General features: G+C 42.3%; 5 protein-coding genes, 5 long non-coding RNA genes and 1 pseudogene across 41 annotated transcripts; 5 read left to right on the top strand and 6 right to left on the bottom strand.

The window, feature by feature from the left end:
- The first annotated feature begins 573 nt into the window (after positions 1-573).
- Positions 574-137,135, top strand: EXTL3 (exostosin like glycosyltransferase 3). Of its 7 annotated transcripts, none has more exons than XM_033229554.1 (7): positions 574-626; positions 96,090-96,181; positions 98,220-100,840; positions 113,777-113,904; positions 120,157-120,301; positions 125,842-125,970; positions 134,097-137,135. In XM_033229554.1, the coding sequence occupies exons 3-7, from the start codon at positions 98,693-98,695 to the stop codon at positions 134,304-134,306; spliced, it is 2,760 nt and encodes a 919-aa protein (XP_033085445.1). In that variant the 5' UTR covers positions 574-626; positions 96,090-96,181; positions 98,220-98,692; the 3' UTR covers positions 134,307-137,135. The 7 variants fall into 7 exon arrangements, with proteins under 7 accessions (XP_033085445.1, XP_033085435.1, XP_033085456.1 ...); XM_033229544.1 differs by lacking the exon at positions 574-626 and adding an exon at positions 59,800-59,824; XM_033229565.1 differs by lacking the exon at positions 574-626 and adding an exon at positions 82,028-82,137.
- On the bottom strand, positions 72,569-82,826 carry LOC117094287. Its single transcript, XR_004441481.1, has 3 exons — positions 82,746-82,826; positions 80,323-80,832; positions 72,569-72,916 (listed from the first exon to the last, which is right to left on the bottom strand). It is a non-coding gene; the product is annotated as an uncharacterized LOC117094287 (long non-coding RNA).
- A 19,115-nt stretch (positions 137,136-156,250) lies between the features above and the next one.
- On the bottom strand, positions 156,251-283,127 carry INTS9 (integrator complex subunit 9). Of its 2 annotated transcripts, none has more exons than XM_033229612.1 (17): positions 282,894-283,127; positions 252,691-252,818; positions 236,878-236,938; positions 233,068-233,130; positions 225,765-225,904; positions 223,393-223,479; positions 205,920-206,040; positions 205,014-205,148; positions 187,389-187,500; positions 185,016-185,196; positions 176,884-176,944; positions 169,603-169,774; positions 166,612-166,736; positions 164,502-164,669; positions 159,960-160,058; positions 158,611-158,748; positions 156,251-156,916 (listed from the first exon to the last, which is right to left on the bottom strand). In XM_033229612.1, the coding sequence occupies exons 1-17, from the start codon at positions 282,900-282,902 to the stop codon at positions 156,740-156,742; spliced, it is 1,977 nt and encodes a 658-aa protein (XP_033085503.1). In that variant the 5' UTR covers positions 282,903-283,127; the 3' UTR covers positions 156,251-156,739. The 2 variants fall into 2 exon arrangements, with proteins under 2 accessions (XP_033085503.1, XP_033085513.1); XM_033229622.1 differs by lacking the exon at positions 282,894-283,127 and adding an exon at positions 271,653-271,658 and having other exon boundaries at positions 156,255-156,916.
- LOC117094379 lies at positions 160,128-161,027 on the bottom strand. The gene is made up of 2 exons (XR_004441527.1): positions 160,503-161,027; positions 160,128-160,441 (listed from the first exon to the last, which is right to left on the bottom strand). It is a non-coding gene; the product is annotated as an uncharacterized LOC117094379 (long non-coding RNA).
- Positions 283,128-283,413: 286 nt separating the features above from the next.
- On the top strand, positions 283,414-465,950 carry HMBOX1 (homeobox containing 1). 22 transcript variants are annotated; one of them, XM_033229706.1, is made up of 11 exons: positions 283,577-283,698; positions 354,431-354,510; positions 360,634-361,110; positions 371,111-371,196; positions 407,063-407,173; positions 417,226-417,379; positions 446,103-446,185; positions 448,420-448,515; positions 450,005-450,099; positions 450,343-450,447; positions 452,082-465,950. In XM_033229706.1, exons 2-10 carry the CDS (start codon positions 354,488-354,490, stop codon positions 450,436-450,438), a joined length of 1,221 nt encoding a protein of 406 aa, XP_033085597.1. In that variant the 5' UTR covers positions 283,577-283,698; positions 354,431-354,487; the 3' UTR covers positions 450,439-450,447; positions 452,082-465,950. The 22 variants fall into 22 exon arrangements, with proteins under 22 accessions (XP_033085563.1, XP_033085597.1, XP_033085528.1 ...); XM_033229637.1 differs by having other exon boundaries at positions 450,343-450,414; XM_033229760.1 differs by lacking the exon at positions 450,343-450,447 and adding an exon at positions 451,373-451,440.
- LOC117094368 lies at positions 288,711-454,098 on the bottom strand. Of its 2 annotated transcripts, XR_004441524.1 has the most exons (5): positions 453,981-454,098; positions 372,561-372,614; positions 336,989-337,054; positions 330,123-330,221; positions 288,711-289,507 (listed from the first exon to the last, which is right to left on the bottom strand). It is a non-coding gene; the product is annotated as an uncharacterized LOC117094368 (long non-coding RNA). The 2 variants fall into 2 exon arrangements; XR_004441526.1 differs by lacking the exons at positions 288,711-289,507; positions 330,123-330,221; positions 336,989-337,054; positions 372,561-372,614 and adding an exon at positions 449,675-450,135 and having other exon boundaries at positions 453,981-454,086.
- A 2,324-nt stretch (positions 465,951-468,274) lies between the features above and the next one.
- KIF13B (kinesin family member 13B) lies at positions 468,275-672,620 on the bottom strand. 3 transcript variants are annotated; one of them, XM_033229860.1, is made up of 40 exons: positions 672,476-672,620; positions 653,920-654,013; positions 603,343-603,355; positions 598,127-598,187; positions 595,707-595,799; positions 593,491-593,671; positions 589,095-589,182; positions 587,159-587,293; positions 584,517-584,629; positions 583,126-583,237; positions 574,860-575,072; positions 573,224-573,334; positions 568,263-568,397; positions 563,235-563,365; positions 557,517-557,603; positions 555,791-555,981; positions 554,588-554,798; positions 553,604-553,766; positions 549,343-549,489; positions 547,526-547,675; positions 547,117-547,245; positions 540,846-541,016; positions 539,114-539,271; positions 536,673-536,805; positions 532,480-532,626; positions 531,848-531,877; positions 529,326-529,425; positions 528,671-528,797; positions 527,893-527,948; positions 523,340-523,464; positions 521,289-521,465; positions 517,584-517,676; positions 514,051-514,203; positions 513,567-513,644; positions 512,266-512,319; positions 501,193-501,301; positions 494,886-495,019; positions 476,578-476,640; positions 472,601-473,297; positions 468,281-471,758 (listed from the first exon to the last, which is right to left on the bottom strand). In XM_033229860.1, exons 1-40 carry the CDS (start codon positions 672,528-672,530, stop codon positions 471,496-471,498), a joined length of 5,481 nt encoding a protein of 1,826 aa, XP_033085751.1. In that variant the 5' UTR covers positions 672,531-672,620; the 3' UTR covers positions 468,281-471,495. The 3 variants fall into 3 exon arrangements, with proteins under 3 accessions (XP_033085759.1, XP_033085751.1, XP_033085767.1); XM_033229868.1 differs by lacking the exon at positions 476,578-476,640 and having other exon boundaries at positions 468,275-471,758; positions 672,476-672,562; XM_033229876.1 differs by lacking the exons at positions 468,281-471,758; positions 472,601-473,297; positions 476,578-476,640 and adding an exon at positions 476,647-476,733 and having other exon boundaries at positions 672,476-672,562.
- Positions 672,621-739,501: 66,881 nt separating this feature from the next.
- Positions 739,502-741,452, top strand: LOC117092162. The gene is made up of 2 exons (XR_004440654.1): positions 739,502-739,713; positions 741,325-741,452. It is a non-coding gene; the product is annotated as an uncharacterized LOC117092162 (long non-coding RNA).
- An 11,652-nt stretch (positions 741,453-753,104) lies between these two features.
- Positions 753,105-770,483, bottom strand: DUSP4 (dual specificity phosphatase 4). Its single transcript, XM_033229888.1, has 4 exons — positions 769,557-770,483; positions 760,022-760,167; positions 758,215-758,434; positions 753,105-757,341 (listed from the first exon to the last, which is right to left on the bottom strand). The coding sequence occupies exons 1-4, from the start codon at positions 769,987-769,989 to the stop codon at positions 756,956-756,958; spliced, it is 1,185 nt and encodes a 394-aa protein (XP_033085779.1). The 5' UTR covers positions 769,990-770,483; the 3' UTR covers positions 753,105-756,955.
- An 87,082-nt stretch (positions 770,484-857,565) lies between these two features.
- On the top strand, positions 857,566-864,429 carry LOC117092169. The gene is made up of 4 exons (XR_004440657.1): positions 857,566-857,678; positions 860,688-860,739; positions 863,175-863,285; positions 864,344-864,429. It is a non-coding gene; the product is annotated as an uncharacterized LOC117092169 (long non-coding RNA).
- Positions 864,430-1,048,476: 184,047 nt separating this feature from the next.
- LOC117092174 lies at positions 1,048,477-1,049,030 on the top strand (annotated as a pseudogene).
- Positions 1,049,031-1,153,433: the final 104,403 nt, after the last annotated feature.

The raw sequence follows: 1,153,433 nt of genomic DNA on the forward strand, positions 1-1,153,433 counted from the left end.
ATTTTCCCTAGTTTCGAAAGCTTGCCCTACCCTTAACGCTGCTTTCGCGTTTCCTTTTATCGGTAAGCGGGAGGTGGCCCCGCACTCTAAGCATCCGGCTCATTGTCATGCTTTACCGGGACCTCAGCGATTCTGCGCCCTCGGCGCTCGGTGCCCTAGTCCTCCGCGGTGTGCACCAGGGTGCGGGTGTTGTTGCAGCGGCGCCCGCCAGGAGGCAGCGCAGGCTCGGCGTTGGCTGCGGCGTCCCACAATGCACCGGGCTCTGGGGCCTGCACTACCTCTTGAACCCAGCTGCCGGGCCTCGAGAAGGCGGGCCCGCGAGCCGGCGGGGGCGGGTCCTCCGAGGAAAGGACCGGGAGCCTACGCGGAGGCGGTGGTCGGGACGTTAGGGGGCGGGGCCGGGAGCCGCCGAGGGGGGTGGTGGGCGGGGCATTCGGTCAGAGGCGGGCCTGAGAGCCGCCGGGGGGCGGTGGGTGGGACCGGGAGCCGGCAGGGCCGGGGCTGCCGAGAGCCGGGGGCGGGGCCTCAGGGGGCGGGACCGTGGAGAGGGCGGGGCCAGGCCGCTGGCCCTGTTGCCGGCCGCAGTGGCAGCCGCTGGAGACCGCGGGACCTGGCGCTGCAGCAAGGTAGGGGCTCTTCGGGATCTTCCCTTTCGGGAGTGGGAAGTCTTTACTTCGTCGTGCTAATGGGAGAAGCGGCGAGCTGCTAAAATTTAGAGACGGCTTCGCACTTCTCGCCGTAGCCCGGGCTTTGCCCGGGGGATCGATTTTAAAACTCTTTGTCTGGCCCGGTCGTCCTGCCCGCGGGCCGGACGTGGAGCGCCTGCTCTGGGTGTCTGGGGCGGGCGATTGCAAGCTCGCGGTGCATGCCTCCTGCCTCGAGTATGGACGTGAACTCTGGGATGGGCTGGGCTGGGTTTCTGCAGAGGCGGGAATGTGTGAGAGCTGGGAGAGTGTGGCTGTCAGCAGGGGTCCGTATCACACTGTGGGCGGGGGTCCCAACCCCTGCTGCCTCGGGTACGGGGTAAGAGGCATCTGCCACTCTCCCGCCTCGCGCGCTGTCAGGAGGCGTCGTCCCCGTGGGTAAGCCCGTGCCGTGGGTGCCCTCCCGTCCCTGCAGCCCCAAACATACCTACCCCAGAGGACACCACAGAATGCGGACCCCAAAGCCAGCTGTACCCGCGAGCCCCTCAGCACAGCTGAGTTTAATTTGGTATCTCACAATTGGAGCTTTTCAAAAGTTAAGTTTGGCAGATTGGAAGCCTGGGAATAGGGGGCGCTAGGAATGCTGAATTTTGTTGGTGTCTGTCCTCAGCCTGTTTCTGGGTCACCCTGCAAGGCTCCATCCGTTCAGTCTCACCCCTTGGTAAGAATGTCCTGCCCTGAAGGCTCCAGGCTGAAAGTCTGAGGTGACCCCATCTTTGCCTACTTTTCAAGGTTTGGCAAAGCACGTGTGTCTTTTGATCCTTATCCCCCATGTAGCATAATTCATGTTTTTAAAGGTATGTTTTTATTTAAAACCTTCACCCTATATTTTCATTCCCATAAATACGAATTGGTTGATTTTACTTGTTAACTCCTTTAGGGGTTTAGTAATAAAGGTTATAATTAGGAAAACTGAAAGATATTCATCAGGTAAACAAGATCCTCCTTAACAAATTTGCTGATCATAAAAGGAAGCAGATGGGAAATCAGGCAAGCTTGGTTTTAAAACATTTCTGCCTCTGAGAAGGTTGAACTATTAAAATTACATTTATTGTTCATTCCAAGTCTAAAATGCTAGCAGTGAACTCAGATTCCTTTTTTGCTAGACGTTCATACCTGTTGACTTGAGATAATAAAAAACAAGAAAATTCTCCCCATCCCCAGAACTGAAGAAAATTCTTTCAAATTGTTCTCACCTTACCTATCCCCAGGGAAAGGAGGTAAGTCTCAGAGTTGCTGGAATTCTAAATATTTCGTTAAGCAGAAATTCCTGCTGGTCCTTAACTTTGCTCTGGAATTATCAGTTCTTTTTCAAAATGTGAAATTATGAATTGCCTATTACATACAATATTCCACATCTCACATTAATATTCCTTTAAAAGCATTGTGAGGCTGGGCGTGGTGGCTCACACCTGTAATCCTAGAACATCAGGAGGCTGAGGTGGGAGGATTGCTTGAGCTCAAGAGTTCAAGACCATTCTGGGCAACATGGAGAAACCTCATGTCTACAAAAACTGAAAAAGCCAGCATGGTAGTGAGCGCCTGTGGTCCCAGCTACTTGGTAGGCTGAGGTGGGAGGATCACTTGAACCTGGAAGGCAGAGGTTGCAGTGAACCGAGACCACCCCACTGCACTCCAGCCTGGGTGACAGAGTGAGACCCTGTCTCAAAAAATAAAAATCATTGTGTATTTGTGAGTAAAAAGAAACAAATCTTTAAAAGATTAAAAACAAGAAAAAAACTAATATATGTTAATGATTACCATTTTGACTTCCCTGGAGCGACAGTAAACCCAAAAGATAAAGCCAAAATCTAATCATTAATAGTCACTGACACCATAAGAACTAGAAGGCACCATTTGAAGCTTAAAAAGAAGTTTAAAGACATCTTAAATTCAGACAATAACTTTGCACAGTGGTTTGCAAGCATCAGTAAACCCATAGCCTCAAGTGATTCCTATGGAAAGACACTGACACTCAGATCAAGAAATTTAAATATAAATTCAGGGCTTATTAAAAAAATAAGCAGATCAAGGGTCTCCAACATCAACTGTAAATACACACGTTAGGTTAATTTAAAAAATGATCCACTGTTTTTTGCAAAATTCCAATGCCCGTATGCTTCCAAAAAGGCACAACTGGCATAGTTTTTGCTTCTAAAGGAGGTAAACTTTGAAAACTGACCTGTAGTTACAGACTGGCACTTAGAGGAGTTAACATAAACAGGTGACTGACTCATCAGTTACTCATTTTTTCTGAGGATTATTTACCTACTAAGTGCAAGACTGGACTCATAGCTTTAGCTTACTCCTAGTGAAAACACTGCACATAGGATCTATTAATGGAGGCTGTGTCATCAAGACCTCAGAAGTAGGGGCCAGCATATTTCTTAGACACTGATGAAACAGAAGCATCTCTCAGAAGAACCATAAAGACATGAGTAGCTCTGTGTTAAAACACATCATTTATTTTGAAGGGAGAAAGGAACAGAGAAAGAACAACAGAGAGGAACTCAGAGCATTTCCTCTGTGGCTTCCCCCTTTGTGGTGCCAATTTTAAAAAAAAGTTCTTTATTGTCTAATGATACTGATTTTTAAATAATAGTCATGTAATGTGAAGCTATAGAAGCGGTTATTCTGAAGGAGAGAGTCACTCATACATGAACTATCCAGGGTTCCAATAGTAAAAACATCACTCTATTCCTATTCATGTATTTGTTCAATAAACACCCTAGCACAGTTCTAGGATTAGGAATATGAAGATGAATAGTTTAACACCTGACTTTAAGAGGCTGATCTAGTTGGGGAAATCAACCCAGAGATAATTATAGTATGTACATGATATGATGATAGATGTCTGCTCATAGTGCTATCGGACCTCTGAAAAAAATCAATGGCTGAAATTAGTATTAAAAGATGACTAAGTTTTAGCCAGAAGTGGGAGGAGAGTGCTCCAGGTAGAGGGGACAAACATTAAGAAAATCATGGAGGTAAAGGCCAGGCACGGTGGCTCATGCCTATAATCCCAGCACTTTGGGAGGCCAAGGTGGGAGGATTGCTTGAACCCAGGAGTTTGAGACCAGCTTGGGCAATATAGTGAGACCACATTCTCAAAAAAAAAAAAAAAAAAAAACATTAGCCAGGTGAGGTGGTGCACTCCTGTTGTCTCAGCTACTTGGGAGGCTGAGGTGTGAGGATCGCTTGAACCCACAAGGTGGAGGTTATAGTGAGCTGAGAGATTGCACAGTTGCACTACAATCTGGGCAACAGAGTGAGACCCTGTCTAAAAATAAATAAATAAATTTAAAAAAGTTTTTAAATGATGGAGATAAAGTACCAAAATATGAAGCCCAGAAAGGTACAGAATAAGACTGAAGAAAGAGGAAGGGGTCACACCATAAAAAGTCTTGTAAAGGCAGGGAGAGCCACTGGAAACTTTGGTGGGAGAATAACAGGATCAGATCTGCTTTAAGCAGCTTACTCTGAGACTTCAGTGAAGAATGGACTTAGGAGGATAGGAGGCAGGAAGAGCCGTTAAGAGGCTGCAGCAGTGATTAGGAAAGAAATGATGAGGGTGCAGCATTGGTGGAATGTGTGACCAAATGGTCATTCATTCTTAGACATTATCAGCTTTCTTAGACATGATTTCATTTGGTTTTTATAACCACCCTTTGGTTTTTGTAGGGTAGATTAGTAGGCTCATTCTATGAGTGTTTACTTAGGTGTTTTGTGTTCACTATCCCTGATTCTTACAAAAACCCTATGAATTGAGCATTATTAGCCCATTTCCCAGAAGTGTGTACTAAGGCACCAGTGAGGGCAGAGGCACAATCAGCCCCAGGTGTGGTCTTTCATACAGGGCTCATTCTGAACAGCAGGTGGGTCCTTTCCTCTGAAGACTGAGGTGGGACAACCCTTCCAGGTAAACCCACACCTCAGGCGTCAGCATGGGAGTGAGACCGCAGTGCCTGGCTTCTCAAGCAGTGCTGTTTATGCATTTAAAAGTCCCCTGGCCTAGCGTGGTGGTTCACGCTTGTAATCCCAGCACTTTGGGAGGCCGAGGCAGGCGGATCACGAGGTCAGGAGATCGAGACCATCCTGGCTAACACCGTGAAACCCTGTCTCCACTAAAAATACAAAAAATTACCTGGGCATGGTGGCGGGTGCCTGTAGTCCCAGCTACTCGGGAGGCTGAGGCAGGAGAATGGTGTGAATCCGGGAGGTGGAGCTTGCAGTGAGCCGAGAGCACTCCATTCTGGGCAACAGAGCGAGATTCCATCTCAAAAAAAAAAAAATTAAAAAAGAATAAAACAAAATTCCCCTTGAGGCTGGGCATGGTGGCTCATGACTAATCCCAGCGCTTTGGGAGGCTGAGGCAGGCAGATCACTTAAGACTGGGCAACATGGCAAAACTCATCTCTACAAAAAATACAAAAATTAGCCTGGCATGGTTGTGTGTGCATCTGTTGTCCCAGCTACTAGTTGGGGCTGAGCTGGGAGGATCTCTTGAGCTGAGGAGGTAGAGGCTACAGTGAGCTAGTATAGAAGTTCTGGAAAAGATGAAACATAGAATTATGTGATCAGCAATGCCACTTCTGGATTTAAACCCAAAAGAACTGTAAGCAGGGATTTGAATAGATGTTTGTACATCCATGTGCCTAGCAAAGTTCTTTACAATAGCCAAAAGGTGGCTGCTGCCTCAGTGTCCATGGACAGATGAATGGATAAACAAGACATGTCAATACAAACAATGGAATATTATTCAGCCTTAAAAAAGAAGTTCTGAGACATGCTACAACATGGATGAACCTTAAGGACATCATGCTAAGCGAAATAAGCCAGTCACAAAAGGACAGATACTATATGATTCTACTTGTATGAGATCCCTAAAGCAGTCAAGTTCATAGAGACAGAAAGCATGGGGGTTGCCAGAAGCTGGGGAGAGGAGGAGTGGGGAGTTAGTGTTTAATGGGTGCAAAGTTTCAGCCTGGGAAGATGAAAAAGTTCTAGAGAAGGATGATGGTGATGGTTACGCAACAATGTGAACATACTTAATGTCATAGACCATTGCACTTAAAAATGGTTAAGATAGGCTGAGCACATTGACTCAACACTTGTAATCCCAGCACTTTGGGAGGCTGAGACTGGTGGATCACCTGAGGTCAGGAGTTCAAGACTAGCCCGGCCAATGTGATGAAACCCCATCTCTACTAAAAACACAAAAATAATCTGGGTGTGGTGGCACGTTCCTCTAATCCCAGCTACGTGGGAGACTGAGGCAGGAGAATTGCTCGAACCCAGGAGGCAGAGGTTGCAGTGAGCCGAGATCGCACCACTGCACTTCAGCCTGGGCAACTGGGCGAGACTCCATCTCAAAAAATAAAAAGAAATGGTTAAGATAGCTGGGCAGGGTGGCCTCACGCCTGTAATCCCAGTGACTCAGGAGGCTGAGGCAGGAGGATCACTTGAGCCAAGGTTGAGGCTGCAGTGAGCTATCACTGCCCCACTGCTCCAGCCTGGGCAACAGAGTGAGACCTCGTCTCTTAAATAAAATTAAAAATGGTGAAAATGGCCAATTTTATGTTCAGTCTATTTTACCACACATGTAAAAAGTTCCATGGAATGTCATGTTATGATCAGATTTCCAAGGTCTAGGAGCTTGTGACAAACTTGTTTTTTGTTTGTTTTTTGAGACAGAGTCTCATTCTGTTGCCCAGACTGGAGTGTAGTGGTACAATCTCTGCTCAGTGCAACCTCTGCCTCCCAGGTTCAAGCAATTCTCCTGCCTCAGCCTCCCAAGTAGCTGGGATTACAGATGTACACCGTCATGCCTGGCTCAGTTTTGTATTTTTTCTAGAGATAGGATTTTATGGTGTTGGCCAGGCTGGTCTCCAACTCCTGACAGATTTGCGATAAGGAAGACTAGGAAATGCAATCGAGAAGATTAAAACGGGCATCTCATAGATCACAGCCCAAGGAAAGAATGCTGGCTGAATTCCTGGAGGACAAATCATAGAATGAGAAGCTGGAAGGTGGCAGAGATGGCATTTAGTTCAACTTCCTCTTTTTACAGATGAGAACAGTGAGGCCCGAGTTACCCAGTGACTGCCTAGGGTCACTGAGCAACTTCAAGCAAAGGGAGAATGTGAAGCCAAAACCTGTCCACCCTCCCCACCCCCACTCTCCCATTCCCCCTGAAAGACAACCAGTGCCTGGTACTGAGAAGGAATCTCTGGGCTGACTGACAAAGCTGTGCTCTGGCTTGCTTTTCAAGCAGAAAACAAACCGAGTTTTCCATCTCCATTAGTCTTGCTGCAGCATATTCATAGGACTACCATGGCTGAAGAGATTTGGGTGCTCAGAATTTGGTGTTTGGTTGCTGGCTGTCTAGGTATCAAGGTGGAAAAGTGGTGATGTTAGAGTGAGTTCGTTCATTCATTCATTCATTATCAAATATTTGAGGGCTGACAACGTGTCAAAGATCTTTTCCAATTTCTAGTTTTCCTATCTAGTAACAACCATCTGCCATCTTTATTCTAGATGTTCTGCCATTTGCCCTTGGACATAAACTCCTTTTATATAAGCTTTCATTGAGTCCTGGATGGGGCCACTCGGGAATAGGTAGAGTTGGAGGGTAGATGATATGAGATGAAGGTGGACGGTACCAGATGCCAAACAGAGTTTCAGTTCCATCAAGGAAGCCACCCAGAGCTACAGGATTCCAATTCAGACGTGTGTCTAGGGGCTGTAACATGCAGAAGGACTGGAATCCTGTTAGTGTAACTTGCTCCAGCAGAGATCAGGTATGGGGACTGCCTGGAGGTCTTAATGCCTGCATGGATGTTCAGAGTGATACATGCAGCAGAAAACTCAAAAGACAGACTAAAAGGAGAGATATTCAGAGATAAGCAGAGATGCAAAGAGAGAGAGAGATGTGGAAGAGAGTGCAATCTGGAAGAACCACAATTTTCCTGGGATGACATCTCAATCTTGTGGCCTCTAAGGATAAAGCCAGATTGACTCGTCACAATGATGCATAAAGGTAGATAGAGCCTCTTTTTCTTTTTTAACTGATACAGTTTCGCTATGTCCCCACCCAAATCTCATCTTGAATTGTAGCTCCTGTAATCTCCATGTGTCGTGGGAGAGACCTGATGGGAGGTAATTGATACATGGGGGCAGGTTTTTCCCGTGCTGTTGTCATGATAGTGAATAAGTCTCATGAGATCTGATGGTTTTATAAAGGGGAGTTCTCCTGCACACGCACTCTTGCTTGCCACCATGTAAGATGTGCCTTTGCTCCTCCGCCTTCTGCTGTGATTGTGAGACCTCTCCAGCCATGTGGAACTGTGAGTCCATTAAACCTTTTTTTCTTTATAAATTACCCAGTCTTGGGTATGTCTTTATTAGCAGTACTAATACATTAACTCACTATTTGTACCTGCTTGCTTCCAGGAGAGTTGAGTTGTAGACTACACGATAAAACAACTTTAAAAATGAGGCACTAAGGTGGTTTAGTAAAACAACGACCAGCTTTGAAACCACTTATCAAACTCTGGAACCTTGGAAAAATTACCTAACCTACCAGAATGTTATGTTTCCTTATCTGTAAAATGCAGATAACAACAACTTTACAGAGTGTTGGGAGAATTAGAAATCCATTAGTGTTTTCATTCAGCACTTTCACTGAGTGCTACATTAGTGGCAATACTGTGTTAGGAGCAGAGCAGGTAAGGATGGGTAAGACATGATGCCTGCCCTTGAGAGGCTTATAACTGGGGCGGAGGAAGACAGACATGTAGATAGACAAGTGGGTGAGGTGTCAAAGAACTTTGCTGGAAATGCATACAGGAAAGAAAGAAGGTATATCAGGAAATGTGTGCAGAAAGAAGGAAGGCATGTCAGGAATGGCGTCGGGCCAGGCATATAGGAGACACAGTAGATACTAGCTGTTTTAAAAATTATGAAACATAAAAGTGATCAAAGCAATGAAGCAGAAATAAATCTCATGGGACACCTGAGATGAGACGTTTTGGCAGAGAATTTGGCTTTAAGTTTCTTAGAAGCTACGACAGAAAAGGAAACAGGTTGGGTGACATCATTTTCTTATTCTAGTAAGAGAAAGTACACAGATTCAACTTTAGAGAGGACTTTTTTTTTTGGAGCTAAATCAAGGAAGGATTTATCACGTGGGCTCCCTTGAATATAATTTTGAAGCTGTGAACAGTACCATCAGTAACATTTTATGGACAGCTCTGATGGTTTTTATACCATGGCACTCCTCTTACCTTTGGTGGAAGCTCTCTGGAGTTATCACTGATGGGTAAAAGTGGTTTACTGTTAGAATCCTGGTGTGCTAGGATTCTGGGAGAGTCACTTTCAGGAAGTTACCTGGCGATGAGTCATCAGAAGAACCTGGAGAAGTGAGAGGACTGGAAAAGTTCTCAGTGTTCTGAGCTCAGTTATTTTCTCTGTGCTACAGGGCAGAGGATCCCTTGGCATGAAATAAGAGCTAAGTGGTCCAACAGGCGTTGAAGTGTTAAAACAAGAATAGAATAAGTCCTGTGCTAATCCTGACACAAGATAGCAGACTCTGGGGATGATAATGCCTGCTGTTGATGGGAAGACCAGGGATTAGCAACCAACCAGGGAATACACTTCAGATAAACTAAACAGGAGGTAGGGTGATGTCATGGAAAAGGCATGGACTTTGAAGTCAGGTTTATCAGGTTCAAATCCTAGGTCTGCTAGTTGCTAGTTTCACAAATTACTTAATTTTCTGATCCTCAATGGGATATTAAGAGTTATCTTGGGCCAGGCATGGTGGCTCACGCCTGTAATCCCAGCACTTTGGGAGGCCGAGGTGGGTGGTTTGCAAGGTCAAGAGATTGAGACCATCCTGGCCAACATGGTGAAACCCCATCTCTACTAAAAATATAAAAATTAGCTGGGTGTGGTGGTGCACGCCTGTAGTCCCAGCTTCTAGGGAGGCTGAGGCAGGAGAATCGCTTGAACCTGGGAGGCAGAGGTTGCGGTGAGCTGAGATAGAGACACTGCACTCTGGCCTGGTGACAGAGTAAGACTCTGTCCTGCCCCTGCTCCGCACCGTGCCGCACCAAAAAAAAGTTATCTTGGGCTGGGTGTGGTGGCTCACACCTGTAATCACAGCACTTTGGGAGGCCAAGGCAGGTGGATCACCTGTGGTCAGGAGTTCAAGACCAGCCTGACCAACATGGTAAAACCCCATCTCTAATAAAAATACAAAAATTAGCTGGGCACCTGTAATCCCAGATACTTGGGAGGCTGAGGCAGGAGAATCGCTTGAACCCTGGAGACAGAGGTTGCAGTGAGCCAAGCTCACGCCATTGTACTCCAGCCTGGGCAACAAGAGTGAAACTCCATTTAAAAAAAAAAAAAAAGAGTTATCTCATATTTCTAGTTGTTTTGCCAATTAAAGATAAGGTATATAAACAATAATAATAGTAATAATAATGAGTGCTAACAATGATCGAGACCTTAGTGCAGGCCCTCTGCTAAGTGCTTTAACTGTGTTATTTCATTTCTTCTTCTATTTTTTTTTGAGATGGAGTCTTGTTCTGTTGCCAAGGCTGGAGTGCAGCGGTACGATCTTGGCTCACCACAACCTCTGTTTCCTGAGTTGAAGTGATTCTCCTGCCTCAGCCTTCCAAGTAGCTGGGATTTACAGGCGTGCTACCACGCCCAGCTAATTTTTGTATTTTTTGGTAGAGACGAGGTTTCACCATGTTGGCTAGGCTGGTCTCGAACTCCTGACCTCAAGTGATCTGCCTGCCTCGGCCTCCCAAAGTGCTCTGATTACATGCATGAACCACCACACCCAGCCACATTTATTCTTAATAGCAACTCTCTATGGTACATACTACCTGGCAACTAGAGGATGCTCAGCAGATGGTATATATTGTATCGTTTGTTTCAAATTAATAAATAATAAAAATACTAAATCTGGCCCATTGTCTGTTTTTGTAGTCCATGAGCTAAGAATGGTGTGTAAATTGTTAAAAGGTTGAGGAAAAAAATTAAAATAGAGGCTGGGTATGATGGCTCACACTTGTAATCCCAGTGCTTTGAGAGGCCTAGGCAGGAGGATCACTTGAGGCCAGGATTTCAAGACAAGCTTGGGTAACATAGCAAGACCCCATCTCTACAAAAAATCAAAAAATCAGGCAGTTGTGTTAGCACACACCTGTATCCACATCTACTCAGGAGGCTGAGGCTGGAAGATCACGGGAGCCTGCGGGGTTGAGGCTGCAGTGTGCCATGACTGCACCGCTGCACTCCAGCCTGGGCAACAGAGGGAGACCCTGTCTGCAAAAAAAATAAAAATAAAAATAAAAAAATAAATCAGGCCAGGTGTGGTGGCTCACTCCTGTAATCTCACTTTGGGAGGCTGAGGTGGGCGGATCACTTGAGTCCAGGAGTTTGAGACCAGCCTGGCCTTCTCTACTAAAAATACAAAAATTAGCTGGGCGTGCTGGTGGGCGCCTATAGTCCCAGCTACTTGGCAGGCTGAAGCATGAGAATCATGTGAACCCAGGAGGCGGAGGTTGCAGTGAGTTGAGATTGCCCCACTGCAGTCCAGCCTGGGGGACAGAGTAAGACTCTCTCAAAAAACAAAATAAAACAAAAAGGAATAATTTATGACATATGAAAATGATATAAATTTAAATTTCAATGTTTATAAGGTTTCCTTAGAACACATTCATGCCCTTTTGTTTACATGCTGTCTAAAGATGTTACATGCCATCTAAAGCCATCAGCGCTGCATTCATCTTCAGTGGTTGTGACAGAGATACGGATGGCCTGCAAAGCCCTACATGTTTACTGTGTGGCCCTTGACAGAAAATGTTTGCTGATCCCTGATTTAGAACAAGACTTCCAGGGGCAGCTACAGAACAGAAACTCAGCCAACTTCTGTATAAGCAAGATCGCCCAGGGGTGACTTTTCAGACATGGAATCCGGTAGGAGCAGAAATCCCATCTGCCCCCTTGTTGAGACCCATGGACAGGGCCTGTGCTGGGCAGTCCCGGCATGCACATGGGCCGGGTTGAGGAGAGAAACAGGGCTGGGGCCAAGCCCATCTAGGGCTAGAACTTAGTGGAGCAGGCTGAGAAATCTGGGATCTCTAAGCTTTTTGTTTCTATGCTTTCGTATTTGTTTGCTTTTCCCTTTGTATTTTAGCAAAAATTCTCTTTTAAAATTCTCGTTGAAGCTAAACCAAGGAGGAGAAATGATCAATTCACATCTGGGCCAGGAGAGAGTCCAAAGTTCTTCATTGTTCTTAAGCCATGCTGTGTCTGCCTGGCCCCTGTCACTTCCTTGTCGGGACTCCCCTCCTGATCACTCCCTATACCCTGGCTCTGCTCAGGCCCTGCAGCTCGCAGCACCCAGGAACAAGTCTGCTACACCCTTCATGCTGTTTTATTCTCTGCTGGTCCCTCTGTTTCCTACCCCTCCACACCTTCCCAACCTGGCGGAATCCTCAGCCTTCAAGATTCTGCTCCTCCTCAAGTGCCACCTCCTCCTCCGGGAGGCCCTCCCTGGCTCTTTCTGCCCATCTGGGAAGAGATGACCACATCTGCTTTTTTCTTTTTTCTATTTTTTTTTTGAGATGGAGTCTCACTCTGTTGCCCAGGTTGGGGTGCAGTGGTGCAATCTCAGCTCACTGCAATCTCCACCCCCTGGGTTTAAGTGATTCTCCTGCCTCAGTCTCTGGAGTAGCTGGGATTACAGGCAGGCACTGCCACACCCAGCTAATTTGCTGTATTTTTAGTATAGACAGATTTTGCCATGTTGGCCAAGCTGGTCTTGAATTCCTGACCTCAAGTGATCTGCTCGCTTCGGCCTCCCAAAGGGCTGAGATTACAGGAATGAGCCACCGCGCCCGGCTGACATCTGCTTTTTTGCCACACTCTACCTCCTATCCTACCACCTGTCAATCTGCATGGGCGATGTCCACTGTCCATGGATTCTTTCCCATTAGGGATGATGTTATAAGCTTAGCACCGTACACGGCTCCTGGACCATGGTAACCTGGAGTGTGTGAAGGCTGAAAATGAGGATCAGAGTCCTCTGAAGGACTGGGAGGAATGAACTTTCTCACTCAAGAACTAGAAATTCCTTAATAAGAGATGATGGTGATAAATGGAAAGTCAAGCAAGGAAGGCCTAGGGTGGCAATATTCCTGCCTGGGCTTTTTTCTTTTCCTTTATGTGAAGGATATTGAATAATTCAGTAGGAAATACCCTTAACTATAAAAGACAGAAAACACTAAGCAAGGAATGGTGGCACGCACTTGTAGTCCCAGCTACTCAGGAGGCTAAGGCATGATCACCTGAGCCAAGGAGTTTGAGACCAGCCTGGGCAACATAGCAAGACTGGTCTCTTAATTATCTGGGTTCAGTGATGTGCACCTGTAGTCACAGCTCTTCAGGAGGCTAAGGTGGGAGGATCACTTGAGGCCAGGAGTTCGAGACCAGCCTGGGCAACATAGTGAGACCCCTGACTCCAAACAGACACACACAATTCAAACGATATTCATGTAATACCTTTCCAAGGACTTATAGCACAAGACTACATTGTAATTCAGAGAAGACATTTCAGGAGGGGCTGAGACAATATTGTCCAACAACTTTGTTGATGATAAAATATAAGGATAGAACTTTTTTTTTCTTTTCTTTTCGGTAGAGATGGGGTTTTGCCATGTTGGCCAGACTGGTTTTGAACTCCTGAGCTCAAGCAATCTGCCTGCCTGCCTTAGTTTCTCAAAGTGCTGGCATTATAAGCGTGAGTCACTGCCCCTGGTAGAGGATAGAATTTGAAAAACGCAAATGTTGGCCTAGCGCAGTGGCTCACACCTGTAATCCTAGCACTTTGAGAGGCTGAGGCAGGTAGATCACCTGAGGTCAGGAGTTCAAGACCACCCTGGGCAACACAGTGAAACCCCGTCTCTACTAAAATACAAAAAAATTAGCTGGGTGTGGTGTTGCACACCTGTAGTCCCAGCTACTTGGGTGGCTGAGGCAGGAGAATTGCCTGAACCCAAGGGGTGGAGGTTGCAGTGAGCCGAGATCGCACCACTGTGCTCTAGCCTGGGCGACAGAGCAAGACTCCATTTCCAAAAAAAAAAAAAAAAAAGCAAATGTCTAACTTGGCCAGGAGATAAGATCTTTCAAGTACACATGATCTCTTATCACTCTCAGCAGAATCTTGTCACAAGACAAGGAAGGATTTGGGGCTGGAAAGATCTTACCTCATAGCCTCTTGTTATCTGCTCTCTCCAAGGGCAATATCTGCCCTTAAGAGAATCGTTGTCTGTAACTTTGATCTCAGCTGGGTGATCGCTGAGCTCTCAAGACCTTTATCTTATAAGCACAGTTTGAGTTGGTTTTTTCATACTCTCACGCTAGCCTAGGAATCCTTTCGGCCACTTTGGGCCTGTTGTGAGTTCCTAGGGTGGCAGATCTCCATGAGCTTGCCCATTTACTCTGCAGAAAACTTAGTGTTATAGCAGGTTGGCGCATGGTGGCTTATGCCTGTAACCCCAGCACTTTGGGAGGCTGAGATGGGTGGATCACCTGAGGTCAGGAGTTCGAGACCAGCCTGGCCAACATGGTGAAACCCTGTCTCTACTAAAAATACAAAAATTAGCTGGGCATGGTGGTGTGTGCCTGTAACCCCTGCTTGAACCCAGAAGGCAGAGGTTGCAGTAAGCTGAGATCCCGCCACTGCACTCCAGCAACAGAGCAAGACTGTCTCAAAAAAAACAACAAAAACCATAGTGTTATGTCAGCCAACCTAAAAGTTCCTCTTTCAGGTCATTAATGAAAAATGCCCCAGTAATAACATTTCTTTATAAAAGAAACCTTTTATAAATCGGTCGTTTTATTGTAATCAAACTTTTAGATTCCATTCTTTCTCATCAGGTTCTGGTAAAAAGGGAGCAGTTTCTATGATCAATGGGACTCTCCTAGCTTAGTCTATTTTCTAGCCAGCTTTCTCTCTCTCCTATTCTCCACAGCAGATTTTCAAACACCCCCATTCCCCTTAAACCTCCCAGGTTCCCATCACTTCCAGCAAAGAGCCAGCCGGCTACTTTATGAAGATAGGAGAGACAGTCAGACAGTTTCTGCTGCCATCCAGGTGCATCTGAGCAGGATTTTCTCTCTTTCTATCTCATTCCAGCTGAAGAAGTATCACTCCTTTGATTAGGGCCAACCTTTAAATCTGTCGATTGAGTCAGCATGGTAGTGGCCTCTGTCTATAATCCCAGCTACTCAGGAGGCTGAGGTGGGAGGATCACTTGAGCCTAGGAGTTTGAGACTAGCCTGGGCAACATAGCAAGACCCCATCTCTAAAAAAAAAAAAAAAATCAATCTGTGGATTGGCCTGTGCTCTAGGCCTTCTCCCTCCTCCCTCCTTTAGGGTCTCATTGATGATCACCTCTCCTGCATCCTTCTTGGCCTTTACACCTTGTCCCATCTCATCCGTCAAAATCTGTCTTCCTTCAGCAACCCTCCCCTTCACAGCCCAGCTTCTTGGCTTAGAATTATTTCTCCCCAGGGACCTCCTTCCTCCTCGGCTCCCCAGCTGCCTTCACTCTGGCTTCTATTCCCCTGGCTGCACTGAAACCATCCTCGCAAAAGTCACAACCACTTTCCTGCTGCTAAACCCAATGTATGTGTCTTAGTCCTTATCTAACTTATCTCCCGATAGCATTTGGCTTCCCTGATGCACGTGTCTTTGAGAAATTCTCTTCTGCTGGCCCTGTCCTCTCCCACTTTCTTTCCTCCTTTTCCTCGTACTGTTTGTTCTTGGTCTCATCTTCCTGGATCCCTTCTTTCATGGCAGTTCTGCCCCGGGCCCCCTACTCTCCCTGTACCCATCTTCTTGGAAATCTTTTGGTTCTGAGTGACGGAACCCAAACTCATGGTTTTGTTGGTAGTGGTGTTTTGCTTGGTTGGTTTTAACAGCCAGCCAAAGAGATAGTTGAGTTTATGGAGTTATTTATGGTTGTACAATTAGCTCCATAAACTCAACCAACTAAAACACCACTACAAACGAAACCTATGACAAAGGAAATGCATTGTTTCATGCATCTGAAAATCCAGAGGTAGATCTGTGATATCTGGTCCAGAGACATAAAGTAAGGTCGTCATGCTCAGCCTCCCTCTGCCTGTCTCTTGGTTTGTTTTCCTCTGTTTGCTTCACTCACAGGCAGCCTCTTTCCAAGTGATGGCAAAATGCCTGCCAGCATCTCATCTCCAGGCTGAGACCCAGTCCTTTTAGCAAACAAAAGACAATCTTCTACCCAATTTCTTAAGCTGGAAGTCTAGGATTCTTTTTTGTTTTGTTTTGTTTTATTTTGTTTTTTGAGACAGAGTTTTGCTCTTATCACCCAGGCTGGAGTGCAATGGCGCAATCTCAGCTCACTGCAACCTCTGCCTCCCAGGTTCAAGCAATTCTCCTGCTTCAGCCTCCTGAGTAGCTGGGATTACAGGCATGTGCCACCGCACCTGGCTAATTTTGTATATTTAGTATAGACAGGGTCTCACTATGTTGGCCAGGTTGGTCTTGAACTCCTGACCTTAGTTGATCCGCCTACCTCAACCTCCCAAAGTACTGGGATTACAGGTGTGAGCCACTGAGCCTGGCTAGGAATAATTTTTTTTTTTTTTTTTTGAGATGGAGCCTCACTCTGTCACCCAGGCTGGAGTGCAATGGCATGATCTTGGCTTACCGCAACCTCAGCCTCTCGAGTTCGTGCACTTCTCCTGCTTCAGCCTCCCAAGTAGCTGGGATTACAGGCGCCCACCACCACACCTGGCTAATTTTTGTATTTTTAGTAGAGACAGGGTTTCACCATGTTGGCCTGGCTTGTCTCGAACTCCTGACCTTGTGATCCGCCTGCCTCAGCCTCCCAAAGTCCTGGGATTACAGGTGTGAGCCCCCACGCCTGACCAGGAATCATTTTTGACTCCTCTTTCCCAACATCGGCTTAGTCACCAAGTCCAGTCCCAGGTTCTCAATCTCTCTGCATCCCTGCTGCCAATAATCTAATTCAGGTCACTGTCCTTTGTCTCCATCCCTATCCGACCCCCCGGGGGTTTCCTGCCTCAGCTCCTGCTGCTTTGCACTCCGCTCTTCCCATCACAGCTGGGACTATCTTTTGAAAACGTTCATCTGGTCCCATCCCTTCAATATACAAAGTCCCCATTAGCAGGAAGCTGAAAGCAAAACTCCCTGTTATGTTTTTTGTAAGGTGCTGCCTGCTGCGGCTCCTGCCTGCCCCTGCCCGCCTACTTCTCTATACTTCCCCTCTTGGTCCCTGCGATTTGGCCTCTGATGCCAGATGAGCCACTCCCTCCCGGTTCTCTCTCCATCCTACTCCCTCCACCTGGACCATTCCCCTCCTGAGTCCCTCCTGACAGCTGATTTTTGGGTCATAGTTAGACATAACTTCACCGAGGACAGCCTTTCATACTGCAGTATGTATATGCTCTTCCTATTAGAGCATTCTACTTTTTCCATCTTAGTACTTATCACTCTTTCTTGTAATTGCTTGTTAAATCATCCATACCTTTGGGTTGGGCGCGGTGGCTTATGCCTGTAATCCCAGCACTTTGGGAGACCATGGTGGGCAGATCACTTGAGGCCAGGAGTTCTAGACCAGCCCAGCCAACATGGCAAAACCCTGTCTCTACTAAACATACAATTAGCCAAGTGTGGTGGTGCATGCTTGTAATCCCAGCTACTCGGGAGGCTGAAGCAGGAGAATCACTTGAACCCAGGAGACAGAGGTTGCAGTGAGTTGAGATCACACCACTGCACTCCAGCCTGAGCAACAGAGTGAGACTCTGTCTCAAAAAAAGAAAAAAAAGCCCATACCCCTCTGCAGACCCTAAGGATCATGAGGGCAGATATTTGCTTTACTTTGTGAAATATCCCCCATATTACAGAATAGAACTCAATATGTATTTGTTGACTTGTACCATAAAATGAGATGCAATTGTATTAGTGGTTTTCCAGTTCACTTCTAGATTTTAGAATTTAGATTGATTCCATAAACTGGAAAAATCTAAAAATATAATATCTACTCTTTCTCTTTATTTATATGCTTATGGTTCCCCCTTAACAAACGGTAACGTTTGAGAATTGAAAAGATCTTAGTAAAATCTAGCACTAATTCACTTCATTTGACAGCTTAGGAAGGGAAGGCTCAGAGGGTCTCTGTAACTTGCAGAAACCACAGAGCTATTTATGGTTGCATAATTAGATCCATAAACTCAAACTCGGAGCCCCCAACTTTCAGTCCAGGGCTTCACCATGGTATTAACACTTTTATTAGCATTTTAATGTATTGTTAATTTATTATTTTTTTGAGACAAGGTCTTGCTTTGTTGTCCAGGCTGGAGTACAGGGGTGCGATCATAGCTCACTGCAGCTTTGCCCTTCTGGGCTCAAGCAGTTCTCCTGCCTCAGCCTCCCGAGTAGATGGGACCACAGGCATGTGCCACTACACCCAGCTAATTTTTATATTTTTGTGGAGATGGAGGTCTCAATATGTTACCCAGGCTGATCTCAAACTCCTGGGCTCACGTGATCCTCCTGTCTCAGTCTCCCAAAGTGGTGAGATATAGGTGTGAGCCACTGTGCCTGGCTGTTACTAGCACTTTTAACAGACTAGTGTAGTATGATTTTTTTTTTGTATTAATGCAAGGGAATCTTATTGCTTTATAGCCTCACGTTTTACTTTTTAAAATGTACTTTTGGATCCTGTACATCTCAATAGATTTTCAGGAGGAAAATCACGGCCAGATCTGTAGACGCCTGGGAATCCTCTAAGGTTCTGTGCTCACGGGTTGGGTTAATACCTAACACATTGCTCACACAGAGCCAGATGTTACACACTGTGTTCAGTTCTCCTTCAGTTTCACCTCACAAGGATAGTGACTGAGTAGATGCCATCTGGATTTGATGATCTGGGGAATGCTTATGTTGTGTAAAAGAAGTAACAGGCTTTGGTTTAACTCTTTATATTAACTGTTCCCCATTGCTTCTGTGAAGTCTACAGGACTCACTGTTAACTTTACAGGGGCAATGGAACAGTCCATTACGAAATATGAGCTTGAAAAGAAAGTTGTTTCTATAAGTTAAGGTTTGGAAAAGACCAAGCAAGAGTAACAGTCGAAAAGTAATTATTTTATAATTGGGTATGGATTAAAAAACAAATATTGGGGAAAAGTATTTAGTTAATTTATTTTTTTTAAGATGGAGTCTCAGTCTTTCCTCCAGGCTGCAGTGCAGTGGTGCAATCTCAGCTCACTTCAACCTCCACCTCCTGAGCTAAAGTGATTCTCCTGCCTCAGCCTCCAGAGTAGCTGGGATTACAGGCATGTGCCACCAAGCCTAATTTTTGTATTTTTAGTAGAGATGGGGTTTCACCATGTTGGCCAGGCTGGTCTCAAACTCCTGACCTCAAGTGATCACCTCCCCACCTCCGTGGCCTCCCAAAGTGCTAGGATTACAGGTGTGAGCCATGGCACCTGGCCATAACTTTTTTTTAATTTTTAATTAAAAATTTAGGCCAGGCACAGTGGTTCATGCCTGTAAATTCTAACACTTTGGGAGGTCTAGGCGGGCAGATTGTTTGAGTCCAGGAGTTCAAAACCAGCCTGGGCAACATGGTGAAACCCCATCTCTATAAAAAAATACAAAATTAGCAGGGGCATGGGGACATGCACCTGTGGTCCCAGCCACTTGGGAAGCTGAGGCAGGAGAATCACTTGAGCCCAGGAGGTAAAGGCTACAGTGAGCCAAGATTGCACCATTATGCTCCAGCCTGGGTGACAGAAACACTGTGTCAAAAAAAAAAAAAAAAAAGGGCTAGTTGTGGTAGCTCATACCTGTAATCCCAGCACTGTGGGAGGCTGAGGTGGGAGGACTGCATGAGCCCAGGAGTTCGAGGCTGCAGTGAGCTCTGATTGTGCCACTGCACTCCAGTCTGGGAGACAGAGCAAGACCCTAGCATTACGAAAGAAATGTTTTAAGGAAACCAAAAGTAGAACCGATGGACCAATATATTATGAAACTCCAATGAATGGACCTATTCCAAAAGGAAATTTCTTGGTCACAGATTGCACATAAGTGTTCTTCAGGTGTTAATTATTTTTTACCATTAACTTTTTTTTAACGTTGAAATTTTATTTCAAAAATTGACATGCAAAAAATTGACTTTTGGGATATATAGTTATAGACTTTTTAATTTTAAATTTAGCAGGTAGAAACTACTTTTAAAATGACTTTTATATAAATATTGAGTAGATGCAAAAGAAAATGTGCAATACAGATGTAGGGTATAGAAACAATACTACGATGGGCCAGGCGTGGTGGTTCACGCCTGTAATCCCAGCACTTTGGGAGGCCGAGGTGGATGGATCACTTGAGGGCAGGAGTTTGAGACCATCCTGGCCAACATGGTGAAACCCCATCTCTACTAAAAAGACAAAAATTAGCCAGATGTGGTGGTGGGTGTCTGTAATTCCAGCTACTCAGGAGGCTGAGGCAGGAGAATTGCTTGAACCTGGGAGGTGTAGGTTGCAGTGAGCCGAGATTGAGCCACTTCACTCCAGCCTGGGTGACACAGCAAGACTCCATCTCAAAAAAAAAAGAAAAGAAATAATACCACGGTGAATCCTGTGTACTCATCAACCATTTAAGAACATGATAGCTTGTCTTAGAGGCCCCCATTGGCCCATTCTACTCCCTTTCTTCCCCCTAAGAAATAACCACTATCCTGAATTTCGAACCTATCATTCTCCTGCTTTCTTTTAGTACATGCCTTTGTATTTCTTAACAATATGGATTTTGTTTTTGTTTTATGATACGGAGTCTTGCCTTGTCACCCAAGCTGGAGTACAGTGTCACAATCATGGCTCACTGTAGGTTCAACCTCCCAGGTTTAAGTGATCCTCCCATCTGAGCCTCCCAAGTGGCTGACCACCACACCTAGCTAATTTTTAAAGTTTTGTAGAAATGAGGTCTCACTGTTGCCCAGGCTGGTCTCAAACTCCTAGGATAAAGTGATCCTCTGCCTCGGCCTCCCAAAATGCTTGGATTACAGGCATGAATCATTGTGCCCAGCCTAAACAGTATGTTTTTAAAACATATTTACAGTTTGATATTTTTTTTTTTGGTTTGACGTTTAGATGAATGAAATTATACTATTTGTATACTTATGAGCCTTTTTTTTTGCTCAATATTATGTTTTTGAGATTGATTCATTAAAGATGGGTGTGATTCATTTATTTAGAGTAGTACTCTGTTATATAAAGAGATCACAATTTACTTATCAGTTTTACTAGTGGACATTTAGGGTGTTTCAAGTTTTTCTTTTTTTTGCTAGTGAATCAGTGCTGCTGTGAACATTACTCTGGGCATATGCTTGGACATAGAATCTCTGAAGTACAATCTCAACTGTTAATTTAAAATAAAATGGCCCAGTGCAGTGGCTCACACCTGTAATCCCAGCACTTTGGGAGGCCAAGACAGGAGGATCACTAGAGTCCAGGAGTTTGAGACCAGCCTGGTTAACAGAGTGAGACCCCATCTCTACAAAAATTTTAAAAATTATCCAGGCACAGTGGCTCACACCTATAATCTCAGCACTTTGGAAGCTTGAGGTGGGAGGATTGCTTGAGCCCAGGAGTGCAAGGCTGAAGTGAGCTATGATGGACAGAGCAAGACCCTGTCTCTAAAAAATAAATTTTAAAAGTAAAAATGTTCAGTGGATCTTTTTGTTATGATTCCTTGCTTCAACTGGTTATTTTAGTTAATAGAAAACCTACTCTCTTTATGTATGTGGGCTTGTTCTATGCTTCTGAATCTTCATTTATTATAATTTTGCTTTTGAAATGAATTTTAAGTTTCTCAAAGGCTATTACTAGACCTATGGATTTCATATCTCAGATCTTACCATGGTGCCTGATGCAATGTTCTGTATACGCCTCTGGTGATGGAGTTTTATTTCCCTAGCTATTGGTCAGGCCAACTAGTCTTTCTCATTTTGGGTTAACATTATCGTATTGTTTTCATCTTTTCTCCTCCTTTCATTTCTTCTTAATTTAGGGCACATTGTTTCTTCTGAAAAGGGGAGTGAGAAAGAAAATAATAGAAGAAACTGGTCAGCCAGTCTCTACTGGGGGCCTGCACTATATTTGTCATGGTACTTGACACTAAAAAAGAAACTAACATGAAATGAAAGGCAAGTTTAAAATATATTTAAAACAGATGTTTGTGCTTTAATTTAAAAATTCCAAATGCAACCCTTTGACCCAGCAAGTCTACTTCTTGAAATCTATCTTATGGAAATAATTAAAACTCGTGCAAAAACATTTAGGTCTAACATGTTCATCTCAGCCTTGTTTATAATGGAGAAGAATTAGAAACAAATTTTCAACGATGGGGATTTAACACATAAATACAATGGAATTCCTCTGTTAAAAATTACATATATATACACACATATATAGATACAGATATTTATGATTTATTAATTGGAAAACATGAGCTATAATGTACAGTGCCATTCTATTTTTGTAAAAGACAAATGTACAACAATAACTAGGAGGATGGTCACAAAAAATATATTTGTTTTGCTTATCTGTGTTTTAAACTTTTCTACAATAAACCTTTATTTTTTATTAGAACCACTTGTAGTCTTACCATAAACTAAGGCTTTCTAAAGTTTTTTTTCCTTAAGAAATGGGGTCTTGCTATATTTCCCAGGCTGATCTCAAACTCCTGGGCCCAAGCCATCTACCCACTTTGGCCTCCTGAAGTGCTAGGATTACAAGAATGAGCCACTGCATCTGGACTTTTTTTTTTTTTTTAAGTTATTCTCTCATTGATTGATTTATTGAGACAGGGTCTTTTTCTGTCACCCAGGCTGGAGTATGGTGTTGTGATCATGGCTCACTGCAGCCTCAACTTCTCAGGCTCCAGAGATCCTCCCACCTCAGCCTCCTGAGTAGCTGGGACCACAGCTCACACTGGGCTAATTTTTGCATGTTTGGTAGAGATGGGTTTTGCCATGTTGCCCAGTCTGGTCTTGAACTCCTGGGCTCAAGTGATCTACCTGCCTTGGCTTCCCAAGGTGTTGGGATTATAGGCCTGAGCCAGTGTGCTCAGCCTAAAGTTATTCTTAAATTAAAAACTACTTCAGGCCGGGCGCGGTGGCTCAAGCCTGTAATCTCAGCACTTTGGGAGGCCGAGACGGGCGGATCACAAGGTCAGGAGATTGAGACCATCCTGGCTAACACGATGAAACCCCGTCTCTACTAAAAATACAAAAAACTAGCCGGGCGAGGTGGCGGCGCCTGTAGTCCCAGCTACTCGGGAGGCTGAGGCAGGAGAATGGCGTGAACCCGGGAGGCGGAGCTTGCAGTGAACTGAGATCTGGCCACTGCACTCCAGCCTGGGTGACAGAGCGAGACTCCATCTCAAAAAAAAAAAAAAAAACTACTTCAGCCACCAGAGCTTCTGTTAATGTAATTATTTTATATAGCTCTTTTTCCTCAGAAGTAATCAATTATAAATAAATAACTGTTAATAGTTGAGGTCTTGTGAAAAGGAACACATTTCTTTTACTTTCTTGCGTTGATAACCCTTTTCCCCCAGCTGCAGTGGGTTCTGAATCCGTAGCTATGTTAACTTAGAGCCTTGTGAGAAGAGAACAGGTGACTTGGATTTTGTTTATGGTTGACATACTAATTCTCTTTATAACCTTGGCATATTTACTTTTCTGCTTCTTGTCCAGCAACTCTCTGTGAAATGTGGAGAATGCCTTTCTCATTACTACCCTAGCAGATGTATTAAAAGTCTCCGGGGACTCCCCTCCTGGAATGAAACATGGTCCATCTTGGCCAGCCAGGGTAACCTTTCAGGTTACCTTGTAACTTCCAGTGTAACTACTATGCACATTCACTAAATTGTCAAGTTAAATCTGAGTCATTACTTATTCATTAATTCAACAGATATCTGAATATTGACAGCCTGGGTTCACATGCCGGCTTTGCTATTTAACTCTGTGAGCTTGGGGGAAGTTAGTTAATTTCTCTGGGCTGCCATTTCCTCCTTTATAAAATTAATAGTATGAATACATAATTGTTGCAAGGATTAAATGAGATACAAAATACATCATAGTAAGTTCTCAAAAAATTAGAGCTAAGTGCCAAGTACTGAGCTTTAAGTCCCATTCATTCAGTATACACTAAGTGAATCCTACTTCTAGGTAGGCCATGTTCTAGGCACTTGGTTACTTCAGTGAACAAAACAGACAAAAATCTCTGTTCTTGTGAGTCTTACAAATTCAAGCAGATGCAAACATGAAATAAACTGTATTCTAATCCACGGCTGTTGCTAATAAGCATTCCTATTAATTTAGTTCTTGTTTTTTTGAGACGGAGTTTTGCTCTTGTCCCCCAGGCTGGAGTGCAATGGCACGATCTTGGCTCGCTACAAGCTCCTCTTCCCAGGTTCAAGCCATTCTCCTCCTTCTGCCTCCCTAGTAGCTGAAATTACAGGTGCCTGCCACCACGTCCAGCGAATTTTTTGTATTTTTAGTAGAGACGGGATTTCACCATATTGGCCAGGCTAGTCTTGAACTCCTGACCTCAGGTGATCCACCCACCTCGGCCTCCCAAAGTGTTGGGATTACAGGCCCCAATTTAGTTCTTTTTATGTGACAGCCACTGTGTGGAGTGATTGCCTGCATAATCACTCATACATAATCTCATTTTCTCATTAACTCTGTGAGGCAGGGATTCCTCTTGTCATCTGACGGTATGGCAGCTGAGCATCAGAGAGATTAAGTTCAGGAGACAAGCCAGTGGAGAGGATGGTATTCAAACCCAGGCTGTCTGCCTCTAAAGCTCACGCCTGATCCCTGCACGTTGGGAGTCTCGCTTCCAGTGTCTGTGTGAGGCTGTCATTTTTGCTGATGGTTCTTTTCTGACATTCTTGCCAACACTTTTTTCTAAGCAGCAGAAGCTGTCGGGGAAAGAAATTTGAGTTTTCCTCATTTTGTATTAAAATATTTAATTATCTCTGCAGGAAATGATTGGAGAAGGCAAAAATGACAGCTCTGCTTAGAATGTTTCTTTGAATCAATCAGGAATTGCAGGTGACTCTCCTCAGTGTGTGAAAAAGAGGTCTCAATTAGAAGGAGAAGTCAGGGTGCAGCCTTGAGGGGGCACTAGATGGGTTGGGGGTAGGGGGTGGTAGGGGAGACCATCAGTGGAGGTCCTTTGATGCTGGTCATGCTACCAGGCTAAGGTGAAGAAATCCAAGAGTTGACGCCTCCTGTACACTGCACAGTGTTGTATGGATATTGGATAATGGATTGGTCCAGCACCTTTCCTGTATTTATTCTTTAATGATTATTTCTCGATTCTTTCCCTACTGGTTTCTCATGTCATTCTGATGCTGAGTTTCTATACAGGTAGGAGTTTGTTTTGGGCCCCTTTGGTTGATTGATCTGGTTATCTATTTCTGGGCTAATATTGTACAGTCTAAATACTATACTTTGTAATTTTGGGTTTCTTTCCTGGCCCTGAGTCTTTCGGAAAGGTGTGCCTCCTCAGCCCCTCCAGCTCCCCTAGCTCCCCCATATCCCTCTTCCTCTGCCAGTCTGCAGTTGCCCAACCCTCTGGAATGTTCACGTCCTCCAGAGGTAATGTTGAATAAGTCCTGCACAAATTTTAAAATTATCATTTGGAGATATTTCAAGTATTCAGAAAAGTATGAAGAATAACATCCCATAGTCACTACTTATCTTTGACACATCATAACATTCTGCCTTTTGGCTCCAGATCCTTTTTTTAAATGATATGAGAAGAAGTCATGAACACCCGCTGTGCACCACTTCCAATTTCACTATCCTCCCTCCCTCACTCCCTTCCAGAGGCCACCACTGTCCTGAGTGAGCTGTGTGTCATTACAGGGCATGCTGTCCTCCTGTTACTATATATCCATGCACAGATCATAAGGCACATACTTTTATTCTTTAAATCTATTTTTATTAGAGATAGGGTTTTGCTATGTTGCCTAGGCTGGACTCAAACTCCTGGGCTCAAGGGATCCTCCCATCTCAGCATCCTGGTAGCTGGGACTATAGGCGTGCACCCACACCCAGCTAAGATTTGTTTTGGTTTGTTTGTTGAGACAGAGTCTCACTCTGTCACCCAGGCTGGAATGCAGTGGTGCAATCTCTGCAACCTCTGCCTCTGGGTTCAAGCAATTCTCCTTCCTCAGCCTCCTGAGTAGCTGGGATTACAGATGCCCGCCACCGTGCCCAGCTAAGGTTTTTGTTTTATAGAGACAGGACGGGATCTTACTATATTGTCTAGGCTGGACTCAAGTGAGCTTGAACTCCTGGGCTCAAGTGAGCTTTCTACCTCTGCCTCCCAAGTAGCTGGGAATACACAGGCATGTGCTAATGTGCTCCGCATAAGTCATATTCATGTATCATTTCCTTGTACCTCTATGCAATTGTTCCTCTAGGATATTTATCTAGAGCTGCAATTGCTGGGGCTTAGTGAGTGCACACTGATCTGGTCAAATTTTTCTCCACAGTGCTTGTCCCAGTTGATGGTGTGTATGACAGCTTTTGCTTCTCCTCTGCCTCTACCATGCTTACTACTGTTGGCTGACTTCAATTTTTGCTAATCTGATGCCTGTGAAATCGTATCTTGTAATTGTTTGTATGTGCCTTATTACTAATGAAGTTGAGCATCTTTTCATATGTTTATTGGCCATTTGCATCTCCTCCTCGTTGAATGATCTGTTCATATTCTTTGCTTTTTTGTCCGTTGTGTTGTCATTTTTCTGATTGGTTGAAGTAGTTATTTATATATTCTGGTTACTAAACCTTTACCAGCCATGTGCCATGCAGGTATCTTCTCCAAGTCTCTTGCTTGTTTGTTTCTTTACTTTGTCTATGGTGTATTTCAGTGTGTAGATAAGTTTAATTTTAATGTAGTCAGCCATTTCACAATAATTTCTTTGTGGTTTATGCTTTCAAGTCTTATTTTAAAAATTCTTCCTGTCCTCCCAAATCATGTATACATTATCCTATGTTTTCTTTCTTAAATTCTATAAGGTTTTGATTTTTTTTACATCAAGCATATAAGCAATAAGCAGATAATCCAAAATATAGATGTTGTCGAAAGGCCAGGCATGTTGGCTCATGCCTATAATTCCAGCACTTTGGGAGGCAGAGGCAGGCAGATCACCTGAGGTCAGGATTTGAGACCAGCCTGGCCAACATGGTGAAACCCCATCTCTACTAAAACTACAAAAATTAGCTGGGCATGGTGGTGCACACCTGTAATCCCATGGTGGTGCACACCTGGAGGCTGAGGCAGGAGAATTGCTTGAACCTGGGAGGCAGAGGTTTCAGTGAGCCAAGATTGCACCACTGCATTCCAGCTGGGGTAACAGAGTGAGACTCTGTCTCAAAAAAAAAAAAAAAAAAATCCAGATGTTGTTGAAGGCCTCTCTTTACCTCTCCCCAGTTTCAGAATTTATTCTGTGATTGGTGTGAGGTAGGGGTCCATTTTTCTTTTCTTTTTAATATGGATAATTGATTGGTTCAGCACCTTTATTGTATTTATTCTTTATTATTATTATTATTTTGAGAGAGAATCTTGCTCTGTCCATGCTGGAGTGCAGTGGCGTGATGTCAGCTCACTGCAACCTCCACCTCCCAGGTTCAAGCGATTCTCCTGCCTCAGTCTCTTGAGCAGCTGGGATTACAGGCATGCGCCACCACACCTGGCTAATTTTTGTATTTTTAGTAGAGACGAGGTTTCACCATGTTGGGCCAGGCTGGTCTCAAACTGCTGACCTTGTGATCTGCTCACCTCAGCCTCCCAAAGTGCTGGGATTACAGGCATGAGCTACTGTGCCTGGCCTGTATTTACTCTTTACTGATTATTTCTCTATTCTTTCCCTACTAGTTTCTTATGTCTGTCTGATGCCAAGTTTCCATGCAGGTAGGAGTTGGTTTTGTACCCCTTTGGTTGATTGATCTAGTTATCTGCTCTGGGCTAATATTGTACAGTCTAAATACTATACCTTGTTAAAAGCCTTGATATCTCATAGGAATAACAAGGCCTACCTTCTTTTTCTTTTTTCAAATTTACTTCTTGATATTTTCAGTTCTTTGTTTCTCCATATGTATTTTTTAGAGTCAGCTTATCTAGTACAGGTTGAGTCTCCCTTATGTGAAAAGCTTGGGACCAGAAGTGTTTCAAATTTTCTTTTTCTCCTTTTCACAGGTGTTGAATGTTTCAGATTTTTGATTTTTTGGATTTTGCAATATTTGCACTGTTACTGGGTAAGCACCCCAATCCCAAACTGCAAAATCCAGAATGCTGCAATAAGCATGTCCTTTGTGTGCCATGCCGTTGCTCAAAAGTTTCGGATTTTGGATTTTCAGATTTGGGATGCTCCATCTGTACCTTTAAAAACAGATTACATAATCATGAGTACTTTCCAAGGCTTCATCTAGACCACCATGCTGCTGTTTGTACTAGACCCGATGACATTATCCTTCCTGATAAACTTTCAGAACAGTTTCTTCTGTTTTTTCCAAAGACAGGGTCTAACTTTGTCCCCCATGCTGGAGTGCAGTGGCATTATCATGGCTCACTGCAACCTCAAACTCCTAGGCTCAAGCAATCTTCCCGCCTCAGACTACAGAATAGCTAGTACTACAGGCCTGTGCCACCACACCTGGCTAGTTTTAATTTTTTTGTAGAGACATGCTCTCCCTATGTTGCCCAGGCTAGTCTCAAACACCTGGGCTCAAGTGATCCTCTTGCCTCAGCCTCCAAAGTGCTGGGATTACAGGCATGAGCTACTGTGCCTGGCCTGTATTTACTCTTTACTGATTATTTCTCTATTCTTTCCCTACTAGTTTCTTATGTCTGTCTGATGCCAAGTTTCCATGCAGGTAGGAGTTGGTTTTGTACCCCTTTGGTTGATTGATCTAGTTATCTGCTCTGGGCTAATATTGTACAGTCTAAATACTATACCTTGTTAAAAGCCTTGATATCTCATAGGAATAACAAGGCCTACCTTCTTTTTCTTTTTTCAAATTTACTTCTTGATATTTTCAGTTCTTTGTTTCTCCATATGTATTTTTTAGAGTCAGCTTATCTAGTACAGGTTGAGTCTCCCTTATGTGAAAAGCTTGGGACCAGAAGTGTTTCAAATTTTCTTTTTCTCCTTTTCACAGGTGTTGAATGTTTCAGATTTTTGATTTTTTGGATTTTGCAATATTTGCACTGTTACTGGGTAAGCACCCCAATCCCAAACTGCAAAATCCAGAATGCTGCAATAAGCATGTCCTTTGTGTGCCATGCCGTTGCTCAAAAGTTTCGGATTTTGGATTTTCAGATTTGGGATGCTCCATCTGTACCTTTAAAAACAGATTACATAATCATGAGTACTTTCCAAGGCTTCATCTAGACCACCATGCTGCTGTTTGTACTAGACCCGATGACATTATCCTTCCTGATAAACTTTCAGAACAGTTTCTTCTGTTTTTTCCAAAGACAGGGTCTAACTTTGTCCCCCATGCTGGAGTGCAGTGGCATTATCATGGCTCACTGCAACCTCAAACTCCTAGGCTCAAGCAATCTTCCCGCCTCAGACTACAGAATAGCTAGTACTACAGGCCTGTGCCACCACACCTGGCTAGTTTTTAATTTTTTTGTAGAGACATGCTCTCCCTATGTTGCCCAGGCTAGTCTCAAACACCTGGGCTCAAGTGATCCTCTTGCCTCAGCCTCCCAAAGTGCTGGGATTATAAGCATGAGCCACCATGCCTGACTGGCAACAGTCTCTAATTCTTGTATTCATAGGTCATTTTGCACATATTACTTTTTTCTTAAAAAAATGTGTTGAAATACATATAACACAAACTTTCCCATTTAAGCCATTTTTGTGTATAACTCAGGGGCATTCATTACATTCATAATCGGTGCAAGCATCCCTACTCTGACAAAACTCCCTTCCCATTAACCAAGGTTAATAACTCCCAATTCCTTTTTCCTCTCAGCTTCTGGCGACTACCATTAGACTTCTGTATCTATGAATTTGCATCTCTTCTTTTTTTTTTGTTGAGATGGAGTCTCGCTCTGTCGCCCAGGCTGGAGTGCAGTGGCCGGATCTCAGCTCACTGCAAGCTCCGCCTTCCGGGTTTACGCCATTCTCCTGCCTCAGCCTCCCAAGTAGCTGGAACCACGCACCTCGCCCGGCTAGTTTTTGTATTTTTTTTTTTTTTAGTAGAGACGGGGTTTCACTGTGTTAGCTAGGATGGTCTCGATCTCCTGACCTTGTGATCCGCCCGTCTCGGCCTCCCAAAGTGCTGGGATTACAGGCTTGAGCCACCACGCCCGGCCCTGCATCTCTTCTTATATGTGGAAGCATACAATATGGTCCTTTTGTGTCTAGCCTTTTTCATTTAGCATGTCTTCAAGGTCCATCCATATTGTAGCATGCATCAGAACTTAATTTTGATGGCCGAATAATATTCCATTGTGTGTATGTATATACTGAACCACGTTTTGTTTCTTCCCATGTTGGGCATTTCAGTTGTTCTAGCTTTTGGCTCCTGTGAATAATACCTCAATGAACATCGGTGTGCAAGTATTTGCCTGAGTCCTTTTTATTTCTTCTGGGTATTTTCGTAGGAGTGAAGTTGCTGGATCATATGGTAATTCTATGTTTAACTTCTTGAGGAACTGCCAAACTGTTTTCCACAGTGGTTGCATTGCTACATTTCCACCAGCAATGTCCAAGTGTTCCCATTTCTCCACATCCTCTTCAACACTTGCTATTTTCCTTTAAAAGAAAAAATTATAGTCAACCCGGTGTGGTGGCTCATGCCTGTAAACCCAGCATTTTGGGAGGCCAAGATGTGAGGATTGCTTGAGCCCAGGAGTTCCAGGCCAGCCTGGGCAATATAGGGAGACCCCATGGCTACAAAAAAAAAAATTATCTGACTGTGGTGGTTCTTGCATATGGACTCAGCTACTCAAGTGGCTGAGGTAGGAGGATCACTTGACCCCAGGAGGTGGAGGCTGCAGTGAGCCATGATCGTGCCACTGCACTGTAGCCCAGATGACAAAGTGAGATCCTGTCTCAAAAAAAAAAAATATATATATATATATATAGAGAGAGAGAGAGAGAGAGAGAGCGCAAGCCATCTTAGTAGGTGTGAAATGCTATCTCATTATGATTTTCATTTGCATTTCCTTAGTGATTAGCAATGTTGAGCATCTTTTCCTGTGTTTATTGGTCATTTGTGTAGCTTCTTTGGAGAAATGTCTGTTCAAGCTCTTTGTCCTCTTTTTCTCCCCATTGTATTATTTTTTAGAGTAGTTTTTAAGTTAACAGCAAAACTGAGCAGAAAGTAGAGAATTCCCATATACCTCTCACCTCCACACATGCATAAGCTGACCCACATTCAACATCCCTCATCAGAGTGGTACATCTAATATAATTGATGAACCAACTTGACACATCATTAGCATCCAGAATGTATAGTTTATATTAGAGGTCACTCTTGGTGTTGGTATGCAGGTTTTGATGACTGTATAATGACATGAATCCACATTATAGTAGCATGTAGAATAGCTTTACTGCCCTAAAAATCCTCTGTGCTCATCCTATTCATTGCTTCCTTCCTGCTAATCCCTCCCTTTGCACATTTAAAAATGGGATTGTTTTTGTGTTGTTCAGTTGTAGTAGTTTTTTACGTATTCTGGACATTAGACCCTTATTGGGCATATGATTTATACATATTTTCTCCCATTCTGTGGATTGTGTTTTCACTCTCTTGATAGTGTCCATTGATGCATACAAGGTTTTTATTTTCATGAAGTTTAGTTTATCTATATATTCTTTTGTTACCTGTGCTTTTTAAGTGTCATCCTTAAGAAACCACTGCCTAATCTAAGACCCTGCAGATTTGCCGCTATGTTTTCTTCTAAGAGTTATATATTTCTACCTCTTAAATTTAGGTTTTTGATTCACTGTTAGTTTTTATATGGTATAAGGTAAGGGTCCAACTTCATATCGCATGTGGGTATCCAGTTTTTTCAGCACCATTTGTTGAAAACACTATCTTTTTCCCATTGAGTGGCCTTGGCACTCTTGCTGAAATCAATTGACTATAGACATTTGGGTTTATTTCTGGGTTCTAAATTTTATTCCATTGGTTGATATGTCTATTTTTATGCCAGCACCACACTTAGTGCTGTTTTGATTACACTTTTTTTGATTACTGTAGCTTTGTAATAAGTTTTGAAATCAGAAAGTGTGAACCCTCCCACTTTTTTTTTCTTTTTTTTTTTTTTTTTTTGAGGCGGAGTCTCGCTCTGTCGCCCGGACTGGAGTGCAGTGGCCGGATTTCAGCTCACTGCAAGCTCCGCCTCCCGGGTTTCCGCCATTCTCCTGCCTCAGCCTCCCGAGTAGCTGGGACTACAGGCGCCCGCCACCTCGCCCGGCTAGTTTTTGTATTTTTTTTTAGTAGAGACGGGGTTTCACTGTGTTAGCCAGGATGGTCTCGATCTCCTGACCTCGTGATCCGCCCGTCTCGGCCTCCCAAAGTGCTGGGATTACAGGCTGTTTTTCTTTTTCAAGATTATTTTTGGCTATTTTGGGTCTCTTAATTCTTTTTTTTGTTGTTGTTGAGACAGAGTCTTGCTTTGTCGCCCAGGCTGGAGTGCAGTGGCGTGATCTCAGCTCACTGCAAGCTCCACCTCCCGGGTTCACGCCATTCTCTTGCCTCAGCCTCTGGAATAGCTGGGACTACAGGCGCCCGCCACCACGCCCGGCTAGTTTTTTGTATTTTTTAGTAGAGACGGGGTTTCACTGTGTTAGTTAGGATGGTCTCGATTTCCTGACCTCGTGATCCACCCGTCTCAGCCTCCCAAAGTGCTGGGATTACAGGCGTGAGCCACCACGCCTGGCCGGGTCTCTTACTTCTTTATGAATTTTAGAATGGGATTTTTCTTTTCTGCAAAAGATGCTCTTGAGATTTTGATAGGAATTGCATTGGATCTGTATAAAACTTTGCATAGTATTGTCATCCTAACAGTGTTAAGTCTTTCAGTCCATGAACATGGGATGTCTTTCAATTTATTTGGATCCTTTAAAATTTCTTTTGGCAATGTTTTATATTTTTTTCACTGATTACATTTTAAGTTAGTTGTTTACTGGTGCTCTCTAGGAAGAGAGTAGCATGTCTCTAGAATATAAGAGGGTCTTTCTGAAATGCTGAGTCTTTTTTTTTTTTTTTTTTTTTTTTTTTTTTTTTTTTGAGACGGAGTCTCGCGCTGTCACCCAGGCTGGAGTGCAGTGGCCAGATCTCAGCTCACTGCAAGCTCCACCTCCCAGGTTCACGCCATTCTCCTGCCTCAGCCTCCCGAGTAGCTGGGACTACAGGCGCCGCCACCTCGCCCGGCTAGCTTTTTGTATTTTTAGTAGAGACGGGGTTTCACCGTGTTAGCCAGAGATGGTCTCGATCTCCTGACCTCGTGATCCGCCCGTCTCGGCCTCCCAAAGTGCTGGGATTACAGGCTTGAGCCACCGCGCCCGGCCCTTGAAATGCTGAGTCTTATAAAGTTTAGTTAAAAAGGGAGAAAGCAGTATTTATTTTTAATACCAGAATTGGTTTCCCCAGTCATGATTTTTGAGAATTGTTAAACAGGTGAAAAAGAAACTTGTATGGCTTCAGATTCTTGGGAGATTTTGTGGACTTCATTATGTTTAGCAGGTCACAATGAGATGAGTTTACCCTGTGCTGTTTTTATTTTGTTTTGTTTTGTTTTTTAAAGACAGGATATTGCTTTGTTGCCCAGGCTGGAGTGCAGTAGCATCATCATAGCTCACTGCAGCCTCAACCTCTTGGGCTCCAGCAATTCTCCTACCTTGGCCACCTGAGTAGCTAGGACTATAGGCATGTGTCATCACTTTTAGCCAACTTTTTATATTTTGTAAAGATGGGGTCTATGTTGCCCAGGCTGGGGAGTCTGGCTTAAAAAAAAAAATCTTTCAGGAAGATGTTATTGTTGAATCCATGTTCAATATTGTAATATCATCTTTAATACCATCTTCTATCATTGTATCCACATTACAGTCTATATCATATAACAATATAGAACACACACTTTAGATGTTTGACTTTCTGGAGCCCCATCTTCTTTCTCATACCCCAATTTTGTTGTAATTCTGCAAACATTCAAACCTGAACATTCAAACATTCTAACCCTCTTCCAAGAATGACTCTTGACTTCTTTCTTCAGGTAATGGTACCACATCAAAACACTGCCTAACAAGGCAAACAGAGAACTATTATTTGGTCAAACCTTTTGGGCTTAGGGAAATAAAATGATAGCAGACCTTTGTTTGGGAGCCAAAGCAAGGTGAGAAGAGTAAGGCCGATGTATTTTTCTGACCCTCCTCATTTCCCTTGTGTTTGTTTATTGACTTTTGTAAGGTTAGCATGAGGCCTCTGATATTAGCAGCATATATTGAATATTGTCTCAATATTCTGAGCACTTTAAAAATCTTTCACCTGATTTAATCTTCATAATAAGTTCACAAGGCCAGGCCTGGTGGCTCACACCTGTAATCCTAGCACTTTGGGAGGCCAAGATGGGAGGATCACTTGAGTCCAGGAATTCAAGACTAGCCTAGGTGACAGAGTGAGGCCCAGTGTCTATTCAAGAAAAAGAAGAACAAATTCTGCAAGACAAATATTATTATGCCTATTTTATAAGAAAGTCAGACTCAGAGAGATTGAATACTTTGCCATGGTCATCCATAGAGTAAGTGATACAGCTATATTTAAGCCAGAACTATCTGATTCTGAAACCCATGCTCTCGTGATTTTCCTAGTCTTCTTTAACATTCTTTTTTTTTTTTTTTTTTTTTTTGAGACGGGTCTCCTGTTGCACAGGCTGGAGTGCAGTGGCATGATCATAGCTTACTGCATCTTTGACCTCCCTGTGCTTAGGCGATCCTCCCACCTCAGCCTCTGGAGTAGCTGGGACCACAGGTGTGTGCCACCACACATGGCTAGTTTTTTGTATTTTTAGTAGAGGACAGGGTTTTGCTATGTTTCCTAGGCTTGTCTTGAACTCTTGGGCTCAAACGATCCACCAGCATCGACCTCCCAAAATACTGGGATTGCAGTATGAGGTACTGCACCTGGCCTAAATAATTCACTCTTAATGGGTATTTAGCTAACAAGCCCAGGCATCACATTTCTCCATCTACTATTTACAGAATGATTCAACCTGGTCATGATAGGGGCCTGAACAAGGACAGTAGTTGAGAGAGAGGAAGGGACTAATTGGAGACCTATTATTGGCCTAGAAATAATAGAAGTTAGTTGATGATGGAGTGGGTGAGAAAGAGCAGGTGGTGTCAAGATGAGTCCAGATGCAGGATCATTGAGAACCTTCTGCCTTTTAGACAATAAATCTATTTATTTCAGGGAAGCACTTGCCATTAAAACTTATTTTCTCTGTGGCATGCTAGACGCTGGTCATTTATAATTTATAATTTATCATCTGTGAGCAATCAGAAGGTTATTCAACCATTTTTTTTTTTTTGAGACAAGGTTTCTCTCCTGTCATCCAGGCTGGGGTGCAGTGGCATGATCTTGGCTTGCTGCAGCCTCTGCCTCCTGGGAGGTTCAAGTGATTCTCCTGCCTCAGCCTCCTGAGTAGTTGGGATTACAGATGAGCCACCACACCTGGCTAATTTTTGTATTTTTAGTAGAGACAGGATTTCACCATGTTGCCCAGGCTGTTTTTAAAATCCTGACCTCAAGTGATCTGCCTGACTCAGCCTCCCAAAGTGCTGGGATTACAGGCATGAGCCACCATGCCCAATCTGTTCAACCATTTTTTGAATTATATCCTCCAATTCATTCCCCTCTGTGTCATTTGAGTTTCTATAACTTATAATCAAAAGAGTCCTGACTAATAAAGGGGGAAGTTTTTTACTACAGGGCTGTTCCCAACCTTGGGATTAGGAAAGGTTTTGGGATAAATACTTTGCACACGTCAAGGTCTGCTATATTCTTTCAAGTATTGAGGGGCTTGATTTTGCATCTAATTTTACTGACTTTATATAAAGCCTTGTGTTAAATGGTGGGAAACTTTGCTAGCTTCAAATATGCCCAAACCTCCTCAAATAGTTTAAATATTTGCTTACTCCTTTCATAACCCCTAAAGAGCTGAGAAAAAAAAATTGGTGAAGACTCAAAAATTATTTGTTGTTTCTGAGATGAATGTGACCATCATTATGGTCTTTCTTTCTTTCCTCTCTCTCTCTCTCTCTTTCCTTTTTCTCATTTATTTTGAGACAGGGTCTCACTCTGTTGCCAAGACTGGAGTGCAGTGGCATGATCTTGGCTCACTGCAGCCTCTGCCTCCGGGTTCAAGTGATTCTTCCACCTCAGCCTCCCGAGTAGCTGGAACTACAGGCACCCACCACCACCACCCCCAGCTAATTTTTTTGTATTTTTTGGTAAAGTGGGGGTTTCGCCATGTTGGCCAAGCTGCTCTTGAACTCCTGACCTCAGGTGATCCACCTGCCTTGGCCTCCCAAAGTGCTGGAATTATAGATGTGAGCCACTGTGCCCAGCCTCATTATGGACTTTAGCGAGTGTAAGGAAGACAGTGTTTTGAAGTGCTGGATAGAGAGTTCTAAACTCAGTGGGAGGAAGACTGGGGAGGAGCTATTGGCCTGGCCAGTGCACTGAGTAACGCAGTCATCACTGCATCTACTGCCCTTTCTTACCCTGGCACCTTGGACAGCTCCACTCTGCCTGGCCTGACTAACTGGGCCCCACTGACCTGCAGTCCAGTGACTTCTTCGGTGTTATGGGAACTTTTTTTTATTGTAATATTTTAATTTTAATTGTTTAGAGCTGTAACATTCTTATGCTGCCCATCTGAGCTTCCTTTTTTATCCTTCAAGTTTCTGGACTACATGGTTTGGTAACAATCATGGTTTGGTTTTTATTTTTAATGTATACATCTTTCACATTGTACACTCTATTTTTTTGCTTTGTAAGAGTCATACAAAATTGGAAAATTGGAAAAAAAATTGGAAAGCACATCAAAACATAAAGACGGGGGGGGGAACCTACCCATTATTGCACAACTTGAAGCCAGTAGCATTTGCATTTGGGCATGTTTCTCTGTGGTATCTTTGGGGAGTGTTCCAAGCTTGGCTTGGCAGCTGGCGTTGCTTCTATCCTGGGCTCTTTGACCTCCTGGGCTTCACTCCTCCCTTAATAGTGGTTTACTTAATCGACCTTCCCCTCTGCTTTCTGCCTTCCCATAGACAGAATTAAAGCCAGCTGCTTGAGGATTCTGGTAACTGGTGAGGACAGCTGATCCTGAGCCCGCTGGCAAGAGGGCAGGCTGAGAGGGTGGGCTTGGACTCTGGCTGATGCAGGGGCACCAGGCAGGAAGCTCAGCAGCTGGGCAGGGGTCTGGACACAGGGCTGCCCGCGCAGAAGCCACGTGGTCCCGCTCTCACATTTCCCTTACTGTTCAGAGCCGGCCAAAGCTGAGGGCATATGCTTGACACTGGATGGGGGATGGGGGTCCCCCAGAAACCAACTTCCTGCTCATTATGTCAGGCCTCAGCAGGGGATATTTTTTCATTATTCTCTTAATTGTTTTGAGTAGGAACACAGTCACATGGTTCATGGAGCAGAAGTCTCCCTCCTGCTCAGCCCCATCCACCCTGTTTTCACCCTCCCTAATCCACTCCAGGTAATCAGCTTTTCATTTCTGTGTGTATTCATCTAGACTTTATTTGTGACTACTAAAGCACATACAAATATATTCTATTCTTTTTTTTCCTTCCTGTAAACAAAAGGAAGTGTCTTATATACCTTTTCTGTACCTTGCTGGTTTTTTTCCTGCTTAATATATCTTGGAGACTTTAAAAATATCTGTATCTTGAAAACTTCCTCATGCACTTTTTTTTTTTTTTTTGAGCTCGCTCTGTCACCCAGGCTGGAGTGCGGTGGCACAATCTCAGCTCACTGCAACCTCTGCCTCCTGAGTTTAAGTGATTCTTCTGTCTCAGCCTCCCGAGTAGCTGGCATTACAGGTGCCTGCCACCATGCCTGGCTAATTTTTGTATTTTTTAAAAGAGATGGGGTTTTGTTGTGTTTGTCAGGCTTGTCTCGAACTCCCAACCTCAAGTGATCCACCTACATCAGCCTCCCAAAATGCTGGGATTACAGGCATAAGCCACTGCACCCAGCCCTCCTCATGCACTTTTATACCTTCAAAATATTCCATTGTATGTATGTAGCACAATGTATTTCATCAGTCTTCTATTCAAGGATATTTGCCTTCTTTCCAATCTTTTGTTATTTTGAGCAATGCTACAGTGAGTAACTTAGAGTATATGTCATTTCCTAAGTATGGCTGAAGGATAAATTCCCAGAAGTTAAATTACCGGGTCAAAGGAGATACTCATTTGTAATTCTGATCTCTGTGGCCCACTTCCCTCCATGGAGTACTGTGCCAATTTGTACTTCTACCGGGAGAGTATGCAATGCAGTCTTTGTTTCTCTTGGGGGATTATTACATACTTCTTATATGTTGCTTTGAACTGTTCTTCTTCTTTTTTTTTTTTTTCCATTTGGATGCTGTCCTCCCAGTTAGAGGGCGAGTTTATTGAGAGCAAGGGCCAAGTGTTTTATTGCTTTTGAAGTGTCTGCATTTATAAATAATATAATACTGCACCCTAGGAGCCTAAGAACTACTTCTGCCTTCAGTATCATTTGGGAGATTAAGCCAATTAAACTTGAATGACAAGAGGATTCTCACGCCTGGTTAGAGTTTAGCTGAACTGATTTCGACTTCTCTCTCCAAAGTCAAGGTATTCCACATCCTTGTTTCAGGTAGTTATGGGAGGAATCCTGAGAGGAGAGCCCTTGACCGGGACCTACAGCAGTTTTGCTTACTTCTATGTCAGCTTCTATCCTGGATCTGGGTGTCAGTTTTCCAGATGCAACCCCAGGGTCGCCCCAACATCAGCAAGTCTAATTGCTGCCGGTCCCATCGCTTACTTTCCTCAATTTGTGCCAGTGCCTGCCCCAAACTCAGCAAGAGAACAAAGAGCTGCTTTTAAGCTTTTTGTATCTGCCACATATGCAAACATGACATCACTGCAAATTTCGTTTGCCTATATCCTGGTGGTGAAAATGTCCTCAGTGTTTCTTTGTTGTCTCGGTTCTCACTGTGCTGGAGTCTCCCCAGTGTCTAATTCTGCCCGGGGGTCCAGGGGTCTTCACATTCTTTGGCTTGAATATTCCCTGAAAGACCTTTGTAAAATTGCATGCCCCCTAGCATGTTGACGATCTACATGCGACATTTTATTATATGTTTAAATAGTTGTAAGGATATATTTTACAGAATATTGTCAATATTGACACTCAACTTTATTTAAAAAATAAAGTTGGGCCGGGTACAGCAGCTCATGCCTGTAATCCCAGTGCTTTGGGAGGCCAAGGCAGGAGGATTGGTTGAGGCCAGGAGTTTGAGACCAGCCTGGGTAACATACCAAGACCTTGTCACTACAAAAAATTTTAAAAATTAGCCCAGTGTAGTGGTATGCACCTGTAGTACCAGCTACTTATAAAGCTGAAGTGGGAGGATTGCTTCAGCTAGGGAGGTTGAGGCTGCAGTGAGCTGTGATTGCACAGTTGCACTCCAGCCTGGGTGATAGAGCAGCGAGACCCTGTCTCCAAAAAAAAAAAAAAAGTTGTTAGGTAGACATGTACACGTGTATATATATGTTAAGCTCTTAAATAAACATATACACGTACTATATATACACACACACTTCCAATTATATGCGTGTGTGTACACGCACACACATATATATACACACCAAATTTTTTATTGTGTTAAAATATACGTAACACAATTTATCATCTTAATCACTTTTAAGTGTACAGTTCAGTGGTATTAAATACATTCATAATGTTGTGCAACCATCACCACTGTCCTTCTTTAGAACTCTTTTCATCTTGTAAAACTGAAACTCTGTACCCACTAAATACTAACTCTCCATTCCCCGGCAGCCCCCACTCCACTCTCTACTCTTTGGTTCTCACTATTCTGTGTGCCTCACATAGGCAAGTACAATATTACTTACTTATCACGTACTAAGGAAATAGCCCTCTATTCCAATTTTTGGCTTTTTTTTGTGATTGTTATTTTAATGGAGAACGTTTTCTCTCTTTTGTTCGTTTATATTATTTACATACAATAAAGTCTCCCAATTTGAAGTGTATAATTTGATAAATTTTCGTCATTGTAGACAATTGTATAATCTCATCACAATCAGAGCATATTCATGTTGAGGCTTTGTATATGAGCTTTATCATATATATATGTACACACATATACATACAATATATGTATTATATGATATAAAGCCTTAGCATAAATATAAATGCATATGTGTGTATGAATAGATATGTATATTATATATAATAAAAAATATCTAAATATATACCTAAATATAAAGCCTTAACATGAATATATGTATGTTGGGGTATATATAAACACACATATATGTATAGTACACATATGTATTGATATTAAGGCTGTATGTTATATAAATTATACATGTAGGCCAGGTGAGGTGGCTCATGCCTGTGATCCCAGCGCGTTGGGAGACTGAGATGGGTGGACCATTTGAGGTCAGGAATTCCAGACCAGCCTGGCCAACATGGTGAAACCCCGCCTCTACTAAAAATACAAAAAAATTAGCTGGTCGTGGTGGCAGGCACCTATACTCCCAGCTACTCAGGAGGCTGAGGCAGGAGAATTGCTTGAACCCAGGAGGTGGAGCTTGCAGTGAGCCGAGGTTGTGCCACTGCACTCCAGCCTGGGTGACAGAGTGAGACTCCATCTAAAAAAAAATTAAAATATAAATGTATTTATTACATGTTGTTTCACATATTACACAAACAATATTAAATATGTGAAAGTATAAATATATATAATACAATATAACATATAAATATACTTACATAAACTATAGAGGGTAAATGATAGGTCCTTAACATAAATATGTGTATAGATGTGTGTGTATATATGGGTGTAACATACACATGCACAGAAACCTGTTACATTATTTTTCTTTTTTTTGATGGTATACAAAGGAATCTCATAGTGTTTGACTCCTGCCATCATCCATTAAAATAATACCTGGACAAGCTCTCCTTTAAACATAAGAAATGTTATTCTTTTTTTTTTTCTAAATTTGAATTTCCCTTCCACTTCCCACACAGCTTTTTCTCATATATATTTTTATCCTTGAAAGTCTTTTGCTGGTCACCCTATCATACTGCATAAAAAGGATAGACCTAAATTGATATTTTTATTTCCTGTGACCATTGAACAAGCGTTTAATCATTTCTTCTGATGAAGTTGTCATCAGTAGTAGTAATACAAATTGGCCAAAACAACACTATATATTTCCAATGAATAAATCCTTATTAAATAGGAAGTTAATTTAAGTTAGAAATATATTCTTTAATGAGATGGTTGGCCTTTTTCTCCGATTAGTTTATATGTCTAGGTTTGGTTCCTACTCACTGCTGGAATCAATTGTGTTTCTCCATGACACTGCAGAGGAAACTTGTTTGTATAAAAAGTAGAGCCAGTCTTGGTGGTTCATGCCTGTAATCCCAGCACTTTGGGAGGCCAAGGTGGGTAGATAGAGTCTAGGGGTTTGAGACCAGCCTGGGCAACGTGGTGAAATCCTGTCTCTGTAAAAAATACAAAAATTAACCAGGCGTGGTGGCATGCGCCTGTGGTCCCAGCTACTGAGGAGACTGAGGCAGGAGGATTGCTTGAACCCAGGAGGTCCAGGCTGTAGTGAGCTGAGCTGCAATTGCGCCATTGCCCAGTTGTTTGAGGCTGCAGTGAACCATGATTGTGTCACTGCACTCTAGTCTGGAAGGCAGAGTGAGACCCTGTCTCCAAAAAATAAAAAAGTAGATAGAAATGGAAATAATTGTGTTACTGTACTGTCAGTTAATTCTTTGAGCTCATTCTGAGCAAAAAACCCTATTCTAATTTATTGTCAAAAATAATTTTTAATGCTCTATCCACATGCAATTCAATGGGATCTTCTTGGGCTTGAGGGAAAGGAAAAATGTTGGAAAGCCCCTGACTTTGCAAAAACAAATTTTACTCAGTCCTTGCGGTTATATGTTGGTTCAGCACTAATACCGGGATTGGATTTGGTGCCCGAGGAAATATGCCATAGTAAGATTAGGATGGGTAAGGGGTGTCCTCTTGTTTTATAAAGTGGAAAAGGGGCTACTGGGGAAAGTAAGACTCTGCCCTTCTCTCGCAGGCAAGGGCTCAGGCAGATCAGTTGCAGAAAAGCGGGCCTAGTGAATACCTGGAAATCAATTCCTTTAAAATTGTTGGTGCCCTCGTACTGAAGAAGAAGTGTTCTTATACCTCCATTTGAAGACCATTATTCTTTTGTTTTTATTTTGTGATGGTGTCTCACTCTGTTGCCAGGCTAGAGTACAGTGGTGTGATCTTGGCTCACTGCAACCTCCACCTCCTGGGTTCAAGCGATTCTCCTGTCTCAGCCTCCCGAGTAGCTAGAATTACAGGTGAACTCCACCACGTCCAGCTACTTTTTAAATTTTTAGCAGAGACGGGGTTTCACCATGTTGGCCAGGCTGGTCTTGAACTCCTGACCTCAAGTGATCTGCCCACCTCAGCCTCCCAAAGCGCTGGGATTACAAGTGTGAGCCACTGCACCTGGCCTGAAGACCACTATTCTTTGAAACCCCTGATCTCTTCTACTTTACAAGACAGCGTTCTCAAATCTCATCTCAGCAGGATGGTTTCAGGCAGAAGCTGGTTTCTCTCAGTTTTCCTCTCTGGGGCAGGGCTGAGGAGGCTGCCTTTGCTGGCTGCAGGCTAAAGAATTTGGCTGCTCAGTAGACAGGCATTACAAAGTGAATAGACCCTTGGGAAAAGAGGAAGAAAATAGGTGAGGAAACATTGCTGTCTCTTTATCCTTCAAAAATACACATGGGCCCTGAACAGGTGACACCTTCTTCACCAGTGACAGAATGACTATTGGTGAAGACACACTTGACAGGCAGTGGGTTAGAGAATGAGCAGAGAGAAAGACCCGGATTTGGTGGGCTGTCATGGTCTGCTTGGGCTGCCCTAACAAAATACCACAGCAGGCTGGGTGGCTTCAACATCCAGCGTTGATTTTCTCACCATTCTGGAGGCTGGAAGTCTGGGATCAGGGTGCCAGCATCCCCGTCACATTCTGGTAGGGACCCTCTCCCTGGCTTGCAGATGGCTGCCTCTCATTGTGTGCTCATGTGGCCTTCCCTTGGTGAGTGCATGGGCAGAGACAGAATCTTTCTCTCCATCTTTGTTTGTTTGAGATAGGGTCTTGCTGTTTCACCCAGGCTGGAGTGAAGTAATGTGATCATGGCTCACTAAAGCCTCAATCTCCTGGATTCAAGTGATCCTTTGGCCTCAGCCTCTCAAGGCGCAAAGCCCACAGGCATGCACCACCAAGCCCAGTTAATTTTTAAAATTTTATTAAGGAGATGAGGATCTCGCTATATTGCCTCCTTCTTCTTATAAAGCTGCCAATCACCACCAATTTTTGTTGAATTAGAACCCTACCCAATGACCTCTTCTAACCTTAATTAACTCCTAAAAGCTTTATCAATAATTAGTCACATTGGGGGTTAGGGTTTGATATGGTTTGGCTGTGTCCCCACCCAAATCTTACCCTGAATTGTAGCTCCCACAATTCCTATGTGTTGTGGGAGGGACCCAGTGGGAGGTAATTTAATCATAGGGGCGGGTCTTTCCCTTTCTGTTCTCATGAAAGTGAATAAGTCTCATGAGATCTGATGATTTTATAAAGAGGAGTTCCCCGCACAAGCTTTCTCTCTTTGCCTGCCACCATCCCTGTAAGACATGAGTTGCTCCTCCTTGCCTTCCATCATGATTGTGAGGCCTGCCCAGCCATGTGAACTGTGAGTCTATTAAACCTCTTCCCTTTATAAATTACCCTTACCTTTATAAAGTCTTAGGTATGTCTTTTTCAGCAATGTGAGAATGGACTAATACAGGGTTTCAACATACGAATTTTGGGGGACAATTCACTGATTCACCGAGAATCAGGATATGAGGCGTCTGATCCTGATTCTGCCACTAAGTGACTGTGATCCCAATGGACTGGTGGCTTGGTTGTTTTTCTGGGTTTCAAGGAAGGCATGTGTGATTATGGAGAAATGGTGACCCAGTTGTGGTTATACATACAAGATCCTGTGTTGAGAAGCAGATTGCATTCTGTTCACTGTGTTGTTTACTGTGACAAAGTTGAAGCTAACATATTCAAGTTTTGTTTTGTTTTTTTGAGACAGGGTCTTGCTCTGTCACCCAGGCTGGTGTGCAGTGGTGTGATCACAGCTTACTGCAACCTCCGCCTCCTGGTCTCAAACAATCCTCCCACCTCAGCCTGAGTGGTTGGGACTACAGGCATGTGCCACCATGCCCAGCTAATTTATGTAATTTTTTTTGTAGAGACAGGGTTTTACCCTGTTGCCCAGGCTGGTCTTGAACTCCTGGGCTCAACCCATCCATCTGCCTTGCCCTCCCAAAGTGCTGGGATTAAACATGTGAGCAACTGTGCCTGATCAAAAAATATTTTAAAAATAATAAACATTGAAAGATAGTTGGACATTAACATGAAAAGTCTAATTTAAGGCATTAGCAGGAAAAGTTCAATTTCCCAGAGACCTCCCCTGTATAAGTCAGGTTTTACAGTATCCCAGCCCCAGAAGGATGACAAAAAGGACAAAAAATATCTGTGTAGAGTTAGGTTGATTAAAGGAAAATAATAAGCCCAAAGTCTGAATTTGAGTTTGTTAACTGATCTCTCAGCCAGCACCAGGGCAGAAAGAGGGCAAATGACCCACAGAAAAATGGTGAGCATCTCATCTGTAAAATTAATCACGGTGGTTACGGGAGACCTAGGCCATCATCTTTCTGGGGTCTTTTTCTTTTCTTTTCTTTTCTTTTTTTTTTTTAACGGAGTCTCACTCTGTCGCCCAGGCTGGAGTGCAGTGGCTCAATCTCGGCTCACTGCAACCTCCACCTCCCAGATTCTCCCGAGTAGCTGGGATTACAAGCACGTGCCACCACACCCAGCTGATTTTTGTATTTTTAGTAGAGACAGGGTTTCACCATGTTGCTCCGGCTGGTCTTGAACTCTGACCTCAGGTGATCCACCCACCTCGGCCTCCCAAAGGGCTGGGATTACAGGCGTGAGCCAAAGCACCCGGCCTCTGGGGTCTTTTTTCATTTTGAGTAAGCAAACACCTAAAGTACTTTTTTCATGTGGAATGAGTGGTGGTAAATGATGTGAGTTTTGACAGGTCTGAATATATTTTTTTCTTTTTTTTTTTTTGAGGCGGAGTCTCGCTCTGTCGCCCGGACTGGAGTGCAGTGGCCGGATCTCAGCTCACTGCAAGCTCCGCCTCCCGGGTTTACGCCATTCTCCTGCCTCAGCCTCCCAAGTAGCTGGGACTACAGGCGCCCGCCACCTCGCCCAGCTAGTTTTTTTTTTTTTGTATTTTTAGTAGAGACGGGGTTTCACTGTGTTAGCCAGGATGGTCTTGATCTCCTGACCTCGTGATCCACCCGTCTCGGCCTCCCAAAGTGCTGGGATTACAGGCTTGAGCCACCGCGCCCAGCATATTTTTTTCATAATAATTCTTTAACTGTATCGGATGCTTCTTTATAGAATCCAGAGTTCAAGGTATTCCTTTCCCCAGGCATTTGAAGATAATGTTCCGTTGTCTTCCAGCAACCAGTATTGTCGATGAAATTTGATGGCAGTTTAATTCCCTTTCCTTTTTATATACATCTCCCCCACTGGAAGCTTTCAAAATTTCCTGGCGTTCTGAAATTTCATGAGAATGCCATTAGATCTTTCTTAAATTCATTCTATACAGCAGTCAGTGGCCATTGTAATCTGAAGATGAGTTCCTCTTCAGCTCAGGGTCTTTTTCTCTCATGTCTTTGGTGATTTCCTCCCCTTCCTTCTTTTTCTCCTTTGGAATTCCTATTGAAAGGAATATTGGACTACCTGACTCTATCACCCTTAATAAGCCTTTTCTCTCACATTTACCTATTTTTGTCTATTTCCTTCTTATTCTGGAAGTTTTCCTTTACTTTTTTTGTTTGTTTGTTTGTTTTTGTTTTTGAGACGGAGTCTCGCTCTGTCGCCCAGGCTGGAGTGCAGTGGCCGGATCTCAGCTCACCGCAAGCTCCGCCTCCCGGGTTCACGGCATTCTCCTGCCTCAGCCTTCCGAGTAGCTGGGACTACAGGCGCCTGCCACCTCGCCCAGCTAGTTTTTTTGTATTTTTTTAGTAGAGACGGGATTTCACCGTGTTAGCCAGGATGGTCTTGATCTCCTGACCTCGTGATCCACCCGCCTCGGCCTCCTAAAGTTTTTTTTTTTTTTTTTTTTTTTTTTGAGAGGGAGTCTCACTCTGTCACCCAGGCTGGGGTACAATGGTGCGAGGTCGGCTCACTGCAGCCTCCACCTCCTGGGTTAGAGTGAGTCTCATGCCTCAGCCTCCTGAGTAGCTGGGATTACAGGTGCCCGTCACCACCATGCCTGACTAATTTTTGTATTTTTAGTAGCGATGGGGTTTTGCCATGTTGGCCAGGCTGGTCTCAAACTCCTGACCTCAGGTGATCCGCCCACCTCGGCCTCCCTAAGTCCTGCGGTTATAGGCAGGAGCCACTGCATCTGGCCCCTTTACTTTCATATCTCAAGCTCAGTCTTCACTTGTTTACTTTTTTTTTTTTTTTTTGAGACAGGGTCTCGCTCTGTCACCCAGGCTGGAGTGTGGTCATGGCTCACTACAGCCTCAATCTCCTGGGTTGAAGCCATCCTCCCACCTCAGCCTTCCAAGTAGTTGGGACCAGAGGCACATGCCACCACACCCAGCTAATTTTTGTATTTTTTGTAGAGATGTGGTTACACCATGTTGCCCATGGCTCAAACTCCTGGGCTCAGGCAATCCTCCCATCTCAACCTGCCAAGGTGCTGGGATTACAGGCATGAGCCACTGTGCCTGGCCTACTTGTGTACATTCTAAGGAAGGCAGTCTTGCCATCTGATTTTTTTTTTTTTTTTGCCCTGTAATCATACCTTAATTACCAAGTACTCTTTTTTATTCTTTTCTGAATGGGTTTTCTATGTTTAGCTGGAGGGCAAAAGCTGAAGGTGTTTGGCCGGGTGCGGTGGCTCAAGCCTGTAATCCCAGCAGTTTGGGAGGCCGAGACGGGCGGATCACGAGGTCAGGAGATGGAGACCATCCTGGCTAACACGGTGAAACCCTGTCTCTACTAAAAAAAATACAAAAACTAGCCGGGCGAGGTGGCGGGCGCCTGTAGTCCCAGCTACTCGGGAGGCTGAGGCAGGAGAATGGCATGAACCCGGGAGGCGGAGCTTGCAGTGAGCTGAGATCCGGCCACTGCACTCCAGTCAGGGCGACAGAGCGAGACTCCACCTCAAAAAAAAAAAAAATAAAAAAAATAAAAAATAAAAAAAATAAAAAAAAGCTGAAGGTGTTTAAGACAGTGGCGGTCCCAACTCTCCCAGCTTTAATGAATTATCCTAAGGATCACCGTGGTGCACATCTGTGCCTTCTGTCTGGCGCCATCCAGTTAGAAGCTTCCATGGACTTCTTTTCAAGACCTGGCCTTCCTGGTGGCGTTTGAGTCTGTGGTTTTCTTGTCTACTTCTTTGTCAGTCTCATCCTAATGCTTTCTGCCCTCCAGGATTTTTAAAGATTTCTTGCCTGCTGATCCAGCCTTTATTTTTGCGCCTCTTATTATTTCATTCTTTTTCAAAGTATCTTTTTCATCATTTCAATGGGTCCTTGAATGGGAGATGAGAAGGATCTTAGGTACTCAGTGCATCAGTTTAAGCTCTGGAAGCTTCTTTTCTTTTTTTCTTTTCTTTTCTTTATTTTTCTTTTTGTTTTTAGACAAGGTCTCGCTCTGTCACCCAGGCTGGACTGAAGTGGCACGATCATGGCTTACTACATTTTCAAACAACTGGGCTCAAGTGATCCTCCTGCTTTAGCCCCCCGAGTAGCTGGGACCACAGGCGTGTACCACCATGCCTGGCTAATTTTTTTTTGATGGAGTCTCCCTATGTTGCCCAGGCTGGCCTCAAACTCCTGGACTCAAGGAATCCTCCCACTTTGGCCTCCCAAAGTGCTGGGATTACAGGCATGCTCACGCCCAGCCACTCTTTTCTTTTTCTTTCTTTTTTTTTTTTTTGAGGCACAGCTTCACTCAGTCACCCAGGCTGGAGTACAGTGGAGTGACCTTGGCTCACTGCAACCTCCACCTCCCGGGTTCAAGTGATTCTCATGCCTCAGCCTCCCCAGTAGCTGGGATAACAGGTGCATGCCACCACACCCAGCTAATTTTTGTATTATTAGTAGAGATGGAGTTTCCCCATGTTGGCCAGGCTGATCTCGAACTCCTGACCTCAGGTGATCTGCCTGCCTCAGCCTCCGAGAGTGCTGGGATTACAGGCGTGAGCCACCATGCCCAGCCCCAGCCACTCCTTTCTTAAAATTGTATTCCAGTCCTCTCCTTCTGCCTTCGACTCCCTGTTTTATCTCCTTACCTTGCATAAAGGTCCCCACAGCAATGCATCCTGGACAATCCTCCTGGCAGACTCGACTTGAAGGTGTGGGAGCTTCCTGTGCTGGTTGGTCTGTTGACCCAGACACCAGATCCTCTGGGGCGGCAAGGATGAAATACTTTGCTCATGCTAATGGAGCTCCCCCATTGTTTACCTGTCAGAGAAAAATTGCACTGGACAAGTTAAGTAGGCAAAGAAAACTTTTTTCAAGACTATTGCATTGGGGGTCAAGACTCAACTCTGAATGTAACAGCGGCAGCTGGGGATTTGTAGACAATGGACAGGGTGCAGGGGCCAGTGGATGGAAAAGTAATGTGAGGAACTTGGCAAAGTAACAAGGGTGGGGGATTCTTGCAGAACCAAATTCAGCAGGCCAAGGACGAGACCTGGTCAAGAAGAGCACTCAGAGAAGCCTGACTCAAGTTTGGTCAAGGACCGGGAGTCACTGTTGGCCCCTCCTTCATTCAACGTACTGGGAATATTTCTGTTCAATACTGGGCCTCCTGGCCAAGTGTCTACCCTCCTCACTGGACTTGATAGCTCAGGCCTCTGATACTTCTTTATTTTGCATGGTTCTGATTGGTGAGGTTTCCTTAAAGCTTACTCAGCTCTAATGCTTTGGCAATCAGAATCAAATTGTGTTTAAGCCCAGGCTTTGGAATCAGAAGCACTTGGGTTCAGATCTTGTCTCTGCCACTTATTAGCTGTATGACTTTGGGCAGGTCACTTAAGAATATTTTCTTCCCTTGGCTGGGTGTGGTGGCTCACACTTGTAATCCCAACACTTTGGGGAATTGAAGCAAGAGAATATCTTCAGTTTAGGAGTTCAAGACCAGCGTGGGCAAGCGTGGTGACTCACACCTGTAATCCCAGCTCTTTGGGGGATTGAGGCGGGAGAATCTCTTGAGTCCGTCCAGGAGTTCAAGACCAGCCTGGGCAAGATGGTGAGACATTGTCTTTACAAAATAAAACTGAAAAAATTAGTCGGGTATGGTGGCATGTACTTGTAGTGGCAGCTATTTGGAAGGCTGAGGAGAGAGGATTGCTCGAGCCCATGAGTTCAAGGCCGCAGTGAGATATGATTGTACCACTGCACTCCAACAACAAAGTGAGATCCTGTCTCAAAAAAAAAAAAAAAAAAAGAAAGAAAGAAAGAAAAAAAGACAAAGAATACTTTCTTTCCAGAGTTGTTAACTTTTTTTTTTTTGAGACAGGGTTTCACTCTGTCACCCAGGCTAGAGTGCAGTAGCGTGATCTCGGCTCACTGCCACCTCCGTGTCCTAGGTTCAAGAGATTCTCCTGCCTCAGCCTCACCAGTAGCTGGGATTACAGGCACCCACCATCACGCCTGGCTAATTTTTGTATTTTTAGTAGAGACGGGGGTTTCACCATGTTGGCCAGGATGGTCTCGAACTCCTGACCTCAGTTGATCTGCCCGCCTCGGCCTCCCAAAGTGCTGGGATTACAGGCGTGAGCCACCACACCCAGTCCAGAGTGGTTAACTGTTAATGTTATCATCATTGTTCACTAAATGGAAGCTATCATTAATTTTCACATTTTATTGATCCCACCTCACTCACATCATGTAGATCTCCTGAAGCCAGGGCCAGCCCCAACATACTTCCCATATCATGGCTAATGTCCAAGTTGACCTAGGCTTGGCATCTGGCAAGCATCTAATACGTACCAGTAATCAATAGCATACCCCTGTCTTCTTTGATAGGAACAGAATCTGTCTTTTTTTATTTTTTTTTGAGATGGAGTTTTACCGTGTTGCCTAGGCTGGAGTGCATTGGCATAATCTCAGCTCACGGCAACCTCCATCTCCCGGGTTCAAGCAATTCTCCTGCCTCAGCCTCCTGAGTAGCTGAGACTACAGGTGTATGCCACCACACCTAGCTAATTTTTGTATTTTTAGTAGAGGTGGGGTTTCACCATGCAGGCCAAGCTGGTCTCAAACTCTTGACCTCAAGTGATCCACCCGCCTTGGCCTCCCGAAATACTGGAATTACAGGCATAAGTCACCATGCCTGGCCTGATAGAAGCAAATCTCTGAGGCCCTGTATGGTGCCTCTCTTACTCTGAAAAGCATTCTTGGTCTTCTTCAATTTGCACTGCACCAACTATAAGGAATATGTCCTAACTTTATTCCGATAGCAGCATGTGTCAAGGCCATTGGAATACTCTTTTTTTAATGGCATAATTATTGCAGCAGTTACCTACATCAGTACTTAAAGTGGAGTGGGGTGTTAATGTTATGCAGCTTTGCTGCTCTTTCATGCCTATCAAATGCTTCTCGTCAAGTTACCATTTCCTGCATAATGCTATTACCCTATTAGATAAATTGATATGTCCTCTATAGCCTCTTTACTTTGGAAAGGATGTCTGAGAGCTTTCAGAAGTTTGAGAAGGAGTGTGTGTGTTGTGCAAACAAAGGGGGAAATGGAGGGCAGAAAGCCCTGTCATTTTTGTAGTAGCTCACATAGAAGCTTCAAGACAAAAGACAGAAATGGAATCTATCCCCATAATTCACAAATTATGGGGAATGTACATATTGTTTCCACTTTTGAAATCATCTCTAACTTCTCTGTTCTCTGATACTAAGCAAGAAAATTAACATCACCCAGAATATTATAGTGGGTGTCTCAGTGACCGTGTGTTCCCCTTCCAGCAAGCCTCAACCTTCACTTCCAGGGCTGATGGCGCAACAGGGCTGAAATCACCACTGAGTCATTGAATCTGAATCACCTGTACTGAGATGCCAAGTTACAGATGTCCTTTAAAGGGACTTTGAGGCCGGGTGCAGTGACTTATGCCTGTGATCCAAGCACTTGGGGAGGCTGATGCCGGCGGATCACCTGAGCTCAGGAGTTTGAGAGCAGCCTGAGCAACATGGCAAAACCCCGTCTCTACCAAAGATACAAAATCTAGCTGGGCGTGGTGGTGTGTGTCTGTGGTCCCAGCTACTTGGGGAGCTGAGGCCGGAGGATCGCTTGAGCCAGGGAGGTGGAGATTGCAGTGAGCTGAGATTGCACCACTGCACTCCAGCTTGGGCAGCAGAGTAAGGCTCTGTCTCAAAAAAAAAAAGAAAAAAAGAAAAAAAAAAGGGTTGGGGAGAGGGAGGACTTTGAGACAGGTTGCTAGGAATAGTGCTAATCTTTAGTGAGGTAGAAATTAAGGCAGAAAACAGTGATTTAGAAAGAATTTTTGGTCCAGTGCTGTATTAAGGGATTGCCAGAGAAACAGATCCAATAGAGTATGTGGGTGTATAAAGAAATTTATTACAGAATTGATTTGCATAATTATGAAGGCTGACAAGTCCCAGGATTTGCAGTTGGATGGCTGGAGACCCAGAAGGGCTGGTGATGTAAATTCTAATTCGAAAGCCAGCAGGCTTGAGACTCAAGAAGAGCTGACATCTCAGTTCAAGTCTGAAGGAAGAGGCAATGTCTCAGTTCAAGTCTGAAGGCAGGAAACAGCTGATGTCCCAGCTCAACAGTGAGGCAGGAGGAGTTCTCTCATACTCAGCCATTTCGCTCTAGTCAGGTCTTCAACTGTTCAGATGAGGCCCAAGCACAGCAGGCTTTACTCAGTCCCTCGAGTCCAATGTTAATGTCACCCCCAGCCACCTGAATAACATCTGACCCAATGTTTGGACACTCCCAATTAAGCTGACACATAAAATTAGCCATCACGAAGTGCCTCCTCCTCAATATCATTTTGGTATTTGAGTAGTCCCTTCAACATCTGAAACATAAAGGAAGAGAGAATAGAATGGGAGCAAATCTTTACTCCCTTTCCTGACAGCACTGTAGCTTCTGTTTTATTTTTTTTAATTTAATTAATTTATTTTTTGAGACGGAGTCTCACTCTGTCACCCAGGCTGGAGTGCAGTGGCACAATCTTGGCTCACTGCAGGCTCTGCCTCCTGGGTTGAAACGATTCTCCTGCCTCTGCCTCTTGAGTAGTTGGGATTACAGGTGTGCACTACCACGCCTATCTAATTTTTTGTATTTTATTAGAGACAGGTTTTCACCATGTTGGCCAGGCTGTTCTTGAACTCCTAACCTCAGGTGGTCTCGTCTGCCTCGGCTTCCCAAAGTGCTGGGATTACAGGCATGAGCCACAGCGCCTGGCCTAATTTTATTTTTATTGTTATTTGTTTTTGAGACTGACTTTCTCTCAGTTGTCCAGGCTGGAGTGCAGTGGCACAATCTTGGCTCACAGCAACCTCTGCCTCCTGGGTTCAAGCAATCCTTGTGCCTCAACCTGTGGAGTAGGTGGGATTACAGGCATGCACCACCATGCCTGGCTAATTTTTCTATTTTTAGTAGAGACAGGGTTTTACCATGTTGACCAGGCTGGTCTTGAACTCCTGATCTCAGGTGATCCACCCGCCTTTGCCTCCCAAAGTGCTGGGATTACAGGCATGAGCCTCCACGCCCAGCCCATAGCTACTGTTTTAAATGTACCTGTAAATGTTGGCTGCACCCTTTAATCAAACTCACCCCATGTTAACGCATTGGTCACTAAACTAGGATAAAGGTAGGAGTTACTGAAATGCTGCTTTCCACTGGCACCACTTTGTGAGGAAAAGGGAACCCCAGAAGAATAACATTGTGGGCATAATTTCTTTATTGTACAGTGAATTCAGCCTTGCTGTTATTTTTCAGAGATGAACAGAATTTAAAGTGTTAGAACTTATTTGGGAGGCTAAGGCAGGCAAAAGTGCTTGAGTCCAGGAGTTTGAGACCAGCCTGGTTAATATGGTGAGAGCCCTGTCTCTACAAACAAAACAAAACAAAATTATGTTCCTCCACTTTTCCAACATTTAGCTTTTACGTACACAGCTGATGTTTTCCTCCCTTAAGTAGCATGGAGGAGCTGGAGGTTGCTGAAGTAATTGTGATAACTGTTTGCTTTCCTTAGAATATGGTTTTCTGGCTGGGAGTGGTGGCTCACGCCTGTAATCCCAGCACTTTGGGAGGCTGAGGCAGGTGGATCACCTGAGGTCAGGAGATTGAGACCATCCTGGTTAACATGGTGAAACCCCATCTCTACTAAAAATACAAAAAATTAGCCAGGTGTGGTGGTGGGCATCTGTAGTCCCAACTACTGGGGAGGCTGAGGCAGGAGAATGGCATGAACCTGGGAGGCAGAGCTTGCAGTGAGCCGAGATGGTGCCACCGTACTCCAGCCTGGGCGACAGAGTGAGACTCTGTCTCAAAAAAAAAAAAAAAAAAAAAAAGAATATGGTTTTCTTAAGGGAGATCAGATTAGTTTATCTTGGTTGTGAAGATTGTCAGGTGTAGCAATTGTACTCTTGAATTTACTGTATTCCTTTGATCAGCATCAATATCAAAGTATATTCCTTTGATCAGCATCAATATCACCTGGGGATTTGTTAGTACTAGGAAATCTCAGGTCCCATCCAAAATCAACTAAATCAGAAACTCTAGGGTTGGACCCTAGAAATCGGCATTGTAACAAGCCACCCAGGTGACTCTGATGCATGCCCATGTTTCAGAATCACGGATTGAGTATATTTGCCCTGTAGTTGCTTGGTGGTGATGCATACATCTTGAAATTGACCTAAAACCTAGAAAGGTAACCAATATGGTTTGGCTGTGTCCCCATCCAAATCTCATCTTGAATTGTAACTTCCACAAATCTCACGTGTCATGGGAGGGACCCGGTGGGAGATAATTGAATAATGGGGGGTGGGTCTTTCCTGTGCAGTTCTTGTGATAGTGAGATCTGATGGTTTTGTAAAGGGGGGTTTCCCTGCACAAACTCTCATTTCCTCTTGCCTGCGGCCATGTAAGATGTGCCTTTAGCCTTCCATCACGATTGTGAGGCCTCCTCAGCCACGTGGAACTGTGAATCCATTAAACCTCTTTTTCTTTATAAATTACCCAGTCTTGGGTATGTCTTTATCTGCAGCGTGAAAATGGATTAATACAGTAACAAACCAGAATTCTAGAGAACTTCAAAACTACAGATGACACTCTTCCTTTCAGTAGGCATTTTCATCACTGTATGGTTGCTAAGTTTAGTCATATGCCCATGAAATGGTTAATTTTATCTGTCAGCTTGACTGGCCATGGGATACCCAAAATAAACATTATTTCTTGATGTGTCTTTGCGGGTGTTTCTGGATAAGATTGACATTGGGATTGGTGGATTCCATAAGGTAGATTGCCTTCCCCAGTGTGAGTGGGCATCATCTGATCAGTGGAGGGCCTGAAGAGAACAAAAGGCAGAGGAAGGAGGAGTTTGCCCTGTTTTGGTTTCCTGCCTGCCTGCTTGGGCTGGAACATCTCCAAACTGGGATTTACACACCATTGGTTCCCTGGTACTCAGGACTTTGGATGCAGATTTAATTATACCATGAGCTTTCCTGGGTCTCTGGCTTACAGAAAGGCCAGTCATGGGACTTACTATCCATAATTGTGTGAGTCAGTTCCTTACAATTAATCAATCTCTTTCTCTCTCTGTTTTTCATTGTGTCTTTGAGAGTGTTTGTGGATGAGACTAGCTCTCTGTATCTGTCTATATACAGAACCAGAAGGAGATATCTGGAGATATCTCCATGTCTATCTATATATAGAGATACCTCCTCCTTGTTCTGTTTCTCTGGAAAACTTTGTATAGATTTTGGCACTGAGGGTACTTCTAGAGGAACAGAATTTTAAGGATGAATTTTCTGAACTGGTTCTGGGGTTTCTAGAATTGGCTCTCTAATATGATTAAAGGCACTAATGACTCTATTTCCAGTAGTAAAAAGAGTGCTAATAGTCCATAGTGTGAGCTGTTTGTGGAGCTACACAGAATACTGTGTTGGATACTCCTAATCAACCAACTATAGAATCAATGAGCTCAGTAATGTTATATATGATACTTTTTTGTTTTTTGAGATAGAGTCTTACTCTGTCACCCCAGCTGGAGTGCAGTAGCACAATCATGGCTCACTGCAGCCTTGACTGCTTAGGCTCAAGTTATCCTCCCACCACAGCCTCCTGAGTAGCTGGGACTACAGATATGTGCCACTTTGCTCAGCACTTTTTTTTTTTTTTTTTTTAAGAGACAGGGTTTTTCTGTATGGCCCAGGCTGTTCTCAGACTCCTGGGCTCAACTCCTCCTCCCATTTTGGCCTCCCAAAATGCTGGGATTACAGGTGTGAGCCACCACGCCTGACTTATATATGACACTTTCGAACATTTTGGAAAATGAATGAATATAATGATGTTGGTTGGAACCCTAATGTCATGCTGGTGGAAGGAAAGGATGAGGTCAGGGATTCATATTCCTAGTTCGTGCACCACAAAAATGACCTAGGAGCTTCTATGTGTGCCCTGAGGGAGACCTTTATCTACTATACAGAAGGGCTGAAATTGCTGAAAATCAAATGCAGAACCTCATCCTGCAAGTGGCTGAATTACAATACAAGTTGAACTCACAGCTTTGCAGGCTGTGTGCAGTAAAAGTGAGAGCATTAATTGGGAAAGAATGGGATCTTGCAAGTTGGGATGGGGATGTTTGGAAAAACTTTGATAAAGCTGAGGACATTGAGCCCCTAAATTCTGTGAAGGAGCACTCCCACCTTTGCTTCCCAACCCCAGCAATGGCAGCTTCCCCACCCCTCAGTTGTATTGGTCTTTCCCCCTCTAAGAGGAAGAAGCCTGCATTGCCTGAGGAAATAGTAATGGCCTCCCCTGAGGCAGGTGCCGAGCAACACAACGTTGAACTCCTCGGGACCCACCCCACCACTCCTCTTTGTTAGACTTCAGTCCAGCAGCCCCTGAAGATGAGGTACACTGTGTGACTGGCCCATAAGAGGTGTGGTACACTCCACTGAACTACTTGACTTTTTAAATTTCTACAGACAGAAATTCAGGGAATGTGTATGGGAATGGATACTACGAGTGTGGGATAATGGTGGTGAGGAGAGCAAAGATCACCTGGGCAGGGGGCACCAAGCAGACCATCCAGAGGCCAAACTCCTCAACTGAGGGATTTACAAATAATGAGATTCCCTATGATCTAAAGTAGGCATCTGGTATGGGCTTCTTTCTCCAAAATTTACGCATAACTAGAATTTCTGTACATCTCCAGAATGCATGCATGCCAAAACTCATTGTGCAACCCTTGCTGACATCAAGGCACCGAAATGTCTACAAATGTAATCATTTATCATGACCTATGTGGTTAGTATAGTCCAAATTACCGTTAAGCTCCCTCTTTAAGGTTCATAAATACCCCTAAGGAAAAGTCCACTGCAGCATGCTCAGTCCTTTTTTGCAGAAGCGCTCAGCTGCACTTTTCTGTCTAATAAAACGTGGTGGCTCAAGCCTGTAATCCCAGAACTTTGGGAGGCCGAGATGGGCGGATCACGAGGTCAGGAGATCGAGACCATCCTGGCTAACATGGTGAAACACCGTCTCTACTAAAAAATACAAAAAAATAAAATAAAATAAAAATAAATAAAATTGCCCTTTTCTAACCTATACTGTTGTCAGTAGATTCTTCTTACTACGCTACTATCCACGAGCTTACCACTTTCTGATGCTGGGGCTCTGATACCTCGCCCACACGTGGAAGGAACATAAAGTTGGATGGGGCTGAATGTTTTGACATGGGCTCACCAAGCAGAGATTCTCCATTTAGTGTTGCAGCTTGGGGCGTTAGAAAGTGTTGAATCTGGCTGGGCGCGGCAGCTCATGCCTGTAATCCCTGCAGTTTGGGAGGCCAACACAGGTGGATCACTTGAGGTCAGGAGTTCGAGACCAGCCTGGCCAACATGGTGAAACCCTGTCTTTACTAAAAATACAAAAATTAGCTGGATGTGGTGGTGCATGCCTGTAATCCCAGCTACTTGGGAGGCTGAGGCTGGAGAATTGCCTGAACCTGGGAGGCGGAGGTTGTAGTGAGCCAAGATCACGCCGCTGCACTCTAGCCTGGGTGACAGAGTGAGACTTCATCTCAAAAAAAAAAAAAAAAAAAGGAGAAAAAAAGGAAAGTGTTGAATCTGATTGGTTGGTTGGCTGGCTGAAACAGACTCAAAAGTGGTCCACATGAGTGAACTGGAAACGGTGGACATGCCGTGGTTTAATGTGGAGGAAAGAATTCAAAGACTTAAGGGACTGGCAGGTTACAGTGCAATTATCATTTGAGGCCTACTCACCCACCCTGGGAGGGTCTAGAAGGCAAACGTTTCATCAGTATTGTGAGAAATAAATGTGTGGGGTGCCCTGGCATTCTTGAAGAGCTCCGTGATTGCTCTTGTCTGTGGGCCAGACCTTGTGGTGCGCATTTCAGTCAGTGAACTGGGAAGCATAAATGCAGTGGGTGTAGCTGGATCCCGGGGTGGCAGGGACCAAGGGAGTGGCAGAGCTGTCATACAACCCAGATTATTGATATTGATGCAGAGTGGGTTTAGGAGATACTAAGTTGGTTTTAGACATAGTTTAGAGAACTGTGCAACATTTTGGTAAACACGTCCAGAAAGCAACTGGACATTCTGAGGGCTCAGAGAAACAGTCCTGAGATAGAGACATAAATTTGAGAATCACTGGTATAAACCTATGTTAAAACAAACAAATAACCAAATCAACCTTTGGTGGGTGAGATCACATAGGGAAATGATAGAGTGCAATGAAGCCAAGGCCCAGGACAGAGCCCTGGGGAAGGTGCAAGCCTCAAAGGGACAGAGGAAGATCACCCAAAGTGGTGAAAGGAGACACGAAGTAGAGGCAGTACTTCTCAGACCCCAATGTGCCTAAACATCACATGGAGAGTGTGTTGAAACAGATTCTTGGACCCCACCCACAGAGATTCGGATTCAGTAGGTCTGGGTGAGCCTGAGAACTGCATTTCAAATCTGGCTCCCTTGGGATGCTGATGCTCCTGGTCCGCAGCCCATGCTTTGGGTAGCAGTGGAATAGGCTCGTCCCTTGGCTACAAAGAGAAGGGAAGAGAGTGAGCATTTGAGGGTAGCTGGAAGTTTCTGGGGATGTAAGAAACTTGTACATCTTGATAGGTCGAGGTGAAGGAGGCAGTACAGACAGGGAGAAGTTGAACATCCTGGGGAGAAAAGGGATAATTAATGAAGGAAATGTATGGAAGAGATTAGAGGAAAAAGAAGATGAAAGCACCAGAGATGTGCACGGTAAAAATATTAAAGAGCTATGGTGTCTGCTTTTAGAAAACTAAAGCCCCTTTGAGGAAGATGATTTCTTGTCACTTCCCCTCCTTTTATTATTTTTTAAAAAAATCTAACTCCTTGGAGCTGCTATTTACTTGTACCTTTCTGACTCCCCCACTGTGCCTAGGAGCCTTTGTCTCTCTGCCAAAATCCTCCCAGGGCTGTAACTTCCGGGTACAGAGACCTGAAGGGATGACTCGCTACAGATGACTGAACAGTAATGAATAGATTTTCGACAACACAAGGCATTTCAAGGATAAAGGAAAATTTCAAAAAACGCATGATCATTATTGCAAAATTGTGTTTCTACCACTTCTTGCTAGAATTGCTGTCAAGCTGTTTGACAGCTCCCCTGGGATATCACTCTGGCATTGCAATCATTGTGAAGCACAAAGACACATCTCGCTCTCCTCTGTTCACTAAAGCTGCTTCTGTATAGCCTCAGAGCCCTCTGACAAACTAGAAAAGCATCAAAAATCACTTTGTTGTGTTACAAAAAAAAAAAAAAACAACACAGCCACCCCAATAATAGCTGTGAGTAGCTATCTGCCTGTGTGCTGCACACTCTGAGTTCAAGACAACAAAATTTTTTTGAGGGCTTGTAATAGAACAAGCACCAGGAGAGATGCTGGGATCCAAAGATTAGTAAAATACTTCATCTTCCTCTCTCTTTTGAGTCCTGAGCCAAATGATACAGTCACAGGAATCAGACTGGGTTTAAAATGTCAGCTTGATTGCTACTGAAGCTGGCCTGGAGAAGGTGGCTTGGATCCAAGGCCAAAACAGTCTTCTCATTTCTTTCTCCATGAATTGAACTTGACCTTGGACATAGGCATAGTCGCTGGAAACTGCTGTATCTGCTGCTGAGTGGAGAAGAGAAGAAGGCACATGGCCTGTGGGCAGACATCTACAAAAGAGGAATTCAAAGCGAGCCTGGACAGTGAGTGTGCAGTGACCCTGCACCTAGTCTCATCGATCACACACTGAATTGTTTTCTTCTACAAGGAAGAGTAAGTAAGCAGAGTGCGCAGAGAGAAGGATGGACGCTGAGATAGTTTGGATGTCTGTCCCCTCCAAATGTCATGTTGAAATTTGATTCCCAATGTTGGAGGTGAAGCTTAATGAGAGATGCTTGGGTCATGGGGGTAGATCCTTTAGGAATAGATTAATGGTGGGAGGAGTGGGTGAGTTCTCACTCTATTAGTTTCTGAGAGAACTGGTGTTAAAAAGAGCCTGGCGGCCGGGTGCGGTGGCTCAAGCCTGTAATCCCAGCACTTTGGGAGGCCGAGACAGGTGGATCACGAGGTCAGGGGATCGAGACCATCCTGGCTAACACGGTGAAACCCCGTCTCTACTGAAAAATACAAAAAACTAGCCGGGCGAGGTGGTGGGCACCTGTATTCCCAGCTACTCCGGAGGCTGAGGCAGGAGAATGGCGTAAACCCAGGAGGCAGAGCTTGCAGTGAGCTGAGATCCGGCCACTGCACTCCAGCCTGGGTAACAGAGCAAGACTCCGTCTCAAAAAAAAAAAAGAGCCTGGCACCCCCCTCCCGTCTCTCTTTGCTTCCTTTCTTTCCATGTGACCTCTGCACACGCTGGCTCCCCTTCAACTTCCCCCATGAGTGAAAGCAGCCTGAGACCCTCACCAGATGCAGATGCAGATGCTGGTGCCATGTTTCTTGTGCAGCCTGCAAAACTGTGAGCCAAACAAACCTTTTTTTTTCTTTATAAATTAATTACCCAGCCTCAGGTCTTCCTTTATAGCAACACAAATGGACTAAGACAGATGCCATCACTTCAATACTGTGGAGAAGAGAAAGTTTCCTAGATTCTTGATCAAAGCAAGCATGGGGAGAAGGGAAGAGCATGATTTCCCCTGTATGTTCCAACTGTTTGGTGTCTTAGTCCATGGGTTTTAAAATAAAACCTCTGGCCAACCGAGGATGGGCTGCCCTCCTACACTGCGTGTAGTGGAAGTGGTAAAACAAATACCAGGGCGTGCAATCCTAGGCATCGATGGCAAATTCAGCTCGAACTTTCATGAGGCCTCTCCCTCACACCGGCTTCTTTGTGCATCTGCCTGGGACCAGGGGTGGACTTTCCAGTCTTGCCTACAGAAGGTTCTGTAAAGACACAGAACAGTACATTGAGTAGATTAATGCCAGCACTCTGCTATGCTCCAAACCAAAGGGTCATTTTCTATTCTTGTTCCCATTTTAAGAATGTCCAGTCTAGGCCAGGCATGGTGGCTCATGCCTGTTATCCCAGCACTTTGGGAGGCCGAGGCGGGCAGATCACGAGGTCAAGAGATTGAGACCATCCTGGCCAACATGGAGAAATCCTGTCTCTACTAAAAATACAACAGTTATCTGGGCGTGGTGGCATGTGCCTGTAGTCTCAGCTACTCGGGAGGCTGAGGCAGGAGAATCACTTGAACCCAGAAGACAGAGGTTGCAGTGAATTGAGATCACGCCACTGCACTCCAGCCTGGAGACAGAGCAAGACTCTCTCAAAAAAAAAAAAAATGTCCAGTCTGGTGGCTCATGCCTATAATTCCAGCATTTGAGAGGCCAAGGTGGGAAGATTCATTGAGGGCAGGCATTCAAGACCAGCCTGGGCAACATAAAACGTAGTTTTTCTACAAAAAAACTGTTTTCTACAACATAAAACATAGTTTTTCCTACAAAAAACTAAACATAGCGGGGTGTTGTGAGGCATTCATGTAGTCCCATCTATGCAGGAGGGTTGCTTGAGCCCAGGACTTGAAGGCAGCAGTGAGCAATGACCATGCCACTGCGTTCCAGCTTGAGTGACAAAGCAAGACCCTACCTCTTAAAAAAAAAAAAAAGGAATGTCCAGCCTTGTCTACTATGATCCTAAATTGTGGCATGAAAGTACTCTAATAACGCCATGCCAGGAAAAGAATACTGCCCTGAATTAGGATCGTTGTCTCACTATTCAATTCCAAAAGGCAATTTCAGTTCTTGCATCAAGAAGCTCTCAATCTAATAGAATAAGACAAATGCTTAAACCAATAATGACAACCCAATCCAGGCCTTTTATGGTAAAAACAAAAACATTTATAGCCGCTTAAACCAAGCAACATTAGTTCTTTGTTATGTTTTGAAAAGCAAGCTAGAATTTAATAGTTGTGCTTTTTTTTTTGGTGTAGGTTAACAGTACATAGACAAAATACTATTGCCTTAAAAAAGAACCTATTCCTCAGCCAGGCTCAGTGGCTCATGCCTGTAATCCCAGAACTTTGGGAGGCCAAGGTGGGCAGATCACCTGAGATCAGGAGTTCAAGAATAGCCTGGCCAACATGGCGAAACCTCATCTCTACAAAACTACAAAAATTAGCTGGGCATGATGGCAGGTGCCTGTAATCCCAGCTACTTGGAGGCTGAGGCAGGAGAATCACTTGAACCTGGGAGGTGGAGGTTGCAGTGAGCCGAGATCACACCACTGCACTGCAGCCTGGGCAACACAGTGAGACTCTGTCTCAAAAAACAGACAAACAACAACAAAAAAAGCATATCGGCCGGGTGCGGTGGCTCACGCCTGTAATCCCAGCACTTTGGGAGGCTGAGGCGGGTGGATCATGAGGTCAAGAGATCGAGACCATCCTGGCTAACACGGTGAAACCCCGTCTCTACTAAAAATACAAAAAATTAGCCGGGTGTGGTGGCGGGCGCCTGTAGTCCCAGCTACACGGGAGGCTGAGGCAGGAGAATGGTGTGAACCTGGGAGGCGGAGCTTGCAGTGAGTGGAGATCGGGCCACTGCACTCCAGCCTGGACGACAGAGCAAGACTCCATCTCAAAAAAAAAAGGCATATCCAGAGAAGAAGTATCCTCTTCCCCTGTTTCTTCTTTTCTTCCCCCCAGCTTTATTAGGGTGTAACTGATAAATAAAAATTGTGCATATTTACAGGATATGACATGATGTTTTATGTACACATTGTAAAACGATTAAATCAAATGAATTAACATATTCATCACCTCACATACTTAATTTTGTGTGTGTGTGGTGAGAACATTTAAGATCAATCTCTTAGCAATTTATAAATATACATTGTTAACTACAGTCACCATGCTGTACAGCAGATCTCCAAAACTAATTTATCCTGTCTAACTGCAACTTGGTACCCTTTGACTAACATCTCCCCATACCCCCAATCCCTGCAACCACCATTCTATTCTCTTCTTTTATGAGTTTGACCTATTTAGATTCTACATATAAGTGAGATCAATGCAGTATTTGTCTTTCTGTGCCTGGCTTATTTCACTTAGCATAATGTCTCTAGGTTCATCCTTGTTGTTACAAATGATAAGATTTCCTTCTTTTTGAAACTGAGTCTTGCTGTCACCCAGGCTGGAGTGCAGTGACATGATCTTGGCTCACTGCAACCTCCGCTTCCTGGGTTCAAGTGATTCTCCTGCCTCAGCCTCCTGAGTAGCTGGGATTACAGGTGCCCACCACCATGCCTGGCTCATTTTTGTATTTTTAGTAGAGACGAGGTTTCACCATGTTGGTCCGGCTGGTCTCAAACTCCTGACCTCCTGATCTGCCTGCTTTGGCCTCCCAAAGTGCTGGGATACAGGCATGAGCCACCACGCCTGGCCAATTTTCCTTCTTTTTTGTAAGGCTGAATAGTATTCCACATTTTAAAAATTCATGCATCCCGGCCAGACGCACTGGCTCACGCCTGTAATCCCAGCACTTTGGGAGGCTGAGGCAGGCAGATCACCTGAGGTCTGGAGTTCCAGACCAGCCTAGCCAACATTGTGAAAACCTGTCTCTACTAAAAATACCAAAAAATTAGCTGGGCACCGTGGCATGTGCCTGTAATCCCAGCTATTCACGAGGCTGAGACATGAACCCTGAAGGCAGAGGTTGCAGTGAGCTGAGATTGTGTCACTGCACTCCAGCCTGGATGACAGAGCGAGACTCTGTCTCAAAAAGTAAATAAAATTCATGCATCCCTTGATGGACACTTGGGTTGATTTCATATTTTGGCTATTGTAAATGGCGCTGCAATGAACATGAGAGTGCAGATATATCTTTAACATGCTGACTTTATTTCCTTTGGGTAAATACTACAGAAGTGTGTTTGCTGGGTCATATGGTAGTTCTATTTTTAATATTTTGAGGAGCCTCCATACTGTTTTTCCATAATGAGTGTGCCAATTTCCATTCTTATCAACAATATAGGCTGGGCATGGTGGCTCACACCTGTAATTCCAGCACTTTGGGAGGCCAAGGCAGGCAGATTACCAGAGGTCAGGAGTTCCAGACCAGTCTGACCAACATGTTTTAAATCCCATCTCTACTAAAAATACAAAATTTGCCAGGTGTGGTGGCGCATGCCTGTAGTTTCAGCTACTTGGGTGGCTGAGGCTGGAGAATTGCTTAGTCCTGGGAGGTGGAGGTTGCGGTGAGCCGAGATCGTGCCATTGCACTCCAGCCTGGGCAACGAGAGTGAAACTCTGTCTCAAAAACAACAGCAGCAGCAATATATAAGGTTTGCTTTTTTTACGCCTACACCAACATTTGTTTTCTTTTTGATAATGGCTATTCTAACAGGTGTGAGATGATACTTCATTATGGTTTTAATTTGCATTTTCCTAAAGATTAGCGAAGTTGAGCATTTTTTTTTTTTTTTTTTTTGGTATACTTGTTGGCGTATTTTTTGAGAAATGCTTGTTCAGGTCCTTTGCTCATTTTAAAATGGGGTTATTAGTTTCCTTGCTATTGAGTTGAGTTCTTACGTATTTTGGCCATTAACCCCTTATCAGATGTATGGTTTGCAAATATTTTCTCCCATTCTGTAGGTTGTCTCTTCACTGTTGATTGTTTCCTTTGCTGTGCAGCAGCTTTTTATTTTTATTTATTTATTTTTTTGAGATAGAATCTTGCTTTGTTGTCCAGGCTAGAGTGCAGTGGTGCAATCTCAGCTCACTGCAACCTCTGCCTCCCAGGGTCAGCGATTCTCCTGCCTCAGCCTCCCAAGTAGCTGAGACTACACATGCATACCACCATGGCTGGCTAATTTTTTTGTATTTTTAGTAGAGACAGGTTTTCACCATGTTGGCCAGGCTGGTCCTAAACTCCTGACCTCAAGTGATGCCCCCACCCTGGCCTCCCAAAGTGCTGGGATTACAGGCATGAGTCAGTGTACCCAGGCTGCAGCAGTTTTTCAGTTTGATGCAATCCCATTTGTCTATTTTTGCTTTGGTTGTCTGTGTTTTAGGGTCATATCCAAAAAGTCATTGCCCAAACCAGTGTCAAGAAGCTTTTCTCCTGTGTTTTCTTCTAGTAGTTTTACAATTTCAGGTTTTGTGTTTAAGTCTTTAATCTACTTTGAATTCATTTTTGTATATTGTGTGAGATAAAGGTCTAATTTCATTCTTCTGTATGTGGATCTCCAGTTTTCCCAGTGCCATTTATTGAAAAGACTGTCTTTTTCCCGTTGTATGTTCTTAGTACTTTTGTGGAAGATCAATTGACTGTAAATGTGTGGATTTATTTCTGGGTTCTCTATTCTGTTCCATTGGTCTATATGTCTGTTTTCATAGCAGTACCATGCTATTTTGATTGCTGTAGCTTTGCAGTATATTTTGAAATAAGGTCATGATGTGTTCTTTTCATTCAAGACTGTTTTGGCTATTCAGGGTCTTTTGTGTTTTCATATGGATTTTAGGATTATTTTTTCTATTTTTATGAAAAATGTCATTGGAATTTGGATAGGGATTGCATAGAATCTGTAGATTACTTGGGTAATATGAACATTTTAACAACATTAATTTTTCCATTCAGTGAATACAGCATATCTTTCCATTTATTTGTGCCTGCAATTTCTTTCATTGATTTTTTTTGGGAGGATATCTGTCACTTCAAGCATTTATCCTTTTGTGTTTCAAACAATCCAGTTATACCCTTTTAGTTATTTTAAAATGTAAATAAATTATTGCTGTCTATGGTCACCCTGTTGTGCTATCAAATACGAGATCTTATTCATTGTTTCTAACTATATTTTTGTGCTCATTAACCATCTCCCCTTCCCCCCACCACTGCCCTTCCCAGCCTCAGGTAACCATTGTTGTTCAACTCTCTATCTCCATGAATTCAGTTGTTTTAATTCTTAGCTCCCACAAATACGTGAGAACGTGAAGTTTGTCTTTTTGTGCCTGGCTAGTTTAACTTAACATAATGACCTCTGTTTCTATCCATGTTGCTGTAGGTGACAGGTCTCATTTTTATATGGCTGAATAGTCCTCCCTTAAGTATATGCACCACATTTTCCTTATCCATTTGTCTACTGATGAACACTTAGGTTGCTTCCAAATCTTGGCTATTGTGAATAGTGCATCAATAAACATGGAAGTACAGCTATCTTTTTGATATACTGATTTCCTTTCTTTTGAGTACATACCCAGCAGTGGGGTTGGTGGATCATATGGTAGTTCTATTTTTAGTTTTTTAAGGAACCTCAAAACTCTTCTTCATAGTGGTTGTACTATCTATCATCAGTGCTTTTTGGTTTTCAGAAGGCATTATTTCTATCTGAGGTGGCTCTGTAAAAATATTTTTTTATTTTCACTGAGCATGATGCATGATGGCTCACCCTTGTAATCCCAGTACTTTGGGAGGCTGAGGTGGGAAGATTACTTGAGGATAGGAGTTGGAGACCAGCTTTGGCAACACAGCAAGACCTGTTTCTATAGAAAATAAAAACTGCTGCTGGGTATCTTGGTACATGCCTGTAGTCCCAGCTACTCGGGAGGCTGGGGTGAGAGGATCACTTGAACCCAGGAATTTGAGGCTGCGGTGAGCTGTGATTTTGGCACTGCACTGCAGCCTGGGCAACAGAGTGAGACCCTGTTTCAGAAAAAATATTTTAAAAAATGTTAATTTTGAAAAAATTTCAAACTTGCAGAAATGTTGCAAAAGTGGTAAATCTTAATACAGATTTACCACTTGTTAACATTTTGCTATATATTTATTCTCTCTAGACAGACACACATACGAACACAGGCTATTTATTTATCTGAAACATTTTAAAGTTGCACATATCATGATCCTTTGACCTTAAATATTTTAGCATGAATTTTTTAAAGCACAAGGCCATTTTCTTACATAATTACAGAATAACTTTTAAATTCAAAACATTTAGCATTGTTATAATGCTATTATATAATAAAGAGTCAATTTGCAAATTTCACCACTTGTTCCAATAATAAATATATATATATATATATATATTTTTTTTTTTTTAGATGGAGTCTTGCTCTGTTCCCCAGGCTGGAGTGCAGTACCATGATCACGGCTCACTGTAACCTCTGCCTCCTGGGTTCAAGCGATTCTCCTGCCTCAGCCTCCTGAGTAGCTGGGACTATAGACACCTGCCACCACGCCCGGCTAATTTTTGTGTTTTAAGTAGAGATGGGATTTCACCATGTTGGCCAGGCTGGTCTCCAACTCCTGACATCGTGATCCACCCGCCTCAACCTCCCAAAGTGCTGGGATTACAGGCCTGAGCCACCGTGCCCAGCCCAGTAATGTATTTTATAGCAATTTTTAAAATACCAATTTAACATCCAATCCAGGATAACACATTGCATTTAGCTCTCATGTTTCTTTTGTCTTGTCTATTCTTGAACATTTCTTCAGCTTCCCATTCTTTCTTTCTGTCTCCCTTTTCCTTTCCTTTCCCCCTCCCCTTCTCCCTCTTCCTCCTTTCCTTCCTTCTGCCCTTGCTTTTTTTGATGACATTGACATTTTTAAAACATAGCCTAGTTGTTTGGCCCTGTTGTCCAGGCTGGAGTGAAGTGGCAGGATCATAACTCACTGTAATCTTGAACTCCTGGGCTCAAGTGATCCTCCTGCCTCTGCTTCCCACAGGGTTGGGATTACAGGCACAAACCACCCTGCCCGTCCTTTCTTTTTTCTTTTGAAATATTTTCAAACTTACAGAAACGTTGCCAGAATTATATAGCATTTTGCAAGTTTTTTTGTACATTTGAAATTATTTTTACTGAGATTCACCAATTTTTGATGTTTTGCCACATCCACGTTTTAGCATTTTTTCTCTCTTCCTTTGTGTGTGTGTGTATATATGTATATTATGTGTGTGTGTGTGTGTGTATATATATATTTTTTATATTTTTATTTTTTTTCTTGAGACAGAGTCTTGTCCTGTCACCCAAGCTGGAGTGCAATGGCACCATCTCGCCTCACCTACAACCTCCACCTCCCAGGTTCAAGCAGTTCTGCTGCCTCAGCCTCCCGAGTAGCTGGGATTCCAAGTGACTGCCACCATGCCCGGTTAATGTTTGTGTCTCTAGTAGAGATGGGGTTTCACGGTGTTGTTCAGGTTGGTCTCTAACTCCTGACCTCAAGTGATCCGCTCACCTTGGCCTCCCAAAGTGCTGGGATTACAGGCGTGAGCCACGGTGCTCAGCCTATGTTTGTGTATACGTAAAAAGTCGTTTTAAAAAATTGAACCAGGCCAGGTGCAGAGGCTCACACTTGTAATCCCAGCATTTTGGGAGGCTGACAGGGGGGTGGATCACTTGAGCCCAGGAGTTCAAGACCAGCCTGAGTAACATAACAATACACCCTCTCTCTCTAAAAAAAAAAAAAAAAAAAAAAAAGATAAAAAGAAAAAAATTGAACCACTTAAGAATAGGTGTCACCCTTTATGTGATAGTTTTGGAAGTGGGCCTTGAGGTTCTTGCCAATTGGACAGAACTTGGTGTGGGGAAGGGAATTAGCCAAAGGGCTCTGCATATGTGGAGATTAAGCCCGTATGTACATGAAGTAGCTGGCAAAAAGCCAATGTTTTGGAGTAAATGGGCTGGGGGAACAGGGACCAGAAAGGCAGCTGCAACTTACAACTTATGTTAAGGAATTGCAACTTCATTCCACAGGAAAAAAGAAAACGTTGAAGGTTTTAAAACCAGCAATGATAGTACCAGATTTATTTATTTTAGAAAAATTAACTCTAGGGCAATTAGGAGGAGAAAGGACAAGACAGATCAAGTAGGCAGATATTGCATTCCACTAGGTAGCGATGGAGACCCAAAGGAAGGGGATGCAGCAGAATGTTTGTTGAGCGTTTACTGTGTGCCAGCTATTTTACATATGATATCTCATTTAATTATCACAAAAAGCTGAGGTCAGAGAGGTTAAGTCACTTGACCAAAAACAGTCATTAGTAGGTTTATGGCATAGTTAATATTTGAACCCAGGCCCATGTGACCCTAAAGCCCACTCTGAAATACAGTGGGGTCATGTAGGACAAAGCAGGACGTGGGGAAGCCATGAGATTCTGAAGTGGGACTGTTCAGGCCCTGCTAGCCAGTTGGACATGGTGGGTGAGGGAGATATAAGGGTTACAACTGATGTTTCCAGCTTGGACTCCTGGCTAGACTATAACAGTGACATTCCAGTCCAAGCTGGAAACTGGAGAAAATGATTACTAGGGGCTGGGCACGGTGGCTCATGCCTGTAATCGCAGCATTTCAGGAGGCCGAGGTGGGCAGATCACTTGAGGTCAGGAGTTTGTGGCCAGCCTGGCCAAGACAGTGAAACCCCATCTCTACTACAAATACAAAAATTAGCTGGGCGTGGTGGCGCGTGCCTGTAATCCCAGATACTCGGGAGGCTGAGGCAGGAGAATTGCTTGAACCTGGGAGGCAGAGGTTGCAGTCAGCCGAGATCGCACCACCGCACTCCAGCCTGGGTAAAAGAGCGAGACTCTGTCTCAAAAAGAAAAAAAAAGAAAATGATTACTAGGGAAGGGAAGGAATTGGGAATTGGGGAAGGGAGAGAAAATAATGATTTTGTTAACAGTTTGTATAAATTGGGTTTGGACGACTGTGTTTGTGAAAACCTTAGACAATATATCCAGTGGACAGTTTGGCTCAAGAGCTCAGAAGAAAGGTCTGGCCTAAAGATAGTGATTTGGCTGGCGAAGTCTTAGAAGTGTTCACCCCCCCAAAAAAAAAAAAAAAAAAAAAGAAGTGTTCACCTAGTGATGAAAAGATGGCTAAGGATGGAGACCCAGGCACACAAGCATTTAAAGGATGGTGGAGAATTAAGACTCAGTGAAAGAAAAGAGAAGGGATGGGGAGAGGCAAAGCAAAGACTGGACCATTTCAAGAAGGTAAGTGACTAGGTCTGTTAAGTTCTAAAGAAGAGTTCCAAAGGGAAGCTTGAAAGATTAAGTGGGATAACAAATTAGGAAGTTGCTGGTTATCTTTTTTTCATTTTTTTAAAAATGTGTTTTTTTCTATAACCTCATATTAGAAGTGATCACTGGTTATCTTAATGAGAGCAGTTTCAGTAGATTGACAGTAGCCAGCACCCCCAGGGATTAAAGAGTGAATGACAGTAGAGAAGAGATGACTCTTTTATTTATGTATTTTTTTGAGACAGAGTTTTGTTCTTGTCACCCAGGCTGGAGTGCAGTGGTGCGATCTCAGCTCACTGCAACCTCTGCCTCCCAGGTTCAAGCAATTCTCCTGTCTCAGCCTCCCAAGTAGCTGAGATTACAGGTGCCTGCCACCATACCCAACTAATTTTTTTTTTTTTTTGTATTTTTAGTAGAGACAGGGGTTCACTGTGTTGGCCAGGCCGGTCTCGAACTCCTGACCTCAGGTGATCCATCCACCTCAGCCTCCCAAAGTGCTAGGTTTACAGGCGTGAGCCACCGAGCCCAGCCTGAGATGACTCAAGAATTTGGGCAAATGATGATGATGACAGCAGTTGATGTTACTGAAGGCTTACTGTATACCAGGCCCTGGACTAACAATTTACATGGATTATCGGGGATAATCCTTACAATACTCCTATGAGGTAGGTACCATTATTATCCCCATGTTCTGATGAGGAAATTGTAGTGGAGAGTGTATAGAGAGGTTATGTAATATGCCCAAGGTGTTCTACCATGAATACATAGTGGAACAAGGATTCAAATCTAAATCTTTCTGGGTTCAGTGCCCGTGTTATAAGATGATGGTAGCTTGAGCTGAGTTATTCTCTTATTTTCCCCCAGGCCTGAGACTGAGCCTGTTTATAAGCGGAATGGGGGTAAAACCCTATAGTAAGGAGGATAGTGACCATATATGTAAGCAAAGAGAATAACTGATCAAACAAGATTTAAAGGAAGGATATTAGATCACATTAAAAAATGGAGCATCTAGTTTCAGAAAGTAGTTAGGGACATCTCTTTGTCAAGGGCCGGAAGAGATGAAAGAAGAACCAGTGAATATGTACTCAGCTGTCAGTTTAAGGCAACATTGTTTTCTGAGATTTAAGTAACATTGGCTTAAGTCCCCATTCCGCATCCATTGGGAAACTCAATCCAAGATTTCTGTGAATTCCTGGAAGCTCCCCTTCTTATAGTTTCTTTGGCTTTGAGTTTCTGCTTCCACTAGATCCTTTATCTTACTTGTTACTGAACTTCTGTGGCTGTTCTCATTTCTTGGTTCTTTGCTGACCTAGTTGTGGAGCTCAGCCCCTCGTAATCTTTTTTTTCTTAATTTTCCCCCAGATCACTCACATAAGGCATTTGTGCATGTGACAGATATTACTGAAGGCTTAGGGGATTTTATATCCTCAGCAACACAAATAACTTAAAATTCCGACAATGGATATCTCTATTTTAAACACTCTCCGGCTCCCCTATCACTGGGAACTCTCTCCTGCAGATCCAGCCTCCCACACTGTTATTTGAGCCCCATCTCTTTTTATCCACCTCCATTTCCTCTCCTCCAGTCCCCATGCTTTTGGATTTTAAAAAAGATAGATCTGACTAGCTGTCTCTTTGCTTCAGAGTTTTATTCTAAGTCATCCTCTCTTCTTCCATACTTCAAATGTCATTTCAAAGTAGTTTCCTAAATAAGGCATTTTCCATCCCTAAGAAGAACTCTAGCATCTACTAAAAGAATAGTTTTTCACCTCAATACTTATAGTTTTAAAGGTGGAAGGAAGGCATTTCAAAGAGTTCACATCTGTTGTCTTCTATTTTCTTAGTGAAATATAAGACATGCTCCTCTTTTGAGGTAGGGATGAGTCTAGCAAAGATTTGGACAGCTAGGGTTAGGGATTCTGTCAATAGACATTTACCAGTTTTCTAAAATTTCATAAAATACCATATTTACATAAAGTAATTCCTTTAAGCATATAAACTTCCAGGATTGATTCCCTTGCTAGAGATGGATTATTCGGTTTAGTGAGTACCCTGGTCAACACAAGAAAAGTAGAAAAAGCAACAGAGAGAAAAAAAGTCAGAGTATGTAAACTAAAGCCAGGGTAAAGGAGATCACAGTCTTTGCTGATCCGATCTCTCTTCCAACTCAGCCATAAATACAGTTTCTACACCGCACCACATTGCATCCCTGGGGGGCTACAGGGATGTTCATTTTGCAGCTGAAATAGGATAAAAGGGTTGTATTTATTATCTGTTGGTCCCTAACAAATTATCTCAAACTTGATGGTTGAAAGTACAAATATTTATTTAATTAAAAAAATAGTCTACACATTAATTTTACTTTTTCTTTTTCTTTTCTTTTCTTTTTTGAGAGAGTTCTACTCTGCTGCCCAGGCTGGATTGCAGTGGCACAATCTTGGCTCACTGCAACCTCTGCCTCTCAGGTTCAAGTGATTCTCATGTCTCAGCCTCCCAAGTAGTTGGGATTATAAGCACATGGCACCACACCCAGCTAATTTTGAAAATACAAATATTTATTATTTCACAGTTTCTGTAGGTTAGGAATTCAGAAGTGGCTTAGCTCGGTGTTTTTTGTTGCTGCTGGTGGTGTTGTTTTTGTTTTAACTTTTAAGTTCAGAGGTACATGTGCAGCTTTGTTATAGTAAACTTGTGTCATGGGGGTTTGTTGGACAGATTATTTCATCAAGCTGGGTGGTTTTGGCGCAGGGTCTTTCGTGAGACTGCAGTCATCTGAAGGCTTGACGGGGGCTGAAGGATCTCTTCCCAGTCTTATTCATGTGGCCGTTGGCAGGAAGCGTCAGTCCCTCACCTGGGCCTCTCCATGGTGTTGTCACAACGTGGCAGTGAGTTTCTCCCAGAGTGATCTAAGAAGGAGAAAGCAACCAAGATGGAAGCTGAAATGCTTCGTGTCGCTTAATCCTGGGAGTGACATACCATCACTTTTGCTGTGTTCCATTGGCTACAAAGATGGATCCTAGTTGGGGTGTGGGTGGAGACCTCACAACAGTGTGAATACCAGGGGGCAGGGATCACTGGGGGCCTCTTCAGAGGCTGGCTGCCATGGAAGTCTCCAAAAACATTTTGTATTGGAGGGGGTGAAGTTGGGGGGAAATGTATGCCTTAATATATAAGTGTGTTGTTAGACAGGCTAGACTGGTATTATAGTTACCAGACTTTTAGATTTAATAGACCAGTAAAATAAAAAATAACTGGGTAGGGGATACCAAAATTAGTATATTTCAGTGTTTTGTTGCATGAGAAAGATACAGAAAAAGCTGCCATTGACCACCACCATGGTCATTTCATAAAAACACATCTTAACATAAAAAAGGGAGAAGGACATAATCTCAGAATAAAGTCTAATCCTTTCAATTGAATCATTCAACTTTGTTAAAAACTCACAAACTTATCTGTGCTTTTCGCATTTAACTGTGGACTGATGAAAACTTTATCCTAGCTTGGTCAACAAATTATTATTCAGGAGCTAGACCATAGGATGCTCTAGTAACTTTCAAGATGACTGTGAGGATCATGTAGAAACGTAATAGTTCATTCAAAGTAAGTGAAAAAGAAGGACTTGAAATGGTTGACACAGATAGCTCATGAGCTGGAAGGAAGCCACAGAGCTGGTAAATAATGTATCAGTTTTTATGATTTTTTTTTTTTTTGCTATGGTGTTCCTACTAATATTTAGATGTTGGCGGGTCGCAGTGGCTCACGCCTGTAATCCCAGCACTTTGGGAGGGTGAGGTGGGCAGATCACCTGAGGTTGGGAGTTGGAGACCAGCCCGACCAACAGGGAGAAACCCCGTCTCTACTAAAAATACAAAATTAGCCAGGTATGGTGGCGCATGCCTGTAATCCCAGCTACTCGGGAGGCTGAGGCAGGAGAATCGCTTGAACCTGGGAGACCAAAGTTGCAGTGAGCCGAGATAGCGACGTTGCACTGTAGCCTGGGCAACAAGAGTGAAACTCCATCTCAAAAAATTTAAAAAAAATTTAGATGTTTATTATTTAATTAATGAAATAAAGATAAATAGAGCATTATTGAAGCCTGGTTAAATGTACATAAAAGTAATACAAGGCTCGGCATGAGCTTTTAAGGAACTTTCATAGTTAATACATTTCACAGATATTCAATTTTTTTTATTATTTGCATCATTTATGTCAAGTATCCTTTTTCTAAATAATCACCTCTTCACTTTAAATTTATGCTTTTCGTAGTAACCTAGATGATGTAATTATACATGTTTCTTTTGACATGAGGGTGAAATATCTAACACTATCCATTAGAGAAGGGCTTTGGATTGTTAGTTTTTTGCCCTCCAAATTGAAGGATTTGTAGAAATATGGTCACATTTTCATTTGGTTCCACTTTTGATCTATGGCATAGTGTTTGCAAGGCTGAAGGCTTGGGTTGGGGAAGGGATCAATTATTTTGTTCTGGGATTGACTTGGACCCTACTGGAATCATGCTATCACCTTTTAGTTTGAGAATTAATTTTGAGTAATGTTTAGGAAAATAGGGGAAAACATTCTCTTCAATAAAATCTTATTGCAGATCTTCATAAATTGGTTTAAAACCTATATATTTTTCTTTTGAAAATCCCTTTGGTGGAAACTACTGTTTCTTTCCATACATAAAGTCCAAATGTTATTAACAAGTTATATATATTTAAAAGTAGCATAATTAGTTTTGGAAATTGCACTTTCAGTTTTGATTTTACAGCCAAATTGGTTGACTAAGAAGCTAATTGATGTTCTTTAAGAACCTCTATGAATTTTGCCAGTTTTCAGTTGGAACGCCTTGTTCACACAAGGCATTTTTAAATGAAAGTAGTGAGCAGTTGATTTTTTGAATCTATGAATAACTTTTTTTTGGTGTAAGGACAATTCTAGAGTCATTGAGCTGTATATAAATGTGACACTGGAACTCAGCCATCAACACTCTGCCTAATTTTACTTCTTTCCTCTGGGTATAGCTCTTACTGCACTAAGTTCTTCCAACAGTCAGACCATGTTGTGACATGTTGCGTCTAACTGAGCATATTTTTGCTACTCACCGGCATAATTTAGGGTAAATGTTAGATGCCTTTATGCTTGCCTTAGGGAACATTTGTAGGTACAACCCTAGAAAATTTTGATGGCATTTTGATACCCGCTGTTGGTGCTAGCTAATTTGAGTCTTAATTGGTCATTACAGGTTAGGTGTCTTATGCAGATAACAGATTTTTTGTTGTTGTTGAGATGGAGTCTTGCTGCGTCGCCCTGGCTGGAGTGCAATGGCATGATCTCAGCTCACCGCAACCTCCGCCTCCCGGGTTCAAGCAATTCTCCTGCCTCAGCCTCCTAAGTAGCTGGGATTACAGGCGCATGTCACCACACCAGGATAGTTTTTGTATTTTCAGTAGAGATGGGTTTTTTGCCATGTTGGCTAGTCTGGTCTCAAACTCCTGACTTCAGGTGATCCCCCCACCTCTGCCTCCCAAAAGTGCTGGGATTACAGGCATGAGCCACAGTGCCCGGCCACAGATAACAGATTTGAATCAGGCTAAGCTTTCTAATGTGAAACTTGAATGTTTATTTTTTTTTACAGCCACATAGCAAGGCAGAGAATACTATGACATGAGGTAATGAGTTAACAAATACTTTAATAATAAAATGTGTCTTATCTTGAAACTGATATTAACTCAGTGTTCTTGCCACACATTATCTGTGAGCCACCCAAATGGCCCCACCTTTGGCCAGACAAAAACCAGCCATTTTTAAAAGGTAACATCAAAGTCAGGATTTCTATAGTGAGCCATTTATCTGGGTAACGAGTGCTATCCCTGGAGCCTTAGAAGATGACCTTTTGGCTTTTTGGCACTGATAGACCAAAGAGAAGAATAACCTTGGAACCTCAATCTAGAAATTGTCATGCATTGTTCTAATTATAAGCCACAAAATTGCTTAGTCATTTATATATAGAAGAGATCTTGAATAGTAGCTGTCAGTATTTTCTTTTAAAATCAAAGCTTTACAGATAAACTAAGTTCTTATCTGACTTAACCTCACTGATAATTCCCTTTGAAGATTGCTGGAGGTCACCAATGGCTTGTTTGGGATTGATCTAGAAGGCTTGTTGAGTGGACTGTGGGGCCGGCAGCCATTAGCATGGAAAATGACTCAGGCACCTCCCTCCCTGAGACTTGAAGTAACTGTTATCACCAGTTTCTCCTTCTGTGGGACTCAAACCCTCTTCTCCTGGATATTAAACACGTGGGGAAAAATAAGCAATCAGTGGGGGCCCCCAAGAGAGCATTTGCTGAAATCTGTAAAGTAATTTCTTGGTAAGAGAACACAGACTTGTTGGGCATATTTGTCACACTGTATGCAGTTTACATTTTCCTGGCTTGTACACCTCAAATGATAATTCCGTTGTGAAAGAAATGTGCACATCAGCTTCTCTAGACAGCTGATCTTTTGTATCATCTCTATATTTGAACTCATTTAACAAATCAAATGCCTTTGTTAAATCTAATGCAGCAGACAATTCACATCACCATGGTCAGCATTTATTTTGCACCACAGTGGAGCAAAGTTGGTAAAGTTTCAGGCTCTGGAGTTAGACTGCTCGGGTCCAAAACCTGGCGCCACCACTTACTAGGTTGGCGATTTAGGCAAATTAGTTAACCTCCCTGGGCTTCATTTTTCTCATCTGTGGCAAAGGAATAATGGTGCTTATTGTTTAGGGTCATTAAAGGAGCACATGGGATGACACATGCAAAGTGCTTAAGAGTCTGGCTCTGAAATAACTACTTAGGGGCCGGGCGCGGTGGCTCACGCTTGTAATCCCAGCACTTTGGGAGGCCAAAGTGGGTGGATTGCCTGAGCTCAGGAGTTCCAGACCAGACTGGAACTCCTGGCAGAGGTTGCCAACACTGAGCTGAGATTGCGCCACTGTACTTCAGCCTGGGCGACAGAGTGAGACTCTGTCTCCAAATAAACAGACAAACAAAATAACTACTTAGTTACTCCCAGGGAAGAACATGGTAACTTTAGTCAGGGCCATGTTTGATGACCAGAGACAGAAATGTATTCATGTTAGTTTAAGTAAATGAGGATTTTTTTTTTTTTTTGAGACCGAGTTTCGCTTTTGTCACTCAGGCTGGAGTGCTGTGGTCCATCTCGGCTCACTGCAACCTCCGCCTCCTGGGTTCAAGTGATTCTCTGCCTCAGCCTCCCGAGTAGCTGGGATTACAGGCAGCAGCCACCACGCCCAGCTAATTTTTGTATTTTTAGTAGAGACGGGGTTTCACCATGTTAGCCAGGCTGGTCTTGAACTTCTGACCTCGTGATCCACCCGCCTCGGCCTCCTAAAGTGCCGAGATTATGAGGATTTTTAAAATAGTAAGGCTACATAAGCAATCATGTGGACACCCAGTGTCAGCTGGGACCTGTGGGTACCAGAGATCAATGTCAACAGCCTTTGAGGCTTCTCCTTCCATCTCTGGTGGGTTTATTTGCTTCCCTCTCTATGCTGACTCTATTTGCTTCTATTTTCTGCAGACCAGCTTTCTGGGCTTATTACTGTGCACAGGCCCAGAAATTCTTTCTCCCAAATCTGTGTACATTAATAGATCAAGCACTGTCTCTGTCACATGACTCAGTTACAGTGACCTGTTCCCACAATTCCAGGTGAGAAGTCCAGTAGGCTGGGACCAGAGGGGAGGAGGTCATGCAGTAAATATAGTGGCTCCTTCCAAAGGCTCCGGTGTCTTATGTCTCTAAGAAGGGGGCATAATGGTGGTGGTGGTGGGGAGGAGGCAGGGAGTGTGGGAATAATTGGCAACTCTACGATAAACACGGAGCTGATGTTCAAGGGAGATTAAAGGTGTCTTACTTTGAGTGCCAATTATTTAATTTTTTTAAGACATGGTCTCGCTTTGTCACTCAGGGTGGAGTGCAGTGGTGCGATCATGGCTCACTGCAGCCTTGACTTCCTGGCTCAAGCGATCCTCCCACCTTAGCCACCTAAGTGTGCCACCATGCCAGGCTTTTAAAAATTTTTTTTAGAGACAGGGTCTTCCTATGTTGCCCAGGCTGGTCAAACTCCTGGACTCAAGTGCTCCTCCCACATTGGCCTCCCAAAGTGCTGGGATTACAGGTGTGAGCCACCACACAAGCCCAATTATTTATTAAAAAAAAACCTTTTTGGCCGGGCGCGGTGGCTCAAGCCTGTAATCCCAGCACTTTGGGAGGCCGAGACGGGCGGATCACAGGTCAGGAGATCGAGACCATCCTGGCTAATACGGTGAAACCCCGTCTCTACTAAAGAATACAAAAAACTAGCCGGGCGACGAGGCGGTCGCCTGTAGTCCCAGCTACTTGGGAGGCGGAGGCAGGAGAATGGCGTAAACCCGGGAGGCGGAGCTTGCAGTGAGCTGAGATCCGGCCACCGCACTCCAGCCTGGGCGACAGAGCCAGACTCCGTCTCAAAAAAAAAAAAAAAAAAAAAAAAAAAAAAAAAACCTTTTTATTGAAGGATGACATACATATAGAAAAGAAGATGTATGGGAAGTGTAAGCTTGATGAATGTGACAAACTGAACACACCTGTGAACCCAGCACCCAGCTCAAGAAATAGCATTATCACTGCCCAGATGGTCCCTTTTGTTCCCCTTACTCAAGACTCCATAAGAGTGAATTAGTTTTGCCTGTTTTTAAGCTTTCTATCAATGGAATCATATACTGTACACATTTTTGTGTGTCTGGATGCTTTTGTTTAACATTGGGAGAGTCAGCAATATTGTGTATATTTGTAGAACATTCATTCTTATTGCTGTATTCTGTGCATGCATACACTATACATATATACTTTTTTTTTTTTTTTTTTTTTTTGAGATGGAGTCTCGCTCTTTTACCCAGGCTGGAGTGGAGTGACGCGATCTTGGCTCACTGCAACCTTGGCCTCCCAGGTTCAAGTGATTCTGTTGCCTCAGCCTCCTGAGTAGCTGGGACTAGTCACATGCCATGACACCTGGCTAATTTTTGTATTTTTTAGTAGAGACAGGGTTTTACCATGTTGATCGGGCTGGTTTCAAACTCCTGACCTCAAGTGATCTGCTGGCCTCAGCCTCCCAAAGTGCTGGGATTACAGGTGTGAGCCATTGTGTGGTGTTATATTTTATATTTTATTTATCTGGTCTACCTCTGATGGACATCTGGGTACTTTTCTGTTTTTGGGTAAATGGTGCTGCTGTGAGCTTTTGTTGATCATGTACACATTGCTGCTAAGTACTTTTACCGCCAGCGGCTTATACTAGGTATAATGAATTATCTTCCATCATGTGTAACTGAATTGATGGTCACTCATGAGTACCTATGAATACTGTTACGCTTTTTATCTGGTGACTTCTTTTTATGTGGTAACTTTTGTGGTGTGAGGGCAGGGCCATGTTTTACACATTTTGCATACATAATAGAACCTTGCATGTATTTCTATAGATGCTCAACTATTTGCTGATTGAATGAATGAACAAATGAATGGTGCGTGCCTCCCTCTTTTTTGGGAACAAGCTCTATTTACAGGTAAGGCCCCCAACTGTGATGTTTGGACCAGGATGACCTGCTGCTTGGCTAAAGCTGATTGATTAAAGGGGTGGACATGTGACCCAAGCTGGGCCAATGATGTCTCTCTTATGGGAGTTTAAAATTTGGAGCTGAAAGGAGAGTGGATGCTGCTGATGCTTGGTCCTTGTGATTGTGCTCCAGACAGAAGACCCACAGGCTCCTGCTGCTGGGTACCAAAGATTCAATGCATCCTGCTTTTCCTAATTTCTGGATGTGGATAAATATCTACACACGTCGCAGGGCTGGGTGCGGCGGCTGACGCCTGTAATCCTAGCACTTTGGGAGGCTGAGGTGGGCAGATTGCCTAAGCTAAGGAATTCAAGATCAGCCTGGGCAACATGGTGAAACCCCATCTCTACTAAAAATAAATTAGCCAGGCATGGTGGTGTGTGCTTGTATTCCCAGTGACTCAGGAGGCTGAGGCACAAGAACTGCTTGAACCCAGAAGGCAGAGATCGCCGTGAGCCGAAATCACGCCACTGCACTCCAGCCTGTGTAACAGAGCCAGACTCTGTCTCCAAAAAAAAAAAAAAAGTTCTACATACGTGACTGTTAAACAACAATGCAAAACTATTTTGGATTCAGTTTCAAAATATAAAGTAGAGATAATAAGTGCTGTAAAATGTCAAAATATGGAGAGATCAGTGAAGACTCACTTCATTGTGCATACTGTTGCCTTGGCTTCCTTCTTGAGGACAGCTGCTGTGAACGTGACCCTATTTTCCAAGCCAGGATTTCAGTGTTAAGGGATGGGCCAGTAGGGGAGTTACAGGGATTTGGGAATGAGAATGGGATGTAGGTGTGAAACTGTAGAGGATCGATGGTAGAGATCCTACAAGTAAAGGCTTTAAGTCTTAGAAACTGATTGAATGTGAAGGTAAAGAGAGAAGTAAAAAATGATGCCAGGTTTTGAGTTTCTGGGTTAGGAAAGATAAAGGTAACTATTTTAAACAAGGACATTTGAGAAGTGCAAAGTGGGAAAGGATAAAGATGAGTTCAGTTTGGGATATATTAAATTTAAGGCCCTGGTGAGATAGCCAGATGAGCTCAAGAATTAGGGAGATTTGGAGTCCCAAGTGTCCTTTGCTCCACGCTCTGTGGTGTTGGACACCTTATTTATTTAGCTTCTTGAAGTCTCAGTTCCCTATCTGGCAGCCGATACCTCCCTGTAAGGATTGAAGTGAGACAGTGAATAAAAGGGTTTAGCTTATTGCCTGGCAATTAAGTATTCATAAAGTACATATTAATAGGGTGATGACGGTCCTGGGTGGTGGCTCACACCTGTATCCTAGCACTTTGGGAGGCCAAGACAGGCTGATTGCTTAAGCTCAGGAATTTGAGACCAGCCTGGTCAACATGGGGAAACCCCGTCTCTACAAAAAAAACAAAACAAAACAAAACCTAGGCTGGGCGTGGTGGCTCATGTCTGTAATCCCAGCACTTTGGGAGGCCAAGGTGGGTGGGTCACTTGTGGTCAGGAGTTCAAGACCAACTCCGTCTCTACTAAAAATGCAAAAATTAGCTGGGCATGGTAGTGTGTGCCTGTAATCCCAGTTACTTGGGAGGCTGGGGCAGGAGAATCACTTGAACCCAGGAGGTGGAGTTTGCAGAGAGTCTAGATCACGCCACTGCACTCCAGCCTGGGCAAAAAGAGTGAGACTCCGTCTCAAAACAAAACAGAAACAAAAAACAAAAATTAGGCACAGTGGCAGGGATCTATGGTCCCAGTTACTCCAGAGGCTGAGGTGGGAGGAACATGTGAGCCCAGGGACATTGGGGCTGCAGTGAGCTGTGATTGCACTACTACACTCCAGCATGGGTGACAGAGCAAGATCCTGTATCCAAAAAATAAAATAAGGACGATGATGATGACGGGAGGGTGTCCAGAGTGCTACTGGCAGCAGGGTCCCAAGCTCTGCTGTAAAGGACCAGCTTGCAGGTGGAGATGATGCAAGGAAATTGGCTGAAATTAGCAAGAAGAGAGTGTGAGGAGGAAAAAAGAAAGTAGCCCCAGTCATATCGTTGGCAGAGAACACAAGGTAGGAGAAGGAACAGGAGACAGAGAGGGGAACAGGAGAGTGCAGGCTCACAAGATCAAAGCGGAGGAGGGCTCAGCAGCAGGTGAATATCCCTCTTCCTAAAGCTTCATAATCTTTTTTTTTTCCTTCCCTAGATGAAGACTTGCTCTGTTGCCCAGGCTGGAGTGCAATGGTGCAATGTTGGCTCACTGCAACCTCTGCCTGTCAGGTTCAAGCGATTCTCCTGCCCCAGCCTCCCAAGTAGCTGGGATTATAGGTGCGCGCCACCACGCCCAGCTAATTTTTGTATTTTTGGTAGACAGGGTTTCACCATGTTGGCCAGGCTGGTCTCGAACTCCTGACCTCGTGATACACCTGCCTGGGTCTCCCAAAATGCTGGGATTATAGGCGTGAGCCACCGCACCTGGCCAGCTTCATCATCTTTAAAAGCAAGTAAGTCCAAGTTAAGGGCAGCAATGTGTTAAGTTACTCCAACGTAAAAGAAAACAGTCCAACAGGTAGCAGGTACCTGCACGTCCTCTCTCGCTAGTGTGGAGAAGAACCAAGGCCCGATAGTTCTTCCGTTTTCTGTGGTATCTCCTCCCACACTGCCAAGCCCCTACCTGCTACGGGCGGGTACCTTTGGAGGAGAGCCAAGTAGAGGAACTGTTAAAAAAAAAATAGAATTTATGATACCCAGGCAACACTCACTCTATTTTCATTTCCTGCAATGCTTCTGATTTTTAAACTTTGCCTCCTCCTCCTCTCTTGACTTTCCTCAACCAATTGGTAACAGTAAGGGGTTGCGTATGTACACATCTGATGGCGATAAGACTTGGAAAGCGTTTGTTTTTAGTAATCAAGAAGAAAGGACAGGAAAAGTGAACAGGAGAGGGGAGAGCAAGAGAAAGAGGATAGGAAAAGGATCCGAGTAGGGACTGGTTTGGGGGTGGAGAGATGAAGAGTGTGCTCTAGAAAACAGGTTGCTATGGGTTTTTAAAGGTTTGTTTTGCAAACGTCATCCTTAGCCCAAGCTGTCCCCCGTGGGCATCAGTCTTCACCGTTTTCTCAGCCTCCTCGCTGGAGCACTGGGCCTGGGCTCCAGCAGGAAGGGCAAGTGGATAAGGTCGGCAGCTGCGAGCCTGTCTCTGGGGTGCAGTTCTTCTAAAGGCAGCCGACCACCCAAGCGCAGGGCCAGAAGCCAGCCTGGCCGGGCTCCACCCGGCTTCTCCAGGCCCTGTGTGTTTGGGGTTCCCTGGCGAGGAAACCCTGAAGTAGAAGCCCTGTGTTCTGGGTATTAAAAACATTAAAAACAAAACAAAACGTTGAGACAAATTTGATCGTAGCTCATTCTGCAGTTACAGGTTTTAAAAGCTGGTTTCTAAGTTAAGCAGGTGACCAGATAGGGTGCCTGCTCCCATCCCCATCCCGTTCCATTATCCAAGAGGTCTTGTCCTGATTTCGCCAAGTGTGGAAACACACAGTTACGTGTTCCTTGGGACTGTGGAAAATGTGCACTGTGGGGCTCACAGGGGCTGGCTCTTCAGCATTGACACGGTGTCCTGCTTTCCTGTCTTGTTTTGGTGATCATCTCACACGACTGGATTAACCTGTTGTTTTTGCAAAGCCCCAGGATTTTCCTAAGCGTCCAAGCCGTCCGGCCTTGTCTTTGTTATGAAATAGTCAAAGGGCTTCAAAACCGCAGGCCGTCGCCGCGCACGGCGCCCGGCCTTGGAGGCCTTTTCTCTGGGGATGGAGTTTTAGATTTCAGGAGTTTGTGACTTGACTTTTCCTGGGCCGGCGTTACTGCGGAAGCGGCGGTGGCTCGGGAGTCAGACCCGGTTCCCGCGCCGCCGGGAGCATCGTCCCTGCCCTCCGCGGTCGGGTCTTCTCGACGGGGCCTGGCGGCCTTTGCAGGATGCGGGTTGCGAGGCTCCGAAGGCGGCCGGCGCGGCCCCGGCACCTCCCACAATCCCCGGCGCCCGGCCTCGCGCCCCTGACCCGGGTGTCACCGTGGCGCTGCGGGAGGCCTCGGCGGTCTTCGGACGCGGTCGGGAAAGTGGAGAGCGCGTGCCCGCGTCCGCGCCCCCGCTCGCGAACGCCGGCTTCGGCCATTTCCGGCGCGGCGCCCTTCGGCAAGTTCCGCAGTCGTCTGTCGGAAATGGCTGCCGGCCGGCAGGGGGAGCGGCGGATTCGGCGCGGCCTGGAAGGCGGGCGGCCGGCAGCCCGAGCGGCTTCTGGGACGCCGACTTTCGCGCAGGCAGCGGCAGCGGCAGCGGCGGCGGCAGGTCCCTAAGCTGGAAGCCGGTAGGACTGCTAGCCGTGCGTGAGCCCGAGGAGCTGGGGCCGCGCCCGGAAGGGCTCGTGGGAGGGTGCTGGGGCTGGCCCCTAGCACTGGGGACGCGGCGGGAGGAACCTGGTCGGCGTTGCCCTGGGGAGGCTGCTGCCCGGCGGCGGGAGGCGTGCAGCCTCCGAGCGGAGTAGGCCTGCCCGACGGCTCAGGGGCCCGGGGAGAGGCCGCCAGGCCCTCGGCCGGCAGCGGGGAAGGCTAACGGGTCCCTGGGCTGGGGCACCCCCTCCCCGCCCCCACACGCCCTCTCTCGCCCCAGTTTGGGCTGCTCGGGACCCGCCTCCACCTCTTTTCTTGCACGCTCGGTTGCAGCTATTGAGCTTCCTCTGCTCCCTAAAGCCCTCCATCCTCTGGCTCGCGGCGTTTGTCCGGCTGCTGGCCCGGAGCATCTTCTGTCGGCGGAGGCGCAGCCCCGGACTACCCCCACCCCTTCCCGTGCACACCTTCCCACATCTGCCCCCTGCTTCTACACGCAGTCGCCTGCTGCCCTCCCCGCTGGCTCTTTTTGCCGGGCTCGCCTCCTTTCAGGAGCCGCTTCCTGTCCGAGGGTCCAAGTGCTGCAGGACCCTGGCTCCCAGGCCCAGCTGCCCTAGAGTCGGCCTCGCGCTGCACGGGCGGGACCGGACGGGGCTGCGCGGGGCGTGTGTGCGCGGCGGAGCTCCGAGCCCAGCGAAGGGGACAGCACCTATTCCGAGCCCCTCGAAGGCGAGGCAGGGTTGCCCGGTTGCTGATGGGTGCTGCTTTCTCTTCCCCACATTGAGCGAGAGGTTCGGCTCCTTTTATTAATAAAATCTGTGTGGCTCTCAGAAGACTTAAATTTTGTGGATTTTGCCCCTCCCCCGCCACCCGCACCACCCCACCCCCGCCCTTCCCCGCAACCTGGATTGTTTTGCTTCCCCTTTTAAAAACTCTAAAAGCTTCATCAAGTCCTCTTGGTTCGACTCCTTTGGTGGAGGAGGAAGCGCAGAACACCACCACATGTCCATTTTTTCCCCATATGTGATTTACTTAAGAGGCGTCTTTAGCATTTCTTGTCACTTTGTCCTATTCTTTGTGCAATTTAGGTAGCTTCACTTTTACTGGCCGAGCTCCCCGTGTGTTCTTTTGTTTTTAAAGGCTTTGTGTGTTGCAGCCATGCAGACTCTGCAGTGTTCTGTATTTTGTTCGGCAGCGAGTCCTGCATTCTGATACGGTGACTATCTGTGACCTGTGTGCTGGTATAGTAACAGCGGGGCACAGAGTCTGGAGCGAAGCGAAGCCTTTTCAGCGACTTGCTATTTAGCAGAGGGACTTTCAAGTATTTTGTGATGAACGAACTGTTTTCTTAAACTGTTATTTGGTGTGTTAAAAATACCTTATCCTGTGGGAATTTCCCATTCTTTTGCCTTTGGGGGGCCCGAAGAATCATAAGAACTCACGAGCATGAGAGAATCTAGCTTAACTAAATGCTTTTTGGAGGAGTCGGAATTGTGGCTCTTCTGACTTCCGGAAACGTGTTTAATATCCAGATGTGAGGGGCATACCTACCTAAAAAGTGATTGACAGGCATATGTCTGTATCCCTCCACCTCTGGCTTTTCTAGTGGGGGACAACCCTGTTAATATTTGGTGTGTAGTTGGGATCTTTCAGTGATTAGGCCTCAGTTTTGATCTTGGAGTAAAAAGATTTTAAGTGAACAGTTTGGAGAGAAGTAAGTCAGGGGCCAGGCTGAGCATGGGAAATGTATTTTTAGGAGAGAGGGCAAGTCCAGTGGGTGGTTTGAAGCCAGCAGAAGAATGTCTTAGACGAGACAGAGACCGGTTCTTTTCCGCAGGACCCTAGGCCAGCTGTGCATTGGAGGGTTATGGGTGATGAGGGGGTGCAGGAGTGATGCGGAGTCCCTGTCCCAGTTGAGACTGGTGGTCTTCTGGAGGAGGGTGGGAGGGATTTCCTATTGTAGACTCTGGTGTTAGGAGAAAAAATGAAGGTCCCACCAGACCTACTCTTGGTAAAGTTCGAGTGCCTTGGCACGTTACTGTAGAGTGAGGCAAGGAATATGAAACCAGGACCTTTCAAAACGTCTTAAAACTGCCCACTCCATTCGCTGGTTTTTAAGTTTAGCTCAGAAAACTTCTGTTAACATATTTCTGTTTTATTTTTGTTACCTCTTCATTTCGGCAACTATCATTTCGAAGACTTTCAGTGATAGGGCAGTTGACTAAGAGGGAAGAAAGGATTTTTCACTTTTAGAGGTTTCATGGAAATAGCATAGCCCAGGCAGAGAGAGTTTATGAGCTCCCGAGGGACAGAGGTGGGCTCACCTGTAAGCTTCATCGTTTCTTTTCTTGGCGGAATCAGTTGCACAGTCCTTTTAAATTTTCAATCATTCAGACCTCTTGGGTGATGTTACTAGGGAGAAGAGAAGCAGGATTTAAAAAACCTGTGATCTCGAAAATAGAGGAATGTGGAGACTCATTACTAACATACTTCCTTCTTCCACACTTAGGCCATAAAGTGCAGTGTAGGATACTACTCACACCCAGATGACCCATTAAAAGTCTAGAAGTGGAGCCATAGGAAGATGAACTGTAGAGTCTGTTGGAGAGTGAAAGCATCATATACATAATATATAAGAATGCCCACTATATGCAGCCATACAAACGGAATCCATAACGGAGTGAGCAAAGCTGTATTCCAGTGAAACTTTATCTACAAAAGCAGACAGCTGCCACTTGCGGGTGCCTGCCTTAGAGCGCCACCCCTCACACACACATGCCTTTCCTTTGGTATATTCCTTCATTTGGCTGTGTCCAGTACCTTTTGGACTGGTCAATAACATTAATGGTTAACGTCCTGAATGTTTGCTTTGTTGACTGCTTTCCCTTTCAAACCTCTTCTCCAGCTTGCTTTTAAATGTTTTTTCAGCAATTTTGATGTACTCTTTCCAGCATGGCTTCCTTTCTTTGTTTTTCTTTTCTTTTTTCTTTGAGACAGTCTTGCTTTTTTCACCCAGGCTGGAGTGCAATGGCATGATCTCAGCTGACTGGAAACTTCTGCTTCCCAGGTTCAAGTAATTATCCTGCCTCAACCTCCCGAGTAGCTGGCATTACAGGTGCGTGCCACCACACCTGGGTAATTTTGTATTTTCAGTAGAGATGGGGTTTCACCATGTTGGCCAGGCTGGTCTTGAACTTCCACCTACCTTGGCTTCCCAAAGTGCTGGGATTATAGGCGTGAGCCGCAGCATCTGGCTTCCTTTGTTTCTGAAATAGAGCTGTAAAATATAAAAAGCACAGTGGCTTCAAATGCAGAAAATAGTTGATGGGATCCCAAATTATTAATGGAGTCTGTGGAAAATTAAGAGGGGCCTTAAGGAAAGCCTTATGCTTGAAATCTTGGAGGTGAAACGAGAAGGAGGTCTTGGGAATGGCCTTGCTGCCTTGAGTAGATAGGGTGGTGAAATTTTCCCCACAGTAAAACATGTTTTTGTGCTTTCTGAGAGCAAGACAATTGTCAGTCAGTGAGGGCCTAGAGTCTAAAAGGATCTTTGAGGTCATCTGGTCTAACCCCTTAATTTATGAGTTAACAAAGGATAAGGAGCTTGTGAGTCAAGAAGGAGGAATTGGGAAGTTAGGGGACCTGATGAATCAGAAAGATGGTAATGATGATGGGATGGTAAAGCATCTCAAGCTGAATTCACCCACGAAGGGTGAAGGAGGATGCCCGAGTCATAAGTTGATTTAAAGCTGGGCACAGTGGCTCACACCTGTGATCCCAGCACTCACCTTGAGTCCAGGAGTTCAGGATCAGCTTGTGCAACATCATAGTAAGACCCCGTCTCTTAAAAAAAAAAAAAAGCCAAAAACTGATTTATGCATGGCTTAGCAAACTTGCCTCACTTTCTCTGTCTCCTTCAGGGAGGCCCAGGGCACTAATGACATCAATTGTATGCCTCCACAGCATAAAATAAAAATCATGTGTTTTGGAGAAGCGGAAAGCGTTAGAGAGATTAGTTTATACTCTAGGCACTTGTATACTAAGTTGACTGTTCTGAGAATAAGTTAGCAAAATCCATCTGAAGACCGTATTTAAAAACCTTGTTTCTACATCTCTACCCAGCCCTTATGAAAATGATGCATCTCATTTTAGGAGGGAGAGTGAGAAAGACAGGAGGAATGCAGAAATCACCTATAATTTCACAATCTAGAAGTGCCTCTGTTGGTGCTTTTGCTTCTGTTTTTCTATTCAGAAATATATACATATGCATTTTAAACTTGTTATATGGCATAATACGGCTTTGAATCTGTATTTTCCCGCTTAACATTATATTGTGAACACATCTTTTCATTTTATTTAAAACCATTGAAAAGCTTCCTAATGGTATGATAGTCATATCAGCGACAGTCACACATTGTTTAACTTTGCTCCTACTCTTGGACATTTAATTTATATATTTTATATAGATGATAAAGAATAATGAGGTGATTGCATCTTTATATACAAATCTTGCTCACCTAAAATACATTCCTAGAAAGTGAAATTGCTGAATCAGAGATAAGAAAATTTTGAAGGTTTTTTTCTTACAAATGGCTAATTACTTTTCAGTTTACCTTTTTACTGACACAAGAGTACCTGCCACATTGTGGCAACCAGCATAGTTCAGAGTTGTACTGTACTTTAATCACTTTATTTGAATGTTTTAGTATGAACATTTTGGAAGTTAAGTCTTTTTTCTCACTCATGATTCTTTAAGAATAATTTCTGGGATAGAATTACAGGGAAAGAGGACAGGCACAGTTTCAGTGTTTCTATTACTGCCAACTTGTGCTCCAGAAAGGTGTGCCAATTTGCAATCCCAGCAGCCAAGTGTGGGAATGTTTACCCTGGATCCTGCTTAGCACCAGATATAATTTTACAATTCTTTGATGATTTATTAGTGGAAAATACCACAATATCTTGTTTGAAATGTGCGTTTCTTTGATCGCTAGGAAGGTTAAATATATAAACCTGTTTATCACTTGAACCCTTTTTTGTGTAACTTCTTGTTTATATCCGTTGACCACTGTTGATTGCCTTTTTAAAATTCTGTCATATTGCGCAGGCTTCCCAGTTTTTAATCAAATTTAAGCTTTTTTTCCCTTCTGAATACATAGAATCCTTTGATTCTTATAGAGTCAAACCTGTTGAATATTTCTGGATTTTAATTTTGCTTGGATTCCTGGAAAAGTGGCTATACTTAACTTGAGATGAAATTACATGTATGTTTTCCTTTTCTTGTTACAGTTCATTTATTATAATTAACTCTTGAATGCATCTGGAACTTATTTTTGGATTTGGTTTGTCATGCAGTAATCTGACTTTTTTTTTCCAAGTAGATGTGTCACATTATTTATTGAAAAATGTAATGAGGTGTTTTTTAAAAAAGATTGCAACAAGGTAATATTTTTAATTACAAAAGTAATACATATTGATTGTAAAATGAATTTTTTTTTTTTTTTTTTTGAGGCGGAGTCTCGCTCTGTCGCCTCGACTGGAGTGCAGTGGTCAGATCTCAGCTCACTGCAAGCTCCGCCTCCCGGGTTTACGCCATTCTCCTGCCTCAGCCTCCCGAGTAGCTGGGACTACAGGCGCCCGCCACCTCGCCCGGCTAGTTTTTGTATTTTTTTAGTAGAGACGGGGTTTCACCGTGTTCGCCAGGATGGTCTCGATCTCCTGACCTCGTGATCCGCCCATCTCGGCCTCCCAAAGTGCTGGGATTACAGGCTTGAGCCACCGCGCCCGGCCTGATTGTAAAATGAATTAAGACAAAATGAATCCTCTAAGTAAACAAATGGTAGATAAGTGAGAAGCAGTATACAGGGCTGTAGGTCATACAGACCTGGATTTGTAACTTGGTTGCTGTATTGCATTGAACAAGTTTCCTAGCCTCAGTGATATGCCACTGCTTCATTGGTGAAGTGGGAATGACAGTAATCCCATGTGGCTGATTGAAATGAGATAATATGTGTGAAGTGTGTTATCTAGAGTACTGTGCCTAGCACACTGTAAATATAAATCAGTAGCAATTATGATGAAGCCCTCTTCTCCCCATCTTCCAAGGGTGTGTGGTGCATTGTAGTGCGGACTCTCTGCGTTAGCTAAGGGATGGTGCTGTTTGTCTTCCTTAGCGGTCTTCAATTACATTGATTCAGCTGCCATCAATCTGAATCTCCATTACTATCAGTTCTTCATTAGACCAATGGTTTTGGAGTTAGGGTTGTGTGCTCTGCATTAAAATCACCTGGGAACTTTGTCAAACTGCAGGGGTTTGGCCCCCACACCTAGGAATTCCGATTTAGTTAAAGGAGCTCGGGTCCCCGTTTATTATTTGAAAAAATTCTTAAGTGGTGAATCTGATTTTTACACCTAGTTAAACTGACTGGTAAGACAATACGATTTGGATTTGTGGGACATTAGCAAACTAGTGGGAAGGGAAACAGATAAGGCAATGGCATAATTTTCAAATTGAGGACTTAGCGAGTTGAGACTTCTGGGCTCAGGTTTGTTGCCAAATAGATGACTTAGGGTAATCAATAGTCTCATTTTCCTTTTTAGTATCTATATATTGAGCAGCGGAAGGAATGCGCACCACTTATTGATGAGTTGCTTTTGTATTTTGTGATTTTTCTGCTAGTGGCGTTTGTGGAACACCTCGGGATTTAGAAATCTGCTCTTAAGCCCAAAGAATAACTTGTTTTCCTTTTCTAACAGCCATAAGGGTGGCTCAAACTCCGGTTCTCTGGTTGCATCATAATCTTCACTCTTGAGTCAGTAGGTCAAGGCACAACCAGTTTTTCACACTTCATTTTGTTTTTTAATTGCTGAGGATGTTCTAGTTCCCTTTTTTCATCCAGGCTAAGTTATCCAGTAAGAAACCACTGTGGTCATTGGATTGTGAAAACATAGGGCCTTGGTCTCCTGTAACTTGGGAAGTGTCTATATGTAGTTCTTACAGTTTACTCTTTATCTACAATTAGCTTCCCTGGGAAGTGCCTTTTTTTTTTAAACAGAAGACAAATCAGTGATGGCATTGGGAAATGTGTTTTAGTGCTTATTAACATACTTCCTGACTACATGAACTAGGTACTGTCTTGCCTTGACAGGCTGTTTGTCATGCCTGTACTTAGTAAGGAAATCAGGAAATGATGTTTTTTTGGGTTGTTAGTACTTAAAAACAAAACAGTCCTCTGAAATACTGCTTTCAACGACCTCACTGAAATGGTTTCCTGTGGAGAACTCTCTTGACCTAATTGGAAGAGCTCCTGGTGATGGCAGCAATGGCATCAGCGTGCAGACAGCTCTGTAGAACCCGCACCTGGGTTGTCATGGAGTTCTGCCACTTGATGGGCCCATTTTGACCTAAATGAAAAAGAGAAAATAGTACTATAAGCACAGATATACAGGTGGGTCAAAGGCACACTGGCAAACATATTTTGCTCTAAGTCTGCTATTCTCTTTAGCAGGTAGATACTTTGAATATAGTGTTGACTTTCGGTTTTGGAGGAATATTATGTGTTTCCATTGTAATTATTATTGGTGGTTACAGTGGAGTAGCAGTGATATGAAGAATGTAAAAATACACATGATAGGCATGTGTGTGTGCCTGCTTGCATTGTTACTTGAATTAATATAGACAGTGTAACATAATTAAGGCATTAAAGGTATGAGCCTTACAGTCAGCTTGCTTTGGTTTGAATTCAAGTTTCACCACATAACAAGGGTGACTTATGGCTAATTACCCTCTGTGCTTTGGTTTCCTCATGTACAGAGCAGGAATAACAGTAAACCCACTTCACGAGATTGTTGTGGGGATTAAGTGAGTGTGTTGAGGAATATGTGGTAATAGGTTTAACCCGGCATATAGTGAGCATTCAATACCTGTTAGCTATTATCATAGTTATTTAAGATATTAGAGGCCATTGAAGGTTTCACTGGGAACATCTGGAAAGCGTCTAGCCTCTCTGTTCTCGCCCTGTTCACCCTTCATACCTTCCACGTGGAAGGCATAATAGCCAGATGGAGCAGTGACTCCATTCTTCCCTGTTGCGCCTCCTGTCTCTCCAGGTGAGTGTTTTAGTGTAGTTTAACTTTTTTTCTTTCTTTCGGAGCTGCATTGTAGTCTGATACTTTTCTGCATATAAAATTATACAGGTTTATTAAAAGACACGAAAGAAGACCTAAATAGAGACATATCCCAGATCTGCAATGGGAAGTTTCAATATCAGTGTTTTTGTTTTACAAGGAGAAAAGTCAAGTCCGTAGGATGGTTGTTATATCAACAAACTCTTGAAAGCAAGGCCGTGAGTAATGTTCCTGCTGATAATCGCAGTTTGCTATTGAGATAAGGGATGCGAGAGGAGGAGGGCCCTGGTACTTGGAGGTGGAGGGGCGAGAAGGTGAAGGGGAACACCAGCACGTGCATAGTTCTGGATTGGAACTCTGAGCCCCGACTTCTCAGCCCACTGCTCAGACTCTGGAACAGAGTGATTACATTGTAGCTTTCCAGGGCTACAGCTTGGTTCAGCCCTTCAGTGAATAGCTAGCAGATAGAGACTTCTACTTTGCATTTGTCAGCAAAAATGTCTGATAAGGGAAAAGAGTAAAAGGTAGGACGCTGGCCACAATCTGAATGATAAATCTCTGTATACAACTATTTTAATTTTTTTCCCCCTGGGAGAAGACACTGTCATGATCCCCTTCTAGTCATAGAAGATGTGCTTACTGCCACTGGACCTTTGACGTGTAGATGGCTGTGTTGCTGGCCACTGGAAAAAGGATATCAGGAGGGAGGTGAAGATGGGAAAAGTAAATTTGAGAGTCAGCCAATCGGGGGCTAACCGAAGCTCACTGGCAAGTTCTGGGAGGTGAAGGCAGAGAAGAGGTCGAGGACAAGCCTGCGGGAACAGCTACATTTGGGGAGCAGTGAAAAGGGGTCAGAGAAAGAGAACCAGGAGAGGGCATGGGCAGGAAATGTAAAATGCAGACTGACTTACTATGAGGTGCACAGCATGGGTGAGAATGCAAGACACTTTGATAGAAATGAAGGTGTAAGTGGAGAGACTTTTTAATGCTTCTGGATAGGATTAACTATATTAAAATACTTAAGACTTCCCTACTTAAATGCAATATAATGGGATTCTTTTTATATATTGCTGAATTCTGTCCCTAATATTGTGTTGTTTTTTTGTGTCTATATTCATGAGAGATTTTTTTGTAGTTTTTTTTTTTTTGAGACAGGGTCTTGCTCTGTCACCCAGGTATGATCTCACCTCCCACCTCAGCCTTTCGAGTAGCTGGGACCATGCCTGGCTAATTTAATTTTTTTTTTTTTTTTTTTTTTTTTGGTGGAGATGGTGGGGTCTCACTGTGTTGCCAGGGCTGGTCTCAGGCCATCCTCTCCCCTCAGCCTTCCGGAGTGCTGGGATTATAGATGTGAGCCGCAGTGCCTGGCTTGTGGTGTTCTTTTTTTTTTAGTACTGTCTTTGGCTTTGGTGTCAGGGCAATGCTAGGTTTGTTAAATGAACTGGGAAGTGTTCCTTCCTCTGGAAGAGACAGCGTTTAGTTTTCTTTAAATGTTTAGTAGAATTCTTCAGTGAAATCATCTGGGACTGGAGATTTCTTTTTTGGGATTTTTAAAAGTATGAAGTCAATTTACTTAGTAGTTATAAAATGAATTCAGATTATTCCCTATTGGATGAGTTGTGGTACTTTGTGTTTTCCAAGGAGTTGGTCCCTTTCACTGAAGTGTGTAGAGTTGTTTGTGGCCTGCAGTGACAGTCCCTGTTTCATTCCTGTTATTGGAAATTTGTGTCTTTTCCCTTTTTTCTTTGTCACTCTTGCAGGTTTGTCAAACCAGTGACAAACCTCTTTGTTTTCTTGCTTTTTCTCTTCTGCTTTTCTGTTTTTGATTTTGTTGATTTCTGCTCTTTAGGTTTATTTTGTTTTTTTCTGGGTTCTTGAAGGAGAAGCATAGGTGATTGACTCGAGACTTTTCTTCAATATAAGAATTCATGCATACATTTTCCTCTAAGCACTGTTTTTGCCATGTTCCCTTTTTTTTCCCCCTTCCATCTATGATATCTTACTTAATTTGTGCAGTAACTCTGGCAGTAGGCAGAGATTTTCAGCCTCACTTTACAAAGGAGGAAATGAGCTCAGGGAGATTATGTAACATTCCGAAATTCTCAAGACTGAGCTGCGTCCTGAGCCAGGTAGTCTAGCTGCATGTCCATATGGCCATCCAGCTGCCTCCTGGCTCTGAAGTTCTCTCTCTATAGTTTACAGTGTATTCAATACAATATATTATTTGTTAATGGATTCATTAACGTTATGTTGAGAGCCATGGGGAACACGTTCCGTATGAGGTAGGAGGACTGGGTCCCAGCAAAGCAGAAAGGGAGGATGAGTCAGGGAAGTAGATGGAACACTAAAAAAGCACAGCTTCACGGAAGTCCAGGGGAGAATTGAGAGTTTGTAGGATGAGGAAGTGATCAGGGATGCGATTCATTTATTTAACAAATATTTATAGAGTGTGTACAGTGTGCGGGACACTGGGCTGGGTGCTGGCCACGCAGCAGTGATCCAAGCACAAAGGGTTCCTCCCCTTGAGGATTAGGCTTTGGTGGGGAAGGGAGGGAATTAAGAAATTAAAAGATACTAGGAAGTAAATCAGTGGGTCGGTGCCAGAGAGCATCAGGGAGTAAGAAAGGCAACTTTAAATGGGAATGCCAGGAAAGTTGAGACCTGAAGGATAAGAGTCTGCCAGGTAGAAGCCTGGGGAAAAACATTTCAGACGAAACAGGTGAGAGCGAGAAGCTTGGCATAGTCGAGGAAGTAAGAGGAGGCCAGTGTGGCCGAAGCTGAGAGAGCAAGGGGAACAGTGATGGTAACTGAGATGGGTCTGGGGGGCCTGGCAGTACAGTGGGCAGCCTTGAAAATACTGAGAGGGGAGGCGTGGTCTGACTCGCATTTCAAGATGGTCCTGGTCGCTGTGTGTGGAGTGCATTGTAGGGGCAGAAATGGAGGCCAGCTGGCAAGTTAAGCATGAAATGCTGTGGCAGGTGACGGAGAATGAATTAGACATGTACATTGTATATGGAGTAAAAAATCTGAAGGTGGCTCCTTATCATTATTTCAGTGACATTTATTTCTAGAGGCTGATATATTTATTGTCATTTTCCAGAGAATGACAGAAGCGATTCTGAGGGTATTCTTTTTCTTTTGGCTTGAAATAATTTAATTAGCTGTTTAGGAAGGAATGCGAATGCTATTGGACATGGACGATGCTTTTGCCTGGCTCCAGTAGAAGAGATAGGAATTTAGTGGGGATGCATTCTTTTGAATCACTGTTGAATTATTGGTTTCTGTGAAAATGTTTGTTTCTACTCTCAGCTCTGCTTATATGTAAGTTGGTAGCACTAGAAATATTACACTAAGTATAGTCAGTCTCCAAATGACTTTTTAAAAACCCCTGTTTAGACACTGTATGTAGTATCTTTTTGAATTTTTGGTATGAAAAATTTCAAACCTAGGCAAAAGCAGAGAGCCTGATATAATAAGCCCCCATGGGTACCCATCATTCATTGTCAACAGCAGTCAGCGCACGGCTGATCTTGGGTTCATTTCTACCTGCAAACACTCCCCGCCACCCTCATCCTGTTTGTTTTGAAGCAAATTCCAATAATATTTCATCTGTAAATATCTCAGTATATACTTTCAACAAGTAAGGACTTTTCCATATTTTAGTGTTTGGTTTTATTCCACCTTAGAGCACATAAATAGGTAACGTCTGTCTGGATGGTTTGCCTGCGAGAGTCCCCTTGTATACCACTTGTCGCAGTGTGTTTATTAAAAGTCTACCTTTCCACTTCAAAGAGTCTGTTTGGACAGTAAATTATTCGGTGACCTCATATACATGAGAGACATCTTTTCATAGGGGACAGTAAATAAGTTCTTTAATAGCACTTTCAGTATTGAGTATTTTTCTAATAGCGTGTCACTGTTCTATTTTTGTTTTTGTTTTATTTTTGTTAATCAGGAGAGCAAGCCCTGGAGGTTCACTCTTTCAAGAAATCATGTGCTGAGGTGTAATGCTACACAAGTCAGGAAAGAAGGATCCTGAAACACATGGTGAGGAAGGAATGAGTCAGCTGGATTGCGGTGTTTACACCTTCTTTTCTTTTTCTTCCATTCTGTTGTTTCTTTGTTACAATTTGGTCATAAGTGCAAAGATGGTTCTTTTGAAAGCAAGAGATTTAAACATTTGAATCACAAGGATAATGTAAATTAGAGTATTTGGTCAGCTGCTAATTATCCAAGTTTAGATTATCCAAATACTTAAAACTTTTACTAATTTTATCATCAACTTTAGGTCTGATTTGTCAGGTGTTCTTTCTAATGGACGAAGTAACTCACACCATCATTTCCCTCCTCTCATTCTTTGCTGTTAGCCAATTCTAATACCCTCTTTTCTTTCTTTCTTTTTTTTTTTTTTTTAAGAGATGGAGTTTCACTCTTGTTGCCCAGGCTGGGGTGCGATTGAGCGATCTCTGCTCACTGCAACCTCCGCCTCCTGGGTTCAGGTGATTCTCCTGCCTCAGCCTCCTGAGTAGCTGGAATTACAGTTGCGTGCCACCACACACAGCTAATTTTGTATTTTTAGTAGAAATGGGGTTTCGCCATGTTGGCCAGGCTGGTCTCAAACTCCTGACTTCAGGTGATCTACCCGCCTTGGCCTCCCAAAGTGCTGGGATTACAGGCGTGAGCCACCATGCCCGGCCTAATGTCCCCTTTTTTTTTAGAAATTGTTATTGTATTTTATTGACAGATTAAAATTTAATATCAAATGTTACAATGAAATCACATGTTACTTGAAAAAATGGTAGAATGTTTTAAGAAATCTTTATTCTGAAAAATAATTAAAATTATGTTTATAAAAATGGGAAAAAGGAGAGAAGACTATTAGCACCTTTAATAGTTAAACATCTTTGACAGAGGAGAGGTAGAGGCTAGAAAAAGTGGTTGTGCCTCTGTGAATTCCTACTCATTTTATGCTACATGTACCCTTGTTTGTTTATATCTTATCTCTTAGGCTGAAGGAAGTTCCATGAGGTCAAGGATTATACATCTTAGATTCTCCCACAGTTATATTTAGCATGTCTTAGCCCTGGTAAGAGTATGGTGAATATTTTTTGGAAGAATGAAAAAAGAAACCGGGAATATTCCCTGGCATAGAATATTATGATTTGCTTCCAACTCTGTTGAGTTTGGGGGAAAGCAAGTGGCAAGCCTCTGTAGCCAGTGGCAGTGAAGCTTGGTGAGAGAGCAGGACTGGGAGTGTCGTTGAGGGACTGAGTCGCTTCAAGCATCCTCCCGTCCACTGCACTTTGTGTCACAGCATTGTGGTGCACTGCCGTCTCCATGCACCTATCTCCATTTTAGAAGACTAGGAAACCGAGGTCTGATAGCAAATCTGTCAGCAAAGAATGAGAACGAATGTCTCTCATTTCTAAGTATAGTGTTCTTTCTAAAAGAGCAAGTTACTATTTATATTTTAAGAAAGAGCACATGATGTCTGCTAATGGAAGATAAATGAGAAGCAAACTGGGAAATACATTTTGTCTCAGGATTACTGCATCTACTACTGGATACAGATCAAAAGAGTTCTCTTCAACCCTTTCAACTCTACATTGAACAAATTGAGCTTTTCAGAGCCTTTTTTTGTAAAGTATTTCCAAAGAAGACTTATAGGTTAGGAGTAAACATAAACTACCCAAGTTGGCTAGGAAGGCATTTCTCTTCATCTAAAGATGATGCCCAGGTATGGAACAGATAAGAAAATGAGACCGTGGACATCTTTGTCCTATGAATTTAGTTGGTCATTGTGTTACAGGGCTGTAATGCTGCTCTAGATCCAGTTAAATAAGAAGTGGGGAGGGGTTGTAAACTGCAGCTTTTTGGGGGCACTTATCTATTTATTACCCCAAGTAAAATACCCATACCAAACAACAAACAGCATCTCTACGTTGTCATTGTAATGTTCTTTGAGACACAACCAGTGTTCTAGCCGTTGTTCCATCTAAGATTTAAGCATTTTCTAGAAATGTGTGGTGGTGGGGGTGTTGAACATAATCTCTTCAAGACTGACATGGTTCTCTTTCTTTTGCAGGCCTGATTGTTGGCAAAGGCATTGTAAGAAGCTGGCATTTATTTCTGTTCTAACCCATTACTGTATAACTGTGAATTGACACTATGCATACTTGTTGGTCAGCAAAGCCAAGAAACAAGAGCTATGGCAGTTGAAAAAGTCTGTCTGATTCCAGGGTGTTTTTTCTGGGTTTCATCATCAGGTACTTCCTCCCTTTCGTCGCAGCAAGAATGTGGCTCCTTTTACCGTTTGATAAAGATTAAGGACATGTTCTATGGTCAACAGCGAGAACTTAAAATCTTCTGGAATAGGGTCAGAGACCATTTCAGCTGCAGCTGAGGAAAATGAAATTTCCATTTTATTTGGTGCCTTGTCCAGGGAGCACACTAACTCTTCCGGAAACGCGTCAGTGAAACAGATCGTTTCGTGGAATAGCAACCTATGGTTATGGCGAGTGACCCGACGTGATCTGGGGGGCAGGCTGCAGAGGACTCATGACAGGCTATACCATGCTGCGGAATGGGGGCGCGGGGAACGGAGGTCAGACCTGCATGCTGCGCTGGTCCAACCGCATTCGCCTCACGTGGCTCAGCTTCACGCTCTTTGTCATCCTGGTCTTCTTCCCGCTCATCGCCCACTATTACCTCACCACTCTGGATGAGGCTGATGAGGCAGGCAAGCGGATTTTTGGCCCCCGGGTGGGGAACGAGCTGTGCGAGGTGAAGCACGTGCTGGATCTGTGCCGCATCCGGGAGTCGGTGAGTGAAGAGCTCCTGCAGCTGGAGGCCAAGCGCCAAGAGCTGAACAGCGAGATCGCCAAGCTGAATCTGAAGATCGAAGCCTGTAAGAAGAGCATCGAGAATGCCAAGCAGGACCTGCTCCAGCTGAAGAATGTCATCAGCCAGACCGAGCATTCCTACAAGGAGCTCATGGCCCAGAACCAGCCCAAGCTGTCCCTGCCCATCCGACTGCTCCCAGAGAAGGATGATGCAGGCCTCCCTCCCCCGAAGGCCACTCGGGGCTGCCGGCTGCACAACTGCTTTGATTATTCTCGTTGCCCTCTCACCTCTGGCTTCCCAGTCTATGTCTATGACAGCGACCAGTTTGTCTTTGGCAGCTACCTGGATCCCTTGGTCAAGCAGGCTTTTCAGGCGACAGCACGAGCTAACGTTTATGTTACAGAAAACGCAGACATTGCCTGCCTTTACGTGATACTAGTGGGAGAGATGCAGGAGCCGGTGGTGCTGCGGCCTGCTGAGCTGGAGAAGCAGTTGCATTCCCTGCCACACTGGCGGACAGATGGACACAACCATGTCATCATCAATCTGTCGCGTAAGTCAGATACACAGAACCTCCTATATAACGTCAGTACTGGCCGTGCCATGGTGGCCCAGTCCACCTTCTACGCTGTCCAGTACAGACCTGGCTTTGACTTGGTTGTATCGCCGCTGGTCCATGCCATGTCTGAGCCCAACTTCATGGAAATCCCACCACAGGTGCCGGTGAAGCGGAAATATCTCTTCACCTTCCAGGGCGAGAAGATTGAGTCTCTGAGGTCTAGCCTTCAGGAGGCCCGCTCCTTCGAAGAGGAAATGGAGGGCGACCCTCCTGCTGACTACGATGACCGGATCATTGCCACCCTGAAGGCGGTGCAGGACAGCAAGCTGGATCAGGTCCTGGTGGAATTCACCTGCAAAAACCAGCCCAAACCCAGCCTGCCGACTGAGTGGGCACTGTGTGGGGAGCGGGAGGACCGCTTGGAATTGCTGAAGCTCTCCACCTTCGCCCTCATCATCACCCCTGGGGACCCTCGCTTGGTTATTTCCTCTGGGTGTGCAACACGGCTCTTTGAAGCCCTGGAAGTTGGTGCCGTCCCGGTGGTGCTCGGGGAGCAGGTCCAGCTTCCCTACCAGGACATGCTGCAGTGGAACGAGGCGGCCCTGGTGGTGCCCAAGCCTCGTGTTACCGAGGTTCATTTCCTGCTCAGAAGCCTCTCCGATAGTGACCTCCTGGCTATGAGGCGGCAAGGCCGCTTTCTCTGGGAGACTTACTTCTCCACTGCTGATAGTATTTTTAATACTGTGCTGGCTATGATTAGGACTCGCATCCAGATCGCAGCCGCTCCCATACGGGAAGAGGCGGCAGCTGAGATCCCCCACCGTTCAGGCAAGGCGGCTGGAACCGACCCCAACATGGCTGACAACGGGGACCTGGACCTGGGGCCAGTGGAAACGGAGCCGCCCTACGCCTCACCCAGATACCTCCGCAATTTCACTCTGACTGTCACTGACTTTTACCGCAGCTGGAACTCTGCCCCAGGGCCTTTCCATCTTTTCCCCCACACTCCCTTTGACCCTGTGTTGCCCTCAGAGGCCAAATTCTTGGGCTCAGGGACTGGCTTTCGGCCTATTGGTGGTGGAACTGGGGGTTCTGGCAAGGAGTTTCAGGCAGCGCTTGGAGGCAATGTTCCCCGAGAGCAGTTCACGGTGGTGATGTTGACTTACGAGCGGGAGGAAGTGCTTATGAACTCTTTAGAGAGGCTGAACGGCCTCCCTTACCTGAACAAGGTCGTGGTGGTGTGGAATTCTCCCAAGCTGCCATCAGAGGACCTTCTGTGGCCTGACATTGGCGTCCCCATCATGGTAATAGAAAAACGAACAGTTTCTTTTGGTGCATGAAATAGTGTTTCACTCTTAATCCCTTTTCCATCTTCCTTCACTTTAGCAATCGTGACTTCTAGTAGAGGAGAATACATGCATACTCATGAAAAACCTGTATAGATTCCTTTCTTCCTGAAGGATTTGCTTGCTGCTTTTTCAAGCCTTGGTAGTTCTATTGCTGTTACTCACTTCCTAAATCTAGGATCCCCAAAACCGAAACTGATTGTATATTCAATATACAAAACCTTGTCGGTTATCCCATAGACTTCTTCCGTGTCATAACAAGATGATGATGATAATGATAAGCTACCATTTAGGAAGCACTTAGCATCTAGGCACTATAATAAGCATTTTGTGACGTATCATTATCACTGTTTCTTCAACTTATTCATATGGGAGCTGAGGTTTAGGTTAATGAATTTGCCCAAGATCATGGTGAGTAATGGAGAAGCCGAGCTTTAGTATGTCTGATTCCAGAAGCGGCAGCTTTAGTCACCTCCCAAAGGGTTTAGGAAGGCCTGTGTCATTTTCCAGGTATTCATAGAAGTCTTTTGGAAGACTGGGGTTGGGGGTTGATATTTTGGAGTTGGAGAACCAACTCCTGTGGAACCTTCCAGGGTGTCTTGTAGGTTCTTTCTCATTCTTTACTCTGTCTTGTGGTTAGGTGCTGTATTTTACAGGAAAAATAATAGCTAAATATGTAGGACAGGGCTTTAGTTCTGAGGAGTATATCCACTTCAGAATGAAACCTGGCATTCTAGAAGAGAGATGGCAACCATCTCTCTTAAATGTGCAGCCTTAGAGCAGGTCTTAAGCAGACTGCCAACTATTTAACCTGCTGCATATATAGTTACTTTCCGGCAAAAGGTAGCAAAAGGTCTGATGGGCCACACATTGCTAGAAGTCTAGTTTTTTAAAAAGTGTATTTCATTGGGAAGCCAATTTATTTGAATTGTTTTTCTAAGCAGCAGCATGGTATAATAAGTATGAGATTTGGAGTGATACAGACCTGGGATTAAGTAGTCATTTTGTGATCTTTGATAATTAGCTTTTTTGATCTCAGCGTTAAAGAGGAATCTAAGATAAGACAACTAAGGATTCTAGAAAGGTGCTCACTTATTTGATTCCTTCTTACCCCTTAATGTTAAAGGAGATGGAAGCCAGTATGTTTGTCTTGCCTATGCTGTGGGCAGCTTTAACTGACTTCACTCATAAAGGCTTCTTGTATCCTCTCTACATCATTTCTGTTTGTGTCATAGTTGTTACTGCCTACTTTCTCCTGTGCAAAGTACCTCTTTGCTTTAAATTTTTTCTTACTGCTGCTAATCTTATTTTTTTATTTAATTGAATTTATAATCAGAAGCTATTCAAAGACTGTAGGGTTATAAATCCTTTTTATCCCAGTTTATTTTGTATATTAAGTAAAGTTTTGTAAATGGGGAGTTTTTTTAATAGACTTCTCAAAGTTCACTTTTTTTCTTTCTGTTACGACTTTGTCATTGAAATTAAAAAAGCATTTGCTCTGTGAAAGATAGATGCTCCTCAAATAGTGGAATAATAGAGAAGCTGTTGTTTTCCATTTTTCCTGAGTTTTCTTTGATTTTGATAGGGATGTAGAGAAGCTAGTACCACCCCAGTTGACTGAAATTCATCGAGAACTTACCAGAATGAATCCTTTTTAAACAACTCTAATGGGAAATAAGTTGTCCTGACTGTTGGGCAGCCCATCGCAATAATACCTAATTGGAAAATGCCAGAAACTTTATAAATAGCCCATTCTAAACAGCTTTCTCATATTAGCATTACAAGTTTTTTTTCTGATCCTTTTAAAAAAAGAGGAAGTAGCTTCAGATGGAGAATTTCACTCCATCCTGTAAATATTCTGGTTGTGCTTTGTATCTAGGAGAGGCGGGTGTTCTGGCCTGCGGTTGAAGTTGCTGACATCTTGGATGTACCTGGGTATCAGAGCTAGAAAGAGACTGGTAGCTCTCTCAGCTATAGAAAAGTGGCACTACTATGATACACCTTAGAGTGGGTTTTCCGTCTGGATGTAGATATAGCCAATTCAGTATGCTAGCTTAAACCAAGGTTCCCAGGCATCAGTGAATCTACCCAGGAACCTCCATGCCATTTCAGAAAGTGCTGGGCAATACGGGCTCCTCTTATGCTCAGGTTCCCACTAACAACAGGCATAAATGCTGGATGTTTGTGGGCTGTGAAGTCTATTGAGCCCCAGCTATTTTAAGTGGAGAAGGATTGTCTTAGAGGTCCCCCATAGGACTTACATGTTAAAATTCCTCATTCTTTTAAATAATTACTTACATAAAAAGATCTAGCTTAGAGAGAAGGTGATCTTTATTGCCACCACCCTTGAACAGTCCTGTTTCAAATGCTCTGTGTAAAGAGAACTTCAGCACGAATGGGATGGTGGCGGGGCAAGGAGACAGGACTTGCAGAGAGATGGGAGAAGTGTCACCAGTTGAAATGGGTCTCCCGTTGAATGGGGTAGGACTACCAAACAGAGGGGTGATGGTGGGTATCTGTTCTCTCCCTGGCTCTTGTATATTTTGTAAACATGTGAATCAGGTCCCTTAGCTCCTGGAGCACAACAACAAAATACCTAATGAAAGCCAACTAGAGAGTATTGTTATGCCAAAGGATTTGAAGTCTAGGCTTTTGAAAAACTCTCCACTATGTTGGGGACCACCATTTTCATGGCACCTGACAGATGTTCCACTGTTTCCAGGCCTCTGTTGTTTCTGACGATATGTCAGTGGTTTTCAGATTTTTGTTTCCTTGTATGTAAGGTGTGGTTTTCTCTGGCTACTTTTGAAATTTTTTCTTTGTATTTGGTTTTCAGCAGTTTGTGGTATGCCTCAGCATGGTTTTCTTTGATGTTTATTTTGGAAAGTGTTGATATTTTTGTTTTCGTAGGTGGTTAGTTGTATTGACTCAGACTAAAAGCCCTGTCTCGTGAATAGCCACTCGCATGTTGAGTTATTTTGTATGTAGCTGCTCTGCTTACAGCTTGCACCAAGCATGCATGGCTTAGGGGTGGGCCAGAGACAGAGCAGTTTCTACACAGAACTTGGAGCTCCCCATCTCTGGCTTTCTCCTTTCTGAATTTTTCTCCTTTCTTTCTAGGGGCTATGGTTACCTTACACATTTCCTTTACAGGCCAGAAAGACCATAGGTTTCGCGTGAGAGTTTTAGCGGTCTTTCTTGGTACCAACTCTGGCTTGCTCTCAGGGTGAAAGCAACAGTAATTCTCCCTGTACCAGTAATTCCCTCCCTCTGAATTTAAGACCCCTCCATAATTGGTTGTCTTTTGTTGACTCTCTAGTGCCTTCTGGAAATTGCTTTTTTGGGATTTTTGTGCAGAGGTTATAGTTGTCATCTGAGGGAAGACTGGGTCTGGCAGAAGCTTACTCAACTCTCTGGAGGCAGAAATGCCAAGTAATCTCTTCTTGATGGATAGTCCCATTAAAAATTTTGGTTTCAGTTACTACGTTATTCTGACCAGTTTTCACATTTTCCTTACTCTGCTTTGTACTCTGGAAAATAGTAAGTAGGGTGGCCGTTTTAGAATCTGTCCTTTTGGAGTTGTAACATGTGGGCTGTTAGGAAAGGGACATCTTTCAGTTACTAACAGTGTAGTCTAGCTCACTCAAGGCATTGCTTCTCTTCACACTGTATACTCACTGATTCCTGAGACAGTCTCTTGGCAGCCCATCCCTGAGTCTTAGCTTTTCATTCTTTTCTTCATAAAGGGTATGGCCAATTTACACAGGGTACCTTGGAAGGGCTCTCAGAAGGGATGACATTTGAGCAGAAGCCTGAATGAAGCGAGCGAGAATGCCACGTACATTCTGGAGGGATGTATGGGGAATGGCAAGCGCCAGAAGCAGTGCCCAGTGCGTCTGGGTGGCACATTTGAAGGAGGTTGGAGTAGGCGGTAGGGTCAGCAGGTGCAGGACAACGTTTATCCTCTCTGCCTTAGGATGCCCTTGGAGGGTGTTGAACAGAGGAGGCACATGATTTTTATGGAACTATGGGGAAAAGAGCAGAAGCAAAAAGACTCACAGTAGCCTAGGTGAGGAGCGGTGGTGGGGAGAACCAGTTCAGAGATCAGCATAGCACACATCCTTGCAGACTGCAAGGTCTGTGGAAGTGATGAGGTCAGAATGCACCATTTTTTTTTTTTTTCCAAATGAAAATGTTAGTGCCAGACACAGTGGCTCATGCCTGTAATCCCGGCACTTTGGGAGACTGAGGCGGGCGGATTGCTTGAGACCAGCCTGGCTGACATAGGGGACCCCATCACTACAAAAAAATAGAAAAAATTAGCCAGGCATCATGCATGCCTGTAATCCCAGGTTCTTGGGAAGCTGAGGTGGGGGGGATTGCTTGAGCATGGTAAGTCAAGGCTGCGGTGAGCTCTGATTGTGCCACTGCGCTCCATCCTGGGTGATAGAAGGAGACCCTGTCTCTTAAAAAAAAAAAAAAAAGATACAAGATTTTTCAGTGCCCTTTTCCCTCTCTCTCAGCCTTTGATATTCAAATCGAACAGGGAGAGTTCTTTGTTTGGGTAATGTAAATATCATTCCAGGGGAGTTATTTTCATGCTCTCTCCCCAGTAGCATCTGTAGTGCACTCTTGGCGTCAGGAACTTTGTGGATGGGGACTCTGCCTCTCAGGCTAAGAGGCTTGGCTTCTGGCTAGACCTCAGGCAAGAGAGTGGAGATCGTTCTCAGGGCTTACTCCTTAAAGTGTTGGTAAGCTGTATTTTTTAATCTCTGCCCTCTCTACTTTTAAAAATATCCCTTGAACGAATGAGATAATTTCCTAAAATTGTGATAGCTAGGTGAAGCCAGCAGGAAAAACCTTGTCCAGCTTCTCCAGGTCCAAGACTGTGCAAGGTCTGGTGCACATCACTAGGAGCTGGCACATCTGGGTGGTTTGTTTTTCTCTTTGATAACATTTGACTTAATAACTTGGTGGCTATAGCTGTGGCTTTCTGTTTGCGAATGGGCTGTATGGCTGCAAAGGAAAATTATATAAAACAAGGCTACCCCAAACCAAAAATGAATAGCAAGAAATGCAGAAGTTTAAAGGAATTGCCGAAAGTCATGTTGCATAATTTACTAATTGCAGCAAATTGATTCTTGAGGTAAAGTCTTCCCCTCTTAGTTTATGTATACTCTTTTTACTAATTCAAAGTAAGGAATCTGAGACTGTGAGAATTCTGTTGCTTTAGGTCACTTGACTAATTGATGCCTGTATTACTGAGGACTTTTTTTTTTTTTTTTTGAGACACAGTCTCACGCTGTTGCCTGGAGCGTAGTGGCATGATCTTGGCTCACTGCAGCCTCCGCCTCCCAGGTTTAAGTGATTCTCGTACCTCAGCCTCCCTTGTAACTGGGACTGCAGGCACACACCACCATGCTCGGCTAATTTTTGTATTTTTAGTAGAGTCAAGGTTTTGCCATGTTGGCTAGGCTGGTCTCGAACTCCCGACCTCAGGTGATCTGCCCACCTCTGCCTCCCAAAGTACTGGGATTACAGGTGTGAGCCACTGCCAGCCCCAGGTCTTAGGACTTCTGACAATAGATATGTATTTTTTTTCTTTCTTTTTTTTTTTTTTCCCGCATGCACATTTCCTGGAGAAGCACAAACTTGTTTTTTTAAATATGTATATAAAATATAGAAAATGTATAAATTAAAATACATACAGAATATAAAATATACATGTAAAGTGTATGACAATTAAAATAGGGACTCAGCTAATATCATGTTATAATAATTGTTAACAGTTTTTGGGCATTTTCTGTGTGCTAGGCACTGTGGGTGGTCTTTGTCTGCATTCTCTCATTTGTTGACCTGCTAACCTAGGTTTTTTACCTGCACTTGCACTGGGATCATTGGCAACTTTTTCTCTTATAAGTTAAAACAGACTTGTCTCATTTAAAACATGTACAATTTTGTTTGTACTGTATGACATTCATATGTAAAGTTATAAATGGAAAACCAATGCACTGTTACCTTCTTATTCTCTTTCCTTCCTGTGCATTTTCTTGCTTTCTGCCCCATCACTTGACATTTATTGAATGAATCCCTTAAATAATGTAGTCCTCGGCCAGGTGCGGTGGCTCACACCTGTAATCCCAGCACTAGATGGGTGGATCACGAAGTCAGGGGTTTGAGACCAGCCTGGCCAAGATGGTGAAAACCCTGTCTCTGCTAAAAAACAAACAAAAAACAAAAATTAGCCAGGCACAGTAGCGGACGCCTGTAATCCCAGCTACTCAGGAGGCTGAGACAGGAGAATCGTTTGAACCCGGGAGGCAGAGGTTGCAGTGAGCCGAGATCGTGCTACTGTACTCTAGCCTGGGTGATAGGGTAAGACTCCGTCTCAATAATAATAATAATAATAATAATAATAAGGCAGAGGTTGCAGTGAGCCGAGATCGTGCTACTGTACTCTAGCCTTGGTGATAGGGTAAGACTCCGTCTCAATAATAATAATAATAATAATGATGATGATGATGATGTAGTCCTCTTTCTATCATATTCTTTCTGTCACTCACCTCCCTCCCCACTCACTTCAAGCTGTGTTACCTAGGTCCTCCTGAGTTAGGTGGGCATGACTGTGTGCCTCTTCCTGGATCTCATTTTCCTGTCCTGAGTTCTCTGATGGGTTCCTCTTTTAAGTTGGAGGAAAGGGATGATGGAGAACTAAGATCAGTTGCCGTTTCCTTTCTTGCCTGTGTGATGGCTTGATGTTAAGTTTCATTCTCAGATACGGATTTGCTATAGGGATGTGTTATGCATGTATGTGTTTTGTTGGAGGATGGAGATTGTTGGGCATGGCTGGGCTGGATATAATCTTAAAGAGAAAAAGGGCATTTCAAGTGTATTTAAATGGCCAAATTTCAGAGGTGGCAGCGTTCTAGGCCACGATTGCTGTCCCTTTTCCTTTGTGATGGGAGGTCAAGGGTCCCGTGAATGATACTGTGCAGAAGAGCAAGCGAGGCACTGTCAGGGAGCCCTGTGTGTGAGACAAGCCAAGCAAAGAGTGCTCCTGGCTTGATGCAGGTGGATGGGTTTTTTGCTATAGAAAACTACACTAAATACTAAGAGGTTTCCTAATCCTCTCTAGTTATCATTCTTTAAGATTATTACAGATATTGAATGTCTACTTATAATTTTGATCTAGAAACTTCTCAAGTCTTTATTTCATATTCTGTAAATAGAATGGCAGGGCTAAATTATGTTCTATTTTCTGCTCATTCATTCATTTATAAAACATTTGTTGAACATCTGCTATATTTCCAGGCACTATGGTCTATCCATTTTGGTTAATGTCATACCAGTAATTAAAGCGATAACTTGAAAGTGAGTTTTACTGTTCACAAGTTACTAAGGTGTAATCATAAGGCATCTAATAGCAATATGCTAGAGTAACATGAATAGCCAGTATTGTGGGGTCGGGGGAAGAGTGTTGTTTTAATTGGAAACAAAACGACTTCAACAAAAATGGGAACCTTTCCTAAACATGACACAGTCCCTCTGGTTGACTGGTTTCTGTTATGTTCAATCTGTCTTTTCTCAGATTCTTAGAGGCCATGCTAATCTGTGAGTCTGCATTTAGAAATTTTTTTTTTTTTTTTTTGAGACGGAGTCTTGCGCTCTCGCCCAGGCTGGAGTGCAGTGGCACAGTCTCGGCTCAGTGCAACCTCTGCCTCCCGGGTTCAAGCAATTCTCCTGCCTCAGCCTCCCGAGTAGCTGAGATTACAGGCGCACACCACCACGCCTGGCTAGTTTTTGTATTTTTAGTAGAGAAGGGGTTTTACCATGTTGGCCAGGATGGTCTCGATCTCTTGACATTGTGTTCTGCCCGCCTCGGCCTCCCAAAGTGCTGGGATTACAGGCGTGAGCCACTGCGCCCGTCCTGCACTTAGAAATATTTGAGCCTCTCTGTTCTTCTGATTTTGGTGCCAGAATGGATAATAGTTGGTTTGCTGAGCTTTTGTTTAGCCATTAAACACTGCAGCTTTGAAGCAAAACTGTTAGAAGAAAACTTTTACTCTTCCACTCATTTAGTTTTAGTTGGTGTTTGCAAACTTTGTGAGGGCGGAAATCTTTTTGTGGTTATGGGGAAAAGGGGAATGTCTTAGGTAATAAACTATAGTTACTCTTCCAAGTGCTGTTTGGTTTATTGTCTCCTGCAGGTTGACTCTAAATCAGGGTGTTCAGCAATGGCACAGTGACATTTTGGGTCAGATAATTCTTTGTTGTGGGGGGCTATCTTGTGCACTGTAGGATCTGGTAGCATCCCTGGCTTCTGCCCACTAGATACTAGATGCAAGTAGTGCACCCTTTTCTCCAGTTGTGATAACCAAAAATCCTTTCAGACGTTGCCACTGTAGCCTGGGGCAAAATCATTCCTGGTTGAGAACCACTGCTCCGAATTCTTAAAGCTGACTTACTGACTGCAGTTACTTGTCAGCTAACCACAAGTAAACTGTAGTGCTTGGTGTTGTGTTTCTGTGAATCTTTAACAGCTTTTCTGTTCTTTTTTTTTTTCTTTTGAGACAGAGTCTCACTCTGTGGCCCAGTGTGGAGTGCAGTGGTGCGATCTTGGCTCACTGTAACCTCTACTTCCTGGATTCAAGGGATTCTCCTGCCTCAGCCTCCTGAGTAACTGGGATTATAGTTGCCCTCCACCATGCCTGGCTAGATTTTTTAAAAATTATTTTTAGTAGAGATGGGGTTTCGCCATATTGGCCAGGCTGGTCTTGAACTCCTGACCTCAGGTGATCCACCCGCCTTGGTCTCCCAAAGTGCTGGGATTTACAGGCATGAGCCACCATGCCTAGCCCTTTTATTCTGATTGCTGTTCTGATTGTTAAAATGCAGTTCGCTATACCTGAACAGCTGTTGTCATTCCAGCCCAGAGCAGTTACGCTCAGAGGGTGAGCAGAGGTGGCAGGCGCCCTGTGTTCCTGGAGTCCTTATAGTTGTTCTCTTGTTGCTTCTTGATACCTAAGTAATGGACTTTAATAAACTTACTAAAAAAACTGGTGTGAAATCTAGGCCAAAACACTTTGATGTTTGACCTCCAACTCCATGACCCCACCAAAGTCTTCTAAAGCACAAGTAGGTTCTCTTGATTCAGTTGTTTAGGTAATTTTGGATATGACCTAGATATCAAATCATTTTAGTTTTTCTTGTTTTTCATTTGCAGGTGCAGAGTTAGGTTGTTTATAGGATTGTCAACTTTGATAAGTAACTTCAGATTTTGCAAACAGCATGGTGCTATGTTGAGTTAGCAGAGAGGGTGCTTACATTCACATGTCTAGTAAGTGGAGGAGTTGGAATTTGAACCCAAGCTTTTCTGAATGGCTCCAAAGCCATGCTTTCTCCCTCTGTACCAGTGCTTCTCCCCATTTAATGTGCACAGGAATCCCCCAGGGGCATGTTAGAATGCAGATTCTGACTCTGGGCTTGGAGTGGTGCCAGCACCCCTGCAGGCCCCAGTGGTATGCTGCTGGTCTTCGCTTCACACTTGGAACACTGAAGCTCCTTGCTATATTCCTGGTTTACTAATTGTGCCGTAGATAATCCATCTGAAGGTTAACCCACAAAACTGATAATCTTCAAGCCAATATTCAAGAACTGACATTTTCAAGTGGTTTTTCTTCATTTTAAGCTGTGTGTATTCACTGCTGCAGGTGACGGCGAGCTTTGTTTGGCTGAATTGGCAGAATTCTATACTGAGTGAATGCTAGGTGTGTTAGGAAGGTAAAATGAATGATCGGGGGGAGTTTGTTGAGGGAGTTTGTGAACAGCTACTATATGCCATCATTTCCAAGGCAGGCCTTATTTTACATTTTGTCATCTCTGAAACTGAGGATGCGTCTTACAATGGATGGCCTCTTACTATCACCGAGCTTGCCATTCAAGTCCGGCCCCTTCTTGCCACCCTCCCGCCCTGTGGCAAGTGGAGCGGACAGCTGCTGAGGTGAGCACATGGCATCTCCTCTCCTTGCCGCTCTCTCGTCTGACCTAGGCCTCACTCGTCCTTCGTTTTGTCATTGCGGAGTCTGAGCTTAAGACACCCTGGGCTGTACACTTGGGGATTTTTATGCCGATCAGACATGCTGCAGGGCAAGGTGGATCTCTCAATCTGTTGCTTGGCTTGGACATCTGTTAACTGTCCTGGTGAATCTGTTACAGATCCTTCTTTGTCTTGAGTTGGGCAGGAACTCCTCTGGGGCTGAGGTGGAGTCTTAAAAAAAGCTCTGGCCGAGAGTGTTGGCTGTCACCTGTAATCCCGTCACTTTTTTTGGAAGGCTGAGGGAGGGGGAATGCTTGAGACCAGGAGTTTGAGGCCAATCTAGGCTACATAGCAAGACCGTGTCTCTACAAGTTTTTTTTTTTTTTTTTTTGAAATTACCCAAGTATGGTGGTGCATGCCTGTAGGTCCAGCTACTTGCGGGACTGAGGCAAGAGGATCAGTCACTTGAGCTAAGGAGCTCTAGGCTGCAGTGAGCTATGACAGCACCACTGCACTCCAGCCTAGGTGATAACTCAAGACTACATCTCTTAAAAAAATTTTTTTTAAAGTTCTGTAATAAAGTAAAACATGGGATCATCAATTTCACATGCCTTCTTAATTAGCAACATTGTTTTTCCTTGATAGTACACAGATTAATAATACATTTTCAGGCCAGCTGTGGTGACTCATGCTTGTAATCCCAGCACTTTGAGAGGCTGAGTAAGGCAGATGCCATGAGGTCAGGAGTTCAAGACCAGCCTAGGCAATATGGTGAAACCCTGTCTCTACAAAAATACAAAAATTATCCAGGCGTGGTGGTATCTGCTTGTAGTTGCAGCTACGTGGGAAGCTGAGGCAGGAGGATCACTGGAGCCTGGAAGATGGAAATTGTAGTGAACTGAGATTGCACCATGACACTCCAGCCTGGGCCGTAGTGTGACTCTATCTCAAAAAAAAAAAAAAACAAAAAAAAACTGGGCGTGGTGGCTCATGCCTGTAATCCCAGCACTTTGGGAGGCCGAGGCAGGCGGATCATGAGGTCAGGAGTTCAAGATCAGCCTGGCCAAGATGGTGAAACCCCATCTCTACTAAAAATATAAAAAAATAGCCGAGCATGGTGGCAGGCGTCTATAATCCCAGCTACTTGGGAGGCTGAGGCAGGAGAATCACTTGAATTCGGAGGGCGGAGGTTGCAGTGAGCCAAGATTGTGCCACTGTACTCCAGCCTGGATGACAAGAGTGAGACTCTGTCTCAAAAAAAAAAAAAAAAAAAAAAAAGTGTTTTGTATGGTGGCTTTGGTTTGAAGAAGTTTATAAAGTTAACAGAAGTTTAGCAGGAAAAGTACTGGGTTTGGAATCAGAAAGTATGAGTTAGGACCGGGTGTGGTGGCTCATGCCTGTAATCCTTGCACTGTGGGAGGCCGAGATGGGAGGATCACTTGAGCTCAGGAGTTCTAGACCAGCCTGGGCAACATAGTGATCGAGAACTTTTTTTTTTTTTTTTAAAGGTATGAATTAGAGTTTTGGCTCTTGCAACTTGCCAGTTGTATGATATCACCCTGGGCCTCAGTTTCTGCATGTATAAAGTGAGAGACACTATAGTCTCCAAAGCTCTTCTAGCTCTGAATTAATTGGATTTTAAGTGTGCTAGAATGAATTAATTGAAGTATGAGGGCTCTGCATTAAGAACACAGAATAAAGAATTCTCCTGGTAAGGAGGGTGTGGCAAGAGGCGTCTTAACTAAACCTCCAGTGGGAGGATGGAAGAGAAGGTATTTGAAGCTGAAGAGATGCTAGTAGGTCACAGAGCTCCTTGGAAACCATTCATAAAGTTAAGTCCTCAGATGCAGTTAATTCATCATGCCAGGTAGAGGTTGTCCTCAATACAAGTAAAACAGTCTGTTGGAAGTAAGGTGATTTTTCGTGGCATTCTAAAAAGATCATTCTTCACGAGATGCTCTTTGTTTTTGGGGTTTGAGAGCAAAATAATGGTTCCCCTTTGGTTGGACTAATTAGACAAAGATACTCTAAGAATAAAATGAGCCATCCAGGTACTGACTGTGGTCATGATTTATATGAGTATTAGGTGGCAAGGTGAATAACACAGCTACCCACCCACATTGTAGGTAAACTAAACTGAGATATGGTAAAATAAAAATTGTTTTATATAGTTGTACTGTTTGAAGCACCAGTTTTCGTTCTATGAAGAAAATACTGCTTTGCATATATGTAGAATCACTTAGATGTTTTTTGAATTGGGATTTGCTGAAGATGCAGAAGCTGTTGTACTGAGTACATGACACCTTGAAAAGAAAGAAAAAGTTTGTGTACGAGTAGTCAGCACTGTAGGTAGGAATTGCGAAGGTGAAGTAATTAATCTCGACCACATGGGCTGTGCTCTTTTTTTGGGTTTATATCCCAAAAAGGCATTAGAATTGGGAGTCAGAAGTGACAGACTCACGAGGTTTCTGAGTTAGGTTTTAAAATTAATGAGCAGGCTGGGAATTCCGTAGCCATTGGAATCTCAGATCTACTCTGCCACCTTGTGTTCTCTTGGGAGAGTCGTTTTTAATTTCCCTACATCGTGTTTATTGCGTGTGTAAAATAATCCTCAGCTTTTGCTTGATTGACAAGAAAATTAGCTAACGAATGAAGCTGAAAAGGTCAATCCATATACATTTGTTGAAGTTTAAGGCAGCTTTTATTCCTGAAAGGCATATGTTAGATTTTACAAGTGCAGAGATCAGTCAAAATTATTCATTAAATCCAGCCATGATCTCCTTGGACTTAAATACACATTTTGTTTGACCTTCCATAACACAGCCTTGATTTTTAATGTTTTTCCTTCCTCATCACAGGTGGTTCGTACTGAGAAGAACAGTTTGAACAACCGATTCTTACCCTGGAATGAAATTGAGACAGAGGCCATCCTGTCCATCGATGACGACGCTCACCTCCGCCATGACGAAATCATGTTTGGGTTCCGGTGAGAGACTAATTTCCAGTCAAACACTTTAGGTTGCAAGTGACAGAAAACCTGGATTAGGCAGCAAAATGAATTTCTTGGCTGATGGTAACTGAGAAACCCTTACAGGTAGTCAGGGCTGATGTAGGACGTGGCTGAATGCAGGCTTGTAGAAGGCATTGGAGGAGTCTGTTTCTCTTTATCTCTAGGCTCCGCTCTGCATTCCTACAGGCCTTCCCTCTGTGGCCAGGGAGGTGGAATTCTTTGATTGGCTAGACTGTGGTTATCTGCCTGCTCCTGGTGCTGCAGGTGTATCATCCTTAAATCCAAACCACATGGGCAGAGAGTAGAGGCAATGGGTAGGGTAGTTCTCTAAAGGAAATAGGAGGGTTTTGTTTTTAGCGGAATGGGAAGTAACTTCCAGGCAGGCAGAAGTGACATGTTGCTGTGTGTTGGAGCAATGGAACAGTGCCAGGATCCTGGACCCAAAAAGATTTGGGGGAAGGAGGGTGTCAGAAGCAATGATTTGAAAGGGAAAAGAAGGGGAGGAGGAAAAGGAGGTGGTGGTAATGATGACGACGATGATGATGCTAAACATATGTTGAACCCGTACTGTGTGCCAGGGACTAGCCTAGGACTTTTTCTGTCTTATCTCATTAATCCTTCTAAAATTTGATGACATAAATTGTAGCTGTCTCCATTTTATATAGGAGTAAATTGAGATACAAGAGAACAAAACCATGTAGAAGCTAGGAAGTGGCAGCAGAGCTCTGGGTTCAAATGCACGTTTGTCACACTCCCAACGTTCACCCAGCCTTCAACTCTCGTGCCTTCTTGAGTCTTAGGAATTGCTGAAGGATCCCACTTGAGGGTCACTGCGGGGAAGAGGATGGAGTAGATGAAGGCTACTCCAAGTGTGTCAGGGACTGGGATGTTGGCTTAGGGACAGTTGGTTACCTGTTTATGGTGAGGGAAGTACAAAAATTGAGGGCAAGCATTCAGAAACTTTTAAAGCAATTTGACATTTACTGTGAAATCCAAGTATATGATTATTTTTCTTGCAGTTCTTTTTTTTGCAACATTTCTTCAATATAATTCATACACCATAAAATTCACTCATATAAGTGTACGATTCAGTGGTTTTAGTATATTCAGAGTTGTACAAACATCACCATGGTTAATTTTAGAAATCTTCATCACCACTGAAGGAAACCCTGTACCTAGTACCTATTAATAGCCACTCCCAATTTTTCTCCAACCCCTCTCAGTCCTAGGTAGCCACTCAATCTTTGTGTCTCTATAAATCTGCCTATTCTGGACATTTTCTATAAATAGATCCGTACAACCATGCATGGCCTTTTGTGACTTTCTTCTTTCACTGAACATGATGTTTTCAGGGTTCATCCATCTTGTAGCAGGTACCAGTTCTTTTTTTTTTTTTTTTTGAAATGGAGTCTCACTTGTTGCCCAGGCTGGAGTGTAGTGGCTTGATCTCAGCTCATTGCAGCCTCTGCCTCCAAGGTTCAAGTGATTCTCTCATGTCAGCCTCCTGAGTAGCTGGGATTACAGGTATGGACCACCACACCCAGCTAATTTTATTTTTTGCATTTTAGTAGAGATGGGATTTCACCATGTTGCCCAGGCTGGTCTTGGACTCCTGAGCTCAGGCGACCCGCCTGCCTCGGCCTCCCAAAGTGCTGGGATTACAGGCTTGAGCCATGGTGCCCAGCCCAGGTACCAGTTCATCATTCATTTTCTATTGATGGCTGTTTGGGTCATTTCTGTTTCTTGGCTATTGTGAGTAATGCTGTGAACCTTCATGTGCAAGTTTTTGTATGAACATGTGATTCCTCTTGAGTGTATACCTAAGAGTAATGTGGATAGCTGCTTTAACATTTTGAGCCTGTCAGATTGTTTTTCTGGGTGGTGGCCCCATACTGCATTCTCACCAGCAGTGTATGAAGCTTCTAGTTTCTCCACATCCTCATCAACGCTTGTTATTTTCTATTTTCAAAATTTATAGCTGTCCTAGTCATTGTAAAGTGACAACTCGTGTGTGTGTGTGTGTGTATTTTATTTATTTATTTTTTTTGAGATGGGGGTCTCACTGTTACTGAGGCTGGAGTACAGTGGTGCAATCTTAGCACGTGGTAACCTTGAACTCCTGGGCTCAAGTGATCCTCCTGAGTAGCTGGGACTACAGGCTCACATCACCACACCTGGCTAATCTTTACTTTTTTTTTTTTTTTTCTGTAGAGATGGGGTCTCACTTTGTTATTCAAGCTGGTCTGAAACTCCTGGCCTTGAGCAGGCCTCCCAAGTGCTGGGATTACAGGCATGAGCCACAGTACCCAGCCATACAGTTGTGATTTGCATTTCTTTCGATGTTGAATATCTTTTCATGCGCTTATTCATCAGTTAGCCTTTGTATACCTTCTTTGGAGAAATGGCTTTTCACATTCTTTGCCCATTTTGGTTTGGATTGTCCTTTTTTTTTTTTGAGACGGAGTCTCGCTCTGTCGCCCAGGCTGGAGTGCAGTGGTGTGATCTTGGCTCACTGCAAGCTCCGCCTCCCGGGTTCATGCCATTCTCCTGCCTCAGCCTTCCAAGTGGCTGGGACTACAGGTGCCCGCCACCATGCCCAGCTAATTTTTGTATTTTTAGTAGAGACGGGGTTTCACCATGTTGACCAGGCTGGTCTCGAACTCCTGACCTCAGGTGATCCACCTGCCTCGGCCTCCCAAAGTGCTGGGATTACAGGCGTGAGCTACCGCACCAGGCCAGGGTTTTTTTTTTTTTTTTTTTTTTTTGTATTTTTTTTTTTTAGTAGAGACGGGGTTTCACCGTGTTAGCCAGGATGGTCTCGATCTCCTGACCTTGTGATCCACCCGCCTCGGCCTCCCAAAGTGCTGGGATTACAGGCTTGAGCCACCGCGCCCGGCCCGGGTTTTTTTTTTATTATCATGTTATAAGAGTTCTTTATATATTCTAGATGCAAGTCCCTTATCAGAGATCAGAGTTGCACATATTTTCTCCCATTCCATGAGTTATTTTCTTACTTACTTGACGGTCTTATTTGAAGCACAGAGTTCATGTTTTGAAATTCAATGGATCTGTTTTCTTTGGTTGCTTGTGCTTTGGGTGTCATATTTAGAAGCCAGGCAGTTCATTTTTGTTGTATTTTACCAAAGTATTAATCTATAATAATTTTGGGGAAAAATTAGTTCTTCCCCACATCATTTGAAAACCACTGGAGGCCAGGTATAGTGGCTCACGCCTGTAATCCCAGCACTTTGGGAGACCAAGGTGGGTGGATTCTCCTGAGGTCAGGAGTTCGAGACCAGCCTGGCCAACATGGCGAAACCCTGTCTTTACTGAAAATATAAAAATTAGCAGGGCGTGTTGGCACGCACCTGTAATCCCAGCTACTCAGGAGGCTGAGACAGGAGAATTACTTGAACCTGGGAGGCAGAGGTTGCAGTGAGCCAAGATCGCGCCACTTCTAGCCTGGGCAACAGAGCTTAAAAAAAAAAAAAAAAAAGTCACTGGAGTAGATTTCTTTGGAGGTCTTGTTCAAATTAAGTGTGGATCCAGAATAGAGAGTTCTTTCTCTGTGCTTCCATTCTGTTCACCGAAGGCCTAACCTGACCTACCTGGCAATGGGGTTGCCTTTGGCTTAGGCTTGTAAGAGCAGATGCTCAGATGAAAAGAGCAGTGGCTTTATTGCTCATCTGTCTTAAATCCATCTGTAAAGAATGATTTGACACATTTCTCAAAAATTAGAACATCTGTTCTTATTCTCCTCCACCCAGCCTCTCACATTTCCTTTGACCTCTTGCCTAGTGTACTATTGAAGCAAGTCTATTGATAGCTGTGATTTAAAAAAACCCTTGTAAGCCGAGGTGTGTTTTTTTTTACACGATAACAAATAGCTGACTCTCTCCATTTGTTTTTATGAAAGGAAAAAGGCCATGCAGTAGCTCCAGGCGTGATCTTTGCTGCTGCAGGTGGTAGTGGTAGGGGGTGGGCAGTAGGGAATGTGTTTGTGCTGCAGCGTGATGTGGTTTGGAGCATGCTGAAGGATTGGGGTGGTGAGCATAGTCGTGGGGTGTTAACAGGAGAACTGCCAACCCTTAGATCCAAGAATGATTTTGATAAGGAGCCCAGCTTTAAGGAGTTTGAAGCTTATTAACATAGCTGGCATTAAAATAGCTTCCAAGCCCCTGATTTAGGGACTTCTGACCTTGCCCATGCTATTTTCCAACAGATTTGCAGGTGGTGAGAGAGTAATGGGAAGCCTTTTAATGTGTCTCTTAACCGTCATTCATGTTTGAGATTTAGCCTCTGGTAATGGAGCTGGTGAATTATTGCTGTCTGTACATCCCAACCTTTTCCTACCCTGACCCTTTTCTCATGCGTTTGGGCATCCTTTGATCTAAAGCCTTTCTCTTATTAATCTCCCCAATTTGGTTATTTCACCTTAATGGGAATGAAACAGACCTAAGTTGAAAGGGTAAGTCTAAGAATGATTTCCTCTGGCAAAGATAGATCTTGACTCATGTCAACTTATGTAGCCAAGAAAGAGACAGATAGAATCAATCGTAAAGGACAGATAGAAAAGGTATACCAAGAGACTTGAGAGCATGTGTCCAAAGGAATACACGAATTACCAGAGCAGCATTATTTGTAACAGAAGTGCAAACAACACAGAGGGCTAAATACTGTGGTTCCATTATGTGAGGTCCCTAGGTAGTCATTCATAGAGACCGAGAGCAGAATAGAGGCTGCGGGAAGGTGGGAGTGGGGATGAATGTTTAATGGGGACAGAGTTTCTGTTTGGGCAGATGAAAGAGTTCTGGAGATGGATGGCAGGGATGGTTGAACAACACTGAATGTCTGTAACGCCACTGAACCATATATTTAAAAATGATTAAGATGGTACATTTTATGTTTATTTTGCCACAATTAAAAAAAAAATCACTTGTCTTAAAAAACCCACCTAGAAGGCTATTACATTGTGATAGAAATTGTGATTTCTCATCTTTTGGATTAGATTAGAGTCTTCCAGACTTATTAGGAGAGGAGCTCTTTTTGAAATAAAATCTGTGTCTTAGGAACTGAAGTTCCATGTAAGTGATGAGGGAGTTTGCAGGCCTGTTGGGTTCTGTGGAGCTTAAAACGCTTTCAGTTCTCCAATTTATCCTGTGAAACTGGGGATCAATTTTATTTGTTCTACTTTGCCTATAAATTTGGAGATGATATAAAAGTTTCTACTGAAACATTGAATTCTCCATTTATTTCTGCCATTTAATGAAACCTTTCAGTTGTATGCTTCTGTAGACCACTTCTCACGATACACGTTTTTCCCTCAGCCCTGCTCAAATTTGGAATTAGGAGTGGTGCAGTTCAGTAGTCTTCTGTGGTTAAACCAGTGGTCTCTAAACCTTTTTATTATGTTCCTTCTTCATAAAAGAAAAGTGTGCAGTATATGTAAATTACATACACGTCCTACTGAACTAATATGTCGTGCTCGTTAAAAACAAAGCCTTTCTTAGAAAACGTTGGTTCATTCATTTTTAGAGCCAGGTCTTGCTCTGTTGCTCAGGCCAAGTGCAGTGGTGCAATCACAGCTCACTGCAGCCTTGAACTCCTGGGCTCAGGCATTCCTTCCACCTCAGCCTCCCAAGTAGCTAGTAGTACAGTTGTACTCCACCATGCCCAGCTAATTAGAAACAATTTTTTTTTGTAGAGACAGGATCTTGCTATGTTGCCCAGGCAGGTCTCCAACTCCATGCTTCAAGCAGTCCTCCTGTGTTGGCCTCCCAAGTGCTGAGGTTACAGGCATGAGCCACCCTGCCCGGCCCTTTCTTGGAAATTAAATAAGCTAAAAAAAGAATTGAAATTGATATCATCTTCCTGCTTCTTAGTAGATTATTGTACATACCCCATTCTGGAGACATCCTTAGTAGATTATTGTACATACCCCATGCCTGGAGACCCCTTTCCCAAGTTATGACTTAGTCTTTCTGGAAGGGCTGGAGGATACTGACTGCTAGAGGAACAATGTGCAGGTGCTTATTAAGGAAGCTGAATATGGTACCTTATTTGCTTTTATCCTGTTTGGCTTGTTGTTGATTTTGTTTTATTTTGGAAGGATAAGAGAAGTAAAAGCCTAAGGGCCAGAGCCTGTAAGGTGGAGGCAATAACTGTGAACACTTTTGATGACCCTAGAGCTCTGTACTCAGGTCTGTGTATGCCCTTGTGTTTTTCAAGGGTGTGGAGAGAAGCTCGGGACCGCATCGTGGGCTTCCCTGGCCGTTACCACGCATGGGACATCCCCCATCAGTCCTGGCTCTACAACTCCAACTACTCATGTGAGCTGTCCATGGTGCTGACAGGTGCTGCCTTCTTTCACAAGGTAGGAAAAAGCTGGTAATAATGGCATTGACTTGGTGAGAGTTTGGCCTTTGTGTGATAGTGGAATGCTGCCCTCAGCTTAGCTCTCCTAATGCTTCTTACATGTTTCTTCTGTGCTAGAAGTCAGTTGTTTCAATTTTTAGAGACAATGATCAAGATGCTTAGAGCAACTCTAGGATAAAAAGTCAAGATGAGAGGGTTGCCTGTACAGTTGCACATAGGCCATTTGGAAACCACTTTGTCTTTCTGGGCGTTGGCTCTCCCTTTGTAAAACTGAAGGCTGTGGGCTAAAAGACACCTCAAATACCTTCCAGTTTCACCACTGCCACCCCAGATATGGCCCAGCTATCAGAAGGTGACCTGGGCACTTTTCGGACTTAGATGTACCATGCCTGTCCCAGGCCCCGTGATGAGTCTCTGTGTGGCTCTGCCAGTTCTTTGTGATACTTTAGTGCTTATTCTTTCACTGTGTCTCATAATCTGATTTTCACTGAATATCTGAAGCTTAGGAAGGACCCTGAGATCTTTCCTCCTCTACTGTTCTGTGTTCTGTTTTTTGCTCTTGGCCTGTCTTCCCTCTCAACCTCTTCCATTCTGTAAAGTGGCCCTTGACCACGTGTGGCCACAGAGCACCTGGCACATGACTGGTCAGAATGGAGACGTGCTGTTAAGTGTAAAGTGCACAACAGCTTTCGAAAACTTGTAACAAAGGGTGTCACATAGCTCAGTAATTGTTTATATTGATTGCATCTTGAAATGCAGTTAGTTTGGATTACTGGGTTAAATAAAATTATTGAATTTTACTGTCTCTTTTTACTTTTTAACGATGTGGCATCTAGAAAGTTTACAGTGCTGTATGTGGTTTGCCTTCTGTGTCCATGAGTGCTGCTCTCTACCTCCCTCCTGAGGTCTTCCCGGGCCCTGAGGAGTCCCTGTTCTAAGATTACCCCGTCATTACCCCCACTGCCCACCTCACAGAGCACCTCTTCTGTCCCGAGTCTTCTCTGAAGACAGTGCTCCCTTTAGCCTTTTTTTTTTTTTTTTTGAGACAGAGTCTCGCTCTGTGCCCCAGGCTGGAGTGCAGTGGTGCAATCTCAGCTCACTGCAAGCTCCGCCTCCCGGGTTCATGCCATTCTCCTGCCTCAGCCTCCGGTGTAGCTGGGACTACAGGCGCCCGCTACTGCGCCCGGCTAATTTTTTTGTATTTTTAGTAGAGACGGGGTTTCACGATGTTAGCCAGGATGGTCTCGATCTCCTGACCTCGTGATCTGCCCGTCTCTGCCTCCCAAAGTGCTGGGATTACAGGTGTGAGCCACTGCGCCCGGCCAGCCTTTTCCTGTAGACTTTGAGGCACTCATTTCCCCACATCTGTGCTTTGGCACAGGGCAGGCGTAGGGAACGTTTTCATTGCTTACGAATGACACTTGCTTCCCAACTGGCACATAAAGTCTCATTTGCAGCTCCTGTCGTCTGTCTTCCTGCCATCTACTAGCCTTTTCATCGTGCCCTGACAGTCACCAAAGATGGTGGCACCTGCCTCCTTCTCTTTGTCTGCATTCACAACCTCCACGGTTCTGGCGCCTTCACTGTCCTCACAGAAGACCCTCCCACCGCTTTCTCTGCATGGATGGCGAAGTGTCCCGGGGTCTAGCCTCTGTTGCTCGTCTTATTTTCCCTAGGCGTTCTCTCACACACTCAAGGTTTTGAGGCTTTTCTTAGCATCTGCAGGCTGGTGATTTCCTCTTCTGTATTCCAGCCTTGGCCTTTCTTGCTGAGGTTTGCGTTTGTGTATTTAATTGTTTTCAGCATATCTCCCATTTGCCCCTCAGACACTTCAGATAAACTTTTCCCTCACTGTCTCTCCCAGCTCCTTGAAGTCTTTTCTCCCTTACATAGCTCACATCTCAGGTGGTGACATCTTGCCAATCACCTCAAATAGAACAATACAATTCATTTTTATAGGGACTTTTTTTGTTTTTTAAGACAGGGTCTCACTGTCACCCAGGCTGGAGTGTAAGGGTGGGCTCTCGGCTCACTGCAGCCTCAACCTCTTGGGACCAGGTGACCCTCCTGCCTCTGCCTCCTGGGTAGCTGGGATGACAGACATGCATCACTACGTAGACCTGACTAATTTTTTGGGTTTTTTTTTGGTATTTTTTGTAGTAGAGACGCGGTTTTGCAATGTTGCTCAGGCTGGTCTCCAACTCGTGGGCTCAAGCGATCTGCCCGCCTTAGCCTCCCAAAGTGTTGGGATTACAGATGTGAGGCGCTGTGCCTGACCTATAGGGACATTTTGAACCAGCCTAAGCAGTCATTAAACTTCCAGCTGTTCTTTTAAAAACTTAATGTGTGAAGTTGATACACTCATCCCATTCTTGCACTTCTCCTCAGGACTTCCTTTCCTTGGGTGGGTTTTGTTTGGGGAATTGCAAGTAGGGTGAGAGGAGCAGGGTGTTAGCAGCTGGTCAGCTAAGAAGGAGCCACTGACTGATCTTAGCAGTGTCTACTCATACCTTAAGGATGTACTTTTCTTCTGAATTGCCTTCTCAGATTCAGATTGTTCTTTAAAACCACCAACGGTCAGGTACCTCTACTTTCAAGAAACCATTTACTTAATGAAATTTAGTATTTTTCCTGTGTGAAAATCTATAAAGAAGATTACAGACCAGCAGCCCCCAAGCCTCACTTGGCTTCCAGAGAGATTTTTGGGCCCTCTAGTGTTGTCCTGTACACTGACAACTTTTAAAAATCAGAAGATTTCGTAAAAGACCTGAGCTGCAATACAAATGAAGATCAGGTACTATGAGGCCCTGGCTGGGGCTTCATGGCGGCTGCTCCTGTAGTTGGGGCCCATGATGGGGTCTGTGTGCACTCACCTGCCTGTGGCTCTTCATTTTTCTTACACCCATTTCTGTTTTTATTTTTTTGAGACTGAGTCGTGTTCTGTGGCCTAGGCTGGAGTGCAGTGGCACGATCTCGGCTCCCTGCAACCTCTGCCTCCTAGGTTCAAGCAATTCTCCTGCCTCAGCCTCCCGAGTAGCTGGGACTGCAGGAGCACGCCACCACACCTGGCTAATTTTTATATATTTAGTAGAGATGGGATTTCACTATGTTGGTCAGGCTAGTCTTGAATTCCTGACATCAAGTGATCCATGCATGTGATAGATATTTTTTAAAGGTTGAAATAAAGATGAAACAAAATTTTAAAATAATGTGATCACTAAAGTCTTAAATTTTAGTGAAAGCAGTATGATTGAATATGTTTTATTATTTTTGAAAATCTTGATTGGATACTGTGTGTTACAGCAAGTCAAGTCTGTTTCTAAATTAAACTTTTTTTTTTCTTCTTTTCTTTTCATTTTGAGGTGGAGTCTTCTCACTTCTTTGCCCAGGCTGGAGTGTAGTAGTGTGATCTTGGCTCACTGCAACCTCTGCCTCCTGGGTTCAAGCAATTCTTCTGCCTCAGCCTCCCCAGTAGCTGGGATTACAGGCATGTGCCACCACACCCGGCTAATTTTTGTATTTTTAGTAGAGATGTGGTTTCACCCTGTTGGCCAAGCTGGTCTCGAACTCCTGACCTCAAGTGATCCACCGACCTTGGCCTCCCAAAGTGCTGGGATTATAGGCGTGAGCCACCGCGCCTGGCCAACATAAATCATTTTTGACAGCAGAACCACATGCTGATGGAAATAACTGAACATTTATTCTGATAATGCTTTCATCATAGTTTTAAAAAAAATTATTATTAAAAGGTAGTTCTTATTAAAATGTCACTTCTTTCAAGACATGAGTTATGTTAATATATTCTCATCAGCATACTAAGGACAGTCACTGGCCATTTAAAGGGTCAATAAATTTGAATTACCTTTTTAAAAAAATGTATTATTTTTTATTTTATTTATTCTTACTTTTTTTTTTTTGAGACGGAATCTCACTCTGTCACCTAGGCTGGATTGGAGTGGCACAATCATGGCTCAGTGCAGCCTAGAACTCCCAGGCTCAAGCGATCTTCTCACCTCAGCCTCCTGAGTAGCAGACATTACAGGCACATACCACCACATCTGGCTATTTTTTTTTATTTTTCATAGCTATGAGGTCTTCTCCCTATGTTGCCCAGGCTGGCCTTGAACTCCTGGGCTCAAGCATTTCACCCACCTTGGCCTCCCAAACAAAGTGTTGGGATTACAGGCATGAGCCACCATGCCCAGCCTGGATCACCTTTTTGTTTAAAAAAAAAAAAAAAAAAGTACAATTCATTTTTTAAGTTCACCAACTCTTAAGTACTTTGCTGTTTAAGTTAGTTTAAGTTATCTTAAACGAGCACAATTGTTCTGTGTTACAAAAAAATTTTATTATTTCACTAAATAGATTATATTGTAGGTAGTGAAATACGTTAATCAGTTTAGCTGGGCACTTCACCTGTTCATTTGTTCATTACAGCAAATTGCAACATATAGCAGTTAACATGTGCCCTGTCTTGTAGTATTTGCTGATTTCTGTGGTATGAATAAATATTCTTACCTTGGCTGATTTGAAGTTATCAACATGAGTCACTGAACATGGATTTGGGAAGAGATACACAGTTGTACACCATTACATAGTAATTTCAACATAAACAGTAGATATAGGTAACCTCAAGTTAATAGTAAAATACAAAATTAGGAAGTAATGAGTTGAAGGCATTTATTGCATGGATTTTTAATATAATTATTTAATTTGAAGTTTATGTAATTACATCTTTAATGGCTATGTTTAACAACAAGCTCACAACATTCTGAAAATGTAGCAGTCGGCATTCATGAGCAGGTGTGAGTGGCTCCAACACGCCCCTCTGTGGGCCTTGTAGGACAGTCTGAGAACTTTGCCTTTTACTCGCAGTGAGATGGGAAGTGTTGGAGGCTTTGGAGCGAAGGGGTGACATGTTCAGTTGGCTTGAGTATTAACACAGTCACCTGCTGTGCTGGGACTAGCATATAGGGAAGAATATGGCAGCAGGGAGAAGATTTAGGAGCTGATGTGGAGAATCCAGGCAAGAGATGAAGGTGGCTGGGAGCAGGGGATAGCCAGGCCGATAGCGAGTAGTGACCAGACTCAAGAATCTGTACAGGAGGCAGCAAGGGATTGTGTGTTTCATGGTTCTGTGATTTATTGAGATCTGAGAAAATAACCAGGCTTTTCCCCCTCACTTATCTTTTTTTTTTTTTTGGCCATTGTTAGAGATAAAATAGTGTTCAACTGAACCAGCATCTGACCTAGTTTGACAGATCTTTATATTGATTTCAAAATTGCTGCAGTACCAAGGAGATGATACGACATTGTTACTAAAGGGGGTGATGATGGCAATTTGAATGGGATAATTCCTCACTGCAGAAGATCCACACGACAGGATGTCTCGAATCCCTGGCCCCGGTCCTAAGTGCCAGTAATACCTCCTAGTTACTGCCACACACAAACAGCCCCTCCACCCATGCATATTTTGGCTGAAAGCCAACAACCTGTGTCTTCTAACAGAGCATGTGGTTCTTTTTCTTCCTCTGACAGTATTATGCCTACCTGTATTCTTATGTGATGCCCCAGGCCATCCGGGACATGGTGGATGAATACATCAACTGTGAGGACATCGCCATGAACTTCCTTGTCTCCCACATCACTCGGAAGCCCCCCATCAAGGTGAGGTCCCGCCGCTGGTGGGACTGTGGATGCGCGCATGGTTACTTCACTTGTTTTACAGTAGCACAGCATGTAACTGCACTGTACTTCAGAGTCCTCATTCATCGGGATGATACTACCTACCTCATCAAAGGATTGTGGGCTTAAATGAGTTGTTACAACAGGGGCCCTTCATTCCTAAGGGCAATGGATAGAAATCAGAAGGTTTGGAACTTGGCTGGGAAAGATGTTGCATCATTATTTTTATTAATCTCTTACTGGAATTTAGCATTTTCTTCAATTATGAAACAGGCTACAATTCACCATAGTATTTGTAGTAACTGATTTGTCACCAGTAGAAATCATAGATATCTTCGTATCACATTACCTTTGTTGGAATATCTGCAAAAAGTATTGTTTCTATTTGTTAGCACTTTGAATTCACGGCAGTTATTCCCTTTCCCCTAGATGTTGTTATTTAATGCATTAGGAAAAGGGCATGTGTGTCACTGTGTTTTACTGAAACTTGCTTCCTTTGTCATCCTGTGTATTGCAGTTTATATATCTAAAAACATTATTTGAGGAGTCCACAGCCTTGACCAGATTGCCAAGCCAGAGGCATAGGCGATGTCCATCAAACAAAAAACTTAAGAATTTCTGAGTTAATATATGTAAGACTCTAAGAATAGTGTTGGCACATAAGTACTATGTAAATTATTTGCTCACAACCAAAAATACCCTCAGAATTTCTAGAATTCCTCTGACAGTATTATGCCTACCTGTATTCTTATGTGATGCCCCAGGCCATCCGGGACACGGTGGATGAATACATCAGCTGTGAGGACTACTCACAACTGTGAATTCTAGAAATTCTGAGGGTATTCATCTGTTTTTTCTTGGAGTTATTAACAAATACGCTCAGTGCACGGAAAGCCTGGTTCCACCCCCTTCCTGTCATCTTTGAGGGCTCTGTCAGCAAGTTAGAGCATGCTGGTAAGGGTTAGGATAGCTCAGTCCTTACAGAAGCAGATGTTATTAGAACCAGTATTACTGTGGAGTCTGTCACTTCAAATGAATATTTGTGACTGTGCTTATGTCTGTGTTTATGTCTGTTTCATAATTGAAGAAAATGCTAAATTCCAGTAAGAGATTTGTACCTGATGTCTTTAGAAGGGTCAACAAACTAATGAGGTCATATTTTCATTATTATCAAAAAGGTGTATTACTTAATTTTATGAAATAAGTTTACCTTCATGGGTGTCATTGCCATGAGTAAATAGTTGGGTTCAGCCTGGCGCGGTGGCTCATGCCTGTAATCCCAGCACTTTTGGAGGCCTAGGCGGACGGATCACTTGAGGTCACGAGTTCATGACCAGCCTGGTCAACACGGCGAAACCCCGACTCTACTAAAAAAATATACAAATTAGGCCGGGCGCAGTGGCTCACGCCTATAATCCCAGCATTTTATGGGGCTGAGACAGGTGGATCACGAGGTCAGGAGATCGAGACCATTCTGGCTAACACGGTGAAACCCTGTTTCCACTAAAAATACCAAAAATTAGCTGGATGTGGTGGCACGCGCCTATAGTCTCAGCTACTCAGGAGGCCGAGGCAGGAGAATCACTTGAACCTGGGAGGCAGAGGTTGCAGTGAGCCGAGATGATGCCACCACACTCCAGCCTGGGTGACAGAGCGAGACTTAGTCTCAAAAAGAAAACACACACACACACACACACACACACACACACACACTACACTATACTAGCTAGGCGTGATGGCATGTGCCTGTGATCCCAGCTACTCAGAAGACTGAGGCAGGAGAATCGCTTGAACCCAGGAGGCAGAGATGGCAGTGAGCTGAGATCGTGCCACTGCACTCCAGCCTGGGTGACTAAGTGTGAGACTCCATCTCAAAAAAAAATTAATAATAATAATTGGTTCTAGACTAAGTACCCACCAGCGTATACTAATAACGATAATGAAATCATATGTTTAGAAGCCAGGTGTAGTGGCACACCCCTGGTAGTCTCAGCTACTCAGGAGGCTGAGGCAGGAGGATTGCTTGAATCCAGAAGTTCAAAGCTGAATGCTCCATGGGCGTGTCTGAACAGCCACTGCACTCCAGCCTGGGCATCTTAGTGAGAAATAAGTCGTAGCTTGAGTGCTATGCAGAGTGGCCACCAGAGGACGCTGGTTCCATGCAGCAAAGCATAACAAAGCTAGAAATGTATTTGGAGGCTAACTGTGGCTCCTGGGTAGCACGTCACTCCTGATTGTCCCTGGGTTTCTTCTGTCTGAGACTTCTGCTAAAGCCTCACAAGAGAAGAATAATTAGCAAAATAATGTATCAATTTTTTTTTTTTGAGACGGAGTCTCGCTCTGTCGCCCAGGCTGGAGTGCAGTGGCCGGATCTCGGCTCACTGCAAGCTCCGCCTCCTGGGTTCATGCCATTCTCCTGCCTCAGCCTCCCGAGTAGCTGGGACTACAGGCGCCTGCCACCTCGCCTGGCTAGTTTTTTGTATTTTTTAGTAGAGATGGAGTTTCACCATGTTAGCCAGGATGGTCTCGATCTCCTGACCTTGTGATCCGCCCATCTCGGCCTCCCAAAGTGCTGGGATTACAGGCTTGAGCCACCGCGCCCGGCCTGTATCAGTTTTTTTAACTGTGAAAAATAATAGTCACAAGTACTTATGTAAAAATAGTATGTTTTCCAGGTACAGTGGTAGGTCTCATATTAAACAGTGAAAAGACTTTGTAGACTTTGAGGTAGGGAGGCAAAGGTTTTAGAAAGCAATTAACATTGGGCGCAATTTTCTATTCCTTATATTTCCTTTCTTATGTAGCCAGGGACTGGATTTGAGTCAAGATATATGCATCAATTTATGCCTCTCTAGTAGACCAGAAGACATGGTCCATGAAAATTTAAAGTATCTGAGTGATTAGGTACCTAATAATAGCATCAGTTACCTGAGCAGGCACAGACATGGGGGATTTTTCATCTTTGTGAAGTGTATTTGTCTACTGCATTATTAGGCCAGTGTTTCACTAGCTAAGGCATCTCTTCAGTGCAGGTAGAAGTAATGTGCACATGGTGCACATGAGTCTTACCAAGTGAAAACTTCAAAACTGAGGATTCTCTCTGAATGTGCTTCATCTTTCTGGAATATATGAAGAATTCAAGATTGGGATGAGTTTTCAAATTCAAAGGCTGAAATTAAGTGTGTTTTCAAACTCTTAGTAATTCCTTCAACTTATGAATCTAGTGATTTACTTCATAATAAAGAACCAGTTTGAATTAAATATTTTATTTACCTAATTTTAATGGTATCAGGTATATGTACTATTGTATGTTCAAAAATAGTAATTTTTTTGTTGTGCTTTAAATACCTCCAGTTTTTACTGTTGAACTATTCCCTGTTGAATTAGGGAGGTCTGACTGCTTTGTATGATTGGCAGTGTTCTTTCAGTAATGTTAATATCTTAATGATAGTGACTAAAGAAATGGGGAGTTAATGTAATATTATTGCTTTGAATAATGTACTACTTTTGCAAGGAGAGCACAGAATATAAATAGGCTTCATTCAGGATAAGAGATTAAAAAATCACCCGTAAAGTTTTGAGAAAACAGATGGCTTAGGTGGTAAGGAAGCCGAAATGCAGGTGAACGTCTTGGTTCTCTGGGGTAATACAGGTTCTTGGCATCTATTGAGGATTTTCCTCATTGTTACTAAGCATAAAACGAATATTTCTCTTAGACTGAGTTACCTGGAATCTTCCATGTAAACTGTGATCCATGATATTGGTTAAATAAGTAAATGTCCAGACTTCAGTTTATATTATAGTTGTTTCATTCTTTTTAATTTTTTTGCATGTTTTATTATGCAACAGTTATATATTTACAAATATATTGGGGATGCAGTCTTAAATGTTTTTTTTGTTTTGTTTTTGTTTTGTTTTGTTTTTTTGAGATGGAGTCTCAGGTGCTAGGCTGGAGTGCAGTGGCACAATCTCGGCTCACTGCAACCTCTGTCTCCCAGGTTCAAGCGATTTTCCTGCCTCAGCCCCCTGAGTAGCTGGGACTATAGGCATGTGCCACCATGCCCAGCTAATTTTTGTATTTTTAGTAGAGACGGGGTTTCACCATGTTGGCCAGGCTGGTCTCGCTCTCTTGACCTCGTGATCCGCCCTCCTCGGCCTCCCAAAGTGCTGGGATTACAGGTGTGAGCCACCGCACCCAGCTTAAAAGTTTTTTTACTGATGGATTACATGATTAAAAACATTTGGAAACCACTGCTTCCGTGAAAACAACAGTTATAGACACTTTTTGTGTCACATGAAATAATATGCAGGTTAAAGGGCATTTCTCCTGGGGCTGGATTCTGGTGTCTGGGGTGAGGAGAAGGGTTTTTAGATCCAGTGAGAGCCCCATGGAATACTGGACATAGATGCTGTTTGAGAACGTCCTTCCCCAGATTCCTGACCCCCACATCCTGTTCCAGGGGGAACCATGGGAAGAGCAGTAACTCGGTGTTGACATGACCCCAAAGGGTTCTAAGGGAGCAGCCAGTGAGTGAGGGGGGAAGTGAGGAGACAGGTGGGACCTGGAGGGGGAGCTGTGGAGGTCGTGACTGCCCAGAGACTAGGTTCTGAGGTGAGCCACCCTTCGAGCACTGGCCTGTGTCTCCTCCCAGTTTAAAGTCTGGGACCTGGGCTTTGACGGCGAATACTGGCCGTACACAATGATTACTCTTCTGCTATTAAGTTATGGGATGTGTCTTTCAATTAAAAATTTTCCCCTTAATTTGTAATAGAAATTTAAAAATTATTTGGGAAAAGAAACATGCAGAAAGAAATCAAAAGTACTAAAACTTTTGGCTTCTTTTGGTTCTCTGGTATCCTGTCTATTGTGGGGACTTCTTTATTTATCCATACATATACACACACACACACACACACACACACGTGTGTAAAAATACATATATACATATATTTTTTTTTTTTTTGAGGTGGAGTGTCACCCAGGCTGCAGTGCAGTGGCATGATCTCAGCTCACTGCAACCTCTGCCTCCCAGGTTCAAGTGATTTTCCTGCTTTAGCCTCCATAGTAGCTGGGATTACAGGCATGTGTCACCATGCCCAGCTAATTTTTCTGTATTTTTAGTAGAAACGGGGTCTTGCCATGTTGGCCATGCTGGTCTCAAACTGAGCTCAAGTGATCCGCCCACCTTGGCCTCCCAGAGTGCTGGGATTGCAGGTGGGAACCACCACACCTGGCCTTATTTTTGTATTTTAAATTTATATACTTGATTTGCAGTCTGCTTTTTAAAAACTTGACAGTAGGCTGGGCGGTATGGCTCACACCTGTAATCCCAATATGGAGACTGAGGCGGGCAGATCATGAGGTCAGGAGATTGAGACCATCCTGGCTAACACAGTGAAACCCTGTCTCTACTAAAAATACAAAAAATTAGCCAGGCGTGGTCCCAGCTACTGGGGAGGCTGGGAGGCTGAGGCAGGAGAATGGTGTGAATCTGGGAGGCAGAGCTCGTAGTCAGCTGAGATCACCGCACTGCACTCCAGCCTGGGCTACAGAGCAAGACTCTGTTTAAAAAAAAAAAAAAAAAAACCAAAAAAACTTTACAGTAAATGTTCTCGGTTTTTGTAATATAGTGGACTAGGTAATTTGAAAACCTGATCACTATAAGTAACACACTTCTTTTTTCAGTGTATAGTTGAGCTAATAAAAAGGTAAGAGAATTGCCAGAAAGGAAGCAGACGGGAGGACTAAAACTTAGGGTGGCAAGCATGGGGGCGTCACTGAGGCCGTCATGGGGGGCTGCTCTCACCTTAGCTGTCTAGAGGCTTGGGTTTTATCACTCACATGAAGGAGTGAAGAGCCTGTTAAGGGCGGAGAATTAGAATGGAGATCCTCCTACCTGTTGCCCCGGGGAGATGACATGCACCTTGTTTATTTTAACCTGGACTCTGACGGGGCGGGGGGCGCGAAGTGTAGGTTGAGAACGTTAAATAGTCTTTTGAGGCTCCATGGGCTTAGGTACTCATTCTGTATGAAATCTCGACCCAGGGCCACATGAGGTGGCTCAAGTCTGTAATCCCAGCACGTTGAGAGGCTGAGGCAGGACGATTTTTTGAGACCGGGAGTCCAGACCAGCCTGGGCAATATAGGGAGTCCTATAAATAAAATAAAATAAAATAAAAAAAGAAAACTAGACCCAGGCATTGATACCCTTGGACTGTTTGACAGAATAAAACCAAAAATCTGTTATAAGGAGAAATTACTCTCAGCAGAGGAAGTTCCCACTTAAGAGAAAAATTTCTTCACCTCAGGCCACATAGGATATGCACAGGAAAAGCCTCATTGAAGATGAGCTTAAAATGTAAAATTATCGGTTAGCCACCAAGGAAACAGCTGATCATGAGCAAGAGCAAACACACATAATAAACAGGTTATTTTTTTTTTTTTTGAGACAAAGTCTGGCTCTGTCACCCAGGCTGGAGTGCAGTGGTGCGATCTCGGCTCACTGCAACCTCCGCCTCCTGGGTTCACACCATTCTCCTGCCTCAGTCTCCTGAGTAGCTGGGACTACAGGCGCCCGCCACCATGCCCAGCTAATTTTTTGTATTTTTAGTAGAGACGGAGATTCACTGTGTTAGCCAGGGTGGTCTCGATCTCCTGACCTTGTGATCCGCCTGCCTCGGTCTCCCAAAGTGCTGGGATTACAGGCATGAGCCACCACGCCCGTCCTAGGATTTCAAGTAAGAAAGCCATTAGGTAGACTCTAAAACAAGTAGGCTTAAAATGACTAACCTGAAAACATAAAAAAGCAACAAATCACTCCAAAAAGAACAGATTGGAAAGCCCTACATGGAACTACTGAAAATGAAAATCATAGTTATTAAAATCTCTGTGAAAATGGCAAAAAAAATCAGACTTAGGTGAAAAGAAAATTAAGGAAGTAGAAGATAGACATTTCTTCCCCATGTTTCTTTGTGTGGCGTCCTCCCCTCCCTGCTCCCCTCCACCCTCCCTTCCGTGGAGCCAGTGTTGCCAAAGCCCGCTTTGCAGGTGTCGCCTCTTCAGCCCATTGAAAACCCAAGTTCGTGGCTATCTTGCAGGATTTGCTTTTTCATTGGCTTCTGAGGATTTCGTTCATTCATTCATGCATTCATTCATTCTTCGTTGTTTATTCATGCATGCATGTATATATGTGAGTGAGTGACAGGCTCTCACTGTCCCCCAGACTGGAGTGCAGTGGTACCATCATAGCTCACTGCAGCCTCAAACTCCTGGGCTCAAGCAGCCTCCCATCTCAGCCTCCCAAGTAGCTGGGACTACACCAAATAACTGGCCTGCTGCCACACCCTGCTAATATTTTTATCTTTTGTGGAGATACGGTTTTGCTTTGTTGCCCAGGCTGGTTTTGAACTCCTGGGCTCAAGCGATCTTCCTGCCTTGGCCTCCCAAAGTGCTGGGATTAATCAACAGGTGATTTCATTTCTTATTACAGGCTCAGCCCTGTATTTAAGGAGGGTTTCTGTATTTCGTCTTGCGTGTTCAGGTGTTCTGAGGGATTTTTATGCCCTTCGGCCTGCCACATTGTAATGAAGCTGTCCCCCTCTTCATACTTTTCTGGTTAGACATTTTCTAATTAATAACAATATGACTAGACTATAGTATGGCCACTTTCCCATGGCTTTAAATATAGTTAAGCATCTTTTTTATGGACAGTATTCAATTATGATTTGACTAGCCCCTCTTTGGGTAGTCTTCAGTATTTTGATTCAAAACATTGATGAAACAAACAACTGGGTACCTAACTGTGGCTCTGCAACCAAGTGCATACTAGGAGCAGACTTACTGAGACAGCGGACACTACACACGTTAAGGCTTGTGGCATCTGAGAAGTGCAGGCCGTGTGGACAGAATACCTGACGATGTTCTGGAGACATCTGGTAGGCAGGAGGCCTGGGGCGGGGCTCTGGCTCCTGCCACACTCTGCAGGGTTGTTGCCTCTGGGGGATCAGCGTCTTCACCCTGGACATGGGGGTTGTGGGATCAGCTCAGCTGCAAGGGTTTTGTTGGTATTAGCTGGGATTCCCACTCTGTGTCTCTCTTCCATTTCCAGGTGACCTCACGGTGGACATTCCGATGCCCAGGATGCCCTCAGGCCCTGTCGCACGATGACTCCCACTTCCACGAGCGGCACAAGTGCATCAACTTCTTTGTGAAGGTGTACGGCTACATGCCCCTCCTGTACACGCAGTTCAGGGTGGACTCCGTGCTCTTCAAGACACGCCTGCCTCATGACAAGACCAAGTGCTTCAAGTTCATCTAGGGGCAGCGCAAGGTCTGGGGAATAGGATGGGCAGAGGGAGGAAGATGGCTCCCAAGGTTCCTAGGCATTGTAGGACCTTGGGGACATCTGCTGGGTGGGTGGCCCAGACCCTCTGCTGGGAGGGGCAGCATGAAGAGTGGAAGGAAACCGCTGCCTTTATCTTGAAGTCGGCCACACTGGGCCTGGAGCCCTGGGCGGAGGCCCCGGGGTTCCCCACACAGGGCACTGACTGATAGCTTACACTGAGGACCGTGGAGACTCTGCAGAGTCATTCACACCATTCATACGCCCAGGACAGCTAGTTTGTGGTTTTTAAATTCAATAACAACTATTATGATTATTTAAAAAGAGAAAGTTTCAGAATTGCCATTCAAGACTTATTTATATATGTGTGTGTATATAAATATATGCACACACACTCGCATACATATATATTTTTGGCTGGAGGAGTGTGAGTTTTGCCTCTAAGGGAGGGACCGCGCAGGCTCCTTTGTTCTGTATTCTGGCGGAGATGGGTCCTGGCCTTGTGTCACTGGCTTATACTTAAAGATCATCTCCCATCCTCCCCAGCGCCATCTGTGTACAGAAACCAGAAAGGGATGAACTTGGCCCTCTTACGGGCCTGGACGAGATAAGACCTGTGGGTCTCTTCCGTACCCTTTCTGTTGCCAGTCAGCAACCTGTAACTCACATTCTCTTCCCAGTGAATCCCTGGGAGCGCCTGACCCTGGTGGGCTGCTCAGCTTCCTGCTGCTGGGGCCAGTGATTTTTGAGGATTTATCTTTAGGCCAGGCGTGCCTCAGTCCTTATCCCTGCTCTCCCATTTCTCCCTTGTTTGAGAGAGAATGAGGAAGCAAAGAGTGAGAAAGAATAGGACCTGAAGATGCTACTCCCAGATGGCTCTGTCTTGTTCTTTTGTTGAAACATACGTGCTGTGGGCCTCAGGCTTTTCTGAAGTGCTCTCTCTTGGATTGGACAGGAAATCAGCAGGGTGCACATCTGCTGTGGTCTGAAGTGGTTTGCAGGTCAGCCTCCTCTCCCTGGTGTAGAGCAAGCCAATGTCCTTCGAGGACCCCACCCGGCTGGCCGGGAAGTTTTACAGCAAGGCGCCTGCCTTGGGATAATTCCTTGGTGAAATTCACCTTCCCCCTGCCTCTGTCTGGAGCCCCATCTTGTGTTATCTGTGGTTTTTGGACCCCTAATGTCAGCTTGGCTGTAGGACCCCCTGAGGTTTGGTATGTGCTAGAACAATGGGAGGCCGTGATTTGCTGTGTAAGCTCACATCCAGCCTTCGAATCTTAACAGGCATTCACAGCCCGAGTTACCACTTTCCACTCCCTGCTTAGGATTCTGTTCCCTGGGCCGAAACAGAAATAAGCTAATTTTTTGGGTCATAGTGGCAGTAGGGGAACCTAGGAGGGTGTGAGTGGAATTGGTCAGGGATTTAGCCCATGAATCTGTTTCTTGAACCCTACTTTCTTGAAGTGGAGTTGACTCGAAGGTTTCTAGCAACTGAACAAAAGCTCAGGTCTGTCCTGGTCATGCACATGCCTTAAGCCAGTTTCGTCTTCCCTAGACCTTGGCATCCTGTGCTTCTATTTCTCGGAATACGTTCTCCTCTGACCTGCCTGTACCACATGGGTCCTCTTCAAGTATTGTTTTGAAGCTGGGCTCTTTTGGTAGCTCCCACCCACCTGTAGGGCTAGCTCAGCTTAAGGGAACTCTCCCCATTGGCAAAGCGGACCTGGCTACTGCCAGGACTGTGTTTCCAGAGGTTCCCCCGGCAACGGCCTGTAGCTCCCCCGCTGAGGCAGCGACCTAGGAAGGGTGGTTTTGTTCCCAGCAGTCGGGGGTCGGACGCTCTGCCTCAGAACTTTCTAGTTGCGCTCTCCTTGACTCCTGACTTGTATTCCTTTTAGCAGTAGCCTTCTTCCCTCGGGGAGCCAAAGAGTGTGGTGTGTGGCGCTATATTGTGGCTGCTATTTTATCTGGTTTAGTTTAATGTGAGGAACTCATATACTGACTTTAGTGGGAGTCGGTGAGCCGGGGCCGTCTGTGTGGTGGGACCCCTTTTAGAGGGACTTGGTGAGCATAGGTCGTCTGTGTGGTGGGGTCAGGGGCCTGTCCCTTTAGTGGAGCCCGGTTGTCAGGCCTCGAATGTCACTGGTGGATCCAAGAAGGGCTGAGTGGTCTGACACCAAAACGTGCTGCAAGGAGGGCTGTGGTGCCGGCGCTTCCAGCAAGGACAGCCCTCCTTGACCCTGAAAGGAACCCTGGCTTGAAGGACTGCAGACAGGTTCGGAGGGGCACGCCCAAGTTGGTGAGAGGCAGCAAGGTGGCCGCGGTGTCACTGCTCAGGTGATTCTCACCACGGGAAAGCCACTGACCTGTGACTCATGCGAGATGGGAACGCAGCGCCACAGACCCCGGGTCTCCTTGGCTTGTCTGTGAGCCGCCCGTGGCCACCTTGTCCTGGCCCGCAGGGTGCAGGAGCGCCTCGTTCTCTGGGTGGCCGGCTTGCTGCTCCGGTTTGGGCTGTCCTACTTGAACGCCATCCCAGGGCTCCGCAGGCCGCTGTGAGCGCTGGCTCCCTGGGCAGTGCTCCTCCGTGTGGACTGTGTCTCAGGCCACGGCTCAGCAGCTGGGGTCCTGTCCAGAAGGATGGGATCTTTCTGGGAGCTGCGCCAGACCGAGTGGGGAACTCCTAAGCTTTGATATCCATGCCACGTCCATCCACCCCACCCCTTTTGGTCACGAGCACAATGGTCTTACATTGGATTTTTGTAAAAAAAAAAATAAATAAATAAATAAATGGAGACTTTAACTCAAGCAGCTTGGAGTTCTTTTGTGGTTTTCCTCGGCAGGTATGGAAGAGTAACCTGAGAGAAGGCACCTGCTTGATTGCTTGATTCCAGGTCGCCACCTGCGTACGCCAGCTGGGCCTGCTCACAGAAGAAGACAGGAGGCAGCGTGACCAGGCTCTGGTGTGGGCTGTAGACTAGAGATGGGTGAACAGACTCACATTCACGCGGGCAGCCTTGCCTGTGCCCGGTTCCAGGGCAAGTCATTTTGACTAAACAGGAACTTAGGGGCTGTTGAGGTGCTTTAAGCAGGATATGGAAGGGCATGTGGCCCATATATGCAAAGTTAATTTTTTCATGGGAATTTAAAAGTGTGTGTGTATATGGAGTGGTTGTGGGGAGCTGTGTGTGCCTGTGATCCCAGGACAGGCGAGGCCTCACTGTGAATGGCTCAGTTCGGTCCATAGGTCATGCCCCTGACCTGTAGGGCACTAAGACACCTGTACCTGCACCAAGCTTGTGCTTCCTGACTGCACAGCCCCATCCTGTTGGTGCCCACAGGCCTAGAACTTGTGCTTGGCTGTGGGATCAGAGGCTTCCTCAGGAGAGGGCACTGAGCTGTGGGCTTTGGGGAGAAGGATGGAGAAGGGAAAGGGGGTAAAGGTGAGGGCTCCTCTCCTGGGCTCTGCAGGTGGCATTTTCGGTCACACTGACAGTCCTAAGAATGGGTGAGACCTAATGGTCAGTGTCCCTCCTCAAGTGGGGTTCACGACTGATCAGGCAGGTTTGCAGCAGCTGATGAGTGAGATGTCATCTAGGGGCATTCCTCTTTGGGTCATTCCTCTTTAGGTCTGGAGTTTTGGCTGTCAAGCTCCTATTCTTCCAGCCATCCATCTCCATGTTACGATTGTCCTGGGACGGGAGAGACCTAAGAAGGTAGCATGAGGCTGTAGAATATGCGTCTTCCTATATACACAGAGATACGATGTCTGCTTTGAGTCTCTACCTGTTGAGTTGTGGCTTGGACTTACGGTCACCCAAGGTGGTGAATGTGAGCTGTTGATGGGATCGTCACTGAAGTGGAAGGCTCCACAAGGTTTACAAAAATGTGTGAAGAAGAATGTTGATGGTGGGGTGTGGTGCCTAACGTCTTAATCTCAGCATTTGGGGAGGCAGAAGTGGGAGGATCACATGAGGCCAGTTCAAGACCAGTCTGGGCAACATAGCAAGACCCCCATCTCTACAAAAAAAATTAAAAATAGAATGTTATGAAGATACCGAAAAGAAGAAAGGAGAATGTAGCAGGTCAAGGTCTGGATCCTAGAACAGACTGGGTACAGATCCTGGGCTGCCCATCACACTGGTGGAGAGCAAGTTATCTATTAATATTTTAGGCTCTAATCCCACCATACGATGGCAAAAGTTATGCCCATCTCCTAAGCATATGTTAAAAGTTAGATAACATGGCCGGGCGCGGTGGCTCAAGCCTGTAATCCCAGTACTTTGGGAGGCCGAGACGGGCGGATCACAAGGTCAGGAGATCGAGACCATCCTGGCTAACATGGTGAAACCCCGTCTCTACTAAAAAAAAAATACAAAAAACTAGCCGGGCGAGGTGGCGGGCGCCTGTAGTCCCAGCTACTCGGGAGGCTGAGGCAGGAGAATGGCGGGAACCCGGGAGGCGGAGCTTGCAGTGAGCTGAGATCCGCCACTGCACTCCAGCCTGGGCGACAGAGCGAGACTCCGTTTCAAAAAAAAAAAAAAAAAAAAAAAAAAAAAAAAGTTAGATAACATAATATATGTAGAGTCCACTGTTTAACACAATAAAAATGAACTATTACTGGAGTAAAATACTGTCCACTTATTCATGGCCCTTTCTGCCTTCCACTAGGTTTGAGCACCAGCGCCTGGCTGTGTGCCCTGCCCACCTCCTATTAGAGCCCCCATGCTCTGTTGCCTCACCATGCTGTGTGCTGGCCACTGCTCTGCCTCCCACACTGGACTGCAGCCTCTTGAGAACGCAGCACACAACAGGAGTTCCATAGTTTTCTCATGAATGAATGCTTTGACAAACTGAAGAGGGCCACTTAGAAATCACAGCTTAGGCAAACTGTTTTACCTTTCTTCATCTGTCTTCATGTTTATGAAAGAGTACAGGCTGGGCACAGTGGCTCACGCCTGTAATCCCAGCACTTGGGGAGGCCAAGGCGGGTGGATCACCTGAGGTCAGGAGTTTGAGACTAGCCTGGCCAAAATCGCGAAACCCCATCTCTACTAAAAATACAAAAATTAGCCAGGTGTGGGGGCACGTGCCTGTAGTCCCAGCTACTCAGGAGGCTGAGGCAGGAGAATTGCTTAAACCCGGGAGGTGGGGGTTGCAGTGAGCTGAGATTGCACCATTGCACTCCAGCTTGGGCAACAAGAAACTCCGTCTCATAAAAATAAAAAATAAAAAAGTAAAGTACAACTGCTGGTCTTGTTGTAGGACTGTCATGTTAGCATTTAAACTACTTAAATTCTATTGATTTAAACAATTGGTCCCACATTTCAAACATACAGCAATGTTGAAATTATTTCTAGGGTATAAATGTATATGTCTGTCATTTTACTCGACCTGCCTTGGAGCGTCCTATCTTCCCATGCCCTGTCCCTTCACCCATTCCTTCATTCATCCTTTCACGGTGCACTGGGTGCATTTCTGAGTAAACTGGTAACATTGATGCATTTCCTGCTAAATACGTGGGCATACAACTGTTAATTATAGGGCAGTATTTGTGTTTTTAATGTAAAATTTATTTTAAACTTACACACATCTTAAGTGTGTATTCTTTTGAGTTCTGACAAATGCACACGCCTGTGTAACCCAGACCCCTCTCAAGATACGGAACACTACCATCAACCCGGAAAGTCCCCTCATGCTGCTTCCTCCTAGTCAGTCCCCACATCCTCCATCCCCAGACATAGCCAATGCTGATTGGTTTTTCATTTCGGATTAATTTTCCATATTCTAGAATTTCATATAAATGGTGTCCTACAATTTCTACTGTTGTGTTTGTCTTCTACATACCCAGCATAACATTTTGGAGAGGCATCCGTCATTGCTGCATAGATGGGTGATTAGTTACTTCTCATTGCTTAGTATTCCCTTGTATGAATCGAATAAAATCTGTCCATTCTATTGTATAGGTACTGGGGCTGTTTCCAGTTTTTGGATATTACGAATAAAGTTTCTCTGAACATTCATGTGCAAATCTTTCTGTGGATTTTTATTTCTCTTGGGTAAATAGGAGTGGAACTGTTGGGTAATATGATAGATGTATACATATTTAGTTTTATAAGAAACTCCTAGACCTTTTCTCAATGCGATCATTCCATTTTGTACGAACACCAGTAATTATGAGACTCCCAGTTCCACATCCTCACCAATCTGTGGTTTTGTCATTCTTTTTAATTTTAGTCATTCTGGTGAGTAATGGTGTCTTACCGTTTCATTCTGCATTTTCCTGATGACTAATGATGTAAGTACCTTTTCATGTGTTTATGCCATTTATATATATTTCCTTTAATGAATTATCTGTACACATCTTTTGCCCATTAAGAAAAACTGGATTGTCCTTTTTTGAATTGCTTTCTTTTCTTCCTACATTTCTAATAGATTTTGAGGGGAGCAGTTTCAGATTTACAGCAAAACTGCATGGGAAGTGCAAAGAGTTTTCCTCTTCACCTCACCCCTCACTTGCCTTTTATTAACATCTGCCATTAGTGTGATAGATTTGATACAATTGATGAGCCAATGTTGACACATTATTCACTCAAGCCCATGGTTTACATTAGGCTTCATTCATTGTGTTGTATATTCTGTGGGTTTTGACAAATACGTAATGACAAATATCCACCATTATAGTGGATAGAACATACAGAACAGTCTCACTCCCCTGAAAACTGCTGTGCTCCACCTATTGGTCCCTCCCTCCCTCTCTGAATCTCTGGCAACCACTGATCTTTTTACTGTTTTCACACTATGGCCTTTTCCAGAATGTCACATAAAATCATACAGCATGTAGCCTTTTCACATTGGCTGCTTTCATGTAATATAATAGGCACTTAAGGTTCTTTTGTATCTTTTCACAGTGTGATAACCAATTTATTTTCTCACTGAATAATATTGTATGGAGGTATCGTCGTTTTTATTGCTGAGTTACAGGAATTCTTTGCCCTGGACACTAGTCCATTGTCAGATATGTTTTGTAAATTATTTTTTTAATTTGGGGCTTGCCTAATCGTTTTCTTGATGGTGTCCTCTGATTAGCAGAAGCTTTTAATTTTGAGGAGATACAAGTCTCTTGTTACTGCTTTCAGTGACCCAAGAAACCTGTGCCTACCCAACATCATGAAGGTATTTTCAGTGTTTCTCACCAAATGCTGTATGGTATTAGCTCTTACAAGTAAAGATCCATCTCAGTTTTTATGTGTGGTGTGTGACAGTGGTCAGGTTTCTGGTTCTTCCTCTATATGGGCATTGCAGCACCATTTGTTAAAAAGACTTTCCCTTCCCATTGGATTGCTTTAGGGCCTTTGTTGAAAAGGTGGTCATTATGGAAGTGGGGCTCTATTTCTGAGCAATCTTTGTTGTTACGCTGCTTGGTTCATCCTTGTGCCAGTTCCACACTGTCTTGATGAATGTAGCTTTCCAACTTCGTTCATCTCCAAGATTGCTTTCAGTATTATAGTTACTTTGTATTTCTCTGTAAAGTGTAGAATTAGCTCTATGGTATTAGCTCTTATGCTTATATAAAATCTATCTCAATATTGCCAGTCTCTTCTAAGAAACCTGGGATATCAGATACAAAAATGTAAACATAAAATGTGCCACGTTAGCCATTTTAAAGTGTACCATTTAGTTCCATTAAGTACATTCACAATGTTGTGTAACCATCACCACTAGCTAGCTTTTAAACTTTTTCATCTCAATTTCTGTACTCATTATAACAGTAACTTCCCATTCCCCCGCTACTTCCAGCCTCTAATAACCTCTATTCTGTCTCTCTGGATTCATCTATTCTGGATATTTGAATATAAATGAATCATAAAATATGTGGTCTTTTTTGTCTGGCTTTTTTCACTTAGCATGTTTTCAAGGTTTACCTGTTACAGCATGTATCAGAATCTCATTCTTTTCTGAGGGTGGATAATATTTCATTGTGTGTATATTACACATTTTGTTTATCTGTTCATCTGTTGGACACTTGGGTTGCATCCACCTTTTGGTTACTAAGGTGGGGAATAATATTGCTAAGAACATAGGTGGTCAAATATTTGAGTCCCTGTTCTCAATTCTTTTGGGTGTCTATATAGCAGTGGAGTTGCTGGACAATATGGTAATTCTGTATGGTAATTTCAATTCAATATGGTAATTTAACTTTTTGAGGAACTGCCAAACTGTCGTCCATAGCAGCTGTGTCATTTTACATTCCACTAGCAGTGTATGAAGGTTCCAGTTTCTCCACTTCTCCCAACACTTACTTTCTTTTCTTTGAGATGGAGTCTCGCTCTGTCACCAAGGCTGGAGTGCAATGGTTCAATCTCTGCTCACTGCCACCTCCACTTCCTGGGTTCAAGCATTTCTCTGCCTCAGCCTCCCAGCTAGCTGGGGTTACAGGCACCCGCCACCACGCCAGGCTAATTTTTTGTATTTTTGTTTCACCATCTTGGCCAGGCTTGTCTTGAACTCCTGACCTCGTGATCCACCTGCCTCGGCCTCCCAAAGTGCTGGGAATACAGGCGTTGAGCCACCATGCCCGGCCCAACACTTACTTTCCGATAAAAATTTTAAAAAATATTACAGCCATCCTAGTAGGTGTGAAGTACCTCGTTGTGGGTTTGATTTTCATTTCCCTAGTGACTAGTGTTGAATATCTCTTTATGTGCTTATTGGCCATCTGTGTATCTTCTTTGGAAAAATGTTTATTCAAGTCCTTTACCTACTTAAAACATTGGGTTAGGTTGTGGTGTGGCTATCTGCTGGGATGGTATTGTATCAAATCTGTAAATCAATAGGCAGAATTAAAATGTTAGTATTGAGTCTTCTAATCCATAAATATAGTATATTTTTCCGTTTATTCAAATCATTAATTTCAGCAAGGTTTTGAGACTTTTAGTGGAGAGATCTTACATATCTTTTCAAAAGTTATCTCACACTATTATGAATGAAGTTGCTGTTTCAAAAACATTTTGTTTTCTGGCCAGGTGTTGTGCCTCACAACTTTATTCCCAGCACTCTGGGAGGCCAAGGTGGGTCTCTACAAAAGTAAAAAGAAAAAATAAAAATTAGCTGGATGCGGTGGCATGTGCCTGTGGTCCCAGCTACTCGGGAAACTGAGGTGGGAGGATCACTTGAGCCTGGGAGTTTTAAGGCTGCAGTGAGCCATGACTGTGCCACTGCACTCCAGCCTGGGTGACAGAGCAAGACTCTCTCTCAAAAACATGTTAATGTATGAAATACAGTTGACTTTTGGATACTAACCTTGTATTCTGCAGTCTTGTGAGCTTCTTCCAGTAGTTTTCTAGATTTCTTAGAACTTTGTATGTAAAAGTCTCATCTAAAAACAGTTTTACTTCTTTCCTACCTTTATGCTTTATCTGTTTGTATGCCTGCCTGCCTTCTCCTCTTCATTTTTGCCTTACTGCAATGACTGGGACTCCAAGAACACTATAGAACAGTAGTATGGATCGGCACCTTGCTTTGTTCTCAATATTTGGGTAAAAGCTCTAGTATTTCACTGAGCTGTAAGTTTTTCATACATGACCTTTATCGGGTTGAGTATGTTCCCTTTTATTCCTGTCTGCTGAGTGCTGTTAGAGAACTTCATCAAATGCTTTTTTCCTGTATCTATGGAAATGATCATATGGGGTTTCTCCTCTATTCTGCTATTATAAATTAGATTGGCTTTCAAATATTTAACTATCCTTGCATTCCAGGGATAAACCCTACTTGGTCATGTCATATTATCCTATTTGTGTATTGCTGGATTCAGGTTGCTGATAATTGAAGTTTTTTTTTGTTTTTGTTTTTTTGCATTGATGTTCATGAGATATATTTACCTCTCATTTTCTTTTTTGGTAATGACTTTGTAAGGTTTTGGTATTAGAGTTAGGCTGCCCCCTTAAAAGGGATTGGAAGTATCCCCCCTTCCTCTTTTTCATAGAGGTTATACACGATTGGTGTTATTTCTTGCTTAAATGTTTGATACAGTTTCCCAGGGAAACCATATAGGCCTGGAGTTTTCCTTGTGAAAAAATACTAAATTTAATTTCTTAAGTGAATATCAAGTTCTTTTTCTTGTTGAATGAGCTTTGTCTATTTGTGTCTTCAAAGGAAATTTTCCATTTTATCGGTGGTGGTAAATTTGTTGGCATAAGTTGGTATTCTTTTTATCCCTTTAATATTTGTAGGCTCTTTATTGCCTTTCTGATTGGTTGTCGTCTTCATATCCGTAGGATCTGTAGTGATGACCACAGTGTTTTCACTGCCCATATGGGCAGTCGGTCCTGTCTTTCCTTGATCAGTCTAATGAGGTGTGTATCAGTTCTGCTGATCTTCTCAAAAATTAGCTTTTGACTTTGTTAGTTTTCTCTGTTCTGTTTTGTTCATTTGTCCTTTTATGATTCCTTTCCTCTGTGTTCTCTGGGTTTACTTGGTTCTTTTTATAGTCTTCTAAGGTAAAAATTTAGGTCAATTTTAGGCCTTTCATTTTTTCTGTAAGCATTTAAAGGTATAAAATGACTTTTAAGCACTACTTTAGCAGTATCCTATAAATTTTGAGTTTTATTTTTGTGTTCAAAATATTTTCCAATTCATTTTGTGATGTCTTCTTTGATCCATGAGCTATTTTAGAAGTGTTTAATTTCTTTCTTTCTTTTTTTTTTTTTTGAGATAGAGTCTTGCACTGTCGCCCAGGCTGGAGTACAGTGGCATGATCTCGGCTCACTGCAAGCTCTGCCTCTCAGGTTCACGCCATTCTCCTGCCTCAGCCTCCCAAGTAGCTGGGACTACAGGTGCCCGCCACCACGCCCAGCTAATTTTTTGTACTTTTAGTAGAGACGGGGTTTCACCATGTTAGCCAGGATGGTCTCAATTTCCTGACCTCGTGATCCACCCGCCTCGGCCTCCCAGAGTGCTGGGATTACAGGCATGAGCCACCGCACCCAACCAGAAGTGTTTTAATTTCGAAATATTTGTGGTTTTCCAAAATATTTTGTTGAGTTTGAATTTAATTCCATTGTGGTGAGAGAAGGTTTTGTGTATGCGTTCAGTCCTTTTAGATGTAATGAGATTTATCACCTAGCATATGGTTTTCATAGTAAACATTCTGCTGCTGTAGAGCAAGTACTCTAAAAAGTATCAATTAAGTCAATGTTTTTGACAGTTTTGTTCAGGTCATCTAAAGAATTTACTTTTTTTGTCTAGTTTTAATAATTATTACAAGGGTGATAAAATCTCTATGCTAATGGAATTGTTTTTTGTGGTAGGTTGTTCTATCTACCTGCTTACCTAACTACATACATCTGGAGTTTATAGTTTTATCTCTAGGAGGGTCAGGTCTGATGGGAGCTGTTACATCGCCATTCCATTATGTGACCATTACTTGAATAAGTACTACAGAAATGTTTCAACGCATTCAGCAGGGATTGGCATACTTTTTCTGTAAAGGGTCAGCAAATGTTTTAGGCTTTGTGGACCACATGTGATTTCTGTTGCATCTTTTTTCCAACAAGTCTGCTTGTGGGCCAGATTTGGCTTGTTGGCCATAGTTACTGACCTCTTCTCATCAGGAAGCTGCCCACTGAATCAAGTAGCTATTTTAAAGCATGGGCTAAATGATAGGGATTTTTACACTTACGTGCAGGTTCCCATGTTTAGAATATTGCAGTTAAAAAACTGACCCACCAGGAAATGTTGTTTTGGCCTGTAACTCCTAAATATTTCTGAAATTTTCTTTCCTTACCTTCTTCCCTCAAGCCTCATGCTGGGACAAGGTGGAAAAAACAGACTCTGTCCTCAGGGTGCTCATGGTCCTGGAAATGTGCTCCACTCTAGCTGTAAGTCTGGGAGAAAGGCTTATCTGTGATGGTGAGCTAAAGCCATGATAGACAGCACAACACATTGAATATGTGAGCAGGTGCCGACTAATGCCCCCGATGACTGGAAGGTGCTTACTGATGACTGGGAAAGGCTTTGTGAAATGAAAGGCCATTATTTCCAAAGTATGTGAAGCAACTGTGAATAGTTACTAGAGTAAAAACTTAATATTGGATAATTTAACAAAAAGTTAGCAAACTTAATGTGTTTGGTAACTCAGAATGAGAAGTTACTTTTTACTGGTGATTGATTTGGTAACTACATCAGGGAGACTTACACATGGGTTAGGAATGTTTATTGTAGAGAAAGGTAAAGGGTACATCCTGCTAACACAAGCACCATTACGTGGGAGCTACTCACTTTTTTTTTCAATGGCCTGCAATGCCAACATAAGAGAAGCAAGAAATATTCTACATGCCTAAGGAGATGGGCGTTTACACCCCTTTCAAAGATCTGTGGTCCTGAGACTCAGAAGTTTACGTTTAATATGTGTGTGCGTGTGTGTATATATATACACACACATATATATACACATATATACACACACATACATACACATATATATACACACGCATATATATATATAAATTTTTTTTTTTTTTTTGAGACAGAGTCATGCTGTGCCTCCCAGGCTGGAGTGCAGTGGTGTGATCTTGGCTCACTGCGACCTCCATCCCCCCGCCCCCTCCCCGGGTTTCTCTGCCTCAGCCTCCCAAGTAGCTGGGATGACAGGCGCCTGCCACCATGCCTGGCTAATTTTTGTATTTTTAGTAGGGACGGGGTTTCGCCATCTTGGCCAAGCCGGTCTTGAACTTCTGACCTTGTGATTCGCCCGCCTTGGCCTCCCAAAGTGCTGGGATTACAGGTGTAAGCTACTGCACCTGGCCATCATGTATATAACGTTTTATGATGTGATTAAAAGCCATAATGGGCTGCCAAGGAGCAGTAGAGACTCTGGTATTTGATCTTTAGAAGATGAGTTCCTGACGGAGGCTGGCTGGAGTCTTCAGTGAGACTGACCCTCGGGCTCAGCTCAGCACTGCTGGTCTCTGGGATTTACCTGTGACTTCCTCCAGGATTGTCATTGGTTATTTCCGCTCTATTTTAGGTTCAAAGAAGACTACTGTTATTGATGTGTAGTTCCACTGCAGTGCATTTGAAGGTAAGTGTTGTCTACCGTCTTACAGATGGCCTGAAGCAGTGAGGCAGCATTCACTTCTTTTGGCTTCAGGAAAAAAACTGGACTGAGGGCCAGAGGCAAGTGTCCTCCTTTCCTTCCCACTGGTTGCTTGGCTCCTGTTAATAACGTCATGATGCAGGTTGAAAGGTTTCTTCACTCTTATTTCTGTTGCTGCTTCATTACAGTTTGGAAACACCTTTATAGGACAACTGTGAGGGCCAAAAGCTTCAAGCTCTCCAGGGATTGGGAGAGATGGAGTACATGTGACTTGAAAAGCAATGGCCTAAAAGACAGATTTCCATTTCCTGGCCAGCTGCTGACTTGATACTCACCCATGGTGTTGTGGGAAGGCAGAAGCCACTCACTGGCTGTTTTGCGGAAAGTTACTTAACCTCTGTTCCCTCACCCAACACCTGACTGCAGCCGTGTGAAGAGGAGACGCTGAGCCAGGGTCGACCAGTTAAGCCACACCACACCAGATTCCTGACCACAGAAACAGTGAGACGAGAAATGTCTTTTTGTTTTGTTTTTTTGAGACAGAGTCTCGCTCTGTCGCCCAGGCTGGAGTGCAGTGGTGTGATCTTGGCTCACTGCAAGCTCCGCCTCCTGGGTTCACGCCATTCTCCTGCCTCAGCCTCCCGAGTAGCTGGGACTACAGGTGCCCACCACCACGCCTGGCTAATTTTTTTGTATTTTTAGTAGAGATGAGGTTTCACCGTGTTAGCCAGGATGGTCTCAATCTCTTGACTTCGTGATCTGCCCACCTCGGCCTCCTAAAGTGCTGGGATTACAGGCGTGAGCCATTGTGTTTGGGGTAATTTGTTGTGCAATAGATACCTAATATATCACTTTGTACTAAGACTTAAATAATATGAGGTCTCTGCACTATTGTTAAGTTTTTTTCAATTAATCACTAGGATTTCACTGGGTTTGAGTACAAACTTTTCTGGATGTCAGAGTCTTCACCAGGTTGGTGTCAATGTCAGTCAATATCAGTTAAGTGTCAGTGGGCCGCATCTCTGATACAGCCAGGCCACATCTGCCGCTCATGCCACTTCTTTTGAGTCTTCTAAGCAACCTGGCATGGTATCCAAATACCTGAACTTTAGGCAATTACTCCTAACTGCTCTTCTCATACCTGAAAAGGCCAGCTCTGGATTTTTCTCTCTTCTCTATAAAGCATGAGTCTTTGCTGCTTCCTGCCTCTGACTATTGCCACTAACTGGGTGGTGAGGACTTGATTAAAACCTCCCAAGTTTCCCCCTGCTCATTGGGCACCCACTGACTCACTTGTTCCTACTGCTTGCTTCTTTTGCAGCCCCCCTCAAGGGACCAGCACTGGGCTCTCTGATCAAGCCCTTTCACAGCAGACAGGCTTGACAGATCCCATCATTCCTAGATAGCATTGCTAGGATATTTAAATAAAACAACCATTTTTGGTTTCTCCTGAGCTCTAGCTTACACTGTTTTTGCATTTCAGATTTTTTTTTTATATGGAGTCTTGCCCTGTTGCCGAGGCTGGAGTGCAACAGCATGATCTCAGCTCACTGCAACCTCCACCTCCCGGGTTCAAGTGATTGCCCTGCCTCAGCCTCCTGAGTAGCTGGGATTACAGGTGCGTGCCACCATGCCTGGCTGATTGTTTTTGTATCTTTAGTAGAGACGGGGTTTCACCATGTTGACCAGGCTGGTCTTGAACTCCTGACCTTGTGATCCGCCCGCCTCAGCCTCCCAAATTGTTGGGACTACAGGTGTGAGCCATCGCACCTGGCCCTCAGATTTTTTTTTTTTTTATTATACTTTAAGTTCTAGGGTACATGTGCATAACGTTTATATCATGTATAACTCCCCAATGCAATCCCTCCCTCCTCCCCTCTCCCCATGATAGGCCCCAGTGTGTGATGTTCCCCTTTCTGAGTCCAAGTGATCTCATTGTTCAGTTCCCACCTATGAGTGAGAACATGCGGTGTTTGGTTTCTCTTCTTGTGATAGTTTGCTAAGAATGATGGTTTCCAGCTGCATCCATGTCCCTACAAAGGATGCAAACTCATCCTTTTTATGGCTGCATAGGATTCCATGGTGTATATGTGCCACATTTTCTTAATCCAGTCTGTCACAGATGGACATTTGGGTTGATTCCAAGTCTTTGCTATTGTGAATAGTGCCGCAATAAACATACGTGTGCATGTGTCTTTGTAGTAGAGTAATTTATAATCCTTTGGGTATATACCCAGTAGTGGGATGGCTGGGTCATATGGTACATCTAGTTCTAGATCCTTGAGGAATCGCCATACTGTTTTCCATAATGGTTGAACTAGTTTACAATCCCACCAACAGTGTAAAAGTGTTCCTATTTCTCCACATCCTCTCCAACACCTGTTGTTTCCTGACTTCTTAATGATTGCCATTCTAACTGGTGTGAGATGGTATCTCATTGTGGTTTTGATTTGCATTTCTCTGATGCCCAGTGATGATGAGCATTTTTTCATGTGTCTGTTGGCTGTATGGATGTCTTCTTTTGAGAAATGTCTGTTCATATCCTTTCCCCACTTTTTGATGGGGTTGTTTGTTTTTTTCTTGTATATTTGTTTGAGTTCTTTGTAGATTCTGGATATTAGCCCTTTGTCAGATGAGTAGGTTGCAAAAATTTTCTCCCATTCTGTAGGTTGCCTGTTCACTCTGATGGTAGTTTCTTTAGCTGTGCAAAAGCTCTTTAGTTTAATTAGATCCCATTTGTCAATTTTTGCTTTTGCTGCCGTTGCTTTTGGTGTTTTAGACATGAAGTCCTTGCCCATGCCTATGTCCTGAATGGTACTACCTAGATTTTCTTCTAGGGTTTTTATGGTATTAGGTCTAACATTTAAGTCTCTAATCCATCTTGAATTAATTTTCGTATAAGGAGTAAGGAAAGGATCCAGTTTCAGCTTTCTACTTATGACTAGCCAATTTGCCCAGCACCATTTATTAAATAGGGAATCCTTTCCCCATTTCTTGTTTCTCTCAGGTTTGTCAAAGATCAGATGGCTGTAGATGTGTGGTATTATTTCTGAGGACTCTGTTCTGTTCCATTGGTCTATATCTCTGTTTTGGTACCAGTACCATGCTGTTTTGGTTACTGTAGACTTGTAGTATAGTTTGAAGTCAGGTAGCATGATGCCTCCAGCTTTGTCCTTTTGACTTAGGATTGTCTTGGCAATGCGGGCTCTTTTTTGGTTCCATATGAACTTTAAAGCAGTTTTTTCCAATTCTGTGAAGAAAGTCATTGGTAGCTTGATGGGGATGGCATTGAATCTATAAATAACCTTGGGCAGTATGGCCATTTTCACGATATTGATTCTTCCTATCCATGAGCATGGTATGTTTTTCCATTTGTTTGTGTCCTCTTTTATTTCACTGAGCAGTGGTTTGTAGTTCTCCTTGAAGAGGTCCTTTACATCCCTTGTAAGCTGGATTCCTAGGTATTTTATTCTCTTTGAAGCAATTGTGAATGGAAGTTGATTCCTGATTTGGCTCTCTGTTTGTCTGTTACTGGTGTATAAGAATGCTTGTGATTTTTGCACATTAATTTTGTATCCTGAGACTTTGCTGAAGTTGCTTATCAGCTTAAGGAGATTTTGGGCTGAGACGATGGGGTTTTCTAAATATACAATCATGTCATCTGCAAACAGGGACAATTTGACTTCTTCTTTTCCTAACTGGATACCCTTGATTTCTTTCTCTTGCCTGATTGCCCTAGCCAGAACTTCTTCCAACACTCTGTTGAATAGGAGTGGTGAGAGAGGGCATCCCTGTCTTGTGCCAGTTTTCAAAGGGAATTTTTCCAGTTTTTGCCCATTCAGTATGATATTGGCTGTGGGTTTGTCATAAATAGCTCTTATTATTTTGAGGTACGTTCCATCAATACCGAATTTATTGAGCGTTTTTAGCATAAAGGGCTGTTGAATTTTGTCAAAAGCCTTTTCTGCATCTATTGAGATAATCATGTGGTTCTTGTCTTTGGTTCTGTTTATATGCTGGATTACGTTTATTGATTTGCGAATGTTGAACCAGCCTTGCATCCCAGGGATGAAGCCCACTTGATCATGGTGGATAAGCTTTTTGATGTGCTGCTGAATCCGGTTTGCCAGTATTTTATTGAGAATTTTTGCATCGATGTTCATCAGGGATATTGGTCTAAAATTCTCTTTTTTTGTTGTGTCTCTGCCAGGCTTTTGTATCAGGATGATGTTGGCCTCATAAAATGAGTTAGGGAGGATTCCCTCTTTTTCTATTGATTGGAATAGTTTCAGAAGGAATGGTACCAGCTCCTCCTTGTACCTCTGGTAGAATTCAGCTGTGAATCCATCTGGTCCTGGACTTTTTTTGGTGGGTAGGCTATTAATTGTTGCCTCAATTTCAGAGCCTGCTATTGGTCTATTCAGGGATTCAACTTCTTCCTGGTTTAGTCTTGGGAGAGTGTAAGTGTCCAGGAAATTATCCATTTCTTCTAGATTTTCTAGTTGATTTGCGTAGAGGCATTTATAGTATTCTCTGATGGTTGTTTGTATTTCTGTGGGGTCGGTGGTGATATCCCCTTTATCATTTTTTATTGCGTCTATTTGATTCCTCTCTCTTTTCTTCTTTATTAGTCTAGCTAGCGGTCTGTCAATTTTGTTGATCTTTTCAAAAAACCAACTCCGGATTCATTGATTTTTTGGAGGGTTTTTTGTGTCTCTATCTCCTTCAGTTCTGCTCTGATCTTAGTTATTTCTTGCCTTCTGCTAGCTTTTGAATGTGTTTGCTCTTGCCTCTCTAGTTCTTTTAATTGTGATGTTAGAGTGTCAATTTTAGATCTTTCCTGCTTTCTCTTGTGGGCATTTAGTGCTATAAATTTCCCTCTACACACTGCTTTAAATGTGTCCCAGAGATTCTGGTATGTTGTATCTTTGTTCTCATTGGTTTCAAAGAACATCTTTATTTCTGCTTTCATTTCGTTATGTACCCAGTAGTCATTCAGGAGCAGGTTGTTCAGTTTCCATGTAGTTGAGCGGTTTTGATTGAGTTTCTTAGTCCTGAGTTCTAGTTTGATTGCACTGTGGTCTGAGAGACAGTTTGTTATAATTTCTGTTCTTGTACATTTGCTGAGGAGTGCTTTACTTCCAATTATGTGGTCAATTTTGGAATAAGTGTGATGTGGTGCTGAGAAGAATGTATATTCTGTTGATTTGGGGTGGAGAGTTCTATAGATGTCTATTAGGTCCGCTTGGTGCAGAGATGAGTTCAATTCCTGGATATCCTTGTTAACTTTCTGTCTCGTTGATCTGTCTGATGTTGACAGTGGAGTGTTGAAGTCTCCCATTATTATTGTATGGGAGTCTAAGTCTCTTTGTAGGTCTCTAAGGACTTGCTTTATGAATCTGGGTGCTCCTGTATTGGGTGCATATATATTTAGGAGAGTTAGCTCTTCCTGTTGAATTGATCCCTTTACCATTATGTAATGGCCTTCTTTGTCTCTTTTGATCTTTGATGGTTTAAAGTCTGTTTTATCAGAGACTAGGATTGCAACCCCTGCTTTTTTTTGTTCTCCATTTGCTTGGTAGATCTTCCTCCATCCCTTTATTTTGAGCCCATGTATGTCTCTGCATGTGAGATGGGTCTCCTGAATACAGCAGACTGATGGGTCTTGACTCTTTATCCATTTGCCAGTCTGTGTCTTTTAATTGGAGCATTTAGTCCATTTACATTTAAGGTTAATATTGTTATGTGTGAACTTGATCCTGTCATTATGATATTAACTGGTTATTTTGCTCGTTAGTTGATGCAGTTTCTTCCTAGCCTCGATGGTCTTTACATTTTGGCATGTTTTTGCAATGGCTGGTACCAGTTGTTCCTTTCCATGTTAGGGCTTCCTTCAGGGTCTCTTGTAAGGCAGGCCTGGTGGTGACAAAATCTCTAAGCATTTGCTTATCTGTAAAGGATTTTATTTCCCCTTCACTGATGAAACTTAGTTTGGCTGGATATGAAATTCTGGGTTGAAAATTCTTTTCTTTAAGAACGTTGAATATTGGTCCCCACTCTCTTCTGGCTTGTAGAGTTTCTGCTGAGAGATCTGCTGTTAGTCTGATGGGCTTCCCTTTGTGGGTAACCCGACCTTTCTCTCTGGCTGCCCTTAAGATTTTTTCCTTCATTTCTACTTTGGTGAATCTGGCAATTATGTGTCTTGGAGTTGCTCTTCTGGAGGAGTATCTTTGTGGCGTTCTCTGTATTTCCTGAATTTGAATGTTGGCCTGCCCTACTAGGTTGGGGAAGTTCTCCTGGATGATATCCTGAAGAGTGTTTTCCAGCTTGGTTCCATTTTCCCCCTCACTTTCAGGCACCCCAATCAGACGTAGATTTGGTCTTTTTACATAATCCCATACTTCTTGCAGGCTTTGTTCATTTCTTTTTCTTCTTTTTTCTTTTGGTTTCTCTTCTCGCTTCATTTCATTCATTTGATCTTCAATCGCTGATACTCTTTCTTCCAGTTGATCGAGTCGGTTACTGAAGCTTGTGCATTTGTCACGTATTTCTCGTGTCATGGTTTTCATCTCTGTCATTTCGTTTATGATCTTCTCTGCATTAATTAGTCTAGCTGTCAATTCTTCCACTCTTTTTTCAAGATTTTTAGTTTCTTTGTGCTGGGTACGTAATTCCTCCTTTAGCTCTGAGAGGTTTGATGGACTGAAGCCTTCTTCTCTCATCTCGTCAAAGTCATTCTCTGACCAGCTTTGATCCGTTGCGATGGGCTGCGCTCCTTTGCAGGGGGAGATGCGCTCTTATTTTTTGAATTTCCAGCTTTTCTGCCCTGCTTCTTCCCCATCTTTGTGGTTTTATCTGTCTCTGGTCTTTGATGATGGTGATGTACTGATGGGGTTTTGGTATAGGTGTCCTTCCTGTTTGATAGTTTTCCGTCTGACAGTCAGAAGGACTGTCTGTTGGTCTGTTGGAGATTGCTTGAGGTCCACTCCAGACCGTGTTTGCCTGGGTATCAGCAGCAGAGGTTGCCGAAGATAGAATATTGCTGAACAGTGAGTGTACCTGTCTGATTCTTCCTTTGGAAGTTTCCTCTCAGGAGTGACTCCACCCTGTGAGGTGTGGGGTGTCAGACTGCCGCTAGTGGGGGATGTCTCCCAGCTAGGCTACTCAGGGGTCAGGGACCCACCTGAGCAGGCAGTGTGTCCGTTCTCAGATCTCAACCTCCGCGTTAGGAGATCCACGGCTCTCCCCAAAGCTGTCAGACAGAGTCGTTCGCGTCTGCACCGGCCCCCGCTGCTTCCCCTATTGGACTGCAGCTGTGCGCTGTCCGCAGAGGTAGAGTCTACAGAGACAGGCAGGCTTCCTTGAGCTGCTGTGAGCTCCACCCAGTTGGAGCTTCCCAGCGGCTTTGTTTACCTACTTAAGCCTCAGCAATGGCGGGCGCCCCTCCCCCAGCCTCGCTGCTGCCTTGCGGATCGATCGCCGCAGACTGCCGTGTTAGCAGTGAGGGAGGCTCCGTGGGCGTGGGACCCTCCCGGTCAGGTGTGGGATATATTCTCCTGGTGTGCCTGTTTCCTTAAAGCGCAGTATTGGGGTGGGAGTTACCCGATTTTCCAGGTGTTGTGTGTCTCAGTTCCCCTGGCTAGGAAAACGGATTTCCTTCCCCCTTGCCCTTCCAGGTGAGGCGATGCCTCGCCCTGCTTCAGCTCACGCTGGTCAGGCTGCAGCAGCTGACCAGCACCGATTGTCCGGCACTCCCTAGAGAGATGACCCCAGTACCTCAGTTGAAAATGCAGAAATCACCGGTCTTCTGTGTCGCTCGCGCTGGGAGTTGGAGACTGGAGCTGTTCCTATTCGGCCATCTTGCTCCGCCCTCTCAGATGTTTTTAAAATTTAATTTTGCTTGATTCTCTCAAAGGTTCTGTTGGAAGTATGCCTGCCTGGGATGCCTATTTGCAATTCTAAAAAGAAAACTAAATGTTCATAGCCATGGCACATTAATCTCTTGTAATGTCAGTCCTGCCCCATGGTTGGAAGCCTTGTTTATTCCGTAGCCTATCCCTTGACTGGAGTGGACCCAAACCTTGGAAAATAGAAACCTGCTTAAGCATTCCTGTGCCCAGGTTTGGTAAGGTCGGAGATGGCAAACTGAAGCAGTCATTCCCACCAATATGATCGTTCCAAGAGAAGTGATAATGCACCATAAAGCAGAGCAGTCAGTTCTGCAGCTGTTCATGTTATGTATTTATCGGGTCACTAAATCCCTGTGTGCTGTTTAGCAGTCAGCCGAGTTGGAGGACTGACTTCTGACTGGATTTCAATCAGTCCAAGACAGTTAAGAACAGCCTGCGCTGGGCGTACTACCTAGCATGGCCCGCCAGGGCTAAGACTTGTTCTTAAAACTCACAAAGTGTTACAGCTATCTGACCTGGCAACTGTTGGTTTTATACACTTCAAAAGCAGTCGTCTTTTGTGAGGTTACTTTTGTCTGAAAGCTTCCTGTGACGAGTGGTTCTGAGGGTATCCGTGAGTAACACTCGGTTTAACGCAGAGACTGAGGCTCTGTGGGAGAGGTGGCGCAGGTGGAGCCTGAGGCTGGGGTACCGACCTACATCACTCTCCATGCAGCCACAGCTTAAAGGTGAGCACCTTCTTACGCAATTTAAGAAACAGATCTGTGTTTTTATAAACTGCAAATCATATGATTTAACATACACATCAAAATTCAATTTGCTGTGGTGGTTTCTAAGTTCATGCTGTCTGTATATTTTCATATTTTTTCAGCTACTAAATCAATATATAGATTGTAGATTCAACAGAGGACAGCTAATTATATAAAAATAAGTTTTTATTAACAAATGTGCTCACAGTAGAAAATGCAGATAGATGGGTTCACTCTGCCGTATTTTGGGATCATCTTATTGGGTGCAGCACTGTAGGCAAGTAAACGAAACCAAAGGCTGGCTCCCCTGCCCGAGGCCTGGGACCCATGTGAGACAGCCAGCCGGTCATCTCCGCCTCCCTGGCCCCCATGAGCCTCTTGGAAAACTGCTTCTGTTCCACTTCTGCCACCCTTCAGCTCCTCGAGAGAGCCAGAGTTGAGAAGAAATTAGCCTGAAGTTGAAAGGGAACGTTTTTGCCTGAAACAGTGCTGGGAATAAGTCCAGACCATTTCCCTCAAGAGCCACCTCTTCACTCCTTAAGCCAGAGGACACCACAAAGACGTGGTAAATGGCCTCTCATGCCACTCATCAGGTGGGTTTTGAGGGCAGCCAGTGAGGGCCTGCAGGATTTCAGGGAAGTGGCTCAGATGGCCCACTCAGAACTTCTGTAAGAATTTGAGGACAAGGTCCCGCAGTCGCACTCTGAGCATCTCGTCATTGTCGCAGATGATATGGGTCGAGTCTTCTTCAATCTGGATGAGCGTCTCAGCTTCCTGGAGCAGGACGATATGGCCCTTGGCTGTGTCCTCCACCTTAATATCACTGAAGCCGTGCTGCTCCAAAAGAAAAGAAAGAGCGGGGTGGGCGGACTGCAGCTGTGAGATCTACAAACAGCACTTCACAGACTTGACCGAACTTTCTAGAAACTGATACACCTTAACATAATTCTTCAGACTAGTTATAGGGCCTTTGATAGCAACAGTTTCATATACTTGAAGAGAGACCCAAAACATGCAAAATCTCACGCAAAACAGAAGAGAATTTCCACAACCTGCCTAAGCTTTGTGAGCTCTTTGAGGGCACGTCCAAGCCCTATGTTCAGAAGTCTGGGACGCTCAGTTGCTTGCACCATGCCGTCCCCTGGTGACAAAGCTCCCTCCTAAGTTGCAGCTCTCTGAGCTTCCAGGAAAATGCCAGGTGACACCAAGATACCCGTGACTGTGGGACTTGGCAGAGCCCTCTCAAGAGTGAAGGAGAGAAGGCAGCAGAGCAAACTTTTCTCAGCTATTGCTAATGCTAAGGACAGAATTTCCTTCCAAATCAGACGTGACATGGAAAGGAGGCATGTGCCTGAAATAGACACACAGCAGGTGAAGGGCCTCGGTGTGGGGAGGGCACCTGTACTTCATGGCTGCAGGCTCCCCTAGGGACCTGGACAGGTGCTTGCTCCTCCTGCATAGAGGAGCCGAGGTGGGCGTGCCAGGGTGGAACATTGGGTCAGGACATAGGCCGGGCCAGGCAGAAGGTCCTCATCTTAAGTTTTAAAAAGTCCAGCTTGAGGCCCATCGATAGGGCCCAGGAGCCCTGCAAGGTCATGGAGGAGGGTGGAGGAGAGCTGCAACCACCCAGCCAGAGCCTTTTCCCTATGGGAAAATCAACGACAGGTGGAGAAAACCAATCCTAGGAAAGGGAAAGTCTTTAAGATTTGAAAGTCCGTAATTGTCATATTTACATTGGATAGAAAATTTGTAGAAATCTCCTTCCATGTAATTATAATTTGTTGCAGTTCTTGCAAGCAGCAGCATGAACAGTATTACCTTTAGCCAATTCCTTCTCCTTCCTATCAAGGACTCTATAATCCTAATAAAGTCATCTCTGAAGTCCTGTAACTGAAGCCAAAATTACAACCTTGAAAATTAGATATTTTTCCAGGAGGCGGAGCTTGCAGTGAGCTGAGATCCGGCCACTGCACTCCAGCCTGGGCGGCAGAGCGAGACTCCGTCTCAAAAAAAAAAAAAAGATTAGATATTTTTTTTCTTTTAATCATAGTCAAGAAATCTCATGTCTGGGAGAAGCAGCCATCAGGGCTGCTGAGACAGAGGGGAAGGGCCAGTGTCCCCTCCCTCCATGGACTCCTGCAAATCCTGACACTCAGCTGGAGCCTTGGCTCCCCTCTGACAGCAAGGAGTCATCCGTGGAAGCACAAGGCTGTGGCAGGGCCGGGTCCTCCTTTGTCCTGGCCTCCCTACCCTGCCCCACTCATCACATCTGTGTGTGGAAGCAGCTTTTTCTTCAGTCTGGAGAGGCCTTCTGGTGACCTCGTGCTGGCAGGAAGGATGGGGCACTCCTCAGTCCACTTTCTTTCTCCTGGGTCTCTCAGCAGGACCTTAGACCAAGCAGATGCCACAGGACACTGGGGACTAAATGACAAGCAGCAATATCCACTCCCTGCAGCCGGGGGGCCATAGTGAGCCAGAGAAAGGCTGCCACGTGTGGCGTTTCCACGGCGCCCGCGAAACCTGCTTACCTTCTCCAGGGTCTGCACGAACTGCTCCACGGGGATGGAACCGCTCAACAAAGGCTTCAGGACTTTGCAGTCCGGGACATCATCGCTCACCCGCTTTCTCTTCTTCCCGCTGGTGGGCTGGGCGGGCCGAGGAGGGGGCTAGAGCAGAAGGAAAGAGTGGCTTTCATGAGCTTCCTCTGAGCAGCAGGGGCCACTGCAGGCCACACTGAGAGCCTGAGACTATCCTGTCCTCACAGGCCACAGAGCCCTGGCCCGGTTTCCTCAGCTGGCACTCAGTTCAAGTTCCCTGGCTGCCGGGCGCCCCATATCCACACGCTCTAATGCTCAGCTGTCCACCCGACCAACACCTTATTCGCTAAGATCTCTGCCTTTTATCAAGATCCACTGTTAAACTTTCAGGTGGTTCACTTCAGTATCTGCTGAGTAAATTCTCCACAATACACTGTGTCATATTGCAGGTACAGTCATGACCCTGTGGCTAGGCACCCTCGCTGTGCGGTCAGACCAAAAGGGGGAAACCCCAGCTTTGCCACCATCTGGCCAGTGTTAGAGAAGCTGCCTACAAAATGATGACAGCAGCGAATTCTGAGGCTAAGTAAGACAAGGCGGGTCAAGGACCCAGCACAGGGTCTAACAGACGTTAAGTGGTAGCTAGGAGCAGATCTACATATGGCATAAAAGTGGCACAGTCCAGATCTGAAAGGAATTCTTAAGATGCAGTGCCTGCCCTGGAGCCGAAGTGCCACCCACTTGTGTGCGGGTCAGTGGCAGGGCCAGGATCTCGGGCAGCCACGGCCTCACGCAGGTGCCCTCGGGTTCCAGCCCCCAAGGGCAGGACTGCACCTGCTGCCCTGCCTTGCCTGGCAGCACTCCCCTATGCAATGTGCCTGTGGCAGCCCTTGGGATGACGTGCGGCCTCATCTCTGGACAAAGCAGCCTCTCTGAGGCACATGGCCAGGGAAATAATTCTTCAACAAGAATTCATGGGCCGGGCATGGTGGCTCATGCCTGTAATCCCAGCACTTTGGGAGGCCCAGGCAGGCGGATCACGAGGCCAGGAGATCGAGACCATCCTGACTAACACAGTGAAACCCCGTCTCTACTAAAAATACAAAAATTAGCCAGGTGTGGTGGCGGGCACCTGTAGTCCCACCTACTTGGGAGGCTGAGGCAGGAGGATGGTGTGAACCTGCGAGGCGGAGCTTGCGCCACTGCACTCCAGCCTGCGCGACAGATCAAGACTGCATCTCAAAAAAGCATATGAAGTGCCGTTTCAAATATAATCTGTTAGGTGGTCTGGTCTCTTGTTGGGGAGAGCGTCCCCTCCACTCCCACCCAGCACCCCCTACCTGAAGCAAGTGCTTGTTATCCTTGGTGTGCAGCACGGCCGAGACGGTTGCCAAGGAGATGCCAGGCTTGATCTCCATGGGCACCAGTGAATCTGCGAGCTGAAAGCAAAGGGCACAGTTCAGGCTGGGGGCCTTTCATGGTGACCCTTACTCTTCCTTTAATCTGTATTTACATCACTGCAGTCTACAAAGACAAAGTAACTTTAAACCATTTTTTTTTTTTTTTTTGAGATGGAGTCTCGCTCTGTCTCCCCGGTGACACACCAAGTGCAGCCTTTCATTTGTTCTGGCCTTTAGTTCACCCTCGTTCCCTCTCCAGGTGAGCAGTGGCAGGAAGGACAGGGACAGGAGCATGGGGGTTGAGGGAGCTCTCTGCTTCCTGAAAGTCTGACTTCTCCCGATGGTGGGAGCCACGGCTTGACCTGGGGGCGGTGTGTTTCTGACCACCTGCACCTGCTGGGCGCCCTGCCATGCGGCTTGACCTGGGGGGTGGTGTCTTTCTGACCACCTGCACCTGCTGGGCGCCCTGCCATGCGGCTTGACCTGGGGGTGGTGTGTTTCTGACCACCTGCACCTGCTGGGCACCCTGCCATGCGGCCTGACCTTATTAAGTGTTCTGTGGCTGCGTTCAGCCGCTTGGGTTTTAAGACATGTAGGCCTCGACCTAGCCAAGCCACCTTTATTTAAAAACAAAAACACGCAAGAGGGCATTATGTAAACATGAAGATCAGTAACAAACAGGCAGAGGAAGCAGCTTAGGATAGTTAAGCAGATTGGCAAATGGTACGTGAGGCCTGTTTCATGAAATAAGAAAACTGCCCATGGTGAGCGTGAAGCGGCCCTTGCGGAAGAGCAGGGTGTGCGCCAGATCCCGTTCTTCACTTCGGGCCCCCTCCTCCCTGCACAAGGCTGGGGTGGGAGCTTTGGGTTGGCGTTCTGTACTCTCCAAGAAGACTGAAGGAGTCTTTATTTTATTTTTTTTTTTTGAGATGGGGCCTCACTCTGTTGCCCAGGCTGGAGCGTGGTGGTGTGATCATAGCTCACTGCAACCTCAACCTCCTCAGCTCAAGTGATGTTCCCTCCCCAGCCTCCCCAGTAGCTGGGACTATAGGCATGAACCACCACGCTTGGCTAAATTATTTTTTTGTAGAGATGGGGGTCCTGCTGTGTTGCCCAGACTGGTCTTGAACTCCTGGCATCAACTGATCCTCCTGCCTTGGCCTCCCAAGGGCTGGGATTACAGGCCTGAGCCACGGTGCCTGGCCATAATGTCCATTTTAAAGGCAATCACTGTAGCAAGTTGGATTGAGACAGTTATCTCCATTAATGATCAAAGACATACAATTTGGCTGGGTGCGGTGGCTCACGCCTGTAATCCCAGCACTTTGGGAGGCCACAGTGGGCGGATTGGAGTTTGAGACCATCCTGGCCTATCTGGTGAAACCCATCTCTACTAAAAATACAAAAATTAGCCAGGATTGGTGGTGCGTGCCTATAAACCCAGCTACTCGGGAGGCTAGGGAGGAGAACTGCATGCACCCGGGAGGCAGAGGTTGCAGTGAGCCCAGATAGTACCACTACACTCCAGCCTGGGCAACACAGCAAGACTCTGTCTCAAAAAAAGACATACGACCAGGCACGGTGGCTCATGCCTGTAATCCCAGCACTTTGGGAGGCCGAGGTGGGCGGATCACAAGGTCAGGAGATCGAGACCATCCTGACTAACACAGTGAAACCCCGTCTCTACTAACAATACAAAAAAATTAGCCGGGCATGGTGGCAGGCGCCTGTAGTCCCAGCCACTCAGGAGGCTGAGGCAGGAGAATGGCGTGAACCTGGGAGGCGGAGCTTGCAGTGAGCCGAGATTGCGCCACTGCACTCCAGCCTGGGCAACAGAGTGAGACTCCATCTGAAAAAAAAAAAAAGACAATTTAAAATTAGATATCACTGTATACTTAAATAACTGGAAAAGACTTGAATAAAATTGGAAAAGAACTAAAAAAGGACAACATCCAATATTAGCAAGGAGGCAGAAATAAGAGCTGTCTCCAGCTCTGCTGTGGGAGTATAAACTGTTTGCACTCATTCTAGAGGACAAGCCAGCAATATATAGCCTAGAGCCACAAAGGGATGTTCATAATCTTTGACCCAGAAATTCTAATTTCAGAAAATTTTCTTGTGGAAATAGACATATATGGACAAAGATTTATGTAAAAGGATGTTCTTAAAAGTGTTATTTATAACACAGAAAAACCAGAAATGAAAATTTATGAATAAAGGAACTGTTAAATTATGACAGACCATTGTGCAACCATTAAAGCTGAAGCTTTTGAAATACCTTTTTTTTTTTTCTTGAGATGGAGTCTCGCTATGTTGCCCAGGCTGGAGTGCAGTGGCTCAATTCTGGCTCACTGCAATCTCAGCCTCCAGAGTAGTTGGGATTACAGTCACCCACCACCAAGCCTGGCTAATTTTTGTATTTTTAGTAGAGATAAGGTTTCATCATGTTGGCCAGGCTGGTCTTGAACTCCTGACCTTAAGTGATTCGCCCCTGCCTCAGCCTCCCGAACTGCTGGGGTTTACAGGCGTGACCCACCGTGCCCAGCTGAAATATATATATATTTTTGAGACAGAGTCTTGCTCTGTCATCCAGGCTGGAATGCAGTGGCATGATCTTGGCTCACAGTAATCTCTGCCTCCCGGTTCAACCAGTTATCTGCCACAGCCTCCCAAGTAGCTGGGATTACAGGTGCGTGTCCCCACACTCAGCTAATTTTTGTATTTTTAGTAGAGACGGGGTTTCACCATCTTGGCTAGGCTAGTCTTGAACTCCTGACCTCATGTTCTACCCGTCTCCCAAAGTGCTAAGATTACAGGCATGAGCCATCACACCTGGCCAAAATGTCTTTAATGATACACTCCCTGTTAGGTGAAAAAGACAGTGTATGAGGTGTGGTTCCAGTATGCACACACACAGTGAACAGACAAGGCAAATACATCAAAATCTTCACATTTATCCCTGGCATTGGGACTGATTTTTGCTTTTGTCTTTATCCCTTAGTTATGTTAACATATAAGGTTTTTATTACTCTTAAATGAATATTTTAAAAATGTCTTAGCTTTAATTTCTCATATAGCAAACATCAATAGACATAACCCACATTCACAAAACCTCTCTGGAGTTCTATTTGTAAGGATGTCTGAGACCAAAAGGTGTAAGGAATGCTGGCTTAGAGAGTTGGAATCTAAACCGAGGCCGTCAATCCCAGCCCCTGTAAAATACTAGACAAAAACAATCCAGAGACACATCTAGAGAAAATGAAAAACAAAATCATAACAAAATAATAAAAACATAGTAAACATTAAACAGCCCTGAAGATGGCACCTAGTGGTCCCTAACAGCCTCTCCAGGCTTGTGGAAATGAGTCACATTCAGGAGCCGAGACCTCCAACCCAAGGTCTGGAGGCCATTTCTGAACCTCAAACTCCAAAAGAAGTTTGGGCACACTGGTTTTAACAATAAGTTTTTGTATTTCTTTTTCCTGTCTGTTGAAAACACATTCAAGTTGCCTCAAGAGGTGAAAAGAAGCCAGAGATATCCTCTAACCGTCTTCAACGCTGTCTTTCAGGAGAGGCCGTATCCCTGTCTCTCCCTCTCAGAGGAGGGCCCAAGCACAGCATGCCACAGCTGTTCCACATGGACAGCATGCTTTCTGCTTCTTCCCTGCTAAAACTGAAGCTAAGAGTTCACAGACCCATAAAATACTTAGACTTTGATAGACCAAAACCTGCAAGTATGCTCAAGAGGATATAAATAACCAAGTTTACAATCCTTATGTTTTGGTTCCTTATGTTATCTCCCCCATCTACCTCTGAATTCAAATTGCGAACTTTGACACTCGTAACTGAGGTCCAGGAAGGAAGAGAAAAGTCACCACCCTATGGTATTTAGGGACATAGCGGGTGTCAGCATCTCCATTCCCCAGGGCTCTGGCCCATGATGTGGCCCAGGGGTCACACTGCTGAACGCTAGGTACGGACTAACAGCTGTTACTTTATTACTTGGAAAAGCAAGAAGGCCCTGAAAATCCCCCCTTCCCGGTTACTTGGTTAAGGGTCCATGTTCTTTGCTCATTCATACTTGAAGTCTCACTCTGGTGCCCAGGCTGGAGTGCAGTGGTGTGATCTTGGCTCACTGCAACCTCTACCTCCTGGTTCCAGCGATTCTCATGCTTCAGCCTCCCGAGTAGCTGGGATTACAAGTGCGTGCCACCACACCTGGCTAATTTTTTTGTATTTTTAGTAGAGATGGGGTTTCACCATGTTGGCTGGGCTGGGTTGGCCAGGCAGATCTTGGAACTCCTGACCTCAAGTGATCCACCCACCTGGGAATCCCAAAATTGCTGGGATTTCAGGGGTGAGCCACTGCGCCCAGCCTGGTTCATTCATACTTGACATAAATCCAAAAGAAGGCCACCCCTGCACGATCTTCAAGAGCCTCTGGAAAGCTCTAGTTTAACCCTAGGAAGGAGAACGGCTCACCTCTGGCATGATCTCGATCTTCTCGTACCGGCGTTTGAAGGGCAGGGCGAGGACCTCGGCCCGCCGATAGGACATGGCGGGGGGCTGGCAGTCGATCATGAGGTCCATCCTGTGGGACTGGGCTGGGGGCGGCTGGGTGTACTGCTCAGGACACACCACATGCAGGGGCTGAGGAACCAATGGGACAGGCGAGAAAGGAGGTGTGAAGTACAGTGGCCCCTGCAGAAGGCCCGTTTCTAGCCCCGATCTACTCCCCGCCATCACAGGCTCACCACTTCCAGGCCAAGGTGAACTTTCATCCTCTCAAGCCCAATGAACCGTAGAGAGGAGAGGGAACGTGAAGGCACTGGGGCAGAAGAAACGTCTCAGAAACCCCTAAGCTGCCTCAGCTTGCGTTTGTTTTCGTTTTTTTTTTCACTGTTTACGTAAGTTTCATGGTAACTTCCATGTGTCTGCTCCCAACAGTTTCTGGGCTTCCTGGGGGCACGGTCTTTCTGTAACATTCCCACATGTCTGCTTTTATAAGCTCTTGGCTAATTACCAGGAGCTGTGGGTTCCGACTTTCTGCTGGATCTGCAGGTGGACTGGTATTAGGCAGTGGACACTGCTCAGGTCATATGCTCACTGTGTACGACCAAGCAGCATACGCAGAGGTTTTTTTTTTTTTTTTTTAAACAAAATGTCCCTTATCTTGAGAAAAAAAGATTAGTAAACCAATTTTTACTTTGCACAAATATCACCCAAATGAAAAGGAATGCTGGCAGCCCACAGGGGCACTGTGTCTTCCCTGCTTCTACTTAAGAGCTCGGACCAAGCCCTGAATTTCCTGATGAATATGGCTTTCCACCAGGCTGACTGGGCTGAGCTTCCAAAAGCACCTGTTCCTTAGGGCTAATACTTTTCTCCTTCGAACTGCCCTTTGCTCCTCTTCTTGACCTGTCTCAAAGCATCTCATGCCACAGTCGCAGCCTGATGGTTCCTCCCAGGTTTTCCTCGCCTAAAGTGGAGACCAAGTGGCCTCCAGTTTCCAGGATTAGCACCTGACAGGGGGGTCAAGAGCTGGTTTAGGGACTGGGATTTGAAGTTAATGAGAAGCAACACACCCTTCCCTTCACCGCTGCTTCTAACATGTGGATGAGCACACAGTGGGGTAGCGAATCACTGCAGACAGGCCCCACGTTTGCTGTCTGCTCTCATCATGCCGAGAGAGCGCCAATATTCTTTCTTTGTTGGGCAAGCACATTAATAATCACCAGAATGCACTCTTGGGGCTTTCCGGGGGTTCTCCAGCTTTCTCTGTTTCTCGTTCTCCTGTCTTAGAGTTTTGTGACACAGCTCTCTTATCCAGAGGCCGAAGGTGCTGTGCTGGGCCCCTCGGCCCTCATCTCACTCCTGGGAACACCAGGGAGTGAAAAGGGAGAGCTCTTCCTCGCCAGTCAGCTGTCCCCCTTGCCAATTCCAGTGCCTCTCCCAACTCTCAAGAGCCAGAAACCCAACGAGCAGTGGCTGAGCCAGCACAGTGGTTCCGTGGCCCTGCCTTCCTGCTACACGCTCCCCCTGTGCTCGGATTCTCCTGGTCTACACTGTACCCCAGCTACTTCTCCCTTCTCCAGGGCAGAAAATGTCAAGTGAAACAAATGACCAAAAACTACCACAAACCCCAAACCCAGCAGCACTGTTTGTGGTACCAGCCTACAGGTGTGCCATGGCCCCAGCACATGCTTCAATTCCACTGTCTCAGCTTAGTGAGGTACCAGCCTACAGGTGTGCCATGGCCCCAGCACGTGCTTCAATTCCACTGTCTCAGCTTAGTGAATATGTTTCTAGAATGACTCTTTTTGGCAGGGGTGAGAGGATTTGCTTTTAAGCGGACACAGATGGTTTTCTTTCCCTTCCACTTCTGATTTCTTTAGAATGGAAACTGCTGTCAGGGTATAAAGACCACTCCTTTTCAGTGTGGAGGGGGCTGGCATGTGTCCCCAGCATTCTGTAGATGCGTGAGAATTGAAGACAAGAATCCAATGCAGCCTCTCTCCCTTCATCCCACACAAGCATGAGCCACACCAAAGTGACATGACTATGTGAAGGCACAAGCACTGGCCTTCATTACCTGCACTTCTTTAAGCAGCTTTGACACCTGGATGAAGTTCAGCCGGGTGTCGATGGGGCAGTAGATGCATTTCATGGCCAGCGGCTGGTAAGGAGCCAGGGCTTCCAGGTAGGAGAAGTCTGGTTCTACAGAAAGTACGAGAAAGAAATCTTACAATGCAGACTACACAGGAGCTGCTGAGCCAGGCGGCGGCTGGGGCGCTGAGGGCCCAGAGACAGCCAGGGGGTCAGGAGGGAGCCAGGAAGCACATATGGGGGACGGAGGTCAAAGGGGCCCCGTGGAAGGAGGGGCAAGCTGGGATGGACCCTGTGGGTGGGCTCCAAGCTTCATCAGAGGCAGATGAGGTAAATGAGGGAGAAATACGTATGTGGGGGAGAAAAGAAAGCTCTTCTTTACAACGAAATGCCAAGAAACAAACGAGGAAATAAAAGCCAAAGCCACCATTTGGCAACCATTACAGTTCACCACTTATTCAGATGAGAATCATCAATAAATGCTAAAAATATTAGATACCATTGTGAGGGAGAACAGGTATATACATAGTTTCAAAGAGTCCCCCACAAGGTACTGATTTAATACAATGAGAAAAACAGTGACTTCACAGTGGAGAGGACTGGCATAGACCCCGGGACCCTAGAATCAGCTCCGAGTTAACGCCCAGGTGTGAGATGCACCCAGGAGACAAGCGCACGGCCCCACCCCAGGCCCGTGAATGGTCTGTAGACTGAGACTGCAATGCTCCCCAGCAGGCCCAGCCCCTCTGACCAGGAGGAGTCCTCGCCCACTGCTCAGCTCAGCTGGTCTCCTGGGGGCTGCTGCAGCCTGCTTGGCAGGAAACATTCCCCCAACTCAAGGGAGCTACCCGCCTTGAACCAAAAGACCTCGCTTGGTCCTAACTGATGTGTGCTTTGACTCCCAGTGCAGTCTCTGCCCAGGGACGAGGGACCCTGGCCTAGGCACACCAGACACACACACACATCCCCACTGTTGTCAGGACACACTGGCACAGCTGCCAGGTACGTAAACGCCCATTCCAGTGGATCGTGCTTCTCTGAGAATACTGACTCCCTTTTCACGTATCCAGGAGTCACAAAACAATAAAAAAAAGGTGGCCCCAAACTCTCCCTGACACAACTTCTGCCCTGGAAGCTCCATAAACCAGTTTAAATGCAAACCCGTTACCCAGAGTTGTCACGGGAAATCACACAGTCCTAATTTCCTTTTAGCTGAAGAAACATTTGTACTAAAGCCAGGTTACCTACTGTGCTGTGTAGATGCTGTCACCACTGTCAAGTCAAATGTCAAGAGTCACCACGCAGCAGCAGGAGCAGGAGACACCAACCTCAGCTCCCACTACGTAGGACGTTCTCTGGACAACCTCCTGATTAATGAAATCCTGGCAGCTATGAAGTTCTGGGTGTTGTGAATCAATACCTTGTGGCCCAACTTCCTCCACCTTTAGCTGAAAGTGGGCCTGAGAAGGGGAAAGCAGTCCTGGTGACCGGGCCTCTCCTGGCACTTTCTGCCTGACCTGGTATCAGCAAGAGCCGGCCTGGCACCCACAGCAAAGCCATGTGTCCTCCTGCTGTGCGAACGCAACTTCCTGGAACACCAACACCTTGTCTGACAATGATGGATCCGACCAAAGACAAGACCCCTCTGTAATCATCCTGAACACGGAACACAGAACCATCCTGACCACAGCAGGAACAAACACCCTGCTATGCCAGCTCCATTCTTCCTGTGTTCTAGATAACAGTGAGTTAAGAAACCCATCGCAGAATGACCCTGCATCCTGATGCCACCCAATACAGGGTGACGCCTCACCTCCGTGAACACCCGTGTATCACCGAATACCAGCCTGACTCCTACAAGGTCTTTTTACCTTGCTTTTACCCATGGTGTGTGTTCCCCTTGCTGAAATGAGGCAATAAACTCAACGTGGTTTGACCACATGCATGTTCCTGGTGGCCTCTAGGTCACAAACAGGCTGGGGGAAGGGCCGAAGTGTCCCTGACCCCCATGCTTCTGGTGTAACTGGACTCCCTCCTCCAAACCCAGCCCCTAAAGTTAGGAAGGGAGGTGGTGACGATGCTTTCCCAACAGCTGCCACATGCTGGGTGCTGTGCCTGGTGCCCAGAGTGACCCACAGAGGTAGCTACTGACAGTCCCATTTACCGTGGGGACAGTCATGCTTGCTGGTGAACTGGCTGAAGTCACTGCAGGCTGGGCCAGATTTCAAATCAAGGTGTTTTGTTTTTTTTTTTAAACTTCATAGCCTGTAAGATTTCTAAAACCCAAAGCTGACTGAAGATCCTAACCCATGGGTGTCCAAGCTTTTGGCTTCTTTGGGCCACACTGGAAGAAGAACTGTCTTGTGCTACACATAAAATACACTAACACTAATGACAACTGATGAGCTAAAAAAAAAAAAAAAAGGTCTGCGCATAATTTCCATGGTATCTCCCATCACAGATAAGCAAAAAGGTCCTAGCATTCAAAGGGCTGGGTGCGCTACACTGATAAAAATGATACAGTGATTATCTACGTAAACTCTTTACTTGACCTTACCAAAGGAATTTTTTCCCCTGAGGGATTTGTCTCCAGAAGAAAATCCATAGCTAGAGTAAACTACAATCAGAAGAGAAAGATCTACATCTGTGAACAATTCCTAACAGCTAGAACAAGATCGGTTACTGAATCACTGCAGTTCTTGAAATGGCCTATGATATCCTAGCAAAAAGCACTCAGTAGGATTCTGTCTTGGAGAAATCTGAAAACAGGCATGAAGGCCTTGCTGGATGCCCAGCTGTCCAATGGCACACGCTGCTTCACTCTTTCTCTGTGATTTCTTCATTCTTTGGAACCTATAGTAGAACAATGTTCGTATTTACACCTCACTGCAAAATCCTTCCCTGGGTCTCTACCTTGTAGGTGCATTCACTCATGGCCTCAGTGGAGAGAACCGTTTTGTTAATTTTTTTCACTTACCCGTGAATATGACGGTGTTGAGACTAGATTTTCCCCAGAGCTCCATGAAGTGGACCACGTCCCCGAAGCGGAGGGAAGGATGCCCGGTGAACACCACACAGGGCTGTCTGAAGTCGTTGCTGAAGTCTCCGTGGATGCTGGGGTAGTGCTTCAGCTTATTGGTCTGAATGAGCTGGAAAATATAGAAAAAGTACACAGAGATGTGAGACTGCCCAGGCTGAAGGCGGAACCAAAGTACGGGAGGGTGAGCGGGACTGGATCTAAAATACCAACAAAGAAGATAAGCCACGGATTGGGAGAAAATATCTGCAAAAGTCACACTGAGAGAGGAATGTGACCCAAAATGTATGCACTCCGAAACCCCAGCAAAAAGAAATGAACAACCCTACTAAAATGTGGGCAAAAAAACCTGAGCAGACACCTCATCAGAGAAGACAGATGGCAAACTAGCATATGACAAAATGCTCCACACCATATGTCATTAGGAAACCGCAAATTAAAATGACGAGATACCACTACACACCTATTATAATAGAACGGCTAAAATCCAGAACACTGACAGCACCAAATGCTGACAAGGATATGGAAGAACAAGGACGGTCGTTCACTGCTGGTGGGAATGCAAAATGATACAGCCACTTTGAAAGATATTTTGAAAAATTATGTCTGCAAGAAACCTGCACATGAATGTCCTAATTGCTAACACGTGGAAACAACCAAGATGTCCCGGCCGGGCGCGGTGGCTCAAGCCTGTAATCCCAGCACTTTGGGAGGCCGAGACGGGTGGATCACGAGGTCAGGAGATCGAGACCATCCTGGCTAACACGGTGAAACCCCGTCTCTACTAAAAAATACAAAAAAACTAGCCGGGCGAGGTGGCGGGCGCCTGTAGTCCCAGCTACTCGGGAGGCTGAAGCAGGAGAATGGCGTGAACCTGGGAGGCGGAGCTTGCAGTGAGCTGAGATCTGGCCACAGCACTCCAGCCTGGGTGGCAGAGCGAGACTCCGTCTCAAAAAAAAAAAAAAAAAAGATGTCCTTCAGCAGGTGAATGATAAAACTGTGATGATGCATCCAGACAATGGAATATTATTCAGCACTAAAAAAGAAATGAGCTACCAAGCTAAGAAAAGACATGGAGGAACCTATTCGTAAGTGAAGGACGTCACTCTGAAAAGGCAAGGCCCCTATGATTCCAACTGTATGACAATCTGGAAAAGGCAAAACTATACAGATAGTAAAAGCCCAGCAGTCATCAGGGAGTCGTGGAGGTGAAATGAACAGGCCGAGCATAGAGGATTTGCGGAGTGAGGAAGCTGCTCTGTGTGATGATGTAATGGTGGATCCAGGTCACTGTTCGTTCGTCCAAAACCACACAACGCACAACGCCAAGAGGAACCCCTAATGTACACTCTGGGCTTTGGGTGATGGTGACGTGTCAATGTGGGTTCACCAGCCATAGCAAATGCACCTCTGTGGTGTGGGATGGTGCAGAGGGCAACTGCGTGTGTGGGGCAGGGGCATATGATTGCAGTGAACCTAAAACTGCTGTGAAAAGTAATATTTATTAATTTAAAAAAATACAAGTGGATCTTATTAAAATAGTTTCTACCTAGAATGTGATTTTTGGAACACATGGGCAAGTCAAGTCTTTCTGGTAATACTGAGATACTTCCTGGAAACTGATTCAGATTGTTATGGCCTGATTTAGCTGGACTCTTCCTTTATAAACTGCCTGACACTCCATGCCAGGCCTGAAGTTCTCATTATCACTTCTTGTTTGAAATACAAGTGACTTTCCCAACACTCGTTAATCACCAAGTAGTGGCGACAGTAAACACATCCGTCACACCAGAAACACTGTTTACCAGTACAGGACCTCCTCCTGTGAAGCTAGAGGTTTAAGCTACTGCAGCAACTGAATAAAGACCAAGACCAAAGACTGTATTTTCTGGGATCCTTTCTGTTGTTTGCTACTAGAGAAGCTTCTCTGAATGTGTACAGCATGTGGACGTGTGTGCACACATGCACACACACGCACACAGGCACATGCATGACAAAGATCAAACTGGCTTTTAGAAATGTGGTGTCCTCGTAACACAGACAGTTATATTAAGAAACAGGGGCCAGGCATAATGGCTTACGCCTGTAATTCTAGCACTTTGGGAGACCAAGACAAGAGGATTGCTTGAGCCCAGAAGTTTGAGACCAGGCTGGGCAACAAAGCAAGACCTTGTCTCTACAGAAAATAAAAGAAAGTTAGTTGGATACTGTGGCTAGAGCCCAGAAGTTCAAGGCTGCAGTAAGCTATGACTGCAATACTGTATCCCAGCTTGGGTGACTGAGACCCTGTCACTAAAAAAAACACAAATTTAAAAAAAAAAAAAAACAGCACTTTGGGAGGCAGATCACAAGGTCAGGAGATCAATACCATCCTGACTAACATGGTCAAACCCCGTCTCTACTAAAAATACAAAAAAATTAGCCGGGCATGGTGGTGGGCGCCTGTAGTCCCAGCCACTCAGGAGGCTGAGGCAGGAGAATGGCGTGAACCCGGGAGGCGGAGATTGCAGTGAGCCGAGATCGCGCCACTGCACTCCAGCCTGGGCGACAGAGTAAGACTCTGTCTCAAAAAAAAAAAAAAAAAAAGGTACCTCGCAGCCTCAAAGCGTTCTTTCAAGTGTATGTTTTGAACCAAGAGTCACTCCTGCAGCACAACACTTGACAATCATCTCCCAGTGCCAGGCCCATTCAAGGCAACAGCAAAGACACTTATGAGTAGATGGCATCTTGTAACGCCTCAGACACTGTGCCTGCCACCCAGGCTTCCTTGCCCCACCCCAGTATCCAGAGGGCAGACACCCAGACTTCACAGACCCTAAATATCAACCAGGCCAAAGGAAGCACTGCTCTGGGAGGCTGTTTCATGGATAAAGCAATGGCCTGTGATAGGCTCAGTCCTGTGGCCACACATGGTGCATGAGAGGGCCCTGGCCAACACCTTGAAGTGCAAATGAAGTCACCCTAAGAGTGGGGATATGGTCAGAATGGGACACACCCCAAACAGAAGCCAAACTCTCTTCACCTTGAAGACCTCATCTTTAATTAAAGAGACCTGGTTGTATTAGGAAGACATTAACACTATCCCGGAGATCTTTATCAGCTGTCGCATGCTTGGATGGAATATGAATAGTAAAGCCGGAGCAAACATCGAATTCCCACTTTCCTTCCAGGTAGTCTGCAAGTCAAACTGACATTCTTTTTATAATCTATATGGCCAAAATCATTAACTGTCTCAGTTAAATGGGTGAGCAGCTGTCAAAAGGAATCTATTGTATCCAGAGATGTCAAGATGATGAATGTGATTCTAAGAATAGCAGCAGGTCTCTGCACACTTAAGTCACTTTTAAGCATTATCTATAGTTCCTGTAGCTCTACTGATCAATGCACAGAAACTAAGATAAACTCATCATTTTTTGCCAATTGGATCTACCTTTCTAGCCAACTTACTGCATCTGACCAGCGGAAATGAAGCTGTGGGGCAGGAATTCTGGACAGTAATTTGTTACCAGTACTAAGGGCAGAACCATCCTTTCTCATGGGCAATGGTAACAATACCAAGGGTCGACTCCCTCGTGCCCTAACAATGACAGGTGCACCTGAGGAACCCTGATGGTGCGACCAGTGTACTCACATTCCAAACTCTAAATGGCACCAGGTCATCTGTGACAGGTGCGTGAGTGAGAATGTGATCACACTCCTAGGAAACAAGCTCTACAGCAAGGCTGACTGCAAAGGAAGCAAAATAGACTTTCAAGAGCAAAGTCCACCACAAGATGTTTTGCCACACTTAATTTTCTGACATTTTTATAATATTTCTAGCCTGTATTTCACTATGGCATTGACACAGCTTGTAAAAACCCTGGCTGCTGAAATACTATTTAGACTACTGCAACCAAAAACTAACTTCTTCAAAACCTTCTACTTGGCATCCTGGTTCATAAAAGATCTCTCCTTTACAGTATGAAAACAGCAATTACATTTAAAGTAATTAGCAGGACATTTGTTGAAATACGTGTTAAATAGTTAACTCTAAAACAAAACTCAAACTAAATTCCTAAACGTATCTATCTGCACTGACATGCTCTATGTAAAAACAGTCTATCTGCCTTAGTTGAGGAAGGGTTATAATTTTGACAAAGAAATGAGTGGGGAGATAATCACAGTTAACATGGATGTATTATAACAGTACACTCATCAAAAGCAGCAAATGAACACTGACACAATACTGCCCCCTCTCATCTACATGCCCCATTCAGACTTTACCAACTGTTATCAATGCTCCTAATAGCAAACAAACAAGATAACAAACAAGTTCTTCCCATTTCCAGATCCAGCCCATGGCCATGGAGTGCATGTATCTGCCACAACTCTTCATTCTCTTGGCAGTTCCTCAGTCTTCCCTTGTCCCCTAGGTCTCCGGCATTCTCGAAGGGTACAGATCAGTTATTTTGTTGAGCATCCTCAACTTGGGTCTGAATGCTCATTAGATTCAGGTGAGGCATTTTTAGCAGCAGGATCACAGAAATCATGCTGTTTTCTCAATAATTTGCATTAAGAGCCATGCAGTGTCAATTAGTCTAATTACTGGTGATGTTAACGTTGATTGCATATGTCAAGTTTGTCCAAACTCCAGTTACTATTTCTCTCTTTGTAATAAACATGAATTTTGTGGGGACACACTTTTTGGGACTATAAATCATCTAGTTCTTCATACAATTTTCACTTGTTGGTTTTAGTACCCACTGGTGTTTCTTGCAGGAATAAATTATAACTGCGGTGGCTGCCAAATGGTGATTTTCTAATTCTAAGATTCTTTCCTACATTAATTATGTGAGTTTACTGTTGGAAGAACTTTCCCTTCTTGCCTACGTACTCAGTTACCTCACTATGGATGTGGGAGTTTCTGTTATTCAATGGATTATATTCATTACTAGCATTATTTATTTTGATGTTCCAGTGATCTCAGATGTGGCTTCTGACCCATCATTCTCTGAGTGCACAGCAAGATCTTTCAGCCTCATGTTGTATTTTCCAAAGAGGCCTGGTTCCTTTTAGTGGAGAATAGTATCTAGAAACAGACATCTGGGAGCTAAATGTGTTCCTCAGTTAGTGGCATGTAACTCTCCCAGGCCCTCTCTCTGGCCAGAGTTGGAAGATACGTATGTGCACAGACACACGCATACACACACATGCACAAATGTATTTCTTTCTGTGTCTATCTACATATATTGAAAATAGGAGTTCACACCAATACCGTCAATTCTATCCAACAGCACAGGATTCATTCCGGCCTTCGCTCTTTCCTTATATCTAACTCTGTACACCTTGATGGATTTTTTACAAGGTGAGCACATGTACATCAAGAAATAAAGCATTACTAGCTCCTCAGAAATCCCTCTTTGTCCCCTTTCTGTCACTACTGTCCCCTCCCCTCCAGGATCACTACCACACTGGCATCTAATACCACAGATTAGTTTATTGTGTTTTGAACTTTTATATAATAAAATCATACCATATCTACTCTTTTATATCTGGATTTTTCACTCACATGTTTGTGAAGTTTATGTACACTGCATGTGATTGGAGCTTATTTGTTCACAGTGATGTAAGGTATTGTGTGATTATACCACAAAATCTATTCCATTGTTGATGGGCATTTGAGTAATTTCAGTACTATTACCAAATAGTTTTTTTTTTTTTTTAAGACAAGGTCTTGCTCTGTCGCCCGGACTGGTGTGCAGTAGCACGATCACAGTTCGCTGCAGCCTCAAACTCCCTCAGCTCAGGTGATCCTCCCACCCCAGCCTCTAGGGTAGCTAGAACTACAGGCATGCGCCACCACACCCAGCTAATTTTTTGTATTTTTTTGTAGAGACACGGTTTTGCCATTATGTCAAGGTTGGTCTCAAATTCCTGGCCTCCAGTGATCCTCCCACCTCAGCCTCCCAAAGTGTTGGGATTACAGCTGTGAGCCACCACACCTGACCAAATTCTAGATCTGTGTGTGTGTCTTTTGGTAACATCTCTATGCATTTCTGTTTGATGTATACTTTAGGAACAAAACTGCTGAGGCATAGAGTGCATTGTTCAGCTTTAGCAGATACTGTCAGTTTTCTTTTTTTTTTTTTTGAGACGGAGTCTCCCTCTGTCGCCCAGGCTGGAGTGCAGTGGCGCAATCTTGGCTTACTGTAGGCTCCACTTCCCAGGTTCACGCCACTCTCCTGCCTCAGCTCCCGAGTAGCTGGGACTACAGGCGTCTGCCACCACGCACGGCTAATTTTTTTGTATTTTTAGTAGAGACGGGGTTTCACCGTGTTAGCTAGGATGGTCTCAATCTCCTGACCTCGTGATCCGCCCGCCTCAGCCTCCCAAAGTGCTGGGATTACAGGCGTGAGCCACCATGCATGGCCGAAACTGTCAGTTTTCTAAGGTGGTGATACCAATTTAGACAACCTTTGAGTGAAAATATAACCAAAAAGAGGAGTAACTACTGTGTGTTAGCTTCATTGTAGTAGAGCAATAATAACATGAAACACAGAAAAATATTCATAATATACCCTTGGGTGAGAAGAACCTGACAACAAAGCTGGGTATTCAGCTATACGGAAAACACCCATTTGTTCTGTGAGGGAGGAAGAAGCCTTTATTTTTTGAACTGAAATGTTATTTTCATCATTAAAAATGTACATAAATGACTGACATAACTGGAAAGAACACTCTGCCAATACATAAACCCAATTCAAAAAGGTAGTAGTATGTATCAAAATAAAATTCCTCATGCGGTCAGTAGAACAGAAGCAGGCTATGAATTGCATGAACCATAGTACAGGCTAAGCATCCCTAATCCAAAATGTTCCAGAATCTGAACTTTTTGGGCACTAACATGATGCTCAAAGGAAATGCTCACTAGAGCTTTTTGATTTCACACTTTCAAATTTGGGATGCTCAAACAGTAAGTATATTCCCAAATCACAAGTCTGAAACAATTCTGTGGCCCCCAGCATTTCGGGGAAGGGCTGCTCCACGTGTGCAACAGAAAGTGTTAATAGAAGGAAAACAAATAAAGCTTGAGTTAAAATACTTCCCTGTGTCTGACTTGGGAGGCAAAGGGGTCTACAGGTTTACTTGGGGATCTGTTTTATCTAACGACCTGCTGTCTGCATCTGCTTCAGGTTATCCACACTGCTTCCTTTCCATGTCCCAGTGATTTTGTTTTCTTACCTCTGCATGAGGAAAAGGTGGTTCTGGAAGATACACCTTACTCTGTTTGTTGTGACAAAGCCTATTAAAGAGGAAAAACACAGCAGTATGTGAGGAAGAGCACACAGTGGCATCTGTTGCCACCTAGAGGCAGCAGTGAAAATATTAAATACTGACATTTATTTAAAAATTTCCTGCCAGCGAATTTCACCGTGAACGAAAGGCAGTGCCTACAGAGCATAGACATATCTTGCGTTTTTTTAAACTTTAGAAAATTTCTCAATACATTTTTTATTAAAATATAAACTTGTTATTTTGGAATAATTTTAGATTTAAAGAAAAGCTGCAAAGACAGTACAGAATTCCCATGTCCCCTTCACCCTATGTCCCCAGAGTTAACATCTGATATGACTGGCATAGTCGTCAACTAAGAAATTAACATCAAGATGTGACAACTAAACTCCAGACTTCATTCAGATTTCACTCGTTTTTCAATTCATGTCCCTTTTCTGTTCCAGGATCCAATCCAAGATACCACAGTGCATGCAGTTGTGATCAATTTCACAAAGAAAGCGATCTACACCTTGAGACATGGCTTCTGTTTTTGTCTATGTACTCTTTTTTTTTTTTTTTTTTTGAGACAGAGTTTTGCTCTTGTTGCCCAGCTGGAGTGCAATGGCGCAGTCTCGGCTCACTGCAACGTCTGCCTCCTGGGTTCAAGCGATTCTGCTGCCAAAGCCTCCCAGGTAGCTGGGATTACAGGTACCTGCCACCATGCTTGGTGAATTTTTGTATTTTTAGTAGAGACGGGGTTTCACCATGTTGGCCAGGCTGGTCTTGAACTGCTGATCTCAGGTGATTCACCCGCCTTGGCCTCCCAAAGTGCTGAGATTACAGGTGTGAGCCACTGTGCCTGGCCCACACACTCTTTTTAACAGCAGCATTGTTAACTCCAACAAGAGAAGAACAAAGGATCATGGGCTAGAGACACTGTGAATGTTTTTGGTAATTTACGTTTGCTTTTTCCTAGTCAGTTACGACTTTACAATACTGAGATGTCTGGATAAAGCAAATGTGGCAAAAAGTTTAGTTGATAAATCAATATATGCGAGTGTTGTGCAGGTTTGACATTTTAAAAAAATGTCCTGCTTAGAGGGGAGGAGCTCAGGACTTCAGGGCTTGGATTTTGTATTAATACATTGTATCTAATTTTTCCTACCCTTAGTTTCATTTAACTTTGGCTTAAAAAAATCACTGTATACCCTACTTGGAAGCTATAAATATGGAAGAGCAAGATGCTTTTGGAGGGTTACCTTATATATTATCTAAATAGACACTAGTTCTGTCTTTACTTCTAGCTCAGGGAGACAAACATAAGTGCTTGGTTCTAAACTTATTTTTATTGTTCCAAAGGACATTATCCTACATCCATTAAAGGCAGAGATTAGGGATACAGAAGAGATTACAATATGATTAGAGATTGTGAAGCCCACCTACATAACACTTAGGCCAGTTCTGCTAACAGATCCTTCATGCTCTGCTCTAGAATCTTCATGCAGGAACAGCAGACAGCGACCCACCCCCTTTCTAAGACAGAGGTCTTGAAGGACCTGATTAGAGTTTGCTTCTTATGGGGGTAGCTGCTGGAGTTCAAAAGGAGATCTGTGTATACCAGATTATCAGAAGAGTGAAGAATAAATGACACTTCCAGGATCATCTCTAATTGGGAATGTGACAGACCCTCCTGCTCCCTGATGGCCAGACCTCAGGTACCACACACTCTTCCACTGATTGTTCAACAAAGGATCAGAGCCAGGCGCTGTGGCTCAGGCCTGTAATCCCACCACTCTGGAAGGCCAAGGTGGGTGGATCACTTGAACCCAGGAGTTTGAGACCAGCCTGGGCAACATGATGAAATCTCATCTGTACAAAAACTAGCTGGGCATGATGGTGACAACTGTAGTCCCAGGTACTCAGGAGGCTGAGGTGGGAGGATTGCTTGAGACCAGGAGGTTGAGGCTACACTGAGCCGTAATCGTGCTATTGCACTCCAGCCTGGGTGACAGACTGAGAGCCTGTCTCAAAAACCAACCAACCAACCAACCAACACTCCAAACCCCACAAAAGATCAGAGAGGTCTTTCGAGAGCTATTCCCTCCCATCTCCATCCCTGCAAAAACAAAACCAACCCAAACAACCAAGCTCCTTAGCTTGGAGCAGGGACAGACACTGGATAGCAAGGGGCTGGGCTTCTGCAGGCATCAAAGCAGTACCATGCAGAAGCCAGAGCAGAACCCATGAGAATGGGAAACACAGAGCCAGGGAACCAGAGTAGCAGGGAGTAAGCCCAGGACAGCAGGCCGGGCCTGAGGTTGAGCACAGAGCAGCCAGGCTGTGAGGCACCCATTCAGAACACCAAAGAGGGGAGGAAGCCAAACCTCAGAACAGGCTGTGGTGGTCCTGGCGTGGGGGGCTGGGACTTGCTAAGTTAATGCAAGTCTGGAGCTAGCAGCTATCCATTTTGGTAACTGAGTTCCTTATTTAGGGAGAAAGGGTGCTTTACAGCAAGGCTGCATGAAAGAGAACAGCACAGTGAAACAGAAATACAGAGAAATCTCCCAGGCTCTAAGAATCCCCTGCCTCAGCCTTCTAAGTAGCTGGAACTACGGACATGCGCCACCATGCCCTGCTAATATTTTAATCTTTTGTGGAAATGAGGTCTTGCTATGTTGCTCAGGCTGATCTTGAATTCCTGGTCTCCAGCAATCCTCCCGCCTTGGCGTCCTAAAGTGCTGGGGTTATAGGTGTGAGCCATCCTGACTGGCCTCTTTCTATTTCTTTAACTATTTGTCTTCACACTTTTCCTAAATATTTGTTCTCTACCGAGCCCCAAAATGCAGGCATTACTTAAGTCCATCCTTTTTCCCACTGCCTGTTCTTCTAACCTGAAATCCTCTCCCCAGGCAATCCCATTCATTCTTGTGGCAATCCCAGCCACTCAACTACCTCAATGCTGAGGACACCCCAACCTGTGACTCTAGCCTGGGCTTCTCAGATCTTTGAACTGGACAAGTTTCACCTGCACATCCTCTGCCTCAGGCACCGTGAATGCCCTCAGGGACAAAATCAAACTAAGCTAACCATCCCTGCTGTATGCACCTACCCTTCCTTTATAGAATCTATTTTGTTTGGGGTCAATACGATCTACCACACTAGAAATTGCAGTGTCAATCTCGATTGCTACCATTTCTGTATCAAGTAACCAGTAAGTACTGCCCGTTGTATTTCCTAATTGCCTCTCAAATCGGTTCCTGCCTTGCTTTCCTCCAGGATGGTAGAGACTGCAGTCTTCTGTCCCGCAGCCTCTGCAAAGACTATTGTCTTATACTTCAGTTTCACCCACTCCCACCACCTCCAACAAACTTCACATAAATGCAGAAGGCTCTATATAAAATGCACATATAATCATGTTCATTTTCTGCTTAAAATCCTCCAATGAATCCCTACCATGGACAGGATCCCTCTAGCCTTGTACCCTGCCACTCCCTACCCTGAACTTCATACTGTAACAATAAAGAACTATGGATAGTTCTCTGAACGAACCAAACCATTCAAACCTCCCATCTATGTCTTGGCCTGTGTTATCCTCTTGACCCACACTATCACCCCCAGCAGCCCACCCAGCTCATCCTTAAGTAGGGTTTCTGTCTGGCTGATTCTTGGTCATTCTTCAGGAGCACCTCCTTCCAGAATGCCTTTCTTAAACCCCCAAATGGGGTCACCACCCCTTCTCTGATTTTTTTCTGTATGGTATTCTCTGAATACCATACACATATACATAGGTGTGTGCGTGGGTATGTGTGTATATATCTCCATCAGATTATTTCCAAGTGGTAAGAGGTTTACACAGCTGCCTCTTCCTTCATGGTACACATTCCTCAAGGTCAGGGACCTCTTTGTATCCTCAGTGCTTTGGCACTTAAAGGTTTATGGATTGAACTAAATAAAACTACAGATGGAAACAAGAATAATATGATCTCTGAGTTTAGGAGTCTATGGGAGGAATATCTGTAAGGCTTAAAAGACAGAGACACATCTTATGTCTTAGCATGGGAAAACTACTGCAAAGATGCTGATTTGTAATTTATAGGTTTTGTGGACTCAAAAAGATATTCTGAAAACTGGCAAAGTGATTCTATAATTCTTACACACAAATAAGTAAGCAAAAATAGCTCCAATAATTCTGACTAAGAAAAATAATGGAGAAATGTACTTTACCACTGAGTACAATTATAAGTGAGGCTGCAGTTATTAAAATATATTGGCATTATGTTGGTCAAAGAATGAATGGATCGCTCAATCAGGGTAGTCTACAAACAAAATCTAGTACATATGAAAGTCTGGCATACAACATTAATACAAGTCAGTTGAAAAAGTTAACATTATTCAGTAAATAGTACTTGGACAGGTAACTACGTGACTATTTGGGAAAAAAACAAAGTTAATGCTTCTCTTCATACTCTATACTAAAACACATTCCAGATAAAATAGTTAAGGGATGATGTAAAAAAAGAAAGTAAGAAGTTGCAATAAAACTGAAAAAAAGTATATTTAGCCATGTGACACCTATCAGGCAAGAATTTTCTAAAGATAATATCAACAGAAGAAACTGCAAAAGAGACTAAAATTATCAGTATAAAAAACTAAAAAAACTTATTGCAAAAAAACAAACAAAAAAACCAAAGGCCTAAATGCAGTGTGGGACCCTGGATTGGATCCTGAACAGAAAAAAAAAAAAAAAAAAAATTGTGGAGAAACTGGTGCAATCACAATAAAGATCAGAGTTAATAATAATGAACTAATGTTATTTAGACCAGGCACAGTGGCTCACGCCTGTAATATCAGCACTTTGGGAGGCCAAGGTAGGTGGATCACCTGGTCAGGAGTTCGAGACCAGTCTGGCCAACATGGTGAAACCCTGTCTCTACTAAAATACACAAAAATTAGCTGGGCATGGTGGTATGCACCTGTAATCTCAGCTACTTGGGAGGCTGAGGCAGGAGAATCACTTGAACCCAGGAGGCAGAGGTTGCAGTGAGCTGAAATCGTGCAATTGCACTCCCGCCTGGGCGAGAAGAGCAAGACTCCGTCTTTTTAAAAAAAAAAAAAAAAAAAAGGTACTAATGTTATTTTAAAAATTTGGACGAATGAACATGGTCACGTGAGACATCAACATTAGGGGAAACCGAGTAAGAGGTATACAGGAACCCTCTGTACGATCTATGTACTTCTCTGTAAATCTAAAATCATTCCAAAGTAGTAAGTTTATTATTTAAAAATTGGAAAAAAAAACAAAGACAAAAATGTGCCAAAATAAGAAAAAAAAGTCTACCTAAATATATCCTTAATACATATATAAGGAGTTCGAATAAATGTATGAGTGATGTACAAAACCTCTAACAAGTAAATGGGCAAGAAGAGAACAATTTACAGAAAAATCTTTCTGGAAAGCAATTTAGATTCAGATAATAAGCATTACAAACTATTTATATCCTTTGTTCCAGTAATTCTACTTTTAGTAATTTACCTAAAGCAAAAGATGTCATCATATATACAGAGAATATTAATTGAACATTCGTTACAAAAAGCAAAAAAATTGGGAAAAGCCCTTCCATCCAGTAGTAAGAAATAGTTAACTACATCATACTATATACAAACGATGTACAAGTGATGGAATAATGTAGTCATGTAAAATTTATGTTCTTAAAGATTTGATGCTTTAATATTTAATTTTTTTTTTTTCCTTTGAGACGGAGTCTCGCTCTGTCACCCAGGCTGGAGTGCAGTGGCTCGATCTCAGCTCACTGCAAGCTCCGCCTCCCGGGTTCACACCATTCTCCTGCCTCAGCCTCCCGAGTAGCTGGGACTACAGGTGCCCACCACCACAACTGGCTAATTTTTTGTAATTTTAGTAGAGATGGGGTTTGACCATGATAGCCAGGATAGTCTCAATCTCCTGACCTCGTGATCTACCCACCTCAGCTGCCCAAAGTTCTGGGATTACAGGCATGAGCCACTGTGCCTGGCCTCTAATATTTAATTTTTAAAAGCAGGATTCAAAATTAAATATTCAGTATGATACTGATATAGGAAAAAGAAATACATCAGAATGCTAAGAGTGGTGAATTATTTCTGGATAGCAGGATTATGGGGTCAGTTTTTTTTTTTTTTGAGATGAAGTCTCCCTTTGTCCCAGGCTGGAGTACAAAGGCGTGATCTCGGCTCACTGCAACTTCTGCCTCCCAGGTTCAAGTGATTCTCTTGCCTCAGCGTCCCAAGTAGCTGGGATTACAGGCACCCACCACATGCCCCGCTAATTTTTGTATTTTAGTAGAGATGGGGTTTCGTTATATTGGCCAGGCAGGTCTCAAACTCCTGACCTCAAGTGATCCACCCGCCTTGGCCTCCCAAAGTTCTGGGGTCACAGGTGTGAGCCACTGTGCCTGGCCGGGGTCAGTTTTTTTTTTTTTTACTGTCTTCTATAATTCTAATTTTTTTCTACAGTAAACACATATTACATGTATATTAGAAACTAACAAATATCTAAAAACCAGAAACACAAAAACAACCTCCTCTCATTTTTGTATTATCGACTTCTGTTGAATAAAATATTCCAACAACATAAAACATATGTGGTGGGTGAAAACTGGACTTGAAGAGTGCACACCCTGCTGGGATCCAAGCACAGAAGCCAGAAGCCTGCAGGGCTGACCCAGGGAGTTATCTTCTGCAGTATTTTTATTAAGGATCTAGAAGCAGAAATTCAGAGCACACTGATTAAATGTGCAAGTGATACTGAGGGTAGACTCCTCATTACTCAAGATGACCTTCCTCTGCTGGGAAAAATGAGACCCTGTTCACAAAGGATAAAATTCACTGGGTACCAATAAAAAGTGACAAAGGGCCGGGCGCAGTGGCTCACTCATGCCTGTAATCCCAGCACTTTGGGAGGCCAAGGCAGGCGGATCACCTGAGGTCAGGAGTTTGAGACCAGCTGACTAACATGGTGAAACCCTGTCTCTACTAACAATACAAAAATTAGCCGTGCATGGTGGCGGGTGCCTGAAATCCCAGCTACTCAGGAGGCTGAAGCAGAAGTGCTTGAACCCGGGAGGCAGAGGTTGCAGTGAGCCAAGATCGTGCCACTGTACTCCAGCCCGGGCGACAGAGCAAGACTCTGTCTTAAAACAAACAAACAGAAAAAAAACGTGACAGAGAAGAAGAATTTGTACATGGGATAGAGAAGCCTGTATGAGTCTAAACACAGGTGGGGTTTAGAAAAAAAGACCACAGAAGGGAATGAAAAAAGTACTTTAAAAAAGCAAGGGTTGGGGGCAGCATAATGGAATATGTTACGAGAAGGTGATGCACAAATTCCTTTTTAATTAGAAACTCAGTATGTGCTGTGTCTATCTGGTTACTTCATGACTAAAAGGGATTAAATGCACCCTAGACTGCCCGTGTCACAGTCCCAGAACGTTTGGGAGGCACCATTCTAAGGCACCATTGGGGATATTGTAAAAGTTATTTCCCACTTCTCTCCCTTTATTTTTGGTCAGGTGAGTTACATTCAAACATGCATCTAAATAACCCTAAAAAGGTTCACTAACTTGGTATTAAGTTTAATATTTTGCCAACTCTAGGATTTGATCAATTTTCTGATGTAATAAAATTTTGTCAAATATCATACTATCGCAACTTTAAAAAATCTAGTTTTTCTTCTCAGATTTGGTACTATACATTTTAGACAACATGAGCTTGGGCTTGAAAAATTTTTTAACTTTTAGAATGTCATTTCACCAAGTAACAGGCAGAGGGTGACATATGAGAAGTATATAAGATTTTTGTTATCAATTTTGAAAGTGCTGGGCTAAGGTAAGTCTCTGCCTTACATGCTTCCCTCTTTGACAACTATTATTCTAAACTTAGCAATGCCACAGTTTTCGCTTTTAATAATGCAATCTTATCACAGACAAGAAAAACAACAAAATGAAATTTCCACAGTAATGTGAGAAAAAACAGGATTATTTTTATTCTTACTGCTTGAATGTCCTGAATCAAATAAAATTCATAGGAAAAAACCACTGACATACCACTCAGCAAAGATCTGGGAAAACTCCAGTGAACTGTTGGCCACAGGGGAGATGAAGTAGAGGGGGACGCTGGAGAGCCCAGCTGAGTCGATGTACTGATACAGGCACTCCAGGAGGTCATAGATCACTCCAGAAGGGTAGCAGGGAACCAACACGTTTCCTCCATTCCGGACTGTCAGAGCTAGAAAAGTGGATGCCAGAGGAGAAAAAACATTGTATCAAGAGGGCAGTGTTATAAAGATAGACTGTAACTTGTAAAATAAGATTTGCACTTGTTTTCCAACTTTTGTTTTTATGATTCACTCGCTTGTCTAATAACCTGCTTCTTTTGAAGAACACATCAAAGCAGGGGATGCTACAGGCTGATACTGATTTTCTCATCACTGTCTAATCTAGGTCCCTGGGAATAGAGCATGTGATTAGGGGTTTGGGTTTTTACCAATGGCAGCTGAGCTTCAGGACAGAGCCTCCAAGCTCTTTCCTGTTTTAGATCCTGCTCAAAAATTTGCTGGATTTGTCTCTGTTCAGTCTCTGAACATGGCTGAATGACATATAAGGAAATAGGCCAAGTTTTTCTGTTTGACTAACGTTTGTCTGCAGGAGTTAGTAGTATTTTCTTTCATTAACGTTTGTCTGCAGGAAAATCCCCTATACTTTAAGTACTTAGGCTCACCTAGATGCTGTAACTTGAGTGCCGGTGGACTTGCTATTGCTAGAGTATGGTATTAGAGTAGGGTACAGTGAAGAAAATCAACATAGCTGGTCGTAGCTCAAGAGCCTGGCTCAAATCCTACCTCTGTCCCAACCCACAGGACCACGGAAAAGCCACTACAACCTTCCCTGGCATCAGTTACATGAAAAGAATGAATGAGATCAGTAATTTTCAAGCTCCAGTTTGCATGGAAAATGTCAGAGAATATGTTGAAAATGCAACTTTTCTTCTGGGTGTCTCCTTTCCCCAGAGATTCTGACTTACCAGGTCTAAGGTAGGGCCCCCAAATTTGCATTTTTAATAAGTAATCCCATTGGTCTTAAGGAATGTGGTTAGTGGACCCCACTTTGGGAGACTGAATTAGAAGGTTCCTTTCAGGCCTAAAGTTCTTCGAGTAGATGATTCTAGACTATAAACAAACATACAAACCAAGACTATTTGAGATTAGTCCAATTATTTTTCTAAGGTACAAATAAATTACCTTTGGGTTAGTATCAAAGAACAAAAACAGACTATGTTTATTAGCATGGCCAAGTGAAATTTCTAAGAACAGTGCCTTCCATGTAAATATAAGAAGATGACCACTTCTTCTTCCTAGAGCAGAAGTAATATCACTTAAAGTTGCTAGAGCTGAAAGTCTGAGCTCATTAACTTAGCTGTTATGGACTGAATATGTGTGTCCCCCACAAGATTCTTATGTTGTAGGCCTAACCCCCACTGTGATGGTACAGAGAGGCAGAGATTTTGGGACGTGATCAGGGTTAGATGAGGTCATGAGGGTGCAGGCCCCATGATGGGATTCATGCCCTTGTAAGAAGAGAAAGAGAGGCTGGGCACAGTGGTTCACACCTGTAATCCCAGAACTTTGGGAGGCCAAGACGGATGGATCATGAGGTCAGGAGTTCGAGACCAGCCTGGCCAACATAGTGAAACCCCATCCCATCTCTACTAAAAATACAAAAATTAGCCGGGCATCTGTAGTCCCAGCTACTCAGATTTAGTGACAGTTATATCTGAAGGAAAATAAATTTCTTACAGGTAGAAAATGCCCCATACCTCTCTTAATTTAGTCTTTCTCCAAAAGAAGAAAGAATAAAACCAATCAAATATTAGTGGGGAAAAAATATACCTGTTTGGCTGGGCGCCGTGGCTCACGCCTGAAATCCTAGCATTTTGGAAGGCCAATGTGGGCAGATCGCCTGAGGTCAGGAGTTCCAGACCAGCCTGGCCAACATGGTGAAACCCTGTCTCTACGAAAAATACAAAAATTAGCCAGGTGTGGTGGCACATGCCTGTAGTCCCAGCTACTCAGAAGGCTGAGGCAGAATCACTTGAACCCAGGAGACGGAGGTTGTAGTGAGCCAAGATCATGCCACTGCACTCCAGCCTGGGTGACAGTGCAAGACTCTGTCTCAAAAACAAACAAACAAATAAACATACATATATATATATATATATATCTGTTCACTGTATTGCTGTTGTGAGTTCAAAGTGTAACACTCTTTTCTGTGCTATTATTTGCAAAGATGTACTGCCTCCCTTCTTTGACAACTGCTACCCTGTAAGCACTCCTTCCCCCATTATTGTAAAATAGTATATTTATTATTATAAAATAAATGCAAGATAGAGCATCCAACGTAAGATGAGAGATGGTTGCACACCTAGGTTGCTGCAGAACTCTCCCACCATGCCATCTGGGTTTGCAGTGGGGATCTGGGTAAGCCCTGTCAGGACAAGAACATCACTGTTTTTGAGAGAAGCTTGGTCCATGGGCTGAAAAAGAACACAGAAATATGTTAGTAATTTTAAAAGGAGCATTACCTACAAAGAGTGAAAGAATAAGAGAACACAGACATTGCTCTTTCTATGTTTAACCCATCATCGAGTTCTCTTATGTTCTCTAAGGAATAGTCTGTCCTTAATCACTGGCTGCCTAAGTTGGGTGGGGACTGATGGCAGAAGGCAAGAGGAAGCTTTATGCAGGGATGAACAAGTTCTGTATCTTCACTGGGGCAGTGATTCTATCAAAATTCAGTTTTACACATTTAAGATCTTTATGTTTCACCATATATACATTTTACCTCCATTAAAACAAGGTATCTTGTATTTCTGTAATGCTTTCTTCGTTTCAAAATGCTATCTCACACGTCATCAGTGGTTCTCAAGCTTCATGTTAGTCAGAATCCCCCGGAGGGTGTACTAACACACGGATTGCTGGGTCCCTCCCAGAGTTTCAGATGCAGGTTGGGATGGGGCCTGAGAATCCGCATTTTCTTTTTTTTTTTTTTTTGAGACGGAGTCTCGCTCTGTCACCCAGGCTGGACTGCAGTGGCCGGATCTCAGCTCACTGCAAGCTCTGCTTCCCGGGTTTACGCCATTCTCCTGCCTCAGCCTCCCGAGTAGCTGGGACTACAGGCGCCCACCACCTCGCCCAGCTAGTTTTTTGTATTTTTTAGTAGAGACAGGGTTTCACCGGGTTAGCCAGGATGGTCTCGATCTCCTGACCTTGTGATCCGCCCGTCTCGGCCTCCCAAAGTGCTGGGATTACAGGCTTGAGCCACCGCGCCCGGCCGAGAATCTGCATTTTCACATGTTCCCAGGAGATGCTGCCATTGCTGGCCTGGGGGATCACACTTTGAGAAGCCTACATTACAGAATTTGATTCTTAAAATAACTCTGGGCCGGGCGCGGTGGCTCAAGCCTGTAATCCCAGCACTTTGGGAGGCCGAGACGGGCGGATCACAAGGTCAGGAGATCGAGACCATCCTGGCTAACACGGTGAAACCCCGTCTCTACTAAAAGATACAAAAAACCTAGCCGGGCGAGGTGGCGGGCGCCTGTAGTCCCAGCTACTCCGGAGGCTGAGGCAGGAGAATGGCGTAAACCCGGGAGGCGGAGCTTGCAGTGAGCTGAGATCCGGCCACTGCACTCCAGTCCGGGCGACAGAGCGAGACTCCGTCTCAAAAAAAAAAAAAAAAAAAAAAAAACAAAACTCTGAAGCACAGGAAATAGCATACACTATGGGAATATGGAATTTGGGACTCAAAGAGGTAAGGAGATTTACACTAAATCCCAGTGGCATAGAAGCCATGAAGAACCCTGGATTGGGAACTAGAAGGTCAAATCTACTCCCAATTCCATGACCAGCCTCATGACCTCAGTCATGGCTCTGAGCTGAGTTTCCTATAAAATGGGGCTATTTCTTGACCCATCTCTCTTAGATGACTTCTGTAAGTCTCATAGGTTCTTGATCTTCTTGTGAACTAGGAACTCCCAGGGCACACTACTATGTGATTCTTAGGATGCTGTGTTTTTATTTTTACTCACCACAGCTTGAATTTAATTGATTGTTTTCCAATCATTTCAAAAAAATATTACCCTTTCTAAATAAATTAGGATTAAAATAAGAAACCAAAATGAGGGCCCATGGATTAAGAAGCTGGAGAGCTCACAGGAGAGCTCATAAAGATTTCCATCTGAAATGCATCCTCTCCTCATCTCCATTGAAAATATCCAGTGGATCATCAGAAGAAAAAGGCTAGCAACACAGTTTACTAAGAAGGCTTATCCCTCTTTTTTCTGTCCCACCCAATTTCGCAATAAATAAAATTCCAAATAATAGCAAAGTCTCAACATCTGCATTGTGGTCTCCGAGTAGCTGTGCCCTGAGTATTTTCCTTTCACCTTCTATTATATATAAGCATGGATACATGAGCTTCATTATTTTTTAAATAACATAATTGTGGTCTTACGTTATAAGCAGCTTTATAACCTGAAAAACATTTCATATGAAAACAGAAAAAGGCCAGTGGTGAAGACAGCTATATGTGAATAGCTTCTATTTTCTATTTGCACAAGTATATTCACACAAGTATGTAAGAGCGTTTTCTCTGCTTGCGCAGAACTCATCTATCTGTACTTCTCCAACAAATACATATGCATCCATTGTTTCCAGAGAAGAGAGGAAGGGAAGTACAGGACAGCGATTCTTAGCAGATGTGTAAGGGGCCTCAGATGATTTCTCATGTGCGAGTATCAACTGGAAAGAAACCAGAATGGTGACAAAGGAACCAAGCATCAATGGGTAGCAGTTAGCTTAAAATGGCAACCATTTTATATGGACCTTGTTAGAATGAACCAATAATGATCCCGAGGGTTGAAGGGAGATGAGGGACTTTAGAGGATCCAGGAATCTTCTGAAATGGTATATACAGTTCTGTGTGTGCCTGTGTATACTTTTCTTTTTTCTTCTCATCTTGGCTCACTGCAGCCTCCACCTCCCGGGTTCAAGCGATCTCCTGCCTCAGCCTCCTGAGTAGCTGGGATTACAGGTGCTCACCACCAAGCCCAGGTAACTTCTGTATTTTTAGTAGGGAAAGTTTTCACCATGTTGGCCAGGCTGGTCTTGTACTCCTGACCTCAAGTGATCTTCCTGCTTTGTCATGATGCCCAGCCTCTGTGTATACTTTTTCATAAATTTAGATGGCTGGTGAAATGGGGCCATGACCCTAAAAAGATGAAGAACTACTAATCCACACTTGAGCTCAGAGATTTGAGGCTGCAGTGAGCTATGTGTGCACCACTGTGCTTTAGCCTGGCCGGCATTGCAAGACTGTCTCCCTCTCAAACAAAACAAAAGAACTACCGATCCAGATAAAAACATATAACACAGGCAGGGCTCGGTGGCTCACGCCTGTAATCCCAGCACTTTGGGAGGCCGAGGCAGGTGGATCACAAGGTCAGGCACTGGAGACAAGCCTGGCCAACATAGTGAAACCCCGTCTCTACTAAAAATACAAATAATTAACTAGGCGTGGTGGCGGGTGCCTGTAACCCCAGCTACTCGAGAGGCTGAGGCAGGAGAATTGCTTGAACCCAGGAGGTGGAGGTTGCAGTGAGCTGAGATCACACCATTGCACTCCAGCCTGGGCAACAAGAGTAAAACTCCGTCTCAAACAAAACAAAACGTGTAACACAGAGCAAACTCTGAAAACATCTCTGAACCTTGGCCATCAGCATCTTCCTTTGAATATTAAAGGACCGCCAACACAAAAACAGAGGCAGTGCTACAGCACGAATGTCGCCGAGTTGGAACCATTGTAAGGTACCTCATGATCAGGTCAGACTGGATGTTTGTAATTTTAGCCCTTAACTCAGAGACATTTCTCGTTGATTCCCAGGGCTACTGTGATGAAGCAGGCTTAAAAGGCTTTTAGTGACACTCTCCAAAGCAAGCTGACACCTCAAACATCTCCATTTCACCACCAAAGGGCAAATGTATAGATTACTGGTGTCAATGACCACTCACTGAGTGCTGCAAACGGGAACATTTTGTTCAAACACACACACAAAGAAAAAGCCGTCTTGTCCAAGTACCAACTTAAAATACCTTACAAAGTTGAAAGTCATAAACAAGTGATTCTTCTTCTTGGTCACTTTGCAAGCCAGGGACCCCTGGCCAGCGACGCCCCACTTGGGCCTCACTCAGCCACATTGGTGTGCCCCAGCTTACCTGTTACTGCTTATACCTGTGTTCAGTGGTGTCCTAGCTCTTGTACAGTGCCCAAGAAGAATGAGAATACACTGAACATTAAAGGGTGAGGAGGGTGAAGAAGAATTTTATTGAGCGATGAAACAGCTCTTAGAAGAGAGGGGATGTGGGGGGTGGTCCCCCACCCCTGCGGTTGGGTGGTTCTCTCCTATTATTGACTGAGTCTGGGGTCTTACAAGCAGAGGATGCACAGTGCATGCTGATTGGTTAGTATGTAAAAAAGGTTAAAGCAAAGACACCAATAAAAGGTGAGTATCACAGTGTAGAAAACTAAGTAGGAAAGGGTAGGTATATGTAAAATAGATGAAGGATGGGGATCAATCAGGGAAAAGCGCACCAAACAGAAAGATAAATTCTCAATCCGAGTCTGAAGATTTAACTTGTAGCTTGGCTTTCAGGCTTTAAATCGTCTTTGGCATGGAGGTGTGGTTTCAGTGGGTACCCATCCCATCTGCCCAGGCATTTGGCTGTCTCCTGTTGCTATCGCAAACCTGAGGAATAATATTTTCATAAACCCCAAGCCTAAGAGGGCTGTGGCCATGGTGTCGGGCCTCTGATGCTTCATTTAGATTGAACACTTGGCACAAGGCATGAGAAGAAGACCTGGTCCCTAGAAGCTTATAATCCAGTTGAAGAAAACATTTATGCATAATTTTAGAAAAAGGATTTTTCAAAAAGCCACAGAAAGTATAATGCAAATTTTCAGAGTTTGCACTGAGTATACAGATGCCAAGAGGAATGCAGACTAGCACGCTGCACCAGGCCAGGTGAAGTCAGTAACACATGGCTTTTGGCAGATGATGTTTTGCTCCAGTTTTCTTTTCTTCCTTGGCTAAGGAACTTAAGACTCAATTTCAACAGCCTGGGTCACTTACTGCCTTTGGAACATCTCCCGGACATCTCTCCCTTCCCCAATACCAAGTTGTCCCTTTAACATGTGCCCTGGGGCTTCTAATACTTTCTATCTCAGCACTGATCACTCCAAACTGAAAGTACTATTTACTTGTCTGTGTCCCCCACAGGACTCTGAAGCTCCGTGAAGGCAAGAACTTTGTTTCCCTGTTGCCTAGCAAAATGCCTGGCATACAGCATTTGCTAAACAAACATTTGCTGAATAGATGAATAAATAAAAAGAACATGGTCTGGTAGGAAACGTGAGAATTTCACACTGGGAAAGAGTGCAGTGGGAGTCAGGAAGGTGAGAGGAAGCATGACAACTGCAGGATGGAGAGTGTACTCTGGGCTACAGAAAGGAGTTGAGTAAAGAGAGTGCAATTGGTAAAGGGCCAAAGCGGTCAGGATCGTGCCCACTGACAGAGTGGGCAGTGAGGAGTCAACCTTCTGAAGCAGCAAATGACATTCTGGTAACAGCAATTACAGGAGATTTTGCCAAAGGAGGTGGGTGAGAGCAAACAGAGAACATTTTTAAGGCCCCTATAGCAGTCCAGACAGAGAGAAACAAATTATAATGTCATGGCAGGTGAGGAGATGGAAGCACCAGATCCACTTGACTGATCACCCTGCACCCTGGAGAAAAGTACTGCATGTACACATCTTCGCCCACTTCTGTAAATTTCACGTTTCTCCTATAGCCTAGCTTACTCTGTTCCCCAAAGTAGGAGTTTAGGAAATATCACTAACTACATGAGGTAATGAATGAACAACTAAACAAATGCACCATAAATGGTATACTTTATTTCTGAGAGAAGGAAACATTCTGCAGAGAGAAGCTGTACAGCCAGATAAGACAAATAAGATAGAAAGCATGGAAAGAAACAGGTGAAGAGCCAGTAAATTGTCCGGTCTCCCCCTCCTTGCTTTGTGGGACCAACCTCTAACCAATCCATGGACTATTAGTAGCTCAGCTTACCTGCCGCCCTAGCCCCCAAATATATTAGGTTTAATTTTCACTGTAGAGCTTCCAGATCAGGGCACAGTATTGCAGAAACAGCATAACATTTGGGGAAATTCAGGGGGAAGAAAACATTACAAAAACCAAAACAAACCTATCTAGCAACTGCCTTAGTTCTTAAAAATTTGATTTGGCTGGGCATGGTGGCTCACGCCTATAATCCCAGAACTTTGGGAGGTCAAGGCAGGTGGATCACTTGAGCCCAGGAGTTTGAAACCAGCCTGGGCAACAGGGCAAAACCCCATCTCTACAAAAAATACAAAAAAATTAGCTGGTATGGTGGTGTGCGCCTATACCTCTAGCTACTCAAGAGGCTGAGATGGGAGCATCTCTTAGGCTCAGGAGGTAGAAGTTGCAGTGAACTGAGATCATGCCCCTGCCCTCCAGCCTGAGTGACAGAGTAAGACCCTATCTCAAAAAAAAAAAACCAAAAAAAAACAAAAAACAAAACCCAAAAAACAACCTAATTCAAGAAATCGAAATTTAAGATATTTTCTTTAGATTTAAGAGAAGAAACTACATTACTGCCAGTCTTTGTTTATTTATTTCTTATTTATTTTTGAGACAGAATCTTGCTCTATTGCTCAGACTGGAGTGCAGTGGCATGACCTCAGCTCACTGCAGCCTCAACCTCCTTGGGCTCAAGTGAGACTCCCACCTCAGCTTCCCAAGTAGCTGGGACCACAGGTGCATACCACCATGGCCAGCTAAGTTTTGCATTTTTTGTAGAGATGGAGTTTTACCATGTTGCCCAGCCTGGTCTCGAACTCCTGGGCTCAAACAGTCCTCCTGCCTCGACCTTCCAAAGTGCTGGGATTACAGGCACAAGTCACCAGGCCCAACCAGTGCCAGACTCTTTAAGACCTCAAGAAAATGAGCCTCCCGGCCAGGCGCGGTGGCTCAAGCCTGTAATCCCAGCACTTTGGGAGGCCGAGATGGGCAGATCACGAGGTCAGGAGATCAAGACCATCCTGGCTAACACGGTGAAACCCCGTCTCTACTAAAAAATACAAAAAAACTAGCCGGGCGAGGTGGCGGGCGCCTGTAGTCCCAGCTACTCTGGAGGCTGAGGCAGGAGAATGGCGTGAACCCGGGAGGCGGAGCTTGCAGTGAGCTGAGATCCGGCCACTACACTCCAGCCTGGGCAACACAGCAAGACTCCGTCTCAAAAAAAAAAAAAAAAAAAGAAAACGAGCCAATAGGAGCATTCCTCTGACTTTCAAAGGGAAAAGGATCATGAAGTACAGGTGTGGGAATTGTGCCAGCTCTAGGAGACCTTCTCATAGGCCAACCACCGCCTCCCAAACCCATGGGTAAGAAGGAATCCCCACAGTGAAGAATAAAACATCATAAGCTCAGGGAATGACTGGGTGGAAAATGCCAATTCATTTTCTTTTATTTCATTTCTTAAACAAATTCTTTCCAAAATTCTAAGCCAGAGATTCTTAACCTGATAAATAACAATTGGCTTCTGAGGACTCCATAAACTCAGGGTCTCCAGAAATAAAAAGCGAAGTCTGTGTCAATGTGCATAAATGTTTTATTACTTTTTTGGAGTAGTTCTCATCAGATTATTACTATCAGGTTGGTTAATGACCCACAAAATGTTAAGAACCACTGCTTGAAGGCAGACATCCCCCTGTGGAACCCTTGCTTTCAAATCATCTCTCCTCCCCTTCTCCCTCAAAGACCCAGGAGCCTTAGAAACTAGAGAACCATGTGTCTTAGCTTCAAGGCCAAAAGTTATGTGGGAAGGAAATAGCCCACTGACTGGCTGTGCCTGGTTTTCCAAATTTATTCCAGGCCAGAGACCAAGGTGTTGGAGAGTCTTCAAGACCTTCAGGTAAGCTAAAGGGATAGCATGGGTACCTTTCCAGGTCTGTTTTGTGGTCAGAAGGATGAGAAAAGATCAAAACAATAAACAAACTAAACCTAAACACAAATGAAAACATACTGCCGAGAGTAACAACAAAATACTCTACTGTGCCCTACAATTTTCCGTACTTCAAATCTTAGCCTGGTAAGGACATCAGTGTCACATTCTATTATAGATAAGTTTCTAAAACTAACCAGACCAGGCGTGGTAGCTCATGCCTGTAATCCCACCACTTTGGGAGGCTGAGATGGGTGAATCGCTTGAGCCCAAGACCAGCCTGGGCAACATGGTAAAACTTTGTTTCTAAAAAAAAAAAAAAATCAGCCAGATGTGCTGGTGCACTGTAGTCCCAGCTACTTGGGAGGCTGAGGTGGGAGGATCATCTGAGCCTGGAGAGTTTAAGGTTGCAATGAGCCATGATCACGCCACTGCACTCCAACCTGGGCAACAGAGTGAGACTGTCTCAAAAACAAATAAATAAATTATAAAACTAAGCCCTAATGTCTAGGTATATGTAGCTTTTGCTATACTATGCTGGGGAATTTCACATCTAAAACTCAAGTCTACCCCTGAAGTCAGGCAGAGTAGCCAAGAAGCTATTGAAATAATATGACTATTACGTTGCTTTTTCAAACCAACATAATACAAAATGTAGTATGCAAATACAGGTTCAAAAGTCACAAGCAAATCCATTCATTTGATTTCCACGGTCAGAAAGGCTGCGACTTCAATTATCAAAAGTGCTTGCTAGTTATTGCCAATACATTTATGGGATCTTTCCAACAGGTGCTGCTTGTTTTGTTCTATTAGTATTATCATTTTTAAACTGTGTCCTGGGCCCTCTTTCTGGGCAGACTGTACAACTGTTTGAAATAAGTTTTTTTCAGGAAAAAAGTTTTAAACCATTTAAATGTCCAACAGTGAGAAAGAGTTAAACATTTCATGGTATATCCACATGACAGAGCACTAGACAGATATCGTATGTCATGTGGTAGAACCCATGATGACCTAAGTAAAGTTCACTACACAGTTCATCAGAAAGAGTAGAAAAGCAGGCTGCAAATAGCTCTTAATGTTAGGATTCATACAATTTTTATCTTTTCTCTGAGATTTTTGTATTTTCCAAAATTACTACAATAAATACAAATTAAAATTTTCTAATCAGAAATAGAAGAAAATAATATTATTTCAAAATAAGACGTCTACTATGACTCCTGACAAGACCACACATGGGCATGAGCTGCTGGCATGCTCCTAGAATCTATTTTTATTTTTATTTATTTATTTTGAGACAGGGTCTCACTCTGTGGCCCAGGCTGAAGCACACTTGTGTGGCCACAGCTCACCGCAGCCTCAACCTCCCTAACTCAAGTGATCCTCTCACGTCAGCATCCCCAGTAGCTGGGACCACAGGCGTGTGCCACCACGCCCAGCTTCTTTCTTGATTTTTTGTAGAGACGAGGTCCCACTATGTTGCCCAAGCTGGTCTCGAACACTCCTGAGCTCAAGCAATCCTCCCACCTTGGCCTCCCAAGGTGTTGGGATTATAGGCGTGAGTCAGTGTGCTCTGCCACACTCCCTGAATCTAAACTGAGAGGACAGAGGTGCTCAGAAGCAAAGGCAGCTGACAAATTTGAGAAACTAAATCATAAATTCCTGGGGAATAAATTCCTGGGGAAACTAGGGGTCTTGGAATGAGGACAAGAGGGCAGGCAATAGCTTCTACTGCGGGTGGAGGAGAGGCTGGGCAAAAACCCTTTGTCCTTTTTTCTTTCCTCCATATTACAGTTGGCAGATTGTGGCCGGTTCAACCCCCACTCCGTGAGGAAGGAAATGCCAGAACAGCGGGATGAAGGGTTCACGGAACACTAAGCCACTCCTTGCGTGTTCCCTCATACCACCAGGGCAAAGTGGTGACAAGTCAGGGAGACACTCAGGAGAAACAATGTCTGAAGCAGAGATATGAGAGGAGGGGCCCTGAGGGTCAAGCAAGGAGAGCTCGCAGGGAATCAAACAAGACCACCAAGGAAGGCAGCACCTACTAAATAAACATTGTGAGCTAAAATCTATCTCCACAGGGAGAATTAGTGAACCACAGTAGGAATATATGTATTAAGATGTCCCAAAAAATACACAGAGGGAGATTAAAATGAGCAAGTGTAAAGAGAAACATCCAGAAATACTGTGAACAAAAGTATGCTTGTGGAAATGAAGGGTTCAATACATAGGCTGAGGAGCAGCATGAATATGGCTGAGAATGAATTCAGGAGCTGGAAGATTTTTTTCAGGAGGCTTCATGAAGTAGACAGGAAATATACAAGAAAAAAGACATGCAATACACAAAAGTGTCAGTATCTATATACTAGAAATTCCATAAAAAGAAAAAGAAAATCAGCCAGGAGTAAGTAATTTAAAATATGACTAATAAGTCTTCTAAGTTAAAGGAAACTGGAAGATCTCACAGACACTATATTAACAGGAAAAACACACATTGAAGAGAAATCATTGCAAAACATACAAATATCAAAGTGAAAATTCTAAAAGCAGATCCCATATAATGGAACACAAATCTAAATGGCTTCAGAGTTCTTAACAACAAGTGATACAAGTGGAAAATGAAGTCGTATTTATCCTATCAAAGTTTTTTTGCCTTGATTTTTAATCCATCCAAGCTATCATTTAAATGTGAGAAAAAATTAAAGACACTCTTAATAATCAAGGCCTCCTAGGCTTACCACTTCAAGACCCTCTAGATTCCCATTCCTCAAGCATTCCTGGAAGAAGAAAAGTCAATCTAGCAGGATGTTATGAGATCCTGTATATGGAAAGTAAGGTTGAAAAACTTACAATATATCTCAATGAAGATCACTGCTGTTGCAATAAGGAATACATTCACCACCCTATGTATTCTAAATGACCCAGAACTAAAATTGTAGATGGTTTCACCATGGTCAGCATGGGGTATGGTGTGCAAAGGAAGAGAGAAAGATGGGGGAGACAAGAGGACAGTGTGGCTTTGGGAGGAAAGATATAGATACTGGTAAGTAAGATAGTCACAGAAAAAATAAACTAAGAAATACCTCAGAAGAATAAAAATAAAATGTGTATTTTCACATATACAGAAGGAAATTTACCCTTCTAAAGGAAGGCAAGAAAGGACTAGGAAAAGAATGAACTAAAAACATGAAAGAAGATGGCAAAACTACAACAGTCATTACAAGAAACATAAACAGGCTCACCAACCAAGAGACACTAGATTAAAAAAAAAAATCCCGGCCAAGCATGGTGGCTCATGCCTGTAATCCCAGCACTTTGGGAGGTCAAAGGTGAACTGATTGCTTGAGCCCAGGAGTTTGAGACGAGCCTGGGCATTATAGGAAGATCCTGTCTTTACAAAAAGTACAAAAATTAGCCAGGAACGGTGACATGTGCCTGTAGTCCCAGCTACTTTGGAGGCTGAGGCGGGAAGGACTGCTTGAATTGCAGAGGCAGAGGCTGCAGTGAGTTGAGACTGCACCACTGTACTCTAGCCTGGGCGACACAGCAAGACCTTGTCTCAAAAAAAAAAAAAAAAAAAAAAAACCAACCTGGGAAAAAGCCTCTTGGCTTTTAATGCAGTTTTTATAGAGAAAAAAAGAAAGCATCGAAGCATCCTGATAAAAAGAATAACTGATTGATAAGATATAATGATCATGAATATATGGACTCCTGAGTATACAGCTTAGAAATATCAAAAAGTAAAAATTGGTAAAACTACAGTGAGAAATAGATAATCAACAACTAACACACCCTTTTCAGAAATCAGTAGCTAAGCAAAGATATAAGACTTGAATGATGCAAAACATTCAAATACATATAGAAATATTTTACCCATCAGTGAATACACATTCTTTTCCAAGACACGTAGAGAACATTTACAAAAATAGATTGTGCTTCAAAGGAAGCCTAATCAAATTTCAGTCCATCAGGATATGCTTATTATAATGCAAAAGATTAGGCTCCTGAAACATATGCTTAAAAAAATTTCCTCTAATCCTATGTCTAATCAGACTGGATGGACTAGAAACAAACAATTATACTGTAAAATAACCTTTGGTTATTTAAATAATGAACATTATAAAGAATATTATGACATACTTAGAGATGAATGACAAAGCACTGCGTATCAAAAATGTAACAGAGTAAAATTATACTAAGATACAAACTGGTTGCTTTAAATACATTTGTGGAAAAGCAAACACTGAAACGCACTTAGTAAAAACAGAGCAAATCCGAAGTAAAGAAGGAAGGAAGGAAATAAAGGGCAGAACAAAGGATGAAAATACAACCAAAACAATTAAAAGCAAAAACTTATTTTTTGAATAAAATCAATAATACAGACAAACTTCTGGCAAGTCTGATCAAGGTGATGATGAAAATAAAATTTAGAATGAAAATAGACTTACACAAAAAGGTTAAACAAATAAAAAGGATTATAAATAGCTCTATGCCTACGATTTTGAAAACCTAGGCAAAAAGGACAAATCTCTGCCAAAATTCTGGCACAATTTTGGCCCAGAAAATGTAGTTCAATAATGGTCATCCAGATCCAGACAGTTTTATGGAACATTTGACCAAACTTTCACGAAAAGATAATCCCTATCTCATATACTTTTTTCTGACATTAGAAAAGAGGGAAAGGCTCCCAAATCACCTTATGAGATGAACATACTTTGGTTTCCGATAAACAAAGGTAGTATAAGAAAATAATGTATGGGCCCATTTTTCACCTATGACTATAGATTATAAACTTCAACAAAATACTCACCAACTCATTCCTGGAGAGTATTTTAAAAATAATAGATTGTAATCAAGCAAGATTTACCCCAGGAATACTGGATGGTTGAATGTGAGCAAAGCTAACACTGCAATTCACTACACTAATGGTCTCAAAAGGAGAGAAATCAAAGTTGATCGCACATGCTCAACAGCATTTGATAAGGTATAACACTTTTATCTGACTTTTAAAAAATCAGAAAGTTAGGGATAAAGGAGACACTCCTTAACTTGACAAATAAAAATGGTGCAGTAAGCATGATGTTTAACGAAGAAACTATAAAAGCTTTCCTTTTACAGTCTTATACAAGACAAGGATGTCCACTATCATCACTGCTGTGCAACACAGTATTATAGGGCTCAGTCACAAGATAAGAAAAATAAAAGATACAAAGGTTAGAAGAGAGGTGAGAAAACTGTTACTTCATTGCAAGATAATATCAATAGATAAATATTAGAATTAAGAGAATTCAGCATGGTTGCTAAATATCAAATCAATTAAAAAATTAATACTGAGACCTCATGCTCAGTAAAGGCTAGTTCTCTTCCTTCTCCATTTGGGAGGCTGCACTCTTTGGCCTCAATTTTCCTTTAACTCTCCAACCATTCTTACACAAGACTATTTTTCTTCCTTCCACTGTCTGTTGGTAAAAGCTCCCTATGGCTTTGTCTTTGGCCCTTGGCCCTTTATTTAGATTTTTTTTTTTTGAGAAGGAGTCTCTCACTGTTGCCCAGGCTGGAGTGCAACAGTGCGATCTCGGTTCACTGCAACCTCCACCTCCCAGATTCAAGCGATTCTCCTGCCTCAGCCTCCCGAGTAGTTGGGATTACAGGTGAACATCACCACATCGGTTAATTTTTGTATTTTTAGTAGAGATGGGGTTTCACCATGTTGGCCAGGCTGGTCTTGAACTCCTGACCTCATGATCTGCCTGCCTGCGTCTCCCAAAGTGTTGGGATTACAGGCATGAGCAATCATGCTCAGTTAGATTTTTTAAATGTGACAACCCTCCAGTTTGTCTCCAGACTTGCCCCCACATCCCAGTTCCAGCCCTATATTTCCATTTGTCTAATGTTCTCTCAAATTCACACTCATGAAACCTACTACCCTCTTCTGCAACAAATGGCCCTCTGCCAACTCTTCCTTGTTAACTGGATTAGTGGCCATTAACACCATGCTCAATGTCATGCAGACATAAGATCTCTAACTTTTATCCTTTCTTTTCTGAAGACAGTGGGCATTCAACAAATATTTCTTGGCCGGGCGCGGTGGCTCAAGCCTGTAATCCCAGCACTTTGGGAGGCCGAGACGGGCGGATCACGAGGTCAGGAGATCGAGACCATCCTGGCGAACACGGTGAAACCCCGTCTCTACTAAAAAATACAAAAAAAACTAGCCGGGCGAGGTGGCGGGCGCCTGTAGTCCCAGATACTCGGGAGGCTGAGGCAGGAGAATGGCGTAAACCCGGGAGGCGGAGCTTGCAGTGAGCTGAGATCCGGCCACTGCACTCCAGCCCAGGCGACAGAGCGAGACTCCGTCTCAAAAAAAAAAAAAAAACAAATATTTCTTGCATTAAAGACCCGCCAATGTTTTAACTCTTTTCTCCATTCTTACTGCCTTCAGGCTTAATCCAAAGCCTTATTTCCCTATGTTTATCAGAATTCTACAGCAGCCTGTGATATTCTTCCTAGTTAGTAAAGATTCTACTCAAAAAGACCAGGGGTTAGCAAAGTTTGCTGTAACATTTAAAGTAGAATTCTGCCATTATAACTTTTTTTTTTTTTTGAGACAGGGTCTTGCTCTGTTGCCCAGGCTAAAGTACAAATGGCACAAACATGGCTCACTGCAGCCTCAATCTCCCAGGCTGAAGCAACCCTCATGCCTCAGCCTACTGAGTAACTGGGACCACAGGTGCATGCCACCGCACCTGCCTTCTTTAACTTTTTGTAGACATGGCGTCTTTCCATGTTGCCCAGGCTGGTCTCGAATTCCTGGGCTCAGTCATCTTGCCTTGGCCTCCCAAAATGCTGTGATTACAGGCATGAGCCACCCTGTCCAGCCTATGGTGTATATTGAGCCATAAACATTCCATAAACAAATGGGTGTGGCTGTACTTCAACAAAATATTATATGCTAAAATAGGTGGTATGCCACATTTAGTGCCCAGGCCACAGTTTGCTAACTGTGCAATTAGACTATCAAGTTTTTCAAACCAAAACTTTTCTCATCCCTGCCAATTCAACACAGAATCCAATTACGTGGGTAAAGAAAAATCTAATTTTTTTCTTTTTTACATATAACACAGGTCGCCAGCTAGAAATTAAAATTAATTACTTAGGTATGTTGCTCATTACTTTCAAGACATTATTTTCCCTTTAAATTTATGAATCTTGTAAGAATAATTTACTGGAAATTACATCAATAGTACTGTAAAGGCTTTGAACTAAGCAGGACAAATCAGAATAGTTGGCAGCCACGTCATCTTTCTGTCTTTTATGGAAGAACACATCAAGAATGATAGAAGCTGCCAATAAAAAATTTTGATTCAATGAAGCAGATGATGGTGACATTGATGGGCTTTTGATTTCAATAACCAGGAAGGGCCCAGAATTCCGCTAGATGCAGGAAAAAATAGCAACGTCCCCTCTAGACCTTGAGATGAAACTTGGCTATAAAAGAAGGTTATACCTTCTTTTATAATAATGAATAAAGAAATAATGAATAAAGAAATAATGCAGAATGGCAGCTCAGACATCCTATTATTCCCCACTAGAGCACAGCATGGTTCTCCCCATATTAAAATGGGTCTGTTAATTATTGACTTAGCCATTCCATAATGCATGCATATATCAAGACATCATGCATACCATAAATATATACAATTTTTATTTGTAATTAAAAAATGAATAATTTCTTTACTTATGGATAGTGCTCTCACAAACATGGTGAATGTTCTTCAAACCCACTGAACTTTGTGTAAGAAGCATGGTCAGCACCAACCCCACAGAGTGACACGGTACAAGAAGGGCAAAGATGATCTGTATGCTGAGGGAAAGTGGCTTAATGGCAGGAAGGAGCGACTATGCAGGCAGACCAAGCCAATTTTCTGGAAAAAGGCTAAAACTACAAATGAGATTGTGCTAAAGCTTAAGTGTTGGGCCCAATTGCAGATCTAAGAGAATGCTGGCTACTAAGAGATATAAGCAATTTTAACTGGGAAGGGATAAAAGGAGAAAACGCCAAGCGATCCAGTTCTTAGCTTCATTTTTGGTTGTATTATGAAGACAATAAAAATTTGAGGTTATGTTAAAAAATAAATAGGCCAGGTGTGGTGGCTATAGTCCTAGCTACTTGGGAGGATTGCTTGAGCCCAAGAGTTTGAGATTACAGTGAGCTATGATTGCACCACTGTACTCCAGTCTGGGTAACAGAACAAGACCTTCTCTCTCTCTCTCTGTAAATAGATGTAGATAAATAAATGGAATATGTACTCCCACAAGTTACCTAATGTATCTATATACCCATTCAACAGCTAACTAATGTCCCCCACTCCCTATTACAAACATAGAAATAACCAATATTCAGGAAATGAACAGTAAATTATTTAGAAATACCTAAAAAGGAGTAAGTATCACATTCATAACAATGTTTATATGTGCTGGGCTTCTTGCTAAATATGACTGGAATGAGTAACTTAAAACCTTCCAATAGTTTCCCTCTCCATATTAAAATAAAACCAAAATTCTTCCTCATAGCCTACTAGCACTACATGACATGGTGTCTGCCACTCTCTTGGACCTCACTGCTGACCACCATGCTGAGACCACAATAGCTTTCTCTGCCCTTCAAATTATTCTTGCTTTAGGGGCCCTTCACTGGCCATCCCTTTATAATACAAACACTCACAGCTTCACGTGGCTAATTTTTCTGTTTTTCTTTTTTCTTTCTCTTTTTTTTTTTTTTTTTGAGATGGAGTCTCACTCTGTCACCCAGGCTGGGTGCAGCACACGATCTCGGCTCTCCCGAGTTCAAGTGGTTCTCCTGCCTCAGCTTCCCAAGTAGCTGGGATTAGAGGTGCATACCATCACACCTAATTTTTGTATTTTTAGTAGAGATGGGGTTTCACCACATTGGCCAGGTTGGTCTCAAACTTCTGACCTAAAGTGATCCACTTACCTTGGCCTCTCAAAGTGCTGGGATTTACAGGCATGAGTCACGATACTCAGCCTTTTTTTTTTTTCTCTTGAGGCAGAATCTCACTCTGTTACCCACACTGGAGTGCAGTGACGCAATCTCGGCTGACTGCAACTTCCGCTTCCCAGGCTCAAGCGATCCTTCTGCCGTAGCCTCTGGAGTAGCTGGGCCCACAGCATGTGTCACACACCCGGCTAATTTTTGTATTTTTTGTAGAGACAGGGTTTTGCCATATTGCCCAAGCTGGTCCTGAACTCCTAGGCTCAAGCAGTTATCCCATTTTGGCCTCTCGAAGTGATGGGATTACAGGTGTGAGCCACTGTGCCCAGCCAACATGGCTTACCTCTCCAGGTCTCAGTTCCAGTGAGATCTTCCCACCGGCTTTCCTGGGCACCCAATCTAAACCAGTCTCCATCACTCTGAAAATCATCCTGATTTACTGTTTTCAGTACTTGTATCACAATCGGAAATGACCATACACTTTATTTTTTTACCTACTATACACCATCCCCTCCCCAACATCATCAACTCCCCTACAATGTAAGATCCACAAGAGGGGCTTTGCCTGTTGGTCACCACTGAATCCCCAATACCCAGATGTGTGCATGACACTTGACACTTGGCCCTTGGGAAGGATTTTAAACAGCTAATATTTGCTGAGTAAATGCATAACCATCTGTGTCCCACATTAGGCTATGGTCTTTGGAAGGACTGCGGGAATTTCAGAACCCTAGTGGTGACCCTCAAGGTAGCAGGACTATTTCAGAGAAACCTGTAGGCCAAAATGTTGGGACTCAAATAGTCTACCTTGGCTAGAGAGTATCTGTAGAAAACCAAATTGGGAAGATTTAAAAATGGCTGATGGTACCCTGGACACATTCTGAATTTGAGTTAAGTAACCAAAAAGCTGAGTTGCAAGAAGAGAATTTGGAATTACCTGGGGGTGTGTGGTAAGCAAGGAGGATCCAGAGACATAAGACACTTTCTCGTAATGAGACTGGATGATCCAGTTGGAGCTCCCAAGGGCATAGCCAGAGCTCAGAGGCGTCACCTGGACCGCACCAAAAAGCTCCTAAAAGAGAACCACAGTAAGAATGTGCAAGGAGCTTACAGTGACAGTCACATGAGGTAATTCTGGAGGGAAAAACAACAGAAATATCCTCAGTTTAAAAACAAAAAATATTTTAAAATAAACCAGAGACTGGGTGCAATGGCTCACGCCTGTAATCCCAGCACTTTGGGAGGCTAAGGCCGGTGGAATGCATGAACCTAGCCTGGGCAACGTGGCAAAACTCTGTCTCTACAAAAAAGTACAAAAATTAGCTGGGCATGGTGGCACATGCCTGTAGTCCCCAAGTAGCTACTTGGGGCAGGAGGCTAGAGTAGCCTGGGTAACAAAGTGGGACCTTGTCTCAGTCAATCATTCAATAAAGTAAACTACAAAGTTTTAAGGAAAACAGAAAGATGATGGAGATCATCATGCTCCAAATATAGAAAGCAATCCTATAATCTTTACTTGTCACCTGAGAGCTCCAGCCCTCTTCCATGTCCCTAGGCACTCAAGGTTCACACATTAAAAGGGAGAGATGAAATATTACCATATAGACCAAAGATACACTTTGGCTTTCCTTTTTCATTTTCAGTTAGGTGTTAGGCCCTTGTTCCTGACTGGAACAGAAGAAAGAACAGAGGCTCTGGATCCTCAGTAACGGAAGAAAGAACAGAGGCTCTGGATCCTCAGTAACGGAATGGCTTTAAAAACGTAACTATAGGATCCTTCGAAACAGTAACAATATGAATGGAAAGCATTCATAAATGACTGAAATGTAATATGAATACTCACAATTTTCTGAGAATATCCCACCAGCTGGATTTTACTAAGGGCAGAGTTCACCTCTTGCATTGTATAGCATCTTCTCCAGGTTGACACTTCCACTGCATCCTTGAGAGGAGAAGGTAACAGCCTGCAAATGGATCACAATATCAACTACTGGGTGAACATTTCTTCATGTTCTACAGCATTCCTTTCCAAGATATTTGTCCATTTGATCTCAATGGTTTAATTTACTGGCATATAATTGTTCATAGGATTCCTTTATGATTTCTCTTTTTTTATTTTTATTTTTTTGAGACAGAGTCTCACTGTGTCACCAGGCTAAAGTGCTATGGTGTAATCTCGGCTCACTGCAACCTCTGCCTCCTGGGTTCAAGCGATTCTCTGGACTCAGCCTCCTAAGTAGGTGGGATTACAGGTGCCCACCACCATGCCCAGCTACTTTTTGTACTTTTAGTAGAGATGGGGTTTCACCATGTTGGCCATGATGATGTCGATCTCCTGACCTTGTGACAGGCCTGCCTCGGTCTCCCAAAGTGCTGGGACTACAGGTGTGAGCCACCGCGCCCAGCCATTTCTTTTCTTTTTTTAAAATAGAGACATGGTCTTTCTATGTTGCCCAATATGTGTCAACAGAAAAACGTTTTATCATTTGCTCCAAAAGAATCAGGAGGAGACCTGAAGAGTAACTTCCCTGACATTCACTGTACAATACAGGTCCAAGTACTGGGGTGAAATGAATGCATGCCATTAGCCTCTCCTCTCTCTCCTGAAACAGCACTGAACAATAGAGGAGGGCTTCACACACACACACACACACACACACACACACACACTCTCTCTCTCTCTCTCTCTCTCACACACACACCGTTAAGACAAAGAGAATGAGAGAAGAGACAATAGCAAGGCATCTTAGAAAGTAGAAAGACAAATGATAACTGACTTAGTAGGCCCAGGAAAGTTCAATGCAAATGTTTAATTTCTACTGCAGAACCCACAAAAAGTATGGCAACTGAAAACAACAGGTATATCTGGAAGTTGAATCAATCTAAAAACAAGAGGAATTGCTGAAAAAATAGATGAGATACTTAGAACCTTCCAGATCTACTCATTCCTTCCATATAGCTCAGCAGCTGTCCCTTCTCCTCTCAGGTATGCTACCAGAGGTTGTTCTCTGGAGGGAGTAAAAATAGAAATCTGGACTAGGGGAAACCATCAACTGAGGCAGCCTTCCTAAACAAACATTCATATATTTAGAGAAACAATGTTCGTCTCTTCATTTGGCTGCCAGAGCACTATGAGTAAGCTTATACCCTCCAGGGTCGGGGGCTGAAAGAATCTTCTCTGAAGAATCCAATCAGCCTCAAAGAAAAAAAATTAATGAAAAGATTCTAATACAGGGGGTTCCACAAAGAAACAGCTCAACCAGATTACTTTATGGTAAAGTCTGGAATTGAATAAGCCCTACTTATGGCACACAGACTTTCGAATTAGTTTTTTTTTTTTTTTAATTTTCCAACTCTTAAACATGAGCCAGTAAGCCAAGAACTACCATACATTTGAGAAAAGTCTCTAAAATAATAAAGGCCTCAAATGGGGCCAGAGGAGCAGGTAGGGAAATTAGAAGAAATAAATTAGGCAGGTAGACGAAAACTTTAAGAACAGCTTGTCCTTACTATCGTTAGAAAAATAAGATAGTATAGCTAAGAAATGAGAAGAGATTGCTACAAAAAAAAGATTAAGAGAATAAAAAGAGCTGTTAGAAATACAATGTCATATAGTGAAAGCATGCCAACAATACATCAGAATTTCAAAATAAGCTAAAAAGATTTAAGTTATACAAACACGAAAGAGGCACATACATGAAAAACTAGCAAAGCTTATAAATGACATGACAGAACTCAATAAAGAATTAGAAACAAAAGAAAACATCACTTTGGAAATGAAGACTAAACTACAGGTTGAGCATCCCAAATCTGAAAACCTGGACGGTGCGGTGGTTCACACCTGTAATCCCAGCACTTTGGGAGGCCGAGGTGGGCGGATTGCCTGAGCTCAGGAGTTTGAGACCAGCCTGGGCAACACTGAAACCCATCTCGACTAAAAATACAAAAATTACCTGGGTGTGGTGGCGGGCGCCTGTAGTCCCAGCTACTCAGGAGGCTGAGGCAGGAGAATCACTTGAACCTCGGAGGCAGAGCTTGCAGTGAGCCGAGAATCTCACCACTGCACTCCAGCCTGGGTGACAGAAACTCCCTCTCAGAAAAAAAAAAAAAAAATCTGAAAACCTGAAATCAGAAATGCTCTAAAATCTGCAACTTTTTGAGTGCAAACATGATGCTCAAAGGAAATGCTCACTGGATTACTTTGGATTTGGGATTTGGGATGCTCAATCAGCAATATTCCAAATTGGAAAAAATCTGAAGTCTGAAACACTTTGATCCCAAGTATTTCACATAAGGAACACTCAACCTGTAACAGAAACACAGAGTAGATTAACACAATAGATAATGACACAAGAAAAATGGGAAGAAAAAATAGCAAAAAGAAATGAAGAGATTTAAACAATTCAAAAGAAACAAATGTTGAAGACAGATAAGCAAGATGCCACATAAGGGTAATAGTAGACCCTAACAGAAAACCAAGGTAGAGAATAAAAATTAACACTCATAACATTCAATTACTAAATATTATAATTGCTAAAATAGAGACATGAAACTACACACTAAAAGAACATAGTGCACACTTGAGAATACTGACCCAGAACAATGAACGCCAGACATATTCTGGGAAAATATTTAGACTACAAGCAAACCTTTGGGATCTAGGAAAAGAGCAAGTGACTTACAAGGAAAGAAAATTAGATTTTATTAGTGGTTTTAACAGCAATGTTTAATATCAGAAAAAAATAGGAGAACATATTTAAGATACTCAAAGAAAGAAAATGCAAGCCAAGGACTATATATCTAGCAAAACTGACTTTCAAGGCCAAAGATCACAGATAAACAATTATGAACATGCAGGAACTCAGGGAATACTGTTCTTGTGATCCCATCCCAAGAAATCTACTGAAGACTGAGTTTCAGACAATCAGAATGATTAAAGAAATATCAGTATGACTGGGCCAGTAGTGAGCATTAAATATACAGTTGCTAGTAGCTGACAGACTAAATGAAGGTTAAAAGGAAGGCAGTATAGTATGTAACGAAAATATATTCTGACAACACAGATATGGTACAAGTGTAAAAAAAAAAGTGGGGGGAAATATATATGCTCTGTTCTCCAAAGAGTACTAGAAACAATGACCAATTGAGTAGCAATGAGCATTGCTAACAACCAAAATGGGATCTTAAAATTCCACTTCCCATTGGAGAAACCAGGGTTTCTTGGAGAAATGGGTAATTTAGGGCAGAGAATGTACAAGAAGAGTCTTAAACATCCTGCTATCACAGATGGCAAGGAAACAATCAAAGACTATGAGGGTCACAATAAATGACCTCGGGGACAATGAGTCTGTTTTCATGCTGCTAATAAAGACATACCTGAGACTGAGAAGAAAAGTAGGTTTAATTTGATTTACAGTTCCACATGGCTGGGGAGGCCACCATGGCAGGAGGCGAAAGATACTTCTTACATGGCGGTGGCAAGAGAAAATGAGGAAGAAGCAAAAGCAGAAGCCCCTGATAAACCCATCAGATCTTGTGAGACTTATTCACTATCATGAGAATAGTACAAGAAAAACTGGCCTGCATGATTCTATTATCTCCCCCTGGGTCCCTCCCACAACATGTGGGAATTCTGGGAGATACAATTCAAGTTGAGATTTGGGTGGGGACAGAGGCAAACCGTATCAACACCTGACAAGGCTTTCAGTGTTCAAAGATGGGACAATTTCAGCTGAAACCACCACCACCACCAGCACCACCCCCCAATGGGTTGAAATCATGCAATATTTCAGAGGGGGCTGTGATTGGACTGGAGCTTTTGAGTTGCTGAGAATGTTCTCTTCCTTGACTAGGGGGGTGGCTTTAAGAGTGGTTGCTGTATAGTAATTTATTAAGCAATATATTAGTTTTGTGTGTTTTGATATCTGTGGGGTTTTTTTTTGTTTTTTTTTTTTTTTTTGCTGCTGTCGTTTTTAGACAAGGTCTTGCTCTGTCACCCAGGCTGGAGTGCAGTGGCATAATCACAGCTCACTGCAGCCTCAACTTCCTAAGCTCAAGAGATCCTCCTGCCTCAGCTTCCAAAGTAGCTGGGACTACAGGTGTGTGCCACCATGCCTGGCTCAGTTTATTTTTTGTAGAGACGGGATTTTGCCACGTTGCCCATGCTGGACTCAAGCGATCTGCCTGCCGTGGCCTCCCAAAGTGCTGGGATTATGGGCATGACTAATATCTGTGTTTTATATTACAATAAAAAGGTTAATTTAAAAATCAGAAGAATTTATGTTAAAAAATATTACAGCAGGAATGAAACACGGATAGAAAACTTGGGAAATGAAGTTAAGGGAATTCTGCAGAAGAACAAATAAAAAGAAAAACAGATGGAAAAGAGGAGAGAAAAATATTTACATGACAGTCTAGGAAGTTCAGCATCTAATAGCAAGAGTTGCAGAAAGACAGAACACAGAAAAGGGGGGTAGAAAACTTTTTTTTTAAACCAGAATTAAAATTCTTAATTTTCTAAATTGGGAATTGGCAAACCTTTTCCATAAGTGGTTACAGGTATTTTAAGCTTTGCAGATCACATACAGTCTTTGCAGTTCACAACCATTCAGCTTAACCGCGTAACAGCATACACAATATGTAAATAAGTGTGGCTGTGTTCTGATAACGCTTTATAAAAACAGTGGTGGGCCAGATTTGGTCCAGAAACAGTGCTGGCCAACAGCTGCCACTCCTGTTCTAAATTGAAAGGGCCCATTAAGTACTCAGCACATGAATGAAACTGCTTTAGTAAGACCCATCATCATGAACTCAAGGAATAAAGATTCTAAAAGCTATCATATGGCAATCAAGAGGTACAAACTAAAGATCTAGGCCCAAAAGAGCACTGGACATTTCAACAACACTCCTGGAAGCTAGAAGAAAATATAATAATGTTTTCAACATTGTAAGAGAAAATTATATCTAATGTAGATTTCTGTCAAATAGTTTGAGGGTTATTTCTACCAAATAGTTTTAGATGTGCAGATTCAGAAAATTTACTTCCCACACATTCTTTGTCAGGGAGTTACTGGAGGATGTGGCCTGAAAAATCAAGGAGTAAACAAGAAAATGGAAGACTCAGAAAACAGAGCTTCTAACAGAAGCAAAAGAAGTCTTTGGGATAATGGTGAGGAAAATCCTCAGCTGAAAGCCATGGCATTGGGCCCAAGACAGCTGACTTCAGAGAGAGAAGGCTGGGGAGAGGACTTCTCAAGGAGATAAAAGTTGTCTGAATACCTACGGAGACTGAACATGATGGGTGGCAGGATATGCCACCCCAAAATATGCCACTTCAGCATAAAGGTTAGTTTGAGGTAAAGGCACCTGAGAAACAGCAGGTGCAGGAAGAGCTCTCCAACCTCCTCTTTTTCTTCCTGAAAGGAGATGAAATCCCCATACGGAAGATGTCCTCCCTACAGCAGGAGGAAAGTAACATTTTATCTATAGGGAAAGGGAATGGAGTTTGAGAAAAACCTGTACCAGCAAACCTTGTTAAACCCTGATCTTCCCAGTCACTTCTCCACCCAATTGACTGCTCTGGCCCAAGTCCCCTTCCCTTGTCACATTTTCCCAACGTCCTGCTCTTTGTCCAACTCAGTGTCTGCGTTCAACTCTAACTGCTCCTTTGGGTCTTCATTCTCCTGTGCGGACTCCTACATATATATAATTTAATCAAATGTGTATGCCTTTCTTCTGTTAACCTGTTTTATGTCAGTTTAATTCTTAGGCACAACTGGATACCCTAAGAGGGTAGAGGAGAAATTTGTAATCACTTACAAACATATTGAGGAGAGACAAGTAGGGGAAGAGTATAGAGACAATAGGTACATAAAATAACTACATAAATAAGAAAACAAGGTAATTAACTCAAGGGAAAACAAAAAGTTGCGCAAGATAGAAAAAATAATCCTAATAATCTTATATGGCCAGTGAATTGCATTTATACAGCCATAACAATGGAAACACTGAATTAAGATTTAACCAGAGCAGCACATAGATCAAATAGTTCCTAGGCTTTTTACCCTTGTTTCTTTAGCAACAAAGTATCAATGATCCATTGTCATTACCTTCTACATAAACAGATACATGAAGATTTTCTTATTCACTTATCTTAGGTACACATAGTGAACTGCTTTAGGTTTTGCAATATTTATTCTATACATATTTACTTAGCACTGACTGTGGTCTCAGGACGTAAGTCACATAAGGGGAATGACACGCACAATACAGGGCTTCTGTTCACACTGTGCTTAAGTCTAAGAAAAATTTAACAGAACAAGGCAACAAAAGGGATGCCAAAGGACTCGAGTCATCCTTGCCTACAGGCTGGCCTTCCCTCCCAGAAAGCCCTAAACAATATACTACAAATGCAAATCTCAAGATCACATCATCCCCCAACTTCAATGGTTCACCAATACATTGAGCATAAAATCCAAGGCTCTCAGAATGACTTCCTAAGGCCCTTCTTTATCTGGGCGCTGCTTTTGCCTATACTGTCTATACTGGGCTTTTTTAGTGCAAGGCCCTGCCTGCCTGCACCCAGCACCTATCTAAGTCCCTCTGTCTTCTACATTTTGCGTGGACAATACTTACTTGCTCTTGCTTAAAACCTAGACACATTTGTCACTTTCTCTCAGAACTTGTGACCCTAGTCCAGGCCAGGTGCACACTCACATGCTCTTCAGGAAGGCTGGCTGGCCCTGAGTCTGGTAGGAGTGCAGGGAAGTGGCACAGAAGCTCCCTTTGGACTGAGGCCACCTCAGGGTCTGCTGCTCCTGCATCTCTTACCTCCACATCCCCGTAACTCATGACTGCCTGCTTTGAGGAAGGAGATATTTCTCTCAGAGGCACTGGTAAATAAGGAAAAAAGAGAATTTACAACCAGACAAGTCTAGGTTTACATCCTGGAGTTAGCTGTTCACCTCCAAGCCTCAGTTTCCTCATCTATAAAATGGAGAGAATACTACCTTCCTTTGAGAGTTTCTCTGCAATGGGGAAATAATGTATAATATAATGCATGTGAAGTGTCTGGTGCAGAAGAGATGCTGAGTCAAAGTTTGTCTCCACTCCTGCTCCAACACAGCCCCAGGAGCATACGCATTTCTCTACAATACTGCAGTGGACTCCAACCCAGGGAGATTGACTCTGACTAGCAGCAACTATTCTGAACTTGAGAGGCCTCAAGGAAAAACTCAAGGTTCTACCCAGCTTTGACTCCTCCTTTAAGTTCTCAGGATCAGGCAGCCCTGGGGCTTGAACCCCCTGGGGCCGCCCTGCACAGAAAATGAAGACCTCTCACTTTGGGCCCGGTAGCAGCCAAAGAGTTTCTTGCCTTAAAAATGCCAGAGCTGGAAGGCTGTCATGGGAGTGGCTAGAGAGCAGGGACCGTGATGAATAATGATGAATAACACTTGCAACCCCAACCACATCTCTCCATTCAGATGAATTTCTTTCACATTGTCCCCAGCTTTGCCAGGGCCCTGCAACAGTCACCTCTCTTAAAGGCTGACTAGAAAGTCACACACAAGGCCAGAACTATACCTGCTTTCTTTCTGTGATTTTCCTTACCCATTATTTGACAACCAGTACTGCCATTACCCAGAACACCATACCACGTGGGCTTTCCTTCCTGCTAGCTCTGTCTTCTCTTGATGGCCCTTCCCAGCAGTCTCCCCTTTCCATCTAGGACAACACCCTGTGAAAATCCAGCAGACTAAGAACTGGAACAGCCTAGCTAAAAAAGAGGCTTTGGTCACTTTAATGTTTTCATTGTGTGCTGGAGATGAAACAGTCTTATATTCAGCTTATTGAGTACTAGCAGTGTTCTGACCGAACACTTAGAAGGGAAAGTAGGAAGCATGAAGATGCAAAGCATCTACAACTTTTGTCCTCAACAGCCCAGAACTTATTTCTAGAGAAATTACTGGTGTTTCAAATAGGGACACAGTTTTCTTAAGTAAAACAAAAGGCTCCTGAAGATCCAGGTATATTTCAGCCTGAATCTTTCCCATCTTTTCTTTTACAGTAAATGGCATGGAAATCACAAACTTACGTTCTACAAAAACTGAAGAAAGCATGCTTATACAGAAATTTTCACTACAAATGATTTTTGCTAATCAGATCCAGAGAAAACTGTAGTTAGAAGGAGAAGTCTTGTTAAATTCGCCTTTTGTTTTGTATTTTACTAATACTCACTGAAAAGAGTAACATGTATCTTTTTTATCCCATTGTATCATATGATTCACACAGCAATACTTTTTTCGTTTTTGTCTCCTCAGCACTGAGCACAGTGCCCAATATAAATGACACTCAAAAGAAAAAAAGTTCAGTTGCTATCCCAGGAAAGAAAAGAACCAGCAATGCAATTATCAACATGTCCCCTCTGAACTGCACCACATTTGGGTAGAGGTGAGCCCTATAACTGTGAGAGGTAGTGAAAAAAATCAGGGAGGAGCTCAGGGGTAACCCAGAAGAGGAAAGTCAAGCCATCCCCACTGCCTCTAGTTCAGTCTGACCTGCCCGGTTCAGGGTTTTGTGGCAGGCGCTTCTGCCATGGCTCCAAGTGACCCCCACCTACAGGATTCACCCCCTTGTGGAATCCTCTCCTAAGTGTGAGCTGGATCAAGTGGCTTGCTTCTAATATGACAAAGATGATGATGGGCTGTCACTTCAGTGGTTAGGTTACAGAAGACTAGGACTTCTATCTTGCTCACTCTCTTGCCTGCTTGGAATGGTCTCTTTTTTGTCATTCAAGCCCTACTCAATCTGCCCAGCCCAGCCTAAGTCTTGCCATTTAGCCTCTATTTTTTCTGCCTGACATGCTCCTTGAGTAGAGTGACTAAATCTTAAACTTTTTGGGGTATTTTTCTATAAACTTACCATAATACCAGGCATTTGGTAGTTAGCAAGTCTGAAATTCTCTGAATTTCATATTTCTGCCCACAAAGTCCTTTTGCTGACATCCTCTTTTATTCTTTCTAGATAGTTACTTTGTTGTGCTTCCTCTATCTCCTAACACATCTTGCCTAACTTAGCTTTCCCAGAAACTCTCCTTATGCTTACTTGAGGTCCCAATTACGGAGAGGCATTTATAGAGCCATTTAAAGCCATTAGAATTATTGGCTGATTTTGGATAAGAAGGATAAGGAAACCCAGAGGGAACTAGTTCTGTGTTTTTCTGGCTTTCTAATTTATCAAAGTCAAGTTCTCAGAGTCTAAATGTTTCATAAGTACTTTCTAAAGGATTTCATTGTTTTGCTTTGTTCTTACCACACTTGAGTGCCTGATGAACTTCTTTCCCAGGGCTCTGCCATGATGACAAAGCTCTGTGGCCTCTTCCTCCATCCTGCCAGCAAAAGCAGCACGCTTTTGTGTTTTTATTAAATATTAAGACTTTTAAGTCCAGAAGGACCACTTGGAAGGTGGTAAGTAAAAAACTGGCTGGGCATTAAGTGTTTGTTGAATGAATGAATGAATGAATAAATGAATGAACAAAATTAATGTAAGGAGAGAATACAAAGAAGACAGGAATCAGGAAAGTTCCCCACCTGACTCTCATCACAGCAAAGGGCTTAACATGTCCATTGGGGCTGGGGTAGACTGGGTATGTTGGCAGAATAAGGACCCATATGGAGTTTGTGGAGCCTCAAAATGAAGTATGTTTCAATATTAACCATAAACTAGGTTATAACCCTGATGTTTATTTTAGATCAAATTATTGCTTAAAAAACAGCAATTGCTTAGGCTACCAAAGCATGACAGGAACAACTCTTGAGAGCAAGTCAACGATCTTTGCTCTAATCCTATGCTCATGGAAAAATTTCCTACTCATAATTTGAGGTCTTAAGTGGACTTCCTGGCTAGCACACAGTGTCCTAGATAGAGGAGCCACTCTAGTTCTGGAGCCAGTCAGAGGTCTTACTTTAAAGTGATTAATCGGGATTTTTGTTTGTCACTCTACATCCTGGGAGTCTGGTCAGCATGAATCAGTCCCTCAGAGGCTAATCAACTCCAAGTGAAATGAAACGGTGAAGTGACTGGAATCGCAAAGCCCAATCAGCTGTGATTACTCCGTCAAAGCACTGCTGCTCTCTGAGGGCCTGCCTTAAGGAGCCTCTCTCTGGACAACTTTCAGAACTCTAACACAAGTGGACTTAGAGATAATTTAATTCTTATTTTACAGAAAAGATTGAGTCTGAGAGTCTGAGTGACAGTGACAACTAACTACAGGTAACAGTGGAATTTGAAAACAGTTTTCCTTCTGTCCACTTGACTGCCTTGCTTTCATCAGAAAGGCAGTGTCTGAAGGTAAATTAGGCTGTGGAAGACAGATGTGTTCTGGTTAACAAAAGCAGATTATGTAAGCCACTTATCTTATTAAAGGAGACAAGGACACTGGCATTTATTGAGCATCTACTGGGTGACTGGCATAATTTTAAGAACTTAGTCATATTATTCATTTAGTCCTTACAACAATCCTATTAAGTTGTTAATATCGCTCCTATTTTATGGAGGAAATAGAGCCTAGAAGAAATAAGTTGTCACAGTTACCAAGAAACAGATCTGAAATTCAAATACCAGACTATTTGACCTCCAAGCACACACTTTTATCTTCTCTTCCTATCATAGAGTTAGTTGATAAACTCCTGTACGCATACCCAAGGGGTGTCAGAGCAGAGGAACTTCAACTTGAATATGCATGGTTTTAAGTCTTTTTTGTTTTGTTTTGTTTTGTTTTGAGATGGAATTTCACTCTTGTTGCCCAGGCTGGAGTGCAAATGGCACGATCTCGGCTCACCGCAACTTCCACCTCCCGGATTTAAGCGATTCTCCTGCCTCAGCCTCCCAAGTAGCTGGGACTATAGGTGTGACTAATTTTGTATTTTTAGCAGAGATGGGGTTTCACCATGTTGGTCACGCTGGTCTTGAACTCCTGACCTCAGGTGATCCACCAGCCTTGGTCCCCCAAAGTGCTGAGATTACAGGAATGAGCCATCATGCCTGGCTGGTTTTAAGTCTTCTGTAAGGAATGAAGCCACATTTCAAGTTTCAAGTATTAAAAACTGCCATAAAAATTCAGCCAAGAATATATCAATGCTTAATTGCTTAATGCTTGCATGAGGATGATGACAATATCTTGTAATGATTTATCCTTATTGTAACTGTAGATTTCTAATCTTATAAAAAATGTTAGCTTTATACAAAAGAAGTACTAGAGGTGGGGTTACTTTCTTAAGTGGAATATCTTCCTGTATATTTTTCCATTAAAAACCTAAACTTAAGTGAGTGTGGGAAAGTCAGAGACCCAAAATTATATTGTGAGGGATTCTCCTTTTCCTTCCCTTCAAAATTCATCTCTTTTTCAAGAGTAAACTGTAATGTCAAAGTTAGGAAGAAGGATGGCTAACTTCTTTGATATAAATCTCAAGGAGCACTGTCAACTGAGGCAGGAAGTTATACAGCTGCCAAAAAGTAGGAGTAATAGTTTTTTTTTTTGGTACATGTACTAATAATAAATCAAATGTTAATTCAAACTAACTTCAAATGATTTACGAGAATTTGTCAGATTCTTTTGACTGAGTTTGAAAATTTTTAATTTACTGTTTTCTTTAGTTGATAGTTTTATTAGTAATGTAAGCTACTAAGATGTATTAATTCTAGGCACTTGACAAGATCTGCTTTGAGTCTGCCTATATATAGTATAAGTCAAAAATTGGGGGCTCAAGTCTCAAATCGAGTACCTTTCAAAGTACCTCTCAAAGAGGTACTTTGCTCAGATCATACGGGATTTTATTCTAATGTAGGAGCCAACATTTCTAAAAAGATTTTTTAAAAGTCACATTTACAACATCTAGACTTTGAGCTTCTAAGGAAGGCTTGGAAACTGTGGGCTCACATTCCCATAAGGCCACGATCTGCGGGAGTTGCGAGTCAGCTGCCCCTACAGAGGGGTGTGGTCACTGGTCCACATTTTCCACCAGCCCATCTCACTCCTGTGTGTACCTTCCTCAGCCCTGTAGGCATGTGGACCTGTGATCCCTACTTTGGAAGACCTGGACAGGCAAAGCGCAAGAATGAAGAAAATAAGAAGAAAAAAAAAAAGAATGAAAACATAAAGAGAAGATACAGCCTACATAATGGGAAAAATTCTGGTGAACTAGAGAGCAAAAAATAGCATTTGTCAATGTAGCATGCCACAGTAGTCTGGGACGCTAGATATTAACTAGCTTGTTATAGAGAGAAATCTAAAAGTGATGTAAATCCCTTAGCACAAACATTGTCCAAATGCAGCACTTTTAGAACTCTGGTCCAAGATTAAATTCTAGGTGAATATTTCAAAAGAACTCTTTCGCTTGATGCCAATTAAAGAATAAATAGCTCTTATGGCCAAGCACAGTGGCTCATGCCTATAATCTCAGCACTTTGGCAGGCTGAGGTGGGCGGATCACTTGAGTTTGAGACCAACCTGGCCAACATGGTGAAAGCCAAAAAATACAAAAATCAGCGAGCATGGAGGTGGTGCACCTTTAGTCCCAGTTACTCAGCAAATTGATGCGGGATAATCGCTTGAACCCCAGGAGGTGGAGGCTGCAGTGAGCCGACACTGCACCACTGTACTCCAGTCTGGGTGACAGAGACTCTGTCTCAAAATATTAAAAAAAAAAAATAGCTCTTCAAATTCTTCTACCACTTCTAATATTTATGCTGAGTTTTGGAGAAAAACAGAACACAGCTATGGAGTGTCTCTTTCACACCTCAGTATATTTTCCCATAATTAGACTCTTCGCTTTCTCTACCAATAACTATGGCTCATCACATGCTCTCATGCTCAAAAATCAAAACACAATCCTTGGCCAGGGTGAGAATCAAAGATGGCCTTCTCCAAAAGTGCAAGTTACTACTCTCCTTGCTCCTCTACCAAGTTAGTCTCAACAGTTTCTGATTTTTGCCTACAGTTCAACTAGCAGCTTCTTTTAAAAGGGAGATTTCCATTCTATTATAAAGATACATGCAAGTGTATGTTCATTGCAGCCCTATTCACAATAGCAAAGACATGGAATCAACCAAAATAGCCATCAACGATAGATTGGATAAAAAAAAAAAGTGGTACCTATATACCATGGAATACTATGCAGCCATAAGAAGGAATGAGATCATGTGTGTTGCAGGGACACAGATGGAGCTGAAGCCATTATCCTCAGCAAACTGAGGAACAGAAAACCAAACACTGCATGTTATCACTTTTAAGTGGGAGCTAAACAATGAGAACACATGGCCACAGGCAGGGGAACAACACACACTGGGGCCTCTCAAGGAGTGTGGAGAGGGGAGGGAGAGCATTGGGATAAACAGCTAATGCATACGGGGCTTACTACCTAGGTGATTGGTTGACAGGTGCAGCAAACCACCATGGCACATGTTTATCTCTGTAACAAACCCGCATGTCCTACACGCATATCCCAGAACTTAAAATAAAAAATTTTTTAAAAAGGGAGATTTCTTGTGCATCTTAGGAAATACCTTTCAGGCCCCTCCCTAGCCTTCTCTTCCTTTAGCCTCATCCATAGTCTCCCTAATGTAGGTGGCACTTCTTTTGTATGGCCAAATGGGAGGCAAAGAAAAAACGGCCGAGGATTTTGCCCAAGGTCACAAGAGAAAAGGTGAAGTAAGGATTTGGGGCTTCCTAAGACTTTGCCCAAGATTTGGGAGTCAGGAAATACCGTCATTTTTTTTTTTTTAGACAGAGTCCTCGCTCTGTCCCCCAGGCTGGAGTGCAGTGGGGTGATCTCAGCTTACTGCAACCTCTGCCTCGCAGGTGCAAGCAATTCTCCTGCCTCAGCCTTCTGAGTAGCTCGGACTACAGGTGTCCGCCACCATGTCTGGCTAATTTTTTTTGTATTTTTGGTAGAGACAGGGTTTTACCATAGTGGCCAGGGTGGTCTTGGAACTCCTGACCTCAAGTGATCTGCCCGCATCGGTCTCCCAAAATGCTGGGATTAAAGGCCTGAGCCACTGCACCTGGCCAAGAAATACTGACTTTTGAACACTATTTGTGGTGTGCCAAAATTATTTGCAGCAAAACACTACAAATGGTTTATATTTAAGAGGAAGAAGGGAAGTCAGAGCATGCATGTTCCATGGGAACGAAAACAAAGTCCTGAGGTTTCTGAGAGGGAGATGTAGGGAACTGGGGTCCTGTCCAGTCCAGTGGGCAAACGGGAGATGAAAAGAAGGGAGGTTATCAGAACTGAGGAAAAGAGAAAAGGGAGCTGGGAACAAGAATGCGGTACTGCACCAGGGCAGTCAGATCAAGGAGGCCATTCACATACACACCGAAGACTTATATATGCACATGTCCAGAAAATGTTTCCTAATGTGAAGCCATGCCCACACCATACATCCCCAAACAAGGAAATGGACATTCAGAAGATCCTTAAAACACAGCAGAAAATGTGCACAGATAAGCCTACTTCCTCATCCTGACACGAGAAGCGGCTCACATGCATGTGAGAAGAGGCACGTGTGTGTGCACAAGAGGTGGCCTAGCAGATGGGTTAGGAGCATGGACCTTGCAGCCAGGCTAGCTGGCTGGCTGGGTTTGAATCCAAATCCTGCCACTCACTAGCTGTGCGACCTTGGACAAGTTACTTAATCTCTCTGTGCCAGTTTTCTCTCCTGTAAAAAAGTAATAACACTGGCTGGGTGTGGTGGCTCACGTCTGTAATCCCAACACTTTGTGAGCCTGAGGTGGGCAGATCACGAGGTCACAAGTTTGAGACCAGCCTGGCCAATATGGTGAAACCCCATCTCTACTAAAAATACAAAAATTAGCCGGGTGTGGTGGCACGCACCTGTAGTCCCAACTACTCAGGAGGCTGAGGCAGAAGAATCGCTTGAACCTTGGGGGGCAGGGGTTGCAGTGAGCGGAGATTGCACCACTGCACTCCAGCCTGGGAGACAGCGAAACTCCATCTCGGGGGGAAAAAAAAGTAGTAGCACCACTACTTACCTACCTATTTATTAAAGGAATAAATAAATTAAATAACACATTTAGAAGAGTGCCTGGCACACAACAAGTGTTACATAAGTAAAATAAATAACATGTGTACAAAGAGATGCACGGAGGAGACTCATGCTCAAGCTCCGAAATAGTCACTATAGAAAAAGTATATTCCTCTAGCTACGTATTTATATTCTAATCGAAAGAAGATCTGCAAAAACTAAGACATTCTAATGTTGAAATAAGCAGATGACTACAAATCGCTGATCTAGAGGGAAAAAGAAACCAGTGCCAACTGGAAAAAAGTGGACTTGGGTAGGAGCATATGGAATATACACTGCCTAAGAAATTATAAGACTATGCCGGGTGCAGTGACTCACACCTGTAATCCCAGCACTTTGGGAGGCCGAAGTGGGTGGATTGCGAGGCCAAGAGATCAAGACCATCCCGGCCAACATGGTGAAACCCCATCTCAACTAAAATTACGAAAATTAGTTGGGCATGGTGGCATGCACGTGTAGTCCCAGCTACTTGGGAGCCTGAGGCAGGAGAATCACTTGAACCCTGGAGGCAGAGGTTGCAGTGAGCCAAGACTGCATGCACCAGTGCACTCCAGCCTGGGCGACAGAGTGAGACTCCGTCTCAAAAAAAAAAGAAAAAGAAAAAGAAAAAGAAGAAATTAAAAGACTAGTTTTTACTCCAGACTTGATGCCACCATCAGAAGGTGGGGCTGCTGCAGGGCCTGGAGGTGAAGACAGAATTGCTATGGTTAGAGAAAGCCCAGTGTGTTAACCCATAGTACCCATAGGGGTACTCTGTTGCCAATTTAAATAAGAGAGCATGGAAGTGGAATTAAGCTGCTGCTTCTACCATATTTCTCCTTACTTCATCTCTTACAGCCTAGTTCCTGGACCTAGCACTCTATGGCAACTCGCCTCTTTGGAATTGTTAAGGACTCCCCATTCCTACAGCCAAGGGCCTCATCTCCATTTTACTTGATATTCCTGCAGCATCTGAGACCAACAACAACCTGTATTTTCTGAAACTTCCTTGTCCCTTGGTTTCCACTCAGCTCTCCTCTTACCTTCTTAATTACTTACAGCCTCTTTTACAACTCTTACCAGTTCTTTTTAATTCTATCTCAGAAATTCCTTTGAAGTTAGACTTCAGCCTCGTGCTCACAGATACTGCCTTAGTTCAAGGCTTTGTCATCTCCCCTGGATTTCAGCAGTCACACTGCTAGTCCTCCCGCCTATCTCTGCATTCCCGTCCATCGTTTATGCTACTTCCAGAGTTACCTTCCCCAAAATAAATGTGGTCATCTGCCTCCTTATAAACCTTCGCTGGCCGACTTCACACTTTCAACAATATAAAACTCAAGTTTCACATATGAGAATCTTCATTCTCTTGCTCCAACTCACCCCTTTACTTGCACCTCTCACCTCTCTACTCCCCTTAATCCACACTGAACATCTCACTGTTCCCTGAATATACTATGTCCCATGACACCGTGCCTGGGCTTCTCTTCTCAACCTCTGCAACAGGGACAAGTCCATTTCTTCTTCCGAGACCCACCTTAACTGTCATCTCCTAAGGAATGTCCTTCTCAGCCTCCCTAAGCAGGGTTCTTCAGTTTCTGAGTGCCTACAGCACTGTGGGCAAACATCTTTTTTTTTTGAGATGGAGTTTCACTCTTGCTGCCCAGGCTGTAGTGCAATGGCACAATCTCGACTCCCTAAAACCTCTGCCTTCCGGGTTCAAGCAATTCTCCTGCCTCAGCCTTCCGAGTAGCTGTGATGACAGGCATGCGCTACCACCCGGCTAATATTTTTGTATTTTTCATAGAGATGGGGTTTCTCCATGTTGGTCAGGCTGGTCTCAAACTCCCAAACTCATGTGATCTGCCCATCTCGGCCTCCCAAAGTGCTGGGATTACAGGCGTGAGCCACCACGCCTAGCTGGCAAACATCTTTTCTAAGACATGCCATGCCAACTGTAACTGACTTGAGTTATCGGATTTTCCATTAAGCTTTCAGCACCTCATGGACAGAGCCAATCGTTCCTAAAAACTCCAGTACCCAGCATAGCACCTTGCACATAGTTGGCTCTCAAAAAACATTGGTTGAATCAAATGTAACCCTTTCGTGTATTCGGAAAAAGAGAATCTTTAATATAACCAAATCATTGTTTAAGCATAGGAGAAGAAATCAAATGAGATTGCTTTGCAAAGCACCTGGCACTATAGTCTCTGGGAAGAGAATGGTCTGTTCCTCACCTCTGAATGTCCTTATTCTTCCACAAGGAGGCAGACTGAGCCTTTGGCACTCTTTCAATGAAATTCACCAGCTCTTCCATGAGAAGCCTGAGTTTAAACAAAAAAAGTGAGGAACACCCATTAAAAAATTAGAGAAACACCCTACTCTAACAGTTGGCCAGGAGAAATGACTTGCCCACCTCTTCCTACACCATCTCATCATCATCTTCCTCTCTGCTGCACATAAACTTGATCACCAGTTGATACAAAGTTAAACAAAATCCTCACTTTCTTATTGCATTTCTGTGCTAAAAATTCTGAACTTAAATAATTTAATTCACCTTTAAAACAAGCCGGGCCCGTTTCTTGTCTCTAAACATAGAAATACACAAGCCCGTTTTAACGCTCACTCTAAGATCTCTACCTTTATGTTACTAAAAGTACATAGGGAGAAGTTAAATGACTGTCAAGTATCTAATTTTGGTGACACAGCAGGGAGTGGGCAGGATTTTTTTTTTAAATGACAATATTAAATGAACTTTTTTTTTGAGACTGAGTTTCACTCTTGTTGCCTAGGCTGGAGTGCAATGGCACAATCTCAGCTCATTGCAACCTCTGCCTCCTGGGTTCAAGTGATTCTCCTGCCTCAGCCACACGAGTAGCTGGGATTACAGGCACCTGCCACCACATCGAGCTAATTTTTTGTATTTTTAGTAAAGACAGGGTTTCACTGTGTTGGCCAGGTTGGTCTCGAACTCCTGACCACAGGCGAATCCACCTGCCTCGGCCTCCCAAAGTGCTGGGATTACAGGCGTGAGCCACCGCGGCTGGCCTAAATGAACATTTTAAATGGATAAAATAAGTTTTCTTGACATGTTTTAGGAATTAGCAAAATTCCATCTGGAAGAATACTCCAAGGAAAAATGGAGTAGGCTGCTAAATGCAGAAGGCTAGCTCTCTCTGAGATGAGCTGGAGTACCACAGAACCAGGGATGAGGAATCTAAGAAATGCTGCGCTATCAGCTGGATCAAGGTACACAGGCTTTGGGGATTCACAGGACAGAGAACTGCAGGAATTCTTGATGGTCAGAGGATGATCACAAAGCTAGAAATGGATTTAACACCTTGAATCCTCATTCCTAATCTAATACTGATGATCCATATTGACTTAAATCCCCTCCAAGCTAACATATACATACTGTTAAGCCATTAATGTATTAGTATTTGAAAGCTAAACAACTTCATTTCATTCTCATTTATTTATTTTGGCCTAATACCATCTCCTCCTTCCATCTTGAAGGAAGAGTGCTAGTTTCAACATCTCAAGACCTGTGATTCCAGCTCACTGGTATCCTGGATGTAGCTTTCATAGGAACAGTATGGTGTGCTGATCCTCACTGCTTTAACTTTTCCAGACTAGAGGCTAGTTTTTTAGCTTATCCTCTCAATTGAAATCGATGCATCACTTTGAGTGTTTTACTTTCCTATGAGAGCCCTTCCTCAGCTCACTTATGGTTACATACACTGTGCAGGTAATATGGTTTGACATAAAAACAAGAAAACACATTATTTCATCTGTAAGACTCTAGAATCCAATCTAGGAGTCTACAGTAATTCTTAAGTCTCACATTTTGGGACCTGACAGTTTCAACTTATACCATTCTTATTTCAAAAAATAAATTGACAAATTTTTTTTTCTGGAGTAATTTTCTTTACCTAATTTCTCACTAAATGATACTATGGTTACTTGTGATAACCACCCGTGTCACAAAGGCTTAGTAGGGGCAGAGAAAGGGATGGCAGGGGCTTCTTAGAGTCAAAGGAAAACTGCAGTTTTACTCCTAGATTGCTCAGTTTCACTCTGTCAACAGCAGAGACAACTTAACCATCTATTTACTTATCTATCCTATATTTTCTACAAGCTGTCTCCATTTATAGTCTACAACAAACCACAAAAGGGGGAATTTTTGAAAGCAAAGCAATAAAATGTCTTCTCAAAGATGCTACACTCTTTCCCTTTGAAGCCCTCTGCCTTGCATCTTTGTGGCATCTTCCTAAACATTACCTCCCCTAATTAGTATCCTCTGTACAGCTGTTCATGGAGACAGCTGTACAGAGGATACTAATTAGGGGAGGTAATGTTTATAAGAAATTTATAATTTCTTATAAACTAATTTATAAGAAAAAGACCAACAAGGCTACTTGCACCATCAATTCTTAGGCATTTCCAATGAACATTCCTCATCTAGAGAGTCGCCTACTCCTGCCTGTTCTTCGGGTTAATTGTTCAGAAGGAAGTAACCACCAGCTCTGGTATAATACTGTGACAGTGTCATCACTGAAAGAGGAGCTCCGCAGCCACATCCTAGCAGGATCAGAATCAACCCTCTCACCTGCCGATCTGGACAGTGGGTTCTGTGGCATACACTGTGCCTGTGAAGCCGGTGTGCTCGGTGATGTACGGCAGCGCCATCATACAGTGATAGTTAGAGATGAGAATCACATCTACTGTAGACAGATCTATTAGCTCGGTCTGAAAAGAAAGGGAGGGAATGATATATATCTGTTCAGGGATCGATCAATATGATGTGACTAAAAAACGATGTTGTCAGAATGCAGAGAAGTAGTTTTTGTATTGCAGAGTAACAATGGCTTTCCCTGCAACACTGCCATTCTCTCATTTGAAGAGGTTTTCTACACTGACATTAAGTAGCAGGACAGGATGGCCAGCAATGAGAACACAGCCAGCCCAGAGGCAGCACTCTGATTTTACTAGAACAGAATTCTTCTGAATTAGACTTATGAGGTTAAATGACAGCGGGACCCTTCGGCAGCTGCTGCCAGGCAAGTGAAACCAGGTAGCTGGAAGCAGAGAGAGCAGCATATAGGCTGCAAGCATACACGAGAACACAACACCCCACTGCTACAGATTAATGGGCAATGGGGACACAACACACAGAAACCAGCTCTTCAAAAGCCAGATGGAGAGACAATTGTTTTGTTTTTTCTTTTGAGGTAACTTTTGTTAGTTTATTGCTGGTTATAGAGCTCCCCAAAAAAGCAGAGTGGCAGTCATGAAAGGAAATTATCTTTTCATCTTCCATCCTAATCTTAACCCCAGACCTGTGCTTTGAAGTTCATCACTAAGGTCATGTAAAAAGGGAGAAAAGACAAGTTAGCAGGTGAGGGAAAAGGCTATCCAAGTTTGGGTAAATTTTAGGAAAACACCTGAAATTTTTCCATATATTTAAGTCCTAACAGTCTGTCAAGGCGCAATTCTCTTCTTCCACTAGGTCTTCCTGATTTGCTCACAAGAAAGAAACCACATCTTCCTCAGAACTCCCAAAGTACTGTATGTGTAACTCAATTTTTAAATTTTTATTTCTTTTTGAGACAGAGTAGTTGGGTTTACAGATGTGCCCTACCACGCCTGGCTAATTTTTGTATTTTTAGTAGAGATGGGGTTTCGCCATGTTGGCTAAGCTGGTCTCAAACTCCTGACCTCAAGTGATCCGGCTGCCTCAGTCTCCCAAAGTGGTGGGATTACAGCAAGCCACCAAGCCTGGTCTGTATGTGTAACTCTTATGACAGTTCACAATCTATACACAACACCTCAAAGTAGCACTCTGTCCTGTGTGACTCCTCTGTCCCCTCCCACCTGTGGCAGCCAGTACTTAACAAGCCTTGGTGTGCTTCTGTTGAAGGAATGCAGCTTTATTAGTGGCATGTTCTGGGAGAAGTGAGACACTGTGGTTCAGAGACAACCCGTCACTCACAGCACCCTCCGCCGTGGAGGTACATTTCCCATAACCCTGGGAAATGTACGGTGCACTAAGGAAAAGCAAGTGACTCGGTTAAGAGGTGGGTCCATGAGATAATACATCCCCACAAAGAAGAAATAAGAAAGATGATGTGACACAGCAGATGAAGAGAGGCAGGGTGCCATTCTGGCTATGGGTATTTTCCAGCTGAGTAACTTCACAAATAAAATGAGTAATTTAATAAAGATGCCAGGCAGCATTGGCCCCCAAGGACAGGATGCCAGCAGAGGTCATCAACTATTCAGTGCCAGGGTACTGCTGTCTGTGTGAACACCATGCCTAATGAACAGCCAACCCATCCTAACCTTCACCCCAAGTTGTGCACTGTCCTTGCAAGACAGTGTCCTCCTTATGAAGGACCATATAACTCTTTGCTGGTCCTACTCTCCACTACCTCCCTAGCATCATTTTTAAACAAATAGGGAAATTAAGACGGAGTAGCACAGTGATAGATCCAGAAGAAAACAATGCGAATCACCCTGAAGCAACAATAAAGCTGAAAACCATCACCACCCGTCCTCACGTACACAGAAACTGGGTGAGAAAACTAGAAATTTTTCTTTAATGTCTAAGAACCAGCCCATAGAGTCTAGAATTAAAAAAATAAAAAAATATTCTGTTGGTATACATCAAAAATGTACGCTTACATAAAACATTTTTCCTCTGAGAAATTTAAATTCCAAACCACATTTATATACATGTAATTCTTGACCAACACAGGGGTTAGGGGTGCTGACCCCCTGGACAGTTGAAAATAACTTTTGACTCCCCTCAAACTTAACTATTAATAGCCTACTGTTGACTAGAAGCCTTCCTGAAAACATAATTAACACATACTTTGCATATATACTGTATTCTTATAATAAAATAAGCTAGAGAAAAGAAAATGTTATTAAGAAAATCATAAGGAGCCAGATGTGGTGGCTCATACCTGTAATCCCAGCACTTTGTGGGGCTGAGGTGGGAGGACTGCTTGAGGCCAGGAGTTTGAGACCAGCCTGGTTAACATAGTGAGACCTAATGTTTAAACAATTAGCCAGGCATGGTGCTGCACACCTGTAGTCCCATCTGCTCGGAGGCTGAGACAGGAGGATCACTTGAGCCCAGGAGGTTGAGGCTGCAGTGAATTATGGTTGTACCATGACACTTCAGACTGGGCAATAAAGTGAGACCCCATCTCAAAAACAAAAATCATTAGGAAAAGAAAATACATTTACTATCCATTAAGTGGAAGTGAATCATCATAGAGGTCTTTATTTTTGTCATCTTCACATTAAAACAGACTGAGGAGAAGGAGGAAGAGGAGTTGGTCTTGTTGTCTTGGGTGGCAGAGGGGAAGAAGTGTAGGAGGTAGAAGGCAAGGCAGGAGAAGCCGGCACACTCGGAGTGCTTACAGATATATGTCATAATTTGTTTGACATTTTCATGTTTTCATTTCTCTAAAAATGTTTTTATATGGTATCAATCCTTCTTCCACCATTTTAGTTTCTGTGCCCATATCATAGAAGGATCCAAGTTGTGAAAGAAGTCAAAAGCAGTCTTGAATAACTGGAACCCTTTTGCCAGACTGTCTAAATCAATTTGTTTTCCAACACTGCTTCTTCTACGTCTTCTTCTTCATCATCTGGCACTGGTTCAGAAGCACTCATCTTGGTCAGGTCATCTTCTGTTAACTCCTCTGGTGTGCTGATAGGCTCCTGAATTTTTCCAAGTTCCGTATCTTGAAACGCTTCACCTCCCACTTTTTTTTTTTTTTTCTTTTTGTCATATCCACAATCTCTTTCCTAAGTTCCTTGACTGGTTCTGTTGTACATCCTGTGAAGTACAACATCTGGACACAGTTTTCTCTAGCAGGAATTTATTTATTGTTTCAGGCTTCATAGCTCTTTCTATAACAATGATGGCAGGTTCAATGGTGTAATCCTTCCAGACTTTCATGATGTTCTGTTGGGGTCCTCTTCCATAGAGCTGACAGTCCTTTCCATGGAGTACTGTGATGAGGCTCAAAGGTTCTTATGACCTCCTGATCTAGAGGCTGAATTAGTGATGGTGTGTTTAGGGCTTTAGACCACTCTGACACCTTTGGAGTTGAACTCATTGGATTATAGGTGGCCAGAGGCATTGTCCAATACTGAAAGAACTTTAAAATGCAGTCCCTTAGTGGCAAGGTACTTCTTGACTTCAGGGACAAAGCATCAACGGAACCGATCCTGAAAAGCGGTTCTCACTGTCCAGGCCTTCTTGTTGTACAAGCCAAAGACTGGCAACTGGTGTTTATCTTTTTCCTTCAAGGATCAGGGGTTGGCCACTTTATAGATAAAGGCAGTCCTGATTAAACAAACAAACAAAAAAACCCGACTGCATTTGCACAAAACAGTAGAGTTAGCCTATCCCTTCCTGCCTTAAGTGTTGGAACTCACTTCTCTTCCTAATAAATGTTTTTTTGTGACATTTTCTCCCAGATTAGGACACTTTCATCTGCATTAAAAACCCGTTCAGGCAGATAGTCTTTCTCCTCAGTGATTTTCTTAATGGCATCTAGGAATTTGTCTGCTGTCTCTTGGCTGGAGGAAGCTGCTTTTCCTGTTATCTTGACATTTTTTTAAGCTTTCCTTTTGCTTGAAGTTGTCATACAATGATTTCACTTTTTCTTGAATCACATCAGAGTCTACAGGTATGCTTTTCTTACAGCAGACTTGCACACACGTAATGATGCATTTTCAATACAAGGTAAAAATGTATTTCACAAGAAGTACAAGTTTTCATGCCTGCTGGTGTAGCTACAGTGACAGCTTCATGTGTTTTCTCTTGTTTTTCTTTTCTTTTTCCTTTTTTTTTTTAACAATGGTCCTTTTTTACAATGGTCCTTATGCTGGATTCATTTGTCTTGAAATGGCAGGCAATATCAGCTGCAGACTTCAATCTATATATCAGGCACTTCAGCTTTTCCTTGTAACGCCATGACTTTTCTTTGCTTCTTGGGAGTACTTCAAGCATCACCAGCGGCACTTCGTATGGGTCCCATGGTGTTATTCAAGGTTAACGGTACTGCATTAAACATGATGCAAGATCCATGAGAACTGCGAGAGATCACTCTTTACTGCAATACGCAATTTACAGGAGAGAGGAACTGCTCACATGGAGATGACTGGCATCACATAGTGTTTTAAGCGGACACTTGAGCTCACCACAAGAGCAACAGGAGGTGGCTGTGAAGTTATATACTGTACTACAGTTTTATGCATGTGATTAAATACTGAATCTTAATGCTCATTTATGTTTCTTTCGAGTGCAAATCGTGTCATGTATGGTCTGTAAATGTTGGTGTGCATAGTTTTGATAAATTTTAACTTTTTCAGCCGGGCGCGGTGGCTCAAACCTATAATTCAAGCACTTTGGGAGGCTGACACAGATTGCTTGAGCTCTGGAGTTCAAGACCAGCTTGGACAACAAGGCAAAACCCCTCTCTACAAAAAAATACAAAATTAGCAGGGTGTGGCTGTGTGCATCCGTGGTCCCAGCTACTTGGGAGGTTGAGGTGGGAGGATGGCTTGAGCCAGGAAGGCGGAGGTTGCAGTGAGCTGAGATTGAACTACTGTACTCCAGCCTGGGCAACAGAGTCAATGAAAAAAAATTATTGGCTGGGCGTGGTGGGTCACGCCTGTAATCCCAGCACTTTGGAAGGCCGAGGTGGGTGGATCACCCGAGGTCAGGAGTTTAAGACCAGCCTGGTCAACATAGTGAAACCCTGTCTCTACTAAAAATACAAAAATTAGCTGGGCATAGCGGTGGGCACCTGTAATCCCAGCTACCTGGGAGGCTGAGGCAGGAGAATTGCTTGAACCCAGGAGGCTGAGGTTGCAATGATCCAAGATTATGCCACTGTACTCCAGCCTAGGTGACAGAGCGAGACTTTGTCTCAAAAAAAAAAAAAAAAAAAGAAATTCTCTTTTTATAACAAATTTGTGTATACTTTATGGTGGCAAATGAGAAAACAGACTAGTTTCTATACATACTTTATGAATTAATGAATGTCTAATATTTTCTTAATTTGTTTGCTATTTCTAGACTACGCAGTTCATCTGCAAGTTTTTTCAAATTGTCATAATGAAAAACTCCACATGTAAGTGGACTTTTCCAGTTCAAACTCGTATTGTTCAAGGGTCAACTGTACTAACATATTTACTTACATATGTTCATTCAGTGGAATCCAGTAAAGATTACTCTATCTTTAAAACTGCTGTATACCAACACTTGGGGTTCTACAGACCATAAATTCAATCAAAACAACCCTCATTTGCTGGTTGCGTACTGTACTGGGATACAAAGATATATAAGCTATTTGCACTAGTTTGTAAATTTCATGATGATTGGGACTATGGCTGTGTGGCTCACCCACAAGTCAGTGAAGACTGGGCCATAATAAGTGTCTCTCTCCTGCTTCCATTACTCTCCCATTTTTTTTCCAATCATACAAGGCCTGGCTCTACCTTAATACAGTGACTATTACTAATTAGTGCCCTAAAATCTTGCCTGAAAAAATGTATATGGCTCTAGAACCCTAAATATATCAATAATCCTTTAGCTTGGCAAAAGTGAACTGTGGAATGGTAACTGTCTAATTTAAAAGCTGAGTACCCTATAGAGCAAGTCAGAAAGCCATCGGAACACCAATTCATAAATTCTACAGTGGTGTCCATAAATGGAAGGCTGCAGTAGTCAATATTACACGTGGTCAACTGAAAACAAATGTAGCACCTAGGATCAGGAATCTTCAAACAGATGGCGAACTGCCCTACCAATTCCTAAGTGACAAATGTGCATGACAAAATGACTTTGGTTAACGGTGAGGGAGAGCTTTGGATTCTCGGATTCCTTCAGCTTTAGGCTTACTACTAAATCTCAAACTTTCTCCCTTATCTGCCAACTTCAATTACCAAGTTTGTCTGTGTTTCTTTTTCTGTTTGCTCTGGTACCCTCAAAGACACATACACATACTTACAAGAGAGATAAAAATGTTGATCTACAGGATATTAAACAAAGCATAGAAATGGAAAGAGAAGGAAGAAGAGAAAACAAAAATAAGAGAAACTGCACTCCAAATTCTTTTTCTCTTTGGCCCTGAATTTGTGGAAGTATTTTCTATAGGTACTGTGATCCACTGGGCATATGGAAAAAAGAGGATGGCACCTTCTCATGAACCTGGGAGCAGCTTCGGCTTTCCACGTTTCACATGTCTGTTAAGAACCGCATCTAGGCTACTCTGGGGATTAGGTCTCTCAGCTGAGATTAGCTGCCTTTAAAACAAATGGAAACTGATCTTAGTTTCCTTTGAAAGGATGAAACTGGCCCCACACCCTAACAATAAGTCTCACTATGATAATAATAAGTAACTGTTTTCTATGACTTAGTTCAGAATCTATGAATTTCAAACAATATTAAATATGGTATTTTAAGTCAGCAAGAATTTTTACAGTTTACTGGCATTGGCTAAATAATAGCAATTGTCAGTTATCCACCATAAAGCAAGACCAGGATACATATGGCTAACCTAAGCACATAGGCATCAGAATCATAAAACTAAAAGGCTTGAGTTATTTCCTTACCTTGCTCAAAACTATGCCCTGGTAGGAGTATTAGTGGGGATTACAGAAAGAAAAGGAAATAGGAAGAAGAGAGTGACGTAAATGACTTACAGACAATATAAAAAGCTGCTAAATGATCACATTTTGGCTGTGTAACAATATGCCTGGAATAACGGATTCATTTAAACTTGAAAACAGGAAGCTAAGCCTCTTGAAATTATTTCTTGACTTCATTTTGAGCAATTACATAACAAGGTTTGTATCTACAATAAGATTCACCTTAATCTTACCTCTGGTAAACAGAATTCAGGCACAGAATCCACAAATACATGACCCGAGCACTCTTTTAGCTCCTAAAAGAAATGAAAAGAAAAATACAAGGAAGAGATATCCAGTACATACAGGACCAAATAAACATACTCCTCAAACAAAACTTTTCACGAAGAATCATAGACTACTAGAGTTGGAGGGAAGCTGGGAGGTTATTAGGCCAACTGTCCTGTGTTTAGGCTCAGGCAGGCCAAGTGTCTTATTAAGGGTAAAATGCTGGTTGGTTGCAGACTCAGGACTTGAATGCACACTTTTTGAAACCTCTTCCATGCATGGGTATGTGCTGCTCCCATAACCCACAATCCAGTGGTTTCCAAATAAGGCACGCAAACTGTACTAGCAACACCAGAATTATGTGGGGCCATGGATTATAAAAAAGATCCCTGGCCCTATCTAAGACTGAAGGGATCAGAAACTGGGGATGAGGCCATGGAATGTGTGTTTATAACAAGCACCTCCAGTGATTCTGTCATGCTGTCAGGCTAGGAGTCATGGCCCTACATAAACTGTTTAGAGGCTTTTTCTCCACCTACCAAGGGTTGGGAGGAAAGGGGGACGTAAGGAGGGAGGGTCAAGAGCCTGAAACAGGGATTCAGCATCCACCACCAGCACTACCACCATCACCACCTCCTCCGCTACCACAACTACCACCACTACCTCCACCACCACTACCACCACCACCACCACCTCCACCTCCACCTCCACCTCCACCATAACCACCACCAGCACCACCACCTCCACCTCCACCACTGCCACCTCCACCACAACCACCACCACCACCACCACCTCCACCTCCACCTCCACCACAACCACCACCAGCACCACCACCTCCACCACCTCCACCTCCACCACAACCACCACCAGCACCACCTCCACCTCCACCACTGTGCCACCTCCACCTCCACCATAACCACCACCACCACCACCTCCACCTCCACCTCTACCACAACCACCACCAGCACCACCTCCACCTCCACCACAACCACCACCAGCACCACCTCCACCTCCACCACTGTGCCACCTCCACCTCCACCACAACCACCTCCACCTCCACCACTGCCACCTCCACCTCCACCACAACCACCACCAGCACCATGAATACAATGTTTTTCCTTGCAGAACATAGCATTTATTTAGCATTATAAACCAAATGTATTTATTCAAAAGAAAAAAGTATATGTATAAAGAAATAGATATAGTCCAACCTCTCACCCCACCCATGACCCACCAAATTTAATAAACCTGTCTTTCCCCGACAGGCTGACCCTGAGAAAAGAGTGTGACAGAAGGTAGTTCATATGGGAGGTGCTGAGAAAACAGAGTGGAGAAGTGATCAGTGCAAAGGAAGGTGACAGATAATGGCTTTGTCACTGAGCCACATACAACTTGGGGCAACTGGAACTTATCCCCATGGGGAAACTCAGAAATGGTCTAACACAGACAGCTCCGAATTATCCCACTGAGGAGCAATGGGGCTGAAATGTTTATATACCAACTCCAGCATTTTGTGCAGCCTCAGGAAAAAAACTCTCAGGCAAAGCCATACAGACACTGGCGGATGGAATTATGACAGATGACAGTGAAATAGCAAAGTCCGAGAGATATGGATGGGCTACCCATAGGATCTGCTATGATGCCTCCTGAAGGCCACTAATGCATTCTCCTCTCACTGACACTTTAAACTGAAGTCCACAGTGAATTTTTTGCACCATCAAGGTTAAAGCTACCTATGACTTCACACTGAAACCAGTAAAAGATAGAATGTGGTTCACAGTTTCCTTTGCTCTTTCCAGAAAGGAAAAGATACTTTTGTAATTTTGTTCTATCATGTTTACATTAGTCACTCAACATATATTGTATATATCTATATATACATGTATCTACAGTTACATATCAGTCTGAATGATTTTACTCTCAATCTTTATCTGAAAATAGGGCACTGACTACATAGTACTTTTGAATTTTATAAGTCTCATATCAGAACCTTGATAGACAATTTCCTCCCTTTGCCTTCCACTGTACACTCTGGTTCCTCTCCTTAGATGAGTACCATTTAACTAGTGACAGGCTGAGCTGAAAGGAGACTGGACACTGTTCTTAATTACAATGTACCTGCCAGCTAAAAACAAATGAGCAATTATGTTTAATGGGAGAAGACTCCCCACTCCCTTACGATGAGGTTAAAAATGATTAAAGACAAATCATGGGAAATTTCAAAGCTTTGCCTGGCCTTAAATGGGCTATGTAATCTTCTTCCCCATAATGCTACATTTCAGGACAGGGCATATGATGAAGTCTCCTCGCAGGCTCTCATCCTTCCTGGCCTGCAGAAGCATATTTGCCATTCCAAACACTTACAATGTCACTGTATTTTATTCACCACTCCCTTCTAATGAAATACTCCCACATACACATGCAAGTCATTTCGCTCACAATGCGCTGGTAATGGGATGCTTCAGAGCCTTTTGCAGGGAACAATGATTTATAGCCAGCAGGAGACTCAGGCTGAAATCAGGTGCACAGGTTTCTGAATGTCACATAATTTTACAGTCAGCTCTGAAGAAAATCTGGTTTCAAATTATGCATTTGGCTTGTACTTGAGGCTACAGTGCAGTTACAGGAATTAACTCTGTAAAAAGAACACTTCTTTATTTAATAGTATCTATTATAAGAGAAAATGCTTTATTTAGATGAATCATGTTAAGCATCTTCAAACTCTTAGTTTCTCAAATGTGAAACTGAGGAAAGGAAGAATAATTTAGGGGACTAAGAAGTGGCCTGAGGGGGCTTTATAGTCTTTAACATTCCTATACCTCTGATTTTAGTACAAAGTTTGACTAGCTTAAAGTTGGAACATTTTTTGGTAGCTTTAGTCTTTCATTTATTAAGTAACTGTCTAACTATTGATCCGAGGAAGAAATTACGGAAAAGATAACCTAATGTCAAAAATTTAATAGCCTCGAAGAGAAAGAAGTAATTTAAGCCATTTATTTTAGGTGTAGTCAGTCATTAAAGTCGTAATAGGACTCCAAATCCCAGATTCCTAGAACTGTTTTTCTTTGTTTTAAATCATCTATAAAGATGATCCATTCTAGGCTATCAGGACAGGCTGAAATGGGATCACAGATCATAGCGTAGGAGACCCTCTACTCAAATTTACCTAAGAGCACTGTCCCCTGCACACGAAGGCACTGCCGGGGAAGTCAAACACTCTGCTCCTCAGACCATTCCCCACACAGTGGCCAGAGTGATCCAATCTGACAATGCCACTGTCCTTCTGTAACCTTCTGTGGCCTCTCGTTACCCCAAAAAGAACCAAGCTTTTTACAAAGCCCTACCTGATCTGACCCTTGATAGAAGCAGTTTAAAACTCATCTACTTGAGGATTTTAAAGTTATTTAAAAAAAGGTTTTACTCTTTCCAATCACAAAATGAACTGGATTGATTCTTTAAAAAACCTTGTCTTTGAAACACTCATTGCAATCCTAGAAATAACAGTTTTCTTTCTGTGGTGATAAAAGGTATTTGCAGCAGAAGTACTTAAATTTCTACACATGAGCAAAATGGATCTGAATCAGAACAGTGACATTCTCTAAAAGGCACTTAAAAATAGTAGCTACCATGTCCTGAAGACCCCAGCATAGATCTTGGGGTTTTTCAGAGAGGGAAAAAAAAAGCCATCAGTCACACTACTACAGGGTGGCTCTGGTATGAGAAGATAACTTTCCACTGTGTACAGATAGGCTTTTGTTTGTAGTCTTAGATATTACCTTGTCCAAGAAAGCATTTCCATCCTTCAGGGACCAGCCAGGAAGATTGGACAGCCTGGGACTGCAAAACAAAATATTAAGATTAAATTAACCTAGATAGATTATAATCCTCAATGATTTCATGGTAACTGCACTGTCTCCATAAAGTTAAGAACAGTTTAAAATTACTGGTAGTAGTTCTTACCCTAAATACCAATCAAATATAAGAGAAATAACCATGTTGTATCAAGCTTAAAAATTATGTGGCAATAGGATATTAAAAGGTCAAACAGTTTGGCGGAAAACTGGAAAAACTAAAAGAATCGCAGAATAATAAAGAAAAAAGAAAGATGAAACATGAGAGCCTTTTATAGTTGTCCAATCACTCCATCTTCTTTCCCATGTGTTTGACCACAGTCCTTAGGACAGAGCAGAACAGGCATCATCTTATTGCAGATGAAAAAACAGATGCAGAGATGATAGGAGCTCTGAGGAGAACACTGCCCTACTATCTACCCGTCAGCATTCACCACAAACACGAATACTCGCATTCCAGTCCAGTCCATGCTTTGGGTTCACAGCTTTACAAATGGATTAGTCACCTGTCACCTGTGACTTGAGTTTCCAATTCTGGAGAATGAAGCTAGTTTTCCCAAGTATTACAAAATGACACCATGTCTAAAGTGAACAGCTTCTAGCAGATGAGGTCAATTTCATGTGTATGTTACATTTTAAAAATCTGAATTAAAAAATCATTTACTACTAGTAATCTAAAGATTTAACTGTGTACTACTAGTTGACTAGAAGAAATATAATGCAAGCTGAAAGTGCCAATAACTTAGGAGAGAAAACAGTATGCTGGTAAAATTAAAAGCTTAATGACCAAGGTAATGTGTGAAGAAAAAGCCCATCAGGATTCCAAGTTGGATGGCAAAAGAATTTCAGCACTCACTACAAAATTACCTTCTGTGATGCAAAAGTTAAGGACAAAGTAAGGGTGTGGGACTAAAAGAATCAGAAACCAAGTATCTGTAAGGTCTCTCTTCCTCTTCTCAAAATAATTTGATCAGATGCTAAGTCTGTAATTAGATGATAGGTATGAAAGTCAACATAAAAGCATAAATATGTGCATATCTGTCAATCTTTTAGAAATGGTTAAAAACCTGAATAAAATATAAACGCATCTATTTTCAGAAAAAAGTGAGAATTGGCGGTGGGGGTAAGTTTTTTGTTGTTGTTGTTGTCGTCGTTTTTTGAGATGGGATCTCGCTCTGTCACCCAGGCTGAAGTGCAGTGGTGCAATCTTGGCTCACTGCAACCTCCGCCTCTTGGGTTCATGCCATTCTCCTGCCTCAGCCTCCCGAGTACAGGTGCCCGCCATCACACCCAGCTAATTTTTTGTATTTTTAGTAGAGACGGGGTTTCACCGTGTTAGCCAGGATGGTCTCGATCTCCTGACCTCATGATCCACCTGCCTCAGCCTCCCAAAGTGCTGGGATTACAGGCGTGAGCCACTGCTCACAGCCGGGGGTGGGGGTTAAGTTTTAATTATTAGGTTGGTGCAAATAATTTCGACATTAATTCCAAACTTACAGAAAAGTTGCAAGGATGTGAATACAATGGACTCTCACATACCCTTTATCTAGATGAACTGTTTACATTTTGCCTTTATTTAGACAAAAGTGAGAATACTGATTTATATTAGAGAATGAAAATCACTACTGGAGGCCGGGTGCAGTGGCTCACACCTGTAATCCCAGCACTTCAGGAGGCCAAGGTGGGAGCATCATTTGAACCCAGGAGTTTAACCCCAGCCTGGGCATCATAGTGAGACCCTGTCTTCACAATAAATTAAAAAATTAGCAGGCTGTGGTGGTACACGCTTGTAGTCTCAGCTACTTGGGAGGTCAAGGAGGGAGGATCACTTGAGCCCAGGAGGTCAAGGCTACAGGAAGCCATGATCATGCCACTGCAACAAAGTAGGAACTTGTTTTGAAACAAGACACTGTCTAAAAAAAACAAAAAAAGAAAATCACTACTGAGAGAATCAAATTTGACTGGTATAAATCACATCTGATAAACTATTTTTTTTTTTTTTTTTAAACTCTGGGAGTTTTTTAAAAAGCTTTTTAAATAAACTCTGGGAGTTTTCTGCTCTAACGTTTCAGAAAAATATGCTATTACCATTGGTTGTTTTAATTCCCACCTCATTTCATAGTCATATATTTTGAAAGCTTCTTACTTCTTGAAAAATATATTTGCTATCAGATCAGATTAAGAAAGCAAGTATTCCAATAAAAGTGTAATGACAAGACAATGTGGACACTGTTCTCATTTCATGCATGTTAACTCTCTAAAACAAGGTTGTAAATATCTACTTCCCTTTACAAAGATAACTGGATCAAAGGACACACACTCTGTCTGTTCCCCATCAGACCCACACAAATCAGATGACAGATGCAGTTAGCTGTTCTCAACAAACGTTTAGAAATAGTAAGTTGCTTATTAGAATATAACTGATTTTTTAAAAAGCAAAATTTTCAGGTGTTGTGGTTTACTTCTGGAAAACATTTTTTAATAACAACAAAGCCATCTATTATACCTGGGTGATTACTTTGGGTTAGAGCCCCTGCTAGATGAGACTGAATGCTCAAAGGAAATCATGACCACGTTGTGACAATAGTGCCAATGACAAAGGGATGCAAATACATTACCACATGGCAAAGGGATGCTGACTATAGAGATGAAAATATTTGCTTACTGTGTTCCAATGAGTTAATGAATAAATCACAAAGAGTAAATTTTAAGTTAGCAAAGGGGAAGGGACTTCGTTTTTTGCTTTTAATGATTACAAAGTTCGATGGTGTAAACTTTGTAAACAAGGAGATAGAGATCTTTCCACAGAAATCTAATAAAATGGTCGGGCATGGTGGCTCATGCCTATAATCCCAGCACTTTGGGAGGCAGCGGTGGGTGGATCACCTGAGGTCAGGTGTTCAAGACCAGCCTGGCCAACATGAAGAAATCCTGTCTCTACTAAAAATACAAAATTATATGGGCATGGTGGTGCTTGCCTGTAATCCCAGCTACCTGAGAGGCTAAGGCAGGAAAATCACTTGAACCTGGGAAGCAGGGGATGCAGTGAGCCAAGATAGCACCACTGTACTCCAGCCTGGGCAAAAAGAGCAAAATTCTATCTAAAAAAAAAAAAAAAGAAAAAAGAAAGAAATCAACCTAATAAAACATGGGAGGTAAAGGTGCCCCCCCCCCCAAAAAAAAGATTATAGAAGAGCACATCTTTGCACCCGCTATTTTACTAACATTTCTTAGGAAAAAAGGATACCATTAAAATTTTTAGTCAAAAAAATGTATAAAAGATTTTTAAAGTAATTGTTTATTTTGGAAAAAAAGGTAAATTATTCTAAGATTTCTGTGGAAAGGTCTCTATCCCCTTGTTTACGAAGTTTACATAGTTGAACTTGAATCCTTAAAAGCAAAATAACCTTAGACAAGTAATCTATTGCCTAGGAAAACACTGAAAAGAAGATTGAACATTATACACAATTTCTTTCTTTTTTTTTTTGAGGCGGAGTCTCGCTCTGTCGCTCAGGCTGGAGTGCTGTGGCACGATCTCAGCTCACTGCAAGCTCCGCCTCCTGGATTCGTGCCATTCTCCTGCCTCAGCCTCCCGAGTAGCTGGGACTACAGGCGACCATCACCACGCCTGGCTAATTTTTTGTATTTTTAGTAGAGATGGGGTTTCACCACTTTAGCCAGGATGGTCTCGATCTCCTGACCTCAGGATCCGCCCATCTGAGACTCCCAAAATGCTCTGATTACAGGCGTGAGCCAACACGCCTGGCCCACAATTTCTTTTTTATTTTTATTAGAGACAGAGTCTTACTCTGTCGCCCAAGCTGGAATGCACTTGTGAGATCACAGCCCACCGCAGACTCGAACTCCTGGGCTCAAGTCTCAGCCTTCCGAGTAGCTGGGACTACAGGTACATACCACCACATCCAGGTATGAAATGTATTACTTTTATAATCACAAAATAATGAAAGAGGCATGAGTCCATTCATTCATTTATTCAAAAAGTACTAACAAGCTTAATACTCAGTGCAAAGTGTTGGAATGACAGTAAATAAACAATCCTTTCCTTTTAGGAGTTTGCAATCTAGTATAGGGAGTCATTACACCAGAATAAAATAAGAGCTCTGACAGGGGTACATAGGAGGTGCCATGGGTTCACAGAAAGGGCACTTTTGACAGTTTGCAGTGAGGTGGTGGTAGAGCAGAAAATAGGAGTTAGGAAGTGAAGGTGGAGGAGGTCTTTCAAGAAGAAGGAAACAGGGAAGAGCCTCATCACAGGGTGCAGTGTTGCAGGTGAGTAAGGTGTTCATCTTTTCCTTCACTGATTTAGGAATCTTTATTAGTATATCAAGATATTGGTGACAGGACTAGGTGCCAGCGATAGGACTGTGAGCAAAATACTCCCTCCTCCTGAGGAAGCAGGCAAGGCACACGAATCCAGTCGGCATGCAAAGTGATGGGGACAAGTGGAGGTAGCATCAAAAGATTTCCCTGGGGACACGAGGACTGAGTTGAGATCTGGACAGGAGCAGAGTCAAGGGGAAACTGGGGGCAGGGCCTGAGGGACTAGAAAAAGTTTAGCTCCCACTTACAGGTGAGAACATACAGAATTTGGTTTTCCGTTCTTATGTTAATTCACCAAGAATAATGGCCTCCAGCTGCATTCATGTCACTGCAAAGGGTATGATTTTGTTCCTTTTTTCTGGCTGTGTCGTATTCCATGGTGAACAGCCCAGCAGGTTCCTTCAGTCCTTTTCACCACCAGTCCTTGGCATGGACAGCTTCCATGAAGGTTATTCATTTATTCACATGGAACTTTGAGCAGATTCCAAGACACTCCCTCCCAGTCCCCATCCAGCTAGAATGCCATCATTATGTCCTTCCTGCATCAAAACTGTAGTCATGGATGATCTCACAGAGTCTTCCAAGCTGGAAAAACAATATATGTGACTGCTCTGAGGAAGGAGTCAGAAGATTTCTTTGAAACTATTTAATAGAAGGAAACAAAGAACAAGAGGCAGAGTATAAAGAAGGTACTGGAGGGGCAGGCGTGAAGCCTGATACACTGTGATGAGTGTGGTGTTTGTCCTAAGAGCAATGAAAAACCACTAAAAGGTTTTAAACAAGTAATATAAGATTAGATTTGTGCTTCTAAAAGATGACTGTGGGGAAAACAGAACCATGTGCCTTCTGATAACAGATACCACCATCAGCATGGTATTCCTACCAAAAACAATAACCCCAACCTAATCATGAGGGAACATCAGACAAACCCAAATTGAAAGTCATTATATGAAATAATTGGACATACTCTTAAAAACCTCAAGGTCATAAAACACGGACCAGGAAAGTCTTCCAGATTAAAGGAGTCTGAAGAAATGACAGCTAAATACAATGTGGATAGGATCCGGATGAGATCCTGGACCAGAAATTACCATTTCTCTCTTTTGCTATAACGGGTTTCATAGTGAATTATGAATTGGCAAAAGTGGAGACATGTGTATAAGGTATACAGATTAGACACTGGTATACTATCAACGTAAATTCTCTGATTTTGATTTTTGTATCATGGTTATGTTAGATGATGTCCTTGCTCTTTGGAAATACACTCAAGCATTTACGGGTGAGAAGCATCATGCCTGCATCTCACTCTCAAATGGGTCAGAAGAAGATTATGTGTATACATATCAAGAGGAAATGATAAAGCAAATTTGTTAAAATGCCAATAAACTGGTAAAGGCAATCAGGAATTGCTTGTACTGTTTTTGCAGCTTTTCTGTAAATCTGTAGGATTTCAAGTAAAAAGTCACACAAAAAAGATGACTCTTGATTGAGACAGGGTCAAGATGAGAATTGAAGAAACTGGTGAGGAGGCTTTAGTAATGACCTATAAAAGATGAGAATGACTACAGCAACACTGAAGAGAAGTGACTGGATTCTAGAACTATTTAGAAGGTAAAAGTGTCAAGGCTTAATCAAAGATTGAATATGGAGCAGTGAGGAAGAAGGCTGAATCAAAGTTAACTCCCAGTTTTCTGGTTTTTAATAAAAGGATACCATTTACTAAGATAGGAACTTGAAGAAAACCCTATCTGGAAGGATTCGTTTTCCTCTTCTGGACCCAGTCTGATCATGAAAAAAAGTTTGAGGGCATGTTGAGTTTTTTTTTTTTTTTTTTTTTTTTGAGACATGGTCTCTCTCTCTCTCTCTCTGTCACCCAAGCTGGAGTGCACTGGCATGATCATGGCTCACTGCAACCTCGTCTTTCTGGGCTCAAGTGATCTTCCTGCCTCAACCTCCCAAGTCAACTAGGACTACAGGCACACACCACCATGCCTAGCTAATTTTAAATTTTTTGGTAGGTATTTGGGACACATCAATCTGGAACTTGGAAAAGAGTTACTAACTAAAGATACACATTTGTAAGTTGCTATTTGGATGGTTATTGCAGCTCTGAGCAATTTATTTTTTGTAATTTCAACTTCTATTTAGATTCATAGGGTACATATGCAGGTTTGTTACCAGGGTATATTTCATTATGCTGAGGTTTGGAGTACAACTGAACCTGTTGCCCAGGTAGTGAGCATAGTAGCCAAGAGTTAGTTTTCCAATCCTTGACCCCCTCCCTACTAGCCCTTCTAGTAGTCCCCAGTGTCTACTGTTGCCATCTTTATGTCCATGTGAACCCAATGTTTAGATTCCACTTACAAGTGAGAACATACAGTATTTGGTTTTTTTTTAATTATTATTATACTTTATGTTCTAGGGTACATGTGCACAACGTGCAGGTTTGTTACATATGTATACACGTGCCATGTTGGTGTGCTGCACCCATTAACTCATCATTTACATTAGGTATATCTCCTAATGCTATCCCTCCCCCCTCCCCACACCCCACAACAGGCCCTGGTGTGTGATGTTCCCCTTACTGTGTCCAAGTGATCTCATTGTTCAATTTCCACCTATGAGTGAGAACATGCAGTATTTGGTTTTCTGTTCTTGCAATAGTTTGCTGAGAATAATGGTTTCCAGCTGCATCCATGTCTCTACAAAGGACACGAACTTTTTTATGGCTGCACAGTATTCCATGGTGTATATGTGCCACATTTTCTTAATCCAGTCTGTCACTGATGGACATCTGGGTTGATTCCAAGTCTTTGCTATTGTGAATAGTGCCGCAATAAACATACGTGTGCATGTGTCTTTATAGCAGCATGACTTATAATCCTTTGGGTATATCCCCAGTAATGGGATGGCTGGGTCAAATGGTTTTTCTGGTTCTAGATCTTTGAGGAAATGCCACACTGTCTTCCACAATGGTTGAACTAGCTTACAGTCCCACCAACAGTGTAAAAGTGTTCCTGTTTCTCCACATCCTCTCCAGCACCTGTTGTTTCCTGACTTTTTAATTATTGCCATTCTAACTGGTGTGAGATGGTATCTCATTGTGGTTTTGATTTGCATTTCCCTGATGGCTAGTGACGATGAGAATTTTTTCATGTGTCTGTTGGCTGCATAAATGTCTTCTTTTGAGAAGTGTCTGTTCACATCCTTTGCCCACTTTTAGATGGGGTGGTTTGTTTTCTTCCTGTAAATTTGTTTAAGTTCTTTGTAGGTTCTGGATTATCAGCCCTTTGTCAGATGAGTAGATTGCAAACATTTTCTCCCATTCTGTAGGTTGCCTGTTCACTCTGATGGTAGTTTCTTTTGCTGTGCAGAAGCTCTTTAGTTTAATTAGATCCCATTTGTCAATTTTGGCTTTTGTTGCCATTGCTTTTGGTGTTTTAGACATGAAGTCCTTGCCCATGCCTATGTCTGGAATGGTATTACCTAGTTCTAGGGTTTTCATGGTTTTAGGTCTAACATTTAAGTCTCTAATCCATCTTGAATTAACTTTCATATAAGGAGTAAAGAAGGGATCCAGTTTCACCTTTCTACTTATGGCTAGCCAGTTTTCCCAGCAGCATTTATTAAATAGGGAATCCTTTCCCCATTTCTTGTTTTTGTCAGGTTTGTCAAAGATCAGATGGTTGCAGATGTGAGGTATTATTTCTGAGGGCTCTGTTCTGTTCCATTGGTCTATATCTCTGTTTTTGCACCAGCACCACGTTCTTTTGGTTACTGTAGCCTCATAGTATAGTTTGAAGTCAGGTAGCGTGATGCCTCCAGCTTTGTTCTTTTGACTTAGGATTGTCTTTGCAATGCAGCCTCTTTTTTGGTTCCATATGAACTTTAGTTTTTTCCAATTCTGTGAAGAAAGTCATTGGCAGCTTAATGGGGATGGCATCGAATCTATAAATTACCTTGGGCAGTATGGCCATTTTCACGATATTGATTCTTCCCATCCATGAGCATGGAATGTTCTTCCATTTGTTTGTGTCCTTTTTTATTTCACTGAACAGTGGTTTGCAGTTCTCCTTGAGGACGTCCTTCACATCCCTTGTAAGTTGGATTCCTAGGTATTTTATTCTCTTTGCAGCAATTGTGAATGGGAGTTCATTCATGATTTGGCTCTCTGTTTGTCTGTTATTGGTGTATAAGAATGCTTGTGATTTTTGCACATTAATTTTGTATCCTGAGACTTTGCTGAAATTGCTTATCAGCTTGAGGAGATTTTGGGCTGAGATGATGGGGTTTTCTAAATATACCATCATGTCATCTGCAAACAGGGACAATTTGACTTCTTCTTTTCCTAATTGAATACCCTTTATTTCTTTCTCTTGCCTGATTGCCCTAGCCAGAACTTCCAACACTATGTTGAATAGGAGTGGTGAGAGAGGGCATCCCTGTCTTATGCCAGTTTTTAAGGGGAATGCTTCCAGTTTTTGCCCATTCAGTATGATATTGGCTGTGGGTTTGTCATAAATAGCTCTTATTATTTTGAAATGCGTTCCATCAATACCGAATTTATTGAGAGTTTTTAGCATGAAGGGCTGCTGAATTTTGTCAAAGGCCTTTTCTGCATCTATTGAGATAATCATGTGGTTTTTGTCTGTGGTTCTGTTTATATGCTGGATTACGTTTATTGATTTGCATTATGTTGAACCAGCCTTGCATCCCAGGGATGAAGCCCACTTGATCATGGTGGATAAGCTTTTTGATGTGCTGCTGGATTCAGTTTGCCAGTGTTTTACTGAGGATTTTTGCATCAATGTTCATCAGGGATATTGGTCTAAAATTATCTTTTTTTTGTTGTGTCTCTGCCAGGCTTTGGTATTAGGATGATGTTGGCCTCATAAAACGAGTTAGGGAGGATTCCCTCTTTTTCTATTGATTGGAATAGTTTCAGAAGGAATGGTACCAGCTCCTCCTTGTACCTCTGGTAGAATTCAGCTGTGAATCCATCTGGTCCTGGAGTTTTTTTTGGTTGGTAGGCTATTAATTATTGCCTCAATTTCAGAGCCTGCTATTCGTCTATTCAGGGATTCAACTTCTTCCTGGTTTAGTCTTGGGAGAGTGTGTGTTGGGAGAGGAATTTATCCATTTCTTCTAGGTTTTCTAGTTTATTTGCATAGAGGTGTTTATAGTATTCTCTGATGGTAGTTTGTATTTCTGTGGGGTCAGTGGTGATATCCCTTTTATTATTTTTTATTGTGTCTATTTGATTCTTCTCTCTTTTCTTCTTTATTAGTCTTGCTAGTGGTCTATCAATTTTGTTGATCTTTTCAAAAAACCAGCTTCTGGATCCATTGATTTTTTGAAGGGTTTTTTTGTGTCTCTGTCTCCTTCAGTTCTGCTCTGATCTTAGTTATTTCTTGCCTCTGCTAGCTTTTGAATGTGTTTGCTCTTGCTTCTCTAGTTCTTTTAATTGTGATGCTAGGGTGTCAATTTTAGATCTTTCTTGCTTTCTCTTGTGGGCATTTAGTGCTATAAATTTCCCTCTACACACTGCTTTAAATGTGTCCTAGAGATTCTGGTATGTTGTATCTTTGTTCTCATTGGTTTCAAAGAACATCTTTATTTCTGCCTTCATTTCATTATGTACCCAGTAGTCATTCAGGAGCAGGTTGTTCAGTTTCCATGTAGTTGAGCGGTTTTGATTGAGTTTCTTAGTCCTGAGTTCTAGTTTGATTGCACTGTGGTCTGAGAGACAGTTTGTTATAATTTCTGTTCTTTTACATTTGCTGAGGAGTGCTTTACTTCCAACTATGTGGTCAGTTTTGGAATAAGTGCGATGTGGTGCTGAGAAGAATGTATATTCTGTTGATTTGGGGTGGAGAGTTCTGTAGATGTCTATTAGGTCCGCTTGGGGCAGAGTTGAGTTTAATTCCTGGATATCCTTGTTAACTTTCTGTCTTGTTGATCTGTCTAATGTTGACAGTGGAGTGTTGAAGTCTCCCACTATTATTGTGTGGGAGTCTAAGTCTCTTTTTAAGTCTCTAAGGGCTTGCTTTATGAATCTGGGTGCTCCTGTATTGGGTGCATATCTATTTAGGATAGTTAGCTCTTCTTGTTGAATTGATCCCTTTACCATTATGTAATGGCCTTCTTTGTCTCTTTTGATCTTTGTTGGTTTAAAGTCTGTTTTATCAGAGACTAGGATGGCAACCCCTGCCTTTTTTTGTTTTCCATTTGCTTGGTAGATCTTCCTCCATCCCTTTATTTTGAACCTATGTGTGTCTTTGCATGTGAGATGGGTCTCCTGAATACAGCAAACTGATGGTTCTTGACTCTTTATCCAATTCACCAGTCTGTGTGTTTTAACTGGACCATTTAGCCCATTTATATTTAAGGTTAATATTGTTATGTGTGAACTTGATCCTGTCATGATGATGTTAGCTGGTTATTTTGCTTGTTAGTTGATGCAGTTTCTTCCTAGCATCGATGGTCTTTACATTTTGGCATGTTTTTGCAATGGCTGGTACCGGTTGTTGCTTTCCATGTTTAGTGCTTCTTTCAGGAGCTCTTGTAGGGCAGGCCTGGTGGTGACAAACTCTCTAAGCATTTGCTTGTCTGTAAAGGATTTTATTTCTCCTTCACTGATGAAACTTAGTTTGGCTGGATATGAAATTCTGGGTTGAAAATTCTTTCCTTTGAGAATGTTGAATATTGGCCCCCACTCTCTTCTGGCTTGTAGAGTTTCTGCCAAGAGATCTGCTGTTAGTCTGATGGGCTTCCCTTTGTGGGTAACGCGACCTTTCTCTCTCTTAACATTTTTTCCTTCAACTTTGGTAAATCTGACAATTTTGTGTCTTGAAGTTGCTCTTCTCGAGGAGTATCTTTGTGGCATTCTCTGTCTTTCCTGAATTTGAATGTTGGCCTGCCTTGCTAGGTTGGGGAAGTTCTCCTGGATGATATCCTACAGAGTGTTTTCCAACTTGGTTCCATTCTCCCTGTCACTTTCAGGTACACGAATCAGACGTAGATTTGGTCTTTTCACATAATCCCATATTTCTTGGAGGGTTTGTTCGTTTCTTTTTACTCTTTTTTCTCTAAACTTCTCTTCTTGCTTCATTTCATTCATTTGATCTTCGATCTCTGATACTCTTTCTTCCAGTTGATCAAGTCGGTTACTGAAGCTTGCGCATTTGTCACGTAGTTCTCGTGTCATGGTTTTCATCTCTATCAGGTCATTTATGGACTTCTCTGCATTGGTTATTCTAGTTATCCATTCGTCAAATCTTTTTTCAAGGTGTTTAGTTTCTTTGCACTGGGTTCGTAGTTCTTCATGTAGCTCTGAGAAGTTTGATCGACTGAAGCCTTCTCTCAACTTGTCAAAGTTATTCTCTGTCCAGCTTTGTTCTGTTGCTGACGAGGAGCTGCGTTCCTTTGGAGGGAGAGAGGCGCTCTGATTTTTTGAATTTTGAGCTTTTCTGCACTGCTTTTTCCACATCTTTGTGGTTTCATCTACCTTTGGTCTTTGATGATGGTGACGTACAGATGGGGTTTTGGTGTGGGTGTCCTTTCCATCTGTTAGTTTTCCTTCTAACAGTCAGGACCCTCAGCTGCAGGTCTGTTGGAGTTTGCTTGAGGTCCACTACAGTTAGGTTACTCCCAGTTAGGCTCTCTAGTTAGGCTACTCTAGGGTCAGGGACTCACTTGAGTAGGCAGTCTGTGCGTTCTCAGATCTCAACCTCCGTGCTGGGAGAATCACTACTCTCTTCAAAGCTGTCAGATAGGGACATTTATATCTGCAGAGGTTTCCGCTGCTTTTTGTTTAGCTATGCCTTGTCCCCAGAGGTGGAGTCTACAGAGGCAGGCAGGCCTCCTTGAGCTGTGGTGGGTTCCATCCAGTTCGAGCTTCCTGGCCTCTTTGTTTACCTACTGAAGTCTCAGCAATGGTGGGCGCCCCTCCCTCAGCCTCGCTGCTGCCCTGCAGTTAGATCTCAGACTGCTGTGCTAGCAATGAGGGAGGCTCTGTGGGTGTGGGACCCCCCGAGCAAGGCACGGGATATAGTCTCCTGGTGTGCCGTTTGCTAAGACCCTTGGTAAAGCACAGTATTAGTGTGGGAGTTCCCCGATTTTCCAGATGTTATGTGTCATGGTTTCCCTCGGCTAGGAAAAGGAATTCCCTTCCCCCTTGCGCTTCCCGGGTGAGGCAATGCCTAGCCTTGCTTCGGCTCTCACTCGTTGGGCTGCACCCACTGTCCTGCACTGACTGCCTGACATGCCCCAGTGAGATGAACCCCGTACCTCAGTTGGAAATGCAGAAATCACCTGACTTCTGTGTCGCTCATGCTGGGAGCTGGAGGCTGGAGCTGTTCCTATTCCGCCATCTTGGTGCCAACAACCCAGTATTTGGTTTTCTACTCTTGTGTTAATTCACCAAGAATAATGGCCTTCAGTTGCATCTATGTCACTGCAAAGGGCATGATTTCATTCTTTTTTTTATGGCTGCGTAGTATTCCATGGTGTATATGTACCACATTTTATTTATCCACTCCACTGCCGAGGGACAGTTAAGCTGCTTCCATGTCTTTGCTATTATGAATAGTGCTAAGCGTTTATTAAATGCCCTTGGTGGAGAATATGATGGCCAAGCAATGAACACTGAAGAATGTCAATACATGATGGCCAATTACAGGAAAACACATCTCCAAAGTATACAGAGAAAGAAGGGTCACAGAGGTAAGAGGAAAACAAGGAATGCATTATCATGGAGGTCACTGCTACTGAATGGTCAAATAAGATGAGGACTGACAAATGCCCATCACATCCAATGACATGGAAGTCATGCGGGACCTGAGAGGTTCTAGTGGAGTGGTGTGGGCAGAGTGAAGACTGGACAGGGTTTAGAAATGCTGAAGGGGAAAAACAAGTTGAGAGAAATTAAAATTGTTTTTTAAATTTTTTTTTTTTTTTTTTTGAGACGGAGTCTCGCTCTGTCGCCCAGGCTGGAGTGCAGTGGCCGGATCTCAGCTCACTGCAAGCTCCGCCTCCTGGGTTCACGCCATTCTCCTGCCTCAGCCTCCCGAGTAGCTGGGACTACAGGCGCCCACCACCTCGCCCGGCTAGTTTTTCTGTATTTTTTAGTAGAGACGGGGTTTCACCATGTTAGCCAGGATGGTCTCGATCTCCTGACATCGTGATCCGCCCGTCTCGGCCTCCCAAAGTGCTGGGATTACAGGCTTGAGCCACCACGCCCGGCCTGTTTTTTAAATTTTAAGTTAAATGTGAATGATTATAATTAAATGACAATCAACTTGGAAAAGTCCAAGCAGATATAAAATAATAATTTCATTAATTAGTTAATTGTAATAGTAAAAGGACTCTGAAAAAGCGATTAGGATGGAATCCACAGGAGATAAAAGCAATTTACTCATACAACAAATACTTACTGAGTAGCTACCACATGCCAATAATAGTTCTGGGCAGTGGGAATACAATGGAGAATCAAATTCCCTGCCTTTATGAAACTTACATGTAGTGGAGAAGAAAGACAATAAATAAATATGTACTCATAATATAATAAATGCTACGAAGACAAATAAAGCAACTGAGGGGACAGACAGGGTCAGGAATACCACTTTAGGCAACTGTGTCCTGGTCTAAGCAAAAGGAGACACCTTTGTAAGAAACCGTATGGACAGCTAACCATTCTGCTAGTAGAACACTCTGAGAGTGAAAGAATGGGAAGGGGAAGAGAGTTCTCATCCAGTTCTCATCACCCAGGAAATTCATGACCCCACAGAACAGGTTGGGCTCCCTTTTGGAATCTCTCATGGTATCTTAGACTTCATTTTTTAAGTAATTATCCTAAATATATATACTTGTTTTCTAACCACAAGTGTAATTAAATATTCATCTGTGTGATGTCTTTCTCCCTGATGGACTGTAAGTTTCATGAGGGAAAGTAGGTTGTTCTGTTCATCTCTAAATCCTCTGGTCCAGAACAGTGCAGATTTTTAATAAACATCAAAAAACAAACATTTTGTTCTTTGGGGGAAAAAGACAATAATATCAGGCTATTTTATTAGGAAATAACCAATTGTCATGTAATTAAGCTCCTCCCAACCCAGTTTTTGGGCAATATCTGTGGGTGGTACATGTACTTCTTTTTTTCTTTTTCTTGTTTTTGAGATGGAGTCTCTGTTGCCCAGGTCAGAGTGTAGTGGCGCGATCTCGGCTCACTGCAACCTCCACCTCCCAGGTTCAAGTGATTCTCCTGCCTCAGCTTCCCAAGTAGCTGGGATTACAGGCAGCTGCTACCATGTCCAGATCATTTTTTTTTTTTTTTCTGTATTTTTAGTAGAGATAGAGTTTCAGCACGTGGGCCAGACTGGCCTCAAACTCCTGATCTCAGGTGATCCACCTGCCTCAGTCTCCCAAGGTGCTGGGATTACAAGCCTAAGCCACTGCGCCTGGCCTGTGGGTGGCGCATGTATTTCTAAATGCTGGGTGTAATTATAACTGAATTCCATTAGCTTTGCATAAAATGTAATCTGGAATTATCTCTGACCTTATCCTCACACCACCTTACTGTACCCCTTATCTCAGAAAAATCAATAGTTGATGAAAATTTTAGATGGTTCATCAGGTTATCGCTGTGAATAATCATTGTACTCAGTGATATCTTCAGGAATGACTGAGATAAACTAGAAAGCTTACCCAGCTTGCTATGCTTTTGAGCTCTTAAATCTGCTTTAGATAGCTTTTCCATATCCTATCTTGTATGTGGTGTCACTTTTTGCTACTGTAAGTATATTTGCTTCTACAAGGTAGCCACATCTTTTATAAACTGTTTCTAAATAGTAGTATGCTGGGAAACCAATTTCCTAAGGCAAAGTCTTAGTTAAGCATAAACAGTGCTATTGTAGGCCTCAGGCAATCTGTCTCATTTAAGATATGAACTTGGGCTACATATGTGGTTCTAAATCTAAAGTTGACTTAGTATGAAAATAATGCACAGAAGCCTATCGAAAAGAAATGTCAGATTCCATGCTGTTAAGTCTCTGCAAAGGCTGCTAAATAATTCTAAAATTCAATTATTGGGCTCATCAGTTGACCATTTACCAGCTCTTATGTGATGAAAGATGAAATATACATGACCTCAGTTGTACTGAGCAGTTGCAGGAACATTTTACAGAAGCTCAGAAGAAGTTATAATAAAGAAGCCAATCAATAAATCAATAGAACACTTTCCATCAACTCAGCCAAAGGAAATTATTTTGATAAAGAACATTTTTAAGGGAACAAAGCAAACTTACGACAATACATTAGGTACTAGGAACAGTCATACTAACGGTACCATTTTTCAGCAAACTTAAGGCTCATTTTTTCTTTGGCTGCACCAGCACATACCTTTGAACAAGTGGCAAAGGAAGGAAATTGAGGGTAGAGGTCATGTCCAGTCCGCAGTCCAACATAATGGTGGTTGATTTGAATTTGAGCACATTGCATGGTAAGGTTGGGTGCCCTGACAGGCAATACTGAAAAAAATTAAATCACTTTGATCAGTAATTAATTACAGAAGAATCCTACAAAGTAAAGTGAATTAAATAACACTGACGATCTTCTCTCATAAGACCAGAATGTTAAGTTCAGCTAACTTTCTATGTGGTTTCCTCCCTTTTACTGCTTGGGGACTAGTTTCCCCAGCTGTTCAAAATACTCAAGTCTTAGATCACGCCCGTCTGTCTTTTCACAGGGTGCCAAGCAAGCCTGGTTTTAGATGGGCCACAGTTATTCAAAATAGAAGGTTTCAAGGCTATGGTTATTCATTCCATTCTCACAAGACACTGGTGAATTATCATCTTCCCCCTTTGTATGGAAGTACTGTCTAAAGTTGTGGATGTCAATGCAACTCTAAGCTAGACACTCAAACTGTGCTCTAGGTTTGGTTTTCTCCCCTTGTAAATAAGTGACCTTGCTCAAAGAGGAACTGGTTAGAAAGGTTAACTAACAAGCATGAGTAAAGGTTTATGCTCAGTCTTGTCAGAAGAAATGACTCAAAAGGACAAGTGACTTCCCTGATGTGCAGACACTAAGCAGGAGTGTGGGAACCTACTTCCAGACAAGTAGGAGTCTTTTTGCCTGTGGTGGCAGAGCTCAGAAGTCAAAGGGGCACAAGCCACAATGGTGTCTGCAAAGGAGAGTGAACACAACACATTGACCCGAAACATTTCTTATGTTCTCCTCAATGTTGTGGCAGTGACAGATCTGCCACACTGAAAATTATCTATATGGGACACGCTCTGCCACCTTTAATAATTCCATTGCTGCTCTGAAGAAAAGAAATGGAGGAAGACCCTTTCCCCAACATTTAAAGCCCTCCCTTGAGCAACTAAGCCCAGAAAACGAAGGGAACAGTGTGCTAAATCCACTAGCAAGTCCATTCTCTCCATTTTTTTCCCCTTGGGACAGAGTCTCACTCTGTCGCCCACGCTGGAGTGCAGTGGTGCGATCTTGGCTCACTGCAACCTCCACCTCCCTGGTTCAAGTGATTCTCCTGCCTCAGCCTCCCAAATAGCTTGGATTACAGGTGTCTGCCCCCATGCCTGGCTAATTGCTTTGTATTTTTAGCAGAGATGGGGTTTCATCATGTTGGCCAAGTTGGTCATGAACTCCTAATCTCAAGTGATCCGCCCGCCTCCTCGGCCTCCTAAAGTGCTGGGATTATAGGCGTGAGCCATGGCACCCAGCCCTCTCCTGATTTAAGCAAAGGAAAGCACCAGTGGGAGTGAAGCTCCATCAATGCCCAGCCCCATATGGCTACAGTCCCTTAGGCTAAGTCTTTCCAGGTATTTGCTGCTCTGTCGGTTCTATCTTTGTAGTGGATGACTTTTCTCCAGAGGACATTACAGGAACTGATAATTTTTGAAAACTGCATGTTCTAAAAATGGTAAGGCCAAGAGCCAAGAAGTTATATTTTGCAAGCTGCTTCTTCATTCCAAGTTTATGTATGATGATTATATTTTACCAAACAAAAATTCACAAGTCATGGTTTGAAAAGATGCAAGGCACTTACAATGAAAACAATACAAATTATTTAAAATTGCAATTGTCCTGAAGAAGTCTAGGATCCATGATTTTGGTAACTACACTTTACATAAGTTCCTTCTTTGATAGGTATCAGAATTACAGTAATTTTTTTCCTCCTAATTAAGACAGAGATATTCCTATCTCTACCCTCCATCTGGTTCCCTATTGCTACTTGGTCTTCATCTCCATCTAAAAACTATTTGTTCAAGATAAACTATCTCAAAATGAACACAAAACATCATGTTAAACATGCTCCAAATATAGCGAATGCTCCAGGAAAAGCTTTCCTATATTTTTCCTTTCAAAAATAAGAAAAAATCAGATATTCAGAAAAGCATGGAAGAAAATAAAATGAAATGCATATAACACTTATTTCTGAGTGGGAAGATTATTGTCCAATTTTCTTCTTTCCACTTTCTCTATTTTCCAAAAGTTCAGCAATGAGCTTTTACTACATTTTTATAATCAGAAAAAAAAATGTGATTAAAACAAAACAAAATTTAGCCAGCCACATTGAATCACAAAATCTTTTTGATCTTCCTCCTTAATTCTAAATTATGGAGGATAAGGTACACCAGAAAACAGAGGAATATGTAAAAATTTTAAAAGCTGATGCTCAAAATATTTCAGCAAAGGAAGTTCGCTGAAAGACTTTACATTTGTTACTGTCGTTAAAGGCCAAAGGCCAAAGAAAAGTGAGGAACGCTTTCTAACAGCTACCACCAAACGGAACAAACATTTTTAGAGCACTGATGAAAGGTGCCAGGCCTTATTTGTATGGATGAGAAGGTTAAGCTCTACCAAGTTTCAGCAGCTTTTCTGGGAAGAGCTGGACACACAGCGAGGTCCCTCTGACTCCAAAGATCCCACTCATGCTTCCCAAACTGCACTGCTCACCATGGGTCAACTGAGTGCACAGGAGCACAGAGTGGCTTGCCTGAGGTTCGCACACTTGTACAGGAGGCGCTTGCAAAGGGCCCAGACCTTGTGGCCTCCAGCGATGCTCTTTGGGCAATTCCAGTTTTCTGCCTCTGTCATCAAGCAGCGTATCATCTACTGAGGGTTATGAGACTAAGGCTCAAAACCAGTAAGTAATTATGGAAATAAAATTATCTACAATCGCACCAATCTGATCATTTTTATATTCCATCTTTTTTCATATTTGTAAAAGCTGTAATTTTAGTATTCATACTGCTCTGTGTGCTGCTTCAACTCTTGATGACTATGTTTTCCTCATGTTACATCCCACTTCATTTTTATTGGCCTAAGTAAATATACCGTGGTTTGTCTGGTCATTCATTCCCTTATTGTTGAACATTGAGGGTTGTTTTCTGTCATTCTACTATCACAAGCATGGCTGTGGTGATTACTTTAGTGCATACGTCTTTTTCCACACTGGACTATTTTTTAAGATGTTCCCAGAAGTGGCACTAACTGGGTCAAAAAAGATGAGGATTTTACAGCTCTTTCAATCTGCTGCCAAAATGCTTTCCAAAAAGGACTGTACTTATTTACAATGTCATTGGTAATATATCAGAAGATCTGTTTCACTGCTCAAACCCATGAGCATTATATTCAAAACCATGTAGAATCTGTACTGAAATGCAGTTATCACCCTAGTAGTAGCCATGTACAGCTAATTAAATGACCCTAACCAAGGAAAGTTAACTATGTGATAAGTGGCTTTAGTTCTGAGAGGCAGTTTGGTGCAATGATATAAAGTAGGGAATTTGAAGTTAAGACTGCCTGGGCTCAAATCTTGACTGCACTCAGTGTTAATGTGTGATTTGGGGAAGTTACTTAACTTTGGACTGTAAGGTGCAGTAATAGAACCTATCCCTGTAGCAGAGTTGATGGGAGGACTAAATGAATGGATACACTACCTGGTAAACAGTAAGTGCTTTTAGTTGCTATTAGTTACAAAATCATTAAGGGGCTGAAGAGGTCATCTAAGTTTGGATGGAGTAATTTATATTCTACAGTGGCATTCGCTAACATCTTATATCTGTGCATCCCTTGAGACTAGGTGAAATGAATGAACAATTTTATAAATAGTTCCCATTTTGCTAGTCTGCTCTTCAGGAAGATAGATCCACTAGTAAGTACAGAATAAACTTTATTTTTTTTCCAGCTTAACAAGCACATAGCAATGCTTTCATGTTCACTTTATTTCTACTTAATTAAAAAGCTACAGGTTTTTCTGTGATCACAATCTATAGTTGGCTCTCCATATCCATAGCTTATGCATCCACAGATTCAACCAACTACAAATGGAACAATATCTGAAAAGAAAAAACTACAAATAATAAAATATAACAACGCAGCAAAAGTTATATAAATTTTAAAATGCAGCCTGGGCGTGGTGGCTCACGCTTGTAATCCCAGCACTTTGGGAGGCCAAGGTGGGAAGATCACCTGAGGTCAGGAGTTCGAGACCAGCCTGACCAATACAGTGAAACCTCGTCTCTACTAAAGATACAAAAATTAGCTGGGCGTGGTGGCGAGTGCCTGTAATCCCAGCTACTCGGGAGGCTGAGGCAGGAGGATCACTTGAACCCAGGAGGCAGAGGTTGCAGTGAGCTGAGATCATGCCACTGCACTCCAGCCTGGGCGACAGAGCAAAACTCTGTCTCAACAAACAAACAAACAAACAAAAAGCAATGCACAACTATTTGCACAGCAATTATATTGAATTAGATGTTATCTACAGTGGGTATGGAGGGACTACTATACTATCTGTATTTCCCTGTGTGCCTTTTTTTCACAGAATAAGTGGAAATTCGTTTTGAAAGTTACATGTGGCTAAGATAAACGTTATATTTTTTGAATAAAAATTTTATCAGTTATACTTAATGTATATATTTCTCATTCTGTTATTTTCATTAAAAAGCTTTTATTATGGGCAGGCATGGTAGCTCATACCTATAATCCCAGCACACTGGGAGGTCAGGGCAGGATAACTTAAGGCCAGGAGTTTGAGGCCAGTCTGGGAAACACAGTGAGACCCTGTCTGTACAAAAAAAAAAAAAAAAATAGCCAGGTGTGGTGGCACACAACAGATGCCAGAAGACAACTGAAGTAGTATCTTTGGGGTTTTAAGGTAATTTGCTACCCCACAATTCCAACACCATCATTGTCGAGAAGTAAAGTTAAGAAATTTTCAGACCAACAGTAAGTAAGAATTCACTATTTCAACACCATCACTGAAGGAGGTATATTCAAGGTTATATTTTAGGAAGAAGGGAGTTGAACTCAGAAGAAATAGGATACAAGAAGGATTGGTGAGCAAATAAATTGGTTAAAATATTGTTAAATAATAACTATTTGAAAGTCAAATTATTCATTGACTCTAAAATATGATGAAAACACATCTGTCTTTTATTTACACACCACTGAGAAAAACAGCAACAATGAGAAATAAATCAAAACACAGTGCTTTAATGATGGGACTGAACAGTGCATTATATTATTACGCTAACTTCTTTTTACTTTGAAATTCCTTTCATATAGTGCAAGAAATTTGTCATTTGTCTTCATGTGCATTAGAACGAGATAGGGAATCCTGTTGTACATATCTTGGTTATAAAACATCAAACCTTCAACTTGGCCAGATGTGGGGCTCACGCCTGTAATCCCAACATTTTGGGAGGCAGAGGTGGGTGGATCACTTGAGTGATTAGCCCGTCATGGTGGTATGCACCTGTAATCCCAGCTACTCGGGAGGCTGAGGCAGGAGAATAGCTTAAACCCAGGAGACGGAGGTTGCAGTGAGCTGAGATCGCACAACTGCACTCCCTCCTCAGAGACACAGCGAGACTTTGTCTCAAAAAAAAAAAAAATCAAAGCTTCAACTTGTGGTCAGTTTTCATAGTAAAAAAAAAAAAAAAATCTGAGCAAATCAGAAGAAAAATTAAAAACAAAAAAAATAACTAAGACTTAAAAATCAAGAAATAACAGTATAATCATACTATTGAAAAATATAATGGTAACTAGCAGAGTCAAAAAAGTTCTCTCTTAAATTTGGGAATCGGGGACTGGGAGTTTTTCCAGTTTGTAAAACTATTTGATTTATTTTTAACTGTGCCTATATAAAATTTTATTTTAAAAAATCCACGTTAGACAATGATTCATCAAATGAAAAAAAAAATGGATGTATCTATATGATTTAGAAATAAAGCTAGAAACCTATTTAGAAATAGCCCAGCTACTTGGGAGGTTGAGGCAAGAGGATTGCTCATGCCCTGGAGTTGAAGGCTACAGTGTGCTGCGATCATGCCACTGCACTCCAGTCTGGGCAACAGAGCTAGACCCCATTTCTAAAAAAAATTAGTAAAATTTTAAAAACCTGGAAATAGATTTTAAGACAAAGATTATTATATAAACAGTTCACTGGTAATATATAATAACTGTGACCCTTACGCACAAGCAATGTAGCCTCAAAATACGTGAAGTGAACTTTGACAGAATTCCAAAGATTTCAAGGGGAGAAACCTGCTGCCAGTCTAGCTGTTTTAAGCTGCTATTAAAATATTCTCTTTGTTGTTGGTGCTCTGCTTTTTCGAACACAGGTATGAGGTATAACTTACTTTCCTTTTGGTTTACGCTTCTAACACATAAGAACTCGTCTTTCACAACTGTGAAAATACTGTCAGCCACGATCACTTTGAATATGGCCTCTCTCCATTCTTTCTAGTTTCTACTTCTGGAATGCCTATTAAATACATGTGGTAATGTTTCATTTTGCTCCCCCTTCCCTGTTTATCCTTTCTTTTTTTTCTTTTTTTTTTTTTTTTGCTATGTATAGTGCATGCTGGGTATTTTCTTCAGATTTATTTTACATTTTGCTAATTCTTTCTTTAGTGGTGTCAAATCTGCTATTTAACCAATGGGTTAAATACTGAAATTTTCTTCCCAGTGACTATGTTTCTCAAATCTAGAAGTCCTCTTTCCTTATTAAAAACAGCATCTTATTCTTTCCAAAGGTTTGGATTCCTTCATACATGCCTTTAAATCACTTTCACATATTACAGAGTCTCCATGTTACATGATTTTCTGAAGTTCTTGGTAGTCTTATTAAGTCTACTCATCCTTACTCATGGTGGATTTCAGATCCTTGAACAGTTTGCATGGTGAGCCCATTTTGGTAGGGCTTTGTGGGAATTTGTGGGAACTCTATGAGGAATGGGTTGAGGCAGGTCCCCAATAAATGTCACCATTTTGAAACCATTTTATGTTGATTTCTCAACTGTTGATTTCTCAACTTAAATATCTGTACTGTAAGGGAAGCATACACATCAGACTCTCAACACTCTCAAAACACTGGCCCAAGCTCCTTGCAGAGACGAGCTTCCTTACAGACCCCAGGAGCAAGCAAATGAAATTTTTCTAGTACTCCCTTCACTGATGTATATAGTCCTTGGGAGTTTCTTGATTATCAATCTTGAAATATACATTTTGAATGTCACATTTATTACTAACAAGATTAAATCATATTATGCTAAGGCTTCACCAAATCTAATACTTCAAAAATCTGCTGGCTGGGTGCGGTGGCTCACACCTGTAATCCCAGCACTTTGGGAGGCCGAGGCGGGCGGATCACGAGGTCAGGAGATTGAGACCATCCTGGCTAACACAATAATACTCCATCTCTACTAAAAATACAAAAAATTAACCGGGCGTGGTGGCGGTTGCCTGTAGTCCCGGCTACTCGGGAGGCTGAGGCAGGAGACTGGTTGTGAACCCAGGAGGCGGAGCTTGCAGTGAGCCAAGATCCTACCACTGCACTCCAGCCTGGGCGACAGAGATAAACTGTCAAAAAAAAAAAAAAAAAAAGAAAAGAAAAAATAAAAAGAAACAATCTGCTTTCCAGCCGGGCGCGGTGCCTCACGCCTGTAATCCTAGCACTTTGGGAGGCCGAGGTGGATGGATTCCCTGAGCTCAGGAACTGGAGACCAACCTGGGCAACATGGTGAAACCCCATCTCTACTAAAATATAAGACATTAGGCCAGGAGCAGTGGCTCACGCCTGTAATGGAAGGATTTAGGGAGGCCAAGGCAGGTGGATCACTTGAGGTCAGGAGGAGTTCAACACCAGCCTGGCCAACATGGTGAAACCCTGTCTCAACTAAAAAAACAAAAATTAGCTGGGCGTCGTGGCATGCGCTTCTAATCCCAGTTACTTGGGAGGCTGAGGCAGGAGAATCGCTTGAACCCAGGGGGCGGAGTTTGCAGTGAGTGGAGATGGCGCCACTGCACTCCAGCCTGGGTGACAGAGTAAGACTCTGTCTACAAAAAAAAAAAAAAAAAACTAGCCGGACATGGTGGCGAGCACCTGTAATCCCAGCTACTCGGGAGGTTGAGATAGGAGAGTCACTTGAACCTGGGAGGCAGAGGTTGCAGTAAGCTGAGATAAAAAAAAAAAAAAAAAAAAAAAAAAGGCTATACAAACAAAATGACAGCCAGCCAACTTAATCTCACAAAAATCTTTAAAAGCAGTGTGAAATACTGTGAACTTCATTAAAAAAAATTGGCAAATTAGTAGATTTGGCAATTTGGTCATATGACAAATTGAATTTTAGTGAACTGACTTTGGGTAACAAGTCTCTTTTTTTGTGTGTGCAAAAAGAACCATAGTCTAAAACATCATCTGTGTTCTTTTCCCTAGTCTTATTTAAAGTAATTACAATATGCATAGTTATTACGCTATGGTGTTTATTAGGTATCAGGTACTACTCTGTAACAACTTTATATTTTAACTCTTACAATCCTCCCAAGAATGCCATGAGGTAGGAATTATTTTCTCATTTTACAGATGAAAGAAATGAGGCACAGAAAATATAAAACTTTCACATGATCTCAAAGTTCTAAGAAAATGTGCCAGGACTTGAACCTGGACAATGAGCTCCGGAATCAGTACAGTTAGCCAACACAGCATACACACCGTGTTACACAGTATGAAAGGCATTGTCAGAGACCTAAAGAATTATTATTTTTTGCAGAGGTGGTATACTCTAAAAGGCCTTATTTTGAATTGGTAAGAATGCAGATGAGTTTATAATCTGGTTCTGAACAAAGAGAATTAGCTGACTGATGCAATAAAGCAAAGGTCCCAAGTAAATTAAATTATTAAATTGCCCTGCAAACCATCATAAGCGGTAATTTTCTTTCATTGGTTTCCTTTCCATTCAAAAAGAGTGAGAAGATTCTCTTACTGTAAAGTAGTTTTGCTGCTGAGACTGCCTTTAATTATCTATACTGTAACCTGTAACTTCTGGGCTGAATTGATGCCAATAGCTCTTACTCTCTTGCTTGAGAGAACTGCACAGTCATAAAGAAACTATTTTTTTTTAAATAGGCAATAGTGTTAATGAAATAAGTTGTAAATGACATCACCAATTTTTTCTGTTTTCTATTTAACCAACCCATGTATCACATCATCCAATATCTCATTTGACATCAGCATAAAGTATTAGTTCTAACTTTGCTGGTACATTGATATTAGCCTGAATGAAACCCTAAATTCTGTGGGTCTCAAATATCTTCATCTGACAAATGAGGAGATTTAACTAGATTATTTTAAGCTTTCTTTTAACACAAAAATGTTGTTTCTCATTATTCTACCATTTCACTGGGTCAATCAAAACTCCTGTTTTTTATAACCTGTCACCAACACGTTTGTGACATTGACTTTCTGGGCCGGACGCGGTGGCTCATGGCTGTAATCCCAGCACTTTGGGAGGCTGAGGTGGGAGGATCACCTGAGGCCAGGAGTTCAAGACCAGACTGGCCAACATGGCAAAACCCCGTCTCTACTAAAAATACAAAAATTAGCTGGGCGTGGTGGCACGTGCCTTTAATCCCAGCTACTTGGAAGCCAAGGCAGGAGAACAGCTTGAGGCAGTGGAGGTTGCAGTGAGCCGAGAGATCACACCATTGTACTCCATCCTGGGCTGCAGAATGAGGCTTCTGTCTCAAAAAAAAAAAAAAAAAATTGACTTTCCAAAAATGTAAAAAACTATACAATGCACAAGCTGGAACTAATTTCAAGATCATCTAGTCTAAATGCTTCCTTTTAAAAACATCTTTTATTATTTTCTTTTTAAAAAGTTTAAAATAGAGATGGGGTTTTGCCATGTTGCCCAGGCTGCTGTTGAACTTCTGGGCTCCAGTGAGTGATCCACCAGCCTTGGCCACCCAAAGTGCTGGGATAACAGGCGTGAGCCACCATGCCCAGCCTAAATATTTCTTTTAGAAACAAGGAACCCTGTTCTTCCAGAGCTTGTAAACTTTTCTCTTCTCCAACACATCCGAGTATTAACATTCACTGCCATCAGTAAATGCAGCTTACTAGCAGACACTCCATGGCCTAACAGGGCATATATGGTTCCCAGAGGGACAGGGAGCATCTCTACCTTATATTACCCCATTCTGAGATGCTGGCTTCCACTGAGGCAAATTTGCCTAATTTGGAGGCAAATTACCCCTGCTAGGAATTATGGGCCAAGCCCTCCAATAATCAGAGTTCTATAAATACATTTCAATTTTATTTGGTAATCTTTCACTTTCTTCCACTTTGTGTCTTGATTCCATCTCGCAGGAGAGCTGTTAAATGTGCCAATCATACTCACTGTCAAAGTGACTACACAGCTGGATAAAAGAGAAGGATAATTTTCCACTTGTGCAGGAAATCTGTAGCATGCATGGTGAACACAGAAAAGCCTCTTTCTGGTTGAAGAGTGGCTAGATATCACACACAGCTGAGTAACTGCCACTTAGGGTTGCTCCCTCACGCTCATCCTGTCCTCTACTTGGCTTTCCATGAAAACGAGACAAGCAGCAGAGGGTGGTCATAAAAAGCAAAATTTCCCCAACAGAAGCACAGGAAGGGTGGAAATGTTGATAGTAAACCATTAAGGGTAAGGGAAGGAAAACAGGTAGGGGCTGCCTTTGGAACCAACATTGTTGGCTATTTGGAACCAGCACTTAACACACGTTAAAAAGTAATTATAGTTGATGAAAAAAAGTTCATAGAACTATATATGTGACTCTGTTTGTTATATATATGTATATATATATGTATGCATAAAAGACTGTAAGCACACACACCAAACTAATTGAAGTGGTTACCGCAGGGAAGAGTGGCTGACCATACTGGAACTCTCACTTTCTACTTAGATACTTCTGTATCCTTGACTACTACTTATTTTAAACATTAACCAGAATTTTTTTTTTTTTTAGAAATCAGAAAAAAACTTTTTTTTTCTCTTTTTTTTTTTGAATAAAGAGTCACTACCAGAGAAGTTTCTATTGGCAACAAAGTTTTTAAGGACAATATAATTTATACAAATTGCTGAAAATGTGCAACAATGATAACTGGCAAGAAAAATGGTTAACAAAATGGTAAAACTTGTACATGGCTAGAGGATCAGCATCAAGAAGGGAGACTTATTAGTGTAATGTTAATTCAAGAGGAAGCTAAGAATTTATTCTAGCATGTTAGAAATATGCTTTTTTTTCTCTCTCTTCAAACCACATATAAATGCAATGGTTCAAGTTTCAAGGTTTAGACAAATCTGGACATCAAAATCAATCACAAAGCATAGAGCAGAAATACCATGGATACCAGGGAGTTCCTGATCACAATTGTGAAGACAATCAGGAAGGGGTTCCCTAACTTAACAGACTTTTAATGCAGACAAAAGTGTTTTATATTTAGGGGGAAGATGCCTGGTATAATACATTTCAGCAAGGAGGAGAGCATGCCTAGTTTCAATCTTTGAACAAATATGCTTCTGGATGGATCAAGAGTTGGGGGTGGGGAGAAGTTTACGCCCCTTTAGTAACTTCAGTTTTTCAAAGAAATGGATTGCCAAACAGCTTTTGATAAATTGAGTAAGTTTTTAAAGACAGCGAACATTTATTAATCACTGACTTCACGCTGGGTTATTCACATGCATTTATGTACGCACAAAAACCAGGCTGACTGGCTAAGTACTAGGGCCGAGAAAAGGCTTTTCAATGGAAAAACTTCTTACTAGTCACACCATAATAAATTAGGAGTCAGCAAAGGAAAGAGCTTCCATTTGCCTCTACCATTTGGTAGAGACTCTGGGAGAGAGCGGAAGCAGTAGCTTCTTTACTAACATATGCTGATCCTATAGATTAGGCAGAAGGGAGAGCCATACTTACTGGAGGAACTAGTTAAATTTTGATTTTCAGTTTACTTTGGTCCATGATAAAATACTTCTTTGAAAATCTTTATTATGGAATCTAAGCAAGGAAATTCTAAAATTTTAGTGAAATATTTAATATAATTTTGGGGTAGGAGATAATTTTTTTTTTGAAACAGGGTCTCACTCTGTTGCCCAGGCTGGAGTTGCAGTGGTGTGTCATGGCTCACCACAGTCTCAATCTTCTGGGCTCAAGCAATCCTCCCACACCTCAGCCTCCTGAGTAGCTGGGACTACAGATCAAGCCATTATGCCTGGCAAATTTTTGTATTTTTTTGTAGAGAGCAAGTCTCACTATGTTGCCCAGGCCGGTCCTGAACTCCTGGGCTCAAGCGATCTGCCCACCTTGGCCTTCCAAAATGCTGGGATTATAGGTGTGAGCCATCATGCCTGACCCAGGAAAGAACTTTTAAGGCAGGATCCTAAAGCCATGATCCTGGGAGAAAATACTGATAGATTGGATTACTTATACCAAAGACTTTTCTATGAGAAAAACTACTTTGAATACAGTAAAAGATTATCTGGGGAAATAGTATTTATAAAACCAAGACAAAAAATTGATACCCTTAATATACAAAGAGCGCTAACAAATGAGTAAGAAAAAGACAAAGATTCCAACAGAAAAATGTGCAAAAAGCACAGTTAATTCATGAAATACAAATGAGTGAAAAAGCATATGCAAAGATGTAACAGAAATGCAAAGCAGAAACCCAGAAGAAATAAAAGTGTAATTTAAAACTATACTGAGATAAAATGCCCAGTCCATACATTGGCAAAGAAGCTAAAGATGAGGTTGTGGGGAAATGGAAACTCTTACTTACTCTATGGGTAAAAACTAAAGCAGTCCTGAAGAGCAATATTGCATCTAAGTTTAAAATGTGCATGTATAGTCTTTGAACAAGAAATTCCACTTAGGAATTTACAATAAGCAAATACAGTTTAACTAGATGGGTGCAAAAAATCTAAACAGTATGTTTTCATCAGCACTGTGCAGGACAGTAGGGAATAAAAACCAAAATGTTCAACAGCAGAATATGTCCATACAATGTTACATTGTAAACATATTAAAAATGAACTATATAAATGTTCCAAATGAAAAAGCTTATGACCATTGTCTCTCATTATCTATATGTCTCTTCTCCTTTTAAATTAGAATCCATGTCTCAGTTGTAATTATGGCCACCTGGAATAAAAACTATTTGCTAGACTTGACTGCAACTAGACGTAGCCATGTAAGAAAATGCTGGTCAGGAAGGTATAAATAGAAGTAGTGTACGCAACTTTGAGAAAGTATCAAAGGGAGAGGACATGCCTTTCTTTGTCCCTTCCTCCTTCCTACTGGTTAGAATAGGGATATAACGGCCTGAGCTGGTAGTCATATTGGATCACAAAGAGGAAGTCATGGATTACAGATGGTGGAGCTACAAGCTATCAGGAGAGCCTGGACCTGCCACAACAGCCCTGGACTATTTAACTCAGCACATCATTTACACAAGAGAGATGTAAACATTTATCCTGTTTAAGCCACCATTACCTCAGGCTTTCTGTCACTCAGAGCTGAATCTAATCCTAAGTGGTGTACAGCTTTAGGGTGACTCACACAGAAGTCATCACTGCACACACCTATCATAGCAGGTATACCATAATGACTGATTATTTGAGGTGGTGAGATTACAGGTGATTTTTATTTTTTTCTTTATACTTCTCAGGATTCAGAAGTATATTCTGAAAATTTTTTCTTACATCAATACGTACTGATTCTGTAATAGCTATTTTTACTTTGAGAAGTTTTCTAAAAATGTGTTAAAAAAATAGAAGCTTTTTTTTTTTTTTACTTAGTTCCTTGAAAGAACTCTCTTTAGTTTAGTCAGATTGATTTCTTTTGAAAAATAACTATATTGCCTGACAGTTTACCACTGAATCTCAGCAGCCTGCCAGGCACACAAATAGGTTTTACTAGGCTGAATTTCTTTTTTTTTTTTTTTTTTTGAGGCGGAGTCTCACTCTGTCGCCCAGGCTGGAGTGCAGTGGCCGGATCTCAGCTCACTGCAAGCTCCGCCTCCCGGGTTTACGCCATTCTCCTGCCTCAGCCTCCCCAGTAGCTGGGACTACAGGCGCCCGCCATCTCGCCCGGCTAGTTTTTGTATTTTTAGTAGAGACGGGGTTTCACCGTGTTAGCCAGGATGGTCTCGATCTCCTGACCTCGTGATCCGCCCGTCTCGGCCTCCCAAAGTGCTGGGATTACAGGCTTGAGCCACCGCGCCCGGCTGAATTTCTTAAGGTTTCCTGAAGAACCCCACATAAAGATGGTAATTCATCTTTATGGATAGATTTTCCATAATGGATTTATGGATGAATTTACAGATGAAAGGCAGTTTGCCAGTCCTCTACCAAGTTGCTATTTGCAGATAGGTGACATATTCAACAATTTCACCCTTTAAAACTTTCAGGTCAACATAATGTTGAATTAAAGAAGCCAGACACAAATGAGACATAAGGTATAGTTCCATTTAAATGAAGTTCAAGAATAGGCAAATGTGAGACACAGTGATTTAAGTCAGAATAGTGATTAACTGGAGGGAAAGTTATTGACTGGGAAGGAAACAAAGTTGGTGGAAATGTTCTGGATCTTAATTTTGATCATGAATACATGGATGCATATATAGGTAAAAATTCATCAAGCTGTATGTATGCTTGAAGTTTATGCTAGCTGAACTGAATGAAAAGTATACCTAAAACCAGACAAGCACCCTGTGGACTGCAACATACTTTCTAGTAATTTGTCTATACTCAACATGTTGATATGACTGAGAATACGTATTTATCAGTTCTGGAAGAAGAGGATACCCCCTGCCCACTATCTCTTCCTCAAAAGAGATGAAAGTCAAGGAATTCTTTAAGGTTTCTGTTCCCTCCTTATTCACATCTGGGCATTCTTCTCATACTGTATCATCATCTGGTCCCATTGATTGTTGGGATGCTTTTTGCCCTCTAGTGTATTTGTGAATTCTGTTACTGCTTCCGAGGTCTTCTGTAAAGTGTTAAAAAATATTTTCTCTCCTGGTGTAGGTAATTCTGACTTGGAATTTGCTTTGATGCATTTGCTAAGCTCCCTAATTCTTCTTGTTTTGATTATATATCACTTTCCTAAATGTTTTCTGTAACTGCAATGAAGTCATATTTTTTGATTTCACATTCCAGTTTTTCTTAATTGTGTGAAATAAAGCTCTTTTAACTCCTTGGTCCCAGATTTCCAAAGGGAAAAAATTAAAGGCTCTACATGTTTACAAATTCTTACTTTACACTCTTTTTTTTTCCGCTCAGGCTGGAGTGCAGTGATGCGATCTCGGCTCACTGCAAGCTCCACATCCCAGGTTCACGCTGTTCTCCTGCCTCAGCCTCCCAAATAGCTGGACTATAGGCGCCCACCACCACGCCTGGCTAATTTTTTGTATTTTTTGTTTTTTAGTAGAGACAGGGTTTCACTGTATTAGCCAAGATGGTCTCGATCTCCTGACCTCGTGATCCACCCACCTCAGCTTCCCAAAGTGCTGGGATTACAGGCATGAGTCACTGAGCCCGGCCACTTTAAACTCTTAAACTTCCTTGAAACTTTTTCTGGAAAACAGAAAACCTCCACAATCCTTACTCTTTACTGTCCAAACCACTCAGCTTTGTAGTTAAAACCCACCATGCTTTTGCTTCAATTTGCCTAACTTCCCCTCCCAATACACTTATTAGGTCTGCCCCTCCCCCACTTATAGTGATCTATTGTTGCCATCAAATATACATATCTGTCAGATGTTAATAACATATATAATGAAACTAATTTCAGGAGTAGCTGTATAGTCCATTTTTACACTGCTGATAAAGACATACCTGAGACTGGGCAGTTTACAAAAGAAAGAGGACTTACAGTTCCACGTGGCTGAGGAGGCCTCACAATCATTACGTAACGCAGGGGGAGCAAGTCACATCTTACATGGATGGCAGCAGACAAAGAGAGAGCTTGTGCAGGGAGACTCCCATTTTTAAAACCATCACATCTTGTGAGACACATTCACTATCATGAGAACAGCTTGGGAAGGACCCGCCCCCATTATTCAATCATCTCCCACCAGTCTCTCCCACAACACGTGGGGATTATGGGAGCTACAAGATGATATTTGCGTGGAGACACAGATCCAACCACATCAGTAGTCGATATTCTGAACTATCCAAATAGAAGGATGTCACCAGGGGGAAATAAGTCCATTTTTGTACACACTGCTACAGAGCACTATGAAGCAAAAAATACATAATAAATTGTACACATCCATCACTGGGGAAATGGAACTTCTCCAAATTATTTTTACTTTAACTGTTCCTTCTACTTGGAATAAGACAAAACACTCCTTCTTGAACATATTTATCAAAGTACTTTTCAAGGTCAGTTCAGATTTTGCCTCTCTAGGGAACTGTGATTCTCCCATTGGAATTCATCTTTTTTTCTTTCCTTCAACTTTTAAGTTCAGGTGTACATGTATAGGATGTGCAGGTTTGTTACATAAGTAAATGCGTGCCATCGTGGTTTGCGGCACCTATCAACCCATCACCTAGGTATTAAGCCCAGCATCCATTAGCTATTCTTCCTGATGCTCTCCCTCCCGCTACCCACCTGATGAGATTAATCTTCCATAATCCTAATCTTACATAGGTAGGTCCCTACTGCCTGTATCAAAGGCTATCACCAAAACGTTATATTCTCAATCACATACATTGAATATACACAGTTTGTTCAATAGTGAGTAACTGATAGGTAGGATCTATGTCTTATTCATCTTTATGTCTCAGAGCACCGAGAATGTTTTGTACGAGATAGACATTTAATAACATTTGTTCAGGCCGGGCGCGGTGGCTCAAGCCTGTAATCCCAGCACTTTGGGAGGCCGAGACGGGCGGATCACGAGGTCAGGAGATCGAGACCATCCTGACTAACACGGTGAAACCCCGTCTCTACTAAAAAAAAATACAAAAAAACTAGCCGGGCGAGGTGGTGGGCGCCTGTAGTCCCAGCTACTCGGGAGGCTGAGGCAGGAGAATGGCGTGAACCCGGGAGGCGGAGCTTGCAGTGAGCTGAGATCCGGCCACTGCACTCCAGCCTGGGCGACAGAGCGAGACTCCGTCTCAAAAAAAAAAATAAAAAAAAAAAAAATAACATTTGTTCAATCGTATAGCCAAACAATGGATTTTTGTTATTGCTTCTCTTATCTGTTAGCTGTAACTATCACAGTCATCAACATAATCATCAACAGTTTCTTCCTACTGGATACATAGCTTCAATCAAAAACCATTTAAAAATAAGCCACCATCTACGGCTCTGAGCCCCTTTATGTTTCTACAGAGATTTTTTTTTTTTGTGAGGGGGGGTGTTGAGTGGCCATTGTGTTTATTTTAACAGATTGATTGTTTACATTTCTTGGGTTTATCAGGCCTCTCTCTCAAGTACAGAGAAACTATTTCTGGCTGTTCTGTTTTCCAAGGAAACCTTGCAATTTTCTTTTAAGGTCATAGAAATCTATTACTCATTTCTTCCCTGTGTTTTGGCTAGGATCATGTGTAGAAATCTATTACTTTTATGAGTCTGCTATGCACCACCTAAGACTTTAAGTTATAAAATCCATTGTTTACTCAAAAGTCTGGAAAGGGCTTACAAGATATAATTAACTGCCTAGGACACACAATAAAACACAAATACATTTTCTCTTTAGAAAAATAACTTATTGTTAGGCTATGTAAAAGAATCTCACTTTACTAATGACTAGAAAAGTATGGACCAAGAAAGCAGCCAGCTACAGCATGTAAATTAAAATATATAAAAATTTCAAGTCAAAAGTCAGTATGCCCACTCTAATCAGAAACAGAGATCCCTACCACCAAAACTCCTATTCCAAATCATTCTGCACGTGAAAGCCACTGCAATTACATCAGAGAAAGAAATGAAGTGTAAAAAAATTCTGCAAAGTTATGCACCTGGAAACCCCATGAGAATCAACTGGAAAAGGCATTAAAAATTAAAATTCAACAAGGGGCCTGTGTAGTGAACACAAGAATAAATAGCCTTCTTACATGAAAACCACACAGGAAAAGATTTCAGTTTCAGTAACAATCAAAAAGATAAAGTATTTCGATATAGATTTAACAAGAAATATCTAAAAGCTATATTAACAAAAGGTTTTAAAATGCTACAAAGAAACATTTAAAAAAAGATTTAAATAAAGGAAAAGACGTCTTATTCTTAGACTCAATGATATAGTAAAATAAATTAGTCAGTTATCTTCTTAAATTTTATAAATTCAACCTGATCCCAATAAAATTACAAAAAATATTTTACTGGGAACTAATAATTCTAAATTTATACAAAATGTAAAAATCTAAAAAAAATAAATGTTTGAGAGCAGCCTGGAAAATTCTGAGGCCTAGGGCAATGAACAGGAACAAATACTATAAGATATTAAAATATACTCCAGAACTACATAAGGTAAAATAGTTTACTACTGGAATATTAATAGATCAAGAGGAAGATAACTGAGCAGGAAACGGAAATACAAATGCTTTTATAAATATATAAAAATATGCTCCACACTGCATACATAATGTGAGAAAAATCAAATTTAAAATATAATGACATAATATTTTTTCACTTTTCAGTGAGAAAAAAACAAGTTTGATCATTACATTGTAGTGGTAAGCATTAGGATATGCTACTGGCAACTGCAATTTGATAAATCTCTATGGGAGCATTTTTGCAATAAACCTTAATAAAAAATGCATATACCCTTTGAACTATCAATTTCACCAGTAGAAATGTATGCTATAGATGTACTCCCTAAGAGGCTCACAAAGGAGATAATCTGTAAAACATGAGTTGTAATTGCAAGAGACTGGAAACAATTAATGTTCCTCGATAGAAGTTTTGTTAGATAAATTATGGTCTATTTAAACAACAGAACATTATGCAACTGGTTTTTCTTTTAGCAACAATATGAATGTATTTTTGAGATATATTGACACTAGTTTCATAATTATGTTTTAAATCAGCAACAAAACCCATGCCCTAAACTTTAATCATGAATAATTTTTAAAATAGTTAGGGAAGGGTATAGGTGGTGGAATGATATCTTTCAGGCAAATACCCACAATTCTAAATTCTTCCTACAAGCAATGAAAATAAAAAGTGTGTAAAAAATGTGTCAGAAATATTTTCTAAAAATATTTGACAGCAGTATTGAAAATATTTCATTGTTCAGAAGAAAAGTACCTTGAAACCAAAAGAACTGGGATCTTGTTAAATGCAGATTCTGTTCATTAGGTATGGGTATGCAGTCTTATAAAATGAGGTAGTTCTAGATATTTATATGAAATAATCTTAAAGACACATCGCTAACTTAAAAAAGAAAAAGCAATATGCCAAACCAATGTGGATAATATCTCACTATTTTTGTCAAAAATAAAATAGGGATGAAAACTATATACATGCATGAAAATCCACAGAATATCTTTGAAAAATACAAAGCAAACTGATAACTGAGATTGCTCCTGGAAAGGAGGACAAGGAGTGAAAGAGTGGGAGGGAATCATTTCACTGTTTCTGTTTTTTTGACTTAGGGTTTCACTCTGTTGCCCAGACTGGAGTGCAGTGGAGCGATCATGGTTAACTGTAGCCTCGACCTCCTGGGCTCAAGTGGACCTCCTACCTCAGCCTCTTGAGTAGCTGGGACTACAGGTGCGTGCCACCACATCCAGCTAAAATATATATATTTTGTTCTGTAGAGACAGGGTCTGACTGTGTTACCCAGGCTGGACTCAAATTTGTGAGCTCAAGTGATCTTCCTGCCTTGGCCTCCCAAAGTGCTGGGATTACAGGTGTCAGTCACTGTGCCTGGCCTTCACTGTTTTTTTTTTTTTTTTTTTTAAGTATAGTTTACTTAAAAAAAAAAAAAAATGTTGGGCTGGGCGTGGTGGCTCACGCCTCTAATCCCAGCACTCTGGGAGGCCAAGATGGGGGGATGACGAGGTCAGGAGATAGAGACCATCCTGGCTGATACTGTGAAACTCCGTCTCTACTAAAAATACAAAAAAATTAGCCGGGCGTGGTGGCGGGCATCTGTATTCCCAGCTACTCGGGAGGCTGAGGCAGGGGAATCGCTTGAACCTGGGAGGTGGGGCGGAGGTTGCAGTAAGCCAAGATGGTGCCATTACACTCCAGCCTCGGCAACAGAGCGAGACTCCCGTCTCAAAAAAAAAAAAAAAAAAAAAAAAATGTGCACAGGCAGGTCGTGGTGGCTCACGCCTGTAATCCCAGCATTTTGGGAGGCCTAGGCGGGTGGATCACCTGAGATCAGGAGTTCCAGACCAGCCTGGTCAACATGGTGAAACCCCGTCTCTACTAAGAATACAAAAATTAGCTAGGCGTAGTAGCAGGCACTGCCAGCTACTCGGGAGGCTGACTCAGGAGAATCACTTGAACCCAGGAGGTTGCAGTGAGCCAAGACCGTGCCACTGCACTCCAGCCTGGAGAAAAGAGCAAGACTTCGTCTCAAAAGAAAAAAAGAAAAAAAGTGCACGTATTACCTAACTAAAAATATACCAAAAATAATAATAATAATAATAATACTCAGCATAACCAATCATTAGGGACATACAAATTAAAATCACTAGATATCACTTCACACCCATTACAATGGCTATTACTTAAAAAAACCAGAACACCAATCATTAAAAAAAAAAAAGAAAATGACAAGATGGGAAGAATGTGGGGAGAAATCAGAACCCCTGTGGACTGCTGGTGGGAAAATAAAACAGTGAAGGTGCAGCCACTATGGAAAACAATGTTAGTTCTTCAAAAAGTTAAACACAGATTTACCATGTGATTTGATCCAGGGATTCCACTTCTGGGTATATACCCCAAAAATCAAAGGCAAGGACTTAAACAGATATTTGTACACCCATTACTACTAAGAGTCAAAGAGCAGATGCAACCTAAGTGTCCATCAAGGGATAAATGGATAAAGAAAATAATACCACATTGTTTGTGGCATACACAATGAAATATTAGCCTAAAAAAAAAAAAAGGCATTCTGATACATGCTACAAAATGTATGAATCATTATGTTAAATGAAACAAGCCAGACACAAAAGGACAATATTGCATGATTCCACTTACATGAGGTGCCTAGAGTAGTCGAATTCATACAGATGGTAAGTGGAATGGGGTTTGTCAGGGGCTGGAGGGTGTGGTGGCGTGTGCCTGTAGTCCCAGCTACTCGGGAGGCTGAGGTGGGGGGATGGCTTGAGCTCGGAAGGTGGAGGTTGCAGTGAGCTGAGAGAGCACCACTGCACTCCAGCTTGGATGAGACAGCCAGACTCTGTCTCAAAAAAAAAAAAAAAAAAAAAAGAAAAAAAATAGTGAAAGTACTTAATGCCACAGAATTGTTCAGTTAAAAATGGTTAAATGATAAATTTGACCCAGTTGTGTGTATTCTGCCACAATTTAAAAAGAAGTAATGCACAAACAGAAAATCTGAAAACACCTATAGAAGTTAAGAAATTGAATTAGTTGATTAAAAACCATCCCCGAAGAAGAGCCCACCCTACATGGCTTCACTAACAGATTCTATCAAACATTTAAAGGCTGGGCATGGTGGCTTATGCCTGTAATCCCAGCACTTTGGGAGGCCCCGAGGAGGCCAGGTAACTTGAGGTCAGGATTCGAGACCAGCCTGACCAACATGGAAAAACCCCGTCTCTATTAAAAATACAAAAATTAGCCAGGTGTAGTGGCAGGTGCCTGCAGTACCAGCTATTCCGGAGGCTGAGGCAGGAGAATCGCTTGAGCTCAGGAGGTGGAGATTGCAGTGAGCCAACATTGCCCACTGCACTCTGGCCCGGGTGACAGAGTGAGACTTCGTCTCAAAAAAAAAAAAAAAAATTAAAGAGGAAATAATACTAATTCTTCATACACTCTTGCAGAACATAGACGTATAAAGGAGGAGGAAACATTTTCCAACGCATTCTATGAGAACAATATTACCTGATACCAAAGCCAAACAAAGATATCACGAGAGAACTACAGACCAATATCCTTCATGAATACGTAACACAAAAATCCTCAACAAAATGTGAGCAAACCAAATCCAGCAACATATACAAAAGATCATGATCAAGTGGAATTTATTCCAGGAATGCAAGTCTGGCTTAACATTCAAAATTCAATTAAAGTAATATATTAATATAAAGACAAAAACCACATGATCGCCTTGATAGATGAAGGAAAAACATCTGACAAAATCCAAGACCCATTTATGATAAAAACACTCAACAAGCTGGATAGAAGGGAATATCCTCAGCCTGATACAGGGCATCTATAAAAAACCTACAGTTCACATCACATTTAGCAGTGAACAACTGAATATTTTCTTCCTAAGATGAGGAACAAATCAACGATGCCTGCTTGCATTACCTCTATTCAACATCGTACTGGAGGGTCTAGCTAGTACAATCTTACAAGAAAAAGAAGTGAAAACCTGGATAAATTAGAAATGAAAACTTATGTCTACACAGTCATAACAGCCAAAAAGCAGAAACAATTCAAATGTCCATCACCTAGTGCAGGAATAAACAAAATGCAGAGTACCCATAGAGGAAAGTATTATTCAGCAAGAAAAAAGAAACAACTGATACATGCTACCACATCAATGAACTTCAGAAACATTACACCAAATGAAAGAAGATGTCTTAGCCACAAAGGACCCCATATCAAATGAGTTCATTTACATAAAATGACGAGAAAGGGCAAATCTACTGAGACAGAAATTAAATAGATTCGTGGTTGCTGAGGCCTGGAGGTAGTAATGGAGATCTTTTTGGAGTGATGGAAATGCGCTAAATCTGGATCTTGGTGAATGAGGCACAACTCTGAAATTTACTAAAAGTCAATGAATTTTGTTTTATATGCATGAATTTTACATATTACACCTCAAAAAAGCTGTTTAAACCATGTAATAAAAGGTAACTATAATAATATCATTTACATATTAAAACTACTGCTTTTTACCCATATTTCCACATGCTGGAAAAAAATAGAGGAAGGAAGACTTATAAAGCTAGAACATCTCATTATGCTTGCCTTCATATTAATGGCATAGAAAAATCTAGAAATACTGTATTTAGAAAAAGAGACTGATTAAGCCATAAATCTGAGAAATGGATTATACAAGACATTTTATTATTCACCTCCCCCACCTCTTCATAAACATGAGTGATGAGAAATAAACTAATCTAAGGCCAAAAAAGGTGTTAGTTTTACAATACCTATTAAAGAATAGCTTTCTTGAACATCATTTGTCTGATTACCTATCTTCGAGAGAGCCAAAGTTCATTCAAATGTGCTTTCAATAAATTTAAACATTTTAAATCTTCGAGGCATTTCCTTCAAATTCATGGTAAATCAGGAGCCATTTAAACTCATTGTTTTTCTCACAGTAAAGTTCCCACCACACAGTTACTAGTCTTGATCACTGAGCAACTTGTGACTTTCAAGCCAGCGCCTTTCTCTTATAGGGTCTTCTCTATTTCCCTTCCTGTCTTTGCCGTTCCTACTTTTGCCTTTTCCTATGATCTCTGCAAATTTCTGGCATGTACCCCTTTCTTAGTCCTGCCTGATGTGTCAACTCAGGCTTCCTCTCACTGGCCTTCCCTTTTGTGGGGAGTATAGGGGATTTCCTCTGCTATCTACCCACACTTCCCCAGCTGCCTCTCCAATCTGTTTGATCCCATAGTACCATCATCTTAATTCCTACATCTATGCACTGGCATTTTCAAAGCAACACCACAGATCTTTTACAAGCTTCCTTTTGAAGATTCTTATGGCACCATATTTTTATCTGAAGAAATGTGTTCCCTTTTCTGGTACATCTTCCCACGTCTGCAATCACTACTCTAGGGACATTTTACTAAACATGGATGAAGTCTATAGTAGACTGAGAACATGTGAGGATAGATCAAAGAAGAAAGTTACATTCGGAACACAAATAGTAAAAGTAAAGAAACAGCATCATTGGCAAGGGTGGGGAAAATGCATTCTCATATACTACCTGTACAATGGAAAACTAGTGAGCAATTTGGCCTCATCTGTTAAAATTTTCAGAAAGCATATTACTGTATACAATTAAATATAGTTTTGACCATTACATGTAACAAAAATATTTGAGCCAGTGCCCCAGGGTATCTCTAATCGGGACATTCAATGTAATACTGTTTGAATTGGACAGTAAACCCACGAGGCTTCACATTCCATATAGGCTGGGGATAAATCTGTTTTGTTCACTGCAATATGCTTAGTATCTTGAGCAATGCCTGGTACTGAGGAGGTGTTCAGGTTTGTTGAGTAAATAAGTGAATGATGGAGATCTGAGGGTTGGTTTATGCCTGGACCTCTGCTGGTGTTCAGCAAACCAGGAGTGTATTTTCCGTGTGGAATGACTTGGTGGCCATGCTGCAACCTGGGCCCTTGTGAACTATTAACTAAATATTGCTGAGCATCAGAGCAAATGCCAGAGGGATCTGAGTACTCAGAGCAAACCAGTCACAAAACAAATGTGCTACTGTGGTTATAACAAGAGTAATGCTGTAATACCTGTATTAGAACAGTCTTCTGGCTTTGCTGATTGACCATAGGTAAGCCAGATTTTTTTTTTTTTCAATTCAACTATTATTACCAAAAGTCTGTCATCAGTGTATTTTTTTTTTTTTTTTTTGAGACAGGGCCTTGCTCTGTCACTCAGGCTAGAGTGCAGTGGTGCAATCAGCTCATTGTAACCTCAAATCCCCGGGCTCAAGCAAACCTCTCACCTTAGCCTACTGAGTAACTGGGACTATGGGCATGATACACCAGGCCTAGCTAATTTTTAATTTTTTTTATAGAGACAGGGTCTCACTATGCTGCCCAGGCTGGTCTGGAACTCCTGGGCTCAAGTGATCCTCCTCCTCGGCTTCCTGAAGTGCTAGGATCACAGGTGTCAGCCACTGTGCTTGGCCCAGTATTTTTTTTGTCTTGTTAAGAATAAAAGATTTAATCTTCAGAACAACAATTTTGGACTCAGAAATGCCTAAGAGTAAAATATCCATCTTTGTCACAGAGCATTACTGAGCAAGGTATGTAACTTAGCCTTATGTCGCACATAGCTTTTCAGAGTTTGAGGAAATCATGAAGGAAAAAACCTATTGAGGTTATGATAAAATATGACCTTTGAAAAGCTTGAAATGACATTACATCCTAAAGACACAGGAGGGCACTCTTATCAACCAGCAAAGAAAAACAGAAAAGACAGTGAAGTCAAGCTGACATTTTAACAAATTGTACTGCAATAGTTGAATCAGGCACTGGTAAAATGTTGAGAGCTTGTAATTTATAGCCCAAGATTTCCTGTTTTTCGTGTACAACCTAGGAAGCCAACAGGATTCTACAACCATGTAAACTGGAGGAAGAATCCAACACTCGCAGATCCAAGGTGAGGATTAACCACGCCCCTTTCTAATGATTTCTTAAACTGACCTTGGGGCAGGATTTGCCCCTTTCAAGCAATCTTCTACATAATCTACAATTGCACTCAGTGTTTTACTTGTCTTCCACTGGGAGCAGTCCATGAGTTAATTTCTTTGCTCCATCTGTTTTCCCAGGAGAAATGGCAAGTTAAAAGTTTGAGCCAGTAGAAATGAAACAGCATTTTGAACAAAGGAGCAAAGACCACTGAAGAATGTATTTCGTGGCTTTCTCAAGTTTTAAAATTTGTAAACACAACTACAGAATATAATTTTCTCCATCAAATTTAATTAGTATAACAAGCATTTAAATGACCTTCCTTTAAGACTTTTAACAAGCCGCCTTCTGCAGAGCGCCATGGATTCTGAGGCACTCAGGCCCCTCCCAAAGGATTATCATTAATCTTAAAGTCACACTCAAATTTGTGTCTCAGCAAAATTATAAATAATTCCATGTCACAGGGGTCAAATGTAATGGCTAAAATGGAAAGCGTTAAAACTGTGAATGCCAAGGGTATACTGTGGTTGCATAATAAATCTTTGTTGACTGAATAAGCCAGAAGATTCTCTCCATCTCAGGTACTACCTGTAGGAAGTACAACACACAAGCTGCATTCTTGAACTGCTTCGGACTATTTTATTCGCTTGAATCTTCATCTATTTAAATGACTGGGTTCCTGGACATGATGTTTCAAACTTAATTTCTGTCGATGTGCTCAGAATTTTTTGTTCCATGTTCTTTCGGTAAGGGCCTTTGTGAATTCCAGTTTCTATCCTTAGCTGAACTGGCCATCAGGGTACCCAATTAGGCTCAATCTATATGAATAACAGAACATGCTCTAAAATGTGCTAATTTAAAAGATACATTTCTAATTTTCCTCTGCTTTCTAAAATGATTCTGGTTAACTGAAAATGCCAATGAGTTTTCTTCAGTTAAATAAAGCTGTCTGAATATTGCATATTATAAATATGGAAGGCCACTGAAATCCTCTGAGTTGGTATCTAAGAAGGAGATACCCAAGTATTACGTTAAAATGGCATCCATTGTTTTCATGTGGGTGTGTGAAAAGTCACCAAGAGGGTGATGTGCAAAGTTTGAGAATTATAAATGGTATCGCAGGAACTGAATTTGGAATATAAAAAAGACTAACTTCAAAATCAAATTGGTATGCTCTGATATAGGGGCCTTTAGCTCATCAAGAAAGTTTCTAAACTTAAAAAAAATATTTTTTTAACCAATAACCTTAAAAATATTTTTTTGTTTGTTTTTGTTTTTTGTTTTTGAGATAGGGTCTCATTTTGTCACCCAGGCAGGAATGCAGTGGTGCCATCACGGCTCACTACAGCCTCGAACTCCTAGGCACAAGTGATCCTCCTGCCTCAGCCCCCCAAATAGCTGGGACTACAGGCATATGTCACCACACTCAGCTAATTTTTTGTATCTTTTGTAAAGATAGGTTTTGCCATGTTGCTCAGGCTGGTCTAGAACTCCTGATCTCAAGCCATCTGCCTGCCTCCGCTTTCCAAAGTGCTAGGATTACAGTCATGAACCACTGCACCTGGCCTGAAGATCTTAATTGAACCACACTTGCATTTAAAGCTAATTTTTAAAAATAGCCTTGAATACATTTTCGGTATGCACTCTACCTTCCTTTTTTTAAGAGATAACCTAGCCATGATGCAGGGTGCTAGAGTTCCTACCCTCACTAAATAACAGGGAAACCTGGGTTTAGATCTTGACTCTATCATTTGTAATTCGTGCTAACTTTAAGCCACTTACTTCACCTCCCTGAAGCTCACATTGTTCTGTCTGTAAAATGGGAATACTGTCATCTGAATCAAAGGATTAAATGGGAGACTATATAGCAAATACTTAGCACATTGCCTGGCATACAATAATTGCTTTATAAAAGGTAGCAATCATTCCTTTTTTACTTCAATCGTTACTGCTTATTGTAATCTCTTTAATTTCACTCTTTAATCTTTTCTCAAGGGTATTCATAGATAATATGATAAACCTTGATAAACCTTCAGAAATTATTTACTAATTATTTACACAGAGTCTACATGGGGGAGGACAGACACAGTCCAATAATTACTAGTGCTACAAATAGGAAGTATGCCATCAAACATATGACAGGGGTACTTAATTCAAGGAGGCCCTGACGAAGCGTTACTTAGACAGAGATCTGAAATATGAAGAAATTAGCCAGGCAAAAAAAAGTGAGGCTGGCAATGGAACACATTCAACCAAGTTAAGTGTAGGAAGTTATCCTAAGGGCAAAGGAAGATACTGAGAGGATTTCATGGAACTCTGCAATTAAAACAACTTCCGGATGCAGAGTATTTCTAAATAAATTAAGCAGGAGGATTTTATGAGCAAACTAAAGTATACGTATAAACTTAAAACACAGCCTATCACATATTCCTGAAGCACTACACAAAATTAAAACTTTTAGGCCATGGGAGGACTTATTACCACCATTTGGGAGGCATGACGCATCAATCTAACTTACTGAGCAACAATGCTTTTGGTATGTTGATGGAAATTCTCAATTATATGTATCTATCAACCACCAAATAAGTTTTAGTATGTAATACATAGTTGCAAAGTAAAGAGGGAGTATGAGTATCAATAGAAGACTTCCTTTTCCTCTGAGGCATCTTTGGTTCTTAATGGAAAAAATAATTTTCCACTTTTTTACTTTTTCCTATTCCCCGGTTTCATATTTCTAAATAAATTAAGCAGGAGGATTTTATGAGCAAACTAAAGTATACGTAAAGTAAACTCTGGCTTTTTGATACCCTCACTAATGAGATGTTTTGGGAAAAAACTATTTCACACTCCCCTGCCTTCTTAAACTGAACACACCAAATATAATTTGTTCTTTATCGAGAACACAGGGTCTGTGCTTTAGCCAATAAAGTACCAAGCTCTTCTGCTCCTATAAGCTGACCTCTTTCATGGAAGGTCCTGGCTTACTTATCCTTCTTATCAGTTCAAGAGTCAGTCACCTTTCCAGGAAGCTGTCCCCTGACCTCCCCAATCTTCTCTCTCAATTCCCAAAACCCTGAACACGCCTCTATTTTACCATGAACACAGTGAATTATAATTTCAGACCAGGCACGGTGGCTCATGCCTGTAATTCCAGCACTTTGGGAGGCCGAGGTGGGCAGATACCTTGAACCTAGGAGTTTGAGACCAGCCTGGGCAACACGGTGAAATCCCATCTCTACAAAAAAATTAGCAGGGTGTGGTGGTGCGCGCCTGTATTGCCAGCTACATGTGGAGACTGAGACGAGAGGATCGCTTAAGCCCAAAAGGTGGAGGCTGCAGTGAGCTGAGATCGCGCCACTGCACTCCAGTCTGGGTCCCACAGAGCCAGACCCTGTCTTTAAATAAATAAATAATAACTTTGGTTTACCTTTAATCTTCTTCTTAGGTTGCACGCTTCTGTAGGGCAACTGCTATGACTTTTAATTCTGCACTCTTAAATGTATAGCACACTGACCCAGGGGCAAATTGCTATTCTCAAGGTTTAGTGACCCGCATCCTTCCTCTTATGTAAACAGCTTTATACGGAGACAATTTCAGAATTGAATTCACTTTTAATACTTTCTTTGACTTCGCAGAAAACAGCTGGCTTTGCAGAGTATATGCCTGTAGTACAATGATTATCAAGATGAGGGTAGGTGGGTTGTGTGGTTTGGAAAAGCATATTCAGATAATTATGTAAATGGTAAAATAAACTTTTTTTTTTCAGACAGAGTTTCGCTCTGTCGCCAGGCTGGCGTGCAGTGGCGCGATTTCGGCTTACTGCAACCCCCGCCTCCCGGGTTCAAGCGATTCTCCTGCCTCAAGTAAAGCTTGACAGTAACTTGGCTGCACGAATATGGATTTTAAAAGGTTGATAAAGAGTGTTTCATACCTGCCTTTCTACACTATGTTATTACTAATTGAATCGAGTTGGAATAAACTAGTCAGACCTGTATGCACAATGAGTCAAATGGCTCGAATCAAAGGTTTGAGAAGTCCCCACGAGCCAGGTGCTTGAGTTGTGTGATGTTAAGACTTCAGGTATACCGGCACACTTCATCCAGACTTGGCTCATACAGTCCCTACAGTCTCAGAATGGAATACCATATAACCCTTCTCTCCCCATCTAAATCCCAGTTAGGGTTTAAGACTCAACTTCTCCACACTCTGACCTCGTCTTGAATTCCAAGGGCAGTGAGGAGTCTATACAACAGGATATTTAATAAGTGATTACGTTCTGCCGAATGTTTTTTTAATGTCTGCTTAAATCTAGCCAAAGTCTCAACAACAGTAGGGAGACAGGCTACTCAAGCGCCAGTCGAATGGAAAGGGGTTGTTAACAGCCTATGATAACCCTAACGTGGGAGCCAGGACGTCCAAACCTGGTTAACAGAGCCCACAGAGTTCATAGGGGAAGGACTGTGACAGAGTCAACGTCTTGTCTGAACAAAAAGACCCACCAACGAATGAAAGAAGACCTCCTGGGAGGGATAGTGGGGCGGGAGAGGGAAATCAAGCCTTCTTAACAAAAAGCAGCTTTCTTTAGCCCACTCCACTTTCCAGCTCCCTAATTGCTACCCCTCCTGTGCGACGATTCCCTGCCCAAAGTAGGAGAAAAAGAGGTCCAAAAGGATATAGCATCACCTTTGCCCTCTGACCTAGGAGCGAAGACTCACCAGTTTCATAACGGACTTTTGGTGGTTCAAGAGCAGTCACTGAACTCCTCAAACGCAGGAAGCGTCTTCCGGTGCAATCTCCGCCACCTGCCAGCCGAGAGCATCGCGGGACTTGCAGTCTTTCATTCTCACGTCCCTTCCAGGGGAATCATAGGAAATGTAGTCTCCCCTCCAGGCACCATGGGAACTGTGGTCGCCTTTCCTTTTCCTCCCTTTCCTCTGCGGACGCCTCCTTCCGTCAGCTCAAATTCATCCCCGCCGCCAATGCATCCTCCCTCTCCACCCCAGCATGATATCATGTCCCCCTTACGCGCCTGGGGCCCATGGTGTTCTGGGATGTGTAGTCCCGACGGCTCCGGGTCCCCTTTCCCCTCCTTCCAAAGGGAAGCCGGATGGGCACGTGGCTTGCCGGGAGTTGTAGTTCTCTTGGGCCCTAGACGCCGGGCTCTGCGCTTTTACTCAGGGGAGGCAAGAACTACAACTCCCAGGGACGCCGAGCGGCAGCAGGTGGGAGCGGGGCTGTTTGTATCAATATGGCGGTTGTCAGCCAGACAAAGACAGTCAGTCTGATGTGATTGAGACAAGGGAGGTTTTTCAGGGGGAGACTGGGAGATAGGGGCCTCCCCTCCCCCTTCTCCTCTTCCTGCGCCGGCTTCAACCCCTCCCCAGTCCCCTCCCGACGGGCGCCCCACGCGGAAGACACCCCTCCCCCTCCCGCTTTCCCTCCTCCCTACCTCAGCCCTTCGTACTGGGACGTTGGGGAGGGGGCTTTGCCGGGCGGAGAGAACTCAGCGAGGATTCTGAGGTGAGTCGAGAGGTTTTGAAGCCGGACAACCTCAAGTCTCTTTCCTCACTTCTTTCTCTTCATTTAAAACGATTTTTTTTGGAGGGGTTTTGGGGAGGAAGTGAGCGGACGCTGGGGATGGGTCTCGTTAGCGGCCGGATTGAGAGGAGGGAGGAAGCAGGGGGCTTCCGAGTGGGTGATCCAGACGCGGGCTGTGGGGTGGGGCAGTTCGTGGGGGCCGGTCCTGGAAAGGCGTCGACTGCCCCCTAACTCCTCTAGTTTCCTCTACTATGAGCGGAAGGTTTGAATCCTGGAGGTGGGGTCTCTGGTGTGGAGTTCGGGAAACTGTGAGGTGATTTGCAGGTGTGTTGGTTTGTTTGGGGTGTGGAAGTGTGTTTAAACTGTGTGACGTGTACTTGTGTGCTCTGCTTGTTTTGGAGCGGTGTCTGTAGATGGGAAGTTAGACAGCGCGAGTCCTCGTTTGCTCTGGGCCTGGGCTGAGGGGCGGGCGTGAGGTCCTGGTGCTGGGCATTTGGGCTGGCGACGTGGTGCGGGGCAGCCGGGCTCAGCAACTCGCTCGTGTCCCGTCGCCCGCTCACACTCCGCCACTCGCCTCCGCCCCCTCCCCTGGACGAATCTCCACCCCAAACTCCAGCCACAAGAACTGTAGAGATGGTGTGATATGGAGATGGGTTTTTTGCATCCTCAAGTCGGTAGATAGGTGGGAAAGGAAAAGTGTTTCTTAATATTTTATTCCGGAACCGTGTTTTGGTTACACTATTGGGGCTACTTTGAAAGGCGTCCTCCACCCACCTTCACCCCGAAACAGTAGGTAGAGGTATCTTGTCTTCGTGTGAATTAGATGAATAATTGCTGAAGATTCGGGGGGCCTGGGGTGGGGGTCGGGGGTGCTGGATTGCGTACACGTCTGTGTATGTCTACTGAAGAGACGGAATGTCTGTTGTGTATCTTGAGATAGGGCGACTTATTTTCGTAGTAGGAAGAACTGTTGGAAATTATTTGCGGGAGAGGGGGTGCGCGGAAAGGCGCTGCTTGTATTTTTCTTCTACTCCACCCTGTTCTGTCTTGCATTTGCCTGAAAGCTGGTGGAATGGAACAGTGAAGAAGCATTGGGTGAGTAAAGGGAAGAATGCAATTGGCATTAAAGATAACACTGTGTAAAGTTGAATGGTATAAAGTGATTACTGTTTTATTTAGGCTGAAGCTTAAAAAAATCACCCATTTATCATACAGGGTAGAGGGATGTGACTAGCTCATTTCTCTGGGATCCTGCAGGTATAGAAACCTCTGGCTTCCCCCTTCCTTCCTTCCTTCCTATCCTCCCTCCTTCCTTCCTTAAGTCCTTCCTTTCTTTCTTGGCTTAGTACAACATTTCTCGTTCTGATGGACATAATACCGCCTGTGTCTTTTTATTTAGTTTGTGCTAATATGGTTGTGCTTTTTGTGGTTTTACCATAAAATGCATCACTAAATGCATTTATTATTTTGCATTTATGCCGCAGGTAATTATCACATCAGGATTGCAGTGCTTTGCATTAAACTTATTTTAAAATTGTACAATTAAGTTGCTTGATCTAGTTGAATTATGTTTCTAAGTCAAAGTTGGGAAATCTGAATTCTAAATTTTTTTTCAAATTTCTATTAGAGTTAAAAAGAAAAGGATTGCAACATATTTCTCACAGTTTTTAATATTTAGTAACACACTAGAAGAATTTAAGATCACATATTTTGTACTTCCTTATTAAGTTCTTCAATAATTCTTATGTGACAATTTTTTTGGTGTAACGGATTTTTAAAATAAAGAAATTGGCATAATTTCTATTTCAACTGTTGAGAATTGAATATATTCCCCAAACTTATCAATTCTTGAATCTGCCACCTATCATCAGTAAGGGACCTTTAGATTCTATGATAACTGAAAACCACATTGATAGTGTGTAATTTTATGGTATGTCCTCTTAACCATTTATTTGAAATTTTTGCTGTTGGTCATTCACACAGATAAGGGGAACTGAAAGAATGAGGTAGCATGTATACTTCAATTGACCTGAATAGAAAAAACTGTGGTTTCTAAATCTTCAGATGTAGAATATACAATATGTTGATTCCAAACTAAGCCATTAGTTTGTGATAGACCAGGATTTTCAGAATCATTTGTTTTAAGCTTGTGTCTTAACTTGAAACACTACTTTGCAAAAGGTGGAGAAAAATCCTACATAACTACTTAACGGAGTGTTTTGTTTTATTTTTCTGAAGCATATTATAATAGTCATGGAGGTTTTTAAAAATGTTTAAAAGTTATTTTAGAAGTAAAAAACCTACACGTTTGTTAGTGTTTTGAATTGGAAAAGCATGAATATTTCTCTTCCATCCACCCTTACCTCAAAATTTCTTTTTGTTTTGTCCATGGAAGTACAAAGTTATTTACTGGGAAAAGCGTTCATTAAACTTTTTCTGACTGCTAGTGGGATCAAAATCATTACGTGTAAACCAAATATATTCCTAGCATTCACTGGGGGTGATTCCATTGCATTTTAAGTACCAGGCATTAAAATGATGTAAAGCCTTTACTGCAGGTTAAAGCATAAAACATTCTCAGCATGTGGGAGTCATATGGTTTACGAATAAAGTAGAAAACCAGGGCATTGGTGCTTGTCCAGCTTAAAATTTCATCGCGTAACTGTGAAAGACACATTTATTTTAATGTGATTGCTTCTAAAGATGTTGCTTGTATTATGGGAAGTTGAAAATCTAAGCTACTTTTAACTAATCTGTTGCTAGTTTAGTGTACTGCATTTAGTGAACACTATTTATGATCACAAATATGCATCAAGGAAAGGAGCCTTTAGCTGGAAGTTGAATGCCTTTAGTGAGGCTTCGTTTTCACTGCTGTACGAACAGATTTCAGTCTTCTAGCCCAAATCCTCAGTTAAAACATTGCTAATAGAAACTTAATAGCTCAGTGTTGATAAGTTACAAAATATGTGACAACAAATCTGTCATTGTTACATCATTTAAAAAATAGAAGCAACCAGCTTATGGCAATTTTTGTGGCAAGTGTTGATTGAAATTCTGTTGTTTGTTTCGTAGATATTGAATATATTGGGAATATTTAGGCTTAATATGTGCATTTTGAGTCTCCTGTACACTGTATTCAGTACATCCCACATTTAGTGTTTCAGGCAGCTACCATGTAATTTGCTTCTGTTCTTTTCCTTGTAGCTCTTGCTTCTCTTGTTTTTGTATACAGCTCTTTAAACCTAAATTATTTCTCTTGGGAATTAGGTATTTATGTAGAATGTTGTCATAAGTGAAAGTTGGCGTACTACTCAACTTTTTAAATACATGAACATTTATAGATAAACCGAATAGTGCTCATTGAAAATGTGTTGGTTTTGTTTGTTTTGTGAACCTGCATTATTTAGTTCTTTGGCTCCTGGAATTAATTTTGTAGCTCACTTTGCTATTCTTTGGCTAGATTTTTCTGTTGACAGTTGGCTTTTACTTCTCACTTTAGTAGAACTGTAATTTATTAAAATACTGTTGTGAGTGAAAAGCATGGCTTGTCTAGAGTGTTATATATGTACACCCACACATGCACTCACACTAAAATACCTTTATGTTTGTTTATTTACGAAATTGGTATATATCTATCAGACATGCCTCCCATAAGAGAGAATCTGAGCCACAAATAGCAGGAGACCTTGAACTTTGAGTAAAGCTAGAAACCAAAGAGTAACCAGCACATATTGTCCACATTATAGAAGCTAAGGAGATTTTCAGTGTCATTCCAAGTCATTATTTTCACAGATTTTGTTAAAATATAGTTCTCTCAAAATGGAAGCTATCGATATTGAAAGTTTTCTCAAAATACTACTAAGTAACACGTAGCATGGATTCCTAGGTGCAGCTATTCCCCCCACATTGCCCTTACTGAATTTAGGGCCCATGATAGGTACAGAGTAAAGATTTTTCCATGGGATTATTTGATGTAAAACTTTTAGTTCCAGTGTATTCAAATATAATCCAGTGCTTTAGATAATTTGTTTTCCTTGACCTTAGATGAAACAAGTTGGAAATTTACTATAACATTGTTTTGGACACTTTCCAAGAGCATTTAGCTCCTGGAAGGGCCCTGGCTTTAGCATAGTTTTTACCCTCATAGTGATAATAAGGTTGAAGTTACATTAAGTTTTTCCAGTGGCTATTATAATCTTAATGCAATATTTGACAGCTTCTTAGGCTATAGTGTTTTTTTTTTTTTAACATTTACAAAAAAAAAAAAGGTAATAATAGTCTGATTTTAGCTTTGAAGTGATCAATTATTTTAACTTTTTCACCCTTAAAATGGGTGGCACTAGACTCCTTCCTGTTAAGTGGTAAAATGATTCTAATTCAGTCAAAGGGCACTAGGTTTTTCTTAGAATGTGGATTGTGATAAAAAATGTTTACTAAATTCCACATGCTGAATATACTCTCTGGCTGCTTCTTTGTTTATCTTATGTCCAGAGATGGTCCACATGTGGTGTATTGAAAATATTAGTAGCCTCATTACTGTATACATATTAAATAGTGTGGAGTTGCCAAGTGGCAGTAACTAATTTGTATCTAGTCACAATTTTTATAGCAAGAAAGTGAAATGCTGTGGTTACTGCTGAAACAGGGATGACTTTAAGACTGAACTGATTTAAGATTTTGATAATTTAGGCTGGGCATGGTGGCTCACACCTGTCATCCCAGCACTTTGGGAGGCCGAGGCGGGCAGATCACCTGAGGTCAGGAATTCGAGACCAGCCTGGCAAACATGGCAAAACCTTGTCTCTACTAAAAAGACAAAAATTAGCTGGGTGTGGTGGTACATGCCTGTAATCCCAGCTACTCGGGAGGCTGAAGCAGGAGAATCGCTTGAACCTGGGAGGTGGAGGTTGTAGGGAGCTGAGATTGTGCCACTGCACTCCAGCCTGGGCGACAGAGCGAGACTCAGTCTCAAAAAAAAAAAAAAAAGATTTTGATAATGTAATAGTATTGTTACAACATGAAATTCTTGGCTTGGGTATAGTCACTCAAGCCTTGAAATTGGATTAAGTTCTCACTCTTCATCCAGTCATGAAGTCAAGTTGGTTTCATATTTTGTATACATTTCTTTCTATTAATGTTCTCTTATTTCACGCCTTCATCATTTCTGGTTTATTGCATCAGTATCTTAACTAATCTTGTTTGAAGTTTTTTTCATTAGTCATTCTAAACTCCTACTTGGAGTATCTTGCCAAAATAAAATATGAATTTGATTGTCAGCCATACTTTGCCTGTGATCCTTTAGTGGCTCCTCAGACTTCCACAGAAATCAAAAATTTAGAGTCATACCACCTGTGTCCAAATCCTGACTTTGCCAGTTACTAGCTATGTGACCTTGGGCAAATCATTTAAAATGTCTGTACCTCAGCTTCCCCATCAATAGACTGGGGATAAAAATAGTACCTACTTCATAGGATTATTGTGAGCCCTTGAACTGCTGGCAAGTCCTTAGGATGCTTTTGGCATATTGTAGTTTACAGGAAGCTGCAAAAATCGTAGACAGGGCACTGTACGTTTTACCCAGTTTCCCCTATTGGTTACATCCTACATAACTTTAATACAATATTAAAACCAGGAAATTGACATCAGTACAATGTGTGTGTATAGTTCTCTGCCATTTTATCACAGGTGTGTAGATTGCATAACCACCACCAGAATCAAGGTACAGAACTGTTACTGCAAAGGTTGAATGATTCTCCTCTTCTTCATAAGTTCTGTTGTTTTGTCAATATAGCTAAGGAGAAAGATACCAATTATTGGATCAGTAATTTCGTTCTTTTGCCTTATGTAATACGGTCATATAGTACATAATGATGTTTCAGTCAAAAATGGACTGGCTATATGACAGTGGTCCCATAAAATTATATCATGTTTTAATTGTACTTTTTCCAAAGTTTAGAAACACAGATACTTTCCAGTGTGTTACAGTTGCCTACAGTGTTTAATACAGTAAATGCTGTACAGGTTTGTAGCCTAGGAGCAATAAGCTACACCACTTAGGCTTGTGTAAGTACCCTCTATGGTGTTCACACAACAATGAAATTGCCTAATGGTGCATTTCTCAGAATGTATCTCTGTCATTAAGTGTTGCATTGGCACATCCTGAAAGTTTTTATGAAAAATTCCAATTAAACTTTCTTTTAAAAGTTTATTTTTTAGATGAACTGACATTGCAAGCATACCAGTTTTTTTTTTGTTTGTTTGTTATAAGATCTAAATATTGGCTAGTTTTTTTTTTCTTTTGGGGATGGAGTTTCACTCTTTGTTGCCCAGGCTGGAGTAAAATGGCGCGATCTCAGCTCACCGCAATCTCTGCCACCCAGGTTCAAGCGATTCTCCTGCCTCAGCCTTCCTGAGTAGCTGGGATCCTGCACCACCATGCCCGGCTAATTTTGTATTTTTAGTAGAGACAGGGTTTCTCCATGTTGGTCAGGCTGGTCTCGAACTTCTGTCTCACGTGATCCACCCGCCTCGGCCTCCCAAAGTGCTGGGATTACAGGTGTGAGCCACCGCGCCAGGTCGGCTAGGTTGTTTTTTTTTTTTTTTCTCATGAGGAATTATAATATTAGGATCCATTAAAATTTTCTGGTAAAAGTTAACGAAAACTTTGAAATTGTCCACAAATGTGTAAGATTTAAATGAGGCTGAGTTTGGTGGCTCAGGCCTGTAATCCCAGCACTTTGGGAGGTCGAGTTGGGCTGATCATGAGGTCAGGAATTTGAGACCAGTCTGACCAAAGTGGTGAAACCCTGTCTCTACTAAAAATACAAAAATATAGCCGGGTGTGGTGGCGTGCACCTGTACTCCCAGCTACTCAGGAGGCTGAGGCAGGAGAATCGCTTGAACCCGGGAGGTGGAGGTTGCAGTGAGCCCAGTTCACGCCACTGCACTCCAGCCTGGGCAACAGAGCAAGACTCTGTCTCAAAAAAAAAAAAAAAATTAAATTTTAATGAATTCAAGGCTTACATGATATGTTTCTTGCTAGAGACGATATGTTAGAATCTGTGTTAGATAACCAAAATTATAGCTATTTTGACATTAGTTTGGTTTTGACAGTGTTAATGCAAACTTGTCAGATTAATTGATTGTCAGCATATGTCATAGTTTTATTTTGTACTTATTGCAAGGGAACTAGCTTTAAAGATAGTTAGTTCAAAGATATTTTCAGAAAAAGGATCTTTACAGAATAAAAGGGGAGGTTATAGTTACTATTTTTTTTTTTTTTTTTTTTTTTTTTTTTTGAGACAGAGTCTTGCTTTGTCACCCAGGCAGGCTGGAGTGCAGTGGCGCGATCTTCGCTCATTGCAAGCTCCACCTCCCGGGTTTGCCCCATTCTCCTGCCTCAGCCTCCCGAGTAGCTGGGACTACAGGCGCCCGCCACCTCGCCCGGCTAGTTTTTGTATTTTTAGTAGAGACGGGGTTTCACCATGTTAGCCAGGATGGTCTCGATCTCCTGACCTCGTGATCCGCCCGTCTCGGCCTCCCAAAGTGCTGGGATTACAGGCTTGAGCCACCGCGCCCGGCCCTATAGTTACTATTTTTGTTAGGTACAAGTTAAAGGATAGTTACACGATTGGTTATACTTTGCTGCCCCTTAATCAGCCATATGATTATAAAGCCTGTCTTAAAAAGATGAGGCTGTTAATCCAATATACTATCGATTATTATAAACAACAACAGAAGTCTGCTTTGAACAGGCTAACAAAATATTTTCAAATGTATTCACAAAGGTAGATCACCTGATTTTTGTCTTCTCTGGGTTTGAGACAATTTTTCATATTTCAATACTGTGATAATTTCCATTGAAAAAAAGACCAATTAAAGTTTCATTTGTTTCATTAGTAGGAATACATCAATATAAATATTGATGGCACTCCCTGATAAATAAGATTCATATTTACAAAACTTTTTGGCTACCTGTGATTTCAGTTTTTTCCTGGTAGAATTATTTTTTCCTCCTTGGATTTATGTTTCTAGCTTTTTATTTGTCTTGGTGTACCTTCTAAAAAATAATGCTTTAATTAGGGATCATTTGGCTTCAAGGACAGGCTGTTGTAGGGATTCAGCTGTTTTGGGTTGAAGAAGAGTGACTAGACCTTGTGTGAATGGGAGAACTGTTAGGAATCTGAGAAGCTAGTCTCTCAAGCTCTCATTCTGGTGTTAAATGGTTTCTTGTCTCAGCATCTCCTTCCATGTCTGCTTCATCTCCCTTTCTCATGTCTTCCTTCCAGCTCTGTTTGTCTTGCCCTGGTTTTTCATAGTCTCTGCTTCTCCAAAGTTCTGACTGGAAAGTGGATTTGATTTGCCATGGTATTGACTTGAACTGTTCTTTCAACTAAAGTTTACCTGTTGGTGGTGACAGTATGTTTCTTTTAGTTCAGTTGGGAAGAGAGAAATTGGAATGCATTGCATGACCACCGTGACTTAAATGCCTGTCCTTGTCCCATGACCTTAGTGGGAAGTAGGGTGGAAAGCACCTTTTATATGAGGCTTAAGCTTTTAGATGCTTTATATGAGGAGGGTTCTCTTGTTGGGGTTGAACAAGGCACTCGGTTAAACATGTCAAGTCTAGCAGTGCATGATGAGGTATTTTGTGGGATACAAAGATAAGTTGGATTTAATCCTTTTCTGCAAGGATCAAACAGTTGCTGGAAATAGCAAAAAGACTCCTATAATTTAATATTGGCTTTTTATTCTAGTCACCTCAGGCAAACCAGAAAGGTGACAAAGTAGGACTGTAAGAACTAGGTAGGATTAAGGAAGGAGAATGAGAGGTAGCCCTGGATACATGAATGTACTATCTCTACAATTTGGATCACTGACCTACTAAGTATGAAAGCATCTAGAAGCCGTTGTATCAGGATCCTCATTGTTGCTATCAAAGACTGTCCCTTATTGAATAAAGAAGCTCTTATTCATATCAAACAGACATTCTTTTGTCCCATCGTTAAGATCTAGAGACATCTTAGGAGAACTCATTTCATCACTATTCTAGGAACTGGAACATTCTCATAGGTACCCTCTATCTGTATAGTGACAACTATTCTCTTAGCAAATGTCATTCATCCCTAACAAGACAATTTGTGCCTTCTTACTTTAGAGGCAATAAGCAGGAATTCAAATAGTTGAGTCTGTGGTAGTGAGCATCTTGTTCTCTGCAGATCTGGCAACAAGAGAATTGACATATTGGGTCAATCCAATGTCCAGTGAACAGCATATGTGATATTTAACAAAAGCTCCATGAGTTCAGGGAAAGGAACTGGACCTTTTTATTCCTATGTCAGTATTGGAGTTTGTATGGACTTCAGAGCTAAAATTTCCAAAGCTAAGTCTTTATTATATTACCAAACCAGGGCCAAGATTTTTAGAAATAAGTACAAGTCAAGGATAGGCAACTAAGGAACCTGGAAGATTGGAGTCACATTGCAGATCCACAGGAGATAAATAGATGGGGAGTCACAGAGTTCTAAGCACTTAGGCTACAACAGAAGGTAACAGTGACCTCAACTTTTGTGCTGAAGAATTGCCTGGAAAAAGTATTAATATTTTTGTTTCTGGCTGGGCGTGGTGGCTCACGCCTGTAATCCCAGCGCTTTGGGAGGCTGAGTGGGGCGGATCATGAGATCAGGAGTTCAAGACTAGCTTGGCCAACATGGTGAAACCCTGTGTCTACTAAAGATACAAAAAAATTAGCTGGGCATGGTGGCACGCGCCTGTAATCCCAGCTACTCAGGAGGCTAAGGCAGGAAAATTACTTGAACTGGGACCTGGGAGGCGGAGGTTGCAGTGAACCGAGATTGCGCCACTGCACTCTAGCCTGGGCTACAGAGCAAGACTCCATCTCAAAAAAAAAAAATTGTTTCCTGAGCTCTACCCCCAGATTCCTAAAATCTGAGATGGGCCCAGGAATATATATCCTTCATAAGTATATCAGGTAATTCTAATTGGTAGAGTCCTCAGAATGCTTGGAAAGTGCATAGACAGCATAATACCTACTTAGAACCTATTATGTGCTTTGTTCTGTGGAAGTCTCAAATATCTGTTTATAACTGGGAGTGTTTCTTTCCTGATATGTGCCTGCCTCATATTAAACACTATGTCCATCCTGATTGCTTATGTCAGTAAATCGTGACATGGGCTCTATTTTGAGTATGATTATTTTTCTAGATGTTGTACTTAATAGTATTATGCCCTAAACATCTAGTTTTTATGGTTATGGCATCGGCTCATTTTCTTAAACTCTGTATTTTTATATATGAATTCTTAAGAAGACAGTCTTTTTTTATTCCCACCTTTCGTCATTAAGTTCTCCTTTATTCTGATTTTCTGGATCTAGTAAGCAAGTTTTTTGTTTGTTTTTTAACCTTATATACTTTGGAGTATCAGCCATCTCTTGAACCTTTGCCCTCACGAATTAAATTTCTCACCTTTTTTTTTTTAAGGTCTGTCATTCTTTTTGGAGTCTTAATTACTCTTAGGATATTGAGCTGGTTGAAAACATGAACTTTGGAGCTGTATTGTCTAGGTGCAAATCTGATCTCCACTACTTAACCCTGTAATTTTGTGTAAACCTCGATGTGTCTCATCTGTAAACTGGGCATAGATAAATAATAGTATTTATTGATATACTAATAGGATTCTTGTGAGTATATGAGGCATCATTTGCTAAGTGCTTAGAGTAGTGATTGTTACACCTTATCTTATTATTAGTTGTCCTGTTCTTCTTTTTCCAAGGTAATACTTACTCCCCTCCTTAATCTTTAGAATTCTCATTTGTTGTAAATAATCTCTTTCTGGCTAATTCATTTTGTCTTTGTGCATTATTTATTTTCTTCTCAGTTTTCCTTTTGTAGCTCTTAGCTGCATTAGATATATTTCCCCTTAAAGTTCTTTCTATACAAGTCTTTCTTCTATCATTCTTTTCTCTCTTGTTAAAATTACTGCTGGTCTTGAAGTTCCTAGAATTAAAGGCTTTAAATCTCCCTTTAGTACTTTTCTTTTTGTTCTTTTTTCCCTCCTCCTCTATCTGATTTGTCAGTGATCTGCTGATTCTTTCACCCCATAACATCGCTCAGATTATTCTCTTCCTTTATTGTCTGTAGTTGCCATCCTCATTACTTCTTGTTGAGATGACTGCAGAAGTAATACTGACCTTCCTGCCACTTCCCTACTCTATTCCATGATGCGCAGCACTCTTAGAATAATTTTTATCGAACTTTTCATCAAGTCATTTAAGAGGTTACTATACCTTAGTTCAAATTGTGCCATACGCCAAATTTTAGTCCCCGTGCTTTGTAATGGGTTTGCTGACATTTCCTTTCCTCCCTTTTCCATGTCTTATTTTCTTATTCCAGAAGATATTTTCTACATTGCATTCAAATAAATTACCTTTCCTCCTGCTGTATATTTTCAGTTTTTGTTTCTTGGTATTTGCTACCCTACCCACTTAATATATTTGTATATCCTTATCTTACTAGTTAAAACCTGATACTTAAAACCCAGTTAAATCCTTCTGTCGGGGAGACATGTCCCACTGAACCTCGACACACTTAGACCAGTCATTTACTCCACATATAAGCTGTATTTACATACTCAATCATTATTGTAACTTTTTGTATTTATTTGTAAGGTATGTGACATTTTAAATAGTTTAGTTTTCATGTTATATATATGAATTGGATTCCTGGTTGAAGTGTAAGATCCTTGAATTTTCTACTGACTTGCCCCTGGGAGGGGGCAGGGGTGAGGGGACTGAATTTATCCTCAAAAGATAATGAACCTAAAATTTCTGGTACCCCTGCCACTGGTGCCAGCATTCTACAGCCAATAATACTTGTCAAGAACTTAGACACAGCAATCTGTCTAGTACTGAGGGTACTGGATCAGAGAAATGACATTCTTTCCCATCCCTCCTTCATTTTCACAGTTCATTTATTAACTTCCACTTATTTAGCCAACAATGAGTTAGATGTAGGCCTACCCTTTAGGAAGCTCACCGTTTGGTTTCGATAGGATCAGAAAGAGGACTCAACCATGAGGCACAGATCTTAGTACTGCACATGGGGTATGCTTGCTTCAGTAATTTCAGTCATCTGAGCTAGCTTACTCATGTGCTCACTGTTCCTTTGGGGAAAACATAATGTCTCCTTAGGTATCTCCCTGTCTCTGTGTGGTCTCTCCAGTATGGTGGCTTCAGGGTAGCCAGACTTCTCACGTAGTGCCTCAGGGCTCCAAAGGCAGGTGTCCCAAAAGAGACATGAAGTCAGGCTTATTGTTTTTTTATGACCTATCCTTGGAAACTTGAGGATTACTTCCACAACATTCTACTTATGAAGGCAGTCATGCAGTCCTGCCCATGTTGGAGAGCAGGGAACAGAGACTCCACTCTACCTTTTGATGGGAGGAGTGGCAACATTCTCAAAGAGCATGTGTGATGGAAATATTCTTGTGGCAGTTATGGAAAATGCAATCTGCCATACCAAAAGATAAATACTATTAATAATTTGCTTTACTTTCAGGTTACAAGTGTATTCTCTCCTCTACAATGGTGTCATACTATCACTTCTATTTCTTTCTTTAGCAATATATAATGATGTCAGCATATAAAGACATAACTCATTTTTTTAAATGTAAACAAATGAAGTATAATTTAACCATTTACCCACCAGTGGACATTTAAGCTTTCTTTTACACATGCATACACACACACACACACACACACACACAGAGAAGCAAAAACAAACAGAAAGCCTAAAGGCATAATATAGTTTTAGATTTCAGTTGAATTTTGTCTTACCCCAAGTTGGTAGGATTTGTGAAGGGATCAGGGAGGGCAGTGATGATGCCACTTGTGGCCTTTGAAAGAGAATAATCCTCTTCACTCTTGATTTATCAGCCTTGGTAAGTAATTTTAGTAGGAATCTCTTGTTTGGTGTTAGATTGGCCTGTGGTAAACATTGCTGTGAATGGGACTAAGAAGGCAAGAGGTAATAATAAGCTTTCTCCTTGTACCACTATTCCAACCATCTGGGAGTTGTTTCTTACGTCTCCTTTTTTCCCCCTTTGCTGCTTTTTCTTTCTTTTTTCCCTGCTCCAACCTCCTCAGTAATCCTGTGCTTCTGTCTTGATCTCAGCAAAAGATACGGATGAGATGGGGCCATCATCATGTACAAAGATATCTCATTTGGCACTTGATCAGGTGAAGGATTATTTTTTGTCTTTCTTCCTGTTCTGTATGCAAAAGACATCTTAAATGACTTAACTTGAACTAGGAGTTGATCAATTGATTTTAAAAAGTTGGTTATAGTAAAAAGCATTAAAAACTGATGACTTAAACATTTTACTTTAATCAAAATATGTAGACGTGCACACATTTGTTAGTTATTTGGTACAGGGACAGTGGTTCTCAACTGGTGATTTTTACCCTCCAGGGACATTTTGCAACATTTGGAGACTTTTTTTTTTTTTTTTTTTTTGAGACAGAGTCTCGCTCTGTTGCCCAGGCTGGAGTGCAGTGGGCGGATCTCAGCTCACTGCAAGCTCCGCCTCCCAGGTTTACGCCATTCTCCTGCCTCAGCCTCCCGAGTAGCTGGGACTACAGGAGACATTTTTGATTGCCACTACTGGAGTGGGAGTGCTACTGCCATGTAGTGGGTAATAGCAAAGGCAGGGATGCTACCAAACATCCTTCAGTTCACAGGCCAATATCTCCCCCTCCCAACAGAGAATTCTCCCATCCAAAATGTTACTAGCACTGGGGTTGAGAAACTGATCTAGGGCCAATGCCTTTTCTTTGTGTGTGAATCCATGGATTGACTGACACTCTACATCAGCTTTTCATGCATAAACCATACCTATAATGTATCATTTATTATTTCCAGTTTTTATTTTTTTTTAAATGGAGGGAGACCTTAAAGACATTTATAATCTATGAGTCAAATCTTAATATTTTATTTCTCCCAAATCTTTTTTTTTTTTTTTTGAGACGGAGTCTTGCTCTGTCTCCAGGCTGGAGTGCAGTGGTGCGATCTTGGCTCACTGCAACCTCCGCCTCCCAGGTTCAAGCAATTCTCCTGCCTAGGCCTCTACAGGTGCGTGCCACCACGCCCAGCCGATTTTTGTATTTTTGGTAGAGATGAGGTTTCATCATGTTGGCCAGGATGGTCTTCATCTCTTGACCTTGTGATCCGTCGCCTAGGCCTCCCCAAGTGCTGGGATTATAAGCGTAAGCCACCTCGCCCAACCCATTTCTCCCAAATCTTTTACAGTAGTCTCACCTATACTCAATTCAATAGCATTCTTATTTTTTTAAGGAAATCATCTTAAATTGTGCCAAACATTTAACCTTTTTTTTGTGTGCGTGACTTACTTTTAATAGAAACAAGTCTTCACACACTTTTTTTTTTTTTTTGAGACGGAGTCTCGCTCTGTCACACAGGATGGCATGCAGTGGCACCATCTCTACTCACTGCGAGCTCTGCCTCCCGGGTTCATGCCATTCTCCTGCCTCAGCCTCCCAAGTAGCTGGGACTACAGGCGCCCACCACCACGCCTGACTAAATTTTTGTATTTTTAGTAGAGACAGAGTTTCATCGTGTTAGCCAGGATGGTCTTGATCTCCTGACCTCGTGATCCACCCTCCTCGGCCTCCCAAAGTGCTGGGATTACAGGCGTGAGCCACTGCGCCCGGCCTCTTCACACTCTTATTTTGTTAGTTTAGATAGTATAATCAGATTCCACAGTTGCAAGAACAACTTGTCTAAACAGTAAGGGAATAAACCAGCTTGCTCTTGGTTGGCACACAGTGGAGTGTTTGAAATAGCCTAATAAGCATCCTTGTCAGTTTGTTTTAGAAGGGGAATCTAGAGAATATTGGTTGATTATGATGGTTGGTTAATTGGAGGTTGACCAAGAGCTTCTGCATGAGCAATAGGAACTGAAGGGTTTTTTTGTTGTTGTTGTTGTTTTTGAAAAGAATCGTTTTCAAAGTAAGTTCACCAGAAACTTCTGCTTAAGCCAAAAGAAAAACAAAACAGAAAAACAGGCACAAACACATACGCAGAGAGAGAGAGAGAAGCAAAAACAAAAAGCCTAAAAGCATAATATAGTTTTAGATTTCAGTTGAATTTTGTCTTATCCCAAGTTGGTAGGATTTGTGAGGGCATCAGAGAGGACGGTGATGATGCCAGTTATGACCTTCGAAAGAGAAAATGCTCTTCACTCTTGATTTATCAGCCTTGGTGGGTAACTTCACAAATCTCTGGGTATTTGGGATAATCAGGAAGCTCTGCCTGTCTAGAAGTGATTCAGTTATTTTGCTAGGTTTCGGTTCCTTTCATAAAATGTGCTTAATCATATTTTTGTGTGTATTACAAGGGCTGCTACCAGCTGGCCTTATCCTATTTAACAACTCTGTTTTAAGCAGACTAACAACCTCTATCATGTCCTCTGTATTTCTGGATTACTTTCATATGGGGCCTTTACATACTAAGCCCCGTCAGCCAGTCTCATGCACTTTGCCAAAACATTTCTTAAACTACTTTAAAATTCTTAAACCCAGCATCTCAGTTTTCACTAAAGACTTGATTCTAACACATTTCCAATCTTTGTATTACCAGCACATTTTTTTCAGCTTTGATTATATGCATTTTCAGAATATATGCATAATTTTGGCTACATGAATTTATGCAGGCTGACTCGTTGCTTAATAAAAGTGATGTTTTTTAGAATTTAATCAGAGATTAATCAGAGAGGTCCAGAAACCGGCATTTTAGATACTCTAATGGATTCTCTAGTAACCAACAGCCATTGGGAAATCTAACCTGAATAGATTGTTAATCTTCTCAGAGCTAGAGGATTAAAGCTGAATTAGCATAGACTTGTTAAAGTTGTTAATTACTATTTCTGTAGTTTTTGGGAAAAATGTTAGCCCTTCTTTCCTGCACTTTCTGCTAATGATGGTGGTTTCTTTATCTAGAGAAACTTTAAGATTATAGAAGGATAAGAGATTACTTGGAGCAGCATGCCTGAGTTAACTCTTAAGTTAATGAGATTTTTAAACATAATCATTCCTTCCCTCCAGGCTTATATTAAAACAAAAATCACCATATAAATTTTGTGTATTTCTGTGGTTATCTTACATTTATAAAATACTTAGTATTTGAAACTTTGTTCAGTTTTACATGTCCATTTCCTCTCACTTTTCAAACATAATGACTTATGTAGAGATTCTTAGTAAATGCTTTTTGAAAATGATGGTTTATTATTATTATTATTATTATTTTTGAGACTGAGTCTTGGTCTGTCCCTCAGGCTGGAGTGCAGTGGCGTGATCTCAGCTCACTGCAACCTCCGCCTCCCGGGTTCACGGGATTCTCCTGCCTCAGCCTCCCAAGTGGCTGGGATTGCAGCCACTGGCTAATTTTGACCACACCTGGCTAATTTTTTGTATTTTTAGTAGAGATGGGGTTTCACCATGTTGAACCAGGCTTGTCTTGAGCCCCTGACCTCAGGTGACCTGCTGGCCTTGGCCTCCCAAAGTGCTAGGATTTCAGGTGTGAGCCACCACACCTGGCCTTGAAAATCATGTTTTTTAATGGGTTATCAAACTAATAATTCCCAACTGATCAAGATGGTAAATTGCAAGTCAGTTATAATGTTAAATGTTATCAAAGTTATTGAAAATGTTATCAAAATTATTGAAAAATGTTATCAAAATTATTTGAAAAATAATTACATGGCTTTATAGCAGGAATTAATTTCTTTTCAAGGCATAAATGAAACATTATTTTCCAAATGAACCATATATATAGAGTTCATTTTAGAAGAAGCACAGTAACCTTTTAAGGCAGTGTATTCCTTGTGGTGGTGGTGGTGGTTTGCATTGTTGGTATTTAAATCAACAAACTGTAATGTAGATTTCTTGAAAGGAAAGGACCAGAAATAATCTAGTTTATCACTTGTGTCCAGTAGGGAAATGAAGGGAGTCAGATGTTCTTGTCTAAAGTCTTATTGCCAGGGTAGAACTCGGTCACTTATCTCCTAGTTTTACATTTTCTCCATTGTACTACCTGTTACCAAAGGTGGCTGAAACACTCTAATTCATTGTGCTCAAATACTACTAATTTGTGTTAGACACTTAGGATTTGAATTACTTCCTTTTTGCAGATATGTATTGATTTTTAATAGTAATTCAGTTTATCTCTATTATATAGTGTCCATTATCTAAACATCTCATCCAGGTGGTATAAGAACGATTAGTGCAATCAATGATTTGTTATGTGTCTCTGCTCCTGATTATGTGTCTTAAGCCTACAGGCATCTCAGCATGTCTGTGGGATCTTAGACAGCTTCTGTTCTGCTGTTGTCCTGAGTCTTCCAGCTATCTGCTGACCACCGAATTATAAAGCACCTCTCCTAGAGATCTCTTGAGTATATGTGTATCCTTAGTTATTATATTGCCTGATTTAATTCACTGACATACATTTGGGACATTTCATTGTATACTATATAAAATATACTGATTTCTTTCTTTCTTTCTTTCCTTCTTTCTTTCTTTTTTTGAGACAGGTTCTTGCTCTGTTGTCCAGTTTGGAGTCCAGTGGCATGATCTTGGCTCACTGCAATCTTGTCTCCTTGGCTCAAGCCATCCTCCCCACCTTAGCCTCCCGAGTAGCTGGGACCACAGGTGCATGCCACCATGTCTAGCTAGCTTTTGTATTTTTTGTAGAGATGAGGTTTCGCCATGTTGCCCAGGTAGGTTTCAAACTCCTGGCATCAAGTGATTTGCCTGTATCAACCTCCCAAAGTGGTGGGATTACAGGCATAAGCCACTGTGTCCAGCCTAAAATATACTGATTTATATGTTTTATATTAATTTCCAAATGGACATAGGAACATATTTGGTTTGTACTGTTATTTTTAAATGAAAATATAATTAGCTTGTCTTTTTTTTTTTTTTTTTTTGAGACGGAGTCTGGCCCTGTCGCCCAGGCTGGAGTGCGGTGGCCGGATCTCAGCTCGCTGCAAGCTCCGCCTCCCGGGTTTACGCCATTCTCCTGCCTCCGCCTCCCAAGCAGCTGGGACTACAGGCGCCCGCCTCGTCGCCCGGCTAGTTTTTTGTATTCTTTAGTAGAGACGGGGTTTTCACCGTATTAGCCAGGGTGGTCTCGATATCCTGACCTTGTGATCCGCCCGTCTCGGCCTCCCAAAGTGCTGGGATTGCAGGCTTCAGCCACCGCGCCCGGCCAGCTTGTCTTGTTTTATAGGACCTTTCCTAGGACCATAATTTATTAGAATTCGAAGAGTAGATTTATTTTTCTTCAAATTCAAACCTACTTTTTTAATTAAGGGAAAGGGAAGAAAATTGACATTAATTATATACAGCTTGAATTTTTATCTTTTAATTATAAACTTGAAAGTCTATTTATCAAAACAGGAACACAAACAAACATCTATTAAAATATGGGTTATGGGCTGGGCGTGGTGGCTCACGCCTGTAATCCCAACACTTTGGGAGGCTGAGGCCGGCAGATCACTTGAGGTCAGGAGTTCGAGAGCAGTCTGCCAACATGGCCAAACCCCGTCTCTACCAAAAATACAAAAATTAGCTGAGCATGGTGGCGCATGCCTGTAATCCCAGCTACATAGGAGACTGAGGCAGTGGAATTGCCTGAACCTGGGAGGCGGAGGTTGCAGTGAGCCTGTAGTGAGCTGAGATCATGCCACTGGACTCCAGCCAGGGCGACAGAGCGAGACTCTGTCTTAAAAAAAAACCTGGGTTATATAGAAGGACTTAAAATTTAGTGTTGTGGCGGGGTGAGGTGGCTCTTCCATGTAATCTCAGTGCTTTGGGAAGCTGAGGCAGGAGGATTGCTTGAAGCCAGGAGTTTGAGACCAGCCAGCCTGGGCATCATAGAGAGACTCCATCTCTACAAAAAATGTTTAAAAATTAGCTGCGTGTAGTGGCGTGCGCCTGTAGTCCTAGCTACTCAGGAAGCTGAGGCAGGATCATTTGAGCCTACTTGGAGCCTGTGGTGAGCTCTGATTGCACCACTACACTCCAAGATGGGTGATAGAGCAAGACCCTATCTCTCAAAAAAAAAAAAAAAAAAATTAACGTTGATTGTACCACCAGGGTAGTTGGGGTATTTGAAAGCATGTTTATGTATTTTTTAAAAGTTAGTTTGATAGGATAATTGACCTACCAGTCTATATGATGGCCAATTGTAGGATGGTAGAAAAACCTTGTTGAGCAATGTTTTTTGAACTATCTGTGGTAACGCAACATTTTTATAATCTCATTGGCTGATAGTGTCTTTTGTAAAACAATAAAAACGGGTAACTAGAAAAATTAAGTGGAAAAAATAGCCAAAGAAATATGACACAAGTCCAAATATCAGTTTCAGGAGCTATATTAATTTATCAAATTGCTATTAAAATTTCTAAACACTTAGTCTCAATTTCTGTAATTATCTAGTCATGGACCAGTTTCAGACAGTAACAGTGCCCATGGATCAATGTTGGTCTACAGACCAGACTTTGAGACAAACTGTCCTAGAATATACAAATGCTGTGTAATAAGAGTCATTGCTAGGCTGAAGAGTTGTCTTTCACACCAGACACAGCTCCTGCAAGCAATATACAGGTGCCTCGCCTGCTAAAGTGCTTAGTGGCCTTCTATGAAGACCAAAAAAATGAGACTTGAGAACTTTTTTTTTAAAAAGAAACAACAAATTTTATTGACATATAATTTATATGGTGTAAAATTCATCTGTATTAAGTGTACTGTTCATTGACTTTTAGTGACTTTTCCAACTTGTGCAAAACACCACCACAATCCGATTTTATAACTTTTTCTGTTTTTTTTTTTTTTTTTGAGACAGGGTCTTACTTTCGTCACTCAGGTTGTAGTACTGTGGTGTGATCATGGCTCACTGCAGCCTCGACTTCCTGGGCTCAGGTGATTCTCCTACCTTAGCCTGTTCAGTCCCAGAACACTTTCATCACCTCCACAAGAACCCTCATGTTCTATTATACTTAATCCCTATTCCTAGCCCCAACACTAGCTCCAGACAACCACCATTCTTTATGTGCTTATACCAACCAAAATACCTTTTGTGTTTACAGATTTGTCTTTTCCGGACATTTTATGTAAATGGAATCAGACAGTATGTGGCCTTTTGTTTCTGGTCTCTTTGACTAAGTGTAGTGTTTTTGAAGTTCATCCACATCATAGCATGTATCAATATTCTGTTCTTTTGCTAAATAGCATTCAGTTGTTTTAAAATACCACATTTTGTCCACCAGCTGATGGTTGTTTGGGATATTTCCAGATTGGAAGATATTTTAAAAAATGCTTCTATGACATTTGCTTGCAACTTTTTGTGGGAACATGTTTTTATTTCTTGGATAGGTACCTAGAAGTGGAATTGTTGGCTTGCATGGTAATTTATGTTCAGCTTTTTAAGAAACTGCAAAACTGTTTTACTTTTTCACCAGTAATATATTAGAGTTGCAGTTTCTTAACATCCTTGTCAACACTTGTTATTGTCTTTTTTTATTATAGCCATTCTAGTGGGAATGGTATTGGATTGCATTTCCCTAATGACTAATGATGTTGAGCATGTTTTCATGTGCTTATTGGCAATTCATATATCTTTTTTGATGAAATACCTATTCAGGTATTTGCTCATCTTATAGTTGGGTTGTCATCATATTGAATTGTAAGAGTTCTGTATGTATTCAGGATACATGTCTTTTATAGATATATTAATATGTTTTGCAGATATTTTCTCCTAATCTTGCCCTTGTCTTTCTCTTATTGAGTTGTTTTGAAGGGGGAACCTTTCAATTCTTCATAAAATTGATGCTCATTTTAAAGAATCACAGGGACTAATGAAATGAGAGAGCAGTGACAGACCTTATTCTGCTTCAGCTCTGTTTCAGAAAGTAATTATCTAATTGTAGAGTTCACTTGCTTAGTGATGCTAAACGACCATGTCACTGTTTCAAACCTGACATTCTGGTGGTTGTACTGGGAGAGTCGATTTGCCACCATACCACTGACAGAACATCATCTTTTACTATAATTCCTTAAGCAGTCAGATTTCTTAGTTGGAAGCAACAAAAACTGATTTTGGCTTATTTAACCTAGAAGTAAATTTATTAAATAGACATTAGGAAGCTCTTAGAATTGCTAGGAAGGCTGCAACCAGGCTTGTACAATGAGAAGCCCCCTGTAGGGGGCTGTTCCTTGGCAAAAACCATAGTCAGAGCCACACCACAGGTGTAGTCTGATTAGGACAGCAATACCGTTGCTTGCTTACTGCTGGCAGCACTGAATGCTGCTGCTTGACTTTTTTTGAAGTCTCCCTCTGTTGTCCAGGCTGGAGCGCAGTGACGCGATATCAGCTCACTGATATCCTGGGTTCAGTGAGGATGCCTCCTGGGTTCAAGCGATTCTCCTGCCTCAGCCTCGCGAGTAACTGGGATTACAAGTGCCTGCCACCACGCCCGGCTAATTTTTGTGTTTTTGTAGAGACAGGATTTCACCACATTGTCCAGGCTGATCTCGAACTTCTGACCTCATATGATCCACCCACCTCGGCCTCCCAAAGTGCTGGGATTATAGGCGTGAGCCACCACGCCCAGCTGCTGCTTGACTTTTATTGCTGCTGCCCCTAAAACTTGCCCCTGCTGCAGTGGTCATCTCTATTTGAGAGGGTTCTTTCTGGTTGTGACACCACCTCTACACCATTTTATATAAGTGATTTGAGCATCTGTGGATTTTGGTATCTGCAGGGTCGGGGGAGGGCAGAGGGGAGTATTTTGGAACCAGCCCACTGCAGATACCAAGGGACAGCTGTATAGATGATCCCCGACTTACCATGGCTTGACTTAATTATTTTTTGACTTTATGATGGTACAAAACTGATATGCATTCAGTAGAAACCATACTTCATATTTTGAATTTTGACTTTTTTCCCAGCTGGCCGTATGTGATATGATACTTTTTCACAATGCTGGGGCTAATTATCTAACCAAAGGCTATTTTATAATAAAGTGTTGAATATCTCATTTAATTTATTGAACACTGTACTGAAACTGTTCTGAGCACATTTTGTTTAGGCTAGGCTAAGCTATGATGTTTGATAGGTTAGATGTATTAAGTACGTATTCAACATAACAATACTTTCAACTTACTATGGGTTTATCAAGATGCGACCTTACGCTAAGTCGAGGAGCATCTGTACTGTATTTCTAAAGGAAGCTGGGGTATGAATATCTGGCATTTTCAAGCTTCTTAATGAAAAATAGGTACTCCGTCTTATTAGTATTAAAGAATCTCGAGTGTTTCCCATCTTAAAGTAAAAAGAAAACACAAGCTCCCTCAACTTCACTTTCCCTCATTTCCCTGTCCATTAGTTCTTTGTGTCTCACTTTAAATACTTCCCTAAGTTAGGTTAGGATATTTTCTTACATGCTTCTGGAATACTCTGTACTTTCCCTATAATATACATTACAACTTATTGTAATTATTTGTCTGTTTTGCCACTAGACTGTAAACTGCATAGGGTTAAGAATCATGCATTTCTCTTTCTCTCCCCATAGCACCCAGCACAGTTCTTGACTCAGTAAATGCTTGGTAACTATCTGCTAAGTGAATAAAGATCCTTTGATCTGTTTTATTTTTATTTATTTATTTATTTTGAGACAAAGTCTCACTCTGTCGCCCAGGCTGGAGTGCAGTGGTGTGATATCGGCTCACTGCAGCCTCCACCTCCTGGGTTCAAGTGATCCTTTTTTTTTTTTTTTTTGCGGGGGTGGGGGGATGGAGTCTCACTCTTGTCACCCAGGCTGGAGTGCAGTGGCGCAATCTCGGCTCACTGCAACCTCCATCTCACAAATTCAAGTGATTCTCCCGCCTCAGCCTCCCAAGTAGATGGGACTACAGGCATGTGCCACCACGCCCGGCTAATTTCTGTATTTTTAGAGACAGAGTTTAACCATGTTGGCCAGTCTGGTCTCAAACTCCTGACCTCAAGTGATCTGCCTGCCTAGGCCTCCCAAAGTGCTGGGATTATAGGTGTGAGCTACCGCACCCGGCCTGATCTGTTTTAAAAAGAGATAACCTCCTTGTATTAAATAAATCAGCCTAACCACTTGAGATGGGTAAGTTCAGTGTTGACATTTATATTCATCTACGGAAAAACTACCAAGAATTTTATAAACCTGCATTGTCAAAGAGGATATTAGAAAACTATTGGGACTTATATAGTAAAATCTGTATTTAGGAACTTAAGGATCAAATTGTAAATGTGGAATCAAATAGATACCCCATCTATTAAAGAACGGCCAATGGGAAATTTAACGTACTAATTAAATGCTTAAAAAATTGCATCATCAGAGTCATCTTTTCCCACTTTAACCTGTGGACAGCCACTGTTTTGCTAGGTAAGTAAATATCTGAACACATGTCTTCACTCGTCTTGATCAAGACAAACATCTGTATAAACGTCAGCTTAGCATTCTTTGAACCACAGCACAACAGACAACCGTGACAGTTAATGTGACATTGAAGCCTATTTGACATCCCTAACCTAAGTTAGAGGGTCAGTAACATTTGAATTAATAAAATAAATATGTGGTTTTCATTTCAGTGAAAATTTCTTTTTTTGCTGTTCTTATTTCAGTGAGAACCTCCTTGTTAGAATATATTCTACTTTATTTGAACACAATGTTATACTTGTAATTCCTATACTGGAAATGCAATGCTTTATAAAAACCAGTGAATGCATTATAAGCATATGCGAATAGAGTAAAAGAACTGCAAAGGAAATTCTACAGAACATATTTTTATTTCTTCAAAGATGGCTATAGAAGTACTTCTGGATTAGATATTTTCGGTTGCAAAACAACAAATTCTACGGAAACTAACAAACTATAAAGGCAATTTATTTGTTTAGGTATCACAAAATCCAAAGACAGGGAAGGCTTCTGGCAAAAGTTGATCCAGAGGCTCTGATATCATCAGTAATCTTTGTTGTTGTTGTAATGTTGTGTTGTTTTACTTTGCATTCTCAACTTCCTAGAGCAACTCTCTCCAATAGGAATATAATGCCTATTACATTTTAAAATTTAAATATTCTAGTTACTACATTTTATGAAGTAAAAGGAAACAGATGAAATTCTTTTTTTTTTTTTTTAAGAGACAGGGTCTGGCCCAGCCCAGTGGCTCATGCCTGTAATCCCAACACTTTGGGAAGCTGAGGCGGGCGGATCACAGGGTCAGGAGATGGAGACCATTCTGGCTAACACGGTGAAACCGCGTCTCTACTAAAAATACAAAAAATTAGCTGGGCGTGGTGGCAGGCGCCTGTAGTCCCAGCTCCTCGGGAGGCTGAGGCAGGAGAATGGCGTGAACCCGGGAGGCGGAGCTTGCAGTGAGCCGAGATGGCGACAGAGCAAGACTCCGTCTCAAAAAAAACAAACAAACGAGAGAGGCAGGGTCCTGATCTGTTGCCCAGGGTGAAGTGCAGTGGCTATATTCACAGGTGTATGAGAGTTTTGACCTGCTCTGTTTCTAATCTGGGCTGGATCACCCCTCCTTGGGCAACTTGGGTGGTTCCCCACTCCTTTGAGTGGTCACCATATTGATATGCCATACTTAGTGGGGGCACCTGATCAGCTTTAGCACGCTGTAGCACAGAACTCCTGGGTTCAAGTGATCCTCTTGTCTCAGCCTCCTGAGTAGCTAGAACTATAGACATGTGCCACTGTGCCTGGCAAAATTAATTTTAATAACAGGTTTTATTTAACTCAGTATTTCCAAAATACTTCTATTTCACATGGAATTAGTATAAAAACTAAGATATTTTACGTTCTTTTTAAAGTCTTCAAAACTGGTATTTTGCTCTTACAACATGTTTCAATTAAGGCTAGCCAGATTTCAAAGGCCCAGTAACCAACCACATGTGGCCAGTGGCTACTGTTTTGGATAGCAGTTATAGTTTCTACTTTGTCTTAGGGCTAGCTCTCATTTTCTCAAGTTGGCCACTGCATCAGCAGATTTATCTGTTTTCTTGTTCATATCTTCAAGAAGACAGCATATTTTCAGTATCTGCCCTCTAAGTAAGGGGAAATTTTTCCCCAGAATTCCTCAGCAGATGTCACCATGAGTTTCGTTGTTCGTATTGGGACTTCTGATCATGATTCCTGCCCCTGTAACCAGGAGGATGAAATGTACTGAATGGTATGTGCCAAGCGGGAATCACCCATGGGATATAACCCGGGATCACAAATCCTATGCGATTCACAAAGAGTTTTTCTCCTGTGTTTTGTTCTAGAAATTTTATAGTTTTGGGTTTTCCATGTAAGTCTGTGACCCATTTTGAGTTAATGTGTATAGAAGATTTGAGGTATGGGCAAGGTTTTGCTTTTTTAGATATAGATTTTCATGTGTTCTAGCTCCATTTATTGAAAAAAGCTATCCTTTTTCCATTGAATTGACTTTACACCTTTGTCAAATATTAATTGACCATATTTGTGTGAGTCTGTTTCTGGACGTTCTATTATTCTGTTTTATTGACCTATCTGTCTGTCCCTTTTGTACGAACACACTGTCTTCATTACGGTATTGTAAGTCTTACAGTCCGTTAATATGAGTCTTCCAACTTTTTTTTAAATCTAAATTGTTTTTACTATTCTCATTCATTGGCCTTTCTTTGCAGATATTAGAATTAGCTTATTAGGCAGACGTGGGAAGATAGCTTGAGCCCAGGAGTTCAAGACCAGCCTGGGCAGTAGAGTGAGACTTTGTCTCTACAAAATATAAAATTATACAAAATATAAAAATAAAAAAATACAAAATATAAAAATTAGCCAAACTTAGTGATGCATGCCTGTAGCTACTTAGGATGCATCCCAGCTACTTAGGAGGCTGAGGTAGGAGGATCACTTGAGCCCAGGAGGCAGAGGTTACAGTGAGTGGAGATTACATCACTGCACTCTAGCCTGAGTGACAGAGCAAGATCCTGTCTCAAAAAAAAAAAAAAGAATTAGCTTGTTAATATACACCAAAAGATATTCTAGAATTTTTATTGGGATTGTGTTGGCTGTTAGAGCAGTTTGGGGAGAATTCACATCTCAGCAATATTAAGTCTTCTGATCATCTTTGATTTTTTTTCTGTCAGTTGTTTTCAGCGTATAGATTCTTCATCTATTTGTTAGACTTATGCCTAAATATTTTATGATTTTGGTGCTATTATAAATGGTATGTTTTTATTGGATTGCTAGTTCATCGTTAATATGTAGAAATGTAATTGATTTTTGTATGTCATCTTTGTATCTTATAGCCTTGCTAAATTCGTACATTAGTTTGAAGAGTTTTTTTCTAGAAACCTTAAGATTTTCTACATGACAATCCCATTGTGTATGAATAGCAAAGGTTTTACTTTTTCCTTTCCAATCTGTGCTTTTTTTGTTCCCTTACTGTATTATACTGAGACTTTTGGGATGATACTGAATAGTAGTGGTTAGAACGGACAGACTTGTCTGTTTTCAGTGTTAAGGCAAAAGCATTTTATCTTTCATTATTAAATATGATGTATTTAGGGTTTTCATGAATGCCATTTATCAGTTTAAGGAGGTTCTATTTCTGGTTTGCTCTGAGTTTTGGTCATGAATAAAATATTATATTAACTTTTATCAAATGCTTTTTCTTCGTCTTTTCTTTTTTTTTTTTTTTTTTTTTTTTTTGAGACGGAGTCTTGCTCTTTCGCCCGGGCTGGAGTGCAGTGGCCGGATCTCAGCTCACTGCAAGCTCCGCCTCCCAGGTTTTACGCCATTCTCCTGCCTCAGCCTCCGGAGTAGCTGGGACTACAGGCGCCCGCCACCTCGCCCGGCTAGTTTTTTTTGTATTTTTAATGGAGACGGGGTTTCACCGTGTTAGCCAGGATGGTCTCGATCTCCTGACCTCGTGATCCGCCCGTCTCGGCCTCCCAAAGTGCTGGGATTACAGGCTTGAGCCACCGCGCCCGGCCTCTTCGTCTTTTCTTGTTTAGTCTGTGATTATGAAGAATTACATTAACTGATTTTTGAATACTGAATAAACCTTGCGTGCTGTATTGTTCTTTTCATATATTGCTGGATTCAGTTGGCTACAGTTTTGTTGAGGATTTTTTCATCTGCGTTCATCAGGGATATTAGTTTGTAGTTTTCCTGTCATGTAATTTAATCCTCTGGCTTTTGTATTAGGATAATGCTGGTCTTCTAAAATGATTTGGGAAGTTCTTTCTTCTCTTCTATTTTCCAGAAGAGATTGAGTAGGATTGGCATTATTTCTTCATTGAATATTTGGTCAAATTGGCCAGTGAAACTATCCAGGCCTGCAGTTTTCTTGGTTGTGATATTTTTAAACTATGAACTCAGTTTCCTTAAGAGCTATTCAACTATTCATGTTATTTTTATTTATTTATTTATTTTTGAGATGGACTCCCACTCTGTCGCCCTGGCTGGAGTGCAGTGGTGCAATCTCGGCTCACTGCAACCTTTGCCTCCTGGGTTCAAGCAATTCTCCTGCCTCAGCCTCCCAAGTAGCTGGGACTACAGGCACCCACCACCGCGCCTGGCTAATTTTTTGTATTTTTAGTAGAGATGGGGTTCCACCATGTTAGCCAGGATGATCTCAATCTCCTGACCTTGTGATCTGCCCGCCTCGGCCTCCCAAAGTGCTGGGATTTCTGGCGTGAGCCACTGGGCCCGGCCATGTTGTTTCTTTTGGTAATGTATGTATTCAAGGAGCTGGTCCATTTCATCTAAGTTACTGAATTTATGAACATAGACTTGTTTATGGTATTACTTGATACTTTTAATCTCTATAGGGTCTCTACTGATGTTCCCTCTTTCGTTATCAAAAAGTCATAACTAGTGAAATGTTTGTGCTTTATTTGAGTTTATAAACATCATTTTACCACCAGCACACCAAGTTTAAGTGCTTCCCACCTTTCATTTAACATAAATACCTTAAAGTAGTAAGAATCACTGTCATCAAAAGCATAGTCATTTTCTGGAACATGAATACAAAATAAGGTCTGCTGCTATTTATGATATATTATCAAAGTTGTTTACACACCTGTATTCAGTGTGTAAAGTCATAACCCAGTTTTAAAAACAGCAGAAACTTCCGAAGACATTCAAATAACCATAGCAACTTTTAAAGCATTTCTTTATACTGTCAATTCTAAATAGAAAAATTAGGGAATTAAAAAACGGGGAAGTTCTTTTTCTTGAGGAAAATGGAGAGGAAAGTGACAGAATATTGATTGCTCAGTGTTCATGTCATAAATTTTTCTCCATTGGTGAAGGATTAACCCAGTAACAGATACAGTTAGCCTTCAAACTGTATACTGTGTTTTTGACTATGTCTTTGTCTGTGGGGGATTGGTTCCAGGACTCCCTTTGGCTACCAAAATCTGCTGATGTTCAGGTCCCTTAGATGGCCCTTCTGTATCCGAGGGTTCTGCATCTGCAGATTTAACCAACCATGGATGGGAAACACTGTATTTATTTCAGTATTCATTGTATTATAGCCAACACAATACTGTATTTTCATGTAATTTAATTCTCTGACCTTTTTATTGGGATAATTTTGACCTCATAAAATGATTTGGGAAATGCTTTCTTCCCTTATATTTTCTGGAAGAAATTGAATATTTCTTTATTGAATATTTGGTCTGTACTTATCTCAGTATTTATTGTGTTACAGATAGCACAATACTGTATTTTCAATAATTTCAATAAACAATACAGTGGATTGTTTATTGGCTCCAGATTTCCATAGTTGATTGAATCCTCAGATGTAAAACTCGTGGACACAGAGGGCCAACTGTATAGGTAAAAGATATAGGATGTCCACAACTCAAATGACTTCTTTATAATTTTGGATGTCATAGTGATACACATACCCACACACATTTTTATTTTCTCTTGGCAAAATCCATTTCCTTGGAAGGTAGTATGTACTTTGAATTTTTATAAATCAAATTTTGTTGCACATGCCCTAAGCAAGAACAAGCAAAGCTAAAATGAATACTCAGGAGATCAGTGTTATACCTTAATTTTAAAATGAAAGCCATAGTCAAAAAGATATTTCAAATGCTAAATATTATAAAGAGCAAAGTTTTGTGTGTATGTGTTTTATTTTCAATAGCTAGACCTAGAGATGTGTTGCACACAGAGCTGGCTTATGAATAAACAAGAACATTTATTGTGACAGGTACAGCATTTTTTTTCTACATTTCTTCCAAGATTTTACATCAACCAGGTAAACTTGACAACCCAGTTTCAAATTTATAGTTAACCTTTTCTTTATATTCATTGTTCATTAGCTCCAGATACCATTTACTAACTTGTGCCTCTCTGCATCAAATTCGTTAACCTGTTTTTATTAACTAATTTATCAGATCACTATTGAGTTCCTACTATGAACAAGGTACTGTGGTAGGGCCTTGGAATGTAGTTGTGAATAATACAGTTGGTCGTCCAAACTCATAAGCCCTTCATATTTGCTTGTAAATTAAAACCCTAGGCAGTATTTGCCTGAAGTTTAAATACATTGTATTTTATTATGAGAATTTTTTGTGTTGCCATAATGGAAAAGATGTAACTGTTAAGATATTATATGATTAGATTATCTCATGAGATTTATCTTTTTAAATGATTCTCTGTAACATGTATTCATTTATGCATAGTACCCTCATGCCCAAATATTTTCTCAAAGAAATTAATGGGCATTTATTGAGTACCTACTATGCTGGAGACTGTCATTAGGTTTACTGTCTGATGAAGGAGATATGAATATGAACGAGCCCAGTGATATGATTGTTGCCATAATAGAAACATGCTCAAGGTGGTATAGAAGGAAAGTGCTTAATCTGCCTTGATTTTTTAGAGGACAGTGTCAGAAAAGTATTCATCTATCTTTTGAGAGACCAGACATTCTATAAAATAATGAGTAGATGAAATAATCATAGTGGAAAAGCTAGGGTAAGTGAAATTTAAGTAGAGATGTATGTTATTTTACTTTATATCTGACTTAAAGAATAATTTAGTCTAACATAAACTAGACAAAAAATATAAGAAAACTTTTATGGATTCCAGAATAATTTGTAATAAGTGGTGCTAAATGCACTATAACATTATGATATAAATAAATCTTTAAAACAAACATTTCATAAGCATTTAAAATCATACCTTAACCTGGCTGGGCACAGTGGTTCGCGCCTGTAATTCCAGCACTTTGGGAGGCTGAGGTGGGTGGATCATTTGAGGTCAGGAGTTCAAGACCAGCCTGGCCAACATGTTAAAACCCCTTCTATACTAAAAATACAGAAATTAGCCAGGTGGAGTGGCATGTGCCTGTAATCCCAGCTACTGGGGAGGCTGAGGCAGGAGAATCACTTGAGCCTGGGGGGCAGAGGTTGTGGTGAGCTGAGATCACGCCACTGCACTCCAGCCTGGGCAACAGAGTGAGACCTTGTCTCAATCATACCTAAACCAAATATATTTCCATAGACCTTTGGCCATCACTTGGTATCAGGATGATGGATTATGACCTTTTATTTTTAGTTTGTTATGCAGTGAATATACTGTATAAAGGAAACCTGTAGACTTGAGAAAGATTTTAATAAACCTCCTCTACGTGTAAGTAAAATAGGCAAGAATGAATACTACCAGTAGTACCACAAAGCATTGGTAGATCTGGTTGACCAAATGAACCAACATGATTAGGAGATACTTTAATGATGGGTTTGATAACTGCATATGTTTCATTCATTATTCGGTGTTTTGATAACTGCAATATTACTCCAAAATACACATCCTCATTTGAAGCATAGAACATATACCATGCTAAATAAGACATGCTTCTATTTAATTTTAAAAGACATAATAAAAATAAAAATATGTGTTGTCTTTTATGTTGTAGGGCTACTAAATAAGTAAAATACAAAACCTCTATCAATTGAGTGGCTTCTCATTTATGGAGATAGAGAAGACTTATATGCAAAAGTGCTTGGGATCAAGGTAGTACATAATAAGATGTTGAATTACGCTAAATCAACAAATGAGTACATAAGAAGCTAACCATCACAAAAGTGATACTTAGAAGAGGAGTATTAGAAAAGGGAGACAATTATGAACTAATGTCGTCAGGAAAAGCTACAGGGAGGAGGCAGAACTTAAACTTTGCCTGGAAATATAGTTGGTTCTGTATATCTGTTGGTCCCACATCCATTGATTTATGCAGATATGGATCAAAAATATTTGGGGAAGAAAAAGTAAAGGTTGTGTCTGTCCTGAACATATACAGACTTTTTTCTTATTATTCCCTAAACAATACAGTCAAACAACCATTTACATAGAATTTATGTTGTATTAGATAGTAAAAGTAATCTAGAGATGCTTCAAAGTACACCATAGGATGTGCGTAGGTTCTTTGCAAATGCTACACTATTTTACATAAGGGATTTGAGCATCCATGGATTTTGGTATCTGTGTGGAGAGGTGGAACGGACGGAGCATGGTCCTAAAATCAATAGCCTGAGGATACCAAGGGACAGCTGTAATAGAACATTGTTTTCTTGGGCTTTTATTTTTGAATTCTACTTTTTAAAGCACTTTTATCTTTGCAAAATCAAATCTGTACTTTGAGAAGTGAAGTAAAACATTCTTTGTTTGATGTTTTCTTTGTGGCTTATCAGTAGTTGTTAACCTGGATACCGTTGAAATCTAAAAATTATGAATTCTTACGGTAATACACATACACAATTTCCACATAATTTCAGACAGTTCTCAGACCTCTAGTTAACTCACCAGGCATTAATTTTATGTTATTTTCTTAAATTATTCTTAATCTGTAGTGGAGACTTTGAACACATTAAGTTGCGTTTGAAGAGGAGTAACAATATATTATTTCTAATATATTCTATGAGTTACTACTGTGAAATCTCATTTATCCAGAGTGTGTAGCAACCATACTTTTCTGGCATAATAATAGTTCCCTGGAATAATAATAATTTATTGTGAGTAAAGTGATGCTATGTGTCTCATCTCTCTTTACACATCAAGTAATGCTATAAAAAAGCCTACAGGTGGATGGGCATTATCCCTTTTTTGTACTTGTTCTTTTGTTTTCTTAAAATTTAAAATTATGTAAATACACATAACCTAAAATTGACCATTTTAGCTATTTTAATGAGTACAATTCAGTGACATTAAATACATTTACAGTATTGCACAACTGTCACCACTGTCTGGTTCAGAAGGTTTTCATCTAGGGTTCAGTTCAGAAGGAAATTATACCCATTAAGCAGTCACTCCCAATTCTCTCCTGCCCTCATCCCCTAGCAACTGCAGGTCTACTTTCTGTTTCTATGGATTTGCTTATTCTGGACATTTCATATAAATGGAATCACACAGCATACTACTTTTTGAATCTGGCTTATTTTGCATAGCATAATGTTTTCAGGGTTCATCTATATTGTAGCATGACTCATTACTTAATTTCTGTAGTTGAATAATACTCCATTTTGTGGATATGCCACATTTTATCCATTCAATTTGTCCAAATTGATGGATATTGCTATGAAATAAGAGCTAAAACCAGGAGCTAACAAAGAAGTTTTCATTTGAACACCTGTTTCCATTTCTTTGGGATATATAGCAATACTTTTTTCTTGTCATTATTCCCTGAACAATACAGTATAACAACTATTTACATGGCATTTACATTGTATTAGGTATTATAAGTAATCTAGAGATGCTTTAAAGTACACCAGAAATGGAATTGCTGGGTCATCTTGTAATTCTGTTTAACTTCTTAAGGAACTCCCGAACTGTTTGCACAGTGGCTGTACCATTTTATATCCCTACCAGCAATATACAAGGGTTCCAGTTTTTCACGTTCTCACCAACATTTGTTATTTTTCTATTTGTATTTTTTGTTTTTTTAATTCTAGCCATCGTAGTGTGAAGTGGTATCTCATTGAGGTTTTGATTTGTATTTCTCTAATGACTAATGTCCTTGGGTATCTTTTCATGTGCTTATTGGTCGTTTATCTTTGGAGAAATGTCTGTTTAAACCTTTTACCTATTTTTAAATTAGGCTTTTTTGTTGTTATTAAGTTTAGTAGTTCTTAATATATTTTGGATATTAATCTTGTATCAGATATACATGATTTGCAAATATATTTTCCGATTATATATAGGTTATTTTTTGTCTTGTTAGAGTGACCTTTGCACATAAGTTTTTGTTTTTGTTTTTTTTGAGGCGGAGTCTTGCTCTGTTGCCCAGGCTGGAGTGCAGTGGCGCTATATTAGCTCAGTGCAAGCTCCACCTCCCGGCTTCACGCCATTCTCCTTCCTTAGCCTCCTGAGTAGCTGGGACTACAGGCGCCCGCTACCACGTCTGGCTATTTTTTTTTTTTTTTTTTTTGTATTTTTAGTAGAGATGGGGTTTCACTGTGTTAGCCAGGATGGTCTCGATCTCCTGACCTTGTGATCCACCTGCCTTGGCCTCCCAAAGTGCTGGGATTACAGGTGTGAGCCACCGTGCCCAGCCCTGCACATACGTTTTGTATCTTGATGAAATACAATTTATCTAATTTTTTTTTTTTTTTTTTTTTGGTTACCTGTGCTTTTGGTGTCTTGCCCGAGAAATCCTTGCTAAATCTGATGTCATAAAGATTTTCCTGTTTTCTTCTAAAAGTTTTATAATTTTAATTCTTATGTTTAGGTATTTGATCCATTTTGAGGTGATTTTTGTATATGGTATTCTTTTCTTTTTGAGATGGAGTTTCGCTCTTGTTGTCCACGCTGGAGTGCAATGGCGTGATCTTGGCTCACCACAACCTCTGCCTCCTGGATTCAAGCAATTCTCCTGCCTCAGCCTCCTGAGTAGCTGGGATTACAGGCATGTGCCACAATGCCTGGCTAGTTTTGTATTTTTAGTAGAGACGGGGTTTCTCCATATTGGTCAGGTTGGTCTTGGACTCCCGACCTCAGGTGATCCGCCCACCTTGGCCTCCCAAAGTGCTGGGATTATAGGCATGAGGCACCATGCCCAGCCTCTTTTTTTTTTAATAGTTGAAGAAAGTGGAGTTGAGTGAAGTTATGGATTACATATAATAGCAGAACTTGTTATCTTTCCTATTAGTGATCTTTCTTTTTTACTAGGAGTTGATAAACTATGGCCCAAAGCCAAATTGGATTCACCATCTGTTTTTGTTCAGTTGGAACCTAAGAGTGATGTTAAATTTTTAATTAAAAAATTAAAAGAATAACATTGTGTGACGTGAAAATTATATCTTTCAAATTTCATTGTCCACAAATCAGGTTTTAGTAGAACACAGGCGTACACATTTTGTTGGTGTATTGTCTGTGGTTGCAGAGGACATAGGGTGTTTTGTACCAGTAACTAAGAACTTAGCCCCTGAATAAGAATACTTTAAAGGGAGAATAACCCAAGGTTTGCATCTGATCAGCCTGGTTGCAGAGAAAACTATTTTGTTTTTTTCTTCAGGGTGTTCTTTAGTTCTAGTTTTGTTCTTTTTAAATGGCAGCCATATAGTTATTGTTTTAATCTTTTCTTTTGTTTATTGTCAAACACTATATTCATTATTGTTTGCCCTCAGTTATGTGGTGGTAATGGGGAAAATGTTTTGAAAGCACATAGAGTTCTATAGTTGAAAATAAGATGTGTTGTTTTTAGTAAAGCACTGCAGATAAACCACCTTGACCCTGTCAGAAATACGGACTCAGCCTTGAGGTTTTGACCCTGGCATTGAAAAAAAATCTCTCTCATTATTTTACAAGTGTCCATCTATTCCGTTTCTTCCTCATTGTGTTGCTTCTTTTGTGTCCTTTTAATGAGAGGCATTTATGTCAAGAAATCTTTTTATTTGATCCTTATAAAGGCATTTTTTAATATTTTAAAAAAATGTATTAAAAATAATATAAAAGTAGTTAATTACTTTTCTCTCAACTTATTTTTGGTGACCTTGAATCTACTACTTTTAGACACTTGTGATAAATGAAAGATTAGAAACAGTTAAAACCTTGTGTGTTGGTGGTTAAATGATGTTTATTTACTCAAAGTATAAACATGTCATCAACTTCAGGTTGTTTTTTTATGATTTCTTATGGTAAAATGAACCTGGACCAGGTGTGGTGGCTTATGCATGTATTCCCAGCACTTTGGGAGTGCACGGCAGGCAGATGGCTTGAGCCCAGGAGATTGAGACCAGACTGGGCAACATGGTGAATCTCTGTCTATACCAAAAAAATGCAAAAACTAGCTGGGCACGGTGGCATATGCCTGTAGTCCCAGCTACTCAGGAGACTGAGGCTTACCTGAGCCCGTGAGTTTGAGGCTGCAGTGTGACTTTATTAGAGATAAACATATATGTATTTATTCATGGGAGATACATGTATACACACATACACACATACATACTTTGGATGCAAAGAATATTCATTTAGAAATAGATGGACTAGATGTATTAGATATCTTTGTACTGTTCAAATTTCACCTTTGAGTTTGAGAGAATACCTGTGCCAGAAAAAATTGAGTGCTTCTAACAACCTCATGACTTATTCCAGATCTAGTCTAATAGGCATAGTTAACTTTAATCTGTAATTTACTGGAGTAAACCTTGAGAAATAGAGCTTTTTAAATTTTTTTATTTTTTGAGACAGGGTCTTACTGTGTCCCCCAGGCAAGGGTGCAGTGTTGGCCCAAGCTGGTGAGCAGTGGCACAATCACTGTTAACCTCAAACTCCTAGGCTCAAGTGACCCTCCTGCCTCAGCTTCCTAAGTAGCTAGGACTGCAAGTGTACACCACCATGCCTAGCTAATTAAAAAAAAATTTTTGTAGAGATGGGGTCACTCTGCTGGCCTCAATGGATTCTCCCAACTTGGCCTCTTAAAGTCCTGGGATTACAGATGTGAGCCACCACACTTGACCTGTAAAATAAGGTTTTATACTATGAACTCAATAGTCTGTTTTAAGTTTTTCCATAGCAATTTTTGTGAGGCAGAGAGTTTTTAATCACATGACCCATTCAACAAATATAAAATTGTTGGATGATTACTAGAGGCTGGAAAGAATAGTAGGGGGTTAGGGAAGAAGTAGGGATGGTTAATGGGTACTAAAAAATAGTTAGAAAGAATGAATAAGACCTAGTATTTACTAGCACAACAGGATGGCTATAGTAGAAAATAACTTATTAGTACATTTTAAAATAAGAGTATAATCAGATTGTTTGAAACACAAAGGATAAAATGCTTGAGGGGATGGGCACCCCATTTATGCTGATGTGATTATTATGCATTGCATGCCTGTATCAAAATATCTCTTGTAACCCATAACTGTATATACCTACTGTGTACCCACAAAAATTAAAAAGAAAAATATATATTTTAAAATAATAAACTTGTCACTTTTAGTCCATTTGTGTTGCTATAAAGGGATATCTGAAGCTGGGTAATTTATAAAGAAGAGAGGTTTATTTGGTTCATGGTTCTGCAGGCTGCACAAGAAGCATGACACCAGCATCTGCTTCTGGTGAGGGTGTCAAGCTACTTCCACTCATGGTGGAAGGCAAAAGCTAGCCTGAGTGCAGAGATCACATGGCGAGGTACAAGAAGGAGGAGGAGGAGGAGGAAAAAAAGAAGGAAGAGAGGGAGGTGCTAAGAGTGAGAACTCACTTCCTTGAGAATGATACCAAGCCATTCATGAAAAATCTGCCCCCACAACCCAGAGAACTTCCACTAGGCCCCATCACCAACAGTGAGGATCAGATTTCAACATGGGTACAAACAAACCATATGTAACCACTAGAACAACTTCTATAAAGAACTACTCATTTTGGGAGGCCAAGGTGGGCGGATCACCTGAGGTCAGGAGTTTTATTGCGTGGGCAACAAAAGTGCAACGCCTGTAATCCCAGCACTTTGAGCGGCCTAAGAGATCGAGACCATCCTGGCCAACATGGTGAAACCCTGTCTCTACTAAAAACACAAAAATTAGCTGGGTGTGGTTGCGTGCGCCTGTAGTCCCAGCTACTTGGGAGGCTGAGGCAGGAGAATCACTTGAACCTGGGAGGTGGAGTTTCCAGTGAGCTGAGATCACACCACTGCACTCCAGACTGGCAACAGAGCAAGACTCTGTCTCAAAAAAAAGGAACTACTACTACTACCATAGACAACTATTGTAAAGTAAAGATGCAGGGTATTATGCATACCAGTTTGCCCTAGTATGGGAAGTCAGTGAAAACTTCCCAAGAAAGTACCTCTTGAGCTAAGATCTGAAGGATCAATAGAAGTTAACCAGTCTAAGAGAGAAGAGAAAACCAATCAAACAGAAGCCCAGTAGTAAGTTGGAATTTGACAAGTATAAGGATCAGCTGGTATGATTAGGGTCAAGAAATCTGACAGGTGTGTTGGGAATGCAAATTAGTACAATTGTTATGGAGAGCAGCATGGAAATTCCTCAAAAAATTACAAACAGAATGATTATATAAAATCCAGCAATCCCACTTGTGGATATATATCCAGAGGAAATAAAGTCACTATCCATGCACCCTCAGGTTCATTTCAGCATTATTCACAATAGCCAAGATATGGAAGCAACTAAGTTCTGTCCCCAGATGAATAAAGAAAATGTAGAGTGTGTATGACACACATATGCACAATGCAAAATTATTCATTAGAAAACAAAGATACTGTTGCATCAAAGAGAAAATAAGGATAACTTTCTATTTGTGGCAACATGGATGGACCTGGAGGACATTATGCTAAGTGAAATAAACCAGGCACGGAAAGACAAATACCACATGATCTCACTTGTATGTAGAATCTTTGGAAGTTGAACTCATGGAAATAGAATAGAAGGGTAATTACCAAAGGTAGATTGCAGGGGGAGAAATGGGGATGTGTTGGTCAAAGGGTACAAACTTTTGGTTATAAGATGAATACGTTCTGGAGACTTAATGTACATCATGTTAACTACATGGTGTGAGGTGATAGATATGTTAATTAGCTTGATTGTGGTAATCATTTCACAATGTGTACATATATCAAAACATCGCATTGCATGCCTTAAATATATATAATTTCTCTTTGTCTCTTATGCCCCAATAAAGTTTGGGGGAAATAAATCTGAGAGGTGTGGTACAAAAGGAATATGAAAGGGTGGAATGGGGTCAGATTACCCATAGCCTTTTTTATCAAGTTTTAAGGAAATTGGTCTTCATCATAAAAGCAATGAAAGCATGTGAAGTGTTTTAAGCAAGTTGAAAGATATGTTTGGAAAATCTCATTCTCGTTGCTCTGTAAAGAATGATTGTGAGAGGGAAAGTGAGAAGGCAAGATGAATGAAGACTGATAAAATAAAGGTGATGGTAGCCTGCATTTGGGTAGTAGTGGTGGCAATGGTGATGGCTATTGATGGAGACAGATGACAAATGCCAGAAATATTTAGGATGTTAAATTGATAGAACTTTGAATTGGATATGGGGAAGAATGAGAGAGTGTAAGATACTAAGAATAGCTTCAAAGTCTGGCTTTTACAGTGTTCTTGGAGGTTATTGCTCTTTATTGAACTAGGATGGTTGTTATTGTTTATTGTATTTGTTTGGGATAGAGAGATGGGACAGGCATTTATGTATTCCATTTGGACCTGCTTGAGTTTGATAAGCTGTTGAATATGCATGTCTGGAGCTCAGAGGAAATTTCCGAGTTGAAGAAATAAATTTGTGAGGTCCACTCTTGACTATTTTAAAGTGAAGCAGTGCTGTCCCCTGCCCACCCACACTCTTGATCCTTTTTACTATACCTCTGTGTACAATTCAGTAGCATTTAGTGTGTTCACAGTGTTGAATAGCCATTGCTTCTATCTAATTCCAGAACGTTTCTAACCCCCACACCCCCAACGGAGACTCTCTAATCATAAGTCGCTCCTCCTTCCTGCCTCCTACATCAGCAGTCTTTTTGAGAAAGAAGGGCACCGGGCCTAATGTCAGGGAAACATATTTCTCTTGGTTAGGGTGATGGTAGGCATAGAAGACTGTCTTTGGAATGAGTGATGGGGTTCTAGAAACTAGATGTGCTGCTGTTGCTTCAAACTCATGTGTCCGAACTAGACTCTTTACTACTAAAAACAGCTCCTCCCCATCTGGACTTAAATATTTCTCTCAATTCTGCCATCCTTCTCCTAGTAACTGAGGTCTAAGACCTGGTAGCCTTTTTATCTCCTTCCCCAGTTATCACTATCATCTTACAAATTTCTTCCTTTCTGTTCCCACTGCTGCCACTTTAACCTGGGTCCTTTTTAGCTTATTGCTAAACGGTCATAACTAGTCTCCCTGCCTCCAATTTCTTTATCCTCTAATGATGGAGTATTCCATCGTAGACACGTAGATACTGCTGCTAGATATTTATAACCTGATATTCAAGGCCCTCTACAATCTACCCTTTCTTGTGTTGCTGTTTTGATAGTCAGATAACGTAAGTGAAGTATTATGCAAATATCACTATGGTTATTAGGCTTTGTCTTTTTCCCTCACTGTTACCTTTACCAGCCCCAGGTTAAAATGAAACCAGTCTAATCAGTATACTTAAGCATACGTTGTGTTTTTTTCTTTTTCAGCATCTTTGTTAGAGCAATTCCACTTCCCTGGAATTCCTTCCCTCCCTCGCTTCTTTCCTCCTATATCCTTTTTGAAATCTTCCTTTTTGAAATCAGAGTCTCAGTGATCATTCACTTCTTTGAATCAATTGTAACATATATTTTTGGTACCATGTGTTATTTAGCCTGTGCATCCTTATTGTTTGATTTGTGTTGACTATATTTTTCTTATCTTGACATTTAGGTTGTGAAACTTTTGATGGTAGGGAACATGTCACCTAGCACCTAGCTGTATATTCTGAATATAAATGATTGGTAAATGATCTATGATTATATGACATGGTACTGAGAGAGTCATCAGAAATCATTTTGGGAACAATTTGTCTGCCCTTTCTCCTCAACCCTCTTTTTGTTGTTGTTGTTGTTGTTGTTGTTACCATGTTGACTTTTGGCATGAAATGTTAACTCAAAAAGTGATTTTTTACATTAAACTTAATAGTAATTTTTACATCTCATTTTAGGTGAGGAGATTTAAAAATCTAGCTAATTATCTTCCAACACCGAATATATATTTCACATGATTGAAATAACAAATGTAGAAAGTTATATAGTGACAGTTTAGATTGTGTATTCAGTTATTCTGTGAAGACAATTATAGTCTAAACTTTCTCCGTGGAAACACTAGTTTTGCTTCCTGTGCTCATGCATAGTCCTGATCTGTAGCATGAAGTGTAGGGGTTGTACTAGAGGAGACCGTATTTAGTTAAGTGTGACAACTTATTAGATAACCTAATACTTGTACCTTTCAAAATACTTAGTTTTCCATTAATGGGGAGCTTGGTCTTTCTCATCCCCCTGCTCAGTGGGGTGGAGTGAAAGTCCAAAACTAATACCTTATCTTGGTCGTTGTCATTGTTTTTTGAGACAGGATCTTGCTGTGTCACTTGGGCTGGCGTTTAGTGTTACAATCACAGCTCACTGCAGCCCCTACCTGCCAGGCCCAAGTGATCCTCCCACCTCAGCCTCCTAAGTAGCTGGGACCACAGGAGTGTACCACTGTGCCCAGCTTATTTTTTCATTTTTGTAGAGATGGGATCTCCCTATGTTGCCCAGGCCGGTCTTGAACTCCTGGGCTCAAGTGATCCTCCTGCTATGGCCTCCCAAAGTGCTGGGATGACAGGCATGAGCTACTGCACCCAGCCAATACCTTATCTTTACATAATGTAATTACTAGGAAAACAAGGACCTTTTATGTGCCAGGCACTGTGTAAGATCCTGGGATGGAATGGTGAACGAGCCTGAAACAATCTCTACTTTGATAGGGTTGGGAGGACATATATAATAAATAATTTTAGATAGTAGTAAGTGCTATAAGCATGTAAGTCAGGGTTATGATAGTATTTTAAACTTAGGGGCTCAAGAAAGGTCTCTTTGACGTGACATTTAAACTAGTACCTGAGTAATAAGAAGGAACCAAATGTGACAAGAATATTTTAGGCAGAAAGAACAGTTAAAATATCTAAAAGGAAGAATGGGCTTGAGGTATTCAAGGATCAGAAAGAAGGCAGTTGTGCCTAGGGAATGGTGAGTGAAGGGCAGATGCCAAATCTTATAAGGCAGTATAGATCATGAGATGGAATTTGAATTTTATCCTATGTACAGTAGGAAGCCAATTGCAAGATTTTAAGTGGGAGTATTACATTATTTGAGTTACGGTTTTGAAGGGTGATTCTGACTACCATTGAGAATGGCTTGTAAATTCTGCTTTTTAAAGAGAGGGATTAGTAGACACTGATAGACAGTGTAAAACTAGTGTATAAATTATAGGAAGTCCTTATATAAGCTTTTCTGCCTCATACTTATCTTTTTTTCTTTTTACTTTCATAGTTTTAAAAAAGTAGGGTTAGCAGTATTTCAGTCAACTTTATTCTTCCGTATGTTTTCCCCTTATTATCAAACCTTCAAGAACAAAACCTTTTCATCTATTTTTTATCAGTACTCAGTAGTTTATTTGTAGACTGATCAACCACTTCAAAACTACATGACTTAAAACAACAAGAATTTACTATTTCACATGATTTTGAAGGTTGATGGGGTTGTTATTCTGTTGGTTTTGTCTGTGCTTACTCAGGAGCTGCATTTAGGCAGAGGTGTGACTGGGCTAGAAGGTCCAAAATGGCCTTAACTGCATATCTAACTGTTGCTTGGGGTGCCTTCGTTCTCCCTGATGCTGGAGATCTGTTATTAAATCAGAAAACCAAGGCAGTTTCCAGTAAACTAGATCATTTTCTTTACATGGTGATCTCTGCGTAGCTCTCCAAGAAAGTGAAAAGCAGAAGCTAGCAGAGGTACCAGATTTATAGTCAAAAGTCATATAACCTCATTTTTGTCACATTCTGCTTATAAAAGCAGGTCCAAGTCCAGTCAGATCCTGTACTCTTTTTTTGATGGAAAGAAGGGCAAAGTCACATTGTAAAGGAGCAATTTTGATGATCTTTGTAAATAGTCTATCATGGTCTACCCTCTAGCCAGTGCAATTCGTATTTCTCCCACATGCAAACACTCATCCTCTCCCTAAATACCAAAAAACCATACCTGTTTGCAACCACACTCTCCAAGTCCATCATCTGTTGATCTATACCAGGTCCCTATGTGAATAAGGCTTCTCAAATTCAGTTTCTCCAGTATGGGAACTCTTGATTCAGAGACCTGTAAACTAAATAGACTGCCAAATAAGTGATCTGAGCTTACAGCTTAAAAAACTAGATAAAAATGAGCAAATTAAACCCACAGTAAATAGAGGGAAATAAATACAAGAACGTTAATCAATAAAATAGAAAAGTAAGAAAATCAGTGAACCTCCCAAAGCTGGGTGCTTTGAAATCAAGATCAATGAAACTGATATACTTCTAGGTAGACTGATCTAGAAAAAAAGAAGAGGCACACATTACCAATATCTGGAATGAAAGAGGTGATATCACTACAGAATCTACAAACATTGAAAGAATAAGATAATAGTATGAACAACTTTATTCCTGTAAATTTGACAAACTTTGATAAATGGTCATATTTCTTGATGGACACAAATTATCAAAGCTCACTCAAGAAGAAATAATCTGAAAACCCCTATTAAAGTCTATAGTGGACTGTAATATGTTTTTTAAAGAAATTGGATTTATAGCTAAAAACCTTTCCTGCAAAGAAAACTCCATGGCTTAATGGTGAATTAATTAATGTTCTTCCAAATATTTAAGGAAGAAATAATAAATGCCAATTTCATATAAACTCTTTCAGAAAACAGAAAAGAAGGGTAACACTTCTCAACTCATGAGGCCAGGATTACTGGAATACTAAGACAAAGACATTACAGGAAATCTGTAGGCCAGTGTCCCTCAGAAACATATGCAGAAATCCTTAATAAAATATTAGAAAATGATAAACAAAATAACAAATTGAATCCAGCAGTATAAAAATAAAAGGTTAATACCTGATGACTAAAAGGTTTGTATATCAAAAAATGTAACGATGGTTTAACAATCTAAAATCGATATGATTCACCATATTAACAGACTCCAGTAGAAAAACTATGATCATTTCAATAGATGCAGAAAGACATCATTCATAATCTAAAAGCAAACCAAAACTTAGCAAACTAGGCATAGAAAAGAACTTCCTTAAACTGAGAGAGGGTATCTACTAAATACCCAAAACTTACATTGTACTTGATGGTGAAAGACTGAATGCTATTCTCTTGTGACTGGCAACAGGGCAAGAATTTCTGCAGGTACTACTACTATTCATAATATACTATAGCTCCTCGCCAGTAAAATAGGAAAATAGAAGGCATGTGGACTACAGAAAAAAGAACCAAAGCTGTCTCTATTCATAGACAACCTAATTGTGCTTGTAAAAAAAAAAAAAAAAAAAATCCTAAGGGATATGTCTTTTAAAACTCTTAGAATTATTAAGTTAGTTTAATAAAGTCACAGGATATATGAAATAATATACAGAAATCCTTTTTAGTTCTGTACATCCTTATATTAGAAATAAACAATTGGAAAGGGAAAGCACAATAACATTGCCACTTACAGTGGCATCAAAAAATGAAATACTTAAAAATAAATAATAAATGTGTACAAGACCAGGTATTGAAAAATATACAACACTGCTGACATAAATTAAAACCTGAATAAATTAAGATATATACTATGTTAATGGATCAGAAGACTCAATAATTTGTAATTTTCAGTTCTTTCCAAATTGTTCCAGAAGTTGAACCCAATCTCAATCAAATCCCTGGGAGGATTTTATAGAACTTGATAAGCTTAGTCTGTCATTTATATGGAAATTCAGAATACCTACAGTAAGCCAATTTTTAAAAAATTAGAGGAATTACACAACTAAAGACTGTGTGATGTTAGCATAGGATAGATCGGTTGAACAGAATAGAGACTAGAAAGACTTTTGTTTATGGCTCATTAGTTTTTGACAAATATGCCAAGGTAGTTCATTGAGGAAATGGAGGTGGAAGAACTGAATATCCATTTGAGGGTAAGGGGGAGCATTTCTTGACTCTTATTTCATACTATATACAGAAATTGAGTAGATTATAGTCCTAAACCTAAGAGGTGGAAGGATAAAGATTCTAGAAGAAATACAGAAGAAAATATAACTTTGCTAAAGCCAAGTTTCATAAAGAGAAACCAAAAAACAAGAACAATAAGAGAATATTGATAAATTCTATTTTATCAAATTATAAACTTCTAAAGATATGATGGAAGAGCAGCAAGGTCACATTACAAAAGGACATGCACCATGAGATGGGTATAATTTGCAGCTTTATTTTGCGATGCATTACTCCAGTATAGTATAGAAAAGAGTGTACTGAGCTTAGTCAGGAACCTCTAATATGTAATCTTGACTCTGACACTTATCAAAGATACGGTTTAGTAAATTAGTGTTTTGTTATTTTCTCTGTGTATTGACTTTCTTTTTTTTGTAAAATGGTAATACTGATGCCTGCTCTCTAGAATTACATAGAGGGTCAAATAAAAAAATAGAAAAGAAAATACATATAAAGTGCTCTTGCTATTCTTACTCAATGTGTCATCATCACCATTGTTGTTATTATACATAGTTGGTCCTTAATAGTTCCTCAAAATGCTAAGTATGAAAAGATGTCTCTTTTTCACAATACTAACTATAATTATCTGCTAAGGGGAGTGTAAAATTTTTTAATGTTTCAGTAAATGTATAAACTCCAGTTTATTTTAACCCTCTGATTCTTGACTGTAGGAATCAAAAGTGGGTGTAATCACATTTTTTTTCTCATAAGAGAGGAACTGCTCACACTGTTACACTCTGTAGTTTTATGTCAGACCAGTCCCTTTCACCAGTATTACTTTTATGAGCAATTAAAATGTAGAGATAATAATAATATCATTTATAATTATATGAATTAATATAACATTATAAATATATACTATGTATTATACATTTAAACTGTAATAATAATAAAACTGGTCATTAGAGTACTTTTTGCCTAGAAATTTTCTCCATGTACTTTTTTAGTTGTAGTGAGATAAAGCTGTACTCTAAAACATGTAATTATCCACTGTGAGAAATGAAAGATAGTTAAGTGGTTCCCAAGAACATATTAGGCACTTTGAGCTAAAATGAGAATGATTTCATGTCAAATGAGATGAACTCTATGGCTTCACAAATCCACTTGTCTTTGGCACAGAGAAAATGAATCTTCTTAATATCTGAGAGTTAGATTATAGAGATTCATCCATTATAAATTTAAACTTTCTATATTACACAGGTTAAGAGTATTTTTTCCATCAAGGACCACTGAACTAGAGGGTTAAAAAAAAAAAAAAAACAGCAACCAACGCCACTTTCAGAGAGCTGTGCTGAGGGTTTTGGGGGCAAGAAAGATTTTAAAAAATTACGTTCATTCTACTTTTAATATAAAAACAGGAATATAGAATTTTGTTCAATTAATACAATTAAAGTACAATATTATTCTTCATTTTAGGGAGTGCAGGTTATAAGACGGTAGTATTGAAAAGAGTGAAAGAAAAAATAGGCTATCATCTTCTTTCTATATGTATATTTTTCAGTTGTTAGTGCACCACCTTTCCAGTCAGCCAGACAAGAAGGAAGATGTGAGATTGCTAGTGAGGATAGCATAGCTGGCATGGAAAAAGAGACTTATAAACTGATTCTAGCAGTTTTGAAGTGGGTGTCAGCGTTTCTGTACAGATGTCCTAAATCTTTTGGGTTGTAGTAATAAGTTGTTTGTTATCCGTAGTCATTGAAATTCTGTTTTTCTCACTAGCAGTTAATGTTTATTCCTAATCTCTGTTCTTTCTAACTTTATGCCACCCTAAAGGAAAATTATTCTTATATGTACAACATTATTATCTCATAAGAGTACTTGCTTATAGGCCAGATAGATTCATAACCCAAAGGCCTCCAGTTCCTTGGATCAATTTCTGTGTGACATGGAATTCTTTCATCATGGCTCTGAAATTTTTGTTCTTCCATTTAAAAAAAAGTCCTTTTTGTTTATGAAAATAGAGTGCAACTCAACACATTTTCTTCAATACAATCTTGGGAAGTATTCTTAGTACCTACCAGTATTGCCAAAATACTAACCTTGAAACTGGAGAGCTCCTCTTTGTATCTTCCACAATATTTTGCGCAAAGTGGAGGTTTAATCTCAAAGGCAAGACTCTTATCATTTCTCGAGCCCCCCTGTGTTAGAAAAGGAAGAGAAGAATAAACATGTTTTACAGCCAGGAACAGCATAGATTTAGAAAGTGTGATGATCATCAAAGTTTTCTTGAAGGTAATTTATGGGAGACAACTGAAAAATAACTTTAAAAATTAGAAAGTAAGTTTTGAAGGTGAAACATGTGTCTGCCGTCTATTCATTTTTGTCCCTCAGTATATTATGCTACTTAGTTTTGTTTTTTCTCCCTTGTCCATAATTTTTTTAATACTTCAGTTATTAGGTGTCATCATAGATCCCTCACTGAATCTCCGTCTGTCATTTTCTCTTTTTGACTGCCTCAGGAGACCTCTTGCTCATTGCCTTTATTAATTTAAGCCAGGATAACAGGCTTTTGTTTCAATTTGTCATACTAGAGTTCTTGTATGTCTGGTATCGCAGGCCTACTCGGTTCTCCATATTTCAGATAACAGACTTTGATAAGTTTTCCACATCATGTTAGTCAGGAATCTATATGTGAAAAACAAAGAGCAGTGTTGAATTGTGACTTTGCACAAGTAAACCTCCCTCAGCTAGTTTTATCTGCAAAATCGAGAAAATTAATATCTGCTCTTGCAATGTAATAGAATTTGTTGTGAGTATAAAATTAAAGATTTGTAAGCTGCAAAACCTCTGCAACTTTCAGGTATTATGGGAATGATATTTCTAAAAATAAGTACCACTTAGGAAGGGCTACAGTAAAATAAAATATTCACACTCATAGGAAGCAGCAAGGGGTATCTTTTTTTTGTTGTTATTTTTAGTTTTTTAAGAGACAGGGTCTTGCTCATTATCTTAGACTGGAATACAGTGGCACAATCGTAGAATCATAGTTCACTGCAGTCCCAAACTCCTGGGCTCAGGTGATCCTCCAACTTCAGCCTTAAGAGTAGCTAGGATTACAGGTGCACACCACCACTCCTGGCAAATTTTTTTTTTTTTTTTTTTGGTAGAGACAGGGTCTTGCTATGTTGCTCCAGCTGGTCTTGAACTCCTGGCCTCAAGTGATCCTTTCTGCCTTGGCCTCCCAAAGTGTTGGGTTTACAGGCATGAGCCATCTCACCTGGCCAGGGTTATCTTTTCATTTGCTTCTTTTCTTTATCTGGAGTAGTAGCCTTTTTCTATCTGTGGAAATTCAATTCACCCCTAAAAGCCTAGGGCAATGGCACCACCTTCATAAATTCTTCCTTTCTAGATTAAAAATGATGGGGGCTCAGGCCTGCAATCCCAGCATTTTGGGAGGCCAAGATGGGAGGATTGTTTGAGGCTAGGAGTTTCAGGCCAACCTGGGCAAGAAAGCAAGACTTTGTCTCTTTAAAAAAACGAAAGAGGCCAGTCGTGGTGACTCATGCCTATAATCCTAGCTCTTTGGGAGGTGGGTGGATTACCTGAGGTCAAGAGTTCCAGACCAGCCTAACCAACATGGTGAAATCCTGTCTCTACTAAATATAAAAAATCAGCCGGGCATGGTGGCATGTGCCTGTAATCCCAGCTACTTGGGAGGCTGAGGCAGGAGAATTGCTTGAACCTGGGAGGCGGAGATTGTGGTGAGCCGAGATTGCACCATTGCACTCCAGCCTGGGCAACAAGAGCCAAACTCCGTCTCAAAAATAAAAAATTAAAAAAAAAAAAGAAAAAGAAAAGGAAAGAACAAAAAATGATATCACCCTCTAGAATGCAGATAATTTAGCAGCTTTTGAATGAATGTAGCAGTTCTTCTATTTTTGCATTGTTTACAGTCACCCGCTATTCCTGAGTGAAACATCTTAGATGCTTTGAAATAATCATTGGAATAGGGCAGGAGTCACTGAAACCTTACTTTGTTTTTTGTTTTGTTCTTGTTTTTGTTTTTTGACATGGAGTCTTGCTCTTGTCGCCCAGACTGGAGTGCAGTGGCGCCATCTCGGCTCACTGCAACTTCCACCTCCCTGGATTCAAGTGATTCTCCTGCCTCAGCCTCGCTAGTAGCTGGGACTACAGGCCCCCACCACCACGTCTGGCTAATTTTTGTATTTTTAGTAGAGATGAGGTTTCACCATGTTGGCCAGGCTGGTCTCGAACTCCTGGCCTCTGGTGACCCACCCGCCTCGGCCTCCTGAAGTGCTGGGATTACATGTGTGAGCCACTGGGCCCGGCTGGGGAGCTTGTTAAAAAACACCAGCCCTAACCTTACACTCTGATTGCAGTAAGCTGGGGATCAGGCAGTGTGTCAAACAGGCTGCTTTTTTTAAAAAATCTCTTGTATTTTGGCCCCTCCCATAGTAGGTCTTTTATACATAATGTTCCCTTTGCTTCTTTGTCTATATAATGTCTGTCCTTCAGATCTGAGCTTTATCTTTTTAAAAACAATTGTTTTAGGTTTTTTTGTTATGGTTTTTGAGACAGAGTGCAATGGCGCTGTCTTGGCTCACCACAACCTCCATCTCCTGGGTTCAAGCAATTCTCCTGCCTCAGCCTCCTGAGTAGCTGGGATTACATTCATGGGCCACCACACCCGGTTGATTTTGTATTTTTAGTAGAGCCGGGGTTGCCTTATGTTGGTCAGGCTGGTCTTGAACTCCCAACCTCAGGTGATCTGCCCGCCTTGGCCTCCCAAAGTGCTGGGATTGCAGGTGTGAACCACCGCACCTGGCCTGTTTTAGATTTTTTTAAAAGGCTAGTCAGTGAACTTTATAGTTAGTTCCTAAGGTGAATCCTTTCCCAATCTCTCCGACAAAGTCAACTCTCCCACATTAAATGTTCTTATAGCACTCAATACCCCATTATAATGTTTATCACAAGTGCAACTTTGCATTTATTTGTATTGTTATTTATGTAATGACTCTTACTACACTAGAAGCTTCCTAAGGGTAGAAATACGTACGTTCTTTTTCTCTGTTATGTTCCTAATGACTAAAATAGTTCCTAGAACACAGTTGTTGCATAATAAATATTGAGTGGGTGGAGGAATAATGGTCTGCAGACATCTTTTGGACAAGCATTGGACCAGGAGTTCTGGACCCTTGCATTCTGTCTCTGACTTACAACTGACATATAATTTATCTCTTAACTTTTCTCTATCTCTTTTAGTATTGTAAAACTGAATGAAACCTGCCCTACCTACTTCACAGGGCATTGTGAGCATCAAATGAGAAATGTGAAGGTACTTTGAAAAGTATAAAGGTTCTATTCACATATAAAATTACATTAAATAGCTCCTGATATAGGTGGAAGGCACTGTGGTGGATACAAAGTAATAATATTAATACATGGATCATGTTAATGTTATTTATTCTATAATCTCTAGGAGTTGTATTTCAAGATGGAGTTTAGTTTCTAATTCTTGTATATTTTACTTTTTGCTTATCTTAGAAATTATCTTACTGTCCATTGTTTAGAGTAGTGAATATTATTTATTTCCCCTTGTGAAAAACATGTAAACCAAAATTACCTAAGGCTAGTCCTCATATCTTTTTCTATGGTTCAGAAAGCTCTATGGTTTCAGCACAAACTATCTTTTACAAATGGCTCATCTATGTATTTATAAATATTTTGTGCTGTGGGGCACAAAGAGATTGTATATGTTAACTCTGGATAAAATGGAATAGGAAAACATCAGTTAGACAAATTAAATTGAAATAAATACTTTGTTGTATTTTTGGAACAGGGCAAGATGTCCTCAATTTAAAAAACAAAACAACTCTATATTAGGTCATTACATAATTTTCTACCACTAGGTTATTAAAATATATTTATGGTTTCCCCCTCTCTTTTCTGTTCCCAAATCTTCTTACCTTTACTTTTTTATTTTTCTAATTTTTCTTCTTTTTAACTTCAACAATCTGGGTTGCAGAGGAAAAAAACCTGGCACTTAATCAAGAACATGATCTCATTGCTTTCAATGGCTTAGAAAAGAAACATTTTAAAGCAGTTGAAAGATTTCACTTTAGAAAGTAGGTACTGCATAACTAAGTGTGTTGGTTCCCAGCAGAGCCTTGAGTAACCTCTTTCCAGCCATCCTCATGTTTTTTCTCTACTTCCTGTTCAGTGAGCAGTAGCCTAAGTTTAAAAAAAATTCAGTAAGAATTTCCTTTGGTTCTCTTGCCAGAGTATTGTTTTCTGTTCTTTTACTTCTCTACATATTACTGTTATATTTTTATAGGTTGATTGCTTCTAGGCTTCATCACCAAAGGCAGAGATGGAGGATAACTTTTAGTTTCCTCTTGCTTACACAAACCCCCCCAGCCCTTTCAGAGTCCTCTTCAGTATTTCTAGGAGCCCTCGAATGGAATGTGACATGTATTCAAGAACAGAAACGAATACTCCTTCCTTACAGCCTCCCTTGGGAAGTCCATCCTCTCTCAGGCCACCCCAGTGTGGCATCTATCAATGCCACTGCTACTGGGTCCTCTGTGAGAGATAGTAGCGGTGTGAGAAATGCTGTCTTTAGTGCTTCAGAGCTGCCAATCTTCAGGGTGCCCCGGAGGTACCAGACTGAATTAGACCCAGTTCAAGGAGCCAGATGGAAAAAGACACCATGCCATTTATTCCATTGTCCTTAGTTCATCGCAGTCTCCTTCTGCTCACCCCTTCACCCCCTCTCGGTTCCTTCTGAAATCTCCAGCATCCTTGAACAAGGCAAAATAACATATATATGGAGGGAGGGGGTCATTGCCACACCAGTTCTGGTAATTACCTAATTTCTTAGTCATATTTGGAATCAGCTCAGCCAATTTGTTACATTTTTAAAACTAATTTTTACCTGCTACAGAACTGCCCCGATCCCTCAGTTACTGAGTTCTCCTCCTTGAGGGAATTAATACTACCACTTTCTTCTGTATCCTTCCAGAAATATTTCATGCATGTGTAAAAACAAATCTATATATAGTTATTTATATTCTTCCCCACTTTCCTCCTGCTGCTCCTTCACAACTGACATATGTATATTCAGCTCCTTGTTCTTTTCTCTTGGAGTCTGTTTCATATTAGCACATAACGAATTTTCTTATTTTTTTTTTATAGTTGCATTGTATGGTTATACTGTAACTTATTTATGTAGTCCCCTAATGGTGACATTTAGGGTGTTTTCTGATCTTTTGGTGTTACAAATAATACTACAAAGAATTATACTGAACATAAATTATTTTGCTTATGAGTGTATCTGTAGCATAAATCTCTACTACTGGCATTGCTGGGTTAAAAGTTGTGTGCATTGTAATTTGGATCCTGCTATCTTTTCAGTTACTAAACTCTGAGGGGCTTTGTCTGGCTTTTTGGCTTTTGTTTTGTCTGATTCCTAGCTTCTACTCTAGACTCCTGCTTTTTGTGAACTGCTTCATCACCATCTGATTTTATTTGATGATTGTTCAGGAAGTGCCCAGACAATATAAGTAAGTGGACCAGGTATAACGGGAAAAAAATAGATTGTTTTGTTTCACACTATAGGGGAGGTAAAATTTCTTCTGTGTATATTTAGGGTCTCTGACTGGGCCTAAGGATTAAACTGATGTAAATTAACAAGAGAAAACGCATACAAATTGTTTTCAATAATTTACATGTACATGGGAGCCCTCACAAGAAAATGAAGACCCAAGGAAGCAGTGAGGACCAAAAGCTTATATACTGAGTAGACAAAGAGTAGTAAATTGTGAAAACATGACAAGGCAGAGGGATATGGACTAGAGCAGTTTGTCGTGGAAAACTGACTAGGCAGATAAGGGTTAGTTTGACAAGGTTTGTTTGTACAGATTTCTCTTGTCCTCAACTCCCAGGTTCTGGTGATAAGAATGTCTTCCTTCCTCCTGGTACAGGGAGGGCACCTTTCACATGGAAATGCTATCTTCTGCTTTCAGGAAGGAAAGGAGGGTCAGAATGCCTTCTTGTATCTGCTGTTTTTCTAGTGCCCTTAACTCAAGATAATCAATATGCCAAAGTAACATATTTTGGGGTGGCATGCTCCGAACCCTGTTAACACTTCTCATAGACACATAAGTGTAAAGAATTACGTCTCTTGCATGGGACAAACCACAGTATAACCTTCAGTGATAAATGGCAGTTGATACTTGTTGTCTAGAGATGGTGGGGTGACCACTGTCACTCTGCCCTGTGGTGAACTGAAAGGTGCATGTCCTGTATCAAGGGATTACATGAGGGATTACAAACTCAGTGGTGACAGATGCTGCACTTCTTCTTCTATAAAAACAGAAGCCTCAATATTTATATGCAGCCTCCCAACTTTTAAATACTGTGTAGGTCAATATACATCCACAGGATTGATCCAGCCCCCTAAGCCAGGAGTTTCTGCCCTCTACTGTTGTACCTACAGAGACACATTCTTGGCTTGTTTCTCTAGCTCTGACTTTCTGCATATTCTAGTCTCGCATCATCTGCTGCAGGCTAGATATTGCCCCTAGATGGTCCACTGATTTTTACAATATTCAGTTCTGCATATCATCATTGTCTGTCTTCTGAAATCTTTATTTGGAGTTTCCTTTACCCTTGATGTTTTTTAGTCACAATATACAGAATCATGAGATTCAAATACTGCATTTCTGTTCATTTAATTATTCATATCCTATAAATCCAACAAGCATTTCTATTTTGTAAGTGTAGACTTAGAATTTTAGCAACTAGAAACAGAAAATACAGACATTTGTTATGTTCTCTTCATGATCTCTACCAAGATTCTTTCTAGAGTCTGGTCATTATTTGAAGGAGCAGGAGAGCATGATCATTGATATTGGTTAAGTATTATTAATAAAATAAAGCTTACCAATAAAAGGTTTTCTGTCTGAAGTCATTCATGGCATCCTTTGAATGTGGTTTGTTCTGTGAGGTCCTGGAAAAGGAATTAAGAACTTGAGCTACAAGTTTCCAAGCATTGGATTACTATTCCCATTGGATCAAAAATCTTAACCTGGTGGGTCTCCAGTACTATATCCTTATTTTAGTTTTTAGAAATTCCCACTGGAGAGAGGTGTACAATTGTCACTAATCATTTCTTCTCTTCCTCTTGTTGGACCTGTTTCCAATCCATCAAAAGTGATTACACAGTTATTGGGAAGAAAAAGGTAATTCCTTCAAGGTGGTTAGAAACTACTGCTTTGATTCTTTTTCTCAAATAGTAATTTATTCATAATTAGAATAATTAAAAGATTCATTAGAGGCACTGTAAAAACCTGAATTTTGGAAAGAAACTCGGGACAATGAGTCCCTGCAGTTGCTGGGGGAAAGCAAGTCTCATCCAAGCAGTTCTTGGCTGAGAGATACATGCCTAGCTCTGGATTTCTGCATATTTAGGAAACAACTTTCTCATCATAGTTTGATTCTGCAAATAAACTCCCCCACTCAAAAGCAAGTGTTCTCAATAGGCCATTCCAATGTTGTTATTTTTGTTACAAATACTACCTCCTGTGACTTTATCCTCCTTAAGAGGTTTCCCTAAAGATGTGATAGCTTTTAGAGAGGTTAATGCTTCAAACTTTCAAAGAGGCAAAAGTGCTAACATTTCTAGGTGCCTACTTTAGGAGCTTCTTCTACTGTATCTTTAATTCTCATATGGATCCCTTGAGGAAGATATCATTGTCCACAGTTTACAGAAGAGGAAATGAGGGCTTAACAAGATTAAGACATTTGTACCAGATCAAACTGCTAACAAATGGTAGAACCTGAGGTCAAACACACAACAGTGTTGCGTAAAATCTTATTCTTTGTAATCTCTTATTTTATCCAACTCCCAGTTTTTCATTTGAGGAAGATTACTTTGTTAACGATGTAAAACAAGAATAGGACGGAAGGTAGGGAGAGTGGTTGGAAATCATTACATTAGTACAACAGAAAGAGTCTCAAGTAAGATAGCAGAAGGATTGGAGAGAAGGTTATAGATAAAAGAACCTGCTAAGGAGGGCAGTTGGCACCACTTAGTGTAGCATTTTTGTATTTTGTTTTAGTTTATCAAGTAAAGAATGAATTTTTCCAGATGTGAATTTCTGTTTAAAAGGATGACCTATCAATTATATTTTGAATTTATCTAATAACACTTAATATTGTGGGATATGACATAACATAAGTATAAAGGCAGAATTTTAAGAGTCCATTATTCTCTGCCTTTCATGGGGAATATGTTTTTTTTTTTTTTTTTTTTTTTTTTTTTTTTTTTTTGAGGCGGAGTCTCGCTCTGTCGCCCGGACTGGAGTGCAGTGGCCAGATCTCAGCTCACTGCAAGCTCCGCCTCCTGGGTTTCCGCCATTCTCCTGCCTCAGCCTCCCAAGTAGCTGGGACTACAGGCGCCCGCCACCTCGCCCGGCTAGTTTTTGTATTTTTAGTAGAGACGGGGTTTCACCGTATTAGCCAGGATGGTCTCGATCTCCTGACCTCGTGATCCGCCCGTCTCGGCCTCCCAAAGTGCTGGGATTACAGGCTTGAGCCACCGCGCCCGGCCGGGGAATATGTTTTTTTCTCTCCACTTTTTGAAATAACTTTAATAAGATATAATTCACATACCATACAATTTACCCATTTAAAGTATACAGGTCAATGAATTTTACTATATTCACAGTTACGTAACCATCATGAAATCCATAGAGCATATTTTTTTTTTCTTTTCTTTTTTTTTTTTTTGAGACGGAGTCTCGCTCTGTCGCCTGGGCTGGAGTGCAATGGCCGGATCTCAGCTCACTGCAAGCTCCGCCTCCTGGGTTTACGCCATTCTCCTCCCTCAGCCTCCCAAGTAGCTGGGACTACAGGCGCCCACCACCGCGCCCAGCTAATTTTTTATATTTTTTAGTAGAGACGAGGTTTCACTGTGTTAGCCAGGATGGTCTCGATCTCCTGACCTCGTGATCCGCCCGTCTCGGCCTCCCAAAGTGCTCTTGGACCCCCACCTCTAGTTTGGATTCAGTAAGTCCAGAGTTGCCTGGGGATACTATGCTTATAAAAGACTTACATGTGATTCTGATGTACAGCACAGTTTGAGAACAATTGCACTAAACTGACATGGAGAGAGAGTTCTACCTGCTATAATACATTTGTACTGTAATTCAGTAAGAATGGAATAGGTTCACATATAACTTAACAGTAATGACCCTATGGGAAGGGAGCACCCTGAGATTTCCATAGAAGGGAATGCTAAGTAGTATATTATAAACAGTGGCGGCTCCTTAGATATATTTTGAATTTAGACGAATCTGAAGATCTGAAGTCAAACCACAGATTGTACAGTTACAACTCTTTCTGAAACAGTGAAGCCACAAGGGAAGTGACATTTAAACTGACTATCCTTGAAGGTAATCATGGTTGGAGTCAGTACATTAGAGGCACAACTGTGTAGAGATAGAGATGGTAGCTCAGCTCTGACCTAGGGATGAGTATTCTCTGATATTTCCTAGCATAGTTCAACAGAGTTTACCAGTTACTTACTATTGATAATAGAGGAATATATATTTCTATTTCAGATTACATATTTTAGAATAGAAAAAAGTAGGGAACATAATTGAGATCAACAGTAAAAGCCACCATGTATTTTAAAGTAATCAAGACCTGTAATTCCTGTACTAGACTATTACAGTAAATTCTGGAGGATATGTGGCAGTCATACGGCTTTTCTGATTACCTATGTTTATTGATAAAGCTCTAAGATCATCTAGCAGTAGCCTGGAGCCTCTTGTCCAGAAGCCATAAAGAATGTGATGTTTTAAACTCTTCTCTCTATTCGTGAATTAGTTCAGCAAATAATATAGTGCCTGTTATGTTCCAGATATTTTATTTATTATTATTATTATTATTATTATTTTTTTTTTTTTGAGACGGAGTCTCGCTCTGTCGCCCAGGCTGGAGTGCAGTGGTGCGATCTCGGCTCACTGCAAACTCCCACCGGGTTCACGCCATTCTCCTGCCTCAGCCTCCCGAATAGCTGGGACCACAGGTGGCCGCCATCACTCCCGGCTAATTTTTTGTATTTTTAGTAGAGACAGGGTTTCACCGAGTTAGCCAGGATGGTCTCGATCTCCTGACCTTGTGATCCACCCGCCTCGGCCTCCCAGAGTGCTGGGATTACAGGCGTGAGCCACTGTGCCCGGCCTGTTTATTTTTTTTGAGCGGAGTCTCGCTCTGTTGCCAGGCTGGAGTGCAGTGAGGCGATCTCGGCTCACTGCACCCTTCACTTCCTGGGTTCAAGCGGTTCTCCTACTTCAGCCTCCCGAGTAGCTGGAACTACAGGCGCATGCCACTACGCCCAGCTAATTTTTATATTTTTAGTAGAGGCAGGGTTTCACCTTGTTGGCAGGATGGTTTCGATCTCTTGACCTCATGATCCGCCCACCTCAGCCTCCCAAAGTGCTGGGATTACAGGTGTGAGCCACTATGCCCGGCCCAAATAATATTTTAGGAGCAGATATAGATAATAGACAAATAAAATCAATATATAATATGTCAAGTGGTAATGCCTGCTTAGAGGAAAAAGTGAAAATAAGACTATTTTGCTTAACAACAACAACAAAAGCTGAGTTTAGGAAAAGGAAGCCTGGAAAAAAGAGAAGCTTGTGTGGTTGCATCGTACATGTTTAATCAATGCTTCTTGAATGAATGTGCAAAAGACATAAGGGTTATCTGCACATCTAATATACAAAAAAATGATGTGGTGATGAGAGAAAGTACCGAATATAATTTTAAAGTACGGGCCCAGAGAATTGATAGGTTCGTTGCATTCTGCTCTGGTTAGGCTCTCTGCAGGAGTTTTGTGCTGAATTTGGGGAGCCACTTTTTGAGGTAAACTCTGACATGCACATCTGAAGAAGGCAGTCAAGATAATGAGAAAACCAGGCTGAGCGTGGTGGCTCACACCTGTAATCCCAGCACTTTAGGAAGCCAAGGGAGGAGGATCACTTGAGCCCAATCAGGAGTTTGAGACCAGCCTGGACAACATAGTGGGATCCCTGTCTCTACAAAAGTTTTTTAAAAAATTCAGCTGGGCATTGTGGCATGTACCTGTAGTCGCAGCTACTCTGAAGGTTGAGGTAGGAGGATTGCTTGAGCCTGGAAGGTTGAGGTTGCAGTGAGCTGTGATGGTGCCACTGCACTCCAGCCTCGGTGACAGAGAAAGACCCTATCTTAAAAAGAAAAGAAAAGTAGAAAACCATATCCAACTGGAATCAGAACTAGGAATATTTATTTATTTAGTTGTATTTTTGAGACGGAGTCTCACTCTGTCGCCCAGGCTGGAGTGCAGTGGCATGATCTCGACACGGCAGCCACCACCTCCTGGGTTCAAGCGATCCTCCTGCCTCAGCCTCCCGAGTAGCTGGGATTACAGGCCCCCGCCACCATGCCCAGCTTATTTTTGTATTTTTAGTAAAGACAAGGTTTCACCGTGTTGGCCAGGCTGGTCTCGAACTCCTGACCCTCAAGCCATCTGGCCACCTGGGCCTCCCAAAGTGCTGGAATAACAGGCGTTAGGCACCATGCCCAGCCAGGACAAAGAATATTTAACATGGAGACTATTTGCAAAGATTATGCTGATTTTTAAAAAGGCTGACTTGTGGAAGAAAAAAGATATTTAATCATTATCAGTCCAGCCAGATGAATAGGTTGAAGTTGCAGGAAACAATTTTAGAAACTATAAAAGGAAGATCTTTATCAGTAAAACTCTCCAGTACACTTTCTGGTCACTGGAAGTGTAGGAAAGGCTACATGATTATAGGTCTATCAATTTTTGACAAGTACTATATGTAATAATTCTTTTGGAATAAAAATATCCATGATATGTGATATATGTAATTTTAATCACAAATCATAATGATGCTTGACTTCTTGCATAGTACTTATCAGAAGTAAACATTTGCTCCAGAGAAATGATAACAAATAGTATTTGAATCTTACATTTTGAGAAAGGTGAAGCCTACTATAGCAGAACTACAGTTCTGCTAAGAAAAGGGAAGTCCGTTAGCTGATTGACCTTGGGCAAGTAGTGTCTTGTCTTAATTACCAACCTGAAGGGATTCTGAGATTAAATGAGCTATTAAGTGTAAAGTACTTATTTCCCAGTGAGTGTCTGACCCAAAGAAGTGTTCATTAAATGGTGGTAGTAGTTTTTCTTTACCATTTTAAACTATCAAGAGGCATTATTTGAGAGATTCATATTTTAATTATCATTTTTAATTCCTGTTTCTATGGTATGTGTTTTCCTTGTGTCACCAACCATCCTTCACCCCAGACCCTCCATGTGTCTGTCTCTCAAGTCACAGCTAAATGTAGTAAGGCCTCTTTTATTGGGTATTGTTTGAGGGAAAAACCATTTGGCATGAGTGCAATACCTTCTGATTAACTTCCTAAAAGGTAAACTTGTCTTTTAGCCATTTTAGCTTTAAAAAACATAGTTTCCTGCCTGTTTAAAACAAAGATCCTAAACATGACTTTAACTTCTTGATGAGTCACTGTTATGTGTAGCTATAATTAAATAGTTGTTTTCATTTACTTTATTTTCTTCTCTACTGGTAGCTATCATTTTTTTTTTTTCCCCAGTGGTTAAGCCTTTTTATACTCTCCCAACCACTTTTTAAGTTCCTATGTCTAGTCTGGATTTGGAAACCAAACATTGGCATTTGCTAAGAATTTTACATGTTAAAATGATGAGATATCTGATACCTGGAATTTGTTTGAGAATACCTCTTGGAGCAGGGAGAGGAAGGGATATAAGATTGGCCATGATTTGCTCATTGTTCCAGCTGGGTGATAGTTATATAAGCGTTCATTAACTGTCTCCTCTTTCTGCTCTTTCACATGTTTGCAAATTTTCGTAATAATAACTGATTTTAAAGAACCACCAGTTAAAAATAGAGTTGTATGTTAGCTATATGCAGGCCTATGCATATTTTGTATCTTTGTTTTTATTTTTGTAAGGATTCACAGGAAAGCGTGGTATTTATCTTTGGTCAGTAGCACTGAGAGCTTAGGGGAGAGGATGTTCACTTTTCTTTTTATCCTGCTGGAGTTTTATGATATTTTTTCCTCTATGAGTTGTGTTTATTTTTATATTTATGTATATATGTATTTTTAAAAAATTTATAGCTAGTCAGGAAGGAGGTTCATATTCTAGTCTGTAAATTGAAAGTACCAATAATGTCTAATTTATGGGATTCTGAGCACTGCATACTTTTCTATTTTAAACTTTTTTGGTTTTATTTTTATAGATATTTTAGATGGGTAAAATTGGGTTCTGTGTAAGAGAATAAAAGAGCAGTAAAAGGGGCTCTGTAATGGTGTTTAAACTTTTGGGGATTCTTTTTTAGTATCCAAATCTGGACTTAAGGGTCTTACTAGTTGGTCTCTGTAGTATACCCTGTCATCTCTCCCAATGATGGCTTACTTGCTGCCTGTGCCACCCTTTCTTAATTCTTTGCTTTCTTCCAGAAGCCTTACATTCTTAATATTTCTTTCTTCCCTGATTTAAATATTCTGCCCTTTCTGTGTGTACCATTATTGAGTGAAACACATCTATGCCAAGCTGTACAATGTAAATTCAATTTTAAGTCACCACTAACATACTGGATTCACAATGCAGCATTTTTTGAAGATGGGCGTATAAACTGGTGCCTCTTTGGGAGGCGATTTGACAAAATCTGTCATAACTTAAAATGTATATACTCTGTCACAACAATTGTTCTGCTAGTATTTTACCCTAATACATGTGTACAAAGATGTATGAAGAAGGACGGATGACAAGAAACTGTATGGTGTGTGGATGGAAAAGAAGAAGGAGTTTGGGGTGGGAGGTCAGCTTACCTTTCATTTTATGTTTTTCAAAGTTTACTTTTTTCTGTACCTTATACAGTAATTACTTTTTATATTCAAGAGAAGAACTAGAGTAGAATGAGCCATTGTGCCACCTGCAGGCAATACAGTATGGACAGGTTCTTATTCCTAACAGATTTTTCTTGATGATAGTTTTCTTTAGAGGTCAACATTGTTGATGGTAGGCGTCTTCATTGCTCAACTTGACTTCATGTAATATTTTGACAGTTCTAGTCCTTTGGTAATTAAAAGTTTATTTCTGATGGTAGGAATTTTTATAATTTTATCAAATATGCATATATATATTTGTTACATATACATATATATGTAAATGTGGCCATATACTTTTTAAAAAGTATAGTCTTTTTTTTTTTTTCTTCTCAAGTTGTTTTTTTTCTTTACCTCCTTCATTCCTTGGCCTCCCAGGCCATTCACTTTTCCTTCCTGATCATATCCTATACGCACACCCATTCTTCACCCCGGTTCCATTGTGTGTTGCTCACCTGTTCTTTTCTTCTATGCTCTTGTACATAGAGATGTGCATATGTATGTATGCCTTTAGATACGCAAACCGACGTCAGAACACACATATAAAGGGATATTTTCGTTGTAGTTTTCTTTTTTAAAACCTGATCATATTATGCTTTCTTAAAATAGCATTTTGTTTTTTACACAACACTGCATTAAATAAATTTTACCAAACCACTTGATAAAACTCTAATTCTTTTTAATGATTGGATTTATGTTAATTGATCAAAGTGTATTGTAATTTATTTAGCCATTTCTGTATTGATTGAAACAATGCTTTGTAGAGATAAGAAATTGGGGCTGGGCATGGTGGCTTATGCCTGTAATCCCAGCACTTTGGGAGGCCAAGGCAGGTGGATCACCTGAGGTCAGGAGTTTGAGACCAGCCTGGCCAATGTGGTGAAACCCTGTGTCTACTAAAAATACAAAAATGAGCCGGGCATGTTGGTGGGCACCTGTAGTTCCAGCTACTGGGGAGGCTGAGGCAGGAGAATCGCTTGAACCTGGGAGGCAGAGGTTGCAGTGAGCCAGGATCACGCCACTGCAGTCCAACCTGGGGTACAGAATGAGACTGACTAGGAAAAAAAAAAAGAAATTGGAAAGTAGGTGATGTTCCTGTGTATATATCCCTATGTATGGTTACTTTTATTTCTGTAGAATCGATTCTCAGGAGTAGGATTGCTAAATTAAAGGTGTAAGTTCTTTAAATTTTAATATATATCACAATATTTCTTTCCAAATGATGTCATAATCACATTTAGACCAATGAAATATGGTAGCATTGGCCGGGCGCAGTGGCTCAAGCCTGTAATCCCAGCACTTTGGGAGGCCGAGACGGGCGGATCACGAGGTCAGGAGATCGAGACCACCCTGGCTAACACGGTGAAACCCCGTCTCTACTAAAAATACAAAAACTAGCTGGGCGAGGTGGCGGGCGCCTGTAGTCCCAGCTACTCGGGAGGCTGAGGCAGGAGAATGGCGTAAACCCGGAGGCGGAGCTTGCAGTGAGCTGAGATCCGGCCACTGCACTCCAGTCCGGGAGACAGAGCGAGACTCCGCCTCAAAAAAAAAAAAAAAAAAAAAAAAAAAAAAAAGAAATATGGTAGCATTATTGAAGATATATCTTTTAAATTTTTACTGAAGTGATATCTCATTGTTAAACTGTTATTTCCTTGACTTCTAGTGCATTTGAGAATTTTTTGAGTAAACTTGATAACTTGGATCTGCTCTTTCTCTACATGTCATATTTTTTCAGTTTAACTGCTTCGTTTTTTTTTTTTCATAATAGGGAATTTTTAACCTTTTGTTTATCTTTTGAAGTTTCTGGTCTTTGTTTTTTTTTTTTTTTTTTTTGAGACGGAGTCTCGCTCTGTCGCCCAGGCTGGAGTGCAGTGGCCGGATCTCAGCTCACTGCAAGCTCCGCCTCCCGGGTTTACGCCATTCTCTCGCCTCAGCCTCCCGAGTAGCTGGGACTACAGTCGCCCGCCATCTCGCCTGGCTAATTTTTTGTATATTTTAGTAGAGACGGGGTTTCACCGTGTTAGCCAGGATGGTCTCGATCTCCTGACCTCGTGATCCGCCCGGCTCGGCCTCCCAAAGTGCTGGGATTACAGGCTTGAGCCACCGCGCCCGGCCGTTTCTGGTCTTTGTTAAGCATATCTACAAGACCTGTCATCTTCTAAATTTTGTTGTAGATGTTTTACTGTGATTTTTTACTTTTGTCTTTATTTTGCCTGATACTTATTTTGTACATATAATGTAAGATTAAAATGCAATTTTTTTTGCTAGATGATAACCAGTTTTTCTATTATAATTTTAAAAAATATTTATTCTCTCCTGCTGAATTAAAATGTAACCTTTGATAGCAGATTGTGCCGTACTTGCTGTAATCTATAATTAAGATCTTTATTCTGTCCTGCCTCTTTGTGTGTCCATTTCTGTACCAGTGCCATATTGATTTCATTACACTGGCTTTTGACTTCTCTGGTTAGAAGTGCACTTTTGGTTTTCTTCTTTTGCGCAATTTTAAACTGTCTGCTCTAACCCCATTAAAAAGTGGACAAAAGATATGAGCAGACATTTCTCAAAAGAAGACTTACAAGCAGCCAGCAAACATGAAAAAATGCTTATCATCGCTAGTCATCAGTGAAATGCAAATCAAAACTGCAATGAGATACCATGCCATGCCAGTCAGAATGGCCATTATTTAAAAAGTCAAAAAACAACAGATGTTGGCAAGGGCACTGTGAAAAGCAATTTGGAGAGTCCTCAAAGAACCAAAAATAGGCTGGGCGTGGTGGGTCATGCCTGTAATCCCAGTACTTTGGGAGGCCAAGGCGGGCGGATCACCTCAGATCAAGAGTTCCCCACAAGCCTGACCAACACGGTGAAACCCTGTCTCTACTAAAAATACAAAAATTAGCTGGATGTGGTGGTGCACGCCTGTAATCCCAGCTACTCGGGAGGCTGAGGCAGGAGAATCACTTGAACCCAGGAGGTGGAGTTTGCAGTGAGCCGAGATTGCACCACTGCACTCCATCCCAGGTGACAGAGCCAGACTCCATCTCAAAAAAAAAAAGAAACACAGAACTAAAAGTGGAAAAATTCTACTCAGCAATTCCAGTATATATATCTCTGTCTCCAGTATATATATATATATATATATATACACACACACACACAGTATTTCCAGTATATGTATTTTCTAGTATATATATCTCTCTCTCTAGTATATATATATATCCAGTATATATATATATCTTCAGTATATATATATTTCCAGTATATATATCTCCAGTATGTGTGTGTGTGTATGTATATGTGTATGTGTGTGTGAAGAAATAAAAGGATATTATATAAATAAATATTTAGTATTTTAGTATTCTGCCAAATCATTGACAAAAAGATATTTTTCTCCTTTATTCCAATATTTTTGCTGGTTAATTGCCAGGATATATATAAATAAAATATCCTTTTATTTCCTTTGGGTATAAACCCAAAGGAAAATATATTGTTCTACCAAAAAGACACATGCACCCATGTGTCCATCGCTGCACTATACACAATAGCAAAGACATGCAGTCAGCCTAGGTCCCTTTCAACAGTGGAATGGATAAAGAAAATGTACATTTACACCATGGAATACTACCCATAAAAAAAGAACAAAATTGTGTCCTTTGCAGCAAGGTGGGTACAGCTGGACGCCGTTATCCTATGTGAATTAATGCAGAAATAAAATTAAATACCACATGCTCACTTATAAGTGGGAGCTACACTTTGGGTACACATGCATGTAAAGATGAGAGCAGTAGACACTGGAGACTCCAAGATGGGGGAAGGAGGAAATGGGGGGCAAAGGTTGAAAAAAAATAACTTGGGTACTATGCCCACTACCTGGCCACCATGCCCAGCTAATTTTTGTATTTTTAGTATAGATAGGGTTTCACCATGTTAGCCAGGCTGGTCTCGAGCTCTTGACCTGAAGTGGTTGGCCCACCTCAGCCTCTCAAAGTGCTGGTATTACAGGCATGAGCCACCACGCCCAGCCTAGGTCCTATTTTTAAATTGAAAGGAAAACCTTTTCGGCTTCTTTCTCAATATAGTTATTCATAAATATTGGGAAAGGTTACCACTGTCAATGAAAATCTCTTTCCCATTCTTTTTCTAGGTGTTTCCTGCTCAATTAGAGAAACTTTTATTTTTAAATGTATTGTATCATATCTCAATTTGATACTTTCTTTTATTTCAGGTTTATTTTTTGTGGTTTTGTTTTGTTTTTAAAGATACCGAGGTTTTGCTATATTGCCCAGGATAGTCTTGAACTTCAGGCCTCAAGGAGTCCTCTTGCCTCAGTGTCCTGAGCCGCTGGGATTACAGACATGAGCCACTGCACACAGCTAATTTTCAGTTTTTTGACAATATAATTGCTTGAGTTTTCTAGACATTGTTTTGCCAAATCATTGACAAAAAGATATTTTTCTCTTTTATTCCATTGTTTTTGCCAGTTAATTCTTTTCTGTGTCTTACCATTTTTCCTATAAACTTTAAGTCAGTGTTTACTTATAAAGGATTTAGTGGGCGTCTCACTCTAATTCCTAATTTTATTCATTTGATTTATTGAATAGGTAATAATAATCACATGGTTAAAATAATTTTTTTAAAAAGCTTCCTATGAACAGCTTTCTTCCCATTCCTCTCCTTAATCTCTCTAGTTCCCAACCCCGCATTCAAAGTAACCACTGTTATTGGATCTCTTCCACAGATTATTTTATGCATATAAAAGTGAAATTACACACATATATACTCTATATATTTATTGTGTGTGCATGCAATCTTAATTTTATTTGAAATGCTTTTAGTGTTTTGCTGTTTAGAATAATGTTTGCCCTTCTTATGTTTTTACCAGAGTGTTTTTTTTCTAGCCTTCTTTTCCATAGAATTTTTTCTTTAAAATGGCTGCTAAGTTTTACTGAATGCCTTTTCAACATCTATTGGTATAACCATATAATTTCTCTGCCTTAAATGTGTTGACATATTGGATTATGTTGATTCCTAAAAATGAACCACTCTTGCATTTCTGCGTAGATTATAGTGGTATACGGTGAACCCCCCTTATCCACTGGGAATACATTCTGAGACTCCCAGTAGATGCCTGAAACTGCAGATAGTATCAAACTCTATGTATACTGTGTGCAGATTTCATTTTCCTTCTTCACAGTTTCACAGAAGATTCATTCTTATAGTTCTTAGTAACCTCAACATACGTTTTTTTTTTTTTAACTTAAATTGAGAACTTTCACCTTTTCACTGAAAGGAAGCACTTTTGGCTTCTGTTTGGTGTATTGAAATTGCCAGCATCATTATTCTTGAGCTTTGGGGCCATCATTCTGTAGAATAAGGATTACTTAAACAGGAGCACTGTTAGATACCAGGACAGTCAGTGTGATAATCTAGAGAGCTAGTAAGTTACTAAGGGGCAGGTAGGGTCTACAGTGTGGATGCCCTGAAGGAGGGGCATGAGGTTTCTAAGTTACTAACAGTCGCTCAAATTTTAAAACTCACAAATTGTTTATTTCTGGAATTTTCCACGTAATATTTTCGGACCATGGTTACTGCAGGTTACTGAAACCACAGAAAGCCAAAGTAAAACAGCAGATAAAGTGGGGGACTACTGTATTATTTCTCATATGTCCTGCACTCTATAGTCTAATGTGAGTTTTTACTTAGAACTTTTATGTTTAATTTTTAAGTGAAATGGTATGTTCTGTGTATGACCTTTATTAGGTATGCTATTGAATAATTCTGGCTTCATAAAATGGATTGGAACATTTCCTGTATTTTTCTATAGTTTAGTATTATTAGAATTGTTTTTAAAATAGATTGATTCTGCTGAGAACTCAGCTGATTCTGATGCCTCTTTGTATAGATTCTTAATTACCTTTATTTTACGCTATTTGGTTCAACTAAAGAATTTATTTTTTGGTCAATTTTGATATATTCTGTTTTACTAGGAAATCATTTTTCTCTTTTGGGTTTTTAAATGAATTGTCATGTGGTTGCATTTATAATTTCTTAGGGATTTTTTTTCCCCGATACTATGGCTGTATTTTTCTTTTCATTCTGAATCTTAGCAGTTTTTTTCTCTCTTTTTTCTTTATTAGACTTTCTGTGTAATTATTTAATAGTCTTTCAAAGAGCCAACATTTGGACTTATGCCTTCCGTAGCTTCATTTTATATTAATTTCAACTAGTATTTCTTAGTTTCATTTTTCTAGCTTATTTTGATGTATAGTATTTTATTTTTCTAGTTTTTTAAATACTGTTTTTTCTTTTGACTTTTAAAAATATTTAGGCTGTAAATTTTAAAACAGTAAGAATATGAATTTTAAAATATTAAAGTCTTTAAGGCCATACATTTACTTCTAAATACAACTTTTATTGGGTCATTTGGGTTTTCTGTTTTTTTTTCTTTGTTCTCCCCCTCAAGACAGAGTCTTGCTCTGTCACCCATCTGGAATGCAGTGTCGCTCACTGCAGCCTCCGCCACCCAGGTTCAAGCAGTTCTGCCTCTGCCTCCTGAGTAGCTGGGATTACAGGTGTGTGCCACCACACCCAGCTAATTTTTGTATTTTTAGTAGAGGCAGAGTTTCACTGTGTTGGCCAGGCTGGTCTCGAACTTCTGACCTCATGATCTGCCTGCCTCGGCCTCCCAAAGTGCTGGGATTACAGGCATGAGCTACCGTTCCTGGCTTGGATTTTTGTTATGAATAATAATCCTCTTTTTTTGTCACAGTGTATAGCTATGTGGATCATAATTTCCTTTGTGATTTCTTCTTTGATCCAAGGGTTATTTATGATTATCTTGTAGTTTATAAGTAGTTATTTTTGTACATTTTTCCCTAGATTGTTTGGATTATATATATGAAATTAAACCTTTTGTTTTACCATGTTTGTGATCAATTATGGTAATGGACAAAGGAAAAAAAAAACTTCTTTGTTAGAAGGTTTACAAAATATCTTTTTATCTTTAAAATTATGTTTATTGATAATACAGCAAATTTCTCTTTTTTAAATTTTCTCCAACTATATTTGTTCATTCTAAAGGGTATACTTAAATAACTCATTTATATTTTTAAAAACAGAATTATTAAAGTTGTTACGATTTTTGCTTTATTACCTCTCATGTTGTTTGGTCTTTGTGTTTGTAACTCTTATATCTTGGTCATAAACTGTGTATTTTATAATTGTATAATCTATTTTCTTTTCTTTTTTTTTTTGGAGACCAAGTCTTGCTCTGTCGCCAGGCTGGAGTGCAGTGGCATGATCTTGGCTCACTGCAACCTCTACCTCCCAGGTTCAAACGATTCTCCTGCTTCAGCCTCCTGAGTAGCTGGGACTACAGGTGCATGCCACCACGCCCAACTAATTTTGGTGTTTTTAGTAGAGATGGGGTTTCACCATGTTGGCCAGGATGGTCTTGATCTCTTGACCTCACGATCTGTCTGCCTTGGCCTCCCAAAGTGCTGGGATTACAGGCGTGAGCCACCACGCCCGGCCTCTCTTTTTTTTTTTTTCATAGGTTGCTTGTTTTCTATGACCAGGTGCTTGAATGTGATCCAGCATCCATACATTTATATCCCTAATGCCTTTTAATATAAGGTTTTTATTATCATGTTCTACTTTTTTATTGTGTTGAAATATGCATAACATAAAATCTACCATTTTAACGTATATAGTTCAGTGTCATTAAATACATACAGTATACAGCAGTCACCACCATCCATTTCCAGAATATTTTCATCCTCACAGATTGAAACTCTGTTCCTTAAGTAATAACTTCTTATTATTCCATGCCCGTTTTACCTGCCAATCTACTTTCTGTCTCTGAATTTGACTACTCTAGGTACCTCATGTAAATGGAATCATTTAATATTTGACCTTTTGTGATTGGGTTGTTTCACTTAGCATAACGTCTTCAAGGTTCATTCATGTTTTTGTGTCAGAACTTCCTTCCTTTTAAAGGCTGAGACAATATTCTGTTGTTTGTATATATATCACATTTCATTTATCCATTTATCTGCCAGTGGGCATTTGGGTTATTCCCACCTTTGGCTTTTGTGAATAATGCTGCTATGAACACAGCCTGATTCCACTTCTTTCGGATAAATGTCCAAAAGTGGAATCGCTGGATCATATGGTAATTCTGTATTTAGTTTTTTGAGGAACTGACATACTGTTTTCCATAGTGGCTTCACCATTTTGCATTTCAGCCAGTAACATACAAGAATTCCATTTTCTCCACATCATTGCCACACTTATTGTTTTATGTTTATTTTTTAAATAATAGGCATTCAAATGAGTGTGATTGTATTTTGTTTTTTTGTTTCTTTTTTTTTTTTTTTTTTGAGACAGAGGACTCACTGTGTTGCCCAAACTAGCCTTGAACTCCTGGCCTCAAGCGATCTTCCTGCCTCAACCTCCTAAGTAGCTGGGATTACAGGTGTAAGCCATTGCACTCAGTGTGGATGTGATCTTAATACCCATTTTTATTTAGTTCTTAATCTATTTTTAAAATAACTTCAAAACATCTGTCAATTAGAAAAAAAATAATCTGTCTCCTCTGCCAGAAGAGCTTTGTGAAATTGAGAGAATTCATAACATCTTGTTTGCTTGGTCCTCTGTTTTTAGAACATTTTGTTTTTGTAGAATATTTTAAGCTCATTTATGTCTGAAATATAACTGACAAAATTCAGTGTCTTATGGTTACATAAATTTGTATCAGTGACTTAATCTGTTTTCTTGTTTGTTAAATGAGGGTCTTTGATGATAACTTCCTAGCATGGAAGTTATCAAAGGATCCCTTCTAGAAGAGGATCCTGACCTTTATTCTATTTTCATGGTGCATGCTACATGCTGAACATACTACATGTAAACATGTTGCATGGTTCTCATGATTACAGAATAAAGGTCAGGATCCCCTTCTAGATCATCTACTTTAACATACTATGTTAAAGGCCAGCAACACAAGCCTACTGATTACCTAAATAAATCTCATAATTTCTTTTCACTGTTCCCTCTTCCTGGAATCTTTCCTCCAATGATTCTCACCTCCCTCTACGCCTTGATGTTGTGGAAGTCTTATTCTAATCCTCAAATAAGATTTCACTCTAAGAAATCTTCCTAGTTCTCTCTAACCTAAATTAGTTTCTGGATTGTTATTCATATAAACGTTTTATTTTTAGTCTTTTTTTAATGTTATACTTTTTATTCGAGAGAGACGTGTCTATAATTTTTGTCCCTAGTCTCTATTCTCCCCACCTTCTGCCATTTAATGAGCTCCTAAGCTCCTGTACTGTTGGGACCATATCTTACTCATATTTTGGTTCTTGTGTCTATGCCAGGGCAAGCAGGTGCTTCATATATTTTAACTGAATTTGAGCAAATAGTGAAAAATGTGTTTTGACCAGTAATCATTTTTGTGTCTTTGGTTTACTATTTTTCATAGGAACTACAATGAGGAACATTTTCAGTAGTTTCATTTTGTACTTTATATCGACTTTTTTAGGACAGATTCACCCCCCCAGCCCAAGATGGAGTTTCGCTCTGTGGCCCAGGCTAGAGTGTAATGGTGCGATCTCGGTTCACTGCAACCTCCGCCTCCTGGGTTCAAATGATTCTCCTGGCTCAGCTTCCCGAGTAGCTGGGATTACAGGCATGTGCCAGCACGCCTGGCAAATTGTGTATTTTTAGTACAGTTGGGGTTTCGCCATGTTGGTCAGGCTGGTCTCGAACTCCTGACCTCAGATGATCCACCCGCCTCAGCCTCCCAAAGTGCTGGGATTACAGGTGTGAGCCACCGCACCTGGGCCTGTCTTTTAAGTCAGCAAGAAAATTATCTACAACAGGATCTTCATTAATGCTACAATTTAGAATATACAAATGTGAAAGGTTTCTAACTTTACCTTGTACATTTTGCATATATCATTAGTCATTGTTGGACACTTCGGCCATGCATAATGTAATTCAGTACTGAATGTGTATTTTAATGTGAGAGTTTTTGACATCAACATTTTTAACTTTTGTCTAATTTATAATCTTAACTTAGAGTTAATGGAAATCGGTGCCTCAATGGCTGTGGTTTTAACCAGCTAATAAGTTGTCTTCATGATCTTTAGCTTCTAAACAATGAATAGTAAATACCATTTTTTGTGAAGATCTGTGTCTGAATTGAAAGGGATCAAACTGTATGGTGAATAAAGCAGTAGAATGCAAATCAGAAGACATAATATTTAACATGATTAGCTAGTGTCAACTCTTGATATCCATAAGTTATATAGTTAAAATTTTTGTTCAACACTTGATTAACATAAATATTTCTCAATTTTCTATCTTTGTTCTACAGAATGGTAGATAACGCGGATCATCTCTGGAAAGGATATTGATCCGCCTCATGTAAAGTATGCTCAGTTCCTTTCCAGTGGTGTAAGTATCAAGTCCTTCTTGATTTTTATCTTCATAGTCATTTTAATAAAGTTAAGATGTCATTATGATTATCATCCAGATTCGACAATGGGTGTTCATAGAGTTGAAAAGTTTTTTTAGGAAATGAATCAAATGGTATACCTGTTTGACATTAAGGTGAATAAGTGTTGTGATATGTGGTGAGAAATGAATCTTTAAATCTATCAGCCTTCCCTCACCATTTCTGTTTTCAGCTTTGAATTTTGACATTAATTTTAAAGTGAATATAAAATTACTTATTATTTTTAACTGCTTAAAGCTTAGAAGCATCCAAGATAGATGGCTAACAGTTCAAGAGAGCTAGTATTGGATTCCTTGTGACAAGCAGACTACTGGAAGCATACACCTTCATGTTGCCTTTTGTGTGAAAACTCCTAGCACCTTAACCATTTTCCTTTACCTGCTGGGGGCATGATAATGTAGTTAAGCCTATTAGCTAATGTGCTAGCCTTTCTTTGGAGTCAGGCAGAAAATATAAATTGAGATAGTGGTATTGTGTTGAGAGTGTTTTTGTGCTAGGATATGAACTATAACCACCAGTTCATATTAAATAGGCCTTTGAATAAAAGTATTCCGGGAATTTCAGATATTAGAGAAGACAGAGTATCTATTAGCTCATTAAGTGCATCTTTAGAGTCTAATGCAGAGTGCCTTTAGCATAAGTATTTTCTAAAATTTGATGGAGTCTCCACTTTGCTTAAATTCCTTCCGTTTTGGTTGACAGTTCTATAATACAATAAGTAGATATTAAGAGAGGTTTTCCTTATTATTTAGGCTTTTCATTATAGTTCCCCCCCCCCCACCCCAGTAGATTCTATAATACAGTGAAAAGTTTCTGGAACAGACCTGGAAGATGTGAACTGTAGCCTGACTTTCTGCTAAGTAGCTATATCCTTGGGAAGGCACTTCACCTCTTTGGGCCTTAGTTTCCCTTCCCAACTTTTTAAAAAAATTTATTTGCTAATAGCTGTTTTTAGTCTATCAGCCTTCTCTTTTACCATTTCTATTTTCAACTTTGAATTTTGACATTAATTTTAAATTGAATATAAAATTACTTATTATTTTTAACTGCTCAAAGCCTAGAAGTTTCTGAGATAGATGGCTAAGCATTCAAGAGAGTTAAGATGTCTAATGGCTATTGAAAACAGTAAGATGTCTAATAGTTACTGAAATGAATGTAAGCATCATGAAGCTGTGAATTTTTGCGTGATTTGTTCCTTGTTGTGTCCTCTGTGCCTCGCATAGGATCTGTTACTTAGTAGGCTTAAATGAATGGTTTTTGTCTAAATGGTCTCCAGTTTTCTCATTCCACACCTAATTTGTATCTCCCTCTATAAATGTGCATGTTTGTACTTGGATTTTTGTTACATATGGTAGAAATAAGATGATCAAAGTATGATTTCATGAATCACAGTGTTAATTGCCATGCAAAGAGAATTTTTTCTTGACTTCACAGTACTTAAAGATGGGGAGAGTAACATGGACAGACTTCACAGGGAATACACTCAATAAATGAGGTACATTAACCACATTGTGAGTGTGTTCCAAAGCTATTAAAGTGTCTTTACTCAATTATGATGAAAGGAGGCCTCTGTGTTCAAGTGAAGGCTAAAAGTGGAAGTGTACCTTTATATGAGCAGTTCTTGGGAGAAGCTGATTTGACCACCATAGCTGAGATCCGAGACCACAAGTAAGGCCCCTCATTGCTAGAAAGTGCTGGCCTGCAAGATGTAAAAGCTTTGAGGTCTTTTGCAGCCTGAGCTCTCCGGTTTTGGAGAAGCCGCTGACAGAGAGTAGCCCTCCCACAGCCTAAGCTCCCAAACTGTCTGTTAGGCTCTTGAGTGTATATGTATTTTGAAGTCCAGTAGTTGTGACAGTAACTCACATATACGGTTTGATAATGAGGTGACATTCCTGAGAGGATGGAGAGTTCACTCTCTGATAAAAATATTGTGATTGACTCTAGAGTGTGTTAAATTATCATGCAGTAAATATCATATATGCAAAACAAAACTAACCTATTTTGCCTAGTCATTCTAGATAATAAAAATAAAGACAGCAGAATTATGCTAAAGAAAAAGCTGTTACTCAATAAAATTTTACTAACTGTTGGTGCTTTACAAGTAAGGTAGTAATGTCCTTTCTACCCATGTTATTTCAAGGTTAATTATTTGTGAATGCTTTAATCTTCTCTGTTCTATGTGTTTGTAGAATTTAGCTTATGAAATTATATTCTGGACCTCATGCCTTATCCAAGAAGGGTTTAGGTACATATTCAAGTCAGGATAAAATATATTGTAGAAAAGTTATTATTATGGTCTTATGGTATGATATTTTCTTAGAATATCAGTTTATGAACTGAGCCATAATTCCTGAATTCAATTGTTCTTTTATGCCTTAAACATTCTCTGTTATTACAGTGTTGAAATTCTTCTCACATCATTTTCAATTATTGTTGGCCTGAGTCTGCATTCAGATTAGTAATTTAAAGTGAAAGATGTTCCTTATCCTGTGAACAATCCTTGTGCAAAAGAAAATTAATTCAATTCTTACATGTTATCTTTTTCTGTTATAAAAGAATTGCTGGTATCATGGACTTAGATGACCTTTGTAGGTCATTTACTGCCATAAATTCGTGATTATGTGCTTAAACTAGGTAAATTATGAGAAATAAAATTTTGAAATGCCAGTGTATATGTCTTTGTTTATATTAGTACACATTGGAACATTATTCTCAATATCCAGGAGAGCTTCTAGTCTCAGCGTTTTCTCAGTAAAATATCGTATCTTCAGTGTCACATGCATGCTTTGATCCTGTTTGTTATGCTCTTAATCATTTTGCTTTGTAGTGATCATATGAATGATCATTCTAGCAATTGTGGATCATTTTGCTTTAGGTTATGTTTGCATTAGGGACCTCTCAGTGCAGGGCACAGACATCTAATTTGAACAAGGTGATACATAAAGGGAAATGTATTCTCTGATGAAACAAAACAGCAAGAAGAGCAGGGATGTATCAGGGGCTTAGGGAGTACTGGAACAAGGCATATGAGCACTGCACAGCTTTCGCCATCGGTCTGTTCTAAGTTTCTTGGTATGTCCGCTTCATCTTCCCATGAACTAGCTGCTTCTGTATAATAAGAAATTTACCAGACTAATATCTTCCTGAAACCGAGCACAGTTATGGTGACTGTTCATCTTTCCCCTCGTCTGACTAGAAAATTGTGGGGAGAGCAAAGTTTGGCTTTCTTGTGCCCCCACCCCACTGGCCAGAAGGTGGAGTATTATGAGTGATAGCCCAAGAACATGTGCTTGAAAACAATGAGGTGTTCTAGGCAGACAAAGTAATAGGTGGCCTATTGTTTCTCCTTTTATGACTTGGAATAAAAGTGGTTCTAATAGTCAGTAAAAGTGGTTCTAATGCTGTGAAATCTTTAGTTTTGACAATTCTAATTCAAGTGTTAGGATGGATACTTTTCAGTAATAAGTGAAATTCATATAACTTACTTTTGTTTTATGCTAATACAGAGTGCTGCTCCATACCAGGAATAGTTTGAAGAACCGTATACAGATAACTAACTGCTCTGATATGAATACTGTAGGAAAATACTGTGATTGGGAATTTTTGTCCATATAATAAAACAGTTATTGAAGTCATCTAAAGTAAGATCACTTTATGAAATACTTTGATAGCATGAAGGCTGAAGATAGCAACAAACAGGTCTACTTCATTTTCAAGGGAAAATAATAATGTTTATGTTTAATTTTTTTCATTACAAAATATTGTGTGGGGAACTTAGGCCATCAAGAAAGAATATAATAATCATGAAAATAGGTCTTTTTAAAATGGTGCCTAGCTTGTTACAAGTGAGTACGGAAGAAATCAGACCGTAACATTTGTAGGTGTAGGGCAGATACTGTGGCCCGTGGGCACAAATGGCCTGCAACATGTTTAGGTCCACAGAATATGTGTGTTTGGTTGTGTTTTATTTTAATGAGCTTGTTTTTAAAACTAGGGAGATTTCATCTAAAGTTCTAGATTTCTGCCTACTTATTTTTAAAATAATTTGAAAGATAAAACAATCAGTAAAATGGAATAGACTATCCAAAGGTAATGCAGATTCATATGGAAATTGTGTATATGATAAAGGCAGCATTTCACATCAGAGGAGAAGACAGATATTCAATAAAAACATACGACATCTAGCTGTCCATTTGGGATGAAATAAAGCCCCAATTTTTTATACTTGTTAAGTCAATAAAAATTCTAGATGGAGCAAAGATTTTAAATGTAGAAAACTATTACTAGGACCCCTAGGTTCATCAGTAATTGGAGTATTTTTATCTAAATGGCTTTAAATGAGACTTAAAGGAGTAGAATAGCCTGTGTCCCAAATCATATGTTTCCAGTTAAGTCCTGCAAGGTATTGTAAAGGAGAATGATGTGTGCTTTTGGAGTCAATAAGATCTAGGCTTAAATCTTTTTCCTAATGTTTACTCAGATTTTTTGTAAGGTATAAAACTACTCTGAGCCTCAGTTTCCTCAACAATCAATCCATCAACATAATAAAATGAAATGAATAAAGAACATCTACCACGAGAGTTGCTGTGAAAATTGGATGAGATTATGTTATGTGTGAAACTCTTACCCAATTCCTGCTTAGAAGTGACTGTTCAATAAAGTTTTCATGTAGAAGGACAAAGAAACAGTGAAACTTTCAATAGCTGTGGGGCACTGGCCCAGAGCAGATGTTTGTTTGAGAAAGATGAAAAAACTTGTTGACATCAATTTCCATCTGCAAACACTTATTGAGAGCCTATGCATGCCATGCATTATATTTGGCACTAGAACAATAAATATCAAAATAAAGAGATCACCACTTCAAAATATCTTGAATGGGAAAGTCAGATCTTATAAGAAAGTAATTCAAGGCCAAGCATGGTGGCTCACACCTGTAATCCCAGTACTTTGGGAAGCTGAGGTGAGCGAATCACCTGAGGTCAGGAGTTTGAGACCAGCCTGACCAACATGTTGAAACCCCATCTCTACTAAAAATACAGAAGTAGCCAGGCTTGGTGGCAGGTGCCTGTAATCTCAGCTACTCAGGAGGTTGAGGCAGGAGAATCACTTGAACCCAGGAGGTGCAGGTCGCAGTGACTCAAGGCCGTGCCACTGCACTCCAGCCTGGGTGACAAGAGCGAAACTCTGTATCCAAAACAACAACAACAACAACAACAGAGGAATTCAAGCAGTGAGAATTTTTACAGTATTTGACTACTCTCTTAATATTGTTATTCACCCTAAGAAAACATTTTCTGATATGCTGCAGTATCTTGTGCTAGTTAAAGGAAACATGTAAAAGTAATTTCCTAAGAAAAATGAATAGCATTGTCTGGCTACAACCACGAAAGATCTATTTCTCAGGGTAGCTATTAAGAGAGAATGCATTACCAGAGATGAAAAACTTAGGAAATTGCTAAGTAGTGAATGAAATGGTGCTTTTTTTTTTTTTAATGTACCTCTCTTTTCCACTGAAATATTTTTGCTGGTTATTAGCATTTGCTTGGACTTAGCTTAGCAAATCATTTGTTTTCACTAAATGAGGTTGTAGAGAATTCCTAGGTCTGTGTAGCTAATAGTTGGTAAATAATATAATACAAACTATTTTTTCAGCAATTTTCCATTAATACTCTAATGTAGAGTAATACACTTGAGATGGGCAAAACACTTCTAAGTTATCACATAACCTGGGTTTAATGCACTCCATGTACCTAATCTGTTGTTTTGGTATTATTTACATAACTAAAATTTTGGTTCTGATATTTACCAAAATTGAGGAAAATGTAAATTGCATGCCATATGAAATTAGGTTTTATGTTACACCTATGTTCACCTACTAACACATTTAGTATCTGTACCAATCCATTTGCCATGGCACAATCATTCTAGCATGGGACATACTTTCCTTTTCAGTAAAGAAGCTTGTGTAGAAATACTGCATCTTCTGAGCATTCTCTAATGATATGTGCTTTGGTAGATACTGTCAATAAAGAGACTTCTTTTTATCTTTTTTTTTTTTTCAGTTTGCTGGAAACCATGTCTCATTATACAGATGAACCCAGATTTACCATAGAGCAGATAGATCTGCTTCAGCGACTTCGGCGTACTGGAATGACTAAACATGAAATTCTCCATGCCTTGGAAACTTTGGACCGTCTTGATCAAGAACATAGTGACAAGTTTGGAAGAAGGTCCAGCTATGGAGGAAGTTCATATGGGAATAGTACCAACAATGTCCCAGCATCTTCTTCTACAGCTACAGCTTCCACACAGACGCAGCATTCGGGAATGTCCCCATCACCTAGCAACAGTTATGATACTTCCCCACAGCCTTGCACTACCAATCAAAATGGGAGGGAGAATAATGAGCGATTATCTACATCCAATGGAAAGATGTCACCAACTCGCTACCATGCAAACAGCATGGGTCAGAGGTCATACAGTTTTGAAGCCTCAGAAGAGGACCTAGATGTAGATGATAAAGTGGAAGAATTAATGAGGTTAGTGACTTTGCTTATTCAGAGTCCCTAGAAACATCTGTATTCTTAGATTGTTTTTAAATAGTATGCTGCATTTCAGCTACTTAGCTATAAGAACTGTAACTTCCTTCTCCCACCTTTGGAGATGAAAGGAAGTTCAAACTTTATGTTTTTAATTTAAATTTTCTCTTCTTTACTTCAGTCCTTTCTCTTTGCTGCTTGATAAGTCTTTTCCATTCTCTGTTTATCAAACACTAATCTTCTCTATGACTCTAATAGCTAATTTCTGACTAACAGACACATTCTAATCCCGAAATCTGTAGTAAGTACTTTTTCTGAGGGATAATTTTATCTTGATACAGAATACATACACTCTTAATTTTTCTCTCCAACATTCTAATCAAGAAAATAATTTGGGGTACCTATTATATAGGTTCTAATTATAGCAATAGATGACACATACACTCACACACACATACACACACATTGTCTTATAAATGTAAGAACTCTTAGAGTTTTAAACACTGAGAAAAGAAATCTACTATTTTTTTTTTTTGAGATGGAGTCTTGCTCTGTATGACCAGGCTGGAGTGCAATGGCGCCATCTCAGCTCACCTCAGTCTCCGCCTCCCAGGTTCAAGCAATTCTCCTGTCTCAGCTTCCTGAGTAGCTGGGATTACAGGCATGCACCACCACGCCCAGCTCTTTTGTATTTTTAGTAGATGCGGGGTTTCTCCATGTTGATCAGGCTGGTCTCGAACCCCTGATCTCAGGTGATCCATGTGCCTCAGCCTCCCAAAGTGCTGGGATTACAGGCGTGAGCCACCGAGCCCAGCCCACAAGAAATCTACTTTCAACAGAGATAATTAGGAAAGGCTTCACACTGGACCCTGGGACACTTTGAGGGTAATACCATGTGTTTTCCATTATTGTGCCTCCAGGATCTGGAACTTTCCCTGGCACATGGTAAGGGCCTAATATGTTTAATGAATGGGTGACCTTGACCTAAATGGTAAAGAATAGCATTTGTTTTTAAAATACAGGAACTTTATTTAAAATTAAGGGAATAGTAAAGAGTAGAAAAGGCAAGGCGTGTCTTCAGTCTGATAAAAATTTCTGACAGGTAAGACAATGTAATAAGAATAATATATCAGGAAACAATGTAGGTTTTGGGAGACTTTGAGTTCCATACTAGTTTATTTACTTTTGTTGGAATTGAGGAGTTTTGTAAAAACTCCTCTAGGAATAGAGATGATAAAGGTATTGTTTTCAGTAGATTTCCACTACCATAGAAGGGAAAGAGCCTGCAAATAAATTAGTTACAGTAGATAATGAAAGAAACTGTAGCAGGAATTTGTCAGAAATAAAAATAGTACCTATAAGTATCATTATAATTCTTCCTAAAGATTTTTAGACTTCAAGATGGAATAGTAGTGACACATAATATTGCCACTTGGAAGATCTGTCCAATAGTACCACAATGTTGAAATATCCTTCAAACTGTCCTGAATTTATTTTTAGGTAGATGTTTATTATATGAAATTCTGTGCTAAATCAACTATTTTATCTGGATTCCAGATACAGTATAAATAAAGTATAATATTAATACCTGTAATGAATAATATGATACAGCAGTTACAGTTACAAGTAATTGTTTTGTTTTGTTTTGTTTTTTTGAGACGGAGTCTTGCTCTGTCACCCAGGCTGAAGAGCAGTGGTGTGATCTCGGCTCATTGCAACCTCCACCTCCTGGGCTGAAGTGATTCTCCTGCTTTAGCCTCCCGAGTAGCTGGGACTGCAGGCATGTGCCACCACGCTCAGCTAATTTTTTTATAAGTTAAAAATAAAAGAGATCAGTTTGAGTTTGAATTCTTTTTCATGTGTTAAAGTAGGTGACCAAAGTTCAGGTGTTGCTTTTGAATTTAATGTTGTTATGATTAAGAGGGAGAACCATTTGGGCAAATAAAAGTTACTTCACTCATTGAAACATAACAAGATTAGCTTTTAATTATTCTGAGTAGAGAGGATATCAAAAATTTAAAAAGGATGCCAACCTGGTTTTTTCGGTGGTGTTGCTGTTCATCAGTTTTGATAAGCTTTTGACATAACAGTTAATTCTTAAACGTGTATAAGACTAACAAGAAGTATGGGAAAGCTCGTTAGTAAAAGTCTCTAGAAGATTGTCTGGAAAAATAAAGGTCTAAAAACTTGACTTTTAACTCATAGGTTGGCATGATGTTTTAATTCAAATATATGCTCAAACTAAGCGAAACCCTATTTAGCAATGACTGGGATTTGTAGTTAAATCCTGTAATTATACCCATTCCAGTTTCACTGTGAAATATATACAGGTTTATACTTTGTTATCAGTATTTATGTACTACCACTTGTCGCATAATCAGGACACTTGATCTTTCTCCATTTCTCTGCTTCTTTATTAGAACTGCTCCTTTGGGTTCTCCTGATCATCTTGGGGTCTCAGTGGTCCTTCTAGATCTCTCTGGTTCTCTGCCATTGCACCCTCACCCACTGCTGCACTCCTGCTTTCCTCCATTGTGTCCCTCTCTTAGGCTTCTCAGGTTGTAGATAATAACAATCCTTGGGCCGGGCGCGGTGGCTCAAGCCTGTAATCCCAGCACTTTGGGAGGCCGAGACGGGCGGATCACGAGGTCAGGAGATCGAGACCATCCTGGCTAACACGGTGAAACCCCGTCTCTACTAAAAAATACAAAAAACTAGCCGGGCGAGATGGCGGTGCCTGTGGTCCCAGCTACTCGGGAGGCTGAGGCAGGAGAATGGCGTAAACCCGGGAGGCGGAGCTTGCAGTGAGCTGAGATCCGGCCACTGCACTCCAGCCCGGGCAACAGAGCCAGACTCCGTCTCAAAAAAAAAAAAAAAAAAAAAAACAACCTTGGATCAGTGGGAAAGTTTATTGGATGACATTGTCACTTATTAAAATCATCATGTGAGGTTGATCAGAGAAACTGAGATTCACAAAAATTAAATACTTTGCTCAAGAGAACTTCAATATTAAGTGGCAGAGCCTAAATTATGTCTTTATTATCAATATGTCACTGGTGTACATTGCCTCTCCAAATAAATTTTTCTTTTTTTCTTTTTTTTTTTTTTGAGACGGAGTCTCGCTCTGTCGCCCAGGCTGGAGTGGTGCAGTGGCGCGATCTTGGCTCACTGCAAGCTCCGCCTCCCGGGTTCACACCATTCTCCTGCCTCAGCCTCCAGAGTAGCTGGGACTACAGGCGCCCGCCACCTCGCCCGGCTAATTTTTTGTAATTTTAGTAGAGACAGGGTTTCACTGTGTTAGCCAGGATGGTCTCGACCTCCTGACCTCGTGATCCGCCCGCCTCGGGTCTGTAGATTTTAATAAGATTTTAGAAAAAGTAGTTAATTAACATGAGACAAAGTATGAATTGCCTTAATGGGCTTCGCATCCCCCTCCCCCATGATATTTGCTGCTTCAAAACAATCACTTAACATGTGAATTTTTATCTAGTGGAACGTTAGAGAAATATTTTGAGCAGTGGATCTTTCTGAGTATTCTGTGCTCTTTTAGGAATATACTGCCCTTGCTGATCACTAGATGCTATGGTGATATTATAGCCTGCTGGAAGCGGAGGTCTCTGGTGGGGGAGCTTGGGTATCTGAATGCTTTCCTGTCTCCTTTTCTACCTGTGTGTTTCACCTCTTGCTTGTTCACATTCCTCAACTCAAACATAAGACGTAGTTTTAAAAATCTTATAATTCATTCACTTTACAAATTTCGCTCCTAAAAATTTCAAGATACATAATGGAGATTTTTTTTTTTTTGAGATAAAGTCTCACTCTGTCAACCAGGCTGGAGTGCAGTGGTGCAATCTGGGCTCACTGCAACTTCCACCTCCCAGGTTCAAGTGATTCTCATGTCTCAGGCTCCCTAGTAGCTGGGATTACAGTGTGCACCACCACCCCCAGCTAATTTTTGTATTTTTAGTACGGACGGGATTTCACCATGTTGACCAGGCTGGTCTCGAACTCCTGGCCTCAAGTGAACCGCCCACCTCGGCCTCCCAAAGGGCTGGGATTACAGGCATGAGCCACTGTGCCCAGCCCATAATGGAGATTTTTTTGTATAACTTCATCAAGTTATAATTGTACACCATATCAACTCATTAAGAAACAGTAAGAAAGTAGCTTTCACTTTTTTCATTTTTGAGTTAGGGTTAAAAAAATAAAGGTAAACTAGGATATGAATTTAACAGATTGTTGAATATAACATTTTAGGAAGGACTTTAAAGCCAGAAATAAAGAACTATTTTACATATTAATGTTTAAAAATGCATCTATTAATATACAAATATATGTGTAGGGGTATGTATTTATACACATCTGCTAATATAGTGTATAGATACTAGTGTGTGTTTTATGTACATATGATGTTATAATTTAAATGAAGCTTATCAGAATTTAATAATGCCATACATTAAATATATTATTCTTAACCACCCATGTACTAAATTTTATGATGTATTTTGTATAAAACTGAGGCTTTATTCTAAGTTGGTTATCTATAGGCTAAGTATTTTACTTGCATATGTAGGATGTGCATGTTCTGTAGATAAGACAAAATGGTCATGATATCCAGTTACTATGTTATTGATACATATATAGTAACTTTTATTTTTGAGTGATTTTTTAAAATTTAAAGTTATACTTTGTCTCCATGGGTAAAAATGTATGGGGATAGGTTTTAGTCAAATGTGAAAGAAATTTGTACATCATTGTATTTTTCCAAGCGTGAAATAGTCTGTCTTGGCAGGTGTTGCTTCATCTCTGGAAGTCTTTCAGATAGATGATTACCTTTCAGAGATCCTAAAAAATGTGCAGTGTATATTAACTATGGAAATATGGAAGATCTTAAAGCATATCATTTTTAAAACAGGTGATCTTTATTATTCTTTGTTCTAGAAAAGGAAGCAATGTCATTTTGAACTACTATAAATAATTCTTTTCCTTTCTGATTTGGTAAGCTTAAATCTATTTGAGAATAAAAATTTAAAGCTGTTTTATAAATTATCTAGATCGAGCTTTCCATTTTACAACCTTTTATCTCCAACTACAGAACTGTTCATTCATTGAACAAATTAAGCTCTATTATATGCAAACCCCATAAATGAATAAGGCACAATCTTTGTGCTAAAGGACTAAGGACTTTACAGCGCAGTAGGAGAGATAAGACAAGATTAGAAACAACTATAATACAGAACAGCATGTAATATATTAGCATGTGAGTAGTAGTATTGAAATGTTAAAGTTAGCCATTGCAGGAAGACACCTTTTTTAGCTGTGAAGATCAGGGAGAACTTCTTTGAATAGATGACAGTTAAATTGGGGATTCCACAAAGAGGCATTACTGATGAATTCATCCAGATATTAAGAAAGGTCTGTAAGTAACAGTGAAAGTTTAGCAAGTTATAAAAATAATGGCAATGGAGGGTGGGAAGGAAGAATTTCATCCTGGTGTGGAAATCACTAGATGAATCTAGCATGGCAATGATTTCAAAAGGGCAGTAGGAGGCAGTGACATGGACTTGAACTGGTTAGCTACAAATCAGGTGGGTATCTTATCTTGAAGTAAGTAAGCTGTGGAGTGAAAGACAAGATCAGCCTGCTCTTCACTTTAATTCCATAAGACTTGAGGCATAGAAATCTTGAAGAGTATGAGATTTTATAAGAGAGGAAGGAGGGGATTTATTCTTTTTAAGGAGGATGTAAAATTGCAGATGAAGAGAGGAAGTGAGGGGTGGGAGAAGATAAGATAATTAGATTTAGAGTAAATGAAGTTTTTACACTAACAGAGTGGTGATTTCTTAGATTACAATGAGGACAATAGGAGTAGCAGGTCCTTGAAGAAGGCTGAATGAGGAGAGAATGAGGGAAGGGGGTGATGTCAAAGTTTGAACAACAAAGCTAACCCACTAGAATGGAACTTTTAAAAATATTTAAGAGAATTGGACACAATGAAAATAGAATGTGTTTAGTATTTTGAAAATACCTAGTGAAACCAACTAAATGACACATCACTGCTTGTGTATAGAATTCTTTTAATGCTACCTTAAAGTACCTGGTACAGATGTTTACTTCGGTCTTACATGATTACAGCAGATCATTTGTTTCTTCTTTTCTTGGGAATCTTTCTGAAATTTTATAAAATAATAGTCAATGTTCAGTATTTTTACAATTTCAAAAAAAAATTTGCAATTAATTTTTGATTCTATGTATTACAGACATATGTATACACACAATATTTAATTTCATTGCTAGGAGACAAATCTTTAAAAGCCTTGTGAAGGGAGTATTGATGCTTTTTTGTTGTTGTTGTTGTTAGATGGAGTCTCACTTTGTTGCCCAGTGGCGCAATCTTGGCTCACTGCAGCATCCACCTCCTGGTTTCAAGCAATTCTCATGTCTCAGACTCCCAAGTAACTGGGATTACAGGAGTGAGCCACTGTACCTGGCCAATGCGTTTATTTTATCAGATGATACAGCCAGGGCCCAGCTTTGTTAAATGTCTTGCCCATGCACACCCTTATCTTTTAAGTCTTTTCTTTTGCTTTTTGAAAAAGCTCTCTGGTGAAGCAGTAAAGAGTTTTTTCTTTTTTTTTTTTTTTTTTGAGATGGAGTCTCGCTCTGTCACCGAGGTTGGAGTGCAGTGGCACGTTTTTGGCTCACTACAACCTCCGCCTCTGGGGTTCAAGCAGTTCTCCTGCCTCAGCCTCCTGAGTAGCTAGTATTACAGGTGAATGCTACCACACCTAACTATTTGTTAAATATTTTTGGTAGAGGCGAGGTCTCACCATGTTGACCAGGCTGATCTTGAACTCCTGACCTCAAGTGATCTGCCTGCCTCAGCCTCCCAAAGTCCTGGGATTACAGGCATGACCCACTGTGTCTGTTTATTTCTATGTTTTTAAACATTATTGATACTTAGAAACTTGTTAAATATCTAAAAATGAGAATTGCTACTGTTTGACAGATTTTTGGGATTCCTTCTGTCTTGTGCAGTCCTTAATAATATCATGCTGCAAGGCTGTGAATAATTTACAAACTGGATATTTCCTATTTCAATAATTGAGTGTTATCTCTTCTGTATGATTTAGTGTCTAGATGAATTTGATTTGAAATAAATTGATTTAAATATCAATGTAAATTAGTCAAAAAACCTATTTAATTCTTTCCCCCACAAAAGTACATTTTTTTATTTAACCCGAACAAATATTCTTTTAAATTCAGCTTCATTTTCCTAAGAAATCATTCTATATATAGAAATGCAATACTTCATTTAAAAATTTTCAGATTAATTTTATAGTTGTATTAGAAACCAAATGATTTGTTTTGTTTATATAAGCCAATTGAAATAGCGCTGAAGTTATCTCTTGCACACTGATTATCGATGCACATTTGAAAGCTTTTGTTCTATATTACCTGCACCTGCGTTTTAGTCAGCAGTTATTTTGTTTGACTTTAAAATGTATTTATTTGTACCTTTTTCTTTTTCGTATACACAATTTTTAAATAAAATATGAATACATATTTTTCAAAGAAATATTTCAGACTGGGCACGGTGGCTCACGCCTGTAATCCCAGCACTTTGGGAGGCTGAGATGGGTGGATCATGAGGTCAGAAGATCGAGACCATCCTGGCTAACACAGTGAAACCCCATCTCTACTAAAAAAAAAAAAAAAAAAAAAAAAATTAGCCTGGTGTAATGGCGGACACCTGTAGTCACAGTGAGTTGGGAGGCTGAGGCAGGAGGATGGCGTGAACCCGGGAGGCGGAGCTTGCAGTGAGCTGAGATTGCGCCACTGCACTCCAGCCTGGGCGACTGAGCGAGATTGTCTCCAAAAAAAAAAAAAGAAATATTTCAAATATAGACAGGCAGTTTGGGAAGAATCTAACCAGAATCTAGATCAGTATGAGAAAATTTAAATACTGCATTAGGCAGCTGATTATTTTTTTCCTTTAAGAATATTTTTGGTTAGGATTTCCAACTGATAAATCAGCAGTATACTATAGAGCTACAGATTGGAAACTCACCACTATCACCTCTCTGTTTTTTTCCAGAATTCCCCAAAGGGAGCATGGTCTTACAACAGAGTCCTTACAACAGAGCATGTAACAACTACTCATCAGGGAGCTAAAATCCCTCATCCAAGTTAAATCACAATTCACTGTTTTTGGATAGGATACTTAAGTTCCTCCAAATAGTCTACAGAGAAATGTGAACCCCTAAAAAGAGTTTGTGGTTCTTTCACAAAACAATTACTAAGGTTTTGTGATCCTTTGTCTCAGATCAGGGGTCAGCAAACTTCTTCTCTAAAGGACTAGAGAGTAAAAATTTTAGACTTTGTGGCCAAGAGGCAAATTTAAGGATATAATGAAGAGACATAGGCTGGGCGCGATTGCTCACGCCTGTATTACCAGCACTTTGGGAGGCCAACGCAGGAAGATCACTTGAGGTTAGGAATTCAAGACCAACCTGGCCAGCCAACATGGTGAAACCCTGACTCTACTAAAAATACAAAAATTAGCCAGGTGTGGTGCTGCATGTCTGTAACCCCAGCTACTCAGGAGGCTGAAGCAGGAGAACTGCTTGCGCCCGGGAGGTGGAGGTTGCAGTGAGCTGAGATCGAGCCACTGCACTGCAGCCTGGGCAACAGAGTGAGACTCCGTCTCAATTAAAAAAAAAAAGAAAAAAAAAAGGGTATCATGTAGAGCCATATGCAAGACAGAAAACAAACAGCCACAAATTTTTATTGACAAAAGTCAACACCGAATAATAATAATTGGATAGAGTTTTTAAAAATATCGGCCTACTAGTCAGAAGAATGAAATTGTAGGAGGAGGGATAGTATTTTGCTTAGTTTGTGTTTATCGTTTGCATTTTCTGTCATCAAATCAATTGCAAATGTCCATCTCTGAAAATGATCCTTAGCTCATAGATTGTGTAAAAGTAGATGGCAGGCTAGAATTAGCCCATAGGCCATAATTTGCTGACCCTGTGTTAGATAAGAAGTTACCTCTATTCTGTGTTACTTTTGAGCTTGAACAGAAACCACTGCTCTATTTATGTAACCCTTTTGAAGATAAAGCATTGAAAGAGAGATTGGTCAGTTTTAAGGTTTTAACTATAATTTTTGTTTATTCTTGTTCTGGTGAAACAACAGAAGTCTTGCCACTCATTGTCATTTTTGTGAATGTCTAGTCTTTTGAGAATTTGTTGAGTCTTTAAGTAAAAATTTGGAACAGGCATTTTAGTGGAGGAAAAATGAGGTCTATATATAATGTATTCCCAAGGACACAGAATATTGTGTAGTTTTAAGTATTCTTATATATAATACAAAATGAATAAATGCCTTTTTAATACTAAAACTTTATATTCAACCGATCCCACTTTTGTTGTTTATACAGGAAAAGAAGTTAAAGGGCAAGCCTTTCTTCAAATGGCTAACATTTTTACAGTTGTGGGAACGATGATTTCTTTTTCCTTAATCATTTTAAAGGTTTTTAAATGAACATTGTTCCTGCAGTTGTGTAGTTAACATGCAAGCCCACAGTCTGCTCACAACTGAATTTGTTGTTGTTGCTCTTTATTTTTCTAGGATTTCTGTCTCTGTAAGATACATTCATTCCCCAGTAATGAAACTTTGTATATACCATATGACAGCCTTGTTCCTAATATGAATTATAAAGAGCATGCGATTAACCATCCTCTGGTATGAGACTTATATCTGTTATGGTCTTCACTAAAGCATCTGTCTGATGGTGTGATGTTTTAGGACTTGAATATTTGTTGTTTCTTGGTTCATTGTAATTTCATATTTTCACACAAGTTTGGTCTGTTTACCCTTTATTTTTGTGTCCTTTCTGTGTTCTCCTCACCTCTCTGCTTCACCTTTCTTTTAGCAAAGATGAGGATTTCTACCTTCAACATACATTGTTGGTCTTGTCTTCTGTTTTTGTTAGGAGGGACAGCAGTGTGATAAAAGAGGAAATCAAAGCCTTTCTTGCCAATCGGAGGATTTCCCAAGCAGTTGTTGCACAGGTAACAGGTAAGAGCTGAAGAGCCCTTTATTCTGGAATCATGTCTAGTCTCTGCCTTCAGGTGCAGATGTTGGAATAATGCTTGCATTTCTGCATTGCAGTGCAGATCTGTCAACTTAGGCATAATTATGGATGCCTGTGATTTAAAACCCATTATCTCCAATATCACTGAACTTCTCTAGTGATTTTTTTTGACTTGTGCTAGTAAACTTTATAGCATTTGTAATAAGCACAAAATTCCCTGTTTTGTGGCTAAAAAAGGTTCCTATAGTTTGCTTTTGATTGTAACAGAGCATATGACACATGCACGTCCAACTGCTTTCTATACTATATATTTTTAAAAGCTTTGTAGTCCTCCAAATGTAACTCCTGATTATACCAGTTAAAAAATGATTCATGAGGGTAAAGAAAGTTGTTTTTTAAACCACTTTTGCATATGTAAAAGCATTCCTTGAAACATTACTGAGAAGAGTTACCATTGTCTTCTCCTTGTTCTTTATATCCCATCCCATTCTCCACCCCCACCCAAGCCCCATCCTTAGTATGTGGTGTATTGTGTCATTCTCTATTCAGATTGCATTTTTTAATGAAGTTCTTAAATTTGGGGGCAGATGTCTTTTGTTTGTTAATGTGTGAACTTCCTTTCTTAGATCTCAGTGATTTATAAGACCCTTAAAAAATTAACTGGGCCTTAGTCATTAGAAGAACCGGACACTCTTTCAAGTACATTTTGTAGTTGCAACGTTGTTATACTTTGTATATTGATAGATATAAAAATTAATTCTCCCCTCCTTTTATTAACATTCTACTAGCTGGCTATGTGAATTTGGGCTTTTTAACCTCTGTGCCTCCGTTTTCTTCCTTCTACAATGAAATACTTGGATCTGATCTTCAACAATAACTTATGATTTAAAAATATTGTTTCTGTTCTCTAGACCATGATACATATTGGAACTAATTTACCTAAAAGGTTGTTACTGGCCATTAATTTGGTTAAAAATGAAACTCCAGAGTTTAGAAGTCTTACATTTCATCCCAAGTATCTAAGGTCAGCCAATCTTTTATAGTGTGTGTGTGTTTAATATATTACACTAGTAATATATTTTTATAAACAACACTTCTGTTTATGGTAAAATACTTTAATTAAAGGTGTCCTTCGGTGTAGAAGTCTTATACCAAAGGATAGTGTGTTAGTTTAGTTGTTGTAGTATTTGCGTGTTTTTCTATAGAATATTTAAAATATGTTGTTAACCCTTACCTTCAAGGACCAAGTTATGGTGCTTAATGCAATGTAAGGACAAGTCAAGCAGGTTTTAGTGAAACTCACTGATCTGGACTTTGAAAAGATGAAATGTTGTCTTTCAGTACGTACATTTCAGCCTCCATTACTAGAAGCAATAGTATCTTCCAGTTTGCCAGCCTAAAACTAAAAAGACAAAATTTTAGTGTTACAGAATAGCATTGCAATGTTGATTTTTTTTTTTTCAGGTAGAAGCATTTCTTAGTGTATTGAATTCCCTGAATCTTGAATCATTTAGGACTTTTAAAATAGTAGCTTTGAAACCCATCCAACCTTAGTTAATACAAATCATAGTAACATACCTTTAAAAAGCATTTCTTGAACATATCTAAAGGCATTGGATAAACCATAATGGGTTAAACATGATGCATTAAATATAGTATTGCTTTTTTGGAAAGGGAAACTGAAAGATATGTTTTCCCATCTTGCTATTCAAAATATAGTACATGGAACAGCGTTTTTGGCATCACCTGGGAGCTTGTTAGAATTGTAGAAATACTGAATACTGCTCTAAATGTGCTGAAACATAATTTACATTTTAACCACAAGCCCAGGTGATTTCAGTTTGAGAAATGCTATTCTAGGAGACTGGTAAACTTTACTGACTTTAACTTCAGTGGATTGGCATTGTTTAACATTACCTCACTCAGTAATGGTCATCATGATACCATCCCCTGTTTTTATTTTTGTTTTTGTTTGTTTGTTTGTTTTTTGGTTTTGTTTGAGACAGGGTCTTGCTCTGTTCCCGAGGCTGGAGTGCAGTGGCCGGTGATCATGGCTCACTGCAGCATCCACCTCCTAGGCTCCAGTGATCTTCCCATATCAGCCTCCTGAGTAGCTGGTACTAGAGTTGTGCATCACCACACCTGGCTAATTTTTATTTTTCATTTTTTTTTTTTTTTTTTGAGATGGAGTCTTGCTCTGTTGCCCAGGCTAGAGTGCAGTGGTGTGATCTCAGCTCACTGCAACCTCCTCCTCCTAGGTTCAAGCGATTCTCCTGCCTCAGCCTCCCAAGTACCTGGGATTACAGGCGCCCACTACCCGCTACCATGCCTGGCTATTTTTTGTGTTTTTAGTGTAGGTAGGGTTTCACCATATTGGCCAGGCTGGTGTCGAACTCCTGAGCTCAGGTGATCCACCCACTTCGGCCTACCAAAGTGCTGCGATTACAGACATGAGCCACCGTGCCCAGCCTATTTTTTACTTTCTGTAGAGATGAGATTTCACCATGTTGCTCAGGCTGGTCTTGATCTCCTGGGATTACAGGCGTGAGCCACCACACCCGACCATCATCTTCTGTTTTTGCAAGCAAGAACTGAAAATACAGTTACATATTTATTATCTATTGTACCACATTAACCTTTCTTTTGCTGCCATAACTATGGGATTTGGTAGTGTTACAAACTTATTTCCCGCTTTCAGCCTCACCCCAACTTGTTCTTCCTCCTCTTCATTTCTACTCCAAAAGCTTGGGTTCCTCTTCCCTTGATCAGATATCTTTTGGTGATTCTCCATTGTCTAAAAAATGAAATTTCTTGTAATCTGACTCCAGCCTTCTCTTTTGTTGCCATCCTCTATTCAGTATGCCCCCAGCTGAATTTCACTATTTGCCATTCCCAGAATTCTGCTCAGTTGGATGCTTCCGAAGTTTTGGTTGTGCCAAAGATATCTTTCACCTCCTCATCCCAGCCTTATGAATTTCTGTTTATCAAGATTATCTCAGTTGTTACCCTCATTTTAACTTCTTGACCAATTTAGTCCTTGCAGACCTCTCTTTTTTTCTGAAATGAATTACACTTAGTTCATCACCCTGAGGTTTAGTACTCATTTTAGTTATGCATTTTAGAGCAGTGTTCTTCAAGAGTGACCTTTCCTTACACAAAGAGTCTAGCATTGTGCATGTACTCTGAACATTCCATGTTTACCTAGCTGCCTTATAGTATAAGAGGAGAACTGGTGATGCTGACACAAGCTATACATGTGAAAATGTGTCCAGTGTGACTTTCTTCAGTGGTGTGCCCTCTCCAAAAATAATAATTCATTTGCTCAACAAATGCTATGTGAATTTTTGCCCTTAAGGAACTTGCATTTTTCCTTTATCTACTTCAGTTGTTTATATCAGGCCTGGGGAATGAGGATGATTGATAACCATATTGGTTCATTGTCCTATTGGTCAATATACTGAACTCCTATGTTTTTTGTGTACTATTGTGTTAACATTTTTTTACCCAGACTGTCCAGCCATCAGGCTAAACTCAGGGGCAAGGCTTCTCATTGCAGAGAAGAGATCCAGCTAGAGAATAGTGAGGCGGTAGAACTGAATAAAGCCTTGTCCTTGTAATTGGTCCACTTAGATTAGAGTGAAACTGAATATGGAAGCCTTCTGGTCACCTAGAGCTCACTCCCTGCAGTACCTCATCAGTGTATATACATATTTTTTTGTCTTTAAACAAATTAGTCAAGTGTATCTTCAAAGAATATGTACCTAATGAAATCTACCTTAAGGTTTAGGATGTGGTTATCCTGAATCTTTTAACAAGTTATCTTTAAAAGATTTAAGTTCAACTCTAATATGTGAAATAAGTCAACCTTGAGATAAAAATGAGAACGAGTGGTGCATAACAAAAGAAAATGCTAAATAAAAAGTGTAATGAGGTGCAAAATTATAACACATGTGCTTGTTCCAGAAACAAATACAGAAGTTTCTTTTTATAGATTCAGAGGATTTCTATAATAAGATAAACAAGAAGTTCATGGGTGGGGTCTGTATAAATAATATCCTACTGATAGGAAAAATGACAGTATAAACAGGATATAATAACAGTGCCTGCTGAATTCCCAGCATGTTATTTGTAGCTTCTTTCACAGTCGCAGCTGTTCCCACCAAGGGTGGATTTTTACCTCTGTAAGAGGTCAGCCAAGATTCTAAATTCTCACTAACAATGGTGGGTTGGTAAGCATAGTCTTTGCTTTAGTAATAAGCACATGTATTCTCTATTCACTTTCGGGGTAAAATGTTTTCTTAGGCTGTTTAAGAGTGCTTAAAAATAGTTTTTTTAATGACCTTTGGGGGAAAAAAATCAAGCATGCAGAATAAATGAGTAAATGGGCAGAGCTTGATGAGCACTTATCAGCCAAAGAAATATATTAATTTGATGCATATCCTCTGAAGAAATAAATACACAGAAGAAGAAAAAAACAGTGCCTCTGAATTTTAAGAAATTTACCATAATTTTATTTTCTTAAAATGTAGTATAATGAAGAAGTAACAGAATCTCAATGTTCTGGTCTTTCTGCCATAAAATAGCCTTGTGACCCAGAGTCTCATTTTCCTTATTTATAAGATAAAGGACTTTGACTAAATAGTTTCTTTCTTAGGTCCATTTGAACTGGCTGCTCTAACGAAATACCGTGAACTGGGTGGCTTGTAAGCAACTGAAATTTATTTCTCACATTTCTGGAGGCTGGGAAGTCCAGGATCAAGCCAGATTCAGTGTCTGGTGAGAGCCTGCTTTCTGACTTACAGACCATGCCATCTCATTGTGTTCTCACGTAGTGGCAGGGGGAAAGGGTCTCTCTTGGGCCTCTTTTATTGGGGCACTAATTCTGGTTCATAAGGATTCAACTCACATGACCTAATCACCTCCCAAAGATCCCACCTCCTAAAACCTTGGAAGTAACAATTTCAACAAATAGGAATTTTAGAGGGACATAAACATTCAACCATAGCAGCTTCTATATATCTTTTCTAGCTGTCAAATTCTATTGTTTTTAAGTTGTAAATGCATTTTATCAGATGTGCATCTTACCTGTACCTAGTGATTCTCATTCCCAAAACATAAGAATTTGTGTAAAGACAAGTTCTGAACTGGTTTTAGAAATGTTCCAACTGTACTCAGATCAATTCCTTTTTAACTTATCTTTTAAATGTGGGGTAAAACCACTGCATATTCTATTTAATTATAGCAAAATTTTTTTTACAAAGGTAAAGAATTAAGTTCCCTAATCAGAGAACTTAAGATCAGACATTAAAAATCAACTAAAGTTTCAGTATATTAAAAGCAACCACCACCACCACTTCATTTTCTAGAGTAGTTTTAGGTTCACAGCTGCCTTCCATACATCCCCCTGACCCACTATCACCATCTAGCACCAGAGTGGTACCTTTGTTAATGCCAGTGAACCTACATTGACACGTCATTGTCACCCAAAGTTCATAGTTTATATTGGTTTTGCACATTCTGTGGTTTTTGGACAAATGTTTAATGACATGTATCCACCATTGTAGCATCACACAGAGTTGTTCCACTGCCCAAAACATTCTCTGCTTTTGCCTGTTCATCACCTCCTCCCCTCAACTCCTGGCAACCTTTTTATTGTTTCCCTAGTTTTGCCTTCCAGAATGTCATATAGTTGGAGTCATACAGTGTGGAGCTTCAGATTGGCTTCTTTCACATAGTAATACACATTTCATGTTCCTCCCTGTCTCTTCATGGTTTGATAGCTCATGTCCTTTTAGCACTGAATAATATTCCATTGTCTGGATGTACCACGGTTTCTCTAGTCACCTACTGGATGGCATCTTGGTTGCTTCCAAGTTTTGGCAATTATGAATAAAGCTGCTATAAACAAGTGGAATTTCTATCTATATTAGTAAAGCAATGCTGGTAGACTGTAAGTCACAGACTGTGGAATTGTCCTATTATAATACAACCAGAAATAATTATCTTGCTCATTTAACAAGATTTTATGAATTTCTGCCTAATGGATTTTACCAGTTTTATGTGGATCTCCAATTTGAAGGCTATCACCTATCTACAGATTGGGTGGGCTTCTACATGAAAGATATAATTCTCTCTTCAAATGGAAGAGGTTTAGAGTTTTTCTTTTTGTTAGCAGAAACCTTCTTTTCAAATCTTCTCTGAATGTACTTCATTCACTCACGTTATAATTGTTTTCGCAGAGTGCATGTTGGGATTTTCTTTTGTTTTGCAGCCTTGGGGGAATAGGAACAGATGTTATTCCATGGTTCAAAAAATTCTTACTTTTTAATCTCATTTCCTTCTGTCTTCTTTAATTTTTTGGAAAACTATTTTCTTATAAACATAACACATGAAGTTACTTTTTTTCCCCTCATAGGAAAAAACCAGCCTTCTCCACATCTAAATGCCCATATTTTCTCACTTTGTTGACAGCTAAGCGAGGAACTGGAGTGAAAATAATTTCGGAGGATATTTTTTGTTGTTTGAAAATCAGTTCTGTACAGTTATTGAAATTCCTTGTCCTGCCAGGTCTTTGATCATCTCAGATACAATGCATAGGAGTATACATTTTTGGTGTAAATACTAGGAAGACTTGTTGTCGGCTATAAAATGGCATCTCTTTCACCTGTATATAAAGTAGAAACTGTATTTTAAAAAATGCTACCCTACCACAAGCCCTGACAATGACTTACAAAGGTTAGGCACAGATGTGATTTTTCCTTCATTCAGTAATTACCATTTTTGTTTCTCTCCAGTTCTTGTTTCCTAAGATTATGGGGAAAAGCCTGTACTTAGATACAATGTTCCTTTGATTGTTGTGTGAAATATTTCTTGCCTAATGTAATTTAAAAACTGTTATATTAAATATGTTAATTGTTAAATATACAGGAATAAATGACAAAAAGAAGAAGTGATACCCAAGTAAGAAAGTCAGAAGGTATCTGTGCGTGATAAAATGGCAAAACCTTAGATTCAGCTGTAGTCTGTCAGTCTTAAACGGTGGCTCAAGCCTGTAATCCCAGCACTTTGGGAGGCCGAGACGGGCGGATCACGAGGTGCAGAGATCGAGACCATCCTGGCTACACAGTGAAACCCCGTCTCTACTAAAAAATACAAAAAACTAGCCGGGCGAGGTGGCGGGCGCCTGTAGTCCCAGCTACTTGGGAGGCTGAGGCAGGAGAATGGCGCAAACCCGGGAGGCGGAGCTTGCAGCGAGCTGAGATCTGGCCACTGCACTCCAGCTTGGGCGACAGAGCGAGACTCCGTCTCAAAAAAAAAAAAAAAAAAAAAAAAAGAATTATTAACTCTTGAAAGTTTTACTCAGAGTGAGACCTTAAATCAAGGTGCTGCAAATAGTTTTGTCGGGAAGATGTAATACTATATTTAGTGTTACTAAATCTACTTAAGTAAGGAACTGACGCTTGCACTAACTAAACTACAGCTGAGGGCCTTGATACCTGAGAGGCCTATAAATTTTGAAGCATTGTTTCAAATTCTTTTGGCTTAGAAGAAAAGCTTTTAATATCAGAATGTGTCAACTTCAGCTAAATTTGACTATATCATTTGATACTCACAAAATAAACTTGGAGATGTGCAGGGGAAATTGGTTTTTTCTTTGTTTTTATCACCTTTATTAAGATAAAATTTACCTAGGAGTATAGGTTTCTGAGTTGTACCAAACTTATACAGTGGTATAATCATTACCAAATTCAAGATATGAATATTTCAGTATTCCAAGAAGTTGTCTCATGCATCTTTGCAGTCAAATACTGTTCTCCCACCCCCAGTCCCTGGCAACCATTCATCTGTATTCCTTCACTATTGATTTGACTTTTCTAGAATTTCATGTCAGTGGAATTGTACAAAACATACCTTTTATGTCTCCAACTTCTTTCATTTAGCATGATGCTTTTAAGATTCGTGAGTGTTGTTACATGTTTCAGTCATTATGACTTTTGAATGCTGAATACTAATCCATTGAATGGATATAACAAAATTAGTTTACCCATTAGTCAGTAGATGGACATTTGGATTGTTTCCAGGGCCTGACTATTTTGAAATAAGCTGCTATGCACATTTTGTGTACAAGTTTTTGTGTTGGATTATGTTTTCATTTCCTATGGGTAAATACCCATGAGTGGGATTGTGGAGTTGTTGGTAAATATACATTTAACTTTTTGAGAAACTGCCAAACTGTTTTCCGGTGTGGCTCCACCGTTTTGTCTTCCCACTAGCAAAGAATGAGGTCTTACTGCTCTGCATTCTCTTCAGTGCTTGGTGTTTTGTGCTTCTCTGTGAGTTTAGTCATTCTAACGCAGTTATAATGATGTCTCACTCTAGTTTTATTTTGCATTTTTCTAATGACTAATTATGTTGAGCATCTTTTTATATGATCATTTGTTATTCACGTATCTTCTTGGGTGAGATGTCTGTCAAATCTTTTGTCTATTATTTTTTAATTAGGTTGTTTGCCTTATTTATTATAAGAGCTGTTTGTATATTCTGGGTACAAGTCCTTAAATATACAGATATACATATTTTCTAGTCTGAGGCTTGCATTTTCATTTTCTTAATATCTTTCAAAGAGCAAATGTTTTAAATTTTTATGCAGTTATGTTTATCATTTTTTTTCTTTTGTGGTTTCTTGCTTTTTGTGTTCTAAGAAAATTTGTTTAAACAGGGCTGGGCGCGGTAGCTCACGCCTGTAATCCCAGCACTTTGGGAGGCTGAGGCGGGCGAATCACAGGAGGTCGGGAGTTTGAGACCAGCCTAACCAACATAGTGAAACCCCGTCTCTACTAAAAATACAAAATTAGCCGGGCGTGGTGGTGCTTGCCTATAATCCCAGCTACTCGGGAGGCTGAGGCAGTAGAATTGCTTGAACCAGGGAGACCGAGGCTGCAGTGAGCTGCACCATTATGCTCCAGCCTTGGCAACAAGAGTGAAACTCTGTCTCAGAAAAAAAAAAAAAAAAAACAAAGGAAAATTTGCTTAAACAAAGTCTCAAAGATTTCCTCATGTTTTCCTTTGTAAGTTTTATAGTTTTAGCTCTTACATTAGGTCTGTGGACTATTTAAAGTTAATTTTTGTATTGAGATAAGGCTTGAGGCATTTTTTTTTTTCTTACGGAGATCCAGTTGTTGGAACACCATTTGTTGAAAAGTCTAGTCTTTCCCCATTTGATTACTTTGTTATCTTTGTGGAAGTTCAGTTGGACATGCATGCAAGGTCTGTTTCTGGGCTTTGTATTCTGTTCTGTCCATCTTTATTCGTATACCAATACAAACTGTAGATTATTATAAGTCTTGAAATCAGAACGTATAATTGTCCCAATGTTGTTTTTCCTTTTCAAGATCACTATTGACTTTATAGATCTTTTGTATTTTTATATACATTTTAAAACTAGCTTTCAGTTTCTACAAAAAGCACACCTGTAGTGAGATTGGGATTATGTTGAATATATAGCTCAATCTGACATTAGGAATTTCATCTTAATCATATCAAGTCTCAATCTATGAACATAGTTTGATACTTCTCCACTTTGTTTAGGTCTTTTTTATTTTCTCTCAACCATTTTAGTGGTTTTCAGTGTACATGTCTTGTACACATTAAATTCCTCTCTAAATATTTTATATTTTTGTTGCTATTATATTGGTATTGTTTTTAATTTCGGTGCCCACTTCCTTGTTTCTTGTATCATAGATCAATTGTTTTTATTATATTGACCTGTGAACTTGCTTAACTCATTTATTTGTTCGAGTAGCTTTAAAAGATTTTTTTTTGTTTAGGATTTTGTGTACAATCATGTTATCTGTGAATAGAGATAATTTTACTTCTTCCTTTTCAATATGTCTTTCTTCTTTCTTTGTTCTTTTTCCCCTTTATTGAACTAGGACTTACAGGTCAATCTTGAATAGAGCGACAAAAGCAGACATCCTTACCTTGTTCCCAGTCTTAGGGAGCAAATATTCAGTCTTTCACCGTTAAGTATGTTCTTAGCTGTAAGTTTTTCATAGTTGCCCTTTACCAAGATTCCTTCAAGGAAAGTTCTATTTATAATTTTTAATAGTTCTTATCATGATGGATGTTGTATTTTATCAAATGCTTTTTCTGCATCTTTTGAGATGACCCCATGGTTTTTCATGCTTAGTCTTGTTAATATGGTAAATCACATCGACCTATATTCTGGGAAAAGCTCCATTCAGTTATATTATCCATTTTATATTATTTCATTTAATTTGGTGATATTAAGAATTGTCACATCTGTGTTCATGAGGGACATTATTCTGGGTTTATGTTTTACTTCCTATGTTCTTTCTTTTCTTTTCTTTTTTTTTTTTTTTGAAACGATGTCTTACTCTGTCTCCCAGGCTGGAGTGGAGTGGTGCAATCTCGGCTCACTGCAACTTCTGCCCCAGGTTCAAGCAGTTCTCCTGTCTCAGCCTCTGGAGTGGTTGGGATTACAGGTGTCTGCAACCACGCCTGGCTAATTTTTGTATTTTTAGTAGAGGCAGGGATTCAACATGTTGGCCAGGCTGGTCTCGAGTTCCTGACCTCAAGTGATCTGCCCAACTCGGCCTCCCAAAGTGCTGGGATTACAGGCGTGAGCCACTGTGCCCAGCCACTTTCTAGTCTTACAATGTCCTTATATAGTTTTGTTATCATAATAACATTGGCCTCATGAGATAAGTTGAGAAGTGGTCCTTTCTCTTGTATTTTCCGGAAGCATTTGTGTAGAATTGGTATTATTTCTTTCTTAAATGTCTTTGCAAATGTACCTTTTTTTATTATAGTGAATATCTTACACTGGTCATAATTTACTAATTGGATCTTAGGGCTTGTGCCCTGTACTGAAGTCAGCAGAATAGAATATAGAACATTAGAGATTATTGGGTCCTTAATATTTGAAAGACTGCCAGCACTTTTCTACATGATTTCACTCATGGCAGGAATATTTTTCTCTTGCCAGTTGCCTAAAATAACAGATTTACTAACCACAAACCAAATTAAATTAGCTTTGAATAAGCAGTGGCCCTTCCCTTATGTCCTTGTGATGCCTGAGTAAAGAACATAGTTTTTACTTGCTATGCTATGAGATTTTGCCCCTATAGTAGTTTTAAAAATATTGAGGCTGGGCGCGGTGGCTCAAGCCTGTAATCCCAGCACTTTGGGAGGCTGAGACGGGCGGATCACGAGGTCAGGAGATCGAGACCATCCTGGCTAACACGGTGAAACCCCGTCTCTACTAAAAAATACAAAAAACTAGCTGCGCGAGATAGTGGGCGCCTGTAGTCCCAGCTACTCGGGAGGCTGAGGCAGGAGAATGGCGTAAACCCGGGAGGCGGAGCTTGCAGTGAGCTGAGATCAGGCCACTGCACTCCAGCCTGGGCGACAGAGCGAGACTCTGTCTCAAAAAAAAAAAAAATAATAATAATTGAGTGGCCTGTCACTAGATCTCCCAAACAGATCCATGAACACCATCTTGCTTTTGAACATGTTGATTTTAAAGTACAAGTCCTAATACTGCCCCAAGCTCATCATTGTTCTTGATGAGAAATGTAGTCCAGGATTCTTAGAAACTTTCTTACTGTGATCTTTCATTTAATGTTCTGAGTCATTTTAAGAACTAGAATATGCTATTTTCTTAAAAGTGTTTTTTTCTCCCTTGACAGTTTTAAACCTATTGTCTTTTGCTTCCAAGCCCTTCCATTGCTGAACAGTTTTTGCAGGACATTTTATTACCAGTTTGTCTTGATTTTTCTAGGAGATAAAAGAGTCTTTGAAATTCTTGAGTGCTGTGTGTTAAAATAATTACCATCATGCATAAGAAATAATAATAAGAAATATCTTAAGCCATTGTTTAGCCACATTGTTTTTACAGTCTTCAGCTTTATCATTAAACTGAATCCCCATCAGTATCTAGCCGTCCAAATTACTTATAGATGGCCAGTGGCTCTGCTTTTTACTAGCCTGCACCCTCTTAGCTAACCCTCTTTTTTTGGGGGGGGTTTTATTTTTAGCTATAACTTGTTTAACACTATCAGGTGTTAGATGCCATGCTAACTGTTTTATATACTTGAGAAGCAGGTGTTAACTTCCTCAGTTACAAATGAGAAAACCCAGGCTTAATGGGATTGACTCCTTTGCCAATAGTCATGCAGTTAATTGCTGTTTGTTTTGCCACACAGCCACTGTTCTTTACATAGCAATTTGGTATATAGAGAAAATGTACTGCCATGGTCAAGGGCACTTTGATGATGGACTGCCTGGCTTCAAAAATCTGATTTCCATCCCTTACTTATTATGTAACTTTGGCCAAATTACTTAAGCCTCAGTTTCTCCTCTTCTGGAAAATAGAAAGAATAACAGCAGTACCTACCTAAACGGATTCTTGAGTGAATTAAATGAGTTAGTTTTGGTAAAGTTTCAAATGGCACATAGTAAATGCCATAGAAGTTTTTCTGTTCTTATCATTAACTATTGTAATTGCTTAATTTTCAGCAGGCAATCATTTTTCATTCATGTCTCTCCAGATAGACTTTCCTAAAGCTCAGTTTCCTGAGACTAAATATGTTAACCGTAATTTTTATAGCTTTGGGCCACTTGATAATGAACTTTTGAACAATAAATTTACTTTTTATATTACAAAATATACTCATGTGGTTCAAACTTCAGAAGTACCTTTAGAAGAGTATACAATGCTGGCTGGGCGAGGTGGCTTACTCCTGTAATCCCAGCACTCTGGGAATCCAAGGGGGAGGGGATCACGAGGTCAGGAGTTCAAGACCAGTCTGGTCAACATAGTGAAACCCCATCTCTACTAAAAATACAAAAAATTAGCTGGGTGTAGTGGTGTGTGCCTGTAATCCCAGCTACTCAGGAGGCTGAGGCAGAAGAATTGCGTGAACCTGGGAGGTGGAGGTTGCAGCGAGCCGAGATCCTGCCGTTGTACTCCAGCCCAGGCAACAGTGCGAGACTACGTCTCAAAAAAAAAAAAGAAAAGAAAAGAAAAAGAAGAGTATACAATGCTAAATCTCCTTTCTCCTCTGTTCCTCAGCCATATCCCCTTCCCGGATGAGACTAATGTTAACAGTTTCTTCAGAAATTATGCATTTATTAGCAAATAAGTATGTCCATTGTCCTTTTGTGCCAAATCAACACCTAGGTTTTTTTAAACTTGGAAATTGTTCCATGTCGGTATATAAGAGTATTATCAGTATTTTTGGAAAGAACATAGTATACCATCTTCTAGATACATAAATTTCAACTATTAATAGTTAGCAATTAAGTAACTATTTTAAACTATTTTTTGCCGTTATTCCACACAAAATAGACACTACTTATGTAACGAATTAAGTAAGGTATATTTTGATAAAGATTTAGATAAGATTTCAAGTTGATGATATATTATTCTTAAGATATACATACTTTTGTATGAGTAGGATTTTTTAAAGTTTTGACTGTGTAATTTAGGAATTTATCCTGTAGAAATATTTGCTTATGTCTAGAATGATGACAGTACAAGAATATTTATTGCAGCATATCGTATGATAACAAAATGCTATAAATAACCTACATGTCCACCAGTAGAGGCTAGCTAGGTAAATTATAGTACATCTATACTATGGAGTACTATTTGCGCATAAAAGAATAAAGCAGCTCTGTATGTCTCCAGTGGAATGAAGAAGGGGATGGGTTGTAAGGTATGGATGGAAAATGACTTATTTTTGTTCCTTTTGGATTTTGTACTCCATGTATAAGTTCTGTGTTAAAAAAAAATTCCAACACCAATTTTAAAAACAAATATTATGTCACAGACTCAACAATAATCTCTACTGGCCAAATTCAACCCCAGGGTTACCAGTTTGTTCATTGTGCTCTCTGATACCAATGAGAATCATAACAAGATTTTGTTGTTTTTGTCAACGTGAATCTAAAGTTTATCTGTAAGAAAAAAATACATAAGAATAACTAAGAGATTGTTTAAAAAGAACAGGGGAAGGCCAGGCATAGTGGCTCACACCTGAAATCCCAGTACTTTGGGAGACCAAGGTGAATGGATTACTTGAGGTCAGGAGTTCAGGACTAGCCTGGCCAACATGATGAAACCTGTCTCTACTAAAAGTACAAAAGTTAGCCAGGTGTGGTGGTGCATGCCTATAATCCCAGTTATTTGGGAGACTGAGGAAGGAGAATCATTTGAATCCAGGAGGTGGAGGCTGCAGTTAGCCAAGATTGCACTACTGTACTCCAGCCTGGGCGACAGAGCCAGACTCCATCACAAAAAAAGAAAAAAAAAAGGTGGGGGGGGTGGTGCAGGGGGAAGAGTTGGCCACATTTGCCCTACCAGATATTAAAATACACTACATAAAGTTAGAGTAAGTAAAACAGAGTCATTTTATTGTCAGATAAATATGTCAGTTGTACAGGATAGAGTTCGTTAATAGATCCTTGGAGATGAGCAAATTTAGCTTAAATAAAGGAAGCCCTTAAAATCTGTAAGGAAATATTTCCATTGATTGTTTGAAAATGAAAAAATAAATATAGATACCAACATTATACCGGAAGCAAAAATCAGTTTTCATACGGAATAAAGAACTAAACGAATATACTTTTTAAAGCTGGAGAAAAGATTCTACACTACCGTTTAAAGAAAATAATGAATATTTTTATTATTTTGGGATAGGAAAGGCTTTCCTAAGCAATACATAAGACCTAAAAAATAAAATTGTATGGGTTTAACTACATAAAAATTTTAAGCATATATCTAGTAAAAGATACTGTAAACAAGATTCACATTGACAGGTATTTGTAGCATTATAGAGCAAAAGATTAGTATCTATGATGGTATCTCAAAAGAGCTCTTACAGGTTATTGTGAAAAATGACAAGTAACCTAATAAAAAATTTGTAAAGAGTAGCATTGTGTAACTTACGCATGATAAAATATAAATGGCCAATAAACATATGAAAAGATATAAAGCATCTTAGAATATTAAATAAGAACAATTTAATTGCAAGAGATCAGGGGGAATTTTTGCCCATTAAATCAGCAAACTTTAGAAGATTGAGGGATATTAGTGGTCCACTTCTGTCCATCAAAACCCAGCAAAGACAATAAAACTAAAATAGAAGAAAAACTAGTGAAGCAGTAGCTAGAACCTTAAAACACAGACCAAGTCAAATAAGAATTCTGGATCAAAACAGAGGAAAATGGTGGGAATTCTTGCATAGATACAGTCTAACATAGAAACCCATACCCATCAGCAGTAATTCCTAATCCCCCAGTCCTCCAAGCCCTGGTATGCACTAATTTACTTTCTGTCTCTGTAGATACACCTACAGACAAACTTCCGGACATTTCATAAGATTGAATCATACACTACATAAACTTTTGTGTTGGTCTTCCTTTTACTTAGCATAATGTTTTTAAGATGCACACATGTGATAGCATGCATCAGTAGTTCATTCCTTTCCATAACTCAATAATATATCATTATATGCATATACTGTATTTTATTTATTCATCAGTTGGTGGACATGTGGATTGTTTCATTGGTTATTGTCAGTAATAATGCTGCTATGAACATTTGTAGATAAGTTTTCGAGTGGACAGATTCTCCGGGAAATGTGCCTAGGAATAGAACTGCTGGGTCACATGGTAATTCTGTGTTTAATGTTTTGAAGAACTGCCAAAACTCTTTTCCATTTTATAAAACCACCACCAATGTATGACATTTCCAATTTCTTCACATACTCACCAACACTTTATGATAGCTATCCTAGTGGATGTGAAGTGGTATGTCTCTCATTGTAGTTTTGATTTGCTGTAGTTTTGATTTAGTGAGTAATGTACTTTTCACATGCATCTTGGTCATTTAGGTATGTTTTTTGGAAAAATGTCTAGCCAAATCCTTTGTTCATTTTAAAAATTGGGTTATTTGGCTGGGTGCGGTGGCTCACGCCTGTAATCCCAGCACTTCAGGAGGCCAAGGCGGGTGGATCACTAGGTCAGGAGATCGAGACCATCCTGGCTAACACGGTGAAACCCCGTCTCTACTAAAAAAAAAAATACAAAACATTAACTGGGCGTGGTGGCACACGCCTGTAGTCCCAGCTACTCGGAAGGCTAAGGCAGGAGAATGGCGTGAACCCGGGAGGCAAAGATTGCATTGAGCTGAGATCGTGCCACTGCACCCCAGCCTGGGTGACAGAGCAAGACTCCGTCTCAAAAAAAAAAAAAAAAAAATTGGATTATTCATCTTTTTATACTTTTTATATTGAAATGTTAAGAGTTCTTTATATAGGTTTATATAATATATTGAAGTGTTGAGTTCTTTATATAAGTTCATATATAAATTGAGTTCTTTAAGTTCATATGTAAGTTCATGTATAAGTTGAATTATTTATATAAGTTCACGTATACACATACGTATACGTGAACTTATATCTGGTAAGTCGCTTATCAGATGTATCCCTTAGCAGATACGGTGTTTGCACATATTTTTCTCCCATGTTTTTGGGTTGTCTTTTCACATTCTTGGCCAACATGATGAAACCTGTCCCTACTAAAAATACGAAAATTAGCTGGGTGTGGTGGCGCATGTCTCTAATCCCAGCTATTCGGGAGGCTGAGGAAGGAGAATCATTTGAACCCAGCAGGTGGAGGCTGGGTTGTCTTTTCACATACTTGATAGTGTTCTTTGAAACACACAAGTTTTTGGTTTTGATGAAGTATATATTGTTTTGTTGTTTTGTTTTTGCTTTTAGTATCATAGCTGAGAAAACATTGCCTATTCCCAAATCATGCAGATTTGCATTTGTGTTTTCTTCTAAGAGTTTTATACTTTTAGCTCTTACGTTTACATCTTTGATCCACTTTGAGTTACTTTTTATATATGATGTGAGGAAGGGATGTGAACATTCTATTAATGTGGATATCCACTTGTCCCATGTATTTTATTCTTTTTTTTTTTTTTTTTTTTTTTGAGACGGAGTCTCGCTCTGTCGCCCAGGCTGGAGTGCAGTGGCCGGATCTCAGCTCACTGCAAGCTCCGCCTCCCGGGTTTATGCCATTCTCTCGCCTCAGCCTCCCGAGTAGCTGGGACTACAGGCGCCCGCGACATCGCCCGGCTAATTTTTTGTATTTTTTTAGTAGAGACGGGGTTTCACCGTGTTAGCCAGGATGGTCTCGATCTCCTGACCTCGTGATCCACCCGTCTCGGCCTCCCAAAGTGCTGGGATTACAGGCTTGAGCCACCGCGCCCGGCCGTATTTTATTCTTTTTGATGCTATTGTAAGTAGAACTGTTTTCCAAATTTTATTTTTGGATTGTTTATTGTTAATGGATAGAAATAAGGTTTATTTTGTATATTGATCTTATATTCTATAACCATGCTGAACTCATTTGTTAGTTCTAATAGGGGTGTGTGTGTTTTGTTTGTGTATTCCTTTGGATTTTTTACATGCAAAATTATGTATCTGCAAGTAGAAGTAGTTCTACTTTTTCCTTTCCAATCTGTATGCCTTTTCTTTCTTTATCTTGCCTTCTAGCTAGAACCTCTAATGCAATGTATAACAGAAGTGGCAAGAGCAAACATCTTTGTCTTATTCCTGATCTTAGGGAAAGTATTCAGTCTTTCCCCATTACGTATGATGTCAGCTGTTGTTTGTTCATAGATACATATCAGGGTAGGGAAGTTTGCTTCTATTCTTAGTTTTTTATATCGTGAAAGGTTGGATTTCGTCCTGTGTTTCTGTGTCTATTAAAATAGTTATGTGGATTTTGTCATTTATTGATGTAACTGTATTACATTGATTTTCGTGTGTTGAGTAAACCTTGCTAGCCTGGGATAAATCCCACCTGATCATGGTTTATAATCCTTTATATTTATATATGTTGTTGGATTCAGTTTGCTAGCATTTTGTTGAGGATTTTTACATCTGCATACGTAAGGGACATTAATCTGTAGTTTTTTTTGAGACTGGGTCTCACTCTTTCACCCAAGCTACAATGCAGTGGCACCATCAGGGCTCACTACAGCCTTGACCTCCTGGGCTCAAGTGATCCTTCCACTTCAGCCTCACAAGTAGCTGGGGAGTACAGGTGTGTGCCATCATGCCTTGCTAATTTTAAAATTTTATTTTGCAGAGATGGGGTCTTCCTGTGTTGCCCAGGCTGGTCTTGAACTCCTGGCCTCAAGTGATCCTCCCTCCTTGGCCTCCTAAAGTGTTGGGATTACAGGTGTCAGCCACCATGCCCAGCCTGTCTGTAGTTTTCCTATGGTGTCTTTGTCTGATGTTGGTATTAGGATAATACTGCCTCATGGAATTGAGTCAGAAGTATTTTTTTTCCTTTTTTATTTCTATAGAAGCATTTGTGAAGAGTTGTTAATGGGTGTATGTGCGTTAATTATTTTTTATATGTGTGGTAGAATTTACCAGTAAAGCATTCTGGCTTTTCTTTGTGGGAAGATGTTTGACTATGAATTCAGTATCTTTATTTGCTATATAGCTCTATTCAGATTTTCTGGGCCTTGAGTCAGCTTTAGTAGTTTTTTCCTACAATTATGTTCGTTTCATCTAGATTATGTAATTTGTTGGCATATAGTTGTTCATATAATCCTTGTTGATCTATGTATTTGTTCTGCCTATTATTGAAAGTGGTATATTGATATCTCCAACTATTGTTGAATTATCTCTTTCTGTCTTCAGTTCTGTCAGTTTTTGCTTTATGCATTTTAGGGCTCTGTTGTTTGGTATATATACATTTATAGTTGTATCTTCCTCGTTAATTGAGCCTTTTATTATGTCTTTATTTTTCTAATAACAAGTTTTATCTTAAGGTCTGTTTTGTCTTACATTAATATTTAACTGTCACTCAAGTTCTCATCTGGTTATTTTTTTCTTTTTTTTGAGACGGAGTTTCGCTCTGTCGCCCAGGCTGGAGTGCAGTGGCCGGATCTCAGCTCACTGCAAGCTCCGCCTCCCGGGTTTATGCCATTCTCCTGCCTCAGCCTCCCGAATAGCTGGGACTACAGGCGCCGCCACCTCGCCTGGCTAGTTTTCTGTATTTTTTAGTAGAGACGGGGTTTCACCATGTTAGCCAGGATAGTCTCGATCTCCTGACCTCGTGATCCGCCCGTCTCGGCCTCCCAAAGTGCTGGGATTACAGGCTTGAGCCACCGCGCCCGGCCTCATCTGGTTATTTTTATATGATGTATCTTTTTCCATTCTTTTACTTTCAACCTAATTATGTCTTTGAATCTGAAATGTCTCTCTTATAGACAGCATACAGTTGGATTGGGTTTCTGCCAATCTCTGTCTTCTTATTGGAGTTTTTAATCTATTTAAATTTAATTTAATTATGATAAGGAAGGATTTATATCTGCCATTTTGCAATTTGTTTTCTATATGTGTTTCATCTTTTTGTTCCTCTGTTTGATTACTTTCCCTTTTGTGTTAAAAAGATTGTTTTCTCATGTACAATATGAAGTCTCTTGTTATTTCTTTTGCTATATTTTTAGAGTTATTTTCTCAGTCATTGCCCTGGAGATTACCATTAACATCTTAATTTATGACAACTTAATTAATACCAACTTAATTTTAATAGTATAGAAAAGGTTTTCTTCTATAATAGGTTCATTTTGTCTTATAAATTACATTTATATATTGTGTGCTCATCAACTTAGATTATAATTATGGAATTATATGGTTTTCTTGTATAAATAAAATAGAAAAAGGAGTTATAGACACAAAATATTTGGTTATACTCTCATTTATATTTACCTACATAGTTACCTTTACCATCACTCTGTTTCTTCAGGTGTATTTCAGTTACTGCTTAATGTCCTTTCCTTTCAGCCTGAAGACCTCCCTTTAGTATTTCTTACAGGGCACATCTGCAGAGAGCATATTTTCTGTAATTTTCCTCATCTGAAAATGTCTTAATGTCTCCTTCCTATGGTTTCTGATGAGAAATTAGCTGTTTATCATATTGAGCATTGCGTGTATGTAATGAGTCACTTCTCTCTTGTCACTTCCAGTGGTCTTTGGTTTTCAATAATTTATGATGTGTCTAGGTATGGATTTCTTTGAGTTAACCCTACTTGAATATCATTGAGCTTTTTAGATGTGTGCATTAATGTTTTTCATCAAATTTGGGAAGTTTTGGTCACTATTTTTTCAAAATATTCCTCACTTTTGTCTCTCTGTTTCTTCTGGGATTCCCAGTATGTGTATGTTAGTAAGCCTAATAGTATCCCATAGGTTTTTGAGCCTTTGTTCCATTTTCTTCATTCTTTTTTTCTTTCTGTTCCTTAGAATAGATCATATCCATTGACCTGTCTTCAAGTTTGCTGATTGTTTCTTCTTCCAGTTCATATCTACCATTGAGTCCTTTTAGATAATTTTTCGTTTTATTTTTTATACTTTTCAATTCCAAGATTTCTATTTGGTTCTTATAATTTTTGTCTGTTTATTGATATTCTGTGTTTGGTAAGGCATTTTTCTCATACTTAGTTCCTGAGACATGTTTCTTTTGATTCTTTTAGTCTTTAAAATGGTTAATTTAAATCTTTGTCTATTAAGTTCACTGTCTGGATTTCTTCTAGAACACTTCTTATTGACTGAGTCTACTGTGTATGAGCCATACTTTCTTGTTTCTTTGTATGTCTCATAAGTTTTGTTTTAAAACCTGGAAATTCTAAGTAATGTGGAAACTCTGGAAATCAGATTCCTTCCTCCCTTGGATTTATTATTACTGTTGTTGGTGATGTTTGTTTAATGAATTTCCTGATTTAACATTATAAAGTTATTATTCTTTGTGGTATGTAGCTGTTGAACTCTCTTCCTTGTCAGCTTAGTGGTCAGATAAAGATTTCCTTAAATCTCTAGAAACAATAAGTCTCCCAGCTTTTGTCAAGGGTCTCTCTCTGTGTACTGGGCACACCTTTAATGCTCAGGCAGGCAGCTTATAATTCTGCCTAACCCTTCACTTTCTCTTTGTACTAGGTCTTAAGGTTAGCCAGAGGTGAGAGCTTCGAGTCTTCACGGGTCTTTCCTGTACATCTTAATAGTCCTATACGTGTGCACAGCCCTATTCAAGTTCAAGACCTTCTAGATTCCTAGGAATATGTCATAGCTTTTTGAAGACTCTCATGGACATCTCATACCTGCACTTCTCTGTTGAAATATTTTGGTCAGCTTCTTGTTCACATCAGTTGTTGTCATTGCCTCAGGCAGCTGCAGTGTTAACTTACCGGCACTGATTGTTTTCGACAAATTACCTCACATCTGTCTTTCCTCCTCAGAGAGAAGCTGTTCATACTGAGTGAGATCTTGAGTCAGGTCAAATAAAGCAACCTTGCAAATAAAGATTTCCAGGTAATTGCCAGACAGGTCAAATAATGACAGTTCCCTTAGAAGGGTGTTTTGAGGAACTTCAAACCTGTCCTTTCCCCTCCAGTGGCTACTAGGCCACACCTGGTTTTCACTGTGATTGCAGTAATGTTGGTTTTTAAGTCTACTATAATGATAGTATGACAGGCATGGGAGGAGGCCAAGTTAAAATGTCACATGTTGTTCTTACCAAAATTCAGCATTTTTTTTTTTTTTTTAATGCTCTTTGGATTGTTGGAAAGCCTTTGGTAGTTTCTAAAGTTCTGAAGAAGTTGATTCTGACACTTGTTGACAGTGCTTTGATGGAACAGCAGATTTTGCTGCTGTTGCTTTTATGGAGGAGTAGCTTTTCAGAGGTTTTTACTTCACCATTCTCACTGATGTCACTCCAAGAGATTTTGAAGGAAAGCTGACCCCAAAAATTTTCCCTGTAGAATTGTCCTCAAAGTATAAAAATGGAGACAAACATACAAACATACATGGGCTGGAAAATACAGCACCAATTAGCCTCTGCTGTTAAAAACTACTCTGTGAAGAAATCTATAACCAAAGTTATATTTAAAAGGAAGGCATTTTGGCCGGACACAGTGGCCCACTCCTGTAATCCCAGCACTTTGGGAGGCCAAGGCAGGTGGCTCATCTAGGGTCAAGAGTTCAAGACCAGCCTGGCCAACATGGCAAAACCCCGTCTCTACTAAAAATACAAAAATTAGCCAGGCGTGGTGGTGGGCACCTGTAATCCCAGCTACTCAGGAGACTGAGGCAGGAGAATTACTTGTACCTGGGAGACAGAGGTTGCAGTGAGCCGAGATCATGCCGCTGTGCTCCAGCCTGGGTAATAGAGCGAGATTCCATCTCAAACAAAACAAAACAAGGCATTTAGGTATTGACTGGAAAGGGAACAAGAGGGACTTTTCAAGGGACATACAAATGATCTATAAATTGATTTGAGCATGCATCATGTACATTTATCACATACATCTGTACATTTATGAAAACTCATTGAACTATATACTTAAAATTTTACTGTTTGTAAAATATAACTCAAAACAAAAACAAAAATGGAATTGAGGAATGGAAAAACTAAGAAATTCTATGGTAAATCCTAAATCTTTTAAAATCTATAACCGTGAGTGTACAGCTGTGGCAACTATGAATTCAAAACAGAATGTAAATGTTGACCATCTAAACATATGTTCTAAATATGAGGAGATGAGTGCAAAGGCTGGGATATGGAGATGGGGGAACTAGAGTGTAAGGATGTGTGTTAGTTATCTGTTGCTACATTAAGAACTTAGCATCTTGTAACATAAACTTTTATTATCTCACTCAGTTTGTATTGGCCAGGAATTCAGGAGCAGCTTGGATAGGTTGTTTTGGTTCAGGGGGTCTCTTGAGGTTGCAGTCATCTGGAGGCTTAAATGAGATTAGAAGACCCTCTTCCAAGATGACTCACTTGCATTGGCTATTAGCAGAATGCCTCAGTTCTCTGTCACATGGACCTCTCCATAGGGCTGCTTGAGTGTTCTCATAACATGGCTAGCTTCTCCCACAACCAGCTATCTGAGGGTGGGGCAGTGGGAGAGAGGGAGAAAGGGAAAGAGAGAAGGAGAGAAGGCAAAAGATGTAATGTCTTTCATGACCTAGCTTCAGATGTCACAGATCATCATTTGTGCCACATTTGTTGGTTGCACAGAGCAACCCTGATGCAGTGTTGGAGGGAGTTATGCAAAGGTAATAAGACCAGAAGGATCATTTGGAGGTTGGAGGTCCCTTTGGAGGTTAGCTACCACAGTCTGCTAATTTCCTTAGCTTTTAAAGCTTGGAACCATTAAATAGTGCCCATAAGTTTTAAAAAAAAAAAAAAAAAAAAAAAAGCATCCCAGTGATGCAGTGTTTTTATATAATGCTTTTGTCTTGCTTTAGTGGACTCTTTCAGGAACCTCATTTCTCTTATGGAAACATTTACAAAACTTCAGATCTTTTGTTTTCACTCCAGTTAAAAAAATTCCTGTGTTAAAATAAAACTAATTTTTTTATGCATTTTAAAATTCTGTCTATAGTATGGTCTCATTTCAGTTATTACTTCTACCTGTCCTATGTCTATATATGCTTGGAGTGATCTTGGAATTAGTGTATTTATTTCTGAGGGGCGAGAATTCAGGTGTGTGGTTTTTAAAATTCGCTTTTCTCTTAAATTTTCCTTTCATCTGAATTGCTTAGGATTTTTAAAATAATGGATATGTGTTATGCTTACAAAAAGAAAGTCAGACTTTCAAAACAGTTTTATAATATTCAGTAATGGTGAGAATGTAGGGAAACATGCTTATCACTATGGTTAGAGTATAAAATTAAATACAGTCTTCTTTTTTTTTCTTTTTTTATCTAAGTAGCAGAGGAGTGAGAGTGCAGTCTTCTTTAGGGGACAGTTAGGTGACATTTGTCACAAACATAAATGCTCTTCACAAACTATGAATCAAAAATTTCATTCCTGTGAGTTAGCCCTAGAGAAATATTTATCTTTCTGCAGAAGGATATACATAGAGTGTCATTGTGTTGTAATTTATAATAGTGAAACATTAACAACAACTGCAGTATCCAATAATAGATTCATGTTTTAATAGATTATGGTATAGAATACCTTGTAACCACTAGAATAAAGATTTATAATGTACTACATGAGAACATTCTAAGATATTAGAGAAAAGTAAGTTACTTATTATATGTAGAATAACCCCAAGTGTATGTTTTTAAAAAAAACCTGGATATGTGTGTGTGTGTGTGTGTGTGTGTGTGTGTGTGTGGTGTGTGTGTGTGTGTGTGTGTGTATTTGCGTATTTTTCTGTATTAAATGCATGGGGAAAGTCTGGATGGATTCACACCAAATAAGGATACCTTTAGGATAGGAAATGAGGGATGGGAATGGAGGAACAGCTTTTTCTTTTCTGCACACTTTTATGAATTATTTGAATTTTTTTAGAGAATGCGTGTATGTGCTTTAACTGAAATTTAAACATAACTCTGCACTGTGGAAGGCGAATTATAGAGATGATAGCAGTTCTGAGGTAGAAGATTGCTTGAAGAGGAAATTTCAATTTTTCAATTGTGAAATGGTTTTCTAATTAAGAAGGAACTTATGAGAATTTTGTACTTTGTGGATCTTAAATGGTTTGTTCTTTTTCTTATAGTTACTACAATTGTCCAGGCAAAAGAGACTGAGATTCCAAACTTCTGGAATGAGGATTGGAGAGAACATGAAAAGAATTTTAGGAAGAGAAAGTGATTGTATTTAGTAAATATGTAAGAGTGTGGGGGGAAAGTAGAGTGAACAGTGAAATTGAGATGGAGAACACGGGAAGAACAGATTTAAGGATGATAGTGAGTTAAGTTGGCTATGCTGAGGACCTGTGGGAAAATCTCATGGACGCTATCTAGCAGATGGTTTGAAAGAATGGTCTGATACCCTGGAGGTCATTGGCATTTAGATCACATTTTATTTTATTTTATTTTATTTTATTTTTTTTTTATTATACTTTAAGTTCTAGGGTACATGTGCATGACGTTTATATCATGTATAACTCCCCAATGCAATCCCTCCCTCCTCCCCCCTCCCCATGATAGGCCCCAGTGTGTGATGTTCCCCTTCCCGAGTCCACGTGATCTCATTGTTCAGTTCCCACCTATGAGTGAGAACATGCGGTGTTTGGTTTTCTCTTCTTGTGATAGTTTGCTAAGAATGATGGTTTCCAGCTGCATCCATGTCCCTACAAAGGATGCAAACTCATCCTTTTTTATGGCTGCATAGTATTCCATGGTGTATATGTGCCACATTTTCTTAATCCAGTCTGTCACAGATGGACATTTGGGTTGATTCCAAGTCTTTGCTATTGTGAATAGTGCCGCAATAAACATATGTGTGCATGTGTCTTTGTAGTAGAGTAATTTCTAATCCTTTGGGTATATACCCAGTAGTGGGATGGCTGGGTCATATGGTACATCTAGTTCTAGATCCTTGAGGAATCGCCATACTGTTTTCCATAATGGTTGAACTAGTTTACAATCCCACCAACAGTGTAAAAGTGTTCCTATTTCTCCACATCCTCTCCAACACCTGTTGTTTCCTGACTTCTTAATGATTGCCATTCTAACTGGTGTGAGATGGTATCTCATTGTAGTTTTGATTTGCATTTCTCTGATGGCCAGTGATGATGAGCATTTTTTCATGTGTCTGTTGGCTGTATGGATGTCTTCTTTTGAGAAATGTCTGTTCATATCCTTTCCCCACTTTTTGATGGGGTTGTTTGTTTTTTTCTTGTATATTTGTTTGAGTTCTTTGTAGATTCTGGATATTAGCCCTTTGTCAGATGAGTAGGTTGCAAAAATTTTTTCCCATTCTGTAGGTTGCCTGTTCACTCTGATGGTAGTTTCTTTAGCTGTGCAAAAGCTCTTTAGTTTAATGAGATCCCATGTGTCAATTTTTGCTTTTGCTGCCGTTGCTTTTGGTGTTTTAGACATGAAGTCCTTGCCCATGCCTATGTCCTGAATGGTACTACCTAGATTTTCTTCTAGGGTTTTTATGGTATTAGGTCTAACATTTAAGTCTCTAATCCATCTTGAATTAATTTTCGTATAAGGGGTAAGGAAAGGATCCAGTTTCAGCTTTCTACTTATGGCTAGCCAATTTTCCCAGCACCATTTATTAAATAGGGAATCCTTTCCCCATTTCTTGTTTCTCTCAGGTTTGTCAAAGATCAGATGGCTGTAGATGTGTGGTATTATTTCTGAGGACTCTGTTCTGTTCCATTGGTCTATATCTCTGTTGTGGTACCAGTACCATGCTGTTTTGGTTACTGTAGCCTTGTAGTATAGTTTGAAGTCAGGTAGCGTGACGCCTCCAGGTTTGTCCTTTTGACTTAGGATTGTCTTGGCAATGCGGGCTCTTTTTTGGTTCCATATGAACTTTAAAGCCGTTTTTTCCAATTCTGTGAAGAAACTCATTGGTAGCTTGATGGGGATGGCATTGAATCTATAAATCACCTTGGGCAGTATGGCCATTTTCACGATATTGATTCTTCCTATCCATGAGCATGGTATGTTCTTCCATTTGTTTGTGTCCTCTTTGATTTCACTGAGCAGTGGTTTGTAGTTCTCCTTGAAGAGGTCCTTTACATCCCTTGTAAGCTGGATTCCTAGGTATTTGATTCTCTTTGAAGCAATTGTGAATGGAAGTTGATTCCTGATTTGGCTCTCTGCTTGTCTGTTACTGGTGTATAAGAATGCTTGTGATTTTTGCACATTAATTTTGTATCCTGAGACTTTGCTGAAGTTGCTTATCAGCTTAAGGAGATTTTGGGCTGAGACAATGGGGTTTTCTAAATATACAATCATGTCATCTGCAAACAGGGACAATTTGACTTCTTCTTTTCCTAACTGGATACCCTTGATTTCTTTCTCTTGCCTGATTGCCCTAGCCAGAACTTCCAACACTATGTTGAATAGGAGTGGTGAGAGAGGGCATCCCTGTCTTGTGCCAGTTTTCAAAGGGAATTTTTCCAGTTTTTGCCCATTCAGTATGATATTAGCTGTGGGTTTGTCATAAATAGCTCTTATTATTTTGAGGTACGTTCCATCAATACCAAATTATTGAGCGTTTTTAGCATAAAGGGCTGTTGAATTTTGTCAAAAGCCTTTTCTGCATCTATTGAGATAATTATGTGGTTCTTGTCTTTGGTTCTGTTTATATGCTGGATTACGTTTATTGATTTGCGAATGTTGAACCAGCCTTGCATCCCAGGGATGAAGCCCACTTGATCATGGTGGATAAGCTTTTTGATGTGCTGCTGAATCCGGTTTGCCAGTATTTTATTGAGGATTTTTGCATCGATGTTCATCAGGGATATTGGTCTAAAATTCTCTTTTTTGTTGTGTCTCTGCCAGGCTTTGGTATCAGGATGATGTTGGCCTCATAAAAAGAGTTAGGGAGGATTCCCTCTTTTTCTATTGATTGAAATAGTTTCAGAAGGAATGGTACCAGCTCCTCCTTGTACCTCTGGTAGAATTCAGCTGTGAATCCATCTGGTCCTGGACTTTTTTTGGTGGGTAGGCTATTAATTGTTGCCTCAATTTCAGAGCCTGCTATTGGTCTATTCAGGGATTCAACTTCTTCCTGGTTTAGTCTTGGGAGAGTGTAAGTGTCCAGGAAATTATCCATTTCTTCTAGATTTTCTAGTTGATTTGCGTAGAGGCATTTATAGTATTCTCTGATGGTTGTTTGTATTTCTGTGGGGTCGGTGGTGATATCCCCTTTATCATTTTTTATTGCGTCTATTTGATTCCTCTCTCTTTTCTTCTTTATTAGTCTAGCTAGCGGTCTGTCAATTTTGTTGATCTTTTCAAAAAACCAACTCCTGGATTCATTGATTTTTTGGAGGGTTTTTTGTGTCTCTATCTCCTTCAGTTCTGCTCTGATCTTAGTTATTTCTTGCCTTCTGCTAGCTTTTGAATGTGTTTGCTCTTGCCTCTCTAGTTCTTTTAATTGTGATGTTAGAGTGTCAATTTTAGATCTCTCCTGCTTTCTCTTGTGGGCATTTAGTGCTATAAATTTCCCTCTACACACTGCTTTAAATGTGTCCCAGAGATTCTGGTATGTTGTATCTTTGTTCTCATTGGTTTCAAAGAACATCTTTATTTCTGCTTTCATTTCGTTATGTACCCAGTAGTCATTCAGGAGCAGGTTGTTCAGTTTCCATGTAGTTGAGCGGTTTTGATTGAGTTTCTTAGTCCTGAGTTCTAGTTTGATTGCACTGTGGTCTGAGAGACAGTTTGTTATAATTTCAGTTCTTGTACATTTGCTGAGGAGTGCTTTACTTCCAATTATGTGGTCAATTTTGGAATAAGTGCGATGTGGTGCTGAGAAGAATGTATATTCTGTTGATTTGGGGTGGAGAGTTCTATAGATGTCTATCAGGTCCGCTTGGTGCAGAGATGAGTTCAATTCCTGGATATCCTTGTTAACTTTCTGTCTCGTTGATCTGTCTAATGTTGACAGTGGAGTGTTGAAGTCTCCCATTATTATTGTATGGGAGTCTAAGTCTCTTTGTAGGTCTCTAAGGACTTGCTTTATGAATCTGGGTGCTCCTGTATTGGGTGCATATATATTTAGGAGAGTTAGCTCTTCCTGTTGAATTGATCCCTTTACCATTATGTAATGGCCTTCTTTGTCTCTTTTGATCTTTGATGGTTTAAAGTCTGTTTTATCAGAGACTAGGATTGCAACCCCTGCTTTTTTTTGTTCTCCATTTGCTTGGTAGATCTTCCTCCATCCCTTTATTTTGAGCCTATGTATGTCTCTGCATGTGAGATGGGTCTCCTGAATACAGCAGACTGATGGGTCTTGACTCTTTATCCAGTTTGCCAGTCTGTGTCTTTTAATTGGAGCATTTAGTCCATTGACATTTAAGGTTAATATTGTTATGTGTGAACTTGATCCTGTCATTATGATATTAACTGGTTATTTTGCTCGTTAGTTGATGCAGTTTCTTCCTAGCCTCGATGGTCTTTACATTTTGGCATGTTTTTGCAATGGCTGGTACCGCTTGTTCCTTTCCATGTTTAGGGCTTCCTTCAGGGTCTCTTGTAAGGCAGGCCTGGTGGTGACAAAATCTCTAAGCATTTGCTTATCTGTAAAGGATTTTATTTCTCCTTCACTGATGAAGCTTAGTTTGGCTGGATATGAAATTCTGGGTTGAAAATTCTTTTCTTTAAGAACGTTGAATATTGGCCCCCACTCTCTTCTGGCTTGTAGAGTTTCTGCCGAGAGGTCTGCTGTTATTCTGATGGGCTTCCCTTTGTGGGTAACCCGACCTTTCTCTCTGGCTGCCCTTAAGATTTTTTCCTTCATTTCAACTTTGGTGAATCTGGCAATTATGTGTCTTGGAGTTGCTCTTCTGGAGGAGTATCTTTGTGGCGTTCTCTGTATTTCCTGAATTTGAATGTTGGCCTGCCCTACTAGGTTGGGGAAGTTCTCCTGGATGATATCCTGAAGAGTGTTTTCCAACTTGGTTCCATTTTCCCCCTCACTTTCAGGCACCCCAATCAGACGTAGATTTGGTCTTTTTACATAATCCCATACTTCTTGCAGGCTTTGTTCATTTCTTTTTCTTCTTTTTTCTTTTAGTTTCTCTTCTGCTTCATTTCATTCATTTGATCCTCAATCGCTGATACTCTTTCCTCCAGTTGATCGAGTCGGTTACCGAAGCTTGTGCATTTGTCACGTATTTCTCGTGTCATGGTTTTCATCTCTGTCATTTCGTTTATGATCTTCTCTGCATTAATTAGTCTAGCTGTCAATTCTTCCACTTTTTTTTCAAGATTTTTAGTTTCTTTGCGCTGGGTACGTAATTCCTCCTTTAGCTCTGAGAGGTTTGATGGACTGAAGCCTTCTTCTCTCATCTCGTCAAAGTCATTCTCTGACCAGCTTTGATCCGTTGCTGGCGATGGGCTGCGCTCCTTTGCAGGGGGAGATGCGCTCTTATTTTTTGAATTTCCAGCTTTTCTGCCCTGCTTCTTCCCCATCTTTGTGGTTTTATCTGTCTCTGGACTTTGATGATGGTGACGTACTGATGGGGTTTTGGTATAGGTGTCCTTTCTGTTTGATAGTTTTCCGTCTGACAGTCAGAAGGACTGTCTGTTGGTCTGTTAGAGATTGCTTGAGGTCCACTCCAGACCCTGTTTGCCTGGGTATCAGCAGCAGAGGTTGCCGAAGATAGAATATTGCTGAACAGCGAGTGTACCTGTCTGATTCTTTCTTTGGAAGTTTCCTCTCAGGGGTGATGCCACCCTGTGAGGTGTGGGGTATCAGACTGCCCCTAGTGGGGGATGTCTCCCAGCTAGGCTACTCAGGGGTCAGGGACCCACCTGAGCAGGCAGTCTGTCCGTTCTCAGATCTCAACCTCCGCGTTAGGAGATCCACGGCTCTCCCCAAAGCTGTCAGACAGAGTGGTTCGGGTCTGCAGCGGCCCCGCTCTTTCCCCTAATGGACTGCAGCTGTGCGCTGTCCGCAGCGGTAGAGCCTACAGAGACAGGCAGGCTTCCTTGAGCTGCTGTGAGCTCCACCCAGTTCGAGCTTCCCAGCGGCTTTGTTTACCTACTTAAGCCTCAGCAATGGCGGGCGCCCCTCCCCCAGCCTCGCTGCTGCCTTGCGGATAGATCGCTGCAGACGGCTGTGTTAGCAGTGAGGGAGGCTCCGTGGGCGTGGGACCCTCCCGGCCAGGTGTGGGATATATTCTCCTGGTGTGCCTGTTTCCTTAAAGCGCAGTATTGGGGTGGGAGTTACCCGATTTTCCAGGTGTTGTGTGTCTCAGTTCCCCTGGCTAGGAAAAGGGATTTCCTTCCCCCTTGCGCTTCCAGGTGAGGCGATGCCTCGCCCTGCTTCAGCTCACGCTGGTCAGGCTGCAGCAGCTGACCCGCACCGATTGTCCGGCACTCCCTAGAGAGATGACCCCAGTACCTCAGTTGAAAATGCAGAAATCACCGGTCTTCTGTGTCGCTCGCGCTGGGAGTTGGAGACTGGAGCTGTTCCTATTCGGCCATCTTGCTCCGCCCCCTAGATCACATTTTAAATCAATGTTGTTGGTAACTGAGATGACCAAAGGAATCCTGAGGGCCACTAACATGTAAGAAGCTAGCAAAGCAGCCCTGAAGTCGTCTGAAAAGATGTGGTGTTGGAATTGTATCCAGCATTCCAAGGAGAAAGATGATGGGAGTGGTCAGTAGTGTCACTCCGCAGGAAGTGGAAGGAAAATTAAACATAAATTAGTGATACTGGAGATTCTGACAAGAATGGATTATGGTGGAGAGCCCTCTAGTGGAAGGGAGTGTGGTGTTTGAGGAACACGTAGCCTGATGCAGCTGCTCAGAAAATAATGTGAATGAGGCTGGAAAGGCTTTTCTTCCTTTGAATACCATGTGATAACTTTCTTATTGGAAAGAAATTAATCAGGGGTTAGTTTTAGTCTCTCAATGTGTGAAGGTTATATGTAAATGTTTTCCTCTGCCCTGTCAGAGGTAGACAAGATGAGGTTTTGAGGAACTAAAACTTGTGGGCAATGACATTTTCTTCTGCAGTGGAAAGTAGGTGGAAAGTGAGGGAAATTTTCTTCTGAGGAAAAGTATCAAAGCTGATAGTATCAAGAGACTGCTAGGGCTTATGAGACTGTGCTCAGCTGAAGGACCAAAGCAGCAGCTCGAAGCATGAGTTCATGGAGCCTTACCCATCTGTTAACAGGCTGCTAAGAAAAATCACTGTAAAATGTGTCCTTTTATGCTTTTATTTTTTTTTTACAGTGCCTCTTTGGAAAAACTACCTGCTTTACTTATTTTCTACGTTTATTGTATGAATACTGAGATTAAATTTAGAGGGAAGAAATTCTTGTTTATTTCTTCCTCACACAAAAGACAGAAGAATATTCTATATTTCTCTTCTCCCTTTGTTTTATTAAAGTAGTAATTACATATAGAGAAAATTGTGGAACAACATATGTGTAAATAGCTAACCTTGCTTCCTTCAGAGAGTAGAATTGGAGGGGGAAGACAGAAATTCTTTGCAACTATTTGGTTGTTAAAATAACCAATAAAGTTCCATATGTAGTCTTTAGGGTGAAAAGCCAAAAATAATTAATGCATATTTATAGAAAGATTAAGAAAACAATATAGAGATAGAAATGTAGGAAGAATCTGCCAGTTTAAATTCATATTGTATATCTTTAGTTATATAGCTTTTGTTACTATACAGACAGAATTTAGAATATGTAAAATTGTATATTCATAAAAATATATACCTTTTCATTTATTTCATGGGCATCTTTCCATATTGATACATATCCATTTACTTCATTTTTTTGAAACTACATAGAATTTTAAAAACATTTTTGGGGAGACTTTTTAAAATTTAAATATATACACAGAAAACTGTCCAGCTTAATGGACACATAAAAGTCAAGTGAGGACACTCATATAACCACCCTCCAGATCGAGATAAAGAGAAATGCTGGTCACCACATAAACCTTCCTCATTCTAACTCCCAGGCAGAAACCTTCTCCCTCCTATGTGTGTAACTACTGTTCTGATTTCCATGCCTATAGATTAGTCGTATCTGTTTTATAACTTTATATAAAATGAATCATATATAGTTATGTATGGCTTTTGTGTATGTGTGTCTGTGTTATAAGGTTTTTCAGTTAACATTGTTTTTGTGATGTTTATCCATGTGGTTTCATATAGCAGTAGTTTATCTTTTTCTATTTAGTATAGCAGACTATAATAGAATGTGTAGATATCACAGCTGATGCATTCTTTTTTTTTTTTTTTTTTTGAGACGGAGTGTCACTCTGTCACCCAGGCTGGAGGGCAGTGGCGCAGTCTTGGCTCACTACAACCTCCACCTCCTGGGTTCAAGCAGTTCTGCCTTAGCCTCCCGAGTAGCTGGGACTACAGGCACACCACCATGCCTGGCTAATTTTTGTATTTTTAGTAGAGATGGGGTTTCACCATATTGGTCAGGCTGTTCTTGAACTCTTGACCTCAGACAATCCACCCGCCTCTGCCTCCCAAAGTGCCAGGATTACAGGTGTGAGCCACTGCGCCTGGCCGATGCATTCTATTCTTGATGGGCATTTAGTTGTTTCACATTGGGGGCTATTATGGAAATGTTTATAAGAGCCTTCTTGTCTCTTTTGAACATACTTCTATTGAGCAGGTGCACATTTCTGTGAGATATATGCCTAGGAAAAAAATTGCTAGGTCATAGAGTATGTATATGTTCAGCTCTAGCAGTTATCATCCAACTATTTCCCAAAGTGGCCCTGCCATTTTATCCTTCCATCAGCAGTGTGAGAATCTTATATGCTCTATAACCTTGCCAACACTTGGTATTGATGGCTTTTTGTTTGGTTGGTTCTGCTTTTTTGTTGTAGTTTTCTGGGTTTTTTTATGGCTTTTTAAAAACGTTAATTTTAAAACCTTCAAGTGTTTTGTTATATAATATACTCTAACTTAACTAATGTCCATTTGATGAGATTTTGTCCTCTTCTCTCACTATAGCAAAGTCAGAACCTGAACAGCACTGTTGTCTAGTGAGTTCTGAGGCTTGTTCTGTGTATGATCTGACTAAGGAATATTTCATATTGGAACCAATTAACAGAGCTGATAATATATTTTTTCCTAACCGATTTTTCTGAAGTTTTCTGTTTTGAGTAATATGATAGCAACATGAAAAATTCATGTAAAATAATTTTATTTTGCTGACATGAAAAATCAATGTTGATTTCATGATGGTTGTTTTCTTCACCCTTTAGAAAAGCAGTATAGGCTGGGTGCGGTGGCTCATGCCCATAATCTGGGCACTTTGAGAGGCTGAGGTGGGCGGATCACCTGAGGTCAGGAGTTCAAGACCAGCCTGGCCAACACAGTGAAACCCCCATCTCTACTAAAAATACAAAAATTATCTGGGCATGGTGGCACATGCCTGAAGTCTCAGCTACTTGGGAGGCTGAGGCAGGAGAATTGCTTGAACCTAGGAGGTGGAGGTTGCAGTGAACCGAGATCACACCACTGCACTCCAGCCTGGGCAACAGAGTGAAACTCTGTTTAAAAGAAAAAAAAAAAGTAGTGTTAAAAGATACCATAATGTCTGAAACTAGACTTTTGGTGAAAGCCGAATTAATTATCCAGAATAATTTGCATTTTCTTAGAAAAGGCATACAGTGCATCCATCACATAAATCTTTAATCCACTGGAAAACTGCTGTGTGAATTATTTGAGAATATAATCACTTAGGTTTTGGAAAGCTGTTTGAATTTTGCCTTTTGAAATTGAAAGATTTTTCCAGGCGGGGCATGGTGTCTTGGGCCTATAATCCTAGCACTTTGGGAGGCCAAGGCAGGAGGACCACTTGAGCCCAGGGGTTCGAGAGCAGGCTGGGCAACATTGTGAGACCCCGACTCTACAGAAAAAATAAGAAATTAGCTGGATATGGTGGGGCCTGGTACAGTGGCTCATGCCTTTAATCCTAGCACTTTGGGAGGCTGAGGTGAGAGGGTGTGGTGAGCCATGATTGCGCCACTGCACTCCAGCCTCGGAGACAGAGTGAGAACCTGTCTCAAAAAAGAAAAAGGAAAACGAAAGATGTTTCCAGTTGGAGAACTTTGCTTCATAGTCTTTCTTTTAACACTCCCCTCTCCCATTTCTTCAAATTTTCTTTTGACATAGGTTTTTAAGTGTGTGAAACTCTAGGGGCTTGCTTTTAATGAGTTAAATGTAATCCTCGGGACCTCCTGCTTTTTCTGATGTTAAAGGGTGTGATTGCTTCATGATAGCTGCTCTTCCTGTTGGGCAGTATAGCTTTAAACAGGTGTCAACACAGGTGGTATTCGGTAGTATTCGATTACCCTCAGTAATTCCTTGGGAGGTTTTAGGTATTGGTAACCTTCTCTGGTAGCTGAATCGTCTTTTGGAAAGTGCCTTGTGAACTTACAAGACAGTTTTGTCTTTCCCATTGTTACTTGCTTTTGCCAGTTTGTACTGAATTACTCACTTTTTGGAATAGCTATGAATGATCAAATGAACATGTGATTCTCATACTAGTAAGTTATAGGCATGCTTTTTTACTTTCAGATGTAGAGATTCTTTACATTTCTAAGTAATTGCTGTCAAGAGCTTCTTGGAGATAGCAGAAAACGACTGCTTTCTATTCTGTTCAGTTTTGTGCAAAGCATGTGTTGGAAAAATGTCTTTAGCTGTTGAGATTTCTTAAGAGGTCATATTGTAGCATACATAACTCTAAAAGTCTGCTAATTCTTCTCTGTACTAATGGTAATGACTCTAAAAATGGCTAAATGAATTAACAAATAAGCCAAAAAAAACCTTACTAAGACAGTATTTTCAATGACCTTTTGTTTCCTAGCCCCTAAATCTTTTGGTCAATATCTGTAATGAGTAACAAAACTTGCTGACTTGACTTTTTTGCGCAATATCTGTTAAAAGTTTTATTATTCTAAATTAGGGGTGGAATGGAGAGCAGTGGTAATTGAAGGAGCACAAATATAATAAACTCTGACACATAACTTTAGGAATCTTTATCTCAGATTCATGGACCTTTTTTGGAGATTAATTTTAGAGGCCATTGTCAGGTCTTAATTAATAAACTGCCTTGACATCTAAGAGATAATTTCTGAGTATATCCTAGCCAGCGCAGTCAGTCTTTACAATGGAATCCAATAACAGTGTGCTCAGGTTGCAACTTCCTTATGGACTGGACACAGAGAATGAAGCACCCAGTAACCTAGAACCAAAGGAACTTTATGAATTTCACTGTAATTTCTGTGCCCCCCAAAACTTATTTCTCTTTCTACATAGGTATCAGTCAGAGCCGGATCTCTCATTGGCTATTGCAGCAGGGATCAGATCTGAGTGAACAGAAGAAAAGAGCATTTTACCGATGGTATCAACTTGAGAAGACAAACCCTGGTAAATAGCATTTCTTTTTATTTATTGCATCTGAAACAATACAGATGTAATGAATTACTTTAATGACTCCATGTGCTAACTTGTTCAGTAAGATAGTTTCATACTTTACGCTTTATGCAGAAAAACACTCTTAATGGTAAAAAGCTAAACCCTGATTGTAATAAATTTTATTTTATTGTCTAATATTATCTAGTCGTATTCACTTCTTCCCCTAAGACACCTCTTTGCTTTCAGGTTATATGATATTTCTAGCCATAGTTTGAAAGAACACCATGAATGTTCAGTGGCTGATTTTGTTTTCTTCAACTACATAACTATGTAAGATTCCATATCTTTTTTTTTTTCAAATCTTGTTTGAATTAGTAATGTAAATTTAATATTTTTATTTAATTCATGCTGTACCATATCTAGTGATCTCTGCTAATGATTTCTTTTTTTCTAATTCTAATGACCTGGGTAATGGATGTATCTTTGGACTTTAGGATGCAGCTGCCCTGATGACTCCCAGGAGCAGCAGTAGATTGGAAAGCAGAATGAAATCTTAAGAAAACTAAGATGACAAAAAAATGTATGTCTAGAGTTGGAAGAAGTAGGCAAGATCTATTCAAGATACTTTTAACAGGTGATTTTATAAAGTAAAATCTGAAGTTATGGGACTATCTCAATCTATACTTTACGCAGGCAAGTGGCAGTGAGCCTGCCCTCGTGTAAATTTATGATTGGGTTGTGTATTCTGTAATGCTGCAGCCTTAAAGCCTTTGCACACAGACTGAATCACTAGTCAAAATATTGCATAATAATAGCATTGGCTCTGAGGTAGAAATAAAGAATGTCATAGACATGTATTTTTGTATGTAAGTATGTGATAAGATTTTTTTCCCCAAAGGTCAGTTTCTCAATCCGAATGGTCCAGGCAGGATGAAACAGAAGAGACCATATCAACTTCTACAGTAATATTAAAAATCTATTCTGACCCCCAATTTTTATTTTGAAATGTTTCAGATATACAGAAAATTCAAAAGACTAACACAGTAGACACCTGTTTACTCTTTCTTAGATATAGTAATTAATAGATAGATATAATAATTACCATTTGGCCAGGTGTGGTGGCTCATGCCTGTAATCCCAACACTTTGGGAGGCTGAAGCGGGCAGATGGGCAGATCACTTGAGGCCAGGAGTTCAAGACCAGCCTGGCCAACATCGTGAAACCCTGTCTGTACTAAAAATACAAAAATTAGCCAGGTGTGGTGGCATATGCCTGTGGTCCCAGCTACTTGGGAGGCTGAGGCAGGGAAATTGCTTGAACTTGGGAGGCAGAGGTTGCAGTGAGCGGAGATGGTGCCACTGCACTCCAGCTTGGGTGACAAAGGGAGACCCTGTCTCAAAAAAAAATATATATATATATATTAAAATATAAAATTATTAACATTTTACATTTGCTGTATTCCTATAAAAGAAATAAATTAAGATTTATATATGTGTGTATTCAGCATTCATCTCCTAAGAATAAAGATGATCTGTATTACCACAGTCCTCATTATTATACCTATGAAAATTAATAATAATTTCATATTATCGTTTTATATCCAGTCTGAGTCACATTTCTCTAGCCATTAGAAGAATGTCTTTTGTAGCTCTTTTTTTAGTATCTCTTTTAGGTTGGAAAATTAGGATGTCTCTTAAATCTAGTAATCCAAACTTTTTTTTTTTAATGACATGAACTTCTTAAGCCATGTAATTTGACAGAATGTCCCACATGCTGGATTTTTCTATTTACTTTTATTATCAAATATCTCATTTCTTTATCTTCTATATTTCTATAAACTGGAAGTTAGAATTAAAATCTGAAGTTAGGAATCATGTTGAATATTTTAGGCAAGATTACTTCATAGATTGTTTAGGGAGGCACGTACTGATGGCAGCAATTTATTTTGAAATGCATCAGAAAATAAAATGGATTTATATTTAGGGAAATGGATAGGTATGTGATAAAATATGTGGTATGAGTATGGTTTTCACTTAAAAAATTATTTCGGCCGGGCGCGGTGGCTCAAGCCTGTAATCCCAGCACTTTGGGAGGCCGAGACGGGCGGATCACAAGGTCAGGAGATGGAGACCACCCTGGCTAACACGGTGAAACCCCGTCTCTACTAAAGAATACAAAAAACTAGCCGGGCGATGAGGCGGGCGCCTGTAGTCCCAGCTACTTGGGAGGCGGAGGCAGGAGAATGGCGTAAACCCGGGAGGCGGAGCTTGCAGTGAGCTGAGATCCGGCCACCGCACTCCAGCCTGGGCAACAGAGCCAGACTCCGTCTCAAAAAAAAAAAAAAAAAAAAAAAATTATTTCACTACTGTATGTTTGAAAATTTTTGCAATGAAACACTGGGGAAAAATACTTTGTAGGTAGTGTTTACCTAATATTACCACATATTAAAAGGCCTGTCAGCATTAGAAGGTTGTAGCACTATTCATACGCCAAGCTTGATGATTTTGTTAAAATGGTAACCACCAGATCTTTTCTTTGCAGTTTGTGAATAATCTTTAGGGTGACATTTTGCCCCTGGATAAATATTCTTTCCTGCAGCGGCTTTCACCAGTGGCCTTAGCATTCATTGATAATTCTTTTTGAATCTGTTATTCTAACGGGGATTGCAAAATGGGATAATCAACTGGTAAGGCCAAATTCCCTCACTGAAGTTTCGGGGTTGGGCTCTAGTCCGGCTCTGAACTAGAAACAGGAGGGAGGACTAAGGTGCAGCTCCAGGGCCACGGTGGCATTGTTGCAGCTGATCTGATAGCCAGTTGTTGGATACTAACTACAGGAGTCCAGCTTTAGCACTGAGCTGATAGTGTTCTTCCAAAACTGGTTTTATTTTTTTTTTATTGTTATTTATTTTAGCTTTTAAAAATCTTATTTCCTGTTTTAGTTTATCTTGAAACCAGAGCCAGGCCCACTCATTATCGGGAAATTAGAGGAAGGTAGAACTAGGGAATTGAAACTAATGGCATTCTTCTAACTGATCATTAGGAGCTGATTTCTTTAAGGACATAGTGCCTCCTTTTAAGACGTTCCTTTAATTATCTGCATTTGGTTTTCGGTGAGGTTGCATTATTGTCACCTTTTTAAAAGAAATACTTTCTATTTTTTGTTTAAAAACCAAATCCTAACTACTGGTTTTCTTGTCAAGTTTTTCTGTGGGACATAATTTAAAGGCAGCCAGAGATAAGAGGGTAAGTTCATAATTGCCAGTTGGTAGTTGTTGTTGCATTAACAGCAATTGGGTATTAGCAGTTGAAATTTGTTTGTCTTTTTCTTTGCATTTTCACCTTTATTATAAAGGCAAATATGGCGTAGAATTCTTTCTTGATAAAAGTGATTTTGTTTTGTTGGCTGTAAAATAACCTTTGATTTTAGCTAAAGAATTTGGAGCTACTATTACGTTTGGTTAAGATGAACTAAAATTGTGTTAGCTTATAGGACAGCAGATCCTTTGCTGCAAGTCATTTCAGACCTGATTAGAATCCACCCAAATGTCCCTCAGTTGAGAACTGGTTAAATAAATTAATGGCACATCTGAACAATGGAAGCTTATGGAGCTATATAACTACTTTTTGAAGGCAGCTTTATATGAATTAAATTTATATGAGGTGATATGGAATTCATAAGTAAAAAAAGGTACATTAACAGTATCAAAGGCATATTTATGTAGGGGAACACACACACACACACACACACACACGTATATATTTACCTAAGCATAGAAGATCTCTGAAAAGCTGTGTTAGGAACTGGGAAGAATAGCTCTGTGGAGGGGAACTGAGTGACTGGGAGTACAGGGGCAAGGAGTTAACTACACAGCCTAATGTGTCTTTCTAAATTTTGTACTATGTACTTGTATTACATATTTGAAAAATAAAGTGTAATAGGAAGGAAAGAGAGAGACCAAAAGAAATCAGTCTGCCTTGTAAGATGAGAAAGAAAGGAAGGAAGGGAGGGAGTGAGGGAGGGAGGGAGGGAGGGAAAGAAAGGAAAAACAAAGGAAAGAAGAAAGGAAAGAAAGAAAGAAAGGAAAGAAAGGAAGAAGAGAAGACTTAGGTTTATACAGTCCAGACCTGCTTTTGAGAAGCAAGCAGAAAATAAGTTGTCTATAATTTTTATCAAGTAATTCTTTTATTTCATAATTTTTTGTCTGTCTAGGAAAGATAGCTCATTAGGGTAAGTGTAAATAGTGTGATCCCTTTACACATATTCTGAGAAGAAAATGCAAAATTAAGAAAAGTCACAAAATGAAAAACTTTTTCTTTTTTCTTCTGTAATTTAGAAAACAAAAATGTTTGTATATTCTATGACTCTATTCCTATGCGTTAGAGCATTTCTCTTTGTATACTTTGAGTGAAGTTCTTGTTTTGTTGTTGTTGAGACAGAGTCTCACTCTGCCGCCAGGCTGGAGTGCAGTAGCGCAATCTCAGCTCACTGAAACCTCTGCCTTTCGGGCTCAAGCAATTCTCCTGCCTCAGCCTCAGGAGTAGCTGGGATTACAGGCACACACCACCACGCCCAGCTAATTTTTGTGTTTTTAGTGGAGATGGGGTTTCACCATGTTGGCCAGGCTGGTCTTGAACTCCTGACCTTGTGATCCACCCACCTGGACTTCCCAAAGTGCTGGGATTATAGGCGTGAGCCACCGCACCCAGTGGAAATTCTTTTTTTCAACCTCTTCAGTCTAGATCCAGTTGGACATGGCTTTTGGTTTTTTGTAAGTTTCTCTTTAAGTGGACTCAGCAAGAAAAATAATAGAATGGATATTTAGGTTAATTTTACTGATAACCCAATTGATATAGTGTAGTTCTCTGATAACAGACTCATTATCAGAATTTCCCAACATAACTGAAAGACTGCCAAGGCATATTAATAAAATAGGCTGATGTAAACTAATCAGATAGATTTTATCTTGTTTCTTGTGAAAACACTTACAAGAAAATACCTATTTTTTTTTTAAGTGAGTGCTAAATTCAGCATGGTTGACATCAAAAGTCCTTTATTTGATCAAATTAAGTTCACAGTCTTTTTCCCTTGTCTAATTTAAACATTACTATAGCAGACAGAGTTTGCTGAGTTCCTCTTGGCATGTGGCACATATTCTCCATGTTTCTAAACAATTAAATAAAATTTGCCAAGAGGGTTATGCAGCAAATACATGAGCTAAATGTCATCGGAAGAAATGTCCAGTCCTTCACTTTCAGAATGTTAGATCTCAGAGAAACGTGTGTGTGACATGGGGGGGAGATGTGAAATTACTTTTGGAGAGGCTAGTTCCTATGGATGGCATAGTAATGATGTGCTGATAGTCCCTCACCCAGAGCTAACCCTGATCAGCAAGAACATTATCATGTATGTAAAGAGAACACTTACCAAAATTTTTAAATCTCTTAACAAATTATGAAAAGAGGTTTTTTGTTTTTGTTTTTGTTTTGTTTTGTTTTCCTCATGGGTTTAGATTTGCTAGGTGAAGGTGCAAAGTTTTGTTTTAATGAAAACTTAGATGAGGGGAAAAAACATTTCTGTAAGGAAATAGACAACACACTTTTCCTGTTAGGACCTTAGCTAACCCAGAACTCCTGTATTTTACTTCAGAGGAGTTTAAAGGCTTATATACATTGTTACTGCATTCTAGTATCTTTTTGTTTTTCTGTTAGAGTCAGTAGTTTTGAACTCATGCTTGGATTTTTTCATTGCTTTTCATCCATTTCAACCAAAACAAGATGAACTAAGGTTTCCAGAACAAATCTGTTCATTAATAGAGTGTTTCCAGAGTACTTTTTTGTGCTGTTTTTAACTACCGCTACACTGAAACAGAAAAAGGAGCCAGAAAAAAATCTGAAAAGTAATGTAATATTATGTTTTAAATTAAGCATTTTGATGAATTTAAGATTATTCATTTTTCACCTTCTTTGTGTAAACTGTCTTGATTTCATTCTTTTTCCTCCCGAGACAGAGTATCGCTCTGTCACCCAGGCTGGAGTGCAGTGGCATGATCTTGGCTCACTGCAACCTCTGTCTCCCAGGTTCAAGTGATTCTTCTGCCTCAGCCTCCTAAGTAGCTGGTGTATGCCACCACACCTGGCTAATTTTTGTATTTTTAGTACAGACGAGGTTTCACCATGTTGGTCAGGCTGGTCTTGAACTCCTGACCTCAGGTGATCCACCCACCTCAACCTTCCAAAGTGCTGGGATTACAGGCATGAACCACCGCACCCAGCCTTGATTTCTTTCAAAATAATCAGGCCACTACTTACTTTTCTATCTTCTTTTTCTCCTTTTTTCCCTTTTTTCCTCTCCCCTTTTCCTTTTCCTTCCTGCCCAGTTTTATTTCATCTGAATTTCCTTCAGTTCTTGAGACGCTCTTGACAATACAGAATATTATAAAGAGGCATAATATTAATAATAAACCCCAATACCAAGAAAGAACCATTATTATTAGTTGGCTTATTTCCTTCAACCTCTTGGTTAAGATTCTTTCTGTTCTCTGTTTTATTTGTACACATTTATCACTCTGCTTACTGAGGAGCATGCCGCAATTATGGATGTGGTCTACTACCTGGAATTCACTGACCTATTGCCCACCCTTCATCCTGAAACTCTTTCTTTCTTTACCAGGGTCAGCCCCTGGACAAGAGGTTGTATTCCCTTACTGAGTCTATTTCTACCTCTATCTTGATCAGCCGTGATAACCGGTTGGCTCTGTTTTAGTCCTTTTCACCCTTGCTGTAGAATAAAATTTATATAATTTTAATTAGGTAGATTCCAGAGCTCTTGCTGTGCTGTAATCCCTACTTGTTTTCAGAAAAGCACTAAAGACCGTGAAACCCTCCAGCCCCCAAATTCCTGCTTATGTCTAAACTTAGTTAACTTTCAATTAGGCCCAGACTGAATTCTCAGTTTATTTTGGCAGAATGAAACCCTTTTAAATTGTTTAAAGAAGAGTTTCGGTTTAGAGTTTCATGTTGGGTAGAGCAGAAATGTTTTTAAACCAGGGGTCAGCAAACTCTTCATATAAAGGGCCAGACAGTGAATATTTTAGGTTTTGCAGGTTATATGATCTCTATCACAGCTACTCAGCTCTTCTGCTCCAGTGCATTCATAGCTATAGACAATCTGTAAATGAATGAGCATGAGCATGAGCATGCTGCAGTAAAACTTTATTTACAAAAATAGGCAGCGGGTATAATTTGCCAACTCTGTTTCAGGGTGGGCTGTAAATCTCTAAAGCATTATATGATGACAAGCTTACTTGTTTGAGCAGAAATGTTAAGTCATTAAATATTTACTTTCCATCACATGCTATAGGAAATCACATACATACTAAGGGCTGAAACACAAAATGAAAGATATAAAAATACTCTGAGTGATATTTAAACCCATTGGCCATAATACAAAAGACTGACAAATTTGACTATATTACAATTAAGATCACAAAGCACACTATAAAAAACAAATGACAGACCAGAAAAAAAATTGCATTCTTTATGACTAGCAACTGCTATGATTTCTATGCACCCATAAGCAGAATAACCCCCTATAAAAGGAACAACAGGTAGGACTTCACAAGAAAAGATATAAATGATCAATAAACAGGAAAAGATGCTCATTCTTATAAGTAGTGAAGCCTCTATATTAAAGGGAAATTTTTTGCTGCCAAATTTATACATTTGAATAATTAATAATAGTGTATTGGGGGATAAAGGGAAATAAACAACTGGGGATGATTGTGATAATTTTTATTAGTTATCTATTCTTATACAATAAATTACTCACAATTTAGCAGCTTAACACAATCAGCATTTATTATCTCATAGTTTTCGTAGATCAGGAATCCAGGAGTGGCTTAACTGGTTGTTTCTGGCTCAGAGTTCTGTAGAGGTTGCCGTCCAGCTGTCAGCCTGGGCTGCAGTCATTGGAACTGGATGGTCCACTTGGAAGTTCACTCATGTGGACGTGGACAGGCCCTAGGTCCTCACTGCTTGTTGGTCAGAGACATCAGTTCCTCACAACATGGGCCTCACCATCCACTGCCTGAGTGTTCTCACACATGGCAGGTAGTTTTCCCTTGAGTGAATAAGAGAGAAAGCATCCAAGACAGATGCCACAGTGTCTTCTGTATTTTGATCCTGGAAGTGACATACCATCACTGCCACATGCTGTTGGTCACACAGGCTAATCATAGTGCAGTGTGGGAAGGGACTACACAGAGGTGTGCAAACCAGGAGGCAGGGATCCTTAGGGACGTTGGAGGTTGACGTCCACATTCATGTGCTGGGACTGAATGTCTGAGGCCTTGTTTCTGTCTATCACCTGGTTTCTGCACTTCTCCATGTGGCGTTTGCTGTGGCTGCAGTGTCCAAGATGGCTTTTTCTCTCAAATGCTGGCACCTGGGTGTAGTTGGCACAAGCCCCTGGGGACTGTCAGAGCATCTTTCACTCCATGTGGCCTCTCCACGTGGCTATCTTGGGCTTCCTTACAACATCATAGTCTCAGGTTAGTCAGACTTCTTATATGGCTACTCTGGTTTCCCCCAGAGCCAGCATTTTAGGAGACCTAGGCAGAAATTTCAAAGCATCTTATAACGTAGCCTTGAATTGTTTAGGTTTTCTTGCTCAACAGCCTGTCATAGGACTGACCCAGATTCAAGGGCATGATTAGCCAGAGGTATGACTTACTGTGAAGAGCTGTCTTTGAAACTTGTCCCAGGAAACCATGATTGTGAGAGATGATGCTGACATGTTCTAAAAGTAGTAGCAGTGCAAGGAATAAAAATTGATCTGATACTGGAAATATTTTGATAAAATGAACTTGCCTATGAATTAGTTATGTGGTATGTGGGAGAATTAGAGAAGTGAAAGATTAATTTGAGAATTTTGAGCTGAGCAGTTTGAAGAGTGGGTATCTATTTACTGAGATGGGAAAGACTGCAGGACAATAGGTTTGAAAAGCAAAATCAGTATTGATGAACATTTTGGACATCTGTGTTAGAGAATACGTCTGAAGATGTAGCTATTAAGAAAGGGATCTACAATAGGTCTGTAAGTCTTGAAGTAGAAATGCTATCCATAGTATTATTTGCAAGGTACAATAAAGAGAGTATTAATTCTGTTAGAAAGAAAGAATATTTATTAATATTCATTAACATAAAATTAATATATGTATTAATATTTGCATAAACTACAGGTTCTAATGTGTCTTTCTAGACCTGTATTGAGAGTTTGAATTAAACTACAGGCAGAGAGAACTTGTTGAAGGTTTTTGATTAGAAGACCGATATGATCATAATTATGTTTTGGGAAGATGAATTTAACAGTGTAAGGAGTGAAAGAACAGTGGGGTAGCCAGGGACTGAACTCCATGAAAGCATATACCAAGTTACACTGAAAGTCTGTGAAATAAGTTCATGGAGGTCAGAGACAATGTTGCTTTCCTGGTTTTATTCTTAGCTTCTAGCCTGGAGCAAGCCACTTGAAAGGGATTTGATAAATGGTGAATGAATAATGAATGCATCATTGGCAGTTCAAGCTATTTGAGAAAAGAGTAATCTGAATTAGTAAAATGTCTCAATTATAGATATTTTTCATTGAAATTTTATTATGTTCAAGAGGTAACAGAATCTAGTATGGCATCTAGACCTATAGTGGCCTGATTTAGTTAGTAGACAAAAAGCACATCAAATATCATCTTATTTTCTTTCATGCTGTATTTCACTCTTTAAAAAAAAGAGTTTACAAGAATTAGGGTTATTTTATCTCCTACATGCATAAATTCCTAACCTCATAACTTATTTGAATGGTAATGAAAGATTCTGAACATCTGAGGTATATTGTTCAAAAAGAGTATAACTATCAAGCAGGAATTTCAAAAGAAATTTTTCAGAGAAAGATACATTGATTAAGTTGTCACTAAGCCAAAGACCATACTTCCCTAGTCCCATAGGAGGTAGATGTCATATTGGTTTAAATTAACTGCAAGATATTTGCTAAAACTGTCTTATTTATTTCAGGCGCTACACTAAGTATGAGACCAGCCCCCATTCCAATAGAGGACCCTGAATGGAGACAAACGCCTCCCCCAGTCTCTGCCACATCTGGTACTTTCCGACTACGACGAGGGAGTCGATTTACCTGGAGAAAGGAGTGCCTGGCTGTTATGGAAAGGTATGTGTCTCCTTTTTCTATGAGAAATCTCCCAAACTTAGGGAAGACATAAACTCTGGATAGGTTGGGACAGTTTTCATTTCAAACAAGTAATTGGGTATCTTGGTTCTATCTCTAAAAGGGCTTTAGAATATTATAAATGCTGTATTATTGAAATAAGGTGATCTTAGCATTGAGAATTCATAAAGCTGGAGTTAGCATCTGTCAATTTATTTTACTTATAATAGTGTCCCCAGTAATTTAAGAAATGTTGGAATAAATATTTTTTGAATTCACATCTTTGTATTATATTTTGGAAAAACTCTTTGAAGTCTTCTTTTCATCAAAAATATTGAATAATTGTATAGGAGATTACTGAGATTTAACTTTCTTTAATAAGGAGTATGGTTTAAATAAGCTTTGTCCCAAAGGTTAAAAATACTTATTTTTGACTTTGTTTTAGTAATTTATCCTCTCATTCTACAGTACCTGATCCATAGTCGGTACTCAGTGATTTTTTTTTTAACCTAAATTTGACCATAGCTTCAATTTTCCCATCTGAAATGGTATAAATTAATTATGATTCTGAAATGTTTGGCATACTTAGCATAGATCCTATAGTAGAATTATCTTTTTAGTCATCTACTTTTAAGTGATGTTTACAGAATTTTTTTTCAGTGGAATTTTGTTTATATGCAGTTAGGTAATAATGTTCGAGCTGTACATTTTTCTTATCTGACCTGACTAGTAGAATTGGTATATTGGACAGAGCACTGGACTCAGAGTCGGAAGACCTACACCCAACTAACTTCGTTTAGGTCACAAATTCTCAGCTGTAACTTCATGTCTAAAATGAAGTTTTTTGATAGACAATATGTCATGTAAGACTTTTGCTATCTCTCATCCTGCTACTTTCTGATTATTTCCCAGCTCATGAACTTCACTACCTGAAAGGGAGATTTAAAATGCCGAAATTCAGATGTTTTTGTTCACGTGATATGGTTGAAATTAATAGATTTGCTTAAGGTAAAGGTGAGATCCAGTATCCAAAATGAGATTATAGGTTATCCATTGATGTTGTCATCTATTCCTTTCCTCGCTCTCTTTATTATAGATAAGAGCAGAAGCTATTTATTGAATAATGAATCCTTATATTCTTGAGTCATTAAAGTGAAAGAATGAGACATTATTGTCCTGGAGACCTGACATTTACAATCTGCTCTATTTTTCTCATCTAGGAATTTTTATTCTTTTTGAAAATTTCTTTAGAACTTGTCACACAGCAGATGAGAATTAAAATAATGTCTAACCTAAATTATTTTCAGTATTGTACATTTTCCTTTAGGTATTAGTTTCTACCTGGTGCTAAGTTCTAATTGTGCTAGTGACTTAGCCAGTTAGTTTTTTTCATGAAAATACCAGTATATATTTATCACAAAATGTCAGCATGAGAAAGAATTAAGTAAAAAATGGATGACATTAATATCAATAGGTGATATTCCTAATGTACTTTCAGAGTTGAACCTCAGAGACTTAGGGATTCTTATTTTTCCTAGGCAACAAGAATTAGACACAGAATCACACTGAATTTTAATTAAAAAGATACTGAGCATTTACCCTGTTCTATGACTCCTATTTAGTCTTAATTTATACTTTTTAACATTAATTTTAATTAACAGATGGCTTTATCTAATCCAGGAGTTGGTTATCTTTGGCTTAATTTTATGTTACCTGATACAACTAGAAGGAGGATGCGGTTTATGCCAATAGTTGCAAAAGTGCAGAAAGCCTTTCAAAATACTTAATAGTACAGAAGGTCACAGTATGATTTTTGTTCTGTAAAAATGTAACTTTTTGTTTTCCAAAATGAAATGCAAAATTCCTACCCTTAGTATGACACATAAAATTTTTTCTTGACTGAATGGGCAAATAAATACATATGCATAGACTGTAAAACCAGCAAAGAAAGCCTTACTCAGATGTTAGTATAAGATAAAAGTAAGGCTGGACATGGTGGTTCACACCTATAATTTCAGCTTTGGGAGGCCAAGGCGGAAGGATCAGTTGAGGCCAGGAGTTCGAGACCAGCCTGGGCAACATAGCAAAACCCCATCTCTACAAAAAATTCAAAGAATATCTGAGCGTGGTGGCATACACCCACATTCCTAGCTACTCAGGAGCTGATGTGAGAGGACTGCTTGGGCCCAGGATTTTGAGGTTACAGTGAGCTATGATTGCACCACTGTACCCCAACCTGGGTGACACAGTAAGATCCTATGTCAAAAATTAAAATGAAATTTTAAAAAAGGAAAAAATTATTCCACTCTTCATATATCAAGATGAATTTCAAATGAGTCAAAGAAGTGAATCCATATAAATAATAGAAGAAAACATGAATCCGTATAAATAATAGAAGAAAACATGAGTGGTCCCTTCATATCCTGGAAATGGGAAAAATATTTCCTAACTGTGACTCAAAATCTAAAAACAATAAAGGAAAAGATTGATAAATATGATTACATAAATTAAAAGAAAAACTTTGGAGGAAGAAAATGCTGAGCAAAGTAAAAGACAAATTTGGAAAAAAAATTGCAACTTTTATTATCCCTAATAAAGAGCTCTTAAAAGAGAAAAGACCAACAACTCTATCTTTATTGGGCTAAAGATAGGAGAAAAAAATGCAAATGGTCCTTGAACATATGAAAATATGCCCAATCTAAGTGATAGTAAGAGAAATTCAAATTAAAACTACATTGAGATACTATTATCACATTGACAAAAATCCAAAAGTTTGGCAACATTTTCTATTGATTGGGCTGTAGAGAAACAGACACTCTCATACATTACTTGTAGAAATGCAAAATGAAACAACTTAATGGAAGGGAATTCGGCAATATCAAGGGAAATTACCTATGAGTTTACCCTTTGACTTGGCCTTCCTACTTCTAGAAAATTATCTTAGGGCCAGTGGGTCACACCTGTAAATCCCAACCCTTTGGGAGGGCTGAGGTGGAAGAACCACTTGAGGCCAGGAGTTTGAGACCAGCCTAGGCAACATAGTGAGACCCCATCTCTACAAAAAATACAAAAAAGTGTGGTGGGGTATGCCTGTAGTCCCAGCCATTTGGGAGGCTGAGGCAGGAGGATTGCTTGAGCCCAGGAGTTTGAGGCTGCAGTGAGCTGTGATCACACCACTGCACTCCAGTCTGGGTAACAGAGAAAGACCCTATCTCAAGCAAAAAAAAAGAAGAAAAATCTTAAAGATATACTGGCAAAAAATATGAAAAGATAACAGCACTGTTTTTACTAATTTCAAAATACAGAAGATGACCTAAATGTCTGTTTGTAGTGACTAGGTCAGTAAATTATAGCACATCCATATATTGGATGTTGAAGCCTATGTAATGGAGTACTATGCAGATAAAGAACAAAAAACTCTGTATACAGTGATCTCCAGGATATAACATTAAGTTAAAAACAAGGCAGAATCAACTGTATATAATGCAAAGCTATCATTTATGTATTTGCTTATAACTTATTTTAAAATGGAGGAATAAACCATAAAATAAATGGTTATCAATAAAAGAGAAACAACTTGGAAGAGGGAGGGGTAGAAGCTAGATTTCTCAGAAGATACTTTGTTTTGACCTGTAACTAAATGACACAATTATAAAACAAAATTTAAAATCAGGGAAAAAATGGGGGGAAAAGGGTGATCTTTAACAAATAACTAAAATGAAACCTGTGTATCAAAATAGTGACTTAAACACCCAAGAATTCTCAAAATGTGTTTATAACACAGTAATTTCACTATATCTCCCAAGTGGGAAACAGCTTAAGAAAAAGAAACACCAAAAAATCTTACACTGTTTCTACTAAATTTGGTGTCATAGATACTGCTATTTAGATACTATTTTTATTTATATAGCTAGACAGGTATAGATATAGATGTAGGTACAGGTAAAACAAATAGTCATATTAAAGTTATTAGGAACCAAGATTGTCAGTGCAAAGGAAACGAGAAATATAAAATCAAAAGATTTAAATAAAACACTGTAGTCTTCTGTGTGTATATTTGCATAGAGATAGAAATTTATCTTGATTAAAAAAAAACAGCCTTAATGAGATACAATTCATCTATTTAAAGTGTACAATTTAATGCTTCTTAGTATATTCACAGAATTATGCAACCATAACCTCAGTCAATTTTAGAACATGTTTATCAGCACCCTTCCCTTTTTGAGACAGAATCTTGCTCTGTTGCCCAGGCTGGAGTTCAGTGGCATGATCATGGCTCACTGCAGCATCAACCTCCTGGGCTCAAATCTTTCTCCCACCTCAGCCTCCTGAGTAGCTGGGACTACAGGCACGCACCACCATGCCTGGCTAAGTTTTATGTTTTTGTAGAGACAGGGTTTTGCCATGTTGCCCAGGCTGGTCTTGAACTTCTGGGCTCAAGAGATCCACCCGCCTCGGCCTCCTACAGTGCTGGGATTATAGGCGTGACCCACCACTACAGCCCCAATTTTAGTAACCATGAGACTGATCAGTGAATTCAGTGTTACCTTCTTGATTCACTTATTAGAAAATCCACTGTTAACCATCTACCTAATAGTTTTAGAGCATTGATTCTTAAGTCTGGATGCATATTAGGATCACCTGAGGAGCTTTTAAAACTATCAGAGGGCTTCACCCCTGACGGACTGAATCTTAATTTCTGGGTGTAGAGCCTAGGCAGAGGTATATTTTGAAAAGTTCCCAAGTGATTCTGAAGTGTAGGCAGGACTGAGAATCACTGTTTTGTTATCTATTGACGATTGCTTCCTAGTCATTTTTTCCATAAGGAGTCACAAAATTGTTGTATTGAAATTTATTTCTTGTACCTTAATCAGCTGGAATTCTTCTGTAAAGAACTTTCCCTCATCAACTCTTTGGTTACCCTGAAATGTACTCCCTCACAAATGTGTGGCGGCAGGGAGGGAGCTAACATGTAAGTAATTGTGGAACTGAGAAGTGAATGCTGTTATGACAAAAGGAGCATGTAGAGAAAAGAGGGAAACTACACCGAAGTGGTAGCATTTTGGCTGCATTCAGATGAGGGATAGGAGTTCACGAGTTAGAGAAAAGGCATTATAATGTTAGGAGCATTCTTTGATTATTCAGAACTTGGTTATATTGTGCATTCTATAATCAAACAAGCACCGTGTTTAATTATACCATAAGCGTTGGCATTCAGGCCTTATGTAGGAGATATATCTGATTAGATTGGTCTATTAGATAATAGTGGTGGGAGTATGGATAATGGACAAGAAATAAATCAAATATGTATTTTAACACATACTACATGTGTATAATTGGAGAAATAAATGTAATATATATTTAAGTTATAGTATCTCCCTTCGTAAATCTTAAGGCAGTGATAGCTTACATTTGAATAGGAATTTCATTACTATACGGTTACTGATCTTATTGATAATTATATGAAATTATTTTTATTTAAGTTTCGGAATTCTGTACTGTAGGTATTTTATTTGCAGTTTATATATAAGAGCCTCAGAGAAAAGAAGTGACTAACTCATATGCAAATGGATTAGAGCAGGGGTCCCTAACCCCCTGGGCTGTGGACCTCCACACAGCAGGAGGCAAGTGGCAGCAGAGCAAGCATTACTGCCTGAGCTCCACCTGCTGTGAGATCAGCAGTGGCATTAGATTCTCACAGGAGCTCGAACTCTATTCATTTTCATCCCTAAACCACCCTTCCTATCCCCCACCCCATCTATGGAAAAACTGTCTTCCACGAAACTGGCCCCTGGTGCCAAAAAGGTTGGAGAACACTGGATTAGAGGAGGGATAGATGGAGGCCAGCTTACTAAGCTATTAGAGTAACCTATGCGTGACTGCTGAGGGCCTAAGCTATATTGTATAAGCAAAAGGATAGAAAATGGATAAAAAGTGATAGATATCAGAAAAAAAGAAAGAAAAACAGTCTAACCTAGTTACACACTTTTGAATGACAAAGCAGGAAGTATTTAACAGTTTAGCATAGCATAGTGATTAGAGAGCATCTGGGAGGCAGTACGTGCTATTAGAAAATGCTTTCACTGACCGGGCGCAGTGGCTCACGCCTGTAATCCCAGCACTTTGAGGGGCTGAGGCGGGCGAATCATGAGGTCAGGAGATTGAGACCATCCTGGCTAACGCGGTGAAACCCCGTCTCTACTAAAAAATACAAAAAAAATTAGCCAGGCGTGGTGATGGGCACCTGTAGTCCCAGCTACTCTGGAGGCTGAGGCAGGAGAATGATGTGTTCGAACCCGGGAGGCGGAGCTTGCAGTGAGCCCAGTTTGAGCCACTGCACTCTAGCCTGGGCGACAGAGCGAGACTCCATGTCAAAAAAAAAAAATGCTTTCACTTTGGGCAAATCATTCAGCATCTCTGGGCCCCAGTTGCCACATTTATGAAGAGTTAAATAACATGATGAAGTAAAAAGATAGACTTCAGAACCACACAGACTTAGGAATTAGTCACAGCCTCACTTTTTGTTAATCTGTGGGAATTTCAGCTTTCTGTAAAGTGGAGATGGTTATTATGAGAAGAGTTACAAGAATTATTTGAGATAATATGTGTAAATCACACAGTAGAATGCCTTTCTCATAACCATTGTTAGACCACTGTTCTTTTTCCATCTAAGCTTCTTCTAGTTTAATGCTTTGACTGTGAAGTCACCTCAAGATTTCTGTGTTAGGAGAGTTCAGTGGCACTAGAAATGGAGATTTGGGAGTCATCAATATATTAGGTACAGTTAAAGCCATGAGTGTGAATAAACTCTGGTTAAATATATCCACTTATACAGTTCGTGCATTTTTGCAGCGAAATGTGGCTGGAGAAAAACTTAAAACCCTACTGACTGATCTCATTTTAAATTCATGACCATGAACCTCAAGTGGGTCTTTAATTCTGCCAAGCAGAATTAATATTATACCTTTCTGGTTTATTTTTTCCCACTCTCCTATAAGATTATTTCACACTTTCTTCTCTCTCTGCAAACTCCCCATCCTCATTCTCTCATGATGACCTTGCTCATCATGAAAGGAAATGAAGAAAATAAAGCAATCAGAGGAGACTGTCCACAAACTACCTACTTGCTACCATGTACACACACACACACACACAATTTTCCTGCCTCTTAACATACCCAGAGCACTTCAATGATACATATATTTCCTAGTATGTGTCTTGGTGCATCATTCATATATGTGTGCGTTTTCTCCTTCTCTGACCTCATTCCACGGTGTATTCCACATATTTGACTTTTAAAATATTTAATTCCAGAAACATTTATTGTCACAAAGGACAGTATTCTATGATTCCATTTATATGAAGTATCTGGAATAGGCAAACCTATAGAGACAAAAAGTAGATAAGGGGGTTACCCAGGGCTAGGGGAGGATAGGGGTGTTGGGAGGGGTATGTGATGGCTAAGGGGTGTGTGTTTCTTTTTGGGGTGATGAAGATTTCTAAAATCAGTTGTGGAGGTGCTTGTACAACTTTATGAATATGCTCAAAACTATTGTATGCCTTAAATAAGTGAAGTTTTTGGTATATGAATTATATCAAGCTGCTTTTTTAAAAAAAAGCATTTATTCAGTGCACTATTAGAAGCTTCACATATACTTACCCTCCGTATTTAATCCTCACTGCAGTCCTGGTTTTTCCTTTTTCTAATGAGGCAGTCAAGGCTCAAAGAGGTTGAATAACTAACTTCTTAGGACCACAAAGCTAACAAGTGTCCCAGTCACATGTAGATCTTTTTTTTTTTTTTTTTTTTGGAGACAGAGTCTCACTCTGTCGCCCGGGCTGGAGTGCAGTGGCCAGATCTCAGCTCACTGCAAGCTCCGCCTCCCGGGTTTACACCATTCTCCTGCCTCAGCCTCCCGAGTAGCTGGGACTACAGGCACCTGCCACCTCGCCGGGCTAGTTTTTTGTATTTTTTAGTAGAGACGGGGTTTCACCATGTTAGCCAGGATCTCCTGACCTCGTGATCCGCCCGTCTCGGCCTCCCAAAGTGCTGGGATTACAGGCTTGAGCCACCGCGCCCGGCCACATGTAGATCTTTAGCCAGTGCCATTCATAGATTTGAGTTCTTCTTATTAACTAAGAAGAATGTTATTTTAATTTGGGTATATACTGATCGTTTTTAATTCGTGGACTTGGGCTTTATTAACTCTAAAGTCTGATGTCCCTAGATTAATATATGTTGCAGCCTTCCATTTGTTTAAGAGCATATGGGAGGCCGGGCGCAGTGGCTCAAGCCTGTAATCCCAGCACTTTGGGAGGCCAAGACGGGCGGATCACGAGGTCAGGAGATCAAGACCATCCTGGCTAACACGGTGAAACCCCGTCTCTACTAAAAAATACAAAAAACTAGCTGGGCGAGGTGGCGGGCGCCTGTAGTCCCAGCTACTTGGGAGGCTGAGGCAGGAGAATGGCGTGAACCCGGGAGGCGGAGCTTGCAGTGAGCTGAGATCCGGCCACTGCACTCCAGCCGGGGCGACAGAGCGAGACTCCGTCTCAAAACAAACAAACAAACAAAAAAAAGAGCATATGGGGATTATAACGGGGAAAAGATGAAACAAGAATGGCAAAATGGTTGCTAATTGTTGAAGCTGGTATGTAGGGGATTGTGGGCTTATTATATTTGTGTGGGTTTAAATTTTTTATAATTAAAAAGGATTTTGTTTTTAAAAAGAGGACCTGACTAGATTTTAATGGATAAAATATATAACTAATATTTATTCATTTTTTAAATAAAGCATTTGCTATGTGTTAGCAGTAACCTAGGCTTACCTTAAGTAGTTTACATATTCTCAAGGGGAAAAAAGTCATCTATAGTGAATGTCTGGAATATCTGCATATGCAGATAATGTGATTCCATATGCTCAAACATGATTCTACAAACCTAACTCTCCCATTTGTTCATTCATTCAATGAAGTACTTCAGGGCTGTGAGGCAAAGTGCTAGGGATAGAAAGAATAGATACATTTAAGGGTGAGAAGAGTAAAAGGAGTAGAGCTGAAGAGAAGGTTTATGTCAGAAGAAGTTTTGGAGGCTTCATGGCCCAGGAGAGTGACTTCTAATGTACTCTTTCCTTACTAATCTTTCAGCAATTTGGGCTAGATATTCCTTTATCTTTGGAAACAGGTGTGTCTCTAGAGCATTAGCGTATGTGACTGGTACACAAAAGAGTAAGACCTGGCTATAGCACCTATTCTGGTCACAAGGGAGGAAGGTAAAATAAGCCTCCAAATCTCCTTACAGGTTTTTCAACCCAACTAAGCAAGAAGGAAAGAGAAGCAACAACTTGGAAAAAAGCTTTGACTGGATGCAGGCATAAATGTGAGAATACCTAGCAGTGATAGAAGCAATAGAATACAATGGTTAATAATACCAGCTTTGGGGCCAAATTTGTGTGGAAAGGTTACTTATTGCTATCATTTTTAATCGGAGTGGCTAAATGATGACCCTGTATTTGGGTGTATCCAGGAACATGCAAATTAAATGCTAATGAAGGCAAATGAATACCTGTTTGTAATGAAAACTATTGCATGTTTTATTTTTCTTATGGATAAGTATATTTAATATGTTTTTTGTTATTAAATTCTGTTCATGTTCATCTTCAGTGAGCAGTATGAAACAAAATCATTAGTAAAACCTAGAACCCTCTGAAATTATACGGAAAATATTTTGTTTTTGTTGTTTTAACCTCTGTCAGTCTCCAAAACAACTTTAAAAAATTAATCCAAAATATTCTCCTGGGCAAGGAATCAGCATTAAAAATTTTAGCTTGAGAGTATCTCTTTCCCCCAAATTTAAGCATCTAAAAATCAGGTCTTACAATAAAAGTGTCTTCATGAACAAAAATAGCATCACAACCACAATACTATAACGAATCAAAATTATATCATAGTTTTAAATTTGGTGTCACTGCTCTTAACCTGACATGTATATAATCTGAATTAGAGACATGCATCTAGTAACCAAGTGGATTTTATTCAAGGATGCTTTACATCCTGGGAGAACTAGCATGGGAGAGACAAATCAGCTTGTAAAACGATTTCTAGAACATTGCTTGAGGTTTCTGTAATTTAATTTTCTTGGTCTTTACTGCATTTTGGAATTCTTCCCAGGACAGTTTATTAGTACATAGACTTTGGTTTCAGTCTCTTTCCTTTCTCCTTTTTACTTTTAATTTTTTCAGTGAAGGTTAAGACTAACAGTTCCAGAAACTAAATTCTATATTTAACTGCAGACTGGGTGTGGTTGGTTCAGACAACTGCAGTGCAACTTGCCTAGTGTTTTGCAAGTCATCAAAACCCTGACCTGCAAAGAACATTTCTTTTCCTAGTCTTCTGACTCTGAACTATGCTGAGCGATGATATGATGATCTGTAGTAATACTTTCGTATGTGTAAAGACAAAAGAGACTCATAGGTTCAAGCTTCAAGTGACTGTGGAAGATCAGTTTCTTCTGTGTTTTTTTATAGCAATCTCTGAATAATATTAACCTGCCCTGTTTTCCTAGTGTCACTTCCTGTTATTCTTTTATTACCTTTATTAACCACTGTGAGATTTTAAAAATATTTACCCAGGAAGCTCTCTCCACTTCTTCTCTTGTTTCGTGAAGCTATGCTTTCATTTAATATATTTTTTCTTCTTGTTTGCTTTATATAATTTGAGGCTTTCTTAATTGTCATTTAAAAATGAAGAAATAACTTCTAGTAGGATTTTCCCCATCTTAAAAAAACACTCTACCTCTTGAAGAGAATCCTGTTACTTTGCAAAATGCAAAAATAATCATTTTTTTCTTCCTTAGCAGTATCCTCACTTTGTTATGGCATTGTGATAGTGATGCTATTTTGTTTATATCTTTCATTATTCTGTATAATGTACCAATATGTTTATCACTTATGCAGAAACCTATGGAGTTAGAGACCCTTCTAATGTCAGTAAGATTACTCCTAGCCAGAAAAATAATTAGAGCAGAAATACTTATAAATCCTTTCTAATATTGCTCTTCTGAGAAATTAAAACCTATCTGGATGTTTCTTTGGACAGCAGCTTGTGTCATGTGAACAGTAAGTGACTTTTGCTCTTGTTGTACAAAAAATATAAATTGCATCTACTGACCACTGATTCCATGTAAGCAATCCAGGTGTAAGCTGAGAGCCTTCCTTTGATTTCATTTACCTATATTTGGTCACCATTACTGCAAAGAATAAGGAAGTGACCCTAAAGATCATCTAGTTCAGTTTGTTGTTTAGATCAAGAACCTGTAATTCAAAGAGACTAATTAACTTGGTTACATTCACACAAGAAATAAGATTAAGTTGCTTATTTTGAGAACTTACAGTTACGGGAACCGTAAAATATGATTTGAAAAATAATTCTACTCGTTGAACTTCGTAGCCCTTTATCTTCCTTAACTTTTATGTGGTAAACATTTATTGACTGTTGCTAAGGTTTAGACTAAGAATTGGGACACAGAGATGAGGAAGACAAAAGTCCTTATTTAACCCAAATTTCTTCTCTTTGTTTCTTTATTCTTTTTTCTCTTAGGCCCCCTTATTATTACTATTATTTTTTATATTCGTTCCTAAACTCCTTTCTGTATCTTCCTCTTCCTCACCTTCTGGTACTTTAGTTTGCCAAAAATACTTCTGTCCATTTCTTTTACACTTTTTTCTTTTAAGCACACCCTCTACCCTCCAACTCTGTTCTTAGTTATGTTGATTATAATGTAAAACTGAAGTATATGCTTTAGTGTATCTTATACTTTCTAAATAAAGTATTAGGTTCCAGTTGTTTTTTTTTTTTCTTTCATGTAAAAAACAAAATTGTTTTCATGTAAAAAGCAAATTTTTTTTTTTTTTTGAGACAGAGTTTTGCTCTTGTTGCCCAGGCTAGAATGCAATGGCGCGATCTCGGCTCACCGCAACTTCTGCCTCCCAGATTCAAGTGATTCTCCTGCCTCAGCCTCCCAAGTAGCTGGGATTACAGGCATGTGTCACCCCAGGCCCAGCTAATTTTGTATTTTTATTAGACATGGGGTTTCTCTATGTTGGTCAGGCTGGTTTCGAACTCCCAACCTCAAGTGATCTGCCTGGCTTGGCCTCCCAAACTGCTGGGATTACAGGTGTGAGCCACCATGCCCGACCGATCAATACCTATTTTTAAAATCAATTAGTAAATGTTATGTAATTTCTTAAAAGGTCCTTCAAGTTATTAAAATTATTATATCACTCTATGCTATGATTCTAAATAATTTCCTGTTTTTGTGTAGAGTCTTTGTTTTCTCTGAGAGTCTGTGGCTTTGGATAAGAAATTATTTCCCACCCTAGAATTAAATCTTTGGAAAATAACTGATTCTTAGCATAACAACACAAACAGACTAACTTCAGAAAACAAAATCACATCCATAACTAAGCTCTGGCAGAAGAGCAGTTCTTCAGGACTGTGTTTTAATGTATATTCTCATGAGCTGTCTCAATAGTTTGTTTAGCAATTGGCTTGGATTCTGGTTCCCTCCGTTTTTATGGCTATGCATTACAGAAATGAAGTATCTTGAGGTTGCTGCAATCTGAAAATCCTAAGAAATTATTGTTCACCTACCTTTTTATCAGTCTAGGTAGTTAGAATTACTTCCTTCTTCCTTATAAATGAGGAAACTAAAAACTCACCTTCCTACTGCTTAGAAGAAATCAGCTTCTCTTATTTTTCAGTGTATCTCTAAAACTTGTTTCAGTGCTTTACAGTTGCAAAAAAACTTACATTTCATTTTCTTCTTTATTATGTTGCTGCTGAATTGAGCAAACTAGGTGAGGATATCTTCTTCATATGTCATAACAAAGAGCCCATGTGTCTGACCAAGATGGTGGTTATATTTGGATAGGAAATTCAGTGAATGTTTTTCTGATAGCTTCTTTACATTCACCTCTGATAGCTTTGTAGCAAGTGGCTAAGTCAGTGATGATGAATTTATTAAGTGGAATATCATCGTAAGATGATAGATACGGCCTATGTAAGTTTGAAGAAAAATGTAAATGAAATAATGTTAAGCAAAAGAAGAAACAGTATATTATAATAATGTAAAAAGCCATAAATATCCAAATATAAATATTGGGAGAAATAAATAAATAATTTACCTTATATACCGAATAGTTTGTACTTTTTTTTTTTTTTTTGAGATGGAGTCTTGCTCTGTCGCCCAGGCTAGAGTGCAGTGGCCAGATCTCAGCTCACTGCAAGCTCCGCCTCCCAGGTTTACGCCATTCTCTTGCCTCAGCCTCCCGTGTAGCTGGGACTACAGGCGCCCGCCACCTCGCCCAGCTAGTTTTTTGTATTTTTTAGTAGAGACGGGGTTTCACCGTGTTAGCCAGGATGGTCTCGATCTCCTGACCTCGTGATCCACTCGTCTCGGCCTCCCAAAGTGCTGGGATTACAGGCTTGAGCCACCGCGCCAGGCTTTTTTTTTTTTTTTTTTTAATTTTTTTTTTTTTCTGATGACATAGTGGTTAAAAACACAGACTTTGGAGTTAGAACAACTGGTGCTCCAGGCCCTACCCTCTTACTCACCAGCTATGTGTCCTTTTGGAAATTGCTTGTTATAAACGATTTTAATAACCATACCTATCTAATAGGAGTACTTTGGTATGGCTTTAGGAACATACTTTTTCTAATAGTGTTGCTCCTCAACACTGTACCCCGTGCTGAGGAGTATGGAAAGATTAGCTCCTAGCCCTGGCAGGCTCAGTCCATTGGAGGAGTCAGGTTAAAAATCTCACACAAGAGATGAGTACCAAGTACAATAAGGACACAGGAGAGTGGTACAAGGAAAGGAAACCTTGAGGTCACAGTGGAGTGAGGTCCTGGAGAGCAGTACAGTTTCGATGGGGTGAGAAGAGGAAGAATGACATGGCCAGTAGTGGGAGCAGCATGTGCAAAGGCACAGAGACTGGAAAAATGAGGCTGCTGAGTGTCTGCTCAGTCAGGTGGGAAATGAGGCTGGGTGAGTAGGTTCTAGTCAGATTGGGAGTGACCTTACATTGTGACATTTGCAATATTTGTCTTTCTCAAAGCATCCTATTTGTATCTATGTGAAGTATGTTCTTTTAATAACCAAAAAACATTTTTCTTAATCAGTTTTTGGAATTGTTGGTGCCACTTTTCTCCCAGATATAAAACAGAAGTAATAACTCTTTTATGCCAATGATTCAAACTATTTTGGGGGTGGGGAGTGGATTTTCTGTTAATATTTATAAAACATCCTGGGAATTAAAAAATTGAAACTGTTTTGAAAAATCTTTCTAGCCTTCCTTTTTAAAGACAGAAGCCTAAGTAAGATTCCCCTTTCTACGTGATCAAGGAAACATCTTGAAATTCTAGTCATTTTCAATTTGAAATAAGAAAAAAAATCTTTTGATCAATTTTTTTTCCTGCTGATTCATGTTACACAGGTACATTGTTAACAAAAATTAAATAACTCAGTTTTTCTTTAACTGACTTCTATTATAGAGGTGCATTGCTAGGATGAAAATTTGGGCAATATCTTTGCCAGAATGAATTACTTCACCATCTGCTGAGTAAAGTCTACTTGGTATTTCAGTGGTGCAGTTTTTATGCTCCTTTGGGCTAGGGTTTGGTTATACCCGGCTGGTCTATAGGCAGGCATAGTGCTATGTATGAAGTCTGATATTACAGAGTGTCACTTGAACTTGATCGAATATTTAAGAAGATCCTATAACTTTAACAAAATTAGAAAATGTTACCACCTTTTTTCCCCCACTGTACATGTTAGACTCAACGTGGGAGATATGGTAGTGCAGTATTTTCTAATTTTGTTAAAATCCTAAGTCATTCAAATCAGTTTGATGATAAATAATAATAATCAGAAGATTTAAAGTGATCCAATCAAAATGACTCAAAGTAGCAGGAAAATTACTTTCGAATGCCTCAGTGTCGTTTTCCTTAGAACATTATTTCATTTTCATCCATTAAAAAAAACATTTTGTGGGAGCAGAGTTGAGTCCTTTAAAATGTGATGTTTGTCCTGGCCTATAATGAATGAGGATGTAAAACATGCACTCTGCCCTCCCTTAGGTTGTTTTGCCACCACTGCAACCCCTGGCAAGCTGGTCTTCCTTCTCCTCTCTTCTGATGTCATTGCTGTTCTAAGAGAACATGCTGGAAGAATACACTATAAATTTTGGAATTAATTATGCTGGAAGTTGTATTTTAAAAGGAGTTTATCCTCTTTTATACTCCTTATGGAATGACTCGGGTGGAACATAATGAACTACACCTCCTGTATCTCTCTACAAATAGAAGGCAGTTCTTAACATTTATATGAGACAGCAGGAGCCTGGACATGACCTCATTTCAATCCATTAGACTATTTGAGGAAAAAACAACAAAACTTTCCCACTTATTGACAGGTAAAGTTATCCCAATCCATTTCTCATAGCCAGTAAGAAGATGAACTGTGCTTAAATGCATTTTAAAATTGGCAAATTATACTTCCTGGTTCCTTTTTGGTCAAACAGAAATAGCCAGAAGAGAAATTATCATGATGTTTTTGAGGCAGATTAAAATTTTTCCCTATCCTCATAGAGATGCTTTGCCAGCAGTTTCATATTGTACAAATGGCATACCCCTTATTTCTTTAGTCCCCAAGCCAATTGAACAGGGCAAAGACCCCATGTTCCTCATAACAATGTTCTGTGGCCGCAGTTTACAAATAAATTAAGCACAGTTAGGTAAATACTGGTATTGTATATAACGAGTGACCAATTAAGTATATGATTCATTCCAGAGCAGAATTCTAGGCATCATATTATAAACATTAATACCAAGGGAAATCAACTTACAGATGAATTGGAAAATCTTCACAGAAAACTAGTGAACCTTCAAAAACTCAAGCAAATATGTATTGAGCTTCTACTTTGTACCAATCATTGTAATAGATACTGGGCAATACAGTAATTAACAAGACAAATGTGGTTCTGGCCTTAATGGCATTAAGAAATCATTATTGTTATACTAAACATTCACAACATGTACAGAGGCTTGTATATGTCTTTGGTTTTTGAAGATCTCAGTTGGTAGGATCTGAATGGACTGTGCTAGTTTAGTGGTAGGAGCCATCTAAAAGTGGTCTTAAGAGTATACTTTGAAAACCTAGGAGTCCTGATTATAATAGTGTCTCATCCAAATATTCTATTTAATTGGTTCCTACTTTGACATGTCATCCGTTAAATTAAAATGCCAGATTAAGCTATGTTTCTGTCCTTCTTGACACTATTATGTGATTATCATCATCTTACTAGGCTTGTCATCAAAATATTTTTGCTCTGCAGTGTGACTGTGAAGAAATTTATTTAGCTTGTATACAATTGGTAAGATAACTTTCCAGCTCTGTCAGTATTAATATAAGTAGCACATTTTTTGGTCAGATGTTATCAGAATTAATTTGGCTTTTTAAAAGGCAATTGAGGGCCAGGCACAGTGGCTCATGCCTGTAATCCCAGCACTTTGGGAAGCCGAGGCGGTTGGATCACCTGAGGTCAGGAGTTCGAGACCAGCCTGGCTAACATGGTGAAACCCGTCTCTACTAAAAATACAGAAAAATAGGCATGGTGGTGCACACCTGTAATCCCAGTTACTTGGGAGACTGAGGCAGGAAAATCACTTGAACCCGAGAGGCGGAAGTTGCAATGAGCTGAGATTGCTCCATTGCACTCTAATCTGGGCAAGAGTGAGACTCCGTCTCAAAATAAATAAATAAATAAACAAACAAAGGCAATTGAGGACTCATTTATCTATATCCTGGTAGTTTGATTGACTCCCACCTAAAACAGCAGCAAACCTAAGAAAAAAGAAGTAAAAGTCTAGGTTTAAGAAAAAGTAATAAGTACCCCTGTATATAAAGTATTGTGTTTCTCCCTCTGCCTTCAGAGACATATCAGGATAATCCCAGACCAATGCACCTCTGATTCTTAAAAGAATCTATGCTGTTCTCCATGCTTGGTTTGCTGCTTTTTGAGATAAAGAATTTGGATTGATCCCTGGGAGGACCAGCTCTCATTTTAGATATAGACAATACAATAGCCTTTTAGCAAGAGATAGTCATTTTGCAGAAGCATAGTATTGACCATAAGAAAAACCATGCAAGGCCGGGCATGGTGGCTCAAGCCTGTAATCCCAGCACTTTGGGAGGCCGAGATGGGCGGATCACGAGGTCAGGAGATCGAGACCATCCTGGCTAACACGGTGAAACGCCATCTCTACTAAAAAAAAAATACAAAAAACTAGCCGGGCGAGGTGGTGGGCGCCTGTAGTCCCAGCTACTCGGGAGGCTGAGGCAGGAGAATGGCGGGAACCTGGGAGGCGGAGCTTGCAGTGAGCTGAGATTCGGCCACTGCATTCCAGCCTGGGCGACAGAGCGAGACTCTGTCTCAAAAAGAAAAAAAAAAAGAAAAACCGTGCAAAAACAATGGATTGATCCTTATCAATCCTGTTCTGTTGATCTCCATGTTATAATAATTATTGATCAGTTGTGTCAAGTTTGTAAGTGACCAGTTTATAATTCAGCACTTTAAAAAAAAAAAGAATAGATTCCCTGCCTTGGGACACCTTGTACACCATGAATGAGAAACTTAATTCTGGGTCACCTTACAAACCTCTTTGGTAAACCTACTTCCTACCAGTGAAGGCTGACAAAACAGAGAGAGCAAGATGCAGCTGGCATCTAGCTAAAGTGGAGCAAATGGAGGAAGGAGTATACCACTACTTGTGCCCTAGGAGTTTGGGAACTGTTTAAGTGCAGTTTACTCTCCAAGGTACCGTGGTTTCCACTGGTATGACCTTAGTTATCACTCACATTTGGTCTTTTCATTAGGAAACTAACAAATCCACAGACTAGCAAAACCAAACACTGCCTTCTTGTGCATGTTCTTTTTCTTCATTATTTAAATAAAATGGAGGGCTAAGCAAATACTTGCTAAATTCAGTGGTAGTCAAAAGACATGTTTTAGGAGAAATACTGTTTCTCAGTTTTTCTTTAAGATTTGGTTCAAATTTGTCAGTTTTACTGTTTTTGTGACAACTCTAGAAAATTGTCTCCATTCTTTTCATGGTCTTCACAGACATAATTGAAATATAGTACACATTAGAAGGAAAACCAATTATTACATAGTAATAAGACTCACACCAAACCTCTAATATGGTAGCACTTCATTTAAGACTTTATGTTTTAGGACAAGTGATAGCCTGTGTTGTTTTGAGGGCTTAGTAATAGGGTAAAGTGTACTAAAAACTCACCTTCTAAATCCAGTGTTATGCTTGACACCTGTTTATCAATTAGCAAGTGGGATCTAGTGGCTATTAGCATGCTGCAAGTAAATGAAACATTTAAACATAGAGTCTTTGCAGTGAAGGGCCTGGGGAAAGGAAACTTTATGTTAGGGCACATTTCATACATGGTGTCCATAATTCTTATTCTCATGTATGGATTTTTTTCTTTTTTTTAAACAAGTAAAGAAAAGCATCCTACCCCATCCTGATAATGATTTGGAAGCTTTGTTTTCTGCTAGTGTCTGAAGAGGTACTAACTCTTCTAAGATAGGTTAACTGTGTAGTGGACACACTTAATGGGTGTTGATGTTCTGTTTCAAGTGAGAAGTCCCAGGGTTTACTTAATTCTCCTCTGCCCAGGAAAAATGGGAGGTCAGTGTTACGGTTGTGTCTCCAGAGCATTTAGATTTCCTTTCCCAAACAGGAAAAGGCAAGGCTAGATGAGATGTAACTGTGGTACTTGGGCTATCACGAGTTTCTTTTTGATGCCACCACATCTTTGCTTCCAGGAACTCTTGTGAAATTAACAGAAACTTGGTCTAGGTGATTCATTGATACAGAGATTTGCATTACATATGTTAAATGAAGTCGGAAACAATACCATGTCTTAGCTGAGTAATGGCTTTTCCTGATCTAGTGAACTAAGTCAAGAAACCTGAGTTACAGGTCATGTGACCTTGAGCAAGTCAGTTCTCTCTGGCTCCTCATTTGCAAAGTTCATGTCCTCTCCTGCAAAATAAAGAAGCTTTCAGCTTAAAAGTCTTTGATTCTTTGTCAGATCTACTCTGTGTTACATCTAAATCCATGTGTAATGAGCTGTGTTATGGGATTCCATAGGCATTTGTAAATTAGGCTTCAAGAATTCACTTTCTCATGTGAATCTCTTCCTAGGTCAGTACTAATTTTTCCATTTAGAACTCTCTTCTCTTTTCACAGGCTATTCTATTTTAAAACCTTAAGATGCTGCAAAGTCATGAAAACTTACAGCTTCTTCTGTAACAGAGCTCATTTATATTTTAGCTTATGCTCACACCTTCTAAAAGGTTGATATGGACAGAGCCATTATTTGTTTTATTAAGTCCCAAGTCCCCATGGAGTTAAAAATAAGCTCATCTGTAAAAAATACATTAGTATAGAACATCTTTTGTTTGTTATACCTCAGTGTGTATGCAAAACAAACTTTTAAAATGTAAATTGGTTTGTTGCTAAAAGGCATTAAGATAGGCTAAAGTTTATTATTTAAGAATAATTTTAATCTAATTCCATTTTGCTGATACTTTAAGACAGCAAACTTTATTTTCAAATAATGCTTTTCTAAATTATAAAATTAGCACATGCTTAATACATAAAATTGAGGGATACACAAGAAAATATAAAGAAAATTAAAATACCTCTTAATACTACAATCCAAAGATAGTAACTGTTAACATTTGGCATATTTCATTTGGGTCATTTTTCTGTGTACTATGTATATATCTACATATCTTTTCAAACAAAAGATGATTATGCCAGATATGTAGTTTTATACTTTCTCACTTATATGATCTTTGAAAACATGATTTTCATTGACTAAATCCATTTTACGAATATCCTCTTATATGGAAATCATTTTGTTTATTTCCAGAGATCATTTACCACATAGATACTCTCAAATAGGAGATGGGACTTAGGTTCTAAAGTATGTTAGTTTAAAGCTGGTTTTTTTCCTTCTTCTGAAAGAGTAATCTTTCTTCTAAAAGCAGGCCTTTCCTGCCCACTGCCCAGTAAGTTTACTTGGTGATGAAGAAATACACACTGAATTGTATTTAGTGGGAAATGTCTGGCAATCCTAAAACCTTATTTTGGATAACTGAAATGATGAGGTTTAAATATCTCTTTAGCAGAGATAGTTCACAGGAAGACACAGAAGAACATGTTCATTTACATGGCATTATCCCTTGCTTGGAGAGTCATTCTCTGTCTTTTCTATATGCTCATGCAGACACAAAAGGAGGAATTCTTTGGCTGCAATTTTTACAGACTTCAGTGTTATTGAAATGAAAGTGGTTCAAGGACATTTCCATTTGTTACTAGCTTATGGTTTCTCATCTCATGTAAATTATTTTGCCACTTTTCATTTTAATTCTTTGCTGTCATTGTCTGGCAAAAGATCATTTGGTTTCTCCCTGTGAAGACATTCACTGATCACTCAGCCGACGGTGTCCTTTGTCTGTAGAAGTGTAGTGCCCTCCAGATTTATTTTATCACTTTTTTATTGCTACCTGTGGACTTTTGTTTATACTTCTTTTCCTGTTTTGTCTTAGAAAATGTCTAGGCCTATATACATTTCATATGGACTAGAAGTATGTTTTGAGCTCCAGAGTTTCATTTCAGAAACAGGTCCCCTTTAGAGTCCAGCAGCCAAGTTCTCCTACAGTTTATCCACTTGGTAACAGAAATTTCTAGTCCTTCAAAATAATCTAACATGCTGGAAGGTGAGTAACAGTGTGTACTGTTCCTAGGGCTGCCTTGAATGCATTTTATCACCATTCCGAAGCATCTCTTGAATCTCACCTTTCTTTTCTATGTCCAGGCCTCAACCTACTTCAGGCCTTCTCCACAGCCATCATCACAGCTGCCTAACTGGCTTCTGCCTCTAGTATCAGCAGAAATATTGCCCTACAAAAATAAGTTTGATCTTAGAATACCTCTGCTTTAAATTATAGCTCCCAGTTGCCTACAAAGTTAACTCTATACCCTTTAAAATCTGGACACAACCTTTCACAACCCCTGTCATATGCTGTGTATTCTAGCCATACTAAACTCCTTCCCATTTTCGGAACATTGTAAGCTCTTTCGTGACTCTCACTACCTTTGGACATCTTGTTGTTTCCTCTGCCTGATAGCATTTCCCTGCACCCACCCTCTCTGCCCTGAAAACCCTTGCTGTTTCTTCAAGACCCTGCCCAAATATACATTCCTCTCTGCTACCACGGTACTATATTCATACAACTAATACAATTTCTTTTACAATACTTCATAGTATCTTCTTTACATACCTGTATCTCCTGATGACTACTTGGGGAAGCTTTGTCTGGTTCACCTTTGCCACCATTTAGCCAATTGCCTGGTATACACTAGGACTTAACATTTTTAGGTGATTGAAATGAATGATTAATTCAGTATATTCAAAATCAAAGTTACTAGATCTATTTCCCAACTTCATTGGCAGCTCATTTTCATTATATATAGCTCAGAAATAAACACAAATATCAAAAATAAATACAAATAAAATAAAAATAGCTTAGGCTAAAACCACCAAATGTACTTAGAGAAGATAATTGTATAAAATGGTGAAATCCTCACTTTCTCCTGAGATAGTCTGGGTTTTACCAAAAGTCTTAACTGAAACCACTGTTTTCTGTTTTCACCTTTGTTTCCTTTTCTCATTCATTTATTCCCTGATGTATTCATTTATTCAACCATCTGTTCATTAGATACTTACTGTCTATTATATGCCAAGCATATTTTTTGGGCTTAAATACCTCCTTTTGTGAGTAGATAGAAACTATAGCCATCTTCCTTTGATGCTTCCTTTTTTCTGAGCAATTACCATATCCTCCTTGTCAGAGCACATGTGAAAAAGATTCAGAGGATTTTAGTTGACATTAAATTCAGATATATATATATATAATGTAGTGTGGTCCTAGAGTGGCCATATAATTTATTGTCCAAAGGGGGACACTCTGGGAGATTAAGATGGGATTTGTTAATAATCCAAGAAAACAGCACTATGTCAGGCAAACCAGCGTGTATGACCATCCTTCTGTAAGCCCTATAGCCTAATCAGATCACATCACTAGTTGCCTTCTGTTTTTCAAGCATATCTTAAGTTTTATACCTTCATATTTTTGTCTTTACTGTTACTGTTGCCCTTGCCTCTCCAATGCCTGCAACCTGCTCACCCCTCAGAAGCCTGCACAGTTCAATGAGCTTTCCCAGATCAGCCCAGTCCATAGAGATATCACTCTTTTCTGAATTTAACATGTTGTTTTATACTTAATTAGAAGCTAGATGCATTTTATTTTGTCACAGTTATGTTTTGACTCCTTTTATTATTTAACCTTTTTTATATCTTCTTCTCAACTGAACCAAATCAGGGCCCATATTTTGAAATTACTCATACCCCTCAAGTACAATGCCTTATGCATAGTCATGTAATACATAGTTGTTTGGTATTTTATTTCCTGGTCTACCTTTATCTTTTCAAAAAACTCTTCTACTTATATCAATATTGTGTGTCTTTTCTCACAAAAAAGTTTTAAGAGTTTTGCAGTAAAAAATCTTATTACGTTTTAAACTTAAATTTTACCATGAGGTACTATAAATGTCATTTTATCCGTTTAGATTATACTCTGTATCTGGAATCAATATTTTTTAAACATTGAAACATTACAGAAATAGAGAAAGAAGAGAGTTGTGCTAACAGTCCTTTGTATACTCCTCCAGCTGCAATAGCACGTTTCAATGAAAATTCATATTTTTTAATAGGCCTACATTTCTTAATTACAAAAATAACAGGTCTTTAGTAGAGAAGAAAGGATTAATTAGTTAGCAGACTTAGAGATTTAAAACCATATTGAATCAATTCTTATTTTCTTTAGCCTTTGATTTGGAAAAAGTTACTGATTTCCTTTTTTACTCTGGTCTTCTTTATTTTATATAGTTAGATCCTAAAAATACAGATTAATTTTAATCTTTAATTAAATTTAATTCATTTTAAACCTTTTTAACTTGGTACAAAAAATTATATATACCACGAATAACTGCAAATTCTAATTTCGCTTCCAGAGATAGCATGGCTTTATCTATTTGTCACAAGAACAGAAATCACAATCCTAATATTTTCCAGCTGGTCCAAATACACTTTCCAAACATAAATAGTTACAGAGTTGTATTAATCATTAAACTAGTTCTTAAATATTGTACTGTCTCTCCCAAGTTCTCTTCTTAAAAAGTAATTTATAAAAATAGTATGTGTTTATTTCAGAAATTCAACAGAGATGTATGTAAGGCAGAATGTCAATTCTTAAAAATTTTTTTCTTATTTCTCCAAGAAAAAGTGAAAATCATTCTTAATTGCCACCAATATTTTCCGTTTTTGCCCCCATCCCCAACACTGTCACTTCTTGGAGATAGTCATTGCTAACCCCTTAGTACGTATCCTTCAAGATCTGTTTTGCAATATCTCTTTGCCCTCGCTTGTTAGCAATTCATTTACTGTGAGATGCATTTCTTTTGGAGGCCCCCACACTGGGTTGGTGGTGCCTTTGTCTATCATTATTGACTCTTCAGCACTATCATTAGTGAGGCGTGCGTGTGAGGATGAGTCAGACTTGTACCCTGGCATCATGTGGTTTTCAGTGCAGTAGAAGACAGATGTATACAGTGATAACTGTAGTACAAGATGAAAGATGTAAGAGAGGAACAGATGAAGTGCGGTGGGATTCATAGGGCAAAGAAAATACATTTGATTGGCCAAGAGGTGATATTTGAGGTGTACCCTGAAAGATAAGATTTTGCACTGCGGGGTGGGGGGAGGCAAAAAGCTGATGTACTTGCAAGAGACAGGCATAGAGATGCAAGGAGTTTATAGAGTTATTCCATTTTCCTAGGTGGTAGCATGCATATATGGGAGTAGCAGATAAAGATGTAGAGGTTGTTTGCTGAGAATGATGGTTTCCAGCTGTATCCATGTCCCTACAAAGGACATGAACTCATCCTTTTTTATGGCTGCATAGTATTCCATGGTGTATATGTGCCATATTTTCTTAATCCAGTCTGTCACTGATGGACATTTGGGTTGATTCCAAGTCTTTGCTATTGTGAATAGTGCTGCAATAAACATACATGTGCATGTGTCTTTATAGCAGCATGACTTATAATCCTTTGGGTATATCCCCAGTAATGGGATGACTGGGTCAAATGGTATTTCTAGTTCTAGATCCTTGAAGAATCGCCACACTGTCTTCCACAATGGTTGAACTAGTTTACAATCCCACCAACAGTGTAAAAGTGTTCCTATTTCTCCACATCCTCTCCAGCACCTGTTGTTTCCTGATATTTTAATGATTGCCATTCTAACTGGTGTGAGATGGTATCTCATTGTGGTGTTGATTTGCATTTCTCTGATGGCGAGTGATGATGAGCATTTTTTCGTGTGTCTGTTAGCTGTATGAATGTCTTTTGAGAAGTGTCTGTTCATATCCTTTGCCCACTTTTTGATGGGGTTGTTTGTTTTTTTCTTGTAAATTTGATTGAGTTCTTTGTAGGTTCTGGATATTAGCCCTTTGTCAGATGAGTAGATTGCAAAAATTTTCTCCCATTCTGTAGGTTGCCTGTTCACTCTGATGGTAGTTTCTTTTGCTGTGCAGAAGTTCTTTAGTTTAATGAGATCCCATTTGTCAATTTTGGCTTTTGTTGCCGTTGCTTTTGGTGTTTTAGACATGAAGTCCTTGCCCATGCCTATGTCCTGAATGGTATTACCTAGGTTTTCTTCCAGGGTTTTTATGAGGTTGTTCAGAGGGGACTTTGAACACCTCTATAATAAACCTTTGAGAATTTCTGAATAGGATAGTAACTAGAGATGTACTTTAGGAATATTAATCAGGCACTGGAGCGGGTACAGTGTCATTACAGGCTTTGCAGTCACTTGGAAGAAAAGTTATCACAATGAGGTGTACTGGCCAAAGAGCTATTGCTTAAAAGGAACCCGTAGGTCTTAGCAAGTAGTGTATCCCCATCAAGTCTAAGAAGGCCTTGGATTTTAAGACCAACTTTATTTGACGTGCCAGTAAGGGAGACAGAACACCACCAATTATAAAATGCATCCTGACTTCAGAGATCACAATAATGAAGAAATATGTATTATAAAATCAGTGAAGTAAGATCACTGTATGGGCACGTGGAAAAGATGAGATATGCAGGAAAGAAAGGAGAGAGTTGAGAAAATGAAAGGAAGGGGAATGAGGTCAAAGACAAAAGCGGAGAAGTTGACCTTGAAGAGGAGGAGAACGCATGCATCTTCCTCTGCCATAAGACAAATGAATGAGTAATGCTTAGAACAGTGTACAAGTTGAGAAGCCAAGCAATTAACTCATATTAAATAATCTCCATCTTCATAAGAGAGAAAGCAAGGTCATCTGCAAAAAGTGACAGTGGTCAGTTTGAGGGCTTGGGGTAAGAAAGTGCAAAGTTTTCAGGTAAATGGGGCAGGAAAGATGGGATATGAAAGGCAATTGGTTAGAAAAGACCAAAAGAATTCCTGACAGAAATGAGGGTCTCAGTTAAGGTTGAAAAATGTGGATTTATTAAAAAACCAATTGGCCCTATTTTATGACTTTGTCCAGGAACACTTGGTCCCCTAAGTAAGAAAAGGATGGAAGAAAATAAATGGAAGTTGCTTTCTGTATGGTAGGAGATTGACTGGACAGGTATGGTGGAAGGACAGAAAAGCTAAACAACCTAGTTTCTCTAAGGGAAGTTGCTGATTTCACATGCCATGGAGTTCAGGCTAAGAAATGAGAGGTGAAGCCCAAAGAGGAGTGAAAAACAGAGATTGTTTTTGTTTTTGTTTTATTTTGTTTTGTTTAACTGGTTGGGGGGATTAAGGAGTTAGAATAAAGAAAGTGCAGAACAAATTATTTTGAAGAGGTGGCATAGGTAAATACAAAGTTGACTGGGGAATTTCAGAATTGAAGATCATGGAGGTAGAATTCCAAGGGTTAAGCCTTAAAGATAAAGTGTTGTCTTTCTAAAGAACAGATGGGAGTATATCTCTGTGTATCTTGGAAACCTCTAAGGCACCCCGTTTATTTCAGTATGAAGTCTTCTTGAGAAACACACAAGGGTCTTCACAAGCTGGCCCCATCCCACCTTTCCAGGCCAGTATCTCATTGCTTTGTACAAGCCCCATGTTCTAGCCACATTTAACTCTTTTTTTTTTTTTTTTTTGAGACGGAGTCTCGCTCTGTCGCCCTGGCTGGAGTGCAGTGGCCGGATCTCAGCTCACTGCAAGCTCCGCCTCCCGGGTTCACGCCATTCTCCTGCCTCAGCCTCCCGAGTAGCTGGGACTACAGGCGCCCGCCACCTCGCCCGGCTAGTTTTTTGTATTTTTTAGTAGAGACAGGGTTTCACCATGTTAGCCAGGATAGTCTCGATCTCCTGACCTCGTGATCCGCCCATCTCGGCCTCCCAAAGTGCTGGGATTACAGGCTTGAGCCACCGCGCCCAGCCACATTTAACTCTTCTCTATGCCCAGAATCCTCAAAAGCTTTTATTTGCCATTTTGCCTTTGCATATGCTGTTCCCTCTTAAATAAAATGCTTTTCCTCCTCTTCTCTGCCTTGCAATCTCCTGCACATCCTCTAGACCTAACTCAGATGGCACTCCTCAGTGACGCCTTTCCAGGCTCCTGCCAACAACACTGAGCATACATTCATCCATGCTCCCTCAGTGCTCTGTCCGTACATCCTATGGCATTTCACCACAGGGTATTGACTTACATGTCTCTTTGTAGTAGACTGTGAACACTTCAGAGTCGGAAACTATATGATCTTTCTTTATCCACAGTGACAAGCACATATTAGGTACTTAGTATCTGCTTTTTGTTTTTGTTAAATTTTGTGTAAATGAACTCATCCAGTACATCTCAGAAGTTATGACCTGTGCATTTAGGTCACCTGGAAATCTTGTTAAAATTCAGATTCTGATTTAGTAAGTCTGAGGTGGGGTCTGAGATTCTGCTATTCTAACTGGCTCCTAGGTGACAGCCATGCTGTTAGTTCTCAGAGTTAATCCAAAGCTTCTTAGCCTAAGTAAATAGCAGACATAGAGCAGGGACAGAAGCCATTAGAAATGTGAAAGTGAAGCAATTATGAGGGTAGTGACTTGGAAAAATCCTCAGCATGCATACTGGAGTCCCAGAAATGACAGCAGAAAATTGTGCAGGAAGAGATGCTATAAAGCAGAAGACCATGGTGGAGGGTGGTAGACTGGGAGGATATAGCTATATGACGTAAGTTTTACAGAAGAAAAGGTAGTTAGGTGGGGGCAGCTGTTGTGAGTCAGGACTACATCAGATGAGACATCAGATGAGGTTATATAAATAAATAACTGCAGTGAAGGCATGCCCTCCGAGGAAGAGTGGGCGGTGAGAGGAGGGAGTCAGTGTTAGAAGCTGGGTTTGCAGGTCATCCTCAGGAAGGGCTGGGTCCTCCAGTGCTATTCACAGTAGGATGGCATTTCCACCAATGCAGACAGGAGTGCTGAAGGCTTAAGAAAGGCTGGATTACAGGGAAAGGGAAACTCGTGAAAAAATGGTAGGTGCTAGAATTTGACAGGGGCCCATTTCCTGATTGGAAGTTTCCAAGTTGAAACCATGAAAGTTCTCCTTTTCTTTTTTTAAACTCATGGGTGACTGAAAAAGTAGCACTAATAAGCATTCTATTCCCACATGCAGTCTGATGGGTCTGAGAATTCTAAGGATGAGTTTAGTAAATGTATTCTTTCTTTAAAGTACTATTGTTCTTTAAAAAGTGCAAAAGTAATACATACTTTTTTAACAAATGGAAAAGAAAATGTTTAAACTCCTCCCACTAAGCCCCCTCCCCACAAATCAGTAACCAGTATTTAAGCTTACTGTGTAGTCTTCCAGCTTTCATCTATGCAAACTTATGTACACATAGGAATTTTTAAATTCTGTAATGATATTTTCATATTATTATTGGTATAATACCAGTATTGAAAATAACAGTGTTTTCAGTATTATTCTGCGGATAGTTTTCCTCACTTAGAAATATGTCATAAACATCCCTCCAGGTCAGTGGACAGAACTCTAACTTATTTTTTCCTACTAGTTTTAAATAGCAATGTATAAGTATAGATATCCCATAATTTGTTCTGCCATTCTCCTATTGATGGATACGTGGGTAATTTCAAATTTTTGCTATATCAATAACATCTTTTAATGAAGCAAAGCAGTATGTAGACCTGTTCTGTCCCATATAATAGCCACTAGTCACATGGAGCTATTCAAATTTAAATTAAAATTAAATAAAATTCAAATTCCATCCCTGACATTAGCCTCCTTTCAAGTGCTCAGTAGCCATTTGTGAGTTGTGACTACCATACTGGACAGCATAGAAGATTCTACTCTCACAGTACATTCCATTCGACAGCCTGGACCTAGACACTTACATGTGGCATCTTACAGCACATATTTTTCAACAAGTTAGTGTTTTAATGAGAGTATGTTTGAAAAATAAAAACTTTGTGTTTGTATTGGTTGCCTCTGCAGTTACTTCAATGAGAATCAATACCCAGATGAAGCTAAGAGGGAAGAAATTGCAAACGCTTGCAATGCAGTTATACAGAAGCCAGGTAAGGTCGCAGGCATAGCTTTGCTCTGCGGTGGTGCAGCACAGCACTTGGTTACAGGTTGACATCTAGGACAGTTAATCTTGTGCGTGCGTTGGCATAGTGCTCCCGGCTCAGTCTGTGCCATCCTTCAGCAGGTGGCCAGTGCCCTGTCCTGCTCACACAGTACTTCTGAGGGATGTTTTTATGGTACTCAAAATCAAATGCTCACATAGGAGAGTTTTCAAGGAATGACCCCACATGAGATATGAGACCTTGAAATTACTATTTTTTTAATGTGTAGATTTCCTTTTCTAAGAATTTAGCTAAAAGATATTATGAAACAGTGTTAAAGTTTTAAATATTTAAGCAAGCTTTGTCAATATAAAATTAAGATAGAATTTTTTAAAACAATTGTTATAAATTGTAAAATGCTGTATTTCTCTTTAGGAAAAGAATTCTTTTTGTAGTTAGTTTCTGTCTCCTTTCCACATTGAGATGACTTCTGCTTGCTTAGCTAAGAAAAATTTAGGGCAGGTACCATTTTGAAGTCCTGTTGTTCCAAACTCAACAAACCCACTTAAATATTTCAAACGTATTTTCTTCCTTGTGCTAAAATATTATTTCACATTTTACAGATTTTGTTAAATATAAACCATTTTCAGTTAATAGATCCAATTGATTTCCATGTGGCCAGTTATTTTGATTGGCCTAAAAGCTACATATGAAAGTATCAATGTTTTATAAAATTAAGTAGACCTTCATTCTCCCTCACCCAGAAGCCAGACTTCTAGCAATGTAGACCCTACAAACTCTGCTCCAGTGACACATAAGTGAAAGGAATCTGTACCCTGTTTCAAGCATGCCAAAAGTCCCAGCCCTAAAGCTGTGCAGAAACTTGAATTCTCCCTGGAACATGTTGCCCCCGTATCATCAAGACCCTAACAAACCTGCTTTGTGGTTTCTTCACACACTGTGGATTAATAGCCAAAAAAGAAAAGGAAAGGTGAGGAGGGAATGTTACAGAGGGGTCTGTATTGGCAAGCATGGTACTATCCATAAAAAACCACATTGGACTTCTTGCCGGGTGCGGTGGCTCATGCCTGTAATCCCAGCACTTTGGGAGGCCAAGGCGGGCGGATCACGAGGTCAGGAGATCGAGACCACCCTGGCTAACACGGTGAAACCCCGTCTCTACTAAAAATACAAAAAAATTAGCCGGGCGTGGTGGCAGGCGCCTGTAGTCCCAGCTACTCGGGAGGCTGAGGCAGGAGAATGGCATGAACCCGGGAGGCAGAGCTTGCAGTGAGCCGAGATCGCACCACTGCACTCCAGCCTGGGAGACAGAGTGAGACACCATCTCAAAAAAAAAAAAAAAAAATTCACATTGGACTTCAAAGATGGTAAATCTAAAATGCAACTTGAATTGTGCTATGTAGTCAAACCCAGTTACAATAATGGATAGTCATAGCAGCCTTCAGCCCTCAAGAAAACATGTATAATATCCTCTGTCCTAAGACAGCAGGTAATTAGTTAACATAAGGTCTTAAAGATGTAAGTAAATTTTTGTTGTCTGGATACTTGACAAAGAAGAACTTATCTTGGGTCGTTGTGTGGCTCACGCCTGTAATCCCAGCATTTTGGGAGGCCAAGGTGGGCAGATAGCTTGAGCCCAGGAGTTGGAGGCTACCCTGGGCAACATGGTGAGACCCCATCTCTACAAAAACCACAAAAATTAGCTTGGTATGGTGGCTTGGGCCTGTAGTCCCAGCTACCTGGGGGGCTGAGGTGGAAGGATCACTTGAGCCCAGGAGGTCAAGGCTGCAGTGAGCTATATTGCACCACTGCATTCTAGCCTAGGTAAGAGAGTGAGACCCTTTCTCAAAAAAATAAAAAAGAATAACCTATTCTGATACAGTAATGGTAATTAAATGAAACCCCCATAGTACTGTCACATGAACATGGATCTGGCACCCTAGCCAACTGGCTTTGTGGAATTCTCCAATATTATGTATGGCTTTCTCAATTGAAGCATGTTGTGTTACTAGTTGCTGTGTTTGTATTCATTTACATATTTATTCATTCAATAATTGGGGTGTGTACATGGTACCAGGTAATACTTTAAACATCCCTCTGCATCTATAGTTTTGGCAACAAATGTAATCAAAAGCAACAAAATAAAAATATTAGCCCTTAAAACTAGTTTATTCTTGGATCCCAGATACAGATTATCTGAATTTTATTGCATATATTTACAGGCAAAAAACTGTCAGATCTGGAAAGAGTTACCTCCCTGAAAGTATATAATTGGTTTGCTAACAGAAGGAAGGAGATCAAGAGGAGAGCCAATATTGGTAATGTATCAGTGAGGCTGCTTTTCTCTTGTGCTGCAGTTGTGAATGTCGTGTTTATATTAAGATTAACTTCAGTTTAGAAACTGCAAGTCTAAAGGATCCTAACTTCTTTTTTTTTTTTTTTTTTTTTGAGATGGAGTTTCGCTCTTGTTGCCCAGGCTGGAGTGCAGTGGCGCGATCTCGACTCACCACAACCTCTGCCACCCGGGTTCAAGTGATTCTCCTGCCTCAGCCTCCCGAGTAGCTGGGATTACAGGCATGCGTCACCACACCTGGCTAATTTTGTGTTTTTAGTAGAGATGGGGTTTCTCCATGTGGGTCAGGCTGGTCTCGAACTCCCGACCTCAGGTGATCTGTCCGCCTCGGCCTCCCAAAGTGCTGGGATTACAGGCGTGAGCCACCATGCCAGATCCTAACTTCTAGGCCTAACAAAAATTGCTCTAATGTCTTTCATTGTATTTTTAATAAACCACAGTTAGTATTATTTGCACTATTTGTATTGTAATGGTAATGATATTTTTATAAAACTCATTGTTCTTAAAGTTCTAGAATATAGAATTAGACATGGCCCCTGAGCAATTGATTACTCTTGTGGTATATATGAAAGATACTTGTAGGGTCTTGAGAAAGGGAGTGTAATACCCAGAATTTATTATTACTGGACTACGACTTAGATATTACAAAACGATTAATAGTTTGGAATGAAAGAGACTTAATAGACAAGGAATGCAGCAAAAGGCAGAGATAAAGAGCATTTAAGAAATATGAATTCTGGATGTAATCATGTATACATGTATATATACACATATCAAAACATCACCTTGTACACCATAAATATATACAATTTTTATTATATTGCAATAAAGCTGAACAGAGAAAACAAAAATGCCAGAAGTGCCCTAGAGGGGACTATGAATACAACTGAAAAAGGAAGAAAGAAAGGATTTTTTCCCATTCAAAACTGTAACAGTAATACATAAGAATAAGAAATTTAAGTTGGTGAGTCAAGTAGGATGTTGGTTTTTAGCTTCTAAAATTGAATTTCATTTCTCCCATCCAAGTACTAACCAGGTCTGACCCTCCTTAGCTTCCAAGATCAGATGAGATCGGGCACATTGAGCGTGGTATGGGCATAGAATGCATTTCATTTCATTTCCTGTCCTTTGTAAATATACTTTTTATTCATCAGTACAGTTCTCATATGCTTTATAGAACCCTAAGATAGGAGGACTGTTTAGTTAGTTAGCAAGTATTTATGAAGCATGTAACATGCACAGTAGCAGAGACCCCAGAATGGCAAATGTGTGCCTCCCTTGACCTACATGCATTTGAATTTCATCCATCTTACAATCTAAAAGAAACAACTGTAGAGAAATGTAGGTTTTTGTTTAATTATATTCTAATTTCCTTAGCACAAAAATTCATTCAGTGTTTCAGCCATTATGATAAGGTAACAGATAATTTAGGGATCTATTTGCTTTTTTCGAAGAAGCAGCAATCCTGGAGAGTCATGGAATAGATGTGCAGAGTCCAGGAGGCCACTCGAACAGTGATGACGTCGACGGGAATGACTACTCTGAGCAGGTGAGCCCCTGCACAGCTGGGCGAGGTTCTTGGTACCTGAGCAGGGGTTGAACAGTAGGACAGCTTAGTTCCGTGGGTGTGGCTGATGGGGTGGGGGAGGGGAAGCAGTCACTGTCCCTCCACTCTGCTCCTGTGTCTAGTTAGATTTCATGTAATTTGAAAGGAATGTGGTAAGATTCGGTTGTCCTGTTGAATTTGTGAGAAATCGTTATTCACCCACATGGATTTATTGTCATACAACAGGATACTTGGCAAGTACGCAATGGGGAGGAGGAGGAGGGAAGAAGTTCAGAGGGAGGCAGAGAAGCAGAGAAGGTAGAAGAAGAGAGGAGGATCTGATCCAAACAAGCAAGTTACACCATTCACGACACACACTCAGTGTTTGAGAAATACTAGGGGCAGCTGGACCCCATGCCTAAACATGTACCGATGCAGGGCACGATGGAAGGCCCCACTCACTCTGGCCCCACTGCAGTGGGAACCCTCCTGCCCAAAGGAGTGGTTCTTCCAGAGTCTCTGGCACACTGACACATGCATCCTCTCATAAGTGCAATACCTGCATGACTCGTCACCTCGCCCTGATTTATTCTGCATTGCTTTTGGGGAAAATGTATTTAATTGTAGCCACTGCATGGAGTAATTCAGTAACTAAGACCGTGGGAGTTCCTCCTTGACCCCCACATGGATGTTGACAGATTTCATTAAAATTTTGATAGGATGTAAATTTCCATTTGGAATATGCAGAGAACGCGTGGTGCCTTCCCCTAGACCACAGCAAGAAAACTTCTCATTTTTCTGGGGTCTGTGCTTTTTCCTTGCCCCCCAGCCAGCTCATATAGTCCAGTGTGTTCTTTAACAGCCTCTGTTTACCACACGTCTAGAATGCATGCAAGTCTGTGCTGATCCCTTTGTAAATTCTAAAAACTAATCTGTGAACATCAGAAGGAAACAATGATGTCCACACTTCCAAAGAACTACCATTTTTTTCCCTTTAGGACTGTACTTCATAGCCCCAAGAGAATATTCTGTAAGTCTTTCTGTGCGTATACATTCCTGTTATTTTTCAGTCTACCCACAAAGATGGATCATTTCCATCTTTTTTTACAGATGCCCTAAGGGCAGCACATCCCATGTTTTGTTTGTTTTTTTCCTTAAGGGACTTACCCTTTCCAAAGCTCTTTGATACAGAATTCCCCTGAAGATGACAGGTGAGAAACGTACCCCTTATTTGTAACACCGTCTTCAGTGCCTGACGTACATCCTGCAATGCCAGCTTCCTTCACAGCTTTATTGTTTAACACATTGAGCTGCGCGGGGAGGACAGCTTCACACTTGTTCTAGGTAAGACGCCTGCCGCTCCCCTTGCACAGCTGCCTCCAGCAGGAGAGCTCCACACCTTCCTCCCCTTTCTCCCGTAGCCATTTCCAGCAGAGACACGTGTCCTGTTGTAATTGAGAATTCCTTTTTTCTTTTTTTACAAAAATGCACTTTTTTATCTGTAAGATGTAATTGTAAGTTTTGTCTAGTTTTCTCAGTTCAGAGAGGGACCATGAATTCTAATAATCTATTTGTAAAAGCAGCAATCTGGAATTTAATAGCTCACTAGTATGGCCTTCAGTGATTAGTGCTATATTTGTTACAAACAGAAAGATCCAAATATCCAAATTGTTGGTTTTATATCAATCACTGCAGGTTTGATCATCATCACCAGCAACCTTATTAATAGAATGAATAGAATTCTCAGTGAGGGAAAACATTTTTTGTGCTTTTTACTTGTTGAATCCTAAAATTATCAACTGAAAATCTTTGGACCTATATCCATTCAGTGTCTACTTAAATACAATTTACCTCTCTTCTATCATAAGCCCCTCCCCCAGTTTCCTCCCATGAATGTTCTGCCTCCCCTTGCCCCCAGCATGTCTTTCTGTGACTGAAGAATTCTTCCAATCCACTAACAACGTTTCTTATTTCTGCACATCTAGGATGACAGTACGAGCCATAGTGACCACCAAGACCCCATCTCATTAGCTGTGGAAATGGCAGCAGTCAACCACACTATCTTGGCATTGGCCCGACAAGGAGCCAACGAAATCAAGACAGAGGCCCTGGATGATGACTGATCAGGGAGGTTAAACACGACAAGTTAACTTAGTTTAGACGTAGCACCTTAGCAGACTTTCCTCGGTCCTTAACATGTGTTCTTACAGTATAACTTGCAGTTTCTTGTATGTCAGGTAGCCGTTAGGGTCTTGTTCTGTGAAGATGGCATGGTGCCCTCAGCCTTTGCATATACTCTCTCAGTATTAATTCCCAGTAAATAATAACCAACCAACCAACCAAACTTCCCTCTCCCAGCCCGTGAGGCTAGAAAATCTTGCTGCTCCGTCTTAGCATTCCAAGAAAGTGCTTCCAGGTATTTAGATAGCCCTCCGTTCTCAAATATTAGGCTATGTGTAAAATCTTGGGTACCTTTAGATTCTTGTAACACTAGTCTGTACCCCCTTTTCCTTCCCCAAGACTGATAGGATGCAAGCTGAGGTTGTGGCACAGGAATGACAGACACCATTTGGGGAGTATCCACAGAGTCAAAGGAACACTAGAATCCCCACCTCAGTGTGAGGATAATTGATTTCCAGCTGCAATAAGCCGTGCCTCATTATAGCCACACTGTGGCTAGATTATACTTCTTTGGGTGCTGTGCTAAGAATGTCAATGGAAAAAGTCGATCTCAGATTTTGTTTGAAGTTAACATGCCTGACACAGACATCCTTTCCTCTCACAAGCTGTGTGACTTAGTAGATAAAATACTGCCTTCTGCCTTTGGGACCATGATTAAAAACAAAGACAAAAACCAAACGTCATAAAAAAAAAAAAGCCCAGCTTGAGAGCATTGGAAAAAAACGTATGAGCTGAATGTCCAATGGATGCTAAGTCCAGTTTTCAGAACCACTGTACATTCCGTGGCACAGTTAGCAGTGCCTGCCTGGAAAAGTTTTGGAGGTCATCGTGGAAGTTGCTTTGCCTCCTGTCAGTGTCCCCTTTCCCTGCTACCAAAAAAGTCTTTCAAGGATGGAGCTAAGGTCAAAAATGAATGAAAAAACTTGCAGTGTTTGTATCCATTAAACGGAAGCCCCCTCAATCTGAGAGGTCGCTAGAGGACTTCATAGTGGGGTTGTGCTGCCTGTCACAGATGCAGACACTTGCCCAGACAGGAGCAGAGAAAAGCAGGGGACGTTTCCTACTCACATTGTGGCTGTACGAGAACACGATGGGACTGCTTTGCTGTTCTCTTTACTCTGTCCTTGGAGAGGTGTGAAAAGCTGTATTGCTACAGGCAATTTATTTAATAATTGGAAGCCATATTGATAATGGATGTGGTAATATTTGTAAAGTTTAATCTACTTTAAGCGGCAGTAACTAATGGAATTTTTTTCCTTGATCACATATGTAGCACTTTTGTTACTTTTTAAAGATATTTATATTTGATAAATCTTTTTTTCATTTTGAGAACTCAAAATACCAAACAGTGAACTTGCGTTATAAAGTCACCCTGTGATCACCTTGTCATCTAGTAGCAAAATGATGAACTATTCATGCATCAAAGAAAATTACATCTGCTGGCCTTGTATGAAAATGATCTCTTGGCATCCCGATTAAATGACACACTGTCACTGCGGGTAAGAGGAAAGAGCCTTCAATGTAGCAGCACAGGGTGCGTCTGAAAGAGGCACAACTGCTGTGGATTTTCTGCCTTGCTCCATCTCTCCTATGTATAATGAAGCCTTGTTTAAAGGGGCATGTGGGGCTGGCTGTTAAGCAGGGCTTCTTTTTGTCCATTACCTGAAAACAGTTTCTATAAAAGGAAGGTGCCATTTCCTTACCTCTTCACCCATCCTCCTCCACCAAATGTATTCAATGACCTTCCTCAATTTTCTTTCTCATTCAGGAGATACTGAATATCCGCCAGTTTCCAGCTGGTCTCCTTCCACTTAAGGCACATGCTTGACTGCGTCATTTCCTTATCTGTTAATCCTGCTTATGTGAGTGTGAGGAAAGTCTTCAAGAGGGCATGAAAGTGCCACCTTATATATGTCTGTGACTTTAAAGAGCTATATGCAGGGCCTGGTCCTGCTGTTGTCCATGGATTTCAGGGGGAAAAAATATATGTACTTTTTTCAGCTTCCAGGCATTGAAGTAAAGTGGAGCCGTCTCTTCTGTTTTACTGTATTACTTGAACCAACAAATTCAAGAGTAGCATTTGTTATTCTCAGGAATGAGCCTCCCCCCCGCTGCCAACTCATATTCTTTCTTGGTTTATCTGACTTTTTATTTCAATTAGGAGATTGTGTTCTCTTGCTTTCCTTTTATTTTGCTTAAAGGAAATGTAACATATTTCCATTTTTGTGGAATTTTGACTGCTTATTCTCAGTTGAATCAAAGTACAAGGAGACAGAGAAATATCCACTCTGACAAGCCACATCCATGATTGATTGTAAGGAGATTATTATAATTGATAGCTTCTTTATCATGGGATTGCTAGTATCATTTGTACTTGCTAGTCTTTTTAAAGGAACAGACTCAAACTGTTAAGACAGCTGCAGTTTCTAAAGAAATACAAAGATTGTTGTAGATGTACTCAAAGGTTTCATTGTTTTAACACCTTTACGGGAGAAAAAAAGCTTCAGAAAATAAAGGCAAGTTCGCATCCATGAAGGGCAGTACCAGACCCTATATGGCAATGTGGTGAAACTGAAAGAATATTTCTGCCACTGCAGGAGAATGTCCTGGAGAGCTCAGTGGGAATAGGAGGAAGGCATCTTCCACCCACAGTTGTTCTTGTCATTGGAGAAGACCGCTGGCTGCTCTGAAGACCCACTGCCTTACATGTCACTTTTGCTTTTTCACCAAGAGTGAGAATTTACTTCCTCTGGGCCTAGATTTAAATCCGTTAGTTTTCTGTTTGTCACCAGGTTCAATTCTGCCATCTTGTCCAGGCCACCTTGGTTCTTGTAATGGTGTGTGGCGCTGCTACTGTTATATTTCTAGTGTCTTTAGGTAGTATATTTATCCCTTAAGCTTTTTCAGGTTTTAGTGGCGGAATTAAACTAGAAACCCTAAACTCCTTATTACTGAAGGGAAAGCAGCCAGGCTCTAAAAACTCACACTGTGTGCTTCTTGGTGGTTCTGCTTCCCCCGCCCCGCCCCAGGTTGTACTTCACTCTCTCCTTCAGGCCCCAGGGGACTCCTGCAGGGGCTGTTCCTGTCGAGGAAGACTTTCAAAAGTCTTTTGAAGTGGGATGTGGGGGAACTTGCCAATAGGTATTCATATAATTTATTTCTTTAAAGACACCTTAATTGAATTACTATGGTCAGATGGGTAAACTTTCCAAACTTTAAAAACACTGACACAGGGACCTTTTAAAATGGGCCACCTTGATGAGATCTCTGCCCATCTGTTGATAACCCTAACAGCAGATGAAGGCTGGGAGGGCAACACACTGCATTCTTATCTGAGCCCTTCAGTGCTATTCAGTCCCAAATAGATGTTTTGATTTGTTTCAGCAAAGCCAGTAATGTTGGAGTGCCCTTACAGCAATTTTCTTCACAATCAAAATCACAGTCCTTTAAATGGTTAATAAATGTAGTTGCCTTCCACCCACCTATGACTCTGGACAGTCCCCACCCCTGTCACTCACAAGGGCAGTCCTCCCACCCCACCCCCATATTCATATTCCCATGGCCCATCACAGGAAGAAGGAACCTGGGGCAGAGGAGGAAAATCATTAATGCACAAGTGTGCACATCCAGTTCTCTAGTTCTTGGTAGATTTATGGTGGCAGCCCATTCAGTGATCACCACCTATGTTAGGTCCATGTATCCAGATATATTTTACCTCAAAGGAGATGACTGAAGAATTCACCAATATAGTTATTTCCTTTCTGCCTGTTTAACGTTTGTCTTTAAGAAATGTTGACTTTAGAAACTTCTCCCTTGGATATCAACCATCAGGCACCAAGTATAAACAGACTCATTGAATCAGGAGTCTCCAGCCTCATCCTGTCTGTGAATAGCTCCTCTTCTGTTTCCCTCTGACAAGGCCTTAAGCTGACTTCTTTGCTGGAATTTTCTAATCTTGTGACAGCAGGGAAAAGTAGCTGGATGTGGTCCATCTCTTAACACAAACACTCCTCCCTGTCTTGACCAGCTACATATTCCACTGACCAGCCTCATCATCTCTGCCCACAACAGTGGAAATGATCCCTTTCCCACAGATGTTCTCCCACCCACCCTCCCTCCCTTCCTCTTCCTACAAATGTGAAGTCTTAAGTCTTTACTCTCTGGTCTTCAGAGGGTTTGGTTAGAAGCAGTCTTCCCATTTAATTTGTGGCTCTGCCTTTTAAAATTGTTTTTTGTCTTTTGTTGTTCAGGGAACAACCAGAGTATTTTTTCCCCAGTGTGTCCCAACAGATTCTTAGGCAATAATTTTTCTTGTTGATGATCCTGTGCTCAATAGCACACTACATTGAAGAACCCTGGCCCTCACCATTATGCGTTGGTTTCTGTGTTAATCTCTGTGATCTGAATCATGTCAGAGTGGTGATAGATTTTGTCATTTTGTTGTGACTATTAGTAATGTTTTACTACTGTATTCATTGGGGCTGCATTGAGACCAGCCAAATCCATTTATAGCTTTACTGAGCCGGATTGATTTGTCAAGATTTCCCAAGTGAAAGTTGGGCACATTGCCCAACTCCTGCTGGTGGTATCTTTGGGGAGTGTGGGATGGGGTGGGGGGATGTCGTGGGGCAGGGGTGGGAATGACACATATAAGGCATTCCTTTTGTTTTTTTTTGTTTTTTGTTTTTTTTTTTGCTTGTGCTCATTAAATAGCAAGGGTGTTTACGCGGGATTTGGGGATCAGTTGTCAGCCATGTTGAATTTGGCAAACTGAGCTGCGTGCCCTGAAAGCCCTCTTTTTATTTCTTCGTTTCCATATTGTCTGACTGACTTCGCCTAGGAATACCTAAGTTATCCAGTCCAGTGTTCCCTGATGAGAGTGCAAGATTTTCCTGGAAAGGCAGCTGTCCATGCCAGGTCATCTGTCAGGATGTTATGGTGGTGTGCGGTCAGAGCAGAGGGCCTTTCTTTTCCTGTAATGTGCTCTACTTCCTTAAGCATGCTTGGTTTCAAAGATGACCACCACTTTAAAAGAAAGATTTCCTTACAGCTCTCCAGAGAACTGTCATACTAAGGTGATAGGAAAGGCTTCTCGGATACAAGTCAACAGTCTGTTTTCCGATTACAGAAACTCCTCTCACATACAGGTTGTGTTTGGAAAGGCTGTCCCTCAATTCCACCTATAAACTGAAAGTGATAAGCTACTGTCTTGCGATCTTGCAGAGCCAATAGTTGAGTCACTCATCTCTGAAAGGTAACTTTGTTCATATCTATGTATTTTCAAACCTGGAAGTTCGTAAATTGAAAGTTTCAGTATTAGCTGTATTATTCTTTCTTGATGAGGAATAGAAATGGCAGCAAAAAGCAAGCCAGCAATCTGAAAACTCCAGTCTCCTCTAACACTGGCTTTGTTTTAAATCAAGACGGGAAGAGATACATGAGGGGAGGGAGGGAAGATTTGCTGGCTGCCCATTCTTCTCTCAGTGACATAGATGCCTCGGGATTACAGGCATGCGGAGCACTGAACCTCTTTTTTGTCGTTCTTCCTATGACATTTGTGGCAGAACTTTCTAGTTGATTCTGTTCACATGGAATGTAACAAGCATTTTTACACCATGAGACAGTTTACTACCCACATGCCACACCCATTGTCTGTCTCATCAGCCAGCCCCATAACCGCATCCAGAGGGATGCAGCTGAAGCGGAGCCATGCCTTTCTCCTCTCCTGACACTCCTTTCACGTGGCAGGTTTGCAGGTTGGTCGGCCCCAGTCTGGACAGCTGTGTCCGTGCCTGCTCGGCTGGCTGCCCTCCAGTTGGTTGGTGCGGCCGGCGTGGGCATGCACAACCTGGCTCCCACTTGAGAAGTCTTGGGATGCCTGCTCCCTTGACTCCATTTTCATTTTCTCTTCTTTTAAGTAAGAGTGGCTCTGTATAGCCATAATTAACTCTCAAATTCACATTGGTGTGCTGTGATCAAATGAAGGTTGGACTGAATCTTTTCAAATTGTAACCATGGTAATTGAGGGGGGTGGCATAGAATGAATATATAAAAATATAATGGCAATTGTTCTGAATGACTGAGTGTCCTCCTGACATGTAATTAGCTGTTTTAGCAGGATGTAGATTGGCATGGTCATAATTAAAAGAATTTCTGTCCTTTATGTGATTGGAAATGGCAGCGCTCCCATCCCCTGTTCCCTCTTAGCACTAATGCTCCCAAGAACATTTGGAACAGCAGCTCTGTAAACTAAAATAATGACATGGTGCTTCTGTTCTCCCCTAAGTGAAACAGCAGAATTTGGAGTTGTTTCAGCTTCAAAATGGAAGCCTTTGATTATTGTTCCCCATTTGACTTCTAAGTTCTTTGAAACTTCATTCAACATCCAGTTCCAACTTGCTCCACCTCTGGCAGAAACCACAGTCGGGACCCCAGAAGGAGCCCCTCTGACCAGCCTCCAGTGCATTCCAGCCCATGGTCTGGCCAGCTCAGGGCCCTTGCTTGCCTAACTCGAGGACACTGCTGCTTGCTGGGCTCTCTGGGATCTTCAGATCTCCCTTGGTTGCTTGATATTTCCATTGCTGTCACTATCAGAAAGCATTTCCCAAACAGAAGTTTACAGAAAATTGAATCAAGGTTTCCTCATTGAATCCTAAGACTCAGACAACATGACAGGACACACACAACTAACGCCGGCTTTAAACAGGTGGGGGCATGAATAGAGTACTATTCATGACATTGTAAAGCTACTGGAGCATGGGACACGTGTATCTGTGCGCTCCTCTCACACCCCTTGGCAGGTGCCCCCTCCAGCCGGCGCTGTTGCCCTGAGGCTTCCCCCCGTTCCGCTATGCCAGTGTGAGCATCTCCCCGGCATTCAAGTTCATGTTCTCTCCCTCCCACTCTTCCTCCTGTCTCTTCCGTGCTCCCTGTCGCACGGGACATCATGTGGGCTTGATGCCATACACAGTCCCTGACCATGGTCCCCTACTTTTCTCCGGAAGTGTCACAGTGGACAGGAGCTGCTGAGTCACCAACTCACCTTTCCCTAGAATGTGGCTTTGTTTTTTTTCCCCCATCACTTGCAGAGGTCTTTATTCAATTATATGATCAAGAATGAGTCTACAAGGATACCAGCACCAGACATAGTGCCAAATGGCCCTTTGCAAGCTGTTCCATGCCCAAGAGGCCCACATTTGTGCTGGGTGAGCCTGGGACCATGAGCCTTTTCTTTTCCAGGTCTGGACACTCCAGGGTTGGTTTGGCTAGCCACTGGGGAGAGTACAACTCTGGCCTTTTTTCATATGTTGCTGCTTCTCTTTGTACAGATCTTTCCCCTTCCATATACCAAAAGGAATCCTAACCTAGTTGAAATGCTAGTTGCAATTCAGTTTCATGAGAATGCTGAAGTAGGCTGCTGATTTAAAATTTTCCTCTTCCCTGAAAATACACACACCTAGAGAATTTAGGGAAAGGCTCTTAGGCCTTGGGAATCTTATCTTTTCCTTCCCCGCAAAATACCTACAAAAAAATGTATAGTATTCCTTCAGTATTCCTCCTCCTATAGGCTCTGAAAGCAACCTCATTCCCACCCAGCGCTTGCACATCTGCATTCAAGATCCATGCATGCAGTTGTTAAACTGTTTTCTTTGAGATCCTATCTTTATGACAATTGGAATGATTACAGATTTATGACCCCAAAGAGTACAGCATTCCTTTTCCTGTTTTCCCAGCTGCTAAAAGATGACTATTTCCATTAGAATTTAGAATCCATCTTAAGATTAGAGATGGTAAGAACTGACTGGATGGGTCTAATTCTATGATTTGTGAGATATGCATTAAAATCGTCAGCAGAACATTCTGATGATCCACCTACACTCAGAGAAAACAATTAACACCACAGTTAAAACCTAATGGAGCCCCTGTCTTAGGGATCAAGGTATTAGAGGTGCTGCCTCAGGGATGGTGCTACTTCAAAAGAACTGAAGTTGGAGAGACACCTCCCTTCCTAAATGCTTCTGCAGGCCACTCTGGTGCTTCAGAAAACCCCAACCATATATTCCTTTATCAGCAGCCCCCACCCCTTTCCATCACAACTCAGCTTACCAAAATCAGTGAAAATCGAGGCAGTGCTTACCCATGAAATACGTGGCTTTTGTTCTTGTAGGAAACTAAAGATGCCACCACTGTAAATCATAATATGACAGAGACAAACGCACAGGTCTCCCAAGCACCCCAAAGTCAATACAGCCTGTGTTTTCTGAGCACATACTGTGTGCGGGGCGCCGTGCTGGACATGTGTGCTGCCTCATGACCCAACACCAAGCAAGTCACCTCGCCCACGGCAAGGCAAGTCTCCCCTCGTTTCTTTCATTTCAGTAGGACGTTCATCTTCAAACAACAGACCGCATAGGATGGTCTGCCCTCTCTGAACACTAACCTGGTTTGTTTTCTCACACAGTAGTGCCAGGTGCCCCCCAGGCGCGCTGTGATATCGCCCCCACCTCTGTGAGCTGAACTCCCTCCGTGAGGGTCTGGATGCTACAGCCTCTCCAGAGTCTTCCTCCTTGGTCAGTGGTGAGGACAGGAGTGCAGGGAGGCGCCGCAGTGGTTGACCGGGTGGGAAGCCTGTGTGGCTGAGGGGAACTTGAACTCCAGCACCCCTTGCCTGCAGTTAGCAAAGGCAGAGACCAGGAAACCTTCTTGCGCTTCCCGTCTTCCCTCTCCAGCTCTTGTAGCACTTCCCTGCTTGTTCCTTCGGGGCTCCTGCTGTGTTCAGGAGCGTCTTGCCCAGCTGGCCCCTCCTCCTCTAGAACCCGAGGGTCTGGGGTTCCGGAATTAGATCAGTGTCTGCCCTGCCTCAGGCCTCCCTGGTTCCTCATGGGTCCTGACTGCAAAGAAGTAACAGTTGCTGGAGACATACCTTGATTTGGGCTCAGTGTAAGAACTTTCTAGAACCCAGAATCCAGCCGAAGCACGAGCTCCTTTGAGGTAGAGGTCTGGTTCCTGTCCTGTCACATTTCACGTGGAACTGTGGTGACTGTTGTCAGGGACATTGAACAAGGGACATGGGTGCCAAGCTGACCTGAGGACTCGGCTAACTAAAGTTACACGTTTCTTCCCTTCTCCACCTGTCTACCTCTTTTCCAACAAACATAAGTGGTCCTCTAGGGGTTGGCGGTCTCGTGGTCTCTCTCTTCTGATCTGCTCTGCCCTGTTGTGGGCATCTTGGAACCATCTCAGAAGCAAAGCCACAACTGTGGACTGGTCCTTGTGAGAGTCTCCCTGGATCCTATGTACCTGTAATAGGTACATAGTTACGTTATTATCCAACCTCCAGTCCCCAAAAAGCCTCTTTAATTTGAAAGAGAAAAGGTGTATGTGCCTTGCATTTTGTTATTGGTCCAGATTTTGCATCTGGTGGTGGCTGGGGTGCCATTGGGATTTTGGAATGGGAGTAGTTTGATTCCTCCCTAGGAAGGAACTCATGGCTCTCACAAACCAGTTTCTGTGGCAGTGACAAGTCACAGAATTTGTGTTTCAAGGTTTATTCCTTCTTCCCTTTAGGACTTTTTCAACTTCCTGTCACTTCGGGCTAAGTCTAAATTTCAGTCATGTTTTGTGGCTTCCTTTGAGCACAGAAACCTCTCCTTTCCTTCGATTACTGGAACTAAGATCCCAGCATAAACTCGTGAGAGTCACTTTTCCACCTCATCATTTGCTGGAGGTATTAAGCTGGACACAGAATGACATCAGTGTCATACTAATGTGAGCAGCAGCCACTCTGGTGTGTTCCATTGAACTCTTGTTCTTAAACCAGATTCACGGGGGGCAGGCACAGAGTTAGAAGAGTGGGCTGCATGAAGACGCGTGTTCAGCAGTGGCTGCTTTCCAGCAGCATTGTTGTATGCCTTGAAAACCACATTTCATTATGTTAGAATCGGTGATCCCCTTAATACTGCATCTCTGAAAACGGGCACCATGAAACCAAAACCAAAGTTCTGGAGGTGGGGAGTGGAGCTTTTCTTTCAAAGCACTGGGAGCTTGGGCAGGGCTTCCCCTGACTGCTCCTCAGTTTTGTCGGAACACTCAGAAGGGCCTCCTCTTCCTAGTAGTTGCCTCATGTTGACCCTAGAAAGCAAGTGTGTGCAGCCTGTGCCTCCCAGACCCATGGCGGGCGGGCATCTGGATAGACCCTGGGAGCCTCCCCACCCCTGCCTCTTCTAGCCACTTCTCCAGGGGGCTGTAGAGCACGGTCACGGGAAGGCCTCTGCTGGGTCAAGTCCCTGGCCCCTAAGCCACCACAGCACTGGCGTCTTCAGACACACCCTGGCTGCAAGGCAGGACACTCCCTTTGCCGAGAGACGCCAAGTGCGTCATCATTGCCTCCCCTGGAAGAGCCCACAGCCTTCTATGACGTCCCCCCACCCCGGGCTCACCCTGCCTTCCACGGCCATGGTCACATTGGGTATGCAGTACCTTTCAAGGATAAATTTTTGTTTATGTTTTTTAAGTGCCTAAGCAAGTTATAGACCTCTGGAACCTGCCAGAGAGTTGGCCTGTGCCCTGTCCCCATCCCTCCCCACCCTGCACTGGCCCTTGAGGGTGGGCACAGGGCGGCTGCCCCTCTCCAGTGTCCCTGGCGTTCTGCAGGCAGAACAAGGCAGGGACAAACTAGCGGGAGAGATCGCTTCACAGCCACATCAGGCTGGCTTCATCACTGTTTTCCAGCGTTTCTTTCTTTAGGGCTGTTTCTGTTTATGTGGTTTTGGTCTTGGTTCATAGAGAATTTAAGTCTGCTTAGGGAAATCTCAGTAGCCACTAAGAAGACAGGAGAGCAAGACAGCCTCAGAGCAGCATTCCAGCTCTGGCTTTGGTAGGAGTCGGAAATGTGTCCACATCCAAGAGGGCAAAGCGTCGAAACATCCTAGCTCATGAGCCTGACTCAGCTGCCAGCATGAGCCACTGGAACCCCAGCTGCCTTTGCGAGCCCTCTCTTCCTAGACTAGAGGGATCGGGGTGTCTGCTGACGAGGGTTTGGGAAAGCCAGCAGTTGGGCGTTCAGATCCAAAGTGTGTCTTTGGAAATGAGTGTGAGAGTATTTGTTTCTTTTTTTAAAAATAATTTAAGTCTGATCTAAATATGGGGCCTTTATTCTGTGATGGGTGTACGACAGATTATTTTGTGACTGCACTCTGTTCAAATCACATCACTAAGCAGCGCTCAGATGATTTGTTGGTGCATTAAAAGGTTTTACAAAATGGAACAATCCATACCCAGGCACTTTATTTTCATTAATAATCCAGCATTTTTGTTCAGACAATGTAATGACCCAAAACACTGGGTATTCATATTTGACACATGGGCAAACTTGCCAGTGGAATTATGACCTGATAGAGAAGGGAAGGCAGGCTGACGAAGGTGATCGAATGGGGGAACAGTGCTGTGGGGATCATGAGAATGAGGCTTTTCTGTAGCATGTAAACCAAACCAGGCCCTTGGCAGTGCATCATCCCTCAGTTCTCCAGATGCTATTTTTGCAGGTTCTACCAAGTGCTTGTTGATTACCCTAGTTGTAATTGGCTAGGGAAGAGATGAATGTAAGCGGGAGTGCAGAGCACTGGGGAGGGCGACAGTGAAATGCAATTAGAGGCAGCAAGAGAGTCCTAGTCTGTTCTCACGTCACCGGACTTGAAAGCTCCAGCGCGAGCAGAGTGCTGGGGGTGGATTCCACTGCCGAACCACGGCACCTTTGCTTTACTCTTCAGCATGGGGATGGTAACTAGCTGCACAGCAAGTTATGAAATGGAAAGCAAGCTTAACGGCTGTAATCTTGTCGGATACCCCGGAGCAGATGCCTCGGGATTGGCTGAAGTGTTTCGCATCCACCAAATAAGTCGAGTGTCTAAGATGGGCCATGCGGGATCCCTGCCACGTGGGCGTGGGGGCAGCGCGCTCCTCCCTGCCGCGGCTGCTGTGTGTCTTCGTCTTCGTGTTTCCCCTTGGCGTCTCCTCTAGTCCCTCTGGTCCCTGTCCATCTTGTACACCATGTGTCCCTGAGGGTGAGTCACACCTGTGTCTGAGTCTGCTGTAAGGTGTTCAGTCTACCTCAAGGGGCCATCATGGTAAGCTCTGTCCCACGGCATCCTCCGTCCATCGCCACACACACTGGAATGTATCTCCCCCGCCCCGCCCCTTCGATAACCTCCTGACCCTGTCTTTCCTATAGTCACCACAAACTCCTAGTGCAAATTGGATGCTGCTTTAAATGTGAAAACAATTGTTCAAAAGCTATAAACCTGAATGAAAGCTGAAGCTGAATTTATAAGCCTTGTTGCGTATGAGCCAAAAGTGCAAAAAGCTCTATATAATGAACTAACCTGCCACTCGTATAAATATAAATATATATAAATATATTAAAATCAGACTGTTCTACAAAATTGTGTATTTGTATTTTTGTGTACGTACAATTTTCTGCTAAGCAGAAGGAGGATGTAGTATAGGATGCTGTGAGAAGAGATTTGGTTTAATCCTATTTCTTTGTTACTTATTTTTGTTAACATCAGATGCCTGTCTTTGTCTTATATGTGTATGACACTGTTTGGAAAGCTGCAGTATCTCTCTTCCTGAGGTCCAGAGGCCATTAAAGAATAAACATGGGGCTTAGCGTTATCTTGGCCACCACACACGGACAGGTAAGCCAACAGAGTTCAGCTCCCCTACACGGTGTGGTGGGACCTGGGACCTGGAGCCACTCGTGGTCCTGAGGTGGGACTGAGGGAGGGAAAGGGCTCCCCCACTTCAGGCTGGTCACTGTATTTTGACTTCCCTCTGGGAAGCAAAATCCCACTCGTAAAAATCAACTTCCAAGACAAAAGATGATCCGATGTCACTTTTCTGGGTCCACCAGGAAAGGACACAGGATGTCTCTGAACTTTGGAACAGCCCCTCATATTTTGGGGCCAGAAGTTTGCCCAGAAAGCAGCAGGTGGCTCTGCCTGGCTGTAGCCCGGCTCATCGGCTGTCCCTGGGCTTCGTCTCCCTCTTCTGAGTAGTTGCTGCCTTTCTTCATATCAGGTTACCACAATGCCTCCCCGCTGCTGACGCTTCATCCCCCACACCTCCAGCCCCAGTTACCTGGAGCTCCTCAGAACCCACTTTGCCGGTGCTAAAACACAAGAGGGGGTGAAAGTGGCTGCCAGTAATGGCCAGAAACCAACCACCAGAGGCCAGGCTGAAAGACAAGCTCCGGGTGCCCAGGGGCTGACGGGCCAACCATGTGGCAGGTCCCAGGCCCCACCCACTGCTGCCATCCGCCTCTGAGCTCCACGGTGGGCCCTCTAAGGGGAACCTCCTCTAGGGAGAGCGATACTGCACCTTCACCCGTAGGACTCATATTTATAACAATGTGTAATGGCTGTAGCAAAAAGCCCTTGTTTCTAGATGTAAATGGTCACAGAAACAAGCGCTCTATTGTATTGAATAAAATAGTTTAAATGAGTCCTGTATCATTGTATCTCCTATTCTGGATTAGTGCCTTTTGGACAGTAGACTGTTCTGTAATTAAAATGTAGTATACTGCTTTTTTGTACAGTTTTGTTTTAATAAAACTTTTTTTTAATTTGTGTTTATTTTAGTATTGTACCTATTAGAGAATAAAATGTATAACTGAATACAGACTGGCTGGGATTTCTTTGGATCAAAGTGATTATTTGGGAAGTGACCGACCCAAACAGAGATGGAAGTGTTCCATTTTGAACATTGGTCCCTTTGTGCATTTAAAATGACTGGGGAAGGCTCACGCGGACCGCTGCACACCACCTGGGCAAGAGGGCAACACCGAGCCAGGAAAGCCCTCTGCACATCCCACTCCCTCATCCTCCAGCCTGTTTGGCACGTGTCTGGATGACACCAGGAGAGGCTGTGCCTTCTGGGAGTCCCCTGACTGCACCCTCAGTATGGCACATGCCCACCCGGCCTGCCTTTTCCCCACCATCTTCAAGCTACACGATCACATGAAGATCTGGCCGTCCCTAAAACCATCAGGATCCTAGCAGCTCTCCCCGCACTAGGAGTGCAGCCTCTGACTGACGCCAAGCGGCTGAAGTCCATGCAGCTTTTTCTCTTCCATTCCAGGCCACGCCCTGAGCCTCATTTTCTTAAAAGAGCTCTGTCTCTCTTGGGGCTGCACCTTCAGCAGTAATTAAAAAACACAGTAAATAAAGCCAAGCCTTCATTATTGGTTTTCTCCAAAGGCTTCCATTGGTTGGCATCAAATTCTTCAGCAGGACTCGAGGACAAGGTGCCCCGGCTTCCCTCTCCCTTCTCAGAGGAAACCTAAGACACAAAACGTGTGTCTTTTCTTCTTCACAAGCATCATGAGAAAAGATGATACAAAATTTTCAGCTGCCGCAAACCCTGTTGAAGTTGCCAAGTAGAGGCAGGGAGGGGTTCGGGGTGGGGGGGTGAGGACGGGGGCCAGCTCTGAGGACATCCCCACCCATGTTCCCCTTTCTTGGCCCCGGATTGCTCTTTCTGCTTAAGCAGAAGCACTGGTGAACCTTCCTTCCCACAGCCCACCCAACCCTCCACGCGCACCACATAGCCCAGACATCTCCCGACTGCCCTGTGTCCTCAGAGCACTCTAGGGCCAACTCCCTCAACCCCCCAGGCCCTCCTGGGTGCACCAGTGCCGCCCTACCATGGCACCCATCGGGACAGCTTGCTTCTGTACTCTCCATGAGGACAGGTACAGGGTAAGTATGTGAGTGTTAGTTAAGCGACTAACAGTGAGTGGAAGGAATGAACTGGGCGTGACATCCATTAGAGCCCATCTCAGGGTCTGGGCAACTCTGAAAAAACCACACAGCCTTAGGCAAACAAAAGACATCTCATTGAGTTGCAAGAGAGTAGCAGCTTGAAAAGTAAGACCCACTCTAGGCGCTATATCAATTTTATGTTCAGATTCCTGCCTCATTCAGAGCAGGGCATCTCCTGCTGCCAAATTTCTGTCATTATTCAGCAGCGCTTGTCTCCGAGCATTCTTCTACACTGAGGAATGTAACCCAGCCCTGCCCGGCTGTGCTGGCTGATGGACAGCTCTGGTCAGCCCTCAGAGTGGCTGAGCCCTCCACTTGCAAGGGTATTTCATATCCAAGGGCCAACTGATTCGCTGGCACAGCAAGAAAAGCTTTATACAGGGCCACAAGTGCCTCCGTGTCCTTGTGGGAATATGTACTGGCTGCGGGCATCCCTCACTGGTACTGGGCTGGGGCCCTGTGGCTGAGTGGGAATCCACTGGCGAATGGAAGGGAGCGAGGTCACCTTCCCCGACTCAAAGGCTGGACCCAGCAGCATCAGTACCATTCTAGGCCCACACGGCACAGCTGGGCAGGGTGGTTGCAGAATGCAGGCCTCACTGGCAACACCAATGTCAGCCCCGCAACCATGATCCCCCATTTCCCAAAACCCCTTGTTACAGAAGCCCTGCCAGAGGCTGCCCACCTCTGCAGCGGGGAAAGAAGTCCTCTCACCCCAGCTGGAGGGAAAGGGGAGGTCCAGTGTGGGGACCAACACGAAGGTCACGGCAGACAGTGGAGTCATGCCTGAGAGCCAAGGACAGTCCTTACCAGGTCACCTGTCTCCCAGTAGCACCACTTACCTGGGGTCGAAGGGTCCCAGAAAGTTTCCATGGTTCCTGGCTTCTGTAAGGGGCTGAAGTCCAAACAAGGAAAGATGACTCGGAACCAGGGGGCCTCCCTGGGCTCTTTGGTCCAAATCATGAAGAGTTCGGCCTCTGGAGTCCATGGGCTGGAGAGGCGAGCATGGCCTGCTGCTGTTCCCTGATCCTCCTCCTCCCAGTCTCAGTCTGGAAAAGCCCCACCACCACCTTTGCTGAGAACAAGGCTACGCCATGACAGGATGGCCTGCCAGGAGCCCCAAAACCCTATGTCGGGGTCAGGGGAAGGAGAAGCAACAAGAGTGACCTCAGACATGATGCAGGTGAGAAATCATCTGGTTTTATTGAGAAGCTGTTGGTCATTTGATGGAAAGACATATATGGTACAAAATTACAGGTGGTTTAGTTCATTACTTGATACAAATCATTAGAGTCTTTACAAGTCATTACAGTCTTTGGATTTTTTAAACTCCCATTTACTGTGTACCAAATCAATATAATCCCGGAATCAAAGTCACTTCTTTACATGTGAACTCCTCGCATTTACACGAATCCACACATAGAGAAGCTGTTCCAAGACCCCCCCAACACCATGAGTGTCAGCAGCCCACCAGGACGGCATCGCGGACTCTGCGGAGAAAGATGCTTTGGGGTTCAACGGGTCAGTATCTTGGGCAGGAAGCACAGGGTCACTCCCGTCTTGTGTGCGTGCACACAGCCATGCACACACACTCAGGACTTCCTGTTTCACATACAGGGAACTTTTAAGGCAAGAGGAGAAAATGCTAGGAAGTAACGGGGGGATCTGAACACCTCCACCTCTCAGGCTCCAGCAGTCACCTTCCCAGCTCCGTTCTCTTATTGAACACACAAGGCCCACCTTGGTGGGACCAGAAACGCCTTCCCCCTCCTCAGCTCTGCCCTCCCACTCCCTCTGGTCAGGCCTGAGCACCCCGGGACTCCAGTCACACGCCTGCCCCCTGTCCCCTCTGCTGCTGGATGCAGTGCCCTGGGCAGAAGTGAGCCTCCTCACCCTGGAGCCTCAGTCCTTCACAAGGGCCCAAGGGAAGTGGCGGGGCAGGGCCAGGGACATTCTAGGCACGCAGTGGGGAGGCAGAGCCTCCAGAAGCATCCCCCATCCCTGACAGCACCGTGTGTGGTTACTGCCCTTCCCGGCCTCGGGTGCCATCTGCGGGCCGACCCGTACTAAGGTGCCACTCCTGGGGCCTTCCAGGAGCACTTCAGGAGTCCTAAGGTGGGTGGGCGGGCAGGCATTCTTGGGAGGAGAGTCTGCTGGTCAGGGAGGCAAGAAGAGAAGACTAGAAGACGGAGGCCAGCCCGTCCTGGCCCGCCACTCTTGAGACCGCACCTCCTGCCTGCCATCGCTGGCCCGGGGTTGGTGGGGCTCAATGCCTTAGCGACCACATCGCTGCACATCCCTCTTTCCCAGTCACAAGCTGACATTAGTCTGCACCGAGAAGCAAGAGTGAACAGGGACTGGGCCCAAGTCCACCTGCTCCAATCAGGAACTCTGGCTCGTTCTACTCCACTGTGAGTCAAACCGATGGTAAAAAGCATGGCACACACGTCCCCCAGGACTTTCCCGAGACGGTGCCACAGGAGGCCACTGCCGGGTGGATGGCTCAGCCACCACGAAGTTCCAGGTCCACCTACACTGCCCAACCACCATTCCCAGAGCATCCCTGCTACATGGCCCAGGGGCTCCCCCCTTCAGGGCAACAGCAGTGCCGGCCTCTCACCCAGGCCACAGTGACACCAGCAGACCCAAAAACAAACTTCTTAGTGAAACAGGTTTTAAAAAGAAAGCTGCTGTGCTGGGAAGCGGGTTGAGTTAAAGGGCAAGGCAGAGTGACAGCTCTTCATCCAGGGACAGGTGCCACAGGGTTCCCTCGAAACTCTGGCTAAGAACAGGGAGAGCCCTGCAGGGAGTGCCTCCCCCCAGGGGCCAGGCCCTCTGCCAGCCCGGCCTCGGCCTTTGTGTCCCTCACAGCAACTGGGGAGAAAAAGACAACCTGTCCTCGCAGCCAGGGCTGGGACAGGCCCACCATAGAGACCACTCCGTCGGAGGCTTCGAGACCCTGGAGAACGAGTCTTCCACAGCGCTTTCTAGGTGTTGTCTAAATATGAGAACTAGAAACCAGCTCCAAGAGTGGCTGTATGAATCTTGACCTAGGGCTCCTGTCCCTAGATTGGTGGCCTTCCACACATAGACACTAACCCCCACCCCACAAACCTGGCACCAAAGGCTCCAGGAGCAGAAGTGCCCCAGCAAGGAGGTGGAGGCCACCCTGGAAGCTTCCGGCTGTGTCGCCTGCACCATGCACAGTGGGCCTGGGGGCGTGGATGCTGCCAGGGTCTGGAGACAAACCAGGCACACTCCCTGTACCCGCCCAGCCGCCAAGTCCCAGCCCTACACTCTCAGGGTCTGGGAGTTGCCAAGAAGTTAAAATGATCCAAAGACCTTCCTAGAAACCAAAAGTGCACCAAATCAAGTAGCAATACCTCTTCCTCTGTCACCGACTACAGAAGCACATCATTCTCCCAGGTTTTGCTTTCATCCAAGTTAAGAGTAAGGCCACTGTGGATCCGCAATAGAGGATGTGAGGAGGGGGCTTTATCCTCTGCTGCCCCCAGGACCCTCCACCTGGGCAGGAGGCCAGCAGCTCTGCAATGGCCAGAGAGGCTGCAACGTGCAAGGCAGGCCCTGGGCCCCCATACACAGGCAGACGACGATTGCGGCTCGCAAATGATTCGGATTTTGAAATAATAAATATAAATAAATACATTCCAAGCCTTCTGTGAAGGGAATCAACGGCAAACTTAAGAGACTTTCCAGGTGTAAAGATGCCAAAACACCCACAAAGAAACCACTAAGCAACCCTGGCAGAGGAGGGATGGGGGGGGGCTCAGGCCCTCGGCCCCCGCCTGGGGCACCAGGGCCATCTGCCAGAGCCCAGGGCCCTCCACAGGCACTTGTGGAACCTGGGACTAGGGTGGGAGGCTGGGGGGTCCCCAGAGGCACTTGCAGGAACCTGGGACCAGGGTGGGAGGCTGGGGGGCTTGAGGAGTGAGCCAGGACATCCTGGGGGAGGGGGGCTTGCCCTCCAGTGGGGAGGAAAGGCACTGGTTACAACTATGGTTTAGGTTAAGACATTAGTGGGGCCACCAGAATGGAAATGACAGAAAGAGCAACATAAGGCCCCAGGCACAGGCACACAGCAAGATGGCCAGGCACTGCACCACCCAGGGCCTCAGTCCTAGCATCCCCCAGCCCCTGCGGGCACCCAGAACCTTCCATTCACTTGAGGAGGTACAGCTGAGGCCCCACTTTCCCCAGGTAGAGAAGAAACAAAGCTTCCAGAGGCCCAGGGAGGTCACCAGCCCTGTGTCGTGCAAAAAGCATTCATTGCCCCGCCCCTGGGGAAGAGGCCACCAGGCTCCTGGCTCCCCAGGGCTGTCACTGGCAGGGCTCAAAAGGGGCCGGGCACCCCAAGAAGAGTTCGCCCTGAGGCAGCGGCTCAGTTGGCCCAGGATTTCCGGTTCTCAGGGTTCTTGTGGCTCCTGTCGGCCTTGGCCAGGGCAGCTGTCAGCGAGGCCAGGTTGGTGGCGGAGCCCGAGAGAGTGGCGCTCCGGCGGGCCTCGGAGACACCCAGCCGGAGCCCTGTGCTGCGCCGCCGCACGGGGCCCGTGGCCCTGCGGACCCGGTTGGGCCTGACCAGCAGCCCGTAGCCGGGGTTACACCTGAAGTACTGCTTCCCGCCGATGGAACCGTCATTCTTACCTGTGGAGGGAGAGGGTGACATGGAGGGCAGCCCAGCTGCAGACTCCCCCCTACACCTCCCTCGCCTCTGCAGAGGCCATGTGCCCACACTGCCAACCCCGTGGCACAGGCCCTACACAGTCAGCACTCAGACACTGGTCATTGTTTGGCAGGGACTGGCTAAGTGAATGTGGCCAGGGCACGGAGTGACTGCCTCCCAGGACAGTGAGCAGTGGTGACCAAGGATGCACAGCCCATCCTGCAGCCTCAGGTAGGAGGTGACAGGCCCTGGGGAACGCCTTGCGGAAGCGCAGGTGCAGGCCAGCCACTAAGGCACAGCTGGTCCGACCCGTGGGTGAACAGACCCTTCTCCATCTGGACCCAGGCCTGGGCTGGGTGGCGGGAGAATGGTTCTTTTGCTGAATCTATGAAGTGGAAACGGGCAAAACTGCCAAATGACGGCGAGTCAGAGGCCAGCGAGATGTGTCCGGATGGGGTGAGGAAGAGCCTCCTCGAAGGGCAAAGCAGAGAGGCTCTACCGAGAAGGATGAGAAGGCAGAGTCCAGGGAGAGCCAAGAGCGGGGTAGACCAGAACAAAAGGAGCAGGGGCAGCCATGGCGATGGGGGGATGGGTACAGCATCTTTGTAGCCAAAATCATCAGGAATCTTCCACGCCATCTCCAGGGACTAGCCCTGTCCCCAGCTTCACCCCCGCAGGCTCAGCCGCTCCTGCAGCTTCAGCCAATCCGCTGCCTCCCGGCCCCTCCTCTCCCGCCCGGACCCTGTCCCCTCTCAGGCCAGCCACGCTCCTGCTTTCCCCGACCCCGGGCACCACCCTGGAGCCCAGAATGCCCGGTACCCACCTGAGGGCAGGTTGAGCTCCACGCCAACCCACGTGCCCTCCTGGAAGTCAGCAGGCCCCACGTATCTCACCACGCCTGTTTTGTGGGCGCCCACGGTGACGAACTCGCCCTCTCGGAGCCACTCCGGGACCTCCTCAGCTTCCTCAGAATCAGAGGCCAGGGCCTGCCCCCCAGCGCCCGTGGCCGGCGCGTCCCCCTCGGCCCCTGGGGAGCAGCCGGGGTCCCCGGCCAGCATGCTTGAGAAGGAGCGCAGCTCCGAGGCCCGCACCCTCCGGACGCGGAAGGGGGAGCCGGGCGCTGGGGCCTCGAGGTCCGGGCGCTCCTGGCCCGGGCTCACGAGCTGCTGGGGGCCAGGGGGCTCCTCAGCAGGGGCGGCCATGGGCGGCAGGGGACTGCTGATGGGCGCCTCGGGCTCGGCCTCAGGGGCGGTCGGCATGGAGCCAGGCGGGGCCGCAGCGTCCAGGCCTGGGCCCAGGGCGTCCGACAGGGTGGCGGTGGAGACGCTGTGGGAGAAGTAGCCGCTAGAGGCTTCACTCAGGGGGCTGGGGGGGCCGTCCTGTGCCTCCAGGACCGGGGGGACCGCTGTGACAGCTACGACAGGCGGTGGGGAAGGCACTTTGGCGGGTTTGTCGCAGATCTTCAAGGTTGGGGGCCCCATCGTCTGCACCAGCACGTCAGAGCCCATCTCTGGCTGAGCCTGCAGCGGGACAGGGGGAAGCCGCGGCTGAGAACAGAAAACTTCCCAACACAATCCAAACAGGCAGCGTTGACTTGGAAAAAAGCATAAGGCCAGGGGCAGTGGCTCAGCCTGTAACTCCAGTGCTTATGGAAAGCAAGGTGGAAGATCGCTTGAGCCCAGGAATTCAAGAACAGCCTGGGCAACATAGTGAAACCCCATCCCCACAAAATAAATAAATAAATGAAAGAAAGAAGAAAGAAGAAAGAAAGAAAGAAAGAGAGAAAGAGAGAAAGAGAGAGAGAGAGAGAGAGAGAGAGAGGAGAGAGAGAGGAGAGAGAGAGGAGAGAGAGAGGAGAGAGAGAGGAGAGAGAGGAGAGAGAGAGAGAGAGAGAGAGAGAGAGAGAGAAAGAGAGAAAGAAAGGGAGAAAGAAAGGAAGAAAGAAAGGAAGGAAGGAAGGAAGGAAGGAAGGAAGGAAGGAAGGAAAGAAAGGAAGAAAGGAAGGAAGGAAGAAAGGAAGGAAGAAAGGAAGGAAGGAAGAAAGGAAGAAAGAAAGAGGAAGGAAGGAAGGAAGGAAGGAAGGAAGGAAGGCAGGCAGGCAGGCAGGCAGGCAGGCAGGCAGGCTGGGACCCAGCCAGGCCTGGTTCCCACACTGGTTCTGCCACTTAGGGCTGCGTGGCCCTAGCTTCCAAAGTGACAAAGGTTGTGGGGCCGACGGTGCACCCCGCAGGCCTTGTGCTGTGTGCCCAGGATCAAGAACACTGACCATGGCCACAGCCCCTGCCCCATCTACTTTTTACCTTTCATACAGAATAGAATACAGCGCCTGCCATGCAGGGCCAGCATGCTACCAAGACCAAGTCCCCTCGCCACAGAGGGCAGCACACAGTAGGTGCACACTAAAACCCTGCTAGGGCGAGAGTTTCCTCCCATGGAGACAAAGGCCCTGCCCACCCCTGACCTCACGAAGAGACTAAGTCACTAAAGAAGCCACAAGAGCACTGTTTTCTCCGGCAAAACCTAAACAATGATCTCATTGGAGGACCGGAACATGCTCAGCACAGCCTGGCCAGCTCAGGCACCAACAAGGAGCCACGGGCCTGCAGCCTGGCTGGGCATCCTGGGCAAGGCGGCAGGGGGGCGAGGAGGGGGATGAAGAGGCAGACGAGGAGGGAGACAAAGGCTCCCTGTGGGCCGTGGCCCTTTCTCTCCAAGGCTGCTATTCTGGCTGCTATGGAAAGCAGGTGCCATGTCAGGGGCTGGGGGTGCCTCAGACCCCGGAGAGAGGCCAGGAAGCAGCCCCCAGGGAGAAGCCACCAAGTAAGGCCAGCTGCTCTCCTCATGGCGGTCACTCTGTCTGAGTCACCCAGGCAGAGGACACACACACACGAAATGCCCACATCTCATGGGGGCATAGCAGCCACCACTTGCCCAAATCCTACTGTTCCTGGGGTATTCTTTCATCTATAATGGAAGCCATGTAAAGAAGCTGCCAGATCATCTTTCTATTCCTATTCACAATGACCGAAGAAAAGGAGAAGGCAGGAACAGGGAATGAGACTGGTGGGGTGGAGAGCACTGCTATCCAGAAGAAATATGTTTTCCGATATTTACGGAAAAATTATTTATATTACAGGAATGGTCATTTTCCATTTGAAATACAGGATTTATTTGAACGGGGAAGTGGCTGAGATCTATAAGTCTCTTACAGTTACTTGGCTTACCTCAGCAGCTTGATAAATCATGCATTTTCCCAGGAACTGTCATTTATATTCCCGTTTCCAGGGGCCCTCTTTTCCCCACCAGCCACGCTTTCAGGGTGTGAAATTAACGGCACCTCTTGAGATTAACAGCCCATTTTTGTGATGAATCTCTAGGCTGCAAAATTTACTCAATCCAATAGATCAATAACTGTCACCAGCATAAATACTCTAAAAGATTAGGCAATCCTTCAATCATTTTTCCTTTGCACATTGTCCATGTTTTTTATTTATTCTCTTCTATTTTAGTTTTAATATCACTGACCTAGCAGGGAAGAACACGCAAAACTACGAGAGCCGGGAATCTGAATGGTAACCTGAAATGGCTTCTGTTCCCTGCCCCCACCCCGGGTGAGGCCAGCCACTGTCACTTCAGCACCTGGCGCTAAGGGCCGGCCAGGTCAGGCTGTCCCAGGATGAGGCCAGCTGCATGCCTCAGATTTGCAAGTATCATCATCCTATTGGCCTCCATGGAAGTCACTGGCTTGTGCTGGGCTGGAAGGATCATCACATTATTCTACAACAGTTCTCCAGAGAGGAAAGCCCTTATCCAAGGCTGCGCTAAGTAAAAAGGCAGGAATTGGGGGCAGAGCTGCAGTGTCAACAAAGGAGGGAGCAGGATGGTGGAAAGCACTGACTAGCACTCCAGGCCACGCCCTCATTCGACTGGAGTTGATTTGTGAGTTGAAACCCAGGTGCCTTCTCTGGATTATACCCTTGCCACTGAAGGAGACATTTCTGGAGATTTCTGGAAAAGTCCAAGCTTCGAAAACCACCATGATGAACCACAGAAGCTACTGCCTTCACTGGCAAGGGGCCTGCTCTGACCGTCCCGCTGACCGGGGATGCTCAAAACCTGCCTCAGCGAAGAAACCAGCACCACTCCCGGGGGAGGGGGCACCCCATCCCGTCCACAACAAATTCTTGAATGCCCAGCATACACTGGGATATTTAGAAGTAAGTTCAGATAGAAGTAAATTCATGGAGATCTGAATATTCTTTCAAATTATTGTGCCTCCGTTGCTGTTGTTTTAATAAAGAAAATTTTCCTAAGAAGACAGCATTTCCTAAGAGAATGAAAGCGCAGTGGGAGAAAATAGATTTGCTGTTCATAAGATGAGAAGTGCTGTTGATCTGTGGGAGATCATAAGAGACTATTTTCTCCCCAGTTCAGCATTCGCCTTTTCATGCTGATATCATGAATCAGAATGAAATATAAAACTGAGAATTAAGCAAACATTTAGAAGGAGGAGATTGTTCTGTTTATAGAAATCTCCTCTGCCTAGCTGTGGGCTATTAAGGCAGCAGACTACATTAGCAGTCAAGCACCTAAAAGTTTAGCAATCATATGATTAACAAGTTGAAAATAGAAAAGTGTAACAAGGAAAATAGAGAGTTTAAGGCAGTGACCTATATTATAGCTAATTACCAAAACAGGAATGCTAACATCAATAACTGTGGGTGTGGACTCAACAGTTTCAGCATCAGGGCCACCCGCTCGCTGCAGGCAGGGTGGCCATCCCTGGCCCGACTGACTCACCTCCTCCATCCTGGTCACCCTGGCGTCCGGGCCGGCTGCCTGCACCATGATGCGGGGCACGGGCTGAGGAGGCAAGTGCGCAGGTCAGGGGTCGAGAGGACAGAACAGGGGTAGCGGAGAGGCTTCCGCTGCACAGGCTGGAGGGCCAGGACCTGCCTGAGGGGAATCGGCCCATCAGGTGAGCAAGGGCAAGGGGCTCTACACCTTCCAAGGAACAAGGGACCCAGCCAGGGGCTACTCCTCCAGCCAGGGAAACAGGCTGCATGCCAAGATCACCAACACACGTGGTGCACTTAGACACATGTGACACTCCCTCCTTCCCTCCGATCACATATGCACATGTGAACCGAGGACTGGGCCTGTACAGACAAACATGATGAGACAGGAAAGATCTAGAAAGACTTCCAGCAGGAGGTGAAAGCCACACCAGGCCCTGATGGCTGGGGAGAGGAAGGAGTGTAGTCACAGGAGGGGAGGAGGAAGGAGGCCAGGCTGGCTGGAGCACAAACCCAGAGCCCAAGATGGCAGGCACAGGTCTGCAGGAGGCCCTGGGCATTGGAAATTAACCCTACTCAGGAGAGGAAGGGGGTCCCCACTGAGTCCTGAGCAAATCAGGAAGACAGCTGAAACCCAGAGAGACTGACCAGGCGGGGACACAACCTTACCAGAAGAATATTTAAAGTCCAAGAGGCAGATCAACAATGCAATTCCACCAACAGAGCACGGGTGAAGCGGTAAGAGCCACAGGAAAGGGCCTGGTGACTTGTGGACACATGGGCCAGGGAACATTAGAGAGAGAGAGGAAAGAATCATCAGAGCCAGGAAAAGGGAAGGCCGGGGGAGAGAAGGAACCAGAGCATCCTTCTTTGCTGCGGAGTGGCTGTGGGACACAGAAGCAGCTGAACAGATGTGCTCATCCCGGAAGAAGCTAGGAACACGCCACTTCTGCCCCTCACCCTCCCAACCCCCCAACTGCAGGAACTGGGCCTGGCCTCACATGCTGGGCCTCACGAGGGCTCCATTCTGCCAGGACAGCCGCGGGTCGGGCTTCTTCCTTGTTGGGTCCACAGGGCATAGCTGGTGGCTGCTCGGTTACTGAACTTCAACTGCCCAGAGATGTGGACTCCACCTCTCCCGCCTCCCTTCTCCCAGCCCTTGGTAGTCCTGGTGCTTTGGCTCTTGTGTGTCTGGGCACCTGAGGCCTCGATGGAGTCAGGCCTTCTAGACAGAGCCTGCAGGCGTGCAGTCGGACTGCCCAGGCCTTCCTACTGAGGAGCCTGGACTCCAGCCATAGGGAGAAGAGCCCCAGAAGAAGCCAGTCCGCTCGGCAGGGTGCTCACCATGTTTCCAAGCATGGAATAGCCTCGCTTCACCAAAGGGCACCACTATGACCACTCGTGCCTTGGGGCTGCTTTTGGAAGAAAAGTATAAGAGAGAATTGAGTCTGTGGAACGTAAGGGGGCAGTGGCAGGATTTGAGAAAAGGCACGGTGGAGAAGACTCGAGAGGAAACGCAGCGATCAGGCTTAAAGATCTGAAAGGACTGGAGCCAGATGTGGTGGCGTGCACCTGCAGTCCTAGCTCCTCAGGAGGCTGAGGCAGAAGGATCACTTGAGCCCACGAGTTAGAGGCTGCAGTGAGCTATGATCACACTACCACACTCCAGCCTGGGCAAAAAAGCAAGACCCTGTGTCAAAGAAGAAAAAATGAAAAATGGTGGAAGGACCAAGGAAATGAACAAAAGGAATGTGTACTTTACCCCGCAAACACTGGGGAGCTCCTGGGGTGGTCTGAGGCCAGGGACAGCTAGGACCAGGGTCCATTGAAGACTATGTGAGCAACCAATGGGACAGAATGAGGGAGGGTCCCCTAGTGGCAGTTAGGCCATTGCACACGACAAGGCCAGAAGAACAAGACCTTCAGCCTCCACCTCAATTCCTTGACCAGAACAGACTCCCCTCTGCGCCCCTCCCAGCACCGAGTTCCTTCTGTCCCGGCTGTTGCTCTCCACGGTCCCGCCTGTGGCCACCTCCCAGAGAAGAAGTGAGGCTCAAGCGTGCATCCCGCACTGCCAGGCAGTCCTCGCATGCCGGGGCTGGTGTCTTCATTTTTCTCCCCATAGTATTTAACGTCCTCACAAATGGGAAGGCGCTCAAGAGTATACTTCATGACAAAAGCAGAAAAAACATTTCTCAAACTCCAGGATACTTGCATTCTTCAGCTACATCTTACCAAAAGTGGACAAGACTGGGGAGCAACTGTTTCCACTACGGTGAAGTTTATTCCCCTTAAAGCCTAAAAATGTAAATACTCCAAGGATGGGATGTTAAGTGCCTAACATGAAACCTTTTCTAAAATCACATGATTCCTGCCCTCTGAAATAGAACATGCAAACAAGTTACACTTTCCTTCAGGACCCAGTGAGATTAGAAAAACCCAGTAGATAGATGCTTATTAAATATTTGCTGAAATGGACTCAGGGACTGGACTGCCTGCCACTTTGGTTCTCAACCTCCACGTAAAAAGTTCAGCTCAACAGAGACTGCATCAGGTCCTACCACACGGTGGGCATGGCACCAGGTGCCTCGGGTAACATAAACATCAGAGGCATGGGCTTTGCTCTCAACAGATGGGCAACCTCATTAGTGGGGAACACGTGAGCAAATCACTAAAATCAAGAAATGTGACAGTGGAATGGAAACTTCAAAAGCAGAGAGGAGGCCGGGCGCAGTGGCTCATGCCTGTAGTCCCAGCAGTTTGGGAGGCCAAGGCAGGAGGATCACCTGAGGTCAGGAGTTTGGGACTAGCCTGGCCAACATGGTGAAACGCTGTCTCTACTAAAAATCCAAAAAAAAAAAAAAAAAAATTACAGGGCTTGGCGGCAGATGCCTATAATCCTAGCTACTCGGGAGGCTGAGGCAGGAGAACTGCTCGAACCTGGGAGGCAGAGGTTGCAGTGAGCCAAGATAGTGCCATTGCACCACTCCAGCCTGGCCAACAATAGCGAAACTCCATCTCAGAAAAAAAAAAAGAGGATTCAGAGGAGGAAGGGGTCATAAATACAATGGGTGTGAATACCACATGAGGGGGGCTTTTGGCACAGGCCTTGGGTATGAGTTCAGCAACCTTTTTAAGGATGCCAAATATATCGACCAAGAATACTGAAACTGTAACTGTGCCATCGTCCTTCACATGTAATAGCTGAAATTTTCAAGTGTCTGTTTGCACCTTCATGCTCTTCTACATCTCCCCCGTACAGGCAGTCACCTCCTATTTCAGAGGCTCAAAACATTTCAGATCATAAGTTCATTAATCCTTACGATACATCTGGTAACTATTAATAAAAATGACTGTGAATATTTTGCAGCTATAAATACTAAGGAGAAGTCCCACGAGGCAAGTGAATATGAGTATAATTATCTACATTTCACACTACAGAAACCGAGGCTCAGAGAGCACTTACCTAATGGTTAAATGATTCACGTGGCCCTATGAGTGAGTGACACAGATGGAAAAGGAACAAGTTCTCAAGTGCTGGCTGAACCTGCAATCACGCTGTCTACTGAGCGTTGCTGAAACTGAACAGATGAGTAGCTTACAGGCAACAGAACGGCTTAGAAATATTTCAGGGAAAAGGTGCCAGTCACTGCTCTAATCATATTGCGCTATTTTTTAACTCTGGCTTTCACATTCTACATGAACACACGGGAGATCAGATCAGAATTTCAAAACTTGGAATAAAAGCTGTTTTGGAGACCCCTCTGCCAAGAAGAATAAAATTAACCCTTTGACATGACATACAAAATCTCCAAGGGGACACACCTTGTCTTGCTTGCTCTACTAGGCCACTCAGAGTTCCCTCAATGGACGGCTCTTCCACTCAGAGTTCCCTCAATGGACGGCTCTTCCACTCAGAGTTCCCTCAATGGACGGCTCTTCCACTCAGAGTTCCCTCAATGGACGGCTCTTCCACTCAGAGTTCCCTCAATGGACGGCTCTCCACTCAGAGTTCCCTCAATGGACGGCTCTTCCACTCAGAGTTCCCTCAATGGACGGCTCTTCCACTCAGAGTTCCCTCAATGGACGGCTCTTCCACTCAGAGTTCCCTCAATGGACGGCTCTTCCACTCAGAGTTCCCTCAATGGACGGCTCTTCCACTCAGAGTTCCCTCAATGGACGGCTTTTCCACTCAGAGTTCCCTCAATGGACGGCTTTTCCACTCAGAGTTCCCTCAATGGACGGCTTTTCCACTCACAGTTCCCTCAATGGATGGCTTTTCCACTCAGAATTCTCTCAATGGATGGCTTGTCCACTCAGAATTCCCTCAATGGACGGCTTTTCCACTCAGAATTCTCTCAATGGATGGCTTTTCCACTCAGAATTCCCTCAATGGATGGTTTTTCCAGAACCTTCCTCATGCCACTCCACCCCCTGGGGAATCGTGTTCCACCTAGTGAATACAGATTCATTTCTAAGTCTCTGCTCAAGCATGATTGAATTCTCCTGCAACTGCAGAGAGCAGCGCCCACTGGCTTCACTGTGTCATCCGCAGACACTCACACGTGACGGTATCTACATCATCCTGCACTGTCTCTTCATCTGCTTATGTGGCTCTAAAGGGGCTTCTCTAAACTTCAGGCTCTTGGAAGGAGACAGACTATGTCTCATTCATCCTTGTATTTCCTTACATAAAACAGTAGCTCAGTGTTTGTTGAATGAACAAATGCATAAATTACTTAGCAAAAGACAAAGAAGACTAATTTGTACAGTTACATAGGAATGTGGGACAGAACAGACTCTGAAATGTGGGCATCAGAGGAGGTAAAGGGGAAAAGAGGTCCCAGCTGAAGCAAAAAAATAATCACTTCAGAACTTCTCTAACATTGAATTTTCTGATGAACATTTTTTCTTGTTTGAAAATAAACCTTTCATGGCTAACAATCACTCCTTATCCTGAATTTCAAAAATTCTTAAATGTCATTTTTTAATGGTGCTTAAACTAATACGATCCTCTAAGTCTTGTTTTAAATACTGACCAATGATTTAAATTCAAGTATAGAAAATTATTTTTTAATGGAATACACAAGATATGTAAGATTTATTTTTTGTTACAAATAACTAGTAGCCAACCTTTCACTTTCCTGCTGCTGAAGTGTGAAAAACCTAAGAAACAAAAGGAAGCAGAGCAAGGGCATATAAGGAAATACCTGCTAACCTCCAAAAATGTTCTGGTAAAAGTAATACACAATGGATACAAATCAGACACGGTGTGCAGTGGCTCTCGCGCCTGCAATCCCAGCACTTTGGGAGGCTGAGGCAGGAGGATCACTTGAGCCCAGGAGTTTGAGACCAGCCTGGAAAACATGCAGAAACCCCATCTCTACAAAAAATAAATTAGCTGGGCATGGTGGTGCACACCTATAGTACGAACTACTTGGGAGCTGAGAATTACTTGAGCCCAGAAGGTCGAGGCTGCAGTGAGCAATGATCACGCCACTGCAATCCACCCTGGGTGACAGAATGAGACCCAGTTTCCAAAAAAAAAAAAAAAAAGACATGTACAACCCAAACATTAATCCTCAGTAATAACCTAATCAATATAAACACTTTTCTAAGGTTGTCTTGACCAGGGGCCTGGAAGAGAGGAAAATGAAGCGTTCCAGGAGGTGAGCGGGGAGAACGCGTCCAGCCCTGGATTGGAGCCTGTGATCCAGGCTCTGGCACGTGAGGCCCTCAGTGACCGGGACACGCAGCCACCCTGTGCACCTGGAGGCTCTAGATCCTGACAGGCTGATCTGGAGGAATGTGTGAGCCATGATGGCAGCAGCACTTTTGTCCAGCTGGCAGGTATAGTTATTTTAAATGCATGGCTTGGCATTGTAACTTTTGTGTAAAAACCTGATCACCTCTGGGCTTCAACACCTATCTGGAAGGGGGTGATCCCATCCACATGAATTCTCTAAGCAGGGAGGCGGGCCGCTGGCTGCTGATGCCCGCCACATCCACCGTGACCCTGCCTGCCACATGCCCCTCCAAGCAGTGCCTTGAAGGACTCAACACCAGAAGGCGACCGCGGGTTTCTGACCCACGTGACAATCCCTGCTGAGGGTTCTACCCACACTCGAATAGTGTCTTCTAGCTCCATTCTCTTCAAATCCACTTTCCAAACTGCAGCCAGAAGGAGCTTTCCGAAAAACAAAAGTGATCATGTCACTCTCCGCCTAGCAGCTGCCAGGACTTCCCATTGCAGCACACAGGGAGACGCTGGCAGGTCCCGCATGGTGTATTTCTGCTGCTCGATCCGTCCCTCCTGCAAACGTTCTACTGATTCATTCATTCCACAAATACCATGACTTGGTTATTCTTAGTCACTGTCAGCGAAATGTCTTATGGTCACATTTGAGCATTTAACCTCGCTTTCTCAACGGGAAGCTCAGTTCCGCCACTCCCGAGGCTCTGTAACCAGAGACAGGTGCGCACCCTCCCCATTTCCCCAACAGGGCAGCGAACCTGACATGGCAGCCACCGGCCCCTGGTGGTAACCCAGCACTGAGAATGAGGCTAATGTGACTCAGGAAGTCCATTTTTAATTTTAGTTAATAAAGTATAACCTTAACTGGTTATACAACTGAAACGGTTTTAAGTATGTTTAGAACAGCCTCGGCACGTGGGTCTGCTTTTTCAACCATAAATTTTATGAATTCTAAATGCAGATCAAGTATTTCCGACGGAACTTTAGTGTCTGAATTGCAATGTGCTAGAAATGTAAAATACGCACCTGATTTCAAGGACTTTGTACAGAAAGAAGGATGGGAATATCTCAATCTTTTTTTATACTACAGTTGATATGACAGTACTTTCAATACACTAGGTTAAACAAATGTTATTAAAATTAATCTGACCTGTATTCTTTTTACTTCCTTAATGTGGCTACTAGGAAACTGTAAGTTACATACATGACTCGCATTATGTATCTATTGCATGGTGCTTGTCTAACTCAGTCCTGTTGTTGAGATGGCGCATTAAAATTCCTGGTGTGGTGCCAGGTACACTGGAAGCTCTCGGCACATTTGTAAAGTACTTCACTGGAATTTTGTGTCTGGTCTTCCTAGATATCTCTAAGTTGGCTTACTAAAAGTACATTTTTAAACAGTCAGTAATTTCATCTGATCTAGAAATCACAAGTTTTGAATTAACTGAATCAGTCCCAAAGTCATTCCAGGATGAATTCCATTTTCTTTCAAAAAAAGAAACTAAGATTTCATTAATTTATTCATTCGCAAATATGTACCAGGTACCTACTACATTCTAAAGACTGTGGTAGGCATTGGGGATGCAGTGTGAGCAAAAGTAGTCCCTGTGCTCCTCAAAACTAGGCACTCAAGGTCTAACATTTATACTCCTATTTCATTTCGGTTACACAAAAACAATTAAAAGGCCTGTTTTTCCTATCAACAAGTAAATTATTTTATCACTGGATATAAGTGAATAATACCATTCATGTGGTCTGTAAGACATTAGATATGTGTTATAGTCTAACTTATTCTAAGTATTACATAAATAAAAATTTAAATACTAATATTTCCAGAGCTACCAGAAAAGATATCGCTTCTGATTTTTAGTATCTAGCCAGTTTACTTTAAAAACTTCTGCATAATAGCCTGGGCAACATACCAAGGTCCCATTTTTACAAAAAAAAAATTTTTTTTGTAATTAGCCAGGCATGGTGGCACACTCTTGTGGTCCCAGCTACTTGAGAAGCTGAGGTAGGAGGATCACTTGTGCCCAGGAGTTCAAGGCTGCAGTGAGCTGTGATCACACCACTGCACTCCAGCCTGGGCAACAGAGCAAGACCTTGTCAGAAAAAGTAAATTAAAAAAATAAAATAAAACTTCTACATAATAATACTTAAAACTGATTTAAACATTCATATAAGAAAATTAGACACAGAGATTTATCTTAAAAGATATAATACTCACTTCATCCAAAATGAGTTACTAGTTTTTCAAGTGCCCATGAAGGATTAAGGATGATTAAAGAATATTCGCTAATCTAAAAGCTTTGAAAATAGAGCCTTGTTGGGCGGGGTGGCTCACACACACAATCCCAGCACTTTGGGAGGCTGAAGCAGGAGGACTGCTTGAGCACAGCAGTTCAAAACCAGCCTGGGTGACATAGGGAGATCCCGTCTCTACAAAATTAAAATTTAAAAATTAGCCAGCCATGGTGGTGTGTACCTGTAGTCTCAGCTATTTGGGAGACTGAGATGGGAGGATCACTTGAGCCCAGGAGGTCAAAGCTGCAATGAGCCATGATCACACCACTGCACTCCAGCCTGGGCAACAGAGCAAGACCCTGTCTAAAAAAAAAAAAAAAAAAAAAGTCTTCATCCAGCCTGTCACCAGCTTAATATGCCCTATGAAATAAGAAATGGCTTTTACATTCTTAAGATTGAAACAAATCAAAAGAATGTTTCATAACATAAAATTATGTAAAATCCAAATTTCAGGTTATCAAGTTTTACTAGAACACAGCCAGACTCATTTGTTTAATACTGTCTATGGCTAGTTTTGACAGAGACCACATGGCATGCAAATCCTAAAATATTTACAATCTGTCCTTTTATAAAATAAAGTATGGCAACCCTTGGTCTAGAGAATAAAACAAAGCCCATTCCTAAAAAATGGCTGGCAGATGCACCTCTTCAATCAACTTCTTTACTGCCTCAGAAACCCTCTTACTTGCTGAAGTGAATTTAAGTTACATTTCATTATTTTTCAGATCAGCTACTAAACCTGATTATGAAGACAACTCTGACATCTCTAAGTATGTCCACTGTATTACCTATAAATGCATGGGGCGAGGCTAGACAGCAAAATGCTGTGATTTTGGAAAACTGAAAGAGTGATAAGAGTCTTATAACAATGACAGGATTGCCTAAAAATTCCTCCCTACACTGAAGAGAAATCAATTGCCCTGAATTTTTTTTTAAAAACTCTTTGTTAACCCCAGAACAAGTGAAATGCAGCACACTATATCAATAGCTGCTTAAGATGGGTGGTATTAAACTACAGAGAAAATGTTCATAGGTTATTTTTTAAATAACCTGAAGGCTTAAGAAAAATGAAGGCTGGGAAACAAGGCCTAGATGTGTTTTCTTTCCTTTTTTTTTTGAGATGGGAGTATCGCTCTGTCACCCAGGTTGGAGTGCAGTGGTGCCATCTCAGCTTACTGCAGCCTCCACCTCTCGGGTTCAAGTGATTCTCCTGCCTCACCCTCCTGAGTAGCTGGGATTACAGGCGCCTGCCACCACGCCCAGCTAATTTTTGTTTTTTATTAGTAGAGATGGGGTTTCATCGTGTTGTTGGCCAGGCTGGTCTCGAACTCCTGACCTCGTGATCTGCCCGCCTCAGCCTCCCAAAGTGCTGGGATTACAAGCGTGAGCCACCGTGCCCGGCAGTGTTTTCTTCTTTTAGTTAGGATGTTGAACCTTTACTTGAGACACTAGGATACATGTTTACATAATTCATTTAATCAAGGAAGTATGGCTAGTTTAAAACAGCATCCTTGTGTACAAGGCAAGAATTAGTATTTGTGCTTGTTTCTCCCTGTTTTATATGAGGAAGAATCACAGTAATGAAAGAAGGATAATTACACAGACATCTTTTCAATTAGCATCAGAAATGGGCAGGGGCATGCTCTTTCTACACAAGCCTTTATCTACCTACCACACATGAGGCTATGTTGAAATAGGAGAAAAATATCCCTGCTGTTGATAAGGCAGCCCTAACCAAAAGGGACGGACACATAAATCAAGACAGGCCAGCAATGTGACTGTGCTTTTGATAGTGGAAATTAAATCTGACCATTAACTCTTTAATTCTCCAGATTCATCAAAGATGCCATTTACAGTTCCTAACTTTGAAGTACATAAATAGCTTCATCTGAACACAAACTTCTAGATACATGAAAAAAAGCTATTATGCCAAATTAATTCAATCTAACTAATTAGAGAGCAGGAAGTTCCTTCAATTATTTTATGTGCTGTCTGAGAAACACACTTGAATATGAGTACAGATTTCATTAATTGCAGTTCATTATTTTCCAGATTAGTTACTAAACTTGCATCAGAAGGTCAAAGACAGCAATTTTGTCAGCTGCCACCTCTTTCAGTGCAGTATTTTTGCATTTCTGGAACTCAGACAGAAATTGATTACAAACAAAAACAAATCTCCATAAAAATGAGAAACATAATTCCTTATGAATATGTTCAACCAAAAGATCTTGTAAATTTAAGAATATCTTTGTTTTTAAACCTTCTGAATAAACTGTTGACTTTCATCTTATAAAAAAAGATCCAGGAACCTTTTCATTTCCATTTGATAAACAATATGAAGATAAAGTAACAGGAAAATAATAACATCTTCACCTGAGAACCTGCTGATTCCAAAGAACAGGTTAATAAGCATCCAGGTTTTCATTAAAGCTTCTCTGCGGTTATGGGTCTGTATATCTTTGCATGAGGGAGGGAACTGAACATTCTTGTCTGAAAATGTCAAGGACACTCTAATTAAAAGTATTTTTTGATAATAATCATTCCTCCATTACACAACTTGTACCTCTTTTCCACTTAACATAACAAAATATAAGGAATGATTGGCAAAAACAGGACCCATTCTATTCCTTAGTCCTTACCTGGATTATTTTATCTTCTCATAAACTTTGTTTTTATTTTTTTGAGGCAGGTATGTGTCACCACACCCAAATACTATTTTTTTAATTTTTAGTAGAGACAAAGGTCTTGCTAAGTTGCCCAGGCTGGTCTCGAACTCCTGAGCTCAAGTGATCTGCCTGCCTTGGCCTCTCAAAGTGCTGAGATAAAGGTGTGAGCCACCGCACCCAGTCTAACTTCCTGTTTTTAAGTAAAAGAAATCCGCCCCCCCACCTTTTTTTTTTTAAAGACAGCCAGGCTGGGACGGCAGGATCCCTTGAGCCCAAGAGGTTGAGGCCACAGTGAGCTGTGATAGCACCATTGCACTCCAGCCTCGGTGACAGAACAAGAGCCCGTCTCAAAAAAAAAAAGAGTACCTTGCTATCTGTAAACCATTTTCCCACTGTCAGCTGTCACCATCCTCTCTGTTAATTTCATCTCTATGGCCCTAGGACCCTCCACTGCTTTAGCAAAACCATCCCTAACAATCCTTCCCTCCTCGGTGATGGTATCCCTTGAATGCTTATACAGTCAGCTCTCTTAGTCATTGTTTGGTGAAGCTATAAATAACTCCTTGAATCCTTCCTCATAAATCATTTTTGATGTTATTCTCTGAAACAATTCCAACTGGTCACTGCATTTCTAGTAGTAGTAAATCCAGAACCAAGTACAGTAATCTAAGTGTCATCTAATAATATCAAAGAGAGCCCAGGTTAGGGGCTGGGGTTTTGTTTAGATAGGATAGTGTGAGTTTCTGCATTATTATAACTTTTCAGAGAAGTTTTAAGTCTCCAAACTAAACTGGAATAAAAACATATGTGGGTGACTGAGGCAGGAGGATTACTTAAGGCCAGGAGTTTCAGATCTGTCTCAATTTTTTAAATAAAAAAAATTTTTTTTTTTAATTAGCTAGGCATCATCTCACATGCCTTTAGTCCCAGCTACTTGGGAGGCTGAGGCTAGAGGATCACCTGAGCCGAGGAGTTCAAGGCAGCAGTGAGCGATCATTGCACCACTGCACTCCAGCCTGAGTGACAAGTAAGACCTAGTCTCAAATAATAAAATAAAATAAAAAGCAGTTTCAGTATCTTTCATGACAGGTGGGAAATGGGAGACAAACGGTTTCAGGAAGTGTGTTATTAAACATGACCTGCTTGGTTTCCATGCTGATCCCCAAACCATTCGGGGTGTTTTGTTTTTGTGCTGTTTCACATTGTCACCCTTAAGCGATGTTAACTATCTGTCCTAAGTCTTTATGCCATATTAGTATCACTATTTCCCCCTTCCTATATTGTACTATTGATCCAGATTCCTTTTAGGCATATGAATGGACCTGTATTTTTCTGGATTTTATCTTGATGTTATCTAAACATTTAAATATCTGATATTGCTTATTTCACAACCATTTAATGGTCATAGACTATTGAAATTGGTGCACTAACAGGCACTAGCAAATAAAAATAAAGCACAAGACTCAAAACTGGAGAGGAAGGTTCCGGGTACTTGTGTATTTCTTTAAAGGTGCTGCTAAGTCCAGCACTGGATGCCTCACACAGGGCCACAGCCACACCAGTGTGTGCGCAGGGCAGTCCAGCCACCGTCATCAACATCCACTCTGCTTCAGGCTTACTTGATTGGTGACACAGAGGAAGGCCCTGGCCGCAGAGCCACTTTATTTCCATGATGTATGCAACACAGTCTCCCACAAACTCTTTGGTAGAAAGAGGGAGAAGTGTGGAGTGGAGAAGGTAGTTACTGGCTACATGGAACTGAAATGTGTTGGTCTGTCACTCTGTGGCTTGACAAGTGATGTCTACTTCTAGGTATAGAGCTCTGCCTTAGGCCTTATTATGTTCAATATTCCAATACTCTCAAATGCAGAGAGATTACAGCTTTAGAAGTGTGTGGACAGCCAGAATATATGCATTTTAAAAAAAAATTACTCAGAAAGATCTTGATATCCTGGGAATGTTAAAACATCAAAGATAAAAAATTCTAGGAATGAATCTGAAGTTCCTCATTATTCTCACACATCAATTAGACCACATAATAAAAGAGAAGTAGTAGTACAGTGACAAGAGTATCAACAGACAAAAACCTGGTGATGTTACCTGACCAACAGCACAATGAGCTAACACCTTTCAAGAACAAGCCCCACCAGCGCGGTCCCATGCTGCATCAGTAGCGTGATCATTTAGATGAGGAAGGAAACACTTCCACCATTTGCAAGCCCAGGGGGAACTCTCTCATTTCTGGACTCCTCACTTTAGGGAGGACCCTGGCGAGTCAACTGTAGAATGACAAAGTATTTCTCAGACGAGATGTGGGAGACTCATCTAGAGCTGTTAAGACGGGGGAGGGCTGAGAGAACAAAGATCCTAAGAGAGCTATCATCACTCCACTGCACTCCAACCTGGGCAACAAAGTGAGACCTTGTCACAAAAAAATAAATTAAAAAAAAAAAAAAACTTCTACATAATAATAGTTAAAACTTATTCAAATATTTATATAAGAAAATTATACATGTATATTTTGGCAGGGCACGGTGGTTCACGCCTGTAACCCCAACACGGTGGGAGCCCAAGGCAGGCAGATTACGACATCACGAGATTGAGAACATCCTGTCCAACATGGTAAAACCCCATCTCTACTAAAAATACAAAAATTAGCTGGGCATGGTGGCAGGCACCTATAATCCCAGCTACTCAGGAAGCTGAGGCAGGAGAATCGCTTGAACCTGGGAGGCAGAGGTTGAGTGAGCTGAGATCTCACCATTGTACTCTAGCCTGGGCAACAGAGCGAGACTCCGTCTCAAAAAAAAAAAAAGTATATATTTTAAAGGATATAATACTCACTTCATCCAAAATGATGGTTATTAGTTTCTCAAGTGCCCATGAAGGATTAAAGATGCTTACTTAAAGAATGTCTGCTAATCTAAACATCTTAAAAATAGGGTCTTGTTGGGCAGGGTGGCTCACATATACAGTCCTGGCTCACATATACAATCCTCCCCACTCCCTTTACTTCCTGGTAAGAACAAACTCTGAGGCAAAGATTGGTTGGAAAAATGATGATCTCGTTCCTGTAGGACCCCCAGGAGGGGCAGTAGAGATTATTTTAGAAGTTCAAACTTCAAACTGTAGGTATCAAATCTGATTTTCAAGTGCATGGAACTCCATTATAATAATAAAGCTTACTATTTTTAAAAAATGAGGAACACTAAAGGAGTCTAGCCAATACAGCATTTTTCTTCTTCCTGTTATTTGCAATTCCACAGGCACTAAAATGCCCTTTTCAAAGATGAAACACACTTCAGAGCACAAGTGAAAGCATAAAGCATATTCAAAGTATATTTCAAGTATGCTTCACTTGGACCCTGAAATGTGACCCAGGTAAGAAAAACAGTTTTCTTGACATTATCATCTACAGTTCTAATGTATTTCTCACAGAGCTTTAGTAGCGATGGTCAGTGAAAATGAGATAACCAAGATCATCTCTGATCAACTAAATCCAAAATGAAAAGCTAAGATTTTTCTCTCCTTTGGAAATGTTCTTTAGCACTTCCACCAACCTAGGAAAGAAGGTTCTTAAATACGTCTTCATCCCTCTAATCCCCACTCAGCCGTGCTTCTTTCACCTCTAAGCTGTAAACACAGTCCTGTCTACCACTGAGTAACACTTGGGACCCACAGTCTAATATTATAGTCTGGGCACAGTGGCTCATGCCCATAATCCCAGACACTTGGGATACCAGGCAGGAGGATCACTTGAGCCCAGGAGTTCGAGACCAACCTGGGCAACACAGTGAGACTGTCTCTAAAAATAAAAATTTTTAAAAAGTTAGCTGGGCGTGGTGGAGCGTACTTGTAGTCCTAGCTCCTTGGGAGACTGAAGCTGGAGGATTCCTTGAGCCCAGGAGTTCAACACTGCAGTCAGCTATAATCGTGCCACTGCACTCCAGACTGGGCGACAGACCGAGAACCTGTCTCTAAAATAATATTATTATAATTTGTTCACATGTCAAACAATAGACATTTTGCATCTTCTATGCACCAGGCACCATTTTGGCACAACAAGTCCTGCCCTCAAGGAATATTGTGGAGAGGGATAATTGATAAACATATAAACCTAACAATAACTCCTGATAAAAAGGTTAGAAATGGGACAGGTGCGGTGGCTCACACCTGTAGTCCCAGCACTTTGGGAAGCTGAGGCGGGTAGATCATTTGAAGTCAGGAGTTCAAGACCAGCCTGGCCAACATGGTGAAACCCCATCTCTACTAAAAATACAAAAATTAGCCAAGCGTGGTGGGGTGGCGAGTGCCTGTAATCCCAGCTACTCAGGAGGCAGAAGCAGGAGAATCCCTTGAACCCGAGAAGTGGAGGTTGCAGTGAGCCAAGACTGCGCTACTGCACTCCAGCCTGGGCAACAGAGTGAGACTCCGTCTCAAAAAAAAAAAGAAAAAGAAATGGTAATGTAGTGCCTGCGTGTATGGTGGAAGCTGTTCTGGTGTGGCCGTTCAAGAAAGCCCACTCTAGACTCAGACGTCCTTCCTCAGAGTGGCCTTTCCTGACTGTTCCATGGGAGGCCTTTGGGAAGAGCAGGGTGGCAGGGCCAGCACCAGAGCTCTCCAGACTGAAGGTGCTTCGCGTGCTCACAGGCTAAAAAGGCAACTTATCTGACTTAGTACTGGTGAGCGAATAAAGAAGAATGAAGATTCAAGACCGGGGACAGGCCCTGCAGTGCACTGTGAGCCACAGTGAGAAATTCACATTTCACTCCTTTCAGTGGGAGGAAGTGGAAGGTGTCACGCCACTGACGACTGTAAGGCTGTGAAAGACCATTCTGGCTACTCTGTTTAAACAGCTAAAGCCACGGAACTGAATGAAATTTATGCATGGAAGGAAACAGGTTTAAAAACAAAAGAGAGCCTCCCGGTTGTAGCTCTGGGCGCTGGATGTAAAAACTTGATGGAATCTACAGTCCCAGGAGAGGATCAAGGACCAAGGGAAGGGAAGCCAGGGAAAGGAAGTTGCACTGAAGCCTGGAGATGGAAGTGTTTCCAGTGTTATGTTGACACAAAGTCTGCACCATGAGGACAAGGCAGCATGGACAAGGGGGAGCTCCCTGGTGACCCTGAGAAAAGGCAAATGCCTTCCAAGGAGCAGAGTTCTCACAAACCAACTGGAATGCTCTGGCTCTATTACCAGGTATCTTCATCAAGACCAGTTTTAGATTTATATACTTTATATTTTTTTATTTTTATTTATTTTGAGACAGAGTCTTACTCTGTCACCCAGGCTGGAGTGCGGTGGCACGATCTTGGCTCATTGTATCCTCTGCCTCCCGGGTTCAAGTGATTCTCACGCCTCAGCCTCCTGTGTCACTGCGACTACAGGATTATGCCTGGCTAATTTTTGTATTTTTAGTAAAGACAGGGTTTCACCGTGTTGGCCAGGTCTCAAACCCCTGACCTCAGGTGAGCCACCTGCCTTGGCCTCCCAAACTGCTGAGGTTACAGGTGTGAGCCACTGCACTCAGCCATATATTTTATATTTTTATGAAATACAAAATATATGTATGAGGCCAGCTTTCCCAAACCTTTGCTCATATGTGCTCAAACAATAAATGACCAACTGGAGTAAATGAATAAAAGTTGCTTAAGAAATCTTCCACATATTTCGCCGGGCGCGGTGGCTCAAGCCTGTAATCCCAGCACTTTGGGAGGCCGAGACGGGCGGATCACGAGGTCAGGAGATCGAGACCATCCTGGCTAATACGGTGAAACCCCGTCTCTACTAAAAAATACAAAAAACGAGCCGGGCGATGAGGCGGGCGCCTGTAGTCCCAGCTACTCGGGAGGCTGAGACAGGAGAATGGCGTGAACCCGGGAGGCGGAGCTTGCAGTGAGCTGAGAGCCGGCCACTGCACTCCAGCCTGGGCGGCGGAGCAAGACTCCGTCTCAAAAAAAAAAAAAAAAAAAGAAATCTTCCACATATTTCAAGGTAACCTCTAACCTGGGCATTCTAAATTATTCTCCAATCACTACATTTGTTTCTAAACACACTGTTGTTCCTCTCACATCCAGAGAGAGCTAATCACTCACTGCCAACACAGTAAGAGAGTAAGTTCTACAGGTAGCAGGTGATGTGACTTGCTACAAGCAAAACTGAAAATAGCTTTAAAGGAGAATGGTAACGATGGCAGGCTGACTCCATGACTTCCAGCGTGATTCCAATTTCCTCCAACCTACGTGACTGACTTCACCAAACAGCAACTAACAATACTGGATAGCAGACTTCACTGGATAAAAATAAAAATCACCACAGGCACTTATAAATGCAGATTACAAGGTCTCTCCAAGTTAGCTATGGGTTCCCAGGGCAGGCCGAGAAACTGTTTTTTAAAACAGCTCCCTTGATAAATCTGACAGACAGTTCATGAATCACACTTTGTGAAACAATGATGCAGAAGTTTAGAACTGAATAACACACACAATAATGACCCACTGGTTCAGTTCTGGTGGATCTCTGGGGGGAAAAAAAACACCAGGAAAAATAATCACTGCCTATCTCAGTCCCTGCAGGACTTAGCTCCTGCAGTCACAGATTCATTTCACTAACTCTCAAGCCCCACCATGTGCCTAAATACAATTTAAACAGCTGCAAAATCTTGGTTTTAATTTTACCATCTACTGTGTATGCTTATTTATATGCTTAGATAAAGCTAGAATTTTAAAAATTACATATCTGCATGGCAGCCTGATAAAACTAATTCCTTCTCCCCTGAATATATGCATTCATACACTTAGAGAATTCTTTAAATAGTTAAGTCTCAGACAACTCACTTGGATTTCTGCAACTCGAATGTTTAGAAGAACGTGGAGAAACTGATGTCAAAAGACCTATTTGGACAACAGAACTTGCTCTGTATGTGTTTTTGAATGAGTATAAATAAATCCTCATTTATCATTTTCTGCTGAGTTAACACCTATATAAGGCTGGAAATTGCATTTCCAATGGGGTTCCCATTCACTATTGCATAAGAGCAGCTTCCTGACTGTTTAGAAAACCTTTTCGCATTCGCTCTAACACTTACCCTAGGGCTGGGTAAAGAGTTTTAAGAAAAACGGAAGTAAGACAGGTGTTCACTTTTCAGTGAAAGAACAGGTTATCCACAGTAGAGAAAACAGAGGTTGAGAGGGAAGGGCACTCATGATACAAAATTGTTTGAAAAAAGAAATGAAATCAAGAAATAAAAATAGAATTACATTTTCTACTTGGCAATACACAAACAACACTAAGTGCACTTCATAAATTTTACTACTGTTGCTCTAAGTAATATTACCATAAATCACATTAGCAGTGTCCTTGGCACTTTTTAAAAGCAGAAAGGAGGGAGTGTGTCTGTAAGTTTAAACAGCTCTGTTATCTCTGAAGAGCGTGGAGGAGAAATGACTGACAGCTATTCCTGGGTTTAAAAACCCAGTTTAGCCCCCACCCGCGAGGCTGCGCCTCCACCTCCAGCCAATTTGGCGCAACACAGAGCACCGGTTTATCAGAAAAACGTGCACGGCTGCTTTCTCAGTGCTTTTTACCTGGTGTGCGAGCGGAGATGGCCGCTTGCCCCTCTTCTCATCGCGGACAGGAAAAAGAGACTTGAGGAGCTTTGGCATCTGCGGCACGAAGGATTTGACGGGATTCAAGTAGGATGCTGCGAGGTTACTGAGTCCTGCCCATATTACAGGGGAAAAAGATAAAACATATACAATTACATAGACATCTTTTCCTGTACATTTGCCAGACATCACTTGTCAGCAAATCTAACAAAAACCAAAGGTATCCTTAAAAAATATTAGGAAAACACAGTATTATTGTAGTTTCCGTAATTTCCCTCAAACATAGTAATGTCCCTTTTTCAATTAAATAGCAGTAACTGGGGTGCTGCCAAAATGCTCTAGTGCCAAAATGCTCAGTGTTCCTATCAGCATCAGAACAGCAATTCACCTCTATCCTGTCAATAATTGGCACAAGCATTCACTTCTGCCCTAGAATAAAATGGTATTGATTTTTAAGTCACACTGCCAATGACACACATGTATAGCTCTCTGTCTAGACTTTAAGCTCTTTGAAGTCAGGGACTATGTCTTATTCAATCTAATTTTTCATAACTATTTACTGAAGGACGATGATGAAACTGACCTTTTGGGAAAAGGGTAAACAGTAGTGTTTGAGTTATTTATTACAAGTCAGGGAGGGATGCCCTGAACAACTTACATTCTTATCTGCTGTTAATTTCCAAAGGCTGGGATCAGAGGTATAAATAGGTCATACTTATGATATACTAAGATTTCTTCCCCCTATTAATTTATAGTAAAATCTAATCCCAAGTCATAAGTGATGAAAAGCTGTATTCACATAACATTTAGAAATGAACAAGCAAGTCATCTTAAGGAATACATTTGCCTTAACAGATGCACACAACTCCCCACAGATCTCTACTCCACACTAACCCTGAAAGGATTCCAAATTTACTGGCAATTCAGTTGGTAAATGGATGGATACAGCTGTAAGGTTTCTACATTTTACATAAAGCAGTAGAATATTAAGTGTAAGCATACTGCAAAAAGTTAAGGATGTACACTGTAATCATGAGGGCGACCACTGAAAAATAAAGCAAAGAATGGCTACACCGTGCCAAGAGATAGATACGTCATACCTCAGTTTAGAAAAGTCCAATTATTTACAGCAAGACAAAAACAAGGATGAGAAAAATAAAAGAGGGGAGACAGAAAATAAAATAAGTTTAAGATGAATAAAGATCCAAAAAGATACAATTATTTCAAAGATGAGGAAAAAAATTACAATCTAGAGTTCTTTATCAAATTAACATTCTAGAGTACTGATAATCCCTCATTAAGTACAAATCTAGCCAGTAATGAATCAAAGGCCACACATATCACTAAATGAGACCATCAGACATTATGTGTCTCCAACCTCCCCACCACACATCCACACCCAACCACCCTACCACCCTACCACACACATCCTTCTCAAATCAGCTGAATTGAATCAAGAATCTAGCCCTAACTACCAGTTCACAGGCAATAAAGGGGATAGAACTGCGTTTCAACAGTCTCACGGGAACACAACAGGAAAAAATAAGAATGAACAGAGTCTGCTGTGCAAGAACCTGGCCTACTGTACTAGTCTACCGTATAAGAACCTAGTTTCTTCAACAAACACAATGCATGGTTGTGAAGTATTTCTCACCAGTAAAAAATAAATGACTAATGCAAGCAACAATCTGGAAGAATTTAACATATATGGGAAGCAAAAGAGACAGACACAAAAAGGGCATACATCGTATTGGCTCCATTTATGAAACTGCAGAAGTAATCTAGAGAAGTAGTCATCAGAACACTGGCTGCCCACAGGGAGTGGGAATTAACTGGAGTCATGTCAATGTCCTACATTTTCACTGGGGTATGAATCACATGGGTATATACAAATACATTTGGTAAAACTTATTAAATATGACCCACAGTCAACAAAGGAGTCAATAAAAGTAGACCATGAGATGTCTAGACACTGGATTTAATAGAAAATGACTGTAAGGCAGCTTTCTTAACCAAGTCCAATGATGCAAAGGAGAATACAGTCTTGACAAGTGCACAGACCGGGAATATCAGCAGAGAAATTAAAACCAGAAAAGCAGCAGCAAATGGAAATTCTAGAACTGAAAAAAAAAAAAAAAACAAAATGACTGAAATGAAAAAAATTCCCTGGATGTGCTGAACAGAGCACTGGAAATCACAGGAAAAAAATTATCCAACTAGAAAAAATAAAATTAAACGATTACAAAAAAAAAAAAAAGAATAGAGCCTCTGTGACCTGCAGGACAATATTAAACAATCTAACCTGTGAGTAATTAGATTCTCAGAAGGAGCAGAAAGAGACAAAAGGATTGGGGGAAAAGTTTTAATGAATAATGTCTAAACATTTCTCATAATTGCTGAAAAACATCAACTGACAGATCCAATAACTTGATAAGCAAGTTAAATACTAAGAAAACAATACCTAAGCAAATCATAGTACAATTGCCACAGATAAAGAGAAACTTCTGAAAGCAGGCAAACTAAACAAAGATAACACACTGAGTGGGAAGTGACAGATGATGGCTGAATTCTCAGCAGAAAAGAAGGGGCTGGAGATGAGGAGATGTCTTTGAAGTGCTGGGAAAAAAAACCTCCAACTCAAGAGTTCTCTATCCAGTGAAAATATTCTTCACAACAAAACAAAACAGTGAAATAAAGATACTTTCAAAAAAGGAGAGCATTTTTCTCCAGTACGACTGTACTCTAAGAAATACTAGGCTGGGTGCAGTGGCTCACACCTGTAATCCCAGCACTTTGGGAGGCCGAGGCGGGTAGATCACCTGAGGTCAGGAGTTGGAGACCAGCCTGACCAACATGAAGAAACCCTGTCTCTACTAAAAATACAAAAATGAGCCCGGCGTGGTAGCGGGCGCCTGTAATCCCAGCAACTCGGGAGGCTGAGACAGGAGAATCGCTTGAACCCAGGAGGCAGAGGTTGCGGTGAGCTGAGATTGGGCCACTGCACTCCAGCCTGGGCAACGAGTAAAACTCCGTCTCCCCCCAAAAAAAACAACTACTTCTTCAGGCTAGAAAGAAATAAAATCAGATTAAAATAAGACCATCAGGAAGGACTGGATACTGCCAGAAATAATCTGAAAAATAAATAAATAAATAAGAGATTATCCATTTTTTTTGTATTCTCTGAAAAGTAGCTTTTTTTTTTTTTTTAAGACAGAGTCTCACTCTGTCACCCAGGCTGGAGTGCAGTGGCATGATCTTGGCTCACTGCAACCTCCGCCCACCTCCCAAGTTCAAGCGATTCTCCTGCCTCAGCCTATTGGGACTGCAGGTACCAGTCACCACGCCTGGCTAATTTTTGTGTTTTTAGCAGAGAGAGGGGTTTCACAATGTTGACCAGGCTGGTCTTGAACTCCTGACCTCAGGTGATCCACCTGCCGTGGCCTTCCAAAGTGGTGGGATTACAGGCATAAGCCACTGCGCCAGCCTAAGCTTTTTTTTTTTTTTTTTTTGAGAAAGGATCTCACTCTGTCGCCTAGGCATGAGTACAGTGATGCAGTTGTGACTCACTGCAGCCTCAACCTCCCAGGTTCAGGTAATTCTCCCACTTCCGCCTCCTGAGTAGTGGGACTACAAGTGTGTACCACCACACTTGGCAGATTTTTCTATTTTTTTGTGGTGACAGGGTTTTGGCCTTGTTGCCCAGGCTGGTCTCAACTAACCCACATCTTGGCTTCCCAAAGTGCTAGGGTTACAGGTGTGAGCTACTGCACCCGGCCTACAAGTGGCTATTTTAAAGCAAAAAGAATAATGTCATAGAGTGAGGTTTATAACACCTATATATGTAAAAGATGAAACAACAGTACAAAATAAGGGGCCTAGAGGAACAGGTCAATGACTTACACTGTTGCGTGGTTCTTGCATTGTGAGGTGAGGGATGACATCATATGAACTCTAAGCAGATTTGGTAAGTTAAGGATGCCAAGTAGGGTTTCTGAGCAAAGAATTTAGCAAACAAATACAGGTGTCCAAAAAAGCAAAAAGAGGAAATAAATGAGATACGAATTGTTTTTTATTAACCCAAAAGAAGGTAAATAAGGAGTTACAGTGAAACAAAAAACAAAATGGCCAAGTAGAAAACCAATAATAACATGGCGGACCAGAATGGGAGGCACTGGAAGGGGTGAAGCATGCCAATTAAAGGGCAGGAACTATGAGATGAGGTTCCGAGGGAAATAACTGGACCCAAACAGATGTTGTCTATAAGGCAATCACTTTTAATTTAAAGACAAATACAGGCTACAATTTTAAAAGCTGAGAAAAGATACATCGTGCAAACAGTGAATAAATTTGATGCAGTTATATATAAATGATAGGTAAGAGAGATTTCAAGATAAGCATATTCCCAGAGATAAAAGGGACATTTCATAATAGAAAGGTCACTCCATCAGGAAGATATAACAATCTTAAATGTGTGTGTACCTAATTATCAGTTTCTAAATGAATGAAGTAAAAACTGTTATAAAGGGAAATACAGATAATTTTCACAATCATATTTGGATATTTAAGGCCCTCTCAAGAATTGACAGAATAGGACTCCACCAAATCAGCGAAGATCCAGAGGATTGGGACAAGGCGATAAACCACAGTGACCTAATCAGATATACATAGAACACCATGTCCCCAAACACAACAGTGCACATAGAATATTAACCAAGATAGAACACAATCTGGAATACAGATTACCCCCAAATATAAAAAAGAATTAATGCTAGTTGATAAGTCATGGATCAAAGCAGCAATCAGAGGGAAATTTTAAAACACTGAATAGAATGAAAATGAAAGCACAACATAACAAAATACGTAAAATGCAGAAAAATTTAAAAATACAATTGCAATACAAAAATTAACAAAGCCAAAAACTGGTTCTGAGATTAATATATCTGATAAACTGGTCAGAAAAGTATTCAAAACAGAAAATAAAAATTATCAGTATCAGAATAAAAAGAAGGAATATCACAAGAGATCCTGTAAGTATTTAAACAATAAGGTAAAATAGCCAGGCACGGTGGCTCATGCCTGTAGTCCCAGCACTTTGGGAGGCCAAGGCGGGTGAATCACAAGGTCAGAAGATGGAGACCATCCTGGCTAACATGGTGAAACTCCCATCTCTACTAAAAATACAAAAAGTTAGCTGGGCATGGTGGCACATGCCTGCAGTCCCAGCTACTCAGGAGGTTGAAGCAGGAGAATCACTTAAACCCAGGAGGCGAAGGTTGCAGTGAGCCGAGATCATGCCACTGCACTCCAGCCTGGATGACAGAGTGAGACTCCGTCTCAAAAAAAAAAAAAAAAAGTAAAGTGATGTTTATGAAAATAAACTTAATAATCTAGATAAACTAAGAAACTCCTTGAAAAAAATATAACCTATGATAGATGACTCAAAAGGAGACACAAAGATCTAGATATTCCCATACTAAAGAAACTTGCCGGGCATGGTGGTTCACGCCTGTAATCCCAGCACTTTGGGAGGCTGAGGCAGACAGATCACCTGAGATCAGGAGTTTGAGACCAGCCTGGCCAACATGGTGAACCCTCATCTCTACTAAAAATACAAAAATTAGCCAGGCGTGGTGGCGGGTGCCTGTAATCCCAGCTACTCGAGGGGCTGAGGCAGGAGAATCGCTTGAACCTGGGAAGGGAAGGTTGCAGTGAGCCGAGATCGCACCACTGCACTCCAGCCTAGTTGACAGAGCAAGACTCCATCTCAAAAAAAAGAAACTCAAGTCATAATTTAAAATCTCTCCACAAAGAGGATTCTAGGCCTGGATCATGTAACTAAGGAATTCCATGAAACATTTAAGGAAGAGGTAATACCAATCTTACATAAACTCTCCCAGAAAAAAAATGAGGAGAAACATTTCCCAAGTCATTTTATGAAGCCAACACAATCATAACAAAACCTAACAAAGACATGAAGATGAGAAGATACAACATTACAGATGTTTACTATAGAGCACATACACAAAAGTCCTTAACATAGAGGAGCAAAGAGAGTCCAGCAATGTACAGGCTAACACATCATGATCAGGCGGTATGTATTAGGGCAATGCAAGATCAATCCACCATTCCAGAGCCAATGGAACTCAACCAGTTAAGAGGAGAAATGAAGCACTTCGATGGACATTATCTAGTAGAACAGTGGCTGCCTGGCAGGAAACCCTAATTTAAACTTTCTGAAAGATGCTCAGATTTCTGACAGTAATTGACAAGTGAAAAGGTAACTTACCTGGATCTGGAGAATGATTATTTTGGGGAGAAACAGAGAGCGCGGGAGCAGGAGCTATTCCTCTGGAAACTGTGGTTTGGGATACATCCTGCTGACTTTCCCACCGGCCCTAGTAAAGACAAAATTGGCAATTGTGTTTCAAGTTATTCAACTAACCAAATAAAAAAAAATTACAGATACTCAAGAAAAAGCTTACATATTACTAAAGCTCCTTTGAATATAAGCTTGATTACATAAGCACTTTTTTTTTTTTTTTTCTGTTTTAAGAGGCAGGTTTCTCTCTGTCGCCCAGGCTGGAGTGCATGGGTGTGCCATCATAGTGCATGTAACCTCCAACGCTCAGACTCAAGCAATCCTCCCGCCTCAGTCTCCAGAGTAGTGGGGACTACCGGTACATGCCACCACAGGAGGCTAATCTTTTTATTACTTTTGTAGAGAGGGGATGTCACTATGTTGCCCATACTAGTCTCAAACTCCCAGCTTCAAGCAATCCTCCTGCCTTGGTCTCCCAAAGTGCTGTGATTACAGGTGTGAGCCACCATGCCTGACCAGCACTTTTCTCCTTGTCATCCTGCTTATTTTATTAATTTCCCCAACAACAGTAATGCCCCCCCCCACACATGTGGACAGCCCCTCCATACTGCAGTTTACAGTCTCCCCTTAAGCTCTGTCTTAACATGTTTTCTACTCTGTGCATCCTGTTGCCTCCCACAGAATAGACATATTCCTTCCGCAAATTCTCCCTTTGGTTCTGCTTTGAGACCACTTCTGCTCTTTTGCCTCAAGATACCCTTTTTCACTCAGTTCTCCACAGAAACCCACGAACAACTCTGTAGTCAGAGGGTGTCTCTTCTCTCTACTCCCAGACTGTGTTTCCACTCACTCACATATAGTGCATAACAGTAAATATTACCAAACTTCTCATTTTAAATAGATATTAAAGATATATTACAGTCAAACCCAAGTCAAATAATTACAAATTCTCAATGATGGAAGTCTCTGAATTATCAAATTTTATTGTACTCTCAACTTATTTGTAAATACTCATTAAAGACATTTCATCAGCTGATGGATTAAAAGACCATTCCAGGCTGGGCGTGGTGGCTCAGGCCTACAATCCCAGCACTTTGGGAGGCCGAGGCAGGCAGATTACGAGGTCAGGAGATCGAGACCATCCTGGCTAACACAGTGAAACCCTGTCTCTACTAAAAATACAAAAAATTAGCTGGGTGTGGTGGCGGGCGCCTGTGGTCCCAGCTACTCAGGAGGCTGAGGCAGGAGAATGGCGTGAACCTGGGAGGCAGAGCTTGCAGTGAGTGGAGATCGCGCCCCTGCACTCCAGCCTGGGCGATAGGGCGAGACTCCGTCTCAAAAAAAAAAAACCAAAACCAAAAACAAACCATTCCAAAATTCATGTTGAGCCATAAAAACAGTGATACCATCAAAGCACTTTTAACTTCAGCCCTATCTAGGGAAGAAATAAACCCCAAACGTTGCTTGCTTGTACTAAAACTGGTAAGAGATGAGACCAAATCTTTTAAATGCTTTAAGTTCCCTTTGATCCCCTGATAATCACTGACTTCTTTACCACTGGAGTTTAATAAACACATGAATATGAGTTTGAGCTAGCGCTGCACAGATGAATAACCCTAACGATTAACTCAAGGTTGTTTGTTTGTTTGTTTGAGACTGAGTTTCGCTCTTGTCGCCCAGGCTGGAGTGCAGCGGCGAGATCTCTGCTCACGGCAACCTCCGCCTCCCGGGTTCAAGCGATTCTCCGGCCTCAGCCTCCTGAGTAGTTGGGATTACAGGCATGCGCCACCATGCCCGGCTAACTTTGTATTTTTAGTAGAGATGGGGGGGTTTCTCCATGTTGGTCAGGCTGGTCCTGACCTCAGGTGATCCGCCCACCTCGGCCTCCCAAAGTGCTGAGATTACAGGCGTGAGCCACCAGGCCTGGCAAGTTTTCTTTACTAATTGCCCTGAACAGCAGGATGGGGACAGTGAGTTCTGCACTGCTCTTGAAGATGGATTGTGGAGGAAGGGCCTCTTAGGTTTCAGAAATGTATTGGAAACTCATCTGCTTTTAGTAGCAACCTAAGTACTGATCATAAAAATCAATAAGCCCTAAGTGATCTGGATCCTGTGTACCTCAGAGAATGCCACTTTTCCCTAGGAACTCTCTTAGCACTTGGTATCATTTTTTAAATTGGTGTGATGGTCAGGATTGATTAGGAAGCAAGGAGAACAAGAGAGACAGGAACATGTGATCAGTGAGACTGTGAGCTCTGAGATACTTGACCGGAGGTGCGCTGGCATCCCCATGAATCACACGCTGATTTACATACTTGAATGTTTTGTTAATTTCTGCATTTACATTTCATGATCTGTCTGGGAAACTGTGGCCTTGTGTACCCCGGGATATCACCATTAGGTGACTGAACAGAGGTCAGCCCTCCGTGGAGTTTCTCAGAGGAAGAAAAGCCACCTGCTTTGTGTACAGTGGTGAGCTCACACATGGCTGTTCTGAAGACAGCTTACTTAATTCGAGAGCATTTATTTTCATATTTTAGATTTTCTTTGTTTGGCAGCTGATATGGCTGCAGTCTGTCCCTAGGGAAAACTAAGCTGGTGATCTGGAGTCGGTACCTGGGCTGCTTGACGTAGAATTGGGCCAACAAGAAATCATGGAGGTACCACCTCTTCCCCAAGGCACACCCAGGCCCCGACGGCTTCAGGGGCAGTTCTTTCCAGCAGGCACCACCCAATCAGAACAGAGCAGTAACTCCATCTCATTTACTCAAATACTACAAGTGACAACATGAAAGGGACACAATGTGTAGATCCTAACAGCCCTGCGGAGCGTGACAAACGGAGACGCAGCTCACTCTGCCCTCTACCTGAATAGTCATCTTAACCTTGAGGAACCTCACATGCTCCCCCCCACCCACCTATTCTGATCCCACTGTTCTGAGACAGGGACCTCAAATCGCGCTGGGATGGAACAGGCTCTGCTGCAGAGGGAGCAACCAATGCGGATGCTAAACTGGATACCACGCGCTTCCCTCCTCCAGCTGATGCCTACGGATCTCTGCGGAAACGCTCCACTGGAATTACTTACTCGATTCTTCTCCTGCACTACACCTCCATCCTCTTGACAGAGGTGAAACCTGTTGTTCAGGGTCCGGCTACACACACTGTTCCCCAAGGACAACGCAATGACTATCTTCCCAATACATTGTATATGCTTGGCTGTCCTAGAGTTATCCTCCCTTTACTGAAATGTTGGGGCAGATAAAAAAAAAAAAAAGAAAAAGAAAAATGAAGCAACCCAGTTCAATGTACCTCACAGGGAGACGAACCCAGGACCATGGACTAAAAAGGACTTCGCAGGACGCTGGAACTTCTGGCTCTCTCAATAGCTCAGATCTAAAACTGAAAGAGTATGATATCCCTGTTTTACTTCTCCTCCAGTGATCTACACCCCTCCACCTGAAATCGAAAAAGATACATCTCTGATCTGTCTCCAACATCCTGCATGTCTACCCCACTTCAGAATCAGCCATGATACAGTTACACAAGAGGGAAGCTGGCTTCATTTTGGATCCTTACCCAGCTTTACTGCCATTAGGGCACATTTGTCCCCGCAGGCAGACTCAAAGAGATAAAATCCTAGTCGATACTGAAGTCACTGGTAGCCAGCACCATGCTCAGGGGCAAAATTGACGAGGTAAGAACACAGGAGGCACCGGGGGAGGGCCTGACTTGGTCCCCAGGCACCCCTGCAGTTTCCCCACTCCTGCTCCTCTGCCAGATACAAATTATTTGGGTTTTCTGGGAATGAGTCTGGTTTTGATCAGCAAAGTGACAAAAAGGTAAATAACGAGAAGTGTCAGTGACATTTCGGGTCCAAAGGCAGCTTCCACTGCAGCTGGAAGAGGAGTGACTCATGCTTGGCAGCTCCTCCCAGGGCTGCATGAAACCGTCACGGCTTTCAGGAAGGCGATGGAGCCAACACAAAATTCAATTCTGCTAACTGGATATTTGTTCACGCTATTGACTAATCTTAATTTCCTCAAAAACTCCAATCAAAAGATGACAAACATACAACCTTACCGACTTATTAAAACTAAAATTTCTCCTAAAATAACTTTGGAAATAAAAATGGTTTTGTCAAAAGCATTTGTCGCACTGCAGAAGACCTCAATGCATAGCTGAATAGCTGACCCCCCGGGGTGGAAAGACCAGTGACATGCCGAAATTCACCCTGCACCTCAACTTCAGCCAGTCTTGGCAGACACTCATAAAAAGCCTGCTAAGGTTTCATTATACCTACAGGAAATATCTGTACAATAATGACGAAACACCCGATAGCAATAAATAGCAACACTACTTCAATCAGGGATCGTATTTTATATTTTTAATTGAAAGACTTATCCCAAGAGTGATTTATTTTAGGCCCTATGGTGAATTTCGCATTTGGAATAGTTAACCAAACTATTTTTTAAAAATTAATTAGTTCATCAACTCAATCTTGGTGAAGTTCAGCAAAACAATTCCACTTTTCACATGTAGGGGCATCGACAAATAGAGGAATGGAAAGCAGGCTGGCCTTATTCCAAGTATTATTAGGCCAAACTGTGAGTTTGTCTTTAGAACCTAACCACTTCCCTCTCATCTCCCACACCCCTAATCCTATCACAGAGAGGGGCATCTGCCTCCCTGCCCACTTCACAATGTCTCTCATGCACCCAACTGAGAAATCTTTGCTATGATATTAACTGAAAACTAAGAGACCCTCACCAGAACCTCCCGGTGGCCTCTCTCTGCTTCTAACATTATTCCAACCTGACCTGACTGCTCCCGTGTGATGTGACACAGAACACACAGCACGACAGACCCTACCATCTACAGTTCTGATTTGTAATCAGCATCAGAGAGATGAACGTATGGATTAATGGAAGGGACCCCAAAAATGTCTGCAAAGCAGACATAACTAATGTCATTATAATTGTCAATGATTTCAAAATGTATTTTCTAGCATTCTCAGCATCATCAAGTCCAGCTTAAAATTATATTTCTGACTCAACTCTCCTGTACATTCAATATTTTCATGCAAAGAAACCAAGATGGTCCCACTGGGCACAATTCTGGTGTGAAAAGGTCACCCAGAGCACCTTCACCATGGTTTGCTCCACTCACCCTCACCCAAGCTTCCAGGTTTCCAAATGTTTATTATTATTTTAATATGAATTAACTCCAACTCCTCACATTCCAAGACCTTCTAAATCCAGTAGGATGCCTTAATTCCCGGTCTTTTTTGACAGATAAATACTTTTATAAACAGCCTTGGACCCAAGTAACAGGGAACATTTGCAAGGCATCACTTGTACTGGTTGTACCGACAGACAGACATACTGCCATAGGTATTTTTACAAAAGGGTGAGGGTTAGCGGATCACGAGGTCAGGAGATCAAGACCATCCTGGCTAACACGGATGGAAACCCCATCTCCACTAAAAAATACAAAAAATTAGCTAGGCGTGGTGGCAGGCTAATAGTCCCAGTTACTCGGGAGGCTGAAGCAGGAGAATGGCATGAATCCAGCAGGTGGAACTTGCAGTGAGCTGAGATCAAGCCACTGCACTCCAGCCTGGGTGACAGAGCGAGACTCTGTCTCAAAAAAAAAGGGGGGAGGGGGTTGAGGGTTAGTACAGTGTAGAATGTAGTCATCTTCTAAAAACTACAGTTAAAAATGCAGTCATAAGCTGGAGGTAAAAGCAAGCATGGTAAGTTTTAGAGAGTAGGATAGTGCTTGTATTCCACTCAGGAGGAAAGCCTAATGAATTCGTTATCTCTCCCTGGAGCTCTGAAAACTGAGGAATGCAGAAGTCCCCAAAAGAAAAAACAAACAAAAAAACCATGAGTCTGAGATGTCCAATACAACAATGTTTTCAGTATCTCTCCTTTGGGATTTTGTATGCAGGCTGTTAAGGAAAAAGCAACTGGAGACCTCCTCAAAACACTAACTACAGAAGAACAAAAACTTCCAACAAGTTAAAATGTTGGAAAATAAGACTTTAAGATCATCTCTTCATGTGGTCCAAAAGCCAAATAATATAAAAAGGTACACAGTGAGATGTCTCCTCCTACCTCTACCCTGACTTGCTGACCCACTGCATCCTCCCACCCCCATCCCCAGGCAGGTAAAGGAATGATGAATCCTTACAGCTTCTCATTTACATGCAGGCAAATCTATAAGCAACCCTCCCATTACAGACAGCAGTATATTGTTCTGCACTTCGTTTTTAATCACTATATCCTGGCAATCTTTTCATATACTTGAAAGGGTTCCTGGTCATTTTTACAGCTGCATAGTGTCCATTGTGTGTGTGTGTATAACAATGTTGCCAACAATGCCCTCGTACATATTACCTGTGTAAGCATTGCCGCGTTAAGGAGTTGTAGGATCCTGAGCATTCTGTGTGTTTAAACACTACCCCCTCCCGAGAAGTGCTGCTACAGGTGGCCCATAGCACTTTGATTTTAAGGCAATGCCACACAATATTTAAATATGTTTTTCCTTGTTTCATTTAAAAGGCCACAGGGAGAGTCTCTTGTTCCCTGCTGCTATGGGGGTAGAGGGGTGTTTCTCAAGAAAATACAATTTAAAACATTTTATTGTCCCTAATAATATTTCAGGATGCTGTATTTTAGGTAGGACCACTGTGAGTCCCTTCCACTGAAAATGGGGAAGCTGTTCTGCATCCCTTACAAGGGGATCTGGAACCAAAGTCCCTTGGGCTAGTCTTTTTCTCCTCTATCACCTGAACTTGCTCATCTGTTAAGGTCGATCCATACAACTCTGTTAAAGAACATTTCTGCTTCACTTCACCCTGTGGAGAAACAACAATTCTCCAATTCTGACATGCGGACATGCACCTAACTGGCTGAGCTGACACGTGGTGAGCCCCATGGTGCTGAGGCCCTGGTATCCATGGCAACCTTCCAGGCTTGTGGGTGCCAAAAGCTTCCACGGCTGAACTGGAAGCAAAGTTAGGACTGGCAGGCTGGCATCTCTGTCTCTCCTGACGTACTTCACCATTTCTCAGAGGATGAGACTGCCACGGTTGGGAGAGCCAGAGAGACCAAAATCTGACGAGGACCGCGAACCACTGCCATCCTTGAACAAAGGCACACGACCTTGTGAGCACTATGACCAGGGCTTGAGATGTACACGAAACAGTGCGGAGAGATGCATCCTTATGCCTGTGCTGGCACTGCCACAGGAGGGGCAGCCGAGCAGCCAGAACCCAGGCTTTCCTCATCTTCGCTAAGTTACCCAGGGACCCCAAGGAACCAAGAACCAGAAGTAGGAAGGTCCAGAAGCATTAACACAACTGTGTAACATTACAGTTACTTGCCTAATATGGTTTGTCCTGCTAACCCTCAGCCCTCAGCACAGAAGGCACCTTGCACAGGGACACAATGAGTGCTGCAGTGTTGCACCTGAAATGGTCTCCTCCATCCTCACCCCATGCTGTCTCTGAAGCATCTGGATGGAGTCCTTCCTAAAACACTCCTCCCCTGGACTGCTGAGACTCCTTTGGCCCTGGTGCCGCCACCTCAACGCCGTGGCCCTAAGCATCACCACTGCCTTGGCGCTCCCTAGCCAACCCAGCCCCTCACTGTCCCCACTATCCCCTTGGGCTCCCGAACCTGACTTCAACTCAGACACATGAGACCCTCAAAAATGGAACTGAATCATTTCTTCCCCAAGCCTGCCCTACAGTTCATCTCTCAGACCTATACACTGCCGTCCAAAACCCAACGTCACCCAAGTCCCTTCACATACTTGGCCTCTGCAGGATTCTAGAGTCCCCCTCTCAAACCCATCTGTGTCTCTCCTCCTCTCTCTAGCTATTTCTCCCCTAACCGGTCCCTCCATCCTCCAACTCAAAACCATTTTCCCCCATGTTTGCATTGATAACTGTATACATTTATACCATATAGTTTCCTAATGCAAAATTACACACCACAGCCAGGGACAGAGTGGGACTCAGCTGGACCATTAAAACAAACTTTCTAATTCAATTTTTCTGCTCTGTTTTCAATTCCTTCCATGGTGTTCAACTCCTCTGCCATTCGTTTGGCCATGACGTCAGGATGCCAAAAATAAGGCCCCACGTCTCTGGATTCTGCCCACAGACTCCCTCTTTTTTTTTTTTTTTTTATTTAAAAAAAAAAAGACAGGTTCTCTGTTACCCAGGCTGGAGTGCAATGTTGTAATCATAGTTCGCTGTGGCCTCAAACTCCCGGGCTCACATGATCCTCCCCCGCTTCAGCCTCGAGTGGCTGGGATTACAGGTGTAAGCCATCATGCCTAATTTTTAAAACTTTTTTGCAGAGAAGGGGACTCCCTATGTTGCCCAGGCTGGTCTCAAACTGCTGGGCTCAAGCCATCCTCCCACCCGGGCCTCCCAAACCACTGAGATTACAAGCATGAGCCACCGCACCCAGCCCATACGCCCTGTGCTTGACTCCCACCACATGTACTGTCAAGAACACAGCAAGCTGGTTCATCCAAGCCTTCCTTCATACAGATCCTTCTGTTCACAGTGTTCCTTCAGCTCCTTCCCTGCCTGTGTGGACCTCAACGTCATCCTTCAGGGAACGGCTTAAGAATGGCCTCTGCCCTGCAGCCTCCTGTGAGTCGTGTGTGAAGCCAGTGGGGGGTCCACGCCCTCTGCTGTGCCCTGGCTCGGTTCTAATAGTGCCTCTGCTCCTTTGTTCTATTTTTCTGGTGTACGTGAGGGACAGTACTTTTCTTTGAAGTAGATTCTATTATGTTCTGTTATTATATCCATTTAAAATAAGGAAACTGGGCACAGTTTTTTTGTTTTTTTTTTGGGTTTTTTTTTTGAGACGGAGTCTTGCTCTGTCATCCAGGCTGGAGTTCAGTGGCACGATCTTGGCTCACTGCAACCCCTGCCTCCCGGTTCAAGCAATTCTCCTGCCTCAGCCTTCTGAGTAGCTGGGATTACAGGCGTCTGGTACCAAGCCCAGCTAATTTTTGTATTTTTAGTAGAGATGGGGTTTCATCATGTTGGTAAGGCTGGTCTCGAAATCCTGACCTCAGGTGATCCGCTGGCCTCGACCTCCCAAAGTGCTGGGATTACAGGTCTGGCCAGAGTTTTCTTAACAGAAGAAAAGCAGAAGAATTTTGGCCACTTCTTTCAAGGAACTTATAATTGTAGATTTGGGTTAGATGCATTTCCCAAAAAAACGCAGAAAGTCGTATTTTTCTTATATTTTCCTTAAGATATTTTACTTACATTAAAAAATCACGTACAACCAATTTTCAAAAACTCTGCTCTCCTCAGGTAATCACGACTGATGCTAAACTACAGCTAATCGAACCTACCACTGGCAGAGAACAAACAAGCATTTAAACTTCAGCACCCTTACAGAAACCCATGTCCATGCAGGGCTTCAGTGAATGGGTGAGCTGGACAGCAATTTGCATGTCTATGAACATAACATGTATCATAGTGTAGGCAAACTACTCATAATCTAGATCTTAAAAAAGAGTCTACAGCCGGGAGCAGTGGCTCACGTCTGTAATCCCAGCACTTTGGGAGGCCAAGGCAGGCAGATCACTTGAGGTCAGGAGTTCGAGACCAGGCTGGCCAACATGGTGAAATCCCGTCTCTACTAAAAATACAAAAATTAGCAGGGGGTGGTGGTGAGTGCCTGCAATCTCAGCTACTGGGGAGGCTGAGGCAGGAGAATCACTTGAATGTGGGAGACAGAAGTGGCAGTGAGCTGAGATGGTGCCACTGCACTCCAGCCTGGGCAACAAGAGCAAAACTCTGTCTCAAAAAATAATAAATAAATAAATATGCAAATAAACAAATAAATAGTCTAACGCATCAACTTCATCTTCATTGTTCTTAAATTTTTATAAGGAAAATGTCAAACATACACAAAAGCAGAGTGTAGAATAATTAACAATAGGAACAGCATAATGAACCCCACCCAGCTTTAAGAATTATCACGAAGCAGCCAATCTTCTGTCTGTCTCTCTCACTCTGCCTCGTAGATTTGAAAACGAGTCCCTCACATTAGACCATCTCATAAGACCACAGCCACTACTGACCTCCTCGAGGGCTGCAAATCAACCTGGAGCATGCTGCACACAGATGGCAGCACCAACATCTACCCGGACCCCGCAAAAGCAACAGGCACAAACTATGATGTGTGGTATCCAAATAAGATGGCTTCAAGGAGCGCTAACCTTTTTTAAAAATAAGAATGAGTTCTCCATGCTTAAAAGTCTGTTAAATAGGGAAGGTTCTATTACAAGTAAATAAATTCCAGTGAACAAAATTTCCGTTCCCTTGTTTTTCTTTCTTCTCACAAATAATGTTAACTTTTAGATATAATTTTCTTATTCCTCATACATTTTCTATCATTATACATCAGTACTTCACTATAAAACTCTGATTTGGGCTGGGCACAGTGGCTCACGCCTGTAATCCCAGCACTTTGGTAGGCTGAGACAGGTGGATCACCGCCATCAGGAGTTCACATGGTGAAATCCCGTCTCTACTAAAAACATAAAAATTAGCTGGGTGTGGCGGCATGCACCTGTAATGCCAGCTACTCGGGAGGCTGAAGCAGGAGAATCACTTGAACCTGAGAGGCGGAGGTTACAGTGAGCTGAGATGGTGCCATTGCACTCCAGCCTGGGTGACAAGAGTGAAACTCTGTCTCCCAAAAAAAAAAAAAAATCTAATTTGAAGTTTCTTTTCGGACACAAATAGGAAGAAAATTTAGACAGAAGCAAGCTTTAGTAGAAAAATTGTTTTTCAACCCCAGTAGAGTCTAATAAACCTTATTTTAATTGGCAGATTAAAAGAAATGAACTCTAAAATACTTTCCAGTAAGTTTCACATAATACAGATGAGTAGGGGAAATTCTGGTTTGCAAAAATAACCTGAGATTTGAGAAGATGAAAGCTGAATGGGAAATGGGCCTTAAAACACTGATAGAAATAGTTACAAACACCTACTTTGTTGCTGCCTAGACTGTATGATGGAATGAGATCTTGTCGGCTTCCAGACAACTGAAGAAGAAAGAAAGAAGGGTTAGTTCTTTATGCATCAGAGCATAAAAATGTGGTTTAGGCAATGCCAGCCTTTGCTAACCCAGTCAACCGAACGTTAAAAATTTGGGTAGCAGCAGGGAGGTTGTCAAGACGAAGGCTGCACACTAGTGGTCTTTGGGACATTACCAACATTGAATTGGTTATGAACAATTTTCAGATGAGAGGTTTCTGTAAGATCTGGATATTCAGTTCACACTGAGGTCACAACCGGCTGGACCTGAACAAGAGCTGTCCCGTTGGGTGAGCCCTTCTGTGTGAAAGACACCAGGTTACTGGTTATCTTATCATGGCCTGAGCTTCTGATTCCTTTCTCTGGGTATTTGTAGCAACTGTAAATAAACTCACAAACTATTTAAACTATCAGATCCCAAATACTGAATCTCTGCATGTATCAGTGTATTTTAATACATCATATTCTGGAGAAATGAGACGTTATCTGCCTTGAGTTAAAGTGATCTTCCTAAATGTCTGAGATGGTTGGTGGCGTCCAGTGTGAAACTCCTCCTATCGCTCTCTCTTCTCTCTCAGACGCTAAGGCCAATATCAGCTGCCCTTTCTCACAGCGCTTGTGCTGTAACTTCTCTTTGTGTGAAGTTAGGATGAAAGTATCATTTTTCATATCCACATCTTCATCAAAAATGAGGAAAAGAGTAATAATCAAGGGGCCAAGAGCCTATTTCTTTGTGAAGGATTATTCCCACGTTCAATGTGCACATAAATTATATCTAAGTTTCTAAAAACAACAATAAACTGAAGCCGTTGTTATGAAACAACCCCATGTATCTGACGCATGGACACCACCCTGGCCGTCTTGTGAACAAATGGTTTGTGAACCTAGTCCAGACTCCTCCTCAACTTAAAAATAATTTGAGCCAAGAAAATGGCATTGGCTTGCGATGGGCCCTTGGCTAGTTCTGGTTTAGTTCAACAAACATTCACTGAACACCTCAGTCTATGCTAGGCAGTGGTGATGGGAAGATAAGAAACACCTGAAAGGTACTTAACTGCTACTTCCCCTACAATATTAATAGGAATGGGGCAGAGGTGCACAGACCCAGTGGGGTAGAGACCAGGGGCCCTGACATCAGTCCTGGCAAGGGAAGGGTTTCAGAGATGGGGTTTGACGGGTGGAGAAGAGTTACCCAAGAAAAGAGGAGAGGAGAGAAGTCCCAGGCACAGCACAGAGCTTGGTTCCACACACTCACTCTGTTCACATTTGGAGAACTGATACTCCTCCTGCTCAACTTCCCTTTTCCTATTAACTGTTCCTTCACTGCAACTTCCTGTGAATCAGAAAACATACAGAGGAAAGAGACATGTAAAAGACACACTGCAAAAGCAACATCATGTACAGCAGACTTGCATCCCCCATCTATACAGACATTCCTAGCTATTTAAACAATGCTGTTATGTGATTATTACGTACTGCATGCCTGTATCAAAACAGTACATGTGCTCCATAAATACATACATCTGCTATGTACCCATAAACAGTTTTTTAAAATTAAATAAAGGCTGTTACTTCATAAGACAGAATGACCCAATTACAATCACTCTGGATTATTCAAAGTTCGTAAGAGTGAACTCTTCAAATGTTAGGTGCAACAACACTGTGAATTACAGAGTCCAACATAGACTCAGCCTGCATCAGGGCCTCTGCTGCCTGCCCTATCCACACGGTTGGCTAACCTGGCGCAGACGATCTAAAGTCAGGAGGTTTTCTACAGCCAGCACGCTCCTGAGGTACTTTTCAATATAAGCCTCCGAGTCAGCAGAAGCTGGATTTTCAACGTTGGCTGCCATTCTTGCTAATGCTTCCCGTTCCTCCACTCCCTGGGCATCCTGAGGAGCAGAAAGGTGCACATTATAAAAGCGTCTTGATTTACACACCACACACACATACACGCGCATGCACACACACACAGAACGTATTCCAAAGTTCCATTTTAAAGTCAGCTTTGGAAGGCCAAAGCATTTTTCCAAGGAAATAATGAAAAAGTGATTAGATGACTAAGTCCACTTGAAAGGCCGGTTAAGTTAAACACAGCACAACTGAAACACAGCGCATTCTCAACAAAACTGTTCTCTACTGCATTCCCACTGCAAAAAGCCATGACTGGTTAGAAAGGATTTTGTCGACTAGCCAGAAATGTAACCACCATAAAAACAGTATTTCAGGAACATTACCCCCCCACCCTGGAACTCCTGAGGGACAGAGAAAGGGAAGAGGGGCTGGGGTGACTGCTACACAGGGTGGCAATCAAACTGCCTCCCAGGGAGGAGGCCCGGTATGGAGAAAATAGTGGACATAGGGTTTCAGCGCCTGCCACCACGCAGCCCGGGGTAGCTGACATATTCAGAACATGGCAGCTTCTAGAATTGGTTCAATCTTCTGCTCGAGTGGCAGAGGCCAAAGGCCTGGAGCCAGCCAAGGAGAGATTGTCTAGGTAAGTTCTTCTACACTGAGCTTTCTGGTACAGCCTGTCCCCAATCCTGGGACATGAGCTGGCTGTGAATACAAATGGGAGATGCACAGTCAGAAAGAAGCTTTATTAATGTATTTAGTTATTTCAAGCAAAGTGGGCTCTTAACAAATTACTGTTCTCAGAGAAAATCAGATACTTTATTCACTTGTAAATTTCTTATAATAATGCCAAAACTACAAAATGTATATCCATATACCACTGCATCTCAAATGCCATCAACTGTAAGACAAAAGATTTTATACATGACTGAGGGGAAAAAAAATCTGTTAATTTTAAGATACCATCAATTACGACACATTCTACTTCAAAGATACTTTAAACAATTTGAGTCTTAGAACAGATAAAATATGGGAGGATTTGTAAGATGGCTTAAGTTCACAAAACGTTTCTGTCTTGTACAGTAATTCACTTAAGCCTCATAATAACCATGAAAAGAAGGAATCATCCTCATTTCCTAGATAACAAGAGGGAGACCACACAATCTGCAAGAGTCAAGACTAGAACTTAGGTCTCCCGTCTCCTGGTAGGATATTCTTTTCACCTCAACACAGAATACTTTCAGTGTCTGAAGGGAACAGACATTATCCTCATTTTATAAGGAGAAAGAAACTGTTTCCGGCCTGGGCTACTTCTTTTGGCCATGATGCCGTAATGGCTTCTGTGATACAGAACCCAAGGAACTTTTGGGGCTTTTTCATGATGAAACTTGCCTATTAAGGCATCTTTTTGTTTTGTTTTTGGGTCTAGTCTTTACACAATCAGCTTTATGTTTCATTTTGCCTCTATCATCAGGATTCGATAATGTGGAAACGTTTGCCAGCTTGGATGTTTAGCTAACTAACAGCACAATCACATGAGGTTATGTTTATCTTCAAGCTGATCCCCCCCATATTTCTTTCCTTTTAAACCCTGTCCTCTGGAGAATAAAAGCACTTTTAAAAGGCATAAGAAACTAAGTGGAAGAGAAGGAAAAGGGAGGGGAAATGGAGAGAGAAAAGAAATGAAAACAGTTTCCTATAGCCATCACTGTTTCTCAACTGCATTCAAGTAATTTACAGAGACAAGATCTGAAACAACTGGAAGATATAGAAAATGTTTAGATACATAAACAGTAAGTCTCTAGCTAGACAGAGATGTATATTTGTTTTAAATCTTACAAACAAGAGTGAATGAAGCACACAGAGCAATCTATTACAGACCCAAGACCGTGCAACAACTAACTCTGCAAACAGGCTTAATTTTTAAATATTCTGCAAACTCCAAATTAAATAATTAGATGGTTAACATTTACTATGCAAGCCTAACACTTTAAAAGATCCAGGAAAGAACAAGTTACTATCCAACATGACTTGAGAGGCAAAAGCATTCTGCAACACAAGATATCTAAAAAAAGCCTAAGTACTGTGTAATATTTTTCTTTTCCAAAAGCTGATCTCTGGCCGGGCGTCGTGGCTCACACCTGTAATCCCAGCACTTTGGAAGGCCAAGACAGGCGGATCAGGAGGTCAGGAGATTGAGACCATCCTGGCCAACATGGTGAAACCCCGTCTCTACTAAAAATACAAAAATTAGCTGGGCATGGTGGCACATGTCTGTAATCCCAGCTACTCAGAAGGCTGAGGCAGGAGAATCACTTGAACCCGGGAGTTGGAGGTTGCAGTGAGCCAAGATCGTGCCACTGCGCTCCACCCTGGTGACAGAGCGAGACTCAGTCTCAATAAACAAAAAAAAGCTGATCTCTGTATTAAAATATACACTGTTCACCTATTGTTCAAATACTCAACAGTGTCGATGGGCAAATCCTAAGCCCTGAAATGATGGGAACTGGTGCTGGTGTTGATGGCATGGTGAGGAAGGGCATCCTCTGATGTCTCACATTCCCCACTTCTCCAACCCTGAGGAAGTGAAACCTCCAGCCCCTTGCCCACACCCCCTCTTTGAGGGTGAGGGTGGGAGAAGGAATTTTCTCTTTTCAGAGTCCTTCACTTAAGACCCTCACTTCTCCTGGCCCTGCAAGGGATGCCCCATTTCCCAGCTGTGCTGGTTTCTGGGTGAATGAATACACATCTAATTCAGGAATGACCTATCAGGAAGTACGGATAAGCCACATCTTCCATCAAGTTGGTACCAAGGATAAATTGAAGCTCTGCTTCTCTGAATCCTCTGAATATCTCAATTAGTTCAGAAAGAGAAATACTAATAGTACTAATAAAATAATCGTAGTAACAACAATCGTAGCAATAACATTTTCTCTAGCACATGCACAACCATTGGTACAAACTGTCTCATTTGATCCTTAAAAATACTTTGTGCAAAGGTATTACTAACCCCATTTGACAAGGAAAAAAATATGGGCTCAGAGTAATTTATGCAAGTTCACTTTGCTAGTAAGTGACAGAAACAAGATTTCTGTTTGACTTCAGGATCCAACTGGAATCTCTATGCTATGCCCCCTCCCTTTCTGGGTACAATACGTTTCTCTTCTGTCATCTGTGTAAAAAGGTGTTGATTTGCTTTTCAAAAGAAAGTTCTTCAACAAAATACTAAAAGTAGAACTTTTAAAGCCACAAGTACATTGTACTATGAATTGATATTAGAAAATCGCTCTAAAAATCTACAGCTCCCCTAAACATACACTTTCACTTCATATGTACGTCTTGGGTAGGTCACTTTTCAGGGAGTTGGCTCTTTTTTTAAGTGCTTATTTTTAGTAAATTCAAATTGTATATCCTTCACCTCTGGAATATTGGAGACAATTTCAAAAGTCACTCCACAGCCAGGAATAGAACTTCGATGAGACATCTTTTTTAGGAGACTCTGTGCAAAACCCTAGAGAAAAACAAAATAGAAAATATGGTTTCCCACCTAAAAAATTGAGTTTACATTAACAAAAGACAGCATAGAAAATACCAGTTCATTCTAACCAAAAGAAAACAGGTCATGTTTCCAATATAAGCAAGTGAAAATACCAAGTACCGTTTCCTCAACGTTGTCCTATGGTACGAAACCAACTTATTAGATGCCCACCGTGTGTGAAGGGTCCCACACCCAACATAGGAAAAGTACAGACCTCCAAGTCTGTAAACTGGCAGTAGGCATCCGGAAGAACGCTGCTTAAATGCTACAGAAATATAAGCTTGTTGACTTCCACACAATAAAATGACCTTCTAACTAAGATGGAAGCAAGGACTGGTGAGGCTTACACATTTTTTTCTCCCCAGCACGATGGACATCTCGTACCATGAATATTGACAAGTCCAGGCATTAAATTCTTGACCAAAGCAAGATCGTTATGAGGAATGATTTAAGAGTGCACGGTCATTGTTTATGCTGACTGTGCTCTTTGCACAGTTAGGAATTGAACTGTTGAATTAATGCATAGATGACTCATTTCAAGATGCTGTTAAGACTGAACACCCTGCAGAGGTTGAAGAGAGCAGGGATGAGAGCAGAATACCATCAGGGAACAAAGGTAAAGGGGAGAGAACATGAAATGGGCACCAAGCTTTCTACCCACGCAAAAGGAACAGCAGAAACATGGGAAGCCCCCAAGAAAAGAGCAAAGCCAAGCTATTTGGTCTTAGACACACATCATTTCAGAAACCTACCTAATGATAATTTATTTCATATTCAATGATCTTTAAATTTTTAAAAGAATATAGTATCTCAGAATGCAGGGAGACAATTTATGTCATTACTTCTCTCCCTTGACTTTAGCCTTGCAGTGCTGAGCCAAGGCTAATTACGTAAGTCAAGGTATAGAGATCGCTGTCCCTAGGGGTGGTGAAGGGAGATGTAGATGCTACTATTATCCGACCTTTTCGTTTTCCATTTGTATGGAATTAGTGAAGCTGACGTGTGTGTATTAGGGTCATGTGGAAGGTCCTATTCTTGTTATAAAGAAGAAGAGAGCCTTCCACATGACCATTCTTAGGAATGAAATATCTGAAATTGAGAGAGAAAATGGCATGCCTTAAAAATACTTCCACATCATTTCAACCAGAAAAAAAAAAAAAACATATATATAATCCCATATATATGGAAACCTATTGTCCCTACAATAGAAACAAAAACCAAGCGACATGTGGCGACTGCACAATGTACCTTTTCTGTCAAGGACCCTGTAGGGCCGGTGGTTGTGGCAGGTCAGTCCCAGGGCCTGGCAACCAGGATGTCTAATTCCGAAATGGAAAATCGCTCTTCAAAATGCTCCTCATGAGCAGTGTGTCTTTTTCAAACCCTCACAGACTTATGAGAAAAGGAAGACAGAGAGAGTGAATGGGAGTATACCATATACATCTATAGCTAACCCCGTGACCTGGATTTTATTGATGTTGGATTGCCAAGCTAAAGAGTTGCAATTTTAACGGCATTACCGCCAGTCTTCATTTCAAAGATTGGTATCGGTGTGACATTTAGAACTAAAGATTAATTTTTAGGGGTGGAGATTACATCTAGGAGTCTGTCAACCATGACTGTGCTCTTTTAAATGAAAAGATTTTCATCTGTACTGGTTTTAGTCAGTGTATTGAGAATGCCTCAAAAAAGGGAGATAAGACAGTTAAAAGGATCCCCAGACGCAATCTCCCAAATCCTTATATTTGCAAAACTAGTAAGAGAAAGAATTTAAATTATTATTTTTATTTTTGAGACAGAGTTTCACTCTTGTTGCCCAGGCTGGAATGCAATGGTGCAATCTCAGCTCACCGCAACCTCCACCTCCCAGGTTTAAGCAAGTCTCCTGCCTCAGCCTCCCGAGTAGCTGAGACTGCAGGCACCCGCCACCACGCCCAGCTAATTTTGTAGTTTTAGTAGAGACGGCGTTTCTCCATGTTGGTCAGGTTGGTCTCAAACTCCCAAACTCAGGTGATTCGCCTGCCTTGGCCTCCCAAAGTGTTGGGATTATAGGCGTGAGCCACCACACCCGGCCCGAAATTCTTTTTTTTTTTTTTTGAGACGGAGTCTCGCTCTCGCCCGGGCTGGAGTGCAGTGGCGGATCTCAGCTCACTGCAAGCTCTGCTTCCCGGGTTTACGCCATTCTCCTGCCTCAGCCTCCGGAGTAGCTGGGACTACAGGCGCCCGCCACCTCGCCCGGCTAGTTTTTTGTATTTTTTAGTAGAGACAGGGTTTCACCGTGTTAGCCAGGATGGTCTCGATCTCCTGACCTCGTGATCCGCCCGTCTCGGCCTCCCAAAGTGCTGGGATTACAGGCTTGAGCCACCGCGCCCGGCCCTGAAATTCTTACCTAGAAATTTTGTATTAAATCCCTTCATATGGCACATGGACCTTCATAATCCAGCTGCAACCATGCGAGAGCCATGCTCCTTGGCACAGGCAGGACCCCCAGCACATGGAGCTCCTCGTAGTTCCCAATCCTACCATGTCCCGCCCTCCCCACTCTCTCTGCACGTGTATTTCCCCTATCCACGGAACTGCATCTCCTCCTGCTCTGCCTGGCCAATGTCCCTCCTCTCTAAGTCCCAGCTCAAATGCTGCCCTCCTCTCTGAAGCGCCCCCACCACCCCCCAGCTCCCTGGGGCTGAATTCTTCCTTCTCTTACCTGCATTCTCACCACAAGTGGTGAGGACCTGCACCACGCACTCAGCTCAGGCCAAGAGCAGCTGCCTGTTATGTATCTACCTATGCAAATCAACCTGGCTCTTTCAGGACACAGATTTTTGTTTGTTTTTTGAGACACATTGCTCAGGCTGGACTCGAACTCCTAGGCTCAAGTAATCCTGCTGCCTCAGCCTCCTGAGTTGCTGGGAAAGCAGGTATGCACCACTGCACTGGGCTCATTTCTTATTCACCTTTTTATCCCAAAGCCAAATATACACATCAAAGACTGCAAGAGGTAAAAGGTCTGGAAAGCACCCTGGCAGCATGGCGAGACCCCGTCTCCATAAGAAATACAAAAAATTAGCCAGGTGTGGTGGCACACGCCTGTGGTCCCAGCTACTGGGGAGGCTGAAGTGGAAGGGTCGCCTGAGCTCAGGAGGTGACGGCTGCAGTGAGCTACGATCACATCACTGCACTCCAACCTGAGCAACAGAGCGAGACCCTATCTTAAAAAAAAAAAAAAAAAAAAAAGCCTGGAAATAGCAGAGAAAGAGGGAAACTCCTCATTTGACAGGGCCCAGATAAAAAGGCAACAACCAAACCACTGACCTTGCCCTTGACAGGGCTGTGTGGTACCCAAAAGAATAACCATGATTTGTGAATCTGCCCTAAGAAAGATTCAGTGTAAGAATATTGTCCAGGAGCAAGTGACACATCTGGGCCTTGAAGCAAGCATGGGTACAGGACAGCAGCAGTCACCTGGAAAAGAATAGGTCAGTGCTCCCGGGAGCCTGTTTGGACAGAAGCTTAGAGCAAGCACTGCCCGGCCCTACCCTCGGGTCGCAACTGTGGTTAGAGTCGTTTCTTCCACTGAAGACTAACCTGCCGGCCGTGAACATTGACACAGATTCTCTTGCGTAACACCAGTTGCATGTCAGCCGGGTGGCTGAGCTGGACCGTCACGCGCACGATCAGAAACAACCGCTCGTCCGCGGGTGTGCCCTTGCTGAGCTGAGGGCAGCCGTGCACCGCGGAGTCCCAGGAGGCTTCTGCTTTCGCCTGCAGAGAAGACAGAGAGGAAATAGGTTTCTCTCTTCTCCAGAAACACAAAAACTCTTTCAAGGAAACCACCTTGGCTCAGGCTGAAAGGGCATATGCCAGTCACCAACGAAGTTCTACTATGACAGCTGCCCTGAAAAGACAATGGAGTATGACAGTGTGGCCACAATCATCTTAGCCTGAAAAGTACAGGGCATGATGATCCCAGTTGGCTTACTTTTAAAGTATTAAAAAATGCTCAAATGTCAAGAAAAGTTGCAAAAATTCAGTCAAGTGTTCTGTAACCCTTTCATCACGATGCACCAACTGCTACCATTTGGCCACTTTTGCTTCTCTTTCTCAAAACTCACACACACACATTATTACTTTTGCTGAACCACTTTCAAGTAAGTTGCATATCATATCTAAGAAATTTAACAGCAATACATTATTAATATAGAATCCATATTCAAATTTTTCAATTTTCCCATCACAGAACCACACACTGCCTTAGTCATGTTCCTCTAGACTACTCTAATCTGCAATAGCTCCTCAGCCCTTCCTTGTCCCTGCTGAACTGGAAGGGTGCAGGCCCACTGTTCTACAGAATGCACAGCCGCTGTGTGTGTCGGACTGACTCCTCACTGTTAAGACTCAAGTTTTGCTTCTTAGGGACACTACTAAGTAATGATGTGTCCTCAAAGTATCACATACAGCTTTCCTTCCTGATTATTTCATAATTTTTCAAACATACTCAAAATTAGAAAATAAACTCCTGAGAGATACCCATCGCTCAGATTCAACCATTAAAATCAAGATGTTACCACATTGCCTTCACCTATTCTTTTCCTTTTTAATAAATCTGGCTGGGTGCAGTGGCTCACGTCTGTCATTCCAGCACTTTGGGAGGCCGAGGCAAGTAGATCACTTGAGGTCAGGAGTTCGAGACCAGCCTGACCAACATGGAGAAACCCCATCTCTACTAAAAATACAAAAATTAGCCAGGCTTAATGACGTGCACCTGTACTCACAGCTACTTCGGAGGTTGAGGCAAGAGGATCACTTGAACCCGGGAGGTGAAGATTGCAATGAGCTGAGATTGTGCCATTGCACTCCAGCCTGGGCAACAGAGCGAGACTCCATCTCAATTAAAAAAAAAAAAAAAAGTCCTGACAAAAGGATTTCAAAGCAAATCCCAGCCAGGCGCAGTGGCTCACACCTGTAATCCCAGCACTTAGGGAGGCCAAGCAGACGATCACTTCAGGTCAGGCTAGAGGAACTAGCTTCAGAGTAGGCTAGAGGAACATGACTAAGGCAGTGTGTGGTTCTGTGATGGGAAAATTGAAAAATTTTGAATATATATATATATTAGCAAGGCATGGTGGTGCACACTTACAGTCCCAGCTGCTTGGGAGGCTGAGGCAGGAGAATCACTTGAACCTGGGAGGCAGAGGCTGCAGTGAGCCAAGACCCTGCCACTGCACTCCAGCCTGGGTGACAGAGCGAGACTCCATCTCAAAACAAAAAAAAAACCAAAAAAACCCCAAAGTAAATCCCAAACCTGGTGCCATTTTACCTCCATGCACTTCTGCAGCCCGTGCTTCCATCTGTCACTGACTGAGGAACAGAGAGAGCCTCAAGCTCCCGACCGCTGCTGACCTGAATTGCTCACACAAGCTCAGTACAAGTTACCAGGAAATGAAGGAAAAGGTGAATGGATATAATATGATGCTCAAGCTCCATTCTTCTGCAAGTCATGATGAAAGGTTTTCCTTTATGTATTTTGAGAAATGTAAAGCACTGGCATGATTGCCTTATTAATTGCTTCAAAAAGCTCGAGGAGAGGTTAAGTAAACCACTTTTCATCTGATTGTCCCAAGTTACACTTTCCTTACCTCCCCATCATGCTGCTTCACAATCTGCAGTTCAAAGAACTCCTCTTCTTCTTCCCCAGTCAAGGTCGCATCCCATCCACCAGCTTCTGGGTCATCAAGATTATCCTGAGAGCTGAAATCATCAGCTAAAAGCAAAGAATTTACATTAAATACTGAGATCGTTTTCAAGGATAACCCCTACCAGCTAAATTTCAATGTGATTATTAAAATTCTTCTGCTTCAAATTTCATTTGCTTGTTGCTCTGAAATCTTACATGACACTGAAGATGACCATTTAAAAGTTCACAGATCTTAGAGATAAGAAAGTGCCTCAAAAAATGATCTCATCCAATCTGCTACATTTTTGCCTTATTTTATAGGGAAGGGAAATGAAACCAAGATACCTAAGAGGTTACCCAAGGTCATCTCATCAATATCAGTGACTGGGTTATAATGTAAATTCCCTACCATTCACTGCACTGAAGGAGTGAGAAACGAGCCTGACAGTGACATTCAGCAGAAAGTTCCACTGGCTGCCTGGGCTGGAAACAGAAGGGCTACACCATGGTCCCCTGGATCCTCAGGCCTGAGCCTGGCCCTCCCCACGCCCCTTCACCTGGAGCTCGTGGATAGACATCCGAAGTTCCTTTTCTAGGAGGTGGGCATGGGGGGACCGAGAACATGGACCATGCTGACCAAAGTCCTGATTATCCCCTCGAATGCCCAGACTAACGTGTCTTCCTTAAGCTTATTGTTTTTCACTTTTTATGCACATCCCTGCCTGCACCCAAATATGAGCACCTCACCTACCCAGGAAACCTAACAGAAGAACAGGCCAGAATCACCCTCAGGCGCCCAGTTCAAAACATCACAGCAGGATAAGGACTTGTGGCAAACACTGAAAAACAAACACCTTCCACCCCATCAGGCAAACAGACAGTGGCTGTATTATTTGGTATTATTCTCCAACTCTATACATAGAAAAATCTTCCATTTAAATAAGCTAAGTGGCAGGAGATCCTAAATGCCTCAGAGATGGCATCTCGCTGCCAGCTAGGTGGAAGAAAATCATGGAGGACATCCACACTCATCTATTAAGGAGAGTTAATGTTAATACCTAGTTCTGCAGATGTTCTAGGAATTTAACTGCTGACTTTCAACTTATTTTTAGATCCTTAATCTACCTTTCCATTTTCTATTTTCTCTCCTACAGGCAGAACTCCTACAGGCAGAATATATGTAAAATGTATTCAGGCCCAAAATATTTTACATGGGGGTGAGTGGGAAACAGAAAAAAAATGAGTTTTTATGAGGCCAACATCATCCTGATACCAAAGCCTGGCAGAGACACAACAAAAAAAGAGAATTTTAGACCAATATCCCTGATGAACATCGATGCAAAAATCCTCAATAAAATACTGGCAAACCGGATTCAGCAGCACATCAAAAAGCTTATCCACCATGATCAAGTGGGCTTCATCCCTGGGATGCAAGGCTGGTTCAACATTCGCAAATCAATAAACGTAATCCAGCATATAAACAGAACCAAGGACAAGAACCACATGATTATCTCAATAGATGCAGAAAAGGCTTTTGACAAAATTCAACAGCCCTTTATGCTAAAAACGCTCAATAAATTCGGTATTGATGGAATGTACCTCAAAATAATAAGAGCTATTTATGACAAACCCACAGCTAATATCATGCTGAATGGGCAAAAACTGGAAAAATTCCCTTTGAAAACTGGCACAAGACAGGGATGCCCTCTCTCACCACTCCTATTCAACATAGTGTTGGAAGTTCTGGCTAGGGCAATCAGGCAAGAGAAAGAAATCAAGGGTATCCAGTTAGGAAAAGAAGAAGTCAAATTGTCCTGTTTGCAGATGACATGATTGTATATTTAGAAAACCCCATCGTCTCAGCCCAAAATCTCCTTAAGCTGATAAGCAACTTCAGCAAAGTCTCAGGATACAAAATTAATGTGCAAAAATCACAAGCATTCTTATACACCAGTAACAGACAAGCAGAGAGCCAAATCAGGAATGAACTTCCATTCACAATTGCTTCAAAGAGAATCAAATACCTAGGAATCCAGCTTACAAGGGATGTAAAGGACCTCTTCAAGGAGAACTACAAACCACTGCTCAGTGAAATCAAAGAGGACACAAACAAATGGAAGAACATACCATGCTCATGGATAGGAAGAATCAATATCGTGAAAATGGCCATACTGCCCAAAGTTATTTATAGATTCAATGCCATCCCCATCAAGCTACCAATGACTTTCTTCACAGAATTGGAAAACACGGCTTTAAAGTTCATATGGAACCAAAAAAGAGCCTGCATTGCCAAGACAATCCTAAGTCAAAAGGACAAAGCTGGAGGCGTCACGCTACCTGACTTCAAACTATACTACAAGGCTACAGTAACCAAAACAGCATGGTACTGGTACCACAACAGAGATATAGACCAATGGAACAGAACAGAGTCCTCAGAAATAATACCACACATCTACAGCCATCTGATCTTTGACAAACCTCAGAGAAACAAGAAATGGGGAAAAGATTCCCTATTTAATAAATGGTGCTGGGAAAATTGGCTAGCCATAAGTAGAAAGCTGAAACTGGATCCTTTCCTTACCCCTTACACGAAAATTAATTCAAGATGGATTAGAGACTTAAATGTTAGACCTAATACCATAAAAACCCTAGAAGAAAATCTAGGTAGTACCATTCAGGACATAGGCATGGGCAAGGACTTCATGTCTAAAACACCAAAAGCAACGGCAGCAAAAGCAAAAATTGACACATGGGATCTAATTAAACTAAAGAGCTTTTGCACAGCTAAAGAAACTACCATCAGAATGAACAGGCAACCTACAGAATGGGAGAAAATTTTTGCAACCTACTCATCTGACAAAGGGCTAATATCCAGAATCTACAAAGAACTCAAACAAATATACCAGAAAAAAACAAACAACCCCATCAAAAAGTGGGCAAAGGATATGAACAGACATTTCTCAAAAGAAGACATCCATACCACCAACAGACACATGAAAAAATGCTCATCATCACTGGCCATCAGAGAAATGCAAATCAAAACCACAATGAGATACCATCTCACACCAGTTAGAATGGCAATCATTAAGAAGTCAGGAAACAACAGGTGTTGGAGAGGATGTGGAGAAATAGGAACACTTTTACACTGTTGGTGGGATTGTAAACTAGTTCAACCATTATGGAAAACAGTATGGCGATTCCTCAAGGATCTAGAACTAGATGTACCATATGACCCAGCCATCCCACTACTGGGTATACACCCAAAGGATTATAAATTACTCTACTACAAAGACACATGCACACGTATGTTTATTGCGGCACTATTCACAATAGCAAAGACTTGGAATCAACCCAAATGTCCATCTGTGACAGACTGGATTAAGAAAATGTGGCACATATACACCATGGAATACTATGCAGCCATAAAAAAGGATGAGTTTGCGTCCTTTGTAGGGACATGGATGCAGCTGGAAACCATCATTCTTAGCAAACTATCACAAGAAGAGAAAACCAAACACCGCATGTTCTCACTCATAGGTGGGAACTGAACAATGAGATCACTTGGACTCGGGAAGGGGAACATCACACTCTGGGGCCTATCATGGGGAGGGGGGAGGAGGGAGGGATTGCATTGGGGAGTTATACATGATATAAATGTCATGCACATGTAACCTAGAACTTAAAGTATAATAAAAAAAAAATCCACAGTAAAAAAAAAAAAAAAAAAGAGTTTTGTTTTTTTTTTTAAACAGGTAATACAGGGATGAATGGCACAAGAACTCATAGACAAAGTGAAAAATTTATTAGATAATGCTAAGAAAACACCACAAGAAGGAAACATGCTTCATAAGTTCCGCTAGTTATTTGTCCTTTCCAGAGAGAGGTCTTTCCCTAAGAATTAAAGAGGCCGGGCGTGGTGGCTCACGTCTGTAACCCCAGCACTTTGGGAAGGCCGAAGCGAGCAGATCACGAGGTCAGGAGATGGAGACCACCCTGGCAAACACGGTAAAACCCCATCTCTACTAAAAATACAAAAAATTAGCCGGGTGTGGTGGCACACGCCTGTAGTCCCAGCTACTCGGGAGGCTGAGGCAGGAGAATTGCTTGAACTGGGGAGGTGGAGGTTGCAGTGAGCCGAGATCGCACCACTGCACTCCAGCCCGGGTGACAGAGCACGACTCCAGCTCAAAAAAAAAAATTTAAAGAAGAAAATATTTTCAGTGCAGAAAAACACTGCTACCATCCTAACACCGGGAGAGTAGACCATCCACATGGCACTGTGAGCTGCAGGAATGAGAGGTGAGGAGCATGGTGAAGTGCATCTATTACTGTCAAAAACACGAGATTATGACATACAAATCAGTCTGTCTACAACCAGGGGACTTGCACACACGTCAAACTGGTTCTAGCCTTAGGAGGACAGAACTGCCTCATGATGCACTTGGTTGAAATCTACATGTTACGTAGACAATAAATTTTTAGAGGTAAGCCTTCAGAAAACACCTCCTAACTTACCATTTAAGTCCAGGAATATAACAGGAATGTGTGTCTCCATCCCAGGCACTGGGGTCCTAAAACATGAAGAACAAATGGCATCTGAATCAGGTTACTTTCTCAGTGGCAGACACGTAGGAACACAGCCTTAATGGCATTCAGAGCTGTTAGAGGGCAAAGCGGTAATAATCCTGGCCCTGATTTTACTCTAATCCAGAATCAGAGAGGCCACAAAGCCTCCACTGTAGCTGCTGCTTTGTACCCTGACATTTGAACTTAGCCGTATAAGACACCCCTACCTGTTTATAGTGAAGTTCCCTTGTTTAAACCTACTTTCTCATAAAATGATATACTTAAGGGCTCCCTCTGGCTAAATTTACTATTTTTAATTTCTATAAAGTAGCACAGAACATTTGCTGACAGCACAGTTTAAGCCAGCACCAAAACCAAAATCGCGTGGAGATGCAATTTTCTTATGACCGAACAGTCTTCTAAGAGAATGACCCAAGTAATTAACATATTAACTATTTTTTTAATGCTAAGTGCAATGGTATTAAATATTGATTTAAGTTCTCAGAAATCTTAATGACTTTGGCCAATAACAACATTATTTAATAAAACAGTTTTAGGCCATAGCTATTCAACTCATGAAAATAATTTAACAGTTCCTTTAATTTAAACAACATTTCCCATGCTATTATGACTCTTCCATTAACCGTAGCACATGCAAAATTCAAGCTAAAAGCAGATGGTCTGGTGAGCATTCAGAACCTCACAAGATGCACCACAGGGTTCGTACCATTCTGCTGGGGCCCCTGGAATACCACTGCCAGCAGAGGGGACCATCACCGCGTTCCTCTCCTCAGTTAGGGTCAGCCGCATCTCCAGAAGCTGCGCTTCGCGGTCAGCATCATCCTCTGTTTTATCTAGAACACCAAGAATGAGGATTTAATGCCAAAACCTCACTTGCCATTTATCTTTTTGTCCTGAGTAAAGACTGGATTTGCCTACGTTTGTTATTAGCTGACAAGTGCTTCCCAGTGATAAAAAATCAACCCATAGCTAGGGAGGTCAGGTGGGCTCCTGCAGAGGCCATCTTCAGTTCCTGGGAGGCCTACAGAGGGACCACACAGGAGTGACTGGTCCAGAGTCAGAGGACTCGAGCCCTTTGGATAAGAAAAGTCACCACCTTCCTTTATGTTATCTTTGAGGGACCATGTATGGTTTGTGCACCGTATTTTCTCCTTCTTTGTGAGGGGTGGGAGGAAGACCTCCACCAAGATATGACAGCTGGATAAACGGTATGACATAAACAAGGAGTAACACTCATCTGCTCCTGCCATCCCCACTACTGATGTGTTCATCTGGTTCTTAACTGATGTGGCTACAAAGGGAGAATAATTAATTATGCACTGATTTGCAGGGGAGAAAAATATTCTATTTGTTGTTCCTACCACGTTTACTGACAAGCTTTTGCAATTGTTGATCCAAGTACTCCTGACGTTTTGTTAATGCATTTAGCCATTTTCTACGAAGTCTCTCTAAATCTCGATCCTGGAAGCAAGCAAGGAAAATCATGTTCAATGTAATGTCAAGATAATCTACCTGAAACTGATGCTCCTATCTTAGAACCTTACTCTCCTATGCCTTGGAAAGGTAAGGTAGTATATAATAATTTATTTATTACTACTGCCAGTTGACTGCACCCATCATTCAAAACAGCTATTTTCAGAATTTAAAGCATTATTTTCTCGAACAGAAAGGGCATTCTCAGGTATCCAGAACCAGTTTTATTTCTAATGGCTTGGGGGTAGAACTTTAAGCACCTGCAACAAAAATCTTCTAAAAGGTCTCTTTGCTGGATAAAACCCACGAACAGGACTCAATAATCTTCCAATATGGCTGGGCATAGTGGCTAACACCTGTAATCCCAACACTTTGGGAGGCTGAGGCAGGTGGATCACTTGAGGACAGGAGTGTGAGACCAGCCTGGCTAACACAGCAAAACCCTGTCTTTACTCAAAATATTAAAAATTGCCCAGGCACGGTGGCTAACACCTGTAATGCCAACACTTTGGGAGGCCAAGGCAGGCAGATCACCTGAGTTCAGGAGTTCGACACCACTCTGCCCAACATGGTGAAACCCCATCTCTACTAAAAATACAAAAATTAACCAGGCATGGTGGCAGGTGCCTGTAATCCCAGCTACACGGGAGCCTGAGGCAGGAGAATCGCTTGAACCCGGGAGGCGGAGGTTGCAGTGAGCCAAGACCGTGCCATTGCACTCCAGCCTGGGCAACAAGAGTAAAACTGCATATATATAAATAAATAAATAAATAAAAATTAGCTGGGCATGGTGGTGTACACCTTTAATGCCAACTACTTGGGAGTCTGAGACAAGAGAATTGCTTAAACCTGAGAGGCAGAGGTTGCAATGAGCCAAGATCACTCTACTGCACTATAGTCTGGGTGGTAGAACAAGACTCTGTCTCCAAAAACCAAACCAAAACAAAACAAACAAAAAACCACTTTCAATTTATGTACCTTGGAATAATCAGACAAATCCTTCAACTTTTGCAACTTCTGCTTTCTATCAACACAGGCTCTCCAAGACATGTAAATGCTTCTCTCACTTGTTTTTGTGCATTTTATGGGGTAACAGGTAGGGGAAAAAGGGGACAGGGGTTGTCATTAACAGAATAACAACCTACCAGCCAACACCTACATGAATACCAATCTTACCTCATTTCCTTTTCTAATAAGGTTAAAAGACTGGGTAGAGGTCAGTGGAATGCTGCAGATATAGTGTGTCTGGACTTTACTAGGGCACTTAACCAAATAGCCTATGACACTATTGTGGACAAGATGGAGAAACGTGTGATGCATCTACTTCAGTGAAATCACAGAGGACTCAAATATCACATCCAAAGAACAGTGATTAATGTCAGCTTGAAAAAAGTCTCTATTGTTGTGCCATAGGACTCTGTATTTAACCCTATCTGATACAGTGTTTTTATCAGCAACTTTTAGGAAAGCAGACATTTCTATCAAATTAGAATGATGTAAAACCAAGAGAGTGACTACACAGATGACATAATCAGGCTCCAAAGAGCCCTGACAGTCCTGAACAATGACTAACAGATGAAACTGCACAGACAGAAACAAAAATCTTTAGAAGGTTAGGAAAAGAAAGTAAAAAAAAAAAAAAAAAAAGAAAGAAAGAAGAAAAAAAAAAAAACAGATTCCAAATGCTATATGATTCCAGGAAGTGGGGAAGAAAGATCTGGCTTAAAAAATGCAAAATACGGCCGGGCGCAGTGGTTCACACCTATAATTCCAACACTTTGGGAGGCCAAGGCAGGTGGATCACAAGGTCAGGAATTCGAGACCAGCCTGGTCAACATGGTGAAACCCCGTCTCTAGTAAAGATACAAAAAATTAGCTGGGCTTGGTGGCATGCACCTGTAATCTCAGCTACTCGGGAGGCTGGGGCAGGAGAATCGCTTGAACCCAGGAGACAGAGGTTGCAGTGAGCTGCGATTGCACTATTGCACTCCAGCCTGGGGCGACAGGATGAGACTCTGTCACAAAAAAACAAAAAACAAAAATATGCAAAACACCTAGTGTTGACTGAAGCTCAGATTGACACAACTATAATAAGGGCAACGAGTGGTGACTCACTCAGGACAGAAAATGTCCAGGAAAGAGGTTCCGGAGAAAAGGATCTTCAGGGTGCCTGGATGGGGAGCTCCAGGTTTGGAAAAGGATCTCAGTCACAAATGATTTCCCACTCCTAAAACACTTTACGGTCTATGAAACAACACTCAATGTTCCCTACTCTGTTGTACTTTAAAACAACAAAAAAAGCAGTATGAATTGTTTAATCCTTAAATAACAGTATAGCCAGATCCAGGAATGTGTAATTATATACTTTAAACATGCTTATTTGAGATGAGATTAACAGGTGCTAAATTACCTGGTAGCTGTCCATGTCTTCCTCTTCCTCCTAAAAGAAAAAAAATACATTACATAGAACTGAATTATTGATTTATCCAAGAATCAGGCTATGCTAAGCAATCTGACTCTTTACCCATAATTTATATTTTCCAATTGAATTAATATACTATTTCATCTCCCACCTACCCACACCCTCGCTCTGGGTTTTACAGTTGTCAGGAAGTTGGAGCCGCTCACAGAAGAGTGAAGAACACTCATTTGACCTTTTCAGGAACCAGTGCAATGCTCTCCCTGCTGGGTTTATAGTCCCACTCACCAGGGGAAATCAAACACCTGCTGGCAAATAGTCTTTACAAGCCAGTAGGGGGTTTCTCCAGAGGGGTGGGGTGATGTTGAGCAGTTAATCACTAGCAGGCACTATGGAATCTGTGGAGGCAGAGACGTTTTAACCCTCAGCTTGCCACCTACACCAGGGCAAAACCAGTAATACAGTCCGATGCGATGATTCCATGAAAACGCAAGACACAAAAAAGGACAGCAAAGATTCACAGAAAGAATTGTTCACAGAAAGTAGTTTTCGTACAGGTTCCAAAAGGCACTCTGGTCTGATTTTGTCTTTCAAGAAGAACAGAACAGGCCATAGCAACTTACATGGAAGGTCTCATGCATTCTGGGGGTTCTGAGCGGTCTAATTTTGACACATCCAATACCAACGGACAATATACATTCTTCCATCAGTGGTAAAGTCCCAGATTCCTGCACTGACTTCACTTCGACTTGAACTCTCCGGGACTGCCCCTGGGTCACAGACAATTTAGAGTCTTAAAATCAGTTTCTTGATTTCCAAAAATTTGGTTTAGAGAGACCCCTACAGGCTGATGTTGAGAAAAATGTTTAATTCGGACACTATCACCACACCTTATTATTAAGCATTAAAATACAAATTTAAAAACTAATCAGAAAAAATCATTTCCCTTTTAAGTGAGCTAAAAAACAGAATATATGTTTACATATTCTTTCAATAAGAAGTAACATTAAAAAAATTCTAACAAAGGAAATGCAAACAGTTGCCCAACAAAAAAGTTCAACTTACTGATAAATAAATAAATCCAAATTAAAGCATGATACACGTGTATTTTCACTTCCTAAACTGGCAAATATATTTTAAAAGGGGAATTTCCAATAATGCCCTACATTTATGAAACAAACAATTTCATACACTGTAAGTGGGAATTTAAAATGGTGCAAGTTTTCTGCAAGGCAATTTGACTTAAAAACATACAAGTTCCTTTAACCCAGCAATTTGACTTTCTAGAGAGCTAAATAATCATGCATATACACAAAAAATCTTAAGCACTTTTAAGAACAAAAAATTAGACGCAAATTGAATGTATAATATTGGTAACTTTAAATTGTGAAACATATAGGTCGGGCGCGGTGGCTCAAGCCTGTAATCCCAGCACTTTGGGAGGCCGAGACGGGCGGATCACGAGGTCAGGAGACCGAGACCCTCCTGGCTAACACAGTGAAACCCCGTCTCTACTAAAAAATACAAAAACCTAGCCGGGCGAGGTGGCGGGCGCCTGTAGCCCCAGCTACTCGGGAGGCTGAGGCAGGAGAATGGCTTAAACCCGGGAGGCAGAGCTTGCAGTGAGCTGAGATCCGGCCACTGCACTCCAGCCTGGGTGACAGAGCGAGACTCTGTCTCAAAAAAAAAAAAAAAAAAAAAAAGAAAAACATGACTTTAAAGAGTAAAGCACCAGTAAATATAAATATAATATCAGTAAATATAAATAAATCAGTATCAGTAAATATCAGTAAATATATTATATATATAATTTGTATATAATATATAAAATATAATTTACTGATATAGCAGTATATGTCATAAATATAAATATATTATTTGTATAATTATAACATAATAATCAGTAAATACAAGTATGACTGTTTAGACTGTTTATTGTGTGGGACTTGGTATATATTTACAATGAAGCAATATTTTAAAAGAGAACTCACAGTATTCCCAAATTACTGACTTCAAACTTGGTTTATAAATTTTAGAAATGTAAAATAGCATTTGAAAAATGGAATTTAAATGTTCAATTGCAAGTCAATTGCTCTTGCCCTCTTCCATCAGATTTTAGTTCCCAAGAGCTCTGCATGATCAGGAAAATCAGCTAAGGCAACCAATGATCCTATCAAGCTCCATTTGAATGGATGGGATACAGATGTTTTCTGATTTAATATCACCAAGGACTAAGCCTCAGATATTTTGTGGGAAAAGTCCTAAAGAAAATATTTTAATAGCCTAAACAGTTTTGTCATTTCAATTAGCTACCTTTTATTTGCTTAGTTTGCCTAAGCACTTCCGAAGTGATCTATTTTGAATCTGTGCCTAAATGTGAAGGGTCAAGTGTGCACTTTAAGGGAAGATTCCTAGGGAGAGGCAAGAAAAGGAAAGAAAGGATCCGGCAATGGTTTACTGTTCCACAGAACAACTTTTAAAAGTACACTTAGGCCGGGCGCGGTGGCTCAAGCCTGTAATCCCAGCACTTTGGGAGGCCGAGGCGGGTGGATCATGAGGTCAGGAGATCGAGACCCTCCTGGCTAATACGGGGAAACCCCGTCTCTACTAAAAATACAAAAAACTAGCCTGGCGCGGTGGTGGGCGCCTGTAGTCCCAGCTACTCGGAGGCTGAGACGGGAGAATGGCGGGAACCCGGGAGGCAGAGCTTGCAGTGAGCCGATATCGCGCCACTGCACTCCAGCCTGGGCGACAGAGCGAGAATCCGTCTCAAAAAAAAAAACAAAAAACAAAAAACAAAAATAAAAGTACACTTAAACTATTAGAACGTCTGTCACTGCTGATATTTGACCATTTATTTCTACAAAAACAGCACTTTTCACATGGTTAAAGTTAATCAGTTGTCCTCTGCCACCTTCCTGTTCAAGAACAATACAACCCAATTTTCAAACATACTACACTCAAATGAGCCTAGCATTCAAGGCCCTCCGAAACCAGCTGCCACAAGCTTCTACAACCTCTTCTCTTCTGTTTTCCAGCTCTTTCTCCACATGACTTTTTATCCAAATGGACCTAATTTCTGGCCTCTGTGTCTTTATTAAGTTGGTGCAAAAGTAATTGCGGTTTTTGCCATCATGTAATAAAAATCCTTTCAGAACTTGATTTTTTCAGCATCAAGGTAAAGAGGCATATCCTTCAAAAAGTCCTTTCCTGACAAACCAACATTTTTTTGAACACTTTTAGTAAAGGGTGTCAGAAGTCTGACAAATACTTAAATATCCAATTTATACTAAATCATAGAAAATTATCCAGTCTTGCCTTCCAGTAGATGATTTTCTAAGGCTTCGAAGAAGACATCTATATTTTTTTAACAGATGCCCAGAAAAAGATGTTCTTCACACCCTTAAGAATTCTATTTTATGGCCGGGCGCGGTGGCTCAGGCCTGTAATCCCAGCACTCTGGGAGGCTGATGCAGGCATATCACTAGGTCAGGAGACAGAGACCATCCTGGCGAACACGGTGAAACCCTGTCTCTACTAATACAAAAAAAAATTAGCCAGGCGTGGTGGCGAGCGCCTGTAGTCTCAGTTTCTTGGGAGGCTGAGGCAGGAGAGTGGCATGAACTTGGGGGACGGAGCTTGCAGTAGTGGACATCGTGCCACTGCACTCCAGGCTGGGCAACAAAGCGAGATTCCATCTCAAAAAAAAAAAAAAAAGAATTACATTTTTGTGTATAACACATGCTTTAATTTAAACTAATCTTTCAGTTTGCTAAAATTTATTTGCTGGGATGATAAAAACAAGTGTTTATCATCCTCCTCTTAAAATATTCAGAAACTTAAACATTTAAGCAAATGTTCTCTTTCCTTCAATTTTCTCTATTTTGCTTTGAAAGCTTTCTACACTCATTTTCTAGAGCGATTCTAGTGTTTTACTACTGTTTTAAAGTATGGAAACTCACAGAACATAGCAGTCTCCTGAACAATGCATTAAGGTACAGCACAAAAAAAAAATTCCAAATCCTGTATACAAATTATATTAAAAATTTCCCTGTTAGTTGGCAGCACAGACTCTGCAGATGCACGTGGGGTTAAGTGGCCACTCCCATATTCTTCTCTGCTCTGTGGATTCTGGCATGTGTATCTACCCAACTGCGTGTACTTAACACCTGGCATGTCAGGCCCTATGCTTTAAACACGCATCTCTCTTAATCCTATGAAGGTGTTGTTATCATCGTATCTACATAACAGGCAAAGGCGAGAGGTTATTGAACTTGCTCAGGGATAGACAGCTAAGACACTGGAGAGCCAGAATTGAGCCCAAGCATTTTAGAGTCTGAATACTGATTCTTTCTGCCATGTCACATAGCTTCTCCTTGTCTTTCTAAATGTTCTAAAGCTGTTTGATATGTTTGGCGTACATCCTACAAATCAATTCTAAGTTTTCCTTTAATCTTTTTCTTACCTAAACTAACAGAACTAGTTTTTAAAATATTATAAATAGGAATACTTGACTGAGAGCAGTGGCTCACACCTGTAATTCCAACACTTTGGAAGGCCAAGGCGGGAGGATCGCTTGAGCCTAGGAGTTCAAAACCAGCCTGGGCAACAAAGCGAGACCCTGTGTCTCTACTTTAATAAAAGAAAAAAAAATTTAATAGCAATACTTGTGACACATGAGATAGGAAAATTTTAATGTAAGAAATGGACTTGGTCAGTCTAGATTTCATTATTACCAACATGTCTGCTAAAAAGAAGCCAATATTAAGCTTTCTGGCACCAAAGAATCCAACATAAACATTCACGATCCTGTTACCTGTCGAAGCTGGAAGATTCCTCCTGTTGGGACATCCTTAGCAGAAACCACTTCTACGGGACAGTATTCACCATTCTCATTCTGTTCCAAGATTTGAACCCAGAATTCCAATTTCCTGGTCACCTCACTCCATCTAGGAAATACGTGAAGTTCTTGTAAAATCATACATTTCTATTTCATTACAGGCAGCTTAGGGTCCTACACACATAAGAATTAACAACAAAAATGACCTCCAAACAGCGTAATTCAGAATGATACGCAGTTCAATGAGTACCATGCATGTACATACTGGCAAGTACAATGGAAAGCAAAGTTAAACTCACAGTATTGGAACTAGAAATGGCTCCTTTACTTTGTTCAAAAAGATATAATGACAAATCTATTTCAGAGTCGTTACTCAAAAACTGGAAATTCTAATCGGATGTACAGAAGCAACAAGTACACAGCCATAAAAAAATACAACCAAACAAAATCGTGTCCCTTCCAGCAACTTGGATACAGCTCGAGGCTATTACCCTGAGGAAATTAATGCAGAAACAGAAAAGCAAAAACCCCATGTTCTTACTTATAAGTGGGAGATAAACACTGGGTATTCACAGACAAAAAGATGGCAACAATAGACACTGGAGACTCCCAGGGGTCGGGGAGCAGGGAATGAGCAAGGGTTGAAAAACTACCTACTGGGTACTATGCTCACTACCTGAGTGACAGGATCAATCATATCCCAAAGTTCAGCATCACTCAATATACCCAGGTAACCAACCTGCACATGTACCCCCGAATCTAAAATAGTTTGAAACTATTAAAAAAAAAAGGAAAAAAAAAAAAAACAAAACAAATACAGGGGTTGTCTTTTCATAGACAAAGGTAGTACCATATGCTTCATTGATTTGCCAAGTATTTTTCTCAGGTCAAGAAGAGAATCAAGGCCGGGCACGGTGGCTCAAGCCTGTAATCCCAGCACTTTGGGAGGCCGAGACGGGCGGATCACGAGGTCAGGAGATCGAGACCATCCTGGCTAATACGGTGAAACCCCGTCTCTACTAAAAAATACAAAAAACTAGCCGGGCGACGAGGCGGGCGCCTGTAGTCCCAGCTACTCGGGAGGCTGAGACAGGAGAATGGCGTGAACCCGGGAGGCGGAGCTTGCAGTGAGCTGAGAGCCGGCCACTGCACTCCAGCCTGGGCAGCAGAGCAAGACTCCGTCTCAAAAAAAAAAAGAAAAAAAAAAGAAGAGAATCAAGAAAAAAATGTCAAATGTCACTTTCTAATTTAGTATTTGCTAAACTATCTAAATGCAAAAAAGAAAAAGTAAATCTGGTTTTCATCTATAATTAGATGAAAGCACAAACATATGCAATTTCAGTCGTTCCCTATTAACGCTTCCTTTTAAGTCCACAAAGAAGCCTACCTCTTTCCAACACTGAGGCCACTGAGCTATAAGCTAAAGACAAAATATCAACACTAGAGTGAATCTTGATCCATCCTCTCTACAGCTGATTAATTAGAAGTAATTCATAACAGTAAGTCACTATTCTCCAAAATTCATTTCACTGTTTCTTCTTAACCAGCTACAAATTGAACTTTCTTCCATCACTCTCTGCAGTTCACTTCCCTAAGGAAGTTTAATTGTGTGATTAATACCCCGGAGACACCGCCATCCCTCCAGGGAACACTGGTCATGCTCAGGAAATAGTAACCTTTATAAATGGCAGTACTGGCCGGGCGCGGTGGCTCAAGCCTGTAATCCCAGCACTTTGGGAGGCCGAGATGGGTGGATCACGAGGTCAGGAGATCGAGACCATCCTGGCTAACACGGTGAAACCCCGTCTCTACTAAAAAAATACAAAAAATTAGCCGGGCAAGGTGGCAGGCGCCTGTAGTCCCAGCTACTCGGGAGGCTGAGGCGAGAGAATGGCGTAAACCCGGGAGGCGGAGCTTGCAGTGAGCTGAGATCCGGCCACTGCACTCCAGCCTGGGCGACAGAGCGAGACTCCGTCTCAAAAATAAATAAATAAATAAAAATAAAAGCAAAAATAAATGGCAGTACTAATTTCCAGCAATTTTTAAAAATTCTAAATGGAATCTGGCCAGGCATGGTGGCTCACACCTGTAATCCCAGCACTTTGGGAGGCTGAGGTGGGTGGATCACTTGAGGTCAGGAGTTCAAGACCAGCCTGGCCAACATGGTGAAACCCTGTGTCTACTAAAAATACAAAAATTAGCCAGGTGTGGTGTGCAGGCCTATAATCCCAGCTACTCGGGAGGCTTAAGCAAGAGAATTGCTTACTCCCAGGAGGCAGAGGCTGCAGTGAGCCAAGATCATGCCACTGCACTCCAGCCTCGGTGACAGAGTGAATGAGACTGTCTCCAAAAAAAAAAAAAAAAAAAAAATTACTTATATATATATAAATGGAATCAGATGAACATCTAATATTCACCTGTCCCGAAGACTACGTGTCTTTGCTTGGATGATTCCCAAATCCCACAGGGCAGGGTTTTTCCGGGGATCATTTATCTTATGTCCATATACTTCAATTGCCAATGCTCCTTCGGAAAGATGCTCGATAAAGTCTTCAGTGATGTTAACAGAAAACTCCTGAAACACAATAGCTAATTACAGAAGAGCAAACTCTTTCTGGTAATCTTATGTTTATACCACACATTATATACTTAATTATATCAGGGAAAAAAATAGAAAACGGAATGTTTTAGTTATACAGAACTATCATCTAAAACCCATAATGAATGCTCAGATGGCAAAAGGCTGACTTTAAACATAACTGTAAGTCTGAATTTTTAAAAACTTTTCAGATCAAAAGTCTAGTATGTAAGACCAGCATTGTATTCTATTTTGTTAGCAATATTTTGGGAGCTATTTTTAAAAGCATAATTGTATAAAGCGTTACAACACTGATCTACAACGTGTTGATATAAAAGTTATATGCAATAAGGTAGTGTGTTGCAAAAACATTTCTTCCCACTTTTTAGAAAGTTAACTATCTCTATTAGGAAAGAAAGGAAACAAAAATCATTAGCACCAAAAAAAGACCTAATTTCTAAAAATTCTCCCAGCCTGTCCATCTTTATAAGATAACACATGGCAATTAAGATTTAGCTCTAAAACAGTTTATTAAAGAAATCACAGAATCTCCTATCTCTGTTATTGTCTCCATCTCTCTATCTATCTTTAATGCACTGAAGTATTTTGGTTTCAAACGGATTAGAAAGAGGATTCTCTCTTGAAAGAGATGAAATGGATCAAGTGTGGTGCAGGAGCAAGAAAGACTGGGGGACCCAACAGTCCACATTCTGCTGGTCACCAGCCACGGACAAACCAGTGAAAAACTACTTTGGGCAAAATGACCTCTCTGATTTGTTTGTGTTTTCAGCTGGGAAGGAAAGAAAAAAAAAAAAAAAACCAAAAAAAAACCACACACACACACACACACACACTATTGGCCGAGTGTGGTGGCTCATGCCTGTAATCCCAGCACTTTTGGAAGCTGAGGTGGGCAGATCACTTGAGGTCGGGAGTTCGAAACCAGTTTGGCCAACATGGTGAAACCCTGTCTCTACTAAAAATACAAAAAAATTAGCCAGGCGTGGTGGTGGGCGCCTGTAATCCCAGCCACTTGGGAGACTGAGGCAGGAGAATCGCTTGAACCTGGGAGGCAGGGGTTGGAGTGAGCCAAGATCGTGCCACTGCACTCCAGCCTGGGTGACAGAAAACAAAACAAACAAACACAAAAAAATGCACTATCAACAAAGACAACTGCAGTGAGGATCCAAATGAAGGAATAACAGAGAGCTTCACAAAGCATTCAGTGCCCAATAAAGTTAGTTCTTCTCTGTTACCTATGTTCACTTTCTCTAAAATATGTTTCTTAACTGTTTTAGATAATTTCTCCAATAATGCAATATAGGACATAGATTTTCCTTGGAGAAGAATATGCATATATACATACATATGTATTTGTTTCTCATGCAAAAGCTACCTTTGGGTTGTGGAGGAGTATAGATGCATTGACGCTTTTTACTCAATCCCCACACTCTACAGAAACTTCTACAACACATATACTGGCACAATTATTCAAAGAAACAAGGTTCATTTTCTGTTTTGTTTTTACATGAGTAATCTAAATGCTGACCTACTCTGGAAAACAAACTCACATTGCAATGATCAAAGACAACCATGCAGTGCGGCTCCTTGCTGATGGAAGATGAGGAGGTGTCCACTTCAGGAGCGACAATCACCGGCTCCTGTTGATCCCAGAAGCTGTATTTGCAGAACACAAAGTGGGACAGATGCTGTGGCAACCCAGTAGCTTGGAGGATTTTAACCTGAAGGAAAAAGAAGGCTGTGTGTTTTGAAACCCAAGGGTTCCAACAAGCACTCGGAGTCAGAGTTGCAGGTTCCAGTCCCAGCTCTGTCACTAATTTAGGTGCTTATGTTTATGTTGGCCAAATCCCAACCACCCTGAGACTGGACTTCTGCATCTGGGAAATAGCGGTAGCAACTGTTATATTTAGTGAGAGGGTGGACGCAGGGTTACAAGGACCTTGACTACAGAGGTGGACGTTGTAAAGTCTAAGAACATTTAAATGTTAGTTTCTCAGAATATAAGAATCATCATCATCAATTCAGATGAAGAAAGATCTCAAACATCAGCACTCTTCAATGATATGAACTTGGCCAACCACAGATATGCCATAGAACAGAACAAGACTGTCAGGCACAGCGAATGAAGAACAAAATCAATGTATGTGCCAAGAAACAACAAATATTAAGGAAAGAGCAAAACATGGATTTGATATTTTGAAGTATAAAAAGGAACAAGGTTCTCAACTGAAGATTTTACACGATACTACAACATTGTTTGGGAGAACTTAAAAGCACCAGAAATGTATAATTTAAAGATGTGGGGGGAGAAGGAAGGGAAGTGAAGACAGTGAATGTTGACCATTTTCTGCACCGTTTACGGAAAGCCTTCCCTATGCAGATTTGCGGGGAAGGCATATCAAAGGAAGCCTGCTCTGGACCAGGAGGGCAGGGTGTGGTTGTAACAAAGCGCAACTAGAGATACAGGTCTAATCAGATCCAAAGGCCCCAGAAGAAACGCCTGTAACAGGTTCTAAGCAGCCAAATATTCTCTTCTTTTTTTTTTGAGACGGAGTCTCGCTCTGTCGCCCAGGCTGGAGTGCAGTGGCCGGATCTCAGCTCACTGCAAGCTCCGCCTCCCGGGTTTACGCCATTCTCCTGCCTCAGCCTCCCTGGTAGCTGGGACTACAGGCGCCTGCCACCTCGCTGGCTAGTTTTTTTGTATTTTTTAGTAGAGACAGGGTTTCACCGTGTTAGCCAGGATGGTCTTGATCTCCTGACCTCGTGATCCACCCATCTCGGCCTCCCAAAGTGCTGGGATTACAGGCTTGAGCCACCGTGCCCAGCCCCAAATATTTTTAATATTTCTTTTGGTGGGCAGCATTAGATTTTGTTGTTGTTGTTGTTGTTTTTGGAGACAGGGTCTTGCTGTGTTGCCCAGGCTGAAGTGAGTGGCACAATCATGGCTAACTGCAGCCTCAATTTTAAGGGTTCAAACGATCCTCCAGCCTCAGCCTCCCGAGGAGCTAGGACCACAGGTGTGCATCACCATGCCCAGCTAATTTTTTTTATTTTTAGTAGAGATGAGGTCTCACTATGTTTCCCAGATTGGTTTTGAACTCCTGAGCTCAAGTGATCCTCCTGCCTCAGCCTCCCAAAATGCTGGATTTACAGACATGAGCCACCGTGCCTGGCCTGGGTTGATTTTTTAATTTGGAGTTTTTGTGATAAACTGCGATATTCTAAAACTTCTCCAACTATAAAGAAAATGAAATCCTGAAGTCAGTTAAGCTAAATTCTGACTTTATAACTGATTAAACCAATTTTCACATGACTGAGCATTAATCATAAATCATATTTTTCACTTGGTCACTTTCTGCATGTTGTATGATTTAATCTACCTCCAGTAAATATATTTAATGAAAATAAATCTGAATATATGACATCAGAGTTCATGTAGTTCAGAAACCACAAACATAACCTTAACATTTCAGGCTATAACCCCAGCACTTTGGGAAGCCAAGGATCACTTAAGGTCAGGAATTTGAGACCAGCCTGGCCAACATGGTGAAACCCCATCTCTACCAAAAATATAAAAATTAGCCAAATGTGGTGGCACATGCCTGTAGTCCCAGCTACTCCCGGAGGCTGAGACATGAGAATCGCTTCAACCCAGGAGGCGGAGGTTGCAGTGAGCAGAGATCGCACCACTACACTCTAGTCTGGGTGACAGAGAGAGACTCTGTCTCAAAAAACAAACAAGCAAACAAACAAAAACACATTTCAGAAAGCATTGATAATGACACACAAAATTACACAAACCAGATAATTCTATTTTCTTCCATACCAGACACACTAGCAACAAACAGGAACCCCCACTACAATTCATCTTTTCTGTGATGTCAACAGGAGTTTGAAACACCTTGATAGCTGCTTCCTGACAGGCTATGAAAGACAGACTGGCTGACATTTTATTCCTCCAAACCAAACTAAGCAAACAGTACTCTGCAATTAATTTTTCCACCAAGTTTTTAAAAACCATCATTTTCTCATTAAGTGTTTTTACATATTTATATTATTTAAGGTGCGGCAATATGGCATTTGGGAAAATTACAAGATGTTGGAGTTACATAAAAGAAATAGAATAAATACCTCGGCCGGGCGCCGGTGGCTCACTCCTGTAATCCCAGCACTTTGGGAGGCCGAGGCGGGCGGATCACCTGAGGTTGGGAGTTCGAGACCAGCCTGACCAACATGGAGAAACCCCACCTCTACCAAAAATACAAAAAATTAGCCAGACGTGGTAGCGCATGCCTGTAATCCCAGCTACTCGGGAGACTGAGGCAGGAGAATCGCTTGAATCCGGGAGGCGGAGGTTGCAGTGAGCTGAGATCATGCCACTGCACTCTAGCCTGGGCAACAAGAGCAAAATTCCATCTCAAAAAAAAAAAATCTTGCCCACTTATCAGCTTGTGTGCTGGCTCAAATTACTTAAATTCTTAGTTTTCTTAGGCTTAGTTTTCTCCTAGGTGAAATGGGAATATCAGTAGCTAACTTACTCAACAGAGGTAAGACTGACCACACCAATGAAATGAAATAAGAGAGACCTGTAACTTTTTTTTTTTTTTTTTTTGAGACAGTCTTGCTCTGTCACCCATGTTGCAGTGCAGCAGCGCAATCTCAGCTCACTGCAAGCTCCGCCTCCTGGGTTCATGTCATTCTTCTGCCTCAGCCTCTCGAGTAGTTGGGACTACAGGCACCCACCACCACGACCGGCTAATTTTTTTGTATTTTTAGTAGAGACAGGGTTTCACCATGTTAGCCAGGATGGTCTCGATCTCCTGACCTCGTGAGCCGCCCACCTTGGCCTCCCAAAGTGCTGGGATTACAGGCGTGAGCCACCACACCCGGCCCTATAACAGTTATTGAGTAGAATGTTCAATACATACTTCTTTGTGACTAAATGCCATCTGAAAGCCTTTTTTTCCGTTCAAAATTAATCACAATTTTAATGCTAAAATAGACAAGAAACAAGATTTAATATGCTGAATTCTCGTCTACAGGCAACCTCTCAGGAATGCGACTGCCAAGAACGAAGACTATTAGCCATAAGAAACGAACGCAGGCTGTTTGGGTTTTGTGGGGTTTTTAAAAAAACTTTTGCACACAAAAACTAAAACCACCACAAGGTGTCAGACTACTACAGACTTCAACTTGCAGCTGTTCAAGACAGAGGAGCCCAGGAATGTCTGCAGGGATTGATGCTTGCGCCCAGGTTTTAAACATACGAACTTTACTTTATATCAGTGAAAACATGAAAATGTTAATATGTGCATATAGCCTTGTTACAAAAAAACAAATCCAGACTTCTCTGGGGGCTAATTATACTCATTACCCATGATATCTTAACTGTCTCCAGGCTGGTTTCTTTTGTTTTTCTACCAGTGTTTTATTTATTGTCATATAGCTTATTTGTCCTTGTCCTTTTTACATAAAAGGCTATTACATGCCAGTATATGGTCTCTCAAAACCACTTCCCACTGAAAGGAATCAGGTTCCTTGGAGAAATGGCTGATTCCAGGTCTGGGACAGGAAATACACAAGATGAGATCAGAATATTCATCACACCAGAAAACAAGAAAGCTATCCCAGTCAAGGGCCAAGTGAAGTAGCTCCCACTGGCCAAAGATGGGAACATTTGTGTTTAAATACAGGTAGTGAATGCAACAGATAAGACACACACCAAATATGGTTAAGTCCAAGAGTTCATGATCATGCTGTTAAGACTAAGGACAAAAAAAACCCACTGGTCACATTTTGGAACACCAATTTCTTATTTTAAAAATTAGGCTGGACATGGTGGCTCACACCTGTAATCCTAGCACTTCGAGACGCCGAGGCAGGTGGATCACTTGAGGCCAGGAGTTCAAGACTAGCCTGGCCAAGATAGCGAAATCCTGTCTCTACTAAAAATACAAAAATTAGCTGGGCATGGTGGCACAGCTACTCAGAAGGCTGAGGCGGGAGAATTGCCTGAACCTGGGAGGTGGAGGTTGCAGTAAGCTGAGATCACACCACCGTACTCCAGCCTAGGTGACAGAGCGAGACTCTGTCTTAAAAATAAACAATTTGTAAATAAAGGGAGAGATGGAGCATTTATCCTTCCTTTTCTATATATATTATCTCTGTAGAGTAAAACAGTTGATAATAGGAAGATTTTTTCTGGAGAAAAACGAAATGACAATAGAATTATAGGACCATTCTTTTGTAACTCCTAACAAAATAATGCATCTAGGTAATAATCATCAGTGGCTGATCATCCCCAAAAGACAAACAGCCAGACAAGATGTGGCTCCTGATGGAAGAACACAGGCCACCACCTACAAAGTACCTTGGCTGCCTCCCTCCCTCCCTCCCTCAGGTAACACGTGTATACCTAACTACCAATTTTCAGCAAAGCAGCTTAACATGCTAAGTAACACCCATCAGCAGAACCCAGACTATAGGAAACTACAGGTCAACAACCCAGTTTCTACAATAAATTGCAGGTTTGGTGAGAGAGGCAAAAAGAGAAAGCGAGCAAGTCAGACAGCATGAGCATACCAGGGCCTAAAGATTCAAACAGACCCAAGAGACATACCAACCAAGACAATTAAGGAAACTGACAATTTTATGATATTAAGAAATTATTAATTTTTGACAGATTACTAATTTTGACAACTATGGTTATACTGGTTTAAGGACTCATCTTTTGGAGAGACACACTGAATTATTTACAGGTAAGATACGATGCTGGGGTGCCTGGGGTGCTAAGAGAGGGGGCAGCACAGAAGTGGCTGCGTGTATGAATGAAACAAGCTTGACCATAGGTGATAATTGTGGAGTGAAGGTGAATGGGTATCAGTAACACATTTCTCACTATTTTTGTATATGTTTGATATCTTCCATTAAAAAACATGGTATTTTAACTTCATTTTAGAAGGCTCATATTACTCAGAATGTACGACTTTTTTTCCGTAATAAGGATACATTTCCCAAGTGAGAAGTATCCTTGTATGTTATTTTACTTTAATAGCAGAAGGTGATATTTGAGAGTTGTATTTACTAGTCCATCACCTTTAAAATGGGCCATTGTGGGGTCATCAACCCTATGTCTCCATCTCTGATCATCATATGACTCAAAGAAGCTGCTCTGAAATCAAGTACAATATAATAAAAATGAACCATTCAGTGAATTAAGATTCCTCCCCCTCCTAGTGAAGTAACTAAAACACCAGAAGCCCTCTCAATATATGCGAAGCCTTACAGAAAGCAGCCCGACTCCAACAGCTCCAGCTTCACGCTACCTTGTGGCTAACACGTAACTTACTCCCTTCAACATCAGCCTCAATTCTAAAATCGTTTACTGGGAAAGAGGACTGGTTCTAGGATGAGCTATGAATTAAGAGTCAGGTTTAGGCTTCCTTCGCCTCACCTCACCTCCTTCTCACTTGTACACAGCACCTACGCCCCCTGCTGACTTCCTGCCCCCTCCCGCCACCTTCTTTTTATAACTGGTTCCTGTGGGGATTCTCGGCCACCAGCAGGTTGGGCCCACTAGCAGGTGTTTGGAAATGAAGGAGGGGATTTTGCATTTTCCTGAATGGGGGAGGCTCTGCTCTACTTCCAAAATTTGAAAAGGAACATGATACTTACATCTAACGACCTGCAGTTCTCAAAATCAGCCCCACTTGAACTATTAGGTTGGTGCAAAAGTAACTGTGATTTTTGCCATTAAAAGTAATGGCAAAAACTGCAATGACTTTTATATCAATGTAATACTAGGATGAAGCTGGGACTTACCATGCACACCAGTTTGTTCTCCTGGGTCTCCTTCTCAAAGGAGACCTCTGTTGCCTCATCCCCTCCCGCGATCCTTTCCCCGACATCACCACTGATGCGCATCACCTCCACATGCAGCCGGCCTGCCACCTGCAGCAATGGGGGAAGGCAGAAACATTTCTCCAGATTTGGTTCGTGCTCCCTTAAGACCAGCTCTCTTCTCTTTTAGAGTCAAGGTGTCAGGTTAATGGTGTATGGGAATTTAGAGGCCTAGTCTCTGACAGTTACTCTGCCCTCAGAGTCCTTGGAAACACAAGGTATTAATAAGACACATTACTGACAAAAAATAGCAACAATATCCCATCACCACTCTCTTGTTTCTTAAACTGTTCTCTACAGGAAACAAGGCACAAAGAGAAAACCAACCAACCTCTCCTTTCTGGTTGATGATGGGAACAGCGTATTGTAACTTCACATCATAGAAAAGGGACTCAAGGAAGACATTGGCCACCCCAATCAGACTGTGATTTTCCTGCTCATCATAGAATGGATCAGCACGTTTGAAGTACGATCGTATGACCTGTAAAGAGATTGAGAACATACAACTTCAGAATAACCACTTACAATAAATGCATTCCACCTACTGCTTTTTGATGCACTCTAGGTCATTAAACTTAACTTTCATCGTCCTGACTCTTGTATTTCTTTAGAGCAAAACACTCTAAAGTTTTTGCTGAAGCACAGCACTCTATTACTCCCACACACAGTCTTCCTCATTTCCATTCACAATGGAGGTCATTCCCATTCACAATGGAAGTCAGTATCCTTCACCCATGACAGAGCAATCCCAGTAACAGGTCATTACTTTTAGCAGTTATTCTACTTTACATGGAAATCTTGCCACAAAATAAACAATACATGTTGACCAGGAAAAGAAGTAGAGAGTGCTAAACTACACTTCACCTTTCTTTTGGGGAAGACAGTAATTCTTATCTGCTCTGCTTGTTCCTAGCAAGTCATCAGATACACTTCTGCTAATGAAAGGTGAGCCCTCACGCCTATAATCCCAGCACTTTGGGAGGCCGAGGCAGGTGGATCACCCGAGGTCAAGAGTTTGAGACCAGCCTGCCCAACATGGTGAAACTTCGTCTCTACTAAAAATACAAAAATCAGCCAGGTGCAGTGGCGTGCACCTGTAATCCCAGCTACTCGGGAGGCTGAGACAGGAAAATCACTTGAACCCAGGAGGCAGAGGATGCAGTGAGCTGAGATTGTGCTATTACACTCCAGCCTGAGCAACAGAGCAAGACTCCGTCTCCAAAAAAAAAAAAAAAAAAAAAAAAAATGAGACAAGGAGCATGTCCTTCTCTAATCTGAAAATACATTGAGGATGAATTATGGGAAAAAAATGGTTACACTAACACAGAAATTAAAATTAAAAAAAAAAAAAGGAGAGCCCTTAGGGGAGTGGCTGTTTTGTATTTATTATCATTGCTTTATTTCTAAGTTGAAATAGGAGAGGGGTACCAAAGAGACAAACATGTTTTAAGCAAAAACGTCACCTAAGAAATATTTTTATTGATGACAATCTGGAAAAATCATTTTTACAAAACAAAAGGCAAAGGAAGTAAACAACTCTATGCGGAAACAGGCCTAACAGTAATGAAAATATATTCAGACATATGTAATATGCATTTCTATTTTAAATACATATGAGTACATAGCTGATCTAAGTAAGAAAACCTGCAAGTTGAGGACAGAGTACCAACGTATAGATCTACGGCATCTATGTTATGATCAAAACTTCTTCAAAAATGTTCCTTGTAAATATTAAGATACCACTGATGTTCAACTTACAAAACATATACTGTAGGTTTATTATCTGCAAGGTTAAACAGGTTGAGCAATGGGAGGAGAGACAAATAATGAGGCCTGGCCTCTGTCCTAAAGAGTTTCCCAGAGAGCACAGGAGACAGACACCCGCACACCAACAGAAGTCAGAATGGAAAGTGGAGAATTCTGCTAGAAATCTAAAAGACAGAAATGAGAAGAAAAGAAGATACCAGAAAGAGAGATTATTAAAATTGTTAATCTGCTAAACAACTTAGGGGATTAAAATAAACCTTACTCCAGAAATAGGATTATAATTTTGGAAAAAGAACAATTTTCCCCCGAAATGAGTAGGCTCATTCCAGCTTGGCTCCTTCCATAATTACCAATTAAGTGATTTTCTCTTAAATAACTTACTGGGTTATCTTCTTCACACTCTTTCCACTCCTGATAAAGGTCTCTCATATCCAACAGCCTATTGTCCAGTTTTTCCAAAGACCAAATCTGCTTCCCTTTTCCTTTTCTTCTCACCTGGATTGCAGGCTCACTAAGAAGAGAGCCTCGCTGCAGAGAGAGTAAGAATGACCGTGAGAAACACACAGGCAGCAGGGGAAGTCAAAGCTGAAAATTCCACCCCCATCAGTCAAATGTCATTACACCAAAACTTAAATGGCAATCACCCTTTAATCTGTGGATTACAAAGTTTCCCAAAAGTCTTACAAGCTTATAACGTAATACCTTCATACCCAAGTACAATCAAAATGTATTTATAAACTTGAGTTTAAGTATAAACTTACATTAAAAAAAATTTTGGGGGCGTTGCTAGGCCTGGTGGTTCACGCCTATAATCCCAGCACTTTGGGAGGCCAAGGCAAGTGGATAACTTGAGGTCAGGAGTTCAAGACCAGCCTGGCCAACATGGTGAAACCCCTCTCTACTAAAAATACCAAAATTAGCCAGGTGTGGTGACATGTGCCTCTAATGCCAGCTACTTGGGAGGCTGAGGCACAAGAATAGCTTGAACCCAGGAGGCAGAGGCTGCAATGAGCTGAAGTCTCGCCACTGCACTCCAGCCTAGATGAGAGTGAGGCTCTCAAAAATAAATATATACATATGTGTGTGTGTGTGTGTGTGTGTGTGTGTGTGTGTGTGTGTGTAAAGAGATAGCATCTCACTCTGTCACCCAGGCTGGAGTGCAGTGGCACATCATAGCTCACTGCAGCCTCGAACTCCTGGCCTCCAGCGATACTCCTGCCTCAGCCTCCCAAGTAGTTAGGACCACTGGTGCATGCCAATAAATCCAGCTAATTTTGTTTGTTTTGCACAGAGACAGGGTCTTGCTATATGGCCAAGGCTGGTCTGGAATTCCTGGCCTCAAGTGATCCTCCTGCCTCAGCCTCCCAAAGCAAAGGGATTATAGGCATGAGCCACCACATTTAAATTTTGACTGTAGTTGGAAATGATTTTAAGTTTAAAACCCAAAAGACCACATTTAACAGCAAGTTGAAATGAAAGTGTTTTATTCAGGCCACCATATGACCACAATGCATCAATGGGGAGAGAGGGAAAGTTTGCTGCGGTGTATGGGGAAGAAACATCCCTTTACCTCTCAGAGGGTGAATTATTTTGTTTTATTGTAATGGATGGCATCTTCATGGGGTATAAAACATGAAACACTTAAAAGAGTAAACTGAAAAGTCCCATGTGGAAACAATAAATGATACCAGTTTCCAAATATGCAGTTTGGGTTTCTTATTAAGATCCTACAGAACTAGATGGAGGCAGTGCTCATACCACACTGTTACTGTGCCAAATGCCACTGAGTTGTTCACTTCAAAATAGTAACCTTTGGCTGGGTGTGGTCCCAGCACTATGGGAAGCCAAGGCGGGCAGATCACAAGGTCAGGAGTTTGAGACCAGCCCGGCCAACATGGTGAAACCCCATCTCTACTAAAAACACAAAAATGAGCCAGGCATGGGGGTGGGTGACTGTAATCCCAGCTACTCCAGAGGCTGAGGTAGGAGAATCGCTTGAATCCAAGAGGAGGAGGTTGCAGTGAGCTGAGATCGCGCCATTGTACTCCAGCCTGGGCAACAGAGTGAGACTCCATCTCAAAAATAATAATAATAATAAAATAAAATAGTAGTGTTCTGTGATGCAAATATCACCCCCCTCCAAAAAAGAAGTACGCTCTGAAGTTTTTCCAGCTTATAAGAGCAATGTGGATTTTTTCAGAGCAGAAGAACTTGAGCAATGTGTTTTTAATGTAGAAAAAAATTTAGAACTTTTACAAACCACAAAGTTAAAAAAAAAAAAAGGGCCCTTATACATTTCCCCAAGGGATACGTATCTACTGGTTACCTAATCAATCTAGGTTTACTGGCTTAATTTTTCAATTGTTCCACTTAAAACTTTAAGGGAACTTTGAAATACTGGGAGAAACTTAAGGGAACATACTGATGTTTCATTAACATCTTGCCTACAATCATTTTCTAAGAAAAAAAATTTAAATAATAAAACAAACATTTGAGAATTCTTACGGTCAAAATGTGGTTTTGTTGTTTTTTGTTTTTTGTTTTTTTTTAATTGAGACAGTGTCTCTTTCTGTCGCGCAGGCTGGGCTGCATGGCCCAATCTCGGCTCACTGCAACCTCCACCTGGGTTCAAGCGATTCTCTGCCTCAGCCTCCCGAGCAGCTGGGATTACAGCTGCCTGCCACCATGCCTGGCTGATTTTTCTTATTTTTAGTAGAGATGGGGTTTCATCGTATTGGCCAGGCTGGTCTCTAACTCCTGACCTCAGGTGATCCGCCCACCTTGTCCTCCCAAAGTGCTGGGATTACAGGCATGAGCCACCACGCCCAGCCATCTTATAGTCAAAATTAAAGGCCCTCCTACCTTATATTTAGTCAGCCAGTGAATAAATACAAAAATCCCATCTGTGACCTTTGTAGGTAGTGGCTTTCCTGGGGGAGAATGCTGGACCTGGGACTAAATAGCAATGGGCAATACGGTGCAACTACCATAACTTAGCCCTCTTGCAAAATTGGAAATAAGAAAAAAATTCACCAGAGGAGAGAGTGTTCATAGAATGGACGGGACATTAAACAAGTTTTCAAATACCAAAAAATAGTCTGCTGCATTAAAGACTACAGACAGCCTAACTAAGGAGAGATGTCAGGTGACATGAGTTACTTCTGGGTGTTGACATGGCTACCCCAAAGCAGAGCCACATCTTTCAACAAAGCCCAAAATAGGTTACAGAGAAAAGGCCTGCAGTCATGCTTAATGGGGAAACATTTTTCAGATTTCTGCTTTTTCAACTCGTACACTATAAAATGAAAGAGGATCTTGTACTTCTCAGCCTTCAAGAAGAAACTAGGCCTTGAGCCTTCTCCTTGTGACTGGCCTTCCTCTTCGGTTTTTGGTGAGTTCTACTGTACCCAGACTTTGCCCTACAAATACTAGTAAGTTCTAATTAAGTAAAATTTTTCAAAATACTCACAGAGTATACAAAAACAATGATCTGTAATGATTACATCGTATTTACAATACCTTTCTCAAAATACTAAGAATCATATTTGCCAAATATCTAACCCTGTACAAAATGCTGACCTCAATGCTGTGACGTCATAGGGAAAGAAAGATGCAATCCTTGCTATCAAATTAGAATATCCACCTGTAATCCCAGCACTTTTGGAGACCAAGGCAGGTGGATCACTTGAGGTCAGGAGTTTGAGACCAGGCTGGCCAACATAGCAAGATCCCATCTCTACTAAAAATACAAAAATTAGTCCGGTGTGGCGGCACACACCTGTAATCCCAGATACTCAGGAGGCTGAGGCAGGAGAATCACTTGAACCCAGGAGGCAGAGGTTGCAGTGACCCAGGATCACACCACTGCATTCCAGCCTGGGGGACAGAGCAAGACTCCATCTCAAACAAACAAACAAAAATAGAGTATCCAAGATGGATCGATTAAAGCTTTTCTGTGTTGACTACTGTAGGATAAACAGAACACACGGACCTACAAAAAATTCATCTGAATAGAAAATTCTACCTAATCCATCAGAAATTATGTATGAACGTGATCAAGAGCTAGAAAAGAACCTCAAAAAAAAAAAAGAAGGAAAAAAAACCCCAGCTGAATGGCAAAGATAGAAGACTGTGATGGGACTTCCCCCTACATTTTATTAAACTTGTTATACCAAAAAAAGTGTGATCCTGAATATATACATGACACCATGACACAACTAATGAACAGTTTTACAGCGTAAGCTATTCGAAGTAGAAAATAGCATAAGCAAAATGAACACCTAACTTGTGGGGAAGGGGGTGTAGAGTGGTAGCATAAGGAAGGGAAAAAAAGACACTTGGGGAAGATGAATCAGAGAAGACTTCTAAGAAAGAATTTAAACAGACTTGAAGTAAGAAAGTTGAGTGAAATGAACTGTCAGGGCCAGGTGAGATGGAGAGTATATTCCCCTAGCAGATAAAATATACACACACTCAAAGGCAGAGAACGGAAAGGAAGTCAATTCTACCCAAAAGCAAGGAGGACAAAGGATCTGACTTGGGGCAGGCACAGATAGGGATCTGAAGCTTAAATAACACCAGGAAACATCAGGCAATCTTATCCAATGAGATCTTTGTTTTTTCCAAGGAATGGCAACCTCACCTTCCTGTTGGCATCCAGGCTGGAGGCTGGAATCTGTAGGGTAACTTTGTATTCTGTTCTTTTATCCAGCTCCTCAGCAATGTAATTAGCTTCTCTCACCAATAGATTGGCCTTAACAATTTGTTCCCTCAGCCTCATCAGGCTGTTATTCAACGTTGCTTCTCTTAAAAAAATAAAGAAGGGGCAGAGGTAGGGAAGAGATTAACACAAAGCAGCTAGTCAGAAAATCATACAGTGGTGAGCTTTTCCACGGTGGTCTGCACGCAGGGACTGTGTTGCTGACACTGACCCATGCACACACTTGAACCTGAACTACACGATAAGCACTGGCACACAGCCACACAGCAGGCCGGCTATAGATAAGGGCAGTGCCCGTGTATGCAGATCACCAGGGGATCTTCATCAACTCAAGATTTTCTCAGCAGGTCTGAGGTGGAGGCCTGAAATTCTACATTTCTATCAATCTCCAGGTGAAAGGGAAGCTGCCTGCCTGCAGACCAAACTTTAAATAATATGAGGTTAGTGAAGTAAAGTCTGCAACCATGGGATGAGGCATTTCAATACAACGCTGATTATCCCACACAGAGATGACACTTGCAATCTGCACCTCATCAGCACCATGCTTTAACTACCTGAGCTAATCAGTCCAGATAATCAACTCTGTTTTTCTAAAAATCATCTACCTAAGCTTCAGAACCTGAAACATAGTACAATGATAAAGTGTACTTGTATATCCAAATCCAAAAGCCATACTAACTGAAAATGGAGCAGCACCTAACATCAACAGTTTTAAATAATGCAATATAAATAGGCAATTCCCCTTTTTAAAAAAAAATGCAAAGTGGTTCTTGGCTGTAACACTTATCTTTTAAGATAATTCTTTTGTAAGCACCATCTCAATGTTTCCATTTGACACTTTCCCTAGATGCGTTAGAGGTGGCGAGGCTGAGCTATACGTGTAACAAGCCTCTCTGTGCCGCCTACCTCTCCTCAGCCCACTGTCTCAAGCGCTGCTGAGCGCTGGGCGAGTGGAAAGAAAACCTGTCCATGCTCCGGCAGTTCTGCTTCTCAGGAGACAGCCTTCTCCGGAGCTGCTCCAATTCGTGCTCATACATAAGCCTCTGGCGCTCCAGTGCGGATCGTTTTTCTTCTTCATGCTGTTGTTCTAGGCTGTTTAATATGGACTGCATTGGATCTAAACACATTTTTAAAAAAGATAAATGATCAAGAGTTACAACATAACAAACTTCAAATGTGGTTCTATATGGTGATGTTGTTTGTTATCTTAACTATACTACATAACTAATACTTTAAAGACAATTTGGCATAAACTTAGCTTTCCTGACTTTCGATCACTCAGGTTGTTATCTATTCTCAGACATATCCTCAACCATCTTCCCTCCAGAAAAGGCAGGTCTATTATATGTTCTACACATAATCTAAGACATGACGAATCCTCCAGAAATACAATCATAAGCCAGTGGCAGGCAAGTTTCTAAAGCAGAGAGATTTGGCTGGATGCGCTGGCTCGTATCTGTAATTTTGGGAGGCCGAGGCAGGCGGATCACCTGAGGTCATCAGTTTGAGACCAGCCTGGTCAACATGGCGAAATCTTGTCTCTATTGAAAATACAAGTTAGCCAGGCATGGTGGTGTGCAAGCCTGTCATCCCAGCTACTCAGGAGGCTGACGCAGGAGAATAGAATCACTTGAGCCCAGGAGGTGGAGATTGCAGGGAGCTGAGATCGTGCCACTGCACTCTAGCCTGGGCGACAGAGTGAGACTCTGTCTCAAAAAGTTAAAATAAAATAAACCAGAGAGATTCTACCCATGAGAACAAAGTGATCTGACTGTATATTAAGGCAGAACATTTTGACATAAATTAAAGCCAAAGACACAAAATACAGAAAATAGCAACATAAAGATTTTCCTTTTTAACATTTAAAAAGGCCTCAATCATAAACACTTTTAACACTCTATCATCCTTTTTTTTTTTCAAGAGAGAAGGTCTTGCTACATTGCCCAGGCTGAAGAGCAGTGGTTGTTCATGGGCACAACCTCAGCTCACTGCAGCCTGGAACTCCTGGACTCAAGTGATCTTCCCACCTCAGCCTACCGAGTAGGTGGGACTGTAGGCGACAGTCTACCAACTGGAATCAATGCTTAAGAGCACGCCTGACTTGCTCACCATTGCTGCCCAGGGCCTTCATGGTGACCTCCATCTGTGCATATTCGTAATTAAAGTTAATTTCACTGGACACCTCGCTGGAGGAGTCTCCGTCTACATCCAGCTGCTCAGAACTGTTCTCATTCTTCATGGAGGGATCCTGGTCCTCATTCTCTCGTTCTGCTTTCTTTTTCTTTTTAGGCAAATTGAGTCTTGGGGGGAAAAAAGAGTATTATTTTCTGAAGTTAAGACAGGTACTTATTTATGTCATTCATTAAGTAATGGCATCTGCTAGAAGCCAAGTAGATACCATGTAAGTACAAGGCAATTACTGTACTCAGGAAGTTGATAATCTAGTCGTAGAAATAAGACACTCATGTGCCAGCAAAAACTTACAACAGAAAGTGTGACACTAGGCCACACACCCGTGACAAGCTCGGAGTTAAAGGAAAGCTGAGGACGATTTCAGAGCAAGGTGATAAAGGAAAGTGCAACAGGAGGAAATCATTTGAACTGAGTCCTCACAGATACGGAGAAAGCAGGCTAGAGGGAAAGCGTGGGAAAAGATGTGAAAATGGAAACATTCATATTCCCTGGAGAAATGAGTAAAACAATGGGATATTCAAAATTTGTACAGCACACTAGAGCTAAAGCTGGAAAGATCAGCTTAATCCAAATGATCAGGGTTTTGAACACAAAGCAAAGCAGTTTACACATCATTTAATTTAGGAAGGAAAAAAATGCTCCATGCTCTTTGTGCCCATCTACCCTTTTCTCAGTAACCAAAATATCACTGGCCCACGGCAAATGATCTCTATTAGCTACAGAAAAGTCAGTCTGACATCTGGAGCACGATGACCAGTGACAATAACAAGAGACCAGGATGTTCACTTTTTACAATCTCCAGCCTGCCTGCCTTGTCAACGCAACGTCAATTTTGTTTGGGAAACCGCATGTACAGCCCCAGGTGAGACACAGTCTTTTGCAGCCCCCTTTGCAACTAAGAAGCAATTTCTAGCAAAGGAGACAGAAGGAGAAGATTGCTGGGGACTCTGGGAAGACTACTCTGTTTTTTCGGATGAACAGGAGAGTCAGGGCTAGCACAGCTTACGGTTCTCCTTTTTCTTCCTGTACCTGAATGCTGCTTTGATGGCAGTGCAGCATGGCCAACTTCAGGCCATAGAGAGACGCCAAGACAGTGACCAGACTTTAGCCATGACTGTTTTTGAGAGGCTTAGCCAACACTAACAACCATGTTCCTTTAGATTTCTGGTTCTGTCAGGGAAATAAATGATCTGTCTAACCCATTACAGTAAAATTGGCCATGACTTAGAGCTGAAAAGAATTCCTAAAAGAAATACCAACCTTATTTTATAGATAAGGAAACTAAAACCACAACCATGTTTCCATAAAAAAAAAATTAAAAAGATAAACATGTCAGGAAAACATTAATAAATTCTTACAGCACACAGCAAAGGAATCACCTTCCAGTGGGAAATAAAAGGGAAAAACTGTGTAGATAAACTCAGTATTTTTCCACAGTGTATTGTTTATATGTCTCTAGGGTTCAGACCATATACAGTGAATGAACACACACACATATATATATAATATACATAGAGCAAATATATATGTACACACACAATAACATAATTGTTTTAGAGATAGAAAATACATATTAAAAAGTAAACCTATTTCAGAGCACAATCTTCAAAAATCTCCTTAAGGGACATGAACGACATCATACCTGAAGAAATGGTTGTTTCCCCATAATATCCTGTCCCCATGGTGTAACTGTATTGGACTGGAGACAGATGACCCATTTACAAATGTTCTGTAAGGAGAAGAGATCAAACGTGAATGATGAGTGCAGTATCATGTCTTCTGCTTTAAATTCCCAATAACATAGAGATATAGTTACTAGGGAAAACAATAATTCCCCCAAATACAACCTGTTCTTGGTGAATTTTAATATTTACATTCACTCCTTTGCTGATTCACCTAAAATGTTGATGGTACAAAGCACAGGCACATCTCATTTTACTGTGCTTTGCTTCATTGTGTTTTGCAGATATCACATTTTTTACAAATTGAAGGTCTGTAGCTATCCTGTGTTAAGCAAGGCTATGGGAGATTCTTTTCAAACAGCATGTGCTCACTTCACATCTGTCATGGAGGCCTGTGATCAGGGACCTTTGACCTCACCCAACTGTTTTGGAACATCGTGAACTGCACCCATGTAAGATGGTAAATTTAATAAAAGCAGTGTGGGTTTGGACTCTCTCCCTCTGCTCGGGTCTCTTTATTCCTAGACACAGCCATATTGAAATTAGGCTAATTAATAACTACAATAACCTCTAACTGTTTAAGTGAAGGAAAGAGTCACACATCTCTCAAAAGGTGGAAATAATTAAGCTTACTGAGGAATCACATCAAAAAACAAGACAGGATGAAAGTCAGGCCTCTTGTACCAACAGCTGGCCAAGCTGTGAGTGCACATGAAAAGCTCTTGAAGGAAATTAAAGGTGCTTCTCCAGTGACTACATGAATGATAAGGCAGAACAGTTTTCCTGCTGATATGGAGAAAGTTCAGTGGTCTGGAGAGAAGATCAGCCCAGCCACAATATTCCCTCAACCAAACCCTAATCCAGAGCACGTCCTAACTCTCTTTAATTCTATGAACTGAGAAAAGTGAAGAAGCAACCGAAGAAAAGTTGGAAGCTAGCAGAAGTCGGTTTGTGAGGTTTAAGGAAAGAAGCCACCTCCATAACATAAGAGTACAAGATGAAGCAGCAAGTGCTAATGTAGAAGCTGCAGCAAGATCGCTGATGAGATTTTTGATGTAGATTAAACAGACTTCTATTGGAAGAAGATGCCATCTAGAACTTTCTTAGCTAGAGAAGAGAAGTCAATGCCTGGCTTCAAAGCTTCAATGGCAGGCTGACTCTCTTAGGGGCTAATGTAGCTGGTGACTAAGTTGATGCCAATGCTTATTAACCATTCTGAAAATCCTAGGGCCCTTAAGAATTATGCTAAAACAGCTCTGCCTGTGCTCTGTAAATGGAACAAAACCCAGATGACAATATGTCTGTTTACACCACAGTGTACTGAATATTTTAAGCCCACTGTTGAGACCTAATGCTCAGAAGATTCCTTTCAAAATATTACTACTCATTGATAAGGTACTTGATCACCCAAGAGCTCTGATGGAGATGTACAAGGATATGAACATTTTCATGTCTGGTAACATGACATCCACTCTGCAGCCCATGGATCAAGAATTTTCACTTTCAAGTCTTTTCATTTAAAAAATACATTTCATAAGGCTATAGCTGCTATAGACAGTGATTCCTCTAATGGATCTTAGCAAAGTAAGTTAAAAACCTTCTGGAAAGGATTCACCATTCTAAGATGCCGTTAAGAACATTTGTGATTCAGGGGAGGAAGTAAAAATATCAACATTAACAGGAATTTGGAAGGAGTCCAACCCTCATGGATGCCTTCCCCCAGGGGGTTCAAGACTTTGGGGGAGGAAGTAACTGCAGATGTGGTGGAAATAGCAAGAGAGCCAGAATAAGAAGTGGAGCCCGAAGACGTGGCTGAACTGCTGTGACCTCAAGATAAAACCTTAGTGGGTAAGTCCATTATCATGAATAAGCAAAGAAAGTGGTTTCTTGAGATGGAATCTACTCCTGGTGAAGATGCTGTGAACACTGCTGAAAAGACAACAGAGGGTTTAGAATATTCCAGAAACTTAGTTGATAAAGCAGTGTCAGGGCTGAAGAAGACTGATTCCAATTATGAAAAGGAGTTCTGGCCGGGCGCGGTGGCTCAAGCCTGTAATCCCAGCACTTTGGGAGGCCGAGACAGGCATATCACAAGGTCAGGAGATCGAGACCATCCTGGCTAACACGCTGAAACACCGTCTCTACTAAAAAAAATACAAAAAACTAGCCAGGCGAGGTGGCGGGCGCCTGTAGCCCCAGCTACTGGGGAGGCTGAGGCAGGAAAATGGTGTGAACCCGGGAGGCGGAGCTTGCAGTGAGCCCAGATCGCGCCACTGCACTCCAGCCTGGGCGACAGAGCGAGACTCCGTCTCAAAAAAAAAAAAAAAAAAAAAAGAAAAGGAGTTCTACCATGGGTAAAATGCTACCAAACAGGAACGCATGCTACAGAGAAATTGTTCTTGAAAGGAAAAGTCAATCAATGTGGCAAACTTCACTGTTGTCATATTTTAAGAAATTGCCACAGCCATCCCAACCTTCAGCAAAACTACCACCTTGATCAGTGAGCGGCCACCAACATGGAGGCAAGACCTTCCTGCAGCAAAAAGGCTGCCCCCTGCTGAAGGCTCCGGTGATTTTTTGGCAACAAAGTTTTTAATTTAAAAAAAAAATTTTTTTTAAGACACAGTCTTGCTCTCTGTCGCCCAGGCTGGGGTGTAGTGGTGCAATCTCGGTTCACTGAAACCTCTGCTTCCCAGGTTCAGGCTACTCTCCTGCCTCAACCTCTCGAGTAGCTGGGATTATTGGCTAGTAGAGACAAGGTCTTGCCATGTTGGCCAGGCTAGTCATGAACTCCTGACCTCAAATGATCCGCCCACCTCAGCCTCTCAAAGTGCTGGGATTACAGAAGTGAGCCACCGCACCTCACTGCAAAGTATTTTTTAATTAAGGAATGTATATTAAGATATAATGCTATTGTACAATTAGTAGACTATAGTATAAACCTAACTTTTATATGCACTGGGAAATCAAAAATACGTGTGACCTGCTTTACTATGATATTTGCTTCATTGTGGAAGTCCAAACCTGTAAAGTCTCCAATGTATGCCTGTATAATAGATTATTATCCCCCATTTTTCAAAGTTCCAAGTGCTATTTAGTTACTTCAGATGCTTATGGTATGAAGGATTAGAGATCAATAAATAACCTCCATTTTTAAAAGTTCTAAATTTGTTACACAGTATATTAAGGAGTAAACGGAACCATTACAGCCAATAATGAAAATATGGTAGCAATATACAACAAAAACAAATATGTCCAATCTACGTGAATGAAAAGAACCATACAAACAGACTCTAGAAACGTCTCCTGATATCAGTAATGAGAAATGAGACCTATATTAAAGTCTTCTGTAACTTCCAATAGCAAGGAAAAATGATCACATCCTATCAATATAAGGAAGATTTACCAGTTCCACTGTGCTGCTTATCATGAAAATTGCATTCGACAGAAGTGGTGGGTAGAATACCATTAAGGGAAGAATTTGGAAGGACGGGAAATAGAGTATGCATAGCATGGTAACACTGATATTCATGAGACACCAGTGTCATCATGCCCCTCTCCTGCTGAAGGGCTCATTTATTAAGACACAGGATATCAAGCATAATTTTTTTAACTTTACATTAAAGACTCTTCCTCCCACAAGGAAGGCCTCTTAACTCCTGCAAAAAAAAAAAAAAAAAAAAAAAAAAAAAGCCTTATTTTCTGTACACTACACATGATCAACTCTTCCTCCAGATCCAGGCTCCTATAAGTCCTACGACCCAAAGAAAGGTTCCCATTCCTCTCAACCTCCTAATCTTACTCTGTAATCCAAGCCCAGCTGGGTTTCTACTTCCTCTGTAAGAGATGCCAATCACCCCAACCTAGAGTATCTTAGTTTCTTTAAACTCTCTAAAGCTATGGAGCATTTACCCAGCGATACATATTCGTGATTTATGTGTATGCATACATGCAAAATTTTATTTCCTATCTTCATGATGCAGGTTTTTACACACTAAAAGTAACTGGATCTTGGCCAGGCACAGTGGTTTATGCCTATAATCCAGCACTTTGTGAGGTCAAGGAGAAAGGATCATTTGAGCCCAGAAATTCAAGACCAGTCTGGGCAACATATCAAGATCCTGTATCTACAAAACTAAGTTTTTGAAAGATTAGCTGGGTGTGGTGACACACACCTGTAGTCCCAGCTACTCAGGAGGACGCGTTGGGAGGATCATTTGAGCTCAGGAGTTGGAGGCTGCAGTGAGCTATGATTGCACCACTGCACTCCAGCCTGGGTGACAGAATAAAGGAAGGGATGGGGAGAAGGGAAGGGGAGGGAGGAAGTGGGGCAGAGAAGAGGGTAGAGGGGAAAGGGAGAGGGGAGGCAGGGAGCCAGTGTGAGAAAGAAGCTATTATAAGATTTGGGCTCTGGGTGTTTGACTTCAGAGAGAATTTAAGGAGGTAGGGGTTCCACATATGCTGGGCACTGTCAGAAAGTGGGAGTAATCCTATGAATGGGTATTTCACAAAATCTCATCCATGGGTTGAGGCTAGAACAGAGTAACACTGTAATTGGTGAAGAAGTAGCAGTCACTCATACTGGTTCAGAGAAGGGTATTCTTCGGGTGGCACAGTGACCATGTTTTCGTCTGTGCTTAAACGAAACGATGACGTGGCCTGCTCTGTCTTATTGCATCCTGGTCTTGGAGAACCCTTGCCTGAGGCTGGGGTTCTGTGTGATTATTTATGGCCTCACTAGAGAAGAGCACAGCACAGCTGTGAGGGCCACACCATCTTCTTCTGCTGTTTTCTCACTTGATCTTTCCCCAGAGCTTGGTAGCGTCTCAATACTTGAAGACTTTATGGATAAAATCAGTGATATTAGTGATTTTTTGATATCATAAAATGAAACAAATCAGCATTTGAAAGGTCAACATAATTCAGTTAATCACTGTCTGTAACAGTTATAGACTGTTATACTTCCAACTCCCTAACAGGGGATAACAGCTCCATAGCAGATGGAAACAAAGTGACAAACGTGTCATTCATAAAATGTGCAGCCCCTTCATTCCTCGATCGTGTATTAAGTTCCAGTGTACTAGTCTCATATTCTGCACCAGGAATGGAGAATCAAAACAAGGCCCTTGTCCTCAAGCAGCTCACGGTCTAATGGGGTAATAAGGATTCAGAGCCCACAGGCAGACACTAAGAAGCACTGCCACAACAGGGGGATGGCCCAATACCTCCTAAGGGCACTGCAGTCAGACCAAACAGGGACCTCCCCGCAGGAGATCATGGCAGCCCTTAACCCTGCAGACCAAACAGGAGTTAGCAGGCCAAAGGACTGGCAGGTGCAGAGGAGGAGGAGATAAACCAGGGGGCTATAAGGGATTTTCTATCACAAACAGAGGAAAGCCTTCTAGGGCTGTGGTGAGTGAACCAGGAGGCAACTCAGGGTGTTAGCAGGGGCTCTGATCAAGACTTGATGAGGACCTAAATACGTAAGACCATGGCAGTGGGCATACAGAGGAAGGAATGGGTGTGACAGGCATTAAAGCTACATGTAAGGGGCCCGCCCAACCAACTGGATAGCTTAATGTGGTCAACTTAATAGCAACAAAGGCCACTGTCGCCAGTAGAGTACTTTCTTCCTCTGAAAAACTCTCATGATATGAACACTAATTCAAGTACGTTACCTGGTGTTCTTCTGAGGAGTCAGCATAACCTGGCCTTCTGATGTGATGTCTATAATACAGTGTTCAGGAAGAATTCCCATGCCACACAGTTGGATATCTTGGGAATCTGCTGACCCTATCAATGTATGTTCCTAAGAAAAAAATCAAATTCACTGATTAAGACTGTATTCTTACATGTACACAATAGAAATCATTTACACTGAGCCCTCTTATATTGTTCTATTACCTTTGCTAAAATTTTTTTTATTTTTATTTTACTTTTGAGACAGAGTCTTGCTCTATCCCCCAGGCTGGAGTGCAGCGGTGCAATCTCGGGTCACCACAACCTCCGCCTCCCAGGTTCAAGCGATTCTCCTGCCTCAGCCTCCCAAGTAGCTGGGATTACAGGCATGCACCGCCATGCTCAGCTCATTTTTTTGTATTTTTAGTAGAGACAGGGTTTCACCACGTTGGCCAGGCTGGTCTCAAACTCCTGACCTCACGTGATCCACCCACCTCAGCCTCCCGAAGTGCTGGGATTACAGGCGCGAGTCACCGGGCCTGGCCTACAAGATTTTTAAAAAGCAAATGGAGGCAGGCATGGTTGAAACAAAAACAGGAAGGGAGCTAGATTTGGCCCGTGAAAAATAGTCGGCTGGCCCTGACCTAGACTAACTCACCCACTCCCATGGCTTTAAATGCCATCTATAAATAAACTACATCTCTGTCACCACCCTAGAGCTACATACTTTAGTTTCATTTTTTTTCCCCACCTCCACAACCACTATTGCAGTCTTAGTCACTTTTTTTTTTTTCGAGACAGGGTCTTGTTCTGTCACCCAGGCTGGAGTGCAGAGACACTATCCATGCTCACTAAGCTTCACCCTCTTGGGCTCAAGCAATCTTCCTGTCTCAGCCTCTGAGAAGCTGAGATCGGGCAGGTACCACCTTGACCAACTAATTTTTTTTTAATTTTTTGTAGAGACAGGGTCTCACTATGTTGCTCAGGTTGATCTCAAACTCCTGAGCTCAAGCAATCCTTCCACCTCGGCCTCCCAAAGCACTGGGATTACATGTGTGAGCCACCGTGCCCAGCCTCAGCCACTATTATTTTCTGCCTACTCAGCCTACTTGACACAACTTGGATGTCTGAAGATGTATGAAAGGGAACAAAGGCCAAAGCTAAACTCTTGTTCCCATCTACCCCAACCCAACAGAAGTCTATTTCCTTCTCCAATAATAATGGATGCCACTACCACTACCAGTCAGTCAAATGAAAAGCTTAAATATGATTCTTGAGTCCTCTTTCTCTTACAAGCCCATACCCACCCCATGTCAATCAGGGAGAATCTTACAGATTTTTCCTCCAAGGTCTATCAAGAATCAGCTTGTTTTCCCCACCTCCACGACCACATCCTAGATTCACTCTCCAGGATCTCCTTGCCTGTGGATGCAGGAGCTTCCTACTGTGTCTCCATTGCATGCCACTCCCTTCCACTCCTGCCACAATAGCTGGTCACATCATCCCCTATTTAAAACCTTCTAAGAGTGGGCATGGTAGCTTACACCTGTAATCCCAGCAGTTTGGGAAGCCAAGGCAGGAGAATCGCTTGAACCCAGGAGATCAAGACCAGCCTGGGCAACACAGTGAGACCTTGTCTCTACTTTAAAAAAAAAAAAAATTGTGGCCAGGCGCAGTGGCTCATACCTGTGATACCAGCACTTTGGGAGGCCGGGGTGGGTGCATCACTTGAGGTCAGGAGTTCAAAATCAGCCTGGCCAACATGGTGAAACCCCGTCTCTACTAAGAATACAAAAAAATTAGCCAGGCGTGGTGGCGCATGCCTATAACTGCAGCTACTCGGGAAGTTGAGGCAGGAGAGTGGCTTGAACCTGGGAGGTGGAGGTTGCAGTGAGCTGAGATCGCGCCACTGTACTTCAGCCTGGGCGACAGAGCAAGACTCCATCTCAAAAAAAATAAAAATAAAAATGAGGCAGGAAGATCACTTGAGCCCAGGAGATTGAGGCTGCAATAAGCCATAATTGCACCACTGCACTCACCTGGGTGACAGAGTGAGCCTGCCTCAAAAAAAAAAAGAAAAAAAAAAAAAGTAAGAATAAAACCTTCTAGTGGCTTCTCTTTGAATTTCCAATAAAGCCCAAATTTTTACCCAGGCTTACGAAGCATTCAACAACCTGTCCTTGCCTATCTCTGACCCTCACTCTCACCATCTTCCCCTCACAGAGCATGTGCCAGCCACATCGGCCTCCCATCTGTTCTTTGAGCACACTGAGCCTATTTCCAACCTATTGCCTTTTACTAGCTGTTTCCTCTGTCTGAAATGTTCTTCCCCGATCCTGATATGGGTCATTTCTTATCATTTCTATCTCAGTTTTTAAAGTCACATCCTCAGAGAGGTGTTTCCTGAGCTCCCAACTGGAAAAAGCCACTGTCATCCTGCCCTATTTTAACTCCTTCCATGACACTGACTGACTGTGGGTTTACTGTCCATCTTGTATTCCAAGCACTTAACAAAGGCCTGGCATATGTAGGCATTAAAAAAATATAAAAATAAACGCACAATCATTTCCCTTTGTGTGCCCAGGTAATCAAAGTAAGATAAAGTTACTCAGGGATAGCATCTCAGTCTCTTTATTGGTAGATGGGTATCATGACTCTAAAGTATGCTATTATAAAGTATTTCAGGATAAATAGAGGGGGTGTTATATTCTAGAAGAGTAAGAGAACTGTACAATTGGAACTAGAAAGAACTTTAGAGACGTTTTAATCCAATGCCTTCACTTACACATGGAGTGACTGAAGTCATGCAGAGACGTGAAGTCATCTGCCCAGCATCTAAATCGACTTTTGAATTTGAAGGCATAGTAATAAAAAATGCTCAGCCTCCAAATTCCGCCATCCCACATTATAGTATCACTTTACTGAAGCAAAAACTGTTTTTACTTAAACAAAAACAGTTGGTATCACTTTACTGAAGCAAAAACTATTCTTTTACTGAAGCAAAAACTGTTCATCCTTTTGAATGTGCCTTGTCTTGAAGATATGCTTGTTGTGGGGTCAGCTTGGGCAGTCAAGAAATCAACACTGCCTCAGACTTGGCCCAAAAGGGCTGGCCACAGAGTCTGAAACAGAACCCAAACACCTCCACACATCAGAACCATTTGACAACTCTCCAAACATCTTTAAATAGCTTCTTTAAGTTTTTAGTCAAGGAGCAGATATGAATCAGAGATTTTTCTTGATGTGTGTTTGTGTGTTCCGATTTGAACTACATTACAATGGAAAGAAAAAGAATTTCTAGTTCTGAAAAAAGAACAGAATATTTAGGTCCTATTCTAACATTGCATCTCTTCCCACGTAGTCAGCTCATTAGCTTTACTTTTCTGGTCACCGTCATGTGGCTATCCCCAGCTGACATCCTAACTCAGAATGCTACCAGCACTGTTCAGAAGCAAAGTAATGGATAATACTTTTTTTTTTTTTTTGAGATGGAGTCTTGCTCTGTTGCCCAGGCTGGGGTGCAGTGGCATGATCTCAGCTCACTGCAACCTCCACCTGTTGAGTTCAAGAGATTCGCCTGCCTCAGCCTCCCAAGTAGCTGGGACTACAGGTACGTACCACCACCACTGGCTAATTTTTATATTTTTAGTAGAGACAGAGTTTCATCATGGTGGCCAGGCTGGTCTTGAACTCCTGACCTCAAGTGATCTGCCCACCTCAGCCTCCCAAAGTGCTGGGATTACAGGTGTGAGCCACCACACCCGGCCAATAATACATCATTTTTTAATAGGCAAGGAAAATATGTGTATAAGAAACCATAGGAGTATCAAACAAAAAAGTGGAATGTGGAATCTTTTCTTTTGTGTAGTGCTTCTGTTTACAAAGTGCTTCTGTATCTCCAACCCTCACAGGAACCTGGCAAAGTAGCCAGAGATGCTTCCCTCCATTTACAAAGGAATTAGTCTAGAGGGGGCAAAGGGCTTGGCCGTAGACTAGAGAGACAGGTCACTCCCTCCTACCCCAGCTTTGCTGCCACTGAACCACAACACCTGAAACATGCACACATGAAGGTATGCATCAAAGACACAGCCTAACTCACAGCACAACAACACACCGTATAAGACATTTATTAACAACGGCCTTCTCAAAATGACACAGATTCACTGCCCCCGGATCTTTCCAAGCTCTTCTGAAATGAAATCACGCAGTTCTCTTAGAGCTGTTTTCCAGGTAGTCAGCTTGTTAGCTTTACTTTCCTGGTCACATTAATTAAACCCACACATGTGAGGGGAAAAAAACTGTTACCAATCCTGTGTTAGAGTCGTGCAGTCCATCATATACAATAAGTAATTTGTGCTCTGGGCTTGACACAGCCCATTCTGGACGCTCCTCGAATCTGTGTGGCATCTCAGGGTTCAGGCTTATTCTGAAGATGTCTCTTATTTTACTGATATATTCCATGATTTACAGATTTCAGTGGATACATCTTTTCTGTTCCATGCTCTGACTCACTCAGTCTCTAAGGAACCTATACTCTCTTTTTTTTAACAGACTGATAACCCAAATTTGTAATTTTTCCTAAGAGTTATTGGAAACACAAATTTCATACCAACCGGTCCTAAGAACTTTATTTATACATTTTTTTCTTGTGAGCTAACACACTGCTCACAGAAAAATGTACTTCACGTAAACCATAAAAGCTTTAGTATACTTACTAAATGAATCATTTAGTCTTCAAAGTCATCCATTTTTAAAGTTATCTACTTAATTCCTTGATACAAATCATACTAAATAATGGTAGGAAGGCTATTTAACTTGTTGGAAATAATATCAGAGTATAATTTTTTTATATTGTCAGGTTGAATGGCATCAAGGACTAAAAAAGAAAACTGAGCCCAGAAACCCAAGATGGTTCCATAACTTCTTGCTGTTTTTTGAGTAAGCATGGTTCCCCAAGTTTACTAAAGTACTGTGAAATATTATCCTATTTTGTGACAAGAATCTAGTAGCAAAGCACATTACTTCACCTTTAAGTAGTAGACCAGAAGCTCATTCAGAGCTGGGTCAGCATTCAGATTCACCAGGAAGCATTTATCATCCCCAACTTTGATTCCCGAAGACTGAAGAGATATTCCAAGACTCTCAAGCTGTTTCTGTCGTTCCTGTAAATGTATCAGAGAAGTATTAATTCCACAGCTATTATTAAGGCAGTGAGATATCCAAGCGCTTACATTACAATGTTACAATTATTCAATAGTGTTGTAATTCAAATACATTCTCTTAGGCTATGGCATTATAGATTTATTGCATTTTTCTCTTCTTTCCATACTATATAATTTTTGCATTAATTCTAATTTTATTTTGAAAAATAAAGTCCATTACATACAGTAACTAATTGTACTAGTGAATTCTCAGTTTTCATTCTTGAAAATATCTAAAATCTTGAATTCATCTCATTTAACTCTGAATATACGAGCAAAGGTGTGTGCACTTTCCTCAGCTATGATCCTTCTTAAAAGCAAAGGAGGATCAATACACTCTTCTGCTTGACATCTTCAGCGACCTCCCAATCAGGATAAAGGCCAAACTCCCTCAGTAAAGTTCACAAGGCCCTTCAATCTGGCCTGCTTCCCCTCTGGCTTCATGTCTTCTAACTTCTGTCAAACCCGGCATGAAACTGCATGAAACAAGTTCCAGGTCCTTGAAAATGCTAAGAATGTTCTCTGAGCTGGGCGTGGTGGCTCACGCCTATAATCCCAGCACTGTGGGAGGCCAAGGCAGGCAGATCACTTGAGGTCAGGAGTTCAAGACCAGCCTGGCCAACATGGTGAAACCCTATCTCTACTAAAAATATAAAAATTAGCCAGGCATGGTGGCAGGTGCCTGTAATCCCAGCTACTCAGGAGGGTGAGGCAGGAGAATCACGTGAACCCGGGAGGTGGAGGTTGTGGTGAGCCGAGATCACACCACTGCACTCCAGCCTGGGTGACAAAGAGAGACTCCGACTCAAAAAAACAAAACAAACAAAAAAACAAACAAAAAACAAACAAAAAAAGTTATCTTTGTTCTCGTTAGCTGAAAAGATTTTATACCTCTTTCTTCTATCTGGAGCAGACATGTTCCACTTTGTAACTGTTTATCAGGCCATTTCTCTCACACGAGACTGTGTGCTGTGTGGGCACAGATCCTACCTTATATACTGTTGTGTTCCCAGCACTTAGCAGTGAAGGACACATGGCGAGCACTCAAAACATCAGTGTGGTGAATTTATCCAAAACCAAACAAACTTGCATATGCATTCAAGCACTATTTTCATAATACGGGCCTTTCCTTTTTTGTGCCTGCCTCTGAACCCATACAAAAAATATGTGAACATCTGTACATCATAAGGGTATAGGCATGGATCTCACAACCAGATGCTCTGTGGTTAGGGTACAGTTGGAGCTGGAGAGGGTATCTTCGACTATGGGTAAACAGCAAGTAGCAATGAGTCAATCACCCAAGATCTCTGATTCTGGGGAAAGGCAAGACGGACTAAGTCACTTAACTAGAGCCACACAGTAAGTTTGCAGCATAATTAAAATAAAGCTTCACAATTTTGCTATTTCTAGACATGCCATTATAATTTATACAATCACTGCAACTCAGCCAATATATCCTACCTAGAAGTATACTACCACAAAATTGAAATGTGTATTTTGGTCCTGGGTCTTCAAATCAAGTCTTTAAATCAAGTTCTAACAAAAAGGACTACAGGCTTCTTTCAGAAGTTTTGAATCATTTAACACTAACCATCAGCGTTTTCTGCACTCATTTCCAAGAAGTGATTCTCCTTGATAAAAGAGTCATGTCCATAAGATGAAGAAAGTAACTATACCTTTCTCTAAGTTATCCTAGTTATTACTGTTTTACGCTACTTCCCTGTGCATGTTTCTGTCATTTGAGATTTTATACTGGTAAAAACGCTACAAAACTTTTGTCTAATCCAAAAGAGGCATAATGGTGGAAAACTGTCAATTCGTTATTGTGTTTCCCACCAAAAACTAAAGTTTTAAAATCATCTTAAAAAATTACGAATGTTTGTAACACCTAGGAATCAGCTCATAACAAAGTACTATATGATAAAATATAGTTTACTGATATCATCAAATATTGCTTCTGATATCAGGGGTTGGTTAACTTTTCCTATAAAATGTCAGATAGTAAATATTTAGTCTTTGTGGGCCATGGGCTCTCTGTCTTATTCATTTCTGCTGCCGAAAACATACATAATACGTAAACAGATGAACACAGCTGTACTCCAAAAAAATTTACAAAAGCAAGTGGCGGATCCAGTTTAATTCACATGCATTGTCTGTCAACCCCTGATCTATCTCAAGGTTTTGATTTCACTTAAGTGTATATCTTCTAATGGGAATATAAAAGATAAAAATAAGGGACAATGTGGTATAGCAGATATGGCACTGGAATTAGAAAATACTCATCATGAGTTCTTTTTATGCAAAAATATTATTAAGTGTACAACACTAAAAGATAGTCTTTTTTCTTGAGAACCTTACAAACTCAATAGCAACTGAAATTACACATAACAATTAAACAATGGTAAAGTATTGGATGATGTAGGGTCAAAGGGTGCAGAAGCTGCAGGGAATTCCATGGCAGGGCCATCGGAGGGCTAGCACCCTATCGGAAGGTGTTACAGAGCCCGGAGGACCCATGGAGAGCCCAGCTAATTTGCAATTGCCCCCAAAATGATGTGAGAAGTCCTTCAAAAAAGAAATTCATTGAATTCACTCTGCCCAGAAATTGCCAAATTTATCTGACCATGGACCACATCAACTGACATGTCTCAAGTCATCTTCCAGAAGATATATTAACACTTTGTGGCTCTACTGTCAGAAATAGATTTTGGAAGATGTCAGTTTGGATTAGGAAGAGGTAAGTGATCAAGAGACCAGGATTTTTCAGTGATAAAAGAAAAACGTTCAGCAGCACTACAGCCTGGGAGCTCTGGAAGGTAAGGCATTGAAGGAGCTGCTGAATGAAATCAGGCAGTGCCCCCAAAAGGGACCTCTGAGAGAGGAAAAGTAAAGGTGCCAACACTAAGCTCCCCAATGCAGACTCACTTTGATTTGCCCTGTTTTCTATCAGCACAACGACTCATCACTACAAATGTTTACTGTTGGAGCAACTCAGAATGGCTCAAAGTAGCTTCCAAATTGGACAATTATTAGAATGACTTATAATTCATAAAAAAACACAGGGAGATATGTAATGAGAAATAGTTTATATACTGATCTCTTCTCTGTAATTTGAGGGATATGCTTTAAGATAAGCCAATGCAGGGACACAAAAACAACACTGGCCATATGTTGATCTTTAATGAAACAAGGTGATGGGTACCTGTAGATTTAGTATACTTTTTTCTGATTTTTATCTACTTTGAAAATGTCTGCAATAAAAATGTTTTTAAAATCTATTTTAATCCCGGTCTGTGCTAATACAACACCCACTTTATGCTAAGTAACAACAGTACCATCCTACAATATCTGATACACAGATTGATTCTGGACAGCACATTTCAAGATGGAATCTACTGACTGAAAACAGATGGACCAAGTTCTATATATTCTCTAATACAAGTTAAAAACAACAGGGAATTTTAACTTAGAAAAGGAAGAGGAAGAGGCAGAGAGATGACTTTATATAGATGAACAACTTGGGTAGCAACAGTCCCTATCTTGTAAGACTACTGAGAGGATTACATCAAGTACTGTAGTTAAAAGTGCTTAGCATAGGGCTCAATACGTAAGTGGATCCAATAAATGCTGGCTGTTACTGTCATTACCAGTTCCTATGTTTGGGTGGGACCTCTCTTAGCTACAAAAGAACAAACTAGGGCCAGTAAGTAGAAGTGAAAGAATAAAAGACTGATTCAATCGCTACTATTACAGTTGTCTGATCACAAAAAGCCTGTCAGATGGGGTCCTGAGCTCCACATTACTATATATATTTCTAAAACAGAAGTTGGATAATCATGAAACAGGAAAGCCACAGTGTAAATCTATTATTAGGTGGATAGACTTTTTCTCCCAATGCTAAACTTAACTAGATCTTCCTAGACGAATACTAATGTTTCCGTCCTAAGGTTTCTGTTGTGTTTTTTTTGTTTTTTGTTATTGAGACAGAGTCTTGCTCTGTCACCCAGGCTGGAGTACAGGGGCATGATCTCAGCTCACTGCAACCTCCGCCCCTCAGGTTCAAGCTGATTCTTGTGCCTCAGCCTCCCAAGTAGCTGGGATCACAGGTGTGTGCCACCACGCCCAGCTAATTTTTGTGTTTTTAGTAGAAACAGCATTTTGACATCTTAGCCAGGCTGGGCTCAAACTCCTGACCTGAGGTGATCCACTTGTCTCAGCCTTCCAAAGTGCTGGGATTACAGGTGTGAGCCATCACACTGGCCACCACCCTAAGATTTCATAACTATTACTGTTACTAGAAAATGGTGAGAGACAGTCACCTCAGATTTAGGAATTTCATATTACTTTCACTGGGTTTTCACATGGAACCAAGAAGTTCATGGCCTAATATCTACAAAAATATATATATACTTTTTTTTTTCTTGGCCACATGCACTGGATTGAGTAATTTTGTAATTTCAGCAAGTTCCTTAGGTCTCTAAAGCACTTAATAGAATGGGGTGTTAAGAGCCAGGGGCTACAAAGGAGTTATTTCATTAAATTTTTTTTAAAAGATCACTGATACTAAAAAATTATTTCTTACATAAATGATTAAGTGCAATTATATCCTGTTTATCCTTCAAATTAATTTTGCAAAGTATAGATTCTCTTAGATCTAGATTCCTAATGATAGTATTAGATTTGCCATCAACCTCTCTGAAGATCAAAAAGGAACCAGGAACACCATGTGTTCCACTGTGCAAACTGCCATGAGGTTTCACGCGCTCCATCAGTCAGGAAACACGAACCTGTGCAATCTCCTCCGTCTTCCTTAATTTCTCCTCCCAGGTCACAGTCATTTCCTGGATTAGCTTCTCAGATTCTTCCAGCCGGTCCTTTAGCTCTGGAGATTTCATTGCCTACAAGCAAAATGTTTACTTCATGAAATGTCTAGATGATGCCCTGGAAAAAGAAGTGGCCAACTCTAAAAGGACAAAAGTAACAATCTGCCTCCTCTTGGCTGTATGTCATGCTGAGGTCCAACATCTACTTGAAATGTAATGACAGACCTCCAGCACCTCGATTGTTCTGAGGACCACAAACTGATCGAGTTATCCAAAATATGCCCAAAACGAAGGCTTTTTTCCTTTTCTGCCACTCTATTGTGAAGATATAATTACATTTAAGGATGCAAAAATGTAAAGCTTCTAAGGGTTTATTTTTAAAATCCCAATAGGTTATACATCTAGACTTAGACACATGATTCATTCTAGCCCTTGCTGATGACTTCAGGAATTAATCCACATACATACAGACTTAACGTGTACATGTTGCAGACTGGATGGTGTTATTAATACCAAGGAGACAACAGTCTTCATGGACTGTAAAATTATTCCTATAAAAACAGGATAAAATTGAACAGGTAAAAATATGATCAAGATAATCATCTTGACTATGTCTCTTACTGATTTATTCCCAGAAAACAGGTATGAGAAAGAAAGCAAACTCCAGAAAGAGTCCCATAGTGCTGAGAAACTGTGGGAAGAGAAATGCTAATGAAAGCAGGAATCCTGGCTGGGCAGAGTGGCTCACTCCTGTAATCCCAGCACTTTGGGAGGCCGAGGCAGGAGGATCACCTGAGGTCAGGAGTTCAAGACCAGCCTGACCAACATGGAGAAACCCCGTCTCTACTAAAACTACAAAATTAGCTGGGCGTGGTGGCATGCACCTGTAATCCCAGCTACTCAGGAGGCTGAGGCAGGGGAATCACTTGAACCCAGGAGGCAGAGGTTGCAGTGAGCCAAGATCATACCACTGCACTCCAGCCTGGGCAGTAAGAGTAAAACTCCATCTCAAAAAAAAAAAAAAAAAAAGTAGGAATCTTGAATCTGACACTTCATTCCACTTTCCCAAGAGGATGAGCACTTGGGATGGCAGGTTTTCAAATTTATTAATGTAACATTATCCATTACAGAATACACAGAAGACAGCTGTAATAGAATACTGCTAAATACATGGGTACTTCTACTATAAAATATTTTCTACAAACATAATTAATCCACAACATGGAAAAGCTAGATTATGAAGGTGTAGAAGACTCAAGATTTTCATTCTGACTTCTACCAGGTAACAAATGACATTCAACAAAAATCTTGCTCTCCATCATTTTCTGCACAAAAATTAAAATTATATACACATGGTCTCCAGCATCTCTCTTCCTCTCCTATTCTATTCTACCTCTCTTTTGTCTGCTGCCTGAATAGAAATGCAAACATTTTCTCAATTCTCTTTATTTGTTCCTGTTCAATCTTTTTCACACCTGTAAAACCTCTTTGAATTCACAAAGTAGAGTACTCATCCCTCACAGCCCAGGGGAAGAAAATTCAAGCTCCAGGCTGACTCCTCTTTCTGGACTCACAGGGCACACGCGGTTGTGCCTCCTACCTCTGCTTTGGTCAGTTGCTCCCGGAGTTTCTCAACTTCTTCCCGGAGATCCCGGATAATTCGGGCATTAGGGTCCTCGTTCACCACAGCGTGGTTAACAATGTGCTTGGCTCTATCTGCATACCGCAGAGTTGAGAGGGTTTCATCATAGTTATCAGCTGCAGGACTCACAGTAGCCACCATGGCAGTCTTGCTGTTACCCCCAAGGCTGTCCTACAGGAGAAAAAAGAAAGTTGAGTAGCATATTACAGTTGAAAGAAGACATCATATGAGAAACCTGAAATCAGAAATGGTGAACAAATTTCCCCGGGTCAAACACGTTCAACGACAGAGCCAGGGCTAAAATGCAGGTGTACAGACTTGGGTCCTGTGCTGTGTCTTCTCTGCCAAGCCACTGTACTAAAAAGAGGGAGTTTTAGCCTTTGATAAAGGACAGGGAAATGTCATGAAACCTACCTTTATCTCAGTTTAACAAAAATTAATTCTAAGCTATCTGCCCTATTTTATAGGCAAGATGAGACCACAAGAACACAGACTATTCAGAATAAAAAGGACTCCTTAAATGCCTCCAACATCTTCATTAGAGGAACAAGCACGATACTTACTTGGCAAGCTCCTCCACAGCTCTGTGAAGCCTAATAATGGCTCAGAAAGGTGCTGTTACAAGCTATCAAGCACCTTGCAAAGTTTTTAAAACATAAGGTACAATTATAATCTTACAAAAGTATGTTAAAGCAACTTCATTTTCTTCCCTCTGATAGCACTTCAAAAGCTACTGAGGTTACAAGTTCTACAGAAACACTTCCACTGTGCGGACAAAGGTCCTGAGAAGAGATACTGTCTTCATGATACTCAAACTGCTAAGTACAGTGAAACGGCTTCAGGACTGACTGGCTTCCAACGGAATGAAAAAATGACCCTTGATTGAGAACATTAAAAATAGAGAGATATAACTCAAGCACAAAACTAGACTTGGGACATCAAGCCCACCATGCTGTACTGCACCACAGACAAGGCTGCCCATGCAGGTGACCTCCTGGTACCCACACCTTGAGTGTGGCCAGGACTTATTCATTGGTCTCCAAGGAATGAAAGTGATGGCATGTCACTTCTAAGTAGATGTGAAGATTCAAAGAAGATGGTGGCTTCTGTTTTGGGTGTTTTCTTTCACTCGAGGGAAACGGGCTGCTGTGAAGTGAGGTGGCCCTATGAAGAGAGGCCCACAGGAATGCGTTTGGAAGCAGATCTTCTGGACCCTGCTGACAACCATCTAAGTGAGCAGACACCTCCCCTCACCGGTCATGCCTTGAGATGATGATGGCACCCCCATCCCCAACACTTTAATTACATCCATGTGAAACAACCCGGCTAGAGCCAGGTTGTTAAGCTGCACACACCCGGAGTCTTGACCTATGGAAACCCAGAGACAATAAATGACTTGTTTCCAGCTGTTCCATTCTGAGGGTAATGTGTTACAAGCAATAGGTAACTACTCATACACTAGGACAGCAACCCAGGCTGAGACAAATTATCAAAGCAAACAAACAAAAAGATTGAATATACTCTTTTTGGTAACACAATGTCACTGAATGACAGGCTCTCAAGATTAGAGGGAACACTGCAATGGGCCAGTAATGGGGAATTCACTAGAGCATAAGAAAGCTAACTCTCCTTTGAGGCAGCATTAACCTATGGAAAACTGCTTTTGAAGATACAAGACTTTGCCAATCTTATTACAACTAAAATGTGTTGGAACAATCTGTGATTTCCCCAGTCTTTGGGCATGCACTTTATTTTACTTAAGTCTCCACCTTTTGTGACTTCAATTTATCACAGAGCCTGGTTTTATTGGTGAGAAAACAGGTCCGTTTGGACAATGGAGGTTAAATCTTGCACTCTGCCTAAAAATCTAGAACTGGTAAGGTGAACAATATCCTAGCCCGGTTAAGATTCTGCCTTCAAGTCCAACATGATTTCCACTACCCACAATACACATTTGGTAACACAGAGAAAATTCAGGTCTGAAGATTAAATAAGGTGACCTGATATCTTTCCAAATTATCTTACCCTAGTTTCAGAAACAAAATGATTCCTGAAGTGTTACTAAAAGGTCAATATGATCACAGGCAGTATGTCCCTTATTCATATACAGTGAAAGTTTGGTTTTCCACAGAAAACATAATTATATTGTTGAAGAAAATATAATTTAATGCATGACACAGAAAGAACTATAACTAATTTGCACTTTAGGAGGTAAAAGCCATGACTGTTTGCTTCGCTCTTCACCTCTAGACACTAATCTCACATAGCTGGTGCTCCAGATTTGGCAACTTTCAGAAAAAATTCATGAAGAGTCCCATGCACATGAGTGAAATTCAAATGTGATATAACAAGAGCACAGGAATTCAACCTCATTGCTGTTTGGTTCACTAGCAGCATCGCGCTGTCCTCTGAGAACTGTAGCACACTGTCAGCCCATATGAACAGCAAATGCTGTCAGTTGAAAGGGGATTTGTAACAACAACTACTAAAGGAGAAAAGTATGTATATTGTGCTCCAATTTATGCTGAGAAAAGGAAACCTGGCAAACAACAAATGCTTGATATTTTAAAAGCCCTTGTTCATGGAGTAACAATACCCTTATGTTAAAAATGACCTCATGCCATCAGCAAAAAGGAAGTCACAACAAAAGAACTGGCACTCATTCAAGGAAAAAGTAGAAAGTGTCTTGTTTACTCTTTAACTGTTTAATTGGGCAAATCAGACGAGGTTTGTTTCAAAAGTGGCAACCGCAAATTAAACAGACATAGGACAGAATTTACTTTTGGAAGTCAGAATTTTTAAAAGCTGAAAGAACTCTGTGAAGACATATAATCAAATTATTTCATTTTACAGATGAGAAAGTGAGACCCAGGAAAATGACAGACTTTTCAAAGGTCACAGAGCTGGTTCAGAGCAGAGCTGAAATTATTCATTCATTTGACTCTTCCTGGAGTTCACCATCTAGGGAGGATGCTGGTAAGCAAACACTATATAACAGGAACTAAGATGATAGGGATAAATACAATATGGTCTAAAACAAACAGCAGAGAGCCAAATCTTGAATGGTTAAGGAAGACTCTCACAGAAAGTGACACTTGAGACTCAAAGATAGAGAAGCATTACCCAGGTAAAGGGAGAGGGGAGGGGAGGCAGCAGAGACTGAAGAGATGGGAGAGGAAGGCGTGTTCCAAGTGGAACAAGAGTAAAGTCCTAGAGGTAAGACAACACTCATCACTTAGCTGGAATTTGTAACATCAAGAAGCACAAGATGAACAATAAAAAGTAAAAAGTGGTCAGCTCATGAAGGACTTTGTAAGTCACACGCCATTAAAGAATTTGGACTCTGGCTGGCTGCAGCGGCTCATGCCTGCCTGTAATCCCAGCACCGTGGGAGGCCAAGGTAGGAGGATCACTTGAGTCCAGAAGTTCAAGACCAGCCTGGCCAACATAGTGAGACTGTTTATATAAAAAAGAAAAAAAATAGAATTTGGACTTTATCCTAAGAGCCTATGGAAGTTACTGAAGAGACTGAGGGTTAAGAGTATTAATTTAAAAAGATGTTGCAACCTAACCATGGAGAAAGGACTGGACTAAGAAAGCTCGAGGGAAATGATTGTCATCCAAGCATCAGATGAAAGTGGCCTTCATTAGGGAGGTGGCAGTAGGAACGAAAAGGGGGAGATGAATTAGAAAGGTACTCATCATCTGAGCACTCATTACCAGAAATTACTTCATGTTAAGAGGCCCACATTTAGATGGTTATTCAGAGGACCAAAAATCATCTTAATATGAAACAGTTCTCCACTGACCACTTAGCGAATGCACAACCCTCATTTAATGGTTGTTCCATCCTCCCTGGGAGAAGAGCACTCACATCCATCGCAGACCAACTCAACAAGAGGAGCCACAGCTTCTCTCATTCTCAGATGTTACACACATTAAGAGCACAACACAATTACAATGCAAACACGAGGCAGAAAAAAAAAAGACCCTGTGAAACTGAAAGTGTTATAGAAGATGGGCAGTTTTACAAGTTCAATGGAAATTATGTTGGAGAATACAGGAAGTATGCCCATGTCAAAGTAGGATCTGGATGAGTCAGACTAAGAATTTCAGAAGGAAAAAGCAACAGGGACCTGAAACCCACTTTAAAGGAAAAGGATCTGCATTTCCACCAACTTGGAGAGGGCTCTGGGAAAACTGCTTAAGCTCTGGAACATGTTTTGCAAAAAATGCCCCTATTTACGATCTTCTGTGAAGGCTAAATGACGTTAAAAAAAGATCATATACATTTTTTTCTTTTTTTTGAGATGGAGGCTCACTCTGTTGCCCAGGCTGGAGTGCAGTGGCACGGCCTTGGCTCACTGCTACCTCTACCTCCTAGGTTCAAGTGATTCTCCTGCCTCAGCCTCCCAGGTAGCTGGGATTACAGGTACACACCACCACTTCCAGCTCATTTCTGTATTTTTAGTAGAGATGGGGGCTTCACCATGTTGGCCAGGCTGGTCTCAAACTCCTGGCCTCAGGTGATCTGTCCACCTCAGCCTCCCAAAGTGCTGGAATTACAGGCATGAGCCCCATGCCCAGCCAGATCACATACATTTTTAAGGAAAAAAATAATGTCAAATATTCAGCAAACACGGGACTTATTTTTAATACATGAAAGTTGCAATTATAACCTAAGTTAACTGAACAGCAGATTAAGTGACCTTTTAAAAAATGTTTATGGTTTCATTCTTCAAGTTCAAGTATTTCTATCAAAGACTGGTAAATATCAAGTGAGTATCCTTCTAATGAAAATAACCTTTGATAAAATGAGCACAGCCTTGGCAAAAATAGCTGCACAGTCAAGTCAGTGCTGATTCCAATCCCAATCCTGCCATTCACTAGTTCTGCACCCTCTGTCTCATCTGACTACTGGGAACACCACCCTTTCCCTTCTAAGAAGGAAATGAGATGATGTCCATGAAGCCCTTGGCATGGCACCAGACACTCCTACAACAGGTGCTCCTGGCCTCCAGCCCACTGAAGCCACCCAGTGATTACCCATGCCATTTTCACTGTGTCGATTAACAAAAGACAGTTCTTGTTTTTTCGTGCTTTTTTTTTTTTGAGAGGGAGTCCCACTCTGTCACCAGGCTGGAGTGCAGTGGCGCGATATCGGCTCACTGCAACCTCCTCCTCTTGGGTTCAAGCGATTCTCCTGCCTCAGCCTCCCAAGTAGCTGGCATTACAGGCATGCACCACCACACCCAGCCAATTTTTGTATTTTTAGTACAGGCAGTGTTTCACCATGTTGGTCAGGCTGGTCTCAAACTCCTGACTTCAGCTGATCGTCCTGCCTCGGCCTCCCAAAGTGTTGGGATTACAGGCATCAGCCTCCACGTCCGACCAACAAAAGATACTTGTTGTTTTAAATGGACTCAAGTAGCAACACTGAAACAAGGACAATATATGATCAGGAAATGTTTCTGTGGAAAGTTTGAGGAAGTATCTTATCAAGATTTCTTCTAGAGGACAAGCATGGTGACTCACAACTGTAATCCTGGCACTTTGGGAGGCCAAGGCAGGAGGATGCTTAAGGCCAGGAGTTCAAGACCAGCCTGGGCAACACAGTGAGACCTCATCTCTACTAAAAATTAGAAAACAACAACAAAAAAAATGCTACGTATCGTGGTGCATACCTGTAGTCCCAACTACTCAAGGAGGCTGATGCGGGAGGATCACTTAAGTCCAGGAGTTCCAGACTGTAGTGAGTTATGACTGCACAACTGCACTCTAGCCTGGACAACAGAGACCCCGTGTGAAAAAAAAAAAAAAAAGACTTCTTATATATTTAAAAAAAAAATTCCTGACCAGTTGCGGTGGCTCATGCCTGTAATCCCAGCACTTTGGGAGGTTGAGGTGCATGGATCACTTGAGGTCAGGAGTTCAAGACCAGCCTGGTCAACATGGCAAAACCCTGTCTCTACTAAAATTTAAAAAATCAGCCAGGTGTGGCAGTGCGCACCTATAATCCCAGCTACTCGGGAGGCTGAAGCAGAAGAATCACTTGAACCAGGAGGTGGAGGTTGCAGTGGGCTGAGATTGCGCCACTACACTTTGGCCTGGGTAACAGAGCAAGGCTCTGTCTCAAAGAAAAAAAAAAAAAAAAATCCTTTGGTAATGAAACAATTAAAGAAATTTTTTTAATACATATGTTTAAGGTGTAAAGCATGTTTGATATATATAAACATACTAATATAACTGATTACTACAAACAAATGAACACAACCATCACCTTACACGGTTACCTTTTGTGAGAAGCACACCTAAAATATAGCAAATTTTTTTTTGTATACGATACAATGTTATTAACTATAGTCCTTATACTGCCCATTAGATATCCAGACTTAGTATCCTATATAACTACAAGTTTATTCACTAATTTTAATGGCTTTTATGAAAAAGAATAATTATATCCATCCTCCAAAGTCTTGAATTTTGCAGTTTGCTTGTTTTTCTAATTATTCTACAGGAAAAAAAACTACAAAACATTTCTGTTAGTCTTACAGAAGTAGAAGTGCTTATGCTGTTTGAGACAGGAAGGAAAAGTAAATTTTTTTTTTTAGGTTAAAAGCACTGAGGTGTTTAGTTATATAGGCTGACATCAGTGATTCAAATAACAAAATCTGAATAATAATTTACTACTTTAAAAGACTAAAGGTTAGAATTGTCTTTATGGCAGGCCAAGGTGTTTTAATTTTGTTCCTAAAAATTATCTCTTACTATCTGATGTTTGTGAGGTTGCATGACAAACCTTTACAAGTGGTTTTAATTATCAAAATTTGTTTACACTTTTGTTTAAATTTCTAACAGTACTGCATTTTGGCCAAAGGAAGTAATGGACCTGATTTTCTACTGTGGCCAATTTATTAAATTTTAGCATTACATTTAAGAAAGAACACACATTTACATAAAGAATGTTTTATTTTAACAAAACATATTCAAACAGTGTGCGGAGTTCTGAATTAAAAAGTTGAACGCTAGTAAATCTTGAGAGGAGGTAGAAACCAGGAGAAACCCCTAATTCATTTCACAAAGGCTGTTTTCTAAACGTGCTATGGACTAAATCAGTAACTATGTCCTCTACTAAGCTACTGGGGCGGCCTGTGTTGAACTCATCTTAGTACTTTCAACCCCCAATGCAATGCAACGCATGCCAGGTGTTCAACAAATTCTTGATCAGTAAGAAAATAGAGCATCACAAAATTAAACAGGGCACATAAAATTATTTCTCCATTTTAAAAATAGAAAAAAAAAAGAGTATTAAAGGATTTAGTCAGGTGACACCCCTATAAATGGGTTAAATTGTCACTGCAACTTATATCCTCTAATTCCCAGTCCAATATCCAACTCACCACACCACCTTATGAAGACTAAAGGGGCTCTGGAGGGCTGGAGGAAGCTGGAAATAAGTTTCTTTTTTCACCAAACTATTACATGTTATCACCATCTCTGTCATGATCTATCACAAATTCAGGTTCTAATATTGTGTGTGCACATCTTATCTCCCTCACGAGCCACAGAGGGCAAGAAGTGCCCTCTGTTTTCCTCTGTTTTAAAATGGAGGCTACGTTCTCCTCCTACCACTGCACATTGACTTTCTTCTTTCTCACTTCCATCGCTCTTGTTCATACAGAATCAATCAATTAATGAATGACTGTGTGCCCTACTCTGCAGCCTCTAACAACACCTTTAAGAAGCCAAAAGCAAATTAAAGCCATCATGAGTAAAGCTAAACAGAAACCAAGGTCTGAATGCCCTGAAGTTAAACAGAAAACAAGCTCCAAAATGTTAGCCCAAGAAAAGGAGTCTGTGGTAGGCCAGGGTGGCCCAGCTGAGTGTGAGGCCAGCAGAGGCTCCTCCTCCATGACTCACACAGCAGTCAGATGAGCAGAAGGCCCTTTCTCTACTCCCCCAAATCTCCAGAAGCAATCGTGTGATTCCTTGTGCGTCCAGCAACCTCACTGCATCCAGGTTCTAGTAAGCTGGAATGTGAATTGCTAGGAAAAAAAACCTATGTTTATTCCATCAAAAATGTCATTACCATAAGAGCCTAATAATTATACATTTGCACACCGATGGAGGAAATGATACCTGGAAGGGATTAACAGTCTACTCTTTTTTTCTTCCTTCTTGCCAACCACCAAAAGTTTGCCATGAAGGAAAAAAACAAACTTACTTTGAGCAGCCAAGTGAGAACTGAGTCACGATATGGAACAAATTTATTCTTGTTTTTGCCAGCACTCTGATCTGCAAGAGCTGAGATAACCAGACCGAGGGTTGTGAGGGACCTGCATGGTACAACAAACCGAAATAATTACAAAAATGAAATATATCAAATGTCACATTTTAGCACAAAGATTGAACACCAAGATGCCCTTGTACCTGCATGTGAGCAGCACCCTGTCAGCATTTTGCTACTCAGTTCAAAAGCACACAACTCGAAATAGCTATTTTCCCCAATACTACTATAAGCAATAAAAATGCTTAGCCCAATATTTTGTAGTACATAAAAATGTGAGCTATAAATCTTCAGGTCAATATAACACCAAAACCACGTATCTTTAAGAAAGGAAGCCAGAAACACAATAATTAAACCATAGTACAAAGCAAAAATTGTATATATGAGATTCAATAATAGGATAGCATCTGGGTGATGGTGTTCTATCATCTCCATTTGGTTTATGACTCCTATGTGTCCTTCTGGGAGCCACAAGGACAGAAAAGCTTCCTACCCATAATGAGCTAACGATTCGGCTTGAGGGAGAAAATTTGAAGCCCATATGAAGGAACTGGTAAACAAAATATTACTTCATATTATTCGTAGCACAGGATCACCCCTCCCATGAAAAGAATTACCTGACCCAAAACAGCAATAGGGCCACTGCTGAGAAACCCTGACCTGACTGAGTCTGTGCTCTTCGACCCCATCAGGCATCTCAACAAAACCTAAAATGAGCCCACATGAAGGAACTGGTGAACAAAATATTACTTGGTAAAGTCTTAGCTTCTTGGACTTGGACAAGCGCAACAGTGTCTAGTAAAGGAAAAGCTCAATGTGGTCAGTATGTGTTTGTCCAAAGAGCAACACACAGGTCAAGTTTCAACAGCTCCACTCTGAGAGACCAGTTATCTTTGATCTTCTCTATAGCTAAAACCAGTGGTTCTCAACTGGAGGGTGACTGTGTCCCCACAGGGAACAGCCATGGATATTGAAAGTGAGTTTGGGTTGACACACCTGGGGGTGGGGGAAGAGGTGGCAGCTACTATCGCCATCTAGTGGGGAGAAGCCAGGGATGCAGCTAGACACTCTACAAAGCACAGGATCACCCTTTCCATGAAAAGAATTACCTGACCCAAAACAGCAATAGGGCCACTGCTGAGAAACCCTGACTCGAGGCTGTGCTCTTTGGCCCCATCAGGCATCTCAACAAAACCTAAAATGAGCCCAGGGCCACTGAAAATACCATAAAAAAATTCCAAATCACCTTATTATTTTAACAACCACAGATGTTCCCCCATTGGCTATTAAATCAATAAAGTGATAAAAATAAGCTTGAGAGCACTTACTTGTTAATGTTGCTCCCTTCCTTCAGCCTGTCACCTGCAGCGCCCGTCTTCGTTGCTCGTTCACTGCCAGCTAAATCCACCAGGCTCAGTTTGCCCACTTTCTCTCCAGATGTCTACAAAGGAAATCAATCAATGCTAACAAACAGGAACACAGGGCCAGTTGTGGTGGTTCATGCTAGTAATTCCAGCACTTTGGGAGGACAAGGAACGAGGATCACCTGAGCCCAGGATTTCAAGAACAGCCTGGGCAACACAGCAAAATCCTGCCTCCATAAAAAATTAAAAAAAAAAAAAAAAAAAAAATAGCTGGCCATGGTGGTGCGTGCCTGTAGTCCCAGCTACTTGGGAAACTGAGGTGGGAGATCACTTGAGCCCAGAAGTTCCAGGCCACAGTGAGCTATGATTGCACCTCTGCATTCCAACCTGAGCGACAGAGTGAGACCCCGTCTCTTAAAAAACAATACAAAAAGAAGTTCTGTCACAACTAAACGGATTTATGATCTAAACCCTTTATTAAAAGTATTTAGTGTTACTTCAAAATTATTTTGTGCTGCTATAACATACTGTAAGAAAACTGTACAATCTAATGATGGAGATACAGAAAATTTATAAAACTACTAATCCATCCAGGATGAAAGCTAATTATCTCAGAAAAACTGTGCCTCCAAAATGAGCCATTTTGAAGGGTGCCCAATGAAATTTCCAGAGCAGTATACAAAAGTACTTCTAAGAGTTAAATTTTACTATTATTGGAAACTGTGTTTAAAATTTCACGGATATTTATCAATAATCCTGAGACAAAACACTCGCAATTCTGACATAAAAAAAATAAACTGACCTTTATACAACAGAAGAATCCCTCAAAATCTCAAAACATTTTGTAACATTTACATCTTATTCATATATAATTCCATTTCATGTCGGGTGTTAGATTTATATCTTTTTCTAGTTAAGATATTATATACATACAGATACAAAGATATCTTTATCAAAAGTGTTTTCTTATCAAGCACATACATGTAACATACTTTGTACTTCAATAGCAATACAAGAAATGTAGGAAACCAATACCAAAATCTATAGACTGAATCGTTTTTAAAGCCTTCCTTTAAAATAGACATTTCCATAAATAAACATGCTGTTAACAAAAGGATATTCAGTGTCCCAAATCAAAAGCACTTTTAGTTTAAAAAAAAAAAAAAAAGTCTTCAGTATGTTTTTTGTTTTATGCTGAAAAGGAAATAAGAAACAAAGAACTTTTTGTTGTTACACTAATCTTGCTGTGATGGTAAACGGAGAAAAATATGCTTTCAGCAGATGAAAATCCTGCCAAAGTATAGCACTTTGCCAGGGTGATTATTTTACCTTCTGGTATTTGAAATGGACACACTAGGGGGTAGGCATCATAATAAAATATGTAAAATTCACATTAAAAGAGGGAAGATGCAAATATACTAGGTAACAGACAAGTTTGCAACGCAGCAGAAGCACATGTATCTCTGACTGGGTTTACTCTTCACAAGATTCAAAATCAAACACTCAAAAAGTTATTCTACAAAAGCGAGTGATTTTATAGTACAATTTCCCCAATGTCATTTATTCCTTCTAATAGTGTTTCACAGAAGGCAACACTGCAAAAGAACCTCTGCTAAATCAGCTAGAAGTTTTGTTTTGTTTTTGTGAGACAGGGTCTTGCTCTGTTGCCCAGTGCAGCGGGGCAATCATAGCTCACTGCAGTCTCAAGCTTCTGGGCTCAACTAATCCTCCCACCCCACCTCCCTAGTCGCTAGGTCTATGGGCATGAACCACCCACACCTTGCTAATTTTCAAATATTCTGTAGAAATGGAGTCTTATTATGTTACCCGGCTGTTCTCCAACTCCTGGGCTCAAGCAATCCTCCGGCCTTGGTCTCCCAAAGTGCTGGGATTACAGGTGTGAGGCACAGTGCCTGGGCAAGCGAGAGAATTACCATTGGCTTATGCAGTTAGCCATCACAGTTTAAAACTCAAAAACTGCTGGGGCAGACAGTGGGCCATCGGTCCACTTAACTTCTGCTCCACCTTCCTTTAGTGCGAGTGGGTGGAAAGCTTAAACCCACATTTCTCAGACTCCCTGGCAGCCCAGGCTCAGGATACACCTGCTAGAGGCTGAAAAGCAGAAGTAGAGCATAGGCCGCCTGCTGCCACTTTCTGGCTCTTTCTGCTGGCAGCGGGACTGGGGAAATGCAAGCACATTCTCCAGGTTCCAGGATGCTATGAGGCGGCAGCATGAACAGAAGCAACTTCTCTATTCCTGCTTCCTGGATCACAGCTATGGGTATGCCTGGAACTCAGCGTTCTAGAGGTGTCCTCAGAGGTGGCACCACCCCAGTGGCCAGATATGTGCTGTTCAGAAAGTTATTCCTCAAGAGGCAGTCTAGAACCTGGTCCTCCTCAGATGTCCCAACAACCCTGGAATCACCTGCTTCCCTACATGACATCCCTTTCTATTGACCTGGAGTGGCTTCTGTTTCTTGTCCAGAGTCCTCATTGACACACAAGTCTAGCCAGGACTTTAATTCATCTAACACCTGTAGAAGAAAAAAATAAAACCACAATCCACTTTAGAAATATAAAAACAGGTCATGCATCTGAACACCTACCCCAGACTTCACATCGTAGAGAGTATGTGTGAGGGTGATTTTGAAAACTGCATGGGATCGGCTACTCTCCTCGTTCATGTTGGTTGCAGCAACTGTGCGAGATTTGTTACCCTCAGACATCAATGACTCAATATCCTAAGTGAAAACAAATCATAGACCCACATTTCATTACTTGTGTAATACACACTAAAACCCTGCTACACTACAAAATGCATTACAAGTTTTGCTACTTAGTCAACAACACTTGGAGTTAACATTCTTGTTTCTCAATGAACATTGAGCCCCATGGAGTACAATAGCCAATATCGTCTCTGAAAACTTAAAGTAGATCGTTTGCTACAGGTACAGAGGTGGCAGCTTTGACTCAAAGTTCAGAAGCTACACCTTTGGTCACACAAGATGAATAAGTATGCCACGCCAACCCTCATCTAATATAGAAATTTGAAAAAACTTAGTTTCTTTAATACAAAAGCAATACAAATTTATTGTTAAAACAAATTAGATTATACAAATAAGCAACACAAATAACTTAAATAACTTGTGTTATTTCTCCTTTCATCTAGGCATATCACCAACTACCACTATCTTAGCAGACCTGTTTTTTTTTTTTTTATCATACTTTAATTTCTAGGGTACACGTGCAGAACATGCCAGTCTGTTACATATGTATATATGTGCCATGTTGGTGTGCTGCACCCATTAACTCGGCAGGCCTGTTTTTAAAAATTAGAATGTCAAGAGACTAATTTTCTGCATTGATTTACCACTTGGTTGCTACTACTACTAAAAAAGAGAAACAACAAAATACAATAGGAAGGTCAAGGGATTTTCTTTTTTTTTTTAATGTTATAAGCTCTAAAACAGTTAACCAACCTGGATTTTAATTGCATTAATAAAAATGCAGAGCTATGATACCCATCTGCCTTACAAGGATCTTACTGAGGAGTGAGAAAAAGGGTATGTGTGAAAGTTGACTAGATGCTTCCTATTACCCAGTCTTCACTTCGTTCCAGTAAGACAGCCCAATCTTCAACTTGGCACATATGGCCAAGCTAAGAGACTACATTTCCCAGATGCCCTTGCAGCTCACTCTGGCCACATGACATTTTAGTGAGTAAGATTTAAAATTAAAATAGGCCATCTGGGAATTCTCCTTCAGGGAGTAGGCATGCTATCACGTGTTGGTTCTAAGAGCCATCTTGAACTATGGGAATAAGGACATTACCACACCACTCTATGTTGACCACTGGAAGGAATCTAGCTCCCTAATAACACATTTGGGGCCACCATACCGCCCTGGAGAGTCTACCTCCATATTTCTTTTCCATTAAAAGTCTTGTTTCAATCATCATTCATTCATTCATACCTTCAAATGTATCCTGAAAGCACCTACCATAGGGCAGGTACTTTTCAAACACTGAGAATATATAATGGACAAAACAGGTAATAATCCCTATTTCAAAGAACTGTTACTTTTTTTTAATGTTATGTGCAACTGAACACAATCCTAACTGACACACGTCACCAAAAACTGAAAATCACAATTTTCTATTAAAAGAATAATGTTTAAGAAAAAATTCAACACGATACATAAAAAGCCTTAAAGTAAAAACATTAACTGCAAAAGGAAGTGTAAGTGGGCCCCAGAATGGGAAAACAACAACAAAAGATAAAATTCACAATTTTCTAGATTGATTCAAACCCACTTTAGATTCACTAAGTCTGATAACTTTTCATTTAAAAGCCTCATCCTATTTAGTCTATATTTATTCACTGGTCTCTGATCAACTACCTCATTTTTAGGATTTTTGTAAAAAGGGATTTATTAAGTGATGCTATTATATATGCAATTTTAAAAAACAACAAAGTAAGCCAAGAAAAGAGAGCCCACCCTACTACACTAAATTTAAGTAGTTCACACACAGGATGTTGTTACCTTGTAGCTTGTGACAGCCAGTTTAGAAAGTCCGTCGACATAAGGTCCCAACACACTATGCTCTCTGACTTTCAACGTCTGACGGCTTCTGTTCATGAAAAACAAAGAAATGATTTTTTAACAATAGCCTATTTTTAAAAAGGACTCAGCTCTGCTCCATAAAAATATACAATGAATTCAAGAAAGACCCCAAATAAATAAAACCAACCGACTTGATCCCAGAAGAATTTAAACCAAACTTTAAAATCTTCACTGCGAAGAAAACTTCCTAATGTGATTAAATATCACATCACTCAAAGGGTACATTGTGGGATGTCTATTTGCTACTACAAAGAATGCAGAGTCAAATAAATATGAAAAATCTATTTGTCTTACACAGAATGTGGTACAAAGAGCAGAAACTCAGTAAATGTTAACTGTGCAAGAAAGGAAAACTATAGACCAGTCTGTCATGAAGAAAGACAAACAAAAGACAATAAACTGGATCTAATGATTTCAAAATACAAAATTGGGCTTATCTCAGGGCTTCTAGGCTATCAACCACTGGAAAACAGATACGCGCACTTTAATCACATTGACAGCCTAAGGGGGCAGAGGCAGGAAGTACGATCATTTCAATAAATGCATGAAAAAAGATTCAATAAAATTAAAATTAAATATTTGTAAGCTTTTTTTTTTTTTTTTTTTAAGCCCTCTTAGCAAACAAGGAACTAATAAACCCAGTAAAGGACATCTGAGAAAACTGTAGAGCACAGATAGCATAGTTAATAATATAAACCAAAAATATTAAGAATATTTGTTGAGGTGTTAGTCAACGGGTACAAAGTTTCCGTTAGGAGGAGTAAGTTCTTGAGATCTATTGCACAGCATGGTGACTACAGTCAGTAACACAGTGTGTTTCAAAATTGCTGAGAGTAGATTTTAAATGTCTGCACCATAAAAAAAAAAGGTAAGTGGGTGAAGTGACGGATATGTTAATTAGCTTGATATAATCATTCCATAATATATACATGATCAAAACACACTGTACTCCATAAACATACACAATTCTCATTTGTCAATTAAAAATTAAATTATTAAAAAGAGTGTTAATGATGAGGTTACTGGTGATTTTCATTTTATATTTTTTTCCTTATTTTATACCACGAATGTGTGTCCATTTTTGAACTACACAAAATCTTTTTTAAAAAAGGAATAAATTATAATACCTAAAGTTTTTTGTTTTTTTGTTTTTTTTCAAATGGAGTCTTGCTCTATCACCCAGGCTGGAGCGCAGCGCCAGGATTTCAGCTCACTGCAACCTCCACCTCCCGGGTTCAAGCAGTTCTCCTGCCTCAGCCTCCTGAATAACTGGGATTACAGGTGCACATCACCACACCCAGCTCATTTCTGTATTTTTAGTAGATACGGGGTTTCATCGTATTGGCCAGGCTGGTCTCGAACACCTGACCCCAAGTGATCTGTCTGCCTCGGCCTCCCAAAGTGCTGGGATTACAGGCATGAGCCACCATGCCCAACCAATGTTTCAAGTTTTTTGGTGGTTCTTTGATGCCTATGAAGAGAGGTGCATACTCCTCAGCTTGATACGTATGCTCCTTTATAATCTGCTCTTGACCACCTCTTAGTCAGCTCTCCTTATCCTCGCCTTAGGCAGGAATTAATTTACTTTTATCCATTTGTATTATAATAAACTTTGGGCTCTAGAATAGCAAGAATAATGTCTAATTACTTTGGGAGTCTGCAGTTCCTAGCACAAGTCCTGTCACATAAGAATCACTAGATGAATGAACAGATTTCACTAACAAAATGAAGATGAGAGAGATTAAGGTGACAAAGAGGACTTCAAATGTTAGCTTCCATCATTTGGACAGGGAGTACTAGTAACTAAGAAGGCAGGAGAGGAAGGGAAGAAATCATCATTTGGAGAGGGAGTGCTAGTAACTAAGAAGGCAGGAGAGGAAGGGAAGAAATGTTGAACACATACAGTGAATGACTAGCACGGAAGCTGAACCACATTCAATCACTAATACCCATAATAAAGAAAGCAAGAAAAGGATAGTTCTAGAATAATGCTTCATATAAACAGTAAAATCAGGGGATAAGGAAATGACTCTTAAATCTAAAATCTATAGTACCCTAGGATCAACCACAAGAAAATGTCACTTATTACCATGTAACTGGATAAAGTAGATATAGAGTATTTGATTTACTTCTCACCCCAGTATATATTCTATTATTCACTTTTTTCCTTTCATATTTCCTCTTTTTTCTTAATGTATCCTCTATTATCTCCTGAGTAAAACAACATAATTACATTACTATATACTAGATGCTGAATTAATATAATTAGTACGTGAATAAAAAAATGAAGTTTTCTCAAATGGTCTTTGACCAAAATTCACCTTTAGAGATTTTAATCCATTTACTTTGAATCTTCAGAAACTAAAAAAAAAAAATTTCCAAGAAATTTTCACTGGGGAGATAACAGCAGCAGCTACTACTTATTGAGTACTTACTGTATGCCAGCAAATGTTCTAAGACCTCAGGTGTATCATCCCAGTCTATCTTCACAACAGCCCTCTGAGATAATTGTATCCTATCATTTCCCTCTTCAAGTTCCCTCTAGGCCCACAAGTTAGGCCTAGAAAGCGTAAAAAACGTGCTCAATAGGTAACAAGTAGAGGACCTAGATCCGGAGCTATGCAAATACGAAGCTCTTCGGAATTCACTGTTAACTAATTACTGTAAGTAAGCTGTTAATTACTATACCCAAGACAAACATAGGAGAAATTACTAAAGACTGTACATGGGCAGATAAGTTGAAAAGATGCCATACAAGCACCCTGGATTAAGCAGAAGAACGAACAGGTATGAAGTCAGTCAGCTAAGGATTTCTGGAAAGAGTAGGTCTGGGCCGGATCTCAGAAAAGTGATGATCTTTGCAGAGGTCAAAGTCCAAGAAAAAGTATCCAAGGCAGAACAAAAAATATATATATACAGGGGTATAAATTAAGTAGGATGTGGGTACCTGGGCCATAAGGTACTCTCTGGCCTCTTTGTTTTGGAACATTTTTCACTTTTAATTTCTTTTGAGACAGGATGAATCTCTCATCCTGTCATCCAGGCTGGGCTGCAGTGGCACGATCTTGGCTCACTGAAGCCTCAAACTCCTGGGCTCAAGCGATCCTCATACCTTGGCCTCCTTTCGTTTCGTGTTAACTTCTGTGCATCCTACTCTCTGACCACACTGAACTGCTGGATCATTCTCCAAAGGTGATTAATTTATACCTTCAAGGTGTGGCAGAGGCTGTTCCCTACGCCTGAGTAGTTCTCACCCAACTTCCCAGTGAACAAACTTCCCATTCAGCACAAAAGTGATCAAGCAAGTACACTCTGGAATCTTCCCTTCTCCTTAGGGCAAGATCAGTCATTGTCTCTTTGCTCTCTAATTTGTAGGAGCCTCTTTCACAAGTTAAAAGCAGACTGCCTTGTATTTTAATTATTTGTTTACAAAACTCTCATTCTGTCCACATTGTGAGCTCTTGCAAAGTGCCTGGCATACAATGATCACTCAATAAACGTTTGTTAAGTTTGTATAGAAGCACTGAGCATCAATTCAATCTCCCTGAGAGAACCCTGAAGATGATCATCTTGGTCAAGGAGAACTGACAACAGAGAGGAGCTGAGGGTTCTGTTTGCTCTTGACTGAGAGTCACTAAGATTCACTGCCTCTAAGATTCTCTTTTCCTTGATCATCTTCCTCATCCAGCAAAACTAAATGTCCTCCTGTTGTCCTCCAAACTTTCTGTAGGCCTCAGCTTATTTGGCTCTTTGACCTTCCTAATATTGTTTTTACATCAACAAGCCACAGGCTGTGGTCATTATCTCCATCTCTCTCCACTGTCACGCTTCCTTAAAATCTGAACTCAAAGAACTCTCTGTGGAGTGAACAGATTTCTAGATACCTTGCACTTTCCTCACTCAGTTACAGCTGTAGAGTCAAACTAGCATTTGTGAAGGCCTCCTAAGACTTCTGACCCAATTCTCTTTCCAAGTCTGTGCCATGAAATCATGGGCACTTTTTTTTTGTTCCTGAGAATCTTTAAAAATTCACTGTCCTAAAGACCAGGTTTCATCTCTCTGATAATGCCTCTCCCTCGCCTCATAGCCCGCAAAGAGCTGAATTCCACCTGAAATTTCTTGATTTAAAAAAAAAAAAAAACTCTTGAGCCCAGGAATTCAAGGCTGCAGTAAGCTATGATCATGTCACTGCACTGAAGCCTATGTGACAGAGTGAGATCCTCTTAAAAAGTTAAAAAGTAAGATTTGTACTTAAGCCAATTTAAGTCTGTTTCCGTTCACAATGCTGAAACACTAAAGTCTCAAAGTCGTTTACCCTTTGGGATCAAGGAGGTCTCGAACTTTTTCATTATAAATTTCCATGTAGGACACTTCTACTTTAAAACTCTGTTCTTCATTTTCCTCTTTCTGAGTTCGTTCAAAGAGTCCACTGCAAAGTCTTGGGATTAATCCAGGTTGGTCAGCTGTGCCCATCATGGTGTAAGATTTTCCAGATCCTAAAAACACGGAAATCAGAGTTACTACTATCTCTTTGAGAAGTTAAATATATAACCCTCTTTCTGTTGCTCATAATAAATTATAAACACTTAGCAAAATGCAGTGAGAAATACATCCAAATATGAGAATAATAAGTACAGAAGCTTTCTTAATGCACATGAGAAAGTGAAAAGCAAATGTCCTTTAGAAAGAAAAATAGGCAGGGCACAGTGGCTCATGCCTGTAATCCCAGCACTTTGGGAGGCTGAGGTGGGCAGATTGCCTGAGCTCAGGAGTTCAAGACCAGCCTGGGCAACAAGGTGAAACCCCATCTCTACTAAAATACAAACAAACAAACAAAAATTAGCCTGGCATGGTGGCGTGTGCTTGTAGTCCCAGCTACTCGGGAGGCTGAGGCAGAATTGCTTGAACCCAGGAGGCGGAGGTTGCAGTGAGCCAAGATCGCACCACGACAGTCCTGCTTGGGCTACAGAGTAAGACTTCATCTCCAAAAGAAAAGAAAAAGAAACTTCTTTAATCATCCTCATACTTTTAGAAAATACCTAAAACAACTGAGAAATAGTGAGGTCTAAAAGTTTTCTGAAATAAGCTGGAAGAGCCATACAATTAATTCTATCGTGCCTGCTCCCAACCAGTGATCACAGCACAAAAAAAATAGGTTCTCCCTGCAGACCCCAGAGCAAATTAACTCACTACCCTTTCACTCTAGTATGGAAACTAAAGAATAATCTTCTTTTTTCTTATATAAAATTATTTTCTTGGCTGGGCGTGGTGGCTCACACCTGTAATCGCAGCACTTTGGGAGGCCAAGGTGGGTGGATCACCTGAGGTCAGGAGTTTGAGACCAGCCTGGCCAACATGGTGAAACTCCATCTCTACTAAAAATACCAAAAAAATTAACCAGGCACAGTGGCAGGCACCTGTAATCCTAGCTACTCAGGAGGCTGACGCAAGAGAATCGCTTGAACCTGGGAGGCAGAGGCTGCAATGAGCAGACATCGTGCCAATGCACTCCAGCCTGGGCAACAGAGCGAGACTCCGTCTCAGGAGAAAAAAAAAAAATGCATTTTCTCCTTTGTAAAAGAAATATATACTAAATAAAATTTAGAAAACATAGGAAAACAGAAACAAAAAACTTAAATTACCACAGTCCTACTGTCCAAAAACAAGTAACTACTGACACTTAGGTATAATTCTGTTTTTAGTACCAGCGTTTTTGCAAACATGCTTTTAACCTACAAGCTGCTGCTTTTGTCACGCAACATTTTATTGTTATCATAATACCTAAAGCTAATGTGCCACATTTCCTAAGTACCAGGACTTCTGTAAAAAGTCTGCACATGGGAACTCGTTATGACAACCCTACAAGAAGGTCTATGATCATCAGCCTTTCCAGATAAGGACACTGAAGGGCAGAGAGGTTAAGTAACTGCCCAGGTCTCTCCGCTGGCCAGCTGCAGGAGCAGGACTGGAGCTGTCGCCACTTGACCCCAGCTTTCTGCCCTTTCAACACGACACGAGGTTTCTTGAAAATATCCAAAATATTCTTCGGTGAGAACATTTCTAGTTGGACAAGCTGTATGCTTTACTCTTATAAAAGTAACAAGTTCACTTCAAATAGATTTTCTTTCCTTGACCACAGAGATGCAAAAGCCAAAAAGTTTATTAGTTATTACTGGAGAGACATTAAGAAGTACATTCTTTTTGGTATTTTCTCTGTTAAGATTCTGAAAGCCTTAAAAAAGCACGATCTATAGGCATGGCTAGTAATATGTTCAACGTCATAGCTCTGTATTTTTTTTAAAAACAACCCTGCTAGTGCCTTGTGAGAAAAATCAGTAAAGATAAAAGATCCCAATCCTAATTTTATTATGTTCATTCCAAAATAATGTTATTGACTACCTTCAACATCTACAATACTTTCTGAAAGCAAAAACAACAAGGAATAAATCAGCAATGTTATTCAGCAAAATATACATGGTTCTACTTTCTCCTTCACTGATGGTTATGTGGTTCCACGTTATTTAACATTACCAGTCTGTCCATAGGCAAAGATACACGCATTGTAGCCATCAAAAGCATTCTGCAGGATATTCTCCCCAAGGCACTTGAAAACAATATCTTGACCTGAGAGAGAGAGAATAAGAGAAAAGACATTTTAAGCCAAAACTACATATGAACAATTCATAAAACAAAAAAATCTCAAAAACGTATAACCTGCTTATTTATCTCCAAACAAGATTTTTAAATTTGATGAATGTTCCCAAAGGCTTATGCCTTCCAGGTTATTTCTAGTTAGCACATGAGGGAAAATCAGCTCCCTGTGCTACATACTTGAACAAATAAACACTACTAAGAATCCCCTGCAATGCAGAGCCAGTGAGCTGCTCACTTTATAATCAATGATTATAAATATCTGAAATTTATACTTGGGACCCAGGTGTACCTGGATTTAACTATTTACCACTCAGCCAATGCTTTTATTTAGTGGGTACCAGAGTTCAGAATAATCATATATATCAACCCCCTCTCCTTTCCCTCAGTGACAATTTCTAATTACAGGATCTATAATACATACCAGTTAGGACAGGGAGTCAGAGCCTGGAAATATCCCCCAGCTTTCAATCATGGACATAAATCACAGAGTCAAGTTCTCCCCCACAGGCCAAATGAGATATGTCAACAGTCAGTAATCGAATGTGAATCTGACAAGTCACCCTACCTCACTTAGTCTCAATACCATATGGAAGAACTGGATGCTTTTATGTTATGGCAAGGGTATTCCATTATGTTTCACTTTTTTTTTTTTTTTTAATACCAGTTAATTTATACTTCTGATATTGGGCCACCTAGACCAAATCAATCTTAACTTCAAAACAGCTGTAATATTCATCTTTCTCATAACAGAAACCAAAACAATATGATGCTTAATATTTAAAAGAGATTGTTTAAAAACAGGTGACAAAAGCAGCTAGGAATAAAGGCAATCAAAGGCTGTCTCTGTAGTCCTAAACTTGTGGTGAGATGGGGCTTGAGACAGTCATCATTTAGAATAGAGTAACAGACTTCCAGAGCCAAAAGAAAATTTAGAGAGAATATGGTACCTTCCTCTCCATCAAAGAGAGAAAACTGAAGCTCTGACAGGTGAGGTGGGCCTAGGGTTCCTTTTCTCCTTGGCCGGTGCTCCCCTTCTTTCAGTATGCCTTCCTGTCTCTCCCGCCCAATCTCAGGCTTCCAGGGCAATCTAAGGGGCAACCTTGCGCTCCCAGCCTCATGTAAGAGCTGGGGAGTGGGAGAGTGGAATAGCCACTGTGTGCACTAGTCATGAAATTTCATCAACATATACCAAGAATGGCACATTGTGAGTCTCTCATTTTCCAATCAACATTAAAAACTCTAATAGCAAACACAGGAGGGTGTTGTCTGTACTTTCTAAAGTTATGCAAAATAATGCTATGGTACTCATATATATCCTATGGTAAATATACAGATACAGGTTACCATCCACAGTTCCTGGCTCATTAACCCTTGTTGCAGTCTTTTACATTGCTGGGGCACTTTTGGCCTCAGGAAACGATCTGATCTCCTACCCTCCTTCTACCTGCCCGAGGCAAAATTCTCCTCTGATTGTAGGTCTAGAGCTTCTCATTCCACAGGTCCTGCCTCATAGCCTAGAGGAAGGAATGCTACACAGAATGGCCAAGAAAAGTCTGAACAGACAGGACACGCTGTGTTCAGATCATGCGCTTTATGTCTAATCACATTTCTAATCAGTTGACCGTCATGCCTATGTAAGGAAGTCTCCATAAAAACCTAAAAGGACAGGGTTCAGAGAGCTTCTGGATTGCTGAACACACAGGGCCCAACAGGAAGAACTCATCCACACACTGAGAAGGCACCACGCCACCTCCACGGGGACAGAAGCTCCGGCACTTGGGACCCTTCCAGACCTCACCCTCTGTATCTCTTCATCTGGCTGTTTACCTGTGTCCTTCAAAGAAAATCCCTTGTAATAAACCCCTAAACATGAGTGTTTCCCTGAGTTCTGCGAGCTGCTCTAGCAAATTAATCAAACCAGAAGAGGAGGTTGTGGGAAACCTAACTGGAAGCCAGTAGGTCAGAAGTTCTAGAGGCCTAGACCTGCGCTGGTGGGAAGGAGGGAGCAGTCTTGTGGGACTGAGCCCTCAGTCTGTGGATCTGACTCCGTCCCCAGGTAGACAGCATTGGAACTGAATTCGAGGATGCTCAGCCAATGGCTGCTGCTTGGGGTGCAGGGAAAACCGCCCCCATGTTTGGTCACATGAAGTCATCTTCCGTGTTGATGATTGTTATTGTGATGTGACAGCAGATGAAACACCTAGTTTGGGGGGTTTGCCAAGCAATTGTGTAAAGGAAAAAATACTGAACACCTCTTCTATACGATCAGTAGCTGACAGGATGCTGGATTCTATTACCTGCATACTTTTCTTTGACAGATTCATCCATAGACCAGAAACAATGATCATAAGCAAACACCTGTTGAAAGTGAACATAAGTGTGTATTAAGAAAACCTTAACATTACTTATAAACCATAACTGATAGAACTGTTCATAATAGTGAAATACAACAACTTATTGTCATACAATGGGAATTAATTATGTATGTAGAGGCTTACAATGAGAACTAAACACCCCATAGGTGATATGACTCTATATTTTACACAGAAAACTATTCACAAAGTAACAAAAGAGGTTACAAAACAAAATGTGTAATAAAATGGCTATTGCACACACACATGCACCTATAGTTACACACACAGTTACATCTACAAAGTTTATTTTTTTGCAACGAAATTAGTGATCTTTGTTTTATGTTTTTATGTTTTCAATATTTTTATTTTTGTAGTCAAAGATATTTTTAAATAACATTTAAAGATGCTCACTACAGCATGTCCAAAATAGCTTAAAATAGCAGAACATTTAAATAAATTATGACACGCCCATGCACAAGTATAGATTTGAGGGTATAGAAGACTTACTGATCAAAAAAAAGTTTATGTTAATGAAAAAGTTATAAAAGTCCAGAGTATGATTCTATATTTGTACAAAAAAACTATATGCATAAAAAGCAGGAACAATCTGTATTAAACTGCTACTTGCTGGGATCTTACAGATAATCTGTTTTGATCTTTCACCTTATCACCACTTTCTAGAATATCACATAGTTCTTTTGCATTGTTTGAAAAGCTTCTTTTCACTAATTATTTATTTTTCTTTAAACCAACGAAGCAAAGGCAAGTTTTTCACTGACTGTATCTTTCACTTTTTCGATTTCTGACAGTTTCCAATCTACTTATTCGTGTTTTGTGATTTTACCTCCTTAAAGATTTTAAGTGCAATTGTTTTAAAATGTATCTTGGTTCCCATTTTGTCACACTCTCCCACTTTGCGAGTCTGTTGCTATGCTTCCTGATGATGGTGTGCATGTTAGTTTGCAGGTACATCTTAGCAGGGAGTGCTTATTTTATGGTTTACATGATTGCTTATTTTTTCCTCTCCTGATGGCCACCTTTCCATGACTCGTTTATGTTGTCATTTCCATTACCGAAGCCCAGATTTTGGTCTTCTCAAGGCCCAATGTCTCTATCCCTTCCTATTAACACAGACAGCTCAATGTTGGTGGCCAAAAACTGATTGTAAGCCCGTACTCACAGAGAAGGCTCACCCAAATCAGTTTTCACATGGTGAGCTTGGCTCCAGTCCCCAACCATACACCAGTGCCCCCATTAGTCGGCAAGAGTTGAACTTCCAATCACCTCCAGGCACCTGGTCTGATTCCAAAGCCCTCAAAATATGTCATTTCAGCCCTTGCTTACTGCTCGTCCTTGAAGTTATATATGTTGTTGTTGTATTTTTCTAATTTTGTGTAGAGATGGGTCTCACTATATTGCCCAGGCTGGTCTCAGACTCCTGGCTTCAAGCAATCCTCCAGCCTCAGCCTCCCAAGTACTGAGATTACAGTTGTGAGCCACCATGCCCAGTCTAAATATGTTGTTTTTGAGTATGATGACATGATTTTCACATTTTAAAATATTTTCTCTGTCCCTGCTACAATTTTGGTGTTGGCAGGAGAAGGTTTCTGTGTAAACTCTCAAGATTATTTGGACCAGAAGTTTAAAGGTTAATTTCTTTAAGAAAGAAAAGTAGGTTAAGATGGTAAATTAAGAATGCATACTGATATCCATCACCCAGCTAAAATTAACTCAAAATGACAGGGGGTAAGGGAATTGGGGAAAATGCCAAAAAGGGAGAGAAGGGGGAAAAAGAACAAGTTTTTGAAACCAAGAGTGCTTGCTTGTGCCTGGATCAGAATTGAGAAACTCCTGAAAAAATAGTTCCGATGAAACTGATGGGGATAAGGGTGGGGGCCTGCAGGGAGAACACAGGATGCAAAGCCAGTGAGCAGTTCTGGGAGGTACCAGGAGGGCAACTAAAGCGGCAGGGAGAAAACCCTGGCAGCAACCAAGAGGACAATTGACTCAGCACCTCTGGACAGGTGAGGATCAGCACACCTGTGTCTCTGTGTGAAACAGCAGGCAGGGGAGACACCTGTTCCCTGGATGGGGTAGTGAGGAGGAAGCGAGGCCAGGAAGTGAAAGCAGACCCCCAGTGGGTGACAGCTCCCAAGAGCCCTTGGGCCCAGAAGATGTCATCCAGCTGCAGTGCTGTGTTACACACTGCTCACCCTCCATGTTTTTCCAAAGCTAAAATGTATATCTATCAGCAGTGGTGGCTCACTAAGCCATTTGCAAACAGAGAGGAGCAAAAGGAGGAAGATGGAAGATGGCCCCAAAGGACTGGGCATCAAACTGGGAGGAACTGCCTTGCAAACTCCAGGTGTCACCCATAGTGAGAATCATTACAGCAGAGTAGGATTAAATAAAACGTGGAGCTCAAACGAAGTTTCTCCTGCCCTAGCTTTCCACGCTCATCTCCATAATTTTATTTAATTAATTCTGTTCTTAATAAGGCTAAGTAGAAACCATCCTGATTCTTGTAAGCTTAGTTCTCACTTCAAAAGCCCCATCTCCACATGTGTATACAGTTGTCCCTCAGTATCCTGAGGGGGACTGCTTCCAGGACATCCTACGAATACCAAAATGCATGGATGTGTAAGTCCTTGTATAAAATAGTATAGCATTTGCATATAACACACAAATATCCTCCCATCTACTTCAAATCATCTCTCGATTACTGAAAACACCTAAGACAATGCAGATGCTATGTAAATAGTTGTTATGTTGTACTGCTTTTTAAATTTTTACTTTTTCTTTTTTTTTTTTTTTTGAGACGGAGTCTCGCTCTGTCACCCAGGCTGAGTGCAGTGGTGCTATCTCGGCTCACTGCAAGCTCCACCTCCTAGGTTCACACCATTCTACTGCCTCAGCCTCTCGAGTAGATGGGACTACAGGCACCTGCCACCACACCCGGCTTTTTTTTTAATTTTTTTTAATTTTTAGTAGAGACAGTGTTTCAGCATGTTAGCCAGGATGGTCTTGATCTCCTGGCCTTGTGATCTGCCCACCTCGGCCTCCCAAAGTACTAGGATTACAGGCGTGAGCCACCGTGCCTGGCCCTAAATTTTTACTTTTATTGTTGTATTATTTTTCATAGTTTTTTAAAAACTATTTTCAACCCGTGGTTGGTTGAACCACAGATGAGAAACCCGCAGATACAGAAGGCCGACTGTATATTTACCAGAGATAGGTTCTAAATGGCACTCTCCTCTCCATTATTGGGTTTTTTTTTTTTAACTTGTCTTTCTTTTAGGGATTTAACAGTGTCATTTCTTATTCCCAATTTGAGTTGAGAGGCTATCACCGAAGCAACCATACCGGAGCTAAGCCTGTGTGCTCAACACTGTTCAAAGGAACCTGAGGAACAAAGACGGTAAGCGCCTTGCAGCTAGCAGGCTGGGTGCTGGGATTCCAGCCCACAGTCTGGATCTAAGGTCCCTCCTCTGCACCACTAGACTAGCCTAGCTCTATTCCCCAATATGAAAGTGCCAAAGCCTGCCACAAAGTTGGGGACTAACAGACACTTTTTATTTACTCCAGCACTCAATCATCCTCTTTAAGGCTTAGCAATTTCGTAAATTATTATAGGTATCTTCCAGGCAATGATTTCATAAAGTGGACAAGCCTTTTCTCTCCAAGTAAACACTGTCACAAATTCAAATAACATAGAAGCATGAAGGAAAAATCAAGGTCTCCCTGTTCAACAAGTACACCTCTCCCCAGAGGTGACCTCTGAGGTGTTTAACCTCCCATGTGTTTTAAGTCAACACAACATTTTCTCTAAACACGCAACTGAATTAAATAAAATATGAACAATTTTTAAATCACCAGGCAATGGTTCCTTCATATCTTCACTGCAACCTCCAGCCTCTGCACCAAAAAAAATAAAAAAACAGCTGGGCACGGTCACTCACGCCTGTAATCCCAGCACTTTGGGAGGCCGAGGCAGGTGGATCATTAGAGGTCAGGATTTGAAGACCAGCCTGGCCAACATGGTGAAACCCCATCTTTACCAAAAATATAAAAATCGGCCACGTGTGATGGTGGGCACCTGTAATCACAGCTACTCAGAAGGCTGAGGCAGGAGAATCGCTTGAACCCGGGAGGCAAAGGTTGCAGTGGGCCGAGATCACGCCACCGCACTCCAGCCTGAGCGACAGAGCGAGACTCCATCTCAAAAAAATACATAAAAATAAGAAAACAAAAATAATCCAGCATATTTTCAGTAGAAAAGATGAGAGAAAGTTTACGTATATAAAGAAACCAGCGCCCTATTCAACTTTTTCTTAATAATGTTTTATACTGACAGGGTGACTTTGTTTGTCATTCAGTCCCTGTGGTTAGGGGAAAAAAATTTAATAAATAAAAGATCTTAAAAAGTCAGAGTCCCAAACAGCCATGTCTATAATACACATTTTAGCAATAATAATAGAGAACTGAATTACAATTCAGCCACGGGCTCTAAAGGAAAAACAAAACTCCAAGAATGGAGATAGAAATCTAAGTTTCCTGGAAGTTCCAAGTAACTTCATGGTCAGTTAAGAAACAGTCTTTGTGCTCACTTCAAGCAGGGCTCCACATTCCCTAAAAGACGGAGGTGAAAGCATGTTCCCTTGAGGCGGCTGCGGCTGCACAGGCTTCTGTTGGCCAGGAATGCAACCCCAGCTGTCTCGGGAGCAGGGAGGATGCGTCGGTTTTGACCACAGTTTGGAACTACCAGTCTTGAGCCAATCTATGGAGGCAGCTTGAGGCCATGCAGGTTTCTGTTGGCTGGGAATGCATCCCTAGCTGTCTCGGGAGCGGGGAGGATGAGTCGGCTTTGACCACAGTTTGGAACTACCAGTCCTGAGCCAATCTATGGCACAAAAGGAATCTGTGTTGTAGCTGCTAGGAGACCGGCCAGAAGTGGTCAAAGTGCAAATACAGCTTTTCCATAAACCTCCGGCCCTTCCCATGCCAATAAATGGCTTCAGATTTGTGAGCAGGCTGACAGCTTGCATTACTTGTATAAAATGACAGAAAATATTTTCCTTTTTGAGAAGAAAAATTCTAAGAGTTTAACAATATGCACATAAGATCTTCACAAGCATCACATAACAAACCAAATCTCTTACCTTCGTCTGGCCCCTGAGCTCCCAAAACAGATGCCGTCATTGACATGAAAGAAAAGTTAAAACAAACAAACAAAAGTTAGTTTAGAAGACTTTTTGAAGGGTAAAATAATAAACATTATGTAAATTCACAGTAAGAATATAAAATACTACCTTTGAAGCCACATAGTAATTTAAAGGATAAATGAATGTCTATTAGCTAGTAAGATAGGCTGCTAATCATAGACAACTTGTGTCTCTCTGGTAGAAGGAGGACTGAGCACAGATAATTGCAACAGTCCTAATATTTCTGCCTTATAGATTTAGCTTTTATCTTTGTGCATGCCTTATAAATACATATTTTTTAATCTTTTACTTTTTTATCATCTGGTTTCAGTTCCAAGTAGTTTTCTCTGCTTTGAAAAAGCAACAGATTACTCTCTTATCTGTTCAGGCTCTTCTACAAAACAATGAATTCTATTCTGGCCAAGGAAAAAAGGCAAAATTAAACAAACCACTAATTTCTTGCCAGCGAGTTAACCCAGCTGAGTATCCCCCATCCAAAATGCCTGAAGTGTTTTGGGTTTCAAATTTTTTCTGAAATGGGAATACTTGCATTATGCTTAACAGTTGTGCATCCCAAATCAGAAAATCCAAACTCCAAAATGCTCCAATGAGCATTCTGTTTGAGTGTCACATGGGTACTCAAAAAGTTCCAAATTCTGGAGCATTTTGGATTTTCTATGTGGGATGCTCAACCTGTACTTACTGAATTACTCACTACTTATTCCTCTCTGCACACATAAGCACCTCTAACCAACCTCCCACCTTCCTCCCACTGAAACTGCCACTTACTGACATCTCATCAGGGGACAGGAAAATAACTCAACGTATACAACCAGTGTAATCCTGAGATAGTTTCAAACTTACAGAAAAGTGGTAAAAATACAAAGAATGCCCACAGACCTTCCCCTGCAATTGTTAACACTGCTATGACTGCTTTTCTCCTTCTCCTTCCCCTTCCCCCCAGGATTTATATGAATAAATACACACACACACACACACACAGATATATATATACACATATAATTTTTTTTTTTTCCTGAACCATTTGAGGGTAAGTTGCAGACATGCCTCTTTTAACAATCCGGGTGTTCAAAACAGAGAAAACAGTCATGGGTTCATCGTTTCTGTTTCCGGTTGGGCCAGTAAAGCCCCTTCCTCATCCCTCTTTTCCGCTTATCACTAGAGATAGAAACTAAAGACCACGGCTTCAGGCTGCTAAAAGCCTAAAACAAAACAGAACAACAACACAACAAACTAAGGCAGGTCAGACAAGCTTTTCTAAACTTCCTAAAAACGATGATGTTCACTCACATAATAACAGGGCGATACTGAAATCAGACAATTTAAGAATAAAGGAAAGTACTTTTGAAACTGGAATAAAATAGGAACAATAATAATTGGCCCTTCTCAGAGGATCAAAACTCAACTTTCAGGGCCTGAAATCTGAAAGGAAACTGTACATGAAAATGTTTGTTTCCAATTGTCTTCGACCATCTCTTTGTTGCTTTGTCTCCTAAGATTTTCTTCTAAAAGAAATTTAATACTTATTTGTATCAAATTATTTCAGACAAGAACATTAAAACATCACAGAGGCCGGGCGCGGTGGCTCAAGCCTGTAATCCCAGCACTTTGGGAGGCCGAGGCGGGCGGATCACGAGGTCAGGAGATCGAGACCATCCTGGCTAACACGGTGAAACCCCGTCTCTACTAAAAAAAAATACAAAAAACTAGCCGGGCGAGGTGGCAGGCGCCTGTAGTCCCAGCTACTCGGGAGGCTGAGGCAGGAGAATGGCGTAAACCCGGGAGGCGGAGCTTGCAGTGAGCTGAGATCCGGCCACTGCACTCCAGCTCGGGCGACAGAGCGAGACTCCGTCTCAAAAAAAAAAAAAAAAAAAAAATCACAGAAAGTCTAGCAAATGAGTGATACCTGTTTAAGAGATTTTGGAGTAATATCCAACGTGGCTAATACATAAAAGAAAATAATTTCTCTGGAATAACAGATGTGGAAGAACTTCCTGACAAAAAGACTTCTGAAATGCTTATACACTACTGGCAGAAATTTAAATTAGTACAACCTCTATGGAAAATAGTATGCAGGGTTTTTTTGTGGGTTTTTTTTTTTTTTTTAAAAGAGTTTTCACTCTTGTGGCCCAGGCTGGAGTACAGTGGCACGTTCTTGGCTCACTGCAACCTTGTTCAAGTGATTCTCCAGCCTCAACCTCCCAAGTAGCTGGGATTACAGGGTCATACCACCACATCAGCTAATTTTTTGTATTTTTAGTAGAGATGGGATTTCACCATGTTGGCCAGGCCAGTCTTGAACTCCTGACCTCAAGTGATCCGTCTGCCTCGGCCTCCCAAAGTGCTGGGATTACAGGCGTGAACCACGGCACCCAGGCAGAGATTTCTTAAGGAACTAAAAGTAGATCAACCATTTGATCCAGCAATCCCACTATGGATATGCACCCAAAGGAAAGTAAGTCACTACATGAAAAAGACACGTTTATTCTAACACAATTCCAGATTGCAAAGACCTGGAACCAACCTAAGTGCCCACTGACCAATAAGTGGGTACAGAAAATGTGGTATATATATGCCACAGACTACTACTCAGTTGTAAAAAGGAATGAATTCTTGTATTTTGCAGCACCTTGGATGGAGCTGGAGGACACGATTCCGAATGAAGTAACTCAGGAATGAAAAACCAAATATTGCATGTTCTTACCAATAAGTGGGAGTTAAGCTATGAGCATGCAGAGGCATACAGAGTGATATAATGGACTTTGGAGACTCAGAAGAGGGGGAGTGGGAGGGGTGAAGGATAAAAAGATTACATATTGGGTACAATGTACACTACTTAGGTGAGGGGTACACTAAAATCTCCGAAGTCCCTGTTATATAACTCATCCATGTAACCAAAAACCACTTGTACCCAAAAGCTATCAAAATAAAAAAAAATTTTTTTTAATAGAAAAAAGTTTTTGAAAATTAAAAAAAAAAAAAGACTTCTGAAATGCTAGAGAGGTTACTGACATGCTATCATCTTTTCACTGTCTTTATAAGCAAAGCAGTTTCTCATCAATTGCAGGTGGCTTGTTATAAACCTAGAGGGAGGTAAGAAGAGAATTCAACATGGATGAAAGGCCCCACTTTAGGCCAGGTGCACTGCATGCTACATGACTCCATTCTCACGAGAACTTTGCAAGATACTATTAGGAGTCCAGTTTTACAGATGCAAAAAATAAGGCTCAGAAAAGTCAACCCGTCTAGCACATACTACAGGCTGAACATCCCTGATCTGAAAATCCAAAATGTGAAATGGTCCAAAAATCTGAAACATTTTGAGCACCAACATGATGCTCAAAAGGTCATGTTCAAAGGAAATGCTCATTGCCTAAGTATAATGCAAATATTCCAAAATAAAAAAAAAAAATCAAAATCCAAAACACTTCCCAAGCATTTTGGATAAGGGATACTCAACCTGTAATAAGTAGGATGGATCTGAGATTCAAAACCAGGTCTTCTGACTCCCAAAGTCCACGTTCTTGCCCAAACTGATCAAAACACTCTCAACAATCTATGAATCACACATTAACCACTGGTCCTGCTAACATGTCCCAATGCATTAATTTCTCCCATTCTAATGATTACCTAATAAAAGGTTAGCACTTGGTGCTTATGCTAGAGTACGTTTACTATTCATTTTATTTATAGAAACTCCAAAGTGTCTTTTCTGAGGAGAAAAACATATATTCAGTATGATATTTCAAGTTTAAATAAAATGTTTTCATACAAAAATATCAACTCTTCCTAAGAGATAAACAACAAATATGAAATTCAATACCATATGACACACAGCAGAAGAATCCATGTGACTAACCTGAATTCACATCCTAATAAAAACAGAAACAAACCAGTAAATTAATTACAGAGCTAAGCTTGTAGCTAGGGATTCTGGTAGCTACGACAGTAAAGCTCAAATGACCTGCACAGGCATGGGACACCCAAAGATGTAATTACAACCCTGTACAAAAATAAATTAATTAAACAAAACCTTGTCAACGTGTAGCTGCAATTCAATACAGCCATGTCTCACTCATCCCAAGATCCCTTAATTAGAAACCTCAACTATCTAGATCACTGTGGAGATTCAGGAAGCAAAAGCAGCTGCTGACCAATCTAGAGAAATGCCTCAAAGTACAAGCACCGAAGCTGTAATTTCTCAGCTGAGTTGAATTATTTTTGTTGTTGTTGCTTAACTTCATTTTGAAATACTTTCAGGCTTACAAAAAGCTCCAAAAATAGTACAAAAAAATCCTGTACACCCTTCTCCAAGCTTCCTCAAATGTTAACCACCAAATGTTTCTTATATCACCACAGCTACAATGACCAAAACCAAGAAATTAACCATCAACACAGTTTGTTAAATAACCTATAGACAACCTCCTCCAAAGTTTGCCAGCTACCTCCACTAATGGCCTTTTTTTGGTCCAAAACCTTGTGTTACATATACTTGTCATGTCTCCTCCAACCTGGGGCAGTTTGTCTCTCATGACCTTGACACTTGAAGAGGACCGGCCATTTATTTTGTAGAATGTCCCTCAATCTGGGTTTACCTAACACTTCCTCCTGACTAAATCCAGATTGTGCATTTTGGCAAGCCTACCACAGAAGTAACATTCGCCCTCCTTGGTGCATTATACCATGAGGCATGTGTGGTGCATGTGCCATTACTGATCATGTTAATTCTGATCACTTGGTCAAGGCTGGATCTATGAGGTTTCCCACAGTAAAACGACTATTTTTCCCTTTGTAACTAGAAACTTTGAGACTATGGAAACACTCTGTTTCTCATCATACTTCAACCTGCGAATGTTAGCACCCACTTGTAATTCTTGCCTGCAACAATTATTATCTCCCAAATAGTGACTGTTCAGTTACTGGAGACCTCCCCAGCCCAGGTAGATCATCATGGATGAATGTGCTTTTTTGGGAGCAGGCAGCTTGGGAAACAACAAACGATATGGCTGCATATCTGGGATAAAGACAATTATCTATGAATAAACTAACTTCCTCCTCCTTTTTACTGATCTGGCTTGGGGGCTCATGCTCACTTCTCATTGAAATAACAAATCACATCATACAAAGAAATCAAATTATATCTGTAATCTCTAGAATGCCAGAATACGAAGAATTTTATAAACTGATCTCCTCTGAAATGTTGTAATACTTCTGTCCATGACACACAAAAAAAATTGATATTGCGTCCAAAAGTAAACCACACGGTATTACATACGTGTAAAACACAAAACAATGTCAGTAGAATGGAAAGTTATAGATCAATTACTGTTATCAACTACCAAAATCAAATACTGAATCCAAATCCCATCACCTCTTTTAATTCTAAAGGTTTGAGTTGCTGAAATCTTCACAACTGAAATATATGGAATCTCTGTTTCAACAAGACCCCACCCCAACCCCCTGTATAACAGATGTATACATCACAAAGAGCTTATTCTAATACAGCCATACTACGTCATGATACTGTTGCTTTTTTGAACTTAGCTGGCACTACCAGCAACCAAACAACAATCTGTGTGATGAGCATGACTTTTTTCTTTGTCACTCCTCCCTCAATGTACTTTCCACACACGGAATGAAGCCGAGCGGACTTGAAATTTAGAAAGCAGGCCGGGCGCGGTGGCTCAAGCCTGTAATCCCAGCACTTTGGGAGGCCGAGACGGGCGGATCACGAGGTCAGGAGATCGAGACCATCCTGGCTAACACAGTGAAACCCCTCTCTACTAAAAATACAAAAACTAGCCGGGCGAGGTGGCGGGCGTCTGTAGTCCCAGCTACTCGGGAGGCTGAGGCAGGAGAATGGCGTAAACGCGGGAGGCGGAGCTTGCAGTGAGCTGAGATCCGGCCACTGCACTCCAGTCCGGGCGACAGAGCGAGACTCCGCCTCAAAAAAAAAAAAAAAAAAAAAAAATTTAGAAAGTGACTACACTCACAACAGAAGCTTCTCAACGTTTGCGTACTCCAGCCAACTCTCTGTAAGAAGTACAAATATCACAAAAAGCCCTGTTCGCTGTGTCCTCAATATCTGGAATTTTCCATCCACTTTTGAAGGATACATTCTAATAGCAACACTGATAAAATAGAGTATGACTGGAGAATAATAGCATTCAGGAAGCGGGGGGATTTGAAAACTCTACCAGTGAAAGAAGTGGAAATGCCTGTAGCTGGAGCGGGTAAGATGAGAGGAAGACAGGCTACCCACCCTCGAAGCTGAAGGGACTCATACCTGGCAGGGGAGCTGACTTATTTTAGGTCACTTCCAGGGCTGCATTCAGTAAAATCTACTGGGAAAAGCTGCCAGAAGTGGGATATCTCTTTATTTTATTGTTGTTTTGAGACACAGTCTTGCTCTGTCACCCAGGCTGGAGGGCAGTGGCAAGATCTTGGTTCACTGTAACCTCTGCCTCCCGAGTTCAAGCGATTCTTCCGCCTCAGCCTCCCGAGTAGCTGGGACTACAGGCACCCACCGTCACGCCCAGTTAATTTTTGTACTTTTAGTAGAGGCAGGGTTTCGCCATGTTGGCCAGGCTGTCTGGAACTCCTGACCTCAGATGATCTTCCTACCTCAGCCTCCCAAACTGCTGGGATTATAGGAAGCGGGTTATTTCTTTAGTATAAGAATAATTAACACTGTTTCAACAGACAGCCAGTTCCCCTAGTAGTGGAATGTCTAAGGGGAGAGCAGAAAGCATCTGCTGGGAACTGGCACAAGGAATGTGAAGCTGCCTTGGATTCACTGTACAACTCTTTTCACTGACAATAAGAAAAGGAGCACTGAGCCTTCAACATCCCTATCCGTGCCACCTGTGGACCACTCAGGCGTCATCTCCCCCAACACAGCTACCTCATTTCCCTGTACTCCATATACCTACACTTAGATAACGCCATTCCCCCTAGCAACTCTGCTTGCTCAAGGCCCACCCACAAGAGAAAGGCTCAGATCACATTTCATCTCCCTCAAACATCCGTCCATATGAACCCTATACAAAAGTGATTTCCTTCCCCAATTCCTATACAAAGCCGAAACTGTTTCTACTGCTTATGTAGGACCACTCGGTTTGTCTCATGATAGAATAAACTTTTATATGTCATCTCAGCTAGTCCAACACAAGGCTTTTTGCTTATTCCGCAAATATTTCTTAAGCTGTTCAGGTGATCTGGCCCCTGCCTCTATCTCCAACTACATCTTATACTGGTATTCCCTTCACCCCCGTGGGACTGACCCAGGTACCCATTTTTCAATCTCAGGGCTTTCATACATGACTATTTCTGTCTTGGACTCTAGAGGCTAACTCCTATTCATTTATTAAACTTCATTTATTCATTTATTAAACTCATGATGATTAAATTTCTCAGTTTAATCATCGGTTCCCTAGATACCATCTTTCTTAAACATCCTATGTTACTCTTCAAAAAGTACTATGGGGAGAATAAAACCACTTCCACCACCATCCTCTGTCTCTAAAATCATGCCCAAAACAATAAAGAAAACAATGTTTCCATGTTCAATGAAACGTGGAGATATTTACAACTGAAACACATGACATTAAGACAGAAAACGCATCCACAAAATACAAGAAAAGACTGAAACTGAGTGGTGCCAATTCCTCCAGAAGGTAGAAGGGGAGGGGACCTAGAAAAGGAAGGCTGTTTGGAGAGTAGTTAGACATCTCCTGTGTCCAATCTCAGGACAGTTGGTAGCTACCGGTAATTTACAGTCCTTGGAGAAAACTTTAAATGAAGAAAAAAGTTTGACAACTCCGTTCTATTAGAATCTTCCACCCACACAAACAACAACTGGTTGAGAACAGAGGGATAGCCAAGCAATATGGCCACTGAACCACAACTAGTGTATTTCACAATCACAGGACTTTAGAAATATGAAGACTCTGATGTATAAATTCCGTAATTTCAAACTGTCATATGCTGGGATAGCATAAGTCAAAGAATACACTCAGTATTAACTCAATGACTTGCAAATCACTTGTCTTTTCTCATCTGTCAAACACATCGGCAGAGTAAGTTTCATTTCATCGTCCACTTTCACTATAAGAAAGCCTAAATCTAGCCAGGTACAGTGGTGTGGGCCTGTAGTCCAGCTACTCAGGAGGCTGAGGTGGGAGGATTGCTTGCGTCCAGTAGTTCAGGACCAACACTGCAAGATCCCCATCTCTACAAAAATTCAAAAGAAAGGAAAAAAAAAAGTTTAAATCTGGCCAAAGAACACTGACTCATTTGCAGAGTGTTTTTTGTGAAGTATATTTCATGTCCCACATTCACAGGGTAATACATACTCATTTTAATCATGACAAATTCAAATGACTTCAAGGTATTCTATATACAGAGATTAGAATACATTATTGAGCTGAGGCCCTGGGGCCAGACATCTGGCCTTGGGAGACAGGCCAAAAAAAAAAAGAAAAAAAAAAGGACAGATTATTAAGATATTCTTAGACTACAAGCAAAGAAAGCTTACAATTTTTATTTCTCTCAATATTTGTGCTTTTTAATTTAATCCCTATTTTCCATTGTGTTTCTTGATCAGATTAACACGACTGAATTTCTAATTGATCAGATTGATCCGGGGAAAGTGTTCACTGAATATGAAATTAACAAATTTCCCCCAGCCCTTCACCTTTTCTACACCTCTATCTCCAAACCAGAGGCCACACACTCAAGGTCTACAGGCCTGACTGGGCAAAGTGGCTCACACCTGTAATCTCAATATGTTGGGAGGCAAAGGCAGGAGGATCACTTCAGCCCAGGAGATGGAGGCTGTAGTGAGCTATGATCACATCACTGCACTCTAGCCTGGGTGACAGAGCAAGATCCTGCCACCAAAAAAATTTTTTTAAAAAAAGGTCCACAAGCATTTTGTTCGGGCCTCACTTTATTGATCAAAAGTAGAAAATTAGAAGATTTTACATTAGAAAATCTAAATTTTCAAATTCTCTTGAAAATTCAGAAGACTTGGAAATGCTAGGCTTAAGTTCCCACACCGCAGCAACAGGTAGATCTGAACCACTACCGCCTCCTACTAGGACCCTGCAGTTTCAAATTCCTCCTATTAAGAGAAAACAGAAAAAAGTTTTCTTTTCTTCAGACTTGAAGAAAAACACCAACTCACAAATTTATAGGAAAATAAAGAGAATGCTTCCAAATCCAAGTCCTAAGAATCTAACAGAGCCATCACAATTATGTCAGGACTACATTACAGATTCTATGCACTCCATTAAATAATACAGTCTGCTTTAAAATTCCAAAACCTAATCCCAGCTAGGCTAAACAAGGAATCCCAAATTCAAATGTCCCTTGCAGCAGTAATGTCATTAGAATTAATAGCTATGAAATCAAATTAAACCTAAAGCCTTTGTCTTCACTTTAACCAGCGGTAGGTCTAGAGTTTAGATCTAAGTTGGAAAGCCTGGGACTTCAAATTAAAAACAGGTTGGGCGCAGTGGCTCACACCTGTAACTCCAACACTTTGGGAGGCTGAGGTGAGAGGATCACTTAAACCCAGGAGTTCAAGACTAGCCTGAATAATATAGCAAAACTCCATCTCTACAACAACAACAACAACAACAAAAAACTCAGTGTGGCATAGTGGCACACACTTGTGGTCCTCAATACTTGGGAGGCTGAGCTGGGAGGATCACCTGAACTGATAAGTTTGCAGTTGCAGTGAGTTATGATTGTGCCACTGAACTCTAGTCGGGATAACAGAGCAAGACCCCACCTTTTTTTTTTTTTTTAATAAAGAGGCTGGGGATGGGGGCATGCTGGCTCATGTCTGTAATCTCAGCACTTTAGGAGGCCGAGGTGGGAGGATCGTTTGAGCCCAGAGTTCCAGACCAGCCTGGCCAACAGAGTGAGACCTCGTTTCTATCAAAAAATTGAAAAGAAAAAAAAAGGCATACGTGAAGTGCCTGGCACACGTATGTTGATGCATGCTCGATAAATGTTAGATGCTATCATTATTGTGATTGTCTCATGATGCAATGTTTTGGGGTTAAGTCAGCCAATAGGTTGAGAGAAACTGAAATTTACTATAATTACTCCCCAAATTGATAGCTTAGCAAAGATTCCCTTAACTTCCTTGAGTGAAAATTCAGTTTCCAAAAGTTCCCCGACTACCTATTTCACTACTTACAAGGGAATAAACAGCTTAAGTAACCAAAGATGGCTTTATCCCTGTCCTAAGATATGGTTTTCACCTTGAAATGTCTCACAACCCCAACCTCCCTTTTTCCTTCTGATAGTCATTCAGCAAATATTTACAGAGTCTTCTGTGCCAAGCACTAATCTAAGCCCTGGAGAGACAGCCTGGAAAAACGGGACAAAAATCTTGCCCTGCAGGAGCTTAAATTATTAAAAATTGAATGAATGAATGAATGAATGAATGAATGAATGTAAGTAAGTAAATACGTCATATAATAGGTGCTAAGGGAAAAAATTAAGCAGGGAAAGCGGACTGGGTGTGCGGAAGTGGAGGTAGGGTGGAAATTTTAAACACGGTGGTCAAGAGAAGCCTTGCTGGACCGGGCACAGTGGCTCAAGCCTGTAATTCCAGCACTTTGGGAGGCCGAGGCCGGCAGATCACGAGGTCAGAAGATCAAGACCATCCTGGTTAACACAGTGAAACCCCGTCTCTACTAAAAAAAAAAAATATATATATATATATACAAAAAAATTTGCCGGGCGTGGTGACAGGCACCTGTAGTCCCAGCTACTCAGAAGGGTGAGGCAGGAGAATGGCATGAACCCAGGAGGCAGAGCTTGCAGTGAGCCAAGATCACGCCACTGCACTCAGCCTGGGCAACAGAGAGACTTTGTCTCAAAAAAAAGAGAAGCTTTGCTGAATTGACATTTGATGGTGACCAAGTGGAAGCAAGGGAGCGGGCCACGTGGCTGGTGGGGCACAACACTGCCCTGCTTCATGCCCTCCTGGTTTACCACACACCTTCCCAGCTGTGCTCTCACCCAAGCACGCATCTAAACCACACACTGACCTGGTGGTCATAATTTGGCCTCAAACCCCTCAATGGCTCCCGACTCCCTCCCAGATGAAATTCTAACTCCTTAAGCAAGCAAGGCTCTTCACAGCACCACCACCCCCAACTCTCCAGCCTCAATCTCCTACACCCGTGCTTATGCTTCCACTGAATTATTTTTTTTTTTTTTTTTTGAGGCAGAGTCTTGCTCTGTCGCCCGGACTGGAGTGCAGTGGCCGGATCTCAGCTCACTGCAAGCTCCGCCTCCCGGGTTCCCGCCATTCTCCTGCCTCAGCCTCTGGAGTAGCTGGGACTACAGGCGCCCGCCACCTCGCCCGGCTAGTTTTTGTATTTTTAGTAGAGACGGGGTTTCACTGTGTTAGCCAGGATGGTCTCGATCTCTTGACCTCATGATCCGCCCGTCTCGGCCTCCCAAAGTGCTGGGATTACAGGCTTGAGCCACCGCGCCCGGCCTCCACTGAATTACTCTAAAAGCTCAGCAAGTCCTTCAGGCTCAGTCACTTCCATCCTTTTGGTTACCAGGGTGCCTCCCCTACTGTTCAGCCTGGTGATAGTCTACTTCTCCTTCAGAACAAAAGTGACCTTCTCTGTCCCCTACTAGGGACTCCTAAGTCCCTCGGGTCTTCTTTTCTAAGGAAGTATCAAAGCTATATTGCCCTCTCTGTGACTGCGAGCTCCCTGAGGACACAGAAGGTGTTTCTTTCCTGGTGCCTCACATCATCTGGTGGGCACTCGATAATGCTTGTTGGACTCTGACATGAAATGATGAGCTTGTCTAAACTGTTCAGTCCTGATTTATGTTGTCCCCATGCCTGCTATAGTTCTCCCAGTGTACTGATACTCATCCAAAAAAAACCAAAAGTTTCAACAGATTCATTAATACACCTTTTTTTATCCAAAGACTGGAATTCCACCTATCAACTATTCAGAATATACTTGAATCAAAAGCAAAAAAAATGCTTTCAGAGATGGAGAAAAACAGAAGCCATGCTTTTCTCTATAGAAGAGGCCAGGTATATGCTTAATTTAAGGTTACAGACCAGAAGGGGTTGGCTCATCTGCTTCCAGCAATCTTAGAGTTTTGGAGGAGTTTGAAGTGATGGCTTACTATTATAGAAGCCAACAGTTACTGCTCAAAAAATGAAGAGAGAAATATGAACGAGGAAAGCATGACAGGCAGTCTGGGGCAGGCACCATGTGAGGAGAGCCCTGAAGTATTAATTTCGACATTTCCTGAGAGGCTGCAGAATAGGCACAAGTTTTTGCCCTCAAGGAGCTGACAACGCCGTAAGTCAGGTATCTTAACATTAGAAAATTACGTTTATTTGCAGTCCATCATGAAAAGGATGCTAAGCCATGATATTCCATTAATTTATTCTGATGGCAGAGAAATAAGAACTTAGAAAGCTTTAAATAAAAATTAGTTGAAATAACCAAAAAAGTATCCTTTTTGGTGCTTAATGAGGTTACTCATCAGTATCGCACCATATTGACTCACCTAGCATATTACTTACTTGGCATAGGATAAAAGTAGTGCCATGTAAACATATTTGCATATATATTGATTGGCAATTACTTCTAAGGTGTAAGAAAGTGGTAACAGTCTATACACTTCACATGGAATAATGCTGCATCATAGTCACAAAAAAGATAAAATTGTTACATCTGTATAAATAAAATGAGATCCGTGGTGGGCCTCAATGGGTCTGCGAATCCTTGCTACTGCTTTTTGGTTTTTTCTAGGCAGAGGAGTTATATAGCTTTCGGATTCTTGAAACAGTCTAGAGTCTATAACCCAAAAAAGGCTGAGAAACAGTGCACTAGAGACAATTCATGAAGAGCTATGGGGCTCCATGTCCTAGGTCAGCGTTGGCTTGGGAGAGAATGAATATTCAAATAGACAACGGGCAGATCGCACATGACCAGAGGTCTAACTCACAGCCTTGGTCATTGGCCCATGAGGGTGGGACCTTGGTCAGTGACTCTTAGCTTCCTTATTTTTTGCCCCTGCTTGCAACCCAGAATCAGTGAGAGAAAGTCAAGTATGCTCCTCACAACAAGCACCTAAGATATCCACTTCCATAAGCCTGCTTCCAGCTCCCCCAGGCCACAGCCTCCTCTGAGAAAACCCTCGAAGCTTTCCTTTTCTCCACTATAAAGTTTCCCACACCCCCACCTGCCTCTGTGCATCTGCCAAATGCAAGTGATGGTGGCCAACTCCCTTGCTGGAGTGCACTCTGGTTAACAGTCTGTTCTCACTTGTGTGGTCTTAGTTTATTTCCATAGGCTGGTTATCTAACACCTTAGATAAGAAGTAGAGCCACTGAGGACCAAATGTAAATGTAAGACACCAACAGAATAGTAACATTAACTTGCAAGTTTACATTTCTACAATAAGGTAACTTCAAAAGACACTGAAAAAAGGAACTGCCAGAAGAGGAGGAAAACCAGGCGAGAGGCACCACTGGGAGGTGAGAGTTTGGATAGAGAAGGCGCCATGGGCAGTAGTACCCAGGCTACAGAAAGAACAGGCTCACGGAGGACGAGAAGGCTCCCTACATCTGTCTGTCTGTTCTGATGTGGACTCAACCATATCTCATTTATTCTCTGCAGTTCACATAGACATCCAAACTACCTAAGCCTCAGAAATCCAAGGAACAAGCTCCTGCCACCATCCTCCAGTGGTCTGAGTCCAATGTCACAAAGGCCAGCGAAATGGGAGGTTAGCACAGCAGGCCTGGGTCTCTAGCTCCCAAAGACCGATTTTAAGAGCTGCTTTAATTACTCCTTGGGTTCATCTCCTGTGATTCTGTGTGATGATTCCTGACCTCCCTCTCCAGGCAGGGTGTGACTAAGCATATCTGTGTGACAGTCCCTTAAGGTGCTTCTGTTGCTTCACAGCTAACCAATGCGAAGTGGCACAAGCTTTGGACATACAACTAAAAGGTGAGCATCAAGTACACTCTGAACTAGTATCTAGGGCACAAAAAGATAGAGGGTGATCACTTAACAGGATCATTGGCTAGATGTGGTGGCTCATACCTGTAATCCCAACACTTTGGGAGGCCGAGATGGGAGGATCGCTTGAGCCCAGGAGTTCAAGACTAGTCTGGGCAACAGAGTGAGACCCCACGTCTACAAAAAAACAAAACAAAACAAAACTAAAACAAAAAAAAATAGCTGGGTGTGGCGACGCACACATCTGTATTCTCAGCTAGTCAGGAGACTGAGGCAGGAGGATCACTTGAGCCCAGTTGGTCAAGGCTGCAGTGAGCCATGACTGTACCACTGCACTCCAGCTTAGGCAACAGAGCCAGACCCTGTCTCCAAAAAAAAAGAAAAGAAAAAAGGATCCTTGATCCACCACATGAGAGCAGGGAAGTGGTGGGAAGAGTAGTCGGACTACCATGGATCAAGGAAGAAATGGGAAATATAATTAAAGAGAGAGGGTAATGGATGGAAGGGGATGGAATCTAAAAATATCTAAAATGAGTTGTAAAAGTTCACAGGGTTGACATTCAGTATACCTTTGTGTAAACTGCCCAGAACACTTGAATTCCAGATATCATTCCAGAGCACACAGACAGTCCTACAAATCTGCTCACCAGAGAGAGGGCTACAGCCTTCACCATTTCTAGAAATGACTTGAAGATGGAAGAACTGATTGTCTAGACACACCAGCAGGAACGTGTTCAGATCCTTCCTCAGATGAGATCACACCCAAGCACACCCTACACCACCTCCATCCAGCCTTATTGCCCCCAACTAATAAGCCCGAGAAAGCATCTGCTTCCCAAGAGTTTATAGGGCTCCATCTTTCATTTAGTTTGATAGAAACAAGAAGTGTATGGCAGATGACATTTGTTTCAATATGAGAACCAACAAGGAAATATTTGGTCGTTAAGATATTAAGATGGGATCCTGAGACTTTTTATTTCCATGGTGATTCAAAATAAAATAACATGAATGACCTTTTTCCTGGTCCTTTAACTTTTAGCCAAATTTACTTAACCCCTCTTGTGAATGAGAAATACCAAAGAATGTTTCAGAGAGTTTTCATCAGTATGAGCCACAAGTAGAGCACAAAGAGCACAAACGGGTTACAGGATAACAGAATTAATTTGTTTTCCCTTCAGCAACTGACATGCTAAATGCTGCTGCAGGAAAAGAGGTACCTGGTAAAGTGAGACCACCTGGCCAGGGCCTGCAGTTGTACGGTTTGTGTCCTTCATGGAAGCACCTGACCCAGAGGGGAGTGGGGGCTAAAGAGCAGCCCCTGCCACAATGGCCAGGCAGAAAAGGGTCACAGCCAAGAAGGGGCACAAAGAAAAAGGCACCATGTCCATAAAACTGAGACAGCTCAGAAGTGGTGCCTTCTTCTAATTAGTCTGGCCAGAGGGGTCACCTTCCTCTCATCCGCACAAAAACATCATTTACTGGTAAGAACCCTGGAGAGGGCATTGGCTTCCATGTATTGTTTGCCATGGGCATCAGACAAGGCATTTACCATAGGTGGGAAGCCCCAGCCATGACAGAACAACTGGGTCTAGCTCTCCTGCCATAAACAGCAAGGAAACTGGGCAAAAGACCTGAAGTGAATGTGTTCAAACAATGGACAACAGGCAGAGTAAAACGAGGATCCCTGAGAGGAGAACAAGGGAAGTGAGCCCTTCAACTGCTGAGGTTTTCTGCCTATAGACACTTTTCAGATCATGGGCCAGGAAGGGGGAACCCAAGCCAGAACCTGGTGGCCGGAACTGAGTAGACGGGGATTAGAGACCTGAGACGCTGACGCAGTTACAGTCTGCTGGCCAGGGAGAAGGAAGCAATGTAGAGGGAGAACTCCAGGAATCTGCTCGGGGGCCCTTCAGTCTTTGGCTGAGAAAACTGCACATGCAGGAGGTGAGACACCAAGCAGCTAGAAAAATCACCAGGAAACAACTAGTACTGAAGAAGCATGTGTAAGCTGGACAATTCCCAGAGCTCACATGGGGCTTGGAGGCGTGAGTTACAACCAGCCAGAGGAAAGATCTCCTTAAACACCAGGCAGCCTTTGGTATAGAGTCCAGCATTGCTAACTGCCACAATTGCTAATTTCTAATTGCTTTGTTCTGTGATACACTTAGCATTATTTATATATTTTTTTTTTCTTAGTATATTTCCTCTGGGTCCAGGCAACCACTGATCTACTGTCTTTTTTCTGGACATTTCATATAAATTAGATTATAAAATATGTAGCTTTTCTACCTAGTGTCTTTCACTTAGCATGTTTTTGAGACTCATTCATGCACACCCAGCATGTTATCAGTACTTTATTCCTTTTTTATTGCGCATAGTATTTTGTTTATCCATTTACCAGCTGATAGGCAGTTAGGCTATTCCTAGCGTGAAGCTATTATAAATATTGCTGCTTGGAATAGTCAAGAATAAATCTTTGTACATTTATTTTTATTTATCTTGAATAGATACCTAAAAGTAAAGCTGTTAGGTCACATAGTAAGTATGCTTATACCCAAAAGTATATTTAACTTTTTAGGAAATGGTAAAACAGTTTTCCAAAATGTATGTACCACTTTACATTCCCGTCAGCAAGACGTGAGAGTCACGGTTTGCTCCCTATCTTCACCAACACCCAGTGCAGCATCGTCTGTCGTTTTGATTACAGACATTCAAGTGGGAGTGTAGGGGCCTCTCAATGCAGTTTTAAACTTGCATTTCTCTACAACGAATGATGCTGAGAATCTTCTAAAGATGTGTTTACACTTCATTTTAGAGAAGAGAAAAATTTTCTCAATTGAGTTTCTCTCCACATTAGACTATTACAAAGATTAATTCCTATCCAAGTCCAAACTACTTCCTTAGCCCATTCACACTGATTTTTCTGTTCCATATCTATTCAGTCCTTTGACCTCTTCAACCACATTCGAGCTCCTTCATAGTCTTAGTGTAGACATTCGTTATTATTTCCCTTGGGTAACTAAAAGTAGAACAGCTGGGTCATGTGGTAAGCATATATTTGAAAACTTCACAATTACTACTTGTTTTGTGGTCCAGATGCCCAAATTAATAATACATGTTAATTTATTTTGGGAAATTATATTTGATTTCTAATGTTCATACTAGATAACACACGTACCTGAGGCACTACGCTAAAGTAATCGTTATTCCTTTAGGTCTCAAGTCTCTAAATATTTAAGCATGTATAATCAGATGGCACATGAATGTAACACTCCCAAGTAGCTAACAGTCTAGTTGATGAGACAAGAGGTAATTAGATAATTCAAGATATTAAACTGTCTTCATGACATGACACTATAAAGAAACAGTACTGTACACTAAGAGTAAGCAGCCCTCGTTCAGTTTATGGTCTGCCTTGAACATGGGCTTTAGGATCCTAGGTAGTCACTTAACCTCATTAAACCTCTCCGCTACTTCGGTAGTAAAGTGGGGTCACTACCTACATAACGTACTTCACCCTGCTGTGCATCGTGGGGTGTGATGGAAAGAACATGGCTTGGGAGCTAGGCAGACTTGAATTCAAATCTAGATTCAATAAATGCTTGTGCTCTTACTGGAACCAAAAGCTATTCTAAGTGCATTTCGCATATTATTTTCTCTAATTCTCACAATAACCCTACAGCATCTATCCTATTATCACCCGCATTTTATAAATGAGGGAAGTGAGGCTTAAAGATTAAATAACTTTACTCAAGGTCCACAATTAAATACAGTCATGCATTGCTTAAGGAAGATGTTCTGGGAAATGCATGACGAGGCAATTTTAACCTGTGCAAGCACCATACAGTGTATTTACACAAACACAGATGGTGCAGCCTACTATGCACACAGGCTGTATGGTATAGGCTATTGCTCCTAGGCTACAAACCCGTATAGTATTTTACTGGAGGCAAATGTAACACAATAGCAAGCATCTGTGTATCTAAACATAGAAAAGGGGCCAGGCACAGTGGCTTATGCCTGTAATCCTAGTACTTTGGGAGGCTGAGGCGGGTGGATCACCTGAGGTCAGGAGTTCGAAACGAGCCTGGCCAACTTGGTGAAACCCTGTTTCTACTAAAAATACGAAAAAAAAAAAAAATCGCCAGGTGTGGTGGCAGGCTCCTGTAATCCCAAGTACTCGGGAGACTGGAGGCAGCAGAATAGCTTGAACGCGGCAGGCGGAGGTTGCAGCGAGCTGAGATTGCACCACTGCACTTCAACCTGGAAGACAGAGCAAGATTCCGTCTCAAAAAAAATTGAATAAAAATAAAATAAAATAAAGGTACAGTAAAAATACGATACAAAAGATTTAAAAAATGGTACAGCTGTCTAGGGCATTTACCATGAACGCAGTTTGCAGGACTGGCCATTGCATTGGGTGAGTTAGTGGGTGAGTGGTGAGTGAATGTGAAGGCCTAGGTCATGACCATACACTACTGTAGACTTCATTAACACTGTGCACTTAGGCCACACTAAATTTATTTTCAAAAATGTTTCCTTCTTTGATAAACTAACCAATCTTAGCTTACTGTAAAGTTTTTACTTTATAAACTTTAACTTTTTTAACTTTTTGATTCTTGTAATAACAGGTTAAAACACAAACACTATAGAGCTACACAAAAATATTTTCTTTCTTTATATCCTTATTGTAGAAGTTCTATATTTTTAGAACTTTTTTAAAAAACTTTTTAGATTAAAAATAAAACAAACAACAAAACCTAAGACACATACATTAGCCTAGGCCCACACAGGGTCAGAATTATCAGTATCACTGTCTCCCACCTCCACATCTTGTCCCCACCAGAAGGTCTTCAGAGGCAGTAACAGGCATGGAGCTGTCATCTCCTGTGATAATAATGCCTTCTTTTGTAGTACCTCCTGAAAGACCTGACTGAGGCTGTTTTACAATTAACCTTTTTAAAAATAGGTAGTAGGCATATACACTAAAATAACAATAAAAAGTCTAGTGTAGTAAATACAGAAACCACTAACAGTCATTTATGATCGTTATCAAGTATTATATGCCATGCATAACTGTATGTGCTAGACTTTTATATAACTGGTTTGCTTTCACCAACCTCACCATAAACACGTCAGTAATGCATTGCACTACAACTTTACCAATGGCTGTGATGTCACTAAGTGACAGTAATTTTTCAGCTCTTTCATAATTTGACGGGACCACCTTCACATGAGCAGTCCACTGTTGACTAAAATGTCATTATGGGGCGCATGACTATGATACAGTGGTGATCCAAACCAAGGCAGAAGGAATATTTACCCCTAAATAATACTCTGCTGGAGAGACAAAATCAAAACTGTGCAGGTCTTGTGACATCATAAGGACTGCATTTTCTCTCCAGGACCTGTTGCTGGCTCCACGCTCCCTGCATGAGTTGCATATGTTTGTTTCCCTCCTTTTTCCCATCCTCGTGAAGCCCTGTGTTCTGAGCAGGTGAACATCCTGGAGGAAATGTGTTCCAGCCTCCAAGTAGAGGGAGTGTTATGTGAGGCAAGGGAGGGAAGACAGAGGGCAGAAAAGACTTTTCCAACCTACCTATTTTGGGGCAACACCTGGAGTAGGGAGGGAGGCATAAGAAATGTCTTAGAGAAGAGAAAAAAAACTAAATTCTTTATTTCATGTCTCAGGATCGATTGAACCAACTCTATAGAACAGTATGCGGACCAGGTGTGGTGGTTCACACCTATAATGCCAGCACTTTAGGAGGCTGAGGAGGGAGGATAGCTTGAGCTCAGGAGTTCAAGGACCAGTCTGAGCAACATAGGGAGACCCTGTCTTTACCAAAAATATTTTTAAATTAGCAGGCATGATGGCATGCGCCTGTTGTCCCAGCTATTCAAGAGGCTGAGGCAGGAGGATTGCATGAACCGAGCAGCTCAAGGCTGCACTGAGCCATGATGGCACCACTGCACTCCAGCCTGGACAAGGTGAGACCCTTTTAAATAAGAGTATGCCTTCCAAGTTTATGGTATTTGTCAACTAAGCTAAAAATGTTTTGTAGAAAACAATGGGAATCTTTGAATGCTTGAAGGACAAAGAAAAAGGTGTTTTAAAGTATTAAAAGCTTTGAAAGCAAATTTATAATCTTGGTGGAAAAAAGTAAATGAGGATATGAATAGTAGTTTTAAAACTAAATTGTATACACATACAGGTAACTAGTATTGCCTATAGGAGGTATATCTGAAAATTTGTTTTGATCTTCACACATGGGTGTGTGTGCAAATAAACAGACAAAACACCCAATACTGATCACCTCTTTCCCAGAGGAGATAAAGGGAGACTTGCCTGAAAGAACTGTTCACCTGCTTGTTTAAAGTTGTTAAATTATTTTTAAGTCTCTATTTTTAATTGCTTTAATTATAATAGAGGCTACCTTTTTTAAACTGCTAAATGTCAAATACCTGGTACACTTTAATACACCAACCCTATAAGGTAGGTGTTATCCTCTCCACTTTATAGAGTAACAAAGAAAGCATATCACAAACAGGTTAAAAAATTTGTTCAGTAATAAAGCTAGATTCAAACCTAGGTCTCTCATTCTAAAACCATGTACTAGGCTAGGCTCAGTGGCTGACGCCTGTAATCCTAACACTTTGGGAGGCCAAGGCAGGCAGATTACTTGAGGTCAGGAGTTCAAAACTAGCCTGGCCAACATGGTGAAACCCCACCTCTACTAAAAATACAAAAAACTTAGCTGAGCATGGTGGTGGGCACCTATAGTCCCAGCTACTTGGGAGGCTGAGGCAGGAGAATCACTTGAACCTGGAAGGAAAAGGTTGCAGTGAACGGAGATCCTGCCACTGCAGTATAACCTGGGTGACAAAGTGAGAATCTGTCTCAAAAAAAATTATTTTTAATTAAAAAAAAAAAATACAACTATGTTCTTTCTGCTTAAACATTTTGCCCTCCCACTCATGGCAAATGATACAGGAGAAGAAATTAAAGACAACTTTGTAGCAGAAAACTGAATGAAAAGATGCTTGTTTCAAATTATCTTACTTGGATTGTTGTTTTTCCCTTGCCTTCAAATAAAGTGGGCAGCCTGAGACTGGGCTATGAGTAGGGAAACCTATGTGACTAAGTGTAAGCTGTGGCGCAGGGCTGAAGCTATGTGAGCTTCAGGTTCCCCATGCAAATCTTGCCTAGAGGAAACCTGCCCTTTCTCAATATCTGGCCCTGTGTCCATTGATGTACATTCAGTGCAAAAAAAAAAAAAAAAAACTTTTTCTTAAGTGCACTGTTAAGTGTTAGGGAAAGAATACTTATTCCTCATTCCTCATATTTTCATGTGAAAGAACTGAAAGTAGTGCTTCTGATGTCCCTGAACTGTCTCACTCTACCTCTTAGTAGAGGATGCATGAACTATCAAATCAGTGGTACTCGAAAGAAGGAAATGAGTACACACAGGCTCTGCTCCTCTACCCTGTAGAGGAGGCCTGCAACTGTCCAACCTGCCTGTGCCTGCTAAGGGTGTCACTCAAGGGTGAGGGGTCAGCAAGCCTCCTTGGCCAACAGACCGAAAGCCATTTTCTCTTACAGTTTTATCAATAACTAAGGTGAAATGAGACAAAGGAAAAAACAGTGGCGAAGACTGGGCTCAGGAACTGAATTGCCTGGTTGTGAATCCCAGCCCCACCACTTACTATGTGACCTTGGGCAACTAACCTAACTTCTCCAGCCTTCAGTTTCCTGATCTATAAAACGTAGCCAACAAGAGAGCCTATTTCATAGGATTGCGATGAAGATTAGAAGAGTGCCTGGCACAGAATAAGCATTCAGTGTTAGTGTCTATTATTTATTTCTTCTATCTCACCGATCCTTGCGACAATCTCAGTTCAAAACTAGGAGAGGGAACAAAGGCGAGCTGTGCATGGGCTTCCTAAAATCCCAACAGAGAGAAAGAATTTCTTTCTTTTTTTTTTTTTTTTTTTTTTTTTTTTGAGGCGGAGTCTCGCTCTGTCGCCCGGACTGGAGTGCAGTGGCCGGATCTCAGCTCACTGCAAGCTCCGCCTCCCGGGTTTACGCCATTCTCCTGCCTCAGCCTCCCGAGTAGCTGGGACTACAGGCGCCCGCCGCCTCGCCCGGCTAGTTTTTTGTATTTTTAGTAGAGACGGGGTTTCACCGTGTTCGCCAGGATGGTCTTGATCTCCTGACCTCGTGATCCGCCCGTCTCAGCCTCCCAAAGTGCTGGGATTACAGGCTTGAGCCACCGCGCCCGGCAAGAATTTCTTTCAAAAGTAAGAGAGGAAGAACATCTTTTGGCTACAGTAGCGAGATGATGCAAATATCTTATGTTACTTTCTGGTGAACTAGTTTGGAGAAAACTTCAGAATAACAGCTGGTCCCAAAGACAAAGCACTAGGGTGCCTAGTTCAAAACCTCCCCCACCATACTCTACCAACGAGAAATTAATTTGCAATGTCATGGTTTTTTCCAGTGGGGGGGGCTATCAGGGCATACTCCCCCAAGATGGTTCATTATAATTTTCCATATTAATCAGCTCTGTCACTCACTAATATTCAATGTGAGAGTTTGGTGCTTTTCCTAAAACCACCTCTGCTCTCTACTTAGTAAAGGTATCAACTGATTCCCCTTCGAACTTCTTAAACCTGTTTCCTATGTGAAATACTCTATGTGTCTAGGAACATATAAGCACAGTTACACTGTGCTTATTGGATGGGCTAAGAGAATTACAGCAATTAAGGATGAAAATATAAGGTTCCTAAACACCTTTAACATCTATTACATGTCATCAGCCACTTACAGGTGATCCTGCTGCCTCCACACCAGCTCCTGCACTGGAAATCCTCAGCAACTAAATTTAGCCCAGTGCCTGCCAAATTGTAGGCATTCAGCAAATGTTTATTGAAATCAGAGCCTAGGAATTAGGTTAACCATGACTACAACCTGTCTAAAAAGTAGTTTTCCTCATAAACCGCTCCTCAAATGTCCAGACACCACTTTTCCTACGTCTGTTCTCTGTCAACATCTTGTCCTTGCTGCACTTAGACATAAGACCTTAAACTATGCATTTCCTTAAGAAACCATGAGCTAAAGATTAAAAAGAGACAGAAGATATTAGTTTAAAAGTATTCCTCACCAAATTCCGGACAACAGCTCTATAACAGCAGGTCTAGAGAACAACCAGAAGACAAAAGATTCGTTGGAGGAAATTAATAGAATGGCATGGCTAGGAATGTGAAAACAAAAATTTCAAGAATACGCTAAAGACAGAACCAAAAAAGACAAATAAAACTGCAGAAAAAACAGAAAGCTGTAAGAGAGTCATGGATTATATAAAGCAAACAAAAATGTGGTACACTCTGATGCAACTGATGGGATTTATGGAAAGAATTTATTTAAACTTTATGCTATGAGCCATTACAGTGCCCTGCACTACAGAGACAGCACCACAGCAAGGGAGAGCCTGACGGGCACTGGGCAAATTGCTCCTTGCTGAGAAATAATAACAAAGCGTGGGCAAAGGAACGGTAAAACATCCTCATATGCAACCTCTGTGCAAACACAAGTGGTGGCAGCCAGAGGCTTCAGTCAGTTCCTCAGAGTTTCCTAAGAAGTGCTCAGGAGTTGGAAGGTCATGTCTGCAAAAAGAAAATCTGCAGACATGGCAAAGGCAGAAAAAGAAATGACAAGCTCCATCCCTACTACATGGAACACAAAAGAGAAGTTCCAGGATCCCAACGCATCAAAGAGAAGGAGCCTCCTTTGGCCTTTTTCTTGCTCTGTCCTGAGCACTGACCAAAAATCAAAGGAGAACATCCCAGCCAATCCACTGGCGATGTTGCAAAGAAACTGGGCAAGATGTGGAATAATAACGCTGCTGCTGATGACAGGCAGACCCAAGACCAGAGGGCTGCCAAGCCAAAGGAAAACACAAAAATCTATCACTGCATATGAACTCAAGAAAGCCTGATGGGGTGAAAAAGGCAGTCATCAAGGCTGTAAAAAAGCAAGAAAAAGAAGGAAGAGGAGAAAGATGAGAAAGATGAAGATGAAGAGGAGGAGTAGAAAAGAAAATGAAGATGATGGGTCAGGTACGGTGCCTCATGCCTGTAATCCCAGTACTTTGGGAGGCTGAGACAGTTGCATTGCTTGAGCCCAGGAGTTCAAGACCAGCCTTGGCAACATGATGAAACCCCGTCTCTACAAAAAATACAAAAAAAGTTAGCCAAGCATGGTGCCTGTAGTCCCAGCAACTCGGGAGGCTGCGGTGAGAAAATCGCTTGAACCAGGGAGGCAGAGGCTTCAGTGAGCCAAGATTGTGTCACTGCACTCCAGACTGAGCAACACCCTGTTTCCAAAATAAATAAATAAATAAATAAGGCAAGGCTTGGTGGCTCACACCTGTAATCCCAGCACTGTGGGAGGCCAAGGCAGGCAGATCGCTTGAACCCAGGAATTCAAGACCAGCCTGGGGAACGTGGTGAAACCCCATCTCTACTAAAAATACAAAACATTAGCTGGGTGTGGTGGTGCATGCCTATGATCCCAGCTACCTGGGAGGCTGAGGTGGAAGGGTCACATGAGCACAGGAGGCAGAGGATGCAGTGAGCCGAGATCACACCACTGCACTCCAGCCTCGGCAACACAGTGAGACCCTCTCTCAAAAAATAAAAAATAAAATGAAATGATGATGATGAATAAGTTGGTTCTAACATATTTTTGTCTATAAAACATTTACCCCCCTGTACACAACTCACTCCTTTAAAGAAAAAAACTGAAATGTAAGGCTATGTAAGACTTGTTTTTAAACTATGCAGTATCTTCTTTTGTATAGTTAATGCACCACCCAATGTGTCTTCAGAGAGCCCTGTCCTGATGGTATTCCCAGTGGTCATTAACCTTGCCTGGTCCTCTACGGGGCTGTAAACCAGCATGGAAATTTAAAGCAGGTTCTTGCCAGTGCTCAGGACGGCTAGTTATATATGCAGATGGTTGTTGCTTTTTCATCTTCAGTTGTCTCTGCTGCAGCTTATATAAAATAACTGTTGTTCTATTAACTGAACACTACTCAGTAATTGGCAAGGAGGGGAAGGCGGCAGCTGGTTTGTTGACATTCTGAATGTTTCTAAGTAAATAAAATTTCTTTATTTAAAAAAAAAAATCTGTATTAGAACAGTCTCCATGAAACAGCCCATAGGTTTTGATAATAAGACCACAGAGAAGGACCAGGAAGCCTAAGACACCGTTTGGTCTAGCAATGACAGAAAAAGATACATATAACATATAAACCAATGTCAACTTATGAATAAAGAAAGGCGGCTTGTAAAAGAGTGCAGGAAGGAGAAACATGGGGTCTCATAATATCGGTAAGAAAAGAATAGAGAGATAAAGTTTAAGGTTGATTTAACAAGAAATATGGGTATCAATATGTTATGTAAAAACATCCCAGAAAATCTCAGTACTTTGGGAGGCCAAGGTCAAGTGGATCACTTGAACCCAGGAGTTCAAGACCAGCCTGGGCAACACAGCAGAATCCTATCTCTATAAATAAATATATTTTTATATGTTAAAATTTAAATACATATATACCTTAACTGGGTGCGGTGACATGCACCTGTAGTGTCAACTACTCGAGAGGCTGCTGTGGGAGGATCACCTGAGGCCAGGGAAGCCGAGGCTACAGTGAGCTGTGTTTTTTTTGTTTGTTTTGTTTTATTTTTTAAGATGGAGTCTCACTCTGTCACCCAGGCTGGAGTGCAGTGGTACAATCTCAGCTCACTGCAACCTCCACCCCTCAGGTTCAAGCAATTCTCCTGCCTCAGCCCCCCAAGTAGCTGGGATTACAGGCACATGCCACCACACCTAGCTAATTTTTGTGTTTTTAGTGGAGGCGGGGTTTCGTCATGTTGGGCAGGCTGGTCTCGAACTCCTGACCTCAAGGGATCTGCCCGCCTTGGCCTCCCAAAATGCTGGGATTACAGGCATGAGCCACCGCGCCCAAACTGCAGTAAGCTGGGATTGTGCCACTGCACTCCAGCTTGAGCAACAGAGTGAGACCCTGTATTGAAAAGAAGCATAGAAAAGCACTAAAACTAATATAAAAATGAAATAGGAGAAGAGGTAAAAAGGATTGCACATATGAACTTAATCTTCTTCAGGGAGTCAATGAATATGTATCCAATATGATTTTAATATGAATCTTAATTATCTAAGGTACCCATGTATCACCTAGAGTAATTCAAGTATTATTGCTCATGTGCCCCAAAAGAATTTTGTGAAGCCTTGTAACTGCTCATACATTTTTAAATCAATGTACCAGATTTTTCAAAGTTAAGTTTGAGTAGCTGCAAAGGATAACGTACAAAATATTGTTTTTTAAATAAAATTCCTTTCAATATATGCATTGGTATCAAAATAGCACAAAATTTGGTATTTGGGTATTTCATAATATTTTTAGTTTTTATATTCACTATCGATACTTTGTAAAATGAAAAACCACTTCTTAAATAGTCAGTAGTTTTGTATCTTTACTTTTTTCCATGAATTCATATTTCCATTCCACTTTCCCCAAAGAATTTTGTCCTAATGTAGAGTCTTATTAGTTAACCACTCTGTCACTGTTTTCTATAAAAATACGTATATATGCCAGGCACAGTAGTTCCCAATTACAATCCCAGCACTTCAGGAGGCTGAGGTAGGAGGATCGCTTGAGCCCAGGAGTTCATGACCAGCCTGGGCAACAAAGTGAGACCCCCATCTCTACAAAAAAAAGGAAAAAAAATTAGCTGGGCATGGTAGTGTGTGCCTGTAGTTCCAGCTACTCAAGAGGCCGAAGCAAGAGATTGCTTGAGCCCAGGCAGTCAAGGCTGCAGTGAGCTGTATTCATGGCATGGTACAGCACTGTACTCCAGCCTGGGTGACAGCAAGACCCCGTCTCAAAAGAACAAAACAAACAGTACTCTAACATCTAACATTATTATTTTGTTTTCTTTATTTTGGAAATGGGTCTCAATCTGTCGCCCAGGCTAAAGTGTAATGTGCAATCATAGCTCATTTCAACACTAAACTCCTGAGTTTCTGAGTTGAAGCCCCAAACCTGGCTTTTTTTTTTTTTTTTTTTTTTTTTTTGGTAGAGACAGGTTGTCACTATATTGCCCAGGCTGTTCAAATATTATTTTTAATGATCTTTCAGCTAAAGAATGAATTAGATTTCCTGAAAGCAAATAATGGAAAACTATACAGCTTGCAAAAAGAGTTGTGATTCAGATCATAAGAGTCACTCTTTTTCTCAATTTCTTGGATATATGCCAAAGACTTCACCATAACTTTTCAAGTTAATTACACCTGCTACTGCTTCACTTGGTGGCACTTTGTTTAACCTGTTATACACAGAAGGGGTTGAGAAGACAAAACACTGTTAACTTCATCATACCTTTGACAAAGTAATATTATGTGACATGATATGTTTTCCTCAAAATGTTAGAGCTGCAGATTTAGCTAATTCAATTTATGGGACAATGTGTTATGTGATCTAACAATTTGACATATAATCTAGAAAGTAGCTTTATGATCAAAAATTGATATTTTATATATATTATCAAATCTATATGGCTGGGAGCTATGGCTCATGCCTATAATCCCAGCACTTGGGAGGCTGAGGCACAAGGATCGCTTGAGCTCAGGAGTTTAAGACCAGCCTGAACAACATGGCAAAACCTCCTCTCTATTAAAAAAAAAAAACTTAGCCAGGCATGGTGGTGCTCACGTCCCAGCTATTTTGGGGGCTGAGGCGGGAGGACTGCTTGAGCTCAGGAGGTCAAGGCTACAGTGGGCCCTGATCACACCGCTGCACTCCAGCCTGAGTGAGAGAGACCCTGCCTCCAAAAAACAAAAATCAGCTCAATCAAACATTTTCTGTACAGGTGGGCCTCATTTTAAAATTCAAACAAAAGTTTTAACAGCCACTTCACAGAGAACTAGATTATTAACTATGTTCTATAAGATTACTAAAAGTAACCAAGGATGAATTTGAATTATGTATACCTAACAATTTAAATGGATAAAAGACAGATCAATCTGCTATTTCTTAGTAATTAATCTGCAATAAAATTTAACATGTAACTAAAATTAATAAAACAAGCCAGATGATAAAGATAGGGCATTCCTCTGATTAATGTATGTTATTAAGTAATCCAATTCTGGTATATTATATTTTTGAAAATAAATAACAATGAGAAGAAATTCTATCAATTTTCTTTGAGACAGGCTGGAGTCCAGTGGTGTGATCTTGGCTCACTGCAACCTCCACCTCCTGGATTCAAGTGATTCTCCTGCCTCAGCCTCCCGAGTAGCTGGGACTACAGGCGCCTGCCACCACACCCAGCTAATTTTTTGTATTTTTAGTAGAGATGGAGTTTCACTGTGTTAGCCAGGATGGTCTTGATCTCCAGACCTCGTGATCCACCCACCTCTGCCTCCCAAAGTGCTGGGATTACAGGTGTGAGCCACCATGCCCAGCCTATCAATTTTTTTTTTTTTTTTTCTTTTTGAGACGGAGTCTCACTCTTTCACCCAGGCTGGAATGCAGTGGTGCGATCTTGGCTCACTGCAAGCTCCGTCTCCTGGGTTCAGGCCATTCTCCTGCCTCAGCCTCCCAAGTAGCTGGGACCACAGGTGCCCACCACCACGCCCGGCTAATTTTTTTTTTTTTTTTGTATTTTTTTTTAGTAGAGACAGGGTTTCATCGTGTTAGCCAGGATGGTCTCGATCTCCTGCACTTGTGATCCGCCTGCCTCGGCCTCCCAAAGTGCTGGAATTACTGGCGTGAGCCACCGCACCAGGCCTCAGTTTTCGTAAACATCAATAGTGGGCTTTTTTCCTAAGTATTTTATAAAAGAAGTGAGTATACAGAAGTGTAAACCACTGGCTGGGCATAGTGGCTTATTTATTATTAACTAACAAGGTCTAGCATTGGGAATAATTGCTTCAACTTCAAAGTTGTGTTGAATGTAAACATCTAAAGATATTTGTAACAATGAGAACGTGATATGAAAACAGCTGTGATTTTTATTGGTGACAAAGTCACAGGTACTGCTAATACTATAATTCATTACCTATGTTAATAATTGAAGGAATTGCTACATTTCATTTGTAAGTTGCTGAAAAACAAAAGTGTAACCTTCTCCCCATCCATATTTATAGACCCCCCATTCATTCTATCCACGTTAAGAATCCCTATTCTAGAGCATGTATCCTTGATTAGAGATGTTCATATGCTACCTCATCCACCCTGGAGTGTGTACTCGTAATTAGGATATCAAATGTTAACTAGTTATTCCTCTGTGTGGATTAAAATTAATGCCTGCATCTATATCACTTTTTTGGGTATAATTTAATAGGGATGATGAGACTTCTGTACAAATGAATACAGACAGTGAGGACTTACGAGGAGATCCAAAGGGGTGAGCCATGAAGTACAATGCAGTTATGCTAAAGTATTTTAAATTAAAGACACTGTAAGAGGATCTGGCAAATAGAATACAGTAATATGTGTTACAGCTGCTAGGAAAAAAGTGGAGAGAAAGAATGAAAGTCATTATTACTGTTATTCCTTATTTAAGATTGAAAAAGACATCGCGGAAAAACATGTCACAAGGTCTTTGTTGTCTGTGGTCTGGAGCTGAAGCTGTTTCAGACAGAGAACAGCATGACAGTGTGGGAAGGTAGAAAGGCAGGGCCACACGTGGAGGACGGGAAGGCACAGAAGCTTTTTTCGCATGTGAAGGACAGACTAGTCCAGCCACAGTTATAAGCGTTTTATGCATATTAATGGTTTTAGTCCTCACAACAACCCTATTATTTGCATTTTACAGATGGAGAAACAGGCATAGAGAGATTAAGTAACATCCTGAGTCAAAACTAGGTCTGTCTGGCTCCTCCAGACTCAAAACTACTCAATGCAAGATTGCACTGTTGCTTGGGTGGGAGCATGACTGGAGATAGGAGATCAGGTCAAAGGCTGTTGAAATGATGCTGGCGAAGATACGGTGGAGGTGTACCTGCCAGTCAAGCATCAGGAATAGGTGAAAAAAAAAAATTCCAGCCTGGAAATCTAAACATTTGTTTTTAGGCTAGACAGTACCCACAAAATAGGGAATAAAAGTTCAGTGTTTCTGAGTAGAGATTTTTACCAGCAGTTTTAAATCTTCCTGTGCCTGGCTGGATCGATTCCTGCGTTACCAGCATCTCCCTCCAACTAAAGAATGTTCGTCTGGGCAGGATTTTATTGTAATCACCAGCTAATGTTTACACTAAGCACCACCTTAGTTCCCTGACCAGATACGAACAACAGGAACACAATTTCCAAATGTTCATTATATGGTGACTAAGCTCACAGTTGTCAGATGCTTGCACCAGATAGCAGCAAAGGAAACACTGACCATCTAGCCCATTTGCTAGCAGTTTGCAAGAACTCAAGAGTGAAGTGGGAGGGAACGTTTAAGGTCAAGAGCACGATTGCCTGGCATATAAGTAACTAGGGTCTGTAGCTCTTCACATTGTAGATGGAATTTCAGATGACTGGAGTTAAATGAAGGTTTTATAAAAACATACCTAACCTACCTTCTGCATTGAATGCATGCAGGATCTAGAGACTGATGGATTCATCTTTGATGTAAAATACAACAAAGTCCCAACTTCCTAGTTGCAGGAAAAGAGAGAAGGTCCTGGCAGCACAGTGAATTCTCTAATAAACAGATTCAAGAGACCATAAAAGTAATTTGAACTTACATGACTGCCTGGCATGTAAGTAACTAGGGTCTGTAGCTCTTCACATTATAGATGGAATTTTAGATGAGTGGAGCTAAATGGGAGTTTTATAAAAAACATACCTAACTCACCACCTGCATTGACAGTCAGCTGGTTCCTGGTTCAAAAGTTTTTTATTGGGTGGGTTCAGATTCAGCTCCTGGCCTTGTATTTGTAGCACGGGAGCCCTTCACTTGAAGGTCCTTGTTTAGGAGGCTGTGGGTGGGTAGTACAGAAAGCTCATGGGTGTCCGCTCCCCAGACACTCACCCACCCGACCCTTGGAGCTATTCCATCACTTTCCCAGGCCCCAGAGAGGTGCCTCCTTATCTAAGCTCTCCGAGATTGCTGGTCAGAATGATTTGTTTTTAACTTACCAGAAAGCAGTGAAGATCTTAAGAACACTCAAGACTAAATGTTAAAATTTTCATCCTCGTGGTCTCTGACATGTGTTCTTCTCTGCATCCCATGTTTCACTTCCATGTTTAAAATTTTCACTTTCATATTGACAGACTAATGGTCTGACTTAAGTTAAGGTTTCTTAGCAAATAGCTTCTGTTTAAGTTTAGTTGTTAATTGTAGTTACTAAAGTGTAGATTTCCAGGTTGGAAAATTGAAGCAATTACTTTCATCTGTTCTTAATTTATGGGTGTTATTTATATTCTGCTCAAGGTCATCACCAAGGTCTGATTGCAAAAATTCAAAAAATTGCAACCTCAGGCATAAATGGGTTAATACTCATCCCTAGGACAGGCCATTAGTTGGAAGGCAAAGTACTTTGAAACAGCCAAAGTAGGATGACCAATTACTCTTTTAGGATGCATCAGCTTTATGCACAGATACATTTTTATACCATTTCTTTCAGGCTTTTGATGTACCTTATTCAATAAGGATTCAAGAAGGTAGTTAACCTATTTTTATTAAATCACAACATAAAATATTTATTTCAATTACAGTCAATCCTCATCTTAAGTTATGAAATATTTAATATTTTCTGCCGCTTATTAATAAAAAGCATTTTATACAAACTGCTATAGTGGTTTACACTTTATTTTTATTTTCTTTTTTTTGAGATGGAGTTTCGCTCTTGTTGCCCAGGCTGGAGTGCAATGCGTGATCTCAGCTCACTGCAACCTCTGCCTCCTGGGTTCAAGTGATTCTCCTGCCTCAGCCTTCCAAGTACCTGGGATTACAGGTGCCCACCACCACAGTCAACTAATTTTTGTATTTTTAGTAGAGACAGGTTTCAGCATGCTGGACAGGCTGGTCTTGAACTCCTTACCTAGGTATATTTCAATACATATCTGGTTTCCTTTTTAATCCTATGTATTTTATGCTTTTGGAAGATTATTCTGAGAAGGAGTCCATATGATTTATCAGACTGCCAAAGGGTTCACGACCAACAAAAGGTTGCGAATTTCTGCTCCAGGCTGGGTGCAGTGGCTCACGCCTGTAATCCCAGGGCTTTGGAAGGCAAAGGTGGCAGGATCACTTGAGGCCAGGAATTCAAGACCAGCCTGGACAACACAGAAGGAACCAAAAATCTACAAAAAAAAAACTTGAAAAATTAGCTGGGCATGGTGGTGCATGCCTGTAGCCTCAGCTACTCAGGAGGCTGAGGTGGGAGGATCACCTGAACCCAAGAGTTCGAGGTCATGGTGAGCCATGATTGTACCACTGCATTCTAGCCTGGGCAACAAAGCAAGACTTTCAAAAAAAAATTTTTTTTATGTCTGTTCTCGAAGTAGTTTTTAGTGCCTTCAGCTACCTTTCTTTCCTGATTAACACTAGAATTTTTTTAACAATTTGTGTTTTTTTTTTTCCTTTCAAAGTTTATCATTGGGCATGAACTAGAGGGCTTGTTAATTAGCAAAAGAAATGTAAGAAACAATTTTTCACTGGTAAAGTGCATGGTGTTGAAAGTGTGACTAAAATAATGACTAAAAATATGATATAGGTTCCTCCATTCTTAGAACAGCAAAGTATAAGACTAACAAACCTAGCATCCTGTTCCCTGTCATTTAGTCAAAGCTCTATCCAGACTTGGACTCAGATTCTATTGTATAATTTTGATCAGAATAGTACCTGAATCCTGCTACATCTGTCTCAAGGGAAACTTCTGGGGAAGGTGTTTGTCTGAGAGCTGTGGCTTCACTAAGCTTACAGGAACAGGTGGCATGACTAATGCTGCGGCTGCTTGCTAATAAAGATGCAGCAGAACCCTGTTAATATCTTGTTACAAATGACCAAAACGGCTTAGATCAGTTCATAACACTCCCACGAGACTAATAAGGACCATGAAGGCTGGACCCAAATTCTCTTTTGTTTACCAGTGTTTTCTTAGGGTCAACATCCTGATAAACACACAGAGGACACTCTACAGTTGTTGAATGAATTAATGAATATGATACATATTTAGCTGTATGTGGGTTTTTCCTAACTCCAGAATGTCAGTTCCTTTAAATAAAAAAAAAAAAAAAAGCACGTCATATTTATCTTTCCTTTATCAGGACACTCTGCTGGAGTGATGCGTATCAGATGTCAATGAATAACTGCTGAATGTCTTTAGTTCTGATCTAATCTGAATTAACCAGTTACATTTTTCCAAATGTTTAGAGAAGAAACTCTTCTGTAAAATCTTAGAAGGCAATGAGAAGCTGTGATCTCATCTAGTTTTGGAGAGATAAGCTTAGGCAGATCTGAGTTCAGATCCCCGCTCTGCCACTTTCTGATCATGCGACCTTGGGAAGCCTTGTAACACCTTTGAGTCTCATTTCCCTTCTGAAAATGTTGAGATAACAATGGTGCCTATATCGTTTGTTGTAAAGATGTCATGAGAACTTATACTCTTGCAAAGGATCTAACACAATATAAATAATAATAATGCCTATAAATAAATGCTGGTTGCCATCAATGAGAAGATCCACAAACTAAGTCTCTGTTCAGTTCCTGTATTTCCAAGAATGCTGTGCTGGCTGTCTCTGCATTACCGACACCTTCTAAGCATTCAAAGACCTTGACCACGGAGTTCCTTTTCCTATGACAATGATAGTTCAGGAAACCAACTCTGAGCAATATTATGCAAATTGATGCTCTTCAGAGGAAACCCACAATCCCTGAAATAAATATCTTATAGTTGCTATCTGGAGCATTAAGAAACTACACTTAGATCTACAGCTTAAACAGCTATGATTATTGTCAATTAAAAGCAAAAGGGCATCATTTGTTATTAGAAACCTGGTATAATTGACTACATGTCTAACCCAGTTAACATTTATTGAGTACCTAGCATATATGCCAGTGTTATTTGAAAAGAATATTACTTAAAATATGACATGTTTTGATAAATAAAATTTGTTTAAGAGAGTTGACAAGAATAAATAAATCAAGCAAAATAGCAGCTACTGCCTACTAAGTAGGTACCACGTGCCAGGCATTTTACATAAATAACTCACTCATGCCCACAGCAATCTTGCATGATCCATATTACAGTGTTATTACCTCCACTTCACAGAAAAGGAAATGGAGGCTCAGGGAGGCGATGTAAACTTCCAAATTTTACACAGCTGGTAAACAGTAGACCCAGCATTCACACCCAAGTCTGAGTCATGCTTCTCTTCAACCAACTCTTGCCTTTCCCATCCCCAGACACAGTGGTAAGCATTAAACTCCCCCGCAGCACCTCTCTTCTGCAGCTCGGCTACTGCTTGTGGGGTTGATCAATTTAAAAATTAACCCAATCTATAAACTGGCCTATCCTCTCCCTAATCTTTAAATTCAGGTCCTTACTATCCACACCAAGTTGTGGGGGGCAAAGGGACCAGATAGGCCCAAAAAGGCCAGGTCAATGGAGAGCCAGCTCAACACACACCAAGAGAATCCCTGAGGACACAGACAAGGGCTTGTGAGAGGACGTCTTAGTGTGGATTCCTCAGAAAGCAAAAACCAAGGCTTGTGTAGGAGTGCGTCCCAGGCAAGGAGGGAAGGGAGTGAGCATGAGGAAGTGTCCGATTATGAGCATGTGAAGCTGGCATGAGCCCAGGCTGAGCTGGCAAAAGCCAGGGTTGAAAAGTGATCAAAGGCCCCGAGGAGAGGTGAGGCCAAGAAGACCTGAAGCGGCACCTGCAAGGGGTCTGATATGGGGCAGAACGATGAAAGCAGAGTCTGAAACCCTAAGTGAAGCTTCTGGAAATGGCAAGGCATAAAGTCCTGGTCCAAAGCCAGAGTGTGACCTAATCTTTTGTTTTGTTTTGTTTTTGAGACAGGGTCTCACACTGTCACTCAGGCTGCAGTGGTGCAATCACACCATCACAGCTCACTGCAGCCTCGACCTCCCCAGACTCAGGTGATCCTCTTGTCTTAGTCTCCCAAGTAGCTGACCACAGGCATGTACCACCATGCCCAGGTGATTTTTTTATTTTTGTAGAGACAGGGTTTCACCATGTTGCCAAGGCTGTTCCTGAACTCCCGGGCTCAAGTGATTTGCCTGCCTCGGCCTCCCAAAGTGCGGGGACTGCAGGCATGAACCACCACGCCCAGACGTATGACTTAATCTTAACCAGTCTCTGTCCCCCATCCTACTTTTAAGCATCCTTCCTGATGTAAATAGATGGAGGCTACCATACGGGTTCGGCCTGATAAATCCTACATTCAGAGAAGGGATTTTCCCACAGTAGGGTTTTCCTATACTACTTATATAACTATATTAAATGACTAACACAAAATCATACCAAACGTGTATGAAATGTCTGGCTCCTCCCATTGTGTCATATTATACCCAATCCCCCAAAGAAGAGGGCAGGTGGCAAGTGTGGCCATGACTGGCCTAGTAACTAAGGAGGGGTAATCACTGAACAGGCCAAGGATTTCGCTTATACACAGGTTTCTGTTGTGGTAACACTGGATGAGAATGAAATTGAGCAAGGAAGCTTCTGTGCTCCTTACATGTGACTAAAACACCAAGTCAGCCAATCTTCTCTGGAAAGGAATATGTAATCTAACAAAATAATAAAGAGCAATGGTAAGAACAGCAGTTACCATGCACGATTCTTAATGACGGTTTGAATTTCATATGTAAAACTTATTTTTTAAAACACAATAATTTTGTAGCTGTTTATATCCTCTAAAAAAAAAAAAGGAAAAAGGTTTGCTTTAATGGAAATGTACATATATGTGTGCATGTAAACAAAACAAATAACTCCAATCAAAACTTCTTATGCATTATAAATTCCACTTCCAAATTTTTTTTTAAGAATTACAAAGAATCTGTAAGATTCCAGCCACATATTCCAGTCTGTCCGTGGATCTTGAAAAAATAATTTAAAAGAAATTAGAAATATCTGGGTGCAGCTGGTCATGCCTATAATCTCAGCACTTTGGGAGGCTGAGGAAGGCCAATCACTTGAGCCCAGGAGTTTGAGACTAGCCTGGGCAACATGGCGAAGCCCATCTCTACAAAAAAATACAAAAATTAGCAGGGTATGGTGGTGCACACCTGTAGTCCCAGTTACTTGGGTGGCTGAGGTGGGAGGATCCCTTGAACCCAGAAAGGTGGAAGCTGCAGTAAGCCGTGACTGCACTACTGCATTCCACACCAGCCTAGGCAACAAAATGAGACCCTGACTAAAAATAAATAAATTAAGAAATAAATAAAATTTTAAAAACAAAATATATATAGGCTTGGCACTTTGGGAAACCAAGATAGGAGGATCACTTGAGGCCAGGAGTTCAAGACCAGCCTGGGCAACCACAGCAAGACCCTGTCTCTAAAACAATAAAAATAGAACAACACACACACACACACATAAAGAAAGATTCCAGCTACATAAAAACTCAAAGAGATCCCGAAATGTGAATTTATACTTCCAAGTAAAAACAAAAATAAAATTAGTCTTGCCATCCTTTTCTCCCTCACAGTGACCACATTCTGCTGACATTAGAAATTTTACAGTTTTCTTTTACTTAGGAATATTTTTAAATTTATTATATTACTATAAACTTTCTGACAAATTCACAATTAAATAATTCCAACTTGTTCACAGTAAGCACAACAGTGATCTGTCAAAGGTTTCTTGCTTTTTCCAGGACCCATCGTAGATACTTATTTCTGCCTCTTCTGTCCTCTTAATATCCTGGTAGACACAGGGACTCCATAGCACCCATACAACTGCCCACTCTCACCCCTCCAGCACCTGAAACTCATTTGAAAGCTTTCAGCCTGGGGTGGTGGCTCACACCTGTAATCCCAGCACTTTGGGAGGCCAAGGGGGTGGATCACTTGAGGTCAGGAGTTCGAGACCAGCCTGGCCAACCTGGCAAAACCTCGTCTCTACTAAAAATACAAAAATTAGCTGGGCATGGTGGCACAGGCCTTTGATCCCTGCTACTCGGGAGGCTAAGGCAGGAAAATCATTTGAACCCAGGAGGTGGAGGTTGCAGTGAGCAGAGATCATGCCACTGCACTCTAGCCTGGGTGACAGAGCGAGACTCCATCTCAAAAAAGCTTTCTAAAAAATCCCATATGACACCAAAATTCCATCTTGGTTCTTCAAATCCTGTTCCCACTGTTTACCCACAAACCTTCTCTATCAATAGTAAGAGAACAATCAGAGAAGTTTAGGACCAGGGAATCCTTGCCACCCCAACCCCAAAAGGAGAGGCAGTAGCTACATTTCTTGGCATTCTAAGTTGGAACACTGAACTTATAGAATTACTTGCTCAAAATGTTTTAGTTAATAATGCTATGCACTTCAGAAATACCACAGGTAAATAAGCATGTGTAGCAACCCAGGGATGATTTACACATTTATGTGACATTGCTTATATGTGGAAAAATGTTATAAATGTTCTAAAATTGTGGCGAGTACCTCAGACAATTTTAATTAACCTGTGCAAACACATTAACTAGATCAGAGATTCTCAAATTTTTTGGTATCAAAACCCCTTTACACTCTTAAATGGCAGTGAGGGCAATAATAGCTTTTGTTTATAGGGGTTATAGCCTATAGATATTTTTTGAATTAGAAACTGAGAAATTTTAAAAATATTTTAGAGCCAGGCACAGTGGCTCACACCTATAGTCTCAGAACTCTGGGAGGCCAAGGCAGGAGGACTGCTTGAGCCCAGGAGTTCAAGACTATAATGACCTATGATCACACCACTGCACTCCAGTTTAGGTGACAGAGTGAGACCTTGACTCTAACGTGTGTGTGTGTGTGTGTGTGTGTGTGTGTGTGTTTTAGTTCACTTAACAATGAATCATTACATGCTAATATAAATAACATTTTAAAAGAAAAATAAACATTTAATAAGAGTAGCACTGTACATTTTTGCAATATAATGTATTAACTTGAACACTACATTAAGAATATTTGATAATTTATAAACAAAGTCACGTCAACAATTTGGGAATTCACATGGCTACACTTCTCAATAAGCTAAAGAAAAAACTGAGAACATGACAGATTCAGAGTGCAGAGACTGACGGTCTCAAAAACTAATGTGCGATTCAGCAATTCCACTCCTGAGTCTATACCCAAAAGAACTGAAAGCAGAGTCTTGAAGAGATACTTGCACACTCATGTCTACAACAGCATTACTTACAAAAGGAAAAAGGTGGAAGCAACCCAAGTATCCATCGGCCGATGAATTGATGGGCAAAATGTGGTTTATCCATACAATGAAATATTACTCAACCTTAAAAAGGAAGGAAATTCCAACATGTGCTATAACATGGATGAAACTTGAGGACACGCTAAGCGAAATAAGCCAGACACAAAAAATAAATACTACATGATTCCATTTACATGAGGTCCCTAGAGTAGTCAAAATCATATAGACAGTAAAATGGTGGTTGCCCGGGCCTAGGGGTGGGAGGAATGGGGAACTCGCATGGAATGAGCACAGAGTTCCAGTTTTTAAGAAGAGTTCTGAAAATGAATAGTGCTATGGTTACAGAACATTATGAATGTATTTAACACCACTGAACTGTATATGCATAAAAATGGTTAAACGATTTATTTTCAAGCGAGTATTTTACCAAAAATAAAAATAAAAACTGGAGGAAAGAGAAAGTAATGTGAGCTTCAAAACCCAGGGCCAAGGTCAGGAAAGGACATCTTTTGCAACTGAAGCCAGTAAGAATCTACACCAAGGTTGAAAAGGAAAAGGCCTACAGGGGACTGGCAAATCATATAAATCATGGAATGGAACAGCTGGGGACTGGAAGAGGGCAGAAAACCCAGGATTGCCGGATTTTCAGATTATTTAAGAAACACGATGAATCTGAATCTTTATACAAAACCTGATTTTTAAATGTTCAAACTTCAGGCCAAACAAAACATATCCCTGGGTAAAATATGGACTATGGTGCCTGAGTATGCAATCTCTAATCTATACATTATAAACAGAATTGCTTAATCTTCAGGAAATTCTTCCCAATGGAAATTTATTCTACAGTATAATCCTAATATTAGATCACAAAGAAACATCAAACTTAAAATATAACCTAGCTCTATAATGGCTTAAAAAATAAAAATAAAATATAACCAATGAAACGGCATTGACACGAAAGATTGTGGTCAAAGTGACAAAAGCAAAACAAAGGCTGTGGTGCTTTGGGAGAAAGGTTACAGTAATGCAAATGTCACCCTTCCGCACTGTCCAAACAAGATAATCTATCTCGTGGACAAGGACAGCCACTGCTAGAATACTGAACTCCATAGAGTGCAGTAGAGGAAGATAGCTCATCAGGCTCTGTTGTCTTGAGACGTACCCTTCAGAAATTCCAACTCTGAGACCTGCAAATCACCCTTCAAACTACTAATTGACGGTAATATCAGAACAGGGAGCCTTTGAGCATGAGCACTAACAGAACCACTGCAATCAATCAAGAGGCATCCAGTACAGACCACCAAAGACCCAGGAAGAAGCTACAGCGGCCCCCGCTTTCTAGCAGCCACAGCCTGAAGGGAAGGGAGTTTTCAAAATACACAGATAAAAGCAAAACAGTACAAATATTAGAAAACAATGTGGCCGGGCGCGGTGGCTCAAGCCTGTAATCCCAGCACTTTGGGAGGCCGAGACGGGCGGATCACGAGGTCAGGAGATCGAGACCATCCTGGCGAACACTGTGAAACCCCGTCTCTACTAAAAAAATACAAAAAAACTAGCCGGGCGAGGTGGCGGGCGCCTGTAGTCCCAGCTACTCGGGAGGCTGAGGCAGGAGAATGGCGTGAACCCGGGAGGCGGAGCTTGCAGTGAGCTGAGATCCGGCCACTGCACTCCAGCCCCGGCGACAGAGCAAGACTCTGTCTCAAAAAAAAAAAAAAAAAAGAAAACAATGTGGGACAAACATATAAAAGATGCCACTTACATAGTGGCATTTCTCAATGAGGAGAAATCATAAATGCTCTAGATTCGAAAGACAGATTACAGGAAGCAAGAGCAGGCTTGAAGATCGGTCTGGCGATGGTAGGTTCCAGAAACTGGTTAGAAGGCTATGTTGTCATCTAAACACAAGGCAATGAGGTCCTTCACTAGGGCAATGTCAGAAGAATGAAAAGGAATACTGGAATGAAAATATTTACAAGGAAAACAAACACGGTTTAGCATTTGACTCAATGAGGATAATCTAGTTCCTGTAATAATTTCACATATTAATCCATCCACAGGACAGAACAAACGATCCGGCTTCTTCAACGACTGAGGAATCAATAAATTAAAAACCCTATCACCCAACCTCAAAGTGCAGACCACATCTCAATCCTATTCAAAACAAACCTCAGGGAAAAAAAGACCTTATGAGACAACTGGGCATTTAAACACTGAAAATTTGATGCCACCACCTCACTGTATTTTTTTCCTCCTCCTTGCACCTAACTATTCTTAATTGTTTAGATATGATAATGGTATTGCGGTTATGTTTACAAATAATAAAAGACACATTAAAACATCTGTGGGTAAAATCGGATCTCCTTCAAAATAATATGGGGAAGGCCGGGCGCGGTGGCTCAAGCCTGTAATCCCAGCACTTTGGGAGGCCGAGACGGGCGGATCACGAGGTCAGGAGATCGAGACCATCCTGGCTAATACGGTGAAACCCCGTCTCTACTAAGAAAAATACAAAAAACTAGCCGGGCGACGAGGCGGGCGCCTGTAGTCCCAGCTACTCGGGAGGCTGAGACAGGAGAATGGCGTGAACCCGGGAGGCGGAGCTTGCAGTGAGCTGAGAGCCGGCCACTGCACTCCAGTCTGGGCGGCAGAGCAAGACTCCGTCTCAAAAAAAAAAATAATAATAATAATAATAATAATATGGGGAAGAAGACAGGGACAAAGATGTAGCTAGGACAGTATCAGCCACAAATTAATGGTTTTCTGGGGTGAGTGACAGGAGCATGGAGGTTCATTATACTATTGTACTATTCTGCCTAAATTGGCACATCTTTTAAATTCTCCATTAACAAAAGTTTTTAAAAATTAAATTGCAAATAAAACTTTTACATATTCAATGATCTTTATATAAATTCTATTTCAATTTTCCTAAAAGTGGAACAAAAGGATCACTGACTTGTATATACAGGTCAAAATATAAAGACAGTCACTACTCTTAATAATTATGACCCATCCTATATAAGTTTTTACTTAATTAAAAGTATATATAAATTAGGTTTGATAAAAGTAAAGCAAAGGTGAAATTTACCATCTATAAAATACCTATGCTTTTTAAAAGAACTCTGTGGAAGAAGTTTGAGGACTGCAGAGTTCTAAACTCCTTTCTTTGTAAAAGAAAACTTTCTCACGAGAAAATGTACAATTCTCAAAATTTAATAATTTCAAACTTGAGTGTGCAAAATCTAACAAGATGCACAACAGAATAATTTAACTTCTTTTTCTGCTTTCCAGTTTTTTGTTTTGCTTTTTTACTAGTATGCTTAAAGATACATCATGCAACAAAATGAATAACACCATAAATTTAATGGAACTAAGGATTGGTAAAGATTAACCTAACTCTTAGCTTGATACTTGGCACACTGTTGATGTTCAAATATTGAACACATCAGAAAAAATTATAAACATGTTATGATACAACAACTTTTGTGGTTGAATGGGTTTCTCGTGTCACATTTCCTCAAGGATTACTGCTCCCTCCATCTTTAAAACAGAAATCTAGATTATTTTTGTTGTTGTTGTTTTGTTTTGTTATTTTGAGATACAGTCTCGCTGTCGCCCAGGCTGGAGTGCGGTGGCGCCATCTCGGCTCAATGCAAGCTCCGCCTCCCAGGTTCACGCCATTCTCCTGCCTCAGCCTCCCGAGTAGCTGGGACTACGGGCACCTGCCACCACGTCCAGTTAATTTTTTGTATTTTAGTAGAGACGGGGTTTCACCGTGTTAGCCAGGATGGTCTTGATCTCCTGACCTCGTGATCTGCCCGCCTTGGCCTTCCAAAGTGCTGGGATTACAGGCATGAGCCATCGCACCAGGCCCAGAAATCTAGATTCTTACACAGTATCTGATTTATATTAGTAACAACTCCTACCCTAGAGATTGAGACAAAGAGCCCTAAAAAAGTACTGTCAAAAAACCTAAGCAAAATAAACCAAAAAAAAAAAAAAAAATGCAATAGTAGGATCTGGTAGTTGCCTAAACTGTGTTCATAATTCGATATTTTATTTAGTATATTATATGCAATCTGACCACTTAATGCTGAATTCAGAATTCTACAAAAATTCAAAACATGTAATTCCTATTATCCATAACTTACTTAATCAAGAGCTGGCAACTAACCATATACACAAACCCTGAGTCCTCATATCAAATGCTAGTATCCAAGTAGTATTTCAAGCACAGAGGTAAAGACTCTTTTTTCTTGCATTTTTTTAAAAGTTTATTCCTTCTTATTGCTGCACCAATAAAAGTAGTAAAAGCATGAACAATATTTATGTCTAATGATAATGCTAAAATACCAAATTCTACAGTAGCAGTCTACTGTAATTTGTGTTTAGAGAGGTTCACTAATAAGGCTATCAAACAGTTTACTTTGGCAACCAGCTAGACTCTGCTTGTAAAACTTCGCAAAATTTGTATTTGCTGAATTTGACTATCTGCTTCCATTAATTATGCAATGATACACATTCAACCACACATATTTTCTATCTGTTTAGCTTTTAAGAGTCTCCCTGATTCATTTTCACAAGTATATTCAAAAGCAGTAAATGATCACAGCATTCTTTTTAAAGGGAAAGGCTGAGGAATCATATACAACTTCTGAGTACATAGAACCACGCTCTCCCCACTATACTCTAACATAATTAGCGGGACAGGCTCCCTGAGGAAGAGCCCCATTATGAAATTAAAACATACCACGTACTATTCTCCAGAGGAGCAGACTCTATTTGAGGAGAAATATTAGCCCCACTCAAGTCATTTCACAGCAGAGAGAACAAACAGGTCTATTGTGGGTACCATAATTACATTTTGCATGACTTCCTTCAATTAAAATCGCTATTTAAATTAGCATCCACATAGCACTAGAGAAACCTAAAAAGTCATTATCTAATATGACCTAATGATGCCTTCCACTAACAAGGAATTAGTCTGAAAATGACTTCATGTATGCCATAAGGCCCTCCCCTCAGTAGAATTATGCAACATAATTTGCAAGAGAACTGTAAGGACATGGGTCAAACTCACTTAATTCTGCACATACTTTAAGGGCTCCAATCTGTACATCTTCCAGGGTCAGAGTATACTGAAGGTCCAAAGAAGGGCTGGGTGTGCTTTGTTCATATTAGGTACTCATTGATTACCTAATGATACTGACTAAATTGATGTCTAGTAAAACTATCAGACAGGCAGCTGTTAACCTTTACACTGTCTATTGCTCATTAGGTTAAACATGACACATGGGGGATGGAGAGGGCAGCACCACCTTTTACTGTAAAACATTAACAGTCTCTGCCTATTTGTGCCATCTGTGGCTACTTTCATCCATGTTAGAGGATCTTCCCCACCTGTTCTACAGAATAAGTCAACTCACAGAACACCAAAAAAATCAGTGTTCAGGTTAATGAAGATCTTGACACCTAAACCTCCAAATGCTTTCAACCTCCAAAAGTTCTGGTCTCAAAACCTTACACTTGGGGGTGGAGAGGACAAAGAAAGAACGAAAATTAGCCAGGCATTGTGGTACATGCCTGTAGTCCCAGCTACTCAGGAGGCTGAGATAGGAGGATCACTTGAGCATGGGGGGAAGAGGCGGCAGTCAGCAGTGACTGCATCACTACACTCCAGCCTGGGCAACAGAGTGAGACCCTGTCTCAAAACAAACAAACAAACAAACAACAACAACAAAAAACAGAAAAGAAAGACAGGAGAAACTCTAGGCTGATGTATTTAGCACTGTGTTAATGGGCATACCCCCACCCCCAGCCACACACGTAATAGAAGACAAAAGGCTAAGAAAGAAAATGGACTCACATTTGACCAAGGAACTGAAAAGTGCAACTTACATAGAGGTGTTCTTTCCTTTCAGGTTTTGGTTCTGACGTTTAAAGCAGCACCTCTGAGGAGGTCTAGCTCCCTGTTTCAGTCTCCAAAAGAACTAGAAGTGTACTAAAACAATTTTCATGGCACACTTCCTTGAAATTCATCGCAAATAAGATGGGAGAGCCTATGTTCTGATTTTGTTTAAAAGGACAAAAGAGAAACAGAAAACCTAATATTGCATGTTCTCACTTGTAAGTAGGAATTAAACACTGGGTACACGTGGACACAAAGATGAGAACAACAGACACTGGGGACTCCAAAAGGGGGAAGGGGAGGAGGAGGCAAGAGCTGAAGAACTCCCAGTGAGTACTATGTTCACTGTCTGGATGGCAAGATTCATAAAAGCTCAAACCTCAACATTACATAATATACCTTTGTTTTTTTGTTTGTTTGTTTGTTTGTTTTTTTAATTATACTTTAAGTTCTAGGGTACATGTGCATAACGTGCAGGTTTGTTACATATGTATACTTATGCCATGTTGGTGTGCTGCACCCATCAACTCGTCAGCACCCATCAATTCATCATTTATATCATGTATAACTCCCCAACTTGTTTTGTTTTGAGACTAAGTCTCACTCTATCGCCCGAGCTGGAGTGCAGTGGCACGATCTTGGCTCACTGCAACCTCCGCCTCCCGGGTTTGAGCAATTCTCGTGCCTCAGCCTCTTGAGTAGCTGGCATTACAGGTGCCCACCACCATGCCTGGCTAATTTTTGTATGTTTAGTAGAGATGGGGTTTCACCATGTTGGCCAGACTGGTCTTGAACTCTTGACCTCAAGTGATCTGCCCGCCTAGGCCTCCCAAAGTGCTGGGATTACAGGCATGAGCCACTGTACCCGGCCGCAATATACCCTTGTAACAAACCTGTACATGTACCCCTGGAACCTAAAAGGAAAAAGAAACACAAAAGAGGAAAAAAAGAAGGAACAGGAAATTTGATAAAATACCAAGTTTGAGCTTTCTTCCCCAAGCTAAGTGGGTGATATTATTTTTAGCTCCTTTCAACATTTTTTTTGGTCTTTAAAAATCATGCATTATATTTTATAAGAATAGTGAAACTTTTTCAAGTCACCCATCTGGCCTTTCACTAGAAAAAGGCATTCATGTACACATAATACTGGGCAAACAACTAACAAGTATGCTTAAGAAAAGCAGCTGTCATTGTTTGCTTCATCACCACGCACCCATAGCAGGGAAAAAAAAAAACCAGTCTTTTCCACGTAAGAAGGTCCTCCATAAAGTGAAAATGTAAAGAAATACAAGGGAAAGAAGATCAAATTTAAGAAAGTGGTGAACTGTAGTGGAGACATTGGCAAGGATTTGTTAAACTGATAGGTACATAAAAGTGTTTCATTCTGTAGAACTTTTTGTACACCATATTTTTTAATTTTGCTCAAATTTTTCAAAACATTGTTTTAAAATAAGTAGGTACTGCTCAATAAAGAAGTATACCAGAATCCAGTTTATCAGAACCTGGGGTTCTAAATCAGTAGCCAAGGGCTGAATCTGGCCAGGAGTGTTTGGCTTGGACAGCACTATGTTTGGTTTTGCTTTTTCATTGTAATCTGAATGCCTTGAGGCAGGATATGCACTCTTTAATTAGCCAGAGTTACCTCCATTTTCTTTACAGTAAATGAGAGTTTTTAAAAACTGGAACTCTCACGCATTGCTGGTGGGAATGTAAAACAGTGCAGCAGCTTTGGAAACCAGTTTGGCAATTCCTCAAAATGTTCAGAATATAGTTATCATATGACCCAGAAGCGTTCCATAACTAGAAATGAATCTAAGAGAAATGAAAACGCATGTCCACACAAAGACTTGTACACAAGCTGCATTATCCATGAAGCCAAAAGAGCAGAAACAATCCAAATGCCCATCAACAGATGAATGGATAAACAAAATGTGATGGAACAGACTATTATTTCATCATTAAAAGGAATGAAGTACTGATAAATGCTACGAAGTGGATAAACCTCAAGAACATGATGCTAAGAAGCCAATCACAGAAGACCACCTCATGTATGATTTCATTTATAGGAAATGTCCAGAACAGGCAAATCTCACATCTACAGAGACAGAAAGTGGATTAATTAACACGGTGATAAAAATGACGTACACAAGCAGAGAGTGGTGCAGGCTGCACAACTCAGTAAGTGTAATAAAAACCACTGAATGGTTCACTTTAAACGGGTGGATTGTATTGTATTACTATTATATCTCAATAAATTTTTTAAAAAATAAACCAGGCACATCTATTTGCTTCTTAGAAGCTTATAAACTGGATTAAACCTCTGAAATTGTAGTCTGAGGACTATTGGGGGTTCCCCAGAGATTTTCAGCGAGTCTGGAGGTTGGGATTATTTTCATAACAGTACTAAGGCATCTGCCTTCCTTTCTGTGTTGACATTTGTGCTGGTGGCACGAACATGATGGAGGGGAAACTGCTGGTGCCCTGGGCACGAAGACACCACAGCAAAGTAGCAGTCATTGTATGCTTCATCACCACGCACCCACAGCAGGGGGAAAAAAAAAAAAAAGCCTTTTCCACATAAGAATGTCCTCCACAAAGCAGAAAGAATGATTATGCCTTTTATTCAGTCTCGGCCCTTGAGTACACAACTACTCAAGATTATTGCAGTGAAATGTGAAGATATGAGACAAAATATATTTTTAAAAAAAGATATGAGACAAAAAAAAAAGTATGTTCAAGTTGTGGGTTAAACTAGTCACTAGGTTAAACTTTTCACTTGAAACTAACAGTTCCTATGGGAAAATGCACTCCATTTTCCAAACTCACCTATGCCTCAACTTTTATAACACAAATGATTCATACAGTGGAGGCTCCCACTCTCTACGAGAAAATGCACCTTAATCCCTTTTAAGGCAATGTTTTAAGTATACCAATTAACTTTTTAGCCAGAGTTAGCAAGAAAGGCCTGTTTGGTGGGTAGAGGAGAGAAAGAAGCAAAAACATAAGATAAAACTTAGCTTAAGAAACTATTTGTATCGTGCCACTGCACTCCAGCCTGGGCGACAGAGGGAGACCCTGTCTCAAAAACAAACAACAACAACAAAAAGAAACTACTTTCCCTACCATGGTGACAAGCATTAAAGTTTTATTACAATCTCACCATGGCTTCCAAACAACAACAAAAATTTATTGTAGGATAAAAGTTTTAAGATATAATTCAAATAAAACAAGGCCTAAAGATTTAGTCATTTAAAGGGAAGCAATTTAGAAATATATTGCTGACAAAGATTTAGAAAATCCCAAAAACCGATCCAGAAAATTAATTGAGGGGAAAAAGAAAATTCCAAAAAGATATTAATTGTTCTAGCAGTATAAGCAGTATAGCTCTGCATGAGCAAATAAGTGATAAAATGTTTCCATGTGTATCCAGGATTATACACAGAAGAACTACACTGATCTGGCGGATTCAAGTATTTCAGTCACGAGAGTGCTCCCAGCAGTGGTGTGGAATAGGAAGAGTTTGTCATTTATCTTTTCCATATTTGACAAAAACGTCCCTTCATTCTTATCCTATGTTCACAGCAATGTTTTGACCTGGTTTTCCAATTCGTTGATACCAAGAAGGAGAAGAGTGGATTGCTGAGAGTAATATTTTACTCACTGTAAACATAAAATCAGAGGTCCTGCCTGTCTCCTTAAGAGATGGCATGTTAGTCCCCAAGACTCCACTCAACATTAAGCAAACTGAGTAAAATAAAGTTTCTGACCTTGCAAAGCTGAAATTTCTCTAGAACTAGGTGATTTCTTGGTAGACATGTATACTCAAGTATTGAATACATTTTGGCTTAAAAATGTAGTAACCAGTCAGGTGTGGTGGCTCACACCTGTAATCTCAGCACTTTGGGAGGCTGAGGCAGGCGAATTACTTGAGGTGAGGAGTTCGAGACCAGCCTGGCCAACATGGCGAAACCCCTTCTTTACTAAAAATACAAAAATTAGCTGGGCATGGTGGTGGACACCTGTAATCCCAGCTACTAGGGAGGCTGAGTCAGGAGAATCGGTTGAACCGGTGGGGGGCGGAGGCTGCAGTGAGCCAAGATCGTGCCATTTCACTTTAGCCTGGGCAACACAGCAAGACTCAGTCTCAGAAAAAAAAAGTAACAACTGGCCCAGTGTGGTGGCTCACACCTGTAATCCCAGCACTTTGGGAGGCTGAGGCAGACGGATCACTTGAGGTCAGGAGTTGAGACCAGGCTGGCCAACATGGCAAAACTCTGTCTCTACTAAAATACAAAAATTAGCTGGGCATGGTGGTGCACTCCTGTAATCCCAGCTACTCGGGAGGCTGAGGCATGAGAATTGCTTGAGCCCAGGAGGCAGAGGCTACAGTGAGCTGAGATCACACCCCTGCACTTCAGCCCAGGTAACAGAGTAAGACTCTGCTTCAAAAAAAAAAAAAGAACAAAAAGAAAAGAAAGAAAAACTTCTCCTGATGTAGTCTCTTGCCATGCTAGTAACGTTCTGTTTCTTATCTGGGTGCCACTTATAAGGTGTATGTTCACTAAGAAAATTCATCAAGCTGTACATTTTGATGTGTCTCTACATCAATAACAATAAATCTGCCCCTGTACAGAACACTTTGCAAGATCTTTTAAAAATCACTTATTTGATCTTTGTGGAAAAAAACCCTTGTGAGATACGTAAGACAGTTTCTTTTTTTTTTTTTTTTTTTTTTTTTGAGACGGAGTCTCACTCTGCCGCCCAGGCTGGAGTGCTGTGGCCGGATCTCAGCTCACTGCAAGCTCCGCCTCCTGGGTTTAAGCCATTCTCCTGCCTCAGCCTCCCGAGTTGCTGGGACTACAGGCGCCCGTCACTGCGCCCGGCTTGTTTTTTTGTATTTTTTAGTAGAGACGGGGTTTCACCATGTTAACCAGGATGGTCTCGATCTCCTGACCTCGTGATCCGCCCGTCTCGGCCTCCCAAAGTGCTGGGATTACAGGCTTGAGCCACCGCGCCCGGCCGACAGTTTCAAAAAATTAAAAATAACTTACTACAATAAGCTAATGAAGGATTCGATTTCAGATTTTCTCACTCCAAATCCAGTGCTCTTTTCAACTCAATTAAATACAACTCAAAAGAACATCTGCAGAGTGCCAAATACAGCACTGTTTCTAGAAGGATTTATGAATCCTCCTTTGCACAAAGCCTCATGCCAAATGTCTTTCACCTGTCCTCTCCACTTTCAGGGACAGTACGAAAACATCTCTGATACAGCTGATCCCCATAAAAAGGTCAGCCTATCCCCACTCTGACCCACTCTCTACATTGCCAATCAACAACTTTTCCTAATTCTCCTTGATCCTCAATCATAATACTCAAAAACTGTCAAAAACAAAATCTTACTGACAAAAATACAGGCCAAACTTCCTCATCTGCTTTCCAGGTCTTCTGTAATCTGATCCCAGCTTATTTACTGTCCTCCATTTACTAAGAAAACCCAAAATAATCTTTTCTTGCCCCAAATTCATGTTCTTCCCTTCCCTTTTGTTCATACTACCATACACATCTAGAAATGATGCTCAAATATTCGTCTTCAGCCCAAGTCTGTTTCCCTCAAAGACATTAAAATCCACTGTACAGCTGGAAGTAACAATCCAAAACAATCTATGATTAAATTAAGTAGGACAGATTATAACTGACAGGTATTTAGAGGAAAGAAATCACTGAGGGCTGCAGGCATACCTTCATGAAGACAGCACTTGAAATGGGCTCTGACAGCATTTGAACTTGGCAGAAGTAAAAGCCACTATTGCTAAGGAACCGATTTACATCCTAGCTAATCCTCCAGCCAGCTGCACCTCCTTCAAGAAGCCTTCAATTACTTCTCAATGTAACACTCACTGTCTTCTCTGTGCTTCTAATACAATTACTACCTCTAATACTCATTCAGGCACATTGTCATCCCATAGTATAGACTTCATCTCTTCAACTTGAGTACAGGCTCGCAGAAGACGGCAATATGTCTCCACAGGGTAGGCATTCAATATCTATTCAATGCAACTTAATTCAGCAGCCATAGATGCTTCCAGTTACTTAAACATCCACTGAGCACAGCACTGTTTCTTAACTCACCGGGCATCTCCTTTGGAAAGATTCGTATTTACAGGATTAAGAATAACCTTGTTCGCATCCACATCCACCACACATTTGGTATGCAAGTCAATCTCTGCAGATAGAAAACAAGAAAAACAGTCATTTTAAAAAGTAATTTATTTCAGAAAAGGCATTTGACAAAAATTCAATACGCTTTCATAATGCAAACACTCAATGAAGTAGGAATTAAAAAAACTTCCTCCACCTGATAAGGAGCACCAACAAAAACCCACAGCTAACATCACACTTAATGGTGAAGGACTGGATGGCTTCCCACCCTACATCAGGAATGAGACAAGGGTGTCTGCTACCCAATTTCTACTCACCACTGTACTAGAAATTCTAGTCAGGGCAGTTAGGCAAGAAAAATAAACAATGGGCATCCAGATTGGAAAGGAAGAAGTAAATCCTAAGACAGAGAAAATCCTAAAGAATCCACTAAAAATCTGAGAACAAGTTATGCGAATACAAGAATATATAAAAATCAGTTGTGTTTCTATATACCAGAAATGAAAAATGTGAAACTGAAATTAAGAAAACAATTTCCGCCGGGCGCGGTGGCTCAAGCCTGTAATCCTAGCACTTTGGGAGGCCGAGACGGGCGGATCACGAGGTCAGGAGATCGAGACCATCCTGGCTAACACGGTGAAACCCCGTCTCTACTAAAAATACAAAAAACTAGCCGGGCAAGGTGGCGGGCGCCTGTAGTCCCAGCTACTCAGGAGGCTGAGGCAGGAGAATGGCATAAACCTGGGAGGCGGAGCTTGCAGTGAGCTGAGATCTGGCCACTGCACTCCAGCCCGGGCGACAGAGCGAGACTCCGTCTCAAAAAAAAAAAAAAGAAAACAATTTCCTTTATAATAGCATCAAAAATATTAAAATACTTAGGAATAAATGTAAAAGAAATGCAAGACTTATACACTGAAAATTCCAAAACATTGTTGAAAAAAATTTTAGACTTGTGAGGGATATCCCAATTACCCTGATTTGAACATCACACATTGTGTACATGTATCAAAACATCACGTGTGGCCGGGCGCGGCGGCTCATGCCTGTAATCCCAGCAGTCTGGGAGGCTGAGACAGGTGAATCACTTGAGGTCAGGACTTTGAGACCAGCCTGGCCAACATGATGAAACCCCGTCTTTACTAAAAATACAAAAATCAGCCGGGCATGGTGGTGGGCACCTGTAATGCCAGTTACTCGGGAGGCTAAGGCAGGAGAATCGCTTGAACCCAGGAGGCAGAGGTTGCAGCGAGCTGAGATCGTGCCACTGCACTCCAGCCTGGGAGACAAGAGCAAAACTCTGTCTCAGAAAAAAAGAAAAAAGAAAGAAAGAAAAGAAAAACATCACATATACCCCAAAAATATGTACAACAGTGATATATCAGTTTAAAAAAAAAAAGTTTTAAAGAAATTAAAGACTCAAATGGGAAGACACTGCATGTTCATGAATTGAAAGACAATACTGTTAAGATGACAGTACTCCCCAACTGATCTACAAGATTCAAGGCAATCCTATCAAAATCTCAACTAGCTTTTTTACAAAAATCAACAAGGTCTTACAATCCATATGGAAATGCAAAAAAATTCAAAATAGACAAAACAATCTTGAAAAGGAAAAAGAGAGCACTCACCTTCCAATTTCAAAACTTACTACAAAGCCACAGTAATCAAGACAGTGCAGTACTTACAGAAGGAAAGGCATATATAAATCAATGGAATAGAATTGAAAGTCCAGAAATATATACTGTCACATTTATGGTCAATTGATTTTGACAACAGTGCCAAGAAAACCCAATGGAGAAAGAACAGTCTTTTCAACAAATGATGAGACACTGGATATCCACATGTGAAAGAATGAAGTTGGATCCCTACCTCACATCACAATCAAAACTCCAAACAGATCAAAGGGCTAAATGTAAGAACTAAAACTATAAAGTTCTTAGAAGAATACATAAGTGCATATCCACATGGCTTTGGGTTAGGAAATGAACACCCAAAACACAGACAACAAGATAAACTGGACTTCATCAAAATTAAAAACTCTGGGGCTGGGCATGGTGGCTCATGCCTGTAATCCCAGAACTTTAGGAGGCTGAGATGGGAGGATCACTTAAGGCCAGGAGTTCAAGACCAGCCTGGGCAATATAGTGAGACCCCCCCCCCCCAGCTCTAAAAAAAAAAAAACAACCAAAAATTAGCCAGGCATGATGGTACATGCCTATAATTCCAACTACTGGGGAGGCTGAAGTGGGAGGATCCTTTGAGCCCAGGAGTTCAGGGTTACAGTGAGCTATGACTATGCCACTGCACTACAGCCCAGGCAAAAGAGATCCTGTCACTAAAAACAATAACAAAAGTTTTAATTAAAAATTTGTATGCTTCAAAGAACACCATCAACAGTGAAAAAGGGAATCAAAAAAGTATTTGTAAATCATATATCTAATAAGGAACTTGCATCACAATATATAAAGAACCCTTACAACTCAATAATAAAAAGACAAATAGGCCAGGTACAATGGCTCACGCCCGTAATCCCAACACTTTGAGAGGCCAAGTTGGGAGGACTGTTTGGGCGCAGGAGTTTGAGACCAGCCTGGGCAACAGAGACTGTCTCTACAAAAAAAAAAAAATAGTGTTTAAAAATAGCCAGGCATGGTGGTGGGAGCCCGCGGTCCCAGCTACTTAGAAGGATGAGGCAGGAGGATGGCTTGGGGCAGAGAAATCAAGGCTGCAGTGAGCTGTGAATGGCAACACTGCACTCCAGCCTAAGTGACAGAGTAAGACCCTGTCTCACAAAAAAAAAGAAAAATAATCAAATTTTTAAATAGGCAAAGGATCTGAATATACATCTCCAAAACAGAGACAAAAATGGCCAATAAGCACAAGAAAAGATGTTCCATATCATTCAACACTGGAATGCAAATCAAAACCATAATGAAATACCACCTCACACCAACTGGGATAACTATAATCAAAAAGACAGATCATCACAAGGGTTGGCAAGGGTGTGGAGTAATTAGAACCCTCATACATTACCAGTGACAATGTAAAATGGTATAGTCACTTTGGATAATAGTCCAGCAGCTCCTCAAAAAGTCAAACAGCGTTACCACCTGACCCAGCAATTCCACTCCTAGATACATACCCATGAGAACACAAAACTTGTACACATATGTTCACAGTACCATTATTTGGATACTCATAACAGCCAAAACGTGGACACAACCCAATGTCCATCAACTAACAAATGGGTAAATGTGGTATATCCCTAGCACAGAACACTACTGAGCAATAAAAAGGAAAGAAGAACTGTATTAGTCCATTTTCACACTGCAATAAAGACATATCTGAGACTGGGCAATTTACAAAAGAAAGATGTTTAATGGACTCACAGTTTCATGTGGCTGGGGAGGCCTCACAATCATGGCAGAAGGCGAAAGGCACATCTCACATGGCGGCAGAAAAGAGAAGGAGAGCCAAGCGAAAACGGTTTCCCCTTATAAAACCAGCAGATCTCGTGAGACTCATTCACTACCACGAGAACAGTATGGGAGAAACTGACCCCATGATTCAATTATCTCCCACTGGGTCCCTCCCACAACACAAGGGAATTATGGGAGCTACAATTCGAGATGGGATTTGGGTGGGGACACAGCCAAACTATATCAAGAACTGATAAAAGCTACACTGTGTACGAAGCTAACACTAAGTGAAAAAGCCAGTCATCAAACACCATACATTGTATGATTCTACTTACTTGAAATATCCAGAATAGGGAAATCTATAGAGACAAAATAAATTAGTGTTGTCTAGGGCCAAGGAGTGACTGCTAACAGGTACAGTTTTCTTTCAGGACTGATGAAAATGTTCTAAAATTGATTGTGCTGATGGCTGTACAACTAGGAGCAAACTAAAAATAACTGAATTGGTTGAATTGTATGGGGCATGAATGATGTCTCAATACAGCTGTTCTAAAAAAGTAAAGACCATGGCTTGTTTATGATCTCATATTTTTATATTCTTATATTTTTCTGACCCAAGGTATGAAACTGTTTCTGTTTCCCTTATCTCCACTACTAAAAGATAAGCTCTGCCAGGCACAGTGGCTCATGCCTGTAATCCCAGCACATCGGGAGGCCGAGAGCGGTGGATCACTTGAGATCAGGAGTTTGAGACCAGCCTGGTCAGCATGGTGAAACCTCGTCTCTACTAAATATACAAAAAATTAGGTAGGTGTGGTGGCGTGTGCCTGTAGTCTCAGCTACTCCAAGAGGCTGAGGCACAAGAATCGCTTGAACCCAGGAGGTGGAGGTTGCAGTGAACCAAGATCACACCACTGCACTCCAGCCTGGGCGACAGAGGAAGACTCCGTCTTAAAAAGAAAAAGAAAAGAAGATAAGGAAAGGAACAATACCATGTCAGAGTTATTCTGTACTTCCTAAAGAACCCTGGCCAAGGTCAATGTCATCTTCATTATAACTTAAGAGTGTTTCCACTCTCAAGAAAGGTAATTGTTTTTTTTCACTTTAACTCACATAATTAAGCCAAATGCAAAAAAGCAAAACAAAACAAAAACTTCCTTTCCTGTACTAGCCAAAACTTAACTTTTCTCACATCAGTTATTTTACATTTATTCTTAAATACATATTCAAAAAGTACTAAGTAGTTAGTGGTCTCTCTTTTAGCCACACATTTTTCAAGCAAAGAGCAAAGAGAATCAAAAGGAAAACTTTAGAGTTATGTTTTACCTAAATGTGGAATACTAACCCAAAAAAGACAAATCTGTTCTAATGTGGTCAACTAGCATTAAAATCTATTTCTAATGTTTTGTGTTTAAATCTACTCTAGACTATCAATCACAGAAATGCTGCAAGCAAGTCTCAGCCACACTGCAACAATTTTTCAAACACGCAATTTTACCCCTTCACTTCCTCAGGCCCAGAGGTCCATGAGAGTTTCTTAAAACCACTGCTTAATGCAATCTGACCATATTGTATCAGCTGGCTCCTCACAGTCAAATCTATATCATACACAAGCACATTATCAACTCTCCGGAAATCTACTGTGACTCACCACCCACCACAAAGTTGGTCATTAGTTTCTTGCAAGAACATTTGGTCTGCACAGAAGAACTGCAAGTGCAGTTCTCATACAGAATACATCTAGAATGCAGGCCTCAAAAAAATGGGTGGTTCATCAAATATTTTCCCTACAATAGTGCAGTTCCTTCATTTCAAATTATCTTAAGAAGGGAGCCAAACACTGTCCTTCAGCATTCACGTTTCTCTCCTATGCTCTTAACAGCTTCTCCCTCTGCCACCCCCTACACCATATATGTCATCAGATAAAACCAGTAACTTGGAAGAATTAAATGGTGTGATTAAGGGACCAATCCTGGAAAATCCAAAATAATACAAAAAAATCACCTAATAACTAATAATACATCTAACCTAAACTCATTCTGTCCTAAGACGGCAACTTACAAATGTCCCTTACATCCAACACCCATCAAAGATGGCCTTTAATATGTCAACAACTATCTTCACTATTTCAGACAATCTTTTTTGTCAAATAAAATTCCCACCCCAACCCTGTGGATTGAAGGATATTAAGGGAAGGCTTTTCAAAGGACTATTGAGAATATATACACGAGCAGAACATCTAGGACACACACCCAAGCAAATAAAGGCAATGAGATTTGAAGCAAGATTAAGGGTCAGATATATGAAAAGCATTTTAATATGAAATGCATTTCAATATAAAATGCTATAGCTAGTGTACCATCAAATGTTACTAGTTGGTTGAATTAAATTATATTGCTACAAGATTTTAAATGTGACACACTCGCCACTGAAAACTTCTTGCTGTATATAATACTTAGAGAGCAAAGCAGTGGCGTAGACAACATGGTGAAACCCTGTCTCTACAAAAAATACAAAAATTAGCCGAGTGTGGAGGGGGGCGCCTGTAATCCCCAGCTACTCAGGAGACCGAGGCTAGAGAATCACTTGAACTCGGGAGGCAGAGGTTGCAGTGAGCCAAGATCATGCCTCTGCATTCCAGCCTGGGCAACAGAGGGAGACCCTGTCTGGAAAAAGAAAAAAAGAAAGCAAAAACAATGATTAAATAGCAGTTACAAATTTAAGCCTTAAACTTAGCCTGGAAAAACAAAAAACACCTACCAAAAATCCAAAAGATCAACACCTTTCTCTTGGTTTAAAATACTAAATTAAAAAGAGCCTAGCTGCTATGCACCGCCTTTGTAAAAACAGCACTAAAGTGTGCCCGTGCTCATGGCAGCAGCTAAAATGCGGAAGCAACCCAAGCACCCACTGATAAATGAATGGATAAACAAAATGTATATACATACACTGCAATATTCACCCTTAAAAAGCAAGGAAATTCTGACGCACCATAACATGAACCTTGAAGACATCATGCTAAGCGAAATAAGCAAGTCACAAAAGGACTATGATTCCACTTACATGAGGTAGCTAGGGTAGTCAAATTCATAGACACACAATGTAAAATGGGGGTTACCAGGGTTGGGGGAAAATGAGAAAGAGGAGTTGTTACTTAATGGAGATAGAGTTTCAGTTTTGCAAGATGAAAAATGTTCTGTAAATAGATGGTGGCGATGGTGATACAACAATGTGAAATGGGCCGGGCGCGGTGGCTCAAGCCTGTAATCCCAGCACTTTGGGAGGCCGAGACGGGCGGATCACGAGGTCAGGAGATCGAGACCATCCTGGCTAACACGGTGAAACCCCGTCTCTACTAAAAAAAATACAAAAAAAACTAGCCGGGCGACATGGCGGGCGCCTGTGGTCCCAGCTGCTCGGGAGGCTGAGGCAGGAGAATGGCGTAAACCCGGGAGGCGGAGCTTGCAGTGAGCTGAGACCCGGCCACTGCACTCCAGACCGGGCGACAGAGCAAGACTCCGTCTCAAAAAAAAAAAAAAAAAAAAAAAAAAAACAATGTGAAATGTACACAATGCTACTGAACTGTGCACTTCATAGGCTAAAATGGTAAATACTATATTGTATTTCACAATTTAAAATATAGCACTCAATACTCATTATAAGTAACACATGGACAAGTTTATTCATAGTGAAGCCTAAAATAGCAAGATTATAATTTAATTAGTACTATGTATAAAAAGCAATTAAAAGCAAGAGTGATATTAAGGTAGCACTATAAGTTTATTTCATGACTAATCAAGCTTTACAATACTCAGAACCACGAACGCTTTGACGTATTCATGAGCCAGGAAAGGAAAGGAAAAAGGAAAAAAGGAAAGGGGATGGGAGAAGGGGGAAGTGGGAAGGGAGGAAGGGGAAGAGGAAAGAAAGGAAGAAATTAATACATTCCACCAACAACATTAAAGATCCCGTATTATTTCCCAAACAAGATTCCTTTCCAGGGCAAATTCCCCACAATGAATATTAAAATATCAACAGTTTATTCAGCCAGCATATTAGTCACCTTGTAAAAGTGAACAATAATTTAAAACAAGTCTTTCTTCGATGTACACATCAGCTATGGCTCCCACCCCAATGACATCATAGTAAAATACGGGCAGGGCCTGGGAGACTCCCTTTACAAAACTCATGTTCCATCTGGAGAAATGCATCATTCTCAGTTTGAACAAAATAATTCTGAGTTGCCTACTTAGTAATCTGCTTTTCTAATTCTCCAGAAAATTAGTAATAATTTCCAAACCAAATCTACTATCCAGAAACATAGGTGTACCTCCCTTTACCTACCAGTCAAGTTCCTAAATATCTATAGTTTACTGTTAAATTCACTTGGGTTCATTTTTTAAAGGTAGATAACTATTTGTAAGATTTACTTATTCAACCGCAAACTTTGCATGCCACATGTGATCCTATTTTCAACCAATTAGTGTCACATACCCAATACTTTTCCATGTCTACACACCTTCATAAATAAAACATTCATCAATGATATTTATGTAGGAAAGACTTGTTTCCCCAATTGGAATCTAATATTTAACGGCATAGCAGGAAACACTACTTATACTACTTTGTTCTATTTGTAAGTCACTTGGGACCCCCTTTTTTATTGAGATCTGCTGACCCTGGGAGAAAAAAATTACATGATACCATATAAGTAAAAAGCAAATTGGTCTTTGTTTTCTAAAAAGAAGTATGTAAAATATCCTAATCACTACTTTTATATTGTTACTAGTAAACATGAAAATGTATTAAATAAATAAAAGGTTAAAATATAACTGAGCTCTAACATGGCTAACGTAGGAATGAGATGCCAGGTTAGGACAGGAGACATGGTAGTGTGAAAATAATTAAAATAATCCCCCAGCTACTCGGGAGTCTGAAGCAGGGGGATGACCTGAGGCCAGGAGTTCAAGACTAGCCTGAGCAACACAGCAAGAATCTGTCCCTAAAACAAATTTTTAAAAAATAATTAGCCAGGTGTAGTGGCATGCACCTGTAGCCCATCTTCTCAGGAGGCTGAGATGGAAGGATCATTTGAGCCCAGGAGTTAAAGGCTGTGATGAGCTATGATTGTGCTACTGCACTCCAGCCTGGGCAACAGAGCAAGACCCCATATCTAAAAACAAATAAAATAATCCAGTGTGACCAAAAACATAAAATGTTCATACTCAAGAAATGAATCAGCTGGGCGCAGTGGCTCATGCCTATAATCCTAGCACTTTGGGAGGCTGAGGTGGGAAGACCTCTTGAGCCCAAGAGGTCAAGGCCATAGTGAGCTATGATCACAGCACTGCACTTCAGCCTGGGCAACAGAATGAGACTCCATCTCTAAATAAATAAACAGTTTAAAAAAGAAACCAATCAGGCCGGGTGCGGTGGCTCAAGCCTGTAATCCCAGCACTTTGGGAGGCCGAGACGGGCGGATCACGAGGTCAGGAGATCGAGACCATCCTGGCTAATACGGTGAAACCCCGTCTCTACTAAAAAATACAAAAAACTAGCCAGGGGACGAGGCGGGCCCCTGTAGTCCCAGCTACTCGGGAGGCTGAGACAGGAGAATGGCGTGAACCCGGGAGGCGGAGCTTGCAGTGAGCTGAGAGCCGGCCACTGCACTCCAGCCTGGGCGGCAGAGCAAGACTCCGTCTCAAAAAAAAAAATAATAAAATAAAATAAAATAAAAATAAAAAAGAAACCAATCAACCTCAGAAGACTAACAAATAGGTATTTAAAAAACTCATAAGGCACCTGGCCAACATGGTGAAACTCTGTCTCTACCAAAAATACAAAAATTAGCCAGGCGTGGTGGCAGGCACCTGTAATCCCAGCTACTCAGGAGGCTGAGGTGCGAGAATCGCTTGAATCCGGGAGGCAGAGGCTGCAGTGAGCCAAGATTATGACACTGCACTCCAGCCTGGGTGAGAAGAGCAACACTGTCCCCAAAAAAAAAAAAAAAAAAAAAAAAAACTCATAAGGCAGAACTAGAATAGCCAAAACAATCTTGAAAAAGAAAAACAAAGTCAGAGGACTTGACTCCCAGTTTCAAAACTTACTACAAAGGTAGAGCTATCAAGACAGCGTGGTACTTACATAAGGAAAGACATATATAAATTGATGGAATGGAATTGGGAGTCTAGAAACATACTGTCACAGTTATGGTCAATTGATTTTGACAAGGATACCAAGACAATCTAATGGAGAAACAACAGTCTTTTCATCAAATGGTTCTAGAACAACTGGATATCCACGTGTAAAAGAATGAAGTTGGATCCCTACCTCACACCACATTCAAAACTCCACCTGGATCAAAGACCTAAATGTAAGAGCTAAACCTATCAAACTCTGAGAAGAAAACAAATGAAATCCACATGATGTTAGATAATGGTTTCTCAGAAATCATAGTAAAATCAGAAGCAACTGAAAATAAACTGAACTTCATCAAAATGTAAAACTTTAATGAATCAAAGGACACAAGGGAGTGAAAAGGCAACCCATAAAATCAAGAAAATATTTGCAAATCATCTATTTGATAACAGAATGGTATCCAGAATGTATGAAGACGTCTTACAAGTCAGTAATAAAAAGACAAAAAAACAGTATTTGAAATAAGGGGAAGATGTGAATAGAGATCTCTCTGAAGCTATACAAATGGCCAATATGCACATGAAAAGATACTCAACATTATCCACCAGAGAAAGGCAAATCTAAACCACAGATACCACTCCATACCCATTAGGATAGCAATACTCATGGAGAGAGACAAGAACAAGTGTTGGTGAGGATGTGGAGAAAGCGGAACCTTCACGCATTTCTATGGGAATGTAAAATGGTTCAGATGCTTTGGAAAACAGTTCCTCAAAAGTTAGTTACTATATGACCCAGAAATTCCACTCCTATATATGCATATATGAGAAAAATGAAAACACATGTCTACACAAAAGCTTGTACATAAATATTCAAAGAAGCATCATTCATAATAGCCAAAAATTGGAAACAAGCCAAATGCCCATCAATCGATGAATGAATATAACACACAGCATATCTGTGTAACAGAATGTTGTTCAGCTATAAAAAGAATGAAGCCCTGCACGTTATGCACATGTACCCTAGAACTTAAAGTATAATAAAAAAAAAAAAAAATGAAGCACTGATTCATGACAAAACATGGATGGGCCCTGAATGCATTATACCGAGTGAAAGAAGCCAGATACAAAAGTCCACATAATATAGGATTCCATGTATTAAATGTCCAGAATAAGCAAATCCATAGAGTCAGGAAGTAGATTAATGGTTGCCAGGGGCTGGGGAGTGGGAAATGGAGAGTGACTGCTAACAGGTACAAGGTTTCTCTGTGGGGTGATGAAAATGTTCTGGAATTGGATAGTAACGATGGCTGCACAAGTCTGTGAGTAAACTAAAACCCAGTAATGGTACACTTTGGGGATGTGACTTATATCTAAAAACCAAGAAGAAAAAACTTGGAATGGATGATCCCACTACCCTCAATAGATAGAAAATACAGTTAGGGTCCTTCAACCACATTCCTACACATTCACTACTCAGAATACCCCAGCTCACCAAATTCCTCCTACTTTCAATAACCTCACATTTTACCCCATCAAGAAAATGAAGCTTGAAATTCCAGGGCTTTCCCATTATATAATTATTCTCTTCCTCCCATATTTCAAAAACTTCTCTCTATTGGCTCTATCTATACAAGGTTCAAATATCTCCAAAAATTTTTTTTAAAAAAAAGTACCTACCCCTCCAGGTACCACTCTGAACCCTCCCCCTTCTACCTGCAGCTTCTTGAAAGAATGTTCTTGAGACTCGCTGCCTCCATACTGGCATGCCCACTCACTCCTCAGCCCACTTCCAATGCCCAACACTAATTCATTTCAGTGAAATTATCCTGAACATTAACACTGACCATCAGAACACCAAATCCACTGAACACAATTCTGTGTTAATCACACAGCCATTCCTGTGACATGTGATTGCTGACCTTTCACTCTTTTGACACATTTTTCCTTCTTCGGCATCCACAACATTGCTTTCACCTGATTCTCCTGAGGTTGCTCTTCTTGGCCTCTGTGACCGCCTCTATCACAGACACACCTGAGGTGCTCTATCTTCTACCTACAGTAATGACTCCCAAATCTACACCTATGTCCAGTCCCTTCGTTTCAGACTCATATCCACAATAGTCTTCTGGATCCATCCACCTGGCTGCACTTCAGACACCTAAAACCCAATTGTGCTGAGTTGCTTCCAGGCATACTGCATCTTATTCATAGTTGTAGGCAAGGTACATGGCACATAAGCACTGATGACATACTGTTGGACTGTCTGAGACTAGAACTCATCATTTCCCACACCTCCACCCTAAAACCTGCTTCTCCTGTGCTTCTGATTCAGTTAATGACACCAGCATTCACCCAGTCATCTAAATCAGAGGCTTCGCAGGGGATTTCCCAAGTTCAGTGATCCTCAGATGCCGACACAAATCCACGCATTGTGCAGCACCCATCTGGACTCCTCCACGTCACCCCAGTGGGACTTGGAGCCAAGGGGCCCGCTCAAGCTGTCTTCTGTGCTGTTCTCAAATCCCGCCCCCATTTCTTTAATTCATGATTTGCTGCCATCAGCGCACTAGGTACATATGTTCTTCCAATGAACTCACATAGGCATCTCTTATTATCAACAAGACTGGGAGCTCTTTTGGTAGAAGATCAAGACTTACGCTTCCAGTGTATCCTGCACATCTCTGAAAATGAAGTGATCTCAGGATTGCAAGATCCCCTTAAAGATAATGATGTCCAACATTGCAGTAAACGCACAGGTGGGTTTTATAGTTCTGGGAATGTTAATTAACCTCTCTGAGGTTCTGTTACATAGAAATGCTGCAATTACTACCTTTTATTTTGGAGACAGTCTCGCTCTGTCACCCAGGCTGGAGTGCAGTGGTGTGATTTCAGCTCACTGCAACCTCTGCCTTCCAGATTGAGGTGATTCTCCCACTTCAGCCTCCCAAGTAGCTGGGATTGCAGGCACTCGCCACTACACCCAGCTAGTTTTTATATTTTTAGCAGAGACAGGGTTTCACCATGTTGGCCAGTCTAGTCTCACACTCCTGGCCTCAAGTGATCCACCCACCTCGGCCTCCCAAAGTGCTGGGATTACAGGGGTGAGCCACTACACCTGGCCTACAATTCCTTTTCAAAGTCTGGTTTGAAGAATAAAATAAAGCATTAAAATGCACTGAACTCCACTGCTTGCAAATAGAAAGCTGTCAAAAAGCAGCTATTTTCTTTTTCTTCAATCGACACTGTTGAAATGAATGACTAATGGATACCATTTTCTAAAGATATCTTGATCTCCTGAGAGCAAAAGCCCCATACAGTTAAGTCACAGACTTGTGTGGAGTGGACCAGTTAGTTTCATGCACTTCTGAGGTCACAGGGCACACTGCTCATCTTGGCAGAATTTTTTTTTTTTTTTTTTTTAAAGAACATGCTCTGTCAAACACAAGGGGAACGTGATGAGCAAGCATAGAGATCAATACATCCATTTCCACTCAATCAGCACTTCAATCCATCTCCTTAACTAATAGTTTTGTCAGTGGTTTCTTCCATTTTCAGCACTTAAGTGGAAAAGTCAGTCATTGTTTTATGGAGGTGAGAGGGTAAAAGCTAATGCCAATTAAACAACATCGTATTTTATATTATAAATGTATATTTCTTAAAAGGAGGTCTGGCCAGCCAGGGCAACAAAGTGAGACCCTATCTCTACAAAAAAATATTGAAATTAGACAGACACGGTGGTGCACACCTGTGTACCAACGCCACAGCAGGCTGCAGCAGGAGCACTGCTAGAGCCCAGGAGGTTGAGGATGCAGTGAGTGATGATCATGCCACTGCACTCCAGCCTGGGCAACAGAGGGAGACCCTGTCTCAAAAGAAAAAAAAAAAAAAAACAGGAGATTTGGGGAAAAGAATTTAAGAGTGTACCTTCTTCTTAAAATGCCTCTGGCCCTATGTGCATATATCCAAATTTCAGTCACTGAGCTGACAGCAGAAACAAAACAATGTTGTAATAGATGTGTGTCTCATTCGCCATTAACATATCAAGCAGATGCTGACAAAACAAGTATCTTCTGTGTTAGCAAATTTCCATCCATGGTCCTCTTTGGCTCCACATCTGTCAGTGATCTCTCTGAGAAGACTGAAGAATCACCAATGACCCCAGGGGTCAAAGCCACCTTCTCCTATCCCTTCATTTCCTAACGGTCACCTATGTCTTCATCTTCACTGACTACCAGCATCTTCTAAGCTTCCTCGCACTTGCTGGGTTTTTCCTTTGCCTTCTGAGTCACAGCTGCTTAATTTTGACCGGCTTCCTTATGCTGCCCAACCACAAGCCTTCATTTTCAGCAAGCGCTTTTAAATCCTGCTCAGCTACGCCAGAAATCGGTCATCTACTGAGGTTTCCAATCTTGCTTTGAGATCTACCAATTTTTCTCCATTGTGTTTGTGTCTAAGACCCACACAAGGTCACAAGAAGCAAAACAGAGTGCATGGACCAGCCACCCTAGGTCCAAACTTCTGGCCTGGCCGCATTCAGGGCTTCCTGCAATCCACCTGACCTTTCCCGTCCCATCATTCTCTAGCTATCCTCACAGAATCTCCATTCTGGCAGGCAGATCTCGTCTCTGCTGCCTAAACCTGCTTTGCTCATTCTTGTCTCTGTGTCCTCACTCTCAGGCCATACTTCCTCCTCGAAGAATCCATGCCCTCCCCTCCCCCGTGCTCACATCATAAGCTTCCTCCCTGGAAGTCCAACTAAAGTTCACCCTCCTCAGTGAAATCTAAACTCTTGATTCCCTTATTTCCCTGTCATTCGCCTAGCACTTAATAACTAGCAGCCTGCTACAGCTGTTTATCTTTTAATCTAATCTTTTCACAGGCATTTTCTTTTCAAGCCCATGACAGTCATTTCCTCACAGGCATGAACCATAAAGCGTGCTTTAAGAAACTTAATATGATGGTACCAGGCAACCCTAAGAAAACTTTTAAGAAGTAAAATCCCCCAATAAGAACAATCAATTTCACTTTTTCATGTTTCTAGCTCTTGCCCATTCCTGTATACACTTTTACATAGTAATAATCATAATAGATTCGATCAGTTACACATACAGCTTTACATTCTTTTTCCACTAACAGAGAAAATGATCTTCCTTGTTAAATGGTTTTGACTGTCATCATTTTAATCGCTGTGTAACAGTCCCTCCATTGAGATACTAGATCAGTACCAAGGCACTGACTCTATTAGACATTATTACATACTTCTGTGTCTTTCACATCAAGTATTGGAAAATGCAAAGTAAACTCATTTGAAATATCTCCTGAAATAAATTTCTTGTCCATTCTCCCTAACACCTGAAATAATCCATTTCACTGTTTCTATCTTCATTTATTTCATTTCCTGGTTCTACCCCCTTAGTCTAGATAGGTAACAAAGGTATTCCAAACACCTTTTACAGATATTTACTTATTTTGGTAGTTGATCTTACACAGATTTAAACACAGGAAATCCCTTGAGGAAAGGCATTAAGCTCTTATCCTATCTAATATAAGCTAGATACCTGGCAGGCACTCGATAAAAGTTTGCTTAACTATTAAATGTTTTTTAAGCCACCTAAAGTTAGAAAACATCAAATTCCTGGAAAGGAGAATGTTGCTGATCTAACTAATCCTACCAATTATGGCTACAAAACTTTCAGCTCCTGTAATGATTAGACAGGTTAATAATGTATGAATGGCTGTTCTGTGCAGTGCATGGACCGCACACAAGTTATCTGTTGAGTTGTACAGTCTGAACAACAACATTGGAAAACAAACAATATCTGCAAATAGAACTCGAAGATCTTGTGACAAAAACTTACCCCTTTTTCTCCAGTTGTTTAGCTTTGTATCTCAGATGAAGAAAGGCAAAACAAAGGTTGTCATATTAAAATTATGTAAAATTACATACACATGTGAGCACAAACTGGCATGGAAAAGAAAAGCTGTTAGGATGAAGAAAGTGTGTGAACTTCTTTCCTTTTTATTTTTCCTTTTCTTAGTGTAATGTTAAAATAAATGTATGACTAGAAAAATATTCCTGACAAATTAGCCATTACAACCCTTCCTGTTACTGAATTAGGGCCTAATGCTTAACCTTCAAATAACTAAGGTTCTCAATCCCATATACAGTTTAGCAAAAAGACTAAAACACTCTCACTTCGAGGATAACTGTTAAATAATAAATCAGCTAACTACCTTAAACTCCAAATACCTAAGCACAACCAGACACTGAATCACACAAGGACTTAATACACCAGAGTTTTCTGGAAATTTTGAGATTTTCCTCAAAAGATAGCTAATGTGATTCCAAATATCAGAGTCTATACAGTAAAACTACATCATCACAGTAACCCATTCGCATCCCCTCATTTGTGGACAGTGATTTATAAGGTTGCTTCCTGCACTTATACATTATGATAGAAACTATTAGGACTCAAGTTTTACTATTTGTCATAATTATACACTACAATACTAATAACTATTCAAAGTAATATTCTTTTCAAAATTAAGGGAAAGGTTCCTACAGATCATATGAGGAAGAAAAAAAGAAATTACTGGAAAGAAAAATGGTTTTTAATCTTTTTTTCTTTTGAGATGGAGTTTTGCTCTTGTTGCCCAGGCTGGAGCACAGTGGCGCAATATTGGCTCACTGCAACCTCCGCCTCCCAGGTTCAGGCGATTCTCCTGCCTCAGCTTCCTGAGTAGCTGGGATTACAGGCGCCCGCCACCACGTATGGCTAATTTTTTGTATTTTTAGTAGAGACAGGGTTTCGCCATGTTGGGCAGGCTGGTCTTGAACTCCTGACCTCAGGTGATCCACCTGCCTCGACCTCCCAAAGTGCTGGGATTACAGGCGTGAGCCACCGTGCCTGGCCTGTTTTAGTCTTTCTATAAAAACTTTAGATACCAATTTTTAAAAATCACTGGATTTAGAATCCCACCACACTGTATTCCATAATAACCTTTTTATTTATGTTAACAATTACTTCATAGCAAAAATGGAAAAGAACAAATTTATGTGTGGTAATCACTAAAAAAAGAAGTCCACATGCATGTCAGGAAATATAAGGCTAAGAATGGGCACTAAGTGAACTCAGGAGGTACTTTACACCAAATAATGCACTTCTCTATATAGACTAATGGAATCTATGGGTAAACCTCAATTTAAAAATGAGTTGAACCCAAGGATCAGCTCACATCCATTCCACAGCTAAAACTATTATTTCTTTGCCTTCCTCTAAACTCTGATGTTTATTACAACCGTATCAATGTCAATTTATGAGTGAAAAGCATACGAATTCCCCTCAAAAAGTGAAACCAATGGAGAACGGGAGACGGAAAGAAGGGCTCTAAATATCTGAGATGTCTTTTGTGGTGGTTGGTTCGCGGCCTCTTTTTAGCACTGACATTTCCAAGTTTTTTGTGAAGAGGAAATTTTAAGAATGTGCTGAAACCATCCTTTCAGAATCAATTCCCAGATATGTTTCATTTGGCTTCTTTAAATTATTGTGATGGTAAACTGGAAGTAAACTGAAATACAAATACCTGAATATTTAAAAACTGACGTTTCTGAAAATTTTCAGAATTGCATCGACGTTTACTTTGTGTTGTCAGAGTACGAGATTAGTGAAGCAAAGCAGGACTCAATCTTGCAGTAGTTGAGAACTTAAAGTAATTAAGTTCTTAAGGAAAAAAACTCACCTGACAGCCTTAATCGGACCTAGCAGAAACAGGACAAACCAATTCCCATAGACGAGATAACTCCAAATGAGAAATCAATTTCCCCAAGAAGGACAAACCAACAAAGCTTATGTCAACTGGTTGATCTGTACGTCTCAATACACACAAAAGAGAGCAAAGAAGAGGAAAAACAACCTATAATTTCTACATAAAAATTAACACTTGATTTTGCTAAGAAGCTACAACTTCTTAGTTGTCTCTGGTACTTAAATGATTCTAATTAGTTCAAAGTCTTATCAATGGCATCCCCTGGGACAGTAATAGTGACCCCCCCCCAATGATAGAACCTTGTATATAAAGCGTTTTCAAATACAGTATCTTATTTAAAGCAACTCGCCCAGTCACGCTGCTTCTTACTATCAAAGTCAAGACCCAGCCCACCTTGTCCCCTGACGTTTGGGGTTCTCTCCACTCCCTGGGTCTACAGATGACTTAAATGTACTCGGTTTATCTGCTTTCTCTACCCTCCCTGCAGACTTAAGAGAATGTCAGAAAGATACAATTCCACAAGAATCTTGGCACTTAAGCTATTTATTGAAAGATGACCAATGAGACTTCAGGCAAAACCAAAACTTTCTCCACTGACCAAAAACAACGAAAAAGGCATCTCCTCCACCTGACCTCAATCTCAGGACGCCCAGGTGGAACGAACTCGCCGCGGGGCACCCACCTGGCCCCCTGCCCTCCTTCCCACCGCGGGCCGCGGCGGTGCAGGCTTGGGCGACCCAGGCGACACGCGGGGTCCCAGGCGGTCCCGAGGCGGGTTGCAGGGGCTGGCGACCCGCGTGCGGGGGCGACAGTGACAGCTGACGGGGAAGGCGCGGGGCTGAGGGGCCAGGACGAGGCGGGGCGAGAGGGTCGAGGGCGCCCTCGTGAACCTCCGGGGGAGACGAGAGGGCGAAAGGGCGCCGGGGCGGGGCGGGCGCAGGCGGAAGGGGCAGCGGGGCCGGCACGAGGGGCCTGGCGGCTCCCGGTACGGGACTGGCCAAGGGGGAAGGGAGGGGAGAAGAGGGAGCCGGGCGACTCAGCGAGAGCGCGGGCGCGGGTTTCAGGGTCCGCGGACCCCTCCTCGCGCCCCGCCGCAGACTATAGGGGCGGGGCCGCCAGACCCCCCACGGCGGCCGAGGGACTGGCGCGCCAGGCACCTGCCGCCTCAGCCCCGGCGGCCCTGGGGGGCTCGGCTCTCACCTCGCCGGTTCATGGGTCGGATCCGCACCGCCACTTTCACTTTGGAGTCCCCCATCCTGCGGCCGCCGAGGCACTCGTTCTGCTTCCGTCTGCCGCGGCCACCGGCGACTCTTCGGGGCTGACCCGGCGGGAGGGGGCCGAGGGCGGGGCCGGGGGCGGGGAGCGGGCTGGGGGCGGAGCAGGAGCGAGCTCCCGGCGCGCCCCGGTGCATGACGGGACTTGTAGTTCCCCAGGGTCGTCGTGGGCGGGGCCGCAGCGGAGGCGGGGGCAGGAAAGCTAGGACGTGAGTCGTTCGCTGGAACTTAGGGTCAGCAGTGAGGGCTTTTGTAAATTCCCGTCTTTACACACCATTCTTGCTCTCGCAGCCGGTATTGAGAAGCAAGCCTTCGAGAGCTGATACCTTTTCTGAAAAACAGTTGAATAGATGGCGTCAGGGACCCCGCTACCTCTTCCTGCTCATTTCCTGCCAATCTTCGTGTTTGATCCCTGGCTCAAGTTATTTCCTCTGCCTGGATTGCAGTCCAGCCTTGTCTGCTGAGGACGTCCTTCAAGACAAGTTGCAAATCACCTTTTCTGGGAGTGTCCATAGGTGCACAGGTTAACACTGTCCTGTGAGTCGCCCTCCTTTGAGACAGGACTTTGGGCTCTGAAAACCATCTGAGTTCAAATCCCAACTCAGCGCTTCCCACTGTGTGACCAGGGGCAAGTTATTTCACCGCTCTGGGTTTGTCTTTAATATGGAAAGTGGAGACGACGCTAGTACCTAATAAAATAGGTACATTTTTAAATAAGATTAACTTATATGTGTAACCTAGCCTTTAGTAGAGACCCATTAACGTTAATTGCAGCAATGAATCAATGAGGCCACACTAAAATTCGCTTTTTATTAGCCCTGGCAGACATTCTAACAGGTGACCTGTGGGCCAGAGCCAGCCCGCAAACATGTTCTGTTTAGCCCAACAGTGTTAGCCAACACATAAAAATCAGATTTGTGGCCAGGAGCAGGGGCTCACACCTGCAATCCCAGCATTTTAGGATACTGATGCAGGAGGATTGCTTGAGGCCAGGAGTTTGAGACCAGCTTGGGTGACAGAGTGTGAAATCAGATTTGTGCTTGCAGTACTGGGCCTACATTCCATACCGGACAGAGAGGATTGGAACTAACTAGCAGCAGCCGCCTTTATCAAAGGCCAGTCTCTCCACTTCACCACAGCCTCACTCCAGGTGGCTTTACCACACATGTGCCTGGACCTTGTGGGTTGGTGACCCCTGCTTAGATGTGTTTAAATGATAGTAATAGAACTCAGAACCATTTTACAGATGAGTAAATACAGAAAGCTGGCAAGACTTGCCCTTTTATCAACCATCCTGTTACTGACATCTTCAGTACAAGCAGTGTTGTCAAAAAAGTTAAAAATGCCTTTTTTTTAGACGGATCTAGCTCTGTCCCCCAGGCTGGAGTGCAGTGGCACGATCTCGGCTCACTGCAACCTCCACCTCCTGGGTTCAAGCGATTCTCATGCCTCAACCTCCTAAGTAGCTGCGATTACAGGCATGTGCCACACCTCCTGGCCAATTTTCATATTTTTAGTAGAGATAGAGTTTTGCCATGTTGACCAGGCTGGTCTTGAACTCCTGACCTCAGGTGATCCTCCCACCTCGGTCTCCCAAAGTGGATTACAGGCGTGAGCCACCATGTCTGGTCAAAAAATACCTTTAAATGGAAGGAAATTCTGACACATGCTGCAACATGGATGATGGGCCTTGAAAACATTATGCTAGGTGAAATAAGTCAGACAGAAAAGAACAACCACTGCATGGTTCTATGTATATGAGATAAACACAGTAGTTAAATTCATGGAGATAGAAAGTAGACTGGAGGTTACTAAGGGCTGGGAGAAGGGAGAATGAGGAGTTAATATTCAATGGGTGCAGAGATTCAGCTTGGGAAGATTTCAGCTGCAGAAATGAATGGTGGTGATAGTTGCACAACAATGTAAATGTACTTCCGCCACCTAACCACTTAAGAGTGGTTCAGACAGTAAAGTGTTTTAGGTTTTTTTAGAGACAGGGTCTCGCTCTGTTTGCCCAGGCTGGGGTGCAGTGGTGCAGCCTCAACCTCCTGGGCTCAAGCAATTGTACTGCTTCAGCCTCCTAACTAGCTGGAATTACCGGTACATACCATGACACCTGGCTAATTTTTATTTTTCATTTTTTAGTAGAGATGAAAAATGCTGTGTTGTCCAGGTTGGTCTTGAACTCTTGGCCTCAAGTAATCCTCCTCACTTCAGTCTCCCAAAGCACCAGGATTACAGGTATGAGCCATTGCACCCAGCCAAGATGGTAAGTTTTTTTTTGTTGTTTGTTTGTTTGTTTGAGACAGAGTCTTGCTCTGTCGCCCAGGCTGGAGTGCCAGCATGATCTCTGCTCACTGCAGTCTCTGCCCCCTGGGTTCAGGTGATTCTCCTGCCTCAGCCTCCAGAGTAGCTGGGATTACAGGTGTGCATCATCATGCCCAGCTAATTTTTATATTTTTAATAGAGACAGGGTTTCACCATGTTGGCCAGGCTGGTCTCAAACTCTTGACCTCAAGTCATCCGCCCGCCTCAGCCTCCCAAAATGTATAGGCATGAGCCACTGGGCCTGGCCAATAGTAAGTTTTATGTTATGTGTTTTTTATCAAAATTTCAAAAAAGGTTAAAAATAGAAAGTGCTACCCCAGAAGGCCCCCTTTTTTAAAAAAAGAAATTTCTTTCTTAGGGGTACTGCCTCTGTACTTCAGGAGGTCTCAGCTAGACCAGCAGTGGGTTTAGTGTGGCAGGTCCTTTGATTTTCACAGCCCAATAAAGTAAACAATAACATCAGGAAAACCAAATTAGGATTGCCAGTCTTAGTGTTTGACACTATGACAGCTTCTTAATTTTAGCAAGTATTTTTTTTTTGAGACAGGGTCTCATTCTGTGCCCAGGCTGGAGTGCAGTGGCGCCATCTTAGCTCACTGCAGCCTCAACCTCCCAGGCTCAAGTGATCCTCCCACCTTAGCCTCCCAGCTAGCTGGGCCTACAAGCATGCACCACCATGCCCAGCTGGTTTTTAAATTTTTTGTAGAAGCAGTGTCTCACTATGTTACCCACGCTGGTCTTGAACCCATGGCCTCAAGTGATCCTCCTGCCTCAGCCTCCCAAAATGTTGGAATTACAGGTGTGAGCCATTGTGCAAGGTCACCAAGTAAATTATTTGAAAAGGAATGGACACAACAATCACTACCTACCATCACTATCATTTTTTTCAAAAAAAAAAAGGTCTTAAAGGGTATAATTTTATATTGAAATTGTTTTGCCCTACTGTCCTTTTGCTCTTATTTAGTGTTTGCCATGGCCCCAGACTGGTTACCAGAGGTTGGTACTCTTGTCTTAAACACACATCCTAATTACCACCTCCCTACATTCAGGTTATAAAAAATAAGGGTTTGGAATGTCCCAAGGTTCCATACATTACTTTAAATCTCTTTTATAACCAGGTAAACTTAATTTTTAAATGGTGTGTCCTGGTGCTAACTTGAATCTGGCTTTTAAAACTGAGTCAAAGCAGGCAGAAAAAGATAACCAGAGAACATTTCTATGGAAATATTGTATTTAAACTTAAGCTGAAACTGAAAAGAGAGGAAAGCCCCTAAGGAGCTCAAGCAAGGGAGGAATAGAATAGAGAAGAAGTGAGGACTTTCTCTAAAGTCCTCAAAACCGTTTAAAATGTTCTGAAAATATTTGGAGGAAAATGACAGTATCCTTCCCCTAGGGACTGCAGGGAAGAGCCCCTGTGAACTGTTTCCCCTGTTGACTTCTTTTCACACTACTCTGTCTCCTTTGACTTCTGCAGTGAAGATGATTCTTAAAAGAGAGCCCAAGACTAGAAATGCCCGTATCTTCCCATGGAAAGTATTCCTCTGATAGGTGGGAGACAGAGGACCAAGATGCAAGTTACAACCTGCAGCCTGGGAGTTTCAGGGGCTTCAACGCCAAATGAAATTGGAGAACTATCAACAGGCTTCGGGGTTCAGCACAGGCTCCAGCAAGACAGAGATAAAAGTCCTGGTCTCTCTCTCTTTTCTCTTTTCTCTCCCTTCTTTTTTTTTTTCTTTTTTGAGACAGGGCCTCCCTCTGTCACCCAGGCTGGAATGCAGTGGCACAACCTCGGCTCACTGTAACCTCCACCTCCTGGGCTCAAGCGATTCTTCTGCCTCAACCTCCCAAGTAGCTGGGATTATAGGCACCCACCACCAAGCCCAGCTAATTTTTGTAGTTCTAGTGGAGACGAGGTTTTGCCATGTTGGTCAGGCTGGTCTGAAACTCGCAACCTCAGGTGAGCCGCCCAACTCGGTTTCCCAAGGTACTGGGATGACAGATGTGAGCCACTGCACCTGGCCAGTTTCTCTCTTTTCAACTATTAGAGGAAAAAGAAATAACTAGTAAATAAGGCATTCCCTTGTACCTGTTTCTTAAAGCAAGTACTTAGGAAATCAACAAGTATTTATGGTATAGATACTATAGCCATTTTGATAGAGCTGTTGAATTTTAGCTGTGTGGATAAGGAGTTTCTCATTTTTTGCCCTCACATTTTGCAAATCTGCTCATTCTAAAACTGATTTCTAGTTTACTTTTTGTGGCTTTACCCATTCAATAGTTTCTGATGGTCCCTGCATAGGCTATGGAAGTCACTTTGTCCTATCTTTTTTTTTTTTTTAAGATGGAGTCTCGCTATATCAGGATTTCCCTGCTTTCCTGAGACCTACCTTTGTGAGAGCACTTAGTTTTCCCAATTGTAACTATATCTTCATCTGCCTCCACAGCTGTACTGTGCTACTGTGTGCTCTTTGAGCCTGGATAAAGTGTCTTTTGTTTTTGAGACAGGGTCTCGCTCTGTTAGCCAGGCTGGAGTGCAGTGGCACAATCATGGCTCATTGCAGCCGCAAACTCCTGTGCTCAAATGAGCCTCCCACCTCAGCCTCCTAAGTAGCTGGAACTACAGGCATACGTCACCACTCCTAGCTAATTTTTGTATTTTTTGTCTTACTATGTTGCCCAGGCTGGTCTCCAACTCCTAGACTCAAGCAATCACCTGCATCAAGCCACCCATAGTACTGAGATTACACACGTGAGCCACCACACCCAGCTTGCAAGTGTCTTTTGTTTTTTGTTTTTGTTTTTGTTTTTGTTTTTTGAGATGGAATCTCGCTCTGTTGCCCAGGCTGGAGTGCAGTGGCACAATCTCGGCTCACCATGCAAACTCTGCCTCCCAGTTTCCAGGTATTCTTCTGCCTCAACCTCCTGAGTAGCTGGGATTACTGTGCACCACCACACCCAGCTAATTTTTGTATTTTTAGTAGAGATGGGCTTTCACCATGTTGGCCAGGCTGGTCTTGAACTCCTGACCTCAGGTGATCCACCCATCTCAGCTTCCCAAAGTGCTGGGATTACAGGCGTGAGCCACTGCACCTGGCTGAAAGTGTCTTTTTAAATTCTCTTTATCTCCAACACCTCGTACAGTGACTGGTACTTAGTAGGCACTTAACACATTGGAGAATGAAGATATTAACCACATGGCATAACCATTACTCTCAGATTAAATGGCTTGCTTCAAGCCACACAGCTGGTAGGTGGCAGAGGTGGAATGCAAACACAAATTTGTTTGATTCCACAAATCTTTGCCCTTTCCACCAAGAAGCCCTATGTGTCCCCTTACATATTTTTCAGGTGTACATTATCTTTCCAGCATTGTGAACTCCTAGTGAAAGCCTAGATCTCACTAATAACAATGACCTCTTCTAGCTGTTATTTATTGAGTGTTCGTGATGTGCCGGGCATTGCACTTAGCACTCCACACATATGATCTCGTTTAATTTTCACAACAATCCCATGAAATTAGCACTATCATTATGGCCTTTAACAGAGAGGAAACAGGCCGGCGCGGTGACTCATGCCTGTAATCCCAGCACTTTGGGAGGCTGAGGTGGGTGGATCACCTGAGGTCAGGAGTTCGAGATCAACCTGGCCAATATAGTGAAACCCCATTTCTACTAAAAATACAAAAATTAGCCAGGCGCGTTGGCATGTGCCTGTAATCCCAGCTACTCGGGAGGCTGAGAGAGGAGAATTACTTGAACCTGGGAGGCAGAGGTTGCAGTGAGCAACCACACTCTTCACACCACCTCCATGGCAGTGTTGTTCTATTAGTCATTCTCTGATACAGTCAACCTTTCCTTCTCCGTTAACCCCTTATCCTCACTTGAGAACCTCCCATGGAAAAACAAGAACAAACAGTAACACTTGAAGAAAAAACAAGGACAGTTTCCCAAAGTCTTCCTACCTCCTCTGGCGCCAGCCCTCCCCCCAATGTAATAGTCTACACTCACCAGCTTCCCTTCTCCACCTGTCATTAGTCAACCAACAATTAATTCAATCACGCTTTCACCTGCCCTCACCCCTGCACTAAAACTGTCCTGACAAAGCACACCATTGACCTTCCCTTCGCAAATCCAGGAGCGTGGTTTTTGGTCCTCCTTTGGTGTCTCTGTAATAATTGGTGTTATTGAGCATCCCCTTCTGGAAGCTTTTGATTCCCTTGGCTTCTATGACATGGCTCGTTTCCCCCTTATTTTAATTAATATATTAGGTTAGTTAAAACACTTCCCTATTACAGGCTTGGAACTATGTTAAGAGCCTGAGATACAAAGATTTTTTTTTTTTTCCCCAAAGACGGAGTTTCGCTCCTATGCCCAGGCTGGAGTGACGTGGTGCAATCTCAGCTCACTGCAGCCTCCTGCTCCCGGGTTCAAACGATTCTCCTGCCTCAGCCTCCTGAGTAACTGGGATTACAGGCATGTGCCACCACGCCCGCTAATTTTTGTATTTTTGGTTGAGACAGGATTTTGCCATGTTACCCAGGCTGGTCTTGAACTTCTGACCTCAGGCCATCTACCTGCCTCAGCCTCCCAAAGTGCTTGGATTACAGGCATGAGCCACCTCGCCTGGCCAGGATACAAAGATTTTTAAAAGACGCCTGGTCTTTAAGGACTAAGAGGCTTGGTCAGATTTCTGGAAATTTGGTAACCTCTTCAGGTTGTATTGCTGCTCTTTGCTGCTCGGTACGGAGTGGGAACCCCCTTTAAGGACAAATATCCTTGAAAAGGAGGAGGCTCGCCGGGCGCGGTGGCTCAAGCCTGTAATCCCAGCACTTTGGGAGGCCGAGACGGGCGGATCACGAGGTCAGGAGTTTGAGACCATCCTGGCTAACACCGTGAAACCCCGTCTCTACTGAAAAATACAAAAAGCTAGCCAGGCGAGGTGGCGGGCGCCTGTAGTCCCAGCTACTGGGGAGGCTGAGGCAGGAGAATGGCGTAAACCCGGGAGGCGGAGCTTGCAGTGAGCTGAGATCCGGCCACTGCACTCCAGCCCGGGCGACAGAGCAAAACTCCGTCTCAAAAAAAAAAAAAAGAAAAAAGAAAAGGAGGAGGCTCAGTAGCTCGACCTGGGGGAGAACGTGGAAGGCAAAGCTAAGGACCTTCAGGAGTTCCTGGGGAAAGAGGAGCTAGAGACAAAGTGGGCAAGCTGGGCGCGGGGGCTCACACCTCTAATGCCAGCACTTTGGGAGGCCAAGGCGGGCAGATCACTTGAGGTCAGGAGTTTGAGACCAGCCTGGCCAACATGGTGAAACCCCGTCTCTATTAAAAAAATACAAAAATTAGCCAAGCATGGTGGTTGATGGTGCCTGTAATCCCAGCTACTGGGGAGGCTGAGCCAGGAGAATTGCTTGAACTCGGGAGGCAGAGGTTGCAGTGAGCTGAGATTGTGCCACTGAACTCCAATCTGGGTGACAGAGCAAGACTCCGTCTCAAAAAAAAAAGAAAAAAGAAAGAAAAGAAAAGGAAAAAAAAAAGTGGGCAGCTAAGGAAGGAAAGAAGACAAAAGGGTTGGGTATGGTGGCTCATGCCTGTAATCCCAGCACTTTGGGAAGCTGAGAGGGGAGGATGGCTTGAGGGTTTGAGTTTGAGACTAGCCTGAGCAATATAGAAAGATCCTGTCTTAAAAAAAAAAAAAAAAAGTTAGCCAGGGCTAGGCACGGTGACTCCTGTAATCCTAGCACTTTGGGAGGCCGAGGAGGGTGGGTCACCTGAGATCAGGGGTTCGAGACCAGCCTGGCCAACATGGAGAAACTCCATCTCTACTAAAAAAATACAAAAATATTAGCCGGGCATGGTGGCAGGCACCTGTAGTCCCAGATACTTGAGAGGCTGAGACAGGAGAATCGCTTGAACCCAGTGGGTGGAGATTGCAGTGAGCCGAGATCGCACCACTTCACTCCAGCCTGGGAGAAAAAGCAAAACTCCATCTCAAAATAAATAAATAAACAAAAAATAAAAGAAAAAAATTAGCTGGGTATGGTGGTGCGTGCCTGTGATCCCAGCTACTTGAGAGGCTGAGACAGGAGGATTGCTCCAGCCCAGGAGTTCGAGGCTGCAGTGAGTCATAATTGTGCCACTGCACACCAGCCTGGGCCACAGAATGAGACGTCAGCTCAAAAAAATAAAGGGGACAAAAGGCAAAAGAAAGAAATGCGGGGCCGGGCGCGGTGGCTCAAGCCTGTAATCCCAGCACTTTGGGAGGCCGAGACGGGTGGATCGCGAGGTCAGGAGATCGAGACCATCCTGGCTAACACGGCGAAACCCCGTCTCTACTAAAAAAATAGAAAAAACTAGCCGGGCGAGTTGGCGGGCGCCTGTAGTCCCAGCTACTCGGGAGGCTGAGGCAGGAGAATGGCGTAAACCCGGGAGGCGGAGCTTGCAGTGAGCTGAGATCCGGCCACTGCACTCCAGCCTGGGCGACTGCGAGACTCCGTCTCAAAAAAAAAAAAAAAAAAAAAAAAAAAAAAGAAATGCTAGTCTGTATCAGAGAGTAGCCTCAGGGGCATACCATGCAAAAAGTTCAAGTGAGTTTATGTACCTCAAAACTCACATCTCTCCTACCCACTTATCCTGAACCCATTGCCATCAGCTTTCAACAACAGCTCTTGCTTTCAAAGCCTTGCATGGCCCCTCCCCAAAGATATCTCCCAGGCAGAAAGTATCCCTCCTAAGTGTGCACAGGCATCACTTACTTTGTGATAGCTGGATTGCATTTCTCCTGATAAGGTAAACCCTGTGGGTTTAGGAGGCTGAATTGAATTGACTTGGATTTTAAGGGACTGACATGTTTAGAAGGATCTTCTTGGGTGTTGAAGGTTAAAGATGTCCCTAAAATAAGCTAAGGAGAGGGCGAGGTAGCTTCTGCCTGCAATCCCAGCACTTTGGGAGGCCGAGGTGGGCGGATTGCCTGAGCTCAGGAGTTCGAGACCAGCCTGGGAAACATGGCAAAACTCTGTCTCTACTAAAAATACAAAAAATTAGCCAGGTGCAGTGGTGGGAGCCTGTAGTCCCAGCTATTCAGGAGACTGAGGCATGAGAATCGCTTGAACCCTGGAGGTGGAGGTTGCAGTGAGCCAAGATTGTGTCACTGCACTCCAGCCTGGCCGACAGAGTGAGATTCTGTCTATAAAATGAAATGAAATAAAATAATAAAATATAATATAATATAATATAAAATAAGCTAGGTACAATGGACCAAGGCAATGCCCACTTTTCCTGGAGTTTGGAATTAGCTAGCATTTACAAGCCCAGAAGGCAAGGTGAACTTTATAAACTAAATTATTTATGTATTGGTTCTCTTTGGGTTTACCCTTTGTGTTTAGTAAATGTTTCTTAAATTTAGGTTTATTTCACCTGTGCAAGGGGAAGCAAAGGAAAGGACATCGCTCCACATGTGGGGCAGAGGTTTGAAAAGGAGGAAGTGTAACCTCTGAGGCCAATGTAGTGGGGGCAGTGGGAACTGGGGAGACACCACAGCAAGAGACAAGTCAGAAGTAGAGATTTGGGCCAGGCATGGTGGCTCACGCCTGTAATCCCAAAACTGTGGGAAGCTGAGGCGGGCAGATCACATGAGGTCAGGAGTTCAAGACCATCCTGGCCAATATGGTGAAATCCTGTCTCTACTAAAAATACAAAAATTAGCCAGACATGGTGGTGGGTGCCTGTAATCCCAAAACTGTGGGAAGCTGAGGCGGGCAGATCACATGAGGTCAGGAGTTCAAGACCATCCTGGCCAATATGGTGAAATCCTGTCTCTACTAAAAATACAAAAATTAGCCAGACATGGTGGTGGGTGCCTGTAATCCCAGCTACTCAGGAGGGTGAGGCAGGAGAATCACCTGAACCTGGGAGGTAGAGGTTGCAGTGAGCTCAGATGGTGCAAGATTCTGTCTCAAAAAAAAATAGATAGATAGATAGATAGATAGATAGATTAGAGATCACTGGGTTTTGCCCCAGGAGAGTCTTCTTTTCTTTCTTTTTTTTTTCTTTTTGAGATGGAGTCTTGCTCTGTTGCCCAGACTGGAGTGCAGTGGCGCAATCTCGGCTCACTGCAAGCTCCGCCTCCCGGGTTCACGCCATTCTCCTGATTCAGCCTCCGAGTAGCTGGGACTATAGGCACCCACCACCACGCTCGGCTAATTTTTTTTTTGTATTTTTAGTAGAGATAGGGTTTCACCGTGTTAGCCAGGATGGTCTCGATCTCCCAACCTCGTGATCCGCTCACCTTGGCCTCCCAAAGTGCTGGGATTACAGGCTTGAGCCACCGTGCCTGGCCAAGAGTCTTCTTTTCATACTGATCATACAGCTCTAGGCTCCACTTCATTCTGGAAGATGACACTTCCTTCTATTCCCAGCCTCTATTTTCTCTTCTCTTCCCAACTGATGCAGTCCCTGTAACCCACACTGTTGCTTTAGTGACTTATACTCATGTTGCTACCTTTTGTAGGATGCTCTTTGCCAGTCGAAATCTAACCATTTAAGCCCCATTCTCTCCGTAAAGTCATGCTTCACTTGTCCTGCAGACATTAATGTTTTCCTTCCGGAAACTTTTCTAGCACTGTGCCATATTCACATTCAGTTACAAGCTGACTTAAATAATGTACGTCAGTCTTGTCTTCTCCAGTTAGACTAAGGACTTCTCAGTAGCAGAAATAATGTCTTCCCTTTTTTGGTATCACTCAAAGTGAAGAGTACACAGCTGACTTAATGAATACTCGGTGGCTGAATAGTGACTTCCAGATAAAAGAAGGCATAGGCCGGGCGCGGTGGCTCAAGCCTGTAATCCCAGCACTTTGGGAGGCCGAGACGGGCGAATCACGAGGTCAGGAGATCGAGACCATCCTGGCTAACACGGTGAAACCCCGTCTCTACTAAAAATCAAAAAACTAGCCGGGCGAGGTGGCGGGCGCCTGTAGTCCCAGCTACTCCGGAGGCTGAGGCAGGAGAATGGCGTAAACCCGGGGGGCGGAGCTTGCAGTGAGCCGAGGTAGCGCCACTGTACTCCAGCCCGGGCGAAAGAGCAAGACTCCGTCTCAAAAAAAAAAAAAAAAAAAAAAAAAAAAGAAGGCATAGAGGTGGGAGAGCCCGGAGCCAAGGAAGGACTTTAATTATTTTGACTAATGCTCTAGATTGACAAGAAATTAGAGGAATTACATAATCTTGGGTAGTGGGAGTAAAGATCTTTAGAATATTCTTTTGGCCTCTTTATTTAAGAAATTTAAGCCCCTTCTAATCTTGTAACCTCCAAAGAACTAGAACTCTATTTCCATCAACAACTTAAAAACCATCTCCAAATGCACAGATTTCACACTAAACTTCCCCAAAGTGTTCACTGTCTGGATGAACATCAATTTACAACCCCCGTTCCCACTTTGGTGAAAAATGTCTCTAAATAACAACATCAATAATGAATCTCTCATAGGCCTAGTTCATCTCCATAAATCATTCAGGGACAGAGGTCAGGAGAGAGCATTCTTTTGGTATTATTTAAGGCAGATTGTACAGTTCAGGCCCCATTAGTGAGCACAAAAGGACACGCATAAAATATTCATAGGCTGTGGTACAAACACATTGACTGCCTGGGGGACCCGCCTCCAGAGGGATCAGATTAGTTAGAAGAAGCTGCGGTTGCAGCCTACATGCTCCCTTAAGCTCAGAGGTTCCCATAGCTCATCAGCAAATCTGATCTAGAATTTACAGGGATTTTTTGAAACCACAGGAGAAAGAGTGAGATAAGCTAGAGGTAAAGAAACTATTTTGCCCAGGGCCCCTAGCCTAAGGAGAAGCAACTGACTTTTTTCCCCCAAAGAATAATTTGGAGAAGGAGCAAAGCTCTCCTCTGAGAAATATTGGATAAATTAGAGTTGGACAAAAAGAAACCTGGCAGAGGTAGGCCTAGGGAGGAATCCAGGCCTACGTCCATATACGAAGACACTCTCCTCCCTGTATTCATTATCAATATTTTAAAAATCAAATGTAATTCAATTTAACCAATATTTGATTGCATATGTAATCAATGCAAAGTACTTGCCAAACCGGGAATTAAAGTGAGTATGACACACTTGACATTTCCAGAAAGCTAGAATTTGTTTGAAGGTAATTCTGCTGTTAAAATGGAATCAAATGTCCATAGAATTCCTACTTTGTGACCAGGCAGGTAAACAAGAGCTTGTTTTCCCAAGCATGTCACATGTTGCACCTGCAGGTGGGTGGAAGTGAGGCCTGAGCCTAGGAGGGGAGGAAGAAGAACCAGTCACCCCTGATTCAGATCTAGAAGGTGTCACTTCGGCAGGAAGCATGAGGATGGGTGGGAAATCCTGCTTCTGGAGGGAAGAGAAGGTCGGAGAAAATGGCACAGGGTCCGAGAGATGTCACCTGTGGTTTTAATCTTCTGGCCACCGGGCATGAAGCAGTTAAAGAGAAACCCAAGATAACTGCAGCCAGGGGCTCCGTAATAGCCACACAGAGGAAGCACACAGAGGTCATTTTTCTATGCCACGAAGAGAGACTTGTTTCAGCTGGGACCCAATCTGGATGCTGTTCTGCCCACCAGAAAGCCAGGAGCTATAAAACCCTCCCAGTGCCACAGCATGCGTGATTCAGAGGCAGCTGAGCAGGACCCAGAACAGAGGGACAGCTGCTGCGGGCTCACCCTTTTCCATCTTCTATGGGAGGAAAGCAAAGCCTCCCTGGAAACTGAGGATGACTTCACCATCGTTTACCAATATAAATTCCAGACAAATGAAATGCTTGGTATAAAAACTTGAAATACTAAAGAAAAGAAAAGTGAATATTTAGCTGATCTCGAGCAAAGGGAGAAGGCATCAATAATAGTAACAGTACTGAGATACTTGCTCAAAGTCTATCTAGGTGGAGCTGGGACTCAGAACTCCAGAGCCTCATTCTTTTTTTTTTTCTTTTTGAGATGGAATTTTGCTCCGTCTGCCAGGCTGGAGTGCACTGGCGCGATCTAGGCTCACTGCAACCTCTGCCTCCTAGGTTCAAGCGATTCTCCTGCCTCAGCCTCCCATGTAGCTGAGATTACAGGTGCCCACCACCATGCCTGGCTAATTTTTATATTTTTTTTGTAGAGATGGGGTTTCGCCACGTTGGCCAGGCTTGTCTCGAACTCCTGACTTCAGGTGATCCACCTGCCTTGGCCTCCCAAAGTGTTGGAATTACAGACATGAGCCACTGCGCCTGGCCCAGAGCCCCATTCTTTATTTAAAAATATATTTTTTATTTTTTAGAGACGAGATCTATGTTGCCCAGAGCTCAAGTGATCCTCCCCACTCGGCCTCCCAAAGTGTTGGGATTATGGACGTGAGCCACCATGCCCAGCCCAGAGCCCCACTCTTAACCTTGCATGAAACTGTCTCCTTAAGGAAAAACTAAAAAGAGGTAACTCAGAAGACAAAAACTTCTATAGTATGTCCAAATAACCCACCATAAAGAGCAAGCAACAATTTGAGATGTTTTTGCAATATATGATAGGCATAGGGGTATAGTCCTAAACAAGTCTTAACAAATCAATAAGAAAAAGACAAAAAGAGGTCAGTGGAAATGTTGGCAAACGTTAAAACCAGGCTGCTCCAAAGGAAGTCATTTGGTGAACAATGAACATGTGAAAAATGTTCAGTCTCCCTAGGAATCAAAGAAATGTACATTTTCTTAAAAGTTATTAATCAAATCATTATTTAACATACATTTTCTTGTCTAACAATTTGGCAAACTTTTTTTTTAAGAGATGGTATGGGGGGTGAGTGGTCTTGCTATGTTATTCAGTCTGGTCTTGAACTCCTGGGCTCAAGGGATCCACCCATCTCAGCCTCTCAAAGTGCTGGGATTACAGGCATGAGCCACCACCTGGCTAGCAAACTTTTAGCAAAAAGCTAATGCCTAGTTTTTGGTGTATGGTGACCAGCTTTTTAGAGAGTCAACTGAGAAACAGTCATACCAGACCTATATCTATATCTATATCTATATCTATATATAGATATAGATATATACACACACACACACACACGTATGTATATATAATATTTACACATATGTTACTACTTTAACATAAAACATGAAAAATAGGTATTTATTTAAAATTATATATTGTGTTACTTTTCTTCCATAAATGCTATTAAACAAAACCACATAAGACTAGTTAACAGGGGCAATTAGTAGTAATAATAGAAGTAATTAAAAATAATGTGCAAGAAAGTGTAATGATATTTTATAATGTTTCTTTGGATTCTCTGATACAACAATTTTTTTTTTTTTTTTTGAGACAGAGTCTCACTCTGTTACCCAGGCTGGAGGGGGAAGGGCAGTGGTGTGATCTCTGCTCACTGCAACCTCCACTTCCTGGGTTCAAGCTATTCTCCTGCCTCAGCCTCTTGTATAGCTGGAATTACAGGTATGCACCACTACACTTAGCTAATTTTTTGTATCTTTAGTAGAGATGGAGTTTCACCATATTGGCCAGGCTGGTCTCGAACTCCTGACCTCTAGTGATCCACCTGCCTCAGCCTCCCAAAGTGCTGGGATTACAGGTGTGAGCCACTGCTCCTGGCCTGATATCACAATTTTTAAACTCTTTATTAGATATTTAAATTGTATAGATCATATTATTGTGTATTCTTTTTGTTTTTTCCTTTTTTTCTTTGAGACAAGATCTCACTCTGCAGCCAGGCTGAAGCTCAGTGGCACAGACATGGTTCACTGCAGCCTCAACCTCCTGGACTCAAGTGATCCTCCCAGCTCAGCCTCCCAAGTAGCTGGGACTACAGGCATGTGCCACCTTGCCCAGCTAATTTTTGTATTTTTTATACAGATAGGGTTTTGCTATGTTGCCCAAGCTAGTCTTGAACTCCTGGGCTCAAGCAATCTGCCCACCTCAGCCTCCCAAAGTGCTGGGATTACAGACACGAGTCACTCCACCTGGGCCTCATATATTCTTAAAATACACAAATGTAATACTGTTCAAAAGGAGAGCATGAATACAGTAGGACTAGTTAAACAAATATTAACCTATATCTAATAAAAAATAATGACAGCTGGGCGCGGCGGCTCATGCCTATAATTCCGGCACTTTGGGAGGCTGAGGCAGGTGGATCACTCAAGGTCAGGAGTTCAAGACCAGCCTGGCCAACATAGTGAAACCCTGTCTCTACTAAAAATACAAAAATTAGCTGGGCATGGTGGTGCACACCTATAATCCCAGCTACTCAGGAGGCTGAGGCAGGAGAATCACTTGAACCCGGGAGACGGTGGTTGCAGTGAGCGGAGATCATGTCACTGCACTTCAGCCTGGGCGACAGACTCTGTCTCAAAATACCAACAACAAAAAACAACGACATATTTCTTTCTGTTCCATAATATAGGATATTTTTACTCTTTGTTTCCTTTTCCAATAATATTCCTCCGAAATGCCTGCAGCCTTTAGGATATCCTTCTTTTTTTTCCTGCAGTGGTGAACTGAATATGATCAAATGGAAAATTCAGTCTGACCTGCAGCTCTGCCGTTATTGATCCCATGGTGTACTAATTTGTGATGTCAATTTCTTGGGATGACATCAAGCTTAATATCATCTCAACAAAAGCATGTAAGCGTGGAATCCTTAGGATTTCACTTACTAGTAATGTCAGGTTTTTAGACTAAGGAGAATTCATTTCCAACACTCCAAAAATGTCCATCTGCTTTGTATCAACAGTCTTGTTTTGTAAACCAGCTGTTTTCAATGAGGCCCTCTGCATCTATACATCCATCATATAGACAATCCACATCTAAGATATCCATCATTTGTAAACATTCCAAAGGACATTGGATGCCATCATAAGTTAAATCCCTCTCGGGAAAAATGGGTTTAAAGCACAGACGTAATCTGATTTTATGAAATAAAAACTGGATTCCAAATAAATTGTAGTTTTAGTAAAGAAATGAGAAAGTCCTGTTTAACTTGGCTGCCCTTTTTTGGTAACTTTTTTTTTTTTTTAGATGGAGTCTCGCTCTGTCGCCCAGGCTAGAGTACAATGGTGCAATCTCGGCTCACTGCAGCCTCTGCCTCTCAATTTCCAGCGATTCTCCTGCCTCAGCCTTCTGAGCTGCTGGGATTATAGGAGTGCACCACCAAGCCTGGCTAATTTTTGTATTTTTAGTAGAGACGGAGTTTCACCGTGTTGGCCAGTCTGGGCTTGAACTCCTGACCTCAGGTGATCCACTTGCTTCAGTCTCCCAAAGTGCTGAGATTACAGGCATGAGCCACTGCACCTGGCCCTTGTCTCACATTTTGAGAATAAAACTTTATATACAATATTTAATTACCTGCCTGTAATCCCAGCACTTTAGGAGGCCAAGGCAGGAGGATCTCTTGAGTCCAGTCCAGGAGTTCAAGACTAGCCTGGGCAACATAACGAGACCCTGTCTCTACAAGTAATAAAAAAATTCACCAGGCATGATGATGCATGTCTGTGGTCCCACCTACTAGGGAGGCTGAGGAGGGAGGATTACTCGAACCCAGGAGTCCGAGGCTGTCGTGAATTATGATCATGCCACTGCACCCCAGTCTGAGCAACAGAGCAAGACCCTGTCTCAATAATAATAACAATAATAATTTTTTATAGCTGGCAGCCAGACAGCTGTCTTATGGGCACATGTCTAAGGAAACTATCTCCTTCCATTTTTATAACATCTATTATCTCATTAAGTAATCCTGCAGCTTGGAGGAAACTAACAAGTGACCAAAACTTTCATAATGAAAGCCTCAATGTTACAGGTAACCAAGTCACACTCCTTTTTAGCAATGTGGTGTACAAGGTGTGCAGGACATTGAATAGGAAAGATCTTTTTTATTGTCTTTGGTAAGAAATATAAAGATGGAATGAAATTTCCCAAAATTTATATTTGTACTATTTGCCATATATGCAGATAGACCAGCAAGGCCTAGTTTATATTTGGATATCAATATTAACTATATGTCAATAATTTTGTTGAATATGTTTTCTATAGTTTCATTGAAATCCTCATAGAAATCAAGAGGATGATTTGAAATTTTTTTTTTTTTTTTTTGGTGAAAGTACCTAAGAAGTAGAGAGAACATTTTGTTGTTATTGGGGAGGAAAAACTTTCCCTCTGCTGTCTTGTATTTGGTAATTGAGGCCTGATAATTAAATGAACAAAAGACAGATTAACAGGGGAAAAGATAAAATTTTTAACAGTTACATACACAGGCATTTACAGAAAAGAAGTGAGACTCAAAGAAGCAGGTGCTTATATACCATTTTCACAAGGAAAAGAGTCCTTGGAGCTGCAGCTGTAAGATAAAAATAAAATAAATAAAAACAAAGTGGTTTGGGCTTCAAGGGACAATCATGGGAAGTAACTAGAAATATATAGGGGAACTGGCCAGGTGCGGTGGCTCATGCCTGTCATCCCAGCACTTTGGGAGGTTGAGGCAGGCGGATCACTTGAGGCCAGGAGTTCGAGACCAGCCTGGCCAACATTGTGAAACATTGTCTCTACTAAAAATATAAAAATTAGCAGGGTGTAGGGGCAGGCTCCTGTAATCCCAGCTACTCAGGAGTCTGAGGCAGGAGAATCGCTTGAACCTGGGAGGCAAAGATTGCAGTGAGCCAAGATCGCACCACTGCACTCCAGCCTGGGAGGCAGTAAGACTCTGTTTCAAACAACAACAACAACAGAAATATATGGGGGAACTAATGGAAGATAAGGGTTTCATTAGTAAGGTCTGTTTACGCAAACTGGTCTCAATGTCTTCTACCTGTATCCAGTGATCAAAATGCTCTTCTCTTCTGGGGCAAGGGGAGAGTTACCTGTTTTAAGGGGGAATATATGCCTTATTTTTAGACAGATAGGAGGAGAACAGAGAGCTCTTCCCACATCTGCTGTTTCTCAATTGCCTTCAGTTCAAAAGAATCAATATGCTAAAGTGGCATGTTCTGGTTCCCTTCATGGTGACTGTTGTTGGTGTGATCTAACCCATTCTTTGATATACTGGTGTTTCCTAGAGCAATCAAGGGAATGATATGATAATGTGTGTTCCTTAGCATGATAAGCTCAAGCTAATTATTATTATTATTATTATTATTTTGAGACGGAGTCTTACTCTGTCACCCAGGCTGGGGTACAGGGGTGCCATTAGGGCTCATTGCAGCCTTGAACTCCTGAGCTCAAGTGATCCTACTTCCTCAAGTAATCCTACTTCCTTAGCCTCCATGCAGCTGAGACAGGTGCACACCACCCTGCCTGGCTAATAGTTTTATTTTTTGTAGCAATAGGGTCTTGCTCTGTTGCCCAGGCTGGTCTCAAACTCTTAGCCTCAAGTGATCCCACTTTTGCCTCTCAAAGTGTTGGGATTACAGGTGGGAGTCACCACACCCGGCCTTTTTGGTGTCTTTTGAAGAAACAAAAAAACTTTTGGCCAGGTGAAGCCGAGGCAGGAGGCCAAGGTGGGAGGATCCCTTGAGCCCAGTAGTGCAAGACCAGCTGGGCAACATAGCAAGACTGTTTCTACAAAAATAAAAGTATTAGTGGGGTGCAGTAGCACGCACCTGTAGCGCAAGCTACCAGGAGGCTGAGGAAAGAGGATTGCTTGAACCCAGGAGTTTGAGGCTTCAGTGAGCTGTGATCATGCCACTGCACTCCAACCTGGGTGACAGAGTGAGACCCTGTCTGAAAAACAAACAAAAACCCAAAAAACCTTTTGATTGAGAAAGTCTTGCCTGCCTCACCCAACTTGTGAGAATCTACTCTATATGTGCCTTATCTCCTGTCCACCACACCCCACCCATTGAGTATGTACTGTTTCTGATATTTGCCTCCTTAATCAGGCACCCCTGTCCTTCCATCTGTCATTAAAATAGCACAGTTGCTTAACCTTCCTTTTCAGTGACCACTGGGTCATGCTGGCATTGGTATTGTAATCTGAACTCTTAGAAAACCTGATCGTAATATTCACGGTGTTAAAGATTAAACTACACTATCTCAATACAAACAAAGCACAACAGTTACTCCTCAGGCAAAGGCGGAGCCAGGCTGTCCACGCTTATGGTGACAAAGCACATGAGTTCTGCACTGAAGTCCTATCGTGCCCAGCAAGAACTATGGCAGCCCTTGTCCCTAATAATAGTGTCTATTATTGGGAACTGCAAATCAGTATCAGTGGCCAATGACCATGGAAGGTGGACAGTCTGTGCACTAATTGCTTGACACCGAAACCAGTGTTACTTTCAACCGCGATTTTTCGACTGCCATACAAGTTTTCTACTTGTCCTCAGTCTTCCCCATTCATTGCTGAAAACCGGGACTTCTCATGTCCTGTGGAGGAGTCTTGTGAAATGTGGTGCTTTAACTGCTAAAATCACACATGCACAGCCCCTGTGAACAACACACTTTCAGATCTTTGTTGTAGAAGTTTATATTGGTGCAACTTTTCATTTTTCTTTCTTTCTTTTTTTTTTTTTTTTGAGATGGAGTCTCACTCTGCCGCCCAGGCAAGAGTGCGGTGGTGCAATCTCGATTCACTGCAACCTCCATCTCCTGGGTTCAAGTGATCCTCCTGTCTCAGCCTCCCGAGTAGCTGGGATTACAGGTGCCCACCACCACACCTGGCTAATTTTTGTATTTTTAGTAGAGATGGGGCTTCACCACTGTTGGCCAGGCTGGTCTTGAACTCCTGACCACTGGTGATCCTCCTGCCTTGGGCTCCCAAAGTGCTGGGATAATAGGCGTGAGGTACCATTCCCAGCCTGGTGTAACTTTTCTGGAGAGCAACTTGAACGTGCATTTCAAGAGTCTTAAACATATTTATACCTTTGAGTCAGTAATTCCACTTCCGGGAAATTTATCCTACGGAAATAATTAAAGAAGTTCCTAAACATTTATAGTTATCGATAGTTGACTGGGCTTTATTTATAACATTTGAAAATTGAAAATAGTTTAAATTTTCAACAATAGGGAAATAAACTGTGACATGTATGTAATATATTAATTTTTTTAACAATGGGATGCAGTCATTAAGTACAGTCCTTTTGATGTTGCACGCCCTTCTAATGAATAAATGCAGTCCTTAAAACTCATGTTTTTAGACCTTAAAACTTATTTATTTATTTTCTGAGACGGAGTCTTGTTCTGTTGCCCAGGCTGGAGTGCAGTGGTACAATCTCAGCTCACTGAAACCTCTGCCTCCTGGTTTAAGCAATTCTCCTGCCTCAGCCTCCTGAGTAGCTGGGATTACAGGCATCTGCCACTGTGCCCAGCTAATTTTTGTATTTTTAGTAGACAGGGTTTCACTATGTTGGCCAGGCTGATCTCGAACTCCTGGCCTCGTGATTACCTCTGCCTCCCAAAGTTCTGGGATTACAGATTACAGGTATGAGCCACCGCGCCCAGCTTATTCTTTTTTTTTTTTTTTTTCAAGATATAGGGTCTTGTTCTGTCACCCGGTCTGGAGTGCAGTGGTGCGATCACAACTCGTTGCAGCCTCAAACTCCTGGGCTCAGAGGATCTTCCTGCCTCAGCCTCCCAAGTAGCTGGGACTGAAGATGTGTACCACCACACTTGACTAATTTTTTTTTTGAAACTGAGTCTCACTCTGTTGCCCAGGCTGGAGTGCAGTGGCATGATCTTGACTCACTGCAACCTCTGCCTCCCGGGTTCCAGCAATTCTCGTGCCTCAGCCTCCCAAGTAACTGAGACTATAGGCATAAGCCACCATGCCCAGCTAATTTTTGTGTTTTTAGTAGAGACAGGGTTTCACCGTGTTGGCCAGGCCAGTCTCAACCTCAGGTGATCCACCTGCCTCAGCCTCCCAAAGTGCTGGGATTACAGGTGTGAGCCACCGTGCCTAGCTGACTATTTTATTTTTTATAGAGATGGTGGTCTCAAACTCCCGGGCTCAAGCAGTTCTCCTGCCTTGGCCTCCCAAAGTGCTGGGATTACAGGTGTGAGCTCCCATGCCCAGCCAAAACTCTTTTTTTTTTTTTTTTTTTTTTTTTTTTTTTTTGAGACGGAGTCTCGCTCTGTCGCCCAGGCTGGAGTGCAGTGGCCGGATCTCAGCTCACTGCAAGCTCCGCCTCCCGGGTTTACACCATTCTCTCACCTCAGCCTCCCGAGTAGCTGGGACTACAGGCGCCCGCCATCTCGCCCGGCTAATTTTTTGTATTTTTTTAGTAGAGACGGGGTTTCACCGTGTTAGCCAGGATGGTATCGATCTCCTGACCTCGTGATCCGCCCGTCTCGGCCTCCCAAAGTGCTGGGATTACAGGCTTGAGCCACCGCGCCCGGCCAAAACTCATTTTAACAGTAACTTTAAGAAGCAGTTTACAGTGTGATCAAATTTTTAGTCAAACAATGAATGTATATGAATATATATATAATAAAAACTAGAAAGAAACAATTCACACTATTATATGTGAGTGGGAAGATTATGACTTATTTCACTTTTTTATTATACTTTTCATATTTTCCCAATTTTCTGTAATCAACACTTTTTTTTCTGGTGCTTTTTAAAAATAATCAAATAAAATGTTTTAGTACTGTCTGAAGGTTGAGTGATTGCTAACTGTGAATATGAAATTTCTGGAATTAGCAGTAAGGCTCATGCTATAAGGAAATGACTTTTCCGTTGCAGACTAGAATGGGATGCTGATGCTGAGGTAAACCATGACAAATAGAAAACTCCAGGCTGGGTGCGGTGGCTCACACCTGTAATCCAACACTTTGGGAGGCCAAGGCAAGGATTGTTTGAGCCCAGGAGTTCAGCCTAGGCAGCCATAGTGCAACCCCATCTCTACAGATAATAATAATAATAAATTAGCTGGGCATGATGGCATGTGCTTGTGGTCCCAATTACTCAGGAGGCTGAGGAGGAAGCCTTGAGCCCAGGAAGTTGAGGTTGCAGTGAGCCACGATCGCACCACTGTTCCAGCCTGGGTGACAGAGTGAGAACCTGCCTCAAAACAAACAAACACTACGCCTGGTTAATTTTTTATTTTTTATAGAGATAGGGCCTCACAATGTTGCGCAGGCTGGTTCTGAATTCCTGACCTCAAGTGATCCTCCTGTCTTGGACTCCCAAAGTGCTGGGATTATAGGCCTGAGCCACTGTACCTGGCCAGTTTGGTTCTTTTGAATGGGAATTTTTGTTTTGTGTGATATCAATCAAACATCTATACCTTTCAGATCAAAGTATAACCCTAAGATACTGTATCTGTTTTTCTTTCTTTCTTTTTTTAAGAGATGAGGTCTCACTGTATTTCCTAGGCTGGTCTTGACTTCCTGGGCTCAAGGAGTCCTCCTGCCTCAGCCTCCTGAACTGCTGAGATTATAAGCAAGATTCTATCTTTTAGCCTTATGTGGTAATTCTAAATATTTTTGTGGGTTTTTGACCCCTTTGAGAATTGGATAAAATCTTTGGACTCCTTTCTTATTCAATACATATCTATATATACAGCCTATAATTGTGTATACATTTTAGGAGATATGTGAACTCTCTTGATGCATTAGGCAAACAATCTCTGTTTTGTGTATTTATATTTTAGCATATGATTTTCTTTTAAGAGTAGAAACCTTACAGGCTTGAAAAGGATTAGGAGACTGAGCTTCCAGGGAAAATTTACTTTTTTGAGAGAGGAGAGATTAACGTGCTATTTTTCCATCAGAAATCCATTTAACTTGCTTTTTTGGACAAATATACTACTAGTATGCATCTAGTTAAATCATTCTTCTGCACTGTAGGTTATGAAAAAATAGTGTCTTACTGGTGTATTCACAAAGGCAGTCTAGCAAGGAAAAATTAAAAAGCTTAAATTCTCATTCTTATTTCTAAGGGAATAAAGAGGGAGAATTCATTATGTCAAGCATTACAAATAAGCATGTATTAAAGCAGCTACATACAATGATGGCACATTGTTGGAACACCCTAAGAAAGATAATTTGCATGGAAGATGATTATTCAATAGGGCTTTAATTTACAAGAAACATTCCACCATTTAATTGAGCCCTTTTACACACACTGCTTCGCTTCAATAGATTGCATTTGCTCCCTGCATATATATACAATGCCAGAAGCATGGTTAAAATCAGATTCGGCCTAGCTAAAAGGTGAAACAACAGCTGAAAGTCATGTTGTAAAAATATACATTATTAAACATCTGAGGATTATTTTTGAAAAAAAAAAACAAACAAACAACAACAAAATGGACATAAGGAAACTCCACAAAGAAATTTATCAAAGGTTTCACCAAGATGTAGAGAATTGCCCTATATTATTTATTGTTCTGACATAAGTAACTTTAAGTTAATTACAGAGTAAATTGCCCACAGTTCTCATTCCTTAGTGTAGATTTCCTCATTCTTTTTGTTGTTGTTGTTGTTGTTGTTTTTGAGACTGAGTCTCGCTCTGTCACCCAGGCTAGAGTGCAATGGTGGAATCTCAGCTCACTGCAACCTCTGCTTCCTGGGTTCAAGTGATTCTTGTGCCTCAGCCTCCCAAGTAGCTGCAATTACAGGTACATGCCACCATGCTCAGCTAATTTTTTGTACTTTTAATAGAGATGGGGTTTCACCATGTTGGCCAGGCTGGTCTCAAACTTCTGACCTCATATGATCTGCCCACCTTGGCCTCCCAAAGTGCTAAGATTACAGCTGGCAGCCACTGCACCCGACCTGATTCCCTCATTCTTGATGCATCTTTTAGTTGATTTTAATGTCTTGAGTTCCCCTGAACAGACTGTGAACTCGGTGGCTCTCAGCTCAACTGCAGAAGGGATGTAGTGAGCTGATGTGAGAGTAGCACCTGCTTCTACAATGGTACTTGTGGCGGTGTCCTGCGAGTCTGTTACACTTGCATGACTCAAGGCAAGGAGGGACAAGATCATGAGTCTCAAGTCTACTGCAGGGACATTCATTAAAAGCATGGCCCTCCCAGACAAGTGGTGCAAGCCTTGTATTAGGGAACTATATACATGTTGAATCCTTGTCACTTGTGACTCTTGCCTACTCCATAGTCCCACACGGTTCCTTTGATTCTGAAATTTCATTCTTGCTCTGACGGTAGAAGTAACTGTGCTTTTCTATTTGGGCTCCTTGTGCCACATGTTTATAAAATAGCAAAAAAGGAAGCAGGAATAGATAAGTAGCAGAAACCATGATATTGAAATGGGAAGATGGTGGGTTTTGCACAGTCTACTGGAATACCCCATGCATTATCCTCAGGTTCCTAAGACATCAAAGAAAAGGTAAATTGTGGCCAGTTGCAGTGGCTCATGTTTGTAATCTCAGCATTTTGGGAGGCCAGGGTGGGAGGATCACTTGAGTCCAGGAGTTTGAGACCAGCCTGGGCAACATAGCGAGACCCATCTCTATTTGAAAAAAAAGAAAAAAAGAAAAGGTAAATTGTGTTGGATCAACCCAAAAGACTGCCCCCGCTTTCCCTAGATTAACTTATTCCAAATTTCTCTCTTCCTTGTTTTTCTTTTTTTTTCTTTTTTTTTTTGAGAGCGGAGTCTCGCTGTGTCGCCCAGGCTGGAGTGCAGTGGTGCGATCTTGGCTCACTGCAAGCTCCGCCTCCCGGGTTCCCGCCATTTTCCCGCCTCAGCCTCCGAGTAGCTGGGACTACAGGCGCCCGCCACCGCGCCCGGCTAGTTTTTTGTATTTTTAGTAGAGACGGGGTTTCACCGTGTTAGCCAGGAGGGTCTCGATCTCCTGACCTCGTGATCCACCCGCCTCGGCCTCCCAAAGTGCTGGGATTACAGGCTTGAGCCACCGCGCCCGGCCCCTTGTTTTTCAATGTTCAGTTCATCACCTAGTGGTTTATCAGAAGAGTAAGTAGAAGCTGGTGACCTGTATGGCCCCAGTGGCTGAGGTTGGGGGGCTGGTGGGGGCAAGAGGGTCCAGTTTGCAAAAGCTGAGAAACTAGAACCTATCAAGGTGGCACTCAGTGGGTGCAGCACCAAGAACCAAAGAAAAATAATCACCGCCCATTCTGGGACCGTCAAGGAGCCAAGACAACATGAAATTCCAGCCCCAGCCAAGGAGTGACTAGGTCACCGAAAGTCCGAAACTGGTTATCCATCCAGGATGTTATCGGTAAACCATAAACCAGATCAAGAATCCAGGAAGTTATGAGGGTGGGTCAAGGTGTGTTTGTGGCCTGATTTGAAGACAAGGCTTGTTTGCCTTAGAAGGTACATCTGTATAATTGCTCCAGGGCAGGAACTGGGGTGAGTTCGCTCTATCCCAGGCAAATGGGGCCCAGGAGAAAGAAACTGAGAACTATGTGGTTGCAGATGAGTCGACAAACGAAGGTTCGAGTGTGAAGAAGCAGAGGTGACAACAGTGCCACTCAACACTGGCTGCACATTTGACTCACCTGGGAGCTTTAAAAAAAAAAAAAACCCAGTGCTCAGCCACACCCCAGACCAATTAGACTGGAATTTCTGGGGGTTGGGCCCAGGCACTGGTATGTTTTTAAAGGCCCCAGGTGATTTTAATGTGCAGCTAGGACTGGGAGCCACTGCATTACGGGCAGGTTTTTAGAGCTGCTCACTAAGAAGTTCATTCTGATGGATTCATTTTCTTGTGACTGGCTAGTAATTACAAAATAAGCTTTACAAAACTAGTGTTGAAAGAAACATTTAAACAATCCTAAATGTGCTTTTTAAACAGAGATAAAATAAATCCTCTTAGATTTCACCACTATACAATTCATCCATGTAACTGAAAACCACTTTTACCCCAAAAACTATTAATAATTAAAACTATATATGTATTTTTTCAAAGGTCTATATGCCAAGGCAAATCTAAAAAAAGAAATAAGAAAATAAATTATCAATAAAGTTCCTTCTAGCTTTAAAAGGAAAAAAAATTTGGCCAGGCGCGGTGGCTCAAGCCTGTAATCCCAGCACTTTGGGAGGCCGAGACGGGCGGATCACGAGGTCAGGAGATCGAGACCATCCTGGCTAACACGGTGAAACCCCGTCTCTACTAAAAAATACAAAAAAAGTAGCCGGGCGAGGTGGCGGGTGCCTGTAGTCCCAGCTACTGGGAGGCTGAGGCAGGAGAATGGCGTAAACTCGGGAGGCGGAGCTTGCAGTGAGCTGAGATCCGGCCACTGCACTCCAGCCCGGGCGACAGAGTGAGACTCTGTCTCAAAAAAAAAAAAAAAAAAGGAAAAAAAATTCTACTTAAGCTAAGGAGTTGGGGTTTTATCCATATGGAGCAGGACCCTGGAAGATTTTTTAATTAATTCATTCATTCATTATGAGACAGGAAATTGCTATGTTGCCCAGGCTGGTCTTGAATTCCTGAGCTCCAGGAATCCTCCAGCCTCAGCCTCCAAGTAGCTGGGGTCACAAGTGTGTACCACCATGCCCAGCTTCTAAGAGATTTTGATCAGAAGAGTGATGGAAAAAAAGTGAAAATGTAGGAAGAGTGATCAGACATTGAGGTATAAGTCACTCGGTTTGGTTCAGCAAACATTTATTAATAATAGTGGCTTAACTTGGTGTGGTGGTGCATGCCTGTGGTCTCAGCTACTTGGGAGGCTGAGGCAGGAGGATTGCTTAAGCCCAGGAGGTAGAGGCTGTAGTGAGCCATGTTCAGTCACTGCCCTCCAGCCTGGGTGGCAGAGCAAGACCCTGTCTCAAACAAACAAACAAAAAAGAGGGCCGGACATGGTGGCCCACACCTGTAATCCCAACACTTTGGGAGGCAGAGGCAGGCGGATCACTTGAGGTCAGGATTTCAAGACCAGCCTGACCAACATAGCAAAACCTCGTCTCTACTAAAAATACAGAAATTAACCAGGTGTGGTGGTAGGCACCTGTAATCCCAGCTACTCAGGAGGCTGAAGCAGGAGAATCGCTTGAACCTGGGAGGTGGAGGTTGCAGTGAGCTGAGATCTTGCCACTACACTCCAGCCTGGGTGACAGAGCCAGACTCCATCTCAAAAAAAGAAAAAAGAAAAATAGTGACTAGCATTTATTGAAGAAAGCCCTGTGACAGTGACAGTCTTATTCAACTCTGCCAAGTCTTTTTTTTTTTTGAGACAATGTCTCGCTCTGTCACCTAGGCTGGAGTGCAGTGGTGTGGTCATAGGTTATTGCAACCTTCACCTCCCAGGATCAAGCGATCTTCCACCTCAGCCTCCCAAGTAGCTGGGACTACAGGCACGGGCCACTAGGCCTGGCTCATTTTCGAAACAAATTTTTTTGTAGAGATGAAGTTTCACCATGTTGCCCAGGCTGGTCTCAAATTCCTAAGCTCAAGCAATCTGCCCACTTTGGCCTCCCAAAGTGCTGGGATTACAAACGTGAGCCACCACCCAGCTGCCAACAGTTCTATGAGGCAGATAGTTTGATGATCTTGCTTTAGAGATGGAGAATCTAAGAGTGAGGGAGGCTAAGTGACTTGCCACAGGTGGATAAAGGGCAAGGCAGGATTTGAATGCAGCTGTCCTGACCGCAGAACCCACATTCATAACCACCCCGCTGACTTCCTCTTACTCATTATGTGATTATGTCACTTTGTTACTTGTGGGGGCACAAAGATGGATGGTCACAGCACCTGCCTTCAAGACAGGGACAGATATCTCAAGAAAAAAAAACACAACCCTGGGTTGGGCACGGGGTCTCATGCCTGTAATCCCAGCACTTTGGGAGGCCGAGGTGGGAGGATTGCTCGAGCCCAAGAGTTCAACACCAGCCAGGGCAAAATAGAGAGAATTGGTCTCTACAAAAAATAAAAAAAATTAGCCGGGCATGATGGCGTGCACCTGTAGTGCCGGCTACTTAGGAGGTTGAGGTGGGAGGATTGCTTGAGCCCTAGAAGTCAAGGCTGTGGTGGGCCATGATTGTGCCACTGCACTGCAGCCTGGGCAACAGAATGAGACCCTGTCTCCCCTGCACCCCCAAGGAAACCAACCAAATCCCCAAACCCACAATCCTGGGTGAGAAGTGGCTTCCTGGTGTTCTAGGAACATAGGGAGATGTGATTCTGCCTAGCAGAATGATGCTGGAAGGAGGCAACAATAGAAATGTCCTTGGACTAAAAGGAGAAGAAGGATGGAAGTGGGAAACCCATCTGGAAAGTCATGGTAAGAATCAGCTCAGGAACCTGGCTTGTGGCTCTGGGAATGGAAAGGAAGGGTCAACAGGAGAAGTAAGGTGGGAAGCAAAGTGTCAGGAGGCATCCACTTTCAGGGAACACATCTGCCCCTGGGCCCCTCACTAGTCTCACCTAGTCCTGTCCCCAAGGGTCTACGTGGACAGACCAATGCTAGGGAAGACACTCAAAGCTTTAGCCACCTTTCCTTCCTTCCGAAGATCCTTGGAGACTACAACTTAGTGACCTGGAGAATAACCCTGGCCTACAGAAGAAGGCAAGGTAGGGATAGGCTATCCTGAGGTGGACATTTGTTTTTAGGCCATTTAGGCCATTTAGGTTGGAGATAATTGACAGGACATGGAAGTGGAAACATGCCACCTGCATTTAGAACACAAGTGGGCCTCAGGACTCTAATTGGGACTAGGATGTTGACTTGGGTACCGTGAGAATGAATGCTTTCAAGCAATAGAATACTCAGAGGCAAGAGCAGAAGACTAAGGGTCTTCAAATGGAGGTCGAGGCTTGCCCAAAGAAGAACAGTTTCATACACAGTGCTCTTGAAAGTGGCCAGGTGCCGTGTGTCATGTCTGTAATCCCAGTGCTTTGGGAGGCCAAGGTGGGAGGATTGCTTGAGGCCAGGAGGTCAAGGCTATTCTGAGCTATGATTGTGCCACTGCAGTCCAGCCTGGGCAATGGAGTGAGACCCTGACAAAAAAAAAAAAAAGTGAGTGCTAAAAAAGGGAACACAAACTGTGCAACACCCTTTTATGCTGATACGTGAGCATTTATCATTATCACAATTTACATTTTTTTTTTCTTTTTCAGAAACAAGGTCTCTCCATATTCGTCTTGAACTCTTGGCCTCCAATTATCCTCCTGTCTTGGCCTCCCAAAGTGCTGGGATTACAGGTGTAAGCCACTGTCTCCACCCACGGTTTATAATTGTAATCAATCTTTTAGTTGCTCCCCCTCATCAAACCAAGCCCAGGATATGGAAGTGGCTTAACAACTGCAGGTTATCTGATTTATTTTCTTTCTCTCTTTCTCTCTTTCCTTTCTCTCTCTCTCTTTCTTTCTCTCTCTCTCTCTCTCCTTTTTTGACAGTCTTGCACTGTCACCCAGGCTGGAGTGCAGAGGCACAATCTCATCTCACTGAAACCTCTCCAAGCCATTCTCCTGCTTCAGCTTCCCAAGTAGCTGGCATTACAGGTGCCTGCCACCACGCCCAGCTAATTTTTTGTATTTTTAATGGAGATGGGGTTTCACTATGTTGGCCAGGCTGGTCTCAAACTCCTGACCTCGTGATCCGCCCGCCTTGGACTCCCAAAGTGCTGGGATTACAGGCATGAGCCACTGATCCCGGCCAAGTTACCTGATTTTCTAAGCTGCGTCTGGAGTACATGGAGGTGGAAAACAAGAATTTCCCATGTACCAGCTATTAGCCAAGCACTATTCCAGGCACTTTCACTTTGCATGATTTCATTTAATGATAAACAGTTGTATTTTTTAAATCTTTGGGCCTATTTATAAGTTAAAACTCTTTGAGAAGAAACCAATCCTTGGGAAGGCTATTGTTAATTTCAGCCTAACGGCAGCTGAAAAAGAAACCAAGGTTTCAGGGTTCCAGCTTAGGGTTTCAAGGAACGAAGCTCTGTATGGTGAGTCTTCTCAGTCTTTAAGAAGACTTTTCATACAGTCGTGTGGGACAGAATGGCACCGTCTAGTACTTGGGGTGTGTCTGTGGAGAAGCACACTTAGACGACTTACAGCCAGGATTATGTCATTGTCAACACCAACAGCACGAAAATCCCCCAAGCTCCCGGAGGCTCAGCTGAACAATGGCTGAGGTGATCAAATCTCTGATGGCCTCCACAGATGGACTCTTTCCAATATGGTGCCAGGATCATCCAAGAGGGCAGCTGCCTTCCCACTGGATCCTGAGCAGGTGGATGGCCTTGTGGGTTGGCTCACTGCTGAGGGCTGGCCTGAGGGATGTCAGAAGTCCAAGGACAGGAAAGCAACCTTCACATGAGCCTTTTCCACCTTCCTTCTGTGAAGGGAGCCTGTGTTTGAATAGAAGCCATGCTTTAAGTATCACTGTTTTAAAAGCTAATGTTGCTGTGTGGCTCTGAAACATGACTTGCTAATGAGCCCTCTCACAGGTATTCATCTTGCTTATTCAGGGATGAATATTTCACAGCTTTCTGCCCTGGAAATTGGTTTCCACCCAACTGATTGAGTCATACCACTTGTGGATAAGCTCTCTTAGGTAATTCTTTAAAACTTTTTTTCTTATGGTAAAATGTACACAATTGTACATAAAAATTGACCTTTTTAACCTTTTATTTTTGAGACCAGGTCTCGCTCTATTGCCTAGGCTGGAGTGCAGTTATGTGGTCACGGCTCACCTCACTGCAGCCTCGACCTCCCAGGCTCAAGTAATCTTCCCACCCCAGCCTCCTGAATATCTGGACCACAGTCATGCACCACCATACCTGGCTAATTTTTTTTTTTTTTATTTTTTGTGGAGACAAGGTCTTGCTATGTTGCCGAGGCTGGTCTTGAACTCCTGGCTCAAGTTATCCTCCCTCCTCAGACCCCCAAAGTGCTGGGATTACAGGCATGAGCCACTACATCCAGCCCATTTTACCATTTTTAAGTGTATAGTTCAGTGATAGTAAGTACAAAATATTTTTTAAGGTGCTTTATACCCTGCACTGAAAGATTTGACTACCCTTTGTCGTGCCTAGTTTCTAAACTGTTGTTCTTGAGAGCTCCAAGTCATTCTAGAACCCAAGTGTCCTGCCATCAGAAGAGACTTTTAAAGGGTTTTTTTTTTTTTTTTTTGTATGTATCTTATCCTGGAAAGAAAGGTTCCTGCTTTTTTTTTTTGGAATTATATACATTTTTGAGTCTCTTCATCTACTTATAATGTCTCCTATGAAAACAGATTTATTTTTAGCTTAAAAATGTTAGATTAAAAATTTTTAGATTAAAAATAAATTAAAAATTTATTTTAGATTAAAAATGTTAGATTAAAAATTACAACACAAAGAATGAATTCCAATGTAAACTATGGGCTTGAGTTAATAATGATGTGTTAATATTGCTTCATCAATTGTAACAAATGTACCACACCAAGGCAAGATGTTAGTAACAGGAAACTTTGTGTTGGGAGAGGGGGTTAATGTGGGAGCTCTGTGCATTTTCTGCTCAATTTTTCTATAAACCTAAGATAGCTCCATGTAATAAAGTCTATTAATTAGGAAAAACAAAAAACAAAAAAAAACACCGAGGTTAATGAATTTCCCAAAGAAGTCTTTCCTGATTCTCTTTGAAACATCCTGCCATCTTTTCTTGCCCCCACTCCCAGCCTTTTTTTTTTTTTTTTTTGAGACGGAGTCTTGTGCTGTCACCCAGGCTGGAGTGCAGTGGTGCAGTCTCGGCTCACTGCAACTTCTGCCTCTGGGTCAAGCAATTCTCCTGCCTCAGCCTCCCAAGTAGCTGGGATTACAGGCCCGTACCACCATGCCTGGCTAATATTTGTATTTTTAGTAGAGACAGGGTTTCACCATGTTGGCCAGGCTGGTCTCGAACTCCTGACCTCGTGATCTGCCTGCCTCGGCCTCCCAAAGTGCTGGGATTACAGGTGTGAGCCACTGCACCCAGTCTTTTTTTTTTTTTTTTTTTTAAGAGACAAAGTCTTGCTGTCACCCAGGCTGGAGTGTAGTGGTTCAATCACAGCTCACTGCAGCCTCAGCCTCCCAGGACCAAGTGATTCTCCCACGTTAGCTTCCTGGAGTAGCTGGGACTACAGGTACATACTACTGTGCTAGCCTGATTTTTTTCTTTTCTTGATTGATTGATTGAGACAGAGTTTCGCTCTTATTGCCCGGGCTAGAGTGCAGTGGAATGATCTCAGCTTACTGCAACCTCCACCTTCCCAGTTCAAGCAACTCTCCTGCCTCAGCCTCCCAGGTAGCTGGGATTACAGGTGCACACCACCACGCCTGGATAATTTTGTACTTTTAGTAGAGATGGGGTTTCACTATGTTGGCCAGGCTAGTCTTGAGCTCCTGACCTCAGGTGATCCACCCTCCTTGGCCTCCCAAAGTGCTGGAATTACAGGGGTGAGCGGCCATGTCCGGCCCCCCCCTTTTTTTTAAAGAGACAGCTGCCATCCTTAATAGTTTATAGCTGAGTCCTATCTAGAACATTTTCCTTCAGCCTTCCTATCTTACTTAAAGGGAGAAAACATTAATACTACTATATTTCTGCCTGGGTGCCATGGCTCATGCCTGTAATCCTAGCACTTTGGGAGGCCAAGGCAGGGGGATCACTTGAGGTCAGGAGTTCGAGACCAGCCTGGCCAACATGGTGAAACCCCATCTCTACTAACAATACAAAAAAAATTTAGCCAAGTGTGGTGGTGGGCTCCTGTAGGCCTAGCTACTCGGGAGGCTGAGACAGGAGAATGGCGTGGTCCCGGGAGGTGGAGGCGGCAGTGAGCTGAGATAGTGCCACTGTTCTCCAGCCTGGGCAAGAGAGCAAGACTCTGTCTCAAAAAAAAAAAAAAAAAAAAAATACCATATTTCTTAACAAAAACCTGCTTGGGGTGTGAACTTTCCCTCTCTAAACTGATACTCTTTTTCTGTCCTGTTTTCTTCTTCTTTAGCTCATTATCTGTCTCATCTTTGGATCTGAAGTCTCAGCAAATCACACTGTGGGATCTGTCACTGTGCTCTCTACCCCACAGACATGACTGCAATGGTATTTATGACTCCTCCTGTCTTTGAAAGGTGGGGGGAATAGTGGTTTCCTCTCTGTGCACTCCCCTAATGTCTTCTTTACAAAGCTCTTAATTTCCTAATTCCCCCAAATCTTTACAACTGGATTTAAGAAACTCCTGAATCCATTTCTCACTATCTCCTTTTGGAAAGCAAGTTATTTCCAGCAAGCTTCCAAACTAAAGGGAGGGCCTGGATTCAAAAGGAATGTACCTCATTAGGGCCCATGCAGTTGAGGGCCAGGTAGGTCAGCCTGTGGCTTGCAGGAGCAGGGATAGAGGATATGCGCAGGTCACCCTGAAGAGGATGCAGAGACTCTGGGGCCATTTGGTCCAACACCAGATAAGCTGGGTCAGCAAGGTTTCAGACAGATGAGGCCGATCACAATAGCAGGGAGAACGTCCAGGCAAATGGTTTAGCTCTTCTGTCAAGCCCTGCAGCGTCTGAAAGATACATCCCAGTTGTGCTAGAAGGTGAGGAGAGGTTACCATCGGCAGACCACAGACCAGCAGGACCCAGATAAAAAGCCAAAGCAATTCTATATCTTCCCCATCACTTCAACTTTCAGGTTTACACATGCAGCTACAGCAAGTGTCCTGAAATTCTTCTGTTTGGGTTTTCCCCTCTTCAGTCTCTGCCTGGGTCCTCCTGTCCCTGCAAACCTTCTTCCTCCTGTCCATCCCCACGGGGTCCAGCACCCTCTTGGCATTGAGCAGAGCTGCTGGTCTGGGATCAAAGTAGAATGGCCTGTAATCCCAGCACTTTGGGAGGCTGAGGTAGTTGGATCACTTGAGGTCAGGAGTTCAAGACCAGCCTGGACAACATGGCAAACCCTGTCTCTACTAAAAATACAGAAATTAACCAGGCATGTAGCCCCAGCTACTCGGGAGGCTAAGGCAGAGAATCACTTGTACCTGGGAGGTGAAGGTAGCAGTGAGCCAAGATTGCACCACTGTGCTCCAGCTTCAGCCTCAGCAACAGAGCAAGACTCCCTTTCAAAAAAAAAAAAAAAAAAAATCCACCAGAGAAGCAAACCATCACCTTGCTGATATTTAACCCCATTTCATGCCATAATTGGAATAACATATTTTATGATAAAAGACCACTTTCTTTTTTTTTTTTTTTTTTTTTGAGACGGAGTCTTGCTCTGCCGCCCAGGCTGGAGTGCAGTGGCCGGGTCTCAGCTCACTGCAAGCTCCGCCTCCTGGGTTTACGCCATTCTCCTGCCTCAGCCTCCCAAGCAGCTGGGACTACAGGCGCCTGCCATGTCGCCCGGCTAGTTTTTTTTGTATTTTTTTAGTAGAGACGGGGTTTCACCATGTTAGCCAGGATGGTCTCGATCTCCTGACCTCGTGATCCGCCCGTCTCGGCTCCCAAAGTGCTGGGATTACAGGCTTGAGCCACCGCGCCCAGCCGATAAAAGACCACTTTCTTTTTTTTTTTTTTTTTTTTTGAGACGGAGTCTTGCTCTGCCGCCCAGGCTGGAGTGCAGTGGCCGGGTCTCAGCTCACTGCAAGCTCCGCCTCCTGGGTTTACGCCATTCTCCTGCCTCAGCCTCCCAAGCAGCTGGGACTACAGGCGCCTGCCATGTCGCCCGGCTAGTTTTTTTTGTATTTTTTTAGTAGAGACGGGGTTTCACCATGTTAGCCAGGATGGTCTCGATCTCCTGACCTCGTGATCCGCCCGTCTCGGCCTCCCAAAGTGCTGGGATTACAGGCTTGAGCCACCGCGCCCAGCCGATAAAAGACCACTTTCTCACCAGGAAGGAAAGAGAATGAGCAGGATAGAAATCCCCCTCCCTGCTTCTGTGCACGTCAGCTGTAACTGCAGTCATTTATGCTGGAGGCGTGTTTGGCACCACCCCAAAGGGCAGAACCTTCTGGGCCCAAAAAAGCCAGGATTAGAGAAAGTCTAGCTTTCCCAGTGTGTCCAGAATTTATTCCTTCCAGTGGGCTCCTGGTCTCACTGACTTTAAGAATGAAGCTGCAGACCCTCAAGGTGAGTGTTACAGTTCTTAAAGATGGTGTGTCTGGAGTTGTTTGTTCCTCCTGGTGGGTTGATGGTCTCGCTGACTTCAGGAATGAAGCCTCAGACCCTCGCGGTGAGTGTTACAGCTCATAAAGGTGGTGTGTCCAGAATTGTTTGTTCCTCCCAGTGGGTTCATGGTCTTGCTGACTTCAGGAATAAAGCCGCAGACCCTTGCGGTGAGTGTTACAGCTCATAATGGTAGTGTGGACCCAAAGAGTGATGAGCAGCAAGATTTATTGTGACGAGCGAAAGAACAAAGCTTCCACAGCGTGGAAGGGGACCTGAGTGGGTTGCTGCTGCTGGTTGGGGTGGCCAGCCTTTATTCCCTTATTTGGTCCTGCCCATATCCTGCTGATTGGTCCATTTTTACAGAGTGCTGATTGGTGTGTTTACAAACCTTTAGCTAGACATGGAGTGCTGATTGGTGTGTTTACAATCCTTTAGCTAGACAGAGAAGTTCTCCAAGTCCTCACCCAACCCGGAAGCCCAGCCAGCTTCACCTGTCATTCTCTCCTCTAAATAGGATACCCCAACTGCTGCTGGGAATTGGGCGATGACTACTCTAGCTACTTCCTGCTGGATAGGGGTGAAGAAAGGGCCCTGCAGCTGAAGTGTCTTCCAGAGGGGAACTCTTTAGGCCAGTGAAAGGGCCAGTGGGTTGGTTCAGGGGTCCTCAGTAGAAGTTGTTAGTTGAGCTCATTTTGAGTTCCATTTGTAAGACTATCTGTAGCTTGATGGCCTCAATTCTAGAGGAAGCAAATTTGACAAGGAGGTTAAAAATACGGGGCCCAAAGGTGAGTAATAGCAAGATGGCTGCCACAGGACCTAGAAAGGGGAGCCCAGTTCTAAGGCTCGAGTAAGTGCCACTAGTTCTGCTAACTGGGTGCTGGTCCCTGAGGGAAGAGGCTTACTCTCAAGTATGGTTACATCACTAACTATGGCATAACCTGCCCTTCGTATCCCATTCTCCACAAATGAACGTCCATCAGTATATAGGTTAAGGTCAGGATTAGCTAAGGGGACTTCTAAGAGATCATCTTGGACAGCATAAGTCTGGACTATAATTTGTTGGTAGTCATGCTTGATTGGTTCCCCATCCTCTGGGAGAAAAGTGGCAGGATTGAGGGCCACACACATACACATTTGAAGCACTGGTCCCTCAAGGAGTAGTGCCTGGTATCTAAGTAGGCAGTTGTCTGATACCCATAAACTTCCTTTGGCACCTAGTATGCCAGTTACATCATGAGTTGTCCAGACAGTGAGATCCTTTCCTTGTATTATTTTGATAGCCTCTGACACTAAGATGGCCACCACTGCAACTACCTGTAAACAGTGAGGTCAGCCTTTTGCTACTATATCAATTTTCTTATTTAGGTATGCCACTGGTCGTGCTGTTGTCCCACGAGTCTGAGTAAGTACTCCAAGAGCTATCCCTGCTCTCTCTGTGATGTATAAAGAGAAGTTTTGTCCTGTGGGAAGGCTTAAAGCTGGAGCTTGTACTAGGGCCTGCTTTAAAGTTTTGAAGGCTGTTTCTGCCCCTGGTTCCCATTCTACTAGATGAGTATTTGCCTCCTGGGTCTCTTTGATTAGAGCATAGAGTGGTCTGGCCATCTCACTGTATCCGGGGACCCATAGTTGGCAAAAGGTGATGATTCCAAGGAACCCCTGCAATTGTTTTAATGTCTTAGGGAAAGGATAAGCCAGTATAAGCTATATTTGTTCCTTGCTGAGGGCCCTGGTCCCTCTGGCTAAGATTAGGCCTAGATATTTGCTGTAGGGAAAGCTAGGCCTTTGACCTAGATGCCTTGTACCCTTGACTAACTAGAAAGTTCAAGAGATCTAGAGTAGCCTGCTGGCATGAGGCTTCTGAATTGGTAGCCAAAAGTAAATCATCCACATACTGAAGGACCAGGGTGTCTGGACTTGAGAAACGGCCTAGATCTTGGGCCAGTACCTGACCAAATAGCTGAGGGATATCCCTAAATCCGTGGGGCAAGACTGTCCATGTAAGTTGGGATGTGTGGTCTGTGGGATCCTCAAAGGCAAAGAGAAACTGGGGGTCAGAGTGCAGGGTAATACAGAAGAAGGCATCCTTGAGGTCCAGAACAGTGAACCATTCTGCTTCCTCTGGCATTTAAGAGAGCAGTGTATAGGGGTTGGATACAACTGGATATAGAGGAATTACTGCCTCTTTGATGAGTTTGAGATCTTGCACTAGTCTCCACTGACCATTCGGTTTTTGTACTCTTAGAATTGGGGTGTTGCAGGGACTACTGCATTTCCTTACTAAGTCTTGAGCTTGCAAATGTTTAACAATATCCTGTAATCCTTTATGAGCTTCAGACCTTAAGGGATATTGCCTTTGATAAGGAAAAGTGGTGGGGTCTTTTAGCCTGATTTGGACTGGGTGGGCAATTTTTGCCCTTCCAAATTGTCCTTCCAATGCCCACACTTCCGGGTTGATTACCTCCTCAAGTAGGGTACAACAAATGGGTAACTCATTCCCCATATTCATGTAGATAATAGCTCCAGCTTTGGCTAATATATCCCTCCCTAATAAGGCGTGGGACTTTCAGGCATAACAAGAAAGGCATGTGAAAAAGAGCAAAGTCTCCCAATTACAACTAAAGAGGTGGGAGAAATACCTGGTTACAGGCTGTCCTAGGATTCCTCAGATGGTAACGGACCTTGAGGACAGTCATCCGGGACAGGATTGACGCTGAGAAGGCTGTGCTGGTGTCCAGGAGGAAGTCAATTTCCTGGCCCTCAATGGTTAAACATACTAGGGGCTCAGTGAGGGTGATGGCATGAGCTGGTGCTTGCCCTGGGCATCATCAGTCCTGTTGTTGGATCATCTGGTAGGGGGCTTCTGGTCCAGAGAACCTTTGTCCTCTGGGGCTGTGTGCCTTTCAGTGATTGCCTCGGCATAGCGGACATGGATGAGAGGGTGGCTTGTTTCTCGTTGGACAATCTTTTTTAAGGGTCCTTGCAAACCACACTGGTAACAAGCCCCACCATGTGACTGGCCTGCTCCATTTTCTGTCCTCTCTGGACCACCAAGATTTGTTTGTCTGAGGGCCATGGCTAAGGCTGAGGCCTTTCTCTGATCTCACTTTTCCTTTTGGGCCTGTTCCTCTTGGTCCCTATTATAGAACACTGAGGTTGCCAGGTTTAGTAATGCCTCCAGATTTTGTTCAAGTCCCAGGGCTCACTTTTGGAGCTTTCTTCTGATATCTGTGGCTGGTTGGGTAATAAACTTATCTTTTAGCATCAATTGACCCTCTAGTGAGTCAGGTGACAGGGGAGTATATTTTCTTAAGGCCTCCCATAGCCGCTCAAGGAAGGCAGGATTTTCTTCCTTTCCCTCAGTTATGGTGGACATCATGGAATAATTCATGGGCTTTTTCCTAATTCCCCCTAGTTCTTCTAGAACACAGGTCAATAGATGTTTACGACTCCAGTCCCCGTGATCTGAGTTGAGGTCCCAGTGGGGATCCATACTGGGGACGGCTTGCTGACCGGTAGGGAATTTGTCCCTTTCTTCAGCTGTCATTCTATCATTTACTTGACTAAATTACCAGATATCTCCAAACTCTCGGGCTGCAGCTAAAGCTGCATTCTTTTCATTAAAGGCCAGGGTTTGATCTAACAATAGCATGACATCTCTCCAAGTGAGATCAAAGGTTTGCCCTAGACCTTGTAGGACATCTATATACCTATCAGGATCATCTGAAAACTTCCCCAGATCTACCTTGATCTGCTTTAAATCAGAGAGGGAGAAGGGGACATGTACCTGGGTTGCGCTAAATTCCCCTCCCCCTACAGTTTGAAGGGGACATAACCAATAGCCCAGGGGTTTTTGTGGTCCCTTGGAGAGTTCTTTGCTTGTTTCCTTCTGGTTGGGGGAAATTGGAGGAAGCCTTTTTTGTTTGTTTGTTTTTGAGACAGAGTCTTGCTCTGTCGCCCAGGCTGGAGTGCAGTGGTGTGATCTTGGCTCATTGCAACCTCTTCCTCTCAGGTTCATGCCATTCTCCTGCCTCAGCCTCCTGAGTAGCTGAGACTACAGGCATCTGCCACCATGCCCAGCTAATTTTTTGTATTTTTAGTAGAGACAGAGTCTCACCATGTTAGCCAGGATGGTCTCAATCTGCTGACCTAGTGATCTGCCTGCCTCAGCCTCCCAAAGTGCTGGGATTACAGGTGCAAGCCACTGTGCTCGGCCTGGAGGAGGTTTATTAATAGGAAGGGGAGCTATAGGGAAGCTAGGATATGGGGGCAAGCTGAGAGGTCCTCCTGTAGGCTATAAATTGCAAGCTTTGCATAGTTGTGTATTCTCCTTCAATGAAAAGAAAGCTTGGACATATTTCACTCCATTTGCCTTCCCTCTTACAGAAAAGGTCAAGCTGCAGGATAGTACTGTAATTTATACTTCCCTCAGGTGGCCATTTTCCCCATCAAAGAGAGAATATTGGGGTCAAGCCGTAGTGCAGAAAAAAATGAGCCATTTCTTTTTTAGGATTTGTGGGTCAAATGGGATCATTGGCTTAGGATCACTTCAAGGGTGAACGTGTTGATGCCTGAGTGTTTCCCATCTGAAAGACAAAACCACCCACGGTTTTGGTTTGTTTCTCCCCCTGCCCAAGAACCCACAACAGTCTCTGGATCCTGCTGATCGGAATAGTTGCACTCACCGATGCAGCAGCAGAAACAACCCCTGCCCAAGAACCCATAATGGTCCCTGGACCCTGCTGATAGGAATAGTTGTGCTCACCGGTGCAGCAGCAGAAACACCTCTTGCCCGAGAACCCACAACGGTCCCTGGACCCTGATGATCAGAACAGTTGTGCTCACTGACACAGCAGCAGAAACACTCGTTTTCCTCCTAGACCACAAGGAGGACTGAGGAAGGTCGGGTTTAGTGGCCCTTACCAACACATTCTCGAAAACCTTTTAGAGTCCTAAGTGTTCTCCTGTTAGTATTGGGACCCTACCACTGTCCTACAAAGATGTTATGCCCCCAAAATGAAGTGGAGGGCCATATCCTGAGGGAGGGAAGGGATCTCCAGGGTTGGAAGAGTGATGCCTTTTGTCCTCATTTGAATAGGAAGGATACCATTTCTGAGGCTCCCCATATCCTAGCTTCAGGAATAGCTTTTGTTAGGCCTGCTAGTCTGAGGAGGGATCCTAAAATTCCAGATAGTCCCCCGCCCTGATGGGGCTTTGGGCAAAAATTATGTCTTTCTGATTGGTGAGCCTGGGTGCTTAAAGAAGGTAACAGAGTCCTGAAGTTTATACTAGAAATCATTCTTATAGGAGAAACTAGAAAAGCACCAGAGACAGGGAGTGAATTTTAGAAGCGAGACTAGCTTTGGAGAAGAGAGGTGAGAGGAAGTTTGTCTGACAGGCATTAGGACCCAGGAGGCAAGGGTCAGGATAGATAGGATAGATGGGCGAGTCTCGCTTGTGCAACATGACTTTGAGAGTTCTGCTCATGGCTGCAGGGTCAACCAACTTGTTGTCAGGACCCAGAGCTGAATGGCTTTCCTCTCTGTCGACCCTTGGCTCAGCCTAGAAGTACAGGAAAAGCAGAAGCTGGTTCCAGGCAAACCAACACTCCCAACTTCGAAGAGTCAGGGGTTGTTAGAGAGCTCTTTCCCAGAAAGCCTGACACCCATATCTTTAGTCCGGAGGCTGTGCTAGTCGCTTTTAACTGGCCAACAGGTGCCCGGTATTTAGCCCCCAAATTCTAAGGAAAAATAGGACAGAATAGCAAGCGAAAGGGGTCCGATGATACTCACTGCTTGGTGAGTGTCCCTTCGTGGTGGGCAAATTGTGTCTGGAATTTATTACTTCCGGTGAGTTCTTGGTCTCGCTGACTTCAAGAATGAAGCCATGGACCGCCTCAGTGAGTGTTACAGTTCTTCAAGATGGTGTGTCTGGAGTTATTTGTTCCTCCCAGTGGGTTCGTGGTCTCACTGACTTCAGGAATGAAGCCGCAGACCCTCGCGGTGAGTGTTATAGCTCATAAAGGTGGTGCGTCCGGAGTTGTTTGTTCCTCCCGATGGGTTTGTGGTCTTGCTGACTTTAGGAATGAAGCTGCAGACCTTCACGGTGAGTGTTACAGCTCATAATGGTAGCGTGGACCCAAAGAGTGAGCAGCCGCAAGATTTACTGTGATGAGCAAAAGAACAAAGCTTCCACAGCGTGGCAGGGGACGGGGGTGGGTTGCTGCTGCTGCTGGTTGGGGGGGGTGGCCAGCTTTTATTCCCTTATTTGGCCCTGCCCACGTCCTGCTGATTGGTCCATTTTACAGAGCCCTGATTGGTCCATTTTACAGAGTGCTGGTGCATTTTTACATAGTGCTGATTGGTGTGTTTACAAACCTTTAGCTAGACACAGAGCACTGATTGGTGCATTTCTACAGAGTGCTCATTGGTGTGTTTACAAACCTTTAGCTAGACACAGAGCACTGATTGGTGTGTTTACAATCCTTTAGCTAGACAGAAAACTTCTCCAAGTCCCCACCCGACCCAGAAGCCCAGCTGGCTTCACCTCTCACCAGGGTAGACCTGACCTCCATTCCCTAACCAACTCCTTGTATTTGACTGAGGAGAGAGCTGCCATTCTCCAGGTACATTTGGGGGGTGGGGGACTAGTCCATGACACTGGTGGACTGGGTGGGGGCAGGGAGACCCCAGCTCATCACCATGGCTTTTGAGTCTGTGAATCCATCACTCTCTGGGCCAGTGCAGAGGAGCACCTACCCGCACTCAGCTCTACCTACCTCCGGATAGCTAGGCAGGGATCGTGTGTGTGTGTGTCTGTGACATTCTATTTTGACTTGGTCCTCATTCTCACATCTCCTACAACCATTTTATTTATTTATTTATATGGAGTCTCGCTCTGTGGCCCAGGCTGGAGTGCAGTGGCATAATCTCGGCTCACTGCAACCTCTGCCTCCCAGGTTCAAGCGATTCTTCTGCCTCAGCCTCCTCAGCAGTTGAGACCACAGGTGTATGCCATCACACCCGGCTAATTTTTGTATTTTTAGTAGAGATGGGGTTTCACCATGTTAGCCAGGCTGGCCTCGAACTCCTGACCTCATGTGATCCTCCCTCCTTGGCCTCCCAAACTGCTGGGATTACAGGTGTGAACCACTGCTCCCAGCCTCATACAACCATTTAAATTATGCAGTTCTCATCGTGTCCTTAATTACCAATGTTTATATTTCTTGTGATTTTTAAAAATATAATACACCTATCATTGACTTTCCTTCCTGTAATGAAGTGATCCATTCTGACATTTTCTAAACATTCTTCAAGATGCTTTTTTTGTAAGTTGCCTCTTCTGGTTTCTGAAAATTTTACTTCCACCTGGGTAGGAATTTTAACAGAAATCCCTATGCCTGCTTTCCTTTTTAATGTGACTAAAGCAGAATGCAAAGTCATAAAATAGTTCCTCTTTCATCATTTCTAGCCACTCTGCTTTCAGTGGCAATTGTGAGGCTGTTTCAAACTATATCAGCATTGAGACTGTTGTTAAATTCAGAGAGTGATAAAGGTGGAAGCACTTTAAAACTATGTCCACTATGCATTTGTTTTTTGCAGGACCATATACATTATTGCCTGAAATTATACATAATCTAATGAAAAACAGCTAGAGGATGCAACAATGACTTTTACTGTTTTTCTTTTTTCTTTTTCTTTTTTTGAGACAGTCTCACTCTGTCATCCAGGCTGGAGTGCAGTGGCATGATCACAGCTCACTGTAGCCTTGACGTCCCGGGCTCAGGTGATCCTCCCACCTCAGCCTTCTAGGTAGCCGGGACTACAGGCACATGCCACCACGCCCAGCTAATTATTGTATGTTTTGTAGAGTAGGGGTTGCACCATGGTGCCTGGGCTGGTCTTAAACTCCTGGGCTCTAGTGATCTGCCCACCTTGTCCTCCCAAAGTGCTAGAATTATAGGTGTGAGCCACTGCACCTATAATTTTACTGTTTTTCTAGTGATAATTTCCAAACTACTCACCAAATAATTTTTCTACTTCATTTTTTAAAAACATTCCATTCCCTTTAAACCATTAATTAAAAACTAATCCTTGGACTGTCTTACACTTTTACTTTTTTCTTTGTGTCTGCTTTGTAATATTCTAATCTACTCCATTTACTCCTTCTAAGCTTTTCTTTTCTTTCTTTCTCGTTACATCACCCAGGCTGGAGTGTAGTGGCACAATTATGAGCTCACTGCAGCCTCAACCTCCTGGGCTCGAATAAGCCTCCCACTTCAGTCTTCTAAGTAGCTGGGACATACAGGCATAAGCCACCACACCTAGCTAATTTTTAATGTTTTTTGTACAGATTGGGGTCTCTACAAAAGACCCCAGGCTGGTCTCAAAATCCTGGCCTCAAGCAATCCTCCTGCCTCTACGGCTGGTCTCAATCTTTTTTTTTTTTTTTTTGGACAGAGTCTGCCTCTGTTGCCCAGGCTGGAGTGCAGTGGTGCAATCTCTGTTCACTGCAACCTCCACCTCCCAGGTGCAAGCAGTCCTCCCATCTCAGCCTCCTGAGTCACTGGGACTACTGGCATGTGCCACCAGGCCCAGCTAATTTTTCAAATCTTTGTAGAGATAGGATCTCACTGTGTTGCCCAGGCTGGTCTCGGACTCTTGGGCTCAAGTGATCCACCTGCCTCCATCTCCCATGTGCTAGGATTAGAGGTGTGAGCCACCATGCCTGGCCTCAATCTCTTATATAGGGGTGTTAATGTTCATGCTTGTGAACCTCTGCCTCATACTCTGTAACTTTCATTTCTTCCCCACATTCAAATGTGGATATGCCATTTAGCAGTCTTTTGTTGTTGTTGTTGTTGTTTGAGACAGAGTTTCGCTCTTTCACCCAGGCTGGAGTGAAGTGGCGCAATCTCGGTTCACTGCAACTTCTGCCTCCCAGGTTCAAGCAACTCTCCTGCCTCAGCCTCCTGAGTAGTATCTGGGATTACAGGCACGTGCCACCAAACTTGGTTAATTTCTGTACTTTTAGTAGAGACAGGGTTTTGCCATGTTGGCCAGTCTGGTCTCGAACTCCTGACCTCAGGTGGTCCACCTGCCTCGGCCTCCCAAAGTGCTAGGATTATGGGTGTGAGCCACCACACTGGGCCTCATTTAGCGTCTTAATTACAAGCAACAGACACTGAGTTGGGCAGATAAAGCAGGAAAGGAATTTATGACGAGGCTAATGGGAAGCTTTGCTGGGAAGGCAGAAGGACTCAGCTTGAGGCTCAGCTTCCAGAAACAATGTCCAAACCACACTGCAAGCCTGGCCTGTGAGGACACACCTGCCAGGGCCACTGGGCACCAGACTCCACAGTTAGCACCACTGCCTCTTCTGGGCCCCAGACTCACAAGGTAGCCACTGCTGGAGCCTCATCAACATCTTTGCTGCCTCCACGCCAGACAAAGCAAGTTTCCCTTCCTGGGTCAGAACTCCCTGAGCCCCAGTCCAATAAAAGAGCATCCGATTGGCAGAGCTCATGTCACAGATCTTTGTTATGTGACCCTGGGAAAGGGAAGTGGACTCACAACATGAATGAGAAATTCCCAGGACACAGCACCTTCAAAAGATGCCGTATGACCGGGAACAGTGGTTCATGCTTGTAACCCCAACACTTGGGGAGGCTGAGGCAGGAAGATTGCTTGAGTCCAGGAGTTTGAGGCCAGCCTGGGCAACATAGCAAGACCCCATCTCTACACAAAATTTTAAAAAAATAGCTAGCCATGGTGTTCTGTGCCTTTAGTCCCAGCTACTTGGGAGGCTGAGGCAGGAGGATTGCTTGAGCCCAGGAAGTAGAGGTTGCAATGAGCCAATATGGCACCACTGCACTCCAGCCTAGGTGACAGGGTGACCCTGTCTCAAAAAATAAAAATGATGCTGGGTGGCCACAGATGTTGGTGGGGATGCTGATCCCATGTGGATATGTGATGTCCTCAGAGACCCTGTCGCCTTACCTGGCACCTGTTTCTCATTTCTCTTTTGCATCATCTTTTTTTTTTTGAGACGGAGTCTTGCTGGAGTGCAGTGGTGCAATCTCGGGTCACTTCAACCTCCACCTCCTGAGTTCGAGTGATTCTCCTGCCTCAGCCTCCAGAGTAGCTGGGATTATAGTCTCATGCCACCATGCCCAGCTAATTTTTGTATTTTTAGTACAGACACTGTTTCGCCACATTGGCCAGGCTGGTCTCAAACTCCTGACCTTATGATCCACCCACCTCGGCTTCCCAAAGTGCTGGGATTATAGGCAAGAGCCACCAAGCCCAGCCAGTCTAAAGTTTTTTGGGTCCTTTCCTCTTCCTGCTACTGTAAAGGTTGTGGACTCCTTAAAATAATGGCTAAAATCTTTTGACAGAGACCCTTAGAGAATTGATAGAAAGTTCTGGATTTTCTCTTCAGAAAAATGCACACAAAAGGTGAATTTTGTGGATGGTTTCAGGAGGTTCACGAGCCCCCAAAAGCCCCCCATAGGTTCCCTAGGTTTAAGACTCCTGCCCTCAAAGAGGTCTGTGACTCAAAACAAGATCAAGAACCATAACTCCAAGGTGTTCCACGAGCCCTGTTCCATTTAGCAAATGTTGGGCTGCTCCTCAAACATCAGACAAACCTGGGTCGCAGTCCTCTCACCGCTACCAGCTGTGCAATGCAGGCAAGTGACTGAAGCCAAACATTAGTTTCTCCACCTGCCAAATGGAAAAGACAATACCAACCCAGCGGGCCAGTGTCAGGGTTTTCAATAAAATAACCTGTGGAAGCACGTTGCACAGTGTCCCACCCATAACGGGGCTTCAAAACCTTCACACGTCCTGCCGCCTTCCTTTCAGCCCCTTAGCTGTGCCTTGGATCTTATTCCGTCTCCTGGAAATGGTCTCCTAGGTCATCTATTGAGGATTGCTATTCTCCTTCAGTCTCTCTTTTAATTTTTTTTTTCTTTTTTTTTTTTTTTATGGCTGGGTCTCACTCTGTTGCCCAGGCTGGAGTGCAGTGGCATGAGCATAGCTCACTGCAGCCTCAAACTCCTGGGCTCCAAGGATCCTCCCTCCTCAGCCTCCCAAGTAAGTAGGATCACAGGTGTATACTACTATGCTCAGATAATTTTTAAATTTTTTGCAGAGATGGGGTCTTACGATGTTGCCCAGGCTGGTCATGAACTCAAGTGATCTTCCCGTCCCAGCCTCTCAAAGTGCTGGGATTATAGGCGTGAGTCACCTTGCCTGGCCCAGTCTTTCTTTTTAAGAGAGTGAGCGCTGCCCCTTGTGATGAGCTCTGTTGCCTGGAACAGTTTTCAGAGCCTCTGCAGAGCTCAGCTGACATAATCCCAGAACACAGGTACGGTTCTCAGGCTCTCTGTTTCCTCGGGGCCTCCAATGCAGACTTCCTTCCCTCTGATCAAAAGCTTGGTGCTGGCCTCTTCCTTGACCTTCGGTCTGCACCTCCCCTGGCTCCAGAAACAGTTCCCTCTGGAGCCTCTCTGTTAGCTGCCATTTGCCTGGCAGTTCTAGATGAATCAACTTAGCATTACTTTTTTTTTTTTTTTTTTTGAGACGGAGTCTTGCTCTTTCGCCCGGGCTGCTGGAGTGCAGTGGCCGGATCTCAGCTCACTGCAAGCTCCGCCTCCCGGGTTTACGCCATTCTCCTGCCTCAGCCTCCGGAGTAGCTGGGACTACAGGTGCCCGCCACCTCGCCCGGCTAGTTTTTTGTATTTTTAATAGAGACAGGGTTTCACCGTGTTAGCCAGGATGGTCTCGATCTCCTGACCTCGTGATCCACCCGTCTCGGCCTCCCAAAGTGGTTCTGGCTAGGGCAATCAGGCAAGAGAAAGAAATCAAGGGTATCCAGTTAGGAAAAGAAGAAGTCAAATTGTCCCTGTTTGCAGATGACATGATTGTATATTTAGAAAACCCCATTGTCTCAGCCCAAAATCTCCTTAAGCTGATAAGCAACTTCAGCAAAGTCTCAGGATACAAAATTAATGTGCAAAAATCACAAGCATTCTTATACACCAGTAACAGACAAGCAGAGAGCCAAATCAGGAATGAACTTCCATTCACAATTGCTTCAAAGAGAATCAAATACCTAGGAATCCAGCTTACAAGGGATGTAAAGGACCTCTTCAAGGAGATCTACAAACCACTGCTCAGTGAAATCAAAGAGGACACAAACAAATGGAAGAACATACCATGCTCATGGATAGGAAGAATCAATATCGTGAAAATGGCCATACTGCCCAAGGTGATTTATAGATTCAATGCCATCCCCATCAAGCTACCAATGACTTTCTTCACAGAATTGGAAAACACGGCTTTAAAGTTCATATGGAACCAAAAAAGAGCCCTCATTGCCAAGACAATCCTAAGTCAAAAGGACAAAGCTGGAGGCGTCACGCTACCTGACTTCAAACTATACTACAAGGCTACAGTAACCAAACCAGCATGGTACTGGTACCACAACAGAGATATAGACCAATGGAACAGAACAGAGTCCTCAGAAATAATACCACACATCTACAGCCATCTGATCTTTGACAAACCTGAGAGAAACAAGAAATGGGGAAAGGATTCCCTATTTAATAAATGGTGCTGGGAAAATTGGCTAGCCATAAGTAGAAAGCTGAAACTGGATCCTTTCCTTACCCCTTATACGAAAATTAATTCAAGATGGATTAGAGACTTAAATGTTAGACCTAATACCATAAAAACCCTAGAAGAAAATCTAGGTAGTACCATTCAGGACATAGGCATGGGCAAGGACTTCATGTCTAAAACACCAAAAGCAACGGCAGCAAAAGCAAAAATTGACACATGGGATCTAATTAAACTAAAGAGCTTTTGCACAGCTAAAGAAACTACCATCAGAGTGAACAGGCAACCTACAGAATGGGAGAAAATTTTTGCAACCTACTCATCTGACAAAGGGCTAATATCCAGAATCTACAAAGAACTCAAACAAATATACAAGAAAAAAACAAACAACCCCATCAAAAAGTGGGCAAAGGATATGAACAGACATTTCTCAAAAGAAGACATCCATACAGCCAACAGACACATGAAAAAATGCTCATCATCACTGGGCATCAGAGAAATGCAAATCAAAACCACAATGAGATACCATCTCACACCAGTTAGAATGGCAATCATTAAGAAGTCAGGAAACAACAGGTGTTGGAGAGGATGTGGAGAAATAGGAACACTTTTACACTGTTGGTGGGATTGTAAACTAGTTCAACCATTATGGAAAACAGTATGGCGATTCCTCAAGGATCTAGAACTAGATGTACCATATGACCCAGCCATCCCACTACTGGGTATATACCCAAAGGATTCTAAATTACTCTACTACAAAGACACATGCACACGTATGTTTATTGCGGCACTATTCACAATAGCAAAAACTTGGAATCAACCCAAATGTCCATCTGTGACAGACTGGATTAAGAAAATGTGGCACATATACACCATGGAATACTATGCAGCCATAAAAAAGGATGAGTTTGCATCCTTTGTAGGGACATGGATGCAGCTGGAAACCATCATTCTTAGCAAACTATCACAAGAAGAGAAAACCAAACACCGCATGTTCTCACTCATAGGTGGGAACTGAACAATGAGATCACTTGGACTCGGGAAGGGGAACATCACACACTGGGGCCTATCATGGGGAGGGGGGAGGGGGGAGGGATTGCATTGGGGAGTTATACATGATATAAACGTCATGCACATGTACCCTAGAACTTAAAGTATAATAAAAAAAAAAAAAAGAAAAAACTAAAGGCAACATAATAAAAATGAAGGAGGAACTATAAAAAAAAAAAAAAAATAGTGCTGGGATTACAGGCTTGAGCCACCGCGCCCGGCCAGCATTACTCTTAAAAGTCACTCACCCACGGCCCCCTTTCAATTCCAAAACAATTATTGGAAGCATCTTCAACGCTCCCCAAAGGGATCAAACTATTTTCTCTCCATAACCTCTTCTCTCTCATAGGAAGGAAATCTAGTTTCATAGGGGTGGAGATGACGGGAAACCCCCAATCCATAATCTTAGCGCATGTGGTAGTAATGGATGCTATGCAAATATGAATACAGTTTATTTTTATTTTTTAGTTTAGTACAGATGGAGCCTTGCTATGTTGCCTAGGCTAATCTCAAACTTTTATTTTATTTATTTATATATTTTTTGAGACAGGGTCTCACTGTCACCTAGGCTGGAGTGCAGTGGCATGATCTCGGCTCACCGCAACCTCTGCCCCCCAGGTTCGTGATTCTCCTGCCTCAGCGTCCCAAGTAGCTGGGATTACAGGCACCCACCACCATGCCTGGCTAGTTTTTGTATTTTTAGTAGAGAGGCAGTTTCACCATGTTGGCCAGGCAGGTCTTGAACTCCTGGCCTCAAGTGATCTGTCTGTCTCAGCCTCTCAAAGTGCTGGGATTACAGGCATGAGCCACCATACCTGACCCAAATACAGTTTTGGAGAAAAAGTGAGATGCCTTGGAGAATACGGGAAGAGTGTGTGGGACTCCTTCAAAGGTTGCTCTTTCTCTTTGAGGGAAAGTCCTGGGAAGCCTTGCGCAGGGTGTGCCTCACAGGGTGTCAGCCCAGGCCAAATTCAACCCCCAGCTGTCTTATTTGGCTTCCGTGAGGGTGATGTGGGCTGTTCATTTAGTACCAAGATCTCATATACAGTCCTCACTTGGTGCCCGTGGGAGATTGTTTCCAGGACCCCCGAGAACTCCATGGATGCTCAAGTTTCTGATATAAAATGGTGTAGTGGCTAGGAGCAGTGGCTCATGCCTGTAATCCCAGAATTTTGGGAGGCTGAAGCGGGAGGATTGCTTGAGCCCAGGAGTTAAGACCAACCTGGGCAACATAGGGAGACCCTCATCTCTACACAAAATTAAAAAAAAATTAGCTGGGCATAGTGGTGCAAGCCTGTTGTCTTAGCTACTTGGGAGGCTGAGGTGGGAGGATTGCTTGAGCCTAGGAGGCGGAGGTTGCAGCGAGCCAACTGCACCACTGCATTGCAGCCTGGGTGACAGAGTGAAGTCTCATCTCAAATAAGTAAAGTAATAGATATAAAATGGTGTAGTATTTGCATATAACTTACACACATCCTCCTGTAAACCTTTTTTTTTTTTTTGAGATGGAGTCTTGCTCTGTCACCCAGGCTGGAGTGCACTGATGCAATCTTGGCCCACTGAAACCTCCACCTCCCAAGTTCAAGTGATTCTTGTGCCTCGGCCTCCTGAGTAGCTGGGATTACAGGTGAGCACCACCACTCTTGGCTAACTTTTTTTTGTATTTTTAGTAGAGACGAGGTTTCGCCATGTTGGCCAGGCTGGTCTCGAACTCTTTACCTCAGGCAATCTGCTTGCCTTGACCTCCCAAATGCTGGGATTATAAGTGTAAGCCACTGCGCCCAACTGCTAGATTATTTATCATACCTAATGCAATGTAATGACTATATAAATAGTTGTTATGCTGTATTGTTTATTTGTATTGTTTTGTTTACTTTTTAAGAGACAGTGTTTTACTCTGTTGCCAAGGCTGGAGTGTAGTGGGATGAGCATAGCTCATTGCAGCCTTTTGAGGCTGGCCTCAAACTCCTGGTCTGGAGTAATCCTCCTGCCTCAGCCACCCAAAGTGCTGGGATTACAAGTGTGAGCCGCTATGCCCAGCCTGTATTATTTTAAAGTGTTGTATTGTTACTTTTGTCATTTTTTTTCTGAATATTTTCAATTCACAGTTGGTTGAATCTGTGGATGAAGAACACACCCAGTGGGTGCACACTCTGTGATATTATTCGTAATATCCTAGAAAGATGTACACCCTGTGATATTATTCATAATATACTAGGGAGATATTATTCATAATATCACAGTGGGTGTACACCTTGTGATATTATTCATATCTTAGGAAGATATTACTCCTAATATCATAGTGTGTATACACCTTGTGATATTATTTGTAATATCCTAGGGAGATATAACTCCTAATATCACAGTGGATGTACATCCTGATATATTATTCATGATATCTGAGGAAGTCAGTGCTCTTAATATCACAGTTGGTGTACACCCACTGTGATATTATGAATAATATCCTAGGGAGATATTATGACCAATATCACAGTGGCTGTACACCATGTGACATTATTTGTAATATCCTAGGGAGATAGATATTATTCCTAATATCTCATTGGGTGGAGATCTTTTGATATTATTCATAATATCTTAGGAATATAGATATTACCCCAATATCACAGTGGGTGTACACCCTTTGTGTACACCCTTTGATATTATTCACAATGTTCGGAGATTTTACTCTTAATACCATAGTGGATGTACCTCCTGTGTTATTATTCCTAATATGCTAGGGAGATATTACTCCAAAGAACACAATGGGTGTACACCATGTGTGTATACCCTGTGATATTATTGGCAATATTCTAGGGAAATAATACTCCTAATAACACAGTGGGTGTACACTCTGTGATATTATTTGTAATATTCTAGGGAGATACCGCTCATAATGTAACGGTGAGTGTACACCCTGTGATATTATTCAAAATATCCTAGGGCAATATTACTCCTAACATCACAGTAGGTGCACAGCCTGTAATATTATTGATAATATCCTAGGGAGATATTACTCTTAATATCCCAGTGGGCCCACACCCTGTGATAATATTTGTAATATCCTAGAAAAATATTACTCCTAATATCACAGGGCCTGTGCCCACTGTGATAGTAAAAGAAATATCTTCATAAGATATTAAGAGTAATATCACTGAGTATGCACCCACTGTGATGTTATTCATAATATCCTGGGGTGATATTACTCCAGATATCACAGTGGGTGCACACTCTGTGATATTAGGAATAATATCATGGGAAGATATTATTCCTATTATCACAGTTGGTGCATATTATTCATAATATGATAGAAAGAGATTACCCCTAATATCCCAGTAGGTGAACAACCTGTGATGTCGTTCGTAACGTCCTAGAGAGATATTACTCCTAATATCACAGTGGGTGCATACCCTGTGATATTATTTGTTATACCCTAGGGAGATATTACTCCTAACATGTCAGTGGGTGCAGACTATGTGATACTACTTGTAATATCTTAAAAAGATATTACTTGTAATATCAGAGTGCATGTACACCTTGATATTATTCTTAATATCCTAGAAAGATATTACTTCTAATATCACAGAGGGTGCACACCCTGTGACACTATTTGTAATATCTTAGGGAGATATTACTCCTAATATCACAGTGGGTGCACACCCTGTGGTATTATTTGTAATATCTTAGGAAGATATTACTCCTAATATCACAGTGGGTGCACACTGTGTGATATTATTTGTAATATCCTAGGTAGAAATTACACCTAATATCAGAGTGGGTGCATACCATGTGATATTATTTGTAATATCCTAGGGAGATATTACTCCTAACACCACAGTGAGTGCACACACTGTGGTATTATTCGTAATACCCTAGGGAGATATTACAACTAATATCACAGTGGGTGCACACCATGTGATATTATTTGTAACATCCTAGGGAGATATTACTCCTAATATCATAGTGGGCGCACACCCTGTGATATTATTCCTAATATACTAGGAAGATATTACTTCTAATATCACAGTTGGTGAACACCCTGTGTGTACATCTTGTGACATTATTTGTAATATCCTAGGGAGATATTACTCCTAATATAACAGTGGGTGCACACCATGTGAGTACAACCTGTGATATTGGTAATGTCCTAGGGAGATATTTCTTTTAATATCAGAGTGAGTTCACACAACGTGTGTACACCCGGTGATATTATTCATAATATCGTAGGGAGATATTATTCCTAATATCACAGTGAGTGCATACTGTGTGTGTACACCCTGTGATATTATTTGTCATAGTTTAGAGAGACACTGCCCCTAATTATTTGTAATATCCTAGGGAGATATTACTCCTAATATCACAGTGGGTGCACACCATGTGTGTACACCCACTGTAATATTATTCGTAATATCCTAGGGAGATATTACATCTAATATTACAGTGGGTGCACATCCTGTAATGTTATTTGTAATATCCTAGAGAGATATTAATGCTAGTATCACTGTAGGTGCACACCCTGTGATATTATTCATAATGTCAAGAGAGATATTACTATTAATATCACAGAGGGTGCACACCTTCCGATATTATTCTTAATATTTTAGGGAGATATTACTTTTAATATCACAGAGGTGTACACCCTATTATGTTATTTGTAATATTCTAGGAAGATATTACTCCTAATATTGCAGTGGTTTACACATGGTGATATTATTTGTAATATCCTGGGGCTATATTAGTGCTAATATCACAGTGGGTGTACCCCCGTGCTATTATTCATAATACCCTAGAAAGATATTATTCCTAATATCACAATGTGTGTACACCCTGTGATATTATTTTTCATATCCTTCTGAGATATTACTCCTAATATCATAGTGGGTGTAAACCCTGTGATATTATTCCAAATATCCTAGGGAGATACTAGTCCTAATACCACCGTGGGTGTACACTATATTTGCACACCCTGTGGTATTATTAGTAATATCCTAGGGTGATGTTACTCCTAATAGCACAGTGGGTGTATACCGAGGGATATTATTCATAATATCCTAGGAAGATAGATATTACTCCTAATAGCACAGTAGGTGCACCCAATGTGTGTACACCATGTAATATTATTCACAATATTGCAGAGTGTACACACTTTTCTTTAATATCGTTTGCAATATCCAGATTGCAAGAGGATGATATTACTTCCTATATCGCAGAGAGTGCACACTCCCCTGTGTTATTGTTCACAATATCCAGGAGGCGAGAGGATGGTATTACTCCTAATATCACAGGGGGTGTACACCCCACTGTAATATTGATTGCAATACCCAGGGAGTGAGAGGATGATATTACTCCTGATATCGCAAAGTGTGTACACCAACCCGTGATATTCGCAATATCCTGGGGGCGAGAGGATGACATTACTCCCAATACCGCAGGGGGGCACACCCCCTGTAATATTGTTCTCAATATCCAGGGGTCAAGAGGATAATATTACTTCCAATATCGCAGAAGTGCACAAACACCTGTGATAGTTTTCATAATATTCAGGGAGTGAGAGGATGATATTACTCCCAATATCTCAGGGGGTGCACACTACCTGTGATATTGTTCATAATATCCAGGAGCGAGAGGATGGTATTACTTTTAACATCACAGGGTGTGCACACCCCCCTGTAATAATGTTCGCAATATTCAGGGGGTGAGAGCATATTACCCTCGATATCGTAGGTGGTGCACACCCTCCTGTGATATTGTTCACCATATCCAGTGGGCGAGAGGATGATATTACTCCCAATATCTCAGGGGCTGCACACACCCATGTGATATTGTTTGCAATATCCAGGGGTCGAGATATTGCTTCCAATATCGCAGGGGTGCACACCTTTCTGCAATATTGTTTGCAATTTCCAGGGGTCGAGAGGATATTATGCCCAATATTGCAAAGGGTGCACACCTGCCTGCGATATTGGTCGCAATATCCAGGGGGCGAGAGAATGTTATTACTCTCAATATCGCAGGGGGTGCACACACTCTTGTGATATTGTTCATAATACCCAGGGGATGAGAAGATAACATTATCCAAAATATTGTGGGAGGGCCTAATCTCCCCTTTGATATTGTGCATAATATACCGGGGGGGAGAATGATATTACTCCCAATATCACAGGGGGGTACTGCCCCCTGTGATATTGTTCCTAATAACCAAGGCGGGGAGGAGATGATGTCACTCCTAATGTCGTAAACACCCTGTGCGTACACCACCTTGTGCTATTGTTCATAATATCCAGAAGGAGAGAGGTAATATTACTTCCAATATCTCATGGAGTGTATACTCCTGGTAATATTGTTCACAATATCCAGCAGGGGAGAGGTGGATACTACTCTTAATATCGAAGAAGACATACATACCCTTGTGTTATTGTTCGTAATGTCCAGGAAGCGAGATGATGATATTACTCCCAATATCTTAGGGGCTATACATCCCTCTGTGATATTGTTCATAATGTACAGGTTGCAGGAGGAAGATGTTACTCCCAATATCGAGGAATGTACACCCCCTTGTGATATTGTTCACTGTAGCCAAGAAGCGAGAGGATGATATTAATCCTGATATTGCAGGGAATGTACACCCGACTGTGACATTGTTCACAACACCTGGTGGGAGAGAGGATGAAATTACTCCCAATATCGTGGAGAATGTACACACCCCTTAGATGTTGCTCGTAGTATCCAGGGGAAGAGAGGACGATATCACTCCCAATATGGCAGGCGGGTGTACACCCTCTGCAATATGGGGAGTAATATCATTCTGCTCTCCCCTCCTGGATATTAGGAACCAAATCACAGTGTGGGGGGTGAACACCCCCCACGATATGGGGAGTAATATCACCCTCCTCTCCCTCTCTGTATATTATGAACAGTATCACAGGGGAGTGAACATCCCCCGTGACATGGGGAGTTATATCACCCTCCTTCCCCCGCCCCTGGTTACTAGGAACCATATCACAGAGGGGTGTACACACCCCACGGTATGGGGAGTAGTATCACCCTCCTCTCCTCCCTGGATATTACGAATCATATCACAGGGGAGTGAATACACTATGTGTTTACTTTATTAAGAGTAATATCATCTTCTCCCTCGATATTACAAACTATCACAGGGGGTGTACACTTTTTGCGACATTCAGAGTAATATTCTCTCTTCCCCTGGATATTAAAAACAAGATCACAGAGGTGTGTACATACAATGCAATAGTACGAGTAATATCATTTCCTCCCCTAAATATTAGAAACAATATCACACGGGTGTGTCCTTCACTTGCGATAATGGGAGTAATAACATCTTCTCCTCCCCTGGATATTAGAAAAAATATCATGCGGGGGGGTGTACACGCCCTGTGATATTCGGAGTAATATCCTCTTTTTCCCTGAATATTAGGACTAATATCGAAGGGGGAATGTACACTCCCTGTGTTACTGGGGGTAATATCATAGTCTCCCTCCCTGGATATTAGGAACAATATCACAGGGTGAGTGTACAACCCCTGCGATATTGGGAGTAATGTCATCCTCTCCTCCTCTGAATATTAGAAACAATATCACAGCGTGGGGCTGTGCATGCCCTGCGATAATGAAAGTATTCCTCTGATTATTAGGAATAATATCACAGGGGTAATGTACACCCTCTGCGATATTGGGAGTAATATCATAGTCTTTCTTTCTGGATATTAGAAACAATATCACAGGGTGGGTGACAACCCCTGCCTTATTGGGAATAATATCATGCTCTCTTTTCATGGATATTAGGAACAATATCACTGGGGTATTGTACACCCCTGCAATATTGGGAGTAATAATATCATCTCCTCCCTTCCTGGATATTAGGAACAATATCACAGGGAGGGTGTACACCTTCTGTGATATTGGGAGTATATCATCCTCTTCCTCTCTGGATATTATAAATAATATCACAGGGCGTATGTACATTTCATGCTATAAAGGGAGTCATTTCATTTTCTTTTTTCCTGGATATTATGAACAATATGGTAGCAGGGGTGTACACGCCCTGCGATATTGGGAGTAGTATCATTCTCTCCTTCCCTGGATATTTGGAATCATATTACAGAGGGACTGTACACCCTCAGTGATATTGGGAGTAATATCATTCTCTCCACCTTGGATAATAGGAGCAGTATCCAAGGAGGTTGTTCACCCCCTGCAATACTGTGAGCAATGTCATTCTCCTCCTTCCTGGATATTAAAAACAATATCACAAGGGGGATGTACACTTTGCGATATTGGGAATAATATCCTCTATCTCCGTTGGTATTAGGAGCAATATCAAAAGGGAAATATACATCCCTTGCGATATTGGGAGTGATATCATACTCTCCCTCCCTGGATATTAGGAGCAATATCACAGGGGGGTGTTCATCCCCTGCGATATTGGGAGTAATATTATCCTCTTTTTTCATGGATATTATGAACAATATCATAGGGGGGAGTACACTGCAATAATGGCAGTAATATCAATCCAAGTAATCTCCCCCTTGGATATTAGGAACAATATGACAGGGTTGGTGTACACTTACTGCGATATTGGGGGTAATATCATCGTCTCCCTTCCTAAATATTAGAAAAATATCACAAGGGCTGGGTACACTCCCTTCGATATTGGGAGTAACATCATCCTGTTCTTCCTGGATATTAGGAACAATATGGCAGGGTTGGTGTACACTTACTGCGATATTGGGAGTAATATCATCATCTTTCTTTGGATATTAGGAACAATATTCCAGAGGTGGTGTACACCCCTCTGCGATGTTAGGAGTAATAATATTCTCTCACTCTCACCCCCTTGATATTATAAACAATATCACGGGGCGGGGGGTGTACACCTCCTGCCATATTGGAAGTAATATAATCCTCTCTCCTCCTGGATATTAGGAACAATGTCACAGTGGGAGTGTACACCCCCTGCCATATTGGGAGTAATATTGTCATCTCCTTCCCTAGATATTGGGAACAATATCACAAGGGGGGTGTACACGCCCTGCGATATTGGTAGTAATATCGTCCTCTCCCCCCACCTGAATATTAGAAACAACATCACAGAGGGAGTGTATACTTCCTGCGATATTGGGAGTAATATCATTTTATCCCCCTCTGGATATTAGGAACAATATCAAGAGGGGAAGTGTATACCCCCAGCGATATTTGGAGTAATATCGTGCTATCCCTTTCTGGATGTTAGGAGCAATATCACGGGGGGTGTGTACAACACCTGCGATATTTACTGTAACATTATTGTCTCCCCCCCGGATATTAGGAGCAATATCATAAGGGTGGTTTACACCCCTGCGATATTTGGAGTAATATCATTTCCTTTCTCCCTGGATATTAGGAACAATATCACAGAGTGGAGTACAACTTCTGTGATATTGGGAGTAAGATTATCCTGTTTCCCACTGGATATTAGAAACAATACCACAGGGAAGGTACATCCCTGCAATAATGGGAGTAATATCATCATTTCCCCCCCGGATATTAAGAACAGTATCACAAGGCATGTGAATACTTCCTGCCTTAAATATTAGAAACAATATTACATGGGTGGTGTACACCCCCTGCGATATTGGGAGTAACATCATCCTCCCCCGCTCCTGAATATTAGAAAAAATATCACAGAGGTGGTGTACACTAATGTCGTCATCTTTCCCCCTGAATATTAGGAACAATATTACAGGGGGAGTGTACAGCCCCATGCGATATTGAGAGTAACATAATCATCTCCCTCCCTGGATATTAGGAACAATATCATGGGGGATGTACACGCCCTGCGATATTCAGAGTAATATCGTCCTCTCTTTCCCTAGATATTAGATGTTAGGAATAATACCACAGGGGAATGTACACCCACTGCGATATTGGGGGTAATATCATAGTCTCCCTCCCTGGATATTAGGAACAATATCACAAGGGTGGTGCTCACCCCCTGCAATATTCAAAGTAATATCATCCCCATCCTTTTTGGATATTAGGAACAATATCACAGGGAGAGTGTACACCTCCTGCGATATTGGGAGTAATATCCTCTCCCTCCCTGGATTTAGAAACAATATCACAAGGGGTGTGTACCCCTCATGCTATGTTGTGGTTAATATCATCCTTTTTTTCTTCTAGGTGTTACGAACAATATCTCAGCAGGGGTGTACACTCCCTGCGATATTGGAAGTAAAATCATCCTCTCCTTTCCTGGATATTTAAAACTACATTACAGGGGGGCTGTAACCCTCTGCGATGTTGGGAGTAACCATTTTCTCCCCCCTTGGATATTTGGAACAATATTGCCAGAGGGTGTACACCCCCGGCGATGTTGGGAGTAATGTCATTTTCCTTCCCCCTCGATATTAAAAACAATATCTCAGGGGGAGTGTATACCCCCTGTGATATTGAGAGTAATACCATTTTCTTCCCCGTGGATATTAAAAAAAAATCAAAGGGGAAATGTACACCTGCGACACTGGAGATAATATAATACTCTCCCTCCTTGGATATTAAGAGCAAAATTACAGGGGGGTGTTCAGCTCCTGCGATACTGGGAATATTATCCTCTTCTTTCGTGGATATTAGGAAAAATATCACAGGGGTGGTGCACACCTCTCTGCGATATTGAGAGTAATATCATCATCTCTCCTTTGGATATTTGGAACAATATTATGGGGGGCAGGGCATAAACTCCCAGCGATATTGGGAGTAATATTATCATCTTATGCCCTTGATATTCGGAACAATATCACAGGCCAGGTGTACACCTTCTGTGATATTGGGAGTAATCTCCTCCTCCCTTTCTGCATATTAGGAACAATATCACAGGGGGAATGTACACCCTCTGCGATATTTGGAGTAATATCATCGTCCCCCCCTCGTGGTATTAGAAACAATATCACAGGGTGGTGTACAAACCCTATGATATTGGGAGTAATATCATCCTCTCCCCTCTACCCTCTACCTCGGATATTAGGACCAATATTACCTAGGGGCTGTACGCCACCTGTGATATTGAGAGTACTATCATATTCTGCCCCCCCCCCCCGTGAATATTGGGAACAGTATCACAGAGAGAGTTTACACCCCCTGCGATGTTGAGTGTAATATCGTCCTCTCCCATGCTGGATATTAGGAAAAAACATTACAGTGGGGGTGTACACCTCCTGCGATATTGGGAGAAATTTTATCTTCTCCCACTTGGATATTAGAAAAATATCATAGGAGAGGCTGTCCACACCCTGCCATATTGGGAGTAATATTATTCTCTTTCCCCTTGGATATTATAAACAATATCACAGGGGGGTGTACACCCCTTGAGATATTGGGAGTAATTTCATCCCCTTTCTTTCTGGATATTAGAAACAGTATCACAGGGGGAATGTACACCACCTGCGATATTGGGAGTAATATCATACTCTCCCTCCCAGGATATTAGGAACAACACCCCGAGGGGGTGTACACCCACTGCAGTATTTGGAGTAATATCATTTCCTCCCTCCCTGGATATTAAAAGCAATATCACAGGGGTGTGTACAACTTTTGTGATTTGTTATTAACATCATCCTTTTCCCCCCTGGATGTTAGAAACAATATCACGGCTGGGAGCGTACACCCCTTGTAATAATGAAAGTAATATCATCTTTTCCTTCCGGATATTAAGAACAATATCACAGGGGGGATGTACAGTTCCTGCCATATAGGCTGTAATATCATCCTCTCCCCTCCTAAATGTTAGAAACAATATCACAAGGGGGGTGTACACTCCCTGCGGTATTGGGAGTAACATCATCCTCCTTCCCCTCAATATTAGAAACAATATCATGGGGGGGGGTGTACACTTAATGCCATATTGGGAGTAATATTATCATCTCTCTCTCCCCGGATATTAGGAACAATATTACAGTGGGGGTGTACACCCCCTGTGATATTGGGAGTAATAATATCTTCTCCCCCTTGATATTATGAACAATATCACAAAGGGGGTGTATACCTCCTGCAATATTGGGAGTAATATCCTCTCTGTCCACAGATATTAGGAACAATGTCACAGTGGGAGTGTGCACTTCCTGCGATATTGGGAGTAACATCATCATCTTTCCCCCTGGAAACTGGGAAAAATATCACAAGGGGGGTGTACACCCCCTGCAATATTGGTAGTAATATCCTTTCCCGCCCCTCCCCCCCAGGTATTAGGAACAATATCACAGAGGGAGTGTATACCCCCTGTGATATTGGGAGCATTACAAGTAATACTAGTAATATCACGGCATTTCTAGTAATATCGTAGGGAGATATTACTTCTAATTTCACAGTGGGTGTACACCCTGTGATATTACTCTTACTATCCTAGGAAGATATTCCTAATACCACAGTAGGTGTAACCCTGTGATATTACTCACAATATGCTAGGGAGATATTACTACTATTATCAAAGTGGGTGTACATCATATAATAGTATTTGGAATTTCCTGGGGATATGTTACTTTTAATATCACAGTGGGGGTACACCACGTGTGTACAACCTGTGATACTACTCGTAATATCCTAGAAAGATGGTATTCCTGATATCACAGTCAGTGTACACTCTGTGATATTACTCATTGTATTCTAGGGAGATATTACTCCTAATATTATAGTGGGTTTGTAACATGTGTGTTTTCCCTTTGATATTACATGTAATATCCTATGAAGATATTGCTCCTAATATCACAGTGGCTGTATCCCATGTGTATACAACCTGTAACATTACTCATGATATTTTAGAGAGATATTACTCAGAATATCACAGTGGGTGTACATTACGTGCATACACCATGTGATATTACTCTTAAAATCTGAGGGAGATATCACTTCTAATATCATAGTGGGAGTACAGCATTTGTGCACACCCACTGTGATATTACTCATAATATCCTAGAGAGATATTGCTACTCACATCACAGTGGGTTTACACCATGTGTGTACTCCCTGTGATATTACTCATATTACTCATAATGTTTCAGATAGATGTTACTGTTCATATTATAGTGGCTTTACACTCTTTGAATTTACTCATAATATCTTAGGGAGATATTAGCGCTAATACCACATTGGGTATACACACTGTGATATTACTCTTAATAGCCTGAGGAAATATTACTTTCAATATCGCAGTGAGTGTACACCCTGTGATATTACTTGTAATTTCCTAGGGTAGTATTTCTTCTAAATCACAGTGGGTGTACACACATGTTGTACACCCTGTGATATTACTCAGAATATCCTAGGGAGATATTACTCCTAATATTACAGGGGGTGTACACCATGTGTGTACATCCTGTGATATTACTCATAATATTTTAGGGAGATATTACTCCAAATATCACAGTGGGTGCACACACTGTGATATTACTCTTAATATCCTAGGAATATATTACTCCTAATATCACTGTGGGTGTACACCATGTGATATTACTCATATTATCCTAGGGAAATATTTCTTCTAAATCACAGTGGAGGTACACCATGTGTGTACACCCTGTGATATTACTCGGAATATCCTAGGGTGATATTACTCCTGATATCACAGGGGGTGTACATTATGTGTATAATCCTGTGATATTACTAATAATATTTTAGGGAGATATTACTTTAAATATCACTGTGGGTGTACACCCTGTGATATTACTCATATTATCCTAGGGAGATATTGCTTCTAATATCACAGTGGGTGTACACCATATTTGTACAACCTGTAATATTACTCGTAATATCCTAGGGAGATATTATTCCTAATATAACAGTGTGTGTACACCCTGTGATATTACTTGTAATATCCTAGAGAGATATTACTCCTAATATCACTGTGTGTGTACATTATGTGTATAATCCTGTGATATTACTCATAATATTGTAGGGACATATTACTCCTAATATCACAATGGGTGTACATCCTGTGATATTACTCATAATATACTACAGATATATTACTTCTAATATCGCAGTGGATGTACATTATGTGTGTACACCCTGTGATATTATTTGTAATACACTAGGGAGATATTACTCCAAATATCACAGTGGGTGTAAAACATGTGTGTATTCCCTGTGATATTACATATAGTATCCTATGGAGATATTGTTCCTAATATCACAGTGGGTGTACCCCATGTGCATACACCCTGTGATGTTATTCGTAATATCCTATAGAGATATTATTTCTAATATCACAGTTGGTGTACACCATGTGCATACATTCTGTGATATAACTCTTAAAATTCGTGGATCATATTACTCCTAATATCACAGTGGGTGTACACTGTCTGATATTACACGAAATATCCTAGAGAGATATTACTCCTAACATCTTAGTGGTTTTACATGCTGTGATGTTACTTGTAACATCCTACAACGACATTACAGCCAATATCACATTGGGTGTACACACAATGATATTACTTTTAATATCCTACGGAGATATTACTTTTAATATCACAGTGGGTGTACACCCTATCATATTACTCGTAATATTTTTGGTAGATGTTACTTCTTATATCACAATGGGTGTACACCTTGTGATAATAGTAGTAATATCCTAGAGAGATATTTCTCCTAAATCACAGTGCATGTACACCATGTGTGCACACCGTGTGAGATTACTCAGAATATTCTAGGGAGATATTAATCATAATATCACAGTGGGTGTACACAATGTGTGTACATTCTGTGATATTACTCATAATATCCTGGGGAGGTATTACTCTGTGGGGGTGCACGTCAACATATTCAAGCTTATGTACATGGCATTTGAAGTCGGGGCATGGAAAAATACTGAGGCACTGTGTGTATGTTATTTGTGCATAAGAATGTAACTCCTCGACCCTGAAAACAGGACAAGGAGTGGAGTGTGTAATAAGGAACGCTGAAAACAGCCTCCTGAGTATGCGGTCTGAGGGCTTTTACAAGGCTGCAGGTGTCTCACGACCCGATCTCAGAACGCCATCTAGTGGATACTTGTGGTATAACACGCCCTTTCAATAAATACTTAGCGGACGGATCCTGGGGAGGCACTTTCTCAGAAGAGCTGTCTCCCTCCCCGCTCAGCTAGAATTGTCTGAGAACTCATTCTTGGCGTTCACTGCAAGCTATAAGCTTTGTAAGTGGTGCCCCCAATGTGGTCACCTTGAAGTTACGCGTGAAGTAGGAAAACTCATCAATTTTTGGGGAATCCCGGTAAGGGACAGCCCTGACTCCCATCAGGAGGACGGTACCCACGCGTAAACTACCAGGGGCTGGGTTATCATGGGTCGATAAACGACTAAAGAACAGAAAATATTTTTTAACAGCTACTTAAGGCTATCCAGTGCACTGTAGAGCCTGGAGCTCTACACAAGCTTATGTTTTTAATTCGGCAGGAATACCCTCGGTTTCCTGATCAAGGAACATTAGAATTAGAGTTGTGGGAGCAGGTAGTTCGCTGCCTGAAAAGAGGATATGAGCAAGGTCATTTTACTACTGTTACTATTTTGACCACCTGAGCGCTGGTGCGCTCTGCGTTGTATCCTCTTTATCTGCCGGATTGCGGTGAGTCAGACCGCCCATCTTCTCCGCCTGAAAGGAATTCAGGAGATTTAAAGGAGAAGGAAAAACAGGAACAAAAACAACAGGGACAGACTCCTCCCCCCTCTTCATTCCCTTCTATGGGGAATAAGGAAGAGATTTTTGCTAGTGAGGATAAGGACGGACCGGAGCCCTTTCCTTCCCCTATGGAAAAGCCATTGCCCTCCTTTCCTCCACCCTTAAAGAGACCTGCATCGGTTGGCGCCGTTCAGCCAACAGCGCCTCCCATCCCCCTCGAGGAGATTGGAGGACGCCCAAGAGATGGTTCTTGGATAAGACCTCGGTCAGTGAACATCTGTGTGATTGGTGGCCGCGTCCTTGATGCCGACTCCTCGTCGAACTTCCTTATTAGACGGATGCCTCCAAGAAGGACTTCGGAAGGGAGACTGAGGCGCTTTTTGGCGCATTCCGTTATTGTTCAAAACAACAGGAGATGGCATGAGAATTTGCCTTTTACTGCCTTTGAAGAGTTAAAGAAAAGCATTCTTGAAAACGGTGTACCTTCACCCTTTACGCAGGGGATGACTGAGGCTTTGGGAAATAGTTATGACTCCGTATGATTGGAAAACTTTAGTAAAACTTTCGGTTTCAGCTGCTGAATATACTGTGTGGTGGAGTGAGTACAGTGATTTATCCATGCAGCAATCCTTACAAAATTTGGATAATAATATCCCAATACAACTTGATATGCTATTGGGAACAGGGCCTTTTGCTTCAGCTCAGGCTCAGGCTTAGGCTCAGGCAGATAGCCGTCTGTTTCCTCAATGCTCACAGCTAACAATACAAGCATAAAAAATACCCATAAAACAGTCCCAAGGCTCGTTTATGATAGTTAAACAGGGTGCCACAGAAACATACGTTGAATTTATCGACTGATTGCAGGCTGCAATAAAAAACAGGCACCCTATCCTAAAGCTGCCAAACTTCTTACCTTGTAATTGGCTTTTGAAAATGCAAATAAGGATTGTCAGGCAGCAATAACTACAGTCCCAGCCACTGCCACTGAAATCAGCATGTTTATTAAAGTGTGCCAGAATATAGGCACTACAGCCCATGTGGCTCAGACCTTTGCTGCAATGATAACTGGGGCCACATATTATAATTGTGGCCTAATCGGGCATATGGCCAAAAATAACCCTGCTACTCTTTTCCTACTGTTAAACAAGAAACAATTTCATACTCTCCTAGCTTGTGATCTTAATTGGCAAGTAGCAATGCCTGACTTTATTGGTAACATCAGCTTTCATTGACCAGCCTCTAAGCTCCTGAACTTTTTACAAACTGTGCCTGTTAAATTCGTATCTATTGTTGTCTCTGAGCCCTTGCTTCACGCCACTTCTGTCTTTACAGATGGTTCAGGAAAAACTGGAAAGGCAACTATAGTGTGGCCAGATGCCATGTAGAACTGGCAGCACAAAATCCAGGAACATCTTAGAACCACTCAACAGGCAGAGTTAGGTGCCCTAATATTGGCCTTACAAACTTTTCCTCACCAAGACATAAATATAGTTAGTGATTCCACTTATGCGGTGTATAGTATTACTCATTTAGAACATGCACATGTGAAGGGCATTATGAATGAACTCCTACTAGCTTTGTTTCTTGCAGCACAAGAGCTCCTCTGTGCCCGTCATCACCCTCTTTACATCACACATATTCACTCTCATTCTGGGCTACCTAGTCCCTTCTCAGAAGGGGACATTCGAGCTGATGCTGTGGTACAAACACAGATGTGGTTTGCAGATTCTCCTGCCTTTTTGCGAGCTCAAGCTGGTCATGCTTTGTTTCTTCATCAGAACGCCTGCAGTCTTAAACAACAGTTTCATTTGACACTTGCTCAAGCTCGCGTGATTATTAAAACTTGTCCTGATTGCCAATGGCATTCTCTTTCTCCCTTTTCCTTAGGGCTTGGTGCCAACCCATGAGGTCTGGTGCCTAATGCTATTTGGCAAACTGATGTTACTCAGTATCCATCATTTGGACGTTTCAAATTTTTCCCAGTTACCGTGGACACTTATACAGCCTTAATACATGCTACCCCCCAGGACTGGAGAAAAAAATTGAAGATGCAATTGCTCATGTTTTTGAATCTATTATGACTTTAGTTCTTCCACAAACTATTAAAACCGATAATAGACCTTGCTATCTTAGTGCTCGATTTGCACCTGTATTACAACTTTGTCACATACAACACAAAACTGGTATTCCTTATAACTCAACCCGTCAGGCCATTATTAAACTCATCAAACTCTTAAAGTATAACTTAATCAACAAAAAGGGGGAATATGGGGCTCTCTTCTCGAGAATAGGACCTGTTGTTGGAGAATCGACTGACAATGATGACGATGACTAGGAAGGCACTTGACATTACCTGGGGACAGCTAAAGAAATTGGACCGACAGGCAACTATCCGGCTTGCCGCCATGGAAGGCCCTGCAACTGCAGAGGATTGGTTTCTTTTGTATCTGGTGGTAACTGGGGGAACTTCTGAAAAAGTAAGACAGACATGGATGTTGGGGTGGTTGGTAATTTTTGTCCTTTGCCAAGTGGGATCAGCTCAAGAACATGTTTATTGGAGTCATGTTCTAAATCCCCCTTTTTAAATTTTATTACATGGTGGGATGCTGACCCGCCTTTGTTATCTAATGATACTTCTTGGACAGGAGGTCAATAGATGTCCCTGTCATACCCCTTAACTGAAAATTTGGGATAGATTAAACTTAATGACTCCTTGATTTTATTGTCTAGTTTTTGTCTTTGTTTTTCCACAATAGCACATGATAACTGTGTTACTCTCGTTCCTCAGGAGTATCTTAACTATCAGCCTAAAAGGAATGGTAAGCTTGCAAACTTGACCTTTATTTCTACCGTTACTACTAATCTTACTAAGGTCTCTAAGGAAGCTACACAAGTGCCTGATCTTCCTATATGCCATCCGAGTAGGGACTGGCGATATAAGTTTGAGGCTGTCCAGTGGTCTCCATGCAGACAACTTGCACCGCATCAAGGGCCTCTGTTTAATAATGGCACCTTACTTGATTGGGGTCCCCATGGTTATCTTATGTCTGCAAATCAGACTATTGGATTTGGGAGTCCCTCCAATAGTTCTATCACCCCGTCAGAGTGTGGGCTTTCAGGACCAATATTACAACTAAAAGGGAAGCGAGCTTTAAGCCCTGCTCATACCCAAATTTGGAGATTAGGACTTCCTTCTTTTTGAATGAGTTCTTTTACAGGGTGAATACATTACTAGCGGTGGCAACTATACCCTCTCTTTGCATAATGTTACTGACGCAGTCCTGATTTGTACTACGCACCCCTATATACTTTTGTTTGGGCAAGGTGTTCCTAACATAAAGCAGAATCAGTCCTTTTATAGTATTGAAGTCTCTTCCAGTAGTTGGTATGCTACTTGCTTGTCTTATCAAAACGTTACACAGTTAAATATAAACCTACGTCATGATCTTAAAATGGCATGCAGAACTGTGGCTGCCTGTAAATTTAACCTGGAGCTGGGAAGGAAATTCCACCCAGCAGCTATTTAGAAAAGCACTGTCTCATATTTGGAAAAAAAGATTTCTGGCCACTTTAATTGACTTTTTAGTCTCAGCTATTATCATATTAGCAACTGCTGCTTCTGCAGCTGTCTCTCCAACAGAATCTATTCACACAGCCTCAGTGGTGAACCACGTGGTGTATAATGTAACCCGTGAATTTCAAGAACAGGTAAATATTGATAAAACTATTCTGTCTCGCCTGGAGGCTCTTGAAGCCACCGTTGAATGGCTGGGGGATCAGCAGCAGGCATTCATTACCCATCAAAATTTACATTGTGATTGGCAATATAATTCTATCTGTGTCACACCTCTGCCATGTAATAGCTCCCAATATGCTTGGGAGACAGTGAAATCACACCTGCAAGGGGCTTATCACGATCATTTTTCTTCTCAAATTTCTACTCTTGAGTGTGAGTTAAAGAAACAACTTGAAGAATGGTCGCAGCAATTACAAGCAAGTACCCTTCAGCAATTACAAGAAGGCTTTGTGGTTAAACCCAACCACTTGGTTGTCTGGGTGATACGTACACATTTGGGTGATGGCCGCTCTACTTATACTTTTTTGTATCTGTTTGCTAGGCGTCTGCAGATGGCTCTGTGCTGCCCCCCGGCGCATCTATGACCAGGGAAGAACGATAGAACTTTACCTTGCATTGGATGACCAGCACGCTCTAAGAATTGAAGAAGGGGGAGTTGTGGCGGGTGCACGTCAACATATAGAAGCTTATGTGCATGGCATTTGAAGTCGGGGCATGGAAAAATACTGAGGCACTGTGTGTATGTTATTTGTGTGTAAGAATGTAACTCCTTGACCCTGAAAACAGGACAAGGAGTGGAGTGTGTGATAAGGAACGCTGAAAACAGCCTCCTGAGAATGTGGTTTGAGGGCTTTTACAAGGCCGTAAGTGCTTAAATTAACCGACCTCAAATGGCCATCTAGTGGATGTTTGTGGTTTAACAAGCCCTTTCAATACTTAGCGGACAGATGCTGGAGTGGCACTTTCTCAGAAGAACTGTCCTCCCGCCGCCACTCCTGCTCAGCTGGAATTGTCTGAGAACTCATTCTTGGCATTCACTGCAAGCTATAAGCTTTGCATTACTCCTAATATCATACTGGGTGTACACCATGTGTGTACATGCTGTAATATTACTCGTTATATCCTAGGGAGATATTATGAGTAATATCACAGTGGTTATACGCTCTGTGATATTACACGTAATGTCTTAGAAACATATTACTCCAAATATCACAGTGGCTGTACACCCTGCGATATTACTCCTAATGTCCTAGGGAGATATTACTGCTAATATCAAACTGGGTGGACACCCTGTAATATTACTTCTAATATCCTTGGGAGATATTACTCCTAATATCACAGTGGATGTACACACTGTGATATTACTAATAATATCCAAGATAGATATTATTCCTAATATCACAGTTGGTGTACACCCTGTGATATTACTCATAGTATTCTGGGAAGATATTACTCCTAATATCACTCTGACAGTGGGTGTACACACTCTGATATTATTCGTAGTATCCTAAGTAGATAATAGTCCTAATATCACAGTGAGTGTACACCCTTTGATATTACTCCTAATAATTACTCCTAATATCGTAGTATCCTGGGGAGACATTACTCCTAATTTCATAGTGGGTGTACACCCTGTGATATTATTTGTAGTATTCTGAAAAGATACTAATCCTAATATCACAGTGGGTGTACACCCTTTGGTATTATTTGTAGTATCCTGGGGAGATATTACTTTTCATACCACAGTAGGTGTTCACCTTGTAATATTATTTGTGGTATCTTGGGGAGATTTTACTCCTAATATCACAGGGGGTGTACACTATGTTTGTATAACTTGTGATGTGACTTGTAATATCCTAGGGAGATATTACTTTTAATATCACAGTGGGTGATATTACTCATAATGTACTAGGGAGATGTTACTCATAGTATCACAGTGTTTTTACATCATGTGTGTACACCCTGTGATATTACTCCTAATATCCTAAGGAGCTATTATTCCTAATGTCATTGTGAGTGTGCATCCTGTAATATTACTCATAATATCCTAGGGAGATATCACTTTTAATATCACAGTTGGTGTACACCCTGTAATATTACTCATGATATCCTATGAAGATGATAATCCTAATAATACACCCTGTGATATTACTGGCAATATTCTAGGCAGATATTACACCTAATATCACAGTGTGTGTATATCAGGTGTACATTCTAGGGAAATATTACCCTTAATATCACAAAAGTGTACACTCACTGTGATATTAAGAGTAATATCTCCGTAAGATATTATGAATAATATCACAAGGTGTACACACATGGGGAACACCCACTGTGATATTAAAAGTAACATATCTTAAGGATATTACAAATAGTATCACAGTGGGTATACACTGTGATAGGATTCAAAATATTCCTAGAATATTACAAGTAATATCACAGTGTGTACACCCCCACTGTAATATTAGGAATAATATCTCCCTAAAATAATTACTCCTAATATCTCAGTGGGTGTACACAATGTATGTATACCATGTGTATCACAGGGTGTACCACTACTGTGATATTTTGCTTAACATCTCCCAAATATATTATGAGTAACATTACAGGGCATACACACACTGTGATATTAGGAGTAATATTTCCCTAAATTATTGTGAATAATATCACAGGGTGTACACATATGGTATCCACTCACTGTAATATTAGAAGTAATATCTCCCTAAAATATTATGAGTAATATCACAGGGTGTACACACATGGGGTCCACTCACTGTGATATTAGGAGTAATATCTCCTTAAGACATTACGAGTAATATCACAGTGAGTGTACACACATAGTGTGTACTATTAGGAGTAGTATCTACCTAGGATATTATAAATAATATCACAAGGTATACACATCTATTGTACACCCACTGTGATATTAAGAGTAATATCTCCCTAGAATATTATGAGTAATATCACAAGGTGTACACATATGGAGTACAGCCATCGTGATATTAGAAGTAATATCTTTGTAGGATATTATGAGTAATATCACTGGGAGTACCTGCATGGTGTACACCCCCTGTGATATTAAAAGTAGTATCTTCCTACTATATTGCATATAATATCACAGGGAGTACACACACTCATAGACATTAGGAGGACTATCTCCCTAAAATATTACTAGTAATATTACAGGTGTATACACATGCTGTAAACACACTATGATATTAGGAGTAGTATGTTACTAGGATATTACGAGCAATATCCCAGGGTGTACACACATGTGTACACCCACTGTGATATTAGCAGTAATATCTTTCTAGGATATCTTTCTAGGATATTACTGCTAGTAATATTACATAATATCCATATTACTGCTAATATCCTAGAAAGGGTACAAACATATTGTGTACCTACTGTGATATTAGGAGTAATATCTCCCTAGGATATTCTGAGTAATATCATAGGGTGTATGCAAATGGTGTACCCCCATTGTGATATTAAAGGTAGTATCTTCTTAGAATATTATGAGTAATAGCCCTGTGTACAACCACTGTGATATTATTTGTAATATCTGAGAGGGATATTATGAATAATATTACAGTGGTTTTACACCATGTGTGTACATCCTGTGATATTATTCATAATATCTAAGGAAGATATTGTTCCTAAGATCACAGTGAATGTACACTCTGTGATATTATTCATAATATCCAAGGGAGATATTACTCCTAATATCACAGTAGGTATACACCTTGTGTGTGTACACTGTAATATTCTTTGTAATATTTTAGGGAGATGTTATTCCTAATATCACAGTGGGTGCACACCTTGTGATAATATTCGTAATAAGGGAGATATTATGCCTATTGTGATAGTTGGTTTTCCCCCTGTGCATACCCCGTGTGATACTATTTATAATATTTAAGGAAGATATTATGAATAATATCACAGTGGGTGTACATCCTGTTATGTTATTTGTAATATCTTAGGGAAATATTACTCCTAATATCACAGCAAATGTACACCTGGAGATATTATTTGTAATATCAAAGGGAGCTAGTACTCCTAATATCAATACACTCTGATATTAGGAGCTAGTACTCCTAATATCAATACCCTCTGATATTATTTGTATTATCTAAGGAAGATATTATTCCTAATATCATAGTAGGTGTATACCCTGTGATATTATTCACAATATCTATGGAGATATTACTCCTAGAATCACAGTGGGTGTACACCCTGTGGTACAGACAATGTGGTATTATTTGTAATATCTTAGGGAGATAATGTGAATAATATTAAAAGGACTCAGGGTCATATTAGCAGTAATATGGAAGATCTTGTGAATAATATCACCGAGTGTACACCCATTTTGATATTAGCAGTGATACCAAAGATATTGTGAATAATATCACTGGGCGTATACATACCCACTATGATATGAGCAGTAATAACAAACATATTGTGAATAATATCACAAGGTGTATCCCCACTGGGATATTAGCAGTAACATTGAAGATACTGTGAACAATATCACAGGGGGTACCCCCACTGTCATATTAACAATAATATTGAAAATACTATGAATAATGTCACAGGGAGTACCTCTACTTTTATATTAGCAGTAATGTCAAAGATATTGTGAATAATATTACAGGGTGTACTGTACCTCCACTGTGATATTAGCAGTAAAATTGAAGACATTGTGAAGAATATCACAGTATATACGACCACTGTGATATAAGCAGTAATAACGAAGATATTGTGAATATTAGAGGTTGTACTTCCACTGTGATATTAACAGTAATATCGAAGATATGTTGAATAATATCATAGGGTGTACCCCCACAGTGATATTAGTAGCAATATCAAATATATTGTTAATAATACAGCAGGGTGTATCCCCACTGTGATATTAACCATAAATCAAAGATATTATGAATAATATCAGAGTGTTTACCACCACTTTGATATTAGCAGTAATAAGAAAGATATTGTGAATAATATTACAGGTTGTACCTCCACTGTTACATTAGCAGTAATATCGAAGATATTGTGAAGAATATCACAGAGTGTACCCCCACTGTGATGTTAGCTGTAATATTGATAATATTGTGAATAACATCACAGGGTGTACACCCACTGTGGTATTAGCAGTAACATAGAAGATATTGTGAATAATATTACACTGTGTACCTCCACTGTGATATTAGCAGTAATATTGAAGAGAGATATTGTGTATAATATCACAGGGTGTTCCTGCACTTTTATATTAGCAGTAATATCGAAGAGAGATAGTGTGAAGAATGTCACAGATTGTACCCTTACCGGGATATTAGTAATATCAAAGATAGGAATTATCAATAACATCACAGGGTGTTTTTTCACTGTGATATTATCAGTAATATCAAAGATAGATATTATGAATAATACACTTTCAGTGTGATATTAGTAATATCAAAGACAGATATTATGAATAATATCAGGGTATTTATCCCCACTGTGATATTAGCTGTAATATCAAAAATATTATGAATAATATCACAGGATGTACACACATGGTGTATCTTCACTGTGATATTAGCAGTAATATTGTAGATATTATGAATAATGTCACAGGGAGGACATGTACTGTGATATTAGCAGTAATATCTAAGATATTATGAGTAATATCATAGCATTTACACACACTGTGATATTGGCAGTAATATTGAAGATATTATAAATAATATCACAGTGGGTGCACACACTGGGTGTGTGTGCACCCAGTGTGTGCACCCACTGTGATGTTTGCAGTAATATTGAAGATATTATGAATAATATCACAAGGTGTATATTCACTGGATATTAGCAGTAACATCAAAAATATTTTGGATAATGTCACATAATGATGCTACTGTGATACTAGCAGTAATATCAAAGATATTATGAATAGTATCACTGATTGTATGTCCAGGGGTGTACACTCACTGTGATATTAGTAGTAATGTGAAAGATATTATGAATAATATCACAGGGTTTACACACATGTTGTATCCCCACTGTGATGTTTGCAGTAATATCCTTGATAGATATAGTGAATAATATCAGAGTGTGTACCCCAATGTGATATTAGTAATATCGAAGATATTATTAATAATATTACAGGGTGTACCCCACTGTATTACCCCTGCATTACAGGGTATACACCCAGGGTGTACACCCACTGCGACATCAGCAGTAATATCGTAGATATTATGAACAGAATCACAGGGTGTACACACAGGATGTACACTCACTCTGATAATAGCAGTAATACCATCGAAGATATTATGAACAGTATCACAAAGTGTACACACAAGGTGTATTCCCACTGTGATATTAGCAGTAATATCATTGAAGAGATTATTTTTAGTATCATAGGGTGTACACCTACTAAGATATTAGCAGTAATATCATCTAAGATATTATGAACAGCATCACAGATGTATACCCACTGTGATATTACCAGTAATATCATCAAAGATATTTGAACAGTAAAGTAGGCTGTACACCTACTGTGATGTTAGCAGTAATATCATTGAAGATATTATGAACAACAATATCCCTGTAATATTTATAATATGCAGTGTTCACACACTGTGATATTAATGAAAAATCTCTCGGATATTTATAATATCCAGTGTTAACACTCAGTGTTTACACAGTACGATATCAATAAAATATTGCTCTGCTATTTATAATATTTAGTGTAAACACACCGGGATATTAATGAAATATTGCTGTGATATTTATAATATCCAGTTTCCCCACACTTTTTACACACTGTAATAATAATGAAATATTGCTCTGATATTTATAATATCCAGGATTTACAGTGTTTACACAGTGATATTAATGAAATATCACTCAGATATTTATAATATCCCATGTTTACACACTGTGATATTAACTGAATATTGCTCTCATATTCATAATATCCAGTGTTTCACACAGAATGTTTACACACTCTGGTGTCAATGACATATTGCTCTGATATTTGTAATATCCAATGTTTACACACTGTTACATTAATGAATTTTACTCTGATGTTTATAATATTCAGTGTTTACACAGTGTTTACACACTGTGATAGTAATGAAATATCCCTCTGATATTTGTAATATCCAGTGTTTACACGCAGTGTTTACACAGTGTAATGTTAATAATATGTCGATCTAATATTTATCATATCCTTTGTTTACAGTGTTTACACGCTGTGATATTAAATATTGCTCTGATATTTATAATAGTCAGTGTTTACACACAGCTCTTAAGCAGTGTGATATTAATGAAATGTCACTCTGATATTTTTAATATCCAGTGTTTACACACTGTGATATTAACAAAATATCGGTATGATATTTATAATATCCAGTGCTTACACACTGTGATAGTAATGAATTATTGCTCTTATTATTATAATATCCAGTGTTTACACACAGTGCTTACACAATGTGATGTTAATAAAATATTGCTCTGATACTTATACTATCCAGTGTTTACACACTGTGATATTAATGAAATATTGCCCTATTTATGATATCCAGTGTTTACACACTGTGATATTAATTAAATATCGCTCTGATATTTACTTTATCCAGTGTTTAAACACAGGATTTACGCACTGTGATATTAATGAAATATCATTTTGTTATTTATAATATCCAGTGTATACACACTGTAATATTAATGAAATATCACCCTGATAATCATAATATCCAGTGTTTAGACACTGAGATATTATAATGAAATATAGCCTTGATATTTATAATATCAAGTGTGTACACACTGTGATATTAATGAAATATCACCCTGACATTTATAAAATGCAGTTTTTACACACTGTGATATTAATGAAATATCACCAGGATATTTATAATATCCAGTGTTTACACACTGTAATATTAATAAAATATCACTGTGATATTTATAATATCCAGTGTTTACACACTGTAATATTAATAAAATATCACTGTGATATTTATAATAGCCAGTGTTTACACACTGATTTTAATGAAATATCGATATTACTACTAATATCTTGTGCTAACACACTGTAATATTAAACACATTGTGATATTATTCACAATATCACCGATATTACTACTGATGTCCAATGTTAACACACGGTGATATTAAACACACTGTGATATTATTCACAATATCACGGATATTACTGCTGATGTCCAATGTTAACACACTGTGATATTAAACAAACTGTGATATTATTCACAATATCACTGATATTACTACTGATGTCCAGTGTTAACACACTTTGATATTCATAATATCATCGATGTTACTACTAATATCCAGTGTGTGTTATGTTAGCTGACAAATGTTTCCGGATTAGTGGTGAAACTTGCATTTTCAGGTTTTCTAGATGACTATCTGTTTTTTGGAGTGGTGGTTTTTAAAAAATGGCTACACAGAATTTTTGACACTCTTCCCATCAAGAGGCAGGGTCTGTCTCCCCTCCCTTGGATCTGAGCAGGCTTGAAACCAATTAGTAGAGAGGAACTGATGTGCTGAGACTTCTGCAACTAGATCATAACAGGCCGGTAGCTTCCATTCTGTTCACTGGAACACTCATGCTCTGATCTGTCATGTAAGAAATCTGACTATTCCAGAACCACCATGATGGAGAAAGTACGTATAGGCACTCAAGTCAACAGTCACAATGGAACTCCCTACTGATGACCGACATCAAGTCATTTGTAAGTGAGCCATTGTGGATGGCCAACCCAACCAAACCTTCAAGTAAGAGCAGCCCTAGCAAACATTCATCTGCAACCACGGGAGAGACTCTCAAATAAGAAATGCCCACAGAGCCTTTCTTGGGCTCCTAATTAACAAATGTGTGAGAAAACAAATCGTTGTTAGTTTACAAAAATAAGTTCTTGGGTAAATTGTTATATAGTGATAGTAATCGAAAGCATTATGGTTTGTGGGCTGTTATGCTAGAAGGGGATTGAATGAAAAGGAATGGAAGAGGAGAAACCTGTGTCGGACATTGCTGAATTGGCTTGTAAATCAGAATCTTGTGGGAATTTGTAGAGTCTCTAAGTCTTAGGTGGGCCTAGGAATGTTTAAGAATAATATCCTGTGAAAATGCTAAGCTACTTTTATCACAATAGTAGTAAATGGACAATTCAAAAGGACATAAATTTCTCTCCCTCTACCATGTGATTCCCTTCTGTTATTTTTTTTTTCAAAGCTTTCCTGAATATTTATTTCTCCAGGTGAATTCAAGATCATTTTGTCATGTTCCTCCCAAAATCTTTTTGCTCTTTTGATTGCGATCCCATTAACTGTATAGGTTAATTTATGGAGACATCATACTATTCAATACTGGGTATTCTTATCCTAGAATGCAGTTCAGATGCTCCTTGATTTATGATGGGATTACATCCCTATAAACCCATTGCAAATTGAAAATATTGTAAGTTGAAAATGCATTTAATACACCTAAGCCACCAAAAATCATAGTTTAGTTCAGCACACCTTAAATGTGCTCAGAATTAGCCTACAGCTGGGCAAAATCATCCAACAGAGCTGATTTTATAGCAAAGTGTTGACTATCTCATGTAATTTAAAGAGTACTGTACTGAAAGTGAAAGTCAGGATGCCTGTATGGGTAGTGTGGTGTAAACCCAAAATATTGGAGACAGGTCTCAGTCAATTTATAAAGTTTATTTTGCCAAGGTTAAGGATGTGCCCATGACACAGCCTCAGGAGGTCCCGATGGTGGTTCTATACATTTTAGGGAGACATGAGACATCAATATATGTAAGGTGTACATTGGTTTCATCTGGAAAGGTGAGATGACCTAAAGTGGGGATGGGGGCTTCCAGGTCATAGGTAGATGAGAGACAAACAGTTGCATTCTTTTGAATTTCTGATAAGCCTTCCACTGAAAACACAATTTACAGGAATAGTCACTTAGGCCTTAGTCTCTTAGTGAAATAATATGGCAAAGGAAGCAATCAGCTAAGCATTTGTCTCACGGTGAGCAGAGAGGACTTTGAGTTCTGTCTGTCCTTTGTTCACAAGGGATTTCCTTGTGGCCTAGTGATTTTTGGGGTCCCAAGATTTATTAGGGAGTTCCTTTTGGCTTAGTGATTTGGGGGTCCTGAGATTTATTTTCCTTTTTCAATGGTTTCTCCTGAATGCATATCACTTCTCCACCACCATAAAGTCAAACCCTGGTAAATTGGTGACCATCTGTATGTTCCGCTTTCTCCAAGTGTCTCTATGTGTCCCGTGGCAGAGCTACACCATGTCCATCGTATACATCCTATTTCTGTTAAGGTCTATCATAGGTATGTTTTGATTGCAAATGGGATTTTCTACCACTTCTAGTTAATTTTTAATTGATGTTTCCTGTAGGACAGCTGTTTTTTATGTTTACTTTGTGATCAACCACTTACTGAATTACCTTATCTCTGATGGTTTCTCAGTTGATTCCCTTTTGTTTAACACTCATCATGTGAAAATCGTTTGACCTCCCACTTTCCAAATTGTGTACATCATTTCTCTCCCTTGCAAATTACACTGGCCAGTGCTTCCATAATGTTAAATTGTCATGATATGGTGGGAATGCATGTTCACTAATGCCTTTGGTTTCCAGCTTGGGAAACTCATACCAATGAAATCTGATACAAGTCATCCACAATCAGCACCAGGGGTACCACTGACATATGACACAACCTTTATTAGCTTACTTCTTCAACCTGGCCTTGATACATAGTGCTCATTTTCATGATCCCAGTGGAATAAGAGGTCAGTAAAATTTCTTCAGATTCTCTGAGACAGGCTGGACCTCCTCCCCAATGGCGAGGGATGTTCCAGGAGTGGCCATTCCTTTTGCATTCTTCTATTATAACCAAGTACAGGATACAACGATGGCTCCTCGGTGGGAGAGGTCAATCTTAAAGGCCTAATGATGGCTTCTTGGTGGGAGAGGTCAATGTTAAAGGCCTAAGTGAAGACACATAGCAGAGGCTAAGAGGAAGTACTGTCTATCTCTCATCATTTACTTCTTCCTTGTCTCTCTGCTACTGGAGAACAGCGTGGCGAAATCAGGCTCTTAGGGATGAGTATCAGCCTTCTCCTCTCGCTTGCCTTGAAGAGTGTTCAGGGAGCAAACGGGTTCATGCCAGGTGCGGTGGCAAGGCTGAGGCAGGAGGATGGCTTGGGTTTAGTTCAAGACCAGCCTGGGCAACATCGGGAGACTATGTCTCTTAAAAAAAAAAAATACTGGGTGCGATGCCTCATACCTATAATCCCAGCACGTTAGGAGGCCGAGATGAGTGGATCACTTAAGGTCAGGAGTTCAAGATCAGCCTGGACAACATGGTGAAACCCCATTTCTACTAAAAATTAGCCAGGTGGAGGCCAGGCATGATGGCTCATGCCTCTAATCCCAGCACTTTGGGAGGCCGAGGCGGGTAGATCACCTGAGGGCGGGAGTTCAAGACCAGCCTGACCAACATGGAGAAACCCTATTTCTACTAAAAATACAAAATTAGTGAGATATGGTGATGCATGCCTGTAATCCCAGCTATTCTGGAGGCTGAGGCAGGAAAATCACTTGAACCGGGGATGTGGCGGTTGTGGTGAGTCGAGATCGTGCCATTGAACTCCGGTCTGGGCAACAAGAGTAAACTCCATCTCAAAAAGGCAAAAACCAAAAACAAAACATTAGCCAGGCAATAAAGGCATGTGCCTATAATCCTAGCTACTCAGGAGGCTGAGGCAGGAGAATTGCTTGAGCCTGGGAGGCAGATTGTGGTGAGTCGAGATTGTGCCACTGCACTCCAGTTTGGGTGACAGAGTGACACCCTATCTCAAAAAAAAAAAAAAAAAAAAAAGCCTGGTGTGATGGTGTGCACCCATAATACCAGCTACTTGGCAGGCTGAGGCAGGAGGATTGCTTGAGCCCAGGAGTTCAAGGTTGCAGTGAGCTACAATCGTGCCACTGCATTCCAGCCTGGGGGAGAGTGAGACCTTGTCTAAGAAAAAAAAAAAAAAGAAGAAGAAAAGGAAAGAGACACAGAGAGAAGGAAAGAGAAAGAAAGAAAGAAAGAGAGAGAGAGAGAGAAAAAAAGAAAGAAAAGAAAGGAAAAGAAGGAAAATGGGCTCCATAAAGAAAGAAAATAGAAAAGAGGAGAAACAAATGGACTCCATCTCCACTGTGCTGTTAAGTGGGCAAGGTTATTAATTGACCCAGCGATTCTTTCCTCCCCTTCCAAGTCGTAACAGCAGAACAGTTTTCAAGGAAAGGTTAAACCAAGCCAGAAGTGGTTGAAAATGTATTTATTTTTTTCAAATGATCTTTTTCAAGCAATAAATAAAACCAGACATATTGACTTCTAAAAAACAAAACCAAACAAAAAAAACCCCCTAAACTATATACATCCTACAGAAATACAGGCATATCAAATGTAGAAATGACATCACTCTGAAAGACGGGGCTATTTACACAAGTTACAAGAATTGCATTGCTGCCTTTAAGAAGCCTCCTCCTTGAATAATTCATAAACTCGAAGGGAGACAGGGTACTGGTGGGGAAGTGGGGTTCAAAGAGGAGACATCCTCCATCTTTATTGATGGCCAAGACAGTCTCAAGGAAAAACATCAATACCCAAACACTGTAGAGTCCCTTAACAAGGATCCACAGATCAGCTGGCTTTCAAAACGCCTGGAAGGGTGCTCCACTCAGGAACTCCCAAGAGAAACCATCTTGTCCCTCAGCCAGGCTGGGACTGGCGGTGAGGCCATGCTGAGCCAGTGGCAAACCCGTGGCTGTGGTTTCCATAAGACAATCTGGCTCTGTGCTGTCACACCCAGCCTCCAACAGCGCCTTGACATCCAGAAAGCATGGCAGCTTCCCAAGCTTGGATGTACAGGGACACCACCTGGGGAGCTACAAAACACACTGATGCCCGAGTCCCCCCTAGAATTGGTTGAACTGGTCTAGGAGAACCTGGCTATCAGAATTGTGAAAGTTCTCCAGGTAATTCCAACGTGGAACCATGGCTGTACTACAGGCTTGGTTGGTGGTCAATTCCCAATCCCCAGCCTCTTCCTGTCATGTTGGAGTCAACTATCCTATCTCCTTCTCTCCATCTTCCCAAGATTTAAAAACTTTTCTCATGGCTTCCCAAATTGGAAAACACTCTGGAATCCAGCATGGATGAGCAACCAAACAAAATGGCCTCGGGAGGGAATGATGGAGCTGGGACCTACCAGTCACCGGCTCACCTGCGCTTCAGCCTAATACTGCTCTGTGGGAAAACTTGGTCCATTTCCCCCAGGGTTCCTCCACACACACCCCTGGGCCAGACATTCTGGGAGGGAATGGGCAGCATTTCTCACTCTACAGAATACCCAGTGAACATCCTGTCTTTCATGGGTAATAGCAAAGTTGACAATCAATGAGTGTCAATGCTTTCCTGTCATTACAGGAACTTCCCGTCACCAGAATCCCTTCATGGGAGGGATGCATGCCTACTGAAACTCACTGACCTTTTGGACTTACCCTGCGGTGGTGTCTTCATCAGAGATATTGTAAGTCATCCAAAAGGCTTCTGATGAAAGAACAATTTTTTTAAAGTCCTTCTTTCTAATCAAGCCAATATCCTATTTTATTTCTAAGTTTTGGGACTCTTGTTATCAAGTACAAAGAAAATGGCTTTTAAGTAGCTGTTTTGACATTGTGATAGGCAGCTTGAATTGGGAGGAAAGATGTCGCTGGAGCTAGTCCTGAGTTCCGACTGTCCCCATGGCAGGAATCCAGTCTGGGAAAGCAGGACAGTTCTGGCAAATGTGTGCTCGTTCTATAATAATGGAATCTACTCTGCAGGTTATCATCCCTCCCCGCCCAAGCATCCCCTCCGTCCTGTCTCTCTGCTGCTGGGACCCAGGACTTTTTCAGCTGCAGAACCCACTGGACTTCCAGGAATCAAGGAAAAAGTGGGAATGTCCAACAGTGTTGTCTTTAAATGGTTCCATTGTCCGGGAACCCAACCCCTCTATGCTTCACCCTGAACTGTTATTTCCAGAGGAAGCAGGGAGCCTCTGGCTCTTCTAAAAATTGCCCATGGGAGCTCTGGCCTCGCCCACAGGCAGAGCTTGGCAAAGTCAGGACTAATGATGCCATCACAGGTTCATGGTCCATGGAAGGGAAGGTAACCAACCTGGTCCTGTGTAGGATGCCAGATGATAAACAGCATCCCAACGTGACGGTAACATTGACGCTTGACATTATTTATGGGTGAGCAAGAATGTTCATTAGATGTAGACTCTCAAACGGCTAAAAAAAAAAAAACAAACCATGCTCTCACTTCTAGACAAGTTTGCAATAACCTCTAATCTGGCACTCCATAACAAGACTGTTCCACAATACTACAAACAAAATAGCATGTAGCTTGTTCCCTCCTCCCTCCCCCCCAAACCCTCCCCACAGAAAATGTGTCTCCCTCCAAAGCCATTCCCAATGTAGAAAGGCCGAAGGATTCAAAATGGCACCCACGTGCCACGACAAGATTCAAAATGGCGCCTGCATGCCCATGATGCATGTCATGGGAGCCAGTGGCCAGCCGGCTCAGCAGCAGTCAGCCCCGACCCCACCCTGGCGCTTTGGTTTCCAGTTTGGGAAATTCATACCAATGGAATCCGATATAAGCAATCCACAATCAGTTCACTGATGCTCTCTTGCCCTTCCACACTTCCAGGAGACCTGAAATGTGGTGTCCATTCCCCTCTTAATTCAAGAGAGGGATTTAGCCTGCTCCAGCATAGTGATTTGAGAAAATATTCACTTAACTAGGAATTTAAAGAACACAAGAAATTGTTGGTATATTTCACTTCAGGTAACTGCCCAAAAATTAAAACCTCCAATTTATGCAAAAAAGAAAAGATGGTGCTTCAATTTACAAAAGGATTCATTTCAGGGTTATCTCTAGTTGTCTGGTTTCCCCAATGGCTGGCCTTGCCAAATGATTTGCTGTAGGAAAATTTGAACTGCACCCAATTTTCCAGGAGCACCTTAGTGTAATATGGCATTGATCACAGATGACAGACAAGTCTTAGGCAGGTTTATGCGAAAAATGCTCCAATCACCCAGTGATCATTGGAGAGAAAAAAGCTTGACTTATTGTGGTCTAAAATTGCTTCAGTGGCCTAGCTGGTGCCCAGGAACCAGCTTCAAAAGCAATTCACATTGGTCATGATGACAAACGCCTGCAGTCCCAGCTACTCAGGAGGCTGAGATGGGAGAATCTCTTGAGCCCAAGAGTTTGAGACCAGCCTGGGCAACATAGTGAGATCCTGTCTCTCTCTTTTTTTTAAAAAAGGCAATTCAAATCTAATCCTTTCCTTTCTTCCTCCTCCCACCCACCCTGCCTGCTTCTCAGTGGCAATAAATGCAAGTTGCTCATCATGTTACCTTGCACCTATCTACAAGACACTACTTACTTCCTGCTTTGACATCTGCATGCTACTGCGCTCAGCTGTTTGACATCAACATAAATATATTCTAAATCCACTGTCACTAGACTTCTTGTACTTACATACTCTGAAGGAAGTCTTAATAAATATTTTATTATTAAGCGTAAATATTCACCTGTTGGTGACTGAGAAATGAAAACCACACCCTTGAAGATTTCTTCTAAAAAACGAAATTCCTGTAACTACAACGACGACAACAAAGGGACAAGCACACAGAACCAGGCACTTCTGGGAAACTTGTCTTCCCATCCCTTTGCCCTCCCTTCCTCCCCCTTTAGTAAAGCTGGTTGGGCACGTTTGCGAGGATCTGTGGGTTTCATCACTTCAAGCCTTACTGCTTAAAAAAATGAGGTAAGAAATTTCTATCGGAAAAGTGAAACTGACACATAAACCAAACCAAGGTCTTCCCTGGCTGCTGCGGCAGCCGTTATTGCTCTAAGTTGGAGTGTTCTGTTTGCTTTTAATATGTATTCGGAGTCCTTATTGCCATTCTGGCTGGCCTCGTCGTGGGCCAAGGAGAAATGATGGGGAAGGAGCTTGGTCGCCTGCTCCCAGCTGCTCAGTCCCAACTTTCTGCCCGCATGCGTCCCGTCCTACCCTTGCTGGGAGCCAGCTCTGGTTCTGGGGCCCCCAGGGCAGCTCTAACAGCTGGGGGAGGTGGTGATGGGGCTGTGCAGGTAGGGCAGGCTGCTGGGGGCCGAGTGCACGCCCACCGAGACCGGAAAGCTGAAGACGAACTGCGAGGTGGGGGTGGCGGGGGTCTTGCCCCGCTCCCGCAGGGGTCCCGAGGGGCTGGCGGCCTCCGCGGCACAGGACGTGGCCAGCACCTGGGACTCGAACTGCAGCAGCTGCCCCATGAAGCTGAAGTTGGGCGAGATGATGCTGCGGCGCTGCTTAACGAACTCGAAGGCCTCCTCCAGCCTCACCCGCTTCTTCATCATCAGGTAGGCCAGGCAGATGGTGGCTGAGCGCGAGATGCCGGCCTGGCAGTGCACCAGCACGCGCCCGCGGCAGTCCTTCACGGCATCTGGGGACAGGGTTCAACAGGTTAGTGCACGTTTCTGCAGACCCCGGCCCCGACCAGGGGCACTGGCCAGCACCTGAGGGTGGGGGGCTCTGAAGGAAGGACTAGCCATGCTAGACCAAGGACTTAGGAGGAAGAAAACCCATGTGGGAGAGTCTCTAGAATGCCCCCCTTCCTGAGGTCTATTTTCTCGAATCACTATGCTGGAGCAGGTTAAATCCCATTATCCGTTCAAGGATTTCCATTTGCAGAAACAAAACAGTAGGGTCCAGGGTGGTGGCTCGAGCCTGTAATCCCAGCACTTTGGGAGGCCAAGGTGGGCGGATCACTTGAGCTCAGGAGTTCAAGACCAGCCTGGGCAATATGATGAAACTGTCTCTACAAAAATACAAAAATTAGCTGGGCGTGGTGGCACATTTGTAGTCCCAGCTACTCCAGAGGCGGAGGTAGGAGAATCACTTGCACCCGGGAGGCAGAGGCTGCAGTGAGCTGAGATGGCACCACTGCATTCCAGCCTGGGTGACAGGGCAAGGCTCTGTCTCAAAATAAATAAATAAATAGAAATAAAATAAAAACTGTGACTCAATGCTCCCTGTGTCTTCCTCCGCATCCAAAAACTCTTACCATCTAGGCACCGGAGCCACCCAAGGGGAAGGTGACTGGCTCTGCAAGCTAAGCCTGGGTGTAGGTCCATCTTCCCTCCTTCCCCCCAACCAAATATCCAACGTGCAAGCCTTCCTGGTGAGGAAGAGGGGGAATGGAGATCCTCAGATTCAGTGCCTCCCATGTCCACCCTCAACCCAGGCTTACAGGGGTTCCTTCTCATCGTTCCCACCAGCCCTTGGACCCAGGAACCTGAGAGCAGGGCCAGCCTACCGATGTACTCAATGGCTTCCATGAACCAGGAGCTGATGTCAGCCTTGTGATTATCTTCCACTGGGATGCATTTGTACTGATAGTGTCCTTCAAAGTGGTTTGGGCAGTCCGAGGAGACATTCAACAGAGCTGTGATGCCCAGGGTGTCCAGCATGTCTCTCCGGGCAGCATGGTAGGCACTGCCGAGGTAGAGGAAGGGAAGGATCTCCACAGGACCCCCCTGCACAGAAAGGGAAACAAACGCCCCCAAACGACATGAGGGTAAGGTGCCTGGCACAGGGAGTGGAGGCTTGTCTAAGAAGAGCTATCCTTTCCAGGCCCGGGGAGAATGCCTGCTAGCCTGGTCCTCCCAGGCTCCCCCTGTAGCCTCCTGGAGCTCCTGGAAGGGTGATGGGCCCAGTGGGACTTCCCCAGCCTTTGCTCTCTACTTGTGGGCAGGGAGACCAGAGCAGGAAAAGTCTTGTGGGACTCTTCTGCAGCCCACCTCCCCCATGGCAAAGAAGCGGCAGGACAATGCTGGCCTTACGGCACCATCTGTGACACTGAGTTTATATCTGCTAATCATCAAGCCACTTGCTTTGTGGTTTAGATACTTATTTGGTTGGATATGTATTCACTGGGCATATCAAAAACAGGTGTGCAGTGGCTCATGCCTGTAATCCCAGCACTTTAGGAGGCTGAGGTGGGAGGATCATGTGAGCCAGGAGTTCAAGACCAACATGGGCAACACAGTGAGACCTCGTCTCTACAAAAAATGAACCTGGCATGACGGTGCACATCTGTAATCCCAGCTGCTTGGGAGGCTGAAATGGGAGGATCATTTGAGCCCAGGAGTCTGAAGCTGCAGTGAGCTATGATTGCGCCACAGGACTCAAGTCTGGGTAACAGAGTGAGACTCTGTCTCTAAAAATAAATAAATAAGCCGATGCCTTCTTGGCCACACAGACAAGAGAAAGGATCTTGGTAAAATGAGGCAACGGTGGCTTAAATTCAGCACATGAGATGTGCGCAGCAGAGTCCATCTAACTGAAAGGGCTGGAGGGTGGCACGCTTGTAAGAAACACAGTGGCTCAAGCAGGTTTTCTTGGAGGGAGGGTGGGTGACCATCTGTGTCCATTTGGCTGATACATGGGGGCAACCTGCCTGTCGGGGACTGAGATGTATTTCATGGCCTGCTACTTCAAAGGAGGATGACCTCAGCTTCCCATACTGTAGGTCCCCCAGGGCTTCTGGAGGCCTCCTCACTTGTCCACACACCACGCCAGAGGTCAAGCCAGGGAGTCATGTCTTTAGACTGTTTTCTTAGGAGGATATTTAGAGAGGGAAAGGAAAGATTTCCAAGGAGTAAATGGGCCCTACCAAACATCCCACCCCAATACTCAGGGTTCACCACATTCTCCCCAAATTGAGGTATAACATTCAAAGACTTAAAAAAATCTCAGGATTGGATGTGGTGGCTCACCCCTGTGATCCCGACAGTTTGGGAGGCCAAAGCAGGAGGATCACTTGAGGCCAGGAGTTCAAGACCAGCCTGGGCAACAAAGCAAGACTCCCCGTCTCTACCAAAAAACTTTTTAAATTAGCCAGGCATGGTAGCATCACCTATAGTCCCAGCTACCAGGGAGGATCCCTTGAACCCAGGAGTTCGAGGCTGCAGTGAGCTATGATCACACCACTGCACTCCTGGTGACAGAGCAAGAATGTCTCAAAAGCAAAGACAACACCTTCGGAATTCTGAAAAGAAGGCATCCCTTGGCCCCTAGGCTGCCCCTGCCCCCCACTTCCAAGCCCTGACCCCCGAGTCTACCTGGTCGTGTAGTGGGGTCCCGCAGGAGCTGCAGCCCAGGTCCAAGGGCTCTGTGGCACTGGGAGGAACCGGGGGTGGGATGGCTGCCAGGGCCTTGGTTTTAGAACAGAATTCTGGGTACTCGGAAGAAAACCTCTCATAGCCGCCTGTAAAGGAGAAAGCTCAGGTTAATGGGGTCACTAAGAAGTCAGAATGAACTCAACTCCTACAGACTCAGGCGGGCTGCTTGGAAAGGCAGAGGCTGGAGTGCACCCCATTGGCCACTGGGTGGCGCTGTGGACCTAGAGAATGGCCATGGAGCAGTTTCCAGAGATGCAGAGGACACACTCGCCAGGACTGCAGCAAAGCTGGAAGGATAAGCTTTATGGACAAGACCTGGGTTAGAGAGGAAGACATACAAAGGAAGACGTGCAGGGGGATGTGCAGAAGGGACTCTGCGGAGTAGCTCCTCAGGGCAATGACAAAACAGAGAAGGGAAGGTCACGCTGGGATTCCAAGGACACTAAGCACCTGTAGAGCCACCTGCCACCCCCGATTCCAGCCCTTCCTCGGGGGAGGTTCCCCAATGTGAGAAAGAAGGAAAAAAAATGACCCTGGCACACACTCTTCTGGATCTCAGTAAGGGAGCAGATGCCCATTCCACGTCCTCATGAACAGCTGTTCTGTCACCAAGAGTCCAGAACAAGAGAAAATGGGCTGAAATCTAAATAAATCCCTCATGCTACATGCAGGTTTGGGGCAAGGGAGGATTTCCTGACCTGAGAGTGGGTAAGCCCTGGAATGGTTATCTGTGGGGTCATCTTCCAGAGAAGGGAGATCTTTTAAATAAAAAAAGAAGAAGAAGATAAATGGCCAGCTGAGCTGGGATAGGGTGGGTGCTCCTATTCAGGAGGGGTGGAGGCGGGTGGGATTCAGGGAGAGGCCACAGGGAGGCCTTCCAAAAAGACAACCTTTCAAGCCCTATCTCTGGCTTTCTTGTGATCTCTGGGACTTCCTTTTGCGGCCAACTTCCAATTCACAGTGCTATCAATGTATGGCCCTGCTTTTATTTTTATTTTGCAGTTTCTGTAGGGCCAGAAATGGATTTGATTGATTCAGCAGGGCCTGTGCATTGGAGAACCGCCATTCCAACAGACCCATTCAACTGACTCCAATGACAAGTTGGCCGACGGTCCCGGATGTCGCTTACCTTTGCGATCTTCATGACAGTGACATAGGACCTCTGTGCCCTAGGGCCATTCATAGAAATTTTCCAATGTGCAGACATGTGATGGTGAGTCAGTCACTTGCCCCAAATCCCAACCCTAAAGACTGCTTCCTACTGAGAGGAAGGAAACGGTTCTCTACCACATCATAAGGCTTATAGAAACAGGGTGTACATTTTTTCCTCTCTGACCGGAGGCTTCTCTATTCCCCTCCTCTCCCTCCCTCAGGATATAAATGGATCTCTCTCTGGTCACAGGCCCTCGTTCCTGCTGAGTCACAGTGACCAGCCTCCCTGGATGGAAAACCTGCTGGCAGGGCTGGTACCGCCAGCCTCGGTCATGCTGGTGGCCTCAGCAGCCACCTCATCACAGAAGCACCCCCTCCCTCCCACCATAAACCCCTTTCCTTATTCGGCTGCCATCACTGCTGCCCAAAATGCAGTAATTAGAGGATGGGGAAAGAGGAAGGAAGAATCTGTCTGCAGCTGAAGTCCCTCAGGGGCCTCAGTGATGGGACACTTTGGTCCATGCTCCCTTTCGGAGAAAGTGGAAGGGAAACCCATTCATTAACAGTGGTTCAGCACTTGTATCCCAAGCCATCACTTGTTACTCTATATACTTCTCTAGGATTTGCAAAAATTCTAATTACATGATCCTTTTGTGTCTATTACATAATCCGAGCTATTAAAACACATTTTTAAACGACATGTTAGACACAGGTGGTGTCCTGCAAAAACTCACCACCAAGACAGACAAGCTGTCGCCTGCACTTGAAAGTGAATGGTTGGGTGGCCCAGGAGTGCCAGGGCAGGCCCCGTGGTCACAGAGCAGAGCGGCCTTCAGGGCTGGAGAAGCAGGAAGAGCCCAGAGCAGCTGAGAGGATGTTGTCCCCATTGCTGAGGGTATGGAACAGGGCACTGGAGTGAAGTTCTGGAAAGGGCACAGGCTGCTATGAGATTGCACCCCACTCGGAGCATTTACCAGCTGTGCAGCCCGGGCCTCCTGAACCTCTCAGAGCCTCTTCCTTGTCTGTAAGAGGTGATGAAAGTCCCCTGCACAGAGGCCTTTGAGGACTGGTTCCAACAGCCAGGGTCGGTGCCTTGCATCAGGGAGACAGACTAGGAAGTTTTCCCTTCTCAGTGCCTACATGGAGGGGTGCCCTTGGGTACCCTCAGCAGAGATCCTCAAAGGCCAAAGAGGAGCCAGGGGACGGGGTAATGCTGGTAAGGTACTGCACATGTGACAGCCTGCTCTCCCAGAAACCTGTCTCCTGGTTTCGGGAGACCTCCAGACCTCATAGTGAAGAAAGAGGAAAGGGTTCCATCTTCTCTCCCAGGCATGCCCATTGCTGCCACTCAGCAGAACCCTTGTCAGGGACCTGGAGCCAGCTGCTGGCCACGGAGTGGTGTGGGAGGCAGGGAGTGCCCACGTGACCCATTAGGTGGGAAACAGGTTAGATCTGGCCTGAGGGGGCTGTTTGACATCTCCCCCAGGCTGATCACAACTGTCTGGAAAAGGCACCATTAGAAGGCAGCAGAAAAATGATTACAGGAAAGTCAGTTTCCTCTGGGGAGTTTTAAAGAACAAGCAAAAAGGAACAAGGTGAAGAAGCAAATTCACTCAAGGAGCAGGAGCACTGGAAGGTTCTCGTCCCTGACAATGGTCGCCAGCTTTTGGGGTCTGTGGCTGGTTGTCACAAGATGCTACACTAAAGGGAGTTCCTTCTGGTGGGCCCTGGGCTGCACTCAGGCCAGCACTCATGGGTGAGAACGATATGCTCTGGGTTGGTGGAGCCCTGAGGACACAGTGAAGGTGATGCGGGAGGATGCATGCAAGTTAGCATTTATCCATCGGTGGAAGAAGCTGCTCAAGTCCACCTCCCACAGGGCCAAGACCCAGTAAGTCATCTCTGGGTGTCAATCTATGCCACCTCTGCCTTCCATCCCTTCCTGGTGGGCCCTTCTCCAGGGGGCAGTGCCTGCAGTTTTCATCAAGTGAAGACAGACTTTTCATGCAAAGACAGAACTGATCGAAATAGGGAACTGCTGATATTTCACCAAACTCTGCTTCTATTCATCGCTTTCCTAATCCAGGCTGTCATTAAGGAGTCATGACCCACATTTTTAAAACTGAATACAATAGAATAGGAATTAGGAGGATGTATTACCCTTAAAGAGGATATCATTTCATGGAACATTTTTTCAGATGTGCATGTATCCCTCTCCTGGGTCATGATATAAATTAAAATGCATTTCTTACTGTGGGCGGGGTCAAAAGATTATTCTAAGGCTACTTCCACTTAGTCCCTCCTATCCATCCCCAAATCCATGCAAGTACCATAGCCACAGCTCTTTTAAGAGCTAGATTTAGACCACCAAGTTTTATCCCAAAAAAATCATGACAGTGAAAGCTTATTTTCATTGTCTACAAAGGGGCAGGGCTCCATCCCGTGCCCCTAGCAGGTGTGCAAGGAGAAGTGGAGACAGATCCAGGTGTAAGTCCAACTCGAGTTGTGGAACTTGGACAAGTATGTTCCCTCCTCAACTCTGGTTTTTCCCACTCTCAAAATGTAAAAATTTATTATTATAATGACCTTTAAGTTCCAGTATCCTGTACTTCTAAATATCCAGGATCTACTTATTTGCGGGTCAGTTTTGCCAGCTCTGAAGCAGCAGGTGCCTAAATTCTGCATTTCTATCTTCTGAGTAATTTCATTATCAGATGTGCCATTCTGAATGAATGAATTCTGTTTTTCCTATGTCCTTTGAAGGTATGAAATGAATGTATTGAACGTATCTGTGTCCTACTGAATGTAATTCCATAACAGGTTTCTTACTAATTTCAACCTGTTTTTCCCATGTTCTTATTCAAGAATATATTTTCTATTCCTAAATCTCTCATTTTATCACCTTTATTTTATAATTTTAAAGTCTGGAAGAAAAAAAGAGTGTGATTTTCATCAGACTTACTTGAAGAATAACTCCATCTACATTTCAACTCCGCCGTGCCTCCTCCTCCTCACATCCTCATACAGGAAGGCAATTTTCAAAGTTTAGTGGAAATGAGGACCCCTCATCAGAAGCTCTCCCCCACACTCCCCCATTCCTTGCAGGAGTAGGAGATAATGTATGTAAAAGTACTTTAAAAAGGGCAGATTGATGTAGCTCTGATAATATCACCATAATAGCACTGTTAATGGGATTTGTGATGGGGAAGACTGTCCTTTGGTGATGACTACGGTCATGGATCTTTTTTTTCCCCCAGACAGGGTCTGTCACTGTCACTCAATCGCCCAGGCTGCAGTGCAGTGGCACGATCATGGCTCACTGTAGCCTTTACTTCCCTGGGCTCAAGCAATCTCCTTGCTTCAGCCTTCTGAGTAGCTGAAGACTATAGGCACATGCCACCTCACCCGGCTAATTTTTATATTTTTTTGTAGAGACCAAGTTTGCCACGTTGCCCTGGCCTTAAGTGATCTGCCTGCCTCCGTCTCTCAAAGTGCTAGTCTTGCAGGCGTGAGCCACCATGCCCGGCCTTGATCATGGATCTTAACGTGGCTGCCACTTTTTCCCCATTACGCCCCCAACACTCAGAATAGTGCCAGATCCCAGGCAGGGCTCATGGCCTTGCTCTTGCCAGAAAAGTCATGCTCTTGCAAGAAAGTCTGGGGTTGTTTGAAGGCCATTTGCCTTTGGGAACTCTCCTTTAGGTGAGTGTTGACTTAGTAAGCACCGATGTAAATGTTGAGCTGTATTTAAAATCCAACTAAGTGAACTTCTCACCTTGAGTCTCTGAACACAGACACCTGGACCTTCCCTGCCAGCTGGCTGACACCTAACGCCATGCTGGGGGCTCGAACTGGTTTGCAGTCTCTCCCAGTCCTCCTGGGCGATCCTGCTATATTCAGCAAACTGCCTTCTGTTGGAGTGAACTTTTCTTCCTGTCGTGCTTCCTCTTTGTTAGCTGGGAACCGCCTCCCGGTAAGGAAATCTGCTATCTGGTTTCAGATGTTCTGATTTTTTTTCAAGTAATTTCTTGGTTCAGTAAAGTGGCCACCTTTTCTCTCTCCCTGTTTTTCTGAGCAGCCCATTTTTGTGGGTGGAGCCCACCTCGCCTATAAGCACCTAGGATAAGCCCAAGGAAATTGTGATGGTCTAAAGGGTCAAATTTCACTTTCAATTTTCACCTACATCTGTCTTGAGTTACTTTTGTTAGTTGGAGACATCCAATGTAAATGCCGTCCAAGGAAGTGAGTTCGCTTCATTGTAATTATTTAACGAATTACAACCTGGGTTAAAAATTACCTGCAAGGCCTAGCACTTAGACTTCCAATCCTTGGCTGTCATGGGCATTGTATTACATTTGCAAGCAGAAAAGCTACCGTATTTGCAATCAGAAAGGCTATTATATTTGGAAGCAGAAAAGCTAGTCACTTTCCCTTTAGGTAGAAAAGGTATGCGATATTGACATTCCCCAGAGCTGTGCTGTTTGATGCCACTGCCCTCCTGGGGAACTGAAGACAGAGATAGCAATGGTGGGGGTAGACAGAGAAAAAACAGAAAAATGTCACCAGAGTTTCCAGAGCTGTTAAGTGTGCCCCTCTTCCCCCACATTCATCATTGGCCTTAGTGACTGTTTTCTACAGAAAGGGTAAATATCAGGGACTGTATGGTCAGGCCCTGGGCTATTGGAGGCTATCGGGTACTATAGGGTGAGTGGAAGGAGAAACTGAAATATCTAGATGATCTTCCCCATTTCTCAGACAGCTCCAGGACAGCTTTCAAATAAGAACTGACAAAGGCTGAGGGAAGTTTTGGGTAGGTGGAAAGGAAGGCAATGTTTTGATACCTGAAATCTTTTTGCATAACAGACTGTTTTGTTATTTGGAGTTATTAAAGGCAAAGAATAGGGCAAGAAAAAGCTCTTTTTGTCCTTCTCCAATGACCAGGGGAGTCTCAAACTCGAATCTAAGGATTTATGAATGAGAGAGAAAGGGATTTCAAGAAGTGTATTGTGATAAAATCTGAAAAACTAAAATTTCCAAACTGACCCTAAAAATGCCTTACAGGATTTTAAATTAAATGAGTTTTTAAAAAGTTACCTCACTGGAAATCCTTTACTAGCAAAGATAGAAAACATTAGATTTTTCGTTATTGCTTTTAGCAAAAGTCGGGTAATCAAGGAAATGTTAAGGCTAGGCTGTACTTTACTGATATTAAGCGAAGTTTACCTCCTGCCACCTGCATGGAGTAACCAATTCAACGTGAAGTAACCCCTCAACGTGGCAGAAATAGAAAAACTAAATTTTAAAATACAATTAATTAGGACAATTAGATAGCTTTGGCTGGGAATGCTACTATCACTTCTGAAAATATTCTGTTGCTTTTACTGCTTCCCCTAACCCCTCCAAGAATGGCAGACACCAACCCTCAGGCCTTCCACTGGCTTCCTGTCCTGCTCTACAGACATGCACAAGCACACACGAAATCAGACATACATAAATTCCCTCACTGGAAAATAAAATGAACAACTCCAGTAGGAAACAAATTCTCCAACCCTTCATCAATTAAGGCATTTACCAAAGATAATCTAAGGAGCTTTTTCTTCCTTTGCTTCTCAAAATTCCTCTTTAGGTCTCTGCCCCAGAGCCCTCTCCCGGGAAACCACATTTGATCCACTGCACTGGCTTCCAGGCACGGAAGGGAGGTGTATCTGGAGACCTGGGAGACACCTTGATTTCCTTCCCAGTCCCTTCCCGCAGAGCTGTGGGAGCAGATACTGACTTTTTCCTTCTGACCTCTCTAGGGATGCTTTCCATTAGAGAGCAAACAGGAAGAAGAGGAACTGGGTTAAAGATGGCCTCTGCTGAACACATATGTCAAAATCAGCTAAGCTAAACTGAATAGGGCCCAATTAACCTCAAAGATGTTCATCACCACTACAGAGCAAGCTGAAAATTCCCCCACCTCTCAATTTTAAGTGCTTGCTTCCAAGGGTAGGCTCCCTTTGCTTGTGAAGTAGAAGCTGAACTTCTGGTTACAGGGGGCAGGGGAGGAGGCGCTATTCCAGAAGAGACCGAAGCTAATCTGTGGCCCAGGCCTGCACACCTCCATCTGCAAGGATGTCCACCTGGAGATGCAGAAGATGATCCTCCCTGCCCGCATCGGGGCCGACTATGAGAGGCAGTGCAGGCTCCAGGAGGAAACAGCCCTTTAAAATACTTCTCTTCCGTTGGCCAGGCACCTCACCACACACCGGACGGCTGTCATTTTACCTATGACAGGCCTAAGAGGCCTATCCCACACAGTCACTAGCCTCGCCCAGAATCTCCAGGGCTCTGGAATCCGTCTGGCTGAGGAAACAGAGGAAGTTGGGGAGGGGGACTCTCAACGGGATTCACGAGGGACCGGGAAATGCCGCGCGCCCTGGGAATAAACCTAAAAAAAAAATCCCTCTTTACCAGGGAGCGGGGCCTAAGTGGCTGCAACCCCGGAAGCCCAAGGGACGAGGTCCAGGAGATGCCGTTCTAAGGCGGTCCCCTCGGGATTTCTTCCAGGAAGGAAACCAAAACACAACAAAACAAACCCAGACTCCACGTGGGGCTGGAGCCCAGCCCCAGCCCTCCTGTGTTCTCGCGGGTCCTGGGTTTGGAGGCCAGGGAAGGAAGGCGCGCCCGCGCTCTCCATCGGGGGGACTCGAGGGCAGCGCCGTGCAGGGAACATCCCGGCCAGCCCTGGCCACTCGAGGGGACTTGCGTCCCAGAGTAATTGCCCTCATCTCTCCCTCCGGCGCCGACAAGCTCAAACAATGGCGCAGACGCCCACCCTGGTGGCCTAATCAGGACCTGGCCCCGCTCAGCGGTCAGGCCTTCCGGGACAAGCCCCTTCCTGGCACTTTCTCTTGGAGCGCTTTGGGGAGAAGGGAGGGGGACTGGGTGCAATTGGAGGGGCAAAAGACGGCCCCCGCGGAAAAAGAAAGAAAAATCAGCAAAATCGCCTTAGTAGTTCAACCAAAGGTCACCAGCAGCCTTTCCCCAGCAGCTGACAGGTCAAACGGGCAGGAAACAACTGCGGAGAACAAAGCCCCCCGCTGTTCGGCAGGGGCGAACCCGGCTCCTCAGCACTGAGCAATTTTGTTGTGTTTTTTGGAGGGGAGAGGTTTCCGCCCCCCTCCAGCTCCCTTCCTCCCTGGTGGACAGGTCGGAAGAGGAGCGGAAAGGAAAGGAGGGAGGCGGCGAAGGCGCCTGCAGGGGGAGGAGCGGCTCTTTGATGGGTTGTGGGGGGGTCCGAAATGCCTCCCGGGCTCGGAAGCGCAGACCCTACCCGCACGAAAGAATGCGTGGAATGCGGCAGCGGGAGGCGGGGGGCGCAGCGCGGCAGAGAGCGCCCGGACCCCACGCGCCCTGCCGGCTCCCTAGCCCGAGGGCCGCGGACCCACCCGGCCCTGCAGGTGTGGCGGGCCCCCGTTCCCTCCAGGGACTCGGACGGCACGCGATTTTGCCGGGATGTCTGACTACAAATGTGACAAGGCAGCCCCGCCGTCAAGAGTTTCGCCAGGGCTCGCTAATATCCGGCACGCGCCGCCATCAGATAGTAGAAAATCCGAGCTGAACAAAAGGTGGTCATTCTCCGCTGCCCGGATTTGCAGGAGCTAGAGGACCGGTTCCGCCCGGCTTCCCCCAGATACCCAGTCCTCCAGCCTCCCGCTCCTAGAGCCTGGATCTAGCCCGGGACGGGAATTGGCCATCTTCCAAGCTAAGCTCGGAGTTGGGCAGCGGGAACGCAGATACAGATCGCGCTATACAGTGTGTGCAACCCAATCTCCTTTCTGCATTTGCCAGGGTCTTGTTTTCAGTGAAACTGGCAGGGCCAATTGTACCTCGGCGCCCAACCCTCTTCACCCTTTTCCCCACCTCTTTTGATTCTCCAGGTCCGGCTCAGTGCAGGGCCCTGGCAAGCCAAATCAACAGGCCTGTCTTGTCCCCACGCGCCCCGTGGTACTTGGGAACTATTCCCGGGACTCAAGATGGGCCGCGCAGAGTCGCCGCTTCATCCTCGAGGCCAGGACCGTTAGTGTCAATAAACGAGGCCTCGCTAGGACGGTGCGGAACTGCAGGTGAGCGGGGAAACCCGTCCGCACTGTCCCTGAGAACTTGAAGCTCTCACTTGCACAGAAACCTTGCAAACCCGTACACACCGACACACAAAAGGGCGCGCGGGGATCCCCGCAACCACGAATCACGCCGGGGACTCCTTCCCGTGCCAATAAGGTGCAGGCCGCCAGGACCCCCTCCATCTCCCCTCCAGCTAGCGCCCAGAGCCCGCGTTTACCTTTGAGCAGGCAGATGTCAGTGCGCTCGGCGTTGCGGCGCAGTGCCTGCACCACCAGCGACACGGTGCTATCCTCACGGAGGCTCTCGGCGCGCGGGCTGCGCTCGTCGTAGACGATGACCGCCGAGTAGAGACCGGAGCGCAAGCGGGCACGCACCTCCTCCTCCGCGGGCAGAATCTGCTCCAGGCTCACTGAGCCCTTAGCTCGCCGCCGCACGATGGTGTTGCAGCGCACGTTGACCGAGCCTCGGATGTAGCCCGCGCTGTGCGCCAGGAACGGTCTGCAGTCCAACAGCAGGCACTTGCCGCCGCTCGGCAGCCCCAGGGCGCCGTGGCTGCCGCTGCCGCCCGCGCCGCCGCCGTTCTCGTCCCGGTTCATCAGCCTTTTGAGCACGCTGCAGTCCATCTCCCGCAGCTCCTCCATCGTCACCATGGTCGCCGGGAACCGAGGCGGCTGGGCGCGGGAGGAAGAAAAGGGCACCCGGGCCGCCTAGGCTGCAGGAAGAGGCGGGCGAGAGCTAAGAAGGGACGCCCGCAGAAGTGACCCCAAACTTGCTCCTCAGGGGCTCCCGCGGGCGAGCCTCTTCTCCCCTGTCCCCTTCCTCCTGCAGCCTCGCGGTCACATAGCAGTTGGAGCGGCCTGGGTGCCCAGCCGGGCGGCGCGCAGCGCGGAGGGGAAGGCGGCGGTGGAGGAGAGTGTGTTTACGGGAGAGGACCGCGGACTCTCTTCGGCGGCTGCCTCCCGTGTATTTTTGCCAGTCGCGCGGCTCCTGTCGCCACTGGCGCAGGCGCTGCCGCTCCCCACGCTCCCCCGGCGCTCCGCGCACTACCCCAGCCAGAGTTTCCTCCTCGGCTTAGAGATTTATTAATGCTCCTCCGCGCTCCCGGGGGAGGGGGCGCTAGGTACTACCCCGCCAGGCCCCGCCCCGTTCCATTCCGGGCCCCGCGCCCTCGCCCGCCCCCCGCGCTGATTCCCCGCCCCCTCCGGGCCCCTCCTCCCACCCCCTCGCCAGAGCTTGAATGGAGCGCGGCCGCTGGTTCCTGGTCACGGGAACTCGACGTCACAAAGAGCGGAGTAAACAGGACGCCGGGTGCTCGCCGCCAGGCCCATTCATAAAACCGAGGCCGAGAGGAAGAGGGAGGCGGCCTCCGACCCACCGCAAGCGGCAGTCAGCGCCCGGACTTTGTGAATGGAGCGCGCGGCCCCTTTCGCTGTCTGCCCGCTGGCCCAGGCTGCGCCGCGTCTCCAACCCGACACTGGCACCTGTGCCGCCGCTGCACCCCGCCGCTAGGCGGGCGGCGTCAAAGGAATATAGCCGGCTGAGGAGGCCGGGGCTCGGGTTTGAGCTTTCATCCCTTTACACCTTCGCGCTTCCCAGCGTGACAGCCCCGCAGGTCTCTCCCGGGTACCCAAGTGGAGAGGGGACCAGAGCGCCGCTGCCCACCCGGCGGGGCCTGGCACCTCCTAGCCCCAGACTCCCGGTGCGCTTTCCACCCGGTCAGTCCTTTCTGAAAATGCGATTCCTGAGACGTAGTTTGTATTAGCGTGATCGATTTTCATCCAAAGCCATTAAATCAGTTTTATAGCTTCCTCAGGAACGTGGGCAACCCCCTGCTTGGAAGATGAAAGAGAAAGTCCTCCCGCCCGAAGCCCAGGATCCGAGTGAGGTGTGGGGTTTGTTGCTTTACGACCCAAAGGGAGGCATTAATTGCCGGAATGGTGTTCCGAGGGAGGAGAGCCGTCTACACTCCTGTCCACGCTTCCTAAAAGATGTTTGTTTAACCCTGGTCGGGGGAAAAACAAGGTTTTCGGGTTTGGGAAACGTCTTCACCCTATTTTGCATAGTTGTGAATTATCCTTTCAGGAAATGACAGGGTCCACATTTACTGCGGAGCTGGACCGTGAAAAATGTACCCGCAAAAAATGACCTTTTGAAAGGACTTCAGCTCTGGGCCTGATTCAGGTTTCTGGGCATCCCTTTTTCTTGGTCACGTAGCAGCCCTCCCCATCCCCATTTCTCTTTTGCGTTTCCCAGAGGCGGCTTTTGGCTGGGGGTTTGTGCACGCACGCGGTGGGGACCGTGCAGAAGCCAAAAATTATTCGCCCGACATCTTGCCAAGTCTTGTTAGTGAGAATCACAGAGCAAGGGAGTTACAGGACTCGCTCGCAGTTTCGGAGGCTGCAGAGTAGCATATTCCATTCCAGGGCGCGCGTGGAAGCCCGACCCAGGCAGCGAGGGCAGCGGAACCCGCCGGGTCTCTCCCGCCGCAGCTCGCCCTCTCCCCGTGCCTTTGTTCCGGGAGGAGCTGCTCTCTAGAGCTCTCACCTCCGGTCCCGGGGGCCGTCCCTGCACTCCCCCACCGGAGCTCGGCGGAGCCTCCACTTCCGAGACCTTCGACCAGCCTCGTCCCCCACTGAGTCCCAAATGCCTCGGCCCCCGGGTCCTACTCGGATGGGCTGTGAGTGGCACCGCTTGGGCTAGGTGGTATTTCCTTTTGCTCAGGGCTCCAAAATGGCTCACGATGGCACAGCACGGATCCTTTCTCTTTTTAAAATTTAGTATTTTATTAATCATGGATATTTTGCATTTTTTTTGTTTGTTTAAAGAGGCATTGCATCAAGATATTTCTTTTGATTACTGACTTTTCGGCGCCCTTCTTAAATGTTGCGCTCAAGGCTCGTGCTCACCCTAATCCAGGCCCTGGAAGGGGCCACAACTATGGACTGACCGAGGCTGCCCGGTGGCGGGACCCTGGGCGTCGGGCACTCCGGGTGGGAGATAAGTGGTCAAAGGCGCACTGCGTGGCCTCCCTGTGGGGAGGGCAAAAAGTGTCGGAGTCCAGTTTCCCATTCTGCTGAATGGGACTGTGGGGGTCTATCTAATAACTCGCTTTCGATAAGGAGCAAGGAGCCCCAGGGGCCCTGACAGTTCAAGGCTGATTTTGCTTTCCCGGGTTGCTCTCTAGCAGCTCAGAAATCCGCCGCCTGTCAGGCCCCAGGGCCGGAGCTCTCCCGGCGCAAGTAAACACCGTTTCCTTTACAAAGGCTTTAACAAGACATTTCTGGAAAAAGCCTCTCAGGAGGCAGGTCTGGGCCAATTTCCCGCGTGTCGCAGGAACTGGGGAGACGTCGCTGGGGCGCACGGGTCGCGCTCTGGGCCAGCCTTTGTCTCCCCTGCTCTGGGATCGCCTCCCCCGCGGGACCCGCGCCTGGCGCTCACGTGGCCGGTAAATAACAGTCAAATCTGGGGGGAGGGAAATGCTCATAGAACAAAGAGGCTTGCTTTCTGCACCTGACAGTAATCGCTGGTGGAGAAGCCCTAAATCCTGCAGGCGATTCACACGGAAAGGGGTGTGGGAGGGCGCGCGCGCGCGCGCGTGTGTGTGTGTGTCTACGTGTGCGTGCCCGCGCCTGCGCGGCTGTTCCCTGGAGGGGAGTCACAGCTTAGGACTTCATGTGTTTAAGCCCAGAGCCACTTGAATTGCGAAAGCGAAGGCCTGATTTTTAAAAAAGACTAATTTTTAAAATTCCCTCCCACACCCCATTGCTAACTCAGGAATATCAGCAAAGGGGATTTAAATTACCATATTATATTTATCGGGATACTGTGTAAACACCCTAGATACATTTTTTTTTAATTGTATGTTTGTGAGCCATTTGGTCCACAGTCAAATGAGTAGGACGCGAGGGCTACGGCTATGGAAATGCCGGCTGTAGAGATGATGATAAAACCTGTCTCCAATTCGTCTGCAGTCTGTGGACAAAACATAACCAGTTTAAACAGGAACCTTGTGAAACAGCTTGTCAATAAGCAGATCTTGGAGAAAACAAAGGCATTTGGGAACAAGACATGGAATGTCATTTCAAAGTTAATTTAATTAACTAAGGCATATTTGCAGGAATTGGGGTGGGATTGCCCAAGGAGAGGTCTTTTCTTTATATTCAGCAGTAAACCTCGGGGTGAAAGAACTTTTAAAAATTCACTGTGACAAGTAAATCCAGCTTGTCTTTCATCAGACAGTCCTTAGACCGACCTTTTTAGTCACTGTCAGGCTCCAGCAAAACCCCTGCTCTTGTTTAGGAACATTTCTTTCCAATTAGGAAGTTGTATGATCTGGGAATCTAAAGCCCAGAGTAGAATCCCCAGAGAGAAGTACAGCTTCTATTCTGGTTTTGATGCCAACCTCTGACTCACTGCCCTGTCCCAAAGTGCCTGAATAAAACTTGCCTGAAAAATCATTAATGAATTAATTAAGGTGGTGATGGAAAGAAAAGTCCTATGGCTTTTCCTTTCCTGAGCAAAGAGGGAGCCTTGCTATTATGCAGAACTGGAACAGGAATAATCCATTTTGCACAGGTCTGTTGGTTAGCCTTCTTAGATCAACTAATTAGGGAACTTGCCCCCGGTAGTGGAAGGCTCAAAAGAACTGGTAGACTCTCTCCTGCTCCTGAAAGCAGAGAAGCCTGTGGTCTACACAGCATGTTCCTAGGCAACATTTAGAAATGGAATTGAGAAATGTCTGTCCTTCCCTGCCTACCTCTGCCCATCAAGTCAGGACTGAAAGCGAAGGAGAGTCTTCAACGTTCACACTGAACCTAACCAAAAACTCTCAAATACATAGCCTGAGGATTTTTTTTTTTAAGTCCTGACTTTGTCACAGATCTTCATTTGTTTTCTATGCTTGAGACTCTAGCACTTATTAATGATTTAAAAGGCTATGTTTCAGAGGGCAAGGTGGCTCACGCCTGTAATCCCAGCACTTTGGAAGACCAAGGTATGCGGATTACCTGAGGTCAGGAGTTTGAGACCAGCCTGGCCAACCTGGTGAAACCCCGTCTCTACTAAAAATACAAAATTAGCCGGCATGGTGGGTGTGCACCTGTAATCCCAGCTACTCTGGAGGCTGAGGCAGGAGAATCACTTGAACCCGGGAGGCAGAGGTTGCAGTGAGCTGAGATCACACCATTGCACTCCAGCCTGGGCAACAAGAGCGAAACTCCATGTCAAAATAAATAAATAAATACAAATAAAAATGATAAAAGGCTAAATTTCTAACCCAGGGTCTCTGTAGAAAGGTTTTAATGCATTGCGTTATTTACTGCTTTATTTTAAAACTATTCAATCTAGGCTATGCCACCATCTAGCTTGGTGGCCTTGGGCAAGACAGTCTCCTTTGGCCTCACTTTCTTCACCTGCAAAATGAAGAGCTTGGCAGGATGTTTTCTCAGGTCTGGTCTATTTCCAACCCTATGTGATTCAGAGCAGAAGAAGACTTGTCACCTCCAAGTCCAAGTTTCACTAGGTTTCTCATCTCACCCTCTGAAGAGCCAAGCACACTATAATGCCATAAGATAAAGGATGATCTCTAGCTCCTTTTTGTCCCTGCTTTAGAATATAAACTTATGGAGAGCAGAGCTGATAGTTTTTATTTATTTGTTTAGTCAAGTGCTAATGTCCCAAGCATTTTGATAAAACAGCTTCAAAATTTCAGAAACATCAAGCCTGTAATCCCAGCACTTTGGGAGGCCGAGGTGGGTGGATCACCTGAGGTCAGGATTTCGAGACCAGCCTGGGTAACCTGGTGAAACCCCGCCTATATTAAAAATACAAAAAACTTAGCTGGGCATGGTGGCGGGTGCCTGTAACCCCAGCTACTCAGGAGGCTGAGGCAGGAGAATCACTTGAACCCGGGAGGCGGAGGTTGCAGTGAGCCGGGATTGCGCCATTGTATTCCAGCCTGGGGACAGAATGAGACGCTGTTTAAAAAAAAAAAAAAGAACTCAGAGGCTGGGCATGATGGCTCATGCCTGTAATCCCCTAGCACTCTGGGAGGCTGGTGGATCACTTGAGGTCAGGAGTTGGAGACCAGCCTGGCCAACATTAAAAATACAAAAATTAGCCAGTTGTGGTGGTGGGTGCTTGTAGTCCCAGCTACTCATGTGGCTGAGGCAAAAGAATCCCTTGACCCGCAGAGGCAGAGTTTGCAATGAGTCAAGATTGGGCCACTGCGCTCCTGCCTGGAGGACAGGGTGAGAGAGCAAGACTCTGTCTCAAAAAACAAACAAGCAAAACAATACAAAACAAAACTCCGTTGTTTGGGGGTCACCTCTAGCTGTGCAGATTTCCTTATTCATTCAACAAACATGCTGGACTCAGCAAGAGGTGCGGGAAGTAGGGGGACAAATTTGCCCAAAACATTGTGCCTTCAGAAAGCTGACAGTCTCATTGGTCTAGTCAGAGTGTGATTGCCACTGTACATTGCCAGAAAGCAGGATCTAACAAATGACATTAGAGAACAAACAGCATGCCAGGAAGATTCAGAAGAGAAAGGGATCGAGCCGTGTTGTGGGATTAGGGAAATGGAGGAAAAGGCCATCATGAATGAAGTGCATTTCATCTACTTAAATGTTATCCTTGAAATGCCCTTGAGTTCTCTTGTAGGTTCTTTCTTTCTTTTTTTTTTTTTTAACTGTTATTTCACCACTGACATTCATTCTGCCCTTGTGCCTTGTATTCTTTTCCTTTCATTTGTTAGCATCTCTCTTCCCCAGTGGGTTTGCCTGCTAAAAATAGACGAGCGATTGGTCTGAAACTACAAGGGAGCTAAGATGATGCAAAAGCTCTGTAGAAAATCTGTGCCATGGATGAGCAACCGACCTAGAATGGTAGCTGACCTAAGTAAGGGCCTGACTTTTTCATTGCCATCCTAACCAAGTCAGTTGTTCCGTACTTTGATCTTACCATCTGTAAAACAAAGGAAAATAATGTAATTATTGTTTACATTTTATATTTACTTTTTTCAGGACAACAAAAAGTCTGAATCACCTTTCCAAGGCTTCGACAGTGAATGTATTTTCCAAATCAATGTTGGAGTACATGGTCAGAAAAGATGTCTTTTGGACTTGTGAAATTAAAAGTTCTTACCAAGAAGGAAGCATAAAAAAACACATTATATGTTTACTAAATCTTCTTTTATTGAAAACAATAAGACAACTTGAAATCAAGTCTATCAGAGAAAATCGGGGACTTATTTCTTCACTGACAAAATAATAAATGAGACAAAGTGATAGAAGACCTTTGTCATGACACCTGTTTGCTACCAGAGCCCCAGGCCATCATCATGTCTCCACATCAATTCTGCTGAGGTCCTGGCCAGTCTTCCCTGCCCTGTCTAATGATCAGTTAATTCTTCTTGTAACCACATCATGGCTGACCAGGTGCTGGACAGTGCAAAGAAAGGTGTCAGAGCTTTCAGCTTAAGCCTTGATTAGATGGTGAGCAGGTCTCCTCCAGCTAATCAGTGGCTTTAGAAACCCTGGAGTCCTTCCTTCTGATTTTTCTGGTAGACTGAAGGAAAAGGCCAACACCAACAATTTCTAAATAAGAAATTTCCACCTTAGCTAAAAGCAAAAGTCCTTTGATACTGTATGAGACTGATCAACTCACTTCAGTTGAAATAATGGTTTTCTGAAGTCAAGGCATGAACAGCTTTTCCCCACTGGATGAGATGCTCAGATAACCAGCCCTGGAATGGAAAAAAGTAGAAGCAGAGGTGAGGAGGAGCCAAAGGACCCCCATGTCACCCCGCGCTTCTCAACCGTTTGCCATTCTGAGATGACACCTGCAGAGCCACAGCTCTGCAGCCCGATCACCCACAGGTGCCTTGGTCATCCTGCACCATGGAGCTGCTCTCCTCTACGTCTCTCCTCTGTGTAATCTAATCTTCTATGAGTCTAGTTTTTTAATTTTTAAATTTCTTTTCCTTTTGTTTTTAGTTTACACATAATAATTGTACATATTTATGGAATATAGACTGATATTTTCATGCATGTATCTATCCACATTGTGTAATGATCAAATCAGGGTAATTAGCATATCCATCACCTCATTGATCATTTCTTTATCTTGGGAGCACTCAAAATCCTCTCTTGTAGCTCTTTCAAAATATACAATAAATTGTTGTTAACTATATTCACCCTATGGTGCTATAGAGCACAAGAACTTATTCATCCTATCTGGCTGTAATTTTGTATTCTTTAAGCAACCTCTCCCCATCTTCTTCTCCCTCATCTAATAACATTCTCAGCCTCTAATAACCACAACTGCACTCTCTACTTCCATGAGCTCAACGTTTTTTTTAGCTCCCACATATGAATGAGGACATGCAGTATTTATCTTTCTGTGCCTGACTTATTTCATTTATGTAGTCTAATTTTAAAACAATTATTTGGGCTCTCTGGAATCAATAATACGAAAAGAATACAGCAAAATGTGCTATTTTCTTTTGCAGAAAAGAATTACAGTCTCTCTCTACCTTTTCCGTTGGAATTAGCATAACAGTCTTAAAGGGTTTACCCACTGAGGGAAACACCAAGAGTCCCCTTTAAGCAGAGGGTAATTACATCTTGCTATTCAGCCCATTTACTGGAGGTTCACTCATTAGCACCCTGCCAACTCCATTTTTAATCTAATATATTTATCTGTTTCCTCCCCTAGACTCACAATGCTGTGTGTCCTCTCTGTCGCACAGTCCTAAAACTCTCCATCAAGTAACCAGGCGACGAGGTCTGTCTTCTCTTCCAGAAGCCCAAGGTCCCTTTTCCAAGGACTGTCTGGATGCCCCTACCTTGAATCTGAGTTTTATCTTCTGCAGACCTGGGCTTAGTTTGTTGCACTGAAAAAGAACACAGGCTCTGTAGCCAGACGGTTGTGGGTTTTGATGCCAGAGCCACTGTTTTAGTAGCTGGGGAACTTTGGGTACGTTTCTGGCCGTTGCTTTCCACATCTTGTCACTGGGAATGTTATTATTATTATTATATTTTATATATATACATATATATAGAGAGAGACAGAGTCTCACTCTGTCACCCAGGCTGGAGTGCAGTAGCATGATCTAGATTCACTGCAAGCTCCACCTCCTGGGTTCAAGCCGTTCTCCTGCTTCAGCCTCCCAAGTAGCTGGGATTACAGGTGCACACCACTACGCCTGGCTAATTGTTTGTGTTTTTAGTAGAGATAGGGTTTCACTGTGTTAGCCAGGATGTTCTCTATCTCCTGACCTCGTGATCCACCCACCTCAGCCTCTCAAAGTGTTGGGATTACAGGTGTGAGCCACCGCACCCAGCCGGGAATGTTATTAACACCTAGATTCATCATTGGGAACATTTTCAAAAAATGTTTTATTATTCCTTATTCCTTTCTCTTAGACAATTTTTTTAAGCTGAGGGGTGTCAATGGGGCAACATTTCTGATTTATACATTGTTTTCTCCATGGAGATGCATTTGGCAAAACTCCAGGTGCACGGAAATGCACAGGTGGGTCTTCGTGCCATCAGGCTGAGCTGCTCAGCGGCCTCAGCTGTTCGTCCGGGTGTTTGTCCATCAATAGAACATGAAAGGCTCCTGGATTCTCTCTGTTGCTTTCCATCCCCCTGGGCTGCTCCACCTCCCGTCTTCCCTGTCCCCTTGATTCATCTCGATGCTACCCCCATTTATCCAAGTGAAGAAAGGCGCTCCTTCCCTCTTCTAGTTTTCTCTCACCCTTCCTTCTTTTCACATCTATTTCTTACTGTTTCCTGCACAGTACTTGTCTTTTCTCTGACATTGTGTGAGCAATTTCTTTGATACAATGGTAATCTCCAATTATGCTGCTGGGCAAGCCATCCCAGAGGTCGTGGAACAGAAAGGCTCTCAGACCAAGTTAAGTCACTCATATCGCAAGGTTTATTGAATCAGCTGAAAATGTCCAGTATTTCAAGGGGAAATATGGGAGGTACGTTCACCCGCTTAGCTTAGGGTGCAAGTGGGTGGCAGGACCACACGACCAGATCCTCAGTGACTCAGTGTTCATGTGACCAGTGTTCTCTGCTACATTGACCTTCCAAACTCATGGGGTAGTTACTTTGGAACAAGGAGGCTCTGCAGAGAAAACTGCCTAAAGCCAAAACAATCTTGCTCTAGCAGAGAGAAGAAGGGGCAAGTATGCCTGGCCAATAAAGAGCTTGCTAAACAGCCATTGCTTTTATCTGTGTTCTAGACAAAGCTCATGTGGGTACAGATGGGATTAACATAGTGTCACCAGTGATGGCTGATTCAGCGATAATGTGCCTGTCATATAGAGGTGGCATAATACACACATTGTAACTTGGCCCTTTCATCTTTTTTCTGACTATAAGTGTCAAAGGCGTGTGAACCAGAGCAACTCCATTTTAAATTGGAGCTGGGTGAAATGAGGCTGAGACCTACTGGGCTGCATCCCCAGATGGTTAAGGCATCCTAAGTCCCAGGATGAGATGGAAGGTCAGCATAAAATATAGGTCATAAAGATCTTGCTGACAAAACAGGTTGCAATAAGGCTGTCTAAAACCCACCAAAACCAAGATGGCCAAGAGAGTGACCTCTGGTCGTCCTCACTGCCACATTCCCACCAGCGCCTTGACAGTTTACAAATGCCATGGCAACATCAGGAAGTTACCCTATATGGTCTAAAATGGGGAGGCATGAATAATCCACCCCTTGTTTAGCATATGATCAGGAAATAACCATAAAAATGTAGGCAGCCAGCAGCCCTCGGGGCTGCTCTACCTTTGGATCAGCCATTCTTTTATTCCTTTACTTTCTTAATAAATTTGCTTTCACTTTACTCTATGGACTTGCCCTGAATTCTTTTTTGTGCAAGATCCAAGAATCCTCTCTTGGGATCTGGACTGGGACCACTTTCCTGTAACGTAAGCAACATTCTTATTTGTTTTATTCTTTTTAAAGAATCGTGATATAACATACAGAACATAAACTTTGCTGTTTTGATGATGTTTGAGTATAATTCAATGGCATTAAGCGCATTCACAATATTGTGCAACCATCACCATTGTCCATTTTCAGAACTTTTGCATCACTCCCGACTAAAAACTGTGTGCATTAAACACTAACTCCCCAATCCCCTCCCCTTAGCCCCAATAACCTCGATTCTACTTTCTGTCTCTATGAATTTGCCTATTCTGGATACTTCATATGAGTAAAATCATACAGGATTTGTCCTTTTGTGTCTGGCTTATTTCAATACTTGGCATAATGTTTCCAAGTTCACCCATGTTGTAGCATGTATCAAAATTTTATTCCATTTTAGGGCTGAGTAATATTCCATCATCTGTGTATACCATATATTTTTAAATTCACTCATTTGTTGATGAACATTTGAGTGGTTTCTTTCTTTTGGCTGTTGTGAGTGATGCTGCTATGAACATGGATGTTTAGGTATCTGTTTGAGTCCCTGCTTTCATTTCTTTGAGAGTTTATACCTAGAAGTGGAATCGCTGGGTCCTGTGGTAATTCTGCTTAACTTTTTGAGAGACCACTGGTTTCATCCTTTTTTTTTTTTTTTTTTTGAGACGGAGTCTCGCTCTGTCGCCCGGGCTGGAGTGCAGTGGCCGGATCCTGGCTCACTGCAAGCTCCGTCTCCTGGGTTCACGCCATTCTCCTGCCTCAGCCTCCCGGGTAGCTGGGACTACAGGCGCCCGCCACCTCGCCCGGCTAATTTTTTGTATTTTTTAGTAGAGACGGGGTTTCACCGTGTTAGCCAGGATGGTCTCGATCTCCTGACCTTGTGATCCGCCCGTCTCGGCCTCCCAAAGTGCTGGGATTACAGGCTTGAGCCACCGCGCCTGGCCTCATCCTTTTTTAAAATCTGTGTTCAGTACTCACGTATTCTATTTATTTCTATGGCTAACATTAGTTTTTCTTATTTTTTTATAGCAAAATTAAATATTCCTAAATATTGCAGCCAATTCACCTTACAACCCCTGCCCATATCATCTACCCAGAAGGCACTGTGAGGTCTGTTCTTGAATACTGACAAACATTCTGCAATCCTCAGGCCACAGCTGTGCACCAAATATTTGGAACAGAGATCAGTTAACTGATTAATTACTGACTTTGTGCTTGGGGAACATGCCAAGCACCAACCCCCCAACTTCCCCGCCCTGCCTGTGTCTCGGTTCCCTTTGTGTCCCCTACATTATTTCAAATACTCTGCAAATCCACCTGCTGTACCACACATCACTGTTGCCGGCTTCCGTTTCTTATTCATTTTGTATGATTTTGAGGTTTCCTGCCTGGGTACCCAGGGCCACGACTCCCTCTCTGGAGATACCCATCCTGACTGATACACCCTAGCCACCTCCCCGTACGCTCCCTCTGCTCCATCCTCAGTCCAAGAGCTTCACGCACTTCCAGTCCTGCCCCAGAGGTGCAGGTTTCATCCTCTCGCATGCTTTGCGGGAACTTACTTATTTTGTTATTATTTTTTAAGATAGAATTTCATTCCTGTCACCCGGTCAGGAGTACAGTGACGCAGTCTTGGCTCACTGCAACAAAAAAACCCCACCAGGATTTCCACTTGGAATTTCTCAAGTTTGAAGAATACCAAACCACAGAATGCTAAAAATATAGATTCCCCCTTACTTATGGGCCTTTTTTACTCTCTTTTTTTCTTTCTTTTTTTAACAATTGACTGAAGAATCAAGAAAAATGCTGGAGATGGGCTTAAACATTCCCTACTGGGCAGCTCTGGCTAAGGCCTTCTCCCTGTATAAAATTCCCCAAGACCTTATATTGCAGAAGATGAAGAGTGTGTATGTATGTGTGCATGTAATTTTTTTTTTCTTCTTGAAACACCCATTTCCAACCTCTCCCTCTATTCCTGGATTCATTTTTGTAAAAAACAAAATAAAAAACAAAGCCCTAGTTCCTTCTCCACCCCTTGTAATTGAAAGTAGTTTTCTCTTTCCCCCTTTCTGTGAGTGTTACGTATGTTAACGTTGACTGATCACGGAATGTACTCAAATTAAATGCTCACAAAATTGAGGAACCAATTTCCTTCCACCTCCAGTCTAAGTTGCTCACTTTTTGGTAGTCAGTCCTCACTAGAGGAGGTTATCAGCAGTCACTGGGTGGTGATTGATAGGCAAGAACAGGAAAGGTCAGGGGGCACCCCCAGGAGTGGAGCATGTTGCATTTCACTGTGATTATTGTCATGAGAAAGGCAGTTGCTCAAATTAGGCCAAGGGAAGAAGTGCCTGGTATCCCACCCTGCCAGTGCCCTCAAGGTCAGCTTAGGCCTACAGTCAGGAAGGCTCACCCAGTGTCTGTTTATCCCACTTCCTTCTGTACTCCTTCTGTAAGTCAAGTCCTGTTTTGAGAGAAGTCCAAGGGCAGTTGTTGCCAAGAGAATTAAGATAGAGAGTTGACAGAGACATATGCCACATATGCCACATGCTGAATTTTATGAGGGGTTTCCTACCTACCTGTCTTAGTCCATTTTGTGCTACTATAAAAGAATACTAGAGACTTGGTCATTTACAATGTACCGAAATTTATTTGGCTCATGGTTCTGGAGGCTGGGAAGTCCAAGACTGTGGACTAGACAACAAAAAACCCTCAGTAAATGGGAACTCGTATTAGTCTAATAGGGCTGCCGTTGTGAAGTGCCACAGACTGTGTGGCTTAAACAACAGAAATTTATTTTCTCACAGTCCTGGAGGCTAGAAGTCCAAGATCAAGATGTCACAGGAGTGGTTTCTTCTGAGTCCCCTCTCCTTGGCTTATAGATGGCTGCCTTCTCTCTGGTCTTCTGTCTGTGTCTGTGTCCTAATCTTCTCTTCTTGTAAGGACATCAGTCATATTGGATTAAGGCTCATCCTGATGACTTCTTTTTAACTTAATTACCTCTTTAAATACTTTATCTTCAAACACATTACATTCTGAAATACTGGGAGTTAGGACCTCTATATATGAATCTGGAGAGGGCGTGACAGAACTGTTTCTATTTTCCCAGAAAGAGGCTTGAACCTGGCAACACTCTTCTTTCTTATACTCTTACCAGAAGGCAGTTCTGTGCAGTAGAGAGAGTAAGCCAAGGCTGATAAGAGCTTGACTACATGTTCTAGAGTCAGCCAAGGCTGGGTTTGGACCCGAGCTCTGACTTTTCCAGCTACATGGCCTTAGGTCAGTTACTTAATGTCTCTATCTCCAGTTTTCTCTGCCTTGAAATGGGTACAAAATAGACCACCTGAGGGTAAGCCTGAGGATTCAATGAGATGACATAAAACAGCTTGGCATGGTGTCTGACTCAATACCTAATTTTCTTACCTTGATTCTAGGCTCAGGAATGTGTCTTTACTTCTCTGAGGTCTCCAAGGACTTACCTGTTCAGGGGTCAGACAGATGCATCTATTTCTGATAAGGTGAGCAACTGTCTCCTGGGTCAATCGCTTGTGCCAATCTCATGACATCTTTGAATCTCTAGGGAAGATCTCAGTCTCCTGGGGCCCTCATCTCTTCTAGGTTCCTACAGGCACAGCTGAGCCAGCTTCCTGCTTGGTCTCACCCCTCCCAAACCTTCCCCACAGCAGCAGCTCCTTACCTTGCTGGGCTTGGGGTTGAGGGAGAACTAGGGGCCTCCATCCCCCAAAGTTACATGCCCCGAGACAAGCAGAGGATGGGGCAGAGACCTGGTGAGGATGCCATAGAGGTTGAAGCCTGAAATAGTAGCCCTCCAGCCTTGAATGGGGGCCAAGGCAAACGCCACTTGCACTAGCTGTCGGATTCAAGTGATTAGCAATTCCCCAGTCTGGGTAAGGTGACCTGTTTATTTGTCAGGAGAGTCAGAAACAATTGCTAAGAGCAGTTGAAGAAGGTGGGGAAGAAGAGGGAGAGTGCCAGGTTAGTTGGAAGAACGTGACACTCCTTGCTCTAGAAGGCAGTGTGTGGAGGACATCCCTGAAGACAGGGAAGGAGCTTCTCTCTCTGAAGGAGGTTGCAGAGCTGCTGGAATCACTGCACCAAGTGCCATTCACACATCTCCCCCATGGCTCTATGCTGCTGAGAGTGGGAGCTTCCTTGAAGTCCAGGGCTCTGGTGGGCAGCAACATCTGGGGGACTTTGGGCAGCAACACCTTCTGAGAGAAGAATGATGGGGGAGTGGAGAAGAGCCAGCCAGGCAAAGGGCAGCTGCATGTGATTGACCTGGCACTGCTTAGACAAGCTGCCCTGCTGGTGGCCATATTCTCCCTGGCCTCCCTGTCTTGCCTTTTCCTGCCCTTCAATGGTTAGTTTCCACCTTCTCCAGAAGGTGCACGAAGAGGAAGAGGTGACAGAGAAGCAAGTCCATTTTGCTTGGCAGAGGCAGCTGTGTTAGATCTGTTTGAGTGTTGTGTACTCAGAAGCACCCCTTCTTCCCAATACAATGGGACATAGACAAAGGATAAGTCATCACTGGCCATTCCATAGCCCAATCGTCTGCATGAGGCTTTGCCAGGGAGTGGGGAAGGGAATGTGGGATTGGAAGTAGGCTTCCCAGCCTTCCACTGCTTGTCCATGAAGGCCCTTAGCCCCACTGCTCCTCAGCCAAGCCTGGCTGGGTGCTTAGAGCTCTTTCCCCACCAGCTGCTAAGCCTTGCATGAGTCTGGTAGCCTTACAGTGGGTTTGCCCAGGCAGGGCCGAGGCCTGACCTTTCACCATGATTTTCTAATTTCTGCTCCATTCCCTCTGGGCCTGGGTTCTTGCTGCCTGTAGCTTATTTCCTTGGCTGGGTCTGGTGATCAGGACGTTCCCCGGGGGGAACTAAACGCTGCTCACTGGATTCCCATCTCCTAAATAAGGGGGGCTGAACCACCAGGCTCTGTACCCCCAGAGTGACACCCAGTGTTGGAGCTGGTTACACTGACCACCGGGATTTGCATTCCTGCCCTTCCTTCCCTCTCCCTCCACCCAGTGGCCAGCTAATCCAAACCAGGTTAATCCCTCCAGGCCGCCAAGCTGGCCCTGTGAAGCTCAGCATGCTTCCTGGCTGAGTCACAGCCTGACCACCTGACAGAGTGACTGTGCGGAGAAGCACACATATCGGTGGACTTCGGATTGACAGATTGACAGCGGCCTGTCCCAGAGCCATCTGTGACTCCTCCCACCCTCTTCTTTGGCCCCCTCCCTGGCAGCTGGCATGTCTGTCTATAGGCTCTGAGTCTAGGCTTTTGCTACCTCTTACCTGGAATATCACACCAGCCTCTAAACCAGCCCTCTTGCCCCCAGTTTCACAACTCCAATTCCATTTCCTGATCGCAAATGTTTTAGGACTCTTTATTGCCTCCCACATTCATGGGATCTACAGTGGAACCTTGACCACCCTTCCTAGCATCTCCCACCCCTCATCTGGAATCATCCCTTGCTCAGCTCCCTTGAACCATGTGTCTTCCTGGCTGCATTCTCTACTCTATCTCCTGAATGCTTTGGTTCACTCTCTTTTCTCTGCCCCAGTTGCCTTTTTCCTGGGCCTCTTGGGATAGTTCAAGGAAGATTTTGCCCAGCTTGGAGCATGCACATATGAATCTGCCCTCAGTGTTATCCCCAGCATGCTCCCCGGAAGCCTTATGCAAATCCTGGATCCGTTTGAGAATTGCCCCACGTATCAATGATGCAAAACAAAAGTAAGAACCCATTTCAAGAGAGACTTCAAACTTCACTTCTGAATCAATCGGAAATTTGGACAAAACTTCTTTTCCACGTTATGTCTGTCCCTTTCACTTTCAGTTCAGGGAGACTCACCGACTTTTCTTAAAGGATGTGACTCTCCTTACTGGGCAAATGACAAGTTTGTGTCTGTAATTGAGACTGCACTGGTTATCTTTGTTCTGTGACATGACCACATTCTATATTTTCTTGATATTCCAGCCAAGGAGTTGCTTTTGAATGTTTTCAGTGTTCCATCTGTTCTCTTGCAGTGATCCCTCATCTTCTTTTATACATTCATTTAACAAATACTCAGACATTATTTTTTAGCTTTGTTTCTTTGAGACAGAATCTCACTCTGTCACCGAGACTAGAGTGCAGTGGTGATGTGCTTATAGCTCATAGCTCACTGCAGCTTCGAATTCCTGTGCTCAAGCCATCCTCCCACGTCAGCCTTCTGAGTAGCTAGGACTACCAACAAGCACCATCATACTCAGCTTTTTTTTTTTTTTTTGCAGAGATGGCATCTTGCTATGTTGCCCAGGCTAGTCTCAAAATCTTTGGCTCAAGTGATCCTTCTGTCTCAGATTCCCAAAGTGCTGGGATTATAAACATTAGCCACTGCACCTGACGGAGCCATTGTTATTCCACTAGGCTGTGTTACTTGCACTGGGTTGTGGTATTGAGCAAAGCAAACAAATATAGACACAAATCCCTGACCTCATGGAGCTTACATCATCTATGGGTAGAGTGAGGGGTGTCAGTAAATAATTGTGGTCAATGATTTGAGCAAATCCAAAAAAAAAAAATCTCATTTTACCTCTATTTTAACTTTCACCATGTTATTTAGCATGTTGCTAGTTTTGCCAATAAAGACTTTTAAAAAAAAATTAATGTGTTAATTAGCAAAGTATTGGTTGTTGCTTGAGATGCAGATGACAGAAACTCTTCAGATTTAGCAGCTTTTGGAGGGTGGTCTTTTTGGTAGAGGGCCAGCTGAACTGTGCATTCTTGATTGCACGTTGGCTGACTGGCTCTAGTATTAAAGCTTCAGTGAGCTGGCACACACATAATGTCCCACTGATTGTACTGAAGTATTTTAAAGTAAATTACAAATGTTATAAAGGTGGTTGGGCAAGACTTGAAGGTGGTGGAGAAGTGAGTCCTGCATCCTTTGGGAAGCGTGCTAGGCTGAGGGGACCATGTGCACAATGGTCAGCTCAGCAGGAATGTGCCTGGCCTGTCTGAGCAACAGCAAGGAGGCCAGAGTAGCTGGTGCTGAGTCCAGGAGGGAGGGAAGGGGAGTATGTGGTGCCAGAGAGGCGGCAGGGACCAGATCACCTGGGGCCTCATTGGCTGTTGAGTGATGGAAGCCTTTGGAGAGTTTTGCACAGAAGAGTGACATGACCTGGATTGGATTTTCCAGGATCAATCAGGTCGCCATGTTGAGAATTGACTGTAGGGGACAAACGCCAAAGTGGGTAAGCCAGTTGGGAGCCTGCTGAAAATAGTCCAGGTGAGACTAGCCAGGTCTACAGATAAGTTGCAGATAGAGTGACAGAATTTGGCGATGGATGGGGGTGGGGTCTCAAGAGTAAAAAAGAACCCAAAGCTAACTTAAGATGTCTGAGCTGAGCAGCCAGAAGATGGGAGCTGCAACTCACTGACACAAGGAAGACTGCTGGAGAAGAGGTGTTGGGGAGGGGAGGGGAGGGGAGGGTCAGGAATTCAGCTGAACAAGCTTGAGAGGAGGAGTGGTGATGTGGAGCGTACAGTTGCACATAGGAGCCTTAGGTTTAAGAGAGGAGAACAGGCAGGGGTCGTAAATTTGGGGATAATCCACATAGAGATAAAGATAACACTTAATGCCATGTATCTGCCTGTGATAACCAAGGAAGTGAGTGCAGGTGGAAGAGAGAAAAGAGCTGGGTATGGTGGCACACACCTGTAGTCCCAGCTACTTGGGAGGCTGAGGTGGGAGGATCACTTGAGTCTGCAGGTCGAGGCTACAGAGAGCTATGATGGTGCCGCAGCACTCCAGCCAGGGCAATGCAGTGAGACCCTTGTCTCTAAAAAAAATATAGAGTGGGAAGAGACCCCAGGACCAAGCTCTGAAACTCTCCAACATTAGGAGTTTAGGGAGATGAGGGTGAATTAGAAAGAAGTCTGAGAAGCCACTGATGAGATGAGATGGAAAAGAACACCAGAGAAGCAAGTGACCAGGCAGAGGAGTGATCAACTGCGGAAGAGGAGGACAGACGTCTGACCATTGGGTTAAACAATGAGGAGGCCACCAGTGCCCTTGGAGAGAAGTAGTGCAGATAAACAACTGGGGTGGACTCAAGAAAGATGGGAGAAGCGGAATTGGAGACAGTGATTATAAACCACTCTTCTATTCAGTATTGCTGAAAATGACAAGAGAAAAATGGAAGGTAAGTCCTTGAGTTTCCAGTGCTATTTGCATGAAGTCAGTCGTATATTTCTCGATCATTTACTGCAGGCTAGGGATGGGTGCCAGATGAACAAGGCCTAGCCACTCCCCAGCAGAGGAAATTCTTCTGTAAACAATGACAGTTCCAAGTGACAAGTATTCTAATACAGGATTGTACTAAGTTTTGTGGGAGCATAAAGAGGCAGAGACAAGCTTTGTGGAAGCCCAGGGAAGGGGCATTTGAGCTGGTTGTAAAGGAAGGGTGGTGGCTGCCAGGTAGAGTAAGGGAAAAAAGTTGTTCTCAGTGGAAGAAAGAGAGTGTGTCCAGGCACAAGATGGGGAATGTCTGGAATGCATGCAGTGGAGGGAGCTGGGGACTGAGGCTGTTAAGGTTGTAGACTTCATTGACAATGACCTTGTGTGGAAATTGAATTTTTATCCCAGAGACCATGGGAAATGCTGGAAGTCTTTTTAAAAATAACCAATCAATTATTTAAGTAGTCAAATAAAAATTGTATATATTTATGGTGTACAACACAATGTTTTGAAATATGTATGCCAGCCTGATGTGGTGGCTTACGCCTATAATCCCAGCGCTATGGGAGACTGAGGCAGGAGGATCGCTTGAGCCCAGGAGTTTGACACCAGCCTGGGGCAGCAAGGCAAAACTCCGTCTCTACAAAAACATACAAAAAAATTAGCCAGGCGTGGTGGTGTGCGCCTGTAGTCCCAGCGATTGGGGAGGAGGATCACTTGAGCCCAGGAGGTCGAAGCTGCAGTGAGCCAGGATTGTGCCCCTGCAGTGCAGCCTGGGCAACAGAGTGAGACCCTGTCTAAAACAAAACAAAATAAAACACCGAGAAGAAATATGTATGTCTTGTGTGTTAAATCAGGATAATGAACACACACATTACCTCATATACTTACTCCTTTTTGTAGTGAGAACACTCATCTACATTTTTAGTGATTGTCAAGATCACAACACACATTGTTTTAACTCTTGTGCCATGTTGTACCATAGGTCTCTCAAACTTGTTCCTCTTGTGTAACTGACATTTTGTGTGCTTTGACCAACATCTTCCCACTCCCTTCCCCCAGCCCCCAGTCCCTGGTCACCACCGTTCCACTCTCTGCTTCTAAGAGTTCAACTTTTTTGGATTCCACCTGTGCGTAAGATGAAAGAGTGTCGGGATCTAAACTGTACTTGGGGAAGATACTTCTGGGGTCTTAGGGTCAGAGACTGGAGGCAGAGAGACCAGTGGAGGGTTTTTGCCATGGTCTCAGCAAGAAACAGGGGGCCAAGATGAGAGCAGTGACTGAGAGGAAGTTCAGGAGGGGAAGGATGTGGTGGGAGCCACAGGGCTCATGACTGCTGGAGATGGGGACTAGTGGAGGGCAGGCCTGGGTAACTCAAAGGTTTCTGGCTAGAACTGAGCAGATGTGTTGATGAGTCTTTTTATCCTCATAGCACTTACCATATAATAGGTTCCTGAAAAATAGGCCTTGCTTGTTTGCACTTAAATGTGAAAATATGAAAAACCTACATATAATTTTTTTTTTTTTTAAGAGAAAAGGTCTTGCTCTTTCGCCCAGGCTGGAGTGCAGTGATGACCGTAGTTCAAAAAACCTATAAGTGGGCCAGGTGTGGTGGCTCACACCTGGAGTTCCAGCACTTTGGAAGGCCGAAATGGGAGGTTTGCTTGAGCTCAGGAGTTTGAGACCAGCCTGGGCAACACGGTGGGACCTGTCTCTACGAAAAATTTAAAAATTAGCCAGGTGTCGGGGGTGCGTGCCTGTAGTCTCAGCTACTCAGGAGGCTGAGGTGGGAGGATCTCTTGAGCCCAGAGTTTGAGGCTTCAATGAGCCATGATCCCACCACTGCACTCCAGTCTGGGCAACCGAGGGAGAACTTGTCTTTAAATAAACAGAAAGAAGAAAAAGAAAAATTTAAAAAAACTTATATAAGTGAATTCTGAAATCAGTTTGCAAGAAATCAAGAGCCCAGCACACAGAATGCCCAAGTTCATAGAGATTCACAGGGGGTCTCTGTGTACCTAGCAACCTCAAGAGGCCTTCCATGGAGCAGGACACTCAGCATCTCCCTGAGGAGCAAAGAAAACCACCAGGAATAACCGGGGTAGTACTGAGTGACAGCGCTGACAATCTGTGATGTACTGTGTGCTGCAGATGGAAGTACTCGGGGGGTCTGGAGAAGAGAAAGACCAGATGAGACTTCCAGGTAGGCCCTGAAGGGCAGGTAGGATGAGGACAGGTGTGAACATTTCTTATGCCTATGCTACCTGCCAGCAGCTGTTCTAAGTGATACCCGAACGCGGTTGATCCTCACCACAGATCTATGAGGGAGCTGTGATTGCTCCCAATTTACAGATGAGGACAGTGAGGAACGCAGAGCTTAGGTCACTCCTCGAGGTTCTCTGGTAGGAGCTTGCAGGTGGTGAGCTCAGGTGGGCTCGCCCCAGAGACTCTTGAAACCTCCACAGTACTCACTGATGTGCACAGGTGGAAGGGCCCTGGATAGCCCTTCAGAGACGCAGCAAGCCTCTGTGACCGGCCCAGGGGTGAGCAGCAGGTGAGCTCTGATAGGCTGTTGGGGAGACAGCCTTCACAGGCAGTTCTTTGTACCCAGAGACAGTTGGTTACCCAGGGGAAATCCTTCCTGACCATGGAAATCCCGGGTAGGAGGAGAAGGGAAGGAAGTGGAGAGGCTGCAGGGAGGTGCAGGCCCCCAGTGCCAGGGGTGCAGAGTGGGCAGGCAGGGTGCTAACTGCCCAGGGGTGTGGTAAGGAGGGCCCCTGTCAAGGGTGCTTCCCAGGCAGCCACTGCAGGCCGTGGCCTCGGTCAGGGAGAGTGGGAGGTAAGTGCCCTTGCAGCCTCTAAGGGGCCGGGGCTCAGTGAGTGGAGCTGCTCTCGGCAGCAGGCTTCCCTTCTCCTCCTCATCACATCCTCTGGAGTCAAAGGAAGAAAAGGATCTCGGGAAGAAGGCTGAGTGGGAGCAGGCCCTGTGCAGCCGCAGGCCCCCCAGTCTCCCTTCTGTCTCTTACATAACAGAAGAGACTGCTCTCTCCCGGCTCTCCGAGCGAGGAAGCCGAGTGTGTCTGCTGCGTGTGTGTTTCTGCTGCCAGCCACTGCCCACAGGGGCCACCAGGCGCGTCACAGCCTCTTCAGCCTAGTACTGAGGGCGGAGGAACTCCTGACTCATCCTCAGCCCTGAGTACTGCAGAGCCGCTGGCCAGCTGCCTGGCTGGGTCACACGGCTGCCTCTGATGGCCGGAACCAAGCAGAGGGGGGCTTTCGGAGCCCCTTTCCACAGGCAGTCCTGGCCGGTGGGGAAGAGGATCCCACCCTGGTTTTGCATGGAAGACAACGCCATGTTATTATACATTCGTGCTACAAAGACACAGTGACTCCCAGATGGGCTGGGTGCTGCTCTGGGCAGTGGAACCACAGCAGTGAAAAAAATGAATGAGACACCCTGCACTTGAGGAGCACATGTTTCTAGTCAATGAATGAGTGATGCTAACCCGATTCGTGAAAATTCTATGCAGCCTGAAGCTAGGGTTGTCCTGTGGGGCATTCTCATCCTGTGTCCTGCCTCCACCCCAGACCCTGTGCTGCCTGGGCTACCTTATCTTGCCTCCTGGTCCTGGCCACCCCTGGAGTCAGTGCAAATTATAGGGAAGGCCAAGATTAGTTCCGGAGCTGTGGGCCTCTTCTACCTGCATGGCTCACATCACAGCCTCAGAAAGGAACAGACTTCCCTAAAGCCTGGTTTTTGGCAGAGCTTGCAAAGGAAGACCTGGACGTGCTCAGCCAGACAGAGACAGAGGTGACTCAGGAAGAGTCAGAGTGGGGTTTGCTTAGGAAAATCTCCCACACAATTGGAGCTTAGGTTGGGCCAAAAGGGACATCCTGGGAAGTTCACATTGTGGACAATAATTTGTCTGGTGGATCTGGAGAGTTCATTCTGAACTCCACACTACCCAGGTCTTTGGTGGGCTATTTGGGATACAAACAGCAGAGAGGGCCCTGGGGGAGCCTCAGGGTTATTTGGGCCATTCGCGCTCAGTGCGCCATGCTGCTCTGTGATATCGCAGGACCTTGAAAACGCCCTATAGCAGATGAGGACACAAATTAGACACTGAGGGCACTGGAAGTATTTCGGGCATTTCACCTGCCCAGCACTTCTTCTGGCCACTACACCATCATTTTCCCTTGGAGAAATCCCTGGTCTTGGTGGAACTGCCAATCAAAATGCCTGCCTACAATGGATCCACCCCCACCTCCAGCCCAGCCTATTAGACTCTCTTTCTCTTGAGCAGACGTGGGAACAGCTGGCACGAATTTGCCCCAGTGGGACCGTCTATGTGATTCTGCTACTCAGATCCCAGCAGGCCCTAATTCCTGTCCCTTCAAGCCTGGTTGTTCAGTTCTTTTTGCTACTCTGAGAACTACCCTGTATCTGTCTCATACATTCATTTTCTTGCCTAGATTAAGTTGTTTTCTGTTACTGGCAACCCGAGAACAGTAAGGGATAGGAAAGCCAATCTGCAGCTTGCCTTTGGACCTGATCCTGCACAGGGAGAGGTTGAAATAGGTCCAGCCATGGTCACAGGGTCCCCGGAGCCCTGCTTTCCCCAGTGATGGTGAAGCCGTGGCAGGAGGAACGCCAGCAGGCAGAGCCACTCCTGTCCTGTGATGTCATGGAAGAGCTGGCCTGCCCCTACTCTTTGGCTGGGTGGTCAATGTTGCCATTAAGAAAATTCCTTGATATCTTGCACCATGGTTTCCAGAATGTCCTTTTTACCTTACCCCTGTTCTGGATGGAAAGGAGGGGGGTTCCTCTCAGTATGTGCCCAGCGTCCAGCCTGGCCTTCCAGCTCTGACTCTTAACAGGCCTGGCTCCAGAGTTGCTGTCTCCCTCCTTGATCGTCTCCTAAAAGCCCTGAAACTAGGTCAGTGCTAGTAAACATGGAAAGTGTCAGGCAGAGAAGAAAGAATCAGATCTTTAAGTAGTATCAAACTATCAGCCGCAGCTCTGCTGCTTGCAAGGATGGGTCAGCTTTTGCTGCCTATTACATCTCCAGTGCCAGCTCCTGGCGGTTCTAGAATCCATCTGCTCTTAAGGAGGGCAGGCTACCCAGAGGTGCTTCCTTCCCCCTTTGAGTTTCCATAGCATCCTATCCCTATACCTCTCTGCCTGCCGCACTCACCCTGTTAGTTTTGGAATATGCTGCCCTGCGAGGTAGGAAGCACTCTCCTTCAATGGATTCCCATCCAGTCTGGAAGACCACCTACCAGAATGTTTTAAGGGAATGCAAGCTCAAAATTGGACTAAATGAACATTAAGATCTTTCCTAGCTTGGGATTTGATTATTCTGTATTTCTATTTTAAACTTTTAAAATATTCTTATTAGGAGTTTCAAGCATACTGAAAGGCACAAAAATAATACAACAAATAACAAACACATGTGTAACCACCCTGTAACTGCCAGATCCTAACTTTTTGTCATGTTTGTTCCCGATATAAATAAACCCTGTGCAGATTTATTTTTCTAACGAAATATTTATTAAAGTATAATTTATGTATAACAAAATGAATGGATTTTAAGTGTGCGATGTGGCAAGATTTGACAAATGTGTACATCTGTGCCACCAGCACCCCAGATAAGATATAGACCTTTCCTCATGCATCTTTTCCAGTCAATGCCCCCTGCCAGAGGCAACCACTGTCCTAATTTCTCTCAACACAGATCAGTTTTGCCTGTTCTAGAACTCCATATAAATAGAATCATACAGAATGAACTCTTTTTGTGCCTGGCTTCCTTTGCTCATCACAGTGTTTCTGGAATTCTTCCACGTTGCTGCAAATATTAGTTGTTCTTTCGTCTTTATTTCAAAATAATATTTCATTGAATAAATGAATATACCACAATTTATCTATTCATCCAATAACAGTCCTTTGGATGCTGTATTTACCTAAGATAAATGAAAACATATGTCCACAAAATAATCATACAGGTATATGCATTGTAGCTTTTTAAAATAATACTTCCAAATTGGAAACAATCCAGATTTGTATTTTATTTTTATTTTTTGAGACGGAGCCTCCCTGTGTCACCCAGGCTGGAGTGCAGTGTCATGATCTCAGCTCACTGCAACCTCCGCCTCCCGGGTTCAAGCAATTCACCTGCCTCAGCCTCCTCAGTAGCTGGGACAACAGGTGCCCGCCACCACACCTGGCTGGTTTCTGTACTTTTAGTAGAGACAGGATTTCACCATGTTGGCCAGGCTGGTCTTGAACTCCTGACCTCAAGTGATCCACCCGCCACGGCCTCCCAAAGTGTTGGGATTACAGGCGTGAGCCACCGTGCCTGCATGCATTTTATTTTTTATATGAGCATCTTCCCTTCTAGACAGTGAGGACAAGATGCGTATCTGATTCGCCTGCATACTCTTGGTGTTTTGAACATTGCAGGTGGTCAGGAAGTCTTGGTTGAATGGATGAAAGGTCAGGAAGAGGAGGATGCAGAATTCTGTGATCCTAGTTCAAGGGCTTAGGGATATCAGTCCCAGTCATCCTGCTAGGAGAAAGGCTGAGTGTTAGGGAAGGTGTAGGAGTTGGTTCATACCACAGCCTCAGTGCTAACCACAGAGCCTAGCACATAAATGTTCAGAATGTGTATGATGAATGAATGAAAAGGAGTTAGCGACTGCCCACTGTGGAATCCATGTTGTCCTTTTGCTTCCAGATTATCCTTACTTCCTGGAAAAACAACCCTTCCAGGATATAGGGACAAAAGGATAATGTCAAATAGGGAGGAAGGTCTGGGGGAGGGGGCTGGAGATAAGGACCCGGAGGTTAAGAGTTTCCAGAATGAAGAATAAGAGGGGTTCTCTCTCCTAGCCCCAAGCCCCATACCTTACTGCTCTTATTCCTGTATACTGATAGAACCAAGCACAGCACTCCTCCCATTTAGGATCAAGAAATTCACCTGACTGGGTACATTGGCTCACATCTGTAATCCTAGAATTTTGAGAGGCCGAGGTGGGCAGATCACCTGAGGTCAGGAGTTTGAAACCAGCCTGGTCAACATGGTGAAACCTTGTCTCTACTAAAAATACAAAAATTAGCCGAGCATGGTGGCGTGGACACTTGTAATCCCAGATGCTCAGGAAGCTAAGGCAGGAGGATCGCTTGAACCCTGGAGGTGGAGGTTGCAGTGACCTGAGATCATGCCACTGCACTGCAGCCTGGGTGACAGTGAGACTCCGACTCAAAAAGAAAAGAGTAGAGAAAGGGAAAGAAAAGAAAAGAATAAAAGAAAAGAAAAGAAAAGGAAGGAAAAAAGAAATTTACTTGGAGATCCCCAGAAAGCTCACGTAGGTTGGCTCACAGTCATATCTAGGACTTGTTGCCTCTCTCACTTCTCAGAGTAGCTTCAGACTGGTGCTTCAGGTCCTCTGTTAAGGCATCAAACAAAGGCAGATGGTGAATAGTTTTAATTCACCCAGCCAGGGTCTCCAGCCATTCAGCTCCTCAGGAAACCAGACACTTGGCTTTAGGTGGGAAGTTGCTTTTACAAGAGATAGAAAATATGGCCTCATTTCAGAATGTTTGTTCCAGTGCAGGGATAAATATATTTTGTTAAATGATAAATCTTGAAAACTTTAAGTCCTTCTAGGCAGGAACTAAAGATGTCAAGAGAGGTGTGGAGAAGAGGAGGTATATTAGGCACTCTGACCTCAGCATGACTTTTTTTGTTGTTGTTTGTTTGTTTTTTAAAGACAAGGTTCTGGTCCATCGCCCAGGCTGGAGTGCAGCAGTGCAATCAATGCTCATTGCAGCCTCAGCCTGCTAGCTCAAGCAATCCTCCTGCCTCAGCCTTTAGAGTAACTGGCACCACAGACCCGTGCCACCACATCTGACTAATTTTTGTATTTTTTTTTAAATAGAGAGAGGGTCTCACTACATTGTCCAGGTTGGCCTTGAACTCCTGGGCTCAAGTGATGCTCTGGCCTCAGCCTCCCAAAGTGCTGGGATTACAGGTGTGAGCCACTGCACCGGGTCAGCATGAATCTTTATCATAGAAAGATTAGTATGGAAGGATCTAGAGATAGTATTATCTCCTGATGCCCCAGCTTGGCCTGGAGCTCACAGGTAATTTAGTTTCTGGTAAGAGATATTGGAAAAAGGACACTAGGATTTGAAACTCTTGCATTCTTCTGGTTTTGCCTCTAGCTATCATGGGACCTTGAGTGAGTGGGTTTCCTCATCTGTACAATGAGAAAGCTAGATTAGACAGCCTCCAAGACCCCTTCCAGCTTTCCAACCAGAAACCTGCGCTTCTGGTATTATGAACTCTAAGCACAGATACCACTGACCTCACCAATATGAACGCATTCGAGGAAAACTTCCCAGCAATCTTTTTACAGGGGGCTCATGTGTGTTAAAGACAGAGATGAATGTTTTAAAGGCTACAATTCAACAGTCATTGCCATTGAGGCGATTTTCCTGCTCATGTTTTTCTCTTTTTGGGTCCAATTCAGAAATGTTTTCAGTCAATATGTCAGTGTGGGTGGAAACAAAAAAAAACCTGGAAGATTTTCTGTTTTATATCCTTGTTGATAAAACTCACAAACAAGGCCCCATTGCCTTCAATGGGCGGTAGAAGGGTAGGAAATTCTCATCCTTGCAGGTCTAAAAATAAGTCCTTGTTGATGATCTGGACAATCTGATTGCTTGAAAAAGCAGCAGCCTGGAGTTTCACCACATGAAACAGAGGGTGCACTTCCCTGGCTGGGCCCAGGACACCAGAATAATAATAAAGTTGACCTTTTGCAAAGGAACATTGAGAACCTTGGGGCCATGACTTTCCCCACTTTCTCATTTTATGGCCCTGTGCTGAATTTCATATAAAATATCTGAGTACATATTTTAGTGTAAACGTCACTTATTTCCTGTTAGGACTTAAAGTGGTTTATATATTCAGCCTGACCTTTAAAGAAGATATGACACAAATAGGATTTTGAAGGATTCACTTTATGGAAGATCTTGAAGATTAAAGATCGTTCAGTCAATAAAAATGATTTTTTTTTCCTACTTGTTGACTAACAGAACTGACGGCCTCAAATGTTTCCTTTTGCTGGCTTTGTTGGGGCCAAAGGAAAACTACCCCTTTGCCCTCTGAAGATTTGCTGAAAAATCAACTGAAATAAGGCAGATTAATAGGAGGAAAGGCATACAAGTTTATTTTAATGCGCATAGGTGGAAGGAAGCAGAGGGAATCACAAGAGTGTGATTACCCCACAAGTCAGCAGAGTTATTTATTTATTTACTTATTTATTTATTTGAGATGGAATCTCGCTCTGTTGCCCAGGCTGGAGTGCCATGGCATAATCCCGGCTCACTGCAACCTCTGCCTTCTGGGTTCAAGCGATTCTCCTGCCTCAGCCTCCCAAGTAGCTGGGATTACAGGCATGCACCACCACGACTGGCTAATTTTTGTATTTTTAGTAGAGACAGGGTTTCACCGTGTTGTCCAGGCTGGTCTCAAACTCCTGAACTCAAGTGATACACCTGCCTTGGCCTCCGAAAGTGCTGGGATTACAGGCATGAGCCACCACACCCAGGCTTTTTTCTTTCCTTTTAAATCAAAGGTGCCTACCAAATGACTCAACCAAACCAATAAGTATGACAACCAAGGATGCATGAGCCATCTCCAAAGAGGTGCAAAGAAGGAGTCCTCACAAGATCCAGAGCCACATTACAAAGACAACAAAAAAAGGTACCTAGAGATGAGCAGAAAGACAAGAGCTGTCCACAGGAGGGAAGAGGATCAAGAACAAATAGGCAGTGCAAAAAGTCGAGTCACACAAATACATAATCAAAACAAATAATTCAAACGAGTTCTTTTTTGTTTTGTTTGTTTTTTTTCTTATTGGTTTGTTTTGTTTTGATCTGAGTTAAAGGATTTACATCTTCTAGAAACTGGTTCCCTGACTTGGAATCAAATCCAAGCTACAATGTGAAAGTGCAGAATCTTAACCAGGCGAGCGACAGGGTAGAGTGAATGCCCTTTTTTTTTTTTTTTTTTTTGCAAATCCCACAAGGAACCCAAAGCAGATAGTGTGAGTGTACAAAGGATTTTTAACTTTTCTTTTCTTTTTTTAAGAAAGGGTCTTACTCTGTCACCCAGGCTGGAGGGCACTGGCGCAATCATAGCTCACTGCACCCTTGTCCTCCTGGGCCCAAGGCCCATCTCAGCCTCCTGAGTAGCTGCAACTACAGGCATGCACCACCATGCCTGGCCACTTTGTTTTCAATCTGTTAAAAATCTTGCCAAATCAATTTTTTTCTTTTTTTTTTTCCGGCAGATTCTTGCTGTCTCACCCAGGCTGGAGTGTAGTTGGAGTGCAACGGTGAGATCTTGGCTTACTGCAACCCCCACCTCCCAGATTCAAGCGATTCTCCCACCTCACCCTCCTGAGTAGCTAGAATTACAGATATATACCACCATGCCTGGCTACTTTTTGTATGTTTAGTAGAGATAGGGTTTCACCATGTTGGCCAGGCTGGTCTCAAACTCCTGGTCTCAAGTGATCTGCCCACCTCAGCCTCCCAAAGTGCTGGGATTACAGGTGTGAGCCACCATGCCTGGTCCAAGATAATTTTTAAGGCTATGTTTCTTTCCCATCTTTTCATAGGTACCAGTAAGATCACTATTTAACATGTGAGCTCTCTAAAAAGTTTTAAAAATATATATGGCCAATATACTTATCCCATAAGTGACTCAAGCCAATGAGCCTTTTTCATAAAAAGTCCCAGAGGTAAATTTCCAGGTTTAGAATATCATGGATGTTAGTGCTATTTTTAAAAAATGATCACAGAAAATGCAGCCTCCAAGATTCTCCGAAAATTCACTCCCAGAAATAGGCTAAGATAGCAAAAGACTCTTATTGCCACAGATGGTTAAGAATGGTGTTTGTGGATATGGCGCCTCCAGGATCCACAAACTTGTTGGGTGGAAGGGCTTGCCTATTGCAGACCCATTAGTCTGTGACACCGGGTATGCCCTCCTGGGATTGGACTTTCCCAGGAGTACCAGGCAACAAGAGTTGAGACAAAAGCCCCTTATGGAGGGGACCTCTTATTAAGATAAACTCCCCTGAGAGCTTGGCATGCTAGGAACAGAGAGTGTGTTGCTTGAAATTTAAACATGTCTTGTCATTCCCAGTGCTTTTGGACTGGCCACCAGACAAGACTTGAAAATCATGCCCCTCGGATAGCAGATGGTGTGTGTGTGGGGGGGTCCCACTTGGTCACAATGAAGCTCTCAAGGACATCAAACAAGATGAGAGGCAAACCTCATCCTATCTTTATCTCAGAGACCCATAGTACAATTTGTCTGCTGGTCTGATGAGAACCATCAAAATCACCAATCTGTAAGGGCTAGGGAATAGGCTTAGAGGGACATTAGGCTCATGTTCTACCCTATGACACACCTTTTTGTGAAAAAGTGACACAGGAAGACAAAGACAGGAAAAACAAGGACTATTTCTGGGGGGAAAAGGATCAGACTATGAATATTCATAACAAAAAATACATCAGAGTCACTAAACCTAACACTAGTCACACAAATACTTTTCTCCCATTCATCTTAAACTTGGAAAAGGAAAAAGAGACAAATAGTGACTTTTATCATCCGCTCAACTGGATTCCACATAAGAGACCAGGAATCTGACCGGTAAGAATTTCTTACCCTTCTGCCAGATTGTCAGGTCCTGGGTTCCCTTGACTGCAGCTTCAGAAGAGCAGAGTGGATTTGGTTGTCCTGCTCACAGCGCTAAAACTGCAGGGGCCAAAGGAAAACTTTCTCGCCGCCCTCTGAAGGTTTGCAGAACACCAACTGACAACAGGCAGATTCATAGGAAAAAAGGCATACAGAATTTATTTTAACCTGCACTGGGGGGAACCACAGGAAATCAATGACCCCATAACCTGATGGGTTACAGGTGCTTATATTCCCTTCTTCATAGGGGAAAGATGGGGAAATGTGGATGGCTTTGAGAGGTATAGTAAATGATTTTTAGGATAATTCAATGGACTTGGAGAACACACGATGGCCTAGGTCAAAGTCTGCTGGGCCCACAGAGCAGACAATGGCTGGTAAAAAATTCTCTTTGAAATACTGAACGGGACTGAAGCAGAAGACAATGGTTTGTGACAAGTCTGTCCAGGTGTGCTGATAAGCTTCAGCCTTTCTTCCTGTGATATGAGCTTGGTTAATGAAAACTCAGGGAAGGGACCAGAGGTGATTGTTTTCTTCTTTGGTGGGTGCAGACTTTAGGCAGATAAGGAAACTTCAGAGAACAGCTTCATCCTGCACTTTGGGACAGAGAGAAGATTGAGAGACAGGAGCGGGAGGTCAGAGAGACCTGGAGCCTGCTTCTGTAGTCCAGCGTGTCAAAGTGCCTTGTTTTAGGTATCAGTTTCTGAGCCTCAACAGCACCCTCTTTTCTTTCAAGGGGCAACTGGTCCGTGGGGTTTGGAGAAGATGGAGCTGGTCCCAAATTCTGCCTTTGCCCCTCACCAGCTGTGGGACTGCTGCTGACACACCTAAGCCAGTCCAGTCACTCAGCAAGCAGCACGGGTCACCTGGCAAAGACAGCGACTTTCTGAGATAAGTGGGCTGAGGTCTCTTTCCTCAGCTGTGTTCCCAGTAGTGGGTAATGATGAAAGTGAGTCTTCAACTAAATTCTAGTAAGCATGCAAATATTTATCAGCAAGCTGGTACAAACAGTCCTGCAACCTGGTCACCCAACCTGTCCTGCGTCACTCAGACAGGCGCCTTGCCTGGAAGGTTAGCTCAGAAGTGCAGGGAACGTCTTTTGTTAGGTCCACAGGGAATGGGAAAGACAGAATCCACAGGAGTGTCCTCTGGCATGAAAATGCCCGACTTGCCCACCTTTTCAGCCTCAAATATGCAAGGCCACTGGAGGCTGTGTAATATTTCTAACCAATGACCTCTTTTGGAACGAAATCACCTATTCATGTAGCCAATACAAATATTTCTAGCATCCCTTATGCTTACTAATAAACTCTCTAGTGTAGCTTTTCATACTATAACTTAAATGCTAAGTAACTACCTTTGAAGATATTGATCCTTGATTAGGTCACTTCATCTGTTAACCACTCCTGGAAGGCTGGGTCTTGATTTGTCCTTGAATGCACACTAACTGCCCACAGTGTATAAATCAGAAGCGTCTTCTGCAAGTATCACACTGTTTTTATAGACGTATTTTTAACGTTGGCTGTATACAGCAGCTCCCACCTGTACTTCCAGCATTTTGGGAGGCTAAGGAGAGACGATCACTTGAGCCCAGGAGTTCAAGCCCAGCCTAGGCAACACAGTGAGTTCCCATCTCTACAAAAAACAGAAAAAGTTAGTTGAGTGTGGTGGTGCATGTCTGTAGACCCAGCTAGTTTGGAAGCTGGGGCAGGAAGATAGCTTGAGCCCAGGAATTGAGGCTGTAGTGAGTTATAATCATGCCACTGTACTCCAGCCAGTGTGGTAATTTACTTTGCTTTCAGAGTGAGTTAACTACTGCACAAGCAATACAGCAGTGACCAAGGACAAATTACTCAATCTCTTGAAGATTCCTGTTCCCCATCTGTGGAATGGCAATATCATTATCTTGTCAGGGTTTACTGTGAACATTAAAGGAAACAAATGTATAGAAAATAAACCAATACACACACAATTTCTCGTGCGTGTGTGTGGGGGTGTGCACATGAGTGATGGGCACATAGTACTTCTAAACGTGAAGCCTCTGCACTTCCCTACTAAGGTATCTAAGGAATGAAAAGGAGAACATGACAGAGTGGGGAAAGGAAGCACAGATACGGAATAGCGGGAGCCATAGGAAGCCTGGAGGATTCCTTGAGATGGTCAGAGGCACCCTCCCAGCCTTCTTTTAGAAATGTTCCCTGGTAGAAATTAACATTAAGAGGGAAATTCAGCAAAACAGCGAGACTCAGGAATTTTTCAAAGAGGTTTCCCTCTGAGTTTTTCATCAAAAATACTCCAGATGTCCATTACCCTAATGCCTCGGAGTGATACGTCCTTATCAGATTACAAAGGAGAGACTGAGGCCTCTGGGACTGTGCAACAGCCTGGCCTCGGGTGTCATTGTGAAATATCCTTACTCGTGATGCTCACAAACTTCCCTGCACCTCACACTCTTCCTGTAAACATGGGGCATAACAAAATCTACTTCATGGTTGGGCGTGGTGGCTCACACCCGTAATCCCAGCACTTTGGGAGGCTGAGATGGGCAGATCACTTGAGGCCAGGAGTTTGAGGCCAGCCTGGCCACCATGGTGAAAACTTGTTTCTATGAAAAATACAAAAATTAGCTGGGTGTGGTGGTACACGCTTGTATTCCCAGCTATTTGGGAGGCTGAGGCTCAAGAATCACTTGAACCCGGGAGGCAGAGATTGCAGTGAGCCGACATCCTACCACTGCACTCAAGCCTGGGTGACACAGTAAGATTCTGTCTCAAAACAAAAACAAAAGCAACAACAAAAAAACCCCACCTAGTTCACAGGGTTGTAGCGGGTGTCATTGGGAATGTTTGACTTTCATAAACCGTTTGCTGAAATTTGTTAAATAACTTTTTTTCTAAAGACTGATTTTCTGATTTTTAAGTTTTTAATTTTTTAATTTTTAAATAGTAGATGTATATATTAATGAGGTATATGGGATATTTTAATAAACGCATACAATGTGTAATAATCATATGAGGGTAAATGAGATATCCATCCCCTTAAGCATTTATCCTTTGTATTACAAACAATCCAATTATACTCTCAGTTATTTTATTTAATTTTAATTTTTTATTTTTTTGAGAGGAAGTCTTCCTCTGTCACTCAGGCTGAAGTGAAGTGGCACAATCTCAGCTCACCACAACCTCCACCTCCCAGACTCAAGCAATTCTCCTGCCTCAGCCTTCCAAGTAGCTGAGATTTATAGGCATGTGCCACCAGGCCTGGTTAATTTTGTATTTTTAGTAAAGACAGGATTTCTCCATGTCAGTCAGGCTGGTCGTTAACTCCTGACCACAGGTGATCCACTCGCCTCAGACTCCCAAAGTGCTGGGATTACAGGCGTGAGCCACCACTCCCAGCCTTTTAGTTATTTAAAAAATGTACAATTAAATTATTATTGAGGTTGGGTGTGGTGGCTCACGCCTAATCCCAGCACTTTGGGAGGCCGAGACAGGGGGATTGCTTGTACCCAGGAGGTCAAGACTAGCCTGAGCAATACAGCGAGATCCCATCTGCACAAAAAATTTCAAAAATGAGCTGGATGTGGTGGTGTGTGCTTGTGATCAAAGCTACTTGGGATGCTGAGGTAGGAGTTTCACTTGAGCCCAGGAACTGGAAGCTGCAGTGAGCTGTGATCACATTACTGCACTCCAGACTGGGTGACAGAGCAAGACCCTGTCTCAAAAAATACATACATACATAAGAACATACATACATACGTACATACATACATACTGAATATAGTCACCCTGTTGTGCTACTAAATACTAGATCTTATTCACTCTTTCTATATATTTGGTTTTTTTTTGGTACCTATTAACCCTCTCCTTCTCTGATTTTTAAATTTTGGCATGAAAAAGTCAAGATTGTGTCAGACAGCACAATAAGGCCTCAGATGAGGGCAGTTGTTTAGGAAGGAAGCTGTGTTTCTTAAGATGATGTGTGGGACTAGGAAGTGGAAATAACAGGAAAGGAAACTGGGAGTGAACAACAACCAGAAAATTTCTTTCCTTAAAAAGGAAGGAAAGTAAAAGAGGCATCTCCTTTCTTTAAAAAAAAAAAAAAACCGTCCTCCACCTCCCATCCGCTCTCGGACCATCCCCCGCCTCTCATCCCACTCTCAGACTTAAGAGAGGTGAAGAGGCCTTTGGTTGACTGGTCTCTGAACAACAAACAGTTGCAGAGTCCCTGCGCACTGCTAAAGCCTCTAATGCCATAGCTTCCATCCGGGGGGCCAACCAGGTAAGCTGCACCTTCTCCAGGGCTCTAGACAGACCCGAGCCCACCCACACCACCCCTTGCCTTGCTTCCAGAAAGAGACTTGTCTATGCAGAGGTTTTGGAGAGAAATTCAGTTTTCTTCTTTTTCTGCTTCTCTGTGGAATCTTGGATGATTCTTTCTCTCTTTTACATACTGTGAAATGATGGAGTTCATTGTTGTACACTCACACACAGATGCCTCCCTCTTTCATGTAAAATTGTGGGCCTTGTTTTTTTTTTTTTTAGACAATCTCTCTCTGTCACCCAGACTGGAGAGCAGTAGCGCGATCTCGGCTCACTGCAAGCTCCGCCTCCCGGGTTCACACCACCATTCTCCTGCCTCAGCTGGGACTACAGGCACCTGCCACCATGCCTGGCTAATTTTTTTATATTTTTAGTAGAGATGAGGTTCCACTGGGTTAGCCAGGATGGTCTCCATCTCCTGACCTCGTGAACCGCCCGTCTCGGCCTCCCAAAGTGCTGGGATTACAGGCGTGAGCCACCGCGCCCAGCCAATTGTGGGCTTTTTCTTACCAGAAGGGACCTTGCTCTGTCACCCAGGCTGGAGTGCAGTGGCACAACCATGGCTCACTGCAGTCTCCAACTCTTGAGCTCAAGCGATCCTCCCACCTCAGCCTCCTGAGTAGCTGGGACTACAGGCATGTGCCATCACGCTCTGCTATTTTGTAAAATTTTTGTACAGATGGGGGTCTCACTCAGTTGCCCAGACGGGTGTCAAACTCCTGGCCTCAAGTGATGCTCCCACCTCAGCCTCTCAAAGGACTGGGATTACAGGCATGAGCCACTACACCAGGACTAAGTGATGGGCTTTGGATGCACCAGGACTTCAGAATTTGGGGTCCACCCTGTGTCTTCACTCTTCAGCTTTGTTTAACAAAAACCCAAACAACCCCCAGTTTCAACTCAGGATACTCACGTTTGCCTCTAGCTTTTTTTCTGTTTCTGTTTTCCTTTCTCCTCTGTGCCTACCTTACCCCTAATTCTTCACACCCTCTTGCCCAAGAAAAGTTTTATCTGCCTGTCCAGGTCTTTGCTTGGGGAAATCACAGAAATTATAATATGCCACCATCCAGGGCAAGCTGTACTTTAAAGAGCTTGGCAGCTGAAAGTTGAGGGGAAGAAAAGGAAGATGAGATCCTCATAAAATGTTGCAATACATAACTTTCTCCTTTTGTGTTTGTTTTACTTCAAATAAAGCCTTGTTTTATCTGATCTTTATACACCTGAAACCAGGTTCTCTCTCTCTTTTTTTCCAATCATTACAAATTTGATCCCCGGGGGAAATTACATGGCATCCAAATTTGTATTCGTGTATTTGAGGTTAGGGAGCTTATTTTATTTTTCCTTATATGTGGTTTCTCTGACTCATTTGCTGTTTTTCTTTTCCTCTGATAGGTGACCAAAATGACAAGTCTTCAAGTCTGTTCCAAAAAATAGCTGACAGCAGAAGCAGAGTCCTCAGGGCATCCTGTGTTCCAGGCATGGGTGACAGCCACACGATAGGGCGGAGGGACACACACAGGTGACCCCACAAGCCGGTGTGCACAGTATATGTGCGCCAGAAGCAAGCACAGGCCTGGCTTTCTTATAGAGGGAGATTAACTTAGACTGGGTGTGCGCGATTATATGGCTAATATATATTCATTATAAAAAGTGTTCAGTCAGGTGTGGTAGCTCACACCTATGATCCCAGCACTTTGGGAGGCCAAGGTGAACAGATCATCTGAGGCCAGAAGTTCGAGACCACCCTGGCCAACATGGCAAAACCATTTCTACTAAAAATGCAAAAAATTAGTCAAGCATTGTGGTGTGAGTCTGTAATCCCAGCTACTTGAGAGGCTGAAGCAGGAGAATTGCTTGAACCAGAGAGGCAGAGGTTGCAGTGAGCCAAGATAGTGCCACTGCACTCCAGCCTGGGTGAGACCCTGTCTAAATAAAAAAAAACAAACAACTTCAGACAAGAAAAACATTTTGCACATAATCCCAGCACTTTGCGAGGCCAAGGCAGGTGGATCACTTGAAGTCAGGAGTTGGAGACCAGCCTGGTCAACATGGTGAAACTCTGTCTCTACTAAAAATGCAAAAAATTGGCCAGGCCTGGTGGCAGGTGCCTGTAATCGCAGCTACTCAGGAGACTGAGGCAGGAGGATCACTTGAACCTGGGAGTATAGGTTGCAGTAAATAGAGACTGCGCCACCTCTGCACTCTAGCCTGGGCGACAGAGCGAGGCTCCATCTCAAAAAACAAAACAAAACCAAAAGACATTCTGTGCATAAAAAGGAGTCCTATAATTGCTAATAATATTACAGTATGTATCCTCCCTGTCTTATTATAATGTATAAACAGTTTTTTTTAACAAAAAATTACACCACACAAGTGCTTATTTTTTAACAACCAAAACATGGAATCATATATTACAAACGCCACTTGGTACCTTGATTTTTAACTTGCCATGTTAAGATGTTGTAGACATCTAACCATGTTGATATATAGAATTACAATGTTGTTGTTGTTGTTGTTTTGTTTTTATTTTGTGAGATAGGGTCTTGCTCTGCGGCCTGTGGCTCAGGCTGAAGTGTGGTGATACAATCATGGCTCAGTGAAATCTCTGCCTCCCAGGCTCAAGTGATCTTCCCACCTCAGCCTCCCGAGTAGCTGGGTCTACATGTGCATGCCACTATAAGCAGCTTATTTTTGTATTTTTTTTGGTAGAGATGAGGTTGCACCATGTTGCCTGGGCTGGTCTCGAATACCTGGGCTCAAGCGATCCTCTTGCCTTTGTTCTCCCAAAGCACTGAGATTACAGGAGTGAACCACGGCACCCAGACCATTGTTGTTTTTATAATATTGTTTTAAAATAGTTCAATAGTATTTTATTGTATGGATGCATCACAATTGATTTAACTCATATCCTAGTAATAATTTTTTTGCTGTTAGAGATAATGCTAAGATAATGTAATAATGTCTATTTGCTCATATGTACTTGTTCAGTGAGTTCTGAGTACACATTTTCAGAAGGGGAATTGCTGGGCACAACATGTATTGTCAGTGTCTTGTCTTTGCCTCACCCCACATCACCTCCTGTTTTCACAGATTTTATTTCTTTTAGGGTGCTTTGTGTTTGTGTCTATTTCCCAGCTATGTCAGGGACCTGTTACGCTGTGAGTAGAACAAAGAAAAACACACAAATTCCCTGGACAAACTGCAAATGTTTCTCTCTTCCACTGTCCATATTGAAACACCTGTCTTCTTCACAATCCTTTAAAGGCTACTGTTCGGCCAGGCCCCAGCCAGGTTATCGAGCCAGGGGTTGACTGCAACCAGATCTCACAGGCCCTCTGACAGTGCTTTCTCTTCCGGTTTGAACTCTTCTGTCTCAGAACATGCATTGTTTTCCGGGACCTGGAGTGCACTTGGCATCCGGGACACTCAATGATCTGAATTTACTTCTTCACATTCCAGCAAGGTATTGATGGGCTCTTTGGATTCCCCAGTGTAGGTAATGCTTAGCAGAACTCTCTAATCACTTTCTGTCCACTATTCTGGTAGTCAGTGCTGTGTCCTACTTTTTAAAGCCTGATTTGGTGAGAACTGATCATTTGGGGTTGGATGTGGTGGATGAGGGGCAGGCTAGAGGGGCCAGAAGAGCCACCAGAGAGATGATTTTCTTCTTGGCCCTGTTTTTACAATTTATTCACTCTTTCAGCCTGACCAGAGGATAGGCAGGGAATGCAGGGGAAAAACAAACTTCTGACCTTCAAGTCAGGAGGCATCTCTAGTGAATGCATGAAAATGGAGTTTGGCCTCATGGGTGGACATGTGGTTTGGAGAATCTCAGAGAGGCTAGTGAAACTGTGAATGCTGAATAAGCAGCAAACTTGAGACCACTTCTGGAAGAGGGGGCACGTCTGGATTTATTACCCAGTTTATTCTCCTTCCTCCCTCAGATAGATGAGAAGATCAAACAGGATGACATTTATTTGCTTTGAAAATAAGTTAGAGAGCTGGGCGCAGTGGCTCATGCCTGGAATCCCAGCACTTTGGGAGGCCAAGGCAGTCGGTTCACTTGAGGTCGGGAGTTTGAGACCAGCCTGGCCAACATGGTGAAACCTCGTCTCTAGTAAAAATACAAAATTTAGCTAGGTGTCTAGTGCCTGTAATCCTAGCTACTCAGAAGACTGAGGCAGGAGAATCACTTGAACCTGGGAGACGGAGGCTGCAGTGAGCTGAGATCATGCCACTGCACTCCAGCCTGGGCGACAGAGTGAGACTCCGTCTCAAAAGGAAAAAGAAAAAAAAAAAAAGGAAGAAAATAAGTTAGAGCACTACTCCAACTCAAACTTAAAACAAAGTTTTAGATCATCAGACTATCCCTAACCCTTATCAAAATAGGTAATCAGAAAATTGACTATGCATGCGTAGATAGCTACTGGAAAAATAAATTCTCAAGATGCATACTAGGTATACTGTCTTGGGAGGCCAGTGTAAGAATGTCTAGAAATTGGTTACTTTATTTGAAACAAAGTTGTTTAATTTTAAAACTTTCCAATTCCTCCCATTTATCCTATTTATAGATACTTTTCTTTAAAAAGTAAATTCTTCCTCTCCAAAGGGTGACAGATCTAAAGTTGCGGAGAAAGTGGGTGCAGAGAGGATTGTGGGGTGAGCTCTGATCATCTCTACTTAAGAGATGAGAAACTGAAGTAGGAACATTTACGGTCCTTGATATGAGAATGTAAGCCAGACTGTTTCCTCCTGGGACAGCGGACACTTGAACATATAATCAGCACCCTTTCCTATTGCATTCCCAGCAGTAATAGATTCATGAGGCTCACCGCTCACCCTTGAGTGGAGAGAATCCAGGAATGGTCAGTGTGATCAAGCAGTCCTGGGGATTTCTCACACGTAGGGGAGAGATGGGAGCTGGGGACTCTGCTGAATCTTTCATTCACCCTGGGCCACAGGCTCCTGTTTTGTAGATTCTTCACTTTGCTTTGCTAAAACAAATTTTACCTGCTTGGCAGGTCTCTACCTCTGGTATCTCTCCTTAGGAGCTCTGGGTAATAACAGCTGTCAATACCACCAGCTCGTGCTGTCAGCTGCTGAGTGGTCAGAGCAGTTGATGCTGGGGACAGGTCCACACCTGTGTTTCTGAGGTGAGGCTGGAATGAGGTATGAGGAGGAAAGGGCAGAGACATAGGGGAGGCAAACTTGGGGGCGGGGTGTGGGGTGAAGTTCAACTTTGGTATTCCAAACTCAAAGAGTCAATGTGGCCTTCACTAATTAAACCATGCATTAAAACCAAAGTAAGAAATGGGGACTGCATGGCCAAAAGGAGAGGCATGTGCTTGTAGTCCCAGCTACTCAGGAGGCTGAGACGGGAGGATTGCTTGAGGCCAGGATTTAGAAGCTGTATTGAGCCATGATCACGCCAATGCACTCCAGCCTGGACAATAGAACAAGACACTATCTCTAAAAAAAGGTGGTGGGGGGATTGTACTTGTTAATGATCAGATGCTAAAACAAGACCCATTTGAAGGCTGTAAGCATTTCAGAGTCCCAGGGCTTAAACAGGGTATCTACAGTGATGTAAACCATTTTTGCATTTTGAAGTTGAGTAGGTCTGGTGCCTTATTAGTTAAAGACTTTTCAGAGCTTGATTCTATCTTGTCTAATGGTTTGTGCTCCCTATCCACTATTGGCTGGAATGGGAGCCTGGAACCTTTTTATTTTCATCCCTCTTCACTCAGGTAGAATGATGTGCTGCAGATGCTGGTTCTGCCTCATAAGGCTGGGGTAGTGACGCTCCTGTGGCCTTCTTTTCCCCTGATTCAGGGCCTCTTATGAACTTCAAGGGAAGTACCATCTAGCACTCAATCTGCCAAAGGCTGGTTTTGTTTCATCAGTCATTGGGAGTCCTAGAAGCCTCTGGGACCCTTTCATAATGCCCATATCTCTTTCACAATTCCATAATTAAGTCTCCCAGCACTGAGGACTCTGTCTTTATTCTTAAGACTTTATTTTATACCTGGAAGTCTTTAAATAATTTCTTACCCTAGATACCCACCCAAAAAGCTTTGGGGAATGTTCAGAATTGGTTTAGCTGTGTGTGCTGGATCTTCTGTTAAATGCCTTGCAGGGAAACAGGATTGAACAAATATGAGGAAATTGTTTTAGAAACAATTTGCCAGATGGCTCTTCTCTGCTTGTCATATTAGCTTGGTTTTGTGACTTATGAGTAAATTTCCTTGTATAATTCCCACCGGAGCTACAGAGTTAGCAAGAGCATGTCAGAGGAGTATCTAAATAAATTTTAAGCCAAGGGGAGTTTTCAATCATAAAACTTCTTGGTGACTTTAATCACATTAAGGAACCTCACAGGGCTTTGAAGGAGAGCATTTATGAAAAAACCCAAAAGCCTGTGCAGGAACCAAGACTGCCTCTCCACCGCAAAACCAAATGGAAACCAGTTTGAACACAACTTACGGTTGAGTCTCTCTCCCTCACTTGTAGTTAATTTTACTTCTTTCAGCATTGGCGTTAGATCTACCAAAATAGTATGTATGACACTGGCTTTTCTCAGGCTGCATGGATCACAACCAGGAAGGGGAAAATGCCAAAAGTTTCTCAAGGCAAAATATTTTCTTCGTTTTCCATATGGAGAAGTTGGAAATGGCTTTCCAACTCGTATAAAGAAGGTAGGTTTCTGTGGCTACTACCATCTGATGAAAACGGTGCAGAGAATCCTTCCCCAAGAGTAAGAAATACTTCCATTTTAAGGCCTCCTACTTGACTGCAAAATGATTATAGATTTTAGACTTGATTTTTCCACCTCTGAAACTGAGTACACAGTAAAACTTCATTCTCCAAAGTCCTTGCTAGCAGGTGCTGTTTCTGTGCTTGCAGGTGGGAGTGGGGCAGAGGAAAGAGAGATACAGTCTCTATAATAAACTCCAAGGTTGTTCATAGGTGAATTCATCTGTGCCCTGCTATAGCTGGTGATTCTATTTAAATGGAAATGAATGGGAGTAGTATATGTTCTTTCTTAGTTCAGTTGTGTAGGTTAATGTTGCTTAAGTGCTTGAGTTTTTCTAAAACAAACTAGCAAGAGAATTAAACCTGGAAGTTAAGAGACCTGGGTTCTCTCTGGTTCTAGCTCTGCCATTGATTTAGTTTGTGACTTGAATACTCTGATCCTTTTTTTTTCCATCTGTGAAATGGGGTTTTAGGGGAATGGTTAGATTGGACAACTTTTAAGATTCGGTCCACTTGGGAGAAAAAATGATTATTTTCGTTTTTAGTACTCGTTATATTATACCTTATTAGCACTGACCTCCTTTCTTGAGTGGCTGCATAGGCAGTAGCATTTTCTTTAGAAAATTCTTCAAATAAGAATTTTAAGTACCTAGGTGTTAGAAGATTAATGTTTAGCTCTGTCAGGGATTTTATTTTTATCTATTTATTTACTTTGAGACAGAGTCTCTCTCTCTCCCCTAGGCTGGAGTGCAGTGGTGCAATCTTGGCTCACTGCAGCCTCCACCTCCCAGGTTCAAGTGATTCTCTCACCTCAGCCTCCTGAGTAACTGGGATTACTGGCGTGTGCCACCATGTGTGGCTAATTTTTATATTTTTGGTAGAGACGGGGTTTCATCATGTTGGCCAGGCTGCTCTCGAATTCCTAGCTTCAGGTGATCCACCCACATCAGCCTCCCAAAGTGCTGGGATTACAGGCGTGAGCCACCTTGCTCGGCCCTGTCAGAGATTATTTGTGTATGTTCTGGGTATGTTGTAGGGCCACCAACTGACTAGACCTCCAAAATCATCACTCTTTTTGCCATTGGTGAACCAATTATGAATAAGACCTTGAATTTCTAAGCAATCATCATAGTGGGCGAGGTCATTCACTCCACTGTCTTCCTCACTCCATCATCTTCCCACTTGCTTGTTCAGGCTGCTTGGAATCTCTCTCCCTAGGATGTTATGTCATTGCCTCCTTTGTATCAGGTTCCCAGCCAAAATGTGCATTCCTCATATTAGGGCCATCTGTGACCACTGTCTAACAATGGTCTCTTTCCATGGCCCTCACATTTTTCTGTTTTATCATCTCTCTTGCTGTTATCTCTTTCTGAAATTCATCTTTTTCTTTTCTTTTCTTTTTTTTTTTTTGAGACAGTGTCTCACCTTGTCGCCCAGGCTGGAGTGCAGTGGTGCAATCTTAGTTCACTAAAACCTCTGCCTCCCAGGTTCAAATGATTCTCCTGCCTCAGCCTCCCAAGTAGCTGGGATTATAGGCATGCACCACCATGCCCGGCTAACTTTTGTATTTTTAGTAGAGATGGGGCTTCACTGCGTTGGCCGGGATGGTCTCAAACTGTTGACGTCAAGTGATCTGCTCACTTCAGCCTCTCAAAGTGCTGGGATTACAGGCGTGAGCCACTGTACCCAGCCTGAAACTCGTCTTCATTTTTTTTGCTCGTTTCTTACCTGTCTCCTTCTACTAGAAGCTTAAGGTCTACTAAGCCTTGTCTTATTCTCTGTTGTATCTCTAACACCAAATATGAGATTCATCAGGACATCCAGTAAATATTTGCTGAATGAGTGGAAAAACTTTTCCCTTTCTCATTGCCCCTTGGTATTCCAACACCCCAAACTTCTTGCAGCTTTTCAAACATGCCACACTCTTTTCTACCTCTATGCTATTTGCTTTGCCAAGAAGGGCCCCTTTCTTGGTTACCATTTCACTATCCTTGAAGACCTAGGTCAAACACCACTCCTCTCCTGGATTGGCACTTGGTTTGCATCTCTATTATAGCTCTTTCCACATTGGACTCACTTGTTTTTCTGTCTATCCTGTAAGTCTGAAGGGATCTCTAGTGTCAGGGACCATGTCTTGATTATCTTTGTGCCCCAGGCTTATTGTACAGTGTCTGATCCCTCGTAGGGGCCAATAAGTGTTTGTGAATGAATGATTTTCCCTGAAGCTTTTGGATAATGAGACTCATATATACAGAGGTTGCCTCATCTCCTTTGGGAGTCCAGGTTTATGCTATTGCTGTGTTGCTGGAGTGGGACTGACTGGGGGGACTTGTTGAATGACCATCTGGGTGTAGAAAGACACTGAGGGAGGACACGGAGTGGGAGGGGGGCAGTAGACTGCCAGCTGCCTTTTGCTGAGGGACACGAGGCTCCCAAAAGAGTGTAAATCCCTTTATCGGGTTGCATCTGGCCCTTTCTCAATTTGTGCAGCAGATTTCCATTCCACAGTTGTTTGCAGCCTGAAAGCTGTGGAAGAACTGGAAACACTTTCAAGTACTAGTTGTCTGTCTGGGTGACAGATTCTCCTGAGATCCTGGAGGAAACTGCAAACAGGGCCGTGAGCCTCACCCACTGCAGGTGCCATTTTCCAGGACTGCGTTCCCAAAATCTGGCTGGAAAAAGGGCCTGCCACCAGCGATGTGTTGATAGAAAATGTGGAAAATCTTGCCTGATTACTGCATGCCCCCTCCTGGTCCTACACGGAGAGGAACATGAAGACCTCACTCTCTTTCTTTCTTTCTCTCTTTGTTTTCCTTTCCCAGACAGGATCTTGCTCAGTCACTCAGGCTGGAGTGCAGTGGCATGAACATGGCTCACTGCAGCCTGAACCTTCCTAGCTCAAGTGATCCTCCTGCCACAGCCTCCTGAATATCTGGGACCGTAGGCACATGCCACCATGTCAAGCTAATTTTTGTATTTTTTGTAGAGACAGGGTCTCACTCTCGCCCAGGCTGGTTTCAAACTCCTGGCCTCAAGTGATCCTCCTGCCTTGGCCTCCCAAAATGCTGATATTACAGGCACGAGCCACCGAGGCCAGTCGACATCTCTTTTTTTAAAATCTATTTCTGAGTCCCTAGTGGGTTAATTGCGGTAACATGCATGACCCCTCCCCTGTCAACTGCAAGTAGGCAGTGTACAGACCCATCATTTTTATTAAGAATAATTATCAGAGAACAAAACATCCCCACACATCAATGCCAGTTTTCACTTATAGGGATGTTATTGAAGACTTTTAGAATAATGCAGAGATTTCCTAAAAGTGATGGCAAAAATAACACTGGTAAAACGACATAGCATGCTGTAAGTATTGAGGGAATGAAAATAAATTTTTTTCCAAAGGTTTGGAAAATATGAAGGCTAGGATAATAACATGTAAGTAACAAACCCAGCCTTTGGGATCAGTTTTAAAAGTCTTAAATTTGGAAGATTTGGTGGAGGGTTTGATAATGGGGCAAGATTTCTCGGAGGGCTTGATGGTGTGGTTCTGATATTTTGTGTGCTGATGTGTCTGATGAATACTATCTTAGGGGTAATATTATTCTTTTTGAATTATTCGCCCGATTGACTTTTCAACTGGGTGTTATTCCTCTCTACTCTTAACATCTCAGCCTTTTCTATGTTCTTCTGCATTCATCTTATAATGTTAGTATATTATTTCCCCTATTAATTTAAAATTCTATTGAGGGCAAGGCTTAAAAGCCTACTTATCTCTATAGCTCCTGCGTAATTCAGCATAGAGACAGACATTCAGAATTGACTCATATAGCCAAGTTCCCCTGAAATAAAAAATAAGGAGTAAAAAAGTAAATTCATGAGAGAGAGAGATTTATAAATCAGAATACCAATTTATGATCAGAGTTTATGCTCATACTGCTTGTCAACTATTTCTGGTTCTTTCTACTTTTGGGCATATTTTCAGATTGTACCTCTTGGCCCGCATGTAGTTGGGCAGAGAATACACATGACTGGGTCTGGACGTTAAGTTGTGAGTAGAAATGAGATATGTCACATCTGGGCTACAGCTCAGGTGACCAAGTGTCCTAGTTTCCTGAGACGGAGGGGTTTCCCAAGATGTGAGAATTACAGCTGTAAATCAGGACCGTCCCCAGCAAGCTAAGCCTATTGTCACGTTAGCTGGAACATTTAACTGCTGGTTCAAGGCCCTCCACAATGCACTCTGTTTCCTTCTGGCACAGAAACTGACAACATTTGAGGTAGTGAGTACCCCATCATCCTAGATCCCTGGATCATTACAATGAGCATAGCCTGCCTACCCATGGACCTATAATGGGCATGTAAGCATTAGCGGTAATTAAAACTTTATTCCAGTATAGCACGTAGATTTTAGAATTTTTGTTATTGCAACAGACCTAGTTGATCTTAACTGATACATGGATACAGGTAACAATTGGGCTGCTATGCAGTGGTGAATAAGTGCTTCTTTTCTTCTTTATCTTCTAATGGGACAGTTTGCTTAGGAAATCAAAGAATATGAGAAGATCACTTAGTGAAATCATAAGCAGAACAAAAAGAGTTGGATAATATTAGTATGTTTTCATCAGTCTCTGCTAGGTTTATCCTTCATTCTCTTCTCTACACAGCTATATATGTCAAGCAGACTGGGTCAGGGACTGTCTCCCATTAGTGGTATCGGAGAAGAATGGTCCAATAGGTGCATTCAGATTTTTCCCTTCGATACTGAACTTCATCATATTATTTTATTTTCACAATTAACAATTACAATTCTAAGCTAATAATGTGGTTAGCAATGTTTCCATTTTAGGTAAGTTTCCTAGGGATATCTAGTCAGAGCCTCTTAGTCTCATCAGTAAATTTTTCCTCATTCACATTTCTGGGGGTCGATTTCATTTATTAGTTCAACAAATAGTTATTAATGCCTATTTCTGCCAGGTATAAACAAGGCAGGTAAGATCCCTGACCTATTGGAGTTTGTATTTCTCTGAGTTAGGTTAGGGTTAGCTATAGTAACTGAGACTCAGCAATAGTTTAGTGGTTAAAGTTAGAACTGTATTCCTCTCTCATATAACAGTCCAAGGAGACACTCCAGCTGGCAGGCAGCTCTGCTCCACACCAGTTATCAAGGACCCAGTTTCCTTCTACTGGGTTACTCCACCATCAACTATGGTCTTGTCATTGCTACATGGTTGAAGCTTGGGTGGTGAGTAGGTTTGCTGGTAGGAGAGGACAAAATAATTCAGAAAAGGTATGGCCACTTTCTAAGGCTCAAGCCTAGAAATGACACATGTCATTTCCATTCACAGTCTGTTGGGTGAGAACTGAGTCACATGGCACTCTGAACCATAAGGGAGTCTGGGAAATGTGGTTGGCTTCTGTGCCCAGACATCAGCATGAAATGGTAGGCAGTGAGCAACCTCAATTACAACATTCCGATGGGAGGTATAAGAGCTTATTACCTGCTTCTCTGCATACAAACTTCTTCCTGTCACTGTGGGGTGAAGGACACTAAGAAAAAAAAAAGCATTATCTCTTCCATAAGGAATCTGCATCTTATTAGAAGAAATACTCTTTGTGTGGATACAGACACAAAGCTACAAGTATGGCACAGAATGCTGTAAATGCAAGCAAATGCCCAAAGCACAAAACACACAGAGTTCAGAGGGCAAAGGGTTGTAACATGCTATGATGGGCCTGTAGGACAGTAACCCACCTAGACCCTCTCCTATGCAACAATAGCTCTGCTCTATTGATGTTCATGCCTTTCATCATTCTCTGTGAAATATCAACTCACCTATAGTTTGTCTGCACTGAGAAACAAGCCCTCTCTCTGTCACTCCCCATGGAACATTTGACCCCTTTATAATGTTCCCCATCAGTAGGGTGAAGAGGGGTCCTTCTTTATTAAGGGGCTGCAGGCATTGGGGCTGCAGACATAATCCATGATTATGCCTGGCAAATGGATTGGACGGTCACACTACCAAGGGATATGATGCTGGGATGTCACTGGCTCCTAATGGAGGAATCACCCGAGATTCTGCCCCTTCTGCCTTGTACCTGCTGTGCCTTCTCAAGAGGTTTCCTACAGGTAGCTGATTCATAGCTTATAGATTCATGTTAATTTCTATTAAAAAGACATTTGTACTGGGGTTAGATACACTGTTTTTTTTTTTGTTTGTTTGTTTTGGCATGTGTGTGTGTGTCCTCAAGTCATTCAATTTACATTGAAATATTGAAGGTAGAACTTAACTTTTGGTCCTATAGTCCTTATTTTATTCAGTACAACAATGCCTCATATAAACGACCTGAATTACTTCATTCTAATTTCTCTACTCATAAAATAAACAGGATATAACCAACTGAAACAAAAACTAATCACACAAATGCAAGGCATCTGAATTTTTTTTCTTAGTTATTGTTATTTGGTAGGGGTGGGGTGGGAATGAAGGTACAGGGAAAAAGGGGAAAGCTGTGGGAGTGTAGTACATATTCTCATGGACTCCTTTTAGGAACAGAGTGGAAGAATTTACAGAATATATCAAGCAAGTTGGAATTTAGCCAATGTGCCTTGCTGTCTCTCTTTCTATCGGTGGGAAAATGTTCATTTTGAATACAAGTGTCTTATATGCTGACATTTTTCACTGCTGTGGAATATGGGAAATGTGCTTTGTTTGTAATTTTAAAAAGTTCTAAATTCCTTGACCTTGAGACCTTCAGCACAATGATGTAGAAAAGAGAGACTGGGAACTCCCAAGTCCCCTGAAGTCACTTGCTCAGCCCTTTAGGGGCTGAGATGCCTTCTTTGTGTCTGCGGAAGATGGCAGCTAATGTTAGTAGTCCTTGATTTTTAAATGGGACCAATGGGATTTTTTTTTAAATCCCTGCCTTCTCTTTGCTAAGCTTCCCAGGCTGTTTGGGGTTTTAGAAAAAAAATATTAAAACCAACAACTTTTTATTTGTTTAGAGTTCTCTTAATGACAGCTTACCCATGATCCACTTAAATCCTAAATGATAAAATTAATTCATTTATGTGAATGTATTGCTAGCTTCTTATGGAATATGGGGTATAGGAGTTGTGGGATAGAACTAGATGGAGCCCAAGATACCAGCGGTTACTTGGCTGGCTCTAAAAAGTCAACTGCTTTAGAGTCCAGAGATGTAGAATATAAGAGTTTGAGTCCCTGGAAACTTTGAGTAGTGTTTACTCACCTACGAGATAGGTACTCTTGTTTCTACAATATGTGGACAATGATAACAGATGGGATTTGTTCAGTGCACCACATAGCATGCACTGGGTTAATATTTTTTTGTCTCCTCTCATTTATACCTCACAAAAACTCTATAAGGAAGGCGTCATTATCCTTATTTGATGGATGAGGAAATATAAACTTAAAGAGATTAAAAATCTTGCCCAAAGTCTCAGTTAAATAATTGGCTGTACCAGGAATTGGGTCCTCATCTGACTCTAAAGCCTTGCCTTTCATGGGTTTACTCTCCCAAACAGTGATAAAAAGGAAAGTGAGCCCACTTCTCTCAAATGCTGTCAATACTTCGTGTGATGTACTAGGGGACTGCACCTTCAAATAGTGCTAAACAATACACTTCCCATTGCTTCTGCTTGTGGCGTCCCTGGATTTCCTTTAGCCTTCCAAAGGGAGCTTACCTTAAGGAATACAAAGCAGTAAGATAAGCTGAATGTTTCTTTCTTTGGAGGGAGTGTTGAGTGGATATCAACTGGCAGTGAACGGTTGCAGATGACCTTGTTCAAGGTTGGAACTTCTCCATCAGCAGTCGGCCATGGAAGATCCTATGGTTGGTATGGTTGACCGTGGCCACTTTTCTGGAAAAGCTTGACCTCAATCTATCCAGATTAGGAAAAGTCTACTTTCTGAGGCGATCTTAGAGAATCTCCTGTACTGCGGGAATCAGATATTTGCCTGCCTCGCCCAGGCACAGTGGCTCATGCCTGTAATCCCAACACTTTGGGAGGCTGAGGTAGGTGGATTACGTGAGGTCAGTAGTTCGAGACCAGCCTGGCCAACACGGTGAAAACCCGTCTCTACAAAAACAGAAAAATTAGCCAGGTGTGGTGGTGCATGCCTATAGTCCCAGCTACTCAGGAGGCTGAGGCAGGAGAATCACTTGAACCGAGGAGGCAGAGGTTGCAGTGAGCTGAGATTGTACCACTGCACTCCAATCTGGGCAACAGAAGGAGACTCTGTCTCAAACAACAACAACAAACAAAACCAAAAACAGGTATTTGCCTACCTCAAGATAGCTAAAAAATTGTGGCTCTATTTGTTGAAAGATGTTAAATAAAAAATGTTCAGAATATCAAGCTATGGATTCAGGCTGGCAGATTCTTTAAAAAGAAATTCTGTCTTTCTGGGCCAATTTCATATTGAGGTCAAGTCAGATATGACCAATGAATGGTCTGTGATATCCATCTATCCTGTCTGGGCAGAGTGACTACTTGAAATAACTAATTCTGGTTATGGGATTAAAGTAAATTTTATTTTTCAAAGAATATTTTAAAATCTTTTCTATATTTGGTATGTGTTATTTTAACAATTATTAAAATAGAAGTATTATTAAAGATTTACGGCCGGGCATAGTGGTTCACTCCTGTAATCCCAGCACGTTGGGAGGCACAGGCAGGTGGATCACTTGAGCTTAGGAGCTCGAGGCCAGCCTGGCCAACATGGCAAAACCCTGTCTCTACTAAAAATAAAAAAATTAGCCAGGCATGGTGGCGCATGCCTGAAATCCCAGCTACTCCAGAGGCTGAGGCAGGAGACTTGCTTGAACCCAGGAGGCAGAGGTTGCAGTGAGCTGAGATCTTGCCATTGCACTCCAGCCTGGATGACAGTGAGACACTGTCTCAAAAACAGGATTTACATCTTCTCGATTCAAAAATAAAACTTTGCCATGTATTGGAAGGGGTGTGTGTGAATGTGAGATTGTGAGATCTCCCATTGTGGTTGTCATTTAGAAATGTTTCATTCACTAATAAATTGTCACCTACAACCTGACATTCACTACTTCTAAGACAGGGACCACTGTGTCCTTATCCCATGAGTTGAGAAGCATTCTGCTTTTTATACATTTTATTTATATATCAATTGCATAGGTAGTACTTCCACCTCACTTGACATTCAGAAGGTACAAGAAGTTCCCTTCCTGGAAGCAAACAGTGTTATCAGTTTCTTATGTATTTTTCCAGAGATTTTTCTTGTTTATATAAGCAACCACACACACACACACACACACACACACACACACACACAGAGAGAGAGAGAGAGAGAGAGACAGAGAGAGAGAGAGAGAGAGAGGCATGCAACAATTAGGGGTCAAAATAAGAACAAAAAGACTGGAAATAAAGTGTATTTTGGCTTGCTCTATGTTGGGCTGATCTAACTGCACTATCTTTTATTTTTTTCTTTGTGACTAGGACTTCTGACTTCTCACTCAGATTCTAATCTCTACCATTTTTTCCTCTCTTCCTCTCTCCTTCTTCCCTCTCTTTATCAGAGAGAAATAGCCACTCCTATTTATTTCTGATCTTATTTCTTCTTCCTCCTTCCCCTGCAGTTGAATATTAGATGATAGAGTGGTACAGCAAGAGGCAAAACTGCAGAACAGATGGGGCAGAAGAGGAGGGGGCAGGCTGACACGGCTTCCAGGAAGCCTGCCTAAGCACCTCCCAAGCTGTGCTCTGTGCAGCTCATAGACCATGGAACATGAATGTCCTTCAAGGAGGTGACTTTATGGACTTTCTCCCTCCTACCTCTGTTGGGGCTCACAGACTTCCTCTTTCATGGCCCTGGCCCATGGCCCTGATGCATCATAGGTGTCCTGGGTGCCTTTGAACCTCCTCTTCATTTCACTCTTGGAAAAGGCATTCTGTAGCAATCAAAGGGAACCTGAAGCCAAAACCAATGGCTGAGCGATCAGCCTGTTATTAATTTGTAGGATTATTAGTGACAGCAAGAATCACAGGGTTACAACCTTTTTCAAAAAGTAATTTACCCTTCTCTCCCACAGCAGCTCAGTTTTGGTCTGAATTAAATGCTGTTCCTCCTACCCAGTTCCCCAGTGCAGTGAATCACAGACTCTGGGGAGGGAGGAAAGGGGGACCATGGCGACGATTTGGTCTGGTCCTCTCAATTCACAGGCCCAAGCGACTCTCACTGATCTGATTTGAGACTTTCGGGCTTCGTGTCACTGTCAGGAAATGTATTTGGTTTTTCTTGAAAGAAAAAGTCCCCTGGACAAGGTCATCTGTCTGTTCCTGATGGGGTGTGTCATTCAGCTTCAAATATGGTGACTCATAGTCACAGGTCGGAATAAGCCTACTCACTATCATTTATTAAAGAGGAGCTCCCACCCAGGGAGGCTGCCTGCCTCGTGTAAATCATGACCTCGGCGCCAGCCGAGCGCTGATGAAATCATTTCTAATGACAAGAACTCGAAAATAGCTCAGACTTGCTGCTTCTGTGTTTTTTTGTTTTGTTTTGTTTTTGTTGTTTTGGTTCTTAATCAGTCCTTTGCTAATATTTCAGCCTTCAAATGAGGTACAGAACATTTGGATATTGACCAAAATATGCATGTTTCCCTCTCCTCCTGGAGATGGGCTAGATCTTCTAGAGCAGAGCAGGAGGATCCCCTTAATGGGGGCGGAGGTTGACACCTGCAAATGGCTTTTGAGCCGCCTTGTCTCTTCCACCTCCATGGTGGATGGAATGTTCCAGTCGGACCAGCCGGCCATGTCCTGTCGTGGATTAGACTTGCTGACCTCACCAGTAATATCTCAAGGGCAGATCCCCCAATCACGATCGTGTCTTCTGGTTGGGGTTTCAGAATCCAGATATTCTGATTCAGGCAAAGAGAAACATAATCATCATAATGGTCAAAAGTCTCAAGAGGAGATTATCAATTTAGAATAAGAAATATAACCACAGGAGGACAGTTCACTAACCAGCTCATCTTCTCCATGTAGACTTATATTATGTGTGAAGCCAATTATAATTTTAGGAAGGTCTTGGTAAAACTAGAACCAGGGGCAAAAGAGGTGGATTTAAAATCTATATCCAGTTTTATTTACCCCTTCATTGTTCTTTAGTGTTTCCATGTGTGTGTAGCAGATTTGCTTAAGTAAAAACAAAACCAAAGAAGCTTTACAGGTTACCTGTCACCTATTTCTTTATTTACTATTTATTATTATTTTCAAATAGTAATAATAAACATGCCTATGCTAAAAAAATTCAAATAGTACAAAGGGTATACAGTGAAAACAGAATCATTCTTCCCCCTTTGTCTCCAGTTCTCCAGTTCCTACCCGTGGTTCCTAATTTCTCACACTTCCTTCCAGAGATATTCTATATGTGTGGAAACATACATGTATGCCTATTTCTTCCACTTGCATTTTATGTGTGCTTATGGCAATACTCTGCATACACTGTTATATGTCTTACTTTTTTCCCTTCACATTAAATCTTGGGCATCTTTCCATGATGTCTTACTTGTTCATTGTAGGGATATACCATAATTTGATGGGCATATCTGTGCTTACAGTCTTTTGCTATTACAAAAACTGCTGAAATGAATAAGATGATTTAAGGGATATTTTCAGCATGGGGCACTCTGATAAAATACCTGTCTCTTGCAATAGAATAGAAATCTCTTATGAATAGAATGGTCTTGTCAACTGGGCCCAGTGGCCTTCTTCCTGGATACTGATCAACACTGACAAATTCTGACTCTTGTTTTTAACACCACCTTCTCTATCTAGCCAGATTTCAGATTTCACGTGTTTACCATTTCCCTTCTTTTTGGATATAATGTACTTAATGAGATTTTTGTCTTTTTAGTTAGACTCATATTTTAGTAAGCTTGTCTCTGAGACCATATCTAAGTTGCCAAGGTTATATTTTAACTTTCCCAAAGCTGTTCAGCCATATTTTTACAGAAAATTGTGTTACTTTTAGGAATGTATTTTGTGTGTGTTTAACCAATATAACTCTGAGAAGATAACTTTATTCTGAAGGGCAAAGGTCTGTGTGCCTTCAGATGAATGTATGCTGTTACAATGAATTGAGCTGCCTTACTTTTATACCCATGACATAGACCAATAATTTGACAAATCTGAATAACATCTCATCTCCCTTTGTCTTTTTCCTGAGGTTTATCAGTGAACAGTGGTCCAGGGAAGAACAGAACTGCCCTTTCAACATTGCTATCTCTCTCTCTCTCTCTCTTTTTTTTTTTTTTGTTAATAATTTCAATTTGGCCGGACATGGTGGCTCACGCCTGTAATCTCACACTTTGGGAAGCCAAGATGGGCAGAACACGAGGTCAGGAGTTTGAGGCCAGCCTGGGCAACATAGTGAAATCCCATCTCTATGAAAAATACAACAATTAGCCAGGTGTAGTGGCATGTGCCTGTAGTCCCAGCTACTTGGGAGGCTGAAGTAGAGAATTGCTTGAATCCAGGAGGCAGAGGCTGCAGTGAGCCAAGATCATGCCACTGCACTCCAGGCTGGGTGACAGAGTGAGACTCTATTTCAAATAATAATAATAATAATAATTTTTATTTTAGATTCAGGGGTACATGTGCAGGTTTGTTATCTTGGTGTATTACATGATGCTGAGGTTTAGGGTATGAATGATCTCATCACCAAGGTACTGAGCATAGTACCCAACAGCTTTTCAACCCTTACCCCCCTCCCTCCTTCTCCCCTGTAGTAGCCACCAGTGTCTGTTGTTGCCATCTTTATGTCCATGAGTACACAATGTTTAGCTCCCACTTATAAGTGAGAACAGGTGGTATTTGGTTTTCTGTTCCTACATTAATTCACTGAGGATAATGGCCTTTGGCTGCATCCATGTTGTTGCAAAGGACATGATTTTGTTCCTTTTATGACTGTGTAGTATTCCATGGTGTGTAGTATTCCATGGTGTATATGTACCACATTTCTTTTATCCAGTTCACCATTGAGGGGTACCTAGGTTGGCTCCATGTCTTTGCTATTGTGAATTGTGTTGTGATGAACATACGAGTGTATGTATCTTTTTGGTAGAACGATTCCTATTCATTTGGATATATACACAATAATGGGATTGCTGGGTTGAATGGTGGTTCTGTTTTAAGTTCTTTGAGAAATCTTCAAACTGCTTTCCACAGGGGCTGAACTAATTTACGTTCCACATCAGCACTGTATAAACATTCCTTTCTCCACAGCCTCACTAGCATCTGTTGTTTTTTAACTTTTTAGTAATAGCCGTTCTGAGTGGTGTGAGATGGTATCTCATTGTGGTTTTGATTTGCATTTCTCTGATGATTAGTGATGTTGATCATTTTTTCATGTTTGTTTGCTGCTTGTATGTCTTCCTTTGAGAAGTATTTGCTCATGTCTTTTGCCCACATTTAAATGGGGTTATTTGTTTTTTGCTTGTTGAATTGTTTAAGTTCCTTATAGACTCTGGATATTGGACCTTTGTTGGATGTATAGTTCAACATTGCTCTCTTTTTAATGTGTGACATGTGTGTGTGTGTGTGTGTGTGTGTATGTACATATCAGACTTGTTGAGGTTCTGGAAAGATGGGTTTCTATAATGGCTATGCAAGTAACTTAAAAATAAATATTGGACATCGTGTTTTCAGAAATCCTTCTGGCACATTGCTACCAGAAATTCCTTACTGACCACACCTCTGCAGATTCCAATCTCCCATAGCCTTTTTAGAACCGACATGGCTTTCTTATGGTGCATTATAGCTGTGAATCCTACGTGCGTCCTGTCATATAGACAGCCTGTGCTATCTATTCCTAATGCTAGTGACCTTTTCTCTCCTTTCAAAAAGCTTTTGTTTTTTGTTGCTTTTAACAGAAAGGCTCTTGCTTTGTTGGTCAGTCAACCTTGGACTCCTGGGCTCAAGCAATCCTTCCACCTCAGCCTCTCAAATAGTTGGGACTACAGGCATGCACCACCATTCCTGAAAAGATTTTTAGGAAGAGTATAAATCTGAGTATTTGATATCCTACAGAGAATACAAGTGGGACTCAAAGGCCCTACAATGAACTGTTATCTACCAGTGCTTCTTAGATACTTGATTCTCAAGAGCCATGTCACCGAAAAATAAAATCCATTAGGGTAAGCTAACTGATGTAACGAATAGACCTTCAAGTGTATAATGGCTCTAGTGCATTCAAAATTTATTTCTTGCTCACATAACAAGTGGATGATTGAATAGTTCAGTGGGGTGACCCTCTTCCACATAATAATTCTGAGACCCAGGTTTTGCTGGCCCTACTCTTTCCACTTTATGACTTTCAAGCTTGCCTGGAGGTTACCTCCACTCCCATCTAGTTGGAAGGAGACAAAGATCATGGAGGAGTGTTGCATTGCAGGCTTCTAAGGGCCAGTCCTGGAAGTAGTGCAGATCACTTCTGCTCACATTCCATGGCCAGGACTCAGTCACATAGGCACCTAACTGCAAGGGATCCTGGTAAGTGTAGTCCCTGGCTGAGCTTCCACTTTGTGGCAACAACTCTACACTGCAGAAGTGGAGCCTGGATATTTGTTGGACATATAGCTGTCATTGTCTTATAGCCACAATCACAATGTTTTTATATATTACCTTCTGAACACTTACATAGGAGGCACTGTAGTGTGTATAGATGCACTATCTAATTTAATTCTCACAGGTAGCTATTCATTATGGATATTATTAATATGTTTTATAAATGATGACATTGAAACTCAGAGATTAAATCACTTGCCCAAGGGCATAGATCTAGTAAATATTGGAACTGAGATTCAAATCCTAGTCTGACTCTAAAACCTAATGCTCTTAACTTTTTTGTTTATATTGTCTAAGTAGAACTATCATGTTTATGCCTTTAATGGCTAAAACAGAAGACAGGGACAAGTCCCAGTGTTCTCCATTAGTTTTCTTAGTTTTTTTTCTAGCAGGATCAAGCAGGAGGCTCGAGATTCTGAGTAATCTCAATGGCTTGTGTTTTCTCTCTCTCTCCTTCTTTCTTTTTCTCTTTTGCTTTCTTTCTTGGTATCACTCTGTTGCCCAGGCTGGAGTATAGTGGCATGATCATAGCTCACTGCAGCCGTGACCTCCTGGGCTCAGTTGATTCTCCCACCTCAGCCTCCTGTGTAGCTGGGACTACAGGCCTGCACCACCACACCCAGGTAATTTTTTTCTATTTTTTGTAGCGACAAGGGTTTACCATGTTGCCCAGGCTGGTCTCAAACTTTTGGGCTCAAGTGGTCCCCTGCCTCAGCCTCCCAAAGATCTGAGATTACAGGCCCCTGAGATTACACTGCCTCTGGCCATCTCAATGGTTTTCACACTATTCTTCACCTCTTCTGCTTCATTGTCTAGAACAAGCTTGTCCAACCTGTGGCCTGTGGGCCACACATGGCCAAGGATATCTTTGAATGTGGCCCAACACAAATTCATAAGCTTTCTTAAAACATCATGAGATTATTTTGCAATTTCTTTTTATAGGTCGTTGGCTATTGTTAGCCTTAGTGTATTTTATGTGTGGCCCAAGACAATTCTTCCGGTGTGGCCCAGGGAAGCCAAAAAATTGGATACCCCTGGTCTAGAATCTAGATTTGTTTCCATTGTTTCCAAGTATTCAATTACCATTCATATAAAGATGACTACTAAATAATTATCTTCTGCACAAATGTTTCATCTTAGCTTAGACTCATAGTTCTAACTGTCTACTCGACAGCTCCATGGGCACCTTCATTCAGTTCATTGCATCCTCAAACTGAAGCCATCGTCTTCCTACCTGAAGATCCATTCATTTCTTAGGTTTGTTAGTCAATAGCCTACTGACTTTCATTAACTTCCCAAAGTGTGGGTGTCAGACATTTGTTTCTCCATTACTGCTCACTTCCTAAAGAGTACGTAGGTTCACAGCTATTTTGCATGTTTTCTAGACGGTCCAAATGTCATCACTATCGCCTAGAGAGTTGAGGGACTATTTTGAGATGGTGATGATGATTATCTCAAGAAAACGCACTCCATGTGCAGGCCTCTTCTCTTCTCACTTTCTGTTTGACACTGAGGAAGTTGGTGAGAGCTTCTAAATCATGCAAATCCTTAGGCATACAGGCGTGGCCTGAGTCATGTTTGCCCACTCATGGAGACACTGGTGCCTGTGAAAATGATCCTGTAGGTCACAGGCAAATATCCTGCTACCTCAAGTCCCTCTGTCCAGCCTATTCTCTGGAAACCTATTCTCTCTGTCTTCCCCACATTCCTCACCTTTGAGCTGATTTTAATGCAGTAAAGACCATACCAAATCAGAGTTTCTTCTCTGCTCAGGGACTTCTGAAAATCTGGGGGAAGATGTTGCTTGTCCTTAGTAAAAAGCTCAGCCTATGGAAACACAGAGGCCTCTCCGAGATATTTTGTCTTCAAGGAAAACTGAAGCTATTGTTTATAGACTTTGGAGTTTATTGTTACAAAAAGGCTAGAAGATAAACTGTGCCAACTACTAAATTAAAAAAGAAACACAAGAGACACCCCTGAGTAAGGATGAATGTGAAAGTGGCAATTGATGCTCAGAGAATTTAAATTCTCATTTTCAGCTATCTTTTCTTCTTTGCCAAAAACAATTTGTATGAAATGTGAAAGAAAACATTTATGACTGTTTGGTTTTCCCCTCTCATATGCCATTTTGCTAATCTTTACAAAAATATTGTAAGGTAGGTAATATACATATGTATTTCACAGATGAGAGGACTGACCTTAGAAAGGCTAATTGACAAGCCAAGTTACTTAAATGAAGGTTTTTTTCTTTCCACATTTTTATATCTGTAGCTACAGATCTAAGGTAAAGGACTAGGTCTGCTTTGTGCAGTACTGAGGAGCTGGTACAATTCCTGATACAAAGTAGGGGCTCAGTAAATGCTTGCTGCATAAAAGAATAAATGAAACTGTAAAATGATTATAACAATTGTCTCTTCCACCTAGTAGTGATGTAAATTGGGATGAGCAAGGTCATAATGTGGAACAAACAATCCCAAAGTTTCAGCAGTTCAAAACACAGGTCTGTTTCTTGTATTCTTACTTGATGTCCATTAAAGGTTGGCGGGGGGTGTGGGGGCGGGGGCTCTAGGCTCTACTTCACTCCTAACAGTTACTCAGCGGCCCAGGCTGGTGAAGCTGTTCCTATCTCGAATGTTGCTACTTATGCTGTAATGAAACCATTTAAAGTGGAAGTCACCCACTTTGCTCACAACTCATCACCAGAACTATCCCCATGGCCCCAACTACAAGGGAGCCAGAAAGTGCGACTGTATCACGTGCCTGGAAAAAGGTAGATCCAGAAATATTTGGCAAAGGGCACTAATGACATCCATAGGACATAGAGGTCAAATGAAATGATTTACATAAAAATGATTTTTATCACGAGAGTCAGTTAGTGGTGACTGGTGATTATTAGGCTTAGCATGGCCTCAAGTCATTGTGTTTGCTCCTACATTAAGTTTCTCATCAGGAATTTATCTTGGGCAATGATAGAAAGGCCCTGGGACCTTGTCGGAAGGAATATCATGACCAATCCTGATTCTTTTACACATGTCAGGATGGTTTTCTTTCCAGATGCAATTTTTGCAGCCTCCCGGTCATGGGAGTTTCTCAAGCACACATAGGTTGGTTAGGAAGCTACTCTCTGATCAAGAGGATAGATGCCTCAAGAAGGCTCACCACCCTATTATGCTTGGACCTATCCTATTCTTAAATAGTGAATAATATTGTCCCAATTCCTTTCTTTGCCAAAACACCACAGACTCATCTGGTTTGAAGAGTTGAACTGCAGTGGTTGAAGACCAGACAGTAGAGTTTCAAGCTCTACTGGGATGATTACTAGGTGGGGATCTGTGGACAGTGGAGAAAAGTTCTTACTCATTTTCATCATTGAGTATGGGCCAGTGGCGTAGGTCAGCTGGAATTTGAGCAAATAAGGTTTCCATCTATCCTTTTTGGCAAATGTTGTAAGTTTCTGGGAAATAGACCAAATGGAATCCATAAGTTTATTTCCTAACTCTGTAAACTGCTGAATGCTTACAAGAGTAGAAAATAAACATACTCATTCAATGCACAATGAAATGATTTTCAGTCATCTTGTCCTTGTAAAATTAAAGTGTTAGAAGCTATTTGCCACTACATGAAAGTCTAATCCAATCTTTTTTATAAAAGACAGTAGACAGACTGGAATGCCCAATTCATACTTAGTTCTGTGAGCCACAAGGAGGTACCTGCTTCGGGTTGAAAGATAGAGATGATAATCAAATTTAAGCATAACTCAGTTCCTCCAGATATTAATCATTGGTTGTGTCTGGAAGTGTGAAGGGAATTTCCCTCTTCCAGGCATCTCAGGGATATGTGGGGTTGGGGGTGGATTGTGGGATGAGATGATTAGAAATGGTATTGGATTCTGTATAGCCCTGTAGACAGGGGTCATTTGGGGCTATTATCTTGGCTTCTTCCTCTGTGTATATCACCTCTAAAATAATGAATATGTCCCCTCTCATAGATAGGACTGGAGCTTATCAGACAGCTTATATAGACTCAGAGGACATTGAAGCTATTTCTGAGTTTCTTATCTACACACTGAGAGATCAACTATCTCTAGAAGGCCTAATAGTACAGTAACCAAGAGCATGGCCTTTTGAGTAAGAAAGACTCACTTATTGGCTGTGTGAAGTTGTTCAGTATCTGTGAGGCTCAGTTTCTGAATTTGGAAAGTAAGAAAAATAACAGAACTCACCTTTAAAGGAATGTCTATGATGATAAAATAAGATTATGTATGTAAAGAACTCAGCATATTACCTAGCACATAGCAAGCCCTCGATATTTAAAAAATTTCTAAGTTGGGCTGAGTGTGAAGGCACCCCACCATTGTATTAATTTGTTGGCTTTTTGACATACGTGTAGGGTGACAAGATGCACATTTAGCATTAAATAATCACTTCAATTTATTCCTTATGTCTTGAAGTACACATGGGATAGTGAGGAATGCAACCAGTCTCTATTCCAGGTGCCATGCAGAATTACACGCATTACATCTGAATGTGGTTAAACATAGAGCTGCTGAACAGGCAACACTTATCTATGATGTGAGAAGTCAGGATAAGGGTTTCCGTGTGTGCAAGGTGGTCACTGGAAGGGTCACACGGGGTACTTCTAATGCACTAGTAATGTTCTGTTTTTTATCTGGGACCAATTACACAGATGTTTCATTTTTTTTTTTTTTTTTTTTTTTGAGACGGAGTCTCGCTCTGTCGCCCAGGCTGGAGTGCAGTGGCCGGATCTCAGCTCACTGCAAGCTCCGCCTCCCGGGTTTACGCCATTCTCTCGCCTCAGCCTCCCGAGTAGCTGGGACTACAGGCGCCCGCCATCTCGCCCGGCTAATTTTTTGTATTTTTTTAGTAGAGACGGGGTTTCACCGTGTTAGCCAGGATGGTCTCGATCTCCTGACCTCGTGATCCGCCCGTCTCGGCCTCCCAAAGTGCTGGGATTACAGGCTTGAGCCACCGCGCCCGGCCGATGTTTCATTTTTGAAAAATTAATTGGGGCTGGGCATAGTGGCTCATGCCTATAATCCAAGCACTTTGGGAAGCTGCGGTGAGAAGATTGCTTGAGACTAGGAGTTCGAAACCCACTTGGGCAATGTATCAAGACCTCATCTCTACAAAAATAAAATAAAATAAAATAATTAGCCTGGCATGGTGGCCCACACCTATAGTCCTAGCTAAGGAGGGAGGATGCTTGAGCCCAGGAGCTGGAGGTTGCAATGAGCTATGAGCATGCCACTGCACTCCAGCCTAGGTGACAGAGTAAGGTGCTATCTCAAAAATAAATACATTTAAAAAATTTTAAAATGTTAAAAATTATTTGAGCTGCATACTTCTTTTTTGGGGGGAGAAGGGAGAAGGAGTGTTGCTGCGTCACCCAGACTGGAGTGCAGTGGTGTAATCATGGCTCACTGCAACCTCTGCTTCCCCGGTTCAAGTAATTCTCCGGCCTCAGCCTCCTGAGTAGCTAGGATTACAGGTGCACACCACCACACGCAGCTGATTTTTATATTTTAAGTAGAGATGGGGTTTCACCACGTTGGCCAGGCTGGTCTTGAACTCCTTACCTCAAGTGATCCGCCCACTTCAGCCTCCCAAAGTGCAGGTGTTATAGAAGTGAGCCACCATGGCCTACCTCATTGATACTTCTGATAGGTACATTTTTCTCTACTGATATTATATTTCAATACAAAATTAACTCAATGAAGCTTCTAGGTCGTCAATCTAACCTGGCAAGATAATCAACCAAGATTTAAAGTACTGCTCCAAGGAGATAGAGTCCATACTTAATTCTTTCTGTCTCTTTTTTCTCAGATAATGTTCACCTAGTATAAGTGGGAAGAAAGAAAGCAAAACATTTCTGACATTTGAATTTTATGTTCCTCTATTTTATTCAGTGGTTATAAATTTAAATTTCATCTTGTCTGAAATTCATATCTCTACTCCAATTTCTTTTTGCTTTACATTTGCCTAGTATTGCTTTGCTTACCACCTTTTAAATATAAACTTTAAATAATAATGATAATAAAATAGTGACAAATCAATGAAATAATGCTATATGTACTATTTATCTTTGAAATTAGAATATTGAAATTAGAATATTGTCAAGACATTCGAAGTTCTCTGTACATCCTTTTCTGATTTAATCTTTGTCTCTCCAACTTTTCTTTTCTTTTTTTTTTGAGATAGAGTCTTGCTGTATTGCCCAGGCTGGAGTATGGTGGCATGATCATAGCTCACGGCAGCCTTGACCTTCCAGGCTCAAATGATCCTCCCACTTCAGCTTCTTGAGTAGCTGGGACTACAGGCATATGCCACCATGCTTGGCTAATTTTTGTATTTTTTGTAGAGAAGAGTTCTCACAATGTTGCTCAGGCTCATCTTGAACTCTGGGCTCAAGCAATCTGCCCACCTTTGCCTTCCAGAGTGCTGGGATTACAGTCATAAGCCATCATGCCTGACCCCATTTTTCTTTATATATATGTATACACCACTAAATAATACAGGTAAACCCAACTGTATTCAGTTTAATGATTCCAGTTTAATGATTTTTCAACTTTGTGATGATGTGAAAGCCATATGCATTCAGTGGAATGCACTATAGCATCCTTGAGGTGCTGAGCAGGAGCAGTGAGCCACAGCGCCCACAGCTGCCAGTCAGCCACATGACCACAGGGCGGACAACTGACACTACAGTGTGCAGTGATGCCAGATGATTTTGCCCATAGTGTTCTGAGCACATTCAAGGTAGTCTAACCTAAGCTATGATGTTCTATATGTTAGTTGTATTAAATGCATTTTCTGCTTACAATAGGGTTATCAGTGTGTAACCTCATTGTACATTGAGGAACATGTGTATATTATTCTGTCTTTTTTTCCTGATTTGAAATTTTGTGGTTTAACTACATTGGATACAGAAGCCCCTCTTTTTCTGAGGCTTCACTTTCTGCAGTTTCAGTTGCCTGTGGTTAACTGTGATCCAAAAATATTATGTACAAGAAGATATTTTGAGAAAGAGAAAGATGCAAAGCACTTTCACATAAGTTTTATTATAATATATTGTTTAAATTGTTCTATTTTATTATTAGTTATTGTTAATCTCTTACTGTGCCTAATTTATAACCTAAACTTTATCATAGGTATGTTATGGATAGAAAAAAACATCGTGGCCGGGCGCGGTGGCTCAAGCCTGTAATCCCAGCACTTTGGGAGGCCGAGACGGGTGGATCACGAGGTCAGGAGATCGAGACCATCCTGGGTAACACGGTGAAACCCCGTCTCTACTAAAAATACAAAAAACTAGCCAGGCGAGGTGGCGGGCGCCTGTAGTCCCAGCTACTCCGGAGGCTGAGGCAGGAGAATGGCATAAACCCGGGAGGCGGAGCTTGCAGTGAGCTGAGATCTGGCCACTGCTCTCCAGCCTGGGCGACAGAGCGAGACTCCGTCTCAAAAAAAAAAAAAAAAAAGAAAAAAACATCGTATATGTAGGGGTCCATACTAGCCATAGTTTATGACATCCACTGGGGGTCTTGGAACATATCTCCCTCAGATAAGGGAGGACCACTATAATGTCAAGTGTTTTTTAAGGAGTCTTACCAATTTACAATCTTTCCAGCAGTGTTAAGAGTTTCTGTTGCTTCCCATTTCTGCAAATAGTTAATATTGTCGATTTCTTAATTTTTCCTAAGTTGTAAAATTTCCTACATTGTAAATTGACAGCCTATTGTCATTTTAATTTGCTTTTTACTAATTATCAAGATAGTTTGTTTATTTATTTTTTGAGAGAGAGTCTTGCACTGTTGCCCAGGCTGGAGTGCAGTGGCACGATCTTGGCTCACTGCAACCTCCACCTTCCAGGTTCAAGAGATTCTCCTGCTTCAGTCTCCCAAGTAGCTGGGATTACAGGCGCCCACCACCACGCCCCGCTAATTTTTTGTATTTTTAGTAGAGGCAGAGTTTCACTATATTGGCCAGGCTGGTCTCAAACACCTGACCTCATGATCCGTCCTCCTCGGCCTCCCAAAGTGCTGGGATTACAGATGTGAGCCACCGTGCCCGGCCATCAAGGTAGTTTAGAATTTTTTCACCCAGTGGCCAGGCGCGGTGGCTCAAGCCTGTAATCCCAGCATTTTGGGAGGCCAAGACGGGCAGATCACGAGGTCAGGAGATCGAGACCATCCTGGCTAACATGGTGAAACCCCGTCTCTACTAAAAAATACAAAATCTAGCCGGGCGAGGTGGCGGGTGCCTGTAGTCCCAGCTACTTGGGAGGCTGAGGCAGGAGAATGGCATAAACCCGGGAGGCGGAGCTTGCAGTGAGCTGAGATCCGGCCACTGCACTCCAGCCTGGGCGACAGAGCAAGACTCTGTCTCAAAAAAAAAAAAGAATTTTTTCACCCAAATGTTTATTTGCTGTTATTGCTTTGTTTTCTTAAATATTTACAGGTTCTTTATCTGATTTTATTTGGGATTGTGTGTATTTTTCTTATTGAATGTATGAACAATGTATATTTTATACATAAAAGATCTGTTTTTCTTATATGGGTTGCCAATGTCTTCTTTAAGTTCTTGGCTTGTCTTTTTCCTTTCCTTGTGGGTTTTAATTTTTAATTTTTATAATAAAATCATTTATAAGTAATAAGTCTAATAAAGACTAAACTATTTTGAAAGGCTACATCAAACTTGGAGGACTTACATTACCTAATTTTAAGACAACATAAAGTTGTAATAATAAGTAACTTAGTGAGGCGTTAGTATTCAGTTGGACATAAAGATAAATGTGACAGAAGAGAGAGTCTGGAAGTAGATCTACACATACATAGTCAATAGATTTCTAGCAGAGTTGTCAGAGGTTTTTGAACCAGGGCAACTCCATCTTGAATATGGGCTGGGTAAAATAAAGCTGAGACCTACTGGGCTGCTTTCCCAGATGGTTAAGGCATTCTAGGTCATAGGATGAGATAGGAGGTCAGCACAAGATACGGGTCATAAAGGCCCTTGCTGATAAAATGGGCTGTAGTAAAGAAGCCAGCTAAAACCCAACCAAACCACAATGGTGACAAGAGTGACCTCTGGTCACCCTCACTGCTACACTCCCACCAGTGCCATGACAATTTACAAGTGTTCAATATGGTCTAAAAAGGGGAGAAATGAATAATCTACCCTTTGTTTAGCATATAACCAAGAAATAACCATAAAAATGGGCAACCAGCAGCCCTTGGGGCTGCTCTGCCTATAGAGTGACCATTATTTATTCCCTTACTTTCCCAATTAACTTACCTTCATTTTACTCTATGGACTCACCCTGAATTCTTTCTTGTGTGAGATCCAAAAACCCTCTCTTGGGATCTAGATTGGGATCTCTTGCCAATAACAGAGTTACCAAGGCAATTCAATGAAGAAGTGATAATCTTTTGAACAAATGGTGCTGGAATAACTGGATTTTCATATGCCAAAAACAAAACAAAACAAAATAAAACCACACTAAAACACAGAAAACAAACAGGCCTGACCCTTACCTCACACTGTATTATAAAATTTAACTTAAAATGGATCATAGGCCTAGACATAAAAGCTAAAATTATAAAACTACTAGAAGAAAACAGAAAATTTTCATGACAGTGAATTAGTCAAAAATGTCTTGGGTAGAACACAAAAATAGTACAAACATGAATGAAAAAACTGATAAATTTAACTTCATCAATATTATAAACTGTTTTTCAAAAGACACTTGTAAAAGAATTTAAAAAACCAAGAACTGGATGAAATTATTTGCAGGACATATATATGATAAAGAACTTGTATCCAGAATACATACAGACTTTTACAATTCAATTATAAGAAATTACACAACCCCATTAACAAATGAAGAGAAGGTTTAAGAAACACGTCACCACTGCAAATAGCACATGAAAAGATACTCAATACTGGCCAGGCGTGGTGGCTTACTCCTATAATACCAGCACTTTGGGAGGCAGAGGCAGGCGGATCACGAGTTCAGGAGATTGAGACCATCCTGGCTAACACGGTGAAACCCCTCCTCTACTAAAAATACAAAAAATTAGCCGGGCATGGTGGCAGGCGCTTGTAGTCCCAGCTACTCGGGAGGCTGAAGCAGGAGAATGGCGTGAACCTGGGAGGCAGAGCTTTCAGTGAGCTGAGATGGCGCCATTGCACTCCAGCCTGGGCGACAGAGTGAGACTGTGTCTCAAAAAAAAAAAAGAAAAGAAAAGATACTCAATACTGTTAGACATTAGGAAAATATAAATTGAAACTGCAACGAGATATGACTACACACCCACATTCTAGTGTAACATTCTAGGCTAACGTTAGAAAGATTGATTTTATCAAGTATTGGCAAGGATGTGAATTAACCTGAACTCTTTGCTGGTGGGAATACAAAATGGTGCAGCCACTTTGAAAAAGAACTTGGTAATTTCCTTACAGTTAAACATACACTTATCATATGACTTAGCAATCTCACTCCTAAGTATTTACCCAAGATAAATACAACATATGCCTACCATGAAACCTGTATGCAAAAGTTTATTGCAGCTTTATTTGTAATAGATCCAAATTGGAAACAATGCAAATGTCCTTCAACCGGTTAAAAAAAATCGTAGTATGTCTGTATGATGAAATACACTCAGAAATAAAAAAAGAATGAACTACTGATACACATAGCAATATGGGTGAATCTCAAAACATTATGCTAAGTGGCAAAGAAGGCAGACATAAAAGGCTATATATTGAACGATTTCATTTATATGACATTCCAAAAAAGGTTATAGGGAAGAAACACAGCAGTGAGTGTAGCAACTGGGAACTGGGGAAAGGGATTAACTGCAAAGGGGCACTAGGAATCATTTCGAGGTGATGGAAACTTTTATGTCTTGCTTGTGATTGTGGCTACATGACTGCATATGTTATCAAAACTCACTAAACTATACACTTAAAAAAGATTGTTTATTGTATGTAAATATTATATGCAAATTGTATGCAAATTCAGTAAATCTGATTAGTTTTCAAAAGAGTCAAGTAGTTCCACAGTCCCTCACTAAGAGAAAGCGATTTCTTGGGGGAATCCCCTTCCATTCTTTTAGCCACATTTTATGGTATCTCTATATAACAATATTATATTTCTGGCTTTTTCAGTTATGGGCATTTATCAATTGATCTTCACTATATGTGATGAGAATTTAGCACTCCTTCAACTCACACCTACCCATCAAATGCACATATCCTTCCTGCCCCACCCTCCCTTATTATTGTTTTTTCTTCAGGTGGCCAAAAATCATTTTCAATTTCGCTGGCCTGTGTGCCGATGATTTAATCTCATCCTTCTCTTTCTGGCTGTCTGGCCTCCCAGGTAAGCAGTTCTTTTCTCTCTGGGACACAAGTTTGGCTTATAGAATATCTCTAGTGGTTTTAAAAAAAAAAAAAAAAATCCACAGGCTATGAAAGCAAAAGTGTCTTCATTAGTGTTTGTTGAATCGGTAATGGACCTACAGACAGAGATTTGTGTATCTCACTCTATTACTGTTGTCCTCTGAACAGACTAAAGCAGTAAGAAAAGTTTTGTCTGAACTGCTATTCTGCATTTTCATTTCTAGAAACAATCGTTCCCAGAAAAACTAATCAGTCCTGGAGGCTGAGGTGGGAGGATTGCTTGAGGCCAGGTGTATTAGTCTGTTCTCACACTGCAAATAAAGACATATCTGACACTGGGTAATTTATAAACAAAAAGAGATTTAAGGGACTCACATTTCCACCTAGCTGGAGAGACCTCACAATCATGGCAGAAGGTGAAGGAGTAGCAAAGGCACGACTTAAGTGGTGGCAGGCAAGAGAGCATGTGCAGGTGGGGAACTCCCCATTATAAAATCACCAGATCTCAGCCGGTCGCGGTGGCTCAAGCCTGTAATCCCAGCACTTTGGGAGGCCGAGACGGGCGGATCACGAGGTCAGGAGATCGAGACCAACCTAGCTAACCTGGTGAAACCCCGTCTCTACTAAAAAATACAAAAAACTAGCCAGGCGAGGTGGCGGGCGCCTGTAGTCCCAGCTACTCGGGAGGCTGAGGCAGGAGAATGGCGTGAACCCGGGAGGCGGAGCTTGCAGTGAGCGGAGATCCGGCCACTGCACTCCAGCCTGGGCGACAAAGCGAAACTCCGTCTCAAAAAAAAAAAAAAAAAAAATCACCAGATCTCATGAGACTTACTCAGTATCATCAAAACAGCACAGGAAATGCCACCCCCATTCAATCCCACCGGGTCCCTTCCAAGACACGTGGGGATTATGGGAGTTAAAATTCAAGATGAGATTTGGGTGGAGACATAGCCAAACCATACCACCAGGAGTTTGAGACCATCCTGGGCTACATAGTGAGATCCTGTCTCTCCAAAAACAACTTTTTAAAAATGAGCAGAATTGTATCTACCTCATAGGGTTGTTTCAAAGATGAGTAGAGACATGGTAAATTGCTAAATAAATGTTAGCCTTATCATTTTAAATTTCAGGGTAGAATTCTAAACACAACGTGTTTGCTTCTAGAGAAAACCAACTCTGGGATTGGCCTCCAATGGGTCCCAACGTTTCTGGATTTTTGTTGGCAATAATATTTTTCCAACTATGCACAGAGCATCCCTGTATGGAATTAATTTAGTGTTAGTGTTATTTTATATTTAAAAATCCATTTAGATGTTAAATGCTGTTCTCCTGTAATGAGTCTCAGAGGAAAGCCCACCGTCTGCTCAGCGGATTTGCCCTGAAGGGAAAGAGGCTAGTAGGATGCATCGCTACTAATGGAATAATTAATAGAATGTGTTTAAGACTGAGAACAGAATGATTAAGAAAGCCCTTGTACTGCAAATCAAATCTAAGTTTTTGGGACAAGGGTTTGTGAATGAAACTTGGTATTTTTAACACCACACTACCGGTCTTCAGCAGGTGAGGGGAGGATGAGCAAGAAGGAAAGGAGAAATGTGGGGATGGTGAGACATACAAGGAAATCCATGATTAGAGAAAAGTCCATTTAATATTGGAGGATAAAGACAATTAGCTGAAATGCTGGTTTTCCTCTTTAAGAGAAAAACTAGGTAGGTGCCCTAACCTCCCAGATATCAGAATATTAAGACGTTTCTAACCAGAGTGGTGGATAAGGCAGGAATGGACATGACAACGCGCTTTTGACGTGACTTATTCTTCCTTTGAAGCTGGGTGTTCCCAGGAAGTAGTTTTCCAGATAATCCATTCTCAGTGGACATAGTAGGACACACAGATTTTAGGGGTGATATTCCATCTTAATAAAGATGGAATCTAGTGGACTTGTTCAAGAGAGAATCAGGTGATACATACAAAGGGATTACGGATAATTTTGTTTGGTATGGTAACGGCAATACAGTTATGGTTTTGTTAACATAATAACATGAATGGTTCTGGACTTTTTGCAGCTTTATGGCATGTAAGTAATGTTCCCCCCTCTTTTTTTGCAGCAGGGTCTCACTCTATGTCACCCAGACTGGAGTGCAGTGGCACGATTTCTGTTCATTGCAGCCTCAACTTCCCAGGTTCAAGTGATCCCCCTCCTAAGCCTCCCAAGAAGCTGGGACTACAGGAAAGCACCACCACACCTGGCTAATTTTTGTATTTTTTGTACAGATGGAATTTCATCATGTTGCTCAGGCTGGTCTCAAACTCCTGAGCTCAAGCGATCTGCCTGCCTTGGCCTCCCAAAGCACTGGGATTATAGGCGTGAGCCACCAGGCCCAGCCATGTCCCAATTTTTAAGAGACGTGTGGAGAAATGAAAGGTCACGCTGCTGTGCATTTGGCGTGGTGGCTCACGCCTGTAATCCCAGCACTTTGGGAGTCTTTAGGTGGGCGGATCACATGAGGTTGGGAGTTCGAGACCAGCCTGACCAACATGGAGAAATCCTGTCTCTACTAAAACTACAAAATTAGCCAGGAGCGGTGGCACATGTCTGTAATCCCAGCTACTCGGGAGGTTGAGGCAGGAGAATCACTTGAACTTGGGAGGCGGAGGTTGTAGTGAGCTGAGATCGTCCCATTGGACTCCAGCCTGGGCAACAAGAGCCAAACTCCGTCTCAAACAAACAAACAAAAAACAAAACAAACAAACAAACAAACCATGAAATAAACCAAAATCATAAGAGTCATTTTGTGTAAAAGGTGCGATTAGAAGGAACCTCTCTACCTGTTAAGAACAGAAGAATAATTACAAAAACAAGCATGCTACATTTTAGCAAATGGAAAAAAAAAAACCAATAAAGCTATTTGCAACATTTAAAAAATACATGTTTTTTCTCTCCAGGATCAAGTGCCTTTGGCAAATCTCTTTTGGTTATGTTGCTATCCAATTAAAAGCAGAAAATATTTGATTGGGTAGAGAGACACACTTCATGTTCTGCCTGCCAGTCTGGGAGTAGATTATCTGTTGCTATGTGCAATCATCAATAGGATCATAAAGAGGAATCCTGCATGGCTGTTTGCAGTGTCTGGATGTTGTTAAATGAGGCATTTGCTTCATCATAAATTGTGCAGTGCCTCTCCCATCCTCCCTTCTTTCTTTCTACCACTGCAGCCACGGCATGTGTGCCTTTCTCAGAATGCAGGAGTACACGTGCTTTCCACAAATCATTATACCAGGTGCAAAACCTGAAAAAAAAAAAAAAATCCTTCAACAGACCCTTTTGAGCACCAGCTATATATACAGGCAGAAGGGCCCTCAGCTTGATTTAATGCTCTGTTGATGCCTTCTTGAAATTCTCAATGTTTTTTAACAAGAGGGTCTGCATTTTCATTTAGTACTGGCGCTGCAAATACTGTAGCCCGTCTTGAGCAGCAAAACACACGCGCGCACGCACACATGCACACACATCTCTGGCCTTATGTAGTGTATTTGCTAGGATGCTAGGATTAGATTTGGGATCTGGCCCTGGGAGGCATATAGTTCTGTGGGAAGAGAGGCAGTTGTGTAAATACCTTCAGCAGAGTGGGAGAAGAGGGAGACAGGAGGCAAGGTTGCCTGGGCAGTGGAGCAAGTTTAACTTTAAAAAAGCAGTAGATGTTGGCTAGTGGAAGTTGGGGTGGACAGGAGAAGATGGGGGATATTTATCCATGAGCAGGGGCCTGGAGGTGCTGGGGGAAAGTGTTCTTCTGTGTGTTTATTAAAGCTGAGCTCATGGTCCGACGGATACCAATGTGATGAGAGTGAGGAGGCCAGAGAGGGGCTCAGTCCCTAAAGGAACTTACCTGCCCTAATAAGAAACGGCAACTTCATTCTTGGGTCAATAACTCTCAACACTTTGTGACTCATTAAGATCACTTGGAGCAACAACATTATACTAATCCCCTATTGTCACTTAAATCAGAATTTCAGGAATGGGGACGAAGATATTGGCAGTCTTGAGAGCAGCCCAGGTGATTCTAAGGTTTAGCCAGAGTGAGAAACACCAGATTTAGGCAACAGGGAGTTGGGGTGTAGGATATTACAATAATAAAGCTGTACAGAGCGTATTTGGTCATACCCATATTTTAGAAAGATCTAAACGAGTTGGAGGCTGAGTTAGGGAGGCAGTCAAAAGGGACAGTGCTTCACAAAATTTTCTGTGCTCATGAATTACCTGGGGGGAGTGATAAAAGGCTGACTCTGCTAAGGTGTGAGGTGGAGCCTAACTACATTTCTAACAGTCTCAAGTGATGCTGAGGCTGCGTGTTCTCTGCCACACTTCGAGTATCAACGAGTCAGGAGATGATTCCAGAAATCTGATTGCAAGAGACAATCAGGGCTGATGAAAGGCAGCATGCGCGGGATGGAGACATTTGTGCCAGCCCTCACGTTTCCTGCTAGGGTGAATGAATAGAAGTTGTAAAAAGCAAGTTTTTCACTTAGAGCAGCACTTGCCCAGGAGATATCAAAGTTGATTGTCGAGTTTCAGCGCTACTGATTCTGATCCACCCAAGTGGATAAGGACCATGCACTTTCAGTGGTCTCCATACCCCAGAACTAAGGGAAGATTCCTTTCTGATGGTATTATGAAACTTGTTTTTAACCAACTGTCTGCAGATCTGCTGGCTCACTTTAGCCAATACAGACAGATAGTTTTCAATCCTTCCATTAGGATAATTATTACATATTCCCCCTTTCTAGCACTTAAAAAGTTGGAATACTTTTGTTTAAAGCTCTATGGGTTTTTGGTTTGTTCATTGACGATACTGCACCATTTAGCATGTAGGAAACATAGGAGAAAGAACACGTGGTTGCGGGAAAGGAATGTGGAGGGGATAAGAGAACAATTTCGGTTTGGATATGTTAAAAATTGCTGTGACCTTTGATGGATAGTTTCGGTAAGCATGTGGGCATACAGATCTGGATACAGGGAAAGTCTGGGATGCAGGAGTGAATTTGGAGTCATCAGGACATATGCAGTAGTTAAACTTGTGAGACAGAATGCATGTGACAATCCTGGTGGTGGAATTAGGTGGGAACAGGGCCACAGACATGACTCTGGGTGGTATAAACAACTTGGGAATGTGGTTGGGTGCAGTGGCTTAAGCCTATAATCCCAGCACTTTGGGTGGCTGAGGCAGGCAGATCACCTGAGGTCAGGAGTTCAAGACCAGCCTGGCCAATATGGTCAGACCCCATCTCTGCTAAACATACACAAAATAAACCAGGTGTGGTGGCAGGTGCCTGTAATCCCAACTACTCAGGAGGCTGAGGCAGGAAAATCACTTGGACCTGGGAGGCGAAGCTTGTAGTGAACCCAGATTGCGCCGCTGTACTCCAGCCTGGGTGACAGAGTGATATACTGTCTCAAAAAACCAAAAACCAAAAACCAACATCTTGGGGATAGGTTGAGGATGCAAAGCCCACAGAAGACACCACAACAGAAGGCTTGGGAATGGCTTCTTTTCTGCACTCTCTCCTCCCCCATTCTCTCTCCTCCCTCCTTGTAGAGAAGCCTGTATACTTCTTCCACAATGTTCATTTCTGGAAGATGCATAGGCTGGTGGGATGCCCAGGTAGAGAGGGATTACGTCAGACTTATGTAGGGAGGCAAAATTTTACCTCTACCCTTTCAGAGTGTTTTTGTTGCTGTTGTTGTTCATTTCTGCTGCATCTGAGAATTAAAATGACATAAGTCAGATTAACAGAAGAGCAGACAAATTTATTTAATATAAAAGTTTTATGTGACTCGGGAGCCTGCATAAGGCAATGAAGACCCCAAAGATGCAGTCAGAGTTGAACACTTACACCCCGAATTGGACAAAGAGCAGAACATTGTAAAAATGTGACAAGGTCAAGGGGTTTGGGGTGGGGCAGTTAATTGTGTAGAGAGGTAGCTAAGAGGATTAGGGTTCATCTAACAAGGTTTTTTGGTGCAGATTTCCCACCACCTCAAGTTCCCGTCCTTGATAATAAGAACGGTGTTTCCTTTTGTGTAGGGAGGCATCTTTCACATGGAAATTTCATCTCCTGCTTTGAAGAAACAGTAGGAAGTTCAGAACACTCTTCTTGCACCTTTTTTTAAAAGTGCTTTTAGCTCACAATAATTAATATGGCAGAGTTGTATATTTTTAACTCCTTCAGCTACTATATTGTTTCTAGAACTACACTGTGCCTCCTACTACCAGGTACTGAGAGTTAGGATACTTTGTCTCCTTCTCTTAAGTTGTATTTTCTTCTCAGAGACCTAAAATCCTCTTTCTCATTTCACTTCTATCTATTCCCCAATCTCCACTTCCCCCGTCTCTGGATGTGCCTGAAAGTATCTGAACCCTAGAGAACCCCAGTCCCCATGCAAATCAGCAGAGGCAAGTGTGTAATTTCATGTGCTGTAAGCATCTCAGCTTCAACCCTTCCAGGATCTCCACCTCATTACAAAGCCCCCAAAGACCTCAGTCCTGTTGCTAGATGGCAGGAGAAGGGGGAAAAATATCCATGAAAGAGTAGATCCTTTTAAGACAATTGGGATTTTGTGAGAGGTTGGGGAATGGAAGATAGAGGAAAAGGGAGGAGAATCAGGTAAAAGAGTAACTGAAATAATGGTCATCAAACTGTCCCCATAATCATTCAACAAGAGAACATTACGGGCAGAAAAAGAGAGTAAAATAACAATAATAAAAACAATCCTTCCTCCTAATCATCATCATCAACAACAAAATTCCATCTGCAGCGTGGGTTCCAGATTAATTCTGTTTGGTTGCTTCTTAGCTTCCGGTGGAAACAGCTTTGTTGTTTTCATGCTCTTCACAGCTCTTGTACTGGGGCCCTGGGGATTACTGGGTGAAAGAATGATCTAAGAAAAATCTTCTCAGCTCTATCTCCTAGAACAGAGGTTCTAGGCTGACAGTCCCTTCATCCTTGGGATACTATAAAGGAAGAAATTGTGGGAGTCCGGTGTGGTGGGGATGAGATGAACTGGTTCTTTAACTTTCCATTGACCTAGAGTAGGGCTGCAAGTTAACTGAAATCTCAAGATTCCTTGCTCTTGACTGGATTTGTATCAACTTATTACAGAATTCTTCTCATCTCACACTCATCAAAAACTCTCATAGGTAGATATAGGTGCATTTGATGAGTAGTAGAAATGTGAAAAGTCATCCATTTTTCTTGCAAAATAAACTCTTAAAAATATGGTTTCCATGATGGTGAGTGTGTGGTGAGACTTTTGTGGGGGACAGATTGGAACATTAATAGTAAATGCTTGGTGTTCTGGGACTTCATTAAATAGGTATGAGCAGTAAATAAAAACAACAAACATTTTATACTGATGACATTTAATATTCAAATCAACCAGTACCATTGTGGTACCTCCCAATGAAGCCGTCCCCACAGAGTTATCAAGAATTAATATTTATAATTAAACATTAATCAGGGTGCACTTTGACTTACTTCCTTGTAACCAAAAGTCACGTAGCACTAGGTACTGACCATTTACATCCCCATTGTTTCTACACATAGAATTTCTGATATTAGAATCATAAAGCTCTTAAGGGTTGCTTAAGCAGATCCTGAATTCCAGTGGAACTGTTGACACCAACCAGTTTAAAGACCCCCAAAGAGGAACTGAATCAGTTTCTTCCTCTCTCTGTCCCACCAATCAACAATCTCCACACTACTCCATCCACTCCAGAATGATTAAAAAGCCTAGCCCCAAATTCCTTAGGGAGATAGATCTGAAGTTCTTCTCCTTGTTTGATGGCACTACAATTAAACTTTCTCTGTTCAACCTGGTGTCTTTGTGTATTGACATGCTATGCACATTGGGCAACAAACCTATTATAGTTATACCTTTTCTCTTTCTTTCTTTCTTTCTTTCTTTCTTTCTTTCTTTCTTTCTTCTTTTCTTTCCTTCCTTCCTTTCCCTTCCTTCCTTCCTTCCTTTCTTCCTTCCTTCTTTTCCCTTCCTTCTTTCCTTCTTTTCCCTCCCTCCCTCCCTCCCTCCCTCCCTCCCTCCCTCCCCTCCCTTCCTTCCTTCCTTCCTTCCTTCCTCTCTCTCTCTCTCTCTCTCTCTTTCTTTCTTTCTTTCTTTCTTTCTTTCTTTCGAAACAGGGTCTCACTTTCTCATCCAGGCTGGAGTGCAGTGTAGCACTGCACACTCAGACTCCCAGGATCAAGTGATCTTCCCACCTCAGCCTCCCGAGTAGCTAAGACTACAGGTGCATGCCTCCTTGCCTGGATAATTTTTGTATTTTTTGTAGAGACGGGGTTTTGACATGTTTCACAGGCTGGTCTTCAACTCCCAACTCACGCGATCCACCCACCTTGGCCTCTCAAAGTGTTGGGATTACAGGCGTAAGCCCCTGCCTCCAGCCCTGGTTATATGAATATAATAAAAGAAAACATACATCTATCAGATTTTTAAAAAATCAGTTGACTTCTTCAGGGCTTTACATGAAAGCAGCTCATTTCATGTATGATGCATCTAAGTAAACACTGAGGTAGGAAAGGGGATGGAAAATCACAGATGTAGTATATTTTAGTTTTTTTCTTTTTGAGGTGGAGTCTTGCTCTGTCGCCCAGGCTGGGGTGCAGTGGCGCCATCTCAGTTCACTGCAAGCTCCACCTCCCGGGTTCATGCCATTCTCCTGCCTCAGCCTCCCAAGTAGCTGGGACTACAGGCGCCCGCCACCATGTCCGGCTAATTTTTTGTATTTTTAGTAGAGATTGGGTTTCACTGTGTTAGCCAGGATGGTCTCGATCTCCTGACCTCGTGATCCATCCACCTGGGCCTCCTAAAGTGCTGGGATTACAAGCGTGAGCCACCACGCCCGGCCTGCTTATTTTAGTTTTTAAAACAGCATAGCCAGAGGGTAATGATACAGTACAACCCTTTCACCTCATCCTAGCTATGGGGAGGGAATGGATGACTAAGGAAATTAAATATTCATTCACAGACATATGAGGGAAGGTAACTTCTTTTTCTTTATTCTTTGTTTTTTTAAATCCAAGTGACAGATTGATTAGTTTATTTCTCTATATTCCATACCCCCTGGATGGTTGGTTATGTTACATGAATTGTTCTTAGATTGTTTTATAAATTTTATGTCAGCTCATGTCAGGATTTAATAAAATAACCCACTTTTAGAGACAGCTACAACCTTGTATTATGAGCAGAGTATGATCAAGCTGTGGTTTCCTTCAGGTAATATTTACCATTCATTTTATGAGAAAACATTTTTAAAAATTAAATAGCTGATATATTTTGAATACCCATGAGTAGATACTAAGTTTTAGCAAAATGCTAACTATCCATTAAGCTAAAATATTTAAACATTGTATTTCAAACAGATTAAATGTAAATACATTTACATTTAATGACGTAATATATGATGGATATATGTCTTCTTTTATTATATTGGTATAACCGGGGCTGGATGCAGTGGCTCATGCCTGTAATCCCAGCGCTTTGGGATCCTGATGTGGGAAAATTTCTTGAGCCCAGGAGTTTGAGACCAGCCTGGCCAATGTGGTGAAACCCCATCTCTACAAAAAATACAAAATTTCACCAGGCATGGTGGCGGGCGCCTGTAGTCCCAGCTACTCAGGAGGATCACCTGTTCCTTAATTTTAAAGGAATATATTTTACAAAAGAGGCATTGGAGAAATAAACTGGAAAAGGAATTTTTGGAATGGAAAAGTTTTGAGTCAGTGTCCTTGGATTTGCACCAGATATTCGGTTGGGTGTATGCCAGGCACCTATGGTATATTTTTGGCACTATCCTGATTTGAGCCCAGGCTCCAATTCTATCGTTTACCTCTCCATTCTTAAGTAAATTACACTGATACATTCCTTTGTTCATTTAATTCTCTGTTTGTAGAGAAGGATTGATCCCTTTTTAGCCAAGGTAATATTTTTCTTGTACATAATAAAGCCGGAATTGTGTGAAGCTTTGTGTCCCTAGAGGATTAAAACTTGCTCTGGATTTCAGGGAATAGGAACACACAGAACAAGAGAGAGTGTACAGATGACTCATAAAGCTGACTTTCCATGTCAGAGAGCAAGGAAAAGTCAAATGAACTAGAATTACTTAGATTGGACACTCAATCTAATAAACACCAGTTTATATTTAAATATAGTTTATATTTAATATAGTTTATGTAAAAATGGTTTATATTTAAATATAAACCATTCCCACTGGGATAGGTGTATTGCATGGGAATTAGGAAGAATTTCCAGATAATTATAGTAGAAACCAAAAAAGGAGTTGCTGCTGCAGGATATTATATTATAATCTGTTGAAATGTGAAGAGCAGATAAGATACCCTAATAAAATGAAGACCTATCCTCTCTCTTGATAGTGCTGAAGCATTGATTGTTACCCATACATCATCGACACTGAGTAAATGCCCACACGCACTGCGGTGATTTTCAGGCAGAAAGGGTACCTCACAGGTAATAAGAACATTTACTGTTTGTTCATGAGAGCCTCAAAGAGGGAGAAATAAGGTTTGTTTTCATTTTCATTATCATATCCTTTGTAGGAGGGTGTAGGACATGGGACTCCTCAGATAAAAATATCCCCCCTGCTTTTTTTGTAACATTTGCTCCATTTTTAAAGAACTGGTAGTTCTGAAAGTACTTTTTCTCTCTTCCTTTCCTTCCTTCCTCCCTCCCTTCCTCTCTTCCTTCCTTCCTTCCTTCCTTCCTTTCCTTTCCTTTCCTTTTCTTTCTTCCTTCCTTTCTTTCTTTCTTTCTTTCTTTCTTTCTTTCTTTCTTTCTTTCTTTCTTTCTTTCTTTCTTTCTTTTCTTTCTCTCTCTTTCTTTCTCTCTCTTTCTTTCTTTTTCTCTCTTTCTTTCTCTTTCTTCTTTTTTTTTTTTTTTTGAGACGGAGTCTCGCTCTGTCACCCAGGCTGGAGTGCAGTGGCCGGATCTCAGCTCACTGCAAGCTCCGCATCCCGGGTTCCTGCCATTCTCCTGCCTCAGCCTCCCGAGTAGCTGGGACTACAGGCGCCCGCCACCTCGCCCGGCTAGTTTTTTGTATTTCTTTCTTTCTCTTTCTTTCTCTCTTTCTCTCTTTCTTTCTTTCTCTTTCCTTTTCTTTCTTTCTTTTTGAGACAGGGTCTCGTTCTGTCACCCAGGCTGGAGTGCAGTGACTCAATCTTGGCTCACTGCAGCGTCGACTTCCTGGGCTCAAACAATCCTCCCACTTCAGCCTCCTGAGTAGCTGGGACCACAGACACAGGCCACCACACGCAGCTAATTAAAAAAATATTTTGTTGTTGTTGTTGAAATGAGGGTCTCAATCTGTTGCCCAGGCTAGTCTCAAACTCCTGGGGTCAAGTAATCCTCTAGCATTAGCCTCCCAAAGTTTTGGGATTACAGGCGTGAGCCACCACACCTGGCCTATTTGAATATTTTTGATCCATGATTGGCTGAATCTGCAGATGCAGACAGAGAAGTCCAACTGTACAGACAAACCTTGTTAAACTAATTCTTATCTTCCCAGTTCTCTCCACGATTAACTACCCAAGTCTGAGCCCTTTTGTCTTGTCTTGCCATGTTTTCACTATTAACTACTATTTGTTCAACTCAGTACATAAGCACTTGGGTTTTGCCACTTCTTTGAGTCTTTATTTTTCCGTGCGGGCTTCCATGCCAATATTGAGCCACTGCACTCCAACCTGGGGTCCCACAGAAATAAAATCAGTGTGCTTCTCTCCTGTTAATCTGCCCTATGTCAATTTAATTCTCAGGCCCCTGCTGGAGGCTCTAGGAGTTGACAGGTAACCTGTTGCCTCCCCACACCTTCATTGTGGATTTGATGCAGCTTTCTATTTGAATGAAGAATTCCTCTGTTGAAAGGATTTAAACCTTGACTGAATTAGAATGGAAACAACAACAACAACAACAACAACAACCACCACCACCACCAAGTACTAGACCAGGAACAATATTTTTGTGTTTTTGTTTTCCTGACATAAACACTGGTACTCAGCTGTGACAGAAAGATACTTCAAATACCTACAGACGGGGAATTCACCATCAGATCCTAAATTATATTCTTTATCAGAATAGAAAAAAAAAGTGCTTTAATTGTTTTTGCATACCATTAGTGGGTGAGCCTATACCTTTACATTGACTTTCACCTGCCAAAGGCTATTCATTGGGTCTGCAGCAGATTCGAGGGCCTCTGTTCTTTCTCCTAACATTTGTGGATGATATTTATTATGCATGGGATGATTATAAATACTAAGCTAAAAATCGTTTACAGGCTCTTTTTTATGTCATTAAATTTCGTCTTTTCAGCTTTCTCTGCAATGATGTTCTAAGAAAACCAATTGGTGTAGGGGTGGCAAAACCACCGTTAACATCATACAGTAAAGGTATTGTCAGTCCTCTATTTGGCCAGTGTCTATGCCTGGATACAGGGCTTGCTGGAGTGGGTTAAATGAACGAAGCAATCAGCCTCATTCTAGAAAGGAGAGTGGAAGACTGTTCTTATGTGCTCCACTGGGTGAGCCCATGGTCTGGGGAGGGAGTCAACAGCTCTGTAATGTGATCTATCATAGCAGTTAAGGTGAGATAGGTTTTGATGCAAATCGACATTGGCATTACATAAAGCTGGGTTTGGTTCTTTCTTTACAACGGAGTGTTCTGGGGTAAATTACTTAAATTCCTCAGCCTCTGTTTCTTCATCTAGAAAACTAGAGTCAGCATCATGTCTAATTTATGGGAGTGATGTTAGCATTCAATGGAATCATGTTGAAAATGAGTGTAGGTGGCCTGGCGCAGTGACTCATGCCTGTAATCCCAGCACTTTTGGAGGCCGAGGCGGGTGGATTACCTGAGGTCAGGATCGTGAAATCCTGTCTCTACTTAAAACATTAATAATAATAATAATAATAATAATAATTAGCCGGGCATGGTGGCACATGCCTGTAAATCCCAGCTACTCAGGAGGCTGAGGCAGGAGAATTGCTTGAGCCCAGGAGACAGAGGTTGCAGTGAGCCGAGATTGTGCCACTGCACTCCAGCCTGGCCGACAGAGCAAGACTCTGTCTCAAAAAAAAAAAAAGAAAAGAAAAGAAAAAAATGAAAATAAGTGTAGGAGTGCCTGGCATGTGCTTGTTTGTTAAACATTCTAATTGAGGTTATTAGAGGGAAGGGTAACCACTGAGAGTCCCCTGTAGGATTTGATCAACAGGTACTCATGGACATCTCCTTCTAACATGTCTTCCCTTACTGCAGAGATTAGAAAATTAAAAGTGACTGGACTTCCCAGACACTCTTTCAGCCAGAAAATTGTTTCTTTTCATCAGAGATACTTATGTGATATTTTCAAGGACAAGATGATATGGTGGCCAATTGCATGATGCTTTTGGCTATTTTCTGTAGGCAAGCAAGGTCATGGGATCATGGAATTTAATGGAGCACTGGTCTAGCTTTATAGGTAGTGAGAAGCAATAACTTTTTTTTCTTTTATTTTTGAGACAGAGTCTCGCTCTGTCACCCAGGCTGGAGTGTGGTGGTACGATCTCGGCTCACTGCAACCACCACCTCCTGGATTCAAGCCATACTCCTCCCTCAGCCTCCCGAGTAGCTGAAATTACAGGTGCCCGCCATCAAGGCTGGCTAATTTTTGTATTTTCAGTGGAGATGGGGTTTCGCCATACTGTTCAGGCTGGTCTTGAACTCCTGATCTCAGGTGATGCACCCGCCTTGGCCTCCCAAAGTCCTGGGATAACATGCATGAGCCACTGCGCTTGGCCGGAAACAATAACTTTTTGATCCTGGCTTTCAGATTCCTGTTTCTTCATCCCTCGATTGCAACTTTGGTGATATGTTCTTGAATGCAGTAGTTTCTGGAACAGCCTTCGGATTTGCCACTTTCCTGATTTTAGCAGAGGAAGTAGCTCCCTGGTGGTCAATTTGTTGGTATTCTGGGCGTTTCTCCTGGTGCTTCATCTGAGATCCCATTTCTCCAACCTTTCTACTACTTCTATAACGAAATCCCTTTGTGTTTAAAATACTGAGTAGATTGTGTTTCAAGTGCTAGATTCTACTTTAAACAGAAAGCAAGACCTATAAGGATAACGGAAAAAAGGGAGCAGATAAAAAAGAAGGGGATGGTGGGAGCTAGAGTTGCAAGAGGAAGGAGAAGCAGAAGGTAACTTTAGGCCAGGAGTGGTGATTCACACCTGTAATCCCAACACTTTGGAAGGCCAAGGTGGGAGGACTGCTTGAGGCCAGGAGTTCAAGACCAGCAACATAGCAGGACCTTATCTCTACAAAAATAAATAAATAAATAAATAAATAAAGGCATGTTATTTAAATAAAGGCCTGAGAAGGTAACACCTATAACTGCTGACAGTCCTGACAGAACATGAAAAACTTAAGAAGTGACAAGTAAAATTTTCTAGAAACTTGAACAAGTGGCTAGGTGCAGTGGCACACCCCTATAATCTCAGCACTTCAGGAGGCCAAGGTGGGAGGATCACTTGAGCTCTGAAAACCGAGACCAGGCTGGGCAACACAGTGAGACCTCACTCTACAAAAAGATTTAAAAATTAGATGGGCATTGTGACGCCTACCTATAGTCCCAGCTACTCAGGAGACTGAGGTGGGAAGACTGCTTAAACCCAGGAAGTCAAGGCGGTAGTGAGCTATTGTTATGCCACTGCACTCTAGCCTGGGCAACAGAGCCAGATCCTGTGAAGGAATGACGGGAGGAAGGAAAGAGAGTGAGAGTGAGAGAGAGAGAGAGAAAGACAGAAAGACGAAAGAAAGAAAGAAGAAAGAAGAAAGAAGAAAGAAAGAAAGAAAGAAAGAAAGAAAAGAAAGGAAGGAAGGAAGGAAGGAAGGAGAAAGAAAAGAAAGGAAGGAAGGAAGGAAGGAAGGAGAAAGAAAGAAAAGAAAGGAAAGAAAGAAAGAAAAAAGAAAAAGAAAGAAAAGAAAGGAAGGAAGGAAGGAGGGAAGGAAGGAAGGAAGGAGAAAGAAAGAAAGAAAAAGAAAGAAAAGCAGGAAAGAGAGAAAAAGGAAAGAAAGAAAGGGAAAAAAGAAAAAGAAAGAAAGAAAAACAGAAAGAAAGAAACTTGAACAAACTTCAGATATTTGGTCATTGGGCTTGTTTAAGCAGCATGGGGGACCAACTGTCTTGGAGTAAAGCCTTTGCGTGATATAAAACCTTCTTTTCACTGACTTCTTTCTCTACTAAGAAAGTATAAGAAACAACTAGCCTCTCTCAGAGAATTGTTCCATAAATGATTTGAATAACAAAGTTTGATGGTAAATAATTACTTGGGTTTCTGGCTTGATTGGACTGGAAATATATCGACTATGAGTGCCGTGGGGCTGCAGAGTCACCACCCATTGGTGCTCTCCTACCTCAAGCTTGATGATTAAGCCACTCTCTCCCCTGGGGCTGTGCTCCTATTTCAGAGGCTGATCTGTCACAAGCATAAAGAAGCATTACAGAAGCATTACAGAAGTATTACAGAAGCATTCTAGGCTATGAAGTATAATCCCCTGTTCTGATGGTGTTTGTATTCAACTGTGGCTTGGAATAATCATGGATAGAAGAGCCCTTAAGAAAACCCTCTCATTAGCACATTTGTCCACAGGTGTCTAGAGATAACAACTCTTAGTGAAATGTCAGCATACTTATTGGTCTTTGGCGAATGCTGGCTTATCAGCAAGGGTGCCGGGGAAAGGGCACTTGAGTGTAAAGAAAGCAACCATTTCTCTGGCAATCTGTTGTAGGTAGCAGATTGGGACCATTCTGCCTCCTCTTCATACAAGATGCTGGTGACAGACGGTTTTAGAAAAGGTTTGATATGCCTGGCCTTATCAACAACTATGGAAGATGTAAGTGGGTGACAACTGCCTCATCAGAGTTGGGTCTTTTTTGGAAAAGATTTCCACTCCCATTCTGTTGAAATATCATCACCAGCAAACACAGACAGGAGACTAAGCATCTGTATAAGACATAATAAAGTTAGGTGGATTTACTAATACAGTAGATTTAAGATGGCCACAAAATCTATAGCCCCTCTCATAAAGAAATGAAATCTATATCAACGCCTCTTCAAGTTAGGCTGGCCTTGTGACTTGCTTTGACTAATAGAATGTTGGAGAGGTGATATTATATGACTTCTAAGTCTTGCAGCTTCTGTTCTTATCCCCTTGAAATGCTACCATTGCTGTATGAAGAAGCCTAGGCTAGTCTGTTGGAGAATGAAACTGTAGAACAGAAGTGCTATCTTAGCTGAGACCCTCTAGATCGAGCAGCCCCCAGACAATCCACCAGGGCCACAGCCTCAATGGATAACTTCAGACAACACCAGCAAAACTCACCTGCTCACTTGAAACCAGTCCAAAATATTGGCCCACAGACTTATGAGCAAATAAAATAGATTTACTTAAAGCCACAAAATGTTGGTTTGCTATGCACCAATAGATAACAGATACAATTAGCTATACTGAGATTGGCCTAGCTGAGTACGTAGGAAAGAGCGTGAGACATGCAATACTGTAGGTCTTGATGATTGAATCAAAGCCACATCAAGTTTTTTTTTTTTTTTGAAACGGAGTCTTGCTCTGTCACCATGGCACCATCTCGGCCCACTTCAATCTCCAGCTCCCGGGTTCAAGTGATTCTCCTGCCTCAGCCTCCCGAGGAGCTGGGATTACAGGTGTGTGCCACCACGCCCAGCTAATTTTTGTATTTTTAGTGCAGACGGGGTTTCACCATATTGGCTAGGATGGTCTCGATCTCTTGATCTCATGATCCGCCCACCTTGGCCCCCCAAAGTGCTGGGATTACAGGTGTGAGCCACCGTGCCTGGCCAGCCACACCAAGTTTTCAAAGTGATTCTACATCTTCAAATTGGATTCTGTAAGAACCACTTTCTTACATCTCTTTAGAGCAATGTACTCCTTACCAAAGAATCATATTTGTAGATGGCATTTTAGAAGATGGCAAATTCAACTACTTCTTTCTTCAGAAATCCCCTTTGTAGCATCTCTAGTGAGTACCCAGCTAGCTTCAGCTTGAATTAGTCTGAACTCCATCATACTTTGAGTTTCTTTCAATGCTTGTTGTTAGAACATTATCCCTTATGCCAAAATAGGTCATGCAATAATTTCTACCTAGTATTCCCGATTCTGTATTTTCTGAAGCTGCAAAGAATGACGGTTACTCCAAATTCTTCTTTCTTCCTTCCTGGCCAAGGCTTTTCTTCAACTTACATGTTTATAAGTTTATTGACTAATGATTCATTCTGTGATCAACTGTTTCAGGTTGTTGATTATCCATACTGCTGGTCGTTCAGCTCTTCCACATTCTATTCTTTTGAACCTGAAGATACTTTGCATTTATCACCTATCTTATCTTCATTATCATACCCATTATCTCCACTATCTCCAAAACAACAACAACAACAAAATGAGATGTTTTGCTTACTATCCTCCTCTATTCTAGCACTGAAAAAAAAAAGTCATCCCTCCTGACTTCCTGTTGCATATGCATCTCAAGAATGTGTTGTCATTCAATTGCTAAGCTTGGAACAGGACAGGTCTGAATATATCCAGACAGCAGTAACCAATGTATACATCTCCAATGTGGATGGAATTTTATCCTTTTAGAAGATAGAAAATAGGCCTGGAACAGTGGGTCATGCCTATAATCACAGCACTTTAAGAGGCTGAGGGGGGTGGATCACCTGAGGTTAGGAGTTTGAGTACAGCCTAGTCAACATGGTGAAAACCCCATCTCTACTAAAAATACAAAAATTAGCTAGGCATGGTGGCACATGCCTATAATCGCAGCTACTTGGGAAGCGGAGACAGGAGAATCACTTGAGCCCGGGAGCAGAGGTTGCAGTGAGCCAAGATTGCGCCACTGCACTCCAACCTGGGCAACAGGGCAAGACTGTTTCAAAAAAAAAAAAGAAAAGAAAGAAAGATAAAAAATAATGAAAGGAACGTGTGATAGAAAGCATGAAAGCAAGAATGAACTAAGCGAGGAATTGATCTGGATTATGTAGTAGGGACAAATTGAAGAATGGTGGGAAAGAAAACATTGGCTGATGTATTAATTTAGATGGTCTTCTCCTAGAGAAACAGACAATGCAATGAATGCTGGCTTAAACCCAACAGTGTGTTGTACAAGAGCTGATTCTTGAATTTTCAGGAGTTTTGTGTGCCAATTGTTAAAAACAGCCATTATTGAAAATTAGATATGTAAATATGTTATTTACATTGTCCATTTGATTGGAAAACTCTATAATGGTGTGCTATTGTGCATCTCTTTTTATTTTTGAAATCAGACCTAAATGAAAGAATTTATACCACAAAAATAACAAATGCTAAAAATCAGGGCTTTACGCCCCCACCCCCAACCTCCAAGAGCCAGGAGTTGACACTTACCAATGCTTAAATGCCACGTTTGGTTGTTTATTTTCATTTCTCATGCACCATGAAATCTGGGCACAGGCAGTGGTTACCGTTAGTTCAATGGCCCAAGAGTGTCAGGGCTGAGGTCTCTGCTTTTCCCTCATAGTTCTAAGATATCTCTGCTGTTCTTTTTTTTTGTTTGTTTGTTTTTGTTTTTTTTTGTTTTTTTTTTGAGGCGGAGTCTCGCTCTGTCGCCCGGACTGGAGTGCAGTGGCTGGATCTCAGCTCACTGCAAGCTCCGCCTCCCAGGTTTACGCCATTCTCCTGCCTCAGCCTCCCGAGTAGCTGGGACTACAGGCGCCCGCCACCTCGCCCGGCTAGTTTTTGTATTTTTTCTTTAGTAGAGACGGGGTTTCACCGTGTTAGCCAGGATGGTCTCGATCTCCTGACGTCGTGATCCGCCCGTCTCGGCCTCCCAAAGTGCTGGGATTACAGGCTTGAGCCACCGCGCCCGGCCATCTCTGCTGTTCTTAACATTATGTCCACATTTTCATCAGGAAGAGGAAGGAAGGCACAAAAGGGAAGAGGTAGTCCCCATATTTAGAAAACCGATATTTCCAAGAAGTCTTTAGCAGACTTCTGAGATTCAAGGAGGTATAGGAGATGTAGTTTTTAACCTGAGCACAATGACTTTCCCTCCCCCACAAAACAGGGTTGCTGTTAGTAAGTGAAATGGAGAAAATAGATTTTAGGTAGACAGCTTTCAGTCTTGTCCCTGGCTGGGTTGATGGTTGGACAGATCATACCTCATGATTGTGTAGTGTGCTAGCATTTACATGTATACATGCCTTAAGTCATTTTTATATTAATAGCAGTTCTGTGAAGCAGAGCAGGTTTCACTGTGACCCATTCTACAGCAGAAGAAACTGAGGCTCAGAGAGTTCATAGAGATCGTTTATCAAAGTTAGTAATTAGGCCAGGTGCAGTGGCTTATACCTGTAATCCCAACACTTTGGGAGGCCAAAGCAGGTGGAATACTTGAGCCCAGGAGTTCGAGATTGGCCTGGCCAACATGACAAAACCCTATCTCTACAAAAAATACAAAAATTAGCTGGGCGTGGTTGCATACCCTGTAGTCCCAGCTGCTTGGGAGGCTAGGATGGGAGGATCACTTGAGTCTGGGAGATGAGGTGATCTCCAGACTTGAGCTGTGAAACATCACTGCACTGCAGCCTGCGTGACAGAGCAAGATGCAGTCTCAAAACAAAACAAAAACCCAAGATTAGTAATTAAAACAAGTCTTCCTTCTCCAAGTCCCCAGCTCTTTCCGTTTTACCACATAACTTCAGTCCTCTATTGTAAAGGATTTTGAAAACCAGCAAGAAGTTCTCATAATGAGATCTTCTGAAGTATCTGACAAAAATCGGAAGGACAGAGAAAATATCAAGAATGTGAAGACAGTGGAATGAAGTCTGGAGGAGACGTGTTAACACCTTGCTCTATTTTTGCTTCAAATACTTTATATTTATAGCCTATGCTCTTACAGTCGCTTCCTGCTGCTAGAATCAAGGCCGGCGGTTTGATGCATTGCACTGGGGAGTTCACATGTACTTCCTGGAATGTGTTCTAGTTTGTTCATGGTAACTATCTCAGTCTTATCTCAATATTGGTCTTACCAAGTTCTGCTTTTTCTATGGATTATCTGGGACCCATTCCTTGGTCGTCTGAAATTACAAACCCAGGCAACTGAGCATGGTCAATTGTCCTCCACAAAAACACCGAGGTGAAAAGGGAGTGAGTGTTATTTTCTTTGTAAATTGACTTTACTACATAACGATCCTTTAAACTTCTGCTTAAAAACCTTTTTAAAAGTGGTGAAGCTGTTCCATAATCTTATTGTCTTAAGAGCTCATTCTCTTAACCACTGAGCTAGATCGTCTCTCAAATTAGCACAGAAAGTGCGAGTTTTTATTTACTTACTTATTTTGAGATGGAGTCTCACTCTCATCCAGCCTGGAGTGCAGTGGCACAATCTTAGTTCACTGCAACCTCTGCCTCCTGGGCTCAGCCATTCCTCCCACCTCAGCCTGCCAGCTGGGACCACAGGCATGTGCCACCACACCCAGCTAATTTTTTGTATTATTATTATTATTATTTTGGTAGAGATGACGTTTTGCCATGTTGCCCAGGCTGATCTCGATATCCTGACCTAAAGCAATTCACCCATCTTGGCCTCCCAAAGTGCTGGATTACAGCTAGTTTTTATTTATTTATTTTTATTTTTTTTGAGACGCAGTCTTCCTCTGTTGCCCAGGTTGGAGTGCAGTGGTGTGATCTCGGCTCACTGCAATTTCCACATCCCTGGTTCAAGCGATTCTCCTGCCTCAGCCTCCCTAGAAGCTGGGATTATAGGCGTGTGTCACCACGCCTGGCTAATTTTTGTAATTTTAGTAGAGACAGGGTTTCACCATGTTGGCCAGGGTTGTCTCAAACTCCTGACCTCAGGTGATCCTCCTGCCTCAGTCTCCCAAAGTGCTGGTATTACAGGTGTGAGTTACTGCACCTGGCCTTATTTATTTTTATAGTAGTTCATTGAGTGGATTCACAATGTATTTATCTGTTCCCAACTGATGGACTTACGGCTGTTTCCATTTTTGCTAGTGCAAACAATACTGCAACGAATAACCTTGTATAAATATGTATTAAAGTAACTGGAAACTCAGAATTCTAGGTCCAATTTTAAAAAATTGAGAAATGAGGAGAAAACAATGGTATTATTATAAAAATGGAGATAATTCATCAGCAGCAAACCTGCACTCAAGGAAATAGTAAAGGGAATCTTTTAGGTAGAAGGAAAATAATTCTTAGATTGTAGTTTACAGATTCTGAAAGAAGAAAACATACAGGCTAAATATTTAAATAAATCCAAATAAAAAGTGATACATAAAACAATAATTGAAGTGTTTTGTGAGGTTTTAACTACGTATAGAATTTAAAGTCACAGAACAATGGTATAAAAGGCAGGAAGAATTAAATGGAGTTAAAATGTCCTAAGGTCATTGCATTGTCTGGGAAGAGACAAGTGCCAATTTATATTTTACTTAAAAAAAAAATAGGGTCTTGCTCTGTCATCCAGGCTGGAGTGCTGCAGTGGCACAATCATGGCTCACTGCTGTCTTGATCTCCTGGGCTCAAGTGATTCTGCCACCTCAACCTTCCATGTAGCTGGGACTATAGGCATGTGCCACCATGTTCAGTTATTTATTTATTTTTTTTTAGAGATGGGATCTCACTGTATTGCCCAGGCTGGCTTCAAAGTCTTGAGCTCAAGCAGTCCTCCCACCTCAGCCTCCCAAAGTGCCAGGATTACAGGTGTGAGCCACAGTGCCCAGCCTATATTTTGCTTTAATAAATCAAGGGTGAATGCTAGATCTCTAGAGTAACCACTGAAATAATCTCTTTTTTGAAAGTATGATTAACAAGCAAATACAGGGGAAAATGGAGTAATAAAAACCAATTAATCCAAAGGAAGACATGAAAAAGATAAATAGAAGTAAAGGAACACAGGATGGGTGGAACAAATATAAAGTAGATAGTAAGATAGTATATTAAAATCTAATGTATCAGTAATTATATTAAATATAAAGAGATTAAATACTCCAACTGAAAGGTGAAGATTATCAGAAAGGATTAAGAAACATTCAAATTATATGCTGCTTTCTAAGAATCATACACTAAAGGTAAGGATACTGAAATGCTGGAAGTAAAAGAATGAAAAAAGGTATATCATGGAATATACTAGATGAAGTCCTATATCAAACAAAACAAGCTTTAAGAAAAGAAGCCGTATTAAAGTTAGAGGTTCATAACAATAAAAGTTATGCTAAAAGTTAGTGACAGGATAGAGCTCAGAGTGATAAAAGGGTAACCAACTAAGAAAATGTAATAATTCTAAGTTGTATGAACTTAATTGCACTCATACTCAATCTTACTCATATTAAGAAAATACAAATTTAAAAAAACAAAAAATACCTTTTTAAACCTTATATTAGACAATGAGTAAGTTAATATCACTCTGTTGGCAAGGATATGAGGAAACAGGCATTAGCAGTGAGAGTATAATACCCTCTTTGAGGGCCTGTTCGGTCACAGTTATCAAAACTAAAAATGCACATCATCTTTGAGTCAAAAATTTTATTTCTGGAAATGTGTTCTACTCACACATTGTGCAAAATATGAGAAAAATTATATGATAACTTAATAGATGCAGAAAAAACATTTGGTTAAATTAACACTTATTTAAAATAAAATTCTTGGGAAAGTAAGAACAGGAGTTGTAATAACTATTGCTGCATAAGAAATTACCCAAAACTTCATGGCTCAAACAACAATAAACGCCTATCATCCTTACATATTCTCTGGATCAGGAATCTGGGAGCAGCTTAGATTGGAATTCTTGCTCTGGATCTCTCAATGAGGTTTTAATCAACATTTTGGTAAAGGTCACAGTTACAGCCAGGCTTGACTCAGAGGATCTGATTCCAAGGTGGCTCACTCACATGGCTGGCAAGTTGGTGTTGGTTGTTGGTGAGAGACATTATTCTTTATTCATTATTATTACATGGGAACCTCTTTATAGGACTGGTTGGGTCTTCTCAAGACATAATGGCTGGTTTCCCTCAGGGTAAGTAATTCAAGAAAGATTAAGAAACCCTAGAGAGATAAGATGGACACAGAAATGTCTTTGATGACATAATTTTGGAAGTCACCCGTTGATTCTGCCATATTCTTTTCAGCACACAGGTTAGCCATGATTCAGTGTGGCAGAATACTATACAAGAACTCGGACTTGGAGGTGAGAATTATTGGGGCCATCTTAGATGCTGACTTCCACAAAAGAGAATGCCCTTAATCTTATAATGTGTGTCTGCAAAAATCTCACAACAAACATTATATTTGATAGCAAAATTCTGGCACTTCCCCTTGAAATTGGGACTGAGACAAGGATGTTCACTGGAACCATTTCTATTCAACATTGTACTGAAGTTCTATTCAATGAAGGAGGAGGAGGAAGAGAGGTGAGAGGCATTAGCATTGGTTAGACAAAAAGGAAGAAAAGTCATTATTCATAGATGCCTTGATAATACATAGAAATTACAACTGAATCTACAGACACACTTTCAGACTAAATGAGTGAATTAAGTAAGGTCACCAGTTACAAGATCTACATATAAAAAACTAATAGTATTTCTACAGCAATAAAAAATTAGAAGTAAAATTATTAAATATCACCATTTAGGATAGTATATTAAATCAACTACTTAGGAATAAATCTAATGAAAGATATTGAGGACATCTCCACAGAAAACCATATAACATTATTGAGACAAATTTTAACAATTGAAGGAAATTCTAATAAAATTCATATACAAAAATAAAAAGATAAGACTCAGTATTGTAAAGATTCCAATTCTCCCCAAATTGATATACAGATTCAGTGTAATCCCAGCTGGCTTCTATTGAGTGCGAGGGAACTGACGTGATTATTTTATTTTAAAATTTATATGGAAATATAAAGGGAAAAGAAGAGTAGTCAAGATAATCTTGAAAAATAGAGAGGTTGGAAAACTTACACTACTAATATCAAGATTTTATTTAGCCAGAGAAATTAATACAGTAGGTAACCAGTACGACAACAGGTAAATAGACCAAACTGATGAACACAGTTCAATAAGAGCCACACATATACGGACACGGGTTTTATCACAGAGGAACACTGCAGAGCCATGGGAAATGACAGTCTTTAATACATAGTGTTGGGTCAACTAGATATCCACAAAGAAAAATTAAAATTTGACCCCTATCTCATACATATAAAAATCGATTTCAAGTGGACTGTATCTCTAAATGTGAATGGTCATTCATTACGTTTTCCAGAACATAGTAGAATATCTTCATGACCTTGTGGTAAGAAAGATTTCTTAAGTAACAAACCAAACATTCACCATAAATTGTATTCATCACAGGTATCTTTATGGGAGAGAAGGGCCTCTGTCGTGGGAGCAGATATTTGCAACGCATATAACAGACAAATGACTCATATCCAGATACACAAATTATTGCTTACCAATCAGCTAGAAAATACAGATAACCCAGTACAGAAATGAACAAAGAACATGAAAAGGCCCTCTATAAAAGAGAATACCCAAATAACGTACACATGCATACATATATAGAAAACCATATACAGCTATATAGATATGAAAGGTGTTCAGCCTCATTAGTCATCTTTAGTTATTAGGAAAATGTTGATCATGTTTTTGTAAACGTGTTGACTTGGGTGGTGGTTAAGTGGGTGTGCTCGCTTTTGTGGCAATTTATCAAGATGTATACTTGAAATTTGTGCACTTTTCTGTATATTTGTCATACGTCAATGAAAACATTATTTGGCCAGGTGCAGTGGCTCACACCTGTATTCCCAGCACTTTGGGAGGCTGAGGTGAGTGGATTACAAGGCCAGGAGTTTGAGACCAGCCTGGCCAACATGGTGAAACCCCGTTTCTACTAAAAAAAATACAAAAATTAGCTGGGCATGGTTGCATGTGCCTGTAATCCCAGCTATTCAGAAGGCTGAGGCAGGAGAATTGCTTGAACTAGGGAGGTGGAGTTTGCAGTGAGCCAACATGGCACCACTGCACTCCAGCATGGGCAACAGAGCAAGACTCTGTCTCAAAAAAAAAAAAAAAAAAAAGTTCCTTTTCATTTGAATCAGTTGTAGACAGGCTTCAGTCATTTCTTTTTGTTTGTTTTATTTTATTTTAAAATTTTAATAGAGACAGAGTCTCACCATGTTGCCCAGCCTCGTCTCAAACTCCTGGGCTCAGGCAATCCTCCTGCCTTGGCCTCCCAAAGTGCTGGGATTACAGGTGTGAGCCACTGTGCCTGGCGGACTTCAGTCATTTCTAATGCAAGGAGTGAGATTAATATGTCTTGTACAGTAAGACAGTCCTCACATAATCCAGCCATGTGTAGTGATTTACCTGTGTTTCCTAGATAAATAATTTTAGGGGTCTCATTTCTTCTTTTATGGAAATACACTACATCCATGGGCAAGAAATCCCTGATTCTCAGGAGAGGGTTATCCCACTGGAAGTTCACAGGAAGTTCATCTGGCCACAGGTTTTAACAGCCTTACTTCTCCTCACTTGAGCAGTGCCCCAGGGAGACTTCCCTGTAGTTTGGGGAGCACCAATTTGATTTCATTTTTTTTTCAACCTTTGTTGATTGTAGCTCCATTTCTCCACTTGACAATGGTGGTTCTAAACTCTTCTGGATCTGGGACATCTTTGAAAATCTGATCAAGTCTCTGGACCCTTTCCCAATGGGGGAAAATGCACATAGGTACTTTCAAAACAAAATTTTGTTTACAGCTGGGGGATGGAGATGGGAGTAGACTCTAGGGAGTTAAAATAGCAGGATTAGTGTAATTGGTTTCTCTACTAGTTAGGGAGCTCAGTTGGAATTACCTATGTAAATTTCCTTTATCACTTTTTATTTAAACCTTTTGAGTTGTAAATGAAGCAGTTATCAATCAAGTTAGGCAACACAATATCAGCTTTGGAATTAAAACAAGGGACAAAAGCTATCATCAAAATGCAAATGAAATTTCCTGGGTGTGTCCTTCCTAAATCTTTTAAAGAAGAGGGAAAATGGTTACTTGTGGTTGTGGGAAATGCTTTTCCATTAATGGAGAAACTGAAACAAAAAGAGAAAAGCAAGTCCTGAAGTGGTCGTCCTCGTTGTTGTCGTCGTCGTCGTCGTCCTCCTCCTCCTCCTCTTCTTCTTCTTCCTCCTCTTCCCCTTCCCCTTCCCTTTCCCCTTCCCCTTCCTCCTCCTCCTCCTCCTCCTCCTCCTCTTCTTCTTCTTCTCCTTCTCCTTCTCCTTCTCCTCCTTCTCCTTCTCCTTCTTCTTCTCCTTCTTCTTCTTCTTCTTCTTCTTTTTCTTCTTCTTTCTTCTTCTTCTTCTCTTCTTCTTCTTCCTGGAATTCATTGGTCTTCCTAAGATAGGCGGATTCTTAAGGAATGCTCATCTTTAATAGGATATGTCAGGGGCACTCAACTCAGACCTCTTCCCTCTATAACCCACACCAAGCTCCCTCTCTTTAGGGATCAGCGAGGGCCCTTTGGAATCCTAGGTTAGCTACCTAACCTAAAGTAAGAGTCCAGCCTGTACCAACTAGAGCAGTGTGTTGGGCTGCTGAACCAATTCCCCTGTTCCACTCTTGGCTGGTAAAGGGTAGTTAAGCAGGGAATAATTTGTATGGCAAATTTATATTTAAATGTGAGGACCAGTCTATTTTTAATTTTATTCTATACAGCTAAAGAAGCATTTTAGAACAGGGGGGAAGCTTTATGATTCATTAAAATAACTGTTCAATAATGCCATTTTTCCTTCCTCAGGGAACCTGTTCTGAACATTTAATTCATAAGAGCTTAATTTTGGAAAATGCCTTTCCACACTGCCCTGTTGGAGAGTGAACTGTGAGCCTACCTCTCATACCTTGAGGTGCTACCTTAATAAAATGCCTGGAGGGAGTCCATCTGGTTTATGTCCTGTTTTGTTTCAAATAGTTTTGGTGAAAACAGCAGATTTTCCGCCTAAAGCAAGGTAAAGGGGCATCTGGGCAATTTAGACACTAATCAAGTGATTCATCCAGGATGTTTTCAGCTTGTTTAGCCTTTCTCCTCTACATTTACCTGGATACTTGGCTTTGTGTGTACACTTAAAAAATCCAGAGAATCTGGAAATCCAAAAGCACCTTTCTTTTTTCTTTCTTCTTCTTTTTTTTTCTGATGGAGTCTCGCTCTGTCGCACCCAGGCCGGAGTGCAGTGGTGTGATCTTGGCTCACTGCAACCTCTGCCTTCCGGGTTCAAGCGATTCTCCTGCCTCAGCTTCCCAAGTAGCTGGGACTACAGGCGTGTGCCACCACACCCGGTTGATTTTTTTGTGTTTTTAGTAGAGATGGCGTTTCACCAGGTTGGCCACGATGGTCTCTATCTCCTAACCTCATGATCCACCCACCTCGGCCTCCCAAAGTACTGGGATTACAGGCATGAGCCACCATGCCCGGCCCAAAAGCATCCTTCTCAATTCAGTTATTGATTCAAACTACTTGAAGAAAAAGCTACAGTTCCCCTCCTCCCCATTCTTAGAATTTGTCATAAATTCTTAACCTCTGAGATAGGTAGTGATACAGTCCTTATTCAGATCTGCATTTTATGATCTGAACAATACACGTTGCATGAAGTGTCAGATACATAGGAAGTAACTGGCAAAGATATGTATGAAAACTGACAAAGATTTCATACATATGAAAATCATTGGTAATCACAACCAGACAAAAATCTTTAAACGTTGAAAGAAAAAAATTAACCAGAATGACTTAAAAGCCTTTCAATGATATTAGTCAGGTAGTTTTCATTTTCTGAGAAATCCATTTTTCTTTTTGGTAGAAGTAAATAACATGAGCTAGATAGATGCAGATTTAGACATACCAGGAACGCAAATGACTTCAGTTTTAGCAACTCGTTTGACTGAAAAAGTTGTTTTCTCTATGTCTGTATAAGGCAACCTGAAAGGAACCCATGATGTAGTGGAAGCCCTCTTTTTAAGCACTTCGAGTTGAGCATTAACTATGCTGTTCTCTGTACTAGATAAAACCAAGTCCAAGGAGGCCTGTGCTCAGAATAGGTGTGGTTGAGTTAGTAAGGCCCTCTTCTCTCCTCGCTCATGTTTTAGGACTATACAGATGCATTTCTTACCTGCAGGAGAAATCCTCAACTCTTCTGGATTGATACCCAGCATAGCATAGAGATTATAAGAAAACGAGAAAGAAAATTCTCAGCCCAGGACTAATCCCATTGTATGACACTACAGATGAGTCTGGTCAAAATATTTGTTCAGGGCAGCCATAAAGGAAGTGGCAAAATGGAGCAAGGGTTTTGTGATAAAGAGGAAATGAAGGACTCCAGTTTAAGAAATCGTATTTCAATGCTGATTCATGTGCTAACCTACAGTGCAACTTAGAGCAAATCAGTTGGTCTTTCGGAGGCTGTTTCCTCATGTGTAAAACTAGGAGTTAATGATGTTTACATTATTAATATAAAATAAAACTTATAGGCGTTCATTGACTTGGCCTGAGCAACTGCACTAGGCCCCAACAGACCAAACCAAAATGGAGTCACTCATGCTAAAGTTCCATGTCATCAAACCAAAACTAACTTGTTTACCTGACCTTCTGAGAAACCAGGAGAGAGTATAGCCAAATCTTCAAACAGGCCAGTTTTAGCCATCATGACAAGGAAGTCTCTATTTTAAATCCTATAAGGAAAGTAACTTTGAAACCACCAATTTGCTTTGTTCCCTATTTCTGTGTATGTTAACCCTTTTTTGCCAATAAAGTCAACCTCCTGTGCTCAATTTATCCAAGCATCTTTTCTAAATTTTTAGAGATGCTTTAATTCATGAATCGAAAATAAAAGCTAATGCAATCATTTAACTAAATTTGTTGCAATTTTGTCCTTTGACATGAACAAGTGATAGAAAATGGATAGTGTTTGTGAAGCTGCTTCATAGACCATAATTGCTGCACAAATAACAGTACAGGTGTCCCTCACTATCCAGGGGACTGGTTCCAGTGAGAGACAGGACTAGCTGGCTTTCCTAGGCCGACTAAGAATCCCTAAGCCTAGCTGGGAAAGTGACGACTTCCACCTTTAAACATGGGTCTTGCAACTTAGCTCACACCCGACCAAGCGGTAGGAAAGAGAGCTCACTAAAATGCTAATTAGGCTAAAACAGGAGGTAAAGAAATAGCCAATCATCTATCGCCTGAGAGCACAATGGGAGGTACAATGATACGGATATAAACCCAGGCATTGGAGCCGGCAACAGTAACCCCCTTTGGGTCCCTTCCCTTTGTATAGGAGCTCTGTTTTCACTCTATTTCACTCTATTAAATCTTGCAACTGCACTCTTCTGATCCGTGTTTGTTATGGCTCCAGCTGAGCTTTCGCTCCCCGTCCACCACTACTGTTTGCCGCCTTGGCAGACCCACCTCGCAGACCCACCGCTGATTTCCATCGCTCCAGATCCGGCAGGGTATCCACCGTGCTCCTGATCCAGCCAGGCGCCCATTGTCACTCCCGCTCAGGCTAAAGGCTTGCCATTGTTCCTATACCGCTAAGTGCCTGGGTTCGTCCTAATAGAGCTGAACACTAGTCACTGGGTTCCACAGTTCTCTTCCATAACCCATGGGTTCAAATAGAAGCATAAAACTCACCACATGGCTCAGGATTCCATTCCTTGGAATCCGTGAGGCCAAGAACCCCAGGTCAGAGGACATGAGGCTTGCCACCATCTTGGAAGTGGCCCGCGGCAATTTTGGAAGTGACTGGCCACCATCTTGGGAGCTCTGGGAGTAGGACCCCTGGAAACACCACCATCTCCCTTGAATCCCAAAATCTGTGGATGCTCAAGTCCCTGATAAAAAAACGGCATAGTGTTTGCATATAACCTATGCATCTTCTCTCCTATGCTTTAAATCATCTCTATATAACCCATAATATCTAATACAAAAATGCTATGTTAGTAGTTATTACATGGTATTGTTTGTGGAATAATGACAAAAAAGGCTGGTTGATGTTCAGTATAAACACATTTTTTTCCCAAATATTTTTGATCTGCAGTTGGTTGAATCCATGGATACTGAGGGCTGCCTGCACTATTGTTTTTTATTTGATTTTAGTAGAGAGGTGGAAGAAAGTTGAGGACATGTGTCAGAGGCGTGTGAACCAGAGCAACTCATCTTAAATAGGAGCTGGGTAAAATGAGGCTGAAACCTACTGGGCTGCATTCCCAGACGCTTAAGGCATGCTAAGTCGCAGGATGGGATAGGAGGTCAGCACAAGATACAGGTCATAAAGACGTTGCTGATAAAACAGGTTGCAGTGAAAAAGCCGGCCAAAACCCACCAAAACCAAGATGGCCACGAGAGTGACCTCTGGTCATCCTCACTGCTACACTCCCACGAGTGCCTTGACAGTTTACAAATGCCATGGCAACATCGGGAAGTTAACCTATATGGTCTAAAAAGGGGAGGCATGAATAATCCACCCATAAAAATGGGCAGCCAGCAGCCTTCGGGTCTGCTCTGTCTCTCGAGTAGCTGTTCTTTTGTCCCTTTACTACAGTGAGCTATAATTGCACCACTGCTCTCCAGCCTGGGTGACAGAGTGAGACCCTTGTCTCCAAAAAAAAAAAAAACAGGTAAACCACATATTATCATCTCCAAATACCTACCAATAAACAATTGTTTCTGAAGATTCTTTAAGATTCTTTAAGTTTATGCTTTCACTTTGCACTGCGAACTCACCCTAAATTCTTTCTTGCATGAGAGCCAAGAACTCTCTCATGGGGTCTGGATCGGGACCCTTTTACAGTAATACATGCACATAGGTATATTTTTACATATGTTTCTGTGTGTGCGTGTGTATGTGCCCGTATTCATGTGTTTGCAAAATACATACCACAGTAATTAAATGAGATAACTTGTTTTGTAAAAGTTTTATTTGTAGGTAATTACAAGTAGTCACTTTAGTTTTAGAATCATTGATCTCTCTTCTTTCCTTCTGGCGGTAATTAGATTGTAGCACCAGATGTCTGTTCAAATTATAATTAGGAATACGCATTTATATACAAATAAGTATATAATGATCCTAAAGTTATTTTTAGCTTTGTAGGAATTTTTTTTTTTTTCTCTTTCACCTGGCCTTTTCTCCTCACTTATTACCGAGGCTCTTCAAACCCCAAGCCTCAGGTAATTGCTTATTCTGATATGGGTGAACCATATTGATTTCCCAGGAAAATCTTGATCTCAACCACCACAGAGTAAATAATAACCCGAGAGTGACTTCCATTTTTGGTTCCTTTGAGCTTTTACATTTGGATAAATCATTTAAGTTTAACCCTATGAAAGTTGGTTGAAGAATATTTTTGTCATGTTTATAAAATATGTAACTTGAGTGTTCTTAGAAAATCTGTTTTGGACTATTGCCCAGCTACATTTTAAATTGCTACTTGAAAGAATTCCTTTCCTCAGATGATCTGATATAGTCATGGCATCTGGTGTAATAGTGACTTTGGAAGCTCCCAATCCTCCAATTTTTACATACAATAGTTTGTTTCTTAGTCTTATCCAGTAAATTCAGAAGGCTGGAGGAATTGGAATTTGTAGGTGTTGTAATTTGGCACTAGCCTGCTAATAGGACAGTTCTCAGAGGAAGAAACAAACAGAAAAAGCAAAACAAAGCCCTGATCTATAGTACGGGCTGATTTTTCTCTTACAGAGACTCCCATATACTCCTACCATTGCCAATTTCTTTTTTACTTTTTTTTTAGACGGAGTCTCACTCTGTCGCCAGGCTGGAGAGCAATGGCACAATCTCCGCTCACTGTAACCTCCGTCTCTCAGGTTCAAGCGATTTTCCTGTCTCAGCCTCCTGAGTAGCTGGGACTACAGGTGCACGCCACCATGCCCAGTTAATCTTTTTATTTTTAGTAGAGACGGGGTTTCACCATGTTGGCCAGGATGGTCTCAATCTCTTGACCTTGTGATTCGCCCACCTCAGCCTCTGAAAGTTCTGGGATTACAGGTGTGAGCTACCATCCCCAGCCGGCCATTGCCAATTTCAAGCTACCATCAGGTTAGCAACTGACTGTCCAGGGCAGGTGCAAGCTGGTTCTAGCACACTGAGACCATAACATTTGGTGTGAGACATCACTTTTTTAAAAAAGAAAGGCCAGATGCAGAGGTGTGAGGACAGTGGCTGTTTTTGGTCTGTGCTCTTTGGCATATACTCTATGTATTAGAAGGTATGTGTGTCACACTTCACAATAATTAGTTCAAGGAAGGTCATTTTAGGACAGTTTCTCCGACTTGTCCATTACTTTTCCTCCCCATTCTGTCTTTTCAAATCTTAAAGAATCTCCAGAAATAATTGTTTATTGGTAGGTATTTGGAGATGATAATATCTGGTTTACCTTTTTTTTTTTTTTTTTTTTGAGACAAGGGTCTCACTCTGTCACCCAGGCTGGAGTGCAGTGGTGCAATTATGGCTCACTGTAGTCTTGACCTTCTGGGCTCAGGTGATCTTCCCACCTCAGCCTCCTGAGTAGCTGGGACTAGAGGTGGGTGCTACCACACCTGGCTAAGTTTTATATTTTTTGTAGAGACAGGATTTTACCATGTTGCCCAGGCTGATCCAGAACTCCTGGGGCAAGCAATCCTGCTGCCTTAGCCTCCCAAAGTACTAGGTTTGTAGGCATGAGCCACCATGCCCAGCTCTGGTTTACCTTATTTTTAAACAGACTAACTCATAGAAGTGTATGAAAATACCACCTACCACAATTTGTAGGATGCAGCAAGAGCAGTGTTTAGAGGGAAGTTTAGAGCATTGAATGCATATATTAAGAAAGAAGAGAGACCTAATGTGAATAATACAAGTGTTTACCTTAGGAAACTAGAAAAAGATGAGGAGAATAAATCCAAAGTAAGCAGAGAAAAAGCAATAATATAAATTAGAGATCAATGAAATTGAAAATAGGAAACCAATAAAGACAATCAGCCAAACCAAAAGTTGATTCTTTGAAAAGATCAATAATATTGACAAATCTCTCACTGATCTAAGAGAAAAAAGGAAAGGCACAAGTTACTTACATCATAAAAAAAAGAAGAGGACATCACTACTGATCCCATGGGCATGAAAATAATAAGAAATATTAAGAACAACTCTATGCTTGAAATTTTTTGTTTGTCCTGGTTGAGATGGAGTTTCACTCATGTCCCCCAGGCTAGCTGGAGTGCAATGGTGCGATCTTGGCTCACTGCAACCTCTGCCTCCCGGGTTCAAGAGATTCTCCTGCCTCAGCCTCCTGAGTAGCTGGGATTACAGGCGCCTGCCACCAGGCCAGGTAAATTTTTGTATTTTTAGTAGAGATGGGGTTTCACTATGTTGGCCAGGCTGATCTTGAACTCCTGATCTCATGTCACCCACCCGCTTCGGCCTCCCAAAGTGCTAGACTACAGGCGTGAGCCAGAGCAACTGGCCTATGCTCGAAGTTTTGATAACCTGGATGAAATGGACCAATTCCTTGAAAGACACAACATTGCGGCCGGGCGCGGTGGCTCAAGCCTGTAATCCCAGCACTTTGGGAGGCCGAGACGGGCGGATCACGAGGTCAGGAGATCGAGACCATCCGGGCTAACACGGTGAAACCCCGTCTCTACTAAAAACTACAAAAAACTAGCCGGGCGACGTGGCGGCGCCTGTAGTCCCAGCTACTCGGGAGGCTGAGGCAAGAGAATGGCGTGAACCCGGGAGGCGGAGCTTGCAGTGAGCTGAGATCCGGCCACAGCACTCCAGCCTGGGTGACAGAGCGAGACTCCGTCTCAAAAAAAAAAAAAAGAAAAGAAAAAGAAAAAAGAAAGACACAACATTACAAAATTCACACAAGGAGAAACAGATAACATGAATAGGCTTAAATCTATTTACAATATTGAATCAACAATTAATAGCCTTTCAAAACTAGAAGAACCAGGCCTAAATGGTTTTACTGGTGAATTCTACCAAACGTTTAAGGGAAAAAAATCAAACTGGTTAACCATGGCCCATAAACTAGCTGCTTGTTTTTATAAATAAAGTTTTATTGGAACCAGAGCTGAGATTAGGGTCGAGCAAGTAAAGCAAGACTGTGCAAAGGCAGGTTGGATCTCGTTATTTAAAATTTTAATATCTCATACATCATGGGTTTTTTTGGCATTAAATTTCATTTTAAAAAAATGCATTAAAATGTTATCTTGGTAACTGAGTTTTTGGTATCCTCAAGTTTTGTCCCAAGGCATGTGCCTCACTTGCCACACCCTAATCTTGCCCTTGTGGGGTGATAAGCAGTGAAGGGATAATTGGAAGTGAAAGAGCTGACACTGGGTATTATGAAATGTGGTGGTGTTTTTTGTTTTTTGTTTCAGTGGTGATGGTTTGTATTTCACCACCTACAAGGCACCACGGTGCTAAGCAACTCATAACAAGAGACACCACGGGTGAGGACGCTGTGTGGTCTGAAATCACCGAAGAGGGCTATGGTCACCCTTGAGCATAGCTGGCTGCAATCATGCTTACATCTGTGTAAGATCAATTATGTACATTCAAAATCTAGGCCACCCATTGCTATTTGGCAAAGTCCATTTGTACTTTTTGATTGACTAGCTTATGTAATCTTTATTGTTTCTTAATGCATTGAAGCTGTTATAATGTTCTTTTAAAGGAACGATAATAGTGGGAACAGTTCATGCTGAGTGTGTTTTAAAAACTTGATCAGCTGGGTGCAGTGGCTCAGGCCTATAATCCCAGCATGTTGGGAGGCCGAGGCGGGTGAATCACAGGAAGTCAGGAGTTTGAGACCAGTCTGACCAACATGGTGAAATCCCGTCTCTACCAAAAATATAAAAATTAGCCAAGTGTGGCGGCGCATGCCTGTAATCCCAGCTGCTCCATAGGCGGAGACAGGAGAATTGCTTGAATCTGGGAGAGAGAGATTGCAGTGAGTCGAGATCGTGTCACTGCACTCCAGCCTGAGTGCCAGAGCAAGACTCCATCTCAATAAATAAAAAAAAAAAAAAGAAAAGAAAAGAAAAGCTAGGTCAATAAAGTACTTGTAAGGCTTTGCGTGCCCAAGATTATGGGCTGGCAAACTATAATCAGAAAGTCTTGCCTCTAAAAATTGTCTAAAAATTGATTTAAGAAATGGTTTCCAAATTTTCTAGGAAATGAGCGATTTTTCTCACAGTTTAGAAGATTGTTAGGTTGGGTGATAGATATTTCTTCCTTCCTTAAACATGTTTATCTTTCTAAATCTCAATTTGTGGTAAAATCAATTTCAGGAAATGCCAAAAATAAATGTCAAAATACACATTCATTGGAACATAAGACTATTAACACCTAAGATGTTTACAGAAAGAACTGGGCATTAACACATATACCTTTAGGTCAGTGATCTGAAAATAAAAAGATCCTTAATAATTGAGAACATTATTATTTATCTAGCACCTGTGATGGAGTTTTTGAAATTCTACAAATTCAATACATGTATGAAATCTTGGCCATAGGTAAACTTAGTCTGAAAAACAGAAATTGACATAAGCAAAATATTCTGATAGTGTTTGTAACAAACTGTTATGAAAAGAGAAATATCCCGTGTCTGAACAGATGGAAAAGCAAGTCATTTTAGAACTGTCGTAAGGTCTTGTTTCTATATTACACTAATCCCACTCCTCATTGGGGAAAAAGGCTTCCCCGTTGTGTTTCAGATTCCTCAGTACTTTCTGCTGGCTCATAGTAGCTTGAAGGGAATGGGTGAAGTTGAATGAGAAAGTCAGTGAAGAGAACATCAGCTTCCCCCTCCCCCAGACAGGAAATGGCATTGAGATTAAAGATCTGCCGGTGTCTGTTGCTGGGTTTCCCTCTAGGCTATGAAAACAAATAGAACACATAATTAATATTCTTCCTGCAGCTTGTGGAAGGCCTTTAGGCGGAACATCAGTGCTCATTTTACTATCTATATTCAGGCCGAGTTTTGACACCATGATATTTTTGGGAAAGTGGGGAACATGGTGTAATCTGGGATCATCTGTAAACAAATGTCAGTTTTCCAAACAGAAGGAGAGTCAGCTGGGGGTTGTTCTGTAGGCAGGGCCCCCCTGCTAATCTAAGGGAGATGTGAGAAAAGGAAAAGGGGTGATGATTGCTGGAGAGTAGGAACGTGTTGTTTTGACAGGGATGGTTACCGTCAGGAGCAGTAGCCTGCCTGCTGTCTATCTGTTCACTTTCAAATCAGTTCTCAATAAATATCTTTCGAGCACCCACCAGACTTGTTTGCTAGTACTGAGGTGCAGAGATAAATAACAAAACATCGCTGATTAGCTTATAGCCTAAGGTATGCAGATAAGAGAAAGAAGATTTTTAAGTGATTTATCATAGCAGAATTCTGAAGCTATTGCTCAATCACCAAACTCAAAGTTGCAGAGAGTTTTCTGCTTGCCAAGAGCACTTCTGACTGTCAATCAGCCTGTGGGACTCAAGAAATTTATGGGTGACCAGCCAAATCCAATTCCTTCTTATGGTGTGTGTTTCAGATATGTAAGGGGGAAAGTACAGATTTGACTTACCCCCAAAGTCACAGGAAGCCATGAGATCTAAGTTCCAGTGCCACCGAATTCATTAGTGTAGAAGGAAATGAAGATTTGGGCCCAGTTTCTGGAGTCTGTGTGTCCCGTCCCCTGCCCCTTGCCAGCAAGGCTTTTTTTTTTTTTTCTTATACAATGGTGAGACATGATGCTGGACTGAATGTTTAGCCCTATTTACATTTTATGAAGGAAATACATTAGCATAAATATGGCTAACAGGATTAAGTAACACTTTAACACATTGCTTTGCAGTTAGAACTAGGAAACTTGTTATCGTGGTTTACTGGCAGATTTTAGGATTAGTTAAAACTTGTGGCTGGGCGTGGTGGCTCACGCTTGTAATCCCAGCACTTTGGAATGCCAAGGTGGGGGATCACCTGAGGTCGGGAGTTTGAGACCAGCCTGAACAACATGATGAAACCCTGTCTCTACTAAAAATACAAAAAAATCAGCTGGGCATGGTGGCGCATGTCTGTAATTCCAGCTACTAGGGAGGCTGAGGCATGAGAATCGCTGGAGCCCAGGAAGCGGAGGTTGCAATGAGCTGAGATTGTGCCACTGCACTCCAGCCTGGATGACAGAGTGAGACTCTGTCTCAAAAAACAAAAAACAGAAGATGGCCAAATAGGAACAGCTGTAGCCTTTAGCTCTTAGCACGAGCGACACAGAAGACGGGTGATTTCTGCATTTTCAACTGAGGTATTGGGTTCATCTCACTGGGGTGTGTCAGACAGTCAGTGCTGGTCAGTGGGTGCAGCTCCACCAGTGAGAGCTGAAGCGGGGCGAGGCATCACCTTACCTGGGAAGCACAAGGGGGAAGGGAATTCCTTCTCCTAGCCAAAGGAAACTGAGACACACAATACCTGGAAAATCGGGGAACTCCCACCCTAATGCTGCACTTTACCAAGGGTCTTAGCAAAGGGCACACCAGGAGATTATATCCCACACCTGGCCCGGAGGGTCCCACGCCCATGGAGCCTCCCTCATTGCTAGCACAGCAGTCTGAGATCTAACTGCAAGGCAGCAGTGAGGCTGGGGGAGGGGCGCCCACCAGTGCTGAGGCTTAAGTAGATAAACAAAGCCTCCAGGAAGCTCTAATTGGGTGGAGCCCACCACAGCTCAAGGAAGCTTGCCTGCCTTTGTAGGGGCCAGGGCATAGCTAAACAAAAAGCAGCAGAAACCTCGGCAAAGGTAAATGCCCCTGTCTGACAGCTTTGAAGAGAGCAGTGGTTCTCCCAGCATGGAGGCTGAGATCTGAGAACAGACAGACTGCCTGCTTAAGTGGGTCCCTGACCCCTGAGTAGCCTAACTGGGAGACATCCCCCACTAGGTGCAGACCGACACCTCACACCTCACACCTCACACTTCACAAGGCTGGGTTCACCTCTGAGACAAAGCTTCCAGAGCAAGAATCAGACAGCAGCACTCATTGTTCAGCAATATTCTATCTCCTGCAGCCTCCGCTACTGATACCCCAGTAAACAGGGTCTGGAGTGGACCTCAAGCAAACTCCAACAGACCTGCAGCTGAGGGTCCTGACTGTTAGAAGGAAAACTAACAAACAGAAAGGACACCCACACCAAAACCCCATCAGTACGTCACCAGCATCAAAGACCAAAGGCAGGTAAAACCACAAATTTGGGGAAAAAGCAGTGCAGAAAAACTGGAAATTCAAAAAATCAGAGTGCATCTCCCCCTCCAAAGGAATGCAGCTCATTGCCAGCAACGGAACAAAGCTGGATGGAGAATGACTTTGATGAGTGAGAGAAGAAGGCTTCAGTCGATCAAACTTCTCAGAGCTAAAGGAGGAACTACGTATACAGCACAAAGAAACTAAAAACCTTGAAAAAAGAATGGAAGAGTGGATAACTAGAATAATCAATGCAGAGAAGACCATAAACGAACTGATAGAGATGAAAACCATAACATGAGAACTACGTGACAAATGCACAAGCTTCAGTAACTGACTTGATCAACTGGAAGAAAGAGTATCAATGATTGAAGATCAAATGAATGAAATGAAGTGAGAAGAGAAGTGTAGAGAAAAAAGAGTAAAAAGAAATGAACAAAGCCTCCAAGAAGTATGGGATTATGTGAAAAGACCAAATCTACGACTGATTGGTGTGCCTGAAAGTGATGGGGAAAATGGAACCAAGTTGGAAAACACTCTGCAGGATATCATCCAGGAGAACTTCCCCAACCTAGTAAGGCAGGCCAACATTCAAATTCAGGAAATACAGAGAATGTCACAAAGATACTCCTTGAGAAGAGCAACTCCAAGACACATAATTGTCAGATTCACCAAAGTTGAAATGAAGAAAAAAATGTTAAGGGCAGCCAGAGAGAAAGGTCTTGTTACCCACAAAGGGAAGCCCATCAGACTAACAGCAGATCTCTCGGCAGAAACTCTACAAGCCAGAAGAGTGTGGGGGCCAATATTCAACATTCTTAAAGAAAAGAATTTTCAACCCAGAATTTCATATCCAGCCAAACTAAGTTTCATAAGTGAAGGAGAAATAAAATCCTTTACAGACAAGCAAATGCTTAGAGATTTTGTCACCACCAGGCCTACCCTACAAGAGATCCTGAAGGAAGCACTAAACATGGAAAGGAACAACCGGTACCAGCCATTGCAAAAACATGCCAAAATGTAAAGACCATCGAGACTAGGAAGAAACTGCATCAACTAACAAGCAAAATAACCAGTTAATATCATAATGGCAGGATCAAGTTCACACATAACAATATTAACCTTAAATGTAAATGGACTAAATGGTCCAATTAAAAGACACAGACTGGCAAATTAGATAAAGAGTCAAGACCCATCAGTTTGCTGCATTCAGGAGACCCATCTCACATGCAGAGACATACATAGGCTCAAAATAAAGGAATGGAGGAAGATCTACCAAGCAAATGGAAAACAAAAAAAAGCAGAGGTTGCAATCCTAGTCTCTGATAAAACAGACTTTAAACCATCAAAGATCAAAAGAGACAAAGAAGGCCATTACATAATGGTTAAGGGATCAATTCATCAGTAAGAGTTAACTATTCTAAATATATATGCACCCAATACTGGAGCACCCAGATTCATAAAGCAAGTCCTTAGAGACTTACAAAGAGACTTAGACTCCCATACAATAATAATGGGAGACTTTAACACCCCACTGTCAAAATTAGACAGATCAACAAGACAGAAAGTTACAAGGATATCCAGGAATTGAACTCAACTCTGCACCAAGCAGACCTAATAGATATTTACAGAACTCTTCATCCCAAATCAACAGAATATACATTCTTCTCAGCACCACATCGCACTTGTTCCAAAATTGACCACATAGTTGGAAGTAAAGCACTCCTCAGCCAATGTAAAAGAACAGAAATTATAACAAACTGTCTCTCAGACCACAGTGCAATCAAACTAGAACTCAGGACTAAGAAACTCAATCAAAACCACTCAACTACATGGAAACTGAACAATCTGCTCCTGGGTACATAACAAAATGAAGGCAGAAATAAAGATGTTCTTTGAAACCAATGAAAACAAAGATACAACATACCAGAATCTCTGGGACACATTTAAAGCAGTGTGTAAAGGGAAATTTATAGCACTAAATGCTCACAAAAGAAAGCAGGAAAGATCTAAAATTGACACCCTAACATCACAATTAAAAGAACTAGAGAAGCAAGAGCAAACACATTCAAAAGCTAGCAGAAGGCAAGAAATAACTAAGATCAGAGCAGAACTGAAGGAGATTGAGACACAAAAAACCCTCCAAAAAATCAGTGAATCCAGGAGCTGGTTTTTTGAAAAGATCAACAAAATTGATAGACCACTAGCAAGACTAATAAAGAAGAAAAGAGAGAAGAATGAAATAGACACAATAAAAAATGATAAAGGGGATATCACCACCAACACCACAGAAATACAAACTACCATCAGAAAATAGTATAAATACCTCTATGCAAATAAACTAGAAAACCTAGAAGAAATGGATAAATTCCTGGACACTTACACACTCCCAAGACTAAACCAGGAAGAAGTTGAATCCCTGAATAGACCAATCGCAGGCTCTGAAATTGAGACAATAATTATTAGCTTACCAACCAAAAAAAGTCCAGGACCAGACGGATTCGCAGCTGAATTCTACCAGAGATACAAGGGAGAACTGGTACCATTCCTTCTGAAACGATTCCAAGACATAGAAAAAGAGGGAATCCTCCCTAACTCATTTTATGAGGCCAACATCATCCTGATACCAAAGCCTGGCAGAGACACAACAAAAAAAGAGAATTTTAGACCTATATCCCTGATGAACATTGATGCAAAAATCCTCAATAAAATACTGGCAAACCAAGTCCAGTAGCACATCAAAAAGCTTATCCACCATGATCAAGTGGGCTTCATCCCTGGGATGCAAGGCTGGTTCAACATACTCAAATCAATCAATGTAATCCAGCATATAAACAGAAGCAAAGACAAAAACCCCATGATTATCTCAATAGATGCAGAAAAGGCCTTTGACAAAATTCAACAGCCCTTCATGCTAAAGACTCTCAATAAATTCGGTATTGATGGAACATATCTCAAAATAATAAGAACTATTTATGACAAACCCACAGCCAATATCATACTGAATGGGCCAAAAACTGGAAGCATTCCCTTTGAAAACTGGCACAAGACAGGGATGCCCTCTCTCACCAGTCCTATTCAACATAGTGTTGGCAGTTCTGGCTAGGGCAATCAGGCAAGAGAAAGAAATAAAAGGTATCCAGTTAGGAAAAGAAGAAGTCAGATTGTCCCTGTTTGAAGATGACATGATTGTATATTTAGAAAAGCCCATTGTCTCAGCCCAAAATCTCCTTAAGCTGATAAGCAACTTCAGCAAAGTCTCAGGATACAAAATCAATGTGCAAAAATCACAAGCATTCTTATACACCAGTAACAGACAAACAGAGAGCTAAATCATGAATGAACTCCCTTTCACAATAGCTTCAAAGAGAATAAAATACCTAGGAATCCAACTTACAAGGGATGTAAAGGACTTCTTCAAGGAGAACTACAAACCACTGCTCAGTGAAATAAAAGAGAACACAAACAAACGGAAGAACATACCATGCTCTTGGATAGGAAGAATCAATATCGTGAAAATGGCCATACTGCCCAAGGTGATTTATAGATTCAATGCCATCCCCATTAAGCTACCAATGAGTTTCTTCACAGAATTGGAAAAAACTGCTTTAAAGTTCATACGGAACCAAAAAAGACCCTGCATTACCAAGACAATCCTAAATCAAAAGAACAAAGCTGGAGGCATCAGGCTACCTGACTTCAAACTATACTACAAGGCTACAGTAACCAAAACAGCATGGTAGTGGTACCAAAACAGAGATATAGACCAATGGAATAGAACAGAGCCCTCAGAAATAATACCACACATCTACAGCCATCTGATCTTTGACAAACCCAACAAAACCAAGAAATGGGGAAAGGAGGCCCTATTTAATAAATAGTGCTGGGAAAATTGGCTAGCCATAAGTAGAAAGCTGAAACTGGATCCTTTCCTTACTCCTTATATGAAAACTAATTCAAGATGGATTAGAGATTTAAATGTTAGACCTAAAACCATAAAAACCCTAGAAGAAAACCTAGGTAATACCATTCAGGACATAGGCATGGGCAGGGACTTCATGTCTAAAACACCAAAAGCAACAGCAACAAAAGCCAAAATTGACAAATGGGATCCAATTAAACTAAAGAGCTTCTGCACAGCAAAAGAAACTACCATCAGAGTGAACAGGCAACCTACAGAATGGGAGAAAATTTTGCAATCTACTCATCTGACAAAGGGCTAATATCTAGAACCTATAAAGAACTCAAACAAATTTACAAGAAAAAAACAACCCCGTCAAAAAGTGGGCAAAGGATATGAACAGACACTTCTCAAAAGAAGACATTCATACAGCCAACAGACACATGAAAAAATGCTCATCATCACTCACCATCAGAGAAATGCAAATCAAAACCACAATGAGATACCATCTCACATCAGTTAGAATGGCAATCATTAAAAAGTCAGGAAACAACAGGTGTTGGAGAGGATGTGGAGAAATAGGAACACTTTTACACTGTTAGTGGGACTGTAAACTAGTTCAACCATTGTGGAAAACAGTGTGGCGATTCTTCAAAGATCTAGAACTAGAAATACCATTTGACCCAGCCGTCCCATTACTGGGTATATACCCAAAGGATTATAAATCATGCTGCTATAAAGACACATGCACACGTATGTTTATTGCAGCACTATTCACAATAGCAAAGACTTGGAATCAACCCAAATGTCCATCAGTGACAGACTGGATTAAGAAAATGTGGCACATGTACACCATGGAATACTATGCAGCCATAAAAAAGGATGAGTTCGTGTCCTTTGTAGGGACATGGATGCAGCTGGAAACCATCATTCTCAGCAGACTATTGCAAGAACAGAAAACCAAACACTGCATGTTCTCACTGATAGGTGGGAATTGAACAATGAGATCACTTGGACACAGGAAGGGGAACATCACACACCAGGGCCTGTTGTGGGGAGGGGGTAGGGGGGAGGGATAGCATTAGGAGATATACCTAATGTAAATGATGAGTTAATTGGTGCAGCACACCAACATGGCACATGTATACATATGTATCAAACCTGCACGTTGTGCACATGTACCCTAGAACTTAAAGTATAATAAAAAATAAAAATAAAAAAAGACAAACAACAACAACAAAAACAACAAAGAATATCTGTGTTTACCATCAGTGTCCATAGTTCAGATAAATAGTCATCCTACAAACTGATGCCTGATCAGGTTCTTCAGTTATGAAAGGAGTCCCTTCCACAGATTCAAGTCCCTGCTGGGACTAAAATTCCATGAGTTACTATTCTATATTGGGTTTTATAGTATTCTTAGCTTTTGCAGGGAGGGTAGGAGAGAGTAGATTTAACCCTTTACACCATGTATCATCAAAAAATTTATCAAGTCTGGGTATGGTGGCTCACACCTGTAATCCCAGAACTTTGGGAGGCTGAGGCAGGAGGATTGCTTGAGTCCAGGATGTCGAGACCAACCTGGGCAACAAAGTGAGATCCTATATCTATAAGAAAATTTTAAAAATTAGCCAGATATGATGGTGTGCAACTGTGGTCCCAGCTACCTGGAAGGCTGAGATGGGAGGAACCCTGGAGCCTGGAGAGTCCAGGCTGTAGCAAGTCATGATTGCACCACTGCACTCTAATCTGGGCGACAGAGCCAGACCCTGTCTTTAAAAAAAAAAAAAAATTTCTCAAGATGAGAGGGATAAACACATGTGAAACACCTATAACAATGCAAGTTAGTCTATAATTGAAAAATTTTTTAAGGCTTTAAGAATCCAAAGAACAGAGTATAAATGGGATCTGAAGATGACGAGGGGATGTTTTGTGGGGGACTTGGTAAGGAAGGGCTTTACCTGGGCAGAGCTTGGGAGATGAGGTTTTAGGCATTTCAAATAAATAAATACTGTATGTAGTACCTATAAGTATATGTTGGAAAAACATATATCTGCATGCAAGATATTTATATATATTGATTTATTTGTGTGGATATTGTCATTTACCTGTGCATTTATACAAGGAGTTGCAAATGACATATCAGTTGTAGAATTTTCTCTTTGGTTCACTTAGGTTCGCAGCATGAATGAATCAATGCGTGATGGATGGCTGCAAGAAACACACAGACCATGTCCTGAAATACAACGAAGGCTTCAGGTCTGGTTAGTTACTGAAGTAGTGACAGGTATTAAAATAGTACAGAAGCTTCTAATCTACCAGAGAAAATTCCCAAAGTTTGGTGTGAGGTGTTGCCTGTTGAGAATGTCTCTATCTCTACCACCTTTCGGAGTGAATAATTCTCCACGGGACCCCTAGCTTCTCAAACCCAAGCTTGCACGTGGCAGGTACCAACATTCCTCTCTTCAAATACTATCTGTTTTGAACCCTCTGGCTCTTTCTCAAAAGAGATTGATATATTTTCCAAGACACAACTTTGACCTCTGTTTTCAACCCTAACTGTGTGGTAGGAAGTAGGCACCACAAAGGTGGTGATGATTTCCAAACCTATGTGAATGAAATGACTCATGATAAATAAAAGTGGCATATGCTTATTGCCTTATTTGTGAGAACTGAGACTTAACTGGTGCATAGAGTGCTGTTTGGTGTTACACAGAGATTCATCAATAGGAGAGTGACTGCATAAAATATGGCCCATCCATCCATGGAATACTACACAGCCATGAAAACGAATAAGTACTAGAAGACTGATGCTGTAAGATATCTACAGTCCATTGTCAAGTAAAAAAAAAACCCTTGTAGAGGCATAATTAGAAATCTATAATAAACTGCAGACAACGATTACCTCTAGGTAGTAGAATTGTGTGTGTGTGTGTGTGTACGTATGTGTTATATGATACATTTTTACAGGGTTTAATTTTTAAAGACAAGCATTTATTTCCTGTAATAAAACATTTTAAAATAGTTTTAGAAAGGAATATGTTGAGGGACTTCTTTCTTTTTTTGTTGTGATAAAATATATAGAACATAATATTTATAATTTTAACCATTTGTAAGTGTACAATTAGTACAATTTAAATATGCTCACAATGTTTTATAACCATCTCTGCTATTTATGCCCCCCAATTTTTAATCATTCCCATCAAAAACTTCATATCTATTAAACAATCATTTTCCCTTTCCCTTTCCCTGCAGCCCCCGGATACCTCTATTCTACTTTCTCTCTCTGGATTTGAGCAACCAGGGAAAACCTGCCCCAGCCCTGTTGCAGCAGAGGTGAAGTCCTGCCCACAGGACACATTTTTAATTTTCAGAATTGTCACCTATAATTTTACCATCATTATTAACATTTTGGCATTTTTCCATCTAGCCTTTTCCCCTACTGTTACCTCACTACTGAAATTTTACTATATAGGTGGGTTGCTATACTATTATTTTGTTTAAGATACTGTGAGCATTGTTTCCTTATATTATAATTTATTTATAAATATAAATGCTTTGACAAATGAAAAATTACACACTTGAGTCAAATATTTGAAATGATACTGAAAGATATTTTGATGCAGATACTATTGTACATTCAAGTATACAATAGCACATGTATCCAAATACTTTTCGCCAGGTCTTGCTGTGTAGGTGAATATACAGTACACACATCACAGTACTTCCCCTACCTCCTTTTTCATTTCTGTGAATTTGCCTATTCTGGATACCTCATATAGGTGGAATCATACAATATTTGTCCTCTTATATCTGACTTGTGTTACTAACATAATGTTTTCAAGGCCCATCCATTTTGTTGCATATATTAAAATTCGAATCACTTTTGTGGTTGAATAATATTCTATTACATGTATATAGCACATTTTGTGTATCCATTCATCTGTTGATAGTTACTTGGGTTGTTTCTACATTTTAGCTATTGTGACAAATGCTGCTATGAACTCTGATAACCAAATAATCTACTCCAGTCTCTGCTTTCAATTCTTTTGTATTTATACCTAGGAGTGGAATTGCTGAGTCATATAACAGTTCTAGTTGAACAGCTCACAAAATCTTTTGTAATCAGACTCTTGGATTTATTTTATTTATTACTTATTTATATGACCATAAGTGAGTTAGAGCACGTTTTCATTAATATATGCTTGGTGAAACATTTGGATTTTCTCTTCTATGAATTATCTTTTCATGGCCTCTTTCAGTTTTATTAGTGGGTGACTTTTTTCCTTCTTTTAAAACCTCTGTTCATTATGAAATTTTGCCTTCTGGCTAAACTTTTTATTAAATTTATACCACTCCCCCCACCAAAAAAAAAAAAAGGTAGTTCTATGTTTAACTAAGAAACAATGAAACTATTTTCTGCAATGGTTGCAGCATTTTTTGGGGGGCTCAGTGTCTATTGTTTTATTTCGTTTCCTGTTGCAGCATTTTATGTTCCCACCCGCAATGTACAAGGATTCTCATTTCTCCACAGCTTGTTCTTTTCCATTTGTTTGTTTGTTTATAGCCATTTTAGTGGGTCTGGGTGGTTACTCATTGTGGTTTTGATCTGCATTTCCCTGATGACCAATGATGTTGAACATTTTGTCATGTGCTTACTAGCAGTTTGTATATCTTTTCTGCAGACATGTCTATTAAAGTCCTTTGCCCCTTTTTGAACTGAGTTTTTTGTTGTTGAATTTTAGAGTTCTTTAAATATTCTGGATGTTAATGCCTTATCAGATACGTGGTTTGCAGTATTTTCTCCTATTCAGTAGGTTGTCTTTTCATTCTCTTGGTAGCATCCTTTGATGCTCAAAATTCTGAATTTTGATGTAGTGCAACTTATCTATTTTTTCTTTTATTGCCTGTTTGCTGTGAACTTTTTTCTTTTAACCAATAAGAACTTAAATTACATTTTAAAGAGTGAGTCAATTAGATATACTGAGTTCATCTGCAAGTTTGCAGAGTGGAATAAAGTGAAACTTCCCTGCACTTCTGAGCCAAGTGCCAGTGAGTCATGCGTGGAAGAATAGGGCTGAGGCTGCCTGGCCTGCTTGGCTGGGTGACTGGAGAGCACACCTGGCAGGGTCACTTGGTTCTTAAGTAAGGACACCAAAGTTGGCTTCTGCTTGGTTAATTCACAGATGGTAAAGACCAAGAGATGTTCTGTGTTTGAATATGTATAAATACCTTAGATAGTACAGGAGCTGCAGTGGATGGTAGACACAGCTTGTTGGACTTCAGAAGCAGAGAGATTTGGACTTGAATCCTAGTTCTGCCACCTACTAGGTATGGATCCCAGAAAAACAATCTTCTAGATCAGGGGTCCCCAACCCCTGGGCCATGGACCCAGTATCAGTCTCTAGCCTGTTAGGAACTGGGCCAACAATAGGAAGTGAGCCAGGGGCCTGTGAGTGAAGCTTCATCTGTATTTACAGCCACTCCCCACTGCTAGCATTACTGCTTGAGCTCCGCCTCCTGTCAGATCAGCAGCGGCATTAGATTCTCATAGGAGCCGGAACCCTACTGTGAACTGTGCATGTGAGGGATCTAGGTTCCAGGCTCCTTATGGGAATCTAATACCCAGTGATCTGTCACTGTCTCACATCACCCCAAGATGGGACCATCTAGTTACAGGAAAACAAGCGCAGGGCTCCCACTGAGTCTATATTATGGTGAGTTGTGTAATTATTGCATTATATATTACAATGTAATAATAATAGAAATAAAGTGCACAATAAATGTAATGGGCTTGAATCATCCTGAAACCATCCTCCCCATCCTGGTCCACAGAAAAATTGTCTTCCACAAAACTGGTCCCTGGTGCTAAAAAAGTTGGGAGCTGTTGTTTTAGAGCCTCAATTTTTTTTTATTATGGGGTTTGTAATATTAAATACTTACATGGTAGTCCTAAAGAATAATCCTATCTAAGGTAAACAAAAAGCCTCATAGTGCCTGGCATATAGTAGGTGCTCAATAAATCATAGTAATTATTAAAGTAATGATGATGAATCAAGTATTAATATCTTTTTTTGAATGTAAAAAGGATAATATTAATAACAACAAACACTATTTGAAAAACATTATCTTGAGGTGTTCACATGTCTTAACTCATTAAATTCTCATAGTAATCCCATGAGACATAGATTATTATTACTCTCATTTTGCCAATGAAAAAATGGAAATATGGAGAAATGATTAAGAAGCTTACACCTGATTGAAATTGTGGACCTGGAATTTGAATCCAAGCAGCTGTTTAACATGGAATATTTCTCACTTCCATTAAGCCCAGTGGATTCTTTTCTGTCTTTAATCATGCTGTTTGTACTCAGAGCAAAGGGTGCTCATCCTGCCATTAGGGCAGAGACTGGTAGCTGCTTTCTCTCTGTGCTGCCAAGGTAGCACTTACTGTACCCTCCCTTGCGTGTTCATCATTAACCTTAGAGAGATACCAAATAGATGGTGTGTCCTAGACTTTGCTTCCATACACCAGCAGGCAAACCTGTCCCAACCTCATTGCAACAGAGGTAAAGTCATACCCACGGGGCACTATCTTTCTTTTTTTTAAACAGAGTCTCACTCTGTCACCCAGGCTGGAGTGCAGTGTCACAATCTCAGCTCACTGTGACCTCAGCTTCCTGGGATCAAGTGATTCTCATGCCTCAGCCTCCCCAGTAGCTGGGATGACAGGCGTGTGCCACCATGCCTGGCTAATTTTTGTAATTTTAGTAGAGACAGGGTTTTGCCATATTGTCCAGGCTGGTCTTGAACTCCTGACCTCGGGTGATCCGCCTGCCACAGCCTCCCAAAGTGCTGGAATTACAGATGTGAGCTACCCTGCTCTGTCACAGGACACAATTTTAATTCTCAGAAACATCACCTATAATTTTACTATCATTATTAACGTTTTCCCATCTAGTCCTTTGTGCAATTTCCCCTACTGTTACCTCACTACTGAAATTTTACTCTATAAGCAGTTTCATATACTACTCTTTTGTTTAAGACATTATGAGCATTGTTTCCTTGTATTATAAATTATTCATAAATATAATTTTTTGACAAATGAAAGAATTACACACTTTGACAAATATTTTACATGATACTGAAAGATATTTTGATGTATATACCATTGTATATATGAATGAATTTTTTTGTTGACATAATAGATCATATGACAGACTCTATTCTATACTTTTCCTTTTTTTTCTTCTCTCCTTTACCCCTAAATACAGAGAAACATACAAATGTGAAACAAACATTTCTTTTTTATTTTCACCAAATCTCCTTCATTGATATTTTTCTTTTTCTTTTTTCTTTTTGAGATGGAGTCCTGCTCTTGTCGCCCAGGTTGGAGTGCAATGGCACGATCTCAGCTCACTGCCACCTCTGCGTCCTGGGCTCAAGTGATTCCCCTGTCCGAGCCTCCCGAGTAGCTGGGATTACAGGTGTGTGCCACAATGCTGGGCTAATTTTTGTATTTTTAGTAGAGATGGAATTTCACCATGTTGGCCAGGCTGGTCTCGAACTCCTGACGCCATGTGATCTACCCACCTCAGTCTCCCAAAGTGCTGGGATTACAGACGTGAGCCACTGCACCTAGCCATTAATATTTTTAAATAAAAAGTAATACATGCTTATTCTAACAACTGAAATCATATGAAGATACATAAAGTAAAAGCAAATCATCTTTTTTAGCCTCATCTTCAACCCCTTCCCTTTGAGCTGCCAATGCTAACACCTGCTGCAGACTTTCCACATTTTTCCCTTGTTCTTTGAAACAGATGCAAATGCACATTTACATATAGATAGATTCTTTTTGGTTTGTTTTTACCCAAATATAATTGAAGTAAACCCATTAGTCTACAATTTGTTTTTTATCTCCCCAGCACTATTGTATACCAAGAACATTCCTAACAATTCAAGACATATGGCTCAATTGTATATTTTTTCTTTTCTAATTTCTCTCTCTTTCTCCCACTACCACAAGTGTGTGTGTGTGTGTGTGTGTGTGTGTGTATTGGTCTTACAATACTTATTTGCAGTTTGTCTTTGCTGGCACCTCTGCCCACCTTGTTACCAGGCCTATATTTGTTCCAGGATGTTCCTAGCTCCTAATCCCATCAGTCTAGGTGAAAGGGGTACCACCTAACTGAATACACTTGAGAGACCATCAATTCAATCTGATGCCTGCTCCTTGAAGTTAAAGAGAATGGGAGACCTGTGACCCAGCACTTTTGCATGTAGAAAACCATGGAGCACTTATTTCCTGAGCTTCTAGGCCCACAGTCTTTGAGGGAGGATGTTGTGGATTAAAGAGAGCCAATAAAAAAAACTTCTTCCTGTGAGTTCTGCATCAATCAAGAGATAGAAACAGGGGTCAGATGAAAATATTACCTTACTGATGAGCTATGCTGAGGGCGCAGCTTGGAACTACAGCCACCATGAACTCAAATCAAGTTACCTATCCATCCCCACACCTAAGTGTACCCATAGTCAGAGCTTGATGCCCCTTTCAGACTCTTCCTAGACAGGGGGCTAGATGTGGCTGTTCCTCCTTCCCAATCTGACCACTCAGAGATGCCACTCAGAGACACCAGGCTTCCTGCTTTGTTGAGAAGTCAGAGAGTTGGAAAATTGGTAGTTGAAAACATGGGTAGATGTTCACTCTATCCTACTTCTGCAAGTGTCTTTTGAAAGGGAAGAATTTCCAGTGTTAAGGGCTGAAGCAGGAAGGTTTGGATGGGAGAAGGATACTCCCTGTAGATCACATGCTGAAGAGTGAGTCACGCCACAGAAGGTAGCTTCTACTTCAATCTGTTGTTCAACAAGTATACCCTTATCATTTTGATCATCCCAGACAGGTACTACACATCCAGCTGGGGATGGTATACATTTCGAGAACATCTCTCAAACCCTTAGTGGCAGCTGCACTTCTGAGAGCATGTTTTCCCCCACTGAGGTTTCACTGGAAAGACCCAGAAATTCTGAGCATGACTGTTGCACACCCACATTGCAGGAGGATGGGGACAGGGTGACATGCACCCAGAGACAGCATCCACCCACAGCTCCATTTGCTCAGCTGCCAAATGAGGTGGTTGATTCAATTATCTCCCTGAGGCCCCCACTGTGTCAACCTTCTGTCATTCTGAAACACCACCACCCCTGTAACTGCTGAAGACCACCTTGTCCATAAATAAACTGGCAGAGTTGGATAAACTTGCTGAATCTCCAAAGGCCAAGACACCAGACAGTTCTTTCAGTCTTGATCAGAACAGGATTTTACTGCTAAGCCAAGTGAGCAAGGTTGGGATACATCACTACTGCAACTATGACACTCTCTGTACTCTGTGCTACAAACTGGTACAGCCTCTTGAAAGTACTCATCAAAATAAAAAAAATAGACACCTCTCCTTTGCTATGGTCTGAATGTTTGTGTCTGTCCAAAATCCATGTTGGAACCTAAGACCCAATGTGATAGTATTAAGGGGTGGAGCCTTTCAGAGGTCAATAGGCCATGAAGGCTCTGACCTTGTGAATGAAATTTGTACCCCTATAAAAGACACTTCAGAGAGCCACCTGGCCCTTCTATCTCTTTTGCTGTCTGATGACACAGCTTTCACCCCTTCCACCATGTGAGAACATAGCAAGAAGGCACCACCTTGGAAGCAGAGAGCAGCTCTCACCAGACACCAAGTCTCATTTGCCAGTGCCTTGATCTAGGACCTCCCAGCCTCCAGAACTGTGAGAAATACTTTTCTATTATTCATAAATTTCCCACTGTCTCAGTCTGTTTTGTGCTTCTATAGCAAAATGCCACCGATGGGGTGATTTGTAAACATTAGAAGTTTATCTCTCACAGTTCTGAAGGCTGGGAAGTTCAAGATCAAGACACTAGCAGTTTTGGTGTCTGGTGAAGGCTTGGTCTTTGCTTCCAAGATGGTGCCTGGAACATTGCATCTTTCTGAATGGAGAAACACTGTCCCTCACATGGCAGAAGAGTGAAACAGCCCACTGTTGAAAGTCCTTTTACTAAGGTAGACCAGGTGCAGTGGCTCAAGTCTGTAATCCCAGCACTTTGGGAGGCTGAGGTGGAAGGGTTGCTTGAGCCCAGGAGTTTCAGACCAGCCTGGGCAACATAGCAAGATCCTGTCTCTATTAAAATAAAATAAAATAAAATAGTTAGCCATTCATAATGGTGAGCACCTGTAGTCCCAGCTGCTTGGGAGGCTGAGGTGTGAGGATCGACTGAGCCCAGGATGTTGAGACTACAATGAGCCATGATCGTGTCACTGCACTCCAGCCTAGGCAACACAGCAAGACCCTGTCTCAAAAAATAAAAAAAATTAAACCCACCCAGGAGGATGGAGCCTTAATGTCTTAATCACCTCTTAAATGCTCCATCTCCCAATACAGTTACATTGGCAATACATTTCAACATAAGTTTTGGAGGGGAATAAACAGTAAAACCATGGCACCCAGTCTCAGGTATTTTGTTACAGAAGTATATATGGACTAAGACACCCTTGATCCAGCAATTTTACTTCAGGAAATTTATAGAAATAAATTATACATGTCTCTAAGAATAACTGTACAAAAGATATGTATTGAAGCATTCCATGTAATAACAAAAAACTCAAAATAAGTGTCTATTAATAAAAGATAGGTTATATAAATATGGTTCACATATAGAATGCGATAGCCATGCAGCTATTAAAAAATATAATAAGGAGACGCTGTAGATACTGACATGGAGAGCTATCCAAGACAGAGTTTTGATTGAAAACAGTAGGATGGGCCGGGTGCGGTGGCTCACGCCTGTAATCTCAGCACTTTGGGAGGCTGATGTGGGTGGATCATCTGAGGTCAGCAGTTCCAGACCAACCTGGCTGACATGGTGAAACCCCATCTGTACTAAAAATACAAAAATTATTCAGTTGTGGTGGTGTGTGCCTGTAGTCCCAGCTACTCAGGAGGCTGAGGCAGGAGAAACACTTGAACCCGGGAGGCGGAGGTTTCAGTGAGCTGAGATCGTGCCACTGCACTCCAGCCTGGGTTACGGAGCCAGACTCTGTCTCAAAAACAAACAAGCAAACAAACAAACAAAACAAACAAACAAAAAAAAAAGAAAAAAAGAAAGAAAAAAGAAAAGAAAACAGTAGGATGCCCACTCTATGTGTTTAGTGTGATTACATTTTTTTTGATGTGTTGGTGGGGAGTTCTTGTATAGTCTTAGACAATAAAAACACACCCCCCAACCTCTTAATAGTGTCTACCTTAGGAGTCTGAATTGTTTGCATTTGGGTGGGGTTATTGGAAAATATTAGACTTTTATTTTATTTTATTTTATTTATTTATTTTTTTGAGACGGGAGTCTCACTCTCTCACCCGGGCTGGAGTGCAGTAGCATGATCTTGGCTCACTGCAACCTCTGCCTCGCAGGTTCAAGCGATTCTCCTGCCTCAGCCTCCCAAGTAGCTGGGACTACAGGTGCCTGACACCATGCCCAGCTAATTTTGCAATTTTAGTAGAGATGAGGTTTCTCCATATTGGCGAAGCTTGTTCGAACTCCTGAGCTGTGATCCTCCCACCTTTACCTCCCAAAGTGCTAGGATTACAGGCGTGAGCCACCGTGCCCGGCCTTACTTTTAATTTTTATGTATTTCTATACTCTTCAGTTTTTTTTCTAAACAATAAACATTTATTTGTTACTATTATTTTTACTTATAAAAATTTCTTTTTAGAGACAGTCTCATTCTGTCACCCAGGCTGGAGTGCAGTGACGCAATCACAGCTCACTGTAGCCACAAACTCCTGGGGTCAAGTGATCTTCCCACCTCAGCCTCCCAAGAAGCTAGGACCACAGGTGCATGCTACTATGCCCAGCAGCATTTATTTTGTATTTTTTGGCACATACACAGTCCCTTCAATCTTCAGAGGAGGAAGAGGTAGCCTTGGCCTCTGCTCCCCTGCTTTCTCATCATAGAATGGAGGACAGTGTCAGGGCTGAGTCAATGGAAAGGAAATGTGTTAAATCCAAAGCATTAAGGTGACATCACCTTGTCGAAAGCCCTCAGGGACATCTTTGACATCACTGACAGATAGGTTCATTCCATAGTGCATGGGATTTGATTTGTGAACTAGAGGCTTGATGGGTCTGAGTTCACAGGTACACAAAAATGCTGCTCTTCTGAATGAGAAAACACTGAAAACAACATGCAGCCCATGCGTCACCCAGTTTTAAATATCTCTTGGTGGGATCATTTCTGAGCCCCACTATCTTGTGGCAAACCACATTTTCCATGGTGCCCAACAAGGGTTTACATGCCTGCTTGTTTTTTATGATTTACTTCTATGGCTGTATTTGTGCAAATCATACATAGTGGTTGACAGAGAGATGAAGGCACTCTCCTTTCTGTGAATGGCTGAGAAACTGTCTACAATCCCTTTCCTGGGTGGGTAAACTCTATGTTGCCTGACCTCACAAATGTCAAGAAAAATGAGATTACATTACAGTACTATCCAGGCCCCAATTATGCTGGATCTTTCCACCCTCTCAACTGAAGAACCCCAAAAGCCTTTCAAGGTTGGTCTTCTCCTTCCTGTAGAATGCCTGGGAGTTCCCTGGAGGTATATTTAATGTAGACGATGATCTTTGGCAGCCTCTTGTCCCACGACTCTGTGTTGGCCTGTGGGGTATATGCCTCTTGGGATTCTTTTGCCACCCTGGCCAGAACCACAGCTTGCTGCTTGTAGGGCTGCTCTCCCCAGGCACCTGTGGCCTCCTCAGTGGGGCTGCCTCTCCCACCATGGATGCAGACATACTTACAATTTTTTTCCCCTAGTGTGCTTCTAACTAGATGGAACTCAGTGGGTACTAGAGGATACCATGGTGCGAAATGCCACCTAACTCAACAAGCCATATGCATCCGAATCTCTGCTGTGGGAAGCTGAGACCCTCCACCATACTTGTGAAGAACTGCAAGGACCCTCCAGTGGCAAAGTGAAAGACTATTGGGTTAGACAAGTGAGGAAAAAAGCAATAATGAAAGAGAAGGAATATAGCTGAAGACTAAGAGGGGGCAGCAGGTAAACTGCTAAGAGAATGATGAAAGAATTTCAAGGAGAGTGGGTCTAAGATTTCGCTGTTTCAGTCTGCAACTGGAGGCTGAATGAGTATCTCTGAGGGATTCCATGGCAAGACGTTTTACAGAGTAAATCTTTGATACTTGGGGAAAACACTTACTAGACCTTTGGAAATCCCCACACGTACAGATATCATTATAACAGAATTTAAGGTTAGAAATTGGGGTCAGAAGAAAAATATTAGGGCCCCAGTGAAGTACGTGAGTTGGGCATTTAGCAAGGCCAATTCTTTAGCTAACTGACGTACTCCTTCACCGCTGGCTCAAAACTTGGATTCAAACTTGTACTTCCTCACAATTACAAATGAGTATGTCATGGATTTTGAGATCATGTGTCAACAGCTGCAGCTGAGAACATCACACATCAGAGTGCTAAGGGTCTATATTATACAGTGCAAGGAGTTGTGTTGCGTCATGCTTAAGAGCTCTCCCAATTTGGGATTATCACAATGAAGTGTGACATAATTTTCCATCATACTTCATTGACCTAAGCAATTTACCAACAAAGGCTAGATCCTCAGTTCACACCCTGAACAGTGCTGTCAGCCTGGGAATCCCTCTAGATGAGCCTGTTTCTATAAAACTGTTCTCAGCCTTCTCATGGGCTTCAGCCAGGCCTTGATGGCTGGGGATGGATTCTGCATTTTTCTATGCATACAGAACCTTTTTGTTCCTTCTTTCTGACTTATTTTCCTCCCAAATAAAGGGCAGGGGAAAGAAGATTATGGAAGAAAGTCTGGCAAATGGGATGCAAGTTATCCAGTTGTATTATTCAATGGGAAAATCTGGCTGTAAGCCTAGGAACTTAAAATGATGTTTCTAGATTTGAAAATATAATCTCAAAATGCTTCCATTTTGTGAAGGGTCAGCCCCCAGCCTCCGTGCATAAAAGATAGACGGGAAGGACCAGGCAGGTGGAGAGTCATGGTCGGGGGTACAGGGAAGAGTGAGGGCTTTTAGAAGGTGTTGTGGCTATAGTTCAGAGTCCTCACCGACCTGGGGTCAGGAGCTGTGGGTTTTCCTGTAGTGCTGCCTCTGACCACTGTAATCTTGGGCACATCACTTCGTTTCTTTTCACAACTGAGTATCCTCAATGTAAACATAAGAAATTAGGCTGGGCATGGTGGCTCACGCCTGCAATCCCAGAACTTTGGGAGGCCGAGGCTGGCGGATCACCTGAGGTCGGGAGTTTGAGACCAGCTTGACCAACATGGAGAAACCCTGTCGTTTCTAAAAATACAAAATATTAGTCAGGCGTGGTAGTGCATCCCAGTTGTAATCCCAGCTACTCGGGAGGCTGAGGCAGGATAATTGCTTGAACCTGGGAGGTGGAGGAGAGCTGAGATCATGCCATTGCACTCCAGCCTGGGCAACAAGAGCAAGACTTTGTCTAAAGAAAAAAATAAAAAAAAGACATTAGACCAGATGTTCTAGAAGATTCCTTCCATCTCTATCAGCCATAAATCTATGGTTGTGATTACCACCCCTTCTCAGGAGTGGATTATAGAATGATGGATTTAAGACGAACTTACTAGTTGGTAGAGGTGAATAAATACCATTGAATTTATAAATGAATAATCGATCCAAATGTAATCAGCTATTTGTCTTTTCCATAAAACAATGTACACTGGATTTTTGGTTTTAACATTAATAAGAACGTAAAAAATATTTTAATTCACTTTTCAAAGTGCTTTCACTGGTATAATTTTTTAAGATACTCCCATCACAAAGCGGGAGTTAAAAATGCATGCCTAAAAGGCTGAACTCAGTCCCAAATTTTCACCACAGTCTCCTTTATCTCAGCAATACAGAGATGCAAGAAGTATTCTTTCTGGGGTGATATATTCTTTCCTGGCAGCAGGCAGGTGCTGTGGCATGTCCGTGGCCATCTTGGTCCCACAGGCCAGCTCTTGGGATGAGAGATGGACCTTGGTGATTTCTTCCTCCAAGATATTGCAGACCTACTCCACTACTTCTCCTTTCTAGAAAAAACACTATCTCGTAGCAGCACCTGGAAGCCACTGCAGTGGGTTGGCCTTTGGTCCCTTTTGAGAGTAGCAATTTTTTGTGGAAAATGTATTTTAGGAAACCTTGTGTCTGGGCTAGGTGGAATCATTAGCAATGATTCCATCACATACCACATTCTCTTCTCTGCCCATGGCTTTTTGATCAATGGCCTCTGTATGACAGTTTATGAGATATTTAATAGGCTACACAGGCCCCTTCATTGTGTGAATAACTTGCTCCTGCAGCAAACTGCAGCCCTACATCTAGCATGCAGGGCAGAGCAAGCACTCCCTTGGGCACTCTGAAGGTTAGGGGCCACCTCATACTCTGCCTGAGACTGACTTTCTTTCTTGTGATAACGTTTTTATTCCACTGAATCCAGGTACATGGAGAAATTTCAGAATAATCAACTTATTTGCTTTTGTTTTTCTTATAAAAGTGTTGCATAGACTAAATGCACTAATTTAGGAAGATTGTGTAGATCAAATCTTGGTAGAAGATGCTTACTTCTTGGTAGAAGTAAGCATTCACATTTTAACTATTATTATTGTTATCATAGACTGGCACCAATGAGCTGCAAGTTGCAACACAACTCAATCTGAAGAGAAGGCCCAGATACCCTTCATTCTAACCTCTCACTTTGCAAATGGGTGGAACTGAGGTCCAGGAAGGAGGCAAGGCTTGCCTAAGGTCACAGAATTCACTACTAACATAAATAGAATTAAAAATTCGGTGAGAAATATTTACTTAGATATGTATCTTTGAAGCCAGCCAGCATTTTCCAGCATTTTTTGAGACAATGAAGTGGCAGGATAATCCTGGGTCCCCTAGATAAATTTTGGAAAGGTTTTCCTATATAATAAAGTCACTTAAAAAGGAAGGATTCATTGCATGGTATCCAATTGACCTGTGAGGTCCCTCCACAGAACTCCAAGGAGCCCCCACTTACTCTGGCCCTGGTTCCTTCAGAGGTGGCTAGGCCAGAACTGTGTCTTGGGATTCCCTACAACTGCCACCGCTGGGAGAGATGGAAGTTCGCCACGTTTATTGGAAGCTGAATTCCTCCAATAATAGAAGAGAAAGAAACAAAGTTTGTTGGAATTTTTCATGAATTCTTCCTTTTTAAGTGACTTTATTTTATAGAGGCATTATATTTAGTTTGCTAGGACTGCTGCAGCAAAGGACCACAGACTAAGTGACTTAAACAACGGAGACACATTGCCTCACAGTTTTGGAGGCTGGAAGTGCAAGATCAAGATGTCAGCAGGGTTGGTGCTTTCTGAGGGAAGTGAGGGAGAATCTCTTCCAGGCCCCTCCCCTGCTTTGTGGTGTTTTCTGAAGGCCGTCTTTGAAGGAACTTCGGTTATGGAAGTAATACCCCAATCTCTGACTTCATCTTCATGTAGTGTTTTCCCTGTATGTGGGTCTGTCTCCAAATTTCTCCCTTTTATAAGAACACTAGTCATGTTTGATTAGGGACCACTCTAATGACCACATTTTAACTTGATTACCTCTTTAAAGATGCTATTTTCAAATAAGATCACATTCTGAGGTATTGTGGGTTAGGACATATGAATTTCTGGAGAACACGACTCAACCCCGTAACAGCACTGAATAATTTAGACAAGTGAGGATTGTGTCTTCTTCATTTACCATCACATGCCAAGCGTCTAGCACAAAGCACGTCACATATTGGGCTCTCAAATATTTGTTGAATTAATAAACACATAGTTATCCTCATCTAATTATACTTGGTGTTTTTCAGTTTGGCTTTTCATGAGGTGTTCATTTTCCCTCAAAGACACAGATTATCCTTGGTAATGTGGGAATTGGAAGACTGTACATTCAGTAATCCCCCATCCTCGGGGTAGTTAATTTCATGTCAGCATCTTCTCACACAAGCACTTTAAAGTGCACTATTTCCGAGTGGTAAAACTGACTGACAATGACCTTTGTCTGTCTGGTCTGGAGCCTGGTGGTGGGTACATTGAGTAATGAATTGATCTGAAAGTAGTGGCAGTAGAAAGAAGAAAAGCTTCTGAATAACAGAGTTGGCAGATGCCTGCCCTAGAAATCCTATTCGGCCTTTGACTTCTGATGATACCAGGGTAGGATGACACAGGAGCATCTGCATGGTGCTGGCCATGGGAACGCTGCCCAGGCAGACACGGAAATTCTCACAAACGTCTTTGCAACTGAGGAAAAGCCAGTTCTTACCAATCTGTGTCCCATCTGCAGGAATAGTAATGCCTTACAAATTAAACCTGAACTCAGAGGCCGGAGTAGTAAATCCTGTGTCAGTCCTTTATATTTCCTATTAAAGTTGTCCATGCACATAAGCAACAGATGGAAGAGATTAATGAGACACGTTATATTCAAGTACAATAAATTGGTCTGAAATGTGGATGTAGTGCTCTTATTGGGCAGAGTGTAAGTTTGGCTCAAATGGAAGGCTTTAATGTAGTGTGCTATGAGACTGCCTGGGTATTTGGGGCAAGAGGACCCAAGTCAGGAACCGAACGCATTTTAGACACCTGTACCCTTTCCACAAAATACTAGAGCACCCAGATCATGCCCCTCAAGCTGTGTTAAGAACGGATGACTATGATAAAAGCAAAAGAGCCCATGACACAGGATCTAGCCACTTGTTTATTTCCATGTATTTTGCTCTGTTATGTTTTGAAGTGGGTGAACTGGCCTGTGCAAGTGTGCCTATGTGGCCATCTGGGCAAAAACTGGAGAACAGATTTCAGGCCCCCAGTCCTTCTGTTTGATTGGAAATTAGCTTCCTCCTTGGACTCCAATTTGCAACGTTTAATGGAATAGAAATGATTGGGAGCTCGTTGTTGACTGTTCATGTTAGAGAGAAGCTGTACTTAGTGCCACACTTGAGCGCTTTGCCCATTTATTGGTTCACTGCAGCGAATGTGAATAGATTGCTGCTCCTAGGCACTTAGACACATTGGTCGGGACCTGTCAGAGGATACAAACTAGATCAGAAAAGAAACAGAATGCACCTGGGTTGTTTAGCCTGGAGTCAAAGACCTTCTGAAATTTTACAGGCAGTGGGACATGCCAGCAGCTGGCCAATGTGGTGAAACCCTGTCTCTATTAAAAATACAAAAATTAGCTGTGTGTGGTGGTACACAGCTGTAATCTCAGCTGCTTTAGAGCCTGAAGCAGGAGAATTGCTAGAACCCAGGAGATGGAGGTTGCAGTGAGCCGAGATCACGCCACTGCCCTCCAATCTGAGTGACACTGTGAGACTCCATCTCAAAAACAAACACAAACAAACAAATTAACAAAAAAGTAGGCTGGGCCCAGTGGCTCATGCCTGTAATCCCAGTACTTTGAGAGGCTGAGGTGGGCAGATCACCTGAGGTCGAGAGTTCGCGGCCAGCCTGACCAACATGGAGAAACCTCATCTCTACTAAAAATACAAAAATTAGCCGGATGTGGTGGTGCACGCCTGTAATCCCAGCTACTCGGGAGGCTATGGCAGGAGAATTGCTTGAACCCAGGAGGTAGAGGTTGTGGTGAGCCAAGATTTCACCACTGCACTCTAGCCTGGACAACAAGAGTGAAATTGTATATATAAAAAAAGTACATATATATATGTGTGTGTATATATATATACACACACACACATATATATACACACACATATACTAATACCTGTCTTCCAGCATACAAATGGAAGATTTATTTTCTATCATGTGCACTTCGAAGTAGAATTTCCGGGTCTACTGCTGCCTAGTGTTCGTAGCTCCCCATACAAGTGCGAGGTCTCCTTTCTCCACATCGTTACCTACCATGGTGTTGCCACATCAACATTTTTCACCAGTCTGACGGCATCCATTGTTGTAATTTGCATTTCCCTGATTATCAGAGCTGCTGAGTGTGTTTTTCACATGCTTATTTTCAGTTTTACTCTTCTGTGGTTTGCCTCTTTCTATACTTTGCTGCCTTTTCTATGGACCTGAGTCTTTTTCTTATTCATTTGTAGAAGTCCTTTTAACATTTTGGACATCACCCTTTATTAAAGTGCTGCAACTATCATTTCCCAGACTATACATTGTTGTCTAACAGTTTATGAGTCTTTTAGTGAACAAAAGATTTCTATTTTAATGTCATAAAATACACTTTAATGATTTCCCCTCTTTCTTTTCTTTTTTCTAAGGGAAATATTCTTACTCTCCAGAGGTTATAAATGTTATTCTATATTTTCTTCATTAAGTTTTATAGTTCCCTCGACCTTAATTTGGGTTTTTAATTAACCTGGAATTGATTTTTGTGTGTGATATGATGTAGGAATCTAATTTTCTTGTATTTTTCATAAAGATCACCAATTGCCCCAGAATATTTTTTGCATAATACCATTTCCCCATATTGATCCAATTCCACTTGTAAGAGCAAGGCGGGGGATAATGGTAGTGGGACCCAGGGAAGACTTGGAGCTGAAGAGGGGCCACGCTACAAGAATGATCATCTAGGGAGATGTAGTTTATGGTAGAAACGTGCCAAAGTAGGAGCATGTCAGGGAATAAATATCTCGACATTTGTCTTCTCCAGGCTTCCTTTTTTTTTTTTTTTTGCTGTTATTTCCCATTGGTCAAACTCCAAAGAAGTTAAACCCAGAGGGCAAGGGTGCCCTGATGATGTGGTCTGTAGGGATAGGCCTCCCCAGGGCTCAGAGCGGGCAGTGAAGAGCAGAGAAGGCATTCCAGTGAGAGTGCAAATGGAAGGTGGCCCACACAGCTCTTCCCGGGGTGCACTGACCTCATTTAATGTGTCCTTCTCCCAGAGACGCACCACCCATTTCATTATAGTTTTACCACCTACATATGTATTGAGTATGCTTTGGAGATCAGTTTTGAAATATTGGTGGGCCAGCCCAAATCTAGTTCTGCAAAGAAAGAGCAATAGTTCCACAGCCAGAGAAGAAATGCTGAATAGGGTCTTCGAGTCACACTGTGGCTTTAGATTTCTTGAGAATGTATAAAAGTCCCGTCTGCAGAAAGTGATCCTTGGCTACCAAGCTTCTATAGTTAAAAGTAGGAGATTAAAAAGGAGGCTGGAAGCACTGAGAGAATGAGGGAGGCTGGTCATCACTTGACTTTGCCATGGAGTGACCTCAGTGGACTGTTTATTGGGGAAACCTCTGATGTCAGTCTCTTTAGGTCTTTCCTCTGGGATTCCATGGAGAAAAATCTTATGATCTCCTGTCTCAACCAAGTTGCATATGACACATGATCTCCGTTTGGAGCAGGACATCTGTATCTTCAGCTGTGTCTGGTGGTCCCCAGTGTAGAGGTCCCTTGCCAGGGTGGGAGAGGGTGGTTATATGTAGTGTGGAGTACCAGGGGGACTCTAAGGATTTACTGTTTCTCAAACAGCTTTCACCAAATCCTGCTTCATGTAGTACCCCCTTCCTTTCCAATCCGGAAGTATTTGGTACTGCCAGCATCTTAGCCCTAGAGAGTTGCCACCATGTCAACCAGGTTTGTTCCCAGTTCTTCCCACTGCAGGTTTAGGATGTGCCTGTCACAGGTCTGCAGAGTCAGTTATGATTCCATCACATGCATTCCAGCTTCCATCTCTTATTGTTGTTGTCTCCTCCTCTGTCCTCTCTGTAGTGCTTGTGCTTTTTTGTCTTAAAAAAAAAAAAGGTCTGGTGCCATGGCTCACACCTGTAATCCCAGCACTTTGGGAGGCCGAGGTGGGCGGATCACCTGAGGTCAGGAGTTTGAAACCAGCCTGACCTACATACCAACATGATGAAACCCCATCTCTACTAAAAATACACATATATATGTATATATATAAAGTAGCCAGGCGTAGTGGCACAGGCCTGTAATCCCAGCTACTTAGGAGGCTGAGGCAGAGAATTGCTTAAACCCGGGAGGCATAGGTTGCAGTGAGTCGAGATCGCACCACTGCACTCCAGCTTGGACAACAAAAGCGAAACTCTATCCATCTCAAACAAACAAACAAACAAACAAACAAAAACAGATAAGGTCTCACTATATTTCCCAGGCTGGTCTTGAACTACTGGGTTCAAGGCATCATTCTGCCTCACCCTGCAGAGTAACGGGGATTATAAGTGCAAGTCACCACACCTGGGCTTTTTGTCCCTTTAAGAAATCCTTTCAGCTGAGTCAGGAGGATGGTTTGAGCCTGGAAGGTAGACTGCAGTAAGCCATGATCATGCCTCTGCACTCCAGCCTGGGCCAAAGAGCAAGACACTGTCTGGAAAAAAAAAATCCTTTTACTACAGTTTTATAAAGTGAAGTTTCTGGAGGGAGAGAAACTAGATGTGTGTGTTTAAACATCCTAATGCAGAGTTCTTTCTTCCATTTTCTCTGAATTTATTAGCTTTGAGAAATGATTTATTAACTTATTTTCAATCTTTCTTGCTTTTTAAATAGGTGCATTCAGTTATCAATTTTCCACTAAACAATCATTCCACAAATTTTAATATTTAGTGTTTCGAGTATTGGCAAGTTCCAAATATCTAACTATTTCCACCATGATCCTACTTTAAGTTCATGAGTTACTTAGAAGTGAATTTTTAAGTTTCCAAACATATTGCAAAATAATCTTTTTATTATTGATTTCTGGTCAACACATGGTTAGGGAACGTGGTCTGTATGGCATGCATTCTTTGAAGTGTATTGAGATATCTTCCATCTCCTAAGGACCTGGATCCATTTTTAATGTATGTTCTATGTATGTCTGAAAAGGATGTAGAGTCTGCACTTGTTGGTGAAAGATTCTATATTTTCTATCAGATGGGACTTGATTTTATTGTTCTAACCTTCTGCCATTAGTAATTTTTTTGTTGGCACAGTCAGTTTCTTCTCTGTGATTATTTTTGTTTTTTTTTTTGTGTGTGTGTGTGTAACTGAGACTTTGTTGTTATATATATACATATTTATGACTGGTAGATTTTCTTTTTTCCTTCAACTTTTAAGTTCCGGGGATACACGTGCAGGATGTGCAGGTTTGTTACACAGGTAAACGTGTGCCATGGTGGTTTGCTGCACAGATCATCCCATCACCTAGGTATTAAGCCCAGCATCTGTCAGCTATTCTTCCTGTTGCTCTCTCTCCTCCCATCACCCCCCAAACGACAGGCACCAGTGTGTGTTGTTCCCCTCCCGTGTGTCCTTGTGTTCTCATTGTTCAGCTCCCACTTACAAGTGAGAACATGCAGCGTTTGGTTTTCTGTTCCTGCATTAGTTTGCTGAGGATAATGGCTTCCAGCTCCATCTATGTCCCCGCAAAGGACATGGTCTCATTCCTTTTTATGGCTGAATAGTTTTCCATGGGTATATGTACCACATTTTCTTTATCCTATGACTGGTACATTTTTTCTATTAAGGTTTTTATAGTGTCATTCTTTGTCCTTGTTGATGCTTTTCTCTTACTTTTAATTTTGTCTGATTTAAATGTCACTCCCAGAACTCTGTTGCTTTCTACTAGGTTTCTCATCGAATATACTTTCCACTCATTTATTTTGAATCTCCATCTCTCTCTGCGTTTGTACGTGTGTTTTACATGTCTCTCGTAAGCAGCATGGAGCTGCATTTTAACAAAATTTAAATTTTTATTTATTTTTGAAATATGTGATCTCTCATATATTATCAAATTCTAAGTATACTAAAGAGTAAACAGTGAATGATTTCCCCCTCATCTCTTTTTCCCATCTTCTCAGTCTTTCTCTCCAGAGGTAGCCTGTATTAATAGTTTCTTGCTGCAAATAATCATTGTGAATATAAGTAAATATACTCTGTATATTCATTCCTTTTATGGTGGCAGTGTAGGCACTGCTAAGTATCTTGTTTGTTTCATTTCTTAGCAATTTAACTGTGAATAAAGAGCTTCCTCATTCTTTTCAATGACTACATATTAGTTTATGAATGTTTCCTTATCTATTTAACTTACCTCCCATCGGAGGACTTTTAGGTGGTTTCCAGTGTTTTACTTTTACAAACAATGCTGCAACGAATAATCTTATACAAACATTATTTAAACATGTATATCTATAGGAGAAATTTCTACAAATGGAATTGCTGAGACAACTGGCTTCGGCTTTCATAATTCTAATAGATATATAGAGATTGCCTAATTTTCCGGCATCAAGTCTTGCCAGTTTACACTCCCACCAGCAAAGGCTGTCCTAATTCATACTCCTACTTGCTGGTTTTCCCACTTCCTTATCATAGCAGCCAGGGGCCAGTCAAGAAACGGAGACATCTCTGGGGGTTTTGAACAGAGGGGGACATAAAATGGGAAATGAGTACCCAAGCGATGGGAGAGCTGGAAAGGTTAACGTGGGATAGTGAGGCAGCCCAGGGGAAAGGCAACAGCAGGAGCTGCTACCTCCAGAGCTAGAGAACCACTTGGCAATGTCATAGGGTCCAGGAGCCAGGGCCATTGACGAAGCCAGGACCCCAGCAGGCACGCCTGTCAGGAACTGGCGATGGAGTGAGGGTCTGTCAGGAGGGAGCGGAGGAGAAGTAGCTGCTGATGGAGATGCCTCCTGAAGCAAAGTGGAGGGGAGGAGTGCCCTGGCCTCTACCCTCCTGTTTTCTACCAATGTCTACCATTCCTGCAAACCACTTGAATTCAGCTTGGGAAATAAATGCATTTTTCCATGATGCAGACCAGAGTGGAGAAGGATGGAAAATGGATCCACAAACAGCAACAACAACAAATCAAAAATAAAAAGTATGGCACCATCTATTTTTTTTTTTTTTTTCCAGACAGAGTTGCCCAGGCTGGAGTGCAATGGCGTGATCTCGCTTACTGCAACCTCCGCCTCCCATGTTCAAGCCATTCTTCTGCCTCAACCTCTCAAGTAGCAGGGATTACAGGCACCCGCCACCACGCCTAGCTAATTTTTGTATTTTTAGTAAAGATGGGGTTTCACCATGTTGGCCAGGCTGGTCTCGAACTCCAGACCTCAGGTGATCCGCCCACCTTGGCCTCTCAAAGTGCTGGGATTACAGGCATGAGCCACCTCCCCTGGCCTGGCACCATCTAATCTTGTTGCTCTCAGCTTCATACTTAACTGCCAGACAACAACGACTTGGCGCTTCTACCTAACAGAATGTAACTGTCCTTTGTACCAACTCTGACACTCTAGCCTAGACCCCAAAAGGAGATGAGTCAAGTCCCGCTCTCACTATGTGCACCTTGATAGTCCAGGGTCTCAGGCGTGGACGTCGTTCTTCCAGTTGTAAATGTAATTATTGTGAACATCTCTCATGCAAAACTGTCAGGGAATGAGAAAGAAAAAGAAAAAAATGGGTTAATACGTGCCTACAGTCCTCTTGTCTGCCACTGGCCATGGGGTTGAAGTTGACATTTATCGCTGTCTTCTTCCACTGCTCATTGCATAATCCCCTTGACCTCTGCCAGCACTTGGCTGCTTGGAAATCCTTACCTGGCGGAGTGATTCAAGTCTTTGTTCCCAGAGGGTCTGGTTTCTTAATAGTCCTCTCTTTTTATTCGATTTCCCCTTCAGGTCTGCAGTGCCTTCCATTGTCTTTTACTATCTATCATGAAATACTAAGAGACACTGCTGAGAATCTCTTCAGTTTCAGATGTAGACTCCCCTGCCCCATACTATATCAGAAAGCCGATTTTCTCCGAGAAATTGAGATTATTCTCCTCAGCCAATACGACGTTCCTTGTGCTGTCTTTCTCTGCCCATTGGTTTGGTGGCATGAGCATCCCAGAGCAGCCCAATGGTGGTCTCAACTTCCAATTCTGTGAAGCCATTGTATCTCTGGTGGGTGCATTTTTCTCTTAGAAATCAATACTTTTTTTATTTTTATTTTTTGAGATGGAGTCTCACTCTGTCGCCCAGGCTGGAGTGCAGTGGTGCCATCTCGGTTCACTGCAAGCTTCGCCTCCCGGGTTCACACCATTCTCCTGCCTCAGCCTCCCGAGTAACTGGGACTACAGGCGCCCGCCACCATGCCCGGCTAACTTTTTTGTATTTTCAGTAGAGACGGGGTTTCACTATGTTAGCCAGGATGGCCTTGATCTCCCGACCTCGTGATCCGCCCTCCTCGGCCTCCCAAAGTGCTGGGATTACAGGCATGAGCCACTGCGCCTGGCCCCTTTTTTTTTTTTTTTTTTTTTTAAATATAGAAATCAATACTTCTAATTGGGCAGAACCGAAGGTTGCAAAGCTGGGAAGCAAAAATTCTGTGAATGGCCATTGGGTATAGAGAGAGAAGCTACTCTTTCATCACTTTGCTCCTGTCCCCAGGTATTAAGAAACTATATGATATATTGATCTCTGGTTCAAGGTATGTGCTACCTCCTGTTAGGAGAGCTTACCCACCTGATGGTGTGTGGTCTCACAGCTGGAGAATGATTGAGCTTTCAGCAGGGCCATTCTTCCAGAGGCTTCTTGGTGATAGGGTACATGATAAAAGCAGCAGGGTGGAAAAGAGCTGGGAAGGGGCTTGACAGCAAAATAGGTAAATGCCTGGCAAGCTCACCAATGTGGCATGTCATCCAATCCTTTGGTCTTGGCTAATCTGGTGGATGAAACATGTCACCTCAACATGTTTTCATTTCTTTTGAATGCCATTTTATGTACTTATGAGCCATTTGGATTACCTTTTTTGTAAACTGTTTTTGTTCGTTTGTTTGTTTGCCTGTTATTCTTTGGAATATTGGTACTTATTTATGTTTTAGTAAAATGAGCCTCCATCTATCCTGTGTCAGATAATAAGACTATTTTTCTAAGTAATTCTTTACTTCATAAGGGATACAAAAGTGTTTATCAGGAGAAAATATGTGCATAGTTTTATTGAAGGCCTTGTATTGTGTGGTTTATAACTTTTCACGGTTAGATAATGTGTAGGAGAAGTTGTAAATGTAGTTAGGCTCTTGATGATGGGAGGCCTCATATTATAGGCCAAGAACTTTGAGTTTTACCCTAAAAGCAATTGTAAACCACTTTAAGAAAAGTGTAACATAATCAGATTTGCTTTTAATACTATACTAGTGATTGGGGTATTGCAAATATATTTTTTTACTCCAGATTTGAAATGCCACTTTGTTCTATACTAAATACATTTAGGTCTATTTCTGGAATTTTAGGCCTGTTACCTTGATCTGTCTGCTTAATAATGTTTTTTGTTTTTTGTGTTTTTTTGAGACGGAGTCTCACTCTTGTCATCCAGGCTGGAGTGCAATGGTGTGATCTCAGCTCACCGCAACCTCTGCCTCCTGGGTTCAAGCAATTCTCCTGCCTCAGCCTCCTGAGTAGATGGGATTACAGGCACCTGCCACCACGCCGGGCTAATTTTTGTATTTTTACTAGAGATAGGATTTGAGCATGTTGGCCTGGCTGGTCTCAAACTCCTGACCTCAGGTGATCCACCCACCTCAGCCTCTCAAAGTGCTGGGACTACAGGTATGAGCCACCGTGCCTGGCCTAATAATGTTTTAATTTGACATTATTTTGTTTACTGTGGCTTTATGTTTTAATATTTAGTAGAAATTATTTTTCTCCATTGTTGTCCATTTTCAAAATGGATTCCTGGATAAACTGGCTTTATAATTTTCCTATATTAACAGTCTTAGTCCATTTGTGTTGCTCTAAAGCAATACCCTAGGCTTGACAATTTATAAAGAAAAGAGGTTTATTTAGCTCATGGTTCTGCAGGCTGTACAAGAAGCATGGCGCCAGGATCTATGTCTGATGAGGGCCTCAGGTTGCTTCCACTCATGGCAGAGGGTGAAGAGTAGCTAGTGTACAGAGATCACATGGTGAGAGAGGAAGCAAGAGGATGGAAGGAAGAGTTGTCAGGCTCTGTTCAACCACCATGTTCAGTTTTCATGGAAACTAAGGGTGAGAACTCACTTGCTTCTTCCAGCAAGAATGGAATCAAGCCATTCATGAAGGATCTACCCCTACGATCCAAACACCTCCCGCCAGACCCCACCTGCAACACTGGGAATTAAATTTCAACTTGTAGGGCCCAAAGAAAACACCTTCAAACCATTGCATTCACTTCACTGTTCTCTTGTCCAGATGTGCTTTCCTCCTAAGAAAAAGTTCTGCTGTTCTTTGTATTGGGATCCCAATCCCAAGCACTACTGTCTTCAGGGACCAGCATGATGTATCCTTGGCTTCTCTTCCACCTCCTCTCCTGACACTGCCCTGAATTTTCTCTGCCTTCCCCGCTCTGGCCCCTTTGCTCTTGCTCAAACATGCCATGACTTCCCATCTGCTACTGTCTTCATCTCTGTTCAGCAAGTTTGAGTGGCCTCAACTTAGGACCAGGACCCCATCTATAGTCATTTGGGTGGGATTTTTCTTTACACCCTGGGATTTGGGGATGTGGCAGGTCCAGTGTTCTGGTCAGCAGGTGGTGGACACGGGTCCTGGAACTGAGGCTGAACCTTTCCCTCTGTTTTCCCTAAAACAGTCCCAGGCATTGGGTAGGTGCCATTTTTTTCAGCTGCCTCTTGAGTGTCATCAGGCCTGATTCCTCTCAGCCTCAAGCAGGAACATGTTGAGTCCCTGTTATTCAAGCAGCTGACCTCTCAGCAACCTAATTCTGGCCCCAGAACCCTGCGTGCTAAAGGCTTCAATTCCACACACTGCTTGCTTTTGGATCTGCTTCCGGCTTTTGACGATGTTTAGCTTGTTTCTGAGACCACCTGTGTCTTAGTGGGCTCCTCTTCCAATATTCTATCTCTCATTTTTATGTGTTCAGAACAGAGCAGGTGTGAAGAAGCATGAACTTCTGTGCACTATCATGACTAGACCCTCACTTAGCTTGGCAGACACTCTGAGGTCTGTCTCTCACAAGCTCCCACTAAAACAATACATTAACCAGCCTGTACTTTTGTGGTGGTTTGGGGGTGCAAATGTTGGACCTTGCAATAATTCCTTCTAACAGCAGCCCAGTTGGAGGAAATGCAGGTGGGTGTGACTACAAATTTGTGGTCTCCAACCACAGCAGGGCCTCTGCAGTTCTGCACAGAAGCTTGGCTGGTTTCCTCTTGTCAGCCTCAGCACTTGATCTGGCCTCTCCATCACAGCAAATATGAATAATAGTGCTGACATTGTTCTTATCAGTACGAATGAGGCCGTCAAGTTAAACACCAGCAAGTCCTCTCATTCTTCAACTGTGCTCATCCTTTCCTCCAGGAATTCGTTTTGTCTCCGGTAATTCTCTGCCTAGAGAACAACACAGTTTCTCTTTACCTTCACACAGCACTTCTAACAGATGTGTGGGTTTTGTTTTGTTTTGTTTTCCAACCCAAGCAAGTCTCCAATTCTCTGAACACCAACTAGGAGTCCTAAAATTTCATTAAATTCTGACACTGTCTACCCGGAGTTAGCATCACATCCTACGAGTTCAGGGCTCAGTCTCACAAGCCTGCTTCCCCAACTTCAGACGCCAATCAGAAGGCCAGGCCTATACTCTCAGGGACTCAGGACGCCAAGTGACTTGCTATCAGTAGAACTCAGGCACTCAGAACTTAGGTTTACTGTTTACTCAGGAAGAGCACATGGAAAAGATGTACAGAGTAAGGCATTAGGGATGCAGGACATGGAGCTTCCATGCTGTCTCTGGGCACACCACCCTCCCACCACCTGCACAGTTTCAGCCATTTGGAAGTGCACCACGTCTTGTCCTTCAGTAGTTTTTATAGAGCTTAACCCCCAGGACCTGACACCTTTTCCCAGAGGTCAGTGGGTGGGGCTGAAAGTTTTGTTATGTTTTGTTTTTTAGACAGAGTCTCGCTCTGTCTCCCAGGCCGGAGTGCAATGGTGTGATCTAGGCTTACCGCAACCTCTGCCTCCCAAGTTCAAGTGATTCTCCTGCCTCAGCCTCCCAAGTAGCTGAGATTACAGGTATGCACTACTATGCCCAGCTAATATTTGTATTTTTAGTAGAGTTGGGGTTTCACCACGTTGGCCAGGCCAGTCTTGAACTCCTGACTTCAGGTAATCCACCTGCCTTGGCCTCCCAAAGTGCTGGGATTACAGGTGTGAACCATTGCGCCTGGTCTGAAAGTTTTAGCCCTCTAATCATTTGGTCTTTCTGAGGACTATCCCCATCCTGAAGCTATTAGGGTCCCCTATGTAAGTCACCTCATTGGCATAAACTCAGGAATGATCAGAAGGGACTTACTATTAATAACAAAAGACACTCCTATCACTCAGGAAATCCCAAGGGTTTTAGGGGCTCTGTACTAGGCACTGGGGAGAAAACCTGAATATATTATTGTACCACACTGCCTCTCCTTTTTTTCTAAGCCTTGTTGTCTAAACTGCCCTAATTCTTACTCTTTCAGGTTTCCTGTTTAATCAATTTCCCCTTCATTTACATATAAAATATATATTTTACTCTGGGCTCTTTTACTTCAGCATATTATTATGGTTAAGTGTCTCTCATTTTCAAAACAGTAAATATATAAGAAGTCTCCCCCTGCCTGGCACCCCTTCTAGAGTCTACCTTCCTTGCCCCTCATCACAAAACAAATTTCTCAGAGCAGTTTTTGCTCTTGCCCCACCCCCTTGCCACCCTTCTCTTCTGCAGCCCATGGCCATCAGACCTCTGCCCCATTGCTCCACAGAAAGCATGCAATTAAGGTCAGGAATGAGTTTTTAATTGCCAAACCCAATGGGGCAATTGGTTTGGGTTGCTTGGTTTTTGTTGCTTGGCTTTTCTGCAACATTTACCACTTCTTCCCTTTGGAAACCCACACTTCTTTGACTTCTATGCCATTGTCTCCTGTTCTCAAGACATGTCTCTGAGTTCTGTTTTGCCTCCTGTAACAGCATTCTCCAGAGAGACAATCAATAGGATATATTAGCGGGAATTTATGAGGAAATTAGCTTAAATAATCACAGAGATGGAGGAGTCCTATGCTAGGCCATCTGCAAGCTGGAGAACCAGAGAAGCCAGTAGCGTGGTTCAGTCCAAATCCAAAGCTTCAGAACCAGGGAGGTTGACCATGCAGCCCCCAGTCCAAGGCCAAAGACCCAAGAGCCCCTGGGAGGCTGGTGGAACAAGCCTCAGAATCTGACAGCTATAGAACCCGAAGTCCGATGTCCAAGGGCAGGAGAAGAAAAGCATCTTGCTCTGGAGGGGAAAGGGGAGAGAGAGTGAGAGAGAGGGATGGAAAGAATAAATCATCCCCTTCTTTCTCCTGTTTGTCCCAACTAGGCCCCCAGCAGATTGGATAGCACCCACCGACACTGAGGGCTAGTCTTCGTCTCTCTGTTCACTGACTCACACACCAGTCTTATCTGGAAATATCCTCACAGACACCCAGAAACAATACTTCACCAGCCATCTAGGCATCCCTCAATCCAGTCAAGTTGACACCTGGAATTGACCCTCCCTCTTCCTTCCCGCTGGCCTGCCTCCTCCACTCCTGGCTCTTCTCTCCTCCTGCGTCTTTCTCTCTGGCTTCCTCATGTGTACAAGCCTGCCTTTCCTTTTGCCTATGGATAATAACATCTCTACTGGATGGAATAGTGTTTCTCAAAATTCATGCCCACCCAGAACCCTTAAAGTGACATTGGGAAACAGGGTCTTTGCAGATATAATTAGTTAAGATGATGTCGTAAGGATTCGGGTGGGCCCTACATCCAGAGACTGATGGCCTTGTAAGAAAGCCTGTTCTTACAAGAAGAACAGAGGAGGATTACATTTAAAGACAGTGGCAGAGATTGGAGTAATCTCTTTACCAACAAAGGAACACCAAGAATGGCCACAACCTTAGAAAGGAGAGAGGCATGGCATGGCTCTTCCTCAGGGTCCACCAGAAGGAACCAACCCTGTGGATACTTTGATTTTGAACTTCTAGACTCCAAACTGTAAGCTACCCAGTTTGTGGTAATTTATCATGGCAACTCCAGGACATAAATCCAATGTTCTTACCCAAGTCTCTGGCCCTGACAGCTCTCCTCTAGAACTGGCTGCTCACCAGGCATCTGAGGGACAGTACCCAGGCCCATACAACATGCCCATTCAAGTGAGCATGCCTGGGTCCTCCCCTAAACCTGCAGAGCCTCCTGTATTCGCTATCCTGAGTAATACCCTCCGCCACCCCAGCCATCTGAGTCAGAGACTCGTGAGTCATTTTGCACTCCCTCTCCTTCATCTCTTGTATCCAGTGAATCATGACATTGGGTCAGTTCTACCTTCATAACATCTCCGGCAACCTTCACTTCTTCCATCCTTATGTCTCCAGCTTGAATTCAAACCTAGACTGTGGTTTGCTCACTCTCCATCCTTTCTCCTCATTCAAATGCAGGAGGTGTAAGAGGTAGGGCTGGAGGCCTGACCACCAGCTAGGAGAGCAATTATAGGCATAGGAGGCAGGGCTGGAGGCCTGGCCACCAGTTAGGGGAGTGATCATGGGTGTAGGAGGCAGGCCGGGAGCCCTGACCACTGGTTAGGAGGGTGACCATGAGTAAGAGATGATCAGGCAAAAGACTGTGATGGGGAAAGGAGCACATGGACAGGTATTAAGGTAGCTGAACTGACCATATTTAGAATCTCAGGTATCAGTCCATCAGTGAACATCTGGGGACTTAGGACTTCACCAGTTATACACCCTTCTATTATAATATAATAGCATCCAGCCCAAGACAGGACAAAGTTTCTTGTGATCAATGTACAGACAAGATAATGTCCTATTATTTGATAGCTAGTGAATTTTCCTCATCTGATCAGTCTAGGAGTAAGCCAACTTCCACTGGGACCTGGGAGGCCAGGAGAGAAGTAATGGTTAGGAAAGAGCATGGACTTTAGGGTCCAAGTTGCTGAATTTCATGTCCTGTTCTTATACTTACTGTCTGTGCAATCTTGAACAAAATACTCCTTCCAAGCTTTCGCTTTTCTTAATCTGTAAATTGAGCATAACGATACCTACGAATTTTCCAGAGAAGCTTATAGGAATAAAATAAAGCAATATAAGTGATAGCATTTTGAGATGTAACAGGGTGGTTAATGCAAGTAGAAGTTTATTCATGATGGACATGTGTACAAAGATTGGGAAATGTAATAAGGTTTTCTATCTTCATTTGAAATTGAATTTGTTTCACCAGTTTCAGAAAAAGAAGCTGGAAAATGGTGTATCTTTTTCTAGGAAAGAAGGGCCTACCTCAGTGTGTCTCCCACATGGGAGGAGTGAACCAATATGGTGTCCTGGCTCTCCTTACCCATCTGTGAGGTGCACTGAGGAAGAGAAAGACAGGATAGAGCCTGTTTCTTGCTTCTGAGGCAGAATAGCTCGACAGTTAAAAGAAGGTCAGGGTTGCACCAATGGGAAGGGGTCTGTGAAAGCCAATCTACCTCCTGTGGGCTCTCTGAGCAGAGGCAGGAGGCCAGGAGAGCCAATGTAAGAGCCACTTATCTCTTCTCCAGCCTTGTGGCTCCTCCTGCAATGGCGCTGTGGTTTTATTTGCTGACTGGTATGAGTTGAATTGTGTCCTCTTGAAAGATATGTTGAAGTCCTAACCCCTGGTACCTGTGAATGGACTTTATTTGGAAATAGAATTTTTGCAGATATGATCAAGTCATGGTGAGGTCATGTTGTATTAAGGTGGGTCTTAACCTGTGACTGGTATCCTTGTAAGAAGAGGAAAATTTGGGAGTAGACACAGACACACGGGGAGAATGCCATGTGACAACGGAGGCAGACATTGGAATCAAGATGCCACAAGGCAAGGAATGCTAAGGTTGCTGGCCACCACCAGAAGCTAGGAGAGGAGCAAGGAAGAGACTTTTCTGGAGTCTTCAGAGAGAGCATGTCTCTCCTAACACCTTGATTTTGGACTTCTAGCCTCCAGAGCTATGAGAGAACAAATTTCTCTTGCTTTGTGGTCTTTTGTTTCAGCGGTCCTAGAAAATTAAAACACAGGCTCTCTCCATACATTGGGTGGATTTCACCAAAGGCAGGAGGCTGTACTTACGTGGGGCAATTCAGCGCTTCCTTATAGACCCTCACTCGTTTTGCTCAGTCTTGAGTTCTTTCTCAATAATCCAATTTTTGACCAAAGATCTTTTTTTTTTTACAATTTTTATTTAATTTAAATTTTGTTTTAATTTTTAAAAAATGTTTTAAATAGAGACACGATCTCGTTATGTTGGCCAGGCTGGTCTTGAACTCCTGAGCTCAAGAGATCCTCCCACTTAGGCCTCCCAAAGTACTGGGATTACAAGCATGAGCCACCGCACCCAGCACCAAAGATCTTTTTATTTGACCGAGATAGTAGCTGTGGTGTTGAAGACAAAAAGGTAGGACTTGAATGTTGATTTGTCAATTATTGCTGTGTGTCCTCAAGAGAGTACAATTTCTTTTGTTGACTCTGTTTCTCTATTGCTTAGTTGAGGATGTTAGTTTCTGACTTCCTGGGTTTGGAATTCAATGAACCCACGGGAAAAGTTTTTGCTGTGGAGTCAAGCCCATCAATGTTGCTTTCCTCAGAAGGCAGAAGCACAGGAGCAGTGGTTGGAACTCTGCTTTATCCTTGTCATTCATTAATATGACCATCGGGCTCAACTCCAGTCGATCCCTGTTGTTACTGACACATCTTTAGAAAATCCCTTTCAGCATCTGACACCTTTGTGTAAGCCTTCTCTCTTGGCTAAAACTCCAAGGCATCTTTTGGACCCATGCACTTGGGGGCTTATTTAAGGTCAATGTCATCGCCATCCCCTCTCACTTTCTCCCCCAACAATTGTTACATTTTCTTTTTTGAAATGGAGTTGCGCTGTGTTGCCCAGGCTGGAGTGCAGTGGTACAATCTCGGCTTGCTGCAAGCTCCACCTCCTGGGTTCACGCCATTCTCCTGCCTCAGCCTCCCGAGTAGCTGGGACTACAGGCGCCCACCACCATGCCCGGCTAATTTTTTGTATTTTCAGTAGAGACGGGGTTTCGCTGTGTTAGCCAGGATGGTCTTGATCTCTTGACCTCGTGATCCACCCGCCTCAGCCTCCCAAACTGCTGGGATTACAGGTGTGAGCCACCATGCCTAGTCAACTGTTGCATTTTCTTAAGAATTCTGAGGTTGTCAGAGAGCTGCTCCCTGCTTGTGGCATCACACTGGTTTTTAGATGCTTGCTGGTCTTCTTTGGACTTTCCAAACCTGGGTAAGCTCTGTTTTCTCCCAGAGTTAAATAACAACAAAACAAAGATGACACCAAGGGTGCTTGGTGTAGCCAGCACTGTTCTGAGAGCTTTACAGATATTGACTCATTTAATAGTCTTCTGTATCTGTTTTATCACCTTCTTTCATGTTAAACAAACATATTTTTTGTGTGCCACTTCAGTTCCTTTTTGGATTTTTTTCCAGTGTTTTGATTTTTAGTTATTTTTTCATTGGTTGCTCTAGGAATTACTAGATACATCTGAACTCAGCACAATCTGCCTCAGGTTAATACTGACTTCATTCAGGTAAAATGTTACAACTTTGCTCTAATATAGTCTTCTTCACGCTTTTCCTTGTGCTGTCATTGTCATGTATTATCCATCTGTAGAGGACATAAACCCAGCAATAGAGTGTTATAATGCTTTTTTTTTGTTTCGTTTTTTGTCTTATTTTTTGAGATGGGGTCCCACCCTGTTGCCCAGGCTGGAGTGCAGCGGCACAATCATGATCACAGCTCCCTGCAGCCTCCAACTCTCTGGGTTCAAGCTATCTGCCCACCTCAGCCTCCCGAGTAACTCGGGCTACCAGTGCACGTTCCTGCGCTCAGCCTATAATGCTTGGAACCTGCTGGCTACGCAAGTGCCCTTGGTGTCGTCTTTGTTTTGTTGTTCAAGTCTGGGAGAAAACAGAGCTTACCTAGGAAGCTCTAAGGGCGGCCAGTCACCAGGTTTGGAAAGTCCAAAGAAGACCAGCAAGCATCTAAAAGCCAATGTGGTGCCACAGCAAGGAGCATACTCAGAGTCTTGCTAGCTGAGCCTGAGGTGGAGGAGAGACAGCACCTCCTCTGTCCTGTTCTTCCTGCCCTGTGAGTCCTCAGCAGCCCTGGCAAGATGTATCTCATGTTAGAGTCATTCTGATCTTTTGAAGGGGTGGTAACATGTCTGCTAGGGGAGAATTTTCTTGTTTGTACTCAACAGTAACAACTTAACACAAAGAGAATTAAGCTCTGTCGTCAGACTTTTAGGATTTGTTTATTCATTCCATCGATGGTGTATTCCATGTCTTCATTTTGTCTCATTGTAATCATGTATTCACCGTGTGCCAGGCACTGTGCCAGCATCTGGGGGTTGGAGATAGATCAGACGAATGCCTGCTCTCAGGGGTCACAGGCTTGGGGTTTGGGTATGCTAGGTTTTCCTTCAGGCCCTGTCACTCGGTGACTCTAAACCCTTTTTTCTCTACGCTCTGGATAAGATCTGATAGTTTTCAGATAGTACTCCCAGGGTTACTACTAGTCAGGTAGAACCAGCTCCTAAGATGAAAAATGTTTGCTCTCCTTGTCCAATAGCTCCATTTGTTTTATTTATTCATTTATTTATTTATTTATTTATTATTTGTTTAGAGACAGGGTCTTGCTCTGTCACCTAGGCTGGAGTGTAGTGGCACAATCAAAGGTCACTGCAACTTCTAACTCCTGGGCTCAACTGATCCTCCTGCCACCACTTCTAATTTTTTTTTCCTTTCTTTTTTTTTTTTGGAGACAGGGTCTCACTCTGTCACCCAGACCAGAGTACAGTGATACGACCTTGGCTCACTGCAACCTCTGCCTCCCAGGTTCAAGTGACACTCCCACCGCAGCCTCCCAAGTAGCTGGGATTACAGGCACACGCCACCACGTGCCTGTAATTGTATTTTTTTAGTAGAGAAGGGGTTTGACCATCATGGCCAGGCTGATCTCGAACTCCTGACCTCAAGTGATCCATCCGCCTCAGCCTCCCAAAGTGCTGAGATTATAGGCATGAGCCACTGGGCCTGGCCTCCTGTCTAATTAAAAAAAAATTTTTTTTTGTAGAGATGAGGTCTTGCTAATTTGCCCAGGCTGGTCTTGAACTCCTTGGCTCAAGCCACCTTCCTGCCTTGGCCTCCCAAAATGCTGGGATTACAGGCATAAGCCACTGCACTCAGCTCCCTCCCCATATTTGAACTGGAGCAACTGAGGCTCTTGCTGAACAGGCAGATGTTACTATACTAGCCACCTTGGCATCCTGAGCAGTGTGTAAGATGAGGGCTGGCAATGCCACAGCACTCTGCATTAGTTATATTCCTATGAGAAGATTACGTGAGAGGCGTTCTGTGTCAGGCCATGACTGGGCTCACAAGACAACAATAGGTGTAAATGGTCCTGAAACAGCAAGCAGTCTCAGTTTGAACTCGGAAGAGAAAAGCGGGTGACGCTGGTGAGAAAGGAACCTGCTCTGCCCGCTTCTTCTCTGGCCACTTTCTTTAATGTCAGTGCTCAGAGCAGCACACAAAACAATACCATGAAGATCCCCTTTACTTCTTAGAACTGAAGACCCTAGCCGCTGAAAGATCCGCTCTGTTCTGCTTTGCTTTAGCTGAAAGGGAAAGTGAAAGCGGCAACATGAACTCATAGGTTGCTGAATGTCAGTGGATGTGTAATGTACCATCACCGAAAAATGTTCAACCAACTGGGTGTGGTGGCTCATCCCTATAATTCCAGCACTTTGGAAGACAAAGGCAGGAGGATTGGTTGAGCCCAGGAGTTTGAGACCAACCTGCGCAACATGGCGAGACCTCATCTCTACAAATAATTAGAAAATTGGCTGGGCGTGGTGGTGTGTGCCTATGGCTCCAGATGCTTGGGAGGCTAAGATGGGAGACCTGTTTGAGCCCAGGCGTTCAAGGCTGTAGTGACCACATCACTGCACTCCAGCCTGGGTGACAGAGTGAGACCCTGTCTCAAAAAAAAGAAAAGAAAAGAAAAGAAAAAAAGTCCAGCCAAGTGTGAGTTCTGCAGGGAACTTACAGACGGATTTCTTTTAGAAAAAATAAATGTCATACTTAGATTTGAATTTGAGTCATCTATTTTATTTTTCTTGAATTTAAAGTCACATTCCTAGAATATATATTTTGAACTTATTTGGGAGAGGAGGGAACTTATATACTTTTTAGTGATCTTTGGCTAAGAGTGAGACTGATGAGATCACCTCAAAAATGCCCTTTGTTTCAGATATTCTTGTCACCCTCACACGAGGTGACTTCCCCATGTAAGCAATAACTGAGATAAATTTGATAATTTGATAATCTAATCTAAAAGTTGATAATCTAATGCTATCGTCTGACTCGAGGCTTGTGATTCGTAAGGGAAGCTGAGTCGAATGACCTATGCAAGGATGATTAAATGATCCCAGGTAGTTGTTTCGCTATGACTTTTTTGCCCAAACTTTTCCCAATAGTGAAAGTAAAGGCCCAATTTCCCCACAGACTGATCCTCTCAAAGACTCATGCCCAGAAGTAGATATCTTAGTACAATTTGTTTTTCAGAATAATTTGGAAATCACCTAAATGTCTATTAATTGGAGATGGGTAAATCACAGTTGAGCTATACAACAGCCCGCTATGCAGTGATTGAAAATATTTTTATAGGAAGATTTTTTTGGAAAACATTTATAATACAATATTAAGTGAAAGAAACTGGGTGAACTATAATGGTATGACTTCCACTTTTAAAATTATATAAACATATGTATGCATCTATAATGCATATATTGATGTGCATAGTGATGCAGACATTTATTCAACAAGTGTGAAATGCATGCCTTTTATGTAGCAGACACCGGGCTAGGGGCTGAGGTTACAGAGATGAGCAAGATTTATTTAATTCCTGTCTCCCTTATAGTCTAGCATAGAAAAAGACATAACAGCAAATACATCCAATATTCATAATAGCGTTTTTCTGGCTGGTGGGTAATTTGAATTTTCTTCTTTATGTACTTCTGTATTTTCCAGATTTTCTACTAAAAGTAAATGCCTTTCACGAAAGAAAAAGACAACAAATGTTATTTTAAAAATTGAGCAGAGCTGAAAATCTGCCCCCAGGCATGACACTCTGACCCTGAAACTGAAGGTCAGTTTGACAAACAGAAAGATCTTTGGCCTGGGGACCAGGAGGCTGTCTCTAGCCCACTATAGGGTTGTAGACAAGTGACTTTCCTCTCCAGGTCTCAGTTCTTCTCCTGTATGATGATAGTTTGGCCCAGGTGATGCTTAAGGTCCTTCCAGCTCTAATGCTTAGGGAAACTCATGGTATTTGCAGACTTTGGAAGGAGAGAAGATTTCCATAGAAGCAAATCTACAGGTCGGTAATATCACCTGCTCTTGTAATTTTCCTAATTCAAAATTTGGTTGTAGCTTCTTACCTCACACACAAATGTCATCTTTAATTTATGTGCAAATGATTTTTTGAACCTTTTAGACCAATCTCATCCAACCTGCAGCCCATGGGCTACATATGGCCAAGGACAGCTTTGAATGTGGCCCAACACAAATTCGTAAACTTTCTTAAAACATTATGAGATTGTTTTGTGATTTTTTTTTTTTTTTTTTTTTTTTTTTTTTAGATCATCAGCTATCGTTAGTGTTAGTGTATGTTATGTGTGGCCCAAGATCATTCTTCTTCTTCCATTGTGGTCCAGGGAAGTCAACAGATTGGACACCCCTGTTCTAGACCCTTCCTTTTCCACCCTTTGCCTTGGGAGAAACTTGGCGAAAAAAAGATAGCATCAGCTTCCCCAGGTCAACTTCTCTGTATGCCCTAAAGCAGTTTTCCATCAGTTATTGAGAAGTTTCTTCTGCCTAGCCTCACACCAGATACAACAGAGGAAAGAGTTAGGCATGGCTTCCATCCAAGTAGCTTGCAATGTTGATAGACAGAGGGAATGAAAGCTTATAAAACAATTTGAGAACGACACAGCGGCATATCCTAGGCTGGTTCGTGCTGTTCTGTCAGTATCTATTTTAGGCGTTGATAAAAGGAGACAAATAGCATGGGTGGGAGAAGTCAAGAGAAGACCCCCAAAGTCAGCAAGGTGTGACCTAAACCTTGTAGGATGAGCATGACTGAAATAGGTACAAGGAAAGGGGATGGGATTTCTAGCAGGAAGACCAGAATGAAAGGGGAGCAAAGACCATTGGTATTAAGGTTGCCAGATTTAGCAAATAAAAACACAGGATGCCTGGACAAATTTGAATTCCAGATAAATAACAAATAAGTTTTAGTATGTCTCATGCAATATTTGGCCCATATATATTAAAAATTATGCATTGTTTACCTGAAATACAAATTTACCCAACTGTCCTTTATTGTATGTGGCGACCTTAATTGGGGTGTGCTCATATGTGTATTAACATCCAAGAAACTTACCTGTCCAAAGCGGGTAATTCAAATCATGATGCCACACTGTCTTGGACATTTAGAGGATTGTACTGGTTCTGGTGCTGAGTCTCTGCTGGGTTACCTTATGCGAGTAATTCATGAATCTGTACCTTATTGTACCACTTAAAAGTTGACGATTTTTAATTTTGGTGCATGTGTGTTCTAGGGTATTAGAATGAGAAAATTTGACATTGGGTAAGAAAAGGGAACCAGACCCCTCCTGTCGTCCCTCATATTGGAAAAACTGACCCCGCCCTTTTAGATTTCCAGCCCATGGGATTCACTGCTGCTTGCAAATATGTTATCCCTTTTCCTTTTGGGAACAGCTGGAGTCTTTGATTTCACTTGTCTTTGTATCTTTCATCTAGTGTCATGATTGTTTTTCTCTTCATATCTCTGTTTTGCCCTTCTCCAATTCCTTCCCAAATGCAACTGACCCTATAAGTCCTCTTGAATGCTTGCTGAAAGGGAACAGGAAATATTTAATCTCCAATTCTGTCTTCCCCAGCTCCCCAAAGCAACCTCAGAACAAGGGACGGCAATGCAGACAGACATCAATCCATCCTCTCTTTCTTAACAGGATGGAATCAGCTTGATTTTCACTTGTGGGGATCATATGTTTTCCAAATATGAGGGTCATTTTATTTTTCTTTGCCACATGAAACTCTATGTGAAGACCATGCCTTTTCCCTGTTCTCAGAGGGACCATTGTGGTGTTGGCATCCAGTCATTTTTATGCAATAATGGTGAAGGATGTAGAAATGTGTGCCTTCTTGTCACTTATGTGCTTGTTTATATGAAGTAAATTCCCTTTGTTTGAGAAGATTGGGTTTTCAGAAGAGGTAACTTGCTTCTATTTAGTGGTTCACCCACTAAAAGTCTTGAGCTTTGCACCAAGTTCTCCTGGCCCTCGGTGATTTGTATGTCCTGGTGTGACCACGAAGGCCATGGAGGGTGGTCAAATAACACAAACTCAGCACTCAGCAGCACTGCTACTTTGATGTGATGTTTTTTTAAAATCAGCTCTGGATACAAGCAAATTGTTTGTATATTACCCGCTTCTGGGTCGGGGTTATTTTAAAATAGATCTAGATGACCCCATCCCAATTTGCAACCTCTTTAGATCACAGTGCTTTAAAAAAGCATTCATGGGATTCTTACTTTTATATCCATCTTTGGAGGTGTATTAGGGCTAATGTTGGGGTTCAGTTTAACTCCCCAGGGGCGAGTATATTCTTCCCACTTTGCTGTGACACAGTCTTGTGTCTGGTCTCAAAATCCGCTTCTTGTAGAGCATACTTCATCAGGCAGCAGTCAGTCTGTGAGTTTCAATTCAGGGAATGACACTGGAATCCATCCATGAAATCTCAGTGACTCCCAAGAAGAAACATCACCACCCCTTGAGATCCTTCGAAAAGCCCAACCTTCCCAGACAGATTCCCCTTTAACCCACTTGATACCTGAGTCCAGTGTGCCAGGTATGTCACAGGGTAGCTGCCTGGAGGAACATGGGCCTCCTGGTTTTTGAGAATGCTTGTGACTTGGCAGGGCAGTAGGACCTGACTTGGCAAAGCCATGTACTTCCTTTGTCTATATTGAGGCCAAGTAAGAGAAATCAGGAACATAAATTCTGAAAGATTAGATTGAATCAGAACAAGCCAGCTGTTGTTTTGCCAGGGTTTAAAGGGCATTGCAAGGGCTGTTGGACTGACTTCTATTTTATTTAGGGATTTCCCACCTCTCTCATGTGAAAACTATTGCTGTTGGCTTTTCCCTGCTGACTAGAATGTGGCGTCCCCCTTAGGAGGGAAGAGGTTGTGTCTAGACTTGGAAGGAGGACAGACAGCCCTTGTGCTGCTGAAGACTCAGCTGAGCAGTAGGGAGTGGCAGCCACAGGGTGATGGTCCCAGCTGTTCATCAAGATGATCCCAAGCCTGGGAGCCTAGGTGACTGGTCCAACATGAACCCTTGCCAACCTTCTCCCCCAGGTCTCAACTGGACAGTTAGGACATTTCTAGAAAATGGTGGGGTAAAATTTTAGCATCTCCCTTTCCTCCCCTTTTTAACCTTAATTGAATTAAGTTTAGGTTGATTAATGGATGTACTCACTTTCCCAGGAGCTTCCTTAGTATTGACTTACAATCCTGAATACGACGAAAAATCATGGTGTCGCTGTTTCTCTCCATTTTCTAGTCTCCCCTTGTTTTGATCTCATCCAGGTGTGAGTCTGGTATAACTAGCTGCCTTAGTTGAGCTCAAGTCCCAAGGAAGGCAACCTTCTCCCACTCTGGGTCCCAGGCAAAATCTAAAGCACTCTCCTTCACTCACTCAGTGTTAGAATTGTCGCTGGTCTAGAAAGGTTCTTAAGATATCTAGTCTACCTCTCTTAAAACCAGGCCTTCTGGCTGCAGCGCTCTTTCTGCAGCACCACAGAAACTCATTGTAGATGCCCAAAAGTCAGTCTCCACGTGCAGGGGAGGAATGATGACATCGGCTGTGGAAGCCCAGAAGAAATCTGTGTTTCTTAACAGCTTTATGAAGAAGGTGCTTAGGATTTTACCTTCACACAAAGGCAGCTGAGTGTAAGAAGTCTGCTAAAGGATGGTGAACAACTTCTCTCCTCTGGGGCTGCTTCCCCCAGCTTCTTGCAGGGTTGCAAGCCACATGTGCATGGCCTCTGCTCTCTTAGAGCCCTGCCACCCTTTCCTAGTGACTGTCAGTGCCTCTGAGCAGGCAATTAGCAGCTGGGTAAGGCTCTTCTTTTGTCTCAGAACAAGGAGACAAGAGGGAAACAAACACCACTGCAAAGTCAGAGGTAAGAGAAAAGTCTCCAGTTAATTTGACTCTCTTTTTTCTTGAGTTTTATTTTAGATTCAGCTAGGTTTGGGGTATGATTGATCCCATTACCCAGGTACTGAGCATAGTATCTAATAGGTAGCTTTCGGAACCTTGCCCCGCCTCCCACCCATCTCCTTCTAGTAGTCCCCAGTGTCTTTTGTTCCCATCTTTCGGTCCATGTGTACTCAATGTTTAGCTCCCACTTATAAATGAGAACATGTGGTATTTGGCTTTCTGTTACTTTGCAGTCTCACAGATTCAAAGAAAATGGTGAATTAATGTACTTAGGATAATGGCCTCTAACTGTATCCATGTTGCTGCCAAGAACACGATTTCATTCTTTTTTATAGTTGTGCAATATTCCATGGTTGTGCAATATTCCATGGTATCACATTTTCTTTATGCAGTCCACAGTTGCTGGGCACCTAAGTTGATTCCATGTCTTTGTTATTGCAAATAGCATGGTGATGAACATACAGGCGCATGTGTGTTTTTGGCAGAATGACTTATATTCTTTTTGAGTAGATACCCAGTAATGTTGTTGCTAGGTCCAATGGTAGTTCTGTTTTAAGTTCTTTGGATTCCAAGGCCCATTTCTTATGGAGATTCCTGGAGAGAGTGATTTTGGCAATGTGTGAAGTCTATGTGCATGTGGCTTATTCTCCTTCCTTGTCAACTCCCAGTGAGAAGAGGGAACACTCCCAGGGGAGAGCACCCTCCTCCCACTTTGCGATCAGGTCACCAAGAGGATGCACCATAGACTCTCTGGAGGGGGGCTTTCTAGAATCCACACTGGATGTGTCTCACTCCTGGATGTCTGCCTCTCCCCAGCTCTGCACAGGGTGGGTCTACTGCAATGTCCTACAAGTCTACACGGCTACCCCTCATGGCTGCAGGGTCCCCCATACATCATCCTTTTCCTCTCAGTCCTCAATCCACACTATTCCTAATGGGTGAGGGCCACAGGGTGACAACCTTCTCCCTGCTTCTTCTGGGCAGATTTCCCTGGGTCCTGAGATGAAGGCCCAGGTGAAATGGGCTCAATTGTCCCATAGAGCTGATGTTTATGGTTTCTTTTGAATAAGTATAGAAATTGACCCTCCCATTCTTAAAACTTGATAAAGTTACATTTATCTTATCTGAGTTCCTTTCTCAGGAAACCAACCATCAGGTCTCCTAGAGAGTATCAAGGAACTGAAACTCACCAGATCACTGCATCTGAACAATGAGATGCCGGACCCCTTACCCATCATGACTGTCTAACCAACCACCTGCTTCCTGTTGATGAGCTCTTCTTCCTAATCCTTCACTGATTCCTGTTTTCTTGCATATAGTTACATTTCTTCCCTGTTATATAAATCCCTAATTTTAGTTGGTCAGGGAGATGGATTTCAGACTGACCTTTCATCTCCTTGGCTGCAGCACCTGATTAAAGCCTTCTTCCTTGGCAATAATGGCTGTTTCAGTAATTGTCTTTCTGTGCAGTGAGCAATAGGACCTAGATTGAACTGCAGGCATTTCAGGAACACAAGGGCTGTGGCCTGGGGCACAGGGTCCCAGGGGCCTGGGGTGATGGGAAATGCCTGGCCACCCCCTCCTCTTCATCTTTGTTCTGTGCTCAGCTTTCAGTGTCCCAGAGGGGTGTCCATGTGACTCTAAAAGGCAATAGCACAGTGTAAAATCTACGTTAAGACAGCATTATGCTCGGTGAAGGCCAGTGGAGGCCATGGGGCCAGTGGGGATCCTGTTAATCTGCATAAATGTATGTGTGCTAGAAAGAGTAAATGGCAACAGGAAAAGGATTCTTTTTTTTCAGGGCTGACAAGCAGGTGTCTATTTGTTTCTGGTTTGCAGGCTCAGCAGGATAGTCATGGGAGAATAAACTTGGAGAGGAGAATCTCTATTGTTCCCTTCAGAGGAGGTACCCAAGAATCCCTGTTATGTTGTAAATGGATAGCAAGTCCTCCTCGTGTTTGTGTGTGTGTGTGTGTGTGTTTGTTTGTTTTGAGACAGGGTCTCCCTCTGTTGCCCAGGCTGGAGTGCAGTGGCACAATCATGGTTATCTCCAGCCTCTACCTTCTGGCTCAAGCAATTCTCCCATCTCAGCCTCCTGAGTAGCTGTGACAACAGGCATGTGCCACCACGTTCAGTTAATTTTGAATTTTTTTTATAGAGAGAGGGCTTCACTATGTTGTCCAGCTGCTCTTGAACTCCTGGCTTCAAGTGATCCTCTTGCCTCAGCCTCCCAAAGTGTTGGGATTACAGGTGTGAGCCACTGTGCCCGGTCCTGCTTGTGGGGCCTTTAAGGGTCACTCCAACACGACTGTGGAAGTTGCATGTGGAGGCATAGGAAGTTAAAGGATTTATTATACTCTCGGCACCTAGAGAAGGAGGGGCCATAGGGAAGGAGCTCCAAGGAACTCAACCAAGCAAGTGGGGAGGAGAGAGGGAGAGAGAGAGAGTGAGGACTCATAGGCAAGTGCCTTTATTGGAAGTTGGAAGAGTATCCCATAAGAAATGAGTGATTTCACTGATGCTTTTGAATGTCACTAGGTCATAGTTATGTGAGGGTGAGAAGAGGAACGTGAGGCCAGGACCAGCTTTGTCACCCTAATGTACCTGGTCACCTGGGTGGGGTGTTCACAGCTAGTTTGTGGGGATATTGAGGCATTGGGAAAATAAAAAGTTTTAACAATTTACAATACACCTGTGTATTCTGCCTCAACGAAATTGTGGTAGAATTCTGCTGACTGAGCCTAAATTTCTATTTAATACACCAACTGATAGTTCTAGTATCAGGTAATATGGGGAGTGTTTGTTGGTAAGGCTGCAGTTTGCAAAGCAGTGACTCTGTGCCCGGATACTGGCAGCCATCAGGGAAATGCAAAACTTTACTTTCATTTTCAAATGCCATAAACTTTACCAGCACACTGCTATCCTGTGTGAATAAGACCAAAGTGTCAGCATCCTACCTATTATCTCTGTGTGTGCTTTTAGAATATTCTTTGAAACTGGGAGCAATTTGGGTGAAGGCAGGCTAGACATGGGGAGGTTAGAATGTCTTTGAGAATAGAGGCAAACTTCAATAACCCCTGAACCCTGCAAGAGGAAGGGATTCAGGGGAGTGTCTTTCTGTCCCAAATTTTAGGTGTGCATGTGATTCCTGGACAAGCGTTTACTGCCCTCTGGGAAATTTCTGCCATGTGCTAGGTTCAAGGAAGGTTTATATTTATATATATATGTTTTTTCCCCTGTAAAATCCTAAATGCTTTTGTTGAACAGAAAGCACTCCTAATACCTCCACCTTTTTAAAGCTTACATTGTGTGATTGTGTTTGGAAATCATCTCAGGAAAGCCTGTGCAGGTCTAGATAAAGGATTACCATAAAGCTTGTTATTTAGATGGAATTCATGAAAAGGCTGAGACAGGATTGCTAATTGAACTCTTCCACCTGAATACGCAACACACAGTAACAACCGCAGCAACAATGACAATAGTAAAATCCACCACATTAACAAACATTTCTTTCTCCCTTATTATGTGCCAGGCATTATACTAAAAGCTTTGCAAACCTTACTTCACTTAATCCTTGAGACACATCAAACGGTTATCTAGGCAAGGAGGCAGTGAAAGAGTCTCTTACCTCCTTATTTTTCAACTTCCTAGCCCAAATGGCAGAATTTAAGCCATGTGCTATGGTAAGGGGACTATGTAGGCCTGCTTGCCACTCTTTTCTCAATGGAGGATATCATTTGATTCTATAGAAAGTCCATTGAAATTGATTTACGCTTTCTGCCCTAAGAAAAGGACAAATAGGCACTCAAGGACTGGTCATGTGTTCAATAATTTTGGTTTTTTAGAGACAGTGGTCTCACTGTGTCATCTAGGCTGGAGTGCCGTGGTACAATCATAGCTCACTGCGGCCCTCACCTCCTCCCGCCTCAGCCTCCTAAGTAGCCAGGACCACAGGTGTATACCACCAAAACCAACTAATTTTTTTGCAGAGGCAGAGTCTTGCCATGTTGCCCAGGCTGGTCCCGAACTCCTGGCCTCAAGCAATCCTCCCACCTCAGGGCCTCCTGAAGTGCTGGGATTACAGGTGTGGGCCACCACACCCGGCCTAATTTCTTGAACTATATTTATTATATGTTCCCTATGCCAGAATCTGTGTTTGGGTGCTGATACATTGCTGCTGATGCACTTAGTTTAGAGATACTCTTGAACTTGCAGCACAAATTGAGTTTTAACATCTTCATCTAAGGGCCAAGGAAAACAATTCATGCTTGATAGAGTTTAATGGTAAAAGTTAAAAGATACGGGAAAGGATGTGCAAAATGGACTTAGAGCCCCCTTCCATTCCTAAGAATCTATTGCTAGAGATCTAGTATGATCCTCCAAAGGACTGAATTCTCCTTGGGCAGAGCCTCTGAAACAGAGCACAGATTCCTGCAGAAGACTTGTGGGACAAAACAGCAGATATGTAGATGTATTCGTCTCACACTGCTCTAAAGAATACCTGAGATTGGGTAATTTATAAAGAAAAGGGGTTTAATTGGCTTACAGTTCCACCAGCTGTACAGAAAGCATAATGTTGGTATCTGCTTGACTTCTGGGGAGGCCTCAGGAAACTTACAATCATGGCAGAAGTTGAAGGGGAAGCTGGCACTTCACATGGCTGAGCAGGAGGAAGAGAGGGATCAGGGAGGTACTACACACTTTTAAACAACCAGATTTCATGAGAACTCACTCACTATCTTATCTGTCTTATCTGAGTTCCTTTCTCAGGAAACCAACTATCAGGTCTCCCACAGAGTATCAAGGAACTGAAACGCACCAGATCACTGCATCTGAACAATGAGATGCTGGATCCCTCACTCATCATGACTTTCTAACCAACCACCTGCTTCCTGTTGACCAGCTCTTCTTCCTTATCCTTCCCTGATTCCTGTTTTCCTGCATATAGTTGCATTTCTTCCCTGCTATATAAAGCCCTGATTTTAGTTGGTCAGGGAGATGGATTTGAGACTGATCTTTCATCTCCTTGGCTGCAGCACTTGATTAAAACCTTCTTTCTTGGCAATAATGGCTGTCTCAGTGATTGTCTTTCTGTGCAGTGAATAATAGGACCTAGATTGAACTGCAAGCATTCCAGTAACATAAGGGACAGCACCAAGGGATGGTGTTAAACCATTCATGAGAAACTACCCTCATGAGCCAGTCACCTCCTACCAGGCCTCACCTCCAACACTGAGGATTACAATTCAACATGAGATTTGGGCAGGGACACAGATCCAAACCATATCAGTGGGTAAGTTACAGATACATCGGCACTATCACATTACCTTAACCTACATTTCTTTCTTTTTCTTTTTCTTTTTTTTTCTTTTGTGGGAGATGGAGTTTCACTCTTATTGCCCAGGCTAGAGTGCAATGGTGCAATCTCAGCTCACTGCAACTTCCACCTCCCAGGTTCAAGTGATTCTCCTGCCTCAGCCTCCTAAGTAGCTGGAATTACAAGCATGCACCACCATGCCCAGTTAATTTTGTATTTTTAGTAGAGGTGGAGTTTCACCATTGGTCAGGCTGGTCTCTAACTCCCGATCTCAGGTGATCTGCTCACCTTGGTCTCCCAAAGTGCTGGGATTATAGATGTGAGCCACCGTGCCTGGCCAACCCACTACATTTCTACAGTTGATTTCTATTTATCTGTCTGGGTTTCTGTTTTCCTTTCATTTCTGTCCCAGATAAAACTTCTTCCTCAAGTTCCCTAGTCAATAAATGAGTAAGATTCATTCCAATGGATTTATTTGGCCCTCACCTTTGAGGTCAGATTGCATCCCAAATATCCTGAGTCATGAGTCTTTTGGCCTCCACTGAGAAATTTCACTGAATCAGTCTTGCCTTCCTGGACTCATTGCCTCTGGTGGCTTTCTTTTAGTTGCCACTATTATTTTTCATACTTTTTTCAGGGCTTTCTTTTCTAATGGATGTATCCTATGGTTTCAAAAAGAGCATCACATAACACTTTGGTTTTCTGTAGTCTTCTAAAAAAACTCTTCTTGTGCTTTTTTTTTTTTTAAAGCCTTATGCCATCTGAAGTTATTCAAGGGGTATGGCATGGTGACCTAGTTTGTTGTTGCCTTAGGAAAGGGATGGATTATCAGAAATAATACCTTACCATCTGGTTTCTTAGCCAGGTCTCCTAGAAAAAAGAGCCTAATGCTCAGCTTAAGTGTTAAAACTTTATTAAGAAGTGCAATCCCAGGGAAGCCAGAATGAAGGGAAAGAGAAAGGAGGTGGAGAAGGTGGCTTTCTGAAGCGGCTGCTATTTCACAAGGCACACAGCTAGGTGCTTGACTCCACGGGATGAATCTAGACAGGTTACACAGGAATATCATGCTTCAGAACAATCCACTGGAGGGAAGAGTGCAGAGGCGATTTATTTGCTGGCTCCCTTGTATCTTTTGTGTCCTGTAAGTCAAGGTTTGTCCCGTGGGCAGATAAGCCCTGCACTTCCACGTTGCATAGGTCAGCCCTGGGAAAGCCTGACTCACACCCTGTGGTTTGGCTTCAGCAAAATCCAGCAGGGGAGGGAGCAGACAGAGAGGCCCAGGATGAGCCCTGGATGGAGCAAGTGGCAAAGGAGCCTGAGAGTGGAGAGGCTAATTCAATCTGGCCTCCTGATTTCGATGTGGGTTTTCCCAGTCTGAGGAGCTGGGAGATGGCCTGGGAGAAGAGAGGAAAAAAAAAAATACTTGCTTTGGTGGTGCCCAGGAGGTATTAGGAAGCAGATCTGGCTTTGTCTTCAGGGTTCTTTAAAACAGGAGTCAGGGCCGGGTGCGGTGGCTCAAGCGTGTAATCCCAGCACTTTGGGAGGCCGAGACGGGCGGATCACGAGGTCAGGAGATCAAGACCATCCTGGCTAACCTGGTGAAACCCCGTCTCTACTAAAAAATACAAAAAACTAGCCGGGTGAGGTGGCGGGTGCCTGTAGTCCCAGCTGCTAGGGAGGCTGAGGCAGGAGAATGGTGTAAACTCAGGAGGCGGAACTTGCAGTGAGCTGAGATCCGGCCACTGCACTCCAGCCTGGGCGACAGAGTGAGACTCCGTCTCAAAAACAACAACAACAACAACAACAACAACAAAAAACAGGAGTCAGCACACTTTTTCTTAAAGCGTCAGGTGGTAAATATTTTAGGCTTTGGGGGTTGTGTGCTAAGAGGCAAAATCAAGGATATTGTGTAGGTACTTACAGAACTATTTAAAAATGCCACCATTTAAAAATGTAAAAACTCTCTGGGCACAGTGACTCATGCCTGTAATCCCAGCACTTTGGGAAGCCAAGGCAGGAGGATCAGTTGAGGCCAGGAGTCGAAGACCAGTCTGGGCCATATAGCAAGATCTTGTCTCTTAATAAAAAATTAAAAAAAAAATAGCAGTCATGGTGGCGTACACCTATATGTCCCAGTTACTTGAGAGGCTGAGGTGGGAGGATTGCTTGAGCCTACAAGTTAGAGGCTGCAGTGAGCTATTATCGTCCCACTGCACTCTAGCCTGGGTGACACAGTGAGACCCCTGCCTCTAAAAAAAAAAAATTAATTAAAAAATGTAAAAATTATTCTTAGCAGACAGACTTTAAAGTCAGGCTGCTGGCCAAATTTGACTTTGAGGTTGTAAAGTGCTGATCCTTGCTTTAGATAACAGGGATCAAACTAGGGTTCAGCTCAATTTCAGTTAAGGTCTGGTATTCCCAGGCACCCACAGAATTATTTTTTTCTAGGACTTTTGTATGACACAGGTCTTCGAGAGCAGAGGTCACTTGGGTTGGCCTGATGGGCCAGTCTGTCTTGCACTCTGCCTTGGGGTGTTATTTATTTTAGGTTTGATGGGTGTGTGCCTTGGTTTGTGGAACTAGTTCATGCAGGCTTGTGAACACTGGTTCTACACATCTCTTCCCAATTCCACATTCAGTGACATCACATTGGTGTCTTGAACCTGGCCATATGGAGAATATTGACACCACGGAAACTGGCAAATGCTACAAATCAGGGCTTTTTGAGGAACGGTGGGATGGGAATAAGCAATTGTCAACATACACCAGCATACCGCTGGGCATTCCCTATGGCACTGGCTTTTGCTAGAGAATTTTCTGGTGTTGGTTATATGTCACTGGGAGGGAAATATAAAGAGGTGACCCAAGAGCAAAATTAACTTGATGGGGAGAAGGGAAGTGTCCTGAACGAGCTCCAGGCTTGTTAGTCACTTGCCTACTTGACACCTCTGCTTGGATGTCCCAGGAACCCAAACGCTGAAGTCCAAAATGGTCCCAGTATCTCTCTGCTCCCATTAAACGGTGCTGGAATCATCTTGAAGTCTTTACTCTCTCTTCTCTCTCTGTCTTTCACCTGTCCTGCCTCCATCAAACAAATGAACCCTCTGGTCTTGCTGACAGTGCCTCTGAGCATTGTGAGATCCATTGTTTCTTCTATTCGCTTTGTTCTCTTATTCTCACCCTGGCTACCATTATCTCCCTTCTGGCCTCCTAGCTCATCTCCTCTTACTGGTGACTCACTCTTTTAGTCCATTTCTTGGCTTGCATAATCTTCTGGATTGCATATTTTTTCTTATCACTCATTGGCTGTACCCTACAGCTGTACCCCATGGCATCTTGAGTGAAGTCTAAACTTCTCACCATTCTTTGCAGGGCCTGCCTCACAGCCTCATCTCTAACTCCTGGGGCTTCCCACTCTATCATTCTGCATTTTGGTCACACTGAACTTCTGCTGCCTGGAATGGACCTCACTTCTCACAGGCTGTCGTCTCCCAGTCTCAGTGTTGGCAGGCTCATTCTTACCCGCCCTTCGCAGCACAGTTCATTAAGTCTTACTTTCCCTGGGATGTTTCCTTCACCTTTCTGCTTCATCCCCTCAAGGAAAGGGCTGTCAGAGAATGCACAGCCTGCTTCCTTCCACAGCCTCATCTGTTCAGGTTACATGACCCTCTGTGCTGACACACCTATTCTGCTTACTAGAGGCTATTGCGATGTCTCTCTGTGACCCTGAAATGTATCCACCAAACTCTTAAAACAACACTATTGGAAGACATTAAAAGTTCTTCTGGGCTGGGCTCAGTGGCTCATGCCTGTAATCCCAGCACTTTGGGAGGCCAAGGCAGATAGATTACCTGAGGTTGCGAGTTTGAGACCAGCCTGACCAACATAGAGTGAAACCCCATCTCTACTAAAAATATAAAAATGGGCTGGGTGTGGTGGTGCACACCTGTAGTCCCAGCTACTTGGGAAGCTGAGGCAGGAGAATTGCTTGAACCCAAGAGCCGAGATCACGCCACTGCACTCCAGCCCGGGCAACAGAGTGAAACTCCCTCTCTCAAAACAAAAACAAAAACAAAAAACAAAAGCTCTTCTGAACTAACCTGGTGAATCCCAGAAGTTGGACCTTGTAGCAGGCGGATGCAGCTCTTGTAGGAGATCCTGGCGCTGGTATACTGTCCTCAGACTACCATCCATGAAGACAGCATGCACAGTGGACAGTTCTTCCTGATATTCTATGGCCCACGGGAAACACTTTCATTCTTCTTTCTGTGCATTTGGTTTTAAAGCTCGGCCTTTCAAGTACTGCATGTTCTGACTTACAAGTGGGAGCTAAACAATGGTTACTCATGGACATACAGAGTGGAATAATAGACACTGGAGACCACAAATGGTGGGAGGATGGGAGGGTTGTGAAGGCTGAAAAATTACCTACTGGGTACCATGTTCACTATTTGGGTGATGGGCACCCTAAAAGCCCAGACCTCACCACAGTGCAATAATAGAGGCATGTAAGACGTCTTGCACTTTTCTCTCTAAATATATAAAAGTTAAAAATTAAAAAAAGGTTTTTAAGAAGTAGAATGGATAAATTGTGGTATACTATACTTTGGAACCCTAGACAAAGAATAGGAAGGAACTACACACAGCACAGATGAATCTTACAAACCTAATATTTGAAAGAATAATATTGAAAGAAACCAGATCCGAAGAGCACATATATGATTCCATTTGTATTAAGTCCAAAAACAGCCCACACTCATATTCTGTCTCTTGATATAGGTGCTGATTCCATCCTAGCTGTGTTCACTTTGTGAAAATTCATCAAGTTAGTCCTTATGCTTGGGTACTTCTCTGCATGTGGTTTTCCAATAAAAATTGTACAGACCATCCTATCCCCACAAATAAACAAAAATATATAAAACTCCAGATTTTTTTTTTTTTTTTGAGACCGAGTCTCGCACTGTCACCCAGGCTGGAGTGCAGTGGCCGGATCTCAGCTCACTGCAAGCTCCGCCTCCCGGGTTTACGCCATTCTCCTGCCTCAGCCTCTATAGGCGCCCGCCACCTCGCCCGGCTAGATTTTTGTATTTTTTTAGTAGAGACGGGGTTTCACCGTGTTAGCCAGGATGGTCTCGATCTTCTGACCTCGTGATCCGCCCGTCTCGTCCTCCCAAAGTGCTGGGATTACAGGCTTGAGCCACCGCGCCCGGCCAAAACTCCAGATTTTTATGGAGACTGCTGATGATGGGGATAATGATGAGCTTCTGTACATAGTGCAAATGCATAATACATTTTGGGATATTACTGTTACAGTTCTGAAAATGGTAACATTTGAGACCTTGTCTATTTGAAAGGATCAAGTCTAGCTTAAAATGGGAATGGCTCCGGTATAGCCAGAGAGCAGTTGTGCCAAAGAAACAGTACAGCACCTCCCATAGTGGTGACCAGAGAGGTGGGACTGGATTAATGTAGGATTGTGAGAGGAGGCTGCCTTTCTCCTTCGGGCCACTAACCATCTGCCACTTCACTGCACTCACGCTCCTGTTTAAACAATTTCCAATTGAGATCCCTTAAAATAAAGCTTAATATGTTCACATCTGGTGGTTTTCCTGCCCTAGTTTATGCTTAGCTTTGGCCTGCATTTTTAAAAAACGATTCTGTGATTGCTTTGTGTTGCTTTGGAAGAGTTTCTGGATCAGGGATTTGTGCCTCTCTTTGATTGCATTGTGATTGCATTTGCAAGTGACAGAACAGAGACGAAATCTGTAGTCTGTTTTTGCCCTGTGTCTGTGGCTATCAGCTCCGGCTGCAGATCAACACAAGCATAGCAACTTTTTAAAACGCAAGATTGCTAATCCTGGATCCAAACCTACAGAACAGAAGCTCCAGGCCTAAGGTTAGGCATTTAGTTTTAAAATATCACCAGGTGATTCTGACGTGCAGCCGAGATCGCTGATACAGGTGATTTACAAAAGGCCTATCAGAAATCATCCGTGTAGTATCTTTCTCTTGAAGAATCCTTTCTTCTGTGCTGACAGTTGAAGTTTTCATTCTAAATATTCATAATTTTAAAATATCATCAAGAGTAATGATTCAATAATACATGTGTTTACAGGAATGATGGAGAAAAGCATTTGAACTGGGACTTGCATTCAGACCAATTTCCTAAAGGTAGGAACTAGTGGATTCTTACAGGAAGTCTCTTAAATTACAGTGTACTGGGGAACGTACATTTCTCTCCTTCCCCCAAAGAATGAAAGAACATCTGCTCTGGAATTAGGCTGAGCTGGTTTTAAGTCCTGGCTCTACTAACTTCTTAGTTAGTACAACCTTAGTTCCTACAACTGTAAAATGGACCTAAAAATATTTTTCTTGAAGAATTGCAATACTTTTGGAGCAATAAATCATGCGTGGCACATAATAACTGCTGATAAATGATAGTTTTTCCTCTTTTGGGTATAAGAAAGCTCCTAGAATTTCTATGCAGTCTGGAACGCTTTGGGGCGTTCTTCTCACTGGACCTCGTCACCAAGCATTGAATGAGGTTCCTACCTCTAGCCAGGTATAGTGGCTCGCGCCTGTTGTCCCAGTTACTCAGGAGGCTGAAGGGGAAGGATCGCTTGAGCCCAGGAGTTTGAGATCAGTTTGGGCAACATAGTGAGTCCCTGTCTCTACAAAAAATTTAAAATAAATTAGCCAGGCGTAGTGGTATGTACTTACAGTCTTAGCTACTCAGGAGACTGAGGCAGGAGGATTACTTGAGAGCCCAGGAGATTTAGGCTGCATGAGCCATGATCATGCCTAAGTGAGAGTGAATAGACTCTTTTTCAAAAAAAGAAAGGAAAAAGAGAGTGAGAGAGAGAGAAAGGAAGGAAAGAAGGAAGGAAGGAAGGAAGAAGGAAGGAAGGGAGGAAGGAACGAAATGGGAAGAAAGGAAGGAAGGAGAAGGGAAAGAAGGAAAGAAGGAAGGATGGAAGGGTTGGAGGGAGGAAGGAACGAAATGGGAAGAAAGGAAGGAAGGAGAAGGGAAAGAAGGAAAGAAGGAAGGATGGAAGGGTTGGAGGGAGGAAGGAACGAAATGGGAAGAAAGGAAGGAAGGAGAAGGGAAAGAAGGAAAGAAGGAAGGATGGAAGGGTTGGAGGGAGGAAGGAACGAAATGGGAAGAAAGGAAGGAAGGAGAAGGGAAAGAAGGAAGGAAGGAAGGATGGAAGGGTTGGAGGGAGGAAGGCGGTAAGGAGAGGAAGGGAGAGAGGAAGGAAGGAAAAAAAGAAAAGAAGAGAAAGAAAAGAAAATGTTCTCACTTTTACTGGGTTCTGTTTCAAGGCATCAACTGTTTTTTCCCCTGGTTCAGTTTTCCCATTTGATATTTTTCCTAAGCATTTAAAGGTTGGAACAAAATAATTTTACCCTTCTGGACAGTAGCTACGTCTCATGTCCAGACAGTGTGGTAAAACATCCCAGTTTAACCAAAGCAAGCGCCGGGGCAAGGCTTCTCCCTCCCCTCCCTACACAAAGAAACCGTAGATTTCTAGATCAGCCAGGCACTGCCTCCCCTACCCTCAGATCTTCACAAAATCCTGTCCTGCCTCAGCTGTCCACCTCATCAAGGAAAACAATCAGTTCTCTGCTCTTCTTGCCTCACCTCCACTCTGGCTGATTTTAATTTCAATTGCTCTCCTGAACCTTGGAGCTTTCTCTAGCATGGATGCCTTTGAACAAAGCTCTTCCTTTGCAAAAACTCTCACAGGAGAAGTGTTACAAACCTCTGCAACTAAGTGAATTGAGTAGATTGAGTATCTTGATTAGACTTGTTCTCTTTTCTTTGACAGGGCAAAATCCCTCTCGGAAGAAGAAGGGAGGAGCCTGCATTGATTAACACGTTACCATTCCTGAATGAATTTACATTCATGAACTATAATATTGGACCATTTCTCTGAATTTTATTCAAAAGAGCTGCTACCTGGTATTTGTACAAATATCCCTGTGCCCTACAGTGAAGTGTGTGTTTGTTAAACACAGTAGTTGTGACAATTTTGCAGGACAGATGGAAATTCTAGAAGATGAGAGGAGTTTACCAGATGGGGAAGGGTAGGAGTGAAGTGGGTAGGTGTCTGGGCAAAAAACTTTCCCATGAGAACACTTTGGATGGAACGTTAAAAGTGTGGGTAAAATGAACAAAGAAGAAGGCAAAGGCAGAAATCTGCAGAGCAGATTGATTTGGGGGTCTTGAATGGATGAGTACCTGACCAATGGTTTGGGCTGAGACTAAGAACAGAGCAGTAAGTCATATTAAGAAAGGGAAGTGCATTAAACCTGAGACTGGCCCATCCATGGTGGGACAAAATGAATGAGGTGGCTTAGGATAAGGAAGTACCCCAAAATCTACTTTGGAATAGTACTTGTCTCTTCTTGTCTACAAAAATGGATCTGACATCATGAGGTGAATTTCTAAAGCAAGGGAAGAGATAATGAGAGATGGTGAGAGAGAAAGAGGGAGAGAGCGATGGAGGAAGAGATGAGTGACAGAGACAGAGTTGAAGACAGAAGTACAGAGAGGTCAACAGACAGAAACAGAGACACAGAGATAAATGGATATAATATTTCATAGGAAAACTAAAAATAATGAAGCTTTGAATTTGGGAAAATTTAGAGAAGAGATTGAGAGGGATATTTACTGACACCAACTGCATATCTGGATAACATATATATATATGTGGTTTATAATATAACAGCCAGGAAATCCATCTTCTCCATAATTAATGCAATAGGAAGAATAGAGCAACCAGGGATGATTACATGAGTGACAGCAAACACAGCAGAAAAACTCTGACTTACGGGTAGGTAGCGCATACCTAGGTTCTATGTCAGGTCTGCTGGAACTTCAGCATTCCTTACCTGCCAAAAAGTTTTGCTGGGCAGATGAGAGGAAAGAAGATTTGAGTTGGCTCTTAAGAAGTCCGTGGGTCTCAATCAGTGTGCAAAGATACACTGGTATCCCTCAAGCCCTTCTCGGGGAGGTCCCCTCTCTACTGTGACTCTAATGGGCACCAGATATTTGCCAGATTTTCAAATCCTGTTCAACACTTAGGCTAATAGGGAAACAATTTACTATGAGCAAACTCTTGGGAAAAAAAAAAAACAAAAAACATGTGTTTACTAGGCCATGTGAGAACTTTGCCTTCTCAGCCGCCAGGGCTGTAAACAGTTCTTTTCAATCCTGACTTAGAATTGAAAGCGATAGGGGTAGGAATTGAGTAAATAGTGTGAAAACCATGGGTGCTTTTCTTTTCCTTCCTTCCTCCCTCCCTCCCTTCCTCCCTCCCTTCCTTCCTTCCTCTCCTCTCTCTCTCTTTCTCTCTTTCTTTCTTTTTAGAGACAGAGTCTCACTCTGTCGCCTAGGCTGTAGTGCAGTGGCGCGATCTCAGCTCACTTCAAGCTCTGCCTCCCGAGTTCACGCCATTCTCCTGCCTCAGCCTCCCGAGTAGCTGGGACTACAGGCGACTGCCACTACGCCTGGCTACTTTTTTGTATTTTTACTAGAGACAAGGTTTTGCCGTCTTAGCCAGGATGGTCTCGATCTCCTGACCTCATGATCCGCCCGCTTTGGCCTCCCAAAGTCCTGGGATTACAGGCATGAGCCAGCACATCCGGCCTCTTTTTTTTTTTTTGAGATGGAGTCCTGCTCTGTCACCCAGGCTGGAGTGCAGTGGCGCAATCTTGGCTCACTGCAACCTCCGCCTTCCAGGTTCAAGCGATTCTCCTGCCCCAGCCTCCTGAGTAGCTGGGATTACAGGTAGGTGCCACCACGCCCAGCTAATTTTTGTATTTTTAGTAGAGATGGGGTTTCACCATGTTGGTCAGGCTGGTCTCGAACTCCTAACCTCGTGATCTGCCCACCTCAGCCTCCCAAAGTGCTGGGATTACAGGCGTCAGCCACTGCGCCCTGCCGGTTTGCGTCTTTTAGTATCTTCAAACGTTGTACCAAAGTTTTTGACCACGAAATTGTAGGAGCACTCAATAAAGGTAGCGCTATGACTTCTCGAGGTTCCTATCAGTTTTCACAGATCAAAAATCTCTGGGAGGGCTTCATCCTTCTTTGATTTCATTATGATCTCCCCTGACACATGGGGGCATTCTGGCTCCTGCCCATGACTGTCTTGTGTTTTTTCACTTTAAAGCTTGCACCTTGTATTGCCTGGTGTTTTCACATTTTCATGTGTATTAATCTAGAGGGCATGCTTCCCCATCTTACGTCCTGTTTATGTTGGTTTGCTGGTGTGGTAGGAAGAATAATGTGTGCCCTACTACCTTCCTCCCCACTGGCTGCCAAAGATGTCTACATCCTAATCCTCAGAATCTGTGAGTGTTATACTGCATGGCAAAAGGAGAATTAAAATTGCAGATGGAATTAAAGTTGCTAATTACCTGACTTTAACAATTATCCTGGTCTATCTTATGTTAACACAAAGGGCCTTAAAAGATGGAGGCAGAAGGGTGGGTCAGAGGTACTTAACGTGAGGAGGACCCAGCCACCCTTATTGGCTTTGAAGATAGAGGAAGGCACAGCTTGAGGGTGTTCTTGTAGACACAGAGACCGATTCTTCCCTAGAGCCTCCAGAACGAACACAGTCCTGCTGATGCCTCAATTTTAGCCCAGAGAGACCCATTTCTGACTTCCAATTTCCAGAATTGAAAGATAATAAGTTGTATTGTTTAAGCTACTAAGTTTGGGCCAGCCACGGTGGCTCATGCCTGTAATCCCAGCACTTTGGGAGGCCTAGGTGAGCGGATCACTTGAGGTCAGGAGTTTGAGACCACCCTAGCCAACATGGTGAAACCCTGTCTCTACTAAAGTAAAACACAAAAAATTAGCTGGGTGTAGTGGCATGTGCCTATAGTCCCAAGCTGAGGCAGACGGACCGCTTGAACCTGGCAGGCAGGGGTTGCAGTGAGCCAAGACTGTGTCACTGCACTCCAGCCTGGGCGACAGAGTGAGACTCCATCTCAAACAAACAAACAAAAACCCACCAGGTTTGTGGTGATTTGTGACAGCAGTCATAGGAAACGTATAATTTGCATCTCCTACAATGTTAGTTTGGTCAATATCACACCATCAGGTAGAAGCCATGGGCCAGGAAATGGGCTCCTACTGGTCACAGAGGTCCTGGCTGGCACCTTCCTGCCAGGACTCTCCTTGCAGGGGGGTGAGGGGAAGAAGACCACGATGCTGAGGAGCTCTGCTGGAAAAAGCATGAGTTATGTCCCCAAGGACCTTCCTCATCTTTGCACACTTTCCAGCACGTTCTGCGCACTTGTCATGGGCTCACTTCCTGTTTGGGTCATTTACTTACCAGAAACGTCTGTCCTTTTTCTGAGAACAAGTCCACTTGACCATGTAAAGAGAAGCTGTTCAGTAAACACCTACCAAGGTTTCATTTTGAAAAGCTTCATGTGAGAGCTGAGGTTGGAAACCTCAAAGACCCCCAAGTTTAGCAGTGGTTTAGTGAATAAGTAACTGTGAAATGTCCCAGGAATCCACTTGGCTTTCAAAAACTAGTATTTAAAATATCTAGTCTTCTCTCTAAAAGACGGAAGAGTAATTAGTTTTGAAAATCCTTTTGGCTAAAAGCCTACTGTTCTGCCATATTTTTCCTCCTGGGACTCACTTTCCTAGAACTGCCTGTCTCTGGTACCTTGTATCCGGAACTCTCCTGAGGTTTATTTGCATTGTTGAATTCCTGCCTTAGGGTTATTGAAGAGTAACGAATTGAATGTTTGAGTTGTTTGTGGTAAGTTATTAATTCCCTTTTTTTTTTTTTTTTTTTTGGAGACAGTCTCTGTCATCCAGGCTGGAGTGCAGTGGTGTGATCTCGGCTTACTGCAACCTCTACCTCCCAGGTTCAAGTGATTCTCCTGCCTCAGCCTGCCGAGTAGCTGGGATTACAGGCACATGCCACCACACCCAGAATTTTTTTTTTTTTCAGTAGAGACAAGGTTTCACCATTTTGACCAGGCTGGTCTCGAACTCCTGACCTCAAGTGATCTGCCTGCCTCCCAAAGTACTGGGATTACAGGCGTGAGCCACTGTGCCTGGCCAGTAAGTTGTTAATTCCATCAGGGAGAGAGAGAGCTCTGTGGTTAATGGCACTCATAGGACTATATAGAAGTGTGAAAAGAGGGATCTCAGCTTATCGAATAGAATTTCAGCCAGTGCTGAATTACCTTTGGATGGTCCACAAAGAAGCTGCAGAGATACTCTCCTAGGAGAAACAGCCCCATGAGCCACTTCAGGATGGTTTGACTTTCAGTGAGTTGCTGATAAATATCAGATTTCAGAACAAATTGAATTTGAAATAAAGTTTACATATAAAATAGAAGCCTAAATTATAGATCCTGGAGTGTATAGCGAGAGGAGAGAGAAAATTACACCAGCAATTACATCACAATGTGATAAATGGTAAATACAGGTTGCCTCTCCTCTCTCTCTTTCAATTTCCCTCTCTCTCTTCTTTCTCTTTTTCCCAGTTTTTCTTCTCTCTGCAGAGACCAAAATCTGCCTGAAGACATATGATAAGTTTTACTTCCCTTTTTTCCCCCTCAGGGCGTTGCCTTGTAGGGGCTCAATATGGCCTTATTATTTTATGTGTTCTTTTTAGAAAGTATTTTATGTGTTCTTCTTTAGGTTGGGAGGAGGGTGACTTCTTGGTATTTCAGAAGGACTCTGGAACACAATGCAATAAGTGTTGCACTGAGAAACATCACGTAGCGGGGAAGATTTAAGGGCCAGGGCTTCAGGATCTCTTGTGATTAGATGCCTAAGCCTATTTGTAAGGCCGTGGGAGTACTTTGCCAGGCACGGAGAAGAATGCTGAGCTAACAAAAAAGCCCTTTTCTGCTGTGTACTATATGTCATAACATTAAAAAAAGAGGGGAGGGACACGATGAAAAAGAAAGGCCTGGAACTTTTAAGAGAGATTCTGTTCCCAAGTGGAAGGCATGTTTTTTTCTTATTGCTGTAAGCAGTGGCAAGCATCCCCAGGCCAGCAAGAAAACATCCGGGAGCCTTTGGTATTAGGCAGGATGTTAGCATGCCAGCGTCATGGAGAAAAGGAACAATGGCTGTTTAATTTGCTTTTTATAGCAAAGCCCATTTGGGAAGAATGAAGACAGGAGGATCTTAGAAGAGCTTCCTTTCCCCGAGGGTTGGCCCATCTGCTCCGCAGAGAGGAGAGTGTGCTGACTCAGGAAGCTGAGCCAGCCAGGCCCTGGCCCACGCGGCCACTGCACAAATGGTGTGCTGAGTGCAGGAGGCACGTTAGGGCTCTTAAGGATGGGACAACTGACTTCTGTCCGGGGATTACTGAGACATATGTTCTGTGACCACCATAAGCATGCTTTCTCCAACAAAGCCTCTTTTGTGGGGTATTGTTGGAGGAACGGAAAATATACAAGCTCCTCTCTGCAAGGGATTAAACATTTAAGGAAATCTGACCAAACTATTTCTAAACATCGTATATCTTTGTGCCTTTTAAAGCAGAAAACAGGGAGCAAAATACACACCTCTATGAATGTTTTGGGTCATTAATATGAAGATCAAATTTTAAGCATAATCAATGATCATAACTACTATTTTATTTTGGTGTTCAAAACACTGTATTGTGGGCCCGACACAGTTGTTCACGCCTGTAATCCCAGCACTTTGGGAGGGCGAGGTGGGCAGATCACCTAAGGTCAGGAGTTCGAGACCAGCCTGGCCAACATGGTGAAACCCGTCTCTACTAAAAATACAAAAATTAGCCGGGTGTGGTGGTGGGCACCTGTAATCCCAGCTACACCGGAGGCTGAGGCAGGAGAATTGCTTGAACCTGGGAGGCGGAGGTTGCAGTGAACCGAGATAGCGCAACTGCACTCCACACTCCAGCCTGGATGACAGAGCCAGACTCCATCTCAAAAAAACAAAAACAAAAACAAAAACAAAACAAAAACACTGTATTAAAACTTATAGAACTACATCGACCAGCTATAAACTGTGATGCTTTTTGAATTCACGAATTTATTTTTCATCATCCTTCTCTTCCTTGCTGCTTTGACATCGTTTCAGGGTCAGTCTTGGTATTTTCTTCCTTTTTTCTCCCCCACTCCTTTCTACTGAAACTAATAAATTACTTCATTATAGTCATATACGAGGGCAAGAATAAACAAGCTCTGGAAAGAACCTAGTAAGTTTTCTATAAACTTAACTGACAGCTCTTCAGGCTGTTCCCAGGCTTGTTTTTGTTTTCTTCTTACATCAGTGTTTCTGCCTGTCTTGCAGAGGATGCTGCAGTGGTGACCTCCAGATAAGGAAGGCATTTTAGGCTGTGACAGGTGAGCAGGGGTCTTCTCTGAATGGCTCTGATTATGTTGAGAGTTCGAGGGCACAGACAAGATCTGGCCGAGAAGAGGACCTCTCTGCTAGAAGCTGAGCCCCTCAACTCAGTGACATTTGGCACACTGGATCCTGGTGTTTTCTCTCTGTATAGGCTATCCTTCCTCAAGGCTGAGGCAAAATGAGTTGAGGCGCCCTATCTTTTCCTCATATTTCCACTTAGATGCAATGCATATACCCAGGTGAGTCCCTCCACAAGATAATGATCCTTTCAGAACCTTAGATGACATCATTTGGAGATTTGTTGAGTGGCTATCAACCACCCCAACCATTGTTGATAAAGAAGAGACAACAGAGTGAAAATATTTGTCATATGAGTTTCACTATTTTTTTGAGTCATATATGTTCTGATGTGGTAGTGGGAGTAAAGAATTCTCTTATGACTGCTCTAGATATCGCAGATGGAAAATTCTTAGCTCATTCATTACCCTTCAAGACTCATATGCCATACGGCTTTCTGTTGATCTTCTGGGCTGATTTCATATGCACCTGCTTCCTTCTCAGGAGATACTAAGTGATAAATGATCTCAAGGCTAGAGAGATATTTCAAAGGAATCACATCCAGTGCTGCCACTCCTATTTCATTTGGCCATATTCCTTTAGTGGGTGAGGTTTTCCCAGGCTATCAGGCATTCATTGTAGTTCTGAATCTCATGAAACCCAGAGCTAGTCATTTGACAACATTCCTGTGCCTCAATTTCCCTTCTTTAACAGTTTGGTAATAGAAACGGAATATGAGCCACATACATAATTTCAAACGTTCTAGAATTCACATTAAAAGAGTAAAAAAACTAAACCAGACCCAGAAACGCAAATACCATTTCATCTTACTTTTTGGAATCTAAAAAAGTTGAACTAACGGAAGCAGAGAGTAGAACAGTGCTCTCCAGGAAATTGGGAGATGTTAGTCAAAGGATACAAACTTGGTAAGAGGAACAAGTTCTGGAGATCTAGTATACAGCATGGGTGGTGATGGATGTGTTGAAAACAACACAAAAAAGAAATAAGTGAAGTTAATTTGAATATACATTATTTAACCCAATATATCCAAAATATTATCATTTTAATGTATAATCAATATAAAACATTATTATTATTATTTGACAGGATTTCATTTTGTTGCCCAGGCTGGAGTGCAGTGGCACAATGGCTCACTGCAGCCTCTATTGCTTGGGCTCAAGTGATCCTCCCTCCTCAGCCTCCCAAGTAGTTGGGACCATAGGCACATGCCACCACACCCAGCTAATTTTTAAATTTTGTTTATAGAGATGGGGTTTTGCCATTTTGCCCAGGCTGGTCTCAAACTCCTGGGCTCAAGCAATCCTCCCACCTCGGCCTCTCAAAGTGCTAGGATTACAGGCATGAGCCACCATGCCTGGCCTAAAACATTACTAATGAAACATTTTACTTTCTTATTTTTCATACCAAGTCCAATATTTGTTGTCTATTTTACATGTATAGTGCATCTTTTTTTTTTGAGACAGAGTCTCGTTCTCTCATCCAGGCTGGAGTGCAGTGGCGCAATCTCGGCTCACTGCAAGCTCTGCCTCCCGGGTTCACATCATTCTCCTGCCTCAGCCTTCTGAGCGGCTGGGACTATAGGCGCCTGCTGCTATGCCCGGCTAATTTTTTGTATTTTTTTGTAGAGACGGGGTTTCACTGTGTTAGCCAGGATGGTCTCAATCTCCTGACCTCGTGATCCACCCGTCTCGGCCTCCCAAAGTGCTGGGATTGCAGGCATGAGCCACCGCGCCCAGCCTACAGTGCAACTCAGTTCAGACTGGCCACATTTCAAGCGCTCAGCAGCCACTAGCCAACACAGCAGTTCTGTGTAATGGATGTGTGGTTCTGTTTTCAAGAGTATTGTGTAATATTTTAGAGTTGAGTGAATGTCTGCTTTAAACAACATGAGAGATACAGGTAGTCATAGTGGTGCCAACCAAAAATATGAATAGTCTTTTTTTCTTTCATGGAGTTGGAGGTTCAAGTAAATTTTAGAAGATCAGATGGTGATCCTATGAATCACAAGAGGCCATAGATGCAAGGACAAGAGCAGGTCAGGGCAATCAGATATGAAAGGCAGGGCTCCTAGAATGAGCAAAATCAGCACCCAAGGGGTGTGAAAACTAGAATGAATGTGTCCGATGAATAACTCATTCTACGTTGAGAGAAATTTTATGTGTGAGTCCAAGTAGCTTCCTGGATTTTATTAAGAACTTTTAAAAGATGTCATGGAGATTGAGTTGCTATTTAGAGATTGAGCTGGTATTTAGAGATTGAGTTGGTATTTAGAGATTGAGGCACATTAAGAAAGATGTTGAAATGAAGAAAGGGTTTGTTGTAATGACAAGTGCTAACAGGAAGGTGGTGGCTTGAAGGAGAGTTGACAAATCTGTCATTATCCTTCCAGTCTTGTCCAAGGCAGAGGGCGTTCTTGCCAGACAGCATACGCGTTCCAGGGTGCTTGGCAGACTCCCTCAGTGAAGGAGCCTCAGCAAGGCAAAAGTCCCCATCAGGCGGATCCCACGCCCCCTGCACAGCTTGTGTAAGGGCACAGCTTGTGTAAGGACAAGAACTAACCAGATACCTACGACGTAGCAGGCTCTTCAATGATTCTTCTGTAAAACAGATTGTATTCGTTTGCTAGGGCAGCAAAACACCACAGACTGAGTGGCTTAAACAACAGAAATTTATCGTCACACAGCTCTGGAGGCTGGAAGTCCAAGATCAAGTTGCCACCCCATTTGGTTTCCTTAGAGGCCTCTCTCCTTGACTTGCAGATGGTCACCCACTTCCTCCCTCTTCATCTGGTTGTCCCCTGTGCGTGTGTGTGCCTGGTGTCTCTTCCGCTTCCATTCTGAACTTATGAAATAGATTTTAGTGGGTGTAGCAAGATCATGCAAGCTTTGGGACTTGAATGGATTTGAATCTATTCCAATCACATTGGATTAGAGTCCTACCCCAATGGTCTCATTTTAACTCAATCATCTCTTTAAAAACTTTATCTACAAATATACTTACATCCTGAAATTTCGGAGTTTGGGACGTTGACATATGAAATTTGGGGTGACACAGTTCAGCCAATGATATAAGCACTACCTATCTTACAGGTGAGGAAACTGAGGGCCGGTGAGGACATGTAACTTGCATAGGGTTAGTATGCCAGTTGAGACTAGAATCTGGATCTCAGTTGGGTGTTCTTTACACAAAGAACACTTTGTCTCTTGAGGCGAAATGATATATCTGGTTAGTGCCATCGAAGACATTTGGAAAACTCAGGTTTCTTCATTGCTTGCAAGATTGCCTAGGTACTTCATGGGGAATGGTGAGGGGCATGAGGGTGGTTGAGGGATGATCAGTGGAAGCAGTCTGGAGATTGGGATCTGGAATCGGGGTGTGAGTCTTGGCTCTGTCATAGACTAGGTGTATCGCCATTGTCAAGGCCTGCACAATCTAAGCTTATACTGATTAAGATGTATTAAGTGACAGTGCTAAGCAGTGAACACATGTCATCTCATCCCATGTTCACAGCCAGCGTATAAAGTGGATACTATTGCTGTGTCTACTTTACAGTTGAGGAAAAGAGGCCCAGAGAGGCTAAGTGACTTACTCAAGGTCACATAGCCAATAAGGCCTACAGCCAAGACTCAAACCCACGTCTGTGGATTTCAAAACCATGAACAGAATCAGGAATGGGGCTCAGGGTTACAAAAATCTGCTTTTATAAGGGAGAAAAAGTCTGAGTTTTAATGTTAAATCTCAAGGATTTTCAATGTTGAATAATTCAAGTTTCTTAAACAAAACTAAGCAGCTCAGACAAAACATATCAGCTAGCCTCAGGTTCATACTGCATTGCCTTTTACCTGTAGAGTGGGAAAGTTGTTCCAGATAAACCTGCAGGGCCTTGCCTGTCCTGATTGTTTATGAACCTCTGATGCCATTTTGAACTTATGAAATAGATTTTGGTGGGTGTGGTAAGATCATGCAAGCTTTGAGACTTGAATGGATTTGAGTCTGCACCTTGGCCTTTAGTAGCAATATAAGAAGGCAAATTATTTAATCTTTCTGAACCCCAGTTTCCCTGTCTGGAAATTGGGACTTGTATTTTGTACGTTGATGTGAATATGGAGATGAAGTCTGTAAAATGCCTGTTGGGCAGCTTGGTAGGCAGTGAGAAAAGAACACCAAGATCGTGTTCTTCACCATGGGATTGGGAGTCTGTGAGTAGTGGGTGTATGTGAGTATTCGGGGGGGATGTGGACATGGTATCCACTCTGACAGCATTCCCCACATACCCAAGGAGCTGCCATTTTAAACTTAAGTTTTGGAAACTTCAAGAGTTCCTTTACAAAAATGTCCATCCTTGTTAGAGAGACTGGTTAATACCTTTGCAGGAGTTAGATGCTATTATATTTATTTACTCACTAGGCAAGCATTTAGTGAGTTTCCAATGTGGTGAAAGAGGAGTGATTCTCAAACCCTAATCTGCAACAGGAAACAGCCAGGGAGCTTGCTTGTACTAAAGCTTCTGAGCTGCCACTCCCAGAGTCCAACTTAGAGTGCCATAGGGCCAGGAATCTGCATTTCCACAGCTCTCTGGGGATGCTGATGCAGGGGTCCAAAGACTATCTACTGAGGCCCAGTGTAACTTTACTGTGAGACAACCAGTCACCTTCCCACTCAGAGATGCTTCCCGAGCTGACCACAGCGCAGTCACACCTGGGTAAGCTACCACTCAGGGTGGGCCTGGGGCACAGCCAGACCAGTGAGGAAGTGGGAGGGAAGAGCTTGTTTTAACTAGATAAAATTCTAAAATTCCTTACAGTGAGCCAGCCATTTTTTTTTTTTTCTTTTTTTTCTGAGTATCCTTCAGTTGTCCAGCCTAGAGTGCAGTGGTGTAATCACGTAGCTCACTGCAGCCTGGAGCTCCTGGGCTCCAGTGATCCTCCCACTTCAGCCTCCTGAGTAGGTGGGACTAAGTCACATACCCAAGCCCAGCTAATTGTTTATTTATTTATTTTTTTTTGAGAGGGAGTCTTGCTCTGTCGCCCAGGCGGTAGTGCAGTGGCATGATCTCCACTCACTGCAAGCTTCTCTTGCCGGGTTGACGCCATTCTCCTGCCTCAGCCTCCCATGTAGCTGGGACTACAGGCACCCGCCACCTCGCCTGGCTAATTTTTTTTTATGTTATTTTTAGTAGAGACGGGGTTTCACTGTGTTAGCCAGGATGGTCTCAATCTCCTGACCTCGTGATCCACCCATCTCGGCCTCCCAAAGTGCTGGGATTACAGGAGTGAGCCACCGCGCCCGGCTGCTAATTGTCTTTTGTAGGGGTGGTGGTGGCGGTGGGGTGTATGTCTCACTAGGTTGCTCTGTCTGGTCTTGAACTCCTGGCCTCAAATGATCCTGCCGCCTCCGCCTCCTTAAGTCTTGGGATTACAGGAGTGAGCCACAACACCCAGCCCAGCCAGTTCATTGTTAATAACTTTAAGACATAAAAATGGACCATTTTGGGCCGGGCGCGGTGGCTCACGCCTGTAATCCCAGCACTTTGGGAGGCCGAGACGGGCGAATCACGAGGTCAGGAGATTGAGACCATCCTGGCTAACATAGTGAAACCCCGTCTCTACTAAAAATACAAGAAATCCCAGCACTTTGGGAGGCCGAGACTGGCGGATCACGAGGTCAGGAGATCGAGACCATCCTGGCTAACACAGTGAAACCCCGTCTCTAAAAAAAAAATACAAAAAACTAGCCAGGCGAGGTGGCGGGCGCCTGTAGTCCCAGCTACTTGGGAGGCTGAGGCAGGAGAATGGCGTAAACCCGGAAGGCGGAGCTTGCAGTGAGCTGAGATCTGGCCACTGCACTCCAGCCTGGGCGACAGAGCGAGACTCCGTCTCAACAACAACAACAAAAAAAACCAAAAAACAAAAAAAACCAAAAAATTAGTCGGGTGCAGTGGCGGGCGCCTGTAGTCCCAGCTACACGGGAGGCTGAGGCAGGAGAATGGCGTGAACCCTGCAAGAGGAGCTTGCAGTGAGCGCCACTGCACTACCGCCTGGGCGACAGAGCAAGACTCCCTCTCAAAAAAAAAAAAAAAAAAAGGACCATTTTCGTGTACTGAAATAAGCAATAATTTCCACCATCCGAATACGGTGTGTAATGACCTCCACGCGCCTAGTTACTATCTACATCCATAGCTCAGCGAGCAGAGCCTGCCCTGAACGAACTCCTTTCCCACTGCAGAGGAGTAGGGGGTTTTGCCTGTAAAGAAGGAGCTAGCCTACGTGCGCCTGCAGTAGGCCCTGCGCCAGCCTTCATTTCTCGGCTTCCTCCCACGCGCCTTCATGCGGATGTGTAGGTATCTCCTCTCCCTGGCTGAGTCAAGTCACTCAGACTGAAAAGAGAGAGAGGATGCGGCGTGAAGCTGAAGTCTGCGCCCAGGGCCTAGCACCTACTGGATTGGGCTGGGCGCTGAGTGCTTGCATTTCCGCGGATAGACCGAGATGGCATCTGGGCTGTGACACTGGCTGTCCAGTTTTATTTTCTTTTTTTCCAACAGCATCTGGAAGAGGCTCTGGAAGGGTCCAAGCAACAAACCACGCGGCGTTCTCTGGAGGCTGAGCTGGGACGAGTGGGCGGAAACAGACTCAGGTCTCTCTCTTCTCTTCAGCCTGAAACTCACTGCAAATACCAGAGGTTTTTTTTAGGGATTAGATACATTTGCATCCTTCTCCCCCCCAACCCCGCCCCTAAGCCAGAGGAAGTGCTTGAGGAAGTAATGTGTTTAAAGAATGTGGGGGAGGGGAGCTTACATTAGGAAGCAGGACTCTTAACGTGTAGCCAGAAACCCCAATAACCTTTAAGCTGTTAACCCTTGAGGATACACGGCTCAATGGTGTACCCACGTGGAGTTCATTATTTATCTCCGAAAGCCCTATCCATCTCTCATTCCGAGCCTTAAACGAATCATCTGCAGTTTGGCCAACAATTCAGCTCCAGCTCCCTGGGAATAGCAGCAAATCCCGGGACAGCTGTTCCTTCTGCTGAAAACACCAGGAAAATCCACCCAGCAGCACAGGGTGTTTGACCAGAAAGCGTGGTGTTGGTCACTGTCAGAGAGGACGAAAGGAGGGAAGAGGTCCTTGGCCGGGTCCTTCCATTTTTTTTTTTTTTTTGGTCCTTGGGAGCTTGGATGAGCTTGTCTTTGATTCCTTAATTGGTTCTGCACTCTTTTCTCCCCTTCATAAATCCATTGAAATGATATGTGTATTTAAGGGTAAGAGAAACCTCAAATTAGGCTGTCTGTAGAACTGAGCCTCTGCAAAGAGAGTAATTAAATTATTGGCATGAAACGGCAGGAACCCTGGAGGGGATGGAAGGGAGGAGGCACTAGTAAAAGTGGAAGGAAACTACTTGGAAAGATATTGGTGCCTGTGCTAGGGAATGACATATATCCAAGCCATTTCTCATCAGACTTGAAAATACCGTATACATCTGTGTATGCCAGCAGATGTGAGGCAGATTTCCCTGGCCCGCTGGTCTGTCTGAATATTCTGTCTCTGTCCCTCTTAGGGCCTTGCCGCTCCACCCCTCCTCCACAGTGTGGAAATAAAAACCTTGAGTTCCTTTAAGGAAAATTCCAGGCACCTAGCTATCCCTGAGAAATTAATAAGCAACTTCATAAGCAAAAAGGTAATCACAGCATAAAACAATAGCCATAAAATTACAGCCATGAAATGTTTGGTTTCCTATAGAAATGAAGATACATCTTAACATATGTCCCCGAGTTATTTTTCAGAAACCCAGACCACCACCAAATGGATCTGCTGGCAGGTAGACCTCAGAAAAAGGGAAACTGAGGACTGAACTCTGACCGCTATTTCTTGTTCTACATTTTTTCTTGAAGGACCTGAAGGAAGTCACGCCCATGGGCCAGATCTAACGTTCTTTTCTGCTAACTCCCAGTTTTTAAATAGAGCCTCCCCTCCTTAACCAATCGCAAATCAGAAAATTTTTGAATCCCCCTGTGACCTGTAAGCCCCTGCTTCAAGATGTCCTGTGTGTTAAGGTCAAACCAATAATTAGCCTCCATGTGTTGACTTATGACTTTGCGTGTAACCTCTGTCTGACTGCCTTTAGAAAGAAACCCTTGCTTGCAAGCCATTGGGAAGGTCAGGTGAGCTGCCTGATTCTCCTTGCTGGGTGCCCTGCAAATAAACACCCTGTTTCCTCTCACTACAAAACTTTAGTGTGAATGTTTGGCTTCACTGCCCTGGAGGCACAGACCTCAGTTCAGTTGGGCAACATGGGTCTCGGGGTGCTGAAAGCCACTTTTTGTTTTCATTAGGGACTTGCTCATGCCAAACATCCTGAATTTAAGTAGAACTTACTTCGTTTGGGGAGTTTGTGGGATGGTGTCCCCTTGTGGAGCACTGAGCCTTCTGCCATCCCCTATCTCTTGTCCTCACTATTTTATTTTATTTTATTTTATTTTTTTTGAGATGAAGTTTCCCTCTGTCACCCAGTCTGGAATGCAGTGGCACAATTTCAACTCACTGCAACCTCCACCTCTCAGGTTCAAGCCATTCTCCTGCCTCAGCCTCCCAAGTAGCTGGGATTACAGGCATGTGCCATCACGCCCGTAATTTTTGTATTTTTAGTACAGATGGGATTTCACCATGTTGGCCAGGCTGGTCTCAAACTCCTGACCTCAAGCGATCCACCTGCTTCGGCCTCCCAACGTGCTGAGATTACAGGCGTGAACCACCCCACGCCTGGTCCCTCTGGTTCTCACTCATTCTAACCTGGATTGGCTCCTGGGTGCTCCAATTCTTTCATTGCTTCAATGCGAAGGTTTCACTTTCCTTTGAGGCCTTACTGTACAGGCCAACATCCCGGAGGTGTCAGCCTCTGTCCCCAATTGACTTTCACAAGCCCACCAAGCACTTGGCAAAATAAAGGCCTTCCTGTTAACACCATCTGGTGTTAGGGTATAGTGGGTAGCAAAAATGTGTCCCTTCTGCATATGTAATCCACATATCCCCAAGCCTTCTCTGTCCATGGAAAAGGCTTGAGCCTCCACTCCTGTGGCCCTGCAGCAAATCCAGTCCTCTCACCTCCCCATATTTTTGAGTGTCCTTTAGGAAAGGGCCAGTTACCCATTGTCTTACTCTAGAAGTCATTGCTGGGGTCCTCTTACAGGTTCACTCTGGCCTTTTAGCAGTTCCTAATCTGTGCTGCAGTGGTGCCCTTAGCTCAGTCTCTCTGCAGTAAGGTGGGTACAGGAGCCCCCTTCCCATTCCCTGGAAAACAGTGAACACTCTCACTCCTGATCGTCTCTGCCTCCACCCTTGCCTGCTCGTGCCCTGCCCTGGAGGTCACCTCCTGGCCCGGAATCTCTTGCTCCCCGTGATGGTTAATACTGAGTGTCAATTTGATTGGATTGAAGGATGTAAGTATTGATCCTGGGTGTGTCTCTGAGGGTGTTGCCAAAGGAGAGTAACATTTGAGGCTGGGAAAGGGAGACCCACCCTTAATCTGGGTGGGCACCATCTAATCAGCTGTCAGTGTGGCCAGGATATAAAGCAGGCAGAAAAACATGAAAAAGCTAGATTGGCTTAGCCTCCCAGCCTACATCTTTCTCATATGCTGGATGCTTCCTGCCATCAAACATTGGACAAATTCTTCAGCTTTGGGACTTGACTGACTTCCTTGCTCCTCAGCTTGCAGATGGCCTGTGGTGGGACTCTGTGATCCTCTAAGCTAATACTACTTAATAAACTCCCCTTTATATCTATCTATCCTATTAGTTCTGTCCCTCTAGAGAACCCTGACTAATACAGATTTTGGTACAGGGAGTGGTTCTAGAGGAACAGAATATTAAGGATGGAGTTCTTTAGTTGGTTTTGGGGTTTCTGGAGTTGGCTCCTTAATATGATTAGATCCCAAAATGCTAAGGACTCTGCTGCTAATAGTACAGAGAACACTAATAGTCACTGGTGTGAACTCTTCAGAGAGTTATGGAAAATAAATGCATTTGATACTCCTGATTCACCCCTCATGAGAGGTAAGGAGTTTAGTGACCCTATACATAATACCTTTGACTATATATGGAGAACCAAGGAATGTAATGAAGTTGGTTGGTTGCTTCTAAGTTCACTGGACAAAGTTATGAAAGAAAATGATGAACTCAGGACTTGTACACTCCCTATCCCTTGTCCCTTGCTCCTCACTCCGCCAGAGGAAGCAAAAATGCCTTAATGCCATAAATAATTTCTACAGACTCCCTGTCTAAAACAAAGATGGATTTCTACTTAACATGTCAGTCTGAAGCAGTTGCATCTAGATTACTCCACTGTTTTTTTTGTTTGTTTGTTTGTTTTGTTTTGTTTTTTTTCAAGAAGAAGACTTGCTGGGGAAAAGGAAGATTCTCTCCATCCTGCTTCTACCCTACAGTACCCTAAAGGATATGACTTTCTTCCTTTAATGTTTTATTTTATTTTATTTTATTTTTTGAGACGGAGTCTCACTCTGTCACCCAGGCTGGAGTGCAGTGGCCGAATCTCAGCTCACTGCAAGTTCCGCCTCCTGGGTTTACGCCATTCTCCTGCCTCAGCCTCCTGAGTAGCTGGGACTACAGGCGCCCGCCACCACGCCCGGCTAATTTTTTGTATTTTTTAGTAAAGATGGGGTTTCACCGTGTTAGCCAGGATGGTTTCGATCTCCTGACCTCGTGATCCGCCCGTCTTGGCCTCCCAAAATGCTGGGATTACAGGCTTGAGCCACCGCGCCCGGCCTAATGTTTTATTTTTAAAAGTTTTAGATATACATAAAGTTGATGGAGTACTGCAATAAATGAATGCCCATATATCCTGTACCTAGATTGAACAGGTGATAGCATTTTGCCAGGTTTGCTTTATCTCTGTATATGTAGCTGTGTGTGTGTATGTGTGTGTGTGTGTGTGCATGTTTGGCTGGATCATTTAAAATTAAGTTGCAGACATCATGATCTTTTATCCTGAAATACTTCAACTTGCATCTCCTAAGAATAAGGACATTTTACAAACCACCATACCATTAACGCCTACAAAAATGAACAGTATTTCCATAATACACAACAACTTTTAAAACAGCGTCTTCGTGGCTTTTTCTGGTATTCTTCCCTCATACCTGAGGCCATGTAGTAGTGGCATCTGTGTTATCAGTACTTGGGAACGCCAGTGGTTTTCCTGTCCAAATTGGGGAACAAGGTTGCCGAGAGTTAAATGTAAGATTAACTTACAATCAGAGCAGAGATATGCAGAGTCATCTTAAAAGATATAAAGACGGCCCAGTGTGGTGTCACATCCCTGTAATCTCATCACTTTGGGAGGCTGAGGTGGGAGGATCATTTGAGGTCAGGACTTCAAGACCAGCCTGGGGATCCTGTCTCTTCAAAAAACAAACAAGAACACTATCCAGACATGATGGTGTGTGCCTGTAGCCCCAGGTACTCAGGAGGCTACGGTGGGAAGATTCCTTGAGCCCAGCAGTTCAAGACTGCAGTAAAGTAAGGTTGCACCAGTGAACTCCAGCCTGGATGACAGAGCAAGACCCTGTCTTTTAAAAAAGGAGGAAAAAAAAAAGAAGTCTATTTATTTGGTTCATAGTCTGTTGACCCCTAAAGGAAGCATCAGAAGCCACTACATAAAAGCTGTGACACGAAGCTCAGGAAGATTTTTCTAAGATATTTGCCAGCTACAAGGCATTGTCCATGGGCCTTATTTCCAGAAAAAAAAGGGGAGGGAGGAATGCCATGGAATAAGTTATTCTCGAGAGTCCTTGCTTATTCTTAAGGATTGTACTAGGCCCAGCCAGTCTCATTTGCTACTTGGAAATGAGGGCATGTGCCTCAACGTGTGGGATTTCTATTAAGCATGAAATATGACCCCATTAGTACTACCTAATCTCATGAGTACTGTCCATGTAAGATTGGGTCTCACATAATGGGCCTTTGAATATTTCAGTCTCAGTTGAAAAGTCCTCTCTGTAATGAGAAAGGTGAGCTGGCTCTCAGAGCTCGATTCCATTAAATATGGGATTCTCCCTAATTCCCTTCATTCAGATTCCATATTGAAAAAGCAGCTGTTTGGCTGGGTGCGGTGTCTCACGCCTGTAATCCCAGTACTTTGGGAGTATGAGGCGGGTGGATCATGAGGTCAGGAGATTGAGACCATCCTGGCTAACACAGTGAAACCCCGTCTCTACTAAAAATACAAAAAACTAGCCGGGCGTGGTGGTGGGCGCCTGTGGTCCCAGCTACTCGGGAGGCTGAGGCAGGAGAATGGCAACGACTCGGGAGGCGGAGCTTGCACTCCAGCCTGGGTGACAGAGTGAAACTCTGTCTCAAAAAAGAAAAAGCAGCTGTTTTAGTTTTCTGTGGCTGTTATAACAAAGTACCACAAACTCGAATTGGGTGCCTTAAAACAATAGAAATGTATTCTTGCACAGTTTTGGAAGCCAGAAGTCTGAAATCAAATGTCCGCAAGCCCAGCTCTCTTGGAAACTTGAAGGAGAGAACATTTGTTTGCTCTTCTAGCTTCTGGTGTTTGCGCTCACTCCTTGACTTGTAGATGCCTCACTCCTATTCCTGTGTCTGTGGTCACATGGCTGTCTTTTCCCTGTGTGCATCTGTTTCTTCTCCTTTTCTTTTCTTTTTTTTTTGAGAGGGAGTCTTGCCCTGTCGCCCAGTCTGGAGTGCAATGACGCAATCTCAGCTTACTGTAACCTCCACCTTGCAGGTTCAGTTAATTACATCTGCAAGACCCTGACTTCCGACTCAGGTCACAATCACAAAGTCTTGTGGGTTAGGACTTAAAGAGACCTTTTGCGGGACACAATTCAACTCATAATAGCAACCCTTAGATTATGATGTTGCTCCCATGGAAACTTCCTTCTAGGAAAAGATGTCTTAGTCATACAGACTTTAAGTATTCTAGTTCCTGTGTCAGTGATTTCCTGTTGTAAAATATATAAATTAGACTCAGAGAATGGTTTGGCTTCCCGTGTCATTGGACTATAGATAGAAAAAGAATGCATCGATTATATGTGGACCAGGGTTTTGCATTTCCGGAGAGAGTAATTGCTCATTGTGAACCAATAAATTGACTTTCTGGTTTGATTCATCAGTGTCATGGTCCATCCCTGAGATTTTGGCTAGGAGAGGAGCAGCCACCATATCTGTGCCAACAAAACCTAGTTTCTGAGCTTCTGAGGTTGAGAAGCAGACTTAGTGCTAATTTGCTAGGATGATGACTTCAATCCCAGGAGCTCATGGCAGTTGAACAATCTGGATATTTCCAAAGCTAGCAGCCCACTACCGCATTGCCATGTGGTTAAATGCAAGGGCCATTACTAGTCTCATTTTGGATTTCTAATAAGTTATATAATATATATTATATTTCTAATATATAATTTAATATAATAGAAATCCAAAATGAGACAAATATGTGACTCAGACCATAAATATATTACATAGATAAATAAATAATGAATAAATTATACAAAGGTAATATACAATGTATTATGTAATATAATATTGGATTTTTATTAATAGAATATGTGGGTTCTACATAGTAATACATATCCCAAAGAAAGTTTGGTCCCTTGGGAAAACAAACAAAACTCCCTATCACAGACAAAAAAAAAAAAAAAGGAATTAATTAAAACCAGGAATATTTTAGATCTTGTCTCAGATTCGAACTTAATTAGAAAAAAGAAGAGTTTTAAAGAAAATTGGTAAGTTTGTTGGTATGATAGATGAACCTGAAACATCAACAGAAAAAACCTTGTTGTGACAATGCCTTAAATGTCTGAAGCACTGGGACCAAATTGTAGCAGATTCGCTCCAAAAGTCATGTTTTCTTCTCTAGATTTCAACCAGTCAGCTGTTGAAGAGACGGCAGGCAATGAATCTGGCATGTTCTATGGGAAGAAAACAGAAACACCTGCAGCTTGTCTGACTGAGGCAGAAGAAACTGTGATGGGAACAATGTTCGGAGGGAATGACTGATGAATGCTTGATGGTGCTGTTTCAAGAGGAGACCTGGACGTTGGAAGCGAGTGGAGGGGAGGAGAGTGGGGCTGAGTTATTTAATTTGCTAGGGTCCAGGAGGCAGACTAATTTGCTGAGGGTTAGCACTGTGGAGCAGAGCTAGAAGGAAAGGCAGAGAGAGATTAGCAGACCAGGAGCAAGTCTCCTAGGACCGCTCCTCAAGTGTGAGTGTGCCCAAGAGAGTCGGGAGAGCTTGTTTTGTTGGTGTTGTTATTTGTTATTGTTTTTTTTTTTTTTTTTTCAGTTGGGACGAAGTATTAGTCTGTCACCCAGGCTGAAGTGCAGTAGAACGATCTTGGCTCATTGCAACCCTGGCCTCCTGAGTTCAAGCAATTCAGCCTCAGCCTCCGAGTAGCTGGTATTACAGGTGTGTGCCACCACGTCCAGCTATTTTTTTGTATTTTTAGTAGAGTCAGGGTTTCACCATGTTGGTCAGGCTGGTTTTGAACTCCTGACCTCAAATGATCCACCTGCCTTGGCCTCCCAAAGAGCTGGGATTACAGGTGGGAGCCACTGCACCTGGCCAGGAGAGCTTGTTCAAACACAGATTTCTGCCTGTCTCCTCTAGATTCTGAGTCAGTGAATCTGGAGCAGGGCTCATATAGTTGCATTTCTATCAAAGCACTGCGAATGCTGCTGATCTGTGGATCCCCAGTAAGTAGCACTGTACTTTAGCTGGGAGACACCATTGAAGTTGATTTTCCAAGGAAAGAGCAAATTTTTAGAGAAGAGAAGTTGGGGAAGGAGGTGTTGGGCTATGTATGCAGGGATGTTTCTGTTGCTAATAAAAGACATCTGAGAATGCAAATGCTACCCCCACCTTTGAAGTAAGTCTTTCTTAACTTATGTGAGTAGCCCGGGCAGCTTCTCTTGGGTTCTCTCAATACGCATCTCTGTTATGGCAATTATCTGAGGATATTATAAATTGTGTGTGTTTGTGTGTGTGTGTGTGTATTTGTCCCCACCAGAGTGTAAGCTCCTTGAATCAGAGACCAGACCTTTTACTGTTGCATCCTACATAATAGTGCTTGGCCACACAGCACCTGCCACACAGTAAACACTCAACAGAGGTTGCTGGACACATTGATATGTGGATCAGTCCTTCAAGAATTTGAATAAATTGGAGACAGGTGAAGAAGGCAATTCCTGTGCATAAAACAGAAGAAGTGTAAATCTAGAAGAAGGTAGGTGCAAGACATGCTAGGGGAAGCAAGGCAGTGAGGCAGGCGGGGGAGAGGGTGTGCTTCTGGAGAGTCAAGTCAGATGGGTTTTGTGTGCTGGAGATTGCCGACTGTGGAGCCCTGAGAAACAGGCAGAGGAGCAAGAGCATTTTGCCTCGAGTGATAAGTGTCTTCGAGTCTGAGCTCAGAAACAGGACTCATATCTAATTTGGGCCTTAGAGCCCCAGACACCAGGTTATACTCTTGAAGCTGTTTTTACACATTATTTTTCAGTACCTTCATGGGTTGGGGGCACTAGCTGAGCTCCCATCCCACCAGTAGCACCAACTTTCCAGGGGCTAGAATACGGCATCTTACAATGAATCCTCCAATTCCCATTTGAACCACCCCAGGTGAGACTGTATGAAGCAGAGATGAGCTTTCCTTCAAGCTTTGTGCCAATTGCACCCTTGTGAGATAGGTAAATGATGGCTGTTTTAAGCCACTAGGTTTTGGAGTGCCTAATAGAAACATAGGTGCTGATTAGTAGTTCTATGAAATGTCATGTAAGTAATGAGTCTAGGACCCCATGCATCCAATGACCTTGTCACTCGCTCTTTTTTTTTTTTGAGACAGAGTCTGGCTCTGTCACCCAGGCTGGAGTGCAATGGCACTATCTCTGCTTACTGCAACCTCTGCCTCTGGGGTTCAAGCAATTCTCCTGCCTCAGCCTCCAGAGTAGTCACTCACTCTTCTATCCAGATCTCATCAGTTCATAGGTGTTTACAGGTCTTCAGGCAGAGAGAAACAATTTCCAAGGAGCTTATCTCAAAGAACTGAACCCAGGACACAGGAGCAGCACACAGGAGAAGTGGATTTGGGTTGGATGTCTCTGAGGGAAAAATAAGAAGGAAGTGTAGTCTCTGTGCTTAAAGGACATCAGCATGGGATCAGAGCTCTTCAAATGCAGTCGGAGGCCAGTTTCCCCAGAGATTGAATTAAGTTAAAAGAGGAAGTCAGCTTGGACTCACTTAAAATAAAGCTGCTAGGATGAAACCAATGTATTAATAAAAATAAGACATAAGAAATGGTAACAGCGAAGGGAAGAGATCAATTTTGTACAGGGGCTTATGTTGCAATGCGGAAAAAATTTTGTAATCAGAATGAAACACTAGTGATCACGTAAGCAATGGATGTCAGCGAGGACTATTGGAGAGGCACACAATTCACATGACTCTGAATCCGTAGCAGGTGCTGGGAGTGGGAGGCAGGGAGAGGTAGGGAAGCCATGACTATATGCCAGAGAAAAACGTTCCCTTGGGCAGGGAGGACCACTTACTAGGCAGAGATATGATGGAAACACATTTATGCAGTGGCTCAGTATTTGGTACCATGGGAGATACCAATTTAAAGACATGGCCCAAGGGATATGATGCACATCTACCAACCATAGGAACTCTCTATGCAAACTGTTCCATCTCCCTAAGCCAAGGGCCTTCAAGCTTTAAGAAGCCTGGGTTGAAATTCGAGTCTGGGAGTCACAATGTTTGTTGTGACCCCTCACCCTCTGCTCCATTGTCCTCCTGGTGCCCTTTTTAGGAAGGCCCAGGCAGAATAGAAGCTACTTGGACTGTAAATTATCTTTACTGTGCTGCAAGCCTCCGTAGGTGCAGTGAGAGCATCTTACTCACACTGGAGATTCTTAAGAACTGCTTATTGACTGGGTGGATAAATGTCTGGCTAGGGGAATGAACCCAGTGCCCAGTGGTACAGGAGGGCCTCGGAAAAATGCAGAGGGGCCCTCCAGAAGGAGAGGGCAGTGGAACTACACAGGAAACATCACCCATGCAGGTGGGGGTGTGGAGAGGTCAAGTTTAGGAAATCTCAGGCCTTGCGGAAGTCCTTCTAACCAAGTGGTGATAGGGAGAAAGTCTCACTCATTTTTCTTTCTTTCTTTCTTTTTTTTTGAGACAAGAGTCTTACTCTGTCTCCCAGGCTGGAGGGCGGTCGTGTGATCTCAGCTCATTGCAACCTCCGCCTCCCGGGTTCAAGCAATTCTCCTGCCTCAGCCTCCCCAGTAGCTGGGATTACATGCACGTGCCACCACGCCCGGATACATTTTTTGTATTTTTAGTAGAGGCAAGGTTTCACCATGTTGGCCAGGCTAGTCTCAAACTTCTGATCTCAAGTGATTCGCCTCCCCTTGGGCTCCCAAAGTGCTGAGATTACAGGCATGAGCCACCATGCCCTGCCCTAACTGGTCATTTTCAATGTCCCTTGCTCTGCTCTGAAGGAAGGTGCCAGCAGGCAGGGAAAGTGACTGATAGAAAAATGAGAATTGCAGGAACCCACATAACTCCCTAATTGGAGCTCCAGCTCCCTCCCAGAACCAAGGAGCCAAGGAACCTAGGGCTATGTTCTGTATGACCAGTTTCCACAGCCCTTTGAAGCCACCCTCTCCGTGCCGCCAATTCAGTCTTCTGGTCTACCAGCCCAGACACTGTTGAGTGCTGGCAGCAGAGGGGCAGCGTCTCCATCCAGAGACCCCTGCCTGGGACGTCTGCCACATCCTGAGTCAGTTGCCTCTGGTTAACCCAGAGTCAGTCAGAGCAGGAAACCCCCAAATGTCACCATAAAACTGGGGACATTTTCAAGGTAACCCCCCCACCACACCCTGGGTAATATAGTTAAACCCCTTCATTTTACAGGCAAGGAAACCAGGGATCAGAAAGGTTAAATGACTTCTCAGAGGCAGTGGTAGAGCAAGTTCTACCCGCCTTTCCATTACAGGCTTAAAGTCAGCATCACTTTAGAGGAGATTTAACCATCAGGTGAGCAGGTGGCATCAACGCAGAACACGCACTTTGGCAGGGCCGGCTTCTCTGCCCTTCTCCTCTGCCTGTACTCATCCTCCCCAACATGGAAGGAAGTGGCTTTTCCATCCCCTTTACCCCTTTGTTCATCATCCCACCCCACAACAGGGAGGGAGGCTTTTAACAGAATCACCCTTGGGAAGTTTTGCCTTGGGATTCTATTTAAATGACAGAATAGACCTGTTTGTATGGTGAGGATCCCTCTCAGTAGAATATAGGTATACAGGGTGTTGTGAGTTGAGTTGTGTCCCCCAAAAAGACACATTGAAGTGGTAATGCCTGGTACCTATGAATGTGGCCTTATTTGGAAATATGGTCTTTGCTGAAGTAATTAAGATGGAAGTTAAGAGGAGATACTGGAATAGGGTGGACCCTTAATCCAGTGTAACCAGTGCCCTTATGAAACTGCCTTTGCAAAATTATAATTGAGGAAATTATGACAGTGAAGGAAATCAGCCCTAACCGACTCTATCTTGCTCCTCTGACTCTTAAGCTGTCCTTGTTCTTTCCTGGGCGTAGGCCAAACTAACTTTGGGAAGGAATTCAGTTCATTGTTTGACTCTGAAACAAAATTGGTAACAGCCCTTTCCCCAAAAGACCCCCGTCTTGTCTGGGGTCCCAGTCTGTGACTAACAAATTAGCTGTAAGATTAGAAATTAGCCTCTGGCTTCAAGAGTCTGAACCTCTCCAGACTGCTCCTGGGGGTAACATCACTATTGTAAAATCTCAGATCAGTGCTTGAGATACTTTGCAGACCTTGCACTTGATGGAGCAGTTGACACCACCCAGACCCCACCAGTTCTGCCCAACCAGCTCTGCCATCCCACCCAGGAGCACAAGACATTAGGAAAACCTAACTTCGACCCCCTATGATTCCATCACCAACTTGACCTGTCAGCCTCCCCACTTCCTAAGACCCTACCTGCCAAATTATCTTTAAAAACTCGGATCCCCGAATGCTCGGGGAGATTTGAGTAGTAATAAAACTCTGGTCTCCTGCACAGCTGACTCTGTGTGAATTACTCTTTCTCCACTGCAATTTCCCTGTCTTGATAAATCTGTTCTGTCTAGGCAGCGGGCAAGGGGAACCCATTGGGCGGTTACATTTATAGGAAGAGAAGAGTCACAGCCACACACAGACAAAAATTGTGACAGGGCAGACATTGGAGTGATGCTGCCACAAGCCAAGGATGCCCTGTCTGCCAGAAGCTGGAAGAGGTAAGGAGGGGTCTTCCTCTAGAGGTTTGGAGGGAGTGTGGCCCTGCAGACACCTTGATTCTGCACGTCCAGCCTCTAGAAGGATGGGCGATTAGATATCTATTGTTTCAAGCTACCTGGTTAGTGATACTTCCTTACAACAGTCCTAAAAAACTAATTCATAGTGGAGCCCAGGCAGCTGAGGCAGGATAAAGCCAGGACATGTGCAGAGCGGCCTAGAAGAGAGAGGAGGGAGGGGAACCAAGGAGGAAGGGCTCTAGAAGGTCTTACCCGGCATTGACTCAAAGTTGGGCAAGGGGAAAAGCCGAGCAATGTGTGGGCTGTGTGGGATCCCATTCTGGCTGATGAGAAGCTGAACTCATTTTTTCCCCTTCAATTGTGGGGCCTAACAGTGCGGACCAAAAAGTTAATATCTAGAAATTGAGTCACTGAAGCCATCTCTGGCTGGCCCCTTTGAACTTGCACCTCCTCATTCTACAGCTGACAACTGTCAAGAACTGTCCCCTGCCATTTCACCTGAGCTGACCTGACCTCCCCAGGGGAATGAGCCTCGTTTTGCATGTCTCCTTCTTTGGGTCCCTGACAGTGCTGCTGCAGGTGTGTTTAACATGTAGAGGTCGCTTAATACATATGTCCTGGTTGGTTGATTTGGTTTCATAACAGATGTACATAATATGGTGCTTTGGGTTTGTTTAATTTTAAATATACCTGGCAAATCTGTTTCGAGTATAACAAAATGTTTCTACTCCTGGGCAGTAGATAGATCACGTGGCAAGCAGATTGCAGGTCACGTCTACTCCATGCCCTCAAATGGTGATGGCGCTGTCACTGAGCATCACAGAGCCTTCCAATGTGGGCTTTTCTTGTTTGTGTTTTCAAAGTATTTCTTATTTTAGAAAACGCCCATCTGACCTTTTCTTTTTTCTGTACAAACTCCCCAAACTCCCACTCCAGTCACTTCGTTACTCATCTTCCTTTTAAAATTCTTTATTTACTTTTTGTTTTCACGGGGTTCAAGGAGCAAGATGATATGACAAGATATGCATTGAGAAGCTTCAGTCCTGCTTCCATCCTTATCTTCTTCGCCCTGGACCATAAGTGATCATTGTCATTCGATCCTTATTTGTTTTTAGAAATAAAACTCTTATGCAGATACCAACACATACAAATCTGTATTCTTATACCCTCTATTCTTACACACAAGGTAGCATATTCACTGCTTGACACGTTGCTGTATTTATTTGTACTTTATTGAGACATAACATATATAGGAAAATATACACAACATAATGCATAGCCCAGTGAATTTTTTCTTTTTTAAAATTTATTTTTCTTGTATGACTTTTAAAAGGGCTTTATTGAGGTCCAATTGATATATAATAATAAACTGGAATACATATATACACCCATGAACCATCACCATAATTGAAATAATGAAAATAATCATCACCTGCAAAAGTTTCCTGTTAAGCCAGGTGTGATGTCTCATGCCTGTAATCCCAGCACTTTGGGAGGCTAAGGTGGGAGATCACTTGCGCCCAAGAGTTCAAGACCAGCCTGGACAACATGGCAAAACCCCATCTCCACAAAAAAATACAAAAATTTAGGTGGTGTATGTCTGTAGTCCCAGCTACTCAAGAGGCTGAGGCAGGGGAATCTCTTGAGCCCAGGATGTTGAGGCTGCAGTGAGCCCTGATCATGCCACTGCAGCTGGATGACAGAGTGAGATCCTGTCTATAAATAAATAAATAAAGTTTCCTCTGGCCTCTATATTTTCTTATTAGCTTGTAAAAGTGAGCAGATTGATGAGTTGGGTTGAAGACATTTAGCAGTAAGCTGATCACACCCTCATGGTTCCTTCTTAGAGACTCCTTTAGCTTCTTTCTCTTTGTTTCTTTCTCTCTTTCTTTCTTTTCTTTTCTTTTCTTTTTTCAGAGAGGGTCTCACTCTGTTGCCTATGCTAGAGTGCAGTGGTATGATAAAAGCTCTCTACAGTCTCAAATTCCTGGGCTTAAGCAACCCTCCCACTTCAACCTCCCGAGTAGCTTGGACTACAGTGGTGTGCCACCATGTCCGATTATTTTTTGTAGAGACAGGGTTTTCACCATGTTTCCCAGGCTGTTCTCCTAGTGTCAAGAGATCTGCTTGCCTCAGCCTCCCAAAGTGCTGGGATTACAGACATGAGCCACTGTACCCAGCTGAGGCTGCTTTCGTTTCTTAAGAATCCATGAGACAGATAATAAACGTACCTCTTTACTACTCCTAAATCTTATTAATCACTTAAATTTCTGACAATCATTGGGACTCAAGGGACTTTGATAAGGTTAATTTGAAGTTCTCAGCAGTAGAAAGTTTATTTTGTCAATCTGCAAAGCTTCTAGTGTCAGAGCTTCTGGTCCAGGGCTGTTTGACTCAAAGAACCAAGGGACTCTTGGAAAAAGAAACAGGACTTCCATGGAATTTCAGGATCTCCATTGTTTATAAGCCATAATTCTGGGAAGAAGGAAATGAACCCTTATTAAGCACTTCTATGGGTCAGACACTTTATATAAAACAAGGAATTTAATCTTCAACAATAACCTGTGACAGGGATGGGATTATCACCATTTTTACAGGGAGGAAATAGGATCTGAGAGCCTAAGAAACTTGCCCAAGGTCACTCAGTAAGTGGCATGAACTGGAGTTGAAACCCAGAGCTATATTGTTTTAGAGCCCATCCTTTCTATTTCATGGCCCTACCCTCTGCCCCCATCCCTAGATAATATTAACAATTGATGGACAGATAGATAAGTAGACAGATATAGATACACACACATATATTTGCATATCAGGATGTGCTGTATATTACATTTTATTCATTTCCAAAGGCCTTAGGAAAAAAACAATAGCAGTCTATAGAACATGAAGGCAAATGGTTACAAAATACATGGATACGTGTATTTTACTGCAGATATAAATTTATGTCTATTGAGTTATTCCCAAGTTAACAAGGACCGAGAAGTTACTATGGCCTAAGAATTGTGCTCTGCATGTTAGCAGAAACAAAATAAGCAGCATCTAGTGCCAAAGACTGTATCATGTTGCCAGAGAAGTGAAGCATTAAGTGGAAATTGTGTGTAGTGGCTGTGAGGGCAGCGTGGTTCCCAAAGAGCTTGACTGGCTGGAGGAGGATTAGATGCGAAGTCGCATGTGTAGTTGGGAATCTGATCTGTAAACACTGAGGTTTTGATGTCTTTCTCAAGTTCACACCAAGAGCCAATAGCTGGGCTGGGACTATGTCTTAGGCATCCTGAATAGTTAACATCTAACCAACCTCTGTCTTCTCCAAAAGCTGCACTCTCCTTACGGCAGGAGCCAACATCAGTTTGCTGCAAGGGAGGAGAATGAGGACTATGGTATCAATCGGAGTCCCACAGGAAACCAGTGACACACTCAAAATATGTGATCGAGAGTTCCACGGAGGGGCCATTGACAAAGGTGGAGCTGGTTTGGAGAAAAGCAACAAGGGATGCAGAAGCCTCAGAACCAGCAGCAGCAGGAAGCCACTGGTACCCAGGGACAAGGCGTAGGGAGCGGTAGGTGAGGCATGGTCAGCTCTGGGTACGGAAGTGCAGCTATTGCCACATCAGAGTTATCAATATTCCATCCTCGCTCTCCCGATATCCTCTGATCATGCACCTGGTGCCCTGGAAGCCAGAGGTCACTGGAGTTGTGTGGTTGCAGTCCTTAGAGGTCAGCTTCCTGGCTGGAGCACAGTGCAGAAAGGAAATGGACAGAGGGTGGTTCTGGCAGGACAGATGGAGACTATCCAGTGCAAAATCCATGCCGGTGGAAACTGGAAAGAGTTTTCTGGGGGAGTGCATTAAAGGAGCTCTTGCAGGTGCCTTAGAATCTCACAGTCTTAAAGTCACTCCCTTCCATAATCCAACAGCTTGCTCTGGTTCTCAGGAAAGCTCTGTAATCCCAGGACCCTATTCTTATTGTAGTCACCCTTTCCTGCAGAGCACAGACACAAGAGCCAGCTGTTTAGCTCACACCCTTGCTGAAGAGGTGGTAATGGATCTATTCTTAGTTTTGTTATGGGTTAGCAACTTGACGTTCAAGGTAGTGAGCACCTAGATAACTCTGAATGATGGTGTTTGTTGGTTTGAAAGGGGTCCTCCTCATTAATTCATTATCTTGCTGGAGAAGCAGTTGCATTTTGGCTTCAGCCTTTAAATGATAGTGGCTCTATTTCCGAGTTGCTTGGAAACTATTATTAACTATTATTCCAAACAATACACTTGCATATTTGACGATCCAGAAACCAAATTTAGCCATGCAAATTATAGACAACTGCTCTCTTAAAATGTCACTGTGAGGTCCCAATTTTTAAGAAATGGAAGATTAACAAAGCCAGCTTCAAATGCTTAAAACAATATTTTATGTAAGAAGCCATTTTTCCCCAGAGATACATAGACCTGTAAAATGCTTCCAGAGCTCTCTGGAAGACAACCAATATTTCTTTCAAAGGAAGAGGAAGTAGCAGAACATCAAGTATATGCAAAAACCCTTCAAACCTGGAAGTGCTGTCAACTTACTAAGGAATTATGTTAAAAATAAGGGAAACTTAAGAGGCCACTTAAATGATTTAAACACCATATTTTCCCTCTTCTCCAAAAATCCCCCAAGACAATGCTCATAATGTTAGACTGACCTTTTAGCATATGTGATTTTAGTGAAAGACATTTCTCTTCTTCTAAATATATCTCAAACCATTCTTAAAAGTAATGGTTTCTCATTAAGGCTCTTGCACCTGCTTGTGAAGAAAAGACATCTGACCTTTGAAAAATATTCCATGGGTCTGAATCATCTAAGTATATTGTAGCTTTATTCTTGCAGACAAGGGAAACCAAGAATGATCTGGATAATGGAGAAACCTGTGAATACAACTGGATTTGAATCACACTACTGGCTTCAATTCACACAACCGGATTGGGATCCCACTGTGTAATTTTAGGCAAGTTACTTTACCTCTCTAAACCTCAGTCTTCTTATCTCTAAAATAAGAATAATACGACTATCCTAAATGCTTGTTATAAGCAATAAATGGATTTGTGTGTGCGCACAGTGTTCAATAAATGAGCATTAGGGTATTTTCTTTCTTTTCTTTTTTCTTTTTTGAGATGGAGTCTCACTCTGTCTCCCAAGCTAGAGTGCAGTGGTGCGATCTCGGTTCACTGCAGCCTCTGCCTCCTGGGTTCAAGCAATTCTTGTGCCTCAGCCTCCTGAGTAGCTAGTACTACAGGCATGAGTCACCATGCCCAGCTAATTTTTGTATTTTTGGTAGAGACAGAGTTTCACCATGTTGGCCAGGCTGGTCTCCAACTCCTGACCTCAAGCGATCTGCCCGCCTCCCACAGTGCTGGGATTACAGGCATGAGCCACTGCGCCCCAGCCAGAGTGCTTTTTTTTCTAAAGCTTCTTGTCACACAGAATACAGTGAAAGAATCCAACTACAGTAATTCAAGAGTCTTCTCAGATTTTAGAACTCAGAACTGAGACTAAAGTATTGGCAGAGGACCTAAGAGACCAAGAGAACCTTGTCATATACACGGACTCTGAAAAAATGTCATGGTTTCTGACAAACTAATCTAGCATATGCCAACCTAAGGGTCCTGGCATCTATTTTCAAACTTATCCCTCGGGGTACCACCACCAGCTTGCCTGGGATTACCTGATCAAGTAGCTTAGAGACCATAATAATTATAATAATTGAGATAGTCATGGTAGCAGTACTTCCTCTTCCTGCGAAATGATTAGTATGATTGTTCTGCCACCCATACTTAGGGAAATGATACTTTCAGACATGGAAAGGATGATGATATGAAATTGGGACCTTGTTCTGTTGGAAATGCTTTGAGTTTTAAATAGCTTCAAACTTTAAGAATTTCAATACAACAGAAGCTCTAAAAATCCAGGGTCTTTGAGTAGTCTTCACACCTCTCTGCCCGTTTCCGGAGATGCACTGAATTTGAGCCTTTGAGGAAGAGGGTAATCTGTTCTTAATATTTTTCTGATTTTTAAAATAAATCTTATACAATGGGTAATCATCATTTTACAATTTATAGTAATAAGAATGTTTGCTTTAAAAAAGTCTTCCAAAGAAAGTATTTTTGAATGTTTTAAAATCTTGTTTACTTTAGTATATTTTATGTAAACTAGAATCACTGAACCTAAATAGTACATAGAAGGAAGGGAGAGGGGAGTTAGAAGACATTTTTTCCTAAAAGGGCAATGGTAGTAAATTGCCCAGATTCTGGAACCTTCTGTCTCAGTCCAGTTCCTGACTAGACCATTTAAAAGTTGCATGAATCTTGGATGAGTTACTTAACTTTACTCTGCCTCAGTTTCATTGTCTGCAAAATGGAGACATCATATAATGTTATGAGAATTAAATGATTTAATATATATTAAATGCTAAGGAAAACTTGGGCTAGTAGTGAACATGACTTAAGTCTTAGCTATCGTGATTATTACCCCTCTCAGAATCATTGCTTAGAATAATTCAGCCTTTATTGTACTTATTTGTTTTAAACTACTTTTTATATTTATCAAAGTTATACATAACCTGGTTAAAAGTCAAATTGTATTTAAAGGGTAGTAATGAAAAATAACAGTCTCCATGTTCACAACCAATCTGTGATCTTGCTGTCCAAAGGCAGTTACATCCAATCCATTCTTTTAGCTGATTATTCTGGTTTTTAGTTCCTTGGTTCTAAACAATAAGTATAAATGGTTATTTCTTGATTTATCAGTTTTAGACATTATCTATCTATATGTATTATAGCTGTCGAGTTGAGTTTTTGTTCATTCTCTATCCCATTTCTCTGATATCTACCAGTGCAATGAGGTTCTATCGAATTTATGGTTAAATCAGATTTGGCATTTACTTTATTATGGTTATATACGTATTGTTTACTTTTGAACCAAGTGATGTGCTGTAATTACATTTTGCTTTAGAAATTTTTGTTTTTATTGGCGATAATAATAATAATAATAATTATTATTATTATTATTATTTTTTTTTTGAGACGGAGTCTTGCTCTGTCACCCAGGCTGGAGTGCTGTGGCCGGATCTCAGCTCACTGCAAGCTCCGCCTCCCAGGTTCACGCCATTCTCCTGCCTCAGCCTCCCGAGTAGCTGGGACTACAGGCGCCGCCACCTCGCCCGGCTAGTTTTTTGTAGTTTTTAGTAGAGACGGGGTTTCACCGTGTTAGCCAGGATGGTCTCGATCTCCTGACCTCGTGATCCGCCCGCCTCGGCCTCCCAAAGTGCTGGGACTACAGGCTATTTTTTAAAATTTACTTAAATTTATTTAATTCTCCACCACACCCGCATCACTCAGGTCTATCCAACACCTTCCATTTTACCTTCAAATGGTCAAATATTCTTGATAATTGGTCAGTTCCATTGTGCTTCGAAGACATCTGCCCCTGAGCCATTTATCCTTCTAGTCCAGTCTGTACTTACTACTACCATAGTCCTTCTCCCCATTTTCCTCCTGGATTTTCCTTGCACCTGTTCTGTGTCCTGCATCCTCATCTTATCTTACTCACTTATTTTTCTGGAGCACATCCTCTAGAAGCCTATTAAGAAAAGGTACATTAGAGGAAAATTTCCAGAGTCCTTGTATATTTGAAGATATCTTTATTCTCATACTTGATTGATAATTTAGCTGGTAATGGAATTCCAGGTACATCCATAACTTCCCTCAGAATGTTGAAGTTAGCATTGGTTCAATGTCTCCTGGCTTCCTGTGTTGCTGTAGAGCATTCTGATGTATTTCCAATTTCATTTCTTTTGCATGTGATTGTTTTGTTTTAAGTGCTTTTAGTATCTTCTTTTTTAAACGGCTGGCATAATTCAGTTTGGATCATTGTTTATTCATTTATTATGCTGAGCACTTTGTGGTTACCTTCAATCCAGAGACTCGTATTATTTTGTTCTGAGAAGTTTTCTATTATTTCTCTGACAATTTCCTCTCTTTGTTTTCTTTATTCTTTTCTCGGAACTACTATTAGTTGTTTGTCAGATTTCTTGTATTGATTCTTTACATTTCTCATGTTTATTCTTCAACTTTTCTCCTCTTTGTATTTTCTGGCCTTTGTGGGCTCTTTCTTCAAATTTATCTGTCATCCCCTTTACTGAGCACTGGAAACTTTATGCTTTGTTTTTTGAATGAATAATATATGCTTTTGGTACAAATTCAAAATTACTAATGAGAATGTAGATAGAAGTTAGCCTCCTTCTGACCCTTGCTCCTTAAATATCCAATTCATCTACTTGGTAGGGATAAATATTCACAGGTGGGACAGCACAGAGGGGAAGAAAAGGTTAGGGCTAACAAGCGGAAGTATTTTACGAACGTTTGCACACTGAATGATGGAAGTCCCAGTTTTCTTTCTCCATCTTGTTCCGGAAAGCAATCATCCAGGCATATATTCTCCTAGATAGGAAATGGTTGGATTATTTTGCTGGAGAATATAACCTTGTCTGTCAATATCATTGGGTCTTTTCTCCTGGGTTGGTTAAGAGTCCTCACAGTAGAATATTTTAATATCTTGCTTGGAGGGCATAAGCCTAGCTGCTAACATTTTGAGAAAAAGAGCAAGCATGGGAGTGAGTGTTGTCTCTATTTAGTATGCCAATTTCTACTTAAATTTTCTGTTTTTATTATTGTACTACCATCTTCAACTATGCTTAGTCACTAAGTTCAGAGACTCTATTTTACCTCCTTTAAAGAATGTTAAGCCTGTAGTGTTCTGTTGGTGTGGAGGAGGGAAAGTCATCTGATTGAGTAAAGGAAAGGATCTATTGTTTTAATTGCCTTTCTATGCTTTAAATTGCATAATTTGTATTGATTTGTTTTCTTGTTTACTGATACTTTCCTTTGTTATCTCCTTCCTACTCTTTTACCTAGTAAATATTTTATTTCAGATATTATACTGCTCAGTTCTAGAATTTTTCTTATGTTTCTGTATCTTTGCTAAGATTCCCTATCTTTTCATTCATTATAAGAATATTGTCTTTTGCATCATTGCACACAGTTATAATAGCTTCCATAAAATCCTTGTTTGCTACTTCCAATATCTGGGTCATCTCAAGGTCAATTTCTGTTAATTATCTTTTCACTTGAGAATGAGTTGCATTTCCTGTTACTTCATATATGGAATAATTTTGGATTGTATTCTGGACGTTGTGAATGTTATGTTTGGACAATCTGGGAGAGCGTTGTTGTTGAATTTATTTATTTTAGTAGGCAATTGCTTTGGATAGATTCAAGCTAAAAACTCTGATTTTTGGTGGCAGCTCATATCTCCTTGTAGTTCCTGCATATTTAGCTGATCTGTGTGCAGTTTGCCCTGTGCATGTGTAGCTAGGCAGTCACTCAGAGTTAACACACTTAATTTGTGGCTCCCCTTCTTTGGCCCCTCCTTTCCAATATTACCTCTTTATTTCCCGTGAGGTTGTGGCTATAGTGGCCCTGAACTCTTTTCTCTGGTTCTTCAGACCAGAAAGACCGCAGATTTTCTATTGGATTTTTAGCAGTGCCACCTGGCCACCTTCCTTAGGTCCAAGAAATAGGAAAAAAAGGGAAACTTACTCTGCTACCTTGTGCCATTCCCTCCAAATGTCAACTCCCCTTCAGAGTCTACCTGCTTTTGTTCACTCTGCAGTCCTTTCAGATTTTTTTTTTAAAGTTGTTCAAAATTTATGATTATTATTTGAGGCAGAGAGGTCCAGTGGGAGTTTATTCTACTAGAGGTGAACTCCTAACAGCTTGTCAACAGACTTTTAAACAATTCTATTTACCATTAACTCTGCTTCCAAAGTAACCTGGTATCACCAATTTCTGAGCTTTTTCAAGGTTCTGTGGTGCAAATGACGATAGTCATGGTTAGTATATTCACCTCTAAAAATTATTTCAGTGAGCATAAATAACATGTAAACCAAGTGGGAGTTAATGAAAGATTGTGTCATGGAGCATTCTAAATCAGACAGAATTCCTGCTGCTCTTCCATTTGGTCTCAAAATGGCATTGGCTAGGTTTTTTCAGCCTCATGTTGGCCAAAATAAGACCCTTTCTTTAAACCAGTGTTTTAAAACAATCATCATCTCAACTGTTTTGGATTATCAGTTGGCTGCAAACCAGGGGGTCACCCATGGCAGCATGATACAAACCATGTCTGTAGGTTTTCTTTTCTTTCAATTCCAACGAGAACATCAGAGAAACAAAGAGCACTTCTTTTCAAGATGGACTCTTTTAGAGGAGATGGTTGGCCAATGGACTGTGTACACAAAGGTCAGAAATTGTGGTCCTTTGGGGCATCTCATCTTGTTAGGATCGTCATGGTCTCCTCAGGCTGAAATTCATGGGTCGTGAGTCCCCAGCACCTGATTCCCTCAGCACGTGATTCTTCATGAGGTTAGAGCAGTTAATACTGAGAATGTTACAATTCTGTGAGTAAATTAAGTTTCTGTTTCTGTGTTGGAATTTCCTGTTTTCTGCACATGGTTTGGATATTTGATTTATTTGCATAAGAATGAACATGTGTAGCTTGGGATTCAACTCAGAGAGGGACTTTTAGAAAAGTCTAAAGTCAGAGGGGACTATTGTCTATGTGAGTAGACTTTTTAAAGCATCCGTTTCATTAGCTATCAAAGCACAAGCTCTGTTTCCTAAGGGAAGTCACCCCGAACAGCTACGATATAAACTACAAAAGAAGTAGATGTGGACATAATTAGGCACATTTTTATTTCCCATTGAAATACAATTGGAAACTCTTTAGGGCTCAAGTCAAAACTTTTGACTTTGTTCCCTGGTCCAGAATTCAAAACGATTTCTCCCTCTGGAATTGTACTCTTTTTTTCTGAAGATTATTGAATTCAAATAACTTGAAATGGAACTCATCTAGTCTAGTTGAATTTTTGGAATTCTTTAAATTCTTAAGCAGGTTGCATTTATCTGGTGCTCAGAAGAAGTTGTGAATGAGCAATATCCTAAGGTGTTCTCTGAACTCAGAACACCCAAATTGTTTTCTTCCTGTAGAATTTTTGTTAAGCCCTGAGGTGCAAAATTTTCCCTCCCTCCCTCCCTTCCTCCATCCATCTCTCTCTTTCTTTCTTTCTTTCTTCTTCTTTCTTTCTTTCTTTCCTTCTTTCCCTCTTTCCCTCTTTCTCTCTCTCTTTCTCTCTCTCTTTCTTTCCCTCCCTCCCTCCCTCTCTCTCTCTCTTTCTTTCTTTCTCTTTCTTCTTTCTTTCTTTTTCTTTCTTTCTTCTTTCTTCTTTCTTTCTTTCTTTCTTTCTTTTTCTTTCTTTCTTCTTTTTCCCTTCCCTTCCCTCCCTTTCCTTCCCTCCCTCCTTCCCTCCCTCCTTCCTCCCTCCCTCCCTCCTCCCTCCCTCCTTCCTTCCTTCCTTTTCTTTTCTTCTTTTCTTCCTTTTTTTTTCTTAAATTATCTCATAGTTTTCCTGCTTTCAGATGGGGAAATTGAAACATTGGAAAGGTAAGCATTGGACATGTGTCTTGGTCACAAACACAGCTTTTGGGGGACAAAGACAGAAAAGTAAAAGACAGATCTCCTTCTCCAATACAAGGCTATGTGAATTCTACTACTGAGCCCTCTATGAAACACTAACTCAGTGGTTCATCCCCTGGGGGACCTGAGCCCATAGGAGTTCTTTAAAGGAAGAAAGACAGATTTTTGAATAATTTTCATTATTTCAAGAAGTTCAACAGACATTGCACACTTCCCAAAATAAAACTGCATGAATTAACCAGAATGTCATGATATTTTTGCTTTTGATTAGAGTTAAATTAATTCAGTTTGATAACATTGATTATCATGCTGATCTGAAACTTTGATTACAGTTATATATGTCTTAGATGATTAAAATGTGAAAATAGGTTAATTATGTCTTAATACATTCAGTTCATTTGATAGACAGAAATTTATAAAACCTGAAACTAATCAGAACAAAATATGACACATTTTCACAACTCCCTATAAGTATCTTAAACAAGTAGAATGCTAAGACATAGGAAACTCTAAAATGTATCTATTTCAAGATTCTTCTGGAAGATTTAATATATTTTTTTCTATCTAGCTGCCTTAACATGAACAGTATAAAGTCCAATTTTTCTTCCTTATACATTTAACATTAATTATGACAACAGTTCATTGACCGATGTCCACCAATGATGGACCTCAGCTGTTTAGGTTTAATTATGTGTGTATTGACTCTTCTAATCTCCACTTAAGGGGCTGAATATCTGTAGATACTGATCAGACATTTAAAAGAGGGTAATAACCCCAGTGTTATATTGAGAAACAATGAGAAAAGATAAGTTTAATTCATCATTCTGCTAAAAGTCAATCGACAACATTTTTCATGGGCTAACAACAGTTAATAAAGACAGTTAAGCCAGTTTGGAAAGTATAAATGGAAGAATAACATATTTCCTGATTTCATATGACTCATTAGGCTCATCAAAAGACTTTTCTTAGAGGAAGCACTCAACTTGCTTCTCTGAGCTAACGCTACAGGTTGCGGTTTTCGTAATCATGCAGTGATCACTGTGGCTTTGGGCGTCACTTTTCTGACACACCTGGCTCCAGCTGTTTTAGATACACAGTCCAGAGTTCACATTGCTGAAGGGCAATGACTGAGATCATCGTTTCCCCAGGGTGTGCCCTTTAAAGGCTAAATCGATGGCGAGATGGCATAGGCTTTGGGGCTGAAGAACACATGATATGCTAAGTTTAGGTCACATTCTTTCCTAGATATTTGGAGACCAGAGATGATTTATGGAGTATTTCTTGGTCCTAAGGCAAGGTCGTGCATGACCTTCACTGCTGTCTCTGTGCAGGTGCCCATGAACTTGGAGGCAACAGCAGAATGTGCTAGGTATTATCACTCACGGGAGTTCATACTTGTATGATTGCTGCATGTCTGTTGGAGCACATTATGTAAAACACTGCTGGTGGTGGAAGTTGCTTAATCTACTCAGAGTCCTCATGTGCAAAGGAAGGGTAGGGCAGATGGTCTCTAAGGACTCCCCTATCCCCAGGCTCTGGCCAACTTTCTATAACACTAAGCTTCTTTGAATAAAAAGCCTCAGAGAGATAGTCTGGGATGACATACTTGACCAAGCTGATACCAGACAGGTGGCAATTTACATGTGTGAGAGGCTCTCATTTGAAAGTGGGGAAAGCTAGGTGGACACAAAACCTATGCCTCCAAGTATAGATTTTATCCTTAAAAAAAGAAGTTTCACACATGGAAGACTATTCTTTCCTTTCATTGTTTTGTGCCAGTGTCGAAAATGAAATGACCAATAACGACACTTGTAAGTATCTTCGCTGGAATCTTGTACCCCTAGGACTTAAAGGATTAACAGTTAGAAGACTTTAATTGTATAATTTTCTGTGTTCCCAGACATGCCTTTAAAGGTCTTCACTTCCTGTTTGTCTTCCATTCTAAGCTCTCTCTCCTGCACAAGACCTGCAGGGCTTGGCATCTGTGAGCACTCCAATAAGTATTTATTACTAAATTCAGTTGTCATTCATTTAGAATGTACTCGGTGCCAGCCCCTGTTTTTCTAAGCCTATCTTATTTAACCTTTACCATTACCTCATGATTTACTCTTATCCTTGTTTTACAGATGAAGAAATGGAGATTTTTGGGAGGCTGAGTAATTGGCCTGCGGTTATATAAATGTGGAAAAGCAGGCTTCAGACTAAAGCACATTTGACTCGAGAGCTTGTGTTGTTAATCACTTTGCCATCTTTCCCCCCTTCCTTTTGTTGTATGGATGAATAATATATGCTGTATCACTTAATGAAAAGTGTGGTTTTGGCAGATCTCCTTTGCTTGAACACATCTTCTGTGGTGGAGAGGAAGGGGCTCAGATGTAGGAATTCTCTCGCCAGCTTCACCAGGAAAATAGAAATATACAACCAGGAAAATAGACAGGAAAGCTGTTTCCTGGTGAAAACAGCTTCACCAGGAAAATAGAAATGTACAACCTAATACCTAGTATACAACCTAGAAAGAGCAGATCTCACTCACCAGGAGCAAAGTGTCATGTAGGGACATATAGAAGTTTAAAAATACATACACACAAAGCAAATATCCACATTTTATAAGGGCACAACCAAGCAAAATGATATATATTAAATCCATTGGATGGTTGCTCTTGGGGGTGGAAATAGGAGTGAAAAATACAGTTTGAAGACAATAAATAAACACGTAAACAGGAGAGGGGCCTTCTAAGGGCCTAATGGTGATAATGTGGTGTGAGCTGAGAAATACAATTAACACAACCTTTTACACTTGGGCATGTCTCCTCCCTCCCCTAGGATTCAAAGCAAGGGAAAAGTAGATCAAGTCAAGACAATGTGTGGAAGAGCTAGGAAGACATGAGTGAGTGCCTCCTTTTCACATTCAGGAATCATTTACTTAGTCCTAAGATGGAGGGGCTTTAATGCCAGCTGCACACAGGCATAAGGTTGGCTCCAACGGGCATTGAATTTTTGCCACAGAATAAAAAGCTTGAGGTCTTGTCATCCATATACTACATGAGAAACAGTCTCAGAATGTGCAAGCTAAAAAAGATGGTCACAGTTATTTTCCAGATAAGAAAGCCAAAGTTCAGAGTGCTTGAAGAACCAGTCAAAGATGGCACAGCTAGCTTGGGACAGATCCCAAATGGCAAGCCAATTCCCTCCCCCATTGACCTCACTGCGTCTCCAGGGTCATCTGCCTCATCTGGTCTCTGAACAGCCCCCACACAGTGATAACTCTGTTTCTCCTGTTGAACTAGGGGTGGATTTGCTTGGCCAATTTTTCTCTTTTTCATTACCTTGACTCTGGAGAGCCTCGACTAAGGAGGATACTCAGTAAATGTTGGTGACAGTGATAGCCAATATTAAGAATGATGTTTTGACCAGGCATAGTGGCTCATGCCTGTAATCCCGGCACTTTGGGAAGCTGAGACAGGAGGATCGCTTGAGCCAAGGAGTTTGAGACCAGCCTGGGCAACTTAGTGAGACCCCATCTCCACAAATAAATTTTTAAAATAGCTGGGTGTGATGGCACGTGCCTGTAGCCCCACCTACTTGAGAGGCTAAGGCAGGAGGATCATTTGAGTCCAAGAGTTTGAGGTTGCTGTGAGCTATGATGGCACTACTGCACTCCAGCCTGGGTGACAGAGTGAAACCCATCCTGTCTCTAGAAAAAGGAAAAAAAAGAAAGAAGGAGAATGGTGTTCTTTAAATCTTCAGACTCTTCAGTGAGGAACTTAGATTTGTACTGTGCATTCTGGATAGTTGTGGCTTTTCATTTTATTCTAGTTTCACCTCTATTGTTTAACTAATTGCACAAATGAGAACTTGCCACCCTTACCTTGGCTTTGGTAGCCTCATTTGGCCAAAGAGGGGTGTGGTATTATTTTCTCCAAAGAGTCTGTATAGTCAAAGTTTCTATGATCAAGGCTCATCTGGGAACCTCAGAACTAGCATTCCTCTTAAAAGTAGGCATGGGGCAATTTATGGTCACCACGTGGCCTCCACCGAACACTTCTGCATTTCATCTTCTCAACCCTGCAAGATTCTGTGTCATTGCACCCAGAATGGAGTCGCTCTCACTGACCAGGAGCAAAGTGTCATGTAGGGGCAGACAGTCCTTGCCTTCCAGGCACTATTATCAGAGAAAAAAGTAGCAACAAATAGGTACTAGTATAGTAAGTGCCACACCAGGACAGAGGATGAAAGTGCTATGGTTGCTTCCGCTATGTCAGATCTGGCTGTGAATAGATGGAGAAAGCTTCTCAGAGGAAGTAGGATCAGAGGAAGTGGGATTTACGTTGGATTTTGAAGAGGGGTTGGACTCTGATAAGAAAAGTGATAGAGTGCAGCAATCTAGATGGAATTCACAAATGGACCAAAGACAGAGTCAAGTGGGCCCCAAATATAAGCCCAGTCAAGGCTTGCTGGGACATCTACAAGGAGCTGTGAACTAAAGCAGAAATTGATGGTGTTTTGATCTCAGCTTTCAGATGAGTGTAAACTATGGAGGCTACCCACTGAAGGCATGATGTAAATCAAATTTTGGTCAGTAGGCATTTGAGCATGCATCATAGATTGAAAATATGAGAATGTGAATTCACAAAGGTGGTCAGAGTGGATCCACAAGCACAGTATGGTGGTGGCAGGAGACTCTACGTGTAAAGCTGGGCACCTCCTGGGGGTGTTCTGTAGCTATCTGACAATTTGAATGTGGATGCAAACTCACCAGGAACTAAGACAAAGACAGAAAGAGGACACTCAACCTCCTTAGAGATAACACAAAACTGTGTGTGAACAACAGATGAGTATTGGGGGATTACGACGCAAGTGGAGATCTTTGCAAGTCAGAGTAATCTAAAAAGGCAGCTCAAATCCAACTTTTCTAAACAAGAAGTAGTCACTCTAAAATAAGTTAATAAAGCTGACAAAAGCTTCTGCCCACACTGAGAGCGTATGTGTAATATCTGAACAACTATGTTTTATATCTGAATAAATGTAGCATGGCTATCAGAGATAATCAATGCACAAATTAATTATAAATATATATTGTTTAGGTGTACTTCACATAAATATATATTGTTTCAGGTACAATTACATCAGTGTGTCCCTCTGGAACTTGGAATAATTCCTTCTCATATAATTATTTGTATACCTTACAGATGAAAAGGTAGATAGAGTAGATAGGTAGGAAGCTAAGTGGGTAGGTAGAACAATATATTAATAGAGAGACAGATATAATTGGTGTGGGCTGAAAGGCCAGATTGGGAGCAAATTATGAGGCTGTGTACCTAGCTGAGGAATTGACACTTTGGCCAACAGAAAACCATTACTATGGTGTTAGGATGAGTATTTTATGATTGAGCTCCTATCTGCTTTGGGGGAACTAAGTGGGAATTATTAATCATAAAACAGGAAGGGCATAGTTGCTGAAAGTCTTCTGTGAAACCAAAAGGACCTGTTCTCATAGCAGCAGCCGGCTTTGCTCCAGGGAATGGGAATCATGAGCCCAGGACAAGGCAAAAGGGATGGTAGTAGAGGCTTCGCTGCAGACTCCTGTAAGGGCTGTCACTCATATCAACATAGTAGTGCTTGGATGGAATAAAGCTTGGGCTTCCTTCCTTGGCCTCAAGGGGCCTCCAGCCGGCAGATTCCTCTGCCTGTAGTACAAGAAAAGAAGTCGTATTTTTGGCAAGAATGAAAATCAAGTCCAGATTGCTCTTTCAGCGGGAAACCTGATAGTAACAAGCATGTTTGTGACATTCTTCAGTTGACACTAGATGGAAGCAGAATGGCTGAACTCAACAGTATTTACAAATTATTGCCTATCTATTTGTTGGGCTGGCCTTCTACTTAGCAGGTAGCTACTTTTGTTTGTTTGTTTATTCTTTTGTTTTTGTTTTGTTTTGTTTTGAGACAGGGTCTCACTCTATCACCTGGGCTGGAGTGCAGTGGTGCAGTCACGGCTCACCACAGTCTCAGCTCACCAGCCTCGACATATGGGGGCTCAGGTGATCCTCTCCACTTCAGCCTACCAATTATTTGGGACTATAGACATACACCATCACTCCCAGCTAATTTTTTTTGTATTTTTTGTAGAGACGAGGTTTTGTCATGTTGCCCAGGCTGGTCTCAAACTCCTGGGCTCAAGCAATCCACCCACTTTGGCCTTCCATAGTGCTGGGATTATAGGCGTGAGCCACTATGCCCGGCCCTGGTAGCTACTTTTTATTTCTGTGGAAGGGAAATGGTAGGAGGCAAATAGAGCCACACTTGGAACTACTTGAATTTTCTAAACATACCACTGTAGAGACTACTATAGTAATAATGATGGGACTCTCTTATATTTGGGGTGCATTAGGCAATTTACAGCATGGTTTCAAGCACATTATGTCTTTAGAATCTCACAATATTTATTTGAGGTCATCAGAGCTGGCATTATTACCCTCTTCCTCCACCCCATTTATGGATAGGAAAACTGAAGATCCAAGAGCTTATGTGAGTTGCCTGGGAACTCATGGCCAGTAAGCTGCAGAGCTGTGATTCAAATTAAAATATCGGATCGGTGTTATTTGAACCCTGGTCTGGTGCTCTTCACTTTCTGCCATGCAAGAAAATAGCCTTGATTTTGAGTCGCCATAATTTAGCTTATTCTGCTCCCGAGGTGTTGAGATGTTGCTGACCTCCTGGAAAACTGTGGTCAAAGGCCAAGGCATGACCCAACTCCCCTGGAGAGGAGTTTTGGTCAAAGAGCACATCACCCCACTCACACATTCTTATTTGCACAGAGAGGATTGTGTTACAGGGTCATCTTTGTTCCAATCCATGTTTCCGGGTTTATTTGTATACGGAGAAAACTGTGTTTGGAATTTGCAAAGCCCGGTTGAATATTTCCTTGTTTCCTCAGTGGCATTGTTTTAACCCATTGGTGTACTAGTTTTTAAAACTGGGGTATAGGAATGGAACTGCCAGTGAGTTTGAAAAATGTTGAGGATATAAATGGGCCAGAATGTTTTCAATAAGGGAAGATGCCCTGATGATATCACCATCTCAGGGGACATCTTGTGTTTTGTGGGGACCAAACAAAGCTGTTTTGAGCAAAGAGAGACAGAGAGAGACTGAGAGAGATTCACTTGAAGGTAGGGACCCTAAGTTATTTATCTTTGCCTCTTGCTTCCATCCCTAGCCCAGCACCTGGAATGATGCTGTCCCATAGAGGACACTCAGTAAATGCAGTGTCTGCGTCAATGACTAACCCAGAAACCTGCTTGTCTGTCCCCTATATTGGTGAGTTCCATTCCTATGGGTGGTTTAGAGTGTTAAAGAACTTTGACTAATTCCTCTAGTTTGAAGTTAGATATGCCAATTCAAAGAAAGTCATGGAATGGGTATCCTCTTCTGTGAACCAGCTCCAGGGCAGGTATAAAAATGGTTGTATTTAGAAACAGAGGTATTAATAGCTTTATTTTCTTATAAAGATCTTCTTCTCTTAGGAAAAGAGGTTGTCCAATATTTTCTATCCAATGCCCCCTCTTTTAACATTTTGGCACTTGGTACCTTGCTCGGACTGCAAAGAAACAACAATCATCTTGCAGATATAATGATGCCCAAAGGAGCTCTGTGGTGTGGACCACAGAGACTGACATACAAAAAGCTGGAAGCCAAGTGTCTTCATTCCTCCAGTCCGTGCTTAGCCCCCTTTTCCCCCAGATCCTGACTCTTTGGTTGAGAAGAACTTCTCTGGAGTACCATTTCTCAAAGTATAATTCATGGTGTTAAGAAAGGCTGTGACTTAATCAGTCAAAGCTTTGGTTTTCTCATCTGTAAAGCACGAATGATAAGAATTAATAAGGTTGTTTTCAAGATTAAATGAAATAATACATGGGGGGGAAAGAGCCTGCCCGGGGCTGGGCTCCCAGGAACTATTAGGTTCTTTTGCCATTCTTCCTTTTTCTTCTCAATGACAAAGCCGATATGACACATCCTTGAGTTCTTGTGCCATCTTCTCATCCTCTTTTCTATTTATCTCCTTTGCTTCAAAATCCTGTTCAACTCTCATCTCTTGTAAGTCTTTTCTAAATGTCTGCCTTGTGGGTCCTTGGGTGCTTTTGGGGTTTCTTAGAGAAGCGTGGTCCTGGCTGAGTTTAATCTGAGAATGGGTAAGAGGCACATGGGGCCCCCAAGTGTCCCAGGTGAGTTGCTTTGCATGGGAGGAGGATCCAGAAGGGGACCCTTGAGTAGGAAGCCTGAGGTGCTAAGACACCTGGGGACAGAGGAAAGAGATGGTGGCAACGGAGTGCTACCCAGTTCAATCCCTTCCTAAAGGGGTAGTGTCCTCCCCATTTCTGTGTTTCTGCAGAGCACCAGCCTGGCTCTAGCTCAGTGAGGGCTGGGGAAACACAGCCTTCAGGCACAAATTTAGGGACTCAGGAATACAGGCCCTAGACAGCAGTGGAGGCCCCAGACAGCAGCTTCTCCACAGTGGAGATCCGACAGATGCCCAGCAGAACTCCATGGGAGAACAACAAGCCCAGAATTCTTCACAAACATGAAATACATACCAGAGGGTGCTGAGAAATACTTGGTGGGAGGATTTTACACAGACAAGAGGGATGATGAGTTTCTGACCTCACTCATACTCACCAGCTGATTATGCTTCTGAATAATGCAATGTGCCCCACTGCAGAAAATGAATTTCCAGGTAGTAGGGTAGGGTCTGCACAGAATATGTGCGTGCTTCCTGTTCAGTGAGGATTTCCCAGTATAGCATCGGGTGTCTGGAACTCCACCGCCTGTTGGATTTTGAACTATTATTGTTTGAGACTCAAGGGAAGAAGGGAGAAGAAAACAATTTACTGTGTGTTAGGATTTTTGTCTATACCAACAGATAGTCTATTCTGCAATTCTATCCCTTAACTCCATTCCCCACATTCCAGGACATTTCTTCTCGCCTTCCTGCACGTTGTAATGATCATGTGGGATTTCTGTAGAAAAAGGTTAATCTAAGGCTGGGTGCGGTGGCTCATGCCTGTAATCCCAGCACTTTGGGAGGCCGAGGTGGGCAGATCACGAGGTCAGGAGATCGAGACCATCCTGGCTAACACGGTGAAACCCTGTCTCTACTAAAAATACAAAAAATTAGTCGGGCATGGTGGCGGGTGTCTGTAGTCCCAGCTACTCAGGAGGCTGAGACAGGAGAATAGCGTGAACCTGGGAGGCAGAGCCTGCAGTGAGCTGAGATTGTGCCACTGCGCTCCAGCCTGCGCGACAGAGTGAGACTCTGTCTCAAAAAAAAAGAAAGAGGTTAATCTAGATTTGTGCTGAGAAATACCCAATGACTCAATGGTCCCAATGTGTCTAAGAGAGAGTTTTAACTTGATTCTGTCTAAGCAGACAGAACTAAAATTAAGGCGATCACTATGACCATGGATTACTCATTTTAACCATCTTTAGCATATTTGCTCTTGGGTTATGAAAGCCATTATGGTCAAGAGAAGAGATAATGGGTCTGAACTTCACAGAAATAAGGATGCCTCGAATGTCTTCTGATTCTCATCCTTTTTCTGTAGGATGCTCAAGCGTCGTGGCATCATTTCCAGTGGAGTTACTGAGTTTGTAGGTTGTCTACCTGACTCCCCGAGGTCCTTACTCACCAAGAAGTCAGCTGTGAAACCCACTGAGTCCTCAGGTGGATGTCTGCCACCACAGACACAGTCTTTGCTGGTGGCTTGGAGAGCTGGCAGGTCAGCCACAGAAAGCGGGCAGGACCTAGTCAGTAGCGACAGGATATGTTCCGAGGACGGACAGCTGCCTGACAGGCATTCACTTCCAGTGCCAAAGTCAAGGACTGCCAGTGCCTTTCCTTCATGCTAAGCACTTCTCTCTCTCTCTCCAGGTAATTGCATAGGGTTTCCTGGAGCCCACAGCTGGCCTAACTCACTCATCTCCAGACCTTTTAAATGCATGTGTTAGTGAGAATGCTAGGGCCCTGGGTACAGTGCTCATTTCCTTCAGTATTGTCACCTTCTGTCACCCAGGTGCACAGCCTAGATTTCATTCAATGCCCCATGTTCCTGGCACATGGAGAACTTCAGTGAGATCTGGTGGGCCAAGCCGGCTTTCTGCTTGTGTCAGGGCTGTGTTGGCAAGATGTTTTGGCTGCCCAGGAGGCCGCCAATGCCACCAGCAGAGGCTTGAGATGCCCTTTGGTTCCTTACTACTTGGCCCTGGAAACAATTGTCCTGTGACAGCCTTATCATGCGTAGTGTGTTTTCCTCTCTCTGTAGCTCTGGCCAGAGAAATAATAGCGACCTGTTCTTCCCCAGAGGTTTTCTCCTCCAGGAGTACCCCATGTGAAGGTCACAGAGGGAAACTGATAAAGGAAATTGATAAATATCAGTTGAATAAATCGGATAAATGGGACAGTTTTTGGACCACTTGCTCACTCTGGAAGATTCTCAATGTGGTGGTACATCTGTCTTAAATAGAAGCTATGCTGAAAGTAAATGACAAAGCCTAGAACCCCTTCTTTCTTTGTTGCCCCAGGACAGTGGATACCTGTTTGGAAGGCTAGATTGGACTGAGCCACATGGCAGAGCCTTGGAGATGGTAGGTGGGAAGTTGAAGAAGTGGGCAAGTCTTAGCTCTTCTCAACAGTGGCTGTGTGCCAGGCACTGAATTTTTATTTATTTATTTATTTATTTTGAGACGGAGTCTCGCTCTGCCGCCCAGGCTGGAGTGCTGTGGCCGGATCTCAGCTCACTGCAAGCTCCGCCTCCTGGGTTTAAGCCATTCTCCTGCCTCAGCCTCCCGAGTTGCTGGGACTACAGGCGCCCGTCACTGTGCCCGGCTTGTTTTTTGTATTTTTTAGTAGAGACGGGGTTTCACTGTGTTAGCCAGGATGGTCTCGATCTCCTGACCTCGTGATCCGCCCGTCTCGGCCTCCCAAAGTGCTGGGATTACAGGCTTGAGCCACCGCGCCCGGCCACCAGGCACTGAATGAGGCACTTTGCATGCACCATTTCACTTTATCTGCACAAGAGCCTCTTGCCGAGGAACTATGGCCTCACTTTAATGATGAGGAAATTGAGGCTCAGAGAGGGGAAGTCACCTGATTGAGGCCACAAAGCTAGTAAATGGTAGAATGAAAGTTAGAGGTTACCTTGAAGCCTGTGCTGTTCCCATTGTCCCACAGCTGGCCAACTCCTGAGCTCAGAAGGACATTGGAATAAGCCAGGCCCTCTGAGATCCCTGACTCTGAAGTCTTAAGGGAAAGGTTCAGGTCATGATCATCAGAACGCCTTACCTTTGTGGAGCACGGGAACGTTTCCAGGGTGAATTTACATCTAGTATTTCATTTGCCTCTCACAGTAGCTTAGTGAATTATTAGCTTCATGTCACCAATGAGAAACTGAGGCATGAAGAGACGGAGAGATTTTCAGGGCATCTGGCTCCTAATCCAGAGCTCTTTTCACTGGGTTTCACAGAGAACAGAGCACTTTTATTAAGCATTTCAAAACAAGTTTAATATAGCATTCTGTTAAATACTAAGTCCTGGGTTGAAAGCTCCTAAATTGGAAACTACATATGATTTACCTCTGTGTGCCCCACACCTATCAGTGCGGGGCTTATTGCAGATAATGAATTTGCATGGAAAGAATCTTGCCTATAGGTAATTGTGATTCATCTGTCTAGAAAGCCACAAGCCTGATGCCCTGGCGTCAGGGCCATTTCTTCATAGCATTTTTCAATGTGTCTCTCATTTTTAGTACAGCAATTGGTAACTGGAACAGTGGTTTAAAAACGTTTCAGTGGTAGAACTCTCTTTCTCAAAGAAAATCTTAGGCAGAATCTCAACATGGTAAATAGTTTTTTAGCAAAGGCTATACCATGCAATTTATAGCATTTGATGTAAAAGAGTTCAGAAGGAAACCTTTGCAACCTGTCTATGTTTGCTTAGGTTTCCAATGGATCACATTCTGAAGATCACTAAGCAAAATCATTACATCGACCAGAGTACTGTTCATTGCCTAACCTTGTCAAACATTAAGGTGCTATGTAGGGAGAAGGGATGAGGACAACAGCAGGCAAGGGGAGAATGGTGGGTGCTCTCCTGCTGCATGTCAGAGTCATATGCATCATGGATGGAAAGAGTTGAGAAGAGCTGGGTCAGAACTCAGGGCTGAGTTGCAAATGGCCTGTACATTGGATAGCACTCTTAGGTGCAAGCAGTAGAATCTACTCTAGCTGGTTTAAGCGCTGAGAGATTTATTAAAGGGTGTGTATAGTGTATAGAATCACTGAGAGGGCTGGAAACCATGCTCTAGTCTAGGCAGAACTTTCAGGAACAACTCCCAAAACCCACACTGTGGAACTGCACTGCCAAGGGAGTTGCTTCCTCAGCATGAAGAGGCAGTGGTTGGTTCCAGAATCTTATTGCCTTTGGTGTGATTGGGAGTCACCAGATCAGGGCATGAAGTCAGAAAGCTATCACTGTAGCTACTGGCTCCGGAAGCACACCTCTCTACCCTGATCCACATCAGAAAATGAATGCCTTGCACTCTGTCTTTCTTCTCATATAAGTCAACTCACAATTGAAGACCAATACAAGTGCAATAGAACGGTAGATCCCAAGCTATATACAGAATCATCATTACTAGGTAGTCTGAGAAATTTAGCATTCACAGGACCAGAGAGGGTTGGAATGGGTATTGACCAAGCTAATCCCCAGTAATGTGACAGTCTGTCACTTTGGTATTCAACATTCATACACATCTTTCCTTATATTTAAATTTCCAAACAATAACTGATGTTTCTGCCTGTACTAGTCAGGATCCTCCAGAGAAACAGAAACAATAATATATACTGATTGTAGAGAATTGGCTCATGGAATTATGGAGGCTGATAAATTGCAAGATCTGCAGCCTGCAATGGTTTGGTTCCAATCTAAATGCTGGCCGTCTTGAGATCTAGAAAGAGCTGAAACTTCAGTTCCAGTCTAAAGGCAGGAAAAAATATCAATGTCCCAGTTCAAAGGCAATCAGGCAGGAGGAATTCCCTCTTGCTTATAGGTGGTCAGCCTTTTGTTCTATTCAGACCTTTAATGGACTGGTTGACCCACTCAGAATAGGAAGGGCCATCTCTGCTATACCCAGTCTAATAATTGAAATGTTAATCTCATCCAGAAACACCCTTATGAACACACTCAGAATAATATTCAACCAAGTGTCTGGGCCTAGTCAAGTTGATGCATAAAATGGCCCAGTCAAATTGACACACAAAATTAACCATCACATTGCCTAACTTAAGGTATTAGTGTAAAGCTTATGATATTGCTGATATTTGACTTCTTGACCTAAAAATGTCAAATTCATAGGGCTTAATAATAACTATTAATAACTGTAATACACATATTTACCCTCTCCAAAGTCTTATTGGTGAGAGCATCCATCTCTGACGAATAGTTATGCCTCTTGTAGCTCATTTACAATCCAATTTTATTGTCCTCTAACCTAGGGAATAAGTTAGAAAGACAGCCATCACAATCACAGCAGTAAAAGAAAGAGAAAGGGATAAAAGAGGTTACCAGATAGATAGATAGATAGATAGATAGACAGACAGATAGATAGAAAGGTAGATGATAGATAGATAGATACATAGATAGATAGACAGGCAGAAGAGAAAGAGTGAATGAAAGAAAATGGGCCAGGCGCGGTGGCTCAAGCCTGTAATCCCAGCACTTTGGGAGGCCGAGACGGGCGGATCACGAGGTCAGGAGATCGAGACCATCCTGGCTAACACGGTGAAACCCCGTCTCTACTAAAAAATACAAAAAAAAAAAAACTAGCCGGGCGCGGTGGCAGGCGCCTGTAGTCCCAGCTACTCGGGAGGCTGAGGCAGGAGAATGGCGTAAACCCGGGAGGCGGAGCTTGCAGTGAGCTGAGATCCGGCCACTGCACTCCAGCCTGGGTGACACAGCGAGACTCCGTCTCAAAAAAAAAAAAAAAAAAAAAAAAAAAAAAAAAAAAAGAAAGAAAATGTGAGAATCTGTTACAGTCCTTGTTTCTGTAAATTCCCAACCAAGGTTATAGTTCTATTTATAGTTTCCTCCCTCTACTGCTAATACCTTTGCCGTCAGCCAATACTTCAATCAGTCAAGGTTCTTTACTTAGTGGGGTGCTCTAAACAGTTATTCCTGAGTAGTCTGGACCTTGACAATCTTGTCTGTACAGGGTTCCTACAGACTTTATTAACTGTCACCATAGATACGTCCATTTTAAGGACATAGGTTCCCCTGCATTCTGGGCCTATTTTTCCCTGCTTTCATTGTGTAACAACAATCTTTTTTATCTTGATCACCAAGACCAATCATCTCCCTTATTTTCTTTGCCTATTATTTCAATGGCATGAAGTGCTCAAACTAGCTACATGGCTGTCTCAACTTCTAGTTCAATGGGAGCATTTTGGTGCCCCATGGAGAACTACGATATCTAAAGTTGCAGAGTCACCACTTATTTGTGGACTATGGTATATGCGAATCAGCATGTGATTTGCATATGATGTGAGAATGAGCTAATACAGGAGTAATACAGCGTATACCACAGCCAACAAATAAATGGTGATGCTGCAGTTTTAGAAATGGTGATTTATTTGTTGCTGATTTGCATATACCACATTCTATAACCTTGTCAGGTGTTATCTCCCAGCTCATGCTGTAATTGGGCCTTAGAGGGCCATTTCCGCGTTTATGAGACCATCTGTTTCTGGTTGAAGGGCACATGGTAAGACCAATGAATTCTGTGAGGAGGAGCACATGGCCTTACTTCTTTCACTGTAAGTTCCTTTGAGAGAGGGAATGTTGTGTGATATAGTGATGGTGAATAGGGCATTGAGTAAGTCCATATAGGATCTTGTTGGCAGAAGCACGGTAGGTAGGAAAGACAAATCCATATCACAGGCTCATTCAGCATGTATTACACGGAGCATAATTCTGTTCAATGGCCCAATAAACAAACCCCGAAAATAGCCATCAGTTTTGTGATCTTGTTTCTCCACTCTTAACTAGTAGTGTAGCGTGTAGAAGTTGCCAAGTACATCTACAGAAACTCAAGACACTGTGCATACAGGTGCATAAATGAGTGATGATAGAGTTTGGATATGTGTCCTTGTCCAAATTTTATGTTGAATTGTAATCCCCAATGTTGAATGAGGGGCCTGGTGGGAGGTGAATGGATCATGGCAAGGAATATCCCCCTTGCTGTTCTCATGATAGGGAGTGAGTGCTCACAAGATCTGGTTGTTTAAAAGTGTGTAGCACTTCTCCCTTCACCCTCTTTCTTCTTTTCCAGCCATGTAAGATGTGCCTGCTTTTTCTTTACCTTTTACCATAGCTGTAAATTTCTTCAGGCCTCCCTCAGCCATGCTTCCTGTGTAGCCCAAGGAACTGTGAGTTAATTAAACCTCTTTTCTTTATAAATTATTCAGTCTTAGGAAGATCTTTATAGCAATATGTGAACAGACTATTACAGGTGGCATACTCTCTCAGCTGGGTCTTGAATGATGAACCAACAATTCTGTTCTTGTCTTCAATCAACCATTTCTCCCATTTATCTATGCTTTTTAAAATCATACCACTTTTTCCCAACTCACCTCTCAGCCCTTTCCCCCCACTCTCAGAAGATAATGACTTTTCCTCTTTCGGGAAAGACACTGAGACCTTCAAACCACACTTCCACATGTCAAATTACCCTTGGCTGTTTTTCCTCTAGAGCCAGGGAAATAAGTTTAAGACTGAAAACTCCATCTAAATTCCTAATTCTCATCTCTTTCAGTTTCTTGCTCCATCAATTATCCTCTTTGTAATTCTCAACCTTGCCAGGTCTATAGGCTTCTTGGTCCTAGATTGTTAATATGCTCATGTTGAACCCATCTTAAGGCAGTAGCAACAATAAGGACCATAAAAAAACTGGGGAAAAACCCCCTCGATCCCACATTACTCTCTAGGCTACCACATGACTCCTTCCCTCCAGTTAAAGCTTTTCAAAAGAAGAATATGTTCATCTGTTCTCAAGCTGGTAATAAGCAAACCTGAGACTGGGTAAATTATAAAAGAAAAAGGTTTATTGACTTACAGTACCACATGGATGGGGAGGCCTCACAATCATGGCAGAAGACGAACGAAAAGCAAAGTCACTTCTTACATGGCAGCAGGTAAGAGAGCTTGTGCAGGGGAACTCCCATTTATAAAACCATAAGACCTCGTGAAATTTATTCACTACCATGAGAACAGTATGGGGGAAACTGTCCCTGTGATTCAATCATCTCCACCTGGCCCTGCCCTTGACATGTGGGAATAATTACAATTTAAGATGAGATTGGACTGGGGACACAGCCAAACCATATCAAAGGGTCTGTAACCAATGTCTCACCTTTCTCTTATTTCTCAGTCTATCTATTCAACACTTAGATTCTTGATTCCTCTTTTGTCTGAAACTTCTTGGGTCATGAATTTCAGACCCACAATGTAGTACCCAAAGTCAACGGCATATTCATCCTTATCTCTCTCCTCCCATTGCTTCCTTCTCTCTCCTCCCATTGCTTCTGTGACTCCACATCCATCCCATTTTTTTCTTATTTCTCTTGGTCCTTCTGGTTTCTCCTCTGATTACACATATTTTACTTTATTTGTTTTTTTGAGACAGGGTCTCACTCTGTCTCGCAGGCTTGAGTGCAGTGGTGCGATCTTGGCTCGCTGCAATCTCCACCTCCCAGGTTTAAGCGATTCTTGTGCTTCAGCCTTCCTTGTAGCTGGGACAACAGGTGTGCACCACCACGCCCAGCTACCTTTTATACTTTCAGTAGAGAAGGGGTTCTGTCATGTTGCCCAGGCTGGTCTCAAACTCCTGACCTCAAGTGATCCACCAGCCTTCACTTCCCAGAGTGCTGGGATTGCAAGAGTAAGTCACCACGCCCAGCCTGACTACCTATCTTTTAAAAGTATTTTTTAGGGACTACCACTCTCAGACTTCTTTTCTTCTTGCAGTCCCCGAGCAATCTCCATCCATTCCAGAGTTTTTGTTGTGCATTAAAAAAAAAAAAAAAAAAAAAAGCAATTTCTACATGTTGACAACTCTCCAATCTTATGCCCTTGGCACTAACTTTATTTGTGAGTTTCAGATCCACACATTCAATTGCATATGAGGCATCTCCAGAATAATACTGCATAGGCACCCCAAATCAATGTTTCAAACTGAAATCACTTCCCCTAACTCTGCTCCCTAGCTTACTAATGAAAATGATGTTGAAAGGGAAGGAAATTACAATTTATACTGAAGTGGTAGAAAGTTTGTAAGGGGGAAAATCAAGATGAGGGAGGTTTGGTTTAAAGAGAAACAATAGTCTAGAGGACACAGCCTAGAGGACGGAGGCTTGGGGACACAGCCTAGAGGATGCAGGTACAAGCACACAGGCTTGACCACACAGTTTAAAGGACACAGACTTGAGGACACAACCTGTAAAACACAGAGGCCAGAAGAGTTACAAGTCAAGAAGAACTTGTAGAGGAGAGGGAGGTCTAGGCTACAACTGAGGATGAGACTCTGGGGAAAAGAACAGAGCAGTGGCTTCTCTCTTAGAGCAGAGATTATTGATTTAGTGAACTGCAGGAGCAGTGTCCAGGAAGTCATCTGGTAGAATGAGAGAGGCATTGGATATTGGCAAAGGGGTAAACACTGTACACTGTTGAAAGGAGGAAGCTTGGAATGGGTGAGGTGGCTCACACCTGTAATCCCAGCACTTTAGGAGGCCAAGGCAGGTGGATCACGAGGTCAAGAGATTGAGACCATCCTGGCCAACATGGTGAAACCCCATCTCTACTAAAAATACAAAAAAAATTAGCTGGGCATGGTGGCTCACGCCTGTACTTCCAGCTACTCAGGAGGCTGAGGCAGGAGAATCGCTTGAACTTGCGAGGCGGAGGTTGCAGTGAGCCGAGATCGTGCCACTGCACTTCAGCCTGGGTGACAGAGCAAGACTCTGTCTCAGAAAAAAAAAAAGAAAGAAAGAAAAAGAAAAAGAAAGGATGAAGCTTGGTACTTACATAAGTGTACAAAATTTACCATGTCAGGGTTCTAATTAGGTTCAATAATATGAAGAGCCAACACTCAATATGCTAGGTCCTTTTTCCTGAAACTTTCTTAGAAAGTCTGAGCCAGGGGGAAGGGCTACTGAAACTTATCAGCTATTGCAATTATTTTCTGTATCGAAGCCTCAAATCACCAATGAGTATGCAATGCTTTGAGGTCAGATATCATAGCACTTGCGTTTTTTGCAACTCCTTCAGCACCTGAGTGTACTAGACACATTGAGAGTCTTCAATAAATAATATTTGAAAAGAGCTGACCAAGTAATTGTGTTGATTATATCCCCAGCACCTGCAATCATTTTTGTTCTTTCCACTGAGCCAATTAAATTTGTCATCAGAATTAGGGAATGGCTGAGATTGGGGACTTGGTAAAGAAAAGGAGTAAAGAAGAGAAAATGTACTATCAATACTCATGGATTTTTTTCTTTTTTCTTTTGTAAAACTAATTGAAAGTCATTCATTTATAATGGAATTTTAGACCGCATATGTGATGATTCACACCTGTAATCCCAGCAGTTTGGTAGGCCAAGGTGGTAGGATTCCTTGAGGCCAGGAGTTCAAGACCAGTTTGGGCAACAAAGTGAGACCTCATCCCTACAAAACTTTATAAAATTAGCCAGTAATGGTGGTGCATGCCTGTAGTCCCAGATACTTGGGAGGCTGAGATGGGAGGGTCACTTGAGCCTAGGAGTTGGAGGTTGCAGTGAGCTATAATCACACCGTTGCATTCCAGCCTCAGAAATAGAGATTTTGTCCCTAAAAGAATTTTTTAAAATATAGTAGTTAAAAAAATAGACTTTTACTGGAAAACACATAAAAAATGGGAAAGCACATATTCCTATGTTTTATTTGAAGTGCTCAATTCTTAGAGCAGACAAAGATATCAAGGAAAATCCTAGCATTTCCACCTATGGTCAGGTTGTCAGCCCATGATCTCTAACAATAAAATTAGCCTACTCAAGGAGAAAAGTTACTGCCTTTTGAATGGTTTTTGGCGTTACCATTTGAATGGTGAATCAGCCTCATGGAGCGCCCATGGCACTTGCCTCTACATGAACAGCATGGAATTTCATTTTCCTCCTATCCTCCTCCTAGGTTGGCTTCACTTTGGCACTGGTGTGTCAGCCTACTCTTGTCCTGCCCAAAGCAATCGGCATTACTCTGTCAAGGGTGAGGCCAGTTTCTGATTCTTATCTCTAAATTGTGTAAGGAGAGTTGGCATTGGAGATCCTTAAGTTGCTCCTCTAAATGTATGTTAAATGCACTGCAAGGTGAGAAGTCCTTGAATTTTTTAAGTTATAGGGCAGTGGACTTAAACAACAGAGTGGGTGAAAGGGTAGTAGTGATGATGGTGTAAAATGAGTTGTAAATCAATTTTTTCCAACTAAGGGTTCGCCTCTCTCTTTTCTCCTTTGTAACCCATTTCCTTCCTCCAAAGATTTTCCCTGGTTGAGCTGTCTACGCTCCTGTTCCCCTTGTTGACCGTGGTCAGGGCTGCTTCTAGGGAACCATGATATTGGCACTGATACCATGAAAAGATGTATAGTGGGCTCAGTGTGTATTACCCCACAACCTTGGGAAGCTCAGAGTCACGACCTTCCAGGATAGGGAGGCTTTAAATGGAAACTCTTCCTAGGACAGCCACTCTGCAATGTAATTAAAGCCCGAGACTAAAGAGGCAGAGGTCTCCTGGTACAATTTCCCGCCCTGATCAAAGGTTAAGAAAAAACTTGTTGGGGGAAGGAAAGATCTTTCAGCAGCCTAAAGTCATGTGATGTAATTCTTACCTTATTTACTTGGGCTTCTGCCCATGAAATCTCTTCAGTTCTGGTCAACAAGGATTTTTTTTTTTTTTTTTTTTTTTGCCCTAATATGTTCCAGACACTAGGCAAAGAGCTAGAGATGTAAAGATGAGTAACATCAAAGTCTCACCCTTTCAGTAAAAGACAATAATAGATTTGTAACTAATGAAATTAGAACACCGTTAATGTATAATCAATCAGTTTATTTATGAAATATGTGAACCAGAGGGCTAGGGACACAGAGCATCTGGGCAGGTATTACAGAGGCAGTGACATTTATGAGATAAATAGGGACTGGGCACAGTGGCTCATGCCTGCAATTCCAGTACTTTGAGAGGCCGAGACAGGTGGGTCACCAAAGGTCAGGAGTTCAAGACCAGCCTGGCCAACATGGTGAAACCCTGCCTCTGCTAAAAATAAAAAAATTAGCTGGGCACAGTGTCTTGAGCCTGTAATCCCGCTACTCGGGATGCTGAGGCAGGAGAATTGCTTTGATCCCAGGAGGCAGAGGTTTCAGCGAGCTGAGATCGTGCCAATGCACTCCAGCCTGGGTGACAGAGCGAGACTCCATCTCAAACAAAACAAAACAAAACAAAAAGATAAATAGGATTTTCTTAAGCAAACAATGAGGGAATGCTGTCATTCAATACAAAGGATAAAGTATCTGTGCTCAAGGAGCTTTCAGTCTATAGTAGGATATACACACACTTATCATTCTAAAAAGTAGAAAACTGTCTTAGCTAAGAGCAGAGCTTACAGAAGGCTACCCAGGGGATGTAATCCCCGTCATCTAAAGGAGGAGGACAAAAATTGCGAGTGATGCATTGGTTCAATGAAGGCAGAATACGATCTGTGCACCAGGAGGAATACCCTGAGAGACTGGGAGCAGAGAGATGAGGGAAGCATACCTTATGTGCAGGAGTTGTCTCTAGGCAGGGCATGAAGGGTGAGGGAGACTTCAGAAGTCAAAGAATGGTGGACATCCACCTTTCCTTCTGTGCTTGCCAGGGACCCTTCATGCCCTCAGAATTATTCTCTGTCCCTTGTGCTTATCCCCTGGACTCTGTCCTATGCACAGATCCTTTACGTTCTGTTATTCACTTGTTTGAATGACAGCCCTCCTCATTGTTTGCCTAAGAACGTTCTGTTCATCTCTTAAATGTCACTGCCTCCATGATACTTGCCTAAACACTCCAAGCCAGGTGGTAGAGGTCTAACTTTCTCCTTACCATGAATAAGAGGCACTATGTCAAGGGCAAAGGAGAGTCCTATTAGGGCGGGTACCTCCCAAACCCCCTCAGGAGGTACAAACTTTCCAAACTTTCAGAGGCTTGTCCAGGACTCTTACCTACCTTCCTCCTGCTGGCGTTTCATGCTACTCATGTTCACTAAGGATCTCTTTTGAAATGGCCAGAAGACCTAAGCTCCAGGACTCTGGAGTCAAACTGGCAAAAACGCTGTCTATGTCAACACCAACGCAGAGTCGCAAGAGAAAGGCTCTCTATACATAGCTCTATAGGTAAAAGAAAGTAATCCTATAGGTAAAGCAGCAGTGTAGGAAAACTCAGGCAGTCTCTTGGAGTTTGTGGATTGGGATTGAATGAATACAATTGACCATGAAGGGTTTGAGCATCATGAATTATACACAAGACAGCCTCCTCTCAAGAAGTTTGTGAGCAGGTTCAAAGTAAAGAAGCAGATACATGAAAAAGGAAATTTCAGTGCAAGTGTAAACTGAGATCTCCCAAGTATTGAGTGGTAGGATTGTCTCTGAAACGGAAGAAAAGGGCCACTGGGACTAGATGATTTTCCTTGACCCTGTTTTTACATCCATCGTTCTGTGAGTCTGACAATAAGTACTTTGAGGTCAGAGCTTTGTCTTCCAAACAGGCTTTCTTCTCTTCCTCTGATTACACTAACATCAGAAAATGATTCAAAAGAGTAACAATGATGTGAATTATAGATCAGTTATCTGCAATATGGCCATGTGTTATTACCTGGGGCACACGATGTTCTAAATGTTGGCTAGCGAATTTATGAGCTCCTTTACTTGTAAACAGGTTAGATCCTTAAGATTCTTCTTAAATTGAGTTGTTTGCAAGTTCAAAGTTTCTCCAAACAAGCGATACTTGGCCTTTTTTTCTCCACTCTCAATTTTCTCTTTAATTTCTGTATCCGTTTCCATAAGAGTTCTTTCTCTTATTACTAGGATAGTCTCATATTTTTTATTATATCAGACATGAGGAAGTTAACAATATTGCAAAATACCTAAAAAAAAACAACAAAATTTCTACCCTTCATTGACTGAGATCAAGTGGAGACTTGGTCTTGGTGAGGCAGAGGTCTCTCTGTGCTTTCCTAAATGTCTGTAGCCTCATATACAAGATTCAAGGAGGATAGTTGGATCTCCGAGTCACTTACAGGCGTGAAGAACAGTCCCTGAGCTCAGGAATTACGACCTTGCCACCCTTGGCCATCTATCCCTCCATTTGGGGGACTCAAGGGGAGGCCTGAGGTACCCACTTCTCTCTACCTTTCCATACTTACAGTGTGAGCACCAATATTTGTTTTGAGTTCAGCAGGACTAATCTCATGTGTATTTCAGTTATCACAGGAGTGCCAGCCTGGCAGGTCACCCTCCTCTCACAACTTCTAATCCCTCTATGGTTCTGCATCCCCACGATTCTGTCCTCTTTCCCATTCCTATTTGCTGAATCCCGTCTTCTGTGCCTCTGTAATTCCTGTTCCATTATGAACAAAATCCCATACATCCTTAATCTCTTCTCTTCCCTCCAAATCTCTCCCCAGGACAATGCTTACCCTACAGCCCCTCAGGGTGAGGCTGTTTTTCTCCTATAGCCTTTGTATCCCTGGGCCTGCCTGGAGGAGAGCTAAGTGTTCTCCCCGAACCTCACTGCCTCCTAAAGACCTTTCCCCACTCTCCCACGCAAACAGCACCAGCTTTGAATCCCCCATCAGATTATATCACACTATCAATACTCTTCACTGTTTCTGCCATGGATGAAGGGGGTCCCTCTCTGATTTCTTGGAGATTTTAGCTCCTGACTTACTGTTGGTCTTTCCACTTTTCTTCTCCTTTTAATGTTTGTGATTTTGGAATTCTCATAGATGATCTTTCCAAAGATCAGGACTCTGCATATCTTGACCTCTTCTTTGATGATTTGTCCTCTGTTCCTTCCCTCTCTCCTTCCCTGGTCCAATTCCAGATCAGTCCTCAACAACTGCAACTCCCCTGTATTTCAGGCTTGTGCATCCCAATCTCAGGCCACCACCTCCTCTCTGTCCAGCTTGGTCTCTCCAAGAGCCTGACTCCAAGAGTTCATGACCTCACTGGAAACTCCCATTCCCTCTATCCTACCATTTGTTCTTTATTCTGCATCCCTTTGGGCCTTTTTTTCCCTCCTTACCCAGCTTACATCCCATGGCTAATTGTTATGATTACTCCTTTGCAAAAATCCTTAGCTCCTTTGGCCAGAACCACAGCCCTGGTTAAGCATGTGCAGCTGAGCAGCTGAACATGGCTGGAGGAAAGCCCTCTGCCTCACTCACTGGGCTCACCTTGAAGTCACGACTACAATCCTCAGTCAGCTCTTTAATGCTGTCAGAAAACAGAACACAGCATGTTCCCAATTACTCTCCCACAATCACAAACAATTAGCTCATGATTTCTCTTCCCTCCTCAAACCCTCACTATCTGGCCTTACTTTTAGCCGATGACTTGCTTCTTCCTTCCTGAGAAAACATAAGCGGTTGAGAGAGAATGTCTGCAGATGGCACAGCCCCATCGCCTCCCACCCCCATCTGCGCCCATGCTCCTGCCTTCCCACCTGCTGCAGAAGGACTCTCTGTGCCCCCATCTTAAGTTAATCTATTAGTTTTTCAACTGGATCTTTTCCCCCTTTTGCTTTCCCAAAGTTTTTGTTCTACAGCTATTCACCTCTCCCTTTTGCATCATTTCTCCCTCTTAAAAAAGCAAACAAAAGTCTTACTTTAACCCCACTTCCCTCACCAGCTATTGCCCTGTGTTTTGCCAAGAGAACTCCTTGAAAGAATTGTTTGAACTTAACTGTGTTCAGTTTTTCCCGTCCCTCTTTCATTCTCTCTCAACAGGCTTTCACATCCCTCACTCATCACCAGGGGCTACTGGTGAGGCCACATTATTGACTCTGATCATGGCCAGTGGTCCTCCTCCTCTAGTTGACTTATCAACAGCATTCGGTCAGTTGTTCACTTCCTCCTCCAGGAAACAAGCTCCTGGGTTGGTTTCCAGCGACTTGTGCCCTTGCCTTTCCTCCTATGTGGCTCATGCTCCTGCTCTGTCTCAGTCCTCTCTGCTGGCTTCTCCCGCCCACTTTCTGTTACTCCTTTCTTTTCTTTCCACACTCCCTTCCTTGGCAATCTCAGTAAGTACCAAAGCTTTAAACTCCATTTATATGCCAAAGGCTCCCGAATTTCAAAGTATATCTTAGTCCTTGCTCCAGGACCCCAAACTAAAAAAAATCCAACTGCTTTCTTGACACGTCTACTTAGAACTTGGTGGAACATGTCCCACACTTGAGCTCTTGACCTCTTTCTCCAAGCCAGCTTTGCTCCAGGCTCCTTGATTTCAGTTGGCAGCAACCCTATCTTTCCACTTGCTCAGGCCAGAAAACCTAAGTCTTTACTCACACGTTGCCTTCCCATGAGGCCTACCATTATTTAGAGTTGCATGCTATTGCCCTGCTTACCCCACTCTCCTTACTTGTTCTATTTTATTTCCATAGCCCCTACCTCATTTTAACTTACTTTATAATTTAGTTATTTATCATGTCAGTTGTTTATCACCTGTCTCCCCACTCTCACTCTCACCCTTCCCTGGATAGATTGTGACTCCCCCAGGGCAGGGATTTTGTTTGTGTTCCTTATTGACGTATCCTAAATGCCTGGCATGCAGTGTGTGCCCAATATGTCTTTGTTAAATGAACAAAATAAGAAAATTAAGTCATAGAGGCTGGAGCCAATGGCGGGAAATGAAATAACTGAATGTGGTCACTCACATCATCTGTTGGTAGCACACTGTGACATGAAGTCACTAGGTATGATGCTTTGTACATAAGAGCATGAATGTTGATGTTTGTTAATAGGAAAGTTTCTGTGATTTTTTTGTTTGCTTGTTTGAGACAGAGTCTCGCTCTATCACCCAGGCTGGAGTGCAGTGGCGTGATCTTGGCTCACTGTAAGCTCTGCCTCCTGGGTTCACACCATTCTCCTGCCTCAGCCTCCCATGTAGCTGGGACTACAGGCACCCACTGCCATGCCCGGCTAATTTTTTTGTATTTTTAGTAGAGACGGAGTTTCACCCTGTTAACCATGATGGTCTCAATCTCCTGACCTCGTGATTTGCCTGCCTCAGCCTTCCAAAGTGCTTGGGACTACAGGCATGAGCCACCCTGCCCAGCCGTTTCTGTGATTCTTTTAAGTGAAGTTGAATACATTCAACCTCGAGTTCAGTGAAAAGGGCAGAGCTTAGCTTCCTTACTTTGTGTTCATTGAAAGTAACAAACACTCTGTTGTTCTTGGGCCTTGTAATACTCCCAGGCATTTATGAGATTATTAGTGTATACTGAGTAGTATGCTGAGCATTGTACTATGGGTTTGTTGCTCTGTCAGTAGCCTGGGGCAAGCAGCGATGGCTCTGATCTCCCTCCCTGCCCTTTTCTGAAGTAGAATGCGATTGAGAGTGTTCGAGAAGTGCACTACAGCTTTGACTGAATCTCTTGGGCTGGTGGAGAGGTGTCAGAGTGGAGCCAGTTTGCTCCTTCCTCCACACAGGTTGTTTATTGTCTGTTCCAGGCTGCAGCTCCCAGCTGGTAACTGAACCTGTTCTGGTGGTCTGAGCACAGGCGCCCTGGAGAATGACAGAGATATGATTTACCTTTGTTTGACTATGGCTCTTTCCCAGCCATCCCTTTCTGTTCGGCGGTGGTGACTGATGGAAGTGATTCACTCAAACAGGTGACCTGGCTAGATGAACCCACAGAATTCTTGAGCTTAGGTTACAGTGACCCTCTGGATAAAATCCGGAACACACAACAAGCAGTCTTTGGAGGGCAGGGAAAAGGATTTTGGAAAATTAGGGGTCGGATGGAAGAGGGGAGGAGAGTTCTTCATGGAAGCAAACTGCTATTCCTGGCTCTAAACACCAGGGACAAGAAGTAGGGTGTTGGCCACATCCAGACCTAGGAGGCCTGCGGAACACGGCAGTCAAAGAGCGAAAGTGGTGTCACCACCAGCCAGAGCTTACAATCAGCACAGCAGCCAAGATACAAGCAATATGTCCACCAAAGGAATTGGGAAAGTGGGAGAGGACACCCCACTGGTGGCGACTTGGCACGGACACTGTCTGCTTTCTGAATCCCATGCCCATGCACCACCGTTTCTCAAACTGGAGGCTTTGGACTATCTGAAAAAGAATCATTTGGAGAATGTGTTTAAAATGTACGATCCTTTGCTGGGTGCAGTGGTTTATGCCTGTAATCTCAGTGACCCGAGAAGCTGAGATGGGAGGATCACTTGAGCCTAGGAATTCAAGGCTGCAGAGAGCTATGATCATACCACTGCACTCTAGCCTGGGTGACATAGTGAGACTATGTCTCCATTTTTTTTTTTTTTTTTAAGTGTAGGGTCCTGAATCTTAAATTCTGATTTGGAATGGAATATGACCTAGAGATCTGCATTTCTACATATTCCCCTGGTGACTCTTTCCCGTGGTAAAGAGTACCGTTGTCTAGGTCATGGACCATCTTTCCTTTGAGGAGTAGACTCTTCTTCTGCTGTCCCTGTGCCAGGCTGCCCTTGGTCCGTTCATTCCAGGGGATGGCTATGGAGTCTGTCCTCAGAAGCTCTGACTATCCTCACATCCACACACAGCCCAACTGGTTGGCTCTAGACCACCTAAACTCATGGAGTAAAAATGAGATTCTTCATCTGGTTCCCCACACCCAGCTTCCTTCCGTGACATCCCCCTTCCTTCTTCTGAATAGCCAGGCCCCAAACCTCTAACATATTCTTAACTCCCCTCGTCCTTTAGCCCTGCCTCCATCTAACTAGCTCCCACGGGGATGGGCTCTTCCTTCACAGTGTCTCCCACTTTTATGGGGTTCCTCCCTCTCCATTTCCTGAAGTTGGGTTTAGGGCATCCTTCCCTCCTACAGATGGGGACTCCGACCATCCTGGTTGCCTAGGACTGAGAGAAGCAGGACTTTCCATGCTAAAACTAGAAAGGCCCTAGGCAAACTGGAACGAGTTGGTTGTCTATCCTAGACCACTGCAGTGAGTTCCTCCTTGGCCTCCCAGCCTTTAATCTCCTCTCTCCACAAGCTGTCCCTACCCACACTGTCTCTGACTGAAGTTCACCATTCATAATTTTGAAGAAATCATTGTTCCTGCCTCCAAAACTTTCAAGCTTCAAGAACTTAATTCGCTTTCTCCTTAGTTTAAATTAATTTCTGCAGCATTCAAGGCCCCCAACAATCTGGCCTTAAACTGCCTGTCTGTCAGCTCAGGCTACCATAACAAAATATCACAGATTGGGTGGCTTAGATAACAAGCGTTTACTTCTCATGGTTCTGGAGGCTGCAAGGCAAAAATCAAGGTGTCAGCAGATTTGGTTCCCAGTGAGGGCTCTCTTCCTGGCTTGCAGACGGCTGCTTTCTCACTCTCATATGGCAGTGAGAGCTCTGATCTTTCTTCCTCATCGTATGAGGGCACTCGTCCCACCATGGGGACCTATCTCATGATCTCAGCTAAATCTCCTCACCTCCCAAATGTCCCACCTCCAAATACCATCACGTGAAGGTCTCCACTTAAGAATTTTTGGGGATACAAACATTCACTCAGTATCACTGCCTTACTGGATGCGTCTTCCATGATTCCCCTGCACATTGCCTTTGTCAAACTGAGCTAGCTCTTCCCATAGGAACTGGTCACTTCTGGGCCTTTGTCCTTGTTATTGTTTAGCACCAACTACCTTCCTGACCCATTCTTAACCTTTTCAAATAATGCTTTCATCTCTTAGACACCATCTACCTGGTCACCCAGCCAGAAGCAATGTCCATCCTCTCCACTCCTACAATGCCTCCCTTTTATCACCTATGTGGCAATTGTCATTGCCTTGGCATGTACTGACTTGCTACCTGCCTTCTTCCCCTACTTGATACTAAGTCCTTCAAAAACAGTGACCTTCCTTATTCATTGTCTTTAATCCTTCAAAGCTCATCAAAGCTTGCGTATGGAAGATAAAGCTTGTGTATGGAAACACACATACAGGTGGAAGGGACAAATAAATAAACTTCCATTATATTGTGTTAGGCCAAATATTTTTGCTCATGAAGAAAGAAGGCATCAGGATGACACATGACTATGGAGGGGGCCAAGGCACAGTGATGAGCTGGGTGGGCCTGAAACCCACTTCCATTGCTTACTGAATGGTTTCCTTGGGCAAGGTGCTTATCCTGTGTACTTTAGTTTTCTAACGTGTAAAATGATGATAAAAATAGTACCTAATTCAGTGGGGTACTGCAAGGACTACCATAATTTATTAAATTCAAGATGCCACCCCTTGTAAGGTGCATCAGTACTTTACATACCACTGATGAAGACCACATCATAGATTGTTAGATAGAGCCTGACTTCCCAGATGTTAGAATGGGGAATAATATGTATCTTAGAAATAATGAAACCCTTTGCATGTGTAGTATTAGTTTAAATGAATTATCATAGTGGTACAGGCAGAATTGAGTCTCTTCGCCTAATTCATATGTTGAAGTCCTAGCCTCCAGTACCTCAGAATGTAATTGCATTGGGAGACAGGATCTTTAGGAAGGTAGCTAAGGTTAAATGAAGTCATATGGGTAGACCTTAATCCAATATGACTGGTATCCTTAGAAGAAGATACAATTTAGACCCAGACCCAGACACAGAGGGAAGGTCATGTGAAGACATTGGGAGAAGAAGGTGGCCATCTGCATGCCAAGGAGAGAGGCCTCAGAAGAAACCAACCCTGCCTGCACCTTCATCTCAGACTTCTAGCTTCCAGAACTGTGAATAAATAAATTTCTGTTGCTTAAGTCATGCTGTCTGTGGTTCTTTGTTATGTCAGCCCTAGAAAACTCATACAGACCTCTTGCTAAAACTTCCAAAGAGCACAGAGCAAGGGATTGAGATAAGGGATCATCATGCTTTAACAAGAGACCTGTCAACCCAACCCCAGCTGTCCCTTGTATCCAATTCCAGCACCCAGTTAGGCCTTCCATTCCACTTAGGTTCCTGGGCTATTTGTGGAGAAGTCCACCATTCACTTGGGACATAACAGCTACATGTGAACTATCACCATTAATGCTCTACCTCTTTTTTTTTTTTTTTTTAATTGAATTTATGAGGGCATAAGGAGAAAGTATGAGAAGCTCTTAAATGTTGACACACTATTAGCAGAACTCTGACGACAGTACCTGGCCATGCTTAGCTCAGACCATCTTTAGCGAAACTGACAGCGATACTTGACATGAAAAGGGTTTGTAACAGCATATTGTCCAGATTAATTAGATCTTCAAATGGGACTGACATCGTCTCTCATTCTTTTTTCTAGAGTGGTTTGACATTTGTCCATAGTATGAAGAAAGATCATTAAGGCTGAAATGTGTCTGCTAAGAGGCTTCAGCTCATGTTTGCTAATCTCCTGTATGGTGAAACACTGGCACCCAGACAAACCCTCATTCACATCAGAACAAAGCGCTAGTTATGTGTGTTGAAATTCCTTAGAGAAAATGTCTTACAGGCTGCTGGGGAGTGCGTGAATGCTGGAAATGCTTCACCAAGAGTTACTCAATGTCCTGGGAAGACGGTCTGCTGGCATCTGAGGGGTCACCCTAGAGAAGAGTGGTTGTACTCCAGGGCACATGGGTCTGGTGAGGACAGAGAAGCATGGGCAGATGGGTGGGTGGAGATGAGGGTGGATTTTTTCTCTGTAATCGTCTCCGGCCAGGCTGGAGCCAGCCCCAGACTACCCACTTTATTAGTCCATTGAGAATATCTAAAATCAGGCTTCTCAGCACAGCTGCCATTTCCCCTGCTTGGGACCAGATTTTCCTGTTTTCTGAGGGCTTCCAAGTAAGTTGGAAGTTCCTTGGGTTTCCACAACTTTGACTTAATGAAGAAAGAAGGTTGAGAATTGGAGGAAAGGTTTTTAGATGGGCCCTAGAGGTCTGAAATGGTTAGGTAGGAGTCTAAAGGTATAGGAGAGAAACTAAATTAGTTGTAGCCCCAGCTGTTTGGAGATGATGCCAGCAGATGGGATTGAGTAAGCGACCACAGGGCACTGAGGGTGGCAGATGGGAGGCGGATGTGGTAATGAGGTCCCAGTCAGAAATGAACACCACTAGAGGAGCAGGAGGAAGGGCCAAGCAAGAGCGGTGGTTCTCATTGTGGTGTTTGGACTAGTGGTGGCAGTAGCACCCAAGATGGAGATGTCAGCTCTTAACTCCACTCCCAAACCTACCGAATCAGAAACTCAGGTGTTGAAGCCCAACAAGCTGTACTTGAATAAGTCCTCCAGTGACTCTGATGGACACTAAAGTTTAAGAAACACTGAGTCAGGGAACCCCAAGGGAGGCAATTGCTAAAGAACTGCAAGAGAGTAGAAATTATGGGCTGGGCCAGGGGCCGGGCACAGTGGTTCACACCTGTAATCCCAGCACTTTGAGAAGCCGAGGCAGTAGGATGGCTTGAGCCCAGGAGTTCAAGACCAGCCTGGGCAACATGGTGAAACCCTGAGTCTACAAAGAACACAAAAATTGGCCAGGCATGCTGGTATGCGCCTGCAGTCCTAGCTATTAGGGAGGATCACTTGAGCCTGGGAGATGGAGGTTGCAGTGAGCCAAGATCACGCTCTGCACTCCAGCCTGGGTGATAGAGCAAGACCTCATCTAAAAAAAAAAAAAAAAAGAAAGAAAAAAAAGAAAAAAAGAAAGAAAAAAAAAGGGGAGGATTAGGGAAACTTCTAGAATGAGGAGGAGATGGTCCTGAAAGCACAGGGGGACAAGGGGAGTGAACTAAAAAGTAGAAAGAAGTTCTTCTCCATAAGAAGAAAAGGTGATTAGAGCTACCAGAATAAAAAATACACTAGTCATAACAACTGCAGCTCAAGGTAACCTGGATTCTCTTGATCAGCACATACCCGACACTGGTGTCACACAGAAGTCGGAAGGACCGCCTCCGCTAACAACAGTGAAGAACAAATGTGGATGCAAATAGCTCTTAGAAATCAGACAAAGGAAAGTTGCATTGCTGAGATTCACCTGTAGGTCCCAGCATGGCTCATTTGTTCTCTGGAGTAGTGGGTTGAATAATGGTCCACCCCCACCCAAATATCCTAGCTCTCAGAATCTGTGAACGTGATCTTATTGTGGCAGCACGCCTGTAATCCCAGCTACTCTGGAAGCTGACAGGGAAAGATTTCTTGAAGCCAGGGCTTCGAGACTGACCAAGGCAACATAGGGAGAGACCCCCTCCATCTCCAAAAAATTAAGGATATCCAGATGAGATCATCCCGGATTATCTGGTTGGGTCCTAAATCTAATGACATCCAAACTTATAAGAGACAAAAGAGGAGGAAAAGAGAGACATGCAGAGGAGAAGGTGATGGGAAGATGGAGGCAGGAATTGGAGTGACACATCCATAAACACACAGATATAAAGGGAATGCCTGTAGCCACCAGGAGTGGGAAGAGGCAAGGCAGGATTGTCCCGCAGAGCCTTCGGAGGAGGCACAGCCCTGCTGACACCTTGATTTTTGGACTTCTGACCTCCAGAACTGAAAGACAATAAATTATTATTGTTTTAAGCCACCAAATTTGTGTTGATTTATTATAGCAGTTCTAGGAAATTAATACACATGGCTTAAGGGAAAATGCATGGGATTTGGAGACAGACAAACTGGTGTCTTGAACTTTTTGAATGTTACTCCCTAGGGTGGGATGTGAACTCTCTGAGTCACCTCTCCAGTCTTCTCCATCTTTGACATCTTATTATTCCAGCAAGGGGGGTGGGGAAGGTGGGTTACCTCAAATCTTTGGAGCATGTTTGGGGATGATGTACTCTACCATCCTTTGAATAGCTTGGCTGATTTACCAGGGAGGAAGAAATACATTTCTTCTTGAGAGGTAGTGTGATACCTTTTTCAGAACTGGCCACTCTGGTGATTTTTAATAAAAAATTTTATTGTCTCATGGCTGGGTTTCTGTCATTCCTTCCAGAAGATGGGAGGTTGTGAGTTTGGAAAATTAGTGTCTGGTGACTGTGGGTGAGAAGGCCCTTTCCTACAGAACAGAAGAAATAAACAGGCCAGCAGTGGGGGTGTCATAGCCACGGTCACTATTACCCATGTGGGAGGCAGGTGTGGTTATTTGGAATGGCCCCTAAGTTCTGCACCGGAAAAATACATCAGCCTGGTGCAGTGGCTCATGCCTGTAATTCCAACACTTTGGGAGGCTGAGGTAGGATGATTGCTTGAGGCCAGGAGTCCGCGATCAGCCGGGATAACAGGGTTAGATCCCATCTCTACAAAAAATAAAATAATTAGCCAGACTGTAGTCCTGACTACTCAGGAGACTAAGGCAGGAGGGTGGCTTGAGCCCAGAAGTTTGAGGCTGCAGTGAGCTATGATCACACCATTGCACTTCAGCTTAGGTGACAGGCAAGACCCTGACTTTGAAAAAAAAACATATGTATATATATATACTTATTTATATATAAATATTTATATACTATATTATAAATTTATTTATATACACACACACGGACACACACATACACATACACACACACACAGATACATATACATATATATGAAACTTGAAGCCAGCCTCTCTCAGTGGCAATGTTTTTCAAGGAAATCTCCAGGGTTAACCACTCCAGTAGAAAATTTCACATTAGGTGGCCCGGTAGTATCTCCATCCAAGGGGATGTATTTCTGGAACACCAGAAAACGCCCAGAAAACAGCACTTTGCTGCTAATAAGCTCCCAAGCTGTGCTTCTGATGCCATGCTGTGTTTTCTCTCAGTTCTGCCTCCCTGTCTGATCAGTGTCAGTAAGAGGGACCACTGGTGTAGATGCTTTGACAGTAAATCCTCTCTCGCTTTGCAGCTGAGATGAGGAGAGATGATTCCAACTAGGACAAGGTAAAATCAGGAGAAACAAAGTTGGTTCCCCACCTCCCCTACTCCAGAAACCTAGTTTCCATCTGCTTCTGCCTCTGTTGTGACACTCAGATTTCACACTCTTTTCTTCTTATCTATCTTCTCTATCAAATCACAGCTATCTTTTGTCTCAACAATTCAAAGTTTGGATCTGTGGATGAACCAAAATTCTAACAGCTGTCAGCATCCCACTGTTTACAGTAAGCAATTTGCATTTTAGTGGCTTTTTCTAGGATGCCCAAAGGACAATATCTAATGATGGGAACTTCAGAGCTGTGGAGGAGCTGGGCAGTGGAGAAGCATCCCTTAGAATCACTCGAATCACAGGACACATGTGACTGCTGACAACATGTCTGGACTCTGTAGACTCCTACTCTGGGAAGATCAACATTTGCTCAAGCTTCTCCCGAGAGAGGGTTCCCTGGAGGAGCAGCCAGAGTGACAGGTGTTGGGGAAGGCCAAGAGAACCAAGGTTCTACCTCTGGGGCTGACTTGGCCCTGGGCCATGACCTGGGCATGTAACACTGGGCCTTCCTGTAACTCTTCTGCATTGCTTTCCTCATTTATAAAATTTAGTGGGAAATTGGGTGGAATTAGGTCAGTATCTGACCATAAAAATTATCTGGGCCATCGGTAAAATTCCAGCTCTCTGAAATTCACATGAGACCTCCTGAATGTGACTCTCTAAGGAGGGACCTGAGAATCTGTCTTTCATAAGCACCTCTGGAACCAAAGGTGCAGGTCAGTGTGGGAGACAGTCGTGGATGAGTTCATGAGACCCTCTCAGCCTTGCTGTCCTGTGACATTCTTCAGAAGGGCCACTGGGCTATAGTGACCAGCAGGGACCCCAAGAGCCTGAGTTCACATCCTGGCTGTATTTCCCCATCAGAGTGACCTTGGCAAGCCCTCCTGATGACTTAGTCTTCTCATCTGCAGAATGGCCATAATAAGAGTTTCAACCACTGGCTGGGCGTGGTGACTCATGCCTTTAATCCTAGGACTTTGGGAGGCTGAGGCAGGAGGATCGCGTGAGCCCCGGAGTTTGAGACCAGCCTGGGTAACATAGCAAAATCCTGTCTCTACAGACAATACAAAATTAGCTGGCCGTGATGGTGCACACCTGTAGTCCCAGCTGCTTGGGAGGCTGATGTGGGAGGATGACTCGAACCCAGGAATTCAAGACGGCAGTGAGCTATGATCACATCACTGCACTCTAGCCTGGGGCAAGCAACCCTGTCTCAAAAATAAATAAATAAACAAACAAACAGGTAAGAGTATCAACCACCTAGGCTTGTCAATGATTAAATGAAGTCAAATAAGTCAATGGCATAGAACCACACCTGACACATAGCGAGGACTTAAAGATATAAATGCTGTGTTAAAACTACAAAGGCCTAGGAATAAAATACACTGGACAAAGCCTTCAGAACTCAGTTTTCTCTTTGCAGCCTTCTCTGGAGCTCAGAGTTGGCGGGGCCCAGCTCTTTACTTCTGCTTTCTTTCTTTCTTTCTTTTTTTTTTTTTTTGAGATGGAGTCTTGCTCTGTCGCCGAGGCTGGAGTGCAGTGGCCGGATCTCAGCTCACTGCAAGCTCTGCCTCCCGGGTTTACGCCATTCTCCTGCCTCAGCCTCCCGAGTAGCTGGGACTATAGGCACCCGCCACCTCGCCCGGCTAGTTTTTTGTATTTTTTTAGTAGAGACGGGGTTTCACTGTTAGCCAGGATGGTCTCGATCTCCTGACCTCGTGATCCGCCTGTCTTGGCCTCCCAAAGTGCTGGGATTACAGGCTTGAGCCACACCGCGCCCGGCCTACTTCTGCTTTCTTTACCAAACTCAGCTTCCTTAGTGGATGACTTTGTTTATGTAGGTGTCCAAATCCCCATTAGATTTCAAGTATCCTGAGGACAGGGCATCTTTTTACCCTTGGTGCAGAGCACAGAGATGGCAAACTGCAGGCCCTGTTGAGCCAGTCTCATCTCTTGAGCTGTCAGCAGTGTCTACCTCACTTTGTCTGTCTGTCTGTCTCCTCCTGTGCCTCCTTCTGCCTCCCTGGATCAAAATGCCCCAGCACTCTACTAAGACATAAAAGTTGGCCTACAATGGAAAGGCAACTTCTCTCCCCTTTCCTTGGCAGAGGTGCTCGAGGTAAGATTCCAGGATCAGAAGACCTTTCATGCTCTGAGGCCAGCAGGAGTCTTGGAAGTGAAGGTAGAGGTAGGAAGACCTAGCCCCAGGACCAAGACCTCCTTCCTTCAGGGCGACTGTCACCCAACAGTAGCTATACCAGTTGCCTTGTCTCAGGGAGATGCTCCATTTCCCCTTTTGTCTCTGGGTGCCTGTCACCTCTTTAGCATTGTGCCCCACAGGGACTTAGGTCAGGTGCCTGGGAGGTGGATCAAAGTGCCAGTGGGGAAAAGGGCTGAGCTGTGGGGCATGGGAATCAGCCACAACCAGTCCTGCATCCTGACTCAGGGCACAGTATGGCCGAGGTCTCGTCCCTCTCTCACCTCCACCTTTCTTGAACATTTGGACGTTGAACTTCTCTGTGTCAGGTCAGTGAGGATGATGATAGAAGGCAGCCAGGCAGAAGCGGTAGCACCTTTTACGACCTGGTCTTGGCGGTCACGGGAGTGTTTTTTTTTTTTTTTTTTTTTTTGTTGAGACGGAGTCTTGCTCTGTCGCCCAGGCTGGAGTGCAGTGGCCGGATCTCAGCTCACTGCAAGCTCCGCCTCCCGGTTTACGCCATTCTCCTGCCTCAGCCTCCCGAGTAGCTGGGACTACAGGCGCCCGCCACCTCGCCCGGCTAGTTTTTTGTATTTTTAGTAGAGACGGGGTTTCACTGTGTTCGCCAGGATGGTCTCGATCTCCTGACCTCGTGATCCGCCCGTCTCGGCCTCCCAAAGTGCTGGGATTACAGGCTTGAGCCACCGCGCCCGGCCTGGGAGTGTTCTTTCTGTGACAACCAGGTTCAGTGGGAGGGAACATAGGCGTCACCTCCCCATGGGGGAGTCAAAGCCACCTTGCAAGGAGACCGGGCAGGATGAGAGACATTGCTGCAGATGACTCTGAAAAATAGGATCTGCCAGTTTCTCAGAGAAACTGAGTGGACCCCTTTGGTCCCAAAGCTTAACTTGCCTAAGGGGTGCTGCTGGTGGTAGAAATGGGAACAGGATTCGGGTAAAGACTCCTCCTTCTCAGCGTCCCCATCCCTTTCTTGATTGGGCTTTGCAGGTAAAGCAGACCCAGAGATGAGGAGCAGGGCTAAGGGGGATATGAAAGCTGACCAGAGCACTCCATTTCAGGAGAAAGGTGCAAGTCTCAGGGCGTTTGTTACCATGCTGGCTCACCTGTGGGGATGCCCTCTAGCAGGAAGGAGGTGCGGAGGAGGTGTGCCTGGGGATGATGTCTAAAGTGAGGCCAGGAGCGAGACCTGGAAAGGCAGAGTCAGAGGGCGACTAAAGGATGCTCTTCCTTCTCCTCCTTCCTCCTCGACCCAGCTCTGGCCCTGTGGTTTAAAAAACAAAACAAAGCAAGAGCAACAAAAAACAAACCAAAACAAACAAACAAAACAGAAACAAAAACAAAAAACTATGATAGACTGGAATAAGTTGTCAACTAAAGGAATTAGTCTTTATTGAGTTCCACTTGCATGCTACACTATGTATTGGACACCATTTGTGTGCTAGTTATTTGGCTTAACTGTCACAAATCTCCCGAGGGGTGGGCATGGTCCATTTCAATTTGTGAATGAAGACACTGGGACAGAGAGCTTAAATAACTCACTCATGGTCCTACAGTCAGTAAGTGACATAGGTTGGATCCAAATGATGTCCACCTGATGCTAATAATTTCTTCCGCTGTAGACTCATTGCTTTGTCAGATTTCCTCTAGCTGGGGGGAGGCAATGGAGAATGAGGAAGTGATATTGATACCAGGAAAGATGAACAGAGGGATTAAGAGCTATGGAAATGGATCCACCAGATTCCTTGCTGCATTTCTCAGTGATTGTTCACATTTAAGAGATGAGCAGGTGGAGGAGGCTGCCTGATTCTAGGGCTATGAATGAATTTGAGTAGGAGATGGTTTTGCAGAGAAAGTGGGGGAACAAGTCCACTTGTGTCCACTGACAAAAGAAAGGGTCAGGACCAAGAACACTGCGTTCTCCCCGCAGTGATGGTCAGCCCTCACTGGCCCAGAAATCACAGCAGAGTGGCTGGATATTTTCTCGCTCCTACCTTTAATTTTGAGATTTCCTAAGCAAACATGTTTTCTGTGTTGTAAAATAATTTCCTGGGAGAAGATGGGACGCAGCGGATGGTAACGAGAAACAGGAAATAGGAGCTCTCCTTCTGGCTCCGTCATTTCCAGCTGGTATTCTAGGCAAGTCACTTTGCTTCTTCTCTGGGATCCTGGTGGCTAGAGGGTCTCCCACTTCCTTCCAGCTGTCCCTATTCCAGTACTGTGCCTGGCATGGAATATGCACCCAAACACACTGAATTATTGAGAATGTTGAGGTGAATTTCTAGCCGCTCCATGACAAAGTGGAAGTTTTGTTTTCTGAAGAGTCCAGGCAATCCCCGGCCCAGGTGAGCTGCAACCCTGCTCCTTTATATCTCGATCTGGAGTGTGGGTTCATCCTCAGGCGATGGACATCCTCCGTGGGGTGGAGGTGACAGCCCTTAGGTCTCTCATGTCTCTGTAACACCTAAGTCACCTTTATGTAACTTCCTGCGGCCAAGTCATCCCATAGGGCTGCATTAGAACATTCTCCCTTTGGGCCGGGCATAGGGGCTCACTCCTGTAATCCCAGCAGTCTGGGAAGCTGAGGCAGATGGATCACCTGAGGTCAGGAGCTCGAGACCAGCCTGGCCAACATGGTGAAACCCTGTCTCTACTAAAACTACAAAAAAAGAAATTAGCTGGGCATGGTGGTGCATGCCTGTGATCCCAGTTACTTGGGAGGCTGAGGCAGGAGAATCACTTGAACCCAGGAGGCAGAGGTTGTGGTGAGCTGAGATCGCACCACTGCACTACAGCCTGGGCAACAGAGCAAGACCCTGTCTCAAAAAAAAAAAAAAAAAAAAAAAAAGAACATTCTCCCTTTGGTTTTTCCTTTATTCCAGTACTTCTTGGATACCACTGTGGGACTGCATGTCATAAATCATGGACTGAGCCCACCAGGGTGCTCTGGGTGTCATGGAGAGGCCCTGGCAGGGACAAAAGGATGTCATACTGTCTCCGAGTACTCAGGGTTTAGGCAGGCTGTGATCTCCCACCTCTTCTCACTCCTCTCCAGCTCCCCTTCCCCTCGCAGCCCACTACTGCTCCCAGACCCTCCTCCCAGGTCTGCCATTGTGCCTCGGATCATGCAGCTCTCCATCCAGGGTGTAGCTGTGGGTTCTCTCACTCCTAGGGAGTTCCTCTCTGATCCTCACTACAGCCCTTTCAGCCTCCGGAGGTTGAAGAGGTTGGAAGAGTTGGGGAACAGCAAACATCAGGTGAGTCATTCCCCCAGACTGACGTGGGGAGAAAAGAACAGGTGGATGTGCTTTTAGCTTTGAAGCTAAGCACGCAGCTGAATCAAACATTAGTCACAGAACCCAGGGAAAAGGATGCCCCCTCTGAGAGAGGCTGTGTGTGTATAAGGGTGGTGGTAGGGATTTTGTTAGGGACAACAGGTCTGAGAGAGCCACATGACCTGCCACCTAATAGGGTCACTTATTAGGTATAGTTTAAGAGTCAACTGTGGGTCACTTGGATTCATGGGATGTCATCAATATACATCACTGAGGGCCTATTGTGTGGGAGATCCTGCACACCTTACCCCATGGCTGGTTTATGGAACCATTGCCTTTGGAAACGATTAGTGGAAAGTGGCTAAAATTTGCAGCTGTGGGCAGTGGTATTAGACTTCATGGTGGAAGGAACATCTCTTTTTCAGGGGTCTTTTTCAAACAGGGCATAGGTTCCTCCAGGTCTAAAATGGTCAAGGGCCAATCTGAAGGTTAGGATAGCACTAGTTTATCTGGTAAAGCCCTTGAGGATCTGTGGATCTGTGGTCTCTCAATTCATCATCTGAGGATGGGGGACATAGTCCTGAGGAGTTGAGGTCACAGTTCCTGTAAGAAAGTTGAGATAGGCCAGGTGCAGTGGCTCATGCCTGTAATCCCAGCACTTTGGGAGGCTGAGGTGGGCATATGACTTGAGGTCAGTAGTTTGAGACCAGCCTGGCCAACATGGTGAAGCCCCATTTCTACTAAAAATACAAAAATTAGCTGGGCATGGTGATGCATGTCTGTAATCCCAGCTACTCAGAAGACTGAGGCACAAGAGCCGCTTGAACTCAGAAGGCAGAGGCTTCAGCGAGCCAAGATCATGCCAATGCACTATACTCCAGCCTGGGCAACAGAGCAAGACTCCATCTCAAAAAAAAAAAAAAAAGAAAGAAAGAAAGAAAGTTGAGATGCTTTGGCATTGACCCGTTTTGTTGAAGTTCCCTCTTACTGCTTTTGTGAGACACTTGGTCTCCTTCCTGATTGTTCTTTCTCCCTGGACTGACTGCCCCAGTCTAATGTTGACCACCAACATCTCTGTCAATCTCTGTCACAGTTCCCACCCCTCTCCAGGCTGTGACATCACAGACCCTGCAGTCACTTTGGATTTAGTAAATTCACTAAACAACCTTTTATTCATTCCCCAAGTCAATCTCCTCTGCCCCAGTTCCATGGTTCTTTTCTGAACCCTCTTTTCTTCTGCATTCTTTTGCCATCAGACAGCTTTGGGTCTCAGGACATCATGCATGGTCTCCTAGCTGTCGATCTGCAATGGGTATTTCTCTCCCCCAAACCTTCCCAAGTCCTGTTAAAATGATGAAGTGATGAGCTGAGTGTCAAGAACAACTATCACAGATCCTTAGGGCATGGGCACCAAAGATCCATTTCCTCTTCCTGGGCTCATGGCTCTCCTACATTTCCTGGTCTCCCAGGTATTCAGATGTAACAGATAATTGAGTTCCAGGAAGTGGAATGTGAGTGAAATGAACAACACTTAAAGAAAAACATCAGCTATCAGCAGACAACAGTGCAACTTAGGAGATGACAGCTTTGGAAATGAAGGCACCGGGGTCCCTGAATTCTTGAGAGCAGGAAAGCAACCCACCAATGAGATTGGACTTTGAGCTACATCAGCAAGAAATTAACTGCATTGTGTTTGAAAATATTTGAGTCTCTTTATTACCACAGCCCAGCCTAGCCTCAGAAAACCCATTTCAAATCCAAACTCCTCAATCTGATCTTTAAGGTCTTCTGTAAGTTATCCCTTCCCCTGTCTGGTTTCATTTTTCACTGCTCTCTTCTCTCCATTCTGGTCATCCTTGCCTCTCTCCTAGCCCTGAGAAGGCTCACTCTTGCCTTCCTGCTCAAGCTTCCTGGTTCTCCTGCTCTCTACCTCTTTCCTTTGCTGATCTCAATCTCTGGCCCTTCCAGGAAGATTCTCAGACAATCCTGCCTCACACACCTCTCTCTCTTCACTGAATTCATAGATCAGTAATTGTTTCATTTGTGCTCGTTTTCTCTTCCTCCTCAAGGGCAAGAACTGTCTTTGTGTATATTCCTCAATACTTGGCATAAAGCAGGATATATATATATACACGTGTATGTGTGTGTGTGTATATATATATAGTGTGTGTGTGTGTGTTGACTACAGTCTACGGCCCCCAGATTCTATTCCTTGACATGAATAACATGGAGTACGTTCTCTAATAGATAATTTGTTCATTCAACAAGAGACTGATTCACTGGATGTCATTGTTATAAAAAGCAATCGTGAAAGCTTCAGGGAACATAGTACAAAGTAAAGCACCTTCAGCACAGATGTTGGAATAGGAGACTCTATTACTTGATTTGTTCCTATCTTGGCTAGTTGATGAGGTTGCTGATGTAGCCTTGACATTTTCACTTCCCCCTGACGTCTTTTGTTCTCTGTCAAAGTTCAACTTTCAACACTGGGCTCTGAGACTGAATGTATCCAGGGAAGTACAGGGCAGGACCCCTGGAGCAAAGACTTCCCACTGTCCCCCTTGACTTTGAGTCTCAAAGTTGGCTTTCTTTGTCTATCAGGACAATCACCCTGAAAGTCAGGCTTTGTGCAGACAGAGGAAATTTTTCTAAATCTCAAATATTTCTCTTGAGCATGTTAGGAACCAAGTCCTGCTGTGCCTCTATCAAAGAGCAGTGGAGAGAACAGACAGTCTGGAAGAAGGTGGATTTGGGGCAGAGGCAGTCCTTGCCAAAGAGGATGATAAGGTGAAATGCCAACACTTTCTGGCTCTCTGCAATGTGGGAAGGACTGTGGGTCTGATATCAGTATACTCAGAATTCTTTCTCCGGGAGAGAAGAGGTGCCAGGTTGAGAGGGAGGCTTTTGGTGCACTCCTTGTTGGGACTCTGGGGTGGGGAGACCACCTCAAAGGGCACCCCCTTCTTTGTCATGGAGCTGCTGGAACATCAGCTTCACCAAGGCAGGGATTTTAGTTTTGTTCCCTGATCATGAGCATCCAGAACAGTGCCTGGGGCATACTAGGGGCTCAGTATATAGTTCTGGGGTGACTACATCAGAGTAAAATGAATGGGATCTGCTTTTGTGCAGAGTTCCCCCACGTGGCTTTGAAGGATTCCAAGAGTCCCTGTGTGTGGAGAGCTGGATGACCAGAGGGGACTGGTTGGGTGAGCTAACTCTGGGTGTTGCCACAGTAGAAGCTTCAAGGAGGATCTTTTGGGCTGGAGGGCGGTAGTGCTCTTGGACAGTCACAGGCAGACATTCAGCATCATTTAGAGCCAGCAGGGGCTGAGTCAGCCTTAGGAGTGCTGGGCTAACCTTCTGCCTAAGATCTGTGGAGTCTGCCAGACAGGGAGTACCATGCCCTACAGTGCCCCCCGGAACAGAGAGGGAGGGGCTCAGGGGCACATGATGAGGGGAGGCCACCTCTGCAACCACAAGGGTACAGCAAGCTCTCCTACTACTATCCAGAGGCCATCTGGGAGAGGAGGATGGCGTGCGGCAGAACTCCGGGTGTTTTTGTGAAAAAGACAATCTTAAACTGAAAAGAAACTATAGGAGCAGGGAGAGACTCACACATTCATCACTCCCATGTTTGAGTTTCCTTTCTGCTCTTTAAATTGGAGATGGTATTGGCACCTACTTTGTAGGTTGCTGTGCAGGAGAAATAAATATATAAAGCATTTAGAGTCTCACCTGACCAGTCGCAAGTCAATGCTGTGGCCGCTGTTGGTCTTCTTTCACAGAGGAATGAGGGACATCTCGGAAGATTAGGTTAGATATGCAAAATAAGAGGTTACATTGGTATTGCACATCTTAGTGCAGTGTGAAAACATTTTGATACCATATTACTCAATAGTGACACTATTTGAGTAGGGGTTTGTGGCTTACAAAGCACTTTTTTTTTTTTGAGACGGAGTCTCGCTCTGTCCCCCAGGCTGGAGTGCAGTGGCGGGATCTTGGCTCACTGCAAGTTCCGCCCCCCGGGTTCACGCCATTCTCCTGCCTCAGCCTCCCGAGTAGCTGGGACTGAGGCCCCCGCCACCACGCCTGGCTAATTTTTTTTTGTATTTTTAGTAGAGATGGGGTTTCACCATGTTAGCCAGGAACAAAGCACTTTTAAAAAGTGTGCCCTTGAATCCTCTCAACAATGTGGGAGAGGGCAGATCATGTCCACCCTTCGTTCACAGATCTAGAAACTGATGCTCAGTGAGTTTGATGGCTGGAGCCAGCTCTGAAATCCAGGACTCCTCATTCCAAGACTCCTTCTCTTTCAGCTCCATCACGCCTGTAAATTGCCAGATTCTGCCAGAAGGTACAGGACCCTCTACCTACTTCTCCAATCATGAGACTTCTCTCCTACAGGGAGGCTTTTGTTTAGTTGGGCTGAAGTGCTGAGAAAGGGCCTGGGTGGCAGAGGGTCCCAAACTCATGGTAGTGAAAGAACAGCTTCCATGGATAGCTGAGTAAATGCTGGGTTCATTTGTGTAACAATCCTGTCCAGGCGAGATGCGCTTTAAGGATCCTGAGGTCTTAAGTATTCCCACCGTCCTTGCGTGGCAATGAGCCACCTGCAATCTTATGATAAGAGAGAGGTCAGGAGGCCTTCCCAGGTCACAGAAACTCAGAGGTGACTCAGATACAAGGAACGCCAACCACCGTAAGGTGGAAGTGGCCGGGGGCTGTGGCCAACACCAAGAACAAGGGCAATGAAGTCAGCCCTTGTTGTAGATGTAGGTGTGGGTGAGCAGCCCAGGTAAAGAATGACCTTGGCTTCTGTCTTAGAAAAAACCGTTTTGGTGGTAAACAATAGAAGCCCAGTTCAAATTCACTTCAGCACTAAACAGAGTCAATTTGTTGTTAGGTTTCAGGGTATCTCCCAGAATCCAAGTCAAAGAATGACCTGGAACCAGGGACTGGAAGCCCCTGGGATGTTGACTCTGACCGGTGTGGTCTTCTGGTCAGATCTGCCTCCTGCTGCCCACCTGCCTTCTCCATCTCTCTTTGTGGGCTGACTGGCCTCCTTCTCCGGCCTTCTGGTTGCCTGCAGCTCCAGAATCTGCTTCACCCCAGTTCCAATGAAAAGCGGAGGCCAAGACTAACTTCTCTGGTTTGTAATTCTGGATTTGCAGCAGAGAGAACTTGGCCTAATCAGAAACCTTCACACTCAATGTGGCTAGATTGGCTTTCCCTGTTCTTCTGAAGTGCTCATGGGGGCCTTCGCGGGCTCTGCCCTTCAGACGAAGCAGAAAAATGATCAAATGCAAGAAAGGCCTTTTGGCTAAAATATAGGGGAAAATGGTTTGCATGTGGAGGAGGACTAGCTTATTCTGTGTTCTATTTATTATTTCAAAAGGAATAAGTTTTTCCTTCCATTCCAGCCTTGTTTTTACAATCCATCCTGAGGGCAGCTCTCACTCCAGGTGTAGAGGTGGCTGCTTTCTGTAAAAAGCAAAAGTCATCTTTCCCGATGGAACACCTACCTAGTGCTCCAAAGTGTTCGATTTTCTCCGTGTGTTAGCCATTACCTGATATCTGTTAAGGGAGGCTTTGCCACAGGAATAGAGATAAGGACAGCAAGTGGCAGGGTCCCTCTGCCTCGAGACACATTTAGAACACTGTGATTTATATCCTTGGTCTCCTTTCACCACCATTTTTGTTACTTGGTGGAGGCGACACCTACTGACCCCACAGATTCCCACTCTGGAGATCAACTACTGAAGAAACCAGATTAGGTAAGTGTGGCCCAGTGTCACAGGACATCTTGGCCAGTTGGGGATTTTACTTTCCTTGTATTCATGGTTTCTGGTATGAAAGCAAAATTTGAAGGTTTGTGTCCCTTCAAACATAGCCCATTCCCGACATTTAACTTAGGGAAGAACAAACAGTAACAGTGACTTCCACGGGAGCTCATTTCACTGGGAAGTTCTGAAACTGAGAACTTATGGGTGCCATTGGGAAGCTTAAGTTGTCTTTCCCGGAAGGAGTGTAAGGCAGGCATTTCTTGAGTATGACTGACCTCGAGAGATGTTCAGTGATGGTCTTTGGCTCTTCTCTTGTGAGCTGAAACGCCAGACCCTAACCCTACAAGTTGTTCCCTCCTGGCTTATCTGGGCTCCTGGGGTGGCTCATGGCTCCTCCTGAGAGCACAGCAAGATGATCTTCTTTGCAACCCCACCATCTCTGCTCCTTTGCACTCCAGTTACTAGACTGAGGTCTCATCTCCTGGTCAGCACTCATGAGAGGCTCTGCACTGAGGCTATCCTTCCAACCTCGTTCCGGCCCTTTCTCTGCTGCATACAGTACAAGGAGATCACCAAAGGGAACATTCTCCCTCATGGGGCTACAATTCTATTATTAGGACCCAAAATGGGACTGCCATCCCTACCGTTTGATTCAGTACTCCTAGTGATACTCCTGTTTGAGTGACCTTAGTCTTTGAGTTAATAATAGCTTCCCTCATAAGAAAAAGTTCCTTAGAGAGAAGATAGGAGTGATGTTTACTACCCTGTTCTAGACCCCATGTCATCACCCGGAGGGCAGCAACTGTGATTGTTCTTTCCTAGGACATTTGAGTGCCATCATCATAAACAAGCTGTGGCCAAAGCCTGACACAGCAATTGCTTGACTCACAATATGCACATTTTTCCATTCGGCCCTTCATCTCTGATGTCATTATGGTAGAGAGAGAGAATCTTCCCCAGAAACCTTGTGGGTAGCATGGCAAATTAAGAGGGAAACATGAAGGTGGGATTCAGGGTCCTCCCACTGCCTTGCTGACTTGATTTGCCCACAGTGTCCTGGTCACAGTCTCTGTTGCGTTAGGTAGCAATGAAAGAGGCCAAAAACAGCAGGTGTTTCCTAATACTCCTTTATTATTATAGAAATTACCCTCAGCTGCTTCCAGCCTACCCCGATGCAGTATGAAATTCTGGGACCTCCAAGGGAGCAAATTACACATATACACAGGACCACGGTAGCCCTGATTCACCCAAGAATCTCCAGTTCTCTGCTGAAGTTTGAGACATTTAGAACAGCTCCCCTCCCCACTCACAGGGTGATTTACTGCGTGCAAGGAGGCTCTTCAGTATCTTCAGTATCATGTGCACAGTGCCACTGCGTTGTATTTACCATCACACCCTGCATGTTCAGTGCGGCCATGAGAAATCAAGGCATAGGACTGGTGAAGCATGAGGCTCTCCCAAATTGGGAGTAAAACAATGTCCCAGGCACCCCTACTTTCTTAAACATTGCTCTGAAAGTGCTAGTCAATATATTTACACAAGGCCGGGTGCGGTGGCTCATGCATGTAATCCCAGTACTTTGGGAGGCTGAGGAAGGCAGATCACCTGAGGTCAGCAGTTCAAGACCAGCCTGGGCAATATGGTGAAACCCTGTCTCTACTAAAAATGCAAAAATTAACTGGGCATGATGGCACAAACCTGTAATCCCTGATTCTCGGGAGGCTGAGGCAGGAGAATCACTTGAACCTGGGAGGCGAAGGTTGCAGTGAGCCAAGATTGCGCTGTGCCGCTGCCCTCTAGCCTGGGTGACAGAGTGAGACTCTAATCTGTCTAATATAAATATATATATTTTGTCTAATATAAATATATATTTTGTCCAATATAAATATATATGGTCTAATATTAATATATTTATGTATATTTTGTCTAATATAAATACATATATATTTTGTCTAATATATATTAGACAAAAGAGTGAATAAATATAATTTCAATATTTTAAAAAGGAAGGAAACTCATTATTTGTAAGGGATCTGATCACATCATTGAAATGCTCAAGAAAATAAAATTATTGGAAATACTGAGTTCCGTAAGGTTGCCAGATTTTTTAAATGCAAAATTAATGTCTTTAGACATAAATAATCACCATTGAAACATCCAGAAATTCCACTTTTAGAAATTTTCTGAGAAAATAATAAGTGCACAAAGATACAGTCGTAAAATCAATTTCAGCATTCCTCGTCGGACCGTCGTTTCAGTGAACCGTGGTTCATCTAGACAATGGAATGCAAAGCCCTTAAAAATATTACTGTGGATCTACATTTACTGAAATGGAAAGATTCTCATACTATGGGATGGTATGATAAGCATGATATAAAGTTCTGAAATTATGGTGATATTTTAAACTTTTTTAACACATTAGGATTTAAACTTGTGTGTACCAATATGAGAACAAAAGGCCATAAAAAGATTAAAATATAATGACAAGATGAGAATAGATTGCATTTCTACTATGATCACTGGTGTATTTTCTTATTAGCACTTACATCCACTTGAATTACGTAGTTTTTGTTTTTTATTATCTTTCACCCTCACTAACCTAAAGTCAGGGAATGTAAGCTTACTGTTGCACACCAGAACCTTGAACATCATGAGTATTTGTTGTGTAAATTATGAATAAATTCCACTTCTGCACATTATGGATCTCAATTTCTCTCTCTATACATGATGTAGAGGGACGTATGAAAAGATAATTCACCCAAAGGCTGGCATTGTTTGGCTCTATGTGTTGGAATTCTCTGTCTCTCTCATCCCTCAATCCTGGCTCTCTGTCTACATATCCATAAATACAAAAATAATATATGAATGTATTCTCCTCATTCTTTTTTTTTTTTTTTTTTGAGATGGTCTCGCTCTCTTGCCTAAGCTGGAGTACAGTGGCACAATCTTGGCACTCTACCTCCCGGGTTCAAGCAATTCTCATGCCTCAGCCTCCTGAATAGCTGGAACTACAGGTGTGAGCCACCACACTCAGCTAATTTTTGTAGTTTTGGGTATAAATGGGGTTTCACCATGTTGGCCAGGCTGATCTCGAACTCCTGGCCTCAAGTGATTCACCTGCCTTGGCCTTCCAAAGATCTGGGGTTACAGGTGTGAGTCACCTCACTCAGCCTGAATAGATTGTCAATCTTTAAACTCCCAGCAATATAGAATAAACTGCATAGATTAAAACACAGAAGTTCTTTTTACTTCCCTCTTCTGCCCACCCCACCAAATCCTATCTTCCTCCCCAGAGATAACTATCATTTTCAGTTTTGTTTGTGTCCTTCCAGACTTTTAAGACACATACAGCCGGGCACGGTGGCTCAAGCCTGTAATCCCAGCACTTTGGGAGGCCGAGACGGGTGGATCACGAGGTCAGGAGATCGAGACCATCCTGGCTAACATGGTGAAACCCCGTCTCTACTAAAAAATACAAAAAACTAGCCGGGCTAGGTGGCGGGCGCCTGTAGTCCCAGCTATTCGGGAGGCTGAGGCAGGAGAATGGCATATAAACCCGGGAGGCGGAGCTTGCGATGAGCTGAGATCCGGCCACTGCACTCCAGCCCGGGCGATAGAGCGAGACTCCGTCTCCAAAAAAAAAAAAAAAAAAAAAAAGACACATACAGACAGACACAGTTTTAGTTGTATGTATTCTTTAAATTAAGTGAGACTAGTCAATGTATAATATTCTGCAGTTTGCTTTTTTCATTCGGCAATTTTGAAGTTCTTTCTGTTTCAGTACATACGACTTTTCTGTCCTTTTTTTTTTTTTTTTTTGAGACAGAATCTTGCCCTGTCACCTAGGCTGGAGCGCAATGGCGTGATCTCGGCTCACAGTAACCTCCATCTCCCTGGTTCAAACGATTCTCCTGCCTCAGCCTCCTGAGTAGCTGGGATTTACAGGCACCTGCCACCATGCCCAGCTAATTTTTGTGTTTTTAGTAGAGATGGTGTTTCACCATGTTGGCCAGGCTGGTCTCGAACTCCTGACCTTGTGATCCACCCACATGGGTCTCCCAAAGTCACCTCCTGTAGGCTGCACAGCCAGTATGTGGCAGAGCTGGGATTTGCACCAAGGTCTATTTGGAGCCAAAGCTCACAGGCTTCTCCTCTCATCAGGCAGGCTCTAGGGATGGGGATGGCAAACCTGAGGGTCTGACATCTGGACCACATTCAGGCATTACAGGCTGGGATTACAGGCGTGAGCCACTGTGCCCGACCTCCTGTCCTTTTTAGCTGCTGCATGGTCATCATTAATATGCATGTATTACCAAATATAGATGCATTCTGGTTTGTTTTATGGGCATTTAGTCAGCATCCAGTCTTCTGCAATTGCAAGCCACGGTGCACTAGCGAACACCTTGTTTGGTTCCCTTTGTAAATGTTGTGTGTATTCTCTGAATAAATGTTTTGAAATGGAATTGCCAGGAAAAATAATGCATTCATTTTAAGTATTGATAGTTTCTGCCAAACTGTCATTCACAAAGGTGACACTAACTTACCTCTCCCCTCATCTTAGGTGAGAAAGCTATTTCTCTACCCTCTTGTCAACATAGAATCATATCACAAACCTCCTAATGCTTTGCTGGTTTGACAGGGAAGGACTGCATCTTTATGTTGTTTTAATCTGCATTTCTCGGATAACTGACAAAATTGATCACTTTTACATATGTTTTTTAGACATTTCTTCTGGAAAATTCATGTTCATAAGCTTCATCCATTTTCTTCTTTGGTTGTTTATCTTTTAATTAATGGTTTACAAGATTTTTAACAATGAATACTTTGATTATTGATATTTTCTTACATATTTAAACCTTCTCTTCCTCAAGATCAGGAAAATATGTCTCTATGTGTTCTTCTAATTGTTGTTACAGTTTTGCTTTTCATATTTAGCACTATAATACATCTATTATTTCTTCGTGTTTATGGTGTGAAATAAAAATTTAACTGAAAAAAATTCCCAAATCAATAACCAATTGCTCTAAAACCATTAGATGAAAACATTTTCTTTTTTCTCATTTGGACTGTCACCTTTGTCAAGTATGAATTGATGGCATGATTTTTACTTCAATTTATTATACAATTTTTGAATGTTTTTATTTTTGAATGCACTGTTTTTTATAAGCTACAGTAGGCCAGGCACAGTGGCTCATACCTGTAATCCCAGCACTTTGGGAGGAAAAGCAGTTATTTTCCATTTGAACACATATTATAATAATTAACATCATGAAAAATTATTAATGATATATTAACTGAAAATTTCAAGTGATATGCATAATTTAATCTCAATTATGTAAATATATCTATGTGAATAGATGCAGAAAATAATGAGTAAGATGCTAACAACTGTATCTTGGTGGCTTTCTCTTACTGGTATTTCCCATCAAAGCCTCCAACAGCCTCCAATTTCACTTCTACTTTTAGGGCTTAGCTCTGCTGCTTTTCTACTTTGCAAGGGTTGAGTCTCTGATTTTCAAGGTTTTGCCTCTTGTTGAATGACGTGAGAAGTGGTTGTAATGTTGTATGCCCTGAATGCATGGTGCTCTAAGGATGTGGTGACTTTATCAAGTCAGAGAAGAAAGAGTTTGAACATCTGTTATGTATCAGATTGCCTCATTTGATTTTTTTCAAATCACCTCTTAAATAAAATGTTGTAATCTCCACTTTCCATGTGAAGCAAATTGAGATTCACCCAAGCAAAGTCAAGAAGTCACCTCCTGTAGGCTGCACAGCAAGTATGTGGCAGAGCTGGGATTTGCACCAAGGTCTATTTGGAGCCAAAATTCTCCTCTCCTCAGGCAGGCTCTAAGGATGGGGATGGCAAACCTGAGAACCTGAAATCTGGACTACATTCAGTCAAATGTGATCTACTGGCATCATCCCCATGCACCTCCCGTGCCTTCTGCAAGAATCTGGAGCCATGAGCCGGAGGCTGGTGCATGCGTCAAAGGAAGCTACAGCAGGCCGGATGCAGTGGCTCACACCTGTAATCCCAGCACTTTGGGAGGCTGAGGCGGATGGATCACTTGAGGTCAGAAGTTTGAGACCAGCCTGGCCAACATGGCAAAATCCCATCTCTACTAAAAATACAAAAATTATCCGGGCATGGTTGTATGCATCTAAGTTCCAGTTACTTGGGAGGCTGAGGCAGAAGGATTGCTTGAACCCAGGAGGCGGAGGTTGTGGTGAGCCGAGATTGTGCCACTGCACTCCAGCCTGGGTGACAGAGCGAGACTCCATCTCAAAAAATAAAAATAAAAAAGAGAAGAAGAAGCTACAACCATACACACATTGCCCTGGAAGGGAAGGGTCTGGGTCCCTAACCTTAGCATACTTACTCATTTGTCCTGAGTCCACTTTTGAGGGATCACGTACCTGTTCTTCGGTCCCCCCGTTTTTTTTTTTTTTTTTTCCTTTCTTTCTTTTTTTTTTTTAAGATGGATTCTCGCTATGTAGCCCAGGCTGGAGTGCAGTGGCGTGATCTCGGCTCACTGCAAGCTCCGCTTCCTGGGTTCATGCCATTCTTCTGCCTCAGCCTCCCCAGTAGCTGGGACTACAGGCGCCCGCCACCACGCCCGGCTAATTTTTATACTTTTAGTAGAGACGGGGTTTCACGTCTCACAGTTAACCAGGATGGTCTTGATCTCCTGACCTCGTGATCCGCCTGCCTCGGCCTCCCAAAGTGCTGGGATTACAGGCATGAGCCACCGCGCCCGGCCGGTCTTCCCGGTTTTTAATTGTGATCCCAGTTCAGGAGGTAGAAATGAAGCGACCCAACATTGAGTTAAAGGTAATACCATGCATTTTCCTTTAACAGTTTCTTCAAGCTCAGTACTCAGTGCTAATTAATACTCAGTAAGTAATCTCGTTGCTCATGAAGAGTGCAACCATTGTGATTCAGTTGATTTTAAAGCCTGATGAGACGACCTTGTAACCCTGGAAGAGATCTTACTTTTGAAATAGGGTTGACTTTTTTTAAGAAAGAGAACATGATCCCTCGTTGCCTAGTATTGCCTTCTCCTCTGCTGTAGGATATATAAAAATAAATGTGGTCAGTTTACCCTTCCCCATAGATCAGGAAATACCAAACTCTAAGGTTCTGGGGCAATGGTTAGCCCTGCCTTTGGCTCCATGCCATGTCAGGATATGATTTGAATGGCTCTAATAAAGTTTGCTCCTATCAAAGTCATGCCTTCTTTTTGAGTCAATTACTTAGCTAAAGATTGGGATAGAGAGAATTAATGGAAATTATGGAAATTGAAGTTCAAAAGGCTAGATTCTCATCCATTGTTTGGCCCTCATGCTTGACCTTTTATTCAGATTCTTTATTTTGACAAGTTATTCTTTCTGAACTTGAACTTGTGCTAAGGCTATGGGACTATTGTTGGCTTACTAGGAAACAATAATTCCAAGCATGCTAGACTCCCTGCCTTCCTTCACACTGTTTACTTTACCCGGAATGTACTTCCTTCCATGTCTGCATATCCAAATGCCACCCACCCTCTTCGAGGTTCTATGTAAATATTCCCACCTTCCTGAAAGCTTCCTTGGGTCCCTCCAGCTGCCAGTTGCAAGACAGCGGGTAGTAGCAGAGAGCAAGGATTCTGAAACCAGACCAGTGCAATTCACATCCCAGCTCTTCTACTTCCTAGCCATGGGACTTTGGCTGTTTCTTACTGTATCTGTGCCTTAGTTTCCCCATCGGTAAAATGAAAAAAAAAATAGTACTTATCTCATAGGTCGTTAGGAAGATTAAGTGAGTTAATACATAGTAAGTGCTTAGAACCATACGGGATACATGTTTGTTAAAATAAATAATATTTTATTTTCTGAACTATTAGCATTTCAATTATATCTTTTTTTTTTTTTGAGACGGAGTCTCACTTAGTTGCCCAGGCCAGAGTGCAGTGGTGTGATCTCTGCTCACTGCGCACTCCGCCTCCTGGGTTCAAGTGATTCTCCTGCCTCAGCCTCCCGAGTAGCTGGATTTACAGGTGCCCGCCACCATGCCCAGCTAATTTTTGTATTTTTAGTAGAGATGGGGTTTCACTATGTTGGTCACGCTGGTCTCAAACTCCTGACCTCGTGATCCACTGGCCTCGGTCTCCCAAAATTCTGGAATTACAGGTGTGAGCCACCGCACCTGGCCTCAATCATATCTTTTATAGTGCATATCAGTGTCTGCTTTCTATTACACAAATTATCTTCTCTCCTTTTCTAGGCTGAAAGTTCCTGGAAGGAAACCTGTGTTTGTTTCAGCTCCATATCCCTGTGAATCCTCAAAGTTTGAGATATGTCTCAGTTAATTTAGACAGTTTATTTTGTCAAGGTTGAGGATGTGCCCATGACACAGTTGCAGGAAATCCTGATGACATGTGTCCAAGGTGGTCAGGGCACAGCTTAGTTTTATACATTTTAGGGAGACATGAGACATTAATCAATATATGTAAGAAGTACATTAATTTGGTCTGGAAAGGTGGGATAACCTGAAGCAAAGGCAGGAAGACTTAAAGCCAGAGGGAGCTTCCAGGTCACAGATAGGTGAGACACAAACAGTTGCATTCTTTTGAGTTTCTGATTAGCCTTTCCAAGAAAGGCAATCAGATATGCCTCTATCTCAATGAGCAGAGGGGTGACTTTGAATAGAACAGGAGGCAGGTTTGCCCTAAGCAGTTCCCAGCTTGGCTTTTCCCTTTAGTTTAGTGATTTGGGGGCCCCCAGATTTATTTTCCTTTCACATCCTTCACAGTACCTTGCATATGGTAGGCACTGCATAAATAAATGTCTTTTTTTTTTCTTTTTTTTTGAGACGGAGTCTCGCTCTGTTGCCCAGGCTGGAGGGCAGTGGTGCGATCTCGGCTCACTGCAACCTCCGCCTCCTGGGTTCAAGCGATTCTCCTGCCTCAGCCTCTGAAATGGCTGGGACTGTAGGCGCGTGCCACCATGCCCGGCCAATTTTTTTGTATTTTTAGTAGAGATGGGGTTTCACCATATTAGCCAGGATGGTCTCAATCTCCTGACCTCGTGACCCGCCTGCCTTGGCCTCCCAAAGTGCTGAGATTACAGGCGTGAGCAATAAATATCCATTGAATGCTTTCCATGGTAATTGTTGTGGCTTGATCCTCTCATTGCAAGTTACCAAATCAGTAACTCAAAAGGGCATCATGTGTATTGTCTTCCCTGTCCATAAATATTTGTTTATTTCTCAATCATTCCTTTCGATAATGTTCTAGAAAATCTTCCAGAGGAAATACATTGGGATGTGCATCCTGCCAAAACTAGTTCATCCCATGGGCACAGAAAGCTTGAAATTGAAGTAAGGAAGTATGTCAGCTTCCCAGGGTGCCTGTTTCCTAGTGGCATTGCTGCAAGGTTCAGAAACTGTTGTCAGTTTCTTCAGGTGTGCAAGCCAGGTCTCACTAACAACTCTTTCAGTACTGTGTTGTTCAGTTAACTTTTAAAAGCCAGTGCCCTCATACAAAGGCTGGGATATAACAAAAGCCCATCAAGAGTTTTGCCCAGGCCTTTCCTGGGCCTTAAAGCATGACAAAATAATGAAGGAATTCTTAACAGGATCCATTTAGGATTAAACAAGTTTTATGGGGGGTCTGAAGAAACTCTCTGGGCCTCCACAAACAAGTTTCACTAACAAGAAACCCCCCAAATGTCCATGGTTTAGCAGGAGACAAGATAAGGGTAATCATCCCAGCGCCTGGACCCATTTACATGAAATAAATTTACTAAGGCTCCAGAGGAAGGTTCTTAGGACTCAGACCTTAGTTATAGATTAAAAGAAGTTAATCACGTACGTCTTTAGATGAATGCACACTTACAAGTAGACATATAGCTTAGAAGGTGTATAAGCTCTGGAAAACGTTGTAATTTTGCGTTGGCCTGGCGATAATTTCCAGGCCTTCTCCCTATAACCAGTTACAGACACAAAAATAGCAAATAGTCAATTTTTATTGAAAACTAGATCTCCAAAGGAGGTCCTGAAAGGCTCTTGTTGGCAGGTTTGCACATTCTCTTTCCACATGGAAATGTACTTAAGAAGCCAAATCAATGCAAGAAAGCTGCCTAGTGGGTATAGAGTTTAATAAAGAAATTAGGCCTTCAAGTTATGATTGCTTGATATACCCGTTCTACCTAGAGGGAATGCAGTCCAGAAAAGGCAGGTGCGCTGCTCTCATCAGCACTGGAGACACCAACACATTCTGATCATTTCTCTCTCCATTTCCAGTATTTCTGGCCAGTTATTAAAACTTCTGTAGTGACATTACTTCTCGTAACAGACAGGCTTCAGTTTCCAAGATTATAACATCTTTTATTTTGCTGTCTAAATGAAGGTTTTCCTTTTGGAGAGATATTCTAAATCCTTGGCTAATGTTTAGAAAAGGCTCTAGCCTCATTAGCAACATATTTACATCTGTCTTTGGTGTGTAATTTTTTAGGGGGAGGAAAATGGGAAACATCCAGTTTTTCCTGGATTCCTGTTAGTTTCAAGTCATGATGGTGACAGATTCTAACCTTCATCCCATACTCAGGAGACTCCCCATTTGAATCTTACAGTTTCAAAAACCCTGAATATAGCTGGCACGTTCATTTCACTGGGAGGCCAATGCCTTCCATTCAGCTAGTAATTTTCATCTGTTGAATCTGGTTCTAATTTAAAATATCAGTAGGCTCTATAGCTAAAGAAGTCATTTCTATAGTTTCAGAACACACAACTGCAATTTCCCCAGTAAGCTGGAGGAGATACTGTGTGGTTATACAAAAGTGTTTTGTTTTTGTTTGTTTTATTTTAAATATACCTGAACTCCTTGAACAACAGTGAAATTAAGAGAATGTGCTTTCAGTCCAGAGCTTGCTGGTAGGTTACATCCTCCAACTCAGCATGTGCCACGCTCTTGTGGTTCCTAAAGGTCCCGGGAACAGAAGGACGTGGTCACAGATGTCCCTCTGTTCTCAACTAATTAAGTAAGTAAGCTCTACCAGCTCTGTTCTCTCCACATCCTCACCCACGCCACGTCATTGTCATTCCTTGAGCCAGAGTCCTGTGTTCTCATAGAGAATTGGGCTCAATAGGAAGCTTTTATTTGAAAGGCAAAAAGAAAGCTTATGTTTCAGGAGGTGTTTCAAAGAGAAGATTTCAAGAGCGTTAGTGGTTGAACATAATTTCAGCTGCATTAAATTCTGGAGGCAGGTTTTGCTTTAGGCTTCCGGAAATAAGAGTCATAGATAAGGATACGAATAAGTGTTAAACACAATTCTGAAATCCCCTTATTTTGCAGAGGAGGAAAATTAGTTCCAGAGAAGTGAAGTACCTTATCCGAGGTCACAGAACTTCTTAGTGACGGAGATAGATCTTGAGTCTTGAGGCCTCCTGCTTTTCCAACTAGATCTCACATAATGGAAATTGCAAATGCTGGACAATTTCATTTGCAATTACTAACTCCTAACAATGTTAGTTAAAATTAACTAACTCCTTAAGCACATTGTAGATTATTTTTCTGCTTGTATACATATGTACACAAGCAAACACTGCAATATGCAATATACAGAAAATGTATGCAATACAATTTTGGTAGAAATTTTGACTTAATCCTACAGAAACTATTTCTTGAGAGATTACTACATACCACATCCTACATGCCAGTGTGCCTTGAGCTAAAACTGTGAACAAACCCAACATTGATTTTGCTTCATGGAGCTTACAGTAAATGGAGATTTCAAATCAGCAAAAAGGCAGGAAAGGGGGACTGTGATTAGGAAGGGATCCCTGAGAGGTTGGGTGGGGATCATCAGAGAGGGCGGCTTGGAGGAGGAACTGTTGTCTAGAGGAAAACCTGAAGGTGAGAGGATTCAGGGCTCACACTTGTTGGCATGCCAGGCTGAGCTCCTGTGGGTTTGTGTGTGTTGTTTCCCAGGCTCGGAATGCCCCCAACACCTTGCTCTATCCACATTCTCATTTCCTCTCCCCGTTGACCTCTTAGTCTTCTTTTCCTTCTGGGGGCAAGTGTCACCCCTTCAGAAACTCCCTCTCACCCAGAACAGACAAGAGATCTTTACTCTGGGTCCCTATCAAGTTTTGTTTATCCTTTATTATAACCATTATCATATGCTAAAAATACAAGCTTACCTCTCCGTCTTCTCCAGTAGCTTTCAAGCTCTTAGAAAACAGGGACTTTGTCCTACTCATGTACTTGTGGACATAGTACCAGGTACAGGGCAGGCATTAAATCAATGTCGATATTTGTGGAATGCAGTGACTGGCATTGGGGTACCCTACAGCTCTCCTCGCGCTTTCTCTAAACCACATTTTCTCCTCCAGATTACATTTGAAGCCCCTCATTTGTAAGAGTCACTATTAATAAAAACCTTAGGGTTGCCTTATCAGAGAACGAGAAAGAAAACCTGTCAGAAGAGTAGACAGTCACCACCAGGGTGGGCATGTGGCTGCCTCATGCAGGGCCAGGGTCAGCGCCATGGTTGTGCCTTCCTTCTCTCCCTAGCTAGATAAGAATGGAAGCTGCGGACTGCCCCCAGCGAATCCCAGTACCCACATCCTCCTGTGGATAAGCCTTGACTACCCCCAAGCTGAGTCCTGATGGGACAGACCAACAGTGAGATCCAACTTCCCTTGCACTTCTGGTGATTTCTATTGGACTAGAGACTTCACCAGGGAATCTGTGGACCAAAATGAGAAATTATTTGAAAATTCTGAAGCCAGGCAAATATTTGTGGGTGGTATGAGAAGAAAAAGATGAACTGCCCATGTGGAGCAAAGAGAAATGTGCCCTGCTTGCTGATTGGGTGGTGGTGGTGATGGCCGTCCCCATCTTTGAAAGGAGAGAAAGCGGCCGGGGGCCTTCTGTGCTCTTGATTGCACTGTTCTATTAGCTAAATCATAAGAATTTTTTTAAAGCTTGTTTTTAATACTTAACTGGTACATTAGAACTAGTTTTATTTATCTAGAGATTTTAAAAGGCCAAAAGGCCACAGTCAGCTGCATCCTCCTTGTTGGAATGGATCCGTTTCCCTGCTTTTTCATTTCCTGCTCACATGTTAAGAGTTGTGGTTTCCACTTGCAAAGTAGGTCCACAGTGACTGCCTGGGAGTGGCAAACTACACTAGAGATGCAGCGTGTGGAAGAGGAATTAACTGAAATGGCCGTTCTTGTTAACACTGCCCCAGTTGTCATCAGCTTTTGTCTACCACATTTTATCTGTGATAGGGAGACAGGAGTCTCACCTCCTTCTGAGCCTGGCTTCTGTCTGTGCTAGGTAACTTTTTGCACTATTCTATTGAGAGGTGAAGCCAGCTGGACTTCCTGGGTCTAGTGGGGACTCTGTCTTACAAGAGGATTGTAAAACACACCAATCAGCACTCTGTAGTTAGGATTGTAAAACGCACTAATCAGTACTCCCTGGCTGGCTAGAGGTTTGTAAAATGCGCCAATCAGTGCTCTGTAAAAATGCACCAATCAGTCCTCTGTGGCTAGCTAGAGGTTTGTAAAATGGACCAATCAGCACTCTGTAAAATGGACTAATCAGCAGGACATAAGTGGTACAAATAAGGGAATAAAAGCTGGCAACTCCCAGCCAGCAACAGCAACCCGATCAGGTCCCCTTCCACACTGTGAAAGCTTTGTTCTTTTGCTCTTCACAATAAATCTTGCTGCCCCTTGCTCTTCAGGCCCACACCACTTTTAAGAGCTGTAACACTCACCACAGAGGTCTATGGCTTCATTCCCAAAGTCAGCAAGACCACAAACCCACGGGAAGGAAACAACTCCATACACACTATCTATGCCCTCAGTCATTCCAGCAAACTTGCTTGGTATGGACATTTCTAAAATGGAAAGAGCTACTGGTTGGGCGTGATGGCTCAAGCCTGTTAATCCCAGCACTTTGGGAGGCCGAGGCAGGAATATCGCTTGGGCAGGAGTTCAAGACCAGCCTGAGCAACATAGTGAGACTCTGTCTCTACAAAAATAAAAAATATAATAATTTAAAATAGAAAGACCTAGATGCAACAACTTAGCCTGGAGTTGAAAAGCACTTGAATGTCAGGTAGATGATGATGTCAAGTGGAGCAAAGGCATTTTCTTTCCTCACTCTTCTGGACCTCAGTGTCCTCATCTATCAAATGCAGACATTGAGGGAGGAACCTTCTAGAGTTATTTTCAGGCTCTGATGTTCTTGAATCTCTCTGAGTTTTGTATCATCATAAACAGTACTTCCTGTTGGAACAGGTGCAATTCTTGCTGTGGCAATACCTATATCAGGGAAGAAACTGAAAATCCCCCAGAGTCCCCAGCCTGTGAAGGAGGCAGGAAAAAGAGCTCTCTTGACTGAGACTCAGGAAATGAGTCATGCACACTGCACCCTGGAGAACACATCTTGAACCAGGGATGAGGGGCCCATCCTGTACAGGGGACGGAAGTGGGGAAGGTGCTTGAGATCTTTCTGCACCTGTCCCTTAGACATTCTCTCTACTCCTGGATGCTCAAAGCCACCATTAGAAAATGGGCTCCCCACACACTCTCCTAATCCCCGTAAGGTAGAGAAACTCCTGGAGGGGGGATTGAGTTGGGTAATAGGGGAGGGAAAAGCCTGTTCTGAGCAGAGAGGAGGTTAATTAAAGGGGAACCAAGAACAGCTTCCTTCTGGGTGCTCCTGTTATAGAAACAGTTCATGGCTCCAAGAAAAGGGGCAGTCAGTGTCTGGAACACAGCAGAGAAGTGGAAGAGAGGGCTGACTTTGGAAATGTGGAATATGACTCAGGGAATGCTTGTATTTAAGGTGGGGAAAGATGGGGTCTTGTGCGTCTTTGCCTTCTTCTCTCCTCACATAGTGGATTGGGGTTGGATCAGGGCAACTGTTATCAGGCTCTCTACTTGTGCCCTGGGACCTAATGGGATTCCAGAAAGGCAGGTGAACCCTGCTGGAGATGTGTGCGTGCCTGGCGGTGCTCTACTTGTGCAAGTGCCCCCGGAAGCGGAGGAGGCCATTCAGCCTCTGATAGTCATGTGCTCCCCTGAAAGTTAAGCCAGGCTTTATGTGAGGCAAAAATAAGATGATTGAGTAGAACGAGGGAGGGGGTTTTAGTACATTGCCCAACTCCCTAGAGGTGAAGACATTTAGCAATGGCCATTGCTAAGAGAATCTGCTCTTCAACAAAACAAGCTAATTCTTAAACATCTTTATTGAGTGCCTACTGAATGCTTGGACAATGGACAAAGATTCTTATAAAAAAAACTTTTCTGTGAGCCCTAAACATGCTCTCTGGGTCTGCCGGCCTGATCCGAGCTCATTAAAATTCCAGATGTCGGAAGGAGGTTGCGCTCCATGCCATGATTTAAGCCCTCCTTGGTTAGTTCACAGCAACCCCTGCTGCCCTCATGGAAAGTGCCAGGTTCATGCCCTCAGCTGCACTTCAGTGGAGAAGGGTGCCAGGTGGGTCTGACTCCAGGGCATGGTGAATTTTCTTAAAGCAAAGGGTACTTGAACCCCCAATGTGTGCATGAATCCTCAGAATTTTTTTTTTTTTAAGGATAGTGTTTGTAGCTTGTACCAGATTGAAAAAGAAAGGAAGGGAGGGAGGGAGGGAGGAAGGAAGGAAGGAAGGAAGGAAGGAAGGGGAGAAAAGGAGAAGGGAAAGGGGAAGGAAAGGGTGGTAAAGGGAAGGGAAGGGAAGAAGAAGGAAAAAGACATGGGAGGGGAGGGGAGGGGAGAGGAGAGGAGGGGAGGGGAGATCAAGCCCCTTTCCCAGGTCCACCAACTGCTTCACAGCTCAGGGGCTGGGTGGGGCCATTCCTTGTTCAGTCTCTGCTGTCACTGTTCTTATCCTACCTACTTTTCCAAAAGCAGGGAACTGTACAATCCCCTCCTGCTGGCTTAACCATTTGAAGGCTCTTTCTTGACTGCATATCCATTCATTGCCATGGAGGGAGAATGCCGGAAGAAAAAGTCACCAGGTCGACCCTTGCTCCCTGACTTCAAAAGAGATGTCTCCAACAGACTTCCCTCAGGGCAGGGGGCTCATGGCTTTGGCCAGCCATTGTGCAAGCAAAGAAATAACTCCTAAGCTTAGCTCCTGAAAGCAGGGAGCAGAGGGAAACCACTGCAGTATCTGGAAAGAGGGCGAGGTCCCCTGTTTGCTGGATAAGGAAGTGGGAGTGGGGGTGTGAAACTGGCTGGAACCATAATCTCCATGAAAGAAACGTCAAGCTCTGGAAGGGGTGTATCACCTTTCTGCTGTTAGTTCTAGCCTTTTTCCTGTTTTTGTAAAACTCCAAAACCCATTGATTTTCTTTTACCACTGATGGATGTGTTTGCTAATTTGCTAATAATATTGCCTTCTACTGACAGGAAGGAACTTGTATTTGGTTACTTAATTTTGTTTCAGATGCCAGCCCTGTAGGAGGTGGAGGTGTCTGGACATTGATGAATGGGATATTTTCTTGCTAAAGAGGGGGGCGCTTTCTCATTTATCTCTGAGTTTTCTCTTTTGTTTACTCACTGCCCACCTCCTGAAGCTTTCTCCAGGGAGTGGCTCCCTGCCTGTTTGGGGAGTTCTTCCTCACTTGCTGTGCTGGCCTGAGCCCCCATTCTCCCCCTAACTGGAATGGTCTGTGCTATCCCCACAGCACTTCGTGTTTATGACCCTTTGGAGAAAAAGCAGTGAGTAAAAACAGAAAGTTCTCTTTAGAGATATGCTTACATTGTCAGAGGCGTTCGAACCAGAGCAACTCCATCTTGAATAGGGACTGGGTAAAATAAGGCTAAGGCCTACTAGGCTGCATTCTCAGGAAGTCAGATATTCTCAGTCACAGGATGAGATAGGAGATCACAAGATACAGGTCATAAAGACCCTGCTGATAAAACAGGATAAGGTAAAGAAGCCGGCCAAAACCAAGATCGCAATGAAAAGTTATCTCTGGTCATCCTTGCTGCTCATTATACACTAATTATAATGCATTAGCATGTTACAAGACACTTTCACCAGTGCCATGACACTTTACAAATGCCATGGAAACATCCGAAAGTTACCCTATATGGTCTAAAAGGGGAGGCACCCTCAGTTCCAGGAAATGCCTGCCCCATTCCCAGAAAACTAGTGAATAATCCACCCCCTATTTTGCACATGATCAGGAAATACCCATAAAAACAGCCAGTTAGCAGCCTTGGGGCTGCTCTGCCTATGAAGTAGCCATACTTTACTCCCTTAGTTTCCTAATAAACTTGCTTTCATCTTATGGACTAGCCCCAAATTCTTGTGCAAGATCCAAGGAACCTCACTTGGGGTCTGGATTGGGGCCCCTTTCTGGTAAAATTATTGTGACTGGAAAAATAGCATGGTGCCAGAAGTTGAGGTGTGAAAACATGTAGATTGTAAAGCCAGGGGTCTCTTTCTAGCAGTGACTAGAAGCAGGGATCCCTAAGGCTACCGTAATTTTTTTTTTCCTGGGGGAGCAAAGCATATCTACCAGTAGGATGGGACAAAGGTAAATCAGGTGCAGCAACTTGTGTAATAGAACAAGCAATAAACTTGTGGCTGAAGGATTAGATTTTAAATCTCAACTCTGCCACTTACTAGCTTTGTAACTTCTAGCCAATAATTCCTAAGTTTCAGTTTCTCATCTATCTAATAAAAATAATAATGTATTAATTAGGATGGCTTTATTTGCAAATAACTGAAAACCCAATTCAAAATGGTTTAAATACTGAAGGAAACGATTAGCTCACGGCTACTAAAAAGTTTGTAAGTGGCATAAGCTTCAGGCATGGTTTGATCAGGGTTCCAGATGCATTTCTCTCTGAGTCTCTGGTTTCTGCTCTTCTTCATTTGCTTTTCTCCTGGAAGAAAGATGGTGGCAGCTCTTCCAGGCCTCCCAGAGGCATATCACATACAGAACTTCTCTTCTCCAGTCACTGGCCAAAATTATTGTACATCATCCTGACTGGACCAACTTACATCATGTGCTAACTCCTAAACCAATTTTTTGACTTGGCGGATACCAGGCACTGTTCGTCTCAGGCCTCAGTCACACATTCTCTATACCAACCACCTTAGCATGTGGGATGGAATTGCTAATGGATTTCAGCTGGGGATTTTGAAAATACCATTTAAACAGTACAACTGCTTCATGGTAGAGAAGGGGTTTGCTGGCGATGTCAACTAAGGTACCATTGTTCATGAAGGATTAAAGGGAAAATTAAAAATTTTGGCACATATGAACATCCCTAACCTATGAGGACATGTCCAAATATTGGTCAAATCTGAGTTTGTGGTGAAATGCCATATATAGGCTTTCGATTGCTGTGTAACAATTTATCACAAACCCAGCAGCTTTCCACAACACCCATTTATTAACTCATTTATAGGTGAGAAATATGATCATGGTGTGCCTGGATTCTCTGCTCAGGATATCACAAGACCACTATCAACATGTCGCCCAGACTGTGTTTTTGTCTGAAGCTTGGAGTTCTATTCCAAGCTCAAGGAAGTTGTTGACAGAGTTGAATTCCTTGCCGGTATAGGACAGAGGTGCTTGTTTCCTTGTTGGCTGCCATTGGGGGACCATTCTCAACTCCTACATGCTGTTTCTAGGTCACTCATCTTCAAAGCTAGCCATGCCGACTCTCCCTTGCATCAAATCCCTTTCACGGGTAACTTCTGTCTCTGGCTTCTCTACGCAGAATTAAAGGGCTCAAGTGATTAAGTCAGGCCCAACCAAGGCCCCTGCACCCAGTCTATGTTATATTTCAATCACAGTGCATTATGACAGCACAATAAATATTTGTTGAATGGATAAACTAACATGGTTCCCAAGGCCCTTTATGGTCAGGCCCATTCTTATCTCCTGTCAACACTAACACAAACACATACACACACACACACACATCTGTCCACACTCCTAGGCCAACCCTGCTAGACCCTCAGATTTCAGCTGCCGTAGTCTCTTTGATCCCTCAAGTCTGGGTCAGGCTCCCATAAGCACTCCTCTCATTGTGTTTTTTACAGGATGATATGTTAGCTTCCTACAAGAATTTCAGATCGAGGAAAGCAGGAACTCATCTATGCAGATTGCCTTGGGATGCAATGGGCCATGAATTTTGACACATATTTTGACAAAGACTCAGATGTTCTGACACCACTTGCACTTTTCAGCCAAGAATTCCTTAACACTATGCTGGTGACTGGAATTTAGACCCCTCTTGGCTTCAGAATTCTGCTTTCATTTGCTTTCTTATCAATTGAGAAGAGCTTAGGTTAAACCCCACAGTAAACTGCAAAATGCCACGTGGCTAACAAGTGCAAGAATGCTATATGAGGGTTTGATATGAAGAAATAGCTTGGGCAAGGGCTTCTTGCTTTTCAAGCAGGTGTTAAATGCACTAAAGAAATGTTCACCTCCCCATTACTCTACCACCTGCAACTTTTCTCTGCAGCATGGGTAGCTGGTGGGTGGTCATGAAGAAAGTGTTCATCTTATGAATCTTTCTTTCTGTTTAAAAGTCCATTTCCCTTTTGTAGAGAAATACACTACAAGGGAGCAAGATGCCATGAGAGTGTTAACAGACAAAAGTAATGGGCCGGGCAAGCATGGGTAAGAAAGCAGGAAGTCCCTGACAGGACTCTCTGTTTTAGTGGTTTTCTGAACTCGAACAAGTTCTTCAAACTTAGATGCTCTGCTAAGCTCTTGGGAGGGAAAGACGAAATAGTTTTTGCTGGTGGTAGAGACAGAAATGGAAGAAGAAAATGACAAATGACATCTAGCTTGATCCATCCTGTAAGAAAAGAGATGCAGGGCAGAGAAAAGGACCAGCGATGACATTTGAATTTCACCTTAAGTCTGAGTGGGAGTTTGCCAAGAGGAGTAGGAGAAAGGGATTCTAGGCAGGCAGAGAGTATTGAGAAATTATACAGAGGCACGAATAAGAAAGGGAAGTGGAAGGGAGGGAGCATTGGTTGAATGCGCCGTATGTACCAAATGCTTCACAAGGGGTATCTCGTTTCATGTTTCCCAGAACCTCAGGAAAGTGGACATCATTCTTCCCATTTGATAGATGAAGAAACTGAAGTTCAGAGTGGTTAAGTCACAAAGCCTGTCAGTTATGAAGAAATAACTAAAGTTCAAGTTTTTCTGATTCAATGCCTTCATTTTTTTCATGGCACCTCATCACACTCCCTCTGCCTGGGTTGGAAAGAGGGTGAGAAGTTCAGGGTGGAGGGAGAGAGGATGGGAAATTGACAGATTGGCTGGGAGATCAGCTGGGGTGGTACTGTGAAGGGCCTGGTGAGGAACTCTAAATAATTTGTCTTGTATCTGGAAGGCTGTGTGGTATCCAACAGAAGAGTGTGTGTGTGTGTGAGAGAGAGAGAGAGCACGCACACGTGCATGCACTTAACAGAGAAATGCCATAATAGCGTTTTTATTTTTTCCATTGTTGATTCATATATACGATTCAAAATGCAAAAGGCACAAAAGAGTGCTGAAGGTGTAATTTTCCTCCTGTCCCTGACCCCCAGCCATCTCCAGAGGAGGTGAGCATCACTCATTCCTTACTTATCCTTTTTGGGATGGTCAGTGCATACAGAAGCAGAGAGATGGGGGTGCTAACATGATAATTGCACCCTGATTTTTTGTGACATAGGAGCATATTTTTGAGGTTGTTTTTTATAACTGTTTATAAAATGTTTGTCTATTTTTTTTAACAGCTGCATAGTGTTCCATTGATTGTATTTGCTGTCATTTGTTTTTAAAAGATCCGTACTGGTAGGCATTTGAGTTATTTCCGTTACAAAAATGTTGCATAAACTTTTGTGTCATTTCACTCATGCTTAAGTATATCCAGAAGAGACATTCCCGGAAGTGGAACTGCTGGGTCACAGGGCAGAGGCAGCATTTGTAATTTGCTCAATCTTGCCCTACTGCCCTCCACGGAGGTTGCAATTTCTACTCCTACTGCTAGTGTGTAAGGGCACCTCTTTCTCAGTCAACACCTTTGCTCACACAGTGGGCTAGAAAACTTTGGATTTTTGCCAAAGTTTAGGAGACAAATGCTATTTCAGTGAAGTTTTACTATTTATTTATTTATTTGTTTGTTTTTGAGAAGGAGTCTTGCTTTGTCGCCCAGGCTGGAGTGTCATGGCGCCACCTTGGCTCACTGCAACCTCCGCCTCCCTGGTTCAAGCGATTCTCCTGTCTCAGCCTCCTGAGTAGCTGGGATTACAGGCACGTGCCACCACACTGGGCTCAGTTTTATATTTTTAGTAGAGACGAGGTTTCACCATGTTGGCCAGGCTGCCTTTGAACTCCTGACCTCAGGTGATCCACCCGACTCGGCCTCCCAAAGTGCTGGGATTACAGGCATGAGCCACTGCACCTGGCCCTCAGTGAGGTTTTACTTTCAGTTACTTTATGGAGCGCAATTGTGTGTCTCTTAAATTTGCTATTTTGTATCCACCTTGTGATTTTAAAAAAATTATCTGCCCATTTTTCTATTTAGTTCTTGATCATTTTTTGTTTCATTTATTTTTAGGAGCTTAAGTGCACTATGTGTATTTTATAAAGAAAAATAGATAATAGCATTAGTCATGAGGATGGTGTGAGATAGGAATGGGGTGAGGGAGACAGAAATGGGAAGGGAGAGCCATTTCTGGGTAGAAATGATAGGGTTGATGACTGAGTTAATGTGGTAGGTAAGGGGAGAGGGAAGTCAAGTATGAATTTGAAAAATCTAGCTTAGGAGGCTGGGTAAGCAGTGACTTATGAACTAAGATCAGGAAAACCACAGAAGTAGCTTGGGGTGATGGGAATTTGCCAATAATTATTACCTATATGCATGTATGCATATACTGTGTGTGTATGTATATATGTACATATATCTGTTGTATGATTATATGTATATGTAATGGTCCCCCAATTTTTTGGCTCCAGGGAACAGTTTTGTGGAAGGCAATTTTTCCAGGGAATGGGACAGGAGGAGGATGGTTTTGGGGCAATTCAAGCGCATTACATTTATGGTGCATTTTATTTCTATTATTTTTACGTTGTAGTATATCATGAAATAATGATAAAACTCACCATAATGTAGAATCACTGGGAGCCCTGAATTTGTTTTCCTGCAACCAGATGGTTCTATCTGGGAGTGATGGGAGACTGTAAAAGATCATCAGGCATTAGATTCTCATAAGGAGCATGCACCCTAGATCCCTTGAATGTGCAGTTCACAATAGGGTTCACGCTCCTATGAGAATCTATTACTAATGCCCCTGCTGATCTGACAGGAGGTAGAGCTTAGGTGGTAATGCGAGCAATGGGGAACTGCTGTAAACACAGATGAAGCTTCACTCACTAGCCCACCACTCACCTCCTGCTGTTTGGCTTGGTTCCTAACAGGCCACAGACTGGTACTGGTCTGTGGCCCGGGGGTTGGAGACTCCCATGTATATGTATGTATGTGTATGTATACATGTATAAAAGATCTATCTATCTATCTATCTCCCATATGATAAAGGATTTGAAGCAGTTTATAAAACACAGACACACTGCAAAAGAATGAAATTCATTGAAGAAATTTGTTTGAAGGAAAAATTAGGAAAATGAAACAATAAACCCAGGGGTGAGATTACATCTGGCAGTGTGTATTATGCAGTCCTCTGCAGTTGCTAAAGGTAGACTGGCAATTTGGCCCAAAGCCTCCTGCAGGCCAAAGCTAAGGTGGAAACACACCAGACTGCCAGAGTGACCGTGCAAACAATCACCTGTCTTGGCCTCACCGGACAAATCAGCTGCCATTAGCATTAGCGTCTCCATTCTGTCAATTCTTGCCCCTTAACGACACTCATGCTCCCCTTTGCCCTATACCAGGAAGTACATCTGGGCATCCCCAGGGAGTGTCATATGAACCTATGAATAAAGCCAGGCCCCCGGGACACTGCCACTCTCTAGTCCAGATAATCCTGCCTGGCCACTGACTTGCCAGTGGGTAGATACCATTCCCAAGGATGCCTCAGGGGCATCTCTTCTGGTGGATTGGACTCTGACTTTCCTGCCAACTCTCTGGCTCTGCTTCATCAGTGCCATGGGGGCTCCTTCTCCTCTTCCTGCCTTCTGTATGGGAGTGCTCTGGGGCTTGTTCTTTGGCACTCTTGTTTTCCCTCTCTACTTTTCCATCAATCAGAGGCTGACATACTTCTTAATAGGCCACATGTGTTCAAACCAGAAATAAGTCCCTGTACTTTGTCTGTAGAGGGGTGGGAAGAGGACCAGGGACCACATATTCCCTTTCTTCTTCTTTCTGGGTTCCGGACGTTTATGCGAGAAACACTTTCTTGAAAGTTTCATCTCCTCCCATGAAAATCATTCATGCACATTGGGGCTTGAGGGATTGCCCTTCCCACATGACTACAGCCCAGGATCTGTGGAATCTGCAGGCCTCATGGCATTTCATAGGGAGGTTATGGTTTGGGGTGTTGGGGGTCAGAAGATTGGATTGTTTAAGCAACAAGGAGCTTCCCAGGCCAAACTTAAATGTGTATCATGGAGGAGCCTCCACCCTTGGAAGAGACACAGGCAGCAAATGGCAAGATGGTAGCCTGGGTGCGTAACCATGGCAGTGACAGTATCTCATCTCCAAGAGGGTGGTCGCCCTCTGCACTGCACACCTGAGGGCAAGACACTTAGCTAATTAACTAATTCATCTCAGCTGGGCCACACTTCTCCTTAGAAATAGCATTCACAGGACAACCAAAGTCAGTGGCAACAGAGGAACAAAGAAGGGGGAGACAGCTCTTTTTTTTAGAGACAAGATCTTGCTCTCTTGCCCAGGCTGGAGTGCAGTGGTGCAATCATAGCTCACTACAGCCTCAAACTCCTGGACTGAAGAGATCTTCCTGCCTTAGCCTCCTGAGTAGCTGGGGACTACAAGTGTGTACCATTATATCCAGCTAAAAAAAAAAAAAAAAATTAGAGACAGGGTCTTGCTCTGTTGCCCAGGCTGAAAGACACAATCTTTATTGTGTCCCTACTACCTATAAGAAACTTTGCCAGTATTATTTTATTTTAATTTTCAGAATGATTTTGGGCTTGGAATTATCATCCAACCCCCATTTTCCTGGCAAAGAAGAAACTAAGATGCAGAGAGGTTACACACTTGCCTAAGGCCATGAAATTAGTAACTGATAGAACCAGAAGTGGCCCAAGTGGTCTGTCTCTAAGGGTCCTTGAGCTTGAAACAGGAATTCCTGGGCTTGCAACAGCAATTCTACCACTTCTGCCATTTATACTGAATAGGACAAGTCACTAGCTGACCTGTTCAGAGTAGGTAAAACTATCATTACAAGGCAAGGGGACAGATACAGGGTGCTATTAGTTGGGGTCATCAATGTAGTCACTCAAACCCAGAAAAAGAATCTATTTTACCATTGTGCTTTGTTACAGGAGCATAGTTTGTAATTTATTTTATTTAATTATTTTTTTGAGATGGAGTCTTGCTCGGTCTCCCAGGCTGGAGTGCAGTGGCACAATCTAGGCTCACTGCAACCTCCACCTCCTGGGTTCAAGCGATTCTCCTGCCTCAGCCTCCTGAGTAGCTGAGATTACAGGCATGCACCACCACACTTGGCTTTTTTCTTTTTCTTTTTTTAAATATTTTTAATAGAGATGGGGTTTCTCTATGTTGGTCAGACTGGTCTTGAACACCTGACCTCAAATGATCCACCTGCCTTGGTCTCCCAAAGTACTGGGATTAAAGGCATGACCACTGCACCCAGCCCCGGCATACTTTGTAATTTAATACACCTACTATGTGTCTACCAGTGTACCTGTGATCTTGCTCTTATTTCCAAAACTAGAAGGAGGAAGTGTCCCTAGGAAAAAATATACCCACCTCCATTGAGCCTCCCTCTGTTTCTTATACTTTTCTCCATTCTAGTCCTAGCCTTTGGCAAAGAAGGATCCTGGCCAAGATGCTTTTCAGTCGTGATGTGCATGAAGTGAATAGCTGCAGCCCTGGGGAAGTGTGGGACTTCGGAGATTCCAAAATAAAAATAAATGCACCAAAACCACTGTAGTTCCTATTGACTAATGTCATTTTTAAACAAGCAATAATTTGAATAATTTGTCTACTGAAGGCTCTAAAATGGGCTTTCCTCTCAAAACCAAGTGAGGATGCTCTAACATGCCTTCTACCAAAACTAAATTTTAAAGCACTAAAATATTTCTAGAAAAGTTTGATTGAGACCCTCTGTTATGGAATGAGTTGTGTCCCCTCAAAATTCATATGTTTAATCCTAACCTCTAGTACCTTAGAATGTGACGGTATTTTGAGATAAGTTATTTTAAGAGGTAATCAAGTTAAATGAGGTTATTAGGGTAGATTGCAGTCCAGTATGACTGATGTTTTAATAAGAGGAAATTTGACCACAGACACAGCACAAAGGGAAGGCCACGTGAAGACACAAGGAGAAGGTGGCCATCTACAAGCCAAGGAGAGAGGCCTCAGAAGAAACTAGCCCTGCCAACACCATGATTTTGGACTTCTAGCCTCCAGAATTGTGAGAAAATAAATGTCTTTTGTTTAAGCCACTGAGTCTGTGGTACTTTGTTATGACAGCCCTAGCAAACTAATATACCCTCTAAGATATTGGTGAATCTGGATTCATTTTTGGCTAAAACAGCTCACTTCGAATGCATACAAATTTCCTTTTTGAAATTAGATAGCAGAGCTTCCTAATATCCATAACAAAGTTTCATTGTGTACCTACTTTTTGCCTTGTACTGTACTAAATGCTTTATGTATATTTCCTCATTTTGTATTCAAAAGAATCCTTCAAATACTATTTTTTGCCTGTCTTTTTAGATGATGAAACCGAGGCTTACATGACTAAGGAGTGAAGTGACATATCTGAGTCTCCCAACTGAGCTTTGAAGTCAAATGCATTTGAGGTCAAATTCTTGTTCCGCAAATTACTAACGGTGATACCTCTAGTATTTTACTAACTACTTAGTGCCCTATATCTATTAATTCTCACAATAATGCATAAGTTATTGTCATGGTTGAATGATATAACTCATGACTACTAAAATGTTTTAAGAAGCCTAGCACAATTTCTATTACCTATCAAGGGTCCAATGAATGTTAGTCTTTGTATTTTATGACAACATCAGGCCCAGTTGCCTATAAGGATCTCTAATCCACTCATTCTGTGTGTCAGGGTTAGAGGTCAAGGCTGTTTCCTGCATTACATTTTTTTCCAGTTCCTCATCCCATCTGCTCTTACGTTTCCTCAAAGGATATGACCCTTACCCATGACTCCCATTGTAGATGGGGAGGTCACAAAAGGTCTCACGCAGACTAAGGAAGCTCAACATGCCAGACAAACCATTGCACACAAAAAAATCACAGACCACTGAGTACATCTTCTGAATGAATGAATAAATGAATCCACATGCTTGCTACAAGGGTAGTGATTGGCTGGGTGCAGTGGCTCACGCCTGTCATCCCAGCACTTTGGGAGGCCGATGCAGGAGGATTGCTTGAGCCCAGGAGTTTGAGGTTACAGTAGCCATGATTGCACCACTGAACTCCAGCCTGGATGACAGAGTGACCCCCGCCAAAAAAAAGGTAGTGATTTGAAGAATGAGGACTTTTCAGTGTCGTATTTGGAGAATGTTGCTTTCATTGGATCAGGTTTTATTGAGTTTGGTGATGAGGATGGCATTGTGATGGGCACATTAGGGGAGGAAAGATCTGCAGATGCATGGCACCAAATTGAATGTGCTACGTGTCTTTAAAAGGGTAACACACTCTGAGAGACTGAAGCACGGAGAAGTAATTCTGGTTTTGGAAAAGTGCAAAGCGTCTGTAGAGAGGATGGCATTGGGGTAGGTCTTCAAGGAAGAGAGGAGAGATGAGCGGAGGGAGATGAGAGATAAGAGGTGCTTTCTCACTGAGGCATACTCTACTGTCAGCTTGATAGTATGATAAGGTCTACAGTGAACTGGCAGCATAGAAGAGCTGAATTCCAAGTATTTGTAAGGAAATAGTTTGTAATTTACTTCTAACTAACATGCTCTAAACTTGGCAGAAAGAGGCTATCCCAGGGACACTTATTTGAAGGATAAATTATTCTTCTGTTTTTTTGCTCTTTTAGGATCTTCCCTGGAGTTGACATTTGTGGATCCAGAGTGAGACCCCTGGATAATGTTGCCAGGTCCCTAGTTCAACTGTTGTTATGAAACATGCTTTGGGGTGACGGCCAGGACATCCCATCATGTGGCTGCTGTCAGGATGCTTTCCCGGTGGAGAGTATCCTAGCTTGCTTAGTAAGGTCCTATAGGCCTCTCTGGACCAATGGTTGCTATTTCCCTAAGGAAGTCTCGTCTAGAGAAACCACCAGCTTTTCCTCCCAGGATTGGTTTCTAGAAAGCTCAGAGTCAAATTGGTGGCTCTCTGCTAACAAGCATACATACCATGATGGTATGCAGTTTTAAAGTCTCATTCCTGGCTCCGTTTGAAACCTCCATCCCTGTTTTTATTTTTTCTTAAGTTCCTCTCTTTGATTTGTGCCTTCTTGTCGCAGCTTTTGTACCCTGTGAGCTAATTTTGGACTTTTCTAGAAGCAGGTGTAGCTGAGCCACATTGTCCTTTCATTGCCTTCAAGCCTGCAGATCTTTGCACACGAGGCTTCTTTTGCCTGGAAATCTCTTTCTTTCCTTTCCCCTTTCCTCTTTTGACTTTTCCACTCTTTCCCCTTGGTGTCCCTGGAACCCCTGCCCTCTTTCTTAGTTTAGCAATCTCTTTCTCTAATGAATTAGAGGCTCCTTCATGTGTCCCTTTACGGTAAAGCATAGATCTCTCTCCTGAACATACACTCTTATTTCCTGTAGAATGGACTATTCCGTTTACTTGTCTGCATCCCTGCTAGTCCCTACACTTTGGAGGATTGAGTCTATATTGGTCTTCTTCAAAGTTGCCTCTCTAGGACCTAGCAGTTTGCCTGGCACGTATAAGACACGCAACAAACTTTTGTTATCTGTATGACAGAAGTTATTTTTAGGATCCTCAGTTTTCTGATATGTGTAAAAGACACCAGTTATTACGCAGGATTGTAGGGAGGCTCAAAGGGAATGATTCATATAAAGTTTCTAGTATAGAGCCTGCCATATATTAAGGCGTCCATTCAACCCCACTGCTTGCAAGTGATTAATTTCTGAGTGCATAATTCACTCTCAACAAAATTCCTCTTAGAATCAGTGCACAATTTGTTTCTAGGAAGAAAAGATACAAACACAGGGAAAGCCAGAGGCATAGCAAGTACAGTGATTAAGGAGGGCTTCTTGCAGAGGTGGAGTGCAGTGGAAACATTTAAAGGAATTAAGAGTTTGGAAAATAGCCTTGGAGAGGGATGATGGAAGGTGAGCTGGTGGTAAGAAACCAATCCTGGGGCCAGCAAGCAGCCCCCAACTCCATCTTTCCAGGCCACTACTCTGATTTTCATGAGGCAGCCGTTAGAGAACTTCTCAGCCTCCTGCAGGTTTGGCTAAACATGTACAATATTCAGGAATATCCAGTTATTCGACGAACACATTGAACTCGGGGTTCAGCATTGGAGAAATGTCTGATGGCATTTCCTGGAGGCCATGAGTTCCTCTGTGCATGTTTTTCATCTTATGGTTCCAGAACTAAGATATTTCTCTGCTCCAGCGCCTGTGGAATGCAATTCTCTAAACCACGTCTCTCCTGGCCTTCCTTTTGGCCAATAACATGGTATGTTGTGTCTAAAATCACCTTTTCTCCCCTATGGCTGTCAAAACAACAGAGTTTTGGGAAGCACAGAGGTCATCTGCACCCACATCTCTGAAATTGCTGCATGGTGGACAGGAGAAATGGTACCTCTTTACCCATAGGAGCTGTTGTTTCTTCCCCACATGCGGATTGAGCCTCACTGAGTGCAAGAATAGAGAATAGAGGTCCTTGAGGGTGGGTGACTTGACACATTATCCCTCAGCCAGCAGGAGATCTGAAGTAGTTTTTCTAAGAGGTGGTCTTAGCCCCTTTAATTCCTTCATATTCTCTTTTGTTTCTCTGCCCCAATTCATCCCAAACCGATGAGTCAAGTACATCCCATGTGCTAGCTGTGCAATAGCAGCTTAAAGCACTTCAGTCTCCTGACAGCCACTGTGAAGTCCCTCCTGCAGGGACACTCTGGAGCTGCTGCTTTAGGATCTGGGAAGAGAAAGCAAGTAAAGCCAGTCTCAGAAGAGGACGAGGGAGGTCTCTACTCCCTTTTGGGACTCACTCACCCTTATACACCATCAGAAGCCAGGATAAGGCATGAAGGGATTAAACACCCCATTCTACCACCATCTTTGCTTTTATGTCTTGTTTGAATACAATGGAGATCTACATGTTTAAATATGCTTGTATATAATGCTAGTTCAACTCAAAAACGTACTATTTCAATATAGCCCTAGCTCAGGGCAAGGCCATAATAAGCGAATGTTGTTGGCTTGCTTGTAAGTTCTTGCTTCCCTGGAACCAAATGTGAAGATATCATCTGTGGAGTTTTCTTATTTTGCATGGAGTAGAGACCCTCCAAGCAGCGAATCTTAAAAGAAGGAAAAATCTCTTCTATGGCCAATGTGAACCAGAAAAGAATGTCAGGAGGCTGTTCTTCCAGTCCTAAGAGTGTCCAAGATTTGAGTTTTCCATAATGAAAATGGAGAATATGCAGACACCAAAAAAAATTACATCACAGAGGCCGGACGTGGTGGCTCACACCTGTAATCTCAGCACTTTGGGAGGCTGAGACAGGCAAATCACGAGGCCAGGAGATGGAGACCATCCTGGCTCACACGGTGAAACCCCAGCTCTACTAAAAGTACAAAAAATTAGCCGGGTGTGGTGGCGGGTGCCTGTAGTCCCAGTTACTCAGAGGCTGAGGCAGGAGAATGACGTGAACCCAGGAGGTGGAGTTTGCAGTGAGCTGAGTTCACACCACTGCACTTCAGCCTAGGCAACAGAGCGAGACTCTGTCTCAAAAAAAAAAAAAAAAAAATTACATCACGGAATCACTGCCCTGGATCAGCAGAGAAAACATAATACAGGCTGGAAAACTCCTACTCCATTTATTAAAACAACAGTTCCTTAGGACACTGTAGATTCACTAATAACTAGCTGAATGTATGTTTAAGCCCAGTGATAAAGGTTAGCAAACGAAGGGGTACTTACACCTAATTATACCTCCAGCATGTAGGTTGTCACAGAGGGAAGCCTTAATTATCAATGTGCTATGCCCCTGCTTTACATATAATAAATGGCCTTAATGTGGCTATTCATGTTATAGTTTAAACATTTCGGTAATTAGGAAGTGGAAAATGGGTAGAGTAGAGGGAGTTGTCAGTTTCCTGCTGGTGTGACCGTCTGCACTCTTTACCTCTTTGAGCTGAGAGGCTGAGGGAGGCAGGACCAGCTTTGGGCCAGAAGACAACACGGCATGGACAGCATGGATTTCTCAGGTATATGATTAGGGCTCCAGAACATGGGGGTGAGGACAGAGCCACTCACAGAATCACATTCACAAACTTAACAAATCTTTATTGAGTACTTACTATGTGCCAAGCACTGTTCTAGGTATGTGAGATTTTAGTAAACAAAACAGACTAAGATCTTTGCTTCTGTGTAGCTTATATTTGAAGCTAGTTCAGTTATTAAATTTGATTAGTTGATAACTGGCTCAGGGGTGGTCACCAGTAGTGGGCCTGTCCTGTGCCCTGACCCATCCAGTACTTCTTTCAAGAACTCGGAAGAAGACTGAATGTTGGTTGGGGATTTGTTGATTAAACTTGCAGAGAGCAGTAGTGAGCACCTGGTGCAGTTTTCGTACTTGATTTCTCATCCTTACCACAGTCTTGCAAGGCAGGTATCATCATCATTGGGTTTGAGAGCACAGAAGACTGAAGGACATACCCAGGTTTTGCATCCAAGTTGGATTCTCTCTGTCTGAAGATGCAAGGCTAAAGATGGCATAATTAGCTATTTCCCTAAGCAGCCTGAGGTAATCTGTGAAAATGGTTCACTATTCACTTGACCCTGACAACCCCACAAAATGATACAAATCAAGAGGTTCAAATCTTCGTGTTCTCTTTAAGAACATTCGTGAAACTGCCCAGGCCATCAAGGGTATGCATATACGAAAAGCCACAAAGTATCTGAAAGATGTCACTTTACAGAAACAGTGTGTACCATTTCGAAGTTATAATGGTGGAGTTGGCAGGCACGCCTAGGCCAAGCAGTGGGGCGGGACACAAGGTCAGTGGTCCAAAAAAGTGCTGAATTTTTGCTGCACATTCTTAAAAATGCAGAGAGTAATGCTGAACTTAAGGGTTTAGATGTAGATTCTCTGGTCATTGAGTATATCCTAGTGAACAAAGCACCTAAGATGCACCATTGGACCTACAGAGCTCATGGTCGGATTAACCCATACACGAGCTCTTCCTGCCACATTGAGATGGTCCTTACTGAAAAGGAACAGATTGTTCCTAAACCAGAAGAGGAAGTTGCCCAGAAGGAAAATATATCCCAGAAGAAACTGAAGAAACAAAAACTTATGGCAGGAGAGTAAATTCAGCATTAAAATAAATGCAATTAAAAATTTAAAAAGACCAAGTGCGGTGGCTCATGCCTGTAATCCCAGTACTTTGGGAGGCCGAGGCAAGTGGATCATGAGGTCAGGACTTCAAGACCAGTCTGACTAACATGGTGAAACCCTGCCTCTACTAAAAATATAAAAATGAGCTGGACACGGTGGCGTGCACCTGTAATCCCAGCTACTCAGGAGGTTGAGGCAGGACGATTGCTTGAACCCAGGAGGCGGAAGCTGCAGTGAGCCAAGATTGCACCACTGCACTCTAGCCTGGGTGACAGAGTGAGACTCCGTTTCAAAAAAAAAAAAAAAAAAGTGACGTAATTAATACTGGATGATGGACTGAAGATTCGGAAGTCTTTATTATCTGAATAAATGAGCTCAAATGAAGATTTTGCATCAGGAGTGTAATATAAAGCAGCAAGGAGTAAGACACAACATTTAGAGACTTAAATTCTCTTGGCGCTGTTTTTGATGCATTATCTGTTTCTGTGAGTACTTCCTGCAGTTTATGACATCTCTGCCTTTCTTTGGTACTCTGGAGGAAGTTGTCATTTAAATGCAAGATTAATAAATTTAATAACCAAGTTGCAAGAATGAGGGAATTTAGTGTTAATGTCACTCTTGGGCGGAAGTGGTCATGGCCAAGGTGATTTAGTGGTTGATCTCTGTTCCAGTAATCTCTTGCTGTGTAATAATCCAACCCCAAACTTAATGGTGTAAAATGACAATCATTTTGTTACATTCATGGATTCTGTGACTCAGGAATTTGGGCAAGGCACAACAGGGATGATTTGTCTTTATAATATCTGGAGTTTCATATGGTAGGACTAGAATGGCTGGAGGTGACTCAGATATCCAAGGGCTGGAATCATCTGGGAACTTCCTTACTTGCATTTCAAGTGCCTTGGCTGGGATGACCCGAAGACTGGGCTCAGCTGGTACTGCCCACTGGAGCCTCTTTCTGTGGCTTGGGCTTTCTTACAGAATGACAGCCCAGGATAGTTGGATTTCTCATATGGCAGCTTGCAGCTCCGAGAGCAAGTGTTCTAGCAAACAAGGTGACAGGTATATATATGGCTTCACTTCACCATATTCTGTTGGCCAAAGCAGTCATAAGCCATTCAGCTTCAAAGGGGGAAATAATAGACTCTATCTATATTAGTCCATTCTCACACTGCTATAAAGAACTACCTAATACTGAGTAATTTATAGAGAAAGAGATTTAATTGACTCATAGTTCTGCAGGCTGTATAGGAAGCATGGCTGGGAAGCCTCAGGAAACTTACAATCATGGCAGAAGGCAAAGGGGAAGCAAGCATTTCTTACCATGACAGAGCAGGGGAGAGAGAGAGAGAGACAGAGAGAGAGAGAAGGGGGAAGTGCTACACACTTTAAACAACTAGATCTTGTGAGAACTCATTCACTATCAGGAGAACAGCAAGGGGGAAATCTGCCCCCATGATCCAATCACCTCCCACCAGGCCCCTCCTCCAACACTGAAGATCATAATTCAGCATGATATTTGTACACAGAGCCAAGCTGTATCACTATCTCAGGATAGCAATATATCTAATTGATGGCCACATTTTAAAGCCATCACATCCACAGGGGTATATCTCTCCTATGGATTTTTTGCTCAATTCACTCTGCCAGAGTAACTCTCAATTTGTAGAAGAATAAACTAGGCATTGAGGATGTGACCATTGTCTTCAGCTCTTTGGAAGACTATCATATGCAAGAAAGTGTAGATGTAACCCACAAGACTTTAAGAATGAGCTAAAGACCAGTGAGTAAATGGAACAGGAGAACGTACTAATATTTGGGAATGTCTGTCAATGAGTTGGCTTGCCTAGGAAGACAGTGAATTCTCTGATTTTTGAACTGTTGATTGAATACAACTCAGGAATGTCCCAGTAGGGCCTCAGACACTATCTTGGAGATTGGATTAGATGAATTCTTTAGAGTGAAGGATATAAGTGGTTCTGTGTTAGAAACATCACAGCAGAGACAGGGCATAATGAAGAATCATTCATGACTTCAATTCTACCTTTTCAAGTCATCTTCTAAGTATATAATTTCAAGGATATTGGGAGGCCTGATGGTACCTCTCGTTTAATATTCTTCTCCTATATTGGTGGCTTAGAACCCCCAATGAGAGACTAATTCTTTTAATTTAAGACTTTGATCCTTGTTAAAGTGTAATATCCTGGGAAAGGGGAGAGCCAAAGCTCTTTCCAGTGATTTATAATTTACCAAAAGCATGTCTAAGGTCATATTCTGTGAGCATGATTTGACAAGAGAAGGTAGGGCAACGCGTATGTGAGAAGGGGGAGGAAGAAATGCCCCAGAAGGAGAGAGAGAATGGCACAAAATAGGGGAAAATACATGAAGATCTGGGGAACCGATGCTTCTGGTGCCAGCCCCAGCAGAGGCTGATTTCTTCAGCTTCACGCAATCGGTTATGAAACCAACGTTCTCAGAACAAACTGGCAGAAAGCTGGTGTCCACTTCACTGACCTTTCCTGCACTTGAGAAGTGCAACTACAGGCTCAGCTCAGAGAAGACCACAGAGCCCTCTTCCCTGCTTGGAACAGCAGGTGGGGGAGTCACCCTCCCTCATTTATTTCAGTCCCTACACTGTTAGAACAGGGATGACAGGGACCTAACTGACTTCCCGAGAAGTCGTGGCATTCCTGTATAAACAAAGTAAAAATTTCTGTCATAAATCCCCCAAACAAGTGATATCCCAGAAGAAGAAAGAAAACAGTGAGGGAGGAAGGTGCCATCCAAGGGGAAAACATGTCAAGTTGTGCACATTAGATCTGGTCATTCACAAGTGACCTCTCTGGGAACGCAAAGGATAGCAGAGGTTGAAACGGAGGCTATAAAATTGACAGCCTAAGCAGAGCACTTGACAGAAGGAAGAACATGTAACCAGTGGACTCCTCATTCTCCCAGCACTGCCCTCACAGCTCAAAGAATTTCTGAACAAAGAGAACAAGATTCAATGTTTAAAACCTCTGTTTAAGACCTCCACTTCCATTTCTGTGTTTTCCTTCCCTCACACAGCCCAGAGTGTGCTCCAGCAAAACCAGCTGTCAGGAAAGCATTTGATGTCAGTCATTTGCATTTTAATGCGATGGAAAGATGAGGAGCTGCCTCTACCGGCATATTTCAATTTTAAGACTGATTTGTTTGAGTGAAAGACTCCTTGAAGAGAATTCGAGCTTGGGAGGCGTGGTTGGACAGATTCTGGGGAGGGGAGGTGGCGGGTAGGGAGGTCACCAGGTAGTCACCACTTCCATTTTCATACAAAAGTTCCTGTAGTGCTTGGGGTCAGGTACCGGGTTCCATCTTGGGAAGCCAGAGGGTCTGATCTTCGGTTTGGGTGCCACACTCCTGGTGAGCACAAGCAAGTGACAGCTCAGGCTCTGGTGCAGGGTGAGTGGAAGCGCCGCTCCCCTTATTTCAAATCTTCTTCTTCTGGTCCGTAGGGGAGTCAGCTCCCTGGGGAGTCCCATTACAACAGCAGCTGACCACAAGGAGCTCCAGTGTGCAGGCCTTCTTCCCAGCTGCAGGCATTTTAACTGTGTTGAAAATAGACAACCATGAGACCAAATGATAACTTTGTATAGTCTTAGTATTCCAGATCCATGGAGATCTGAGAATAAAAAGTCCCAAGTAACAGCATATGCTATTTATTTTCACCAACTTATATAAAACTGAGCCCTGACTCTGTTATGCATTGCCCACAAGCAGCTTTATAGGATCACAGATACATCAGTGGTCCCTACGGCCCTATAAGGCTATTTTCCTAGCATTACACATCCTCCAAGTCATAGATGTCAAAGTGCTGTTCTAGTGGAGATTGAATATCATTCCGTTGTTAGAAGATGGGAAGTAAATTCAATATAGGAGATCAAATGGAGACTTTTCAATTTTCTCTTATTCTTTTCTTCTGTTTGTTTTTGCAGTTAGTGAACCAGCAGATCTTGTTATGAGGAGCGTTTAAACTTTCACAAGCTCAGTTACAACGTGATGCTCAAACAAATTCATTTTAAAGGGACCGCTTGATAGAATTAGGGAAAATAACCATTGGCTCTACAGATTGATTTAGCATAGATCTTGTCCAAAGAAAGGAAAAGTCTTAGAGTTCAATAGGAATAAAATTTAAATGTGACTCAGAAGAAAGAGCATTTTCATGTATGGATTTGAGCTATGTGAAACCAGCAGCAATAAATGGGACTCACAATGTTATTGATGGCCAATGAACAAGAATGAAAGTCTGGGCCAGGCACAGTGGCTCACACCTGTAATCTCAGCACTTTGGGAAGCCAAGGTGGCCAGATGACTTGAGGTCAGGAGTTCGAGACCAGCCTGGCCAACATGGTGAAACCCCATCTCTACTAAAAATACAAAAAATTAGCCAGTTGTGATGGCACGCCTGTAATCCTAGCTACTCGGGAGGCTGAAGTGGGAGAATCGCTTGAACCTGGGGGGGTGAAGGTCGCAGTAAGCTGAGATCATGCCATTGCACTCCCGCCTGGGTGACAGAGCGAGACTTCATCTCAAAAATAAATAAATTAATTAAAATTAAAATTAAAAAAAGAACGAAAGTCTGAAATAACCTCACACATGAAGAACCAGCTCAGACATCCAATATCCCACTTGGTGAGATATCAGCTCTTTACTGGTCTACATGCCTATATAGGGTATGATTGCAGAATTCTACAAGGGCATCTTAGTGGGAGCTTGTATTGCCCTGACTTTGAGAAAAAAGATAAAATTAATTATTCATTCTCAGAGAAAAAACGCAGAGTCTCTCACAGTTGTGTCACTTAATCATAAACCATTTTAGCCACACGATTTTCCTTTAAGATGTGTCATAAATGTTTTGCATACAAAATAGGGCCACAACTCCAGCCTGAGTATTTATTTCATCTGTAATCTCAATATTTCTGCTGTGAGCTCTGGATACAGAGGTCTCTAGTACCTTGAATTTTCTTTTTTATTGTAGTAATTAGAGAGTAGCTGTAGCAAATTTGGCTTGCCAAGGAAGGAAGCTCTAGTGAATAAATATGGTGTTTCTAGGAAATATATTTGCCTTGGGAAATTTCGCTGATGCATTATAGCCTCCACATACATGACTCAGCAAGTTATGCCAGAGGTCATGGAACAGAGGGGCTCAGACCAAACTAATATGCTTGAAGTATATATAGTTTATTCAGTGCACTGAAAACATACAGCAAGAATCAAGAGGAGACAGAAGAAATAGGGTAACACACTTAACCAGAGGGTATAGGTCAGATGGAGGAATGGTACTACCTGGTCCTCAGTTACATGACGCTGACAATTCTGTCTGTCTCCCTGCTACATCAGCCTTCCCCGTTGATGGTGGGTTACCCAGATGAGATGTGAGGTTCAAGCAAGAGAATTCAGTAAATAGAAGGTGACTGCAGCCCACACAAGGTAGCTCTATCAGAGGGACACAGAGGCAAGTCCCATGATCAATAGCTCTAGTTTGTCAATCAGCCTGATGAGCAGCAGAGAGTTTTATTTACATTTCTTGGGCAGAGAACATGTGACGCTAGAGAGACATCCCTAGGGAGTGGCTAATTTAAGAGTTCATGAATATTTAGTGTCACATTCTTCCTGTATATTTGGAGACTCATGAATACGTGTCGCCTCTTGGTCCTTTCTCCCTATGTTCAGCAATACATGCCTTGCTAACTCTATGTCTCACCTGTCTCACCGCTTACTGACTTACTTATGCATACCTAGCATAGTTTATGAATTCTATGTCTCATATGCTAGTTGCTTATTCATTACCTATATCTCATGTTTCTTGTGAATTTTATCCATTTGTTTCTTGTCTTCTAGAGCAGGAATAAATATTCTCAAAGAATAAGAAAAATACAACGTATTTTCTGTGAGCAACATTGTTGACTGTGTTTATGTTGATTCCTTTACATTCTAGAAGGTATCCTTCCACTTATCCCTCCCTCCATCCATCCACCCATTCATGCAACAAATACAGCTGGCCCTTCATTTCCACATGTTCAACCAACCTCAAATTGAACACATTGGGTGGAAACCCAATAACAATACAACGATAAAAATAATACTAATAAGAAACCATACAGTATAAAAATGATTTACATAGCATTGACATTACATTAAGTATTATAAGTAATGTAAAGATGATTTAAAGTATATGGGATGGCCAGGCATGATGGCTCATGCTTGTAATCCCAGCACTTTGGAGGCTGAGGTGGGCAGATCACCTAAGTTCAGGAGTTCAAGACCAGCCTGGTCAACATGATGAAACCCTGTCTCTACAAAAATACGAAAATTAGCTGGGCATGGTGGCAGCTGCCTGTGATCCCACCTACTAGGGAGGCTGAGGTGGGAGAATCGCTTGAACCTGGGAGGCAGAGATTGCAGGGAACCGAGATCGCGCCATTGCACTCCAGCCTGAGTGACAGAGTGATACTCTGTCTCAAAATAAATAAATAAATAAAGTATATGGTAGAATATGCATAGATTATACCCAAATACCATGCCATTTCATATCAGGGATTGAGCATCTATGGATTTTGGTGTGGGAGGAGTTTCCTGGAAACAATCCCGCATGGATACTGAGGGACAACTGTATTTGTTGGTCACTGATTTCCAGATGCTGGTGTAGGCTATGGGAACTGGAAGATGAAGATAAGCCAAGCCTTGAAAGTCTCCACAATTTAGTACTAAAGAGAGGCATAAAAAGAAATGCTGGCCAGGCGCGGTGGCTCACACCTATAATCCCACACTTTGGGAGGCTGAGGTGGGTGGATCATGAGGTCAGGAGATCGAGGCCATCCTGGCTAACACATTGAAAGCCTGTCCCTACTAAAAATACAAAAAATTAGCCAGGTGTGATGGCACACACCTGTAGTCCCAGCTACTCGGGAGGCTGAGGTAGGAGAATCGCTTGAACTCAAGAGGCAGAGGTTGCAGTGAGCCGAGATTGTGCCACTGCATTACAACTTGGGCGACAGAGCGAGACTCTGTCTCAAAAAAAAAAAAAAAGAAAGAAAGAAAAAAGAAAAAAAAAAGAAAAAGAAAGAATGCAAACAATGAAGTGTCATAGGTTTTGTAATAAATCTTTGTGCAGTGAGTATCAGGACAAAATAACAATATGGCCAACTTTATAGGGTGTACTGGGTAGGGTAGGTGGGGGAGACAGTAATGGCTTCTTAGACAATGTGGTAGAGCTGAGTCTTAAACGTGGCTATGATCTCCTGGGCAGAAGGAGAGAAGAAGGTAATTCTATACAGAAAGAATAGTGTGAGCACAGCCAGGGAGGCTTGCAGGGCATGCTGAAGTGTCCCACACCAAGAAGGGGGCCAGAGAGAGGCCAAATGGGGGAAGAACTCGAATTCTAAGAGAACTTGAGAATAGTCTGTTCCTTTAAGTGTTTGATCCTGAACCTTTACAGTGTGAAGAAAAACTCCCAGCTGGTCCTTCTATGAATTATGTGATGTATTATTTGGGAGACCTTAACTTCTCAGAACCTCCTTCTCATTTGTGAAATGGAATGATAACCCATGTAAACTTGCAAAGTTGTTGTGGGGATTGGCAGATTACTGATGGAGGTGCTGAGAGCAGTGCCTGGCACCTTGAAGGATTCCAGGAAGCAGTAACTATTGTGAATAAAGTCATCATTGGGATGATCACAACCTCCACAAGCGTTGGGTGAGATATAACACGGTTTTGATTGATCAGACAACAGGACCATTTACAGAACACATAATGACATTCAGAGAAACATTTAAATGGTGTTATTTGTCCCCATCTGAAAAAGAAGGAGCTTACAATCATTAACCTGGACAGTCAGCCATACCTAAGCATATCTTGAAATTCTCTGAAAACACTCATGATAATATGCTGTGGTTTCGGCTGGGCGCAGTGGCTCACGCCTGTAATCCCAGCACTTTGGGAGGCCAAGGCAGGTGGATCATGAGGTCAGGAGATCGAGACCATTCTGGCTAACATGGTGAAACCCTGTCTTTACTAAAAATACAAAAAATTTGGCTGGTCATGGTGGCGGTCACCTGTAGTCCCAGCTACTTGGAAGGCTGAGGCAGGAGAATGGCGTGAACCCCGGGAGGCAGAGCTTGCAGTGAGCAGAGATCGTGCCACTGCACTCCAGCCTGGGCGACAGAGCGAGACTCCGTATCAAAAAAAAAAAAAAAAAAAAAAAAATATATATATATATATAGACACACACACACACACACACACACACACATACTGTGGTTCCATTAGTCTGTCCAGAATGTGGAAAGGTGCAGTCTTTAAATTTATGACATCTGGGACAGGGCAATTTGAAATCTCCATATTTCTAAGTTAGCATCATGTAATATGGGAAATGCTTATCTTAAAAAGATTTGCCTGTGACGAGGCAGCAGAGAATAATGCCCTGAAGTCGCAGCTGCCAGGCTGGGTCAAGACTGGGAGATGGAGATTCTGCCTTTCAGTCTGGCAGAAGGACAATGGAAAATGACTGCAGACGATTTGTACTGCCAGTGTCTTCAAAAATGAGAAAGGATGGAGGGAAAAACATGCCCCTGGGCAGGGCTGGTGGTGTGAGGAAATGATGATTCAGTGCGTCGCTTTGACCCTCGCGGGGCTTTGTTCAAAACTGAGCTGGGCAATTCCTTCAGTATCAGGAAGAGAAACAACTCTTGTCAATAAATTACAACGGATGTGGGAAATCACTCCCAGGGTGAGGTCTGGAGCTGAATGAGTCCCTTGAGGTCAGTACCCACAAAAGCAGCTGCCAAAATTTACATTTTCCCATTTGCCCTCTGGTTCAGAGTGGATATAAATCCACATCATGCAGCCATAGAGCCCCCTGCTCTGCCTGTCTGCTGGCCACGCACCCAGATCAAGGATGGGGAAGGAAAGGAGGCCCTAGACATACCTGATAAGTACTGAATCCAGCTTCATCACAACCATGTCGCCCTTGCAATCTTTTCTACATTTCTGGAATCCCCTAGAAAATCTCAGTCCCATCACTATAAATAATTTTAAATTCATGTATAAATTAGATTGCAAAAGATATGTAAATATATATGTACTTTTTAATTTACAAATAATATTTGCACATTGTAAAAATGTCCAGAGTGTCCAGGTACGGTGGTTCACAGCTGTATTCTCAGTACTTTGGGAGTCTGAGGTGAGCAGATTGCTTGAGTGCAGGAGTTAGACACCAGCCTGGACAACATGACGAAACCAGTCTCTACAAAAAATACAAAAATAAATTAGCTGGGCATGGTGGCGCATGTCTACAGTCCCAGCTACTCAGGAGACTGAGGTGGGAGGATCATCTAAGCCCGGGAGGTTGAGGCCGCAGTGAGCTATGATCATGCCACTGCACTGCAACCTGGATGACAGAGTAAGACCTTGTCTCAAAGTTAAAAAGAAAAAAAGAAAAAGTTCAGAGTATTTAAGTAAAAACAAAATAAAGTAAAAGCCTCCATTTCTTCATTTCCAATCCAAATCCAGATCTGCAGAGATAACTGCTAATAATTTGGTGTGTATTCTTTCGAACATTTTTACTGTGTATAGAATGTAGCAGCACAGGCTCTGAAATCAGACTGCCTGGGTTGGAATCTGTCAATCTGTCTCTGTCACTTAATAGCTTTGTCACCTGAGACAAGTGTCATACCTTTCCTCAGCCTCAGTTTTATCATCCTTAGAAAGGCAACAATAATAGTATGTCCGCATAGTATCACTTGTAAGAGGGAGTTGAACAATGAGAACAAATGGACACGGTGCCGGGGAGCATAACACACTGGGGCCTATTGAGGGGGTGGGGGCAAGGAGAGAGAGAGCATTAGGACAAATACTTAATGCATGCGGGACTTAAAACCTAGATGATGGGTTGATAGGTGCAGCAAACCACCATGGCACATGTATACCTGTGTAACAAACCTGCACGTTCTGCACATGTATCCCAGAACTTAAAGTAAAGTAAAAAAAAAAATAGTATCTTCCTCATAGATTGTCATAAGGGTTAAATAGATTTATACACATACACACACAAAATGTATCTATGTCTAATACCTAACAAGCACTCAATGAACATTTGCAAAAATAGAACTTAATTGAAGGTGATTTTGAAAGAAAAAGTTCCTTAAAGACTTTGTTTCCAAAGTGAGAGAAAGTAGAGAGGAGATAAGTTTCGTGGGTCAGGCTGCGTTGGACTCTCAGCAATTCTGAGTTTCTTTCTCCACAGATATTTACCTTTCAAGGGGGTGAGTTTCTTTTTCTTCCCCAGTAAAAGTAGCTGATGATGGTTAAGAACATAGTCTTTGGGGTCAGACACGCATGCACTAGAAACCCAGCCCCACTACTTACTAGTGTTGTGATACGTGACATTGTATTACCTAACTTTTCTGAGCCTCAATATCTTTACCTATCTAATCACAGCAGTTTTGTTTCAGGGATTATATGAAATAATGCATGATTGACTTTGCTTGGCTCAGTCAGTACTAAAAAATAGTGGCTATGGTAGCCACCACTGCATAAAGCAAAGGGCTTTGATGTGGTTTGTATGTTTGTCTCCTCCAAATCTCATGTTGAAATGTGACCCCCCATATTGGAGGTGGGGCCTGGTGGGAGGTGTTTGGCTCATGGGGATCGAGCCCTCCTGAATGGCTTCGTCCCCTCCTTTCTTTAATGAGTGAGTTCTTGCTCTGCTAGTTCCCTTGAGAACTTGCTGTTGTAAAGGGCCTGGCACCACTTCTTTTTCCTCTCTTTCTCCCTCTGTCATCGTGTGATCCCTGCTCCCCCTTCACCTTCTGCCATGAATGGAAGGAGCCTGAGGGCCTCACCAGAGGCAGATGCTAGTACCATGCTTCTTGTACAGCCTGCAGAACCATGAACCCAATAAATGTCTTTTCTTTATAATAATTATCCAGTCCCAGTGAATCCTTTATAGCAATGCAACAAAATGGACTCAGACAGGACGTAATGCTTTCCCAGTAGAGGCTGGGAGCACAGGCTTGGCACCCTCCTCTAAGGAGAATGACTTGATTTGGTTGTACTGGAGGTGGCTGATTCACCCACCTTTTTTTTTTTTTTCTATGACCTATGGCAATCCACCTTTCTTATGATGAGATAGAGCTTTCTAGTCAACAAAGCACTTTCAAATGCATTCACTCCATTGCTACTCTTCTGAGGAAGGAAAATAGGGAAGGCATCATTAACAATGGATTAGCTTTGGTTTGCAGGTAAGAAAACTGAGGTTTAGAGAGCATAAATTCCTTGACCAAGGTCACCTAGCATGTGGCAGGGCCAGAAGTGGCACCACCATGCTGTGACAGGGCTGTCCTCCCACTTTCCCCATGAGACAAATCAAAGGCCAGTTGGTAGTGTATGGAGTTTCCCCAGGCTGTATGATGCATAAGTTATGGGCTCTCGGGTGGGGTCTGGCTTAGAGGAGGCCCTTAACAAACGCTTGCCATTATTATCAGAGCATCTTTAGGGACTTCACCTCTACGTCTGCCACCATGACTCTATTTTAAGCCATTATTTTCCTGTGTGATTGATGAAGCTAACAATACTGATGTAAAATGGTTATGAACACCAGGACCAAAAAAATTATCTTTTCCTTATCAAGATGATCTATGTTTGGAGAAGCATGGCTCTTCCCCTTCTATTCCATTCTCATATTTTGAATTGGGAGCGATTTTGCTTGAGAAACACAGTCAGGACAATTTCCATCTATAACTGCATTGTAAGGAAGAGGATAATGGAAATTTTAATGAAAACGCCAACGCAATGCAAATAGGAATCGGTTCTTTTGCAATAGGAAGCAGCTACTTTGCTCAACAGGCAACAAAACCTTTAGCTTGTGTTCATGAAAATGATGATCATCTCTGGCTCCACTGAGATTTAACCAAGAGGGGGAAAAAAAAAGAATTTTAAAAGTTCAGATGCAGTTCACTCAGAAGTTTGTCTCCAGACTTCGAGAACATTTCAATTTTTCAAAAGGGCACACAAAGAAAGAGGCTAGACTCCTGTCCAAAAGCACACAGATTTTGTAGATCATAAGGAGCGCCTGACCCAGTGTGCTGTCAGTTGTCTGCGCTTTTTGTCTCATGACTATGAAACAGCAGGATTGACAATGACATGCTGGACTAACCATGATCAGCCCCAGGGCCTGTGCCACCAAAAGGACTGCACAGCAATGGCAGCTCCTTCTTCTACCACGGTCTAGCATTCGTGCTGTGTGTGTGGTGGGTGTTACTTAGGGGAGGAGGAGGTAATAGTGAGACATGTGTTTTGTGTGTTAAGGAGACAGAGACACTAAGCTTGATCCACTACGATGTCTGAGTCAGTCTGGTAAATCAATCACGAAAAGCTCAAAAGAGAGTTGCACAGTTACAAAGCCTTTGTCATTGAATGGTGGAGACTGTGGCATCAGTCCCACACCCTGTCTTCTGTAGGAAACAGAATGAGAGTGCAGTTGCACAGAGGTGGTTCCACTATAGCTCCTCGTGTTATGCATGGCAGACATTGCTAATATTCACTCCAGTTCCCAATTGGGCATGGTGGCTCACACCTGTAATCCCAGCACTTTGGGAGGCCGAGGCATGTGGATCACCTGAGGTCAGGAGTTCGAGACCAGCCTGGCCTACATGGCGAAACCTCGTCTGTACTAAAAATACAAAAAATTAGTCAGGCATGGTAGTGGGAGCCTGTAATCTCAGGTACTCAGGAGGCTGAGGCAGGAGAATCGCTTGAACCTGGGAGGTGGAGGCTGCAGTGAGCTGAGATTGTGCTATTGCACTTCAGCCTGGGCAACAAGAGTGAAACTTGAAACTCCCTCTCAAAAAAAAAAAAAAAAAAATTCATTCCAGTTCCCATTCCCTCACCCCAATTACTCACAGAACTACAAGTTTGTTCCAAGAGGAGAAGCAGCCCAGATTTAAAAAACAAACAAATAAACAAAGAAACACTGCACTCACAGCCTCTCTTGCTGACAAGGGTGATGATAGGCCAAACTGCAGTTCTGATAAATGAGAAATAGTTAGACGCCTGGCGGGGATTTCTGGGAAAGTTTTGCTCTCCTGATTTGGTGCCTCTCTGTGTTAGATCACAAGAATGGCCACAAGTTCTTACCCTTGTCATATTTTTGGAATTGACTTTGCAACTTCTCTCATTGAAAAGCAGTTTATTTTTTCACCCTTTGACTCTGGGCTCGGTCTTGTGAATTGCTTTGGACAGTGGTACAATAGCAAACAAGATGCAAACAAAAACAGATTGCATGATGGAGATTCCCTTCTCTTGTTGTTCTTGGAAACCTGAAACTACCATGTGAAGACACCAGGGCTGGTCTGCTGTATGATAAGGGACATGTGTCCTGGAAACTCCTGTCTCTCTGGCCAAGAGCATGTCAATCACCAGACACATGAATGATTCATACTAGATCATCCAACCTACACCCAACCCACCAGATGTCTGCAGATGTGTGAGTGAGACCCACAGAGACCAGTTGAGCTACGCAGAGCTGAAGAACCACTCATCTGACACAATGGTTGTTGTTTTAAGCCACCAGGTTTTGGGAGGTTGTTTGTTACCCAGCAAAAGCCAACAGATCTATGCTTTTTCCCCATGCCACTTTCTTCTTCCGGCTTGGAGTGTATACATGATACTGAAGGTGGAACAACCACCTTTGCAACCATGAGGACAAATGCTTTACAGAAAGATGGAGGGGACCTGGCAAAGTGATGCTACCATGGGCCTGATAGTTGCACCATCCCACAACTGTCTGCCTCCAGACTTTGTGCTTTGTGAGAAAAATAAAACCCTGTGTTGTTACACCACTTGTATCATCCAGTTTTTAATTACAGACATCTGAATCCACTTCAGGTAGTTTAAGTAAAAAGCAGTTTATGAAAATATATCACTTAGCCTATGGAATCTCTAAAGAGCCAGAGAACCAGTGTGAGATTCTACGTAGCCAGGAAAAAGGGAAGCCAGATATAGCAGAGCCAAGAGAAAGGCCCCAACACAGTGCAGGGCTGTTCTACTAGAAATGTAAGTGTTGCCACCTATCATTGCAACCAAATTTGTATTATTATATTATTAAGGGAATGAACAGCAACATTTTCTTTTTCATCTTCAACTATTATTTTAAGTTCAGGAGTACATGTGCAGGATGTGCAGGTTTGTTACATAGGTAAACATGTGCCATGGTGGTTTGCTGCACAGATCAGCCCATCACCTAGGTGTTAAGCCCAGCATCCATTAGCTGTTCTTCCTGATGCTCTCCCCACCCCTCAATCGGCCCCAGTGTGTGTTGTTCTCCTCCTTGTGTCCATGTGTTCTCTTCATTCAGCTCCCACTTAGCAGCAGGAACATGCAGTGTTTGGTTTTCTGTTCCTGTGTTAGTTTGCTGAGGATAATGGCTCCTGGCTTTATCCATGTCCCTGGCAAGGACATGATCTCTTTCCTTTTTATGGCTGCATAGTATTCCATGGTGAATACTACCATTTTCTCCATGGCTCCCCTGGAAGAACAGATGCCTCTTTCTCTGTACTCTCCACATTGCTACTCCCATGCTTCTTACTTCTGTCCCAAAATCTCATGCAAGAGCACCTATTTGGTAGAGCCATGTATTTCAATCACTTCTTCTTCAGGCACCTGGTGAGGGAGGGTTTCCCTAGCCCTCTAGGGTTATAGGAATGGCCGAACATATGACACCCAGCACTGGATAGATGAAATAAACAGTGGTTTATTAGTCATATACACTCACTGTCCAGGTGAGGAGGACAGTGCATACCATACAGGGCCATATGGGGATTCTATATGGGAGCACAGTGAACAAACAAGGTCTGTGGAAGGCAGGCTTTGCAATAAAAGAGGGTGAGATGAGGCCTGGTTCCCATGAGAGGATGCATGTGGCTCATTTGAATATTTCCGTGTGCTGGCAGGGACCTGAAACCCACCGCTCAGGGATAAGCAGACACTGGACCTGGTCTCTATGACAAGGAGGGCTGTTTGGTTAGGGGGAACTTATCTGCCACAGCAGACTGGGCAGGGGACTTGAGATTAGGCCATTTGAGGCCTTCCCATGCTATTGAATCTTAATTTCAGGTCTTCTACTACACCATTTCTCAAGGAAGCTCCCTAACTGGAAGAAGAATTAGGAAATCTAGTTTTAGTTTTCTATCCTGTAGCTCAGAAAGGCAAGCTCAGAAGCTTGAGACAGATGTTGAATGAGCAATATTCCACCTTTTTTATTTAATGTCCACACATACCCTTCATTCCACAATTAAACTTTTAAATGATAACAGCAGTGACATGCTCTTACCTTATACAACTAGCCCTTCTACAAATGAAAATGCCTGTCCCTTCCCTGCAGTAGGAAAGACTCCATGTTTCGTGGTCAGTGTGTCCAGCTCTGGGTGATGTTTATTCCTTTTTCTAGTGCAGTCACAATCCTATCTAGATATCCAGTCACCTGGTGACTAAATAAATAGGGGAAACGGAGGGGGGAAATTGGAAATACACACATACACACACATCAGAAAAAGAAAGAAAATATAGGGAGGACTATAGTCATTTTCTGCAGCAGGTAAGGGAGTGACAAGAGGGCATAGCAGTGCCCAGTGGAAGTATCACTGATGCCAGGAAGATGTCATGGTCTGTGCAGAGAGTTCTGGAACAGAGATAAGAGACAAGGATGGCTGAACTAATTGTATGGGAGCACATATAAGACCATCCAGGGCTTTTGGAAATACCAGATCTCATTCCTCATTGCAGGGGTCTGGATTTCTGCCTTATAAGTGAGACAAGACCCAGCAAGAAACATGTTAAAAGAAGCAAAAAGATACAGTCAAAGTCCCCAAAAAATATCCAGTTGGGAAGACAATTATTCAGTGCACAAAATGCCTACCTTCCCCACACCCCCTCAAAAAAACCCCACATAACATTACAGATATCCTGGCTCTATAAGAAGTACTGAGACAAGGAAGAAAAGAGGGCGCTGATCTGGGGTGTGTCCACCTGGGGAGGACAACAGATCATCTAGATGTCCAATGGCCAGAACAGAGCCTCTGCTGTGCTCTCAGAGAGCACAAGAGCTTCCCAGTCCCAGAGAAGTCAAGTGACTCACTCAAAGTCACATAGGCAAGGAGTGGCAGGCAAGTATCTTTCCGGATAGCACACTGCAGCAAACCATAATGGAGTAACTTCTAGGCAATCATTCTTTGTCTTGTTTCTCCTTGCACTTTTCACTCTCCTCTCAGTCAAAGAAAAGAACTATTGTCTAATTACGATGAAGTCACTTGATTTCCTCATGCCTCCAGTAGGCAAACTCTCCCACCAGTCACCTGTTTCTCAGATGAACTTTTCTGGCTAATGGGATAAGAAAAAAAGTAGTTTCCATTGTAACCGTATCTTATGCATATGCCGTGGAAAGAACACTTCTTTGGAAGTCAGGAGACCCGAATTATTCTCCTGGCCTGGCCAGTGACTGCTGGAGGTTCTGAGCTGGTCACTGCATTCATCCCTGTGGGCTTCTGTTGCTTCATCTGCAAAATGATAGGGTTGCCCTGGATTCCTGGTTGTCCAGGATCCGTGGTTGTCCAGTTGCTCCTTAAAAACCTAAGATTACATGACAGTGTCTGAGCAGCAGAGAATGGGAGAAACCAACTCGACAAGACTTTGGGTCCCAGAGAAGGCAAGTGACTCACTTGACTTCTCTCTGGGTCCCCATTCCAGCTGAGTTTTCTATATTGGGGTTCCCAAGCTAAGAAAAATCAAATAACGTGGAGAGTTACCCAGGCCCTAATAATCTGTGATTCCAATGCATTTGTTTGATGGTTCTAAAGATAGCTCCTTGCCCACACGCCTCAAGTGTGTGAAATTTTGGATGGGCTAAAAATAAAGAATGCTGGTGTGATTTCCGGATTTTTTCAGAATGGCACAGAGAATGGACTAAGAAAAATGTTTCATGAGTAGGAATTATGTTGCTTTCCTGCCAAGATTTATCACATAAGCATGTTTTGTCCTTTGCAGCCCCAGCTTTATTGTATTGCACTGTATGTGCATCGGCCTTAAGGACATAAACCAAAGACTCTTCGAGGCTGGGGCCACACGGTATCCAGCATGGAGATTAATCATCAGAACCTTCTAAAGAAGTCAGTGGGAAGGATGAGAGAGTTCAGTGTTCTTCGTTTCCTCCTCCAGAATCTTAGCCATAATTGGGATTTATTTAGTCATGTTATAAATACCCTACTACTATGACAACTGGGACAGCTACACTATTATTAGGACAACTGCAGTATAAATAAATTTTAAGCAGAAGTTCTAGGCAAGTGAATATACCCACCTTTAGTTCAGAACAGATGTTAAATGGTCTGGTAGTAGACGAGTTGTAAGAAGACAGAGATTCCCAAATTGTGCTGTTTGGTATTAAAGAAAAATTGGCCCAGACGTGGGCATGGTGGCTCACACCTGTAATCCCAACTACTTGGGAGGTGGAGGTAGAGGGATCACTTGAGACCTGGAGTTCTAAACCAGTCTGGGCAACATAGTGAGACCCTGTCTTCGAAAAAAGAAAAAGAAAGAAAGAAAGAAAAAGAAAAAGAAAGAAAAAGAAAAGGAAAAAGAAAGAAAGAAGAAAGAAAGGAAGAAAGAAAGGAAAGAAAGAAAGAAATAAAGAAAGAAAGAAAGAAAGAAAAGAAAGGTAAAAATGGTTTCTAGTGCTTTGAACTTTTAGCTAATGAAGTAAAAACAATGATACATGAGACACAGTAAAATGTAGGGAATGATATATAGGAATCAAGATAATTTTAATTTGTCTGCAGATGAGCAAACTGAAAGATACCATTAGGATCGTCTTCAAGTGCATGGAGATGTTTTGTGAATTAGATTCTTCATTTTCAATATTCCAAAAAGAACAAGGAAAAAACGGACTTACGTTTAGGAGATAAGACTTGGTTCGTTAATGGAAGCAAATCAAGACTTTTCTTTTTTTGTAATAAAACACTAAGGTGGACAAAATAAGGTCACCGTGACCTCAGATCTCTTGCCATCTGGCCACCTGTCTTGGACAGGTATCCAAGGTGTCTGTTTCAAGGCAAATGGCTGAAGAGGGGGATCTTCATAGGATCTGCGTTACACTGATGAGTGTACATGGAGCATCTTTAGAAATGTGTGCTGATGAAATTGTTACCAGTCTATTACATCTGCAAAACGATGGATGCTTTTAGAACCTTTTCCTAGACATGCTTTCGTTTGGGCTGTGAGAAAGGTTCCGAGGCAGCATTTTCCCTGTGTATGTGAAACAACAGAAACTCAGGGACATAGAGAAGTGAAGAGGCTTAACCACAGCCAGGTGAAAATGAGTGGCAAGGGCAGGTAAGCCCTGCTGTCATGGCCAGCTGTAGACCCCAGCACTGCAGAGTGAGAGACGTCTGCCAGCAGGGGGCAGCACTGAGAGGACAGCGCTTGGGAGATAAAGAAGAGGACCACCTGGTGAAGAATGGCTGCCTGTTGAGGTGTCTCTAAAGTGGGGCTTCTTGTCTCAGAGCATGATCAGGCTTTGGGATCAGATCCTCCCCTATTGGGTTGTATTAGTCCGTTGTTTTCACGCTGCTGACATACCCTAGACTGGGCAATTTACAAAAGAAAGAGGTTTAACTGGACTTACAGTTCTACGTGACTGGGAAAGCCTCACAACCATGGTGGAGGCAAGGAAGAGCAAGTCACATCTTACATGGATGGCTGCAAGCAACGAGAGAGAGCTTGTGCAGGGTAATTCTTCCTTTTGAAACCATCAGATCTTGTGAGACTTATTTACTGTCATGAAAATGGCATGGGAAAGACTTGCTCCGTGATTAAATTACCTCCCACTGAGTCCCTCCTACCACATGAGGGAATTCAAGATGAGATCTGGGTGGAGACAGCCAAACCATATCACAGGTTCATAGACTTCCTAAGGTGTCGTTTCAACAACTCACTTTACAGGGGTGGACACCAAAGCCACATCATCCATGTATTTATAGCAAGAATGATCTCTTTCCCCAGTGACTGGACCACTCATATCCATCCAGGACTAATGAGCTACATAGGAAGTGGAAGCTAAGGACAAACTCCTGGAGCTGCCAGGGTGGAAAGGTGACTTGGACTTGAGCATAAATCCCCTGTGAAGATTTCTAGCTGTCTGCCTTTGATGGGGCTCCAAGTCTTATTTCTTCACTGTGCGCAAACCAGCTCTCAGCAGTCCTGTGTACATGCTCATACTCCATTCCTAGAATCAAGCTTTAAAATCAAGGTTTTAAAAATAACACACACCAGGTCATCAATTGTTGAAGTTTTGTTTGTGTTTTTTTAAATGTTTTAGCAACAAGGTCTTGCTCTGTCATCCAGGTTGGAGTGCAGTGGCTCGATCATAACTCACTGTAGCTTACTTCTGGGCTTGAGGGGTCCTCCTGCCTCAGTCTCTTTAGTAGCTAGGACTACAGGTGCGTATCACCACACCTGGCTAATTAAAAAAATTTTTTGTAGAGATGAGATCTCTCTATGTTGCTGAGGCTGATCTTCAACTCCTTGCCTCAAGTGATCCCCCCACTTTGACCTCCCCAAATTCTGGGATTACCAGTGTGAGCCACCACACCTGGCCTGGTCATTGAAGTTTATGAAGAGTATTTGCAGCCGTGGAATCAGATCCAGCCTGGAGAAACATTTTTATTAAAATGACCTGTGAAATACTTCTACATTCTACCCTATTCCTCTGGTGATTAGATCTACTAGCATCCTTCACATACTATATCCCTTTCCTCTGGGCAGCGCTGAATGTATCAGGCTATTCTCTCCTTTGAATTATACATTCTAAGATACTACCCCTCACCTTTTCAATGGCCCATTCTTTCTTTAAGTGCATTAATATTATTCTGATTGCAGTTCAGTCCAGGCCACTTGGAGATTTATTGGCGCCACTCCCAAGTTTAAGGGACAGCAATGTGTCTAAGGATGGGGGGATTCAAGTATAAGAGAGTTTGAGGCAGCAAAGGAGCCCAAGAGAATCTGGGATTTCTCCTACAGTCCATCAGATTATGTCCTGGAGACAAACACTAATAAGTGACTCTATATTCCTTGACATGTGATTTTCTTGACATATTCATTTTCTTTTTGAACAATTTCTAATTTTGCTTTGAATAGAGCAGGAGCCACCTTGCTAGAGAGCTGTCTGCCCCACCCCCAGCTCTGCACTTCCCACCAATCCCCATCTTCCTCACCACCAGCAAATTTCTCCTAGTGCCCTGCTGTAGCACACAGTGATGGCTTCTCTTCTTTCTGACCCATACCTCACTTGGTTTGACCTTGCTTTGACCTTGCCATGACTTCTTCAGGCCTCAGTCTCCCATCTGCAGGAGGCAGTCTTAGACTTGACAGTCTCCAATATTTCTGCCAACTCTAGATTCTCAGAAAGATGCTCTCAGGGAAGAGAACCCCAAATTAAGCAAATTGGCATTGACTTTTGTTTCTGTTCTTTCTCTTTATTCTGTAGCTGCCAAATCTTTAGGTATTTGAAACCAAGTGCAAAGGGTTCCCTGTGGGTTTAATTTCAGTTGCTCTCTGTGTATTTTTTATTATGCACTTACCGAGGGACAAGTCTCTGCAAGTGTCCCCCAGGCACAAGTGTCCTTTTAGTTCTCAGAAGCTTGGCAACCCACATACTGTCTTCTAATTAAAAATGTGCATTTCAAGAAAAATTTGAAGTCACACCCTCATACGGTAGAAGAAAGGAGCTCTGTTAAACTCTCCACACACACAAGAATGAATCTCATTGTTAGAAAGAGATTTTCTGCTCTACCAATCCTTGCTCCAGATTTCAGAATCCACCTCAGGCATCGAAGCTTCAGATTATCAGCCCCACAGGTCATAAATACTGACCTCCATTTACCATCTGTTAGCTCCATCACACAGAGACTCAATTCAGTACACACATCCTGAGAACCTACTACATGTCTGGCCTAATGCTCTGAGGACCCAAGGTGGTCTATTGCAAGGGCTCAGTACTTAGACTCTGAGTGAGTCAGCTGTGGTTTGGATCCAGGTTCTAGAGTGCATTCACACCATGACCTCTGGGATCCTCAGTGACTTCATCTGCAAAACAGATGGAACCTGCCAGGTGAGGTTGTTGTGATACGTTCATGAGGTAATACATGCAACGCATCAACTCAGTGTCCGATCCCTAGTAGGCCCTTAACAAATGATACCTATGATAATGATCAAAAAGGGAAAGATGACAGATTCATTTATTCAGCAGGCATTAACCAAGAGCCTTTTATGTTCCACATACAATGCTGGGACAATGAATATGCGTTGGTAAACAGAGCAGGCATAGTAGCTGTTCTCACGGAACTTGCAATCTCACAGGAGAAAGAGTCTCTATAAAACAAACAAATCTATAAATATATAATGACAAGTTGTGGTAGGTGCTATGAAGGAAATGAACTGGTGTCTGAAAGTGCTTGGGAAGTTAGCGTGGGCAGAACCATGTGGCCTTGGAAAAGAAGAAAGAGGATTCACCACAGCACAGGAAACACTCTTGTGAAAGGAGGTGGTCAGGGCAGTTTTCACAGGACAGAAGAAGGAGCCCAGGAGAAAGAAACACATTTATCAGAAGACACTTAGTTTTGTTCCATTATTGGCTTACAATATTTTAAAGTTTGAGCATTTACCAAAAATGATCCAGCCCAAATCTTTTATTTTAAATACGGGTAAACTGAGGCATGAAGCATGAGTTGCCATCAGTCATATAGTTAGTTAATGAAAGAGCAGGCCTTAGAACTCTAGGATTTGGGACTTTGGGTTTATTTTCCTATCTCTTATTTCTTCTTAAATATGTCAGAACATCCAGGGCTTTTTCTTGAAGGATGTTAGAAAGTAGTATCAAGGTGCCTTCCTCTTCCATCACTAATAATGGTCCTTTCTTGAAATCTTTTGGGGAAAAATCCACAGGGTGAAGATCCTATGAGAATCCTGCAAATGTTAAGCTATTTGAAGTTGGGTAAGCTCCACCTTCATTCATCAGTGCTTTCCCATTTGAGTATTTGCTCTCTTTCAGCACTTGGGTTATGTTAGAATCATGTTCCCATCCAATTCCAGAATAATCAGAGATCTAGAGCTTGGGGCTGGCTGTGGAAGTTTGAAGACCTTGCCTGCTGAGTCCTACCCTACACTGCACCCCACACAGGACCACTGCACTGACTTTCGGGGACTGGTCACCAACCCCGTCTCTGCAAGATTCTCACCATGAGGATGGGCATCTGCTGCTTCCATCGACCCTCAGATATGACACAGAAGGATGTAAGATTCCAGTTATCCCTGAGTGGGGCAGGTGTCCCAGGTGGAAGCAACGTGTACCTCAATGGATTTAGGTTTGAATTGCAGCTTGGCCACTTATTACTAACTGCAGGCAAGTTATTGAATCTCTGAGAACCTCCGTTTTTTTCTTTAAATGTAAAATAAAAATTTGGATCTAACTTTCAGGGTTGTTGGAAGGCAATGAAATAAGTACCTACGATCATACATGGCACATGGTATTCAACAAATACTCATTTACTTAATAAACACATCCATAACACTGTGTAATAGGCTCTGTTCTAAGAGCTTTACAAACATTAACTCAAACCCCTTCTATTTTCCCCATGAAGATGACTGTGCTGACAGTGAGAGGGGTTTCATGGAGCAATGGGCCATATCAGAAGGTCTTTGGAAATAGAAACACCTTATCTTCAATGAAAACCATTCACCCTGCCTCTCAAGCATGAAACTAGGAGTTTTTCTAGGCACCTAGTTAGTGTTTTACTTAGTTCAGATTATTACCCACATGGGTCATAAGTACTGAATATTGTGATGATTAATAATATTGATTATTTCAGTGCTCTAGCATCAACTCTTGATGTGTTTTCTTGACTCCTCTCCCCTGCATTTTTTATAGCAGACATACACTGGGCCCACGCCTGTCACACTAAGTTACTTATACTTCCCAAACACCATGCTTCTCTTCTTTGCCCACGCTGCCCTTAATCATGAGTTTGCCTGGCAACAGTCTTCTAAGCCTCATCTCAATCGTCACTTTATCTTGGCCTGTGAGATCTTTCATGACCTTCTGGTTTGCACAGATGACTCCCTCCTAGGGGGACCTCTACACCCTGCCTGTGGTCCAGAGATACAATCCCCTATACCCTGCCCGTGGCCCAGAGATACAATCTCTGTAAGAGATACTCAGTGGTATCTCTAGCACCTGGTCCAGGGGCCCATAGTTAGGAAGAAAGAGTGAGAGGAAAGGAAGGAAGAAATGAAGGAAAGAAGGAAGGAGGAAAGAAACAAAAAAAGCAAAAGAAAGAGGGAGGAAGGGAAGAAAGAAAGAGGAAGGAAGGAGAAAAGGAGGAAGATTTCATTAGTTAATCAGCCAATGATCACATTAAAGCAGCTTGTCACTGCTGGTCACTGTTACCCACCCTCACTGCTCCGCAAAGTAGAAAGTGGAGACGTGGAGGTCCAAATGCCAGACACAAAATGGTTGTCTAACTCGGCAATCAAACAGCCATGTTTCAGGTGTTCTAGAAGATAAATGCTCACCTCAAACATGAAACTGTGTCTTCTTTCTTGACAGATTTCGAAATCAAGAAAGAGATTTCAATCTCTTGAAAAATACACAAGACAAAACATTTCCGGAGCTGGAGGCAGGACAGATGAGCTTGGGAGATCAGGACCAAAGGCGGGTTTCACTAGCGCAGGTCACCCCAGCTCACTCTTCTACTGAAAAGAGGCAGTGGAACAGCAGGGACAGGGTGATGGTCCCCAAGGGAAGAATATACCAGGCGGGGCTTTTGTGCAGTGGAGACCTCTGTGCCCTGAGGCCCCAGCTCTTCTGCACCACTGCATCTGCCCCCAATCCTGAAGTTGCCCTGCTTGGCATTTACCATCCCCACATGAAGCTGGAGCTGGAGCAGTCAATGGGGTGTGGTGGGGATGCAGTGAGAGTAGGAGTGGACTGAGAGCAGGAAGCCTTCATTCATTCATTCATTCATTCATCATCCATCCATTTACTCATCATCCAGTCACTGCATATGTTCCTTGATTGACCAATATATGTTGGAGATACGTTGATGCCAGACAAAAGCCTGCTGATGAGGAGCTCCAAGTCCTCATCTATAAATGAGAAGCGTGAATACTTTCAAGGGCATAGTTCTCCATGGCACCAACTCATAGTTATATGAATTCTTCTCTCCATGAATTTAAAGCAAACCCACACAATTTTGCAGATTTGTTTGGGAGACTTGTAAACACACTGAAGGTCATTTCACGAATACCGGGTCAAAAATTCTTGGGCAAGAATGTGGTTCTATGTCTTCCTACCCAAAATTCATTCCTTGATTCTATAGCACAGCTGCTCTAACAGAGACTCCTTTAAACATGGTAATTTCTAACATTAAACAAAGGTTTCAGTCTTTGACGGAGGCAGGCACAAGAGAGCATCTTGTTTCAAAGCAATGCAAGGAAACCAACTGGTGGGGAAGAAAGTGGGTAGGAGGAATACGGAGTGCCCTGATCTGCCAGCTCACCACCTTCTGCATCCACTCCCACACTCAGCCCTGCCTTGCTAAGGGGGACCAAGAAACCCTATGTCTGTAGCTCATCTGGCTTAACAGGGAGTTAGTCTGGCTGTCCAGCCTTCTCTGACTTGCACAGCTCAGTTCCTAATGCCTGGAGTCCTGCCTCAAGGATTCAGGTTTTGCTTCTCACTCTGGATTAACCTTCAGAGCACTGGGTGTTTTTCCACCCAGCCCTGTTTTGCCCCTCATTTTGTCATGGCTTCCATCGAGATCTTACACTTCAGACTTCTGCTGAAGGCACAGCCTGGCCTGAGCATTTCCTTAGGATTTGGCTTCTCCATTTCAGACCAGCAGAAATTCCTGCACCCTTAACAGCCAATGGCCAAGGCAGCAGGGCCCTGGCTATTTGAGCATTCAGTCCCCACTACACCCTGTGTCTGGAATGTCCCCTTCTGTCATGCCATCTCTGATCCATCCTGCATCCTCCCTAACCAGGATACCTGGGAGTCAAACAGGAGCTGAAGAGCTAGAATAGGGCTAGGGTGAGACATGTGAGGCATTTGGAGCCTGAAACTTAAAGAGACACTCATGCTTAAAGTGTTCACCCTGGGTCCCTCTCTCACCTGCATTCATCCTGTCCTGGTGAGGAGACCGCCTCAACCTGGAATAGACTTATACATTCTCTAGAGAAGAATATTTTTAATTTCTGTTTTTAATTACTGTAAGAGACCACATGATTATATATAAGAAATCCTACTGCTTGGGGAGGAAAATTCATGGGGAAGAGGAAAGTATTTTGTATCAGGCGCAGCAAGTGTCATGGCTGCTGATTAATCCCTTCATGAAAAACGGCATTTTTAACTTTAACATGAGTAATCACACCTTTTCTTTCCGTAGTAGTTTAGCATTTCCTGTTATAATAATTCAAGCCTAATGCCTCACTCAAGGAAGCAGAAGTGTCAGCGTGCTATTCATTTTCTCCACGTTGTCCCATTTGTTTCTTCATAAACTCTGGCAGAATCTGCCACCAGGCTGTCGGACCTTGGTGATTCACGTTGGACGTCAACTGAGATTCTAAAAGGGCATTGCCTGGAATGACCGACACACAAAGGATATTTCTCAAGTTGGTGACAACTCAGTGACCCAGCGACTCGGTCATAAGTCTCTTGAGCTGTGGGGTCCTCTGCTCTTAGATTTTCAAGGCTATTGTCTAAGGAAGGGCAGGGTGGAATAGAGGAAAAATCCTAAGACCAGGGCTCAGGTCTCTTGGGTCCTTATTCCAGCTCTGTGGTCTAATTTTGCCAAACTTCTTGACTTCCCTGGGCTTTAATTTCCTCATCTGTACAAAGAGAAGCCTGGCTGAGAACAGAGGCAAAATGGTTGCCATGCTTTGGCAATCAAACAGCCGTACATGTTTCAGGTGTTAAGGAAGACAGATGTTCTAACACGAAATTCTGTCTTCTCTTACTCTCTTGAAAAACAAATAAGACAAAACATTCCCAGAGCTGGAGACAGGATGAATGAGCTTGGAAGATCAGGATCAGGTGCTGGTTTCACTACCTCTGGTCACCTCAGCTCATTTTTCTGCTGAAAAGAGGCCCAAGAACAGTGGGAACAGGGTGGTGGTCCCCAAGAGAAGAATGATCAATGGAGACCGTTTCAGCTTGAAAATTCGATGATGCCCCTTGTCGTGACTGTCAGGGTTTTAAGTTATTCTTGAGAATTTCTCGAACTCTTTTCTGTCTTTGTTTTCTAAAAGACTTTGACTACGGCAGTGGGAGATCAGATTTGTCAGAGTTACCATTCTGGTTTGCCAAGGTAGTGGAGGAATGTGGAAAGACCTCAGTGCACTTTAGTCCTGTACTTCTGACCTGTACTCAAAGGCCTTTCCCTTCCTACTCTGGGGCATCTCCCCACACAGGAGCTTCATGCCAGCTTCCCCTCTGCTGGGGTTGCCAACTCATGACTCCCTGGGGGAGGCCTCCGCACCAGCCTGCCAGCACCATTTCCTTTCCTTGAAGGCTTGTGACTCATAGCTGCTGTGTAACGTGTGGCACCCCCAGACAGGAACACATCTTGCAAATTGCATCGGGGGCTGCTTCTCTGGTCTTCCTTCTGGATACCAGATCTGGAGGCGGCAAATGGAATTGAATTCTTTATAGGTTAGAGAGCATTTAACTATACCTGGCAGAGTTCTTTAACTCAGACTTTAGATTTTTTTTCATATCTATACACACATGTATTTCATAATAGGCAATATGACTAATATTTGCAGTATTGTTTTGATTCTTTCAGTGCAACTGGTTCACTCATTCCTGAGTGTCTAAACATCATTAAGATTCTAAACTTTTACTCTGAAGAACATATTCAGAATAAGTTCTGGTATTTTTCTCCGGACATGTTTCTTTTCTAACTACTTATAGAAAACAACAAAGTGGGAAAAGACTGAATAGGTTTGATCTTATTTGCCAATGCCAGTTGATGTATCATGGCTTCCTCGTGGCTGTGTTGAAAGGGATCGTGAGACAGTGACTTGGCAGGAAGAGGTGCCTTGGCAGGAAGAAGTGCCTAGTGGATGAGCAATGCCTGCTCTGGGCAAGGAGGGGACCAAATAGCATGTGTGCCACTTTTAGACCCTCCCTGGACAATATCTTTCCAGCCACTGTCTGCCTCATCCTCCTCCTTGAAACCAGAGGGCAAGCCCTGATGTTCCACCAATAGGATTATTGTCTATGATGGAGGAAAATCATATAAAACTATGATTATTTCAGTGATAAACCAAACCAGAGAGTAAGTTATTATGTAATTCTGGGGCCTTGCTTCCACATCAAAATATCAGTGGATTCTGTTAAAAATGAAGTCATTGTAGCTTGAAAATGAAGTCACTGTAGTGGGAACTAAAATGATTTAGTTGGGACTTCCTGACAATGACAAGAAGGAGAGTAGAGAAGGAAATGGAGATGCCATACAATTTGCTACACGGTTATAACTGCACACGCAGCAAGTTACAGCTGACTCTTACAGGATCCTAATGCTAACCTCCATTTCCTCCTTACTAAGAAAGTGGCAAACTCTTAGCCCTTCAGGACTACAGTAAATCTAGCCAATTTTGTGTGTGTCCTATTTAGATTTATTGTTTTTTTCTTTTTAAGAGACAGGGTCTCACTCTGTCACCCAGGCTGGAGTGCAGTGATATAATCATAGCTCACTGCCGCCTTGGACTTTTTGAGGCTCAAGTGATCCTCCCACCTTGGCCTCCCAAGTAGCTGGAACTATAGGCACATACCATCATGCCTGGCTAATTATATTTATTTATTTTTTTTGTAGAGACAGAGTCTCACTATGTTGCCCAGCTCATTCTCGAACTCCTGACCTCAAATGATCCTCCTGCCTCGGCCTCCCAAAGCTCTAGGATTACGGGCATGAGCCACCATGCCCAGCCCTATTTAGATGTCTTTATCTTGGCTTACCAATGCTGTCCCCTTTGCCTCCTAGTACTCGTTCTTACAGCTCTTTATGCTGGAACAAGTTCTTCCTCCCATGACGGCCCACAGCACACCAAATGCTGAGAACTGTTTCTCCATCTGCTCTTGCTTTGGACTTTGAAGACTCAGTCCTCATTAATTGTACTCCTATAACTCTAGATATCTGCCTTTTAAGTTGCTAATTACTTGAAATTCAAAGAGGTTTCTACTGCCTTACAATCTCAAAACAAAACAAAACAAAAAGCCTCAAAACTCTCCCATCTTCCTATATCCCCCTCAAATCTTGGGAATCCATCTGTCTTGTACGTCATGGAGCTTTCTGTTCCTCTGCTCTGGTCACTGTGCTACTTGGCTTGTGCTGTGGCTATAGAGAGGGTTTCACTGGTTGAGAGAAAACATATTTTAAGTGGAATAGGAACCAGGAAAGGCTCTAAAACGGATAGATTCAATGACATTTTCAGGGGTCAACCTCAAACGCTCTGTCCTCATTGCAGAACAATGATATATTCAACTGCCTAACAGTAGGAAGAACTAAAATTCTTGCTGTTATCATGGTGTCATCTTTGTTGGGTAAGTTGGTTGCCCTCTGAGGACCCCTGAGCTGGAAACCTGAGCGGAGGTGATAGGTTGCTCTATGTGGAAGCTCAGTTCCGGTTTGGACCTGTTTGTGTTCACTGGGATTGTTTCTGTGATGCAGGAAATAGATACATTCTCACATGGAGAAGTGAGAGAGAACAGGATCAATTTCAGCAGGTCTTATGAAAAACTGAATGTTCATTGAAAATACAATGCATTTCTAGCAACTTTGAGTACCTCCATCTACCCAGGAGCTGTTGCTAGAAAGTTGCCACGGCATTAAGTACTACTGCGTGTTTCTGCTTTTGCGGTCTGTAAAGGTGTCATCTGTTCATTGTTCCTCAGCGCGACTGGAGTGCAGGTCAGCTCACAGAGACTATCTGATTAGTTTGGCCCATCATTATCTGGGATGAGTGTCCCTCTTGGGCAGAGGTCACTTAGGCCACTTAGGCCACTCAGCAGCCTTCCAGCCTTGCCCTTCCCAGTGCAAACAGCTGGGAATTGGTTAAGTGGCACAGAGCAAGGTGACCCACGGGAAACAAGCCCTTAGAAGGGGCGGTGTTGTGGTGGGTGCTCCTGGTGCCTTAGCACCATCTGCATTCTACAGTCTTGCTCTGGCTGTGTGGCACCTTCCTTCTTTATTCCCTCACAGTTACCCTTTCCCCTTTGTCTTCCTATCCATGATGCTTTCTCTGCAATGCATTCTCCTTTGCACTGAATGTTGTCACACAAAAGCCGCAGCCAAAGCTTTCTCTTTGGAGGTGTTTTTCAGAAAAGTGCTGTGTGGACCCCAAAGAGTATTTTCTAGCCTTAGCCCTGCCTATTTCTGTTTATTATTTCCTGCCTAGTCTCTGATCCCTGTCATTGCTCCCTGCCTTGGTTTATTTAATACCAGTTCCCTTTAAATTTGGTTTAATCAGTCCCACTTTCTATGTGCTGAATTGAGGGGTCATGGAATAGAAGTAGCATCATCTGATAACTCAGTTATTGAACATTCTTCTGAGTGCACTGGAGGCTAAAATGCATAAGACTCAGCTCTCCCTTCCATCCTCACCCCCTCCATGAACCTGAAGGGCAAAATGACTTGCTTCTATGAAATCATAGGGAAAGACAGATTCTGGAATATTTGCAAGTACTCAGCCCAGTGCCTGTCACCTTTCACGTGCTGAACAACACGTATCTGTTGGATACATGGATGAATGCTTGATTGTGTTGTTAAGCACGTAGGGGCTATGGCAGTTCAAGTAAGGTATGACGATGTCTGCTAGTGAAGTCAGGGATAGTTCCAATAGAAGGCAGGACAGGAATGTGCTGGAAGGTGTGTTAGGATCTCCCTGGGCAGTCTGAGGGCAGCAGGAATAGCAGGCTAAATGGGAACCACTCAGTCCTGTGATGAAAGCTGCTGCCTCTTGGAGTTAGCTATTACGGCGATGACTGCTGCTTGTCATTATGGCGAAATTTACTCTAAATAGAAATCTATAACTATCTCAATGAGCCCTAAAGACAGGCTTAGTCATCATGGCCACCAAATGTCGTCACATACATTAAGTGCCCCTGTGTGTCCAGAAACCTCTCAGCTGCCCTGTCAAGTGTATAGCCTCTCATTTGCTCTCGTCATCTAGGCTTTTGGATGTAGAAACAGAGATACAAAGGAAGAAATCTGGGCTAAGAATAAAGGGAAATTTTACTCTATGCATTGGATTTTTGCTATTGTGTATCATAGAGATGTTTAGATGTGACAAATAAATATAATATTAATGCAAGAGTCATAAAGGGGTGACAGGAGGGAGGCAGCATTCAATAACTAATTATACTTACTTCTCTAATTACAACGGGGGATCTGACCTTGTCCAGGGCAGGGAAGAATGTTTAGAAGGACAAGAAAGTCAGGCAAAGCATTAAATGATGATGATCCATCTTTTCTAAGAGACCCACTTTCCCCATGCTTGGAAGTGCATCATGTAGTGAGTTACAGTTCCCTGCAGTAAACTCCTTTGGCTATTTTTGACCCTTGAGAGTTTGGTTAAGAAGATAATATGCTGACCACAGCAACTGCTCCTGATGTGAGATGTACAAACATCATCACAGTAGCTTTTACTGGGAGCACCCACCAGAGCCTGGCCTCAGAGTCTCACATGCCCTCATCTGGTGCTGTTGCTCTGTATCCTAGAGTTAGGCTGAGTAGAACATGCACATGCACGTGCATGCATACACACACACACACACCCATGCACACACACATACCCACGTGCACACACACATACACTCATACATACACACACATACACACACATACATATGCACACATACACACACAAACACACATACATACACACACATACACACATACATACGCACACATACGCACACATACACATACACACACATACACATGCACATACGCACATACGCACATACACACACACACACACATACACATGCACATACGCACACATACGCACACATACACATACACACACACATGCACATACGCACATACACACATACACACACATATACACACACATACACACACATATGTACACACATACATACACACATACGCACATACACACACATACACACATATACACACATACATACATACACAGCCCAGAGCAGTTGGTGTTCCTATCTACTTTACAGCTTTTTATTGGATGTTTCCATGCTCAAACTTTTACATATGGCTGAACATTCCATGCAGAGATATCTCACAGCAACTTCAATGTCTTGCCCCTTTGGTATCCGCTACGCCCCCAGTTACCTCTGTCTTCTCCTTCTAAGCAGTTTCATGCCAAGCTTTCTACCTCCCTCACCCCTGGTGCTTTTACTTGTCAACACATAGGCTTTGAGATCATCGATGCTTGTGTTTTATTCTGTACCTTGTAAGGAAGCTGTGGAGCCCACATGGGTGGCATTTCTAGTCTGTCAAAGCTGGGGCCCGACCATGAACAGAGAAGCTTTGGTTGTTGTCAAAAGCAATACCATCTTTCAATCTCAGAAGAGTTGAGAGAAAGCAAGAGGTCTGAAATGTGTTTACATCTGGCTTGCTGAAAACAAAGGGAAGAGCATTGTTCCGTAAATGGCTCTGACCCAGCCCCTACAGGCTCCATTCTGAGGATGTCACGGCTGTCACCGATGCAACCTAGAGCTGGGCAGGGAGGAGGTGGGTGGAAGTCATGGAAATTTTGTTACAGGCTTCCAATATTTATGGCTATAAAAGTAATAAGACCACATGATTCTCTCTCATTTAGGAGTAAAATGCCCATTTTAAAAAGTGAATTGTGAAAGTAAAAGTGGTAAATGAAGAATAACCATCTGCACTGAAAACATGCTTTGGTGGCACTTGTACAAGGAATCACGTGGAAATGCTTTTCGCTGATGTAGTAACTCGCCTTCACATTATCCAGGAACAACTGGAAAACAGCGTCATGGATGCCACATGTGGAAGACAAAGATCACTCTTGGAAATGAGATTGAACTTCGCTCTCTAGGATGTTCAGCAAAATGTTCATATTCTCTGGGCCTCTATTTTTCTGACTGTGAAATGAGAACATGAATTTCTGACTTCTGAAAAGAGACAAGAAGTGCTTTCTGACCCAGAAAACAAGGCTGCATTCTTGTAGCTACATATCCAAAGAATTACTGGTTGGCAAAGAGAGGGGGAACTGGGAGAAAAATGTCATTGGTTGATTTGAACATTTCAGTCTAGCTGAAAGCAGAATAAATTTCATCACGGTAGGCAGAATAATGGCTCCCAAACATTCTCATCCTGAGATTGACAAAAGGAAGCGGCTACTCTAGAAAGCAACAAGGCCAGCAGCGAGGCTGGGGTTCTAGAAGGATGTCTCCAAGGAAAAAATAAAACTGATAGTAGATATGTTTGAATGCCTTGAAAGGAGATTTATACTTCTGGCAGAGTTTTAGGATACAATTGTGATAAGTATATAGGAAAGTGAGCAAGAAAAGGATGTAGATAATTATTAACTCTAGGACAAATAAAAACAGTTGAGCAAGAAAACAAATGTTATAATGTCTTAAATAAATCAGCTGAGAATGTTTATATGGTCACACAGGCATAGTAAGGCAACCCCTAGATGCTGATACAGCCCTAGTTCATCACATCATTAGGGAAAATGGGAGCGTGTGAATGTGTGTGTCCACATATGTGTGCATGTGTGTATGTGTGCATGTGTGTGTCTATGTGTATGTCTGTGCCAGGGCAGTATGGAGGTATATGAGGAAGTGAAATCCTCAATTTCTATAGGATAGAGTTAATAGATACTCTCTGTCTTAATTCACTTGGGCTGCTGTAGCAAAATCCTGTACACAGTGTGGCTTATAGGCAACAGAGATCTCCTTCTGCCAGTTCTGAGGACTGGGGAGTGCAAGATCAAAGCACTGGCAGATTTGCTGTCTGGCGAGGGCCCGCCTTCTGATTTGTAGATGGCGCCTTCTTGCTGTGACCTCACATGATAGAAGGAGTGAGGGGTCTCCCTTGGGTCATTTTTTGGGGGGGACGGAGTCTCACTCTGTCACCCAGGCTGGAGTGGGATGGCGCGATCTCGACTCACTGCAGCCTCTGCCTCCTAGGTTCAAGCAATTCTCCTACCTCAGCCTCCTGAGTAGCTGGGATTACAGACATGTGCCACCACACCCAGATAATTTTTGTATTTTTTTTTTTTTTTTAGTAGAGATGGGGTTTCACCATGTTGGGCAGGCTGGCCTCAAACTCCTGACCTCAAATAATCTGCCCACCTTGGCCGGCCTCCCAAAGATTCTTTCTTATAAAGGTGCTAATCTCACTCATGAAGGCTCCAAACCCGTGACCTAATCACGTCTCAAAGGCCCCACCCCAATACCATCTCTTAAGGTTTAGGGTTCTGACATATGAATTTTAGGGGAACATAACCACTCAGACTGTAGCACTATCTAAAAGTGAAAAGTCAAGAACAGCAATGTGAGCATGCCATAGGGAGGCAGGGAAGAGTTGAAGTGGCTGCCTTTCACTCAGGTTGGTGCCCTGATTGCTAGTCAGGTGGGAAGTTGCTAGTCAGGTGGGAAGGGCAGGGAAAGTACCTTTTTAAACTATGGGCATACATTCCTTGGATGTAAAATAGAAATATTCTAAAATAGAATGAAATAAAACTCAATGACATCTCCTTCAAGGCCCTTTACAATACGCCCAAAGGCTAACTAACTTCATTTCAGAGTATACCAAAATTTTTGCTATTTCACATGCTGTATGTACTTTCTGCAAACAAGATGTTCTTCAAACATGCATGCAATGTCTTCTGCACACACTGTTCCCTCCGCCCAGTGTTGCCCCTTCTCCCCTTTCCACTTGGCCAGCTTCTATTGTTCTCTCAGCACAGGGGTAAAAATCACTTCCTCCAGGAAGCCTTCCCTGGTTCTCTCAGGACTGAGTCAATTGCTCCCCACTCTGTATCCTCACAGTATTTCTGTCATTGTGCTGCAGTCTGTAGTAGGTGTGTCTGCCTTTAAGCTCAAGAGGGTCCATGTCTAATTCACCCTTATATCTCCAACAGCACGACACAGTGCCTGGTACATAGTATCTTCTTACTACGCATTTACTGGATGCACAAAGAGCACCTCCTTCAATGCTAAGCAAATAGTGAAAACAGCTGTAGTCTTGTTTCTGAGTGATTGTCAGAGAATTAAGCGGCCTTGGAGCCAATGGATAGAACTGGCCATGATGGACGCTCATGGTTGGACTGAGGAGACAGAACAGCCCTAGGAAAGCAGCAGCTGCAGCGAGTCCCAGAGAGGAGGAGTCCAGCCTTCCCAGGGTTGGCACCCTGGTGCCAGGAGGGATGGGCACGAGAGAAGGCATTAGAATTGTCTCAGCCCCTTGGGGATACCCACTTTTAGCTTTAATGTTAAACGGTGACAGGACCACTCATTTAGGTTTTGCCCTGCTTTTCCTCTTTTTGGGTTGAGAGGGTCAACATTATTGACATTTTAACTATTTGACCTTCTCTGAAGCTATTTCATTTGGCTCACAGTCTATGAGCTCAGTCTTTCCCATCATTACGTTAACTCCCTCCTTTCTGTGCCCACAGTGACTGGGGGCAACCCTAGCTTTGCCCTCTCTGCCCTGCACCGTGCAGGATTTGCTCCTCCATAGGCTCTGAGCTCCTTGGAACAAAAGCACGTCCCATCCTGAGTCTTCCTGTCCAGTATACGGTTACTGAAAAAATGAGTGGATGGTTTGTGAATTCCTCCTTCCCTTGGTCAGGCCTGGGCATATGGCAAGGGGTGCTGGAGACCTTGACTTTGTCACCTGACCCCTCTGGACTCCATTCTTCACCTGTCCCTGGAGGAGGTCATTAGGACGTAAGCAACCTCTGATAGCTGTGCCAAGAGAGGCAAGCAAAAATTTCACATTCTCTCCTTTAAATGCAAGGGACAGATATAAATATAACTGCCAGACGTTGCACTGTTGCTCTGCCTAGGGAGACAGCCTAGAGGATGCATTTATCTGTGAGACTTCAAGATGCATCCCTGCTTCAGAATTACGTGCTGCTAAGACCCTTAGCTCATTGGATCATACTGGTCCAGCAGGCATGATCCTTCAGCCAAAAGCTTGCCGGAGCCTGAAAGTTTTGAGTGTTCTCAGATCCCTTGGGAGACAGAGATGCCAGAGAGAAATCAGTGGATGCCCCCGGCCACAGATCCCTGGTGTCTTGTATCCACAGATCCACTGCCATCATTTCTGGCAGAGAGGGGGCAGAGGTTTAAGGATAAGTTATGTTGTCCAGGTGCAGTGACTCACGCCTGTAATCCTAGCACTTTGGGAGGCCAAGGCAGGGGTATCCCTTGAGCTCAGGAGTTCGAGACCAGCCTGGGTAACATGACGAAACCCTGTCTCTACAAAAAAAATGCAAATATTACCGGAGTTTGGTGGCATGCACCTATAGTCTCAGCTACTTGGGAGACTGAGGTGGGAGGACCACTTGAACCCAAGAGGTGGAGGTTGCAGTGAACTGAGATCATGCCATTTTGCACTCCAGCTCCAGCCTGGGTGATAGAATGAGATACTGTCTCCAAAAAAAATAAAAAATAAGTTATGGAGGCAGCTTACAGTACCAGGATGGAGGCAGCTCTGAATCCAGCCTCAACCCAACCCTTGCCAAGAAAGGAAGCCCTCTCCCTCTGCCCTTGCTTTCCTGAGTCCAGGGGAGATTAACAAGGTTCCTTATGACTCATTCTGTGAGTCAGACAGGGGAAGAAAAACAAGCACGTCAAAGTCTAACTTTCGGATGTGTAAAGACTTAGCAGTCTGATCTGTGACCAAAATTGTTGATTTGAAGAGCTGGGAAGGAAACCGTGAAGTTCTCTCTCCTTTCATCGTCTGGGGCTGTGCCCTCTGTGGGCTTGCTAAGTAAAGGCTCAGCTGGGAGGAAACAGAATCTGGAGAACGCCCAGCTGCTCCCACGGGAAGCATCAGGGAAGAAGGCAAGGTGTGAATTCTGCCTTCTGCTCTGCTGGGATCCCTTTCACATCTCCTTTGTCTCCAGGCAATAATGGTCCCTGGCTCTTTCCAGGTGTGACTTCTGGTCTTGGGTCCTGTCTCCTTGTTTTGTGGTTCTAAATCTTGGCCACACATTGGAATCATCTGGGGAGATTTAAGACATACTCATGCCTGGTTCTGCCTCTGGGGCCTGGGCTTCTAGATCTTTACGAGGTCCCTGGTGATTCTTACATGCAACCAAGCTTGTGATCATAACTCCTCTGCAACACGTAACCTCTCCATAGAAATTATTTTTGTTATAGTTTTTATCTCTAATTGTCTGATGACACGCTCTGTCCTACATTAAATAATTTCATGCTTTGGGAAGGTATTTCAATGGGTTGTGAAGCCTTTTTCTGTACCCCAAAGTCATACTGTATCAGATATCAGTGCTAAAGATAAAGCAGTGATGGTCTATTTGGTCTATTTTAGGCCTGAAAACAGAATAAAGGGCAAAGAACAGCCTAATTTTATTCTAGCTTTTTTTCTCTTCAGTTTTCCCCTTCCATTCTTCTTCCCTAGGGCTCTGAAATACCTCCTCACTCCCTCAATGTTTCCCTACTTATATATTTCTTCCTAGGCTTTTCCTACATTTAATCTATAACATGTAATATGTAACATTTAATAATTAAATCTGTAATATGTAATCTATCATATGTAATATGTAATATTTAATCTATCATATTATCTACCATGCAGATATTACATATCTGTAATATGTAAACTATCGTGTATATTTAATATTTAATATATTAAATATTAATATCATATGTAATGTGTAATATATTATGTATTAAATCTATCACATGGTAGATTAAATATAGTAAATATATTTTTATATAATATACATATATCATATGTAATATATATCATGCAATATACCTATATCTTGCATAGTTTAATATATCACATATAATATGTATCATATATTAAATATTAAAATATAGGAAATATATTAATATATAAATACACATATTAATTTATAGGAAATAATTATACATAACATATTGATGTATATTTCCTATATTTTAATATATTATACACCTTATACAGTCTTATAAAATATATAATATATATTAAAGTATACTGTATATATATGTGATATAAAAATATATAATATATTTTATATTATACAATATTTATATAAAAATATAGAATATATTTTTATAGTATAGTATATATGATATATAAATATATAAAATATATTTTATATTTTACATGATATATAATATATTTTATATTATACATGATATAAAATATCTGTAAAAATATTTTATATCACGTATAATATATTTATGTTATATATTTTTACATATTTATATATTTTAAAAATATTTTTTACTTACATATTTCTTCCTATAACCCAGAAGAAAGTTATGCTGTGATCTTCTGCTAGCAGTTCCAACCTCATGATCTAGAAAACTCCTTCCAATTTCTCCATTCTGTAGGGCGCCAGTGCTCCAAAACCCTCAGCCCTGGGGCAGCAGCAAGAACTGGGGGCACTGCTGCTGGGGGGGCTTCAGCCCCTTAGGTGGCTAGGGTAGGGCACAGGTTTTCATCCATTTTGATATCAGGACTCCTTTACATTCTGGAAGACCCCAGAGAGCTTTGGTTTATATAGATTACATGTATTGATATTGACTTCATTAGAAATTAAAACTGAGACCTTAAAAATATTTATATAATACCTTACTTAAAATAAGAATAACAAATCCCATTCCATATTAACATAGATGATGTATTTTCTGGGAAATAATATTTTTAAAAAATGCAATGCGAAGAGTGGCATTGTTTTACATATCTGCAAATGTCTTTTATGTCTGGCTTGATAGAAGCTGACTGGATTCTTACATCTTCTCCTGTATTCAGTCCCCTGTGATTTATGCAGCTGTCTCTGGAAAACAAGACTGTAAATTCATGAGAGAATAAGAATAAAAAAGGCACACAATATCTTAGTGCTATGAAAATTGTTTTGATCTTGCAGACCACTTAAAGGATCTCAGGGACCCCCGTGGGTATCTGAGCCACCCCTGGAGAAGTATTGATATTGACAATGAGCATGGTCAACAAAGTCAGTGTGGGGAGGATGATTAAGCAGTGCATGGTGCCAGGGATAGGCAAAAAATTGGTACCCGTGTGTAGATCCCAGAGGACTCACAAAATGAGAAAACAGAAAATAAAAATGGATTTGACTGAGTATGGTAATAATTGCTGATGTCATAAATATGCCTTTCTCACCCATTATTAAGTTTCTGTGCAGTATACTCTATTTCGGGTGAACTCGGTTATAATGCTTATTTGATTAGAATGAGGAACTACATGAACACTGGCACAGCGAATGTGTTGCAGCTGAAGCCCTGGGGGAGCCATTCTGGAAACTCTGGTGTCCCAGCCCTGCCACTCTTGATGTGATCTTGGGGAGTGGATGTGAACAGTTTTAGTTTACAGTTTCCATATCATACTAGGTTAAAGTAGTTGATTTCCAAAACCTCTTCTAGTTTTAACATTGTCAGTTTAAAACTTTTTTTAAAAAAAAAGGAGAGAGAGGTCATGGCATTCTTGAAAAGTTTCAGCTGGACTAAAAAAGTAAATACTCAGAAAAATAAGAAGGAAATAAAACTGCACATTAACCAAATTCCGGGCAGAAGGTCACTTTTAAGACATTGCAAAACATTTCTAAAAGTTTTAAAACACTATCAAGAAGAAAGTAAAATTCACCCACTGTATTTTGGTATATTTCCTTCTGAGCATGCTTTCCCAGGGCACACAATACACAGAATCTAATATTCTGATTCTTCAAGAAAACATTTTTACTAAATATTTACATAAAGAGTCCCCCCCCAGCTTTATAGTTGACAGTTAAAATTTTTATGTATTTAAGTTGTACGGCTTGAAGATTACAAATATGTATTATATTATCAGAAATTCATCACAACTAAATGGAAAATTCTTTATAATTTCCATTTAAATGCATAAAATTCAACTGTATGAAGATATTCAATTTAATGATTTTTTTTTATATTCAAGAAGTTGTATTAGGGTTCTAGAATAATGAATGATTTTGTTTTCTTTGTCCTATTTTCTCTAGTGTGGTTCAATGTTACTCTTATTATTAAAAATCATTTTAAGAACATATTTTTTAAAAAATGACAGAGCTACTGACTATACTTACCAAGATGTCACATTCTTCTCTTTGAAGAGTTGCAATGCAGATTTTTCTTGACTTTCGTCAGACGCTCAGACTTCACAGGGCTGCAGTCCCAAGGGTGTGGCTAGAATTCCAAATACAACCATCATCCATCTAATCCTACCTGTTGGTGATTCATGCCTCCACAAAGGATCCCATCCCCGTTCAGATAGCAAGCAACTTGTCACTTCACCACCACACAGCTTCCAACATGCAACAACTTTCCTGGAATTCACTTTTCCTGCTTCTGTGCCCCTTCCAATTCCAGAAAGATAGTGCAGAAATCACTCTCCCGCACAGCACCATTAAACAGAGCCCTAGAGAAAACAGCAAAATCCAGCAGAAAGCAGAGAAGCCCAGAGAACCTGGTCCTTCTTCCACAAGTCTCTGACAGGGTGCCCTGGTCTCAGGAGCTTTAGGCCTGCCTCTCTGAGGAGGAGAGGGTGAGCTGGGTTGCTGAAAAACAAAAACATCATGGAACTGAGTACCCTATGCAATTGAGATTTATTTGTTAAAACAGAATACAGAATGTACATGAAGGTGAGGACAGAACAAAATGCCCCCGCCCACATTTAGGGGAAGAGCACCAAATCTGGTCACACCTATTTCCAATGAGCAATTTCTTTGGTTTGTTTCTCCTGTCCAGGATTCTTGCAACCCTGTAATTGTTTTGGTGGCACTTGGATGTCTTTATCTTTTAGTGGGAAAATGCTCTACTGCACACATGTTCATTTCCTAAGGATGCCATAACAAAGTACCATGAACTGGATGGCATAGAACAACAGAAATGTATTGTCTCACAGCTAGAGAAGCCAGAAGTCTGAAATCAAGGTGTTTGCAAGGCCATTCTTCCTCTGAAGGCACTGGGGAAGCATCTTTTTCAGGTCTTACTCCTGGCTTCTGGTAGCTTAAGGCAGGGGTATCCAACCCCTGGGCCATAGACCAGTACCAGGCCATACAGCAGTGGGCGAGCAAGCAAAGCTTCATCTGTATTTACAGCCACTCTTCATCGCTCGCATCACCGCTCTGCCTCCTGTCAGGTCAGTGGCAGCATTCAATTCTCTTAGGAGTGCCAACTTTACTGTGAACTGCGCATTCCAGGGATGTAGGTTGCGTGCTCCTTATGAGAATCTAAGGCCTGATGAGATATCACTGTTTCCCATCACCCCCAGATGGGACTGTCTAGTTGCAGGGAAACAAGCTCAGGGCTCCCACTGATTCTACATTATGGTGAATTGTATAATTATTTCATTACATATTACAATGTAATAATAATAGAAATAAAGTGCACGATAAATGTGATGCGCTTGAATCATCCTGAAACTATTCACTCCCCCACCCCCACCCACAGTCGTGGAAAAATGGTCTTCCATGAAACTGGTCCCTGGTGCCAAAAAGGTTGGGGACCGCTGGCCAAAGCATTCCTTGGCTCGTGGATGGCTGTCTTCTTCCTGTGCTTCTTCATGTTGTCTTCCTGCTGTGCATGTCTGCTTCTGTGTCCAAAATTCCCCTCTTTAAAAGGATGCTGGTCATCTTAGATTAAGGTCCACCCTATTCACCTCATTTTAGATGGATTGCCTCTAAAAAGACCCTGTTTCTGAAGAGATATGACCAGAATGTAATCATTCTGAAGTACTGGGGGTTAGGACTTCAATGTCATTTTTAGGGAGGAAAACTGAGCCCGTAACAAAACATAAGCCTTAGTAACCGGAGATGGAACTCACAGCTGAGCCACCATTTCTTAAACCCCTGTTTTCTCAGAGGAATTAAAAAGTCTGGGATAAGTGATATTTCTCTGGAAAGCAAATTTTTCCTCGCCATGATATAACCTGCAGTGGTAAGTTTATCTCTGAATTACAAGCATTTCTTAGCCAAGAATTGTACTGGCATTGCAAATGTGACCCAGTATGGGCTGCAGAAAGATTTCAAGGTTTGAACATTTTCCACTCGCAGCTGGCAAATTTTTCCTCTCTGAGCCTGAGCAAAGATGGTGCTTTCGGATGGGGCAAGCCTGTGTTTGCAAGGCAGCCATGCACGCTCCTTGGGAGAAGACAACTCCAGGCAGTGCATCCTCTGTCCCTGGTCTCTGACCACCGATACCAGTAAGACCTGCCTGGGTCACGGCTGTCCCTCCCAGCGGGGCTGTGACTGCATGAAGCAATGACAGTGATGCTCAAGCTCTTTTGTCGATGGGGGACAGTGACCTGAATCCTTACCATGCTTTTGGAAAGCGATTGGGTGGTGAACATAGCATTGCATTTCTGGCATCTATTTCAGTCTAAGTGGGTCTAACTAGCAACTGAAGGGTGCTGAATATCAGATTAAAATAACATTTCTGTGTGGCTGGGAAGCCCTCATTTGATTTTCTGCTGTGAAGTGACTACTGAGAACCTGTTACTTCTTTCAGACCAAAACTCTACAAATGAAACACTATTTTAATCTTTGGCTTTATTTTTTCTATGTTAAGAGTAATTCACGCTCAATATAGAAAGTGTGAGAGGTGTACTATTCCTTATTTTCATCAGCATTTCTATCATTAAATAATATCAAGTGTGGAAGGCATAAAATGGAACAGGGAAGGGAATGTGATATTCATTAGTGCCTCCTATGTGCATGGATGCCATACCAATGTTGTCATATTTCATCCTTACAAAATTCATGTAATCTGTGTGCATTGTACTCATTTTTTGATGAGTAAAAAAAGCCTCAGGGAAGTTTGGCTGCAGACTTGCCCCCCTACACAGGGTGATGATCTTCTAACATCCAGTTCCAAGCTCATTTCTCCTAGGAACTCTTCCCTGGTAAACTCTGTACCACAGTTTGCCCTTCCCAGAACCCCTGTGTCTCCATATGCACTATTTCTACATGGCTGGTGTATAGTTTACATGGCTTTTCTATGCCGTTTTAACCTATTTATGCCTAGTGTTCCATTATTAAAATGCTAAGCTTGTGGGAGTTATTTATATCCTACTGCTCAAGGTCATCACCAAGGTCTGATTTTTCACAAAACAAAAATTGCAACCTCTGGCATAAATGGGTTAATACATTTATTCGTGTCCCCACCTCAATTGAAAATTCTCAGAGAAGGAATACAGTATTTATTTCACCATGTCATAAATATAGCAAGATATTAACTAAATGTTGAAAAATTGACCCCTGACTGTACCTTAGAGATACTTATCTTGGAGCATGTATGTCAGGTTTCTCTGCATCTGGATTTGAGTTGTTAGAGCCACTTAATGAATACATTTCCTCATCTTCCTGGTCCTGAATTTCCTTCCCCAATAGCAGGCTCAGTTTGCCAATCTTTTTTTTTGAGGGGGTCTTCTCTACTTCCTAGGAAAGCTAGAGTAGTTTGGGGCTCTGTGAATTTTTCTTAAATAGACATATATTCATATTCATATATTCTGTATTTTCATTGTGTTCCAAATGGACAGGTGAATGGAGGAAACCTCCTCTTTGGCAGAAGTCGGGGCATTCTGGAATGAGGCGAGCTGGGCTCTGCTTCCCAGCGCCATCTTTATTAGAAGTGCAGGGGGCATACTATGCAGCCACAAAAAGGGGCAACATCATGTCCTTTGCAGGGACATGGATGGAGCTGAAAGCCATCATCCTCAGCAAACTAATACAGGAACAGAAAACCAAACACCACATGCTCTCACTCATAAGTGGGGCTTGAACAATGAGAACACATGGACACAGGGAGAAGAAAAAAACACACTGGGGCCTGTTGGGGGGTGGGAGGCAAGGGAAGGGAACCTAGATGACAGGTTAAAAGGTGCAGCAAACCACCATGGCACACGTATACCTATGTAACAAACTTGCAAGTTCTGCACATGTATCCCGGAACATAAAGTAAAACTGGAAAAAAAAAAAAAAAGAAAAAGGAAAGAAAGAAGTGCAACAGGCATGCTTCTCCATTATCAGGGGGTCCTCGAAGGCAGAAGCTGCACCCCATTTGTCTCTGTGTTCCCAGAGCCTATGAAGGAGCCTGGCACACGGAGGTGTTCAATAACTAGTTGGTGAATACATGAATGAATACGTGAGATTAATTAAAAAATTCTTCCTGAAGGATTGCCCCTAGGTCCAGGGCCTAGGGAGAGTGTCTGTTTATTATGTGAAACTTACTTGCCCCCTCCTTGATTTCATCCTCTGGTCCTGTGCTAATTTGCTTGACTAGTTTTACTGTCAAACGTGATGACTCTGGGAGATTTAAGTCCAGGAAAGAGCACAGATCCCTTCTCTAGTGGTATTTTATTTTCTCTGTTCTTTTGCCCTGAAGTTCCATTCAAGACTAATTTAGTCAGTATTAATGTGTATTTGTTGAATGACTCAATGCATAATTGCAGTTGTCCATTAGAGACTCTTGATTACAGTTTTATATCCCAAGGAATGCAGCAACTTAGGAAAAGGTCAGATTACAAGCAAAAGATAAACGCCTCCTCCCCACATCCTTCCTTCAGTCCATATCCAAAGAAGAATGGGAAAAATTATAAGCCTTTCCCCACCCGTATCCTCATTATTCCCTTACATTTCTCTGTCCCACCCACTCCTGGGCAGACAAATATCAAAGAACTGGAATTTGCGAATCCATCAATGCTTCATTTGTTTCCCATCTGTTTCCTAGATATGTCGGAGCCAGAGCCGTTAGACTTTTAAAAATGTGCGCCTCTCAACACCAGGCATGAGTGACAGCATCAGATAAAGCAATTGTAACTTTCTTCTTTCATGCTGCATCTGTTCCACTACTGGATACAGTTGATTTACCTGTAGTAAAAGGGACAGTAACCAGAAAAGAGGATTACAGTACATTCAGAGGCAATCAAGGGAGGAAAATAGACCAAGTGCCAAGAGGGTATTAAATAGTAGAGCTATCTGCAGAAGCAGGATAAGCTGAGAGAGGGGGGAAAAAAAACCAAAAAAACTCTTTCAGGGACGATTGCTGTGCTTCATAAATCTGGAATTTTATCAGAAGCTTGGCAATTGATTTTCTATTTTAGGTAATTTAATAGGTAGACACAGTTTAATGGATTTTGTTTATAATTTGTTCAGGGCATCCCTGAAAGACTGTTTCTATTGGCAAAGTCATTCTTTCTGACTTTGGAAGCTATAGAAAACTCGTCTTCTTAATTCCTCCCATTCGATTGTATACAGAGTATGGGTGCAGTGGAGTGTTGAAAGTGAAGGTGCATATAAAGCCACAGAATATGATAATTTTTTTTTTTGAGACTGAGTTTCACTTTTGTTGCCCAGGCTAGAGTACAATGACGCCATCTCAGCTCATTGCAACCTCCTCCTGGGTTCAAGCAATTCTCCTGCCTCAGCCTCCCCAGTAGCTGGGATTACAGGCTCATGCCACTACACCTCGCAAATTTTTTATTTTTAGTAGAGATGTGGTTTCACTGTGTTGGCCAGGCTGGTCTCGAACTCCTGACATCAGGTAATCCACCCGCCTCAGCCTCCTAAAGTGCTGGGATTACAGATGTGAGCCAGCACACCCGGCCAGGAAATTTCTTTGAACACAGATTTCCTTGAAAATCTGGAGAAGACATAATTTTAAAATTAAACCAACATCGATTCATCATGTAATATAATGGGCATTTTTGGCATGAATTTCAAAGATAAACATGAGATGTCACATAATTTTCACACTAGGTGGCAGCTGCTTCCTAGCAGCAGATCCCTTTTTTCCTCCACCTTGAGGGTCCCGAGACAGAGAGAGAAAAGAAACCTCTGCATATGCATTTGTACATGGTTGAGAGACTGACTTTGAAATCCTCACTCTCTGTAGTTATAAGTTCTACTGTGCAATTTCAAAGGCATCATTACTTGAGTCCTGCCTTACTTTTTTTTTTTTTTCAGTGTTTCTTTTTTCTGGCTAATTTTCCAAGCCTGTGACTCTGCTGGTCTTCAGAGAAAGTTAATCAAACAAGCAATAAAATCAAACGTGTGGTACATGACTCATTCCTTCTCCCATTCTCCCACATTTTATGCCACTCCCCAAAGGACTGCATCCTCTGGAGTGAGTCACGGGTGGTGGGTCTGAGAAATGATCGTGACCCAGTCCAAGATGAGACTGGAGAAATCCAGAGAACAGATCCTAAGCTGGTGGTGGTGAGAACTGGGAAAAGATCAAAATTCAATTGGTAGTGTCTTTGTGAATGAATCATAAAAAGGTTGAACTAAAAGTGCTTGGAAAAGTTGGATATGATTTACATGACCTAAGGTAAAGAACTGGAAAATTTTCTTCTTCCCCTCTTTAGCCTTGATAACTGGTATGGTTTGAATATTTGTCTACTCCAAAACTCAGGTTGAAATTTAATTCCTAATGTGGTAGGATTGAGAGATGGGGCATTTAAGAGGTGACTGGGTCATGAGGGCTCTGCCGTCATGAATGGGTTAATCCACTCATGAGGTTAATGGATTAATAGGTTATCATGGGAGTGGGACTGGTAGCTTTACAAGAAAAGGAAGAGAGACCTGAGCTAGCAAGCTCAGCCCCTCATCATGTGATGCCCTCTGCTGCCTTGGGACTCTGCAGAGACTCCCACCAGCAAGAAGGCCCTCACTCAAGTGACCCCTATCTCCTTGGACTTTTCTGTCTCCCTAACTGTAAGAAAAACATTCTCTTCTTTATAAATTATCCAGTTTCAGGCATTCTGTGGTAATCAATAGAAAATGGACTAAGAGACTAATGAATGTGGAAAATGAAAAATACGTCTTGAGTTTAAATCCTGCTCTTGTCACTGGCTAGCTATAACCAGGGAAAATTACTTAGTCTTTCTGATCATCCATATGCTCGTTTGCAAGGCAAACATACTATCTTTAGGTGAAAGGTTAAAGCCAGGACTGATGAACCATCACACCTATAATATTCATTAATTTACTGTTTTAGCTCATTTTCTTGTGTTATAACAGAATCCCACAGTCTGGGTAATTTGTAAAGAACAGAGATTTATTTGGCTCCCAGTTCTAAAGACTGGGAAATCCAAAAGCATGGTGCCAAATCTGGCAAAGGTCATCTCATGACAGAAGGGCAGATAAGCACATGAGACAGAGTTAGGAAACTGGGAACTCATCCTTTTGTTAGGAGTTCACTCCTTCAATAACTAACCAGGGGTGTCCAATCTTTTGGCTTCTTTGAGTCATATTAGAAGAAGAATTGTTTGGGGTCACACAAAAAATACACTAACACTAATGACAGCTGGTGAACTAAAAAAATTAAATCACAAAAAAATCTCATGTTTTTAGAAAGTCTATGAATTTGTGTTGGGCTGCATGTGGCCAGTGGGCCACAGGTGGGAAATGCTACATAACCCACTTCCATGATAGTAACATTAATCCATTAATGAGGGTGGAGACCTCATGACCTAATCACCTCTTGAAGTTCTCATCTCTCAACACTGCTGCATTGGTAATTAAGTTTCCAGTACATAAACTTTGGAGGACACATTCAAACCATAGCATTTACTTTTCATTAGTTACCTATTTCTGTGTAACAAAGTACCCTTAAAACGTAGTGGCTTCCAATAACAAACATTTATTATCTTTGGGTCAGGAATCTGGGTACAATGTACCTGGGTCTTGGGACTCTGCAGACAAACTCTATCAGCAAAACGACCCTCACTAAAGACAGCTCAGGGTCTTTTCCAAGGCTGCAATGAAGGTACTGGCCAAGGCTGGAGTCTCATCTAAAGGCTCAACTGAAGAAGGATCTCCTTTTAAGCTCACTCACATAGTTGCTAGCAGGCCTCATTTCCTCACTGGCTATTGACCAGAGCAATGAATTCCTTGCCATGTGAGCCTCTCTATAGGGAAGTTCACAACATGGAAGCTGGCTTCCTCCAGAATGCCGAATAAGGGAGAAAGAGAAGGCACACACAATGAAGGCACAGATTTTTTGTAACCTAGTCTTGAAAGCATAGTTCATTACTTTTGTCATGCTCTATTCATTAGATGAGAGTCACAATATTCAACCTACATTCAAGACGAGGGGATTTATACAAGAACATGAATACCAGGAGAAAGGGATCCCTAGGGGCTATCTTAGAAGCTGCCTACCACACTCCTGCATTCAACAGATGTTTATCAGTAGTCTACTGTTTTCCAGGCATTGTGCTAAGTGGTTAACCAAACAAAAGTTTTTAAAAATAAGACATGATACCTGCCTCGTGCAGCTTATAAAACAAGAGAAGGCAGGCATGAGTTCATGTGAAAATGCAACTCACTGTGCTAGGAAACACAGTACAGGGATTTTGCCAAGTCAACAGTCAGTAAATACTTTTCTGAAAAAGTGATACCTGAGCCAAGGTCTTTTGGAAATCTAGGAAAAGAAGGGAGAGAAAAATCATTCCAGGTTGAGATAATAGCATATGCAAAGGTCCCAACTGGGTATGACATTTAAAAAATTTTAATCCCAAAGTAATTTATGACATTGGACCAACTTGGAAAAGATACTTACTTTACATACCTATTAATTCACTTCAGCCAACAAGCAATACAACTTGGAAGACATTTTGTCTCTGATTTGCCTCAAGGGCTATGTATGCAACTAAAAAGAGAGAATTCTACAGTAGTGCTTTAATGGACATTTGAATACTTTTAGATGTAGTTAAAATGCAGGTTCTGATTTGGTAGATCTCAGACTTATGCATCAGCATCAACTGGAAGCTTGGTAGAAATGTAGAATCTCAGAGCCCAGCCCAGAGCTCTAGAACAGGTGAGCACTTGAATCACCTGGAAGATCTGAGTTCCATCCCAAAAGATGCTGCTTCAGTTGCCTTGGGTTGGGCTCAAAAATTTGCATTTCTAACAAGTTCCCAGGAGATGTTTCTGCTGCCACCATCCTTTGAGTAATGCCATTCTATGTCCCCAGAGATCAAACTCAGAATATTCCAGAAAATACCTTGAATGGTTGTCCTGACTGGGGTAAATGTTAAGGAAAGATCCTTTGCTGGGAGGAAAGAGGATGAGCTCAACCTGTTTTCTCTGAAGGACGGAGTAAAGAAGAGCTGAAGACAGAGTCTATACCCTGCTGCCTGCCCAAGGATACACAGATAGTGCTTTTTTTTTTTCTTTTTTCCCCAGGGGCCTTCCAGGGACTACTGGGAACATCTGTGAATTAGAAGCTGCATTAGTGGGTTCTTACACTGCTAATAAAGACATACCCAAAACTGAGTAATTTATAAAGAAAAAGAAGTTTAATGGACTCACAGTTCCACATGTCTAGGTAGGCCTCACAATCATGGTGGAAGGCAAAGGAGTAGGAAAGGCCTCTTACATGGTGGCAGGCAAGACAGTATGTGTAGGGGAACTGCCCTTTATAAAACCATCAGGTTTTGTGAGACTTATTCACTATGATGGGAACAGCATGGAAAAAGCCTGCCCCCATGATTCTATTACCTCCCACTGGGTCCCTCCCATGACATGTGGAGATTATGGGAGCTGTAATTCAAGATGAGATTTGGATGGGGACACAGTCAAACCATATCAGCAGCCAAAACACATTTTTACTGTTACGACTACATTTCTTGCAGACACGTTTCATTTCTTGAAATATCTACATGTCCCTGGGAGAGCTTCAGGACATAGGTAATGTGGTGTTGAGGTCAGAGAACTGGACTTAGACTCAGAAGACCAAGGAGTGGTCCTCAGCTCTACACTCCTCTGCAATGTGAGGCTCCGGATAAGACATTAACCCTTCAACACTAGTTTTCTCACCTGGACAAGGAGAATAATACCAGCCTCAAAACCACCAGACAGGATTGCTGTAGGGATCCAAGCAAGAATGTCTTTTCCTCTTTCTTTTCCCTTTCTCTTTTCTCTGCCACCATCCTTTCCTCTCCCTTTCCCCTGTCTTCTCCTGTCTCAGCCTTCCCTTTCCTTCCCTGGAGTCAATGGCGGGGGGCAGCAGGACAGCCATGTGAGAAGGTAGCCTGAGGCAAAGTAATAGAGTCCCCTACCAGGAGACTCTCCTAGGGGTGGGGTGGTGTGGATCAAGGTGTCTGAAAGAGCCTGAGCAAGGTGAGGAGGAAACCCTCATGCAATGTAGGTTGGCTGTGGTCCCAACCACAGGAAATTGGCTACATAGAGGGAGATGGGTCAAATAAATAAATATATTAAAGACAATGGGAGCCAGGCCCTTACTGCTGAAGAAGGGAATTACCAACATGGGAAGAGAGAAAATTAGAATAGATCCAGTAATGTTAAATTAGAGTTGTTTTTAGATAGACATAGAAACAAATATAGATGTAAATGCAAGACTGTGTGTGTGTGTGTGTGTGTGTTCTCCAGCTCTGTCCACTGAGAGATCCTAGGATCAGCAACCCCCAGTAGCACTGAGAACACTTAACACCCTATCTTGATGCCCAAATTCCATGTTTCATTAGAGGAATTCAGTGCTCCTTGGATAAATAGATGATTCCATAGCTGGGGCAGAGAGAGGGCAAGATGTGCCCTGCTGTACCAGAAAGTAAGGGCGTGTTCTAAGAATGATGACAATACTGGCACCAGCTTGAAGAAACTCCACACTGACCATATTTGAGGCAATTTGACCACGAATAATGGTAGTAGCAAATTTTAACCTACTGACTAAAAGAAGAACCCATGAGTCCAGAAAGAATCCATGAATACGGGTTTGATGAGAAATGGGTAGTTACATTGTCTCAAAGGTCCCCTCTACAAAATATTTATGAATTATAAAGAGAAAAAGACTAAGACTACACTGGAGAAGCCTGGCAGACACCACCTTAATCAATTTATCCTGATGAATAGCATCCATAATGGGGTAAATTGAAATGATGTGCCATCAAATAGTGTGCACTGAGAAGATCACAGCATCACTGTTGGGATATCCTACTCAAAGATGCATCACATGACTCTAATCATAAAGAAGTAACCCTCTTCTCCAACAGTGAGAGCTCATCAAAGAGTATTCTACAAAATAACAGATCTGAAATCTCTAGAAGTATCAAGGTCATGAAGGAAAGTCCAAGGAGCTCTTCCAGACTGAAGGAGATTCAGGAGACATGATAACTAACTGCAGTGTGTGATACTGGACTACTGTATCTTTTCACTATAAATGATATTATAGGAAAATTGGAAAACCTTGAACGAAGTCTGAGGATTAGATGGTGGTAATGTATCAATGTTAATTTCTAGACTTTGGTGGTTATATTGTGAGAATTTCCTTGTTTGGAGGAAATACTAGTGCTCAGGGTTGATGAAAAACCATGTTGACAACTTACTCATAAGTGGTTTGGGGAAAGAAGTTCTTTGTTCTGTATTTGTAATTTATCTGTAAGTTTGAGATTGCTTCCAAAAAAAGAAAAAAACCCAAACAATGATGCACATCTAGGTGTCCTAAGAGATACAAAACAATTTACAAAGGACAGATGGGATGATGTCATCCCTTGCTCTTCCATCTGCTGTTTGCTCTGTGTGAAGCCATCACCACACCCTTCCACTTCTACTTTCAGATTGTGTCTGTGCTCTGACTCCTTTATCCCTTTCAATATCATCCCTTGGTTTAGGTTCTCACAGTTACTCAACAAAGCCAAGACAACAGCCTCCAAGCTCTTCCTTCTGCCTTTAGTGTCAACTTCTCCTTCTGTCTCTTCCACCCTGCCCTCAACCACCTGACCTTCTCCCCATACTGCTGGCTGAATGACTTTTCTAAAACCCACATCTGGTCATGTCATTGTCCTGCTTAAAGTCCTTAAGCCCACTCTCCCCAATGCCCATTATGAAGTCCCAGCTCCTTAACCATCTCATATTCTGGTGGTAGCCTGTCCTTCAGCTACTTCTTTTTTGTTGTTTGTGTATCATTTTTTATTGATAAAAATATGTGTACATATTTATGAGGTATATATGTTATTTTGTTAGATGCATAGTGTTTGCAATGACCAAGTCATGGTATTTGGAATGTCCATCACCTTGAGTATTTATCTTTTCTTGCATGTGTTGGAGTCACTAAAAATCCTCTCTTCTAGCTATCTGAAATATACAATACATTGTTAACTGTAGTCACCCTACTCTAGTATTAAACATTAGAACTTTTTCCTTTTATATAACTGTATGTACCCATTAACCATTTTATCTTCATTCCCCACCCATCCACACACTCTTCCCAGCCTCAAGTATCTATCATTTCACTCTCCACTTCAATGAGATAAACATTTTTAGCTCTCACATGTATGAGTGAGAACACACAAAATTTGTCTTTCTGTGTCTGGCTTATTTCACTTAACATAATTTCCTCAATTTCCATTAATCCTGTTGCAAATGACACAGGATTTCATTCTTTTTCATGGTTGAATAATATTCCATTGTAAATATATACCACATTTTCTTTATCTTTTCATCCACTGAAGGATACTCAGGTTGAATCCATATCTTGGCTACTGAGAATAATGCTGCAATGAACATGGAAGTACAGGTATCCATAATTTATTTTTCTTTGGTTAAATACTCTAGTAGATTGCAGGATCAAATGGTGGTTATATCTGACGTATTTTGAGAAGTCTCCACACTTTTTTCCATGATGGCTATACTAATTTGCATTCCCATTAACAGTGTATAAAAGTTTTCTTTTGTCTACATCCTCGCCAGCATCTGTTATTTTCTGTCTTTTTAATAGTAGCCCTTCTAGCTGGGATAAGATGATATGTCATTGTGATTTTGATTTCATTTTCTTGGTGATTAGTGATGTTGAGCATTTTCTTTCTTTCTTTCTTTTTTTTTTTTTTTTTGAGACGGAGTCTCACTCTCTTACCCAGACTGGAGTGCAATCTTGGCTCACTGAAAGTTCCGCCTCCCAGGTTCATGCCATTCTCCTGCCTCAGTCTCCTGAGTAGCTGGGACTACAGGTGCCCGCCAACACGCCCGACTAATTTTTTGCATTTTTAGTAGAGACAGGGTTTCACCATGTTAGCCAGGATGGTCTCAATCTCCTGACCTTGTGATCCGCCTGCCTCAGCCTCCCAAAGTGCTGGGATTACAGGAGTGAGCCACCGTGCCTGGCCAAGCATTTTTTCATATACCTATTGGTCATTTGTGTGTCTTCCTTTGAGAACTATCTATTCATGTCTTTTGCCCACTTTTTAATGGGCCTTTTTTTTTTTTCTCTCTCTCTTTTTTACTGTTGAGTTGTTTGAATTCCTTGTATATTCTGGATATTAATCCCTTGTCAGATGAATAGTTTGCCAGCATTTTCTCACATTCTGCAGATTCCACTCTATTGATTGTTTCCTTTGCTGTGCGGAAGCCTTTTATTTTAACATAGTCCTCATCATGTTTTGGTTTTGTTGCCTGTGCTTTTGTGGTCTAGCCATAAATCCTTTAGTTTCTTCTACTTCTACAACCTCCTTTCCTGGTGGCTTGGGCAACACTGAACCACTCACTTTCTCATAAGTCCACTGGTATCTTCCAGCTTCCACGCCTCAGTAATACTATTTGCTCAGCTTTCTTCTTCCTGAAAGACTCCTGCTATTCTTTCAGATCCAGCTCAGATGTCATTTCCTCTCTGAAGTTCTTGCTGTACCCCAGGCAAAGTGAACAACTCCTTTTTTCATGTTCCAATAACTCTTAGTAGAAATATCTCTCCTAATAGCTATCATTGTAATGCCATCGTTTGCTTTGTTGTAGTTGTCCTTCTCCAGATTGTGAGCTCTTTAAGGGCAGACACTGTGTTCTAACATGGTTGAAACCAACACAGTGCCTGAGCACCATGTTGTTATTCAAAAAAATGCCTGTTGAATGCCTGAAATGATGATGTGGCTGTGCCACACTGTTTGGCATTTGGTGGTGTTGATGTTGCCATTCCTCTCTCCTGCTGGGATAGAAAGACCCTTTAGTAGCTGGAGGAAAATTTGAGACATGCATAGTTATAGTTAAATAAGAAGTTTTGCCCACCAACCCCAAGGTATGCCTTCCTTTCTTTTCTGGTCAGTCCTGAAGCACTTAGAAATTGCATGCCCTTTTTATCTTTTCCCCACATTAAGAAAGATTCTGATAAATCTTCTCTAGTTCCTCACTGTCTATAGAATGGAGGAACCTGTTTTACTGGAGTCCCAGGTGGGCTTCCAGAGTGTGCAGGAGTGGAATGGAAGGTACAAGCTAGAGTGGTCACTATTTATCTCTATCAGTGGGGGATGCCAGGACTTGGAAGCAGCAAAGCTAGAAGTTGCCTAGGAGGGCAAAGCCCAAAATGCTAATTGGAGAACCAGGTCCTGCGTGAAACATGGTAGAGGCCAGAGTCAGCCATCAGAGTCCAGTAGGGAACAAGAGTTTGAAGGGAGAGAGGGAGATAAGGTTGAGCATCATTAGGGCGGAGGGAGGTGGCATCATGAAGGGTTAGCCTCAGATGCTGCTATCATATGGCCCTGGCATTTCATTTGAGAACTAGCAGGGGTGCAGGGGGTGCAAGGGTGAGTTAGTGGATTCCTTCAGAGGGTCCAGAGTGAATCATGGCAATGAACCATGAGTGATCAATAGCACTTCTTATATTCTCACAAATATTTATTTTTCATTTATGCCATGACCTTTCTGCCTTTTGTGGCATTCCAGGTATCAGAGAGATGCATCTATAGGGGAGAATCTAATGTTATTCTTGGACTAGGATAATCACATGTGCTTGGAACTGGATGGTAAAGCCCTATCAAGCCCCGTTGGGCTCTGCTAAACAAGGCAAAAATACATCACCCAAGGCATCAGGTCTCAGCCCAGCTGAAGACCCCTGGGGGGGTCTCCAAATATTCTAAGTTAAACTAATTTTAAAGTTTTTCTAATAAAAATTATGTGATATATCTGTCTTTAAACTAGCCCAAAAGAAATTAGGGAATGAGTCATCCCATTTACAAAAAAAAAATTCGTAATAGAATATTCTTTTATAAAGCAAGCTGCCCACATGTATTTAAAAAGAGTTGGGAGGTAGGAAAATTCTAACAAGTACACGAATGACTAGGAGCACATCTATAGAAGTCAATTCCACCATCCCACATGTCCGGGACAGATGAGCCACTCTCACGAAATCACACAGTTCAACAACTGAAGCTCACAGGGTTGGAAAAACATTGATTCCAAGCTTGTGATTCAGAAGTACAATTCGAACATTTTTTAAAATCTTCATTTTTTTTCATTAATTCAATATTTACTGAGCATCCACTACTTAGCTTGATCCTGAAGCTGTAACTGTGAACTAGGTGAAAATAATCTTTACTGCTATCAAATGTTATTCTAATACAGAAGACAGATAATGTACAAATAGACAAGTAATTTTTAAAGTTGCAAATTATGATATGTACTGTGAAGGCAACAGCCAAGTAGCGGAGATTGTGTGTTGAGAGAACAGAGTGAGGAGAGGAGAAGTTGGGAGGTACTGCTTTAGATGGAGAGTCTGAGAAGGCCTCTCTCAGAGGTAGCTTTGAGTTGAAACAAGCTCACTGTTAAAGAGCCAGATGATGCACAAGAGAATTCCAGGCAATGTGAATATCATGCACAAGGCCTTGGGTAGAAGGAAGACTTGGCCAATTTGAAGAATGAAAGGAAACAGAAGACAATGTGCCTGGAACTTAGTAAGAGGGTGTCATGACATGTGGTTGAATTGACAGGCTGGAAGAAGATCATGCAGGACTTTGGAGTTCATTCTAAAGGGAAATGGGGAGTCACAGAAGAGTTCGAAGCAAATGAATGCTCTGATTCAATTTATATTTAAGAGAGAGACTCTTGATGACAGCGGAGTCAAGTTGGATATGGGTAAACCATGTACATGCTGTACCAGTTGTCTAGCAAGCAATAATAATGGTCTGGATAAAGATGGAATGAAGTGGATGGACATGAGATATATTTTGGAAACAGAATTGACAAAGTCTGCTTTGGGTTAGATGTAAGCTTAAAGGAAATAAAAAATTAAGAATGATTTCTGGGCTTTTAGATGCACAATCAGCTGGTGCCATTTTCCAAGGTGGGGAAGATGTGCAAAATCACCGACTTTGAAAATTGGTATACAGGGAAAATCAGGAACTCATATTGATGTTAGACAGCTGTGAGACATATAAACTAAGATGTCAGATAGACAGCTGAATAAGCGTGTCTGAGTTCAGAGGTGAGGTTAGCTCTGAAGAAGAAAATAAATGCATGTATATAACCATGTAATGGGTGGTTGGCCTACCTCAGGACCAATTTTCTTACCCTTCAAGGGTTTAGACATCTTCTCAAGACAGAATCTTGGAGATGATATGTCTCTTTCGCATTATAATTACTGTGTTATTTGCACACAGTGTCTTACCTTAGAAAGTACACACCAGTTGTCAATTACTGAGTGTATAAGAAGTGTCAGGCACACTACTTACATGATCTCATTTAATCTTCAAAATGTTAAGAGGCATAGAGAGCAGATATAAGTACACCTAGAGGGCAGATTAGGAAATGGAAGCTCAGAGAGATCAAGTAGCCTCCCTACCATCACACAGCTGGCGTTTGGCAAAGCTGGGAGAGGAACCCGGGCCTCCTGACTCCGAAGTCAGGCTCCTGCCCTCATAGACTCCCCTCCTCTCAGTAAGTCCCTTATCTACCCCTCACGGGAGAGCAATTTCTACAGCACTACAATAGTAGAGAGGCTATGTGAGTTGAAATTTGGAGCAAGTCACTGAACCATTCTGAGCCTCTATTTCTCCTACTATAAAATGATCTATCTACTATGCAGATTGAAGATAGGAAATATAGAAAATATATCAAATAAAGTATAATATAAATCCTATGCAATATATAGTTATATGCACACATATATACATGTAAAATGGGATATTGTGCAGACATTCAAGATGAATGCAGTTATTTTACTTTTTAAGATTTTTAAATTGTAAGATACTTCAAACAAATAAAAGTACAGAATACTGTATGACACCCACATATCCATATTTAACAGATGTTAACATTTTGCCTTGTTCACTGCAAATATCATTTTTTGTTGTTTTGTTTTCAGAAATAAAACACTGTAGAACCACAGGTGCAGTTATTAATAATATACCATTCTCCTTTCCACTCCATAAATAACTGGTCAGCATGTAACATCCCCATGAATGTTTTTCTACTTTTACTACATACTTATGTATGCCTAAAAAAATTAATGATGTTGTTATATGCATTTACTGCTTTTACATAAATGGTACTATACTATGCACACCTTTTAATGATTTGCTGTTTTCACTCGAGTATAAAACAGTGGTTATTGTTTTTATAATAATTAAGTTTCTACTATATACTAGGGTCCTTGCTTGCAACTTACATATATATATTTAATCTCATTCAGCCCTGATAATAAACCTTGCAGGTATGTACACTTGCCTCATTTTACCAAAGGTAAAACTAAAGTTCAGAGACATTGAATCACTTTCCTAAGGTGACACAGCCAGTAAGTGACAGAAATGAGCCACAATTCAACCTTCTCCCTCAATCTGTTCTCCCAATCACAGAATTTTTTTGTTTTTCTCGTTTCTTTTTTTTTTTTTTTTTGACATGTAGATTCCATTTCCTACTTGGCATTTCATTTGCCTTCCCTTTAAAAATCATGTCATATTTGTCTGTGTTTTTTCTTCCCAAGCTGTTCGCTAGCCTGCCTTATGTTTAGGGTTGGTCGGGCAAGTTGCAAGACAGATAGAAGGGGCTTCTGAAGGCTTCCATGACCCTCTCAGTAAATGCCTACATAAAAAGAGGGCTTTCTCATTTCTGGTTATGCTTCTGTGAAAGTGGATATTTTACAGCTGGGTGTGGTGGCTCATGTCTATAATCCCAACACTTTGGGAAGCCGAGGCAGGTGGATCATGAGGTAAAGAGATCGAGATCATCCTGGCCAACATGGTGAAACTCCGTCTCTATTAAAAATACAAAAATTAGCTGGCTGTGGTGGCGGGTGCCTATAGTCCCAGCTACTTGGGAAGCTGAGGCAAGAGAATCGCTTGAACCCAGGAGGTATAGGCTGCAAGTGAGCAGAGATTGTGCCACTGCACTCCAGCCTGGCAATAAAGCAAGACTGTCTCTCCAAAAGAAAGAAAGAAAGTGGGTGTTTTACTATCTACCATGTCATGACAACCACCTCAAACCTTGGGGGCTTTAATTTGATGGTTTTTCATAGTGCTGCGGGTGAACTGTTGAACTGGGCAGTTCTGGTCTCTCTCAAGGTCTCTCATGCAGTTTCAGGCAGACGGCAGCTGGGGCTGGGATAGTTGGTTCTCTCTCTCACTCTCCACATAGCTTCAGGGCCTCTCCTTTCCACAAGGCCTCTCCAGGTGGTCTGTTTATGTGGTCTCTCCAGCATGATAGTCAAACATCTTGCTTGACAGCTTAGCTCCAAAAATGCAAGGAAGGAAGCTGCCAGGCATCGTTAAGGCCCAGCATATTGTCACTTCTGCCAAGTTCTACAGTTTCGAGTGAGTCACAGACTCAGCTCAGATCCCATGTGGGAGGAACTGCAGTGAAGTGCGAACACTGGGAAGTGCAGTTTGTGAGTTTGTGGGGGCCATTGTTTGAAAGCTAGCTACCACAATAGGAAAACTTAAGACAGGTCTTCATCTCATCCTCTAAACTTTCTTCCTATGAAGATTCTCTTTAATGAGTTAATGCTCTCCTAATATACTTGGGAGGCTTTTAAGCAACATTCTATGGCAAGGCAAGTAAGAAATCAAATTGGCAATATGGTATCACCACAGTCAAGGACTGAGTCAGCTTGGGAAACCAAGATTCTCAAAAAAATATTCTCTCCCTTGTCCTACCTGCTCAACTTGTTACCATCCCCACTATAGGAACTCTCTCTCTAAAAGCTTCCTGAAGGGTTAGTTTTCTCCTAGGCTTGGAGGCCCATGCCAACAGATGGTAGCCATACAAATATCAGAACATTTCTCCGAGTTGGATTTCAATCAGCTGATGTTTAATTTTAGACTTTGAGATAGGCCACATTGTACCCTACCTTCTCCCACTTGAAAAATCACAACACAGTAATCTTTTTTGTCACCTTAGGAAATATTTTTAACTCTCTCAAAGCCATATGAAGGATTTTTGTTTTAAGTTAACATATTTTTAGAAGGATAATAGTCACATAGTCATGGTCAAAATTTAATATGTTCAAAAAAGAAAGAGTAACAAATCTCCCCTCCATAACCCTGTCCCTCAGATATGCAGATTCCCTCCAACATCAGTTTCTTGTTTTCTTCCAGAGACATTCTATATTTCTTCTTCCAGAAATATGTGTACATATAAGCAAATATGCATACATATTCTGTTTCCAGTTTTTGACACAAATGAATTCACACTCTACATCCTACTCTGCATCTTGTTTTTCTTATGTAATAATCTTAAACATTTTTATACATCAATACATAATTTTTTTCTTTTTTCTTTTTTTGAGATTGAGTATTGCTCTGTCACCCAAACTGGAGTGCAATGGCACAATCTCGGCTCACTGCAACCTCCACCTCCTGGATTCAAGTGATTCTCTTGCCTCAGCCTCCCGAATAGCTGGGATTACAGGCTTGCATCACCACGCCTTGCTAATTTTTGTATTTTTAGTAGACACAAGGTTTCACCATGTTGGCCAGGCTGGTCTTGAACTCCTGACCTCAGGTGATCCTGCTGCCTCGGCCTCCCAAAGTGCTGGGATTACAGGTGTGAGCCACCATGCCTGGCATAATTTTCTTATTCTTTACTTTTTTCTAGCAGTAAGTATACTGTTGCATGCATGTACTATCATGTATTTAAACAGTTCCCTATTGGTGGGCACTTAGGTTCCTTTCAATATTTTTCTATAATTAACAAGGGAACAATGAATAAAATTATATATATATAATTTCATATATGTGTGAGTTTATCTGTGGGATAAATTCCTAGAGTCAGAATCTCTAGATCAAAAAGTGAGATTGTTTATATTTTGATTGATATTGCTGAACTGCCACTCAAAGATGTACTAGTTTGTACTCCCACCAGCAATCCATGGCTTGCCTATTTATTCTACCTTTACTAACCCTTCCAATTTTTAAGTTTTTTCCACCTAATAAGGTAAAAGTGTTTGTTCAGTGTGGTTTTGTTTTTATTGTCTTTTGTTATGAATAAAATTGATCACTCATTCTTATGTTTGGGTGTCATCTGTATTTCTGAGAACTATGTATTTAAATCCTTTTGTTCATTTTCATTTTAATTTAGCTTCTATATTGATATATGAGAGCTTTTCTATATGCAAGAAATTATTCCTCTGACTCATATGAGTTGCAAATATTTTTTGCAACTTAATCATTTGTCTTCCTACTTTATTTAAAATAATTTTTCCAATCAGAAAACTCCTTGTTTTTATGTACTCAAATTCACCAATATCAGGTTTTCATAACATTTTTATAATAACTTCTCCACTCTGAGGAAAAAAATCAGTTAGTATTTTACAGTACTTTATGATTTCATTTGTTAATTTAAGTCTTTCATTTATACAGAATTTATTTTAGTCCAAAGTGTGAGGCATGTAGTCAATTTATTTTTTCCCCCAATGCCTATCTAGTTGTCTCAACACCATGTACTAAATAATCCATCTCTTCCCTACTGACTTTGGGTGCTACCCCTATGACACTAAATCTTCCTACTCAACACATATCATGTGTTTTTGTTGTTCAAGTCTTCTTTATTTTCTCTCAAAAGCATTTAAAATAGTTTCTTCCTATAATGGCTGCAATAATTCTTATTAAGTTTACCCCTTAAGTATTTTTTCCTTTTTTGGTTCTTGTTACTATCATAAATGATTAACTTCTCTCCCATTATAACCCATTGGCAATCTGATGGCCCTATCTTCACACTGCTTTGTTTGTTTATATAAAGCCTATTGATTTTTGAATATTAACTTTACCTATTTTGTTTCTGAAAAAATGCACCTTCATCTTAGGCTTCAAATAATTCTTACAATTTTCCAAGGAAAATGAGCATTTCAAAGAGAAAGATTACCATGTATACCAGGAGTCATGAAATTATACATACAACTAATTACACAAATAGACTATCAAAGTCTTTAGATGTTTTAATTATTAGACACTATATAGAAAAATTTTGCTTGGTATATTTAGAAAGTAAAAGACAAGCTTATACATATCTGCAGGGAACAAAAACTACAAATACTAGCTGAGAAGCCTTAAAAATTAACCAAATAGAACTCTTAGAAATGAAAATGTAATAATTAAATAGAAAGTTTAATGGATAGAATTAGGAGCAGATTAGATTCAGCTGAAGAGAAAATTACCAAATTGGAAGACAGAGCAGAAGAAAATTATCCAGAATGCAGGGCAGAAGGATAAAAAGATGTAAATTTTTTGGAAGAGTGAAGAAGAGAGATAATGAAGGTCATGACCATATTTGAAGAGATGGTGGTAAATTTTCATGCATTTCCAGGACCAATGCAAGAGAACAAACTACAGAATCAAGAATTCCAAAGACTCCCCAAGCAAGTTAGATAAAAACAAAAAATAAAATAAAACCAATCACACTTAGAAATGTCATAGTAAAAGTGCAGAAGAGCAAAGGTAAAGAAAAAATGTCAAATGAGATAAAATTTATTGCTCTTGAAGGAGCAATAATTAATAGCAAACTTGTTAACTGCACATGTACAGGAGACATATATAAACAATGTCCATAACAGTATGATTTAGCAAAAACATGGAAATAATTCCAAATGCTATCAATAGAAAAACAGATTACTAAACTGTGGTTTATGCAGATATACTATGTAGAAGTTAAAAATGATCATATGCAGCCAATTGGAAAGTTGTCTCAAAAGGTTATATGAAGAATGACAGCATATGCAACTAAAAGCAACTGGAATTTTATACATATGTGTATCTTAGCAATACAAATAGAAGCACTACAACTACATTTAAAAAAAGTTTTGGAATGATAAACCTGGGATTCAGGATGATGGCTACCTGGATGGGGGAGACAGGAAGATGGAATGGGGAAAACTAATGGGTTTAAATGAAATTATTGTCAAGATCCTAGTGTGTGTCTTAGGAAATGAGTTTTCAGGGGCTTATTAGATTATTAAAACCAACTAATCAAATAAGAGGGTAATGAACAGAGCAATATTGAGAGTATGCCATGAACCAAAGATTGTGGTTTAATCCAATTTTGTATATCTAAGATCCACAGAAAGAAAAATTAAATTAAAACGGAGGCTAAAGGTCCAAGAGTGGACCCCTAGAGTCAGCAAAGTTAGAGTTCTGTAAGGACAGAACCAGAGTATATATCTTCCCAACTAGGAGGGGGGAAAAAGTAGTATGATGAAAAGAGAATCAAACAAGAAAGGACGAAAAATAAAACATAACAAGAAGGAAGAATATTATATCAAACATAGATATAAATCTAAGTATATCAATAGGTGTAAATGAATAAATGCTCCAGTTATAAGACAAAGATTATCAGAGTGGATAAAATAAAATAATTACTCAGAATTTAAACACTGGAAAATAAATGAGAATGGAACAGAAATATATGATCTACATATAAAATAATGAGGATGGAAATTGAAAATGGCAATGCATTTTACCTCTAGACTTCATTTTGAAAAGTCCCACCTTATATAAAGTCTCTGCACCTGCTATTGCAACCTTCTCCTGAGCCCCAACCATAATAGCTTGATGAGTCTTAACGACACACAATTGTGGCTGGCTTGTAAATGAAAAAAAAAAAAATTGCAACAATCATACACATTGTTTCTGGAGAGAGTTTCTCTTTTAATAAGGACAGCAAGTTAAAGTTAAAAATCTTTTCATGCTTAAAAATCCAAGCATGAATGCACAATACATAAGACACTTGTATATGACTAAACCACTGTAGTGGATGCTGTAGTGTACCTCCCCAAAGCCTCCTTCAGGGTCAAGTCACTTATTTCCCCAGCTGCCAGGAATATGGAATGCTAATAACTTACAGCTGAACTCCTCCTGAGGCAATGCCCTCTGCCAAAGTTATGTCCCCTTTCTGGGGAGTCAGTGTGGGAGTACAAAGGGCCAGTCCTCTTGCCTCTCTTCAGCATGTCTCTAAAGGACCATTCAAGTTTCAGAGCTCCTTATAGGATCAGCTGAGGTCCCTCTTGCTATAGCACTGCAGTTCAACTTCCCTCTATATCCAATGCTGCTTCTCTCATTCTCTTACAGGTATGGCATAGAGTATGGCTACTCTCTCAAGACTCCAACTCCCTAACACCAACTGGATGGTACACAATTTAATTCTGGCACTAACCACCTGCAGTCAGCTCAGACCCCAACAAGTTAAAGGCAGAGTCCTCCAAAGATTCCCCTCAGATGCCAGCTGCAAGTCTTCATACCATCTGCACTTCTGACCAACTCGTTATAAATTTGCGGATTCCCACAACCTTCTCAAGCTTGATATGCAGTATATTAGGATGACTCACAGAACTCAGAGACTCACTGTACTTATTATTACAGTTTTATCATAAAGGATACACAGGGAGGACCAGTCGAATGAAGAGATGCATTGAGCGAGGTCTGGGAGAGAACACAGAGCTCCTGTGCCCTCTTTGCATGCAATCAGGGTGTCCCATCCTCCAAGCACATGGATGTATAATCAACAACCAAAAGCTCCACTGAGAGCTTTGAGCCCAGAGTTTTTGGTGGGAGTTTCATTATGTAGGCATGATTGGTTGAACACATGATTAAACTCAATTTCTAGTCCCCGTCTTCTCCCTGAAGGTTGGGCTAGTGCAAAATCCCAACCATCTAATCAGGTGGTTGGCCTTTCTGATGACCAGCCCTCATCCTGAAGCTATAAGGCTCCCATTCTAAAGCTATTAGGTGTCCATCTTGAGTCATCTCATTAGCCAAACAAAGACACTTCTATGACTCAGGAAATTGCATGTTTTTGAAGCTCTATGTCAGGAACCCTGAATAAAAACCAGAAAAATTCTTTATTATTATGCAACAGTGCCTTAATAAAATTCCTGCACCGAAATCTCTGTCTTGGAGTCTATTTCCAGGAAACGTGACCCCAGATAGTTGTTTCCAGGGGTGGTTCTAGTAAAGGGAAGTACTCATTCAGTTCCCGGTGTGCTGTGTTCCACGGAGAGAAGAGGAAATCAAGGGCTCAGGCCTCCCTGGGTTGGGCTCTGCACACACAGCCTGGGCTAGTGCCTATGTGAGGGCTTACCATGCTTGATCCTTGGCAGCACAGTGACAGTGTTCCAGCTTGAGGCTGCTTCACACTCAAACCAGTTCTTGGACCTAGGATGGCCCTGAGCTGATTAGTTTTAGGTACTAAACTGTAATAACAAAAAGGAAGGAGTATTAGGGTTTTACCCTTCTCCTAGTCAAGCCTACCTATATATGAAATAAAAAGGAAGACTTTCCTTTCCAGCAGCCAAGTGCCTGAGTGTTTCTGGGAGTCATGCACATTCAGTTTGGGTACATGAACATGCTCCGATTCCGTTAAACATATGCTATTCTCTAACCCAGTATTCGCCCTTAAATTGTCATCTGGGACACCAGCTTACACTCTACTCAGAAGTCACAGATGTCTCAACCTCAATATGTCCAAAAAAATAAACATGTACATTTCCTTCTTCTCCTTTCTTCATCACTGACACAACGATCCCAGCCAGAACCTTGGTGTCACTTTGGTGTCATCCTTGGCTTTTCTCTGTCTTACCTCCTGTCTACATCAAGCTCCATGATCTATCAGTTTTACCTGAGTGTTTCTCAGAATTCCCCTTCCTCTCTATCTTTGTCAGTTTGGTGGTAAGGTCAGCTTCCTTCATTGCTCTCTTAGGCTGGAGGAAAATGCTTCATTTGTCTGCCTTCCACCACTTTCGTTTTCTCCAAATACTTTGCCTATTTAGACTTGAGAGTGATGCACTTGAAATACAGAGCCAACAATAGCTCTTTTTGTCCTTATTTTTTCATTAAAAATATTACACAATAATACATGCTGTCCATAGAAAGTCAAATAATACACGGGCATATACAGTAATAAAAAGAAGCCTCTGTCATTTTGCCCCCTTTCTATCCAACACCTCCTCCCTTTTCCTTCCTTCTAAGAACTGAACCTTTTTAAACTCCATAAAGTGCCCCCCAGGAGCTATCATTTTCTTCTCTGATCTCTCTTTTTGGGCCACAGTTACTTGGTTTATATTGAGAGTTCTTTCCTGTTGTGTTGGAAATTGAGCTTGAAGAATCCAATTGACTTATTTCCATGGATAGAGATGTCAGACACAAAATTTCATAAGCTTGGCGGCCAGACTTCTTACTCTGATGAGGGGAGAAGCTGAGGCAGCCAGTCAGCATAAAAGGAAGAAAGAATAAAGTTGACAAGCACAGAGAAACAGAGATAAACGAAGTAGAGAGAAAGAACCCTGTGTTGTTGTTTTCCTATACCAATAAGATCATATCATACAAGCTGGTTGTCCTAGTTCATTTCCTGTTGGTATAATAGAATACCATAGACTGTTATAGTCTCAAGAAAAAAAAAAACTACTAAGGAAAATAAACTTATGTTTTACAGTCCTAGAGACTGGCAATTCCAAGAGCATGGCAGCAGCACCTGGTGAGGATTACCCCTTGCAGAAGGCATAACATGGTGAGAGAGCCCAAGAGAAAAGCACCAGAGGCTACACCCATTTTATTACAACCCACTCCCAACATAACTAACCTGCTCTGGTGATAATGACATCAATCAAATTGTGAGGGCTCTGCACATAAGCATTTTGGGGACGTATTCAAACCATAGCATTGCTCTTTCATTTTTGTTCCCACTTAACAATGTAGTCTTAGACATCTTTTCATTTCCTTCCTTATGAAAGTACCTTGTTTTTTCAGTGGTTGCCTGATATTTAATACTCTGAATGTTACATGGATTAGCTATTTCTTACCAATAGGCAGATTATTCTTCATCTTTTGTTGTTACAAAGAATGCTATAATAGGTGTCTTCATACAAAAAAGAAAGTGCCCTAGTATTTCCAAGATAAAATTCATATTTCTTAAAAGGGCAGACAATACCACCATCCCCATTTTATACCATTCCTGGCTTTCTGCCCTACTCTCCAGCAACACAAATTGCTTGATGCCTTCTGCATCTATACCATGCCTTTCCTTACTCTGTGCCTCTCTTTGTTCTTGTTGGGCCTGAATGCCCTCTTCACCCCTCTCTGCTCAATCAACCCCTATTCATTCTTTATTACTCAGTTTAGGTGTCAAATCCTCCTGGGAACTGTTCCACACCACTTTCATCATGCATGCACCACATTGTATACAATTGCTTTAGTTATATACCTGTTTTTTCCCCTAGATTGTAAATTCCTCCAGGAGCCAAGGCTAGTACTTGTGTCTTATCATTTTTATAACCAAAATGGTTAGCAAAGTGTCTGAAGCATAGTATGTGGTCAGTTACACTTGAATGAATGAAGAAACACGACTGAAACGTAGCATGTGGTCAGTTACAACGGAGTGAATAAAGGAATGTACCTGAAACAGCATATGGTCAGTTACAATTGAATGAATGAAGGAAAGTGTCTGAAACATAGCACGTGGTCAGTTACAATGGAATGAATGCAAGTCTACACTTACAGACTTATTGGATCCCACACCCTCACCCACATGCATATTTGTTCCTTTTGAAAGTTAATAGGTCTGGTAGATTTCTTTTTCACTAATCAGTGATAACAATACCATAAATACACACACACACACACACACACACCATAGTGTATAGACAGCTATATATTAGATTGGTGCAAAAATAGTTCCGGTCTTTGCCATTGAAAGTAATGGCCAAAACTGCACTTGCTTTTGCACCAACCTAATAGTATCATTTATTTAAAGATTTCAAAGGCTTTTAAGAAAATATTGTCTCATTAATCAATTAACTCTCTTTGGTTATTTTGTCTTTAGAGGTTGCTAGGGAAATAATATCATACCCATTCTAAAGTCAAGGAAGGGTGGGGTAGGCAGAGGAAATAACTGGTGAGCTAACAGTGAGATCAAGAGAAGTGCCACACGCTTACACACGTCTCTGCTTCTTTCCTGCCCTAACATGACTTGTTAGCCTCTGCAGCAACACAGTAAGGCATTTCCCTTATAATTATACTTCTCAGTGATAATATCCACACATTGCACTATTGCAAAACCTTTCAAAGTAGTACCATAAAGCCAAGACATTACAGCAGATCCTTGAATAAAGTCGTTTGCTCGATGTTGTTTATTTGTAACATTGATGAGAAAACATCAACTAATTTCCAGCTGGAGCCAACGTCTCTGTGGAGTTTGTAGTTTCTCCCCACGTCTGCATGGGTTTTCTCTTTGTACTGTGGCCTGGTCCCTCATCCCAAAGCTGTACACACTAGGTGAATTGGTGTTCCCATTCAGTCCTAGTATGATTGAGTGTGGATGGCTATGATTAAGATGGATTAGGCCGGGCGCGGTGGCTCTCGCCTGTAGTTCCAGCACTTTGGGAGGCCGAGGCGGGCGGATCACAGGGTCAGGAGATTGAGACCATCCTGGCTAACACGGTGCAACCCCGTCTCTGCTAAAAATACAAACAATTAGCGGGGCGTGGTGGCGGGCGCCTGTAGTCCCAGCTACTCGGGAGACTGAGACAGGAGAATGGCATGAACCCGGGAGGCGGAGCTTGCGGTGAGCCGAGATAGCACCACTGCACTCCAGCCTGGGCAATGAGCAAGACTCCATCTCAAAAAAACAAAAACAAAAACACAGATGGATTGGCATCCTGGCCAGGGGTGGTTCCTGCCTTGCATCCTAAGCTCCTGCAGCAGGCTCCAGCCACTCATGACAGTAAACAATAAACTAGAATATTGGAGTAAGTAGTGATTTTACTTCTTTTATTACTCTTTCTGAAATGTATGTATAGCTCTTATTTATTTATTTTATTTATTTATTTATTTTGAGACAGAGTCTCGCTCTCTCGCTCTGTCACCCAGGCTGGAGTGCAGTGGCACGATCTCGGCTCATTGTAAGCTCCTCCTCCCAGGTTCACGCCATTCTCCTGCCTCAGCCTCCCGAGTAACTGGGACTAGAGGCACCCGCCACCACACTCTGCTAATTTTTTGTATTTTTAGTAGAGACGGGGTTTCACCGTGTTAGCCAGGATGGTCTCGATCTCCTGACCTCGTGATCCACCCGCCTCGGCCTCCCAAAGTGCTGGAACTACAGGAGTGAGCCACCGCGTCCAGCCTTAGATGTTTAATATTAGCAGTGTTTTCATCTTTATTTGGAAATTTGGTGATGCTTTTGTGACCAGAAATATACCATAGGAACTTCGCTCATGCTTCCATCGGCCCATGGGAAAATTGGTTTCAGCATACATCGTTTCACTTAGTCACAGTTTCCAAGAGCCTATCCATGATTTTAAATGAGGACCTGGAGGACCTACCTTACTTTTCAACGATAACCTGGCTGTAAGGGCTGAAATGCAAGAGCGGACAGATATCCTCAAAGAAAAACCAAACCAAATAATAAAAAAAAAAAATCCGAAATCAGTTATTCTAAAAAAAAAAAAAAAAAAAAGCCTGGACACCTATCTGAGACAGAGATAAAATCATCAGGGATTTATCAAGGATGTTATTTAAATAAAAATATTTTGTACTAAATAAATTATCATGGGAGAAAATCTTTTCCTGTATCTGTCAGAATCTGACTCCCACTACGCAAAATGCCAATCTAAAGTTTTTCCATTTGATTTAATTTCTTGGTAACCGACCTTCCCGCCAAATATTCATCTCAAATAAAAGATGGTTATTTTCCACATTAATAAGACATTTTACAATAAATAAATATCCAATACTGGAAAGAAAATAATACAATAAATGCATTGTTTTTGTTTTTTATTTTCTTCTGGTTGTCTAATTACCTTAGTTGAGGTCCCTATTCTTGAAGACAATGGCAAAAACCGCAATTACTTTTACACCAACCTAATAATAGCTATCATTTTCAGTGTCCCTTCCAGGCCCTAGGTTAGATGATTTAGTGGATCATCTCCAGCCTTGTGGTTCTAAGGGATAGACACCATTATCCTCATTTCACAAATCCTGAGTGCAAGAGAGGTTCATATCTCACTCAGGGTCACACAGCTTTAAGGAAAAAAAAAAAGGCAGTTCTGGAACCTAGATCTGCAAGACTGCAAGCCCATTTTCTTTTCCTAACCAGGCTCTCTCCTAAGTGTTTTTAATTCATAAATAGGGCTGTTGACTCAGGTTCCCTGGTGTAAGATTCAAAACTCATAAATTTAAACCTAGTTGGGAATTCCAAACACACTTTCATTTATTGCTGCTATAATCAAAGAGGAGGCTTTTACTTAAATATTAAGGTTTGGGGATAGTAGCATAAATAGAAACAATTAATGAATATTCTAATTGTCCTTCTGTCCCCACTTGCATTAACCTGCACTGAATTTTTAGTTGAGCCATGTTCCCCCAAGTGCTATCATTACACTTTACATATCTTGCTTCTAATTTCAATAATAAGCTAATTTCCAACAATAACTACCCATGGTTAAATGTCACCCCTAAAGAGCATCTAACGTTCAGTTTAAGAAAAACACAAAGTCACCCTGGGACTGCTTGTACTGTACTTTTCACAACTGAGATTTACCAGATTGTACTGATACACTAATTGTTTCCATCTCAAGAGGTATTTTTTAAGTATATATGTCCAAGAAGCATATTTAAATATGATATAATTTCAATGGTTAAAGAGTCTATGAACTTCTCTGTGTCTGGATTTTCTTCTCTGGGTCAAAATGAGGGTTTTGTGTCTGTTTTGTTTTGTTTTTCATATAAAGTCAACTTCCCAAGTTCAGAAAATACTACTTTTGCTACTTGAGATTTTAACTTAACATTTAATTTATTTAAGATATACATTCAAAACCCTGGTTTTCTTTAGTCTTTGAATTTAATTTAAAATTCTTATAATTCTATATCTAAATATAGCAAATTTCAGCCATCACTTTCAATATGGTCTTTGATTAATGTTTGATCAACTCAAGTTGAACAGGTAAAACTTATACAAATAGTTGGTAAATACCTAAACTCTATATAAATTTAATATATTCAATCTCCTTTATAGGCTCTTCAAATGTCTACCTTTTAGCCAAAATTGAAAGAATTGAGTTTCCACAGACTCAATTCTTATAAATTTAATGAGTGAAGTTTATAAACATAATACATTTTAAATTATCTTAAACAATAAACACACAAAGATTATTTCAATTTTCTTAAACCTAACATGAAGGTAATAATACTGTGGATTTCATTTACTTTATCTCCTCTAACCTCAATTTTAAACCTTCCTGGAGTTAAAATACTCTCAGTTTCATGTTCCCAGTGAATTGTACCAATTGCCCCAAGAGAACTGAAGCAAGTAAAAGAAACGTAATGACTAGACATTCTAGACCAGGAAAAGAAACTTGGGGGCTTTGTACACCTAGGAAAGTTCTCTCCACCCACTGATAGATACATGGATTCATTTTTTTGTTATTGCAGTAATAGAGGATTGAAAGTCATTACTATTCAGGTGAAGTTGGTTTTACCGATGTCTTCTGAGGCTAGGTGCACGATTACCTAATTATTTCATTTACACTCATCTACACTGTTTGAGTATAATGTCTTTCAGTAATGTCTTTATTGTCTCTTTGAATCCTGCTTTGGTTTTTATTGCTTAGATTTTATTTTATCTGTCTTATCTGACAGGGCAAAACTCCTTTGGTCAGATGCTACATATCTCCCATACCTTCATCTGGTCCTTTAGTTATGATGCCAAAGTCATGCTAATGACAATCTGACTATTTCAGTACCTCGCTCACAGGACTATTTTGAGACTCAAATAAGCTAACTGAATACTAATATTTAGCACAGTGCCTAGAACATAATACGCATTAGACAAGCCACTATTATTTTGGGATGTTTTCACTTACATGAACTTTTATCCAGTTGTTGAATTTTAGTTACAACAACATGTAATTGTAGTTTTAAAAATTATATATTCTATAACATCCATTACCTGTCAAAGTCCCATTAAAGCAGTAGTTAAAAATATATTTAAAACATAATAAGCCTATAAGCACAGAAAAAAAAAGTAGAAGAGCTAGTAGTTCAGGAAACCAAGAAATGAAACGAAACAAAACAAAACAAACAAACAAACAAATAAAACCCTGAACCTAAGCAGGTGATGGGAAAAGCTGAGAAGCAACTTAATTTACACTGAATTTACACTGAAGACACTGGGCCTTTACCTGTAAAGGCTCAAGAATTGGCAGTGATAGTTGGGGTGACAATGGGGCAAAATAATAGAAGAATTAATTCAAAATTTTCTTTAAGAAGTACTGATATAGTTTGGTTCTGTGTCCCCATCCAAATCTCATGTCGAAATGTAATCCCCACCTATTGGAGAAGGAGCCTGGTGGGAGGTGATTGAATCATGGGGGCAGACTTCCCCCTTGCTGTTCTCATGATACTCACTCATGAGTTCTCATGAGACCTGATTGTTTGAAAGTGTGTAGCATCTCCCCCTTTCACTCTCTCTCTCTCTCCTGCTGGCCATGTGAAGATTTGCTTGCTTGCCCTTCACCTTCTGCTATGATTTTAAGTTTCCTGAGGCATCCCCAGCCATGCCTCCTGTACAGCCTGCGTAACTGTGAGTCTATTAAACCTCCTTTCTTCATAAATTACCCAGTCTCGGGTAGTTCTTTAGAGCAGTGTGAGAATGGACTAATACAGAAAATTGGCACCAGAGAAGTGGGGCATTGCTATAAAGATACCTGAAAATGTGGAAGCGACTTGGGAACTGGGCAATGGGCAGAGATTGAAACAGTTTGGAGGACTCAGAAAAAGACAGGAAGATGGGGGAAAGTTTGGAACTTCCTAAAGACTGATTAAATTGCTGTGACCAAAATGCTGGATAGTGATATGGACAAGGAAGTCCAGGTTGTAGGTGGTCCCAGATGGAGATGAGAAACTTATTGGGAACTGGAGTAAAAAATCACTCGCTATACTTTAGCAAAGAGACTGGCAGCATTGTGCCCCTGCTCTAGGGATCTATTGAACTTTGAACTTGAGAAAGAGGATTTAGGGTATCTGGCAAAAGAAATTTCTAAGCAGCAAAGTGTTCAAGGTGTGATCTGGCTGCTTCTAAAAGCCTGTGCTCATCTGCATAAGCAAAGAGATAATCTAAAACTGGAACTTATATTTAAAAGAGAAGCAGAACATAAAAAGTTTTTTTCTTTTTTTTGAGACAGTGTCTCCCTCTGTTGCCCAGGCTGGAGCTCATTGGTGCAATCTCGGCTCACTGCAACCTCCACCTTCCAGGTTTAAGGGATTCGCTTGCCTCTGCCTCCCTAATAGCAGGGATTACAGGCACGTGCCACCATGCCCAGCTAATTTTTGTATTTTTAGTAGAGACAGGGTTTCACCATGTTGGCCAGGCTGGTCTTAAACTCCTGACCTCAGGTAATCCACTCACCTTGGCCTCCCAAAGTGCTGGGATTACAGGCATGAGCCACTGCACCCGGCCTCTGGAAACAATTTAAAATGTATTAAATTTAAAATAATTTTAAAATAACTAATTTCAATGAAAAAAAAATAAAGAGGTTGGTGGGGCTAGGATGTAGAGAAAAGAAAAAATGAGAGATATGTACCGGCCTCCCAAAGATTATCCCAAAGATTTCCCATGAGGTACAAGCAACCTGCTAGGTTTTGATCTCCTGGTGGGGATCAGGACAAGTTCACAAGAACATAGCCCACCTAAAGGCACCAGTAGCCACTTACCACCTATGGCAGCACAGAAAATCTAATGGCTGGTGCAGTTCTTTACCTGACATATTTCATTAATGAGATTTGCTCTCCTGTTCACAGATTGTTTAATGTCCTTCTCCCAGTTAACTGAAAAGTCCATGAGGGCAGGAACAATGTCTCTCAGATTAGCCATTGTAGGTGAGCTATTGTAGGTTCTCTCTGTGCCTGTGTGTCTGCGTTGAATCGAAATTCATTTGAGGGTGTATAATCTTGTAGTGCATTCTTTTATATTTTTTAACTTTTATTTTAGGTTCAAGGATACATACGCAGGTATGCTACGTAGGTAAATTGCATGTCATGGGGGTTTGATGTACAGATTATTTTATCACCCAGGTAATAAGCATAGTACACAAAAGATAGTTTTTCAGTCCTCTCCCTCCTCCCATTCTCCACCCTCGAGTGTGCCCTGATGACTGTGGTTCCCTTCTTTGTGTCTACGTGTTTATGTGTTTTCAATGTTTAACTCCCACTTACAAGGGACAACATGCAGCATTTGGTTCTCTGTTCCTGCATTAGTTTGCTTAGGATAATGGCCTCCACCTTTATCCATGTTGTTGCAAAGGACATGATCTCATTCTTTGTGATGGCTGCATAGTATTCCATAGTGTATGTGTACCACATTTCCTTTATCCAGTCTACCACTGATGGGCATTTAGGCTGATTCCATAACTTTGGTATTGTGAGTAATCCTGTGATGAACATATACATGCATGCGTCTTTATGGTAGAATGATTTATATTCCTTTGAGTATAGAAATATCTGCATAATGCATGCAATATGGTTGCATGCTTTTAAATAATAGGTGCATGGTTTTAAATAAATATTTTAATATACTCTTCTTTAGTAATTATCATTCTTATACAGATTCTTGATCTTTTCTGTACTTTCTCTTCACAGTCTCAAAGACAAACGCCCCCAATTTCTTATCCCACCCACTCTAGACTTGTACACAGCTATCTTCAGCTTCACTCAGAACTCAAAGCTCTTAATTTCCTTCATGGCTCTAGACCATCTCCTCCAACTCAAGTTCTTTTGAGTTCAACAACCTAAGAATGGAACTCTAGATTTGAGAAGGAGCCTTAGCTCCCACTCCCAGTCTTTTTTCTCTTCCTCCTACTTTCATGGATCTTCTAATTATGTGGTCTCAGGAGGCAGCATGGATGGCTGTGGCTTTCAGACTTCAGGCCTCCCTCAGGCTGAATGTGCATCTCCGTGGCTTCTCCCAGTTGGAGAGATCATTCATTTTTCTCTCTTTACAGAGTGAATAGTCTTCCTCTAAGTAGGTATTTTCAGCTGTTAGTTGCCCCTTGAAGCTTATGTGTGACAATACTCTCCCATCATTTGTGGGTGCCCCAGGTTTCTGCAGACTTCATAATGGTTTACTGATCGGCATTGCCTTCTTCCAATTAGATCCCTATCTTATATTAGGGCATAGATTTTTAAAATAACATTTAAGCAGAGCGTGGTACTGACTCTTAGCCAGTCAGGGCGCACTAAGGCACCCAAGGCCTCAATCTGCTCCAAACCAGGGCACTCTTCATTTTTCATTGGCTGATTGGAGAGGCAGCCCAGGTGGAATCAATAATATGCTGTAAGCCTGAAAAGTCCTGATAGCTAATAAAGTATTTCTTTTAAAGCTGGTTTTATTTTAGGGAAATTCAATGCTTTAAAATTCTAACTTATGGAAAAGATAATTTAGAGAGCGGGTATCTCCAACAAGCTTTTCTGGGACTATTGAACTATTCTAATCAATCACACTGATTTCCATCAGATCTTTCTCTTCCTGAGAGATTTCTGTCTGAACTGCAGCATAGCACTAAGCACTTGTAAATATTTGGTAAATGTAAAATGAAGAAATAAATCACATGAATATATGAATGAATAAGTACATAAATGAAGCAATGGCTAAGAAAATGAATCACATATTGTGTGTATCTGCCTATCATAACTTTTGATTTCTGTGTTTAAAGACAAATCATTTCAGGTTCTGAGAGTACTTGTTGGACTACACTAGAGGAGATTACTAAACAAGCAAGTGATAACTGGGCATCTATTCCCTGCCCGGCAGTGTGCACTGCATTTTTATAGACAATTGGCTTCTTTGTGAAACTTTCACTGGCAGTTTCCTCTAAAGAATAGGTCTAGGCCGGGCGTGGTGGCGCATGCCTGTAATCTGCGCACTTTGGGAGGCCAAGGCAGGTAGATCACCTGAGGTCAGGAGTTCAAGACCAGCCTGGACAATATGGCAAAACCTCTGTCTCTCCTAAAAATACAAAAATTAGCTGTGTGTGGTGGTGCCCACCTGTAGTCCCAGTTACTCGAGGAGGCTGAGGCAGGAGGATCACTTGAACCCAGGAGGCAGAGGTTGCAGTGAGCCGAGATTACACCACTGCACTCCATCCTGGGCGACAGAGTGAGACTCTATCTCAAACAAACGAACAACAACAACAACAAAAAGAATAGGCCTATATCCTGAACATAAACAACAAAAATAATAATAAATTCTAAATATCAATTTTAAGCCATAGTTTATAAATCACATATTCTGGATGAGGCCAAGCCAGGTATGTGGCAGGCCCTGTACCAGGCACTGCACATGAGTGATGGGAAAAATCAACAATGCTCTGCCCTCAGGGAACTTAAATTCTAGCCAGAGACACAAACCCAAAGAAAGGAAATACAATAATAGCAGATCGTGATGAATGCTGGGAAAGAGGCAAACATAGTACTGGAATCCAGGATAATAAGAGACTACTTGAGATTGACTGGCATCTGAGGAGAAGACATTTAAGCTGAAAAGCCCCATTATTAGATGGGTCAAAGGGGACATCCTGTTTAGCCTTTCGAAGTTCTGCTTCAGTGTCACTTGCTGTACTTAACGTTATAGGTCTTCCACCCACAATAGTCCCCCTGGACAATAATTAAGACTCTGCCAAGAGGGTGTTGCCTTTCCAAAAGAGATCCACTCTGCATGACAGCATTTCTGCCCCTTTCCCTTGAGAAGCAGTTCATGAGTTTTACATGTACTCCCTTGGAGGGATGATTCTGTCCCCATTAATGAGCAGCTTTGCTTGGTAGTTATTGAGTAACTGCCATCTATTGACTTTATATAAAATGTTAATTATAAATTAATTTGGGGGCAACCTTTTAATTTATGAAAATACAAAGAAGAATGCACGGACCATGGACTATGTCTGCTAAGAACAGCCATATATTTATTCATAATATAAGCACTATGGCAAGCCAAAGGAAGTAAGGAAGTAGACCTAAGGGGTATTGGGTCCCCCAATTAAAACATGCTATTCCTTCCCTTTCCTTGATTTTTCTTTTGGCCTGAGATTGAATGAACTGAATGTGCATACTCAGAAAGATGCTTGAACTATGCCCACCTATGTAACATGTATTAACAAAGAGATAACTGATACTAAAAGTGAAGGTAAGTCACATAAATCTAAAGCCAATGTAGAATTTTTCTGGTTAAAGTTTTTAAAACAAACCACAAAACTAAAAATATCTATAAAATCTTCTTTTGCTAAATATGTAGGCAAAGGATATAAACGTATGCACATATATAGATATTTATGCAAAGAACCGTAAAAATATATGTCTGCGTGTACATAGGAACTATTTATTGACACACCATTTGTGTTAGAACAGTAGCTTGCCCTTGGGGCTAACAGCCAAAAACTATTAATTCTTGCCATGGGAAAAACAATTTTAAAACTCATTAATTATGCCAAAAATTTACATTTTTATTTTTATTCCAAGCCTTGATTACAGTCTATTAATAAATGAAAATGTGCTTGCATTTTTAAGTACTTCTGAATTTCTCAAGTTTTGTTTTCAAAGACAGCAAAACTTCATCAACATTTTAATTTACTCGGGGAATAGTCAAGGGAAAGGCTTTATTAAATGAAGAAACTGTCTTTGAAGAAATAGTTGGAGTTCAATAATATATTAAATGCCTGCTGAGGACTTTTTCTCTTTCTCTTTTTAATTTATGTTTTTATCAAAGTAAAATGGAGTTTTTTTTAAAAAAAATCAAAAACCACTACAAAGCTTATAAAGCAAAAAGCAGTTTATTATGCCACTACTCCCTACTCCTGAATCATTTAATGTCTTAATTTTTTTCTTTTTGAATTTCTAACTGTATTTCATAGTGTTTTAATTTTTTTCATTTATATATTAATTCTCGAATTGCAGATAAAGACAGATTTACTTCTTTCTTTACAATCTTTACACCTTTAATCTCTTATTTGTGGCTTATTTCAACTGGTTAGGACTTCCTGTATGAAGTTGAAAGGACTTTGCCTTATTCTTGATCTTAGAAGTAAAGCATTCATTCTTCCATTATAAAGCATAATGTTAATTGTAGGGCTTTGTAGATTCCCTTGAATGTGTTGAGGAAGTCCACCTCCTTTCCTAGTTTTCTGAGTTGTGTCAGTGTTATTTTTTTATTTATTTTGCCTTTCTTATAATTTTTAAATTAAAAACACATCTTTTTTGTCCACTATGTATAAAGAATTACATATATTATAATTTTTAACTCTTAGTAACCTTAAATTCTAGTGAAAACCTAAAAGCGAAATCTTGAATTGTCTGTCACACTCTGTTGCCAGGCTGGAGTGCAGTATCGTGATCTCAACTCACTGAAACCTCCGCCTCTGAGGTTCAAGCGATTCTCCTGCCTCAGCCTCCCCAGTAGCTGGGACTATAGGCACGCGCCACCACGTCCAGCTAATTTTTTTTTTTTTGTATTTTTGGTAGAGACGGAGTTTCACCATGTTGGCCAAGGATGGTCTCGATCTCTTGACCTTGTGATCTGCCTGCCTCGGCCTCCCAAAGTGCTGGAATTACAGATGGGAGCCACTGTGCCTGGTCTGCTGTCATTTTTAGTATAAAAAATAAATGACCTTTTAAATAATATTTTCTTGTTTAATGAATGTGAAATTCTCTTTCATTTCTCTGAGAATATTTTAGAGTCTTCAAAAATTCCTTTTTACTCTGCTTTTTTTTTTTTTTTTGTCTTTTAACATTACCACTATTTATTCTAAGTTCTGTTTTTCTGATTAAAATAGTTTGGTCTCCTTTCATGCAGGGGATTTCCTCTGATGTCTGGTTTATTCCTAGCAATTCATTTGTAATTGGAATAAGGCATAAAAACACCATTTAGGTGGAGCTCGCTGACTAGTGGACCTTACTGTAGGGCATCCCTACCCATTTCTTAGGGGGATGTAGACATGTCAGTGTCTCTGTGTACTTTCTTTCTGTTGGCCCAGAAAAGGAATATCTCATCTGCTGTCTGGTATAAATATAGACCTGGCTACCCAAATCTGGGAACTGATTAAGGAATGTGGATAGTGGTGGTGTGTGCCTGTGGCCCTAGCTACTTGTGAGGCTGAGGTGGGAAGATCACTTGAGCCCAGGAGATTGGGGCTGATTGTCTCACAATTCAGTAGAGAGACATTTAGCTCACCTTTTGTTTTGCCTCTTTCCTCACTTCCCTACTCAACTGTCTCTGATAACCCCAAATCCAGAGTCTCTCTGGATCCATTGTTCAGAAAGATATATCTCCATTGCCTGCTAGGTTGGGGGAGGAGATGCTACCTAAGTATGCAGGTGAGGGAGGGAATCTGGAAGTCTAACTCTAAGTTTGTCATCTTCATATCCACCCCATCTCTTGTCTTGCCTTTCAAAGCTCACCAGCACCTCTAGTCCTTGGGCTCTCTTGGGTTCTAATGAGAATATCATCTTGGTTTTTATTGACATTCTTATTGACTGGTGATTAAACATAAGCTTTCTCTACTTTGCTAAGTTACCAATGATCCATCCATTTTCAGTCGTCCAAAATGTTCTCCTATCCCTCATCTGCAATCATCTCCACAGGATTTCAGAAGGAAGCAAAGATAACACATCTATTCTATTCATCATGTTTAACAAAATTTTCTGATGTGATTTTTAAAAATGCTTTTAAAATATGTCTACAAAAACATTCACCTGTTTAAAAGGTACTATATTAGATGAGTCTTGACAAATGCATATGGTTATGTAACCATCACTACAGTCAAGATATAGAACACACGCATCACTCCCAAAATGTTCCTGCATGGACCTTTGTAGCTGATGCCCTGCCTCTACCCTGAATCCCTGGCAAGCACTGAACATTTCTCTCCCTAGTTTTGCCTTTTCTAGGATGTCATATAAATTGAATTATGGTCATATAGGCACTTGTGTCTGGCTTCTTTCACTTAACATAATAATTTTGATTTTCATCCATTTATTTCATGTATCAGTAGTTCACCACTCTTTACTGTTGAGTGAGATTCCATCGTATGGACAGACCACAGTTTGTTAATCCATTCATTAGAAGATGGATATTTGAGTTGTTTCCAGTCCTTGGCTATTATTAATAAAGTTGCTGTGAACGTATGTTTAAAGGTGTTTATGTGAACACATGTCTTTACTTCTGTTAGGTAAATATCTAAGAATGGAATTGCTGGGTCATGTAGTAAGTGTATGTGTTAAAATGTATAAGAAATTTCCAATCTGTTTCAAAGTGGTTGTAAGATTTTTAATTCTTTTCAGCAATATATGAGTAATCCGGTTGTTCCACATTCTCACCAACAATTGTTATTATCATTTTAAAAACTATTAGCTAACATATGAGGTGTTACATTATATTGTGGTTTTAATTTGCATTTCCCTGATGACTAATATTGTTGAGTATCTTTCATATTCAATATATGGACGCCATGATTGAAAATTCAATACCACTCAAAATTGTTCTATAAATAAATAAACAAATCACTTAGGTATTGCTACAGGTTGAATTATGCTTTGCCCCTCTCATCCCAAAAAGATATGCTGGAATCTTAAACCTCATACCTCAGCATATGGTCTTATTTAGAGATAGACTCTTTACTGGGGTAAAGTTAAAATATGGTTATTAGGGTAGGCTCTAATCCAATATGATGACACCATTATAAAACGGAGAAATTTGGTCACAGAGACTGACGTGCACAGAAGGAAGGTGATGTGAGGAGATATGGGGAGAAGACAGCCATCTACAAGCCAAGGAGAGAGCCCTGGAACAGATTCTCCCTCACAGCTCTAGGAAGAAACCAACCCCGCTGACATCTTGATTTCAGATTTCTAGCATCTAGAACTGTGAGAAAGTAAATTTCTGTTGTTTAAGCTATTCGGTTTGTAGTATTTTGTTACAGAAGCCATCACAAACTAATACAGATGCAAATCTAATATATGTGCAGGACTTGTATGCTGAAAACTACAAAATATTGTAAGAAATTAAAGACCTAAATAAGTGGAGAGACATACCATGGCATAATACTCAGCACAGCAAAGGGTTGATTCACTCCCAAACTGATACACAGGTTTAATGAAATTCCTATTAAAGTTCTAGCAAGATTTCTTTGTAGATATAGACAAGACTCCTCTAAAAGGTATACGGACAGGCAAATGAACTAGAATAGCTGAAACCATTTTGAAAGGGAAGAACAAAGTGAGAGTAATTGGTCTACCTGATTTTCAACTTATTATATAGCGACATTAATTGAGACTGTTTGATGCTGGTGGAAGAATAGACGCAACGATCAATGGAACAGAAGAGCGAGCCCAACAATAGACCCACACAAGTATGTCCAAGTGATTTTCAATGAAGTTACAAAAACAATTCAATGGAAGAAAAATAGCCTTTCCAGCAAATTGTGCTGGAGCAATTGGACATTCACAGGCAAAAACAAAAACAAAAACAAAAACAAAGCTCAACCTAATTCTCAAACCTAATTTTTTAAAAATTAACTCAAAATGTAAAGAGACTTAAATGTAAAATATAAAACTAAAACATTGACAAGAAAACATAGTAAAAAATCCTGGGGATCTACGGCTAGACAAAATGTTCATGGAGTTGACACCAGAAGTGTGATCCTTAAAAGAAAATCTTGATGAATTGTACTTCATCATAATTAAAAATTTTTGCTCTGTGAAAGACTCTGTGAAGAGGATGAAAAAACAAGCTATAGACTGAGAGAAAAGATTTTCAAATCACATATTTGACAAAGAACTAGCATCTAGAATATAAAGAACTCTCAAAACTCAACCCTTAAAAAAACCAAACTGGTTGGGCATGGGGGCTCATGCCTGTAATCCCAACACTTTGGGAGACTGAGGCAGGCGGATCACCTGAGGTCAGGAGTTTGAGACCAGCCGGGCCAACGTGGTGAAAACCCATCTCTACTAAAAATGCAAAAAATTAGCCAGGCATGGTGGCACGTGCCTGTAATCCCAACTACTCAGGAGGCTAAGGCAGGAGAATCTCTTGAACCCTGGAGGTGAAGATTCCAGTGAGCCAAGATCGTGCCACTGCACTCCAGTCTGGGTGACAGAGTAAGACTCCATCTCAAAAAAACAAAACAAAACAAAACAAAAAAACAACAAAAAAAACCTCAATATGCATTTATCATAAGATCCAGCAGATGCTCTTCTGGGCAAATTCTCATCTCAGAGAAATAAAATAAAAACTTATATTTTCAAAAATACCTGTGTATCAATGTCCATCTTGCAACTGCCCAAACTGGAAACAGCCCAGATATGCTTTAACAGGTGGATGGTTAAACAAACTGTAGCATGCCATACACTGGAATACTATTCAGCAATAAAAATTAAAAAGCTATTGATACATACAACAACTTTCAGAGGATTATGCTTCTAATAAAAAAAAAAAAACAGGGCAATCCCAAAAGTTTGCATACTGTATAATTCCATTTATATAACATTCCTGCAAAGACAAAATTATAGATATGGAGAACAGTGGTTGCCAGAGATTAAGGAAGGGGTGGACGCCAGAGGGAAGAGGATGTGGAGGATTCTTGTAGCCAAGGAAATGGTCTGTATTTTGATGGTATCGATGTCAATATCCTGCTATGAAATAGTACAATAGTTTGGCAAGATCTACCAAGTTGGAGGAACTGGATGAAAGATAGAGGGTTCTTTCTGTATTATTTCTTACAAGTGCATGTGAATCTACAATTATCTCAAAATGTTTAATTTTGAGATGAAAGCTGAAAAAAAAAAGAAAAAAGAAAGCCAAACTAAACAAAAATAACATTTCTAGATAACTCAGAAATGTTAACAGTTTCTATAAATACTTTTAAAGAAAATCAGGCTGAATTCAGTTCATCTCCTCCTTCGGATTCTCCTGTTCTAGGACAGGTGCTAGAGCCTCAGCTATAAACTTAGATAGATTGTGACTGAGTCACCTTCTAGCGAGTTAGAATGTCCACAGCAGAGTGCTGGGAGCTGTACCCGCCCGGCACCACCCTTGTGCTTAGTACGCTACAGTCCAGGTGACAGGCAGGCTCAAGGTCTACAATTACAGAAGCAGGTGGATCTCCTTTGTCCTCAGGTCTGTCACGTTCTCCTCTCCGGCTCCCTCAGAAAGCCTTGGGGGTTAAGACACACCTGTCTACCTGTTAGGAAAACTGACAGTTTGTTTTCCATTTGGCTCTCAATTTTCTGTGAGTTGCACTAGCTTTAAGGGGAAGAAGGGTGAATTCAAATCACCCTTACCTCTTGACTCCATTAGGAGATCCTGAGGTTGGAACAGCAGCATCTCTCAAGATGGGGTTGGGGTACTGGACTCCCACAAGGAGGCCGGAACAAACGCACATGAGATTACTTACACCTGCATTCCTGACAGAGGCTGCTGGGACACCCAGAAATAATTAGAAAGCCATCAGGCTTTTCTTACCTAGTAAATGATACATTTGGGTGATATCCACGTCTTTTCCTCATGTTCTCCTTGGGAATAAAGGAACAAATGTGCGAGCTGATTGTCCAGAGTTTGTGGTAGGTGAGAGAGACAGAAACGAGGCTCAGAAGCGCACTGTGGATTCTCTAAATCCTGGCTCAGCAGTGCAAAGACAACTCGAGGGACTTCATGGAGTTCCACTGGGCATTTCCTGTAAGGGGTTCTGGTTCCCCCTTCATTTTCACTGCACACACCTCTATCTGACATAGGGAGTTTGCTTCTGGGCCCCTGCTGCCTCCCACTTTCCCTCTAACAAGCCTGCTAAGGTCTCCAGTTCACTTGCCTGTCCTTGTGCCTGTGCTAGGTGGCTTGGATCCTCAGATTGCCATGCCCCTTAGCTTGTCTTGGCCTCTCTGCCATTGACTCCCAGTTGGAACCATCTCCATGAGACCTTTGGCTTGGCATACCACAACCCTCTGTGCCCCATGAGCTGAGTCCTGGGATCCTGGGCCCAGAGTGCCAGGATAGGACCTGAGCAGTAGCCACTTCTCTGGCAAGATGGCCTTTAAAAATTTTGGCTTTTCCCCCAGCAGGTCAGCATGTCCTTGTGATTCAGTTGAACTTTCCAGTTGCCTTAGTCTCAATGCAGCCTGCGGGGTGAGGAGGTGACTCCTGCCCTCTGTTAAGAGCGCTGCTGGTCATCTCCTCTGACCACAGCTAGCCTTCCTTCCTCCCTTCACTCTGAAGGCCCTGCTTCCTGAATTGTATGAGATCAGACACATTCACATCCCTCACTATTCCAGCTGCCTGCAAACTTTTTGATAACACTATCCCATCAGGAAAACAAGTTTAATTTTGTATCCCCAAGAAGTAAAGTGCTCTACTAACCTATACATTATAACAGTAAGAAAAATGAAAATTTAAAAAGGATGACACATTAGAAAGCAGAAATCCTAGTATGACCTTCTTTCACCTGAGCAGCTCACTGTGTACTGAGACCCTGGCTCCACCCTGCTAAAACCAGTGGTGAAGCAGACTAAGTCTTTTCAGAAGGGCATCAAGCATGTGCCACCTGGATTTTGGTGGATATTGACCATTACCCCAAGGAAAAACTTTTATGGTAAAAAGAGCCTGACTCCCACCTTCAGAATGTGTGAGCCTCACTCTCTTCAGTTGTAAAATCACCATCTGAATTCTATGCTTTGAAGGACACTTTCAGGTCTAATATTTATTAGGTGTCTACATATCCATCAGCGAAGACTTAAAGGTGGTGGGCAAAGAAAAACAGTACCTGAGGAGAATTGTGAAATTTCACAGTCTGAATACAAACAACCTTTTTTTTTTTTTTTGAGATGGAGTCTCACTCTTCTGCCCGGGCTGGAGTGCAGTGGCACGATCTTGGCTCACTGCAACCTCTGCGTCCTGGGTTCAAGTGATTCTCCTGCCTCAGCCTTCCAAGTAGCTGGGATCACAGGCACCCACCACCACACCCAACTAATTTTTGTAATTTTAGTAGAGATGGGGTTTCACCATGTTGGCCAGTCTGGTCTCAAGCTCCTGACCTCAGGTGATCCGCCCACCTCGGCCTCCCAAAGTGCTGAGATTACAGGCATGAGCCAAACAACTTTTTACCAAGGAGGAACTTAAGAAACAAAGAGGATGGTGAATTTACACAGGATTTTCCCAGCAGAGGCTGGGATCTGTGTGCATGGTTGTACTGTTCCTTTCACAGACAGTAATGTTGATTTGGAAGAGGATGAGTGAATTTCACATATTTTCTGGGAACTCATTACACAAAAGCAAGGACCTCTTCTGCTATAATTTTAAAAATCTTTGCTACTTTGATTAGCACCTACGATATCTTGTTATCATATGAATTTCTTTTATTATCTGTGTGTTGAACATTTTTTCATATTTTTTGTCATGTGTCTTTCCTCCTTATGAATCATCTGTTTATGTCCTTTGCCCAATCATACATTGGAGTCTTACAATTTGGGGGGTCATTTTTGGTGATTGAGATTTTATATAATGAGGATATTAAGATGTGCATGTAAGTGTATGTGAGTGTGTGTGTGTGTGTTTGGTTAACCAATTGACTTGAGCTCTTACAAATTTTCAAGCTAAATAGCTATTCTATTTTGGTTCAGGGAAAAAGAAAATCAAACCAAGATAAGCTTTTAAATTCAACTTCCTTTCCAGAAGAAAGGGAAAGCAGGAATTGTAGAGCTGCTGAACAAGAGCAATTTTCATTCTCTCTTGGTTTGAATGAGCTTTTTTTTCCCTCATGAAATGGGAACTTCTTTTCTGTGTATCTATACAGTTGTTATTATCGTTGTAATAATGAACTTCTATTGAGAAGCAACTGTGCACTAGAAGCTGAAGCACTTCAGATTGGGACAATAAGACCAATACAGTGGCTTGATTTACACAGGGGTCCTCAGTTCTGTTTAGAAATACATTTCAATCATTTTAATGAAAAGGGCGACAGCAGCCGTGGTGTGTTCAGAGACTCAACGTGATACCGCCTGCAAGCTCTATTGTCTTTTGCTGATTAAACTGGGCTGGTTGAGAATTACATTACTGCACCCATGGTTCCGCCGTGGTGAACACCGGGAGTAAGCAAGCTCTTATTCAGGTCCCAAGCAAGCCACAGCCAGCATGTCAGAAAGCAAGATTCAAGTCAGGGTCCCCTTGGCTTCAACTGGCTCTATCGGATCAAACAACTCCAGCGGGGACAGAGGCAGCAGGAAAGAACTTCCTCAGTAAGGAAAATGAAGAGCAGGAGGAAGGAAAAAATAACCTGAAACTCAGATGGGCAAGATTAGGGGTGGGGAGTGAGAGCTAGAGATCATGTGTCAGCACCTAGAGCGGAGGAGAAAGAATTCTGATTTCAGTCCACGCCACTCCAGACTGCAGCATTGAGCACCCCAGGGCTGGCGTTCATCTCAACCCCCTCATTTTCTCTGTTGAGGAAACAACCCTGGAGAGGTCAGGTGACCTGCTTAGCATCATGCCACGTGTGTGGGAGAGAAGGGGCATGAACCCATGTCCCCCAATAACCCACGCTGTCTCTCCAGTATCACATTATTTTCCTTGCACTGTTTCCTTTTTGGGTTCTTGCTGTGGTTTGAAATGACAGTGTCAAGCTTCAGGGACAACAGGACCTGCTGAGTCCACGAAAGGGTCTCTGCTTATTGATTGAATGGTGGTGTCATCCTGTGCTTTTGAGCAAAGCTTTCAGAACCAGAGAGATCCAGGCTCACTTTCCAGCTCAGCTCCGTATCAGCTGGACAGTCGTGGGAAATTCACTTGTCATCTCTGGGTCTCAGTTTCCTTTTCTGTAAAATGGGGACAATGAGAATTGTATTAACCTCTGAGGGCTATTTCAAGGAGTAAACAAAAGAATGCACAGAAAGTCTCTGTTCAGAAAAGAAGATGAAAGCCCAAAGAAGATTAAGTAATCTTGTCCAAAGTAACTTGTTCTTTAAGATGTGGACAGAACTCAAAAATCAGTCCGTGGGTGCTGAGAAAGTCAGTGCTCTTTTGTTCTCTTTTATTACCTCTTGGATACGATGGTTCATGTGTTAAGGGCCCAGTGAATGTCATTCACTTAGAATTCAATATGTATGAATTATTTGAAAAAGCCGCAGTAGCCCCGAGTATATAAAAACTACCATAACCTAATGTCTATAGTAAAATATTACAAGGTCAGAGCCACAGTGAACCCTGTCAAGTCTGAAAAGACTTTAAATAAATCTTATTGACAAAAGACACTGTGGAAAGCTGGAAGAAGGTATTCGTAATGAAGACACAGACATCTAAGGACTGAAGTAATTGGAAACATGGCATCAGAAGAGCTGCCCCTTTGTGCTGTGTGGTCTAGACACACTGCTCTACCTCTTTGTGCCTGTTTCCTTGTTTGTACAGTGAAGGGTGAGGTCTTGGAAATGGCTGAGATCTCACCAGATTTAAAGTCACCAAATCAAATCTAGAATTCAACCTAGAAAGATTACAGGCCCAAAAGTTTGTGAAATTATTGAGAAGGATCCCTTGACTCCAGGTTGAATTTAGAGAGAGAAATTTGCTAGCTGGCACGTGGAGTAGGAAAGGATCTCCTAGAAGTCACTACATCAGGAATCCCACAGCAACTACAACCACTGTTCATTGACATTATGTCTTCAATAGTAGGTGAATTTGCCGCTACAACCAAGTATTTTCTTTGCAACTGGCATATCCTTAATAATCTCCTTCCAGAGTTGTGCTCAGTAGCAGCTATTTCAGAAAGGAAATCAACATTTCCATTGTTTCTGTTGCAATATTGAATTCCAGGAAAGGTAGAGTTTTTGACATTTAAAGGGAAGAGCGCCCCCTAGTGGAAATATAATCCAATCAGACAGCCAAGACTACCATAAAAGCTGATGGGTAACGTTCATGTTTGGAGACCTGCCCTACAGTCCCCTTCCAGAAGTGATTTATGCCACCAAGAAAGTGCACATCAGGCTTAAGCGTCTACCAAGAAAATGTACATTGTTATAAACAAAAAGAAGTTAGATCCTTTTTTTTTTTTAGAAAGAGTCTCGCTGTGTCACCAGGCTAGAGTGCAGTGGTGGGATCTCGGCTCACTGCAACCTCCGACTCCCTGGTTCAAGTGATTCTCCTGCCTCAGCCTCCCAAGTAGCTGGGATTACAGGTATGCACCACCACATCCAGCTAATTTTTGTATTTTTAGTAGAGACGGGGTTTCACCATGTTGGCTAGGATGGTCTCGATCTCCTGACCTCGTGATCTGCCTACCTCGGCCTCCTAAAATGCTGGGATAATAGGTGTGAGTCACAGCACCCGGCCTAGATTCGTATTTTTGGGTTGTGATGAAGAGACAACAGAGCAAGAAAAGGATTAAGAAAATTAGGAACAGACGAGAAGTGGCATGAAAAGGAGGAGACAGAGGATAGAGCAGAAACAGGAAGAAGAATGACATGAAAATATGGATTTCTTCTTGGTATTTTTCTTCCTTCATTTTAGATGAAGGGAAATAGCTTATTCTAGAATAATTCCTTCCAGAGACCCTGTTTTTAAGTGGAACACCTTGTAGTACATTAGACAGGCAACAACTCCATTCTTGACAATGAAACAAACCACCGCAACTCAACACCTGATCGGACAGAGAGCAGGCACCTCTCACTCTTGTTCACATGCTTGAGGCCTTTCAAAAGGGAAAAAAATGTGCCTGATGCCAAATGAGAGCTTCAGTGAATGAATGCCACAGCAACTATGGCTACCACTGTTAAATTGACATTATGTGAGTTGGGCAGGAGATGGGGAGGCATTGATGAATTACAGACATACAGATTCAGGGGCTTTCTGAAGTTTTGTTCTAAGTGACATCTGTCTGTGTCCACGGAGACCATTCCTCCCATCCAGGTGCAGCACAGGGACCCGCCATGACTTCGGGGGTGGATGCATAAAGAGTTTTCCATTTTAACAGTTATGTCTTTATAGTCATATGTGTTAGAGAAACTAAAACTCATCTATCAAACCTATGATTTTAAGAATTCTATTTTTAACATGAGGCTGAGTAGGTTTTTCTTTAAGTGAGCGATTTTAAAGACAATATTAAATAAATAATAAAGTACATGGAAAGGGAGGAGAGGGGGCGGAAGTTATGAGAGAGCACTGAATATCACCGAAGCTCAGAAAACACTTCAGGAAGTGAGCAGATGTTATTCAAGGGTTATCTTTCTATCATCCTCTCCCCTCTCTTGAGACTGGTCCTTCTTGCGTTCATTTTATCTATTGTGCTTCTCTAGTTTGCCCTGCTCCTGTCTTCACCGAACACATTCCTATTGCTCTGAATCAATGACAGTGTCAATGGGCAGGGCAGTCCTTCTGTGGCCCCATTCAGCCATGGCTCCAAATTCACAAGCTAGCAAAGAAGGGGTCTCTAGACTGCCACCAGCATCGTATAGTGAAGGAATGGCCTCCAAATCAGGCATTTTCCCAGGACCTTCCCATGGGAAAGGTGGAATCCTGTCCAAGGAGAGACAGTAGCTGAAATCTTGCAATGCTGAAGCCTCTTTTTCTCAGATGGATTCCCCAAGAAGACTGCCATCTACACCCTTGTTAGTCAGAGAAGGAAAGAGTTACATTGAGAAATTCTCTGAGCCCCAGTGAGAAACTCCTTTCTTCCCAGCAACCTCAGGTGACAGGACCCTGCCCGTGTAGGCTGGGGCCTGTCCTTCAGGGCTCATTTTAATGGAGTGAAAAAGCATTCCTTAGTCAATGACATGACCTAGGAGTTCTTGGGTCATTTTCCCTTCAAATTGCCATTGCAGGAATGCAACGTGATACCTAATTTACAGTATCGTGTAATCACCGAGAGCCCGCTCTGTGCAGCTGCCCTTCCCACCATCCATGTTTGACAGGCCACCACTCTTCCACTCTGATGTCAAGGTGAGCCTCTGATAAGAGGGTGTGTTACTCTGTTTGTGTTGCTATAAAGGGATACCTCAGACTGGGTAATTATACAGAAAAGAGGTTTATTTGGCTCACAGTTCTGCAGGATGTACAGGGAGCATAGTGTCAGTATCTACTTCTGGGGAGGGCCTCAGGACACTTCCAGTCATCGCAGAGGGGGAGCCAGCAGTCACATAGCAAGACCAGGAGTAGGAGCAAGAGAGAGATGGGGGAGGTGCCAGGCTTTTTTAAATAACAGCTCTCTAGTGAACTCATAAAGTGAGAACTCATTCATTACGATGAGGACAGGGCACCAAGCCATTCATGAGGAATCCACCTCCATGACTTCCCAGTAAGCCCATCTCCAACATTGGGTGCCACATTTCAACGTAAGATTTGGAGGGGACAAAACATCCAAATCATATCAGAGGGCCAATCAAATCCCAGAACACTAAAAGAACAGCAACCACTGATCCCCACTGGGCATGAAGAGTAGCCAGAGTGCCAGTCCTACTTTCCCACCAAGACTCAAAACTGAAGACAGCTTAGCCTATTTTGGATGCTATTGACTGATACTAATGATTTCACTCCTATCTACACCCAGAGTTTGGGGGCATAAATGCAATGTGGTACTATAAATGTTTTAGCCTGTGCCAATTCCTATGGTATAAATACTGTCATCATAGCTAATTTGAATCTACAAACATGATGTCAATTGACTCACAAAATTCCTGAAAATTTAACAAGCAGCTCTTGCAAGTTTAAGTCTGCTGCAACATAGCACTTACATATATGTTCTATAGAGTTATTTAGCAGGACTTGGTACTGTGTGGTTGGGGATGCCAGTGCTAGCATCTCTGACATATTCCTTCATCTTCACCTTCATCCTTACTTTTCCTTCCACTTTTCCTCAGTTATTAAAAACTCCTCACGTCCTCTCTTTTTCTCTACTGGCTCTCATTTTGTATGGACATTCAGGCCATGGGGAAACTGAGATGATGCATTTCCATTTTACTACGTCACTCATTCTGTGACAGCTGAAATTCGGGCAGAGCTGAAAACAAGCAAATTAGACATAAAAGATTCCACAGATGCTACAGATACTGTTCAAATATAATACATAATTGGGCACTAATAATTAGAGATCTGAAGTTGAATAACACACAGTCCTGCCTTTTAAGGCTCACAGATGAATGAGAAGATGGAAATAATGTATCCATGGCAGACATTAGCAATTGATTCCAGAATTCACATACCACTGTTTTTTCTTTCTCAATACAGTGATCCCTACTGATTAATCACAGTTGGCACTGAAAATGGAATGTATTTACCATCCCTGGCCTATGTGTATCAAAGCACTAAGTGCAGGAGAGAAGGGACAGGAAAGATGTAAAAGGCAGAAAGGTGCCAATGGAGGGTGCCATAGACAAGTCTCACTGCAATTTATACCTAATGCTGGCCCTGTCTGTAGACCTACCTCTAGGTGCGTGTCATCTCAAGGTTGCCATGAAACGCTACATTTTTGTACCTAGGATTGTCCGTGGCAAGAATCAACGAGAGAGCACAGGCATACCTGTGTCTGTGGCTGTGGGAACAATGGAAGGGGCTGAGCTTATTGCTCTAGAAGGCTGCTATTTGTGATTAGAAGGGATCATAAGAATGATGGAAGCCAAGCTGTGCTTTCAGAGAGGGGTCCAAGTGTGGAGTGCCAGCCATGATCCACTTCTTCCAAAGGCAAGTGGCTGCGCTCTGGGGGTGGGAGAGGAGCTTAAGAAGGAGACTCACACTGCACCTGTATGTAATCTGGTTCCTTTCCATATTGTCAGGGGCCTGGGAGATCCCTGATATTTTATCTTCAATTGTGATCTGGGGTCTATAGTTGGACACATAGATGAGATGAGTTTTTTTTAATGGAAGAGAAGGGAAACTTTTTTTTTTTTTTTTTTGAGACAGAGGCTTGCTCTGTTGTCCCGGTTGGAGTGCAGTGGCACGATCTTGGCTCAGTACAGCCTCTGCCTCCCAAGTTCAAGTGATTCTCCTGCCTCAGCCTCCTGAGTAGCCTGGATTACAGGCATGCACCACCACGTCCGGCTAATTTTTGTGTGTTTTTAGTGTATACATCATGTTGGCCAGGCTGATCTCAAATTCCTGACCTCAAATGATCCACCTACCTCGGCCTCCCAAAGTGCTGGGATTACAGGTGTGAGCCACTCAGCCTGGATGGGAACTGATTTTTAATACACAGTGCTGGGATTACAGGTGTCAGCCACTCAGCCTGGACAGGAACTGATTTTTAATACACAGTGCTGGGATTACAGGTGTGAACCACTCAGCCTGGACAGGAACTGATTTTTAATACATACTCTATCATGAGCACTCATTCTAACCCCAATACTAAGCCTCGGTGAGGGAGGATGGTGTCCTGGAGCAAATAGGCAATAACAGCAGGGTTACAGGCATTGCCTTGTCCTGGGGTTGGTGTCTTTGCTGTTAGCCACTGGGTTCCTAGACTCTGGAAGCTTCTTGTCTTAGACCTAATGTCTCTAGGACCTAATGGTTCCCTGAGCCTCCTGACACCCACACCTCTGACCTAGAGTAATATAACCTTGCCACACCTTAGTTTACATTTGTGTGGCTCTTTACAAAGCTTTGTATTCTTTTTAAAGAACCTTTTGAAAGGATCTTAGTGAGAAGCAGCCAATGGAAGGGATCTTTGATGGTGAAATCCAGGCACTGTAGTCCCACCGGATACTTCCCCCATAGCACTGCCTTAACTACTCCTTTGCTAAAAGGCTGATCTTATCCACATACTGCTTTGTAGAAAGCAAAGCTCAACATGAAATGAACAAGCTGAAAGTGCTGGGCCAAACAGGGTCCTGAGCCCTTAACCCCCGGGGAGGACTGCAGCAAAGTTCAGAGTATAACATCACTTGCTCCACGTGCTTTTTCTAGGTTCCGATCAAAAGGGAACAGACCGACAGCCTCGATACTTTGCTGGTAGAGTCATCACTCAATCACAGCATCCCCGGGGAATAGGAGAGGCATAGGATCTAACCCTTGCTATTTTTATTTTTGGAGACACAAATGAGGCAGTCAGTTCTGGAGGAAGTCACGAAATAAGCTCTGAATCAGATGGTATTTCACCCACCATCGGAGGCAGGATGACTTGTGCTATCACCTACCAAATCAAAGAGCTCTCCACACTTGCTAAATGGGACATGAAATGGCCTTGTGCAGTTCCAGCACAGAAAAGGCAAGGACTGGGGTACCAGCCAGGCTGCAGGCAAAGGCCCTCCCTCCTTGGGGCCTCAGCTTTCTGGAAGGGAGGGTGGGAGTGTGGAGTGTGGGAGGAGAGAGAGAGATCCCATGTCTGCCACTGCCCAAAAGAGCCAAGGTCTTGGTGCCGGCAGGAAAGACAGTGAAAGTGAGATGTTTTCCACTCAAAGTTAGAACTAGAACCAGGAGTAGGAGTAGTAGAGGGTACAGAAGACGTCTTTTTTTTTTTTTTTTTTAAGAAAGACTCTCACTCTGTTGCCCAGGCTGGAGTGGAATGCAGTGGCACAGTCTTGGCTCACTGCAACCTTTGCCTCCTGGGTTCAAGCGATTCCCCTGCCTCAGTCTCCCTAATAGCTGGGACTACAGGCGCCCACCACCAAGCCAGGCTAATTTTTGTTTTTTTACTAGAGAGGGGGTTTTGCCATGTTGGCCAGACTGGTTTTGAACTCCTGACCTTAAATGATCCAGAGGGCATCTCTTTCTATGAACCAGAGCCACCAGTGTCAGCTTTCACTCCCGGCACCCCCTGTGCTCCCTAGGACTCTCCCTTTCCTGTCTCCTCATGTCCAATTCCAGATTCTCCTCCTAGCTCTTCCTCTAACTCCCTGGGACCTGGGCAAGTAATTTTTGAGTATTACCACATCAGAAACAAGGAGAATGAGTTTGACCTCTCTATATCCCAAATAGCTATAAGCTCCTTTGGGGTGCTGGTTGTGTCTTATACCAGTGGTCCCCAACCTTTTTGGCCCCAGGGACCAGTTTCATGGAAGACAATTTTTCTATGGACTGGTGGGGGTGGGGGGGGGGTGGATTCTAGGTGATTCAAGCCCATTGCATTTATTGTGCATTTTATTTCTATTAGTATTACATTGTAATATATAATGAAATAATTATGCAACTCACCATAATGTAGAATCAATGAGAACCCTGAGCTTGTTTTCCTGAAACTAGCTGGACCCATCTGGGGCATCTGGGGGTGACGGGAGACAGTGACAGATCATCAGGCCTTAGATTCTCATAAGAAATGCGCAATCTAGATCCCTTGCATGCACAATTCACGATAGGGTTCGTGCTTCTATGAGAATCTAATGCCGCTGCTGATCTGACAGGAGGCAAAGCTCAAGCAGTAATGCCAGTGATGGGGAGGAGCCGAAAACACAGATGAAGCTTTCCTGGCTTGCCTGCCATTCACCTCCTGCTCTGTGCCTTGGTCCTGGTCCACGGCCCAGGGGTTGGGGACCCCTGTCTTATGACACTTTATTTCTCAGAGCATCCAGAGCTGTACTTGGAACATACAACATACTTGAGCATAACCTTTTGATGTGATCTGCTCACACAGGATTCACTCCCAGCTAACACAGACCCTTCCTTCCTCTTAAAGATTCCTGAGGAGTTTTATCATAATCTAGGTGTTTGGGCAATTAAAAAAAAATTATGACAGCTATTTTGATTGAACACACCACAGAGAGAGTGTTCGGTGTTATTTTGGAAGAAGCCTATTTCATTACTGCAAAATTCTTATTTTAATTCTTGGATGGTCATTAAAATGGAACCCCTTTCCATGTGAAACGGTTACCTGCATCTTGTGAAGCCTCCCCAGAAACTGGGACCTTATTTCCTCTAAAGGCAGTTGATCAGTTCTTCCAGCTTTTATGCCACTAAAAATTTCTACTTTACCAAATGCTGAAATCTATTTGTATAGCATACTGAGATCTATTTGTGTAGCATACTTCCATTGGTACTGTACTCCTTTGGATATTTATGAGAAATAAATAAAGTTATAGGTGAATATTTTATATTGTAGGACATAGAGGTTATATTTGGTTTAGTTTTGTTTACCTCAATAATCTAAACTTATTTCCTTATAATAAACATTTATTTAGACTGAAGAAAAAAATAATACAAGTCCTAACAAACCCCTCTCGCCACTTCCACTCCAGCCTTCCAAGGACAGCACCGCTTTGGCTGGTTGGATATGCAGGGACCCTCCGTGGCCACAGAGAGGAAGGGCATGTTCCCTTCCTTTGCTCTCGGCCTCCTGAGGGTCAGCTGTAACCTAGCAAACTTTCAACTTGGGGATTAATGGTAAGTGTCCCTCAGGACATGGGTGTCATGAGAACTCCAGGACTGAAGTCTCTGGGGATGGTGCTTTGGGTGAAAAGGCCAGCCGTGTTTCCAGGGGTAGGACAGGATCCTTCCAGCATGATCAGAAACTTACTGGGCACCCTTACAGCTGGCAGGGCTGACAGTAAGATGAGCCAGGCCAGGCAAGATTATAGATGCTTCTACCATCTCTGTTATGGATGCCCAAGGAGACTGGGCACAAACTAATAAATTTTTTATTCAAATCTTTTCATTGATAAAATGAGATAACAGGCTTCTCTGTCTATGGAGTAGACATTCTTTTATTCCTTTACTTTCTTAATAAACTTGCTTTCACTTTGAAAAAAAAAATGAGATAATAACAACCCATTACCTTGTGATTCCTTAAATGTCTGAGGAAATTAATGTCAGGATCTGAAGCTACTCTAAGAAGAAAGGCTAAATTATGATTAGAATTATGGATCCTCAAAGAGCTGTGAAGAGACATTGTGTGAGCCTGTGAACTAACTGCCTATAGATAATGAGAACTGATGAGCAGTTCATAGTTTAAGTTTTTACTGTGTGCCAGGCACTGCTCTAAGCACCTCACATGAATAAGGACACTGTGTCCTCAAAACAACCCTTTCAGGTAGGTACTATTATTATCTCTACTCTACAGCAAGGAAACCAAAGCACAGAGGTTAAGACTTCATCCACAATGCCACCTAGAAAGTGAGAGTCTGGTCAGGGGTGGTGGCTCACACTTTTAATCCCAACACTTTGGGAGGCTGAAGCAGGAGTTCAAGACCAGCCTGGGCAACACAGCAATATCCTGTCTCCAAAACAAAACAAAAAAAAAATGGGTGTGGTGGCATGAACCTATAGTCTCAGCTACTCAGGAGGCTGAGGCAGGAGGATCCCTTGGGCCCAGCTGCATTGAGCTATGGTCACACCACTGTACTCCAGTCTGGGTGACAGCAAGACCCTGTCTCCAAATAAAATAAAATAAAATAAAATAAAATAAAACTGTATTAGTCCATTTTCATATTGCTATAAAGAAATATCTGAGGCTGGGCGCGGTGGCTCAAGCCTGTAATCCCAGCGCTTTGGGAGGCCGAGGCGGGCGGATCACAAGGTCAGGAGATCGAGACCATGGTGAAACCCCGTCTCTACTAAAAATACAAAAAATTAGCCGGGCACAGTGGCGGGCGCCTGTAGTCCCAGCTACTCGGGAGGCTGAGGCAGGAGAATGGCATGAACCTGGGAGACGGAGCTTGCAGTGAGCCGAGATCGCGCCACTGCACTCCAGCCTGGGCAACAAAGCGAGACTCCGCCTCAAAAAAAAAAAAAAAAAAAGAAATATCTGAGACTGAGTAATTTATAAAGAAATGAGGTTTAATTGGCTCCTGATTCTGCAGGCTGTACGGGAAGCATGGCAGCTTCTGCTTCTGGGGAGGCCTCAGGAAACTTATAGTGATGGCGGAAACTTACAGTGAAGAGCCAGCACTTCACATGGTTGGAGCAGGAGGAAGAGAGAGAATGGGGAGGTACCACACACTTTTAAAGGACCAGATCTCACAATAACTCAGTCACTCACCATCATGAGAACAATGGGATGGTGCTAACCCATTGTTAACTACGCCCCCATGATCTAATTACCTCCCACCAGGCACCACCTCCAACACTGGCAATTACAGTTCCATATGAGATTTGGTGGGGACACAGATGCAAACCATATCAAAAAGAAAAGAAAGTGAGAGCCAGAGAGTCAGCCCTGCTCCTCACCCCACCACAACCCTGGCAGGTGGTTATGCAGAACATTCTCGTGGGCTTGCAGCGAAGTGTGTTTATGAACTTGCATACAAATAGGTAGGTTCATATTAACATTGATCATTTTATCTTTTTTTAGTCTGGTTTCTCCTCTGCTACTGATCCTCCACAAATATAGGGATTGAAATAGCAAGGATCAGGGGAACTGACTGAAGTGTGACCTGTATTGCCCATGGGAGCTGCAGGCTGAAAAGTGCTAAAGAATGTCCCAGACAGCAAGTAAGCAAGGCAGTGCTTAAGGTGGTGCTGGCTTAAAAATAATAACCCCCCAACTAACAATCTGATGTGAATCCTAATAGCCTCTCTTTGGGCTCCCACCTGCCCACGGTCTTGGAGACACAAAGCAAAATCATCTGCAGCCAACTCTCTTAACTACATCTGCCTGGAAGGCAACCAGCGCCTCACCTCTTGCCCCAGATGTCTGCAACTAGAGATTCACACAACCTAGACCCAGTTAGAGCCCAGGCAAACTCTTCAGCCTTTTCCTGTGATAGAACAGAAGGAGGCAGAGACCAAACCATAATGTGTGAAACGTAAGGACCTAGCAAATCACAGAATGGAGTCCCCTCTTTTTTTTTTTTTTTTTTGAGATGGAGTCTCGTTCTGTCGCCCGGGCTGGAGTGCAGTGGCCGGATCTCAGCTCACTGCAAGCTCCGCCTCCTGGGTTTACCGCCATTCTCCTGCCTCAGCCTCCGAGTAGCTGGGACTACAGGCGCCCGCCACCTCGCCCGGCTAGTTTTTTGTATTTTTTGGTAGAGACGGGGTTTCACAGTGTTAGCCAGGATGGTCTCGATCTCCTGACCTCGTGATCCGCCCGCCTCGGCCTTCCAAAGTGCTGGGATTACAGGCTTGAGCCACCGCGCCCGGCCAGGAGTCCCCTCTTTTTATAGGGCATAACACTAAAGCCAGAGAGGTTAAGTCATTTGCTTCATATCACACAGCTAGTGCCTTATTCATCTTTGTTTCCCTGAAGTCAAGCATAGGAGGTATCTGGTAAATGTTTAATTAGTTATCCACATGAATTTTGGGAGGCTACTGAACCTCTCTGGTTTTAGTTCTATCAACCACAAAATATGGAAAATCATCCCTGCTCTATATGTTCCACAGAATTATTGTGAGATGAGGATCCAATAAGATTTATCCTCTGCACCTCACCTTCCCTCCAGATATAATCACTGGCAGGCAAGAAAAGTGACATATTATCTTTTCTCTTTTCCCCTCTCCTCTGTCTTCTAGATTTGGAAGCAAAGTATCATGATGTCCTAGCCAAGATCATACACTGAAGAGGAGAGGACATTGACTTAGACTTGGGTGGGAAACCAGAGAGGAAAACAATTGAGAGACTTCATGGGGTTTTGTCTTTGATACGTTTTTTATCAAAATTAACTATATTTTGTTCCTACCACAAGGAGAAGAAGTGAGTGTATTGAGACACCCTGGAGATAACCTGGATCAATCACTTCATTTTAGAGATAAGGACCTGAAAGGAAAAGGAAACCTGCCCCAGGTCGCACGGCTGGTTCCCACCAAGCCTCCCGATTCCCGCTCCTCTCCTGAAACATTAGCCTTTACACGCAGCTTCCAGAAGGGAGGGTATTATTCTCGGCAAGGATCAAAACTAAAGCAGTTGGTATCTACAGCCAAGGTATGCTTGGTCTTATCTGGGCAGCTGACTCACTTCTGGACTCAGCCCCCTCCCTGACTACTTAACTGCACATTCTTGTATTAAAAAGAAAAAGTACCGTATTTATTATCATATTCATGCATATCCTAAGCATTTCACATGTGTAAAACTCTGCTACTGTATTCGCTACCCCCTCTGTCTTGTGTTTTCTTACATTTTTGCGATCCCGTCCATTGCTGTTTTTTTGTTGGTTTGTTTTGTTTTTACATTTCAACTTTTATTTTAGATTCAGTGCGTAGATGTGCAGATTTGTTATGTTGGAATATTGTGTGATGCTGCTGTTTGGAGTATGGATCCTGTCACCCTGGTAGTGAGCACAGTACCCGTGAGGTAGTTTTGTAACTCACTTTCCTCTGCCTTCACCCTCTGGTAGTCCCGTGTATTGTTCCCACAGTTATGTCCATGTATGCTCAATGCTTAACTCCCACTTGTAAGAGAGAACATACGGTGTTTGGTTTTCTGTTCCTGTGTTAATTTGCTTAGGATTATGGCCTCTAGCTGCACCCATGTTGCTGCAAAGGACATGATTTCATTCCTTCCATTTCTTTAAAGGGGATGGCTTAGGGTTCTGAGGGGCATCCTCATTACAAATCCAGCCTCCTTGACTCTGGAGCCTCCCTTGACTCTTGCAACAAGTCTGGTTGAACAAGTCTTAATGCTCTATCACATTGATGTCTGTGATACTCCACTCTCCCCTTTTCACAGACAGTGGCCTCTCTGACCACTCTTCCCCTGGGGTTGCTCCTCCCTCCTAGCCTGGATATGGGCAGAGAATCCCATGGCCTCAGCAGTAATCTTTAGGCAGAAGGCCCCTTTACTTTAGCTCAAGCCCCACCCTCTCTTCTTTGCTCTAAACTGTTTCTACATTCATGCCCCTTCACCAGCCCCTCCTCAAACCCAACAGTGCAGATGAATGAGGGCCTCCCCACCCCGACAGTCCTCCCTTGACTTCACATCTCCACCCTGCCTGACCTAGAAACCTTCCATTCACCATCACTCCTTTCTCTACCCCGACCCCCAGCTCCAAGTTCTTCCTGTAGATCCTACACTTGCCACGCTTCTCAGTGTATCCCATTCTCTCTGTTCTTATACTGCCATAATCTTATCTCTGGCAGCACAGCCACAATCTCCGAGCATCCAGACATCTTCCCCCTCAACTCATTCTGCATTCTGTTCTCAGAGTTGTCTTCCTAAAGCCTGGATATGATCTTGCACCTCTATGGCTCAGAAACCATTGATGGCACGATGTTGGTTATCAAAGTCATTCCAAATTCCTGAGCCTGGCATTGCAGATGCTTACATGTCCTCATCCCATTCTTGTAAGTTTCCAGAATACTCACCATGTGCCATGCCGGATACTGTGCCAGGTGCTTTTGCATTACGACATGTGTGCTAAGCACTGCAACTTTGAAGTCATCAATGGAAATGGTGACAGATATGGGTGTCTTTTAATATTTTCAACCTTCAGCAAAATAAACTCAGAGTTGAGTGATTTTTTTCTAAAAGAAACATTCAATGATAAGGAAACATCAATCAATTATGGGAATTATTAATAACCAACATTTTTGAGCACTTACTGTGTTCCAGTCAGTGGATTAAGTATTTACATACATTGGCTTATTTAAATGTCACAAGAAACTGACGAGTCATTATTATGGTTCATTTACAAAAGACGAAATTGAAGATTAAAGAGGTTAAGTGACTTGCCTGATATCAGAGACCAGGAAACAGTGAAGCGCACCAGGAACCCAGGTGTGTCTGATTTCCAGGTCCTTGCACTTCATTGTTCTACTCTGCTGCCTTGGTAACAACAGGTTGCAAGAAGTGTCAGGGAGTGCCTCCCTCCTTCTCCCTCCCTCTCCCCTCCCCCGCCCCACTTATGTTTTCATGCTCCTGATTGCATGACAGCATGGGATCTAGAAAGCACATACCTTAAGTATAATGTGTGAGATTCTATTTAAAATTCCACATTTTGGGCTCACACCTGTAATCCCAGCACTTTGAGAGGCCCAGGCGGGTGGATCACCTGAGGTCCGGAGTTCGAGGCCAGCCTGACCAATATGGTGAAACCCCATCTCTACTAAAAAAATACAAAAATTAGCCAGGCATGGTGGTACATGCCTGTAGTCCCAGCTACTTGGGAGGCCGAGTCAGGGAAATTGCTTGAACCGGGCAGGCAGAGGTTGCAGTGAGCTGAGATCACGCCACTGCACTCCAACCTGTGCAACAGAGCGAGAGTCCGTTCAAAAGAACTACATAAACAAAATAAAATTACAAATTTTAAGTGGGGGAAATAAGGAGATCAACAGGTACAAACTTTTAGTTATAAGATGAATATGTTCTGGAGATCTAATGTACACTTTGGTGACTATACTTAATAATAGTGCATTGTATGCTTGAAATTTGCTAAGAGAGTAGATCTTAAGTGTTCTTACTGCAAAGAAAAAATTTAAGGGTAACTGTGAGATTAATACTAAGTAACTTGATTATGGTAAGAATTCCACTATACATACATATATACACACATATATATATAATCATTACACTGTACATGTTAGACACATACAATTTTTGTTTGTCAATCATACCTCAATAAAGCTAGAAAAAAATTCAAAAGTTTCTTTTGATAGTATTCATGGAATAATGGAAGACATTACAATTCTCATGACAAGACAATGTCAACATCCAGCATTTTGGTGTACTTGTATTGGCTGGGATTCAAATCTCATCTGAAGCAATGGTAATAGCCTCTATTGGAATGTCCCATCCCAGATCATGAAGCACTTTCCCACACTGTCTCCCTGAATTCTCACCAAGACCCTGAAAAATGCTACTAGCCTCATCATTAAAAATAAACAAACTTATTAAAAATATACTGAGGTCATAGAATTAAAGATACTTGCCTAAAGTCACATTACCTGTAACTGGTCAATTTTTTAACTGCTCAATGTTGCTTTTTTTTTTTTTTTTGAGATAGAGTCTTGCTCTGTCGCCCAGGCTGGAGTGCAGTGGCACAATCTCGACTCACTGCAAGCTCCACCTCTTGGGTTCACGCCATTTTCCTGCCTCAGCCTCCCAAGTAGCTGGGACTACTGGTGCCTGCCACTGCACCCGGATAATTTTTTGTATTTTTAGTAGAGGTGGGGTTTCACAGTGTTAGCCAGGATGGTCTCGATCTCCTGACCTTATGATCCGCCTGCCTCAGCCTCCCAAAGTGCTGGGATTACAGGTGTGAGCCACCACGCGCGGTCCCCATATTGCCCTTTAATAACACCACTTCTTGGATACAAGTTATTCTCAGATCTCATTTTACAGAGCTTTTCACAGTATGGGTAACAGTTACTGGACTAGAACCACATAAAATGATCACTGCGCAGGATCATTCATCGCAGAGCATTCGCTGAATCCCAGTCTTCCCAGAAGATAGAATAGCTCTGCTGAGGCACTTCGGCCTGAAAGGATTTGCTGTAATGTGATTTCACCTGAATGTTTAGCCATGGCTGCAAATTCCGCTTCAAAGAAAGGGCCTCTCTTTACAAGTGACTGTTGTGGCTGTTTCTCTGCAGCTGGCATTCCAGAGCAAACCAGGGATTAGAGGAGTTTCTCTTTGGACTTAGAGATAAAAAAGGCAGGCTAGGGACCCACACAGTCTACACCCCCTTCCCCAGCTGGTGATGCTTTTTCTAATTCTGATTCAATGTGCCCACCTGGTTGTCATTATACAGGGCCAGACTCACAGCCTGGGAGGACAGACCAGACTTCCCCAAAACTAAAACCACTCTGGAGCTGCAGCAGTCTTCGTTTGATGAGGACAAACCACAGACCCCATCAGGAAAGCTGGGGAGGGGATGGAGAAGGAGGCTAGCAGAGCCTCTGATCATACTCTGGGTGCCCGTGGGCCACTGACAGACACCCTGTCCATCAAAACTGCTCACCCCAAGAAAATGATCAATGACAAGCAGCCCGTGGTGAGATCCTGCAACCGCAAAATGATTACAGGTGCAAAAGGGCGATGTCTGTGCAGGCGGGGTCAGCTCACGGCACTCACAGGATGAGGCACAGGATGGACGTGTGAAAGGATTCCCCACCGACACACACGTACACACACAGTCCCTCTTCTGATGTCATGGTTACCAAGGCAACCCAACATGAGTCATATCTCAAGGTGGATTAGCAGAGCAGGAGAAAGGCTTTTGTTTGTTTGTTCAAAGCTCTTCCCCTTCTTTCCTCTTAATAGCTCTCTCTGATGGTGATAATAGCCAAGTACTTTTCATACCCTCAGAAATCCTAAAATTTGGGTGTTTAGCTTGTTTAATCTTAGAAAGCAATCAACTTTTTCTTGATATTAGATTGGGGCGGGAATCCAGGGCTCAGTGATAATGTTGCATTTGGCAGAGATCTGAAATGATTTCTAGAACTATGAGGGTGGTGACTTAGCAATCATATTCCCTCTGTGCCGAGGCCCACCCCTGAGAGGTGCCTGGCCTTCTCTGAGGAGCCGGCCCTCCTAGCCCCACTCCCCTAGCATCTGAGCAAGCAGGCACAGACTAGGCCCTGGGGAGCAGTGTGCTTGCAGACTTTCTATTTTGAGCTCTGCAAGTGCTTCACAGCTCATTGGCTGTGCGTGCCAAACAGGAAGGTCCTCCCGGAAGGGCCACATACTGGAGGATTTCACCTAGAGCAGAAATAAATTAGCAGAGAAAAAGAGATGACTCGTCACGGGGACAAAGCACAATATCACAAAATAAGGCCCTTGCCCTGCCCTAAGGTTAGATTGAATGCTCTCCTTGGAGATGCTGCCTGGATCTCTCATGGACGCCTTGAGAGGTATCCTATAACTAATTTTGGGATGGGCCCTTTTCAACTGGAAATGCCAGGCACTGATTACTGAATCTGTCTTGTGTCAGAAGCCTTGTACCTAGTAGGCATGACCATGGGTTCAAATCACCTCCTAGTAATTAATTAGTGGGCAAAAACAAGTGCTTTGAGCTCAAGAAAGGAAGAATGATGGTTCCTTGGGTGCCAGTAAAATCAACTTTAGGCCTCTCTCCTCCTTAGCTCAAGGTGCCCCTAGTTCTTTACCTCTGTTTTAATGGGAAGCCTGAGTTAGGTTTTATTAAAGTGGAATTACTTGACCCGGTGAATTTCAACTGAAGGTAACTGTTATTTAATGTTTGCACAAAAGAAGCACAAACAACTCCATGTCAACTCACCTGTCCCCACCTACAATGCAAACAGCAGCTGTCAAGACTTTTCATCATCGACTGTTATGAAAAACCTAACACAGACCAGGAAAGTACTTCTTGAGCAAAACGACTCCTGGCATGGAATCTGTGGTCACCAGAGCTATTAAAAATGATAATAATAATAACAATAAAAAATAAGTGCTGGGGAGAGGACTAGGCTTTGTTTGAAAGAACAATTTTTAGGTTGGGTGCGGTGGTTCACACCTGTAATCCCAGCACTTCGAGAGGCCGAGGTGGGCAAATCATGAGGTCAGGAGATCGAGACCATCCTGGCTAACATGGTGAAACCCCGTCTCTACTAAAAATACAAAAAAATTAGCCGGGCGTGGTGGCAGGCACCTGTAGTCCCAGCTACTCAGGAGGCTGAGGTAGGAGAATGGCATGGACCCGGGAGGCAGAGCTTGCAGTGAGCTGAGATCATGTCACTGCACTCCAGTCTGGGCGACAGAGCCAGACTCCGTCTCAAAAAAAAAAAAAAAAAAGAAAAAGAAAAAGAAAAAATTTTAAATAGTATTTACTTTCATAATCTTTTCTCTCTAACTTCCAAATAGGCCAGCAAATATTCCACTGGGCCCATGTGGAGCTGGGCTGCCTCCAGGCAGGGTGCATGGCCATTCTTTTCCTGTCGCCTTTATCTCAATGAGTAGAGAAGGCAAAAGTTTGCTCACGTCAATGACCATGTCTGAAATTCTCGCTTCTGACCACAGTCTCATGCAATCCAGGCCAGCGTGGTGGGCTCTGTAACGTTTCCCACTGGCTTTCCTGTCTCACTCTCAGGGAGAACAGGTTGTAGACCTAATAGACATTGGCCAAGGCACTGCACACCCCCTGGGCTGTTCTGTGGAATTAGACCCAAGACATGCTAACAGGTCTGGCTTTCACTCACAGGCAGCTCATAGAATTTAGAAGATTTTTGAAGCAGATTTTTGGAAACCATCCTCTCCTCCTCATTCTAGATGAGAAAACTGAGCCCCCCGAGAGGCAACATGACTTGTTGAAGATCACACGGTGTGACAGAGGCTAGAAGTTGAGCTTCCTGGCTTCAAACCTAGAGTGATTAGCACTAGAACTCAGTGGGGGTTGAAGGAAGAGGGAAGGTTCCCTCACATCCCCTCCTGATACATTCATTGTTTTTTGCATCTATTTACTATTATTAACAAAATCAACAGCAGCAACAAAGATATTTCCGGGGATAGGAAAGCAATGCTTTAAATGACCAAACATTGAGCATAAATTATTTGCCTTCTCAGTCAACTCCATGAATGGAGGCCTTGCATGGTGAGAGAGCCCAGTGTTTGGTGGGTAGAAGTGGGTCCTGTTAGGAACTGAAAGAGAAAGGGCAAAGAACCGTGAAGACAAATGTCAATGACACCATAGCCAGCACCCAATTTTGAGTGGAGAGAGTCATAGAAACCTTCCAGAACTCATGGCTGGATTGCATTCTCAGATCCAGCTCCTCATCAGCAAGGAGATTTAGTGATCAGCCTCCTTTTTACCTGCAGGCGGCCCATATGACCTTGACTAATTCCCCAGGAAGTGTGAGCTGCAAAGTCTCTGGTTGCTGAAAAGCTCACACCCCCATGGAGGGAGATTGGATGACCTTACACTTTTGAAATTACCTGGCGCAGCTCTTGGCTCAATTCTGTTTCATTTGCACTATCTCTGGTATCCTGACATTTCCCATTCACAGCTGCTATCACCAGCCTCATTTCCTACCTCTTTGAAAAGATCTTTATGACCACCTCCAAATCAAAGATAAAAATGCCAGATTATACTTATCCTGACATGGCTCAATCACCT

Source organism: Trachypithecus francoisi, unplaced genomic scaffold, assembly GCF_009764315.1.
Source record: "Trachypithecus francoisi isolate TF-2019V2 unplaced genomic scaffold, Tfra_2.0 Contig01440, whole genome shotgun sequence".
NCBI classification, from domain to species: Eukaryota; Metazoa; Chordata; class Mammalia; order Primates; family Cercopithecidae; genus Trachypithecus; species Trachypithecus francoisi.

Coding starts and splice junctions, on each gene's coding strand:
- KIF13B (XM_033229860.1), bottom strand. CDS start 672,530: ATGGGGGACTCCAAAGTGAAAGTGGCGGTGCGGATCCGACCCATGAAC. Junction 529,426..531,847: donor AAGACATGGACAGCTACCAG/GTAATTTAGCAC, acceptor GCTTGCTTCCAG/GATCGAGATTTAGAGAGACT. Junction 501,302..512,265: donor ACAGTCTAGGCAGCAACAAA/GTAGGTGTTTGT, acceptor TGTCTTTACTAG/GGCCGGTGGGAAAGTCAGCA.
- HMBOX1 (XM_033229637.1), top strand. CDS start 354,488: ATGCTCAGTTCCTTTCCAGTGGT. Junction 407,174..417,225: donor ACTTGAGAAGACAAACCCTG/GTAAATAGCATT, acceptor TATTTATTTCAG/GCGCTACACTAAGTATGAGA. Junction 448,516..450,004: donor CAAGAGGAGAGCCAATATTG/GTAATGTATCAG, acceptor CTTTTTTCGAAG/AAGCAGCAATCCTGGAGAGT.
- EXTL3 (XM_033229554.1), top strand. CDS start 98,693: ATGACAGGCTATACCATGCTGCGGAATGGGGGCGCGGGGAACGGAGGT. Junction 120,302..125,841: donor GTGCTGCCTTCTTTCACAAG/GTAGGAAAAAGC, acceptor TTCCTCTGACAG/TATTATGCCTACCTGTATTC. Junction 125,971..134,096: donor CTCGGAAGCCCCCCATCAAG/GTGAGGTCCCGC, acceptor TTCCATTTCCAG/GTGACCTCACGGTGGACATT.
- DUSP4 (XM_033229888.1), bottom strand. CDS start 769,989: ATGGTGACGATGGAGGAGCTGCGGGAGATGGACTGCAGCGTGCTCAAA. Junction 758,435..760,021: donor GGACCCCACTACACGACCAG/GTAGACTCGGGG, acceptor CTTTCTGTGCAG/GGGGGTCCTGTGGAGATCCT. Junction 757,342..758,214: donor GGAAGCCATTGAGTACATCG/GTAGGCTGGCCC, acceptor CCCTGTCCCCAG/ATGCCGTGAAGGACTGCCGC.
- INTS9 (XM_033229612.1), bottom strand. Junction 233,131..236,877: donor GAAATGCTTTCTTGGACAAG/GTAATATCTAAG, acceptor CATTTCTTTTAG/GAGCTAAAAGAGTGCTCGGG. Junction 166,737..169,602: donor CAACACCGTCATATTCACGG/GTAAGTGAAAAA, acceptor TACTTTCTGTAG/AACCAGACTTCTCCTACCTG.